The sequence below is a fragment of the Lutra lutra genome, chromosome 7 (assembly GCF_902655055.1).
Source record: "Lutra lutra chromosome 7, mLutLut1.2, whole genome shotgun sequence".
Lineage (NCBI taxonomy): Eukaryota > Metazoa > Chordata > Mammalia > Carnivora > Mustelidae > Lutra > Lutra lutra.
In genome coordinates this window covers 86,018,978-86,946,472 of record NC_062284.1, presented here as the reverse complement: position 1 = coordinate 86,946,472, position 927,495 = coordinate 86,018,978, and the positions used below count along the sequence as shown (strand labels likewise).

General features: G+C 37.9%; 5 protein-coding genes, 2 non-coding genes and 1 pseudogene across 23 annotated transcripts; 3 read left to right on the top strand and 5 right to left on the bottom strand.

Annotated features, from left to right (window-relative positions):
• The first annotated feature begins 13,881 nt into the window (after positions 1-13,881).
• FOXA1 (forkhead box A1) lies at positions 13,882-19,034 on the top strand. The gene is made up of 2 exons (XM_047738556.1): positions 13,882-14,921; positions 17,280-19,034. The coding sequence occupies exons 1-2, from the start codon at positions 14,850-14,852 to the stop codon at positions 18,624-18,626; spliced, it is 1,419 nt and encodes a 472-aa protein (XP_047594512.1). The 5' UTR covers positions 13,882-14,849; the 3' UTR covers positions 18,627-19,034.
• A 41,297-nt stretch (positions 19,035-60,331) lies between these two features.
• On the bottom strand, positions 60,332-399,761 carry MIPOL1 (mirror-image polydactyly 1). 11 transcript variants are annotated; one of them, XM_047736315.1, is made up of 14 exons: positions 384,237-384,492; positions 343,954-343,991; positions 330,261-330,399; positions 329,596-329,674; positions 310,194-310,413; positions 308,451-308,586; positions 306,993-307,098; positions 290,075-290,204; positions 274,857-274,890; positions 274,427-274,597; positions 249,106-249,213; positions 188,146-188,240; positions 121,145-121,375; positions 60,333-62,523 (listed from the first exon to the last, which is right to left on the bottom strand). In XM_047736315.1, the coding sequence occupies exons 4-14, from the start codon at positions 329,612-329,614 to the stop codon at positions 62,457-62,459; spliced, it is 1,317 nt and encodes a 438-aa protein (XP_047592271.1). In that variant the 5' UTR covers positions 329,615-329,674; positions 330,261-330,399; positions 343,954-343,991; positions 384,237-384,492; the 3' UTR covers positions 60,333-62,456. The 11 variants fall into 11 exon arrangements, with proteins under 11 accessions (XP_047592278.1, XP_047592277.1, XP_047592271.1 ...); XM_047736314.1 differs by having other exon boundaries at positions 384,245-384,492; XM_047736311.1 differs by lacking the exons at positions 343,954-343,991; positions 384,237-384,492 and adding exons at positions 335,058-335,152; positions 336,092-336,711.
• LOC125103759 (pro-neuregulin-1, membrane-bound isoform-like) lies at positions 190,859-191,907 on the bottom strand. Its single transcript, XM_047735591.1, is given in 2 exon segments — positions 190,859-191,702; positions 191,704-191,907. Coding segments are annotated over 2 exon segments (729 nt in total). The 3' UTR covers positions 190,859-191,177.
• LOC125105825 (small nucleolar RNA SNORA62/SNORA6 family) lies at positions 322,019-322,171 on the bottom strand. Its single transcript, XR_007129075.1, has one exon. It is a non-coding gene; the product is annotated as a small nucleolar RNA SNORA62/SNORA6 family (small nucleolar RNA).
• On the top strand, positions 376,916-377,046 carry LOC125105729 (uncharacterized; annotated as a pseudogene).
• SLC25A21 (solute carrier family 25 member 21) lies at positions 399,709-900,386 on the top strand. Of its 5 annotated transcripts, none has more exons than XM_047736329.1 (11): positions 399,709-399,824; positions 712,250-712,298; positions 773,185-773,268; positions 846,216-846,282; positions 853,294-853,353; positions 856,691-856,798; positions 871,802-871,966; positions 893,289-893,470; positions 894,436-894,488; positions 897,500-897,557; positions 899,655-900,386. In XM_047736329.1, coding segments are annotated over exons 1-11 (897 nt in total). In that variant the 5' UTR covers positions 399,709-399,754; the 3' UTR covers positions 899,656-900,386. The 5 variants fall into 5 exon arrangements, with proteins under 5 accessions (XP_047592285.1, XP_047592284.1, XP_047592283.1 ...); XM_047736328.1 differs by having other exon boundaries at positions 898,968-900,386; XM_047736327.1 differs by having other exon boundaries at positions 897,500-897,606.
• LOC125105756 (U6 spliceosomal RNA) lies at positions 494,001-494,108 on the bottom strand. Its single transcript, XR_007129023.1, has one exon. It is a non-coding gene; the product is annotated as a U6 spliceosomal RNA (small nuclear RNA).
• PAX9 (paired box 9) lies at positions 900,378-916,123 on the bottom strand. 3 transcript variants are annotated; one of them, XM_047736326.1, is made up of 5 exons: positions 915,907-916,123; positions 914,524-915,150; positions 911,397-911,539; positions 901,703-901,925; positions 900,378-901,493 (listed from the first exon to the last, which is right to left on the bottom strand). In XM_047736326.1, the coding sequence occupies exons 1-5, from the start codon at positions 915,908-915,910 to the stop codon at positions 901,480-901,482; spliced, it is 1,011 nt and encodes a 336-aa protein (XP_047592282.1). In that variant the 5' UTR covers positions 915,911-916,123; the 3' UTR covers positions 900,378-901,479. The 3 variants fall into 3 exon arrangements, with proteins under 3 accessions (XP_047592282.1, XP_047592280.1, XP_047592281.1); XM_047736324.1 differs by having other exon boundaries at positions 900,378-900,924; XM_047736325.1 differs by having other exon boundaries at positions 900,378-901,925.
• Between the last annotated feature and the right edge of the window lie 11,372 nt (positions 916,124-927,495).

Sequence of the window (927,495 nt, the reverse complement as noted above, 5' to 3'; positions counted from 1 at the left end):
GCTTCCTGGCCTGGACTCTCCTAGATCGGCCATTTATGACCCCTTTAAACCAACTGCTTACTTGGCACTCACGTTCTTTATGCATTTAAACGAATTATGCTAGAGGCATGAGATTCAGACTTCTGGAGAGTTCCTATTATACTCCTAGATTCAGCATCGTCAGAGTTTCTGATGTCCAAGATAAAGGTTATAAGAAGCTATAATTGGCATTCTCTGTTAAAGTTGAATACACACATACTCTATGACCCAGCAACTCCACTCCCAATAGGAATGCATGTAAACATACACCAAGAAACATGTGCATCAATATTCATAGCAGTTTCATTCACGGTAGCTAAAAACTGGTAAATAGCCAAATGCCCATCAAAAGTAGGTTGCATAATTAATTGTGGTATATTCATAAAATGCAATAAAGGATGTGAACAACCTTCATATGTGGAAAACAACACAAATGAATCTCTATGAGCTAATATGCCAAACATAAGGAGTACACACTATACAAGTCCATTCATATAAGGTTTATTTTATTAATTTTTTATTTAAATTCAGTTTAGTTAACATCTAAAGCATTATTAGTTTCAGGGGTAGAATTTAGTGACTCATCAGTTGCATATAACACCCAATGCTCATTATATCAACTGCCCTCCTTAATGTCCATCACCCAGTTACCCCATCCCCCCACACCTCCCAACAACTTTCAGTTCCTTTCCTATAGTTAAGGGTCTCTTAAGGGTCTCCTATTGTTAAGCTTTTCCTCCCTCTCAGTTTTTTTTTAAGATTTTATTTATTTATTTGACAGAGAGAAATCACAAATAGGCAGAAAGGCAGGAGGGGGGCGGGGGAAGCAGGCTCCCCACTGAGCAGAGAGCCCTACGCAGGATTTGATCCCAGGACCCTGAGATCATGACCTAAGCCGAATGCAGAAGCTTAACCCATTGAGCCACCCAGGCGCCCTCCCTCTCTGTTTTTATCTAATTTTATTTTTTCCTTCCTTTCCCCTATGTTCATCTGTTTGTTTCTTAAATTCCACATATGAATGAAATCATCATATAAGGTTTAAAAACCAAGACAGCAAAAACTATAGCACTTGCGGATAGATGCTCAGCTGCTGTATTACAAAAAAAAAAAAAAAAGTATAACAGTAAGAGTCAAAATAGTAGTAGTCATCTTGGGAGTGGAGAAGGTGATGGTGATTGGTGGACACAGCAAGGAGGAATCCTGGGATAGTAGCACTATTCTGCATTTTAACCTTGGTGATGGTTGTTTGAGTTTTCTTTTTGTGATAAACCCCTGTTTTCTATTTTGTTTATTTTTCTGTGTTATATTTCACTACTATTTTAAAAACCAAAAGAAAATCCAATTAAATGCCATCATGTAAATGAAGGTGTTTTGCTCAGTGCCTGGCATTCATTGGCCACCAAGTGTTGATTTTATATTGCTCTACTTTCTACCAATCTCTCCCTTTCCGAATACTCAGCCAACTAATAGATGAGATCGCGGAAGTGGCAGGCAAAATCTTCTGGAAGTCATCCCTGAGACTGATGCTTCCCAGAAATTCAAAATAGAAGAATGCTCTGCAGCACAAAATTCCCTGGTGCTGGGCCTCGAAGCAGCCCAACTGTGGAGAAGGATGCACTCAGAAATTCTCAGGCCTCCCTCAGGCAGCTCCCACTCTCCAGACACAGAGCCAGGTAAGGATACCAAGTTTTGCCAACTGTGCCAGTCGCTTTGCTCCCTGGAATTCTGCAATTACAGAAGAGTTTCTTCTGTAAAATGGGGATAATAATCTTACCTCAAAGGTTTGTTGCTTTCCTTCCCAACATAATGAGTTTAAAATGGTTGCTGAGTGTCCACAAGACGAGCAGCATTTTAAGAGAAAGATCTGCTGTCCCTGAGGTTTCACTTCACCCACATCATGTACCACTGTCTGTGGCTACTCCTTGAGGGCAGCTTCACCCTAAGTGTGGAAATAACCCCTCCAGACAATAAGTGCATCACTTTCCTTTGCTAATTAAAATAATAAGTAAATAACTAAAATGCTTAGTGTGAATTGTTCTTGGTACCATCCTGGATGCTGCATAAAAATAATATATAGGCCATATTCCTAAAATAGAAAAAAATTTTAAATTAATGTAGCCCTGAAACATATTATGGTCAGGAAGCAATTTATATGGTAAATAAATATTGTTCATTAATGCTTTTATAATACAAAATGGTAACAAGTATTTAGATATTGATACCATAGGATAATACAATCCATGAGCTAGATACTATTAGCTTCATTTTATAGGTAACTTACTGATGTTCAAAGAGATCAAGGATTTACCTTGATCTCCTAGCTAATAATCAGTTCTGTGCTAGGAACTGTAGGTCTAAATGCAAGAAAGAGAGAGAAAAACAGAGAGAGAGAGAAGGAAGAAGGGAGGAAGGGAGAGGAGAAGAGAAAGAGGGAGGGTGGAGGGAGGGAAGAGGGAGAGGGACGAGGAGGAGGAGAGGGGGAGGAAGGAGAGAAAGAAAAAAGGAAGAAGAGAAAGAATACTTAGTGATCTAAAGATATTTTAAATTCATTGTTGATGTTGTAATGCTTCTGTATGAAAATGTTAATACTCTAGGTTCTGTTTTATAGAAAAGGGCATTAGACTCAAAGAATAGCATAAAATTACTCAATCATTGAAACACTACGATTTCACCTAAGTTTTTTCACTCTTAAACCACCACCTACTAGTCCTCTTGTCCTCTAGTTTTGGAGCCTTCTATTGGGTTCACTGCATAGCAAGTAAAGGAAGACCCAAAAATTCAACTTCCACACCTTCAAAATAACCTCATAGAACAAATTCCAAAGTTCTCCAAAGAGAACGCAAGCCTCTTCATAATTAGGACCCTTCCAAAGGTCTTTTTGGAAAATAAATAATTAAATTTATAACTTGACTTTATATTATGCACCAATATAAATTCCAACTGGATGCAAGATTTTGTTATACATAAGAGAAGCAGGTATAGATAAGACTTATAAACATTAAACCATAAAAGGCAGGAACTCTGGTTAAAATATTGATGGATTTTTTAAAAAAGTATCTATGTGTTGAAAAATAAGCAGAATTATAATACAAATGAAAACCTGGTGGAAAACTCGCAATATTTATGACAAACATGGGATTAATATTCTTTAGATGAAAAACAGAGAAACACTCAAAATTTTTAATTGGTTAATTGAGGAGTGGAAAGGCAGTTCCCAAAAGAAGAAATATTTATGGCCAGTAGAAATATAAAAACATTCAACTTCAGTAGTAATCTCAGAAATGCAAATTAAAATAATGCTATGTAATTTTTGCCAATCAAATTACAAGGTTAGTAACAGAGTTCCTGCATGGGACTGAAGAAATAAGATCACTCATAGATTTCTTTGTTTGTTTGTTTGTTTGTTTTTAAAGATTTTATTTACTTGACAGAGAGAAACACAGCGAGAGAGGAGGCCAAGCAGGCAGCCCGGTGCAGGGCTCGAACCCAGGACCCTGGGATCATGACCTGAGCTGAAGGCAGACGCTTAATGACGAGCCACGCAGGCGCCCCCACTCATAGATTTCTGCTGCCATTTTGCTAGATGTCACTGGCTAGATGTTCTTCATTCCTGCACCACTGCCCGGACATTGCCCAAACCCAACTGGAAGCCCAAAGGCAAGGAAAACTGGACGATATGTGCAGAGAACAGAGGCAGAGAACTGAGTAGAAAGAAGAGGGGGCTAGAGAGAAAAACAGAGAATAACCAGAAAAGTCTATTACCCAAAGTTGCCTGTACTGCTTGAATCCACAGACACTAACGTCCTAAAACAGCTTTTCCTGTCTTAAGGTCCCCCACTGGCATTGCTTACCCTCAGCCTTCTCCTAACACCCTGCTCACCCATCTTACCCCTAGGTGATCTACTTAACATACGTTAGGCCTCCCTCCTGACCCTAAACTCTGACTTGATTGTAACATCTGAGCTTATGGAGTTCAGAAAGGGACCTGTGGGAAGCCACCCATCACCCTTCCCTGGGGTGCCTCAAAAAGCCGGGCCTGATCTCAGGGTTTTTAAGGTAAGATAAAAATAGCAAGCACTGAGCAGAAAGAAAACTCTGTGAGTAAAACTATCCATTTGAAAAGAAGATACAAATAACACTAATAAGCCTGGTCCAAAGCAGGTGGACCTGGCTGAGAATTAAGGATTTATTTTTCTAGGACACAGTGGCTGGTATTTAGCATTCCAGTTACCCTTTACACTTCCAAAGGGCTTTGCTTAGGTGTTCTCCAAGTATGGTAATGCACTAGAGACTTTGATGAGTTTGAGGTCAAAACCATTCCTTTTCTAAAGGTAGGTATGTAAGACTGTTGGATGTGCTTTGTAGCCTAAACATTGAGCTTAGAGAACCAATGCCTGGTTTAAGCTTAGAAAAACTAACAGCTCTCCCTGAGTAAGCTGTAAAAACAGAAGCTGCATTTAGCCAGAAACTGCTCGCAGCCTGAGATTTCTGTGTACCAGCCCACTTCCCCTGAATGCACCTCCCCCAGGACCAATCAAAAAAAAAAAATTAATCAGCTTTGAAGATGCGTGATTTTTCTGTTCTCCCGTAAAGGAAATATTTTATTCTATCCACCGGGTTCTGATTACTAAATGAAACGGAATTCAAAAACTTACTAGAGCCTTGTCCGCAGGACCTTCTTAACCCATCCAAGCCCTGTCTGAAATGTGGGTTGTTGTTCATGTGAGTCCCAGGGATCCACCCTGAAACTCCAGTTCTTCTAAGCCCCCTTAGCGGGAGGAATTAAGCAACTCATGAATCTTCACTTCAGCAAATGGACCTGTATCTGGCAAAAGTCTTTTGTGATTTGGTCTTTTCATATACAATACTGTTTTTTTTTTTTTTTTTCTTAATGAAGACTTGGCACCCCACCAAGTTTTCTTGCACATGCAAGGTAATATTCAGAGTCTTTAATATTTGAAGGACCCATGGTAAGACCAGCATGTTTGGTTGATTTTAGTTGGATTCCCAGGAATTCCCCCTTTTTAAGGGCATTTATGTCAAATAGTTCTTTAAAAAATGGATGGAACTTTCCTTGCTGTAATGTTATCTTGTGTTTTGAGTATTTTAGGAAATGTCCTAAGTGATAATCCTCCAACTGACCCTAAGTGGTTTCTTCTTCTAACTCTGTCCATGAGAGAGGAAGTGGCAAAGGAGATCCAAGGGAGAAAGGAAGAAAATATCTAAGTGAATCAAGTGTCCTGTCTTCTCTCCATGCCCCCCAAGTTCAGATGCTGAGGACAGAATGGCCTCCCAGAAGGCCAGACTCACTCCCTTCATCTTCCAACTGAGCTGCCTGCTGGATCCAGGCCTGGGTCTTGACTGAGGTTGCCATAGCCAGGGCAGTGTGCAAGTCTACCATCTCAGGGACCCTTGAGAATCGCACACTAGCTTTTGAGGCCTGATCTCTACCATCGGCCACTCCCTAGAAATCGGCCCCCCAGGTCGAGGAGATTAGGAGGGGATTCTAGGCAGGGTCCCCATGGAAGATGAGAAGCAGCCCCTTCGAACAGTTAGGCGTTCAGTCTCCCCAAAGAAGCTCCCCCCTCTTCTCCCTACTGTAGCCGGGAGGGACTACAAGGTCTAGGGAGCTAGGCAGGTGATCACCAGCAAAAGACCTCTAAAGGGGAGGGACGAGCACGCCCAGATCCAAGGGTCGCATTACTTGCCACTAAGTGTTCAGCACCCAGCACTGCCTGGGCTCCCAGAGCTCTGTGAAGGCTCTTTATATTTGTTACAAGTCAGTACACTTACTCTGTACTCAAATGGTATGAGATAGGTATTAATAAGCCCATTTTACAGTTGAGACAATGGAGGCTCAGAAAGAACAAGTCTCCCGCAGAGAACGGAATGAAATCCAGATCTCATTCCAAATCCCTTGCTCTTAAGCACAAACACGACAGTCCCCGTCAACAAACAAGCCAGGCTGGAGCTTATTTGGGTAATAAGAGAGACAGTCTCAGAGACCCTTAGCCTCTGAGGCACCAGCCCTGCCCAGAGGCGTGAGCAGAATACTGTGCAGCCTCCTAGCCTAGGTGGCTTTGCCTGGGCTTGGGAATTGGAAGATGCTCTCTGCTCTCTCCTATGGATTGCTGTTTTTGGAGATGCTGCGAAGTGAAAAACGGAAAGGTTTTTGCCCAAAAGTTACCGTGAAACACATAGAACACAAGACCAGAGCCAAAGGGAGGGAACTCTTCCTGGGGCTTGTTCTCTCAGCGCCCTGAGCCCCTCAGGGAAAGACGCTTTGCCGCTCCCAGTGCTGAGCCACCCCCTCACGCCCATCACCCTAGCAGTTACCTTCCTAAGTTCACACCCCTTCTGGATTCCACCCCCCACGGCGGGGGGTGGGGGGGGAGAAGCTGATGGGGGAGGGAGGGACGGGGTTGGGGGTGATCAGGCCTGATTGTGGCTCCAGCCACTCCAGGCTTCCTTCCTACAGTTGACCGCTGCTGGAACCGGATCGAGTTCAAGCTCTTTTGGAAAAGGAGGAAACTGAGGCCCGAAGGATCTCCTGGGTTTCCCAGGAAATTTGAGGTCGAATGGTTGGACCATGAATTTGTGACTGGATAGCCGCCAGGCTCCTGACCACCTACCGCATCCACTGCAAGCCCCCGTTCCCATCTCCTCATATCTTCTCGTCTCTTCAGATGATGGTCTGGTTTATTCCCATTCCAGCACCTGCAGGAGTTTTAGAAGCTTCTGCCCCAGTGTAAACTGACCTTCAACCCGAGCACTGTGCTTTATTTATTGAAACCACTTCTCTTGGCAGGGTGTGAGAGGAGGGTCACGAAGAGGTCAGAGGAGTCTAGAGATTCACAATAGAAGGTATTTTGGCGGGGAGGAGGCCAGTGGGGTGAGGAGAGTGGGATCCATGCCACCAACTTCATCATTGAAAGCGTTGAAAGAAAAACCTACATTGGGTCTGCTAGTACCCTAAGTCTCCAAGGCGAGTGGGGCTCGACCTGACTTCCGAGGCCCTCTCCCCTGCAGGCGGTGACCCAGGTGCAGGTGGGGAGCGGCCAAGGGCAGAGAGCAGGGTCTGAAAGGAGTCTGTGGCAAAGCCCCCGGGGCAGCCTCCCAGCCGTGGCTGAGCCGCACACCACCCAGGGAGGGTTGGGGGGAGGGGGATCCGACATCAAAGTCACAGATGCAGCTGCGGTTTGAGCTGCCAGGTAGTTTCCCCAGTGACAGCAGCCCAGAAAAGGCGGCAGACCGGCTCCCTCTCTCAAGGACTGCCACGCATGCTTTCATGGCAAATAAAAACTTCGGGAGGAGAAGTTGACACGAGAGGTCTCCAGTTAATACCTTGCAACAACACGGCAGGTTTTGAGAGGTTGGGTGGACCTTTAAGGAAATCATAACATCACACAGGGAAAGCCTGTGGAATAAAATGGTTTAGATCCTAAAGACAGGGAGGCAATTAAGGTAAATGGCTGATAATTTCTTTGAGCGCACTGCCCCCACCCAGGCCCGGTGAGTGCCTGGCACCTGGGAGGATCCCATGGGACGGACTCTCACTTCACAAACCCGGACAGACCGGTAGCCCGCTTCCTAGGCGCCCTCCAGCGCTGGGGTGGGAACGCCGCGCCACGTGCTTGTTAGCCCAGGCACACAACCCCCGACTAACAGCTCTGCTGCAAGGCTTTTCTTTCTCACTGCGTGGGCTCGGCTTCATTTGCTTGCCAGTTTAAACATATTATTCAAACACGGACGTTTCCTTTACAGCTCCTAGTGAAACATTCTGCTTGATGGAAAGTTGATGGGGTTCTTTAACTTTTTAATCAATATCTGCTATTGAAAGACTCTGCTGCTGCCTTTTCACAAGGCAGCAAAAGTGAAATATTTGCCTTTGGTCACACGTTGACCGCCCTAGATAGGCAAATGGTGGTGGGGGCGGGGGTTTTGCTGCTGATTCTGCCTAAGTCCAGAAACCCATGAGGTGAGTGCACTCCGACTTAGTCATGTCGCCTGGATGATTTTGGTTAAAATCAAGCATCGCTGTTAGGATAAGAGTCATGCCCAGTGGGCCTGGAAGCTCAGGGATTATAGGACTTCAAGACCCTGGCCTTTCTGACAGAAGAATCTGTCCATCCATTTACGCATTCCTCTGTTGGTCCATTCATTAAACAGCTCCCTGGGCTAAGACGGGTCTCTAGGGTCCTCTCACTTGGAGACTTTGGAGTCAAGTGGATAAGGTTTCTAGGCTCCAGCATCTTTTTCCACCTGATACCAGCTTGGCCAGCATCTGGATTGGGGCAGTTTACTGATTGAGTCAACAAATCTTTCTTGAAAGTCTACTATGCTCTGCTCTGGCAGTAGGGACTCAAAGATCTTCTAGTCCAGTGGGGGAGACAAAAAAAGAAAGAAAAAGAAAATGACACAAAAGAATATGCTGTTCAGAACAACACAACCCTGGTAGGAATGTAGATTTAAGACATGGACCTAAGGAAAGAGCAGAGCTCAGTTGATTGGGTATGCCTGCGATGTTCTCACCAAGATGTAGGGAGGCTGCGCTGGACACCACAGGTAAAGCCTAATGTTGGCAGCTGAATTTCCTTACTTTGATCCATTTACAGTAGGCCACCACGATGACTGCATTCAGAAAGTTGTTAAAGCTCCTGCAAATCTTGCTGGTATCTCAGCAAAAAGGAATGCTGCCAAGGAGACCTCTTCCTAGTGTTTCTGTTTAGAAGCAAACTCACTACAATGTGAGTTTTACTCTGTGGCCTGTAGGACCAAGAAAATCAAACAACTCCAAACAAATGCACTATTTTAAAAACAAAACTTTCATCTGATGCTAGCTCTGTAATAGCTGCTGGACGTCCAGAAGCGGCCACTCACCAGTGTCTTCCAATCGAATTTTAATTTTAAATAATGAATGTAACCTCTCTCTAGCCATGCCAATAAATTGGTCTTTTTGTCAGTCCAATGAACAGTTTTAAAATTTCAGGGGGAAGATCAGGAAGACAATACAATGAAAAAAGCTTGGCTAGAATGCATCCTTACCACCCCCCCCATAGTAGGATATGATTTATATTGTTGTTACAAATGCATCCGTTAAATAAAACTATGTAAATTTGAGGGTAATCACATTTGAATAGCTAAAGTTAAATCACCAGGGCCAAGTGAGGGACCGTGGGAAAGCTCCTGGTCATGTGTATGTGTGTGTGTGTGTGTGTGTGTGTGTGTGTGTGTGGTGGGGGGAGGGAGGGAGAGATGGATGGATTGGGGAGCTGGAGTTCAGGGACTAAGAAACTAAATATTCATTCACCATTGGGGAAGGATTTAGGTTTAAGATGGCAGCCTCCAGAAGAGAGATGACATCTAGAGTTCTCTGAGGCTCTGGGTTTCCATCACTGGCTCCCTATTAGCCCCAGCTTCTGACAGTGGGGTAGAGTCAAATTCCCAGGCTTTCAGGCTCCCAGCTCTTGCATCCTGGAACAGCGGGTGTAGAAAATGCTGGGATCTCACAGCACCTGTCTAGTCTGTGGCACACAGTGGGGCCTCAATCACTCTAGTCCCTCTCCACTCTCAGACCGAAAATTTGTTTGCTCCTCCCTAATTTTCCAACTCTTTATTTGGAACATCATTTCCAGTCTGTCTTCTAGGACACAAACCCTAGCACTTCTCAAGCGGCTAGAGGAAAGTGTGGGCAGCACTGAGCAGATACAGCGCTGAAGCGATGACGCACAGGGGTGAGGAGAGACTAGCTCGGACTAGGCACTTTCCTCGAGCTGGCAGCGACAGCAGTGAATAACAAGGCAGTCGGTAAATCGAAGAACAGGCTGCCTAGAGATGCGCGACGGCCAGGGAACCCAGGCCTGGGCAGGGGCGCCACGTCTGCCACCCAGGCCTTGAGGAAGGGAGGTTCCCATTCTTTGCGGGTACCCACGGAACCCTTATTCCCTCCAAGGCTGGTGATTGCCCAAGAGGGCAGGTCGCCCTTCCCAATCTTTCTCATTTGAATACATGAAAATGCGAGTTGATTTTGGCAGGGCAATGCTAGCTCAGGGCCAGAGAGACGGTTTTGTCGCCCGCGGGCAAGGCTGGGTAGGGAGCGGCTCCGGCTCTGACATCCGGCTGCGGGCCAGTCAGGCCTGCGCCCCAGGCCGCTCAGAAACCCCGCGGCGGCTCCGGGAGCAGTGAGGGAAAGGACAAACCCAGAGATAAAGAATTGGGATTAAAATGTTTCAATAGAATTTTCCCCCGAGTACAAACACCCGACCAGGCTTCAGCCGGGATCCTGAGATTTCTCCGCACGAAACTGCTGGAGGAGGCCGATTAGGTGGTCCCAGTGCCAGGGCCCCTACCTACTGCGGGTCGGATGCCTTGTGAGTTTTGAATTAATTTCTTGATGAATAACATAATGATAGAAGGAAGGGCAGAGAAAGGAAGGTATAAGAAAACAAAAAAAGTAATGGAAAGAAAGAGATGCCGTGAAGGAACAGGAGCTCGGTGTTTCTGCTCTCCTGGCCCCAGGCGCCTCGACTGGCAGCGGTGCGCCCCCAAGTCTTAGGCTGCCGCGCCTCCCGCGTGGCGGTTGGGAGGCTGAAGGCAGGCGCCCAGGCCTCTTCCCGGGCTCGGACACACAGCTCGGGCAGCGGAGGCCAGTCGCTCGTAATTGCAAACAGCTGCTTTCAGCGTCCCAGGCCTTCCTCAGTCCTAAACCGACCTGGGTCCCAGTCCAGGTCCGCTTTGAACCCCGTGAAAGACAACAGGTCTTAGTTTCATAGCATCTGATTCTCGCTTCTCATCTGGGTGGCAGGTGGGGACCGGAGGAGAAAGAGCGCGGACCACCCTGTCCCGAGCGGCTGGGCCCGCGACAGTCGAGACCTGGCCACAGCCCCCTGGCAGGAGGGAGGCCGGCGGAGACAGGGGACAGACTAGGGAGAACCACAGAGGGAAGTCCTCGGGAGGCTCCAGAGGGCACCACAGAGGCCCGACGCCCCGGGTCCTGCTCTCTGCACACCCCTCGGTCCTGCTAAACGGCAAAGACCCCGGCGCCGCCACAGACAGCTGGCTGGGCCCGAGGCCTGAGGAGCGACCTGTCTCTAGCCGTCGTCCCCCTCTGCTTCTCCCTTGCGCCGGCGAAGATCTGCGGAAGGGGTCCCAGCCAGGTAATACTGGGAAAGGGAAGAGGAGGCGGCCTCGTTTGGCCGGCGAATGTTATACTGCCGGCCGCCACAGCCAGACAGCGCCTGGAGCGAAAGTCTCCAAAGGCGGAGAAGGCGCAGCTTCCGGGAAGGGCGGAGCCGCTTCCTCCGCCCAAGGCCACCTGGTTGACCCGCGCACATCACCTCCCTGACCGCTCCGGCTTCCTCCGCCTGGGGAGCCTGCCCTCCCCTCTACCTGGGCTGCCCTAGGCTCGCGCAGACCGGTCCTAGCCGGGAGAGTTTGGCCCGGGACGCCCCAGGAGACGCCACGTGGCTGTCCTCGTGGCCCCTTTAGCCTCGAGTCCACCCAATCTCCCGGAGGCTGAAGACAGGTCCAGTTACCCGGAAGACAGAGCACAGCCTTCTGAAAGGCGTAGACAGGGCCTATTTGGGAGAAGAGGTTTGTAACCAATGAGTCGACTGCTGCAACCTGGCCTGTCACCTGGCTACGTACTGGCCAGCAGCCCGGAGACAGCAGCTTTGTGTCATTCATTTGCTTATTTCCTAAATCAAAGACCCGGCACGACCCTGATGATTCGCTTTTAAAGCTCTGCGAAATGACTGGCTGACATCTGAGTACCCTAGAGCTTCCCTTCCTAAACGTGTTAGGGGTCTTGGAACATCGCCACTGAGATGAAGAGAGGCTGGGAGCTAAACGAGCTGCCCCCTTTCCTCCCCATCAGGCAGTCAGCTCCGGGAACTAAAGTCTCAGGAAAGGGCGGCGTGCGGAGTTCCAGACTCCCCCGACGGTGCTCGCGGGGGGCGCTTGCGGGAGGATTCAGCGCCCTCCCTTCCTCCGCACACACATCCCGGGAGGTGCTGTGAACCCAGTCATTCCGGGCGGCGCGGCGACCCAGGAAATCCCAAGCTGGATCAAGGCTCTAAAGTTGGCAGAGTTCACTCTTCACCGCCAGTCTTGGGCTTTGAAGAAGCCCTGGAAAAACTTTACTTTGGACATCCCGCTGTAGGGTTTTTTTTTTTTTTCCCCTTCTTCTTTTTCAGCTGACTTTTTTTTTTCTTTTCCTTTTTTTTTTTTTTTTTTTTTTAAGATGAGCTCTAGTAGATATAGGAAGTGGGCTAAAAGTGAAAGAATATTTGATGTTTTAATTGAGCTCCCCCTATAAAATGACAGCGCCCCCCTTTAGGCACCGGCTTTTTGTGTACCATAAAAGCTTATACTAAGTTGTCACTACCCATGGATAATACCCTAGTCATGCTCGATGTTTCTGAAGAGCCAAGAGGGCGTTGGAGAATCACTGCGGGAAGGAACAAGGAAGCTCATTAGCACTGAAAGTCCCCCTGAACAGGCCAAGGAAGCTAAGCATCCCTGTTCTTTACGAATGGAACCAAGGTCCTGCTGCTGCTGGGAACTTTGCACAAAAGAATGAGTTTCTGACGGATGCTCTGAGAAATCTGTGCAGATCCACACATTTACAGATACATTTACACAAACTGATGGGACTTGCAGTCCCAGGGGCAGGCTGCAGTTGGGGAGGGTGCCTGCTCTGAGTTCCAGGTGGATTTAATTTCACTCTCATTCCATTCCTTACAATATGACATTTCTCTCCCCTCCTTTTGTTAAAAAAAGGAATTGTAATCCAATGCTTTTATCTTTTTTATTTCCTTAACTGCACATCTTCACCCTCTTGGGCTCCCCTGCTGATTTAAGAGATTTGTTTGGTTCAAGGATTTTACGTGATTCTGTTGCCAGATTTCAAGGAAGAAAGATTTAAAAGAACAGAGGGAAAAAGGTATCTTAAAGACAAGTTAAAACACATTGCTTAAAATGAGATTAATAACATGCTTAAAACTTTGCCAAACAAGAATATTTGGCAAATTTTTAGTCATTTTAGAAAGATTTTATTTTGTTATTGCTTCAGGAAAACTAGTGGATTCTACCTAGGGTAGGACACACACATGGTCACCCACACACTTAGAAACAGACATGGCCACACTCATTTAGAAGCTCACACACATTCATACACTCAGAAATATACTCAGAAAACTCACACCATCCCACAACCTATCACCAGCTCAGCGCTTATCAATCACTTTAGTTGGTCCTTCTCCAACAAAAGTAATTTTGGGCACTCCTCTACCCAGGACCTCACAGAAGCCAAGAGGCTTTGCTTTGGGGAGAACTTCCCACCAATGCCCAGGACCCATTAGGAACTAAGCAAGCGCCTGCGGTGCTAGCCTGGCCCCTCCAGGTGAGAGATGGGATCAAGCCCCGCCACAGACCATCCCTGGCTTCAGCCTGGCACCTCTCTAGCCGAGCAGATGCATTCCCGCGCCTGTGTTCATGCTCTTCCAGTTAACGCGCGCATTTAGGGAGATGTCCCCTCCCCCTGACCTTTCCCTATCAGAAACCAGACGGTCGCCTCCAGCTCAGTCCCCGGGGCTGCGGAAGGGGGGCAGGAGGAGGAGCTGGGTAGAGGAGGACGGCCCGACTCGGGTGCGCCTGCCCTATCACAAAGACATCTGTTCTCAGCCTCTTCCTCTTTATGATCGCTACAGATGACAAGGGAAGTAGAGCGGACCGAGGAGAAAAAAAAAAAAAAGTTATGTCATAAAAATATAAAACGGTGCTGTGACTCACCTGCTCTTAGCCGCAGGTACGGGTTTCGTGGCAGCGTCTCCAGTCTGCTAGCCAGCAGCCCAGATAGGCCTAACGTCACTCGGCTAGGTTGATTCAGATGGCCGAGTTTCTAGTGAAGGGGCAAAATTGGGGCTTTCTCCTTTTTCAGGTCTGAAGTCGGGGGGAGGGGGATCATCTGTATTCTCCAGTCTCCCAGTGTTGAACTTTGGGTCAGTAATCAGTACGGTGGGAGCTGGAAGCGGGCAGAAGAGCAGGAGAGGCACGGGATGGGGCTGCTGCCGGCGGCCCCCGGAAGACGGCGGGTCCCCCTGGGACGGGACTCTGGGGTTATTTAGCTGGCACGGCCCCGCGAGCCTGCGTCCAACGCCACCGCCCCCAGCCCTTCTCCGGCTGAGCAGTTCCTATCCAGAACTCTCGTTAGCTTGCCCGGCCCCGCCTATTTTTCTTTTTTCCTCTTCCAAAGGGGGTTAACCTCCCCCCATCCCAATTCCCTCTTCCCCCAGGCTCCGGGCTTAAACCAATTACGCTGCTTTGCAAACAAAGTGAGGGCCGGGTTTGAGGGAGGGGGTTTGGCGGGAGGGGGCGCAGGGGGCGCGCGGCGGCAGCGCGGCTGGGCGGGAGGCGCGGCGGCTGGACTGGCGGGCGGCCGCCTCGCAGGTGCACCTCGGGCTTTGTAGGTGCGAGCGTCTTTGTGCGGCCGACAAATGGGGAGAGGACGAGGAGGTGGGCACTCGAGCGACGTAAGATCCACATCAGCTCAACTGCACTCGTCTCGCAGAGGCCGCCCGCTCACTTCCCGCGGAGGCGCTCCCGGGCGCCGCGCTCCGCGGCCGCCGCCTGCCCCCGCCCGCCGCGCCGCCTCCGCCGCGCACGCCGCGCCCCGCAGCGCCTGGCTTCCTCCTTGCTAGGGTGGCGTTGGGCTGGCGCGGGCGTTCGGGTGACTGCAGCTGCTCGGCTCCCCGCCCCCCAGCCCTGCGCCGCGCGGCCGCCCGTCGCTTAGCACAGGGCTGGATGGTTGCATCGGGCAGGGTGGCTCCAGGATGTTAGGGACTGTGAAGATGGAAGGGCATGAGAGCAGCGACTGGAACAGCTACTACGCGGACACACAGGAGGTGAGAAGCGGGCAGCAGGCGGGACCCTTCCGGAGCCCCTGCCGGGGGAGGCCTGGAGAGGCGGGCGCCCGGCTGGGTGGGCGGCTGGGCGGCTGGGGGCGCCTCCTACGTGCCATCGCTGCGGGCCCACCCGAGGTGTTCCCGGACAGGCCTTGGCCGGGCCTTGGAGACGGATCCGCTGCCCCGCGGGGGAGGCTGGGTCCCGGCGTTTGGCGCTTGGAGCGGGCCAGAGGGTTTTAGGAAACTCTGGCCTTTGAAGGCACCCGCTCTGGAAAGCGCTTGCCTCTTCTCTGCGGAGAGCGGGAGCCGGAACCAGGCCCGGGGTGCCGCGGGTTGGCGGGCGGGCGCCGGCAAGAGTTGAATGTAACTCTAGGATAAAGACAGAGTTCTCCAGCAGGGCGGCCTCTTCCTCCCAAGGATGAATTCGCAGATGTCTTCAGATGAAAGCGCGCTGCCGTTGAGTTGAGCGTCTTAATAATGAATCGATTCCGAAATTTTATAAAACTTCTTTAAAAGCCCTGTTTGGGGAGAAGTTGGTTCATTTTACTCTAGAACCGCTGGGTGGCGCTGGTGCGAACTGACTTCTCCTCCAGCACCCCGAACAGAGAACCTGTTTCTCTTCATTGTCCCCTTGGTGGCACGTTCATGTGGTTTATTTTACAGTGTGCACAAAGGGATTGTGAGGAAAACCAGGTACAGGCGGGACCACCACCTACTAAAAGTATTTCTCTTGAAACAGCTGGCAATTAGCCTCCAAAAGTTCACCATTACTAAAAACAATTATCTATAATCTTGGAGAGAGGACGACAAAAAAAAAAAAAAAAAGGGAAGAGAGAGAGAGAAAGAAAGAAATACTTTAAGACATGGACAGAAAAATATAGAATCTGGAAATATTTTGATGGTAATTAATTTCTTTAGATTTATGTATTTATATATTCACAAACTTAGCTTGAATTTATTTGCATACCGTAGCAGAGTGTGCCTAGTTAAATTTGTACACCTTTTAATTTTTCAAGTGAAATTGTACCTGCTGCTGAAAAAAGTCCGACATTATTTTTATTAAACTATCAGAAATGTTTTTATGTTTCCAGACTCTATGTTTTTAACATACATAGGGCATTCCCAAATTGCTATTGATAAGGGTTTTCTCTTACTGATAATTTAAAAGTGAGCTCAGAACTCTTCCTCAGGCTTAATTCGGATGCAGACATCTCAACCCACTAGTTAATGAAGTCCCCTATAGAAAGAACTTTCTTACAGGTTGAAGCTGAGAATTAGGAAACAAAATAGCATTGGGAGAAAATAAGTAGACTTTGATTTTGGAAATTTAAAGGGGGATTTTAAAGCAAAGCTTTGAAATAATCATGGCAACATATCAGTATGGGAAAACAAAATAGATCATTTTGACAAATCGGGTCACCAAAATTTTCAAATGTTATGGGGCTGGAAATAGTAACGAAATTAGTGCAACTTCCTGAATGGTTTAAAGAGATGTACATGTAAAGTCAAGTTAAAGTTAAGTGTAGTGCATTGATATTATTATGCACTCCCTCCTACCCACCTTGGAGATCTATTTTTAGTTTTTTTTTTCCCCACGACTTACTAAACTTCTGAGTTTCTGTCGCTTTTAATATTACAGTTGCTACAAGTAGATGGAAAACACTCGTTCTAAACATAATAACGAAAAGTCACCATTTGGGGGAAAACTGCTAAGGCGGTAAAGCCAGTTGTTGAGAAACGGATGGTCATGTGGCCTTGATTGATTAGTTCTATCAGGAAAAGTTTAATTAACAGCCATCCTGCACAGCCGAGGCTACTATGTGGTCAGCCTGGCCTGGCAGGCTTAGGTGAGCTAGGCACAGAGTTAGTGTTCTGTTGCCATCCCCTGGGGGGCTACACCACCGAACCCACCGCACCCCGTAAGGTGGGGTGAATAAGCAAAGTCAGAGAATAATTCTATTTTCGGAGTTTAACTCCTTTTAACTAAAATGACTTTGCTGAGGGCGGTCTGGGGTGGAGACTGGAATACCAACTGGCGTGGATGCAGAAGGCGATGGAGGGGCCCTAGAAGTCGGCCCCTGAGCCTGGCATGTAAGGCGATTACACATCTTCCTGGGGACATATTTTCTGTGAGCGCTTGTCTTTCAGGCCTGCCGCGATAAGATTTTTTCCCTGCTGTGCAAGACATTTCTTTACTCTTTCTGGGGAGGGCGCCTGACTGTTTGCCCGGGGTGGGGGGTCCTGCGCTTTGCAGAAATGCTCCCCGCACGTCTCCGGCTTTGCCCCGGGCGGTAGGCCGCCCGCTCCCACTACTAACCCCACCCTCCGGGGCCTCTTTCCTCGCTGTCTCCGCTCCAGGCCTACTCCTCCGTCCCCGTCAGCAACATGAACTCGGGCCTGGGCTCTATGAACTCCATGAACACCTACATGACCATGAACACCATGACCACGAGCGGCAACATGACCCCAGCTTCGTTCAACATGTCCTACGCAAACCCAGGCCTGGGCGCCGGCCTGAGTCCGGGCGCCGTGGCTGGCATGCCGGGAGGCTCCGCGGGCGCCATGAACAGCATGACGGCGGCGGGCGTGACGGCCATGGGAACGACGCTGAGCCCGGGAGGCATGGGCGCCATGGGCGCGCAGCCCGCGGCCTCCATGAACGGCCTGGGCCCCTACGCGGCTGCCATGAACCCGTGCATGAGCCCCATGGCGTACGCGCCGTCCAACCTGGGCCGCAGCCGCGCGGGGGGCGGCGGCGACGCCAAGACTTTCAAGCGCAGCTACCCGCACGCTAAGCCGCCCTATTCCTACATCTCGCTCATCACCATGGCCATCCAGCAGGCGCCCAGCAAGATGCTCACGCTAAGCGAGATCTACCAGTGGATCATGGACCTCTTCCCCTATTACCGGCAGAATCAGCAGCGCTGGCAGAACTCCATCCGGCACTCGCTCTCCTTCAACGACTGCTTCGTCAAAGTGGCGCGCTCCCCAGACAAGCCCGGCAAGGGCTCCTACTGGACGCTGCACCCGGACTCCGGCAACATGTTTGAGAACGGTTGTTACTTGCGCCGCCAGAAGCGCTTCAAGTGTGAGAAGCAGCCGGGGGCCGGGGGCGGCAGCGGGAGCGGGGGTGGCGGCGGCGGCGCCAAGGGCGGTCCTGAGAGCCGCAAGGACCCCTCGAGCGCCGCCAACCCCAGTGCCAACTCGCCCCTTCATCGGGGCGTGCACGGGAAGGGAGGCCAGCTAGAGGGCGCGCCGGCCCCCGGGCCGGCTGCCAGCCCCCAGACTCTGGACCACAGCGGGGCGACGGCGACAGGGGGCGCCTCGGAGTTGAAGACGCCATCCTCCTCGGCTGCGCCCCCGATCAGCTCCGGGCCCGGAGCGCTGGTATCTGTGCCCCCCTCCCACCCAGCGCACGGCCTGGCTCCCCACGAGTCCCAGCTGCACCTGAAAGGGGACCCCCATTACTCTTTCAACCACCCTTTCTCCATCAACAACCTCATGTCCTCCTCGGAGCAGCAGCACAAGCTGGACTTCAAGGCATATGAGCAAGCACTACAGTACTCGCCCTATGGTGCTGCGTTGCCCGCCAGCCTGCCCCTCGGCAGCGCCTCGGTGGCCACCAGGAGCCCCATCGAGCCCTCAGCCCTGGAGCCGGCCTACTACCAAGGTGTGTATTCCAGACCCGTCCTAAACACTTCCTAGCTCCCTGGGACTGGGGGTTTGTCTGGCATGGCCATGCTGGTAGCAAGAGAGAGAGAGAGACAGACAGACAGACAGAGAAGGAGAGAAAAATCAACAGCAAACAAAACCACACATACCAAGCCGACAACAGCATAATAAAATCCCAGCTATCTTTATTTCATTTTTTTGTGTGTGTGCACAATCTTTTCCCCAGTGCAAAGGACTGTTACTTTGTTATTGTATTCGAAATGCCTTGTGTATATTATTACAGAGAAAACCAATCCCAAACCAACAAAATTTTTTCCTGCAAAGTTTAACAATCCGCAAATGTATATATAAAATCCTCCTACTTCCTTATTCCTTTCCCTTTCTTCCCTCTTTCCCCTCCAGACACATTCTAGTCTGTGCAGGGTTTATTTAAAGAAAGAAAGAAAGAAAGAAAGAAAGAAAGAAAGAAAGAAAGAAAGAAAAGGAAGGAAGGAAGAAAGAAAGTCAGACTTGTAAAATATTTGTTTGTGCTTTTCCCCCCCTCTCCTCACCTGACCCTCCACAAGTTTACAGGTCTATGGCAATACTCTTAACCATAAGAACTGAAAGGGTAAAGAAACAAGTTGACACTAGGGGCTATTAAAAGTATTTGAAGGACAACACTGCTGTTATGCAGCAAAACATAAACTGATTATAAACATCAGAGCCATTTGTTATTCAGCTTCCATTTCTGATACATTCAGATAGCAGATGTCTTAAAATGAAATACATATATATTATGTACGGACTTATTTATGCACATGCTCAACTATGTAGACATCCTCCATATATTTGCATAACACGTAGAAATAATAGGTTAGTGATATACATGGGACATTTTCAAGAGTTGCCTGACCAAGAAGTTACAAAGACACCCTCCTCCCTTGTCTTCTCCACCCACATATAGCCAGCCCTGAGAAGAATTGCCATCCTCAGTAACTCTGCTCCTTGCTTTGCAGAGTGCCATTGTCATGTCATTCTGAGGTCACATAACATGTATAAAATTAGCTTCTATGTATCCGTACCATTTATATAATATTTTTCCAGGAAAAAAGGAATATTACAATGTTGGAGGAGAGATAAGTTATAGGGAGTGGTATTTCAAAATTTGGTCCAAAATTCCAAAATCTAAATAATTGTGGCCATTTTAATTATTGCCATCGTGTGCTTGTTTCATTCAGTGTTAATGCACTTTTCACAGTTGGACATGGTGTTAGTATAGCCAGACGGGTTTCATTATTCTTCTTTGCTTTCTCAATGTTAATTTATTGCATGGTTTATTCCTTTTTTTTTCTTTATAGTTGAAATTGCTTTAAATGATGGTTAAAATTACAAATTTAAAATGTTAATTTTATCAATGTGATTGTAATTAAAATATTTTGATTTAAATAACGAAAATGAAATTTTAAGCCGTGGAATATGTTCTTGATCATTTGCAGTTAAGGACTTTAAATAAATCAAATGTTAACACAAAAATATTTGTTACTTTCCTCAATTAAATCCAAAGTAAGTATTCTGAAAATGATATTTTCCGAAATCCAGCACCGAATATAAATGACGGAAAGGAAAATGATCTAAAACAAAATTGTTTTGTTTATTAAACGAACAGGAAGCTAGTAAAAAGCAGCCAAAGAAATTCAATAAAAGTGGGTAGATAAATTGATTTAATATCCCAAGAATTGAGATTTTTAAGACTAATTATTCCTTCCCAGTAGTGTTTAATTTTTTAACATGAGCTTAAGTCTTCTCTGTTTCCTTTGAGTCTGTCCACAATGAAATCAAGTTCATTAATATAACTACATTTCCCCCTTCCCCAATGTCTAATTTTCCTTTATCTGAGAAGTATTCTAGTGAGAATAAAATATCAGATGTGGCTGATAAAATTAAGTTGTCTACAACAGAGAATCCTGAACTCCCCCCTCCCCCATTAAAAGAGAAACAAAACTTAACCATCCTAGTAGCTTTGGAAGGGGCCAGGAAGTCGAGTTAAATTACTCCTGCAGGGGAAGATTTGTGCCACCAGGACATTTCAGGGTAGCTGCTATTTTCTATCTTGTGAAGATACTTTTAAAAATGTTGTTTCTAAAAATACCATTCCTGAGAACTTAAAGCTGATGATTTGTTTGCCTTCTAAGAAGCTTTTAAATGCAACTTCACACCCCTACAGTTGCTTGAGATCACAAAATCATTAATCTCCTTTGATAGTAGGCTCACTTTCCAGTCCACCTATTTCTTTGTAAGTCTTGTTCGGATTGACATCAACAATAACAACACCAGCCCAAGCAGAGGCTAGCCTGCCTGAGCCCTTGTGTATGAACTCCGTCCTCGCCGGGGCTTGAACTTGGCCAGCCCTTACTTTGATCGCCCCACTCCACACTGCGGACAAGATAAAAAGAGCTGTGTGAGTCCCTTAATTATCGCGTAATTGCCTCCCCAGATGGGAGAAGGGGTGGCATGTAGCACTTGAGAAAAATCCAGAAATCCCACCGCCCCCCCTTCAGCTAATGAAAGGAGGAGAGGGAAATAACTTGTTTGAATAATTTTAAAATCTATTTTGGAGGCTTTTTGGAAAGACATTAAAGTCCCAAAGAGAGGAAAAAGCTTTCAATCTCAATAGTTATTTATGTTTCTATAACGGGTAAACAAACGCGTTGGCAAATTCGAATTCCAAATGCAACATAAGGCCGTGAGTTTGGGCCGAGGAATTTTACTAGCCCCACTGAGTCTTTATCGTCTAACTTTCGCGTTCCCCTCGGTGATATTCCCTTCCCTCTCTAACATACTAGCAATTTCAGTGTCTAGCCTCCACCCGTTAGGCTTAAGTGGGCCTCAGCTCGCTCTGTCTTACTTGGCAGAGACTTTTTCTGGGCTTGCGGGGGGCGAGGCGCCGCAAGTTGCTGGCAGAGGCCACTTTGGAAACCTGCCTGAGAAGCTAGCATGGTGGGTCGCGGGGACCTGGTTTCGTGGGCTTCTCGCGCGCTTTTCTGCCACCTCTGAGCAGTAAAGCACCTCCGGACACCTTGAGCGCGTCCTGCGGCGTCTGGGCGACCTGCGCCCGGCTCGTTAGGAAGGACGCGCACGGGGGCCCGGGCGGGCGGTTGCCGGGGAAGAGGGACAGAGCAGGACCGCAGGCATCTCGGGGTGACAAGTGCAGTTAGTTCTGTATTGTTTGGGCATTTTCCCCTCCTAGCGAATAAATCTTCTGTCGAGCCCGAGACCTGAAAGTCAACAAAGAAGGCCAGGCGTCGCTTTACCGCTCCCGCGGCCCCAACGCCCGCGTTGTCGCGGCGGCTCCCGCTGCGTAATCCCTTCCTCGGAAACCGGGACACACAAACGCCGGAACGCCCGGGGCTGGGGCGCTGCGCCCCAGGGCCAGGAGGAAAACATCTGTGGTTCCGAGGGAGTGCTGCGACGACCCTCCTCGAGCGCGCCGCCTTCCCTGGCCCCCGCCCACACCCCTTTTCGTCTTCAAATTTCTCTATTTCTTCATCTCGGACACTCGTTCCTGCAGATGTGGGCGGAAAGGGGATGCTGACCGCTCAGCCGCGGTCCACCGGGCTCGCTTTATTGAGGATTTTCCCTCGAGATGGGGGAGGGGTCTCCGGATGGGGAAGAGGGAGGGGAGAAGAAAAAACCTTCCTTGCAGACCTTCTAGTGCAAAGCTTCCGAGGCTCTCAGATCCAGTGACGACGCCACTACCGAGCACTTTTAGAAAAAAATAAAAAGAAAGAAAAATGTTTTGGGAGTCAATATATTCCTGGGGAAGAGAACTTCACATGTTAACTTTCACCTTGTTCCGGGACTGACACATTTTTTAAATTGATAAAAAGCGAAGATACCTAGACTCAGCTAGGGGGAAAGCTCACCAGAAACTACACAACTTAGAAGTGTTCCCAAGTAGAAGGCAGCTCGGTCTGTTTTCTACGTGATGGTTATTACACTGTTTACGTCACAGATAAAATTTAATTTCCATTTGTCCCTTCGTGAACTCTTTATAGCAGAATAAACTGGTGAGCATTATTAAGGGAGGAGGGATTAAACAAACAATCCTATTAATGTTCTTAACTTCTGTTTTCATTTTCTGAAGCCTAGAATACTGGACTTATTTCACTGAAAGCATACAAAACATTATTTTTCTCAGGAGTCTAACAGATTTGAATGAGCCATAGCAGAAAAGAATTCCTGGAGTGATAACCTTAAAAAATCTTGTTGTTTTAGTACTTTAAAAAATGATCTCAATTCCACAAAAATGCTTACTAAGTTTCTTTGCAAAAATTTTCTACGATCAATACAAATTCTTTTCAATGCAGACCAAAGTAGGAGACCTGTAGCCCAAATTAATTAACCTTTCCTCAAGATCAATTGGTTTTCTGTTGATTTAGCAGTAATATTGTAGAACATTTAGCTATAATGTATTTTAATGTGATACCTCAATATGTCAAGAGGAAACACTCATTGAAAAGATAAAATTGCTTAAATTATTTAATAGATGTTTAGTAAATTTTCAAAAATCAAATCTTAATTGCTTATTTGTATTGTAGTATAATGTGTTTTGCAACTAAATGGACTTAAGATAATGCCTAATTAGTTCAAGATAATTACGTGCAAAAGTTGATTATTCGTAAGCTACGTTGGGATAAATAGGTCATGAAATTATGCTGAAATTTAGAAATAAGATTTTCTCAAACAGAATCATTAACATCAATGGAAACTCATGAGAGTAAGAATGTAATAAAATGAAACAACTTAGAAGATTTTACAACCTTAACCGTTTAGAAATAGAATCTGGGGAGATACAAGTTTTGGTTTTTGTTTATAAGCAGCCATTTCTGCAACTTTTATACTCTACCACTGATCCTATTTGGTATATCCAAATAACATTTGATAACAGTTTACTTTCAGTGTTCTGGGTTTTTTTCTTCCAAATACTTACATTTAAGACCATAATAGTTTCATTGGTGTTTCTCTTTTAGCTCCCAGTCTAGCTCTGTTCATTGAACTTTGGACAGCTCAGACTGCAGCACTCACCTTCCCACCACCCCCTCCAGTCATCATTCTAGCAAGCGATAGGGAGCTGGAAAATTCCCATCCATTTCAACTTTAACTTGTAAAAGGCATGCATTTTCCTACTATAAATATATTTTTTTAATCTGACAAGGGGGAAATCCTCACTTGCTACCTTTCTTTTTTCTAGCTTCCTCATTTCTCCAATTATGTCAGCTGTGACTATACAGTGTAAGAGCAAACAAAGCTCATGGTGAGCATAAACTTCCCCTTTGTAGCTCCAGAGAGTGAGAAGCATCCCTCCTTCTAGATGCCACATCATGATATTTTGGGGTTCTCTATGTTCTACTCAATGTAGAGTATACAAGAAGAATATTCTCCCTCAAAATCTGGGAAGAAAAGGGCTTAAATGGAATAGGTGGTCGAGGACCTCAGAATTCAGGTGGGATGCTGGTCAAGTCACATCAAGACCACCAGCACTAGGGCAGGACTGACTCGGTGTTCTAAGTGTGATGTTTCCCCGGGTTGACTTTCTACTTCTTTCCTCAAGACTACATCAGGGGCTTTTTAAGAAAAATCCCTGAAACCCAGAAGAACAACCTGGAAATAGCGCCTCCCGGGGGAAAACAAAAAAACAAAAAAACAAAAAACAAAAAACAAAAACAAAAACAAACAAAAAAAACAGACCACCACCACCACCAAAGGCCTGCTTGGAAATAGGGAACATTGTATTCAACGGGAAATCTCTTTCGTTTCTTTCCCTTCTCTCCCCAAATTTTAGTTACTCCTCTGCTTGTCTAATCATGTCCCAGGTCAGTTTTTGTTTTTGTTTTTCCTCTCACACCAAAGGATGGTTATTTTAAAACATAAGCAACTTATGAGAAAAATGTAAGGGGTTTGTGGTGGTTTGTTTCATTTATATATTTAATTTAGAGGACCCATTATGCACGAGGGAGGAAGGAGGCTCCCCTCTAGCGCTACACTCAGCTGATTTTCCCTGCCCGATTCAGTGACGGGTGCGCGTTTGGAACGTTCCCCTAGCTCCGAGTCCCACCTGGGAGCCCTGGGCTTCTTCACTCCCATAGCCCAGCTACAAACGCCAAACCCAACATCAGCTCTGTCCAGAGCGCCAGCTCCCACCGCGTCTTTCACCGATTTTTGCCTAGGTGGAGGCCGATTCGAGAGCTCCAACTGCAATGAGCCGTCTCGCAGTGCGGGGCACCGGCCAGGTTTCCTCACCTTTGCCTGGAGTCACACAGCCTTCTGCCGACACGCGCTTCCTTTTGTTATGCCTGGCTAGTATATTAATGGGGCGGGTAACCCGGATCTTTTGGTGGTTGGGGGGCGGGGTGGGTGGCGGGGGTTGGAGACCAGGAGGGGAACAGAGAGCTCTGGTTGCTGACCCTCCGGCTGAAGACTTTAGAGCAGAGAGGCCCGGGGCGGGCGGGCGGGGCGGGGTGCGGTGGGGGTGGGGGTGGGGGAGAAACGTCGCGGGATGTGAATCGAGGTGGGAAAAGTTCACACTGAGGGCACGGAAAGTAAACTTTATTAAATGCGTGCACCAAGTTTTCGGAAAAGGTGATCTGGTGCTAATGTTCTGTCCTGGGTTCAGAACTGCGAGGCGGGACGCCGCGCACGCTGGAGAAACTGCCCTGCCGGCGTGCTGCTGAGGGACTGCCTACCCTCCGCTTGTCCCCTCACCCCCGCCTGGAGCCGGGTCGCGCTGCGCCGGGTGGAGTCACGGGCGAAAAATCTTAACTGCGTGAGGTACGGAGGCCCCTCTCGGAGGGGTCCGCCCTCTCAGACTCATCAAGCTCTAAGCCAGCCACCTTAGTTGCTCGGTTCCAATGGTTTAAAAATAAAGACTTCCAACCACCCTGGCCGGCTGAGCTCGCGAGACCCTTGCCTTCCCCACCCTCACCTCTAAAGGGCTGGGCTCCGGGTCAGAAGTCTTAACTGATTAACCACAGACGATGGCACCCCTGCGTGGAGCCACTAAGTGGGCGCGAGAAACCGAGACCTCGGGCCGGAGGCCTTGGGGCGCCGGGAGGCGCTGCTTCAGGGTGCGGGCCTGTGTCTGGTCCCTGCCTCCCAGGCCGATCTCGAGGCGGAGCCCCCTCCGCGCCCGGCCTGCCGCCCCGCCCGCCAGACGGTGCCCGGGCGCCCCGAGACATATGCTGCCCGCAGGCCGCGCGGCCCGACGTGGTGCTCATTGCTGAGGCGGTTCTCAGCCCATCAAAAGCCCAGGCTTTCTTCAGCCGTATGGGCCGCGAGGTGAACAACAATGGCCGGGCCCCTTCACTTCAAAAGCGGCGATCAGGGGAAAGGCTCCCCCAGAGAATTTTTTTTTTTTCTCCACAGCCTTTCATTCCTAGTTTAAAAAAAAAAAAAAAAAAAAGGCATCAGCAACTCCAGGGCCCGGGCGAGCCTAATGCCCTTTGATGGGGATTGAATTCATTATCTCCAATAACACAATTGTGCTTGGCCAACGAAAAGAGCAAAGCAGAGCTCTATCCCGCCCGAGGGGCCCGGCCGGGCGGGGCGGGAGGGCGAGGCGCACTCCTGGGACCCGCTCCGAGGCGCGGTCTCCGACCGCCTGGCCCAGGCTGCGGCTCCCCCTGCGCGCCGGGGGCGCGAGGAACGCGGGGGGCGCGGGCCCGGCGGGAGGCTGCTGGACGGGTGGCGCCGCCCGCCGAGACAGCGCCGGGAGGGGGCGGGGCGGCTCTCTCGTTTGATTTATTTTTCGTGTCTCCCTTTGCAACCATTCCCCGAGGGCCGCCCCGAGGGCCGAGTGTTTACTCAATTCCCTCCAGGCCTCCAGTTGTGGAGCGGTCCCTGGCGCCCGGGGAGTGCGGGCCAGAAGGGTGGAGAAGCGCCCCTCTCTGAGCGCGAAGGGTCCCCAGCATCCCGGCCGCGCCACCCAACTCGGAGAGCCCTCGGTTCGGAGCCAGCTTTGCTCGCACCCTAGGACCGATAAAACGGGGCTTTAAATCGCCCCTGCTCTGGAGTCCTTTCTGCTCAGGCTCTCCCCCACTTGCTCTCACGCCAGCCATCCGCGCGGATTGCGCGCACAATAGCGCTCCAGGAGCCTGGGCCAGGATGGCGGGGGCACCACGTCCTGCATCTGGACGAAGGGTCCGGGTGCCGCGAGTGCTATGCCACCCGCTTTGCTTCCAGCTGGGTGGACGCTGTCCTGGACCATGACCTGGACGACGGCGCCTCCTCCCGGGTTCCCCTGCCATCCTTGCCCTTTCAGCCACCTCTAGCCCTTGCTTCTCTGCTCTCCCGAGTGAACGGAGGTGAAAAAAAGAGACTAAAACAGGCGGTATCACGTGCCTTCACCCAGTGTGTGCGGGTGTGTGGGTGTGAGAGAGAGACGAGAGTAGAGAGACAGAGAGACAGAGGGAAATTCTCTAAGAATCATGATCCAAGAAGACCTCCATAGCTTAGTGTCTAAAATACAGGTTTCAGTCATTTCATTACTGGCTATACCTCCTACACAATCCAATTGTGCCCCTCACCCATTACTGAGGAAGTTATGCATTGAAGTTTTATTTCAGTCAGACAAAGAATAATAAGCCATTTAAAGTTTTTTTTGTTTTTGTTTTGCAACAATACTTATGGAATCTGCTATGGCAGAACTATGGATTAGGACTGGTGGTTAGTCATGACTATCCCAGTCTTCAAGTGACCAGTTCTTCACCTTTTTCTCCAGAGGATTACACACACACACACACACACACACACACACACACACACCCTAGAGTATACATGTGCTGGCTCTGATATACACAGTGTACACATACAATTAAATATCTGATTTAAAGGAGCATCCATGAGACCTTGCCATCTACAAAATGTCCCTAAAGCATGAAAGCAATAAAGTGATCAGTTGATTTGAGGAAATCAAGCAAAGCATTTCCGATTTAAGATTTCCACCTATGCATTATTCTCATCACAAAATATAAGAAATTATATTTAATTTAATCATCAAGTGGAGTAACCTTTACAAATTTAGCCCCCACAACTCTGATCACTTCAATTTTAGGCACTTGCGGGAGGGAGAAGAGGGAAAAAATCCAGCGTGGTAGATAAGATTAAAGAGAAGCCTTCAGTTCTTCCTACCTTCATCTTTTTGTCTTATGGAACAGCATCCTGAATATAACTCATGTTAAAACATACATTTACTTTTGTGAAATCTTTTTCATTTACATCAAAAAGGATATAAAACACTTACCTTGCCGATATTCTGATACTCTAAGGAAGGAGTTCATGGATAGCGCTATTCTTTAGATGTTATTAAGCTCCAAATACTTATTACAAGTTATCAAAGAGTGAGTGCCTTCTTTTCTGGACCCTTACCCCACTTTTTATTAACCTATTAAAGAAAAGGTTTAAATTTTGGTGACCAGTACATTTTGGGTGTGGGTCATCTTTGTCCGTAATTGTGACATGCTCTTCCACATGTGGTGGATAGCTGCTTCCCTCACATGTTTAGAAATGTTGGGGAGAGAAAGGCATTTATACAGGGTGAAGAGGGCAATGGTTTAGATTTTACTGATTAACAACTTGAATATGAATTTAAGACAACGCGTATGACCAGAACAAGTTCTGTGTAGGTAGAGATAGCTGGGCATTAATTTTTATGATATTTTGAGTACTTCAGAGTAACTATATTCTGGAGGTAGTCTAAGAACCATTCTGTGAATAATAATATATTCCAAACAACTACCAAAAAGCTTTAATTCTGACATATATCCACCAGACCACAGAAACTACAGGACAGTCCCATGGTTTATCACATAAACAATCTGTCTAGTGCCAGAGCACACATAAAGGATTATGTGACTTTAGGTAAGCAGGGCACCATAGGATGGATGAATTACTAAATAAAATATACCATGATTTTCATGTGGTTGTCTTTGGCTATGAGACAAAATTGGGAGGGAAGGAAATGTAAAACATCTCAATAGAAATGAGAATCCTGTATTATCTAAAGTGCAACTCCTAAGTACACTTAGCCTTGAGATTCACTGAAACATGGGGCCATAGAATATGGTGATGGAAAGGACTTGTTTATTATGTTTTCTAGTCCACTCACCTGCAAGATTATTCCCTTCAGAGTTTTCCCAGGCCAGGTCCAGAATAGATTTAAATGTCAAGAATTGAAGGACTCCCATTTTTTATCAGCATAATGGAGAAGCACTATATTCACAACACAAAACCTTTTGCTAATGGAATATTTTCTCTGATATTTAGGTAAAATGCCTCTTTGAGGATACATTTTTATTAGGTCTAAAACCTGTTTCAGACACCTGAATGCTTATTAGTCAATTTGTATACATTTACTCCCTTTAGTACCTACCTAAGATTGATCCAAATTAAGTGCCCTAGGTGGGAAAACAGCTAGTATGTATAAGCTTTTGATTTTTTTTATTTTTAATTCTGAGAAGGAGATAAGAAAGTTAAACCTCATTAATTCATTTAAATTATACCAGATAATTATCAATAGGAGACTTGGTCCATCTATGAGATACCATCCAATGCTAGGTCATGCAGACTCTTCACATTTTAAGTATGACTATGATAAGAAGTCAATTTCTCAAAATGTGGAAGTTCTTAAATTATATGTAAGTTTTTCCATTTTTCAAAATGTGGGAAGTTCTTAAAATATAAGATAAGAACCTAGAAACTAACTTGGCGGGGGTGGTTCATTGAAAGGAAATACTGTTCCTTATACTAGAGTGAGTTTAGAGTATTTGTGAACTTGTGGCCCACTGAGTTACATGTGGCCTATTAGGAATATATTATGCCAGAGTTTTATATAGTAAAGAGACTGAGGAAGTTCGTTAGAAAACTTCTAAAGAGAAGTTAAATTTTTAAATTTCAATTTCAGGGATGCAGAGGGTAGAGCTTCAAAGTTGTATTATGGTTTGGAATCTTAGAATCAAAACTCTTCTGGGCTTCCATGGCTCTGAAGGATTCACCCACTTTCTCTGCAGTGACCACTGGGCCATGGTATGGTGAGGATTAACACTCCAGACCACACCTGTGTCTTAAGTTACATCTCTACCGAGTCAGGCAATTAGAAAGGAAATTCTTACAGAATCTGACAAATAATTCACTTTGGAAGTATAATCACAGTAAGAGGAGACAGAGGTAAGTAGGAAGAACAAATGAGAAATGATCTTCAATGCATTCCACTCATCTATCTTATAAAACAGAAGAGGTGAAAAGGAAAATTGGAATTGTAATCAAAATGAAAAGTTGTAAGGCCTCAGATGACTCAAAGAGTAATATTCAGAAGCTGTGTAATAATATTATAGTCTAAAAATGCATTAGATACAAGATTGCAAAGATAACAGTTTCTGCCAAGTAAGATTGTGTGATGGGCAAGTTCCACCCAATTCTTGTTTCATATGGTACAAGTGACGATGCTGGGTTTTATTTACGTCTCTGTATAGTAAGTACAGCATTTTAAATATTCAAGAGCCTTCTTAAATAGAAGGAGGTCTGTGATGTGATGTTTCAGGACATATTTCAAAGTCTTACATTCACTTACAGTTGTTACCAGATGAGACTGTTTGTGGAATAACCTGAGATTTTAATAAGCACAAGTTAACAGAATAAACCATAGTCCTTTTTATTTCAGCCTTATCTTCAGCAACAGAAAGAGTGGTGTAGTAGCCAGTGTTAAACCTGAAAAAAAAATAAAATTAAAAAAAGTAGAACCCAGTCAGATCCTTCTCGATTACACTCAAGACCATTAAAAATGAATTTATCATGAAGGGTAATTAGCAGTGACTCTTATGCTGTGATCCCCCCTTCTCCCATTTTTTTTTTTAATGTTTTCAACTCAGGGGGTAAACTTGCTTTCAAGAGAAACAAGAAAATGGGGATTGGCAAGGGAAATAATACGGGATGAAATGATGGAAGAGAGTGAGGAAGAGACGCCATGGCAGAAAAAGTAGATAGTACTGGGTCTTCCATAGACTCCCAGACCAAGAGACAGGGGCAGTGAGAGAGGGGATGAAGGCGAATTAATGGCTGGACGGAGCTAGACAGAGTGTGCTGGGGAAGGGCCAGGCGTGAAAAGATTTGGTGTCGTCATAGCAACGGGCTCAGCCCTGCTCCCCCTGAAGCCCATTCAGCTCTGAGCTGCCGGAACACGTTTTTAATTAAAGCGTATAAAAGTTGTTTTGTAAGGACTTCTCCTCATCCGATAGATTTCAAAATGGTTAATCAGGCTTCATCTCCTTTTGATGCTCACAAGAGCATGTGCTCCGGCGGGCACAAAAACTGCCGCGGCCGCTGCCGGGTTATCTCTCAATCACACCTAATACCAGGAAGGAGCCGGCCAGCTCTTTATTTAGATACACGTAAACAGAATTCAGCCAAAAGTCGGGGGTCCATGTTTGTAACTGAAAGTGGAAACGTTAATTTTCTTTGCTCTGGATATTATGGAATTCACCCTTCTGGATGGTTATTGTTTCTGGTTAATGTTCTCTCTAGCTTTTGAAAACAGCAGGATTTTTTTTTTTTTTCCTTTGGGAGAGACAGTATTCAAAAGCTCCCCCAAAAGTTACAAATTATTTGTGTCAAGTAATATTTAATCTAGCATGGATACCCCAATTAAAAGGTTTCTTTGGACCACTCTTAAGGTAAAAAGATAGCAACTATTCCCCTCTTTTGTTGGGAATAAAAGGGCTCTCACTTCTAAATCCTCTATAAATTCATAATATACAGCAACAGTTGCATTTTCTTCTTTAATAAAATGGGTGACTTAATAGAAAACGGTATCTTTTGTTTATTTACTAAACAACTTCTTAGCAGATGACTCGAACCTTCTCAAGGCTTTTGTATCTCCCTTTCTCCTTTGCTAATGATCTTAGTTTCTAATTTCACTGAAAAAGGAAAAGGGAAAAAAGATTATTTTGCTTGTCATCCATTCCCATATCTACCCTATATCCCAACTCAACATTTCTATTTATGTACCAATACATTCTCTGCTACATCCAGGATGTGAAGGAGTCCTGCCTTCTCTCCAGGACAGACACATGTCTCAAAGTGCTTAATCTCAGACTTCTCTCTCTTTTTATTGCTTTACTAGCATCTTCACTGTTGCAGTTTCCAATGGCTCCTTCTCCTCAGCTTCAGACATGCAATGGTCATCTCTATTTTAGGGCGAAAAAACTCCTTTAATTGATTTCACAAAATCTTCTAGTTAACATTCCCTTGCTCTCCTTTTCACTGCCAAACTTTTCAAATGAGTGGTCTTTACCCCCAGTATCTCCTTCTCCATAGCTTTGCAACTTGATCTGTGGCCCCTTATCTTCTATCTTGAAAAAACCACAAAAATCCTCCCCAAATTTCTGTCTTGAAGATCATCAGTGATACCTTGATTCAATGATGTTTTTACTCCATTTTCCCCCCTGAGTCCCAAATAGTTCTAAATACTCTTGGCAATGTTGACTACCCTCTCACCAAGGACCTCCTGGCACCAGCCTATCCTTGTTCTCTACTTTTTCATGACTGCTTCTCTATCTCCATTACTATCTTTTCTGCCTATTCCAACTTCCACTGCTCTTTCCCAAGGCTAAGTCCGTTGGTCTGAGAGAGAAAACCAACCCCTCACATTTGGAAAATGGCTTAACACTTGCAGCTAGGCTATGGTATTTTTAGGAGTTGGCCTGGGATTCACAGGCCAGTGTTCTGTCAAATATAAACCATTTTACTGAACACCAACATTAGACAAGGACACTCTAACTGTAGAGAGGTGAGACAAAAGACCCCTTTGTAGTTTTGTCTAAGTACAGTTGAAAATAAAGTCACTGAAAACCACAAAGATAGCAAACATTGCTCATGTTTATTATACTAGTAACTGTTGCTTCTTTACAAATTACAGCTTTAGCTTTATTCCAGTCTTCCCTCTTTCTAGATAAGATTTCTTAAGGTATGGGTGCCTGGATGGCTCAGTGGGTTAAATCCTCTGCCTTCAGCTCAGGTCATGATTCCAGGGTCCTGGGGTAGAGCCCTGCATTGGGCTCTCTGCTCAGCAGGGAGCTGGCTTCCCCCTCTCTCTCTGCCTGCCTCTCTGTCTACTTGTGATCTCTATCAAATAAATAAATAAAATCTAAAAAAAAAAAAGATTTCTTAAGATACTCAATCATAGTATTACCCCACATCCTGACAGTAACCATTTCAAAGTTCTATTGTCTTGAATCCTCCCACAAAGCATCTAACCTAAACCCCAATCCTATAATAAGTCATTTCTAACATCCTCTCAGTGAAACGCCACACAATTCCCTATGGTGTGTGGTCTTATTTGCAAATAAGCAATAAAGCCAATTTGCTCAACCACAGATATATTCCTGACAGTCTTTGGCTAGAGCACATCGATAGGCCTTTGTTCCCTTGTCTTATGGCTTGAGCTACCATGTATCAAGCTAAAAGTCCATCCCTGTCCTCCAACAAAATCTCCCATCTTATTTCTATGCCTATCTACAAGTTATTTCCATGAACATCTAATACATTTAAATTACAGCAACACATTTCTCTCAGTAACAAGGCATGCATTCTGGCTTCCATAGTTTTCTTGTTTTCTTTGTTACTAAGGCTTGAAAGATCATAGTCATCATTGACTCATCCTTCTTATGGCCCATATGTCCAAAACTAGTTAATATGCCTTATCAGTAGCTCCATTACCCCAACTTTTCCTTCTTTGACATCCCAAAGGTCACAATTTTAGGCCATACTACTGTCCACTATTTGTTCAAATAGCCTCCAGAATCTTGTCAACCAATTTTTGTTTGTATACTATTCCTAGCCTAGTATTCTGAAAGTATACTGAATGCTTTCAGTGAACAAAAATAAGTCCTAACCTATTGAGGCCAGAGCTCTCACCAAGTAAAATTAGGAACTACATATGAATAAATAGCATGGTTTTTTCCCCTTATAAAGGATACATGTCATTGCTGCACACATGGAGTGGGGAAAGCAAAAATGCCTTGGTCACTACAGGACTTTGTTTCATGTGTTGGGATCTTTTTCAGAGATACCAAGAAAGTGAGGTACATGTAGAAAATTCTGGGTAGAGGAGAACTGAACCACCTCCTGTGAAGGATGGTTTAGACTGGGGATGTTTGGTTACAGAATAAAACATTTCTGTTCCATTGAAGGGTACTATAATTAATTCAAACATATGTGAGAGAAATAAGAATTGGGGCACCTGGGTGGCTCAGTGGGTTAAGCCGCTGCCTTCGGCTCAGGTCATGATCTCAGGGTCCTGGGATCGAGCCCCGCATCGGGCTCTCTGCTCAGCAGAGAACCTGCTTCCTCCTCTCTCTCTGCCTGCCTCTCTGCCTGCTTGTGATCTCTCTCTGTCAAAAAAAAAAAAAAAAAGAATTATTTATGGTGTATCATTGTTGAGGGCAGAATTAGGGCCAGAAGGCAGAAATTCAAGAAGATGATAGATTATCGCTCAATATTAAGAAATTTGTAGCAAAGCTAGAGTAGAAAATAGTGAGCTTCTCAACATTAAACACAAGTGTAGACTAGATGAGCACTTGGGTAAACATTTTCCTCAAATTTGTGCTTTATTTAGCTGTGATCGTTAAACTTTTGGTATTAATAGATTTGTTTCTTTTGAGCAAAATGAAATGTTTATTACATGCATTCTATTTTTCCTTAAATAGTAAATATTCACTTAACTTATCTCACACATTTTCCCTTTCTAGGGTACCATGATTCCATCTGCGATCACATCACTTTCCAGTTGCCTAATAAACTCTCTTTAGGATTTCTTTTAGTGGAGCTCTGCTTATGATATTTTCTTATTTTTTTCTGGGTATTTGTTTCTAGGTTGTTGATTAGTTACTCTCAGCACTTTAAAGTTTTTTTTTTCATTTATTTCATTTTATTCCAGTTTCTATTTCTCTGAGAAGTTAACTGTGACTCCTTGTTACTATTTTGAAATTAATGAATTAATATATCTCGGGAGCCTGGGTGGCTCTCAGTTGGGAGTTTTCTTTTGGCTTGGGTCATGATCCCAGGGTCCTGGGATTGAGCCCTGCATTGGGCTCCCCGCTTGGCAGAGAGCCTGCTTTTCCCTCTCCTTCTGCCTGCTGCTCTGCCTACCTGTGCTTTCTCTCTGTCAAATAAGTAAATAAAATATTTAAAAAGAAAATAAATAATTAATATCTCTCTTTATACTTCTCTTTTTTAAGTCTGATTATTCTAACATCTGGGTCATCTCTGGGTCTGATTCTATTGACTATCTTATCTTTTCACATCATCCTTTTTTAAGACTTGTATCTCATTTTTTGTTTGTTTGTTTGAATTAAATGTCAAATATTCTATATAAAGGAGCAATTTAAACTAAGGTGAATGTCCAAAATGGTAATACCTCTTCTTTCACAGGTCATTAATGTAGGCATTTGAGCAAACTAAGTCAGCATTTGAGGTGAGTTGGGTCTTGTGGTTGCTATAGTTATCTTTAGTGTACCGTAGATTTAAAATTTTTCCAGTGATGGGCTGGGTTGCCACTATTTTGTGTTCAGTGTGAGGCTTGTAGAGCTGGAGGCATTTTTTTTTCTCAGTTTCTCTGCTCTACCCTCAGATTTTAGCAGGTTCTCTGTGTCTGCAGCCTAGAGGGAGTCTATTCTCGTTTTTATTTTCCCCGGAAGTACATGGCTTTTACCTGCTACTAGATGCATGGATCATGGTGGGACAGGGGAGGATTTCTCTCCAGCTCCCATCTTAGTCTTAGGCATGCCCTGTGCACATCCTCCAGTGGCAGGCAGCCTCCTATACAGTGCAGGGTCTAGAACACAGGCAAATTTCCTTCCCCTCCCTCTAAATTCCACCTTGTATTGGTGGGTGTTTTAGGTGTGAATTTGGGGAGATCACCTTGACATAGTGGAATTTACTTTATTTACAATTTATCTTTACTCCAGTGGCATAGCTTTTGCAGGATCTGATTCAAAAGCTGAGTCTCTCCTCTTTGATTGCACTTCAATTTTTGTCTCTCCAGCATCGTGGGACCGGCAAATTCACTTCTTATTTCTTTATCTTTTTAGTAAATGTTTTTTTACTTGTTTTTTCTGTGAGTTTGTATTTTGTCCAAGTTTTGTAGTTATTCTCAGTGAATGAACTAATCTGATTTTAGCAACTCTATTATAGTCAGAAGCAGAAGACTTTTCCTTATTACATTCTAAACCCTAGCCCCTAACCATCAAATCCTGGTAATTCTTGTGATAGCTCCTTATTATCTTGTATTCAAGCTTCAAATTCACTCTCTTACCCATATTTTAGGAACTGGTGTTATGGAAGCATTAATTTTTCTGTAAGTTTTGGTTGATTAGTCAATAAAGATAATTTGGTTATATTGTAATTCTAGAAGAGTTGAATATCAATGTACTATTTAATCCATTATATTTGTTCTACCAAAAGGCCAGAAAACCACAGATTAATATCATCATGAAGAGCAAAGCTTCACATTAATAATACAGATCAGTGTATGGGATTTGTATTAAATATTACACTATTTGGATTAGATACTATCCTTAACAGAGGACTCTGATAGGGAGGCAAGTTGGATAAATATAATTTGATTCAAATTAATTTAGTGATTGAACAATATATAGAAAATGAGTGTAGTGATATACAAATCTAGGTTAATCAAAAAAGTTCCCTTAAAAACAGATTTTAAGCTGGGTTCTAGAGAGCTGGAGTGATAGATAGTAAACTATGCTGATGGGAGTGAAGAGGTAGAGTGTTCTATAAGTGAAGTGCATTTTATTTTTATTTTAATTTTTTAAAAAGATTTACTTATTTATTTGAGAGTGTGTATGTGTGAATGCACATGGAGAGAGAAGTGGCAGAGGGAGAGGAAGAAGTTGCAGAGGAAGAGGGAGGGAGGGAATCTTAAGCAGCCTCCACACCCACTGTAGATCCTGTCATGGGGCTCAGTCTCACAACCCTGAGATCATGATCTGAGACAAAACCAAGATGCTGATCCTTAACTGACTGAGTCACCCAGGTGCCCCAGTGAAGAACATTTTAAACTAAAGATTGTTGGCAAATGGCAAGAAGATGTAAGATTAAGGAAGAAATGGAAGTGTATTACTATTGAACAGTTTTTTTTTTTTTTATTAATGGCCACAGAAAGAGGAAAGATTTGAAAAGAAATATAATCTGAGTTGAAATTCACAGCTAACTTATGTAGGATGGGTTGAAAGAAGGAAGTGACTCTAGTTGAATGACCCCTCTTAAAAATTTTTTTTCTTAAGGAATCTCCACACTGTTGATTTTGGCCATTCTAACTGGTGTAAGGTGGTATCTCAATGCGGTTTTGATTTGAATCTGCCTGATGGCTAATGATGAGGAAGAAAAAAAGTTTTTTTTGAAAAATTTTATTTATTTTTTTGAGAGAGAGTGAGAGCAAGGGAGAGAGGGAGAGAGAGAAGCAAACTCCCTGCAGGGAAGAGAGCCTGACACAGGGCTCAATCCCAGGACTCTGGGATCATGACTTGAGCTGAAGGCAGGCACTTAAGGGACTGAGTCACCCAGGCATCCCCAGTGACCCCTTTAAGAAGGAAGTTATAGTATGGTCACCAGCTAAGTGAGGTAGTCAAGGAGGTAAAGTGGAGGGACTTGATTAATATTATAACTTCTGGAATCTTTTTTTTTTAAAGATTTTATTTATTTATTTGACAGACAGAGATCACAAGTAGGCAGAAAGGCAGGCAGAGAGAGAGGAAGGGAAGCAGGCTCCCTGCTGAGCAGAGAGCCCGCTGTGGGGCTCGGTCCCAGGACCCCGGGATCATGACCTGAGCTGAAGGCAGAGGCTTCAACCCACTGAGCCACCCAGGCGCCCCACTTCTGGAATCTTTCAATGGAATATATGGAGCTGAAGATGGAAGAATTTAAGAGAACAAATACAAGGAAGCCAAATACCATTTTTTGAAAAATGCCATTTTAAGACAGTTAAACTGAGGAAGTGACAAATTGCATTCTTGCAGATATTGGTAGGAGAGAACTTCATGGCAGGGGGGATAAAAGATTTGGGTGCTATCTTTGTTTAACTGAATTTCAGGGGATGGATCTCCATTTGAGATTAATTTATTCATTAATGCAATCAACACATTTATTATATAATTACTAGTGTAAAACATTGTAATAGATACTTCCAGAGCTGTATTAGATGATTCTTGATATCAAAGAATTTATAGTCTGATAAGAGTGGTGAGATAAAATAGCGACTCAACTGTGGAAAAAAAGTAGAAAATGGTCTTTTCGGTTTCTGGCACATAGTTGGTACTCAGAAAAGTTTTGTTGAATGAATGGCATAGAGACACACATATAAAAACTGAGGTTGAGAAGAAAAGTAGTATTGTGAAGATCCAAAAAGGTTTTTATAGGAAATATGACAACTAAGTAAGACCATAAATGTCAGACAGGATTTAGACATGAGGTTGCAGGAAGGGAGCAATTCCAGGTGAAGGTAACAGTGTCAGGAAATGGAAGCCAGAAAGTTCGGAGTGTACGGAGAGGAAGGTGAAGTTGAAGCATGAAAGAGGAGGGTACAGGAAGATAAAGCTAAGAAAGTGGCTGGAACAAAAGTCTGGAGGGCCTTGAATGCTCTAAGAAATTTGGTTTATTCAGTAGTTGGTGTTTGGCGTTAGGAAGATATTAAGTGTAGATAATAAAATATTTGAATCACTTGAGGATATATGGTTAGAGGTATAAGAGAAATTATGAGAAAGATGGAAGGGGCGCCTGGGTGGCTCAGTAGGTTAAGCCTCTGCCTTCAGCTCAGGTCATGATCTCAGGGTCCTGGGATCGAATCCCGCATCGGGCTCTCTGCTCAGCAGGGAGCCTGCTTCCTCCTCTCTCTCTGCCTGCCTCTCTGCCTACTTGTGATCTCTCTCTGTCAAATAAATAAATAAAATCTTAAAAAAAAAAAGATGGAAGAGAGGGAGGAAAGAGAACATTTCACCTAGGTATACTTGGCAATCGAGACTGAAACTCCAGAATAGAAAGAAGGAACAGAAGAACTGAGAATCAAAGCTATCACAATGCAACGGTGTAGATCTGAACCTCCTTTAGGTAAGGCTCTTGCTGGAAGGATTCATGTTACTGAGCTTGTACAAAAGGAATGCAATTTATTCACTAACATGGAGGGAAAAAATCCATTATTAGCAATAGCACAAAATTGTGCTATGCAATGTGAAATTCTTATTAAATCTATTCACAGGTAGCAAGTAAGAGTGTTAGAAAGAAATTTCCTGGGAAAAGTAGTCTACACTCATTGTCTCCATTTCTACATTTTTCATTCACTTCTTAATTATCTGCAATTCGGGTTTTGTGTCTTATTAGAGTAGAAATTGCTCTCATTAAAGTCACCATAGATTCCTTAATTGCCAATCCCAATGGCACCTAACTCAAACACCATCTCCTCTGGGAAGCATTCCTTAATCTCATAGGCAGGGCAAGATGCCCTTTCACCTGTTCTGCTAAAGCATTCTGAGCCTACCTCTATTATGGTACCTACCATACTGTATTCTAATTATTTATAGCTACATCATTCCCTCTGGACTCTGATTTCCATGAGGGCAGAAACTGCCTGATTTGGCTTTGTATCCTTAGCACCCTGGTATGGTTTTGTCTGAATTATTGATAAATACAAACAATAAAACCCTCTCTAGTATCTCTTTCAATCCTCTCATCAAGATGTAGTTGTAGAAAAAAACTGAAGACTTCCACATACAAAGATAGAAACATTTCCTCTGAGAACACTATTTTCACCTTCACTTGTATTTTAAGTTATCTGTTAGTCATTAAATGATTAATACATTAATAAGGCTTAGATGTTTTACAATCTCTCTTACTCCCTAACCCTCATCCATTGCCACAGTCTGTTATCTACACTTTTTGTGACTCTATCGCAGTGTTATTTCTTTTGGTAAGCATTATTTTGAATTAGCTAAATATTTCAAGTGTCTCCTATGATCAGTATGTGTTAGTGCCAGGTTTCAAAAATAAAAATAAGAATTAATAAAAATAAATACCCTGCATGGGATTTATGGTTTCTTTTTATTATTTCTAATTTCATTGAACAAAGTTTTATCTAGTAATATAGCTTGTAGTCAATAAGGATGCTTCAATATTTTATTATTCTGTTTGTTACATCCTTACACCTTTAAAATTTAATATGTGAAGACCACCACTGTCTACATTTTTATAAACACACATAATCTCTTTTACTCAATTTTGGAAATATTTTGGGATTTTACCAACATTACTTCATGTGGCAGTTTGGAATTATCTTTGCTTCTTTCTCACCCTTTTACTCCTTTATTTCAGTTTTTCCTAAATTGTTTCTTCCCGTAATTTACGAAGTCCACACTTCTATTTTTTTCCTTTGATTCTGGTTAACATCTGCCTTTTCAATATTATACTTAATTATCATCACTTCTCCCATTATCTTTTTCATCAGTATTTTGACCATTTTACTGCTGTGAAAGATCTTTCTATGGCTATCTTATGGTAAGACCATGGATGAATGATATAACTAAATAGGCATCAATATATAATCATGAAGATAGTCATCCAAAATCATCCTCGGAAAAATTGAGCGGGGGGCAGACAGCATTTAGTAAGGCAACAGGGTGTATAGCCCTGTTACCTTTTAAGAAAGTTTTATCAAATAATCATCTAATTGCAGTGCAAAGTCCAAGAGAACTAAGGAGTTGAGTCTGAGAGATAAATTAAAGTATTCCGATTGTCAACTCATTGTTCCCTGTGAATTTATAATTTTCATGAAAAACGATATGTATTATGAATTTAAACAACTGATGGCATGTAAAAGTGTTGAGTGCTAAAGACTAAACTTCAATCCAGTATGAGGGTTGGTTGGGGTGGAACCAATAAATGTAGCTGGGGCCGAGGTGGAGAGCAACGATGATCTGATTTGATATTACTTGTGATAAATGTTCTAATGTCCTAAATGTATTATCTATATTCCGTGGTTTTTTTTTAAGGATTTTATTTCTTTGAGAGAGAGAGACAGAGATAGTGAGAGAGAGCACAAGCAGGAGGAGAGGGAGAAGCAAGCTCCCAGCTGAGCAGGGAGCCCAATGTGGGTATTGATCCCAGCACCGTCGTATCATGACCTGAGCTGAAGGCAGATGCTTAACTGACTGAGCCACCCAGGCATCCCTATATTCCATATTTTTTAAAAAACAATCCATCAAACTAATTTCAATATTATAGTTTAAATGAAATATGCTGTGTGATAATGAAATACATGACCAATTCACAATTATGTGAATTTTTTGTTTTGTTAGGAAATTTTCAATTTAAAAATACTGAAGATAGTTATTTTTTTAAGACCAGTTTTTTTTCAAAGATTTTTGTTTTTTAAGCAATCTCTACACCCAACATGGGGCTCAAACTTACAACCGCTAGAGATCAAGAGTTGCATGCTCTACTAACTGAGCCAGTCAGGTGCCTCATGAACATAGTTGTTTTGAGAAGTGGATGAGTGTGTGTCCATTTTAAAAATTATGTTCTTCACTGGGTGTTGTATGCAACTGATGAATTGCTGAACTCTAGCTCTGAAACTAATAATACAGTGTATGTTAATTAAATGGAATTTAAGTTAAAAATTTAAAAAATAAAAATTATGTTCTTTTAATAAACAAAAATCTAAGTTTATATTTAAATTTTAGTTTGTGATTTTTCCTTAATGTAACAAAAGTCAACGAAAGAAAATCATTTGGACAATTATAAGTTTGTTGGTAGACACTATTCAAGAAACAAGCATTCGTATAAGCAGTATTTTTTTTAAATGTCAACTTAAATATTTTTTGTGGAAATAGTTTTCTTGATGTTTATAAACAAGTAATCTGTTATGATGGGGAAAGCAGCAATAAAGGTTTTTTGCTTTTGTTTTTAATAAAGAACATTGGGACATCTATAGATTTAGATACAGTGAGAGCATTGCAAAGACTTTGCAAACAAACTGAAAGAAAACAAAGGTCTTGAAAATTAGTCTGTCAAATGTACCTCATCATCTTTCCTAATGTGGACTTTTACACTAATTATTTTTAACTTCTAATAAAGTATAAACCATGCAATCATGACAATGCTAATAAGAGAGTCTTAGAGAAGATTTTCAGGAAATAGGTTTTTTTAGGAAATAGAATATTCCTTACAATATGTCATTTGTTCAAACTACATATGTGACTATAAACTGGCTATACATGTATTTAATTTCAAAGATCAGAATTAACATGTTACATAAAATCACCTATCCTTAAAACAAAGCATAATCGTTTGCCACGATGATTTTAATACATTTCTCTACTGAGATGAATTTTAACCTCAGGAAAGTAAGGTTTGGAATGGGAAGAGTTAAAAAACACGAAGCAACAGTAACCCCATTTAGATAAGGGATAGATGGGTGGAGCAAGGGAACAATACACTAAAGTGCTTTTCTTTCACAGATCTTGGTTCAAATTAAGGTTAAATTCCAAAGGAGGATGTGTTTTCCCCATATGGAGTCTTAAAGGACATGCCTTTGTTTCCAACTTCCCAGCAAAGATATATGTTAACACAAACAAAGTATTTCATAATAAATTTAACTTTTATAGAGTGACTAATGCCCTGTGAAGATAAGGTAGACTCTCAGTCACCTGTGTTTTAATCCAGGCTGAAGAAATTATGCCAAAGGCACACTGACAAAAACTTGATTCCTTTGGAGAGGATGGCAGTAACTTGGTGGGGAGCAGAAAGGGTCTTGATTTTAAAAGTCTCATTGGAATGACTCTCCCTTCCTCACTGTGAACACAGTTTAGCATTTATGTACTTTGGAAGGACAAAGAGGTGAGGTAAGCCTGCCAAAATTTGAACCTGTGTTTCTGGGAACCTGTTAGTAGGTCAACTGTTAAAAATGTAAGAGAAACTGCAAAGGAGCGGTGGGTGCTAGAAACTTGGCAATTGGACTGCATATAGCTTTATTAAAGCCTGCATGCTGTTCCTTCCAGATCTCAAGGGAGGTGACATGAAGTTTAAAATGCCACGGAAGATCACTATTATTCAATCAAATTAGATTTTGGTGGGGAGTAGGGGCAGGAGGTAGGACAGCATAGAAAGAGACAACTCCTTTCCAGTTAGAAATATTTACTTTACAGTTAACAGAAAAGGTATCTTTAAAAATGTACTTGTTAACAATAATTTATTAATCCATCTTTTCCTTTTAAGAAAGATTAGTTATGTATATACCTCTTTTCTTTCCTTTTGCCTTTCTTTTTTCTTTATATTATTCATTATTAACTAGAGACTGAATTATTAAGTCCTTATTCTTGCAAAATGTCTCTGATTTTGTTTGTAGGTAATTCACTCCTTGACCATATACAACCCTGTTCCATGTGCAAATTCTATTAACTTCAACTGAAGATGTAAAAAATTAGTCCTGCGGCATGTGAAGGGATTCCTTTTTGAGAAAGGGAAACAAAAATGTATTTGTGCCAACTGTATCAGACATATTTTACTACACAGAACACAGGTTTGTTTTTTATATTTACGAATTCATCCTTAATGAAAGGCTTACAAAATCTATTTAAAATTTAAATAAGATAGAATACCATTTTCCCTTCTTTCTTCACTCACTAAAAAAGGAGACACTGACATAGAAAAAACTTGATTTTAGGTTGCTCTGTGAGAACTTTTGAAACATGTCTTTACCTTGTCAATCTGCAGGTCACTGATATTGATTCGAGACAAAATTGATTTTCATCACTTATTCCAAGCAACTCATTTCTGGCCCAATTTCCTTCTTGTGTGCTGAAACAAAAAATCAAAAAAACTCACTACACTGTTTTCCTCATCTTGTGTTAGCCAGTGGCTAAGAGAAGAAAACTTTTCTGACTCTAGACTGCTAGACAAGAGTAATTATCTTTTCAGGATATTTAATATCAAGTCCAAATTTCAGAAATCAATTGACTATTATTCAGAAAGGAACACCACAAGGGGGCAGGTGAATCCAGGCTAGGTCCTAGGTGAGAGGGTCTTAGTATTGGGAATACTGGTCAAAGGAGGGTAAAGATGAAATGAAATTAGAAATAACTCTAAAGATAATAGTTCTTCACGAACGTTAGCACTTATATCTGGACCATCCAAGTGAAATCTTATTTAGAATACATCCAAAGACATTAATTACAATATACCAAGGAAATAAATGAAAGAGACCAAATCAATATAGTAATACTGAAAGCGATTCTTATATTTACAAAGGCCAATAGCATGGTTTTACCAAGAAGAGAAAGACTGTAGCTGAGAAGAAATGTAAAATTTACTACAATTAGGGTATGCATTGAAAATAAATTATAACCAGATAGACAAAGAATCAAATAATTAAAAAGATATATGAGAAGATACCTTGGCTTCAAAGTGATTTTAATAACCAACAGTTTCTGTTCGTAACAGAAACGTAAACTTTGAATAATTGAGCTGTAACATTTTTCCCCCCACACAAAAGTTGAGAAATTAATTTCAGGTACTTTAGAAAAAGATAAACGCTGCTTAAAAAGATTATTTAAGAGTCTGCTTTGATTCCCACTGGAAATTAAACTTAGCCTACCAATAGGAGGCAAAAATGGATATTAAAAAATTAGTTCTTCTAAACAAATATTTAAAAATCGACACCAGACATCCTCTGTGAGAATGTCAATGACAATGTCTTCAACGGCCAACATATATACATACCTACTACGCAAAGTAGCCAGGATTAATTCTATTTGATAAAGCTGGAAATTACCACCGGCCTCCCTTTCAAGCTTCACTAAGGAAACACATTTAATTATTTGATGTGGTATGATAGTATGTTATTTATCTTTTACAGATTAACAAATTAAATGCAGAGACTATTATAGTATAATATGTAGTATAATATAGTATAGTACAATATACAGTATAAAATGGCACAGTACAATAAAATAGTATAATATATAATATAATAAAGTATGTACATTTATCTCTTACTGGTAGTTTTTATTTAGTTTATAATAACAATTAGAACCTTTACAATGAGCATCCAAGTGTCTTCTCTTACTTATGATCGAATTAACTCCTTACTTAGGATCCTACAACAATTTGCTATAGTTGTAACATAGAAGTCACTTCTACCATAAATCTATTGATTGAGGAGGTCATCTTCTAATAGATTTTAGGGCAAGCTAGGTTTTAGAACTTCCGTTACCAAGTTGAGTGATCTTTCTGTTATACCATGATACATTTTGGTTTCATTATACCATAAGACTTAGTGTTATATAACACTAACCAGATGGTTAAGCCTATTTTCAAAGCAAAGCTCTGAACTCAAATGTAAATGCCCATTTTTATGTCACCTTAACAAAGTCTACTTAATTCACTCATTCTTCTCTTCATGTGTATATTAATATACACACACACAAAATACACTCATGCTCTAAGCTCTTACACACTTATATGTATATACATACATACATACACGACGCAATCCATCGGTGATATTTTAGGTTAGTTTTTCTCCTCTTTTCAGCCTGTTAATTAGATTTATCTTCCTTGTCTTTCTTTATTCCAAGTAATCCAGAGTCGTCATAGCCTTTGTCACCTAAAGGACATGGAGGCAGTTTCTGCAATGCTTGAAATAATAATGCCTGGATTTGTCAATGTGAAAAGTTGGATGGCTTTTAAAAGCTGACCAGTCCAGGGCTATTTGCACATAGTAGACATTCGATAAATATTTGTTGATTTGATTTATTCTAGGGTAAAGAACTGGGTAACAACTCTTTTTTTTTCTTCACTCATGTACTATGGTTAAGCCTGTGTACAAATGCATTTATGAGTAAATATTAATGGTCATGGTCATTAAAGATGTTTTAGAGAGAAAAAAATCTAGGTCTTCAGGCTTTAAAGAATAGCGATGATTGGGAGTATGTGTAATAAAATACTCTAAGTAGTTATCAAATAATAGATGACAGACACCATAAAATGGGGGGTCTAACTAAAAGGAATACTGATAAATTATTTGGAAACAAAGTGGGTACTCCATAGCTTTTGAATCAACTACATGTTGAAGGATTAAATTTTTGATTCCACATACTAAGGCAAAGGACCTTATAATTTAAAAATTTCAGAATAATATTTTTATTATAAATTTAGTGAGCATATATAAGCCACATAATATTTTCTTTGGATATTCTTCCTTGTGACAGAATGTGTTTTTGTGTTTTATTGACAGTTGAGAGGCCCTGGACATACAAAATGAAAATTACTCCTAAATTTCAAGTAATGTATAACATCTAAAGAGTTAAATTCTATACTCCCATCACTTAGAAGAAAATAACTGATTTGTTTCCTTTTCTGGTCACTAAGAGTAAAAACTCTGAGCTTACAACATGTTAAATTTTGGCTCAAGGCAAATTTACAACAGCAGGATTTATGATAAAATCTGTCAAAACATTAACCATGATGGCACAAGTTTAAGCTCTTAACAGAAACAGGGAAGCAGGAGCTTAGGAATGGATACACATCTGTACTTGAAAATTCCTGTTTAGGTCACACTATAAAAATTATTCAATTCTTTTGTTCTCATTTTACCCAAATGTGAAAGTTCCATGAGGTGACTATGTGTTTTAACTAATTGGTTTCAAAGAGATGGGAGGATCTTGGGACTAAAGATGTAATTCTAAGTAAAAAATTACTAGCTAAGAAAACTTCAGAGATTCAAGTAAAAGCTAAGAATCTATAGCATCTTCCATTTCCTGTCTGATGAATATCAAGGAAAATTAAGTCTTAACATAGCTAGTGTCTTAACCTTTTGCTACTTTTAAGACAAAGATGAACCATCTAGCCACATGCCAGCATTTGAGCACGATTCGTTATGATTTTAGTTTGTCAACATGGCAAACATGGGTTTACTGTTTGGGTTTACTGTTGCTTGATGAGTAAAGGAACCGTATTTCCCAGAAAATTACAAACAAGATACCGTTATTGAAAGTGAATCGCTCTGCCAGCAATCCATTATAACCAAGATCGTTAACTTTGTGTGTGAGGTATATATTAAAAACAATTTCAGAGGACATACTTTCTTGAAAATGTAATTTGATTAGACACAGCCAGGATAGATTTATGAGAAGAAAGTCTTCTTTAAGGAACTTAAAGATTTTTAGGGTGTTAATGTCGTGGTCATACAAGTAAATGCAGTGACTATTCTATGCTCGAGTGTTTCAAAAAGCCTTGGATATAACTGACCTATTTACTGGAAAACGGTGTGTACTTTTTAAGCTTTAGGATTTTCACTTAACAAGCTGCCTGATGAAAACTGGTGGAGAATAAAGTAGAGATAAAGTAGAATTAGTGACTAAATATTAATTTTTGAAACTGTAGTTTGGTAGGAAGTGTTCATGCCCAATTTATTTGTTCACAAATATCTTAAAATATGGCTTAGGTATTGAAAGAATAACATATAACCAGAAGGTAAAATATCAAGAAAATTTATCTAAATAATCAGAATTCAGAAAATTTTTCAGAAATGAGAAATCATTGAATTTGAAATCATTATTTAAAGTAGATCACAGCAATATCAGAAGGCATCAGAATATATCACACTGGTTTATACATTGCTTATCTTCTCTCTCTGACAGATTTTTGACACACTTGGCTCCAGAAAGCAATTTAATTATTACTGTTGTTCAATAAAGATTTAAATGGCCTATTTTGGGGTCTGGAAATTTTGTTTCAACTTTCCAAGACAATGAGACCTTGTCTTCACTTTATCACAAAGTGAAATTTCAAACTTTGAACTTTATAGGACCAACATTTAACAGCTACACAAGAAGTCCTGATTAACAAACGAAACCTATATCAGAATCACACAAACAACAACAAAGTCTGCAACTCTTCACTTTAAACTGATTATGGTTAAAAGTCGAAGTCTTCAGGTAATCATGTTTCTTCTGGTGATATGCCAGGTGCTAAATAATTTGACAGGATAGTACATTTTAATACTTAGGAAAGGATACTCAAATCTCCTACCTTAAGGTCATATATATATTTTTTTTTTGAAAGACAAGTCACATAAATGTTTATAAAACAACAATATAGTTGGAAGATTTAGGTTTCATCATTAACAAGAATGACTATTTATCAGGTTTTACCTGTGCAAAGAAACATGAACAATGTCTGACCTCTGGAAGCTGCACTCTAATGGGAGATAGTACAGGGATACTGAAACAAGGGGAAACCTACTAAGTGCCCTAATAGAGATGAAGAAAGAGCTATAAGGCCTACAGAAGAGAGATTAGCTGTGGCTTGGTGGTGAGGTGGGGGCGGGGAATTAGGGAAAGCTTCATGTAGGGGGTGGCGCATAAGTATTCTTGAAGGATGAATTGGATTTAAACACATGAAGGTGGATTTGACCGAGTAGAGGATTAAAAACGTAAATGAATTAAATAGCGAAAATACAGGGTAGGAACTGAAATGGGAGAGTAATCTTGGAGCATACATAGGTCAGAGGTATTAGTATGACAGAAAGTTACTTTTATTAATTTTCTTCCCATCCATATGAAAACAAAATAACATGCCAAAATTTCCAGGTATGATTTGTGCAATTTTTTTCTCCTTAAATCCAATATGGAACCAGAAAACTTTCCTAAAATCTATAAAACAAACACCCAAACAAAACTGTACAAATACACTTCAATCTTTGACTCTTGAAATAATAAAACCAGTTTCTCTGAAAGACAGTAATATCTGCAGTATTTAAAATTTCAGTCTAGAATATAGCTATATTTCCAGAATGAATATAGCTATATTTCCAGAATTTCCAGAATAAAATTGCAACAAAATTGTTGCAATTTTACAAAAGCAGAAATAAAGTGATGATTTTGACAAGACTGACGTTTTGAGACTTGATTTCAAAAGGTTTTCTTCACTTCTATTTGACAAGCAAGATTACATATCCACTTAAATGAAAGTATGTCACTAGGTCACCTAAATGAAAGTATTCAGCTATTCTTTATAATATGACCACAGTTTGAGAAAATAAGACGCAAGAAGCAAATCTAATTTCGTAATGTGAAAAGACTCTGATGTAAGACACCAGAAATCAGTGCCTACATTCAAGTGTAGAGAAATTCTTCAAAAACTGAGACATTTTATGTCACATTACATATCATTGCTCAAACTATACTTAAATTTTCTCCTCCAGAATTATCTTCACAACCAGTTTCCGAAATTCAGTCTCCTCTCTTGGAGTCATCCGTTTGTTTCAAACAGCATGCTTGGAAGCAAAATGAAGCTTAGAGATTTAAAATCAAAACTTGTCTTGAGCGAGCCGGTGTGTACACAATCTATATGGGTCTGAGAAACATTCTTTGTGACGTTATCAAGAGGATCTCCCTAGGCAACAACAACTGTTGGCATGGAAGAAAAGGGCCACATGAGACAAAGTATACTTGACTGGTGCGTTTGGCGGCACTCACCTTTGCAAATATTATGTAAGTCTGTTTCCTTTATTTTAGGCAAAGTTCCTCGGCTTTAAAACGTCTGCGTTTTGAAGTTTTCCTAACAGTAGGTGAGATTTTTGAAATGAAAGTCAGTTCTTAATTTAAGCTCTCTTACATGCACCTTGGTTTGTTTCTTTATTTTTCGCACCTATTATGAAGGCTACTTTTGGAGCAGCAGTTGGGACTCGACAGGCCAGGGCAGCTTACTTCCTAAAACACAGAAATCGTATGATTTTAATTATAAAACCCGAAATGTTGATTGCTGCTCTTTTCTAAGTCTTGTTTTACACCGAGCCGGTGTTAAAAGTTCGTTAGCTAGAGCTTAACAACACAATGGCCGAAAGGAATGGAGTTACCACACAAGTGTTTAAATTCCATGCCGGATCCCTAGCTACAACGGAGAAGAAAGTTCAAACAACAAAAACAGAGTTGCAAGGTCTGAACTTGCGTGTCACGGATACCTCTTACTCATCACCAAGCAGCTCTGATTCAGGGCAACCAGGCCCTCCCAAGCAACATGGTTAATTGAATAAGGATTCTAAACCTTTTGGCTGCAGATAAACCAAAGTGGCACATGGCTCATAACTCAAACATTTCATTTTAGGCAGCTGTGAGTTTTCTTGCCCAGGCTAATTTGGATTATTCAATCATTTTCTTTTCTTTAATGAAAAACTGCTTGTAGTTACTGGTGGGGACAAAGAGCTGCAATTACGGATCTTGGAAAGTAAATTTATTATCGACTCATTTTAATCATGTATACAAGTGATGTTAAATTTGGAACTAAATTCAGAACATTTTATTAGTAGTACAATTTTATCTGTGTGTGTGTGTGTACACATTTAATAACATTCAGCCCTGACTACTGTTTCCTGCTATGATGAACCTGGAACCTCTCTCAGTAATCAACTAAAAATGCTGGATAGAAAATCACAAATACCATCTCAAAAGCTATCAGTAAATTTGCTAGTTGGTGAGGAATATTCAGAGGCCAAAACCTAAGTTAAACTGGGAACCTTCGATGGCAAGTAGAGTACAAAAGGCAGTTTTTACCTTGGAAGAATTTGCCTTATGACAGGGTGAAGTTGAGCTCTGGTTTTCATGGACTTCCAGGGGAGCAGGGCATAGGGGACAAAGTCCAGGGCCCACACAAGGAAAAAATATTGAACTCAGGCTATGAATGTAGAATAAAAAAGTATTTCTTCTATGAATTTTTCAGGATTCCACATAAGACCAAGACCATACAAATTTGTCTTTCTCTGTCTGACTTATTTCACTTAGCATAATGCCCTCAAGTTTCAACCATGTTGTTACAAATGGCAGGATTTCATGTTTTTTTTTTTTTAAACGGCTGAATAATATTCCACTTTATATATATACCACAGCTTCTCTATCTATTCATCTGCTGATGGACACTTATGTTGTTTCCATGTCTTGGCTATTGTAAATAATCCTGCTAGAAACATGACGGTGCAGCTGTCCTTTTCACATCTTTCAGATATATTTCCAGAAGTGGAATTCCTGGATCATATGGTAGTTCTATTTTTAATTTTTTGAGGATCTTCCATATTGTTTTCCATAGTGGCTGTGCCAGTTTACAGTCATAATGATATATGAGGGACTTCCCTTTTCTCCACAACCAGGCCAGAATTTATTTCTTATCTTTTTGATGATGGCCATTCTAATAGGCATGAGGTGAGATTCTTTTGTGGTTTTGATATGCATTTACTTAATGCCTAGGGATGTTGAGCATCTTTTCATATATCTGTTGGCTCTCCACATATCTTTTTTGGAAAAATGTCTATTTACGTCTTTTGCCCAATTTTAATTAGATTATTTTATGCTATCAATATTTCTTTATATATTTTGTGTATTATCCCTTTATCAGATATATGGCTGCAAATATTTTTTCCCATTCTGCAAGCTGTCTTTTCACTGTCAATGGTTTCTTTTTCTGTGCAGATTTTATTTACTTTTAAGATTTTATTTATTTATTTGACAGACAGAGATCACAAGTAGGCAGAGAAGCAGGCAGAGAGAGAGAGGAGGAAGCAGGCTGCCTGCTGAGCAGAGAGCCCGATGCGGAGCTCGATCCCAGGATCCTGGGATCACGACCTGAGCTGAAGGCAGAGGCTTTAACCCACTGAGCCACCCAGGCGCCCCTCTGTGCAGATTTTTAGTTTGATATAATCCCACTTACTTACTTTTCATTTTGTTGCTTGTGTTTTGGGTGTCATATCCAAAAAAACCAGTGCCAAGACCCATGTCAGGGAGCTTTGTTCTTATGTTTTCTTCTATGAGTTTCATGCTTTCAGGTCTTACATTTAAGCCTTTAATCGATTTCAAGTTAATTCTTGTGAGTGGTGCAAGATAGGGGTCAAGTTTCATTTTTTTACACATGAATATCCAGTTTTCCCAGCACCATTATTGAATAGACTGTTTTTTCTTGAATATTCTTGGCTCCTTTGTCAAATATTAGTTGACAAAATCTGTTCATCTGTTTTTATGCTAGCACTGTACTGTCTTGATGATTATAGCTTTATAATATAGCTTGAAATCAGGAAGTGTGATGCCTCCTACTATGTTCTTCTCTCAGGGATGCTTTGGCTATGTGAGGTCTTTCATGGTCCCATATAAATTTTAGAATTGTTTTTGACACTTCTGTAAAAAATGCCATTGGAACCTTGAGAGGTATTGCATTGAATCTATAGACTGCTTTTGGTAGAATGGATATTTAGTGATACTAATTCTTCCAATCCATAAACATGGGATCTGCCATGAGTTTTATAATCATAAGTTAGAACTCAGATGGACTTCTGACCCAAACCCAAACTACCATCAATAAAATTGGCCCAGTACAATTCAGATTATTTTTTTTTTTAAAGATTTTATTTATTTATTTGTCAGAGAGCATGAGCACAGGCAGAGGCAGAGGGAGAAGCATGCTCCCTGCTGAGCAAGGAGCCCGATGTGGGACTCGATCCCAGGACGCTGGGATCCTGACCTGAGCTGAAGGCAGCTGCTTAACCAACTGAGCCACCCAGGCATCCCTCAGATTACGTTTTTAAAGTGCTCTAAGGCTGGTACATTCTCCCAGGGGGCATTAACAGAAGCAAATGTGAAGCCTCTGCTGAGGCACCATCTTCAACCCAGGCCTTGAAGAGCCCCACAGATGATAATTCTAAGACAGAAAGGCTCACATTCATGAATCACCAAAGAAACATCCAAAGAAACAAGGTAGCATAAATGTAGCTGGCAGACATAACAGCAAAATCGGAGCTGGAAATACCTGAGATATTAAAATGATCAGAAGTTAAGTACGGAATAAGCATGTTTAAAGTGTATAAGATAAAAAGGGACTGAAAATATGGATAGGAATAAGAAACCATAAAAATGACCAACTGGATTTGGGAATGAACAGAATACAATGTGCAGACATGAAAAAATATTACAGATATGAGACTCACTGAAATTCTGCTTCCAGACAGAAGACAGTAGTTTGTGGCAGATAAATGCTCCTGTTGAAAACAAGTAAAGCTGGGTAACTTAAAAAAGTTATTTGCTTAAGGAGTATCGGAGACGGGCTAAAAGAAAGAGGAGAGGGACTAGGATTCTAAAAAGAGAACAACAGAGGTAAACTGATGATCTGCAGCCACTTTTCCCCTGGAGGAATTTGCTGGGTTTGGGTGAAGGTGAGAGAAAGATAATCTGGGCTTTGTCCTAGCAGAAGATTGCTGCTAGAGACAGAGGAAACAGCTTTTGGCCATCTTGCAAGGCTGGAGGGATAGACCTGGGGAGGCAAAGGGCCTGAAACACACACCCAGTTTCCCTTCAAAATACTCAAAATACTTGGCAAATTCGGAGCTGTCCTAAGTTGATTAAAAAAGCTCAGAAGAGGGGTGCCTGGGTGGCTCAGTCCATTCCGCCTGACTCTGGATCCCAGTTCAGGTCATGACCTCAGGGCTGTGTGTTCAAACTCTGCTTTGAGCTCTGTGCTGGGCATGGAGCTTACTTAAACAAACATCCCCCCCCCCAAAAAAAAAAAACTCAGATGAGGCTATCTCAACGGGCCCCAGTTAAACTATCGCGTGAACCACTGAAAGCCTGACTGAGCTATGCCATTGGAAGAGAGGCAAGCCAGAGAAAATGGAGGCATACTCAGGATATAACCCAGCTACCACTCAGCACAGTACCTGACTGGATTAAGGTGATTAGCTTCCCCTCAATCTTCCTAAGACAGGAAAGGCTAAGCCCTCTCTGGAGGAACACAAAATCACCCAGAGGGTCATGATGTCTTATATTGAGTCAACAATTCATAGTTATGCTGAGAGAGAGGACCATGCATCTAGAAAGCAAAAAACAAACAGACCATGGATGATTCAGATATTGGAGTTAGTAGACATGTGGATATAGCCTTTTAAGTATATTCAACTAGCATTTTCAAAAAACAGAAGCAGAGGGGGAGACAATATATTTAGAAAGATGAGCATTTCACCAAAGAATTGCAATGTAGCAAAACAACAACAAACAAACAAACAAAAAAAACCCACAAAAAACCAAAATCAAAACTAAAACCAAAACAAGAGGAAACTATAAAATTGAAAAGTATAGAATCTAAAATTCAGACCTGAATAGATAGCTTTAATAGCAGCAGACAGGATTAATGAAATAAAAGACAATTTTTAAAACTCACAACTAATGTACCTAGAGGAAAAATAGGAAAATACAGAAGAGGGTTAAAGTGGCATGTGGGAACATAGTGAATAAATATAAAATATATACAACTGGAGTCTCAGAAGGAGGAGAAAAAGATATTCACCAAAGATTTCCCAAAGTTAAGAAAAGATACTGAGTTAGAGATTTAATAAGATGGATGAAATCAAGCAAGAAATACACAAAGAAGACCCCAGCGAGGCACAAAACTGTCAAAAACAAAGAAAAAGATGAAAATCTAAAAAAAAATCAGAGAAAACAGAGACTTTACTTTCAGGAGAAAAATGTTAAGACTGACAGCTAATTTCTCAATAGGGAAGAGGGCAGCTAGACATTAAGAAGATGACATTTTAAAAGAGTTACAGGATGACTTATAGTTTTGGCTATGATGGAGTCACTGGGATCATGTTTATCCCCTAACTTAAAAAAAAAAAAAAATTCCACCCCAAACCAACTACAACAGCAGCAAACAATGGTGAAAATACATGGATCAATGTTTTTGGACTTTGGACAACAGGCAGCCCAGGACAGTGATCCCTGAGAGAAGGGAAGCATATGAAGTGAGCTCTACGATTAACCCAGCTTACCATCTGGAGAGGTTACAGAGCAGAGGGCAGGGAGGAACAGAACCTGGCAGCCTCCCTGAGTTGAGAACACAGAGCTGAGAATGTGGGGGAGGCCAAGTGGCTAGGATCTGCAGGTCAGAGTACGGAAGAAGAGAATCTGCTTGCAGTGGGTAACATGGCACAGGGAAAGTCCGCTAGAGCGGTGGGGTGTAGAGAACGGCTATGCATACCCTGACTTCCTCTGTGTACTGATCCAGCATAAGTGACAGTAAGCTACCAAGTGAGGGCAAGAACTACCAGAAAGGAGCAGGTAGGATAATAACTGAAACTCACACAAGGTTGTGACCAGTCAAAGAAGAGAAGCTTCATACTCCACAGGTAGTGTATTCAGAGGGGTGTTGCCTAAACTGTGGGGAACAATCAGCCTGATATTAAAGGTACCCTGATCCTGCCTAATAAGCTTAAAAAACCCTTGTAAGGATCAAACTGTTTCCAAGTAGTGTAACTGTATCCCTGAACAAAGCTCAAAAAATTTTAATAAAAAACAAAAAAAACCCCCAATGCTCAACAAGTTAAAATACACAATGACTGGCATCCAAAAAAAGTCAGCATTTTCCTGGCATGCAAAGCAGGAAAATATAACTCATGATGAGGGAAAAAAAATCAACAGTGAGAGACCTGGAAATAGATTAACAGACAAGAACATTAAAACAGTTCTTATAAACATTTTCTATGTTCCAGATGATAACATAAGGCATAAATAAATTCAGGAGAGATAAAAGAAATTAAAAATACACAACTTTAACTTTTAGAGATAAAAATACACCTGCAAGGAATAAGGCTCTGGATGGAATTAAGAACATATTAGACACTGCAAAAGAAAAAATTAGTAAATTTGAAAATAAAGCAATAGAAACTATCCAAAATAAAACAGAAAAAAACAGCCTGAAAAAAGAGGAAATGAAGCATGAAATAGCTGTAGGACAACTTAAAGTGGCCTAATATATATTGAACAGTAGTTCCAGATGGAGAGGAAAAAGACCTGGGGGACAGAAAACTATTTAAAAAAAAAATGGCTGAGGGATGCCCGGATGGCTCAGTTGGTTAAGTGTCTGCCTTTGGCTTGGGTCATGATCCTGGGGTCTTGGGATCAAGTCCCACATCACGGTCTCTGTTCAGCAGGGAGCCTGCTTCTTCCTCTGCCTGCTGCTCCCCCTGCTTGGGCTCTCTCTCAGACAAATAAATAAATATCTTCAAAAATGGTTGAAATTTTTTAAAAGTTAGATTACAAACCCACAGTCCAAGAAATTGAACAAATCATGAGCACAGAAGAAGCATGCAGAAATCTATACCATAATATATCCTTTGGTTGAAAGAAATGACAAAGAGAAAAGTCTTTAAAGCAGCCAGAGGACATTATTATGTAGAGAATAAAAATAAAAATGACAGCAGGAACAAAGTAAGCCAGAGACAAAAAAGCAACATCTTGAAAATACTGAAAAAATTTTATCCTAAAATTCTATATTCAGCAAAAAAACTTTTTTCACAAAATGAAGGCAAAGACAGACATTTTCAGACATACAAAAGCTAAACGAACTCGTCACTCATAGTCCTGCATTGTATAAACAATAAATGCTTCAGGAAGAAGGAATAGGATAGTGGGTAGAAACTTGAATCTACATAAAGAAGAACCTTGGAAATGGTAAAAATATAAAATAATGTTCTTACCTTTTAAAACTTCTTAAAGATTGTTCTTTAAAGCAAAAGTAATAACGATGTTATTATTGTGTACAAATGTAGAAGTAAAATGTGTAATAACAATATCGCAAAGAACACGCATGGAGAGACGACAATTTCTGTAAACTGTGATGTGACAGTTTAGACATGAACAGTTTATAGAATCTTTGCCTCCAAGATTCTTACTGTCCACCCCACCCCGGTCCTCTTTAGGTCATGTACTTTAAACTTCCAATTCCAGGGGCGCCTGCGAGGCTCAGTGGGTTAAGCCTCTGCCTTCAGCTCAGGTCACGATCTCAGGGTCCTGGGATCGAGCCCCACATCGGGCTCTCTGCTCAGTGGAGAGCCTGCTTCCCCCCCACACCCCCCGCCTACTTGTGATCTCTCTCTCTCTCTCTAATAAATAAATAAATAAATAAATAAATAAATAAATAAATAAAATTAAACTTCCAATTCCAAGTTCACTATGTTCCCTACAGGTATTATGTAGTGTATGTAAGGTATTTACATTACCTTACCCTGACTGAATAATTCTTTTTTAAAGATTTACATTACCTTACCCTGATTGAATAATTTTTTTTAAAGATTTTATTTATTTATTTGACAGAGAGATCACAAGTAGGCAGAGAGGCAGAGAGAGAGAGAGAAGGGGAAGCAGGCTCCCTGCTGAGCAGAGAGCCAGATGTGGGGCTCAATCCCAGGATCCTGGGACCAAGACCTGAGCCAAAGGCAGAGGCTTAACCCACTGAGCCACCCAGGCGCCCCCTGAATAATTTTTTTTAAAGGATTTTATTTATTTATTTGACAGAGAGAGATCACAAGTAGGCAGAGAGGCAGGCAGAGAGAGAGAGAGAGAGAGAGAGGGAGAGGAGGAAGCAGACTCCCTGCTGAGCAGAGAGCCAGATGTGGGGCTCGATCCCAGGACCCTGGGATCATGACCTGAGCTGAAGGCAGAGGCTTTAACCCACTGAGCCACCCAGGTGCCCCCCTAGGTTCTTCCTAACCATATTACCAAAGGTAATGTTTAACTTTAATATTTTATTGCTATTATTTTTTATATCTAAATAGTTTTTAAAGGTTATTATGGTACCTAAAAATTTGTTCATGTCAACTTCAATCTTTATTAAACTTGTTAAGGAAGTCAGACACAGTTTGATGGTGAACCTAATCAGTCTTCTTATTATAGTGTATTTTATAGGCATATCCAGTATAGGATCTTCAGGATTGTACCACTCAAAGTTTGATTAAGATCAATGTATAAGAGGGGCACCTGGGTGGCTCAGTGGGTTAAAGCCTCTACCCTCAGCTCAGGTCATGATCCCAGGGTCCTGGGATCAAGCCCCACATCAGGCTCTCTGCTCAGCAGGGAGCCTGCTTTCTCCTCTATCTGCCTGCCTCTCTGCCTATTTGTGATCTCTGTCTGTCAAATAAATAAATAAAATCCTTAAAAAAAAAAGATCAATGTATAAGAATTGCATTGAAATGTGTAGGATTTGCAGTAGGGCATTTTATATGAATAAAAAATAAATATATATTTTAGATATTTGAGTTTGTGCATTAAAATGCATCTTTGTTAATAATCAGTCAGTCAAGGGGGACCTGGGTGGCTCAGTGGGTTAAGCCTCTGCCTTTGGCTCAGGTCATGATCTCAGGGTCCTGGGATCGAGCCCCACATCGGGCTCTCTGCTCGTCAGGGAGCCTGCTTCTCTCTCTCTGCCTGCTTCTCTGCCTACTCATGATCCCTCTCTCTCTGTCAAATAAACAAATAAAATCTTTAAAAAAAAAATAATCAGTCAGTCAAGAATCTAGTGGCTTCAAAATTACTAGTGTACTCCAAAACTACACTTAGATAAATATAAAATTAAAAATAAGTGTATTAAGATTTCTGCAAAGAATTATCAATGGTATACAATATTTTAATGATTTTCAAAAATACTCATTGTTGTCTTCTTCTGTTTGTGAAATCCTACATTAAAAATAATAACTCTAACCTCTATAAATTTAACTTAAAGTACATAATAAAAAAGAACAGAAAAAACCTTTCAAAAAAGGTTATTCTAGTAAAAGGATTACAAAAAGTTTGGTAACTTGAGAAGCTATTCTGGAACGTATGCTACTAGTTCAAATGTGCAAGCTCCAACTTAACAAATGTTTAAAATATTTGAGTTTTTAAAACAGTGCCAAAATAAACCACATCTTTTCTAGAGATGACATATTTAGCTAAGCATGAGCAATATAAATCTTTCAACCATTCCATGTATTTGTTTAAAAGCCTCAGAAACCATGTGCATTTCTAATAAAACATGAACAAAATACTGAAGTCACTGGAGCCTAACAGTGGACTTATAAAACAAATTTTTAAAAAGGAAAATGTATTTGTGTGTGTGTCAGTGTGTATACATCTAGAATATACATGTATATAGATATAAATAGGTCAAGAGATAGGTTAGTTGTAAATAAAAGTTATCAACAACAAAATAATGACTTGGGGAAAATCTGGGTTCTATGCAAACCATATGTGAGAAGATAAAATGTGTAAGTCATGGTTATTTTATCACTATAATGACTCATTAATCATGAGCACTTGAAAATAGAAATATAAAAAATACCTATGATCTTTAAAGATACGACATATGAAAATGCTTTTCTATGCAATTATATCCAATAGTAAAACTACAGATTTTTAATATTCTAACATTTTTGTGAAGTAAACTAATTCTATTAGTAAGTGATTGACAAGATTCCTCAGTTTATTTGAATAAGGATATATACAAAGGATCACAATTCTTATTGAATAAGGAAAATATTTTATTAGATAAAATATTTCAAATATTTTAAATAATTTTAACATTAATGGCTTAGTCATAAGGGTAGAATTAAAATTTCTCATATATTAACAGTTAACTAATAACTTTGCTCTAACTGCCCATACCTTGCTTATAACTAGTAACCTTGCTTATAACTTGTCTATAACCAGTTCTGTCTCTAATAGTTGCTCTAGGAGGTAAAGTAAGCCTTGAAGTTCAGACCACCATTTGATAAAACTACACTGTCAGGTTTCAGCATCAGGCCAAATTAAAAATAGTACAAAGCAATTCAAGGTTACTTTTTACTAACAATGAATTGTCACTCCTAATGAGTGAAGCCTAAGGCAAAGTGTGCTGCTACTAGAACACAATAGAGAGGAGGTAATAATGTGAGGCTATTATCCATGCAGTCCCCATGATTGTACTTTACTGAAAGAAATGCATACCATCTCAATTGTTAGCGAATTTATATATATGTGTAGAAAAGAAATGACACAATAACAAAAATTGCCAGAGTTAAAATTTTCAACTTTTTTTTTTTCTTATAGGAAGATTTCAGGAAGTATAGCTGAGTAGAGTTTAGTCGTAGGACCTCAGTTGTAAGTCTTAGCCAGTCCTTGGCAAACTCCTAGCCCTTCTGAGTCTATTTTCTCATCTGTAAAATGTAACAATAATAACGATACAATTGCAATCATCATCATCGTTATTATGTGGTTGATATATATGTATATATAATCTACTATCATTACTATTATATGGCTGTTGATAGGATCAAATAAAAAACACTGATGTGAAAGGATTTTATAATAAATCATTAAGTGTTACACATGTTTGTATTATCTTTTCTGCTTTTCTTCAGAACTACTTATTTTTACAATGGTAAGTGAATTCTCATGTTACCATAGGAATTAGACTTGATAATATTCAAGGCAAACTCAAAGCAACATCTCTGGGCAGCATGAAATACATCTGAAATTGCATTATTACCGAATATGTGGAGAACTGGTCTTCAGTGAGCTGGGCCATTCCTTCGCGGACCAAAAAAACCAACAAAAAACCCCACAACAATGTAAAGACTGTTTGAAACATTGTTGGTGGACATTTTTTTTTTTAAAGATTTTATTTATTTGACAGAGAGAGATCACAAGCAGGCAGAGAGGCAGGCAGAGAGAGGGGAGGAAGCAGGCTCCCTGCTGAGCAGAGAGCCCGATGCGGGGCTCGATCCCAGGATCCTGAGATCATGACCTGAGCCGAAGGCAGTGGCCTAACCCACTGAGCCACCCAGGCTCCCCGTTGGTGGACATTTTTAGTGTAAGAAGTCAATTGATAATATCTGGCTGTAATACTTGGCATCTGCAGTTTTGTACAGAAGTCATTTTCAAGGGGATGTGATGTTTTGATGGAGATTACCTGTATTCACAATAGTAAATGTTACAATTGTTTTATAAATTCAGCTTCAAAATATCCAATTCTTTAAAAGTTCTGGATATTAATTACAGGAACTGGTTGCCCTAATCTGATCAGTTAGGGACGGAAAGAGATGTATGAAAACTGTAAAATGTCTTTATGTTTACAGTGTGTTTTATAAAACCCCAAGCAGAAAAACGCAAGAGACATCGGTTTCTTCTTCAGGACTGAACTGAAAATTCAAGTTTACTTGTGATTTATTTGAAGAGGATTCAGGAATGGACTATTTTGTGACAGGAACTGTTCCTCTTTACTTACCTGTGTGACTTGAAAGGCACTGTTCCTACACATAGGGAGCTGCCACGTGTTTCGATTAGAGCCCAGGGACCAAATTATTTCAGGTTTCTCTATTTATATAGTCACGGGCCCATGAAAGACTATAATTCTCTTTAGGGCAGTAGAGGAAATCCAGTTAGCTTATTTCTAACCCCTGTTGTTGCTTATTTTCTAATTCTAATAGTTTAAAGAAAAATTAAAAGCAGGCAGCATGAGTAAATTCTAAATTTGAACTCAACGGGGTTCTAACTGCCAGTTAATTTAATAAATTTAATGAGGAAGAAGTTGAGTTTGTTAACATCATGATTCTTTTGTCACTCTGTGATAAAGCACTGTACATTTTCCTGCAGAGTTAAAAAAAAAAAACAATAACACACGAATAATCTCCATTCGTGTATGAAAGAATAAACAGAACAATAAACTGTCCTGTTTTTGTCCCGAAAACAAGCAATGGTAGATAACTTAGCTCCATCTCAAAATTCAATTAAAATACTGTATGGACTTAGAAAAATTTACACTTTCCTACAAAATTTTCACTAATTCAATCTCTACTTGCCTATTTCATCCTGTTCCAGGCATAGTCATCTTCTACTGGCCTCTCACCTATTCAGTCTAAAAAAAAAAGAAGAAATTTTTCCTATAGCCAAATATATAAATCTTAGTTTTACTCATAATTTCATATGATTAGAAGTGACTGCTATGCCATAACTATTTCAAATTATCTTTTAAATAAAACAGTAGGTAACCAAATGGCCAGTTTTCTTTTTTCCACATCCTTATATTTTTACATTATAGTTTTATTGAATATTGGGTTCCCCTCCCTCCCAACAAAAATTCAAGTGATAATCCAGATAAAGATAACAAAAAATAATACTTAACATGTTTGATGACTTCTTGCCTTTCAGAGTCATGCTAGCACATGTTAATTTTCAAGCCAAAGGTGTCCCAGCCCACGAGACAGACTTGGCCATTTCTATAGCTTAAATAGAGTTCAGTTACTCAGTCACAACATTAAAAAGTGTTGACAATATGAATCTAAAAGTACGCATGAACAAGTTCCTCTTTTTTATTGAAAACAGTTTGCATTATTTGTAGTGAAACAAAAATCATGCCTTGATTAATGTAATTTTAAAATATCAAACTCTTATTAGAGCGAAGTATACATTTGATTCCTGGTATTTAGACTTAATATTCTTTAATACTGACAAAGATTATGTGAATGCATTGGAGGAAGACTATACACTCTCACGTCTGAGCTCTCATCACTTAAGAAATAAATTCTATATTGAAAAATGCATGTATTTGAAGTTTTGACCTAACACAGTGGATTAAGGTTTAGACAATATTTACTTTGCTGCATTTTGATTCAGAAAGGGCCGTATGCGAAGATATGACCTATAATGGTTTCTCCGTAAAAAGATTTATATTCAATACAGTGAGATATAAAATAGTTACAAAATAAGCTGCAACTTTATAGCTACTCACTGGTAAAAGTCTGTAGTTAATACATTTGGATAAATAACTCAAGTCAGCAGCAAAGTGGTTAAACATTTGTGATTTGATTTTATCTCAGCTTGGAATGTGGTTGGAGTGTCCCACTTCTAACAACTGTTTGCTAAGTTAAGGCTTTAGTGTTTACACAGTGTTGAATGAAGCAGCCTGGTCACCAGATGTGATTGCTTCCCCAGACTGTCGTTTTTTCAGTCAGATCACTGTCCTCATGGTCCCTGTTCCAACCTTCTTCCTCAGGACGTCCACCAGCCTTTCCAACCTAAGTCGGGGGCAGGAGGGCGGGAAGGGGAAAAAAAAGAATACAAAAGGTGCAGTTATTGTCAGGAATGTTTTGGCTGAAAAAGAACAGTTATTTGCCTGTGACCAAGCAGTGCTGGTAGTCACATTAAGAGACAAAGCATTACTGTCAGCAAGACACACTGGTGCAGAGTGCCAAGTATCTGAGGTTAAAAAAACAGTAACAACACAAACTTTAACCTAGATTTTCAGATTATGTCAGCTTTAGAAGCTACATGAAAAATATAACATTCTTATTTCAATACATTTAACTGCTTGCGTTAAGGTTGCAAATGAATCATTTGCTATGCAATGAGAAGATGGCACTTGGAAGTGCAGAGCAGTTTCAAACTGATTTTTACCTGAGAAGTACCTATTCCAATACAGAAATACCATCGCTCTTACTTACACCTGTTACTTAGCTACATAAGTGACACACTGGTATGTTACACAATTCTGACACATTACCTTTCTTCCTTCCTCATAAAGTCAGCTGATGAAAATAATTAGGACTTAGCTAGCTGGAAAAAACCTTTTAGTGGCATGAAAATAATTTAAATATACACAAATGATTTGATGCTAATAAAACCAGACTTTCTGCACTACATTTAAAAGAAGTTTCTATTCTGAGTAACATAAACAGGCAAGGAGTCTATAGTTTCTAGTCAAAGATATGTGATTTTTTTTTTAGTTGATTAAAACCCCACAAATTATACTGAAAATAAAGTCAAAACTTCAGAAGTCCATTTTGTAGTGTTTTTAGGCTACTCTATGGGTGGGAAATGACATTCATGTGGATCAGTGAGATTTTGCTTGACAAGAGATGATGGAATCCGACCATTAAATTTTTTTTTTTTTTTTTTTTACTGAAAACCTAAAACCTCAACAAAAAAATCCCGTTTGATGTTACACACAGAGAAATCATCCAGTTTTCATATACACAATCTTCCTCCTGAAAGACTGGTGAGCGACATAGTCTAGTCTGCTCCAGCTTGCCTCATTTATATGGATCCACGCATGAGGGTCCTTTGCAAATAAACACAGCACAGAGCTAGACACTAAAGGAATGAGGGTATTCTTAGCATCATACACACTGGTTTACACGGCTAATCAGCTGTATGCAACACTGAATGCTAGCTCAAGTTTATCGGATGATTTTGTGTATGCTGAGTTCTCTTACCAGAAAACAAGAGGATGAAACAAAATAATTCAGTGCATCAAAAATCTTTGCTTTGAGTAATGGTAGTCATTAGAACAGCTTCAGTTACTGAATAAGAAGATTCACTAGACAATTCATGATGTTCACAGGTCAGTCTGTATTAGTTGGATTTTCCCTAATGACAAAAGCTGGCGCTATCTTATATACTCTGAAAATGGTGATTTATAGGATTACGTAAATTATTTTTTTAAAAAAATATTTTATTTATTTATTTGACAGAGATCGCAAGCAGGCAGAGAGGCAGGCAGCGAGAGGAGAGGAGGAAGCAGGCTCCCGTTGAGCAGAAAGGCCGATGTGGGGCTCGATCCCAGAATCCTGAGATCATGACCTGAGCCGAAGGTAGAGGCTTAACCTGCTGAGCCACCCAGGCACCCCAGGATTACATAAATTCTTTAGGACAAAGTTTTGCTGACCTAAATTTTGGAGGAGGGGCAAGAAAAATATCAGTTTGGAAAATTAAATGTATTTTTAAAATATGATCATCACCTCAATTAACTGTTAAAAAAGGACTCCTAAAGGAAATATTGACAGGCCATTTAAGAGTTTTTTTTTTTTTTTTTTTTTTTTTTTTTGGCATACGTTGTAAAAAAGCCAGAAAATATTACTTTCAAGTTGGTTAGCTTTATCCCAGCACCATGATATCATTTATACTACAATCAAAAAAAGAAAAAAAAACACCTTCTTCACAATGTCAAAGTAAGATGTACTCTGCAGAGTTACTATTATTACTACAAATTCAGAATCAATGGAACCCCAAATTACTGAGATGAATCGGTGTGCCTCTTTTGACTTCTGCTTCACGAATAGGCTCAGCTACTTTAGTTTCCTTTTTATACATTAGGACATACTTCCATTTAGAACTTCTATATCTTGCTAAGGTAAGAGGTTAGAAGGAAATACTTAAATATCACACCTTGTGCTCTCTTTCCTATGTTTCAACAATTACGAGATCAACCACATTCTCAGTTTATCCAGGTTGAATGATGTATGAAAATTTGATCTCAGAAATGAAAAAAATGTCAATTACTTGGTTCTGTAAAAGCTTACTGACTTCTGAAACACAATGAAGCACCTATTCCTTCCTGTAAGGAATGGAATACACCTGCCAAACGTGGACGGTGCCAACAGGAAGGGAGCTGTGTGCGGCTGCTGAAGCACCTTGCAGGATTCGCCCGCAGGCCATTCTTTAACCATTCAAATCAACACTAGCCTTTAAAAAAGTATGTAGCTTACTCAGTTGGTTCCAACTGCTTTACATGTTGCTCAACAATAATTTTCCCAAGGGCTTCATGAAATCGGAAAGGGGTTAGAGCTGGGAGTAGGATCTCTCCATTTTAAATATGAAGAAAGTGAAGCACAAGTAAACCCTCCTACGGGACCTGCAGTAAAACAGTAACACCTCTGGGCCTGGTTTCCTTGTTGGTAGTTCAAAGCTACTTCCAAGAGGGCTTTGGGTCACTGGGAGAGCCACAGGTTTCAGACTATAGTTTAATGGATTATTTAGCTTCATTAAAAATTTTCTCAAGTTCTTACTCAAGTCAAATTGGGAAGGCATTTGTCATTGTATTTCTTTTTCTTTTTCTTTTTTTTTAAAGATTTTATTTATTTATTTGATAGACAGAGATCACAAGTAGGCAGAAAGAGAGAGAGGGAAGCAGGTTCCCTGCTGAACAGAAAGCCCAACGCGGAACTCGATCCCAAGACCCTGAAATCATGACCTGAGCCAAAGGCAGTGGCTTAACCCACTGAGCCACCCAGGCACCCTGTCAGTGTATTTCACCTGCTATTTTAGTAACACATTAAGAAAGTAAAGTAAGGGGCACCTGGGTGGCTCAGTGGGTTAAGCCGCTGCCTTTGGCTCAGGTCATGATCTCGGGGTCCTGGGATCGAGTCCCGCATTGGGCTCTCTGCTCAGCAGGGAGCCTGCTTCTCTCTCTCTCTCTCTCTGCCTGCCTCTCCATCTACTTGTGATCTCTCTCTGTCAAATAAATAAATAAAATCTTTAAAATAAAAAAAAAGAAAGTAAAGTAATGACAGTGCACAGAATAAGAAATAATTGTTACAAACTAATTTTTGCTATAGTACAATTTCTATATAAACTTAAGAAATATACTTAAAGCTGTATTTTAGAAAACTTATTTTTAAATTAACATTATTTTTATGTTTTCTAGGTATTTAGATAATATACATGTACTACAATGGAATATGTACTTTTCCAATAGGTAGATGAACATAGTTATTTACCAATTTTCCTAATCAGTGTACTTATATTTTTCACTCTTAATGAATAATGTCATCTATTTTAAGTGGTAACTCTTTTTTAAAAAATTATTTCTTGGAGGAGGAGTCAAGATGGTGGAGAAGTAGCAGGCTGAGACTACTTCGGGCAGTGGGAGATCAGCTAAATAGCTTATCTAAAGATTGCAAACACCTACAAATCCAACAGGAGATTGAAGAGAAGAAGAACAGCAACTCTAGAAACAGAAAATCAACCACTTTCTGCAAGGTAGGACTGGCGGAGAAGTGAATCCAAAGCGACTGGAAGATAGACTGCGGGGGGAGGGGCCGGCTCCTGGCGAGCGGCAGAGCCACGGAGCACAAAATCAGGACTTTTAAAAGTCTGTTCCATTGAGGGACATTGCTCCAGAGGCTTAACTGGGGTGAAGCCTAGGCGGGGTCAGCGCGGCCTCAGGTCCCGCAGGGTCGCAGAAGGATCGGGGGTGTCTGAGTGTCGCAGAGCTTACCGGTATTAGAACGGGGAAGCCGGCTACAGAGACAGAGCCGAGGAGTGACTCTCAGCTCGGGGTTGCCTTGAACCGGTCGCAGGCTCGGTCAGCTCGGAGCGCGGCTGGAGGCCAGGGTGACGGGAGTCATTGGGCGCTGTTCTCTGAGGGCGCACTAAGGAGTGGGGCCCCGGGCTCTCGGCTCCTCCGGGCTGGAGACCGGGAGGCCGCCATCTTCATTCCCGTCTTCCGGAACTCTACGGAAAGCGCTCAGGGAACAAAAGCTCCCGAAAGCAAACCCGAGCGGATTACTCAGCGCGGCCCCGGGTAAGGGTGGTGCAACTCCGCCTGGGGCAAAGACGCTTGAGAATCACTACAACAGGCCCCTCCCCCAGCAGATCAACGGGAAACCCAGCCAGGACCAAGTTCACCTACCAAGGAGTGCAGTTTCAATACCAAGGAGAGCGGCGGAATTCCAGAGGAGAAGAAAGCAAAGCACGGAACTCATGGCTTTCTCCCCATGATTTTTTAGCCTTGCAGTTAATTTAATTTTTTTTTCTTTTTCAATTTTTTTTTCTTTTTCTCTTCTTCTGCTAAATTTTTTTAACTTTTACGTTTTCTTTTTTAACGTTTTTTAAATAGTTTATCTAATATATATATATTTTTTTCCTCTTTTTATATTTTTTCTTTATCGGCTTTCTTTTTTTTAATAGTTTCTTTTTTTTTTCTTTCTGAACCCCTTTTTATCCCCTTTCTTCCCCCTCACAATTTGGGATCTCTTCTGATTTGGCTAAAGCATATTTTCCTGGGGTTGTTGCCACCCTTTTAGTATTTTACTTGCTCCTTCATAAACTCTTATCTGGACAAAATGACAAGGCGGAAAAATCCACAACAAAAAAAAGAAAAAGAGGCAGTACCAAAGGCTAGGGACCTAATCAATACAGACATTGGTAATATGTCAGATATAGAGTTCAGAATGACGATTCTCAAGGTTCTCGCCGGGCTTGAAAAAGGCATGGAAGATATTAAAGCAACCCTCTCGGGAGATATAAAAGCCCTTTCTGGAGAAATAAAAGAATTAAAATCTAACCAAGTTGAAATAAAAAAAGCTATTAATGAGGTGCAATAAAAAATGGAGGCTCTCACTGCTAGGATAAATGAGGCAGAAGAAAGAATTAGCGATATAGAAGACCAAATGACAGAGAATAAAAGAGCTGAGCAAAAGAGGGACAAACAGCTACTGGACCACAAGGGGAGAATTCGAGAGATAAGTGACACCATAAGACGAAACAACATTAGAATAATTGGGATTCCAGAAGAAGAGGAAACAGAGAGGGGAGCAGAAGGTATATTGGAGAGAATTATTGGAGAGAATTTCCCCAATATGGCAAAGGGAACAAGCATCAAAATTCAGGAGGTTCAGAGAACCCCCCTCAAAATCAATAAGAATAGGTCCACACCCCGTCACCTAATAGTAAAATTTACAAGTCTTAGTGACAAAGAAAAGATCCTGAAAGCAGCCCGGGAAAAGAAGTCTGTAACGTACAATGGTAAAAATATTAGATTGGCAGCAGACTTATCCACAGAGACCTGGCAGGCCAGAAAGAGCTGGCATGATAAATTCAGAGTACTAAATGAGAAAAACATGCAGCCAAGAATACTATATCCAGCTAGGCTATCATTGAAAATAGAAGGAGAGATTAAAAGCTTCCAGGACAAACAAAAACTGAAAGAATTTGCAAATACAAAACCAGCTCTACAGGAAATATTGAAAGGGGTCCTCTAAGCAAAGAGAGACCCTAAAAGTAGTAGATCAGAAAGAAACAGAGACAATATACAATAACAGTCACCTTAGAGGCAATACAATGGCATTAAATTCATATCTCTCAATACTTACCCTGAATGTTAATGGGCTAAATGCCCCAATCAAAAGACACAGGGTATCAGAATGGATAAAAAAACAAAACCCATCTATATGTTGCCTACAAGAAACTCATCTTAAACCCGAAGACACCTCCAGGTTTAAAGTGAGGGGGTGGAAAAGAATTTACCATGCTAATGGACATCAGAAGAAAGCAGGAGTGGCAATCCTTATATCAGATCAATTAGATTTTAAGCCAAAGACTATAATAAGAGATGAGGAAGGACACTATATCATACTCAAAGGAACAGTCCAACAAGAAGATCTAACAATTTTAAATATCTATGCCCCTAACGTGGGAGCAGCCAACTATATAAACCAATTAATAACAAATTCAAAGAAACACATCGACAAGAATACAATAATAGTAGGGGATTTTAACACTCCCCTCATTGAAATGGACAGATCATCCAAGCAAAAGATCAACAAGGAAATCAAGGCCTTAAATGACACACTGGACCAGATGGACATCACAGATATATTCAGAACATTCATTCCCAAAGCAACAGAATACACATTCTTCTCTAGTGCACATGGAACATTCTCCAGAATAGATCACATTCTTGGTCCTAAATCAAGTCTCAACTGGTATAAAAAGATTGGGATCATTCCCTGCATATTTTCAGACCACAATTTCTAAAGCTAGAACTCAAGAACAAGAGGAAATTTGGAAAGAACCCAAATACATGGAGACTAAACAGCATCCTTCTAAAGAATGAATGGTCAACCAGGAAATTAAAGAAGAATTGAAAAAATTTATGGAAACAAATGATAATGAAAACACAATGGTTCAGAATCTGTGGGACACAACAAAGGCAGTCCTGAGAGGAAAATATATAGCGGTACAAGCCTTTCTCAAGAAACAAGAAAGGTCTCAGGTACACAACCTAACCCTACACCTAAAGGAGCTGGAGAAAGAACAAGAAAGAAACCCTAAACCCAGCAGGAGAAGATAAATCATAAAGATTAGAGCAGAAATCAATGAAATAGAAACCAAAAAAAAAAAAAATAGAACAAATCAACGAAACTAGGAGCTGGTTCTTTGAAAGAATTAATAAGATTGATAAACCCCTGGCCAGACTTATCAAAAAGAAAAGAGAAAGGACCCAAATAAATAAAATCATGAATGAAAGAGGAGAGATCACAACGAACAGCAAAGAAATACAGATAATTATAAGAACATACTATGAGCAACTCTACGCCAACAAATTTGACAATCTGGAAGAAATGGATGCATTCCTAGAGACATATAAACTACCACAACTGAACCAGGAAGAAATAGAAAGCCTGAACAGACCCATAACCAGTAAGGAGATTGAAACAGTCATCAAAAATCTCCAAACAAACAAAAGCCCAGGGCCAGACGGCTTCCTGGGGGAATTCTACCAAACATTTAAAGAAGAACTAATTCTTATTCTCCTGAAACTGTTCCAAAAAATAGAAATAGAAGGAAAACTTCCAAACTCATTTTATGAGGCCAGCATCACCTTGATCCCAAAACCAGACAAGGATCCCATCAAAAAAGAGAACTACAGACCAATATCCTTGATGAACACAGATGCAAAAATTCTCGCCAAAATACTAGCCAATAGGATTCAACAGTACATTAAAAGGATTATTCACCACGACCAAGTGGGATTTATTCCAGGGCTGCAAGGTTGGTTCAACATCCGCAAATCAATCAATGTGATACAACACATTAATAAAAGAAAGAACAAGAACCATATGATACTCTCCATAGATGCTGAAAAAGCATTTGACAAAGTACAGCATCCCTTCCTGATCAAAACTCTTCAAAGTGTAGGGATAGACGGCACATACCTCAATATTATCAAAGCCATCTATGAAAAACCCACCGCAAATATCATTCTCAATGGAGAAAAACTGAAAGCTTTTCCGCTAAGGTCAGGAACACAACAGGGATGTCCGTTATCACCACTGCTATTCAACATAGTACTAGAAGTCCTAGCCTCAGCAATCAGACAACAAAAGGAAATTAAAGGCATCCAAATCGGCAAAGAAGAAGTCAAACTATCACTCTTTGCAGATGATATGATACTATATGTGGAAAACCCAAAAGACTCCACTCCAAAACTGCTAGAACTTGTACAGGAATTCAGTAAAGTGTCAGGATATAAAATCAATGCACAGAAATCAGTTGCATTTCTCTACACCAACAACAAGACAGAAGAAAGAGAAATTAAGGAGTCCATCCCATTTACAATTGCACCCAAAACTATAAGATACCTAGGATTAAACCTAACCAAAGAGACTAAGAATCTATACTCAGAAAACTATAAAGTACTCATGAAAGAAATTGAGGAAGACACAAAGAAATGGAAAAATGTGGGGCGCCTGGGTGGCTCAGTGGGTTAAGCCGCTGCCTTCGGCTCAGGTCATGATCCCCAGGGTCCTGGGATCAAGCCCCGCATCGGGCTCTCTGCTCAGCAGGGAGCCTGCTTCCTCCTCTCTCTCTGCCTGCCTCTCTGCCTGCTTGTGATCTCTCTGTCAAATAAATAAATAAAATCTTAAGAAAAAAAAAAAAGAAATGGAAAAATGTTCCATGCTCCTGGATTGGAAGAATAAATATTGTGAAAATGTCTATGCTACCTAAAGCAATCTACACATTTAATGCAATTCCTATCAAAGTACCATCCATTTTTTTCAAAGAAATGGGACAAATAATCCTAAAATTTATATGGAACCAGAAAAGACCTCGAATAGCCAAAGGAATATTGAAAAAGAAAGCCAAAGTTGGTGGCATCACAATTCCGGACTTCAAGCTCTATTATAAAGCTGTCATCATCAAGCAGCATGGTACTGGCACAAAAACAGACACATAGATCAATGGAACAGAATAGAGAGCCCAGAAATGGACCCTCAACTCTATGGTCAACTCATCTTCGACAAAGCAGGAAAGAATGTCCAATGGAAAAAAGCCTCTTCAATAAATGGTGTTGGGAACATTGGACAGCCACATGCAGAAAAATGAAATTGGATCATTTCCTTACACCACACACGAAAATAGACTCAAAATGGATGAAGGATCTCAATGTGAGAAAGGAATCCAACAAAATCCTCGAGGAGAACACAGGCAGCAACCTCTTCGACCTCAGCCGCAGCAACATCTTCCTAGGAACATCACCAAAGGCAAGGGAAGCAAGGGCAAAAATGAACTTTTGGGATTTTATCAAGATCAAAAGCTTATGCACAGCAAAGGAAACAGTGAACAAAACCAAAAGACAACTGACAGAATGGGAGAAGATATTTGCAAATGACATATCAGATAAAGGGCTAGTGTCCAAAATCTATAAAGAACTTAGCAAACTCAACACCCAAAGAACAAATAATCCAATCAAGAAATGGGCAAAGGACATGAACAGACATTTCTGCAAAGAAGACATCCAGATGGCCAACAGACACATGAAAAAGTGCTCCATATCACTCGGCATCAGGGAAATACAAATCAAAACCACCATGAGATATCACCTCACACCAGTCAGAATGGCTAAAATTAACAAGTCAGGAAATGACAGATGCTGGCGAGGATGCGGAGAAAGGGGAACCCTCCTACACTGTTGGTGGGAATGCAAGCTGGTGCAACCACTCTGGAAAACAGCATGGAGGTTCCTCAAAATGTTGAAAATAGAACTACCCCATGACCCTGCAATTGCACTGCTGGGTATTTACCCTAAAGATACAAACGTAGTGATCCGAAGGGGCACATGCACCCGAATGTTTATAGCAGCAATGTCTACAATAGCCAAACTATGGAAAGAACCTAGATGTCCATCTACAGACGAATGGATAAAGAAGATGTGGTATATATACACAATGGAATACTATGCAGCCATCAAAAGAAATGAAATCTTGCCATTTGCGACGACGTGGATGGAACTAGAGGGTATCATGCTTAGCGAAATAAGTCAATCGGAGAAAGACAACTATCATATGATCTCCCTGATATGAGGTAGAGGAGATGCAACATGGGGGGTTGAGGGGGTAGGAGAAGAGTAAATGAAACAAGATGGGATTGGGAAGGAGACAAACCATAAGTGACTCTTAATCTCACAAAACAAACTGAGGGTTGATGGGGGGAGGGGGTTGGGAGAGGGGGGTGGGGTTATGGATATTGGGGAGGGTATGTGCTATGGTGAGTGCTGTGAAGTGTGTAAACCTGGCGATTCGCAGACCTGTACCCCTGGGGATAAAAATATATGTTTATAAAGCTGTAAAAAAAAAAAAAAAAAGAAAAAAGAAAGGATGAATACCCAAGTTTTGTAGCACCATGGACGGGACTGGAAGAGGTTATGCTGAGTGAAATAAGTCAAGCAGAGAGAGTCAATTATCATATGGTTTCACTTATTTGTGGAGCATAACAAATAGCATGGAGGACAAGGGGAGATGGAGAGGAGAAGGGAGTTGAGGGAAATTGGAAGGGGAGGTGAACCATGAGAGACTATGGACTCTGAAAAACGATCTGAGAATTTTGAAGGGGTGGGGGGTGGGAGGTTGGGGGCACCAGGTGGTGGGTATTGTAGAGGGCACGGATTGCATGGAGCACTGGGTGTGGTGCAAAAATAATGAATACTGTTATGCTGAAAAAAAATAAAAAAAAATCAGCAAGAATGAAGATACATCAACTAAATTTTCAAACTATTATTCCTCTACATGTTGTATCTGGAAATAAAAAATTATTAATTGCATTTCTGAGAAATATATGAATCAGTAAATAAAATGTGTTAACATTTTAACTAAAAAAAATTATTTCTTAAAATCAATTAATTAATTTAATTTTTTAAGAAAGAGATTGCATGAGTGGAGTTGGGGAGAGGTGGAGGGTGAGGGGAAGAGAAAATCTTAAGCAGGCTCCAGACCCAGTGTGGAGCCTGATGTGGGACTCGATCTCCCCACCCTGAGATGATAACCTGCTGAAATCAAGAGTGGGATGCTTAACTGAGCTGCCCAGGAGCCCCACATGGTAAGTAATTCTTAATACTGACCGTGTGCCAGGAATTATGAGAAGTTAATTATGCACACACTTAATTTTCATGATAACTCCATGGAGTAGACATCATTGGCTGACAAAACCAAAACACAGAGACAGTAATTTGATCAGAGCCCCACTTTTAGTGAGTTTTGGAGCTAGGACGTGATACTAAATCTAATTACAACCTCCCTGATCTCTCTGATGTGCTATACTGCTTCCAAAAGCACAACATTTAAGGCTTATTTCTAAATTTTGGTGGGCTTGAATTACTCTTACTGATTTTAGACACACACACACACACACACACACACACACACACACACACACACACATATATATATATATATATATATATATATTCCCCCCCCCCAACAGAAAGGAGTGAAACAGAACAAATTCCTCATCACCAACAGAATTGTACCAAAGAAGTCTCACTGTAGGTTCCACTTTTGAGAGTAATTTTTATATCTGTTAATGTGAGAGTGGAAATTCTTCTTGGCTTGACAATTTCCACTCCAGAAAAATTATACCTGCTATTTTAGGCAATGAGGTTATCCCATCAAACATATTTGCCTTTAAAATTTTTTTGTTCAAGGAGAAAGAAATAGGGAAATCCAAGAGAGATAGATAACAACCTCCATCCAGCAGAGGAGATAGAAAAACCACTTGAAATGTGGGGTTACCATTAGTATCAAAGATCTTGCCTGCTTTCAACCATGGCAGCAGGGTGAGAAAAAGACTTTAAATGTAGTTTTTTCTTTTAGGATTATGGCTGTTCTTCCTCTTCTGGTCATTTTAATGTGGATTTATTTTATCATCTTTTCCTTTATGCTTTCCATTCTTTCCTCAAAAAAAAAAAAAAAAGTTGTTTCTTTGATTCCATCTACATGCTTATTACTTCCAAATACATAGCCCCCATCCCAAAACTCCCTTCTGAGTTTCAGACTCACATACTCAACCACCTTTAAGACGTCTCCTTTTGCTTACTGCACTGGCATATGACACTTAGCACATCTAAAACAAAATTAATTTTGCTTCCCATCAACGTTTCAGTATTTATCTTGATTAATGTTGTCTTTCATGAAGTTGAAAAAATTCAGAAAAACTTTGTCCATTTTATGTATTCATGTATGTATGTATGAATGTATGCATGTATGTATTTTTCTCATTTCAGTGTGGACCTGTGAAAACTTTGTGATGAAACCACTAATGCAGACAGTAGGAAGCAATGAATAGGTTTTAACTCATTCAGTAACATCATTTGCAGTTTAGGAAGATTACACAGGCAAGAATGTAGGGATGGATGGAGGCAGGTTACCCTATAGGTAGGAAGCCCAGATAGTTCCTGATTAAAATAATCCTAGTGAGCACAACATGAGAATGTATTTAAGGCCATACAGCTGTGCACTTAAAAATGGCTAAAATGGTAAAATTTTATGTTATGAAGATTGGCCATAATAAAAAAAAATCCTTGTGGAACTTGAAGCCTTGAACTAGAACTGCAGCAGTGCCAATGGAAAGAAGGGGATAAGTTTGAAAGATATCTAGGATATGGAATCCAAAGGACTTAGTGACTTTTGAGGGTTGGGTGGGGAGAAATGGGATAGGCAAGGATGTCTGGTTTTGGTTATTAAATGGATAGTGGTAACCAAGACAGTGTAGAGGAAGATTAGAAGAATTTGGTGTGTGTGTGTGTGTCTAAGTTCAGCTTAGTACATATAAATTTGAGGCGTTGGTGGGCCATATGAATGGGAATGTTAAGTAGATACCTGGATGTAAGAGTCTGTGTTAAAGAGAGAATTCCAGATTTATGATATGGATTTCAGTTCAATCAATAAGTACTTGCTTGGTAACTCCTATGTACCAGGTATTGTTCTAGACATTGATTAGTCAAAAAACAGGACATGGTCCCTGCTTATAACAGAAGCTGGGGAAGTAGATCTTTACGTGGGTAACTCAAATAAGTTATTAGTAAATGCTGTAATAAAAGGATAAACACAGATATTAAACAGAACATAGTTTGGGTAGGGGAGGATAAGGGAAGGCACATGAAGTCTTCCTGATTTTGTCTGAATTAAGTATTAAGTATTGAAGAATAAGAAGTAAACAGACATCTTGAGAAGGGTGGGAGTGGAGAGGGGGAAGGATGGGCATTAAAGACAGAGGAAATAATATCTGTGAAGGCACAGAATTATGAAAAGCATGATATGGGTCAAGTCCTATCGGGAGTAAGTTTTCTCAGGATCATGAAGTAAGAGGTAGAGAACGGTAGGAAATGAGGCTGAAGAGGCGGGTCATGACTAGATTGCTCTAGGTTGTAACTGAAGCCATGGGAGTAGATGGAAATGCTTAGAAAGAGAAAGAGAAATAAGGGACGCCTGGGTGGCTCAGTTGGTTGGGCAGCTGTCTTCGGCTCAGGTCATGATCCCAGCGTCCTGGGATCGAGTCCCACATCGGGCTCCTTGCTCATCGGGGAGCCTGCTTCTCCCTCTGCCTCTGCCTGCCATTCTGTCTGCCCGTGCTTGCTCTCTCTCCCTCTCTCTCTCTGACAAATAAATAAAATCTTAAAAAAAAAAAAGAAAGAGAAATAAAAAAGAAGAAAGGTGGGAATAAGAAAGAAACTAAATGAAAACGAATATTTAGAGTAAAGAGATTGGCAAAAGAATTTGAGGAAATAGGGAATAAAAGATGAATCAAGAACAGGTAATTGTTACAGAATCCAAAGGGCATTTGAAGAAGGCAGTGATCAACAGGGTTAAGTACTTACAAGATCAAAGTGAAAAGTGCCCATCTGATTTGGGAAATGGAAAAAATGACAACTTTTTGGGTCACTTTTAATGGCATGAAAGAAGTAGGAGGAAGCCTGAGAGGAATGTGAAAATTGAAGGCCAGGGGTGCCTGGGTGGCTCAGTCGGTTAAAGCATCTGACTCTTGGTTTTGGCTCAGGTCGTGACCTCAGGGTCATGGGATCATAAGCACAACTTATAGCATTATCTTAAAAAATACGACTGGACAACTTTTCTTGGAGATTAAGGGGAAAGAGGTGGGAAGAATACAGCTGTGGATAATTTAGGTATGGAGGAAGTTAACCAATAGAACTTAAGTCTGCTAGATTCAACTTTCCCCATGGAGTAGGAGGCAGAGTTCTCTGCTGAAAGCAAATGGTCAAAAGCATATGGTCAAAAAAGAAAAAAGGTAGAGGAAGATGCTGAAGTTTAATGTGATAAGAAAGGGAGGTGACTTGGAATATATAAAATAAATATTAGGTGAGATTAATGATACAGCTACAGCTAGAGACTACAAATTTGTAGGAGATACTGGTCATCATAGTATTATGACTTTTGTTTTCCACATCAGGTCTACACTTTGGGGATAATTTGGGGAGGACAAATAATAGAAGTAATGGAGAGTTTATGACTTGTAAGGCAAAACAACAGTATAACAAGACTGTGTCCTTGAGAGAAAGTGATTAAACTTAGAATTGAGATTGGGTAGAGAAGAAAGTGAGTCTGGAAGGGGTTTCAGGAAAAAAAAAAAAAAGTGAAAGGAGCAAGGGACCAGATGTCGTGATTTGTGCTGAAGCTAAAAAGCATGAGTAGTTGGAATAAGTCTGTGGTTATTGTGAAAGAGGCAACTTTGATCTTAGGATTTCAGATGTAGAAAATTCTGCCTACATCCATTGTAGCTGAAGTGGATAAGAGATAAAAGTCATTAGCATTCAAGAAACAAAAGAATAGGGTACATTACTGACATGGATATTGAAGTTTCTTAGCACGAATGTAGAAGTTGGAGTAGAGAGGAAGACACTGAGTCAGATGCCTGAAATATATTTTAAGGGGATATCACTGATCATATCAGTAGATAGCACTAAAGAGGAGAGACAGTGGGTGAGAAAGCTGGATGGTGTAAATCTCAAAGGAGGGAGGGTTTTTACATCAATGCAGGTCTGAAAGCAGCAAAGGGGAACCAGAAGAACTCTCCTTCATAGAATCTGGGTATGGGAAAAAGACTGGTGTTCAGTGGGCTGCCAGAAAACAAGTGTCCTCAGTAAATTCAAGTTTCAGGTAGAATGTATGTGTGAAACACTCAGTGTAGAAGTGGATAGATGTGAGGTAGTAACAATGGAAAGAAGGTTCCAGAAAGCAGACTGAAAAGAGCTAAGATAAGAGGAATAAAAAGAAGGAGAGAAAGATGGGGAGGGAGGAAACACAGAGCTATGAAAGAGAATACTGATGGTTGGAGTGTGCCCACTCTCCCATGTACAAATTGTAACTGATAAAGTAAGAAGTTCTTGCTCCGTTTTAGCTATAAAATGTAACTGAGGAATACAGATTAAGATACACCGATGCTAATAAAAATGGACATATACACATGTATTTGTGAATATAGAGAGACAAGCTCATATAAATATGGATCATCAATTTCACTTTTCTTCACAAAAGAACACATAAGAAATAAGTAAATAGCCTATGAGGAAAGAATGAAGTTGAAAAAAGACGACTATTTACATTTGAAATACACTGAAGAAAGTTTGTAAGTGGAAAGGTGAGGATAGGAGTAGATAAGAGAGTGGGTTGAAAAATCATGGTGAAGAAGGTAATAGTAAGAGTTGGTAGACAGTAGTAAGAATGGGGAATTAAATAATTATATGGTCAAAAATCATTCCTCATTTTAATTGGAAACTGCTTCCTTGAATCTTCCACTCATCTACCCAGACCTACCCTTTAAATTGTTACCCTACTTGATTTCCGTAGGAGGTGCTGTCAAAATGTTAAGAGAGCTGTCATGTCCTTACGGTATTTTATTTACACTTCCAGTCTTCAAATGGCTGGTATCTTAAAGTTAGTAGACGACTCACTATTATTCATATTTCTTATGCATGTTCTCTAGTATGTCCAGTGTCTTTAAAAATATTGGACCTGGGGTGCCTGGGTGGCCTGGTGAGTTGAATGTTCAACTCTTCATTTCAGCTTGGGTAGTGACCTGAGGATCATGGAATCAAGTCTCCTGTCAGGCTCCACACTCAGTAGACTCTCTGCTTGAGATTCTCTCTCTCCCTCTGCTTCCCCCCTCCACACTCTTTCTAAAATAAATAAATAAAATCTTTAAAAAATTTGCCCCTATATAATAGCCCAGTTTAATCATTATAGAGGGAAGTTGGACTGATATCTTCCTTGATTTAGACTTTTACTTCTGTTTCACTATCCCTGCTTATACTAATACTCTTAACACTAATACTGATATCACTAATACCTAGCCTGCTTTGTCTCCCATGCCATGCCAAGTGTCTCCTATTTTGGACATATACAATTAATATTTCTTCTCCATTTATTGTTGTACAATAAACTACACAAAACTTGGTGGCTTAAAACAGCAGCTATTTTATTTAATTTTGTCAACTTGGAATTGGAGTAGCTGGGTAATTCTGCTAGCCTTTCCTGGCATCACTCATTCAGCTGTAGTCAGTTGGGGTGGGGTAGTCATGCTCCTGACAGGTAGTGCTGACTTCTGCTAGGACTCTCTCTTTCTGTGGTATCTCATTCTCAAACAGATAAGCCCAGACTTATTTACCTAGTGACCACATCAGTAAGAGGGGGATGCTGAAATCACTACAGCCTCTTGAGGCCTTGTTTAGAAGTTGTACATCACTTGGTTTATTTTATTGTTTAAAGGGAGTCACACGCCAGCCCAGATTTAGGGGGTGGGGGAAAAATTCCACTTTTGACAGGAGCCGGTGCCAAAAATTCATGGTCATTTTTTTTTTAAATTTCTTTTTAGCGTAACAGTATTCATTGCTTTTTGCACCACACCCAGTGCTCCATTCATGTCATTTTTATTACACAATATTGATCTTAAGTGGAAGATTCTATGTTTATCCATGTCAGACTTCATCTTGGTAAATTTGTTTATTTATTATGTATTTATTTATTTATTTGGCAGAGAAAGCACACACAAGCAGGGGGAGCAACACATAGAGGGAAAGGGAGAAGTAAGCTCCCTGCTGAGCTAAGAGTCCAATGTGGGGCTTGATCCCAGGACACTGGGATCATGATCCGAGCCGAAGGCAGATGCTTAATGGCTGAGCCATCCAGGCGCCCCTTGAGTTTATTACTTTTTGTACTTATGGTACTTTAACTTAGGTATTAAAAAATGTTGAACAAAAAAGTACTGAAACTCTTAGAGATATCCCTACACTTCATAATATGTATTCCTATTCAATTAGCATGAATTCTCTGAAACAGAGAATTGCTATTTGTGCAGTCACTTTTTGATCCTGTCCACAAAGATATTTTGAGATAGTCTGTCAAATGACTGTTAAAATTAAGATATATTAGAGTTCTTCCTCGTGACCTACCAGTTATAGAGGTTAATTCCTGAGATGCATTTAGACTTGCAAAGACCCAGTATATGGTAACTGGGATCAGCTGGCTGTCAGAGCACAAGCTCTTAGTTGGTACACCACAAAGTGACTCGGTGGGTCTGCAGCTATGGTAACTGGACTGGCCATAGGGTGTTATCCAAAAGTACTGTTAACTATTTCAATTAAGTACCAAAAGGGCTTAATTTGGGCTTTAGCAGATATCCAAATAGGTCTACTTGATGATTTGCTGCATGGAAACAGTTCTGGGCTGTGATGATATTTGGCAAATATGATGAGTTTGTAGACCACTGCTTGCTTAAGTTGATATCATGCCTAGTATGGTCCACAGCACATAGCACTTACTCTATCTTTAAATTTAATTTTGAGGGTTGGTCTACTTGTGTTTCAACATTTAAGGTATACTTACTGAAAAACTTCACTGAAAAGTCCACGAGTCATTCTTTATTAAAAGCAAATAATGAATTCCAAAATATTACCAACTTAAAAACACTATGATGGTATTATGCATTTTGCCTTACCAAAAAAGTCATCGTTTTTTTTTTTTTTTAAAGGTTCACTATTAAACAGATGTGGACCTAGAAATAGATCTTGTTTTTTATAAAATTTAAAGCTTAAAAAATTTTTGTATTCTTGTTAGCAAACTCAGTGTTAATAATAAATTGTGATTAATTTGGAAATGGGCATAATTTATTATCCAGAACAGGATATTATAACATTATCAGTTAAAATAAGATTTCAAATGTAATTATACTAGAGAGAATGAGGGAAAAAATTGATACTGGCAGGAATGTACTAGCAAAAGTAATTATACTCAGGACAATTTACTGAAGGAAAGAAGTTATAGGACAATTATTTACTATTTAAATTTATATAAAATATTTTGAAGAGGACATCACAATACGTCATTCTAACTAGATAATAAACAGGAATTTTAGATGAGCACCAGTTTTAAGATTTTATTTATTTATTTTAAAGATTTATTTATTTGAGAGAGCACACAGAGGGAGAGGGAGAAGCAGATGCCCTGCTGAGCAAGAAGCCGGACATGGGGCTCAATCCCAGTACCCTAGGATCATGACCTGAGCCAAAGGCAGATACTTAACTGACTGAGCCCCTGGGCGTGCCGTGATTTTAATTATAAAAACAGATTTTAAAGATATTAGTCTTTTTCTTAGAAAATATTACCAATGTTGGGGCGCCTGGGTGGCTCAATGGGTTAAAGCCTCTGCCTTTGGCTCAGGTCATGATCTCAGGGTCCTGGGATCGAGCCCCACATCGGGCTCTCTGCTCAGCAGGGAGCCTGCTTCCCTTCCTCTCTCTCTCTGCCTGCCTCTCTGCCTGCTTGTGATCTCTGTCTGTCAAATAAATAAATAAAATCTTTAAAAAAAAAAGAAAATATTACCAATGCAAATGACTGGGAAACTTTTAAAAAATCTTGACAAAAGGTTGTGTTAAAAATCAGCCTGGGGCCGCTGATTCTTGATTTGGGCTCAGGTCATGATCTCAGGGTGGTGGAACTGAGCCCTGCCTAGGGCTCTGTGCTCAGAGGGAGTCTGCTTCTTTCCTGCTCCCTCTGCCCCTCCCCCTCAGTCACCCACCCCCTCAAGTAACTAACTAACTAACTAAATAAATCTTTAAAAACAAAAATCTCAGCTTGGTTACCATGTCATTGATAAGTTTACATGGATATGCTGTGACAATTAGAATCAAGCATTTGCCTCCCCTGTTAATCCTCGTAAAATCTTTGAGATTAAGTAGAAACCAAAATATGCATTTAAGAAGGGTCTCTTACTACCTATTTGATTCACTGTGTGTTCAGGTCTCTCCAATATTTTATGACTGTCTGAGATTTAAGAATTCCCATCAGTAGTGAAATGTTGATAAACTTACAGCCTACGTAGGCTGAAGCAGAGTACGTGCCAAGGTTTTGTTCAAATATATTTAGTAAAAATGCCTACATTCAGCAAAAACTGCGCATTCTTACTCTAGTTTTGACTTAATAACTTTCAAATCAGTAATGTAAATTGAGTATACATAGTTTTCACAATCTCCACTATTCCCAAACACAAGATGATATGCAGGAAATAAACTACCAAATTATTATGGTTCTCAAAGTGGTTTTGGGTCATGTCTTCCCTACACCTCTAATAAAGCAGTCCAAATAACCTTTGTTTTGTTTGGGTCAGGCATGGGTTACAACTGTAAGAGTGGCGAAGTCTGCCTTTATTTCTCAAAGAGCAATGCCTAAAATAATTTGATAGGGGAGCCTGGGTGGCTCAGTGGTTTAAAGCCTCTGCCTTCAGCTCAGGTAATGATCCCAGGGTTCTGGGATCGAGCCCTGCATCAGGCTTCCTACTCAGTGGGGAGTCTGCTTCCTCCTCTCTCTCTGCCTGCCTCTCCTTACTTGTGATCTCTCTCTCTGTCAAATAAATAAATAAAATCTTTAAAAAAATAAAATAAAATAATAATTTGATAATAACTATTAAAACAGAATTCCACGAGTAATATAGAACTCTAGAGAGACAATCACAAGCAAACCCAAAATTAAATCCAATGCTGAACAGATAATGACCCAATGGCACTTCTTTTGCTTCCCATTAAGATCCAGCCTCTATGGGGTGCCTGGGGGGCTCAGTCGGTTAGGCAGCTGACTCTTTGGGCTCAGGTCATGATCTCAGGGTCCTGGGATAGAGCTCCAGGCACTCAGCAGGGAGTCCACTTCAGGATTCTCTCTCTCCCTCTGCCTGCACTTCTCTCCCACTTGCTCACTCTCTCTCTCTAAAATAAATAAATAAATCTTTAAAAAAAAGGGAATCCAGTCCTCTCACATTGTCCTCCCTTTGACTCTTAATACTCTAGCCTTAAAAAAAATTTTTTTTGAGAACAATGTTATATGATTGAAAAAAAGGCTATAAGAATATCTGCATTTTATTATGAAATAAACCCGAATCTGTGAATTTCTGATACTGTAATTTTAGATATAAAATTATAGACAGGTATCAAAACTGATATATTTTGGGAATTGCATTATTTCTTAAATGAAAACCAGGATATGTGACTATTATCTCCATCTACATATAAAATTGTCCCTGTTTGTTGTCAAGAAGTATTTTTGGCTGGATCTGTATTACTAAAACAAAAGAAAATGAAAACAACAAATTGGGTACATGCAGTCAACAATATTTAGTTTTAAAGCATCATTACTAACCACTTACTAATTAGGTTTTTGATTTCTTGTACAAATTTCAAAATAAATCTTTTTTTTTTTTTTAAGATTTTTTATTTATTTATTTGACAGAGAGAAATCACAAGTAGACGGAGAGGCAGGCAGAGAGAGAGAGAGAGGGAAGCAGGCTTCTTGCTGAGCAGAGAGCCCGATGTGGGACTCGATCCCAGGACCCTGAGATCATGACCTGAGCCGAAGGCAGCGGCTTAACCCACTGAGCCACCCAGGCGCCCCTTAAAATAAATCTTTCAATCATTTTCCCTAAACTATTTTCCCATATAAAAAAGTATTTCAAGTAACTAGAACAAAGGATACAAATAATATGGATAGATTATATAATGACATATCTGAGTTCCTCAGATATGTCATTATATAAAGCATTATCACTTAGAAGATATATTTGTCTTTAAAGAATATTATTCATTCACTCAGAAATTAAGCAGTAAATTTGGGATTCATCTCTGAGATTAAACAGAACATAAAAAATCTTAGCACAAGCATACTCAGCTATACTTAAATTAGATATAGGACATTCCTTATTCAATGTCACTAGTATCTAAGGTAGACAAGGTGTTAAAAAGTTACCTTACTTTTTTTTTTTTAAGTTCTCATTTACTTAGGGGCACCTGGGTGGCTCAGTGGGTTAAGCCTCTGCCTTCCGCTTAGGTCATGTCTCAGGGTCCTGGGATTGAGCCCCACTTCAGGCTCTCTGCTCGGCGGGGAGCCTGCTTCCCCCTCTCTCTCTGCCTGCCTCTCTGCCTACTTGTGATCTCTCTCTGTCAAATAAATAAACAAAATCTTAAAAAAAAAGTAAAATATATTAAAAAAAAAGATTTCATTTACTTATTTTGAGAGAAGAGAGAAAGAGAGAGAGTATGAGCAGGGGTGGGGCAGAGGCAGAGTGAGTGAGAGAATCTCAAGTAGACTCCGTGCCGAGTGCAGAGCCCTACACAGGGCTCCATCTCATGACCCTGAGATCATGACCTGAACCTAAATCAAGGGGCAGATGCTCAACTGACTGAGCCACCCAGATGTTCCATACCTCTATTTTAAAGGTAGACTTACATTTGCTGTGTTCTATGTAACCCTGAAAATACCAGGCTTCTCAATCAACTATAATATCATTAGTATTAATTTAGAAGACTAGTAAAAATAAAAGTTAAACATATAACAAGATATGTAAAACTTTGAATTCTTTTTTTTTTTTTTAAGATTTTATTTATTTATTTGACAGACAGAGACCACAAGCAGGCAGGGAGGCAGGCAGAGAGAGAGGAGGAAGCAGGCTCCCTGCCGAGCAGAGAGCCCCATGCGGGGCTCGATCCCAGGACTCTGGGATCACGACCTGAGCCGAAGGCAGAGGCTTTAACCCACTGAGCCACCCAGGCGCCCCAAAACTTTGAATTCTTTACTTTTGTTTCACCTCATTTTAAAATTAGAACATGGAGAAGGAGGAGAGAGTAGGAGTAGTTGTTACAGTATCTCTAAGGTAATTTTATTTCACAGTTTGGATTTTAAAATAATAATTTTGGTATAATTTTACCCAGGGCTTAATTAAGAATTTGTTAGTAAATTAGATATCTAGATAGTCTGTTGGATTCCAATTAGTCTATGGCAGCACTAGTAGAGTGGATGATACTATTAGGAAAGTATTTACAGAAGATAATAGAGTATTTCGCTTAAGCCTCTAACTTAACATCAGAAAGTGATTGAGATAATAGGATGAATTAAGATCAAGTGACAATTTTATTGGACTCTTTCACTTTGTCTATGAGAGGATATTCAAATCTTATGTAAGATTCCCAAGAAAACTCAATACCAGTAACAAGCCCATGAGGCTCCATGAGGGCAAATACAAAATATGTTTATCATTGGTACTTGGTAACTAGCAGAACAGGCTCTCAAAAATCAACAGGATATTATCTGTTTATGAATAGATATTATATATACATGTACACACACAGGGAATGAGGAGCAAAGGAATTTCATTTACAAACTCAATTCTAAAAAATGGATTGAAATTTTGATGACCCCCTAAAAGTAGCTTTCAAGAATAAAAAAGCAAACCACTGTCTGTGAAGACTTCTAGTAAAAGTTTTATTTAGTCAAGGCCCTTGCAGAAGAACATTAAATAATAAAGCCACTATTTATTTATTTGACAGAGAGAGAAAACACAAGCAGGGAGAGTGGCAGAGGGAGAGGGAGAAGCAGGCTTCCTGCAGAACAGGGAGCCCAATGCAGGGCTTGATTCTAGGACCTGGAGATCATGATCTGAGCTGAAGGCAGATGCTAAACCTACTGAGCCACTCAGGTGCCCTGATTCCTCGCATTTTAAATGGAGGGAGTTTGGGAGCTTGATGGGAAAGATCTTAGATGAAACTTCACCCAAAGTGAGAATTAAGTTAAGGTTATCCTTTCTGCTTCAAGAAGGATTTAGTTAATGTGATAACAACGAATTACTGATTCTGAAAACCAGCATTGTCACCTCTTCTTTTTGATTTCATAACTTTTAAGGAGACAAAAATGAAGCATGTAAAGGAATGAATGAATGGATGAATGAATGAAGTTGCCATGGATGTGGATTAATGATGCATCATCTTTTTTTTTTTTAAGATTTTTATTTATTTATTTGAGAGAGAGATTGAGAAAGAGAGCACATGAGCATGGGGAGGGGCAGAGACAGAGGGAGAAGCGGACTCCCTGCTGAGCAAGGAGCCTGATAGAGGCTCCATCCCAGGATCCTGAGATCACAACCTGAGCTGAAGGCAGACACTTAACTGACTGAGCCACCCAGGCATCCCTATTGATGCATCTTCTACAGGAGTAAAAAATTAAACACGCACATGGCAAAATATGGGGAAAACAAACTGATAACAAGGTGAACCATTTTAATTCATTAAAAACTCTTGATTTCTAAGAATTGAAACAGGATATGATAGTGGTATATTGAAAAAGGATGCAGATTTGTGGGAAGATTCCTCTTCCTTTTCTTATTCTGGCTTTTGCGTTCTGTCCCTGCTCCCCAGCTTCTAGGACAATCCATATGAACACTTCCTTAAGTTACATCTGAAAGTACATGGAAGTTTTTTATTTCTTTTAGACTGAAATGGACTGTCTATTGGTATATCATTGTCCTATTTAAAATACCAGTTTCACTATTTCAGAGTGCCTTCTGTTGAAAATTGAGAGTGAGAAGTCATTTTGAAAACTGCTCAATTACATTGTCCTTAAACTTTTTTTTCCCCCTATGGACAACTGATCCTTGGCTTAAAAATAAGGATATAGTAAATAGAAGTTGGAGATTTAATCTCATTCCTGATATTATTAGGCTGCTAGGTAGTCACTGCTAATTTCTGGCAGCTTAAAAACTGTATGTTATCAGACTCATATATTCTATATAGAATCCTAAATCCTTATATAAATAAATCAATCTTCCTAAAACATCAAAATTTAGCAAAGTAATATAACCATGAAAAGGCAGATTTCTCTGAGAAGTTTATGACACATAATAGTGATAGAACATACATTATTTAACTAAAACTGCCATCAGAACAGCATCTAAAAGGCAAAATGTTATAAACATCAACACCACATATATTAAAGAGGTTTAGGGGTGCCTGGGTGGCTCAGTCGTTAGGCTGAGCCTTCGGTTCAGGTCATGATCCCAGGGCTTTAGGATAAAGCCCCACATCGGGCTCCCTGCTAGGTGGGAGGCCTGCTTCTCCCTCTCCCACTTCCCCTGCTTGTATTCTCTTTCTCTCTGTCTCTCACTCTCTCTCTGTCAAATAAATAAATAAACTCTTTTTAAAAAATAAAATAAAAGAGGTTTATACTTTCATCTATCTCAAAAACAGTGTCTATTCCAAACACATATATTTTGTATTTTATAGATAAGGAATTCTGGATGCACAGAAAGATGAGATTTCTGACTGATTTTCGTTTCTTTCTGATTTCTGATTTTTATACGCCACTTGTAAATGTAATTTCCATTCTTTAATATCCATTCACTTCACAGTTAATACTTTTCAAGCACCACAGAAGACTTCAAATTAAATCACATACATCTTTCTTATATGTGTTAAAGTATTAGTATTAGGGATTAATGGGCTTTATTCTCTGTATCAGGATTATTCATTGGTAGTATGTTAGTGACATAGGGACACATTAACTCTTTTGAGCTGACAGGACATTAGCAAACTGCTTCAGAGACTGAATTACAATGATCTTAAGTGTGAATTATGCTTATGTTCTAATTTATTTACAGTAACTTATTCACCAGGATAGATTCTTCATAGGATTTCCTTTAGACTTACAGTATTTGCACTTTTAACAATACATACAGATTTTTTAAAAAAAGATTTTTATTTATTTATTTGACAGACAGAGATCACAAGTAGGCAGAGAGGCAGGCAGAGAGAGGAGGAAGCAGGCTCCCTGCGGAGCAGAGAGCCCAATGTGGGGCTCAATCCCAGGACTCTGGGATCATGACCTGAGCCAAAGGCAGAGGCTTTAACCCACTGAGCCACCCAGGCACCCCCAGATTTTTATATTGTAGAAACTACTGGACATTTGACAGCAAAGATAATAAATAAGGCCTTATATATTTATAATGATTCTGATTTACTAAGTACTAGAGAGCAATTTGTTTAAGATTTTATTTATTTGACAGAGAAGAGAGAGAAAACATGAGCAGGGGGAGGGGCAGAGGGAGAAGCAGCCTCCCTGCTGAGCAGGGAACCTGATGCAGGGCTCCAACCCAGAACCCTGGGATCACGACCTGAGCCAAAGGCAGACTCAACCAACTGAGCCACCCAGGCACCCCACACACAGCAATTTGTAAAGCCAATGAAAACTATTCTTTATCTTATTGGTTGAGCTATTCTCATCTGTGTGTTAACAAAAGAGCCTCAAACCCACCTACTGGTAAAATCCTAAAAGTTTTCCAAATATTCTATAAAGGATGATACATAAATTATAATTTATTATTTTTTTTCCTTAGATAAGTTTAGGTTTGGGCAATGTGATAGTGTTTACATCTTTTTGTATGTGTTTTGTTACCTAAATTTGGTAGAAATATTTCTTTGACGGGGCTCCTGGGAGGCTCAGTAGGTTAAGTGTCTGCGTTCAGCTCAGGTCATGATCCCAATGTCCTGGGATTGAGCCCCATATTGGGCTCCCCGCTCAATGGGGAGCCTGCTTCTCCCTCTCCACCACTTACTTGCGTGCTCTCTCTTTCTCAAATAAATAAATAAAATTTAAAAAAAAATACTTCCTTGAGTAAGTAACCTAGATGATATGAATGAATAATTTTTGTAAATCTGTGCTAATAGCCTATCTTCATTGTGTGCATTTTGAAGCAAAATAATTATAAAAATTCTTTCTATATGCTGCTCTCAGCTGCTTACATCTGGACTTTGAAATATTCGCCCACCAGCCTGGTTCAGAGAATTCTGATATCACCCATGATATCACCTCAGGAACTGATCTACTGTTTGCCCAGTAGGAGTTACATATTGCCGTTTGAAGAATGACACCTCAAACCACAGCCTTGACATTTGGCCTATCTTTGAATGGCTTGAGATACAGCTCTTAAGAATAATCTTTATCATTCAGAATAACTTTGGACATTCTGACTTTTAGCACTAAACTCCACAGAAAGAGTTTAATTATGTGGGAAATAGGGTTATATAATCTAAATTGTTATCATTCCAAAGACATTCTCGTGGGTATTTCTATTATTCCCAGAGAAGAATCCTTAGAAGCCTTCCCTTCTTTTGCTTTTCAGTTTCTGGAAGCCAATTTTGATGAGTTTTATATCTGCCATCTGACAGTACTGGTCTCAAACTCAACTTAATATTTTTTCTCATAAGTTTATAAGTTAGGGTTACATAAAAAGAAAATGAAATTAGTTCTTAGCATTGAACTAAAGACATTCTACTGATGGCACTGTGTCGTTCCTATCTCTTAGCCAGAAAATCTTAAAACACCGACTACTTCTTTACCCGTTACTTCTCTTTAGTCACCAAATCATAGTTTTTCTCTATAGTGTTCCTGATAGGAATCCCTTTCTTCCATTCTCCCTGCTACCAGCCTACACTGCACACCAGTTGTCTGTTACTATTATACTATATTATTATCATTGCTTCTTAGCTGGTACTTTTACTTCTAAAACCAGCCTGCTTCAATTCATCTTCCACAGTGCTAAGTGAGCCTGATGTTCCTCAAATGCTATTTCTTTCAAGTAAACTTTGCTGCTTTCAAAACTCTACATTGGTTTCTTACTCCCTATCACATGAAATCAAGCTACCTTTGTATGCCTGTGAAGGCTCTCAGTAATTCAGGCTACGTTGCCTATCTGATATCCCACAGGGCCTAAGTTCCTGCCGGGTTGACCTCTCTACTATCTCCACTCACAAAATATATTCACATGTGTACCTGTGCTTCATTTATGCTGTTTTTCTCATCTACACTCTCCTTTCCTCTCTGCTTATTCCTATCCCACTCATTCCAGAGGGCCAAGTTCAATTTCTTTGAGGCCTCCCTTTTCCTTGTATTACCTGCACGGAACAATTAATAGGTTATTCACTACCATTCTATTCTAAGAAATGATTTTTAAGAAACAAGGCGAAATATATATATATGAATATACAACTAGCATTATATACAGATACAAAATGTCATATTGTTTTGCACCCATCAATTCCACTTCCAAGAATTTGTGCCCTCTCTAAATTTTTAGCTAGAAGTATGTTCACTGCAGCAGTATTTGGAAACAACTAAATACCCATGCCCTAAACTTCCTATGGGCAGGAGCCTTAGAGCATTCTGTTTATTTACACCACCAAATTTAATAGAGTGCTAAGTACATGATACGTTTTTGTGTTTGTGTTTGTGTGAGTTTTTACAAAGTCTTTCCCTGTATCTTGTAATAACAGTAACAGATGGAAATAAAACCCAAATTTGTTGCTCCTCCCCATATTTCTAAAATCCCCTATCTTTTCAAGAAGAGAGAATTTATTTTTAACTCCATGTAGTATGTAGTCAGACCAAGAAGCCTTTTGTTTTAAGGCTGACAATGAAATGGTTAGGAGGAAAGGTATTACCTGCTGTGAAGGAACAGTAGAAGGAGTTCATCTTACTCATGATTGTTAACTTTTTGCCAAAAAGTTTTCATAGGCGGCGTGCTTCTAATGCTATGTACATACACCCAAAGTCTTAAATCATTCATGTTAACCTGTCAAAAGTGCTGGTCCACTATTTTGACATGCTTATTGAGAACAGTAGATGACTTAATATCCTCAAAGCAAGCTGTTAACTCCTGTCTAAACTTTCTCAACTGGAACTACTGTAAGGCAGCTCTTTGATGGGATACACATCATTCTGCTCTGTTAGGTGCCAATGTCTTTGAAGACTATAAAAAAGCCATATTTTAAAAAGTATAGAAACTGGATTTTATTTTTTTAAGATTTTATTTATTTATTTGACAGAGAGAGAGACAGAGAGAGAGGGAATATAAGCAGAGGGAGGGGCAGAAGGAGAAGCAGGCTTCCCGCTGAGCGGGGAGCCCGATGCGGGGCTCAATCCCAGGACCCTGGGATCATGACCAGAGCTGAAGGCAGACACTTAATGACTGAGCCACCCAGGTGCCCCAAAGTGTAGAAATTAAAAAAAAAATTTTCTTAGTCCTTGTACCGTAAGAAGTATGTCCAAATTAAATTCCTGCTATCACTGTATATCCTTATTTCCTTGTATTACCTGCACGGAACAATTAATAGGTTATTAATAAAGGTATTACCTTTTAGGTATTACAGCTTTTACAATTTAGGTCATTTTTACCATAGAAAGTATTTATGGTAATGTATTTTATTATTAGAGGATAAGATGAAATATTATCTGTCTACTATAAAAAACTCAGCACCATATTTCTCACTTTTCCATGTACCTGAGAGATTTAAAATCTGCAGTTCTTCAATGGCATGTCTAAAAATAGTCTAATTGTTTTTGTAAAATAGAAACCTTTTCTAGCAATTCTAAATACTTTCTAACTCAGTAATTCCACTTTCAGGAATTTGTGTCTCTTGCAATAACTGCAGATATGTGCAAATATTTAGCTGCAAAGATGTTCACTGCAGCAGTATTTTAAATCAACTCAATAGTAACAACAGTGAATTAGTTAATTATCACACAACCACACAGTAGATTTAGAGCCATTTAGACCACACAGTAAAAGATCATACATAAAGTTTAGACATAGTTATTCATCATATATTAAGTGAATTAGGTTATAAAATTGTATGTAACACATCAAAAGAAATGAAATCTTGCCATTTGCGACGACGTGGATGGAATTAGAGGGTATTATGCTGAGCCAAATAAGTCAATTGGAGAAAGACAACTATCATATGATCTCCCTGATATGAGGAAGTGGAGATGCAACATGGGGGGCTTGGGGGTTAGGAAAAGAACAAATGAAACAAGATGGGATCAGGAGGGAGACAAACCGGTTATAAGAGACTCTTAAAGTCACAAAACAAACTTAGGGGGGGGGGGTGTGGGGGATAGGGAGAGGGCGGTTGGGTTATGGACATTGGGGAGGGTATGTGATATGGTGAGTGCTGTGATGTGTGTAAACCTGGCAATTCACAGACCTGTACCCCTGGGGTTAATAATACATAAAAAAATTATTTAAAAAAATTGTATGTAATGTATGAAAACATCTTGTGAAAATGCCAAGTTGCTCAGTGATATTTTTTTCAAAAATTAATGTGAATTGTCTCAGTAATTTGAAAAAATATATATTAAAAAGCATTTTTAATATGTGTGGCCTATCAAACCAATGTTAATTAATATATCTCTTAGTAAAGATGAACACATGCACATAACTATTAAAGTGAACATGGGGGCATTTAAAAGAGAAAAATGTAACCTCTTTCTTTCTCGTCCTATTCTCACTTATACTCTCCCCAGGTGTGGGAATTCTACGAGAGCTTAAAAGTTATGTGTGGCTGTAAAGTATTTATATTTAGTGTGTATATTATTCAGAGTTTTATAATTTTCTCAAAGCTAGAAATCTCCCAGAAAAACAAATTAAGGGGATGCTATACAAAGATTTATTCCGTTGTTTTTTAACATCCCATATCAAGGCTATACAGTTTTGTTAAGTATTTACAATATTGAAAAAGACGATTTGAGTTGAAAGAGACAGATCTCCTTACACAGTGAAGGCTCTCTCAGGTACTTCCTTTCATCTCCCACACCCTAATGATGCCAGTCCAGCACTAAGCGTTCAAGCCTCCCACTGTGTTTTCATCCTGTTTGTTCTAACCATGCAGGATATTTACTTTGCAAGGGGAGATTTATGGCTGAAGAATAGTGACTAAATAGCTTATTTGTGAAGATAAACCAACCTGAATTAGTATTAAGGTATAAAAACTGACCGGACTACTGATTAATAAAAATAATCTTTTGTTTAAAAGAAAAAAAAAGAGCACAAAGACCATGGCTATAAATATTTCTAATGCTTTTTCTAGGCAGATAATGATAAATAATAATAATAATAAACCTCAAATAAGCAACTCAAGAGAAGGCCTTAGTTATCATACAATGCCACAATATAAAAAATCTGACACTGTAAAAGAAAAAAAAACACAACTTCTCTGTCTGTTGAAAAAAAAAAAGTAAACAAAGTTTTAAATGGGGAAAAATGTTCACAGTACATTTAATAAGAAGCTGATATATTTACTATCCTAAGAGGTCTTAAAAATCAATAAACAATCCAATACAGAAATGGGAAAAAGTCATGAACAGGCAGTTCAAATAAAAATAAAAATATATTGTAAATAAAAATATAAAAATCTGCTTAACTTTATTCATAATTAAAGTAGTGCATATTGAAATAAGATGTAATTTTTTTTCTTTCAGATTGGAAGGTTAAAAACCTTAATAATACTAAAACAGTAATAAAGCTTGGAGAAATGGCATTCTTATAAATTATTAGTTGTCAATATAACTTTTAAAACAACAATTCGGCAATTCTTAGACTTAAAAAGGCATACTTTTTGAAACTTACATTTTTCATTTCTAGAAATTTATCCTATCAATCTATTGAAAAACTACATATAAATATGTTTAAAGGAGGCTGCTCACTTGTAACATTGTTTGTAACAGCAGATTTAAAACAAACAAACAAACCCAAATAAGCAAGACCAAATTCTTTTCTCACAGAATTTACACTCTAGTCTTGTAAAAGATAGATGCATAGAGCAGTTTTTAAATATTCAAATTGTAACTTTATGTTTTGCATTGGCTGGAAATTAACATTGTTTATATTTCTGAAAGTCTGTAAGGAAGTTGATAATATTTTAGAGACTATACTTTCAAAGTTAATTTTCTTTAGCATTTGAAAACTTATACATTTGCCTTCACTTCTCTTGCACACATTAGTATAAATTCTTATTCATGAGAGGCAAAATGCTTTGCTTAGAACAGTGATCACATTCACAGAATTGTGAGGAAAAGTCTTTAGGGAGGAGGCCAAAACAGCTTTGCATTTGGGCTCCAATGAAAACCTGATGCTCTAAAAAATAATCTTAATTGTTTCTATAGTTTGTCTTCTCCTTTAGTGGCCCATCCCTGAAAGCTAGCTGCAGCTTTTAATAAAAGGACATCTTTTCCAGATAAAACCACAAAACCACAAATCCCTCTTTAAAAAATCTTTAATGTGTGTTCTTTTTACTTAACCCAACACTAACAGGTGGTTATGCATCTCACTAAACATGGAACTTAACTGACTTATGAAATTCCAGGAAAAAACTTTAACTACAGTGAAATAAAGTTTTGGAGAAAATGTTGAAATGTAAAAAAAAAAAAAAAAATTCCCAAGTTGTGACAAATTCCTGAAAATAAACTCAGCCTAGTCCATTAAGTTCCTGTACCCACTGGTATTATAAAACTGCATATACGCAACAATTACTCTGACCGGAGCTTTGGCATAAATATTAGCTAGGAGACGGTCATATCCAGTAACATTGTTAAATTCCTACTGAGAACTATAAAGTAGTTCTCACTCTTTTGTGATTCTTCTGTCCCTAAAAATTAAACAACTTTTGATATGCCATAATCTCTTAGATACACTCTTTTAAAGAAGCCATTAGAAATATTCTCTTCTTTTTTCCATTGATTCTCCCCACTGCCGAGGGATAGTCAATACACCATCATAGAGGAGTGGTTGAGATCTTTCTCCTTAATTTCAATGATCAGTATTAAAGGTATAATAAAATGTAAAGTCTTCACCAGGCATTCTTTTTGTTAACTTATCAGGTCCATTTACCTTTTTATGGAAAAGGAAGCTATATTCACATGAAATCCTCTAATGTATAATTCCCAAATTCATAAAGCTCCTAAAGCCAAAAGATTTTTATGTTTGCTGCAAACTCATGTACCAGGAAAACTAATCGAGGGTGACAATTCATATATTTCATTACATTGTGCTTATCTAGAACAATCAGTGTTACATAATAAAAGAGAAAATATATATCATATTACCTTTATAAAATTTGAAAAATTCTAAATTCTGAAACACAACATATAGCCCCAAGGGCTTTAAATGAAGGATGTGGATCCATTTAAGTTCTGTGTTATTTCTTTAGTCAATGAAACTTGTACATATGCCATAGCATATTTGATACTTCAAAATCATATTTTGGAGAAGAGGTTGAAACTTCAATTTTAGACCATTTTCTATAGCATGTTCTTCTAACTGGTAAACAAGAGTAGAAACATGGGGGAATCTGGGTGGCTCAGTTGGTTAAGTGTCTGCCTTCAATTCGGGTCATGATCTTAGGGTCCTGGATTGAGTCTCCCATCAGGCTCCCTGCTCAGCAGGGAGTCTGGTCTCCCCCAGCTTGTGTTCTCTCTCTGTCACATAAGTAAATAAAATCTTAAAGAAAAAAAAAAAAAAACCCGACTAGAAACACAACCCACTGAGTTAAAGGAACATTCATGCTTTTTACAACTATAAAACCTTCCCTGACTGACCCAAGTTTTCACAGTGCCCCTAAAGGACCATATATTTCTCCTACTGTAATTACCATTTACTTGTCAATACCCCTTCCTAGATTTTAAGAAACTCAGTCATGGCAGATGCTGCTGCCTTAATCTTACTTACCTGTGATATCTACTGGGTAGGTACCCATTGTCTATTGCAAGCTTGATGAGCAGTATATACTTGATTAAAATAATATTTGAATGGGAGAGCAGAAGAAATAGTTTCAAAAAATTTTCTAAGTACCTTCAGATAATCCAAGATACATAGAAAAGCACAGGTACTACTCTCTGATTATTTAAACCTCCTTTTAATATGATTTTACCAAAATATTTTAACAGCTGTCCATTCACTGACATTTCTATTGTGGTAATAATCATGCTTTTTATTATTTCAGTTTATTTTTTTGTAATCTTTCACATTAATTACTATAATTCTTTGTCATTTAAAAATAAGCTTCAGTGTTTAAATGCTTATATTGGGTAACTTAATATTTTGCTGAATTTCTATTGCTACTGAATTTTTTAAACTATGCTTAACATCATAGTATCAATATCAAAAACAAAGGGATTTGAAGTGCCAATGCAACTGCTACACTTCAACATACATTCAGAGAATAATGACTAGTTTTCTACATTTACCATAGTTGAGTGCTTCTCCTAACCCCTGGTCCATTATTTTATTTTTCTCGTTTTTACTAGTAGGTCTGGCTTAAATCTTGATTCAGATTCTCTGTATTCATCTTCATTTAAAGGAAGTAAAAATCTAATTCCTCCTTCCTCGTTTCTTACATCAGCTCGCTGCACTTAGAGTTTTAAACTTATAATTCATAAGTAGGAAGCTATCCAGAACTAAGAGCACCACAGACGAATCCAACTAACTGCCCTGTTCATGATCTATTAGTTTCTGAATATGTATGATCCTTGGTACTTAATTTTGGGTCAGACTTTGGTTTCTTTAGACAGGCTTTTGTAGATTTTCAGAGGATTGTGATGGTATCCTAAGGTCAGACTGTGGTTGTGCATTTTCCCATAACTGTCACTGCTAATAAAGCAATATGATTAACTGAGTGTCTTGCAGACCACCAATTTTCAGCTACATAAGGCCCAATAAAAGTAACTTAACTCTTAAAAAACTTTGTGGAAGGCAACTTCTGACACAGCTCTCAATGATTCCTACCTTCTGATACTCACACCACAGTGTAATATCTTCCCCACTGGTGTGGACTGGACCTCCTGACTTGCTTCTAATGAAAAGAATATGGTGAAAGTGAAAGTGATGGAATATTACTTCTGTGATTAGGTAACAAAAGGCTAGGACTTCCATTCAGCTAACTTACTCTCTTTCTCTCTTGCTCCCTTACTTGTTCTTTTGGATAAAGCTACCTGTTATGCCGTGAGATGCTCTGTGGAGAGGCCCACAGAGCAAGGAACCAAACAAAGGCCTTGAAGTCTTGAGTGTGGGAGGAACTGAGGCCTTAGTCTAACAGCTTGTGAGACTTGATCTTAACAACAGCCATGTGAATTACCTGGAAAGTAGATCTTTACCAGTCAGGCCTTGAGCTGATGGAGACTTGTGAGGGACTTGGAGTCAGAGGACCCAGTTAAGCTGCACTAAGATTCCTGACCCACAGAAATGGTGAAATAGTAATTGTTTTAATCCACTAAATTTTGGGGTAATTTGTTACATAGTAATAGAAAACTAAACGAATATAAATCTCAAAAGCAAAACATTTTTTTGTTCTGAAACAAAATTATGGTTTCAAATTACATACCTGTCTGGTTAATATGTATCCATTTTATTTTTTAATATGATACCAGTTCATTATTGGCAGGAGATACAAATAGCAAAGAAGATCTCTGCACAAAATATTGACATATGTGTGAATGACAGAGTTTTAAAACCTAAACTGATTCTTGGTAAGATGGTTCAATGAAAACTTTTAGATAAAAATGATCTATGCCATTGGAAAAAAATATATACTAATTAGTGTTCTTGGATCATGCCTGGTTTGTAGACATCAAACACATCACAGGACGTTGGCTGGCCTTATATGGCCTCAGGGTACGATTAGCATACAAGAGAACTGCAGGTTATTCTCTTTTCATTAGAATTTTTAAAATAATAAATATAGGGCGCCTGGGTGGCTCAGTGGGTTAAGCCGCTGCCTTCGGCTCAGGTCATGATCTCGGGGTCCTGGGATCGAGTCCCGCATCGGGCTCTCTGCTCAGCAGGGAGCCTGCTTCCCTCTCTCTCTCTCTCTCTGCCTGCCTTTCCATCTACTTGTGATCTCTCTCTGTCAAGTAAATAAATAAAATCTTTAAAATAAAATAAAATAAAATAATAAATATAACTAATATAAATCCCAAGTATTTTCTTAAATGGACCTATTCATAATTTGAAGGATTATCTGTTATAAGGGTAAGCCCTTCTTTGAGAGAATATCAATAAGGATACTATTGATACTTACTTGATATCTCACACACAACTCAAACTTGTTAAAAATGTCTTTCCATTTCAACTCTGTTCTTCCTCTAGTCTTTCCAGCCTTAATAAATAGTATTTCCAACTATCAGGTTGCTCAGGACAAAAATTTGGGAGTTCTCCTTGATACCCTGCATCCCATTCAGAAAGGTACTCTCTGGATGCCATGAAGCTCTCAAGTCCCTCTTTCCATCTCCAAGGACACTCCCCTGGTCCAAGACTCTACAATCTCTCCCCGGTGACTTCCTAATGAGTCTTTCCTAATGAGTCTTTCTTCCTAATGAGTCTTTCTCATTATTCCTTCCTAATGAGTCTTTCTACTTCCACTTTTGTCCATTGCAATTTATCCTTCACAAAGCAGCCTTTAAATCTTTTAGAAATGCAAATGAGAACATGCCCTCTGATTAAAATCTATCAATGACTTCCACTGCTTGTAAGATGAAATTTAAAGATGTAAACTACTGGAGAAAAACAACAAGGGTCTTGAGGTTCTTCAAGCTCTGACTGTGCACAGAACTCCATCCTCCTTTTATGTTCTAAGCTGCCTTCTGGCCGCAAAGATCTTCCTTCAGTGTATAAAAGGTGACAAGTTCTTTGCTTTGGCTTCCACATGGAAGCTTTTCACCTGGCCAATCCCCACTTATACTTCTGGTCACATCTTCTTCTCCTAACACTGTCACTGCATGATATATGGTAGCTGTTTAAAAAGTATTTGTTGAATAAAGACATGAACATGAATAGACATAAAGACATGAATAAAATTGTTCAAGATCGTGTTATTATAATTGGGAAAATATTTAAATGATGGCCTTTCATTCATTAGGAATGTTCTCTTTCTCCTTTTTTATTTAGAATGAAATATATCAGCTTTGAGATCAGAAAAAAAATCCATTTATATTTGGCATGGCTATTATAACTCATCTGTTTACCTCCTCAACCAACCGAAATATAATGGCTTATATTTAGGTTTTCACTTTATAATAACTAATTAGGACAGCTACATCAATTAAACCAATAATAAATACAATCAATCACTAGTTGCCAAAAGGGTTATTTCTGAAAGGAATAAAATTTTTCAGGAAAACAGTATCAAAGCTATGCTTTATCACAGAAGTACAGTCTTAGACTTGATCAAATTTCATTGAGTAATGAAACATTACATTAAGCAGGAATTATTTAAAAATGAACAAGATGACATGATTGCTAAAGTAAATTCTTCAATGCTTTCATCTTATTCTCTTTCAAACACATTTACCTAATCAATGTAGAGTTTATAGTGTTTAAGTTGTTACTTAAATGTTATCTCAAAGTTTTTCATGCAGTTTTGCTATCTATCATAATATGATACAGAAAATATATGAAACCAATATAAAATTCAATTACTAAGCATAAAAATTTTATTAACAGGTCTCAGTTTCATTCCCTAACTAAGAAATATGATTCATATTTATTAATTTGTTCAAAGATACCACTAACATGTAGCTCCTCAGAATAATTAAAGTGTATTCCTAGGATATAAACATTTTTATTGTTTTACTATTCACTGGATTATTAAAAAAAATTATGAGCAACACTATGACCAATTTATACCACACAATAAATGCTGTATTCTACAAAAGACAAATGTTTTCAGAGTCAATATAATCATCACAGCATACTTTCTTGGGGTCATGTGTTCATTTACAGTTTGCTTATAATTGCTTCATGGAGATAGGAGTTTGTACATTACAAAAAGGCTTTATTGATTTATTAGTTACAGAGTATACTAAGCATACTCAGAAACTGGAAAAGTTAGCTCTGGGGCTAGTATCACATAACAGCAAGTTGTAGAATACTGCAGAGCAAAAATCAGAGTGTCGGCATAGGAAAGATAAATGGTACAAGCTGGACTAGCAAAGACTAATATTTAGTAAGTCCACTAACGTAAGCAAATCAGGTCTTAGAGTTATACACTTTGCTCATGATGAGAAAAACATTTACTTAATTTTTAAAAGCATAGAGTTAATTATTCTATAATGAACTATTAAATTTCCTTTTTTGAAAAAGTTCTCATATTTGAAGATATGTAAAGAAACCACTATCATTTATTTAGTGTGCTCCAACACACTTTTCCAGCAAGGAATTCTTTTCTTTCAATAATTTATACCCTAATTTAACTAATTCGGGTAATGTATTTGACTTTGTGTTGGGGGGATGGTTGATAATGAAAGTATTTTAAAATTATTTTTTGAGAAAATAAATGTTTTGTAAGCAATATAAAGTGTGTTAAAATCGATAAGAATAAGAAAAGGTGTGCAGGGGGAGGAGTCAAGATGGCGGAGAAGTAGCAGGCTGAGACTACTTCAGGTAGCGGGAGATCAGTTAGATAACTTATCTAAAGATTGCAAACACCTAAAAATCCAACGGGAGATCGAAGAGAAGAAGAACAGCAATTCTAGAAACAGAAAATCAACCACTTTCTGAAAGGTAGGACTGGCGGAGAAGTGAATCCAAAGCGACAGGAAGATAGACCAAGGGGGGAGGGGCCAGCTCCCGGCAAGCGGCGGAGCAACAGAGCATAAAATCAGGACTTTAAAAGTCCGTTCCGCTGAGGGACATCACTCCAGAGGCTTAACCAGGGTGAAGCCCACTCGGGGTCAGCGTGGCCTCAGGTCCCACAGGGTCACAGAGGGATCGGGGATGTCTGAGTGTCGCAGAGCTTACAGGTATTAGATCGGGGAAGCCGGCTACAGAGACAGGAGTGAGCTCTCAGCTCGGGGTTACCTTGAACCGGTCCCAGGCTCGGTGAGCTCGGAGCGTGGCCGGAGGCCAGGGAGATGGGAGTGATTGGGCGCTATTCTCTGAGGGCACACTGAGGAGTGGGCCCCGAGCCCTCGGCTCCTCCAGGCCGGAGACTGGGAGGCCGCCATCTTCATTCCCGTCCTCCGGAACTCTACCAAAAGCACTCAGGGAACAAAAGCTCCCAAAAGCAAACCCGAGCGGATTACTCAGCCCGGCCCCTGGTAAGGGCGGTGCAACTCCGCCTGGGGCAAAGACACTTGAGAATCACTACAACAGGACCCTCCCCCAGAAGAGCAACAAGAAATCCAGCCAGGACCAAGTTCACCTACCAAGGAGTGCAGTTTCAATACCAAGGAGAGCAGCGGAATTCCAGAGGAGGAGAAAGCGAAGCACGAAACTCATGGCTTTCTCCCCATGATTCTTTAGCCTTGCAGTTAATTTAATTTTTTTTCTTTTTCAATTATTTTTTCTCTTCTTCTGCTAATTTTTTTAAACTTTTACCCTTTTCTTTTTTAACATTTTTTAACTAGTTTATCTAATATATATATATATTTTTTCCTTTTTTATTTTTTCTTTATTCGTTTTCTTTTTTAATCGTTTCTTTTTTTTTTTTTTCTTTCTGAACCTCTTTTTATCCCCTTTCTCCCCCCTCACGATTTGAGATCTCTTCTGATTTGGTTAAAGCATATTTTCCTGGGGTTGTTGCCACCCTTTTAGTATTTTACTTGCTCCTTCATATACTCTTGTCTGGACAAAATGACAAGGTGTAAAAATTCACCACAAAAAAAAAGAACAAGAGGCAGTGCCAAAGACAAGGGACCTAATCAATACAGACATTGGTAATATGTCAGACCTAGAGTTCAGAATGACGATTCTCAAGGTTCTAGCTGGGCTCGAAAAAAGCATGGAAGATATTAGAGAAAACCTCTCGGGAGATATAAAAGCCCTTTCTGGAGAAATAAAAGAACTAAAATCTAACCAAGTTGAAATCAAAAAAGCTATTAATGAGGTGCAATAAAAAATGGAGGCTCTCACTGCTAGGATAAATGAGGCAGAAGAAAGAATTAGCGATATAGAAGACCAAATGACAGAAAATAAAGAAGCTGAACAAAAGAGGGACAAACAGCTACTGGACCACGAGGGGGGAATTCGAGAGATAAGTGACACCATAAGACGAAACAACATTAGAATAATTGGGATTCCAGAAGAAGAAGAAAGAGAGAGGGGAGCAGAAGGTATATTGGAGAGAATTATTGGAGAGAATTTCCCCAATATGGCAAAGGGAACAAGCATCAAAATCCAGGAGGTTCAGAGAAGCCCCTCAAAATCAATAAGAACAGGTCCACACCCCATCACCTAATAGTAAAATTTACAAGTCTTAGTGACAAAGAGAAAATCCTGAAAGCAGCCCGGGAAAAGAAGTCTGTAACGTACAATGGTAAAAATATTAGATTGGCAGCAGACTTATCCACAGAGACCTGGCAGGCCAGAAAGAGCTGGCATGATATATTCAGAGCACTAAACGAGAAAAACATGCAGCCAAGAATCCTATATCCAGCTAGGCTATCATTGAAAATAGAAGGAGAGATTAAAAGCTTCCAGGACAAACAAAAACTGAAAGAATTTGCAAATACCAAACCAGCTGTACAGGAAATATGGAAAGGGGTCCTCTAAGCAAAGAGAGACCCTAAAAGTAGTAGATCAGAAAGGAACAGAGACAATATACAGTAACAGTCACCTTACAGACAATACAATGGCACTAAATTCATATCTCTCAATAGTTACCCTGAATATTAATGGGCTAAATGCCCCAATCAAAAGACACAGGGTATCAGAATGGATAAAAAAACAAAACCCATCTATATGTTGCCTACAAGAAACTCATCTTAAACCCGAAGACACCTCCAGGTTTAAAGTGAGGGGGTGGAAAAGAATTTACCATGCTAATGGACATCAGAAGAAAGCAGGAGTGGCAATCCTTATATCAGATCAATTAGATTTTAAGCCAAAGACTATAATAAGAGATGAGGAAGGACACTATATCATACTCAAAGGGTCTGTCCAACAAGAAGATCTAACAATTTTAAATATCTATGCCCCTAACGTGGGAGCACCAACTATATAAACCAATTAATAACAAAATCCAAGAAACACATTAACAATAATACAATAATAGTAGGGGACTTTAACACTCCCCTCACTGAAATGGACAGATCATCCAAGCAAAAGATCAATAAGGAAATAAAGGCCTTAAATGACACATTGGACCAGATGGACATCACAGATATATTCAGAACATTTCATCCCAAAGCAATAGAATACACATTCTTCTCTAGTGCACATGGAACCTTCTCTAGTATAGATCACATCCTGGGTCCTAAATCAGGTCTCAGCCGGTATCAAAAGATTGGGATCATTCCCTGCATATTTTCAGACCACAATGCTCTGAAGCTAGAGCTCAATCACAAGAGTAAATTTGGAAAGAACCCAAATACATGGAGACTAAACAGCATCCTTCAAAAGAATGAATGGATCAACCAGGAAATTAAAGAAGAATTGAAAAAATTCATGGAAACAAATGATAATGAAAACACAACGGCTCAAAATCTGTGGGACACAACAAAGGCAGCCCTGAGAGGAAAATATATAGCAGTACAAGCCTTTCTCAAGAAACAAGAAAGGTCTCAGGTACACAACCTAAACCTACACCTAAAGGAGCTGGAGAAAGAACAAGAAAGAAACCCTAAACCCAACAGGAGAAGAGAAATCATAAAGATCAGAGCAGAAATCAATGAAATAGAAACCAAAAAAACAATAGGACAAATCAACGAAACTAGGAGCTTGTTCTCTGAAAGAATTAATAAGATTGATAAACCCCTGGCCAGACTTATCAAAAAGAAAAGAGAAAGGACCCAAATAAATAAAATCATGAATGAAAGAGGAGAGATCACAACTAACACCAAAGAAATACAATTATAAGAACATACTATGAGCAACTCTACGCCAACAAATTCGACAATCTGGAAGAAATGGATGCATTCCTAGAGACATATAAACTACCACAACTGAACCAGGAAGAAATAGAAAGCCTGAACAGACCCATAACCAGTAAGGAGATTGAAACAGTCATCAAAAATCTCCAAACAGGGGCGCCTGGGTGGCTCAGTGGGTTAGGCCGCTGCCTTCGGTTCGGGTCATGATCTCAGGGTCCTGGGATCGAGTCCCGCGTCGGGCTCTCTGCTCGGCGAGAAGCCTGCTTCCCTCTCTCTCTCTCTCTGCCTTCCTCTCCGTCTACTTGTGATCTCTCTCTGTCAAATAAATAAATAAAATCTTAAAAAAAAAAAAAATCTCCAAACAAAAGCCCAGGGCCAGACAGCTTCCCGGGGGAATTCTACCAAACATTTAAAGAAGAACTAATTCCTATTCTCCTGAAACTGTTCCAAAAAATAGAAATGGAAGGAAAACTTCCAAACTCAATTTATGAGGCCAGCATCACCTTGATCCCAAAACCAGACAAGGATCCCATCAAAAAAGAGGACGGACCAATATCCTTGATGAACACAGATGCAAAAATTCTCACCAAAATACTAGCCAATGGGATTCAACAGTACATTAAAAGGATTATTCACCACAACCAATTGGAATTTATTCCAGGGCTGCAAGGTTGGTTCAACATCCGCAAATCAATCAATGTGATACAACACATTAATAAAAGAAAGAACAAGAAACATATGATACTTTCAATAGATGTTGAAAAAGCATTTGACAAAGTACAGCATCCCTTCCTGATCAAAACTCTTCAAAGTGTAGGGATAGAGGGCACATACTTCAATATTATCAAAGTCATCTATAAAAAACCCCCGCTGGGGCGCCTGGGTGGCTCAGTGGGTTAAAGCCTCTGCCTTCCGCTCAGGTCATGGTCTCAGGGTCCTGGGATCGAGCCCCACATCGGGCTCTCTGCTCAGCCGGGAGCCTGCTTCCCTCTCTCTCTCTGCCTGCCTCTCTGCCTACTTGTGATCTCTCTCTCTCTCTGTCAAATAAATAAAATCTTAAAAAAAAAAAAAAAACCACCACAAATATCATTCTCAATGGAGAAAAACTGAAAGCTTTTCTGCTAAGGTCAGGAACACGGCAGGGATGTCCATTATCACCACTGCTATTCAACATAGTACTAGAAGTCCTAGCCTCAGCAATCAGACAACAAAAGGAAATTAAAGGCATCCAAATCAGCAAAGAAGAAGTCAAACTATCACTCTTCACAGATGGTATGATACTTTATATGGAAAATCCAAAAGACTCCACTTCAAACTGCTAGAACTTGTACAGGAATTCAGTAACGTGTCAGGATATAAAATCAATGCACAGAAATCAGTTGCATTTCTCTACACCAACAATAAGACAGAAGAAAGAGAAATTAAGGAGGCAATCCCATTTACAATTGCACCCAAAACTATAAGATACCTAGGAATAAACCTAACCAAAGAGGTTAAGAATCTATACCCAGAAAACTATAAAGTACTCATGAAAGAAATTGAGGAAGACACAAAGAAATGGAAAAATGTTCCATGCTCCTGGATTGGAAGAATAAATATTGTGAAAATGTCTATGCTACCTAAAGCAATCTACACATTTAATGCAATTCCTATCAAAGTACCATCCATTTTTTTCAAAGAAATGGAACAAACAATCCTAAAATTTATACGGAACCAGAAAAGACCTCGAATACCCAGAGGGATATTGAAAAAGAAAGCCAAAGTTGGTGGCATCACAATTCTGGACTTCAAGCTCTATTACAAAGCTGTCATCATCATGACAGCATGGTACTGGCACAAAAACAGACACATAGATCAATGGAACAGAATAGAGAGCCCAGAAATGGACCCTCAACTCTATGGTCAACTCATCTTCGACAAAGCAGGAAAGAATGTCCAATGGAAAAAAGACAGCCTTTCAATAAATGGTGTTGGGAACATTGGACAGCCACATGCAGAAAAATGAAATTGGATCATCTCCTTACACCACACACGAAAATAGACTCAAAATGGATGAAGGACCTCAATGTGAGAAAGAAATCCATCAAAATCCTTGAGGAGAACACAGGCAGCAACCTCTTTGACCTCAGCCGCAGCAACTTCTTCCTAGGAACATCGCCAAAGGCAAGGGAGGTAAGGGTAAAAATGCACTATTGGGATTTCATCAAGATCAAAAGCTTTTGCACAGCAAAGGAAACAGTTAACAAAACCAAAAGACAACTGACAGAATGGGAGAAGATATTTGCAAACGACATATCAGATAAAGGGCTAGTGTCCAAAATCTATAAAGAACTTAGCAAACTCAACACCTAAAGAACAAGTAATCCAATCAAGAAATGGGCAGAAGACATGAACAGACATTTTTGCAAAGAAGACATCCAGATGGCCAACAGACACATGAAAAAGTGCTCCATATCACTCGGCATCAGGGAAATACAAATCAAAACCACCATGAGATATCACCTCACACCAGTCAGAGTGGCTAAAATAAACAAGTCAGGAAATGACAGATGCTGGCGAGGATGCGGAGAAAGGGGAACCCTCCTACACTGTTGGTGGGAATGGAAGCTGGTACAATCACTCTGGAAAACAGCATGGAGGTTCCTCAAAATGTTGAAAATAGAACTACCCTATGACCCAGCAATTGCACTACTGGGTATTTACCCCAGGTATTTACCCTAAAGTTTACAAACGTAGTGATCCAATGGGGCACGTGCACCCGAATGTTTATAGCAGCAATGTCTACAATAGCCAAACTATGGGAAGAACCTAGATGTCCATCAACAGACGAATGTATAAAGAAGATGTGGTATATTTACACAATGGAATACTATGCAGCCATCAAAAGAAATGAAATCTTGCCATTTGCGACGACGTGGAAGGAACTAGAGGGTATCATGCTTAGCGAAATAAGTCAATTGGAGAAAGACAAGTATCATATGATCTCCCTGATATGAGGTAGAGGAGATGCAACATGGGGGGTTGAGGGGGTAGGAGAAGAGTAAATGAAACAAGATGGGATTGGGAGGGAGACAAACCATAAGTGACTCTTAATCTCACAAAACAAACTGAGGGTTGATGGGGGGAGGGGGGTTGGGGGGTGGGGTGGGGTTATGGACATTGGGGAGGGTATGTGCTAAGGTGAGTGCTGTGAAGTGTGTAAACCAGGCGATTCACAGACCTGTACCCCTGGGGATAAAAATATATGTTTATAAAAAATAAAATTAAAAAACAAACAAAACAAAAATAAAATAAAATAAAATAACCAAATATATCATCATAAGTAAAAAAAAAAAGGTGTGCAAAACTATATAATGAAATTCTCTAAAGCATCATTTGTTCCTTTTGTAATTTAAAAATTCATAGATCATGTAAATCAAAGGTGGTAATGTTTGAGTTCCATTTTTGAAGTCAAAATATAAAATTATTATTAAACATTTTTGCCTTTTATGTTATTTTATTTTGCCTTTTAAAGTGGATCACTTTGATAACTTGTGAGCGCATATGAATGAGCTAGGTGGAGATTAAGCAAAGAAACATAGCATGTTCATGACTTAATCCCTCAGTTGAGCACAGCTGGTCAACATGTTGTTTTTGACTCTATTTTTTTCTTCTCAGTTGTAAATTGTTTAATTTCCACCCTTAATGGACAACTGAATACTTAGAGGAAGGAGAAAGTACACTGATGCTGAAACACAAATTAATGTGGGGCACAAATCTATAAATTTACCTCAAGGTTCTCTTCACCAGCTCCTTTGATCAAACTACTTATATCACCTTATTTCATAGGTATGACTTAAAGAAAACAAAGGACAACAAATATTGGAATAATAGTTAAACTTAATTAGTCTTTACTTACATGGAAGTAAAGACCAAAATATCTGTAACGTGCTATTTGTGGAAATATTCCAGCAAATGGATGCTGAGAAACCTCTATTATTTCCTTTTAAAGGTAGAATGTTAAGAATTCCAAATATCATCTCACAAGCAGTTATTTAATATTACTAAATTTTAATCTACTTTTTAATATGTATTTATCCTTAAACCAAACAATACACCATAATAAAACAATAAATTATGCTATTTCCTATATGGTCAAAGTAAGTCAAATATCATGCGGTGATACATATTATGAGTATTAAAGATTGTACTTAAATAAAATTATAAATCAATGCACATTAACTTCTTTTTCTTATAACAACCAAAGGCATGCTCACAATTCTACTTAGAGAATATGTATTATTCCCAAAGTAATTCAAGAGTCAAGAAAGGCTGGGAAACACTGCTGAGTTTTTTCATCATTTTAAACCCAGAAAAGTTTCAATTAATGACGGAGGAAGCAAGTCACTGATATTCATACTGCCAAGTGAAACATAGCAAGCTAGAATAACTGGTTAGTTTTATTAAGGTATCTTATTAAGATGGCTTATTAAGCTACTCACTATTGTTTTCATAGGGCTTTAGGCTGATACTAAACTTTAAAATGTAGGATTCTTTCCTTCCTAACTTTCATAAAAGTCATATATAATTAGCACTGAATGAAATTTTCTAATGTCAACATTTCAAATTTTGATTAACAGGGAATACAAATCAACCTTATTCAAGTTTAATTCAAAAGACTGGCAACATCCTTTGGGAGACTAGTGGAGATAATATTCAATGCTCCTTCAAACTTGACACTAAGCCAAGGGCCTACAAAGTAAAAGTAATATTCAACTTATTAAGCTAGCATCGTCACAGTAATTTTCTCTACCTGAGTTATGTTTGATTCATAAAAACCATACGTTCCCAGATTGAAATCAACATTTCGGGTCTAGACTGCAATCAGGACCACCCCACTGTTGATAGATATGATGACTGATCTACACAGATGATCAAAATAAAGACAAAGCAACAGTTAACAGAAGTGGTGCGGATAGTGACATAAGAAACAGACATTTCAGACAATGGTAGACATTCTGGATAGTATACAGTGAAACACCTGGTGACACTCCATGGGGTGGAAGAACTACAGTTCTTCAGCTCTATTACAGAACTATCATTTCTGAATATGAAACACCAGTCAGTAGAAATCATACAAGCTAGGGTAACTTAGTAAGTTTTCATTCTTATTTTTTAAATAAAGGTAAACCAGGAGTATTTTCTTTTTTCCTCCAGCAGTGTCTTTTTCACCTTTTATGGACTATCCAGGGCTAGAACTAGGGTGAGATGAATGAAGCACTCACTTCAGGTGAAAAATTTAAGGGGGTACGAAAAGCCTCACTAATAAAACTAAAAAATATTACAATAAATATTTAAAAAAATTAAAGTTAACACAATTTTTTAAAGATTTAATTTATTTATTTGACAGAGAAAGAGAGCACAAGCAGGGAAGCAGCAGGCAGAGGGAGAGAGAAGCTGGCTCCGCGCTGAGCAAGGAGCTAGATGCAGGACTCGATCCCACGATCCTGGGATCACGAACTGAGCAAAAGGTAGATGCTTAACTGACCGAGCCACCCAGGACTCCCAACAAAAAAAATTTCTTCATAAACAAAATATCAAAATTTAAATAAAGAAAGGATGAGTGTCCTCTGATACTGATAAAATTCCCAAGGCAAATTTGTGCCGAATTTGGTCAGTGGGAAACTTTCTAAGCTGGCTCCTGTGTCCTTTTGACATGACCTCATTAATCTTGCTTTCTGGTACAAGTACTTGCTTTCTGGTATAAAAGGATACTCTGGACTCATTGTACTTTCCCTTCTCCAGACCTAGAAGCTATCTCTTTCCCATCTATCTCCAAAGGCCAATAATTCATTAGTTGTGGGTTTCTCTTTCCTATTACTTTTATGCCTATTTTTCTTATAAAAGGTAGGATATTATAAGTACTTGATTTTTTTTCTCAGTTAGGAATATGTCCTGAGATCACTCTATCAGTTTATAGACCTTCCTTCCTTTCTCTTTTTCACAGTTGCATTGTATCCCACTATGTGAATATGTCATAGTTTATTAAACTACTCTCCTATTTGAATTTCTTTTGTTTGCTATTAAAAACAATCCTGGGGCCCCTGGGTGGTTCAGTTGTTATGCGTCTGCCTTCGGCTCAGGTCATGATCCCAGAGTCCTGGGATGGAGGTCTCCCCCACCCCACCCCACCCCGCCCCGGGTTGGGCTCCCTGCTCAGCGGGGAGCCTGTTTCTTCCTCTCCTCCCAGCTCCTCTCACTCATGCTATCTGTTGCTATCCTTGTCTCTCTCTCAAATAAATAAAAACAATCATGTAGGGATGCTTGGGTGGTGCAGTTAGTTGAGCCTAACTCTTGGTTTCAGCTCAGGTCCTGATATCAGGGCCCAGCATCTAGCTCCTCACTCAGCATGGAGTCTGCTTGAGATCATCTCTCCCTCTCTCTGCCCCACCCCCACTTGTAGTGTCTCTCTCTCAAGTAAATAAATAAATCTTTAAATAGCAAACAAACAGAAATCCAATCCTGTAATTCCTATGTTGCCTCATATTCATGGAGGTATATATTCTGGATGGATTTCTAGAAGCAATTTTCCTTAGTCAAAGTGTAAGGGCATCAGTAATTTTGTTAGATATTATAAAATTCTCCTCCACAGGGGTTTTACTATTTTGTATTCTTACTAGTAATGTATGAAAATGCACAGAATCCTTTTTACTTCCAGTTTCCAAGATCTTTGTGAACAATCTCTTTTTCCAAAGTTACATGGTATTTATTTTATGTCTCTGAGGTTAAATTTATTATTTTTCTCACTTACTATTTCTAGTTCCTAAAAGGTTATTATAATTTTTTATTTAAAACATTTTTATAACATTTATTATTAAAACATACTCTTTAGCCAATGTCTTATATTCATAGAGCATATTATACTTTTCAAAATACTTTAATGCACATGCATCTTATTTGAGCCTCACAGCTGTATTCTGAAGTATAGAGCAAGTATATTAGTTCTACTTCCAGTTGAGAACACTGAGAAGAAATACAATTTCATGACTTTTACATCATACTCAGTTAATGACAATCATGGGTCCTGTTAGACACTGATATCTCTACTAGATAGTAAGTTGCCTCCCCTTTAACTTTCAATTCTAATGCTTTAATTTATTATATATTAGTGTCGCTTATTAGATAAAAAGTACTAGGCATACAGACTTACTAATTATATTTACTTCACAAGTAGTAGAAATATGAAAGCTATTAATGAGTTATTTAAGGTTCATATGTTAAGCTTATTTTGGATAAAAGCTTAATTTGGGGGGGTTTAGCTCAAGAATTTTATAAACTATAAAGTGCTAATCACTTCAAATAGTGTAATTTATTCTGGAAAAATATACCATTTTTAATTCAAAGTATGATTCAGTTATATAAGCAGTAACAAGTTGGAATAGAGTGAATTACCTTTTCACATATAAGCAATTATTAGGAATTTGTAAAATTGTAGAAAATCAAACACAAAGTAGCAAAAATGTAATTTCAAGGCTGCATTAAAGTTCAAAGGCTTCCTTTGTACTAAACAATGTCTCTTAGCATTCTCTGAAGAGATAGGAAAAAAAGTTCTATTTCAAGTATAAAATATTTTGGCCTAAATTTTTAATTAGATTGATTCATCCATGAGAATGGTAATATATATTTATCTTATCAAGTGGGCCTCAAGGAAATATTAAAGGATGACCTTAACAGACATTATAAATTGAGAATCCTCAAACGGAGGCAATGAAATCAGTAAATGTAAATATAAACCCTGATTTTGGTCTCTTTTTAATAATGTAAACTCTTTTCCATAAAACACAATCTGTATGTTAAAGATGTCATTTATTTTTGAAGTTGAAAAATAACAAAAGACTTTAGACCCACATATAAAAGGTACTCTTTTTATCCTTTTCTGAGACATTGACCTGTATACTCATTTAAAAATGAACACCACATCTTTACGTTATTAAATCTTTGTTTTGATCTATTAGTATTCACCAAAGTGCCATTTTATAAAACCTCACACTGAATAGACAAGGCTGGAGGTGACCATCTGCAGCTTTAGAGTCTGCATTTGAATTGATGAAAAGAGCTTTGTGTTTTCATTGCCAAGTTTGATTCTTCCAGTCATTAGGCATTCCCCTCAGATCGCATCAATGAAGCCGTGCTCTCTTACACCCATGTGTTAAATTCTCTTCTCCTCATGGTTTCCTTTGCCAGCTCTACTCAAGAATGACTATTGGGTCTTAGCCACATTCTTCTCACAGCTGTGTTAAAAAAGAGCATCAGAAAGTCTTCCTAAAACCCATATGTGTATCTGGTCAGTTCTCTGGTCAGGGTCACCTCACATTGTGGTGTGATTATACAGAGATTCATTCTTGTTCTTGAACTGTGCTACTCCTACCACTCTGGGAAAGATTAGGCCCTCTAGTCAGTAGTAGAGAACTTTTTGGAAGACTGATGTGAAATATACATGGCTCAGAAGGCAAATTAACTTAAGGAAGAAGATAATTCAAGATTTTGAATGTTTTGCCATTGTGTAGCTTGTCAAACAGCAAACGGGAACATAAAGAGAAATAATATATGCTTTCATACGCTTTCAGGATACTGCTAAATGCAGCAAAAGAAAAAGTCAAAAGATGATGATGTCCCAAGGACTATTATGGTATAAATACCAAAAATACCAAAACATAAATACCAAAACAATTAAAAAATTAAAATTATTAAGTTTAGTAAGTTCCAAAATACTGTTCACTATGTAATTTCTGGAAACTCATTTTTCTTTCTTTCTTTCTTCTTTTTTTTATTTTTAGAGTGTTTAATTACTTTTTAAAAATTTTTTATTTATTTTAAAAATTTCTTTAATTTCACTTTTAGTCAGTCTTTATACAGAAACACCTGACAAAGTAATTGATAGTAGTGGAACCCTTTTTTCTTTATACTTAGGTTAAGAACTAAAAAAAAAACCCAAAAACTATTTGTAGAGTTGCCTGAGAATATATAACAATATGAAGAAGAAAGAAGATCACTTCTGTTGCTACTACATAATATATTGTTATAGAATGATTTTTTTTAACTATAAATGATCAAGAGTGAAGTTTATGTGTGGACAATGTTTATGATTTTACTGCCAGCTAAAGCTCACTGAAATAAGCAAAAGATTCTTTCTTTCTTTCTTTTTCTTTTTCTTTCTTTAAGTAGGCTTCCCACCCAGTGCGGAACCCAGCGTGGCACCTGAATTCATGACCCTGAGATCAAGACCTGAGCTGAGATCAAGAGTTGGACTCAACTGACCAAGCTGCCCGGGCCCCACAAAAAATTATTTTATTCTGTATTTTTTGAGGGCCAAATATGCATATGGGAAAATCCCTGACTTACTGGGGAGAAATAACCAAGCATGGAATGTTAGAATCCAAATAAAATTGGTATCTCTACTTATTCTTGGGTTCAACTTAGGTTTTTTCTAATTACATTTTGTGAATAAAAGCTGAACCTAGTAAGGAAGTATATACCAGATTTTAGATGAGTATACTGAGGATTTACTAAAAAAAGCACCAGACCTTGATTTATATAAAAATGTAGACCTTTCTATACTAATAGATAGATACATTACATTTAATTTTTCTATGTGTTTAAGAATAGGGGAAGCAAAGGAGGAGGTTCTGAGTGAGCGGTCAAGCATAATGAGGCCGAACAACATCCAAGCAGGAATAATGAAAATTTCTTAAAAATCAAATTTTTACAATAGCTTCCCTCTTCCCTTTATTACTACAAGAGTAGTCTAAAGTACACTGGTGGTCAGCGCTATTAAGAAAGAAAGTTAAAATCCCTTTATATATCTTGTTTTAATCGTTTCTAAAACTATCCTCAGGTAAGATGGATGAATGAGTTCTCCTGTCTTCACAGAAGTACCCGGGAGCGCTGTAGCCTGTCAAGGACTAAACAGTAAGATGGCTTTAACCAGAGCTAGAACAGAACCAAGGAAAAGGATGCTTGTCTGATCATATGGCCATTCTAAGGATAAGGAACTCACATTTCATATAAATGTGTGAAAATCACATTTGAATGTTTCTGGAGCAAAGAACTCCTGTTTTTTGTTTTTTGTTTTTATGTTAACCTGTCAAGTTCTGGTTAAAGATATTTGATCATTGTTTAGTGGATCCTATAATTCTCCTAATGGAATAGGGACATTATCTCTTTTAATTACTATTATATTGGGGTTAATGAAAAACATCAAAAATCCCTACATTTTATTTGGTCTTAAACTGAAATGGCATGGATCTCTCCCACATTTTATTCTTTTGTTCTTTTACTTTCATCCCTTTCCACTGTACCCATTTGAAACATGTTTTATCTATCTTAGTAGGCAAAAATGTATAATAGCTCAACTCTAGATCACCTATTTGAAGACAGGTTCTGAAGTGAAGAAGCAAATCAAATCTAAGCAGCTGTGCTGCAATTTCACTTTTTAGTCCTTACTTTCACGATCCTTATGATTCATTCCAAAAAGTTAACTATACAAGGGAACTTATCAGAGAAAATGCAGATTCTTAGGTTTAGATAATTTCTTTTCTTAGTCTCCATCCTTTACTTTCCACTTCATTAGAATTTCTCAAGTTTTGGGTTAGGCTTCAATTCCAATAATCCTACATTAATCCTCTAGTAGAGAGGAATGCCATAGAAAATTAACACCATGTTTCTTTTTTGTTTCAAAGTGAGACTTTCCCTAAAGATAAAGGTGTAATCCCAACTCTTCAGTTTTTATAAAGAAATGAATATAATACTTATCTATCAAATATGATAGGTATCTCTCTCTCTATATATATAATAAAAGTAGCTCTAAAGAAATCTACTTTATGTACTCAATGGATGAGAAAGGTGATCCACTATACAAATATACAGTGGAATTAAATTTTTATAAAATACATACTTATTTGATAGTGTGTAAGAAGACTTGTATTTCATAAGTTAAATATGCATTTAATTTAAAAATGTGTTATGATTTACAAATCCAGAATATTAAATTCTTAAAAAGCATATTATATGCTTAAGAATAAAAACTAAGCATGTTAGATGCTGTACATCTTACAGCGACTGCTTAGGAGTCATCTGAATCCATTTTCCACATATAAATGACAGTATCTAACTGGATCTAGATTTGGAAGGTGCCTTCTAGAGCTCATTGGGAAGTGATTTGTACATAAACTATCTTGAATAGGGGTGCCTGTCATTAAGCATCTGCCTTTGGCTCAGGTCATGATCCCAGAATCCTGGGATCGAGCCCCGCATCAGGCTCCCTCTTTGGCAGGAAGCCTGCTTTTCCTCTCCTAGTTCTTCGGCTTGTATTCCCTCTCTCTCTGTGTCTCTGTCAAATAAATAAATAAAATCTTTAAAGAAACAAAAACAAATTATCCCAAATAAACTATTCGACTCATTATGTGCTGAGGTATGTATGATATTTCACAGAACTTTTAAATCTCAAACACAAAATAAATTTTGAAGAGCAATTTCCAGAAGTTTTAAATCCTCCCGTCTATTAATAATATTAATAAAATCAATTTTCAACTTTATATTAGTGATTTACACCTTATGCTGAGTTGAGAATTGTGAAACTTATTCTTCGATTTAATCAACATTTATAAAGTGTTCAGACATCTGTACTATTGTCTTGCTACTTAAAGTCCAACCAAGAATTTATTTTAAAAAAATCACAGGTAAAATTGGCAAGAAGCAGAGTAATTTTAGTGAAAAGGCAATATAATTTTAATACCTTTTGTATTTGACTATGTAAGGATAATTTACGACAATTTGTTTTCATTATGTTTAAATTCAGATTCCAGAGCCAGCAACAAAACTACAAAGTTTAGTGATGTCTTTTGATGAAAAGAAGGCAGTTTGTTTTTGTTTTTTTTTTTTTTTTAACCAAGAACCTGTGGAAATGCTCTGTTCCCCTTCCCAGCACTCAGAGTCATCTACCCTGTTCTATAATTCAACCTGCAAACAGATTAAGCAGCTGAGTTTGTGGAAAGTATGTTTGCTCTATGCTAAGAAACCTTGTGTGACACTATGGCGACTCCCCTGACACCTCGAAGGGAACTACAGACAGTCCTCATCAGCAGGGAAACCAGGCTGAGAATTCACAATTTCTTTGTGACTTCAACTTCTTCATAGAAATCAGTATTTGACCAAGAGGCCGGAAAGACTTCTTGTTAGCTTACATGTACTCCTCCTCCTTCTTTTTTTCCCTGTTAATACCGCTCAAAAGCTTGGGATACCCTATATTTCAAAAGGAAATGCTTTATGTTGATCTTTGATATTTTAATTATGCAATTAGAAATGAGAACACAAGTAAATTTTAAGTAACTGATCTTTTTAAAGTATGAAAATAAAGAAAATTTTATTTTTTATTTTTATTTTATAAAGATTTTATTTATTTGACAGAGAGAGAGACAGTGAGAGAGGGAACACAAGCAGGGGGAGTGGGAGAGGGAGAAGCAGGCTTCCTGCTGAGCAGGGCACCCGATGCAGTATTTGAACCCAGGACCCTGGGATCATGACCTGAACTGAAAGCAGCCACTTAAGTGACTAGCCATCCAGGTACCCTAAGAAAGAAAATTTTAGATAGTGATATATTCTTTCTTGAAAATATGTTTAAAAGTTTAGAATTTTTGTCCTTTGTCTTTTTGTCTGATCTACTTATTATATAGTTACGGTTTATGAGGGATTGAATCATATCAGTATAAATCTGGCCCATAGTAAAGATGGTTATGTGACAAAAGTTACTTTACTGTAAAATCTAGAAGCTTTGGAGAGCTTTTAACCTTATAAGCCTAGTTGTAAATACTTTTAAGTAATTATGTGTAGCTTAGGTACATTAAGTATAGTCAAATATATTTTTAAAATCCTTTAGAAACCTTGTGTTCTAAGACACAAGAACCATATCTATAGACAGACAGATGGGAAATAAAATATATCATAAAGAACAACAGAGTTTTAAATCTCTCGTGATGATAAAAATATCCCTTAATGGATTTGTGTCAGTTTTCTCTTTAACAAACAAGGATTATGGATGGTCCTTAGCAGAATCATTAAGAGAAGTTTCTCTTACAAGTTCCTATGCGCTTAACCTGCTCTTTAGTTCCCTCTACTTCCACATGGCTCACCAAGACTAAGTGCATCCAGGATCAGCCAAAGAGCAACCTAAAACCGAAATGACAATGTGTTCTTCCACAAACATACACATTTTTGAAACACAGGTACCTTAACCTTGCTTAACCCAAGGGAATGGATTTCCACTGGTGAAATTTTAGGCTTTTTGACATCTGGACTAAGAAACAATTTCTGGACAATGAGGTCTGGCATTCTTCACACTTTCTCCTATCAGAGTTTCTACCTATATATATTGGCTAGCTTATGGATGGTAATTCTGCACCACTTTCTTTTTCAGGAATACTCCCACAGACTAAAAAACTTTAAGAAATTCATTTGACTCGGGGTGCCTGGGTGGCTTAGTGGGTTAAAGCCTCTGCCTTCGGCTCAGGTCATGATCCCAGGGTCCTGGGATCGAGCCCCGCATCGGGCTCTCTGCTTGGCAGGGAGCCTGCTTCCCTTCCTTTCTCTCTGCCTGCCTCTCTGCCTACTTGTGAGTTCTGTCAAATAAATAAATAAAATCTTCAAAAAAAAATTCATTTGACTCTAAAAGGAAATAAAATATAAATTTAAAATTCTATAATTACTAGAAATAGCATATAGTCTCTCCACCATTACTGAAGATTTCAGATCTTTTAAATGTAATTAAACTTGATGGAAGCTGGTGCATAGAAAAAGGGTTAAAAGCCCACTAGAAAGTCAGACACCACAGGAGTCATGGTGCCAGTGAGAGAGGCAGGCAGGACTGGCCACAAAAGTCATACTTTTCTACGAAACTCTTGTACTAGCATGGGGTACTGGGTTGGGATAAAATTTTTTTTACCTAGGGCCTATAGCAGATCAGAGCAGATTTGAAATTTTCCTGTGTATTCCTGACGTGACCAGCTTTTACTTTATTCTGTCATCCCATCAACCTTTTAAATTGTTCTAGTTCATTTGTTCATAAGTATTTACACAGTACCTACTTTATAGCAGGCATCTGTGTGAATATTTGGAGGCGATATGGATACAAAGATGAAGGGAGCACTGTTTATGTCTTGAGAATGCTCAGTGATGAGTAATTTCGCAGGAAGTAGACAGGAAAACAGATAAAGCAACTGTAACACCTAGATGATTAAGACCTTTAACAAAGATATGGATTAGGTACTATAAAAAAATTAAAGCATAAGGAAACATCACAGAGGTGACATTAAGACTAGACTTTAATGAGTAACAAAAATTTGGTACTAGAAGGGAGGTACTAGGTACTAGAAGGGAGGAATATGCTTTAAGAAGAAGAAATAGCTTATGTAGAGATACTGTGGTTGGGGTGGTGGGAGGAAATGATACCAGGGAATGGGAGAAGGCCAGAAAGGTGATAGGCCTCATATACCCTGCTCAGTTGTTTATGCTTTAGTGTGTAGGGATGAAGGGCCCTGAAAGATTTCAAATAGGGAAGTAATATAACCTGATTTCATTTTAGAAAACTTCCCTCTGGTGGCAGCGAGTAAGACATACCTGAGAGCTAGAGGCAGGTAAACTAGTCTTGTGATTATTTCAGACTAGTTGGAGGATGATGAGGTCCTGAAATGATGCAATTAACAAGTGAGGATGGAATAGAGGAAATCAGGTGATTCTTCGGCAGCGCAGAAAAACCAGAGACTCACAGCAAAGTGAATGTGAAAAGTCAGAAAGAGTGAGGGAATAAAGATGGTGCTGAAACTGCTGAAGACCATTACTGAGATGGGAGATACAGGAGAATGGCGAGGACTTTATTTTCAGGGGAGGAATCCTTAACAAACATACTATGACAATACAGAGAAGAGAGTGATAACTTTCTAGGAAGTTGAAGAAGCCTTTGCAGAGAAGAGATACTTGAATGAGTCTTGTTAGTTGCATGAGTATGATTATACTAATAATTTATAACATGCTGAAAATAAAGTAATTGGCACTGAACTAGGTATCTTACATGGTATCCTCATATCAAACCTGCCTGTGAAGGCAGTAATACTGTGTGAATTTTTCAACTGAGGAACTTTTGCTTCCAGGGGTTAAGCAACTTGCCCCAAATCTCACAGGTAATAAGTAGGAAAGCAGGGATTGAAATACAGGTCTGTCTGACTTGACTACAAAGCCTGCCTCTATCCTCTCTGCCACACTGAATCTCATAGGATGAGTAAGTTTTTCATGAGGGAAAGGGTAAAAGGCTCTAAGCAGAGGAACCCACATATATAATGGTATTCGGTCCAGAAAAGATAGAGCCCTTCTGAAGAATGGGATATTACAGTGTGGAGTGAAATGGCAAGACAAGGAGGGATGATGCAAGATGCATTGTTCTAAAGGCATTACATGTTTATCTCATCTAATTCTTACAACATTATGAGTGGGAGTATTACTAACCATATATCATTATCTGCAGCAGCACAGTGTTTTTAAAATAAAGTGTACAAGTTCACGTACCTATACATTTTGCATCCAGATTCTGAGCTTTTAAAGCACTATGCTACATTACCAAAGATATGGGAGCATCCTTACTTATTGTTTACCATGATCATATGTTAGTTTTATAATAAAAATATAATTAGAAATGGGCCACTGAATTTAACAGGAAATTGCTGGCAATCTTAAAAAGAACTGTTTCAGTACAAAAGCTAGCCATAGTGTACTGAGTAGCTCTGGAGTAAATGGAATTAAAAAATTAGATGCTGAATATAGATCAGTTATTCAAGAAATTTAGTTGTGAAAGGGAAAGGGGAAATATGCACCTTTATAGTTCACACTGTAGTTACTTCCTGGAATACTGACATATTTACAAAGGACCTTCAAAAATAATTGCTACTAACAGTAATTTCAGATTATATGGAGAATACTAATACCATCTAACAAAGACTTTTAAGTTGGTTTCCTGGAAGGTTAGCCTCTTAAATGCTATAAAGTAGGTTGATGCCCACATTAACTGCAATGAAGGTACACTGCCCCATTGAGGGCAACTAAAAATATAGCAGACTGAATACAAATAGGAGAGCCTCATCGTATTTCATCTAGGTCTTATTGCTGGAAGTAAGAATAAAAGATTCAACATTCAAATTGAAATTTAACATTTAAATGACATAATTGTTTCACTTAAACTCTGTCCGTTGATTGGTGTCATTCCATTAAAACCTTTTGATCTGCCCATGGTTAAATGTGAAGACTAGGAAAATATAGTAAGTTTCTTAAAAGGTTAAACTTATTCAACTTAAAGCATTATCTGAGGTGATCTTTCTACTTCAATACTGATATACTTCTATATCAATATATCAATACAAAGTATTTTTAAAATTACTTTTTATACAACAATAATAATAGTTGATGAGATCTAAAAAATAAAAGGTTGACATTTCCAAAGATTTTACAGAAACTTAATTGGTCTCTGGGAAGCACTGTTTTAGGGAATTTTAGTCAAAATATAAATTTCAAGAATTACATGTAAAGAAAAGTTGGATATTTGTAATTATTTGTAGACTTTAAGCAAACAGAGCTAACAGACCCTGACTGTCAAAAGGTACTGATTTGTAATTTACAATGCAATGAGACCTACCTATGTATCTTAGTGTTTTTAGAATGTTAATGTACACTGTGAATAATTACAGTTTCTGACTGAACATAAACTTAATCTTTAAACCTATAAAAAATAGAATACTTACTATAAATCATAAATTTCAAGGTACCCTGATCATATAAAGATTTTAATATGCATAATTTCTGATCTATTTTAAAAGGGCTCTTAACTACAGATTTACCTGACATTGGGATACCATTCAAAATGTAATTTCAGGGACACTGAGGAAATGGTTGAGATGATTTATTTTCAAATAAAAAGTGGTAAGAAGTAAGAAGTTTTGAAGTTAGCACAACTTCATATTGTAAGACTGAAAAAAATTAAGGAAAAAGTATGTCTTAGGAACTGAAGGCAATTAAGTATATGAATGACAAAATGCTGTTAACAACACATAAAGATGGGATTATTTAAAAATGACAAGTTCCATTCCATTAAAGCTGCCTTAGGAAATTCTGCTACAGTGTTCAAGTCCCTTAAATTAACAAATTATCTCTTTGTATGATATGCCCTATGTTAACGTTTTGCTGGCTATCGTTAAGGACTGATTGGTTTTTGTAGCTTTATTTAAATTTTAACGAAAATGCAAAGATCATCGAAAATAAACTAATGTAATTATGCACTGTGAAAAGCTGCCCTGAATACTTCAAAAGAACCACACATACAAATTAAGTCCACTGTAACTATTCCATGTGCCTAGAGGTCTCAGACTGCAAAATCACAGATGATCTCAACTCAAGCAGGATTATCACAAAGCTAAGTGAGTAAAGTTGGTAACTCGACTGCCTCTTCCCCTTGCCAATAACTTTACCTACTACCTATGAAAGGATTTTAATGGTATGGCCTCCAGGAACTAATGAAGATCAGTTATTAAATAAAAGTGGTTTGCCCTCAACAGTAACCACGATTCCCAAGTGAATGACTTTTTTGACCCCCAACTATGGGCACGATAGGCAATCTAAAAAATAAAAAAAGTCCATTTGGCTCAATCTACTTTTGTCATAAACCATTAACAGCATGACTAATAAATAATCTATTATTTAGCTGCAAAAAAGGTATTCTTGTTTTGTTTTGTTTCATGCTTTTGAAACCATGCAAGATCATTTTACTTACTTCTGCACTTTGTCATTGGCCGCTTGGGAGGCCTCCATGGCGTGCTGAAGCTCTAATTCCATGTTTGCTCGATCTGTCAGAGCTTGCTGCAGTTGGGTAGCCAGTTCCTCATTCTCTTGTTGAGTGATGGACACTATGTTCTCTCTACTTTTTAAAGCTTCTTCGTAAGTGCTAAGGGTATGGTTAAACTGATCCTTCAGATTTTCTTCTTGGGATAAAGATTTGTGTAAACTGAGAAAAACATAAAAATAAGTAATTGAAACATAAATATGTAGTCTTCCTGACCAATAATCTATTTAACAAAAATCTCCATAAGAAACACCCATTTCTAAAAATCAATGAAGACCCACTTAAATGGGGAGAATGGGCATTGGTTTAGCAGATCCAGGCTTTCTTCAGCTGAGCACTTAATGAGAATGAATGCGGGCTGTACGAGCACCGGTCAGCCCATACACAGATATAAATGAAGTTAAAATCACTAGTCTGACTGCACAGAAATAATACATATTCAGGTACCTTTTCTTTTTGTTAATGAATCTCATGCCAAATATATCCACTCATTAAGTCATACAGAGAAATAGCATATAAATTAAGACTAAATGAATGCAGAAGAAAATGCAGACAAATAGAACCCTAAAATGCTAAAGGTCAAATCTTTGATATGTCATTACACCTACCGCCTGAGGTTATTTTGAAATGGCACCACGCACCTCACTCAATTAAATAAAGACATTTTGAAAATATAAATATTTAATAAGGGAAATTTAAAATCCACACAGGAGATGTTCTTTTTTTATTAAATAAAATCATTTCAGTATATGCATACAAAAGAAATGTCGATCGGAGACTTGAAGTAAAACAACCTAACTATATAATACAGATTGATGATGTGAAAGAAAGTAATATAATTCTGAAAGCTTCAAAAAGCTTGTCAGGGAACTTTAGCATTGGCTGAATATCTAGTCTGATACTTTATTTAAAACTGTTCAAACCAAAGTAATTATATATTTCTTCTTTTTGTTTAAGTAACCTATAGATCTCTCTAGTGTGCTCACTTTGTAGAAGGTGTCACAGAAATAAGAAGGACATGAAACAGGGACAGTCAGCATACTAAAAGACATCATTTCAAGATCCAAATTAGTTCTTAGAAAGAAAGACCGCTACTAAACTGCGGCCAGTTGATTACTACATAAAAATAAGAAAGGTGTTTAGTGCTGTATTTGTAGAGTGCAAAGAAGTATCTTTCTTTATAGTTTTCACCTTGTTATCTAACCTTTATTTCATTTTTTCTAAGTTCTTTCGACCAATCCATATGCCTAAAGGTTCCCATCTCTTGCCCATTTTCCTATCCTTTCTATGTTCTTTCACACTTTCTGATTCCTCTTATTCCATGTTCGTTTCCATCAAGCCACCTTTTTGGCTACTTGAAAGATCCAAGAAAGAAAGAAACAAAAAACAAACAAAACAAAAAAGCTTGAATAAAAAAGTCTCTTTATGTTCTTTACACTTAAAAGATTATTACTTACATTTTAATTGTTAATTATATTTTAAATTACACAGAGTACACAAATCCAAAGTATTCAGCTTGACAAAATGTAAAGAACAAAATATGTAATAAACCCAGAAGATTCCCCTCTGTTCCCTTCCAGTTAATTCCCCTTTCCTAAAGCAATCACTTATTCAACCTCTATTCAGATTAGTATTGTCTGTTTTTGAACTTTTGGTCTGGCTTACTTTATTTAATAAGGCTTATGAGATTCATCCTACTGTTGCATGTAGTTCACTGCTTTTATTGCTATGAAGTATTCTGTTATATAAATATACCACAATTCATTTAATCATTCCACTATTACTATTAATATTCTTGTATGTTATCTTTTGATGGACCTAAGTACTCATCGCCCCCCCCACTTCTCTGAGATATAATTGACATAAGTACTGCTTTCTGAAGTAATAACTGCTCTATAGGGTGTATGTATGTTCAGGTCAAGCAGATGCTGCCCAGAGTTTCCCGAAGTGGTCCTACAGATTTACACTCTCACCAGCAGTATATGGGAGTCACAATTACTCTACATTCTCCCTTCGAGTATTCTCCCTACTGGTAAACTATAGCCATTCTTACAGGGGTGCAGTGCAATTTCACTCTCTTAATATTGTCTTTTGATGAATATTAAGTTCTTAATGTGAATGAAGTCCAATAAATCATTGTTTCTTTAATGGCAGTGCTTTTTATAACCTATTTTAAAAAATCTTGGCTTAACTGTTCCTTTATGTTTTACCCTTATGCATATGGTCTCGTTTAAAGTTCACAGGGGACAGCTTTGTTTGGGAATTCTGCATCTGTCTACCATGTCCATAACACTATTCAGTATACTCTCGCCAATTAAATATTAAGAATCAATGACTCAGTTTTTAAAATCTCACCTTTATTAAAACCATGGTATCCCAATTTTAATTCTCTAGTCATTCATCACTTTCTGGTTGTCTATCCTTTAATTTTTTTTTTCAAATTTATATCTCATTTTTCTCTCAGTTGGACCTGTGACTGGGATCCCTAACTCTCAAGCTCAAAACACTACTCATCATTCAAAATGCCTTGGAAACCTTTAAATACCCATCAAGACTTTCTCAAACAGAAGCAGTAGCTGGAATGATGTTTTAAAACAATAAAACAGATAATGCCACTTAAAATCCTGCAGGGTCATCTCACTGCACTCGGAATAAATCTCTACAAATAACAACAAATTGTCTATTTTAACTCACTAAACCTCACAACAACTTATGAGAGAAGTCTTATCAATATTTTTTTTAATAGATGAGGAAATGGAAGCAAACATAGGGCAGTATTTTAGTTAATCTCACACAGCTAACAGAAGCAGACTCTCAACCCACAGTCTTTCTCCTGGGCTGAAAGGTGAAACACTCCTCCCAGCTGGCCATGAGCCACGGAGCCCTGTATCATTTGTTCTCTCTTCCTCCTCATCTTCTAGCCAGACATTCAGTTTCTCAAGTCCGTCAAGCTTTTCCTGCTTGAAGCATTTGTTTGTAATGTCTCTCTCCTCTCCCTGACAAACTTCTCATTCATTTGGTCTCAGCATGAATACTGCTTTCTCAGATAAAGCTTTTATGACGTTTCAATCTAAATTCTGGTGTTCCTTCTTTATTATTCTGTCTCAATGACCCTAGTTTTTTTCTTCTTAGAACTTAAAATAATTTGTAGTTTTTTTAGATCTATTTTTAGATCACAAGTTTCATCTTGTGATCTACTTCCCAATTCTACACTCTATTTACAAAGGGCAATTTTTTAAAATGGGGACACATTCCTTAGTAACTTCAATAAATCAAAATGTGGATATTTCTAAGGACACTTTCTTATCAGAATAAAGATGAAGCAGAGGGGCTAGATTCCTAGCATATATAAATCTCTACCATTTAGAGTGTATTTTTCTTTTAATACTGTTTTTTTCCCTCAGAGTGCTCTTCCCTAGGTCCACCTTGTTTAGCTTTTTTCATAGAGTCAAATCACATTTAACCTCTTCTCAAAGTTATTGATTTTCAGATGCATTTCTAGCAATGGCAGCAGAATTACAATTTATTGGTCTTAAATGACGTCGTATTGGAAAATACTTGAATTTTAGTAAGAATAAATGATAAAACAACAGCAGAAAAGAGCCATTAAATCAGTCTCAGAAGTTCCAAAGCCTGTGGCTCATCCAGGATTCACAAAGAATGGCAATTATTTATGTTTATCATGAAATTAATGAGGTAATATCTGCAAGGTTTCCACTCTTACAGTTTTCAAGTGATGTAATTATTTTTTTAATTTTTGTTATTATAGAAAGTGAGACTTTGAAGATATTTTTACTTGGTAATTTTTCATATTATAATTCTAATCCAAAGTAAATGAGACCATACATTGCCTCTTATGCTGCTCACCACATTGAGTCCAACAGCAGGCCAGGGCTGAAAATACCCTTGGATGGGCACTGTACTAGTAAGCAGCATGTAATGGATTTCCTTTCTGGGGTGGTTTCTTTTTTTTTTTTTTTTTTAATTTTATTTTATTTTTTCAGTGTTCAAGATTCATTGTTTATGCACCACACCCAGTGCTCCATGCAATACATGCCCTCCTTAATACCCACTACCAGGTCGTCTGAACTGCCCCCCCCACCCCCTCTGGAGTGGTTTCTGTCTTAGTTTCAATTCCCTCAAGTCCGTGGTCATGACTTTTCCTAGTCCCTGACCCTCTGAACTGCCTCAGCTTAAACTACTTTGGAATTATCAAGCTTATGACCCAATTTTACGTTTTGCTTGCAGATAGTTATGTTCTCCTGAGCTTATCTGCTTTCCTGCTTGCAGAACTTGCTTTCTCTCAATTGTCATGTCACACGTGGATTCAGCTTATTCTTGCAACTAGTACTTTTCCATTTATACCAAGTGTTAATGCTACTTTTCCTGGCTTCCTCTTTTGTCTCTGTGATCAGGTATTAACTTAAATCCTTCATGAGTCACTTTACTCAGCATCCTACAATATGCACTTATCTTCTGCTCATTCTTCTTTTATTTACAGTAATTGCTCAATCAATCAAGTGTTTTATATATGTTGCTTTAAATGGATAAATATGTTCAAATTAAAAATTTAGAGGTGAGGTACCATAGTATAAACCAACAGTTATTACCTAGGAGTAATTTTGTCCCTCAGGGGCCATTTGCAACATCTGAAGACATTTCTAGTTGTCATAACTTGAGGAGGGGAGTACTACTAGCATTTAGTGGGTAGAGGCCAGAAATGATGCTAAGCTTCTTCCATTGCAGGGGACAGTCTAATGTGTCAAAAATGCCAAACCTGGTGTACATGCAAAGATTTTGGCTTTGGACTTTGAAGAAGCAGATTCAAATTTCAGTCCTGTCATTCACTCTGTATGACCGTAGGAAGATACTTTACCTTTCTGAGTATTAATTTCATCAACTCAAGAACAATGAGAAAAATTTCATGGAGTTCACATGAGAACAAAATTACGTGATCTAGCTATGTGAAAATACCTAGCACAACACCTGGTAAAGAACGGGCACTTACCTTGTGTAATTCTTTTTTTTTTTTTAAAGATTTTATTTATTTAATTGACAGAGAGAGAGGGATCACAAGTCGGCAGAGAGAGAGACAGGGAAGCAGGCTTCCCGCTGAGCAGAGAACCTGACGCAGGGCTAGATCCCAGGATCATGACCTGAGCTGAAGGCAGAGGCCCAACCCACAGAGCCACCCAGGCGCCCTTGCCTTGAGTAATTCTTAAAAGAAATAATTTATCTCTAATTTTGAATGATATCTTATACAATACTCAGACATTTTGCAAATAGTTTGATGAAAAACAACTGCCTGTTTCTACAGGTTTTTCATGAATTGGGAGAAATAACTCGTTTTCTTAACCTTTATCACTTACCTGATAACATTCTTAAATCATTCTGAAAAACAAAAAAAGAGGCAGGTTTGGCTTGTTTTATCAAATTAAAATAAATAAAGACAAAGCAAGTATGAAAGGCAGAAGTATGTGCTACCCTATCCTAAGTGTACATTTTCTGAGAGGATAGTGTCTGTATTTACTTCCTGGTTTACTGCATCAATTAGTTTGATCTGAATTTCTGACCTGTGATTTGCCTTCTCTCTGAAGAACTTCTTTTAACATTTTCTGCAAACAGGTGCATTGGCGACAAATTCCCTCAATTTTTGTTTATCTGAGAAAGTCTTTATTTTCTTTTACCTTTGAAGGGTAATTTTCTGGGTTACAGAATTCTAGGTTGATGTCCCAGGTTTTAGTCTGACCTTCAAGGTAGTCCAAAATTCTACTTTTCAGATTTCATCCTACATACTCTATCAAAATTTTTTATTCTAGCCAAATGGAAATATAAATTGTTCTTTGAAGATGCCGTCGCACTTTCCCCTTTGCATTATTGCTCACGCTGTTGCCTTCACTTTTCCTTTCCCTCCCCCATCACCACGCTTCAAGATCCAGACTGCAACAACTATAATGAAGTTACCCCCATACCCTCCTGCCGAAGGGGACACTTCTTCCTCGGAGCTCTCATACCCTTTCTATATTCCTTATATTATATTTATCACTTTCTACTATCCTCTGTAGTTATTATATACTTGTCTTCTTTCCTACTAGGTTCTAATACTATTGAAAGAGGGAATGTTTTATTCTTTGTTTCCTTCTAGGGCCTAACTCAGTGGCTTCTCTACAGGAGGCATACAAAAAGTTATTTATTGGATGTTGTTGCTTTAATTCTCTATTTGAACAAGTGGCCTCAAGTATTGTAAAAGGATCACATCAATTTTCTTTCCTTTCCTTTTCTCTGTATCTTAAGGTACAGCTCCATATGTTCCATAGTTTACCTTTACTCACGCTTCATTCCATTACTTTTTTGGGGATATTTTTAAAATAAACTCTTTGTTTTGAGATCATTGTAGACTCACATGCAGTTGGCAAGAAATACCACAGAAAAATCCTTGTTGTCCTTTACCTACTTTCCCACAATGGTAATATTTTATAAAATTATAGTATAAAAGCACCACCAAGATAGTGACATTGATACGGTCGAGACAAACAACAGTTACATCACCACAAAGATCCCTCATGTTTACCCACCACTCCTTCCCCTTCTTAAACGTTAACCTCTAATCTGTTTCCCATTTCTATAATGTTGTTTCAAGAATGTTTTATAAATGGAAAGGTTGCTTTTGGAACTGTCTTTTTTTATTCAGCATAATTTCTGGGGATTCATGTATCAAAAATTTTTTGTTGCATGTATCAAAAATTTGTGCATTTTTTTTTAAGAAATGGTCCATTACTTTAAAGTTGTGCCATTTTTATGTGTGTAGAGTTGTTGACAGTAATCCTTATTTTTATATCTGTAAATTCTATATTGCTATCCTCTGTTTCATTCCTGATATTGGTGAAGTGTCTTTTCTCTGCTCTTATATGCTTCTTTCTGTTATCTTTATCATTTCTTCCTCCTGCTTATTTTGCATTTATTTTTCTGTTCTCTTTCTAGATTTTTGATGTAGGGGCTTGATTATTAATTTGATATATTTCCAATTTTCCTTAATGCATTTAGTATTCTCGGCACTGCTTTAGCTGTGTCCCACATATTTTGCTGTATTTTTATTTTCACTGTCTTCCATGTATTTTAAAAAATTTCCCTTGAAGAGCTTCCCTATGACCCTGCAATTGCACTACTGGGTATTTACCCCAAAGATACAGATGTAGTGAAAAGAAGGGCCATCTGTACTCCAATGTTTATAGCAGCAATGGCCACGGTCGCCAAACTGTGGAAAGAACCAAGATGCCCTTCAATGGACGAATGGATAAGGAAGATGTGGTCCATATATACAATGGAGTATTATGCCTCCATCAGAAAGGATGAATACCCAACTTTTGTAGCAACATGGACGGGACTGGAAGAGATTATGCTGAGTGAAATAAGTCAAGCAGAGAGAGTCAATTATCATATGGTTTCACTCATTTGTGGAGCATAACAAATAGCATGGAGGACAAGGGGAGATGGAGAGGAGAAGGGAGTTGAGGGAAATTGGAAGGGGAGGTGAACCATGAGAGACTATGGACTCTGAAAAACAATCTGAGGGTTTTGAAGGGGCGGGGGGTGGGAGGTTGGGGGAACCAGGTGGTGGGTATTAGGGAGGGCACGGATTGCATGGAACACTGGGTGTGGTGCAAAAACAATGAATATTGTTAACGCTTAAAAAAAATAAAAAATTAAAAAAAAATTCCCCTTGAGAATTCCTCTTTGATTCATGGATTATTTAGAAATTCATTGTTTAGTTTTCAAGTGTTTGGAGATCTGTTATCTTTCTGTTACCAATATTTGTTCCGATTCTACTGTGGTTAAAGAGCATACACTGTATGATTTCAGTCCTTTTAAGTTAATTGAAGTTGATTTTATGACTTAGAATATGGTCTCTCTTGGTATATGTTTTGTTGGCATTTACAAAGAAATATGTATCCTGCTCTTGTGTGGAATGTCTAAAACTGTTGATTAGATCCTGGTAGTTGATGGTCATGTTGAGTTCTTCTGTATTCCTGGATTTTTTTTTTTTTTTTTTCTGTCTAGTGAGAGGAAGGTGTCAACACCTTCAAACTGTAGTTGTGGGTCTGTCAATTTCTCTTTTCAGTTCCATCAGTTTTTGCTTCACATATTTTTAGTTCTCTTGTTTGGTATAAACATATTTAAGATTGTTATGTATTTTTGGTGGGCTCTTTTTATAATTCAATGCCCCTTCCTGATAAGTGTTTTTGTTTTAAAGTCTACTTATAAAATACCAGTATAGCCATTTTTGCTTGCCTTTGAATTGTGTTTTTATAGTTTATCTTCTGTTCTCTTATTTAATGATTTTATTTGCTGTGAGTTTCTTATAGCCAGCATAGAGTTGGGCCATAATTTTTATTTTTAATTATTATTTTATTTATTTATTTATTAGAGAAAGTGAGGGAGAGAGGGAGATGAAAAGGCAGAGGGAGAGAGAGACAGAATCTTAAGCAGGCTCCATGCTGGGCATGGAGCCTAATGTGGGGCTCAATCTCATAATCTTGAGACCATGAGCTGAAACCAAGAGTTGGATGCTTAACTAAGTGAGCCATCCAGGTGCCCCATAGGCCATAATTCTTTTTTTTTTTTTAAGATTTTATTTATTTATTTGAGAGAGAGACAGTGAGAGAGAGCATGAGCGAGGTCAGAGGGAGAAGCAGACTCCCCATGGAGCTGGGAGCCCAATACGGGACTCGATCCCAGAACTCCGGGACCATGACCTGAGCTGAAGGCAGTCGTCCAACCAACTGAGCCACCCAGGCATCCCTAGGCCATAATTCTTAATCCAATTTGTCCATCTCTATCTGTTGTTATATTTGGACCTTAACATTTGTTATATTTGGACCATTAACATTCAAGTTTGGGCTTAAGCCTGCCATTTCACTGTTTGTTGCTCCCGAAGTTTTATTGTTGTTCTGTTTTGTTTTTTTTTTTCCTGTTTTCTTTCCCCTGCTTCCCTGTAGGTTACTTGAACACATTTTGAAATTCCATTTTTATAGATCTACAATGTCTTTTAAAGTGTATCTCTAGGTATATCATTCTACATACATAAATTATTATAGTCTATTGACGTCATTATTTTACCAGCTCCAGTGGAATATAGACATTTTACTGCTGTTAACATTTCTTTGTCCTCCCTTATTCATAATATTTTTAAAATTTTATTTTTTTTCAGTGTTCCAAAATTCATTGTTTATGCACCACACCCAGTGCTCTATGCAATATGTGCCCCCCATAATACCCACCATCAGGCTCACCCCCTCAACCCCCAAAACCCTCAGTTTGTTTCTCAGAGTCCACAGTCTCTCATGGTTTTTCTCCCCCTCCAATTTCCCCCAACTCACTTCTCTTCTCCATCTCCCAATGTCTTCAGTGTTATTCCTTATGCTCCCCAAGTAAGTGAAACCATATGATAATTGACTCTCTCTGCTTGGTTTATTTCACTCAGCATAATCTCTTCCAGTTCCGTCCACGTTGATACAAAAATTGGGTATTCATCCTTTCTGATGGAGGCATACTCCTCCACTGTATATGTGGACCATATCTTCTTTATCCATTCATCCGTTGAAGAGCATCTTGGTTCTTTCCACAGTTAGGCGACTGTGCCATTGCTGCTACGAACATTGGGGTACAGGTGGCTCTTCTTTTCACTACATCTGTATCTTTGGGGTAAATACCCAATAGTGCAATTGCAGGGTCATAGGGTAGCTCCATTTTAAATTTCTTAAGAAATCTCCACACTGTTTTCCAAAGTGGCTGCACCAACTTGCATTCCCACCAACAGTGTAAGAGGGATCCCCCTTTTCCACATCCTCTCCAACACTTGTTGTTTACTGTCTTGTTGATTTTGGCCATTCTAACTGGTGTAAGGTGGTATCTCATTGTGGTTTTGATTTGAATCTCCCTGATGGCTAATGATGATGAACATTTTTTCATGTGTCTGTTAGCCTTTTGTATGTCTTTTTTGGAGAAGTGTCTGTTCATGTCTTCTGCCCATTTTTTGATGTGATTATCTGTTTTGTGTGTGTTGAGTTTGAGGAGTTCTTTATAGATCTTGGAAATCAGCTCTTTGTCTGTAGTGTGATTTGCGAATATCTTCTCCCATTCCTCCGGGTTGCCTCTTTGTTTTGTTGACTGTTTCCTTTGTTGTGCAGAAGCTTTTGACCTTGATGAAGTCCTAAAAGTTCATTTTTGCTTTTGTTTCCTTTGCCTTTGGAGACATATCCTAAAAGAAGTTGTGTCCAATGTTGGAGAGGTTATTGCCTACGTTCTCTAGGATTTTGATAGATTCCCGACTCACACTAAGGTCTTTTAACCATTTCAAGTTTATCTTTATGTATGGTGTAAGAGATGGTTGCATTTCATTCTTCTATACATAGCTGTCCAATTTTCCCAGCACTATTTATTGAAGAGAATGTCTTTTTTCTACTGTATATTTTTTCCTGCTTTGTCGAAGATTATTTGACCATAGAGTTGAGGGTCCATATCTGGGCTCTTTACTCTGGTCCACTGGTCTATGTGTCTGTTTTTGTGCTAGTACCATACTGTCTTAGTGATCATAGCTTTGTAGTAAAGCTTGAAAACAGTCAATGTGATGCCCGTAGTTTTTTCTTTTTCAATATTTCCTTAGCAATTCGGGGCCTCTTCTGGTTCCATACAAATCTATCTATGAAAAACCCACAGCAAATATCATCCTCAATGGGGGAAAAGCTAACAGCCTTCCCTTTGAGATCACGGACACAACAAGGATGTCCACTCTCACCACTGCTATTTAACATAGTACTAGAAGTCCAACAACAGCAAACAGACAACAAAAAGAAATAAAAGGTATTCAAATCGGCAAAGAAGAAGTCAAACTCTCTCTCTTTGCAGATGACATGATACTTTCTATGGAAAACCCAAAAGACTCCACCCGCAAACTACCAGAACTCATACAGCAATTCAGTAATGTGGCAGGATACAAAATCAATGTACAGAAATCAGTTGCTTTCTTATACACTAACAATGAAAAAATAGAAAGGGAAATTAGAGAATCGATTCCATTTACTATAGCACCAAGAACCATAAGATACCTGGGAATAAACCTAACCAAAGAGGTAAAGGATCTGTACTAATAGAACTACAGTACACACATGAAAGAAATTGAAGAAGACACAAAAAGATGGAAGAGCATTCCATGCTCATGGATCAGAAAAAATAAACATTGTTAAAATGTCTGTACTACTTAGAGCCATCTATACTTTCAATGCTAACCCGATCAAAAGTCCACTGGCATTTTTCAAAGAGCTGGAACAAACAATCCTAATATTTATAATTATTTTAAATATATCCTCTACATACAATTAGAATCAAATCAGAGAGGGCTATATTTTTCCTTCAATCATCAAATATAATTTGAAAACTCAAAGGGCCTATTATATATTTTCAATTTGCTTAGTGTTCTTCTTTCCTTCCTGACATTTCAAGGTTTTTTCTTTTATCTTTCTTTTTAGATAACCTCCATTAGCATTGTTATAGGGTAATTTTCTTGATAAAGTCTCCTATTTTTCCTTCATCTGAGAATATCTTGATTTCTGCCTTTTTTTTCTTAAAGTAGACTCCACGACCAGTGTAGAGCTCAATGTGGTGCTAGAACTCATGACCTGGAGATCAAAATTGAAGCTGAGATCTAGACTCTGATGCTTAATGGACTGAGTCATCCAGGTGTCCTGATTTCTCCCTTTATTATTTTTTTTTAAAAAGCTTTATTTATTTATTTATTTATTTAGAGAGACTCATCAAGCAGACTCCCCAATGATTGTAGAGCCCCACTTGGGGCTCAACCCCATGACCCATGAGATCATGACCTGAGCCAATTCCAAGAGTCTGTTACTCAACTGAATAAGACACCCAGGTGCCCTCTGCCTTTATTTTTTTTTTGAAGTAGATTTCCCTGGATCTAGAATTTGGTCTTGACGGTGCTTTTCTTACAGCCCTTGAAAAACATTGTGCCGCTTTTTTCTGTCCTCTATAGCTTCTGACTGATGCATGTTAATGTGAATGGTTTTTCCCCCATAGGCAAGGTGTTCCTCTCCAGCTGTTTTCAAGATTCTTTCTCTTTAATTTTCAGAAGTTTAATTATGGTGTGTCATGGGGTATATTTTTCGGGTTTCCCTGTTTAAAGTTCTCAGCTTCTTGTAGGCTTATGTCTCTTGCCACATTTGGACAATTTTCAGTCATTATTCCCTTGCATAAGTTTGCAGCTCCATCCTCTTTCTTTTCTCCTGCCATGGAAGACTCCAATGACACAAATGTTTGGTCTTTTATTATAGTTTGTGGGTCCCTGAGGCTCTGATCTTTTTTTTTTTTTTCAGTCTATGTCTCTGTTCTTCAGACTTAGTCATTTTTATTGTTCTATCGTCCAGTCACTGCTTTTTTTCTGCTCTTAATACAGTTCTTGAGCCCATTCCCTGGGCTTTACATTTCAATTGTCTTTCTCAGTTTTAAAATTTTTGTTTGAAAAACAAACAAATAAAATTTCCATTTGTTCCTTCATTACATTTTCTATTTTTCCACCTTCTCAGAACCAGAATTCTCCTTTTTCAAATATGAAGGAATACTTATTCATTTCACTTCCAATCATGGCTGCTTTCCATAGCTTTATTGATGCTCATAAGAAATATTTGTATGTCATATGATAAAGTTTAAGATGTGTTTTGTTGCCTATATTCTGTAAGGGGTAGATAAATATGAATGGTTTTGTGAACAAAGTTACCTACTATTTTGTTTCTCAGGTCACCAAATTCATGAAAAATATAATCTACTCTTGGATAATCAGGAACTAATCCTACTACATCAATTTCCAGGGCTGTGAGATAGTCAGTAATTAAACATTTTAAATAAATTTTCAAGTTTTATTGAGAAATAACTGACATACATCACTGTATGAATTTAAGGTAAACAGCACGATGGGTTGATTTATATATATTGTGAAATGATTAGCACAATAGGTTCAACTAACATCCATTTTCTCATATGGATACAATAAAAAGAAAAGAAAGAAGAAAAGAATAAAAGACAAAATTTCTCGTTGTGATGAGAACTCCTAGGATGTACTCTTTTTGTAACTTTCCTGTATATCCTACCTACATTACCTCCCTAGTACTTATCAATGAAAGTTTGTGCCATTTTAGCCATTTTTCTTCAATTCCCCTTCCCTTGTCTTCTGCTTCTGGTAACCAAAAATCTGATCTCCTTTTCTATGCACTTTTTTTTAAAGAGTCTACACTTAACCAATCATACAGTCTTTGTTTTTCCCTGTCTGACTTATTTCACTTAGCATAATGTCTTTAAGTTTTAACCAAGTTGTCACACATGGTAAGATTTTTTTTAATTGCTGAATAATATTCCATTGTGTGTGTGTGTGTGTGTGTGTGTGTGTGTATACATATATATATAATACTCCATTGTGGAATGGAATATAGTATTCCATTGTGTGTGTGTGTGTGTGTGTGTATGTAAATACATACATACACAACACGACTTATTTATCTATTCATCTTAGTGGATACTTAGGTGTTTCCATGTCTTGGCTTATAAATAATGCTGCTATAAACACAGGGATGTGTGTATCTTTTCAAGTTCATATCTTCATTTCCTTGGGATATATTTCTAGAAGTGGAATTGCTGGATCATATGGTAGATTTTTTATTTTTTGAGGAACGTCCATACTGTTTTCCATAGTGCTTATACTAATTTATAATCCTACCAAAGGTGCACAAGCGTTCTTTTCTCCACATGAACACTAGCAGCTGTTATCTCTCGTCTTTTTGATGATGCCCATTCTAACAGGCCTGAGGTGGTATCTCACTGTAGTTTTAATTTGCATTTCCCTAATGACTAGTGATGCTGAGCACCTTTAATGTACCTGTTGGCCTTTCATATATCTTCTTTGGAGAAATGTCTTTTCAGATCTCTGCCCATTTTTTAATTGGATTTTTTTTTTTCTATCAGGTTGTATGAGCTCTTTATATATTTTGGATATTAATCCCTTATCTGATAGATGGCTATAAATATTTTTCTCATTATACAGGTTGTCTTTTCTCTTTTTGACTGTTTTGTTTGCTGTGCAGAAGTCTACCTTTTTTGTTGTTGTTGTTGTTGCCTGTCTTAGATGTCATACCAAAAATATCATTACCAAGGCCTACATCAAGGAGCTTTGTTCTTGTTTTCTTCTAGGAATTTCATGGTTTCAAGTCTTACATTTAGGTTTTTAATCCATTTTGAATTAATTTTTGTGTGTGGTGTAAGACAGGGTCCAATTTCATTCTTTTACATGTGAATATCCATGTAATACATGTGAATATTGCAGCACCATTCATTCAAGAGACTGTCATTTCTCCATTAAGTATTGTCAAGTATTAGTTGACTGTATTCTCAGGATTATTTTTTGGCTCTTGATTCTGTTCAATTCGTCTATTTGTCTGTTTTTATGCCAGTACCATACTGTTCTGATGACTAAAGCTTTATAGTATAGCTTGAAATCAGGAGGTGTGATACTTCCTATTTTGTTCTTCTTGGATGTCTTTGACTTTCAGAGTTCTCTGTAGTTCCATATACACAAATCAATCAAAAGCATCTGACTGATGAAGGTAGGACTTCTAGTACTAAGTTGAACAACAGTGGTGAGAGTGGACATCCCTATCATGTTCCTGACCTAGGGGTAAAGCTCTCAGTTTTTCCCCATTGAGGATGATGTTAGCTATGGGTCTTTTGTATATGGCTTTATGATGTTGAGGTATGTTCCATCTATTGCTACTTTGTTGAGGGTTTTTATCAAGAAAGGATGCTGTATTTTGTCAAATGCTTTTTGTGCATCTACTGAGAGGACCTCCTTTCTTTTATTAATACAGTGTATCAAGTTGATTGATTTGTGGATGTTGAAGCACCCCTGCAGCCCAGGAATAAATCCCACTCTGTTTTGGTGACTAATCCTTTTAATGCACTGTTGGATCCAATTAGCCAGTATCTTGTTGAGAATTTTTCTATCCATGTTCATCAGGGATACTGGTCTGTAATTCTCCTTTTCAGTGGAGTCTTTGGCTTTGGATGGAACTGGTTTTTTAACTTTTTTTTTTTCAGAAATTTTTGTAGCTGTTGTATAGAAATGTTACTGATTTTTTTTGTATGTTATTTTGTATCCTGCAACTTTATAGAATTCATTGATTAGATCTAAGAGTTTTTGGTTGAGTCTTCAGGGTTTTCTTTATATAAAATCATGTCATCTGCACATAGAAATAACTACACTTCTTCTTTTCCAATTCTGATATTTTTTATTTCTTTTTCTTGCCTGATTATTCCAGCTAGGACTTCCATACCATGTTGAATAGAGGTGGTGAGAGTGGACACCCTTGTCTTATTCTTGATTTTACAGGAAAAGCTTTCATTCTTTCACCACTGAGTATGATATTAGCTGCTGGTTTGTCATATATGACCTTTACTACATTCATATATATTTCTTCTATGCCTAATTTGTTATAAGTTCTTATTATGAATGGATGTTGAATTTTTTCCAATGCTTTTTCTGTGTCTGAGATGATCATGATTCTTTCCTTTCATTCTATTAATGTGATGCATCACAGTGATTGATTTGTGTATGTTGAACCATCTGTGCATCCCAAGGATAAATCCCACCTGATCATTGTAAATGATCCTTTTAATGTACTATTAAATTTGGTTTGTTAATATTTTATTGAGAATTTTTGCATCTTTATTCATTAGGGATATTAGTCTGTATTTTTCTAAGTAGTGTCTTTTTCTGATTTTGGTATCAAGATAATGCTGGCTACATAAAGTGATTTTTGGGAGGGTTCCCTCCTCTCTGAGTTTTTGGAAGAACTTAAGAAGGGCTGATGTAAATTCTTTAATTATTTGGTAAAATTGATCAGTGAAGCCATCTGGTCTTGAGGTTTTCTTTTCGGGAGACTTTTATTCACCGATTCAAACTCATTCCTAGTAATTGCTCTATTCAGATTTTCCATTTCTTCCTGATTCAATCCTGGTAACTTGTATATTTCTAAGTATTCTTCCATTTTCACTAGGTTGTGAAGTTTATTGGTGTGTAGTTCACAGTTGCCTCTTCTGATCTCTTGAATTTCTGTGATATCAGTTGTGATGTCTCCTTTTTCATTTATAATTTTATTTATTTGGGTCCTTTCTCTGTTTTCCTTGGTTAGTCCAACTAAGGGTTTGTCAATTTTATCTTTTCAAAGAACCAACTCCTATTCTGGCTAGTATTTTCTAGTGGTTTTGTATTCTCCATTTCATTTACTTTTGCTATAGTCTTTATTATTTCCTTTCTCCTGCTAACTTTGGGTTTTTTTCTTCTAGTTCCTCAAGACATAGAGATAGGTTGCTTTTTTGGACTCTTTGTTTCTTAATAGGTGTTTATTGTTGTGAAATTCCCTCTTAGAACTGCTTTTGCTGCATCCCATAAGTTCTGGTATGTTTTGTTTCCATTTCTATTTGTCTCAAGAAACTCTTTTATCTTTTCCTTATTTGCTTCTTTTTTCCCCCATTTATTGTTCAGGAGAGTGTTGTTTAATTTCCAAGTGTTGGCGAATTTTCCAGTTTTGCTTCTGTTATTGATTTCTAATTTTATGCCATTGTGATCAGAGAAGACACTTGGTATGATTTCAAACTTCTTGAATTTGAATTTGCTAAGATTTGTTTTGTTGCCTAAAATATGGTCTGTCTTTTAAAATGCTCCCTGTGTGCCTGAGAAGAATGTGTATTTCGTTGTTGTTAGATAGAATGTTCTATATATATCTATTTGCTATTTGGTGTATAGTGTTGTATAAACCTGCTGTTTCATTACTGATTCTCTGTCTGAATGATCCAACCATTGTTCTGAGTAAGGTATTACAGTCTCCAACTATTATTTAATGTGTTATTGTTTATTTCCCCTCTTAGCTCTGTTAATTTTTGCTTTATATATTTAGGTACTCTGATGTTGGGTGCATAAATATTTACAATTGTTGTAACATCTTGATATAGTGACCTCTTTATCATTATATCATAACCTTCTTTGTCTCTTTTTTTAATTTTTAAAGTATGTTTTGTCTGATGTCAGTATAGCTATCCCTGCTTCCTTTTTGGTTACCATTCGCTTGAAATGTCTTTTTATGTCCTTTCACTCTCATTCTGTGTGTCTTTAAGGCTAACATGAGTCTCTTAAAGGCAGCATATTGTTGTTGTTGTTGTTTTTAATCCATTCAGCCGTTCTATGTCTTTTTTTTTTTAGCCCCCTTTCAGGAAAACCAATTTCAACTCTTCATTTTTAATATACACTAACTCATTATTTACAAATTAGCTTTACTCTATTTTTAAAAAAAGCTATTTTTTTGTAATGACATGGACAGAGCTAGAGTATTGTGTGAAGTAAGATAAGTCAGTGAGATAAAGACAAATACCATACGATTTTGCTCATAAGCGGATTTTAAGAAACAAAACAAATGTGCAAAGGGAAAAAGAGAGACAGACACACTAAGAAACAAACTCTTAACCAGAAAGAACAAACTGATGGTTACCAGGGTGGAGGTGGGTGGGGGAATGGATTCAATAAGTTATGGGGATTAAGGAAGTGCACTTCTTGTGAAGAGCACTGGGTATTGTATAGAAGTACTGAGTCACTATACTGTATATTTGAAACTAATATTACACTGTATATTACCTAATTGGAATCTCTGTCTTTTGAGTAGAGAATTTAATCTGTTTATACGTAAGTAATTTTGATAGGTAAAGACTTACAACTGCTATTTTGTTCATTGTTTCCTGGTTACTTTGTATATCCATTGCTCCTTGTTTCTTATCCTGTTATATTTTATTTCTGTTTTGAAATCTTTTGGTACTAGTATGTTTGACTTCTTATTTTCATATGATTCTTTTCTTTCACTCTATTCTATTCTATTCTATTCTATTCTATTCTATTCTATTCTATTAATGTATCAAGCTTTTCCCTTGTGATTACCATGAGGCTTAAACTTGTAATATCCTCTTTTAAACTCATAATTAATCCAGTAGGATTTGTATACTTTACACTTTACTTCTTCTCACCCTTACATTTTGGGTTACTGCTGTTATAATTTACACTTTTTTAATACTGTGTAACTAACAGAATCTTATATTTATGATTGTTTGGACTTTTTTTTAACTTTTAAACAAGAATTTTGAGTTATGCACCACATTACCATATTGCAGAATCTAACTATATGTTTACCATTATCAGGGAGTTTATGCTACCTTTGTGTGTGTGTGTGTGTTTTTAAAGATTTTATTTATTAATTTGAGTGACAGGGAGACAAACAGAGAGAGCACAAGAAGGGGGAGAGGCAGAGGGAGAGAAAATCAGGCTTCCCAGTAAGCAGGGAGCCTGATGCTGTACTCAATCCCAGGACCTGGAGATCATGACCTGAGCTGAAGACAGACCCTAACCATGTCAACCACCCAGGCACCACCCCCGCCCTTTTTGTGTTTTTATCATTCTAATTACATTCTTTTATTTCCATGCAAAGAATTCCATTTTGCATTTCTTGTAAGGTAAGTAATGAACCTGGTAATGAACTCTGTTGTCTTTTTCTTGGGAAAGTCTTTATCCCTCCTTAATTTCTGAAGGAGAGCATATAGAATTCTTTTCAATTCAAGTTATAGAATTCTTGGTTGATAGTTATTTTCTTGTAATATTTTGAATATGTCATCTCATTCTCTCCTGGCCAGAGAAATTTCTGTTGAGAAATCCATCCATAGTTTTATTGGAATTCTTTTGTATGTAACTTCTCTCTTTTCTCTTGCTGTTCTTAAAATTCTTTGTCTTTGACTTTTGACAGTTTAGTTATGTGTCTCAGTGTAGCCCACTTTGGGTTCAACCTAGTTGGGATCATTTGGGCCTCATGGATCTGGATGTCCATTTATTTCCCCAGGGTCAGGAAGTTTTCAACTATTATTACTTTAAATATAATTTCTATCTCTTTTTCTTCTTCTGAATTTCCCATAATGTGAATATTTTTTCTTTTCATTGTGTCCCATGATTCCCATAAGCTTTCTTTACTCTTTTCATTTTTTTTTTTTTCTTTTTGCTCTTCTGACTGGGTAATTTCCAACATCCTATCTTCTAGGTCACTGCTTTCTTCTTCTTCTTCTTTTTTTAAATGTGTTCTTCTTCATGGTGAATCTACTTGTGAAACTCTTTATTGAATTCTTCAGTTATTGTATTTTTCAACTCTAGGATCTCCCTTCTTTCCTTCCTTCCTTTCTTCTCCTTCCTTCCTTATTTCTATTTATCTTTTGTGGTTGCTATTTCCTTGTCCAATTTCTTGTTCTTCTCATGCACTGTTTTCCTAGTTTCATTTAGTTTTCTATGCTTTCTTATAGTTCATTGAACTTCTTTAAGAAGGTTATTTTGAACATTTTGCTTGATAGTTCAAAATCTCCATTTCTCTAGGGTCAGTTATTGGAGCTTAATTAGTTTCCTTTGGTGATGTCACATTTACCTGATTTTTTGTGATCCTTGATTCCTTACATTGGTTTTAGCCATTTGAATAATGGGGCTCCTCTTCCAGACTTTACAGGCTTGCTTTGGCAGAGATCTTTCTTTCTTTCTTTTTTTTTAATTTTTTTTAACATTTTATTTATTTATTTGACAGAGATCACAAGTAGGCAGAGAGGCAGGCAGAGAGAGATGGGGGGAGAAGCAGGCTCCCCGCTGAGAGAGAGCAGAGAGCCCAATGCAGGACTCGATCCCAGGACCCTGAGATCATGATCTGAGCCGAAGGCAGAGGCTTAACCCACTGAGCCACCCAGGCACCCCGGCAGAGATCTTTCTTTATCAGTCAGCTAAGTTTGGGTTCTGGGTGAGTCTGCTGGTAATGTTTTGGGCATGTGGGGTCTGTTATTGCCATCTACTTTTAGGTAACTACTTGAGCTCTGAGGATGGGAATGGTTAAGGTGGGTTGTACCATTGGCTGAGACCAGCTGGATAGGACTGCTGCCTTGGTTTCCTACCCAAGTGAGGCTGTTGGGTTGGCTCCATGGTTGCCTGAATTCACTGGTCAGGTTTACCAGATGGTTGGGACTGGGTACTACATTTAGTAGCAGATAAGGCTATGAATTAGCTCCCCAGCCCAGTCAGGGCAGCAGATCAGAACTATATAGGTCCTATATAGGGCCTATATAGCTCATTTTGGGTCCTTAATCAGGCCTGAGTGTGCATTCAATTCCCTGGTCAGATGAGACTACTGCTTTTGCTCTACAGATGGGGGGAAGACATAGGCTGTGCTCTCTGTTCAAGCGCCACTGTGTGCAGGCCTCCTGAATGGGTTACACAGTTTCCCATGTGCTCTGGTTATGTTCACTGGTCGAACAGACTAAAGGCTACATTTCAGCAGGGCTATAAATTAGATTCCTTGCCTGCGTGCAGCCGTAGAAAGAGCTCTACAACTGGCAAAGCTCTTTATTTTCTTAACTCAAGCTGACCTGCACCCCAAGTTCCCTGGCCATATAGGGCCACTGGCTTCTCTCTACACTATTGGTTCTGTCTGTTCTTCTCTTGGCTTGCGTGCTACTGGGATGCACCACTTTCAGGTGTTTTTGTCAGCCCTTCTGGTCAGGTGGGGCTGGAAAATACTCTCCATAATCAGTAGCACTCTGTCTCATCTTCCTTGCTTGGGGAGGAGGGTGAAAGGGGCTGCTCTAAGGCTATTCTCAGTTTGGCTATGGATTAACCTCTCTGCCTGTGTATAGCAGGGGGATGTCTCCAAACCCAGTACTGGCTTTGGTTTAGGGTGATCAGTCCCATCCATTTGCTTCTCAGCTCAAATGCTGTTGGGCTACACAGCTTCCAGAAGTTGTCGCCAGCCATTCTGGTCAGGATGGGGGCTGGAAGGGATTCTCTACAGTGGGTGGGGTTGTGATTTCTGCTTGGGTATGGGCAATGTGTACTCTAGGGTTGGTATAATTCCTCATTAGAGGATCTGAAACAGGCAGATCTGTACCTCACTGAGTTCTCTGGTCACAATGTGCCCCTGGCTTGGTTCTGTAGATGAGCCAAGCCACTGGTTGGGATTACTATTTGGGCACTGTGGATAGAAACTCAGTCTGCCAACATCTGTGAGCTGGCTGTTAGAAACCCATCCTCCCGTTTCTGTCAGATTCCCAGTGGCTATCTCCCAGATAATCTCTGTGGTGTAAGATCAGAGGAGGGGCTCCTACAAAGTGACCCACAATGCTGGGGGAGAGTTGTTGTCTTCCCAGGTTTTCTTTTCCCATACAGAAAGGTCTCAGGTGAGACCTCTCTGTATGGTGCTGTGCTATACTGGGGAAGAGGCAATGCAGTCAATATGTAGCTACTTCTAATCTTGTCATTCAGTCTGTCTTCTTGGTCTTTGAGGTGCAAGGGGGTGCTTCAGCCTCATCCCTGTGTTGTATGATTCTTTCAGTGGTGTCTTATTCTTGAATAGATATTAGCTGTCCCTTTTGTGAAGGAGAGTAGAGTTGGAAATGATCTATGCCACAATCTTGGTGATGGCACTCAATTAAATTTTTTTTTTCTAATGGATTTTTAGTGTTAGTGGAATGATTGTTACATTTCTAATCAATGAATTCAACAGATACTTAGTGGCCACCAGTTTGTATCATAAAATGTAGCATCCAGGAATGTTTCAATAAATATCAATAAATATGTTGATCATACATCAAGTAAAATGCTTGAAAATTTAAGTTCAGAATTAACTGACTTAGTTTATAATAAAGAATTTATTTATTTCTGAAATAACTTCAACAAGTTATTTTATCAAATAAAACCAACTGAGACAACAGAAGTAACAAGTCAGTGGAATCACCTCACTGTCTGATTTACATATTAAATCTCCTCAACCACATTCTTAACTGTACTGAATGCATTTCCCTATAATTGTATGTCATTCAGAACTAAGGCCTATTATACCAGAGCATAAGCTGATTTCCTCAAAAATAAGTAAGGAAAGTCAACTATTATTTGCCTGAAGGAGCAAACTGATAGCTGGAAAACCCCAAAGTATCTGGAGATTCAGCAACACATCTCTAAATTACACACGTGTCAAAGATGAAGTCTCCAGAGAGTTGACAAGTATTTTGAACTAAATGAAAGTGGAAATACAACTTATCAAAGTTTGTGGGACACAGCAAAAATAGTGCTGAGAGGAAAACTGATAGGACTGAATACATATATTAGAAAAGAAGAAAGATCTAAAATTAGTAACACAAGTTTTACCTTAGGAAATTAGACAAAGAAGAGTAATGTAAATTTAAAGCAAACAGAAGAAAAAAAATACAATTTAGGTCAGAAATGAATGCAATTGCAAACAGGAAATCAATAGAGAAAATCATCCAAATCAAAAGCTGATTCCTCGAGAAGATCAGTGTGTTAGTTTCCTAGGGCTGCCATAACAAATTATCATGAATTGGTGGCTTAAAAAAATGGAAATTTATTCCTGTATTCTGGAGACCAGAAGTTTGAAATTGAGGAGTCAGCAGGACTGCAGTCTCTTCAGAGGCTCTAGGAAAATTTCTTCCCTTGCCTGTTCCAGCTTCTGGCGACTGTATTTCTTTGCTTATGGCTATATCACTCCAATCTCTTCACAAGGCTTTCTCCTCTGCCTGTCTCTCTCAAAACTCCCTCTGCCACTCTCTGATAAACAGACATCTGATTGTATTTAGGACCACCTTGATAATCTAGATTACATTACCCCTTCCAAGTTCCTTCACTTAATCACATCAAAAATTGTTAAAGTAAAAAAAAAAATTGTTAAGGTAACAATTCTTAAGACAAGAAAAGGAAATAAAAGGTATATAGATCAGGAAGTAAGAAATAAAATGTATTTATTTATCTGTGTAAAAATATCTCAAAGACTAAATAAAAACAAAACACACCAAAACAAACAAACAAACAAAAAAAACCCCATTGAACTCCTGGAACTAAAGAGCAAGGGTGTAGGGTTACAGGTTAATATAAAGCCAATTGCCTTCCTACAGCAGCAGTGAACAATTTTAGCTTAAAATTAAAACACAATACCATCCCTCCCCCCTGGTGAAATATTTTAGGTATACATCCAACAAAATATGTACAGGATCTATATGAGGAAAATACTGATGAAAGAAATCAAAGACAGCCTGGGGCGCCTGGGTAGTTCAGTGGGTTAAAGAAATCAAAGACAGACTAAATAAATGGAGAAATATTCCACATACATGGATAAAAAGACTCAAAATTGTCAAGATGTTAATTTTTGCCAACTTAATCTCTAGATTCAATGAAATTCCAATCAAAATCCTAGCAAATTATTTTGTAGATATTGACAAACTGATGCTAAAGTTTATATGGAGAGACAAAAAATCCGGAATAATCAAGTCAACATAGGAGAACAAAGTCAGAGGACTGACTCTACCTAAATGCAAGACTTACTATAAAGTTACAGCAATTAAGACAGGATTATATTGGTAAAAGAACAGACAAATAGATCAAAGGAAGAAAAAGAGAACCCTGAAATAGAGCCACACAAATAAAGTCAACTGATCTTTGACAAAGGAGCAAAAGGCAATTCAATGGAAAACTGACAGCTTTTTTTTTTTTCAACACATGGCACTGGAATTATGTCCATATGAGAAAAAAGTGAATCTAGACAGAGAATTTTCACCCTTCACAGAAAATAACTAAAAATGGATGATAGGCTTAAAAGCAAAACACAAAATACAACTTCTAGAAGATAACATAGAAAAAAACTGAGTTGACCTTGGGTTTGGTAATGAGTTTTTGGATATAATACCAAAAATATGATCCACAGGGACACCTGGGTGGCTCAGTAGGTTAAGTGTCTGCCTTCAGCTCAGATCATGATCCCAGGGTCCTGGGACTGAGTCCTGCAACAGGCTCCTTGCTCAGCAGGGAACCTGCTTCTCCCTCTGCTAGCTTTTCCCCCAGCTTGTGCACACACATTCTCTCTCTCTGACAAATAAAATCTTAAAATAATAATAATAATAATAAATTAAAAAATGATCTGTGAAAAAAGTAGATGTTAGATCTTATTAAAGTTAAAAACTTGTATAACGTAAGACATGCTGTTAAGAGAATGAAAAATAATCCATAGACAGAGAGAAAATCTTTGCAAACATGTCTGATGAAGGACTAGTATGTAAAATATACAAAGAACACTTAAAACTCAACAATAAATAGACCACTCTATTAAAAAATGGACAAAAGTTCTAAATAGCTATCTCACCAAAGAAGAATTACAGATCATAAATAAACATATAAAAAGATTCTCAACATCATATAATATCAAGAACTTGCAGAATAAAACAATGAGATACAACTATACACACATGGGAACGGTTAAATCCTAAAAAAGTAATACCACCAAATTCTTTTTTTTTTTTTTAATACCACCAAATTCTGATGCATATACAGAATAGCAGGATTTCTCATTTACTACTGGTGGAAATGCAAAATGATAGAACCACTCTGAAAGATAATTTGGCAGGTTCTTACAAAGCTAAACACAATCTTACCATTTGATCCAGTGATTGTGCTCCTAAGTATTTACCCTATAGGAATGAAAACCCATGTCTACACAAAAACCTGCATATGAATGCTTATAGACTTATAATTAATTTATAATTAATTTCCCAAATTGGAAGCAACGAAGATATTTTTCAATAGATGAAAAAACTAAAACTAAAACATAAAACTGTGGTACATTCATATAATGGAATATTATTTATTAATAAAAAATGAGCTATCAAGCCATAAAAATATGTGGAAAAATATATATCCTTAAATATTATGTATTTTGTTTATGTATTTTGTGTATTATGTGGTGAGAGACACCAGTCTAAAAGAAGCCAGTCTGGAAGGCTATATGCTGTAGGATTCCAATTGTATGACATCATAGAAAAGGCAAAAACTACAGAGACAATAAAAAGATCAGTAGTTGCCAAGGGTCCAGAGGGAGGTAGACAAAGTACCTGGGTTTTTATAAGTGCTGAGACTATTCTGTGTGATACTGTTACAGTAAATAATGACATTTTGAATTTTCAAAACCCAAAGAACCTTACAACACAAAAAGTGAAACTTAATGTAAACTATCAACTTTAGGTAATAACAATGTACTGATATGGTGTCATTAATTTTAACAAATGTGCCACACAATACAGAACATTAATACTGGGCAATCTCTGTGTGTGTGTGTATGTGTGTGTGTGTGTGTGCACGCGCACATGTGTAAGGAGGTATATGGGAACTCTACTATTTGCTCAATTTTATTGTAAATCTAAACTGTCGTAATAAATAGAAGTCTATTATTACCCTCCCCCACCACACCCAACACATACACACACACACACACACACACACACAATAGGAATGAAGACAGGCTAAGATCGGTTTGGTAGGAATCAAAAATGACGAGATACAAAGAAACAAGGGCAAGCATATCCAGCAATGATATAGTCTCCATATCAGACCTAATCACACCTGAATTTGACTGTCTGTAATAATTTATAAGTGAAAAATTAAAGTACCTCCATGGGAGGGCTTATCAGATAGGGTAAACCTTACTTGTGATCAGGTATCATTATTTTTATGTAGTTGCTAGATAACACCTCTTAAAAATGGCATAGAAGAAATCTTTGCACAATGTTGAAGCTTGGATTCAATTATCTCTAGATAGTAGTGATCTTGCAATGCTGAGGCCTAGTTAAATGCCAGATATTAGCTGTCATCCTAATTCTACTGAGATGGGGTATTTCATCTAAGAACAGTCCAAAAGAAGAATACTATCTATATAAGGATCAGTTCTGGAGAAGAAGATTTTTGAGGACCTTTGCACACACTATGCCTAGCCAGTTTCCTAGTAAATGGCTGAGAAGTTTGCTCAGCTATTGAAAATTATGTCTCATACCATCTGCATGAATAAATGATTATCTTAAAAATGTAGGAACAGCAAATAACCAACTATTCTTCATAGGATATATATTTTTCAATTTTATTAAGGATCCTAATTAGCCGTCTTTTAAAAAGTTAGGGCCTATTAAACATAGAGTTTCATTTCACATTATATAATACTGCTTAGGAGATGGACTCATGCTGATCTCAGATATGAGGTCTAAATAAACTCTACAAGAATACTGCAAATGCACACTGCTTGATACACTGCTGTTGCTGAACAGCTATTAGGTTAGCTGAAGTGCTGAATGGAGGGTTCAGTCAGTATATGCGTACGTATGTACGAAGCACGTGCTTTGTTTTACTTATGGGGGGTGCATTGTGAGGCCGAGGGCAGTCCCCCCTTCCTCACATGAATGAATGACTACTGAGTGCTGGACACTTGGCTAGAACTAGAGTGGGGACTACACACACTTGTCAAATTATTACAGATACTGTAAAGGAAGGGATGTGACATTTCAGTTGAAATGTAAAGCTAAGAGTAGGTATTAATTAGAAGGGGTGGAGGGAGAATTTCAGGCGCAGGGAAGAACACACACAAAGGCCTTATAAGAAGAGAAAGGATGGCTCCGGGGCCAGAGGAAGCCCAGTTCCGCTAGCATTCATGTTCCATAACCAGTGAAAAAGTGGTTGGGACCAGATCATATTGGGCCTTTTTCTTTTTTTAAAGATGTATTTATTTATTTGACACAGAAAGAGAGATAGTGAAAGACAGCACAAGCAGGAGGAGCAGCAGGCAGGCAGGCAGAGGGAGAGGGAGAAGCAGGCTCCCTGCTGGATCCCAGGACCCTGGGATCATGACCTGAGCTGAAGGCAGACACTTAACTGACTGAGCCATCCAGGCACCCCAGTATTGGGCCTTTTTGGTCTTTGTCCTGAGAACAATGAGAAGTTACTGAAGGACTTTAAAGAGAGGGCAAGAAGATCTGCCTTTTAAAAAAACTGCTCTGGGGGCGCCTGGGTGGCTCAGTGGGTTAGGCCGCTGCCTTCGGCTCAGGTCACGATCTCAGGGTCCTGGGATCGAGTCCCGCATCGGGCTCTCTGCTCAGCAAGAAGCCTGCTTCCCTCTCTCTCTCTCTCTCTCTCTGCCTGCCTCTCCGTCTACTTGTGATCTCTCTCTGTCAAATGAATAAATAAAATCTTTAAAAAAAAAACAAAAAACAAAAAACAAAAAAACCTGCTCTGGCTAGGGGGTGTTTTGTGTGTCTTTATTACCTGATAGGACAAACAGCCTCTAACAGGTAAGACTCACCTTGCTCCCTGTCCAACTCAGTCAGCTCTGGAATTTCAAGAAAACATTGAACTATACTAAGACTCAAATATAGGATATACAATAAAGTTTTAGGACCTGCCTTTTATTTACTTGGGCCAGATATAATACAAAGATTTTTTTGTTTTTTTTCCTACTAAGAGATTTTTTTTAAAAAGATATATTGATTTATTTGAGAGAGAGAGTGAGAGTGAGTGTAAGCGGGGGAAAGGGCAAAGGGAGAGAGAGAGAATCTTTTCTTTTTAATTTAACTTTAATTTTTCAGTGTCCCAAGATTCATTGTTTATGCACCACACCCAGTGCTCCACGCAATACGTGCCTTCCTTAATACCCACCACCAGGCTCACCTATCCCTCTACACCCCAAGAGAGAGAATCTTAAGCAAACTCCCCACTGAGTGGGGAACCCAATGGTGGGGCTGATCTGAGACCCTGAGATCATGACCTTGGCTGAAATCAAGAGTCAGAGGCTTAACCTATTGAGCCATCTAGGCACCCTTCTACTAAGAGATTCTAACTCACTAAGTTCTAAAGATATATATCTATATCTATGTGCATATATATATATATATATATATATATATATATATATAATTCTTATGTATTTACTTGACAGAGAGAGAGAGAGAGAGAGATTACAAGTAGGCAGAGAGGCAGATAGAGAGAGAGAGCGAGAAGCAGGCTCCCTGCTGAGCAGAGAGTGCAATGTGGGGCTTGATCCCAGGACCCCGAGATCACGACCTGAGCTGAAGGCAGAGGCCCAACCCACTGAGCCACCCAGGCACCCCTAAGTTCTAAAGCTACTAAGTCTGGTCAAAAAGATAGGATTTCTCTTGGATCTAGTTAGGAATCATCTCATTTAGAATTAAATAATCTGTACTTGCTGTCAGTACCTTCTCAACTTCTCTTCAAGGCTCTGCAGTCCACTTCATCTAAAACTGCTTCAACGGTCTTGTTAAATGTAAAAGGTACTTTTCAATCTTTGTCTTATTTGACCTATGTGAAGCAAATTCTTTCTGGAAATGCTTTCCATGAAAATACAGTTCTGCTGTTCTGCTCTAACAAAAATATTTCCTGATGCTTCTCAATCTCCTTTGGGGGCTTTTCTTCCTCTACCGAACACTTAACTGGGTGTCTTCTCTTCCTAATTGACCCACTTGATTTCAACCCACTCCTATAGCTTCACTTAATTATCTATATAGTTTCTTTATAGCTTAGGTTTCCTTCCTGAGCACCAGATCTCCATAACCATCTAGTATAGACACCCCCACCTGACCATCCTACAAATATCTACAACTCAGTATGTCTAAAACTGAATTCATAATCTCATGTTATGCCCTCTCCAAATCAGCCCTTTCTCTCCCTCTCTCCTCCCTGGATACCACTATCTACTCAGTGTTCAAGCCCAAATCCTACATATCGTCCTTGACATCTCTCTCTCTCACCATAAGATCTCATCAATTCTTTTGGTTTAAACTTAAAATCTCCCTTGAAGCTTTCTCCTTCTTTCTAGCCCCATTATCATTATCTTAATTAAGAGTACCTTCTAATATTTTCTTAAGTGGTTTCTCCTTGCCATGAGTGAGTTTTCTAAAGCACAAATATAACTATCACTAGCTGGAGTGAAATGTCTTCAATGACTCCTCACTGCTCCTAGCATAAAGTGCTAATTCCTTAAATATCTTTCACAAAGCTCTTCATGGCTGTCTTACCAGCTCATCTCTCTTTATTCACATATTTACCTCTCTGCTGCAGCCAGGATGAACAACTTCCACATTCCGTAGAACACTGACCCTATCCTCTTTAACTCAACTAGCTCCCATTCATCCTTTAGATCTCAGCTTGGAATGAGTTTCTCCAAGAAATCAGACTTGTCAAGATTACATGGACCTCTCATGTGCTTCCACAGTATTCTGACCTCTCAACTGAATAGATGTTAAGTAATTGTTCTTGTTTTACCATCCGATCTCTAGTGTCTAGAAAAGGCTTTAATAAATATTTGTGGAATTGATTAATTACCAGTTCCTTAGTCCTGCTTCTTGTGTGGCTCTTAATTTTTTTCTGTTGTAATGGCTGACTAGAACTTTTGTGATTGGTATGCGCCCTGCAGAATATAAGCTACGGATATTTAGTACTGGTCTGTAGTTAACCAATGTGGCTTGCAGACTGAGTACTTTGTGAACACTAAGAGTAATAAAAAGCCTGAGATTTAAAAAGGAAATGAAGAAAAGAAAAGCAAGCAGAAATAACTTCGATGAGTTATTCTATTCTGAAGGGGGATTTTAAATGGGCTCTCATTAGCAAAGCATCATTGTGGACTTCAGCAGTTTTCCTGGATCAGGAGGAACAAGTGCTACTGGAGGCCCCCTGGTGGCTGACTGAACATTTGCTTTTAGTGACCTAATCCTTGAAAGGAGTCATTCATTTATTGAGCAACTATAGCTATACAGAGTCAAGCACACAGTAAATGGTTGGGGATACAATACTCACCAAACCAGACAGACTGTCTGATCTTACCGAGATTTTGCTCACCATTTTATCTTTAGTGCCCAGAATAAGTGCTTAATAAATATGTGAATAAATGAATTAAGGTTTCTTAAGGCCTCCTTCTAGTCTGAACATTCTGTACTTCCTTACAACTTGCTGGCCTTCCACTCAAAGGTGGTGTTGCGTGGCAGATCTGTAGATAAAGAAGGAGGGCTGTGATACCATTCTCCTGGGGGTAACCTCTCCATCTCCCATATTTTACTTCTCTCATTTTAAAATCATTTTACCATTATGCAGTGTCATTGACAATAAATGTTTGTGAAATGTAAAGCAGTTCTCTTTATAGTTCTCTTGTGAAATGTTAAGCAGTTTTCTCATAACAGAGTTATGAGAAATAATCTTTTATCATAATTTTATTGATGATTTTGGCTGTGGTTAATTCTAGGGAAACTCAGTCACATGTACCAGGATAATTCCTTAATTTTAGCAAATTATACATGAACTTCTATATCTTTGGCTGGAAAGGAAATTAGTTTGTTATTTATCTTGTCATTTGTTTTAGCAGTTTCTCTGTACGATATGTGAAAATGGAAAACCTGAATAAAAGCAGTGCAAGCTTCTTATCAGATGGCTTTATCTACATGTTTTAGGGATTATAAAGATAAAAGCGAGGCTGTTTCTTTAAGAGCTCAAATACTCAGTGAGGCATTCATTCAACTTTCTTCTAAAGGGAATACCTGGTTTATCAGCAGTCTGATAACACTGAAACACACCTTACACCACATCCATAGGCGTCAGAAATCTTTTTTAAAAATGTAGCTAATAATCAGGATGAATGTCATTTACTTCTGTTTTGGTCTCCAGGGATTATTGTTTACTTTGCTTTAAAATTTATGTGAGTCATTTTGGTTATATGCCTTTTTTAATTAGCTGCAAGGAAGCAATCACTGGGGAGAAAGCGGAAATCAATTCTGATCCGATATTGATAGCTACTGTGCTGTAAACTGTGTGTCCTTTCTAATTAAATGTAAACATGTTCAGTTCTAAAGTCCAGCAGCAATGACAACAGTCACTAGGAAAGATTGCCTAAGTACCGCTCAACTGATTTGCCTGGCCTTTCTTTCTTTCCTAGCTGTGCTTGTGCAATCATTGCTGGGGTGCACACTGGTTGTAACTGACTTTTTTTTAGGTCATCTTCAGAGAAAAGATTCGACAAGAATGTAGAGTGTTCTGTAATACCTGAAGTTACTTATTAACTATGTCCTTCTGATAACTAATCAATGGCATTGCAGAGAGTCAAATTTGTTGCACTAAACTGCGCCCCCCCCTGCCCAAAGCCAAGTCTTGGTAAATATTTAATGGCAGTAAAGGTGTTTTGCCACTTATCCAACTGATATGTTAAAGGACTCTTAAAAGCAACTTTATCTTGCCTTCCCTCCATACATAATTTGCTCAGCAATATAGTGTGTAGGTGTAAAAGCATTTGGATTTCATCTCATTGAGTATCTTGCTTAGAAAAAGACCCAACGAGCATTAAGATAAAAAAAATGCTCATTTTCATCAGTACTGTGTCACTTAAATGTAACAGGGAAAAACAAACCATCGCCAAACTTCTCTCCTTGGTAAAAGGCCAATTCAAAGCATTAGACAACCCAGCCCCCTTCATTTTATTAAACACTACACCAGACTTGTTCAAAACCCATTGTACAGCGGCTGTCACAAGGAAATGTTATAAAGTTTGTTGTTACACAGTTGCCACATGCTCTATAAAAATCAGAAGACATATGGATTTTTGCTTTTTATTCAACACAGTAAAGGTTGGGTTTTACATCTTTACCTTTTAAATTATCTATTGAGTTTTTAGGCCCTCTTGTTTTCACTTCCTGTAACTCCTGGCTCAGCAGAAAAAAACGACAGCTTTATTTTTTAAATAAGGAAGAAATCTCTTCAGACTTTAAGCTTTATTAGAATACTTGATAATTCCTAGGACCTTTCTAGAAATGAGGCTTATTTCTTTAAAGTTACACTTACACTTATTTCAGGTAACACATTTCTTCTTTATTCTGGCATGTATTTCAGTCTAGAAATTTAATACTAAATACTGACTTATGAAGTATGAATTTTTATAGCCTAGCTGTAGAAGAGCACAAATTATTTTTCTAAGTATCAAATAAAAGCTGGTGACTTAAAGCAGTGTACTGAATTAATGATCCTTCAAGACGCATTCTATATCAATAGGGATAAAACTAAAAAAAAAAAAAAAAGTCAAAATAAAAAGGTTAAAGTTAGGCTCAAAATGGAAAAATATTACAAATGTGCCAGACTTGAGGGAGAAACACTGGATTTTGCAATACCGGGATGATCTGTTTATTTTACTTTGTGGTGGTCTGAATGGAATGTTTATGTATATTTTGCCTGACATAGCTGGTGTATGGAAAAAGAAATAGTCCCCTACTATCAGTGACATATGAAGTTAATCTTTAAGATATTACTAATGGTCCCATTGGTGTGAAGGCAAGGTTTCTAAATTTTTCCTAAAATCGTCTCTGAGAGTTAGTTAATAATATGGTGTATACTTTCAGAGAGAAAGGTATCATGGTCCAACTTCAAAAGAAGTTTGATGTGCACTGCTGTACATTTCAACATATCAATATATCAAAGTTTGAAAGGTTGGCATAGAATATGTATGTTTTCAAATTAGTATCTCAGCTTTATGTCTTGATGACATGCCTATCTATACTGATTTTGAACTTTGAAATGTTATATGACATAGTATTTCCCTACTTCTCAAATTTTGGCCAGGGATCCAGGTCAGATTAGAACTAGGGACAGGTCAGCAGGTACATGCCTGGGGCCTCAATTTAAAATGGTCACAAAGGGACCCAGCAATTGCACTACTAGGTATTTACTCCAAAGATGCAGATATAGTGAAAAGAAGAGGCACATGCACCCCAATATTCACAGCGGCAACGTCCACAACTGTGGAAGGAGCTGAGATGCCCTTCAACAAATGAATGGATAAAGAGGTAGTTCATACATACAATGGGATATTACTCAGCCATCAGAAAGGATGAACAGCTACCACTTGCATGGATATGGATGGAACTGGAGGAGATTATGCTAAGCGAAATAAATCAAGCAGAGCAAGACAATCATCATGTGGTTTCACTCATATGTGGAACATAAGGAATACTGCAGAGAGCCATAGGGAAAGGGAGGGAAAACTGAATGGGAAGAAATCAGAGAGGGAGACAAATTATGAGAGACTCTGGACTCCAGGAAACAAACTGAGGGTTACATAAGGTGGGGGGGAGGTGATGGGGTAGCCCGGGATGAGAATTAAGAAGGGCACAGGCAGTGAGAAGCACTGGGTATTATATGGAACTAATGAATCGTTGAACACTACATAAAAAACTAAGGATGTACAATATATGTTGGCTAATTGAACATAATAATTTAAAAAATGCCCCAAAAAAATGGCCACAAAGGGGCACCTGGGTGACTCAGTTAGGTAAGCATCCGCCTTCGGCTCAGGTCATGATCTCAGGATTCTGGGATCAAGCCCTGTGTCATGTTCCCTGCTTAGCAGGGAGTCTGCTCCCACCCCAACTCTGTTTCTCTCTCTCTCAAAAAAAATAAATAAAATATATAAAAAAAAATAAAATGGTCACAAAAACCTCATTGGAATAAATGTAAAATATGGCGTTAGTTAACTCATGTGCATAGGTAACCAGTTACTTATGCAAACAGAAAGATGTAAATTGGATGTACTACTGCTGAAATAGATACTATCTCAACTGGAAATTTAAAACATGCTTTTTTCTGGCTCTGATACAAAATTGCATATTGTAATATACAATGACAAATTGTATCACCTATATTTTACCACCCAGCTAGCTGGTAAAATAATATCCAGATCATGCCAGAGGTGATTTAGTTCTTAATTACTTAATACGTTTCTTCAGAAACTGTCTAGTTTGGAAAATTGCAAAAGCCAAGCAGAAGAAGCTATTGGGAATGTACAACAGAGGCACCAAATTCAGATCCAGGGATGGTTGGGGGGGTATACGGAGCTTCTTGGAAGACATGATATGTAAGCTGAGTCTTGAAAAAGGAGTCATAGTTGCTCAATCAAACAAGGATAAATAAAGGGTGTTCCAGTGAAAGAAGGTCACGTGTATCATCACGGAGGTCTGAGGAAAGCTTTGCTAAAAATATTTAACAATTATGGGCTTGCAAATATGGCTAGTCCTAAACAGAGGCCTTCAGATTTCGTAAAGTGGTGAAGGGAGAGATTATCTTAAGAGAAAAAGAGTGTGTTCTCTTACTTCCAAGTATTTTCTGACAGCAAGAGAGAAAGAATAATTGGTGCTCTGACTTCCGGGAGGCCAGTGTGTGGAAACTCTTGGGTCTGGCTGACGACACGCTCATTTTTACTGTCATCATTCACTCATTCAACAAATGTTTACAGAACACCTATTTTGCGCCAGATGGTTCTAAGCACCAGGGATAGAGAACTGAATGCAACAGACCAGGATCTGTACTCTTGTGGACCTTTGAGAAAATGAACTTGATCTAGCTTTTAGCAAAGACATACCTGGCAGGTCTCCCTTTCTGGAGACCTAACCTACAGCCCTAGTCCAAGAGGCTCTACCTCTCACATATTTTGCATTCTGTCCTCTGTATCAAGGCTACCAGACACCAATTCTTTGGTTTTTATAACTAATACTTTATTTCAAATTTTCTATTTGCATGATGAGTCCTTTTTTGCTCTTGTATGTGTCTCTGGAATAAACTTCCTGCCAACAAGTATATATTGCTATAATATATTCTCTTAAGTAGTAAAGATAAATCTAAATACTATGCAAATACCAGAAAGAATATTAGTTACAATTTTTAAGAACTAGTCAATTGTAAAAACAAGTTTTCATAAATCTATGTTTATTTTTCAAAAGATCTGATATTCTTACGAAGAAAAACATTAGGATGAACTGAAATATTTTGATATTAAAAGGTTTGAAACATAAATACTAGATTTTGTAGTACTTCAATATCTCTATCTACATTCTGGTGATCACTGCCTAGAAGAGGTTTACTTTTGGGAGTGACATATACAACTATTAGATCTCTCTGAAGCAAGTAAACCATCAAAACCAAACAAACCAACCAATCCAACAAACTAACAGCTAAAGGTATAGCAGGGAAATTTTTATTGTCTTTATAGCCCAATATTTAGCTAGCTTTGGATTGAAATAGTGGATTAGGGCAAGATGATACTGCTGCTGAGTTTACTGTAAGAAAGAACGTTAGACTCCTTTCCAATAGGCACAATTCCATTTCCTTTATCTGAAATATTCATAGCTGCAACACGCTTGTTTTTCATTTAATAAGTTCCTATTATGGGTATGTATAGAACTTATCTCTAAGACAAGTACAAACATGGTTCCAACTATAATTTGTTCTTCACTTGGGGAATATATTATGGGTAAATATCACTTACCTATATTTATTTAGGGTGAGGATTAAGCATCTGGTCTTGTGTGCTACTCAAGAAGATATGTGCTAATTGAAAAATAGTTTCAAGTAGGAAAAAATGTAAAAAAAAAAAAAAAGACTGATTTGGATGGGTAAGGAACTGAAAGCTAGTCTTCAGCTTATTTATTTTATTCTGTTTGTTCCTGCTATGGGTATAACGAATTCACAAATAGAAAGCTACCAATGTTAATATCATGTAGAAAAACCTATATTTTCACCCATATAATATTAATGAGACGGGGCTTCCGCAATAGTTTTGGCGGCATACAATGTTTTTGTTCTTCATTGAAATACAAGGCAAAATGCAGTATAATAAATAATTAATTTCAATGAAAAAAATGGCATAAAAAACCAGGAAAAATCCAATTTGATAAACATGAATTGACCAAGTTTGAGATATTAAGGAGATCATTGATATCACAAGGAAATAAATTTAAAAAATTAATAACATGTTGTTTTCATGAATAAGAGAATTTCTAAAAGTGCATGTGTTTCAAAGGTATCTGTCTATACTGCACCAAATGCACTAGCAGCCCTCACATTGTAAACTAAGTAAGAAAGATCATCTCTGCCCTTAAGAAATTCAGAATGCAGTTGAGAAGACAGATAGTTATAGTACAGAGAGGAGGCTAATTTGGCTGGTCAGTGGGAGGGAAGGATGGCAGTAGGTTATTTAGAAGAGAACAATTCCTGGGGGTGGGGGGGGGGGGGCACGAGACAGCATAAGCAAACGCAGAGTCAGAAGAAAAAAGACTAGCCTGTGGTGTTTGGTTTGGATGAGGCCCCAAGCAAGTGACAGGGAAAGGGCAAAAGATGAAGGTGAAGAGGGAGTCCTGGGGCAGATCATGAAGAGCCTTAAAAAGTGTGCCATTCTCTTGTGGAAATGGAGGACTATTACTGAAAGGTTTTAAGGAGGGAAATGGCAGTCAGGAGTGGAGAATGGATCTGAAGAGAACAAAACTGGCTGCAGAGAAGTTATTTAAGAGGCCACTTCAGTAGCTCAATTGAGAAAAAATGAGGATTTGAATAGGTGTTGGTAATAATGATAGAAAAAAGGAAACAGATTCAAGAAATATTTAAGAAGAGATTCACAGACCTGTACCCCTGGGGATAAAAATATATGTTAATAAAAAATAAAATTAAAAAAAAAAAGAAATATTTAAGAAGTGAAACAGATGGAATTTGTTGACTCAGGCATTCAGAAGAAAGCACAGTTTGTTTTATTTTAACAAGCTCCTGCCCTCAGTTTTAGACATTCTGATTTGGGGTACCCATGAAATATCATCTGGAAATGCCCAGCATATAGTTTTCATATATAAACATATATAAACTGCATATATATATATGCAATCTGGGCTGCATATCTGCATTTGGGAGTCATTAGTATATAGATGGGAGTTAAAATCAGAAGAATGAGTGGAGGCAGTCCAGGGAAAAGACTTATTGAATAATTACTATCATAAAAAATGGGAAAAAAAAAAACCCTGCCAAGATATAGTTACAATAGTATCATAGTAAAACTTTTTTTCCCTAGAGGAGATACTGTCTTTTTTCTCATATTCTAAATGAAATAATGAATAAAAAATATTTATCAGCTGCTTCCCATGTGCTCAGTACTGACAGAAGTAAGAGAAGTGTAAGACCAATTCCCCAGCATGCACTTGACAATATTTCTCACATGGATTTACATATAGATGCTCCTTCCACAGAGCTCTCATATTACAGCACAGAACTCTGATATTTTCATGTTTTTATCTTAGGACACTTCTGATATCATTCGTCAGCAAAAGAACTGTGAGTGGTGACTGAGAGATGAAAAGAGTGTGGGGTTTGTGTTCAAAGGACCTGTGCTCTTCCATTTACTATCTGTATGACTTTGGGCAAATTACTTAACTGAATTTTAGATTCCTCAACTGTAAGAGAGATAATATTGCTTACTTCACACAGTTGTTATGAGGATCAACTTAGATGATTATTATGAAAGAACTCTGCCAAAAGTAAAGCTTTCTGTAAGTATTAGCTAACACCTACTACTATTCCTTCTGGCGCAGATCACCTAGATAGTATGCGAAATGATAAGAGGCCCACATGGAGGCTGGGAAAGACTACAGGCCCCAGAGACGGCCAAACTTGGGAAGCATCCAAAAGCCTATAATTGACAGGGAATAAGGATCTGGCGCTACAAACACAATTCAGGTCAGGAAGCGCACAGAGTCATAAAGAGAGGCAGCAGACAAAACATAAGGTTCCAGGGATCAGCAGATACTCACACTGAGCCAAGTGTGAGTGAAATGTGTGTGGAAATGTCTTCTGTTACTTAGTCTAGGTCATGGTTAACTAGATCTATTTTACAGATTCTGATAAATGGCTGTTGAAAAACCTCTCCTGATTATAAAAGAGTTTGACAGGATCTCTTTTAAAAATAACAGGATCCCTTCAGTCACACATAACATGAAAAAGAAATCTGAAATTCTGACTTCTGTGACATAGCCAAATCTTGAATTTGGGGGGAGAGGAAAAGAAAGTGTTGATATTATTGAGAATTAGGAGTTTTGCCAATGAACAATTCTTACTAAATAGTGTGGACAATATCAATAATTAAGAGATAACACTGGATATGTGAAAAATACTGGATTTGGATAAAACAAATCCTAATTCCATCCTTGCCAGTAACATGCCATGTTACCTTTGCTAATCCTGTTTAACTATTTTAGGTCTGACTCCAAATCTATAGATAATAATAAAAATGATGCCTATTGTTTTATTCATTAGCCACTCTTTGGGGCACTCTACATATATCATATCTAATCTGTACTATAACCCTGGAAAGTAGTTATCATTTCCATTTAAAATGAGAAATGGAGGCTAGAGGTTAAATAATTTACCCAAGCAAATAAATGGTTGAGCCAGGCTTCTAATCACAATATATCTTCTTCCAAAAATTATGTCATTTTTGTTTTATAAAGTGTGATTTTCTCAGGACTTTTTTAGGCTTAAAATTTTATAAAACCAATGTTTAACCAAGTATAATGAGTACAAGTACACATTCTGAAATCTGTTATAGAGTATAACAAAGATCAGTTATGGGATCCTAAGAAAACCACTAAGCATCTTCCTTTTCACTTTTAAAACCATTTTTATGAAGATAATAATTCACACTATTAATGCTCTCACAAGAGGTGGGAAATAAAAAATGTTAGGACTTTGGTATGGAAGATAAAAAGAATATAGATAATAATATTGCAATTGCCTGTTATATGTCTAAGAAAGCTTTAGAAACTTTTTTTTCTTTCTATTTATTTATTTGTTTGTCAGAGAGAGAGAGAGAGAGAGACAGACAGAGAGAATAAGCAGGGGGAGGGGCAGAAGCAGGGGGAGAAGCAGGCTCCCTGCTGAGCAAGGAGCTTGATGTGGGACTCAATCCCAGGACCCTAGGATCATGACCTGAGCTGAAGGCAGACACTTAACTGTCTGAGCCACCCAGGCATCCCTAGAAACTTCTTAAAACAAATTATAGTTCTATTGCTCTATGCATGACTTAATAAAGATTATCAGATGGGAACTGAAGGAAATTTCTTCCATTGGTAAATAAAATGTATACATTAACATCATTCATTTTCCAATTCATTACTGCTGCTTTTTAATACCACTGCTGGTTTCTGAAAGGCAATTCCTCAGGAGGTCACTTAACCAAAAATACCTAAGGAATAAAGTTTAAGTAAGAAAGAATGAATATCCTGCTACTTGACATTAATCACATTAACTCAGAGTACCTAACAGACAGCTACATTACTCCTAGCTGGAAGATACTGGAATTAAAGCATAGGGCTTTAAAGTTAATGGGAATTACACAACTGAAACACTGTACATCAGCTTGATAATATGCCCCTAAGTTACTGTTCATGGGTAGCGCCATTCCTCTGTTTAATCAAGAGTTAAGAATGTGCAGTAATTCCATATTTTCACAATATTCTTTCTGACAATAAAGATAACAACTACGAGAACAGTTTTTAGCCAGCTAAACCTGATGTACTGGTTTTGTTAATAAAAAATTCATGACAATTAATGAAATGGATCTATTAAGACAGTTCCCCAAAGTAGTACAGCAGCCCCACCTACAAATGAACTTCTCATGACCTATATTATTCAGAAAGAACTGTAGTAACTTGCTCTAAAAACTGTTACATACAAAAAAGGTTCAAACCCAAATCAAAGCATTACTCAGGAGCTGGCAAGATAATTCAAGTGAAGAATGTTTGATATGGCTACCTTTAATCATGTTTTCATTTGCTATTCATATTCATAAGACTATTTCTGTAATTCATGCTTTTCTAGTGTATTAAATTTTAATAAATGCATATCTACATTTAAAAATCATTTAAGATATTAATAACAGTTGGCTGAGTTCCAGATTTCATACTTTGTTATTTCAACTGCATTGAAGAGACACTATCGAGCAGCCATATCTCTTTCTTTTCATCTCAAGTCCTCAGTGCTCAAGTGCTAGGCAAAGAGAATGGACGAAAGAACTTTATGATTCATAAGGATTTGTTTGATATGCTTTGATAAATACAACTCAGCAGAACATGTATTTTATATAGTTTTCACCTTAAAAATAATCTTTTGCTTTAACTAAGTTATACTTCGATTTTTAAAATCTATTGGAAGTTAATTCTTTTTCATATGTATGTATATATCCTAACATATATACACACATATTCTTTCATTAAACAAACCCATACCTACCAAGGGAGATAATCAACTCCATTTCCACCTACAAAAATCAGAGTCTACACAGCAAAGCTCATTATTCAAATATGACAGGGCTGATTAAAAGGCAGGTGAATGTGCTACCTGTGATGAGACTATAGTAAACTTACTGAATACAATCTTTCCTAAACCAAAACACCTCACCATATTTAAATCTATCTTTGAGTAAGGAACTGAAAAATTATTAAAATAAAATCTCAAATACTAAGCCAAAAACACACAAGCAGAAGAAAAAGTGGCCCCTAAGACACTTGATTATCAGGCTATCACAATAACATTTCACAAATGTTAGTTGAACACCTATACCATGTGTAAGACACTGGAGATAAGGTATGGAGACAAATAAGACCCTGTCAAAAAGCTTAAGTCTAGTGGGAGGTGGCACAGGAGAACAGTTAAGGAGTAGAACTGTTTTTGTATTGTGACAAAGTGCAGAGTACAATGGCAATGTGTACAAAGCAGCTAATATTACCTTAGGGAAGTGGTGTCAAGAACTCCACAGAAAATATCTGTTTTGATGACTAATTATGTCATGTAGAATTTAGAAATAAAAATTTTTACAGTAGTTTGAGTAAGGAAACAAATCAATATTCTTTTTAAAAACTGTAATTTTATAACCGAATTCATTTGGTAGATATAGTTGTAAATAGCTGTAAATCTATTTTATGAATTCATTTTACATATTGGGTATAAAGCTTCTTAATAAATTCAGGTATAAGTAAAAACCTACATTCAAATCACATATATGTAAAACGTATTCAAATGTCTATAGATAATACTTACATGCTTTGATTTTTAAAGCAGCTGGATTATTGATATTTATTTTTTGCTTTTTTCATCATTATTATTACTTTATTATTGCCATTAATATCATTATTAAGAAAGCTCCATGCCCAATATGTGGCTTGAACTCATGAACAGAAGATCAAGAGTCAAATGTTCTTGGGGAGCCTGGGTGATTCAGTTAGTTAGGCGGCTGACTCTTGGTTTCAGCTCAGATTAAAATCTCAGGGTTGTGAGATCAGCGCCAAGTCCACTTGACTCTCTCCCCCCCTCTCTGCCCCTCCCTCTCTCACCCTGCACACACACACACTCTCTCTCTTTCTCTAAGAAATAAATAAAATCTTAAAAAAAAAAAAAGTTGCATGATCTACCAACTGAGCCAGCCAGGTGTCCCTATTACTATTTTTTGTTGTTGTTGTTGTTAGGGTAAGAGATGTTCATTCTACCCTGTAAGCACCTCTACTATTTTTAATAAAATAAATCTCAAAGCAACGGAGTCCTTCTGTACCTTAGAAAGAGTGTGTTTTTAATAGTGTGGAGAATATGAATTATCTCTCGAAGTCATTAGTCTATTCAGGGAAACTAAAAGATACATATATTATAACATGCATTTATCCCCCATAACATCTAGGATCACACAGAAATAAAAGCACTGCAGTTTAAAAAGACATAAACCCATAAAAGGGAAGAGAAGAGAGGTGGGAATGAGGTGGTAAGTACCCCCAATGAGAAATTTTAATATATTCCAGAAGACAGAAAGTGATGAATGTGTCAACAGATGAAACAGGCAGAGAAAGAATCATCTCGGAATATACTACACAAGAACTCTATAGAGGAGGAGGCACTCTAGTTCTGGGCTAACAGATAACAATACAAAGGAGGGCGGGAGTGAGAAATGGAGGCTTTAAACAGGAGGGTTAATTGAAAGTCTCTATTTGAGACCTTTTCCCCAAGCAGACAGGGCTGGCACCTTGATGTTTACCACCAATAAGCTAAGAGTCTTCCATCTTTAAAGAAAACTACTGAACTGCTTAAAAAAAAAAAAAAAAATGAATTCCCTGGAAGAAACTAATTAGAATATGTACTCCCAAGTCAACTATTCCTTGTTTTGTCACAAATATTATTACTTATTTACTGGATCAAAATTAAAGTGAATCCTACTGGTTTATGTTCTCTATTCTATCCCATACAATATTCTCCAGCACAATTCCCATGCAGGTGAGATACAGACCATTACACAATAGCTAATGAAATACATATCAGACATCCAGCTTTTTAAAAACAATTTAAACTACTTTTTTTAAACTATAAACTTTTTTAAACCACAGAATGAAAGAGAAAGAAGATGGTAAGTAACCAGAAAGCTTGATTCCTCCAAAGGAACAGTTAGACAACAAAAATTAGAAAAGAAATTAATACACAGAGAAAAGAGACATTGTTGATTATGCAAGATCAGAATGCTCTGAAAAAGGAATAAAAACGAGATAAACATTTTTAGAGAATAAAAATACCATTGGCTAAGTTAAAAGTTAACAGAAGAAAGACTCAACAGCACAAGTGAATGTACCTAATGCCACTGAACTGTATACTTAAAAATGGTTAAATTGGTAAACTTTGTTATACATTTTACAACTTAAAAAAATGAATATATGGGCTTTCATGCAACTTGTTAAATGGGAAAATATTTCCAAGAAAAGCTCCTCTTAGCCAATAGCTATGGTGAAAACTTTGTATCTATAGACAACTTATTTTTATTCTTGGAAATGGAAAACTTAAAAGCAATAATGGGAAGGTAGACTTATACAAGTAAATGTTTCAAATTTATTTGACCAAACAAACAAACAAAAAAGAAAATTTGAAATGAAGTTGAGAAAATTTCTAAACCACATAACAGAAAGTTAAAGATTTAGAAAATATAGAGAAAAATATGGAAGAATCAGCTGGCAATGAGAAAACCAAAAAGAGACATCAGAAAGAAAGAAAAAAGAAAGGAGGCGAGCAAACTAACAAATAATCTTAAGGAGCATTTCTCGGATACAACAGCAAGAATCTTAAGACTGGAAGCATTTATAAGAACAGAGTGCAATAAATTAAAGAAGATCCACTCTCAGACCCCTCCTCAGGAGACTTCAGAATACCAAGGTAAAAAAGTTTAATATCTCCCAGGAGAAAAAGTCTACAAAGTAAGACTAATTTAAATCGTTCTGGGATCAGTTACTCTGGGAGCAGAAAAAGAGAAGAGTAATATCTTGAAAGTTTTGAAGGAATGTAATTTTCAAATCTGAATTCCATGCTCAGAAAACTCCTCTACCATCTACACTTTGTTCACAAGTTACTTGTAGTGGGAACAAAGCCAGAAAGAAGACACGAGATCCCGAAATAGTGAGACCAAGACCACTGGAGCAGCAGAGAGAAATCCTAAGACGAGCTGTGCAGGACTCCAGAGAGCCGCCAACAGGGCCATTAGAACAGGAGGGACAGAGGGCTCTGGTGAAAAAGGGAAATACATGAAACACAAAGTAAGGGTGACAAGATGGAAAAAGCTGAAATAATAAAGCACAAGGTCCAAGAAAAAGAAAGATAATCAGAAATTTGAGACAAGATAAAACAACTGTATAAGAAAGTCATGGCTCAAGTAAGAAAGAAACACAAAATACAGTATGATTTTAAGTAGTTGATGGAGTGAAAAAAAATCCTTTTGTCTTGATCCAAAACATTCTTCTCCTTTGGCACACGGGTTGACAAATTCAATCCTAAGGAAAGGAACTGTAATTCCTGAACCGTACATCGCCAACACAGTCAATTTCAAATAGGAAAAATTATAAATCTTAATAGTAGTCTGTACATAAAGAATAATTTCATTAAGGACATATGGAAAAAAGAAAACAAAATTCAAAATTCAAATTCTTTACCTTCATTTAACTTGCTGAATACTATTTAAGACAATTCGAACAATAAGAATTCTTTACAGATCTATGAATTTGCTATTTCAATGTTTTCCAGAAGCCTATATTTACTTGGTGTTTATACTGATAAACATAATTATTTAAAATATAATCTGAGTGTATGTATGCCTTACTTGAGTATTTTAACAATTCTATGAATTATCTCTGCCAAAGATTTCTTCTATTTTTTTTAAATTGGTAACATTAGTTGCAGAAGCCATTGATAGGGAGATGAAAAGAAAATGTAATAAAGCTATTGATTCTTAGACATGACTTTAATATGGCCAAAATTTCAGCAACCAGTCTGATCAAGTACTGATATATGCAATGTCAAAAACATTCCCCAGGTGGCAGAAGGAAGAATACAATCTTGTGGTATTCCCCTTGTTGTTGGCATATAGCAGAAATTATTTTAAGGTAGTCTTTGAGAATGTCTGTGGTATAAGAGTTATGTAAAGATATAAACCTAAAGAACTTAAACTTGAAGGCATAAAGGAACGTGTCTGTCATGGAATTGGAACAACTATTAATGAATGCAAAACCTCTAAGTGATCTTCATGCATGTGAAAGAGTCAGCAGAATACTGATTTTGCAGTTTGAGAGCCTGTTGTTCTTTTAGTATAATTAACAGTATACAGGAAGGCTTTCAGTTTTCTAAGTTCCCTTTAGGAACATTTTTCCCCCTTCCGCTCTCTCGCTTAACCCCACCCCACTGACTTTAAAAGGTGGCAGCACAGCATATAATATTAACTTCCTTGTAAAGATTTTAAGACTATTTAATATTTAAGGAATACAGTGAACTATAAAACTTTGAAAGCTGCTAATGACTTTGCTAGTTACTATTAGTAAGTATTTACTGGCAAATATAACAATCTTTAAGAAAGCTAATACAGTTTAGTCAAATCAGAAGACCTTTGCTATATATTAGAACTTATTTATAAATATATCAGTCAAAACAAAAATAATTTCCTACCAGTGACACTGTGGGCACATTGTAAATAAATTGCTACAATGCTAGAACTCAGATGACTTTCGAACTAAGTAGCATATACAAGACCCCTTGCTTCACATTCTCGTTTCAGAAAACATGCTGACTTTCACAATGATACTTTTCCAGTCTTGTGTTTGGCACACAGTGGCTATTACTACTATTGCTAGAGTATGGCAACTATTCCTCTTCAAAAGGAAGGTTAGTAAGGACTGAAGAATTCTAAGAGACAGAACATAACTGGGGCTTTTCTTCTGGTGAGTCATTGAAATAGTATCACAAAACATAAAAGCTTCTAAGAAAAGCATTTTTCTTCTGTTGATCAAATTTGTTTTGTTTTTAACAAAACAGTTTGCAGCTATGTGATAAGGGAGGTATTTATAATATAGTCTATTCCTTTAAGAATAAAATTAGCCACCAGGAGTCCTTTTTGCTTCCACTCTTGTTCTGCTGTGTCAAGAGTAACCTTACCTCTTTAGTTCAGCCCATCGACATTAATCACTATCTGCCTGTACACTGAAGATCAGCACCAGTATCCTCTAACTTCTTTGAGCAAAATAAAGTCACATTATAACTATGTTAATAAAAAAAGAGAGCTCACTGGAATTAAATATTAGGATAAATGAATATGTCATGTTGACTCTAGCTGCCAGTGGGACCAAAATGCAAATCAGCAGCATCAACAAATAGTATTAAATTATCTACAGACATATATGATTATTCTGCCTCTTGTTACTCTATTTAACATGTTCTTATTCTTGTAGTTCCTAATATATACAAATGCAGTGACACAAAGAAATATCTATAAAAATATCATGCACTTCAGTGCCAGGTGAGGAATATGGAAGCTATGACTGGAAAGCTACCCAGACTGACAGTGCAATGAGGGAACCAGAATATCTTATTGAAGTGAAACTAAGGAATTTGTATAGCCTTTTAAATGTGTGATAAGCAGGGCACCTGGGTGGCTCAGTGGGTTAAAGCCTCTGCCTTCGGCTCAGGTCATGATCCCAGGGTCCTGGGATCGAGTCCCGCATTGGGCTCTCTGCTCAGCGGGGAGCCTGCTTCCTCCTCTCTCTCTCTGCCTGCCTCTCTGCCGACTTGTGATCTCTGCCTGTCAAATAAATAAGTAAAAAATCTTAAAAATTAAAAAAAAAGTAAAAGTGTGATAAGCATCTCTCACTGAGGCCAGAACCAGAAAACAGAACTAGAATCTAATTATTTTATTTATCATAAAAATGATTATTTAGCACCTACTGTATGCTGGATAGTATATTAGATATTGGGGAAAAAATTCAATTAGATGAAGTCCCTGTTAATTTTTGTGAATGATTTGAGGTAAGAGTTAAAATTAATTTTTCATAAATAGCTATACCGTTTTTCTATTACTGCTTGTTGAATAGGTTTTACTTTCCCTATGAATTGCTTTGCCCTTGTTGAAAATAAAACAGACCATATATGTGTGAGAATCTTTTTTAATCCGATGATATACATGGTCCTTTCACATTACTAGTATCTTGGTATTTGTGATTTTATGGACTACATCTTGAAATCAGGTGGTAATTTTCTTCCAACTGTTTCTTTTGTAAAGTTGCACTGGGAATTCCAAATCAATTGCGTCTTTATGTAAAATTTAGAATCAGCTTTTCAATGTCTATAATAAAGAGTGATGTAACTTTTATCATAATGTTAAATCTATAGATCAATTTGGAGAGAATGAATACTTTAGCAATATGTGAGACTTAGAAAAGTCTTCCCATTGATGAGCATTGTGTATTTCTCCATTTACTTAGGTCTTCCATAATAATTTCCAGCAATATTTTGTAGTTTTCCAGGGTACAAGGTTAAACTCATCCTCAAGTTTTTCTTAATTTTGGATGTGACCATAAGAGCAACTGAATTTTTTTATCTCATTTTCCAAATGTCTGTTACTAATAGATAAAAATGCTATCGATTTTTGTATAATGACCTGAATTGAGTTATTCTAGTAGCTTTTTTGAAGATTCCTTAGGATTAGCTATACAGAGAATTATATTGACTATAAATTCAGGCAGCTCTATTTGCTTTTAGTTTTCAATAATTATGACTTCCTGTAGGAAGCTGAACTGAAGTGGCAGTTGGACATCCTTGCCTTGTTCCTAAGCTTAAATTTGCCCCCAGATGTTCTTCATCAAACTGAGCAACTGAAATGTGTTTTGAATTTTATTACAAGCTTCTTCTGTACCCATTGAGATGCTTGTTTGTTTCTTCTCTTTTATATTAACATAGTGAATTACACTGATTTTTAAGTGTTAAACCAAATCTGCCCTACGACTTGGTCATAACGCAGTATCCTTTTTATATATTCTTGGAATAGATTTCTTAGCTTTGGTTGAGAATTTTTTTTGAGTCTGTGTTCCTGAGGGATGTTTCTTTGTAATTTTTGTTTCTTGTAATACCTTTGCCTGGTATAAAATCAACCTTATTAACTAAGTTAGGAAGTATTCCTTCCTCCTCTATTTTCTGGGGAGATTGTGTTGGTTGTTACTGTGCTCCTTAAATGGTTAACAAAATTCACAAGAAGCAACTTAATAATACAGTCTTCTCATCGATGACCATGACATGTTTTTCTATTTACTTTGATTTTCTTTAATTTAACAATATATTATAGTTTTCGAAGTGTAAACTTGGCACTTATTGTTAAGATGGCAAGACTCCTCAAATTTATTTACAGACTCGGCATAATTCCCATCAGAATCCTAGCTGTCTTCTTTGTGGAATTACTTATGGAATTGCAAGGGACCCAGAATAGCAAAAACAATCTTGAAAAAGAACAAAGTAGGCAGCTAACTTACTACAAAGTATATTAATTGAAACAGTGTGGTAGTAGCATAAGGATAGGCATCTAAATAAATGGAATAGAACGGAGAGTCTAGAAATAAGCCCATGCCTGATAAAAAAAGAAATGGAAACTCTGAACAGCCCTATATCCATTAAAGAAATTGAATTCATAATTTAAAACATTAGTCAAAGAAACTCCAGGTGCTGGAAGTTAAAGGTAATTCTGGTGAGAAAGCAGACAGGCAAAACATGTCTTTGGAAACTGGAAGAAAGGTGACCTTGCTTTAAAGTGCTAAACAACATGGATGAATTGTTCTAGTGCTCTGTGGAAAGCAGAAATTGTAAATGATCAACTTAGATATTTAATGGAAGAGATTTCGAATAAGCAAAGTATTGAAAGTGCCATCGGGTTTCTTCTTGCTCCTTACAGTAAAATGTGAGACGAGAAAGATAAATTAAACAAATTTTTAAGCAAAAAGGAACTGAAGGAAGATTTGGATAAATCTCAGCTTATCCATATTGCAAAAACTGGGAAACTAAGAGAGAACACTATGAGGAGAGAGCAACCCCATAAAGAGAGTATGGGTGTGACCCATGGATCTAATCAGTCATCTCTACAGAAGCTAGAAATAGACCTGGGGTTGTACCAGGAGATATGTTTCCAGCTTGGACTAAAGTGGACAGAGACAGGACAAAATGAAATCAGTTTGTTGGATTTCTGGGATCTACAGGATGAGACAATAGAGATACCCATCCTGCTATACCCATGTGTCATCCTTCAAGAAAGAGAATGGCCCTGAAGGTGGCTCAGGGATCCACAGGGTAGCTACTCTCAGCACAGGCCCAATGGGCAAGGCTGTCTCCTCCTTGGTTTCAGGGCAGGGGTGCTGCCCAGAGCCAGTGGGTGACTGCTAACCTGTGGGCCTGGAACGTGATGCTGCTACCTCAATGGGCCCAGCAGATAGAACATTGAGCCTACGAGGATTATCCTACAGCCTTAAAATCTGATGAGTTGGATGGTTTTGGACTTGAGTGGGAACTGTGACCCTTTCTTCTTCCTGATTTCTCCCTTTTGGAATGGAAAGGTCTATCCCATGGCTGTCCCAGCACTGTATTTTGGAAGCAGATAACTTATCTAGTTTCACAGTTTCACAGCTGGAGGGGCATTCTACCTCAGAATGACTCATACCTCAAGTTTTATGCATGCTTGATTTAGATGAGACTTAGGACTTGGAGGGGATACAATAGCGGGTTAAGACTTTTGGGCTGTCGGATTTGTGGTGAATGTATTTTACATCTGAGGAGGACATGAATTTTGGAGTGTTCTGGACTGAACTGTGTTTCCCCAACCCAATTCACATTGAAGCCCTAACTCCTGGTACCTCAGAACGTGACTGTTTTTGGAGAGAGGGCATTAATGAAGTAATTAAGTTAAACTGAGGGTATCAGTGTAGGCCCTAATTCAACCTGACCGCTCACTTTATAAGAACAGTTGAAGACACATGGAGAGAGACATGAGGGGGATAGGTATACACAGAGGAAAGGCCATGCTGCAACACAGAAAGAAGGTAGCCATCTCCAAATCAAGGAGAAAGATCTGACGAGAAACTAGACATCTTGCTGACACCTTGATCTTGAACTTCCAGTCTCCAAAACTGAGAAAATAAATTTCTATTATTTAAGCCACCTGGTCTCAGGTATTTTGTTATGTCAGCCTTAGCAAACTAACGAAGTATATTCCATTTCTTGATTTTCAGATGTTAATCCAACTTTACATTGTTGGGACAAACCCTGTTTGATCATGGTAAATAATTCTTTTTCTATGTTGTTGGGTTAAGTTTGCTAGTGTTTTGGGTGTGTGTGTGTGTGTGTGTGTGTGTGCTTAAGAATAAACATAACAGGGTGCCTGGGTGGCTCAGTGGGTTAAGCCGCTGCCTTCGGCTCAGGTCATGATCTCAGGTTCCTGGGATCGAGTCCCACATCGGGCTCTCTGCTCAGCAGGGAGCCTGCTTCCCTCTCTCTCTCTCTGCCTGCCTCTCTGCCTACTTGTGAACTCTGTCAAATAAATAAATAAAATCTTAAAAAAAAAAAGAATAAACATAACATAAAATATACTTTAGTGACACTTAGTATATTCATAATGTTATACAACTATCATCAATATTTAGTTCCAGAACATTTTCATCATCCACAAAGGAAACCCTATGTCCATTAAGTGGTCACTCCCCATTCCTCAGGACCTCCACCCCTGGAAACCACTAATCTGCTTTCTGTCTATGAGTTTGCTGATCCTAGATATTTCACATTAAAAAAAAAAATCACGCAAAATGCACATCTGTCTCTGGCTTCTTTCATTTAGCATGTTCATCCATGTTGTAGCATGTATCAGTATGTCATTCCTTTCTATGGTTGAAAAATAGTCTGTTGTGTGGATATATCATATTCTATTTATGTATTCATTAGTTGATGGACATTTTGACTTTTTCCACTTTTTGGCTATTGTGAATAATTCTGTTATGAACATTAGTATACAAGTTTTTGTTTGAATACCTGTTTAGAATGAAATGGAATTGCTGGGTAATATGTTAATTTCCAAGACGCTGTATCTGTAGGGAATGCAGGATCAAATTTAAACACATGCTAGCTTTCAAATTCCTGCAACCTCCTCTCAATTCCATAACGTAACACATTATATGCATTACAATTTTTTCACTTTTGTTTATTCTGTTCTTGCAGACTAGAATGCTCTTCCTTCTCCTCCTCTCTATCAGAATCCTGTTTGTTCATACTTCAATTCCCAAGCATTTCCTAAAACACTATCTATTTCAGTCTGTAATAATTTCTCCCTTCTGTGAGACTGCACAGTCCTTAGTATACAGTAGGCTCTTGATAAATTCATATTAAACTAACATGGCTATTTGGCTAACGGTTATTTCTAGTATGATTAATGTTACGTTAGTGATTGTGCTAGAGCAGTGATAATACAATACTACAACATGCAAATAAAATAAATGATTATGTGGATAAAATTACTTTCAGGCACAGTATTTACCTTCTGTAGTCTGACATACGATATAATGCTAGAGCTTAAAGGTTCTAAAAAAACTCAGAGGTAGTCTATTTATAAATCCAGACACTGACTGCGGTTGTAATTTGTATAGTTCGGTTGAACACAGACAAAGACCGTTAAACTCCAAAGCAGGTCAGATTCTTTCACCGTTTTAACTTGTCTTTAACGTGGCCTGAGAGGTGTGTTTAATGTGACAAACATATCAAGCACATCCAAATCAAGAAAATAATGCTGAAGTACCAGTTTAGCCTCAGCTAAACTCAGTATTTCTGAGAGAGGCGGGGCTGGGGGAAGCTGTCCAGTAGATAAGTAAAAGGCCCAAGTATTAGATGGGTCAGGTAATAATTTAACTTCTGTTACTGGCCCTGATGTGACCCAGGGTAAGTTCACGGCTCTGTGCTTCAGTTTCCTCATCTGTGAAAAGGGATAATACCTCACACGGAATGTTGAAGGGATTAAAGAAGATAACATATGTACCAAACTCCAAGATAAAAGATAGAAAAATAGATTTAAAATTACATATTTATTATTTTCTGGGGTAGTTTTTTATTTTTTTTTTAAAGATTTTATTTATCTGAGAGAGAGAAAGAGAGATAATGACAGAGAGTACAAGCAGGGAGTGGGGAGAGGGAGAAGCAGGCTTCCACCAAGCAGGGAGCCTGAAGAGGGCTTTGACCCCAGGACCCTGAGATCATGATCTGAGCCAAAGGCAGATACCCAACTGACTGAGCCACCCAGGCAACCCTGGGGCAGATGCTTTAATAGAAAACATTGGGAGAAATGGTATATTTTGAATGTGAACTCTATAAAAATATTTTTAATAAGGTAGAAGAAAAACAAAAAATTATTAATTTTCTAATTCTCAATAGATTTCTCACCATTAAAATGTTCCTGTGTGAAGAAACAACTCCCAAAAACAAACTGTTCATTAAAAAAAAGAGGCAAATCTAAGTTCAAGCACATCATTTTGACTAAGTATTTTCTTAAAGTATCCCACAACAAGGAAAAAACAAGACCTCTAACTCCAGTGAAAACTTTTTCCTAAAGAAAAACCAAACAATTCCATATTACAGTCACAATATTGTATCTTGAGCCAAAAAATACTAAAAAAAAAAAAAAGTGGAAATGTATTAACAAAATTTCAAAGAAAAGTGAATGACAACTCAATATAAACTCAGCATGGGGATTATAATAGCAATGGTTCACATTTATTAAATACCTAAGCCTGCACCCAGCAACTGTACAAAGCATTTGGCATGCATTATTTCTCAAAAATAATATGAGGCAGGTAATATTGCAATTCCAATTTTACAGGTCAGGAACTTGAGGCTCAAACAAGTTAATTACCTGCCAAAGGTCACTTAGAATCTATACCATCTGCTTTACTATAATGTCAGCTCTGAATTAAAACACTATATAGTACAAAAAAATGCAAAATAAACATGTAACAAATAAAACAATAAACAAAGATCCAATTAAATCAGATTTAGACTAAATGAAGTTTTCTTCATATGAATTATAATTCAAGTCTATTTGTCACCTTTTCATCATGTTACTAATTATAAATAAAAAGAAGTGGCTATTAAAAATCATGTCAGGACACAAAAGACTAATACTACTTGACTCCTTGGTTTAACTTTAGTTTTCAGGTAACAGAGCAGAAAAACTAGATAAATGGTTTTTTCAATTCTGAATCATATACAACAAAACAAATTAAAAAAAGTGAAATCAAACCAAACAAAATCAGAAAACTTCCATAGCTCAATTATGAACCAGTGGTGTAGAGTATCCAACTTTCAGAACAAAATCTCAATTTTCACATTTTTTCATATAAACAAAGTTTCAGAAAATTTTCATTTTTTTTGGAACAGCTGGCCTAGCTCTATAGGACATCTAAACTTTCCACGGATTAATGTACATTAAAATATTTATCAGATCAATAATGTCAGTAACACTAAAGAAAATCCCTAGCATGATTGTTTCATGTAGTAACAAGTATTGCTTATTTCTGACCTAATGAGAAGCAGTTATTTGGGAAGTGACTGGAAGTATATTAACAGAATACTGACAATCATAAAATAAAACCCTTCCAGGCCCAAAGGAAACAAGATATACGGTACAACACTTAAAACTTAACAACTAAGCAGAATAGTAAACTATAATAATAAACTCAGGCGTTTCATAAATATCTGAGTTTAGAATTATAAGATATAATATTTTATATAATTTATAATACTATAATTATAATTATATTATAATATTTTTATATTGACCTGAGTTTATAAAACAATTTTTTTTTGTTTTGTTTGGAATAATGGGAAAAACATTCAAGTAAGCCTATGTGAACCTTTGCAAACATTTGGAACACCAATTTAAACCTCAGAGAAAAACTAGTCTGTGATTTAACGAGTGAAAACTCGAGCTACTTCGTATATAATTGAGACTGGATATTTACACATTTAAATGCCTAACTGCAGGTAAACATTTGTCCTTTTGGGAGAGGCCCAGGTGGAAAGGACCCAAGGCAAATGACAATAGTAAGTCCCGGATCTCGGCCTGGACTGCCAGTGCCACACAGTCTTAAAAAATACTGTGGGATCATCCTCATCCTCAGTCAACATTTACTGAGCTTTTTATGACAACAGTGGCATTAGAAGTCAAGAGTAGCTCCAAGATCTCAGTGTATTATGTCTTGTTCTATATATTATCAAATCATTATTTATTGTTTTCATGGTTAATGAATCAGAATGTTTCTGAGGAAATGTTTTCAATTATTAGCTATTATTTCCATTTGTCAAATATTTTAAACAAGTTTAGATGGAATAAAACTTGAAAAAAACTTAAAAAAAAGATTGAATAAAATTTTTAAAGTATCCTTTAAAGCATTAAGAGTGTCCTTTAAAGTTTCCTTTAAAGAATTAATAACATACATATATATGTCATGTATAGGAAGAGAAAAACATTTGTAATTCAAATATGCTAAATTAAGTCTAATTGTACTCAGTGAAGTCTTTTGAAATAGGAAGGAATTCTCTCCTTTCACTGTCAGTTCTGGCCATAGCTAATGTTCATAGGATTGTATTTTTTTTTTTTAAGATTTTATTTATTTATTTGACAGACAGAGATTACAAATAGGCAGAGAGGCAGGCAGAGAGAGAGGAGGAAGCAGGCTCCTGGCGGAGCAGAGAGCCCTATGCGGGGCTTGATCCCAGGACCCGGGATCACAACCTGAGCCAAAGGCAGAGGCTTTAACCCACTGAGCCACCTAGGCGCCCCAGGATTGGATTTTTTTTTAAAAAGGCACCTGTTTTCTTACTAACCTGCCATGGGCCCCTGCTGCTACCAAGTGGCAAGAGAATGTTTCAGTCAATACATTTTTAAAAGTTGGTAGTTTTTCAATTTAACATATTATTCTTTTAAAAGTGTTTGAATTTCTGCAATGTAAAGTACTTGAAAAATAGTTTGAAATATTTGGCAAACTTAAAACACAAGTGAGGTTATCATTTATAGAAACGTATTCCATAATGTAGATTCATAATGAAATCATAATGAATCTGCTTTGGATTTTCATTCCATTATATATCTTATCTTTTTGTAAAGCAAACCACTAATAACATCTATTAAAGAAAATGAATTCCTGTCACACACACACATATGTGGGCATTATAGATCTAGGTTTTAGAGATGGTTATTTATTTCTAGGTATGAAATTTATATTGTTTAGGTTATGGATAAAGGTGTTTTCTTTAATTAAATTCATTTTTTATGTAAAAGTAATGCTTACTCATAAAAGCTTCAAATACTTTATTAGGGCATGAAATGCAATGTAAAATTTCCTCTTCTCTCACTTACCAGATAATAAATTTGTTACACTTAGTCCCATTTCCTGGATAACCTGCTGTTAAGTTTCTAACATATTACTATGTTTACACATACATTCATATGTTCAGAAAACTTCTATTGACCATTAAAGATATGCTAAGAACTGATTCAGGTGTAAGATACAGTGGTAAGCACACAAAATCCCTGTCTTTGCAGAATTTAATTTCTAGAAGACCATCCACAAAGAGAGTATGGGGTCATTTGTGATCGTCTATTACAAAGAAAATCAGTAGAGGGTAATGACATGATACAGAGAGGAAGTAGGCTCTTTTAGATGGTCAGGTACATTTATCATTATTTATTTTAAGATTTTATTTATTTGAGAGGGAGAGAATGAGAGAGAGAGAGAGAGAGAGCACAAGAGGGGCAAGGGTCAGAGGGAGAAGCAGACTCCTTGCTGAGCAGGGAGTCTAAAGTGGGACTGGATCCTGGGATTCCAGAATCATGACCTGAGCTGAAGGCAGACACTTAAGCAACTGAGCCACACAGGCACCCTGGTCAGGTACATTTAAACAGAAAGCCGAACAAAGTGAAGAAGAAGTCTTGCAGCATTTGGAGGGCAGATCACTTGAGGCAAAGAAAAAAGTCAAGGCTCTGAGAGGACAGTATTCTTAGAAGGTTTATGATAATAAGGGAACTATGGTAGCTACAGCAAGAGTAGAAACATGTTAATAAATGAGGTTAGAGAGGCAGCCAGGGGACAGTGCATTTGTAACAGGTGTACAAATACTCCTTTTATAAATAAGGAAGATTACAACATACATCTGGGGTCACAAACTTATATACTTATATGAATGAGGCAGATGATCTGAAATGCATGAAGTAGGCACGATGGGAAATACGGTGAAATAGAGAGTGTGTGCTCTTTTTAGAGAAAGTAGCTTCTACTTAGTCCCAGCTGATTGCTGAATGCACAGGTGTGGTGGTTAATTTTGTCAACTTGGCTAGGCTATGGTACCATACATTTGTTCAAACATCAATCTAGATGTTGCTATAAATTTTTTCTTTCTTTCTTCTTCTTTTTTATTTTTAACATATGATTATTATTTAAGTCAGTAGACTTTGAGGAAAGCAGATTACTCTTCATAATGTGATGGGTGCGGGGGAAGCTTGTCCAATGAGGTGAAGGCTTTAAGAAAAAGAAAGCGCTTCCCTGAGGAAGAAGGAATTCTGCATCTTCGGATTCATGACAGCAACATCAACTCTTCCCTGGCTCTCCAGACAGCCAGCTTACTTTGCATATTCTAGACAGGCCACCTTCTACAAATGCATGTGAATTCCTTCACATTAATCCTCTCCATGTATGTACACAGTTTCTTGGTTCTCTTGCTCTGGAGCACCCTGACTAATTAATACACATACCATGATATAATCATTAAAGGTCCCATGTTGGCAGATCTTCCAGTTTTTATTTTGACAATTAATTTAATATTTTAAGATAATGTACTGACTAAACAAAATATCCATAGGAAAGATTCTAACTTATTTTTTCACTGTAAGAAACAATATTGGAATGAACATGATATATGACATTGATATGTGATAATAATATTGCTTCTTCAGTTTTTAATTCTAAATTAAAAAAAAAAGTAAAATTCAAACAAATATTTCTAATAATAGTTTTCAAGTTTGAACATTGTTGGCCTGGGAAAAAATAAACTTTCTTGTCAGATAACATACTCTGTTACATGGAGACCCTGTTTTGCCCCACACAGATGCAGGTGACTAATCAAGATGTTGGACTAGGTCCATACTATTTCCAAATATTTAATTCATCATTGAATTCTAATTGTATGTATTATACACACACTACTATCCTAAAGAAACTTTTCATCGTAAGAAACTCAATCTAGTGTTAAATTCCATTGTTTATTCATTTGTTTGGCAAATATTTACTGAAGGCCTGGGTGTATATAAAGAATAGCAACCCTGGTAGAGGAATTAAGAGAAATAGTCATAAAACTATGATGTAAGTAAGCATGAGGTATGTGTTGTGAGAGCCATTGTGAAGAACTATTAGTTAATTAGTTAATTTTGGGTAAAATGAGATCATTTCTGGTTGAAAATATAAGAAAAAGATTAATAAAATAATTGGTATTTATATTGTGTTCCAAAAGCTCAATAAGAAGGTGATAGGCAGAGATGGAGTATTCCAGGGGGAATAGGGGACATACGGGAAAGCATTGGAATGGGGAATCGTGGGGTGTGTTCAGGAAATAGTGAATGGTTCATTTTGGGAGTGCAAATTATAGTCAATTCAGTACAACAAATATTGATTGGGTTCCTACCATGTGTGAGGCAGTGTATTGGCACTGGTGACCACTGACAGGAATGAAACCAGCAGGCAAAAAGATGATGGGTGAACAGTAATCCAGACATAGAGGAGGCAGAAATAACAAGGGTTCGTGAATGTTAGGTTACAGTTTGTAATTTATTGTATAGCTAACGTGGTATCATTAAATAGTGTTAATGTCTGAGTGAGAGGTTGAAAATAATGTTTCAGGAATCTTAAGAGGAGTAAGGAATGGAGACAAGTAGATGAAGTAGGAAGAAAAGCCTGGCCAGGAGATTGTACAAGCCTTATGTAAGGTAGGAACTGTGGGAAATAAGAAGGCAAAAGTAGTGGACACTGCAAGGAAAAGTGTAGCAGAATCTGGCCACTGATTACATTTGTGAGAAGGAACAAATGAAAGATTACCTATGCATGAGGCAACTGGCGCCTGTGGGGCTATAATAATGGTGATTCTGTGCCAAGATCAAGGGAAATACTACTTTTTTATCCAACAAACTCTAAAATTAAAATTTTCTTAAGCTAATAGAAATAATGTTAATAGATGGCAAACACCTGGAGAAAGCCCATTTTAACTCTGGGCCCTTTGATAACCACGATGATTAAATGACAAAATATTTTGTTAAATGCTCTTAAAAGATGAGTAAAGGTCATTTGGTTGAAAAACAAAGACCAGCAGAATTATACTTAATAAATTTTAGTTTTGCTTTTTAACTTATTGTTAGAATAAGGCCCAGCAAACAGTGAAAACTGACAATGCAAAAAATAGCCTTCTAGATTCAGTCACAGAAGCATAAAATATTTCACTAGAAATGGACTTCTACTAATTTCTTTTTGTAAAGATTTTATTTATTCTTTTGACAGAGATCACAAGTAGGCAGAGAGGCAGGCAAAGAGAGAGAGGATGGGAAGCAGGCTCCCCACTGAGCAGAGAGCAGGATTCGGGGATCGATCCCAGGACCCTGAGATCATGACCTGAGCCGAAGGCAGAGGCTTTAACCCACTGAGCCACCCAGGTGCCCCACTTTTACTAATTTAATAGTTGTCTTACATCTGAGTAAAGCAAAACTTTTAAAGTAATTTTATCAGTAGACTATTAATTTATTTTCTTGAACAGTGCTTTACAGTTTTCAAAAAACATCTAAATGTATTTTCTCACTGATTTTCACAGTAAGTAGGTCAGATATCCATTTACAGGTGAAGTAACTGACATTTAGAAATAACTTATTAAATGTCACAGTCTATAATTTAAGAGAAGGAAGGAAAGAATCTTTAATAACTATATTCCAAATCACTGGACATACAGAAAATACAAACCTTAAGGTTTTTTGTTTTTCAAACTTCGTTTTAATGTTCCTTTTGTTTTGCATCCAGAGCCACCAACAAATATGGTGGTTTGACTAGTAAAGGTGAAGCCAACTGTATGTTAAAAAGGCCCTGAAAACAGGTGCAACTTAATAGTATATGAAGACAGTTTTTGTGCCTTTTTTTTTTAAAGATTTTATTTTTAAGTAATCTCTACACCCAACATGGGGCTCGAACTGACAACCCTGAGATCAAGAGTTGCATGCTCTATTGACTGAGCCAGTGCCTCAACAGTTCTTGATTCTAAATAAAGAAACAAACAAACAAACATCACTAAACAAAAATTTAATCTACCTCATAGGAAAGGGTGACAAATTTCACAAATTGTTAGAATTAACTACAAAAGCCCCTAGTGTCAAAGTTAAAAAAATGAAACACAGGGGCGCCTGGATAGCTCAGTTATTAAGTGTTTGCCTTTCGCTCAGGCCATGATCCCAGGTCCTGGGATTGAGCCCTGCATCGAGCTCCCTGCTCAGTGGGAAGCCGGCTTCTCCCTCTCCCACTCCCCCTGCTTATGTTCCCTCTCTCACTGTGTCTCTGTCAAATAAATAAAATTAAATCTTAAACAACAACAACAACACCTGAAACACAGAAAGTTTGGGGCTTGCCTATGTTAAAAACAAATCTGATTAATGGCAAAAATGGAAGAATTCAGGTCTTTTGCTCTTTTTATTACTGCTTTAGCAGTATGGTTCTATAACACAGCTTCATGGATAGTTAATTCTTATCAAAAATACTATGTGACAAAATTTTTTATGTCATTGGGCAGTCCAATTAGCACAACTGATTAGAACGCTGAACAAATGCGATCAGGATCAAGTGTTCAACCCCTCTCATTGAGGGGTTGCATTGAGAAAAATGCCTGTCCTGGCTAGAGCCTGCCTGCCACAGTCATCGTCTTATCAATGCGTAGTTCTGAGAGTAGGTATGGTTCAAGGAACACTTATCATCACCACTAAAGAAACAAAACAAAAACACCAGATCTTAGTGACAGTCATGCTTTTGATTGCTAAGGGTGGCATATACACAGAGAAAAAATGTAACGAAGAAATAAAAGACTCATAGTAAATAAAATTTAGAAAAACAATGCAGAAAAAAAATAAAGAATTTCATTCTTTTTTTCAGTATATTTTACATGGGCTCTGTATTATGGCCTCTAAACTTTGAAATGTATATTACAAACCATTTAGTAGAGCTCACGTTTAGTCCAGTTTTCACTATGTCAAACATGTAAGTATTCTGCTAAGAAATGATTTTGATGATTAAGAAAATACCAGTACAATCATAGGAAACATACCACCTTAAAATACGGAGCATTCTATTCAATATTTTTGGTCTAAATGTGGAATGTAAATTCCACAGGTCCTGAAAGGCATCACAACTTCCCACACGGAATTACACAAATATAATATAAACTTAAAACATAAACTGCTGTTATTATAAATATTAAATCCTAGTTTTTACTGGCACTAAACAACAGGATCTAATTCTTATCTATACCTTGAACTTCCACTTTTTTAAGCAAAAGGAAACGTAAGGAAGTACTGGAAAATCAGCAAACACTGAAACTTAGGCATTCCCTCGATCAGAAAGAGGGTGTTATTATTATGCCTTCTGAACTGAGGAATGCAGCTCTGCAGGTTTGTAATAACAGGAAAGAAATCATTACTAAATACAAATTGAAACCTTACAAGTTTAAGATCATTCCCTGGTGAAGCTGTTTAGACAGAAACTAATGAAGCTGTTACAAATGAATTTAGCATTTAGCACAGCAATGAGGAGGCATTAATGCTTTACTAAAAACACTTTTAAAATAAGTGAAATTTGGGCACCTGGTGGCTCAGTCATTAAGCGTCTGCCTTGGCTCAGGTCACGATCTCGGGGTCCCAGGATTGAGCCCCACATCAGACTCTGGGCTCGGCGGGAAGCCTGCTTCTCCCTCTCCCACTACCCCTGCTTGTATTCCCTCTCTCTCTGTGTCAAATAAATAAATAAAACCTTAAAAAAAATAAGTGAAATTTATTTTAAGTCTTCCCATTGCTATTCCTTTGTTATGCCTCCTGCTTTAATAGGAAAGAGCTGTCAGTTATAATGTCTAGGTTTAGTATCTCTACCCAAGGACCTCATTGACCCTGTCCCTAAATGGGCCAAACAAAATGAAAGCCCAGCATTTCTCTTCTTAGTACTCAAAATCTTCTAAAACTCAAAGGACAACAGACAGAATAGAGAAGCTCAGAAAAATATAGTTCCATGTTCCTTATTTCCATACAGGGAAATGGAATGGTTATAGTAACAGTAGCTCTTAGTGCACATAACCCAGCAAAAGAAAATTATTTTTGGAAAGGAACTGAAAGAGAATAAGGTCCTTATCACTAACTGACAGAACTAAAGGAAAGGCAGAATGAAAGTCATCAGCATATTTTAATCTGCCCCTAAAACTGATAACTGATCATACACCCTCCCTGTCTTTGGCTGTTGAAAAGCTGAGAGCCAGACTTACTCTTGAGGTTTATTCATTCTTTTGCTGTTTTGTGGTATAAACATACAAGCTGTACTCAGACTTGCTCCTGACTCCAGCTTACTGTCCAATTTCTTTATCTTTCTTAGCTTATTTTTTCTTGGTTGTTGGTTAATAACTTTGTCTGACATGATAATACACACATTGTGCATACGTGTGTGTAAAATTGACTTGAATAACTGAAATGTACTTTTTCTCAAACTTTGCTACACAAAATTTATTATCTAGAAATTCTTTACACACAGAGATTACAGAATTAGTCTTGGTTTTCTTCACATAAAAATGGAACTTTATCCTATCCTCTATAACATAGGAAAGTGAGAAAGAAACTATCTCTATGAATACTCGTTGTGTTTCATGTATGGATTTGTAACCACCATCTATTCAAGTGACTAAGAAATACTGTTTACTTTCATTTGAATCAATTAAATCACAATTAAATCATGAGCTCCCATGAAATTTTAGCTTTGTTCTTTTGTAATTGCCGCACCTTTCCCAGAGTCTAATATCCCAGGGATTTACCCTATTCTATTTTAAATAAATTTCTGTATATCCTCACAGAATGTTCTTTGTACATTAAAAAAAAAAAAAAACTGTGGTAAAATAACCTAAAACTTACCATTTTAACCATTTTTAAGTGTACAATTCAGTGGCATGAAGTATACATTCACAGTGTTGTGCAACCATTACCACTATCTATTTCCAGAACATTTTTACCATCCCAAATAGAAACCTCTGTACATATTAAACCACAACTCTCCATTCTCTCCTCCCCTAGCCCCTGGAAACTCCCCCTGCCCCCTTCCTGCAGCCAGTGGTAACTCTATTCTACTTTCTGTGGCTATGAATTTACCTATTCTAGATACCTCTGCCTTATTCTACTTAGCATAATGCGTTTATTCATGTTGTAGCATGTATCAGAATTTCATCTTTTTTATGGCTGAATAATATTCCACTGTATGTATATAACATATTTTGTTCACGTATTTATCTATTGATGGGCACTTGGCTTGCTTTGTTTTCACCTTTTGGCTAATTTGAACAATACAGTACGGATACTGATGTGCAAGTATCTGTTTTTTTGAGTCCTTGCTTCCAGTTCTTTTAGGGTATATACCTATGTGTGGAATTGCTGGATCATGTGGGAACTTCATGTCTAATTTTGAGGAACTGCCAAACTGCTTTCCACAGCACATGCATCATTTTCTATCCCCATCAACAATGCATGAAAGTTCTCTGTACCTTTTTGATAGAAATGTGGGTCTTCTTATATTCAAAATATTGTATGTTTCCACTTCTATGAGGTATCTAGAAAGATGCAACTTTCCTCATAGACACACACATTCTCCTGCGCATCACACACCATACAGATTTCTTCGTTTGATATGATACATATAGCTGTTTATTTCAACATGCAGCTTTATCTCTCTACTTTTCAGTCATTTGGCATTAGTCATCGGCACTTACAGTGAGTACCCAGTATTTTCAGACAATATCCAAAATGGGTATTCAATACTTTAGTGTCATTAATCTTTCACTTCTTTCTACCTACTGACTCCCCTTGCTGCTCTCCATTTCATCTACTTTTTTTTAAACATAATTAAACAGATTTTTATTTATTTATTTGACAGATCACAAGTAGGCAGAGCGGCAGGCAGAGAGAGAGGAGGAAGCAGGCCCCCTGCAGAGCAGAGAGCCCGATGTAGGACTCGATCCCAGGACCCTGAGATAATGACCCAAGCCAAAGGCAGAGGCCCAACCCACTGAGCCACCCAGGTGCCCCATTCATCCACTTCTAAGGCAGTGTTTTTAATACTGTCAGTGCGGGGCGCCTGGGTGGCTCAGTGGGTTAAGCCTCTGCCTTCAGCTCAGGTCTTGATCTCAGGGTCCAGGGATGGAGCCCTGCATCGGGCTCTCTGCTCAGCGGGGAACCTGCTTCCCTCCCTCTCTCTCTCTGCCTGCTACTCTGCCTACTTGTGATCTCTCTCTCTGTGTCAAATAAATAAATAAAATCTTCAAAATTTGTTGAATGAATTATGAAAAAAAAATACGGTCAGTGCTCAGGACTGAGTGCTTCACCTCTGAGATCTTAAACAGCAACATTCCGCTTTCTGCCTACAACCTCTGATCCTTTTAGCTCTTGAATTTTCTAATTCCCACTGCCTTTGCTCTTTGATCTCAAGATTTAGGGTTTCTTGATTCCTTCTTTTTCTCTCTTGGTATACATGTTTTTCAGTTTTATTTCCTGCTCTATTTAGCTTAGACTATCATTCATCATTTAAACAACTTTTTGCTGGTTTACTTTCAACCACTCTCTTCTCCATCATTTCAGTCCAGCAAACTTGTAATCCTGGATCATTTCAATCCTCTCCCTTCTGTGCTACTACACAAGATAGTTGAACTCGTTAAGTTACGTAGCTGTACAAGCTGGAACTCATACTCCTCTGTAGCTTCTTTGCCCAGCTGGCTCTTCGGGACTGCGGGTCGTGTTCTTCTAGGCTTAATTCAGTTCTCTTTCCCCTTCCCTTCAGTAGCTACTCTTTCCCACTCCCTTTCAAAGCCTCCTGCCCTCTGCACTTTTCAAGTCCACAATGACCCTCACTTTACAGGAAAAAGTGAAACTCTTAATTGTGAACTGAAACTTATTTCTATCCCACAACTATTCTTATCTCCTTGAGTCCTGTCTGTGAGCCCAACGTGACCATCTTCCTGTTCAAGGAAAACGCTTTGGCAGATTCTAAATTCCACCTCTTCCTATTTCTGTAGGAACCCTGTTCCAGCCATAACAATTCTCTCCATTGGTTCTTTCCAACTAGTCATACGCAGCCTCAAATATCTGCCATTTTTCAAAAAGAAAAAAAAAAAAGTCTTTTGCCTATCTTCCTTTCTTCTCAGCTACCATTAACATCTTTCTTATTCAAGATTATTCTTCAAGGACCGCTCTATTGTCCAAATTACTATGCTCCTTGACCTCTAATCTTCAGTTCACAGAACACTGTCTTCTGTGTCCATTGCTTTGTTAAAATTACTTCTGTGAAGGTTACTAATGACCACCTAATTTCAATAAAAAGGACACTTTTTCTCCTTATCTTCCTAATCATTGAGCAACCTTTTTTTTTTTTTTTAAATCTCCTTTGGCTTCAGTAATATACATTTTGATTCTACTCCTACCTCACTGACATTGTTGTGTAAAAGTAAATTTATCTTAACGTTGGTTGAGCACTAACAATAAACTAAATACTGTGCTAAGAACTGTATATACTTAAAATAACTCTATGAGGTAGGTGCTATAATTCTAATTTCATAAAAAGGAAATGGTGTTGGAGAGGTTCATTTATGTAAGTCACAAAAGGCAGGGCTGTCTTCAGCGCAAATCCCAGTAGCTTTACAGCAATCCTAGCTCTTTTTTTTTTTTTTTTAAGCAGCAGTGACAAGGGTACATATAAAGTGTATCTTGGAGCCAACAATTGTTAACACTTTATCTAGAAGAGAATGTTTAACTCTGTTATATTCATGTAGATTAAGAAAGTCTTTGGAAAACAAGTATTTTAGCTTTACGATTTAAAAAAAATCTTTCAGTAATCTTCTGCAATTCAGTAAAAAGAAGGAGCATTAAGAACTGACATCAAGGTTTGTTTTTCAAGAAAAGAATGTCTGTTCATGCAAGATTACCATATGCTTCTCAGAATTACTGGACACTGTCACTTTATCAATAAGAATTTGCTCTTCTATCTCACAAGGATGGCAGGAGAAGGTTCCATGGAAACCCTCCCTTACCAATAGTGTGAAGCTACTTCATATTGCACTGCAAATATCCAAGGGCACAAATCACACAATATTCATTAAGTCTTAGTAGAGGGTTTAATATATGCCTCTATTATTCTACCGAGACCCTAATTCAATGTAGCTACCTGAAATGCATTTGTAAAGCAACATCCCTCAAACTTGAATACATGTGGGAATTTTTAGGGAACTTAAAACACACTGACAACCTAGTCCAGTCCTACCTCAGGAGACTGATGTAGTTGGCCTAGGAGGAGATGGGGATTAGGATTTTGAGAGGCTCCTCAGGTGCTTCTAATGCACAGCTATAGTTGAGAATCCATTGGTGTAAAGTATGGAGGAAGGATTGTCATATCCACTGTATAGTTACAAAAAGAAAAGGGTGAGTGGCTGGTATGTTTCATTAGCCAACAGGTTTCTGTTTACCCACATGATCACACACAGACATTGCTTCTAACTGCAGACAAATGATTCCCCAGTCAGTCATCAATCATATATACTTAATATTATATAACTGCACTAATTCCTAAGACTACTAGAACATGTACCGCAAACTGAGAGGATTAAAAGAGAAATTTAGGGGGCCTGGGTGGCTCAGTGGGTTAAGCCGCTGCCTTCAGCTCAGGTCATGGTCTCAGGGTCCTGGGATCGAGTCCCGCGTCGTGCTCTCTGCTCAGCAGGGAGCCTGCTTCCCTCTCTCTCTCTCTCTGTCTGCCTCTCTGTCTACTTGTGATCTCTCTCTGTCAAATAAATAAATAAAATCTTTAAAAAAAAAAAAAAAGAGAAATTTATTGTCTTACAGTTCTGGAACCTACAAGTCCAAAATCAAGGTGTTGGCTGGGCTATGCTCTCTTTGATGGCTATAGGTGAGAATCCTCTGAGGCCTCTTCTCCATTTTGGTGTTTACTGCCAATCTTTGGCATTAATTGCCTTGTGGATGCCAGGCACAAAGTTGTCTTCTCCCTGTGTCTTTCTATAGACTTCCTCTATGTGTGCGTCTCTGTGTCGAAATTTCTCCTTGTTACAGAACATCAATCATACTAGGTTAGAGCCCATGCTAATGACCCAATTTTGCTTGGTTGCCTCTCTAAAGGATTTACTTCCAAATGGTCACATTCTGAGATTCTAGGGGTTATGACTTCAACATATCTTTTTTGAGGGACAGAATTCAACTCATAATAATAAACCAACTACAATATGCCAGTAACATTGCTTTAAAGCAGGCATTCTCAACTTGGGATGAGAAAAAAAAATTCAACTTTATTTTTCACTCTTGTGTGAACTGTATTTCTTACAATTATGAACACAGGCAACAAACTATAGCAGTTCTGTGTAGCAGTTCTTGAAAATTTGCACCCATTGGAACCACTGGTGTTTTCACATCACATTTCAGGGTTTGCAGTTATCCCAAAAATACCATTACAGTCATCACTACTTTGAAATTATAGTTAATAGACTTGCTGTTAGACATACTAATTTTATGTATTAATAATCATGTGTGAATATAGTAATATATCATGACATAATACTTTCATAACTATTTCAGTAAAACTGATTTTTATTTAATTGCATTTTTTGGTACTTAACAACATTATTCTGAGAAGGGGCAATATTAAAAGAAAATCTTTCAATAACTCACAGCCCGAGTTAGCAAACTCTTACACTTTAGACTTGAGGGTTTTTTACTCTTATTAAGTATCAGAGAAAATACAGGATATTGTATATCATTTTTCAACCCCTTTTTTTTAACCATGATCCACTGTGAAAATATATATATTTTATACAAAACCCAATACACAATCTTAACTCTCTTTCACACAACACAAAACTGAAACAAAAGTATCACAAAACAATATTTACCCTTACTATAGGAGATGCACTCTGACATTTTCCATTCTAGTTCTTTTCATTAAAAAATGCCCGTGTGACCTACTGAATTAATTTCACAACTACTCTTGGAGCATAAATTAAATAAGTGTTAAAAATCCTTCAGTGGCATTCCTTTATAAATTTCTCATATTATATTATAATTGGCAAAAGATTATTATTACTGTTATTCATGTACTATTTTAAAAATATATACCGGGGGTGCCTGGGTGGCTCAGTGGGTTAAAGCCTCTGCCTTCGGCTCAGGTCATGATCCCAGGGTGCTGGGATCGAGCCCTGCATCGGGCTCTCTGCTCAGCGGGGAGCCTGCTTCCCCTTCTCTCTCTCTCTGCCTGCCTCTCTGCCTACCTGTGATCTGTCTGTCAAATAAATAAATAAAATCTTTAAAAAAATATATAAAAATATATACCATTTCAGAGGTGGCATTTAGATGAGGAAATAGTTCAACAGGGCCTGACCAACAACATTTGTTTATGCCCAGGTTAAAAAAGAATTTTACCTGTAGTAAACTCGAAGTGTCTGGATTTCTTCTTCCAGCTTTCTGTACTGCTGAATCGCAGTCTCTCTGGCTTGTTGCATAGCCAACAACTTTGCCTGCAAGTAATTAATACTTTAAGAAATTTAATACTAGTTTTGGGATGTTAGAATACAGTACTGTATGTAGTATAAATAGGAGCCTTAAATTTGTGGTAGTTTTAAAATCTATCAGGTATTTTTAGCAGTGTCTCAAAATTTCCCACAAAGTAACCAAATTATATTAATGGCAGACATGTTGAAGACATGGACATATTAAATTTACCATGTTTGCTTATTACTCAACTTCAGCCTTATTCATCTGTACCATCAGATATATGCCCTTCTGCAATGTTTAACTTTATACACAGAATTCAGAATGTGGCACATGGGTTCAGAGCAATATCTAGAGTAGAGATAAGCACAATGGGTGTTTCACACACAAACTTAATGTGGCTCTACCGCCTGATCACACCAGATTTTCTTTTAACTTTATTAATAGTAAAACTCAGAAAATTCTAAATATGTTGTTAAGCTATCTTTGATATTTAATGTGAAAAAAATACACAAGACTATAATCTGATTCTTACAGATAGGACTTAACCTTTTCCGTTCCTTTTCTGCAGGACAAAAATCCCTCAAGGGAGTATGACAACAATCTTGAATGTTAGAGGTATTTTATTCAAGGGATGTTATTATTTCTCTCTGCCTATAGTACTCAAATTTTAAAGGGACTGTAATCAGTTTTTCGATAGAGTTCAAACTTGTAGTTTTAAAAGAACTGATAACTTCCAACCGTCTTTCCCGCTGGGTTTCAGGCATAGCCAAAAAATTTTCAACCGAACTTTTAAAATACAGTACTGGTAAGTCAGCTTTCAGTTTTATTTATTCAAAATTTGATTTGTATGAAAAGACTGTCTTTCACTTTAAGTGGTGTTTGATAGGTAACACAGAGCAAATTGTTATCAAACACCTCACAAACTACACTAATGGCAATAATTAAAAAGTGATTACAGGGACGCCTGGGTGGCTCAGTTGGTTGGACGATTGCCTTTGGCTCAGGTCATGATCCCGGAGTCCCGGGATCGAGTCCCGCATCGGGCTCCCAGCTCCATGGGGAGTCTGCTTCTCCCTCTGACCTTCTCCTCGCTCAAGCTATCTCTCACTGTCTCTCTCTCAAATAAATAAATAAAATCTTAAAAAAAAAAGTGATTGAGTTTGGAGGCAGAAATTCACTAATTTTGCTGAACTCATATTATTTCACTGGGATTATTTTCTTGCATAAGAATAAAATCATAAGACAAACTGAAATCCTGACCACAGGAAATTTAATTAGTGTAATGTAAGTGAACACTGGACAATGCCACTTTTCTACTTTAATAATAGAAAATAATAAAAACAATGCAACAATTCATGTCTTTAGACATAACTTTAGGAACAAGGTTAAAATAATTTACTCTCTATCTGGCTAGCAAACCTAACAAAGAATTACATAATCATTAAATTTAAGATGTTTGAGTGCTTACTTTAACATGTCACATTTTAGAATTATAGGTAAAACATTCTCAAAAATTATTAAAAAGCATCTAAAAATAGTGGCTGGTTCTTTATGTCAAAAATTGACAGGTTTGTCAATCTTCAATAAAGTATAAAATGTGACTGAAATGGTGACATGGAAGACACGGGTACCCACTGTGACTAATGGTCAAAAAGAACCACACAAAAAGGACCTATCACATTCAACTTACAAAATGTCAAACATCCTTTTGCATGTACTTAAGGAATATCAAATATTGGACAGGTAATAGAGAATTTGTTAAATAAATATATGACAATGCAAGTACCTTAGATGATTATTTTGAAGTTTTTTTTTTTTTGGTTTGTTTGTTTTTAACCTGGTACTTCTGCAAAAACAAAACAAAACCTCACCTCCCAAACCAAAAACAAAACCAACAATATTCTGGTAGGAAACCACCATAATGAAGTTATCTGCCTAAGAAATTTCTGCAATAAGCTTTTGAAAAAAAGCTTCATTTCGCTTTTGTTTCCTTTGCCTTGGGAGACCTATCTTGAAAGAAGTTGCTGTGGCCGATGTTGAAGAGGTTACTGCCTATGTTTTCCTCTAGGATTTTGATAGACTCCTGCCTCACATTTAGGTCTTTTATCCATTTCGAGTTTATCTTTTACCCATTTCAAGTTGTTTTGTGTATGGTGTAAGAGAGGTTGAGTTTCATTCTTCTACACATAGCTGTCCAATTTTCCCAGCACCATTTATTGAAGAGGCTGTCTTTTTTCCACTGTAAATTTTTTCCTGCTTTGTCAAAGATTAGACCATAGAGTTCAGAGTCCACATCTGGGCTCTCTACTCTGTTCCACGGGTCTGTGCATCTGTTTTTGTGCCAGTACCATGCTATCTTAGTGATCACAGCTTTGTAGTAAAGCTTGACACTTCATCTTAGCCAAAAGGCTGAGAAGTGATTGTAGTAAAGCTTGAAATCAGGCAACATGATGCCCCCAGTTTTTTCTTTTTCAACATTTCCTTAGTAATTTGGGGTCTCTTCTGGTTCCATACAAATTTTAGGATTGTTTGTTCCAGCTCTTTGAAAAATGCCAGTGGAATTTTGATCAGGAAGGCACTGGAAGTATAGATTGGTCTAGGCAGTATGGACATTTTTTTTTTTTTTTTACTTTTAAATGCCTTTATTGTGATTGCACTGTGGGATAATGACTATCGTCTTGGATCACATTATTCAGTTTCAATTTCAGAAGCATCCAGAGCCTCACACACCTATTAGTATCTCAGAGCCAACTAGTCATGAACAGAGGAAGTAATACAATCGCTTGTGTTAATGTTCTCATGCAACAGGCAGAGGCAAGTCAAGGTTAGACCTGGTAAAACGCATCTAGTTCTAGGTGAGATCTGAGGGGAGATGTAGCAACAAGAAAATGGCACCGACTGAGCATGCTCCTACTCAGGCAGAGACAGAAAGGGAGTGGACGTACTGTAGAAGCTGGCCATTACGTAGTTTTGGCAGAGATCACCAGTAAACTCATTTGGGCACTTTCTTGGTTTTGGACTTCCATGGGCACATTCTCAGTACATCTTGCTCCAGTGAATCCAGGTTGGCACTTGCACAAGTATCTTGAGGGGTTTGAAAGGTCTTTCACCATGAAGCACTCGCCTCCATTCACACAGAAAGTTTTCTCCTTCTTTGCACACTTTACAAGATGGCTTGTCCCGGTTGTAGATGTTGACATAAATGAAGAAGTATTTGCTCCTTCTGTTGATACTGATATTCTAATGGGAGACTCTGAAGACACGTATGCTCTTTCAGTGGAGACTGGCACGCCAGTAATGAGGTCATTTGAATTCACAATGGTGATATTGGCAGAGGCACTGTCATTTCCTAATTTGCTGGTCACTTTGCACATATATTCTCCAGAATCAGCCAGTGATGCCTTGCTAATGCGAAGTTCTGACTTCCCTGGCTTTTTTGGTATCTTGATGTTTTGTGGTTTGTTCTTTCGGTTTAATTCATTCCCCGTTCTTGAACCATTTGAATTTGAGAGAGGAGTATTCAGAGCTGGTCTCACACCGAAGGACGAGTTTAGAGCCTGCGGCGGACTCCTGGCTTCTCGTCTCTTTCAATCGGGGAGGCAAAGCTGGGCTCTGGCTGCTGGCGGGGAACGCGGGATTCTTGCTGGAGCCTCGGTCCTTCTTGCCCTTCCCCTTAGGCAGTATGGACATTTTAACAATGCTTATTCTTTTGATCCATGAGCATGGGATGGTCTTCCATTTCTTTGTGTTTTCTTCAATTTCTCTCTTAAGTGTTCTGTAGTTCCTTAGGTACAGATCCTTCACCTCTTTCGTTAGGTTTATTGTTTGGTTTACTATTTGGTTAGGTATCTTATGGTTCTTGGCGTTATAGTAAATGGAATTGATTCTCTAATTTCCCTTTCTGTATTTTATATAAGTTATATACACTATATTATATACACTACATATATATATATATATATACACATCTATACACACACTATATTATAAGTTATATACACTATAAAGAAACTGCCAAACTTGCTGCTTAAATTGATGTAACTTGAAAGCATCTGTGTTTAACTATAATGCCATTTGTTGAATGCCTACTACAGTTTGGGCATTTTATCAAGTGCTTGAAATCCTATAGTCTATCCGCACAATCAACCTATGAGATAACTCCAATTATCCTTATTTTATAGGTGATAAAATTGAAGTTCATGAAAATTAAGCAACTTGCTAGACTATGTAACATTCTGGGATATACATATGTAAATATATGTAAACATTTAACAGATATGTTTACACACACATACATACACTTGTGTGCTAGGTCGACCTATATTCTGAAGAACATATGACAGACAAAAGTATTTACTTAGGAATTTGATAAATAATACCAATGTGTGGGTTCACAAGCACTTGATTAACTTTCATACATCTTAGCCACACTTGCAGGGAAAAGGACGAGCAGAGATGTACCAGGTACTCTTGAGCATGATGCCTTTTTATGTATCATTCAAGCCCTTCCACATATAATTGCTCTTTTTGTTCTTTATTCTAATTCCTCCAAAACTTCACCTAAGTTTTTGGCAAGGAGTCTTGTAACTGGGAATCATGTGTGTATTTAGTCTTAGTAATGGGAACAACTGAGAGTTAACACTGTATTTAGTCATTAGCTGGATCTTCTACTTCTTAAACTGTTGCTGGTTCATCTCTCCCTAATAGTAGTTAATATAAACATTCTGCTGTTTACTGCACCAAAATTTACCTATTAAAAACACTTGTCTTCTTGACTAAAACATGGCCTCCTAAATCCACTAATTTTACTATTGTAATAAAAAATTTCTCTAAGCATATATAATCACAATTATATTTTTACAACTCTCTAAACAAATCTTATGAACTTATCACCAAATTTCATTGAATCTAAGATACTACTGACCTTAAACACTATAATTTTATATAGAAAAATCATGCCAATAATGCTTCTAAGACACCATCCATTGTAATAAGCATACAGCAATGTTAAAATGTGAAATGAGTATTTTAAATATTTTATTTATTTTTTTAAAGTAGGCTCCATGCCCAGCATGGGTTTGAAGCCATGATGCTGAGATCAAGACCCTGAGATCAAGAGTTGGATGTTCTATTGACTGAGGCAGTCAGGTGAAATGATTTTTAACCTAATATATTTCCCGGCTCCAAAACAATAAAATTCCCTTCTTAGCAATACCAAAATATCTTTTTCTGGCCTGTGGCGTGTGTTTTAGATTTTTTCTCATCTCCTCACTCCACTCACACACAAAAACCATACCCTTGTCCTTTTCTTATGAGTAGTAGTCTCTATTAAATAAAGAGAACTGTAACATTCTTGATCCTTTCTTTTGTTTTCTATATAAGGAAAACTTTGAAATTTTCATTGGGATCTTCAATGGTATACTCCAGAATTTTATATGTCCTCCAGCTACCTTTCATACTTATTCCCAACATATAAAAGGTATTGCTTAGAACACCTGGGATAAACAACTGAACTAATTCCAGGTGAAGCAATGGAATAAAAATATCACTTGATAACAGTTATTGATAATAAATAGAAATTTACAGAACAATCATTGTGTGTTTTATATCTTTAGTATCTTCTCCTTACACCTCTTTTTCCCTGTACCATTATCCTTTTTTTGTTCATTTCCAGTTTTACTGAGATGTAATTGACAGTTAACATTGTGTTAGTTTTAGGTTTACAACATAATGATTTGATGTATGTATATATATTGTGAAATGATTACCACAATAAATTTCATTATCATCCATCAACTTACATAGTTACAGATTTTTTCCTTGTGATGAGAACTTTTTAAGATTTACTCTCTTAGCAATTTTTAAGTATATGATATAGTACTGTTAACTTTAGTTACTATGCTGTACATTATATACCCAAAACTTATTTACCTTAAGTGACCGGAAAAAGAGTTGGTTAACTAATGTTAGGTTAGTCTTATAATTGAGAGGCTCATCCTAAAACTATACATCGAGCAATGCCATCTAAATAGGACAACCATTTGTATTGCTACCAAATTAGAAATGAACTACATTGTTTCCTTAGACTCTTATCTAGTACTTTAGAATGATGACAAAACAGTACACCATCTACATCACTGAACAGTATTTGTTATGGATATTGTGGAGAAACCATTTCTATCTTACTTCAAAATCTTAGTGTTTTTTAAATGTGTTTTTAATAGTAACAGTCTAATATAATTAAGCCTTCCTTTGGTAACTCCAAGACCATTAATGGTAATCTGGTTTTATCAGAGAACCAAGGCATTTGATCTTAAGTGTGATACCTGCTAAATAATGAACATACTGTACGAATTAAATATCAGAGCCAAATAATTTTAGACCTGAAAAGGATCTTAGAGGTAATACAGTCCCCAACTTTATAGGTGAGAAAATTGTTAATATATATTTAATGAAACATTTGGAAATTGTCCAAGATTTCATAGTTGGTTAGAAGGAAAGTTGAAACTAGAATACAAGTATCCAAAAAACACTGGCTATTCTACCATACAAGACCACACTTCAATATGGCATAATTTAATATATGTTAACTGTTTTAGTAGAATTGTTTTATAGAGTAGTCATAATATATAGACAATGTTACTCTATCAGACACATTTGTAAGGAATCTAATTAGATATGTTCCAACAATACATCAAATTAGAAAACTGCTTAATAATATGACTATAGCCATCCTAGTATTTGGCTTTTTACCCTCAGAAGCAGGTCATAAACGTAGTAAAGACATGTAACTAATTATCATGCAAAAGGATATCTAAAAAATTGAAAGGCACTATGAAAAGGATAAAAATGACTGGATTTCAATTACACACTCCCTTCATAGGAAAACTGGGATTGCTCACCACAGTATATTACCATAGTGTATTGCTCTTTAAAGACAATTCCTAAGAGGTTATTACCTCTTTGTCCTAATGAGATAACTTTCAGACCAAGGATGATCAGGTTCCAGACTCAAAAGCAGTCTTATATGCACTGTCTAGTCATCTATGGTCTGACATGAGAAAGGGAACAGAACAGTTTCTAATGGAAGCAGAAATCAAAATATTCATAGGCAGACAATGATCTGTGAGGGGAGAGCTGAGTTCAAAAAACAGAGAAGGGAGGTGGAGAGGAGTATTCCAGAAAGAATGCAGCACAGCAATTACGGGCAAAGTTAGTAAGTAGTTCTACCAGTAAGTAGTTCTATGACTCTGAATTAGGGCCTCTGAACGTCAATTTTTTCATTGGTAAAATGGGGTTGATAATATCCATCTCACATGATAAAATGAGATAACTTATCATTTGAAATAGCCATATCAGAGTGAACAAGTATGTAAGCTGTATAATAGACTCTATTGAACTATGGATGTAAAACTATTGTGGAAATAACTGATGTCAGTAAGAAATAGCACTGTACCAAGAAACAGGTCAATAAAGTGAAAAAGGATTGTGCTTAAAGATTCAGTTCAAGTTATGTGGTAGTCTAGAATATGATCATTAAAGTCCAGGTAATATGTTTTAGACTTGTGGGCCATATAGTCTCTCTTGCAACTACTCAATTGTTGTAGTGTGAGAAGAGCCTTAGACACTATATAAGTGAATGGGCAAGGCTTATTCCAATAAAACTTTATTTACAGAAACAGTCATTTGGTTCAGAGGCCACAGTTTGCAGATTACAGATCTTGAGTGTCAGAGATGAAGGTTTACACAGAGCCCAGAATACATGTTGGGTCTATATAAGCTTTTTGTTAATGTTGTCAGAACGTCAGATAATGTTGTCAGAAAAAGTGAAAAATGGAAATGCAACAACATGTTCAATACATTTGATCTATCTAAAATGAAGTTTCTAAAGACAATGAGACAAAATATCTGCAATCGAGTTTTAGAACAGGTTCTTCAGGGCATATAATGATAGAAAGGAAAAAAGGAATTAATAGTGGTTAATGGCAACCGTGTGCTTGCATGGTAACATTGCAGAGTATAAGAAACCACCTTGTCAAGGAGGCATGATTTCACTTATTACATATGAAGCAAAGCAACAAATAAAAAAACCTTATAGGGACACCTGGGTGGGTCAGTTGGTTGATCCTCTACCTTGACTCAGTCCTGATCCAGAGACCTGGGATCAATCCACATGGCGGGGTGCGGGGGGAGTCCTTGCTCAGCAGGGAGTCTGCTTCTCCTTCTGCCAGCTTCTCCTCTGCCTGCCACTCCCCTTGCTTGTGTTCTCTCTCTCTCTCTGACAGGTAAATAAATAAAATCTTAAAAACAAAACCCAAAAAACCTTGTAGTTTTAAATTATATTCTGCCTGATGTTAACATAGTTTTAAGAGCAATCTTTTGGGGCACCTGGGTGGCTCAGTCAGTTAAGCAGCTGCCTTCAGCTCAGGTCATGATCCCAGGGTCCTATGATCAAGCCCCACATTGGGCTCCCTGCTCGGCAGAAAGCCTGCTTCTCCCTCTCCCTCTGCTTGCCGTGCTGCCTACTTGTGCTCTCTCTCTGTCAAACAAATAAATAAAATCTTTTAAAAAAACAAACAGGAAAAAAATTTTTTAAAAAAGAGCAATCTTTTTATTAGCTTCGGCATGGCATAGCTTTTTAATATCCTTTTGATTTCAATCTCCTTTATATGCCTAGGTTTAGAAGTGACTATTGTAAACAGCATGTATTATTCTTTTTTCTGTCTAACAATTTTCATCTTTTAACTCAAACATTTGATCCCTTCACATTTAATGTAATTACTGATAAATTTGTGCTTAAATATGTAATCCCATCATGCTCTTTTTGTTTGATACTTACCTTTTTTTTTATATCACCTTTTTTAAATCCTCACCTTTTTTTCTTTTTATATCACCTTTCCTTACTATCTCTTGGATTCTTTTATTATCATCATCCCATATCCCCCTCTTTACTTTAAATGTTATACTCTCCTTTACATTCTTTTAATGGTTATCCTAGGAACTACAAGAAAAATATGACTTATCAAAAACCTAATATTAACACTCCTGGACAATAAGAGGACCTAAAACTATCTCTACTCTCCTCCTAGTTTATTTATCACTGTTTATTTCTAATATATTCTAATTTATTTAGGTTTAAACCCCAAAGAATATCAGTAGTATATGTTTTTTGAGTCAGTGTGCATTTGTCACTTTTCTTTTGTGTTTTATTCCTTTCTGGTTGGAAAAAAACCCAGCTTTTTAAAAAGTTTACTATAAAGCTTAAATGACTTAATCAATTTTTAGTTGCCTGAAAATGTGTTTATTTCATATTCATTCTTTGAGATATTCATTTTGGATATATGATTTTAAATTAGCAGGTATTTTCTTTCAGCACACTGAAAGCATTACTCCAATGTCTCCTGAAGTCCACTGCTCTGTTGAGAAGTCATCTGTAAATCTAACTGTTGCTCATTTGAAAGCAATCTTTTTTCCTTTAGCTGGATACTTTTATAAGTGTCTCTTTGATGTCAGAATTCTATTTCATTATAATGTGATTTAGGTGTGGATATCCTTCTTATCTTGCTTTGGAAGAATATCTTTCATCAGCTTTAGAAAAAATCTAAGTCATTTTTCCAGTCTAATAATGCTTTTCCAGGATTGTCTGTATTCTCTCCTTTTGGGAGGAGCCCAATTAAAGGTTTGTAGGACTATCTCACTCGATATCTCTTAATATTGGTTTTATTTACTAGTGTTGTATTATGGGTAATTTTTCAGATACATTCCAATTAATATGTCTTCCAGCTCCCTAATTCTTTCTTCAGCTGTATATAATCTGACATTTATCTAGAGTGTTTTACTTCAAAAACTTCTTGTTTTGTTTTATTTTGAACTTGTATGTGATTCTTTTCCAGATTTGCATGGTGTTTCCTAGAGAATGCTTTTGATTTATTCATGGTTGTGATTCATACTCTATTTAAGTATTTACTGAAGCATTTCAAACATGGCTATTCTATATTCTTTAGATGGATTGTCTGTTGTGTTTGGTGTGTTCTTTTTTGGAAGTTATTATATCTGCTGACTGTCATTAGCAAGGGTTTTCTTCCTCATGTGTTTAATTAATCTTTGGTTGGGATTTAATGTTTTTCTGATAATTTGTGGGATCCTACTGGACTAAGTTAAGGATACCTTCCATGGAGGACTTGTACCTATTTCATCAGGAAGCCAGAAGAAACAATTCTTAATAAAGTTTAAGAAGCCTGGATTAATGCTGGAATTTCTGGCTCAATGACCTAGCCTTCCTGCTCTAGGAATCAGGATCCTAGCTGAAGATGAGAGTATTTCTATAGATGTTTGTCCTTAGTGCAGCTGTGGACCATCTGTTTTCTTACTGTTGGAGAGGGGTTTGTCTCTGGTTCTACTCCCAATTTTTTTGTGAAGTAAAACTTTTGAAACATTTCCTTTATTTTCTGTGAGTCTCGTAATGCACGAAAATTAGAGTTTTTCCAGGACCTGCTAGGTTAACAGCAAAAGTGTCCCCATGCTTTCTGGATACACTGCAGGAAGGAGAAGTTTACAATGAAATTTAACACATCTTATACAATCAAAAATAGACCAATCTGTTTTTTCACAAATTAACATTTAGAATTCTTACATTCAGTATATTAACTGGATTTATTTATTTTCACAATATTCCTGACTTGCTTTTAAATAGAAATAATTGAGGTTTCAGATTGCATTTGCAAGCTCTTCTCTGAAAACAACCTACTGTAGGGTTGTCTAGTCTAAAACACAAATATATAAAGAATAAAGTAAAATTTTGGTTATAATCATTCTTACAGTATTTTTTTCTTTTAACATTGTTTTATGAAAGTACTGGAAATGTAAAGGTTGTCTGTGTAAGAATTTTGATCACATGGCTAGAAGTTAAGATGGTGGGTGGGTAGGGGACCCAAATTTTGCCTGGTCCCCGGAATTTAGCTAGTTATCAAATTATTCTGAACACCTGCAAAATCAATGGGAGACCTGAGAAAAGAACTGCTGCAATTCTGCAAGTAGAAAAGCTACCACTTTTTGCAAGGTATGTGGTATGGAGATGTGAATCTGGGGCACTATATTGGAAGATAAACCTCAGTGAGGAGGGAGCTCTTAAGCAGTCTACTGTAAAGTATTATAAAGTAGTGGAGCACAAAATTGGACATTTTAGAAGTTTGCTACAGATGGGGATGTCCCTGACTTAAAGATGCTCAGGTGATGAACTGGGGTAGAATTCTAGACAGGACAGTGTGGTCTTAGGCCCCCTAGGGTCACAAAAAGAATGGGGTGCCTGAATGTGGCAGAGTATCAGAGCAGGAAGCAGGCTGAAAGCAGTGAGTCCAGGTGCTTAGGCCCTGGCTTTCCGCTCTGTGTTCCCATAAACTGTGAACCACTACACGGTCCAGTGACTGCTCTCTAGGCAGAGGTCCAGCAAAAGGAAGAAGTGCGGCAAGAACCCCTCCTTCCCTGGAAGGAACAGCATGGGTCCGTTCCACAGAAGTCTGTAGAGTTTGTAGACTGGAAACTGGTTCACATGCCTGAAATAAAAACACTTGGTCACAGGATGGGTGAACAGAGAGTTAGGATGGAAACGAGGGAGATAAGAGTGATTGACTGCTTTTCTGTGAGGGCCCACTGAAGAGTGGGGGTGGGGGATTGGAAGGTGGGGAGTGGAGTGTATGTGTGAACTTTCAGCTCCAGGGCTAGAGATTGGCATGCTATCATTTTCATCCCTCCCCCAACCTTGGTGCTGAAAGCCCTCAGGGAGCAAAACAGTGCCACAAAGTGCAATACAGAGCTGCTTACACACAGCGTGGTCCCTGGCGAGGGGGGGGGGGCAATTCCACCAGGGTAAGGAAACCTGAGAATCAATACAATAAGTCTCTCCCCCAGAAGAACAGCAGGAACAACCGGCTAACACCAGGTTTATGGTTCATAGAGAACTCCAAAACTTCAACTCTGGGGTAAACAGTATATAGAGTTTGTGGGTTTTTTTTTTTTTTTTTTAATTCTTTAGTCTTTCAGGTTGTTTCTCTGCTATTTTCTTATTTTATCAATTCCTTTTTAATTTCTTTTTTAATTTTAACTTTTATATATATGCCATATATATATATATATATATATAACTTTTGTTTCCTTTCATTGTATTTTATTTTATTTTTGTATAAATGTTTTTCATTCTTTCCTATTTTGGGATCTAGTTCCTTTTAATAAACAGACCAAAATACACACAGGATCTAGTTTATTGTTTTGTTCTGTTTGACTTCTTGTTCGATTTTTTTCCTTATTGTATTTTGTCTGCTTTCTTCTGGTTTATGTTGTTTGTATTTTCCTGGTGTTGTTGCCTTTTTTTTTTTTTTTTTTTTTTTTTTTTGTCTTTTCTCTCTCTTTCAGCTGTTCTTTTCTGGACATAATGATGAGATGGAGAAACTCATCCCAAAAGAAAGAATAGGAAGAGGTACTCACTGCCAGGGATTTAGTCAATATGGATATAAGGTAAGATGTCACAACAAGAATTTAAAACAACAATTATAAAGATACTAGCTGGGCTTGAAAAAAGCATAGAAGACAGTAGAAAATACCTTACTGTAGAAGTAAAAGAACTAAATCTAATCAGGCCAAAATGTAAAATGCTATTACTGAGATTCAGTAAAAAATGAAGGCTCTAACTGCTAGGATAAATGAGGCAGAAGACAGAGTCAGTGATTTAGAAGACAAAATGATGGAGAATAAAGAAGCTGAGAAAAAGAGGGAGAGAAAACTGCTGGATCATGAAGAGAGAATTCAAAAATCAGCAATACCATAAAGCAAAATAATATTCAAATACAGGGGTGCCAGAAGAGGAGGAGAGAGAAGGGCAGAAGGTTTATTTGAACAAACTATTTTGAGAACTTCCCCAATCTGGGTAAGGAAACAGGCATTCAAGTCCAGGAGGCATGGAGAACCTCCTTCAAAATCAATAAAAATGGGTCAACACCTTGATATAATGCTTGTAAATTTCAGAGATAAAGAGAAAATTCTGAAAGCAGTTCAGGACAAGAGGTCCTTAACCTACAAGGGTAGAAACCTAAGGCTGGCAGCAGACCTGTCCACAGAGACTTGGCAGGCCAGAAAGAATTGGTATGATACATTCAATGTGCAAAGTGAGAAAAATATGCAGTCAAGAATACTTAATCCAGGAAGGCTGTCATTCTCAGCTTAGGTCATGATCCCACAGCCTTGGCATCGAGCCCCATATCAGGCTCCCTGTTCAGCAGGAAGCCTGTTTCTTCCTCTATCTCTCTCTCTCTCACATAAATAAATAAAAAGTTAGTGTTAGAGGCAGAACTTGAACTCAGAACTATTAACTACCAGTTTAGTAAATAATCCTGAGTCTGTGCATTAACTACTTCGCCAACCTCTTCAACATTAAACTTGTCATTATATCTTATTGTGATGACTCCAGAGATGACACAATTTACTCCCAACTCCTAGCTCTTTACCATTCACCATCATTCACTGAGAAAACTTCTTTGTATTTTCATTTTTAGCTTATGATAGCATTTACTTTTAAGACATAATAATTTAACCGATTTGTCTGGAACTATGTCTTTATCCATTAATTCAGACTGCAGAGGCTTTTTCTTTTCTGTTGAATGAATTCTATGTCGGAAGATATTACCTTGACTTAAGATTTGTTGCTAGTTAGATCCAGTTAGATGTCCGATCTCTGAGACTTCCTGACTATACCTCTGAAAGTTATTTATATTAATATATGTGAAACCATTAACCACCTCACTAGCTTCACTAATACTCTACTCATCATTTAACAAGATTTCTCTCTTCTAACATCTAGTAAACAGGTTCATCATGTAGTAGTTATAGTCTTCAGAGAATACCTATTAATTCACTGAATTTCTGTCTACTATGCCACTCATTCCTAAGATCATTTCCTCAGGAAGAAAAATTACATGTAGGAAAACACTTAAAGCATCAGCTGGAATGTGAGTTTCCCCCAAAAGTTCATTTTCCTTTCTCATGGCATGATACATTCCTTTCACTAAGCTTGCTTTCTCTTGTACTACCTAAGAACATGAGCACACAGAGAAAATTAAATTCTTATTTAAACTGAAGAAGCAAACATTTCCCAAAATGACAATATTCTCCTCCATTACACTTGAGTCATAAACATTTCTCTACATGTCAGTTGCCCTCCTATTTGTTAAAATTTTAGTCAGCAGTATTTTGTTTATTTGTTCAGGATCATTTTTTTTTAACTACATCTATACTATACTTTATCACCTGAACACCTGCTGAACTAAACTTGTCTTGCCAACAAAAAATTTTTGAAATTATGCAATCTGCAATTCAGTCCATGGCAAGCACTTGGGTAGAATTTCTCCTATATCTTTCAACATACCTAACAACAATTAAAGAACTGCCTGCACAGAAATATTGCCAACTGAAGTAAGTGAAGCAGGATTAATCAAGTGAACTTACTAACATTTTAGCTAAGGATTTTTCAGACCCTAATAAGTACCATAATCATTATGTGTCAAATTAATTTTGACATTAACCTAAAATTTTATGAATGTATTAAAAGGAAAATCAGTACAATTATGTGATTTTCAATTAATAAAGTTCTCATTCATCAAAAAGTTTTTTAATATAGGCTATAAAGAAAACGTAAAAGACTATGGAAAGACCATGATAACTGGGAAAACATTCTTGAAGAAAGGAACATATTTGGTAAATGGAAATTTTCAAAATAAGAGACAAAGAGATATTTAAACATGTAAACATATATAACTAGTAAGAATTATAATTATAAAAACATAAAGCTTTATATCAAGGCTATATGAAGTATATTTTTATTGAAGTAGTTCATAACTAAATAAGAGTGCTAAGAAAATCAAATAAATGTTAATTCATAAATTTCCCATCTGTGAAACCATTTTACTCAGGTTTCTATGACTAATCCAGTAAATTTCCTATTCATTTATTATAAAAAATCAACAAGAAATAACTGAAGTCATCTGAACTAAAGGAAAATTTTCAAAAGACCAAAACACATTCCAAAGAGAAATAGACCAAGAAAGATTTCATAAAAGTTTTCTTAAATACTTTAAGTTGACTTACAGGCATTAAGAAAAGCAACTACATTTTTAAGTTTTCTTTCTTTCTTTTTCTTCCAGTTTTTAGTTTTCAATCAAAGGAAGAAAGATTGCTAAGTCCAAGGAAGAAGGACTGACTTCATTTGTGGTAATCAATATATGTATATAGTGATTTAAACAAAAATTCTGTGTATGAATGTGGAATTATTTAGGAGCTGTGTCTAAGCATGTGAAAAGCATAAGAAAAGAGAATTCCCTGTTTCCTTCTGGGTGCTGCAGACAACAGCAACACAGCCGAGGGCACACTGCTGCGGATTTTAACTGTTGTATGGAACTACTCAAAATGCTTTTGATCCATTTTATCTTGCAAGTTAGCAAAGAAATGTTGCAATAAGAAACACCAACAAAGATCTGAAAAGTTAAGCTCTGGATTACCATATTGTGTTCTCCTGCCATTCAATGCTTCATACAAAGGCAGTGGTGTTCAAAGTAAGAAAAAAAAAGTGGAGGGAAAGAGAAAAAAGAGAAACTGGTCTCAGAAAGCGCAAAGCACAAAGTAAATAATATTCTTCTACATCCCTTCTTTTTCACAGATTGGATGTTAAAAGAGTTGCAGCAATTAGGCTCTTGTTAATTACCAGCTGTTGAAACAGATGTGTTGACTATCCTTATTAGTCAACAGCTGGGTGAGGAGAACAATTGATGCTCCCTAAAACCAACAGCCAGCTGCTCTGCAGTAATTATCTCCAATTAATAATACAGGTGATAAAGGCAAAAAGCTCCTATCCCTCTGTTTCAATATCTTTGGCAGTTTCAATAACTATGGCTTTATCATTACACAGTAATAGAGAATACATTTATTACAACAAGTAAGGTTGTATATTAGAGTTGCATTAACTCTATGGTAGTTTCCATTATGCAATTTCTGAAGAAGGAATCAGAGAAGTGCTAAAAGTAGAAGCAGACGTTCTGTAGGCTTTTATTTATCATATTTCAAATGTCACTGCCAACTTACTTCTCTAGTACTAACAATAACAGCTAAGCACTTAAGTTCTTTGAAAAAGAGAAGCATAACTAAAATCTGTTCTTTTTGATTTCCAGGTGTTTTCACTGATCATGTTTTATATTCAGTTCACTGAAGCAATATATTTCCTCTTGGTATGCCTAAGTATCAGTGTCTTGTTCCCTGAACATTTCCTAGCTTACATTTCCTAGGTGACTGGTAGAAGCAATTTTACCAAACCCAAGAAGAATTTATTTCATAGCAGTAAACATTATTTTATGTATACAAAGAGATCAGCAAAATAAACAACCAAGCAGGAAAACAAAAAATCGTATTTTATCTTAGCACTGTATGATATATAATATTCAAGTTTCTAATTATGATGATGTTAAAAAAAGAAATAGGACAATGGAGCATATTAATAGCAATTATTATGTGTATAAATTACTTTTACTATTTTCTATTGTTAAATGTTCATATCAAAATTTCACTTAAAAGAAATGTAAAACAAAGATTTAAACAAGCCAGGCATCTATCTCCGTCCTACAAAAGAGGTATCTACAAGAATTTACAACCATATCTATTCACTAATTAGAGAACACTTAAAGACACTGCCTTTCTGAAAACAAGGATTAGAGCTGGATGAATACACCCCTTTCACAAACCTTCCTCCTGTCTCTGTTGGGTCATCATAAGCAGCTTGTTCTTTCAGCATTAAATAGAAAAGCCTACCGATTATCAGTTCTGAACGCCTCAGTTAGGCATCAGAACAATTAATAGGGACAGCAACTTTAAACAACATGTAAATACATCGTTTCACCGAAAGAGGTTGTAATAAAAAAAAAACTGACAAAAGCAAACTTTCTAAAGCAATATTATTTAGGCTGCCTCTTGCGCACAATGCTTTCTAATATGAAAAATCAGCAGCTAGAAAACGCTACCATGTTTTCTAAAACAGGAATTTGAACATTTACATAATTACGAACAAGACAAATAAGCACCACCAAAAAAAATTTTATCCATTTCAATGAAGCCAACTTCCGATGAGAATTTGTAACATTTAAAATTCTAAAATTTCTAAGGAAACTCCTGATATATGGAAGCTAGCAAAATGTGTAAATAGTGGAACAAGCTATTAGCTTTTATGTTTGAAAATCTGTATTAGGCCATAGGACTTATTCTGTGATTTCTCAATTCTAAGAGAAGACCTAATTTCTCAGCACAGTAGCAATCAAAGCAAATCTCTTCTACCCTGACACTAGGACGGTCTTTTCCCTGAGCTCTACACAGGAATACTAGAAAACTACACAAGGAATAGCACCTGATCACGCTTTTCTCTTCTGTGTGCAAACGGACACGTAATGGGCACCATCTAATAAGCCCATCATGTTGAGTTTCCTTACCCATGAGGGCAGCCATGGCTACTACTGAAGCAAAGGCTGTAATCCCTTTACGTCTTATGTGACCTAAACCAGGAAGGCAGAAGTGGTTCCTCAGCTCGTTGATGTTTAAAAATAAGCCAAGGAATTTATATCCTCTTTCCTCTCCCAAAAAACTAATGGCAATACGTAGTGAATATCTGTTGTTGTACACAATTCCTCAAAATATTGTCATTTTTAAATTTAAAAATACCTAGGCATAAACCTTAAGAGTACTGAAGTATGCAGAGTTGCTTTCAACAGATATTTCATTTTCGCACCAATTTCAATACATTTAAATTTAAGAATTTTATTGTATAATCTAGTTACCTGGGATGAACACTTGCATTTTCTTATCCATAAGCTATGTTCTCACTGTTCAACATATCTTTCCTACCTTGCTCACTGGCAGACTCAATTTCCTCTCTGTCAAGTCCTTCACATCTTCCCCAAAGACTGTTCTTTTCCTATGCTTCACTTGACCTTGTATATATATTTATTATAGCATTCATCTAAATATATCTGCATTTTTCCCAGTAGATGGCAAATTTCCTTTTTGTATTTCCCGTATGTAGTATACAAGCTTTTATTAAACATTTTCAATAAATAAATATTAAAAAATAAGACACCTTTCATATCCTACAAAGATATTATTCATTTAATCTACATTGACTCATCATGTATATCCATGAATTGGAAAATCTATTCTTTTTTTTTTTTTTAAGATTTTATTTATTTGACAGAGAGAGATCACAAGTAGGCAGAGAGGCAGGCAGAGAGAGAGGAGGAAGCAGGCTCCCTGCTGAGCAGAGAGCTCAATGCGGGGCTCGAACCCAGGACCCTGGGATCATGACCTGAGCCAAAGGCAGAGGCTTTAACCCACTGAGCCACCCAGGTGCCCCGGAAAATCTATCCTTTTAATCAAAATAATCAACTTGGCTATACTGATTCTCTTATTCAAGACACTAATTCCAGTTTTATATCACCTCATAATTGACATATCTAATAAATAAAGGAAGAACTTTAAAAGCCAAAATAAGATTTTTTTTTAAAAACCTCTATGTTCTTCACCTACCACTCCTACAGTATACAACGAATAGTTTAAAAGTGTAGCTTCATGCCATATTGGATTTTTCTTGTTATATGTAACATATTTTGAGAATCCTTTCTCAACACATCACAATTAAAATTATCACTGCTTTAAAATTATTTATAAAATTTTAAGGTATACTGGCTTCCACTGATTCTTATATGCTGTCCTTTCCTATTTTGAGTTGTGTTTTATTTATTTATTTATTTTGGCTCTAATAATTCTTCAAGTAATTCCTCCAGAAAGTATAAATTGGCACTTTCTTAGCTTTACATGTTAAAAAACAAACGTCTTTGTTTTGCCCTCTTGTATAAATGATATTTTGGCTAGTATAGGATCTTTACTTTTTTAAAAGATTTATTTACTTATTTGAAAGAAAGAGAGAGAGGGCATGTGCATGTGCGGGGAGGGGCAGAAGGAGGGGAAGAGGGAGAATCTCAAGCAGACTCCTCATTGAGTGCAGAGTCCCACGTAGGGATCAATCTCACGACTGCAAGATCATGACCTGAGCTGAAATCAAGAGTCATATGTAGAATCGACTAAGCCACGTAGGCGCCTGTAGATATAGGATCTTTAAATTGTAGTATTTTCCCATAAGACTTATAAACAGAGTTGCACTGTATTACTTTTCCGGTTTTGTGAGAAATTTAATGCCAGTATGATGCTCTTTCTTTTCAAATAATCAACTTAGTACTAGGAAAGCATTTTCTCTTCATCATTAAATATTTTACCTAGATATGCCTCACAATTAACATTTGTATGTGTCCCTGTATATATAAATATACATATATATAAATTTACATACGTTTTAAGTATATAATGTTAGAAATTTATTCCCCCCAGTCCTTATTATGTATTTTCATTTTGATAACTTGAGTTTTTCTTTAGTTCAAGTTAGTTTTTTCTATTATTTCTTTGAATGTGGTTTCTCTTTCACCTATTCCTTTCACTTCTAGTTACTCCTGTTTTCACATACTAGGTTTTTCTCTATCATTTCACACCATCTCTTTTATTTCTGCTTAGTGTGTCTCTTTTTGTTCTTCCAGGTCACTAGATGTTTGTCCCTGATCATTGTTATTCAAATTACCTATTACATATTCTTAAAATGTTGGTCTATTTTGATCACCCTTTCAAAACATCTCTTTGACTCTCCATAAGAAGTCTTATTTCAATTTAAAAATTTTTCTACAAGCAATAAATTAGCCTCAATTGGATCCAATTGTGTGAAGAATGTGGTCCTTCAATGCAACCAAATTCCCCGAGTTACACATGGACTCTCAAGCCATTCATATCAGCTGGTATGGGTTCCCTTAGCACCTTTAAAAACGCAGTATTTGGATAGAGGTGATAAGCAAGAGTGAGTAGTACACAGTCGCTTCATTAGGCAGATTAGCCTGTTTCTCTTAGGGCACATCACAAATGGGGCAGAGACAGTTTCTTTTCAAGATAAGAGGATCTGGGCACCTGGGTGGCTCAGTGGTTAAGGCTCTGCCTTCAGCTCAGGTCATGATCTCAGGGTCCTGGGATCGAGTCCCACATCAGGCTCCCTGCTCTGCAGGGAGCCTGCTTCCCTTCCTCTCTCTCTCTCTGCTTGCCTCTCTGCCCACTTGTGATCTCTGTCAAATAAATAATAAAATCTTTAAAAAAAAAAAAGATAAGAGGATCTACTGAACCTCAGGTAGGCAGGGCAAAAACCACCTTTATTTCATCACTTCTTTCCCTATTATTCATTCAAACTTTTGAAAGTTTTATTTGTTTTACTTTTATTCAAGTGTCAGAGTCCTCCTTTTAGATCATCATATTAATTCCATAAGGAGTTTGTATTGGTCCTGCAGTGTTCATTAAAGTTTATTCTGTCCTTATCAATGAGCTCCAGGCCCAGTATTTTCTACTAATAATCATATATCTACCTTATGCACTTCATTCACGAAATATTCTAACAGCCTCCAAATCAGTAATTTCCTACCTTTGTATGCCTGCCCTAATTAATTCCATTAAAACCTATGAGATTATTTTCCTCCCACTCTGATATTATTAAGTCATACATTTTATCAGTCCTTTACAAAGATAAACATCTTCAGAGCTTCTGTAATTTCTATTTTACCAAGTATAAAATCTCCTTTGTATCATTTTCAATAGCACACTCTACGTTACAACATCAGAGATGTCCACAGAGTGACCAACCATTTTGGAAACTCCTCACCGGGATTAAAGTTCCAGTCTGTGGCAATGGGTGCAGAAGGTTGGGGGGAAAGTAAAAATTCATATTAACAGTCCAAAAAACAGTGTCTGATGGATACAGAATAGATTATTTGCTTCCTGAAGTTGCTGGTTTTTCCCCTGGCCACTAATGTTAGCAACCATGACTTGTGCTTCACAATCATAGATTATCCATCACTGCATCACTCCTAGGACTGTAACTTAAGTTCAACATAAGTACACAGTCACTGTACTGTTCTTGGTTCATCTTTGCCTTTGTTCATTAACAGCTGCGCTTTGTATCAACATAGTGCTAGTTTAATTTTTAGCATTTGTACATATTATGAACATATTTTCTAAGAGCTCAGATAATGGAAATGAGAATGACAATACCAATGCCAGCATGATCCACACATCGCCAAAAATGAAGGCTAAATGGAAGGACACATACAACGGTATTAGGGAGATAAGTAATCAAAACAGAGGATATTGCAAAATATGAAGAGAAGAATTTGGGGCTTTAAAAGCTGGAGGAGATATGAAAGCATATATGCAAACTGAATCTCACAATTCTCAATGAGGTAAGCAAGTGTTTCCAAAACAATCAAAAGTTTTTAATTTTGTCTCCCAAAATTGTATCAATAGTAGCTGCTGAATTAGTATGGGCTTATCACACAGAACACATATTACTGCATTATTTCCCTGACTGTTCTATGAAACTGAGTTTCATATATCTTGTTTCATAGATTGCAAATAAAATGTCTTACTGATAAAGATAATGTCTTATTGATAAAGAAAAAAGTAAATTTTTGATAAGAGATGTGCTGGCCCCTTATAGGGTAAAGCTGATTCTGTTAGCACTTAATAGCATTGTACTTTCTATAGATAGTATAACAAATAACGCCAGCACTCAATAACAATCATGACTTTTATAGTGTATCAAGTGATGTGCCAAATCACAGCAGCAAAAATCACTTCTTGTGCCTTTTAGGTACTTTGATTTGAAAAATGGTATTTTCCCTCTATCTCTACTTTGTTGAGGGTTTTAATCCAGAAAGGATGCTGTATTTTGTCAAATGCTATTTCTGTAGCTATTAAGAGGATCATATGGTTCTTTTCCTTTCTTTTATTAATGTGGTAATTTTATTAACATCCCATTGATGGGTTTGTGGATGTTGAACCACCCCTTCAGCTGAGGAATAAATCCCACTTAGTCATGGTGAATAATCCTTTTAATGTACTGTTAGATCCAATTAGCTAGTATCTTGTTGAGAATTTTTCTATGTTCATCAGGTATATTGGTCTGTAATTTTCAATTTTCGTGGAGCTTTTGTCTGGTTTGGGGATCAAGGTAATACTGGCCTCACCAAAGGAGTTTGTAAGTTTTGTTCCATTTCTATTTTTTGTAACATTTTCAGAAGAATAGGTATTTTTTCTTTAAATGTTTGGTAGAATTCCGCTAGGCAGCCATCTGGTCCTGGACTCTTTGTTTGTTGGGAGATTTTTGATGACTGATTCAATTTCTTTGCTGATTATGGGTCTGTTCAGATTTTGTATTTCTTCCTGTTTCAGTTTTGTTAGTTTATATGTTTCTAGGAATTTGTCCATTTCTTCCAGATTGCCCAATTTGTTGGCATATAATTGATCAAAATATGTTCTTATAATTGTTTGCAATTTTTTGGTATTGGTTGTGATGTCTCCTCTTTCATTCATGATTTTATTTATCTGCATCCTTTCTCTTTTCTTTTTGGTAAGTCTGGCTAGGGGTTTATCAATCTTGTTAATTCTTTCAGAGAACTAGCTCCTAGTTTAATTGATCTGATCTACTATTTTTCTGATTTCTCTATCATTGATTTCTTCTCTTATCTTTATTTACCTTCTCCTATTGGATTTAGGCTATATTTGCTGTTCTTTTTCCAGCTTCTTTAGATATAAGGTTCTGTTGTGTATTTGAGATTTTTCTTGCTTCTTGGGGAAGGGGTGTGTTGCTATTACCACCAGGTTTTTGTTGTTGTTGTTTGTTTGTTTTTTCTTTTTCAGGATTGTTTTGGCTATTCTGGATATTTTCTGGTTCTATACAAATTTTAAGATTGCTTGTTCTAATTCCATGAAAAATGCTGTTGGTATTTTGATAGGGATTGTATTAATCTGTAGATTGCTTTGGGTGTTACAGACATTTTAACAATACTTACTCTTCCAATCCATGAGCGTGGATGTCCTTCCATTTGTTTGTGTCATCTTCAATTTCTTTCGTCATTGGTTTATAATTTTCAGAGGACAAGTCTTTCACTTCTTCGGTTAAGTCAATCTCTAGGTATTTTACTATTTTTGGTGCAACTGTAAATGGGAGTGTTGTCTTAATTTCTCTGTCTGTTGCTTCATTATTAGGACATAGGAATTCAATAAATTTCTGTACATTGACTTTATATACTGCAACTTCACTGAACTTATTTAACAGTTCTAGTAGTTTTGGTGGGGTCTTTAGGGTTTTCTATATATAGCATCATGTTATCTGTAATTAGTGAGAATTTTACTTCTTCCTTATCAATGTGGATGCCTTTTATTTCTTTCTCTTGACTAAATGCTACGGCTAGGACTTCCAGTACTACATTGATTAAAAGTGCCAAGAGTAGATATTCTTGTCCTGTTCCATACCTTTGGGTATGATGTTAGTTTTCCAACACTGAGGATGATGTTAGCTGTGGGTTTTTCATATAAGGCGTTCATTATGTTGAGGTATGTTCCCCTTAGATCTACCTCATTAAGGGTTTTTATCATGAATGGGTGTTGTACTTTGTGAAATGATTTTTCTACACCTATTAAAATGACCATATGGTTTTTACCCTTTCTTTTATTGAATGTGATGCATTACACTGATTGGGCAAATACGGAACCCCTTGCAACCTGGGAACAAATCCTACTTGATAGTAGTGAATGATTTTTTTTTTACTGTATTGTTGGATTTGATTTTCTGATACTTTGTTTAGGTTTTTTCCTTCTATGTTCATCAGAGATAATTGGCCTGTAGTTCTCTTTTTTTGTGTGTGGTAGTATTTATCTGGTTTTGGAATGAAGAATGAATTTGGGAGCTTTCCTTCTTCTTCAATTGTTTGGAAAAGTTTGAGAAGAATAGGTACTTTAGAAATTTAGTAGAATACACCTATGAAGCTATCTAGTCTTGCAATTCTTTTTGTTTCTTTTTAAAAAAAATATTTTATTTATTTATTTGACAGAGAGAGAGAGAGAGCGAGATCACAAGTAGGCAGAGAGGCAGGCAGAGAGAGTGGGGGGAAGCAGGTGCCCCACTGAGCAGAGAACCCCATGTGGGGCTCGATCCCAGGAACCTGAGATCATGACCTGAGCCGAAGGCAGAGGCTTAATCCACTGAGCCACCCAGACACCCCGCAATTTTGTTTCTTGGGAGTTTTTTGGTTACTGATTTAATTCCATTGTTGGTAATCAGTCGATTCAAATTTTCTATTTCTTCCTGTTTCAGTTTTGGTAGGTTTTAAGTTTCTAGAAATTTATCCATTTTCTTCAAGGTTGTCCTGTTTTCTGGCATACAATTTTTTATAATACTTTCTTACAATCCTTTATATTTTTGTGGTGTCAGTTGGTATTTTTCCTCTTTAATTTCTGATCTTGTTTATTTGACTGCCCTCCCCCTCTCTCCCTCCTTAGGATGAGTCTGGCTAGACGTTTATCAATTTTGTTGATCTTTCCAAAGAACAAGCTCCTGGTTTTATTGCTCTTGTTTTAGTTTCTCTATCACTTATTTCTGCTCTGATCTTTATTGTTTCCTTCCTTCTGCTGGTTTTGAGGTTTTTCTTCCCTTCTTTCTCTAGCTCTTATAGGTGTAAGGTTAGGTTGTTCATTTGAGATTTTTTTGTTTTGCTTATTGAAGTAGGCCTGTATTGCTATAAAATTCCCTCTTTAGAACTGTTTTTGCTTCATCCTGAAGATTTTGTATTGTTTTGTTTTCATTTTCATTTGTCTTCATGTATTTTTTTTAATTTCCTCTTTGATTTCTTACTTGACCCATTCAGTGTTTAGTATCATGTTATTTAACTTTCACGTATTTGTGTCCTTTCCAGATTTTTTCTCATGGTTGATTTCCAGTTTCATTATACTGTGGTCAGAAACGATGCATGGTATAACTTTGATCTTTTTGAAATTGTTGAGACTTGTTTTGTGAGTTAATATGTGATCCATTCTGGAGAATGTACCATTAGCACTTGAAAAGAAAGTGTATTCTCCTGTTTTAAGATGGAATGTTCTGAATGTATATATTAAATCTATCTGTTCCAGTGTGTCATTCAATACCAGTTTCCTAGATTTTCTGTTTAGATGATCTGTCCATTAATGTAAGTGGGGGCGTTAAAGTCCCCTATTATTGCTGTGTTACTATAGATTAGTTCCTTTATGTTTGTTATTAACTGCTTTACTTGGTGTTCCCATAATGGGTATATAAATATTTACAACTGTTATGTCTTCTTGTTGGATTGTCCCTTTAATGATTATAGTGTTCTCATTCATCTCTTGTTACATTCTTTGTTTTAAAGTCAACTTTGGGGGCGCCTGGGTGGTTCAGTGGGTTAAAGCCTCTGCCTTCGGCTCAGGTCATGATCCCAGGGTCCTGGGATTGAGCCCCATATCGGGCTCTCTGCTCAGCAGGGAGCCTCCTTCCTCCTCTCTCTCTGCCTGCCTCTCTGCCTACTTGTGATCTTTGTCTGTCAAATAAATAAATAAATAAATAAATAAAGTCAACTTTGTCTGACATAAGTATTTTCTTTTCACATCCACTTGCATTAGAACTGTTTCTCCATTCCCTCACTTTCAGTCTGTAGGTGTCTTTAGGGTTGAAGTGAGTCTACTGTAGACAACATATGGATGGGGTTTGTTTTTTTAATCTATTCCATCACCTTATGTCTTTTTATGGAGTACTTAGTCTATTTAGATTCAAAATAATTATTGACAGGTACATATTTATTGCCATTTTGTTATTTGTTTTGTGTTTGTTTCTGTGGCTCTTCTCTGCTCCTTTCTTCCTTTGCTCTCTTCTCATACCATAAGTTGGTTTTCTTTAGTAATATACTTGGATTCCATTCTCCTTATTTTTTTCATATCTACTACTTTTTTTAAGAAAAGATTTTATTTGTTTATTTGACAAAGAAAGAGAGTGAGCACACAACTAGGGGGAGAGGAAGAAGGAGAAGCAGGATCCCCAATGAGCAGGGAGCCAGATGTGGGGCTCAATCCCAGGACCCTGGGATCATGACCTGAGCCGAAGGCAGTCATTTAACTGACTGAGCAACTCAGGCACCCCTATTACTGACTTTTTTTTTTTCTATTACTGACTTTTGATTTGTTGTGGTCACTAGGTTTGTATATAACATCTTCTGCATATAGTAGTCTATTTTAAGTTGATGGTCGCTTAAGTTTTAACCTTTTTTTTTTTTTTGCTTCTCTCCTTCCCATATTTTAGATATATGGAGTCATATTGCCTTTTATTTTGAGTCTCTTAGCTGATTTTTACAGAAATACTTATTTTTGAATAATATAGCCTTGCGGGATAGAGTGTTCTTGGCCATAAACTTTTTTCCTTTCAGCACTCTGAATACGTATCATGTCACTCTATCCTGGCCTTACAAAGAAAGTTTCTGTTGAAAAATCTGATGAGGGCACCTGGGTGGCTCAGTGGGTTAAGCTGCTGCCTTCGGCTCAGGTCATGATCTCAGGGTCCTGGGATCGAGTACTGCATTGGGCTCTCTGCTCAGCAAGAAGCCTGCTTCCCTCTCTCTCTCTCTCTCTCTCTCTCTGCCTCTCCATCTACTTGTGATCTCTCTCTGTCAAATAAATAAATAAAATCTTTAAAAAAAAAAAAAGAAAAATCTGATGATAACCTTATGGGGTTTCTCTTGTATGTTACTGTTTTCTTTCCTCTTGCTCCTTTTAAGATTATTCCTTATTGCTTTTTGCCATTTTAATTACTATGTTCCGGTGTGGACCTCCTTGATTTTGTTGGGAGATCTCTGTGCTTCCTTGATCTGAATTTTTTTCCTTCACCAAATTTGCAAAGTTTTTAGCTATTATTTCTTGAAAAAATTTTCTGCCCCCTTTCTTTTCTCTTATGGAATCCTTATGATGCTAATGTTATTACACTTAATGGCATCACTGAGTTCTCTAAGTTTATTCTCATTGGGCATAGTTTTTTTTTTCCCTCCCACCTGGTCAGCTTGAGTACTTTCCATTACTGTGTCCTCCAGATTGCTGATTCATTCTTCTGCTTCTTAAAGCCTGCTACTTATACCACCTAGTGAATTTTTCATTTCAATTATTGTATTCTTCATCTCTGATTGGTTCCTTTTTATCTCTGGGTTAAGGATCTGAATGACATTTACTACTCTTTTCTAAAGTCCAGTGAATATATTTATTTATTCGCTTTCAATTCTCTATTAGGCATACTACTTATCTCTATTTCACTTAAGTCTCCTGCCTTGATTTTTGTCCTGTTCTTTCATTTGGAACATATTTCTGTCTCTTCATTTTGCCTAACCCTCTGTTTCTGTGTGTTAGGCAAGTCAGTTACATCTCTTGCTCTTCAAAGTATCGGGTGGGATGTGCACTTTTAAGAAGGTGGTGCTTTCACTCTTCCACAGGGGATGTGAAGCTGCTGTGTAGACTGGCCACAGTGCCACTCTGCAAACTGCATACAGGCAGGAAGTGTGGTTTTAACAAGGTGAGTGCATACCTCATGGGAAGTGACCAGTCTCCAGGACCAAGGCCCTATAAAGCCTGCAATTGGGAGACAAAGTATTGGCAAGGTTTGTGCTGGTCTTCTGGGAGAGGGGACCTGCAGTAGCAGGTCTGAGGTAGGTTCCACTGGAGTAGGCAGAGTGTGGTGTTAGAAGTTAGGTAGTGAATGCTGGTGCTGAGGAGGTTTCTGCAGATGGTGTGTATTTATGTTGTGGTGGGGGGAGGAAATGGCACTTACCAGCTCCTTAGTTCCTAAAGAAGTTCCTCTGTGAACTCTGAGCTTAGTGATAATTCTCCCTCCTGTATGCCCCAGGCATTTTGCAAACTGTTGTGTCCATGCTGTATTTCCCTGGGCTGCTTGTTGTGCTGCCTCTTTAAGGGCAGGAATACAGCTTCCTATGGCCCTCCAGGCTCTTCCAGAACCCAAACCAATAATTTTCAAAGTTCCAGGTTTTAAGTTCTATTTGCTGTAAGAACTCATAAAATTTGGCCCCTCTGATTTTCAGAGCCAAATGCTATGGGGACTCATCTTCCTTGTGCAGGCTCCCCAGTATGACAGTCTGTTTCTCACCCCTCTGTGCCTGTGGCTCACTTCGTCCCTCCAGCAGCCAGATCGGAGAGATTTAGTTCTCACCATGTCTCTGACATTCCTACACTCTTTGATAAGACCTTCTCTTTAGTTGTGGAGTTTGTTCTGCCACTCTTTGGGTAATTTTCTGAGTTATTTACACTAATGTGAGTGTTATCTATTTGTATTCATTGGACAAAGTGAGTTTAGAGTCCTCCTATTTCACCATCTTCCCTGAAAGTCTGTGGTCTTCTGGTCTTCCTCAGCATAGAAATCCTTGAGAGCTCTGAGTTCAGTAAGTGCTGGGCAGCACCATGTGGGTTCTCCAGCAAATTATTTTAGTTTTCTTTTTTTTAAAAGTTTATTGAAACTTGCTTTATGCCTAACGTCATTTATTTTTGTAAAATTCCATGTGCATTTTAAAATAATGTTGAGTGTAAGTTCCCTCTCTGTGTATCTCTTTCTCTGTGTATCAATTAGGTTAATTGTAATGTCCATATCTTCTATATCCTTTCTGATTTTGACTGGTTTGTACTATCAATTATTTAGAAGGATGTGTTGTTAAAATCTATCACTGATTATAAAGTCATCTGTTTTTCCTTTCTATTTCATCAATTTTCACTTCATATATTCTGGAGCTACTACTGGGTGCACAGAGATTTAATATTGTTCTATCTTCCTAATGTTTATTGGTATTAAATACCCTTTATTTGTAATAATGCTTCTTGACTTAAAGTTTACTTTGTTTGCTATGAGTATAAATACTCATTTTCTTAAAAAGACAAACAAAGAAACAGACTCAAATAAAACTGGTGGTTCCCAGAGGGGTAGTAGATGGGAAGATGGGTGAAACAGGGGATTAAGAATGTACTTTTTGTGATGAGCACTGAATAATGCATAGAATTGCTGAATCACTATATTGTACACCTGAAACTAATATGACACTATATGTTAACCATACTGGAATTAAAACATTAAAAAAATTATATTTTTTAAAACAATTGAATAGGATTTCTTTTTTCATCATTAACTTTCAACATTTTGTGCCATTATAATTTAAGATGTATTCTTATAAGCAGTACCTAGTTGGGTTTTGTTTTATTATATAGTTTGGCAATTTTTGCTTTTTAATTGGAAGATTTAGTTCTTTTGATTAAACAAATTATCCTATCTTTACAATTATGTTTGCTATTTTAATCTTGGTACCTATCTGACCTATGTTTTTTATGTTACCTTTTTCTCTCCTTCATTTTCCTCCTTTATATTATCTATACATTCTACTATACCACTAAACCCCTCTATTAGTTCCTAAGTATATATATTTTTAACATCCTTTTCATGATTTTCTTAGAAATTCTAACTTGTTCTTGTGACTTTTAACCAATATGAATAGTTAATTTTAGCACTTCTCCAGTAATGCTTAAAACATATTAAGTCCATTACACACTTCCAGGCATTAGGGTGATTTTTTTGCCATGCATTTACATACATTTTAATCTCAGAAGACACTATCATTATTGTCTTAAATAGGCTACATTAAGTCAAATTTTAATATTTGCCAATACATTTATCTTTCTGGTTGCTCTTCACTCCTTCCTACATTCTGTGTTTATTATCACTTTCCCTTTGATTGAAGAACCTCATTCACTATTTCTTTGCATGCACATATGCAAGTTACTAATTCTCTGTGTTTGTTTGTCTGTAATGTATTTATATTTTACTTTCTATCTTGAAGGATATTAAACTGGGTACAGAATTCCACATTGGCGATTTTTCTCCCCAGAGCCTTAAAAATGTCATTCTGCTTTCTTCAGTTTTCCATTGTTTCTATTGAAAGTTTTACTGTGGTTCTTTGAAAAACCTTTTGTTCTCAGCCTGCTTTTAAGATTTTTCTCTGTATCTCTGAAGTTCATCACTTTTATAATGTTGTGCTTATGTAAGGTTTTGTTAACTTATCCTGCTTGGAGTTCTTACAACTTCCTGATTTTGTGGTTTACAAGTCTTCCATCAGTTTTGGAAAAATCTAGGCTGTTTTCTCTTTAATTATTGCTACTGTCCCACTGTCTTTCTCATCTCCAATTGCACATGTACTGAACTATTTACATTCCACCTGTCTTCTCAGCTATGGCCCCCCCTCCCCACTGCTGCCCAAATTCCTTTTTATTTCTGTTTCAGTTTGAAAATTTACTGTCAACCTATTATCTAATTTACCAATCCTATCATTTACTGCTAAGCCCATTTTAATAAGTTAGTTATTTTAGATATTGTATTCTTTGGTTTGGGGATCTCCATTTGATTCTTTGTAATTATGGAGATTCTTTTTTGTGGGTGAAATGCTTAATCTGCTTTTCCATTTTCTTCTTCATGTCTATTACCTTTTTGAATATTTTAAACATAACTATTGCAAAGTCCTTGCCATTCAACTCCCAACATATAGATTAACTTTGAGTTGGTTTTGGTTATGGGATCTTATCTTTTCATCTTATCTTATCTTTTTGTGCACCTAGTAATTTTCAGTTGAATGCCTACCATTGTATGTAAAATAATGGTAGAGATTCCACATATTATTAATTCTGATGGCTCAGGCTTACCTATCTATGCCAGGCACATGGAGTAGGGCTAATCACTTCAACTTAAACAAGAACCGTGCGATGTAGATGCCAGTTTGTGGGCTCTGGTTCTCATAAAACAGCTGTAAAGTACAGCCTGCTTTTCAGAAACTATTTATATTTTTAACCGCCTAAGTTGTGCAGCCCCAGATATCCTAAAGGTATTACTGGATGTACGCTTGATGCTCCTCTCCTCTCAATATCACCCCCCCCAAATCTGCTGATTTTCCTATATTCTAGCAATGATCCTCCATGAGTAAAAAGCTGAAATTTTCAGATTTCTGCCTGTAGATAACAAATGCCTACGGGTAAAAGTGGCTGCAAAAATCAGCTCCCTTGGGTTTTAACTTCCACTGTCTTGGACACTCTAGTTCTCGTTGCCCCAGTGGCTCCCTGAAATAAATGATTTTCTTAGTTGTTTAAAACAGATGCGTGTGTGTGTGTGAGCAAGAGAGAGAGAAAGAGAATAAAAGGTCAAGGCTCAGAAGACAAGACATAGATTACAGCCCACAAAAATAGATGGAAAAAAGGATAAAGAAAGACCTGGATTACCAAATTGCCAAAGAATCAAGTTTAAAAAAACACACATATATATTCTATATAAACCATGTGAAAAGCCACAATATGCCTGTATATACATAAATATATGAATGTGTATACACACATATATATGTTAAATTTGGGATTATCTTTCCTTAAGAGATAAATAAAAACTAAAATCAGTTTTACTACATGCTATCATAAATGTTTTTAGTCATATGTTGTTATAATGGAATCCTGTTTTTTTGTTTGTTTTACTACCCTTAATTCTTTCTCGGTTCTTTTGGTAAAATAATATTTCTTTCTTTTTAACATTTGAAAAAAGTTTTCATTTAAATTCCAGTTAGTTAACATACAATGTAATATTACTTTCAGGTGTAGAATTTAGTGATTCATCATTTACATACAATACCCAGTGCTCATCACAAGTGCTCTTTAACACAAGTTACCCATTTCATCCATCCCCTACCCATCTCCCCTCCCATCAACCCTCAGTTTGTTCTCTATAGTTAAGATTCTGTTTTATGGTTTGTCTCTTTTGTTTAACCCCCTATGTTCATCTGATATGTTTCTTAAAATTTCACATGAGTGAAATCCTATGGTATTGGTCTTTTTCTCACTGTCTTACCACACTTAGCAGTGAAATAGTATTTCAAATATCTTTTGGAAAATCATCTGTATTAGTCCAGGATCTCCAGAGAGGCTGAACCAATAGCATTCTAAGAAATCCCACAATCTGCCATCTGCAAATTGGACACCCAGCAAAGCTGATGGAGTCAATGTTGTAAGTCCCAGCCTGAGTCTGAAGGCCTAAGACCTAAGAGAGCTAATAGTGTAAATCCCAGTTCAAATGGAAGGAGAAGACTGATTGGTATCTTAGCTCAAATAGTTAGGCAGAAGGAATGAATTCTCCCTTTCTGCCTTTGGTTCTATTCAGGATCTCGGTGGACTGGATGGTGCTCACCCACATTGGGGAGAGCAATCTGATTACTGAGCTCACAAATTCATATGTTAATCTCATCTGAAAACATTCGCACAGATGCATTCAGAAATACTGTTTAGCCAAATATCTGGACAGCATGTGACTCACTCAAACTGACACATAAAATAACCATCACACCATCCTTCCCCACTCACAACTAACTTTAGGGACAGACCTAGATTGTCCAAAGGAAGTCAGTATACTGTATTCCTTTGTGAATAAGCACATGACCCCTGTAGTACAATCCAAGTTAACAAGACTCAATTCTCGAATTTCTCTTTTTGGTAATTTGTTTCTTCCCCTAGAATTCAATTGGGAAATATATAGGCTGAAATTTCTACCTCCATATAACCTGAAAATTAAGCCAAAACATAAAAGAAAGCAAACAAAAATCCAGAGGTAGAACAAAACCTTGTGGGTCCTAAGCAAGCCTCTTCTGAAGTTAAAAAGAGATGAACTACATACATACCACAGGATGAATCTCAAAATCATCATGCTGGAATAAACCAGATGTAAAAGAATACATAGAGTATGATTCTATTAATATAACATTCTAGAAAATACTAATAAATTTATAGTGACAAAAAGCAGATCAGGGGTAACTGGGACCAGTGGTGGAGAGACAGATAGATTGAAAAAGAGAACAATTTTTTGGTTGGAATGATTGAAATGCTCTTTATCTTCATTACTGTGTGGACATGTATCTATCAAAATGCACTGGACTGTATATCTTTGATGGACACAATTTACTGTACATAAATTATACCTCAATAAAGTGGACTGAAATGAAGGTTAACAAATAAATAAAAAGTAATCTCTGGAAGTTAGCCCTATTCTTGGTCTCTCAGTTATGTAAGTAATAAGTTTTATTTTTGTTTAAACAATTTGGGGTATGGTTTTCTTTCCCTTGAAACAAGTAAACCCTCACTGATACAATTACGTTAGATTTACAAATTTTACTATGGTAAACAAATGTATTAATACAGTTTTGAAAGACAGTCAATAATGGTTGAACAAAAAGACTTATAGGTGCTTAATGATGCACCTTTCCTTTAAATAAAAAACATGATTCTCCAATAATGTTGATTAATTCAAGTTTTATTTTTTTAATTTTTTTTTAAAGATTTTATTTATTTATTTGACAGAGAGATCACAAGCAGGCAGAGAGGCAGGCAGAGAGAGAGGAGGAAGCAGGCTCCCTGCCGAGCAGAGAGCCCGATGCGGGGCTCGATCCCAGGACCCTGAGATCATGACCTGAGCCGAAGGCAGCGGCTTAACCCACTGAGCCACCCAGGCGCCCCTCAAATTTTATTTTTAATCCTTTCTAAGAGAAGCATCCAACATTTCTTAAAGTATTATACTGCTTAGGAATTGTTACTTAATGATTTTTCTGATCCCTGATTTTGTATTTTTTTTCTGTTCATACTTACTTATAATTGGCATAAAATAATAGATAATTCTTCAAGTTATATTTTCATACACTTGCATAGTTACAAGCCTTATCTTCTACTTTCTCTCTTCTTGGTTCAGTTATCTTAATTTCTATCTTAAGCCTTAACTGAATTTTTAAACCATCTTTCAAATCTTAAAAATTTCTGTATTTCCCCTTTAAAATTCTTGGGAAAGTATTAGTTTTAGAGAAATATAAATTTTAAAACACCCAATACTTTAGAATAAAGTAAATACATTCCAAACACAAGACTGATAGTTCAAGATTCAGGAAATATACCATGTATGTATTGAGAATCATGGCTTTATAGCTATGGAAGTTGAAAGTGTGCTTGAGTCACATACACACATTAAATTTTCAGTAAGGAATTAAAAATGTTTCAATATGTAACTATACATGAATTATGCTGAAAGTTAGGTCACAGACATATACTACTTACTATCTGAAGACAACTGCCCCCAGGACAAAATCAACACACCCAATACAAATCCTGTATCAAGTTTCATGACTTAAGTTATGCAATTTGAGAATTTCTGGAAGCAAATGTACTAACAGCACTAAGAATATCTTTTCTCCCGTTTACTTCCTCATCAGTGGTCATAGAAAATGAAAATAGAAGGCTTTAAATAATTCTTTATCTCAGTAGTTTCATCTGACCAAAATAGTTCTTCTGATGGATGTTAAACTATACATAACTAGTATTATTATAAATCCTTGTATAAATATTTTATTATTTGTCATATAATTTATGCCACTTAAAACAATTTTACTGCTTGGGGTGCTTGTGTGGTGCAGTTGGCTAAGTGTTGGACTCTTGGTTTCCACTCAAGTTGTGATCTCAAGTTGCACATCCCCTGCACGTTCTCTCTCTCTCCCAAATAAATATATATTTAAAAAAAATTTTTTTAAAAGAATTTAACTGCTTTTCCTGTGTTTAAAACTTTAACTGTTTTTTCCTAAATGCTTTCATATTTTAAAAACTCAATTATTACACTATTTTCCTCAAGTTTTCATTATCCAGGTGACATATATTATTATTATATATGACTCCTTTAGGATACTGTCTGTAGCTGAGCATTATCTACCTAGATGGAAGCATACATCAAAATGATTCAGTTTTTGAGATGAATATAATTTTTATAATTTTTTTGGATTAATATTAGCTGACTTTATCTTTCAATAACAAAATAGGTATATAGTGAATTCTTTTTATCTAGAAAATGAGATAATTATCAATTTTATTTCAAATCCACACCGACATATGTGCAGCCATTATAAGATATGAAGTATATTGTTAAAATACTATATATATTTAAAGCTGATAAAAATCAATTACTGCTTTTTTTTTTTAAGATTTTATCTATTTATTTGGCAGAGAGAGATACAGCGAGGAAAGGAACACAGCAGAGAACACAAGGAGTGGGAGAGAGAGAAGCAGGCTTTCCGCACAACAGGGAGCCGGATGTGGGGCTTGATCCCAGGACTCTGGGACCACGACCTGAGCTGAAGGCAGACACTTAACCGAGCCACCCAGGCACCCCTCAATTACTGCTTTATGTTACTCAATTCCTAACATGATGATTTGTACTAACTAAGCACTTAAGATTCTGACTCAATGATTCCTGTGATTTATCAGGTTAACAACTATCTAAACAACTACCTAAAAAATTAACACTTTCTAAACAAAATAAGACTTAGAATAAGGATTTTTAACCTGGGTCACACTGATGGGCTTGGGAGGGGAATAAACTCTTTGAAATCATATGCAAATTTCTATGTATATGTGTTTTCCTAGGGAGAACATTCAAAATTAGCACTGGCTTCTATTACACAAATAGTTAATATAACTAGTTATATGGAGAAACAAAGACCAGAAATCTCTTAACAAAAAATGAAATTATTCCTTTTACACCTCAAACAGGCTTTGACATTAACTATAATCTTAGAAATGTCCTACTACTATAATTAAGAATTCATTAAAAAAAAGCACAGAATATATGACATTTGGCTTCTACCTACTGTAAGAAACAGTAAGTGTGAAAACAAAAAAAAATTGAAACAAATCTGCAAAAAGCAAATTTTATTAAACTAAACTGCTATAGCTAGGAATATCTCAATTCTGAGAATAAAGTTTATATAATGTGTAGGTGTCATTTGAATATTATGAAATAATAAGAAATGTACAAAATAATTATTTAAAAATCACATCTATAAATTGGAAACACTGAGCATTAAGTAATGATAGGTAAGTGGAAACATCAACCTATATTGAAATCATTAAAGAATGACCTAGCCTAAAGAAGAAATCACATTTGTTGGTTTACAAAAAATGTTTCAAAAACTAAACCCTCTAAAGCAAAAAATATAAACAAAAATTGAGAAATAGCTACTAGTGGATAATAAATTAACAAAGTAATATAATAATTGTTAGGCCAAATTCATTTCTCTCCAAAAAGGTATTTGAATTTTCATGTTTTCACTGGCTTCAAATTATGAATGAAAATACATTTGTACGAAGTTGAAAACTTATCCATTTTTGGCCAGCTTTTTCTAGTTAGGGAACAACAACAAGGAAAAATCTATACAAATAAATGCCTTTGTTATGTTCTAATCTATAGATTATATAAATAATGCATTTTCTAATGTGCACATGAAGTATATAGATAAAGTGTAAAATATATAAGAGAAGTAAATGCTTGCAATAGAAAACTGAAGTACATGGTTTAGTTCTTCCATGTATTAAAAAAAAAAACCACCCCATCATGAAGGCCTGTGCCATTCTTAGGCCACTTTCAGGCAGATTCTGAAAAGCTGGAAAGTAAACACAGGTGTTTTAAAACTGGAGCTGCTGTCACGGACAACCACAGACACCCTTAACTCTGATGTTGCAACGCCTCTTTCCTGCCCTCTGGTTTTTAAAGCAATGCCCGAAAAGAAAATGTCAAATGTTTCACCTTTCAACACCTCAAAATAAGTAAGAGCTTAAAGTATTGTTTCACAAATATCTAACAAATAGATATTTTTTCACTACTTTTAAGTGTAACCAATTAAATATTACATAAAATAGAAAGTAGAATTTCCTAAAGAATTAGCACCACCTCGAACTTTACAACCCCTCTTCTACTATGTTTTATGGCAGTTTCTTTAGTTTCTGAGAGTAAAATCTTGTGTTTGACCACATTTAGTTAGATTATTCTATTATTTAAATTTTACAAAGTATCTGATCTGTTCCTGTAAGGTTTAACACATAAATCAGAAATGAATAAGAATCTTTTTTTTTTAAGTAGTTAAGTAGCTTTGGTGACCATGCAAGAAAAGATTTAGACTTAGAAAAATTCAAAGCTTGAAAATATGTAATTCTCTCTTAGAAAACTGTGTCTTAATGGACACTTAAATAGGAGTAGAAATCATTTACAGAGAAAAACAAAAAGCAAAATGATTTCCAAAATGCTACAGACATGGCACCTATATTAAAAAAATAGAATAAATTTTCTAATACTAAAATATTAGTTAGTCCCTACAATTGTATAATATAGTCCCCCAAAGCAAGGATAACATTCATTAATAATTGATGAGCTACTACCTAACTAGTGAATATAAAAACCAAAGTGAATTAATTATTTACAAGCATCAAGAAATAGGTGCTGTTAAAAGAATGGCCAAGTATCTATGAGTTCCCAAATAAATCTTGGAGGTTATTTTGGGAGGTTTAGTCCTATCTTCAGAATTCCACATGTAATTCCTTTGTTCAATTCATACAAGAACTGTCCCATAAAGTCATACTTGTGTATTTGACTATTCATAATAAAACACCAGGAGTTTCTCATTGGTCTAAGTTTTTTATAAAAAGAAATGTCTGCCTTTAATAATAAGAAAGTGATAAAAGTTAAAGGAGTAAAAATTAAGAGTAAATAACACCTTTTTTAATCAGCATCTATACTTCTTCAAAAATTTCTTCAGATATTTTATAATGTTCTCTTGTATTATCTTTATTCAAAATGTAAGGAAACTAATATTAGAGCTGAAAGATATTTGCTAATCAGAGGCAATCAACTGTAAACGAGAGAAAAGCAAGTTCAGATCCACGCATGCATTGCTTCATCTCACATGTGAAGTACATTATATAGCATTAAGAGACAAAATAATATTGTTAAGTTGTGACATAAACCAATGAAGTAAAGAAAATTAAGTTTGACAGTTCCTAACCGAGTCCACTGTACTTTGGTATTACCATACATATATGATACCTATAGGCACAAAGGAGCAAGGAAAGGGCACTGTGTTAGCCTTAGAAGTTAATTTCCTTGCTTTTGTTGGTTTCTATTACCATCTAATATTACGTAAACAATACGTTTCTAGGCAATTTATTTTTTCCTCTGCCATGATGAGCTGAGCTCATTTGGACACTAAACATCTTTCAACATATAAAATCTAGTCTAACAGCAATGGCAATGAAAGACATAAAAGAATGCCATTTAAAAATAAAATTTACAAAAATATATGATACAGAATATTTGTTTAACTAGAAAGAACATTATTACTCAAATTTTATAACCTTTAAAATGTGAAGGTTATAGCACAACAGAATGTATTAATAAACAAATTATTGACCTCAGAATACCTAGGGTCTATCAGTAAGTCTTATTTGGTCTTTCTAAAAATAAAGTGATTACCTGAAAACTTATGGCTCTAGATAAAAATCACCATAAGTGACTAACACAAGTTAGATTCCAAGAATCAGAATATTAAGTGAATTTTTAGAAAGGCATCTCAGAGTTCAAAGCTGATCATCATATAATGGGGCAAAAATATAGTGGACAAATGTACTTTTCGATCACTGTGATCATGAGTAAATTTCATCATCCTCTTATTCCAGTAAAAATAGTTATTCTAGTATTTAAAATGAATAATCTATGTAATAAGTTCAATCTTAAAAACTGGCATTCCTAGTAATGATGGCAATGCTTATATATCTTTAGTGTAATATGTACAAAAATGATTCTGAACTTAAAATATCAAGTACTAAAAGGAAATGAAGACTTTACTAAAGATTCATAAACTACATATAATAGTGGAAATAGGATACTGGATTATACTGGAAACACTCCATGGAATATATAAAACCACACTGTATGATTTTGTAAAATTAAAGAAGTAGAATTACAAGATAATATAAATATCATTTGGATACAATTATGATTGTGCAAGGTTCAAAGTTAACATTTTCTAAAGAAAAGGTTCCAAGTTAGCAAAACTCCTAAAGCTGTGCTCAGAGTTTTTCAAGACCATGAAATATATTCTAAAATATATATTTAATATGGCCGTGAGATAATAAACATATTAGTGATATGCTTTTTGTATTGCATTTTAAATACTAAGCAATAAATTATAGGATCTTTTAAAATGTGTCTATGAGTAACTAGGAAAGAGTGATTTTTCAAGATGCCTTTTTTTTTTTGTTTCAGTTAAAATTAAAATCTATGCTGTCTAATCCTTGGAGTCAATTTGTAATTAAGGGGATTTGATGAGAGACCAGGCGCTGAATTAATGATAAAATTTAATATCTGTTTTAATGCATCAACATAACAGGAAAACTAACCAACACTGAACAACACAATAAAGTCATTTTGGTATAGAAGGCAAACGACAGCTATGTCAATTTGCTAGTATTCATTTTCTTTAATAAAGTGTACATGTTCAAGTTCTATAGATGCATTACTAAAAACTGTGTCTAAAAAAAAAACTCATGTCAAGTATGCTACTAGAACAAGGATTTGCTTGGTACAGGAAACTACATTGTTTAATGAAGTTATTTTTTTTTTAAGATTTTATTTATTTATTTGTAATGTAGTTAATTTTAATGAGAATTTTATGTAATCTCTAATGAAGTATTTAACTGCTTTCCATCATCATGCCTCAAATCACAAAACTTTTACTTAGTAGCCAAAGTAAATTAACTACATATGATAATCTAAAGTTTGTTTTGTAAATATAAATTTTTAGCCTGGAAAGAATATGTAATTTTAAAAAATCAATCAAAACAAGTTTCATAGTATTTTAAATAACCATCTGGATTTTTGCACTAAATTTTTCAAAGTTTTAGTATACCTCAATTCACAGGAGAATTTAATACGTCCAAATTATTCCAAATCACTACAAGGTACAAACTTGTATAGAATCTGATTATGGGAAACACTAAAAATGAAAAAGAAAACTTTCCTTTGGCCAGCATTCCTTATGTAGCTTCATCTAGCTTATCTCTAAAATGCCAAGAAAGCACTTTAAAAAGACATAAAACTGAAAATGCCACCAAAATACTAACATTAAGTCAGTACTGATATAATCAGTAAAAAAAACAAGTAAAAAAAAATGAAATAATGAAAATTAAAAGCACAGTGGGCAGAAAACAAATGTATCATTTTCAGAAAGAAAAAATTCCAAAGGCCCAAAAAGAGGTTGGGGAAATATTTTGTCTCTATTTTACTTCCAAATACCAAGTTTATCTACGTCAGCTATAATTCAGTGTTAAGATTTTCTAATTCAGAATGCTTTGGGTCAGGCCCAGATTTATTACTTTGCTAATGTTCTTTTGATGATTCTAATGCATGCCTCTGTCAAGAACCATTAACCTATATTCATTACCTAACAACCAGTCAAGTGAACCTTTATTGCTTTTAAAGCTACCCAGGGTATTGTTTCCAACTATGTAACATGAATAACTTCTCTTCTATGTCTTGGCCCACTGCAATAGCAAAACTCAATAGGCTAGGAAACAAGGAGAGGAGATACTGAGGTGAGAGCAGAAGGCAAAGGGGAACGTAGGACTGAAGGTGCTGTTCATGTGACAGAGATAGGAAAGGTCTGGAGGAAATCCTGGCAGCACTGAGTTTCTCACATACTCCATTTCTTTTCCAATCAGTGCTTATTTTGATATTAAGACAATTTCATCTTACCATCCAAATACCTCTCTGGTTTGATGCCAGAGAAGAGGACTGTGGCCAAACTGAAGACAGGATGAGTAGATATTATCTGGGTAAAGGAGAAATGGCAATAGGTGATGCAGGACATTTCAGTCAAAGGAAATACCAGTTCCAAAGACAAGGTGATACAAAGATTTAAAAAGGGTGCCCAGATCCATCTAAAGCCAGCTCACGTAATGATAAACCTGCCTGCTGTGCTTAACTTTCAGTCCCCTACTGAAAGTTTGTGTCATCATTCAAGTAATTCATTTTTATTTTTATTTTTTTTGTTACATCTTATACATTACAAAATGTACAAGGCAGGAAAGCACGCAATGTAATTTTATATTTCTGTAACTATGTATCAAAATAAAATCTGAAATTCCTAAAATGATATTATGAAATTCAAAGTTAGAAAAACACTGGCATCCAATGTTAGGAGCAATTAAATGTACAAATTCACAAGTATTGCTTTCGTGATTTGCCAATGATAATCTCCACTGATAATGTACAGTTTCCCAAAGAAACTCAGTATTCCTTCCATGTAAGAGGTTATGGTTCACAGTTGTTTCATATGAACCTCATCAATTTTTATTGTGTCTTGATGAACTTACACAGACTTTGATGATTTGGCTCTACCTGGTGCTGGAATCCACAGACCCACCCTTCAGCGTTAACTGCGGCTTTCAGAGAGCCTGTAATGAATGCTGTCATAGCAATTCCACATTTGGTATGCAAAGACCGTAAACCTGGTCTAGCTGCTAGTCTTGCGTGTTGTAAGGAAAGGCACTCTCTAGGAAAAATGTATTGTGTGAAAAACAAAGTCTGGTATGGGAACAGAATGCTGTTAGGAATCAGCGCACAATTTTTCTCCCCTTCCTTCACTCAGAATGTTGGGTTTTTAATACACCGGCTCTGACTTTTCCAACTGGCTGCTTCATAACTTCAGATTCCACACGGCCTATTGCAGACTACCTGGCCCTAAGGCTACCCGAGGATCATTTGGCTCAGCATTCAAAACCGACTGGCCCGTTCCCTCTCAGTTTCCCAATTCCAAATTAGTAAAGTATTATCTGACTAAGCAATCTTTCTGAACCAGGACATACAGGCTGCCATTAGCTAGTTTGAGGTTAGACAGCCACATGTCGGACTTCTGACACAAGGAGAAGGATTGAGAAAATGTTTGCCATAATTTCCATCCTTTAAAATAAATCATTCTCAATGTTCCATTCACATTACGTTCTAACCCTTGCACTTTTACTTCACAAATAAGCACCTCAAAAAATAGTTTATACTTTTTCTGACTTTAAATTTCCAATTACTTGGCAGTTTACTAGATTCAAGACCACCACCACAACTGCTAACTGAAACTACAGTGACAAAGCTACCTCTGCCCTCCTAATTGCCAAATCAAATGGATACTTTGATCTTATTTGACTTCTCTGAAGCATTTGACACTGTGAACCACTCCCTTCATGGAGTTTTACTCTATTCTGAATTCTGTCATAACATAATCTCTTGGTCATCTTCTTATCTATTTCTTCTCAGTCTCCTCTGTGAACCACTTATTTCTGTGTACCAAGAGTCAATTGCTGGAAATCACTATTGTTCCACTTATCTCACGTCTTCTAAATCTGACCTCTGAGTATTCCCATATACTTCAATAATTTGAACTACAACTTGTACAAGACCTGGTATCATTCTCTCCCTTCTCAAACTAATTTCCTACCACTATATTTCTCACTATGTCACTTATGTACAAAGTGATATATTGATAAATTACTCTATTTTTATTTAAAATACCCTATAATAATATAGAGAAAAAAAAAAGGGCCTGGAACCACAGGCTTCCAGTGGTACATAACCATTCCAATTCAATTTAAACTTGTCAAGACCACAATTAAAAATAGAAATTATGCCATTCATTAAGCTACTAACATTAGCATCAAAACTGACACAGCTAGAACAATCTTTAAAAACAAAAACAAAGTAGGAATTTAGAGTCCAGAACTAAAATCTCATATATGTGGTCAAATGACTTTGGAGGAGGGTGTCAAGACAATCCAATAGGGAAAGAATCGGGTTTTTTTGTTTGTTTGTTTTTTTAAGATTTTATTTATTTGACACAGAGAGAGATCACAAGCAGGCAGAGAGGCAGATAGAGAGAGAGGAGGAAGCAGGCTCCCTGCTGAGCAGAGAGAGAGCCTGATGTGGGGCTTGATCCCAGGACCCTGACATTATGACCCGAGCTGAAGGCAGAGGCTTTAACCCACTGAGCCACCTAGGCGCCCCACGGTTTTTTGGTTTTTTGATTTGTTTGTTTGTTTTTCAGCAAATGGCATAGAGACAACTGGAGAGCCACATGTAAAAGAAAGCATTTGAACCCTAACTTATACAATATCTCCAAATTGACTCAAAATTGGTCATAGATGTAAATGTTAAGAGTTAAAACTATAAAACCCCTAGAAGAAAACACAGATATAAATCTTTGTGATTTTGAGTTAGGTAAAGCCTTCTTAGATCAGAACCAAAAGCACGAACAACCAAATGAAAGAAATAGATAATACTGAATTTGATCAAAATTAAAAGCTTTTGTTCGTTAAAGAACACCATCAAAAAAAGTGAAAAGACAACCCACAGAATGGGAAAACTATTTGCAAATCATACATCTAACAAGGGGCTTCTATCCAAAATATATAAAGGAAATCTTCTAACTCAACAATGAAAAGACAATAACCCAATTCAAAAATGGGCAAAAGACCTGACAGATATATCTCTAAAAATGTACAAATGGCCAATAGATATATGAAAAGATGGTCAACATCATTACTCATTAGGGAAATGCAAGTTAAAACCACAATGAGATACCACTCACACCCACTAAGATGGCTAAAACAGAAAAGACAAGACAATGTTGGTGAGTACATAGAAAATTTATACAAGATTGGTAAGTATGTAAAATGGTGCAGCCACTTAAAGAATGGTTTGGAAAAACTTCAAAATGCTAAACACAGAGTTACCATATGAGACCTAGCAATTCCACTCTTACATATGTAACTAAGAAAAATGAAAACATATGTCCAAATAAAAAATTGTACACAAATGTTCATAACAACATTATTCATAATAGCCCCAAAGTAGAAACAACTAAATGTCCATGAGCTAATGAACTGATTACAGTATACGGTATACAGTGAATATCATATATCAATAGAAAGCAATGAAGTAATGACACATGCTATGACATGCACAGACCTTGAAAATATTATGCCAAGTGAAGAAGCCAGTCACAAATGATCATATATTGCATGATTTCATCTACTATAGACTGATCTAAAGAGATAGAAAGCAGATTAGTGGTTGCATAGTACTAGGAGAAGGATGTTGGAAAGAATGGGGAAATGACAGTTAATGAATGTGAGATGTTATTGGCTTATTTGAAAATTTTCTAAAATCAGTTTGCAATGATGGAAGAACAACTCTGTGAATATACTAAAATAGAACACTTTAAAGTGAGTTTTATGGCTTATGAAATATGTATCCATAAAGTTGTAAAATACTAAAAAACAAAACAAAACTCAGGGACAAAGGATCAAGAAAAAGCAAACAAAAATCAAGAAAAAAATGAGGAAAACTTAAAAACAGACAAATACATAGACTTATTTATATTCACACACACACACATTCACTGGACATATAAAAAAAAATTCAAACTCATTCTTAACAAAACTCTGACAAAACAAACAAAGCAAGAAGCTCCAGGTTAATTTCATTTATTCTTCAAGTGAGATTTCAGATTCTTCTGGAGAGATTTCAGATCTGTCTGGGGCTACCAATTATTACTAAATATAATATTGGTTAAGTTAGTTAAACCATATTCCTCAGTTTCTTCACCTATAAAATTAGTAATAGTCATAACACCTATCTCAGAGGATCACTTTGAGGTTTAAGTACTTTAACATATGTATAGTATTAGTAACAGTGCCTGGCACTAAGTGAATGCTACAGGAGGGCAGACGATTGTAAATACAATTTTTAAAATTCTCAAAAAAACAATGATAAATCAAATCCAATAGTTTATTCAAGGAATTGTTCAATACCAAACTCAATAAAATTTATTATATCCACTAATACAAACTAAAAAAATTCCAGAAAGAAACTAGTTGAATATGACAAAACAGTATTTATCAAAATCCAAGTAGAGGTAACGTTCATGACTATGATGCAGAAAGCTACAACAACTGTCATTCTATGTAAACTATAAGAAATGCTGTATAATGCTCGGAGTCATAAAGTTTCTAGAGCTCATTAGAGAGCCAAGTTCACAAGGTAACCAGACAGTCTTAATTTCAATGAAGGACAAGACTCTTAAGGAGAAATAGGATGCGGACTAGCTTACCTTGGGCGGAACCTGGGAAGAATGGCCAGCTATCACAGACAGCCCTCAGAAATCCCTGACAAAAGGGGTTTGGACTTACCAGTAGGCTCTCACCCACATTGCTCCACTAGGTATACATGGAAAATATCAAGGCCAGGGTAGGAAATCAAAGATAGCTTCCCTCAGTGTTTTACACATGCAAGGTACGTAGGAGCACAGACTGGTTACTGCTATGGAAGGAGCCAATTCCTTCCCACCCCACTCCACCTCCTAACTCCACCCACGCCTTTCCAAGGATAGAGCAAAAGCCATCCATAGCTGAAAGAGCAGCCTACAGGATACAGGAAAAAAACACAGCTTGGGAATGGTAGAAGAAAGAACTCCTATTTCTGGGTTAGTGGCTGGAAATAGACCTGCCTCCAGGATTTTACACCAATACCACTGATAGCATCTAAAACGTGGTATAGGGCAGGAAGGTCTCTTCTACACAATATCACCCAGAGATACAAGTCACAGTTCAGCTGCCACAGAAAAGAATTCTGAGAAGGCCCCACTCCAAATCCCAAGCATAAAGGGACTATCTAAAGTTGAAGCAGAGGACTCTGAGTCCTCCAACATCAGACTATAAATGGAATTTTACTGCTGGACAAAAGGAAAAAGGGTAGAGTGAGATGCCCTCTGAGGTGTAAGCATAGGTTCAACAGAAAATTAAGGGTGGAACATAAACATGAGAAAAATCCTCCAGCATCTGGGCTTCCATCTTGAACACCAGGCAAGAGCAACCTGTTACTAAACCAATTTGAAACCTATGATGCACTAACAGTAACAAAGCAACAACAAACACAAATCTAGCTCAAATTTCTGAGTAGATGAACTCAATGCTCATTCTACTGGCCTGAGAGAAAAACCACTATTCTATCGATAATGCCTAGCATTCAATAAAAAATCATGAGGCACAGGAAAGCAAAAGCAAAGCAAAACAAAAAAAAAAATGTAAAGCAACAAAGGAATCACAAAACCAGACTCAGAGATGACCCACATTTTGTAACTATCAAACTGAGACTATGAAGGAAAAGGGGAAATCCCAGTGCAAATGTCAAACTAATTTAGCATGATGTAGAATCCATTCCCACTAAACTCAGGTAAAAGACAAGGATATCCACTATTGTAATTCCTGGTCAAGATTAATTTGGCAGGTCTGGGAACCATGAGAGGGAAAGGGGATATTATTAAAGTTTTCTTTATGTATTTTAGCATTTATTTCACTGGCTATGGCGAGCATGTATAACTTTTCAAGTAACTTCTATTTTTGCAATAATTCAAGACCCACAAGAAATTGCAAAGAGTACAGAGTTGCTGCATAGCCTTCATCTAACTTCCTTCAGTGATATCATGTATGTACCATACTATATTGTCAAAACCAGGAAACGGGCATTGAGATAATACTATTAACTCAGATATATTACCTTACATGGCTTTCACCTATTTTTGTATCTTCCAGCTTACCTTCCTGTTATATAATTCTATGACATTTTAATATCATAAAATTTGACTACAGAGCTGTTACAATACTACACAGAAACTCCCCATTAGACTTTAATAGTCATACTAAAGCTCTTCCATTGAACTCCAAGAAATCACCCATCTGTTCTCCATCATAATGATTTTGTCAGTTTAGGATTGTTATATAATTGGGATCATACAGATATAACCCTTTGATATTGGCTCTTCTCATTCAACATAATGAGAACCATCAAAGGTGTTGTAGGTATCAGTAAGTTGTTCCTTCTTGGGGCGCCTGGGTGGCTCAGTGGGTTAAAGCCTCTGCCTTCAGCTTGGGTCATGATGCCAGGGTCCTGGGATCGAGCCCAGCATCAGGCTCTCTGCTCGGCAGGGAGCCTGCTTCCCTCTCTCTCTGCCTGCCTCTCTGCCTACTTGTGATCTCTCTGTCAAATAAATGAAGAAAATCTTTAAAAAAACAATAAGTTGTATCTTCTTATTGATGAGTCACAGTTGATTTGTGTGGATGCTGATCCACTGACCAACTAAAGGATATTTAGCTTCTTTCTAGAGCTGCTATGAACATTTCTGTACATCATTTTTGTGAATATAAATTTCATTTCTCTAGAGTAAGACTCAGGAGTGCAACAGCTGGGTTATATGTTAAACATATTTCTTCTTTAAAAAAAATTTATTTATTTATTGACGAGAGAGAAAGAGCACATGAGAGTGCACAAAAGTGGAGGGGAGGGACAGAAGGAAAGGGAGAAGCAGACTCCCCACTAAGCAGGGAGCCTGGCAAGAGACTCGATCCCAGGACCTTGGATCATGACATAAGCTGAGGGCAGATGCTTAACTGACTAAGCCATCCACACAACCCTGTTAAATACATTTCTGTAAGAAACTCATAAACTGTTTCCCAAGGTAGCTGTATCATTTTACATTTCTATCAGTAGTGTATGAAAGATTCAGTTTCTGTACATCTCATCAACATTTGGTATTATGAGTGTTTTTTTATTTAGCCATTCTATAAGGCTTTTTTTTTTTTAAGATTTTATTTATTTGACACAGAGAGAGAGAGAGAGATCACAAGTAGGCAGAGAGGCAGGCAGAGAGAGAGAGGGAAGCAGACTCCCGGCTGAGCAGAGAGCCCGATGTGGGGCTTGATCCCAGGACCCCGAGATCATGACCTGAGCCGAAGGCAGAGGCTTTAACCCACTGAGCCACCCAGGCGCCCCTATTTAGCCATTCTAATAGGTATGACATGGTATCTTACTGTGGTTTTAATGGATGTATAAATTTTAGAAGAGAAATTCAATTTTTAGAAGTTTTAAAAACAATAAAAATTTTAAAAAACCAATACAATTAAAGCACAAGCTTTTTGGTCAAATATTATGCTTTGGTAACCCTGAAAGTGAGTCTAGGGATATGAATTTAAATGTTCATCCTGTTTTTCAAGTACTCTGCTTCTAGAAATCTGTTTTGAAGAAATACCGTACAGTCTTTAAACATTTAATTCCTATGTATCCTTTCCCAGAAAACTATTAGAAAGTATTCTCCATCAGAATGAAAGAGCATGACAAGCAGGAGAAAAATGAGATACAGGAAGCAGGTAATCCAACATAGAAGAAACTAAAGGAAGCCACAGAATTACATTGAAGGTAGGTTCCAAGACCAGTAATGTCTTATAGGACAATCAGTTCAGATCGTCAAAAAAAAAAAAAAAAAGTAATAGCTTTAGGTCATCTGAAACATTGAATGTATTAACAAGATATTTATATCTAGTAAAGAATGTGTGGGTGTAATAGTGATACATAACATACAAAGAAATCCAGACTATAATTCTGAGGAAGACAAAATATTGAAAAAGAAAGGAACTGTGAAGGGTGTGAAGGATGAAATATTTTATCCTACTTGGAGGCTAACAAATTCGTCTGCCAGTTTCACGTATGCTGGCAGAAGGCAAGAATTCCATATCCCAAAGAACTTTACTTAGACAACACTTAAGCTTCATGTTTGTATTGGTGGTCTTTGCTTCCCAATTCCCATGGGGGCAATGTGGAAAGGAACAGTTGGATACTGCACACAAAGTGGGACTGCATTACAGCTGAAGAAATCCAAACTCAGGGAAGCCAAAGTTTTTATAATAAACTGCAAGCAAACTTACATAACCTCTGCTTCAGAGGGAGACTTTGTTTTTATTATATTGGACAGTAAACAAATCTGCCTCTGCTACAGAAGGAGACACTATCTCTATCTTCCAAGACTGTTTGCTAAGCAAATATCCTCCAGAACATATTTTAGAACTGCACCTCTGCTCACAAAACATGAAGAAACACAAAAAGCCCATGGGAGAACTGTCATTTAGACAGTTCTAAACTGTAATTTAGAGGATTACAACCAGCATTAGGTTTCAAAAAAAAAAGTTAAACATAATTTAAAATGTCTGAATACAAATATGTTGATAGAGTATGTATTATTTCCTTACATTTTATTTTGCTTCAGTTTGATAGCTGTATGTTTGCGTATTATCTGGGTCATGACATCAAATATAATTCTTGCTGAGATGTCTGAAGAATACTATATGGTCAGTTATGAATATTATAATAATGTAAATCCTAGGCACTAATCTAACAGAAAGTTAAACCTTCATCTGCACAGGAGGGAGTTAATTAATAATAATAATAATAAATGAAAATAACTATAAGCTTTCCACTTAGAAATAACAGTAAAGATACAGAATAAGTAGCTGAAAGAGTTGAAAGTGATTTTTTTTCCTGTGGAACAGAAATCAGGAAAGTAATGAAAGACTGCCTTATTTTTTATTAGAAGACTTATAGAATCATTTGGGATTTTTTTAAAGGGTGGTGGGGCAGGGAAAAGGGCAGAGAGAGGACAGAATCTTCAACAGGCTCCATACCCGACGCAGGGCTGGATCTCACGAGTCTGAGGTCATGACCTGAACTGAAATTAAGAGTCAGATGCTTAATTGACTGAGCCACCCAGGTACAACCTAGAATCATCTGGCTTTTAAAACTATCTGCTTTACTGAGGCACCTGGGTGGCTCAGTTGGTTAAATGTATGCCTTCAGCTCAGGTGATGATCCCAGGGTCCTAGGGTCGGGCTCCCTGCTCAGCAAGGAGCCTGCTTCTCCCTCTTCCTCTGCCCCTCCACCTGCTTGTGGTCACTCTCTCTCTCTGTCAAATATATAAAATCTTAAAAAAAAAATAACAAAACTATTCACTTTACTGAAAATAAAAATCTGAAAAGTAGTTTGCTAAATATGATTAAATATGAAAATATACAGAACATTTAAAATATATGAAAATATTCTTCACGGTGATGTTCTGAAGAATGCAAAGCACAAGCAACCTAAATATTCAATATTAAGGGAAGAGTTAAAATTCTGATGCATCTGTGCACTGCAAATTATGTAGTACATTAAGGTGAGATTTATAGAGTGAGTGTACTGGAAAATGCATATGAAGTGGTAAGTAGGGGAAGCCAGATACTAAGTTGTATGTGTGGTATTCATTCACTTAAGAGATATTTATTCAGTGGCTACTATGTGTACTTGTAGGGGATCCAATCAGAGGAGGTTTTCAGCTGCTATGCATGGGAACAGCCATGCAAATTGTTGACAGTTGGCATCTTATATAGCTGATCAGTATCTCTGATTTACACTCAAATATTTTTTACATCATCAATAGATACAGAGGTGTACAATGTAAACAAAAATCCTTGATCGTGGAACAGTCATTTCTATTGAGAAAATGCCAAATAAATGTAATAAGTAAAATGTATACTTTCTTGGAAGATAAGTACTCTGGAGTAAAAGCAGGGAAGGGGACAGAGAAAATGCTTGTGAAGACCTCACTGAAAGGAGGCATTTGAATGGACTTGAAAGAGTTAAAAAGTAAGCCATGTGAACATTTGGAGTTGCGGGGGGGGCGAGCAATGCTTGGGAATGGGAACAGCAAGTACAAAGGCCTTCAGATGCAAGCACGCCTGGTATATCTGTGGGACAGCAAGAGAGTAGTGTGACTGAAGTGCAGGTGGTGCCAAGGAGGAGGGTCAAATCAAGAGGTCTTATAGGTTTATCCTGAGTGAAATGGCAGGCCACTTAAAGGTTCTTAGCAGGGGAGCAATGTAATCTACTTTATATTTTAATAGGATGGTCCTTGAGGCTGTGTTCAGAATAGAGGAGGTAAGGATGGAAATAAGAAATCACTAGTAGGCTTTGCAATAATCCAGACAAGAGATGATGGAGGCCTGAAAGACAGGAGTAGCAGTCCTGGGAAGTGACTGATTCTTGATATGTACCAAAAGGAGAGATAAGAGAATTTGTTTACTGATGGAATAGGGTGTGTGTGTGAGAGAGAGAAATCAAGGCTAACTCCAGGATCTTGGCCTAAGCCACCGTTAAGGTGGAGAAGCTCTTTTCAGATAGAGCCTACAGAATGAGCAGGTTTTCAGGGTAAGATCATGAGTTTGGTTTTGGCCATATTAAACTGTGGTGTTTCCATACATCCAAGCTGTGATAGGCAGCCTTTAACATGGCATCTAACAATCCTCGCCTCCTGGTGTCCATGTCCTCGTGGAGTTCCTCTCCTTGCGCATGAGGTGGATTAATGACTCACTTTTTTAAAAATGACTTTTTATTTTGAAATAACTATAAACTCAAAGGAAGTTAAAGAAAAATAGACATATGCACAGATCCCGTGCACCCTGTATCTGACCTCCTCTGACGGTTATCATCTTGCATAATAAGAGTATAATACTTAAACCAGGAAACTCACACTGCAGTACAGCCCATGCAGCTTATTTAGACTTCACTAGCCTCACATGCACCTGTGTGTGTGTGTGTGTGTGTGTGTAATTCTATGCAATTTTATCACATGCAGATGTAACCACCACCACAAGCAAAGACACAGAACTGTTCCAACACTACAGGATCCATTGTGCCACCCCCGCTTTGTAGCCACACTGCTTTGTCCTGATATAGTTTTTTTTTTTTAATTTTATTTATTTTTATTTGACAGACAGAGATCACAAGTAGGCAGAGAGAGAGGAGGAAGCAGGCTCTCTGCTAAGTAGAGAGCCCGATATGGGGCTCAATCCCAGGACTCTGGGATCATGACCCGAGCTGAAGGCAGAGGCTTTAACCCACTGAGCCACCCAGGCGCCCCATGTCCTGGTATAATTTTTAATGATATTTCTTTTATTCTAAAAGATGTCTTCAGTTAAAGATAAATTATATTGGTCATCCTACCTAAGACCATACTAGCTAAAAATGGACTGCTCTTTCCTTAATGCAGACACTATGTGGGCCTGGATTCATATTCCATAGATATAGATATATAGAGAGAGATATATAAACGTATACATATATACAACACTACAAATTTATAAAATCGCAATTTCTAATTTAAATGACTCTGAATGTTACTTAACCTCCTTGTTTTAAAGATGTAAATTAATTTAAAAAGATCATACAGTTGGTTCGTGGTACAGCAAAGACAAAAAAACAGGTGTCTGACATCTACACAAATGTTCTTTCTACTATCACACCATTTGGAATGATGTATCCTACTTTATAGATTGTCCATACATCTTCTCAATTATACAATATATTTGCTCTCATTATCTTAAAAATGTAGAGATCAATGCTCAGACTTTCGCTATGCTATATAGCTAGTAAATGGGGAAATTTGGGATATTAAATTCAGGATCTATGACTGCAGTTTCCACCAGAAAATAATCTAAAATCGTACCTCACAGATAGTTGAAAGCTAGTATCACCTGGGCATATCAAAGATAGTCCATTAGCATGGCCAATATAGGCACACAACTAATAACTCATCACAGTATTTGATTTCACTGTAAGAAATTATATTATTATTTACTATCAAATGTAATTAATAGTGCTTGCTATTTACTCAGTCCTTAAAAGAGCTTATCCTGCAGTGAACTCTAAATAGCAAAGAAAAAAAAAAGGCATAAACAAAAATCTCTCCTATCGATATTTTTAAGCCAATAGTGAAAGACTAGAATTCCTGACACTGGATTATTCAATTCATGAATGAAGAAATTTTAGCAAAAGACAGAAACCTTTCTAGAGAGTTTTAATTGGGCCCAGTTAGTGACTATGAAGGTATTATTCCAGAATAATTTCATATTCTCTATGTCTTGAACTTAGTAAATACTTAATAAATATGTTGACTTCAACTATGATACATTAAAACTAATTTCCAATTTCAAAAACTTATTATGTAATGAGTTCAACAATGCGCTAAATTCCAAGAGAAAAGCAACCTGAAAAGGCTGTAATCCCTATGCTCAAGAAGTTTTTGATTTATCCATTTATTTATTTATTTATTTATTTATTTATTTTGAGAGACAGGGTGAGAGTGAGAGTGAGAGAGAGAACATGAGCGGGGAGGGAGGGAGAGGGAGAAGCAGACTCACCTGCTGAGCAAGGAGCTTGATCCCAGGACCCTGGAATCCTGACCTGAGCTGAAAAGCAGATGCTTAACAGACTGAGCCACTCAGGCACCCTGAAATTTTTGATTTAGAGATGGCACATAAGCAGTCAACTGATACTAGAGACAGAATTAAATAAAAGTCATAAAAGAAGTAAAGACTAGAGGAAATTAAAGAACCTGACACATTAGGAAGTAGTGGGAAGATGGTTAGGGTTTATTAAGACTATAAAGAGAGAAATAGTGAAAAAAAAAGTAAAGTAAAACAAAGAAAACAGAAGTAAAAAAACAGGCTAAAATTATAGGGTGGAGTCTTAAATTCTTAAGTCTTTTATTAGGAGGTTTGGATTATACTCTGCACATGACAGAAAGCAACTGAAGTTTGTTTTTTTTTTTTATCTGACCATTATTTCACTCTTGCTCTTGACAATTTCTCTCTGCATATTTAAGGAATTATTCCTATTGTTGCTTTCAGAGTATTTAAGAAATTATTCCATTATTACTATTAAGAAGTTAGTGAGTCTAAATGCCATTCCTTTGTTAAATATGTCTTTTCTAATGATTGTTCTTAAGAGCTTTAACTTCAATGTTCTGCAGTTTCTCCTAATTTGTCATAGTTGGAATTCATCTGGTATCCCTAGATCTAAGGCTTTTGTCACTTGACAATTCTGGAAGATGCTCAGTCATGATTTCTCTGTATATTGTCTTTTCCCTGTTCCCGATATCATCTACTCTAGAATTCTAAACCATTTATTTTAGATCTTTTCACTCTATCATTTGTGTCCTTTAACATCTATTTTATAAGTCTCATTTCTTCATCTTTCTGGCTTCCATTTCCATAGTTGGTTCAGATCCATCTTCCAGTTCACTAATAGTTTCTTACATTGAATGTAATCTGCTGTTAAACCTATCTGCTGTTCAATTTTAATTATTTTATTAATTTCTACAAATTCAATCTCATTAGTTTTCCCAAATTCACTTGATCATTTTTGGTCATTTTCCTTGCTGCTATTTTCAAGGATCTATTTTTAAAGATATTACTTAAATAGTTGCATTATATTCTATGACAAATAATTAAAAAACTTGAACTATTTGTGGTTGAAGTCTATGATTCTGCTGCCTATGTTTTCACTAACTTTCACTAGACGTCCTTTTTCCTTCTATGTGTTTTTTGATAGCTCTAGGTCTTTGAAATTTTATCTATAAGAAATATTAGAGGGTAAATGGAAGGTAATTTGTTTTGGTTTGTTGTCTGTGGGCCCCTCCAGGGTAGGACTACTTTAATTAAATCCTCAGCTTTTAGAACTACACAAATATCAAGAATTCAGGTAATCTGTGTGGTTCTAAACCTGCCTGCCTGAAAGCTGGCCAAGGAAGACAGATGAATTCTTAGCGATTTCACTCCCTTCACAGTCAAGAAAGTCAAAATCCTTTGTTACCTTATTTTGTAGGAATGGCTTGACTCTTGTTCATCTGAACACTAATGGTGTGGCCATTAAGGTACCAGCTCCAAGAAAGGCTATCTTATTACACTCTCTGGCTTAAACAGGCTCCAGGCTCTGTCTCTCTTTGTCTTGCCCTTGAAACCATTAAAATGGAAAATTCACCAAGGTTTGACAAATGCTCTCAGGGTGAAAAAAAACTTCAGGTAATCACTTACTTCTCATGTTCCCCTACCCCCACCCTACCCCCATGTCTACTTTGTTTTAGGCCTTTGTAAATTCCTTATCTTCCTGCCTTCTCTATAATGTTGTTGTAAAATATACTTAAATTGTAAATTTTAGCCATCCTTTTTCTTTTTTTTTTTTATCAGAAGGATCATTCAGGATATCTCTATTTTCTCAGACTGTTGAAAATGCAAGACAGTGAAAGTTTTTGAGTAGCAAAATATCACTTGTGTTTTAGAATGATAGCAAATGAAAGTGACAACTGGTTAGAGAGGTAAGAAACTGAGGACAGAGAGGCTAGGAGGGAAGAGATATACTTCAGAAACATTATGTGTTTGGTTCTAGACCTCTGCAATAAAGCGAATATTGCAATAGAGCAACTCAAGTGAATTTTTTTTTATCTCCCAGTGCATATAAAAGTTATGTTTAACTATACTATAGTCTATTAAGTGTGCAATAGCATTACGTCTAAAAAGACAAAATGTACATACATACCTTAATTAAAAAATACCTTGTTAAAAAATGATAACCATTATCTGAGCTTTCAGTGAGCTGTAATCACTGATCACAGATCACCATAACAAATATAACACTAATGAAAAAGTGAAATATTGCACAATAGTTACCAAAATGTGACTCAGAGACACAAAGTGAGCAAATGCTGCTGAAAAAATGGCTCTGATAGACTTGCTTGGCACAGGGTTGCCACAAACCTTCAATTTGCAGAAAATGTATTATATGTTAAGTGCAATAAAGTAAAGCACAATAAAATGAGCTATACCTGTACTATTATCGTCTAGATCATGAACCCGACATAGGGTAAAGGTAAGATAATAAAAATAGGAGGGAAAATAGAAGAGGAATCATTGTTACAGAATTGAAAATACTGAAAGTTCCACTGATTTATGGTGGCTGACAGCTTAAAAAGAGTAAGAAAATTATGTCAACTGCATTGGTCTACATGTCTAAGGAGCATGATTATTAAATAATTATTAATCTATTATCATTGATTAGTAGATATTAACTGACCAATTTGGAAGTAAATAATGGAAAACTATTAAGAGAAATTTAAAATATAGGGTATGTCTATCACCAGAAAAAGAAATCAGGGCATGGGTGCTTAATGTTCTCCAAGTGGCTCATTGGCTAAGGGGCTCAACTGATGTTAATGGCCAGCTTCCCTTGGCATTTTCTTCATGGTTATAAAATGGCTGCTGCACTTCCCGGCAGCAAGGAAGTGTTCAAGGTAATAAGAAGAAAAGGAATGGTGCCTGCTACACCCATCCTATGTGAGGAAAACAAAAACTTTTCCAGAAACACTCTAACTTCTCTCTCCCCTACTGCAGAATTCCTCTTATGCTACATTGGCAAAAAGAAAGGCTGAAAAAGTGTTTAACTTCTCCTGCTTCTGTAGTAAAGACAAACAAAGGAGAATATGATTGGGAATAAATGTTAAGTTATACAGTCAATAGTGTTAGTCTCAGGTCCTTACTTCTTTCCAGGGAGAAAAGGCTTAGGGAGTCAAATTAGGGATTTGTTTTCAAACTCATTGAGGTTAAGGAAACTTTAAGATATCTAAGTGGAAGGGCAGAAGAGGTAGTCATTAGGATATAAATAATAGGTGATGTAGGAATGGATGAAATTGGAACAAACAAGTCTACAACAAAAGAAACTCCAAAAGCTGATGAGAAAGTGCAACAACAAAAACTCACTCATTACTGGAAGGAATGAAAAATGATACAGCTACTTTGGAAGACAGTTTGGTAATTTCTTACAAAACTAAATATATTCTTATCATACAATCCAGCAACTGCAGTCCTTGGTATTTATCTAAATGAGCTGAAAAACTATGTCCAAAAAATTCTGCAACTGATGTTCATAGCAACTTATTCATATCTGCCAAAATCTGGAAGCAACCAAGATATCCTTCAGTAGGAGAGCAGATAAATAAACTGTACACCCAGAAAATGGAATACCAAACATTAAAACAGATGAGCTACAAAACCATCAAAAGGTATGGTAAAAGTTTAAATGAATACATACTGTATAATTCCAACTGCATGACATTCTGGAAAAGGCAAAACTATGGAAATAGTAAAAAGAATAATGACTGGCAGGTATTAGGAGGAGAGGAAATAAATAGGTAGAGCAAAGAGGATTTTTAGAGTGAAATTGTTGTGTATGATACTGTAACGGTAGACATGTGTCATGTACATTTGTCAGAATGCATAAAAGAATGTACAGGCTAAGAGTGACCCTTAATGTGAACTATGGACTGCGGGTTATACTGATACAGATTTGTGAACTGTAACAAATATACCACTCTGGGGTTGGGTGCTGGGGGCATGTTCACGTGTGAAGGCAGGAGGTCTGTGGGAACTCTGCACTCTGCTCAACTCTGCTCTGAATCTACAACTGCTCTAGTTTTGCTGTTGTTGTTGTTGTTGTTGTTGTTTAAAGAATAAAAATGGCCTAATCACATAACTTGGGAATAGGTAGAAAAGGAGGCACCATCTAAAGCTCAGCAATCAAAGAAAAAAATGATGAGGATATAGCAATAAAGAACTATAGGAAAGTTTTCAAAAGGGCAGGGCCAACAAAATGGAAGTGTGTTCTAGTTACATTGACAGGGATACTAAGTAGGAAAGATAAGAAGTTTCACAAGTTTAATCATCAGAGGTCACTTAAAATCTAAGAATGAATGGCATTCAATGGAATTAGAGTGGAGAAGCCAAACTGTAGGAAGTTAAAGATGTATGATAAAGAAGATAAATAAATAACACGAAAAAGGAAAAAAGGCAGTTTATGTGAAATTTCTTATTAAGTCTGATGTCTGTATATTTATGGTTAATGTAAATTTATTTAAAAACAGTCCAAAACTGTGTTCTTCAAGAAACCAATTTTTTAACCTAAATAAGTAAAATTTATTTATTTGTTTGTTTTTAAGATTTTATTTATTTATTTGACAGACAGAGATCACAAGTAGGCAGAGGGGCAGGCAGAGAGAGAGGAGGAAGCAGGCTCCCCGCTGAGCAGAAAGCCTTGATCCCAGGACCCTGAGATCATGACCTGAGATGAAGGCAGAGGCTTTTAACTCACTGAGCCACCAAGGCACCCCAGTAAAATTTATTTTAAATGAGACAATAAGCTCTTTTTTTTTTTTTCTTAAAGTAACTCTCAAGGTATAGACTAGTATCAGTATAAATTTAGCCCTTCATCCTATATGTACCATTGTGTTTTACTTCGTAGGGAAAACTGCAAACATTATAAAAGTAGGGGAAAATGCCACGATAGCAAATTTAGCTAGTATAATTCCATGCTACTTCAAAAATAATGTTACATGATCACCAAAAATCCAAATTTATGCTCAACCATAAAAATAATTTAGAGTTTCCAGGTAACTAGAATAATTAAAGATTTATTATTTGAACAGGACTATAATATTAAAAAGTATTTCCTTGTATGATAATCAGGTATTTGTCATAATCAATTGGAAAGTTCTATATAATATATGATCATTAGCTTGGATTTTTCTCAAACATTTCTTTTTTTTTTTAAAGATTTTATTTATTTGTCAGAGAGAGCGAGGGAGAGAGAGCGAGCACAGGCAGACAGAATGGCAGGCAGAGGCAGAGGGAGAAGAGCAGGTTCCCTGACGAGCAAGGAGCCCGATGCGGGACTCGATCCCAGGACGCTGGGATCATGACCTGAGCCGAAGGCAGCTGCTCAACCAACTGAGCCACCCAGGCGTCCCCCAAACATTTCTTTTATGAAATGTTTCCTTTATGAATTTCAGCATTATACAATTAAATAAAGCATTAATTTTTTCAGCTCTTATCCTAGTCAAATTTACCTTTTACTGATATCAATAACAGTATTATTCATAATAAAATACTAGAAATATTATTGACTGACTGAAAGCTCCTAGAGACAGTGACTCTTTTTAAAATTTCTTCCTAAAGCTTATTTAGATACTAACTAAATATCGAATGAGTTAGCAAAAAAAGATACTTATAAGTGGACTGTAAAAGAGAGGCATACTGCTGAGAAAGGAGACGAAAAGATTCATCAGATAGCTTGGTAATAAACTTACTATTCAGAACTTATAAGGCAACTTGAAAATACCAGTGTGCAATAACAGAAGCACCAAATAAAGAACATTATCTCTGGAAGGTAAGAATAATTTTTTAAAAAAATGATTGAGAATAAAGCAGATATAAATATGTAATAAATTCAAGGTTTCTCATGAGAAAGTATAGCGTATACTTTCTCATGAGAAAGTATAGTATTTAGTTAAATAACTAAAAAATGATACAAAGCCAGTGTAATACAAGACAGACATTGTTAAAGAGCCAAAATGAATACTAAAGCTTTAAAACAATTAAATTGATGAGTTTTTAAAAATTCTTCCTCCCATCCTTACTCTACAAAAAGCTTAAGTTGGCTAGTGAATGGATGAAGTTATGAAAGATTTAAAGACAACAGGAAAATCTGACACTTTTGCAGAAAAAGGTGAGATACTAGAAAAGATTTTAAGACAGTATATTTGTCAGGAGTAAAAATTTAGCTTTTCTTATATATTGTCTTATATAGTCTATAGTTTATAGAGATTTCTATTTTATAGGGATTTTGTTTGGTTTGGTTTTGAACTTCCTGGTTTTTCTGGTCTACACCTAACCTTCTAATTTTAATAACCTCGTAGAAATGTGCATTTCTTTCTCTCCATAAATAGCAGGTGCCATTTAATTCAATGTAACACAAATACACAACAAAGAAAGTGAGAATAAGGAGTGTGGTATTATCATGTACTTAACAAACTAGAATTTTAATTCTAGGTCTGTTTTATATGGAAATAGCCATGTCACATACAGCAAATGAAATCTGTCCCCTGATGCTGATAATAAATTGGCACTATTAGTGGAAGCTGCCTTTAAAATAAAGTTACTTTTGATCTGCAAGTATACCTTTGAAAAAAATTATACTAGATTTTAATCATATCATGGTAAATTCCTAGCAGTAATTAAAAAGTGATCAAGAACCTACATTTCCTTTCCTTCCAATTTATTGTTCTAGTCTATAAATCTGAGAGAAAAGAAGAGAAAGCGCATTGGACAACGATGATAAAGTTACTATACCTTCCTAACTATTCACTGAGAATTTCAAAATGAAGCTAAATACATTTGTAGAAAAATCTGATTTCAACCAAACTTCACACTTTTTGGATAGATGAAAAATATTTTCCACTTCAAAATGTCACCATTATTCTAAATTTTGGTGGGTAATTCTGGTTTAGTGAGTTACACTGCTAATGTCATAATATTCTCCTGTAATTTGTAGCAAAAACGGATTTAAGACAACAAAGTACAATACAATATTCTTGATAGCACATTATTTCTTACTGCACAATCACAACAGTGATGAATCTTTTCTGTTTCCTGTGGATATGGCTTTGTTTTTATTTTTAATTAGTTATTGAGAAAGTAAGCACCTTGAGGGCAGGAACCACTACTATGCCACAGGTGCTATGCTAGGAACTGGGACAGAGACAAAGAAGTAGAATAGAAAGTCATAAGTACCATAAGAAAAAATATGTAATTAGTAGAATCAATTCTTTTTCGTGATTATTGGATCTCTGTTACAATGAAACAAATCTCTTGTCATGAAACACACACTTCACTTGTTTCAAGTTCTACCAGACTATATTTTCTTACTTTTCTTGTAATAGGTAACATTTTAAGAACTGTTTCAATTCCCAAACATATTCACATACCCTTCAGGGACTGTCAGTTCTGTGGGTTAATAATATCACAAGATTAGTGTAATAAATATTGATGCAAAGAAAGGATCATGGTTTAATTTTTTTCCCTTTTAGTGTGGCCACTTTTTACTAACTACAAGAGTATGGGACATCATAAAATCGGCAACAGAATGAACACATACCCAAAGTATTAATATAGCACCACTCAAAATTCAGAAAATATGTTGTTTTCATGTACACATACACGAAATAAAATAATACCATAACAGAAGGGTGCTGTATCTGTGTTTAAAGAAGGGGTTGTTGGCAAACACCACAGCTCACTTCTGCTGAAATGTACACAACTGATATATGCAGCACAGAAAGCTGGCACCAAGGGCTTACAACCTTAATTTGCCTGTAAGAAGGAATGGAGATTTACCTTCAGAGCACGTTCTTGATTGTTTTCAGCAGTCAGATGTCTCATGTTGTTTGCTGAAGTCTGGTTCTGCTCTTTCAGATGATGAAGCTCCTGCTCTAGCCGTTTGCACTGCCACAGGGGAAGAATCCCATTAAGTAAAGGAGTTATAGCATTTTTTTTTTTTCAAACAAGCCACATGAATTAATGTAAATAATACCACTGCATTCTCTAAAAGACAAGGTATCTTCTGCAACAAGAATAGTAAGTTAAAAGTAACGATGATTATGAACATAGGTTTATGGTAGTCTGATAATTCAACTGCAATTCCGTTTGTCTTTTATTAATCTAAATATTACTATAAAATTAGAAAAATTCTTATTATTTCATAAAATTAAGGTCAACCTACATTGAAAAATATTTTCTTCACTGATCAAATGGTTTTTATCGTATATCTTGGCTGAATAAACCATGTTTCTAAAAAGCAAATGGGTTCTACATAAACCACATTATGGTATTCCGTGATGAATTTTATGAAGTTTTTAAAAATAACAATTATCATAATATATACAGTAAGAGGTTTTTCAGATTTTTAGAAACATCCAAAAGAATAATTGTGTACAGAAAAAAGTCTTGACTATAGAATGTTACAAGGTTTGGAAACAACTAAGGAAACAAGTGTTTTTAATTTCTATTTTGACTAAACCTTGTTTTTAACTAAAACAAGTTATAACAAACATGAAATGACATTTTGACTTACTGGGAGCACATGAAAATATAATTTTAAAAATTTTAAATAAAAGCATAAATGGGCAACTACGTTGAAAAAATAATTGAAATGCCATGCCATTTGAATACAAGATCTTCATAAAAATACAACAAATATTTTATACAATAATTGTATAGGATATAAAGTGATGTGTTGTAAGTCAGACCTACATGAAGATATTTGGGGGATTAGCTAGGAATATAGTACTAAACCCATCTTTCAGGAAAAAGTTAAAAATCACTCCTTAAGTCATCTATTTCTAAATTAGAATATTTAAGGACTGCCTGGCCAGCTCAGTTCGATGGAGTATGTAACTCTTGATTTTGGGATCATGAGTTTGAGCCCCATATTGGATGCAGAGATTATTAAAAAGAAAAAAACAAAAAAACAAAACAAAACAAAAAAAAAACCCACCTAAAAATTAGGATATTTAAGTACAGCCAATAAGTAAATATACATACTGATTCAGGACCTAGATAAAATTTTAGATGATTTGAAAAATGGCTAGTTGTCCTAATGAATTAAAAATCATTATTATGATACATTCGGGATACAGTCATAATCCGAATTGGCATCTGACATTGATTTCTTTTGCCTCTGACCTGTATAATATTCTTTAGTCTATATCAGTATTTCTCCTGCTTGAGTAAGATACAAATCCATTTAATAGAAAAGTTTACTAAACTGGTGATACTGACTTATACGATGATGTTTTAGAACTCTAACATGGAGTATACATGCCTGAATATGTAATTATAAAACCAAAATACATTTATAAATGAAGTAAAATAATCACAAAATGAAGACTTTAGAATATTAATTTAATTTAGCAGATAAAGTTTCATTGAAATTAAGTTCTGTAAATACAATACAGTATTAACTGATATGGTGGTAGACCATTTCAGGTTGGGTTGCCGTGTCTATTCCAACATGTGCTGTGTGAAAACTAAATTCAATTACCACATTTAAAAAAATTATTTGAGTGAAACCTTTGTCACATGACATCATCTGGCCCTTATTTGGAAGGGACACATGATTTACAAGTTAAACTCTATAGCTCCCTTTTTAGCCTGTAACAATTCAAATATTTGGTCACAAATGCAGCCAAAATACAAATGTGTTTTGTGAAGACATAAGTCATGAGGCATGAAAACAAATTAAGACATAGCAGTGAGCATCACAATCTAGTAGAAGTATTCTTTACTAGAATTATCCTCTACATTTTCATTAATTTTAATATGAAATTATTACATATTAAGTACTTAAATGGAATGACTAAATACGACCTATGATGTTACAAAGGTAGGGTAGATAATTTGGCTATGGGATAAAAGAATGTTTCATGGAGCAGATGACATCTGAGTTGGGCTTATTTGGGGAACATGATTTTATAAGGTGAAAGAGGAGAAACAGGAAGAATACAGGAGAAAATGCAGAAACATCAAGAGTCTATCTGGAGAAAGTGAGAAATCATGGTTATAAGTCATCTGACCATCTATTTTTTAGGTTCCTAAGTAAAAGAGAAACAACCCAAGGATAGAAACTTTTTTCCTACCTACATGATCCACAAAATATGAAATACTATAGCCAAACAGAGAAGTATGGCTTAAGAACAATAAAGCTATTTTTGAACCTGAGGACATTTAACCACATTGCATACTTGAGCTCAGTTTTCAAGGCCATGAAGTACAAGAGGGATAGAAAAATAAGGTCCAGGTACCACTCAAACTAGCAGGTGTCCTAAAGGGTTACACATTCAAGTGTTTAGTGATCCTACCTACTTTTATGAATGAAAAGAAACAAGACAAATGCTAGAGAAAATGTATGTCCTTAAATCAAGAAATATATAATTTGGGGGCACTTGGGTGGCTCAGTCGTTAAGTGTCTGCCTTCGGCTCAGGTCATAATCCCAAGGTCCTGGGATCGAGCCCCACATCGGGCTGCCTGCTCAGTGGGGAGCCTGCTTCTTCCTCTCCCACTCCCCCAGACTGTGTTCCCTCTCTTGCTGTGTCTCTCTCTGTCAAATAAATAAATAAAATCTTAAAAAAAAAAGAAATATATGATTTGTTCTATGGTTTTAGAGTTTCATTTTGAAGTAACATAATTAAAAGTAATACAATATTTTCCTTGGTCATATTCTGCCAAATATTAATATCCTCAAAAGTTCTAGTGAATAAATTGAGACCTAGGATGTTTCTGACATTTTTTATATTTTAAAAATTTTTTTATTTTTATTTTTTAAAAGATTTATTTATTTTACAGAGAGGGAGAGGGAGAGAAAGCATGGGGGGTTGGGGGGAGGGATGATAGGACAGGGAGACAAGCAGACTCCTCTCCCTGCCGTGTGGAGAGCCAGATGTGGCTTGATCCCAGACCCTGAGATCATGACCTAAACCAAAATCAAGAGTCAGATGCTTAATCAACTGAGCCACCCAGGTACCCCTTAAAAATTTTTTTAACACTCAAATTGAACTTAGGTAAATGCTATCTGTATACTGTTACAGAGTCCTTGAGAACTAGAATTCTTATCATATGAGACAAAAGATAAAGATGAAAGATAAAATAGGTTAAATAAAACACCTTTTAGTTCAGAATTTGAACTGGAAGCGTTAGTACAAGGATACAAAGAATTTTATCTTTAAAAAATGTGTGTTTATGTATTTCCTAGTTTTGCCCATTGAAAAGGGTAGAAATAACAGGAAACCCGAAGCAACGAGCACTCCCAGCACAATATCATGTGGGTCCAAGTACCATTTCTTACTAAAGATATAGGACTCTGGATATATGGTTGACTCCAGCTCTGGGACAATAAATGTACAAAATGATCCAAGAATACGTGTTCTTAGCTGAAGTTTTATATTTAAAAATCAGTGCACAGGGGGGCGCCTGGGTGGCTCAGTGGGTTAAAGCCTCTGCCTTGGGCTCAGGTCATGATCCCAGGGTCCTGGGATAGAGCCCTACATCCGGCTCTCTGCTCAGCGGGGAGCCTGCTTCCTCCTCTCTCTCTGCCTGCCTCTCTGCCTAGTTGTGATCTCTGTCAAATAAATAAATAAAATCTTAAAAAAAAATCAGTACAAAGGAACTATCAAAGAGACTCAGAAAGGACTCAGGAGACAACTTAAAAAGTCCCCCACCAGCTAAAGAGAAGAGAATATGATCCTATAAGGATAGTAACTGAAATACATTATAACACACATTATATGTTTAATTAGAGATCATAATGACAATAAAAATTTTTAAAAGCTAATAATATCACTGTTGGGGAATACTAGTAAGCCAAGAATTTATCTTCTATTTCTTATATAAATGTTACCACTAGGTAAACAAACAGTAGATAAGAATATCACTATACAAGTATTCAAGCTAATAAAAAAAAAGGGAATGTTAGAATACTGTAATTCTGAAATCATTCCTATACTGAGATCATTAATATAGCACTGAAACTGCTAGAAACATAGTTCTTTCACAAACCAACATGTATTCCCAGATAAAACACAAAACCTCCTGCAGTCTTGGTAATAAAAATTAATCTAAATCTGATCAAGCTATAGATCAAATTGCCATACGTATAGAATAGAGAGGAACATATTAAATGACACTAAGGAGATGCAATGAATAAACACAGTAACTCTACAAGAAAAATGACTCATTTTGTTTAAAAAACAAATTCCAAGGGGGTGTCAGGGTGGCTCAGTCAGTTAAGCATATAGATCTTGATCTCAGGATTGCGAGTTCAAGCCCTGTGTTGGGCTCCATGCTGGGCGAGGAGCCTACTTTAAAAAATAAATAAATAAAGTTTTAAAATTTAAGGGAAAAAAGAGATAGAAGGGGAATATATAAACTAAAAATAGTGTTAAGAATCAATTCAATCATCTGCAGTGTGTAGTTCCTATTTAATACAGATTCAAAATAAAGAGGAAAGTTACAGTATTTATAAGATCACTGGAATTTGAAAACTAATTGGATATTTCACAATATTCTTTATTTGTTAATATTTATGTGATAATGAAGTTATATTTTAAGCAACAGTTGATATCTCTTAGAAAGACACAATAAAATTTAGAGACAAAAAGGATATTATGTCTGCTAAAGTTCCTTCAAAACAACGTGAGAAGGAATAAATGAGTGGGGGATAGAAATAAAAAAGTACAAATATGTCAAGGGCTCAGAGATCTATGGCTACTAAGTTCACTAATAAGAAGAAAAGCATTACATTTTTCTCTACAAACAAAACTAACTCTACAATGCAAGTGAACAAAACATACAAAACATAAAAATTGATAGCAAATTTTTATAAATTCAATTTGGCCCATATTTAATATAAGACCTGTTTTCAGCAGTAATTTCCTCTTACTTGCTATTGTAAATTTTGAAGAAGCAGACAATACATTGCTATGATTGTTTTACTTTATGTGTACTTTCTGAAAGATTACCATGCCTTAAGTTTTTAACAAGAAGTTCTCTAATATTGTGTAAGTTTTTAACAGCTGTCATTTCTCCTGTGCAATCTGCGTTCAGTCACAGATCATCTTGATTGCACACAATCAAATGTCTTCCCCTCTGAATGCTATGCAATTCTTTCCTTGGCAGACAAAAAAATAATACCAGGCTCTTCCAGTCAAAACAGAAACTCTACTTTGGTGTCAATGTGAAGTATGTACTTTGAACTGCAGATGTTTAGAAGCACTTAGGATTATATAAATAAGTTTTTATTCTTCTTCATTTAGAAGAATCTTTAAAAATCACTTCATTTTAGCTTTAAAAACAGTAACTAGAATGCATTTCTCACACTGCAATAACTTGGAATAAAGAGTTTTCAAATTCAAAGAGTAACTTGTTTCTTCAAAGCTCTGGAAAAATATCAGTAACTTGGTTTAAATGAATATTTATATAATACTCAGGGGTTTATAAATACCAATGATTAAAAAAGAAAAACAATAATTATGTGAATGAGTCTCTAAAATCACATGTACTGTAGATGATGTGTACATATATACACAAATGCACACACATATAAAACATATAGAAAACATAGTTATTCAGCAAATATTCATTGAACACCCACTAGACAATATACCAGCACCCACCAGGCAACATGCCAGGAAATGACATGTTGCTACAGATTTATACATATAAAAATCTTAATTACATATACATATTTCAAAAACACCATAAGAAAGTAAATAACTAGGGATTTAATAACAAATACAGTAATTCATACTCTCTTTTTTTTAAGTAAGCTCCACACCCAGCGTGGAGCTCAACACGGGGCTTGAATTCACTGCCTTCAGATGGAGACCTGAGCAAAATTAACCCACTGAGACACCCAGGTGCCCTCAACTCATTTTGAACTACTGAATTATTCGAAAAAAGATTAAAGAAACATTTTAAGTCACAAAGTAAAAAGATTAGTAAAATGATGATTATTTTCAAAGGTATCAACACGCATGTAGGTATTTATTTAGTATGCTGTTATTAAAATATAATTTTTAAGAAAGGTTTTATTTATTTGACAGAGACACAGTGAGAGAGGGAACACAAATAGGGAGTGAGAGAGGGAGAAGCAGGCTTCCAGCTGAGCAGGGAGCCCTGTATGGGGCTCAATTCCAGGACCCTGGGATCATGACCTGAGCCGAAGGCAGATGCCCAATGACTGAGCTGCCCAGGTACCACTAAAATATAATTTTTGTAATATTGTTTATGAGTTGTATTCATAAAAAGCTATTCATTTGAAGAAATCATGGTTTGCATCTCTATATCAGAATAAAGATTAATACACATAATATTAATGATAGTCCCTCAACTCTTAGTGAAAATTTGTATGTGCCAGGCCTTGTCCTAAACACTTCATATGTGTTAATCAGCAAAACTTCATATGGACCCTATGAGTTAGATATTGTAATAATAGAATAGAAGGAAGTAGAAGCAGAGAGTAAAAATAACTTCTTCAAAGTCATGCAACTAATAAGGATTCAATGTCATGCAGTGTAATTCAGTTTCTCACAAAAATGTGTAACATGCACACATATGTCCCTAGCAAAAGGACTACAGAAAAAGTTAAAGATGATGACATTTTAAAATTGAACATTGAACAATTAGGGATACAGATAATTTTTAAAGTAGTACATAGATCTGACATAAGAAAATATTCAACATAGATCAGAATGGAATATGGACTAGCCAGTATGTAGAATTATTATCTTTTTTAAAAAAATACTTTATTTATTTATTTGACAGAAAGAGAGAGAGAGAGATCACAAGCAGGCAGAGAGGCAGGCAGTGAGAGAGGGGGAAGCATTATCCCCACTGAACAGAAAGCCCGATGCGGGGCTTGATCCCAGGACCCTGAGATCATGACCCGAGCCAAAGGCAGAGGCTTAACCCACTGAGCCACCCAGGCGCCCCTAGAATTATTATCTTTTAACACAATTCATTCATACTCAATGAGTGCATGTGTTTTCAGGTTGCATCTCAGAGCTAATAAATATTTCAGAGAGCTATTTCTAGAATACATCTCTGATTGATCACACTAACTCCTACCTAACATTTTGGTATCCTTTATTGGGTCTCCCATTACTTCCAGAATTAAAACCAAGTTTTGGAAAATAACAGCAGAATTTCATGGCCCAGATTCATTTCATATTTTCTCATTCCTCACCAACTGCATACTTTGGTCTAATTTGGACATGCTAAATTCTCCATCTGATTGGCACTGTCCCTCACATCCACTTATGATCCTGGGGCAAACCTAACACCTTGTTTATTGAAGCTATCTAATGCATGTTTATTAAATAAATAATGTGAATTGCATTTAAAGAATTCTTATTTTTTCATATTAATTTCCTTTCAAAATTAAAGGCAATTGCACTAAACAATATTTAGGCAATCAGATACCTACAAGCATAAATGCAGCATAAAAATATCTGAAAAAACCCGAAAAAAGTATATAGAACTAAAAGTAACTAATTTCTAAAGTATAGAGATAAGAAAAGTAGCATTATTTGTGTTTCCTAAGATGAAAAATTATAAATATAAGCAATGACTATTTAAAGATATGCCTTTCAACTACCTCCCAATTAAGAAGCATAAAGTCAACATCTTTAAAAGTTTGGGATACAGCAGCACTATGGTAATGCAGGTCGGGCCATAATAAGGAAAGAATAGTAGTAAGACACCAAGATGCTAGATAGGAAAACAGGGTCAAAAAACCAGAGGAAAGAAGACAGGGTTTTATCTTAGACGAAATTTATATAGAGCAAAATGCACAGATTTCAAGGGAATAGTTCATTTATTTTTAGACAGATTCATAAATCTAGACAAATTTCAGCTAATCTACATTGAGAGCCATAAACTACTATTGTTTTGTTTTGAAATACCATGGATCATTTCACCTATTCTTTAACTTCATAAAAAACAATGGAACTTTTAAGTCGGTAACCTTTTGTTTGACTTATTTCAATCAACTATATATTGTTAATTCATATATGTTTGTATGCCTCAATAGTTCATTCTTTTCTTGCAAAACAGTATTCCATTTATGAATATACTATAATCTATTTTCCTGTTAGTGAAATGGTACTTGAGTTGTTTTCAGTATTTGGATATTTTGAATGAGCTCCTATAAACATTCCTCTAAAAGTCTTACAATGTACATTTATTTTCATTTTCCTTGGGTAAACCTCTAGAAATGGAACTGCTATGTTACAGAGTGGATATTGTTCCACTGTATAAGAAACTGCCGAGCACTTTTCAAAACAGGGTGTACCATCTTATACTCAGATTAGCAATGGTTAAGAATTTGGTTGCTGACATCCTCACCAATATTTGTTGTCAGTTTTTTAATTTCAGATGCCATAGTACATGAGATAGAGTATCACATTTAAACTTATATTTTCTTATTCACCAATTATAATATTTTCATGTGTTTATTGGATATTTGTGAAGTTTCTCCTCTGGTCTTCTGCCCATTTTTAGGGGGGGGGTTGTTTATCTTCTTATCATCTATTTACGGGAATTATTTAAAATTTAATATAAGTCCTTTGTCAGATATATGAATTATAAATATTTTCTCCCAGGTATGGCTTACCTTTTCATTTTCTTAAAAGTTGGCCTTTGAGGAGTATTAATTTTTAATTTTATTAAAGGCAGAATTATCAAATTTTTTCATTATGTTTAGAGCTATTTCTGTCTTTTTAAAAATGTCTGGCTATCCCAATTTAATAAAAACATTTTCCTCAAGTTTCTAACTATATCTCTCAAGTTTTAGCTTTCTTGTTTAGCTCTACAATCTACCTTGACTTTATTTTTGATTACAGCATGAAGAGTCCTTTTTGTTCCATACTGATATCCACCTATTGCACCACTATTTGCTGACTTGCCTCTCCTCAGTGGACTGACCTGATGTCCTGTCTAAAATCAATCAAGTGCCACAAGCAAAAGAAATGAAGTTAGACAACTTCTTAAGACATACAGAAAAATTAACATTGACCACAGAACTAAATGTAAAAGCCAAAACTATAAAAATCTTGGAGAAAACATCTTGGAAGTAAAAATTTATCTTAAGATAAAAAACTTAGGAGTAAATCTTAGTTGACACTGGGTTAACCATAACCTTCTAAGCCCTCAAGTGACATTAAATAAAAAAATATAAAATGGACTTCATCACAATAAAAAACGTTTTGTCCCATATATCATAAAGTGAAAAATTTTACAAATGCTGTATGTGATAAAAAGTTTATATGTATAATATATAAAGAACTGTTACAACTCAATAACACAAAGAATAAACACATAACTAAATAATGGGCAAAGGATCAGAATACAAACATTTCTCTAAAGAACATATACAAATGGCTAATAATACAAGACAAGACATCATTAGCTATTAGGGAAATGCAAATAAAAACTACAATGAGAGTGAATTCTGCAAGATGGTGGACTAAGAAGCTTCCAGGCCTGAATTCTCCAATGGAATCCAAAACTAAACAACGTATGAAACAAAGCCTTGTGGGAGTTCCAGGAGCCAATTAAGGATCAGCAGTTAAGGACCAACCAAGAAAAAGACACTCTCAAACTGTAGAAGACTTTGTGGCATTTTTACTTGCCTCTCCTGGACTGTTTCTCTGGCACATCACAGTGATGTCAGTTGAAAGGAGACTGCCCAATTCCTAGCTCCATCCTTGGATGAGACAAAAAAGAGGGACTTTTCCCGAACATTCTGGCTTATCTACAGGCTGTCCAAGGAATTTTCTGCCTTGTCTGATGTGGAGTGCTGACGGGAACAAAGGCATAGTTTGGCTATTAAGTTGAAGGTTGCTGAAAACAGTAGTAGACACCGTAGCTAATGAGAACAACAGGAGAACTGCAGAGCCTTAGATGTATGGAATCAAGAAATTATTAGCAGAAGACAGCTATAGATATCTAAGGCCCTACAAAGAAGCAAGTGTGAGACTCTAAAGGAAATTAAGGATGTTTAAAGGAACCAAGTACAGGGAAAAATTGGTTAAAAAAAAAAAAGAAAAAAAAAAGCATACATAGGCCCAGGGAAGATGCCTCTCCAGAAAAGGCCCAAGAAAACTTGAGACGTCATCCCATCTGATTAGCATAGAGCCAGTCCACAAAGACTGGGAGATATGGATATTTATTCAAATGATCAATTTTCAATGACAAAAAAATCAGAAGGCATTCAAAGAAACAAGGAATCATGGCCTATTTGAAGGAACAAAATAAATCCTTAGAAACCAACCCTAAAGAAACACATGCCTTAAACTTACTGGGCAAAGACTTTAAACAACTATCTTATGTATGCTCAATGACATAGAGGAGAACATGAAAAGAAAATTAAACAATATCAGGACAGCAATATATGAACAAAATGAGGATACCAACAAATTAAAACAATTACTAAAAACAACAACAATAAAACAAAACAAAACAGACATTTTGGAGCTGAAAAACACATTCTGAATAGAAAAATTCACTAAAAGTGTTCAACTGCATACTCAAACAGACAGAATAAAGAACCAGTCAACCTAAACAAAGTTAATTTGAAATTATTGTCTGAGGAGCAAAAAAAGAAAAAATAATAAAGCCTAAGGAGGATTTATGGTCCTATCAAGTAGACTAGTATAACATTATAGGATTCAAAGAAAGTGGAAGAAGGAAAGAAAGGGGTCAGAGGGTTCATTTGAAAAAATAATGGCGGAAAACCTCCCAAATTTGAGAAAATACAGGATGTTAAAAATGACAGGAAATTCAACAAACTCCAAACAGGATAACTCTAGAGAGACCCATACTAAGATACATTATAATCAAGCCACTGAAAGTAAAAAACAAACTGAATCTTAGAAGCATCAAAAAAAAAGAACTCTTTGTGTACAAGAGATGTTTAATAAGATTACCAGTAGGTAATCTTGCAGGCCAGACAGAAAGCAGTGAAATGATATATTTAAACTGGTGAATGGGGAAAAAAAAAAAAAACCAATACCCTGTCAAATAAGAATTCCATATCTGGCAAAAATGTCTGTAAAAAATAAGGACAGGGGCACCTGGGTGGCTCAGTAGGTTAAGCCTCTGCCTTCAGCTCAGGGCATGATCTCAGGGTCCTGGGATCGAGCCCCACATCGGGCTCTCTGCTCAGCAGTGAGCCTGCTTCCTCCTCTCTCTGCCTACTTGTGATCTCTCTCTCTGTCAAATAAATAATAAATAAAATCTTAAAAAAAAAAAAAAAAAGGACAATAGGGGTGCCTGGATGGCTCAGTGGGTTAAGCCTCTGCCTTCGGCTCAGGTCATGATCTCAGGGTCCTGGGATCTAGTCCTGTATCAGGCTCTCTGCTCAGCAGGGGGCCTGGTTCTCCCTCCCCCTCTCCCTACCTCGCTATTTGTGATCTCTATCTATTTGAAATAAATAAAATCTTTAAAAAACAAAAAATGAGGAAAATACTAAGACATTCTCAGATAAACAAAAACCAAGGAAGTTTATTAACATTAATCTGCCCTAACAAGAAATGCTAAAAGGAGTCCATCAAGATAAAATGAAAGGACACTAGACAGTAAATAAAAGGCCATATGAAATTATAAGTTCTCTAGTGTGGTCTGTGAGAGATTCACTTTACATCTAAGAACATAAAAAGGCTTAAAGTGAAGATGTAGAAAAAGATATTCCATACAAATAGGAGCCAAAGGGGCGCCTGGGTGGCTCAGTGGGTTAAGCCGCTGCCTTCGGCTCAGGTCATGATCTCAGGGTCCTGGGATCGAGTCCCACATTGGGCTCTCTGCTCAGCGGGGAGCCTGCTTCCCTCTCTCTCTCTCTCTCTCTGTCTGCCTGCCTCTCCGTCTACTTGTGATCTTTCTGTCAAATGAGTGGATAAAATCTTAAAAAAAAAAATTAAAAAAAAAAATAGGAGCCAAAAAAGAGCAGGAGTGGCTATAATAACATCAGGCAAGTAGATTTTAAGTCAAAAACTGTTACAAAGAAGAGCACTTTATAATGATAAAAGGGTCAATTCACCAATAAGACATAACATATAAAGTTTTTACATATCCTGATTTCAAAACTCATACAAGGCTACAATAATCCAGAGTGTGGTACTGGCATAAAGGCAGACATGTAGACCACAGAACAGAATAGAAAGTTCAGGAATAAACCACTGTATATATCATCAAATAATCTTTCATAAGGGTGTTAAGACCATACAGTGGAGGAAAGGACAGTTTTTTCAAGAAATGGTATTAGAAGACTGGATATCCACATGCAAAATAATGAAGTTGAACACTTACCTTATACCATATACAAAAATCAACTCAAAATGGATCACATACATAAATACATGTAAGAGCTAAAATTACAGAACTCTTAGACAAAAATATAAGGGAAAAGGTTCACATTAGGTTTGGCAATCATTTCCTGGATAGGATCCCAAAAGCATAGGCAACAAAACACAAAATAGATAAACTTTAATTTCGACTACATTGAAATTAAAAACTTCTGTGTATCAAAGAACACAATCAACAGACTGAAAAGACACTTCATGGACCAGATGAAAATATCAGTAAATTATATATTTAGTAAGAGATTAATATGTAGAATATTTCAAGGACTCCTATAACTCAAAAACAAAAAAATACATCTGATTAATAAGTGTGCAAAGATTATGAAGACATTTCTCCAAAGACCACATACAAATGGCCAATAAATGTATGTAAAGATGTTTACCATCAGCAATCATTACAAAATTTCCAAGCAAAACCACAATAAGATACTACCTCACACTCATTAGGATGGTATTATAAAAGAAAAAGAAAGAAGAAAGAGAAAGAAAGAAAGAAAGAAAGAAAGAAAGAAAGAAAGAAAGAAAGAAAATAAGTATTGCTGACAATGTGGAGATACTAAGAGCCTTGCGCACTGTTCATGAGAATATAAAACAATGTGGCCATAACAGTACTGCAGTTCCTCAAAAAAGTAAAAACAGAATTACTATATGATGCAGCAGATCCACTTCTGGGTATAAACTTGAAAGAACTGAAAGCACAGTCTCAAGATATATTTGTACACCCATGTTCCTAGCAGCATTTTTCACAATAATCATAGGTAGAGGTAATCCAAGTGTCTACTGGTGGAAAAATAAACGCAATGTGTTATATATTACCAGTGGAATATTATTCAGTGGAGGAAATTCTGATTCATTCTACAGTATTGAGCACATTACAGTAAAAAGTGAAATAAGCCAGGAACATAAAAACAAACAGTAGCTCATCAAAATGTCATACATACATAACTCTTGTTACCATACGATCCAAAAATTCCACTGCCAGGTATATACACAAAGAAAATATATATCCACACAAAAACTTGTAAATGGATGTTCATGGTATCATTACTTAAAACAACCACGAAGTATAAATTCAATTGTTCATCAACTGACCAATGAATAAACAAAATGTGGTATGTCCATTTAATTATTATTCAGCAAAAGTATTAACTTAACAATAAAAGTACTAATACATGTTACCACATGGATGAGCTTTAAATACATTATTTAAAGAGAAAGAAGCTGGTCACAAAAACCACATATATGATTCCATTCTATAAAATGTCCAGATTAAGCAAATCTATTGGGACAGAGAGCAGGTTACTGGTTACATAGGTCTGGGGGAGGAGTATTTTGGGGGGAATTAATAGAAGTGACTAACAGTGGGCATGGGGTTTCCTTAAGGATTGATCAAAATATCCTAAAATTGTGGGAATGCACAATTCTGTAAATAAAATAAAAAATATTGAATTGTACATAAAATGTGTAAATGGCATGTGAATCTCAGTAAAGTTATTAAAATGAAAAAAATTAAGTGATTATATGTGAGTAGTTCTATTTCTGGGCTCTCTACACTGTCATACTGATTTGTATAGGCACACGACTCATCTTGATTATTGCAGTTTTTTTTTTTTTAAGAATTTATTTATTTATTTGACAGAGATCACAAGTAGGCAGAGAGGCAGGCAGAGAGGGGGGTGGGGATGGGGGTGGGGGGGGTGGGAGCAGGCTCCCTGCTGAGCAGAGAGCCCAGTTGCAGCCTGGATCTTACAACTCTGAGATGATGACCTGAGCCAAAACCAAGAGTCAAACATTCAACTGACTGCGCCACCCAGGTGCCCCTGTAAGCTTGTTTTTATCAAATTTGAAAAGGCTTCAGAAATTCTTTTTTCAAATATTATTCTGCCTCACATTTTCTCTTCTTCAGGGACTCCATCTGCGCCCATGTTAGACTGCTTGATATTGTACCACAGACCATTAAGGTTGTGTTCTTTTATTTTCATTTTTTCCTCTTTACTTCAGGTTGGATAATTTCTATTGACTGGTCTTCAAGTTCATTAATCTTTTATTGTACAGTCTATAAATTGCTAATTTTGTCCACTCAATTTTTTACTTCAGATGTTGCAATTTTTACAGTTAGGTTCTTTCTAGAGTTTGTTTCCTTACTGATATTTCCCACCAATTCACTCATTAGGATAATCTTTCTTTTCAGTCTTTGAAGAAATATAAAATGGATACTTAAAAGTACTTGCAATTTCTAACATATTTAAGTATGTCAAGATTTACTTCTATTGACTATTTTCTCTAGATTATGAGTCACATTTTCCTGCTTCTAGTATTTTTAATTATATGCTAGACATTGTGGATGGTCTATGGTAAGACACCTAAGATATGCAGTTACCTCTCATTTAATATCATCTGCAAATTTCAGGTGCTTCAAGTACATAGACTTAATTTTCTTCCTTAGTGCAACAAGGCCAATGCTCTGCTTGAGCTCTACCTTCCTGAATCAGGAAGAGTGACTGTAGGCATAATACCAGAGGAATCACTGAGTTCACTCTGTGAATTTCTGTGCCACCTGTGGTTCAGACATTTTTTCCAATTTTATAATTGTTTTTTGAGGCATGGCAAGATTAGTAATAATGACTCTGTCCTGGCAAGAACCCTCTACCATTTTTCAAAACAACAAAAGCAACTTTTCCTATTGAGAGAAAAATTGCTGCAAAAAAGAAATTGAATGACAAATGTTGTCATTTGTTCCAAATTGACGACACTCAACGGAATATTTTTTCTTTCCAATTTCCTATAAATTTCAATATATCTTTTCTAATATCTGTAAACTTAAATTTCTAGAATGGTTAATAGGAAATGAAAGTGTGTATGCAAATTTCTAAACACTTCCTTAGGAGTGAAATCTTCCTCCACAGTGTGCCACAATGTGTTAGTGATAATAATTACTAAATTACAAGTAAATTAAAAATAAATTAGTGACGGTGTTTAATTACACAGCATCTAACAACTAGACACTGCTAACCTATCAAATGTAGTTAGTCTGACAAAATATAGTTATTAGAGACTGATAATCTACCAAATGTAGTCTAACAAAGCAGAGAGTTATTAAATCACCATTTTCAGATTTTAATTAGAACACTATTTAGAAAGGATTCATAAGATATGAGCTGGTAGTAGCATAAAGAACTAAAAGAACTTAAAAAATTCAAGTTTCGCAGACATCTGCTCCATTTTAGCCCTTTAAATGCAGCTAACACTTCCCTAAACAAAAATATAGGCAATACTAACTTATCACTTGTCCATTAAACCTACCCCTCTTTGATCTCTCTTTCCTAGTATCTCAGCTAATTCTATGGCTATGTATTATGGCACCTGGATCTGGGAGTAAAAGAAGGGAAAGGCAAGAAATAATCTAAACAGGTTGCCAAAAAAATGAAATAGGGCCCAAAATAAACACCACCATAGTCACTAGATTTCAGTAGTAGCTATTATTCTGGCAAGAGGCAACCTTTTCACCATGCCCACATGGTCTCAGGATCTCAGTCTGCTAGGGTCCAAGAAGAAAATGGCAATCTAAACAGCAAGATTATATCTCACATCTAACGTATAGCTTGTTAGTTACAAATTATGTGAATTCATAATTATACTCAATACATTAAAGCTGAATTAGAAATATGTTTGTATAAAATTTAATACTTGGTAGTATCAAGATGATCAGGATGGCCATCTAAAATATTAAAATAGATTTGAGATTATATAATTCTAATAGTTTAATTAAGACTTGCCATTCATTAAGAACACTTTCTCTTCAATTTCAGTAACAGTTTCTGTAACTTCCACATTTTTGCTTTGATATGAATTATATCAGAAAAGTAATGAATTTCTGTAGCTTAATATGAGTAACTGGCAAGTAATGAAAATATGTAACAATATTTTATAACTAAAATAATATTAAAAATTACCAAATAAAAGAGGTCTGATTTAAGTTTATTTATTTTCTTTAATCTCTTCAGTGCTATAAAGACATTTATTTCTAAGATGATGACTTTACTTCTCTAGCTAATGCCACGGCTAGGATGTGGTATTTTGATCCTTTTTGTACAGTTATAACCTTGCAATGCCGAACCCTGTAGTTAGCTAATAGTCAGGAAAACAAAATTCAGTAAATAATACCATTGTAATGAGTTGGTTCTTAAGTAAACTTCAGTAGATTTTCTCAAAATCCATAAATAAACAACAGTATAACCTAAATGTTAAGGTGGCAGTTATTGCACAAAAGGACAGGGATGCTTCTTACACTATTGTAAAACACAAAGCAGAGTTCAGGAAATAGTAGTCATTGGATGATAGCCATAGTTCATAATAGTTTATTAAGCTCTTTTTCAGTTATTGCATTCCTAGAATTACAGATGCCTCTTGGCTTGCAAACTTTGTTTGCTATTATAAATGCTGTAATCTCACTAGAGCTGTCAATTACTTAAGTGTTCATTCTTACTATTCTTCTATAAAATGCATTGTTCAAACATTTTAAAATTCTAACAGAAGCCACTCCAACTTCTGAGATTACAACAGAAGAAAAACTAAAAAATTGTATGACAAATAAAAGTATCAACAAATTGAATATTCCTTAAGAAATAAGACTTTAATTACCTTTGAATATGTAAATACAATAACTAGTATTCTCCATAGGACCCAGTAAATACTTGTGGACTAATTTATTAAATACTGTAACAATGGCTTTGGAAACTTGGGACAGTTCTCAGGAGACTCTCTACTTTTTCAATGAAGTCAATCATTTACACGTATTTTTATTTAAATTTATAAATATTCTCTTAATTGTTTTACTGATGTGTATATGCAAGGCCAGGAACATCATCCAAATACAGTGATTAACTTAAGAACCACCTCAGTGAAAAAGGGTACTATATTCAACTTACTAAAATCAATGAGACCTCTAATTTTCTGTTCGCTTAGCTCTCTCTTACCTATCCTCCTTGCACTTTTGAATCTGTGGCCTTTGGAGGTACTTTTTCATTAACAAGATACTTGCATTACAATCTTAAACTTAATCTCAGCTCAAAATGAAAACCACCCAATTTCCAGTGATGTGTTCCTCTGAACCATCTGAGTGTACCCCTTTCACTTACTGTTACTTCAGAGTCAAGAAGAAGGGAGTTGAATTTTCCTGGTGCCCAACTGTCATTTCCAGCCCACTAATCATATTAAACAATCCTTTAAATTTTTGAAGTTTCTGTTATCCAGTTAGAATGTGTGATCCAGAGGCTAGAAGTACTGGTTTGAAACTGACAGCAACAGGAAGGTAGCACTAAAATTCAGAGGAAGCAATTAAACATTTTATAGAAAATCCAGAGCAATTGCATGGCTGTTTGAATTCAATAACAAAAAAAAAAAAAAAGGCATGGCTAAATTTTGCATCTATTTACTTTTTCTTTTTGAGTTTTTGGTAATTCATTTTTATTATTCATATTTACTATTTTTATAAAAGTAATGTTACATAACATATTGTAAAATATTTTTTTAAAAACTGGTCCTTCACCAGACAGTTTGAAAAGCACTGATTTGGATAACTCGCTTCTCAACTGTGATCTTACAAACAAGGTTACCTTCTCACATTTTAAAAGAAAATATCCTTCTAATATTTTAGACAAAAGCAAGAGTCAACCATATAACACTCTTCCCTCACAATTTCTTTACTTGTTTGTTCTAATAATATTTATCTTTAAACAATACCCAAAGCAGTATCTAGTTCGCAGTTCTCTTTAATCTTCTAAAACTCTACTCTTGGATTACAAACTTTTATTTTCTACTTTCTTACTAAAACTGCACTTTACTGTTCTTACTGGAATTAACACTTTCTCTGAATATAGATTTGCCTTCCCTGAGTGCAGTGCTTATACAAAAACAACCATCCATGGACTTATAGAATACCACATGTACCAGCACAGTGTTCCACACAGCATTTTTCTGGTCAAGGAAATCATTTCATTTGCAAATCAGCAAATGAAGTATGGCAATATGGGCCCATGCTCATGGAATTCACTGATTTTACCATGTTTCCCCAACAGCTTGACACAGCTGGCTTGATAAAACAGGAATGGATTTTTGATGACTTGGTTGTCATGTTAGGTGGCAATATCATGTGGAACTAGGGCAAGGTTCTCCATAACAATGTGCATGCTCTAAATCAGAGTATTATATATAATGGCTTTTCCCTTCATAGCCAATATTCATGGGTCAGGGAATCAAGGGTAGAAATGGGGGGGGGGCTTATTCACTATTACTTGTAGTGATCCACTAGCAAAAATTTGCTTCCTATCTCTGCTAACAGGGGTTCTGATAATCCAGAGGTCTTAGCTCTAAAAGGAGAAAAATTTCCACTTAATAGACATAACAAGAATTCAATTAAACTGGAAGCTGAAACTGCCACCTGGTTGCTTAGGGGTCCTCATGCCTCTGAATCAGTACGTAAGGAAAGGCGTTGCTGTACTTGCTGGAGTAAGTGATACTGACTACCAAGGGGAAACTGGGTTGCTACTATACAATGAAGGTAAGGAAGAGTATGTATGGAATACAGAGATCCCTTAGGGGATCTCTTATATTTATCTTATAATATTATATCCATCTATATCTAGTGAATATATCCTTAAAAGATGAGGGTAAAATAAAGATATATTAGGATAAATGAGAAATGAGTTCAACAACAGAAGTGTATTAGAAGAGGAAAAAAAGTGAAAGGAGGAGGGAGGGAGGGAGGGAGGGAGGGAAAAGAAGAGGAAAAGAAAGAAAATGCTAAAACATTCAAGTTTTTTGTTTGTTTGTTTCCCCCCTCTTCTGTAGGAAAGAAATAAATGAAACTAAGATTCTTACAATTAAACCATAGTAGTAAGCTTATTAGAAAAAAAAATGAACAAATTCAAATGTTGGGAGAATAAGAAGTAAAATATGGATTATATGATGGAATATTACTTATCAACAAAAGAACAAACTATTGATACAGAGAACAACATGGATGAATATCACAAATATAATGCGATCACTGTATAACTTGCACTTGTATGAAGTTCTAGAATAAGAATAAATCTATGGTTTAAAATGTCAGAAAAGTGGTTTTGGTGAAGCTGAAGCAGGGATGATTGGCAGGGAAGGGAAATAAATGAGAAGACGTCTTGGATAATGGAAATGTTATAGGTATTTGTCAAAACTCATCAAATTGCAGATTTAATATTTGTGTATTTTGTGTGTAGGTTTTTATATAAAACCAAAGTTGTCAACAAATAAAAGGTAAACATCAACAGTGGAAAAATTCTCAATTTTCAATGATCACTAAACCAAAACAACACACTCATAAAAATCTATAATATGCATATCTCTAGATACACTTATTGAAAAAGTGTACAGATAAATTATAATTTAAAATTTTAAATTATAATTTAAAATATAATTTAAAATAAAATAAATTTTATGATAGATATTTAACCTACTTATAAGATCATAATTTTTTACAATAGAATAAATAATATTAATGATGACTTAATATATAATTATATAATTTTTCAAGGGATTATAATACTAAAACAGGCTACTAGGAACAATTAAAAGCATTTTCCCCTGAATTTTTCAAGGTATCGACATTAAATATTTAAATTAATTCTGGGAAGTGGTTTGGGAATCTGATCTTTTGTGATCTCAGAGCTTAGTATTATGACAGATGAGTCAAGTAGCAATTAATCAAACAAACCTATATGCAAATGTACAAGCTCAGTCACAGAGTCATTTTCAGATATAGTATGATATAGTATGTTGACATTGCAAGTTCTATTTTAAAATGTCCCAAAGAAAGTAAGCAAATAAATGAATAAATTAATGAATGAATAAATAAATAAAGTGTCCTAGCACTTTGGACTAAAAAGACAAGTACTTTGCTATAAATAATATATTCAGGTCTTTACATTCCTCCTATAACATCTGTGTGAGCACGGCAGATAAGCTATTTATTTGCATGTACTTCTGTTTTTGAAGATAAAATTTAGCATAAATAAAAGTCCACTACAATGTTAACTGAAAAAATCATTATGAAATTGGAGATGTATTAAAGAAACAAATCCATGGCAATTTTAATTTTTATGCCCAAATGATAATTCATGAAACCATCAAGTAGTTTTCTAAGGACACTACTATAAAATTTCAGTTCCCTTTAAAAAGTCACATCTTTATTATTTTAAAAAATTTATTTATTTATTTTAGGAGAGAGAGAGAGCATGAGCAGGGGTGGATGAGGGAGGGGGAGAGAGAATCTCAAGCAGACTCCACACTGTGCCTGATGCAGGGCTTGATCTCACAACCCTGAGATCACAGCTGGAGACGAAACCAAGAGTTAGATGTTTAACCAACTGTACCACCCAAGTGCCCCTAAAAAGTCCAATCTTTAGAATTAAAGATGCTTCCAGGCCAAAAAGTTTATAATAAAGGTTCCCAAGACTTAGGGACATCTAGTAATTACCAAATGTTTCATAATGAGTTTATGGGTTAAATTCATACTGCTTGTAATCTTGCTACTAGAGAAACACTCCTTCTAGGAAATCAGAATGGGTTCACTATTACACTAAAGAGCAACCTATTAAAAACCATGGTATTATGTACTTAATAAAGTTTAATGTATTTTACTTTGTTTTTTAAATATTTTTAAATATTTATTTATTTGACAGAGATCACAAGTCAGCAGAGAGTCAGGCAGAGAGAGAGAGAAACAGGCTCTCTGCCTAGCAGAGAGCCTGATGTGGGGCTCGATCCCAGGACCCTGGGATCATGACCTGAGCCGAAGGCAGAGGGTTTTAATTTAAATTTTCTGAGGCTAATATGAGTACCAAAAGCAAGACATGAAGAGGAAATGAATATTTAGCTAAATCGAAAATCAGTCAGAGATAAGATTCCTCAATACTGGGTAGTTTAACTAGATAGCTTCTAGAGTTCTATGAAACTTAAGATCCCAGAAAAGTTAGTGAAGAAATGGAAGTTTCTAGCTTTATCCCATAATAACATGTATTTCTGCAATTTAAATAAACTATATGAGCATGAATGGGCCAAAAAATGATGAAGAAAGAATTAAATATTGGTTGGTAAGATAAGATAATTCTTTAATCAAACAAATGCAAATAACAATGTTAATTCATCCTATAAAAGATTTTAAGGCACTCAGTTCTCAGCTTGTGGTAGAAAAGATATGGGAGAAGAATTTGAATAAATAAGAGTATTAGGATTTATCAGAAAAAGATTTTAACAAGGCCAGTTCAAGTAAATAAATGATTTTAACTTGATTTGAAAAACAAAGTAAATTAGCAAATATATCAAAATCAAGAAATTCTCACTGAATCTGAAAATTTTTAGTAGCTACATAGAATGGGACTAAGGTAACCCAGCAGTACACAGAAGATAGAGTTTAATTAGAAAACATTTGATGCCAAATAGGAGCTCTAAAATTAACGTCAAATCTCTATGGAATTCTTTTCCAAAACTCAAAATCTCAGCCAAATCGTAAGAAAATCATCAGATAAATCCAAATTCAGAGACATTCCACAGAGTATCTGGCTAATACCCCCAAAACTGTCAAGGTCTTAAAGGAAAAAAAGTTTTAAAAAAAGGAGTCCTAAGCTGTTACAGACTAGAGGAGACTGGAGAGACCTGAGAATTAAATGCAATGTGGTATCTTGGACTGAATCTTTAACAGGACTTTAATGGAAAACTGATAAAATCTGAATAATGTCTGGAGTTCGTGGCAATCTACCAATGTGGGTTTATTCATTCTGACAAACTTACCACAGTCAGGAGCAATGGCAAAAGCAGGGCACACCAAAACTGGATCAAAGGTATAGGGGACTCCACACTACACTACCTTTGAGACATTTCTGCAAATCTAAAACTGTGCCAAAATAAAAGGTTTATTTTTAAAAAATTAAGGAAAAAGTTTCCATTCAAACTATAAGTCAGTAATTCAAAAGTTCAATTTTGGAATGATTACGACATAAAAATTAGAATAAATACTATTTAGGCCAGAAAGCTTGAAAACTATGCAAATTAAGATAATTAAAATAAACAACTGCTTCATAAAACATAATAAAGACATGCAATAAATAGATAAATAATAAATGTATTGCAATGATGGGTAATATCTATTTATAAATAAAGGCATGTTGGTAAATATTGCCAAATGTTGATTTCTTGATGAATCCTGAAAGGCAGTAGGCAAAGGATAGAGAAAGAAGGAATGGGTAGCAGTCGATATTTAATTACATTCTATGTATTCATTTTTAGTTACCTAAGAAAATAAGCGATTAAAAAAAAAATGTTTGAGTTCACACTGTAATTGCTTCCAAGCACTAAAAACCAGTTTGGCTATCTCTTCAACAATACACTGAATGACTCAAGACTGCATACTGTTGGTAGGATACAAAATGGTAAAAGAAGTTGCTCATTTTAGAAGCTTAAGGACTTTTTCCAAATCTAACCTGAAAATAAATGTCAGTTCTCCACATCCAGATAGGATGAAATCATTTGTGGCAAAACAGTGCTCCAGCCAAAAACAACAAAAGCCTGATTAAATTTAAAGATCCAGTTTAAAGATGTCAGAAGGAGGTGGCTGCAACAATGAGTGGAGTGGCCAAGATTCTGAAGAGGGTGGTTTGTAGATCTGGAAGTATTCTTTCCCCCCTTAGTTTTAAAGATTCCAGGCCTGGGCAAGGGGCTGGGAAGCCAGGCTTTGCACACAGGGCTCATGTTGCAGGACAGAAAAATCATCGAAGATTTAGGTAGTTGTGCAGGGCAGAAGTGACACAATTGGAGGTTTGAGACTTGTATCTATCTCAGATCATTTGATAAATCCCAAACCTGTACAGGGCTTGAAATTAAAAAGCTAAGCCCTAAAACCTTTGAAAAGCATAATGGAGTTTTCTACAGTCTTACAATGTTGAGGACATAAACACTGGAGTACAAGGTTTGCCAGGAATAGGGTCATATTGAGTATCAGCTCTGTTTGGGAAGCCTTACCAAAAGGACCAGGCTGAGCCACAAGTAGACCAAGACTTATCAAAACTTCTATCCATTCTCCATGGGAGATAGTAAAGTATCTTAGAGAGTGATAAAAATGAACTAATAGTAAAAATTTTATGAAGTAGGAGAGAAAAGGGGCACTTGATTAGGTGATAACCTTAAGCAAGCAAGAAAAGACGGGAACTAGTATAGAAATACATTTTCCTTAAACGAGGGCATGTACTAAGTAAGAAATAAAATACAAAAGGCAGAGTATATGGGTACAAATGCAGGTAGGCTGGTAGATTAAAATGGTCAGAAAAAGCAGAAGTTCCTTTTTATACTGGAGAGGAGAGGTTGGATATCTAAGGAGCAAAAAAAGAAATAAAAGAGTCCTTTACAGGGGAGAGTTGAATGGACTAACAAAAGGCCAGAAAAATGGTACGCAACACCAAGGGCCTACCTGAAGACAGTGGTCATGAATTTAAGGGTTAGTTGACAAATCTGTGTGATATTCCTCTCTATATAAAGCTGTGAAGGTGTTGAACAGGCAGAAAGTTAAATTTATAAGGTTTATGAGGTTTTGCTTGGTGAGTAGGACAAAGGGCCAAGAGAACTGAGGTTATATTAAATGCGAATTGGTGGTAATTAGGTGAGCCCTGGAATCCAAGCTAGTTAAAAAGGGAAGTGGGAACAGGAGAGGCTTGAGAGAATAGGAAAACAAGCGGCAAAAGCAACAGAAATGGGTGCCAGTGGAGCTGAATTTGCTAGTCAGAGTTCTGGAGTTAAGTGGACTAGAAAGACAGCAAGTGCTGGTCAGAAACAGGATATGACCGTAGGGCGGATGGCAGAAGTAGAGCAGAACACAGGATGATGAGAGGAGAGAAATTCAAGAAGATGAAGAGGCCAGAACAGTGAAAGAATCATCTATATAGATATTTAAATCACCAAGAATTGTTTTTCATAATTCAAAACCACAAGAGTAGGCTGAAGAAAGAGACCAGGAAATACGTCCTAAGATCTTCAAGAAGTGAGAGAAGCAACACAGAAAGAAGTGTGCACAGGACTGTAATGGGAGGGCCTACTGGGCAGTACAATCAGGTGTGCGAGTTTCAAAACTAGAGGTGTTTAGAGAGGGAAAAGGAACAGTGATGTAGAAACACTAATGCGGAACAATCCTGTAAGCCCACTGGTGTAACTGCTGTGGGAGGGAATACAATCACTACTTGAGAGGACTGCAAGTAGAAGCAGTATCCTCAGGGAGGTAATCAGGTTTCAGGTAGAGCAGGAAGGTGTAAGTCATGTTCAGAAAAGAATACACTAATAATTTGACTCATTTATCAGTGTTTACTAAAAGGCACTGAATTAGGCACTGGGAATAAAACAGTAATAAAGACATAATCTCAGCCCTCACAAAACTGTGACTCAAGTAAGGAGTTTCATATAAAAGTGATTACTTTAAAGAATATAACTAAATTCTTTTTTTTTAATATAACTAAATTTTTATAACAACCTAACAGATTTATTAAGAAATGAGGATGTATGTATTTGAAGAATGGTCTAACAAAATTTGTGACTATTTTAATGTATCTAATCATCGTGGTATTAATCATATGCTGAAAACTGTTTGAATTAAGACCATGTAGGGAAAAGTCATTTTTTTAACGGTAAAGAAACAGGCAAAAATGCTTTTACAGATACATGCAGTTACCTGAGACAAAGCAGCATCCCGCTCTTCTATCACTGCGTTCATTTCTTCTGCAGTTATTCTCTTTTTACATTCCTTGGTCTTGTAGATTCTATCCACAATTACAGCTCCATTCTTCTGAATAGCTATTCCTGTGTCTGCATTGTTTATTCTGTTCAGTAATTCCTGTAATGTCTACCAACACCATTATATGTTAGTCAGACATGAAGTTTTAATATATTTTATTTAATATAGGGTTTTAATTAATAGGCACATGTGAATTGTAAATTGACTGAGTGAAGTTATTGAATTTTCATATTGCAGCAAAGATGTACATTATTAGTGTGTCAATTCTTCTTTTTCCCACATCTTAGTTCTTGAAACCCACTCAATTGAACTTAAGCCTCTAAGATATAAGACTGACATCAAGAAATCTCCTCAGAGAATGGCTTACCATGTCATTTTCTTCAGGGTTAATATTTTCTAGCCTAGAAAAAAGGGACACAGAAAGCCTGATCAGTAGCATTTCCTTAGTGCAGCAAAATGAGTTCGCTTTTTAAATCTTTAGAACCTCAAGTAATTTCATTCGACTAGTCTTTAGAGTCAACCATGACACTGAACATATTAAAGTGCCACCTGCTCGACTCCATCTTTCAATAATGCTCCATATCTTCTGCACTGACTTCAGACTGTTAAGTTATTAATGTTTACTGCTATATATGACTACAAGGATCAATTGTTCATATGTGCTTAGATGAGGAAAGTTCCCTAGTGATAGAAGCACTACTTCTCATCATTATATTTATTCCTGGACTTTCAATTCTTACCAAAAACTGTATTTCCTCTGGTTTTTTGGACTTCATCACAAATAAAACAAGACAAGTATTTTTATTGCCAAGTTTAACTATATTCCCTCAAAAGCAAAGACAAATAATGACCACTAAATTTGAACTGAAAATCTCCTGCTGCTATCTATTTGTTAAAACAAATACACCATATAGAAAGGCTGACCAAAACCAGAGCACACGTTTTTAGATGACTAATGTTATTTTTCTCTTTCAATACATACTTAGAATTATTCAATCTAAAGCCTAAGGAAGTAAATTCACCCCTCTCATAAATGCATTTTGTCTTAGAAGAGTCATTGTGCTTACTGAAATGTTTTTTGATGTTGGTGAATTGAACAAATGCAGGAATGATAAAGAAAGAAGCTCTAAACGAGTATCTTAGAAAATGCCTATAATGTAATTTAGGCAATCAATAAATTGGGTAAGTTAAATGAAAATCTGTAATGGGTATTAATAAAATGATGTCGATTTTAGAAATAGCTCCATTATTTTTAAATTGTACTAAAATGTTTAGATATATAAGTTCCTGTTTTCTCATATCCCCAATTTCTGGGCTCCTACGATTTAATATTTACCACCATAAAAAAAGGTAACTTGGAAAAGATATAGAGAAGCAACAAATTTATTACAAAGTTGTTCCAAACTATAGTTCAGTGAAATTGCTACATTCATGAAGAGAAATTAAGAACACTGCATTTTTAATAGGAAAAAAATAAATATACATAAAAAACTATTTTTTTAAGAATTAATTTATTTTAGAGATAGCATGAGAAAGAGCACAAGCAGAGGGAGTGGCAGAGGGAGAGGGAGAAGCAGGCTCCCCACTGGGCAGGGAGCCCAATGCTGGCGCTTGATCCCAGGACTCTGGGATCATGACCCGAGCTGAAGGCAAACGCTTAACCAACTTGAGCCACCCAGGTGCCCTATCAAAAACTATTTCTACACATTCTTAAATGGTCTAAATTTACAGTATGACACAGCAATTTTGAATTATATATACTTAATATATCTCAAACTAGTAATGTCCACTTAGATTCACATTTCTCCCAAAATAAATCAACAGTTTTCAAATTCCTGCTTCATAAAAGCTCGTTCTACAAAAACTCTGAAGATAATGATTTTTAATCAATTAAAAAAACAGTGAAAAGCACAAGATAACAAAATTCTTACTTATGGATGCTCACGTAAAAGTATTTGAAAAACATCAGTAGCATTTAAACATCATTTTTAAGGAAGTCATATGTAGTGAAAAGTATTTACCTTAATGTTGTTCTTTTTAGATGAAATCAGACTAAGAGCTAATTACAGCAGTTCCCAAAGAAGACTCAATTTAAATTCTTATAAATGTCATAATTAACTTATTAAATTCGATAATTTAAAATGAAAAGATACATGAAAGTAAACATTCAGATTAGCAGATAACTGGAAATGCTTGCAAAAAAACAAAGTTTAGATCTCAAGGTTATAAATCTCCTTCTTTTGTTCCAATGAACTCCATATATGATTAGGAAGAAAATAACAGTATAGGGAGGATACCTAATTTGTACATTCAAAATAATCAACACAACAAAGAGTGTATGCAATTTCTATGTGATAACCTGTAATTTTTTTTAGGCATTGCAAGGTGAAGAATTATTACTTTAAGGAGAGACAAATGAGTCTGAATGTTTTAAATTATTATCTTTCAAGAGGTTATGGTTAAGAGAGTTGTATTAGTTAAGATAGTTGTATTTAGTCTACTAACAAACTTCTCTGCTAACAAATAAAATTTTTTAAAAAATAAAATCTTCTTGTCAAAGCTTATATTAAATCCTTTCCACATAAATTTAGCATTGCAGATATAAATAATGTATATGATTGCCCTTAGAAGTACATAATGTATAGTGATTTATCATTTTGCTGATGAGTGAATTTGAACATGTTTAAGTAGGTGTGCCAGGTTTGACATGCAGGGCATAAGGTTTAAGCCAATCATTTAGCATTTATTTAAATCTCAGTTTTGCTTTACCATTCTTTATAATTTTCTTAAAGATTTTACTATTTTGAATAACACAGAGGACTGTGGGTGAAGGAGAGAAGTGAGTTGGGAGAAATTAGATGGGGAGACGAACCATGAGAGACTGTGGATTCTGAGAAACAGGGTTTTGGAGGGGATGGGGGTTGGGGGGTTGGGAAGGCTTGGTGGTGGGTATTAAGGAGGGCATATATTGCATGGAGCACTGGGTGTGGTGCATAAACAATAAATCTTGGAACACTGAAAAAATAAAATTTAAAAACGAAACAAAACAACAACAAAAAATTTTACTTATTTATTTCAAAGAGAGAGAGCACAATCCGGGGCGAGGGGAGCTGAAGAGGGAGAAGCAGGCTCCTGCTGAGCAGGAAGCCCACTGTGGGACTCCATCCCAGAACGATGAGATCATGACCTGAACTGAAGGCAGACGCTTAAACAACTGAGCCACCCAGGCACCCCTAACCTTTAAAATTGATCTCAGTTTTGCTCTATGGTTATCCCTGTAAGTACAATGACAAATGGTCATTAAAAGAAAACCAAAACTTTAATGAAAATGAGCAAATGGTTAATGTGAGATACGAAAAATTCATACAAACAAGTAACTTTCAATATAAATATGAGTCTGGAAAGAGAAAAGGCTATTATTTATATTTCTCTATTTGTATTTCTTTAAAAGTTTCAGGAAGTACTTGTCATGGATATCAAAGATTAACTACATCATAATTTAGTCTCAACCAGATTATTTACAGCAGAGATCAGCAAACTTTCTGTAAACAGTCATATAATATTTTAGACTTTGCTGTATGTTCTCTGTTGAAGCTACTAAATGCTGCCTTTGTAGTACAAAAGCATCCAGAGATAATATGTAAATGAACAGGTGTGGCTGTGCTACCATAAAACTTTATTCACAAAAACAACAGGAAGGATGGATGTGCACCACAGGTCTTTACTTTGCACATCCCTGATATAGAGCACTGGAAAATGAGACCAGATCTTTGATGTTAAAACACTGTTTAAGTGCCAACTGCGACATATTTTTCTGAGTTGGATCACTCAATACCCAGTTAAAGACTAATCACCTAAAAAATTGGATTTCAGAAAATAAAATTCAGTCTTAGTAGAACATCACCTACTGTATTACTTAAGAAAACATAAAAATTAGACAAAAACCTACTTTTAGAAAAAAGAGGATAATGTGAAACAGTTTACCAGGTTTTCTATTTTCTATATAAAATGACTTGTTAGAGGTTTAAGCTTTACTAGCAGCATGTGTAACATATAAGGCTTTACTGGTTTAATAAAGACTTAAAGTAATAGTCGATGTTATATGAAATACAGCTGACAAGCTATACATTATATATCATTAAAAGGAAATTTGCAATTATACAAAAGAATAGCAACCTTTTGGAAACTAAATTATGCCTATAACAGTCTAACCAGACATAGTCATGATAATTAGTAAGAATTTTGCTGAAGTAAATGTCCATGGGCTCAAGTTTCAATTGATTTCCTATACCTTGCATATTCTGACTGACACCCCTGCACGCTAAGTGAAAAGACCCATGCATGAAATGTCACATTTCTTGATTTATCCCTAGATCAGTCGATATCGTGTCTTTCCTTTCTGAACCTATAGTCATTCACCTTGTTCAATGGGAAGCAGTTAAACTGACCTCAAACGATAAAAAGAACTAGTGATCACCCTAATCAAAAACTCTGAATTGTTTATTTTTATTCTCTTTCATTTTTACACAGTGTCACCTTAATATGTTAAAAAGAAAAACTGAAGACACTGAGTATCACATGATCTCAAAAGCCGGAATATATATACACAAATGTATTTATATTAGTAAGTAAATTTTAGTCATTTTAACTTGAATCCTTTTTACTTTTTTCCTAGTTTTGACTAAAAGTGAAAAAGAAAAAAGCACTGAAGATTCAAGGGGTAGGGGAAGGCAGACATGGCAGAATATAAGAAAAAACAGATATCACAAAAAGACAGAAGTAGATCAGAACTGGCAAAGATGAAAAGAAAATGACAGAAAGAACTTGAAGATTATAGGAAGCAAGAAATAAGGAATTAAGACAAAAAGAGACATGACATAATGTGTATTATTTCAACTTGTAACCCAGTGCCTCCAAACATGATTTTCAGTCATGCAAAGCTCAATTGGTTCTACCTTAAGAAATTCACCTAAAATGCACTACTGAAAGTTCAGAACCTACAGATGCCAACTGAGTAGAATGGAGCATCCACAGTGACATTTAAAACTATGCTGACATATTATTCTTTTAAAGCTGTTGTTCTTCCCTCTTATGTATTTTTTCTGATCTCCCCAATCCGCACCCCTAGACTATAAAACTGTAGAAGTGGACTACAACATGTTCTTAAGAAACAATAATTATTCATATCAATTAATATTATTTTAAGAATTTATGCAGTTATTTCTTTAATGTCTGTCTTCTCAAGTACACTGGGACCATAAAGCTGCATTCTGAGTAACCTGACAGTACACAGTCAATAAATATTTTTTTTAAAGATTTTATTTATTTGACATACAGAGATCACACGTAGGCAGAGAGGCAGGCAGAGAGAGAGGGGGAAGCAGGCTCCCTGCTAAGCAGAGAGCCCGATGTGGGATCATGACCTGAGCTGAAGGCAGAGGCTTTAACCCACTGAGCCACCCAGGCGCCCCTCAATAAATATTTATTGAATGGATTAAATAAACTAAAAGAAAAGGCTTGGGACTGAGTGTTTTTTTCTCCCTTTCCCACTTCTCCCTTAATACAAATGCTACAAAGAACAAATGAAAAAGGGTCTGCCTCGGGGAACCTTAATTTTAACATATTGTAATAAAAACTGGAAACAAATGTATGCGCAAATTAAAGTAGACAATGGAAGGTAAAAAAAAATAGAAAAATAGAAAGAGAGGTTCAAATTAAATTGAGCCATCAATTAAAGAGAGAATGAATAAAACTAAGAGTAGAGGCTCTAAGGAAAAAGTTTTGAGTTGGGTATGTGGGCAGATGGTTGGGACAAGGGATCAAGGCAAAATAAGGTTTTTAAAAATGAATTAATATTTCCATTTGGTAGGTTTGAGTCACCTATGCAAGTCTGAGATAGATAAGTCCTACAATGTGTAATTGACTTTGACTCCTTGGGCAAGTGGTCAACCACTCCAAGTTTTTTCACCTATAAAGCACAAACATCATCCCCTTGAGGAGTTGTGACATTGTATAAAAAGCTGATTTGTTATCTTTGGGATGTGATTTTGATTTCTGAAAGAAACAAAATCTATTTAAAAGCAAATTTCATGAATAAAATTGGTAATCAGGGTGCCTGAGTGGCTCAGTCAGTTAACCATCTGCCTTCAGCTCAGGTCATAATCCCAGAGTCCTGGGACAGAAGCTGAGCAGGGAGCCTGCTTCTCCTTTTGCCCCTGCCCCTCCCTCCCACTCATTATTTCTCTCCCTCTCTCTCTCAAATTAATAAATAAAATCTTTAAAAAAATTGGTAATCAACCGAGGTAACAAGATTCACAGTCATGAATTACATGTAAATACAGCACTGTGCACCGGCTGATAAACTGAATGTAATAGTACTTCCAAATTTCCAAATTCCAAAAAAAGAGTTGTAAAGTTATAATGAAAGTATTACTGAAATAAAAAAGGCATCTACTTTTTATTTTTTTAAAGATTTTATTTATTTATTTAACAGAGATCACAAGTAGGCAGAGAGGCAGGCAGAGAGAGAGGAGGAAGCAGGCTCCCCGTGGAGCAGAGAGCCCGATGTGGGGCTCGATCCCAGGACCCTGGGATCATGACCTGAGCCGAAGGCAGAGGCTTTAACCCACTGAGCCACCCAGGCGCCCGTAGGCATCTACTTTTTTTTTTTTTTTTAATAAACATATAATACATTTTTATCCCCAGGGGTACAAGTCTGTGAATTGCCAGGTTTACACACTTCACAGCACTCACCATAGCACATACCCTCCCCAATGTCCATAACCCCACCCCCCCACCCAACCCCCCTGCCCCCATCAACCCTCAGTTTGTTTTGTGAGATTAAGAGTCACTTATGGTTTGTCTCCCTCCCAATCCCATCTTGTTTCATTTACTCTTCTCCTACACCCTTAACTCCCCATGTTGCATCTCCTCTCCCTCATATCAGGGAGATCAAATGATAGTTGTCTTTCTCCGATTGACTTATTTCGCTAAGCATAATACCCTCTAGTTCCATCCACGTCGTCGCAAATGGCAAGATTTCATTTCTTTTGATGGCTGCATAGTATTCCATTGTGTATATATACCACATCTTCTTTATCCATTCGTCTGTTGATGGACATCTAGGTTCCTTCCATAGTTTGGCTATTGTAGACATTGCTGCTATAAACATTCGGGTGCACGTGCCCCTTCGGATCACTACGTTTGTATCTTTAGGGTAAATACCCAGCAGTGCAATTCCTGGGTCATAGGGTAGTTCTATTTTCAACATTTTGAGGAACCTCCATGCTGAATAGAGAGCCCAGAAATAGACCCTCAACTCTATGGTCAACTCATCTTCGACAAAGCAGGAAAGAATGTCCAATGGAAAAAAGACAGCCTCTTCAATAAATGGTGTTGGGAAAATTGGACAGCCACATGCAGAAAAATGAAATTGGATCATTTCCCTACACCACACATGAAAATAGACTCAAAATGGATGAAGGATCTCAATATGAGAAAGGAATCCATCAAAATCCTTGAGGAGAACACAGGCAGCAACCTCTTCGACCTTAGCCGCAGCAACATCTTCCTAGGAACATCGCCAAAGGCAAGGGAAGCAAGGGCAAAAATGAACTATTGGGATTTTATCAAGATCAAAAGCTTTTGCAGAGCAAAGGAAACAGTGAACAAAACCAAAAGACAACTGACAGAATGGGAGAAGATATTTGCAAATGACATATCAGATAAAGGGCTAGTGTCTAAAATCTATAAAGAACTTAGCAAACTCAACACCCAAAGAACAAATAATCCAATCAAGAAATGGGCAGAGGACATGAATAGACATTTCTGCAAAGAAGACATCCAGATGGCCAACAGACACATGAAAAAGTGCTCCACATCACTCGGCATCAGGGAAATACAAATCAAAACCACAATGAGATATCACCTCACACCAGTCAAAATGGCTAAAATTAACAAGTCAGGAAATGACAGATGCTGGCGAGGATGCGGAGAAAGGGGAACCCTCCTACACTGTTGGTGGGAATGCAAGCTGGTGCAACCACTCTGGCATCTACTTTTTAAAGTTATGTTAAAAACATTTGGCCCCAGGCACCTGGGTGGCTCAGTCGGTAAAGCATCTGCCTTTGGCTCAGATCATGATCCTTCTCTCTTTGCCTGCCACTTCCCCCACTTGTGCTCTGTCAAATAAATAAAATCTTTAAAAAGTAAATAAATAAAAACATTTGGCCCCAGCAAGTGTTTTTGTAGATATAAATAAACTGATTTTAAAAGGCATATGGAGGGGCGCCTGGGTGGTTCAGTGGGTTAAGCCTCTGCCTTCGGCTCAGGTCATGGTCTCAGGGTCCTGGGATCGAGTCCTGTATCTGGGCTCTCTACTTGGCAGGGAGCCTGCTTCTTCTTTTTTTTTTTTTTTTTTTTAAATTTTTTTATTTTTTTTTCAGCATAACAGTATTCATTATTTTTGCACCACACCCAGTGCTCCATGCAATCCGTGCCCTCTACAATACCCACCACCTGGTGCCCCCAACCTCCCACCCCCCACCCCTTCAAAATTCTCAGATCGTTTTTCAGAGTCCATAGTCTCTCATGGTTCACCTCCCCTTCCAATTTCCCTCAACTCCCTTCTCCTCTCCATCTCCCCTTGTCCTCCATGCTATTTGTTATGCTCCACAAATAAGTGAAACCATATGATAATTGACTCTCTCTGCTTGACTTATTTCACTCAGCATAATCTCTTCCAGTCCCGTCCATGGTGCTACAAAACTTGGGGATTCATCCTTTCTTTCTCTTTTTTTTTTTTTTTTTTTTTTTACAGCTTTATAAACATATATTTTTATCCCCAGGGGTACAGGTCTGCGAATCGCCAGGTTTACACACTTCACAACACTCACCATAGCACATACCCTCCCCAATATCCATAACCGCACCCCCTCTCCCAACCCCCTCCCCCCATCAACCCTCAGTTTGTTTTGTGAGATTAAGAGTCACTTATGGTTTGTCTCCCTCCCAATCCCATCTTGTTTCATTTACTCTTCTCCTACCCCCTCGACCCCCCATGTTGCATCTCCTCTCCCTCATATCAGGGAGATCATATGATAGTTGTCTTTCTCCGATTGACTTATTTCGCTAAGCATGATACCCTCTAGTTCCATCCACGTCGTCGCAAATGGCAAGAAGCCTGCTTCTTCTTCTTCTTCTTCTCTCTCTCTCTCTGCCTGCCTCTCTGCATACTTGTGATCTCTCTCTCTCTCTCTCTGTGTCAAATAAATAAATTAATAAATAAATCTAAAAAAATAAAAATAAAAAAATAAAAGACATATGGAAAAGAAAAGGTACTAGAATAGCCAAAACAATTCTGTAATAAAAGAGCAAAATTAGATGGCTTAACATTACCCGATTTCAGACACTATAAAGATTCAATAATCAATACCATGTGGTATTGGCAAAGGAACAGATGCACAGATCAATGGAAGAGAAAATAAAGTCCAGAAATTAATCCATACAAATATAGAGTTTGAAAAAGATGCAAGGAAATTTAATAGAGAAATGATGGCCTTTCCAACAAATGGTACTGGAATAAATGAATGTCCATACACAAAAAACAAGTACCATCTACCTTACACAAAAATTAACTCAAAATAAATCACAGATCTAAATGTAAAACATGAAATTTATAACCTATAGAAGGATTTCAAAAAACCTGTATAACATTATATATAGCAATGAGTTTTAGATTCAATACAAAAGTACAATCCATAAAAAAAAAATCCATAAACTGAATTTCGTCAATATTTAAAACTTATGTTCTGCTAAACACATCATTAAGAGAACAAAAGCATTCACTGTTGATGGGAATACAAAATAGTGTAGTATAGCTATCTGGAAGATACTTTGGCAGTCTCTTCTAAAGTTAACATAGATTAAACAGAGGCCCCAGGAATTATGTTACTAGGTTTAGCCAACTGATTTGAAAGCATATGTCCACACAAAACCTGTATGCAAATGCTTATAGCAACTTTATTCAAAATTGTCAAAAATTAGAAAAAAGAAAAGAATCACCAGGAGGTGAGAGGATTGTAGGATAGTATGAAGACTATGAAAAAGTGCCTGAGTATATTACAAACTATATTACATAACTTCACTGAAGGAGGTGGAAGGAAAAAAGAAGAGCCATTCTAAGTAACTTTGGAAAGTGGTACTTTGGAAACTGTAAGATTAAAGACTAAAGGAACTATATATGAACAGTGTACTCTAGTAAGAGAAGTTGTTTCTCATGGGGGTACGCATTAATGATTTTGAAAGAGTTATAATGTATACCGGGGTAGAAGATATAAGGAAATGATGGATGGTGGGGATGGAAACCAGGTTTCTTATTGTTGGAGGAAATTATGTATAAGAAAAAGGAGAAAGCCAAAATGAACTATGTGGCACTGGATTAGTCAGAGAAATAAGTATGAATTACAATTTAGCTTAATATTAAGATCCAGATAGGGACGCCTGGGTGGCTCAGTTGGTTGGACGACTGCCTTCGGCTCAGGTCATGATCCCGGAGTCCCGGGATCGAGTCCTGCATCGGGCTCCCTTCTCCATGGGGAGTCTGCTTCTCCCTCTGACCTTCTCCTCGCTCATGTTCTCTCTCACTGCCTCTCTCTCAAATAAATAAATAAAATCTTAAAAAAAAATAAAGATCCAGATAGATACATAATTTCATATCTGTGCGTGTGTATCAATTAGTATACATATATATAAATTTCGTAGCTCTTTCCACTGATTGGGACTAAAAGTAGTCACACCAAGTAACAATGAGCACACCTAGCATCCCGATCTTGGTTTCTAATACCATTTTCCAATAAAAGGAATCACAGCCCTTTGAGGAATGGCTGAGTTTATGGGTGAGGTACATCCCTATACATCTCTACACATCCCTATAAGACATGACCCAGGGGCATTCTGTGGTGCCAGAGAAGTAAGTGTTTAAAAATCAAAAGGATGGGAAATGTGTCAAAGGGATATGGAGGTCAACCGGAAGAGCTTCCAATGGCCAAGCTACAATACTTCAAGCAACAAAATAAACAACACAGTCTTAGATTATAATCCAAAGTATTAAAAGAGTACCCTTGAAGTCTATACTAATATAAACAAACAAAAAAATAAATGAAGGAGAAGAGACAAATCTCTTGTACTGAAGAATTATAAATAATTTATGTAGATATTTTCCATGAGGGAAGTAGAGCTCAATTAACATCTCAATCCACACCCCTTATCCCCACCTCTGAGTACGGGCTGCACTTAAGTAATCTGCAATTAAGTAATCTGAAATCTTTCATATTTCAAAGAATATGAAAGGGGAATGTTGGTAAGTAACATGGAGAAACATGGCAAGCACTACCTTGGCTAGGTGACCAAGATTAACATCACTGATGTTAAATCATGTTGATAGCATAATGTTGAAATAATATGATGAGAATGGCACTTTAGTCCTGTACTCTTTGTCTCCCCAAAACCCATACCTCAGTCTAACCATGTGAAAAAAATTCCTAAAACCCAAATTGAATAATATTCCATCAAATGCCTGACTAATAATCCTGAAAACTGTCCAAGTCATCAAAAATGAGGGAAATCTGAGAAAATATGACTAGAGTAGGCAAAGGAGACATAGCAACTAAATTAATATGGGATCCTGGATGGGATCTTGGAACATAAAAAGGACATGAGAAAAATTAGTGAAATCTAAAGAAAGTGTGGAGTTTGGTTACTAATTATGTACCACTGTGCTTTCTCCCCTGTGACATATGTACCATAATAACGTAAGCCATTAACAAAAAGGAAAGCTGGAAAGTGGTTGTATGGAAACTCCCCTGTACTATCTTTGCAAATTTTCTGTAAATCTAAAAGTATTCTAAAATAAAAGTTTATTGGGGAAAAAAAGGAACTCTAAGTAAAGACTGTGGAGTGAAATCTGAACACAGAAATCTGCCGCATGAACAGAAGATAAAAAATTAGTCAAACAGTAAAGGAAGTAAGACATCACATGGTAATTCTTAAAAGTAGGATAGAGAAATGATGATTTGGGCCAAGTTCACCAAACCTTCCCTTTTATACATAAAAACAGGTATGGAGAAAAGACAATGAGTTCACCAAATCCTGAGAATTTTTCACTAATACCACACAGCTTAGAAATAGCCCGAGAGACCAATGAGTTGTGTAGATAGCCCAGAGAAAAGTAAAATCCTTCCTGAACAGAAGAATCCTGTATTACAGAAGACTCTTTACAAAAGAAGGAAGAAGCATCAGAGTGGACCATTTTCCACTACACCAGTGGAACAAATAAAAGCCCACAGATCCTATATATACACAAGAACAGGTAGAGTGAGCCCGTGGTCCACTGCAAGACACCTCAGGCAGGACAGAACCTGCAACAAAAGGGGTATATTGCCCCAGGGAGAGCTTCCCATGCTCTCCACGCACCCCCCCCAACCCAGCCCATTGTCACAAGAACTATACAGAAAGGTGACCAAAAGCAGTACCTCGCCAAGAAACTATAGCTCTGAGGAGAAGGTAAATAGGTTTCAAATAATATGAAACATTTATTGAGGAAAACTCACTTGCACTATATCAGAACAAAGAAAAGTTCTTGACAATTTACATTATGAGCAAGATGAAGAGAAGTGACATGGCAATTATGAATACATTACAAACATATGATAAATATAAAAAATTATATAAACCAAAGGAAAGAAGAAAAATTTCCTACCAGTGGTTGGTATCTTAGAAGAACATAATAAGAATGTGAATTCAAGAAAGGAAAGTTCCAAGAGAAGATGCCAAACAAAAAAGTGAATGAAATGGGAAGTTGAAAACTTAAGGAAATGTGCTGAGAACCATAAACAAATGAATATATAAAAATTTAATAAGTGAACTAGAAAAAGTAGGGACAGGAATAGTGACAATTGGAATTACTAATATAAAGAAAAGGCTTGAGATGATCACAGTGAATGCAGAGGAAAAAAGAGGGATTCAAATAATTATTGAACAGACAACATATAAAGACAAAAGTGCCCCAATATACAAATAACTAGATTCTCTAAAACAACCTAACAAATAGAATACAAACTTCACAAATCTAAAATTTCCATGAACTAAAAGAAGCATATAGCCCTTAGAGAGGCATGCTGTGGGTTCCAAATATGTTATGAAAGATGAATCAAAACAAATACCATGATTAAGTTCTTCTACTTCAAAAACAAAGAATCCTTCAGGTATCCAGCAGGAAAAAAATCAAACACCAAAAACCAAAATAAGTGATGATAAGGGAAAAAAACCTGTGACCTGACTTCTTTTTAGCCAAACTCAATCTCAAAAAATAAAGTAACATTTTTACAATGTTTAGAACAAAAAATATTTAACTCAATAACTTTATTCATAACCAACTTGAATATAGGAATAACACAAAGCCAGTCTGAAGCATGCTAAATCTGAGAATAAAGTATTTATTAGCCTTTCCTCAAAAAACTGAAAATGAAATTCAGTTACCCAGGGATTTCCCAAAATAAAGAAATCAGGTATAGGGGCGCCTGCGTGGCTAAGTGGGTTAAAGCCTCTGCCTTCAGCTCAGGTCACGATCTCAGGGTCCTGAGATAGAGCCCCGCACTGGGCTCTCTGCTCAGCAGGGAGCCTGCTTCCTCCTCTCTCTCTGCCTGCTTCTCTGCCTACTTGTGATTTTTGTCTGTCAAATAAATAAATAAAATCTTCAGAAAAAAAAATCAGGTATAAAATTTCAGGTATAAAAAAAGTTGCAGATAATAACCATTCAACCATTTTAAATACAAAATCAAAATAAACATCAGGGTGATATTTTGGCTATAGAACCCAATACAATTTTTACAAAGATTTTAAAACTAAAATTTACAAGAAAAAAAGGAGTTTAAAGGTTATTTCATAGGGGAAAGTTAAATGATACTGTTTAACTGAAACACTGCATGATTCAAAAAAGTGAAAAGAATTAATGATTCCAACACCTTACGTTTTTCAGTCTCTCTTCTTAAATTTTGAAGGATCTTTGGGGAATTAATACAGTTTACTATAAGAAAACTTTGCATGAAGTTCAAAAATTTCTTAGTTTCACTTCAATTATTACTCCCAAATTCAAGTTAACACACAGCACCAGCTATGAACCAGGTACTTTTCAATATTTATTAAATCATTTAGTCCTCATAACTTATACAAAGCAGGCACTATTTACCCATTTTGTAGGCAAAAAATTGAGTCCCAGGGATTCTGAGTAATTTGTCCACAGTTACACAGCTAGGAAGCAACAAGGTCAAGATTCAAATACATATGTTTGGATCTGGATTCTATGCTGTTAACCTCTACATTATATTGCCTCTCAAATAAACAGCATGTAGAAAATTATATGATTTTTATCAAATTAGTTCTATGTCTACATCCATTCAACCACCAACCATCAACCATCCATTCTGGTAGATAATAGTATTTAACTATATAAGCAAAGAAAATGTTTGGAATAATGTTTCTCTATTGATAAAGATAGTTATTTGGTAGTAGGTACTGGAGAATTCACGTAAATTTTTTTGGTTTCTTTATTTCTATTATTGGATGAGCTTAATGTCTTATAATGAGTATCAGTCTTCAAAAAAAAATGAAGCCATTAATCTAAACAAAAAACAAACCACATTACCTAAACATAACTTGAACACTGTAATGTTGATTATTTAATGACTTTTTGTCTCCCTAATGAGCAATGTTTTAATTAGTACTTTACTATAATCCCCCACAGAGCCTAGCACAATGTCGGGCAGAGCAAACATTCAATAAATATATTGATGGATCATCATAAAATATTACATTACTATATTGTACCTATCTTACAAGTAGTATATTTCTAGATGCTCTAGAGTCTTGACCTAAATCTGACACCTTAGACTAGCATCATTTACATTATCAGGAAGCTTGAAGAAAAAGAGAATCTTAAGCTCTGCACCATACTTACTAAATGAGAACGAACATTTTAACAAGATTTCCCAAGTGCTTGAAGCCATACTAAAATTGGAGAATTTCTAGAGCATTATTTATCTAAGTGTGGTCCATTATTTACCTAAGTCAGAATCACCTAGGTTGCTTGTTAAAAATGTAGATTCTCAGGCTCTACACTATTTCAAGTGTCATTAGAGTTTATGATACACCTAATAAAAGTAAAAAGTAGTAACGAATAGGAAAGAGCATATTAAGCAAAGAGCAGTGGAAGAATCCACATAGTTTAAATAAATCAAGAAAGTGATAATAAGAGAGGGAAGAAAAGAGGCATTGCTAAGGAAAGTAAAGATATCAAGAGTAGGCTATGAAGAAGTAGAGTAATTGTACAGAGTGCTGTGTATTCCCCTGAACTCTTCTCTTTTTTTAAACTGTTATCCTGACATGCAAACTACTACAGCATGACTGTGGGAATATGGAATTTACCCATGTATGCAGCATCCAATAACTTTTCTTAATATGTAAATACCACATAATGCATGCACTTATAAATGTTCCAAAAGTCACATATAGTTTTAAATGTATACATACACTTTCAGAGACATTTCCATAAGTTTGGCTCGAGCAATTGCTTCATCTCTCTCCTCATTGGCTAACCGCAGTCGAGACATAATAGCTTCATCACGTTCCTTCTGTGCAAAATACACTTCTTCGACCAGAGCTACCAAAATATATAATCCATAATTAATTAGAGAAAATTTAAAAATGCATACTTTCAGAAAAAATAAAAAGCAAAAACAGTTTTTATTTTACTAAATTAAATGAGTATCAATTAATATTTGGAAAAACATTTTTAAAAGCTACTACAAAATTGAGATACATTTCATACCCATAAAAACACAAATTAAAAGGCCAAATAATAACAAATACTATTAGCTCATGAAATAAAGAAACTCACGCATACACTGCAGATAGGTATAATATATTTCTATAGCCATTTGAAGGGCCATTTGGCAATATTTATTACAGTTAAAGATTTGTCTATAACCTGGCAAATCTCCTCTTTGGTATGAGGCCTAGAGAAATTCTTGCACATGTAAACAAGGAAACGTATATAAAATGCTTATTGCAGCATTATATAATAGCAAAAACTGAGAAGCAGCTCAAATGTCCAATAACAGGAGCAAGAATAAATAAATTACTAAACATTCAAAATGGAATACAATACAACATTTAAAACGAATTAACTATGGACAAATGGACATATTTCAACAATAAAATTATGGCAAAAATTGCAAGGTACAAGGCAAAACAACTCTACCTATCATTTATGGTCAATTAGCGAAAATACTAAAATAAACATGGCAATGATAATCATCAACTTCGGGATAGTAGTTATGTCCACAGCATAGTGGAAGGAAAGGAAAGAAAATGGGACCAAGGAAAAGGAAATGGGCAGAGCCTCTTCAGCCATGAACCTCTTCAGCACTGAGCATCTCCAGGAGCATCGTTTATATAGATGGTAATAAAATGGCCTCATCTAAATTTGCACAGCACTATATAGGGAGCTTTGATGTCATCTGAAATTGTCATTGCTCAAGCATAATTTCTACCTGAAATCTTAACATAACTTTTAAAGTATCACTGCAACGTCAGAGGTTCAATTACCTAGGTCACTGAACCAAACTCGATTTACACTGTCAAACCACAAAATAAACTTAGGAAAGATGTTTGAAATGTTCTTGCTAACATTTGTCATAGATTATGCATAGCTAATCAAGAGTTATTCTTCTATTATTTAAATTATAACTGGTAGAAAAGAAACCCTGAGAGTAAGTCAACTATATATTTTCCACAGTAGAAGATAAGATGGAACATGTAACAGCAAAGCTAAAGTCAAAACCATTGCCAAGAAAGTGAGCCTAAGGAAGAGAAATATATTCATTCATTTCTTTACTCATTCATTAATTTATTCTTTCATCAAATATTTATGAAATTCCTGTGTCAGTCACCTATCCAGTTTAAAGCAGTATGACTACCACATTCTAAAAAGTCCTTACCTTCCTGGAGATTAAATGAGAAGATAGGTAGATAGAAGTTAAAGTTTTGAAGGAAAATAAGGGAAAATAAGGGTGTGTCAGAGAAAAAAAGAGTAATTTGGAAGGTGGGAAAAGAATAAACTAATTTAGAGAGGTGGCCAGAAAAGGGCTTTTTAAATAAATGACATTTCAATACATGCATATGTGTGTGTGTGTGTGCATATATATATATGTATGCATATACATATACATATATATACATATATATATATATATTTAAAAGTAGACTAATAAACAGAATAAAACGTAATACAAAGGCCCTAAAAGTATTAGACTAACAGCAGTAAGGCCAATGTGTCTGAAGCACAGTGAGAAAGAGGGAGAGCTCTGGGAGATCATATATATATATGCCATCCTAGACTGGAGGAGATTATGCTGAGTGAAATAAGCCAAGCTGAGAAAGTCAATTATCACATGGTTTCACTTACTTGTGGAACATAAGGAATAGCATGGAGGATATTAGGAGAAAGAAAGGAAAAGTGAATTGGGGGAAATTGGAGGGGGAGACGAACCATGACAGACTGTGGACTCTGAGAAACAAACAGGGTTTTGGAGGGGAGGGGGGCAAGGGAATGAGTGTGCCTGGTGGTGGGTATTAAGGAGGGCACATATTGCATGTAGCACTGGGTGTGGTGCATAAACAATAAATTTTGGAACACTGAAAAAATAAAATAAAATAATAAAAGTTGAAAAAAAAGATGAAGTAATAGGATCTGGATTTGTCCTTCCACTTAAATCAATTTTTTAAAAAAGATTTTACCTATTTATTTGAGAAAGAGAGAGAAAAAGAGAGTGTGCACACGCACTTGGGGATAAGGACAGAGAGAGAGAGAAAAGAAGACTCCACACTGAGCAGGAACCCAACGCAGGGGTTCGATCCCAGGACCCTGGGATTACGACCTGAGCTGAAGGCAGACTCTTAACCAACTGAGCCACCCAAGTGTCCCAAAACAATTTTTTAAAAAATGGACAAAATATATAGAATGACAGATTTCAAGACTGTAAGGAAACAAAGAACAGTGAGTGACATGAGGAAACAAATAAGTTGAGCCTATGATTGGCCCTGCTTAATACCCTGAAAGAAATTCCAGAACATCACAGGAAGGGAAGAATCAAGGACGAGCCCAGCTGATTCCACAATTTTGGAGGGTAGAGATATAATATGGGGAAACCAAAGCAGTTGAAATTCACAAGAGACTATTAGAGGAAAAACAGTGGCAAAGAAAGAAAATTTTGGAGACGTACAGAACATCTTCCTCAAAAAGTGAGTTGAACATGTGTGCACGTGTGTAAGTAAACTACTCCATACAGGAGAAAGAGAAACCTGAGAGGATTAGAAGCAACAGTGCCCTGGGTGCCACAAAACCAGATATAAAGTATGTTGTTCCCACCAGCCAGATCAGAAAATTACAAGATTCATGAGGTACTGCATAGAGTACTCAGAAGGGTCTTGCCTCAGTAGTGGGGATTAATTAACCCTAAACACTGCTCTGGTAACATCTAGCATATCTTTAAAACAAGAGGATAGGGGAGACCTGTTTCCAAAAAACGTAAGTACAACTGATAAGAAAGCTCAAAAATATTTTATAAGAATACAAAATGGCTTCCAAAATGTTAAAATTCATCATCCAAATGCCAGGCATGCAAACAAGCATCAAAATTAGGACAAATGACAAAAAAATCAACCAACTAATACATAACCCTGTTTTACATGTGTTTCTGTTTAAAGATACTTGTTTAACATATACTATTGATTTAATAACATTGAATCCATGGCCAAGGGCACTGTATAACTCATTCCTGCACAAAACTTACCTATTACATGTTCTCTCCATAACGCACGTCATAGCCTTCTTGTACTCAGGGAACACTAGACAGGATTTCAGCACTACACTTGGGGGCTGTTTGAAACTGGGAAATCACCAGTAAAAGGCACAAAAATGAAGTAATTCTAACACTAAATAAACTTAAAAACCCCACTAATTTACGGAATAAGAGCTGAAACAAGAAGGTAGCATATGGCCTTGAATGGGATTATATTGGCTTTGCTTTTCTTAGTTTGTTATTTTAGTCATTTTTATTAATTTTTAAAGGTAAAATAACCTTTCATTCCACAGATGAATACAAAGCCTAAAACTATAAACAGTTTGGGAGAGAACCATGAATTTAGGTAGGTAAAGCTTTCTTGACCATAGTACCAAAGCATAACCCATTTTTAAAAATTGATAAACTGAACTTCAATCTAACTCAATTAAAAATCCCCACTCTTCAAAAGATATGGATAAGAAAGTTAAACAAGCCACAGAAAGAAAAAGATAATTGCAAAGCATATATCTGATAAAAGACTTGCATCCAGAGATAATTTTTAAAACTCTCAAACCTCAGTAATAAGAAAACAACAACAAAAAAAAAACAATTAAAAATGGGCAAAAGCCTTAGACACTTTATCAAAGCAGACATATTGATGATAAATAAGCACAAGAAAAGGTGCTCAACATCTTCAGTCATTAGAGAAATGCAAATTAAAACTACGAGATAACTACCACATACCTATTACAAAGGCTAGAATGAAAGCATGATTAAAGATGCTGGGAAGAAAGAGAGCAACTGAAATCCTCATTCACTGCCCATGGGAATGCAGGATGGTGCAATCACAGTTGGTCGGCTTCTCAAAAAGTTAAACATGTACCTACTGAAAGACTCAGCTATTTAACTCACAGGTATTGATCCAAGACAAATTAAAGCATATGACCATACAAAGACACACAGATATTCACAGTGTCTTTATTTATACTAGCCCCAAACTAGAAACAAAAATTTCTATCCACAGATGACAGATAAACAAACTCTATGGCAAACTGTGCTAAACTAACTAGATATCCACTTGCATAAAATCAAATGCTTTTAATCAACAGTTAGATAAGGTTAATAAATACTTGTTATGAACATAGCTTTTAGAAGAACCTGTACTTTCCAGCACAATTTTCATAGGTTTTTTTTTAAAGGTAGTATCATTGATACTATGTGACTTTCTGTAGCTCTACTATTCTGCGCTTATGTATTAATTCATCATGCCATTTTGAAAGAAACTTCTGCCCATGATATACTACATAATAATGAGTTTTAATCCTCCCTGATAATTGTATGCAATTTTCTTCCAGGAAGGATACTCATAACAGCTTAGAGAAAGCAACATAGTGTATTAGGAAGAATGTGGGCTTTGATTCAGATCCAAAAAGTGTCAACATACTAAAGTTAGGTTACCTGCTTTTGAGTATTTTTAAATTATTTTAGTCTCAGTGCAGGTGCATAAAATGTATATGATACCACTATTTATGGTTGTTAGGGAAAAATTAAGTGAGATAATATATGAAAGCTCTTGGTCAAATAAGTAGATTCTCAACAAACACTGGTTCCATGCCACCATTACCATTACCACTTTCAGTCCACAGATGCATGATGTGGCTCATTTCTAGACATATTAAAGAGATGATTTTGATTAATTTGGACCATCTATATACATGTATGTATACCTATATATACACACACATACATATATGTATATACATACATGTGCATATTTTGTTGGCATTCAAAAATTACACATGGGAACTGAAAGAAAAATTATTTAGAATTCATTCTATATTGTATATTATGTACTATAATGACATAATAATTTGTACAAAATATCACAATATTCTAAGATATTTTATATTATAAAACACTTCTAATTTCACTCTTACGTTTACTGCAACATTATTTATAAAACCCTAGATATGGAAGCAACCCAAGTGTCCACTGATAGATGAATAGAAAAGAAGATGTGTATATAAATACACACACACACAATGGACTATTACTCAGCTACAAAAAAGAATGAAATCTTGCCATTTTGAAAACATGGATGGACCTAGAGGGTATTATACTGAGTAAAATAAGTCAGAAAAAGAAAGAACAAATATCATATGATTTTACTTATACACAGAATCTAAAAACAAAACAAAATTGGAAAAAAATTAACAAAAACCAGAAATGATTCCATTAACATAGAGAATAAACTGGTGGGTGCTAAATGGGGATGTCATGGGAGAATGGGCAAAATGGGTGAAGGGGAGTGGGAGATACAGGCTTCCAATTATGGAATGGATATGTCATAAGGATGAAAGATACAGCATAGATAATGTAGTCAATGGTATTAGTGGTATTTAATAGTGTTGTATGGTGATAGATGATAGTCATTACTTGTGGTGAACATAGCATAAATGAAGGGTTGTTGAATCACTATGCTGTACACCTGAAACTAACCTAACATGTGTCAACTACACAGCAATGAAAAAAAAATTTTTTTTAACACTTCTAAAAAAAAAACCTACTTCTAATTTGTAGGTCAGTAAGGATGGACAAAATGATACTACACAATGATCTAAGTAAGATAAACATGTATGTCATGCTCTGAAATATTCTGACATATCAAAGGTTAAAATACTAATTACTAAACTTTAAATGCCAACAGACTTCCTATCGCTTCTGTAGAGTATGATGAGATGTTACAAAGTGACATTTAATGTAAGCTGGGTTCCACTTTATATAATAACACTTTAATGAAAGAGGTAGGACTAGCAAAGTCAGGGGCTTGAAGAGTAAGTATAGTTATCTCTATGCTTAAACAATTTACACCAAGGTCTTATTTGGTCCTGTGTTAGTCAACAGAAAACATTTTTTCTCTCTATAATGCTATCAACTCTAAAGAGGTAAATAATGTGTATATTAGAGGAGAATGCCCACTGAGTATTCTAAGGTTAAGTTTTAAAGTGCCATAAAGCACACACACATAAAATCTGATTACACATTTTATAAACGCTAAGAAGTATTTCCAAAATTAATTTTTTAACATCAGGTTATATGTGAAATTTGATTATGAAAAACTTGATTCTTTCTAGAATTCAGTACTTTTAAAGGATCAATATGCAACTCTCAAACATTTTTAGTAAAGAAAACTTAATTGTAAACACTGAGCTTTTCCAAGGTAGATGACTATTACAAAGTTCACTAGAAAATCAATATAGCATTTTAGTTGGAATTTGCTCATTAAACACCCACAGCTCTAATGCAAATTATGATGGAATGAATAAAGCAAATACGCATGCTTCTTTCTTTTTATTAAATGTAAAATCTACTGTTAATTGCATCTCGTATGTCATACAAACTTTTCTCCTTAACTATTAAATGGAAGCTTTAACAAAAGTCATTAGAGATTCTCTTTCTTTGACTTGAATAAATTTCAATATTTGTTCAGTAAAGGTTCACAGCAGTTAAATTACATTAACAAATATTATTAGCTACTATGTAAGCCAACCAAGTAAAATACTTATATTGTAGGTAAAACAAATCATTGGGTGTTTACAATAATATTTGGATATCTCCATTTTTAAACACGGTTATCAAATATCCTATAATTCTTAGGCAAATTCGAGGAAGATTCAGAGAGGATCACCCCCCCCTCAACACCAAATACTCAAATTTGTTTAGTAAGCTAATTGTTTTCTAATATGGGCAAGAGTAAATATGAAGAAGCTGAACCATACCAAGTATGAGTTTATTGAGTCAAGACAGAGTACATATTTTCTTAGTAGAACCCGAGTCTATTGACAATCCTATATTCTACACTGCTCATACTACTTTTAAAATACAATAGAAGTGAGGCAGTGTATTGGAAAACATTCTAGTTTAAACACTGGATCATGATTCCCTAAATAACATAATTTGGAAGATAGACATTTACCAAGAAAAAGAATCCATTTGTTAACATCCTCAAGGTAGTTATATAAATAGAGAAAAGGCTGAACTAAAGCGAAGGAAAAAGATATCATCAGGATTTGAAATATATAAAATAATCACTCATTATAATTCATGTTGAAAAATTCTAAACAACAAATACAGACATGTCCTATAAAAGACAGGTTTTTATTATATTTGAAACAATTTCAAATTGTCTGGATATCTATTTCTTTACTTGTTAAATGGATTCCTTGCAAATATGCTAGTGTTTTATGAAACCACCAATATATATTCTAGAACCATAAACATTATACTATGTCTTTTAATTTCCTTAGAAATTATAATTTCTCTCTTTGCATAAATCAGTTATTGGAAATTTAAACATAGACGGTAAATACTCTACAACAATGGAAAATTAACCAACCTACTCCGAGTAGTTTGATGCCTCTATTTTTTCTTTTACAGACCAGACTATTAAGTTTTTCTAAAACTGTATTTGAATGTTTAACACTTTATATGATATTCTGTAAATAACCTTTTCTGATTAAAATAATACAAGCTCACTGTACAAATACAGAAGACAGAAATAAGTTACATAATCTTATAACTTTCTGTGTATACTTAAACAGAATATGTTCCTATATTCTTTAGTATTATTTATAAATATGAAATAGTACCTGGGATTTTATCATTTAGACATGCCATATTTGAAAGAACTAAGATGCTCTTAGTATTAGATTTTACGCTGTTCTCACCTATTCACTATATAAATAATACTGTAATGAACATCTTTGTACAGAAATTTCTATGTATATACACAGCTAAATACTGAGGAAAATTCTGAGAAGTATGGTTACTGCATTAAATAGCAGCTTCTTAGGCTCTTAACATACACTTTCCAATTTTCCTCTGTAAAGTTGCTAATACATTTATACTTATCAACAGTATAGAAACTGTTAAAAATTCATTAGAAAAATATACAAGTAAGTTTTATTAGCAAAATTATAAAATAAGAATTTTTTTTGCAAAACACTGAATTATTACATACATGTACTTAGTGCAGAAAACTCAGAGTATGTAAGAATACTTCCTAAGAATATCCTATTTACATTTAAACATTAAATATATCTGATATTAGAGCTAAAATTGTTAATGTGAAAGAGATAAGCTTATTCCAGAAGTATTAAAACCACCATCAACTATTTTATGTACTTTTGAAATACAGTTTTAAGAGGTACTTACTTTCTGCATAGAATATCTACTTTAAATTTTAATTAAATACCAATATGAAAATTCTATAAAATATAACTGCTGGAGCCCCTGGGTGGCTCAGTCATTAAGCATCTGCCTTTGGCTCACCCCATATCTGGCTCCCTGCTCAGCAGGAGGCCTGCTTCTCCCTCTCCCACCCCTCCCTGCTTGTGTTCCTCTCTTGCTGTGTCTCTGTCTGTCAAATAAATAAATAAAATCTTAAAAAATTATATATCTGTATCTGTTACCTAAGTTCTTCCAAGACCATTTCCTCTTCAGAATAATCTAAACATACAGAAGAAGTCTTAAGAATCATTTTCTGAAAATTTTTATTATTCTAATTAGATGACATGCTCTCAACTGCTTGACACCATGGTAAATTTCATAGTATACTAGACCTAATTAAATTTTTCAATTGTTGGTCACTGTTATGCATAATGCTTTCTTTGTTCACCCAATGTTTATTTCGTTTTTTCTAGAAAAGTACAAACTTTCCTAGGAATAGAGCTTACAAAATTGGCCATACTCTACCCTCAAGCATTATTTCACTTGGCACTCATCATAATTCTGATTCACAACCAAAGGATTCCGCAGCCAAAGAGAATAATATAATGAACACTCTACCCATCAGTATTTCTAATTGCTATATTTCACAGAATTGGGCTTTTTGTTTTTATCTGAAACAATTGGTCATATTTATGAAATCCTTTTTCCTTCCAAACTAAAAGATGATATGGATATGAAAAAATTGATGTAGGGGCACCTGGGTGGCTCAGATGATTAAGCCTCTACCTTTGGCTCAGGTCATGATCTCCAGGTCCTGGGATCAAGCCCCATGTTGGGCTCCCAGCTCAGTGGGGAGTCTCCGTCTCCTTCTTCCTCTGCCTCTCTCCCTGCTTGTGCTCTCTCTGTCTCAGTCTTTCTCTCTCTCAAATACATAAAATCTTAGAACAAAACTGATATATATGAATTGCTCCATTATAATACAGGTTAATACATCTCAGTGTTAAAGGCTATCACATTTTAATAATGCCCATTATATACACAGAAAAATAGTATTCTAACATGTACTTTTTTAAAGTACATATTATATTATCTTCCTTTGATATATAAAACTCACTCTTGCTCTTAATCATTAGATGGTCAATATCATCTGAATTATGGTATACAGTAATGAATACTTTTTATGAAAAGAGAATAATGTAAATGTTTTCTATGACACAACTTCTATTTTTCAATGTTAGCTGGCTGTAATGTCTTAATGTACTTGCTATAATGGTTATATATCTATACTTTTAACATTTACAAGTTAACCTAGAAAAACTTAAGTTGCAAGTTTCACGGATTCTATGTTCTGATGCTTTGGGCAATTACAATTAAACTCCTCTCCTTCCTACCAAAAACAAATGAACACTCTCTGTAATAAGAAGAGCTTGACAATATTTTTTTTTAATTTATAAAATATCAGTCTAAATTTGGGTACAGAGAAAAGAATCTATATTTAAAGAGATAAGCTGTAAAAAGCAGATTAAATGCTTGCAGAATCAGTACAGCAAGATAAGCAAATTATGTAGCCATTGAATTATATGTAAAATGTAACTAAGATAGATAGATGGACGGAGAGAGAGAGACAGAGAGAGAGAGAGAGATTTATAAACACAAGACTTAGGAACTAAGGCGTTCTTTTGGCTAAAACCCAATATTGGCCTTATTTCAGTTTAATTGGAAGAGGATCTCAAATTCATCTTCTCCATGAGATATCAGGAACCTGGATTTCTCTTTGTACCAAAGGTTAATAAGAAATGTGTCTGCAAAAGTCAAACAGCATTAAATACCAAAAACTGATTATTATTCTACAGGAGTTGTTCTGTCATTCATAATCTCTCCATGCTCCAACCTTCCACAGCTAATCTTTAATGGATGACATGCAAGAAAGAAAAATAACTAACATATAAAGCAGACTCTAAAGTGAGCGTTTAAGAAATAGAAAAAATAAGGCTTTTAAAGAAATATATTTTAAATATCACAAAATTACATAAAAAACTAAATATTCTTATGTATAAAATTTAAACATCATCTGTATACTATAAATGGAATACAGTAATAAAAATTAAGAGACATTACACTACATAATGCCCACTGAGCCTATTTAGGAAAACTGAAAGATTTAACTGAACAAGCTATTTATAAACTTATAACTACATTGCTGACCTAAGAGTAAATTAATGGTTGCAACAGGCCAGGCAATACTATCTGTCACTGTCAAACTCAAAACAAATTTTGAAGTATTTGTGGTCTAAATATTCTATTTAGATGAAAAGAAATAGAAAAAAAACAGAGAGTCAATATTTCTGCTGTGCTTCTCTAAAATATCCCCTAGTATTTAAAGGTCATATATGTCAATAATTTTCAAATATTCTTATCCACATGTACAATTTAGTGAGTTAAACACAGTAAAAAGTCCTAAATAGCTCCAATGAGATAAATTTTTCTGTGTTAATAGATAGGGAATGGGGCGCCTGGGTGGCTCAGTGGGTTAAGCCGCTGCCTTCGGCTCAGGTCATGATCTCAGGGTCCTGGGATCGAGCCCCGCATCGGGCTCTCTGCTCAGCACTGTGCCTGCTTCCTTCTCTCTCTGCCTGCCTCTCTGCCTACTTGTGATCTCTCTCTGTCAAATAAATAAATAAAATCTTTAAAAAAAAAAAAAATAGATAGGGGATGACGTGGTCATTTCAGCTTTTGCTAAGTAAATAAGACTCACTTACTATATATTTTTCCTTTACTTTCTTTTTTTTTTTTTTTAAAGATTTTATTTATTTATTTGACAGACAGGGATCACAAGTAGGCAGAGAGGCAGCAGAGAGAGGTGGGGGAAGCAGGCTCCCCACGGAGCAGAGAGCACAATACGGGGCTCTATCCCAGGCCCCTGAGCCGAAGGCAGAGGGTTTAACCCACTGAGCCACCCAGGTGTCCTTTTTTCCTTTATTTTCTTTTTTGTAAAGATTAAAAAAATAATTTTCATATTCTCAAACTTTTTAAGTAAGGTTAAATCTTAAAATCAAGGGAAATTTGAAAACTGTGGGGATACATGAAATAAAAATACTTGATAAATTAAAAAAAGAAGTATTTATCAATAATTTGAGAAACAAAACCATATATAAATAGTTGTAAGTATATAAGTAACTACTTATATAACTACCTATATAACCATTTAAGTAACAACTTATATTGGGTACACTTTGAATATATCCCCTATTAAATCAAGGAGTCTTGAGAAAACAAGATGATGACATAATCATCTTATCTATTGAGTGCCCTCTATGGGTTAAATGCTTCATAAACATCAACTCACTTAAATGTCACAGTAACCTACAAAATAAGTTTTAACCAAAGCTTAGAGAGGCTGTCACTTACACATGATAAGTGGTAAAAAGATTAGAACAAAGGTCTGAATCCAAAGTCTGAACAATTAACCACTACCTATTTCAATAGTGTATTATGAGGGAAAAGTGATTGCAGTCTAAAAGAAATCTCTGAAATCCCAAATCTTTCTTATTTGGAGGGCCTAACACAATGCCTAGTACATAATATTTCTTGTTTGATTTTTAAAGAAGTTAGTTTAGTTCCTATAGAGTGCCTAATAAAAATAGTAATGATGGTAATGGTGATATCAAAAAAGAAGAGGAGGGTAAAAGGGTCAACCATTTGAGATTTTATCACAATAGAGGAAACAACTGAGTTTCAAACCCTCCTGGGATTACATCAGAATGACAGTATTCACATTATGTAAAACCAACAGGGAAGTAAAGGAAACAGGCTTAACACTATTTTGACAGTTTGCCTGAAAGTTTATTATAGGTATACATTAGATTAAAGCCCAAATCATTTGTATCCCATTTCTTTTATTTTGGATTTACATTGAAGTAAAATGCATTTTAATTAAAAGCCATAGAACAAAAATCTTTTCATGACTTCTTTTTTTTCCTTTATTTTATTTTATTTATTTTTTTCTATTATAAATTTTTTTCATTTTATTTTCTTTTCAGTGTTCCAGAATTCATTGTTTATGCACCACACCCAGTGCTCCAATAACTTCTGATTATTATTAAAGATTGAAGAATTTTATAAAGATAGAAATAACCAGAATTACTATTAGTTACAACTTGCTGAGTACCAGTTATATATTAGGTGCTTTTATAAATGATCTATAATCCTTAAAATTATCTGGTAAATTAGTTAACATTTACATCTTACATGGGAGAAAGTAAACCTGATGAAGCTAGTAAGTAACTTGCCCAAAGGCACAAAACTCGTATTAAGTATCAAAGCTGTGATTTGAACCTCGGTCAATTTGATTCCAAGGCTTTTGGATTTCCCATTATTTCAATGTGTCTTACAGAAAACTGGGCACCTTGTTTTATGTGGTTTTGACTATACCAGATTTTTTTTTTTAAAGACTTTATTTGTCAGGGAGAGAGAGAGAGAGCAAAAGCTGGGGAGCAGCAGGCAGAGGGAGATGTAGGCTTCCCACTGAGCAGAGAGCCCAATGTGACACTCAATCCCAGCACCCTGGGATCATGACCTGAGCCAAAGGCAGATGCTTAACCGGTTAACTGACCAAGCCACCCCAAGCATACTGACAACACCAGATTCGTATTCTTATATTCAATCAGGTGAGAAGAAAAGATGGGCTAATATATACATAAGTTATATAATACACGTACAGACAAAAACAAATGAGAAAATCTGAAAGACAACAAAAATGGCATAGGTAAAATGACAAGATTTGATCACAGCTATCATATTAGATTTCATAAAACTTTGGTTTATGTGGTCTTTACATATCAAACCTATCACAGGAGACATTTTTAGATTAGAAAGCAAGCAACTTTTTTAAAAAAATCACATCTTTAGTGATTAGTAATACTAATCTCTAATCATAGTAGTACTACTAAATCTAATCCACAATCATTCTAGAAAACCTGAAAGGGCGGAAAACTTAGTTGAAACATTAATATATCCATTAATACTACCAAAATTTGCCTTTTGTTTCATATAATGCACATGTATAGATATATTTAACAAAATTAAATTATAGTTTTCCCCTACTTTTCTTTTTTTTTTTTTTTTAAGATTTTATTTATTTATTTGACAGAGAGAGATCACAAGTAGACGGAGAGGCAGGCAGAGAGAGAGAGAGAGGGAAGCAGGCTTCTTGCTGAGCAGAGAGCCCGATGCGGGACTCGATCCCAGGATCCTGAGATCATGACCTGAGCCAAAGGCAGCGGCTTAACCCACTGAGCCACCCAGGCGCCCCTCCCCTACTTTTCACTTAATGTTGTCATGAAGATTTTCTCGATGTACCAATTATTCAGAAATGGTTTTTAGTTACTGCATGATGTCTGACAGCATAAACATATCTTAATTTATTTAACCATTCTCTTAGTGTTTGATTTTAACTTTTGGCTATCATAAGTAATACTGATATGAATATTCTTATATAGAAATGGCTCCTAATTCCTTTAAGTACCTCATATATTAATTAGTATTTTATTTGAAAAAATCTATGAACATAAATACATTTTGTATCTTATTTACAATTTCCAATGTTTAGTTTAGAGATTTTTTTTAAAGATTTTATTTATTTATTTGACAGAGAGAGAGAGAGATCCCAAGTAGGCAGAGAGACAGGCAGAGAGGGGGGGGGGGAAGCAGCTTCCCTGCTGAGCAGATGGCCCGATGCAGAGCTCAATCCCAGGACCCTGAGATCATGACCCGAGCTGAAGGCAGAGGCTTTAACCCACTGAGCCACCTAGGCGCCCCAGTTTAGAGATGTTTTTGCATGTATTTCTTTTTATGTGGGATATCTTCATTTTTTTAAACATTTATATTCTGCTTAAGTACATTATAATACATAAATGTGGTACATATTTATAATATACTTAACTAAGTACACTTTTTATTTTGAATATAAAAATGAGCAAATGATAGAAGCAAACATTACTATTTATGTGGATTTCTTTGTTTTTGTTATATGGATTATTATCCTTCCATATGATACTAAATAAAACATTTTTCACATGTAATCATATTCCTATAATGTCCCTCTTTCTATTAAGGTACTGACATAGTTGTTTTTGTTACTGTGTTTTGCTTTTTGACTACACTTATAACCAGTCAGGTAGGAAATAAGCTATTTAAGACTGTATGTATGAAAAAATATGAAAGAATCATGAGTCTATCAAGAATCACTTAATGAATTTCTTGTAGTTTCAAACCAATGGATTTCTTAGGCAATTCAGTTTTTTAAAAAAATTTGACATATTACAATGATTCTCTCTAATGTCATAAGTAAAATATCTTTAATCCTTTTTAAAAGGTAGAACTGAAACATTTAAAAGATACACACTGAAAATTTATACTTTCAAAAAACTTCAGAGGATTTTCATTTTTGTCATTTTTGTAACTAAGAGGTTGGATGTATCTCTTTTAACTATATTGCTTTGTTCCAGAGAAACTATATAGCACTGCTATTTTCATCAACTTAGGAGGCTGCAAAAAAATACTAAACATTTTCAAACATTTACTAAAATAATATTGTATAATTAATGAGAAATATGTGATTAACAAGAATCATAAAGCAATCAAATTCTTTCCAATTTATGTATGCATGATTCATACTATTTAGTCAAAGGGAAGTCTTAAATATATACAAATAAGTAAATATTTGAAGTAGAGGATTAGCTATATCATACAGTAGTTTTAAGAGTAGATAACACTGTTTAATGACTTTTCCCCTCCAACACATAAATGATCTATGCAGACATAACAATCCATGCTTTTCACCAGTGAAATGACCTAACTGGCCTAAATCTTTTTTTAAAACTTTTTTTTTTTTTTTTAAGATTTTATTTATTTATTTGACAGAGAGAGATCACAAGTAGGCAGAGAGGCAGGCAGAGAGAGAGAGAGGAGGAAGCAGGCTCCCTGCAGAGCAGAGAGCCCGATGCGGGGCTCGATCCCAGGACCCTGGGATCATGACCTGAGCCGAAGGCAGAGGCTTTAACCCACTGAGCCACCCAGGCGCCCCTAACTGGCCTAAATCTTATCGAATTACTCCGCAAAGTCATATTATGACACAAACACCTTCAAACAAATGTACTTCTTATAATACCTTCTTAGCAGTTAGTATATACATATTTGATTATAAAAAAAAAAACCAGGACACTTCCAAATTATTCCAAATTTATATCTGAATTATTCATTTTAACATATGTTCAATTTTCCTTAAAATATATTAGCCTCATATTTCTCTAAATAAGAAACAAAACATCCATGGGTCTTGAACACTAACTGAAAAGCAACCATTTGTTATTTTAGCTCGAGTATTTATTTATGGTAATTTTGGTTCTATTTTCATAGTGATGTTTAGCTGTATTTTGCATAGTGATATTCTAAAGACAGGCTCTACCAGTGAATGTCTCTGACCTAAGATACCAGAATTCTTCCATATATGCAACCAGCTTAATGTAGCTCATAAAATATGATTACAGCTTCAAACTAATCACGAAATACAATTTTTCTTAAAATCATTCCAATTGATACAAAAACACTAAAATAAATAACCTTTAAAATGCCTCTGCATGTTAATTTCTACTATACTGTGAGATTTCTATCCTTAACATAAAACAGTGTGAGGAAGAGTAACAGACTATTGACAAACATCTGATCTGATCTGTAATATATCACAGATACATTAAAAAAAATTTCTCCTTGCAAATACCTGTGAGTAAAGATAGACTCCAAAACATATTTAAGGCAGTCATTTATAATCTTAAACTCTGGCAACCTTTCATTTTAATCTTCTCAGTGAAAATACTAACTCCATCATCATCCACATCATCAGATGAAAATTTATTAATTGCACAAAACAGATTTTTGAATCAAATGTAGGTTTCCATTGGCAATGAATATATGACTATCTTCACACAGAACAGAAGTATTTCCTCTCAACGAGCTAAAACAATAAGTGGTATTTGAACTGCTGGTTGAAAGGTAGAGGCACTGGTAATCATTATTTCCCCTTGTTTGTTCAGGCCCTTCCAACAAAACAAACAACCTTTTTGTGATTGGATTGACATGGTGTTAACAATGCATTTAATGCCCAAATCAGTATGAATACAGGTAAAGCTCTCACTAATACCAGTACCAGGATGTTAAAGCCACCTATTTTCTATGCAGCCAAAAAAAAAAAAAAAAAAAAGACAGAGCCTCCCCTCCTTTGACAAATAAGCTAGTATGCTAGTATTCACCAAAGCCACCTCGTATAATAACCTTGTGTATGATTCCTAAGACTGTATGTTAATAACCATCTACTATACCTGCTGTCTTTTCAGCAATATGAGCTTCTGTTGCTTTCTCCTGGAGTTCCAGCTTAAGCTTTAGTTTTCTCTGTTCCTTATCTTCTTTAGTCAATTTTTCTTGAAGCTGAAACACATTGAAAAAACACAGATTCTTTTTTGATAAATTTCCTGCAGAAATATAATTAATCCCAAAGTAGAAATTATTTTTTTCTAAGCCCTTCTATATCACATGTAATTGCCTAAATACATAACTCCAGAGTGGGGGGGGAGGGAACCCCATAATATTTAAAATTTTAAGACATTTCATAAAGTAATAATTACCTATAACGATATAGAAATTATAAAAACATTTTGATATACCCTTAATTTGTATGTGTGTGTACAGGCCAATGAAATTAAAGAAGGAATGACATAATTATTAAAAATAACTATTGTAAAAAGCAATCTGATCTGTTCTTTTGTCTTAAAGCAAAATACTTGGAAGGCACTATCCTAATAAAATAATGGATGGCACAGTTTTACAGCTTCTCTTAGTAATTCTAATATTTTGAAACAAAATTAATTAAGATAATAATCTTAATATGTGAAACAAATCTCCTTTGAGAATGCTCTCGCATCATATTCCATTTAAATTGGCACTGGTACCTGATTTATAACTGGCATATAATAAATAATTGCTAAATGAAAATACAGAAAATATCTCCTACTTTCATACAGAACCCCTCAACTGTTTTTTGTTTTTTGTTTTTAATTCCTCCCTTGCTTTTGTCATTTGTGCTCTTTTCTGTCAGGCATGATCAATATTCCTAACATCGTGCTTCAGTATGATTAGGTCAAAAAACTAGAATATTAAAATCAGAAAGGTATGTAGAGGTATGCAGAGGTTAAAAAAACAGAAAGCATAAAATATGAACATTATTTAATAACATTATTTAAAGCTCAAAGAAATGTAACTAGAAAGAGTCCGGAAAGATAAAACATGACATGACAAATTGGATTGGACAAATACAATGGTACATAACAACACAAGGAACATGAAAATATTGCCAAGCCTTATGACTTTAAATTACATATATTATTGAAGTAAAATATAGGGCACCGATACTAATAAAAAAAGAAAAAGAAAGTTAAGTAACACAAAATCAGTACATTGTATTTCTCACATTCCATAATACTGAAGTAAACTTTTACTACAATAAAACTTGAATCTTCTTTTTAGGAACCTACTTCAGCTGCCATAGTTTCATGAAAAAGGAAGTGATATAACAGGCCAGCCAGGGAGGAAATTAAAGAAATTGCTTTTCATAGCCACTGTCTCAGTCATACTCTGATGCCATGGTATGGCAACAAGATAGAGCTATACCATTAAAGGATGAAAGTACAGCTGGAAACTGAATTATGATGGGCAACAAAGCAAACTTAGAAGGTCAATGGCAAAATGCACACTGTACAATTATCAGATTTTCTATATTGTACCTTTTTATTGCTTGCTCTGAGAATGTCCAATTCTTTTAGAAGAAATGCTATTTTCTTCTCTTTATCTAAGTCTGAAGTAACTTGACAAGGGATCATACATTCACAGTGCAAATCATTTTCTCTATGTTCCATAATGCTGTAATTAAAAAAACCTGTTAAACAATATATACATATGATTTCTACTATACAGAATCTATAAATTTTAGAATGAGAATGAGGGAGACAAATTTAACAAAAAATGAGTAAAGTTAATTTTAAATTTCTCTTGTTATGCCCTGTTAAGACAATACTATGGATCAAAAAGAATAAATACATCAATTTTACAGAGGTTCTAATTTATCAACTAGAGAACTAAATCTATGGAAAGCATTTAGTAACTTCTACAGAGATTCATGGTTCAGTACACTTAAAGAATTCAGGTTTTAAGGGTTGTGAAAAATTCAGTTTAGACTTTTGGTCAGGATTCTAGAAACATATCTCACTTTTTGGAAAATGGGAACAACATTCATACTTTTTTTCAATTCGGTTGACAGAATATCATTTTTTGATTATTAAACTCAAAACAAATTAAAAATGAAAACCTATTCCTATGACATTTAATGATAATTTTTTTTGACATTTTGTATGCTATTTGAGAACAATATCGACTTGTTAGCAGGTAGTATAAAGAAGGGAAGGGAAAAGAGATGGATCATTTTTGAAGGCATCATATTAAAGTTGTAAACATAGGTAAATCTTAGAGTTTCTAAGAAGTTTCTAAGAGGTCTGGGACAGTCACTGCAGCTCTATCTACCATGTATTTCTTCTGTTGCAATTACATTAGATACTTCATACTGAGGTTTTAGTTTTAGCCCAACCTCTACTATTTGTCCCATGTGGTTAAAAAATGTTTATCACTTCTTCATTCATCCCTACTCTTATCCCCCAAAAGTATATTCGAAATCTGCACTTTAGTAATGATATAACTATTTGCCAAGAAGTAGGAACACATTAATACATACACAAATTATATATTAATGTTCATTAATATAACTACTAAATAATATTTAAATAATCATTTTACTGTTTATTTAGCTGTTCTTATGCAAAACTATTAAAATATGTAAGATTTTGTTTGGACTGGATATATAAGTGTCATTGAAATTTTTACAATTCTGCAGTATTTTCAAAATATAAGACTAATTATCAAAATACTTTAATCCATAGAACTAAAAGTCACAGGTGTCACAAAATCAAATCTCTTCCTGGGACTAAGTAGGTAAGGTCAATGTTAAAAGCTGCAGAAAAGAAAATAAGGAAGACAAATGGGAGAGAGTACAAGGCCTTTCTAGAAGCATTCAAATTCACTTAAACAATAAATCATGCTAACCAAAACCAAAACATACCTTTGAGCTTATTTTGTCCTAGAACTGCCAGTTTAGGGCTCTGATGAATAATTTCCCTTTTGTGTCACCTTAACAGTTATTTCCAGATCCAAAATGAAAGGACACAGGCAATAATATTCAACTTTGCCTTCATTAAAACTCACCTTGTGCTTTTTCAATTAGCAAGCTACACACACTACACCCATGTAAAGAAAACAGTACAAAATTCCAGTAGGTTGCCCAAATTCCAGTAAGTTAATGATATGTCCAATTTAGCCCAAGCCAAAAAGAAAGGGAGAGATGAATGGAGGAAGGAGGAAGGGAAGAAGAAAGAGTTCTCTCAATCTTATTTCCTAAATTTAAGTCTGCCAGCACTCACTTGGATTTTTTAGTAGTGCAGTCAGCTGTCTCATCACCTGGATAAGGGAAATTCCTTGATCTCTGCCCTGGCAGTTCTATGTCCTCATGGGTGTCTTCATTGACTAATTCATTGGATTTCTGATGCATGCCTTCCTTGGAATTCACAGTTGGTAGTTCATCTGACTCTGTACTTTTATTTCTCCCTGCAGTCTTTTGTTCAAGATAACTATGGGCTATCTCTGTATTTAAAACAAAACAAAAACAAATATGTGAATGCCGTAGCTACATATTAAATCATTTAAATGAAAGCTTTTGTGGAAATAGGTGCTCTCATAGCTTTAAACATGCACTTACTATTCTTACTCCTACCGTAATCAGCTAAGCACGTACAGTATAGTTCTTCCACTTCTGGTAGGTACTCAGGGCCATGGTTTACAACCTTGCCTGCAGGTTGAAATAACCTGAGGAGTTTCTGGAAATTCTTAGTCCAGAACATATCTTACACTAATTAAATCAAGATCTGTCAGAGTGTCCAAATAACTCCAGCATAAAATTAAAGCTGAGAAACACAGGTGTAGGAACATTATTTTCTAGATGTATTTTCTAGATTCCAAAAAATAGGATGCAGTAAGTTAATGATTATAGGGAAGTGATAATGTGCATGCAACTCGTATCAGACCGCCTGGGTTAGAATTTCAGCTTTGCCAAGGGCATAACTTTGGTCAAGTTACTTACCCATCCAAGCCCAAGTTTCTTTTTTGTAAAATGAGAATATAATAGCATTTTTGCTTGAGTTATTGTGATGATTAACTGGGTTAATACATGCAAAGTACTTGGCCTAGTGTATGGCACATCAGTAAATGTTAGCTATTATTTTTATCATCAGAATATTAAAATTAACACAATATAGGCATTATTTTTAACTCCCATTTTTATCAGATATATAGTATACATTAGAAAATCTATTTTGTAAAGCCTGGCTATCTCATAAAAGTTATTTTAAGCTGTAACTAATAAATAATAGCTATTTCTTTTTTTTTTTTTTTTAATTTGACAGATCACAAGCAGGCAGAGAGGCAGGCAGAGAGAGACAGGAGGAGGCAGGCTCCCTGCCGAGCAGAGAGCCCGATGTGGGACTCGATCCCAGGACCCTGAGATCATGACCTGAGCCGAAGGCAGAGGCTTTAACCACTGAGCCACCCAGGCCCCCAATAATAGCTATTTCAAAGGAAAAGTGTATCTGATGATTTAGTGAAATTTTTGGAAGTAAATGACACATACACACAAGTACCTAAAATAAACTCCTTTACCAGTAAATCACACCAACAGACAAATACTGATTGTAACAAATACTTTATTATTTCCAGCATCAATAATGGTTGAACTTTAAAAAGCAGGTGACTCTCACCTGTTTGTTGATGATGACTTTTCCAACCTGTCAAACTTAAAATCCTTTTAAGAAGAAAAGCAGAGGACAGTAGGGTTTTTTGTTTGTTTTTGTTTTTTTTTTTTTTAGATTTTTTATTTATTTATTTGACAGACAAAGATCACAAGTAGGCAGAGAGGCAGGCGGAGAGAGAGGGGGAAGCAGGCTCCCCACTGAGCAGAGAGCCCGATGTGAGGTTTGATCCCAGGACCATGGGATCATGACCGGAGCTGAAGGCAGAGGCTTTAACCCACTGAGCCACCCTGGTGCCCCGAGGACAGTAGTTTTAGAATAAAAATAAAATACAGGCACTTATAAATAAGCAATCTTTCACAAAGTATTCATTCCTTAAGGAGAAATTCTTTGCCTGTAGATATGCTAAAATTAGGTGTGACCAGTTATAAACTCCAAGTCCTGGACATGATCATGGTGGCTGAAGCTAAATCAGAAACCACTTGTTTTTAGTAAATTCCTCTCAATTTCATTTTGTTTGAGTAAACAAATAGGGAGAATGTGCTATCATAATTATATACTGTAAGCTATGAAATTTCAACATCATATTGTTTTGATTTAAAATCTAACAATTCCAGGTATCTGAAGATTAATTGTTGGTTTTTGACATTTCAAAATGCTTACATCGTGTGCTTCAGAGATTCATCATGCTACTTTTTTTTTTTTAAGATTTTATTTCTATTTATTTATTTGACAAAGAGAGTAAGAGAGCACAAGCAGGGGGAGCAGAGAGGGAGTGAAAAGCAGACTCCCTGCTGAGCAGAGAGCTCTATGTGGACTCATCTGAGGACCCTGGGATCATGACCTGAGCTGAAGGCAGACGTTTAACCATCTGAGACACCCAGGCGCCCATCATGCTGCTTTTCTAGAAGAGGCTGGTATTAGTAGAATGGAACCTCCAAAATCTAAATTAGGGAATTTTATAAATGGACATTAAAGAATACCACTATATCATCAATAAACCACGCTTTCTAACACTACCATGTAACTTTAAAAGTATGGTTGACCCTTGAACACATGGCTCTGAACTGCACAGTTCCACTTACCCATGAATTTTTTTTCAAGAAGTAGAGTACTGTAAAGGTATTTTCTCTTGTGATTTTCTTAGCAACATTTTCTTTCTCTAGCTTACTTTATTTTAAGAATGCATATAACATGCAAAATACATGTTAATCGACTATCTTACTGGTAAGGCTTCTCCACTATTTAGTAGTTACATTTTGAGGGAATCAACAGTTATATGTGAATTTTTGACCTAGGGTTGATGACCGTAACTCCCAGATTGTTCAAGAATCAATCGTAACTAAAATGTAAGAGAATTAAAAGTAGTTACTGATAGCAATATCAAAATAACAAAACTTGTGTCCAGGAATATATCAGAAAGTTACTATTAAGGCCTATATTATTCTCCAGTTTATGAGGTACAAAGATTCCCCAAAAGGTAAAAACATGAGCCATGGAGCACTTGCAGCTATAAAAAGTCCCCAGTGTTTTATGACAATACCATACCAACTGCTTCAGAATCTTAAGTCTTGACTCTCTGATCTGTTTTCCATCACGTACATTACCATTATCTTACCACTACATACATCTTGTCCCATATTTTTACCTCTGTATTTCTGGGTCTAGTTCAGAATCTTTCTGCTTTCAGTTTTTTATTTCGAACCTCCTAGTGTTTACTTTACTCCATCCCTGGTATCTATACTTGCTATCTGCTTACTATATTTATAGCACTCTTCCTTACTTCAGCTTATCGGATGTCAAGTTTTAAGATCTGCTGAGCTCTTGGTAAATCAGCGCCTTTTCACCTGGAACTGTCCAATCTTCCTCAAACTCAGAGCAGATGTGTGACCTTCCCAATAAAAGGACTCTTTACAGATCCCTCCTGGATTATAGTAATTGTAATCCCTTACAGTATTATTGAAATAAACTCAGCAAGTCCTAATGTACTTCTGGATTTGAAGTCTAAATGTTTGATATTTTTGAAGAACCCCATACTATGTGACTTGGCTCTGATTAATTCTAGATCTTTCTAATCTTGCTCTGTACTAAAAGCTTTTAGATTCCCAACTGTAACTGTTTACATTTGGAGCCTCCTCTGCAAATTAGTATCTATACTATTCTACTAAGAATTTCATTTTACTTTAAGGTAACAAGGCTGATTCATAAAATTTTCCTTTTGTCTATGTTTTTGACCAACTATCAGTAAATGTTGCTTAAATCCTCTCTCAATGCTTTTCTACTCTACCATGTCGCATTATCCTATATCAAAATTCAACCTCTGTATAGAAAATTTGACCCCTCTAGTTAATCTATTTATTTATTAATTTAATAATCCATGGAAAACCTCCTATGTGATATGCTGGATGAAAGTACTGGGAAAAACAAAGACAAGTGGGAAATGACTCTCCCTTCAAGGACTCTATAGTATAGTGAGGAAGGCAAACCAGTCTAATGATTTGAATACAATATAAAAGGACTATACTAGAGCTATAGAGACCAAATATAAGACATGCTAGACATAGTGATGCTCAACTAGAAGCCTCTGGGAAGATTTCACAAAGACATTTGTTATAATAAAAGACAAGTAGGGATGTGGAAAGCAATCAACCACCAAAGGGTTCGAGTTAGATGATATAAAGAAAAAGTTGACAGACTGTAAGAATAAGAGAACAGGGGAAAAAAAAGCATGGGTACAGAGAAGGAATAGCTTTTGGAAAAACAAAACATTTCTTGTATGTCTTTTCTTGCAATGACAAGATGTTATAGTGAGGGAGTAAAAATTTCTAAAGATGTGGCTCATCTGGGAATGGATTAATGAAACAGATTGATGATGAAGGTACTTGGAGAAGAAAAAAATCAAGGAATCAAGGTACTAAAAGTGTCACCTATTAAGACATGGAAATCATTCAGAAAAAAAGGCAAGAAAAGAAAGGAGAAATGAAAGTCCAGACTTCACTGACTGCATGAACATGCTGAAGACAGAGACAGGTGAGAGAGCTGATAGGAACTGATTGTAGGTAAGTAATCTTTTTTAAATCTATTTACTTTGAAATAATTTCAGTCTTATAAAAAAGTTGCAAAAACAGTACAAAGAATTCTATATACTGGATGAAGGCACCCAGATTCTCCAGATGTTAACATTTTACCACATTTGCTTTATAATTCATTCTCTCCAAATCTACCTACCTGCCTATCTATACATGTATTTTTCTCCATAACACTTGAGAGTAACTTACAGGCATGATATACTTTTGACTTTTCAAGTCAGATTTTAAGAAACTGCTATACCATATTGCATTTTGCCAAGTTTTCTTTACCTTTTTCAAAGCCTGACTTAAATTCAGTTTCTGAGTTAGTATTGTCTCCAGTCAAGAGAAGATGATAGCACTTAATGACTGTACCTCAGTCTTCAGTTGTCTTCCCTAAACTCTCCAGCCCAGAAGAAAGACCATTCATTACGAAGTGATAAGGGGGTGACGCTACTAAAAGCTTCAGTTGAGATATTCGGATTGCCCCATCACCTGAGGGTGATGCATAAAAAGGCACTGCATATAGAAATATAAGTATCTAAGGCAATACAGTGCAACAAAAAGGGAAGTTATAGGTCTGTTTTGCACAACAGTCAATTAGAAAGATAAATGTTTAAAAGAAAAAACATTCACTTCTGATTCAAACTCTTATCTCTAGGCAGATGAAAGCTTAAAAGTAAAATTATCCTATTAATTCCTCTCTGCCACATGGTTTAAAATGGAAACTCTATAACCTTCTTTAGTAATCTGCTTCAGCATTTAATCAATGTCCTTGTTAACTGTTCCATCATTATGATGAACATAATTAATACTATTTAAATACATTTCTCCATATGGACTTAGAGAATAAATTATCAATCTCTTCTTCATATTTCATAAGATGCTGAGGTCTTTCTTTCCTAAGAGTTAAGTGACAGGGAATTTTTATAACTACTATCAATTCCTTTATTTACTTTTTTTGCTCTTCTGTGAGCACACTGTATTACTGGACATGAGAATATGACTACTTCAAACCAAATATATTTCCTAATTTTTGCTATTAATATCACTACCATATAAACTTATCCTATGGCCATTTGAAAATTATGTTACAGAGGATTACTACTAGGTATTCCCCAAATTGCTACTGTTTGTTAGAGACAGTTTATTCATCTGGGCAAAATGGGTCGATTTCATAAAGATTTGGGGGGAATGTTAATACTTAGTACATGTGCCCCGGCGACCTGCAACATATGTTTGAAGACCTTGTGTCACACTCCAGTGACTTTCATGCTGTTTCCAATGGATGATTTTCATGATTTAACAAATTCTCTTTATTTCTGGAGTATCAGTACTGTCAAGTCTCTCAATGCTAGCATTGCTATTAAATTCTCAATTCCTTAGTCTAAAAAAATTGACAATATTATACCATTTCCTACCCTAGGAAAGAAATCTCTAAGATCCCCCTTGAGTTCAATTCTGCAGACAACTGTACATTAGTTAATGTATAATACACTCAGTTAAACTGATGCTACTCAACAAATCATGACTCATGGCTAAAAATAACTGTTATTTCCCAACTACTACACAGAAGGGAGGAGGTGGCTAGAATCAAATAGGGATTCTTAAAGGCTGGGAAATTCTGTTCTGTCTGGCTTTGTAAATAGTTTGTGACAACTGGTATCTGTGTAAACGGATTTGATGGTCCCCTGGGGGGGTCAATACTGTTTACAGAGCTGTTTCTTCAGAGTGGTTGAGCTAGAATTGTCTCTAGGGATCCTACCAGGGTTACTCAGAATAGCAACATGCCAGCTACCTGAGAGCTCAGGGACAGAAAAGAAAAAAGGCAATAGAAATATTATAGGCAAGTATATTCAAATAAATGGATCTCTTGCACCTTCAGATGCAGATGCTACTTAGGGAAATTTACATCTGACATGAACCATAAAGGAGGCAATCTGCTAATGTGCTCTCTGATGCCTGCTCACATAATTGGTCCCACTTCTTTAAACACTTTTTTTTGGAGAGGACAGATGATTACTTATACTATAGCATGTGATTTTATAAATTTAAAAAGAACAAAAATCTCATGCTTATCGCTTCTTTCTTCTGTATATTGTCCATTACCACCATATGTAACAACATCAAGATGACATGACACTTTCTTTGCTACTAAATAAGACTGTAAAATTGATGTAATGATGTAATTACTATGGTAGTCCCATATTTTAAACAAAAGATGTTGTCTTTTTTCAATGGTTCAGGATTTCTCTAAGTGAACATTAGTTTCAACATAATCAGAACAAAAGTATCAGTTAGTGGCTCCAAATAACTTCCACCAATCCCTTAAGTAAGTTAAATGTAGGTTATCTGTGTGTGTGTGTGTACAAATACTATTATTTCCTTTACTAAATAATACTATTTCCTTTTTTATGCAGAGAAGGGTTAGTTTTCCACACAGATGCATACAAGCGCTTCCCCGCTCCCTGCCAAACATAAAAGAAAAAGACATCAGAAAATTGGGCCATATCAGAGTGGTCTCACCTACTATGAGTGCATACAAGAGAAAAGGTTAGACCTTCCAAGTAGAACACTGGTGTATTTAGATCTTCCAAGCAAAACCACAGTGCATGAGCTAAAGACCAATGGCAGGGTTTGAATTCTGGCTCCACCACATGGCTGTATGACCTTTAGCAAATTACTTAACCTCATTAACTTCCCTACCAATAGAAGTATATAATAACAGCACCTATCTCAAAAAGGTTGTTATAAGGATTAAATTATTTAAATTATATAATCTCTTGGAAAAGTGTCAGCACAGAGTACACACTCAATAAATGTTAGCTATTATTATCTGCAAAATTCTGCTTGGCTAAAAGCAAAAGTCTTTTTTTTTTTAAGCAAAAGATTTTTAAATTAAAATACAAAAAGAATAAATAAACTATAATTTAAAATTTCTTATTAAAATATCCAAAGACATGGATATAAAAATAAATACAATGCTAGCTCATTCAATGAGAAATATACAATAAAGAGAAAATATTTAATGAGGTTAAAACTTGTAGTTAACATGTAATGATTTAACAAAGTACATATCAGATTATAAAACTAGTAAGTTACGGAAGTAATAGGACTTTGAAATTTAGAAATCCTGACACTAGAAAAAGATCCTGAAAGAAAATTCATTGTACAGGGGCGCCTGGGTGGCTCAGTGGGTTAAGCCGCTGCCTTCGGCTCAGGTCGTGATCTCAGGGTCCTGGGATCGAGTCCCGCATCAGGCTCTCTGCTCAGCAAGAAGCCTGCTTCCCTCTCTCTCTCTCTCTGCCTGCCTCTCCGTCTACTTGTGATCTCTCTCTGTCAAATAAATAAATAAAATCTTTAAAAAAAAAAAAAAAGAAAATTAATTGTACAGAAAGAAAATGTAACAGTATATTTCTGTAGATTCAATCCCATAGCAAGAAAATAAGAAATTTTGGGCGCCTGGGTGGCTCAGTGGGTTAAAGCCTCTGCCTTCAACTCAGGTCATGATCCCAGGGTCCTGGGGTTGAGCCCTGCATCAGGCTCTCTGCTCAGCAGGGAGCCTGCTTCCTCCTCTCTCTCTCTCTCTCTCTCTCTGCCTGCCTCTCTGCCTACTTGTGATCTTTGTCTGTCAAATAAATGAATAAAATCCTTAAAAAAAAATAGTGGGTTAAACATACATTTAAGAGGGTGCCTGGGTGGCTCAGTGGGTTAAGCCGCTGCCTTTGGCTCAGGTCATGATCTCAGGGTCCTGGGATCGAGTCCCGCATCGGGCTCTCTGCTCAGCAGGGAGCCTGCTTCCCTTCCTCTCTCTCTGCCTGCCTCTCTGCCTACTTGTGATCTCTCTCTCTCAAATAAATAAATAAAATCTTAAAAAAAAACCCATACATTTAAGAAAAAATGAGAAATTTAAATAGCCTGTTTCTGCAACACAACTTAATCATTCACTACATTGGCACAATATTAGATACAATCAGGACTATAGCTAGTAGCACAGGCAGTTATCCTTCAGAAATTCTAACTTGGGAGTCACAAGAAATTAGATAACTTCTGGATCTCTGGCTTAAAAAAGTGCAAATCTGTCAAACTGTATACTCTCTTGGGTTTTAATATAATTTGGCTTGAACAGCAATAAGAAGTAAGAAGAAGTATAACTTTCATTTTCATTGGTCTACATAAACACTGCCCACATTTCAAGTGCTCATAGCTACACACAGCCAGTGGCTACCATGTTGGAAAGCACAGATATAAAGTCTTATGTAGGTCTATTAAGGGTGTAATATATATAATGAGAAGTCAAAAACATATCAGGGGCAGAGGCAGAATATAGCTATTGGATTTTGAAGTAAGAGTTTACAAAGGTTTATAAAGTCGGAAAATCATGACACCTGCCAATATCACATAATTTATTCATTTGCACATGAAGGTTCAACATTCAAAATGAGCTACATCTTTTATATTCCTATATGTGGTTGCATATTTAGAATAACATATCAAAAAGAAGTGGTGAGGTTAAGGTTATTTCATCTTTGATTAAGAAAACTGATGACTTAGTGTATCATATTTCAAATTATCCACTGGCTAGCCATGAAAATTATTTTACTGGAATTTTGTTATTTGTTTTATTATGAAAAAGCTATTTTAAGTGGTGATACTATACTAAATTTTAAAAACTATTTGTTTTATCAAGTTCAAACAGTCAAAAGCACAACAAAATTCATTCTATTGGGGAAGAGATCAGATTTCTGAGATCAGATGATCTCAATAGAATGAACAAAATTCATTCTATTGGGGAAGAGATCAGATTACAATATTTCAGATTCTAAATTTTAACATCCTTCACTGTATGAAAATCATGAACACAGTGTAATAGTGTAATCTCCTAAAGCTTAGGCTACCTAATTAACTTACGAACATATCACATAAATTAAAGCTCTGTAAAACTTGTATCATCTTATTGAAACCACTGCAAATACTATCTAGGTTGAAATAATTGTGAAAACTGTCCTAAAATTTTATTAACTAACACTAGTGGTCTTTATTCCTTTTTTGCCTCAGTGATATGAATTATTTGGCTACCTACTATACGTTTCTAACCCTTTCAGTCTTTCTAAATTTGTGTTATAAGAATAATTTATATAAAGCAATAAAAAATATGAACGAACTAGGTTAAGTCTTAAATTTCCACAATCGCAAGTAAAATAGGTTTCATAATTACCTAGTTTTTGTTTGTTAAGTATGAACACATACCTACTGTCCATGAATTCAATAATTTCAAAAAACACTTACGGATGCTAACTTTTCCAATAACCAAAACAGATTTTCTTCACTTGTGCCTTTCATTTTATTTAAGAGCATTTTTAGACTTGAAAAACAAAATAGAAGAATCACCCGTCAGACACTAAGTGGAAATCACTGAAACACAATGTTAGTTCTAATGGATGGATGATTGTGTTTGGTCTTTTGAAACTTTGAAGTATAGGTAAGTCTTGATCACACAAATTAATAAATCCTAAAGCTGGAGTTAACAATAACCATTACACCCAAATTCTGCAGCTTAGCCCAGCCAATTTTTCAAAAGGTCAGGTTGTGAACTGGAGAAGATCAGGGAGGTCCACCGCATAGCTTTGTTGCCAGGCATCTCTCGTCTGGATTGTTGCAGGCGTTTATTAGTATTCGTCAGCAGACTCAACAGAGCAAACAAGAAATTCAAGCACGAATAATAAAATGAAATGCTGCTATATAACCCTTTGTCATTCAGCAAATATGGGACTTTTTAGCTACATTGTTCCTAAACCTGGGTTACTACTTTAATTTTTCTCCACAGTGCTGACTGAATGAGTATGCATGTGTGTTAAATGCAGAGCTCCCCTAACAACTGCAGGACTGCCATTTAATCTGTTGGTAGATGGACCATTTCCTGTGGGAACCCTAGCTATGATTTCCAGATCCACCAAATAAATCTCAGATTAAGATTCCAAATGAAACCTGCCTTTGGCAGATAAAAAATGTCAAGATGGATATAAACAGTAAAATTATAAATTATCTAGGTGTTGCATGACAAACCAATGTTCAATTTTTTTTGTTGACATGTGCCCAGATATCAAAACTATATGAGACATTCATCAAATGTCACACTTTCATAATATTGGAGGCATCATTAAAACTGTTTGACTAAGGACCTCAAAGTGTTTAAGCAGTAGCTCAAAAGTATATTTGTGCAAAGTAGAAGAATAAATTTACATATCAGCAGTAGCTCATAAGGGATGGGTAAATATTCTGTTTATCTCTCATTGTAATTCAGGTTACTTTAAATACAAGGTTTTAGGAAATCATTATACTCTATATGGCATCATTACATAACTTTCTATGCAAATGATATGTGTTTTATTCAAATTTACCATTTGTTTCTCCAGGAAAAAAAAAAAAAAAACAAAACAAAATCCAAAAGCGTAAAAGGAAAAGGTAGGGGACTCCCATTTCATCAGTCAACCATGACTACTATAGTAGTGCCCTGTTAGTTATACTGTAGTGTCATCAGCCCCATACCAGAGTTAACATTCGTAACTTAAAAAAAAAAAGCACTAAATATCTAAGGAAAAAAAAAAAAAAAAGCTTGAGAAAAGTAAAAAAAAAAAAAATTATATTTTCATTTCAAATGACTTAAGGAAGAAGAGACTTCAAAAAAAAAAAAAAAAAAAACCACCTAATAAAAGACCAATACAGAACATCTTAGAGAGCAAATAGCCTATTAAAAATGCAGAGGAAGTCTCTACTGCATTCTCAGGAGATCAAGTATTGGCTTTTTAATGAAAATTTTTGTTTTATCTTTGGTCTTCTTACCTGGACTAATGTAGCCTTCTCCTGGTCTATACTTTATACTGGTTGACTACAATATATGGACACTGAAGATTTCTAAAAGGAAACAGATTTGCTAAAACGAAATCATTACTTAACTTTACACGCTTAAAAACGATTGTGTAAAAAGCTTCAGTGACTCCAAATTTGCAACATTTGATTTTTAAACAAAAATTCAAAAAATATCTAATCTACTTAAAATAGGAATTCTTTCCATAAATTCATTAATCTGTGGAAAGAACCCAGAATACTCTATACTCCATATTCCAAATGCTTATACACAAGCCTGAATCCTTAAAGATTATGTTTGTTCTATCTTTCCTACCGTATTTACCCTAATATGTATTGTTGGTTCAAGAAAACTAATGCTTAATACAACCTATCTATCCTAATCTGATCAATATTAATCTGAAGATTTTGAATGTGGGGAGAAATAAAAAAGACATTAAAGAAAGAAATCAAGTGTATCTTGCTTAATTTTTATTTACTTATTTATTTATTTATTTATTTATTTTTAATACTTGTAGCAAGAATTACTATCAAACTCTACTCATTAGGCCAGAGACCCTTGTGGAGTTAGCGAAAGATGGGACAGTAGGTAGCACACTACCTACACTTCGCAGTTCATCGGCCAGACAGAGGCCCCAACTCTAAGCTCTAATAATGTGCATGTGCTCAATTTTTATTATATTTCTATACTAAAATCACTCAAAATCAATAAACATTACTATGTTTTGGCATATGTCAAATTATTCTAGGAACAGCCAGTGAAATGGCATTAAAAAAGAGAATTTAATTTTAATTTTAAAAATGCTTAATTAGCAAAAACTAACATATTCTGTATCTATTTAACAAGTATAATTTTATCAACATGAAATGATCACTTTTAATTTTTCACCCATTAGCAGCATCCTGATTCTAAAGTACTAGAAAGTTTCCATATGTGAAGACTAGACTCTCAAAAATTAAAAATGAAAGTCAAATAGGATTTTTTAAAAATAATTAGTTTTAATTTACATCTTATCAGCACAGTTTTACTCTTTGGCAAAGAATTATTGAATTTAACCCAAAGCTACAAATTAGAATATTTTTAATTCAGTCATTTAGACTATGAAATTTCTAAATTTTGTGGCCTGATTTGTTGTTTGCTTTTCATATTCCCTGAGAAAAAACAAAAAAACACAAAAGGCAAAAACACAAAGAAAACCTGCATCTGAAACTACTCCCCAAAAGATAATAATGTCCTATATGTTAGGTTGTTCTGAATTACACACACACACACACAAACACACACACACACACAGTTGGAGTATTTAGTGACCCCCCCAATTTTTTATTCAATTACCAGATTTATTGATAACCAAAACTAGTGAGTAAATGTAGTCACATCAGTGCTACTCTATAAATAGCCAGTCAACCTGGACCCACTGTGTAAATGGCTATAATTTCAGTCTATACACCAATGTGTATTGATTCAGACCTCCAAAATCAACAAAATGCCAATGTACACCCAGGACTTTACAATGATCACACTAAAGGTGAAAAATACAGCCACTAGGAAGACTATAATGGTTATCTTAAATACGATAAGCTAAAATCTTAATTTCTAAAAAAAAATTAAAGATTCAATAACATTGTATTAAGATACGTGTTGTAACAATGTGTTCCAAAAAGTCCTTTAGCATGAAAGGGCCATAACCAGAAATCAATGAGGATTTTTATCAAAGACCTCAGAATCTTAAGGATGGAGAATTTAAAACAAAGCAAAAAACTTTTGAAAAATTCAGGTAATTTTTTCTATTTCAAAAAAATATTCATATTTTCATGGCCACAAATAAATCTGATAGTACCTACACATAAAAGTAGAGTTGGATTTCCTTAAATCAAAGAAATAGTTACAAGTTGTACAAAGAGAGGATCATACCAATAGTACAGAAATAATGGGGGAGAATGAAACTTATTAAAAAAAAGAAATTTACCACTTGTTGCACTTAATCTTAATAATTATCATTTTTAAAAATGAAGGACCAAAGGTGTAATGAGAATTCCACATGAAGAGTATTGCCTGAACTGATTTAAAACACTTGAATAAAAACAAGACAAAACAAAAAGGTGAGACTTCTACTATCCCGCAAACTTTTTCCCTTATTCAGAATTTATAGGTAGGTTCAATTGTAGCAAATGTTCCACTACAGTGGGGATGTTGATGGTGGGAAAGGTTTTTTTTTTTGTGTGTGTGTGTGTGTGTGTGTGTGTGTTGGGGGATAGAGGGATAAGGAATAGGGGGTATAGTAGGAACTCTGCATTTTCCTCTCAATTTTGTTGCGAACCTAAAACTCCTCTACAAAATAAAGTCTATTTAAAAACTGCAAAAAAAAAAAAAAGGAAAAAAACACAACTTACGGCATAAATTCACAAATGTGAATTATTCATATCAGAAACAGTGAATCTCAAAACACCGTACATAACCTTATAACCAGTTAGAAAACTTAAGTTGCTCTTGTAAACATTTTTTTTTCATTCCGTTTTTCAACTGAGGCCAATAGTAGTTAATGGAATCATTCATATCAAACTTAAAAATAAAGACACAAAGGATCACATTTATTTAAATAGTTATTTAAAATAAGAGAAATTTATTTTTTTTATGAAAGAGTAGAGCTTCAATCATTCTTTTAAGAGTAGCCTTAGCATTTCCTCTGTAAATGAATCAATCCTTATTGACCAGCTGTCAGTTGTCCTAAAACCACTCTTCCAAATATTCTAGATGGTCATGTGTGAGAAGCTACCACTCTACTACCTTAAGTCCTATAGAGTTAAGTAATAAATTTAATCAGACCAAGAACATGTTCTTTTTTAACCCTTCTATAGCATATGGAAAATAAAAAATGCATTCTTAAATTCACACTTGCCAAAGGAAACGGAAGGTACGTTGTGTGGTGCCACTAGTCTGAAGATTTTTATTGCAATTCGGATTTCAATAGAGACAAAATTAGACTCAACCCTAAATGAAAATTATTGATTTTATATTCTATTCTAACAAATATAAACATACCAATACAAGCTATGCTACTTTGAAAAATCAAGTTTCTAACGGTATTGTGGACATCATATTTGAAAAGAATATTTTTATGAAACTAATAATAACTATTTCAAATACCATTGTTTCTGTTTCTTAATAGTTCTGAAATTTTTTAATAGACCTACCTTTGACAACTGGGTAGAATAACAATGAAAACAATTACCACCATTTATTTAAGTCCTGTTAAGTATGTTGTCAATCTTTTTTTTTTTTAAGCATCTGTAAAAAACCATCACCATCACACTATTGAAAATAATCATTCTGGTACGTGAAATACAGATCATATAAATTCATCTTTTTCAGGTGTTGTAGTAGGGCTTTTATATACATAATCCCTAATCTCCAAAACAGTCCTAAAGGAATCCTCTCCCTATTCCATACACAGGAAAACTCAGGCTTAAAATTATGAAATTTTTGCTCAAGTCCAGGAGGTAGTAAGTGGAAGATCAAAAACCTGAAACCCAGGCCTGTCTAGCTCCAAAACTTGTGTTCCTTCTACTTAACATTTTATTGAAATTATTAAACATACTGGTTCTCCATAAAATTTACCTTCTGCTATGAAACAAACAAAAACATGTAATACTTTTTAAGGAAAGTATGCCATTACTTAATAGAAAGCCAATTATTAAATATAATTCAAATTCTATAATTTAACAGGGAATGATTAATTATCTAGATTTTAAAACTCTGAATTTCAAATAGTGTCTAATCATATTGCCTTGGAATCTCTTTTTTTTTCCTACCAGCTATTTTGCTGGTAGAAATGGATGGCCATTCTATGCAACTCACCATTTCCTTCTTCTCTGCTTTAAAAAGAAAGTTTATGAAAATGATGTGAGATTCTACACTCATATTTAAGTCACAATGATCATTTAAAATCATGCTAGATGTTCTTCTATAGTATTTCTAAAGATGTCTCCCTTTATAAAATACTTACAAATCATGCAATAGTTTTAGTATAATTCAATTACAGAACAACAGATGGACAAAAGTTAAAAAGAATACGTACTTTGTGAAAAGACAGAAAGATAGATGAACCAATAGTAAAAGAGGCTGATGGTGACACACAGGTTCCAAATGCCAAGCAAAAATAAACAGTATTGTGACTCAATAAGAAACTAACAAATCACTGACAAGTTACCTTTTGCTGGGTTTTACTTATTTATTTTGCTTAGTAGAGAAACCATCAGAATCATGGATATAAAAGATAATTGTTATCCTAATTCTAAAGTAAAGAGGACAGTTGCTTTTTACTTAAATTCAGTAAGTTAAGATTTTTAAAAATTTGCTGGCCTCCAGTAAACTACAATATGAAAGGACTCGAAGCACTTCTAGCAGTGGCTTTTTATCTCAAGTTTCAAATGAATACAACAATTTAGAACCATGTTGGCTTTGTAAGCTTAAAAGAAAATAGTTTAAAAACACATGATTCATATCTAAATTAAGATAATACATATAAGTAAAAATAACTACTCTATACAAAAACTACATATTAAATACAATTACCTAAAATAGTAAACCTAAAAATCATATTGAATAAACTTGTAAAATTCAAAGGTTTTTGTCTGAAGCTTCTTCAAGCTATATGATTCTTACCATTTCTTGCCTTCATTTGGTAAGAAATATTTAAAATACAGTAGACTTAATATTTAATTTGGGTAGGCACAGTAACCTTTTTTAACCTTTCTTAGGGAACACTGACCCCTAAAGGTTTTAAATTTAAATAAGTTTCACCATATTGTAAATTTAAATGGCGTCCGGATGTCATTTTTCCCTATATTATTATAGATACGTATACTTATGGCAGACAAATTTGTTTATAAATATGTAAGCTATTTTCTGTAGACTGTTGTGCACTCTAAATAAACAACTAAACCATGTGTCTGCTAATTGAATAAAAACCAACAAAATTTAATAAGAAACATCCAGAAATTTATCATACTATTCAAAAAAGTTACAGAGATTTCTGACTTTGTGCCTTTTTTCTAACGTAGTTAAGTAAATAAATAAGTAAATGCTTAAAAGGACGCAACGACCAATCAAAAAATCACATAACAACTCACTCTAGGGGGCAAACTTTACATACATCTTTTGATTTTAACATTCCATTTTTTTTTCCCTGAAAAAGCAGAAACAAGAAAAACCCTGACAAACAGAAAATTTTCACAAAAGGGCAAGACATCTTTTATTTCTTAAGAAACCAGAAGACGTTACCAATGCTCACTTGGCAACACAGGCTGATTCACTCACGTGTTGCTTCCAACAACACCAAACATTCTCCACTTAGAGTAAAAACAACTCTTCAAGAAACCTGGACACGTTCTGTAGATGCCCTCACCCATTCTACCTACCAACCACAGCTTTACATTTTCTAAACTGCCAATACTGACAAAAACAGTAAACGGTTTCATCTGTTCACATTATATACCGCATCAACTGGCACGTCAAATATTTCAGCAATGTTTCTACAATAGAGCTAGGAAAAGAAGAGCTACTGTAGCACTCCTTATAATAAAATGTATAAGGTAACACGGAGACATATCGATGTAATACAAGTTTTTAGTTGGCTCCATTTCTTTAAAAAAAAAAAAGTAAAATAATATTAAATAAAATAACTAATTACCCAAGCAGACTATGAATACTAGTTTAAGAAACAGCTTTGAAGCAATCTGTGCTTTATGATAACTCCTGTGAATCTTAATGTCAAGGCAATGACCATGTGAAATTTTAAATATATCAATTATATCACAAAATTCAAAAGATATTACATTTACCTATTTAATTTTATTCCTCAGTAATGTTTCATTAATAGGCCTTTATATAAAGGAATGCCTTATTCCTATTTCTGATGTAAAAAAAAAAACAACTGTAAAAATGCAAATTTTCTTAATGATGTTTCAGTCACGTCTATTGTGGTCTGTGCCTTCTGCAAACTATGAATCTATGTCTTTAGCCCTAAAACCTTCCTTTCTGTAGGTGTCCTACAGCTTTAGCAGTTCCCTTCCTTAACTTCTTTCCTGGTTATTCTATACTTATGAGAAGTATTCCCTCCATAGTCTGTAGCTTTAGATATAGTAAAAATAATTCCTTTTGTTCCGTAGAGATCCTTTTGTCTATAATGTGAACAACATGACTTCCACAGCAATGTGACCTCTGAATAGGGAACATAAATAACAGGGGCATCATTATTTACTTCCTCTTTCCTTATTATTGTACATAAATTGAGTAAAACTGCTTTGAGCCCTTGAAAAGAAGAATGTTTCTTGTTTATTTGCATAAATGAATAAAAACAGCTACAAAAAATTAGTTCCCTGCTTCACACCAGCACAAACTTGAGTATAAAGAAAGCAGATGGAAATTAAGTGTCATAAAGTCCATTCACTAAAACCATAAACTTTGAATTAAATACCTATAACTACCTCACCCAGATATTACTTGTTATTACTTTGTACACAATTCAATCAGTCACCTGGATTCTAAAATCATAACAAGCAGTCTAGAGAAAGCTTGTTAATGGTAGGTAGAAACTGCAAAAAAATTTGTAAGTGTGGAAATCAAAAACAAGTGCAGAAATCAGAAAAAATTATACTCAGAAAGCAGAGCATCTTCCTATAATTCAAAGGAATATGTAACTATTAATGTATATAATAAAATGGTAATAGAATAGTATTCCAAAATGGCCTTTAACCTTCTGAAAAAGGTAACTGTGTGGTTGATATATGGTGGAAGAAGACCCCTGTTGGGAGAGGGGAATCAAAAAACCATTGTATGCAATGTTTCAGTAATAATCTAATTTTTTAAATAGAAAATTAAAAGGAAATAAAAACAATGTACACAGAGCTTTAAGTCTTCAACTACATGCAACTCTATATTCAGAATGATTCATTTCCTAGGGATTCCAGATTTGCAATATTTTACTGTAAGAGATCTCAGTTAAAAAACCTAACATTTAAAAAAAAAAACCCTAACATTTTTTAAACCTCTCTCTTTATGGCTCTCTGTATATTGCTCTTTAGGGAGACAGCTGTGCCTTACCAGCCTGCCCTGCTTACCTATGTGTGTGTCTGTCCGTCTTCCGTCTGTCTATCTATCTATCATCTCTCTTTGCTTTTCAGACCATCTCTCAGTCTGTGTGTCTTTTAAACTGTGTTTCCATCTCTGGCTGGTCTCTCCCTTTGCCTGTGCATCTTCTGTCTCTCTTCTCTGGGATTCTGTCTTCCCGTCTCTGTCTCTGCTGGGAGGGTCTTTCTCTGTCTCCATCTGCACATCTCTGCATGTCTCTGTTGGCTCTACCTCAGGCCCTGAGTCCATCTCTCTTTGGGTGTCTCTTTCTGAGTGCATTTTTCAGTGCGCACCTATCTCCACATGTCTCTGTATCCGAATGTGTCTTGCTCTGTTTCTCTGAGTGCAGCTGTCTCTCTCCACATATATGTGTCTCTTTCTATCTTCTCTGACTGTGTGTCTGTCTTTCTGTGTGTGTATGTGTGTTTCCCCCTGTCTCTCTCACTGTATGTCTCTCTTTCTACTGCGTTCTTTTACTCTGCTGTCTTCCTCTGTGCATCTCAGTGTGTGTGTATCCCTGTGTTTGTGCTTCCACATGTGTGTCTGTGCCTCCCTCTTTGACTTTCGTATCTCCCTCCCTGTGTCTATGTCTCTCTTTGTTTGTGTTTCTTTCTCTGAGTGTGGCCCTCTGTATGCATCTCTTTATCAGTCATTCTCTCAATCTCCTCTCTCCATCACTTTGTGTATGTGTGTTTCTTTCTCTCTCCCTGTGTCTCTGTTTCCCTCTTTCTATCTCAGTATCTCTTCCTGTGTGTTTCTCTTTCTCTGTGTCTCTTTTACAGTATGTGGGTCTCTTTGTATATGCCTCTTTCTTTGTGTGTGTGTGTGTGTGTGTGCGCGCGCGCGTGCTTGTCTGCCTCCGTCTAATATATTGGTTAGAACAAACACACTTCATTCAGTGCCTTGAACTCGCACAACACCTGGGGTTTGGTATTAATACCTTAAAAGTCCTTACCTTCTGACCAGTCCTCCATTTGTACTTCTGTTCTTGTTTGCTCTGGCACTGTCTCTGGTTTTTGCTCCAAGATTTGAAGCTAAAATAAAGCCAACTCTAGATAAATAAACTTAAAACAATATATCAGAACACACCTAAACCTTACCTTTGTTTAACAGAGAATTTACAGGATAGATGGTTTTCTAAAACATTTATAATGGGACTATTAACTGTATATTTCAACAGGTGAAATTAAATCTTTTTTCTCAGAGAAAGGTTCTTTCTTTCACACTTACATTTTAGTAAATACAGTTCAGGTTAAGCTTCTCGACATTCTTGCTCCTTTGGTTAGAGAACCATTTATTTTATCTAACTTGAGTTTTTTCTAACTCCAACAATTTAAGAAAAATAAAATGTATACTCTATATGTCATAAACTTCATACCAAAAATTTCAAATTTATTGATTTGAATTTACAATGTATATTTTGAAATAAAACATTTTATACTTGTAAAAATAATTTAAGACTACTATTTGAATTTTTTAAAACATAATGACTGTTATTCTTATGGAATTATTGATATTTGTCTTGCATTTGTTTTCATAATAAACATGACAAAGGCTACGCAAGGGTTTTTTTTTTCTTTTTCTTGGCATGCTTTTTAAGGAGAATAAAATTTGATTTACCTCACAGCTAGAACTCTGCGTTCTTTTAAAAAGTCCTCAAATAAAGCTGTAGTAAGCTTCTCCTTTTCCAATTTTCTCTAAATATGTTGATCTGGAGTTGGCAATCTTTTTCTAAGTTCCTCATTTACTTTTGGATTAGCTGAAAATATAGGAAGTTATTAATATCAAAGAAATATGTCCCAGTCAATGAAGCCATTTCCCTACATATTGCCCAAAAAGGTTAATAATAATTGCAGTCTTTTAATAAGAGATTCATATAGCAAGACATGTAGAAAATACAGTCTTTAATAACCTCTGGAGTATTTTAAAACATGTCTTACAGGCCTTAATGTGCTTAGTAATATACTATTTAAAACCATAATTTTATCCCTCTGCAATATACAGTCACTCTTCCTCATCATTTACCCAGCTAATGAATGCCAGCAATTAGTAAAATGTAATCCCATTGCACAATCATTTTAATGCTTTTAGCACTCAGAAAAGTAAACACCAAATTAATACTGCTCAAGCCATATCAGATCCTAGTTGGAAGCAAGCAATTATAGTTCAGCTCCTCAGGTGTAATTAAATGATTGAAATGATTTAGTTCCATAAATGCAAGTTAATTCATAAGCAAGCAACAAATATACTGGGAGTAATTACAAGAAACATTGACAGTCTAAGCAGGGCTAATTTTTTATGAGCCTGAGATAGTAAAATGCTGCCCTCTCCTGGACATGTAAGTGAATATCTCAGAGCCAAAAAACAAAACAAAAACTACTTACCCAAACCTACTACCTTTTAAAAAGCTACTAGAAGAAATAATAATAACGAATATATCAATCAATTTGATTTTACTCCTTACACAGAAAAATTAACATATAGTTTATACTGTGAGCATTTCTGGTTATTAATGCTTTTTCTAATCAAACTCTGAATATGAGTCCTAAAACATACTAGGCAATTCCTGTTATGTCTAATGAAACAAAATCACTCACATATAAATAACACTGACAGGCTACAAGTGAAACTTCTGGTATCCATCTGAACTTCCAGGTGAATGCCTATATTCTCTCATTGGTAAACCTTAAGTGGACTGTTGCAGATAATAACTCAACTATGCTTTTTATAAGTACTAAAATTTTCATGAAAAATAATCTCTGAAAAATAGAAAACAAAAATACTGTGTGATTATAATTATACATAATGGTCTAAAATTAATTGTTTTTAATGAACATTAATAATAAAATAAAAACTAGAGAGCTGGTATAATGCCACTATAAGCACATTTGAAAACAAAGAGTAACAGGTGGTATACAAAATAAAATGGCATTCCACTTTTACTTAACACTATTCCCAATTTTTTACTTCTGTAGGCTAAAATTCGGAACAAATTGATTCATACACTACTCAGAAGGATCTTGGCTAAATTTCTCACACTAAACTCTAAGAAGTTTATTTATTATACATTTAAGTTATGTTATAATCAACAAATCCGTGTTAACACATAAGTATTTGAATCACTAAACCCAATCAGAATCATCGCTTTGGCTGTCTATAAAATTGAATATATTCTCAGATATTACCAATAGCACAACAAATGCTTAATTCTCCATGAAATGCAAATAATACCCGCAGAGGGTAATGTTTAATACTACCAATATTTTTGTGGAGGGAGGAAGCATCACTGCTCTACTAATACGCTTTCAAATGTGTTAAAATAACCATATTCTAAGTCACATCCTGTCTAAACTATAAAAACAAAATAAACCAAAATATTAAAAAGTCCTGCCACTAAGTTTAAAATGTACAGCACATTTTCTTTGCCCTTGATGTCACAGTCTTATTTTTCAATTCATATCCTGTACACTGTAAGTTAATTGCTTTTGGAAAGTACTTATTATTCATGTAAAAATTAATGTGCCAATGTGTTTAAATCCTCTTAAATGACCATTCATGCATCTTTCTTCTTTAAGTACCAATGAAATCTGTCAAAAGACATCAATGCAAAATGGTCTTAAAGAAAGTTCTAATAGAGATTTTTTTTCTGCTAACACAAGATTTTCATATTCACCAACTTTACTTAAATTCCATTAATTTTTTAAGCTACTTTTAATAAATTCACCAAGTAAAATTTTTAGGCTCCATAGTCTGTCATTTGTGTTCCAGCTGACATTATGAATATTAATAACAGTGTTATCCTGATTAAATAGGCTTCATATGAAATCCCTGTGAATCCTATAGCTCAGACATCTCATTTTTCCAACTCTTTATGAATTTGGATTCAGACATTAAACTGGAAAAATCTTAAAAAACAGATTTAATGGCACATTTGCATATCATCAAGCAAAAATTAGATGTTCTAATGATTCAAATAATTACAACTTACATATCTACATATTGTAAAAGGAATAGAAGATTTCTGTAAACATGTAACATATTTTATATTTCTATTCATTTTAGGACAAAAGGTAGGACTAAAAAAATACTAATTCCTTTCCTTACACTCACCTTAAAGGTTTGGTATCAAGAATTTATCTTAATTAAAAATTATATATTTCTGTTAAAACTAGCTGGATGATTTTATAGTAGACACCAGATAAATTAGCCTCCTTAATCAAAATATTAACTTAACATACCACATACAAAATATAAGTTAACTGCTTTATCATTACTAATGTATACCAGGTTCAGGTAGCACAATAAAATTGATTGCCAACTAGAGTTCATTTATAAGTTTTGTTGGAAAAAATTACTTAGGTTAAAAAAAGATTTTAAAAATCTTTAATAGAACAGACCACATTGGCATCTGTTAAGATCTTTTCCATCACAGATTCCTAAACTCATTCCTTCAAGTTCTTTCTAATTTTCAAAGGAAATGGTCTTATTACATAGAAAAGAGGAAAAATAAATCATAATTAAGGAAACTGCATACCCCCTTCTCTCTCTAGGTACATGGCAATCTGAATGTATCTGCCAGAATTTCCTAACTTCACTCTATCAAAAAAATAAAGATTGAAAAAATTTAAACAAACATCTCTATGATCTCAAATGTGTTTTGACCCTGTTTACTCAGCAGTAAAACACCTCATGAAACAAAAATGTGTTCTTTGACCAGTCTAAAATTTCTAATCTGCCCCCAAAATTACGTGATTCTGACATTTCTCCTTTAAAATTAAAACAATCAATGCCTTTTTGATAGAGAGGTATTTTATTTAAAAATGGGATTCACCAATGTAACAATAGCCAGGATTTTTAAAAACTTATTTTAAATAGGAGAGGCCCTTCCTGCCTTCTTCCACAAAAGCCATATTATAGCAAAGATTTTTTACCGACTTTGGTTAATGGCATTTTTTTTCATAACACATCTTTAGTTTAATCACAAATTTTTGTAAATTGAATCCAATAGTGTCAAAGTAGGAAATCATTTGTAATACTGCCTCGTATCCAATAATAACTGAAAAAACTCTGAATTTTTTATTTGCTAGTTGTGAAAGTAGAGATAATTTCTGTATTGAAATGATTTCTGTATTGATGTATTGAAATGATTTCATTAAAAGGCAAAAGGAGAGCCCTGTTATTTCTAAGAGCCAAATATTTTTATCACAGAACTCAACATACACAATTCATGCATATGTTCCACTACTGGATTTTCATCGTATTAGACAAAAGTCTCTCAAACATTCACAGTTCCCAGCACATTCTCTTCTAAAAGGAATTCCTTTCACTCACTGTGCCTCAAGTCACAGTCCATTCCCTATCCAGCTGTAGACAACCCAAGTTCTTCAGAGCCAGGGAGAGTAAGAAGAGGTTTAGGGAGAAAGGATAAGAGATAAAAGAGGTCCCACCCCACAGTTATCAAAATGTAAAATGCATATACTATTTAATCCCTCAGTTTTACTACTAAGAGGATTTAGAAAAATATGTACAATATATTTTTATGTACAAAGACACTCACTGAACCAGTATTTATTTGTAAGAGAAAATACACTCTAGTCATACTGAATTTCTTTCGGTTTCTGGAACTTACCAAGCTTATTCTTACCTCAGAGCTTTTACACTTACTAGTTCCTCTACCTAGAATTCTCTTCTCTAGCTCTTTGAACTATTTTTTCTCATATTTTAGTCTGTCTGTCTTTATTTCATTTGCCTGGCCATCCTACCTAAAGTAGAAACTCCTCTCTCATCATATTAGTCTCATAATTTAGTCTGTCTGTCTGTCTTTATTTCATTTGCCTGGCCATCCTACCTAAAATAGAAACTCCTCTCTCATCATATTACCAATGCCACTGCCTTCATGAAACTAATTTGTTTAGGTTTTATTTCATTGTTTTTGACATATCTCAACCAGCTATGCATATGTTAGTTACATGCAAGCAGAGCTCAGGATTTATGAACCCTTCATCTGCATCCCTACAAGGTGTTTGGCATACAGTAAGTACTCAGTATATATCTGATAAACAGACAGGTGCATGGATGGATGAATGGATGGATGGATGGATCATTGACTGGAAGAAAACAGACCTAACATAAATGTTCATCAACAGAAAATTGGTAATATAAAATGTGGTATAATGATAAAACAAATCTATAAAGTCTGCACCATGTAAATACATACATGTACTATGTGTGGAAGATTCTTTCAACAAGCATTTGTTAAGCACTGATATATTATGTGCCAGACATTATTCTAGGAGATAGCTATAAAATGATGAGTAAGACAAATAACTTTGCTACCCAAAATATGTCTTTAGCCAAAATAATGCAGGCATAAACATAAATCCAGTGAAATAGAGAGAATTGTAAAATTATACTTACATATGCATACATGCTTGAATGGGCATAGCAAACACATAGGAAATTATTACCAGCGGTTACTCTAAAAAAAGGACCTAAGAGTTGAGGTGGGGAGACTGAGGAATGAGAGAAGGAAATATTTTATTTCATTTAATATCTATCTATATAATTTTATGTTTTTAACATGCACATGTATTATTTTTAACTTAGTAAATATTTATTAATAACCTTTGAATTGAACAAGAAACTTTGAAACTATTTGTACCTATTACACCTGAGAGATCTCAAATGAATAAAGGACATAATCTTTATGACTCCCTTGAAACTTTGAAAAAATTATTATTGGCTAATTAATCTTTTATAATTATACTTTATTATGGTTGCTTACTTGGTTTAAGTAAAGTGAAAAGTTAAAATTTAATATATGTTAGGAATTTTTTGAAAAGTTTAAAATAAATGAGTTTCTAAGAGGCAAACAGTGTTCAGGATGTTAAAGTTTAAAAGTTTATAATAAAAATAACTTTTTCTATATTATGAATATTATATGTTTGTTTCACATAGTTCCCCCGTGTTAAATGCTTTAGTAACCAAAAATTACAATTACTCCTAATCATTGAAGATCATAGAAGGACATCAAATTAAGAAGAAATAAATATTTGGTTTAAAATAATGGCTCTCAAATAAAATTAAAATAAAATAAAAAATAGGGCTCTCACATTTTTGAAACTTGGAGGGCAAAACAATATACTACTTGGAACACTGAGATTATTCTCAGTGCCAGTAACAAATGACACTTTGATAATAGAAATGGCATTGCATAGCCTACTGATAAATTTTTAAAAAGCAAAACTTAAAAACTAGTATTATTTTCAGAGAGCTAATCACATCTAGGATTTTCTAAAATATCCTGAAACGTTTTGCCCTAGGCTAAACTAAACTTAATCTAGCACAGAACAGAATATAAAAACAAAGTCAGCTTATAGAATAGTTTCTCTAGGGAACAAACAGCCTGTTTTCATAAGATTCATGTGGGTGCCAAGTTCTGATGCAATTACCTACTGCTTCACACAAAGGCTTGTATTTCCACACAACCAATTGAAGTTCTTGGCATATCAAAGGTAAAAAGTATAAGAGCAAGTTAAATCAATCTACAATGACAACTGGTATGAGCAGCCACTTGAAATCAAATGAAATAACAGCTATCAGAAAATGTCTTTCTAAAATAAAGTAAAAGTAACCACATAAACTCTTAATTAATTCATTAGGCATCATAATGATTACTAACAGATTATATCAAAAAGCTATTTAATAATTTGTACTAAGACATTAACAAATAGAGGCACACATATGAGAATCAAAATATTTCAATAACAACAGTTGTACTCTGGTGTTTTGAACACTTAAGAGCAATTCACACATTGTATAATTAGTAAATGCTTACTCCATTTGCTAAAATTATACTACCTAATCTTTCTCAGTGGACACAGTGCTGCATGCAAACTGTGCATTTTGCTTTTTTAAATTGGGATGTTAAAGACTTCTAGGCTGCAAAATACAATTACTAGGACAGAATCTTTAAATAGTAAAATAAACGTTAGGCTTAGAGTTCTAATTTCTTGTTCAATATCTAGGAAGTCACAGCTTCCTTTTTGCACAACTGCAAAAGCTCTTGTAATTTCTTAAGAGTCATTCTTACTAAATGTTTTCATTAATGATAAGACTATGGTCCTAAAATAGATATTCCATAGTTAAAATAAGAAATACACCTAAAATACATAAATAATACTTAAATAAAATATATAATACATAAATAAAATAAAAACATAAAAACACATAAATATACATAAAATAAAAATACAGCATGAAAAGAAAAATACAAGCCAAACTATATGTAGCAATTTCCTTCAAGAAACACTTTTGTTCTTCTTCCATTTAAAATTATAATTTCCACTATAAATTATATGTAAGTATTGCACTATCTCTTTTCTTCACCATACTATAAAGAGTTTCTTAGGATCAGAAGTCCACATTCACTGTTTTAGAAAACACATTTTTTAAAAAACCCTAAATGGCAAATCAACTGAATTAAAAATACTACTTAAAAAATTAATAGTAATACAGTTGTACAGTGGTCTAAACCATTAAATAAATTAAGCAGTGTAATTCTAACTTTTAAAGACATTTTTCAAGGAGGCGCCTGGGTGGCTCAGTGGGTTAAAGCCTCCGCCTTCCGCTCAGGTCATGATCCCAGGGTCCTAGGATCAGAGCCTTGCATTGGGCTCTCTGCTCAGCAGGGAGCCTGCTTCCTCTTCTCTCTCTGCCTGCCTCTCTGCCTACTTGTGATCTCTGTTTATCAAATAAATAAATAAGATCTTAAAAAAAAAAGACATTTTTTCAAAAAAACACTGATGATCTTACATTTTAAAATGTAAGACTTCCACTTCTTTCAAGAAAAATGCATCTCTACAATGTGTTGATTACTAAAAAATAGTTATATGACATTTTACACCATTATATAAGAAAAACTTTTATAAACTGAGAAGAAAATGAAAAGAATCCAAAAACTGCCAAAAATATTCAAAGTATTACAAAACAACAATCAAACATAAGCCTACTAGTGAAAGTATGTAACACAAACTCATATGTATCATCTTGGGGTGGCAGTAGGGAAGGTAGAGACTGGGGAGCAGGATTCATAAGACAGGAAGAATAAGATGGAACAAGATGAACTAAAATCAACAAGAAGGACAACTGTTGAAGTTGTGTAGTGCGTACATAGGAGTTCATTATTGTTTCTCTACACTTGTAGCATAGTAGTTTAAAACACACATTCATAATACAAAAGAGAATATACAGCATTTTTTACTTGCTAGCAAAAGCCATTAAATAATCTTTCACAGGATCAGCAATAAGTATTTCATCTTATATAAGTGTTATCAAAACCCCATCAATCTCATGCCTGATATATATGCATATAATATATCATGCAACAGATACTGCACATTTTTCACAAATATATATACTCACACCCCATATAGATTCTATATTGCATATTATCTAGAGAAAAGCCTACAAATTTCATCTCAGTATGCAGGAACTGAAAAGAAAATATTATCAGCTAAGGGATATGTACTTTATTTATTAAAATGCTTTGGAATTACTCCCTGACCTTAAATTTAACAACTTCCTGAGGCTAAGACCTTATGTTACCAATGACCTAGTGCATATGGGAAATAGGGTAGGTACACTCTGTCAACTTTAGCAAACATTTTCCTCACCAAGCTACTTACAGGCCATCTGCCATACCCTGAAGCAACATCCTAGTTAGCTAGTGCTACTTACTGACTTGCAATATAAGTAACCAAGTTTATGATTTGCTAGAGTCATAACTATATAAATTTAAAATTTTCTCTAATTTTACTTTACAGAATTTTTTTTTAAGATTTTATTTATTTATTTGACAGAGAGAGATCACAAGAAGTAGACAGAGAGGCAGGCAGAGAGAGAGAGAGGGAAGCAGGCTCCCTGCTGAGCAGAGAGCCCGATGCGGGCCTCGATCCCAGGACCCTGAGATCATGACCTGAGCCGAAGGCAGCGGCTTAACCCACTGAGCCACCCAGGCGCCCAGCTTTACAGAATATTTATTTCTATTCCTGGGGATGTTTCCCATTTGTAGAACAGTCATATTTCTTTGTAAAGGCATAATAATTTCAACAAAGAAGGTGACTTATACAGACGACTCATAAGCAGAAATAGAGATAATGACTATAACACCATGTCTCAAAATTTCAACACTTGTCACCATTAAACAGGTATTAAGTCTATACTTGAACAAATAAATTTAGGTAAATTTTATACCTCATCACAATGTTTAAAATAAAATTATTTTACTAAATAATAACTTCATATTGGTGAAAGAAATAAATATATCTGTAATCTTTAAGGTGAAATGACAGCTAGTTACAGGTCAGGTCCTACAACCAGTTTAATTCTTTTTTGACCCTGTATTTTGAGGAACTGCAAACACAAATTCATTCTGATTGAAATAATTAAGTATCTACTGGAATGCCTTCTGATATCTACCATTCCAAACTTTAAAATACTAAAACTTTTTTTTTTTTTTTTTTAGGGAGATGGAGAGTACAAGTGGCAGGGGGGTGGATAGAGAGTTTCTTAAGCAGGCTCCACGCCTGGCATGGAGCCAGACATGGGGCTTGAACTCACAACCCTGAGATCATGGCCTGAGCAAAAATCAAGAGTCAGACGCTTAACCAACTGAGCCACCCAGGCGCCCTATGACTAAAATATTTTTAAATAAATATGTGAAACCACAGATGAGCTCAAAAGGAAGAAAGATAAACATTTCACATGTCAAAATCAAACCATAAATTAGAGTAGGACTTGAAGTCAAGTAGTCCATGAAAATGTTGAGACCAAATTGGCTTAAAGGCTAAAGTTCAACTACAATGACTTTCCCCTTCCATAAATTGCAATCAGATAATCTCCAACCACCTGCTCAATACCTTAGCCAGACACAAGGCACCTGCCAAACTGGGTGAAAAAGTTAACTACCCAAGATCAAAACCAAAAGCCTTCACCTTGGTGGGTAAGGAATCCAAATCTGCACTTAAAATCAAGCAACTAACATAACAACTTGACATCATATAGTCCAGACAAAAATTTAAAAGGAAAAAAAAAGTAGGTCATGATCTAGATTCATTTACAAGATAAAATCTTTTGAAAATAAGCTTACAGCCATAAAAACAAAACAAAACAAAACAAAAACAAAAAAACCCCCAAAACTATGAAATACACAAAAGAATCTGTTGTTAAGAAAAAATAGTACCGGGGCACCTACGTGGCTCAGTGGGTTAAGCCGCTGCCTTCAGCTCAGGTCATGATCTCAGGATCCTGGGATTGAGCCCCACATCAGGCTCTTTGCTCGGCAGGGAGCCTGCTTCCCTCTCTCTCTCTGCCTGCCTCTCTGCCTACTTGTGATCTCTGTCAAATAAATAAATAAAATCTTAAAAAAAAAAAAGAAAAAGAAAAAGAAAAAATAGTACAGACATACAAAAAGGGAGGAGGGATTCATACTTAAATTAGAGAAAACAAAGCAATCTGAAATCAGTCTTCAAAATAGGTATAATTTTTAAAGTGCCAGATAAAGCAATACAGCTATTAAATATGAGCGGGCAGTTACTGAATAAGCATGGATAGATATAAAAAAGGACCAAGAAGAAATCACAGAAATGAGAAATATGTTCACTGAAGTTGAAATGATAGATAAAGTGAAAATGGAAAACACTGGAAATGAAAATTAATGACTTGGTGGCAAAAGGGAAGAAACTTCCTAGAATGCAGCACAGAGTAATAGAGTTGGAAATAGGAGAAAGAAGAACCATGGAAGATAAGATAAAAAGCTCTAACATATGTCTAATAAGGGTTAGAGAAGGGGAGAACAGAAAAAAGAAAGGAAAAGCAAAATAATTCTACTCAAATTAGTACAGATAATGTGTCCCTGGAAAAGAAAAACTGAATCAGAGTTACACAGTATCAGTATCATGTAATTCCAATAGAGATGCATTCCCAACACCATATTTTGGCAATGATCTTTCTTTCGTTTTCTTCAAATCCCTGAAATTATGGCACACCCACCTTGTTTTGTTAGTTACAAATCAGAGTGATACATATATACCCTTCATAATATCAAGATGTTTAATAATGTTAAGCCTGCTGATCCTTACCCTCCCTTTTCCTCAACTTTTACATGAAGGCACTGGGAATCACCAATATAATTGCTTGTTAACATACAGCATGATACGATTTCTCCATTTTTTAATAGTCCAGCATTATTAGCTGCACATCTCGTTACCAACTTGATCAAAACTGTTTGCTAAAGATCAAAATAAATGGCAGAATGCAATGCCATATTTAAAGGCTGAGTGCATGTAGCACAGCCTGCAGTCTTCGTTCTGGCCAAGCGCATATGATAACCCTCAGGCTCAAATACAGGAAAAACGTGTATTAGCAAAGTTCTATAAAGTATTATTTATTTATTTATTTATTTTATTTATTTTTAACATTTTTTTTTGAAGATTTTATTTATTTATTTGACACAGAGAGAGATCACAAGTAGGCAGAGAGGCGGGCAGATAGAGGGGAAAGCAAGCTCCCTGATGAGCAGTGAGCCCAATGTGGGGCTCGATCTCAGGACCCTGAGATCATGATCTGAGCCGAAGGCAGAGGCTTAACCCACTGAGCCCTATAAGGTATTTTTAAAAAATATTTTTATTTATTTATTTGAGAAAGAGAAAGTGAGAGCAGAGCACGAGTGGAGGGGGAGGAGCAGAGGCAGAGGGAGAAGCAGACTCCCCTGGCTGAGCAGGAAGCCCAATGCGGGGCTCGATCCCAACACCCTGGGATCATGACCTGAGCCAAAGGCACACACTTAACCAACTGAGCCACCCAGGTGCCCCTAAAGTATTTCTTCATAGAAACAGAAATGAGTAGAACTGAAAAAGCAAACATCACCTCCCCCTACCTTTACATTCCTTCTTGGGAAGCTGGTAGAGACTGTGCTCCACCAAAACAAGGGAGTAAAACAGGAAGGAAGCAGACCCTGATTTTAGAAAACAGAGGTCCATCTCAGGAGAGAGATAAAAAGACTACATAAGGTCACAGTGAGGGAAATACCAGACATGAAGGAATTCATTAAAAGTTGACAGCATTAAGAAAATTCCAGGCATCTGAAGAGATTCAAATAAACATGTTACACAGAAATATGGAGGTATATTTCAAAAGAATTGAACAAAAGACTTCATAACAAACCTTAGGGAAATTAGACTAAGTAAAAAGCAAACAAAACACTCTGGAGATGCATAGGGGTGACAGTTGCATAACAATGTGAATGCACTTAATGACACTGAACTACCCACTAGAAATGGTTAAAATCCTATGTACATTTTACTATAGTATAAAAAAACAATGGCATATTTTTAAGACACAAGAGTTTTATTGCTTCATGACACTGTATGACAAAGTTTTAAAACACAGTAATGTACTGTGAACGAAAGTATAAAAAGAACATCAGTTTAATAAAAAAACATACGTCAGAGAGTAGTCAAGACTCTTTGCATTATCACTTTCTTTTCAGCTTCCTGGATAAAATCATGCCTATAACATACCCTGACCCAACCCATATAGTTTCACATTATAGTTACACTATAGTCCTATTCATAATTTATAGTTAAAAATCATGAGTCAGAGTAAACATACAAATATTTTCACCAGTACACTCTGGATTCAACTAAACCATTTTTAAAATTTTTTTACTTTTAAAATCAAATTCGAGATATAATTTGCATCATGCAAAACTGTAGCCACTTTAAGTGGCTTTAAGTGTGTTTTGACAACTGTCTACAATGGTATAACAATAAACCCTATTAAAAAGTTACCTTATGCCCCTTTGCAATCTACCCCACTCCTCAATCCCAGGCAACCACTAATCTGTGTTCCTTTACTATATAAATTAGATGCAACTTCCAGAGTTTTGTATGAATGTGCGCATACAATGATTACTCGAGGAGTCCAGCTCCTGGCCAAAAACCAGTGTGTGATTTTGTAAACCCAACCCAACAGGCAATTACAAAGCCTTCATCTGGCAGGCCTCACAGGAAGAAGCTGCTCTCCCCACATGAGACTTTGCACCTCCAACGCACTGCAGAATCCAAAGGGAGTTGCAGTCAAGAACTCAGTCTACTGTGGCCAGCCATGCTCTTAGGCACACCTGCATCCCTAGTCATTCAGAGATGTCTTTATCCGGACCCTCCTTCAGGAACCTCCCTAGGGCTAGGTAGAGAGGATGCTTCTCTCCACTTTGGCTTAGTGAACAGTACTTTTCCACTCCTAGTCTTTCACTCTTTCCTTTATCCCTGTGCCCCACCTCCACTCCCTGAACCTCCCACTGGCCAACCTGGGCCCATAAAAGTACAGGAGCTTTTCTTTCGGGTCTCCCTAGGCAGTGAGATGATCCCCATGTCTGTGCTGGTCCACCTGCCCCTCAAACTGGTGCATCATTCCATGGAAAAAATGGAATAATGGGGAAGTTAGTACTTTCTCCATTTTTTTTTTTTAAGATTTTGTTTATTTGTCAGAGAGAGAGAGAGAGAGCACACAAGCAGGAGTAGCAGGGAGAGGGAGAGGCAGGCTCCCCACTGAGCAAGGAGCCTAATGCAGGACTTGATCCCAGAATCCTGGGATCATGACCTGAGCCGAAGGCAGATGTTTAACCGACTGAGCCACCCAGGTGTCCCGAGTGCTTTCTCCATTTAGTCTCTTGCTTATACTATCATAGACAGTGATTAAAGACTTGACAGTTAATTTCATTTTGGCTTATTGTTTTAAACTGCAACTCTGACACTGAGCCAATCAGCTTTCTCCAGCTTAGCTGAGCCCCTAACAATACTCTTCTGTATCTGAATAGTTTCACTTAGCACAAATTTTTAAGATTCATGTTGTATAAAACAGTAGTTCCTTTCTATTGCTCAGTAATATTTTATTGTACTGTACTGTACAATAAATATATACAATAAATAAACTATACTGTAATTTGTTTATCCATTCACCTATAAACTGATACTTGGGGTATTTCTAATTGCTGGCCATTATGGATAAAACAGTAATGTGCTGGTACAAACCTTCTTATAGACATAGGTTTTCGAATTCTCTTGGATAAATATCAAGAGTGGAATTGTTGGATCCTACTAACTTTGTAAGAAATAGCCAAACTGTTTCCTAAAGTGGTTACAGTATTTTACACATCTACCAGCCGTGTGTGAGAATTCCAGATGCTCCACAGTCTAACACTTAGTATGGACAATCTTTCAATAAATATAAATATGTAAACTTATATACATACATATCTTTTATTAATCATTGTAGCTGATATGGAACAACCTAGAAAAGACAAAAAAGAGAATGTGTTTTGTTTAACCAGTTTTTTTTTGAGATATAATTGACATATAAAATTATATTAATTTCAGATATACAATATGATTCGATGTTTGTATATATCGTTAAATGATCAAAATGCCTAGTTAACATCCATCACCAAATGTAGTTATAAAAATTTTTTGTTGCTGTGATGAGAACTTCTAAGATCTACTCTTTGTAACTTCCAAATATACAATACAGTATTATTAACTACAGTCACCATGCTGTATCTTACACCCCATGACTTATTTCAGTCTTCTTGATTGTAGTCATTTTCATGCAGATGCAGTTACAGCCTATGATTTTAATCTGCATAACTTATTTAATGATGATATGCATCATTTCAAATGTGTATCAATTGGTCATTCATACATCTTTTCATGTGAAGCGTCTGTTTAACTCTTTTCTTTTGCTCACTTTTTTATTGAGTTGCTTGTCCTATTACTAAGTGGTAAGAATTCTTAATATATTCTGAAAACAAGTCCTCTGCCAGATATATGCATTGTAAATATTTTCTTCCAGCCTGTGGCTTGTCTGTTCATTTTAGTTAATGGTGTCATATGGGGAAATTTTTTATCTTAATAAAGTCCGATTTGTCATCTTTCTTCATTCGAGCTTAACATTTTTTATGTTCTAAGAAATATTTACCAACTCTAAGATTCACAGCTATTTTCTTTTCTGTTTTCTCCTATAAATTCTGTAGTTATAGGCTTTATATTTAGATCAACAATTGATTTCAAATTTTGCATAGAGTCGTAAGGCAAAGATCAAAGTTCACTTTTTTCCTGTTATTCCAGTACCATTTGAAAAGACTTTCTTTTCTCCATCGAGTTACATTGGCACCTATTTGAAAATCAGTTGACTATATATGTGTGGGTATATCTTTGGGCTCTTTTAGTATTCCATGTCTAACCTTTTACTAATACCAAACTGCCTTCATTACATGAGATTTGCAGTAAGTCTTGAAAGTAGATGGTATAAGTCCTACAACTTTGTTATTCTTTTAAAGTATTACTTGGCTAGGCCCTGAGCATTTTCATGTAAATACTGGAGTTGGTTTGTAAATTTCTTTCTAAAGAGATGCTGGAATTTTTGATGGAGATAAATGAATTAAGAAGGAATTAAAAATTTAATCATCTAATCCATGAACATGGCACATTTCTTTATTCATGTCTTCTTTAATTTCTCTCAGCAATGTTTTACAATTTTCAGTATAAAGGTCTTGCACATATTTTGTAAAGTTTAACCCCAGTATTTAATGCTTTATGATGCTACTATAAATGTAATTGTTTTATTTCACCTTTTCAATGTTCTTTGCTATATACAGAAATACAATTGATTTTTGTATTGGACTTGAATCTTACAATCTCACCAAATTCACTTATAAACTCTGCTCATCTTATTGTAGAGGCTTCAGGATGTGCTGCATATATGATTATGTTATTTGCTAATAAAGACATTTTTTATTTTTCTTCCCAGTACATATGCTTTTATTTCTATTAAGCCAAGTAATTAAAAGAGTGTGATACTGGTGCAAGAATAAGGAACAATTGAGTGGAACAGAATACAGAAACAGACCCTCACCACACACAAACCCACGTACCTGCACACACACACACACAAACACTTATACACATACCTGATTTATAGCAAATAATCCACAGTAGTGAGAAAAAGCTAATCTTTTCAGTAAATGATGCAGAATCAAGTGGATATCCAGACAGAAGAAATTACCTCAGTCCCTACTTCATACTGTGCTAAAAACTTAATCTGAGTTAGATCACAGATCTAAAAGTAGACTCTTTTTTTAAACATTTAGAGAGAGATTATTCAAGAGCGGAGTGGGGGTGGGGGAGGGGCAGGAGAGGGAGAGGGAGAATCTCAAGCAGACTCCCCACTGAGTGCAGAGCCTGAGATGGGACTCGATCTGAAGACCCTGAGATCATGACCTGAGCTGAAATCAAGAGATGGCAGCTTAAGCGAGTGAGCCACCCAAGTGCCCTCAAAGTAGAACCTAAAACAATCAAGCTTCTAAAAGAAAACAGGGAAGAATATCTAAATTACCTTGGAATGAGCAAAGAGTATTTAAAAAGCACACATAAAACACTAATTACAAATGATTGACAAATTAGACTTCATTAAAATTAAGATTTTCCTCCTCATCAAAAGATTACATTATGGGAACGAAAAGGCAAATAACACACTGTGAGAAGTTTGCAACATGTTTAATGATAACAGACTCATATTAAAAAAAAATGTTTTTAAAAGCTCCTACAAATCTATACAAGAAAGACAGTACCTTTTTTTAATGGGCAAATAAACAGAATATCCATTTGACAAGAGTTTTGTTTTGTTTAAAGTGTTATAAGCATGTAAGCGTTCCCAGAATTACTGGTCATCAAAGTAGAAATTAAAGCCAAATCAGATTTCACACATTATACATCCATCGGCATGGCCCATAACTAAAAGCTCTAACAAGACAAACGGGCGGAGAAGATGTGAAACAACGGAATTCTTCTGCATTCTCACATATGGGACATAAATCTTGGCTAATAAAACCTAACTAAACCTCAAGGCCAGGCCCAACCTGTGAAATTTTGGGGAATAACGTTTGCGAGAAACACCAAGGCCATCCTTAGTCTTGGAAAAATATTTTCGTATTCCTTATGACCCTTCCCTAGACAGACACCCCACACTAGTGGGACTATCTGGGCTTTGGCCAAACAATGTCTTCCATTTAAACATCCTGCTGAGCCTCTTCGTTAAGTCAGAAAAAAGAAATCGGAATATAAGGAAGGCCCTCGGCCAAAGTAATCAATAAAAGATTTACAAAGGATTGTCTCCCAGGCAGTGCCTCTAGGTCCTAGAGTCTAGAACATTATGATCTCAGTGCTCAAACTATTTTAGAAATATCTTCAAAACTGACACATGAAGGAAGACAGGAACCTTGGGCGGAAACCGATGATCACACCTCAGAAACTCTCAGGAGATCACTAAAGACTGGAAAGCTGCCCGAAGCAACTGTTAAAGATAGATCTTTTTAAAGACTACGGTTATCTTATTATTGGATATTGGTAGACAGTGCGCCTATCATCGAAGGTCATCAAATAGTCCTGAGGTAGGAAATACCCATGATGTCCTGGATGCTGTAAAGGAATCATTCAAACAACCAGAAGGCTGCTCAGAGAGAGGGGAGAGGACAGAAATGTTCTGTGCAAGACTGTATTCTAGGGGTAAGTTCAGGAGGAGTTCACTGCATTCACATGCGGGCCTATTCACCATTTTGAAGCCACTGACATAAATGTCCCCTCAGGACCTCCCAGTTTGGATTGCTGTACAATGTGAACCCTATGATTCTCAGCCAAAGCAAAATATACCACTTGTTTTTTTTTTGTTTTTTTGTTTTTTAATATTTTATTCATTTATTTGACAGACAGGAGATCACAAGCAGGCAGAGAGAGAGGAGGAAGCAGGCCTCCTGCTGAGCAGAGAGCCCGATGCGGGGCTCAATCCCAGGACCCTGGGATCATGACCCAAGTCGAAAGCAGAGGCTTTAACCCCCTGAGCCACCCAGGCGCCCATACCACTTGTTTTAACAACGCAAGTTCCTTAACTGTAATGGAATGCATTACAGCCTGCAAGAGGCATTTTTCTCTATCCAATTCTAAGGTCAGAGATGCCATGTTTTTAGCCCGACATGCAGTATTTAAACAGAAAAAAAAAAAAAAAAAAAAAGGAAGCAGCAGCAGCAGCAACAAATAAGGATTTTTTTTTTTTTTTTTTGCCAGAGAGTCCATCCCTTACCATTACTAGCACACCACTGTGGGCTTGAGAGTTGCAGTGTTTTTGAAAATCAGCCATATATAGCCTGCAGATAGTAAAACCATGGTAGAAGGTAGTAAAGGAAAATCTATAAAATGGGCCTCTGGGGTTAAAATCTGGATATTCACAAAATCTTGGGTCATTCTAGTATAGTATGGCAAAAGGCCCTAGATGACTGGGCAATTAAGTATATATAACACTCCTTTATGGAGTCTTTGGCTATCCCTACAAAACCTTATCAAAAAAGTAAAGTGCTAGCTCAGAGTAGGGCTAAAATGCTGAGGCAAATGCCCCAGACCTCTAGAAGTAGCTTCCTGCACTCATGGAATGAGCAAGCACTGGATGACACACGTAAAACTAAGATAGAACAAATGATATTGTCCTGCACTAAATAAAACTATATTAAAAATCAGTAGGCAGAGTGACAGCAAAATGGCAAACTAGAGAGCTCCAAGCTCTCATTACCCAAAAGAAACATCAAAAAAACCCAGCAGGAACTGTCTGAACCAACTTCGCTGGAACTCTAGAAAACAGGCAAAAGTTAACAGCAACCAAACAAACCCCTAATCAAGAAAAAGCCATCTTCAAAGTGTTAGGAGAGCTTTGTGGCATTTTCTCCTTACTGTTCCCCTGCCCACTCCTTAGTGCAATGGTGGTCTTGTTCTTAAAGCAGTGGCAGCATGGTTCCCAACTTCCTCCTCCTACTAGAGGACAAGAGAGAAGACCTGACATGCAAATTATTGTATATAATATGTTCTAACCTGTCTGGGGGATACCTGAAGAACTGATGCAAGGCACCTGCCTCCATATCACCTAACTTGGAACTCAGATAGGTAAAGGAGCAAACATTGCTTGTAAAAGCTGCAAGGCAACTGCGGACCCACTGACACCCAGGGTAAGAATAGAGATGCACAATAGACCATCTAAAGCCTGGAGGAGAAGCTCAGGGGTGACTCTGGGAAATTAAGACATGCATAGCAGCTAAGTATACGGGGGAATTTAGAAAGCCACCTGTATGTTCAAGAAAGACCCAAGATCACCTTAAGCTTTCATTTCAGGCTGATCACTAGGCTCAGAGCAAGCCTAACTAAGGGTTAAAGGAGAACTTTGAGAACAGACACAATATGCAAGGATGGGAAGTGCTTCTAACATTCAAGGCAACTGTAAAAATACTAGCTGAACATGAGCTAAAGGGATAGTGACAACAGTGATCACAGACAAAAAAGAATAGTCTACAACAATAATCTGGAAAAGTCTCAAAACAAATGGGCTACAACAGCCATCAATAGTTAAAAAAAAAATAAAGACAAAGGACTTGAATAGATACTTCTTCTAAGGAGACATGCAAGGAACTTATAAACACATGAAAAAATGATCAACATCACTAGCCATTAGTACATTCCAAATGAAAACCACTCACTTCCTACCCAACAGCAGGGTAAATATTTTCAAAAACTAAAAATACAAATGTAGAGGAATTAAAACCCATGTGCATTGCTGGTAGGAATGTAAAAATTATGCAGCTTCTGTAGAAAATAATTTGGCAGTTCCTCAAAGAGTTAAACATAGAGCCCACAGGGATGCCTGGGTGGCCAAGCCTTTGGCTCAGGTCATGATCCCAGCGTCCTGGGATCAAGTCCCACATCAGGCTCCTGGCTCAGCAAGGAGTCTGCTTCTCCCTCTGCCTCTGCCTGCCACTCTGCCTGCCTATGCTCTCACTCTCTCTCTCTCTGACAAATAAATAAATAAAACCTTAAAAAAAAAAATAAAGCCCGCAATTCCACTGCTAGGTGCCAAAAGAATTGCCAGCAGGGACTCAAACACTGATGCCTATGAGTGAAAGTTCCTAACATTATTCACAATACCATAAAGTGCAAACAAACCAAGCGTCATCTCAATGGCAAACAAAATGTGTTACATACATCCAATGGAATATTATTCAACCTTAAAAAGAAGGAAATTCTGACACATGCAAAAACATGAATGAACCTGAGGACACTATGCTAAAAGTAAAATAAACCAGACACTAAAGGACAAATATTATATGGTTCCACTTATATAAGACACCTGGAAGAGGCAAATTCAGAGACAGAAAGAATAGAGGTTACTGGGGGTTGGGAAAGGAGAGAATGGGGAGCTATTATCTAATGGGTACAGAGTTTCTATTTGAGATAATGATAATCTGGAAATGCAGAGTAGTAATGGTTATATAACACTGTGAGTATACTTAATACCACTTAAAAATGACTACATGCAAAATTTTATGTTATGCGTCCAATGCACACACACACACACAGATACACGTAGAATGAAAGGATGTTATCTGTGGTTAATGAATAATCCTCTAATTATAACACACACACATACACAGAGTCAACATTAATGCTTAAAAATGGTTTTAGACCTATTGTTCCCAAATTGAGACCCAAAGTATCCAAACACTACAACAAATACTGACGGGTTCCATGAATATTTTAAAATTTCAAAGGAAATAGCAACATCTGTTGAATATCATATGAACTAGTTCCAGGAGGTTCATTGTTAGAACATTAGATCTCACTACATTCTTTTCAATGATTTCGTATGTTTGCATTGCTGGGATAAAAAGCAAATACCATGCAAAAATCAATGTGGAGGAACAGAAGGGGGCAGCTTAGAAGCACCATGAACAGGCGCCTGAGTGGCTCAGTCAGTTGGGCGTCTGCCTTGGCTTAGGTCGTGATCCCAGGGTCCTGGAATCGAGCCCCAGTTCAGGCTCCCTGCTCGGTGAGGAGCCTGCTTCTCCTCATTCCTTGTGCACTCTCTCTCTGTCAAATAAATAAATAAAATCTTAGAAAAAAAAAGACACCATGAAAATATTATTAAGGCACTAAAGACATCATGAAAAAATGTGGGGGGCTAGTGGGGGTGCCTGGTTGGCTCAGTCAGTAGACAGCAGAGCATGCAACTCTTGATCATGGGGTCATGTGTTTAAGCCTGGAGTTAAGTATAGAGCCCACTTTAAAACAAAAAAAAGCAAAAACAAAAACAAAAAGCAGCAAGTGGAGCATATTAGACCTCTACCAGTACTGCAGGGACTTAACAAATGAGTAGTGATTAGAATTGGCACCTCCTGTATTCTAGGCTCTGCTCATACTATAAAAAAAGCAACTGCCAAGAATTCAATTAAAGGAAGAGAATCACAACAGTTTCAACACCTGCGTATGTTTCCTCTGACTGTTACCTATTTACAAAAATGGGCAAGGAAATAAAATATTATCACCCTCACAGTAATGATCTCATTAAAAGTTGGAATTGCAATTAAAATACCTGTTACTTAAATGATGGGTGATATGGGCATCAAGGACTGGCTAACTTGACTGAGGAACTGTATTCTAAAATTAAATATGAGAGGCAGTAAGAGGGGACTCCACTGGAAAAGTTTCTAGGAACCAGAATAGCAGTGAGGGGATGAACATGATGCGGTTCACAATTTTACCTTTCCCACCTCACAAATGTTTCTTTCAACTTCCCAGACTAATATATAACAACAAAAGGATAGCAGTCCCAGAAGGGGGAGAGATTGCTGCACAAGAAAAGTTATTCATAACACACAATTTGTACCTGTTCCTAAGGAAACTTTGCAGTGGCTCATGAAGCTAAATTAAGCTAAATTAAGCTAAATTCACCCCATAAAGCTAAATTAAGATTAATCATAAGTACTAGTTCATTACCAAACAAGAGATAGTCCTATAATTCTTGATTCATCAAATTGTATAAAATCTTCCCAGGAACAAACTTTCTGAGAAAGGTCTCAGCAAGGCTGCTTTAACTGTCTGCCATACAGACAGGCAGCGTGACCAAATCAGACCATTCCACAGGGGAGGAAAAGTACAGGCTAAAATAATAAGAACTGGTAACAGAAATAAACAGTGCCAATAGTAAGGGAGTGGAGAAATGGGCTATAACACAAGAAAGGATGCTTTTATTCTTTTGCCAACAAGAACTTCTCAGAGCAAGAAAATCAGGTGCCTAAGGCTGGGAGAAAGTGGTTGACCTATAATCTCTAGCATATGAAAACTGAACAAATGCTGGCTTACGACAACAACGTGAAGTGATATAGAGAGAAGATATCAAGGAAAATCCTCTTAATGACTCATCTAAATGGTAGTAAATTAGAATTGTCATTTGAGTCATGTTTGTGTTGGTTATGTTTGTCACGATGGTTCCTTTGTGGTGCTTAACAAAGATTTTACCTTGGGTTCAGGTGGGATGACTGTAAGAGGTAGCAGCTGGTGTACCGTATTGCCACCAATCAAGATCACTCCCTCCTAAGAAAGTAACTGGAGTAGGAGGGCAAAAATATTGCTGCAGCTTACTTACTGTGTAAATAGTCAGCTGCTTTGTTCTTTTGATTATAAAAGGTGTGAATGCAAATGGAACAGCATTCATGGGATAAAAATGGTCTCTAAAAGAGTGAATATGATACAATATGGTGGCTACATATCACACACAGATGCACGCCCAGAATTCAGAAAAGGGCTGCTGTAGTAAACCCAGGGCTTACACAGACTAAACTTAATCTGAAAGTGAAACACACCCAATTGACTAGTTCTTGGGGCACAAAATATATTTGAATGTGTATATTATATTTAAATTACACTCAGGCCACAGGCACTCAATGCCAATGAATTTGTAATAGCTCTGTCAACACTGGCCCCAACAATCAAGGAGCAACTAAAGAGCCCTAGGGATGAATTCAGATTATTGAACCAAGCCCAAACGGTGTTCTGAGAAGAACCTCATCAGGATGAAATACTTGTTACACCAAATAGGAACACTAGAGGGTGCTCTCTTCTAGAAGACTGGTCAAGACTGACAGTTGAGAAACATGAATCTATACCAAGAGCGGACTGGATACCTCACTAGTGTAGTAAAACAGTACACACCTCCACTACACTAAAGACTTATATCTTTACTCAGGAAGAACTGAATATTTTAATCACCATGGAACCCACAGTGTTAAACCGGCCATAAAATTTTAATCTTTCTGCCATTATGTTATGATGTAACACTGGGATTATCTGTTCATTAAAAGAATTAAATGAGGGGCGCCTGGGTGGCTCAGTGGGTTAAGCCGCTGCCTTCGGCTCAGATCATGATCCCAGGTCCTGGGTTCGAGCCCCACATTGGGCTTTCTGCTCAGCAGGGAGCCTGCTTCCTCCTCTCTCTCTGCCTGCCTCTCTGCCTACTTGTGATTTCTCTCTGTCAAATAAATAAATAAAATCTTTAAAAAAATAAAAAATTAAAAAAAAAGAATTAAATGAAAACTAAACTTACTTGATCTCCAGGGTTTAAAAAAAATGGGACAGTTAAAGGAAATACTCTAAAAGAAAATATAAAAATCAGATTGGAACACTAGAAACTGTCTAAAGTTCACTCTATAAGAAATGACTAAATGAAGTTTGATACATACAGACCATATTAGCAGCGCAACCATGGCCAATATTTTCTGATTGCCTATTATATATTAAGTAATATGCTAATATAAAAAATATTTAAAAAGTCATTCACTAAATGAGGTAAATCAATATGGACTGACATAAAAGGATATTCTATAATACACAAAAAATATGAAAGAAATATCAGAAAAACATGTACAGAAGCCTGAAAACTGCACCTTTTTTGACATCTGGACGTGTGTTTATAAAACTGAATACATAGAAATGAGTCTGGTAAAATTCACAGCTACTTTTTTTTTTTTTTTTAAAGATTTTATTTGACAGAGAGAGATCACAAGTAGGCAGAGAGTCAGGCAGAGAGAGAGAGAGAGAGAGAGAGAGGAGGAAGCAGGCTCCCCGCCTAGCAGAGAGCCTGATGCGGGACTTGATCCCAGGACCCTAAGATCATGACCTGAGCTGAAGGCAGAGGTTTAACCCACTGAGCCACCCAGGCGCCCCAAATTCACAGCTACTTTTAACAGTGGTTAACACAGAAAAGACAAATGAGATTAAGAGTGGGGTAAAACAGAAAACATTTATGCCAAATCTGGGTAGCTCAATAAGATTTATTATTCTCTGTATTTTTCTGGATACGTGATACATTTCATAACTCAAGATGCTATTAATGGGTACATAAATGTAAATGCATAATAAATAATGGTAATTATTAATTGCAAAAGATGAAGTAAAGGCTTCTTAGGTGCTTGAGGTTCTACGGAAAAGAAAAATGTCTACTGATATCTTCATCTCCATTTCCTACTCCACATGAAATATCAGAAGCCCAGGCTGGGGGAGACAAAATTAAGAGCAATATTGCTAAAGAAAATTAAAGTTTAAAAAGTTACACACTGGGGTTCCTGGATGACTCAGTGGGTTAAAGCTTCTGCCTTCGGCTCAGGTCATGATCTCAGGGTCCTGGGATCAAGCCCCGCATCAGGCTCTCTGCTCGGCAGGGAGCCTGCTTCCTCCTCTCTCTCTGCCTGCCTCTCTGCCTACCTGTGATCTCTGTCTGTCAAATAAATAAATAAAAATCCTTAAAAAAATAAAAAATAAATTAAAAAAAGTTACACACTATAACTGGTATTGTAACTACATGTTAGAGAGACAGGCTACTGGGTTCTTGGTTGCTTAACAATACTTAATGAAAATATTGGAGAATTAGTAACTGATAGTTGCTACTAGATCTGACAGGCTATCTGTTACCATACACAAGAAGTTAGCTAGAATGTTTTGACAGTTGAGTTTTTAATTATTTTGAATATGCTAAATTCCTCCTAATTCATTATGACAATGTTCCAGCTTATATCATTTTCATATTAAGAGAAATTAAGAGAAATAATCTAAAGTAAAATATTACTAATTCTCTGCATAATAAATGGACTTCATTGAGAATTTCTTAATAACTTCCCCTTTTGTTTGTTTTGAAATTTATTTGAGAGGGAGAGCGTGCAAGAGAGAGCATGAGCTGAGGGAGGGAGAAGTTGATTCCCCGCTGGAACAGGGAGCTCGACAGAGGGCTTGATTCCAGGACCCCAGAACCGTGACCTGAGCTGACAGCAGACACTTAACTGACTGAGCCACGTGGGTGCCCCAATAACTGTCCTTTTACAAAGAAATGGATTACTGGGTTTCTTTCTAAATTACCATAATACTTTTCAGAATCATTTCATAAGAAACGGACTGACCATAGAGAAACAAAGAACAGAAAGTTTAAGTCGAAGTATTAATCGTCAGTGGTAAAGTAAAATCTATTAAGACAGTTCTATCATATTTCACAATGTATGTGTATATAAAAACATCACTTGTACACCTTAAAAAACATTCACACTGTACAACCTAAATATATACAATATTTATTAATCAACCATACATCAATAAAGCTGGGAAAATATAAATGTAATTTATAACAGAGTAAAGCAAAGCTGGAAAAGAGTTGTCTTTTTTTTTTTTGGAAAAGAGTTGTCTTACATAAGAAGTTAATCCAAGTTGGTCCTAATAATATAACAAACAACGTCATTTGGACTAACCTTGAAAACACGAACAAAAACACTGGATGAAACATAAATAAAAAGAAGAACCTATGATCTGAAAAGAAATTATAAGGCCAATAAATGGCTAAAGCAAGAATTCAGAGGAGGGGCGCCTGGGTGGCTCAGTGGGTTAAAGCCTCTGCCTTCGGCTCAGGTCATGATCCCAGAGTCCTGGGATCGAGCCCCGAGTCAGGCTCTCTGCTCAGCAGGGAGCCTGCTTTCTCCTCTCTCTCCCTCTGCCTGCCTCTCTGCCTACTTGTGATCTCTGTCTGTCAAATAAATAAATAAATAAATAAATAAATAAAATCTTAAAAAAAAAAAAAAGAATTCAGAGGAGAAACTACAGTGGATGCTATAGTACATAACCCAAATCTCTTTCAGTATCCCGCAGTTGGTTAAGAGTGAGGATGTTGAAGGCTCTCAGCTAAGTCCTTTACAACAATCAGCCCTCAGACAAAAAGAGCCACCTCATCCAGAATCATGCCTCCTCCCTCAGAGCAGCCTGCATTCAGTGTGGGCGTCTAATTGGGCGTATAAAAGTCAACCCCTTTGCTCAAGATGAGGTACCTCCAAAGGACAAAAAGACTAACTGAAATCTTTCCTGTGACTGACTACAGTTCAACTTTTCCTTCTGCTCACTCCTGCTTCTCTCATTCCTCACAGATGTGTTCCTGACAGAATTCCTCCAGCAAAACTCCTACACACAAATCTCAAAGTCTCAAAGTTTGTTTCACAGAGAATCTAACCTACGAGAGAAGCTAAGCACAAAAATCTGATTTAGTCTACGGATATTAGCCAAATATAAGTAACTGAGCTACTGATTTTTCTATCCTTTTGAGGATCTATAAAGGACAAATCCCAGAATGTGACCCAAGGTAAAATATACTGGAACATTGCTTCCATACAGCTATGACCCCAGATGTTACAAAGTTCCAAAGAAGGAAAAAAATGCAAAGACATCAACAGAAATGAACTTAATCCATCACTCAGAGGACTGCAGGGAAATCTTCCCTGGTATTGATCAGAGCAAGAAAAAGGGTCCTTAAGAAATTTTTACAACGAGCCAGGCCTTTCAAAGGTCTGCAACTCAAATTCACATCAGCTGGGTGGTCCAAAAAATGTCAAACACTGAATTTAGTTTCAAATAGAGCAGAATGGTAGGTTCTCTGGCACCTGGTAGAAGTAAAAGCAAATCTTCTCTGGAGAAAGGTAACTTCATTCCAGGAATCCAAGTCCCACATACCAAAAAAATAAATAAATAAATAAATAAGTAAAATATTTTAAAATAAGTAGCACACAGTCAAAAATACCCAAGCACACAAAGAAGTAATGAACTAAAATGAAGAGTCACCATTTAAAAAGGGGGTTGCACAAACAAACCACAAATACTTCAGCCTTTGGAGTTGTCAGTCACAAATAACAAAACCATTCATATTAAATTAAAAAAAATAAGAACAGGTTTGGAATATATGCAGAGAACATGAAGTAACAAAAAGTGAACTGTGAATTAACATATATGAAATGGAAATAAATGAAGATTCTATAAATAAAACATAACTGAAATGTAAAATTTAATGTGTGCTAACTTCTGGTAACGGCAACACAGTGAAGTAGTTAAATGAGCCTTCCCATGGATAATAACTATGAAATCTAGACAAAATTAAGTCAATGGGAAGCAGCCTGACATAGAAAAAAGACAAGAGGGGAACCTGGGTGACTCAGTCGGTTGAGCATCCATCCTTGATTTTGGCTCATGATCTCGGGGTCCTGGGATTGAGCCCTGCATCAAGCTCCATGCTCAGCTTGGAGTCTGCTTGTCCCTCTCCCTTTACTCCTCCCCCTGCTTGTGCCTGCTCATGTGCTCTTCTCTTTCTCTAAAATAAATAAAATCTTTAAAAAAAAAAAAAAGACAAGAATTTCTTCTTGAAAAATTGAAACTTCGAAGAAAATTCCCCAATCCCCACAACTCCATCAACTGAATATTGATCACAGCTGGCTTGAGATGGTAGCGAACAGAGGTCAGAACTAGAAGATGAGCTGGAAATATAAGGGTAAGACTCTGAAATAAGAGAATCAGAGAGCCAGTAAAGCCCAAAAATCTGAGTATAAATACTGCCCAAACCTCTAGTGCACCACAAAACTGTGCATGCTCAGGGCGAAACCCCAACATGTTCATCGAACAAAAAACAACACACCAGAAGCAGTCTACCCTTGAAAGACAAAGCTGAAATAGGTGAATTTTATGACTCTGCTGCTGTATTAACTGAATGTGTTCCCCAAACAATAGGCAGTAAGGGCACCAAAGAGCTGAGGCCTCTCATATGTCCTATGAGAGCACATAGGTCAACGTATGTTAGAATGTGGAAAATTAATGAAAAGGTTGCCAGAAACAAGGAAGATACAAAAACAGTAAGCCCCCAAATCCGATTATAAGTGCTACCCAAATCCTTGGCTGACCATCAAACTATACAGGCATACCAGAGAATGCGGCTATCAAAAAAGCAGAAAGTGAAAGATTAAAAATGAAGCAGATAGCAGCTAATGTGATGTTGGAAAGCCAAGGTTTATAATTTATGTTTATACAAGTTAACTGTCTCTGAAGAAAAAATAAGGATGATAACCTATAAAACAGGGGCGCCTGGCTGGTTCAGTCAGTAGATCATGTGACTCTTGATCTCAGGGTCATGAGTTCAAGCACCACGCTGGGTGTGGAGCCTACTTAAAATACAGATAATAAATAAGTAAATATATAAATAATAAAAGAATAAAACAGAATTTTTAAACATGCAAAGAAACAGTACCCAAAGCAAATAAAAACTAAAACCCCATAGATCCAGAAAGCTCAAAAAACTACAACCCTTTAGAAATGGCACCAAAAGCATGATCCATAAATGAAAAAAATGATAACATGGATCTTACCAAAATTTACAACTTCTGCTCTGTCAAAGGACTGCCAAATTTATTATAAGACAAGTTACAAACTGGGAAAAAATATGTGGAAATTACATATCTGACAAAGGACTTGTATCCAGAATATATCCAGAACCATCAAAATTCAACAATAAAATGGACTAGAATGAGTCTAATGAGAATATAGGGATGGCAAATAAGCATATGCAGATAGTTCAACATAATGACTAATTAGTGAAATACTAATTAAAACCATGATAACTGCTGACAGTGTCAGGGCGCCTGAGTGGTTCAGTCGTTAAGCGGCTGCCTTTAGCTCAGGTCATGATCCCAGGGTCCTGGAATCGAGCCCCACATAGGGATCTCAGCAGGAAGCCTGCTTCTCCCTTCCCGCTCCCCCTGCTTATTAGTCCCTCTCTCGATGTGTCTGTCAAATAAATACGTAAAAATTTTTTTTTAAGATTTTATTTATTTATTTGACACAGAGAGAGAGATCACAAGTAGGCAGAGAGTGGGAGGGAAGCAGGCTCCCTGCTGAGCAGCGAGCCCGATGCGGGGCTTGATCCCAGGACCCTGAGATCATGACCTGAGCCGAAGGCAGAGGCTTAATCCACTGAGCCACCCAGGTGCCCCAATAAATAAAATCTTAAAAAAAAAATACTGACAGTATCAAGTGCTAATAAGGAACAACTAGAATTCTCACACACTGCTAGTGGACATGCATAACAGCAGTCACTCTGGAAAATGGCCTGGCAATTTCTTACAGAGTTAAACACTCAGCATCTGACCCAGCAATCTCACTGCTGCATATTTACCCTTAACATGAAAATTCATGTCCACACAAAAATCTCCAGCCCAAAACTCAAAACAACTGTATTAGCCTTCAACCCATGGATGGCAAACTGCTATGTACATACATACATACATACATACACTACTTACCAATAAAAAAGAACAAACTTGATCCAACAACTTGGATGAATCTTGAAGATATTAAGCTGATTTGGAAGCTGCCAGTTTCAAAAAACTGCACATGTATGATTCCATTTATATAACCTTCTTAGAATGACATGACTACAGGGAAGGACAAGAGATCAGAGCTTGCCAAGGAGAGTAAGTAGAGGGAACATACAACTAAAAAAAACAGCCCCAGGGTTTTTTTTGAGGTGATAGAAAATTGCTCTGTAGGGGCGCCTGGGTGGCTCAGTGGGTTAAGCCTCTGCCTTCAGCTCAGGTCATGGTCTCAGAGTCCTGGGTTCGAGCCCCACATGGGCTCTCTGCTCAGCAGGGAGCCTGCTTCCCTTCCTCTCTCTCTCTGCCTGCCTCTCTGCCTACTTGTGATCTCTGTCAAATAAATAAATAAAATCTTTAAAAAAAAAAAAGAAAATTGCTCTGTATTCTGATATGGAGGTAATGACATGAATCTTTTCTTGTGTTAAAATTCATGGGACTGTACAACAAGTTCATAGCAGCATTATTCACAATAGTGACAAGATGGAAACACTTCTACTGTCCATCAAGAGATAGAGGGATAAAAAAAAATGCAGGAAGAAGATACAAGGGAATATTATTCAGTTTTGAAAATGAATGAAATTTTGATAGATGCTACAATATGGATGAAACTTAAAAATATTATGCTAAGTGAAATTAAGCCAGATACAAAAGAAGAATATTGTATGATTCCACTTTGAGGCCAAATGCATAAAGAAAGTCAAATTCATAAAGAAAGTCAGAAGAGTCAAATTCGGGGCGCCCGGGTGGCTCAGTGGGTTAAGCCTCTGCCTTCGCCTCAGGTCCCGGTCTCAGGGTCCTGGGATCGAGCCCCACATCAGGTTCTCTGCTCAGCGGGGAGCCTGCTTCCACCCCCCACCGCCCCGCCTGCTTGTGATCTCTCTCTCTCTCTGTCAAAATATAAAATCTTAAATAAAAAAAAAAAAAGAATAGTCAAATTCATAAAGAAAGCAAGCAGATGGGGCGCCTGGGTGGCTCAGTGGATTAAGCCGCTGCCTTCGGCTCAGGTCATGATCCCAGGTCCTGGGTTCGAGCCCCACATCGGGCTTTCTGCTCAGCAGGGAGCCTGCTTCCTCCTCTCTCTCTGCCTGCCTCTCTGCTTACTTGTGATTTCTCTCTGTCAAATAAATAAATAAATAAATCTTAAAAAAAAAAAAAAGAAAGAAAGCAAGCAGAACAGTTACTAGCCAGGGCTGAGGGAAGGAAGAGTAAGACGTTATTGTTTAATGGGTACAAAGTTTCTGTTTGGGATAAATAAAAAACTGTAGAGATGGATCATGGTCATGGGGTACAACAATGTGAATGTAGTTCTTTTTTTTGTTTTTTTAGATTTTATTCATTTATTTAACAGAGAGAGACACAGTGAGAGAGGGAACACAAGCAGAGGAGTGGGAGAGGGAGAAGCAGGCTTCCCACAGAGCAGGGAGTCCAACGCAGGACTTGATATTGGGCTTGATCCTGGGACCCTGGGATCATGACCTGAGCCAAAGGCTGATGTCTAATGACTGAGCCACCCAGGGGCCCCAATGTTAATGTAGTTAATGCCACAAAATTGTATACTTAAAAAATGGTAAACAATAAAATGTTATGTATACTTTACCACAACATAAAATATTCATAGGGACATACACCAAATGAAAAAGAAGTCAATCTACGTAATTCAGAAGGTAAAATTTAAAAAGCAATTGTCAGGACGCCTGGGTGGCTCAGTGGGTTAAACCTCTGCCTTTGGCTCAGGTCAAGATCTCAGGGTCCTGGAATCGAGTCTCCGCTCAGCAGGGAGCTGGCTTCCTCCCCACCCCCCGCCTGCGTCTCTGCCTACTTGTGATCTCTCTCTGTCAAATAAATAAATAAAATCTTTAAAATAAATAAATAAAAAGAAATTGTCAGACTAGATTTAAAAAAATTCATCTACATGTTCACAACAGACTCATCTAAAGTGAAAAAAAACAGGGGTGCCTGGGTGGCTTCATCAGTGAAGCCTCCAATTCTTGGTTTCAGCTCAGGTCTTGATTTCAGGGTCATGGGATCAAGCCTAGTGTCAGGGTCCACGTTCAGCAAAGAAGTCAGCTTAAGACTCTCTCCCACTCTCCCTCTGCCTCTCCCCTCACTCACACATATGTGTGTATGTCCGCATGTGCACTCCCTCTCTCTCTCTGTCTCTAAAATAAAATAAAATCTTTAAAAATAAAATTAGAAAGTTGAACAAAAAAGGGTATAAAAATGTATACCATGCAAATATTAAGCAAGAACCATTAAGTTATATTAACATGAGGCAAAACAAATTTTAAGGCAGAAAAAGGGTCACATTATAATGATAAGAGTTTTAATTCACAAGGAAAATACAAAAGTTTTAAATGTATACAGGCCTAATAAATAGGCTTTATATAGGTATAATAAAAACCAACAAAACCATGAGGAGAAACTGGATAACCCACAATGATGGAACAAAACAAAAAAAAACTCAGTAAGCATATAGATGATTTATAGAATGCCATTAACAAACTTGATCAAACAAATCTGAACATAAACTAATGTTCTACCCAACATCCAGAATACACATTCTTTTTAAGCACATGCAATATTACAATATTGACAATATTCTTTTTTTTTTTTTTAAAGATTTTTCTTTATTTATTTGAGAGAGAGGCAGTGAGAGAGAGCATGAGCGAGGAGAAGGTCAGAGGGAGAAGCAGACTCCCCATGGAGCTGGGAGCTCGATGTGGGACTCGATCCCGGGACTCCGGGACCATGACCTGAGCCGAAGGCAGTCGTCCAACCAACTGAGCCACCCAGGCGTCCCAATATTGACAATATTCTGGGATACAAAGCAAGTAGAATCAAATTTCAAAGAATTAAAACTTGATGGAGCATCTTCTCTAATGACAATGTAAAGTTAGAAATTGATAACAAAAAGAAAATCATCATTCAGAAATTAAAATTCCCATATATTCAGAAGTTAAAAGTTCCCATTGCTTAGAAATTAATAACTCAAGTCAATGAAAACAAAACAATTTTTTTTTAATTTTTTTTTAATTTTTAGAGAGGGTGGAGGAGAGGAACAAAAAATGAGCATGGAGACTGACATGGGGCTTGATCTCATGACCCAGAGATCAAGACCTGAACTGAAATCAAGAGTCAGATGCTTAACCAACCAAGTCACTCAGGTGCCCCACAAAGTTAATGAAAAAAATCTTAATGACAATTAGAAAATATTTTGAATTTGACAATAACAAATTCCACAAAGCAAAACTCGTGCAATGCAGCTAAATTACTACTTAGAGGCAAGTTTATATCCTTCTATACATATATTAGAAAAGGAAACTGAAAATTAATGAGTTAAGCACCCATCATATGAAATCAGATCTAAAGCAAAATAAAACCAAAAAGACTAGAAGAGAAAAAAATTAAGAGAAATTAATTAAATAGGCAAGTAAATACATCACTGAAAGAATTAACAAAGCCAAAATTTGGTTCTTTAGAAAGACTGAAAAACTGACAAGCTGAGAAAACTGATCAAAAAGAAAAGAGAAAATATACAAACAATATGAAGAATAGTAAGAGGATATTACTAACATCTTTATGGCAATATATTTGAAAATGGAGCTGTAACAGAAACATTCCAAGGGGCGCCTGGGTGGCTCAGTGGGTTAAGCCGCTGCCTTCGGCTCGGGTCATGATCTCAGGTCCTGGGATCGAGTCCCACATCGGGCTCTTTGCTCAGCAGGGAGCCTGCTTCCCTCTCTCCCTCTCTGCCTGCCTCTTTGTCTACTTGTGATCTCTCTCTCTGTCAAATAAATAAATTAAAAAATAAATAAATAAATAAATAAAAGAAAAGAAAAGAAACATTCCAAGAAAAAATACAGCTTACCAAAACTGATTTGGTACACATAAAAAACTTGAATAAGCCTGTAATTTTCAAAGAAATTAACCAGGAGTAAAAAATATTCCTGGGAAGTAGCACATTCCAGAAATTATTATTACTCCAGTCTCATTTGGAATTAGTCTAATGTTACCTTAAGATCTCCAGAGAGTAAAAGATAGCAAAATCTTTAGGAAGATAGCAAACCTATGTGAGAATAGCATAAGAAGCAAATTTTATTAATGAACACACATGTAAAAAATCCTAAAATATTAGCAGGCAGAAAAGTAGCAATGTATTGTGACTAAACTGTGTTATCTCATTATAGGTTTATTCAATATTTGAAAAGAAATGAATATTCACTACTTTAACATAAAAAAAATTTTAAAAATCTATAGAGCTGAAGCAGCTGATAAAATTCAACATGCATTTCTTTAAAAAAGTCTTTGCATTCTAAAAATACAATAATCTGATAACAAGTAAAACAAACAACAAATAAGAAAAATCCTGTAAGAACGGTAAAACACTTAAATCCGTTCCTTTGATACTGGAACAAATCAAGAATCTTGGCTATTCACATTTCTTTCACCCTAAATTTGATGTCCTTGCATAAGAATTACAACAATGCAAAACCCCTAGGGAAAAATAATACAACTTCACTGAGAGATATAAAGAAGACCTAAATAAAAGGAAATATTTACTGTGGTCCCAGACTGGAAAACTCAAAATTATAAAAGTGTCAGTTCTGTTCACGGTGACTGTAGGCAAGCCAGTAGAATTCAGGAGTAGAGCTGGAGAGTACAGCAATCTGTGAGGGTCATTAAAACACCACTGGAATAAAGTAGAAGTATGATCTCAATTAACTAAGGTTTCTGTATGTTGCTCTTAACTGGAAATTTAAAAGCATTCCTCAACAATATCTACTACACATGTAGTTTCACTGAATTAAAATTCAGAAAATAATCCATGGCACTTCTCTGGCAACTTACATTATTATCTAATTTTGAAATTTATAAATGTGCTTTCCATGAAACGATGGAGAAGTGAAAACAGAAGCTACAAAAAACTGAAAAAGATTTTTGCAAAACTTTTTCAGAACTGTTTTCTTCAACTAGTGAGAGAAATTTAATTTTTAATCAGTTTCTGCATAAGAATTTTAAAATAAAATCTGTTTCTTCCTATCTCCACCAAATAAAAGTTTGACCCATATTTACAGGTTTAAAGGGGCATTCATTTATCTCTCTCCAGGCCTGCTTTATTAGACACTTGTCACAGTATATTTTAATTATTTACTTATATGTCCCTTCCAATTAGGCAACCTGAATGAAAGGAGGCTTATAGTTCTCATTGTTGTGCCTCACTTATACCACTCAAGAAATGTGTGTTGAAAGAAAAAAAAAATGTGTGTTGAATTAATAAAATCTCATAGGTAAGGCTCTAAGAGAAATTAATTGACCAGGTTATATATTCAAAACTAATAAGCAAAAAATTACTCATTCATTTATTTATTTGGCAAGTATTTATTGTTCCAGGTCCCAGATTCCAGGATTAAAACCTAGACCTTCTGATTCCTTCCTGTTCTTTTTATAAAAGTAGAAAAAAAATTCTTTTGCCTATTTTTAGTTATAAAATTTCTCTCATAGGATTATAAGAGAAGGAGAAAGTCTTAGTAGAGAGGAAATCACTACTGAACCCCAAATCACCAGTTTTGTATATGTGGAGGAAGACAATCCGTTGCTAGCTCAACATGAAGAGGTCAGACAAACTGGGGACCAAATTTCAAACTTTTGGCTAAAAAAACAATTCAAGAAATCATAAAATCTGGAATAACAGAAAGATAAAAATCATTACATTAACTCAAAAGTAAGACTGAAAAAGCTACAATATTTGCTAAACTGTGCATCTGGAGTCTTTGATAAACCACTGGTTTTATTTTCTTCTATCTAAATATATTCTGTATTCTAATTAATACTTTTTTTGGATAGATAATAGATAATAATCAGCTAAAACAATCATAGAAAGCTATAGCAAGATAGTCTAACATTAAGAGAGAAGTGAATTCTGGGGCACCTGGGTGGCTCAGTGGGTTAAGCCGCTGCCTTCGGCTCAGGTCATGATCTCAGGGTCCTGGGATCGAGTCCCACGTCGGGCTCTCTGCTCAGCAGGGAGCCTGCTTCCCTTCCTCTCTCTCTGCCTGCCTCTCTGCCTACTTGTGATCTCTCTCTGTCAAATAAATAAATAAAAAAAATCTTAAAAAAAAAAAAAAGAGAGAAGTGAATTTTAAAGTCATTAAGCACTTAAGTAAAAATAACTTTCAGGACATTTTTGACATTTTCAAGTAAAAGTTGCTTGGAGAATTATTTCTCAATTATAACTTTCAAAATGTGAAACTTGTATATTTGTAATCACAGCATTAAATAACAGCACCTTTTGTACAGAACTTACAGAATTCCAAGCATTTTGGCGCCACAAACATGTGCAAAAGCTAGTTTTTTTTTTCCACACCTTTTTCATTCAAATTCAAAAATCACTATCTCATTGATAGTATTTTTTTTTTAAGCAATTCACCTTTCTTGCAAATCATTCACCTTAAGTTTTCACAGGAGGAAAGTTTTCTACAAATATTTTCATTAGCTTACACAGATTTTATTTAAATTATATAATTATGATCACAGATACAACCGGTATATACAGGTTTGGGGACAAACACTTGTGATTCTTGGTAAGTATATAAATCAACTGAACTAGTAGGAGTAGAAGCATCTACAACAGATCAAGGTACTAACCTAAGCATTAAGCATACCATAAGCATCAGTCGGTATGTTTACACCAAAAGAAATGCAGAAGTTTAGTTATGCTGGAAAATCATTAAATGGAAGCCATTTAAAGTAATTTTAACTATACTGAAAATTTTCATTATTTTTGGCCATTAGGGTACCAGCAAAGTATAAGGACAGACCAAGAGAAACTTAACAACTCTATCAGAAAAATCAGGTGTATACATTCCCCAGAATGACTGGAAAACATTTTTTTTTTTTTTAATTTGACAGAGAGAGATCACAAGCAGGCAGAGAGGCAGGTAGAGAGAGGAGGAAGCAGGCTCCCCGCTGAGCAGAGAGCCCACGCGGGGCTCGATCCCAGGACCCTGAGATCATGACCTGAGCCGAAGGCAGCGGCTTAACCCACTGAGCCACCCAGGCGCCCCACTGGAAAACATTTTTATATGTAAGGGATAAAATTATATTTTACTTTTATTTATGCAACAAAGACACCAATTATTTAGCTGTTTTAATATATGGGTTACTTAAGTTTAACCTTAGTATTATCTCATCAGATACACGCCCTTGCTTGCTATAGCACAATATCTAGTTTACAGCTCCATCTAGTGGAGAAATAAACAAACATTTCCAGAGCATTTTCGGTCCTAAAAAATTTCACATTAAACCAAACAAAACTGACTTATAAAAAGGCCAGCTTTTCACTCATACTGTGTAATTATGACATTTTATGTAATCAATATTCTAACCAACATTTTCTATTTGAACAGTAATATTTTTGAATATTTGGGATTTCTTCAACATCTTCTAACCGTTTTTTCATATGACAAAAACAATAGCAGTTGGTTTTGCAAAAAAAAAACAAAAACAACTTAGTATTCATACTGCTCATTTAAAGAGGATAAAAAACACAAAAGTCACTCCATAAGGATGAAGCGACATTCTGCAAGCAAATGTCAATGTAAAACTCTCTTCAAAGTTCCAATGGTCATGATAAACAGCTAGGGAGATATAGACAAAACATAAGCAGGGTTTATAAATACTTCATTGACATTTCCCCAATGATAAATAACAATGAAAAATTTTTGTATTTTTAAAAAATTTGATGAAATTCATTAATGTTACAGCAGACTTTGAAACTGACAATTCCCCTTTAATATTTTTAAATACATTTTTAAAACAATATAAAAACATTTTAATCATTGATGTAACTAAATTTCAAATCAAACTTATTTTTAAATCATGATACAAAACATACAACTTTAACTTAATAAAAGCTCACTAAAATCAGGCACCAACATTAAGAGGGATACAATCAGTAGTAACATTGAAAGATTATTTCCTCTTATTACAATTTCCATATGTCTGCATAAACTCAATACAGAATTTAAGTGTATTTTTCTATGTGGTTAATTTACTCAAAATTAGTGTTAGTCTACAACTTTGTAACATTAATTCATATAAATAGAATTATCATACTTTAATCTTTTAACAATGTCTAAGGATTTAATACCGCAGTAATTCATATCTCTAATGCCCGTTGAGCACAGAACTGAGCAGAGGAATATATACGTCTTAAATGAATAATCCAATGTAAATAGTTTTAATGAGACTGTCAGCTTATTTTGAAAACCTTAACAAAATGTTCAACTTTGTATCTCTTCTTTATTGGTCAAGGTGCTCATTTTATCAAATCTAATTCTTTTATATTTTTCTTCCTTTTATATGCCATGAGAGGCTAAAATTTGATGCAATGTTCTTACTTTGATGAAATGGTTTTTAAATTATTACTTGAAACCTTCAACCTGACCTGAGGAGAGTAGCTGAGGATACCATCAACATTTGGGAGGGAATCCACTTGCTAAACAAGAATCATGACCCCCAGGTATCCAAAACAAAGTTTTCTACTATCCCTTGGTCACTATCAAATACTTGAAATTACCAGTTTATCAAAATTATCACCACATCCCTGGGTGGCTCAGTTGGTTAAGTGTCTGCTTTCGGCTCAGGTCATGATGCCAGTCCAGGCTCCCTGCTCAGTAGGGAGTCTGCTTTTCCCTCTGCCCCCTCCCATGACCGTGCTCACACACTCACTCTCTCTCTCCCTCTCCACTCTAAAAAAATTTAAAAAAGTCATCATCTTACCCTGGCCCTATGGACTATTTATTCTATTTATTGGGACAAGAAATGAAACTGCTTCCTTCACAGTTAAAAACCAGAAAAGTGAAAGGGAATAAGGGACCTGGGGAACCCATCAAAAATTTCATGTAGGGGAGGGAGGTAGGGAGAGGGTGGTGGGATTATAGACATTGGGGAGGGTATGTGTTATGGTAAGTGCTGTGAAGTCTGTAAACCTGGCAATTCACAGACCTGTACCCCTGGGGCTAATAATACATTATATGTTTATAAAGAAATTTAATTATTAAAAAAAAAATTCATGTCATCCATGTTTCAGAGAAAGTTGCATGGCTCTTACTCTCCCTGTGTTGCATTAGGATAAGTCTTGTCTCTCCCACCAATACAGAAATCGGTAGCAATAACCCAAGCTCCAAGTGCCATCGGGTAATGTCAAGGCAGGGCAAAAGTCCTATTAGGAAATGAAAAGGAGTAAGATTTTAGACAATTTGGGCTGCTTTAACAAAAATACCATAGACTGAATGGCTCACAAACAACAGAAATTTATTTCTCACAATTCTGGAGGCTACAAGTCTGAGATCAGGCTTGAATCAGCAAAGTTGAGTTCCAGTGAGAGTTCTTTCCTGGATTGCAGACTACCAACTTCTTACTGTATTCTTGCATGGCAGGAACAGATATGGGAAGCAAACTCCCTCATGACTCTTATAAAGACACTTACCCCATTCAATGAGAGCAGAGCCCTCATGACATTTATTTCATTCTAATTATCTCCTAAAGCCCTCACCTCCCATACCATCATATTGATGGGTAGGGTTTCAACATTTAGGCAGTGGGGGGGGGAAGCACACAAACATTTACTTCATAAAAGATGTAACCATCATCTACTCTTCTACCTCTTCTCCAAAACCTAGACTTGTTGGATTATAATCATAGCAGCTCCTATTCCCAAGTGTGAAGGAAAAATGAATTTTCTAATCTTCTTAACATCTGGGTCAGGTGATGGGGTTAAAGCCACAGCCATATAAGCATAAGTGACATAAACTGATTTCTGGACTCACCCTTAGAGAATTCTGTGAGATCCTCTAGCCCTCTCTTCCCCTCTTGTAACAACCTTGAAAACCCCAATATAAGATGGTGGTATCACAAGATAAAAGGGATGCTGACCTCTAAGCCAACCGCTGTATGAGTGAGAAATAAACTCGTGTTGTATTAAGTCATGACACAGGGGGTTATTAGTGCAACAAAGCCTCTCTTAACCTGATATACAACTTAGAGAGTTCCACTCTCCCACCTCCAATCCTGACCAGAGAAGCTCCCTGGTGCAGTAACAACAAATGTCAACAGTGATTCTGTGGTTCCTAAAATTCTAACCCCAAACTCACCCCACCCATCCCCTTCTGAAAATACACACACGCACACACACACACTCTTTCACACATACACACTCACACACATTTCATTTTTTTAGACCGTGTGTATGTCTCAGTTCAGTTCCATCACCAATGCCAAACCCCAGATATGGCAAAGAGATGGTAGACACTGACCGAGTACTGATTGAATAAAATAACTACAGCTGACCCTGAACAATACAAGTTTAAACATAAGCAGATGTTTTTATAAATATAGTACAGTCCTATAAATGTATTTTCTCTTATATTTTTTTCTTTTTTAAAAGATTTTATTTTTAAGTAATCTCTACATCCATAGAACACATAAAATGAGTATCTGGATACAGGTGTTGGCATTTATCAACTCTGATTATAGTAATCGATCTTGAACTAGTTACAGGAAGTGACAGAGGGAAAGAGAGCTCTGTTTTAAAAATGTTTAAATCCTTCATCTAATACATGGCTCGTCTGGGTTAGGTCTCTCTCCTGGGTAGTATGAGAAATAATCCCTCTAGGGAAGTGGAGATAAACTTTAGGGCAGGTTCCTGATCATCAAGAATAATTGACTTAAAAAAACAGAAGGAACCACCTTCGATAATCATAAAATAAAGAACATTCCAGCAGAACATACCTTCAAAAAAGACAACCCTTTAAACTGAGTAAATTTAACTTTGTAAAAAAAAAAGCCAGGAAGATTCTGGGAAGACGGTGGTGGAATCAGCAGTTTTTTAATTTCCCCAACCATTTTCATAAAAACAGAGCAACCAGGAGAGCAAAATAAAGCCATAAACAAAATAGCTACCAGAAAACTAGGTAAATATAAACATACAATACCAACAACTATGAGACCTGAATGATATCCAGCATCTGTGCAGGAAAGAGGAGAGGGAAAACAACAGGGAGCAACATGATATCGAAAAGTCATGAAAATCCCTATAAGTAGCAGGTATGCTCTCAGCAAGCAAATTAGGGTGTAAAAGGTTTGGAGTGAAGCAGCTGGGACAATCGAGCCTTATGAACTGTCCAAACGTTTGAATAAAGTTTCTTATATGCTGAAGAGAAACTGGAAACAGAGTCTAAATTTGTAGGGAAGACAATATGGCCAAAATAAAAATAAAGTCCAGGTAAAAGCCGGGGAAGGGAACGTGATACAGCCAAAAGATCTTAAAGTTACAGGTCATTCTTTAAAACTTCTCAAAAACAAAAGGAAACATTTTTCTAACTAATTACTTATATTTAAGTAAGTACATTCCTTAAGTATGTAAGTTAAGTAATAAGTACATTACATTATCTTTTGAAAACTCACTTGGAAGGTTTCAAAAGGCATAAAAATCATTATATGCTGGTACAAGCAGATTACAATTAATCCATAATCATCAGGAGAAGTCGGAGCTGATCCAATGTTAATGTTAAATGATGCTGAATTGCTGATTTGGTAAAAAATTCACTGATAATAGAAAAAAAATCCCACTGAGATCATTCTAGGCACTGCCCAAATGACCTCATCTCTAGCAAAACAGTCCAACATACACTAAAACAAAAATAGAAAGAAGGAAAAAAAGATCACCCATTACATTCACCACCAAAATATAAAATTCTCTTAAAGTCCTAGTATATTCCCCTTTGCCATTTTTTACATATTTATATGTGTAATCAATGTCTACCTATATTTAATTTTTTCACAATAAAATATCACAGGCATTTTTCTTCAAAACACATCAATAACCACTGACTTTAATATTCTACTGGATGGCACATCATTATTTTCTGTTACAAAAAGCACTGGAGGGAACATCTTTGCGGCAGCTTTTTTTTTTTTAAATGTTATTTATTCACCCAACAGAGAGATCACAAGTAGACTGAGGGGGGGGGCAGGCTCCCTGCTGATCAGAGAGCCCAATGGGGGACTCGATCCCAGGACCCTGGGATCATGACCTGAACCAAAGGCAGAGGCTTTAACCCACTGAGCCACCCAGGTGCCCCTTTTTGAAATCTTATTATTAAATGTGGCAGTGTTAAATACTAGTCTAAATTTTTATCCAATAATAGGCAAATAAAACAACTTTTTGCTTTTCATAAAGTAATTCCTAAAAGTAGGAACACATTCTAGAAGAAAAAGTATTCCAAAAAACTTTAGTGAAGAAAACAATTTCTCTAATTCTTAAGGTATATTTGCACGTAGAACAAACATGAGCCTTCAGAATCAACTGGTTAGTAATCATGCGACCAAATATTTTGAGATTTTAATTCTAAAAGACTAACAAAAATATAGGCAATTTAAAGATGTGTACGTAGATTTACTTTAAACTAAGATGGAAATTAGTCACCTGCATGAAATAAAGACAGTAGGAATAAGCCAATGAAATACTAAACTGAGCTTCTTGCCAGTAAAAAAATCACAAAGAAACTCACAGCGAGTTTTTGTATGTGAACTTCCTAAATTACTGTTCACCTACCCAAATGAATTACAATAATCTTGCCCACTGTGCCAGCTCATGCCACTGAATAAAATGTTCTACTTTGGGATATCATATGCTATATCACACAGTATCTGTAGCTCCCATGCTGGTAATAACCTGTTTGACATAAATTAAGGAAATGGTTTCAATTTACATTAAATTTAAAAGATAATAAAAGTATTAGAGTACTAATTAGTATCAAGACATGCTGCTTAAAGAAGAGGTATGTCGTAATTCAGAAAATACTTCATTAAAATGAATAAATTTAAATGTTTAAATTTTGGGGGGTTATATGTAAATGGTTGAGACTTAATGCAAAACAGCATTTTAACATCTGAATTCAAATAGAATCTGTAAAAAATTACCTTTCAAATTCCCCCCAAGAAGTAGAGTAAGAATGCAAAAATTTTTCTGATTTTGTGATGATCACTTATATCTTTGCATCTTAACACAAAATTACATGATATTAGGTCATACTTGCTAAGAAATTACTCACTAAAATCAAAACGTTATTTAAAATAAAAATAAATAATGAAATAGACACTGTAGGGGAGAGAAAACTTTTCCTCCATCCTCTTAGGGTTCCTTGGCTGGATCTGAATAGTAAACTGACAAATACTGATTAATAGGAGAAAAGCAGACAAATTCATTTAATGTAAGTTTTATGTGATATGGGAACCTTCACAAGGAAATGAAGACCTGAAGAAAGAGTCAGCCTGAGCATTTTTATACTAGATATGATGAAGAGTAGAAAGTCATGGAAAAATGGGAAGGACAAAAAGGTATATACCAAGGATAATAAAATAAGGAAAACTCAGCAAGCCACATTCACTTGGATTCCTCTTGGTAGCTCCCCATCTTTGGAGATAAGGATGTTCTTTTTCTCCAGGTACAGGGAGGGCACCTCTCACATGAAGGTCTTATGACCCATTTCTGGGGAGAAGGGGGAAGGACCTGCTATTTCTCAAAATCCTTCAGCTTAAAATATTCAATATGCCAAAGTGCCATATTTTGGGGTAGCTTGTTCTAAACCCCACCAACACAAAATGAAAATATCTTACAAATTACCCTTTACTAACTATTTATTTCTTAGGATAACAGAACACAGTGAAAAAAAAAATGCATATCCTAATCAAAAGAAAGTAGCAGTGGCTACATTAACTCCAAACAAAGTAAAACAAGAAATATTACTGAGACTAAGTACATTTAGGGGTTTATTTAACAAGACCTAATCAATCCTAAATATGTAAGCACTTCACAACAGTGTTAACATACCTGTGGTAAAAACTGATGAAAGGAGCAATAGACAAATCCATAATTATAGTTGGATATATCACTACACCCTTCTCAATAATCAGAATAAGAACTCAGAGACTCAGCAATGTAGAAGATTCAGTACTATCAACAAACTTCACCTAATTGACATTTATAGAAAACCCCACCCAACATGGCAGAATACTCAGTCTTTTCAAGTACACATAGCACATTTACCAAAAAAGATCCTATCCTGGTCCATTAAACAAACAAACAAACAAAAATCAAAAAACCCTTTAACACATAAGAACTGAAACCATACAGGGGTGCCTGAGTGGCTCAGTGGGTTAAAGCCTCTGCCTTTGGCTCAGGTCATGATCTCAGGGTCCTGGGATCCAGTCCCACATAGGGCTCTCTGCTCAGCAGGGAGCCTGCTTCCCACCCCCCCAACTCCCCCCACCTACTTGTGATCTCTGTCAAATAAATAAATAAAATCTTTAAAAACAACAACAACAACAAAGAACTGAAACCATACAAATCATGTTATTTTACTACAACAGAAATAAACTTGAAATCAGTTAACAGAAAGGTATCTCAAAAATTCCCAAATACTTCACAACAATCCATGGTTCAAAAAAGGAGGAATTAAGGGAGATTTTTAAATATTCTGAACTGTATAACAGAAACACAATATGTGGGATGTAGCTAGATTAGTGCTTAGAGGGATATTTATAGTACCAAATGCATATATTAAAAAAAATGTTTTTAAAGGAAGGAAGACCTCTTATTAATACTTATGCTTCTACCTTTAAAAAATACAAAATTAAGAAAAAATTAAATCTGAAGTAAGCAGTATGAAAGAAACCATAAACAGCAAAAATCAATGAAACTGGAAAGACAAAGTCAACAATGAAACCAGGATGCCTCAGTGGCACAGTCACTTAAATGTCCAAATCTTGATTTCAGTTCAGGTCATGATCTCAGCATCATGAGATCAAGCCCTGTGTCAGGCTCCACGCTGAGTGTGGAGTCTGCTTGTGATTCTTCCTCTCCCTCTGGCCCCTCCTCATACTCTCTCTCTCTCTCTCAAATAAATAAATCTAAACAACAATAACAACAACAAACCAATGAAACCCAAAGCTGGTTCTGTGGGGGGGGGGGGGGGGGAATCAAAGGAATTGGTAAGCCTCTTGCCAGACTGGTCAAAATAAAAATAAAGAAGACATAAGTTGTCAGTATCAGGAAGAAGAGAAGGACATTAAAGTAATCCCAAAGGCATGAAAGAGATAAAAAAGGGAATAAATATGACAAACAACTTCATACCTACAAATCTGACAAAATCCTTGAAAGACACAATCTACCAAAGCTAATGCAGTGAGAATAGATACTCAGAAAAGTCCTGTTTCTATTAAAGAAATTGAATTCATAGTTTTAAAAAACCTCCCAACAGAGAAAACTCCAGGCTTTTACGATATGTATCTCTGAAATCGTCTTTCTCTCTTGAAAACCTCCTTCCTGAGGGGGCTTCTCCTTAAATCTGCACCGTATGTTCTCCAGGCCAGCTATACAGCTATGCCTCCTAGAGAACATCATTTCACTGTGCTCCCCCGTTAGATTTACTGTTTCCTATATTCCACACCTTTCTTTCACTTCTTCATTTTGCTTGAGCATAACTTCTGAGGCTTTCCAGGTTTGAAAATACCTTACTTTAAAAGCTTCTTTTATTTGAGAGGGAGAGAGAGAGCACACACGCATAAGCAGGAAGGGCAGAGGGAGAGAGAAATCCAAGCAGATTCCACTCTGAGTGCCGAGCCCCATGTGGGGCTCAATCTCACGACCCTGAGATCACAACCTGAGCCAAAACCAAGAGTGTGATGTTTAACTGACTGTGCCACCCAGGCACCCCTGAAAACACCTTTGATCTATTCTCATACATCATTGTTAAATAGCCACAATTCTGTCAAGACTGATGTTCCTATGTTCAATTCTTTTTTCTATTTTTCTATTTTTGTTTTCTCTGGAAACCTTGTATTTTTTTTTTCATTCTCGGTGCTATAAAACTTCACAAACAGGTGCCTACAGGTAGGCTTTTTTGTTTGTTTTTCGATATTGATCACTCTTAGGAACAAGAACAGAATGCTATACACCTGATTTTTAATGAAGGTTGCTTTGGTTGGGTGATAGAATTGGGGGTAATGTTTCACAGTCACCTTTTTATGTTGGTTGAAAGAGTTTATAATAACCATGAATTTTTATAAAAGCTATGCCATTAAAAAAGAACAAGAACATCCCACAATGTCAATGAAAGCTTTAAATGTTGCAAACTCTGATTCCACAATTCTACTTCTAGAAATCTATGTTCTAGCAAAGGGTTCAAAATTATACATACAAGAATATGTACGACAGTGCTGTTTATACCATTGAAAAATTGGAAACTGCATAAATATCTACCAGTTAGGGTCTAGTTAAACAAACTATGGTGTATACACACACACAGACACACACACGCTATCAACACTATGTGTGTGTATAATATACACTGACATAGGAAGATGTATAAAATATTACTAAATGAAAGGGCTGTTATAAAATAATAAAGCATTACCATTGTCATATTAAAATAAAAAAGCAAACAAGCAAAACCATGTGTTTGGATATACACACACACATACACACGCACGTAAGGAAATGCAAAAAGGTCTGAAAAGATACATTCCAAGATGCAATAGCTTCTACAGAAGGATGGTAAAGCATATATAATTTCTATAACTGAAAATTAAAAATGGAATAATATAAAATACAAATGGATTTAATGATCCAGTTACCAAATGCTCCATTTGTCAAAGATGTCCCACTGAATTTATTAAAATCCAATTCTATGCACACATTAACCAAAAGAAGGCTATCACAGCTATATCAAAATTCAAAAGAGGTCATGGATGGGAGAAGACTCGGGAAACATGATAACTAAATGCAACATAGGATCTGGATTGGGTCCTAGAACAACAAAAAATTAATGGAAAAAATAGTAATACTTGGATAAAGTGTATAATTTAGTGAATAATATTGTAGCAATATTAATTTCTTGACTTTGATCATTATATTATGATAATGCATTGTGTTAACATTAGTAGTAGGGTGAAGAGTTTATAGGAAATCTCTACTATTTCTGCAACTTTTCAGTAAGTCTAAAACTGTTTCAAAATAAGGTTTTTTTTTTTAAAAAACAGACTAGACTTTTTATTCTAGTGATTTGGTAATTTGTCTAGGCATTTAGTAATGCCTAGACAAAGGCATTACTAGAGATAAAAAGGAACACTTCTATGTGGGGGGAAAAAAGGTTCAATTTATAAGAAGACAGACCAGCTATAAAGTTGTATGTTTCTAATAACATGACTTCAAAATAAATAAATCAAAAATGATGGAACTACTAGGAAGAAATAAATCTATGATTACACAAAGATTTAACACACTGCAAATTCTCAGTATTTACCAATCACATGAAAATGCACACACACAGATTTTAACAATGGCAATAACAAATTTCACCTAACGGACATATAAAGCATTGCACCAGACCACAGTATTCACATCTCTCTGTCTCTCTTTCTCACACACATGCCCATTCATATTCAGAAGCATTATGAAAAAAACAAAACCATATACAAAGGACTTAAATATTTCAATGATTATTCAATTCAAGATATTTTGATGGTAGTTACATGGGTGTTAACTTTTTAATTATTCACTTAACTGCCCAGCTTTGCACAGTGGCAGTATCGTAGCCAATGAGGTTTATCCGAGTCACAATTATTGCTATTATTACATTTCACAAAAAAGTTTTTTTTTTTTTAAAGATTTTATTTATTTATTTGACAGAGAGAAATCACAAGTAGGCAGAGAGGCAGGCAGAGAGAGAGGAGGAAGCAGGCTCCCTGCTGAGCAGAAAGCCCGATGTGGGGCTCGAACCCAGGACCTGGGATCATGACCTGAGCCGAAGGCAGCGGCTTAATCCACTGAGCCACCCAGGCGCCCCACAAAAAAGTTTTTTAAAGTTCACTGATCTATATCATTTATTTATCTAAGTCATTTATTTATTATAAATAATATATTATTTACTTATTTCTCCCTAGTAGTTTCTATCATTTTTTTTTTCAGTTTTTCAACACTTACTCCGCAGCAGCAAAATTCCCAAGATAAAATTATGAAGAGGGGACGTTGGTATACTTCAACAGAAAACAAAACAAGATTCAGAATTAAGGCTTCCAGCAAAATAATCCCTGTTGTACTCCAGCAGCTTCCAAAATTTGTAAACCCAGGAATATTAAAGGCAATTCTCAAAATAGTATTTATATACAATCAAATCACCATAATGCAAAACTACAGATAAATAAGAGTAGACGGCCTGAGTACATACATCCTAAACAGTAAACAATCTAAGTGAAAAATACCTTCAGTACAGACAATAACTGAATCAAAGGTGTTTGTGTCAACCGCCAAAAGCAGTTCTATGGTAAATTTGTCTCATCAATCATCCACTTTAATGAAACCTTCAACGAAAGTAGTAATTCTCAACTTTCGAAGTATTATCATCTCTTTATTGTTGCCAGTTTTGAGATCAAACAAATATACAGCAATTACGTTATAACTAAAACAAATACAGAACAGTTAAGTGATTAATATTTTAATTTTTAGAAAGTAAAAATAACATATTCCCAAATATGTTTAAAATGACAAAAACTGAAGTTATGTTCACAAAAACTTCAGGGTGAACTATTTCTTTCATTAAAAATGTTCTTTTTGTTAAAAATTTATTAAAAATTAAAAATTACTAAGAGCAGTTTATTACTTATTTGTTGCTGCTAAACAAATTACCCCAAAACTTAGCAGGTTAAAACACCACACATCTGTTATTTCAGATCCTGAGGAATCTGGTGTTAACTTTGCTAGGTCCTCCAGTTCAGGTTATCATCAGGCAGGGCTATAGTCATTTCAAGGTTTAACTGGGACAAGATCTTCTAACTTCACTCAGTGGTTGTTGGCCGGATTCAGTTCCCAGGGGGTTACTGAACTTTCTCCGTGGACTATTGGCCAAAGGCTCCCCTCAATTCCTTGACAGGTGAGTCCTTCTATAGGTCAGTTCATGATATAGCAGATAGGTTTCATCAAAGTAAGCAAGCAAGAAAGGGCCAGCAAAAAGAAAATTATAGTTTCTTGTAACATAATCTGTTAAGTGACATCACACTACTTTTGTCATATCCTATTAGAAGTGAGCCTCTTGGTAGTCCACCATTAAGGGAAAAGGATTACACAAGAGGATGAATACCAGGGTTATCTTAGAAGGCTGACTTTTTCACGTAGCTTAGGGGAAAGGCATGTGGAACAAATCAAGAGAACCGGATTCTAGTAACTATGTGACTAAATATAATCTCTGAAGGCCTCAGTGTTCTCACTGAGCAAAACTGAGAGAATAGCCTAAATGACCTCTAGGATCATTTAAATTCTAAATCCTGTGCTTCTTTACCATGTCTTTTGGAAAGAATTACCAAGGATTAGAGCTATTTGGTGAAAATGCCTCATTTTACAAAAGACAGCCGAATTTGAGGAAAGGTTAATACAGACAGGCAGGAAACCACACTTATTCTGTTCTTATGCCCAGTGCTCTTTCCACCATATAGCATGTTGCTTTTGCAATAAATGCCCTTAAACAGCCCCATCCCCTCTTTATAATAGTGTCAAAATCCAAGAAACAGAAAAGGAATTTGAGAGTACTCAAATACTCTCAAAGAGCAGCAAAAATTGATGTTATGCATTACCTTTTTCTTTCATAAACCCTAAAGCTATCTCTGTAGGTGGCCTATGAGATGAAAATGAGCCATCTTCTGCCCATCCCTAGTCCCAGATATTTAGACGTACTAGTAATGAATCTGCTGAAAGGGAAGTATAAAAGCAACAAATAACAGGTTGTAGCAGAGAAATACAGTCACCTTAAAGAAAACAAGATTAAATATAAACCTAATTGAAGTGTCTAAAAATAGAAACTGCACCTAGAAAAGGCAAGGTTTGTCCCCACTGGAATCCTGGAAAATACAGAGTCCCAGAGGTCAACAAGAACAATATGATGCAGGCAATGTCCAGGGGAGTAGGTACTCTAGGAAGCTAATGACAACCTCTGCACTGATAGGCATATCGTACCATTAAACATTTGTCCTACATAAATACCCTACTTGTTCCTATATGAGGTCTACTTTATAACCTTTACCAACATAATAACTTGTCATGACTCCAACTCCGGTTCAAGAAGCATGGTGAAAACAGTGCATATAAGTATAATTGTTTTGTGTGGCAGTCATAAAGCAGTAAGATATTTGTATTCGTCAAGATATGTGTGAAGATGTGTATCTAAACAAATGTATATAAATGCATAACTAGATCGAGAATTTCTATGTAAGAAAGGCTTCAGGACAGCAGTGGTTCGTGGTGGAAGCTAGGCCTAATGGCTTATCATAAATCTGTGTTTGCATAACAATCAAGTAAGAATGACCAAAACTCAATTATCTATCTCAAAGAAAAGATCAAGTTGATGGAGATTACCCTTAAGTCTCTCATTAGTATTAGTGTATATCTAAATATATTCCTAAATTCACTTCTATAAAACACCTAAAAAAAAATTGTTAGCTAAAAATGTTAACATAGGGGGCGCCTGGGTGGCTCAGTGGTTAAAGCCTCTGCCTTCGGCTCAGGTCATGATCTCAGGGTCCTAGGATCGAGCCTCACATCGGGCTCTCTGCTCAGCAGGGAGCCTGCCTCCTCCTCCTCTCTCTCTGCCTGCCTCTCTGCCTACTTGTGATCTGTCTGTCAAATAAATAAAAATCTTAAAAAAAAAAATGTTAACATAGGCTGAAATAGTAGTCAAAGAAAGTTCTGACACTTTCAAAAGTTTTTTTTTAATATTTTTTAGTACTGAGTGAAGGACAGGGGGCCCAAAGTAAGAGAAGATTAACTGGACAGCCCAATGGGGCATCTAAAAAAGAGAGGACCCCCCCCCCCACAGGCAGGGATGCCACAGCTGAGTTTCATGGCCCAAGCCACTGGCTATTATTACCTTCCAAATTATGAGTACATTCAATCAGGTAGATATAAATTTTCATCAAGTCATCCCAGAATAGAACAGCTCAAAAGACTGTATCTCAGGGGTGCCTGGGTGGTTCAGTGGGTTAAGAGTCTGCCTTCGGCCCAGGTAATGATCTCAGGGTCCTGGGATCAAGCCCTGCATCAGGCTCTCTGCTTCTCAGGGATCCTGCTTCCCCCTCTCTCTCTGCCTTACGATCTCTCTCTCTCTCTCCCTGTCAAATAAAGAAAATCTTAAAAAAAAAAAAAAAGACAGGGGCACCTAGGTGGCTCAGTGGGTTAAAGCTTCCGCCTTCGGCTCAGGTCATGATCTCAGGGTCCTGGGATTAAGCCCCGCATCCGGCTCTCTGCTCAGCAGGGAGTCTGCTTCCCCCTCTCTCTCTGCCTGCCTCTCTGTCAAATAAATAAATAAAATATTTTTTTAAAAAACACTATCTCAAAGTATTGCAGAAGGAATTTTTTGCTTTTTATACTTGTTTACTCATGTCCAGAACTGTTTGGATATTCATCCCTTCCCTGCCTTTAGGGACTATCAGAATATCAAAATATCAGAAAAGAGTTGTATCTCCTTTCTTTTCTCACCTACTTAACTCTCTTTTGTTCATCAGTTTTAAAGGGATGGGAAAAAGTAGGAGTAATAAGAACAGTTTAGAGAAGCCTGAAATAGCTCTCTAATAGCCTTGAGGTAAAACTGGTAAGAAGCAAAGGAAGTATGCTTAAAGATTTCAAATTTAACTCCAAAATGGTATATACCACATGCTGCTTAATACTATTATTTAACCTCAAAACACTACAGCACACAACACTTAACACTATTATGTATTTAGATTTTTTTCAATTAATAATTTCACCACCACCAATGGGCTGAAGATTGAGCTTTTTTTTTTTAATTAATTTATTTATTTGAGAGAGAGAGAGAGAATGCACAAGAGTGCACATGCCGGGGGAGGGGCAGAGGGAAAGAAAGTATCTTGAGCAGATTGTCTGCTGAGCAGAAGCCTGACAGGGGGCTTTATCTCACCACCCTGAGATCATGACCTGAGCTGAAATTAAGAGCTAAATGCTTAACTGACTGAGCCACCCAGGTGCCCCTGAACTGTCATTTTTAAAGAGTCATTTTTCAACATAGTAGGTTTCAGCAATATATGAAACAAGAATGAAAGAAAGGAGGGTTGAAGGGAGGGACGAAGGGAGGAAGGAGGAGAAGGAGGGAAGGCAAGCAAATAACCAGGCAGGCAAAAAACAAAGAAAAAAAGGAAGAAAGCAGCAAGGAAAGGAAGGAAGGAAGAAAATACAACAGAGACTGTATATGATCTGCAAAGTCTCAAATATAAGCAGTCCTAGCTTTATACAGTACTGCATTAAATGAAACTCCACAAAAGCAAGGCCTATATTTACTATCTAGCCCCTTACAAAAAAATTTAATGACCTCTGAAATAGAGGATACCTAAATAAGCAAACATGAAGAGGTGTTAAATATTAAAAATTACTAGTCATTAGGGAAATGAGGGAAAAACCCCAATGTGGTATCACTACAAATCCACCAGAATGGTTAAAATGAAAAAGACAACACTATGTGTTGCAAGTTTTTGGAGGAGCCATAATTCTTAAGCAATGCTGATAGGAGTGCTGACACAACTAATTTGAAAATATTTTTGGTTTGTATACCAAAAATACAAACCTGTATACCCTATAATATAGCCATTTCACCAATAGGTATATGTATATCCAACAGAAATGTACACATATATTCACCAAAATACAACTGACCCTTAAATAATGCAGGAGTTAGAAGCACCAATCCCACACAGCGAAAAATCCAAGTTTAACTTTTGACTCCCTAAGAATTTGATTACTAATAGCCTACTGTTGACTAGAAGCCTTATCAATAACAGAAAGTCTATTTATACACACTTTATATTATGTATTATATACATATTTTTATAATGAAACACACCAGACTAAAGAAAATGTTCAGAAATCATAAGGAAGAGCATATACATTTACAGTAGTGTACCGTGTTTTTTGTAAAAAATCTATGCATAAGTGGACTCCTACAGTACAAATGCATGTTGTTCAAGGGTCAAACAGTACTTATAAAATGTTCATAGAAGCTCTATTCATAATAACCAGAAACTAGACGGAAAAATAGACGGAAACTAGACTATACAGCATAAGAACTACTGCTACAGAACTTGTATAAATCTCACAAATACAATATTGAGCAAAAGTGAGGCTCAAGGACTATTTACTGTATGATTCCATTTATATAAAGTCAATAACAGGTAAATTCATAGATGACTTTAGAACTCGACATAATAGTTACCTGTGGAAATGGGTTACACAAAGTGGGGTTTCTAAGATGCAAGTAATGCTTTTTTTTTTTTTTAAGATTTTATTTATTTATTTGACAGAGATCACAAGTAGGCAGGGAGGCAGGCAGAGAGAGAGGAAGAGAAGCAGGCTCCCTGCCAAGCAGACAGCCCAATGCAGCTCCTGATGATGAGGGGCTTGATTCAGGACCCCAGGATCATGACCTGAGCTGAAGGCAGAGGCTTTAACCCACTGGGCCACCCAGGCGCCCCAGTAATGCTCCTTTTTGATCTACGTACTGGAAACATGAGTTTGTACACTGTGAAAATTCAATGAGCTGTACACTTAAGGTTTATGTGATTTTCTCTAAGTCCATTATACCCTAAAAATTAACACACTAAAAAGATTTTTATAAAATCTATGCTTTTATTTTTTTTTTTAAAGATTTTATTTATTTATTTGACAGAGAGATCACAAGCAGGCAGAGAGGCAGGCAGAGAGAGAGGAGGAAGCAGGCTCCCTGCTGAGCAGAGAGCCAGATGCGGGGCTCTATCCCAGGACTCTGAGATCATGACCTGAGCAGAAGGCAGCGGCTTAACCCACTGAGCCACCCAGGCGCTCCAAAATCTATGCTTTTAAAAGAAAATTGTGTACACCCCCGTTTCAGATTTCTGACTTGCTGTCATTACTTTTCATCAATGGGGTACTTAATTTGTTATCTTATGTAGAAGTCATCTTCATTTTAATTAATTTCCTTGGTATACTATTGCACAGGACACACAAATGATTACGTAACTGTCACCTTCAGTTAGTACTACACTAGATCCCAAGGAGAAACTTTGAAAAGCCAATTATTTATGATAATATGTTAAAGTCACCTGGAGGGTGGGCGGGGGGGGGGGGGGAACCTTGAAATGTGGTTTCGTTTGGCCCTTTGTTTTGGTTTACCTTTGTCTACTTCCACAGTGATGTACCCTGCATAACATGCTCAAAGGAGCTTTTCAAAAAAGCCTGTTCTTGTGGGGGGGGAATTTTTTTTCTACCATCCTGCCTAATAATGCTGCTGTTACCTTGTGTCATCTAGTTCCTTCCATCCCTGGAACTTAAAATACTTTACAAATACTGTTGCGTGGTGTCACCTTCCAGAGAAATTTGGGCTCAGAGACACTGTGAACCCAAAAACTCTAATAGTATCTTTCTACAGCACGGCCCTCTGTGCAGCATCACACTCTTTGCTGAAATTTACAAGTACGAGAACTGAAACACACAATGATTATTAAGTGACTCTCAAGGACACACAGTCAATCACAGTTTGAGCCAGGACCTGAACTCTTCAACTAACCGACACTTAAGGAAAAAACAAAAACCTGCACCCTTGAATAAATGCTCAGCTGCTGAACCCTTGTCATAGGAAACGGGAGGATGCCGAAATAATCCCAGAAAGGGGACCTGAGGGTTCCACGACGCTGACCTTTGCGTGAGCCCCATCACTCCCGGCCGTGCGGGGCCAACATTCACTGGGTGCAAATTCCGCGTAGCCCCTTCTCTTGCGCCAAGGAGGCTGAAGCCGGAAATTCCAGGGCTGAATCTAAGCCCACCCCTCCTTTTCTCCGGCCACCCACACCTCCCAGCCTACCTGTTTACCTGAGATGTGCCTGGCACTGCCTGGAGAGCTGACTCTGCGCGCTCGCCCAGAGTTTCTGAGGCCGGACGCGCGGCCACCACGTCAGCCAATCGACTTTCGCTCGAAGCCTCCTGACCCTGGGACCCACCCGCCTGAGGAGGTGCGCGCGCCCGCAAACGACCCGGAGGGGGGCCGTGAGGGAGGAAGCCAGCCGCACGCAGCGCGCCCGTGCCACGGGGAACCGAGGCGGAACGGGCGCCCAGCAGGGGTAGGCGGCGCGCACCGGGCATGCGCAAACCGCGGCGCCGAAGGCGCGGGGCGGGGCTTCTAGACAACCCGGGAGCTTGCAAAGTACTTGTAGGAGTTCCGAGGAAAAAGAGCGCTGTTTTAGTGATTTTCGGTGGCTGCAGCGTCAAGACGCCATGGTTGTCGGCTCCGAGACGACGGGCGCATTTTGCCAGAGCGAAATATTGTCCGGACAAAACCTAATCGAGCTAGAGGAAGGAAACCATGTGGTTAAAAATGTGTTTTGTGGCCTCAGAGTTGGGGTTGCACTCTCCAAGAAGCTGGAGGAATTGTGGTTTTCTGGTTGGTTTGCCTGTGGTCTGGGGTAGGAGGACACTGGGGAGAGGGGGCAAGTCGTGAAGTGACGGTTGGATGAAAAGAGCTGAAGTGGATTCCAGTTGGGTGAGCAAAAAGCAATATGTAACTCCTGGCCTGGGAACGTTTACAAACCAAAACTTGGAGCTAGTTAACTTTTTGACTGAAGTGCTATAGAACGAGATCTGGATGCTTATGTTCAACCAATGAATTTTTTAAGACACAATGTTGAATCTTCCAGAATTAAACAAAGAATTCAGTCCTCAATTCGTGTACCTCTGTGTTGAAACAAGAAAGGACTGGCATAATTAAATAGCAGCTAGTAATTCAAATGTGGCTTTCTTGTGCCACATAACGGTATTTTATAAATGTCACCTTAACTCCTTCAGACACCAAATAATTACTGAGTACATGCTATATGCCTGGTACTCTTCTGGGTGTTTGTTAAGCAATGATAATGGTTTTCTGGGTTTGGGGTTTTTGTTTTTGTTTTTTTTTTTACACATCCCTAGAGAATAGGAATACTATGAAGTGTTGAAAGTTTCCCAAGTTAATGAAAGGAATTTACACTTTAGTAAGTGCAAAAAAAAAAAAAAAAAGGAAATGAAAAAGACAAAAAAATTGAATATAAATTGGTTGGAACAGGGGTGACTGCTGGCTCAGTTGGTTCAGCGGGGTGGTGCTCCTAGGTCCTGAGATCAAGTCCCCCGTGGGGCCCCCGTATTCAGAAGGGGCCTGCTTAGGATTCTCTCTCCTTCTGCCCCAACCCCTGCTCTCTCTCTCTCTAAAATAAATAAAATCTTCTTTAAAAATGGTCAGAACAAAATAGATTATAATATTCCCAAACTCTTAGCTATTATAGTGTAATGAACAGAGAGTGCTCTAAAGAAGTTTGTTACAGATTCAAAAATGAAATACATTTTTTCCTTACTTCAGTCAAGGTCTGAATCAGTATTTACAGACACAAAGTACCACTGAATATATGAGACAAAAAGAGGAGTGGTATAATTTGTTAGAGTAGGTGGGAAGGGCACTCCAATCAATGTCCTCTGAAAAGGTTTAGGGCCAACTCAGCATGTGCAAAAGGAAGGAAAGTAAGTTGCTTTTCCTAGCTAAGGATAAGGAAAGGGGGAGAGTGACCACAACATTGAGAAAACTCAAACCTAATAATGGATTCATAGCTTAAATTTAAAGAAAGTGATTATACTATTTTTCTCTAGGTAAAGGTACATTAACCCTAGTTTTTTTTTTTTAAGATTTTTATTTATTTATTTCACAGAGAGAGATCACAAGTAGGCAGAGAGGCAGGCAGAGAGAGAGAGAGAGAGAGAGGAGGAAGCAGGTTCTCCGCTGAGCAGAGAGCCTGATGCGGGACTCGATCCCAGGACCCTGAGATCATGACCTGAGCCGAAGGCAGCGGCTTAATCCACCGAGCCACCCAGGCGCCCATTAACCCTAGTTTTTTAAAGCTCTGGGTGCTAAAAGTCTCCCACGTAATAAGAAAACCCCACGTTTTCTTTCCCTTCAGTAACTTGTTTTTTCTTCCACCTTTGGTATCCAGTGAGTTCAAACATTAGGATTTTTCTCCCTAGCCCCTCCTCTAACTTACCTGAAGTAACTCTTTAATGTTCTTTTCCTGAATGTTTCAGACCTCAATAGCTAATTTTTCCCCAAATCTCTTCCACACCACAGTCACTCATATACACATTTTTTAAAAGATTTTATTTATTTATTTGACATAGACAGTGAGAGAGGGAATATAAGCAGAGGAGTGGGAGAGGGAGAAGCAGGCTTCCCTCCGAGTAGGGAACCCAATGCGGGCCAATCCCAGGACTCAAGGATCACAACCAGAGCCAAAGGCAGACACATAACGAGTGAGCCACCCAGGCGCCCCCATATACACATTTCTTTATTCTTTATCCTAACAGTTGCGAGCCTATAGGAAATGAAAGAGACCAATTAGAGCCTTCTTTCCTGTTCTCAAGCTAATTATCAAAGATGCTTATGCCTTCATCCCTCTTATAAGTTGGGCTTTTGCGGAATTTGGCTAAGGATGAGAGGGAAAAGAAAATGAACTCTTTCTTTACAGAGAACAAAAGAATGTCTGATCATGAATGCTTTCAAGTCCGCAAGTATCTTAAGCCTCTTGCAGTGTGCCAGGTACTCCACAATCAGTTCTGGAAATAAAATAATGAATAAAAATTATGCTTACAAGGACCTGAGGATGTCATGTGCGTTTAGTCAGGGTTCTTTAGAGAAACAGAGCAAGATTTTACATCTATATTAATCAATTGTGTTTCTATACACTAACAATAACCAATCTGAAAAGGAAATCAAGAAAATTCATTTACGTTATCATCAATAAGGATGAAAGGAAGAAAGGCTTAGCATTAAACTGAGGAGGTAACTTTTACACTGAAAACTATAACACATTGCTAAAAGAAGATACAAATAAGTGGAAAGACATCACATTTGTGAATTGGAAGACAATATTCTTAAAATGTCTATACTACCCAAAGTGATCTACAGATTCAGTGCAATCCTTATCAAAATCCCAATTGTATTTTTTGCAGAAATAGAAAAGGAAAATCCTAAAATTCACATGGAACCACGAAACACCCTGAATAGCCAAAGCAAACTTGAGAAAGAACAAAGTGGAGGCCTTACAGCTCCTGATTTCAAAACATGCTATAGACCATAATGGTCAAGTGGCATTTTCATGTCTCTTCGTATAGTCTTCCTTCTGTGCATGCCTGTCTCTGTCTCTAAATTTCCCCTTTTTTATAAAGATATAATCATATTGGATTAGGATCACCCTAATGACTTCATTATAATTTTTCTGTAAAGACCTTATTTCTAAATAATGTCTTATTCTGATGTCTTGGGGGCTAGACTTTGCATCTTTTTTGAGGGGACACAATCCAACCCATAACACCACCTTGAGAAACATGAACATGAAAACACAACATACCAAAGTAATGGAATGGAGTGAAAGCAATGCTAAGAGGGAAATTCATAGCTGTGGATGATTATACTAAAAAAGACTTCTGAAATCAACAACTTAACTTTATATCTTAAGGAAGTAGAAAAAGAGCAAACAAAACCCCAAACCAGCAGAAGGAAGGAAATAATAAAGATTACAGCCGAGAGACCTGAATATTTAAAAATTCTCGTAACTTTAAGTAGATTGATTAAAAAAAAAAAGTGAAGATGTAAATAAAATTAGAAGTAAAAGTAAGGACATTACTAGTGACCTTACAGAAATTAAAAGACTTATAAGAGAATATTAACATTTACATGCCAACAAGTAATGAGGTGGAATGGACACATTCCTGAAACACACACATTACCAAAATTTATTCTAGAAGAAATAGAAAAATCTGAATAGACTTATAACAAGTAGAGATTGAATCCGTAATTAAAATAAAAAATAAATCCAGGACCAAATGGCTTCCCTGGGAAATCCTACATTAAAAGAAGAATTAACAGTTTTACTCAAACTTTTTCAAAAAACAAGAGGAGGAAATGCTCCCTGATATACTCTATGAGTTCAGCATTATCCTGACACCAAAGTCAGACAAAGCTATCATAAGAAAACTACAGACAAGTATCCCTTATGATGCAAAATTCCCCCCCAAATTACTATCAAGCCAAATTCAAAAGCACATTAAAAGGATTAAACAGGAGGGCACCTGGGTAGCTCAGTCTTGCCCATCCTCTTGATTTTGGTTGTGATCTCTGGGTGGGATCAGGCCCAGTGGCAGGCTCTCAGCTCAGCACGGAGTCTATTTGAGATTCTTTCTCCCTTTGCTCCTCTCCCTGCCCGTGCTCAGACACTCTCTTTCTGTCTCTCTTTTTCCTTAATTAAATAAATAAATACAATATTTTTTAAAAGGATTAAATACCATGAATAAAGTGGGATTTATTCCAGAAATACAAGGGTGGTTCAACATAATCCACGTAACACATTATATTAATATAACAAAGGAGGGGCGCCTGGGTGGCTCAGTTGGTTGAGCAACTGCCTTCAGCTCAGGTCATGATCCCGGACTTCCAGGATCGAGTCCCGCATCGGGCTCCCAGCTCCTTGGGGAGTCTGCTTCTCCCTCTGACCTTCTCCTCTCTCATGCTCTCTCTCACTCATTCTCCCTCAAATAAATGAATAAAATCTTTAAAAACAAAACAAAACAAAAAAAATATATAACAAAGGAAAAATACTCACATGACCATCTCAATAGATTATAGAAAAAATAAAATTGACAAAAGTTGAAAAAAATCAACTTCCTTTTATGATAAAATACTCAGCAAAACAGGAATAGAAGGGAACTGCCTTGACATGATAAAAAAAATTCATGAAAAATCCACATATAACATTCAATGATAAAAGACTGAAAGCTTTCCCTTTAAGGTCAAGAACAAGACAAAGATGCCTAATATCATCACTGCTATTCATCATTGTACTGGAAATCCTAGACAGAGCAATTATGTAAGAAAAAGAAATAAAAGCATCCAAATTGGAAGGGAAGAAGTAAAACTATCCTTATTTGAAATGGCATGATTCTATATAGAGAAAATCCCCCAAAATCTGCCAAAAAATTAATACATGAATTCAAAGAGCTGTAAGTCACAAGATCAGTATACAAAAATCAATTGTTTCTGTATACCAGCAATAAATAATCTAAAAAGGAAATAAAACAATTACTACAACACCCAAAAGAATAAAATGAGTAATAAATTTAATCAAGGAGGTTTGTATAAGGAGATTTGTACACTAAAAGCTACAGAAACAATGCTGAAATTAAAGACCTAATTAAATGGAAAGGTATTCTAAGTTCACAGATTAAAAGACCACACAACTAAAATGCACTGCTCTCTAAAGTGATCTACAGATTGATTGCAATCCCTATAAAAATTCTAATGGTGTTTCTCTCATAAATTGTTAAACTAATTGTTAAATTAATTAAATTTGTCAAACTAATTGTTTAACTAATCCTCAAGTTCATATGGAATTGCAAGAGGCCTCAAATAGTCAAGACAATACAGAAGAAGTTAAAGCTGGAGGATGTACATGTTCTGATTTCAAAATTTACTACAAAGTGACATTAAAGTGGGGTACAAACATAAGAGTAAACATATAGACCAATGGAAAGAATAAAAGCCCTGAAAGAAACCCAAATACCTATGGCCAGTTGATTTTTGACAAGGATACCAAGACCATTCGATGGGGAAAAGAACAGTCTCTTTAACAGATGGTGCTGGGATAGCTGGATAACTATACGCAAATGAATGAGTTTGGATGCCTGTTTCACTCTATATGCAGGCATACTTCATTTTGTTGCACTTTGTTTTATTGCATTTTACAGATAGTGTGTTTTTTTACAAATTGAAGATTTGTGGCAACTCTACATCAAGTAAGTATATTGGTGCCATTTTCCCAACAATATTTGCTCACTTTGTGACTCTGTCATATTTTGGTAATTCTTGCAATATTTCAAACTTTTTCATTATTTGTCATTCAGATCTGTGATTGATGATCTTTGATCTTACCACTGTAATTATTTTGGAGGCACCATGAACCATGCCCATGTAAGATAACAAATTTAATCATTAAATGTTGTATATGTTCTGACTAGTCCACCAACCAGCCATTCTTCCATCTCTATCCCTCTCTCTAGGCCTCCCTATTTCCTAAGAGACAACAATATTTAAATTATACCAATTAATAGCTTTATAATCTCCTCTAAGTGTTCAAGTGGAATGAAGAGTCACATGCCTCTCACTTTAAAACAAAGGCTAGAAATGATTAAGCTTAGTGAGGAAGACATGATGAAAAGCCAACATCAGCTGAAAGCTAGGACTCTAGAGCCAAAAGGCCAAGTTGTGAATACAAAGGAAAAGTTCTTGAAAGAAATAAAAGCTCTACTCCAGGGAACACATGAACAAAAGCAAAGCAGTCTTATCACTGAAATGAAAAAAATCGTAGTGGTCTGGATAGAAAATCAAATCAGACACAACATTCCTTTAAGCCAAAGCCTAATCCAGAACAAGACCCTAACTCTCTTCAGTTCTATGAAGCCTGAGAGACATGAGGAAGCTGCAGAAGAAAAGCCTGAGTATAAGAAAAGAAGACATTGGGGCACCTGACTACCTCAGATGGTACCTTTGGCTCAGGTCATGATCTCAAGGTCCTGGGATCTAGCTCCATGTTGGGCTTCCAGCTCACTGGGGAGTCTGCTTCTTTCTCTCCCTCTGCCTCTCCCCCTGCTTGTGTTCTCTGTGTCTCTCTCTCACTCTCTCCCAAATGAATAAGATCTTTAAAAAAGAAGAAGAAGAATTAGAAGAAGAAGAAGAAGAAGAAGAAGAAGAAGAAGAAGAAGAAGAAGAAGAAGAAGAAGGCGGCATCTCCATAACATAAAAGCACAAGGTGAAGCAGCAACATATCCAGAAGATCCAGCTAATTAATGAAGGTAGCTGCACTAAACAAATTTTCAAGGCAAATGAAACAGCCTATTGGAAGAAGATACCACCTAGGATTTTCATTGATAGAAGTCAATGCCTAGCTTCTAAAGCTTCAAAGAACAGGCTGACTCTCTTATTAGGGTCTAATGCAGCTGGTGACATTAAATTGAAGCTAAAGCTCACTCAGCATTCTACAGTTCCTAGAGCCCTTAGGAACTAAGCTGTATCTACTCTGCCTGTGCTTTAGAAATGTAGCAACAAAACCTGGCTGATAGTGCATCTGTTTATAACATGGTTTACTGAATATTTAAAGCCCACCGTTGAGACCTGCTGCCCAGAAAAAGAATTTCTTTTAAAATATTATAGCTCGTTGACAATGCACCTGGTTGCCTTAGAGCTCTGATGGAGCTATACAGTGAGATTAATGTTGTTCTTGTTTTTTTTTTTCATGCCTAACACAACATCTATTTTGTAGCCCACAGATCAAGAAGTATTTTTAACTTTCAAGTCTTACTATTTAAGAAATACATTTTATAAGGCCATAGCAGCCGTAGGTAGTGACTCCTTTGATGGATCTGGGCGAAGTAAATTGAAAACTTTTTGGAAAGGAGTCACCAGTATAGATGTCATTAAGAATATTTGTGATTCATGGGAAGAGGTCAAAATATCAACATTAACAGGAGCTCGGAAGAAGTTGATTTCAACCCTCAATGATGACTTTGAAGGATTTAAGACCTCAGTGGAAGAAGTAACTACAGATGTGGTGGACAGAGCAAGAAAACTAGAATTCAAAGTGGAGCCTGATGATGTGACTGACTTGTTGCAATCTTGCGATCAAACGTTAACAGATAAGTTACTTCTTACAGATGAAAAAGAAAAAAAAAAAAAGAAGTGGCTTCTTGAGATGGAATCTACTCCTAATAAAGATGCTGTGAAGATTGTTGAAGTGAAAACAAAGGATTTAACATAGGACACAAACTTAGTTGATAAAGCAGTAGCAGGGTTTGAGAAGATGGACTTTAATCTGCTGTGGTTAAAATGCTGTCAAAGAACTTTGCATGCTACAGAGAAATCATTTGTGAGAGGAGGAGTCACTAGATGTGGCAAATGTCATTATCTTATTTTTTTTTTAAATATTTTATTTATTTATTTGACAGAGAGAGATCACAGGTAGGCAGAGGCAGACAGAGAGAGAGAGAGGGAGAAGCAGGCTCCCTGCTGAGAGCCCGATGCGGGGCTCGATCCCAGGACCCTGAGATCATGACCTGAGCCGAAGGCAGAGGCTTAACCCACTGAGCCACCCAGGCGCCCCGTCATTATCTTATTTTAAGAAATTGCCACAACCACCCAACCTTCAGCAAACAAGGTCCTAATCAGTCAGCAGCCATTAACACTGAGGCAGGAGCCTCTACCAACAAAGAGATTAAGACTTGCTGAAAGCATAGATGATGGTTAGCATTTTTAGCAATAAAGTATTTTTCGATGAATGCATGTATGTTGTTTTTTAGACAAAATGCTATTGCACATTTAATAGAGTATAATATAATGTAAACAAAACTTTTCTATGCACAGGGTAACCAAAAAATTCATTTGACTTTATTGTGACATTTGCTTTATTATATTGGTCTGGAAATGAACCCACAATATCTCAGTGGTATGACTGTACAAAAATTAACACAGAATTGACCAACAACCTAAATAAAGGCTAAAATTATATAGCTATTACAAGAAAATATCAGATTAAATCTTTATTACCTTGGATTTGGCAGCAGATTCTTTGTTTGGCACCAAAAGCATAAAGAACAAAAGAAAAATAGATAAATTGGATTTCATCAAAATTAAAAACTTTTGTGCATCAAAGGACATTATCAAGAAAGCTCACAGAATTGGTGAAACATTGGCTAAACATATATCTGATAAGAGTTTAATATCCAGAATATATAAAGAATTCTTACAATACAGTAATAAAGACAACCCAATAAAAAAAATGAGCAATTGGGTGCCTGGGTGGCTCAGTGGGTTGAGCCCCTGGCTTCGGCTCAGGTCATGATCCCAGGGGTCCTGGGATCGAGTCCCGCATTGGGCTCTCTGCTTGGCAGGGAGCCTGCTTCCCTCTCTCTCTCGCTCTGCCTGCCTCTCTGCCTACTTGTGATCTCTGTCAAATAAATAAATAAATGAAATCTTTAAAAAAAAAAAATGAGCAATAGACTGGAATAGATATCTTACCAAAGAAGAGAGATGAACGGTCAACAAGCATGTGAAAAAGATAGCCAACTTCATTGGTCATTGAGGAAACACAAATTAAAGCCACAAATGTGATACCACCTCCTCACACAGACTAGGATGGCTATAATTTAAAAAAAAAAAAAAAAAAAAGGAAAATAAGTTTGAGAGAAATGTGAAGAAGTAGGAAGGCTTTACATTTCTTTGGATATATAAAATAGTATAGCCACTGCTGGGGCACCTGTGTGGCTCTGTTGGTTAAATGTCTGACTCTTGATTTCAACTCAGGTCATGATCTCAGGGTTGTAGGGTCAGGCCTTGCATAGAGCCTGCTTAAGATTCTCTCTCTTCCTCTCCTCTTCCCACCTCAGTCTCCTAAACTGTCAAATAAGGCATTGATTAAAGTCTTCCAGGTTTGTCATCTTATGATTCTAAAAAGTTAAAATAGGCTTCACTTATATGAGTTCTTTTTTACTTAAACCCATGATTCTCCACTAAGGACATTTTTGCCCTGGAGGGAACATTTAGCAATGTCTGGAGACATTTCTGGTTGTCACAACTGGGGATAGAGTTGCTACTGGCAGCTAATGGGTACAGGCTAGGGATGCTGCTAAAAATACTGCACTGCATAGGACAGTCTCCCACAACAAAGAATTATGTGGCCCAAAATGTTAATGGTGCCATTGCTGAGATACCCTGACTTAATAAACAGAAAATTCATACCAGTCTCACATATGCAATTTGTGACATTGAAGTTAGTGCTTTTCTAACTTCAGATATATAAAATTCCGGATCCAGCTAATCAATTCTTTGTTTACCAAAGTCAAGGATGCTACAAGCTACTTACTCTGAATGATTTTACATTTTGATTTTTTCGTATGGGTAGAAAAGCTAAAATTAAAATTAGAACGTAATAACAACATAACTAGTAATTCAGAAAGAGGCCCTCTAAATTATACTTAGGTTCAAATAATACCTCAAATTCTCAGTATGACTTCAGGCAAGTTACTTAACTAGCCAGTATAATAATATTTCTGTCACAGGGATATTGTGAATGAGATAATGGGGTATAAGTAAGCATTAAATGAAGGTTTTCGTTATTCCAATTTGCTAGGCAGGCTAAATATGGCTGGAAAGTTGCAGGTTGCTCTTTACTTTTCCAGAATTTCCCTGATATCCCCCTTCCCAATTCTCTTTTGATTTCTTCTTTCTAATCTGCTATGAACCAAGATATTAGACTTCTACCCTACCAACCTTTTTTAGAACTGGGTCTAAGACTAGCTCTATGTGAAGTCCTGGAACGCTCCTAAGAGCAAAGTGCATGGCTTTCTGCATGTTGACTGGGTAGAGGCCTTAACTTCTAGGTTCCCAGCTATGTCCCAAATAATAGAAGTCTGTTATATATATGACCTATTATATCACAATAAAATATTGAAAAAAGTTTCCCAAGTAATTATTTTGTTCATTCTGTCCAGCAAAGTCCCTTGGAATTTAGAAATGAAAATCTAATGCACCAGAACCTAAGATCTGTCCTAAAAATACAGTATCTTGGTATTTGTAAGGTATAAACCACTGAGAGCTTAGAGCACTGATAATCAGACCTACAAATTTTAAAACCTGTCTTTCACTTGCAAATAGCACTGCTTCAATATTTGTAATACTTCTGTAAAAGAATATTATGGAATAATAGATCTTTTCACTAGTTTAAGAGTTACAATCTCGTCTATCCATCAAGATTTCTTAATCTTGTGTCCATAAACACTCTTTTCAACTTTCCACTCTATTCTATGATGGACTCCATGTGTGCCAAATTCTACATTTGTGTGTCTGTGTTTTGACACCTAAATAAAAGAATCTATGGGTGGGGCACCTGGGTGGCTCAGTGGGTTAAGCCTCTGCCTTCGGCTGAGGTCATGATCCCAGGGTCCTGGGATGGAGCCCCGCATTGGGCTCTCTGCTCTGCGGGGAGCCTGCTTCCCCCCACCCCCTCTCTCTGCCTGCCTCTCTGCCTGCTTGTGATCTCTGTCAAATAAATAAATAAAATCTTAAAAAAAAAAAAGAATCTATGGGCCTATAGTGGCTATGTATCTTTCAGTGAATGGTATTTTAAAATATGGGTCCAGTCATAGTACAAGTACCACAGGGTTATACTGTATTTTCTAGTTAGACACTGATGAAGTAAACTTTAAGTCTGAGGAAAAGAAAATTTTTTCAAAATGAGCAAATACTGTCATTTTATTTATTTATTTATTTAATTTATTTTTCTGTGACTCCACATTTATTAGGAAAAGCACTGTCATTTTAGATATAATTCTTCATTCCTTAACCTACCCCCCAAATGGCAGACACTGCTGATTTTTTCCCAACATGTTCTCCCCTTCTTCCATAATGTTTGTTTTTGTTTTTTCCCTAGACTTACTGCCACACAGCAAAATACTACTTTCCCAATTTCCCTTATATCCCTTATGGCCAAGTTCTGACCAATGAGATCTATGTAATTTCTAGCTCTTTCCTTTTTTTTTTTTCTTTTTAAATATTTTATTTATTTATTTGACAGAGAGAGAACACAAGTAGGCAGACAGAGAGAGAGGGAGAAGCAGGCTCCCTGCCAAGCAGGGAGCGCCTGACCCTCACGCGGGGCTCCATCCCAGGACCCTGAGATCATGACCTGAACCGAAAGCAGAAGCTTAACCCACTGAGCCACCCAGGCACCCCAATTTCCAGGGCTTTCTTTACCCTGATCTTTCTCCTCTTTCTGCTGGCTGGAACCTTATTCATGGGTTACAACTGGGCTTGCATAAGAAGAAAAATAAATTTCTATCTTATTTAAGCCACTATTATTTTGGTCTTGAATAGTAGCTGATCTAATGACCAAATACAAAAACATAATTCCAAAAAAACACTGAACAAGTTGTCAGATATTTAAGTTCAGTGAGGATTTTAAGGCTCCTGACAGTTTGTTTTCTAGCCATTCTGCAAACTGATAGATAAATCAATACTTTAATTACGTAGTTCTCAGCAAAGATTAGATGATCAAGAATGTAAAAATATAAGCTTGGGGTGCCTCAGTGGTACAGTTGGTTAAACATCCAATTCTTTTTTTTTTTTTTAAAGATTTTATTTATTTATTTGTCAGAGAGAGAGAGGGAGAGAGAGCAAGCACAGGCAGACAGAATGGCAGGCAGAGGCAGAGGGAGAAGCAGGCTCCCCAATGAGTAAGGAGCCCAATGCGGGACTCGATCCCAGGACGCTGGGATCATGACCTGAGCCGAAGGCAGCTGCTTAACCAACTGAGCCACCCAGGCGTCCCTAAACATCCAATTCTTGGTTTGGGCTCAGGTCATGATCTCAGGGTCATGAATCCAGCTCTGCCTCAGGGAAGTTTACCTAAGAATCTCTTCCTTTCCACTCACCCCACCTTTTTACCCTCCTCCCATCCACGTGCAGGGTCTCTCTTTCCAATAGATCCTAAAATAAATAAATAAATAAAAATATAAGCTTGATACTTCAGCAGTTTTGCTCTAATATCAGGACATTACAGCTTTATATAAAATAACAATAGAAAGAGTAATTGTGATGGATTAAGTCTAGGGTATCTGACACAGTAGGTCAAATAAATTTTACTTTTTTTTTTTTCCCTCAGTGCTAAACTTTGCAGCATTCTGATACCGGGCCATAAACAAATTGGGTTGCAGATAAGAGATACATCCCATAATAAAGGCTCTCAGAATAATGGGTATTTGTTGACTCTGGATGGACACTGGCTAACTCCCAAGCTTCAGAATATTTTTACACCTAGACCCTTTACCCTCAACTACTGTAGAGGCATAGGACTAGATTACATGTGACATCAGGCTTTGCTATTTTTTAAAAAACTCAATAAAATCAGTTCAAAGAGGCTAAAAATTGGTAGCAATTTTCTAAAGGTATTTGGAACTCTGCCTAGGAGAGTCTTCTCACTAAATTTACAGGTGTTGATAGACAAAGGTCTTAGTGAGGCCACAAATCTGCAGCCACCTCCTCAGGATAAGATATTCAGAGATTAATGTACTGACAGAATTGGTTAAAAGTCTATCTTTATATTGATACAACTGTAAAAAAAAAAAAGATTATCTTTAAGTCTTCACCTGGGAGTATTATTGTATTTCCTAAATTATGGCCTGTGGCCAATATTTAAATCTATAATCCCACTGCAATTAGAAGAGGGAATCCTGGAATCAAATCCCAGCAATATTATTAACTCATTTACGATGCTGGGAAACTCAGTTTCCACATTGGAAAATGAGGGAAACGTTTTCTGAGGTCTGAAATTCTTATTTTAGTGCTCAGTATCTAATAGGTTCTCAAAATTTGTTGATGTGACTTTATATTGCACTCTGGACAGCAAATTTAATTAGTCAAAAGCTGAAACATTCTTCAAAACCTTTTATTTTAGTTAAACAGCAAAATTTCTCTAAACTATTTCTTTGTAAACATTTCAAATTTAGCTATTTAGTCAAATATTTAATCAAATATGAGTAAATTTATTTTGATATTAACTGATCCATAAGCAGCAAGTCTACCCAACTTCTTTTTTTTTTTTAAGATTTTATTTATTTATTTGACAGAGAGAGAGATCACAGGTAGGCAGAGAGGCAGGCAGAGGGAGAGGGAGAAACAGGCTCCCCGCTGAGCAGAGAGTCAGATGTGGGGCTCGATCCCAGGACGCTGAGATCATGACCTGAGCCGAAGGCAGAGGCTTAACCCACTGAGTCACCCAGGCGCCCCCCCCACACTTCTTACTTTTAACAATTTGCCCGTCAGATATCTAATATTAACAGCTTTTAATAGCTCAGACTCAGAAATAAAAACAAAATACGAAACTATTGTATTTTGCATTTAATTGGAAAGCATATATATTAAGTTTTAACCATATTACATCCCCAATATTCAACTGTTTTTGGTTTTCAAAATTGGCAATATTATATGGTTCAAACTGAATATATTTAGTATTAAATACAATGCTTAAGAAAAAATATGACAATAGGAGTTCCAAATCCTCTCATTCTGCCTTTTACTAGGATCATTTCCTACCTATTAGGGGTATGGCAGGTATTTTTGTAAAATTTCATAATGGGCCCAGTATGCTTCTGCTGCGCAACTCTGCTTCTAAAATTTCATAACATTGTGTCTCTTCTACATAGCATTTGTAGCTTGTGGTTTAAAAAATAGTATAAATTATTACTTTTTGCCCAATATTCTAAAGGGCTGGTACGAACAATTAAATGTTTTAGAGAAAGAATATACTGATAGTTGCTTAATATTCCTTGATTATTTAGCTCTGTGGTTCCCAACCTTTAACGTTCCTAAGCCCTGGAGAACTTACTAAAACACAGGTTTCTGAGCCCTATAACCAGAGATTCTGATTCAGCACATTGGGGTGGGCCATGAATTTGCCTTTCTTACAAACTCTCCCGTTAGGCTTATGTTGCCGGATCTTAAGCTCATACTTCCAGAAACACTGTTGTGGAGTACTGAAGACACTTCTTTGTAACAAGGCCCCTTCTTTATTTTGGTCATTCAGTAAATAAAACTCAAGCTGATGAGGTGTGATAAATTCCCTTACGCCAGAACCCTTTCTTTGTAAAGGACTGCACTTACTTAATTGTAAGGTAATTTTGAATGATGTGCTCTGACCCAGTCTCTACAGCCCACAGCTGCAGACAGCTAACTCAGAAGGACGCATTCACCTGTCCGGCCTTGAGAGCCTCCCAGAGCGCTGCCTTGCGGGGAGGGCAAGGGTCGCCCCAGCGCCGCTGCAACGCCAGGCTCGCTTCTTTGCAAGCTTTATCAGAGGCCGCCCGTCCAGCTAGACAAACTGTAGGAGACTCCTGATAGCGAAGCGCGTGGGCGCCAATCTAGAAGACCAAACTCGACCCTCCGCGGGCGGCCCACCCAACCCCATCCGCAAGTCTTCTCTCCGCCAGAGTCCTTCTTGGAGCCCACCGAGCCTAGCAGGGGTGACAGAGAGCCCCTCGAAGGGGTGCAGCGGGCAGGTACCCACCCGCCAGAGATCACGCAGCGAGCCTGCGCCTTGAGCCGCCACCTCCGAGCAGCCGTCGGATTGCCGCTTCACCGGGAGCCACTTGGCGCTAGGACCTACCCAGAGCCGGCTCTGTCCGGATCCGAGGAGTTCCTACAGGCCCGCACAGAGGACGGAGAACTCGCCCACTCCTCTCGGCCCACTCCCTCCTGTCCCGCTTGTGAAGATGTCCGCCAAGCCCGACGCCGGCTTCGTGAAAGAGGCTTCTCGCCAGATCCTGGCCGGTGGTTCCGCTGGTAAGGTCGCCCCGCCCCGCCGCGGGCCTGTTGCTTTTCCCTTCGCGTGTTCCGAAAACTTTATTCAGGCCAGTCTCCCTAGAGAAGTTTCTCCCCTGAATTCCGCGCTGCCAGGGCAGCGCGGAGCCCGCCGTGTGCGAAAGCAAAGGAGGCCGGGAGCGGGCGGTGGACGCTGGGCGCCCCAGGTCAAGTCCCCTCCGCCCCGCGCCGCCGCTCTCCGGGGCCCCGCCTCCCGGGTGGCGAGCGGGAGAAGCGAGCGAGGTGGCCTCAAGGCCTGCAGCTTGGAGGAGGCCTTTCTGCCTGGCTGGTTACTTTACTTGAAATGATCCAGTTGCGCTCAGACTTCCTCTTGCTCTCAGTTGTAGGAGTTTTTTTGTTCTGGGTAATTCAGGTCTTACAGAACTCCTGTCTCCCTCATTCAGTACAGCCCTCCGGACTCCACAGGTCGTCTCCTTGCAGGGGTGCTTGCTGGGGGGGGGGGGGGGGGGGTGTGTGTGTGGTGTGTGTGTGTGTGTGTGTGTTCTTCGCGCCTGAAATGGGCATACTAAAATTAAATGCATATGTTAACACAGATAAACACGTTTGGTATAATGGGCTCACGTTAATTTATGGAGAGTTATGCTGTGGGGAAAAAACCTTCAGAAAACATTTGTTAGAACGAATCGTGGAAATAGTTACTAAGTATGACTAGAGAAAGTCACCAACCCATGAGATTATGTTGTGTGAATGTGTGTTAAAGATATTTTAAAACAAATTATGAGTTAATTGAAAATTTAATTTTTCCTAACTCTGCATTTTATTATAAATTTATAATTACTGTAATTCACTCATCACCATAAAACATTTTTATAAATGTAGAGAGTCTGTTAATAATTTGTACTGTGGCAACTCTAGTAAATCATATTAAGAGTGACTAGATGTCCACTGTTTAACATCAACTAGTAAAATTTATTTTCAAATTTGGACTTTTTATAAAGGCCTATTATAAATTATGACTAGTTATCAGTATGTCATGGACTTTTTGCATCTCAGGAGTACCACAGGCAGCCAGATGTTTCCATTACCGTCTGTACACTTTCCTAAAGATATTTCATTAATATGACAGTTAAGGCATTCATATCTTATATGTGATTGTGCTTTGTTTGTCCGTAATAATGACTTTAGTGGCCCCACTGTCTACTTTTTTAGTTGTTTCCCCAGAGGGATATGAATTTTCACCAATTGGCCAATTTCACAATGTCCAAGACTCTGCCAGCTCTTCCCAACTTAGTTGATTTAGAGTCCACGACCCTGATCAAAGAAAACTTAGCTGTCCCAACAGGACAATAAGGCTAATTGGTGAACATCCTACCCTATGACTAATGATTCAGAAACATCTGTAATTGGCTTGGATGATCATACTCTATTTTGGACACAGCTGAATTCCGGGGATGAGTGTTGATCAAACTGTAATCCTGCTTACACTGTTTTGGATGATAAACATCTGGCACAAATATGTGTGATTCCATCATGTTCTTAACGGTTGTAACTAATCTGAGTGAAAATTAATACATTTCTAAGAGAGTAAACATAGTATAGTTGATTTATATATTTTGTACTATGTAATTTTGATAAATGACTAATTTATACTTTCATCATAGTGTAGAAAAAGTGTCATGTTTTCTTCTATTTGGGCAATATCATTTCATAAAATTTTATATTTATTGGGCTTTAATAAATGCATACTAATCATATTATATATACTAGGCCAAAGGCCAAAAAGAAATTAATATACAAGAGAGGTGGAATTTTAATAAATATAGAAAATTCATTTGAATCTCTAGGGCTGGGGTTCTGATAACTGATAATGTCATCAAACGCAACTCCTCTATGTATGCATTATATGATCTTTTGAGGGTTAAGGTTAACAGTGCATTCTGGTTTTCTTAAGGGGAAAAAAAAAGCTGGGAAAGTTTATTGGAGAAGTACCATGTCTCATGGAATTCAAGGTCTTGGTGCATTCCTGGAAGAGACTGCCATCAGGAGCTAGAGCACTGAGGGGAACTCAGGAAGTCAACTCTTGCCATCTCTTACCCTTCCTCACTTTGTCAAGGGGTTAAGCATTTCCAAGGCAGCAGAGTGGTGGTTAATATAATAGGGTCACAGGTAATACTAATACAGTTGTTGGGACGGCTTGCCATACTTCCATAAATTTGCCTATTAAGGAGTAAATATGCCCAAATGGATTCAGACAGTTAATTACTTATAAAGATGGGAAAAGCAAGTCATTATGGTGTCAGTTCCCTGGGTCCCATTTTCCACGGATGACACCAAACTGAAGGGGCCTGAGGATACATAGTATGAGTGATAGGTCACTCTGGTGTTGGGAAAGCGCGTCAACCACAGCCAGACAGTCTTACCCACTTACACTGAAGGCTGCAACTTTCCCTAAGTGCAAGTGTGGTGGCAGGCTTTGTATTCAACTGACACTAGGGAGATAGACGAGAAATGGCCTTATGACAGTCTTCCATGAGATAACGGGAGAAACCGCTTCTCAGCTCTTCCCCCACCCGTCTGCTTATCTTCCCTTAGGGCAGAGGAAATCACAGGGCATTCTGCCAAGAATCAGGTCAGACTGTGGCCTACCCTTCCTGTAGGGTTATTTGGAGATGTGCAAGGTTGTCAGCATGCCAGGCTGTGGAACTCTTTCCCTGTGCTCTTCTGGTGCCTTCGTTAGTCTTTTTTTCTTACAATTGACTGCTCTTTCCCACTCTCCCATCTACAGGACAGAGTGTGGTTCCTAACAGCTCTTGAATTTACATGCTCTTGACTTCCGTTCTGTAGAGACAGTGAGGGACTGACTTGCTTTTTTTTTTTTTCACTGTTTGAGTAAGAGCATGGGAAAGACTAAAGATAACCCAATTTTGGACATGGACCCACCTTTGCCACCAATCAGTTGTGCTGCCCATGTGGATGAGTGGGGCAGCAGTGGGCATAGAGACTTCAGGGGAGATTTATCTTACAGAGAAGCCAGACACATCATGAGATGGATAATAGATGTCTTTCATCACGATATACGTCTGTCTTTCATTATAAGATGGTTTGTGATATTTGTATTTAAAAGACCAAAGAGATCAATGCACTGACAGTTGCTCGGACAGTATACATCTAAAGACTGGCCTTGAACTTGTAGCTATAGGTAATATATAAAGTTATTTTTAACCAATGGTAATTTTGTTTTATAGTTTTATACGATACGAGCTATGCTCAAGACAAGTCAATATGAATTGAAGTTTTACAGAGCAGGCTTCCAGTCTGTATTTTCAGTAATCACTTAAGATTCACATGAAAGAATAGAACCCAATGATGAGAGCTTCAGGAAGATCAGCAAGGCCAAACACTGCAGAAGGGGTAAGGATGTGAATGATAAGAGGCCATTGTATTACACCCTAGGTCTGTGGATGAGCAGCAGCAGGCACATGGTAGCACTGGAAGCTTGCCTAAAAAGTAAGATCTCAGGCTCACTCCAGACCTGCCATATCAGAATCTGCATTATAGGAAGGACTCCAAGTCACTGGTCTGCTCTTTCCAATTTTAGAAGCACTGCATTAGAAGACCTTTGAGGAAAAGAGATTTTATAGAGGGGAACCAGATTGGCAGAGGATTACAAGTTAAAGCATTCTTGGTTTTCATTGCTGACCAGAGAGAGAAGACTGAATTCTGTACACCTTATTATATGCTCCCAATTTAGCTGTCAGTCTTATTTTCCTCCTCTCCTACACATGCTATTCAGCTTCTGCTAAATAGATCTGTTCACCGTACTTGAATATTACTTGTCCCTTTGCACTTTAAATCACAATGCCTGGAATGTCTTCCTCTTATTTTCTCTACCTATTGAAATCCTATCTATTTTCCAAGGCCTAACTTGAATATGATTTTCTGCATGAATGTTTCCCAGATGTCCTCTACAGCCTCATCCAACTTAACATTCTCATTAACATGTGAATGGCACAAGTAATCAAAATAACTAACATTTATTGAGTAAATACTAACTGGTAGACTCAGTTCTAAACTTTACATGTATCAGCATGTTTAATCCTCATCACAACTCCAGGATGAAGAAACTGGTGCACAGAGGATCTAATTAATTCGCCATTGGTTGCATAAGCATGCAACCATTTCTGTTGGAAATCAGGATAGGAGAGGGATGAGAAAGATATTTTTTCCATCGTCAGACGTTTTTAGAATTTGGAGAGATCAAATCAAGTCTATCCCTTACTATTTCTATATTTCTTAATAGTTTACATCCCTTAAAAGAGCTCTTTTATCTACAAATACAATTCTTAAGACTTTCTGCTAAATAGTATATTTCTCTTTCTAAATAATTTCGGGTGTATAGGTGCAAAATTAGTTTTTAGCCAAGAGAAAGTTCTCAATCCATCTAGGGCCTAAATGTGCAGTTGGGCGTGTTACATACTGAAAAAGGGCTCTGGCCAGTGGAGCAAGTGGGAGCTGAAATCTGATTCATAATCCATGTATCTTAGAGTTATAGATGAATCCATCTGGGGGAGTAGGGACATTTTTTTCTTTTAAAAAAAATGTACTTATTTTTAAATTTAAATTCGATTAATATATAATATACTAGTTTCAGAGGTAGAGTTCAGTGATTCATCAGTCTTATATAATACCCAGTGCTCATTAAGTCACATGCCCTCCTTAATGTCCATCACCCAGTTACCCCAACCCCCAACCCCTCACCTCCAGGAACCCTCAGTTTGTTTCCCAAGATTAAGAGTCTAACCTGGCGATTCGCAGACCTGTACCCCTGGGGATAAAAATATATGTTTATAAAGCTGTAAAAAAAAAAAAAAAAAAGAAAGAAAGGATGAATCCCCAAGTTTTGTAGCAACATGGACGGGACTGGAAGAGATTATGCTGAGTGAAATAAGTCAAGCAGAGAGAGTCAATTATCATATGGTTTCACTTATTTGTGGAGCATAACAAATAGCATGGAGGACTAGGGGAGATGGAGAGGAGAAGGGAGTTGAGGGAAATTGGAAGGGGAGGTGAACCATGAGAGACTATGGACTCTGAAAAACGATCTGAGAATTTTGAAGGGGTGGGGGGTGGGAGGTTGGGGGCACCAGGTGGTGGGTATTGTAGAGGGCACGGATTGCATGGCGCACTGGGTGTGGTGCAAAAATAATGAATACTGTTATGCTGAAAAAAATAAAAAAATTAAAAAAAAAAAAAAAAAAAAAAAAAGAGTCTCTTATGGTTTGTCTCCCTCTCTGATTTCATCAGTTTTATTTTTCCCTCCCTTCCCCTATGATCCTCTGTTTTGCTTCTTATTACACATATGAGTGAGATCATATGATAATTGTCTTTCTCTGACTGACTTATTTCACTTAGCTTAATATCCTCTAGTTCCATCCACATCATTGCAAATGGCAAGATTTCATATTTTTTGTTGGCTGAATAGTATTCCATTGTATACACACATACCACATCTTCTTTATTCATTTATCTGACGATGGACATCTGGGCTCTTTCTATAGTTTGGCTATTGCAGACATTGCTGCTATAAACACTGGGGAGCAGGTACCCTTTCTGATCACTACATTTTTATCTTTGGGGTAAATACCCAGCAGTGAGTGCAGTTGCTGGGTGTAGGGTAGCTCTGTTTCCAACTTTTTGAGGAACCTCCATCTGTTTTCCAGAGGGGTTGTACCAGCTTGCATTCCCACCAGCAGTGTAAGAAGGTTCCCCTTTTTTTGCTTCCTTGTCAACATCTGTTGTTTCCTGACTTGTTAACTTTAGCCATTCTGATCAGTGTGAGATGGTGTCTCATTGTGGTTTTTTTTTTTTAAAGATTTTATTTATTTATTTGACAGACAGAGATCACAAGTAGGCAGAGAGGCAGACAGATAGAGAGAGAGGTGGAAGCAGGCTCCCTGCAGAGCACAGAGCCCGATGTGGGGCTCGATCCCAAGACACTGGGACCATGACCTGAGCCGAAGGCAGAGGCTTTAACCCACTGAGCCACCCAGGTGCCCCCTCATTGTGGTTTTGATTTGCATTTCTCTGATGCTGAGTAATGTTGAACATTTTTTTCATGTGTCTGTTCATCTTTTTGTGGGTCTTCTTTGGAGAAATATCTGTTCATGTCTTCTGCCCATTTCTTAATCTGATTATTTGTTCTTTGGATGTTGAGTTTGATCAGTTCTTTATAGATTTTGGATACTAGCCCTTTATCTGATAAATACCTTCTCCCATATGCAAATACCTTCTCCCATTCTGTGGGTTGTCTTTTGGTTTTGTTGACTGTTTCCTTTGCTGTGCAAAATCTTTTTATCTTGATGAAGTCCCAGTAGTTCATTTTTGTCTTTGTTTCCCTTACCTTTAGAGACATGTCTAGCAAGAAGTTGCTGTGGTTCTCCTCTAGGATTTTGATGGATTCCTGTCTCATTTAGGTCTTATGTGCATTTTGAATCTGTTTTTGTGTGTAGTGTAAGGAAGTGGTCCAGTTTCATTCTTCTTCAGGTGACCATACAATTTTTCCAACACCAATTGTTGAAGAGATTGTCTCTTTTCCATTGGACATTCTTTCTTCTTTTGTCAAAGATTAGTTGACCATAGTGCTGAAGGTCCATTTCTGGGTTCTCTATTCTATTCCATTGATCTATATGTCTGTTTTTGTGCAAGTACCATACTGTCTTGATGATGACAGCTTTGTAATAGAGCTTGAAGTCTGGAATTGTGATCCCTCCAGTTTTGGTTTTCTTTTTCAACATTCCCCTGGCTATTTGGGGTCTTTTCTGTTTCCATACACATTTTAGGATTATTTGTTCCAGCTCTGTGAACAAAGTTGATGGTATTTTGACGAGGATTTTCCTTGAATGTACAGATTGCTCTAGGTAGCAAAGACATTTTAACAACATTTGTTCTTTGTGTTGTGATGAGCACTGGATATTATACACAATTAACAAATCATTGAACACTACATCAAAAACTAATGACATAGTATATGTTGGCTAATTTAAGAATATAATTGAAAAAAAACAAAAAAACCACGAATATTTGTTCTTCTAATCCACGAACATTTTTTTTTCATTTCTTTTCGTCTTCCTCAATTTTTTTCATGAGTGTTCTGTAATTTTCTGAGTACAGCTCCTTTGCCTCTTTGGTTATGTTTACTCCTAGATATCTTATGGTTTTTGGCATAATTGTAAATGGGATCGATTCCTTCATTTCTCTTTCTTCTATGTCATTGTTAGTGTATAGAAATGCAACTGATTTCTGTGCATCAATTTTATATCCTGCCACTTTGCTGAATTCCTGTATGAGTTCTAGCAATTTTGGGGTAGAGTCTTTTGGGTTTTCCGCATAGTATCATGTCATCTGGGAAGATTGAGAATTTGACTTCTTCTTTGCCCATTCAGCTGCCTTTTATTTATTTATTTGTTGTTGGTGTTGTCTGATTGCTGAGGCTAGGACTTCTAGTACTGTGTTGAACAGCGGTGGTGATAGTGGACATTCCTGCCATGTTCCTGACCTTAGGGGAAAAGATCTCAGTTTTTCCCCATTGGGAATGATATTTGCTGTGGACTTTTCCTATATGGCTTTTATGATATTGAGTTATGTTCTCGCTATGCCTACACTGGTGAGAGTTTTAATGAGGAAAGGATGCTCTACTTTGTCAAAGGCTTTTCCTGCATCTGTTGAGAGGATCAGATGGTGCTGAGACATCTTTTTCTGTTTCTCACAATGACCAAAGGGATTGGTAGCAACCTGACAGCAATACTAATAGACTCCCCCTCCCCCCAACTCGCTAGAGTTCCAAGGTCCCTTAGGCCACAGTATTTCATGTCATTACCTGTCTGCTCACCAGTAAGGCTCCAGGAAGTTTCCCTTCTATGAACATCACTTCCTTGGAGCCAGGAACTTAGCTTTACCTCAGACCTTCCCATTCTTCCTAATAACCAGTTTGGATTCTTCCATGTGTTTCCAAAGCTCATGGGGTTCTTATTTCCCAAGTCATGTAGAAGTCTTTAAGATTCACTCAGATGAGTATTCTCTCCAAGTTCTCAATGGGCTTTTGCCTCTAACTTCAGAGTTTTCCAGAGTCTCTGGCAGGTCCTCTTGGATCCCTGAGAGACCCTCTCTCACCAGAGCCTGTCAGGGTCCCTCCTGAGGCCTTGCATAGGCCCTGTCCACACTGAATTCCCTTGCACAGTGGTGTCTCTAAGACTCTTCCTGTCCTGTCTCCCTGAATCTCATACTTATATTCACAGAAGTCTTCCATTGCCACTAGGAGAACTTCCTAGAGCATTTCCCCTCCTTACATCTTTTACATCGTCACCGTTCATGCAGGACACTGATTTATTTCCCCAAATTTTCGTGCTCCTCTCCAGCCCCACCCTAGTTCCTTGTATCTTGTAGGCACACACCCCCATCACCTCTCCAATCACAGTTTTTGTTTTGTGTGTCTTCCTGGAGATATTTTAGTCAATTGTGTAGTCAAGGTATTCTGGAAACAAGTTTTCCAATTTTGCACTAGACACAGTTGCAGTACTTTGTGCAGTTTGTCTCATTAATCACCTTCGAGGGATCAAATGAGAAAGTAGAATGAAAAACCCTTTTTAAGGGGAAAGAAACCTGGGATTCATGGATAGGTTTCTGGGAAATTAACTATTGAAAGTATATGTAAAAAGCACATTATACTTATGAAAGAGAGTCAAGACTTTCAACCTAAAAAGTTAACTAAAATGGTATTGGATAATTTCAAGTATTTTTAAAACTCTTGGTCTCTTGATCTTATATATCGTAATGTATCTTCATTTTTATAAGATTTCTACCTTTTTTTTTTTTTTTTTTTTGCTTTAACCCATTGTAGTTAAAATACAGTTAAAAGAAATACTTTAACAGGCAGTATGTATACCAGTAGTCCTCTGGACTTTAATTTGAGCTAAGTAATAAAAGGGTCAATGCATCGGGGGGTAATCAAGGTTAAAATTTTGATCAAGGAAAAGGCTTTTTCAGAATGGGTGCAAAGGAGACACACATGTGATTTGGATAAATGGCTCCTTTGGAACTTCAGGATTTGGGAAACTGCAATTGTTTGATAATAAGTAGCAGGTTGTAGTCAAACAGGTGAGCCTTTATGACACATCAAAGGGAGGCTGGAACCCATTATCTGGGTAATTAGGGCAGAAAAATTCCCCTTATTTCAACCACATAGGAGGAAGCAACTCTACTGGTCAAAATAATTATAAAATAGCTTTAAGGGATGCATTTTAATTAAAATATAGTCTCGTCTCTTTAAAATTTTAATTTAAACTTGATTTAATTAACATACTGTATTATTAGTTTCAGAGGTAAAATTTAGTGATTCATCAGTTGCTTATAACACCCAGTGCTCATTACATTATGTGCCCTCCTTAATGCCTATCACCCAGTTACCCCATCTCCTCACTCCCCTCCCCTCCAACAACCTTCAGTTTGTTTCCTGTAGTTCAGAGTCTCTTACAACTTGCCTCCTCTATTTTCATCTTATTTTATTTTTGTCTTCCCTTCCCCTATGTTCATCTGTTTTGTTTCTTAAATTCCACATGAGTGAAATTGCATGGCATTTGTCTTTCTCTGGTTATTTCACTTAGCATGATATTCTCTACTTCCATCCGTGTCATTGCAAATGGCAAGATTTCATTCTTTTTGATGGCCAAGTAATATTCCTCTGTGTGTGTGTGTGTGTGTGTGTGTGTGTGTGTGTGTACGTACACAGCATATCTTCTTTATTCATTCATCCATCAGTGGACATCTAGGCTCTTTCCATAGTTTGGCCATTGTGGACATTGCTGCTATAAACAGTGGGGAGCAGGTGCTCCTTCCAATTACTATGTTTGTATCCTTTGGATAAATACCTAGTAGGGCAATTCCTGGGTTGTAGGATAGCTCGATCTTGTCTCTCTTAAAGAAAATCTAGTTCTTGGGGCTCCTGGGTGGCTGAGTCTGCTTTGGCTCTGCCTTTGGCTCAGGTCATGACCCCAGGCTTCTGGGATTGAGCCCTGCATTGGGCTCCCTGCTCAGCGGGAAGCTTGCTTCTCCTCCCACTGTCCCTGCTTGTATTCCCTCTTCCACTGTGTCTCTGTCTGTCAAATAAATAAATAAAATCTTAAAAAAAACAAAAAAGAAAAAAAAAGAAATTCTAGTTCTCAAAATGTGAATTTAAGAACAAAATATGAATTGCATAATCATATTTCAAAGGATTTCTTATTTTACTGTCCTTCAGTGAAAGACATTTTAAAAACATAAGTATAATATGTGGGCACACAATTCAGTTGACATAAAAACATGATCAACTTTAACAGTACATTTTAGGAACACTTTGTTAAACCAGCACTGCCTCATCTCCTTTGTCTGTGCACTGCCTTCCCCTCTCAGTCTTGACTACAGCATCTCAGAGCACTGAGAAACAGGTGTTTTAGGTAGAGCATAGTAGATGCTCAGGAATGGATGTTGACTGTATTAATGAATAAATATCAGAAGCGTAAGCCACGGAATATAGTCTCTGAGTCCTCTGAAGAGAGAAGAGTATGCTGAGGTTCAAGTCATCAGATAATGAATATTTGCAACAGTACTTAACTTTAACAGTATTTTCTTGTACTGTAACCATTTGGTAAATGAAGTGAAAAGATTATCCTCAGGTCTAAAATGTCTGCCACCTTATGAGTGAGAGGTCTATGATGATTTTTTAAATTTGTGTATCACCTTTTGTTCCAGGACCTCAAAGTGAAAAGAGGTACACAAATCATTTTCAAACATCTTTATGATTTAAGTAGGTGGTATCTTACAATGGCAATAAATGAAACCAGGTCAAGGAACGTCTAGGAGATTCTTAATTGCTCTAGATTTTAACTAATTTTTCTTACCAATTTTTTTCCTTCTGGTTTTAAATGATTATGTTTGTGTCAATTATTTCCAAATTTTGATGTGATGATGGCTTACACACATTCTAAGTATTCTATTAAATCTGTATCTTTTGATCCCTTGTATCAGTTTGCAAGGGCTATCTGAACAGTGTACCACAAACTGGATGGCTTAAAAAAACATTAATTTATTGTCTCACAGTACTGGTGGTTCGGAGTCTGAATCAAAGTGTGGGTAGGGCTGGTTCCTTCTGGAGGCAGCAAAGGAGAATTTGGCCCATGGCTGTCTCAGCTTCTGGCAGTTGCTGACCCTCATTGTGTTCTTTCCCTGTCATCACATGGCTCTTTCTTCCCACCTGTCTGTGTCTGTCCAAATTTCCCTCTTTTTATAAGGATATCATTGGATTAGGTCCCACTCCAATCTGGTATGACCTCACCTTCACTTGATTACATCTCTAAAGATCCTATTTCTGAATAAGACCACATACCAGAGTTTAGAACTTTTTTTGGGGGGGGGCACAGTTTAACCCAGAACAGGCATTTGATTGTATTTTTTTCTTTATATTGTGGTTCTTAAGTTTGTGTTCCATATCTCAAGCTATTGTCCTATGTTTCCCTGCCTTTCATTGTCAACTTCTGTGAAAAATTCTTCACTCAGTTTCCAACCTACCATAATTGGCATATCTGTCTTTACCTTTCTGGTCAAACTGTTAACTACCAGTTTTCATTCTTAATTTTGCCTAATCTTTGCAAAATTTCACATTCCCTCACCAGTGTTTCTCTTTAAAGTTGTCTCTGCTGTTGATTGTTACTCTCCTCTTCATATCCAATCACTTCTTTTAACCATTTCTTTTGCTGGTTCCTCTTCTTTCCCTTTCCTCAAAAATTGGCCTTCTGGAGGGTTCTAAGTTCTCTGCTGCACGTACTCTTACCTCCCGGAGCAAGCCCATCTACTCTCTGGCTTCAATATTATCAATTAGCATGTAACTCCCGAATCTCTATCACCAACTTCTCTGTGTCCTACAGATTCAGATTTCTAACTTATACAGTAGAAATAACATGGGAACAAGAGTTTGCTGATTTTTAGTGATTTTCAAAGGTAATGTTTCAGAGGAAAAATTTGAAACTAGTATCAGACCATCAAATACCACTTTTTCTTTGTTGTCTCATCTTTATTTTGAGTTGCCTTTCTCATTCATTCTTTTTGTGAACTTAGCAAGTTACAAGTGACTCTCTCTGGGTGTTTGTTTGGGTTTAGATGGATCCTCCTTAATTATCTAGTCAATAATTAAGATCAGACAAACAGGAAGCATTAAGATAAATCTTAAGTACTCACATTAATTGAATGGTTACTATGGATAAAGCATCTTCCTTTGCTTACCTTATTGACAATAATTTGTAATTTCTTGAGGATGAGGGAAGTGAAGCTCAGAGAACTTAAGGAACTTGCTCAAGGCCAGTAACAGAACATGAACTCAAACTCTGTCTTCTTTGCTTTCAGAATTTTTACTCCTCCCCACTATCCTACCCTGCCTCATACTGTGCAAAGAAATCAGGCTAGCAGCCCCATGCAAGGTATTGCCTTCACAAGACCTCTTTTCCTTCAGGCTGGTTTAAATATTGCAGCTGCTCTGGAAACTCGCACCTTGATGAACCAGCAAGGTCTGCCTTTGGTGTAACCAGCCATTTCTTATTTTTGCCAGACCTCTAAATGCCAGCCGTAGTACAAGTATAAAATTCTCCATATTACCCATCAGGGGACTCTGTCAGCATTGACAGAGCTACCTCTTTTCCTGTCGTTCCGTACAGGCGATTGATTAGGAGTGAGTTGAGCCCCAAACCTTGGGTAATTGTTAAATAAGCCTTATACATAGGTAAGATACCGGAATGACTCACTGGAGTGAGAGCAACCCCAGAATAAACTGGGTGAGCGTGGCTGTGAAAAAAGGGAATTTGGGATACCTGGTTGGCTCAGTGGGTTAAGCATCTGTGTTCAGCTCAGGTCATGATCTCAGGGTCCTGGGATTGAGCCCCCACATTGGGCTCTCTGCTCAGTGGGGAGCCTGCTTACCCCTCCTTCTCTGCCTACTTGTGATCTCTCTCTCTCTGTCAAATAAATAAATAAAATCTTTAAAAAAAGAGAAGGAATTTAAGTTGCATGAAATAGGTTTGTTTTGAGCTTTTTCATTTGCACAAATTTGGTAGCTTTAGGTGAGACCCAGGGTGAATTTAGTTGAATGTCTGTAAAATCTAGAATGAGCTATTATGGGGGGAAATATAACTTTGGAGAAATAATAATTTATGTTTCAGTAGAATTGAATGACACCTAAAATAGAATTAAGCTCAAAAGTTTTACATTGTGGGGCGCCTGGGTGGCTCAGTGGGTTAGGCCGCTGCCTTCGGCTCGGGTCATGATCTCAGGGTCCTGGGATCGAGTCCCATATCGGGCTCTCTGCTCAGCAAGAGGCCTGCTTCCCTCTCTCTCTCTCTCTCTGCCTTCCTCTCCGTCTACTTGTGATCTCTCTCTGTCAAATAAATAAATAAAAAAAAATCTTTAAAAAAAAAAAAGTTTTACATTGTGAGAAGGAGAGAGAGTTAGAGAGAGAGAGAGAGAGAAAATATGCCAAATGAGCTAATATTTCTTGAAAATTTATCAGTATTTATGGGTCATCAAATGTAACAAAATTAGATTAATACAGTTATAGGAAGTATTATTTTCATTCTTGTTGATATGGCTGCTGTTGTTGTTACTATCTGGAGAATGATTGTAGAGGTAAGTTAAAATACTTTGGAATAAATTATAGGTACCTCTCCAGAGATTCAATGAGGAGCAAAGTTATTTTGGAGCTTCCTTCTAGGGCAATGCGTTTGGTTGGCTACTGCATCACAGAGGACAGTCACATTTGAATAGAAGAACACCATTCTGTCCATGTGCAGACCTATAGATGGCACTGTCTTCCTATAATTTTGATGAGTTGCTTTAAAAAAAAAACACGCTTTCTGCAGACAGAATTAGGTGTAGAAGTGTGTTAACTTCGAATTAGAGCCTACCATTATAAAACATTTGGGACAGGTGCCTGGCATAGATCAGAAAGAATTATACATTGAAAAATGCAGATGACTGGACTTTGTAATTAATTTTTTTATTTAAGTATGATTATTAACTATGTATGGATAAATAAGTTTATATAAGTAAGAGAGGTGGGAGCAACTATTTTTATTGCTATAATATTTATTTTCTCTGTGGTGGGTGGTCTTATTTTTGAATTTAGAGTTTTGGATCAAACAAAAATTGTTGATAAGTTTAACATAAATGTCATTCATTCCTTTTAGGTCCTGGAGATTACCTTGTGGAAATAAAACTCCTTGATTCCATAACTTTTTTCTCTAAATTGTCAGGGTTAAACTGTGTATACACTAATAGTAAATTATACACTTCTGTGAGCAAGATCTAGAGTGCCAAATGGATAGTTCTTTTTATTTATCTGGGGCAGCCACTCAGAATGCCATTTCTTGTTTTAATATAATGAGTTTTAACATAAGAAAGTGAGGCAAGTGTATAAAGAAATTATTTTCTTAAGTTCCAAACAGGATTTTTTTTTTTTAGGTTAATACATACTGGAAATACCAGAAGTCCTTGCTATTGTAAATGAACTTCTAACCACAAGATGGCAGTGTAACTTGCCCATGCTTTTTAAAATATTTTTTAGAAAAATGATTAGTAGATTAAACACATTATTTCTTCCTCTGTTAACGAGAAATGTATGCCGCTATGAAATTTTAAGAAAATTATAAAGAAAATGAATATTGAGAATACTTAATACAGGAAGTACTATAGACCCCTTAGCTAGAGGCTTTTTTAGTTGAGCTTAGAAAACATTTATTTCATATTCTTTTAAGATGGAAGTAGGAACGTGATCATATCAAAATTGGAAAGCATGTCAGCCTCTTTCTTTTACAGAGCATTATAATCTCATGTTTGTCTGATCAAGGGTCAAGGAAGGATAAGACTTTTTCTGTTTCCTTCATGTTTCTGTAAAGATCTGCATTGGCCTGTACCTTCTATTCTTTGGAGCGCACAAATGCTGGAGGTTAGAAGGTCAACAGAGAAGCTAAAAAGGGAAAGAAAAGAATAATAGAGACACTGGCATATAAATTATATGGAAAGAAGACAGGGATGATGATGTTTATGTGACCTTTGCTAGATTTATGTAATTGTATACTTTAAAAGTGTATCATCTGTCCATTCAATAGGGGTCTTTATTTATTTTTTTTTAAAGATTTTATTTATTTGACAGAGATCACAAGTAGGCAGAGAGGCAGGCAGAGAGAGAGAGGGAAGCAGGCTCCCTGCTGAGCAGAGAGCCCGATTCGGGACTCGATCCCAGGACCCTGAGATCATGACCTGAGCCGAAGGCAGCGGCTTAACCCACTGAGCCACCCAGGCGCCCCTCAATAGGGGTCTTTAAATAGGCATTATCTACTATTGCTTGTACTTACAATGTTTTCGTTGATATGCTTACATATTAGGTGGTATTATGTTTTACTCTACATGGATGCTTTTCACAATTTAGTTTTCTTTTGTGTAATTAATTTAAAAGATTACACTGGATTTAATTCTTGTTTTTTAAGCCTTGCAAAGAGTGAGCCCCTTTTAGGTAGGGACCAAGTCTTATTTATTTTTATTTATTTATTTATTTATTTATTTAAAAGATTTTATTTATTTATGTGAGAGAGAGACAGTGAGAGAGAGCATGAGCGAGGAGAAGGTCAGAGAGAGAAGCGGACTCCCCGCGGAGCTGGGAGCCCGATGCGGGACTCGATTCCGGGACTCCAGGATCATGACCTGAGCCGAAGGCAGTCGTCCAACCAACTGAGCCACCCAGGCGTCCCAAGTCTTATTTATTTTATGTCTCCAGGGCTTGCACAGTGCTTAGAATATATCTACTCAGTAAGTCTATTTTTATTCAAATTGCATTTGCCGCAGAGTGATACAATTCTTTTGAGACATATTTTGCTTATGTGCCTCTCTCTGATCAGCCTAAATGTGGCAGAGACAGGGAAAACATTTTTTATTTTAGAAGCCAAGTGCTTTGAACTCATTTGTAGCATCTTATTTTGGTGATAGTGGAGGGAATGTTCCTTGTAGGAGTGATAGTTTCTCAGAGCTCCACTGAAAATAAAACTTTCATTTTCTGACTTAAGGTATATAGAAATGCTAAACAGTATGATTTGCTTCCTATAATAGAATATTTGATATATAATCAATATAAGATGCACAGTTTCTTCTTGTGAGCAGCTATACACAGAAATGTTTTATAAATTCAAAAAGGTGGTCTTCTTACTCTTCTTTATTCATGTAAGTTAGAAATAGATGGTAAGTTTTTTTGCGGCTAAGTTAAAATTTTGGAGAAGATGACTTACCCTTACCATGTATATGAAAAACATACAAGACAAATATAGAAGAAGTGCAGTTACCATGTATGGGAAAAAATATCGTTTAATATAATGCCTAAATGTATAGGTCATGTTCCAAAAATCTGTAATTTTAGGTCAGTTGTTTGCAATCAGAGTGCATTTCCCCCAGAACAGTATTCTGTAATTTGTGGCTGAGCCACAAAAATCTGTTTTTAATCCCTAATAAGTGTGAAATACCACTAATAGCGCTGAACCCTGGGACATTTAGGACTCTTATGCCCAAATAAAGGTCCTGTGCCCTTCTGAGGTTAGCTTCCCTGCAGGTTTCAAGGGCTGTAAGTAGTGGGGGAATAAGAATGAGACGCTCATATGTGGAGACAGCTTAGTAGCTTCTCCTTGTCACTGAGCCAAGAGGGGGCAGTGCCAGCAGGACCAGCAGTGCCATTTGAATGGGGCCACACATTCACAGAAGACCTCCTAACTTAAACTTTTGACATTTCTTTCAAATAAAGCTAGACATAAAGTCAGTGCCTTTCTCATTGCAATTGTGTCTATTAAAGCATGAGTAAGTGATATGTAAGCATTTAAAATAAGCTACATTTAAATAACTGTCCGTTGGCATTTCTTTACTTTTTAATATATCAAGTCTCATGTCTGTTTCAACTTCTGAGAGACTCTCATCCTGAGGGAAGAGTGTAATGGATTCTAGAGTTCTCACTCCAATTGTTCTTGGTACATAGTTGTGTAAAAACTAGATGGATGATTGGATGGATGGATGTTGAATAGTTAGACAGCGGAAGAGGAGCACAGAGGAAGTGTATAATAAAGGAAGCATCAGGGTTGGAGTGGATGGGGGTCAAAGCAGTTATTGGTATATATAGTTTTTTAGCAAATTAAAACTTTCTACAGTGGAAACTATCTGTATTTTTTGTTATGATTTGTGCAGTTTATATAAATTTAGGTATTCTTCCATTTGAAGATACATGAGGGGAGTCACACTTTTAATGTATGTTTTATTGACATTGCAGAACTGAGAAAATAGCCATATACCAATACCAATACATTTTTAAAGAAAACTTAGTTTTTATATTTTATTGATCTGTAACAATGATATATCTATTTAAATGTAAGAATGCATATTAATTGTTAACTAAAGCGTATGTATAATAGGGACAGATATTAAAACATGCTTTTATTTCTATCAGTTGGTGACAAGCTCCTTGAGGATGAGAATCCTGGTCTGTTTGGTATCTGGCTATATCCGTTAGTGTCTAAAACAGAAAATGGCACAGGTTAGGTACTGAATAAACATTTGTTGAATGAGTAGATGACTGAATGAATGTTAAGTTTGTTCCGGTTCCCAATTTTGAATGTTAATTAATTTTAAAAATTCTAAACCTTTCAGCAAGATACTAGAGCATATATTGCTCTCTAAATGATTTGAAGGAGTTGGTGCAGTTTCCTTCTCATACCAATACATGTCATTTGTAGTGTTCATCTGTCACCAAATTCAGACATGACCCCAGGAACCATACACTGTCTCAGATGCATTATTCAATTTTATTCCTAATAGTGGCAAAGGAAGAAAAAGGAAATCCAAAGAGTCCCATTTTTCCTGCCCTGATTGCCCTGAGAAGGAGTCAGTCTTGGAGGGACTTTAATCCTACATAGTCTAAATCCCATTGATTTTGCAAACCTGGGTCTTGACTGTGCATGGATGTAGACCCATTTCTCCCCAATATCTGCATTTTCAGGAATGGTTATAAGAAGCATATATAGACTATTTGATTGTTGAGTTGCTTACTGCTTGGGGATAGGTTTATTTTCCCAAGCTCAAAGTCCACTGTGCTGGTTGTAGTTTTTTCCAGTCATTTATCATATTTACACACATACATATATTTCATGAAATATGTATGTATCTGAATATGATTTCATATATAAATGAAAACATTGATCTGCCTAATGTTTGTTCTCAGATCTTTGTTTTGGAATTAAATAGTTGCATAGATGGCAAAGTACTTTTGAGTACACTGTGGGAGCAATGAAATAGTTACAATTGAGATCCCTCAAGAAGAAAATGGAACTTCTCATGGAAAGGCATCCATGCTTTGATAGTGAACTTTGCCTTATCAAGCAAGTAGAGATAATATAGGGAGGTGGCATCCTGTAGGGATTCTGATGCTTTACTGACTGGCATTAGATCCCAGCTAACACTAGATGTGTTACTTTGGGCAGGCAGCTTAACATTTCTGTGGTTTATCCATAGGATACATTGCAATCTACTTCGTGAGGTCGTTAGAAGGATCAGATAGGTTCATGCATGTAAAGGCTTACCATTGTGCCTAATACTTAATAAGCACTCAGTAAATGTTAGTTACTAACAGAGAGGGAAAATGTGAAAGTATTTGGGCATATTCCAGGCATTTAAAAAATTTTCATAGGTGAATACATATAACCTAACCTTATTTTGGGGTGGGTAGAGTTTTCATTTTGTTCTCAAACATGGATATCATTAACATGATCTTATTTTTTTATCAGAAATTTTAATTTTTTATTCCCAAAATGAAGTCATTAGGTTTCATTTTCAATATTCAATAGGGACCTATAGGAATGATTCCCAGTTCATGTCCCAGTGGTCACCCTATCAAATAACTTGGGTCACTCCATTCCCCCAAAGCCTACTTTAAAAAAAAAAAAAGTAGGGCTTTTATATTTTTTGAGGTATTTTATTGAATTTATCATTCATAATAACTTTGGCTAGCTGAAAATCATAAAGTATTACTTGGGGCAAATATATCAAATCTTATTAATCAATACAAGTAGTAAAGACCTTTTCTTAAATGTGGTTATTTCTGTCTCCCATGCCAGTGAGAAATAGACTGACCGTGTGAATGACAACTACTGATTTATAAATTAACAAGGGTCTGTTAGTACTTGAAGGCAAAATTATTACCCAAGTTTGTAATCAGCCATTCTCATCAGTTTCTGTATTTTTTCTAGTCCCTCAACCCTAAGGTTCAGTGTTCTCAGGGGCTGGCCAGTGCTTCCCACCAAAGCACCCCATGCCTTTCTGACTCTCTTAAATAGCTTTCTAATCTGACTTTTTAAAACCCATTTTGTCCTAGAAAAATTTTATTCTAATAGCTAAATTGATAAATGGAATGAATTGTATTTTATTGCATGGGATAGGCTCCAAACTGTGCCTTTTCCCCAGAAAAAGTTTAATAAGTTCTGGTAGGCCAATCAGGAAGAAGATTTCCAGCAACCTACCAAATAAACTGGCTTTGTCTGCTTCGTTTTCCCAAATGTTGAGGAAAGCCCAACAGATACCTTTCATCAAACCCCAAGTATCTGAGCCTTGCTGCTAATGGTTATGGAATTATTAGTCAAATGCCTTCTCTTTTCATCCTGGTTTCTTCCAAGCAAACAACACACACAAACACCCACACACACACATAGGGAAATACTTTCTGGCTGGATTTTAAGCAGGTATCCTATTATTTACATGCTGACATTATTATTATGTTTCTGTGGATACAATCTTCTATTAAAAATATTTTAAAATTAATTCTTTCCAACATCCGTGAATTCATGCAGAAAACATTTCTTACGTGTCTTGTATATATCAGGCCCTGTCATAAGTGTGGCCGAGCTGATTTTAACCGTGAGGAATGTTCAACACAGAAAGGGAGGTAATAGTTAACTGAGTCTGTTTGCCAGAGGTGGGCGCTTAGTTCACCAAGCTTCACTAAAATTTGATATTTTGCTCTCGCAAGCTGGTTAGAAACATTGCATTAAAATACTGCCAAATTTTGTCCCCTTTTGTCCAAACTTTTTTAACTTGAAAAAGGAATTTCAGTGTGTAAAGATTTCCATTATAAGGCCACCTGTAAACTTAAAACAGTCAAACTGTTTTTTCAGCTGCCTGCGGCTCTGTTTCTCAACTGACTAATACTGACAGATAAAGATGGCCTCCCCCAGAAGGACTGTTTTGTTTGTGGTTATTCTGTCACTACAAGGAGGGACAGCTCCCCTGATCCGTAGGGAATGCAGAGATGCCGTTTACAGACAGAATCATATGCTGACTAGCAACTAAAAAATAATAGTCAAATAATGATTTCATTGTTCCTTCCTGTGTCCATGACAACCGAGAGGTATGCAGCTAGACCAGGACACTGCCTGGGAATGTTCTTTTCCTCAAATACTACTATTTTGAGAAAGTTAACCATTTATTCTGACAATCAGGCTAAGGAGAAAAATGGGCATTTTCAATCTCTTGCTAATTTTAGTGTTTTTATATCCCTGAAATTCTTTTTTTTTTTTTTTAAGATTTTATTTATTTAGGGGCGCCTGGGTGGCTCAGTGGGTTAAGCCGCTGCCTTCGGCTCAGGTCATGATCTCAGGGTCCTGGGATCGAGTCCCGCATCAGGTTCTCTGCTCGGCGGAGATCCTGCTTCCCTCTCTCTCTCTCTGCCTGCCTCTCCATCTACTTGTGATCTCTCTCTGTCAAATAAATAAATAAAAAAAAAAAATCTTAAAAAAAAAAAAAGATTTTATTTATTTATTTGAGAGTGAGAGAGAGCATGAGAGGGGATAAGTCAGAGGGAGAAGCAGACTGCCTACCAAGTAGGGAGCCCAATGTGGGACTTGATCCTGAGACTCTAGGATGGGACTTGATCCTGGGACTCCAGGATCATGACCTGAGCCAAAGGCAGATGCTTAAACCAACTGAGCCACTCAGGTGCCCTGCAAAGCTAATTATTCTGTCACTTTTATTCACTAGTGCTACGACTTGCCTTTTTATGAAAATCTAGCTTAGGGGCACCTGGGTGGCTCCATCAGTTAAGTGACTGCCTTCAGCTCGGGTTGTGATCCCAGGGTCCCGGCATCGAGCCTGGCATCAGGCTTCTTGCTTGGTGGGGAGGGCACTTCTCCCTCTGCCTTCTCAGCCTGCCTCTCCCCCTGCTTGTACTCTTTCTCTCTCTGACAAATAAATACATAGGAAGGAGGAAGGAAGGGAGGGAGGGAGAAAGAAAGAATGAAAGAAGGAAAGAAAATCTGGCTTATGGCATAGTTTCTATCGTGATGGTAGTCAGTGATGAAGAGTTCCTCTTCTGGAGTTGGACAGAGCTGTCTATAACTCCCTCAGCCAGGTAACAGCGGTGGGACCTTGGGAGAGTTTCTTAATCTTTCTAATCTTCATGTCTTTATTCATAAAGTAGGAATTAGTAACAGAATCTTTCTTCTTAAGTTTCTTGTGAATTAAATGAGATAATGCACAGAAAGTGCTTAGCCTGCTGCTTGGCACAAGTAAGCTGTCTATAAATTGAAGGTTTGTTGCTGTTACTAACAGTCTCCTGTACAAGACTGTAACAGCAATGGTTCTCAGCCTTGACTGCACACAGAAATCAACTGGGTAATTTTAAAAGCTTCTGATACCAGGACCACAGACCAGATCAACTAAATCAGCATCTTGGGGGTAGGTCCAGGACTTGGCATTTTTAAAGTGGTTCAGTTGATTCCAGTGGGCAGGCGAGGTTGAGAAATCTGTCCCTGAAGTTGGGACCTATATAATATTGAAGCACTCAGACAAGGGGTGCGTGGGTGGCTCAGTTGTTAAGCAGCTGCTTTCAGCTCAGGTCATGCCTTCAGCTCAGCCCAGGTCCCAGGGTCCTGGGATCGAGTCCCACATCAGGCTCCCTGCTCGATGGGGAGCCTGTTTCTCCCTTTGCCTGCTACTTCCCTTATTTGTGTTCTCTTTCTCTGTGGCAAATAAATAAATAAAGTCTTTTAAAAAATAAAGCAGTCAGGGGGCGCCTGGGTGGCTCAGTGGGTTAAGCCGCTGCCTTCGGCTCAGGTCATGATCTCAGGGTCCTGGGATCGAGCCCCGAGTCGGGCTCTCTGCTCGGCAGGGAGCCTGCTTCCTCCTCTCTCTCTGCCTGCCTCTCTGCCTGCTTGTGATCTCTCTCTGTCGAATAAATAAATAAAATCTTAAAAAAAAAAATAAAGCAGTCAGATAAAAATGTATGAAAAACTTGCTAATATGGATATTTTGAAAAATAAGTCAGTATGATCTAGAAAAAAATAGCGTGACACAGAGGACTTAGCCTGTTTTATTTTAAGTATTTTGAGTAACTGAATGGGGCAAAGCTAAATTGAGTGATTTTTCAAGGGGCCACTTTTTATCAACATCATAGTAGAACAAATCTAAGAAAGGAATGGAAAATTGTAAAATATGTGGGAACCCAAAGTCTGAATGTGAGAAAATTATACAAGTGGAATACTGTACTAAAGCAAAATTATTTTCATATTTTAGTGTTTTTGAAAAAAAGAGATAATTGACAATCATAAAGACAAATCTGTACTATTTCAACACAAAGATCAGTATAATTCAAATACATCCAACTTAGTTCATATCCATGTTTGAATTTGAGGGAAAACTAATGGCAACACGAGAAAATTATATTGCTTATGGTGAATCAGCATCTTTAGCCATTCATTATAGTATTAAACCTTTTGGAATGGGAAGGCAAAGATTCAGACAAAACTCAATTGTATTAACTACATAAGAAAGCTTGAATTTCTTCCTGGTAATCCGAAAGACATTAATTACTAAGTTTTCAAGATCTTAAAAAGTTAACTAAAATGAAAGCACAAGACTTAACTTTTCTAAAGGAATTTCTTAGCCCCTCAGTTCTTTAACTATATTTCCAAAGTGAATTTCTTTGTATTTCAACAGATCACATTATTTCGATAAGCATGTTATTTTTTTTAAGCTTCTTCAAAAGAACTTTTTCAAATAAATACTTCATCTCACACTCAATATCTGTTTCTCTGTGTATATAGTTTTAACCTATATATTGTTGATACTTATCAAAATAATCACAGTTGTGTACTGCTGCTAGTTTTCCAGATAGTTTTGTATGTATGTTTTCTTTCAGTTCTCACAGTACCTCAGTATTGTGACAATCAGGCTAAGGAGAAAAATGGGCATGGGAAAATGGGAATTCAAGATACAGGTTCAAGAATTAGCCTCATTTTATAGGTGGGAAAACTAAGGCAATTTATCAGTAGGCAGTTTCAACTCAACTAGGGCATAGATTCCTGTTTTCTAGTCAGATATTCCTTTCATTAACTCATTCATGCATTTATCAAGCACTATCAAGGGGCAGATATGTGTCAGATGGAGTTCTAGGCAATGGGCATGAGATGAGTAAGACATATTTGTTGCCTTTAAAGAGTTGTGTACACAGTGTCATGAGTGGACTTTGAAATTCTTACCCTGTGTCTACTAAGGCAGAATCCATGACCTGAAATTGCCAAGGCCAAAGCTGTCAAGTCTTCCAAGACATAGGCCGGTAGAAGAGAAGAGTTGAGGTAGTTCAGAAATCCATAATGACCAGTTTTTACAGTTATATTTTGCGACAGCCTACTAGATGCAACACCAACTTGGACACTAATATCCCTTACAGCTGAATTTTCTGGTGATTTCTGCCGCAGTAGGGAGTGCTGTGGTGTTTTTCTAAGAATATATTATTCAGTGATGCTTTAATTTGTTTTTCTCCAGCTTTTCAACAGCTAATGTTCATTTTAGTTTTGGCAGAAACTTTTGAAGCTTAAGCATTTTGGTTTATTTTTAATGCTAATTCATCTCAAGTAATTAACTGGTAGTTAACAAGTAGTAATCCTGTTCTGAATTTAAAGTACTCACACTTACTAGACACAAATTAAATTCTACAGTAAGATATAGAGTTTAAATGTAATTAAATTCTCCTCAGAATACATCCAATTTTTTAAAAAGTGTAATGTCTTGGAGTAAAGCAATTTCCATAACTGTCTTTTCTAATTACCCATATTCATATTACTTTAAAGAATAAAGCAGGAGTCAGTTAAATGGAGATAGACCATTTTAGTTCTTGTTGAGGATTCATAGTTGCCCTAAAGGAAGGAAAGTTCAGAACAAATATTACTAGTTCTCATTTACCAAGTGGAAATATTTTATGTCTTGAAAATTTCCTTGACTATTTTGCGAAGATAGAGAATATTATGAAGAGGTAAAAGAATAGTGTTTAAGGGGTGCCTGGGTAGGCTTGGTGGGTTAAAGCCTTTGCCTTCAGCTCAGGTCATGATCTCAGGGTCTTGGGATCGAGCCCCACATGGGGCTCTCTGCTCAGCAGGGAGCCTGCTTCCCCCTCTCTCTCTGCCTGCCTCTCTGCCTACTTATGATCTCTTTCTCTCTGTCAAATAAATAAATCTTTTAAAGAAAATAGTGTTTAATGTTGAAAAGTTAAAATACAAGTATTGTTAAGCAACAAATAAATTAAATATATCTTAGTCTTGTATGAAACTTTTAAGTTAATGTCAATAAAGTTTAAATTAGTTCAGACTTTTCTTATTAGAATAAATGTTTCCTTTTAAAATGCATGATAATCATAATCAAGACAAAATTTGTCCTGTTATTTATTTTCAAAATGATTGTACATGTTTAGCAGACTTTTGATTTAAATCCCCAGTGATATATTGGAGACAGATGTTTAGATGACCTCATGTTTAAAGTAATGTTATATTTGGACACAAGATTAAATTTTCCTTAAAATCTTTCCTTATAAGTTAAACTGTGTGGTAGTATACAAAAACTAATCAATGATTTGCAGTGGATTAATGCAATTCTTGTATTTTAAATAAAATTTTCTATTTTTTATGGAGCTCCACATAGTACAAAAGAGCTGATTATGAAACAGCTGTTTACAAATGAAAATATTGTTTTTGGCTGGCCAGCTAAATGGGAAACAGATTTGAAAAGTTCCATGAATTTGAATGCAAATTTACCATATCATTTATACTGAACCAAAGAACGTTGGTAAAAGACTGCAACATAGTTTACCAAAAAAAATTCAGTTGAAGACTGTTTTGTAGGATATAAGTGTTTTAAATAGTTTTTCCTTTTTCAAAAACTTATTTTTCCTTATGAGAATCAATATAACTGTAATATGTAGTTAGTATATTGACAAGGTTTTAAAGGAGCCCATAAATGATATTTGACATTTCAGTGAGAAGAAATTAGCAGATGGAGCAATTAGAAGCATATAGGTAACTGAGTAGAGTGAAATAGATAAAAATAAGAGATATTGTCCAAAGATAGTAAGTTACTGTATTGTGACAAAGATGTTTAAGTCAGAGCTACATAGCTATTAGTATATTGTCATTTTCATCAATAGCTTGAACTTTTTTTTTTAAGATTTTATTTATTTATTTGACAGACAGAGATCACAAGTAGGCAGAGAGGCAGGCAGAGAGAGAGGAGGAAGCAGGTTCCCCACTGAACAGAGAGCCCATGCGGGGTTGGATCCCAGGACCCTGGGATCATGACCTGAGCTGAAGGCAGAGGCTTTAACCCACTGAGCCACCCAGGCCCCCCATTAATAGTTTGAATGTTTTATAGGATATTACATTGCTGTGGAATTATAGATTAACTGAATTTTTCAATTTTATCCAGTTTTTCTGACATTAGCTAGACAGGTAAATTCACTAGTCATTGTTTTTATTTGTTTGTTTGTTTGTTTTTATTTTTTCTTTTAAGCAAGCTTTATGCCCAATAGTCCTGAACTCCGTGACCTCAAGATCAAGAGTCACATGCTCTAGTGACTGAGCCAGCCAGGTGCCCTTGTTGTGGAAATTATAATTTAAAAAACATGGTCTGGGGCGCCTGGGTGGCTCAGTGGGTTGAGCCGCTGCCTTCGGCTCGGGTCATGGTCTCCGGGTCCTGGGATCGAGTCCCGCGTCGGGCTCTCTGCTCAGCAGGGAGCCTGTTCCCTTCCTCTCTCTCTGCCTGCCTCTCTGCCTACTTGTGATCTCTGTCTGTCAGATAAATAAATAAAATCTTTAAAAAAATAAAAATAAATAAAAATAAAAAAAAATAAAAAACATGGTCTGTAAGGAAAACCTACACATTTTCTCTCAAATTTTAAATAGTTATTAAAAATTATTTATTTTGGAAATTAGTTTACATAAAAATAAATAAGACAGAAAGGCCTTATCTTTTGAACTTTGAATGACTCCTTTGAATGCCAAAGTACATAATTTACTTGAAGTGGTAGTTCATGAGTTAAAACTTCGAGACACTTGTTTTTTTTTGCCTTATATATTCTGTTGTCTTTCTCCTTGTCTCAGTGTTCAGAAGGTGAGATTGTGTTTCTTCAGTAGCTTTTTAAAAATCACCTTGGGTAGGGACGCCTGGGTGGCTCAGTTGGTTAAGCAGCTGCCTTCGGCTCAGGTCATGATCCCAGCATCCTGGGATCGAGTCCCACATCAGGCTCCTTGCTCGGCAGGGAGCCTGCTTCTCCCTCTGCCTCTGCTTGCCATTCTGTCTGCCTGTGCTCACTCTCTCTCCCTCTCTCTGACAAATAAATAAATAAAATCTTAAAAAAAAAAATTTAAAAAAAAATCACCTTGGGCATAAATACCTTTGGTGGATGGGATATTACATCTGGTTCTATTGTCACTTTAATAGAGTAACTCTTAACTCTCTAAGAGGTAGATATTCACTCAAGAAAGAAGCAAGTGGAATATATGCAAAATACTTTAAGAAACAAGTTTTGGGGCAAAATCAAGACAAAAAGAATCTTAAGAATCCAAGCAACATAAATACAATGTTTTTAAATGGAATACCATTTTATAGAAATTGATAAGTGTGTCCTTAATGGATGATGCACCTTTAGCAAGCTTGACTTGTTTTATACATTTTCCATTGAGAGTCAATAGTTAAGGAAACCCTATAAACCTGAGGCTTTAATATAGGCCCTATATATATATATATATAGGGCCTTATAGGAGACCGATAAAACTAATTCATTGATAGATGTGCTAAATGGTATAGTAGACTATAACATTTAAAGAAGTGTTGATGCCTTTTGGCTACTTTAGTGACATATCATTTACCTTAGAGAGTAACAGATATAACTGCCAGATTAATTCATAGATAAAGCAGACTATATAGTAGAAGTGGACTACAGCACATCATCCAATTCTTTTTGTTTTTACTCGAAATCCTATAATGTAGCAATGTATAAAAATCAGACAGCTGGCACAAATAAAGATCCATTTGGGAGCCACTAAAGGAGGTTTCCTTATTTACTTATTTGTCAGCCCAATATATTTACATACTTGACATAAACAATAAGAAGGTTTTAAAATCAGCTGATGCTTAATTCTTCCAACACGGAACTAAAACTGGGATTTTTGCATATGGGTAAAATTAAATTTTGGAAAGAAACGTGATTGACACTAATTAATAAGTAATATTTATACATAAATGTAACACTTTAATAATACTGTTTTTTAAAAATCAGCATCATACTGATTTTGCCAAATGTGTAAGCCATTTATCTGCCATTACAGAATGTTACAAAATAGTTTCACTCCTTGAAAATCCCTTGTGTTCCACCTATTCCTCCCTGCCCCCAGAACCTCGGACAATCATGGCTTTTTTTACCCCCTCTATACTTCTTCCTTTTTCAGAATGTTATATAGTTGTAATCGTATAGTATATAACCTTTTCAGACTGGCTTCTTTACTTCTTTACTTTTTATTTTACTTTTTACTTCTTTACTTTACTTCTTTACTTCTTTACTTTTTACTTAAAAGCAAAATGCATTTAAGGCTCCCCATGTCTTTCCATGGCTGAATAGCATTCTGTTGTATGGGATATATCAGTATTGATTTATTTATTTATATATTGAAGGACATCTTGTTTGCTTTCAAGTTTTGACAATTATGAGGAAAGCTTCTATGATCATTTCTGTGTAAATTTTTGTGTGGATGTAAGTTTTTCAACTCATTTGGGTAAATACCCAGGAGTGTGATTGCTGGATCATTGAAATACTTTTATTTATTTATTTATTTATTTATTTTTTTAAACAGTTTCTTTTTTTTTTTTAATTTATTTAAGAGAGAGAGAGAGAGATCACAAGTAGGCAGAGAGGCAGACAGAGAGAGAGGAGGAAGCAGGCTCCCCGCTGAGCAAAGAGCTCGAGGCGGGGCTTGATCCCAGGACCCTGGGACCATGACCTGAGCTGAAGGCAGAGGCTTTAACCCACTGAGCCACCCAGTAACCCCGTTGAAATACTTTAAAATAGTTGTAATGGTGTCTCTGGTTCATAGGAATATCCACATCTTTAGTTAATCGTAAGAGAGACAATTTTTGTTTCCTGGATTAATACAGTTGAATTCTGGATAAATAAATAGACACTTTTTGTTTCTTCCTTGTTAGTATACATAGGCATGAAGGGCTATTCCACTTCTTGCTTTTCTACTGTTTGTTTTTGATGAGATTTCAAGGTGAGAGAAACATAATTTGATAAGACCATCACAATTAATATTGAAGATGGGTAATCTTAAAGACAGTGGAGAACATAGCTCATAGTAAGATGACTAGAGTATAGTCAGGAGATTGGAGTGTCTCCTTAGGTTACTGAATTTTTTTTTTTTTCTAAGTTAGTTGTAATAGAATTCAGTTCTGTGTTACTGCCATTCAGAACCTTTGATTAGATGTACATCCTTCTACTCCCCTCAACAGCCAAGGAGTTTTTAAGCTAAGACAGATAACAGCAATACAGATATTCAAGATAGACTAGTCACTGAACTATCACAACTGTATAAATGATAATAATAGTTACTGTCATGGTGCCTAACATTTATCGAGCACTTATTATGTGTCAGGTATTTTCTAAGATTAGAGCAGAACCGTGTGTGTGTGTGTGTGTGTGTGTGTTTTACAAATAAGGAAATATTTTGTAAAATACAAATATTTTACAAATGAGGAAACTAAGGAAGAAAGAAGTAGCTTTTGCTCATGTTGTAAGTGGCATATCCTGGGTTTGAATTCCAGAGATTTCACTCAAAATCATAAAATTTCACTATTTCACCTGTTAAGCTAAATATTAAATTTTGTGCAGAAAGAGTTAAGTATACTTTTCAGATCAATGAAGAGGGTGCCATAAGATTCAAACTTAGATAAGACTTGAAAGTGGGGCAGAGGAGATCCAATAAAATAATGAGTAAGTTTACCAAGGGACAGGAGGCAGGAATCGTGGAAGAGACATAGAATATTAAACTTGATTATGAATCTCTCTTACAAGAGAATCCTGTCTTAAGATATTTTTTCCTGGTGTATTAAGTTTTCAAGTGCAGAACATTAAATCTAATCTAAAAAAGTCAGTATGCTACAGTGGGAAAAGTACCGAATGTCAGCATGCCTGGTTTTTAGTAATAATTTTGCCATTAAAGATGTCGGGAAAATTGTATTACTCAAAAGTTCTTTTTTTCCCCCTAGATTTAAAATTTGAAACTTTTGACACTTGAAAAAATTTTCACATATTTTTGACATAAACTAAAGTTGGGTTTGGTATAATAGGACCCATCACAGGAAAAAGAAAAATTATTTCATCTCCAAATTTTTCTACCACTACCCAGAAACATCAACCTTCAAATCTCGCACACACAAAAACATTGGGTTATTCTGATCCTTATTCTGTTTGATGTACCTCTCATCCAAACTGTCATTAATCTCTCTGGCCTACCTTCTTCTCTCTATTTTGACCAGCATTGTTTTGATTTCTTAAAGTTTCTTAACTAAATGACTGCAATAATTATTCAACTTCTGGGTCAAGTTTTTTGTTTGTTTGTTTTTAAAGATTCTGTTTATTTATTTGACAGACAGATATCACAAGTGGGCAGAGAGGCAGTCAGAGAGAGAAGAAGGGAAGCAGTCTCCCCACTGAGCAGAGAGCCTGATGTGGGCCTCAATCCCAGGACCCTCGGATTGTGACCTGAGCCGAAGGCAGAGGCTTTAACCCACTGAGCCACCCAGGCGCCCCTGGGTCAAGTTTTTTAGTCCTTGCTTTAGTAAGCATTGTTTGCATTGAGTGTCTAAGGGGTGCCGGGTGCCTAAGTATGGACATGAGAAGACAGCATGGAATAAAGTTGGTCGTGGGCCCAGAGGCGTCTACCAGTACTAAAAGCAAAAGAGGGGGCCAGCAACAGTGTTACTGAGGAAGTAAATAATAGTGGTGGGCATTGAAGGGTGAATTTTCTGAGTAAACTAGGACATTCTAGGCAGAAGAAGTAGCACTTGCCATGACTTGGAAACATGCAACCTTATGGTCAGCTCATGGAAGGATGAGAAGTTTAGTGTAATTGGAGTTTAGGGTTTAGAGGAGGAGAAAGAGGCAAGAATGGTGAGAGAAGAAGTTAGAGAGGTGGATTGGGGCGGGTGTTGTGGTTCTTCTATGCTACATGAGGTTTCTACATTTATCCTATAGGCAACGGGGCTGTGAAAGGTGTTTACAAAGTGGGGGAGGAGGGTGTATGTGCAGTTTCTGGTGAGGGAACAATATTGGTGGTAATGCAGAGGTTGAGTTCATATAAAGTGCCTGTTTGGAAGGTGGTTGCCATTATTCAGAGGAGAGAGGATGGAAATTTAGGGCAGTGGCAGTGGAAAAGAGAAGACTGGCTCTGGGGAAGAGCCACTTGGATTTGGGAAGTTGAATGAGAAAGATTTTCACAGTTGGAGACTGGGTGAAGATGTGTCCGATGCCATTAAACGTGGTGGTGGGGAATATCCAAGAGGGACTGAGGAATAGTGACTCATGTTTTATGTATATGAGGTTTGAATTATTCAGTAGGGGGTTGGAAAATAGGTGGGCTGTCCACGAAGGTTTGAGAGTCACCAGCATATTTGTTAGTGAGTCTTACATTGTGTGAGTGTGTTGGGATGAGGTGTGTGTATCATGGTCACCTGAGGGGATTTTAAAAAGTACACCCATACTTGAGCTAGGTAAACATATCCCTCTCCCACCCTCCATAACCCTGTGAAGAATCATAGCTATAGAGAAGCCAGAGGAGTCATTCAGAGCCCTGAAGAACACCAGGGTAAGTGGAGGAGGAAAAAAAAGGAAGAGGAGGAGGAGGAGGTAGCAGATGCTTGAGTCTGTAAATAGGATCACCAGGGAGGTGGAAAGAGAACCAGAAAAGGGTGTTCTGAAAGTTAAAGTAAAGAGAATTTCAAGGAAATCAGTAGTGTCAGATGCCCTTCTAATCCAAAACAGATGCCTGAAACATATTTCTTTTCCATTTCAACCCATAAGCATCCATCACCCACAAGTTAAAATGTCCTGTTTTGGTGTTTAAAACTCCCACCTTTAAGTTGTACCTCCTGTCTATGCTGTCCTCTTCTGCCTTACCTGCGAGTATAGTGGGATGGAAGACGACCAAACCGCCAGGCTTTGAATCCCACCTCCTCCACTTAATGAGTGACCTTGTCAAGTTCTGTTAACCATGGTTAATTTCTTATGTTTAGGATTAATAAAAGAATCAGTCTTCTAGGGATGCTGTGAGGGTTACATGAGTTAATATGAATAATGTGTCTGACTCAATTATTTTTATGTGTTGAAACTAAAAACGTCAGTAGTACAAAATTGTCCTAAGTACTCTTAGCATGTTTATCCTTAGCATGTAATATCCTTATCTTTTATCCTTATCCTTTATCTTAGCATGTAATATCCTTAGTTATCTTCCTCCTTCAAGGTGGGGAAGAGAATATAAGGGCTATTCTGCAGTAAAGAACTTACTCTGCCTTACAAAATCACAGAAGTCAGTTCACAGAAGTCAGTCAGTCATAAATACGGATAACTACAATCAAGATGAGTAATCCTGGCCTTCCTGAACTTAAATGGAGACTCCAAAACAAACAAAAATGAATTCTTGTTTTTGTTACCCTAGAGTGGAAACCGCCTGAGACTTTGGGAACCACTGATCTAACCTAACTTCTCAGTATGACCCTTTGCCTCTGGTCAGACATTCTAGCTCTTCTTAGTCATAGGACCTTTCTACTCATCCTCGTTTTTTCTTCCTGATGTTATTCTTACCTGAAGTAGCTTTGCAATAGGCTGTCAACCTAAGTCCCAATCTGAGCAGTGGTTTTCATCCTTGGTTGCAGGTTGCACATTAGAATCATCTGGAGAACTTAAAAAAAAAAAAAAAAAAAAAAAAGACCAGGTCACACCCCACACTAATTAAATCAGAATCTCTGAGAACATGGAACCCAAGTATCAGTGCTTTTCAAAGCTGCCACATGATTTTACTGAGCCAGCCAAGGTTAAAACCATTGCTCTACACTAGTTACCTATGCTCAGAGAGTCTCTTTGATTAATCTGAATGGTTAGTCATTCTCTGTTTAGCACTTACAATCTTAGTATGAATTGCATTATTCTACCCTTCCTGATATGTTGTTGCTTATGGGGAAAAAAAAATGATTTTTATGTCACTGTGTGCAGAATACTTCTCTCGCCACACTGGCCAGTGCAGGCAGCCTACCCATCTACAGGGGACTCTGCATATGTCTGCTGGCTGACAACTGCATTGGTTAGTACCAAACAGTCAGACATAAAACATTTTGTTTAGTGTGCACCAATGGGCTTGGACTAATTCCACGCCAGAATGTTCCACAAAGGGACCTCATAAGATGCAATGTCACCACAACATGTGTCTGACTCAATGACATGCCCTAGTGTTACATTAAACAAATTCCTTTTTGTTGCTTCTTTCACAGAAACCCACAAAGATTCTGAGGTTAGTCTGTGCGACTTTCTGTGGGGAAGGCAGGAGTTCCTTTACATTAAAAAAAAATAATAAGTGCAACATGAATATAAAAATACACAAATTTTAAGTATAGAGTTTGACAAATTATTCAAAATGTACAAACTTTGTAGCCATGGTCCCAGTCAAGCAATAGATTATTACCAGTAACCGAAAAGGCCCTCTGGTCCCTCCCCTCCATTATTATCTTCTCTCTCCCCTCCAGCGGTATGGTATTTAAGTTGAGCTTTTTTCTTTTAGTGGCCATATCCCATGAAACTTCTTTTGCAATGAGGTGTATTTTGCTTGCCCATTAGGAGAAATCGTTTACAATCTGGCCAAAGCCAGCAGCCCTTTTCTCTGGTTATTTTCCCCATCTGTTTAAAATTCACATCGACATTCTATTGTTACCTCAACTAATCAAGCAAGGGAATGTCTCTAGAGTATGTGTTCCATAAATGACTTAATTTTCATTTCACTAACTTCCAGGGGCTTCGTGAGAAACCACCAGATCTTCTTTGGTTATAAGTCTCTCTCAGGGCCATATTTCTCAAAAGAGCCATACCGTGCCCATGAACTGCTGTGAATTTTTAAAAATAATTTCTTCTAATATTTTGCTTCGATCAGAGTTCGTATCATATTTGTAGCTGTGGTAGTTTATTATTTTCCTTTAGGTTTGTGCTCTAAACAGCATAACATGTTGCATATGCTTGTTATAGTAGAAGTTAAAAATAGTAAGAGGATAGATCCAATTTGCATGTTAATGTGGAGCAAACATGTCTTTCTGCTATCTCAGGGTTCTTTGTCAAGATACCTCTCTGGACTCAAACTGGCCATTGTTTTCATTAAGTGAGGACAATCTGTTACAGAATGGATCTAGGCTGCCTTAACAGAGGGCTCAGTTTTATTTTTACTCTTTGTCATTCTTACAGGGTGCTATGAATATGGAGTACTTGTTTTTAAAAAAGAAAAGTCTTTTAAAAGTTTTTGGTAATGCCAAAGACATTGGTCTTGAAAGAAATTATTGCAATAATTCTCAAATGTATTTAGAGACTTTAACTAAGGTAAGAAATATAGATTCCTTAATTATATTTATGAGAACTTTGGACCCTTATAATATAATTAGAAAAGACTCTAAACCAATTTTGAGAACTCTAGGCACACTTTGGAATATCGACCGTCTGCCTTGTGAGTGGATTGTTCTGAGCAGTCTTATTTAAAATGGACTTAATACAGTGTTTCTGTATCCATGATAGAATATGGGATCTGGGAAATGCACAACTTTCCTCAATCCAGGATCAATGCTTTCATTATCTTGAGGACTTATTATGATTTTTGAAAGGTACAGGATTGCTCTTGGTGTAAAATATGCTTCATGGTCACTTAGGAACAATCCTGAAAGGAGCAGTGGGTATATTTGGGTCATTGCTGAAGGGGGAGCATCATGTTTTCCATTTCCTCACCCCCAACTGTGTTCTAATCCAAACAAATTGAACTGCACAAGATAACTCTTGTCAGCAGAAAGGTCAGGACAATAGCATCTCCAGAGCAGATGCTGATCTGCCGCTGTGTGTAACAAAGCACCAGTTCTTAGTTTCTCTAGGTTGTAAATCCAAGAAAGTGATATTTATGGGACTGTGGAGTATAGCTGTCATTGTATGAGTGTAATGAAGTCAGTGTTGGATGAGAAGCCAGGAATTTCCTTAAAGAGAAGCAGTGGTTGTGGCAGTGGCTATTCTGTATCTTGTCTTCCCACATCAGCAGATCTTTTTCAGTAAATCTTTTGGCATTGATGGAAATAGCCTTTATCTCTTCTGTCCAATGTAGTAGCTATTGAGCACTTAAAATGTGGCCGGTGGGACTGAGGAAATTAATTTTTAATTTTATTTAACCATAATTTAAATTTAAATAGCCACATATGCCAAGTAACTACTGTATTGGATGGCACTTTTAGATTATGCATTTGTATAAACCAAGAAATAATGTTTAAAATGTAGGATAATGGGCCATATTGACTTGTGTATTTACTTTGGGGGGATTCTTTTGTATTAACACATCAAAATAACATAATTTAATCTAATTCATGCTTCACTTTAAGAGATAAAATTCTTGCTAAGCAACATAATGGGGGGTGGGGAGCTTAAAGCAACAGGTATTTATTGTCTCACATTTCCGGAGGCTAGAAGTCCAAAATCAATGTGTCAACAGAGTTGGTTCCATCTAGAGGCATTGAGGGAGAATCTATTCTTTTTTTTTTTTTTTTTAAGATTTTATTTATTTATTTGACAGATAGAGATCACAAGTAGGCAGAGAGGCAGGCAGAGAGAGAGAGAGAGGAGGAAGCAGGCTCCCTGCTGATCAGAGAGCCCAATGCGGGAATCGATCCCAGAACCCTGGGATCATGACCTGAGCCAAAGGCAGTGGCTTTAACCCACTGAGCCACCCAGGCACCCCTAGGGAGAATCTATTCTTTACCCCTCTTCCCCCTTCCCCCCTTTTGGTGGTGCTGGTAATACTAGGCATTACCATTCCTTGGCCTAAACAATGTAGTATTTTTAAACCATTGTAGTGTGGGCATTTCTTAAAGAATGTCTGTTCAGGGTGCCTGGGTGGCTCAGTGGGTTAAGCCGCTGCCTTCGGCTCAGGTCATGATCTCAGGGTCCTGGGATCGAGTCCCACATCGGGCTCTCTGCTCAGCAGGAAGCCTGCTTCCCTCTCTCTCCCTGCCTTCCTCTCCGTCTACTTGTGATCTCTCTCTGTCAAATAGATAAATAAAATCTTTAAAAAAAAAAAAAAGAATGTCTGTTCACCTGAAAGTGAGGAGATGAAGACGAACATTCCTATTTTAGGCATGGGTGTATTTAGCACATAATAAACAAGAAGACTAGTTTCTGACTGTTAAATATAGATTGTAACATAACTTTTCTCTTGTTAAGTTTGTTTCTTGAAATCTGAAGTCTCTTCCTGTAGAATCCCATTCTCATGGTTCTTTGGCTGGTAACAAAATATTGGTTTCTCCTCCTCCTTAAATTTTTTGATAACCTCTTCTTTGCCAACTTGACCTGGTCTTTACCAAGTGTTAGTCTACCCCATCTTTACTAAAATAGTTTTACCACCATTCAAAACTAGAATAAGAAATTATGTTGGATTTAGTCCTCTCCCAGCTTCCTGACCTTCCAGAATTAGTTTTGAGTTTTCCATATGCCAGTGGGTATTGAGACAGGATAATTGAATGTAGCTGTCAGCTAGAGAACTGGTCTCTGTGCTCTTGAAAAGTTACTTTGCATTCCATCAATGAAAGTTTTTGATTTTAGGATTTTTACTGGTAAAAAAAGTACAATCTGAGACCAGTCTGACTGTGCCAGCAGTTGGTAATTCCTGCACACTCTTTCAAGCTTTTACCATTGAGGAGACAGAAAAGCAGTAGAAGTCAATGACAAGGATATAACTACAGAGCTGGTAGAAACAGAGAGGGTGCTGGACTACATTATACAGCATTGAGATTCAGTCAGAGAAATTTGTTTTCGCCAAATGGTAGGTATACATGTAGGCATCCATAGGGACGTCTCTCTACAGACGCTGATGAGTGGAAATTTCTGCTGGTTGGAGTGACATATTCCTGGATTAGAATTCTGGTCCTGCCACACATTGCTGTGTGACCTCAGGCAAATTTCCAAAGCTCACTGGACCTCAGTTTATTCATTTGAAAAACAAGGGTAAAAATGCTTACTCTGCAGGGTTAATAGGATAATTTTTTTTCTGGGACTGCTTATTGTAGTATAGTTAACATATAGTGTCATATTAGTTTCAAGTATTCAGTATAATGATTTACCAATCCTATACATTACTCAGTGCTCATCAGGATAAGTGTATTCTCAATCCCCTCCACCTATTTCATTCATCCCCCACCCACCTCTCCTCTAACAACCATCAGTTTGTTCCCGGTATTTAAGAGTCTGTTTCTTTAATTTGTCTCCTTTTTCCGTTGTTCATTTATTTTATTTCTTAAATTCCACATACAAATAAAATCAATTAGGATAATGCCTATAACATGCATAGACCTTAGTTGGCATTCAGTAAATGGTAGTTATTACTAGTCCTTCCTAACCTAGGAATATAACAAGTGCTACCTCAATCGCTTTTTTGTTTTACCTTAGTGGACCCTACCATCTCAGAACCAGGAGGGGCAAGCAGTTTCCTTTTAGTATCAGTGTTGTAGAAACATGTGTTTCAGTAGTTTCCAGTAGACCCTGGCTATTTTCTTTCAAATCAGATCAGTTCCATAGTCTTCCTCCCAAACAGAAAACTGTAACATAAATATAATTAATTCACTTTCAGCAAACCCTTTTTCTGGGAACTCTCTTAAGAAAAAAAAAAAAAGGACAACAAATTGATTTTCTAAGATTCTCTTTGTAAGGGAGACTAAAATATCCTTGTAAGTTCCTTGAGGGTAGGAAGGTGATCACATCCTAAATATCTCTTTGTGTTCTTTATCTAGCAGCCACCTCCTAAATGCTTGTTAAATTGGATTAGACTAACATGTTTGTATAAACTTTTTGCTATAATTGAACTATACATGGTAAATTTGTGGAAATCAATGTGGTGACAAATAGCCTCTTATTTTTATGTTGCATTGCAAGTGTTGTATGATTCTGCCAAAAATGTAAAATTGTACACATGTACGGTTCTTCCTTTCTACAAGTTCTTCTTGAGGTCTCCATAACTTGGAATGTGAAATGTACAGTTACAGTGGTAATCTGGCATCATCAACAGAAAGTGAAGGAAAAATACAGTATGTATAATTAAATTAATTTCAAAAAATGAGTCTCCTCCCTTATTTTAGGGAGGAAATTCATAATGATAAGGGCATTGATATTGGTCATATTTCGTTTTCAGTGGCTCCAGTTTCAGTGGCTCTAGCACCAATGCTGTCAAACCTTGACTGATGGTTACGTAATGGTATCTTATTGATCCAGTGTTACTGAATTGCCACTTTTGTGACAGCGCAACTAATGATTATTATAGTCCGTATTAATGGCAAAGCTATTCAGCTCCTAATTGTAGTGTACACATAGCATGTGTGTAAGGAGGAAAGCCATCAGCCAGGGCACAGTAGAGCAATGCCTTGACTTAGAATTAAAATAAAAATGCGTGGGCAGAGAACTTGAATAGACATTTTTCTTAAGAAGACATAGAGATGGCCAAAGTTTTCATCGAGGGGTGAATGGATAGAGAAGAATGGATAAACACACACACACACACACACACACACAATATTATTTAGCCATAAAAAAGAATGAAATCTTGTCATTGTAATAACAAGGACAGACCTAGAAGGTATTATGGTAAATGGAGTAAGTCAGATGGAGAGAAAGACAAATACCATATGATTTCACTTTTATGTGAAATCTAAAAAGCAAAACAAAACAAAACAGAAACAGAGTCACAGAAACAGGAAATAAGATCCTAGGTTACCAGAGCAGGAAGGGGATCGGGGGGCAGGTGAAATAGTTGAAAGGGATTAAGAGGTACAACTTCCAGTTATAAAATAAATCATGGGGACATGAAAAGATGCTCAACATCACTGTCACCAGGGAAATAGAAATCAAAACTGCAATGGGATATCACCTCACACCAGTCAGAATGGCTAAAATCAACAACACAAGAAAAAGTGTTGGCAAGGATATGGAGAAAGGGAAGCCCTCTACACTGTTAGTGGGAATGGAAATTGGTGCAGCCATTCTGAAAAACAGTATGGAGGTTCCTCAGAAAGCTAGAAATAGAACTACCCTAAAATCCAGTAATTGCACTACTCGGTATTTACTCAAAGAATACAAAAATATTGATTCAAAAGGATATATGCGCCCTGATGTTTATGGCAACATTATCCATAATATTCAAAAGAAACAGTCCAGGTGTCCATCAGCTGATGAAGGGATAAAGAAGATGTGGTATATATATATATATATATATATATATATATATACACACAATGGAATATTACTCAGACATAAAAAGAATAAAATCTTGTCATTTACAGCAACATGGATGGAGCTAGAGTGTATTGTGCATAGCAAAATAGTCATAGAGAAACAAATACCATATGATTTCCCACACATGTGGAATTTAAAAAACAAAACAAATGAGCAGAGGGGAAAAAAAGAGAGGCAAACCAAGAAATAGACTCTTAACTATAGAGAACAAACTGATGGTTACCAGAGAGGAGGTGGGTGGGAGGATGGGTTAAATAGGTGATGGTTATTAAGGAGTGTACTTGTTGTGTGATAAGCACAGGGTGCTAGATGGAAGTGTTAAGTCACTATATTTTACACCTGAAACCAATATTACATTGTATGTTAACTAACTAGAATTAAAAAAAAAAACTTTAAAAAATTTAATTAAATAAAAGCACAGTCTATGAAAAAATGTAATATACAGTTGAATAAAACAGAATTATTTCTCTTCGAAGCAGAAAAATAAGTCATGGGGTTGTAATGTATAGCATAGGGAATATAGTCAATATATTGTAATAAATTGATATGTGACAGATGATAACTAGCCTTATCATGGGGATCATTTTGTAATGTGTAAAGATATTGAATACTATGATGTGTACCTGAAACTAATAGGGTATTGTGTGTCAATTATACTTAAGTAAAACATTTTTGAAATAAATATAGAAAAGTTTTTAGTTTAAGTTGTGTGTAGGGTAAAAAGAGATGTGATGAAAGACTTTGGGGCCACATCCTTCAATATTACCCAGAGTTTTTAAAGTAATGATATCATATGTCATAGGTTGAAAAACACAATTGCTCCTAATTTATATGAGTGAAAAATATATCTCTTAAACTGTTAGGTATTTTCAGTATCTTTTGACAGTTACTCAATACAATGATGTCTTGGCACAATATTTGGACAGCCTTCAAAGCAACTGAAATACCGTATATCCCAGTTGACTCCTTCTCAACTGCGCTAGACCATAAACACATAATGATGTTTAATGGGTCCATAGACTTGGAGTCTTTTAAAACAGAAAGGAAAAGGATTTCTAAATACCAGAATCTTTCATTGAGAACTGGCTGTTCCTAGTCCATCCTCATTCAAATAGAAGACCAATAATCATAAGTCATAAAGTAAATATTAACTTACTAGTTGCCAAAAAGTTCTAAGTGGTTCCACCTTCTGGAGCTAGTTAATTCTATGTAAAGTGATAGCATTTGGGTATCTGATTTTCTGTGTCTTAACCTAATCATAATTGTTTTGTTTTGTTTTTTTAAGTAATTGCTATCCTACCATCAACTGGAATGCAGGAGTTACCATCATTTATCCCTCCACCAAGTAATACAATTAAAGAAAATCTAACCCATTATAAAAACAAGGAAGCCAGGGAATTTCATGTTTATTGCACTCCTTTTTTACTTTATCTTCATCTTCTCTAGACTTATATTTCAGTTCCAAATCATAGATTTAGAGGTAGGATGGAACTTAGGAATCATCTAATTCACCTGCCTTTTTTTACAGTGGCTTAAGGAGATCAAGTGATTTTCTGAAAATCATATAGCTAGCTAGTGGCAGACCAGGGGCTTGTAGATGATAGATTCTGGACTCTTGGAGAATCTTTTTTAAGCTGTTACACTGACCTAAGTATCACCCTATTTTGTATGTGAATCTCTAATATTTATGTATTTGCAGCCCTCTTATTGGTAGAGTCTAATTTACTTGGACAAGTAAATTGTCTGATTCCACAATTTTACACATGTGGAAACTGGCCCTCTAAGAAGATGTGACTCGTCTAAGGGTCACACAGCCTTTTAGTAGCATAACTAGGGCTAGAGCTTTGGTGGCCTTTTACTTAGTGCAGAGCTCTTTCTTTTGGATGGCCATCCATTCAGATACCATTCACTGTCTACCCTATATTTGCATATAGGTGACATCTGTAACCAAAAGTGGTATTACTGATATATTCAGCCTTGGAAATCAAACCCTCCAGTTTAAGAAAGGAATCATTATAGCACAGCCATATGTTCAGGAACAGATTTTTTCATCTTTGCTATAGGTTGCAATAATATATTGGGAAAACCTGTTAGTGTCATATATGCCTTGTAATACCCTATTAGGCAAAGGTGATATGAAATTAAAAATTCTGTTATTATTCAGTGTCCTAAGTCAGTGCCCCTTGAAGGAAAAATAAAATAAGAACATCATTTTATTTATTTATTTATTTTAGATTTTATTTATTTATTTGAGAGAGAGAGAGACAGAGAGACCATAAGCAAGGAGGACAGGTAAAGGAAGAAGCAGACTCCCTGCTGAGCAGGGAGTCTGATGCGGGCCTCGAGGGGCTCTATCTCAGGACCCTTGATCATGACCTGAGCTGAAGGCAAGATGCTTAACCGACGAGCCACCCAGGTGCCCAAAAAGATTATTTTAGAACATCATTTTCTTATGTTCAGTTAGCCACTGTATCATACATCATTAGTTTTTTTTTTTGTTTTTTTTTTTAGATTTTATTCATTTATTTGAGATAGAGAGAGAGAGGATGAGAGGGGAGGTCAGAGGGAGAAGCATACTCCCCATGGAGCTGGGAGACCGATGCGGGACTCGATCCGAAGACTCTGGGATCATGACCTGAGCCGAAGGCAGTTGCTTAACGAACTGAGCCACCCAGGTGCCCCATCATTAGTTTTTGATGTAGTGTTCAGTGATTGATTAGTTATGTATAACACCCAGTGCTCATCCAACCCATGCCCTCCTTAATACCCATCACCCCATAAGGGAACATAATTTAAAAAAATCATAATTTTATTAAATAGGAAATATTGAGGGCCTAGTTAGGGGGAGTCGTGTGGTGGGGCACATGGCATTAAGGAGAATATTGGCTTGTAATATTTTTGTTCTTAGTTTTAAAAATTGCTCCGTATCAAGGAAAATCACATTTTTTACTTTCTGTAGACCTGAACATTCTTATCTTGTCAGTTATACATGCTTGTTTTCATTGTTAATGATTGAAATAGAGGAATTGGAAGGACAATTCCTCCACAGCAGGCTCACTCAGTCTGGCTCCATTTCAGTGTCACTCCTTTTCAGTTCCTTCCCCCAAGCACCCCAGATTAAGTTAGTCCAAGATGTTACTTAGGGGACTTTGCAACAATCTTGGTCTTTTCTTTTTCTAAATGAAGTTTTTCAGGTACTAAAATGCTTTAGAAAACAACTGATTTAAATTTTTAACATTCTTCTTTTTTTTTTTAATATTTTTATTTATTTGACAGAGATCACAAGTAGGCAGACAGGCAGGCAGAGAGAGTGGGGGGAAGGAGGCTCCCTGCTGAGCAGAGAACCCCGTACAGGGCTCCATCCCAGGACCCTGGGATCATGACCCGAGTTGAAGGCCGAGGCTTTAACCCACTGAACCACCCAGGCGCCCCTGTTTTTAACATTTTTCTGACTCGTGATATTATATGAGTAATTTCTCATTATCTGTAAATATAAGTCCTAAGAATTCATGGGGCCCATGTTTTACCCCACAATTATCCACTAGAGAAGAAAGTATCTATTTGATATTGGATTTCAAATACCGAAGACAGAGTAGCAAATTGTCTTCAGGTATACATATGTATATACATATATATATATACACACATACATGTCTGTATGTATACATGTGTATACATATACATATACATACTTATACATATGTATATATACATATATATATATACTTATGTATATAGGTATACCTATATACATAAGGATTCACACTGTTTTGTAAAAAAAAACAAAAACACTTTTTGAATAATTTTGAGATTAGTGACACTTTCATTTGTGGTATTTTGGAAAATAAGTTCTCTGTCACTGGGGGAGAAGAAAGTCAATGAAGCCTTTGGACCGCTGTTGGCATTCAGGGCAGAGAGAAGGAGGGTGCAGCCCTTCTTTAGTGAAATCTTCCCTGATAGATTCAAATGGAATTATATTCCCTTTTGTATGGAGTCTAAACTGTTTAGGATTCAAATATTGTACTCATCATGCCATATAATAGCATTTCTTTGAATGTGTCCATTCGCTTCTACATGAGGCTACTCCGTACACACAATGTGCAATGTGAGTCATACTCCTGGAAATGGGTGGTGTGTCTCCATCTACATCCCCCACAAAACAGTCAGCACCTTGACAGAAGGAATTGGGTTACTGCCATTTTCATGTGCCTTGTACTTAGCACAGAGCCTAGTTCATGGCAGCTGTTCATTACTTTCTTTTGAATGAAGAAAGCAAAGAATGAGCTACTGTCAAGCCACATTCCTCTCTACTCCCCAGACTATATTTAGGTAGTTGGTTGCCCAAGTTAAGAATTTAGTTATGTAAATTCACTTGCACAAGCACTAGAGAATAGATTCAGAACTGATTGAAAAATGTACTGGAAAAATTTTAAAAGAGTTGTTCTTAATCTAACACAGCATTTTCCAAAATGTGTACTGTAGAACACTAGTCCTGCAAGACACATCTTAGGAAAACAATGTTTCTAGTTAAATAAATTTGGGAAACATACTATAAAATTTGTCACACTACATCCCTCCTTTGGGGATCAACAATGTAAATTAGCATTTTAGAAGTTTTGAGAAATCAACCAGTTCAGTTCCCTGTTTCTTTATATAATTTGACTTTTCTAAATTTATGTGACTACCTCTACTTTTTCATTTTCCATCCATCCATCTGCCTTTCTGTCTACCTACCTTCCTATCTATTTATTTTAAGAGTAAGCTGTGTAGTGTGACATTTAAAAGCATGGGCTTTGGAGAGGGCACGGATTGCCTGGAGCACTGGGCGTGGTGCAAAAACAATGAATACTGTTACACGCTGAAAAGGAGAAAAAAAAAAAAAAAGCGTGGGCTTTGGAAACAGGTACACCCAAGTGGGGTCCTGGTTCTGCTATTTACTTGTTGTTACCAACAGCAAATAATTGTTTAAAGCTTCAGTTTCTTCATCTGTAAACTGATATAATGACAGTGTCTACCTTCAAGGATTATTGTGAGGATTGAATAACCTGATATGTGAAAAGTACATGCAGGATGCCTGGTATGTGCTCTATGTTCAATTAATGTTAGCTGTTACTAGTTTTGTTTACTATTTGCTATATACCCTGGCCCAGAGACAGGCATTTGAAGTGGAGTTCTGGGATCCTCTGACCTTGATTTAGTCTTATTAAATTATTTCACTGATTGTTATTGGATGACTTTTCAAGCCAGGTGATTGTTCCTTCCACTGTACTTCTGTATTCCTTTTCACTTCACATATTAGTTATTGTACTCCTCTTAGTTTTCTGTTATATCTTTCCTGTTTCTGATGGGAAGATTTGAAGGGTATTGATGAAATGGAAGATACATTTAAATGGATGACAAAGATGATAAAAGGTCTAGAAGCCATTTCTTATGGGGGTGTTTAGTCTGGAAAATAAAACAGAATGAAAGATTGTACAATGGAAGTTAGGTTAGATTGACGTGTAACTCTAGAATGCATAATTTAGATTGTGGGTAAGAGTTACGAAGTGGTTTAATTTAAGAGTTATAAACAGAGGAATTCAACAAGAAAAAAATAATTATTTCTTGTCACAAGAGACCTTCTCAGAAATGTCAGGAAGAAGTTGGGGGGCCTTTTAGGGGAAGGCATCATCCTAGTTTTTCTGGAGATAATCAAGATGGTTAAGTTCCTCAGGAAAGAAAAACATTCTCATAACAAGAAAAAAACCATTCTCATCAAAAGAAAAAAATGTAACTATGTGAAATAATGGATGTTAATTAACTAAACTTACTGTGTAATCACTTCACAATGTATACAAATATTGAATCAGTATGTCGTACTATGTCGTACACCTTGAACTAATACAGTGTTATTTGTTAATTATATTGTGGTAAAACTAGGGGGAAAAGAAGAAGAAAAAAGGTAAAATGGAACATGAGAAGAGGGATAGAGAGAGTCTACTGTCAGTGTAGATTAGAAGAATTTATTTCCACCTTTGGACACTGGGGGACATCTGATGAAGGATATGACTTTTGAGCTGATTCCTGAAAGAGAGAAAGATTGGAGTATTAGATGAGATGGCATCCAAGGAAGGGAGTCAGTTTCCTCAGCATGAATTCCCCACTCATGGTATTTAGTGAAGTCAGCACTGTTTAGTTAAAATAGGTTACATGCTAGGGTCCATACATTGCTAAATTGTTACTTGCTTCTCTCTATTTACATTTCCCTTCTCTCACTTGCATTTACATGCCATTTTATTCCCACCCAACAGGTCATTGAGATTAGGAAATTAAATTAATTGTACTCATGTTCACACAACTTACCTCTGGGTAAAAATCACGCCCTTTCATATAATCAAAAGACCAAATAATTGAAGACATGATCATTCCAATAGGATATCCTGAAAACCAGCTCTACTTTTTTTCAGGAATTTTAATAAGCTGTATCTAGAAACAAGTGGGGTTGTCAAACTGTTTGCCCTGCACAAGTGTTCTGGAGTTCTGAAAAAGTTTCAAAGTCATTTTTAAAGGGTGTGTGGTTAGCCTCAGTATGATTTTTGGACATTTCTTGAAGTCATGAAAGGTAAAAGGCCTTGGCCATGATATTCTTTGCAAAGAGAAGTGTATTTGGAACTTTTATTAGCTTTAGACTGTCCTGTCCTCATTTAACAAGGGACCTCAATTCTATAATATCTACAACAGCGCTTTCAATTTTTCCTTTATAGGAGAAACTAATAGAAGATTATAACTGGCAATGCTTATACTGGTTAGAATATGTTCACTCTTTAAGGTGCAGAGTATGTTTTTTTCTACTGACTTATATATGGAAAAACTACTCTGTGGTGTTCTGTTATTGCTGGGCCTGCCCATGGGAATGCTTTCACTTACTAACACCAAGAAGCAACCACTAAGTAAATCAGCCCAGCTCTGGATGTTTTCCCTTGACATTTTTTGTTCCCCTCCAGTTGAGCCAACATGCCTGGTAATGAACCTTGAGGAATGGTAGACACATGGTAGAATGCAACATTTTTATTCAAGGGACCAAGGAGAAGTCACTGGATGTGCTGCTTGTGCGACATCAGTAGCCTCACCTACGTCCTGCAGTTTGGCAGCTGTGCTTGGTGTCCTTCCTTTCTAATTCTGATTAAAAGACATAGAGGACTTCTGGGAACCTGGGTGGCCCAGTTGGTTAAATGACTGCCTCTGGGATCAAGTTCCATATCAGGCTTCTCCTGCTCTGCAGGTAGCCTGCTTCTCCCTCTCCCTCTCCCTCTGCCTGCCACTCCCCCTGCTTGTGCTCTCTCTCGCTGTCAAATAAATAAATAAAATCTTTTAAAAATATATTTTAAAAAAAGAGAGGACTGCAAATCAGCACTGCTTTCTCAGAGAATTCAAGGCAAAATTGAGGAGCATAAAGTAAGTTCTCTTTGGTCATTTAAACACATTTGTCATTTTTTTATTTTTTGTAATGCATTTTAAAATAAAATGTTGAGATGTCCTTTCAGATGACATTAAATGCATAGAAAAATATACTTCTCAAGAAAAGGTCTAAAGACCAAATATTTAATACACAGATTGGTTAAACTTGGAGGTGGTAAGTGAAGAGATAATTTGCTCCAGTAACTTTTATGTAAAACTTCTCAGTGATTAGAGGAAGGGGAAACTTTTCTTGAGTGTGATTCATTTCATAGTCAGTTTACTTAAAAACTTTCTTGAAGTTTTGAATTACTGAATTTAGAAGGTGTGAAAACATCATATCGTTATATTTTTGTGGTTAAGTTTTTTGTAGCTTATGTGAAGCGTATTCCTCATTTGATAGATTCACAAAAATGTTTCTTCCTATTTCTAGAGTCTGAATCTCCTTCTGCCATTCATGTTGTTTGAGAATTGTTCTGTTATGATGGCTTCAGTAAGAGTGAGCACATCCTCTTTTCTCCCCTTGGGTCAATGGCCCTTCTTGAATTTGAACCCTGCCTTGAAAGTAAGGAGAATTTTGTTTATCAGCCAGGGTAGTAGAATTGTTCTGGTCAATGAGTAACCTGTCCAATGGCTAACATGGTGGTAGCTTCCCTTGTTTCTTCTAAGTTTCTCTCATAGATCTTAAGGTGTTAGAGGGAGAAAAGGTGCTTTGCTAAACAGGGTGAGAATGGTTATGGTGGAGTAGTGCGACCCTCGAACCTCTGATTCTCTCAGGCTGATTCTGAGTATGTTCTTCATTGCTTTGGATCTGAAAAATAACTGCAGTAGCAGTGACCTATTCAGTTTAGGAATGAGAAATTCCAAGTCAACATTTTTGTTCTTTTGGAAAAGACAAATTGCTCAAGAAATTAGTGCTAAAACAAATCTGGTGCTTTAATATTTATTTTAGCTAAGTGCATTTTTTACTACTTTCAATTAAGAGTGTGTTGCATTTAATGCTATGTGGGTTGTTTTTTTTTTTTTTTAACCTGAAGTCCTATAAATATAATACCTAAATAATTCCCCCAACCTTCCTATTCTGCTTCTAACCTTCCACCCACTTACTTTGGTAGGGACCCCCTACTTGCCACAGTGGTTCCTCTCTTTTGCTAAATTCTTCCCTCAAGAAGGACTTAAGACTAGGAAAATCATAGAATTTATCAGACTGATAAAATGCAGTTTTTAGTAATTATTCTGGGACAAGAGGCATCAACTGGCACTGTCCAGGAACTTACTGTCCCCCTCCTGGTGAACCATCCACCATAAGTTCCTTGTAGTTGATAACACATTATAAATTTACCCCTCAGTGAGCTATTTGAATTTTAATAGAGCTCAAAGCTTTACAGAAAGAAACATTTAAAGAAAACATTCTAATGGTGGATTTTCAGTATCAGTTACTTGGTAAGGAAACTATTAGAGTCAGAGTCAGAGAATGAGAGCCCTAAAATTATACTTCAGTGAATTCTCTGCCTAAATTTAAGGCTGGCTTTATCAACTACCTTATCTCAATGCTGAAATATCATCAAAATAAAATAAGTTGCACTAGTATCAGTAATACGATGAATAAACTATAAGTTATCCCTATATATTTTGCCTTTTTTGGGAGGGGAGAATCTATAAAAAAAAAAAAAAGGAGTCATTTTATTGGTAAGTTGGTAAAATTGGTAAAAATACTTGTTAATTTAATATAGTGTATATACTATCTTTAGTGGTTGGACCTTCTTTCCAAAATGACAAACATAAAAGTTCTGTGTTTGGTGTGTTTTATGTGTCCAGTAGCTACTTTTTGTTTTGTTATCCTATATTTTTTGTCTTGAGATTGCTTCTTGTATTTCAGCATTTAAGAAGGAGATGGCAGTGTTGAGCCTCAGCTCGGACTTGACACTAAAGTAGCTTAAGATTTTTCATAAAGAAGTATTACCCTAAGTCAATGCAGTTTCATCTCTTGGGATTTTATTTTCTGCCCTCACTCCCTTTGTAATCCCATATGGAGATTGAAAGAGTGTGCTAATATATGTTATATTACATCTGTCATACAAAGATACTATTAAAATACTCATTTCTGCACATCTAAGAATGCCACTTTATGGACCCATAGAAACACCCTTCTAAAATAAAATGAGGACCAGCTCTAAAATGCTAAAGTGTGTTTACAATATGCCTGTTTGCCTAAGGCTTTGGCAGGAAGAATTAACTTGGTGTTTCCAGAACACAAAACACCACATCTTTTGGTAAATAAGCTGTTCTCTGGGAATAAATTTTTTACTATTTCTTTTTTTCAGGCAGTAGGCTACTGCTAAGAAAATGACTTTTTCTAAGGCTGATGCCCTGAAAAAAAATTAGGGGATGGGAGAAATTGTTTACTTAGTCTCCATTCACATCCTCTGTTTTGCCTGCATTCCTAGTTTCAAAAGGATGATTCATATACCTTTTAGGTCTATGTTGAAAAACAAAATAAGTAACAGTGCCCTTCGTCAATATCAAAAGCAATTTAACGGTACATTTTTTAGATTATAAACCATGAGAAAGATAGAATGCTACCACGTAAAATTGTAGTAAGTTGTTTTTAAAAATATAAGCCAAGATTAGCAAACTAAGCCGCCATGTCAAAGGATCTGAAACAGCCATTGGAATGGCCCCCAATACTACAAGTTATATTTTGAAAAGCCATCCTGCCATGCTTAAAATATGTAAAAGCAATATTTTAACACGCGAGAGTATGTGGTTTTCTTTGAAATCTGGGCAATTAAATCACGTGCAAAAAGATATGTAATTGTTTAGCTTGATTATCATTGATAGTGGGATTTTCTTTTGCACCTTAATTTTTATATGTTTAAAATTATTGTTGAAATGTTATGTGAAGAATAATTTATGGCTTTAGCAAAGCCAACAAGCCTATTTGGTTTCCATTATAAGAAAAGGACCCAACAACAACATCTTCATTTCATATTGTTCCGATAAATTTAATGACATTTTTTTTTTTTTGAACTAAAAGGAAATTTCTTCTCAGCTGGATTCTTTCACTGTAGGTTTTAATCGCAAACTTTGAAAATGAGAACATAGCTATTATTTTTTATTAAAAGGATATGTTCTGGTTAGTTTGGAAAGGTTTGACTAGCAAGGGCTTCCAATAGCATGTCTAAGGACATAAAATGCAATGCTGAAGTTAGAGAATGTAACATATGCCTTTAGTACCATCGCATCTTATGTGTTGTCAGACACATGCATGGCGAATGTACAGGCATGGTGAGGCAGTTCTTACTTCTCTCAAAACTCCAATTAAGAGTAGGCTACTTAAAAGTTGGCTATGCTGGGCTGCCTGGGTGGCTCAGTGGGTTAAGCCTCTGCCTTCAGCTCAGGTCATGATCCCAGGGTCGTGGGATCGAGCCCCACATCGGGCTTTCTGCTCAGTGGGGAGCCTGCTTCCCCCTCTCTCTCTGCCTGCCTCTCTACCTACTTGTGATCTCTCTGTCAAATAATAAATAAAATCTTAAAAAAAAAAAGTTGGCTATGCTGGGTAGGACATAGGTGTATACATTCACTACTAGGCTCATCCTGTGAGGTGGGTAGAAGTGAGAGGTTGTATGTTGTCTGTCATGATACTTGAAACACAGTGTCTTATTCATAACATGTGCTCACTTAATGTTTGCTGGCTGATTGAAGTTCTATGACTATCCCTTTTAATAATTTCAACTTTTTTTTTTTTTAAATAGCTCATCCTTTAAAAGTCTTTTTGAACTTTCTTATACTTTGTGTTAAAGTAGGATTAGTTCTTCTGGACAAGTTCTAGTTTACACAAATCCATAATGTAAATTTCTTTAAAAGATATATAGATATATAGATATAGATATATTTAATATATATAGATCTTTTTTAAAGATTATCTATTTATTTATTTGACAGAGAGAGAGAGAGACAGCGAGAGAGGAACACAAGCAGCGGGGAGTGGGAGAGGGAGAAGCAGGCTTCCCGCAGAGCAAGGAGCCCGATGTGGGGCTCGAACGCAGAACCGTGGGATCATGACCTGAGCTGAAGGCAGACACTTAACGACTGAGCCACCCAGTCACCCCTAAAATATATTTTTATTACACATATTTTTGTATTTTAATTCTTAATGTATTTTTTAAGTAGAAGAAACATTTGAAATCTTTAAATATTTTAGCTAAAGTGCTGAATAATTACAATTCAGTATCTGAAGCATTCATTGGCTAATTTTATTAGCATTCATTGAACTAATTTTAGTTCAGTTAGAATGTGCTTTAGACTTGCTAGATATGAGATATTATACTGGTGTAAAATGAAGCAATTCATTAGACTTGACTCTGTCATGCTTTTCTTGTCTTACCAGTATTCTAACGTGCTAATTATCTTTGAGGCTTAATGCTCTGATAGGCAGAATCTCCTTAACTTTTTTTTTAGCAGCTTGAAAAGGCACAATATCAAAGTTATACACTCTCCTAACCCTAATGGGTTTCTAAGGAGGCACAACTTACCTTAGGAAAATGCTGTGCACTTGAATTACTAGTGTTTCTATGTAAAGTAAATAAGCCCCAAGCAGAGCCTTTGAGTATTTTGAAGTTCTGAAGTAATGAGATTGAAAAATTAGCGAATTTTTTCTTCCCTTTCCCACCAGTCCTTCTTGTGTCTTCCATGCAAGGGGCAAGCTTTATATACTTTTGTTCAGTGATATGTGATCCTTGATGCTTATGGAAAAAAATTCCTCTTGGTGTGTATTCACTCAAATGAGTGTTGGACTTCTACAAGCTAGTGATGCAGAGGAGAACCAAAAAAGAACTCTGTCCTGTTTTCAATACTCCGTAGTATCAGTTTTTGGCAAACTTCAATAGGGCCTTGGCAGTCCTGCCCTCCCAGACCTGTGCTTCATTATAGTGTGCCACCTTTTTTCACCAGGCTTGACAGGATATAGCCCAAGGGAAAAGACGCCAGAGAGTCTAGGACACTTGGTCTTCCAGAAACTCTGCTTGATTGAGTGGTCAGGGCACGTATATTAGCCAAAGACTTGATGATATGCTGGTGTCTGGCCATCCCACATTTGGAGCAGGATATTCTTCTGGATAGAAACGTCATTATTTCAATCTCTGTGGAACCAGAACAATTGTTCTCTTCAGCTGAAGTGCCTAGTGTGTCTAGATATATACCCGAAAGAACTCACATAATTTTACCAGAATACCATAGAAACTTGATTTGAATACAAAAGGGAAACGAGAGTCATCTTTTCTGAAAAAAATGAGATGAACAATATCCCCCCCCCAAAAAATGACATTCAGTTGTTGTACAGTTCCTCTCAGCTATGTTCTTTCACAGGCTGCTAATTAGAATGAAACACTATGATAAACAGATAATGTGAAATTAAACAAATTATTTATTCACTCTTAAAAATAGCATGTTTTATTAGAAAAACCTCAGAGGAGTATTAAAGAAAATGATTTAAGTATTGCATAGCAACAAATAATAGTGTCTAGTGAAATTGTTTTTTTTTTTTTCATTCAAAGTTTCTGATATACTTGGTCTGTTTAGAAAACAAACGCATTTAATTGTTTCCGTCTCTTAAATATGCCTAGTGAGTTCAGTTTTTAGTTGTTGTACAAATAAATTGGTCCTAGTTGCGTTGCTTTCTTTCAAACATCATTTCAAATTAGGGCTTAATGTGGTTTGAACATTTTGCCAGAATAGTCATCCTACTTTTGTCTGAGGGTGGTTGATTACATCTATCTTTTCCAGCTTACGGATGCCAATATAATTAGAAGAATGCAAACCCAACCCTGAGACCATTTGTCATCACACATTGATTGTAGCTCTATGTTTTATTATGGTACGTAGGAGGAAAAGCAAACAATTTAAAGTCTGAAGAAAAGGAAGACATGCTAAACATTTTTATTACATCATCATGCTTAACCAGTTTTTCCCACCACTTTTAATGCTTAATTACCTAGATTATTAAAATACATATAAATACTTTTACATGTGGGACTCAAAAATAGCTTTCAAATATCTTAGTTGCAAATATACGAACAGGTATAAAATACACAGAATGGAAGAGGGTTTAGCATAATTATTTCAAAGTATAAATTTTAATAATTTACAGCATACAGTATTCTCCAAGTAACCAGAGAAAAGGCTCTGAGGAAATAAGGCAATCTCAGTGATAAAATAACATATAATTGGTTTGTGCCTATATATATATATATGTTATGTACTGTGTCTGTGTTTGCCCCATTTATGTACACTATTACTCGTTATTTTATTGTCATGAGGGATGGAATTAAAGAGCGAAGAGACTAGAAATATTTGTCAGTTCTACCCCAGATCCATCCCTTTAAATGAAATTGCAAGGTAGAGATGTTTGTGTGATGGGAAATAAAGGTGTACTTTTAAGCTCCATACAATAGGAAACTCATAGATAGCCATACCTAATGTGAGTGTGGAGAATGATTGCAGCTTTTGATGAGATTCCTTTTGGTCTGTTGAAATCTGACCTACCTGAAGTGTCTGTGGAAGCCCTCAGAATCACTCTACAAAGCTTTCTTAGTGGACTTGACACTTTAAGAACTAAGCTTTTAGTTAAGCTTTAAGCTTTAATATTCTGCTAAACTCAGATTTTAGTCTTTGTAACATCAAGGCAGAGGCACTTTTTGGGTTTTGTCTATTTGCATCTACCCCTGTATTTTTTTTAAAGATTTATTTATTTATTTATTTATTTGACAGAGAGAGAGAGAGAGAGAGGGAACACAAGCAGAGGGAGTGGGAGAAGAAGCAGGTTTCCTGCCAAGCAGGAAGCCTGATGTGGGGCTCCATCCCAGGACCCTGGGATCATGACCTGAGCCCTAGGCAGACACTTAACGCCTGAGCCACCCAGGCACCCCTATCCCTGTATTTTTGTTTCTATTTTTTAATTATTAATAAGGCAGAAAGGAGCTTATGTTAGAGTATAATCTAAGCTGCTATAACAAAAAAGACCCTAACATACAATAACTCAATAAAGAAAGAAGGCAAACTAGAGTTTCTATTCCATAAGTTCAAGGTATATAGGTTACTTCTATTTTCCTCTGATTTCCCTAGAAAGTCCTCCCCATCTGCATAGTGAAAGCTGGATTACTACCACTATGTCCTCATCCCAGCCTGAATTGGTGATGGAGTGGTCTTAAATAGGGAGGGGAAGCAATTTTCTTAATAAAGAAATGACCTGAAATTGCTTACCTCACTTCCTTTCATATCCCTTTGGCTGAGACTTAGTCATCTGGCCACATCTAGTTGCAAAGGATTCTAGGAAGTCTCGTTAGGGATGAGCAGTTATGTGTCTGGCTAAAAGTAAGTGGTAATGGTGGGGTGTTCTATTACTAAAGGGAAGGAAGAGGAGAATGAACACTGGGAGGACAATTAATGGTCTCCAGCAACATGGTCTCTGATAATTGTGATCTTCTCTAATTCAAATTTCTGGCTTTCCTTATTTCATCTCTCCTTTTCTCTTCTTCATCCTTCTTTAGTCTTACTTTTCTTTGCTAATTGCCTCCTCTCCCTTATTTTATACTATAATAATGACAATGCTCTCATTCAACCTAAATAGCTAGTGTTCGCTAGTGGCCTGAGCCCGACAAGGAGCCTGTGGACTTTCTTTGGCTCTGCAAACGATGGGTTAACTTTTTTATTTTTTTTAATATATTGACCTCATCACCTTTAATCCTTTCTGGAATAAGGTAAAATATAGGGAAGGGAGGTAGAGAGGAAGGAAAGCAAGGAGGGAGACAGAGGGGGAAAAAAAGGAAGGAGGGAGATAGAAAAAGAACAAAAGGAAAAAGGAAAAAAGAAAGAGAAGGATGACGGTGGGAGGGAGGAAAGGAAGGAAAGAAGATAGGAAGGAAGGAAGACAAGAGGAAGGAAGGGGACAGAGAAAGAAAAAAATAGAAAATGGAATGAGAATATAAGTTTTGTGAAGACAGGGATTTTTTTTAAAAGACTTTATTTATTTATTTGACAGACAGAGATCACAAGTAGGCAGAGAGGCAGTCAGAGAGAGAAGGAGGAAGTAGTCTCCCTACCGAGCAGAGAGCCCGACATGGGGCTCCATCCCAGGACCCCGAGATCCTGACCTGAGCTGAAGGCAGAGGCTTTATTTTATTTTATTTTTTTTTATTATTTTTTTTTAAGATTTTATTTATGTATTTGACAGAGAGAGATCACAAGTAGGCAGAGAGGCAGGTAGAGAGAGAGAGCGGGAAGCAGGCTCCCTGCGGAGCAGAGAGCCCGATGCGGGACTCGATCCCAGGACCCTGAGATCATGACCTGAGCCGAAGGCAGCGGCTTAACCCACTGAGCCACCCAGGTACCCCAAGACAGGGATTTTTGTCTCTTTTGTTTCTAGCTATGTCTCCAACATCTAGAATATTTCTAAGCTCATTTTGCTGCTCAAATTTTATTTGTTAAATGAGTAAATAAATGAATTTTTCCATCTCAATATTTGTCCTCGAATTGGTTTCAAACTTCCAGCTCATCCAAAATTCTGATTTTCCATTAGAAAATTCTTTCCTGAATGCAAAATAGTGGGAATTTGCTCTGTACAAATTCAAGTTACTGGGCCACCTGGGTGGCTCAGTGGGTTAAGCCTCTGCCTTCGGCTCAGGTCATGATCCCAGGGTGCTGGGATGGAGCCCCGCATCAGGCTCTCTGCTCAGTGGGGAGCCTGCTTCCTCCTCTCTCTCTGCCTGCCTCTCTGCCTACTTGTGATCTCTCTATCCAATAAATAAATAAAATCTTTAAAAAAAAAAAAACAAACAAAAAAACAAATTCAAGTTACTATTTTCTCAAAGTGGCTCATAATTACAGACTTAAATTTGTTTTATTTTGGATTTCATCTTTGAATAGATGGTAATAGTTTCTTTAAGGTATGTTTGACATAGAATTATTATGTACAAGAGAAAATGCTCAGGAGGCAACCTATACCTTAAACATAATTTGGCTCTCTTTGAGGAAAGTGAACTGGTACAGATAAGAAATATGACATTCGCTGCAATAAAATTCTTTGTAATTGACTCCATTATTTGACTGCTTTGGCTTTTCCAACCAGAAATGAATGATAGAGAGAGAAAAGGGGTTCTCTTTTAAAAAGGGGGGGGCCCACTAGCCAGAATCTAGAATCACTGAAAGATGGCCATCAATTTCTTCCTTCTCCATCTTTCTCTCTCTTTTTTTAAAGATTTTATTTATTTATTTGACTGAGCTCACAAGCAGGTGAGGGGCAGGCAGAGAGAGGGGAGGAAGCAGGCTTCCCGCTGAACAGAGAGCCCAATGTGGGGCTTGATCCCAGGACTCTGGGATCATGACCTGAGCCGAAGACAGAGGCTCTAACCCACTGAGCCACCCAGGCTGCCCCTCCATCTTTCTCTTAAACTCTTTTCTAGAACCTCAGACAGCTCACTATCACTATGAAAATGCTAAGACTTAGAGAGAAGCAATTTTTCAAAAATACCATGGCAAGACCAGATCCAGAATTCATATCTCCTTACTTCTGGGATGGATAACTTAGCACTACCCTATGCTGTGAACTGGCTCCAAAGCATTCTTATATCAGTAATTTGTCATTGTTATTTAAAAAATGAGTAGTTTTCTTTTTGGGGATTATATAGTGAGGTTTGGCATAAAATAGACACCAAGGGAACACCTGGGTGGCTCAGTCGGTGAAGTGTCTTTGTTCAGCTCAGGTCATGATCCTAGGGTCCTGGGATTGAACCCTGCATCAGGCTCTCTGCTCAGCATGGAGTCTGCTTGTCCCTCTCTCTCTGCCACTCACTCCTGCTTATACACTCTCTTTCTCTCTCAAATAAATAAATAAAATCTTTAAAAAAAAAAAAAAAAGGAAACCAAGTTCTTCCAGCAATTTACAGTCTCTTAAAAAAAAAGGAAACCAAGTTCTTCCAGCAATTTACAGTCTCTTAAAAAACCAAGTAACATGTACAGATGTTGGTTCAAACAAGCTGTTGCTCCATTGTGAATATTATATTATCAATTATTGATAAACAGTTGTTTGGTACTGAAATATTTTCATTGCCATGGATTTGGCTGACAGTGAGTGAGCACCATATGGTAGGGTCCCTTTCATACCTGAATTATAGTGCCCAGAGCTTGTGTTGGTGGAGTTGACCCTGGCTCATCATAGGAGTGGCCTAGAGAGAAACGGGTTAGGAGTGACACTCTCATCCTTTCTACTGTGCTCTTCACCCCAAGCACGTGATACTTTCTTTGTACCTCTATCATGTGTTGCTCCTGTTCATGTTCTGCTTTAGGCTCTGAAATACAAAAAGAGGATGATTCTGACATGCTTAGGAGAGCCTGTGTTTGCCGTATCTCAAATAGATGTGTTTAGTATTCCGGAATCACATCATACTCACCTGTTCTCTGTAAGCCTGTTAGGTAATTTTGGTAAATGTGAAAGATACCTTCATCTTGCTATTTAGTATCTTATTTTACATTTAATAATGAAGCAAATCTATGGGGACTAGTTTTCTGGCTAACTAATGCCTTTGCAAACCAATATAACCTCTTAAACATAAAACACAGGTAATAGAAGTTTAGAGGAAATGAGCTCCTGGATTCCCTAAAGCATGGTTAGAAAGTCTGAAGTAGTGTTCACAAGCTATTGTTTTACAGCAGTTATACAATTTTTTTTTTCACAAAATATGAAAATAATTCTTCATGGAAAGCCACAGGTCAACTTCAAGTCAGAAGCTCTGGTTCTTGAAATACTATGACGTTATAAAGAATACTTATAAAATATTTTCATAATATTGTAATAGTTTACTTTCATTATATACATTTAAGCTATTTTGGTTTTAGACATGCAGTATAAATAATTTTCACATCTCTATGAGAAATCTAGTGGGCAAAATATTATTTACAAAGTTTCTGTTTTTATTTTCTTTCCTAAAGACCTCAAATTATCTATAAACAAGAATTAGTCAACCATATGGCGTTTTCGCAATGTGAAAAAGTTGTGAAGGACTGAAGGTATAATCCCTACCATTACTTCCCATTCTGAAAGATGCCTCAGGAACTGTGACAAAACCCAGGCCTCTGAAAAACCAAGTGACTTGCTTTGCTCTTGGGCAGTTAATTAAAGGTAGAGCTAAGCTAGCACATAAGTTCCTGACTGTACATCATTCACTTTCACAACTGCTCTTTATGACAGATGAAGATAAAGAGATTTTTCAGAAAGCCAAATTGCATTTATATGTCTTGGCTTCCTATATCACATTCTAATGACTAACAGATCAAGACATTAAGGGGATGCCACAAATCTGACACTTATGTTTTTATATACCAAGAGGTTTTATTCCTCTCTCCCTCCATCCTTTCTCTCCTCTCTCCCTCCTTCTCTTCCCTCCTTTTTCCCTTCTTTTCCTTCCCTGGTCTTTTGTTTTTACATTTGAGCTGAGATTTCTTGCTTAATTGAAGCAGAGTTCATTGTTATGGTGATGTTTCTCCCCAAGGCAAGATAGAATCATTCCCACCATCATAATCTCTCTGTCTCATTCAGCAGTTTTTTCATCTCTTCCATCACACCATATATTGGGATCTACAAAGCTGTGAATTTTGTGGGGATCTACAGATTGAAATTGCTTGATTTATAGGCAAGGAAACCATGACCCAAACTCCCCTTTTGCACAGTGGGAAAAAATTTAAGAAAAAAATTAATAGGATAAACATATTTAAATTTGTTTCCTTATTTTCAATCAAAGAGATGGGTACATTTAGTGAGATGACAAATTAAATGAATAAAGGATGTGTTAAACTGCTGTGATATAATGGCCAGTATGTCAGAAATTAGTGTGAAGGGCACCTGGGTGGCTTCGTCAGGTAAGCAGTCGACTCTTGATTTTGGCTCAGGTCATGATCGCACAGTTGTTATTGAGCCCTGTGTCAGGCTCCACACTCAACTCAGAGTCTACTTGAGATTCTCTCTTTCTCTCTTTCCCTCTGCCTTCCCCCAACTTGCACTCTTTTCCTCTCAAAATAAATAAATAAAATCTTAAAAAAAATTTGTGCGGGGGAGTGAATGGATGGAAAGCAGGAACAAAAGTTGAGAACTGAGGAAAGATACAAAAAGATATGGAGGACATAATCCTTTTACACATTTTAAATGTTCTTCCTTCTCCTGTTTTTATGAATATTCATACCAAAAAGCCAGAATACAAAGAGATTCTCTCTCTCTCTCTCTCACACACACACCTAGGTACACCCCGGTGATAGAGCTTACACCTTTTAAATTTCAATAAATAGGTTATTTTCTTGAATTTCAACTAATTGCTATAGCAGCAATGTCTCTGTACTTTTTCTTTTATAAAATGAATCCGTAGTTTTTCGTTCTGATGAGTTACTTAGTAGTCCTGGCCTTATAAACTGTCTTTTTAATTAACAAAACAGTTTATTCTTTTTTGTTCTCATTTTTCTTGCTTATGTGGGAAATAAATAATGAGTCAACCATAAAGTGGATATTATATAATGAAATTAGCAAACTTCCTTTTTAAGTTTCTTGACATAGTTTCTGGTTCAGTAATGATGGTTAAGAGTGGCTCAGTGATTTGTTTGTACTCTATCCTGAAACTAAGGTTTCTATCACAAATACTTATTCTGTAAGAATAAAAAACACATTATGTACTCAAGGAGAATGAGTCCATTAACAAATGTAAAGCATCCACCTTCAGGCACTGCACATGATGGGAACCCAGCATTATGGAAGTTCCCCATACAGCTACCTGACATTTCTAATATGTCCAGATGTCTTACATCTAGATTCTTCTGCATAATGCCACAATAATATCATCTTGAAAGGCAGAAAGAGAGCAAACATTAACACTCTCATTTTATAGGTAGAGAAATTTATGGATAACAAGGCCTAAGAGCCTCACCATGGCAGTAGAATAGGGCATTTCTAACAGGTCACCCCTATTATTTATTGCCCAAATTTGGACACTATTGGGAGTGACAAGTGATGCTATTAGTAATTACACTGGGACGATGGGTATGAATTTGGACTGTATCCAGGAAACTTGGACTTGTTGTCACTTTTACTAGGATCTACAACTAACTCTCATGTATATCCATTTCTCTGTGGTTCTCCAGACTTCCCCTGTGTTCTTGCTAAGTATATATGAATACATATAATAGTCATAGGAGAGGGAATGGCTAGGTTTGAATCCTGGAAACTTCACTTATTAGCTATGTGCTCTTAGGTACGCCTCAAGCACTTTAACCTCTCTCTGCTTCAGTTTCTTTCTTAGTGAAATAGGGATGATAATACTAATATATTATAGAGATGCTACATGGATGGAATGAGTAATATTCTTGGAATAGTCTCTAGCACTTTGTAGGAACCATATGTACTTGGTAAATGAAAATATGAATATTGACCCTGATAACTAAAGGAAAAGTTAGAAGCTATTTAGCTAAGAACATTCTTTTTGTTTCCAGAGCACATTTTCTGAATCAATTCTCAGACTATTGTGTACTTTTTTTTTAAGATTTTATTTATTTATTTGACAGAGCGAGATCACAAGTAGGCAGAGAGGCAGGCAGAGAGAGAGGGGAAGCAGGCTCCATGCTGAGCAGAGAACCTGATGCGGGGCTCGATCCCAGGACCCTGGGATCATGACCTGAGCCGAAGGCAGAGGCTTAATCCACTGAGCCACCCAGGCCACCCCTATTGTGTACTTTTTGCAATACTTTGAATATCTATACCTGAAGTTACTAATGATGTGTGAGTGCTATAGAATGGCATGATCTCATTATTGTTGTTGTGTTTAGCACTATTAACATCTACATGGCAACACAGCATTAATAAGTTAATTCCATCTTGGAGGATTTTGGCTTTGTGGTGAAATGAGCCTTCATAATAGTCTACCGCTTTTTTTTTACTTATGCTGATAGAATCCGATTAATTCTATTCTATTCTCCTAGTAGACCTTTATGTCTTTCATTATGATAAGTAATCTGTGTTCTGCTTGAGATCACATGGTTTCTTCATTTTAATAATTGAAGATATCTGGTTTGTTTGTTTTCCCCTTTTGGAATGGATAGCTTGATTTATTCCCACACTGACTCTCTTCATTCTTTCTTAAAATTAAACATAAAACTAAAAACACAGTCTAAGGTGGAAAACATGCAGAAAAACATTTCCCGTGCAGTTTGGTTTGCATTGTGGTGATTTGACTCTGAGAAAAAAGACCCACCCCTCTAGCCCCACAAGGGCACGTTGGGCTTCTGTTTTGTATTCAGGATCAGACATCTCATTTCCTTTTAGTCCTTTAGGCACTTTTTCAGTCAGACCACCTCTGACTAAAGTCATTGCTGATCTGAATTTCAGAAAACTGAGATATTCATTATCTGTTTTGTTTGGTGCATGAATGATTCCAAATCTGACTCTTTCTTATGCTTCAGCATTTGGCCTCACTCTCCATTATTTGGCTAAAATGGTGGCATCCTGTTCTGAACTTTTTATTTGATCCTTCTTCTATCTCCTGCCTTAAACTACCATCCTTTTAAATATTCCCCAGCATTCCCATTGACAACAATGCACAGCTAGGGGAGGTAAAGAAGGAGGAAATCCTAAGGAACTTGGCAAAAATCCAAAAAGAAAGAGCCACACATATAATACAATTTTTTATACTTTTTAGAAAAGTAAATTTTCTAGTCCTAACTACTGTAATTCATACATATAATAAAGTTACATTGTTTTCCAATAAGTTAATATTTAAATATACTTTTAAATTTTTCAATTATTTTTCTATCTGTTATCTCAACTGATACATTATAATACTTGTATTATATTGTATTCTCATTGTCCTTATTTTACAGAGGAGGAAACTAAAATGTGAGGGAATTCACAGAAGGCATTTAACACAGTCAATAAAAGTCAAAACTGGTGATAAAAAAGAAAATAAAAATCACCCATAGGTCATTTCATTACTCAGATATAAGCATTGTTAACATTTTAGTGCATTGTCTTCTTTTGCTTTTTCTGTACGTACGTGGATGTTTGTATAAACATATTTAAATGCATAATTTAATATCATTAAATGAATTTCTATATTGTGCTTTTTAAAATTATCATTATATTGTAATGTTACTTAGAAATCTTTTCAAACCATCACTTAAAATCCATTATACAGGGTGCCTGGGTGGCTCAGTTGTTAAGCGTCTGCCTTCAGCTCAGGTCGTGATCCCCGAGTTTGGGGATCGAATCCCGCATTGGGCTCCTTGTTCCATGGGGAGTCTGCTTCTCCCTCTGACATTCTCCCCTCTCATGTTGTCTCTCACTGTCTCTCTCTCAAATAAATAAGTAAAATCTTTTTTAAAAAAAATCCATTATACAACTACACAGTTTATTGGACCATTCTTCTACTATTGAATATTTTTTTTTCACATTTTTATCAATTAAAAATAATGGCTTTGTATGCAAAATGCTTCCATTTACCTACCTATTATATTTTAATTGATACCCAGTGGTTTTAAAGGATAAGGTGACATCCTTACTCACTGGCCATCTCTTGTGATACATTATTTTTATTAGTAACATTGGCCAAGAATTGGGGTATATCATGCAGCCATTAAACAGGGAACAATTTGATTTAAAAAGTGAATGAGGGGCGCCTGGGTGGCTCAGTGGGTTAGGGCCTCTGCCTTCGGCTCAGGTCATGATTCTAGGGTCCTGGGATCGAGCCCCGCATCGGGCTCTCTGCTCGGCGGGGAGCCTGCTTCCTCCTCTCTCTCTGCCTGCCTCTCTGCCTACTTGAGATCTCTGTCTGTCAAATAAATAAATAAAACCTTTAAAAAAAAAAAGTGAATGAGTTTATGACCTTGGCTCATCAACATTTGTGTGTTCACACAGGGTCAGAAAAGAAAACTAAGAAGAAATAAGAAAGGAAAAAAATAAAAACAAAAACATACAGTGTACATTGTGGAAGTTTTAGAAGTGAAAGAAGGAGGTATATCTGTGGTCAATTAATAATTGTGCTTGTATAAGAATTCACACACTTGTTTAGTCTGTGACTTTTTATGTAGAATCAACACATTACTTTGTATTAAGCAATAAAAGCCTTTCACCACAAAGGTATATTTATGAAATCATCACATTAGATTGTTTTATTTAATTTCTTAGTTTATAATGGCTGACTAGATTGGGTAGCAGTGAAAGCAGAACAAATGGGCTGGGTGATACAGAGAATGATAACAAATAGCTAATATTTACTGAACGCTGTTTTTTAGGCACCATTCTAAGTTTACATGTAATGTCTATAATATAAATTGTGTTTTGCAACCACCCAATAACACATTCCATTCATGTAGAAACTGAGGTTAACTAAATTGCTTAAAGTTAGATGGGCTGACTGCAGAGTCCATTCACTTGATAGCTATATTATACTGTCTCCAGTATACAGCTATACTCTACTGATCTGGGCTCCGGAGGGAATATACAGATACAGTCAATAGGGAGTGGAGAAGTAGGCTTCCAACCTGAGTAGTGTTGAGTGGAAGAGATCATCCACCTGTTTTAACTTGCCCTATCTCCAGTACCTAGAATGAATAATGAATCAATGAATGGCACTTCCACCTCAATCTTAAGTGAGAGCTATCCAATTTGACAGACATCTATTAAGCATCTACTCTGGGTTGAGCTCTGGGAAGACAAAAATGAATGAGACATAACCCTGAACTCAAGAAATGCGTAGTCTAAAAGGAAAATGGACATGAAAAAATGATAATACTACAGTGTGATATGACAAAGAAGGATGTGTAAGACAGCAAGAAGAGGCTACAACATTTGAACTGGGATGAATAAATGTTGTCAGGGAAGCCAGAGTATAGGAGCTCTGTACTCTTTTGGGTATAACAAAGCCTCTAGCTATGGAAGCTGGACCATCACCACTGTTTATTTTTAATCTAACTTAGAAAGAATGCAGTGCCTTGTTTGCAGTAAGTCACACCTCAGTTCTCATCAGTTATGTGATTGTAGGCCAATTACTTAATCTCTCAGAGCTTTGGGTTCTAAATCTGGAAAAGTAGGGAAAATTATGCTTATCTCAATGGGAAGACCAAAGAAGATACGTATAAGTTCCTAGAACCCAGCAAGTTTTTGATGGCTGCAAATAGTAATTATTAACATCCTGATTATGTAACTAAAAGAATATAAGAAGCATCTTGGAATAAAGACTTTCTTACCTAAGGTGGAGGAAAAGAAAGCCTGGCAAGGTCTACCAAATGAGTGAGGAATAATAAGGAGAAAGAACTATCCTTCTGGAGTTCAAATTCCATTTATAACTGCTAAACTGAGACTGCTAAGAATAAAAGGCCTTAACAAGACTCAAGAGGATTCTTGGGACAACAAATGACTGTTACAACGGAATATTTTGATGTGTTAAGTGTAAATTACTTAGAAGCATATGGATTAAATTTCCTTTCAGCAATGCATGGGTTTAAACGTTAAGGGGAAAGAGACGTGAGAACAGGGCCCTACTGGGTTAGGAACTCTCTGATGTTTGCCCCAGGAGGGTTTTAGGTAGACTCACAGAGAAAGGCTGAGAAATGCTCCCTGGGGAAGGCAGGGAGGAGAAGGAACAGTGAAAGGATATCATACCCTCTGCCCCAGCTTTGGTGAAGTCCAAGTTATTACAAATCAGTGTGGCTTCAACACCAAAGGTTTAAAAAACATTTTAAGTCCTCTTAGAAGTTTAGGTTACAGTCATCCGCCCAAAGAATGGTTGATCATGTTTTCTTCACGTGAATGAAAAAATTAGAACTCTTTCTATTTAGGAGATAATATCCTGGGAAACCAAACTTCTTTTGCTGGACAAATGGACTTGAAGAGAAATCATGGCTGTGTTTTCTCATTCTATAGGCAAAAGACTTGGGTCCAGGTCTGTGAAACGACCTGTCTAATATTCCCCAATGGGTTTGTGGCAGAGCTAGGACTGGAAACCTGGTCATCTAGGAAATTTCACACTCGAGGAAATTACTTGACTTGGTCAAGGCCACACCCCGAGTAAAGTGGGCACTGATGGGATTTCAGCCAAGGTCTGTCTGACTCCAAAGGCCACACACTTCCTATGACTGCAAGGTGCTGCTTTAAAATTACTTAGGCATTCTTCTTATGAAGGTAGCATATGTTTGTGTTAAATTATGAGAGTATAAAAGGATATAAAATAAAAACTGAGTCCTTCTCCCTCCGAACAATCTTATCTCCCTTTGCCCCCAAGAATCCCTCTATTTCCACTTCCTAGAAGTAAATAGCATGAACATTTTTGTTGGTATTTACTTGCAGAAAGTATAGAAGTTCTTATTTAGAAAAAAATCAAACTTACAAAAAAATTGCAAGAATTTTAGAAAGAACTTCTACCTAAATTTACTGCTGACATTTTGCCCAATTTGCTGTATTGTTTGTTCTCTATAGTTGCCTATCTGTATATCAATCCATCCATGCATTCATCCATCCACCCACCCGCCCATTACTGTTACTATTTTTGTCTGAACCAATTGAGAGTAAACTGTAGACATCGTGGCCCTGTATTTTCTGTCTTAGTCCATTTGGGTTGCTCTAAAAGAATGCCATGGACAGGTGGCTTTTAACCAACAGAAATTTATTTCTCACAATTCTAGAATCTGGGAAGTTCTAGAGCAAGACACCAGTAGATTCACTGTCTGGTGAGTGCCTGCTTCAAGGTTCAAAGACGGCTGTCTGTCTCCTTGCTCTGTCATCGTATGGGAAGGTTTGAGAGAGCTCTCTGATTTATTTACTTATTAAAGATTTATTCATTTATTTGAGAGAGAGTGAGTGCACATGTGAGTTGAGGGAAGGGTGAAAGGGAGAGTGAGAAAGAGAATCTCAAGAAGACTCCCCACTGAGTGTGGAGTTTGATCTTAATACAATATTGATCGTAAACAATATTTATTGTGTACATACGTGGCAAAAACTATTCTAAAGCCTAGGGATGTAGCACTGATCAAAACAGACAAAATTCCTGCTCTGATAGAGTCTATATTCCATGTTGGACATATATTTTGTGTCTCCATATGTAGAGATATTTCTTTTAAAACTAGACACTCGTACTCTGCTTTGTTGTACTTATGTACCATAGTTTATTCAAGCAGTCACCACTGATGATACTGAGCTTGTTTCCATTTTTTATTTTTTTGCTACTACCAACCATGATGCAATAAGCACACTGAAATATAGGATATTCATCTGTATGTGTGTGTGTGTGTGTGTGTGTGTGTGTGAATGTGTATCTGTGTATAGGTGTGGATGTGACTATATGTGATTGTATTTTGTGTATGTGTGAATGTTTGTGTAAGTATCTGTGTGTGTTTACAAACTCATTTACTATAGGATAATTCCCTAAAAGTGAATTTATGGGTCAAAAATTTGGTTTATATATTCTGAAAAATGCTATCATTTTGCTCTGATTTTTATTCTCAGTACAGTGTTTCTGTCTCCCCATTCTCATCAAAATGGACTCTATCAGGGTTTTCATCTTCTCCATACTAACAGGCATTATATTAACTGAATGGTAATGAGTCTAGTTTTTGCCATATCTGGTGTGTATAGTGCCTGTTTGTGTTTGATTGCTTCAGCACTACTAGTCTTGTCCTCAAGGAGATCCACTGTGAGTGAACAGAGAGACCGATCTGAGTTGCTTTTATGTCTTTAGAAAAACTGCCTAATTCTTTTTCTTCCTTCCAGCTTGATTGAGATATAATTGACAAATAAAAATTGTATGTACTTAAACTATACAACATAATGGGATGCCTAGGTGGCTCAATCCGTTAAGCATCTGCCTTCAGCTCAGGTCATGATCTCAAGGTCCTGGAATCGAGTCCGGTGCCAGGCTCCTTGCTCAGCAGGGAACCTGCTTCTCCCTCTGCCTGCCACTCCCCCTGCTTGTGATCTTTCTCTTTCTCTCTCTTGGGCAAATGAATAAATAAAATCTTCAAAAAAATTTAAAAAAATACAACATAATGTTTTCCTATATGAATACATTATGAAATGGTTACCACAGTCAAGCTAATTAGTATATCCACACCTCACATAATTACCCTTTTTTGGTGTGAGAACACTTAAGATCTACACTCTTAGCAAATTCTAAGTATACAGTATAATAGTATTAACTATAATCACCATGCAGTACATCGGATCTCCAGAACTTGTTTATCCTGTGTATCTGAACCTTTGTACCCTTTGACCAACATTTCCCCATTCTCCCTACCCCCCAATAAGAGTTTAGTTTTTTTAGATACCACATATTAGTGAGAACATATAGTATTTGTCTTTATAGTATCTGGTTTATTTTACATAACATAATGTCCTCCAGGTTCAACTATGTAACCAAAAAAGACAAGATATCCTCTTTTTCAAAGCTGAATAGTATTCCTGTGTGTGTGTATGTGTGTGTATATGTGTGTGCGTGTACCACATTTTCTTTATCCATTCATCCATTATCCACATAGGTTGTTTCCATATCTTAGCTATTGTGAATAATGCTGCAGTGAACATGGAAATATAGATATCTCTTTAAGGTACTGATTTCATTTCCTTTGTATATTTGCCCAGTACTGGGATTGCTGGATCATATAGTAGTTCTCTTTTTAATTATTTGAGGAATGATCATACTCTTTTCTATAGTAGTTGCAGTTTTATATTCCCATCAACAGTTCACAAGTATTCCTATTTCACCACAACCTTGCCAACACTTATCTTTTGTGTTTTTTTTAAAATAATAGCCAACCTAATAGATGTGAAGTGATATCATACATTGTAGTTTTGATTTGTATTTCCTTGATGATTAGTGATGTTGATCCCCTTTGTATCTTCCTTTGAAAAATATCTATTCATGTCCTTTGCCAATTTTAAATTGGGTTACTTTTTTTTTTCCTGCTATTGAGTTATTTGAATTCCTTATATATTGTGGATATTAACCCCTTATGAGATGGTTTGCAGATATTTTCTCCATTCTGCAGGTTATCTCTTCACCCTGTTGATTGTTTTCTTTGCTGTGCAGAAGCTTTTTAGTTTGATGTGGTACCATTTGTCTATTTTTACTTTTGTTTCTGTGCTTCAGGGTTCATAGTAAAAAAAAAAAAAAATCATTACCCAGACCAATGTTGAGAAGCTTTTCTCCTGCATTTTCTTCTAATAGTTTTATAGTTTCAGGTCTTATATTTAAGTCTTTAATCCATTTTGAATTGATTCTTATATGTGGTATGAGATATGGGTCTGGCTTTATTCTTCTGTATGTTACTGTCCAATTTTATGAACACCATTTATTGAAGAGATTCCTTTCTCCTTCATGTATCCTTGGCACCTTTGTCAAAAATCAGGTGACTATCATTGCAATTATTTCTGTGCTCTCTATTCTGTTCTGTTGGTGTACATATCTGTTTTTATGCCAATGCCATACTGTTTTAATTACTGTAGCTTTGTAGTATATTTTAAAATCAAGCTGTGTAATGACTCCAGCTTTGTACATTTTGCTTAAGATGCTTTGGCCACTTAGGGTCTTTTTGGCCTCATATGAATTTTAGGATTGATTTTTCTATTTCCGTAAAAAAAAAATGCCATTGGAATTTTGATAGGAATTACATTGAATATTTAGATTGTTTTGGGTAGTATGGACATTTTAATGCCTAATTCTTGATTAAAGTCTGTTATGGAAAAAAATTTTTAAATTCTAAATTCTACACTTGACTGTATTGCTGTAATGTAGGAACGTTACCTAGGACTGGAAACATTTTAGTAGGAAGCTAATGAAATAGTGTAATTATAGATAAGTAACTGAAAAACATACATTTAGACACAATGCTATTAGGCTGTTGTGCATTAAAGAATGGCCTATAATAGTCTCCAAAATTCCTAGAGTATCACTCAAAGATTTCTGAAATATATAATAAACTAAAGAGAAAATATTTATTCATGGCAGATGACCTTAGAATTATTTGAAATGTTTAGCTAGATGGCCTGAACTCTCTTGAAGAGAGAAGGTTATTACTGAGGTATTTTTGGTAGGACGTGGTTGGGTAGAATTCCACCACCTTGGAAGAAAAATTCAGATTAAATGGTTTGTTTATTGAAGAAACCATTAAATTTTCCATCTACCCATTATCCTTTCATCCCCTCCCCACTTTTTTCCCCTGTAAGTCCTCTCCTCTGCATTCATCCTCCAAAAAAGAGGAGTGGATATTTTGAAAAGGAAGCCTCTTTCTTACACGCAATGAATTTTGCCCACAATGGGCTAATTGCCTAGGCAATTGGCCACCTGTGGGAGTAATTAGTCACTTGTCACTTGTTCTGAGGTTAGTCAATTGCAGTTGCAATTTATTATACACACAGTTTTGCATCCACAAATACCCCTGGCTGTTAAAACCACCCATAGAGAAAGAAAAGGCTAGACAGAAACTTTAAAAAGTGGCATATTATTTTACGTTTATGAATGCTTGGGTAACATTCAGCTCTATTCATTTCATGCCAATTTAGAGATACTGGAGTTAGGAGTCCTGAAGAAAAAGTATTCCTAAGTTATCTTTCTTTGGGGAGTGGGCTGGAGATAAGATCGTGCTATTTTGTAATTTCACTTGATAAAGTGAAAAATGATTCTTGATCAGTTATATTAAGGTTTTGGTCTTCTACAATACAGATGTGTATAATGTAAATGTATATCTAAGGTAATCATAGGAAGAACTTTGTTCTCCTGGGCGAGCAGCCATATGATAGCAGACGTTTGGTTAACCATTCTAACATGGTATACTGTTTATGGTTATATCCACCATAAGGCATTCTCCCTTTTACTAATTAAGTTCAATATATTTGCCAGTGGCTACTGTTATTACTCGTGAATGCCAAAAGGTAAAGAGTATATAAAAAGATGAGCAAAAGGTAATTCAGGTAGTTGCTGTGTGTGTGTGTGTGTGTGTGTGTGTGTGTGTTAGGAACAGGGGGTAAAAGCTAGCCCATAAATATATCAGAATTCTCTTGTGTACAAGAAAAACAGAATCTTACCCAAGTTGCCTTAAACAATGAAGGGTATTATGAGTTACTGAACTGAAAACTTTTAAAAATAGAGTGGAGATAGATAGGAGACTTTCCCCAGTAGTTCAGTAGTGTCACCAAGGACTCCTATTTACAATTCTCTACTCTACTTTCCATAGTTCCTGAGTTATCTTGAGGCTGGTTCTCACCATGGCTGTTGCAGGGATGAATCATTTTTGCTACACATGCTAAGCAGATATCTCCTTGTGTGTCACTAGCCCAAGCTGAATCATGTACTCTTCCCTGAAGGAGTCACTGTGGCTAAGGGGACAGCATGCACTAATCGGCTTAAAGGCCAAGAGATTACTCCTGGAGATGACCCTACATAAACAGCATGCTGAGGAATCTGAGACCTACTTAGGTAGGGGGGACTGGGGAGATGGCTGTTAGCAAGAACAGCTATTCAGTACAGCAAATAACAGTAATTCAAGTGCTGTAATAAAGTAAAGACACAGGGCACAGTATTGTGTAGGATGGGCTGGGTATGGGTCGATAGTGTTATTGCAGTAGTTATAGGTGCCATCAATGTTCATGTTCCTGGGATGCTAAAAACCAGAAACGTATTTGCAGTGCTTTGTGGCTTATCATGCCACTAGGAAGTTTGTGGCCACCCACTTTATCAGTTAACTCTTGAAGGCTTGGCTTTATCTTTAGTCTATGACCTTTGCTTATAGAGAGAAGAAACCCAAAGTCTTTGTTGGGAAATCTGACGGCAGAACATATGTATAAATGCAGGTATGGTAGGTCCTCATTATTTGCAGATTTAGTATTTGTGAATTTGCCTACTTGATAAAATTTATTTGTAATCTCAAAATCAGTGCTCATGGTGCTTTCATGGAATTCATGGACATGTGCAGAGTGGTGGAAAAGTTGAGTCATCTGAAGCACTGAGGTCTCCTGGGTTGAACAAGATGATGCTCTGCTTTCCTGTGTCAGCTCTCATACCAAGAACAAGTGAACCTTTCATGGTTTACTTAGTGCCACATTTTTCACATTTTTGTGCTTTTTGGTTAGTGATTTCACTGTTAAAATGGCCCCAAGCATAGTGCTGAAGTGTGTCTGGTGTTCTTTTCTTTTCTTTTTTTTTATGTTATGTTAGTCCCCATACAGTACATCATTAGTTTTTAATGTGGCGTTTTGTGACTCATTGTTTGCATATAACACCCAGTGCTCCATGCCATCCATGCCCTCCTTAATACCCATCACCAGGCCCACCCATCCTCCCATCCCCCTCCCCACTGAAACCCTCAGTTTGTTTCCTGTAGCCCATAGTCTCTCATGGTTCATCTCCCCCTCTGATTTCCCCCCTTCATTTTTCCCTTATCCTAATGTCCTCCATGCTATTCCCTATGTTCCACAAATAAGTGAAACCATATGATAATTGACTTTCTTTGCTTGACTTATTTCACTCAGCATACTCTTCTCCAGTTTCATCCATGTTGATGCAAAGTTGGGTATTCATCCTTTCTGGTGGCTGAGTAGTACTCCATTATGTATATGGACCACATCTCTTCCATCTTTCTGTTGAAGGGCATCTTGGCTCTTTCCACATTTTGGCTATTTTGGATATTGCTCCTATGGACATTGGGGTACATATGGCCCTTCTTTTCACTACATCTGTATATTTGGGGTAAATACCCAATAGTGTAATTGCTGGGTTATAGGATAGCTCTATTTTTAATTTTTTGAGGAAACTCCACACTGTTTTCCAAGTGCCTACAGCAGTTTGCATTCCCACCAATAGTGTAAGAGGGTTCCCCTTTCTCCATAACTTCTCCAACATTTGTTGTTTTTTGCCTTGCTGATTTTTGCCATTCTAACTGGTGTAAGGTATCCAGTGTCTCTAAATGCAAGAAGATTGTCATGTGCCATTTGAGAAAATACACATTAGACAAACTTCCTTTGGCATGAGTTACAACGTTGTTGGTTGTGAGTTCGGTATCAACAAATTAACAATATATATTAAATATTGTGTCTTTAAATGGAAACATACAAAATAGGTTACATATTGGGATGCCTGGGTGGCTCAGTCAGTTAAGCATCTGCCTTCGACTCAGGTCATGATCCCAGGGTCCTGGGGTTGAGTCTTGCATCAGGCTCCCTGCTCAGTGGGGAGCCTGCATCCCCCTCTCCCTCTGCTGCTCCCCCTGCTTATGCTCTCACTCTTTCTCTGACAAATAAATAAATAAAATCTTTTAAAAAATAAAATGAAAATCTTAAAAAAATAGGTTGCATATTGATTGGCTAATGAAAAGGTTATGACTAGGGGCTTGCAGGAACTTAATCTTGTATTTCCTCTAGGAACAGTAGGTTCAGTATTTGCTCATTCTACGAGCACAGTGACTGTATAGTCATAATTACTGCAAATAATAAGAATAAACTGTATGTGTATGTGATCACATTTAAGCAAATTAAAGACAAAATTAGCTTGGTCCAAATCCAGGCAGGTATTTAACCACAGAGTTCTAATATTTAAAGGGTAAATGCTTTTTATATTCCTGTTAGTTAAAAGGAAGGAGTTCAGAGTTTTTAAGTCCATTTGAGGAGACATAGGCAATCCATTGCAAGCTAGATTTCTTTCCATCTGGACCCTTAAAACTACATCCTATCTATCTTCTCCGAAATTACAGCTGTCTACTGAATATAGAAATGAAAAATAACACATAATGAAATCCACTTCCTTGTCAAAGACCATATTTGGTACCTTCCCCTCTCCTGGTTGCCCTCAAAGCAAATGTAGCAAAACTTTGAGCTGCCACAGGACATCGTAAGACTTGAGACCTGCTGACTAAATAGTGATGGGTAGTACGACAAGGTGTTCTGCATCTAGGGTTCTGCTTGCATCATTCTATTTGACTTTTGTTTCACTGGAGCTTGGGGCTGTGCTGCCAGCAGCAAGTATGCTGACTGAAAACTGTCACAACAGCGATCATTACAATCCGGGAGTTGAGTTTGACTGGAACATATGTCTTCAATTTTGATAGCTCAGCTTCCCAGATGCCCTAAAGGAGAATATTGCCTGAGAAGGAGCTTTTCATGTAAGAATAATTTGTGTTAAGTAGCTCAGTGATCTGTTTGTTAGGTTAGAGCTGACAGTTTGTTTATATTTCTAAAGGGGTATGATGAATGGGGGAGAAGTTGATGCTAATTAGCCTAAATTGTTCCTAAGAATGTAGAGGGCTTTGCCAGTTTCATTGTTTCTGTTTCTTTGCACATTTTAAATAATTGAATGGAGCTCAGACCATTCATCATAATTTCAGGCAAGATAGAAATAAATGAATTTAGCACGGGTCTGCATGTGTGATGGAAGATGTCGCTTTAAAAGGCAATTAGATAAGACATCAACTTGGGGCTAATGCAGACTATTCTAATCTATTTGCATAAAAATATCAAACACCAACGTTTTCATTTACTCCATTAATTATCTCTGTCATTGTAGGAGGATACAGCCCTTCTTTTTGAAATTCCATCTATCTCTGTTACAGAAATAATACTGTGGTATAAAATCTGGACCTGTGCTTCTGGACAAAAGATCTGTATCCATACACTTTAAGAAAGTTCTTTCCCCACCCCTTGATGTCATCAGATGCCTCGAAGAAAGCTGTTTGAGGATGGGCTGAAGCTCTTGGCCAGCTAGATAATGAAAAAGGCATCAGAGAAACATTTTGAAAGTTAGGAATCATAAAATGGTGTGGATTCTACAATAAGAGCTAATGTACCAGTGAAGGCAGATTTTAGTTATTTCTCAAGAGTTCTTAGATATTTATTTCTCATAGATGCTGAGTTACATAGAGATATGATACTAAGTCTACAATATAGCTTCCTATCTAAGTTGAGCCAGCATTTCCTCTAGGTAATAAAGTTAACATAAATGGATTATTTTATGAGTATAGGAAAATATATATGTTTTGTTAACACACATATTTTGACAGTTAAAATAAGAAAAATGAAACTAAATTTAGAAAGTCCGTGATTTTTTTTTTCAACCTTTTAATCCTCATTGCAGGCCATTCTTTTTTAATTTATGCACATAAAATACCACAGGAAGAGATGGTATAAATTTGTGGACTGTGGAGAATGAGTGAACATTTTTGAATCAGGATCTTTAAAAGGGGTGAAATTTGAGTATGATTAAGTTAGGAAAAAGCCTCGCTTACGGCGGAAGTCGGAGACTCTGTATACATTATGGGCATGTCATGGCTTTTAAAAAGTTATGTTAGACTTCTATACAAATTGTGAAGGAATTTGTATAACCCCAAACAAAATTCTGTGTGGTTCTGAACTTTTCCAAAGAGAGAGAAGTAATGCTGGTTAGTATTCCAATCAGGAGCAAACCTTACTGTCGGGTGGGCTGGTTGCTTACACTGCCTGGGTGTTTTCTTGGTCACTAGTTTTCTCGGAAGGAAATGATCCCATGGCTTATGCTTGCCACATTTGTGCATATATGCGCTATAATTGGCATTTATTAAGGAGACCTTCAGTTTGATGGATGACTGTCAGAGCCGAGCCTGCTGGCTTTGAAGAGGGTTGACTGCTCAAGTTTTGTTACATTAACTTGTTAGAACTCTGCAAAACTTCAACCGGCTCTTTGTTTACTTTCTTATAATTAAGATTTTTGAACAATCGATTTGCAGAGACTTGACAGGGCCCATTCCCAACTTGGAGACTTTGCCTGACAGAAAAGTATGCAACAGAACAAATATTCACAATAGAACCTGTGAGTATTAAAAATAAGGGTTTTGTACTCTCTTTAGGTAGCTGCCCAGTTAATTAATTGCTTTTAAACATTAAATGGTTTAATTATCTTTACCTTTTATATCATTAGCTGCATTATTCCTCAACTTTTTAAAAAAGTGAATTCTATAAAAACAACAGCTGTAGAAATATTTTCAAATCAGGGTATTTAAAATTAGACCTTGTATGTATTATACTTTAGCAACAATGTAAGCAAATAATTAGAAAAATGAAACACCATCTGAATCTATAGTTACCTAGTCAAAAGGAAAAAAAAATGCATTAATCTGTGCATTTAAACATTCAACTATGAATAATCGGTAAATCCCAACTGACTTGTTAATTTTGTAATATGAAAATCTCCAAAGCTGTGGTGACACATTTAAAGTTAAAACTGATATTTCACTTTCTCTTTTGTAACCTCACAGAAAGTGCACATAAAAATGCTGAAAATGAGTCTATTTTCCCGTATGCTTTTGTGGGACAAACTGTATTTCCTGTTTTGCTCAATGTACCTCTCGCACTACCTAGAGAGGCACAAAATGTTGATGTTGTGTTTGGTGTGTGTATTTTTGAAATATTCTTAGTTGATAGCTGCAAAAACTAAGTGTTTGAAGGGAAGGGATGTGCTTTTATAAAGACCAACTATGGCTGGAGACTGCACTAAGATTACAGACTTGCTCATGGTGTCTCTTTTCTGACTTGTTGTGACTAGTTGATGAGTTGATTATCTGTGAGGTATATTTACCAACTATGGGAGCTCGGTGAGTAGAAGCATTCATCACGTTGTCCCACTATCTAAATGAGTGGGGAAAGGAAATAAAGAATGAATGGTGAAGGAAAAATATACAGTGTCTATTTATGAAAATGAATACTGTACAGGGTCTTCATTTATAAGCAGTGCTCTAAGTAATGAGTTCTTACAGTAATTTTATGGGGACGGCTACTGTAGGACAGTACTAGATCACTTGCCTTCACAGAGAGGGGGAAAGGAAAAATGAAACTCAGTTGTTTTCAGGTCACAGATATTTCAACTTTCCTTATTCTCCGAAAGGAACTTGAGTTGGCAGAACAACATTTAGACTTCTTTGCCCATGAAGACAGCCTTTTAAGTTTAGTGATGAAGTTGATACATTTGTATTTCATTCAGATGATGGAAAATACAACTAATTAGCTCCTTATTTGGTCCACGATGCTCAGTTAATGTATTCAAAGTTATTACTAGATTTAAAAAAATGAATTCACAGGTCAAAACTTCTTTTATTGTGGAGGAAACTGGCAGTCATCAAAAGGGCCATTAAAAAACAGTTTAATGAAGAAATATGTGACTGTTTAAGAAAAGCGTCTAGTCTAAACTTAGCAGGAGGGCAATGGATCCTTTTTTCTGCTAGGCTGCAACAGTATAAGAAAATATTCTTGCATTTTTTAGGCTTCTGCATAAATTTTTGTTTTAAGAAAGCCATTACTTTAGCTGCACAAATGAAATATAATCACACATGGGAAGCCTGAACCTAAGATCAAGTCTTCCTATTAATTTTATATTAAAATGTGTGAAATGTTGTCTCTTTATTTTTAATGATGTATTAATGTTAACTAAGACTTTAATTTAAATGTCTTTTTCCTTTCAACCTAAAAACAATGGCCAATACTTTTGGATAGTGTCCTGTGTAACAAGTACTGTTCAAAATAGTCTACGTGGATTAATTTATGTATTTGCCACAATCCCCTGTCATGGGTACTATTATTATCTTCGCTTTAAAGTTACCTAAAACTGAGGTATAGAGAAGACAAGTAATTTGGCCAATGTCATGCAGCTAGTAAATGGTAGGTTAAAGATTTAAGCATAGGCATTCTGACTCCAGATTTAAGGCAGTTAATCATTTTGCAGTGCAGGATTTGGTTTGGTTAAGTAACTGAGGATCTACACACAAACATCTAAATCCACCAAATTTATTATTCAAAAGATTTTTGGAACAGTATTCCAAAGATTATTTCATTATGTTTAGAAGCTTTTTCTAGAAGGAATAGTATATTAACATACCTATACACTTAGAAATATCTTCTTTTTTTCTAAACATTTATATCCCAGCACATGACTAACAAAAGGTTTATAGGCTAACAGTGTGGTCAGATTTGATCTGTGGCCTACTTAGACAGTTGTAATATTGAACCATATTGTAACAGAGTTCTGTTTTGTTTTAAAAATACAATGATTATTTTGAAAAGGGGATAAAGCAGCTATAGGAAAGAAGTAGTTTCTATAAAAATTTGTCACGTTTTCAGAAGTAAATGTTTTAACATTTGTCTAACAAAATACAGCATTATCTAGGGTCAATGAAAGAGACTGGTTTTTATCACTAGACTGGAGTAATGAATTCTGGGATAATCTAAGCTGATTAATCTTTAAAAATTATGTGGTTTTTTTGTAACATTAAGAAAGAGACATTGCAAAGTTGAGTGAATTATAGCTTATAAACCTCATTGAAGATAATGCAAAAGCATAAAATGTCATACATATTTTAGTGGTGTTTCAAACTCCTAGACAAAGAAATTTGAATGTCCAGACATCTTTGAAGTATCTGGCAGAATATAAAGTGCTTACAGGAAATGCTCTGATGAGAAGAGTACGCAAAGATAAAACTACATTTTTAATCTTCTATGTGAAGAAATTTAAGTGGTAGATATATTTTTTGCACATTTTTTTATTCACCAAAAATTGATTGAATATGTACAATGCATTGAGGGCACAGGAATGGGTAAGATAGATAACCCTTTAATGAACTAACATTCTAGTGGCAGAGATGGGAATAAACAAACAAGTAATATGATATCAGATAATCATTAGAGTTTCAAAGAGAGTAAAACTGAGTAAGGGGATAGAAAGTGATGTTACTGAGGGACATGGAGCTGTGTCTATTTTAAATAGAATATTTAGGGATGGCTTCTATAAAATGCTGACATCTGAGCAAAAATCTAGTTAATAGTATTGAGTACCAATGACAATTCTAGTATATTTGCCACCTAGGATAAAAAAAAATTTAACATTCCCCTCCTCTTGGAAAAAATTGGTTTTAATAATAATCTTTCAATGAAAAGGATGGCAATGATGGCCAGAAAAAACACAATGAAAAACAGTTATTCAACTTCATGTGTTATCATGCCACTAACAAAATTAATCTAAAAAATAAAATAAACATTACTGTATCCCCCAAAAGGGAAAAAGTAATGGATTAGTATTATTAATTGCATCAGTTTTTAATTAAAAAAAGGAAAAATAACATACCTACATAGCATGCAGTTTGCGCCATGTTTCACTATTTTAAATCTTTTGGGGGGAGTAGCTTTATTAAGATACACATACCATATAATTCACCTATTTAAATTGTATGATCCAGTGGGTTTTAGTATACACACAGAGTTGTGTAATTATCATCATAATCAATTTTAGAACATTTCATCCTGGGGCTCCTGGGTGGCCCACTCTGTTGTGTGTCTTACTCTTGATCTCAGCTCAGGTCTTGATCTCAGGGTCATGAGTTCAAGCCCCATGTTTAAAAAAAAAAAATATTTCATCACCCCAAAAAAGAAACCCCATGTTCTTTATCACTCACTCCTGTTTCCTCATACTACCACCTCTGCCCCTGGCCTTAGGAAACCATTTTCTGGGTCTAAGGATTTGCTTATTTTGTACAGCTAAGAAAAATGGAATCATGAATATATTCTCATTTGTGACTAGCTTCTTTCACTTATCTTATTCTTAGTGTTCATCCATGTTGTCGCATATATCATTAATTCTTTTCATTGTTGACTGATATTCCATTACATGGATATACCATATTTTATTTATCCATTCATCACTTGAGGGCAATTGGATTGTTTCCAAAGTTTTGCTATTATGAATAATGCTGTTATGAACATTCCTGTACAAGTTTTTATGTGAACATTTGTTTATATTTTGGCAAGTATATACCTAGGAGTGGAATTGTCTGGTCATATGGCAACTCTATGTTAAAATCTTTCAAGGAACTGCCAAACTGTTTTCCAAAGTGGCTGCAGCATTTACATACTAACCAGCAAAGTATGAGGGTTGTAACTTTTTCATGTCCCTGCCAGTATTTGTTATTATCTGACAGTTTGATTCTATCCATGCTAGGGGGTACAGAGTGGTAACTTATTGTGATTTTGGTTTGTATTTCCCTGGTGGCTAATGATGTTGAGCATCTTTCCATTTTCTTACTGGCCATTTGTATGTCAATTTTTAATTGCCTTTTTGCTTTTTTATTATTGAGTTATAAGAATTTCTTATATATTCCAGATACAAATCCTTTGTCAGACATATGATTTGCAAATATTTTCTCACACTCTGTGTGTTATCTTTCATTTTCTTTTTTTTTTTTAATTTATTTATTTGTCAAAGAGAGAGAGTGCACAAGCAGGGAGAGCAGCAGGCAGAGCAGGCAGAGGGAGAAGCAGGCTCCTCACTGAGCAAAGAGCCTGATGCGGGGCTCCATCCCAGGACCCTGGGATCGTGACCTGAGCTGAAGGCAGACACTTAACCAACTGAGCCACTCAGGTGTCCCATGTCTTTCATTTTCTTGATGGTGTCCTTTGAAGCACAAAAATGTTTTTAATTTTGATGAAGCCAGATATCTATTTTTCTTTTGTCTTTTATGCTGTTGTCACATTTAAGACACTGTAGCCTAATCCAAAGTCACAAAGATTCACACCCATTTCTTTTTTTTGTTTAAAACTTTTATAGTTTTAGCTATTGCTTTAGGTCTTTGGTCCATTTTGAGCTGATGTGAGATGAGGGTCCAACTGTATGCTTTTGCATGTAGATATCCAGGTGTCCTGTTACCATGTGTTGAAACGACTTTTTCCCCATTGAATTGTTTTGGCACTTCTGTCAAAAATTAATTGCTTATAAATATGAATGTTAATTTCTGGACTCAAGTATATTCCGCTGACATATGTCACTGTCCTTATGCCAGTAGCACACTGTCTTGATTACTGTAGCTTTGCAGTATGCTTAGAAATTAAGAAATGTGAGGGGCACCTGGGTGGCTCAGTCATTAAGCATCTGCCTTCAGCTCAGGTCATGATCCCAGGGTCCTGGAATTGAGCCCCACATGCTTCTCCCTCTCCCACTTCCTCTGTGTATGTTCCCTCTCTCACTGTGTCTTTCTCTGTCAAATAAATAAATAAAATCTTTTTTTTTCTTAAAGATTTATTTATTTATTTATTTGACAGACAGAGATCACAAGCAGGCAGAGAAGCAGGCAGAGAGAGAGGAGGAAGCAGGCTCCCTGCCGATCAGAGAGCCTGATGCGGGGCTCGATCCCAGGACCCCGGGATCACGACCTGAGCCAAAGGCAGAGGCTTTAACCCACTGAGCCACCCAGGCACCCCAAAATAAATAAAATCTTAAAAAAAAAAAAAGAAATTAAGAAGTGTGAATCCTCAAGAAGTGGGCAGAAGACATGAACAGATATTTCTCCAAAGAAGACATACGAATAGCTAACAAACAAATGAAAAAATGGTCAATATCACTTGGCATTAAGGAGATACAAATCAAAATCCCAATGAGGTACTACCTCATACCAGTCAGAATGGCTAAAATTAACAAGTCAGGAAATAACAGATGTTGGCAAGAATGCGGAGAAAGGGGAACCCTCTTACATTGTTGACTGGAATGCAAGCTGGTGCAGCCACTCTGGAAAACATTCCTCCAAAAGTTGAAAATAGAACTACCCTGAGACCCAGTAATTGCACTACTAGGTATTTTTCCAAAGGATACCAAAAAAGGTGATTTGAAGGGGCACCTGCACCCCAGTGTTTATAGCAGCAGTGTCCACAATAGCCAAACTATGGAAAGAGCCCAGATGTCCATCGACATATATCTGGTTAAAGAAGAGTTATGTGTATATGGATACACACATACATATATATAATGGAATCTTATATATATTTATATATATTTTTACATATTACACATATAATGAAATATTACCTAGTCATCAGAAAGAATGGAATCTTGCCATTTGCAATCACATGGATGGAACTAGAGTATATTATGCTAAATGAAATAGGTCAGAGAAAGACAAATACTATATGATTTCACTCATGTGGCACTTAAGAAATGGAACATATGAACATGGGTGAAGGGTTAGAAAAGTAAAATAAGATAGAAACGGAAAGGGAGACAAACCATAAGAGACGCTTAACTATAGGAAACAAACTTAGGGTTGCTGGAGGGGAGGTGAATGGGGGAATGGAGTAATTGGGTGCTGGGCATTAAGGAGAGCACTTGATATAATGAGTGCTGGGTGTTATATGCAACTGAATCAACTTGAATGCATGATAAATCACTGAATCACTAAATCTCCGTCCCCACCAAAACTAATAATACACTATATGTTAACTAAATTAAATTTAAATAAAAAATATTTTTAAAAATGTGACTCCTCCAACTTAGTTCTTTTTTTTTTTTTTTTTTTTTTTTTGGAGACTGTTTTGGCTATTCTGGCTCCCTTGAATTTCCCTATGTTTTAAATAATTTTTTAAAGTTTATTTATTTATTTATTTATTCATTTATTTATTTAAGTAATCTCTACCCAACATGTAGTTCAAACTCACAACTTCAAGATCGGCAGTCACATGCTCTTCCCACTGAGCCAGCCAGGTGCCCCTTGTGTTTTAAATATTAAATACAAATCACATTTCAAGAAGCCAAATAAAATGACAGAACTGAAGCTAGTCAAGTTCAATTTCTTCTTCTTTGCAATTACCAAATTGATTTTAAGTCTGTTGTTTAAACTCAGGAATATGTGGTGACACAGAGGTTGGAGAAAGAGGAGGTACCCAAAATAAGCTCTAACTGTTCTGTAGCTGTAACTGTTCTGTTGCTATTGGGAATTTTCTCTTGAGCTGAATTCAAGTATCACTGTGTGTCTGTTGGGGGCCACCTATGTATTTGGAAGATCTCCATATTAACTTTCCTCTGGAATACAATGTTTATTAAGGGACAATTAACAAAACATTTGTCAAGGAGGAGCAGTATTGTATCACTAACATTGTTTAACCATGCTGGTGCATGGTGATAAATAAAAAGTAAGACATAGTTTTCATTTCTTTCACTGTTACTTTAAGATATTCAAAATTGGACGCCTGGGTGGCTCAGTTGGTTGGGCGGCTGCCTTCGGCTCGGGTCATGATTCTAGCGTCCTGGGATCGAGTCCCGCATTGGGCTCCTTGCTCAGTGGGGAGCCTGCTTCTCCCTCTGCCTCTGCCTGCCACTCTGTCTGCCTGTGCTCATGCTCATGCTCTCTCTCTCTCTCTAACAAATAAATAAATAAAATCTTAAAAAAAAAAAATTGCCTGTATACAGTGCAGATTGCTCCTACCAGCCAAACCTTGAAATGCCAGTGAGGAGGAGCAAATCATTCTGTGATTAAGAGAGCTTTCCAGGAAGAGGGAACAGAAGTAGTAAACCCTTACGTGAATTTGAGATTTTTAATGAACTGAAAGGCGGCCATTATTGTAGCGAGGACATAGAGGTGGGGGGTGAGTGGTAGGACATGATATTGGAGAGACTGACAGCCAGGCCCTCCAGCTAGGGCCACCATATGATTTTTGGTTTAAATTATAGCTCTTCTGAGCGTGAAAGAGGCGATAAGAGATGATTATATGATGGACTTAATGGGACTGTCTCTGGAGAATTAAGATGAGTAGTCACTCTATTTAAAGGATATGGTGCAGAATTGTATTTTAAGTACCCATAGAATCCAACCTAAGGACAACTATTATGAAGGCTAACAGTTCTTTAAGGCAGGTGAGCAGTAATCTGACCTGACACCATTAATATATTACAAATTAGGAGGACTAAACAGTGTGTATACTGAGTGGTTTAGAGTTATGCTTTTCAAACTTTAGCACACATAAGAATCATGTGTAAGCCTCATTAAAACATATGGCTGGCCCCACTCCCCAGAATTATGACTGAGTCCGTTTTGTATTTCTAGCAGGTTTCCAGGTATTGCTGATACTGCCAGTCCATGAAGGACCAGACTTTGAGTAGCACTGGTTTAGAATTTAGAGAGTGGACTGTAGAGTCAGACAGACATGATTTGAATTTCAGCTTTCTTGGTTACTAGCTAGGTGGCCTTGGCAAGTTAAGTACTCTTTCCACAGCTCTTTTCTTCATCAGGTAAAATGTGATTATAATAATCCCTGCCTTATATAAATGTTGTGAAGAGTGAATGGGATAAAGCACTTGGCATTGTTTCAGGCATTATTGTAAGCACCTAGCATGTGTTAATTTTTTTATTATCATACTTAGGAAGAAGAATCATGGTGGATTATACTCAGTAGATAAAACTATGATCACATTTAGATTCTGCATTGTGAAGCAATAGCTACAAGTACAGGCCCCAGGATGGTGTTTGGTGCCTGGTACATAGCAGGCTCTTAATATTTGTTGACTGAATAAACAAATTTGTGAGTTCATTAAATAGGGCTATGTGGACTGAAAAAGTTGATTCTGATTTCAATATACCTCTTTTATTCTCAAAGCATACCTTACCTTCTGACATTCAACATAGACCAGAGCATAAGAAAATCTTGCCCATCACCTGCAAACAAGTTGATGTGTTAAGCCAGTTAGGATACATTTAAACTTGAAATTGATGAGACAGTTACATTGTGAGTTTCTTGGTATTTGGGTATACAATGAACTTTAAAGTTAATATATTGTCACCAAATAAAGGTAGAGTAGTTGTAGAATTATACACTTAAAAATTTCATTTAGATTGCTGTGCTGAATTATGACTGTGTTAAACACAAAGCTACAAAATGCCCTTTATTCATTATCATGGAAGAAATACTACAAAAACAGCTCTAATTTCTTTTTTTTTTTAAGATTTTATTTATTTATTTGGCAGAGATCACAAGTAGGCAGAGAGACAGGCAGAGAGAGAGAGAGGAGGAACAGGCTCCCTGCTGAGCAGAGAGCCTGATGTGGGACTTGATCCCAGGACCCTGCGATCATGACCTGAGCCGAAGGCAGAGGCTTAACCCACTGAGCCACCCAGGCACCCCAACTCTAATTTCTATAGGAAAAATAATAGACCAAACTACTGTAAAGAGAGGCCAACAGAATGGGACCAGCTAATATGAGATCTGAATGGTTTCTCTTTTGTCCAGTGGTTGTGTGATTGCCACAGCATGAAGTAGTACTTGAGAGTAGGTGGGGAAGGGAAGAAGGAAGAGGACTAACTTTGAAAAATATTGTACTGCGTGGAGCACTGTGTGTTATATGCAAACAATGAATCATGGAACAATACATCAAAAATAATGATGTACTGTATGGCGACTAACATAACATAATAAAAAAATAAGAAAAAAAATATCCATAATGGGTTAGGTACTTCATCATGTGCTAGGAAATTTACATGCCTTAATTCCTTGCTCAGAACCATCCTATGAGATAGTTATCTCACTCTCTTTTCACTTCTGAGGATTAAAGCTTTAGGAGACAAAGGATAAACAGATGGAGCCAAGTTTCTTCTCTAGGTATCCCTACAAAGGTCACTCTCCTTTTTACTATCTTTGGAAAGCGCATTAAATAGATAGCCACTATTTAGTTTTCCAGCAGTCTGGCAGAGTTGCTATATTATCAGTTTCCTAGTTCATTAGTAATGACAACTTAGGTACTGAAGAGATTCTAATGTAGTAATGAAACTGTTTTTGCTGAGTTTATCCAGGGTTGATCTAATTTACTCCGTAACTTTCTCTTATATGCAGCATCTTAATTTATAATTTCTAGTGCTAGGATTTGAAGCATCAGTAGTTGAGGGGTAGAATTAAAGAGAACACTGACAATGTTTTAATTCCTACTTGTTACTATGTTTTATCACTCTAAGCAATACAGAACAATAAAACTATTATGTTAGTAATGACTTTGGTTTAATAATGTAGTCCTGTATTAGGAAGCCCTTAAGCATAACTGAGACATGGAAAATTCTTTGATATAACACTCTTGGGACCATTTGGAGGTGGTCATATTCTGATGGGCAGTAGCAAGGAGCAGAACATTAAGTTGCCTGAGTGCTGGTTGTGAAGGGAGAACACTGCAGGTGGCATGCCTTTTGTTTGGATCATGTCTTGTGATTCAGCTTTGGCACAACTGAGTCATTCTCCATACTGTAGCACTAACATTACATCTTCTGTCAGTTACAACTATCTCAAGGGTCACATCTAATGTTATATCTAACATCAGGAAAACATAACTAAGGGTTAGAGAGAGTTAAAATAAGTTTTTTTTGTTTGTTTGTTTGTTTTTTTAACTCTTCCAACTAACTTAGGTGCCCTTGTAATGCTTGTATAAACCCATGACTTTTCTCATGTTCTTAAAGTTGGAAAAGTTCACCAAAGCACTTTATTGCCAAAATGATCAGGGTCTAAGTAGGTCACTGATGGTAGCTATCCTTACAATTTGATTCAGAGATCAAGAAGAGTAGATAGAGGTCATAAGTATTTAATAGCTTAATTTCTTATTCTACCCATGACTTTTAGATTGCCAAACGCAAGTCTGTCTTAGACCCTGGCCAAGCTTAGTTGACCCTGATACCATCCTGTCAACTAGGCAGAATTTGGGACAAGTGATGCTTATAAATTCTATGAGCTGTCTTGATTATGGAGCATCCAGAATCTTAATTTCTATCTGGGATGGCTCATATTTCCTCTGAGGTAAATGAGCCAATCATTGATAACTATACGGGATATCACGTGACCTCTTGTGCTGGTGAAGGAAGAAATAAACAAATACATTCATTTGTTCAATGGGTATTTATTTTAAAGATTTATTTATTTATTTATTTATTTATTTATTTATTTATTTATTTTAGAAGTGGGGGCAGGGCAGAGAGAGAGGGAAAGGGAGAGAAGCAGATTCCCCACTGAGTGCAGAGCCTGGTGGTGTGGGACTTGAAGCAGGGCTCAATCACATGACCCTGAGATCACCACCTGGAGATCACAGCATGAGCTGAAATCAAGATTTGAACACTTAACTGACTGAGCCACCCAGGTGCCCCCAGTGCAGATGGAGATAAATGGTTATTAAAGTGCTACTGAGGACACAGACTGACAGGACTTGGTCATTAATTAGATGAGACAGAAAAGTCAAAGAGATCCTTTGATTAATGATTTTGGCTACATTGCGTAGACTCCAAAGACAAGCAACGTAGGGGAAATGCCTAGATAGGGAGAGAGCAAAGAAGGACATGAGCTCCCTTCTGAACATGATGCCTTAGAGGGCTTATGAGATATCAAGTAGGCTACTGTTCATTAGGTAGTTGGACAAGCAAGTTGAAATAGCAGCAGAACTGGACTGGAGATAAAAGATAGGAGGGTGACCAGTGCATGGATACTCACTGAGGTTCTGCAAGTCACTGCAGTAACATGGAGTGCATAGAATGAGGAAAAACAGAGGGCTTATGGCTGACCCTCCAAAGAAGTATTGACATTTAAAGGATCATTTTCAAAGTGAGGCTTTAAAGGTAATATTAGGTGAAAACATCTTAAAAATGTTTTGAAGGAGAAGAGGAAGGCATGCAAGTCCAAGCGTTTCCTTTCTTTTTCAGCACTGATTTGCCATTTCCTCCACCTCAAGTGAAGTCATACACATTCTGAATCAGAATCTCTTTTGTTGTGGTTAAATTGATTCTTGAACACAAACCATTTTAAAACATGCAATGAAAAAAATGGAGAATAAAGGAAAACCAAAGCATCATATTATCCATGGCTAAGACTTTTTGAATTTAGTGCATAATCAAAGCAACCATAAATGGCATGGCTGCCAACATTCAAGATGGACAAAGAAGGACTTTGCTTCTTTTCCCTCTTACCTCTTACTTCCAATATCATAACATTTTTTAAATCCTTTAGAGATTCAGATCTCTTTGTATTCTCTCTCCCATCTTGATCTCACAGGTGTGTGGCAGAAACCAAGAATAATGGCTCCCAACTTGTTCTTTAACTGCTTGTAAGGGACCTTTCACTAAATGCAAAGCCACTCTTCTTTTTATGTGAACAAATCCATGTCCACAAAACCTTGATTTTTGGTATGATTACAGTGGAACTCTTCCTCCTCCTTAAACACATGGTGGACCTATTCCTTATCCTGATATATCATCCAGCTTTGTTTCTGTTTTTCCCTCTGGGGAAGATAATGTGGTTTACATTCTTTTAGAAGTCTTGGACACCAAGAATGTTGAGGTCAGCCCAACTGGGGAAGTGAAGGAAAGAATGTCAGTTAACCCAATGGTGAAACCTCAGGAGTGTGCTTTGTAAGGGCCATTTTCTCCCTGTTTTTCTTTTTACCCCTTTGTATATTAACCACAAATAACCATCAGCCTTTAAATCAGCTTCACATGAAGCCACCAACAAATGTTTAAAGCATCTCAACAGCGTTTCCAAGAAAGTCCTGAATAAAATTGTTTTTGTACGATGACCAATATATTAGCTTTATTATTTTTTTTTTTTACCCACTGTTCCCTGCCGATGCAAAATTTACTGAAATGTCAAATTTTAAGAAATCAGGAAATGTAGCAGAAGGAATGGTGGTGTTTTTCTAAGGTAACTTATTTTAAATGGAATAAATGGATGCTTGGTCAGACAGAGAAAGGTCAAGGAATGAGAGACTTCATGCCCTCCAAAGTAATTGGATATTAGTGTGTTTTAGGAGCAATTCTCACTGAGTGTAGAGAAATATCTTTCTTTTAAAAATTTTGGAAAATGTTTTTAAAATTTCTTTGGATTTAAAGCCTTATGAGATTTGGGAAAAAGAGAAGCAAAAGCCCAACAGAGAAGATTAACTAACATTGAGGATGTTGTTCCCAGCAGATTTTTTTTTTTTTCCTCAGCAGATTTTTTTTTTTTTTTTTTGGTGGATTTTTGTTTGTTTGTTTGGTTGGTTGGTTGTTTTTTGGTTTTCTGATTTGTTTTTTTGTGGGGTTTTGGGGTAAGGACCTGGGGATTTACTCAACATAATATTAAAACTCTCATTCGGATTTGGGCAAAACAGACAAATGTACTCACATATACGCATGTGTGTAAAAGTCCTTTCTTTTCCTTTGGGAGATAGTTTTAATGCTATCCAGCAAAGATTGTGAATAACATGTAAATAACCAGCATAAGATGGCATGAGAAAAAAATGACAGAGGATTTTGAGTGTTTTTTAGAGGAATCTTCTTCTTATACACCTGGCCTTTCTTTTGAGGCATATTTCCATGTATTGTGTCACATGTTCTAAAATTCCTTTGTTATTCATGCCATAGAGATTTTCATGGGTTCACAGATTGTGCCTGGGTGTATAAGTTAGTGTGAAGATAGTTACGTAAAGGAATAGACAAAGGGAAAGCAAAGTAATTCACTTGAAATCCAGAGACCTTTACAATGCTGAAAAGTAAGTAAAAGCAGATGTTGCAAAGTTTAGAAAATCAAGACATTATTTTCCTGTTTCCATTGAATTTTTTCTAAACACATTATAAATAAGCTTTGAAGTAATACAGAGTCCTCTGTTTGTTTTGCTGATAGCATCTTTTGTGAAAAACTTTATCAATGCTTGTTTAAGTTATAGACTAAATGATATCTCAGTTGGTGAAAGAACTGACTGTATCTGCTGGCAAAGACAATGCTACAATGTTGAAATTATTTACAATGTCTCAGTCACTTAGATACCTATTTGATCAGATCTTTGGGGTTTAATGTTAAACAGCTCAAATATTTTATGCTATGCAAATTCAAACATGGAAAACCCCAATATTTCATTATCCACACACTTTACATTTAATTTTATATTTTATGAAGACTTTATGTTGCTTTGCAATAGAGAGACTTTGGTTTATTAATCTTTAGAATTAATCTGAAAAGAATAGCCTGTGCATTTGAAAATAAGGCTATTACTGCTTCATTCTTCCCTCCCCCCCCATCCTCTAATATATACTCATATTAAACTTCTAAAAATCTTACATTGTGGCCTCTAGATATGAAGTCTATTTCAAATGAACTGTCATTCTTCAGATTTGCTTCTAAAACTTAATACCTAAGAGAGCCCAGTGGGGAGTTCATTGCCAGAGCAAGGTGTTTGCTCGCTCAGGGAAGCTCTAGGACAGGTGCCCATCCTCACATGCTCCCACTGGCCCTCATCATTTGGAGTCACTGAATGTCTTCCAGCTGTTAGAGAATGTCCCAGGCTCAAAACTGCATCCCTGCTGAGGATATGTTCAGGGTCTAAGCCAATTCTGGAAATGATTGGCTGCTAAAATATGGAACGAGGGAAATCAGTTCCTATCAACGACATAAACCATCATCTGTCTGTTATTACATTCACTCAGCTGGGTCACATATGACTCAATAATCAAATTACCACCCTATATATCTTAAATCTGCATGTTCACTTGACCACCATGTGGATGTGGGAAAACAAAGATAGTCTAGGCTGTCTTCTCTTTATTTTGTTTATTTTAAATATGTCTTTTTTCCCCTGCATCTACAAGTAAAAAGCTTATAAAATTTTGAAAATTATATATCATAGAAAGCTAAAGTCCCCTGTGGTGGCCTTCTGCCCTCCCCACTGCTTGATACGTTGTGAACAATTTGGTATGAATCAATTACGTCTTAATCATTAATGGGATTTTCTGTTATTAATACTGTACTAATACAACTGTGGCCTTTTAAACTTAATTTAAGTGAAAAATTAGCTGGATCAAAAAAATCTCTAAAGGTAGATAAAATTTAAGTGGGGAAAAATAAAGCAGTCTTTTTCTCTTGTAATTTATGTTTCAGCTTCTTTCAAGAAGCATTGAAACAGCTTACAATAAAAACTAGGGCAAAGGAAAAATACAACTAAGAATCATTTATAAAGTGTAAATGAGAGAAAGAAAGGGGAATTATTCAGAGAACAGGAGAAATGTTAAAAATCAATACATGCTAGTGGCAGAAAGTTATACCATTTGATTTAAAACATTGCACAAAGTTTCAAATAGTCCTATTGAGATGCAAACACAACAAAACAAAAATGGGGAAAAAAGTTAGTTAAAAAAGAATTTGCAGTCCAAAATTGGACTCTGTGCTCAGAATGTGTCCTGTGTCCGTATAATTAACAATGCTGCTTTCAGGCAGGGACGATGGTCACACAACTTTGTGTTTCTGGGACCTAGTGTCATGCCGCCCAGTAGCAGGCCCTAAACACATTTTATAGGATGGCAAGTGAATGAAACTGTGAATGAAGGAATGAGTGACACAGTTTTTGTTAGCTGTTTATTTATAACGCATATGTAAGTGCTTCCTTGCCTACCAGCTTCAAGGGCATGATGTTCAGTTCATTCACTTTATAAAAACAAATACTGAGTGCCTTGTGGCACAGTTTTAAGTGTTATAAATACTGATGTATGTAAGACAGTTTGTGCCCTCATAGAGCTTATGCTCTAGTGTGGCAGAAAGAGAAGTAGAGAAAGCAGCTATACTATGGGAAAATCAGATAGACAAGTTCATGGTGCCGAGAGAGCTCAGAGACAGAGAAGCTAATGCAGGGTAAGGGGAGAGCTGCAGCCCTTTACGGGGAAGCAACTGTGCAGGGTGCAGACAGAGAGACACGGTTGTGGTATGTAGCTTCCTGGTGATCGATCTGGCCTAAAATAGGAATAACGCTTGGGCTCTTAAAGAGTGGCGTATACGATCCTCTTGACTATCTGATGTTTCAGACAGGATTTGAACCGTTAGCAGAATAGTTAAAGTTCTTTTAATTCTGTAACACTGAACTTACTAGTAAGTATCTGAGGAAGAAGTGTTCTGACCTTTAGACTGAAGGAAAGTTCCATGCTAAGCATTAGGTAATACAGTACATCCGACGTTCAGTCTGGTCCCAGCTGGACAAGGCACATTTGAAACGGCAAAACTGAAGAGAGACTGAGGGAAGAACTATTGGCAAAATTGGACATATTTTTTCATGAGCATGAAAAGAGTGCTCATCCAGGACCAGGCAACAATAGGAAGCCATTATCATCGTGGGAGTAGTTGAAGCAGGAAGAGAAGGCTGCCTTTCAGGAGCCATGGCCGTAACTAGCAGAAAACAATTAGAAGCCATGCCTGGAGAGGAGAGAGCTGGGCAAATGAATACTCAACCCTCTCTCTCCTCTTCCCTTTGAATTCTTTTGGACACTTTCCATTGGTTGAACCCAACTGGCAGTCAGAAGGCAATAGGTAGTGCAGTTGATTCAGTTCTTAGAAATCAGCCTCCTGGGAAGAAAGCCAGGGAAAACATGAAGAAGAGTGGATCTAGAGGGGCAAATGAAGAATAGCTAGCATAATTGAGGATCTGATTTCTGATTCCATTAGTGGAGAGCTGTCCAATTTCATTCAATAAAGGTTGTAAGTTACAGACTATGAAATACAGAATACGTTGCTTTTGACTCTAGAAAACAGTACTGAATCATAAGAAACAACCTTCTGGTGTGTCTGTTGGAGGAGGAGACCGGGTGGCTCAGTCAGTTAAGTGTCCGATTCTTGATTTCAGCTCAGGTCATGCTCTCAGGGTCATGAGATCAAACCTCGTGTCAGTTCCGCATTGGGAATGCAGCCTGCTTAAGATTCCTTCTCTTCTTCCCACACCCTCCCCAAAAAGAAAAAAAACAAACCAGAAATAACCCTCTTTTCTTTTTTCCCCTCCTACTCTCTTTCCCTCCTCCATCTTTCCCTCCCTCCCTCCCACCCTCCCTCCCTCCCTTCCTTTCTTCCTTTTTAGAGAGAGGGACAGGGAAGGGGGGTGGAGGGGGCAGAGGGAATGGAAGACAGAGAATCTCATGCAGGCTTCACGCTCCAGCACAGAGCCCAGTGCAGGGTTCGATCGCATGACCCTGAGATCAGGTCCTGAACCCAAATCAAGAGTCAGACACTTAACTGACTGAGCCCAGGAGCCCTGTACTGATTTCTTGTTTTAGTAATATCTCCAGAATAGATTACTCTTACGACTCTCTTTGGTTTATAGACAACCAGAAGACTTACTTCAGATAAATCCCCATTCACCCCCTATTTCTGACCGAGCATGGGGAGTATTGACAGTGATGCAATTTTCCAAAATTCTTCACTTATTTGAAGCGGCCTTTGGACAGCCTGAGAATATGTGGAAATCAGATCATGGACCCTAGATGAAGAGTGATCTGTAAATTTGAGAATGAAAATACTGTATTTCGTAGATTTTGAGATACATTTTCACCCATACTTTAACATCTCTGAAATCAGGATGTATTTTACAATTGCTGTAGTCTTAAAATAACTAGTGACACATGAAAAGAGCGGTACATTTAGTGGTCCATGGCCTCTTTGAATAGTTAAAAAACTGAATGTCGAAAAGACATGTGTAAATATAATTCAGGTATTTCTCTATCTTGAGCAACCAGAATGTATCTCTGGCACTAGCTTATAACCCAAGGAAGCTGAAAACTAGTTAATTACAAGTTAATGTAATGATAATTTTATAATGAGTACCAAAAATACTGAATTAAAAAAAATTCTGAAGCTGCATTCTGCTTTAGGAGTTCTTTTTTTTTTTTTTTTTTCCATTTATGAAGTCTTTAACGGATAGAGAAATAGAATAATGGCTGCATGTGAGCCAGCCTTTTACCCTCTTTCCTATAAAGTAATTGAAAAGGAATTGTCTACATGGAGTTTATATAAAAAACGGGAATTGGAAATTGATAACATAATTGTTTAGCATTGTCCAGGTCTTTGAAAAATAGTACCCGAGAGACACGTGTTGTCTTGTAATGACACTGGTGTATTCTGCAGTAGGATTAATGTAGCACATTTTTTATTTTTATCAATACCATGTAAACATCGTTGCTTTTATTCTATACTTGCCAAGAAACCTTCGAATTAGCTCTCTGGGGCATTTATGGCCTTGAAGATCTATTAGATGTTTTGTAAATGGATAATCACTTTGGAATGTGGCTTAATATGAGCACAAACAGACAAATATCCTAGTCTCTTTCTTCTTTACCATGTGTACGGTCACTGTACTTTAGCTTGTCTTATAAAATTATTTCACAATTCTCCTTGCATAGAAACTCTTGTTCTTTCAGAGCCTTTTTTGAAGAGGCCTTCCACTGGAAAGACTGATGTGGCAGCTAGCTTGTCCAGTGGGGAAGACAGTCTGGGATTAAGAGGTGAATCCGATGAGGGCAGCTTACTTCTGACCTCTATACCCTATCTTCGCTGACGGGCACTTGTTTCATCCAAAGCCCTTGATTCCAGTGTATGCGGTGATTTCACAAGTATCCTAATCATTTCCAGGCTTGCTTATAAATTGTTTTAGAATAAACAATCTTTGGACCTCATTAGTCACTGCACCAGGAACATGGTGTGCACTTCTGGTCAGCCGACCTCAGTGAAGACATGATTAAAGTGAGGGTCCAGAGAAAGTTAGCTGATATGGACAAAAGAATGGGTTTCTGTATTGATTAATTGGCTTAAATTGGTGAATTCATTAATTAAATATTTTTTTCTGAGTGAAGCATAAAAAGAGAAGTGCTCTATAAAGGAAGAAGGCTGAAAGAGGAGATATGATTAAAATCTGTAAATCTGTGAAAGCTGTGCTTTTCTTATTTATCGAATCCTGGTGTACCAGAACTCAAGGCACTCTCAGAAGCTTGAAAGAGGTCTACAATGAATAGAAACTTGTGGAATACATTATCCAGGATGTGATGCAGATTGAAAATATAAGTAGATTTATTAAAAGTTTAGATAAGCTCGTAAACAGGTTAGGGAAACTAACACTTTGGGGTATGTCTGCAACTCTAGAAGGGAATTAGACATATTCCTCCACCATATTTGCTTTGCTGTGCCCATCAGAGAAGGATTATTATGGTGAATGGGTCATGGGTAGGATATATATTGTAGTCTCGCTAGGCAGGTAAGACAAGTGCCAAAATGTGGAAAAAACTGGACTCGCTGAATTATCCAAGTTCCAAGGCCATGTAAATAAAATAACTGCATGTGAATTCTTGGGGCATTAGTGGTGGACAGCCTCTGAAAGAGTGTACCTTGTACACTAGAAGCAGCCGATCCTGTTATCAGAGGACCATACCATAAAGTGCATATGTTGGATACAGTCAGAATCGGGGGTCATGTAACCTTCTGTTTCATAGACCACCATGTTGCTTGTGTCAAGCCTTTTTTGTACAGAGAACCAAGGTTTTGTCTGCAATTAATGCATAATAGACATAGACCCAGCCATATATATAAAAAAAGAAATAAAAGTTTCCTTTAAGCTATATCCTTTTAAAATGTTCCTGGAAAAGGGCCTCTATTCTTTTATTTAAAACAAAACTGGAAATGTGGTAGAAATATTTTTGTAGTAATTTTTTTTTTTTTTACAAATAAGTTTTATTGGCATTCTTTGTTGTCTCTCCCAGTATGAATTAGTTCCCTACATAATTTACTTCTGTTTTCAACGAAGAAGGCTGAAACTCATTTAAATTAAAACAGCCTGCAGTTCTATTAGGATGCATGTGGTACTGTTTCCCACCTTCTATCTTCACTGATATTAATAATACATTTTTTCTTTCACAAATTTGCTGGCGTGTTTTAAAAGGATATCTCCAGATGTGTTCATAAGCACACATTTGTACACACATGAGGGACAGAGGCATTTACAAATTATGAGGCATAATCTATTGTTGCCGCAGATTCTTTATAGTAGATCACAACCAAGTAATGCTCTCAGCATTTTATCTAAGGGGTTGGTGGATACAGATGGGTGATTTCTTAAAACCATGGCCTGAATTCTGAAAAAGGATCAACTAATATGGTTGTATATTTAAGTATCATAAATTGAAATGAGAAATACTTTAAGTTTTTTTTTTTTCTTTTTTAAAAAAATACGGAACGCTTCACGAATTTTGCATGTCATCCTTGCTCAGGGGCCAGGCTAATCTTCTCTGTATCATTCCAATTTTAGAATATGTGCTGCTGAAGCGAGCATAAGAAATACCTTAAGTTGTCCTTTGGATTTTGTTTTTTGTTTTAAGAAGACTTGAATTGCTTTAGTTAGCTCCTAAAGTTTTGGAAGTTCAAGAATTATAAAAATACAAGATTGTGCTTATAGATCTTTTTCTGCTTATTATTTCTTTATGGCCTTCTTATGTCTTTTACATGGGGTATACATATAATAAAAAAAATCAATGCCTATCCAATACATTTTTCAACTGGGAACCACATTTCGTGACTAAACAGGCAAATAAGTTACACTGAATATTAGCATCTGGGAGCATTTTTGTCCAGTGAGTGACTACGTGGGTTTAAAATCAATTAACACAATTAAATCACACCTAAAATTTGATACTAAATGATTTAAGTACAGCTATGTGATGCAATTATACAAGATGTATTAGTATGAAAGAATGCAGCCAAAACTGAGAGAGCAGAATATACAGTCGGCTTTCAAATAACATGGGTTTGAACTGCTCAGGTCCACTTCACTTACACATGGATTGTTTTCAGTAAATACAACACTGTGCTGTAAATGTATTTTTCTCTTCCTTATGACTTTCTTAATAACATTTTCTATTCTATTCTATTCTATTTCTTAATAACATTTTCTATAGAAAATAACATTTTCTATTTCTATTTCTTAATAACATTTTCTATTCTATTTCTATAGCTTACTTTAGTGTAAGAATATAGTACATAATACATGTAACATACAAAGTATGTGTTAATTGACTGTTTATGTTATTGGTGAGGTTTTCAGTCAACAGTAGTTAAGTTTTTGGGAAACAGTTATACATGGATTTTCAACTGTGTGGGGTGGGGGTGGGGCACTCATTGGCACTTCTAACCCTGTGTTGTTCAAGGTCAGCTGTATAACTCCTTCTAAACATTCATTTAATGAAAAATCTACTGCAAATGAAATCATACCGTAATTTGTTGTAATGCTTTTATAGTTTAAGAAACACTTTATTGCACATTATTTCATTTGGCCCACAGAGAACTCTGTGTGAAGTATCACTCCCACTTCATAGACAAAGAAAAGCACTTCCATCAGCATGACAAAAAATTCTATTATCTCCCTTTTCTGGGGCTCTCTTCTCTATTTCATTTACCACATGGCTACCAGAGTAAGCTTTCTCTTGCTGCAGATCCTTTAACGATGCCCCACTGCAGGAATATTCATGTCCACTAAATGGTGACTTTTGAGCCCTTTATTTTCCTACGCCTACCCATGTTCAAGCTCAGGGGTTGGAAACTTCTGTCAGGCACCGAAGAGCAAATATTTTAAACGTATGCACTATATGTTTCTGCCACAGCTACATAACTGTTGCTGTAGCATGAAAGCAGTTATAGATAATACTTAAACAAATGAGAATCACTGTGTGGTCAGGCCAGATTTACAGAAACAGGTGGTCAGTGAGATTTGTCCTGCAGGCCGTTTGCCAACCACTAGTTCTATAATACAGTCTCTTAGAATGTGGGGGAAAAACTGTCAGAAATTGTATTCATATATTTTTAATCCCATCCTTTTTTAAATTTAATTTTTGTGTATATTTTATATTATATATAATTATATTCACTATGCTTTATGTGTATTTAGAGCACATACTTAATTTAATTATTACTAATAGGATTTGTATTTTATAAAGTTGAGGGATTAACTCTCTGTTCCACCAACCCGCACCTAAGCTTCTGGCAATTCTCTGGACATACCAGACTATTTCCTGCCTCTGTGCCTTTGCTCATGCTTTCCTTTCATGTATTTAACACCATTTTTGCTCATTATTCTTTCTTGCATCTCAAACCTTCCTCTCTGAAATCCCTTTCCTTGAAGTATATCACTTTGAAATTCCTTTAGTTAGGGTTTACTAGAGGAAAAAATCTCTTTCTTTTCCCAAAGACATCATTATAACAATGATACTTTTGCTGGGTATAGAATTCTAGGTATAGAATTCTATGCAGCACATTGAGACTGTAATTCCACTGTCTTTTGGCTTTCATTATTGTTTTTGCCAGCTGTCAAATTTCTCTTGTGGAAGTAATTTGTCCTTTATTCTCTGGCTGTCTTTTTTTTGGTGGGTGTAATGCAGTTTTACAATGCAATTTCTTTATGTGCATTTCATTTTATTTGCCTGCTCAAGATTCATTGCAATTCATGAGTTTGATTTGGTAGGTATCCTTTTTTTCAGTTCTAAAAAAATGTTCGTCATTACTTCAAATGTTGTCCCTGTTCCTGCCTCATTATTTTTCTCCTCTCCTTTTGGAACTCCAGTTAAACACATGTTAGCCCTCATTCTTTAGCCAATATATCCCAATTTCTCTTCTATATTTCTTTTTCCACTGTGCTGCATTCTGAATAATTTCTTCTACCCTATTTTTTAGTGTACTAATTTCCCCCTCATCTATGTCTATATTGATGTTGAATCCATTTATTGAGGTTATTTTTTAGTCTTTTTATTTGGAAATAACAAAATATTTAGAACTCATGGATAAGTTGCAAAAATAAGAATAGTACAAAGAACACTTGCATACTTTTTGCCCAGATATACCTATTATCAAGATTGTACTCCATCTGCTTTATCATTTGTGCTCTCTCTTCTTGTCTATGTATAACTTTAATATATTACACAAGCTTTATGTGATAATTTATACATATATACACACATATATACTTTATATATATGCATCTATATCATATATATTATATATGTAAATATTTTTTTTCTGAAGCATTTGTAGGTAAATGACATACATCATGGCCCTTTACCCCTGAGCACTTCAATATTTAGTTCTAAAGAATAAGGATATTTTCATGTAATTACAATAAAGTTACCAATTTCAAAAATTTTTATGGGATAAATTTAATAATTAGAAAGCATTGGTACAGGGCATTTATCTAATCTCCTGCCAAATTTAATTTTTCAGTTGACTCAGTAATGTCTTTTATAGTATTCTCCCCCTCCCATACAGGAGAGTTAGATACTACATTTAGTTGTCATGTCTCATAAGCCTCTTTTAATCTGGAACATTTCCTTAGTTTTTCTTTGGGTTTTTTTTTTGTTGTTGTTGTTGTTTTAATTATTAATTATTATTATATGTACATCCTGGAAGACCATAGCCCTCATACTCAACTTTTAAAAATAGAATATTCCTAACTTGGGGTCTGCTGTTTCCTCATGATTAGATCCAACTTATGCATTCTTGGCAAGAATACTAAATCAATGATACCATGTCTTTCTCAGGGTATGACATCTGGAGGTGGCAATATTAATTTTGATCAGTCAATTTATCCAATTTCTCTTCTGTTTACTTACCTTTTTTTCACTTCTCTTGCAACTAATAAGCAGTTTGTGAGGTAGTATTTTAAGCCCTACAAATAGCCTGCTCCTATGAGTGGGAAATGAGGAGTTGCCATTCAGCTGTTATAGTTTCAGTTATTTGAGACAAATAACTTCTAGAGATCTGCTGTACAACATTATGCCTATGGTTAACGATACTGAATTGTAAACAAAAATTTTTGAAGAGGCTAAATCTCATGTTAAGTGTTCTTACCTCAATTAAAAAAAATCTGTGTATACAGAAGATAACAAAATCAGGTAAATAAGTTAGCTGGCATGCAAAAACAAATAGACAAAAATAATAAACCCAAATATCCTGTTTCGTCTAAAAGGTCTCCCTAGATTTAGTATTTAGTGATCATTCTTACCAGTTCCAGTCTTTACTACAATTGTTGCAAAAATTATTCATTTAAAATTAATTTTATTTTTTAATTCCAAAGATCTGATTCTTTTCAAATTTGCTAGAGGTGCATTTTGATATTTTCCCTTTCCTTTTCAATTTTATCCTATTTTTCTTTATTTCTTTAAGTACACTAGGAATAACTATTTTATAATATATGTCTAATGATTTAATATCTTGAGTCATTAAAGCTCTTTTTCTGCATTCCACAGTTCCTGCTGGACCTTGCTTCATGGTACCTTTTCTCAGTGATATGGATTTGGTCTTCACATTCACTCAAAGGCAGTTGTATGGTTAAACATCTCAGGGACTATTCCTGCTAATCTGCTCAGGAAGGGACACATTTTCTTACAGTCCTCTGGGGTAGGGGATAGGTTAAGGTGAGTTTACTTCTAGATCATCCTTTCCCTGCAGGTGTAGTCCTTTGGAGAAAGAGTTTAATGTAGGAATCTCTTCAATTTGTCTTTCCACCTTACAGGACCTGGACTTTCATTTTGTTTTCTCTCACCCTGAGAGGTCTACAAATGAAAACTCAGACTTCCCTAACTGACAAAGTCCTGGAGCAAAAGCAACTACAGAGCTGTGCTCCCTCTCTAAGCTCCTGCTTGACTTAGATTTTAGCCCGGTTATTCCATACTTTTATTCTCAGCTTTTTAATGGTGTTAAGAAAATGTTTTTGTACATTATCCAGTATTGTTTTCATTGAGAAGACTAGTTTGAATAACTTGGGCTTTGATATTCCCCCATGCTAGAATTTCTACATTAAGTGTTTTCTTTTACCTGTTCTGTCTCTCAAAAACACTCTTAAATTTAATCTTAGTTCAAGTGTCATCTCCTCCATAAAGACATTTCTGAACAAATCCCTCCTCCAAGATACAATAGGTTATTTTTCTATTCCAGCATAGAAAAATATAGTGCTTTGTTACTTGGTTGCTTTCTTTTGCCTTTCTGTCTGTCTCTTCCAAAGATACTGTAAGTTCTTAGAGAGTAGATACCAAATCTTACTCATTTTTGTGTTCTCAGGACCTGGTATTATGCTTGGTTCGTAATGGACCCATAACAGATGTTTGTCAAATGAAAGAATGAAAGCAGATCCAACTTTCCAGTGGACTGTACTCTTTGAGAACTGGTGTGTCTTGTTTGTTTTTGTGTTTTCAGTGTTGAGTACAGTATCTGTCCTGTACTAGTTGTCTTATAACTATTTGTTATTGACAGAACTTTTTTTGTTGTCCAAATGGAATTGAGATAGGCTAAGGGACAAAAGCCAGGGGACACAAGCAGGTTAATTCATAGAATGGGGTATTTGTGATGATGGTAGCAATGGTAGTAGAGTTACTGTGAGTCCTGAAGGGACATTATCTGGTTTGTCTAACCAAACAGATGGAAATTTTGAATTCTAGGGGATTTGTAATTCACAATTATTCAGAGATAATAGGCTAGAGAGGCAGATCCAGACAGAAGGCATAATTGAAGCAGCTCCAGCATTAGAAAAGGTAGTGGCACAAGTAGAGGTGTGTCAGGAAAGGTCTTCTTTGGCTTGCATTCTTGGTCTTTTGGGGGAGGGTATGTATAGAGCACAAACCAGGGGTTGGAGGAGGGCAAAAGGAGAGGGAGAAAGAAAATCTTACGCAGGCTTCACGACCAGGGCGGAGCCTGATCTCACGACCCTGAGATCATGACCTGAGCCGAAATCAGGAGTTGGACACTTAGCCACTGAGCCACCCAGGCGCCCCGCATTCTGGTCTTAAGATTTGATTGCTGCGTGGGATTGTTGTGTGCTTTGAGCAATACATGGGCCAATTTTTAGGGTGAGCAAACTTCTTTTGGGATAGCTATTACAATGAGGACAAAATTTTATGGATAGAGGTTTTATTTCCACCAGGTCTGCTTTTAAAACTTCAGAATTTGGTTCTCTTAGCTTGAGTCACCTGACTGCCCCTTTCCAGTAAGTGCCAATCAAGCTTCAGCGTCCCCAGATCCACAGTAATTGTTGCTCCCGGGCCTCCCTCCAAAACACGGTCCCCAATGTGTGCCTCTGTTGTAATGTTTCCAGTTGTAATGATTCCAGTATGCCTTTTGTTGTGTCTACTCAGAGTTCAAGGCTCAACTAAAATTCTAACTCTGCTAAGATACCCTCTATTACTCCAGCCCATTGACCAAACTCCTATAGATTATCTGAACGCTCAACGTTCTGCATTTAATTATATTCAGTTTTGTCATGCTCCTTAATTATTTCCTCAGGGTTACTTCTCTGTCCCAGTGTTGATTGTTGGCTCTCTAAAGACTCTGGTGTTCACCCTGGTGGGCCATTGATCTAGTTATGACACTGGTTATACACTGAAGAAGTACTTGTTGACCCACTGAATATAGATCGAGAACATTCCCACACCTTTTAAATGATCCTGTCTCATATGTGATAAAATCTTGGAGAATTCTAGGAGTTGGATTGAATGAGGGTCCTTTTTGCTTTGTTTTATAATCTTTGTTTTCTAGAAATATGAGAGGATATCATGTGGTTTGCCCAACTTCAGGCATTTAGAGATTTAAGTCTGGGAGCGGGACCGCCAGAATTACAATCTAAGCATGACGACTGCAGTTGAGGACTTAATCTTCTCATGACTCTTCTGCGAAAACACAGGCCTAACACCATTTACCCTATACTAGGTAACATACCATGGGGATGTGGTATTGGTTTCCTTTCCTAACTTCCAGTGCCTATAGAATTTGGTTTAAATCAACACATTGGTGTAAGTTATACCAATTGGATTTGTTTAATTCATATGTAGTTAAAATTAAAGAATCACCAAAACAAAGTATTTCATTACTTCTGTTTTGTTTACAGGTTCTTTTCAGTGTTTTATTTAGACTGTCACAGCTACTCTGTTCATAGCAAAACCTATCAGTGGATTACTGTATATGGAGTTTCTGCAGGGGGCCATGGTGTTTGGACCATTTTCCCATGGAAAGCTCTGCCAGCCCTTACAGTGCCCTGGTGCTTTAAGTCTTCTTTTGGAGGTGGCCTTCCCTTAGGCGGTCATTCTGAAGAGCCTTTCAAGAACCTGAAATGTTGCCATTGGAGCGTTTCCCAGAAGGAAATTGAACCACAATTTTTTGAAGTGCAGAGAACTCTCTACCAGGAGTATGTCATGTGTCTAGACATATTCTGATGTGTTTTTCATTACAATAATGCAATAATATGGGCTGCACCAAATGATAGGGTAATTCATTAAGACTGTTTTCTTGTCCATTTCTTTCACAACACTCAGTGAAAAGGACACTACGAACTATGAGCTACCTATGTGTAGCATCTGCCTTGTTTTCTTTCCCTTCTAATCTCTTTATACTTAATTTTTTCTTTCTGTTTTTGTTTTGTTTTGCTCCTCACTTTTTTCTGAGTAGAAAAATAAGAGTTTATCAGTCCTACTATATTTCTCAGCTGATTGGAGAGAGAAAAAAATCAACCTGAGCTGACTAATAGAGAGCCAGGGAATTACACATAAATCAGCAGTTACATAAGGGAAGGAATGAAATTTAGCTAAGGAAATTGGGATCTCTGCTGCCATGAAGAAAATAAATGAGACAATGTAGAATCATTATGAGAAGACTGGGTGGTCTACAAGGAAGAGGGCAGATTGTGCAAACTGACATTTGAGGAATCAGCCTGAATGTTGTTGCTTGGGACTAGTGCTGTTCATTGGTGTCATAGCAAAATGTGCTTTATGTGTGGAAGAGTTGAGCAGCCGTGGCAGATAGGAAAGGCTCTGAAATACAGGAGGGGGCTTAACCTCCTTGTCTCTGAGGTATGCTTCCTATTTCGAATGGAAAGTCCAGAGGCCCTCCCATTAGAATCCCCCTGGAATCCCAGCTGGACTGTCTTTGCTCCTGCAGGGACCAGAGCACACCTACAGAGAGAGGGCTTTCTCTTCCAACCACCTGCATTCACTTCCTTGAGTGTGCTGTGGTTCCAAGGACGGCCATTACCCACTACCAGCTTCAGTTACAGTGAGAAGTGAGGGCTCCTTGGGCACAATGTCCCCTGGCTTAGGCTGCTCTCTGTGGTTTGGATTTCTGGGACCATTGTCTTAACCCACTGAACTTCCTGGTTTCTGGGCTCTCTCCTGTTCTTTTACCTCAGGTTCCTTTGCTTCTCCTCACTTTGTCTAACTTGCTGAATTCTACTCTCTGTTTTTATTTCTGACCACGAGTAATCATGTTTGCCCATGTAATTGTTTCCTGTTTTTAAATGTTGGGGATAAGGGGCCTGTATTCCAAGGTTGCAGACTGGTGGCCCGTGGGCCCAATCTGACCTGCAGCTATGTTTTGTTTGCCCCCATCCTGAGTTTATTTACAGTGTGTGTGTGTGTGTGTGTGTAACTGAATCAGTTGCTAATATTTTAAAAATTGGAAGATTTCACATGAAAGTCTGGATTTCTGACGTCCCTGAAAAACAGATTTGGCAACCATTGCCTGGAACAAAAGCATATCAGTCTCTCTTTTTAGTTCTTCGTGGTTTATACCATGCCCTATTTTTCTTGTGTGTGTGTGTGTGTGTGTGTTTTTTAATAGAGGAAAGAGAGAAATGAAAGGTTTCTTTTATCCCAGTATTTGTAAATGTTTTCCTAACAAGATTTCCTTCAGTCTTGTTAGCTGCCTGATTCCCTTCAAAGGACTTCAGTTTGTGACCACTACTTAGACCTGTGCTTTGGAGCTTGCTAGGTGTTGGCCCCAAGTTTGGATCCTGACTGTTGCTTGTTGTTCTTCTAGTTTCTATCCCCATGCCACCAATGCCCTCCCCTGGCCATCTCAGCCTAGCTAATAATGGCCGTACCTTGGAAATGTCAGTATTGGAAGATGGCATTTCAGAGGCCAGATTGCTTCTACACAGGATCGTATTTATCCTTGTTGATTCTATGATGAATTCCCTTAAAGAAGATGATGCTTGCACATGTGCCTTCATACTCATTTTCTCCCAGTTGTAAACACCAAAGAATCTATTCCTCATGCTTTGTTTTTTGTTTGTTTTGCTTGTTTGCTTGCTTGTATGTTTCAGTCAGTCTCTCCCAAATGAAATTATTATATTTTCAAAAATACAATTCTGCTTTATATCACTCCACGTGTTACCTGGAAGCCTGCTCTAGAAGCAATATGCTTTGCCTCAGAAGGAGAGGAGGAATAATTTGAGTGATAATATGTATCACAGTAACATATTAAAAGCTAATGTATGTATGTCATATAGTAATTAACCAATACATAGTAGTTAATAGTGCAGACTCTGGGGCCAGACTCTTTGGATTCATATAGTTACTCTGTCACAGTCTCATTGAACATAACCATAGACAAGATACTTAACCTTTGTACTCAGTTTCTTTATAAAATGGTGCTAATGACAGTGTATACTTCATGTGCTTGGCATAAGGGTTAAAGCTGTTATTTATAAAATGTCTGCCACTTAGTGTATACTCTATAAATGTTGGCTATTGCCTTTATTTCAGGGTCCCCTATATGGTAGGCTCTTGTGTTAGATACAGAGATAAGTAAGACATGATCTTTACCCTGAAGAAGCTCATGGTTTAATATATGAGGAGATACTTAAGATGGGAATAATCACAGATGCATTCAAGTTATAGTAGCGACCATGGAAGATGGGACTCTTATCTGGACAGATCATGGAAAGCTACATGGAAATGTTCAACCTCTTTTGAGAGAAGAATTCTTGAGAGAATAATTTGAAGGAGAGGTAAGATGTCCCCACTAGTTCAGATACCATTTGTGTTTATTTGATCCAGGAGTGCAAGACCAAGCAAGGCTCTCAGGAACAGACCACTAACTGGTGCCAGTTTTTACATTCCTCTGAGTGGCAAAGGATTGGTCTCCCAAAACAGCTATCAGCCTCGGCAGAATTTGACTGAAAATGTGACAGGCCCTCAAATGACCTTGCTGTGGCCTTTAAACTCTACTGTCCCCAAATCCAATCAGAACTTCAGATATAGTTACTGTGCATATCAAAGCAGCATCTATCTAGACCTGATAATGCTCCTTCCTAGTGACAGCATACATGTACCCTAAAACTGGAGGAAGCCTTTGATATCATCTGGTTCAATCCCTTCATCCTACAGCTGAGCACAGTAAAACTCATGGAGGAAAAGCAACTTTTATGAAATGATTGATTACCATATCTGACAGGCCTGGACCCAAAAGACATATTGAGCAGCTTTTATTATTTCATATTATTTCATGGAAACGATATAAAACAGATTGCCCCTGAAGGTCTACTTTAACAATAGCATACACAGGTTGGTCAAAGGAGTTGTATCTTCATGAATTTAAAAGTCTACCAAAAAGTGAGATTCACCCTAATGGTAGTTGAGATATAAGGGTTTTATTAGGTAGCATAGATTATGTTTTTCACCATTAAATTTCTCACCCTTAATAAATATTGCTGAGTTGACTTTGAAAGGTTTGATTGAATTGTTTGGATATTTTAGTAAGTATGGAGAATAATTGGTCATTGATTTGCTTCATTTGTCAAATTATTTAATAAAATTTTTAAAGTTTTAGGTGAATAGACTGTAGTTTTACTGTGATTTGAGTCTGGGAAAGTTCTGGCCATAAGATCTCATGAACACATTCCAAATTCAAACTGCATGGATATGATCATTGCCGCATGGGCAAAAAGCTGTTCATATGCCAAACATAAAATGCAGACCATTCCAGGCACTATGAGGGTTGGCTGAAGGTTCCTCTGTGCAGTCTGTGTGGGTCTCTGGGTTCTCAGTGTTAATTTGTTAAGATGTTAGTGTTCTAGATCATAATATGCATCTGTTGTTAAAATGGATAATGTGTTCAAAATACTGAAGGAAGCATCCACTGTCAAGACAGAGCTAAAAATCCAGCAATTAAATATTGGAAAGCTTGTACTTATATGAAAACTCAAGTTAGCATAATGAAATGAAAAGTGACAATATAATTCATCAATAGAGGACAAAAGAGAATAAGATTGGGTTTAGTTCTAATTGGACATAAATATTCATGAGAATGAATCAGTGCTATAAGCCTTTTATTTTTATTTGATCTTATTGTTGCTAAGTGTCTGTTGACTTAACTGGGAGAATTTCGGATCCAGTCATTAACTTTTTGTTTGAGGATGTGAAAAGGGGCTAGAAAAATCAAAGGAAATTGCACAGTTCACCATGAAAATTCCTCTACTTATAACTGTGTTTGTTCTTTTTGTAGCTGAACTTGCTAAAATTTTCCTAACCTAAATTTATAATAAAATTGATTGGCTAGAGGAAAAATATACTTTATAAAAGACAAGGAACTCAGGACCCACCTGGAATACTGCTTTAGGTTCCAACTGTCATTGTATCGCAGATGAAAGCAAAACAAAATTGTTTCCAAAAAATGAGCTGGGGTGAGAAATGTCAAGACTGCAAAAGCTAAAAATAGTTAGCGAGTCCGTGACTAAAGAAAGGTTATTGTAGCCCTGTACACATATTTGAAAGTTCTAAATCCAAAGATGAGAAAGTAATACTGCATTACTTTAGATATAATAGTAAAAATATAGAGGAGGATTTACATTAAATCTCAAATAAAAAATAAGACATTTCTGACATCCAAAATTGTCTTTGACTTTCTTTTGAGATGTGGTTTAAAAAAAATCTAACTCTCAGCATGTGGAAATTTATTTAAACTTCCAAGGAGGGGGAATGAGGAGATTTTAACATGTTTCTAGTCTTTATGGATCCAGGATTAAAGTCAATACCATGTCTAGATAAAGATTTTCGGAAGTTTATGTGGGGAAAAGAAAAGCCTGATGGTTTGGAAAGGTGTGATGGATATGGATGAATGCTTGCCCCTTGTATGTAAAAATAAATTATCTTTTAGTGTTGACCTGGCTACAGACTCCAAGTCTGTAGTTGGAGGTCAGTGCACAGCAGGGTGGTCAGAAAGTAAGGAAGAAAACTACAGCAGGTCCATCATGTGTGGACCTGATGGAAAACGGTGTGAGTCATTTCACAGACTTTAAAGAATGTGTGAGTTATGAAGGGGTGTGTGTGTCATTTTATGGATGTACAGATTGGGTATATTATTTTATAAACTTTGTAATATTTGTGAAGTTTTATGGTGTCTTCTCTTAGGCCATTACCTAATCTTTTAAAGATCAGAGTGAGATAGGATTCTTTGCCTTTAGTGTACAATTCTGGATGTTATTCACCCCCCACCTTGATGGGGGTGATAGAAAGACTAGGCTCAGCTAGAACTGTCACCTGGAGATCCTACCCTTTGCCTATCCAGCAGAAAGTTCTCAGAATTGTTGGATTTCCATGTATGCCAGGTCGGATCTACTAGAAAAAATGTTTGATAAGGGCTAGGTGGAAGCTACAAGTCTTCAAGGTTATAAGAAATCCCAAGATACCACTTCTACTATGTTCTTTGGTCAAGGAAGTCATTCAAAATAGCCCAGATTCAAGGGGAAGGAAGCACAATTTCACTGGGAGGACCAATGAATAATTTGTGGCTATATATAATCTACTTCAGGCTGCCTCCTGTCATAGAGTATTTACATTCCTATATTCCTACTAAGTGCAAAATATAGTTATCTCCTTCCCATTTCTCCCAAACTTTGATTAGATTATGGCATCTTCCTGAAATCTGCCACTCATTATCTGCCACTGACTGAATGTTTATGTACCTTCACAGTTCGTATGTTGAAATCCTAACCCCAATGTGATAGTATTATGAGTTGGAGCCTTTGGGAGGTAATTAGGTCAAAAGGGTGAAGCCATCATGGATGAGATTAGTGCCCTTAGGAGAAAAGAGAATAGAGAGTTTATGTCCTCTCTTTCTGCTCTCTGTCATGTGATGACACAGAGAGAAGATGGCCATCTGCAAACCATGAAGTGGGTTCTCAGCAGAATCAAATATCCCAACTTTCTAGCAACTTTCTAGGTGTGAGAAATAAATGTTTGTTATATTAGCCACCCCGTCTTTGGTAATTTGTTACAACAGCCTGGACTCCGACATTATCTAAATCAAGTCCAGATGCTAATGAAGGTCCTGGGGTGTGGTTCCTCAGGCCTAGTATTCTCTAGCATAATTCCTTTTGATATGAATGCCTGTAAGTTAGAGACAAGTTTATCTGTCACCCACTTCCTCCCTATACACCTAACATACAATGGTGACAAAGGTATAAGATAGCTAGGACATACATTTCTATTATCAAAGGGGTAAAACAGGAGGCACATAGCTACAAAGACTCTATAGCAATTTGGATTTCTAACTGTGCAGACATCACCAAATCCTTGATTAGGGACCAGTCCTTCTCCCCAGAAATGATTTTCTGTTGCTTTTGGTATTGCCATTTGGGTGGGCGGTTAGGCTGGCTGGCTTTCTTTCTATGTTTCTTTCTTTCTTGACATTCTGAGTCATTCTTCCTTTTTCTTTCTATGTCTGCAAAGGAATAACCTTCCTGGTCTGATTCCTGCTAGTAAAAGTTGGGAAATCAAGTTTCTCTTTTCTTTTTGGATTGTCTTTCTGTCTTTCAGTCAAAGGTGATACAATTTCTTTTAAAAGTGTGTGGGCTTCCAGGGGCGCTTGTGTGGCTTAGTCGGTTAAACATACAACTCTGTTTGGTTCAGGTTTTGATCTCAATGTGGTGAGATCAAACCCCATATCTTCAAGCCCCTCATTGGGCTCTCCACTCAGCTTGGAGTCTGCTTGTTTCTGTCCCTTCCCACGGTCATGCTCACATGTGTGCTCTCTCTTTTTCTTTCTTTCTCTCTCTCTCAAATAAATAAATAAAATCTTTGGGGGGAAAAAAAGTGTGGGCTTCCTGTGTATCAGATTAAAATCCACTTATTTAGACAAAAACTACATCTTACATTTTATTCCAAAAACTTGCCCTTCTCAACCTTGATCTGAGTGTCTGGGTACTGGGACACTGTGGGATAATGTCTTTAAAATTCTCACAAGCTCATTTTTCAGTTGAAAATATCTATGAGGGACACTCTTAAGATTCTTGGAGGCTTAATTACCTAGCAGAGAAGGCTTAAGAGGCATACCAGTATGATTCTTAGAGACTCTACTAGGCATACCCTCAAATGTTTTTGAGATCTCATCAAAGGGCTTTGGAGCTACACTTGACATCTTAGGGCATGTCACTTGATTCTAGGGCATCTTTGCCCCAAAGCCATTTCTAACTGGATAATATTTTGTTGGGAGAGAATAGAGATGAAAAACTGTTTTATTTAAACATAGAAAGTCCTAGATCTTTATCCTCCCTCTAAATTCTACTATAAAACTGAATAATTCTTTTTTAAATTTATCTTTCTTCTGTTTTCCAAATTTCTAAAAGCCACAACCTTATCAAGTTTTCTGCCACTGTATAAGACTGCCCCTTTCCCCAAACTCCATTAACATCTTCTTTATTGCCCTTCAGGTACCTCACTGACAGTGCCTGTACTGCTAGTCACTACTAGTCCCCTTGAGGGTCTTCCAGCTTCTGCTCACCAGCTAGTCCTAGAACCAATGTCACTTGTTTTAGGTTTTTGTTACTATAGAGCTCTACTTCTGGATATAGTAAATCTGTTCCAATTCTCTCTCTCTCTCTCTTTTTTTTAAAATAAAGATTTATTTATTTGAGAAAGAAAGTGGTGAGGAGGGGCAAAGGGAGAGGAGAAGAGAAAATCCTCAAGCAGACTCCCCGCTGAGCATAGAGCCCAACATTGGGCTCCATCACAGGACTCTGAGCTCATGACTTGAGCTGAAATTAAGAGTCAGACAACCAACTGAGCCACCCAGGTGCCCCTCTTCCACTTATCTCTTAGTGCATAACAAGCTATTCTAAAATTTAATGGCATAAAACAAAAAACATTTTATTATATCACATGATTTTGTAGGTCAGGACTTTGGGCAGGGCTTTCTTGGAGATTATTTTACTCCATGTGGTCACTCCATTGGTTTGAGAAATGAGATGGTTTGAGAGATCCAAGATGGTGTTACTCACATGTCTGCTGAGCTGGTGAAGATAGCTGGGAGGCTAGATTCCGTTAAACTGTCAACTAGAACTGTGTTATAAGGATAATGCAGGTCTCCCAAAGAATAGGTTCTAAGAGGACCAGATGAAAGTTGCAAGGCTTATTATGATCTTGGTTTTGAAGGCCCAGAGTGCTACTTCCACTTCATTCTGTTGTTCAGGCATGTCCCTAAAACCAGCCTACATCCAAGGAAGGGAATTAGATTTCATATGTCAACTGGAATAAATCAGTCCTAGTGTATAGTATTAAAAGAAAAAAAAAAGTCCGTGGTCATCTTTAACCTATCACACTTATTATTCTAAGGTGACCTTTTTTAAAAGAAGGATCATTATCAATTCATGGATTTCAATATATCTGATGTGCTTCAATGTATTGCAACCATTATTTTGTGTTGGTCCTCAAACTGTCTTATCCTTGGCGAATATGAGCTTCCTGAAGTTGGCTTCTAAATCCTTTTGACCTGACCCTAATCACATTTGATAGCTTCTTTGGTATCTAGTATGACAAAATATTTCAGGCCTTCTTTTGCACATTTCTTCCCTAAACCTTGAGTCGGCCATTTATTCAAGAAGCTTCAGTATCTTTTAGTGAGAAATAGTATTTTGAGACCACCAAAAGGATTATAAAAACAGTTAAGCAAATGATTTTTGCACATGCTTTCCCTATTTCCTTGATTTTAAAAAATAATTGTACTGTAGCTGTATTGTCAGAGTGTACAGACATTACATACATTTTAAACTTCCTCTTAATTCTTACTTGATCTTAATTCTAAAAATAACTACAAAGCTATTTAACTGTATAAATATTTAACTAAATAATTTTAATGCCATCAGAGAAGGCAAGTTCAGGAGTCTCTTTGTTGCCATCTTGGACCAGAATTCCCAGAAGTCTTTTATTAAGTATATGTGTTTATTAATGTTTTTACTGATTGGTTTTAGAAATTTGAATAACAAATTATGTCTGATGAATATTTAAAACAGCATAAAAACAAGCATGGAAAAAATAAAAACATTTTTTTAAAGAACCAAGATATTTAACATTTAAAAGGGAAATTCTAAAACACTAGTTCCAAAATCTGTGTGTCATAATCCCTGTGCCCTTCCCCTGAAGAGTCAGAGTCAGGGTGGGTAGTATGGGCAGATCCTCCTAAACTCTTTAGGTTTAAAACATTCTTCAGGTGATTTTTTTTTTTAATTTAAATTTTATTTTTTTTTAAATTTAGTTAATTAACACATGATGTATTATTGGTTCCAGAGGTAGAGTTCAGTGATTCTTCTGCCTTATATCATACCCAGTGCTCATTACAACACGAACCCTCCCCCATGTCCAACACCAGTTACCCCATCCCTTCATCCCCTGCCCCTCCAGCAACCCTCAGTTTGTTTTCTGTGATTAAGAGTCTCTTATGGTTTGTCTCCCTCTCTGGTTTCAGCTTGTTTCATTTTTTTCCTCCCTTCCCCTATGATCCTGTCTTGTTTCTTAAATTCCTCATATCAGTGAGATCACATGATAATTGTCTTTCTCTGACTGACTTACTTCCCTCAGCATAATATCCTCTAGTTCCATTCACGTCATTGCAAATGGCAAGATTTCATTTCTTTTGATGACTGAGTAATATTCTTTTGTATATATAGATATATACCACATCTTTATCCATTCATCTGTCGATGAACATCTGGGGTCTTTCCATGGTTTGGCTGTTATGGACATTGCTGCTACAAACATTGGGGTCCCCGTGTCCCTTCAGATCACTACATTTGTATCTTTGGGGTAAATATGCAGTAGTGTGATTGCTGGGCCATAGGGTAGCTCTATTTTCAGCTTTTTAGGGGAACCTCCATACTGTTTTCCAGAGTGGCTGCACCAGTTGTTTTCATTCCCATCAACACTGTAGGAGGATTCCCCTTTCCCCACATCTTCACCAACATCTGTCATTTCTTGACTTGCTAATTTTAGCCATTTTGACAGTGTGTTTTCAGGTGATTTTGATGCTTTGCCATGTTTGGAACCACAGGTCTAAAGTTCATAGTAGCAGTCTTCAGTATTTTATTACTCCATCTCTGTATCAAGTCATATGATCAAAACCATGGTTTTTTTTTTTTATTGTGAGTACTAGAAAATTACAGATGACACATATGACTCAAAGTTGTGATTTGTCATCTGTCTACTGCACATTGGTCTAAATTATCTAAATTAATAATTATTTAATTATTACTTTAATAATTCTTGGATCCTTTGTGATCTGTGGTGGCTCTCAATCTTTTCTCATTTGTGATTTTTTTTTTCTTTTTTGACTAGAATTGCTGACTTGATTTATTCAGTTACTTTGTGTTGGAACATTGGAAGTCTTGGCAGGTTATGTCAATAGTTCTTAACCATGGTTGCTTTATAACCTTCTGTAAAGATTAAAAAATATATAAGGATTACCTTAAACCTACCCCTGCAATTTCTGATTAAGGAGGTTTTAGGGTGGGTGGGAGGAGTGGTCCAATTTTTTTTTTTTTTTTAACTTAGGTTAGTACCTTTTCATTTATCTAATACCAGAGTGCAGTTTTGGATCTTTCTGTTGAAATTTATAATTAGGTGCCTGTCAGCTGTCACATATCATAGGCAGATAGCCAATGACCTCTATGGTTACAGACAAGTTTTATATTTTTGAGTCTGTTGAATAATGTAGATCTTTTGAGGTGGTGCCATCTCCTCATTGGAGTATAAAGGTATAGTTTTTACTGCACAAGCAGGAAGGTACAGAAATTTAATACTGCCTTATCCCCTGCCCCCCCATCCCGTAAGTTTCCTTAGGTAATAGTTGATTGAGGCACATGACCCAGCGTATGATGACAGTAGTTTCCTACCTATGTGTTATTAGAAAGTGGGGCTAACCTATGAAAAATGACATGGCCACTGGGAGAAATATGTATTTGTATGGTCTGTGTTAATCTTGCAAAATCTAAATGTGTTACTGTTCTCATGAGTTCTCAGGAGACAGCATTTTTCCTGAAGGTTTTCCTTGGCTTCCTTTCAGATACTATGTTGAGGGAGGAATGGAAGTAGTAGTCATTTTTCAAAAGAACCTAAATAAATACATAAACATTGTAAACAATGGAAGAACTTTATGGATGGACCTGGAAAGGAGCTTTTATTTATTTATTTTTTTAAAGATTTTATTTATTTGAGAGAGAGAGGAAAGAGAGCATGCACAAGCAGTGGTGGGGAGGGGCAGAGGGAGTGAGAGAAGCAGGCTTCCCACTGAACAGGGATCCTGATGTGGGGCTCCATCCCAGGACCCCAGGATCACGACCTGAACCAAAGGCAGACACTTAACTAACTGAGCCACCCAGGCACCCTTGGAAAGCTTTTAAAGAGTACTAATGAATTATTGGGACGCCTGGGTGGCTCAGTTGGTTAAGCAGCTGCCTTCAGCTCAGGTCATGATCCCAGCGTCCTGGGATCGAGTCCCACATCGGGCTCCTTGCTCGGCGGGGAGCCTGCTTCTCTCTCTGCCTCTGCCTGCCATTCTGTCTGCCTGTGCTTGCTCGCTCTCCCTCTCTCTCTGACAAATAAATAAAATCTTTAAAAAAAAAAAAAGTACTAATGAATTGTTGAACACTACATCAAAATCTAGTGATGTATTACTATATGTTGGCTAACGGAACATAATAAAGGTAAATAAACACACACACACAAAAGAGTAATTTTCTGTCTAAAATATAAGAAGAGTCCTCATTCCTTGCATAATTACAGTGAGTTCCATATTAATTGTAAAGTTTGCTTTTTTTCTTCCTAAAAATATGGTCAAACCTACACACACACACACACACACACACACCCACGGTGTATACCTTTATATATTTATATATATAATAGCTTAAGAATGGTATGAAATCCAACACCTATAATTCTGTACTGCTAATATAGTTTTCTTTTCCCTAATAAGCCTAGTAAAGATAACTTGAAACCTGGCGTGGAGTGGATGATGATACCCTGGGAAACATACCTACTTTGCATGAAATTCAAGAAAGGTTTGCTTACTGTCACCACATATGGATATTGATAAAACACTTTTTTTTTTTTTTCCCCTAAGAGCCAAGCAAATCAAAGGCACAAAATTGCTTTTGGTCTTTAATCAATGGGAACTTCTTTCCCCATTTCATAACTCTGCTGCTGGGACTGATTCAATAGTTCTTGTTATGATACATATTCTCTGTTTTTCTGGAATGATTGAGCTGTTTGATAAATAATTATTCAGCAGTCATTATTTATTTTCTCATTACCATCCGGGTTTGGTGAGAACCAGGGCCTCCTGCTTTTGCCTCTTAGCAAATTTCCAGCAGTGGACCATAGTCTGCTCTTTGCTACATTGCCCCTTCAGGTCTTGTTTTTCTTATTTCTCCCATACTTCTAACTTTGTTCCGGTTTCACAGCGGTTGATTAGTATCAGTTATCCTTGTATTAGTGCACAAAATGTACACTTCAAAAGATGTCTCCATTGCCTGGACCGTGTCTTATTTGCATGTTCCAAGGGTCTGGACTTGACACCCAGGCTTCATTTCCTCTAGCCTGTAGTGTGCCCTTCTTAATCTCATGGGAATTGATTTCCAGATTGGTTTGGGATTAATACAGCCCCACCAGTGTGCATGTCTTTAGTCTCAGTGCCTTTCTAAATCCTTTGGCTCATTGTGACTTTTAGAAGTTATTAAAGTCTTTGGAGGAAGACTCTGGTTAAATTATTTCATAGTTCCTGGATGAGAGTTTTTTTGTGATTAGTGCAACTCAGTAGTTGCTTAGAGGCTTTGGAACTATAACGTCTTAAAACGGACTATAATAAGGCCAGATATTCCAGATACCACTGTCCTATTTGGCTCCTATTTAAGACAGACCCAGGGAATCTTTGGGGAGAAGGAGCCAGGGGCATCGTGGGGGGCATCAGCGTTTGCAGCTGCCTTCAACAGCCCAATACGCTTTCAATTGTTTTCTTGCTTCTGCTGGGACCTAAGAACCCCCGATCCTGTACAGTCTGATGATAGAACTTCTAACTGGTGGGGTGGAGGTAAGAGGAGTAAAGGCAGAACATAATTATGAGTATATACAGACTTTAGAAATCAAAACGACACCTACTTCCTGGAAACCTGATCAGAGAATGGCCTGCAAGGGGTTTTACTCTATAAGCTGTTACCTTGTTTTCACTTTGATATTAATTGCAGTGTCTCTAACAGAAATTTTAGGATTTGCCATTATTATTAAAATAATTGTATGGATTAATATTTAATAAGATTTTCAGATCCTTGTCTATTCTAAATGCGTGCATATTGAGAGATCGTTCATTTCAGTTCAGTGCCATTCTGAAGCTGTTTCACCCTCTTGCTTCTCCAAATACCTGCACCCAACAAAGCAGTAACATCCCTCTTTGGGGGAAAAAAGATAGATAAGGCCAGGATATGCCCTAGTCTCTATGATTGTGGGAGAGAAAACCTAGTAAATGTGATTAGACAGGCAATTAAGAGATTAGATATGTTCTAGCCTTCCTGCTCAGGGCACCAGATCTGGGAAAACCTGACAGCTTCTCTGGAGAGATAGTACAGCATGGTGAAGAGCCAGGACTGGAGCCAGACTGCTTGTTAGAGCTCTGGCTGTGCTACTTACTAGCTGTGTGACTTTAGACAAATTATGCAGCTACTTTGTAATTTTGCTGCCTCTTTTGCAAAATGAGGATTATGATATACTTAACTAATAGGGTTGTTGTGGGAATTAAGGAAGTTCATTTATGTGAAGCACTGAGAACAGTTTTGGGCACAAAATCATCCCTCAGAGATGTGATAACTGTTGTTGTTTTTAGGTATTGAAATGAACAACATTGGTAAATGTCAGCATTAACCTTCTTTAGCACATTTCCCAGTACTAGTAGATAACATAATCCCTATAACCCCTCCATCATCCAGAGGGGAAAGATCACAGTCTAGAGTGGATGAATTGTGACTCTTTAAAAACCCCGCAGTGAGTCAATCAGAGAATCCGATCAAGAACCCAGGTTTGCTAATTCCCAGTCAGGTGCTGGACTGTGATCGGGATGAATGATGTCGAACAATGGCTTCGCTGTTCAGAGCCTGACCTTCCAGGTTCAAATGGAGACTCCAAAACAAACAAACACGAGTTCTTGTTTTTGTTACCCTGGGGTGGAAACTGCTTGAGACTTTGGGGAATTCAACTCATTACTTTGAGTCTCTGAATGTCTTGGGGTTTCTTCAAATGGAGTTCCTGTCATTATTTTGTGGTTCTCAACGAAACCTAGTTTTTTCACTTTCCAATTCTGAAATATTAGTGAAGTTTTTCCCAGCAGTTTGTCCTTTTATTCAACTGTCCGTGTTCTCACAGACTCCCTTAAATGATGGAAAGTATAGGTTAAAGAAATAATTACAGAAGCATTATAGAATCCATTAATTCTAGGATGGCTCCCAGAGATCTCTCCTTCGTAACTACAGTAATTTAAAACACACCTGTATTACACTACATACTTTCATGTTCCCTAGAAATCCTCATTATAGGGATTTGATTATTCAGCCTTTCAACTGCATCCACAGAAATGTTTGTGAATTTTAGAACCACGTAACTTCAGATTTGAAAGGGGTCTTTGGAGATCTCACGCACAAGTGGTTTTAAAGATCTGTTCCACTGAATTCTTAGCACTTTAGAATCAACATGTTGTGGGGCAAAGAGAGGAGGGAAGAAAAAGTGTTTCCCTTTTTCATTTCCCGCACTATTTTTTAAATGTTTTAGATATTGATCATCTCCATGATATTTAAAGAGGAAAGTTTTTTTCACTTGGAATAATGTTTAAGAAACAATGATGTAGACCAATTTTCTCATTTTGCCTGGTAGGAAACAAATGGCAAGTAACACTTTAATCTTTACGGTTGGGATTTTGCCACAAATTAAAAAACTAAAAAAGTTGGAGATCACACTCCTTAATTTAGGTTTAGGAGAATATCCATCTTCATTATTATAGTCATTCAGTATTCATTATGTAGTTTAATGTTTTACCTTTCCTTTCTCTACAAGCCTGAAGTCTCTCTCGGTTTTTAGTGCTCCATGACTGTACCCTACCTTAAGAAAGCCCAAGGCTATACATAGAAACTCAAGTTTCCAAAACTAAAGAGAATGATTAGTCACTTTATATAAAATCAGTGTTCCTATAAATAATGAGGCACAAGTTCCAATGGTACGTTCAAAGTTGGTATTATTTCTAAAATCTGCTTACCTATAAACTTTAATGATCTTTATGTTATATATCAAAGTACGCTTACATTGAAATTTCTGTGAATAGGTAAGTGTATTTTTAATCTAAAATAATTAAGGATCTGCCTTCAGCTCAGGTCATGATCCCAGGGTCCTGGGATCAAGTCCCTCATTGGACTCCTCACTCAGCGGGGAGGGAGCCTGCTTCTCCCTCTGCCTGCTGCTCCCCCTGCTTGTGCTCTCACTCTCTGTCTCTCTGACAAATAAGTAAATAAAGTCTTAAAAAAAAAAGACTAAGGGAGAACAAATATAACATATTCTATAGAACTTCTATTAATAAATTAATAGCCTACTATTTTCAAAGAGGCATGCTTAAATTTGCATTTATTATTTTTGAAAATATTTATTTATTTGACAGACAGAGATCACAAGTAGGCAGAGAGGCAGGCAGAGAGAGAGGAGGAAACAGGCTCCCTGCTGAGAGCCCGACTCAGGGCTTGATCCCAGGACCCTGGGATCATGACCTGAGCCAAAGGCAGAGGCTCTAACCCACTGAGCCACCCAGGTGCCCCTTAAATTTGCATTTAAATAAGAGAAATAAACATTTTATATTTTTGTTTTTGTTTTTTAAATATTGGGAAATATTATAACCAAGATTATAAAAAAAGAAAAACCAAACATATTAAGAGTTTAAAATATGATTAACACTAAAATGAGAGAAACTGTCTTTAATATTTGGCTCATTTTTAAAATATATTTTTATTCATGCCTCTATCTACTGAGTGTCCACTATGTGCTAGATTTTGCTTTTAGCACTGGTGATGTGATGGGAAACAAGACATAGTCTCAAGGAGCTTATATTCTGGAAGAGAAGACAGGCAAATGAATAAGCAATTATAATAAGGGGTGATAAGTGCTGTGCTCCTGGTAAGAACAGGGAACTTCCAGAACATGCAGGCGGGCACTATCTTCTCTATGGCAGGGGTAAAGATTAGCCCCGGGGAAGCTGCTTCCAGGAAAGGTAACAGCCTGAAATGAGACATCAAAGGCTAGTACCAAAGGCAATTGGGAAAGAGCTTAAGAGGGTGGAAAATTCATGCTAGGTAGAACAAATGAAGTGACAGTAAGGGAACACATGGGGTTGCAGGTGACTTGAATGATGGGAGTTCAGACTAGAAGAAGGGAGGAGTGGAAAGGGGTTTATCTTGAACTGTTTCTTATGCCAGGCTAAAGAATTGGGCTTTTTCCTGGAAAATTCCTTAAGAATTTAGGCAGGGAATGGGGTGCCTGGGTAGGTCAGTCAGTTAAGCATCTGCCTTTGGTTCAGGTCATGATCCGGGGGTCCTGGGACGGAGCCCCGCAGCATCAGACTCCCTGATCAGCTGTCTCTCTCCCTGTCTCTCTCTCTGCTCCTTCCTCCCCTCACCTGTGCTTCTGCTCTTTCTTACTTGCTCTCTCAAATAAATAAATAAAATCTTGGGGAAAAAAAAAGAATTTAGGCAGGGAAGACTTACTTAGATTTGTAGTTTTATAGGATCATTGGCTATGGTGAATGAATTAGAGAAAGGTACAACTGGATAGTTATTAAGGGAAGCGGGAAATGAGGTTGTTCTAAACCAAGTTGAAAAAGTGGAGAGGGAGAGAAGTGAATGCATTTAAGTAGTATTAAGAAAGTGGAAACAGGGGCACCTGGGTGGCTCAGTGGGTTAAGCCTCTGCTTTCAGCTCAGGTTATGATCTCAGGGTCCTGGGATGGAGCCGCACATGGGGCTCTCTGCTCAGCAGGGAGCCTGTTTCCTCCTCTCTCTCTGCCTGCCTCTCTGTCTACTTGTGATCTCTCTATCAAATAAATAAATAAAATCTTAAGAAAAAAAGTGGAAACAACAGAACTTTGGTCATATTTATGGCTAAAAGTGGGGAGGATTTGAGAATGTCTGCAGTGTGCTGACTTGGGCTGTTGAGTGGCTAGTTCATCAGGTTCCTGGAAGAGGGAATTGGAAGAAGAGCACGATTTGGAAGATGGAGTGATGCCGTCAGTCCTGAATGTATTGAGTTTGGATTTCCATGGGTTAAACAAGTGCAGATGTCTCATAAGAAGTGTAATATATGAATCTGGAGTGCTGGAAAAATATCTGACCTGGTGATATAGAGTTGGTATTCTCTGGCATGCGAGGAGGAAATTGAATCTGTAAAGGAAGCAGAAGAGACTAAGAGCTTAGTATCATGGACCCATTGTTATAAAAGGAAAATTCCCACATGCCTTGTTTGCACCATAAATCCATTTGCCCAAAGGAAACTTTCCAAACTTTTATAAATTATCTTTTTAGGTTCACTGAAGAAATTAGTATGTTAATGAATCTTGTAATGTAAATAATGCTTTTAAAATACAGTTAAATGTGATGTGATGAGCACTGGGTGTTATACACAATTGATATTGTTGAACACTACAAAAATGAAAAACAAAGTACAATTAATATTGCTTGATTTATCTTTTTAAGAAAAAATTTATATATTCGGTTTTCTTAAATCAAGTTATATCTAAATGATATTTCTGTAAGGAGGTAGGGAATGTACCTGGAATTCAAACTGCATTGTTGCTTTCTAATTTAAAAAAGAAACTTCAAAAAATGAGAGTCTAAGAAATTCCTTTGGACATTGTTAGACATCTTTGGGAAATGATAAAATTAAGTTTGTTGTTTTTATTTCATTTGTAAGGTTCTTTACCTAGAAGAAATTGGAGGGTATTTTGGAAACAAGGTTGATGATATCTAGAATAAGAATTTTTTTCCCTCAACATAACTTGATATTTTTGCTGTTCTTGGAAATCAGAACAGACAGTTTGCTATGTCCTGAGCTCGGCTTCCGGCTAGCCATGTGGCAGTTGAAGCAAAAAATTTCACATTCTGCACTCTATTTGCTCGCCAGCTTTAAAAACATATCAACAAAGTGAGAGTATCGAATTCACATGTCTGTTTTTCTATGGCAAGTAAAGGTTACCCCTTAATGTATTAAGGGGGAGAGATCATGGAGGAAAAAAGTTACATGGGAAGCACTTTCCCTAGCAGAAATTGTGTAAATTGCAGCTTCTCTACTTGATGTGGTGAGAAAAATGAGGATTGATTCACTGAAGTTTTCCTGACCTCTTTACACTCATTTACCTCTAGTTAATCTAGTTTAAAGGTAGAATAATATTTACAGTCTTTAGATTTAATTCGGATTAGGAAAGCTTTCCTAGTTTTGGTGGAAGTGCTGTTGAGTGAATTGGGATTCTTAATCACTTAAGCAAAAATGTATCCAAGTTGTCACCTGCTGAATTATTCATGATGTGAAGAAAAAAATTGATGTTCATCATGTTGTCTTAATTGTTATTTAGTTGTATATTTAAGACCACTGCTGGATTTGACTGTCCTGCATTCTGCTAAAGTGGTATTACTGGATTTGGAACTGGAAGCACCTTTCTCTCTTATATATTTAGTTAAATATCGGAAAAATCTGTAACTAGCAATTGTTGCTCCTACTCAACAGAAATAGACCAGATCAAAAAAAAAGAAAGAAAAAAGAAACAAAAAATAGACCAGATCTATGTGGTGGTAATAACTTATGTCCTAGTACTCACAAACTGTTTTGTATTTTAGTACAGCACGTGGATTGGTTTATCAGAAACAGCTAGTTATAGACCCAGATTCACCATATTCCCAATTTGCAAATATGCAAATAATGAATTAATTTTGAACCCCTTCTCTGTCAAAGGCACTGAATTACTGAAAAGCTTAAGGCAAAACCCCTTCCTTCAGGAATTTACAAACTAAGTAAGGAGCAAAATAAATATATAAGATACATGAGCTAATTTTTTCCCACAAGGCAGTGTTTCCAAGAACTGCATTTTAAACATTTTGCTCTTTTTTCTGTCTCTATCCTTTTCCTTTCTCAGGCCTATAAATATAAGAAAAAGTGTATTTCCATCTCCAAACTTCTGCATAATCTAAACCCATGTTAATGTCCATCTAAATTCTGGACTTTTCCCTTCAAATGTCCCACACAGCCTTGAACTCAAAACGTTAGAATGAATTCATCTTTCCCAGCCCTACTTTCATTTCCTGATCCATTGTCTATTTACCTAGTTGCTTAAGCCTTACATATGGGAATTGCTTGACTCTTCTGCACATATTAAATCAATCAGTGAGTACTTAGAATTCCATTTCCTCTGTCTCTCTCACTTTCCTTCTGGTCTGTCCACTTGCCCCAGTTTCTACATCCACAATCTGAGCCTAAGCCTTAACTCCCACCCCCCCATTTGGGCTACTTTGATCACCCTTTAATTGGTCTTCCTATCCCTGGTCATCTTTCAATTCATTCAACATGGTTAAAAGTAAATTTAATTATGTCACTCAGTTGCTATTTAAATGCCTTTAATAAGTGCCAAGATATAATTTAAGCTTCTTACCCAGCATAAAAGGTCCTTCTCACTAGCTTCACCTGCCTCTACCATGCCAGGCATATAAAATGACTTGTAGTTCTTTGACTCATCCTGCAACAAACTACTGCACATGTACCAAAATTCCCTCAAGTGCTCGTTCCTCCAAGAGGTTTTGCTGAACCTCCCTTCTTGTCTGATTTACAGGGTCTTTGCTGAGGTTCCAAAAGCTTATCAAACTTTACTATAATCTTCAAATTACTTATCTGTCTCTATATAAGATGGCATTTTTAATTTGTTTTATTAATTGCAAATATTTTAAAGGATTTCACATTAAAATCCAGTTTCTCTCTAGAAACTGGAGCCTGACAACAATGAGCATCAAGGCCCCAATTACCAAGAGTAGAGTTGCATTTCCCCCTTTAGATGTCTGCCCTTCCCTAATGCCACAGTCCCCACTGGACAACCTCTGGCCATGAGGCTATGAGCTTGCCTTCTAATTGAGCTTGGAACCCCATCCTGGAGTGTCCGGCTACAACACTCTGAGATTCTAAATTGAGAGCATATATTCCCAGTACGGACTCACTCCCAGTATTGCTCTTCAAACAGTCTGCTTGTTTGGCAGTGTGTAAGTTTGGGGAGACTTTCTAACTACAACTTTTGCCTTGCACAGAAAATCTATTCCTCATACTCTTTATTTACAGTCAGAGGGAATGCCTTCTGAGTAACCAATGCCCCAGGTTTCCACGTAGGGATGTTCTCTTGAGGGTTGAAAGCCACGTTAGATCAGCGAGGGCTGGGACTGCGCCTTTAGTGCCTGTATATTCCAGTGTCTGGAATAGCACCTCCCACACCAAAGAGGCTCAATACGTCCTCTCAGATAGGCATATCTACACAGTCAAATAGTACTCAGCTATAAAAGCAAACATTCTAGTCATCCATTCAGCCACATGAATGAATCCCAAAATAATTATGCTGGATAAAAGAAGCCAGACAAAAAAAGAGCACAGACTGTATAATTCCACTTATGTAAAGTCCTAAAAAATACAAGTTTATCTATTGGGATGAAAAATAGATTAGGGATTGCCTAGAAAGAGGCAGGAATGGGAGGGAGGGATAATTAAGGGGGACAAAGACACTTTTGGGGTTGATGAATATGTTCCTTAGTACCTTGAATTGTGCTAATGGCTTTACAAGTATATGCAAATGTCAAAAATTATCAAGTTGTACGTTTTTAAATATATGATTTCTTGCATGCCAGTTATACCTCAGGTAAAAGTAATGCCAGCAAGAAGGAGGGATGAATGTGTCAATGAATGTTTTTAAACTTTCCTGCTTCAGGGCCTCAGGCAAAGAGGCAGGATCCTATCTGCTTATAACCATGGGGCTTTAATGGTGGTATCTCACAGCGTGCTTGAGCTGGTGGTTCCCATCCCCTCTTTACCATCATTGTCCCTCCCTGATGACTACTGAGCAACTGTTCTGTGGGTTTGTTTTTTTTTTTTAACTGTTCTGTGTTCTAAGGCAGGGTCAGATTCAGCTGTTTGGGGGGTATTGGAAGTAACTAAAACTTTGGATGATGGGATTATGGATTATATTCTAGAATAAGCAAAGACGCATTTAGGGAAGGGCATACCCCTTGTCCATATGGTGATTGTGGAAGTGAGGGAGGCCAAGGAATGGCAGTAATGCTAGGAGACCCAGGCCAGTTTGGGGGCACAGAACCCCTGGCCTTTGTGAGTCTTGGGGCACAAGAATATTTGTATTAAGGAAAATAGAGAGTGCAGATATTTTACTAATCTCTAAGAAAAGTACCCCAGACAACTGAAACAAGTTCAGTCTGCAGTCTGTAAGACCAGAATTAAATGCAGCACAATTCTAGAGCCGAGGAGCCTATTCTAAACCTCCTCCTCTAGCATTCTTCTCACTTTCTGAATATTCTCTAAACTTTTCTTTCAGGACATACTTTTATACCATAATAGGAAATAAAACTAATAAAATTCAAAAGAGTGAATGAATATATTTGTGATGATTAATTTCAGTTAAAAGGATAAATAACATCACATCTTGCTGTTTTTACAGCTAACTTGGAGAAGTTAGAAATTAAGAAGACACATAATATCTGGGTTGGAGAAAGGAGAGGATTCTCACAAAATGCTGAATGCTGTGAAGACACGCTTTTCAGATGTTATAATTTTGTCAGTTTTATTATTCATTTTTGTACTGACAAATAGAAGGTGGTTATACCCTATGTCCCTCAGAAATCTTGAGCCCAATGGATGGGACTAATATATTTAGATTACAAAAGACAGGGAATGGTTATTATGATATACTTAACTATCACAAGCCAAAGAACATGACAGCCCCCAAAAAAGCAATTTCAGACTTTAGGCAGGTAGCCGTATTTCTTGTTTTTTTCTTCCATGTAATATAGTGAGCACTCAACCAAAAACTCTAGAAACACACAAAAAGTGTTTGATTGTAAGATCATTCCATACTCACAGGAGCTTTAAGTTTAAATAAAGGCAGGAAGATATATGCAAATGAAATAAGAAAAGAACAGAAGCAGAAGGATCATGGGGAAAATATAAACATCTGCAGAATATAGAAACATCTTCCTAAGTGATTTCTCCTGTCAGTGTGCAAACAGTATTGTTGAAGTGATTTGGTTGAGCAGAGCCATATGGGGTTAGTTTGGGAGATGATTCCTGGCAGCATTTTGAAGGAGGAGCGACATGATTTGACAAAGATGATCTATGACGACTTTTGGGCTAGGGTAATGTAGTTAGGAACAAGAGACTCTAAAATTCTCTTGAAATGTGAAATATGACAAGAATCAGATACTGCTGAATGTAAGCTAGAAATGTGCCAGGAGCATAAGGTCAGAACACACGCAAGAAAAAAGGGAAAGAAATCACCAAAATCACCACTGAAATTTAGTGGAAAACATTGTTAAGTAATAGGACAAAAGAAAAAGAGGAATATAAGCCTGAAAAAGCAAGGAAAAAGGAGATGGAACTCTAGCCTTGGTTGATAAATTATCAGGTAATGGCTTCTTTCCTAAGGAAGTAATGCTGGTGATTCTAGGGTTTCCTTGTGTAGAGGATTCAGGTAAAACTCAGAATCAAGTTAACTGATCATTAGTAGCAGAAGATCATGGCGATGGTACATTATAAGAATAATCAGAATTCAAAAATCCTGTCAGAGGGGGCTCATGGGTGGCTCAGTTGGTTAACCATCTGCCTTCAAGCTCAAGTCATGATCTCAGGGTCCTGGGATTGAGCCCCACTCCTGGCCCTTCATTGGGCTTCCTGCTCAGCAGGGAGCCTACTTCTCCCTTTCCCTCTGGCCCTCCCCCACCTTGTGCTCTCTCTTGTGTGCGCTGCATCTCAAATAAAATCTTTTTTTTTTTTTAATTTATTTATTTGTCAGAGAGAGAGGGAGAGAGAGCAAGCACAGGCAGACAGAATGGCAGGCAGAGGCAGAGGGAGAAGCAGGCTCCCCGCCAAGCAAGGAGCCCAATGTGGGACTCGATCCCAGGACGCTGGGATCATGACCTGAGCCGAAGGCAGCTGCTTAACCAACTGAGCCACCCAGGTGTCCCTCAAATAAAATCTAAAAAAAAAAAAAAAATCTTGTCTAGGAAGGGTATGTATGCCACGCTAAAGTCATATACCAGCAAAATGACTTAACTATTAGGAAAATATTTGAAAATTTTAAACTAATTTTGTTTCCCCAAAACTCTGAAACAAAGTTCCTCAAATCACCCCACTCAACACTCAGCTCTCTGCCCCATTCCATCCTCTCCCTGACCCACTGCCCTCCCTTCTGCTTAGAGATTGTCTTTGGCTTCCAATATGTTATGATGCATGTACCAGGGCACATTGTAAAATAATTTGATGTTCATTTATGGAGAGAGAAAACATTTCCTAAATCTTCTTTCCAGGCCACCTGTAAACCAGTGACAGGGGTAGCTAAGTAAACAGGAAAGCCAGCATCCTCTGCTTCAGAAACCAAACACTCACACAAGGACTGATTCTCTGGATAGGTGGGTCAGTCATGTCTGAACATCTGCTTTTCTTAGCCTTTCCTCTGCTTTCCCCTCCCTTGGTGTATAAAGTCCTTTCTTTATTCATGTGAAAAAAGGTTCCCTTTGTTAATAATGGAACTGAAGCAGATTTGGATGACTTGAGCTTTAAAATTTTAGAAAGTATGGGGAAGGGGTAGAAAAAGAAACCACCCAGATTCGTTGATTAAGGATCATGAAAAAGATATATTATAAAGAGATAGGCATTTTGGAATTTTTTCAAGATAAGAAAATGTTTTTTAAAAAAGAAAAATAAGAAAATATTTCATCACATTGGTAATTGTTAGATATTATGATAAAGGAGTTAACAGAACAGGTATATTTTAAAACTACCACAGCAATCAGAAAGGAAGGTGGAAATCCACATACTGCATGGGAAAAGTTGGCTTGAACCTCTGGATTCCACTCCATATTCCTGATCTGCAGTTACTTTTTGATTATAGCACAGCCTTGGCAGAAGAATCCAACTTGCTAAAAGTGTTCAAAAAAAAAAAATCTCTGGCATTTCCTGTTGGTTGGAAGCTGTTTGGCTTTCTGCATTACTATTTAGTGTTATCATTGGCCAAGTACCTTTGCTGGGTAGAAAAATACTGGTGCAAATTTTACTGGCAAGGGGGGAGTAGAAGCCATAAAAATTCTCAATTTCCCTTTTAAAAACTTAACTCACTTGTCCAAGAGGAATGAATACAGAAGGACAAGAGATTTTAAACTTCCCGTACATCTGGGTACAGCAGTGTATTTTGACTCCAAGCACAATAAAACAACCTTACTTGCTGGAGGTATATGACATAATGACCCAAATATGTTTTTAAAAAATCATTTATTGCTGTACATAAACAGCGAAGTTAGCGCAAGGGATGATAAAATAACACGGGTAATTCTTCCTTTAGCTGGGAACCATCGGCGGCCCATTAGGATTCCAGATGTAGCTGTGTGTGCTTTTCCATTTGTTTTCCAATGTCTAGTGCTTATGCCCTTGGTACCTTGACGGTGCTTGTCAGGCATGTTGGCTTTTCAGCTTGAGGTCTTCCTTGGAGAAACACACTGATCGGGCTCTGGGCTATAAAGCACACTATTGTCTTGGGCCCAGTTTGTTGAGAATATAAGACCCAGGGCAACCTCCTGCCAAAGGTCAAATACCAGCTTGACCGAAGTTCCTCAAGTCAACACTGGACCTCCCCAGACAAGAGACACTTCAGCTCTTCCTGAAGAAAAAGTGTTTTTATGTTTTTATCACTCTGTAATAACAGTGATTGTTATATAGTACAAATAAGCTGGAATGCATTTTGATAACTTATTTATTATAGTTACTCTCATGAAAAACAGCTGACCTGGCCAGAAGCTAATGGATGAAATAAAAAAAAAAATGCATTCAACGTTTGGGGCATTTAAAAAAGAAGCAATCTCTCAGTCCAAGAAACAGTCTAATACGCAGTAGTGGAGAGTCGAGTTGTAAAACTGTACAGATAGAATCATTGTATTTCAGGCAGAGAGAGAAAGCAGCTAAAAATAGAACCATGGCTAATTTAGCGAGCTCCCTGACTGCCAAAAATGCATGTCTGAAATCAGGTGGGTGTTTCTTTATGAGTCGCTTAGCCAAATGTAAAATTTATAGCCCAGTCTTGTACAGAGTCTAGCAGAGATTCGGAGCATCAGTTTATTACGGGGCTACTATTAAGGATGCTTAAAATTCCCCAGCTTTATACTCCTCACCCCAGGGTCTAGCCTTAGCTAGTTATGATTGGGCCTGGCCCAAATGCTCCTATTAGACAGGGATTTAAGTATTCAACAATACAGTTAGGCTCTTTCTGTTGAGCTCAGTGCTCTTCCTCCTGGGGAGCTCAGCTCACCCCTTCCGTGGCCAACAACAGCAACTTCCCTTCACTTCTTACCACTTTTCACCTGTGCCCTAGCTTAGCCAATTGAGGGAAATAATGCTTAAAGAAAACAAAATAAATAGCAGATGGCTGAGTGTACTCGGGGATGAATAAATTACGGCTGCAAAGGGGGAAAGTGAGTTGGTGGATGCACACTGCTGTATTTGTCGCTGACATACAGATGCTCAGCATGCTGACCTCAACGTGTATCAGGCCCTCCGCCATTAATCACTCCACATAATCTAAGCCAGAAATTTAAGGAGCCCAAGGGATTGGTGACTTCTCAGAGTGGGAGCTGAGAAAGCTAAGGAGAGGCAAAATGCAAAGTGTGAAAGTGACTCCAGATAAGATGATGGTGGCTTCCTGGTGCCCAAGAAACTCAAGTGATTTGGGATAGACTTCATTTCCTGTGGACTCAGATGTAGCACCGTCATCCGAAGAGCTGCTTCTTCTGGTTGGTTCATGCTCTCAGATAAATAGGATGATTATCCACCCCCCATGATATCACAGTGCCATCCAGGAAACTTTTCTAAATGGAACACAGTGCTCAGCCTTCCAGAAATCAAATGGGTTATCAAATTCGTCATCAATATAAAGCATGAGATACTTGTAACACTAAGTTTCTTTGACAAATTTGGGATTTAAATGTAATTTTTATTAATAAAAATTTTTTTTAATCTGAAAAATTTGACATGCTCCCAATGTTTATCTGGCCATCCATGGTGCGTTTCTCTCAGTCAGGCTGCATCTCTCACAGCTGTATTTCCAGACTAAGGGAGTAAAAGTATATTTCTATTATCCTCTCAGTAGTTTCATTAAGAAAGGGTACCAAGATAAAAGGGGGTTAGAAAACAAAATTAGATAAATAATAAATTTAGCTTCTTTCAGATCCACTTCTAATTTCTATTAGGTGTGCCCAGTTTCTTGTAGGTCCTGGAGTGATAAATGTCAAGTGCACGGCCTTTCTTCCTTTTTAAGTTTGAATAAGATACCATTGTATGGATAGGCTACATTTTTTTGTCCATACATCTGTTAGTGGACATTTGCATTACTCATATCTTAAAGGGTTCATCTTAATGTATTTTCTGAGGAAACTGAAATAAAAGATGCTATGAGGAAAACTCAGCTAAGCAACAAGGAGAACGAATGGGTGTGTAATGGCTGAAATGAAGAAAATCCTGTCATGTGCCACAGCATAGATGAACCTTGAGCACATTTTGCTAAGTGAAATAAGCCAATTACAAAAAGACAAACACTGTATGATTCCACTTATACAAGATATCTAAAGTAATCAAATTCACAGAAACAGAAAGTGGTGGTTACCAAGGGTTGAGTGAAGGGTTAAAAGGGGAGTTTGTGTCCTGGGCAAAGAGCACCCATCTTACAAGTTGCAAAATTTCCGGAGATCCATTGCATAACAATGTGAATATACCTAACGCTATTGAACTGGTCATTTAAAAGTAGTTTCGCATAACGAATAGCATGGAGGACATGGGGAGTTAGGAGAAGGGAGCTGGGGGAAATTGGAAGGGGAGGTGAACAATGAGAGACTATGGACTCTGAAAAACAATCTGTAGGGTTTGAAGGGTGGGGGGAGGTTGGGGGAACCAGGTGGTGGGTATTAGAGAGGGCATGGACTGCATGGAGCACTGGGTGTGATACAAAAACAATGAATACTGTTATGCTGAAAATAAATTTTAAAAAAAAGTAGTTATGATGGTTAATTTCATCTTGTGTATTTTTTTTTAACACAATTAAAAGAAAAGATAGACATTAGTTGCATTGTCTTTTACCTTTTTACTATTAGTTAGAACAGTCCGCTGGTGTATGTTGGGATTCGGTAACAAATTTAAGTTCCCACAAAAGGCAGTTTATAGATTCATTTTTTTTTAAAGATTTTTATTTATTTATTTGACAGAGAACACAAGTAGGCAGAGAGGCAGGCAGAGAGAAAGAGGGAAGCAGGCTCCCTGCTGAGCAGAGAGCCCGATGCGGGACTCGATCCCAGGACCCTGGAATCATGACCTGAGCCAAAGGCAGAGGCTTTAATCCACTGAGCCACCCAGGTGCCCCTATAGATTCATTTTTTAAAGTGAATTCCAGTTACAATTTTATAACAGTTACAATTATAATGAAAGGTAATTACAATTATAATTTTGCCAATCTTGTTTCATTTCTCTTTTAGGGGGAGTTTTTTAAAACAATGAACAGACTCATTTTTAGTTATAGACTTAGCACTTGTTTCAGAAACTCAGAATGCCTTGTTTCAAGACCTTTTCATATAAAAATTTTATGATTCAGATATAGTATTTTCTATAGTACCTTAATTTCTTCAAATGTAAAATTTAAATAGCTGTATAGGAAAGATGGGGAATGTCTGATTAAGGATTAGGAATGTTGAATGGGAATGATTGAAGCCTTATGACTAAATTTGGTACCAATTAGAAAGTGCTGAAGAGTAAAGGAATAAACTATTTAATTTTAGGAATAGAGAATTCTCTAATGAGAACATTTTTGTTTCTTCTGGATACAACGTGAGATTAAAAAATTTAGGAAAATACGTTTGCTTTACCACTACTGCCTGGAGAAGAAGAAAGAGCTAGTCTGGGCTCTTCAACTGAGACCTGTGACATTGGATGAGTGGCTTCATCTTTTTTTTTTTTTTTTAAGATTTTATGTATTTATTTGAGACAGAGTGGAGTGGGGAAAAGCATGAGCAGGGTAGAGGGGCAGAGGGAGAAGAGAAGCAGGCTTCCTGCTAAGCAAGGAGCCCAACATAAGGCTTGATCCCAGGACCCTGGGATCCTGACCTGAGCTGAAGGCAGATGCTTAACTGACTGAGCCACAGAAACATCCCAAGTTGCTTTATCTTTCAGGGCCTTAATACCCTCATATATGACATGATGGCTTTGGAAAGGATTCTTGCTAAGATCCTTTCCAATTCAAGAATCCTATGATTTGAGAGTAGGAGTAAATATTTTACTATGAAAGATTTCATGGTTAATTCATGGCTAAATTAACTTTAGTAAAGGCCCTAACTTTTGATATGGTTGTCATTCTTCACAGGTCAAGAAAGTTGAGATATCATCTCATATTTTAGCCAACATCAAATGAAGAAGTACCTACCATACAAAGTAATATGTAAGTTAGTATAGAATAGTTGCCAAAATGTCTTTGTAAGTCTTCTATTCAAGTTTTAAGGAAATTGATATGATATACAGTATTTTATATTCTTATACTCATTTTGTATTCTAAATTTTTAAAACTTAAAATGAAAAAATATATATATAATGAAATAATTTGAACTAAGAAGCTACTTGGTTATTTTGAACCAAGGACTTTTTAAAAAGAAATTTCTTCCTTAGAAAATTTAAGAGGAAAAGGAAAACTGTGTGGTAAATGTGCTTTGAAATGGTTGGCTGCAAGGGTGTAAAACTTTGTGATTGCACAGAACACTATTCATTTTAAATGCAAATGTTCTTCAGGGTGGTCTGTGTATTCTGTGTATTCCATCTACCTGATCTCATATCTCTATACAAAGTATCATTCCTTTTTTTTTTAATTTTATTTTTTATAAACATATAATATATTTTTATCCCCAGGGGTACAGGTCTGTGAATCACCAGGTTTACACACTTCACAGCACTCACCATAGCACATACCCTCCCCAGTGTCCATAATCCTACCCCCCTCCCAACCCCCCTCCCCCCATCAACCCTCAGTTTGTTTTGTGAGATTAAGAGTCACTTATGGTTTGTCTCCCTCCCAATTCCTTTTTTTTTTAAATAAAGATTTTATTTATTTTATTTGAGAGAGACAGAGTGAGTGCAAGCAGGGGAAGAGTAAAGGGAGAGGAAGAAGCCGACTACCGCTAAGCAGGGAGACTGACATGGGGCTTGATCCCAGGATCCTGGGATCATGACCTGAGTCAAAGGCAGATGCTTAACTGACTGAGCCACCCAGGTACCCCCAAAGTGCCATTCCTTTAATAAGCATGTGTAAAAAGGCTTGCTGCCTTGGAAGGTGGTTTGAACATGACTCTCTGTTAGGAGTCTTGAGGAAAATGGGGAAGAAGGTGAGGGAGGATTCTAAAGAATGCCAGTCTTTAGGGGCGCCTGGGTGGCTCAGTGGGTTAAGCCGCTGCCTTCGGCTCAGGTCATGATCCCAGGTCCTGGGTTCGAGCCCCACATCGGGCTTTCTGCTCAGCAGGGAGCCTGCTTCCTCCTCTCTCTCTCTGCCTGCCTCTCTGCCTACTTGTGATTTCTCTCTGTCAAATAAATAAATAAAATCTTTAAAAAAAAAAAAAAAGAATGCCAGTCTTTCAAAAATCAACAGTGCCCCGCTCATCCTCAGGGTAAATGTAAATGGTTGAGGGAACAAAAGAAGTAGAAAAGTACCATTTGGGGTGGGTTATGCTTCTAACAGAGAGCTCCCTGGCTGAATAAATTCTTCAAAACAAAGTTGGATCAAAGTCCCAGTCTCTGCTCACCCATGCTGAAATGTTGATAGTTGATTCTGACTACCTTTGGCCACCTAGTCCTAAATTTGGCATTTAGAGACTGTTGACCAAACTCAAAAAATCCAGGACCTTGAACTATATTCAACTTGACAACTAGGAGTCTCTGTGGTTGTAGGAACACTTATTGAAAAATATACACTGGGGTGCCTGGGTGGCTCAGTGGGTTGGGCTGCTGCCTTCAGCTCGGGTCGTGGTCTCAGGGTCCTGGAATCCAGTCCTGCATCAAGCGGGCTCTCTGCTCAGCGGGGAGCCTGCTTCCCTCTCTCTCTGCCTGCCTCTCTGCCTACTTGTGATCTTTCTCTGTCAAATAAATAAATAAAATCTTAAAAAATATATATATACACTGAAGATATGAGGTCCTCAGTCTGTCACATCAGTCACCGTGGATGTCCATTTCCTCTGGTCCTGGTATGCCCTTTCTGAAGCTGAGCACTAAGTCAGAAACATCATCTTCTAAGACCAACAAATTCACCATTGGTACTCATTTCTTAGATTCTACCTGATTTATTCCTGGAATTTTTTCAAGAAGAGAGAGGAAAATAGCAGTATTTTATAGGAGACTAATCCAGGAAAAAAAAAAATAGAAAAAAAAAAAATACAGGGCAAGACTTTTTCATTGTGGATTCTAGAAAACATTTGTTCCCAAGGTGGAATTCATGAAGATGTGACAACTAAAGGTTTATTCAAGGGATGATATCCCAGGTGAAAGAATGTGGGGAGTAATAGAAGTAGAGACAGATCAGAGACTCAAAAGAAGTATTTGAAAACAAGACTGATTTTTGGAGAAGTCTCTCCTTTCAGCACACAACATATACAGCAAAGACATCTGGAAGTACTGTTCGGACACTACTGATAGAAACATGTCTAGAGAAAACTGAATAGTTTGACCTTATACTTTGACTCAGCAATTAAAGGTGTGCTGTTTAAGTGACTCTAACTGTGCTCCATTTTCTTTATAAATTTGACTTAATGACATTTACCTATTCACTAAGATTTATGCAGTAACAACAGTAGGCTTTGTGTTTCTCGAAAGGAAAACAGTGACTATGCAAAATGGTGGGACCATTCCTCTGTGTTACCCTCCTCAGATTGCAGACAGCTAAGAATGTAGACTGGCTTCTCGTGCCCTATCATTTTTGAAGATCTCAGTTAGTAGAATTTACATTAACTGTCTGAAAGGGAAAAATTAAACCTTCCTTTTAAATATTGCTTTTCACTGAGTTCTCCCTCTAATCCTTAGGTAAATTGTACACTGTTGATCTAATTCCACAACACAATTTCTGAATGGAAACCCCAGACATGATATATTCTTCTATTTAAGGAATATTGACCCCTAAGAAAGATCATAATGCGGAAACATTTTGGAGAAATAACACATGTAACTCTGTTGTTTCTCTTATTCTGATGTGCTGGCAAGCACTAGTTAGACTAATTGGCAAGGACTAGCAAGAAATACAATTTAGACTTAGGAAAGCTACAGAACTGTCCCACTGGAAAGGTAAATATGTCATGTCTTGCAGCCAGCAATAATAATTATGACAAGAACATCTGAGATTTTTCCCTGGGTTTTACATCACCCTAAGTAATTTTCTATAAAATATTAATTTTCTGATGCAATCTTTTCTCTCTTTGTTCCTCTTTCCCTGTGTCCTTTTTTTGGGGCACCAAATTGATTGTACCTAAGTGAATTAAAATGCTCTAAAAATGTCAATTTATTGAAGAAATGTTATTCTATATTTTACATAGTTGTTAGTGTTAGAAAATATTTTAATGTTATTGTTTATTCATGTATTTAAGTATCCTTATAGTGATATAATGGAGACAAACTTAAAAGTTAACAGGGGCCAGGACTTTCAGTCTTTGTTCTCTTCAAGAAGTTAACATCTTGTGCCAGATAATAGTTTTAAATTTTTTTTATTTTTTAATTTTTAAAAAAAATTTTTAAAAAAGATTTTATTTATTTATTTGACAGACAGAGATCACAAGTAGGCAGAGAGGCAGGCAGAGGGAGAGAAGGGAGGAAGCAGGCTCCCCGCTGAGCAGAGTCCCATGCAGGGCTCGATCCCAGGACCCTGGGATCATGACCTGAGCTGAAGGCAGAGGCTTTAACCCACTGAGCCACCCAGGCACCCCAATAGTTTTAATTTTTTTAAGCCATTTTTAAAAATAATTACCGGGGCATCATTAAATAACCACCACCAACAACCACCCACACTCGATTTGTCCTTTGTTATCATAGGCAAACAAAACAAATAAAGGCTCAAATAAGAGCAGAATAACGTGAATGATGATGACAGAATAAAAAATCCACAAACAAGAAATGAAATTTGAAGTTTCTTGATTAATTTAATTTACTCTGAATGGTGTTAAACATGGAAACCTCTTCCTCAAGAATGGCTTTACTATGATTCTTCATTATAATTTTTTTTCCTTCTCGGCCACTATTATTTGGCAATTAAAACATTTTTAAAAAAAGATTTACACTATTAAAATAGGCTCGTTTGGGGGCTCAAGAAGTAGCTCTTTATTGGTTACTCTTCATAAGAAAATCTCTATATGCAAAAAAATGGTCTTTACAGTTATTTAGAATTTGGGATATAATATATGACTCCAGTTAAACTTGAAAAACTTAGCATTTTAAAGGTAAAATATTAAAATATTTTGTCAGCATAGTCACTAAAGGTTATTACTATAATGTAATTATGTATTGTGTAATTATGCCTCGTAAGATTTAATCAATTGGTATTTGAAAAGGTTTATAGGTAAAGTTTTTAGAAGATTACGTTTCTGGAATATTTTATACAGTGGAATTTCTGATGCTACAGTAAATTAAAAAGTTGGATGATTTTCATGTGATATCCTGTTTCACTAATACAGAACAACCTTGAACCACACTAGAGCAATAATTACTTAACCTAAATCAGAAACCAAGCCAGGCCAAACAGCTGTTTTCATTTTGTTAGGAGATCCATTTGATTTACTCTTTTCGTCAGCTTTCATTACTGTAGAAGACAAAACTTCACTTGAGTTTTTAACCCTGAATTCTCTGCCTTGTTTGCTGCCTGCTATGAAATTGCATGGTTGAGCTGCCACAGCCGCTGAACACGCTCCGGAGCTAGGAGCTACCGTAGTGTTGTGGGAGGCTCCCCTGGAGCCCAGGGAAAGAGAAGCTTCGGGAAAAGAGATAAAATCTAGGTCCTTCCCACTGCCCTGTTTTTAAAAAAAAAAAGAAGAAGAAGAAGAAAAAAAAAAAACCCGGTCATCATTATTTTGATTTCAAGAAAAGCCTTCTGGACTGAATACTTGATTTGAGTTCCTATAGTAGCAGAAAGTCATCTAACAGTTGTGACCAACTGTGTCAGAGCTCAACCATCTTGGCAACTAGAGAAAGGAATGTCAGAGATGAAGAGATAGGAAATTTGAATTCAGATACAAGTTACTGGTAGCTAGATACAGATGTATTCGGTATTAAGTCATACCCCTAAAACTTATCTCTTGCCTGCTATAGAATGCCCTCTTTTAAATTGGGAAACCAGTTTTCCTAGAATTTCTAGAAATGAGGATGCACCAGTATTTTTGTGGTTTTTATTATGGTTTTTGTAATTTCATAAATGTGTTGTCCCCACTCTCTCCAGTGAAAATCTGGTGAAATAATATTAGGACCTTGTGAGTTCATGGAAATGATAGCTTAAACTCTTTCTTAAGATTACTGTCACTTGGGGGAAAAATCCTTGGCATTGTTTGTGCTAATTAAGTCTGTTATTTTCTTCCCTCAAAGCAGTCTGTATCTACTCCTTAAACAAAGAGCATCTGGCCAGACAATAGGTTGTCTGTGGCTACACGGATTGGCATAAGTAGATTCACCCACACAAATACAACTCGTACAAGGTCATGATGAACTCTGACATATTTCTGCCATGTTACAGATCTACATTTCTTAACTACATCTTTCTTTTTTTTTTTTTTTTTTAAAGATTTTATTTATTTATTTGACAGAGAGATTACAAGCAGGCAGAGAGGCAGGCAGAGAGAGAGGAGGAAGCAGGCTCCCCGCCAAGCAGAGAGCCCGATGCGGGGCTCGATCCCAGGACTCTGAGATCATGACCCGAGCCGAAGGCAGCGGCTTAACCCACTGAGCCACCCAGGCGCCCCTTAACTACATCTTTCCCAAATTTTTATAGAATTTCCTGAAAAAGAGTTTCCTGGTCAAATAAATTTTGTAAATACTTTCTTAGAACATCACAGTACGTGATAGCATTTTGTAGCTGAGAAATCCAGCAGAAAATATGTCATTTAAGTGTAGTTTATTTCATTTTTTCTCAAACTTATTTGGATATGAAACTCTCTTTTTTTTTTCACATGACAGCATAATATCCCACACAAGTTTTACTTTGGATGCTAGTTTGGGTTGGTGCATATCCTATGCAGATATTATCTAATTTAATTATTTCTCCAAGTGCAAAAATATGTGGAATTTAAAGTTGGGAGAGCAAGGAGCTCCTTTTGGTGCCTATTTTTTAAAAATAACAAAATAATTTGGAAGGTTTCCTAGCTAAGAAAGACACTTAGGAGATTACCAGTTTGACCAAGGCTCTCCATAAACATATTTATTAAAGGGTAATCATTTTGACAAAACCCAGGGAACTACAATGATACCCACTTTTTCTAGCCAACTCATAATAGTTTTGGGGAAGCATCTTATTGAAAATAATTGAGGACTAATAATATGCAGAAAAACAAAGATTATTTTCTGTGGTGTAAAAGAATCTTTACAAAGAGTCCTGGATTGCATTTTGGATGTTAGCAAGCTGCAAAGAGGGAAAGCTAGTTGAAGATTGCTTCTTTACTTAGGAAGTCTAGTCTTTAGGAAGATGACTGGTATTCTTTGGGTGCTTTCTTGTTGCCTTAGACATAGTGGGTTATATCTGGGTTAGCTCCTAACCTCATGGTGAAGTGTAAATGACTGAATGCCTGCTCTAGGGAATTTCTCCTTTGTTGCACATTTTGGTATTTATCACATGGTTTTGTCCACACCAGTTTCAATTTATGTATTAGTCTCTATCTCACCTCTTTTCTTCTTTTCCTCCTTTTTCTTTTCTTTCCTTTTCTTCCCTTCCCTTTCCCTTTCCCCTTCCCTTCCCTTCCCTTTTCCCCTTCCCTTCCCTTCTCCTCTTCCCTTCTCTTCCCTGCCTTCCTTCCCCTCCCTTTCCCTTCCTGTACTCTCTTCTCCTCTCCTCTCCCTGTCTTTCTCTTTCTTCCTTCTTTTTTTTTCTTCTTAAGAAGCTTGGACAGGAGTTGCTAAAATTGCATCTGCAATAAGCATATCAAGGAAGCCTAGGGCTGAAAATCTTGGTCTGAGGTTCACCCTTTTCACAGTCAATTTAATAAAATATGATTGACATTTGCAAACAAGTCTGTCCTACAGGAGGAGGAGGAAGCCACATGAGACAAGGAGTCCTTAATTTGAAGGAATATGAACTAGTCTTTTTCTGACAGAGCTGTTTATGTGTTTATTATTCTCTATTTAAACTAATACACGTTGTTTTCCTCTTGGTGTTGAAACAAATATTTCCACCTTGCAGATGGCTGAATCTGAACAAAAAGTAATTTGCTCTTATAGTAATTGTGTTAACTAACAGCAGAGCATTAGCAATTCATCTGATGGCAAACATCAGGCCATTACTGGCATCCATCTCCATCAATAGCCATATGCCAAAATAATAATAATGTCTTGCGTAGCTTTCCATAGTTTCAAAAATACTCAAATTTGTTATCTAATGTTTTTCTCAAAACAATGTCAAGACTTAGATTAGGTGGAACTATTATTCTGTTTAAAAAATGAGCAAGTGAGGTTCAGAAGGTTCCATGACTTGCCCAATGTCACAGAGTTCATGACCGGTGAAGCTGAGATTCAAACTAGGATTTTTCTGATATCCAGTTTCTTTCTACTTCTCTCTACTGTCTAAATTGTAGTTCATGTAGTTTTCATTAAATATTTTGTCTGCCATGAATTTTAAAAAAAATTCATCCTACTTTTAAGCCTTTATGGTGTAAAAAAAATTCCTATAAATTTGACAGTGCTGATTTCAAATATAGTTATGTAGTCAATAGTTTTTCTGTTATTTGCAAAGTGAATAACTGGTTTGTTGAAAGATTGAAATTTCAAAGGCAAAGTATTTTCTGAAATTTATGCTTCTTTACGAAACACAATAAAAACTTTTATCCCCATTTCTGAAACTACATAAGGAAATTAATTATAATCACAGAATGACAAAAGGTTAAGTATTTAAATTTCTGATCTATTGTTTGGCTTCTTAGATAACTTTACTTTTTTTGCTTAGATCAAGCACAGATGAGCTAGAAAAGGAAAGATGCCAACATATATTTGCATTATAAATAACAAGGCTGTTGGTTTAAAAAGCAGCATTCTTGGGTCACCTGGGTGGCTCAGTCAATTAAGTGTATTCTTTTTTTTTTTTTTTAACTATTTATTTATTTATTTGACAGAGAGAGAGAGATCACAAGTAGGCAGAGAGGTAGACAGGGGGTGAGTGAGGTGAGCAGGCTCCCTACTGTGCAGAGAGCCCGATGCGGGACTCCATCTCAGGACCCTGAGATCATGACCTGAGCTGAAGGCAGAGGCTTAACCCTCTGAGCCACCCAGGCGCTCCAATTAAGTGTATTCTTGATTTCTGCTCAGGTCATTCTCAGGGTTGTGAGACTGAGCCTGTGTCAGGCTTTGTGCTGGGTGTGGAGCCTTCTTAGGATACTTTCTCTCCCTCTAACTCTACCCCCAACTGCCTCCCCCACAACTAACACTCCTGTCTCACCCTCTCTCTCTTAAAAAAAAAAAAGGGGGGGGGCAGCATTCTTTTCTTCCCCTAATAATCCTTAGAATCCAGTAAAGATTTATCTTCTTCCCAAAGGGTAATTGTATTGATTCACCTTAGTGTGTGTGTGGGTGTGTATAATGTGTACATATTTAAAATTATAGATTTTTTAAATTAAAGTATAGTTGACATACAGTGTTGCACTAATTTCAGGTGTACAATATAGTGATTTGACAAGTTTACCCCTTCTGCTCTGTTCACCACAAGTGTATCTACTGCTGTCACCACACAATGCTATTACAATACCATGTACTATATTCCCTACACTGTGCCTTTCTTGCCTGTGACTTATTCATTCCATAACTAGAAGCCTGTATCTCCTCCCCTTTACCCATTCTGCTCATCTCCCCAACCCCTCCCGCAGCCCTCTATTTGTTCTTCGTATTTATAAATACGAAGTCTGATTCTGCTTTCTGTTTATTCATTTGTTTTGTTTGGCGGATTCCACATGTAAGTGAAATCATGCTATTTGTCTTTGTCTGACTTACTTCACTTAGCCTAGTACCTGCTAGGTCTGTCCCTGTTGTCTCAAATGGCAAGATCTCATCCTTTCTATGGCTGGGTAATATTGTATATTGTGTTTGTGTGCTCCCTGGTTGCATGCATGTGCATATACTACAGCTCCTTTATCCATTCATCTAACAATGGACACTTGGGTTGCTTTTATATCTTGGTTATTGCAAATAATGCTGCAGGAGGTGCATTTATCTTTTCAAATTAGTGTTTTCATCTTCCTTGGATAAACACTCTGAAGTGTGATTGCTGGATCATAGGTAGTTCTATTTTTAATTTTTTGAGGAACATCCATACTGTTTCCCATGGTGGCAGCACCAAATTATATTCTTACTGATGTATACGAGGGTTCCCTTTCTCCAAACCCTCTCCAACATCTGTTATTTCTTGTCTTTTTGATTCTAATCATTCTGACAGGTGTTAGGTGATTTTTCATATAGTTTTGATTTGCATTTCTCTGATAATCAGTGATGTTGAACATTTGTGCATGTGTGTTTGCGACCTGTATGTCTTTGGAAAAATGTCTCTTCAGGTCCTCTGCTCATTTTCTAATGGGATTATTTGGAGGTTTTTGGTGTTAAGTTGTGTAAGTTCTTCATATATTTTGTATACTAACCCTCTATCAGATGTACCATCTGTGAAAATCTTCTTCCATTTAGTAGGTTATCTTTTTATTTTGTTGAGTGGTTTCCTTTGCTGTGCAAAAGTCTTTCATTTCGGTGTAGTTCTGATAGTTTAGTTTTGCTTCTGTTTCCCTTGTCTGAGGAGACATCTAGAAAAATGTTGCTAAGGTCAATATCAAAGAAATTACTGCCTGTGTCTTCTAGGAGTTTTGAGGTTTCACATGAGAGAGCCATCTTACTTTTTGTCTAGAGGATTATGCTGACTTCATGTGGAGAAACCATGGTGCTAAAAGTTGAATTTGTTGTGCAACTTGCTGACCTTGGTGTATAAAGAAGATACCATTGACTCACTATATTAGTGAGTCCAGTGGGTCCAGTCTTGAGTTTCATAAGACCATCTACACACTGCCTTCACTGATACCTGCTTGGAACCAAAGGCATGCCATGATAGGTGACAGGGATTAGGATGCAATTTTTGTCCTATGCATAAGAGGTGTAGGGTATGTTCAGCATCAATGTAAAACAGATGACGCAAATTATAACACAAAGCACAGGAGAGAATAGGACTGCTCTATGAGATCAGATTTCCATTAGCAAAGCTAAGCATCAGAATGAAATGATGGATTAGTCTGGTTAGGCAAGATCTTGCTTACTCACTTTGCCCAAATTAGCACATTTTTTTGTCCTCAGTGATCTGGATAATTACCTCATTTCACTGCTATCCCCTGTTTGTGGAGGCCTGGCCTTAACCAGTAATTAACATGGCCTGAATTGCAATTTGTCAGTCTAATTCAATTCAGCAAATACATTTAAGGAATATCTAGTATATGTTAATTACTGTGCTATGTTTTGAGACTCAAAGGTGTGTAAAACATGGTCCCTGTCTCTCAGGAGCTCACAGTCTGTGTAGGCAGGGAGAAAGCAAACTCATACCGTTACTGTAATACAATGTGGTTAAGTGCTGTATCAGTGATGGGGGTGGGCAGGGAGGCAGGAAGACAGTGTTTTGTGAGAGTACACATAAAAGAATTGTTAATGGGAAATCAGGGAAGTACTGTTTGAAATAAGTGTAAGCAGAAGTAAAAGAGTATTTGGAAGGGCATTCTGGAGTTTCATCATTTGTTATTTACATTTGAGATTGTAAGTGCCAAATAAGTAGAGAATTAAAGCTCTTGCATACAAAGGCAAAATAGTTTTAGAGGAAAGTTAATTTACTGATGAATCAATAGATGGAGAAAAGAGAACCCATTGGTTTTAAATTTCTTTGCTATTGCTAAGGTAAGTTAGTGCTGCTTCTAACAGAGGAAGTAACTGTGAACTCTTGACCAAAGGTGCAAGGAAATTGGATCTTTTTAAACATTGATTTTTTTTTTTAAGGTCCCTCCTGAACTTCAGAGATGGAGCACCAATTTAAAACAAACACACTATTCTTAAACATGGGTGCCCAATTGTGCCCTAAGGCTTTTTTCTTCCATTCAAAAGTTCAGTCTGAAGTTTCCTGGCAGCACAGGAAAGTCCCTACATAATAATCCATGCTAAAGAAAAGGTTGACTTCGGAACACTTTTGGAATAAAGATTGACAGTGAGATCCCTTCCAAAAACCAGCTGCGGCAAAGATTGTTAGAGAAAGTCCCTCAGGTTTACACTAGAGGAGCAAAACTGTCCTGGAGGTGGTTCAGCCTGTCGGTAGTCACAGTAATCAAAAGCAGTGTTTGAGAGTTAGGGTGGTAGCCTGGAGAAGTGATAGTGGAGAAGAAAAAGGACCTTATAGGGAATTACATAAAATTGATAATCATACCTGTATTAAGTGTTCCATTAGGCTATCTTCTAAAACCTTTTCCAGTTTAATAATTACATGCTATTATTTTTATATTCAGAGGAAAATATGACTAACAAAAGCATTTGCTGAGAGTAGTTTGTCTAGAAGTGACTTGTCCCAATCCATTCATTTTCCTCCTCCCTTTAGGATGACTTTGTTTTCAGAATAATTGGTCGTAGTCATCAGGTTATTCCCTGAGACCATAGAACTAAGTATAGGCACGTATCATTCCAGATTTTATTAATTCATGATTAGAGTAACGTTTTAGGAGGATTAATTGGCCGAAGATCGGGGGAAAACTCAAAGCAAAATGTTTAGACAGAATGAAATAGTAGTAAGCTAGGGTAGAGGAGGTAAATCCTGGTATTAGGATCCTGTGATGGTGTCTTACATGAAATTGACTCATAGAAACATTCTGGTTTGGAATATTGAATTGCCTTCCCTATTCCTATTTTTCTTACTATTGTATTTCAATAAACATTTGGTTCAACTTGAACGTAATGTTATTTTTTTTATAAGGAACATTTAAAACCATATCATGTCGATTTTTAATAATGGAAATAAGCCAGAGTCAATTTCTTAATGTGATCAGTGTTGGTGTAGTATGTGTAATATTCTTATTAAAATATGTTTTTATATAATTAATATGCTTTACATTCCCCTTCTTATCATTGTTAATGATTATTTTAAGTGAGACCTGTACTATACAAAAAGTAATGGCAATTTCTCAAAATCCTTTTACATCATCCATGGATTTCTAGAGGATTTTTTTTTTTTTTTTGAGTAATAAAGGCAAATGAAGTTCTGTAAGTAAATAAATTCTCATGAGCCATCTAATTCTCAGAGGTTTATTTTAAAAATACCACCCCTACCTTTGTCATACAACTTTATCTTTTTTAAGATACTCTATTCCATTTAGAAATCTTATCTCCAATGAGGCATTAACCCAGCTTATTATGCTTCTGATACACTCTGCTGGGCTTGTTAAAATCCCTTGAGAATGTTCTTCTGAGGAGAAAATCTCCTTTGGAGGTACTTTCTCAATTTTTACTATTTCTGGACCTCCCTATTCTGTATCAGGGCACAGTAGTTACTGGAGAAGTTAACAAAAACACAAATTGTGTTATAAGCTCTTTTCCTGGAATTTACTTTGGTATCAAACTTTCCTTCCTCCTCCCACTTCCGGCCCCACCAATTTACAGGTTGTCCCAGCCTAACTCAACCAGGGATTTAAAATCTGTTAAAGAGCTCAGCCTGTTGATTTATAGAGTTGAAGTCTGCACAGAGGAATCATCTGTAATGGGATTCTTTGCTCCCTGGAGAGACATTACATAGCAAAGCTGTAAATTACTGAAGAAATAGAGGAGGAGGAAGGGGGGCCAGTATGCTCAGTAAAAATAGGATATACTATTGATCAGAGCAGTTGTCTTTTAGCTTTTTATTTTTCACCATAAAATTAAGTGGAAAAAAGGAGAGTAGATATTTAAGAAATTGAGTGTACTGTATTGGTTGTCCCATTTATTTACTTAGTATAGGATAGTTTGTATAAGATTTGTTTGGTTTACCAGTTGTCTCCAAGTAAATTCTTGATTTTTTTCACCAGGGATTTATTTTTAAGGCATTAATTTCTTTAAGTCTGTGGGACGGTGTGTTTGAATCTAATTTGTGACCAGGAATCATCACAATTAGTCCTTTGCCCTCTGCATTATCCCTGAAGCTAACTACAATACTGGCTTGATCAGAGTGATGTAAAAGGTATAGGTAGTAATAGAAAGTTGTAAGTGAAAAATGTCCTAAATACATTGCCAGTCAATGAGACTAGCCAACAGAGAAATAGATGACCTCAGGAAATGTCTGGCTTAACAAATGTATATCTTTAAATTGGAAATCTAATTATTTGCCTTAGATTTGTACTGCTGGGAACCTAACGCAAGACCATGTTAAATAAACTTATTATTTCCGTTTTTCATTTAACCTGTGGGTTATAGTATGACCAATCTGTTTTATATCCTCAATCAACAGATGATTGTATTTGGTAATAATTTATCAAGAATAAAAATCTGTTTTTGAAACTAATCACCTCATGTTAGGTCTGCCCTTTTTCAAAACCACCATCTGATATTCATTTTGTCTGCAAGACAAACATACTGATGAAAATGCATATACCACAGGATACAGCCAGTGGAATGAAGCATTTCCACTCTTTGTATATATTTAGAACATTTTCTGTTTTCCCAACAGATGGACCAAATTTTAGTATTAAAGAAAAAAATCAATTTTACATAGTACAAACAAATTGAACAAGTACACTGTAGAGTTCTAATTACTTGGTAACGGAATGTCCAGTGGAATTTGGGGTCAAATCAGGTCATATCTAAACTCTGATTTTTTTTAAGTGACTTTTTTCATATTTACTGGGTTTTTTTCCAGATTATTGGATGAATTTCTAAATGGAAAATACTGAATTTCATGTATTTTCTAAGTCTTTTAAAAATCTGTCAGTTTAAGGGCTTTTCTTTATATACAAGTGTCTTGAAATGTTTTTGTTTTTCTCTAAGTCCAAAGAACTTACTGTGTAAAATTTACCAAAGTGACACATGGATTATAAGTCTCAAATTTTTTTCTATTATTATTTAGGGCAAATGACTCTGCTCCAGGCTCTATAAACTAGCTACATTGCTAGATAAAAGTCAGTCACAATTTTGCCAGTTTCTTTGGAAAGTTCCCAAAACTACATTATTTTTTTAAAAGTTAACCTCTTAAAATATAATAGAATGTATATGTATTTACATATATTTTTGCCTATATATTCATCTTTAATTAAAAACTAATTTATCCCATGTTTTGGATGGTATTGTGTATCTTTACTAATGAGGGGACTTGGGGCTATAATTTGCTTATTAGAAGATAGTCTAGTATTTTCTCCTCTTCCTCCATCTGAATTATAAATCTAGTATTTCTTCATTTAAGTTGTCTGTGGCTCTACAGTGTTCATAGGACAAAAGTCTCCTTAGTCCTTTACCACCTGGTTGTATCTATCTTTCTAGCCTCAATGTCCCCATTTGGCTCAATGACCCTTTCGTGTTTCCCTCCTCAGACCCCAAATATACAGTCTTTTGGAATTTGACATTCTTTTATATGCTTTTGTCCAGCTTCACCAATTGTCCCCTTAACCTGAAATGACCTTCCTCATTTCCTTTCCTTGCTCATTCCCTTAAGTTCAGGACTTAATGCTATATTCTAAGAGGTCTTTCTGACTTTGCAGGCATGACTCATAGTTCCCACTAGCAATGCTTTTACTATGGCTGTGTTGCATAGAACTTTCAGATTATTAGGAAGACATATGACAAATAAGTAAAAAACCAACCTCAAGTTGCATCAAGGGATATAAAGGAAATGAGTAAGGCACAATGAGAAAGAAAAGTAGGAGTAGGCTACTTACTGGTCAAGGAAGGACTCTTTGAAAATGACATTTAAGCTGAGACTGAAAATATAGTAGGAGCCAGCCATATAAACATAGAAGGAAAAATGTTTCCGGCAGAGAGGCACATACAAAGTTCCAAGATGAAGAAGAGACTGATGAAGAGATTGGTGTATTTGAGCACTAAGAAGGGTTCACTTAGCACAAGTATACAGTGGCATGATATAAGGTTGGAGAGCTAAGTGGAAACCAGATCAGGTCAGTCTGTACCACTGAAGGCTTTTAAGCAATGGAATGTCTTGAATATATTACCTCTTGATTATGTTACCTGATGCTGTGTGGAGAATAGATTGGAGGGGAGCAAGATCTGGGCAAGAGATAACTTTCAAATGGTTCATCTTGGGATAAACCCATGACTGTCTTCAGTGTAATTACTAATAGCTGTATTTCTTAAACAGTTCTTTTGAAATCTAAGTGAGGAAATATTTGACAATAATATTCCTATTGCTGTTACAATAATAATGCCATTGGTTGGAGAAGTAGTCAGTGTTGAGGTAATGCATGTTGTGTAGGCTGAAGAAAGGAGATTGTTTGTTTTTGTTTTTTAAGGAGATAGATTTTTAAGTGCAAAGTGATACCATGAGGGTTTTAGGCATGGAGTGACATGATCCCAGTTGTGTTTGCTGGAGTGGAAGAGGGTGACAATGATGGGGTGGCTGGGTGATGGACATTGAGGAGGGTATGTGGAATGGTGAGCACTGTGAATTGTGTAAGACTGAAGAATCACAGACTTATACCCCTGAAACAAATAATATATGTTAATTTTTAAAAGGAGTATAAAAATAGATTAGGAAATTGCAAGAGTAGAGGACAACAAATTAATAGGAAGCTATTGTCAAAATCAGGTGAAACTGATGGAGACTCAGAAGGGGTAATGGTAGTGGTGACAATGAGAAGTACACAGATTTGAAGATTAGGATTGGATTGGAGGTAAAGAATACAAAAGAGGAAGATGTCCTGGTTTCTTGAATGAGCAAGTGATAGAGGTGTTGTTTAGTAAGATAGTGGACAGTGTTGGGGAAAAGATGAGTAGTTCAATTTTGGAGACATTAAATTTGAGGTATTGGGACACCTGGGTGGCTCAATCAGTTAAGTGTCCAACTCTTGATTTTTGCTCAGGTCATGATCCCCAGGTTGTGGGATTGAGCCCCAGCATCCAGCTCCGCACTTATTTGGGAGCCTGTTTCAGATTTTCTCTCCCCATTCCCCCCTGCTCTCTCTCTCTTTCTCAAATAAATAAATGAATCTAAAAATAAATAAATTTGGGATATTTGTGCTTAAATATACCTATGCATATATGTATTTGTAAATTAGTGAAAGAGCATGCTATAGATATTATTTTGCTGTTTGTTCTTATTCATTAAAAACAAATTGTGGGAATTCTTCCATATCTGCAATATAGGTTTACTTCATTATTTTTTAAAATTGCATGATACTATAGGTATACAATAATTTAATCAACAGATTCTATATATGGTCATTATTATGGATATGATTACATAGTTTTACAAGTATTTCTGTAGGATACATTTTAAAAAGTGGAATCGCTGGATCAAAAGCTATGCACATTTTGGTTTCAGAAAGAAATTGCCACCCTTGAAAATAACTGCACTATTAACCATATATTAGAATGTCAATTTCCCTAACATTGGGGTCTGTCAACTTATATTTTTCAGTTTGGAAGGGAACGTGTTATCTTGGTGTTACTTTATTTTACCTCCTCCTGATCCATGATGTTGAGCATGTTCTCATATGTTTATTAGCCATTCCATTTTTTTTTTTGGTTTTATGTGAAAAACAAATGAAATGGTTCTAGAAATGGAAAAGCAAATAACATTCAGATATTCAAGAGAAAGAAAATGAGAAAGTAAAAAATGAAGGAAAGAAGGTAGATAATGGGAAAAAATAAAGGGAAGAAATGGAGACCTAATTATTACTTATCTGTTTGTTTGCTATTGGATGACTTACAAGATTTTGGAGAGTGGTTGGTGGGGTGAGGGTTAAATAATTTATAAAAATTACCAGTTACGCTTTTTGCTTGGGAAAGTTATATATTAGCAAAATATTAAAGATAGTTTTGGGGGAGGTATTTTAGAGGTTGTTGTTTATATATTTTTTTATTGTGTTCAGTTAGCCAACATATAGTTCATCATTGGTTTTTGAGGTAGAGTTCAAGGGATTCATTAGGTGTGTATGATACCCAAGATCTGGGACACCTGGGTGGCTCAGTGGGTTAAAGCCTCTGCCTGCGTCTCAGGTCGAGATCCCAGGGACCTGGGATAGAACCCTGCATCGGTCTCTCTGCTCAGCAGGGAGCCTGCTTCCCCCTCTTTCTCTCTGCCTGCCTCTCTGCCTCTCCGTCTGTCAAAAATAAAATCTTTAAAAAATAATAATAATAATGCCCAAGATCCATGTTTAACATCTGGTTTTGTTACTTAGATATTAAAAGACTTTTGAGAAATCTGCAAATGCTCAAGAAACATCAATGTTTAAAATAGAGAACGCTAACAAGGAGGCTGGCAAAGTTTTCTTTCCCTTGGAGCAGCCCAGTGTACTTCACAGAGAAGCTGTACTTTGCAGGCAGCAACAACAGTCACAACAGACCCAGTAAGAGGTTGCACACAGCCATGGGTATCCTGTTCTATTAATAAAGGAAATGTTAACTAAGACACTGGGGATTAGACACAACTAATTTTCTAAAATGCCATTGAGTTGATCTTTATCTGTAAAGCCAACACAGATGTATGAATAGTTAAAACGAGCTCTTTGCCTCTCATATTTCAGTGGGATGAAGCCTGGTGTTTTATTTCACACCCGCAGAACAGCAGGTCTGAATGGCCAGAAATCTTTAGAAATCATATTTGTTGAAGCTGTTATTTTCAAATACTACCCAAATTATTAGGGTTTCTGGAGTGTATATATTTTTAATTAAAAAGCAATTTAACTTTTGTTTAACTGGACTCTGAGGTCCACATTCCACCACTACCCTCCTTAAGAAGTTTGATACTGTGCTCTCAGAGTTGCAGGTTCACAGTGGTTGGACCAAGTTGGCGTTTCCCCAAAGCACACTGGCTTTCTTGAGACTGTTTATGATCAAATCAGTTTTGTCATTCTGACATTAGGAGTGACAAGCTAAACACAACCCAACACTGTGGATTCTTTTTGGTGACCCTTCTAACTTCAAGAACCAACTCTTTTGAGGACATTTTACACTGAATGTCCTAAGTGGTTAGTCTATTATGAAAATTGAGTCCTTTAAGCCAAATAACTATTATTAAAATGGGGAAAATTGGCTACCACACATATGCAGACACTATTCTAAAAATGTTACATGTATTAAATGATGTAATCATTTTATGAAAAAAAAGCTGGAATCAGGAAATAGTCAGCTTTTGACTAAAATTTATCAAAATTCTAAAAAGTATTAAACTTCTTTCTGTTGATGCTTTAAAATTGAGATTAACTTTTCTGTGATAATCAAGAGTTTTTTACTACTTTCTGCATGTATAGTTTATACTATTTGTAGGCATGTTAGTACTCAGACATATAATTTAGCTTCTGATTTCCTAATCATCTCATTTTTAAGGATGGTAGATGCAGGAGTTGCAGTGTTAAATTTTTCTTATAGTAGGTTATTTGCAGACGTAGGGAAATATGGGAGTTCTATTGGAAAAGTACACATTCGAGGCATCAAGGTAATATAAAAAAGAAATTTGGTAGTAGTGGCTTTTAAACTTTATTCCTAAATATTACTGCTGTATTCTCATTATATAGACTACACATTGTGCTGTCTTCTAACCTCAGCAGTCATATACAGTAATAGACTTTTGGATTTAGTGTTTTTGATTTCACTCTTTGTACATGGTCTCAAAGTCCAGACAGGTACATGGTGGTCATTTTACTGAAGCAGGGATTTGAAGTGCTTGTATGGCACAGGAGCAAATCACTTTACTCAGGAAGTGAGTCCAACCACCACTCTGCCACAGCTTCTCAGGGTGACTTGATTATTCCAATCAAGGTATCACTATATCATAACTCTTGTGAAGAGTAGAAATTTGGTTTATTTGTGAAAAGTAGTTTGGAGAAAAAGCTAAGAGCTAGATAGTGAGTATGAGATGAAGTGAAAATGTAAAAGCCTATGAAGAGTGATGTTTATTTATTTAGCCATGATTAAGGTATGTGACCAAGCCTGCCATATGCCTCACAGAGAGATAAGAAATAGTTTCTAAATCTGTGCTGGGAATGTTCTAGCCAATGGAAAATTGCTCAGTAAGTAAGAAATTTTTAACAAAATTGAAAAGGCAATGGGATTTTGGGGGGGGGGGTCATTTTTGAGAATAAATGGGTTTCTACCTATCAAGCACTTTCAACAGTGTCTAGTACATAAACACCATACAAGTATTTGCTGCTGTGATGATTGTGATGATAATGATGATCATGATATGACCCTAGATGGAACCATGGTTTGAAAGAACCAAGGACCACACTACACGCATTTCCACACACCAAATATCAAGGGCCTCCCAGTTAGCATAGCTGTTATCTCCCAGTTAAAACAAGTATGTAAAAGTAGAATGTTTGATGTGGTTGGTTTTTGTTTTTGTTTAAAGATTTTTTTCATAATCTTTATATCCAGCATGGGGCTTGAACCCACAACCCTGAGATCAAGAGTCGCATGCTCTACTGACTGAGTCAGCTAGGTGCCCCTGTTTGATTGGTTTTATCAATTTATTCCTATAGAAATTCTCATAACCTAAGAAGACAAATATCTCTATTACTTTTTTAAATTAAAGATTATTTATTTATTTATTTATTTATTTATTTATTTATTTATTTGACAGAGAGAGAGAGAGAGAGAGCAAGCACAAGCAAGGGGAACTGCAGACGCAAAAGGAAGAAGCAGGCTCCCCGCTGATCAGGAAGCCCGACACGGGGCCCAGGACCCTAGGATCATGCCCTGTGCTGAAGCCAAATGCTTAATTAACTGAGCTACCCAAGCACCCCTCTGTTACTTTTAAGTTATCTAAGTTAGAGTCACTGGGAAAATATGTGTACAATTATGAATAACTTACTATGGGCATATAAACCAAGTGAATTTAGAATATAGGTGTATTTAAAAAGGGCTTTTTACATATTTTTAAATATTTTAGAGTTTGGTTATTTCTTTAGGTTCTGTCTGGAAAAACCCCCTCTCTCTCACACCTGGCAAATTCCTTCTCTGACCCCTAAGCCTGAGTCCATGTCCTCTTCCTCATCAAAGCCTCCCTGGTTCTCTCAGACCCTTATACTCTTCCTTTCCCCTGCTTCTGCCACTGTACCGCCAGCCTGCTTTGTTGTGGCAATTACACATATACCCAAGATTGAAAAAAATTTGTATTTCTCTCGTACTGCTAGACTGCAAGCCTGTTGAGGAAGAAAGTAGGTCCTCAATAAATTATGTGAATGAATTTTATATCATTTCACATCTGACAGTAGAAGTTAAGAGAGGCCTAATATTTCACACAATGCAGATGTCAGTCAATGGCCGTATCAGAAAGAAAAGGTTTCTTTTCCCACCTCAAAAAGAATTTTAAGTTCTGAGTTGATAGCACACAGCTGCAGCGGAGGAAAATTGTTTCTGTAAAATGTTTATTGAATATCTACTGCATTTCAGGTACTATGCTATTAGCTTTCGCATATCTTATATTGTTAAATCCTCACAATAACTAACACCTTCATGTATGCTCTTGAATTTTCCCAATTTTCAGATATTGAAATTCAGGGTAAGAGCTGCAGTATGTTGAAAGTCACAGGTAATAAATGGCAGAGTAAAATTGGAACCAGATGTTATGATTCTAAGTTGAGTTTTCTCCCCACCATTGTACGCAAACCAAATTTTTAATTCTTATTTCACTTAGACTAGACAATTATTTGAGTTCTAGAGACAGTTTTCACACTGTGTCAAAATTTCTTAAGTTGTTAAAACCTACAAAGCTATGATATATTTCCTGAGCCCTGTCTCTCCCCATGATCTATAAGTTGGATTTATGGTTGATTTTGCCAGTCCTATCCTGTCTTTTAAACAGTAATGCCTGAACTAGTTGGACCACTGAGAGTGTAATGTCAGGACATCAATCTACTGGTAACATTAATTGAACAGTCTATGGTGAGGCTGTTGCTTTGACTGGACTGAAAATAAGCTGCTTAGAGGGTAACAGATGAGTCAGAGGACTTTCATTACATTTAGACACTGATTCAGAGATTCACTGATTATGGTAAGGTAACATTTGGGGACAAATGGAAGCCTCCCCTTTTTTTCTTTTCTCTCTTTTACAGATCTTTCCACATTAAGATTTTTCTTATTAAGCCAAACTAAGTTTTTTGTTTTGTTTTGTTTTGTTTTGTTTTGTTTTAATCCCTTAGCATCCCTCCTTAATTCCAAGGAAAAGCATTAAGACTGCCATTGGGGTAAATGAAAATATTGGCTCTGAGCAGCTGGTGGTGTGAAATTAAGGAAGAGGGGAGAGAAACAAGAGCGGGTGTGGTAGAAAAGGAAAGAATTAAGAGAAGGCTTGTGTTTGCCCTACTGTGCTCATGCTTTCCTGGGCCCTGGATTCCTGTTGCATGTTTATCTCCATTCACTTCCTTCCACAAAGAATTACTCTCTTGGACTATTGTTGTCTTCCATTTCAATTTGTCATTGACTGGATTTCTTTGGTCACACAAAACAGATACTGTTTTAGAAGCAGTGAAATATATTTGCAGCCTTTTCATATAAAATTATTTTGTGTTATAGACAGTTCTTTACCTAAATTCACCATAAAATAATTTCTTTGAGGGAGAAACTTTAAAGAAGGAGAAAAAATAGTATTTAATCAGAGCATCTCTCTTCTTTAACATCATCTTCTAATTGATGATGAACTGTACCTCTTTATGAACCCTCTGTATTATACCAGATGGTTAAAATTATGGGATGTTGCTCTAGCAGGTGGATTGGGTAGTTGTAGTAAACTGTCATGAGATGAAGTTAAAAATCAATGGCAGGTTCAACTGTAGGAATATCCTAAACTTACTTCCTCCCATATACAAACACCAAATCTACAGCTATATATGAATCAATCCTCTTTGAAAAAGACCTAAAAACTAGTTGAAGAGGTCTTCCACAACAAAGAATAAAAGGGCTATATTGAGATGGATATTAGAGGCACAGGGGGGCTTTCTGGGGGGATATCACAAGTATAGAGATTCTCTCTAGAGAGTGAGGAGTTTGCACCCCACATCAGATACTCAGACCCTTGGAACCTACCCTAGAAAAATAGCTCCCCAAAACACCTGGCTCCAAAATCTAATGGGGCTTATTCAGGAGACCCCAAAGGCTATGGGGAACAAAGTCTGTTCGTAAAGGGGTTGTATGCAGGCTCACTTACCCTGGGATCCAGTATAAAGGCAGCAGTTTGAAAAGTGCCTTGACTATTTGTTAAGGAGATTCATTAGCTAATCTCCAAACATCTGTGGGAGATGCAGGGATCTGGTAGGACTTCCTTTGGGGAAAGAGGTATTGGTGCATGCCATTTTTGCATGCTTACTTCACTTTGCTAATGCCAGTAGCCTTACCTCATCCCCACACTCTCCTACAGCCCCACTGAAGGCAAAACAAAAACAAAAACAAAAAACAAAACAAAACAAAAAACAAACAAACAAAAAAGCAAAACAAAACAAAAACCCATCTTCCTACCAGGAATACTCTTATCATTTATAATTAAAGGAGACATAAAGACTTTTCCAGATAAGTAAAAGCTGAGAGTTTATCACCACCAAGCCAACCTTACAGTAAATGTTAAAAGGGACTTCTTTAAGCTGAAAAGAAAAGGCACTAACTAAAAATTTTTAAAAAAATGTGAAAATAAAAATCTCACTGGAAAAGGCAAACATACAGTAAAGGTAATAGATTAGCCATTTATTAACCTAGTATGAAAATGAAAAAAAAAATTTAATAAAATGAACTATAACAATAAGTTAAGGGATACAGAAAATAAAAGGATATAAAATATGACACCAAAAACGTAAAACATGGATGGGGAGGAGAGGATGAAAAATGTAGTTGTTTGAATGTGTTCAAATTTAAGTTGCTGTCAACTTAAAATAAACTACTATATAAAGAGACCATTATATGTGTACCTTTGGCAATCACTAAGTAAAAACCTATAACAGATACACATAAGACAATAAGAAAAGGATCTAAACATAACACTAAAGACAGTCATCAAACCACAAGGGAAGAGAGCAAGAGAAGAAGAAGGTACAGAGGAGAACTACAAAAACAGCCAAGACAAACAAACAAAAACCAGTTAACAGAATGCCAGTAAGTACCCACCTATTGATAATTACTTTAAATGTAAATGGACTAAATTCTCCAACCAAAAGACAGAGTGGCTAAATGGATTAAAAGGAAGAAAAAAAAAAAGACCCATCTATGTTTGTCTACAAGAGACTCACTTCAGATCTAAGGACACACAAAGACTAAAAATGAAGGGATAGAAGAAATTCCATGTATATGGCAATGAAAAGGAAGCTGGTAGATCTGTACTTATATCAGGCAAAATAGACTTTATGACAAAGACTAAGAAAAGACAAAGAAGGACATTACATAATAATAAAGGGCCCAATCCAACAAAAGAATATAACATTTGTAAATACTTCTGTACCTCACATAGGCGCACCTGAATATATAAAGCAAATGTTAACAGACCAAAATTAACAGCAATATAATAATAGTAGTGGACTTTAATACCCCACTTATACCAATAGATAGATCATTGAGACAGAAAACCAGTAAGAAGTCTTGGCCTTCAATGACACATTAGGCTAGATGGACTTAATATATATAGAATATTCCATTCAAAAGCAGCAGAATACACATCTTCTCAAGTACACATTCTCCCAGATAGATCACAGATTAGGGCATAAAACAAATCTTTGTAAACTTTAGAAGACTGAAATAATACCAATTATTTTTTCCAATAACAATGGCCTGAAATTAGAAATCAATTACAGGGGCACCTGGGTGGCTCAGTTGTTAAGCGTCTGCCTTCAGCTCAGGTCATGATCCCAGGACCCTGGGACTGAGCCGTGCATGAGGCTTTCTGCTCAGCGGAAAGCCTGTTTCTTCCTCTCCCACCCCTGCTGCTTGTACTCCCTCTCTTTCTCTCTCTCTCTCTCTGTCAAATAAATAAATAAATTCTTTAAAGAAAAAAGAAATTGATTACAGTGAACTGGAAAAGTCACAGATATGTGGAAATTAAAAAATATGCTAGTGACAAACCAGGGGGTCAATAAATATCAAAGGGAAAATAAAAAATACTTTGAGACAAATAAAAATTAAAATATAACATTCCAAAATTTATATAGGATGCAGCAAAAGCAGCTTGAAGACAGAAGACATGGCAATACAGTCCTAACTCAAGACCTCAAGAAACAAGAAAAATATCAAATAAACAATCTAACTGTATACCTAAGGAAATAAGAAAAAAAAAAGCCAAAAGTTAGAAGGGAAGAAATAATAAGGATCAAAGTGGAAATAAACAAAATAGAGACCAAAAAAAAAAAAAAAAAAAAAAACCAATATAAATGATCAATGAAACTAAGAGCTCGTTCTTTGAAAATATTCTTAAAAATGAGAAACTTATAACAAGACTCACCAAGAAAAAAAGAGAGGCCTCAGATAAAGTCAGAAATGAAAGAGAAGTTATAACTCATAGCACAGAAATATAAAGGATCATGAGACTACTATGAACAATTATATGCCAACAAGTTAAACAGCCTAGAAGACATGAATAAATTTCTAGAAACTCTTCCAACACTGAATCATAAAGAAACAGAAAATCTAAATAGACTATTGCTAATAAGGAGATTGAATCAGAATTTAAAAAATCCCCCAACAAAGAAAAGTCTAGGATCAGATGGCTTCGCTGATGAATTCAAAGAAGATTTAATACCTGTCCTTCTCAAACTCTTCCAGAAAACTAAAGAGAAGGGAACCCTTCCAAATGCATTTTATGAGGCCAGCATTACTTGGTACAAAATCCAGACAGGGACACCAAAATACAAAGAAAATTGTGGACCAATATCGTTGATGAATATTGATGCAAAATCCTCAACAAAATATTAACAAACTGAATTCAATAATACATTAAGAAGATTATACACCATGATCAAATGGGGTTTATTCTAGGGATGTAAGTATGGTCAACATCAGCAAATCAAGCACTGTAGTATGCTACATTAACAAAATGATAAATAAAAATCATATGATCATCTCAATAGATGCAGAAAAAGCTTTCGACAAAATCCATTTATGGATTATCCGTTTATGATAAAACCTTTCTATAAATGGGTATAGAGGGAAATTACCTCGACATAATAACATAATAAAGACCATATATGAGAAACCCACAGCTAACTTTATACTCAGTGGTGGGTATAAGGAACAAAAGAAGGATGCTCACTCTCACTACTTTTATTCAATGTAGTACTGGAAGTCCTAGCCACAGAATTAGGGAAAAAAGGGAATGAGAGGGATCCCAATTGGAAAGGAAATAAAACTGTCAATATTCACAGATGCCATGATCCTCTAGGTAGAAGAAAGACCTTAAAGACTCCATATACACATCAAAACAAAGCCTGTTAGAATAAATAAACTCAGCGAAGTAGCAGGATACTAAATCAATATACAAAAATCTGTTGCATTTTTACACACTAATAACTATCAGAAAGAGAAATTAAGAATCCTTTTACAATTGCATCAAAAGAATAAAATTCTTGGGAATAAATTTAACCAAGGATGTGAAAGACCTATACACTAAAAACTATGAAACATTTATGAAAGAAACTGAAGAAGGTGGGGCGCCTGGGTGGCTCAGTGGGTTAAAGCCTCTGCCTTTGGCTCGGGTTATGATCCCAGGGTCCTGGGATGGAGCCCCGCATCGGGCTCTCTGCTCAGTGGGGAGCCTGCTTCCTCCTCTCTCTCTCTGCCTGCCTCTCTGACTACTTGTAATCTCTGCCTGTCAAGTAAATAAATAAATAAATCTTAAAAAAAAAAAAAAAGAGCTCTGGGTGTTCTCCACTGCTATTAAAAAAAAAAAAAGAAAGAAACTGAAGAAGACACAAATAAATGAGAAAATAGTCCATGCTTATGGATTGGAAGAATTAATATTGTTAAAATGTCCATACTACCCAAAGCAGTCTACAGATTCAGTATAATCCCTATCAAAATCCCAATGGCATTTTTCACAGAGCTAGAACAAAGGATCTTAAAATTAGTATGGAACCATGGAAGACACCAAATAGCCAAAGCAGTCTTAAAAGGGAGAACAAAGTTGGAAGTATCACACTTCCTGATTTCGAACTATACTACAAACCTACGATAATCAAAACATTATAGTATTGGCATAGAAACGGACACATAGAAAATGGAACAAAATAGAGTTCAAAAGTAAACCCACACATATGTAATCATTAAATTACCACAAAGGAGCCAAGAATACACAATGGGGAAAGGACAGTCTCTTCAATAAATGGTGTTGAGAAAACTGTACAGTGACATGGAAAACAATGAAACCAGACACTGTCTTACACCATACACAAAAATTAACTCAAAATGGATTAAAAACTTAAATGTAAGATCTGAAAGCATAAATCTCCTAGAAGACATAGACATTAGGCTCCTTGACATTGGTCTTGGGATTGAATTTCTAGATCCAACTCCAAAAGCAAAGGCAACAAAAGTGAAAATATATAGTGGGACTACATAAAACTAAAAAACTAAAACTAAAAATCTGCACAACAAAGGAAACCATTAACAAAATGAAAAGGCAACCAGAGCACCTGGCTGGATCATTAAGTGGAGCATGTGATGACTCTTGATCATGGGGATATGAGTTCAAGCCCCACATTAGGTACAGAGATTACATAAAATCTTTAAAAAAATGAAAAGGCAACCTACTAAGTGGAAGAAGACTTTAAAAAATGATATATCTGATAAGGGGTTAATATATAAATATATAAAGGACTTATATTAGTCAACACCAAAACCCCCAAATAATCCAATTTAAAAATGGGCAGAAGACCTGATGAGGCATTTTTCCAAGGAAGTCCTACAGATGGCAAACACACATGAAAAAGTGCTCAACAACCCTAATCATCAGGAAAATGAAAATCAAAACCACATTTAAATATCACCTTAAACCTGTCAGAATGGCTAGAATCAAGAAGACAAGAAATAACAAGTGTTGTAGAAGATGTGGAGAAAGGGAACACTAGTACACTGTCAGTGGAAATGTAAATTGGTTCTGCCACTATGGAAAATAATATGGAGGTTCCTTAAAAAATTAAAAATAGAACTACATATAATCCAGCACTTGCACATCTGAGTATCCAAGGAAAACTAGAACACTAATTTGCAAAGATATATGTACCTCCATGTTTATTGCAGCATTATTTACAATAGCCAAGATACAGAAATAACCTAAGTGTTCATGGATGAATGGATAAAAAATGTGTGAGTGGATATATATGTATGGTATACATATCATATATGTAATGGAATATATATATATATATATATATATATATATATATATATATAACAGAGTACTACTTAGCCATCAAAAAAGAAGAAAATCTTATCATTTGCAACAACGTGGGTGGAGCTTGAGGTATTATGCTAAGTGAAGTAAGTCTAATAAGTCAGAGAAAGACAGTGCTGAATGATTTCACTTATGTATGGAATCTAAAAAAAATGAACAAAACGCATAGATACGAGAACAGATTGGTTGTTATCAGAGGGAAGGGGGATTGAGGGTGGGCAAAATGGTTAATGTGAGTCAATTGTATGGTGATAGATGGTTATTTAGACTTATGGTGATGACCACTTTGTAGTATATACAAAAGTTGAATTACGTGGTATACCTGAAACTAGTATAATGTTGTAAACCAATTTTATCCTAATAACAATAACAATAATAATAATAATAAATCAATGGCAGAGAAAGTGCCTTTATACTGCTGTGGTTTCAGTTGTTTCAGTAGATTATATGAGCTTTGGGCACCATATCCTCTATTCCAATGGCTGGACACTTCCCCTCTCAACCTCCTTTGTCAGGTTCTGTGGGGTTAGTGTAGCATCAGGACTATTTATCTAACCTGTAAGCTTTTTTTAAAAATTAACATATAATATATTATTTGTTTCAGGGGTACAGGTTTATGATTCATCAGTCTTACACTATTCACAGTGCCCACCATAATACATACCCTCTCCAATGTCCATCACCCAGCCACTCCATCCTCCTCCCCCCACCCCACCCTCCAGCAACTCTCAGTTTGTTTCCTGAGATTAAGAGTCTTTTATGGTTTCTCTCCCTCTCTGGTTTCGTCTTGTTTCATTTTTCCCTCCCTTCCCCTATGATCTTCTGTCTTGTTTCTCAAATTCTTCATATCAGTGAGATCATATGATAACTGTCTTTCTCTGATTGACTTATTTCGCTTAAGCATAATACCCTCTAGTTCCATCCACATCATTAAAAATGGCAAGATTCTATTTTTGATGGCTGCATAGTATTCCATATATATATATACATATATGTATACACACACACACACATATTACATCTTCTTTATCCATTCATCTATTGGTGGACATCTAGGCTCTTTATTTTGTTTGGCTATTGTGGACATTGCTGCTATAAACATTGGGGTGAATGTCCCCTTTCAGATCACTACATTTGTATCTTTGGGATAAATACCCAGTAGTGCACTTGCTGGGTCATAGGGTAGCTCTATTTTCAACCTTTTCAGGAACGAACATACTGTTTTCCAGAGTGGAAAACAGCTTGCCTTCCCACCAACAGTGTAGAGGGTTCCTCTTTCTCCACATCCTCACCAATATCTGTCATTTCCACACTTGTTAATTTTAGCCATTCTGACTGATGTGAGGTGGTATCTCATTGAGGTTTTGATTTGTATTTCCCTGGTGCTGAGTGAAACTGAGCACTTTTTCATGTGTCTATTGTCCATTTGGATGTCTTCTTTGCAAAAATGTCTGTTCATGTCTTCTGCCCATTTCTTGATTGGATTATTTGTTCTTTGGGTGTTGAGTTTGATAAGTTCTTTATAGATTTTGGATACTAGCCCTTTATCTGATATGTCATTTGCAAATATCTTCTCCCATTCTGTCAGTTGTCTTTTGGTTTTGTTGACTGTTTCCTTTGCTGTGCAAAAGCTTTTTCTTTTCTTTCTTTTTTTTTTTTTTTTTTTTTTTTTTTGTGTGTGCAAAAGCTTTTTATCTTGATGAAGTCCCACTAGTTTGTTTTTGCCCTTGCTTCCCTTGCTTTTGGCGATGTTTCTAGGAAGAAGTTGCTATGGCTGAGGTTGAAAAGGTTGCCTATGTTCTCCTCAAGGATTGTGATGGATTCCTGTCTTACATTAAGGTCTTTCATCCATTTTGAGTCCATTTTTGTGTATGTTGTAAGGAAATGGTCCAGTTTCATTCTTCTGCATGTGGCTGTCCAATTTTCCCAACACCATTCGTTGAAGAGATGGTCTTTTTTTTCCCATTGGACATTCTTTCCTGCTTTGTTGAAGATTGATTGACCATAGAGTTAAGGGTCCATTTCTGGACTCTCTATTCTGTTCCATTGATCTCTGTGTCTGTGTTTGTGCCAGTACCATGCTGTCTTGATGATTACAGCTTTGTAATAGAGCTTGAAGTCGGGAATTGTCAGTTTTGGTTTTCTTTTTCAACATTCCTCTGGCTATTTGGGGTCTTTTCTGGTTACATACAAATTTTCGGATTATTTGTCCCAGCTCTGTGAAAAATCCTGATGGTATTTTAATAGGGATTGCATTAGCTGTGTAGATTGCTCTAGGGAGCATAGGTATTTTCACAATATTTGTTCTTCCAATCCATCAGCATAGAACGTTTTTCCATTTCTTTGTGTATTCCTCCATTTCTTTCTTGAGTACTTTGTAGTTTTCTGAGTACAGATTCTTTGCCTCTTTGGTAGATTTATTCCTAGATATCTTATGGTTTTTTGTAATTGTAAATGGGATCGACCCCTTAATTTCTCTTTCTTCTGTCTTGCTGTTGGTGTATAGAAATGCAACTGATTTCTGTGCATTGATTTTATATCCTGACACTTTACTGAATTCCTGTATGAATTCTAGCAGTTTTGGAGTGGAGTCTTTTGGGTTTTCCACATAAAGTATCATATCATCTGCCAAGAGTGAGAGTTTGACATCTTCTCTACTGATTCAGATGACTTTTATTCTTTTTGTTGTCTGATTGCTGAGGGAGGACTTCTAATACTATGTTGAATAACAGTGGTGATAGTGGACATCCCTGCCATGTTCCTGAACTTAGGGGGAAAACTCAGTTTTTCCCCATTCAGAATGATATTCGCTTTGGGTTTTTCATAGATGGCTTTTATGATATTGAGGTATATAACCTCTTTCCCTACACTGTGAAGAGTCTTGATCAAGAAAGGATGCTCTACTTTGTCAAATGCTTTTTCAGCCTCTATTGAGAGTATCATATGGTTCTTGTTCTTTCTTTTTTTTTTTTTTTAGATTTTTTATTTATTTATTTGACAGAGAGAGATCACAAGTAGGCAGAGAGGCAGGCAGAGAAAGGAAGGGAATCGGGCTTCCTGCTGAGCAGCGAGCCCGATGCGGGACTCGATCCCAGGACCCTGGGATCATGACCTGAGCCAAAGGCAGCGGCCTAACCCACTGAGCCACCCAGGTGCCCCCTTGTTCTTTCTTTTATTAATGTGTTGTGTCACATTGATTTGCAGATGTTGAACTAACCTTGCAGCCTAGGACTAAATCCCACCTGGTTGTGGTGAATAATCCTTTTAATGTACTGTTGGATCCTATTGGTTAGTATTTTGGTAAGAATTTTTGCATCCATCTTCATCAGGGATATTAGTCTGTAATTCTCCTTTTTGATGGAGTCCTTGGTTTTGGGATGAAGGTAATGCTGGCCTCATGAAACAAGTTTAGAAGTTTTTCTTCCATTTCTATTTTTTGAAACAGTTTCAGGAGAATAGGTATTAATTCCTCTTTAAATGTTTGGTAGAAATCACCTGGGAAGCTGTCTGTCCCTGGGCTCTTGTTTTTTGGGAGACTTTTGAAGACTACTTCAATCTCCTTACTGGTTATGGGTCTGTTCAGGTTTTCTATTTCTTCCTGGTTCTGTTTTTGTAGTTTATAGTCTCTAGGAATGCATCCATTTCTTCCAGATTGTGAAATTTGCTGGCTTATAGTTGCTCATAATATATTCTTATAATCGTTTGTATTTCTTTGGGATCTCTCCTTTTTCATTCTTGATTTTACTCATTTGGACCCTTTCTCTTTTGTTTTTGATAAGTCTGGCCAGGAGTTTATCAATCTTATTAATTCAAAGAACCAGCTCCTAGTTTCATTGATCTGTTCTGTTGTTCTTTTGGTTTCTATTTCATTGATTTCTGCTCTGATCTTTATTATTTATCTTCTCCTGCTGGGTTTAGGCTTTCTTTGCTGTTCTTTCTCCAGCTCCTTTAGATGTAGGGTTAGGTTGTGTATTTGAGACTTTTCTTGTTTCTTGAGAAAGGCTTGTATTGCTATATACTTTCCTCTTAGGACTGTCTTTGCTGCATCCCAAGATTCTGAACAGTTGTATTTTCATTTTTTTCCATGATTTTTTTCAATTCTTCTTTAATTTCCTGGTTGACCAATTCATTCTTTAATAGGATGCTCTTTAGCCTCCATGTATTTGAGTACTTTCCAACTTTCCTCTTGTGATTGAGTTCTAGTTTCAGAGCATTGTGGTCTGAAAATATGCAGGGAGTGATCGCAATCTTTTGGTACCAGTTGAGACCTCGTGACCCAGGATGTTATCTGTTCTGGAGAATGTTCCATGTGCACTAGAGAAGAATGTGTATCTGTTACTTTGGGATTGAATGTTCTGAATATATCTGTGATGTCCATCTGGTCCAGTGTGTCATTTAAAGCCTCTATTTCCATGTTGGTTTTTTGCTTAGATGATCTGTCCATTTCAGTGAGGAGGGTGTTAAAGTCACCTACTATTATTGTATTATTGTCAATGTGTTTCTTTGATTTTGTTGTTAATTGGCTTATATAATTGGCTGCTTCCATGTTAGGGGCATAGATATTTAAAATTGTTAGATCTCTTGTTGGATAGACTCTATTAAGTATAATATAGTGTCCTTCCTCATCTCTTATTATAGTCTTTGGTTTAAAATCTAATTTGTCTGATATAAGGATTGCCATCCCAGCTTTCACTTGATGTCCATTAGCATGGTAAATTGTTTTCCACCCCCTCACTTAAAATCTGGAGGTGTCGGGACGCCTGGGTGGCTCAGTTGGTTAAGCAGCTGCCTTCGGCTCAGGTCATGATCCCAGCGTCCTGGGATCGAGTCCCACATCGGGCTCCTTGCTCATCAGGGAGGCTGCTTCTCCCTCTGCCTCTGCCTGCCATTCTGTCTGCCTGTGCTTGCTCTCTCTCTCTCTCTGACAAATAAATAAATAAAATCTTAAAAAAAAAATCTGGAGGTGTCTTTGGTTCTAAAATGAGTCTCTTGCAGATAGAATACTGGTGGGACTTGTTTTTTTAATCCAGTCTGATACCCTCTCTCTTTATTTTTTTTAAAGATTTTATTCATTTATTTGACAGAGAGAGGTATAGCAAGAGAGAGGACACAAGCAGAGGTAGTGGGAGAGAGAGAAGCAGTCTTCCCACCAAGCAAGGAGCCCAATGTGGGGCTTGATCCCAGGACCCTGAGGTCATGACCTGAGCTGAAGGCTGGTGCTTAACGACTGAGCCACTCAGGCACTCACCCTATATCTTTTGATTAGGGCATTTGGCCCATTTACGTTCAGGATAACTATTGAATAATACTAATTAAATGCCATTGTATTACCTGTAAGGTGTCTGTTACTGTATATTGTCTCTGTTCCTTTCTAATGTATATTACTTTTAGCCTCTCTCTTTGCTTAGAGGACCTAAGCAAAGGGTTCCTGTAGGGCTGGTTTGGTGTTTACAAATTCCTTAATTTTTGTTTGTCCTGGGATCTTTTTATCTCTCCTTCTATTTTCATTGACAGCCTAGCTGGATATAGTATTTTTGGATGCATATTTTTCTCATTAGCGCTCTGAATATATCATGCTTGTCCTTTCTGACCTGCCAGGTGTCTGTGGGTAGGTCTGCTACCAATCTGATGTTTCTACCATTGTAGCTTATAGATCTCTTGTCCCAAGGTGCTTTCAGGATTTTCTGTCTCTGAGACTTGCAAGTTTTACTATTAGATGATGGGTTATTGATAGATTTTTATTGATTTTGAGGTGGGGTTCTCTGTGCTTCCTGGATTTTGATGCCTGTTTCAGTCCCCAAATTAGGGAAATTCTCCACTATAATTTGTTCTAATATACCTTCTGCCCCCCTTTCTCTTTTTTCTTCTTTTGGGATCCCAGTTATTTAATATTGTTTCATCTTACAGTATCCCTTATCTCTCGAATTCTCCGTTTTTGATTGAGTAGTTTATCTCTTTTTTTCTCAGCTCCTTTATTCCCCATCATTTTGTCTTCTATATCACTAATTTGATCTTCTGACTAATTTATCCTAGCAGTTAGAGGCTCCCTCCCTCCCTCCCAAATATTGCCTCAGATTCACTTCTCCACATGTCCTACCTTCCAGAAAGTGGTGACTTTTCTGTTCATAGAATTGCAGCTTTTCTTTTCTTTGATCTACTGTTGAGTTTATAGATGTTCAGAATGGTTTGATAACTATCTAGCTGAATTCCTGGGACCAGACAAAATTTAGGTTTCCTACTCTTCTGCCATCTTGCTCCTCCCTCTAACCTGTAAACTTTTTTTTTTAATTTTTAAAAAACTTTTTAGAGATTTTATTTATTTATTTGACAGGCAGAAAGAGATACCACAAGTAGGCAGAGAGGCAGAGGGGGGGGGAAGCAGGCTCCCTGCTGAGCAGAGAGCCTGATGTGGGGCTCAATCCCAGGATCCTGGGATCGTGACCTGAGCGGGAGGCAGAGGCTTTAACCCACTGAGCCACCTAGGTGCCCCATAACCTGTAAACTTTTTAAACAAATCTGAACAAAGATAGTTAAGGCAAATGTCAAGAATTTGGTTCAGTAATTCAGAATAAACTCTTGTTTTGGAGCAAAGAATACACACAGTGATATTTGGAACACCAAGAAGCCTGGCAAATCGGTTTCTTAGTATCTTCCAGTTAGGCTGCTTCTGGAGCCTAATCTTCCAGTTTTAAGCTATCTGAAAATCTGCACAGTCCTTTTAGCCTGATGGTTCACTTGATGGTGGTTTGTGACAAATTAAAATAATCAGAAGTAAATGCAGAATCTTTGAGATAATAAAGGTTTTATTTATTTTTAAGATGATGTAAATTAAATTTGGAATATTTTTAAATGTGCCTCTCATATTTCTTTTGTTGAAAAGATGAATGATTATATATATGAATTAACTATCAATAATTTCTTCCCTTGAAGTGTGCCAGTAAAATCAAGATAGAATAACTTTTCTTAACTGAGAAATAGATTCCTTGGGCAAGTTATGCTGAGTGGCCTGAAAGTTCTGGGTTTTTAATGCCAAAATAAGTTCCAAGACATCAGAGGTAACTTTCAGCCAAGGCTGCTGCATGAGTAGTTTCTGGCAGTGCTACATGTAGTCTGGCCAAGGTAATGTCATGGCCAATTCTTTGAATAATAATGTGTCATCTCATCAGAGAGACCCTCTACAACAGATAATTCATACTGTCAATTTGGCAACTAACCTTTATTATTTCCTAGTAAATTTTTGTCTCTATTAATCTAGCTTCTTAATCTCCAAATCACTCTCTGGTGTCTTCACACTTAAGTGATAAAACTACTTGGCCTTAGTTACCATTGTAAAAAAAAAAATGTCAATGATTAGTTTCAGGATTATGCCATTTCTTTGTTTCAGGAAATTATAAAGGCTCCAATTTGGGTAGTGTGAATAGTAACCGTAAGAAGTCTTACTGGAAGAAATGGCAAATTAAAAAGTATTTAATTTAGAGTTTCCTTTTATGAGTAGTACCATACTTATTTTATTTCTGTGATTCTAAGTCTCCATCACTTGTAAGATCTGACACCAATTTAGTATAGCCCATTTCTTAAAGGGGAACTACCATAAAAGATACATACATTCTTTGTAAAATAAACCTGATTTTATAAATGTTAAAATGGGGGGGGAATAAAAAGTAACCAGATTAAGGAAATAATTTTGTCTGAGGTTTGTGTGAGATTCTGAAGCAGTGTTTTAGGAAATTAAAGTTGATGAACAGTAGGAATTTTGTAGGCTGTCTTGTTTTTCCCAGTCAATATAGTCAGTTGTTGAATAGCTGTGCTAAAGTTTCTCTTGTTGTCAGTCCTGGTTTTGCACAATTTTAGTAAATCTTTTCATGGGGACCTTTTTAGCAAGTTGCTTAATAAATACGTGACTATGTATGCTATTATACACATATAAAACATTTTAAGATTGGGGTATAGCTGGAGGTAAAGGGAAACATCAGGCTGTTATACTTCAAGATAAAATGTCGAAATGCAATTTTTATTGAACATTTTAAGAGTTTTAAAAGTTTAGAAAATGAGGCTGATGACTACTGTTCATCATTAATAAGACATATCAGTAATGGGAAAAACCCACACTTCCCCAATGTGGTACTGTTTATTATTCAGATATTTAAACATGAGCATGTTTGTTTAAACAATTTACATTGTATTTTATGCGATGGTGTTTATTTTTTTAATTAAATATATTTAGAATAGTTGGTGGGCTGAAGCCAAGAACACAATAAAGTTACCATTGCCTAGCAAATTTTTTTGGAAAACTGTGTTGTTAGGTACTCAACGAGTAGATAATTGGCTTTAGTGTTTAAGAGAAAAAAAAGAAAAAGTATTCTAGGGATACAATGACCATATGCTGTGTTTTATGTAGCTAAGTTACATTCTGTCTTTGTTTTATGCTATAGTTCTTTTCATTTTGTGTGTAATGTGCTTTAATTCCATATGCACTGATGCTGTATGTGTAGCTTTAAAAGTCTTAACTTTGAATCACATCATATGTATGTGTGTGTATGTGTGTATATATATACATATATATATATGCATGAAAGGTATACAATATATTGATTCATAAGGGAATGTAAACTGCAAAATATACATAAAACAAATCTAATCCATAAGTGCAGTATTTAAAAACTAAAATGTATGATAACTAGGTAAGTGAACTCAATTCTTAACAGATGCGGTATTATGTTTCATAGTTTGTAACATGCCTTGTTTTTTTAAACTTTTGTGTATCATTATACTATCCAATCATGGCTATTTAATAAAGCATAATGGATGGATATTGACATAGTACTTAGAGAATAAATAAGGGAAACCAAACAAGATACCACATTGGCTGCAGATGGGAACTAAGAACCAAAAGCAAGAGGTTAATTCTGAAGAGCTGGCTAAGCTTCCCATGGAAGTCTGTCAGAATGAGATTGAACCCGAAGACTTCTCTGACCGTTGTGCCTCCAAAATGCTTTTTGTCATGGTGTGTGTGTGTGTGTGTGTGTGTGTGTGTGTATGTGTGTGTGTGCAAGGACACAGGAGGTACAGATATACAGATAGCTACCTAGGTGGAATAATTTGGAAGGTAACATTCTGGAAAGCAGTATCCTTAGAAGATTCAGTGATTTCGGAAAATGTGTCACCTGGAGCTCTGCCTCCCATTAAATTGCTGATTAAGACCCAGAGCAGGGATTTGAAAAGTTGGGGATGGATCCTATTGAATTCCTTGGTTTTCCTCCTTTTCTTATTCCTTTCTTCAGAAGGAGCACCTGCAAGGTGTCTTAAAATGAGGAAACAATATAGTGTAATGCTTAATGAGATTGGACCTTGGACTCCGCAAACTTGGTTTGAGTCCTGGCTCTGCCCACATCAGTTTCTCCCCAGCAGGTGCCTCCAACTAATGAGCTATTTAGTAGGCTCTGAAGGGTAGGAGGGAGGATGTGACCTCCTGGGGACTCTGCAGCTGGTCTGTCTTCTGGAGGAGCCCTCAGCAGGCTAATAGCTGCTCATACCAGAGGAGAGAGGTGATCAGAGAATGGCTGAAACAGTTCTGGAGTTTGTTTTTCTCAAAGGTGTTTACCTGATCGTTAGCCATTTGGTGGCACAGAAAATGTTGAGTCCATCCATCTTCCTGTCTAATGGCTTTTTCAGTTACCCCGTGAATTACACATTTTCACTGACTTAACACATAACACTGGCCCAGGTGCCCACAAATGCAGCACTAACATGAAATACATGTGTTGACTCTTCAGCCATTTTTATTTCTGTCTGAGACAGGTTTCAGGTCAGTAGATAAAACACTCTTGACATCTTTAATACCCTTTATAGGACCTTTAATAAATAATAGTTGTCATCTGATAGATTTTTTTCTTCCCCCAAGCATTGATGAGATTTCAAAATAGATTTCGGTGGGTGGCTGCAGGTCATTCCTGGAAAATAAAGACAAGCTATTTACTTATTTTAGCTTCAAATGCCTCTTTCATTATTTTGCCATTTTAAAAATGTTGTCTTTTTTTTTTTTTTTTTTAAAGATTATTTATTTATTTATTTATTTGACAGAGAGAGATCACAAGCAGACGGAGAGACAGGCAGAGAGAGATAGAGAGGGAAGCAGGCCTCCTGCTGAGCAGAGAGCCCAATGTGGGACTCGATCCCAGGACCCTGAGATCATGACCTGAGCCGAAGGCAGCGGCTTAACCCACTGAGCCACCCAGGCGCCCTAAAAATGTTGTCTTAATGCCCCATAGAACATGTGGCACCAGTAAGCTAATCAGAGTCAAAGAAAACATTGATTCAAGGAGTGGTTTGCAGCAATGCTCTGTATTGGCATTATGCTCACAGAAGGAAAGATTGTTAACACTTAAATTAGGTGGGTTCTCAGAGTGGTTGGCCTCGGGGGAGGGGACACACGGAGCTAAGAAACATGCACCCTGGGTGTCAGGACAATGAAGAGCACCATAGCATTGGAGAGGAGTGTTTTATTAAAAATATACACTAAGGGGCGCCTGGGCGGCTCAGTGGGTTAAGCCTCTGCCTTCAGCTCAGGTCATGATCCCAGGGTCCTGGGATCGAGTCCCACATCCGGCTCTCTGCTCAGCGGGGAGCCTCCTTCCTCCTCTCTCTCTGCCTGCCTCTCTGCCTGCCTCTCTGCCTGCTTGTGATCTCTGTCTGTCAAATAAATAAATAAAATCTTTAAAAAATATATTTATATACACTAAGTAGGGGTGCCTGGGTGGCTCAGTAGGTTAAGCCTGTGCCTTCGGCTCAGGTCATGATTTCAGGGTCTTGGGATCGAGTCCCACATCAGGCTCTCTGCTCAGCAGGGAGCCTTCTTTCCCCACCCCGTCTGCCTACCTCTCTGCCTACTTGTGATCTATCTCTGTAAATAAATAAATAAAATCTTTAAAAAATATATATACACTAGGTATATTTTATAGTATAAAAGTATATACACTAAATATGTATCTTAATTTTACAGTTCGATGAATTTTTGCCAACTGCATGCGCCTACCGGCCCAGTGCTTGGAGCAAGAAGCAGACATTATGAGGACCTCAAGAGTCCCTCCCCCCCCTAACTCGTAGTTATTACACCCCCTAAGAAGCCTTTATCCTAACTTCTAACATCACATTAATTTTTCTGTTTTTGAACTTTATTTAGATACAGTCATAGGATGTGTGCACTTTTGTATCTGTCTTCTTTGCTCAACATTGTTTCTGTGAGATTCATCCATGTTGTTCCAGGCAGTTGTGACTTGTTCATTGTAACCGCTGTCTAAGAATGTTCCCCTTTAATAGATACTGCCGGTTTTTCATCTTATCTGTTACCTTTTAAAAATGCAAGTAATCAGGACGCCTGGGTGGCTTAGTCAGTTAAGCTTCTGCCTTCAGCTCAGGTCATGATCCCAGGGTCCTGCAATCCAGACCTGCTTTGGGTTCCCTGCTCTGCTTCTCCCTCCCCCTCTGCCCTTCACCCCTGCTTGTACACAAGCAGGGGTGAAGGGCAGAGGGGGAGGGAGAAGCAGACTCCCCACTGTGCTCTCTCTCAAGTAAGTAAATAAAATCATTTTTTTAAAAAATGCAGGTAATCGCAGAAGCTCTATTGCTTTACCATGGTTTCTGAAGTATATACTGAAGAGAAAGACTTCATCAGGATCATGGACTAGCCCTTATCTCTAAAAAAGACACACATTTGTATACAGCTATAACACTATAGTTCCGAACACTGTTACATACAGTTTTCAGTTGTTTTACCTCAGTGTTATTGTATTTTAACTAACTGCTCTTAGGGTTTTTTTTTTCTTGTTTTTTAATCATCTCTGTACCCTTAGCACCAATCACTGTGCTGTAGATGCTCCTGTTAATCCCATTTTACAGGTAAGGTACAGAGAAGTAACTTGATCAAAGTTATATATTAGGAAGTAGGGAAGAATGTGTGTACCTCCTTTACATGTAAGTCATATAGGATTTTTAAAAGTCAGACAAGGACACAGTTGTGAAGACCAGACTTCTTTTTTTTTTTTAATTTAATTTTTTTTCAGTGGTCCAGAATTCATTGTTTATGTACTAGACTTCTATGCAGAGAAAGCTCAAAGGGTTGATAGAGCCCTTAATAATTGCACAGAAGCATTTAGATGAAAATAGATGAGATGAACTTTCTACCTTAATATATTTACCAATGCTAAAATTCATACAAACCTTATAGTAGAGAGACAGGGTTGAGAATAAAGTCCCTAGAACCGGAATATCTATGCTTAAATCCCCAACACTCCACCCAGAATCTAGTTCTCTGCAGAAAACACATCAGATCCTATCCTTTTCTTTTTGATGGGGTCGTGCACTGAGTTTATTTCTTCTATGTCCCTCTGCTTGGTTGGAAACTCACTGAGGAGCTGGTGCCAGGTCATTTGTAATCCTTTACAGTGCCTAGTGCTATGTTTTGATGACAAATATCAAAAATATATAAGGAATAATAAAATACTTAGATTTTACATCACTTATTATTTATACTGCATCTACTTCCCAAAGAACCAGAAACAACTTGCAAGGAGAAAAAAAAATGCAAAATATGGTATTTACACATTTTGGGGCAATGGAGATAAACAGATCACAACATTTAAGTAATGACTTTGACTAAAATTTTTGCAGTCTAATGCAAATGGGAAAATATTTTGAGTAAAATGATTTCTATTTTCTGAGAAAAAAATAAATACGTATCTTGGATTTATTTATTTATATGTCTGCCTTCCCCTCTAGACAGGGAAGCCTTTATGAGTAGGGAATGTATCTTATTTAAATTTGTATCCCCAAAGCCAATCACATGCTTAACATGTGGGCACATGAATGAATGAATGAATGAAAGAAAGAAAGAACAAAAGAAAAAGAGGAAGGAAGGAAGAGAGAAAATACATTTCTGGGAACTATCATGAAGACAAAACTATTAGAATGACTGTACATATTTGCCATAGCAACGTAAGCAGAATATAGAGCACAGAAGTGCGACCAGAGTTGGTCTGCTTGGGTTTAAAACCAGACTCCTTTACTTGCTACCTGTGTGCCCTTGAGCAAATTACTTCTCTGGGTATCAATTTCTTCATCTGTAAAGTAAGTTAATAATACCAACTGCCTCTTAACAATTATATGAAATAATACATTTAAAGGTCCTAGTATTTAATAAGCATTTGATACACATTAGTAATTCATTCATTTAGCACATTTTTTTTTTTTTTAATTCAGGAGCTATAGCATGACAGGTACTGTTCTAAAATTGCTAAATGCTAAAGCTACAGAATTCAGCTAAACAAAGTCTCTAATATTATGGAGCTTGTTTTCTTGTGGTGTATAGGGACAGAAAACAAATAGCTATCTATAAAATGGCAAGTGCTGTGAAAAAAATAAAGTACAAAAGTGGAAGGAATCATGGTGGCGGGGCTGCTCTTTTGCATGCCATGGTCAGAGAAAGTCTCTCAGGTGAGGTAGCCTCTGAGAGAGACCTGAAGGAAGGTAGGTGTGGAATATGGGTGTCCTAGAGGAAAGAGCCCAGGGTGGAGAAGCAGCCCATGTCCAGTGTGCTGCATTAACCATGGATAGCAAGGAACCATGAGAGAGAGGGCCAGAGAGAAGTTGAGAGGCGAGAGCAAGAGTGGGGTCTAGCTCTTGGTCCTGTGAGGACCCCATTGGAGAGTTGTGGGCATGGGTGTAATGGAATCTGATTTGTCTTGGTGTAGGGCAATTCTGCATGCTCTGTGGAGAAGAAATGGGAGCAGGGTGTGAGACCTAACCCAGGAGAACAATTAGGAGGCTATTGAGATAAGCCAGTTAAGAGGTGATAGTGGCTTAGACTAGGATGGTATCATTGGAGATGGGAAGAAGAGATCAAAATTTGAATACATATAAATGTAGACTTGATTCAGTTTACTATTCAGTTGGATGAGGGTGAGAGAGAAAGAGGAACGAAGGTAAACTCCAAGATTTTTAGCCCAAGGGACTAGGTGAACTGGAGGTGTCATTAAGATGGAAAAGTCGGGGGGTGGCCTGGCTGGCTCAGTTGGAAGAGTTGCAACTCTTGATCTTAGGGTCATGAATTTGAGCCCCATGTTGGATGTAGAGATTATCTAATAAAAACTTAAAAAAAAAATGGAGGGCGCCTGGGTGGCTCAGTGGGTTAAAGCCTCTGCCTTCTGCTCAGGTCATGATCCCAGGGACCTAGGATCGAGCCCCGCATTGGGCTCTCTGCTCCACAGGGAGCCTGCTTCCCTTCCTCTCTCTGCCTGCCTCTTTGCCTACTTGTGATCTCTGTCTGTCAAATAAATAAATAAAATCTTTAAAAAAAAAAAATGGAAAGATGACAAAGATTTTCTCTGGGTGGTGAGGGTGGATAGAGAGTTATCAAAGATTCTGACTTGAATATAAAGTTCTTTTATTCATTTACTGTTTATTGATCTCCTACTGTGTGGCAGACATTGTTGTAGACTCTTGGGGTAAATCAGTGGGGGAAAAATGACAATCTCTTCCCTTTAGAGATTTAAATGAAGGAGGACAATGAGTAAGTATTACAAATACATAAGTACCTTGCTGTTACTGCCTTGCTCTCCTTGTGAGCTCTCAAATAATCTGCTTCTAAATAATCTGCTTCTAAAGACATTGGACCACAGTCTTTTCAGTTATATCAGATGATACTTTCAATTCGCGTCTTTTTCCTCAGCCCTGTTCAGATGAAATAGACTCCTTGTCATACAGTTCACACCTAATGCTAACTCTATACAGTGTTTATATCTGAATTCTCCATAATGAAATACACATGTGCATACTTATTCAGACTTAGTGTTGCCTAGGTATTTATGGAGGTCTGGTAGTCTAGGTTAGGGACACCAGCTCCTCTCCGCTTAAGTTGTTTCAAGTGGATAATTGGTTCCAGAATCATTTTGTCATAATTTTTCTACCTCATATTTGTATTTCTCTGCCCATACTCAAAACCTGTCTGCTTCTTGCTCACCTTGGTACACATTGGTGCAGTTTTTCCCATTGCATTCCATATTACTCCAGGTCTGAGAAACAGACCGTGAAAAAGTATTCCATGATCAAAGAAGAAAAGCCACATTCTATATACCCCACTTGGAAACTCACATTGTACATGACTACTTTTAAGTCTTGGAGAAGTCTCACAGTAAGAAACTTGTGTAAAGCTGTTCACTCAGCATGTCCAAGACTTACTTTACCATAAAATAGAAATTTGCCAGCATTCCACAGAACTGGTATTTCAGAGTTCACACTTAGGGAAAATGCTGGGTGGACCAACAGCATCATTGGCAAGAAATCCAGATAAATGGGCTCCAGTGTAAAAGATGGCTTTGTGACTCAGTGGGTTACACCTCTGCTTTCGGCTCAGGTCATGATCTCAGGGTCCTAGGATCGAGCGCCGCATCAGGCTCTCTACTCAGCGGGGAGCCTGTTTCCCCCTCTCTCTCTGCCTGCGTGTGATCTCTCTCTCTCTGTCAAATAAATAAAATCTTAAAAAAAAAAAAAGATTAAAAAAAAGATGGCTTTGTTTGTGTGAGCTTTAGCAAGGCAGTTAATCTCTCTCTTAGTTTTCTCATTTGTAAAATGGGGATAATAACAGGTCCTCTTAAGTTCGCTTTAGGCTTCACTCAGTGTTACTAAATTTATAAAACATGAATAAAATCACATTACACAAGTTTAAATAATATAGTTTTATTTATTTTTTTTTAAAGGTGATTTTATTTATTTACGTACAGACAGAGATCACAAGTAGGCAGAGAGGCAGGCAGAGAGAGAGGAGGAAGCAGGCTCACGGCTGAGCAGAGAGCCCGATGCGGGGCTCGATCCCAGGACCCTGAGATCATGACCTGAGCCGAAGGCAGAGGCTTTAACCCACTGAGCCACCCAGGTGCCCCTAAATAATATAGTTTTAAATCTTACTTTGTCTCTTTAATCAAGCATTTATTTCCGTCCCATGCATATTCTAAAATAATTAATGTGCATAGTAATTTATTGCCACGTTAAGTCTCCTTTCACCAATGGTTTGATTTCTACTTGTTATCCATAGTTCAGTGTAAATGACCTCCTATAGAATTCCTATTCTATAGGAAGTCACCCTCTGTTTGGCCTCCTCCCTTCCCTCTTACTCTTTCGGTGACTCACTGAGAAAGTCTGCCTCTCCTCTGGTACGTAGCTCTGCAAGGGCAAGAACACGTCTTCAGTGCCTGGCACGTAGCAGAGGTTCAGTTAATACTGAGCTGAATCCTAAATTGTTCAATTTCTATGAATTACATCATCCTGTTTTCAATTTTTGTACCCGCAAAACTGGGGAAGGGAGCTCTCGTTCCTTCATCTTGAGTGTGTTTATCATCAGGGTTCCCACAACATAATCCTTCACGGACTTTGCTTTGGTTCTTGTTCTGAGAACAAATTGGCCTGCGGTTCAGGGCACTGCCTGCTCTCCTACTGGGATTTGGGCTGTTTCTTCTCTTTATTCCTTCCTTATCCCATAGTGAAGTCAATCACTATTCTGTAGAAGTAGGAACAATTCCAAGGCTTCCTTCTCTCTTCTTTCTTTTGTGTTAATTGCTCCTCATTTTGAACATCTTTATTTTTGCCTTCATTTCATATACTCTGTCTGTACTTGTCACCCCATTTCTGTTTGAAGACACTTTAAGGGGACAGAGCCCACAACCTTGTCATTTACCTGTGGGTCTTAAGCAAATTCTGACTTTCTGACTAATTTCTCAGACCACTCTCCCTCTTCATCCTACTGTTCTCTCCTTTATTCCTTCAACTAATTGTTTTGGTTTCATTGCTTGTAAGTTCTCTATAAGGCCATTTCCTCATAGAAGCAGTAATAATCTATGGGAACTTGACAGGAAACATTCAAACAGTATAAAGGAGAACAAAGAGTATGTGTCATAGCTAATGTGACTAAATCAGCAACTTTTATTTGCTGCTCCCAACAATGTATTATTACCCCTGTTTTGCAGATGAGGAAACAGAGTCACAAACAGGTTAAATAACTTGGCATAAGCTAGAAAGTAGAGAATCTAGGCTTTGAAATCTGGACATCTGGCTCCAGAGTCCCCTTTTTAAAACCACTATATTATGTAATACCAAATGCAGTAGGAAATCCTTAATATCTGACACTAAGCATCTGTGAGGACCCGATCACGGCTGGCTAGCATGACTTCAATACTATGCTCAAGTGAAACCAGTGAACTAAGATGATGAAGATTTGGTGGACCAGGAGATGGCAGTTAACCAACCAAACAAGAATTCTAGATGCAAAGATTTCTGGTGTTAATGAACACATTGTTGAAGGGAAGACATGGGGATGTGATACACTGTGAGGGCAAGGGGAGTGGAAATCAGCTATGGTAATGACAGAGTAGTTGGAGAGGTAGTCTGTAGAATATTTAAGAACCTTGAAGATCTGGGGGGACGTAGGTGGCTCAGTCAGTTAAGTGTCTGGCTCTTGATTTCCACTCAGGTCATGATCTCAGGATCGTGAGATGGAGCCCCACATCAGGCTCCATGCCTGCTTAAGATTCTCTCTCCTCCTTCTCCCCACCTCTCCCCTCCCACCTATGCCCATATGAGCTCTTAAAAACAAACAAACAAACAAACAAACAAACAAACACCTTTGAGACCTGGGTTAGAAACAAAGGTGTGCTAATTTTAGCTGACTTTGTACATGGCTTACCTACAATAATGCTCAAAATGCAGTAGTTGTGTATTCCAAGATCTGAATAGCATGTTGAGTCTGTAGCATATACTGCTTTTTTAAAGATTTTTCCAAATATTTAGAGTCCCTATACAGTTTTCTGATAAACTCAGCAAGTTTGGGACAGGTTCATCAGCTAATAAAGCATTTTAGTTCCCACTGAGGAGAAAAGAGGTTTGGCCCAATTTGCAGTGACTGGCGTGGACCCTACAAAAAAATTAAGTGTCCTGTGTCTCTGTAAGTATTCCTAAGCCAGGCAATGCTAAATAGTTTCAAAATCTGATTTTCAAGACTTTCTCTTTCTGCAAGCTTCAAATCAACAAATGGGATTTTTTTTTTAAATACTACTGTATATATGGTCTTGTTTACATTTGACCTGAGAGGTTTTATTTTGTTTTGTTTTACTCAAAGAGACATAGGAGTTCTTTCCACAGCTAGATCTCTGTGATAATAAATTACTTGGATAAAGAGAAAAACCAGAAGCAGATTTTCAAAGTTCACATTGGACTTACGATGTAGGAGCCATCATTTCACCCCTAATTGTTGCTTCAGATTATAAAAAGGAAATGGACTTAAAGGAGAACTTATTATATAATATCAAAATTGATTAAGAGCCGGATCAGTTAGATGGTTACCCGGGACATCAACGCTTTACACCCAAGGTCACCTCTGTGGGAGAGTTGCTTAGGTGGGACCGCAAGAGGTATATACCATACATAATAGCAATGGGACGTCCAATGACTGTGTCCTGTCACCTGTAGGCCTTCTGGGGTATAAACTGGTATTGGTTGGTCCTTCTCCACCTAGTCTCTTCCTCTACCCCAGTGCTTAGTTCACATCAGTGAACTAAGTATTTAAACAACATCAGTTTGTCATGAGTTCAAGTTCCACGTTGGGCAGTAGAGCTTAATTTACCAAAAACAAAACAAAACAAACAAAAACTAAACAACAACAGTTTGAAGGGACCAAATTATTAGCCTGTGTGGGGACCTGGGAAATCCAGTGTTTTGGCCACATGTCTGCACTGTCTAAGGGAATATATTAAATGGGTAAATGTTAATCTATTAATTTGATATTGTAAAAATGCAAAATCTAACAAGTTGGCTCTTTATGATGATCTTCCTTGCTCAGACAAGAAAATAGGATGAGTAGTCTAGAGACCCGTGTTCCCATCCAGAACTCCTCCCTAAAGAACTCCAGGTACTTGGGCTAGTCGTGTGAAAATTCCATCAACCGCATTTTCCATTTCAGTTCCTTTGTCTCACCTATAATGCCTTGACAAATCTTAATGATGGGAGTACTAAGGAAATGTGTTGTTTTGGAAAATCCTGAAAAGATAGACACCTCCAAGTAGAATATATACTGAGGAAGATTATATGACAATGTTATAAAAACTCACAGCCTTGACTAGAGCATATGTTTTTCATGAATCCAAAACATTTTATTGCTGAAAGGGATTTCAGAGAATATGTAGGATCCACTTTGCTTATTACACCGAGGCCTAGAGAGGTGGCTAAAGGCCACAGAACTTTGCCCTTATATTTAACATTGCCAAATGTTTGGAGACCACCTTCTCAAAAAAAAAAAAGAAAAAAAAAAAAAGATTGCACCTGGAACTGCAAACAGGAACAGAAGGAGGGAATTTTAGTCCTTTCCCCCACGTAGCCATTTGGTTGTTTCCAGCTCCTTTTCTTTAAATACGAAATGAAGGAATGCGTTTATGAGTTTTGCTGCCTAAATTTTACCTTGGTGTTTATTTCAAATGAAACATCAAAATCTCAACTGTAATTCTCACTACATTTTTCCCCCAGTGAATTTGGCTCAAAAAAAGAGAAAAGCCCACACTACTTCTTAAACATTACATATTATTATAGAAAAAGGAAACCTCAAAACTGAACAGAAAACTAGCACCTGGGTGGCTCAGTCAGTTGAGTGTCTGCCTTCAGCTCAGGTCACGATCCCAGGGTCCTGGGTTAGGGTTAGGGTTGGGTGCCCTGCTCAGTGGAGAGCCTGCTTCTCCCTCTGCCCGCTGCTCCCCCTGCTTGTGCTCATATGCGATCTCTCTCTCTCATTCTCTGTGTCAAACAAATAAATAAAATCTTAAAAAAAAAAGAAAAGAAAAAGAAAACTAGCTTGAATCAATAAAATCAAATTTAAAACCATATCAGAGGCTTGGGAAGTTAAAGTGAAAACTGACAACCACTCTTTGATCATAGCTGGGTTTGATGCCAAAGGAGTTAATTTTGGGGGAATTCAGCAGAATGTTCTCTTAGTGTCTTCCCAGCAGACACCAAACTAGGATTAGATACACAAGCATTTTCCTAAAGGATAGTAGTGCCAGCCTCACGGGGGAGCTACCAGAGGAGTGGTACAAGACCTTGCAATTAGGACAGTTGGTGTAACGGCTTGCTCTCCCAGGCTTAAAATTCTTAATGACTTTTGAATGGAGGGCCGCACGTTTTTATTTTGTACTCAACTTATGTAACTGGTCCTGGAGGAAATGCCTGTGCTAGAAAATGGGGAAGAGCCAGGAAAGGTAGAATAGCTGCATCTGACCTCGGTGCCAATTTGACCCTGAATGAAAGTGAGAGGAAGGGAAGGGGAAGGGGAAGTGTCCTAGACTGCAGTGCAGTTGAAGGAATGCTCAGTGAGACCATCACAGGATGGAATCCTTACCAAACTGGTAAAGTCAGAGGAGCTCTGGGTCTCCCGGGAACCTGGCTGCCTCTGCATTGCTGCTCAGTCATTGGCTGGGAGCAGCTGAGGGAGTCATGGTCTCTGCACACACAGCAAGGGGAGTTCAGAGCAGCAGCTGGGGCCCTGGGTAATTTCTACTCCCTGCAGGATGCAATCTCAGGATGCCACATAACATTCTCTGTTGCCCTTACCTTTGCCCGAGGCCTCTGGGAGATTCAACATTAGCATCTGTTTCTGCATTTTCCTATTGCTGCCCTAAAAAATTGCCACAAACTTGGTGATTTAAAACAACACAATTTTTTTTTTTTAAACAGTTCTGTAGGTCAGAAGTCTAACATGGGTCTCATTGGGTCAACGTCAGGGTGTCAGCAAAGCTGTCTCTCTGGTAGCTTCTAGGGAAGGTTGTTCCTTTGTCTTTTTTCACCTTCTAGAGGTCTCCTGCAGTCCTTGGCTCATGGCCTCGTTCCTTTATCTTCAAAGGCAGCAATGTTACATCTCTCTGGGCCTTTATTCTGTAGTCAGGACTTCCTCTGACCACAACTACAAAGTGTTCTCTGATTTTAAGAATCCATGTGATTAGATTGGGCCCACCTGCATGATCCAGGATACTATCCCCATCTCAAGGTCTTTCACTTAATTTTATCTGCAAACATTGCTTTTTTCATGTTAAGAAATATATTCAGACTTCGGGGGTTAGGGTGGGACCTCTCAAGGAGCTATTATTTTGCCTACCACATTACTTTTCCCTTTAAACTAGTTTCTCTTCACAGATTTCTCTCTTCTCTCTTTTTTGCAAGGGGTGTTTCGATTTTGTGACGAGTTAGCTAATGAAAAAGGTGTCATTCCATATGTAATGAGTGTACGAACAATGGCAGCACTCTGTTTCACCTCCAGCTAACGGTGGGACTCTTAAGGGACAAATCACAAATCCATTATCTGTGCAGGCATATGTGTTTGTAAACTTTTGTTCCAAAGCAGCGGTTCACAACCTTGGACTTCTAGCAGAATCATCTAGGGGTGTTGTAAAGTCCTGACCCAGGCACACGAGATTAAATCAAAATCTCTGGGGCCATAGGTGGCCTGAAAAAGCTTCCAGGTAATTCCAGTATGTAGCCAGAGTTATGATGTTTTACAGGCCTTAAATTGTGTAACATATTCTTGGGCAATGACAAGTGAAGAGCTTTTAACATTAGACTTTTCCATGGTAGGTGGTCTTTGCCTTAAATAACTTTGACTTGTAAGATATAATAGATTGATGAAAAGCAGATAGTTTCATTTATCACAGGCAACCCATGTCAAACACCAATAATTTATTTGCATTTTTAAAATAATAGAGGATAAATGATCTTGTTCATGTTCTTTCTGCCAGAGCCTATTTAAGATTATAAAAACCTGAAAAGCATTACTATTGTAGGCCTTAGAACCAAAATAACTAACAAACCAATCTGATATTGAAAATGCACAAAATAGGGGCTTCCGGGTGGCTCAGTTGGTTAAGCTTCTGACTGTGGGCTCATCTCATGATCTCAGGGTTTTGGGGTGGAGCCCCAAGTTGGGCTCAGTGTTCAGCAGGGAGTCTCTTCTCCCTCTCCCTATGCCCCTCCCCCTGCTTGTTCCCTTTCTCCCTGTCTCAAATAAATAAAATATTTAAAAAATGTACCAAATGGAAAACTTAGAATAAACATATATATAGAATCCACAATTATAATTAGGAAACTGTGGGATATTTACCTTTTCTAGTGTTAAATTTATATTATCCTAAAATTTGCCAGCCAGTAGTGCTTGAAACTGGATAAAATAGCACCACTTCAACACACTGGGAAGAATAATGGGACAACGTAAAAGTAATTTCAAAAGATTCTGGCCAGACATGCAAGGGTCTCATTTCAGAACAACTTGAGGAGCCATTTGACCCAGCATCAGGGAAAACAGAAAGAGAGCTTCAGTCATTTGCTTATTTAACTATTTTTAAAGATGTAATTAGTTCTATTGAATTATTGCAGCGGAGGAAGGATGGAAATACGAGAACTAGTGCAAAGTAGGAGGGGAAATAAAGGTAGTGGGAACTCAACTTGAAAATTTCAAAAGATAAATAATGTTGAAAACAAGGACCACGTTGGTTTAATATCTTGTTTCCTTTTGTTTATTCCTGAGCATTAGAAGGTTTGTGGACCCATGTACGGAAGCAGTATTTGGAGGTTCCATGTTCCCGGCTTTCACTGATCTGGTGTTGCTGAGGGCAGATCTAGACAGATGGTTGATTGAGCCCGTCTCCATGTTCGTTCTCAGACGATGGGTTCGCCTGCTACCCTAGGCTCTCACTCTGCCTGATGCAAAATGGATTTAGTCCCCATCTAGAGTATGTAAAGCTGCTTAGAGAGGGAACTGCAGGAATGAGAGTATTGAGACTTACTTGTCCTCTCCAGTGAATGCTCATGTGAAGAAACAAAATCCATTTTCCAACCGTTTTATTTAATATACTTCACAAACTTTCATGTCCCTAAATAAGGACCAGTGAAAGGGAAATGTCTGATTACTTATTCTCCCCAATCTGGCAAAGAGAGTGGTCTCTCTCCTTTGCTCTCCTTTTTGTTCTTGCCCTCCTCTCCTGAAGGCACAGAATGCAGAATCTTTGGGACCACCTTTAAGATAGAATGCATTTTTTTTTAAAGACTTCTTTCCATCCTGTGAAGCAGATAACATAACAGGGTTTTGAGAATGACCTCTTCCCCATTCCCAGTATCTAGTCATTCGGGCTTAACTTATCAATCCATCATCACTCAGGGTATACCTTAGATAAATCAGTTATTAGAAACTGAAGTGGTCTTTGTTTTTTGGGTTGGTTTTTGGGGGGGTTGTTGTAGATAACTCATTATCTTTGAGGTTACTAATATTGTGTGTGGTTCATTCATCACTATGTGTAAGCAAAAAAAAAAAAAAAAAAAAAAGCTCTTCCCTTTACCAACAACACAGTGCAAAACCTCTCAACTCCTTCCAGTAAATGGAATGTTTTCCTTGTAGACTGATTTTGTTGTTGTTGCAGTTCTCACTGAGTGTAGTCATTTTCGGGTTTTATGATAAACTTAGGTGAAGGATTGTCAAGTGCCGGCATTTGGGGGATTAATGAGGTGTTCCTTTCCCTCCCTATAAATTCACCCAGAAGTACACAAATTTTCTGGGCGTGTTTTTCCATGCAGAGGACTGAACGAGTCCCACATTAGCTAACATTTAAGATAATAATAATGATAAAATTTATTGTCTGGAAATGAAAATATCAATCCCTCATACCCAATTTGTCCGTTGTGCTTTGGTACAACCTCGATCCAAATTGAGTTAATCAGGAGTGACCTCATAGGGTCACTAACTCTAAAATTAATTCTGGTTTTAATGATATATGCCTCTAATTTATACCTAAAAAGTGTGGACCACCTGTGTTGTTGACTGGCTGTGATCATCTTGAGACCTAAGGGATTTGTATCAAGAGAAAGCCCAGACATGCAGGGTACGTGTTTCTTTAAAGTGATGCTATAAAAATTATTTTCTCCATTAAATCTGTTATTCATTTTTTATTTTGTAAAGCCATAAAACTCATGGCTTTGAAATGATTGAATATATGCTTGTGATTTGTTTTCACTAGCCTCCTTCCTTATTCCCCTTCTCCAATGACACCATTCATGTAGCATAACCACACGTCTTTTAAAGCACATTTCTTAGACAAGGCTACATTTGGCACCAGCCTGTGGCTTACAGTGATACAATTTTATAGAAAATAGCAGTATTAATTAGATATAAGCTGGTGAGCTAGAAGTAAATGTTTGTGATCATCGTCCAAAGCCAAACAGGAGAATGTAAAAGCAATAATAAATATGTTCTCCTTCATTCCAATATACCAGCTTAGGCAAATTTTTGGCTGGAAAAGCATAAGTGAGTAATTAGATAATTGCTGCCTTGATTGAGCTTAATAGGAAACATTTCAATTAGGCTAAAACTACACAGAAAGGAAGTGGGTTTTTTACAAAGGGAAACATTCCTTGTCATGCAACTGTCAGCTTGTGCCCACACTAAGAGATGGGATTAAGTGGATCTCTGCAAAGGAAACAAAAAAGAAATGATTGCAGTAATTAGACTTATACTTAAACATTGTGTCTTCTGATAGAATTTCTTGATGATTCTAGCCTCGATAACACAGCCCCTATAAATGTCTTGCCTGTAACAAATTACTGCCTTAAGTCTATGGCAAAACAAGTTCCTGGAAAAAAAAAGTTACGATTTTCTCATACTACAAAAACTAACATTCTAGAATTGCAGGCCTCTTCATGAAGCCACCTGCATGCTAGCAAATAATCAGAAAAGCCATTTGGGGCTAGTTTGCATGGTTAATAGTTTCTCCTTAACATACCTTGAGTGTGTGTATCCAGTTCTTGACTCAGAGCTGGAGCCAGATGTAAAAATGCTCCTTTCAGAGAATAAATGTCCAAAGAACAGTACTAGACCTAATGTCCTGGGAGCTGAAGCAGTGATATGACCCTCTTGACCTGTCAGCATCGGGGTTTTATCCATTGCAAGGGCACATGGTTCTCCCCACGGGTGGTTAAATTCATGGGAATGGTGTAATATAGATGCCATTTCATGGCCCTCAGCAAGTTGCAAATTGCCCAGCCTGAGGCCTCACACATATAGACCCTCAGTAAATCGTTAATGTCGTTTTAATATTGCTTTATATGAAAAAGAGAATAGCTTGAGCTCTTACTAAGTGAGCAGTAGAGAAGCCACTGATAGAACACCAAATTACTATACCACCTCTGTAGAAATAGGATATGGCATTCAAATCTTGGAAGAATCTTGTTAAGACAAACATAGGTCCCTTTTAAGGTCTGCCATGGCACTGATGCATCTGAAACAGCCCAAAAAGCTATTGATTCCTTCTGTCTTTCTGAGGTCCTTCTCTCTCAGTGTCTCTGCTATACAATGTAGCAATGTACAATGAGGGCTGAAGAACAGCCCTCAGAGGCAGCAGCATTGGCAAGGCTCCTTGACTTCCTGGTATCTTGCTGAGGTTAAGAGCGTGGACTTTAGAATCAGTTAAGCCTAATTTTATTTATTTTTTATTTTTTTTTAAAGATTCTATTTATTCACCTGACAGAGAGAGATCACAAGTAGACAGAGAGGCAGGCAGAGAGAGAGAGAGAGAGGGAAGCAGGCTCCCTAGGGAGCAGAGAGCCCGATGCGGGACTCGATCCCAGGACCCTGAGATCATGACCTGAGCCGAAGGCAGCGGCCCAACCCACTGAGCCACCCAGGCGCCCCAGTTAAGCCTAATTTTAAATTTGGGCTCTGTTACTAGCTATGTAACCTCTGGCCAGTTACTTAACTTTTTCAAACCTCAGTTTCTTCATCTGTGAAATAGGAATGGTAATATTGTCCCTCCCCCTTGGAATTGATGTGAGAAATTGATAATGTAATGCTGGTAGACCTTAGCACAATTAAGCACTCAAACATTCTTGGCTCCTATTATTACTAGAGGGCACGAGTTCTCGTAATAGAGCACAGTGCTTAAGAAGTGCTTTTTGGGGGCGCCTGGGTGGCTCAGTGGGTTAAAGCCTCTGACTTCGCCTCAGGTCATGATCCCAGGGTCCTGGGATTGAGCCCCGTATCAGGCTCTCTGCTCAGTGGGGAGCCTGCTTCCTCCTCTCTCTCTCTGCCTGCCTCTCTGTCTACTTGTGATCTCTGTCAAGTGAGTAAATAAAATCTTTGGGGGAAAAAAAAAAAAAGAAGAAGTGCTTTTTGAAGTCAGTCGTGCCAAGGATTTGCTTCTCCATCCTCTTTTCCGACCAGCAGCCCAAGTTCAAAAGTTTTGAAGAGGTGTCAAGACCACCTCTGGTCTGCTTTAGTTTGCCAGAACATAAAGCTAGTGCGAAGTTTGAGGAGCCAAAACTGAGATGAACTGAAACCTTGCATCAGGGGGTCCCCATTAACAGTCCTCCCCCTTCTGGCCAGTGTTACCCAGCAGTGGGACAGATGGGTGATCTCTTATTGTGGTCAGCGGCTTTGAACAGAAAGCAGCACTCCTCGCTCTTCCCCAGGTGACCCAGTCGGGTGTATGAAGTTCTTTCAGTGCTAATGACTAAACATGGTGCACTTGACTATTTACATTATTAGGATTTTAACATAAAACAGGCTTCAGTTGTTTGTTGTTAACTTTTTGGAGGCCATTTGAAGGGAAAACTGGAAGCTGTTGAATAGAATGATTTGCACTGATTAGTTTCCCAGCACATAGGATAGGAACTTCAAGCCTATGACCATAAAGTTAAAGAGCTTGGGAGATGGCTAGGTTTAGATTGTTAAAATTAGATTGTGACAAATCACTACTTTGTAGTTTGGAGAGTAGACTTGATAATGAAGGTTTCTTTGGGAGATAAATTTATAAGCATTTCATGTGCCCCGTACAGAATTGTTTCTAGTTCTTTTTTCAGGTTCCTCAAAACCAACCATGGTAGGTTAAATGAGAAAGATTTTCAGGCTCTCATTTAGTGGGTAAAACCTGAATTTGTTTTTCTGCCTTTGGGGCAGGTGGTCCACTAAATGAGGAAGTAGGAAGAGAACCCCCAGATCAATTCTGTGGAGAAAGCTAGAAGCAGTGCTTTTGGGGGCTGGGAGTTATATAGCTTCACTGGCCTTTGCTTTTCATGATGAGCTGATAGAGATTCCCATATGCCCTGTCTCCATTTGTCCTTAGGCTGTTTATGACCAATTTTCCTATAGGGAAATGTCACCCTGGAATCTCAGATGGCAGACTCCACTTCTGTGGCAGGACTTAGGTGTTGTGTGCCTAAAGGACAGAGAAATGCTCATCTTTTCTGTTAAACTCTTTTTTATGTGCCTTTGCATTCAGAAATGTGGCCTTTCCCTAGGAACCCTTTTTACTGAGAGTTCTGCATTATGACAGCAGCTTGACTTGCTGCCAGAGAAGCTGGAAATGAAGGAAGTTTAAGATAAATATCAATGGTGATTTTTTTTTTCTTGGTCACTCTCTCTCTCTTTCTCTCTCTCTCTCTCTCTCTTTTTTTTTTTTTTTACAGAAAAGTCATATGCTCATATCCTAACTTGTCCCAATAGAGGGTCAATTACAACCAGTTGGCTGTAAATCCAATCCAAGAAAAACACTGAGAGAAGGAACTGTAGCAACAGATACTGAGGGTCTCTAGAATCACTATAAATGTTACGAACATGTCAGCTGTGAACTCAGGGCCTTTAAGCGATATTTTAGGACCCAGCGCTTCCCAACATGTCCCCCAATGAATAAAAGTTATCCAGGCATTTTTGTATGGTTGGGTTTGTTTGTTTGTTTTTTTAAGAAATCTTTTAAAGTTAAAGTCATAGTTAAAATTTCATGAGTAACATGATTTTTAAAAGTTCATTAGCAGGCTGTCATAGTCAAAATTGAACTGTAGAAGGTAGGTTTGGTTAAGTCCTTTTTCCACCCAAGACTTTAAGACCTTTTTACCTCTACTGTTGTGTGCCTAAGCAACTTCTAAATTTTCTCCCCTCCCTCTGATATCTAAAGAAGAAGCAGTGTTACATTAAGAAAGGGATGTTCACAAAGTACATTGCAATAAGAATTACCTTTTAGGAATCAAAAAGAATTTTGGAGGTGGCAAGCCTTGGAGAACCTTTTTGACATCTATGCCTTGACCGGTATACTCCTAAATGGTTTTAAAAACCAGAAAAGTTAAGAGGACTTGATGTGCCGAGGAGAACAAAGATTCCACATTGCCGCAACAGTTGCTCACTTCCTGGGGGAAAGAAAATGGCAATGCAAGCATTTTTTGGCCTTTCATCTAGGTGAGAACGAAAATCCAATTTCTTCATCCTGCATATACTTACAGTATGAAATATGATCATTTAGAAACAAGAGCAGTAAGGACCCCTTGTCACATGGCAGTCATTTCTTTCAAAAAATTGATTTTTGCATTTTATGAGATGTTTGTCTTCTATCTAATAAGCTTCTTGAAGACATTCTGGCAATGTGCTAGAATTCTAGGTTTTCATCCTGTTATTACCAAACTATGTGATATTTAGCAAGTAATTAAACCGCTATAGGCCTTGGTTCCTAATCTATAAATCAAGGTTGTTTAATTAAAGGTTTAGATGACCATTTCCAGCTCTTACATTCCAGAATCTATGAACCACGTTATCCATTAAGCCTCAACCTTGGCAGTGAATCAGAATCAGCTAGGGAGCTTTAAAAATTACAGATACCTTGGCCCCATCCCACAGAGGTTCCAATGCAGTATATCCAATTCCACTCGGCTTCTGAGTGAAGCTCTTAAAAGTTTTTTTAAAAAGTACATGTATAGGGGTGCCTGGGTGGCTCAGTGGGTTAAAGCCTCTGCCTTCGGCTCAGGTCATGATCCCAGTGTCCTGGGATCGAGCCCCGCATCGGGCTCTCTGCTTGGCGAGGAGCCTGCTTCCCTTCCTCTCTCTCTACCTGTCTCTCTGCCTACTTGTGATCTCTGTCTGTCAAATAAATAAATTAAAAAAAAAAAAAAAGTACATGTATAACCAGAGGTAATACTGCAATAAATAGTTCACTCCTGGCTGGGTACTTCTGTGTTCCTCGATAGAGGAGGCTGATCTAATCAGTTGAAATTTGATAAAATATATCTCATGAAACCTTCCCATTTAGGCTTCTGTATCCCAGCTGCCAATCCTTTGGAAGCCCCATTCTTCCTTGATGCCACATTACAAACATGTAAGCATCCATACATCAACTCACCTATCAGATAAATGGTAGAAGGGTGCACATGCTAACTCAGTATGACCTGTGAATACTGTGACTATGAAAGAAGCAGATCCTATTTTATCCAGCTTATGAGACCATCTTAGGTGTAGAGACTCCTTGATAGGAAGGACTAATTAAAAGATAAAGAAGTATCAGGCAATTTTACATTTAATCCTTGCAACCAGAGAGGCATCAATATTTCATTTTACAGATAAAGAAAATAAGTCTCAGTGAGGCTTATCTCTCTTACCAGAGACTGCATAATAATAGGTGGACAGATAACATCTAATGTAGAAGCCTATGACCCCCAAAAGGCCATGTTACCACAGGGAAGGGAAGGACCATTCTGCACAGCAGGGCTTTTCAGATGCTTCTGTGATCATCCTTACACAGGCCTTATCTAGTTGAAGGGTTGACTTTAGTAGCCGCGGGCTCCACTCCATAATTCAAGAGCCCCTTAACTTGAAACTTTAGGAAAATAAAGAAAAGGAATACTTGAGAATCGTCAAAGCCATATGGAAGAACCATGGTAAAGACAAGTTGAGACCAGCTCTCTTAAACCCAGCTGGCAGTAGCATAAATTGGTACTATCTTTCTGAAAAGTAATTTGGTAGTACATATCGGGAATTTTAACTAGATTCACATCCTTTGACCTAGTACATCTAATTCTAGGAAGCTGTTCTAGGGAATAATTATAGGTGTGGACTAACATTGAATAAAAACAATAGAACTTCTTTAGAACATTATGTATAATAGGAAAAAAGAAAAATCTAAATATTTACTGAAGGTGAATAGTTCACTATACTTAAGTACAACCATATGATGAAATATTGTATGGCATCAAAAATAATGCTTCTGAAGAGATTTTAATGAGGTGTGGAAATATTAATGCTATTATATGAAAAAAAGATACAAAACTATATGGTATGATCTCAACTATAAAAATAAAGGATGTAAGCATTAAAAACTCTAAAACGTTAACAGTAGTTATCTCCAAGTAGTAAGATTATAAATACAGTGTATTTAAATTTTTTTCTGAAATGATCATAAATTATTTTAAGAAGTGGAAAACATTAAAATATACTTGTGAAAAAAATGAATCATAGAGTTCGGCTAGAAAAAGAATACTGGACAGAAATAAATTAGGAATAGTAGACCAGAGACCCCAGTTCTAAATAATCTAAGCAAGCCCACTGAATGCTATTTACTTGGTAGGAATCCAACTTCTCTGGGCCATGGTTTCCTCATGTGTCAAATTAGGGGACAGGATCAAAGGAATGTTAATGACCTTTTTATCTCTAATATTAAAAAAAGACTTATCACAACCTTGCTATAAAGAGTCCATATTTTCTGATAAGAACAAAATAGAAGTGTTACCCAATAATTTCTCTAGTCTCACTTTTTTTTTCCCCTGCATTGAAACAATAACCAGACTATAGCAGAGATTCCCATGGTGTTTCAAGGGTATTAATAATTTTGGTATATAGACAAGATCAATGTAGATAAGCATATAGACACACAAAGTATGGCTGATAAGATACTCTGAAAGGCTCCATTACTTAGTACAACTAAATCTGGATAAATTAGAAGCCTATTTCTCAAAGCCTTCCCAGGTCTGAAAGAAGCTAAGTCTTTAAGGGAGCCTTTAAGGGCAAACAACGCCAAACAAACAGAACAATACAAAACAAAAAATAATCAAAAAATAAAAGAGAACACCCCACCCTTCAAATAATCTCTCCCCAAACACCTGAGAACTGAAATCAGAAAGGGGAACAATAAATGATTGGATCAGGAGACTTAGACTGAGGCTTGCTATAATATCAGATTGCTAACCTAAAATTTCTGGATTATCCTTGATCCTCTGTAGGGGAGTTTACATGATCTCACAGTGGTTGTGCCATAGTCTCATGGTAGAAAGAAATCTAAATCCTTTTTATAGGAAAGCAGCCTCACTGTAGCCATTTGGGATTCCCACAATTAAAGTCCAGTTAAATGAATTTGTAAATATCAGCCAAGCAGCCAAGTGGGTGGAGACCCAATAGGGTCAGGTCGTTGGCTACATATGGAAGGATTCAGCAAATAAGTGAATGGACTGAGGAAAATGGGAATAAAATTTCTCACTTTTGGTGATGGTTGATAAGGGCAAACACAGAGCATACCCTTTGGCATTGGATTGGAACTGCAGATATTGGTGTGAACTCATGACTTCCAATATATAGGTAGATACAGAAATAACTATAAAAGTAAAAATGTGTGTATAGAGATTTATATATATGTATGTACATGAATATATTTTGTTATTCTGTCCACTTGAAAGTGCCTGAAAGATCTCTGTAGTAAAGAGCACATTTAATACTGAGGCCAAGTTTCTAAATACCATTTTCCACTAAAAGGAACTAGAGCTCCTTGGAGAAATGGCTGATTTCAGGGTTGGGACAAGGATAGTATAAGATAAGCTTGGAGGTCTTACGCCAGAAAGTAAGGATGAAAAGAATGATGGGGGCATGTGAAAAGGACATATAAAATAGTTTGAAAGGACTCTTAATGGCCAAATCTGGGACAATTTGAGCACTAAAATAATACTAATGGCTTATATCACATTGAATAAAATAGGAATCCAGAGTCCTCACTTTATAAATAAATAATAAATAAAAAATAGAGATAAAAGAAAGTTTTTATGTAGAATGCTACTAAATGTAGAAATAACATAATTAGAAAATTATAGTAGCTATTATAATAATAATTCAGTCAAGAAATATAAATATATGCTAACATTTGACATCATGTGCCTCCTGATATATTGCCCTGAGGTAACAACATAATTGTTTTAGAATCTGAATCTTATAAAGAAGCATCATGAAAACCCAAATTGAGACATGTTCTACAAAACCAGTGACCTGTAATATTAAAAAATGATAAAAGCATGAAGGTTAAGAAAGAACTGAAGAACTACTTGAGATTGAAGGAACTGAAGAAACATAGGAACTAAGTGCATTGTGTGATTCTTGATTGTATGCTTTGCTATACAGTACATAGTTAGAATACTTGAAGAAACTCTTGGAATTTGGGGTGGGGGGTTTAAGGAAATTCTATTATTCTTGCAGTTCTTCTCTAAGTTTGCATTTATTTCAAAGTGAAACATTTTTAAAATTATTGCACAGTTTTATAAATTCACAAAATAAGGTATGGGAGTCAGTAGAAACAAACAAAAAGACTTAAACCTACAAAGATTTTAGAGATCTGAATGATAAGATAAAGAATTTAAAATACTGTTAAAGAAAAAACAAAACAAACAAAAAAAAGAATTTAAAATACTGTTATACACTTTTTAATGAACTAAAAGGTGGAATTTAAGAAGTACACAAGGAGCAAGAGACTTTTAAAAACTACTGTTCAGGTTAGAGAACTAAATTTAACCTGTAAAGTGAAAAAAAAAATGTTGATGTTAGAAATCCGAAGGACAAGCCAAACAATAGGTCAAAAAATTGAAAAGAATGTAGTGAACTAGAAGAAAGAGCTAAAGAAATGATCAGAATGTGGCTCAAAGAGACAAAAAGGATTGAAAGTAGAATTGAGAAGTTAAGAGACATCAAATGCAATGCAAAGATCCACTATTCATCTGTAATAGAATGTCCAGATGATATACTAAGGAGAATGAAGGATCATTAATATTTAAAAGAAAAAAAAAAACTGATGTTTAAAACAAATGAAATATAAAATTCCAAAAGTAGGGTGCCTGGGTGGCTCAGTCAGTTAAGCATCTGCTTTCAGCTCCCGTCATGATCTCAGGATCTTGGGATAGAGCCCTGCTTGGGGCTCTATCTAAAACAGAACACCAAAGGGCTTGGGCTCCTTGCTCAGTGGGGAGTTTGCTTCCTCTTCTCCCTTTACCCCTCTCCCCACCTCTCCACTTGTGCTCTCCCTGTCTCTCAAATACATAATAAAATATGGGGGTGCCTGGGTGGCTTAGTCAGTTAAGCATCTGCTTTCTGCTCAGGTCATGATCCCTGGGGCCTGGGATCAAGCCCTGTACTGAGGCCACTGCCTAGCGCCAAGCCTTCTTCTCCTTAGCTCTCTGCCTTTCCGCCTGCTTGTGCTCTCTGGCTCTCTCTGTCCCTCTGTCAAATAAATAAAATCTTTAAAAATAAAAGTAAATAAATAAATAAAATCTTTTAAAAAAAAATCCGTAAGTAAAGGTAGCACTACCATATCCCAAGTAGAAATTTTTTGAAAATCTGTACACAGACATAACATAATTAAACACCAAAGATAAAGAGAAGATCATATTGTAATTCTATTTTTAATTTTTTGAGGAACCTCCATACTGTTTTCCACAGTGGCTGCACCAGTTTGCATACCTTCTAACAGCACAATATCCTATGATCCAGTAATTGCACTACAGGGTATTTACCCAAAGAATATGAAAACACCAATTTGAAAAGATATATGCACCACTCTATTTCTTGCAGCATTATTTACAACAGCCAAATTATGGAAGCAGCCCAAGCGTCCATTGATAGATGTGTGGATAAAGATGTGATACACACACAGAAACAATGGAATTTATCCCACCATAGAAAAGAATGAAATCTTGCCATTTGCAATGACGTGGATCTATCAACAGAGTATTATGCTAAGTGAAGTAACTCAGTCAGAGAATGTCAAATATCATGTGATTTCCCTTGAATGTGGAATTTAAGAAACAATACAAACAAGGAAAAAGTGAAGAAACAAACCAAAAAACAAACTCTTAACTAAAAAGAACAAACAGAGGGTTACCAGCGGGGACTGAGGGTTGGGTGGGATTGAATGAAAAGGTGGAGGGGATTAAGGGTACATTTATTTTGATGAGCACTGAGTAATATATAGAGTTGTGGAATCACTATATTGTACACATGAAATCAACATAACAATGCATGTTAACTATACTGGAATTATAAATAAGTAAATAAATAAGTAAGCAAATAAATAAAGATTTAAAAAGGACAAAGAGAAGAACCTAAAAACAGCCAAAAAGAGAAAAGATGAATCATCTAAAAAGAAATAATAGTTGGATAACAGTAGATTTCTCAACAGCAGCAAGTGGAGACCAGGAAACAATGGAAAACATTTTTTACGGTGTTGTCAACCTAGAATTTTGTAACCACCAAACTATATTTTAATAATGAGCACAAAATAAAGATATTTTGGATGAAAAACAGGGTTTATCTCTACTAGTATTGTGGCTGACTTGTGCACTCCCAAAATTTATATATTGAAGCCCTAACTGCAGTACTTCAGAATGTAACTATACTTGGAGATGGGACCTTTAAAGAGGTAGTTAAGATAAAATGAGTCCGTTAGGGTGAGCCCTACAACAAACTGTTTGGTATCCTGCTAAGAAGAGGAGATTAAGACATATAAAGAGAGACACCAGGGTGCATGTGTGCACAGAAGTATAACCATTTGAGGACGAAACAATCAGAGAGTGGTCATCTGCAAATCAAGGAGAGATCTTAGGAGAAATCAACCCTGCCAATACTTTGATTTTGAACCGCCAGCCTCCAGAACTGGGACAAAATAAAATTCTGTTGTTTAAGCTACCCATTCCTGGATATTTTGTTATGGCAACTCCAATAAACTAATATATCTTTCCATTTACCAAAAGAATTTTAAGAAAAACAATTTATACATCAAAGAAGAAAATGACCTTATCAGAAAGGTTAGAGATAAAAGAAAGAATGGTGAGCAAAAAACCTGGTAAATATTTAAATAAACATTGTATAAAATAATAGTAGGAATCGGTTCTGAATACCAGGATTGGCATTGAAAACCAGATTCTCTAGTTGTCTCTGTTTTATTTCCTTCGGTATCTGGTCTACCTTTGCTACAATGTGGAGTGTTAAGGGTATTTCTCCGTTGTTTTCTCTAAGTACTAAGGGGACTATAGTAACTCTGTAGCCAGTGTAATAATGTTGGTGGTGCTATATAGCAAGTCATTCAAAAGTCAGGGCCATTTAGTGGGACAAGAGACAGGGTTCTGGGTCAGATACTCCTCCCCAAGGGAAAAGTCCCTCTTCATTGTGAACCTTGGAGGATTTGGGTTTGATTTTCTCGAGTGAATCCAGTTTTTCTATTATATTCTTCGACATTATGTCAATTTTAACTTGATCAGCTTTATCTAAAGTTGTAATGACACGAGCTGTCAAACAAACGTAAATAGGAAATTGTTCTCTTTTCATTTTTTTAAGGGAACATTAAGCTATGCCAGGCTTTATTCTTTCTCTTACCTCTCTCAAGCTTGACGTATAGGTAAATGAGAATATTTCCACTGGACAAGTCCCAATTGGGTGCAGGCAAGTGTGATTTCTTTGAGTATATAAAGGCCTTCATCTGTGTTTGAACTATATAGTCATCACTTACTTGCACTGGTGTTAAAATGTCTGGGCAGCCCTGATGGGATCCCAGAGAGGAAAGGAAATTCTGAAATGTAATAACCCCCTTTTGGAGGGCACATTATTTTATAGTCTTTCCCTTAGTCTCTGTCTTTCAAACAGTATCATAAGTAATTTAATATAATACCAGAGTCTTTGCGATTCTTTGTTTATAATATTGTCCCTTAAATAGCCTTGATGGGGCAAATGAAAGGAAAGACAATAGATTATAAAGAATCCTGTTGATTTTGCCACTATTCTTGGGTTACCTGGAATGTATTTCTCTTAAAATATGGGGTAAGAAAGGCAGAGAATATTAACCTGTGAGGATAGGATTTTTTGTCTGTCTTGTTTACTGCTATATACTATCCCCCTGCATGCATATATATATATATATATATATACACACACACACACACACACTAGCCCCATGCCTACACACACACACACACACACACTAGCCCCATGCCTACACACACACACACACACACAGCTAAAAATATATCTGGCAAAAGGAGGCATCCCCCTAAATTTGTGAAATAAATAAATCAGACTATAATATCTGGGCAATGATTTTTTCCTCCCATATCTAATTTTAGATTTAAAATAAGAGAAAGATGCAAAACTATGAAAATGTACCCAGCCATATGAACTATGCACTGAAAATGCACACAATAAGTGTATGATGTCTAGAAGACCTTTATACCATGTTTCAGAGTCTTATATTCAAGACTTTTGAAAGTCGAGTGAAGAGAAAAATAACTTTCTTTTAAAAAGCTTTATGGGTATTAAAATCCACAAATACTTAATATGAAATGAAAGCCCAAATGTTTGTTTTGGAGCATTATTCAGTCATACTTTATGATGGTTATTAGCCATTCCTTTGGCCTATTTTGAAAAAAAAAAAATTCAGAGGCAATTGGCATCTTTAATGTAGACTTGGAAAAGGGAAGCAACACAAGTATCTTCCCTTAAGTAAGGAGAACATTACTCATTTGTATTAGCCAATGTAAAAAACTCCTTAAAAATGTACTAGAATCTCTAAATGTTAAAAATTCTATTATTTACACATTTCTGTGTTTTTTTTTTAATTCTGTTCTTTGTGTCATGTAAGCAAGACCAACAGGTTGAAAATAAGGTTATGTGTTGTGATATTTGAGTAATATTTTTCTATTTTTGTACACTTGAGTCAATTCATTAAGGAGTGTCCACACTGAGGATGATACTATGAATAATACACAATGAATAATTTTAATTATTAAATGAGTCACACTTTCTGTGACAGTATATTTTAAAACAACTTCTTCATGGGATACATTTTTTCAAAAGGAGTTTAAAAGATTCTCAAATCAGTTGTAAAGTTCAGTTTGGTGCTGAACTTTTACTGTTTCTTCTAAGCACTGAGATCACATAGTATTGATGGAAACAGATATTCTCCCATGTTTTGCAAGCATTTTCCAGAATATACAATTATATAGGATCGCTACATTCATATTATAAAGGGCACATCATCACAGGGATGGCCAACTGAAAACTTATAGAGTATTGTTTGCATGACACCAAAACAGTCATTCAGTTCAGTAAAAATGCAAGAGGTAAATTCAGTTAATAAATCAGCCTCTTGGGTATTCAGTAGAGCAAATATTCAGTTCAGTGTTTTTTTTGAATAGTTGTTTGTCATTGTATATACCCAGCTTATGCTTTAATAAAAAACAGAAGACAAAGAACAACCTCCTCTTCTATGATGGTCTCAGCCAGGAAAAAATGTCAGTGACGTTAGAGCTGCTGTGTACGTTAACTACTGTTAGGTTAAAGCTCTGAGCACTGAATAAGGTCTGGAAATACACTCCAAGGATACACTGTCCCTGCATTTGAATGTTCATTTTGTCTGTCTGTTTTTATTTTAGGAAATCTCATTGTTTAATTGAGAAAGAATTAGCTTCCAGGAAGCAGATTAGGAATGTATGTTTCCTTTAAATTTGAGTCTCTGTAGCCTTTGAATTTGCTGGATTATAGGTCTGCAGAACCTTTGCCATACACAGAATTCTCTCTCTGTACAGAAAATCAAACATGAAGACGTTAGCACCATATTTAATTTACACACAAAAATTTTTGAAGTGGGTTTTGATGGCCTCAATTTTTCTCCATGATTTGTTGTTTATTTAACCAATCAAAAGATTGTTTGCCTTTAGACAGTATGAGCAAGTTTTAAAAAGTACTACCTCAGCTAGTTTAGATTACCTCACAGTCCCCTCTGCATTAGCTTTCACCGAAATTTCTGGTTGACTTGTTTTCTTGTGTTGTAATATAAGCTCTAAGGAAATAGACCCCATATTCTACTTTGTTGAGTACCTCAAAGAACCAGGTACTTGGCAAATACTTGGGTTTTGCAAGTACCAGCATCATGACATCTAAACTGTTACAGTATATTGTGGTCTTATGGCCAACTGTCTTTTAAAGGTTAATAGTTGCTTGATAGTAATGACTGTGGTAACTTATCCAGCAATGCAGTGATCCTCCCAGTGTGTCTGATATACAGGCAACGAATGGCCCAAGTGCTGACATCACCTAACTCTCTGGGGAAAAGACATTCACTTCCAATCCAGCTGAGAAGAATTAAGTCTAAACAGGAAATGATGGACAATCTGCAAAACTCAGTCTTCCAAGCCAAATAACTGGAATATTCTAGAGCATACTAAAAGTGTGTGGGTATTAGGTTTTATAATTTTACATCATATTAGATTTTATAGTCTGTTTTGAAGTACGAGTATCATTATGAAATATTATTTATTTATATACATTGATTTATTTATATGCATTTGTTATTTATATACAGATCAGTATTAGCCATCAAAATTGCCATCTTAGAATTGTTGCAACAGTTCTGCAGCTGCCCAGAAAATCTTTGTTATACTTCTAGAGCCAGTTTGAGTTACAGAAGAAAACAACTAATCACTCATTTAGTAACTTTATAATCACATCTTGATTTTACCCACATTGTATCTAGCTTGATCACGTCATTGCCCATGGTTGCCTCCAAATGACACTTGAATATTTACAAAATCCCAAATTCATTCTCAAAAGAAAAAACTTTATGACCACTGAGGAGAGTATGAAAGGAAAAGGAGAAGAAAAGAAGAACCTCTGAGGGCATGTGCAAAATAATTCCTTAAGTGCCAAGTGCAAAGAGAACAATTTGCTAATGATTTGCATTTGTCTTAACAAGACTACAACTTTAGGGGCACCTGGGGGGCTCAGTGGGTTAAGCCTCTGCCTTCGGCTCAGGTCATGATCTCAGGGTCCTGGGATTGAGCCCCGCATCGGGCTCTCTGCTCAGTGGGGCGCCTGCTTCCCCCTCTCTCTCTGCCTGCCTCTCTGCCTACTTGTGATGTCTCTCTGTCAAATAAATAAATAAAATCTTTAAAAAAATTTTTTTTTAAAGATTACAACTTTAAATGGGACAAAATATATTTCAATGTTTTAAATTAAGCAATATATTTATATTTTAAGTACTATCTTCTCTCTTTGGAAATGATGTGTGGTATAGATGATAGTGTCATATGCTGTGCTATATAGTTCATAGGATCTAAGAAAACAAATTTTATTCAAAGGCTCTGCTTGAGTCAGAACATACAGAAAATTATGTTGTAATATTTTTCTCCAAAGGTTGTCTTGCTGTAAAAGAGGAGAGGTAGTAACAATTGTTTCCTTAAGAGTTTGGGAGGAGGCAGTGGCGGCTATTATAGATCTTGAGGCGCCACAAGTGTTTTGGTGTCATTTTTAGGGAGAATCTATATTATTATTTCTGTTACAATACTGCAGACATTTTCAGTTAGACCTTTACCGAAGACTTTTTTTTCGGACTCATTAAAAACACTTGAGCATCTACTATGTGCCAGTGGGTCTCCAAAGAAAGTAAGACTGAGTCGTCCCTCTCTGATCAATTAAAAAAAAAAAAAAAAAAATGCCTCCTTCATATCAGGAAACAGAAGGAAGTGTTCATTTAAAATGAGCCAAATCTCCTTCTTCCAGATAACAAAACCAAAATGTTAAGGACGTATTAGTCAGTGGATCACTAGATCAGAAAAATAAACTAAAGAAGGAGGATGGAACGAATAATTAAATGAAGTTAGAAAAAAAAATAGTGCCTTGAAATCAAACTCCTAAGCAGAAAAGTGTAACATGTTTTAGAGGAAATGCAGGTCAGGTAAACATTTTGTCCTCCATGTGCAGAAAGGGAAAACTTCTGATCTGAAAAATTTTGAATAACATTTACTCCCAAGTACATGTGTTCTGGCTGAGAAAATGACTTGAGAGGCTGCGACGAATGGGAGATGAAGCCCAAGGACTTTCATCCAGCAGGGAGGCAAGAAAAGATGACTAGTGCTTTTCATACAAGGCTCTGAGAGCAAGAGGATCAACCCTCATAGGGTGGCAGGTGTGGCAGCAAAGTACGGGGAGCGTACGTGAGGTGCAAATCCTGAATGAAACTTGGTTCCTTCTGAGGCCAAGCATCTGCTGGCCCACCTGGTGCAGGCGAGTGACTCAGCAATTTCCAAGAGTCAGGAGTTTGACTCAGCCTCACCCTGGGGGTGAGCGCCTCCAGGAGCTTGATGTAGCAGGATGGCTGAGATGCAAATTCTCTCACCCCGTCATGACCCCACACTGCACAGATCTTTTGCATTTGAGGTTTTTTTTTTTTTCCAGCGACAGGCCATAGCATGTTCTTTAGGAACTGCTAATTATTTAATTTCAGTGCTGCCTAAAATACAGGCTATTCAAAAATCAAATGATATTCTTTGCAACAACAGAGGTCTGAGAAGTGACCGTGTAGCTATGGGCCTCGTGAAGATATTTGACATGGGTTAGTGTTTGCTCACCAAAATTACTCGGGTCCTTGGGAGACGTTCTGACCATTCCTAGCCCCAAACTTATCTCAACCTTTATGTGTTCTCATGTACCATGTACACATGAGGGGGCCCCCGCCACTTGTTGGGGACCTGCCTACGGTCTTTTCATGGACTCACTGCCTGTTCCTTCCCTCCTGTGCCGCGTGATTGGTGGTCTGCTGTACACTGTGCAGATGTTCTCCTGTGCTATTTCATGATTATTTTTCAAGTGGCCTCTTAGTCAAGGGATGGCAGGTCAGCACAGGGAAACATCTGCTCTTACCATTTTTCTAAGCAAACAGCAGATGGCATTGCTGCTGTCCTTTTGATCTGGAGCAAAAATTCCCATGGCTGAGGTGTTGGTTTACACTGATGCTGCCTGGCAAGGGGCTGCTTGAGGTGCTGCCTCCCCCAACAGTAGCACTGCTTACAGATGTCTTCTCTGCAACTTACATTTTTAGTTTGTTTCTTCCTGTGACTCTACTTCTGCAGGGTGTCTTGAACTTTGATTCTTCCTCCTGTGACTGTTGCTTGATCGCTTCACTGCCACCAACCATGGTCTCCCCAGATTTCCTCCCATTTGTCACCTGTTGGGGCTCTACTGGTGTTGCCGGAAAAGACACAGTAAAGCTGTCTGTGTCACCTCGGGATTTGGGCACTGGCTGTGTGTACGCTATGCACTAAACAAGGTTATCTAGAAAATAGTTGGACCACGAAGCTTTTTCTAGGTGCTTCCTTAGCCAAACAAAACCATCTTAAAATTACATTTTTAACAGTTGGGTTTGTAAAGCTGTAATGTGTGTGTTAAGTTTGTACTCACTAAACAGCTGTTATCTTTATAAACAGTGCAAATATATAAAGACATTTCTTCGACTTTGTTTTCTAGATGGAGTGTTAGTATGTTGAAAGAAGAAAATTATTCCTTACATTTCTCCTTGATTTATGTTTGATTTCTAATGTATATTTCATTGAATTATATAAGCTTTAGTCATCTGCTGTCTTCCTCATTCTCTAGCATCTTTCTCTGTTAGGTGGTTCTTCTCTGATGTCCTTAATCAAGTTCTTTATGTATGTCTGTACTTCTTCTGCCTAGTCTCGTATATCCTGTCAGGAGTCCCAGGAAGCTTCTATTTCCTCATCTGTAAAATGGCATAATTATTTTCCTTATAAGAGTAAATGAGATAGGATTAAATGAGGTAATATGTGCCTCAAAAGTGCTTTTAAAATGGCAGTCATTATCATCATCTTCATCCTCAGTCAAGGAGTCAGCTTGATCATTTCCTTGCTGAAATGTTGGGTACTATTACTACTTCTTCTTTCTCACTGCAGGTCCAAGTTTGGTTGCCTTTTATTATACTACTTGGTTTCTTGTTTTATGTATTCCAACTCTGCATTAGTTTTTTCTATCCCTAGAGAACTAACTATACTCAGATACAGTTCTTGAACTTTGTTCATTTTACTTTGTATAAATGTTACAACTTTTTGGCTCAAAAATCCCCAGATTCACACATGTAACTTGTACATGGTATAGGAATCATACATTTAAAGATTTATTCTAATCTTTGCCATTGGTTACTGGCAAAGAAATAAATGAAAGGCCAAATTGTTATAAACTCTCACAGAGAGACAGAAATATATTGAAGCATGCTGCAGAGAGTCCCATGCCTTTCCATATATTCCCAGTTTGCTCACTCTTTGGTCAGAGTTCCACCCCATCTGATCTGCAGAGCCCTATAATGGTACAAAATGGCGGGTGTGCCTACACGCTGCATTGCTTCTGTGTATCAGGTGGTCAGGCTATGGTAGCTCCACTGAATTTAAATTTTATGCAGCTACTCATATCTGTTTATATTCTCACAAAATTAGACTTCAAAAATGGCCTAATTTTTTAGGGAATGTAATTTTTCATAGCAAGGTATTTGGAAGCTCAGGAGATGTAAGCTTTCAGAATATTTAGCAGCCACCTAAAGTGATTAGAAAAAAAGAAATAGTATCTGTGCCTTCTGTTTTTGTTTTTTTTTTCTTTCCTTATTTCTTCTTTTCTGACACCAGAGTTTAGAACTTTTAATTTATCCCAAAGTGGCTGAAACAAAAATCATAATAAAACAACTCTGCTTTCCTTTACACCCATCAGTGCAAAAACAAAAACAAAACTATTTGTAGGGGAAAAAATGGTTTTGTACATGGGAAGAAACAATATAAATTCAAAACTTACAGATAAGGATTAGCTCTATCTCCCATCTCTTTAAAAAGTTTATATGAATATCCAGTCAAAACCAACAGGGTATCTCCCTTGAAATGTTATCTCTGTGAATTTCCAAGTAGACTACAGGACCGTATACTGTCTTGGAATGTCCTCAGAAAACTCCGTCATTGATTATGTAACAGAGTAAAAAACCCCAAAGTCCTCCCCCCCCACAAAGGAAAAGACAGCAGGATGGAAAAAGCTATTTAAACTTTGTCTTCTTTACATGTGCCTTCTGTTTTTTAAGACAGGTTCTCAAATGCAGAAGTTGTCAAAATGAAGGTCTTGGTACATGCCACTCTTTCAGAATTATATTACCAAATAAAAAGGGAGGAGTAGAGGGGATATTTAAGAGAAAGTGTGACTCATGTTCCTAACAAGAATAGGCAGTCACCAACTTTGTGTGGAAACAATGCAGGAGCACGTCTGTTAACATCTAAGTCATTCTAGAAGTTGGGATTACCAAGAGTCAGTAAACTTTAAATACCAGTGATTAGTTTACGTAACACTGGAAAAATAAATCTCCTTCTATCTTTCAGACAAATATTTCTGGTGAGCCCATCCCAGTGTCCTTTTATTTCACTTCCACTCAACTCTTCTGGAATTTGTCAAATTCTTTTATTGAAATGTTGCTCTTTTCCCCCCCTTATGTGTCGCCTTAGGTATAAGGCAGTCCCAAACAGTATTACCCATTCTTAACTAATTTTTTTCTTAATTTAGCACATTTAATTTCATCCTTGCAAATTCAGACTGAAAAATTTGATTTGCCATACTTCCTTCTTCTGCCCTAGTTAGGGTCCTGACCTTTATTCTTTAAGTGTGTTCTCTTAGCCTATTTCCTTTTTCCCCTTCCCTATGAACTCTGTTTATTTCTCCATTTACTTTGTTTCTTTGATCTAAGTTTACAATCCAATTGGATTTATTTAACAATATGTTATAATTTATCTTACTTTAGTCCTCCTAGTGAAAACCTTTCTTCTTATTCGTTATATAATATTTTATGAATCAGTAGATCAGTCACTTTTCAATTCTAAGAGATGGACTCCTGAATTGGCCCTGGACTCTCTCCTGAACCCAAATCTGTCTTCCTCATCCCCTGCTGTACATTGCTATCCCTCCAACACTATAAACTCACCATGTTCCTATGTTTGGTAATGGAACCACCCAGTCATTCTACCCTGCAAATTTGGTATTTTCTTCACCTTGTACCTCCTCCACTTATCCCGCATTCAAGTGGTCAGCACAACCCATTACACTGGCCTCGGGGTATTTTTTATATCGATTTGCTCAGTTCCATGTTCATGTCACTGCACTCCCACTCCTCTTGGCCTCTGCTGTTCCTGACTTAGAACCCATTTTCCTGCTATTACCATCACCCCCAACTACATGAACCACCCTCAGCTTCCCTCCCTCCTACCACATCCAAAACATTTTACACATGACCACCAGATTTCCCTTCTTAAAATGTGGCTCTTATTGTTTATTTTTGCCCCAAACCTTTCAGTGCCTCTCTACAGTCTACAGAATTAATTTGACTCCTTTTTATAATGGTTAAAATCTTCCACACTTTTGCCCCATTTATTCTCCCATCCTCTCCTCCATGCCTTCCATACTCACAAACTCCAGGCATTTTTGGATTTCTCTGAACTTGCTCTGCCCTTAACGTTTCCTTCCAATGCATCTTTCTCGTGTTCCTTTTGCTCAGGACTCTTTAATCCTCCCCAATTTCTGCCTGCCAAGATACAGGTCATTCTTCAAAGCCTACTCAAATACCACTTCTCCATAAAGCCATCCTTGACTCTGGGCTATGTTGCCTCCCATGCCTGCTGGCCAGTCTTCATTTTACTTGTTCCTTTTTTTCTAGTCTGTCAGCCATTACCTACCCTTATAGCTTATTGTGTTTCTTTCTTTTTTGGGGAGAAGAATTTAAGATTCATAATGGATCCATGGGGATCCTTCCAGGAGGACCATTGCTTTAATTAATCTTGTGTTCTCCATGGTGCCCAGAATAATGCCTTATATATATGCTTGGTACTTAGTAAATATATGTATGCATTTACACAAACATATATAATTAAAAATTAATCCCAATATCCCCATTTGTTTCCTCTTTTATTTTTTTTAAAGATTTTATTTTTTTTATTTGAGAGAGAGAAAGCATGAGTCAGGGGAGGAGCATAGGGAGAGGGAGAAGCAGACTTTCCACTGTACAGGGAGCCCAATGTGGGGCTCAGTCCCAGAACTCTGAGATCATGACCTGAGCCAAAGGCAGACGCTTAACCTACTAAGCCATGGCTATTTGTTTCCATTTTTAAACACAGCCAGTGTTTCTTTACTTTTGCAAAACATCAAGACTCAGGACCTCCCTTTCTCAATTGGGACTTGTACTTGGAGGAAGAAAGTAGGAAAGAATCCCTTAAAAGGAATTAATGGAGAATGCTGAAAGAACTGGGAAGTTTCCTTTCAGCTTGCCTTGCCTAATGAGCTTACATATTTACCTGAAGCTTAAAAATCTTGAAGAACTTTATTTGCTTATATATGTATCTCCTCTATAAAAATGTCTTGAGTACCTATGGGCAGGGACTGATTGAATATATTCAATGTGTGAATGTCGAAAGTACAAATGAATATATAAATACAGAATATATAACGTAAAGAAGCTGGAAATCTTAACATAATTACTTTTAAATTTATTTAGAGAGTGATATATTAGCAACATGCTTAACCTATTCTAATGTATTACTTTTAGTTCAATACAAGGATACCTATATGAAAAAATTATGTTGTGCCATATGAAACTGATGATGTTTGAACATTTTAACAAAAATAGCATTTTCACATGGCTCAATCTACATGGCATGGAGTGGCTTCTGTCTTGAATCTCTAGAACTTAATGTTAGTGCTTAGGATCTACGTACATCTGGTTCTTTCTTTACCCTAACGTGGTTTGTTATTTTACTTTTGACTGAGCCTGTGGGGATAGAGTACTAATTAGTAATGCTGTAGTAATGCTTTAGTCATTACTAGTAATTGTTGGCTTAATTCCCTGATAGTTATTGGCTCATATTAGTGCATTAATCAGTTGAGTTTATTATACTACTAATTAAAACATAAAATTAATTGAGTATGTCCTTTACTTTGAAGTTGGCCTAAAGGTATATACATGCCATGTCATGATCTTGACTCAGTAACTACTGTGCTTGTTAGGGAATTATGCTCCTAGGCTCATCCATTTATTCATGATTCCATCAGCAAATGTTTCTTGAGCACCTGCTCTGGGCATACCATCCTGAACAACATAGGGCTTTTGGCCTCAAGGAGAGAAGGTGTGAAAGTGTTTGATATATGATCTTTGCTCAACTGACAGTCACTGTGATAATCATTATTATGATGATGGTTACAGCCTACTGATAGTTAGCTATATTTTAAGAATTTCTCTTCAAAATAAAAAAATAATTGATACATCTTTTTTTATCCTTCTGAGATTTTCATGACTAAGAACAATGATAAGAATCAAAAGGACATGGCTTCATTAAGTAAATGATCAATTTGTGTGACTGTCTAGGAATTTATGTGGACCTTTGCTCAAAGTAATCAGGGACAGTGGAATCCAGAAACTTGACCCCTTATTTTTCTTCTGTCCTAAGCCTTTAAAACACTGAGAAGCATTTCACCTGTGAGAACATGATTTAAAACTTGTACCACCCAGCCCTCTTGCTTACATCTGCCTCTGTTGCCGGCTTGGGATGGAAGAATCAACGTATAAAAGTGTGTGTCTAGGGCTTCCTTGGTCCCTAATATTCAGCTCAATTGGTGATAATAAAAACCAGAGTGTGATTTCAAGTCCCCAAGTGTCAAGTGGATTCACTGTGGGGTACAGCCTCACAAAGCCTTCCTTAGCCCTCAGTGAGAACCAGATTGTAAGATAGGATAGAGAGGGCTAAGCACAACTATTCCCATCCCGGAAAAGTAGCTCGGCATATAAGCTCTATTAGCAAGGGTCTGGAACTTCAAGCTTGGGCATCAAAGGCCACATAGGTATTTACCTAATTGATTTATCTGTTTTATACATAAGAATCATATTGTCCAAACTTTAATTGGAACTCTTATAAAAATTATTCAGTAGAGGAAAAAGCCAAATTTTCAGATTTACTCTTATTTTCCATACCACTTTTTTCTGAAACCATTCTTTGATTTTTATGTCTCTGCAACTTCATAATTTAAAAAAAAAAAGTCTGAATGAACTCTAAAGGGCTTTGTTCTTATTAGACTTATTAATTCTGCTTTATTGAGAAGACTTGACCCCTTGGCTGCATTATCTTGGGATTGGGTTGTATTTCACTGTATTTCCTTTGATATATGTACAGTAAAATACCAGACCTTAAAATAAAATCCCTTGCTGGGTTTCTTCTCCCTGGGAAAGAATACACTTTATGGCCAGATGGAATGGCATCATGTCTCACTGTTGGGGTAGCACAGAAAAGACAACATCGCTGAACACTTTCCATTCTCATACAGTGGAGGCTCCTTAGTTTTGTCAGGTGCTCTGACTTGGACCCAACACTGAGCTGCAGCTCAGGAGACAAAACAGTTGGAAAACTTGGGGAAAGGCTCTAAGGGTCAGTGAAATTTACTGTGGGCAGCTGCTGCTTCAAAGCCACTCTCTGTGCAGAAGCCTATTAAGAAGTAGTAGGTTACGTTCCTGCCGTTTCCCCAGCATGATGGATGATGCTCTGAAAAGAGAAAAGACTTCCTGTTCCATGGAGGTGGTTTTCCTCTAGGCTGCCTCACCGTGTTTCTCAGGCGCTCTCCGTTCCGTTTCTAACCATTGAATTCACTGCTCCACTACATTTAATAATAACCTGGGTTTGTCAGGAATGACTGACTGTGTCTCACCATTGACTGCTTGTCAATCATCAGGACCTCCCACCTCAGACGAGGGGCTTAGCTGTGCTGTCAGTGCTAGAAAAGGGCTGTGAGGGAAGAGAATCAGGTTGCAGATGGACGAAGAGCAGAAGAAGTAGCTTCAAAGTTTGCTTGACCTTTTTTGCCTTCAGAAACATTTTCACTTTACCTCATGTTAAAAAATTATTCCTCCCTGGTCTTCTCTCAGGCCCTGGTGCTTTCAAGGCTCCCTCCTGCTACAGGACTTCTGTATATACTCTTCCCTCAGCCGTGCATGCTCGTCCCTCCTTACTTTGCTTTCTTAGCTGCTTCCTCATTTTTGGAGAAGCCCCTCAGCCTTCTAGCTTAGGTCAGAGCTGCCAACTCAATGTGCTCATAGGACAGTGTCCCTCCCCTGATAGCACTCGTTTGAGTGACCGTTTGATGGACGTTTTTCTCATGCTCGACATAATGAAGGACTATGTCACACAAGCACTCATATCCACATACACACTATTGCACAAATGCCTGTCCTCCCACCCCAACTGTGAGTTCCTCAAGGGCAGGCACAATGGCTGTCAGTCCTCCTCATTGTATTCCCAATGCCCATTACTCAATGCATATTTGTTGCTGCTGGATACAGTAGATATTTAATTTATATATCATTAGGAAAGCAGAAACTTGTTATTATATCCTTTTCAAAAGCATAAATAGACATATACATTCAGAGTATAAGATATCTTTTAAGAGCAAGGCTAGTGGCCTACTTAGTAACAAGCATAGCAACTCCTCCCCTTGTGTGTGGGGAGAAGTTGTTCACAATTAATGGATATTTAAAATCTCAGCATTTTCAGATCAAATGAGTGTACGTATTTCAAATAAAGTTCTCTCTTATTGACCTTATCAAACAGTGGTTACAAAGTGCCAGTGCGTGTTTAGGACAGTCGTTTGATGTTGTGTAGAGATGATTCACAAAGACAAGATCCCTACCCTCCTGACACTTACCATCTGAGGGAACATCAGATAAAAACAAGAGAAGGAAGTGTTCACTTTGTGGAAATGTGGGAGAATCACAGAGGAGAGGAAAGTCTCATTCCCTTTCATTTCAGGAATCACGAAAGACAAAAATGTAACTGACCCTCAGTTAATGGTGATTTTTATAGATCTACAGCCCCTAAATCTTGTGATTACATTCTAAAATTACCGCACTCTCCAAAGGGAAGAAAAAAATCAGGGTTTTTTTTACAAGATTCGGGAGTGGCAGTAGGTGCATTTTAATGACTGTTGTGTTTAGGTGGAGCTAAGGAATTAAATATTTAGGGAAATAAAAATTCACATTAGAGTTTCCTCTTATTGCCAGATTTAGAGATTTTTCCTTCCCTGTGAAATCCCTATAAGGGCTTCTGAAGGAGATGCCAGGAATGGAGGAACTTGGGGATAAAGCTCTGGTCCTGCCAATCCTCCAAGCAGAAGGGCTCCATGTTGAAACATTTGTTTCAGAATTTCAGGATCTCATTCAAGGGAAGAGCTCTGCTGCTGTGATTTGCTAACTTTTTTCTTTAAACTGCAGATTTCAAGAATTCTTGCTCAGGGCAAATGACAATGGTTTGTTTGAATGTTGGAGGAGCACAATGTTAGTAAGTATGAGAGTGTATAGACAGGAAGAGAAGCAGTAACATTTCCTGTAAGGAAAGCAAGAATTGATAAGATTTTGAGACTAATCTATTGATCAATTAGGACATTAGGTCAGGCTGTGCTGAACCTACTGTAGGACATACAAGGACTCTTCTTAGTTGAACAGAAAAAAAGGCTCCTAAATAATTTCTCCAGTCAATGCAGGAATGTTCTCTAGTTTGCTTTCACATTGCTTAGAGAGTCCATTCTCTGTGATGGAAATAGTGAGAAGTTGTTGGAATGTCTGTGAAGTCATAGATCACTGTGTTGATGGGCAACCTCCTCCCTCTTTTTTGGACACTTTCTTAAAATGTTTCTTTGGAGTAGCAGATGAAGCAGAAGAGCAGAGGGAAGAGAGAAGCCACCTTGAGAATGGTGATTTGGCTTGTTCCTCATGACTGACATCTCTGAGCCATCCACTTTCTTATGTTCTATGTCTTTCTTATCTCGAGCCAAAAGCATATGTACAAATGTTTTCAGATAGTTAGTGCTTTCTTATAGATTGTGATTTCTTTTTATTTTCAAATATCATATGAAAAATATATTTCCACTTATTAAAATATATTTTTATAAGAATATGAAAATTAATTGTCATCATTTAATGAGATTCTATCAAAGCGACACAGTAGGGAATAAATCCCAAAGGAAACTATTTTTGGTCTAGTGCACTCTAAGAAATATTGGACTTGATCCAGAATATTCTGCTTTTGTTTCTGATAGGGATAAATAGGAATGCTATAGTTCTTATTTGGAAAGTATGTTTATATTTAGTTTGTGTGTATGTAGACACCAAAACCAAAATGAGATTATTTAAACATTGGAATGCTAGAAATTATAAGATACTCTATAAGTATCACTATTTCATGTGTTCTTCATCTTTTGTTAAAAATTGAGAAATTTAGATGTCTATTGACAATCCTTAAAAATAATAAAAATCTGAATTTTATACTACCAAATATCATAATGAAGATACACTGATCTAGCTGAAAGGAAATTTATTTTTTGAAAGAATGTAGCTTAAGATTTTAAGTTTAATGGAGTGAAAAAGATGGACAATAACTGTGTGATTGTGAATTTATTATGTTTATAGGGAAAGCTGTGGTGATTATGATATGCAATAGAATGTCCTTTGATTAAAGTATAATTCTATTCCATAGGGCAGGACCAAAAGGGAGGCTTTACAGTTTACCTTCAATGTGATCAATTCTGGGCATTCCAAAAGGGAAGCAAAGCTAACAAATATTTGTAAAAAGAATCAAATTAGTACACCTGCTAGCATCAATCCGTATCCTTTGAAAGGAACCACAAACATTTTTTTTTAAGATTTTATTTATTTATTTGAGAGAGAGAATGCCTGAGAGGGGGGAGGGTCAGAGGGAGAAATAGACTCCCCACTGAGCAGGGAGCCCAATGTGGGACTCGATCCTGGGACTCTAGGATCATGACCTGAGCCGAAGGCGGTTGCCCAACCAACTGAACCACCCAGGTGCCCCAACCACAAACATCTAAAATTGAACATGGAGTAGATAAGTGGAAGACAAAGTCAGAGCCACTCCAGGATCATTCATTCCTTTAAGTAACTTAGAAAAGCCTTTTCTCAAGTTATAGAAACATCCATGTGGATGGATAAAGCAAAGTAAACTAATAAGACAAATAAGAACTAAACTAATGAGACAGATATAAGAGATCATGACCCTCCCCATCACAAGCAAGTTTGTAATTCTGATATCAAAAAGCTGAAGAGGGGGGCGCCTGGGTGGCTCAGCGGGTTAAAGCCTCTGCTTTTGGCTCAGGTCATGATCCCAGGGTCCTGGGATCAAGCCCCGAATCCGAATCGGGCTCTCTGCTCAGCAGGGAGCCTGCTTCCTCCTCTCTCTCTGCCTGCCTCTCTGCCTACTTGTGATCTCTGTCAAATAAATAATAAAATCTTTAAAAAAAAAAAGTTGAAGAGGTATGCTCATGTCGAATGTCCACCTTGAAATGTGTAATTAAATTAAAATTGTGGGTGAGCACTCTCAGTGGGTTTATGTGATTACACTGCAGGCACTGATTCTACTTTTATTTATATTCATTCATTCGGTTATTTATTTATTTATTTACTTATTTTTATTAACATATAATGTATTATTTGCTTCAGGGGTACAGATCTGTGAATCTTCAGTCTTACACATTTCACAGCACTCACAGTAGCACATACCCTCCCCCGTGTCCATCACCCACCCACCCCATCTCTCCCACCCCCCCTCCCCTCCAGCAACCCTCAGTTTGTTTTCTGGGATTAAGAGTCTCTTATGGTTTATCTCCCTCCTGTCCCATCTTGTTTCATCTTTTCCCTCCCTTCCCCTCACAATCTACCACCCTGCCTCTCAAATTCTTCATATCAGAGAGATCATATATATTCACTTTTTCTTAACACCTAAGGATATTGTTTGAGTGTTGACAAGGTACCAATGATATTACTTTGTCCTTTTACTACACCTCTCATGAGAGGATCTTTAAGAGCTTAACTCATGTTAGTATGTTATTCCCAGGATTATTCTTCCTGTTTTACAACTAAGGAAACTGCTTCCCATGGATATAAGTAACTTGTTCAAAGGCTGCAAAACCTAGTCTCTAATGTGGCTACAAAGCCACTCCTGATTCCAGGGCTTGACTGTTCCGCCCTCAAGATTAGCACTTGAAGGAGGCATTCTGCGATGGCTCTCACCCAGAGAATGGTCATGTGGACCCCATTAAATTAAGAATTTGTGAACATACATGAGGAATCCACTGTGTAGACTCCATACAGGAAGGGTTTGCTGAGCAAATAAAGTAATACGAACAGACGACTTGCTACATGGAAAGGTTACCAAACATTTCATCTGCATTGGCTTATACCCAATATGCTGATTATAAACAAGCTATCGATTCACAAATTAGGATGCATATACTTGGAATCGTTTTTTTTGGTGTTTGGTTTGAGTCCATGATAATTAGTATTTATGAGAAAGCAGTAAAACCATATTCGTTTAAAAATATATTTTCCCATTTTGGTTTTTCATGGATTTAGTCTAGGAAATTATATACATGTGTAAGAAGCCTTGAGAAATGAAAGCACTAAGTAGCCTTTGCATATATAGCAAAAGTGCAATTTCAAAAAGAGGCTTCCAGGGAGAGATGGAGAAGAGTATTGTGGAATTTTGAAGGCAGCAAACCCACAAAATAGGAGAAGCCATTATTCACCGAGACTTTTGGGTGTCCCTCCACTTCAGTTAGCTACTTTCTTCATAGACAGAATTCAGTGATGTTCCATCTGTGGTCCCCTTTGGATTGCAACACGTAACAGGGAGTCACCGGAGCTCCTGGCACTTTCCTACCAGACTTGTGAGGCTGGAACAAGCCTGGCTTGGCTTGCAGTGAGGTTAGATGCACTTTTCTGCATGAACCTTTGGCAGCTCATTTTGCAGTCATGGTTAAAGGTTATGGCAACCTCATTTTTCATTAACAAAGAGTCAAAACATGCCTTCTACCACAAGGATGCAGAATCCAGGTAGAATGGCTTGCATAATCACAAACGATGCGTCAGCTGTCTGTTTTTATCACAACCCCATTCGTGGTCTTCCATCTCTTTGTGCTGAAGGAAGATAGAGCGATTATGGTGCCTGCATGAATATTCTATTATTTTAAAATGTAAATTTTTCTCGTTACTCTGTCAGCCATAAATACCTTCTTCACTAGCATGCTGTTTAGAATCACCATCATCTGGGGAGGGTCATTTTATATCCTCTGGTCACATGATCTAAGCAGCATTTTCATGACTTTGGGGAATAAAACAGGAAAGAGGGGGAATTTTTAAAATAGAATAATCTTAATGGCTTTTTCACTTATAGTTTCTTTAACTACTTTAATATACTATGAGGGGATATGTACTAACCTTTGATGGAAAAGGGGGCCTATTTTGTAACCAAAAGAAAGTGGAAAATATTTCTGGAACATTTTGACTTTCTTTCAAACCTCTTAAATAACTTTAAAAAGAAGTATGGAATAATAAAATAAAAACTTAAAGGCTGCCAACGCAGATCTCACAATAATTTTTCTGCCAAAAACTAAAATTACTGCTATTCGTATTAATAGTTCTGCCCCACTACCAAAAAGAAAATTTCTGGCTCAGTCAAAACAACATATCTACTACCTCCACCCAAAATTCTAGAATCAAGGAAAGCAGTAAAATGATAAATTGTTAAATAAAAGCAAATTTGTGTTTGGTATGTCTGACTCCTAAAAGACATTGTTATCCTTAGAAGCAAGATAGGCTGGATGGGTACATATCATACGGTTATCTTTCATAAACTGGGGAATAATTTCCAGATGGCTTTTTGGATAAAATATACACTATTACTACATTTTTGGTTATTATCCAGATATTTCAGCTACTGATTTAAATGTGATGCTATTTGATCGTGTTTTAAAAAACATTATGCTAAAGAATAGCATGGAGCCAAGTAGACAGAAACGAGGATATTGACACTAATAAACAATTTATATGTGAGAAAAGTTAATTTTGCTAACAGGCTAGAGAAAGGATGATTGGTAGCAGAGAGTGGAGGAAATTGTCCAGACAAAAGATGAGGAGATCTCAGACTGGTGCTGTGGATATGGAGTTGAAATACTTCTCTTTTGGAAGGCGCCTGGGTGGCTCAGTTAGATAAGCATCTGCTTTCAGCTCAGGTCATGGTCCCAGGGTCCTGGGATTGAGCCTCACATCAGGCTCCCTGCTAAGCAGGAAGTTTGCTTCTCCCTCTCCCTCTGCTGCTCCTCCTGCTTGTGCTCATTTCCTCTCTCCCTCCTGTCATATAAATAAATAAAATCTTTAAAATAAAGATTTATTTATTTTGGAGAAAAAGCATGTGTGAGCTGGGGGTTGCGGGGGTGCGGAGAATCTCAAGGAGACTCCCCACTGAGCACGGAACCTGATGTGGGGCTTGGTGTTACCACCCTGAGGACATGACCTGAGCCGAAATCAAGAGTCAGACACTTAAAGGACTGAGCCACCTAGGCCCCCCAAGAGCTGAAATACTTCTAAGCAATGGCATCATCTGTACGCTGGCCTGAGGCTCTAATTCTCCTTCCATTATTGTTTCTATGGGAAATTATGTTGTGAGACATACAGGAAGGAGGGAACATGTCTGTCCTGGAAATAGCTCTCACCACTGCTTTGACATCTGGTTGATTCGAGGAGTTCAGGGAACACTTATCTGTTCAACTGTAGAGAGGTGTTGTGCCTGTCCCCTTCTGGTACAGCACTCATGTTGAAGGGACTTTCGAAGGCACTGTTTCATCACCCTGGAAGGGCCTATATTTTCCTGGTCCTCCCCTACATAGTCTGTAGCTTTGGGTGTCAAATGATGAGCTGTCTGTCATCTACCCCTCACCAGCATGGATGGTCAGGAATGGGTATGGCCTATGAGCTTGTGGGACAGGACTGATAGTCAGCACCAGGCCTGGAGCCAAAGGGACTCCCTTACAACTGTCTTGTCTTAGAAGATCTTCCAGCCCTTATATAAAAGCATCCACTTTCTCAGCAAAGCCTCAGAGCAGTGTTTTCCAAAGTATGCCCCTTAGTCTTCCCTTATCAGGAACAGAAGGCTTGCTAAATCTGTAGATGCCCAGCTTTTACCCCAGACCTTCAGGATCTGATCCTCTGGCAGTGGGCTTTTATAAGCTCACACAGGTAATTCTGCACATGAAAGTTTAAGAACCATCCTCTTAAACCTTCTCACCTTAACAGATTGTGATGAGTTTAAAAACTAGTACGGTGATTGACGGCATTACTGCTATCAGAAGTCCACATGAGCAATTAGGTATTGTGTTCTAGACTGTGTGAACCTTCCTTTTTTCTGATCACTGGCAAAGAGCAGGGGTTGCATATAATGAGAGTGGCTCAGTGCTCAGGTGGCCTGGAGAGTAGAATCACCACTGCTGTTTAGATAGGTGTTCCCACGGACTTGCTTGCTTATTTTGGCCGTAACCGTGTTGGTGCTGCTGAGCAGAGTTGTGCATGTAACTACAGCCTGTGCCTTTCCGTTTCTCACTCTAGAGGTATTTGCTATAATGGTGCAGGCCAGAAGAGAAACCAGAGAATAACTGTGAGGCCATCTTCAGGAGAGTGGGTCAGGGAAGGGAGGGATGGAAAGATCTGAGGTGCAGGTTGGGGCAATGACGATTGAGGACCAAAGAAAAGAGATGGTAAGAGAATGGCATCAGCCCAGAGTCTGGATGATAAGATAGGAAATTTATGACCCCCTCCCCAAAAGACACTCTTGAGAAATAGAAACAATGATTATGATCATTTGAAAAACACAGGAATTTATCTAGCATTATCTCTACTTTTCCTCCTCTTCCATCTCCACTCATCACCACTAGCCCCAAACATAAAAGTCTAGTTCTGTTTTATGAAAGCAAATTTTCTCCATCCTGGTTTGTTCTCCATTGTTATACTAGATATTCTAGCAAGCTTTTTCAGTCACGAACACATGTCCGTTTGCAGTTAAGAGGTCAAATTACTAAAATGAATAAGGTATAAATTAGATAGGAATAGGATTCAAAAGTCTCAAAAGGGGAATGACATACATTGGCCAATGAAAATAGATCATGGTCATATAAACACTTATCCATATTTTGGATTAAATGATTAGTTTCCAATTTTTTCTTCTCAAATATCAAAACAAAACAGAGGCACCTGGGTGGATCTGTTGGCTAAGCATCCAGCTCTATCTCCGCTCAGGTCATGATCTCCCAGTCATGAGATCGAGCCTGACATGGGCTCCGTGCTCAGTGCAGAGCCTGCTTGGGACTACTCTCCCTCTCCCTTTGCCCCTGCCCCACCTTGGGTGCATGATTTTTTTTTTTTCTCTCTCTCTCTCTCAAATCAGTCAGTCAATCTTTAAAAACAAAGAAAATAAAAACAAAAAGGCACACCTATGGACCTCTCCACTTTAGGCTTTTTGTGGGTTTCACACACACCTCATCTCATAGGATGCTTAGATGGTCCTGCAGGGAAAGCAGGGAGGATATTCTTGTCCTAATTAGACAGACAGGAAACCTGATGGCCAGAGAAGTTAAGTGATCTGCTAGACATTTTACGATCAGCAAATGGTAGAAGGATTCCAGCCCATTTCTTCTGGCTCTGAGTCCAATGATCTTTTCTCCAATGTGCTGCCTTTTCTCTTGTCTTATTATTCCAGGAGAAGATAGACATTTGCACTGCTTCTTGGTCACTGATTCTGTTATTACTAATTAGATGGTAGAACATCCATCATGAATTGGTCTGTCTACTAGCACTTCACTAAGGAATTATGGTCTAAATTGTGAAATCTAGATTCAGAAAATTCAAATATCTAAAGATGAAAATGAGCAAAAAATTGGGTTGCCCTTCCTTCCTTTTTTTTCTACAGGTGTTTCATGTCAGTTGGGGACATACACCTTTTATTCTCCATCTCTTCAGCTTTGTGGAGAGTTTACCAGGCTCCTAGGCCTTGGGAAACACAGGCAAAGCCTGGACACGCCCAGGTTTAGAGACCTTATTTCTCAGGTTATAAAAGCAGGTGAAGCATCACCTCCTCCACTTGCAGTCAGTGGGGGATTATAGGAGATTAGAATATTTAAAGACAGTTCTTGAGGTTTGTGTTTAGGAACTGTGGAGAGGAGGGTGTCCCGATTTGAGGGAGCAGGTTCTAATACAAAGGGCTTGGAACCCGCAGTCAAGCCAGTCAACTTTACTGGCCTTCACTCCATCATAGGTTTCTGGTGAAGGGAAGGAAGGGAGAAGGCAGGGGTTGGGGGGGCAGTTGGAAGAGGAAGTCTTGTTCTGCTGCCCTCGGTTGGTGTACCATGGAAAAGTGGGGGATGTTTGTTGTGGCAGCAATACCCACTGAAAGCAAAACAAAACCTTGAATTCATGGCACATGCTCTGGGCTCCTTTATAAGACGTTTTCAACTGATCGAGCAACCACCAGAAGCACATGGTAGTGTTTCCCTCACTCCATGTTTGTGTTTGGTGGAATCATTTATTTATTGGGCAACTAAAAGGCCAAGACTTTGTGGGGTCCATATGCACAGTTTAGCAAGACAGTTTAAACAAACAGACCTGAAGAAGTGTGTCTATCTAATAAGAACAAGTTCTATATAATAAACTATTTTCATGACCTCGCCACAAACCTATATTAATGCTAATTGTTAAGGTGAGCATAATGAATGAGTTGAAAGAGAAATGGTATGTTGTTTTTTGTTTTAAAACAGAACAAAAACAAAACCATGAGATCAAGACCTAAGTTGAGATCAAGAGTTGGATGATGCTTAACCGACTGAGCCACCAACGCACCCCAGAAATATTGCTGTATTAATGTGATATTTGTGCTGGCAGTTGCCTTTGAAATCCTAATCAAAATTAAATTTTGTTCAGGCAATGTAATTGGCTTCTCAAATTTGGGGGCTTTATGTCATTTTAGTTGTGGTTGATGGAAGATTCATTTTGACTATTGCTGATTGTCTGGGAAGAGGACTATAAGGTCATAGAAATGTGGAGCAGGGGGCGCCTGGGTGGCTCAGTGGGTTAAAGCCTCTGCCTTCGGCTCAGGTCATGATCTCAGGGTCCTGGGATCAAGCCCCGCATCGGGCTCTCTGCTCAGTAGGGAGCCTGCTTCCTCCTCTCTCTGTCTACTTGTGATCTCTGTCTGTCAAATAAATAAATAAAATCTTTAAAAAAAAAGAAATGTGGAGCAGGAAGGATAGATAGAGATCACCTGTGGTACCCAATCCCCTATCCAGCCAATTTATGTTATAGGTGAGGAGCTTAAAATTCAGAGAGGTGGATTCCTTTATCCATGGTCACATAACATGTTAGTGAGTGAACCTAGACAGGAACTCTGTATTCCAGCCTGAGGTCAGCTAGTTCCGCCACCCCCGCAAGCACCAGCTTTGAACAGTGCCCACAGGCATCCTGGGGTAAATGCTGAGGAAGGTACTGCTTGCTCAGTAGGGCCTGTTTCAGCTTGTAATGCCCCTTCCTTGGGTCTCTGGATCTTTGCCAGCCGTAGGAGGCCCTAGGGCAAAAAGAAAGCAAGAAGTAAGATGAGAAAGGAGGGGAGGGGAATGATGACCATAGAAAAGTGTCCTGTGTCTCTAAAGCAATGAGATAGACTTTTGTGACCTACAGAGGCTCTCTGATGGCCATTTCAAAAGCAAGAGTCAGAAATGCTTTGGGCAACAGATGGCGTCACTTAAATATACATTCAGCCTTTCACTGTGGTGCCTTTGAAAAACAATGCAAATTCGGATGTAAAACTCTTATTTCATTTCTGTTTGTATGCATCAGAGACATGAACTTGAGAGTGCTTAAGAATTGTGGACTTTTATTTTTGGTGTTATATATACATACTGCTTATGTCACCATGGCCAAGCTACGTGGCATTATATATAAATGAAAAGCTCTATTTTGTCATTCTAGAAAATAATTGTTAGATAATAAGGCATTTAACACAACAGGTTTTTTATTTTCTTTCAGCTTTGATGGATATCCCTGTGATTAATGAGTTGCTTCCCCTGAGACCTTTAGGGGAACTCATAAATGTTGATAAAAAAGTTTTGAGGTTCCATATATCTAAAAACTAGCATGATTCCTCCCCAGCCACATGAAGTAGATATGTGATAATTAGTCTATTTGCTAAAAGAGCAAATGAATGAATGAATGAATGAATGGGAAAATGAGGGAATGCTCAGGAGCTAAAAATGGCTGACTAAATTAACAGAGATTGGGTTGCTTTGAAAAAAAAAAAAAAAAAAAGCATTTGGCAACATTAGCCCGATGTTATTTGGTAGACACAGTAAGGTACAGTATGCATTACTAACCTCATTAAGTTCCAAATAAAACTCTATACTTTACACCATTTCTACAAGAGGTTTTATTAGATTTCTTTAACTGGTGTCATATTTTTTGGCCAGGGCATTTTTAACCAGCTTCACATAAATAAAGTTCTATTTTGTCACCATGTCATAGTAAAATAAACTGCTTGTACTATGCATCCCTGCCAAAGCCAGAGCAGACGGGGAAAGGATATAAATGTGTCAGTATTCAGGGAGAGAAAACACATAAATGCACATGGCGACTCTCTTAACTCTAAGGCTCAGCGTGATACTAATTCATTTGGGTGACATTTAGAAAGCTACTCCCAACATAAATAATATATATATGGTGGGGGGGATCTCTGACAGACACAAAGTTGAAAAAAAATGGCCTGAAAGAACGCACATCAGATTTTACAGGTGCTCAGAACATTAATGTACAGTGATGGATGACCTTTTCGCTGAAGGTTGACATAATGTTGAATGGAATGTTTTGTTTATATCTGGTACCAAGTTTATTGACCAGCACCAAAGGGTAGAAATGAGATGGGATTTGAACAGTCTCTACTTTTTTTTTTTTTTTGGTATGGAAACTGTTTTCTATGTCCCACTCCCTTACAGGCAACAGTTCTTAAGTTGTTTCACAGAGATCACTCCACAAGATGGATTACTCTCTTTTTAAAAAAAAAAGAAAAAAGAATCTTAGGCCTAAGTATTCATTACCAGAGGTGCGATTTTTGATGGGTAAATATGAAAAATTAAGCAGAAGAGGTTTTTTTTTTAACCACATTTATCACACATCTTTAATCTTGGTTTGTCATCTCTAATGTGTCTACACTTAAAATTCCCATGATTAATGGTGAGTTGCTACAAACAGTGCCTATAGATAAAAATCACAAAATCCAGAAATGTAAGCGACTAACAATTCAGCCGGGCCATCTGAATGACAGCATAGACTTGTCCCCATAGTGCCCTTTCCAGTATGTAGAAAACAGAGTTACAGTGAAAATAGGAAAAACTTGTAGTATCAGTCCGAATGTTAATTTCCTTTCATCACTAAATAGGAAGTTGTCAGAATACAAAAGTAATCCCTTTGGGAATATTTTCCAGGTACTTAGCATAAATTATTTCTTTCATAATAATGTAAGCCATTATACCTAGTTATTATAAACTCTTGAACAATGCTATACAGACTTCTTTCTTGATGGTTACACCTTACAAGTTAATTTTACCGTATCCATCTTTGGTCACTTTTTGTTTGCCCATTTGTTTATTCTTCCATTTTTATTCATTCATTTAGTAAGTATTTTTTGGAATGCCTACACTGTGCCAAGTTTTGAGGGAGATACAAAGATGCACCAGACAAGGAACTTTCAAATGGCTTTAAAAGTAGTACTGTAGATAAAACAGGTGCAAAATGCCACAAGTATCAGGTAGAGTGTGATCCATGTCCTTGGAAAGTTACCGATAGTGTTGGGAGGGGCAGGTACGGAAAGGTCATTAGTTCTTGCTGGAGGGCTCTGGAAAAACTTCTTGGAAAGGTCGGTATTTGAGGCTGCTCTTAAAGGATACCTAGGTTTTGTACCTCCAGAGAATAGGATAAAGTAGAGCAAAGCCATTGCAGGCATAAGGAAAATGAAAGAAAGCAGAGGAAGGGAAGAAGAAAGGGACAAGTGAAGGAATCAGAAAATAATGGAAACATAAGTTGGGGCCAGAGCAACAAGGACCTTGAGAGGCCAGCTGAAGAGTTGACGCCTTCTTCCCTGGTTGTTAAGGGAGAACTTAAAGTCTGTAGCATATAAAACAGACTTGATCAGAACTGTGCTAAGGAAGAGCTCTCTAGAATGAGGTGGAGGATAAAGAGACCAAAGGTGCACTTGGGAAGCCTTGATGAGAGGGGAGAATTCCTATAAAAGAACATGGAGAAAGAGGAGGCCAGTGAGTAGAAACATGGGGAAATTGGAAGGGGAGGTGAACCATGAGAGACTGTGGACTCTGAAAAACAATCTGAAGGGTTTGAAGAGGTGGGGGGTGGGAGGTTGGGGGAACCAGGTGGTGGGTATTAGAGAGGGCACGGACTGCATGGAGCACTGGGTGTGGTACAAAAACAATGAATACTGTTATGCTGAAAATAAATTAAAAAAAATGATTTATAAAAAAAAAAGAAACATAAGATATAGGTCAAATCAGAGGATCACAGACCTTTTGTATTGGGGATGATGCATCGACCCTCAGACTTCTGCTCTGTGACTGGGACAGTCAGTTAAAAATGGGAGCAGGTTTAGCAGGGATGGAATGACAGATTTGGTTCTGGACACCAGTATGATAATCTGGTTCTACAAGAATAATTTTGTATACATTTTGAATCCCTAATTCCTAAGTGTGGATGCTGAATAAAGTTGGGATATTATTTAACGAATTACCCCAAGTGAAGATGTTCAGTAGGCAGTTGGAAAATCGAGCAATGAACGATCTGTTTTCTCTCTTCATAGTGTTTGGTACATAAGAGACGCTTACACATGTATTAAATATCTAATAACTTTTTTTTTTCATTTTCTTTTCAGTGTTCCAAAATTCATTGTTAATGCACCACACCCAGTGCTCCAAGCAATACGTGCCTAATAGCTTTTAATTCTTGGCCATAGAGTAGTTAAAATGCTTAAATGGTAAATAAATATTTCTTAATAAATTCCTCTATCATGATCATTTCCAAAGTGATAGATTTATACCCTCTATTCTCAGTCAGTACTGAACACAATATTTGAATTGTATGGTCTTATGCTGAGAAAATTTTTATGCCAAAAAACTTTGTGCCAAAATTAGTTTCTGCTAGTAACGAACACTAACATTTAGCTATTTGCTTGCAATACAAAATGAAGAAAATTATCTAAAAGTTTTTTCTGTGTTAGCTCTGTCATCTGTTGGATTTTAGTTTTCATTAGGCAAGGATTCACATTTTTCAATTTGGAGCTAACAACTTATAAACTTTTATATCCTGTTGTGTTCTATTTTGACTTTTCTTTTGTATTCTCTATTTCTGACTTTACATAGGCTTTAAGGTTTGTGATTCATTTTTATCAGTTGTTTACCCCATATTCATGTTATGAACAATACAAATTTACGAGTTACAAAACAGAGATATTAATGCAATCTTTGTTATTTAGTCTAGTTGCTATTTATACAAAGTAGCCCCAAAGTATCCTGCTGTATTTATATGAAGTTCAAAAGATGATTAAGAAACATCTTAAAGTTGAAGCACATTGCTGATTAGTAATAGCTTATAGTATATCTTGTTATCATTAACCAAATATTTTCTGACATTCAACCCTTGACAACCAAGAGCAGTGTTTAGACATGGACCATAATACAGTAAATTGACACTTCAAAACTAAATAGGTAGAGGCAGAGAAAGAATAGCAAAATGATAAAAATCAAATTCCACAACACCGCTGAAGGATCCAGAGAACACTGGGTAGCCACAGCTTGGTGATAGATGAGAAACCAGATCTAAACATTCTATAAATACTGTCGTTTCAGAGAAGTTGTTTTTTTTTTTTTTTTTTTTCCTTTTTAGATATCCTTTTCTTCATACCTGAAACATGAACACTTGGAGACTGAGTCCAAACTATAGAAGGTCTAGTCATTTTGCCCAAGGCCATGCACTTGTAGACTGGATAAAAATGGAATTCAAGGGGCACCTGGGTGGCTCAGTGGGTTAAATCCTCTCCCTTCAGCTCAGGTCATGATCCCAGGGTCCTGGGATCAAGTCCCACATCAGGCTCCTTGCTCAGTGGAGAGCCTGCTTCCTTCTCTCTCTCTCTGCCTGCCTCTCCACCTACTTGTGATCTCTGTCTGTCAAATAAATAAATAAATAAATAAAATCTTTTTTAAAAAATGGGATTCAATTGTGTTGTATTTTTGGAATTTGTCTTTTTGGGATTTATTGTTATGATGTTAAGGAATCTCTGTTTCTTGTTTTGTTTTGCTTCTACCCTTAATTATTGTAGTATAGACTTTCCAAAGAATTGTCAGTTTGAACTCCAAATGGCTGGGAAATGGTAGGACTTCCTAAGGTCCAAACTTCTTTAGTCTACAGTTTCTAAGCCTGATGTGGCTTCTAATTATTTAGAATGAAAATTCTGCCATTTATTTAGTGAATATTTGCATGTGATAATATAAAAGTAAAATTAAGAAAGAATTCCAACTTTTAAGCAGTGTATCCAAAGAACTGATAGGCACAGAGACATGGAAATATGGGAATCTTTAAGAACATCGAATAATAGACTCCCCCAGTTGATACTGTTTCCTGCTCCAGTAGCTGTACAGATAAGAACTGAAAGGAGGAGGACAATTGCTCATTTCACTGTGGTTCTCTATCATTGTCCACATTTACCCTCATTCATTGTACCTGCAGTAAGACTACGTAAAGCATGGGCAAAAATGAAGCCATTGCAGGTTCCCCTGACTACACTGTATGGAATCAATGAAGCACTTTGTGGAATTCTAGAATGCAGTCTTAGGTGATGAAATCTGGATAACTCAAAAGCCCATGTCAGAAGCTCCAAATTGATTCTATTTATGCATGTAAAAGTGTGCTAGATATGTACAATGGCAGATTGAGATTGATCTCTCAGCCATTGTACTGCCTTTGTAGGAAGTATCAGGCTCCCTCAACCACCTATTTCCACAGTAGGGAAAAACAGGCTAACACATGGAATTGAGTAAGTGTGTTTGGAGTTCCTGGGTTTCACTCACTTATTCGTTTATTCCTTCACTGACTTATCCTCCCATTTATCCTTTCACTCATTCATAAAAAGGTATCCAGAATTTATTATGATAGGACTCAGAAGATGAGTAAGATAATTCTTATTCTTGTCTACTAGGACACACATAAATGAATTTTCTTGTTTGGCAATAAAAAGTTTGCAACTCTATGTTAATCTTCAAGATTTTTAAAAAAGACTTTACTTATTTATTTATTTATTTATTTATTTAATTTAAGAGAGCGTGTGTATGCACAAGCTGGGGTGGGGAGGTGTAGAGGGAGAGAGAGGGGGGAGGGAAAGAATTTCAAGCAGCCTCCATGCTGAGCATGAAGCCCGATGCAGGGCTTAATCTCATGACCCTGAGATCATGACCTGAGCCAAAACCAAGAGTAGGATGCCTAGCCGACTGAGCCACCCGAACACCCTTGTTAATCTTCAAGATTAAAAAAATTTATTCATCTGTGAAATCTGATAGTTTAAAAACCATGTGGACAATATTTGTGATGGGCCTTTGCTTTGATTTCCATGTTTTCCAGATTCTGGGAATAGTTAGAAACTACTAAATCCAGGCAGCTTTTTTTCCCCAAGAAGTAAGACAATCTGAGAGTCTAATTAGGTTTAAAGAATGGAAAGTACCTTCCCAAAGTCACCATTGAACAGACTTTTTGGCAAGCATTTTACTTGTCTTCTTTGTCAACCCGGGGGCCTTACCAAATAACTGATCCTGGTTAAGTATCAGGAACAGAAAATTTTGCAACATGGACTAATTCCTGCCTCAGTGAGATATGTTTCTGCAATAAGTGCATGTGTTTGTGCTTTTATCATAATCATAAAAAAACTCCAAATTCATCTGCTTCATTGATAAAAAAAAGTCATTGGCCTAGAGAGGTTTCCTAACATCTACCACTCATCTGAAAAGCCAGGAGTTTCCCTGGTTGTGATCTGTACCCACAGTGGAACTCTGGAAATGTAAGCAATTGATTATAAGTCTCACATCCAGGACTGTAGTGTATGCAGGCAGTAAACATCCAAATGAAAAGGCTAGGCCCCACAGCCCCACTGTCACTGGGTCCTACACATGTCCAGTACAGACTGGAATTAAGAACAAATGTATATCATGAATGGGATTATTTACCCTGCACTGGAACCAAAATGCCCATTTTAACATAATCACAAGACAGAGTATTTTAAAATAATGTGAGCAAGTACGGTAATATTAAACAATTTTTTTAACTTTTTTTTTTTGCAAGCACACACATAGTTTATTTGTATAAATCTCAGACTCATTCCTTCCAAGAGACTGGCCTTGTCTCTAAAAATAGTAGCACACAGTTGGCATTGTTTTGCTTTTTCGTGCTTGAAATAAAAGCCATAGCTCCACTGGATAGTTTTGCAATGGCTAAATTTTAAGTAGAACTAGCCTGTTTTCCTAGTATGCCACGATTTGCCTAAAATTTAGAATAACAAAATATTGTTAAGAAGGAATGGGATTTTAAAGGTAGCTTTACAGTTAATTTAAGTTTCAAGAAATAATTTTTCATTGAGTCATGGCCTTTTGGGGTATCTTAGAGATCAAATAAACTTTTCCCTTCATTTCAAGTTTGAGGAAATTGAGGCCTAGAGAAGGGAAGTGATTTTTTTTCAAGAAGATATAATGAGTTTTATACTATATCATTTTTTTAAAGATTTATTTATTTATTTTGAGAGAGAAAGAGTGCATGCAGGGTGTGGGGAGGGGGAGGGTGAGAGAGAATCTGGAATAGACTCCCTGCTGAGTACTGAGCCTTACCCCATGGCCCTGAGATCATGGCCTGAGAGTTGGACGAAACCAAGATTTGGATGCTCAACCGATGAGCCATCCCGGCACCACATACACTGTATCATTTTAATAGCAATTGAGTTGTTTTAATATTACTACATTTTAATTGTTTTTGATGCTTTTACAAAACAATCCTTTGTAAGAGAACTTTCTTTCTTGCACAAATATTCAGACAAAATAAATGACTGTTTAATGAACAGGTTTGTGGGTAGAGAGAGGAAAGTCCTATTTCTTTTATTTGTTCCACTAACATAGCTAAAGTAATTCATAGGATCTATATGTTAATAGGCAGCTTGACATCTGAGTTGCAGACAGTTGCAATAATCCAGAGAGAGTACCCTGGAAAGAGTGTTAGAAATAATGCAACTAGTCAGCAGTTCCGCAGTTCCCTAAGTTATTTTTATGTGTTCTCACTCTGTTTTAAGTTATATTGCTTAACCCCTATTTCTGAACACAATCATTGATTGCTTAAAAATAGGCTATCTGTCTTGGTAACAATTAGCTGTTTTTTGTTTGTTTGTTTGTTTTTGTTTTTTGTAATGGCAAGAGATAAAACAAATTACTGCTCTCTGTGCAATTTGAAAGGAGAGGGGGAATATCATGGTGTGCAGCTTTGCTACCAATATATTGTCCCTGAGACCAAGAGAAGGCTGCCTATGTAGTGTATGGGTAGATGGGGTTGACTTTGGATTGCCACCATTTTCTTTCTGGACAGTTCAGGAATAGAAAATGCTCATAGTGTGGTTTAAGCAACCAAAGCTGAGGAAATCTTTAGTTTAGGTTATGGAGCCTTGTATTTGGTCTCCTATAGAGCTGTTTTGGTGGAATTGTCTTTCCTTGCTGTCTAGTTAGAATATCTTTCCATGCTGTATGATAGTGGTGAACAGACTCAGGCTCTGATTCCTGGAATTCTGAGTTTTTCCAGAAAATGAGAGAGAGGCAGGAGGTCCAATTGGCCCATTTCTTTAAGTAAGAATTTATAAAAAAAATAAATTGATTTTTCCCTACAATGAGAATGTAAATTAGAGTTTAGGTTGTAGGGTAAGTTGTTGCTGACCTTAAGTCAAGCAATTGATTAGTCTAACAGCAGAAAATATTTCCTACATTACCCTGAACTAAAATGCAAACTCTAGTGGCTAGGGACTGTGTCTATTCGCTATTTGCATCCCTGAAAATATGACAGGATCCATGTATTAGTCTGCTAGGGTGGCAGTTACAAAATACCATAGACCCAGTGGCTTAAATAACAGAAATTTCTTCTTCTTTTTCTTTTCTTTTCTTTTCTTCCTTTCTTCCTATCTTCTTTTCTTTTCTTTTCTTTCTTTCCTTTTCTTTTCTCCTTTTCTTTTCTTTTCTTTTCTTTCTTCTTAAGGGAGAAAGAGAGTTCCCTGGGGCCCCAGGGAGAGGGAGAATCTTAAGCAGGCTCCACACCCAACATAGAGCCTGACATAGGGCTCAATCTCATGATTCTGAGATCATGACCTGTGCTGAAATCAAGAGTCAGACAGTTAACCAACTGAGCCACTCGGGTGTCCCCAGAAATTTATTTTCTGCAGTTTTAGAGGCCAGAAGCCCAAGATCAAGTCCACAGTTGGTTTTGGTGGTACCTCCCTTCACTGTTTATAGAGAGCTACCTTCTCACTGTGACCTCACATGTACCTTGGAGAGAGATAATCTCTGGTGTCTCTTCTTCTTACAAGGGTATCAGTCCTATCAGATTAGAGCCCCGCCCCATGACCTCATTTAACCCTAAATGCTCTGTGAGAATAGGACTTACATGGTTTAAATAGGTTTGGAGAACTCTACATACTACATCTGTTTCATGGAGAGTGAGATTTTTCATTAGCATATTAGAGTTTCTGAGATGTACTACAGAAAAGAAAGCTACTTAACTATCATTTAACTCAAAATTTTCTCCCACTTTTTTTTTTTTTTTTAAGAAACCTGTTGCTATCTATTTGGCCACTTTGGAAAATGCTTCAGCAGGTGCTGAAGGGAAGAGTAGTATCCTCAAGGATGGTGGGTAGATCTCCAGTTTATCCTGTTTTCCATTTAACATCTCAACTCAACTCAGACTCTCAGAACATAGGTGTCTAGAAATAAGCATTAATATATAAATTTAAACTTGGCGTAATGGCAATAACAATAAGAAGTAAAAGTAGAAGTTTTGTTACGGAAAAAAGGTGATCCCATAGATTATGGAAATGAGGGATGGTAGAGGGGAAAGGGGAAGGGGTGACACATTCCTGAGAAAGAATACTGGAGCTCATGTGAAAGGTGACTTATTAACATTTACTGTGCTTTAAAGACAAGTTTAAAGCTTGCTTTATTTACCGTATTGTATCGTATTCTATTCTATTCTAATTTTTTTTAATATGATCTTTTTTTTTTTAAAGATTTTATTTATTTATTTGACAGACAGAGATCACAAGTAGGCAGAGAGGCAGGCAGAGAGGTGGGGGGGCGGGGGAAGCAGGCTCCCTGCTGAGCAGAGAGCCTGATGTGGGGCTTGATCCCAGAACCCTGGGATCATGACCTGAGCCGAAGGCAGAGGCTTTAACCCACTGAGCCACCCAGGCGCCCCTATTCTATTCTAATTTTTAAGCCAACATGGGGCTTGAACTCATAACCCTGAGATCAAGAGTCAGATACCTATGGACTAAGCCACCCAGGCACCCCTAAAACTTTTTTTTTTTAAAGAATTTATTTATTTGACAGACAGAGATCACAAGTAAGCAGAGAAGCAGGCAGAGAGAGAGGAAGGGAAGCAGGCTCCCTGCTGAGCAGAGAGCCTGATGCGGGGCTCCATCCCAGGACCCTCGGACTATGACCTGAGCCAAAGGCAGAGGCTTTAACCCACTGAGCCACCCAGGGGCCCCTAAAACTTGTTTTAAATTGGTTTGGTTTACACACTTGCTCACTTTCTAACTGATTTATCCTCTTGCATGATATGAATTTAAAAATCTTCCTTGAAATACATACATATAATTTTAACAGTACATACATATAAATTTAACAGTACATAAAAGGCATGTCTTAGGGTATGTGTCCACCAACAGAATCAAGAGAGTGAAGACAGTTACATAGATGACTCTGGTGAAGATCAAAGTTTATATATATATATGTGTGTGTGTGTGTGTGTGTGTATAAAGATATGTATTTACATGTATTTCTCATCTCAAAAAATGAGAAAAAGATGAGAGTTGAGTCCTTCTAATTGTGGTGATTGAGACAAATCCCTATCTCTCTTTCAATGTAGGCTTATGGAAAGAAAGTTGAATTGATGGACTCTCACCTCTGATAGAATCTACAGCAAATTCTGGGCTTAACCAGAACCCATTGCTTTATTTGTCAGTTCTCAAATGTTTTCACATTTTGAGACTTTATACTTTAGATCAAGTGTTGTCAAACAGATACATAATCCAAAGCACATATGTAAGGTCAAATTTTCAAGTAGCCACATTAAAAAAAGTAGAAAGGAAAAAGTGAGATTGATTATAAAGTTTTTTCTTTAATGTAATTAATTCAAAATATTAACTTACCAACATGTAACCAATTAGAAATATTAATGAGATATTTATAGTCTGTTTTTAATACCAAGTTTTTAATATTGGTGTTTATTTTATACCTACAGCACATCTCAATTCAGACTACCCATATTTCAAGAGTTCACTTTCCACTTTGGGCTAGTGGCTGTCATATTGGCTGCACAGCTTTAGACCTATGGCATTAGAAAGGCAACCTTTTCATCACTATTGGATACCTTGGAGTAACTTTATTAAATTACACTCTACTGTACATCAAGTTACATCTGTTATCTTCAAGCAGGTTTTTATGAAATTCTTTATTAGTTTTTTCCTACCTCTCTTTTTGTCTCATAACTACAGAATAGTTTTCTTTGAGTGCAGATTTATCAGTTATGCCAAACTAACTGTGATGGATTTGTCACTTATCCTCCCCAAGAATGGCAAGCTTAACTGAATCCACTAATTCTAATTTAGTGTCAGTACTCTTGCTACCGTGTAAATCTGAGGAAAGTGTACAAATCTATATACCAGGTAACTTTAAAAGTTTATTGTTTTCTGACTTGTAGCATCCTAGCTAAATAGGATAGCAAATTTTAAAAATTGAATTTTTGACTTTAATATGTATTCTGCACATCTTAGATATGTCATACATAAGGTAGTACTTACGGCTGGGTATAGAATTAAATATGTGCATGATATAGATTGGAAGTCATACTTGCACACCTCACGACCGGTATTCCTAGACTGATGTGTTCAAACTTCCAGCAGACTTAAAGCTCCTTCTCATTAATACTATATATTTTTCAGGGCGCCTGGGTGGCTCAGTGGGTTAAGCCTCTGCCTTTGGCTCAGGTCATGGTCTCATGGTCCTAGGATCAAGCCCTGAATCGGGCTTTCTGCTCTGCAGGGAGTCTGCTCCCCCCTCTCTCTTTGCCTGCCTCTCTGCCTACTTATGATATCTCTCTGTCAAAGAAATAAATAAAATCTTAAAAAAATATACTATATATTTTTTTCGGTGCTCTTGTAAAATACTCATACTTTTTTAGCAATGATGGTCCCTTCTTAGAGGAAAACTAAATATCTAGTTACTAATCCAGCATTCCCTGAGAAACTTTCACTATTTATTTCTACTACATATAATTTGAAATAGAGTAATACCTAAAATGTGTTTTGGGTGTAATACTCCTCGAAGTTTTCAAAAGTCCCTTCTAAGAGGAAAAATGAATATCAGGTTACTAACCCAGTAAAACCTGAGATGCTCTTGCTATGTATGTTCAGATATATATCGTTTAAAATAAAGTACCCCCAGGCGCCTGGGTGGCTCAGTGGGCTAAGCCGCTGCCTTCAGCTCAGGTCATGGTCTCAGGGCCCTGGGATCGAGCCCCGCATCAGGCTCTCTGCTCGGCAGGGAGCCTGCTTCCCCCCACCCCCTGCCTCTCTCTCTTCCTGCCTCTCTGCCTACTTGTGATCTTTCTTTCTGTCAAATAAAAAAATAAAATAAAATCTTTAAAAAAATAATAAAATAAAATAAAGTACCCCCTAAAATGTGTTTTCAGTGTCACAATTGAGAGAGAAAATATGTGCAGGTGACCAAAGGTCTCTGGTTTTACTGGCACAAGAGTAAATCAGACCTAAAATATCATCAGATGTATGTGTCTGTATATGAGAGAGGCCATTTTGGAAAAGTCTGTGTCATGCATTTCAGAGCAGACTCGGTAAATCATCATAAGCTGAGGACCACCACTGTGTTTGTGGAGCAAAAACCTAGCCTTTCTTTGCTGGATAATAAATGATTGCGAGACTGGAAAGGAGTCATATGTTTCAGGCCAAAGACAAGCTATCTTTGAATCCAGTCTTCTTAATTCACCTGTACACATCCCACATTATTACTCAGGTGCTAAGCAGAAGTGTCTTTTGTCTTCAAGGCTGAAAGACCCTTTAGTTTAAATTATGAACCTTCTCTGGTTTTCTTTGAGAAAGTAAAATAAATGCTGTAGTGGTTACTAGTTGTAAAAAGTTGTTAAAATACACAAGTTCTGCCCCATTTCCAGTGAAATGCTGTGACTTAAGAATGCCTGTTTATTGTTACTTGGTGTGCAGCTGAGCTATGCAGGTAAATGTAATTGGATTCTCTTTCCCATTCCTTTATGCATTTCATTATCACTTCTGGGCTGTTTCAAAAGGTGAGAGTTCAAACAGCCTAAGAGTAAAGTACTAAGTAACTTTTAGAAACGTTTGTGGAGCACATGGGGTGGAGTGGGGAGGGTTGGAGGGAATGGAATAAGTAAGTTGTCAACATTAAAAAATTATATATATATATGTTTTTTTTTCTATTATGAAAGCAAAATCATTTTTAGAATAGGGTTATAATGACACAGACTGAAAAAAAAGTTGCAATATTCTGCCAAATAAACACATATAAAATATTAAAACATGGCCCACGCACAGGTTGGTTTGTGTTAATAGCTCATTTCCATTATCTGTCAGGTTAGATTTCATGCTCAGGCCATGACACGCTGACAGCCTAGAGGTATTATTAAGATTACAGGGGTGGCCATCTTTCACTGGGCTGCTAGGCTGGACAGTTGTTGAGCAAAACCAACTGTTACTTGGATTTTAATTAATTAGACATTTGAGAGTTGTGACAACACATGTGAAATAATGATTTATGGAAGAAAAATTTCACCTATTCAGTATTCAACAGGTCTTTTCTTAATGCCGATTATGCCAGGCGGGCAGATGCATGTATAAAATAGAAATTTTAGGGCGCCTATGTTAATGTCATTGAAAGATTTAAAAACACAAATGCCGAGCTTTTGCTGGAGTTTTATTGCTACTATTCACCTATGTGGTTATATATTGATTGGCTTTACTAGCTGATAAAATATGAATTTATTTATGGTACCTTTAATTGAACTTAATGAATTACATTTAAAATAATCACACACACTTTCTTCCTCCTACATTAATACTGGTTAGTGGCTAGTAAATACAGATATTATTGAGAAGCAAGAGGACTTGATTCTTGAATTCACCTATAATTTGTAAGATCCTGTTGAAAGCTTTTAACTGGGATTTTAATAAGAAACCTTTTATTGTTAGTATAGTGTGAAAATAAAAGAAGTAAATTTACATTTGTAAACTCATTTCATATATTATTATTTATAACTTATACCATCACTCTGCTTGTTTCTTGTTCTGAATCTAATATTATTTTTATATTCACAATATCCTGGAGGTATTCACTATTCACCTGATGCCTTTCTCTGGCACTAATGGAAGCATGAGTATTATTCACAGTATAGGTATATCATAGATCTTGAGGCTATGTTGCTACTTTTCCTATAGTCATATGTTCAAACTCCTCTTCTAGATTTTGAATGGTGAAATTTGGGGATTTTTTCCAACTTTTTTCCTTATTGAATAATATTTGGTATGTTTTTTATTGTGACAAAATGGACATAACATAAAACTTACCATCTTATCCATATTTGTGTGAAGTTCAGTGGCATGCAGTATATTCACAGTATCATGCAACCATCACCACCATCCATACCTGGAACTCTTTCCTTCATGAAAACTGAAACTCTGTCCCCATTAAATAATCACTCTCTTCATTTCCTCTCCTCCCAGACTTTGGCAACCACCATTCTACTTTCTGTGTCTATGAATTCGATCACTCTGGGTGCCTCAAATATGTAGAATCATACAGTATTTGTCCTTCTGTGACTGGCTTGTTTCATTTAGCATAATATCCTCAAGAGTCATCTGTGTTGTAGCATATATTGGAATCTCCTTCCTTTTTAAGGCTGAATAATTTTCCATTATATAGCTATACCACATTTTGCTTATCTGTTCATCTGTCAATGAACACATGGGTTGTTTCCTCTCTTCTAGTCCCTGCTCTCAGTTCTTTTGGGTAGATGCCCAGAAGTGGATTTGTTGGATCATATCATTGAAATTTGTTTTAAATAGGCTAAAAATGAGATCTGTCCCTTGAGTACCTGATATCAATTCACATTTCTATCTCCTTTTGTAGCAGTACTCCTAACTCCAATGTCTCTCACTTCATTAATTGGAAAGAACTTTTCCCCATTATCCAGTAGTTTTGAAATCATTATGGGAGTATTTTACAGGGGGGAATGAGTCACTACCTCTGCTTACACTGACAGGTTAGTCCTGAAGAACTTAAAAACTAGTAATCTGGGTCAGAGGAAATAAGATTTTTGTTTGGTTTAGTTTTAGATTTTGGTTTTGGTTGTCCTAGAAGGTTGACTGGTAAAGGCACTCCTAGAAAAATGACTCTGGAGAAACAAAATGATTTGCATGTTCCTTGGAACTATTCCAGGGATAGTTTGAAAAGAAAAAAATGGTGGTAAGGGATAATATATTTTAGTTTGAAAATTAGAATTGCTTCACACAACTAAAACATAAGTGAGGTGAATCAGCTTCATGCAGTGGACCAAGTTTGAGGGCACTAAGTCTGGGTTCCATGTTTTGTTGGTTTGGCTTCTGAAGTAATGCTCATGGTACTTGAAAAATGGTGGGAGACCGAATGGGCTGGGACAAAGAGAAAAATGTGCAATTTATCATTGCTAGGGAGGCCACGGGTAAATTCTGTGAGCTTAGAAATGCCTTACAAATGTGCAGTGTTTTCCCTGTGTATTACATGGGGCGGTTGTCATCACTTGTTCCTGCCTGTGACAGAGCGGGCCACTTGGAGCCCCACCCTTCTGACAGATGGCTTTCTCTTCAGGCTACATAGCTTGAGCTGGAGAAGAGATCCTGTCTCCATCTGCAGTGTGTCCTCGTACATAGTTTGCTCTTCTCCCATCATGGTTTCTCAAATCCTAACTATCTCCTAAGGCACAGTTACCTTCTTTAGGAAGTCTTCCTCACACCATCTCCAAATCCACATCCCGAGCTGAAGGCATTTTCCTTCTTCTGAAGTCTCATAACTGTCTGAGTGCACTGTGGCTATGGATTTTTATTTTTCTGCTATTTATCTGCATGTTTCCCCCTTCCACTAATGGCAGGCTCTTGCTCTGGTGTATTCTTGTCCTTGTCCCACAGTACACTGGGCCAGAGTTCTACATGTGGACAGGGTTCAGGACATGATTCTGGCATTTGGCCCACTGGGAAAGGAATCCTAAACCTCTGGTCAGTTTTCAACAAGATTACCTGAAAAAGTGGAGGTAGACCCTGTGGCTCTATGATGTGACTGGAGTGGGATTAGGGCAGAGGTTGTATTTATGTGAATTTGGGATTCCAGAGGAAATGAATTGGGGTGTCCTTTGAAGAAAGCCTTATCTTGCCAGTGACCTGGACCTATCAGTTTTGTTTTTGCCCTTTTATTCAGTCTCTTATAAATTTAGTAATGGTGATTTCATATTTAATATAAAAGCCTGTTACTGTATCTTTTCTCTATCAGTTCATCAAGCTGATTACCAAGAGGTTTTCTAGCCAGTTTTTTAAACAAAGATTACTTACTTGCTAACTAGAAAACAGAATCAGGAAGTCTAGGACACAAGTCTGATTTCTTGCTTCTAAGTACTGGGTTAGGTACTGTGTGAACTGCATGGAACCAAAGGGAACTGTATCACTGGCTTATCCAGCAGTTCCCTAAAACCTCCCAAAAACCAAAGTTACAAGGAACATTTGAGCTTGTTGTATATGCAGCAAAGCAGGAAACTTGATGGACAGAAACAGCCCTCCAACAGGGTGATACTTTGCAAGAGTTCATTCATGTACTCTGACAGAAATTTCTAGATGTCTAAAATACAAAATGAAATAAACCAAATTATATTAGATAAAATAATTGTATTTAAAGTTGAGCAACAGTAAAGTATATAGGATAAGCATTAGGTACATGATTAGGTATGAAATATCAAATTAATATAATAGGATGAAAACAGGTTATGCTCCATGATTAAAGATGAGAAAAAGCTTATTAATGGACAAGAATGTATATATGAACGTCTTTCATCATGTAGTACTTAAAAATTAACCTCAGGGCTCCTGGGTGGCTTAGTCAGTTAGCATCTGTCTTTGGCTCAGGTCATGATCTCAGGGTCCTGGAATCAAGTCCTGCTCTCTCTCCTCCCTGCTCCTGCTCCCCCTCACTGTCTGTGTCTCTCCCAGATAAATAAATAAATAAATAAATAAATAAATAAATAAATAAATAAATTTTTTTTAAATTAAACCTGCTATTGAAAATAATGCAGATGCTTAATCAAGGAAAGCAGTTCTAGAGTAAATAATGGAGTATACTTGTATTTTAGTAAACCATTTCAGTATTCAGTTATGGAAAACTTGACTCTAACATCACAAGATAAGTGTTGGTTTGACCTTGGTATGATTTGACACTTCTGTGTCTCCATCATAAAAAAAATTACTAATCATTCCAGGAATACCAAGAAATAAAGGTGTAGATGTAGTCTTTGTAACACTTAGAGGGATAGTGGACCAAAGTCCGTTTCCCAATATAGAAAATTATTTAGGAAATCATAGAATTTCACAATTGGAAGGGAACATAGAAGTCACTTGGGGAACCTAAGTGATGAATGACTCTTTCTGGTGACGAGTAGTAGTAATTCTGCCTTTACTTGATCACTTTGAATGGGGGACTCATTCCTTCTAAGGTAGACGCTCTCCACCAGAACCACACCTTTCCCCAGTCCCAAAAGGTAAGGAAGGGAGGCAAGGCTCAAATTTAAATTTGCCCTGATACTGAAAAATACAATGCAGAAAAAAACCACCATACCTCTGAGTATAATATCGACATTAGAAAATTCCAAATTTGATGTTAAGAGGTATGTGTGAGTTGTGTTTGGTGATTTATATCCCAAATACAGACATAACTTAACAAATAGCCCGTCACTTGATTTCACAAAGATTCTTTGCTTGACAGAGAATAGACTACTGTGACCAGGTTTGGCAGAACATATTAAGGGAAAAGAAAATTGCACAATCCTTGTCTTTACTATGTTATATTTTTCACCACAGCTGGTCTGGTTCTTCTCTACCACCCCCATCTCTCCACATTTTCTTTTTGTCCTGCAGGAAATGAAAATCATAGCATTTGGTTGTGTACTTAGGATGAATTACCCAAGATACTTTGCATTGATCTTATTTTCAGATGTATGTGATACAAAGCATAGATTAAAATAATTAAAAAGTGTTTTGGTTTTTCTTCCCCAACATGTCTCTGAGACCAAGGTAAAGGACTCTTCTACCTCCTTCTCCACTAGGTGCCAGCACAGCTCTGCTCCTTGTTTGTGCTTATTTCCGCAGAGTTGTTTCAGCCTGTTCTCCAGCCTCAATAACGTGGACTTTGCATGTATGGTGTATTTTTGTTTGGTTGGTTGGTTTGGTTTGGCAATTTTGACTAAATTGGACCAAAAATATTCTCATTAGACTGGCTTTCTAAGGCTAGGAATTTCCATCTCAAAAACTATTCAAGGTATGATGTATTTAAGTCCTTCTGAAAGCAAGATCTTTAATATTTAGTCTAAACTTTTGCTTATAAGCAAATATTAATTGTAAAAAAAAAATGAGTAACCGCCAAAATAATATAAATAAATTTAAAGTGGAGTGGTATATATCTAAAAAATAAGAACAAAATTTTAGATTTTTACCAGTTTTGTTATTCAGGAATTAATTTTTCAACTGATACAGTTAGTTCTCATTCAGTGTTGTAAGTGTAATTTGATGTATCATTTGTTTTGCCTCATCTAATTATGTTTAAACTTTATTTGAAAATACTTGTACATTTCAAAATGAAGATAATTCTACCATATTTGCACTTCTGCCAGCTATAGCGTTCTTTGTGTATAACAGTTCCCAGAAGTTATGCATTTAAGTATTCAGTGCTTACCTACTCTTAAGATTTTCATTTTTCAATTTATTTCTTAAAATAAAACTTAATTTTTTAAATAATTAGCAGTTAATATTTTAAATACTAATAAAGGATAGCATGTAAAGTTATTTTCTGTTATGTTTAATTTTGTAAATCCTAAACTATATAAGAAAATGTAATAAAAATATTACATGCCATAGCTCAACATATACCACAGACCTTCTACCTCAAAAATACCAGCAAAATGCATATTAATGTGGTGAGAGTGTTTATTTAAATGGTGGGAACTGAATGATTCAATATTTATACCAAAATTCTATGAATTTCAAATTTATGTGATATAGTTATCTTAATGTAAGTTTAAGCTACAATCAGTATTGTTGTGGCTGTTGGTTCCTATTATTTTAAATGTCAATATATAGTCAGAACATTCTCTGTACAATTTTGTGCAGCATCTTTGAAAATGATGAAAGCCATAAAATGTTGACTGTTTAAACTGTATGTTTAGGCTAATGGGAAAGCTTGATTTCTAAAAATGTGAGACAATTTCTTTCTTCTGTTTTATGGCCTGTTATTGGGTAGGATCACTGTTCTTACTGACCACACACATGATCAAAAAGATCACTGTGTGCTCCCAAAATTTGGTGTGATGCTACTTAGTGTCAATATTTTGAGCAAAGCATGGATTATTCAAATTTTAGTAACTTTTGGGACCTATGTAGATACCATACATACTGTAGAACTCTATTATTTCCACCCTTTTAATCTGTAGAAGTATTTTTGTGTTAAGAAAAAAAGAAAAAGGAAAGCAATGAAGTGCTGTTTAATCTGAAACAGAGGTTTTTAAGTTCGGTCTCAGAAGCAAGATCAAATGACCTATCCAGTCATTCTATATCTGTAATTCCTTCACAGTACTTCTCTTGAGTTTCTCAGATCAGCCCAAATCCTGGTTGGAATACTGTATTCTGTACTTTGTCCATTTTCAGTATCAGACAATCACAGTATGGTCAGGCTTCTATCCAACTTCAAAGATGGTCATCTGTAAGTTTGAAATTCTTTGTTGCTGTGAAGTTCAAAAAAAGATTTCAGCGTTGAATTCAACCCAGACCACAGAATGATTAAATTCATTGTTTCTGATATGTTGCATGGGAAGATATTATGTGATTGAGTTGCTTACAAGTTTGAAACTTATTTTCTTAAAAAAAAAAAAATAAAGATCAGGCTATTAACTATATATGGCAATTAAAGGAAAGTGCCCTGGATGTCCTGGCAACATATCACTTTTTTCTGTGTTTGATCTAGGCGTCGGTAAAAGGACACCAGTTGTGCGCTTATAGTTAAAATGCTGTTGTTTCCACCATAAACTCCTTAGGAGTTTTGGGTTATAACTCAACTGTTTTTTAAAAATCCCAATATAGCACTCAGATTAATAAATTTCTTTTTTCAATCTAGAGATAATTTGACTACAAAGCTAAAATCAATGTAGTTTCACTCCTTCAAATTTGGAAGAAACCAAATGAAAAAAATGTCAGTGGTTTCAAATATATTTTTCTTTTTCAACTCCACACTAGCTTAGCTGTGTGGGAAAACTGTTTTAATATATTCGTTCAAAGGTACTTCTGAGAGTGTTTGAAGTTGACTGAATTTAAGCGTAATTATGAAGCTTTTGCAATAAACAGTTTAGAGTACACATTTTAAAATTTCTTGTTAAATTTTCTTTTTCTAAAACTATGTGGGAAAGTAGATGTGTACATAGCTAAGGTGATTTTTAAAGTCAACTTCAGTACACAGTGAAGAGCTAAGGGAGGCACAGATCTGTTTTAGGAAAGTCTCAAGTGAGAAAGGACCCCGCATGTAAAAAAGAAATGCAAAATAATCAGACTTCCTTATTTCTTACAGTTCACATTAGGGGCAAAATTGTCCATGTTTTCTACTCATTCACTGAAGATTTTGTTCCTTAAGTGTTGCTAATGGTACCTATTCAAAGTTTTTCCCGTGTCTTTTGAATTCATTTTTTCCCCTTTTGTGAGATTAATAAAACACAAGTAGAACTGTATATATACAACTTGTTTATATATATTTATAAATATTGAAAGCTTTCCCCTTAAATAATTCACTGATCTTTTTAAATATAAAATACACTTTTTTAAAGAAGGGTTTTTCTTCACACAGGACAGTAAGAGGCAGATTGTTAGGAAGAAGGTCTGAGAAAGCAGACGAGCGGGGGTTTGGGAGACTTGACAGATCTCCAGGTAACCTAGAGGGGCTGGGTCAAAAAGATTTAGGTGGACAACAAGAAAAGTATGGGTATGAGAAAGAGGGACATAAGTTGTGTATACTTGGCAGAGCCCTTTGACAGAAATGCTGTCCTAACAAGCAGTGCTCGTGAATATATTTTTTTCAGTCATATTGCAGTTAAACCCCTCATGAAAGGAAATATGCATGAAAAAGAACTATTTACATTTTCCCCCTCTCGTTCCAACTTACTGGATTAAAAAAAAAGAACAAGATGTCCCCCTCTTTTCTTTTAAATAAGGAAACATTGCTTTCTTGTGTTTTTCCATAAGTGAGTCTGACCACAAATTTAGGTTTACTAAAAATTGTTACAAATTATCCGGGAAACACAGAATTTTGCAACAAAACCTCACTTGAAGCAAAAATCTGTTGTATGAAATTCCAGCTCTACATGAAAGATGTGTTTGAGAGTACTTCATTGATTACCGATTGATACTTTAAGTAGTAAATTCTGTTAATGTATTTAAATCTGATTAGACTTGTAAAATTTTGGTTTACATAAAACTTTTTAGAAACACAAACTGAAAGTAGCAAATAACTATTATCTAAACATAAGAAAGTTAAATGTGTATATATTACAGGTGGTTCTACTTCAACAGTGCAATGAAAAAAATAGATTTCTGATGTATGTTTTTTAAATTTGTGTTTTATTCATCATATAAGCCATACTGAATAGACACATCCCAGTTTGACTGTTTTTCATCAGGTTTTTGTTTAGAAGTTTATGAGATTAACTGATTGCTAAGGAACCAAAATTTTTTTCAGGGTTGATCCTGTTTGGTCATTACAATGAGTAGAATAACCAGATGTGATCTTGGCGATCAAGTTGAATCGCCTGAGCAGTGATCCAGTTGATTGTTTGGCAATCATTTGTTATTATGTATTGGAAAAAATCAGTCAAGCAGAAGAAAGCCTATTTGATCCCATGTATAGACGAAGGCTTATTGGGCTGCAGGCTGAGTAGAGGGTGACACAGAAATGACAAGAATCCTCATTCCGCTGCCCCTCTAACGCTGTCCAGAGCTGGACAGTCTCCAACAGCGCTGCATCCCAACCCACAGTGATCTTTCCCTTGGGAAGAGTGTCTGGCATCAAGTAAACCCACCTAATGAGGGTCCTATTTCAGGAGACTTGGTCAGAGACCTGTGCGCCATCCAGCCTGGGCCACAGAGACTTGGTTTGTTGGCATCCATGGGTCAATTTTAATCGTCTAGGTGTCCCTGGGAGAAGGCTTCTCTAAGAAAAATGAAGGAAGAAAGGGTGCCATAGTGGGTATGTAGCTAAGAACATGCTTTCAGTAGGGATGTCTGAGGAAATAATCTAAATCGAGAATAACAATATAGACCTCATCATACGTTTTCCTGAGCACTCAAGGGAAAAACAAGCCAAACCTTATATTGAGTCCTCACCAAAATAATAACAATAACAATAGTAATAATAATAATAATGTGTTCTTTCCAGAAAATGTCTGAAATAATAGGTGGTTTTTAAAATCAAATATATTTAGTGAACCTGTACTTTCTTATTATATACTTTTGTTTTTCTTTTCTTATGTTCAGTTAGCCACTGTATAGTACATCATTATACTTTTGTTTCTTTATTTCTCAGCTATCCATTAGAAACTCAGTCATCAAAACAACAACAACAAAGAAACCCTTTCCTCTGTGCCATGAGTTTCGTTTTTGAGCATTTTCTATTCTTTCTTACCTCGTGGCCTTTCCATTTGTCGTGCCCTGTGCCTAGATGGCTCTGCTGGTTCCTTGCACAACTAGTACTTTTTCGATTTGATAGAGTACCTTGTCTATAATAGGCTGTCCTCTCTCTGCCCTGTTACTCTATCCTGTCATTTTCGTTTGTTTCCTTCATGATCCAAAATTATGTTGACATAGTTTCCTTTCTGTTCTACTCTCCACTGCTGTATTTCCTTCATCCTGAGTAGTGCCAAATACTTAGTAGATGTAGAAAGAATTGGATGACTGAGTGCTGTCCTTGGACATTTACACACTGCGATTGCCAGTAGGCAGCCCTTGTCCAAGGGACACCAGTGTCACTCTCCACTCCACTGCCCCAACAAGTCTATTCCAGTCATTGGTTTTTTAGTGTTGGTAAGCAAACGTATTTTTGTTTATCCTTTTGCTTTATTTGTGTCTGCATTCTTAACTGCAGTCTGGTATCCTTTGGAAATGAAAAAAAAAAGGTCAGTCAGGGACTCCTGTTCACTCCAAATTAACCCAAATGGGTACAAAAATTCTGGGGACTTTTCATTGGCCATATTCCTTCTGGGCGCCCAAGACAATGTGGAACAGTGTGCCTCCAGCATCATTCCAGTGTAGCTGGATGGAAGTTTCTACAATGCAACTACAGAACTGTTGTTCAGGCAATCAACCGGCAAGAGGAAACTTAGCAGTGCTTTGAACAGAAAAAAATATTTAGCAAATTCTCTTGCTTTATTTTTTCTTTTGTCTCTTGATCTGCAATGTCATATCTGTCTGTCCTTGTTGTACGATATGAAGAGTTCTGGCAGTGTCCTCGTACCTCCAATTACACTATTATACATGAACCTCGAGAAGCATGAATACGGCAGGGCGGAGAGAAAACGTTAGGCTCTGGTCTCCCTCTGCATAAGTATATATTAGGAGCCTAAGTGAAAATCAAAGTTTGTAATTCTTCTAGCCTATCAAATTGAGAGATTATATGATTTTCTTCTGGATAATCTAAAAGGAAAAAGTAGAAAAAAATAAAATTTGTTTAAAACTATCATATTGAAATTAAACAAACAAGCAAGCAAACTGGTATGTATACCTATATAACTATTCTTGGTATTCCTTTGGGTTAAAGAACAATGAAAATAGGTCTAGTCTTACAGTTCACCCATGCTCTGAACCAGATCTGTGGGTGAAATCCTTAGGAAAATGTTCCCAGAAAACTTTGGGGTGATTTCCATTTATTCTGAGTCTGCTCTCTGATTTAGTTATCACTCTACGTTGTCAACACTTCTATCACAAATCAGTTACCAAACATGGAAAAATTGTCAGTGGCTTTGAAGGCTAATGCAGAGTGGTGCTAATCATTTAAAGGGCTTATCTATCTGCCTTGAGCAACACAGAAACTGAGAAAAGGCAAACAGTACAAAAGGTGGCCAGGGTTGGGAAATGGAGTAGGGATGGAGGAGGGGGTGGGGAGGGAGAGGGGCTCATGAAAAGCATTCCAGTCTGTTTGGGTCCTTCAGAAATCCTAATGAGATAATAGCTCATCCAGTCAATCCCATTCCTTCTGTTCAGGAAGTGCCACACAGGTAAATGAAGAAATTATTTGAAGAGGGATCATGATGGGTGTGGACTGTTTGTGATTCAGCTTGGAAGAAATGCAGATGTGAGTTTCTTTAGCCTGACTAGGATTGATTTTCCCTGATGGGGTTTTCTCAACGTCTGTGATTGTAGACCTGTGGTTTGCAAAACTGATAGTACTCTTAGATAAAAACCCAGAACCAGTAGCTGAAGGAAATGTGAAATGACTTACCCTGGAGTGACTATCCCATTATTTAGAAACCAATTGTTTCTTCCTTGACATGGAAACTCTGCAAAATTTCTACTCTTTAAATTTTTAGGATTCTATAAGGTAGCCCTTGAGTATCCAAATACATGTGCCTTTTAAAAGAAAATTTAAGATGATGTTATTTTACAGACATTCCAAAATTTAAAATTGAGAAGATGAAAAATCTGTGACCATACATACTTGTTTTTTTGTTGTGGTGGTGGTTTTGGTTTGGCTTTTGGTTTTTGTTTGTTTTTGTTTTTTTGTTTTTTGCCAGAATCTCCGAATTAGATATTAAAGACATTTACCATGAGAGTGCTGGAGGGTTCCCCGCCCCCCAGGTGTCTTTGCTAGATTTGTAAACAGTGTTTTATACTGTTTCAAATATGCTACAGCCTGGTATATTCAACAAGATGTCAGTGAGGAAAACTTAAACCATCTAATCAGTCAGCTATTAAACAACAACAATGAAATAATGTGGATCTATCCACTAAAACATCATGGCGAATGTAGATACTCAGTTGCTCCCATATGAACCTATTTACTCCTAAAAAATAATTTAGTTCTCAGGACTAATCTAGAAAGAGAATTAGAGTGTGCACCATAGCATCACCTTTCACGTCGTCCAGGCAAGAGAACCCCCTCCAAAGTGGTTACCATATTCGAGTCAGGATTGCCAAACAGGGAGACCTCTCAAGTCAAGCTCTGAGTCAGTCTCCTGCCTGGCCACAACTTGCTCCATGCCAGAATAAGTTGAAATAGAAAGATGTAAGGGATAGAGAAATTTAATTATGACTCAGAATTACCCTGTTAGGAGATTCCTGTGAAACATTACAAGGCTTAGCCAGACAGTGTTCTGGATATTGTACGGCAGTTAGAAAATCTACAGCAGCTCAAGGGTTTAGGACCCTGGATAGACATTTGGAAGTGGCAGTGGTAAAAGAAGGAATTAAGACTGGATTGAGAGCATTCTGGAATCTCTTAAATTATCTTCCCCATTTAAAATATACTGATAGAATTACTGAGAATCCTGGTGACAGCCCTCAGGAAAAAAATGAGGAACCACCAGGTTTCAGCGGCTAGGTCTGGCTTGCTTGCTTGCTTTCTCACTTTCTTGCTTTTGCGGGGGTAGTGCTGGGTAGGCTGTTTGAAGTATTTTGTGGAATGGAAGTCATAAAAATGAAAACAAAGCTACTAAAATGGAAATAGTTTATCGAAACTATAGTAGGTGCTTAACAAATCTTAAATGTATCTTGATGGGTGCCTGGGTGGCTCAGTTGGTTAAGCGACTGCCTTCAGATAGGGTCATGATCCTGGAGTCTCGGGATCGAATCCCGCATCCGGCTCCCTGCTCAGCAAGTCTGCTTCTCCCTCTGACCCTCCCCCTTCTCATGCTCTCTCTCTCTAATAAATAAATAAATAAAATCTTAAAAAAAAATAAAATAAATGTATCTTGAACAAAGTGTTGGAAATAGAAGACACTAAGCTTATGAAAAATTTCAAAATCTCAGCTGAAGGGGGCGTGTGTGTGTGTGTGTGTGTGTGTGTGTGTGTAAAATCTAATTCGAGAGCAAGAGTGAGGATTTTAACAAGTATATTTTATAAACTAAAAGCAGAGAGTTCTACCGCCTTCTTTTTACCCTGTGAGTCTGGGAGAATTGGAAGTTAAGTGGAAATGGCATAGGAACTAGGATCATTAATTTCAGTCAGTGGTTGGTGGTTGGTGATTTATAGCTTTAATATAAATGAAGAGTTAATTCCCAAGGGATGACATACTTCTAAGTTCTTTTTTTTTTATCTCCCAAGACAAAATAGATACAGATTTGGTATAAGGAAGAATTTGAGTCTTAAGAATTTTAAGACACTGGAAGGTATTGTTCAGAAAGTTGTGTAACTTACTAGAATTTGTGGGCTTACTTTTGCTTAGATACTTTAATTATAGAGAGATTCACCTGCCTAAAGAGCTTTATTCACCTTTCAACAAAGGTATGTGAGGTCTCCTGGATTATAATCAATAGTGAAAAGTATTTGCTTTGCCTGAGAGTCAGAGATCAGTTCCCTACTCCAATCCTAAAAGATTAATAATGTAATTTCCACTTGTTATCCAAATAAGCCTCTTTTTAAAACAATTTGGGTTTAACCACATATGGATTTTAAAAACACTATTTTGGAACTTAAAAATCTAGTTAAAGTTTGGTACTTTTCTAACTAATCTTTTCCCTTTATCCATTCTCCCTGAACACTGGCTTGTAGTTAAAAGTGGTTCCTGAAGGCTTGCTTTCAACTTTCAGCTATGCTTAGCATCAGAGAACCTTCTGGTAGTTGATTATTGGATCCAAAAATCTCTACACCCACCCTTACCATTCATTCCCTCTTTTGGTAACCAAAAGAATTGTCATGAAAAAGGTGAAAAGAAAAAGGAAACCTCACTCTGTTCTCCTTTATCCTCTTATCTTCAGTGCTGACGCTGAAAGAGAAAGCAATACCATGATATTGCTGTCTGTTAGTTCCCTAATCAGGAAGATTTCCATCCTGGGACCTAGAGGAAGGGACTGAACAGCTTCCTGATTCTTCTTGCTGAGCTTAGATATAGTTCTAATGTGGGGGCAGGTGGAGGTTTTATTTGTTATTTTCTCTGTTTGGTGATAGTATCTGCTTTAACTTTGAGTATCTTAGCAAGAACATTTCATGAGGAATTTTCTTCAATAATAAAAGTAAAATATATAAAAATAAATATAATAAAAATATCTGGATATTTTGTAACAGAACATTGGATAAAAACCTATGCAGAGGGACGCCTGGGTGGCTCAGTTGGTTAAGCAGCTGCCTTCGGCTCAGGTCATGATCCCAGCGTCCTGGCATCGAGTCCCACATCGGGCTCCTTGCTCATCAGGGAGCCTGCTTCTCCCTCTGCCTCTGCCTGCCATTCTGTCTGCCTGTGCTTGCTCTCTCTCCCTCTCTCTCTCTGACAAATAAATAAATAAAATCTTTAAAAAAAAAAAAAAAACCTATGCAGAGTTTTTGAGAAGAGACAAAGGGATTTGGGGGCACCTGGGTGGCTCAGTTGGTTAAGCATCTGACTCTTGATTTCAGCTCAGGTTGTGATCTTGGGGTGGTGAGATTGAGCCCTGCGTTGAACTCCGAGCTGGGCATGGAGCCTGCTAAAGATTCTCTCCCTCTCCCCCTTGCCACCCCCTCCCCCTCCATCTAAAAATAAATAAATAAAATTTTTAAAAAGAGACAAAGGGATTTCATTACAGCTGACCTCTCAAGATTAATTCTTGAGATTTTTTTTTTAAGATTTTATTTATTTATTTGACAGAGAGAAATCACAAATAGGCAGAGAGGCAGGCAGAGAGAGAGGAGGAAGCAGGCTCCCTGCTGAGCAGAAAGCCCGATGTGGGGCTTGAACCCAGGACCTGGGATCATGACCTGAGCCGAAGGCAGCGGCTTAACCCACTGAGCCACCCAGGCGCCCCTAATTCTTGAGATTAATCTTGATTAACCTCTGCTGTTGAGGCTGACATGTGTCAAATATCCTGGTATTGGAAATATCCCTGCCTTGGCACTAGAGAGTTGGCAATAGAACCTTCAAGGAAGGCATGATTCCCACCAATTAGGAGTTTCTCCCTGAAAGCTGTAAACCAGATGAAGGCTCATTTTTTTAGAATCCAAGAGTGGTCAGCCTAGGTGGGGCTCTTGCTCACCTTCCTAACTTTATAGACACAAACTAGATATGTTGTAAGTTGTCCTGTATGAGAAACCATTGCTCAGTCATGCAGCTAATTCCAGTTTTAATTTTAGTTTCTAATTAGAGCTAATTAGGGGTGTATCCTGGTTTTAGTTATTCAACTCCTGCTGCTTTCATCTTGGGATTTAAATTTCCATTAGAATAGCTATACTAGGCTTTTGACTTTAATGTGATTTTATGTAATGCTACCAAACAACAATAGCTAATATTTATTTAGTGCTTTTTTTTAAGCTCAGAGTATTTCATGTGCTTTTACTGATTTAATCCTTCTAATATCCTGTGAGGAATATTAGAAGTAGGCCTTATTATCTCCATTTTATGGGTAAAAGAAATGGAGTCACAAAGTAGTCAGGGAGCTTACGAATATTCTGTGAGTTCCAAGTGCACTCATGATGATTTTTCAGTTTTCCTGCCTCCCCTTCTCCAGGGACCTTGTTGCCTTGCTATGTACTATAAATATATTATATAGAGTATAGTTTTACTATTCTCAGGCCCATCAAGTTTAATGGGGTAGCCTGGCATGGTTCCTAGAGCAGGATCATGTACATGATAAATATTACTTTATAAGATGATGATGTATTTTGGCTTGAGTATGGTTTACAGTTTTAAAAAAATGCGACAAAAGGAAGCATGTCTCATTTTATTTCTTTTTTTTTTTTTCCTCCAGCACCTAATGTGGTGCCTGGCGCATAGTAGGCACTCAATAAATATTTGTTAAACAAATGAAAACACCTCATTAAAAAGTAGCACAATAAAGAACAGAGGGCTATTAAGACAAATAAAAGGAAGTACTACTTCACTCAGCAGGAGGTGCTTAAATAGAACAACCGACCTCCACCATAAATCCCTTGTTTCTTGTTGAGGATCAACCACTGACCTTGGTTGAGTGTAGCTCCAACCAAGTGTTCGGACTTATGGAGCTATTGATCTTTAGAGCTGAAAGGGCCATTTGAAATCATTTAAGCCTTCTGCTTTAAAAAAAATTATTTAACAGAGGAAGAAATTAAGATCATATTTCATTTTACCTTTAGGAAACAGAAATTGCCACACAGACAAATTGACTTCTAAATTGCTTCATTGAATTATCTAGGAGGCACATATTTTTTATTTGTATGGAGGAATTTGCAAGACCAAAGCATAGAAAGTTTAAATGATTCTTTGGGATCCCATGGAGAATTCATGGCATAACCCCCAAAATCAAATTTCATGATTATTTAATGGCAAATGGACACCACTGTGAGAATCATCACTTTGAAAACATCATGCCCCTTGCAGTACAAAATGTTTCTAATTAGCTCAAAATGCATGATTAAAGTCTCATAAATCCTTGGAAATTAATTTAACTTTATTTTAATTTGGCATTACCATCCACAAAAGGACTCAGAGTAAAATTGTGAGAGGCATTTTACTTGCCCATCCCTTATAGCCAGTCAGTTAACAAATCCTGTCAATTCCAATACCATGTCTTTTGTATTTACCTGAATTACTGAATTAGACTCCCGAGGGCTCCTCTCTGCTTTCTGTCCCTCCTTTAATCAATTTTCCATACTTCTACTTTCTAAAATGTAACCCCAATGTTTCTCTTCTGCTTAAAATCTTTTAATGGCTCCCCATTGCCTACACAATAAAGTACATCTTTCTCAGAGCTTCCCATCTTCTGGCTTCTGCCCATCATACCAACCTCACATTTTGCTCTTCGGAATATGAAGCATTTGCCGTTATGATCTATTTATGCTTCCTGATCTCTGTTTCTCTCTCACCTCTACACTTTAGGGAGGGCTCTTCCTTATGCAAGGACACCCCTGCTCTCCACTCCACCTGGCAAGCTATCTCATCCTTGCTAAGGGGACCGCTTCTGAGAAGTGGTCTCATTTGACTTTAATTTGAATTACATGTCCCTCCTCAGAGAAACAATTTCTTACTCACAATTAGAAGTGATATTTATGATTTTTTCATTGCATAATTGAGAATATCATGCCTTTCAATAATCCATTTATTCTTTAAAGGAATATTTATTGAGGGCCTAATATTAACCTCCCTTACTTTTTTTTTTTAATTTTTTTTTTAATTTTTTTTTTTTTTTTAGTGAGAGAGCCAGCCTGATGAGGAGAGTCCATCTCACCACCCAGAGATCATGACTTGGGCTGAAATCAAGAGTTGGACTCTTAACCAACTGAGCCACCCAGGTGCCCCTAGCTTCCCTTACTTTAAATAGGAAGAGCAAGAAAGTAACTCAAGGTTCACTGAACTAACAAGTAGAAAAGCAGATGAGTACACCGGAACCCAGAGAAGAGGTGTCAAAATTAGATGGACCAGCTCAGGGAAATTCTCCTGGAAGAGGTGATTTTTTTTTTTTAGCTTAATTTTGAAAAATGGGGATGAGACTTGAGAAGTAGGAGGATGCTTGATCATGAAGGCCCTCATGTGTTAGACTGAGGAGGTTAAACTTCATTGTAACAGTTATTGAGGGCCATTGAAGGATTTTAGGGAGAAAGATGAGAGGCTTGAGTTTGGTGTGAAAATGTCATTATGGTGGTGTTGTGCAGGACAAATATAGGGTTGGGTTATAGATGATAGAATGAGGATTTGAAGGTTTAGATGGTCTGAGGGAGGAATACCAGTTGTATAATTTAAACAAGAAGTTCAAATCTGGGATGCCTGGGTGGCTCAGTCAGTTGAGCGTCTGCCTTTGGCTCAGGTCATGATCCCAGGGTTCTGGGATCGAGTCCTGCATTGGGCTCCTTGCTTAGCAGGCGCTTGCTTTTCCCCCTGCCTTCTGCTCCCCCCTGCTTGTGCTCTCTCTCTGACAAATAAATAAAATCCCCCCCCAAAAAAGTTCAAATCTGATACAAGGCAGTGGCAATGTGGATGAGGAGGCGTGGATAGAATTAAGCAATGTTAGGAAGGTGGACTATAGAGAACTTGAGGATTGGTTAGATGAGGAGACTGAATGAAAGGGGAGAGTTTAATATGACTCTCAGTTTTCTAATTTTAGCAACTTGTGGAATAGTGAACATTAGGTTCCTACCTTATTTTATTCTAAAAGCTCACCAGGTTTCAAAACATTCAGTAATAGAAGAATGTTAAATATTATTCTGAAAGTTCACAAATACTGATTTTGTTTGGTGTCCAGAATTAGTGGCTTTAAACAGCCATTTATTAATATATCTCCTTTTTCTGGGGATTGATAGTCTAGGCAAAGCAAGTCTCACTTGGAGGGCAGCTGAATGCAATCAAGTCTAGAGCCATCAGAAGATTTCTTAACTCACATGTCCAGAGCCAGGCTATAATGGCTGGTTGACATTTCTCTCTTAAGAGGCCTCTTCACATGGCTGTCTTGGGTTTCCTCACAGCATGGCATTCTTAGAGTAGTTGGACTTCTCACATGGTGCTTGGCTTCGGCCAGAGAGAATGTTCCAAGAGACCAGGTGGAAGTTACAAGTCTTCTTACAACCGAATCTTGGAAGTCAAAAGGTATCATGTTCTACTGATCAAAGCAGTCCTAGACCAGCCCAGATTCAAGAGTATGAAAGAATAGACTGCAGCTCTCGAAGGAGGGATGATTGCGCATATATAGGAAGAAAGAATTGATGGTGGAAGAGCCATATTAATTACAACCTTTTGTTACAGTTCCTTTTAAGTGAATCAAGGTGAGTTTCTCAAAAACAAGTTTTCCTATATCTTAATGATAAAAGAATTATAGAAACTTTTTTTATTTAAAAGAACAGTGTTTTCCAACATCCCATATATACATGACGTTTATTCTATTTAATATTATTGCCAAGTCAGTGACTTCCAACCCATACAATTCCTATCACTTTTTCATTATCATACACATGAAATCTTCTTTTATCCAATATTCTCTAATTGGAAACAGACTTACATTTTTTTACAAAGAAAAAAATAATTGCAATGTTTACTTTTTCCATTCTTCTCCAAGTCAGGGATAGCCAATGAACTAAAGCAATGAAAAACACATTAAAATATTATTAACCCAAATAAAGTACATCCATAAAAGGCCCTGTTAAAAACTACTTAAGGTGGGAAGCTAATTCTCTACCTTTTTGTTGGGAACAGAAGTCCCATGAACTAAGAGTGGGCTATTCCAGTCTTCATCTGACAACTGTTTATTACAGACTGCTCAATCCCAGACATCATGCAGGTAGTTTATTCTTTTCCAGGAACCTCAGTATATGCTTTCCTGTTTAGAGCAGATTTTTGTTTTCAGTTAGTTTCTTTCTTTCTCCTTCCTTCTTTCTTTCTTTCTTTTTCTTTTTGGAGGCCTTACATAGGTGTAAGGTACTAAATTACCATTACTTTGAACTTTTCCTTTAGAACATGGTAATACTAGTGTCGCTGTTCCTTCTGTGTCAATAGAGTTATCTGAGATTGTTCTATGGGACTTGAAGTTCTCAAAGAATGCTCTCCAAAATAATAAGTGCAACAGTTCCATTTTCCATGTGTAACCATTTCTAACAAGCCTGCCATTATGCAGAATGCGGGAATTCTTTCTTCACTTCCCTTTAAGTGCTGTTCATATTTATAGTGTTAGTTTTTCCTGCAAATAAACTTTTTGAACAACCAGGCAAACTGTTCACATTTCTCCAGAATGATTCTTAGCCAGGAAAACGGGGTGCCTTTAGGAAGAGGATTTTCTTTGCAGGGATTTTCTCCTGATTGAATAACCAGATGGAGAGTCACGGATTTGAAAATGTTTAGCTGAGCATTTCGGCATTCTCTACTGGGTTCCACAGTAGGATGCCAAATAAAAATCACAATTTAAGCTGTTATGAATTAATGAGAGTCTGCAATACACATACCTAGTCATTCTACCCCAGACCTAAATGTGCACGCATTTTGGATAAATACATCTGAGGATCAACACAGATCCAAAATCTACAACGCTAACCTCCCATTAGTTAACCATGGTAAAGGTTGGAAAAGTGCTTCCATTATTTAAACACACACTCACACACATACATACAAACAACACTCCACTTCGAAGCTTAATCCTGCCATAAAAATTGATTGAACTCTGGCAAAAACAAAAATAAATAGTGATCAAATTAACCACATTTTATTTAAAAGCAAAGCTCTCACGTTTAATGTTTCCGGCATTATTCCTTAAGTAAATTAGTCTTGGAGTACCTGTTTATTTTTCACACGTGACTATTATAAAATCTTCTGTTGTGACTATTACCAGGACTTATGAATTAGTCTTAGTTGTTTTAAAGATGAGGGCATCAGCTGGTATATCAGGAGGGAAAACCTCTCCCTGGGAAAGATTAGGTGCCTTAGGAAGTCAACAGTAATGCCTCTGGGCCTCCAAGGTATTAAGAAATCACTGTTTGGCCGCCCTCACTTCCAATGCCTCGGGTTATATGCTAGGTACCAAGAATACCTAATGAAGGCTGTTTAACATAGAATAAAGGGAGTAGGAAGATTTTTTTTCCCCATCAGTTGTTTTCTTGACTACAAAGGCTATTAGCTGTGGGTACTGTGATTACAGACAGCACAGAGCCGATACTTCCTTATTCATATTTTTGGGGACATGTACAAGCTGGATTCCAGTCAGCGTCAGTTGCTGTCTCCATGCTTGGATTAGGTGAGAGCACTGTGGATATGATGAATTTGCTTTAAAAGATGAAGTTTTCTCATACAAACTACATACTGTGCCAATTATATACTGGACTGACTTTATTAATAGAGTTGCCTATTTTCTGGTCATGAAGACAGAGGTAGGAGGAGAATCTGTATTAAGGGGCACCTGGGTATCTCAGTTTGTTAAGAGTCTGACTCTTGATTTCACCTCAGATCACAATCTCGGGGTCATGAGGTGAGGTCGTGAGTCCCATGGTGGGACTCTGCACTGGTGTGGAGCCTGCTTAAGATTCTGTCTCTCCCTCTGCCTCTTCCTGCCACCCCACATCATGCTCTCTCTCTCCTTCTCTCTTTAAAAAAGAAGAAGAAGAAGAAGAAGAAGAAGAAGAAGAAGAAGAAGAAGAAGAAGAAGAAGAAGAAAAGAAAAAAAGAAAAGAATCTATATTAAGTAAAATAGGGACACAGTCAAAAATTTCACCTTCATGCTGTTGCTGTAGACTCCCATGGGAAATGCCTAGCCTTGTTGCAGACCTATCAATACCCTTGTCTGCTTGGAAAACAAAATAGGAGAGAAGCCCCTTTGTCCACTCATCTTTTAGTCTTTAACCAAACATAGATGTGATTCTTGGAAGAAAGAATAACTGATAACAGATTCAGACTATCTCTGGATTGAAATAACTAAAGATTTATTGAAAATGTTCGGTTTTGTTTGAATGTCTAAAATATCTTTCCATGAATTCAATAATTTGACTTTTTTTTTTTAATCATCAGCAGCATCAATACAACCTAGAAATACTTCTAATGTGCCACGTTGAAGAAGTGAGACGTATTCTACAAGGACTTGGTTATTCTAACTTTTCAGTGATAGAGAATCACTACGTGAATGCCCTCTTTAGATTTAGTTGAAAGCAGAGAAGATAGTTTTGTTTTTTTTGTTTGTTTGTTTGTTTGTGTTTTTTTAACCATTCATTCTTTTGGCTGGGGCAGGGATGGGCAGCATACAAAGAATCAGAATGTATTTCCACATATTTCTGCAAGTGCCAGTGTAAATACCCGACCTACTATAGGACCAGTGTTCCAACTAATGATCTCTTCCAAACCCACTGAGCTGGACCTCACCCTGGAGCTCTTTAACACACTCATTTTAGTGAGTTTCATTATCTTTGTTGCCTACCCTGTCTACTTGCTCTTTTACCCAATCTCTTAGTTTTATTTGGCAATTCAAGGTAAATGCACTCTATCTGTATCCTTAGATGGTTCTTAGAAGTTCCCTCCTAATGTCCCACCTACCTTTACTGACTTATCTTTCTTCTTCCTCTTCCAAGGGTTTTCTTCCTCTGCTCTCCCTCAAATGTCTTTGTTTAAATTAATCACTGTTTTTTTCTTGTATCCTTAATGCTTTTTGTGTGTTAGCTGAGAAATTGTTCCCTAACCAAGGTCAAATTTTGATAGGCTGCATTATCATTATTGTTCAGATAAAAATATTTTCTAATTTTTGTTATGATTTCTTCTTTGTGATAGGAGCTATTTTGAATTGCGTTCTTTAATTTCAAGATAATTAGGGATTTTTCCAATATTATTATTTTTTAATTTAATTCAATTATATTTAGAGAACATACTTTCTTTGATTTCAATTTTATTGCATTTATTAAAACTAATCTTGTGGCCCAGGATATGGTCTGTTTTGGTAAATGTTTCATGTATACTTAAAAGAATATGTATTCTGTCATTGTTGAGTGGAGGGTTTTATAAATGTCAATATGGTCAGGTTGGTGGATGATGGTCTACTCTTCTGTATACTTGCTGATTTTCTATTTTCAACTAAATGTATTTGTGAGTCTATTTTTATCTGCTATTCATGTATTTTTAATCTCTGTTATTAGGTGAATGTCCATTTAGGGTTATTGTGGGGCTTTTTTTTTTTTTTTGGATGAATTGGTCCTTTTATCATTATAAAATATCTCTTTCTGATAATATTTCTTATTCAATGAAGTCTACATTGTCTATTGGTAACATACCCTTTTCTGTTTTTTTTTTTAATAATTAGTGTTTGCACAGTGTGTCTTTTTTGTCCTTTTAGCCTATCAGAATTTTCATATTTAGAGTGGATTTCCACTAGATAGCATATAATTGGGGCTTACATTTTTATTAAATCTAATTAAACAATCTCTGCTATGTAGTGGTTTAAATCTTTTACATTTACTCTAAGTATTAATATAGTTGGATTAAGAATTATTATTCTTCCCTTTTTTCCTCTGTCCTACTTTTTGTTCCTTATTTCTCTATTCTTGCATTCTTTTGGATGATGGGTTTTTTACTATTTTGTTTTACTGTCTTTATTACTTCATTAACTATACATCTTTTATTTCTTATAATGCTATTCAGTTTTAACTGATGTACAAAAAACTGTACACATTTAATATATATAATTTGATGAGCTTGAACATATGCATATACCCACGATACTTTCACTACAATGAAGATAAACACCTCCAGGAGTTTCCCTGTGTTCTTCTCCCTGTGTGTGTGTGTGTGTGTGTGTGGTAAGAACACTTAACATGAAATGTACACTCATCAAATTGCTAAGTGCACAATACCACATTGCTAAATATAGGTACAATGTTGTATGACAGATCTCTAGTAGAACTTATTTATCAAGCGTAACTGAAACTTTATATCCATTGAACAACTCTCCATTTCCTCCTGCCCCCATCCCCTGGCATCCCCCAATCTATTTTCTGCTTCTGTAAGTTTGACCATTTTATATATATTTGTTCTTCTGTGACTGACTTATTTCACTTAGCATAATGTCTTCCAAGTCCACATATGTTCTTACAAATGGTAGGATTTCCGTCTTTTTTAAGTCTGAATAATATTCCATTGTATGTATGTCCCACGTTTTCTTTACTCATTTGTCTGTTGATGGATATTTGGGTTGTTTTCATATTTTAGCTATTCTTAATAATGGTGCAGTAAATATGAGAGTACAAATAAGTCTTCAAGGTCTTGATTTCAATTCTTTTGGTGCCTAATCAGAAGTGGGATTGGTAGATCACATGGTAATTGTATTAAAAATGTTTTGAGGAATCTCTATACTATTTTCCATAGCTGCTACAACATCATTTTGCATTCCTACCAACAGTGCACAAGAGATCCAGTTTCTCCACAGCCTCACCCAAATTGCCTTTTGTTTTGTTTTGGTTTGGTTTGATAATAGCCATCCTAATAAATAGGAGGTGATACCTCATTGTTAATTTGAATTGCCTTACCCTGACAATTAGTGATGTTGAGCACTTTTTTATATATCTATTGGCCATTTCTATGTGTTCTTTGGAAAAATGTCTATCCAAAGTCCTTTAGTCATTTTTCAGTTGGGTTGTGGTTTTTTGTTTGGTTTGGTTTGGTTAGGTTTTTGTTTGTTTGTTTTGCTATTGAATTGTAAAAGTTCTATATATATATATATATTATATATATATATATATAGGAAATTAAATCCCTACCAGATGTGTGGTTTACAAACATTTTCTCCCATTCTTAGGTTGCCTTATCACTGTGTTGATGGTTTCTTTTGCTATGCAGAAGCTTTTTATTTGATGTCATCCCAGTTGCCTAGTTTTGCTTTTGCTATTTGTATTTTTGGTGTTATATCCATGAAACCATTGCCAAGAACAATGTCATGAAGCTTTCCCACTGTTCTTCTAGGAATTTTTAACTCCTTTAACTTCTAAAACTTTAACTTTTAACTTCCAGGAATTTTTAACTCCTTTAAGGAGTTAAAAGGAATTTAACTCCTTAATCCATTTCAAGTTGACTTTTGTATATTATATAAGATAAATATTCCATTTAATTCTTTTCCATTTGGATATTCAGTTTTTCAAACACCATTTATTATAGAGACTCTCCTTTCTCCATTGTATATTCTTTGCATCCTTGTTCAAGATTAGATATATGGGTTTATTTATACATTGAATAATAATAGCATTGAATCTGTAGATTGCTTTGAGTAGTATGGACATTTTAACAATATTGAGTGTTCAATTCATAGAACATGGGATTTCTTTCCATTTATTTGTTTCTTCTTTAATTTGTTTCATCAATGCAACACCAGACAAAGATGGTATAACAACCACAACAAAAACTGTCAGCCAATATTCCTGATGAACATAGATGCCAAATTTTTCAACAAAATAATAGCAAACCAAATTCAACAGTACATTAAAAGCATCATATACCATGATCAGGAAGGATTTATCCCTGGGAGGCATGAATGCTACAATATATGCAAATCAGTAACTGTGATATACCACATTAACAAGATGAAGAATAAACATCATGCAGTTATCTCAATAGATGCAATAAAAACATTTGACAAAATTCAATACCTTTTTCTGGATAAAAATGCTGAGCAAACATTCAGAGAATGTCCCTTAACATAATGCAGGTCATATGTGACAAACCTACCCAGGTAACATCATATTCAGTGGTGAAAAACTGAAAGCTTTTCTTCAAAAGCAGGAACAAGAAAAGACATTTATTCTTACCACTTCTATTCCACATAGTATTGGAAGTCCTAAATAGAGCAATTAGGCAAGAAAAAAAAAAGACACCCAAATCTGAAAGGATGAAATAAAATTATCTGTGTTTGCAGTTGACATGATCTTATACATGGCAAACCCTAAAGACTTCACCAAAAAGCCATTAGACCTAACAAATTCTGTAAGGCTACAGGATACAAAATCAACATACAAAAATCATTTGCATTTCTGCACGGTAACAATGAACTATCTGAAAAGAAAATTTTAAAACTAATTCCATTTACAATAGCACCAAAAGAATAAAATAGTTAGGACTAAACTTAACCAAGGAGGTGGAAGACTTACACATCGAAAACTTTAATACATTAGTAAAAGAATTAATGAAGACACAAATAAATGGAAAGGCATCCTGTGCTCATGAATTTGCATTATTTTTAAGTTCTTGCTTAAGAATTCTCAATATGTATTTTTACCTTAATTTAGTCTGCCTTCAACTAATAGTGTACCACATTCCATATTATGTAAGAACCACACCAAAGAATATTTCTATTTTTTCATCCATTCCTTTGTGTTAGTACTGTCATGATCTTTTTTTTTTTTTTTAAAGATTTTATTTATTTATTTAAGAGAGAGACAGTGAGAGAGAGCATGAGCGAGGAGAAGGTCAGAGAGAGAAGCGGACTCCCCGCGGAGCCGGGAGCCGATGCGGGACTCGATCCTGGGACTCCAGGATCATGACCTGAGCCGAAGGCAGTCGTCCAACCAACTGAGCCACCCAGGCGTCCCTGTCATGATCTTTACTTCCACATATGTTATAAACCATACATTGTACTATTTTTTTGTTTGAAGCTGTCTATTATTAAGTAAAATTTTAAAATAAGAAAAATTTGAATCTCCCTGATGACTAATGATGATAAACATTTTTTTCATGTTTCTTTTAGCCAATTGGATGTCTTCTTTGCAGGAGTGTCTGTTCATGTCTTCCCATTTTTTGATATGATTATCTGGTTTTTGAGTGTTGAGTTTGAGGAGTTCTTTATAGATCTTGGATATCAGTCCTTTGTCTTTAGTGTCATTTGCGAATATCTTCTCCCATTCCATAGGTTGCCTCTTTGTTTTGTTGACTGTTTCCTTTGCTGTGCAGAAGATTTTGATCTTGATGAAGTCCTAAAAGTTCATTTTTGCTTTAGTTTCCTTTGCCTTTGGGGACATGTTTTGAAAGAAGTTGCTGTGGCCAGTGTCGAAGAGGTTACTGCCCATGTTCTCCTCTAAGATTTTGAAAGATTCCTGCCTCATGTTGAGATCTTTTATTTTGAGTTTATCTTTGTGTATGGTGTGAGAGAATGGCCAAGCTTCATTCTTCGATACATAGCTGTCCAATTTTCCCAGCACCATTTATTGAAGAGACTGTCTTTTTTTCCATTGGATATTTTTTCCTGCTTTGTTGAAGATTATTTCACCATAGAGTTGAGCGTCCATATCTGGGCTCTCTACTCTGTTCCACTGGTCTATGTGTTTGTTTTTGTGCCAGTACCATGCTGTCTTGGTGATCACTGCTTTGTAGTAAAGCTTGAAATCAGGCAACGTGATACCCCCAGTTTTGTTTTTCTTTTTCAACATTTCCTTAGCAATTCTGGGTCTCTTCTGGTTCCATACAAATTTTAGGATTGTTTGTTCTAGCACTTTGAAAAATGCCAGTGGAATTTTGATCAGGATGGCATTCAAAGTATAGATTGCTCTAGGTAGTATAGACATTTTAATAATGTTTATTCTTCTGATCCATGAGCATGGAATGCTTTTCCATCTTTTTGTGTCTTCAATTTCTTTCATGAGTGTTTTATAGTTCCTCAAGTACAGATCCTTTACTTCTTTGGTTAGGTTTATTCCCAGGTATCTTATGGTTCTTGGTGCTATAGTAAATGGAATCGATTCTCTCATTTCCCTTGCTATATTTCCTTTGCTATATTTTCCCTTGCTATATTTTCATTGTTAGTGTATAAGAAAGCAGCTGATTTCTGTACATTGATTTTGTATCCTGCCACATTTCTGAATTGCTGTATGAGTTTGGGGATGGAGTCTTTTGGTTTTCAATAGAAAGTATTATGTCATCTGTGAAGAGAGAGAATTTGACATCTTCTTTGCCAATTTGAATACCTTTTATTACTTTTTATTGCCTGATTGCTGTTGCTACAACTTTTAGTACTATGTTGAACAACGGTGGCGAAAGTGGGCATCCTTGTCGTGTTCCTGATCTCAAAGGGAAGGCTGCCAGCTTTTCCCCATTGAGAATGATATTCGCTGTGGGTTTTTCATAGATAGATTTTATGAAGTTGAGGAATGTTCCCTCTATCCCTATACCTTGAAGCATTTTAAACAGGAACAGAAGCTGTATCTTGTCAAATGCTTTTTCTGCATCAACTGAGAGGACCATGTGGTTCTTCTCTCTTCTATTGATTTGTTCTGTCACACTGATTGATTTGCGAATGTTGAACCAGCCTTGCATCCCAGGGATAAATCCCACCTTGTCATGGTGGTTAATATTTTTAATGTACTGTTGGATCCTATTAGCTAGGATCTTGTTGAGAATCTTAGCATCCATATTCATCAAGGATATTGGCCTGAAATTCTCCTTTTTGATGGGGTCTTTGCCTGGTTTGAGGATCAGGGTAATGCTGGCTTCATAGAAAGACTCTGGGAGTTTTCCTTCTGTTTCTTTTTTTGAAACAGTTTCAGGAGAATAGGTATTATTTCTTCTTTGAATGTTTGGTAGAATTCCCCAGGGAATCCAGCAGGTCCTGGGCTCTTGTTTTTTGGAAGGTTTTTGATCACTGCTTCAATCTCATTACTAGATATTGGTCTATTCAGGTTGTCAATTTCTTCCTGATTCAGTCTTGGAAGTTTATAGGTTTCCAGGATGTATCTACTTCTTCTAGGATGCTTAACTTATTGGCATATAACTGTTGATAATAATTTCTGATGATTGTTTCTATTTCCTTGGTGTTAGTTATGATCTCTCCCCTTTCATTCATAATTTTATTGAGATACCACCTTACACCAGTTAGAATAGCCAAAATTAACAAGACAGTAAACAGGTGTTGGAGAGGATGTGGAGAAAGGGGAACCCTCTTACACTGTTAGTGGGAATGCAAGTTGGTACAGCCACTTTGGAAAACAGTGTGGAGATTCCTTAAGAAATTAAAAATAGAGCTACCCTATGACCCTGCAGTTGCACTACTGGGTATTTACCCCAAATGTACAGATGTAGTGAAAAGAAGGGCTATCCGTACCCCAGTATTCATAGCAGCATTGGCCACAGTCACCAAACTATGGAAAGAGCCAAGGTGCCCTTCAACAGATGAAGGGGTAAAGAAGATATGGTCCATATATACAATGGAGTTATGCCTCCATCAGAAAGGATGAATACCCAACCTTTGTATCAACATGGACAGAACTGAAGGAGTGAAATAAGTCAAACAGAGAGAGTCAATTATCATATGGTTTCGCTTATTTGTGGAGCATAAGAAGTAACACGGAGGACATGGGGAGATGGAGAGGAGAAGTGAGTTGGGGGAAATCGGAGGGGAAAACAAATCATGAGAAACTGTGGGCTCTGAGAAACAAACTGAGGGTTTTGAAGGGGAGGTAGGTAGGGGGTTGGGTGAGCCTGGTGGTGGAGATTAAGGAGGGCACATATTGCATGAAGTACTGGGTGTGATGCATAAACAATGAATCTTGGAGCAATGAAAAAATAAAGTTTAAATAAATAAATAAGAAAAATTCTTTTACATTTACTCACACATTGATCATTTCTGATATTCTTCCTCGTGTAGTTACAAATTTACATCTGCTGTCATTTTCCTTATGCCTGCCATATTCCTTCATTTAACCTTTCTTATTATACATAGGGATCCAGGCAATGAATGCCCTCAAATTTTTTGTGGGGAAAAAAATCTTTACTTTGCTTTTGTAAAAAAAATACTTTTCTTTGGAAATGGAAATCAAGGTTGTTGTTTTTTCTATCAGTACCTTACAGATATTAGTCTATTGATTTTGGCTTATAAATTTCTGATAAGAATTCTATTGTCATTTTCATCTTTCTTCTTCTGTATATATGTCTTTTGGGGAGGGCTGCATGTAAGATTTTTTCTTTGTCATTCCTTTATAACAATTTGGATATGATTTGTCTTTCAGTGGATTACATTTTCTTTATTCTACTTGGGATTTTTATGCTTATTAAATATATGATTTATAGTTTTCCTTTAAATCCTTGATCATGTTTACTATAGTTGCTTTAAAGTATTTGCTAATTTCATCATCTCTCACTTCTGGGTCTGTTTCTGTTGCCTGATTTTTCTCCTGGATGTGGGTTATGCTTTCCAGCATCTTTATTATTTTTGATTGGATGCTGGACATTGTAAATGTCATGTTGTTGAATGGTTGGATTTCAGTGTCCTCCTTTAAAAAAATAATTTTTTAAAAGATTTATTTGTTTATTTGAGAGAGAGAGAGAAAGAGAGCATCCATGAGTGGGGAGAGGGGGCAGAGGGAGTGGAGAGAGAGAATCTCACGCATACCCCTTGCTGAGCACAGAGCCCACCCAGCATAAGGCTTGATCTCGTGACCCATGAGATCATGACCTGAGCCAAAATCACAAGTCAGATGCTTAACCAACTGAGCTATGTAGGCACCGCTAAAAAAGTATTTTAGTTTTTCAGGCAGTTATGTTTTTCATTGGTCATCTTTATTGTTTCAAAGCTTATTTTAAAGTTTTTTGAAATGGATCTAGAGTATCTCTTATTCTAGGGCTAGTTTAGTCCTACTGAAAGGTATGACCCTTCTGGAGTTTGTACTGAATGCTCCATGTTTTTAATGACATCTTTCTACTCTGGTTATTTAAAATAACACAAGAAAAGATGCACAGCATCACTAATTATCAGGGAAATGCAATTCAAAACCAAAATGAAATATCACCATACATCTGTCAGAATGGCTAGAATCAAATAGACAAGAAATAACAAGTGTTGACAAGAATATGGAGAAAAAGGAACTCTTTGTTCACTGTTGGTAGGAATGTAAATTGGGGCAGCCACTATGGAAAACAACATGGCTGTTCCTCAAAAAATTGAAAACAGAAATGTTGCATGACCCATTAATTCCACTATTAGGGATTTACCCAAAGCAAACAAAAACACTAATTTGAAAATATATATGCCCCCGTGTTTATTGTAGCATTATTTACAATAGCTATGATATAGAAGCAATTCTAGCATTCATCAATAAATGAATGGATAAAGAAGATGTGGTATACTGAGCCATTAAAAAAAAAATGAGATCTTGCTATTTGTGACAATGTGGGTGGACCTAGAGGGTATTATGCTAAGTGAAATAAGTCAAACAGAGAAAGACAAATACCATGTGATTTTACTTATATGTAGAATCTAAAAAACAAAACAAATGAACAAACACAAAAAATAAAAAAGCAGAAACAGACCTACAAATACAGAGAACAAATTGATGATTATGAGGAGGTGGAGGGAAGGGTGGAATCAGCAAAATGGGTTAAGGGGAATGAGAAGTACAGGCTTCCAGTTATGGAAAGAATAAGTCATGGAGATAAAAGGTACAGTGTGAGAATATAGCCAATGGTATTGTAATAGCATTGTATGGTGACAGAAGTTAGCTATATTTATAGTAAGTATAACATGATGTATAGAGTTGTCAAATCATTTATGTTGTACTTCTGAAAATAATGTAACACCGTATGTCAGCTATGATTCAGTAAAAAATAAAATAAAATAAAAATCTCCCAGCCCTATGTGAGCTCTAAGAATGTGTTAGCTCTAGTTCCTCTATAGTTCTTTGCCGGGTCTTGTAGAATTTTATTATACATAAGTACATCCTACAGTTTATCAAAAAACCAGGGGGACCTGGGGACCAGGGGGATCTGGAACTCCTCCACATAGCTGATTTCTCTCTGGTATTTTGTCTTCTAAATTGGAGCTGGCTTGGCCTTCCTAAACTCTAATCTTTGTGTCCTTAATTCAACGAGACCACTGTACCTTGGTTGGATTGCTCCTTCCTGCATGGGGTCTAGAAATTGTTTCCAGGAGGAATGCAGGGGTGATCATAAAGATAACTTCATTTGTTTCCCTTCTTTTAGGGAAAACAGTCCTACACTGCTAGTTATCCATTTTCTGAAAACAGCTGCTCCATATTTTAATCCAGTTTTCTAGTTTTTTTCTGGTGGGAGGGCAAGTTTGTTTGCTTATAGTGGGAGATTAAATCATGGCCAGAATTGGAAACTCCATACTATAATTTTTAAAGTGGCTTTTAATCAAAGTATAGTACACATAGAGAAAAATGAACAAATCATAAATGTTCAGCCTAACAAAATTTGCGCATGAACTCACCTATCTAATCCATCATCCAGAATATAATCAGCACTCAGGAGTCCCCCTTTGTCCCCTTCAAGTTACCACTTTCTCCCCGGGAAGGGTAGCCACTAACCCAATATCTACTACCCTAGATGAGTTTTGCCTTCTTTTGAACTTAATTGAAATGAAATCATGCAGTAGGTGCTCTTCTGAAGCTGTCTTCTTTAGTTCAATATTATATCCATCCATTTTGTATTATGTGGCTATAGTTCATTTTCACTGCAGTATAGTATTACAGTGTAAATATTTATTTCTTCTACTTCTAATGGTCTGGTTTGAGGATATTACTCTTCTGAGCATTTTTTTTAAGATTTTATTTATTTATTTGACAGAGAGATCACAAGTAGGCAGAGAGAGAGAGAGAGAGGAGGAAGCAGGCTCTCTGCCGAGCAGAGAGCCCGATGTGGGACTTCATCCCAGGACCCTGAGATCATGACCTGAGCCGAAGGCAGAAGCTTAACCCACTGAGCCACCCAGGTGCCCTCTTCTGAGCATTCTTATACATGTCTTTTGGTGACTATCTATACCTCTTACTGTTGGGTGTATTCCTAGAATAGAACAGTTGTTCCACATCCTCAGAGACACTTTGTAGTGTATATATGTTTCCATTTTAGCCATTCAGTTGGTTATATTGTGAAATTGCATTGTGGGTTTAATTTCAAGGAATTGAAGAATGTTTTCCTAGGTTTACATATGTGAAATGACTGCTAAGTCTTCTGCCCTTCCTCCTTGCCCTGATTTTTCCTTATTGATTTGGAGCCATTAACATATTCAGGATAGGAGTCATTTGTCAATATACATATTTCAAATATCTTCTCGCACCCCATGGCTTTCCCTTTCACTCCCTTAATTGTTCTTTTCATAGAATTTTTTTAAAAAATTTAATGCAAACTAATTTATCTTTCCTTTATGTTAACACTTTCTGTGACCCATTTAATCAGTGTTTATCTACCTCAAATTTCTGAAGATTGTCTTCTATGGTTTTTCTTTAAAGTTTTATTGTTTTACTTTTGATACTTCTGATTGATGTACAATCCATCTGGTCTTGATTTTTGTATATAGTGTGGTGTGAGTCAAGATTCATTTTTTTGTGTGTGTGGGTATCCAATTGTCCCAGTACCATTTATTGAAAAGACTGTTCTTCAGTGAAATATTAGTTAGAAATCATGTGGTTCTATATGCATAAATTTATTTGTGGATTTTTAAATTCTGTTCCATTGAGTCTTTTTCATTTTTATGCCAATATCACATTGTCTTAATTACAATAGCTGTATGATACAGCTTGATATGAAATAGTAAGTCCTTTAACTTTGTTCCTTATTAGAATTGCCTTAACTATTTTTGGCTTTTGCTTCTCCATGTAAATTTTGCACTTTCATAACAAGAATTAGTTTGTCAATTTCTATAAGCATATTGTAATTTGTTTCTAATATAATGTAATTTCACTAAGGGTAAAGGACTCTTTGTTTCTGCATCTGTAGGACCCAGTATCTGCCTTGCACGTAAGCATGGAAAATGTTCCGTATATGTTCTCAGAATGAATAATTGAACTCTTATACACTTAAATGGAAAAAAATTTAGTTCTACCATTTCCGTCATGAGTGTGGTCCAGAATATGACTGGCTGAACTTCATTCAGAAACAAGGTTAATTTACTATCAGTGTGGGGCAAAGTTCATTGGGTCACAATTTCTAGCTTGTATCTTAGAAGAAGAGGTTGCTAAACAACCTTAACGGAGGACTCAATTTTTAAGAATTCGTTAGACCTAAAAATCTCAAAGTTGTTTCATGAAACAGTTAAAAGCAAACATATCCACTTTCCCATATGATTGATTGTAAGTCACAAATCAATAATTATCAATAAAATTTCTTTTCCTGGGGGCGCCTGGGTGGCTCAGTGGGTTAAGCCACTGCCTTCAGCCCAGGTCATGATCTCAGGGTCCTGGGATCGAGTCCCACATCGGGCTCTCTGCTCAGCAGGGAGCCTGCTTCCCTCTCTCTCTCTCTCTCTCTGCCTACCTCTCCATCTACTTGTGATCTCTCTCTGTCAAATAAATAAATAAAATCTTTAAAAAAAATTTCTTTTCCTAGTACATGGGTAGTATGTGACCAATATTTATGGAACAAAAAGAAATGATGGGTGAATTAACTTTGGTTAATATTAGAATTTCTTTTGGATTAAGCATCATAACATTTTCCTTAGGTCTGTAGAAGTGCTAGTACTCCTCCTTTTCTATTTTTGTAGCTTTTATCTACTATAATTATCTATGAAACCCACACTGCAAGAATGGAGGTAAAATAATTAAAATTGTCTTTCTTTGTAGCATCACTATAGAAAACATACTTGCCTTCCCCTTCTTGTGGCATTTGTCCCAGAGACACTTTAAAGAAGTGTGATGGGAAGCCTTTGCTTGGGAATGGTTCAGGGGTTTTGTTTGTTTGTTTGCTTGTTTGTTTAAGACACCTTGGGGTGCCCAAGTTACCTTGCGGCACCTGGGTGGCTCAATCAATTAAGCATCTGACTCTTGATTTTGGCTTAGGTCATGACCTCAGAGTCATGAGATTGAGTTCCAACTTGGGCTCTGTGCTCTCAGTGCAGAGTCTGCTTGTCCCTCTCCCTCTGCTCCTTCCCCTACTTGTGCACATGTGCTCTCTCTCTCTCTCTCTCTCTCTAATAAAGAAAGAAAGAAAGAAAGGAAGGAAGGAAGGAAGAAAGATAGATACTTGGTACTTTCTCTATCAAATAATATTTATATCAAATAATATTTATATGAGTTTGTTTAGAGATTCTGTTAGGGTAACTGTCCTACTTATAAAGAATATTTAACTTGCCAATAATTTCAAAATGATATAAATATAAAATATTTTTAGATATAATTATTTATATAATAAATTATATATTTATTTTTAATGTTCAATTTAATTTTATAAAAATAAAAATTTTATTTTATTTTCATTTTATTTATTTTATTTTATTATATAATAAAATATAAAATAAAATATAAAATATAAAAATTTTAACTATTTTTAATTCAAGTGACTTGAATTTATACTTAAACATTTTTATTTGGTATAACTGACAGTTAACATTATATTAGTTTCTGTTGTATACCATAGTGATTCAGTATTTTATTCACTGTAAAATGATCACCACAATGAGGCTAGTTACCATCCATCACCATACAAAGTTGCAAAAATTTTTTTGTTGTAATGAAAACTTACAAGATTTACTCTTTTGGCAACTTTAAATATGTAGTACAGTATTACTGACTATAGTCACCATGCTGTATATTACATCCCCATGACATATTTATTTTATAATTGGAAGTTTGTACCTCTTGACTCCCATCACCCATTTCACCCATCCCACAATCCCCCTTCCCCTTGGCAATCACCATTCTGTTCTCTTTATCTGTGAGTTTTGTTTTGTTTTATTTTTGTTTTTAAAGATTTTATTTATTTATTTGACAAACAGAGATCACAAGTAGGCAGAGAGTCAGGCAGAGAGAGAGAGAGAAAGAGAAGCGGGCTCCCCGCTGAGCAGGGAGCTGATGCGGGGCCAATCCCAGGACGCTGGGATCATGACCTGAGCTGAAGGCAGAGGCTTTAACCTGTTGAACCACCCCGGCACCCCTGTTTTGTCTTATTTGTTTTGTTTTGTTTTTTATATTGCACATGTAAGTGAGATAAAATTTGTCTTTCTCTGACTTATCTCACTTAGTGTAATACCTTCAAGGTCCATTCCTGTTGTAACAGATGGAAAGATTTCATTTCCCTTTTGTTTTTTATTACATAGTATCTCATATATATATTATATAGTACACATAGTATAGTAAAATATAGTATAAATATATATATCACATACCACAAAGTATCCGTTCATCTGCTGATGAACACTTAGGATGTTTTCTTATCTTGATTATTATAGATAATGCTGCAATAAACATAAAAACATAATGAATTAGTGTTTTTATTTTCTTTGGTAAATACCCAGAAGTAGAATTACTGGATCATATGTAATTCTATTTTTAATTTTTTGAGGGACTTACATATTTTTTCTGTACTGGATACACCAATTTATATTCCCACCAACAGTGCATGAGGACCGCTTTTACTCCACATCCCTGACAACACTTGTAATTTCTTTTTTCTTTTAAGATGTTGTGTGTAAGTAATCTCCACACCCAGTGTGGGGCTCAAACCTACAACCCCAAGATCAAGAGTTGTATACTGTACTGACAGAGCCAGCCAGGTGTCCCAAAACTTGTTATTTCTTGTCTTTGTGGTGATGTGGTTTTGATTTGCATTTCCCTAATAATTAGTGATGTTGAGCATCATTTCATGTGCTTGTTGGCCATCTGTGTCTTCTTTGGAAAAATGTCTACTGAGGTTCTCTGCCTCCCCTTTAAAAAAAAAAATCAGAATGAATTTTTTTTTTTTTGCAATTGATGAGTGTATGAGTTCTTCATATATTTTAGATATTAACCCATTATTAGATGTATGATTTACAGATACTTTTTTTCCATTGAAAGGTTTACTTTTCGTTTTGTCGATGGTCTCTTTTCGCTGTGCAGAAACTTTTTAGTTTGAGGTAGTCCCCACTTACTTATTTTTGCTTTTGTTGTCTTTGCTTTTGGAGTCAGATCCAAAATCCCATTTCCAAGACCAGTGTCAGGGGGCTGATCATCTGTGTTTTCTTCTAGTAGGTTTTATGATTTCAGGTTTTACATTCAAGTTTTTAACCCATTTTAAGTTAATTTTTGTGTATGGTAAAGACAGTAGCCTTGTTTCAGTCTTTTGCATGTGATGATTCAGTTTTCTCAACACTATTTATTGAAGAGACTAACCTTTCCCTATTGTATAGTAAATTTACTTTACTTTAAAGTAAATTTAACTTTACTATAAATTAATTGACCTTTACTTTACTATAAATTAACCATATATGCATGGATTTGCTTCTGGGCTCTCTCTTTTGTTTCATTGGTCAATATATCTATCTTTATGCCAGTACCATACTGTTGTAATTAGTATAACTATGAAACATATTTTGAAATCAGTTGTGTGGTGCTTCCAGCTAAAAACTGCTGTGGCAATTCTGTGTCTTTTGTGGTTCTGTACAAATGTTAGGGTTGTTTGTTCTATTCCTGTGAAGAGTGCCTTTGGAATTTTGATAGGGGTTGCGTTGAATCTGTGGATTATGTTGGGTAATATGGATATTTTAACATTATTAATTCTTCTCATCCATGGCATGGGATATCTTCCCATTTATTTGTGTCTTCAGTTTCTTTCATTATTGTCTCATAGTTTTCAGTGTACTGGTCTTTCACCTCCTTGGTTAAATTTATTCCCAAGTATTTTATTCTTTTTGATGTAATTGTAAATAGGATTCTTAATTTCTCTTTCTGATTGTTCACTATCAGTGTATAAAAATGTATAAAAGTTATGTACCCTGAAACTTTACTGAATTTATTGGTTCTAATAGTTTTTTGGTAGAATCTTAAAGGTTTTCTATGTATACAATTGTGTCATCTGCAAATAAGCCAACATTACCCTGATACAAAAACCAGACAAATAATAAAAAATAAAGGGTAACTTTTATTTCTTTTTCTTGCATAATTGCTTGGCTAGGATTTCCAATACCATGTTGAATAAAAATGGTAAGAGTGGGCATCCTTGTCTTGTTCCTGATCTTAGAAGAAAAGCTTTCAGTTTTTTGTTATAGCATATGATGTTAGCTGTAGGCTTGTCATACATGGCCTTTATTATTTTGAGGTATGTTCCTCTACACCTACTTTTTTGATAGTTTTTTATCACAAATGGATGTTGAATTTTGTTAAATGATCACATGACTAGTATCCTTCATTTTTGCTAATGTGGTATATCATGTTGATGGATTGGCAGATGTTGAATCATCCTGTATCCCTGGAATAAGTCCCACTTGATGACAGTTTATGGTCCTTTCAGTGTGTGGAATTCAGTTTACTAATATTGTCTTGAAGAGTTTTGCATCTGTGTTCATCAGGGACACAGTCTGTGATTTTGTGTATGCATGGGTGTGTGTGTGTGTGTGTGTGTGTGTGTGTGTGTGTGTGTATGGTGTCTTTTTCTGGTTTTGGTATCAGGATAATGCTGGCCATGTAAAATGAGTGTGGAAGCATTACCTCCTTTTCAGTTTTTTGGAAGAGAATGGGAAGGAAATGTTTGGTAGAATTCACCAGTGAAGCTGTTTGGACCTGGACTTTGATTTGTTGGGAGTTTTTGATTCTGATTAAATCTCCCTGTTAGTAACTAGTTTATTCAGATTTTCTATTTTTTCATGATTTGGTCTTAGAAGACTATGTGTTTCTAGGAATTTATCCATTTCTTCTAGATTGTCCAATTTGTTGGCATGTAATTATTTATAATACTCTCTTAAAATGCTTTTTGTATTTCTGTGGTATAAGTTGTAACTTGTTTTTCATTTCTGACTTTATTTTTTAAGCCCTCTCTCTGTCATGGTGAATTTAGATAAACATTTGTCAGTTTTGCATATCTTTTCAAAGAACCAACTTTTAGTTTCACAGATCTTTTCTGTTTCTTCTTAGTCTCTATTTCATTTATTTCTGCTCTGATCTTCATTATTTACTTCCTTCTACTAACTTTGGAATTTGTTCTTTTTTTTCCTGAGTTCTTTAGTTGTAAGTTAGATTGTTTATATTAGGGTTTTTTGTTCTTTGTTCTTTCTTTTTTGAGGTAGACCTATATCACTCTGAACTTCTTTCTTAGAATTGCTTTTGTGGTGTTCCATAGATTGTAGTTATTTTCCCACTTTATTTGTATCAAAGCATTTTTTTTCTTTTTTGATTTCTTCCTTGACCCATTGGTTGTTCAGTAGCATCATGTTTACTCTCCACATGTTTGTGATTTATTTTTTTTGTTTGTTTGTTTTTGTCTTATAACTGATTTTTAGTTTCAAACCATTGTGGTCAGAAAAAATATTTGATATCATTTCAGTATTCTTAAATTTATGAAGACTTTCTTTGTAGCCTGACATTTGATCTATCCTGGAAAGTGCTTCATGTGCACTAGAAGAATGTGTATTCTGCTACTTTTGCATGAAATGTTCTGTACACATCTGTTAAGTCCAGCTGGTCTAATGGTCTTTAAGGCCAATATTTCCATATTGATTTTCTGTCTGGATGATCTCTCTATTGGTGTGAGAGGAATATTGAAATCCTACTATTGTATTGCTGTCAATTTCTCCCCTTAGGTCTGCTAATATTTGGTAATATATATTTAGGTGCTTGTATGTTAGGTGCATCAATATTAACAAATATTATATCTTCTTGTTGGATAGACCTTTTATCATTATGTAATGCCCTTCTTTGTCTTTTATTTACAATCTTTGTTTTAAAATCTATTTTGTCTGATATAAGTATGGACACACAAGCTTTGTTTGGGTTTCTGTTTACTTATAATATCTTTTTCAATCTCTGCAATTTCAGTCTGTGTACATATTTGCATCTAAAGTATCTTATAAGCAGCATATAACTGGTTTCAATTTTTTTTTAATCCATTCAGCCACTCTGTCTTTTGATTGAAGAATTTAGTTCATTTACATTTAAAGTAATCATTGATAGATATGGGCTTACTACTATTTTATTAATTGTTTTCTGGCTGTTTTATTGTTCCTCTCTGTTGCTTTCTTGTTCTCTTCCTCTTTTTCCTTCTGATTTGATGACTTTCTTCAGTGTTATCCATAGATTCCTTTCTTATTATCTTTTGTATATCTACTAGAGGTTTTTGCTTTGTGGTTACCATGCGAATCACATATAATATCCTATATATTAACACTCTATTTTAAGTGGATAGCCAATTTAAGTTTGAACGCATTCTAAAATTCTACATTTTAACCACCCACCTTCTGTGTTTTGTTTTTGATGTTACATTTTACATCTTTTTATTTTGTGTATCTCCCGCTGGCTTTCATGGGGCCATGGGAAGTGCAGGGCCAGGGCCAGGGCATACCTGCCCACTTTCACACAGTGGCAGAAAAGCACAGGGCCAGGACCCACGTGTGCAGGGTCCACCTGTGCTATCAAGGTAGAGGAGAAGGGCAAAAATGATACCTACCAGCACCTCTGTTCCCCAGACAGAGTTCCAACAGGCCCTTGCCCCTCTAGCAGACCCTGTAATATTAGCAAATGAATCTTTCCCACATGTAATCTGGGCATTTTTCAAACTGCTCCCTTTGTGCTGGTCTCTTGGGTGAGTGAGTCTATCGGCAAGCCCTTTAAAGAAGTATCTCATCCCTAGAGTCCATTGGTTTTCAAAATCAGGTGTTTTGGAGGCTCATCTTTTTGTTGCAGGTCCCAGGGTTGGAGTACCTGACATGGGGCATGAACCCCTCATTTCTCAGGGAGAAACTCTGGATTTGAGAAACTCTTTCCTAATTGTGGGTCACTGCATCAGGGGTGAGATTTTTGGCAAGACCACACACATCTCTCCTTCTCCAACCCATCTCTTTTAGTGTTTGTTGTGAAGGAGCTGTTCACCTAATTTTCAGGTCTTCTTCAATGGGGATTGTTTCATATGTAGCTGTATATTCAGTGTGTCTGTGGGAGGAGATGAGTTCAGGATCTTCTGTGCCACCATCCCAGATCACCCCTCTCCCATTTTTTTTTTTAATTTATTTGACAGAGAGAAATCACAAGTAGGCAGAGAGGCAGGCAGAGAGAGAGGAGGAAGCAGGCTCCCCGCTGAGCAGAAAGCTCAGAAAGCTTGAACCCAGGACCTGGGATCATGACCTGAGCCGAAGGCAGCGGCTTAACCCACTGAGCCACCCAGGAGCCCCACCCTCTCCCATATTTTAAAAAAAAAATTATATCACATTCCTGCCATGTGTGTATGAACATAAAATTATAAATGGAGCTTGCTTTGTAATTCTAAATTTCCTATTGATATTAAAATTTAATTGATACCAAAAATTATTTTATCTAAATCAATAATTTTTATGGATTATCTCTGCAGTAAGATAGATATATTGTTTAAAGAACATTTGCCCGATCATAAATGGAACAAAAAAATGTGAAGTTTTTAAATTAACAGTATCTGGAAGAAATGTTAACTGGTTTACTTGCCCAATACACCAAAACTTCTAAACCTGCTTCTTCAGCCACATTTTGTGTATTTGTATTTATTTGACTGATTTCCAGAGTTGAAATTAGCAATCAGAAAAGAAAAGTTTGCAGAACTGACAAAACAAAATATCTTCAGGACATCTATACAGAATAACAGCTTTTATGGTAGTGTAATTTTACTTACAGAGAATGAAATTCATTGGCAAGATCTTTACTTTTATTCATCACTATTATTTGTCTGTCTTTAAGTATGTGATATAATATTTGGTCTGTGGTCTTTAGTAAGGAAACATCCTGATTGCAAATCAAGTGTATACCTCTCATTCAATTAAAATTCCTACTATCTGTTCTTTGGCCTCCTGCACAATTACCAAAAATTCAGTACTTAGATATTTCAAGTCTTTGGAGATATATATATATATATATATCTCCATATAGCTCTCCCATTGCATGTCAGGAATATCATGAAGGAACTTTAAAATTTCAGGAGATAGAGAAATTGCTTTGGACTTAGGAAATGCCATTGTGAAATCCTGACCCTGTAGTGGTATATTACTTCAATGTCAGTTTGATATACCTCTTAGCAAGTATTAATACAAAAGTAAAATTTAGTTAGAATTAATTCAGTATTTCTAAACATGGATGAAAATTTTTATCCAAAAAAATGACTCCATAAATATGTATGTTTAAACATGGATAAAGAAAGCTAAGGAAGATACAACCTAATAAGTAATTCACTAATTTTTAACATGGAAGTAGCTGTTTAAATCTCACTCTGAAGCAGTTTAAAGTAAGATATTGTATCTGATGCCAAAGTGGATTTTGTAAAGAATTTGGTTTAAGAAGATTTAGAGAGGACTTTAACATCTGAGGTTTTACAGCTGATAAATTTATCTTCTTTTCTTTTTGAGATAAATATTTCTAGGAGTGATATGAAGAACATGAACTCTGCTTTGGTCTCGATGGTTGGACTCTACCTCTTTTTACCATTCTTTTCCCTCTGTTTTAGTTACTATCTAGAAGTTCTGACTGATCACATAAAACCTTTTTTCACAGAGGAGGGTAGTTTAAAAAAAAAGAGAAAGAGAAAGAAAAATTTATGTGTCTTACACTTAAAAGGATCTTTTGGCTTTTCCCTTTACAGCTTCTTTTTTCTTCCCCACCATTTGGTGTTTCTTTTCTTTTTTTTTTTTTTTTTTGGTGAATGTTTTTCATTAGTTATTTTTAAAGGTAATAAAGATGTGTGACAAAGTTACAGCTTCTGCATTTTTTTCTATTTTTACAGTTATGTTAGTTTCTGGTCATTTACAATGAGAAAATATGAAATTTATTTATATTAAACTGAAGGTGATTTCTAAAAATGGCTCTAGATTTACACAATTATTGTGGACAGTATTTCCCTGCCCTTGGTGAAATCCCTTTAAAGTCCTCTGTGTTGGGCTTTCTCATCCTACAGTTCTGAAAACAATTCTGATTCAAGTCCAGCCAATTCCCTAGGTCCAGATCGGGAGTCTGTAGTAAATTTTGTTTTTCAGGAAGGATTTAAATCAACTTGAGGATGATAGCTTTTCAGTAAGTTATTTAGGAAACTGGGGATGTTCGAGAAATAGTTGCTGATCAGGTTGAGTTTGCATTTTGAAGGAAAACCATGGCATCCTACAGTCGTCCCTTGATCTCTATAAAGACATGTGATTCTGGGGTGGGTGACCCATGGGTCTGACTAAGTGTAGCAAGGCGGTTTGTGGACATCTGGAGCTCAAAGTATGTCTAACATCTGCTATACTGATGTTAAGATTTTTTGCAACTTTTTAAGCTCAATCTTTATAGTAAATCTTCTGCAATAAGAAAGCTGGCCTGAACTAAGGAACTTGTGGAGCTTCGCATTTTATTTCTTTTTCGAGAATGTACTTCTGCATCACAGTCACATAGGAGTCTTTGTCCCTTCCCCAAAGTCTAGTGCCTTAAACGAAGTAGATGTTCATACACACAAGTGATGCCAAACCACTTGCCTCAGACCCTGAAAACACTTATAATCATGAAACGGCAAATAGTAATAGGATGATGATGCCAGTTTCAGTTTTTCAGTGAGAACATTTAATTTGCTTCTAGTCAGGTTGTCACTGAAAATGAAATCTACATTTCCTGGAACTTTACCTTTATCTGTAAGTATTTTTAATTTTTTCTACTAATGATACAATACAAGGTACCTCTGGCTTTTTATATAATTAGCATTATGTTTGCTAGGGACTCAGTTTTCTTCTTTTTTTTAAAGATTTATTTATTCATTATTTATTCATTTGAGAGAGAGAGTGTGAGCAGGGGGAGGGGCAGAGAGAGAAGGAGGGAGAAAGACATTCTCCAGTAGACTCCCCACTGAACACAGAGCCTGACCCAGGGCTTGACCTTACGGCCCTGAGATCATGACCTGAGCTGAAATAAAGAGTCAGAAGTTTAACCAACTGAGCCACCTGGGCTCACCCCCATTTTCTTCCTTATAAATAATATATAACTAAATAATATTTAATTAACGTTTGACTAGGAACTGTACATAATGCCATTAGTTTTCCTCTGTATTTTCCATCTTATTTGTATGGCTTTGAATCCAAGAAGTAAAGCATCTTTCAGTGCTTTATTGCTTCATTTGTTTATTTACTCTTCAACATTATTAAATTGCCTCCTATGCACTGTGCATTATGATAGATGCTAAGGAGAGAGGTATGAACAGTGAATGGATTATTTTTTGAGGAGCTTACATTTTGGTGGGAAAAAGAATATATATGTGTACAATTATTGTACACAACAAGATATAAACAAGAAACTGTGGAAAAGAAACTCTTCTCTGTTTAGAGATGCCCAGGGGCATTCAAAAGACAGATAAGGAAAGCAGGGCATCCCGACCCCTGGTGTCCAGAAGGCCAGGGTCAAACAGGTTGTGCAGTTACTTTTCCAGGGTCAGAAAGTAGGAAGTACACCAAGGAAACAGAATTGAACATTAGAAGTGAAGTTCTGGACAAAAAGAAAGGGTTTAGATGAATTTTTGTCTTCTGGGTAGTGGGCAACCAGTTGAAGCAGTGGACCATCAATATCAGATATACCTGAAGAGTGAAGAGAAACGCGAGGCAGAAAGAGCCATAGTAGAAATACTGTTAAAGTCCAGCCAGGAAACAAGGAAGGCCTGACAATTGATAAAAACACTAAAAATAGAGAAGGGACGAGATTTAAGAGAAATCAAGGAGGAATCCTAAGATTTAGAGACTGCTTGGAAGTGAGGGCTTCTAGGCTAAAGATGAGGCTTCTGATCTACGTTATTGCATGCAGGACGGATGGCGGGAGTCAGTGGGGGAGCAGGTTAGTGGTGGGGCTGGGAAGAGAGATGAGAGATTCTGTTCTGGTCAGCTTGAGATTTAGGTGCCCAAGAACCATTCAGGTGGAACTGCCCAGGAGGTAATTTACAAGCTGGCTCTCAGCCATTGAGAGATCAAATCTAGGTATAATAGATCTGGAAGTCAGGAGTTCAGAGGTAGTAGTTATAAGGTGATGACCTTAATTTTGTCAGAGTCTGTGCCCATCTTTTCAAAATTAACTGAACTTTAAATTTATATAATTTAAACCAAACTCACAGTTAATGCCATTATAGCCTATGTTTAGATAGCACCTCTTTACGTGTTTTAGTGGACCCCACCAACATATTCACATCATCCACAGTTGTTAAATAGTATATTTAACTATAGTTTTGATTGGTGCCTCAATCAAAACTATGTTGGAAATACATTGCGTTTTGTTTGTTTTGTGCTAGGACAGTGTGAGGAGCTTTGAACTGTACATGTGCAAGAAAGAATGAGGAATTCTTATATTTATTCTCCCTGATGGTGGGGTTTAAAATACATTAATTTATGAGAGGACAAAGGATAAACAGCTTGAATGAGAAATGATTTCATGAGACAACATCTGAGCTCTTTTTCATGTCATTTTATGATCCCCAGGATGCTATTAGCCTTGTCAGAGGCCACTTGTATTGACAATAGTCCAGAATTTAAATCTCTGTTCTTTTCTTGGTGAAATTTTCTCATACTGCTGAGAATCAGGAAATGCTTTCATCAATTGTTTTAAATCTGAAAACCACCTTTTATTTTTTTGTTTTCTCAAATCTTACCAAAGTTTTTAACATTTCTTTTTTTATTTCCATAGTCTTTCCACAGATATCCTTATAAATCCACTTCTTATCCCAGAAAGGTTTTAGATATGCAGGCAGTAGTGTCTTTTGAGTATGTGACTCTCAACTTGACTCTGACAAATTATTTAGAGATGCTGATTAGGTTACACAGGGGCCATGACCTTCAGGGGTTTTGCTGATTTGTCTGATGGTTACCAGTCATTTTTCAAGGTCAACAGGCATGGGGCAGTGCTAAGAGTAGCCATCATATAGTGTATAACTTGGTTTGAGATAGAATGTTGACCTCTTGTCATTAAAGGGGATAAGGGGCAGATCACAGCCAAGGCTGACTCCTTAAAGTGTGATGATACTTCTAGGATGTCACAGCAGGAATCTCAATAGCTGTTCAATTAAAGTCAGATGTTCCACAGAAGAAGGGACATGGTATGCATTACAATAAGCTGAAGGACATGATCCTTTCACTTTGGAGAGATAGTCTTACTCAGATGGCTATGTGGTTCTTAATTAGAAGAGTTTGTTCTCTGACAAGTTGAACCATATTATTTTCTAGTTCCATAAGAAAATGTTCATGGTGGATTTTGCGTGATATATCTTATCTTTGGGTTATAGAATTGTCTCTAGCATCTTATGCTCCAACTGTCTCCACCCCTTCTTCTGTACTTCTGCTGTAATTAAGTTTTGAGAGAGAAGAGAGTGTGGGAGTTTGCCCTTGTTAAAGACAGGTTAATTCTAGACATGGCTTTACATGTTGACATTTCCCAGTTAGCTCACAGCTCATAGTAGAATTCTGTTGAAACTGTGCCATGATATACTGCCAGCAAGTGGGAGTGGTGAAAAATACTAGGAAGGCTAGTGACGGCTAAAATAACACAAAATAGTACTGCTGTCATCACCTGTTTCGGCAACACAGACCTTACCAACAGTACAGCAAGGAGACCCTTACATATTGGATAGTATATTGAGGAATAGTTAGCTTGCATCATTGTGATCATTTCTAGAGTGAAAAAATAGTAAGTTTTTTTTAAAAAAGAGAACATAAATCATCTTCTTACATTAAACAAGCTGGCCACTGGATGGTTTTCCTACCCCCTTTATTTATTTTTATTTAAAATGTTTTGTCTCTCTTATTCCTTTCAGTTTGAAATCAACTTTCAGTTTCTTTCCTTCAGGGAGAAGACAATCATTTAGTCCTTTAAAGTACTTGCTTTGTGTAATAGCCAAATTTTAGGGAAATATAAATGAAAACCACTTGCTGTGATTAAATTTGAAACTAACAAATACTTCCATGCATGCAACATAGCCATTTTTTTTCCTGACATGATTATTTGGTGCAAGATACCCTATTTGTAAAATGTTTGCATTTGGCTCATCATAAAAGGTGTTTTCTTTTTTTTTTTTTCCTCTGAAAAATACCAATTAGCCCTGATTATGTGTTGTCACTCACTTTATGTTCTTTTTCCAATGCGAAGAAAAAATAAACAAAACACAGAAGTTGGTCTTAAATATCAAAGATCAAACAAGAAGAAGAAAAAAATCCATTACCCTATGGACTCTTGGAAATTAAAATATAAAAGTCTCCTGAAATAGCACTGCTTAATGTAATGAGGCAGTGAAGCCCAGGCAGAGCCTGTTTATATCAATCATCCTTTTCTGTAGCTTCCATCAGTAATCAACTGCTGCATGTCAGCTCCAAGAGCTTACCTTACCAGTGTTTTCTGTCACTGGGTAGTGCTGGAAAATGTTTTCACAAGCCTCCAATATACCAGATGGAGACGATACTGTCTCCTAAACACTGACAAATCATTTATTAATTTTCGTCATGGTGATTAAAACCAGTCAAGTAGAAGGGAATCTGGAAGCAAATTAAACACGTATTTATTCTAAGCTGGAAGTTTTCCTTAAAGTCTTTCTGATTTTCAGAAAGTTTACATTCATTTGTTCTTGTTCACCTTCTGCCAATGTCGAAGTATTTAGCATTTAGCTTTTAGGTAGAAGATCTGCCTTGGAAAGGTTGCTTATTAAAGGAAATCTTCATATAATTACAACTGTCCCATATTACTGTGACTTCTTATTATGTGACTTAGCAAGATTTTGCATAATCATATATCGTAAAAGCCTAGTATTTCTTGGAGTCTGTTGGTCCTTCTTAGAATACCCCTCAAGCTTTCCTTTATTGTGATAATTCATAATATTCTGACCTATCTGATTCTGAATTTCCATGTCCATCTACGACATACCCATGTGGTGCTTTCCATTCATGTTTAAATATTTAGCTTAGTATATAAGATCATTAATACTTAATATGTGCTGTTAAGCACTCTGATGTCTTAATCCCTATTTTTCTACCATTAATAGTGGAAAGGATTATAAACATCTACTCAAACAACTCATGCTTATCATTCATAAGTCAGTTCAGACATCACTACTTCTGCCTCTACTGTGAGGGGTTTATTCTTCCCAAGATATGCTTTGGATGTTAACTATCAAAACAATATAGAGGCTTACACAGCGCTTTTGTGTTAGGAATTTCTCTTTTTGTATCATTTTATGGTCCTTAAACCCATATTATATAAGTCAAACATTTTTTGAAATGGAAAAGGAAAAAAGTGACTTAAGATAACAAAAACATTGTTTCATAATTACTTAAAATTACATTATTACTTAAAGTTACATTATCACTATTATCTCTTAGTAGAATGAATGGATTTTCTCACCCAGCGGCTGGCTGCTGGGGAGAGGAAGGAGAAACATTGCAGTGAGGCCTTCCTCTACCCAGGGATTTATTCTTTCACCAAAGATGCTATATGACAGCATAGATTTTTTTTTTTAAATAGTTCTTGTTCTGAAAGTCCATATGGTCTAGTGTGAGTGGAAGAGAATGAGGAGGTAGATTGGTGAATAAAACATTAGAATTCACTGTGATACATTACGTGAGAACTAACCTGTGCACCAAGCTTGACTAGGATAGTCCAAGGGGGACTCCTGCCTGAGGAGAGGATTGAGCTAACAATTTAAGCATTAACTTTAGCTAAGCAGAGGCTTAAAATCTTTGCAACTTAACATATAGGCAAGCTTTCACCCATTAAAAAAAAAGAATTTTATGTACTAAACATTAATCTGCATTTATAAATTAATTTTAAAATAATCTATATATTTATCTTAAATTTACACTATATAAATTCAAATTGAACCTAGAAATAGGCATTTTTTAATGCCTTTTTAATGAGACTGTATATTCATTCAGTAATGCTTTCAGTCGGATTCTAGGGCCTTAACTGCCATAATCCACTAGGATTTGATTAGTGCCTGCTGCTTATATGGTGACACCAAGTGCAACAGAATGTGGGGGAAGAGTTTGGATTCAAGTTAGATGAACTTGAGCCTGGCCAGGCTCTGCCACTTACCAGCTGTGGCCTCTGACATGGTTTCTGATATATTCCCATCCCTCGTTCAGCCTTGAGGTTGTGAGGAGCAAATATATGTAGAATGTTTAACATGGTTACTGGCACATAGTATTTGTGCAATAAATGTTAATTATTTGTTGAATGATTGAAGAAGTGAGTGAACAGTACTGTTATAAATCCTCAGCAGAGTTCGTGAAATAGGTCTTATCCTTTCTACAAATTGGTTATTGTGATAAAAACTGAGCTTTCTAGGCAATGGATAAGTAGTTTGTTACTTTTTAATTCCCAGGATATATTTTGGATTTAAGGTAGAAATTTATAATTATAAGTAATGTACTATACCCCACAAGAGATTTAAAATCATAAAAAGCTACAGTAAGCACTCAGTAAAGAAGTACTCAATAAGATATATATATATATATATATATATATATATATATATATATATATATATCTACAGTGATTATTTAGGATAAGATTCCTCAGGATAGCAAAGTGGCTAAGAGCATAATCTAATTGGGGTTTATTTTGTGGGTTTTTTTTTCCACTACTGTATAACAAGTCATCTCAGTAAACTTTTTCATCACCTCTCAACGATTCTGTGGGTTGCTTGGACTCACTTGGGCAGTTCTTCCACTGGGTTTGATTGGAGTCTTTCCTGCAGTCACAGTCTGATGGTGGCTGGGACTGCCATGGCGGAGAGGACTCCCTCACCTGGCTAGCTATTGGTGCAGGCTCTTGGCTGAGACTAGAGGGCCTCAGTTCTCCTTCAAGTGGCCTCTCCAGGTGGCTTAGCCTTTTAGCACATGGCAGCTGGATCCCAAAAATACCAAATAGCAAACACCAGTGGGGAAGTGACTTCTCAAGCCTCTGCTTACATAACACATACTAATGTCTCATCATCCAAAATAAGTCATGTGGCCAAGCTTAGAGTCAATGTGAAAGGGCATTCCACTGGGGGCAGGAATAGTGGGAGGTGTGGTTTATTGGTGACCGCCAAAGTAACAGTCTGCAACAGGTTTGGATCCCAACTCTGCTCCTTCTTTAATAATTGTGGGAGCTTGGGCAACTGATTTCTCCTCCCTGTGTCTCAGTCTTCTCATTAATAAAGTAGGGAAAATGTGACTGTTGTGAATATGACCATCAGCAAGGAATTAATGAATTAATACATATAAGATGTACAACAGTTTCTAATACAGAAGAGCAGTTAATAAAGTAAGTCAGTTTTAACAGTAGTGGTGATGATAGTTAATAGTTAAGAGTAATAGTGAAATTATTATTAGTAAAAGTAATAATAGCAGTAATAGGAAAAATATCATCTTAGGAATAGAGTTTCATGACAGCTGCTAACTTAGTTTTACTAGAGCTTTTAAAATCTATAGTATAGTATAGGATGTTGATATTTAGAAAGCTAACAGGTTGAGTTTGGTTTCCCTTTGATCATATTGAAAACTAATAATATTTTCCTCACAGTTCTGGGACTAGAAAACACACACTGAAAGATAGGTATGATTCATTTAGAAAAGCAAATCAGAATTTACAAAATACAATAAAAGGATCTTTGATTTAAGGATTTTTGATTTAATTTAAAGAGCTCTTCCCAGTTCAGAGTTTTACAGATCATTAACTACTTGACAGGGCTGTTCAGTAAAAGAAATTATTGTAATTCCAAAATAAGCCACTAATGAGTTTTTAACAGTTCCAGGATACTTCTAGGAGAGTACCACAAAAAGAGGCTAAGAAATAATATTTTTAGAGCTACCTCCTGGGATCAAAAATATCTACTCAGTTCCTCCCGGCTAATAATCTCCGATTATTTCTCAATTCCCAGTCAGCTTCTAAATATCTTTAATCCCTCTCTCTCTATCCCCAGTACCAATTCCCAATTTCATGCACTAATCTGTTCTCATCCATGTTACTGGAAGAGTCTTCTAACTGGGCTCATGAATTCAGTCTTTCCGCATTGTAGTTTCTGCCGCCATGTTCTCTCTCTGAAAACACAGATGAGATGCTGTCACTACCCCCACCATATCTCATCTCCCAACACTTTGAGACCTTCTTTTTCATACCTGTAAAGTCAGCAGGAAGCTGAAAACCCTATTTCGATACTTGGTAAATGCTTAATAAGAGGCTGTTAAATGAAAGAATGACCCAAAACAAGATCTATCATAATTTATGGGGAAGTATCTATTGGGTTCTGGAAAGAAGAAGGACCCTGTGGTCTCTAGACTTATACTTGGATTGCCTACTGTTTTTTTGATGATTTAAAGTACAGGAAGTAGGGGCGCCTGGGTGGCTCAGTGGGTTAAGCCGCTGCCTTCGGCTCAGGTCATGATCCCAGGTCCTGGGTTCGAGCCCCGCATCGGGCTTTCTGCTCAGCAGGGAGCCTGCTTCCTCCTCTCTCTCTGCCTGCCTCTCTGCCTACTTGTGATTTCTCTCTGTCAAATAAATAAATAAAAATCTTAAAAAAAAAAAGTACAGTAAGTAATATCTCAGTTAATCTATTAGCTGTGCTTCCTCAAATAAGAGCATTTGACAATCTGATACACCTCAAGAATTGAGACTAGTACTTGCATACCTTTACCTGCATGATCTCAAGTTCTGGATCACAAGTAGGAGCAATGGCATCCTCCATGAAGGCTCTGATTTGCATAAGAAAAACTGTTGATAAAGCAGACTGCGGTTTCCTGGAATGAGGTGTCATCATCCTTTATATTTAGCTAGGAGAGTTTGAATTATGCTTCTACTTTTTTTTTTTTTAAAGATTTTATTTATTTATTTGAGAGAGAGACAGTGAGAGAGAGCATGAGTGAAGAGAAGGTCAGAGGGAGAAGCAGACTCCCCATGGAGCTGGGAGCCCAATGTGGGACTCAATCCCAGGACTCTGGGATCATGACCTGAGCCAAAGGCAGTCGTCCAACCAACTGAGCCACCCAGGCGTCCCTATGCTTCTACTTTTAAAAAAATCAGTATATTCCCTCATTTTGTGATGTGATTGTTAGTAATTTACTTCATGGCTTGCCAGATATAGTAATAACCAATTTACAGGAGAGAGAAACACTTACAGGTTTTTTTTTTCTTTTTGATGACTGTGTTCTTATTAACTTCTTCTAAAACGTGCTTAACGAGTATAGTCTCTTACCAACAGTTTTTCTTGTTTGCATTAGAGTCACTCTATTGTATCTGAAATTGTGCCCTGAATGAAAAAATGTAAAATAACATTTTTCATGTGTCAGTGTGTCCTAAAAATGGGGCTGGGTTGGGGAGAAGATTACCAAATACTGTGGAGTGATATGGGGTGCTGAGACTGTGAGCTTGGGTTTTTTATTTAGAAGATAACACGTGCAGATTAATATGGTTTGCTACAATATGTAGGAATGAATATAAAACTGACTTAAAAGCAGAAGAATCCTGTCAGGGTATTGGTATTCTTTGGGGTTTTGTCCTAGTCCCTCTTCTCACTTTCAGATTCACCCTGGATGGTGTCATCCCCTCCCATGGCTTCAGGGACAATCCACATGTGTGTAGTTCGCAAATGTGTATCATCCCACTTAGATGCCTAGCAGGCCTCTCACATTCTCAGATTCATTGTGTCTTTAACTGGACTGGTCATCTTCTCAGGCCTGTTCTTCAGTGCATCGTACCACCATCCATCATGCTCAGGTCTCATATATCTCTCCCTCTCCCTCCCTTATTCCTAACATGCAAGCTATCCTTTTCTTCACTTTCTAAATATCCCTCAGGTTCCTCTATTTCCATCCTTTTGGATCATAGCATCTGTTGCCTGATGATCCAGCAGCCTTTTCCATGGTGCCCCTGCCTCTATGCAAACCATCATCCTAACCCTAATCCATCCTTTTCATTGTAGCCTGATGCCAAAAAGCAAATAAACTGATTATGTTACTTACTCCCCCTCTTAGATCTTTTCATTGGCTTCTCATGTTCTTTGGGATAAATCTAATGGTCCTCCAGTATCTACCTATATCCTATGGAACTCTGCATCTCTGTCTCACAGGATCCCCACTCCCTGCTCTATCCTGCACTAGCCAGAATGGTATCTGCTATCCACATGTGGCTATTTGGATTCAATTTAATTTAAAGTAAATAAAAACAAAATAATCATTTTTTCAGTCATAGTAGCCACATTTCATGTGCTCAGTAGCACATGAGGCTAGTGGCTACCAATTTGGATAGTACAAATTATAAAGTATTTCCATAATTGCAGAAAGTTTTATTGGATAGCACTGTGCTGAAATCCTTTCATTTCCTGCAACTTTGCCTTCTCTCATTTATAGTCTTTTTTTATTCTTTGCCTGGAATGCCTTCTAATGCTTTCTTCTCATCAATGCCAGTGTTTTCCCACTATCATTTTTTAATAGACTTTATTTTTTAGAGTATAAAGGAGGAAAAGGTACAGAATTCCTTTATACCTTTCACCCCTACACACACACCACACATACATACACAGCACCTCCCATTATCAACATACCCCACCAAAGCAGTGCATTTGTTACAACTGATGAACCTACCTTGATGCATCGTTATCACCCAAAGTCTGTAGTTTATTTTAGGGTTCACTCTTGGTGAGGTACATTCTTTGAGTTATAACAGGCATACAGTGACATGTATCCATCATTATAGTATCACAAGAATACTTTCACTGCCCTAAAAGTTCTCTATGCACCCACCACCATCATTTTTTAAAAATTTATTTGAGTAAGAGACAGAGAGGGAGAGAGCACAAGCAGGAGGGTCAGAGGGAGAAAGAAACTCAAGAAGATTCCATGCTGAGTGTGGAGCCGGACATGGGCTCGACCTTACGACCCTGAAATCATAACCTGAGCCAAAATCCAGAGTTGGACGTTTAACTGACTGTGCCACCTAGACAACCCCCCCATCATTTTTTACATATCATTCTACTTCCCTAAAATTCACTCTCCCAACCATATCTTGTCTATCCCTCAATAACAAATCAAATCCAAATTAGACTGCAAAGCTTTCTCATTTCTCTGTACTCTGAAGTTGAATATAAAGAAACCAGTACTTTTTAAAATGAAGAATAAATTGAAATTTATTCACTCAATTGAATATCGCCCTTTTAACTAGTAGCTTATTTCAGGACTGCCTTAGTTGAAATATTTTATGGATACCCACTCTTGGAATTCTCTTCAGAAATAATTTGTCTTATATAAAATGATTAATTTCATGTGGCCACATTGCTTTTGGTATCAGCCTCTGCATTCACCATTCTTGGCTCCACCTGGTACTCAGTTCTTTCCAGAAACTGAATCTGTCTTCAAAATTACAACTTTTGATTTTTAAAAATTATATACCAAAGGTACAAGGGAATCTCATACAGTTCAAAAATGCTTTAAACCATGGCAGTACCTTTTTAGCATTTCTAGACAGTGAAGGTGACAATTTTGAAAAGGATAACACTCATTCTGTGTTCATTAATTCTGACATGTTTGTTCAAAACAAATCAAAAACCTTCAGTCTACTGTATCATTCCTTCTCAGATGTTTGTTAACTTGGTGATTACATGGTACATTGCTTACATTGTAAAGTTGAACCTATTTTCAAATTTTAATTTTTTTCAAATGTCTTTAGTTGGTAGCTTACTGTAAGTATGAATTATAAACTGCATTAGGAAGAATACACACCTTTTCCCAATCAAAGGTTAATAAAATTTTCATAAAAAATCTTGATAATAGCATACTTAATGTTTAAGAAAGCTGGAATAAAGAGTAAGCTAAGGAAAGTGAGCATAGGTTTTTAAATTCAATGGATTTTTTCTGGTGGATAATATTAGCATTTTATTTTAAAATTTCTTTTAGCTATTATATTTCTTTTTTTAAATTTTTTATTATGTTCAGTACTATATGTTAACTAACATTTTTTTGTTTTGTTGTACCTCCAAGTACATAATAAATACTCATTGAAGGTAGATTCTTTTTTTAAATATTTTTTAAATTAACATATAATGTATTATTTGTTTCAAGGGTACAGGTCTATGAATCATCAGTCTTACACAAGTCACAGCACTCACCAGAGCACACACCGTCCCCAGTGTCCATCCCCCAGCCACCCATCCCTTCCACTCCCCTTCCCTCCAGCAACCCTCAGTTTGTTTCCTGAGATTGAGAGCTCTTATGGTTTGTCTCCCTGTCTGGTTTTGTCTTGCTTCATTTTCCCCTCCCTATAAAGGTAGATTCTTAATCATTTTTAAAATATTTTATTTATGTATTTATTGAGAGAGAAAGAGAACAGGGGAAGGAGCAGAGGGAGAGACAGAGAGAGAGAAATCCCAAGCAGACTCCACACTGAGCACAGAGCCAGTGCTGGACCCTGAGATCATGACTTGAACTGAAATAAAGAGTCAGATACCCAGCTGACTGAGCCACCTAGGCACCATGATTCTTTCCTATAATCCCCAACCTTCAGTCAAGAGAAAGTGGAAGTTGGGGCATGAACTGTGCCATTCTGGGTCTAGAGCAAACAAGCTAACAGGCAGAAACACAAGCTATCTGATCACTCTGGGGTCCAAAGAGAATGCAGTGGCTTTTCTTTTATCTGTGCGGGCAGTGCATTTTTAAGGGGCCAATGCAGGCCCTGACAGCCATTTCCCAGATGCCAATAGAGCTCATTGACTTGCCAGAACCCACACCTTCCATTTCATCACCCATGCTCTTGTAGGCATGTTGGCCGTCCACAAACAGGCACTGTGCAACTTCACTGATTTTTTGGTAGTATGCACTCAACTTTTTTTCTTTTGATTTAAATATAAATCTTAACAGGATTCTCTCGAGAGGCTGGATTTTGGGGTAATTTTATTTTTTTTTCTTAGATGTCTCTGGGACTTTCAAGTATTTAGAATGAACATGTATTGCTTTCAAAATTAGAAGAAAATAGTTTTATTTGCATTATTTAAATTTTAGTCACATTTAAGAAATAAAAACAATTACAAATTTTTTACAAAGTCAAATAGTGGATACCAAAAGATTATTTTTAGCTCATTCTCTTTCAAATCATAGCAGAATAAGTATTGTATTTCACCTCTCAAATGTTACTTTCTATGATCTGATTATCTCCCTCTACATCTTTATAACACTTGAGTTTTCAGTGTGGGAAAAGACTCCCCACTTTACAAGGGAGACTCCAGGTGGCTTCTCCCTACCCCAGGTGACTCCACTTTCGTGCGTTCTTCCACATCCCTTACTCCTTCCTAAGTCGCACCCTGAACATTCCTCCCATTTTTTTAATTCGAATATAATTCAAGACATAACCATTTCTCAGGTTTGGCGACAGTTCAGGACCAAGGGACAAGGTCAGAGAGATTATAGACTGTTGAATGTGTGACAAGGCGGCTCATAAAGAATCTGGTCAGATGTCCTTCATTTGCCTTTAATTAACTACAGCTGCTTTTTATGTTGCGAGCTGATCTTTGATCTGCTTTCCCCTTCAGACCTCTGTGCACAAGGTAGTTAAAAACAAACTAGGAGGCCAATTTTAAAGACAAAAAGAAAAAAAAGAAAAAGAAAAGAAAATCCCTCCGGGGTAGTCAAGTGACAGTTGAAGCAGCCATAGCTGTTAGCTTTATTCATTAGAGAACTTTAAACATGTCAAGAAATAGACTAATGTCCCTGCTATTAGATCAGCCTTGACAATGAAGATTACAACAGCTTTGGGACACATGAGTGGGCAAACTTTTTGTGAAAACAAGTTTATTGAGGAGCATTTTACTATAGTGGCACAGAATCTAGCTTACACGGTTTCATAGCAAGAATATTGGTTCAATATGCATAGAGAAAGTTGGCCCTCTAAGAATGGCAGATTTACAGTGCAACCTTGCTCTAACCCAAATGGCCCCTGCAATTAGGTTTAGAAAAACTTCCTACAGGCCATACTATTCGAATAGATAGCCTGTTACACCACATTGCTTTTGCCGAAACATTTACGATGGTGCATGATCCAACTATATTTATTTTATATCCAATTATATTTTACTATAAATACATATTTATTTTTATATTTTTCTAGTCTATTTTTTGTATTTGATTCTATTTCAAATTTGATTTTATTGTGGTAAAAACACTTAATATGAGATCTACACCTTATCAAATTTTTAACAGTACAAAACACAATTATTTACTATAGGGATCCTGTGTACCTCACATCTGTAAGATATTATTCATCTTGCTTACCTGAAACTCTTCCTCCATGGAGTAACAACTACCCTTTTCCCTCACCCTCCCCACCCTTGCAAACCAACTCCCACTTTTGATTCTAAAATGTGACTATATTTGATGCTTTCTATAAGTTAATTCATGCAGTATGTGCTATTCTGGTTATGCCACTTAGCATAATTTCCCTAAGATTCGTTTCCTCATATTGGAAAACTTCCTCCTTGAAGGGTAAGCAGTAAGTAGTATTCCATTATATATATACATATTATATATGTATATATAATCACAGTTTCTTTACCCAGTCATCTTTTGAATGTATATTCTGTTATTTACCATGTCTAGGCTATTATGAATAATGCATCAATAAACATGGGAATGCAGATAAAAAAAATCAATGTTGGATTATTGATTTTAGTTTGGTAATGACTGTATAAATCTTGAAATCTTTCACAGGTCTATGTAGCTGATACAGAGTTCTTTAAACCAAAATTCTAATGTCAATATCAACACTTTTAAAGAATAGAGTATTCCTTAGAGCAAATAATCTTGGACAAGCATCTAAGAATGGTTTTGAAAAGCAGTCCATTCTTGGGACGCCTGGGTGGCTCAGTTGGTTAAGCAGCTGCCTTCGGCTCAGGTCATGATCCCAGCGTCCTGGGATCGAGCCCCACATCGGGCTCCTGGCTCGTCAGGGAACCTGCTTCTCCCTCTGCCTCTGCCTGCCATTCTGTTTGCCTGTGCTTGCTCTCTCTCCCTCTCTCTCTCTCTGACAAATAAATAAATAAAATCTTAAAAAAAAAAAAAGGCAGTCCATTCTAATCCTATCTAAGTGGGTTTCCTGGTAGCATTTTTTCCCCTTCTTTATTGTAATCTGTAGCAGCCTATTCATTATTTGGGAGCCCTTAAAAACATAACAGAATATTTTGTTTAGAAAGGAGAATATCAAGGGACATCTGGGTGGCTCAGTCAGTTAAGCGTCTGCCTTCTGCTCAGATCGTGATCTCAGGGTCCTGGAATCCAGCCCTGCATCCAGCTCCTTGCTCCCAGGGAGTATGCTCTTTCCCACTGCCTGTATTCCCTTGCTCTCTCCCTCTCTTTCTCTCTCTCAAATAAATAAATAAATACATAAATCTTTAAAAAAAAATCAAGAATTTCCCAATCCTTAATTTTTCACAATGCATTTTCTTTTTTAATTTTTTTTATTTTTTTTAAGATTTTATTTATTTATTTGACAGAGAGAGATCACAAGCAGATGGAGAGGCAGGCAGAGAGAGAGAGAGAGGGAAGCAGGATCTCTGCCGAGCAGAGAACCCGATGCGGGACTCGATCCCAGGACCCTGAGATCATGACCTGAGCCGAAGGCAGAGGTTTTAACCCACTGAGCCACCCAGGCGCCCTCTTCTTTTTTAAATGTTTTATTTAAATTCAGTTTGGGGGGGCGCCTGGGTGGCTCAGTGGGTTAAAGCCTCTGCCTTCGGCTCAGGTCATGATCCCAGGGTCCTGGGATCGAGCCCCACATCGGGCTCTCTGCTCTGCAGGGAGCCTGCTTCCTCCTCTCTCTCTCTGCCTGCCTCTCTGCCTACTTGTGATCTCTGACAAATAAATAAGTAAAATCTTTAAAAAAAATAATAAATTCAGTTTGGGTAACATATACCATATCACTAGTTTCCAGGGTAGAATTTAGTGACTCATCAGTTGCATATAACACCCAGTGCTCATTATATCAACTGCCCTCCTTAATGCCCATCACCCAGTTACCCCATCCCCCCAGCCACCTCCCTTCCAGCAACCCTCAGTTTTTTTCCTACAGTTAAGAATCTCTTATGGTTTGCCTCCCTTTCTGTTTTCATCTTATTTTTCCTTCACTTTTCCTATGTTCATCTGTTTTGTTTCTTTAATTCTACATATGAGTGAAATCATATGGTATTTGTCCTTCTCTGTCTTAATTTCCCTTAGCATAATACCCTATAGTTCCATTCACATTGTTGCAAATGGCAAGGTTCCACTCTTTTTTTTTTTTTAAAGATTTTATTTATTTATTTGACAGAGAGATCACAAGTAGACAGAGAGGCAGGCAGAGAGAGGGAGGGAAGCAGGCTCCCTGCTGAGCAGAGAGCCTGATGTGGGACTCGATCCCAGGACCCTGAGATCATGACCTGAGCCGAAGGCAGCGGCTTAAACCACTGAGCCATCCAGGCACCCCGGTTCCACTCTTTTTGATGGCTGGGTAATATTCAATTGTATATATGTGTAAGATCTGATATATTATCAGATCTCCTTTATCCATTCATCTGTTGATTCACCATGCACTTTTAACTTTCCTAGTGGCTCTTCTTCCTTGTAAGTTCCAGAGGAAAGTCAGCCTTATGAAATCTCTTATAACCTATGGAATTTAAGGGAAACAAACATCTTCCTATATTTCACAATTTTCTTATTCATAAAACTGACATTTTTGCTCAGGTCAAAATTAAGAGCCTCTTTGAGCTGATGATTCATTTCAAGTTCTCCCAAATGATAGGTTAGCAGTCCATTTATTGCTCCATACTTATTGATTTGTGGAAGCTCAAATTATGACTCAGGGTCATGACTTTCCATTGGTAAACTTAACAGCTTTTCCCCAATCACATCACTTGCCTCTTTTGGATCTTATAATCATGTCATGGGTCTTGCTTGCCCTTCAGTATTCCTGTTAGAGAATGTTCTTTCAAAGGGTAAGAATTTGCTAACAGAAAGAGCAACGTATGTGGAAAATATAGACACTTTCTTCTTAATTGCCTGAAGGTGTATTCTAAATATTCTACATTTGAAGTTTAAAAGATCTTTCTAAGAAAAAAGAGGAGAGGTGACACTTTATTTTATATATTTCCAAAGCAGATTGATTATACTCAATTAAGATTTAGACTTCACATCGATAGGCTAGGGACAATTGTGTGGCCAGAGGAGGAAAGTAGGAAAGCCAGATTGACTTTGGGGATACAGGAAGCACACATGTCCCTGAACTCAGCTCAAGCTGGTTGTTGTCTTCCAGAAAGGTGACTCAGGGATGCCAGATAGTTCCGTTTTTAAAGTAACCTAAAATCTGATTGTTTTTTTAAAATATTTTATTTATTTATTTATTTGACAGACAGAGATCACAAGCAGGCAGAGAGGCAGGCAGAGAGAGAGGAGGAAGCAGGCTCCCTGCTGAGCAGAGAGCCCGATGCGGGGCTCGATCCCAGGACCCTGAGATCATGACCCGAGCCGAAGGCAGCGGCTCAACCCACTGAGCCACCCAGGCGCCCCAAATCTGATTTTTTTAAGTGAGAACTTCTGATGTCTAAATGTTGACAACCCATTTATTTCCGAAAGAACACTATGTGAACTGAACAAAACACATCTGTAGACTATTTTCAGGAGGTAGTGCTTCAATCTTCTTTTCAATGCTTACTGCTTGGGCAAGATATGACATGGTTTTCAAAAAGTAGATAGAACATTTTGAGTTCCTTGTGGATGACACTGTGTAATCAGAACTGTCCACACAAACTGATTTAAAAAAAAGGGGGGGGGCAGCGAAGTTAGGAATAGCAAATGCTTCTGCAATGATGACTTACGGTTTTTCAGACTCTATTTACATGGGCCCTCAGAACAACCCTGTAAGGCCAGTAGGACCATCACTTCCCATTTTATAGAGGAAGAAATTGAAGCTCGATGAGTGTGGTTCCTGATTATTTAAGGACACAGAACCTTTGGAGAAATTGTTGAAAGTCATGTATTTCGGGCGCCTGGGTGGCTCAGTGGGTTAAGCCGCTGCCTTCGGCTCGGGTCATGATCCCAGGGTCCTGGGATCGAGTCCCGCATCGGGCTCTCTGCTCGGCAGGGAGCCTGCTTCCCCTCTCTCTCTCTGCCTGCCTGCCTCTCTGTCTACTTGTGATCTCTCTCTGTCAAATAAATAAATCTTAAAAAAAAAAAGAAAGTCATGTATTTCTCTTGCCATAAAAATGAACACTAAAAAAGAAAAATTTAACATATCATTTCTAGGAATTCATGGACATCTTCCTCTTTCCAAAGTTCAACCACAGGTTAAGAACCCCTGGAATCAGTGATCTGTGAAACTTGTTACAGAACTCAAATAGAGATTTCCACAGGAGTGTGTGTGAGTGTGTGTGTGTGTGTGTGTGTGTGTGTGTGTGTTTCTACTACATGACACTTCCTTCTTTGGAGAAAGGCACAGTTGAAACAGCAGCCAACAGAACAGCGTGTTCTCAGGCTGAAGAGTCATCTGCTATCCCAACCATGCCATCATCCCTAGGATGGCTGGCCTCTAAGATGTGGCTGGAACTGGGGAGGATCACCTTGGCAGTGCAGCTGGAACCCTCGTCACCATAGTCTCTGGAAGTCTCTTCTCAGGGTTATCTAAGAAATCTCAGAGTTACAAATAGTAATAGCAACAATATGTCATATGTCAGGCACGGTGCTAGGCACTGAAGTCAATACAGTTTTTACCTCCCATCACACAGATAAGGACATTGCTAAATCAAGATTATCATTCTGGGGGCACCTGGGTGGCTCAGTGGGTCAAGCCTACTTGTGATCTCTCTCTGTCAAATAAACAAATAAAATCTTAAAAAAAAAAAGAGATTATCATTCTGACTCTGCATCCAATACTGTTAACCACTCTGTTGTTTTGCTTTTCGTTCTGAGCTGAGCTTATGGGGGAGATGAACATGTAGAGGAGGATCCTTTATTCTATCATCATTCTTAATATAAAAATAAACATATGTGGTAGTACTAAAATTCCTGAAAAGCCAATTGATTTTCCTTCTAAGACACAGGGATTTTTTTTTTTTTTTCAGGTAGCATGGCTTTAAAAAAAAATACCACATATGTAAGATGATAAAGGAAATGGGTGCCTGGGTGGCTCAGTCAGTTAAGCATCTGCCTTAGCCTCACTGCGGTCCTGGGATCAAGCCCCACAATGAGCTCCCTGCTCAGCGGGGAGCCTGCTTTTCCCTCTCCTCCCTACTCTTGCTCTCTGTCTCTATCTCTGTCTCTCTTAAATAATAAATAAAATTTTAAAAAGAAAGAAAGTAAAGGAAAACCTAATCATACCCAGTTTAGTGGAAATCTTCATGCATATCAGTCATTAATAAACCCCTGTTATGCTGCCAGAATCAATGAGCATCTGTGTAATCTTCCATATCCTTTAAAGGCTAGACATACCAAATTTGCCTATAACCCAACTGAGTATACAGTATTTCCAGATATTTTGGGAAATAATACATTACGGATTTGATTTCTTCACTCTTCATACGTACGTAGCGTTATATGCGTCGTGTAAAATGTGATACTTGCCAAATTTAAATGAGCAGATGCCAAACATGAACAGCTTACACGGGATACAGAGTTAATCATATTGTTATGTGGACAACTCCAGTACTCAAGAGAATATCCCCTTAACAGAAGTGCATAACTTGTAATGAATTATGTAAACCTGTTGTTAAATGTATAATCTTGGAGTTCATGGAACTTAAATAATGTTCTTGATGCGCACAGTGTATGGAAGGCTAATTTGCTGTCTGGATGATACTTGAAATAGAAACTTAAGCTTCAAGTGAACCCCAAAATGGATAATTTGAATTTTTTAAAAATATTTAAATGTTATATAAATGATAAATATAAATAGCAAAAAAAAATTTCTTGAGGGTCATTCTACATAAAAATTTGTATATAGTTAAAAGCAGAATTTGGTATTAGGAATCCAGGTTAAGTACAGCAGTCTCTCTGTCATCCTTTGTTAAGTACATTTCCCTACTAGCTGCTACTTCTAGGACTCAAAAATAAAAATGAACATTTTACAGTTTCTTAAAGCCGGGCAAGATTCTGAAAGAATGTAGCCTAATTGGTTTGTCTCTGTATTAAGCATATTTTACAAAATTCTATTTACTTTAAAATACACAATTTATGTATAGTTTTTATGAAATAGCTTTCACAGTATATCTCATCCCTAACATTTTCAGGTAATAGTTTACCATAATCCAGGTTATCTCAAAATATATCATTTTATTGCCTTTATCCCATATTGTTGAAATTACCGATCCTATATAATTATACTGCCACGTGAAAGTTTTTCAGCTTTCACTTCATAATTTTTTTGTTTAACTTCTGCTGTTACTCCTTTGGATCATGTAAAAGATTGTCTCACTCTCGATTTTTTTTTCAAGGAAGAAGTGTGTGATGTCTCTAGGCTTATCACAGATTCATTTCTAAATCTTGCAAATTAATGTGTTTCCTTTCCTATCATTGTTTCCTCTCTCTCTCTCCTTTCTGCCCTACTGGTCCATGCCTCCTACGTTCTCCTTTGGATTTTCATCTCATGACCTAATGCCTTGAGTTTTTTCTTCCCCCCATGAGGCAATGTTTGCACACAGCTGTTCTGTAATGTATAGCATATATTGGCTTGAGAATGGAAATTTCACTTCTGTAAAGTGGTTTGGGATATACTTTTGTGCAAGATGCGATGCCAAACTGAACTGTGGACTGTAACATGCAGCCAGTTACCTCTGTTTGCCCCTCCAGGAAGCAGTTTACAGTTTTAATAATCATGATGCCCTGTTGCAATGGCTTCCAGAGTTATTATATAACCTTTCAAGCAGGGATTATGTCTTCCCTATTTCTGCACACCTTTCCTGATACAATAAATATTTTATAAATGACAGGTTTAGGTGAGCCAGGGCCTTATCCACAAGTTAACATAACATCTCATGCAGTATATGTATATTTAAAACTTGAGCCATTTCATTTCCTTTCTAAGTTTGCTAATCTCACAGGAATATAGAATAACCAAACTATAAACTAGAGACCCAAGTAGGAAAGAATTTTTTTTAGATGAAGTGCGATTAATTAGTCCCAGTACTGTTGTCGTTGGATGGTTAGCAGTATAGAAAAAGAGTCAGTTAATTAGGATTAAAACTTAATTATTTAGAGAAGGGAGCAGTAAGAATATTGTTTAAATATTTCAAACCCAGTATTGCTTTTCAAATTACAAAGAAAAAGATGTTACAAAAATATTTAAAACTCTGAAACTCTCTTTTCTGAAGTCTTTCATCCAAGGGTGCACATGTGACTAAAGCCCAACCAATCAAATGTCCACACCTCCTGCCTGCATGATTGGCCCAGAGATTCACAGGGGACCAAAGTGAGGCCAATCAAACCCCTGCCAGGGATTTTTCTGTTGTTGCCAGCAGAGGAGAGTTCTGCTTACCTCTTGCATCTTCAAGGTTACTGAGCAGGAATAGGGGGCGCTCCCAGGCAGTATACCTCTCCGTGTTGGGAAATCTCCATAGCAAGGGTGGATAAAGACAAGCAGAGACAAGCAGATTAGAGAAGGGAAGATAAAGCCTCAGAGCCAAGCATCCCAGCCATTTCCGTCTTTTCAATTAGGAGCCAAGAAATGCCCCTTTTGTGCTGAAACTGATTTGTGTTGAATTTTGTCTCAAACAACCAAAGGAACCCTGACAAATTATTTTTGTTGGAATTGACTTCCTGCACGAATAAGAAAGCATTGTTTCTCTTCCACAGATTTCTCCAGCTTTTCACTGGTAGAGTAAAATAGAAAACATGAAATATGTGTTCATTCTGGAAAACACCATTTTAAAACACCAACAGCTCCTTTTAAGAGTATCTTTCAAGTTGTGTGAAACAAATAATGAATAAATTAAACTCTGCAATGGAATAGACAGTATTGTTTCACTTTCTAGACAATGACATGTTAGACTTTTTGCTCATTTTAATAATTGTATTGTGGTCCAACCTGAGCCATAGCTTCCACATCAAGTTTAAATCTCTTTTACTTAAATTCAGTTTTCAATTACTGGTGCTACAAAACCCTAAGAGAAGCCTTTGGAATAGCTCAGTGAACCAAGTGAAACTTCATAGCCCTGATCTCGGCACACTTCATAGTCCTGATCTCGGCACACTTCATGAGGTCACCTTCTTTTTGAGAGAGAACGGAATTCTCTTTCCTCCTGAATGGCAGGTTGAATTTAATTCAGAAAAGTTACCATTTGTGAATTCATAATATAGTTGACAACTGTGTGATGGTACTACTTGATTTGACATTTGTACATGTCAGGGTAAAGGTTAACTACTGTATCAAAGAGACCCAACAATACAGTGGCTCAAGAACCAAAAGTTTATTTATCTTTTATATAAAGTCCTGACAGTAATAGTTCAATTTACCACAGACCTCTGCTCCTCACAGTTACTCAGGGATACAGGTCCCTTCCAGTGGTTGCTCCACCATCCCCCAGGGCCCTGTCTTGTCATCTGTAACATACAACTTGAGTCAATACCACACCGAAGTTCCAGTTGATGGGAAGGGGAAATTAGGGCTGAAAGATGTAGACTCATAGTCTTAGGCTCTCTGCTTCTCACCTTCCATGGGTGAGAACTTACATGGTCCCACACAAGAAATGATGCGAAATGCCATCTTTCTGAGATATCCTGGGCCATCAATGAAAGACAAAATGGATTTTGGTGGAGCTCCAGTATTGTTCCAGGGATTATAAATACCCAGAATTATAAGAAACTACAAGTTTCTGCCATTGTTTCACAGATCCCCTATATTACTTTTGTGTGTAAGAGGAAAATGAAGAAACTGATCCTTGTATCATCAAAGTAGTACATGAAGAAATTGGAGTTATAAACATTACTCTTCACTTTTTATTTATTCAAAAACTATCTGAATTGGTCCAGCCACTGTGGGAAAAATTATGGAGGTTCTTCAAAAAATTAAAAATAGAAATGTCATCTGATCCAATAATTCCACCATTGAGTATTTACCCAAAGAGAGCAAAAACATAAATTTGAAAAGATACATGCACCCCTGTGTTTATTGCAGCATTGTTTACAATAGCCAAGATACAGAAGCAACTCCTATCTATCAATAGACAAATGGATAATGAATGGAATATTATACAGCCATAAAAATGAGATTATGCCATTAAAGACAATATGGATGGACCTAGAGGGTATTATGCTAAGTGAAATAAGTCAGACTGAGGGAGACAAACACCATATGATTTCACATATAAGTGAAAATAAATAAACAAGCAAACAGCAGAATCAGACCTATAAAAACAGAGAACAAACTAATGGTTGCTGGGTGTGGGGGGGGGGGTAGTTGGGCAAAATAGGTGAAGGGGACTGGGAGATACAGGCTTCCAGATAATGAATAAATCACATGCATAAAAGGCACAACATACAGATTATAGCCAATGATACTGTAATAGTGATGTATCTGGGCAGATGGTAGCTACACTTGTGGTGAACATAGCATAATGTATAAACTTGTTGAATTACTCTGTTGTATACATGAAACTAATGTAACATAGTGTGAAAACTATACTTAAAAAAATTATCTGACAGCTGAATGTAGTCCTTGAGTTAATACAGAAATCACATCTCTCCTATGAAATCAATAAAGTCTGAAAAATAGATAATATTAATTTACCTTTTTATGGATTGACAATGCCCTTCACAACATTATGTTTACTATTCTGTGTTTCAGACTTTTGGGCACCCTGTAGAATTCCAGGGTAAATTAACTTTAATCTTCATCTACCAAGAGATTTTTGAGTGAGGACAAATTTTAAGTTGCTTGATAAAAAGTTAGGGCTGCTTTCCCAACAGAAGATGACAGAGTCTTTTAAAATATGTGTTCCATTAATTATTATGTAAGCTTTCCTCAGCATACAAATATTAATATATCTGTGTTTGAGAAATTTAATACTGCAGATTCAAAATTTTTTGAAGTAGTTTTTTTTATTCGTAAATAACTCATCTTTGGAAGGCCGTGTTTTTTGTATAATTATTTTAATTAGCATTTCATTTTTTTTACATTTCTATGTGATGTACATTGGCCAATAAATGTATTAGCCTCCTAATTTGCACACATTCGGCTGATTGTCAGATCTTAGTTTAATATTTGTCGAACCATAATCTCAACAGAACCTTGGAAATCAAATCAAAACAAAGAGCGAATGTACTGAATCTAGTTCAGGGAATGGAGAATGTACTATCCATCAATGTAGTTGTTCTTCACATACTTGGTATTACTCGATTACAGGATCAGAGTTTGTTCATTCAGGATTTTTTTTCAATGTACAGATGATGTACCATACCTTGTGCTAGACACTGAAAATACAGAGAAAAAAACCCAAATTTTAGTTGAGTTTAAAATGGGACTTAGTAGATATCCTAATATTAACTCCATCTCTTATCTTTCCAGCTTTCTCTTCTAGTATCCTGACTCCAACAAAACCAACAAGCCACTGCTCTTACTGCCATATCCTCATCCCCATCATGTCATCACTTCCCTCCTTTCTAGTTTAAAATCCATGGTCAACCATTGCAATCACTTTTGGGCACACATTCTTTCCTTTGCCCTTTCTCATTTCGTATTCATTTGGCAAAACCTCATCTTGGTTAAATCTTACTCTTTCTGCACCCACACAGCTGAATGGGGCTACAGAAAAGACACTTATTATTCACAGCTGCTGGCTTCAAGTGGCCTCAGTGCTACCCAGTAATCCTATTACACTTTCCAGGTCCATCCCTTCCTTCAGAATCCCATAGATGACTATTTCACATCTTTTCTCTAATCTCTCCAATGTTCCCTTCCTCATTCTCACTCTTAGTTGATGATCTTGCTTCTTATTCTGAGAAAATGGAAGCAAGCAGAAGAGAAACAGCATCTAGAACTGTCCTGGAAAACCTATGTATATAGTAGGCACTCAAAAAAAAAAATTTGGTCAATAAAAGCCCTTCTGGATGTGAACATGTCCAGTAGATTTAATATACGGTAGCAAAGACATATCCCATAGTGCTCACTGGGATGGAAGCCATGGAGGCAAATATCATTTCTAGTGTGTTAGTGAATTAAGAATTATAACTGAAATCAAACATTAATTATTATTTGGATAATGATTGTATGACTAGTAATATATTCAGTGCTATTACAACTGAATATCTGTGATATGACATCTATCTGCCTTTGTGTTTATGTATGTCTTACACTTAAATATCCAAATATTGTTTTTATTGGTACTTAATTTTATAGAAACTACAGTTTCATTTTTGCAAATTTTTCATGTGGAAATAAAGATTAATTTAATTTGTATTTAGTAGAAATCCTATGTGATGGATCTGTATAAATGCCACATAGCTGAAAGAGGAGTTCTATAAGATACCTAGGAATAAACTAACCAAAGAGGCAAAGGATCTGTACACAGAAAACTATAGAACAGTTATTAAAGAAATTGAGAAAGACACAAAAAATTAAAAACAGCATTCCATGCTCATGGATTGGAAGAACAAACATTGTTAAAATTCCTTGCTACCCAAAGCAATTTACATATTCAGTGAAATCCCTATCAAAATGCTATCAGTGGGGCGCCTGGGTGGCTCATTGGGTTAAGCCTCTGCCTTCGGCTCAGGTCATGATCTCAGGGTGCTGGGATCGAGTCCCGCATCAGGCTCTCTGCTCAGCAGGGAGCCTGCTTCCCCTCGCCCCCGCTGCCTACTGCTCTGCCTACTTATGATCTCTCTCTCTCTGTGTCAAATAAATAAATAAAATATTTTTTTAAAGATTTTATTTATTTATTTGACAGACAGAGATCACAAGTAGGCAGAGAGGCAGGCGAGAGAGAGAGGTGGAGGTAGGCTACCTGCGAAGGAGAGAGCCTGATGCGGGGCTCGATCCCAGGACCCTGGGATCATGACCTGAGCTGAAGGCAGAGGCTTAACCCACTGAGCCACCCAGGCGCCCCACAAATAAAATCTTTAAAAAAAAAACACCATCAGCATTTTTCACAGAGCTGGAACAAATAATCCTAAAATTAGTATGAAACCAGAAAACAACTCCAAATAACCAAGGAACTGAGAAAGAAAACCAAAGCTAGTGACATCACGATTCCAGACTTCAAGGTCTATTACAAAGCTGTAATCATTAAGACAGTATGGTACTGGCACAAACACAGACACATAGATCAATGGAATAGAGAACCCAGAGATGGGTCCTCAACTCTATGGTCAACTAATCTTCGACAAAAGAGGAAGGAATATCTAATGGAAAAAAGGCAGTCTCTTCAAAAAATGGTATTGGAAAAATTGGACATCCACATGCAGAAGAATAAAACTGGACCACTTTCTTACACCACACACAAAAATAGACTCAAATGGATGAAAGACTTAAATGTGAGACAGGAAACCATCAACATCTTAGAGGAGAACACAGGCAGCAACCTCTTTGACCTCGGCTGCAGCAACGCTTGGCTAAAAATATCTCCAAAGGCAAGGGAAGCAAGGGCAAAAATAAACTATTGGGACTTCATCAAGATAAAAAGCTTTTCCACAGCAAAGTAAAGCATTGTAACTTCATCCCGCTCTTTTTTTTAACGGTAACTAGTGTTTGTGACATAGAGATGAGAAAGAACTAACTACTTATGAACTAAAAATCTGAATTCTTCTCTTAGCAAGACGCTATGTATTTGCCTGCGACCTTCTTCCTATTTCTAGACTTCTGTCCAATGACCAAGGATGAAGCTGGCTTTGTAGCCACATTTCCTCTTTTTAAGGTGCTCATACCTTTGGGCAGAGGAAGGAAGCTGTTTTATTCATATTTCCTTCTCTTTAAAGGCATTTTATATACTTCTGAAAGTATTTTCCCATCTTCCAACTTAATCCACACCTCTTTTTCCCTGGTGTTTCTCTTTGCATTACCAGATGTGTTAAGGACCATATATAGCACTTAGCTTTCCACAAAAGACCAACATATCTGAGAATTGGTCCACTTACCCAAGTGCACTTTGAGCTTGCCTGGAGTCTAATGTAGACATAAATATAATGAAAAAGAAAGAGAAAAGGATCATTTCCTTTGAGTTAAAACACCAAACAGTAGTTTTTAAAGATGGTACATTGAGCTGAAATTGAGTTTAAAAAGTTAATATAACAACTTTGTTTACAAGTGAGATTCTCATTAGTTTCGTAAGTTTGAGTCTTTCTCTGCATGTGAAGTATAATAAAAGCCCACTTATTTTTGAACACTGCCTCAACTTCTCTTCCTCCTTTGTACATGCTCTATCTACTATGATCTTTAGACCTCAATGTATACATCTGTTATACCTCTAAAGTGTATATTTCTAAATTCTGAAGTCAATTAGATAATAAACTCTATACAAACAAGGGATATGCATGGAGGAAATTATTATACTTCCTTCAGATACCTGCTAACAGCTACTGCTTGGTTTCTTTAGAAAAATACATTCTAACAGTAAACTTCTATGAAAATATTCACTTCAGATTTTTCAAGGAAGGCTGTGGCCTGCCCAAAAGCATAACTTTTAACAACATCTTTCAAACCTGCCAAATCACATTGCCTATTCGGCCAATTCAGTGTGCAGAATATTAATTTACTGTGCCACAAAGGTAGTGCGCCTTAACTGTTATTAGGGGAAAGCATAATATATTTGATTTCCCTTTATGAGTCTCACATTGCTTATAATTCAGTGGGGCTACCACATTTTCTGGGCAGGCTATCAAATAGGATGTTGTAATGATTTGCTTGACTAGTAGAGTAGATGAAAAAATATCAGTTCTGTCTATAGCAGTTCTATTTTTGAATTTCAGATTTGCACAGTTTGAAACCATTTATTCCTCTGTGGTTCTCTTCAAAAAAATAAAACGATTCTTTTATATTTTAAAGAGTTAAACACATTACACAAAATCATTTAGGGTAGTGGTTAGATTAGGGTAAAACTGAGAGAACAAAAGAGAAGTCTTCGATTTGAAAATGCCAAAAAAGGGGCTACAGTACAATGTGAAGACTTGAGCTTGATGAAAGGAAAACATAGGCTTTACTTGTAACTGACATCCTGGGGATACTTGACAACCTCAATTTTTGTCTGCACTGCTATTCCTTTGCAGTTCACAGAGATGTTGAGATGCTTTCTGCTTTGCAGAATGTTACTTACCAGAATTATCTTTGGAATAATCCAGTTCTACTTGGAGAATAGATATGGACTCAGAACCTATCAGTGGACTTGCTATTTTAAACATTATTATGGATTCCGTGAATGACTGAGTGAGTTCTTGTTCGGTATACTAAATTCTTAAAACTTTATCTCTATATATCATGAGAAAGGAATCTTGTTGTAGCAGACTTATTTTTTTTTATATAGTTTGGTTTCTTTTTTCAACAAATATTTATTGAGCTACTTCTAGGTGTCAGGCATGTTCTGAGTATTTAGTGCATATGAGTGGACAATATAGGCAAAGATTTCTACCTTGGTAAAACTTTTATTCTGCTGGGAGAGACAGGAAAGAATAAATGTAATAAGAAAGTAAACAATGTACTATGTTAGAAGTTGATACAGCCTATGGAAAAAGGCAAAAACTGAGCTGCATGAAGAGTTTCATCAGTGCTGGGGTGAGGTAGGACAGACCTCCATGGTAGTGGTCAGGGTTACTGACCATGCAAAGCCAGTTGGGCAAGTAGAGACTTGGGGAAGAGCTTTCCAAGCAGAGGAAATGGGTGGTACAAAGGCTAAAAGCTGAAGTGGTCCTGGCAAGTTTGGGAAACAGTGATGAAGCCAGTGTGGCCAGAGTGGAACGAGTGAGGCGGGGGAGTAGTAAGAGAATTGGTGAGAGAAGGAGTGCAGGCCAGGATTGCATATGGCTTTTCTCTGGGTGAAATGGGGAGCCATTGCTAACCAGAGGAATGGCATGAAATGACTTCCACGTTAAAAGGATCACTCAGGCTGCTGGGTGAAAACAGATGGAAAGGGTCAAAGGTGAATGGAGGGAGACCTGTTAATGAGGTGCTGCAGTTAATCAGCTGAGAAATGATGATCGTGACTTGGACCAAGTGGGCACAGTAGAGGAAGTGAGAGAAGGTGGAAGTCTGGATATATTTTGAAGGAGAGCCAAAGGGATTTCCTGATAAGTTGAAATAGGGTTTTGAGAGAAAGAGGAGTCCAGGGTGAGTCTAAGGTAGAATAGGTTGGTCTTCGCTTTGTTTGGTTTGGTTTGTTTTTGTTTTTGCTCTCATTTTTTGTTTTTGTTTTGTTTGGAGTAGGGGTAGAGAGGAAGAGGGAACAGAGTCCAGTTTTAGGTATATGAATTTTGACATGGCCGTTAGATATCCAATCACAGATGCCAAATAGGCAATTGGATATATAAGTCAGATTTGCAAAGAGAAGTCTGGACTGGAAATGTAAATTGCTAAGTTGTTAGCAGAGATCCTAGACAGTAACGTGAATTTGAGAGTGGAGAGCACCCACAACTCACCAACAAGACAGAGGTAGTCTCTAACCTTATTGAAATCTGATCTATCTCGAGGCATTCATGTTGGAGAAAAATGTCCATTTCTTTTAAACTACTGCTGTTTGGGTTTTTTGCTGTTGTACCTGAACCTGAATCTAACTGATACATGTGCCCTTTGTTGTGCTCCCACAGTGTTACTATATGGCACTGCAAACATCTGTTTTCTTGCCTAAAAGCTCCATGAGGATGGAGACTCCACTTGCCTTATTCACGTTTGCATCCCATTACTTCACATAATGGCTGGCACGCAACTCCGTAAGCTCAATAAAAATTTGTTGAATAAATGAATTAAAGCTCATTAGGACTAAGGCACCTACCATTGCATCAGCTCATTCTCAAGATAAACTGAACTGGCAGCTACTTATTCTGTGTTTATTTCACTGGTCTGAGTATTATATGAGTAAGCAAGTAAGGCCAAAGGATATTGGTAAAAATTATATGAAATAAGGTACACTTAGTACTTGGATACAGAATTGCAATATTGTTAATCACATACCCAGATGTTCAGGTGCTTCATAAATGTGAGAAGGCAACCAATTGATCAGCACCTGATTGATTACCAAGGGATTCTTAAGGTTTTTGTGCATGCAGGGTATTGTGCTAGGCGCTGGGGACATAGGCTGAAGCAGCATCAAGGGTGTCTGAAAGGCTGATGGATTTCAAAGGTGGGCACAGATAAGACATATTGAGAAGGGACTTACACGTAAATGGAAAACTTTAACAATTCAGTTTCTGGGGGTCACGTCCAGGCCTATGGCAACATGATTCATTCTGTTCTATTTTTATGCCTATCTCCATAAAAAATAACCAGGAGTTGTTAAGATGGCAGAGGAGTAGGGGACCCTAAGTTTTTCTGGTCCTTTGAATACAGGTAGTTACTAAATCATTCTGAATACCTATGAAATCAGAGATCTGAGAAAAGAAGTGCTGCAGTTCTACAAATAGCAAAGCGACCACTTTTTGGAAGGTAGGAGGTGTGGAGACTTGAATTTGGGGTGATATATCAGAGGATACGGTGAAGGGGAGGGAGCCCACTTAAGGAGTGAGGCGTGAATTCGGGACCTTCAGAAGTCTGCTACAGCGGGGGACATCCCTGGCTTTAAGGTCTCAGGTGGTGAAGGGGGGCAGAATCCCAGGTGGAACACCGTAGCCTCAGGATCCCCGGGGTCACAAGAAGAACGGGAGTGCCTGAGTGTAGCAGAGTTCCCAGGCATCGAAGCAGGGAAGCCAGCTGCAAACAGTGAGTCTAGGTGCAACTTTCTGCTGGGTTTTTGCTATAAACCGCAAACCACTGCATGGTCCTGCGACCGCTTTCGGTGCATGGGCCCAGCAAGAGGCAGAAGCATGGTGAGATCCCCCTCCTGCACTGCAGGAGTCAGTAATATTTGGAGTTTTGAAGCTCAGTCGGGTGCCCAAGATCAAAATACTTGATCGCAGGCTGGGTGAACTCAGAGTTGGGACAGAAACCGGGAGGTGAAAGTGATTGCTTTTCTGTGAGGGCTCACTGAAGTGTGGGGGGCCCCCAAACTTTAGCTCCAGGGCTAGAGAGCGGGATGCCACCATTTTCATCCCGCCCAACGGTGCTAAAAGCCTTCAGGGAGCAAAACAGCACCACCTAGCCCAATTCATAGCTGCTTACAGTGAGCCCGGCCCCCTTGTGAGGGAGGTACATTTCTGCAAGGGCAAGGACACCTGAGAAACAGTGCAACTTCCTCTCCCCCACCCCCCCAGGAAGACCAGCAGGAACAGCCAGCCAGCACCGAGTATACTGATCATAGAGAGCTGCAAAGCTTCAGCTCTTGGAGAAGGCAGGATATAGCATTTGTGGAATTTTTATTCTTAAGTCTTTCAGTATGATTTTTTCAGTTATTTTATTTTTTCAATTCTTTTTTCAATTTTTATTTTTACTTATGTATATTTTTGTTTCCTCTCATTGTATTTTATTTTATTTTTAAATTTTTGTATAAATATAAGTTTTTCTTCCTATCTTATCTTGGGATCTAGTTTCTTTTAATGAGTAGACCAAAACACACCCAGGGTCTAGTTTCTTGTTTTGCTTTTTTTCTTGTTTTGTTTCATTTTTGTTTTTTTCTGGTTTGTTTTTTGTTTCTGTTGTTGTGGTTATTGTTGTGTTTTCTCTCTTTCTCTCTTCTGTTCTCTTCTGGACAAAACAGAGAGATGAGACAGAGAAATTCACCCCAAAAGAAAAACAGGAGGTACTACACACTGCAAGAGATTTAATAAGGGTATAAGTAAGATGTCTGAACTAGAATTTAAAATGATGATTATAAAGATACTAGCTGGGCTTGAAAAAAAGCATAGAAGATGCCAGAGAATCCCTTTCTAGAGAAATAAAAGAATTAAAATCCAGTCGGGCTTAAATTTAAAATGTTATTACTGAGATGCGGTCCCAAATGGAGGCTCTAAAAGTGAGGATAAACAAGGCAGAAGAGAGTCAGTGATACAGAAGATAAGATGATGGAAAATGAGGAAACAGAAAAGAAGAGAAAAAGAGAACTACAGGATTACAGTGGGAAACTTAGAAAACCCTGCAGTTCCATAAAGTGAAAAATACAGACAATAGGAGTCCCAGAAAAGGAACAAAGGGAGAGAGGGACAGAAGGTTTATTTGAATAAATTATAGCTGAGAACTTTACTAATCTGAGAAAGGAAATAAACATTCAAGTCCAGGAAGTACAGAGAGCCCCCCTCAAAATTAATAAAAATAAGTCAACACCTTGGCATAGAAGACTGAAGCTTGCAAATTTCAGAGATAAAGAGAAAATCCTGAAAGCAGGTCAGGACAAGAGATCCTTAACCTACAAGGGTAGAAACCTAAGGCCAGCAGCAGACCCATCCACAAAGACCTGGCAGGCAGAAAATACTGGCATTATATATTCAGGATGCTTAATGGGAAAATATACAGCCAAGAATACTTTATCCAGCAAGGCTGTCATTCAGGATAGAAGGCGAGACAAAGAGTTTCCAGGACAAACAAAATCTAAAGGAATTTGTGCACACTAAACCAGCCCTGCTAGAAATATTAAATTCCTTTAAGTGAAGAGAGAGCCCAAAGGTAACATAGACCAGAAAAGAAGAGAGACAATCTACAGGAACATAGACTTTATAGGTAATACGATGGCACTAAATTCTTATCTTTCAACAATGTCTCTGAATGTAAATGAATTAAATTCCCCAATCAAAAAACATAGGGTATCAGAATGGATTTAAAAAAAAAAAAAAAAGACCATTGATATGCTTTTTACAGGAGAGTCACAATAGACACAAAGACACCTCCAGATTGAAAGTGAGGAACTGGAGAACCATTTATCATGCTAGTGGACATCAAAATAAAGCTGGAGTAGTAATCCTTTTATCAGACAAACTGGATTTTTTTTTTAAAGATTTTATTTATTTATCTGACAGATCACAAGTAGGCAGAGAGGCAGGCAGAGAGAGAGAGAGGAGGAAGCAGGCTCTCCGCCAAGCAGAGAGCCCAATGTGGGGCTCAATCCCAGGACCCTGGGATCATGACCCCAGCCGAAGGCAGAGGCTTTAACCCACTGAGCCACCCAGGTGCCCCAACAAACTGGATTTTAAACCAAAGACTGTAAAAAGAGATGAAGAAGGGCACTATATCATAATAAAAGGATCTATCCAACAAAAAGATCTAACAATTTTATTTATGCCCTTAACTTGGGAGCAGACAAGTATATAAACCAACTAATAACAAACATAAGGGAACTCATTGAAAATAATACAATAATAGTAGGGGATTTTAACATCCCACTCACAGCAATGGACAGATCATCTAAGCAGAAGATCAACAAGGAAAGAAGAGTTTAAATGACACTGTGGACCAGGTGGACTTCACAGATATATTCATAACATTTCATCCTAAAGCAACAGAATACACATTCTTCTTGAATGCACATGGAACATCCTCCACAATAGATCATGTATGGATCACAAATCAGGTCTCAACTGGTGCAAAAAGATTGAAATTACACCTTGCTTGTTTTCAGACTACAGCACTTTAAAATGTGAAGTCAATGACAGGAAAAATTTTGTAAAGACCACAAATACATGGAAGTTAAAGACCATCCTACTAAAGAATGAATAGGTCAACCAGGAAATTAAAAAACAACTAAAAAAAATACTTGGAAACAAATGAAAATGAAAACACGACAGTTCAAAACCTTTGGGATACAGGAAAGGAGGTCCTAAGAGGGAAGTATATTGCAATACAGACTTTTCTCAAGAAACAAGAAGAGTCTCAAAAATACAATCTAACATTACACTTAAAGGAGGTGGAAGAGAACAGCAAAAGAGCCTAAATCCAAACTGAATAAAGCCTAAATATCCTTAAATAAAGCATAAATATCAACTCCAACGATACAGAAATTTTTTAAAAAAGGCAGTAGAACAGATCAATGAAACTTGGAGCTGGTTCTTTGAAAAATTTAATAAGATTGACAAACCCCTAGCCAGACTTATCAAAAAGAAAAAAGAAAGGACCCAAATAAATAAAATCATGAATGAAAGAGGAGAGATCACAACCAACACTGAAAAATAAAAACAATTATAAGAACATATTATGTGCAATTATATACCAATAATTTAGGCAATCTGGAAGAAATGGGTGCATTTCTAGAAACGTATTAACTATCAGAACTGAAACAGAAGAAATAGAAAACCTGAACAGACCCATAACCAGCAAAGAAATTGAATCAGTAATCAAAAATCCCACAAAAAAACAGAGTCTAGGGCTGGATGGTTTCCCAGCAGAATTCTACCAAACATTTAAGGAAAAATCAATATCTATTGTTCTGAAATTGTTTCAAAAAATAGAAATAGAAGAAAAACTTCCAAACTCATTCTATGAGGCAAACATTACCTTGATCCCAAAACCAAAGACCCCAACAAAAAGGAGAATTACGAATCAATATTCCTGATGAATATGGATGCAAAAATTCTCACCAAAATACTAGCTCATAGGATCTGATCATTAAAGGATCTAATCACTGAAAGGATTATTCACCACGACCAAGTGGGATTTCTGGTCTGCAAGGGTGTTTAACATCCACAAATTAATCAGTGTGACACACATCATTAATAAAGGAAAGGACAGGAGCCAATGAGTCTTTCAATAGATGCATAAAAAAATTGACAAAATGCAGCATCCTTTCTTGATAAAAACTCTCTGAAGTGTAGGGATAGAAGGAACATATTTCAATATCATAAAAGCCATGTGTGAAAAATCCACAGTAAATATCATTCTCAATGGAAAAAAACTGAGAGCTTTTCCCCTAAGGTCAGAAACACAACAGGGATGTCTACTCTCACCATGCTGTTCAACATAGTACTATAAGTCCTAGCCTCAACAATCAGACAACAAAAAAGAAATAAAAGGCATCGAAATTGGCAAAAAAGAAGTCAAACTTACACTCTTAAACGACAACATGATACTCTATGTAGAAAATCCAAAGGACTCCAGCAAAAAATTGCTAGAACTGATACAGGAATTCAGCAAAGTTGCAGAATATAAAACCAATGCACAGAGTCAGTTGCATTTCTACACACTAACAATGAGGCAGGGGAAAGAAATCAAGGAATCGATCCCATTTACAATTGCAGGGAAAACCATAAAATATGAGTATTTATATGAATAAACCTAACCAAAATGGTAAAGAATCTGTATTCTGAAAACCATAGAACACTTATTAAAGAAATTGAGGAAGACACAAAGAAATGGGAAAACATTCCATGCTCGTAGATTGGAAGAACAAATAGTGGTAAAATATAATTGCTAACCAAAGCAATTTACACATTCACTGAAATCCCTATCAAAATACCATCAGCATTTTTCACAGAGCTGGAACAAATAATCCTTAAATTGATATGAAACCAAGAAAAAACCCCAAATAACAAAAGGAACTGAAAAAGAAGACCAAAGCTAGTGGCATCACAATTCCAGACTTCAAGGTCTATTACAAAGATGTAATCATCAAGACAGTATGGTACTGGCACAAACACTGGCACATAGATCAATGGAACATAATAGAGAGCCCCGAAATGGACCCTCAACTCTATGGTCAACTAATCTTCAACAAAGCAGGAAAGAATGTCCAATGAATGGTGTTGGGAAAATTGGACAGCTACATGCAGAAGAATGAAACTGGACCACTTTCTTACACCACACACAAAAATAGACCCAGATGAATGAAGGACCTAAATGTAAGACAATAATCCATCAAAATCTTAGAGGAGAAAACAGGCAGCAACCTCTTTGACACTGGCTGCAGCAACTTCCCGCTAGATGCATCTCCAAAACAAAAGCAAAAATCAGTTATTGGGACTTCATCAAGACAAAAGCTTTTGCACAGCAAAGGAAGTAGTCAACAAAATGAAAAGACAGCTGACAGAATGATAGAAGATATTTGCATATGACATATCAGATAAGGGGCTAGTTTCCAAAATCTATAAAGAACTTATCAGACTCTACCCCCAAAACACAAAAAATCCAGTCGGGAAATGGGCAGAAGACATGAACAGACCTTTCTCCGAACAAGTCATACAAATGGCCAACAGACACATGAAAAAATGCTCCACACCACTCAACATCAGGGAAATACAAATCAAAACCACAACGAGATACCACCTCACACCGATCAGAATGGTGAAAATTAACAAGTCAGGAAATGACAGATGTTGGTGAGGATGTGGAGAAGGGGGAACCCTCTTCCACTGTTGGTGGGAATGCAAACTGGTGCAGCCTCTCTAGAAAACAGTATGGAGGTTCCTGAAAAGGTTGAAAATAGATCTACCCTATGACCCAGCAATTGCCCTACTATGTATTTATCCAAAGGATACAAACATAGTGATTTGAAGGGGCATATGCACCCCAATGTTTATAGCAGCAATGTCCAGAATAGCCAAAGTATGGAAAGAGCCCAGATGTCCATTGACGAATGGATAGAGAAGAGGTGTTTATGTATGATTATGTATGTGTGTGTGTGTATATATATATATATGAATACTACTGAGCCATCAAAAAGAATGAACTTTTGCCATTTGCATCAATGTGGAAAGAACTAGAGGGTATTATGCTAATGGAAATAAGTCAGTCGGAGAAAGACAAATACCATATGATTTCATTCATATGTGGAATTTAAGAAACATAACAGATTAACATAGGGGAAGGGAAGGAAAAATAAGATGAAAATAGAGAAGGAGGCAAACCATAAGAGATGTGGAACTCAAGGAAACAGAGGTTTGCTGGAAGGGAGGTGGGAGGAGGAAAGGGATAATTGCATGATGGACTTTAAGAAGGCACTTGATGTAATGAGCACTGGGTGTTAGATGCAACTAAAGAATAACTAAATTCTACCCCGTGAAACTAATAATAGAGTCTATGTTCACTAAATTGAACTTAAAGAATCACAAAATAAATAAACAAACATGGTTTAAAGCAAAAAATAGTAATCATCATCACCATCATCATCACCATCATCATCATCATCATCATCATCAGAATCTCATAGACCTTAGATACCCAATAGAGGACAACAAGCAGCCATTCTCACCCTGAGTCCGATCTGGATTTAACTCTGAACTCTGAGTGAAAATCAAAACCTCTCTATCATTTCCAACATATCTATTCTTTCTGCTTCTAATGCAGAAAGATGTGGCTAACTCGAATTCTTTAAAATTATTTGTTTTGATTAAAAGCAACAATGAATGAATAACTATGGGATTCTGGACTAAACACATTATATTTGGCAATTTAAGTCATACTTTCCTATTGGCCAAGTTATCTTTTAGCAGGTATTTTCATAGATGGGCATTGACTCGTTCAGACTTAGAGGTACACAGGACATCAGGCCATCTATGCTGTCATGATGAGAGGTGGGGCTTTTACTGGTAACCACAGGGTAAGGGTTGGAGCCTCAGTGCTCGCAGGTTTACATGTGACTGTGTAATTGAGAGCAGTGGGAGGATTACTAGACATATTACTAATTCATGGGAGATCGTGTTAACAGAGGTTAATATCTCACTTCTGCTTAAAATCTCTCAGAATGTCTTCAATGAAGATGGAATACAGTAAGAAGAAGAAAAAACAACCAAGAAGCTATTTTTTTTTTTTTCATATCTTTTACTGGCTCCTCATGGACTATGGGATGAATTACAAGTGCCTGAGCATGAATCTGACCGTCACCTATATATATATATACATACACTTAGAGCCTCATCTCTTGCTGCGTCCTGCCCTTAACCCTCAGCTACTGCAATGTTCATCATGTTCTTTCTTATTTCCTTCTCTTTGTGTGCAGTGTCCCCTCCATGCCTGATATTTATTCTGTCCTCTTTCAGCCTTGAGGCCCTTTTCCCCCACTTCACCCAACCCCAGACTGGCTCAGGGACATCTCTGCTGTGTCTCCATAAACTCTGAACATTGCACCTCCTTCCATGATTTTCTGTTCTTATGCATCTGTTCCCCTCACTAGACTCCATTCTCAACACTAGACACCAGTGTAAGTTTGTTGGATAAAATGGATAAAATGAATGTTTCAGGGCATTCTAGAGGTTAGAAAATAATTTTAAGTAACCCGAAAACTGTACCAATCTAATGTAGTATCTACTCACTACTGGAAATGCCCATTAGCAAACAGGAAAGTAGAATAATTTTGCAAATACGTATAGGTAAATGTGAACAGATTCTTCAAATTCTGCTATTACTTTTAATAAGTTGTTGGAATTGTTGGTTCTTTTGGTAAATTTCTTGAGAGATACACCAACTGGAGCTATTTGGTGTTTAATATTTTCTTTGTACTCTAATGCCACATCAGTGAAGAAACTGCGTACTCCTTTGGCAAACTGATTCTGAGTGTCTTATTCCTTTATGTTCATGAGATGCACATAAGTGCACTTAATAGGGGAGCCTGAGTGGCTCAGTAACGTAAGTGGCCAACTCTTGCTTTTGGCTCAGGTCGTGATCTCAGTCAGGGTTGTGAGATCAAGCCCCACATGCAGCTCCATGCTCAGAGGGTCTGCTTCCCTCCCTCTCCCTCTGCCCTACCCCTCACTCACACTCTCTCTCAAATAAATAAATAAGTCTTTAAAAGAAGTACACTTGATAGATGTTTCTTGCAGTACTTGATAAGAAGGTATTTTACAAGTCTGAGTTTCCAGGGTTAATCCTACTTATGGGATTAGAGCTTTATCCTCTTCTAGCTAATATAATAACGATTAAGTTAGAACTATAAGTAAAACTTATAGGCGTGCCTGGTTGGCTCAGTTAGGTAAGTGTCTGACTCTTGATTTCAGCACAGGTCATGATTTCAGGGTTTTGAGATCAAAGCCCACTGAGAGTGGAGCCTGCTTAAGAGTCTCTCTCTCCCTCTCCCTTTGCCCTCTGCCTCTGCCCTCTTCTGTCTCTCTCTCTCCCTCTCCAATAAATAAATAAATAAATTATATATATAAATACATTTGTATTTTTATATATATAATTCAAGAATAATTACATATAGAATATGAGACCTTAAGGTTCTATAGACCACTTACCTTTTCACTTTACAGATAAGGAACTGATGCCCCCAGGGGTAAATTATCATTCCCTGAAAGCATCAGGATAAGAATCTTACTTCAAGGGGAATGTATATTTTAAAGCAAGAGGAAGTACATTAACACTTTACCAGTTTCAAGGAAGAAACGCACCCATGCAGTCTTATTCCTGAAGTTAGAACAGTACGCAGAGGCTCTTGGTTGTGCCTAGTGATTATGTTGCCCCCCCGACCCCCAACCCCCCCAACCGCCCCCACCCCCCACCCCCCGCCCAATGCCTTCCTCTTCCCATCTCTAGGCAATGAGACTCTGATTGGGTCAGTGATTTGGTTACCAACAACTAAGGAGCATTCCTGCTGGGAAACCTGTGGCACAGACGTTAATATTGGATCCTATTAGTTTTAGTCAAAGTAAGACAGTTGTTTCGGGTCAATACGTAAGGCTTTGTAAACTGTATAGCAGGCTTAAGCAGGAAGAATTCCCTAAACTTCTGCGGAAGGAAATCAGGATTTCAGGTAGGTGTGGGATCTTTGTACTTCCTGGACCTCACCAGTATGAGGCTGTAAAAGACACTCATATGTCTAAGTATGGAATGGGAGAGGGGAACTAAGTCACAGCTAAGCTCAAATTGAGTTAGTTTGCAAATGGAAAGAGTGGTAAATGATCTGCCCTTAAGAAACTATCCATAAATACTATGGCCTTTGGGCAAATCAGCAAACACTATCAACCTCTGTTTGCTTATCTTCAAGTAAAGATGATGATAATACATACTTGCCTGGGGTCCCTGGGTGGCTCAGTTAGTTAAGCATCTGCCTTGGGCTCAGGTCATGATCCCAGGGTCCTCGATTAGGATTCAGGCTCCATGCTCAGCGGGGAGCCTGCTTCTCCCACTGCCTGCAGCTCCCTCTGCTTATGTGCTCTGTCTCTCTCTCAAATAAACAAATTAAAAAAATTTTTTTTAAATACATACTTACCATGTGCCTGGGTGGCTCAGTTGGTTAAGCAACTGCCTTCACAGCTTAGGGCATGATCCTGGAGTCCTGGGTTGAGTCCCACATCCGGCTTCCAGCTGCACAGGGAGTCTGCTTCTCCCTCTGACCTCCTCCCCTCTCATGCTCTCTCACTGTCTCTCTCTCTCAAATAAATAAAATCTTTAAAAAAAAAATGCATACTTACCTTGCCTAGTGGCTGTGCATACTAATGATGACATGTGTTAAATGACCATCACTGTATTGGGGCTGAAAGTAAGGTAACTACTATGATTATTACTACTGCAAGACTAAAATTATGCTGTAATCATTTGTACTACCCTAGTACATAAAACTACTTTTAGGGCTACTGTTGTTATGTGCCAGTAGTTTGTAACTGAGCAGTCTTCTCTGCTCAGACAACAAGAGAGAGGGCTTTACAAATGATTTGCAAAAAGGTATAGAAATTCTTTCTTGGTGTGCAGTGGTTAAGATCATGGGCTTTATGGGGCTACTATGTACTTCTTAGCTGTGAGATCTTAGACAAATTATTTAACCTTGTGTGCCTTGGTGATCTCATCTGTAAAATGGGGTAATAATACCTCCTCTCACAATAAGCTCTTGTGAAGATTAAATGAGATAGATTTACTCTAAGTACTGCTTAGAATACTGTCCAGCATGCAATGAACACTTAATACACGTTCTCTATTAGGCTATTAATGTCTTAAATGTGTGTGGGATCCTCATAACTACCTCTTGAGATAACAGACCTCATTATCTTTATTTCAGGCCTTCAAACACTGAGGCTACAATTTATCATGAGTGGCAGTGGTAGGGGTGCTGAGAGAGCTTCTCTCCCTTCATTCCTCCTTTTCTTACCTCCTTTCCTTTGACACGTAGTTATCTATCCGACTGGAAGGGTACACAATAATTCCTGTCTACGTGATTAGAATTTTGGACATCTGATCCCTTTTTCATTTTCTTTTCCCCTACAGCCTCACCTCCATGCCCATGGAGAGTATGTCTTTTGCTACTAGTCTCTAACTATGAGCTGTCATTACCAAAGCCCCAAGTTTTCATTTGAATCTTTATACTTGAGAAATCAATGGGGGTCAAGGAAACAAGAACCAGTGTTTACATAAGTGTTTATTGGACTTTTCTTTATCATCTTTCAGGTCTTGTAGAAATTTGCCTGATGCATCCCCTCGATGTGGTGAAAACCAGGTAAGTTTCTGCATGAACAAGTTTTATTGACTTTGGCTGATATCCAAATTTAGATCTGTCAGAACACTAAATGCTAGAACTTGTCCTAGGCCGGTAGCTTCTCCCAATAATGGCATTTATATTCACTTCTTAAAGACAACGCTATCTGACAGATAAAATGTGAAAAGGGAAAAGCATTTTTGGATAGAGGTCATCTGAAGGTATACGATATTTTACTGCCTTCACACGACAACCACAAGGTATGATTTGTGGCTAAGTTGGTAAACGAAGTAAATTTATCAAAATGACACAAAAACTAAACTTTAGTGAATTACGACAGCAGACTTTCATTTGGCATTGCATGTAACAGATTGTTATTTAGTATTCAGCATTTTGGTGTGAGATTCCAAAATTTCAAGTAAACTCTTCAAATGGTGCTTAAAGAATTTATTCCTACAACCGTTTGGCAGTGCAAAATGTCGTGTTTCTAGGAAAATGCATTTGCTCTTGCAGAAAGACACAAATCAGGGCAATGTTTTAAATCTATTTACCAAGTGAAAAAAAAATCATATGGGTTTTAATATGACCTCGAGCATTTTTTAAAAAGCTAAATCTGTGGCTGAATTACTGAACTCTCTATTTTCTAAAATTAGAAGCTGTTAGAGTTGAGTCAAAGTTTCCATTTGTTTGCATTGTATAAAACCCAGGAGCAGCATACCTAGGTTGGCGCTCCATAGCACATAGTGCCTTGCAACAATGGCGGTGGGACAACCAAAGTTAGAAAATGCTAAGTGTCAGGCTTATCATTGAATGGACATGTTGCTTAATTTGCCTAAAGAGGCAGCAGAATCTTAAGCTGGGTGCTGAAAGCAAGGGAAAGTGGCTGTATCGTGCAAATAATAAGAGCTAGAAGAGATGAGAAGTTGGCCCCTGTCTTAGTCAGCTCAGGCAACTGTAACAAAATACTGTAGACTGGGTGGCTTAAGCAACAGTCATTAATTATAGTTCTGGAGGCTGGGAAGTCAAGGATCAAAGTGCTGATCAGTTTGGTTCTTGGTGAGGGCCTGCTACCTGACTTATAAACAGCCACCTTCTTGTTGTATCTTCACAGGAGGGAGAGAGGCAGCTCTGCTGCATCTCCCTCTACTTATAAGAGTACTAATCCCATCATTGGGGCTCCACCTCATCTAACCTCATGACCTCATCTAAACTTAATTACCTCCCCCAAGGTCCCACCCCCAAATACCATCACACTGGGATGAGGGCTCCAATATATGAATTTGGGAAGACACAAACGTTTAGTCCAAAACAGCCTCAATATATGAATTTGGGAAGACACAAACGTTTAGTCCAAAACATCCAAAATTGCATGTACTCCCTGGATGATCTTTGTATAGGGTTCAAAAACAAAAAGCAAAACTCACTGGCATTTCCTTCTTAGATTCCATGCTAACTTTGAAAAGCCAGAATAGTATTGCTAGCCTCGTTGAGGAATAAATTGTCTTTCTTAAGGGTCATTTTCTAAATTCTAAAGTGTTCAAGTGAGCGTACAGGAAAAGTAAGAATGATTTAAATAAGATAAGATATTGAAATTACAGTTACTCATTCATTCGGTCAATCATTTATTCATTCGCTTGTTAAGTATTTAGTGTCTTTGGGTTCCAAGCAAGCTCTGTCCTCAAAGGACAGATGAGTTGGTACAAATTTTTAATGAGTTAATATAAATTTCAAAAACTGTATTATTTCATGGTGCTGGATTTGAATAGAATATTTCTTAGAATGGATGTGCCAAGTTACTGGGGCTTTATATCTTCTTAGTTACATGGATATTTTCAAGAAAATGGCATTCATCGATTGGAATTAGTCATATGCTCTTGTCTAACTTCAGTGGGAGTGGTGGGTGGAATATAATTCTTCCAAATGCCCTAAAAAAGAAGGGAATTGGATATGGGATTATGTTTGACCTGCATAACAATAAAAAGCATATTGAATAAGACTTATAATCATAGAGTAAACTGAAAGTCCAAAATAATGTGCAATTGACTTTGCAACAGAAGTAGAATGTGCGAAGATTATGAGTATTTATCACTGGGTAGGACACACAGGTGATAGGGAATGGACAGGACAGACTAGATGCTGAAATCTCTTCATTATCATGTTGGACAGGAGATAACTGTATTTCTAAATAAGATAAACCTGTAAACTATAAAAGATAATATAAGAAACCTTGTAACAGTCATTTTAGCAGGTCACTTTCCTTAATGACATCAAGGACCCTGGATTCTAAACTCTTGCTGGCATTGTCAAAATTGGGGGGGCGCCATACACCAGCCCAAACCTCACGTCCTTCACGGTTTCTTTGTGGGCTATTTTTGCCTCTCCCTGGATATTATTACTTGAAAGGTAGTACAGTGAATGAATCTGAGTATGGAAATGGGTCATTTTCAACAATATCTCATGTGCTGAAATATATAGCAAAAGAAGTGTTTACTTCTTAGAGTTTAGTCATTTTGGGAGGGGTTCTATTTGTGCCTGATTCTTTTCTTTGTTGAATGAAAGAGAACAGATTCTAAAAATGCATTTCCAAAGTCATACTTTACAGGGATTTCTTTCTTTCTTTTTTAACTTTGTAAATCTTTCTCTCTTTTTAAACTTTGTAATGATCAGTTCTGTTACCCCAGGCTGAGGGCAGAGGGAGGTGGTAGTGACCTGAGCCCAAGGGTCAAGGTTACCCCATGGAAGCTAGAACCCTGGTAGATCTGTCTAGTGGTAGCAGGAGCCCCGGCCATTGCCTGTTTACTGCCTGAGGCACACAGGGAGGGAGAAAAATCCTCCACTTTATCCTTTCTCCCCAGTCTTCAGTCTCCCACCAATGCTTCTATTTGCTGAGCTATGGAAGCCAAGAAACCCAGCCTAGCAGAGGGCAGACTTTCTGCATCATAAAGCAGAGCAGAACAAGGAGGGAACTAGAAATGTCTGAAGACAAACAGAACCAGGACTGAAAAGCTGTCATTTAGTGAGATTTGGAGTATGCTGACATAACCATGCATTTTCTTTATTTTTCTTATTGAGATATAATTTACATTTCATTATGTTGGTGGTAGGTGTACAACATAGTAATTCAGTATTTTTTTAAGATTTTTTAAAAATTTATTTGTCAGAGAGAGAGAGCACAGGCAAGCAGAGTGTCAGGCAGAGGCAGAGAGAGAAGCAGGCTCCTCGCTGAGCAAGGTATCTAACGCAGGACTCAATCCCAGGACCCTGGGATCATGACCTGAGCCAAAGACAGCCGCTTAACCAACTGAGCCACCCAGGCATCCCAATAGTTCAATATTTTTATATGTTGCAAAATGATTTCCACAATAAGTCTAGTTAACATCTAACACCATACATAGTTACACATTTTTTTTCTTGTGATAAGGTCTTTCAAGATTTATTCTCTTAGCAACATTCAGATATGCAATATAGTATTATTAACTATATCGTCATGCTCTGCATTACATCCCCAGGACTTATTTATTTTATAACTCGAAGTTTGTACCTTTTGACCCCCTTCGTGCATTTCACTCACCCCCTACCCCCAGGCTCTGGCAACCACCAGTCTGTTCTTTTTATCTATAAATTTCTTTTTTTTTTCTTTCTTTTTCTTTTTTTTTTCCCAGATTTCCCACGTAAGTGAGATCATATGGTAGTTGTTTTTCTGTCTGACTGATTTCACTTAGCTTAATGCCCTCAAGGGCCCATCCATGTTGTTGCAAATGGTAGTATTTCCTTCTTTTTATGACTGCATAATATCCATTGTATATAGTGTATATTGCATATATGTATATATTTATATACAAAATATATACACATATATGTATGTACACACACATACACGTACCACATTTTCTTTACCCATTCATTCACTGGTGGACGCTTATGTTTCAAGCATGCATTTTCAATTTAGCAAGGTTAATATGCACTTACTCTGCATTTTAGAAGATGATTAGAAGTTATAATTGGTTAATTTTTTATGAAAAGATTTTAGGCACTGTGGCACTTGCCTTTCTCTAAGAAATAGTGTATTCTGCCTCACATAAGTGTAGCTCCAGGGATAGACCTAATGTAAGCATAGGCTAGCCACATGCCAACCACCTTGCAAATGTCCCCACCTTATCATAGCAGAGGAGATTTGGCTAAGCTGCTGTATATGTGGCAGTCATGTAGAATCAGGTTCTCCTTTGAGATTCTTCCTAGAAACATGTGTCTACACTCTCTTGTAGTTCTTTTATAGTTTATAGACAAAGGACGCTCTGGTTAAGAACACGTAACTACAGATCACAAACGGCTCTATGCACTTGTATAACCAGGAAGACCGAAGGTAGTTTCTGGTTTTGGACTCCAAGGATTCAAATAAAATAATCAGTCATATTTCATATCTCTCTCATATTCTCTCTCTCTCTTCCTCTCTCCCTTCAGCTTTCCTTTTCCTATAAAGTCTTCATTTGAGGGTCGGGTGCTTCTCTTACTTGGCACCAGGGGGCCCCAGCAGCTTCCAGCTTACATGGCCTTTGGCATTTGTGTTCGCTCTCTGAGACAGGATAGCCTGGAGTTATCCTCCAGGTTAAGAACTCTGGCTGCAGGGTGAGGCAGCCTGGATTCAAATCCTGCTTCTTCAGTTGCTATCGGCGTAACATCAGGTAAATTACTAAACTTCCCTGTGCCTAAGTTTCCCAAGCTTTAAATGGGAACAATAATGGCGTCTACATCACCATGAGAAATAAATGAGAGTATATACGTCTATGGTGTTTATATATACATATGCTTACATGGTGTTTTATACTATGTCAGCAAAGGAAAGGGGACTGCAGAGACAAATGGAGTTTGTAAGGCAGTCAGGGAAACACGCAAGGGAGACTAAGAAGTGTGGGAGAGGGGAAATGTTTAATACGGAATCAGGCGGTTTCAAGTTTCCAAGGCGGAAGACTTGTGTTATATGAGCACTACATTTAAATCTTTTCTCGGAATGGTGTTTGCAAGTAGATAGTCCTTATGGGTCTGAGGGCAGGAGAGCATCAGTTTCATCTATGTGTTTCTGTTGACATCATTCCACATATAATTTTAGGGCTACACACCACAACTAGCCTGGTGCCCAGCCTCCAGGTGGTGCCCAGCAAATGCCGATGCATTAAATTAACGCAGATTAATGTAGATTTCATTAAAGAGGTGGGAAGTGAGAGTCTTTTGAAATGAAAGAGGAAAAATTACTTGATAGGATTGTAGGCAGAAACATCTCAAGCTTGTAGTGGAGTTCCAGAGCCTGGATTAGGGCAGAGTGAGGGGAAGAGGGTTTCCAGCAGGGGTGCCAAAAGGCAAGCAGGACGGATTGAACCAGCACAGGGACTGAAGGTGCCCAGAGAGCAGGTGTGACAAGCTTTGAGACGGAAAGCAAACCGCTGGACTTCATCTAGGACAGTGCCAGCTAAACAAAATTAAATGAACAACACATAGGTAATTTTAAGTTTTCTAATAGCCACATTTTACAAAGTGGAAAGAAACAGTAAATTCATTTTAAACAATATATTCAGTTCAACCTCATATGTCCAAAACACTGCCATCGCTGCATGTTAATCAATATAAAAATTATTAGTGAGAGGTTTACATTCTTTTTGGAAATACTCAGTCCTTGAAATCTGGTGCCTGTTTTACACTTGGAGCACACAGCAACACCAATGAGTCCATTACATCTCGAAAGCTCCGTAGCTGTGTGTTCCCCGTGGTTCTTGGATGGGAAAGGAATGCTTTAAGGGGAAAGAGAGGTGGCCCTGTGAATCCTTAGTAAGAAAAGTCTCGCTTAGAATGGGATGACGGTTGCAAATGAGCAGTCCTAGGTGGAAGGGAATTTTACTGCGTATGCATTTGTACCTATGTGGGGGAAGTGGCAATTAGAAGCCCCGAAGATTTATCCCCATCACAGTCCGAGGGGGTTTTAGCTTATATCCCTTTCACACTTTCATTCCCGGGAAGGGAACTGGTTCGTTGTGCTTCCGGAAGAGAGAATTACTGAGGTGCTCATTCTGTTTCACTCCCAGTCATTTTTAATCATTTTTGTTTTGTTTCATTTTCGAACAAGGTATAAATCAGGTGCAAACTAAATAAATTACCGATCCTGTAAGGACTGCTCTTTCAAAAGCGTGTCCTGTCAAAGAGCTGCGAGGCACATTTTCTGGGGGGTGCGGGGGAAGGCAAGAAGGGGAGGGGCATCTTCGCATCTCCTTACAGAGACACAGTTAGAAGTTGCTGGTGAGTGGACAGGCCGGTACATACCTCGCCTTTCATCCTCCCTCCCATCAGGACTTGACTTGCACTAAAAAGTCTTATCATACTTCTCTCCAAACATATTAATCACTGTGTGAATTCTAAAGACTCACATGGGTTGAAAACTTGGCATCCACACGCTGTAATATGTGCTTATGGGCTTTTACTCAAGTTTTTGAGATTGATTTACACTCTCTGTTGGTGGCTCCCACCTCTCAGACCTGCTGAATGCCAAACTCCTGGGGGTGGGGGAGGGGGACGCTACAGACGTTTATGTTTAACACCCTCCTGGGTGAATCTTAAGCAAGGAACCCAGACTGCTCGCCAGGTCAGCCTTTGGGAAACATTGCTAAATACCCTCATAAGCTGTTCTGTGAAAAGTCTTCATGGAAAGATTTCCTTCTCTCTCTGTCTGTCTCTCTCAATCTGTATGTGTGTTAAACACTTAATTTACCTGTGGTTCTCCTTGGTTTCCTTTATGTAAATTGCTTTGTTAGTAATGAGTGGAATTGGAAGGACTGAGCTTCCCTCGCGGAGCTCACTCTGCGGTCTGTGAGAGTGCTAAGGGAGGGTATCGTCTACAGCCAGGAAAAGCATTTAATGTCTTACTGAGTGAGGTGACAGAGGCAAAAATCAATGCCAGAAGATGGGCGAGGAGTAAGCATTGGTTGTTAGGGAGGGAAGGTAAATGGCTGTGATGGGTGAAAATGATTTAGAGGCATTAGCCCACCACAAACTTCATTAAAAAGAGAAATCTGAGGACAGCTGTGGAGAGAAGCTGCTTTGTGGGGAGCCCAGTAGAGAGCGAAGGGCTAAGAGCTGAGGAGGAGGACCCACAGCTTCCCTTTATGGGGGGGAAGAAGGGGACCAGCTGTGAACTTGAAAATGAACACTTAATTTAGAGGTTGGGGAAGGAACATTGAGCAGCCACTGGGGCCAACAGAACAGCAGGGTGGAAACAAGGAACGAAGAATGTTTTTTCCCCAATAGATCCTTTTAAACAAAGAAGAGAGGAATCCTTTCAAAAATGGGAAGAGAGCAGTGGGAAAAGTTACGATGGAGTATAGAGGGGAAGCGGGGGAGTCTATAAGATTAAAAAAAATTAACAGAGCAGTCGAGTGGGCTTATTTCCATATGTTAATGATTTGTCCGTGGTATGAAACATTAAGATCACATTCAGGGTTAGACCATGGTTATGCCTGATTTCTCATCATCCGTAGAAATTCAGGGCTAGACCACTGTCATGGCTTATTTCTAACCATGGAGAGAATGTGTCTGAGGTAAAGTAAGCAAGGAATAGAACCACATTTTTACAAACTATATTTTTATTGGGACTTTGTCATTATAGCTAAATCAATCAATGGCAACATATAATGGTAAGAAATGGTCACAATATCCCTGAATACATGTGAGTATAAGTAACTCCAACTTTGCTTTTGAAGTTGCATGACCATACTAGGGTTTCTTTGGGATTTGTTTTATTGAACTGAAATGTCTTTTTTTGTAGTTACGGAAAGCAAGGAAGTATACTAGGCAGTGAGCACACTGCAACTCTGCATTGGTTGTCATTCTTCTCCGTGCAGTCATCATTAAAGCTTTTATTTATTAAAATAATCAAATCAAAAATGGTGCACAAGATAGACAATATATTTGGGAAGGATAGAAGTGAAAATTAACTGTGCTCTGCTTATTACATCATAGAACTGCTGTAAATACATAAGTGGATAAATATGTGCTTTAAAATGCCATTTGCAGGATGTCGGTTAGTGTACCTGTTAAGCGTCCAACTCTTGGTTTCAGCTCAGGTCCTGATCTCAGGGTCATGGGGTCAAGCCCTGCATCAGGCTCCATGATAAGCACAGAGTCTGCTTGAGATTCTCTCTCCTTATCCCTGTGCCCCTCCGACTTGTGCTCTCTGTCTCTCAAATTAATAAGTCTTTAAAAGTAAAATGCCATTTGCTCCCACCTAAGTGCTTTATTACAGATCAAATTCATCATTGCCATTGAGTGCCTGACAGACTTTGAAAGGCCACACATTTGCATAGTGATTTAATTAAAAGGTGAATATAACCTAAGCGCGACCTTAAAACTAGAGAAAATAATCCTATTTTGTGCATGTCTATATTCTAGATTGGTGTTGACTTTCTGGAGAAAGGCAGAGAGTTTAGGGATAATAGGCCATGATACCATGAAGAGATACTACAGCTGGGATTTTTTTTTTTTTTTTTTTTTTTTTTTTGAGAGAGCAAGCAGGGGAGAAGGACATGGGGAAGAGGTTCTGTTGGGGGCCTCCATCTCAGGACCCTAAGATCAGGACCAGAGCCAAAATCAAGAATCAGTTGTTTAAATGATTAAGCCACCCAGGTGCCCCTACTGGAGGGATTTTTACTGTAACAATGTTCTGCCTCTCTTTGGGATGACAAGTGTTGTATCAGAACACCCACAAGGGTTCAGAGTAGAAAGTCTTTCCCTCCCTCACATTTGGTGGTCCTTCCCAGTGGACATAAAGCCAGGCCCTAGGCTGTGTTGTAATCAACACAGCCTAGTTTCCTTACTCATAGTACTAGGTGCATCAGTCTTTACTGTTACTAGGTAGTTTTAATCATTTCTTTATTTCATTTATGTAACCTGCTTTGTTAATAATGAGTGGAAGTGGAAGGACAGAGGTTCCCTTGCAGAGCTCAGAGCAATGATGAGGAGATAGAATGAAAGGACACCTAGAGACCTGTCTCTCTGAGATATTGGGAGGAAAATTGGTCCCAGAGATCTTATGCAGAATAATCTTGCTACCGTACACTAAAATTATTTTTCAGATTTATTAATAAGGAGAAAATCCTTTCTTTAAAAAAAAAATCCAAGCCGCAGCAACTTCTTCCTAGGAACATCGCCAAAGGCAAGGGAAGCAAGGGCAAAAATGAACAATTGGGACTTCATCAAGATCAAAAGCTTTTGCACAGCAAAGGAAACAGTTAACAAAACCAAAAGACAACTGACAGAATGGGAGAAGATATTTGCAAATGACACATCAGATAAAGGGCTAGTATCCAAAATCTATAAAGAACTTATCAAACTCAACACCCAAAGAACAAATAATCCAATCAAGAAATGGGCAGAGGACATGAATAGACATTTCTGCAAAGAAGACATACAAATGACCAACAGACACATGAAAAAGTGCTCCACATCACTTGGCATCAGGGAAATACAAATCAAAACCACAATGAGATACCACCTCACACCAGTCAAGATGGTTAAAATTAACAAGTCAGGAAATGACAGATGCTGGCAAGGATGTGGAGAAAGGGGAACCCTCCTACACTGTTGGTGGGAATGCAAGCTGGTGCAACCACTCTGGAAAACAGCATGGAGTTTCCTCAAAAAGTTGAAAATAGAGCTACCTTACAACCCAGCAATTGCACTACTGGGTATTTACCTTAAAGATACAAACATAGTGATCCAAAGGGGAACGTGCACCCAAATGTTTATAGCATCAATGTCCACAATAGCCAAACTATGGAAAAAACCTAGATGTCCATCAACAGATGAATGGATAAAGAAGATGGGGTGTATATATATGTACACACAATGGAATACTATGCAGCCATCAGAAGAAATAAAATCTTGCCATTTGTGATGACATGGATGGAACTAGAAGGTATTATGCTTAGCGAAATAAGTCAATTGGAGAAAGACAACTGTCATATGATCTCCCTGATATGAGGAAGTTGAGATGCAACATGTGGGGCTTGGGGGGTAGGAAAAGAATAAATGAAACAAGATGGGATCAGGAGGGAGACAAACCATAAGAGACTCTTAATCTCACAAAACAAACTGAGGGTTGCTGAGGGGAGGGCGGGAGGGAGAGGGTGGTGGGGTTATGGACATTGGAGAGGGTATGTGCTATGGTGAGTGCTGTGAAATGTGTAAACCTGGCGATTCACAGACCTGTACCCCTGGGGCTAATAATACATTATATGTTTATAAAAATAAATAAATAAATAAAGACATGTAAAGAGATATCCATGAAAAAAAAAATCCAGTCAGTTCCCTCCACATAAAATAACAAAGCACAATTATATTAAATCAACTGTAACTCAACTTTATAATCTAGAACCTAGTTTCTAATTTTTTTCTTTCCTTCCTTTTTCTTGTTTTTTTCTTTTTTCTTCCTTTCTTTTTTCTTTTTTTTTTTCCTTTTTTGTAAATGGAATTCTTTTTTTAAATTACTCCCTAGGGAAGCATATTGTTTTTATGACTCACATTGTAGAACCTTTGTAAAGTGTTTAATCTCCCTCATTTGTGTTTTTGTCTAAATTTTTAGAATAAAGATTATTCCCCAACTAATTAAATGGGCTTAGAAGATTCTCCCTTAGGTCATAATGTAACATGTGTTCTGTTTTGATACCTCTCTCTTCCTTCTGCTTAACTGCAAAAGCTTATCCTATGATCCCAGCCTAGAGGATGAGAAGGGAAAGCCCTAAGCATTCTTCATGCCTGTCAATGGGCTTCTCCAGACATCTTCTTTCTTTCTATTTTTTTTTAAGCTGAAAGGTAAATAACTCTTAAATGGCTTTCTTATCTTTGTCATGGGAAAGTGAATTATTTCTAAAATGAGCATCAGCATGAAAACTATTTCCTCTGTTTCTCCCCGCAACCCCAGCCCCCATCCAGAGTTTTATCCAGTTGTTTTTAAATTTTCAGCAGTTTCATTAAGCTACTTATTTAGCCAATGCCCTACACACTTTCCCCTATAATGATGTATTTTGCCTTAGCCATCTTAAACTCCAATTTTTGGTTGTTAGAATTCAATAAGACTATAAAATAATAATAGAGTAAACTGATGTGCGGTTACTTTGATTTAAAAACAGGATATTTTTCTAAGTGTTGTTTTTTTTTTTAATACAATCAAGTTTTCTCAGATAATCTTCTATTTTAAGTATAAGTTTTGGGGGGTAGAGAACTTGGAACTCATACCATGTCTATTTTCAGTGGCTATTCAAAGCCTTTTGGAGATAAGCCCTAGCTCTAAATTCAAGAGTTAAGCAAAAGTTCAAACCGTTCAAAAAGTTCAAAGCTTATATTTGGCTATCGTACTTATTTTAAATGATTTTTAGTCAAGCTCTAAGCAATCTGCCACCGACAAAAGTAAAATTATCTTATTAAGGGTGTTTCTTCTCATCTGCATCTATTCAAAAGAGCAGGTGCTTATCCCAGAAGGACTGGAATATTCCTTAAATGTCTTGTGCCATGGAGGAAGCTCTTCCCGTAGCGTGAGAAAACTTGAAAGTGTTGAGAAAGAAGCTGCTTGAGAAGAGAAGGCTCTAACTGTGGGCTGAACCCTAGAACCTCAAGCCAGGCCCATGGGAAAGCTGCTTTGGAGTTGAGCATAGAGTGGGAATCAAGCCTAATGAAATCTGAATTGTTGGGATTGTAGTCCAGCTGAAAGCTACGGTTATGGATACTCTAGAAGACTGTTTTTCCTTTTTGTGACGCAAGAATAAAAATCATAAATTTCTTTAGACAAACAAATTCAAGGCTGATAATGTAGTATCTTAACTGTGAACCTTGACCAAAAATTGATAAAATTGTTTAATGTTCCTGGAAAATCAATTAATTCTCAAAATAATTCTTGTTGAGATGGCTAAAATAGCTCCTTTGCAGTCAGGGCACAGCTGAGATTTAGTTTTGACATAATGAAGAAGTTTGCAAGATGATAAATAGAGCTGTATATTCTCTGGATGCAATTCTGCGTACTCTGTGCCAAGTTCCTGCCGAATAAAATTTTCCCATTTGGGGGCTATTGAATAATATTTTCTCCGGTAAAACTTTTGTGAATACCTAAAAGGTCACATACTTTCCTTTTATAGCAAAAACGATTGAAAAGTAAGCTGAATATCCTCAACCTTGAGTAATCGAAATCTATCTGGGATATTCATTTCTCTTTTTTATGAAAAAACCCAACACATGATGGTAAAGGTCTCATTTTCAGATCTAATCCAAAACTGCTAAATACTCAAAGAAAAAAATGGGCTCTAGAATGTAAATCATCTATTTATGGCCTTTTAAATTCAGAAAATTAACAAGTACATGCAAGAAAAAAAAAAAGGATTGATTTTTTGTTTCTGGATGCTCCGAAGTGGGAGCTGTTTAGAACTCTGACCCATTATCATTCTGAAAGGACAGGCTAGCAGAGATGGTCCCTTCATACACAGGCGTTCCAGCCTTTGCTGACAGAGTCAAGGGAGAATGTCATTACCACGTAACAACTCAGAGAGGCAACAAATCATGCAGGAAGATGAAGATAGGAGATCAGCATTCTAGTTCCAGGCTGTTGGCCCCAGATGTGTGAGTCAATGGAATTACTCTGGGACTTGATTCTTTACCTGGAAATTAAGGGTATACCCCTAAGTGATCCAATGTGATGTTCTTCCAATGTGATGTTCTATGTTTCCAAGGCCATGTTTTCACTGCTTAAAAATGTGATCTTAATACATACCTAGCAGTGGGATTTCTACATTCCCTGAACACACCAAGCTCTCTCCTGTCTCAGGACCTGTGTGCCTGATAGCCTTTCTTCCTGAAATAACTAGCTCCTTCTCAACTTAGGCTCAGTTGTCATCTCTGAGAATCTTCTCTGGCCATCTCATCTTACATAGCCTCCTGTGTTTCTCTTTCTCATTACCCTATTTATCTTTGCTCTCATCTTCTGATTTCATCAAGTTGATTTCTTTGTGTCCGCATTAACTGTAAGCCCACCTCCCTCGGAATGTAGGCTTCTATAAGCAAAGCCCCTTCTTTCTCTGTTCACTGATGCAGGCACACAGCGTCTAGAAGAGTGTTGGCACAAAGTAGGTCCATGGTAAATACTTATTGAATGACTGTAGTTGAAAAATTGACACTACATATATATTTTTTAAATTGTATATTTGGAAAAATAAAACAAACAAAAGTGCTAAGACTAGCTTTTGCTCTAATCATGAGCCAGGCTTCACACAAGGGCAATTCACATACTTTATGGAATTCACATATTTCTTTGGCTACATAATCTGGGCATTTCATAGAGCCTAAGCTGTTCTTTCTTTAATGCTTAACTTGTGGTTTATAGTTTTATACCACAGGGAATTAGAAATGATATTCATATATTTGCTCAGTGCCAGTGAATTTTCCAGGACCTCTGTACCAGCTGCTCCTTTGCTAATCCTGGCATGGAAAAGCTGTCATCTGGATTCAGGATAGTTGAGCCTCCCTCAGTCCTGTGTATTCTCTTCCGCCAAGGTTTAAGCATCTTTCTTCCAGTCTAGTGCATGCATGACCCCCCCCCATCCACTAAGCTAGGAAGAGAAGACCTCAACCCCCACCCCTGGGTGGTGTGCATGCAGACTGGTGGCTATGATGCTGGTGACAGGTGGGCTCCACGAAGTCACTCTGGACCCTCCTTAAGGAAATGTTTTTCATGGTACAATCTTATTTTTACTTCTACAACTTACTGAGGCTAATCTATGTGTGTGTGTATGTCTGTGTTTTAATGAATAATGCCAGATGGAGTAAGCAGAGCCTGTTGCATTCCTCAAGGTAGCTCTTTTTGTTAGTTCAGTAATTGGTTCCTTAATGAATCAAAAGGTATAGACATCTCTTTTTATCAAGATTTATTAGGTATCTTAAGCTTTTTCCTCTTTCAGAGACAACCAGGATGAATAGAATAGTAGTGTTAAATAGGGCCCTAGATTCATTGCAAAACAAAAACAACTCAGGACTTCCAAAAGTGATATTTTCTAGTCTCTTCTGGAATTGGGGGTGGGGGAGGGAGGGAAAGGGAGAGCGAGAAACAGACATTTATTAAGAAAATATTAAGCACTGCTTCTGAAGCAAGGATTTGGGGATCATTTTGGGATTTGGGCTGATGTTTGGTCCTAAAGAATTCCAGAGTAGCATTTCTGTTTCCTTGTCATACACTGAAAAGTTATGTAGATTGTTTGATTTCCTTTTCGTACTAAAACAGGGAAACTATTAGGTTTGATAGAAAAGAAAAAGAAAAAGAAATGGCCCTGAAATTAATCTCAGGTTAAAGAATTGGTATAAAGAAATATTGCTGCAATTTTGATTTCCCAGAGTGTGAGAAAACTGTCCCTGTCCAGATGCTTGCCAAGTTCTGAGAGAACATTTAAGAGTGTTTTTTAGGTAGCACGGGGATATAGGGTCTTGTATGCGGGTGTTCCAGGTTTCAAACTGTAACAAGGGAATGGAAGAAAAGAGAGAAGCATTCCCAAATCAAACATAACTCTCAGGAAATGAGCCAGAACACCTGTGAGAGGTCAGGGGTCAGAAAATACAAACTCAGGGTTCGATATTTTGATCACATTACACAAAAGAAAATGGTGTCAGATAGCAGACAGAAGAAAATCTGGAATTTTATGGAGAAGTTAGGAGCTAAGGAGTCTATCATTCTAAAGCTCCTTTCTCCCATGACTCTATGATGTTTCAGAAAATATTTTCTGAATTGACACTGGAACTTTCTGGTGGTCTCTTGTTGTTTACGCATCAGATCGAGAAGTTATTTATCTCTTTTCTCTTAACTCCCAGAGGTTCACTTCTGGGAACCTTCTGAGCTGGATTCTTTGGCCGGTTCCTCCAAGGCTCAGGGGGGGTGGGTGTCCAGCAGGCAGAGATGGAGAGACATCACAGCCCTGAATCACAGGCAGTTCACTTCTGTGGAGAGAGAGGCGGTTTGCAAACGTTACTTCATGGGACCTCCTAGGGAAAAAGAGGGTGTTTTTTCCATCTCATTTCCCAGTTCCAAATTCTCTGAAATGTGCTTGATTTTTGCCAGGTGTCAAATTATAACCTTCCTTGTCAACCACAAATGACTAATGATTAGCCTAATGACTATGCAAAGTTTGAAACTCACATTTACATCTTAACTTACTGGCTACATTGTGTTTTCATATATTGTGAAAAAAAATTTTTTTTCCTCAAAAAGCCAATAAAAACAAAGTTTTAGAGTCTTAATTGCCACGTTCATTTGCAGTTGTTGACCCGGTAGGTGCTCGAGGAGAAACAGAATGGGAGCTGGGGCCGGCCCATCTTCGGGCCTGCGCGGGCCCGCCCAGCCAATGACACCAGTGCCCCTCTCCTGGGGAGAGTTAAGTGATGTCAGCACCGCTGGGCAGAGCAGTATTTGACCCTTAAACTGCTTCATATACAAGCAGCTGTTTTCCTCTCTCCTCCATTCCCTGAAGGAAGCAGGAGGGCTGAAATGTCTGATATTCTTTTTTCTCCCCCTAGATGATGTGTATTTAAAACTTTAATGGAATGATAACCACTTTGCTCACTGGCCCTCTGCTGTTGAGCAGTTAGGCTTGAAATGTGCATAAGTTTCTTTTCTTTATAATATGTGTAAGAGGAGCGAGGTCTCAGCGAGTTTTCTCCATATTTATGCCGGGCCCCCAATGTGTGCCTTGAGAGCTCATAAAAACAAATCTGCCTCTCGGCTGGGCAGTCGGTAATGGGATCTGGAGCCTCTCTCCGCAAGGTCACCTGTTTAAATAGAGACTCCCGTGGTGCTGCCTGAAAGGTGTTTCCTTCTGGTGGCCTCTAGCTCCATGTCTTTTAGGAAGTGAGTCTTCCAGTGTGGGTGCAATGTTGGCTGTCCAGAATAGTCTTCCTATTGCTGACCTCCATCGCAGCTGATGACGGGAAACCTGCAGACCCGATTCCAGGCAGATCCAGACCTCAGGCATAAGAAGAAGCTTGCTTTGGACTTTAAATACAAAGAATTTCCTTGAAAATTCAAAGACAACCATATTCAGTATGCCATTTGGCTGTTGGAGTGCATTGTGGAATTATCAAACAGTGGTACATTTTAAAAGACCCCATGGGGAGTGCCTGGGTGGCTCAGTTGTTAAGCATCTGCTTCTGGCTCAGGTCATGATCCCAGGGTCCAGGGGTCGAGCCCCACATTGGGCCTCCTGCTCTGCAGAAAGCCTGCTTCTCCCTTGCTTTTTTTCCCTCTCTCGCTGTGTCTCTCTCTCTCTGTCAAATAAACAGGTAAAATCTTAAAAAGCAAACAAACAAAGATCCCACGGAAATGTGGAGTAAAATCAGTGTGTAAAAAGATGGCAAGAGCTGTTCATGAGAATTAAATGTCCTTTTGCACCAGCAACAAGCTTCCTTGGACAGCACAGTAGACAAGCCTCCTCCAAATTACATGAGGAAAAAAAATAAGCCAAATATTTGTGACTCTCATTTGTTCTTTCCAACTGAGCCCACATTTTCCAGTGCCCAGCCTCCAGTTTGCACAGATCTGTCTCCTTCCTGTCCTTCTGCCCCACAATAAAGCCCAATTCCTGCCTCCTTCAGATTCTAGTTGAATTCATTTGGTGAACAGCCCTGTGTGTGCCCACCTCTGCTGTATCAGCAGTGTGCTAGGAGGTGGAGGTCCCAGGGCTTCCACAGATCGGTCACCCCCATACCTAGCCCAGCCCTACCTAGCTGTGGATCTCTCCAACGTGGTGCCAACGGCCCCCTTGTCACTGGCCTCCCCCAATTTAAGGAAGGCAGGGGTGCGGGGTGGGGGTGGGGAAGATCTTGGCTTCAGCATTTCAGTGAAGTTGTCTCCGCAGTGCCCACTACCAGAATTAGCAATCTCCTAAATCCCCCCTCTTACAAGCCCTATCTGAGCAGCCAGGACTCAGGCCTTCACTCGAGATCCAGATCAGGACTGGCCTGACTGCTTTAGAATCAAAGAATGAAGTCAGGGTAGAAACAATATACAGAAGGACAGCTCAAGAGAGGGAGAGCAAACAAAGCCGGCAGTTCCTGGTTAGGGTCATAAAGCTCCTACTTCCTTTACAGACCAACAATAAACAGAGTCAGTCACCAATCAGTAAACATTCCTCACCACACGAGTGGAGATTTGTGTTCAAAGACAGCAGATTGGATGCCGACTTCCCCACGTTGCCTTTTCCTTCCCCCAACGTAATAGGGATCCTAAAGAAACCTCTTTCTTTGTAAGGTTAACCAAGTATTCTCAACCCCAGCTCTGTTGACACTTTGGGTTGGTTAATTCTTTGTTGTAGGGGATCTGTCCTGGGCATTGTAGAATGTTCAGTACCCAGTAGCCTCTACTCGCTAGATGCCAGTAGCATCTTCCTCCCAATGTGACAACCAAAAATGTCATCAGACATTGCCCAATATTCCTTAGGGGACAAAATCACTCTCCACTCCCCTGGAGAACCACTAGATCTAACAGAAGAGTGAATGCACCAATCTCATGTCTAATGGGCATAAATATTGACGTGTAACAAATGTCACAGATACCAGTGAGGCACCAGAAGAACACAGTCCTGTGTTCAGGGAGCTGCTGCACGGATGGAGGATCTGTGATTCTCAAACTTCGTAGTTGTCAGAATCACGTGGAGGGGTGGTTAAAGCATGAATGGCCGGCCTTACCCCAGATTCAGCCAGTCTGGGTGGAAGCCAATAATGTGCATCTTTGAGAAGGTGATGCTGATTCCTGAAGTGGTTCCTGGAAACCCCTCGGTCAGACCTTCCTGGGTTGGCTCTTGATCTACCAGTGGCAAGGTCACCACAGATGAGGCAACTGTATTGTTTTAAGCCTTCCTCTGTGTCTATATCTTCCTCTTCCTCACCTACTGCCCAGTGTCGTTTGGCCTCTTTTTCCCAGGACCTCCTTGATGGTGCTTTCTCCTTAGACTTTTCTCCTTGGGAAATGTTCTAAACATTTCCCAACTCCACAGCCCCACTAGAATTTTCTGTCTGGCTGTTTGTTCCTCGGGTTCATTTCCTGCTCCTGAATTAGCGCATGCCTAAATGTCAGGAAATACTAATGGGCACCCAGTTTCTGGGTGCTTGTTAATCCTCCTTGGATTTCACAAAACAAACCAGCAGACTGTGGCCTACCAAAGAGGTGGCTCGCTCAGCAGGGAAGAACACAGTTTATCACTGACATCTCTCATAGTTGCCAGGGCCTCGTGATAATAAAAATTATGTCGAAGTTCATTATTGTTAAAAAGCTCTGTACAGACAATGCATCCTCTTACTGTCTGCACCTTGGGCAGACTGCTGCCCTGACTCCCCCGTGGTAGCTTCCAGGGATGGCCGAATGCCTCAACTGCATCAGCCCAAGCAAGTATAAAAGACATGGATCATTTTCCTCCACTGCAGGTTTCTGTATACTGTGAGTTTCTCATCGAGGGCTTGACTGAACTCTGTGACCATCTGCCATTCACTTCTGTTGACGAGATTAAGTGTAGACTCCTCTGCATGACCTAAGAGGCCTTTCTTGGAAGACCCCCACCTACATTTTTCAGAATCTGCTGTATCTGCTCCCTCTGATGTGAATACATTCCATCTGCACCAGAATATTATTTATTATTTCCCAAACATGACCTGTGGCTACACATAATAATGGTAAGAGTAGGAAAAATGATTAGGGGCTATCTTATCGAGCACTTACTATGTGTCATGTGGAATTCTGGACCACGTTGTCTATTTTAATCTTTCCAAAAGCTCACAAAAGAAGCACTATGATCCCCATTTTACAGGTAAGGAACTTAGAACTTGGAGAGGGCAAGAAGGAAAGAGCCAGGATTTGAACCCAGGCAGTGTGGCTCTATACATTGGACCTTTCTGGATTTGCACTTGACCTAGCAGTAGTGAAGTAGTTACAGAGGAGGAAGCTATATTGTGGCAAACCTTGTTTCTTCCATCTTTAGTTTTCTGTGTTACACATTGTATATACTATATTTGTAATGTAATGTTTGGGGGGATTCTCTCATGTTTCAAGAATCAATTCAAATATAACTACCTCTATGAATACTTTTCTACCCTCTAGGTGGAGTGACATTGGATGAAACTCTGTGTGTGTGTGTGCACGTGTGCATACATGTGTGCAAACATGTCCTATGCGTGTGTGGGGGTGTATAATGTATATAATAGGCATGTTTCAGATCATATTATTAGATTTGTACGGTCTCCTCTGTCAAAATACAAAATCGTGTCACATTTATAATTGTACTCCTATCATATGGCCCTGTGCCTGGTACCAAAGAGATAACATCTGAGTGCTAACTGAAGGGAGGAGTCAAGGAGTGATTTAGCCCAACTTGAAATATTGCTCTAAATATAAACAGGTCACATCCATCTACCACTTAACAGCCCTGAGTTGAAACAAACAGTTAAACCTATACTTCTGATTTCTGTAATTTAAAAGATTTTCACCCTACCTACTTCTGTAAAAAAGAGAGAGAAAAAAAGACAATCTATGGACTGTGCTCTCTAATCCAAGTGGAACAAAAGCACTAGAGGCAAAATGCAGTAGTGTTTGTTGGAGGGTCTCAGAGGACACTTAGGGCCTCTGAAAAATAGGGTGTTGGCAGATGAGAGTCTCAGGGATCAGACCATTAAAAAGCTGTGGCATTTGTCACTGGTCCAGCAGAACCCAGAATAGCCATGCAGGAGAAACTGCAGTCATCAAGGTGCGTGTCCCCCCATACAACCAGTGATTTAGGGGGGTTGAGGGTCTGTTTGGTGTCCGCTGAGCGGGGGAGGGGCTTCTCGGGAGCAAGATGGCGCTTCTCTGCCGGGGAGCGTTCAGTGCGCTGTGAGACGCTTTCCTTGAAGACAACATTGACTCAGATAGCTTCTCAGATTTTGCAATTTCAGAGTTGTCCTTGGGAGATCTTAATGGAAGCAGAGCTCTGCCAAAACATTTATCTGGACCGTGCGATTCATATCTTATCATTACAGCTTTCAAACCGTAATTTAATTATACCATTTCCCCTTGAACAATTGTTATTTTGGTTTTGGTGCCAAATTCTTTTGTAATATTCTATTTTATTTTGGCTACCAAGACAGTCTTATAGTAGAAGTACTTTGCTGCACTCCTGGTTTTCACAATAAGAATGTCACAATTTATTACCAGGGATATATGTTCTAACAGATTTACAATTTTCCTTTTTCAGTGCATGGAAGCAATTTGATCCCACTTCAGGTTTATGATATTCATTATATTCAAATTCAGTATATTTGGTTTCCATGTAAAATTTTAGCAGTGTTTCCTGTATGGGTTTTTAATATATATATTTAAAGCTGAATATGGTTAGCTGTGTGTTTGACTTGGAAATTAAATTAGAGTGACAATTTTCTTATCCAAAATTTTATGTCTTATGCTAACACATGATGGTAGACTCTCAAAGAATCCTATGACCATACTCTAAACACACAAACCAAAAAGCCATTGGAATTTGTGAGTTTATGTGAACGTACACTTCCATTTTTCTGAGTTTTTACAATCTTGTGAAAATTACATTTCTCGTGTGATATATGAATTTTTAGCACTCTAAATGAGTCAAATTCAGTTCCATAATGCTAGGATCTTTAATTGTACTTTCAGCTGTTATAGCTACCATAATGCGTAGGAATTACACTGACGTTTTAATATGCTGTCACTTTAAGATACACCATGAAGTGTGAACAGGGTGCAGGGCGCTTTAAGCAGGTGTGTCTAATTGTTAGGGGATTTTTTTGTTGTTGTGTATGTGGTTTTGTTTTTCCTGAAATAGCAATAGTATAGTTAAGAAAAGGTGTAGAATCCCAGAAAGAGAGTTTCAGGGCTAAAGCAAACTAGCCAGGCTCACTTTTGCTGGCTGGAGGAAACAGCTTGGACTTGATCACTGTTTTTGTTGTTCTGCGTATAGGTGATTTTGCTGGGTAGGTCCTTCCTTTTCAAGCACTACATGAAAGGATACATAGCTCATTTGGATAGCAATGACTGTGTTTCCAGAACTTTTTGGCTACAAGTTAAAATCTGCAACTGCAAAAATAATCATAAGTTTTGGGGGAGGTAGATCTATTTTATTATTTAAAAAATATGTAACTGTTTTCACTAACTCTTCCAAATGCTTAATGTGCTTGGTATCCTTCCAGAGTACCATGTTCATTATATGGGAATTAGGGAAACCTCCTTAAAAGTAGCTGATCTACCCCAGGAAAAGACTTTTTTTTTGGACATGGTCACCAGGTTGGCAAGCAAGCCAGTATATATAAAGCAACCCTTTGTAGGGTTCTGGGGATTAACAACTCAGAGAAGACTCTTAGCTGCTCATTTGGAGAACGCACATGAAAATGTAAGTCTTTTTTTTTTTTTTGTATAGGAGACACAACATTTTGAATACTAGATATTATGACATCAGGAGTGATAATTTCCGCAGTTTTTCTAGTCCCATTTTTTTTCTAGTTTGTCAGTTTATTTTGTAATCAGCCACATTCAGCTGATTAATTTTCCTGACACCCAGGTACAACATTTTGTTCCCCAGAAGATGATACTTTTCATAAAAAATACCTGCCTTGGGGTGCCTGGGTGGCGCAGTGGGTTAAAGCCTCTGCCTTCGGCTCAGGTCATGATCCCAGGGTCCTGGGATCGAGCCCCGCATCAGGCTCTCTGCTCCGTAGATAGCCTGCTTCCCTCTCTCTCTCTGCCTGCCTCTCTGCCTACTTGTGATCTCTGTCTGTGAAATAAAAAAAAAAAAAAAAAAAAAAAATCTTTAATAAAAAAAAAAAAAAAAAAAAAAAACCTGCCTTATCCCAAGCTAGTAGGTGTCCCTGCTCCTTAAAATGACATGGGTTAGAGCTATTGAATATTCCAGTGCCTTTCTGGGTTCTAAAATTTTTGCTGCTTGATTATAGAAACTCATGGGTATCCACTTGTTAGTTGGCTCTAGTTAAGGTAAAGGAATTCTGATCAGTTCGCTCAGAATTGTCTCCAGCTGTGCAGGTTTCCGTCCTTGGTTGAACAGAAGCTGACCAAACTCTCTCTTAATTGCTTGCCTCTTTTTCTTCAGCCACTGAAATTAGGTGTGATTGGGCCCTAACAAATCATGTGACACATATGGCTCCCAGGTTATCCTTACATACTTTGTTTTGTACATAGGAAAAACTAACTTTCATAAACTATTGATGACTCCAGCATCTGTTAGCTTGTTCTTAGTAAGAATATTTTCCTTTAGATAGTGATACCAAGTAAACCCTCTGCTGGGCAAATGCATGATATCGGTCTTATTTAAAGAGACTATAGAATGTCGTAATCTTTAATCACCATTTCCACCAATAACATTTTTAGTAGAGGGAAAGAATAGGTAGAAAACAAGATTCTCTCTCACCTGCCATGGTCCCTGTATTATGCATTAAGTCTGAATTTCTAGTAGTAAATGAAGGAGTCCCATGGAGCATAATCAAGACCAAAATATTGCTTCCTAAATAGATGCATAATCCCTGCCCTCCTCTTTGGCTGAATGGTGCTAAAAGCCATTCAGAGACTTTAGTAGGCCTTTGTGCCCTGTGCTTTGACTCTGTTAGAATGCAGGTAATATGGAGAAAGTAATATGTATAACAAAGCAATGAACTATCAGTCAATATTCCAAGGTGGTTACAAGGTACCCCGGTGAACATAATTTTTGAGGGACTGGGAAGAAACGGTAGTCAAACCTGAGTTCTGACTGAGTAGTTTCTGTGATTATAAGCTTTTTCTCTTAACAGAGACTGCAGAAGACACCTTTCTTTCAAAATCTGCTAATGCTTTCTATAGCTGGTGAGCTAAGGTATGGAAAGAATTTTAGTGTTAGAGCAAGACAGGCTTGAGTTTGAATCCTGACTCTGTGACTTAGTTGACCAATTACTTAACTGATCCTCATTTTCTTAATCTGTGAAATAGAGGTCACAACACCCAAGTAGAATGGTTGTATCAGATGCTTTCATATATGTAAAATTGTCATGCAATTTCTGGCAAAGAGTCAGTCCTTCGTAGCAATCATTACTTCCCTGCGAACACGGGTTGGTGTGATTGGAAGCATGTGTGAATATCTCTCTCTCTCTTTCTGAGCCAGAGGTTTAGGATAATGTCTATTTGGATAAATTTTAGGCTCCTTTCACATCTTTGGGACTCAAATCTCCTTTGCTCTCAGGATAAAGCCCACAGTCCTCAGCTCTGTTCACGGAGCTGTCACATCTGGTCCCTACATGGTTTATCCTCCTCCTCTCCTATCATTCTCCCACCTGAACTCTTTGCCCCCAAACACCACTCTCTTGTTTCATTCTGCTTTTGCCCATGCTGTTCCTATGTCTCGTACAGTCTCTCTCCACCTCATTCCTTCCCCCCTTCCCCTGGCTGACTCCTCATCATTTAGTCCTTTGTTTACCCATCACTCCCCCCGGCAGATCTTCTCCCCCTTCTCGGTTAGGGTCAGGTACCCACCTACTACTGTGTGCCCTCCTCTAACTTTCTCTTGATCATAGCACTTTGTGCACAAAGTATTGCTAATTACCTGTTTACTTACCTGTATCCACACAAGACTGAAACTTCCATGGCTCTAAGAACTGTCTGTCATTCACTTGATCCCCAAAGACGGGCACATACCTAGAAAACAATAAAGATTTGAACTAATAGGTAAATGAATTACTTAAACAGCAAATTAACAAGAAACTTAAAGTAAAATAAGTTCAACTTTTTAATAAGTCCAAGCCCTTGATTCTGAAATATTAACTCAACATGATAATAGATCCTAACAACATGTCTGGCATGAGTTTTAGTGGGAAATAAGCTCTGGGTAACTGATTTTCAAGATCCACCAGACATAAGGATAGATCCTCCCAAAGAGTAGCATAGCCCAAAACTTTGGAAATGCTGTTTCTATCTCATTTCACTTTGTATCACTTAGAGTGATTAGCTGAGTTTCTGCGCAGGATAGGCAATCCAGAAATTATTGCGTTGGACTGATGGAAGAACCACATTCTTCTTCTTTATGGTGTTGGTAAAATAATTTGTGTCAACTGGACTTAGGTTGTTTTGAATTATTCTCAGACTAGTAGTGATAGTTTTTGCTTATTATGAAACATAAGTATACAGGCCCTTTTCATCACTATTTCCTTTAATATCAGATTTCTTTTTTTTTAATATCAGATACCTTGAATCAAGGTATCAAAATTGTGTGATTCATCCCCCTGCTGCCCAAAAAAGCCATGCTTTAAAAATAAAAGCACTTATTATGGTAGTGTCTCATCAGTTTATTCCCCATAGTCCTCTCCATATCAAATGAAAAGGGAACAGCTATACATGAGCAGATGAGGACAGGGAAGGAATAAGAGAACTATCAGGGGAGGCACCTGAGTAGTCCACAAGCTCAAATTCTCATATATTATCTTTAAAATTTATTTTAGTCTTATATTACAGATCATACTATATCAATTTTGGTATTTAACCCAAATCATAGAATAATTTAGAAGCTCCAAGTATATTTGCCATGTTAATTTTGCAACTTTGTAAGTTCCCTGCCTTCCTTGGAAAAACACAAAATTTAAGAGAATATTCTATGTGGTTTTCTATGATTGGCTGGGCCTGAATGAACAGGGAGAGAGATGAAAAGTCAGACTTCGATCAGATTACAAAATGGCCCCTCAAAACCTAAATTTAAAAACAAATAAACAAACAAAAAGAAAAAAACAAAGTGGATTTGAGCACATGAAATTCCAGACAGTTTTGATTCAATTTCATAGTCGTTTATTGATCTCTTAATATGTGAAAAAGAAATGGGGTTTCACTCAAACCAGCCATACCCTGATCAACCAGAAAGGAATCCATTACCAAAATAAGAAATGGGATTTGAAATATATAACTGATTTCTCAGGCAAAGGACTGATATTGATTCCATTCACAGGTATCTTTTGTAAAAAAGAGCAATCAGTTGACTCTTTGGCGATAAGAATGGCTTTACTGCATTTCTACCAAGAGTAGATGAGACCCTGTTCTGAGCCAAGTTCCACTCTGGGGACCTGCATTCCACAAACCTAAATACTGCACAGAGCTCCCTGGAGATTCTGCATCCTACCTCTTGTTCTGTCCCTGCTGCAGAGTGCTGCTGACAGCTGTTGGACAGCCGAGGCAATTCACCTCCAGAGTTGCATAATTTGGAAAGTGCTTTGGGATCCATTTGGTTGAAAGGTTGTTAATTATGATGATTTATGACACTGGAAACGAATCTGGGCCTTGACAGTATGGAGAATATACTTAATGCCTAATTCTTTTGCTTCTCCCACTGGAAAGTCCCTAGGTACAAGAAAAAAATTTCTAATCTTGTTGTGCCCTGTGAATAGGGTCCACAGTTGTGTAAAACAGAATATTATTGACCTTCTGAGGTAAGGTGAGAACTTGAAAGGGGGGACTCTGAGGGTTGTTGGATAATATTTAGCAATGCCTTATGATTATCTCATTTCATGGCGTTTTTATCTACCTGGTCTTCTCTACCTGGTCACCCAGGTTCAACACCTTGACTCTTCTCTCTCCCTCACTGCACATATCCATTGGTCATCATACCCTTTTGTGTCACCTTGGAAATGTCTCTGAACTCTGTTCCCATGTCCCCACTGCCCTCGCCCCAGTTCAGCCTTTGTCACCAATTCCCAAGGGCCTGCCTTCCATTCTTGGTTGCTATTCAAACCTAACCTTCATTTACTGCTCCCAGCATTATCTTCCTGAAACAATAAATGAAAGAAAGCAAAAATTTGTATGCTTCATTCATTTTCATGCCTGAAAATGTCCTATAAAAATCATCTAACCTCGGGGCGCCTCGGTGGCTCAGTGGGTTAAACCGCTGCCTTCGGCTCAGGTCATGATCTCAGAGTCCTGGGATCGAGCCCCACATCGGGCTCTCTGCTCAGCAGGGAGCCTGCTTCCTCCTCTCTGTCTGCCTGACTCTCTGCCTGCTTGTGAACTCTCTCTGTCAAATAAATAAATAAAACCTTAAAAAAAAAAAATCATCTAACCTCCTTTGCAAAGCCACAGCCAGGCCTTCTTTGGACTCCAGTCTTTCTACCTCCCAGCTGCTTACCCCCCATGCACCTTCTGCTACCACCACAGTGACCTTCTCACCTTTTCTTCAAACATCCCATGCTCTTCTTAAATTCTAGGAGCCTTTAAACAGAGAAATCGACCTCCTGGAGGGTCCTCTCTTACCTTCTTTGCCTGGTAAACATATACTCATCTTTCAACACTTCTGAAATGTCACCCCCTCTCCCCAGTTCTTCGAGGCAGTGTCAGGTGATAGTGGCATTCATCACAGTGTGTGACATTCTATTTTCATATCTCTGTCTCCTGCTAGATAGTCGTTTACAAAGATAGGGACTAAGCCTTACTCATTTTAGTCTCCTCAGTAGACAAAGTAGGTACCAGTAAATGAATCAATGAATGTTTGGGCCAAGATCTATCAAATATCCTGATTTTAGGTCGCAGACATTGCAAAATGTATAGATCTACTGATGGCTATATATTTTAATAGAATTATCAGATTCTAATAATAATCTAAACATCTATTTATTCATCCATTCATCCATACGTCTATTCATTCATTCACTTCCTGATGTTATGACACACAAATCTAAATTCCTTAATTAAAACTCTTGTACACTGTTGGTAGGAATCATAACACGACGCAGCCACAATGGAGAACAGTGTGGGGGGCTCCTCAAAAAATTAAAAATAGACTATCACGTGACTTACCAATCCCTTTTATATATTCAAAAGAATTGAAATCAGGATCCCAAAGCGATGTCAGCACTCCCTTCATTGCAACATCACTCACAATAGCCAAGATATGGAAACCACCCAAGTGATGACCAACAGATGAATGAATAAAGAAGATGTGGTATATACGTACAGTAGAATATAATATTCAACATTAAAAAAGAAGGCAGTCCTACCATTTGCAACAACATGGATGAACCTGAATGATATTATGCTAAATGAGATAAGCCAGTCACAGAAGGACAAATCACTGCATGATTTCACTTATATGAAGTATTTAAATAGCTAAAAATAGACTCACAGAAGCAGAGAATATAAGGGTGGTTGCCAGGGGCTGGGGGCTGGAAGAAATGGGAGTTTTTGTTCAATGGGCATACAGCTTCTGTTAAACTAGATGAGTTAGTGCTGGAGAGCTGCTGTACAAAATGGCATCTGTGGTTAACTGTATGGTCTTCTGCTTTTCAAACATTGTTCAGTGGGAAGATCTCATGTTTCGTGTTCTTACCATGAAAACAAAAACAAAGGGGCACAAGGAAATTCTAGAAAGTGTTGGCTTTGTCTGTTACCTTGGTTGTGCTGGTGGTATCTTGAGTATTCACATATGTCTGAACTCATCAGTTTGTACACATTAATTATGTGCAGTTCTTTGTACATTGATGATACCTCAGTAAAACTGTTTTTTAAAAAACCTCTTGAAGATAGATATTTCATAATTCAGAAATTTTTGTATTTTATAAGAGGTAGTAGGGTGCACTAGGTGTATTACAAACACTACAGTGGGGTCTGGGACAGCATTCCATAATCAAATGTAATAATTCTGCAATTAAACATGTGTCCATTCACACTAAATGTAATGAAAGCTACAGAGAGCCTCACTTCTTCTCAGATAAGGTTTTGCCACCAGATGAGTTTGCCACAAACTTAGGGGGAAATCATGGTTTTTGGATGGTTTAAGCATTTGGATTTGGGAGTTGTGGAAAGAGACTAGGGCCCTTAGATGTATTAGTCTCTTTTTTATTGTTAATCTCCCTCCTAGAATGTAAACTCACTGGGGCTACGGACTTTTCTCTTGTTCACTCCTATATCACAAGCATTAGAACTAAGTCTGACATTTAGTATGTGCTCAATAAACTTTTGTTGAGTGAATGGGTGGATAGACGGATACATGAATCAAACAAAAGTTTGCCTTGCTGTGGAGATAATCTGGATAACACAGACTGTTATATTTCTCAGCATTATTTTTTCATAGACCTGTAAAGGTCTTATAGGTCAGGGTACTTTGTTTTGATCCCGGTTTGCTCTCTGGTGCTTTGTATAGAGTTAGTGTTGTCTACATATAAGGAATTATGAATTCCTTTCACAACTAGAAAGTAGTAGTTTGTATTTTTTGAGAAAATTTAAATTCCTTCTAGAACACTGCAAAGCAGAGTAATGGGGTTCAGGGGTTTAAAAGTAAACACAACCAGTCACTCTTCACTGGAGCCCTGGGTATAAAGGAGCAAATAAATACCCTAATCACTATGTTTTAGAAATATATTGCCTTACACTCCGGTTTACTATCCATGTCCAGTGCTGAACTATAAACTTTTATTTCCCTCAAACAAACCCCCAAACATTTATCACATTAAAAATGAATCATCTGTTATGCTCCAACCATAAACTGAATAATAAACAGAGGCAGGAATTATGATCTCTGGAAACCTGGAGAAGCGCCGTTGTGTGATCACAATATTCTGCCTCATAAATCTTCAAATCCATATTTACATTGAATTCCCAGTCTTGCCTGCCAAGAGAATGTCTACAATCCCAGCTAATTGTTTTACAAGAATAGGTAAAAGACAATAGCAAGTCCTATTGACTGAAAAGAGGAGATTGAGGCAAATATGATAAATTAGCCAGTTGGATTATATTCTTCTACAGAAGTTTTATGCAAAAGACTCCAGTATGAGGCTCTTTTAAATGTGGAAAAGTTCTCTGCATTCCTGAAAATCCCAGTGCCTCATATATGGCTTGGCACATTTTAGACTTCTGCTGTGTGCAAGCAAGAACATTTTTAGACTATGGTTTGACTTATGGCATATCTGAGTCCATGTAGTAGGTAACTGGAATCTGATCTCTACTATATTTAAAAATCAATCTCAAAGACATAAGTTGTGCATCCATCCTCATGAAAGTAGCATTTGATCTTTGCCTTTATCCATATGGCTTTTTCATGCACTCTGATGATGTTGTTTTCAGAAAGACATCCATTTCAGTGTTGCTATTCTAAGCAATTTAGGATAGTCAGATTTTAAAATTAATAAAAGCAATCCATGCTTGATTCTCCAGGAGATGGGAACTTTTCCAGGGTCGGTTTCCGTTAAATTGTTAGCCTGCCTTACATGCATATGCCCCTAGAAAGGTGGAGAAGCTACTTTGCAGGCCAGCTTTATACAACGTTACATGATTGCAATAGGTCAAATCTGACGTGGCGTTGAAAGAAAGTTCCTTTTGCAGATAATGAATGAAATGCAGCTCAAAGCATGCCATCACCTAATAAAAACATCAGCTTGTGAGAAATGTTTACTGCCCTTTTCAAAAACTTCCCCTTGGATTTGGGCATATGGAATATTACATTTCATGTGCGACTCGGCCTTCCCAGGCAGCTTTCAAGTACTTGCTGTGTCCCGGCTAAAGAGGATATTTCTGTAAGGAAACTATTAGCCGCTGGCCAGTCTCACAGGCTCATGATTCAAAATGACCAGCATTCATTAAACTTTATTACTGAGCTGCATGAAGTTTCTTTGGATTAGGAGGCAGCATGACCCTCTGTCCAGATTTTTGAATGGTGCTGAAGCTTTTCATTAACCTGGAAGCCTTCTATTTACATGGTTCACAGCCTGGTCTCAGCTCACTTGGAGGTAACAAAGGGTGTCGGGACAGGAGGGCAGTGGGGGTCCCGCTCCTGTAAGGCTTCCATCTGACTCTGATCAGGTCGACATTTTTAACTCCTGCCTCATTAGGTAAAATAAAATGGAAATGATTGAGTGCTCAGGGATCATATTCCAGATCTGAGTTTGTCTCTTCCAGACACCTTCTCTGGGCAGCACAATTTAATGTGATCTGTTTGCTGGTTTTCCCCTCTAAGTTGCTGGCATCACTGGGACCCACCTGTACCCAACTTCTAGCAAGGGCGCTTGGAAAGTAATAGAGAGAGATGCTGTGTCCACATTTTATCTGGAGCAGAAACAATTCACCTTGACAGAAAACTTGTCAGAAGAAAGAAAACACGTTTATTTCTCTAATTGGAGAGGAATGATACATTAGGAAGGATGTGTTCTTAAGGTGTGAAAAGAAAGTGAATGCAGGCTCAGTTGTTACTCACCTGTTTAATGCTGGACTGGTGTGCTAATTAATTAGGTGCCTTTGAAGTAAGTGGACTTCTTTAGTAAATGTAAAGCATCAAAATCTATAGTTCTGCCCACCTACAATGAGATAGACAGACATTGTGTGTCTCCTGATGTGACGCATGGAAAGGATACAACATCACCTATGTAGTATTTTTTTTTTACCAAGAATATTAACGTTTAACCTACGAAACAGAAACGTCAATCAGTCAAATTCAAATTGTGGGACATTCTACAAACAACTGGGTCTGTATACTTCAGGAAAGTCTTGTAAGACCAAATCAAAGGTCAGGGAACTCTATTAGATTAATGGATACTAAAGAGACATGACAATTGAATATAATATGTAGTATGGTGTGCAAAAAAGTACAAAGGATGTTATTTGGATAGGTAGAGAAATAGGAATGTGGACTGAAGTCTAGATAATACGATTTTACTGATGCTAAATTTTTTAAGTGAAATGATGGCATGTTGTTATATTGAACAACGTCCTTGTTCTTAGGGGATATTCTGAAGCATTTAAGGATGAAGTGTCATGATGTCTTCAACTTAATATCAAGTGACTCAGCAAAATATTCATGTTCTGTAGCCATTGACACACACATATATATATATATATATACACACACATGCAGAGTGAGGGGGGGAAGGAAAAACATGTGGCAAAATGTTAAAAACTGATGACCCTAGATGAGTTTTACAAGTGAGATTTATAATATTTACCTTGTACTATTTTAATAATTAATAAAAATTGTACAGGCCGAGTGAATAGTACACCAATTATCAGGGCATCTTCTCTGCTGCCCCTCCCGCTCAGGGTCACAGTAAAACTGATATCCTCGCCTTCCAGAAGGCAGCCATGGAGTTTCCATCACACAACATCCTAGCTGATTAGGATTCTAACACTGAATTGACAGCTGTTGTGAATGTCGTTACTTGACATGTGTATTTTTTAACCAAGGATTTCTTTATAGTATTAACCAAACTCTAGTCCATATGGTGCCAAACATGTCCTCTAGCAATTTCTTTCCTCATAATATCCAGGGCCAGCCCACAGAGAGTAATGGACCCAGGAGCACTGGTCTCCTAGACCCACATCTTTCTCCCTCCCCCAGCCCACCCAGGTTTCTTTCTATAGCACCAGGATGAGTGCCATGTGGGTACACCCCTTGATAAGCCATGTTTTCTACCCAGTTTTCAAACCTTTCCTACTTTATTCTTTTCCTGTTTATGCCAAGGATTATGATTTTCTTCTCATTTTATGTCACCTTACACGCAAGCTTCTTTCTCCCTTATTGACACCAGTGTAAGTTAGGAATTGTATTTAGCTGTAATCGTCCTCTTTCCCAAATAAGTCAGGAGCAGAGTACTACGATATCATCTATGACCCAAGCTCCTTCTGTCTTTTGACTCCTTCATTCCTTGTCTGTGCCTTCCATCCTTTTGCGAAGTTACTTCACAGTGCAAAATGGCTGCCAGACCTCCAGCTGTACATCCAGCTTCTGGGCAAAAAGAACATGCTCTCCAGCTGAGTCAGCCACCTTTAGAGTTGTCTCCTGGGAGCCTCACCTAATACTACTTCCAACTCGCACCTCACCAAGTAGCTCGGAAGGTTGACAAATATAGTCTTTTCCCTGGGCACATTGCTGCTCCGAATTTATTCGGAAGTCAGGGAATTTATTAGGAAGAAGAGGAGAAAGAACACCAGCTAACAACAAGAAATCTGGTGCTATAGCATCTGTTAGTATATCTTTGGGTCATGTATTTGAGTATAGACTCTGGGCTGAGGGGGAATACATTAAAAAAAAAAAAAATAGGACATGTCTCCCTAGCAGCTTACAACTTATTTAAGGAGGCAAAATATGTGGAAAAATTAGAAGAAATTTGGTGCTAATGTAATGGTACTCAGAGAAAAAAGAGAGTGTAGGTCTTTAGGTAAGGCTTCCGGCTTGGCATAAGATTTAGGTGAGAGATATAGTAAGAGAATTTTCCGAGGGGAAGAAAGAGTACAGGTAAAGATCAGAGGAAGAAATGAGCAAGTAGTCAGGGGTCAGTGCCCTGGCCTTACCAGGACAGAAGAGATGCTTTGAAGAAAAGTGGAAACTAAAATGACAGGTAGAATGAGGATGGATTAGGGAGGATATCGAGCCCAAGACACATGTGTTTGGTCCTGATGGACTAGGCTCCAGAAAGCCATTAGAGATTCTTGAGCAGGGTATTAATTAGGTGAACGTGGCATTTTTAGGAAGACTGCCAGTTACAAGTAAAAGTAAGAAGAGAGGTTGGGCTTAATAAATGGATACAGTTGTGAGGTTATACAAACCTGTGTCAAGAAATCAGTGGAAATGGAGAGGAAAAGACAATGCTGAAAGATGTTTGAAAGGAAAATTGAGGGGGAATATGATCAGGGAATGGAAGGAAAGGAAAAAAAAATAGAAGATGATTCCAAGGTTTCTAGCCCTGGAGACTAGTGGAGCCTTTAGCCTAAGGGCACAGTTGTGGGTTCTGGAGGACTCTGAGGAAGAGCTGTAAAAATATTAACAAAAGTCATTAAGTAATTCTTGTAAAATTGAAAGCCCCAAAGTTATTTCTACCAAGTTAATTGAGACCTGAACTATGCTTTGCATTCAGCCCTCTCTATTTCCAGTTGCTACATACCCAGTAGTTTGGGTTTTAGAGTGTGTGTGTGTCTGTGTGTGCGTGTTTAAGAATGATAATGTCGGGGCGCCTGGGTGGCTCAGTGGGTTAAAGCCTCTGCCTTCGGCTCAGGTCATGATCCCAGGGTCCTGGGATCGAGCCCCGTGTCGGGCTCTCTGCTCAGCAGGGAGCCTGCTTCCCTTCCTCTCTCTCTGCCTGCCTCTCTGCCTACTTGTGATCTCTGTCTGTCAAATAAATAAATAAAATCTTTAAAAAAAAAAAAAAAAGAATGATAATGTCTTTGTTAGGAGAGATGGCTGATATTTTTGAAGTTCCTATGCACTACATATAGTAGACAAAATAAGGACATGTTGATACTGTTATTATATTTCAAGAAATTCAAGGCTTACTGTGTGAATTCTTACAAAAAAGAATAAAAGAAAAATCTTGTTTATCCAGAGTTCCTAAAGGGAAAATAATTATTGTTTAATTAGTGCCATAATAACAAAAGGTAAAATAATTAACATTTAATTTAACGCCATACATAAAGTTATTTTTAGACCCGGAGCAGGTACATGCACGGTTACACAACTACACGGTAGAACTAGCATCCAGGCCTCAAGATACTGATCGCAAAGTTGCTGCTCTTTTGTCTTCTTCGTTCTCCCTCCCTTCTCCGTGGCTGATCAGATATCAGACCTATTGAAGATTTGCTCATCTACAATTTTTGGAAATCACAGCATGTTGAAATTTAGAAAGACTTTAAGAACCTTGTGTATCACATAATTCTATTTTATAATAGTAAGTGGGAAAAATTTTGGAGAGCACCATTTGGTTGCTTAGAGCCTAATCTAAGGAAATTGATGTTATCAAGCCATTTGAAGGACAATACTTTTCAAGAAAATTTATATGAATAAAGTCTGTCCAAAACAAACTGATTCTTCTTTTCTCATTAGTGAAGCTAGGAAGGAATTTGCTTAGGTTACCCATTTGGAGAGCTTTTTTTTTTTTTTTTTTTTAAATGATGTTGAGAACACTGCAATATTTGTTAGATAAAAGAGAACTCCAAGAAGGGATAGCATAACAGTTATTTTGCTTCAGAAATTCAAAAGATAAAGGCAAACAAATATATTTGTGGTTGAAAGAAACTATTCCTTTTGTTATCCATTAGAGAAGTTTCTTGTTTCTCATCACAGAGGATCGACTCTCAGAGGTTTTCCCCAGTGAGTTCTTGGATGAGAATTTTTCTGGAAAAACCCCGGCTTTCATTCTTGATGGTGAATTCAGTTCTACTCTGCTTGTGACTGGGGAGCCTAGCAGACAAGATTCTAGTGGAGTTGTGTCTGTGAACACCAACATCCCTCTGGAAGGTCAACTCTGGGGCGCTGCTGCGGGTGGTTGGGGCTTGTGTCATTCTCTTGCCTCTGAGGTCCCAGCCCGCTCCTCATCAGCTTTGAACCATCCCCCAGAAATGAGCTAGAGCCTTTGAATCTCTAGAATATGTTTCTTTTGCTTCTTGTCCCAGGAGCTTCCTGTTCCAGTTGTATTTGTCTGTGTTTGACCGGCTTCAGGGGCAGACAGGGAATCGGTTTAAGATACATCAAATTAACTTTTCAGTGCAAAGAGGTGTCCTTTAGTGTTACATTGTGGCCTTTTATGAAACTGAACCGTAGAAAAGTTAATCTAGTTCCCTTTGGCCAGTCCTACTTTAGCTGTGGAGATGATTTACCCGCCAGGATAGTCATTATTTAAATAAAACTGGTTCTTCGCATTCCCGATGCTGTGTTCCCTCGGAAAGATAACCCATCTCATAGTAAATACTCTAAGAATGTTTATTATTTTTCCCTTGGCACGTACAAATGCAAGTGCTATCTGTTTCTGAAATTTGGTTTGAGAGACGAGTTAATGTGTTAAGACTGTGGGGCTGTATAATAAAATTTGTCAATATAATTTGAATGAGAGCCTCTTATGGTTGACTGCAAATGCACTTTAATTAAGATTTAATAACCTTCATATGGGAAATGAAAAATTATTATAAGTAAGTGATCTTGGATAAACTCCAGTGACTCCTTTAAAGGGAACATTAAATAAAAATGTAGTAAATATATTTTATGTAGTGATTGTGTAGATTACAGAACTTCATTCAGCTAAATGCTTTTTGGCAGATTACAGAATACACACTCCATAGCAAGTGAGATGTTGAAATCGGTGCAAACCTGTAATAACTTGACACTTCCAGTAACAGACAAGTAGATGGACTGGTATAATACACTTAACCAACTAAAATGCTGACTGAAAGAGAAAGGTGTGTTTCTTCTGGGTGCTACTGACGACCAACAAATAAAGCAGACTTCCCACTCCACTCTGGAGAGAAGTGTCACCGTTTCATGCCGCCGTGAGCAGGAATGCTGCCTAATGTGGCAAATCATGTCTCCCTGACCCGGTAGCCTAGAATATCAGAGGAATGTAACTTGCTTCTAACAGTGCTCTTCTCCCATCTTCCAGCATCCCTGAAATTTTCTTTTTCCTGTCTCTGAGGTTGATGTTTCTGCAGACGCGGCCATCTTTCTGGGGTGTCGGGCTTATGATATCATATCCTGTTCTTTACACCCCACCTACATTACCTCAGGTAGGCTCAAGTTTGGCAGGAAGAGGCCATTCAGTCATGCTCTGTAAGTCTTTACTACAGTCCTTGATTTATTTAGCAAAAGCTAAATAGCAAATAGTTTTAATAGAGACAAGGTGGCCACCCAGAGAAGGTGCAGGTGCAGCACGTCCCGGGGTGGCGTTGGGCTCCCGAAGACCCCATAGACCCCGCCGGGGCCGTGCAGCTGCCAGTCCCGGGGTGGGAGAAGGTCCTGTTGTACAGGACTATAGCTCTTTCATAGCTCTCTGTAATTTGCATTTATTTCTCTCTTCCAGAAGAAGGTAAGAAATCTTTACAGACATCAAGGCTCCTTTATTTTCCCTCCGAACTCCACATCGGCGAGCCCCAGTCCTCCCCCAGAGGCAGAAAGCAGAGCGAGAGCCCTGGCAGTTGGGAGCACTTTGCCCACCTCCCATCGGCTCCATCTCTTCACAGTCTACCTCTTGACTCTGACTTAATTCTTTCCATTCCTGAACCACTAGTCTCGCGTGAGGACTGGAATCATAAAATCACTGGCCTACATTGTGGTTCCGTGGGGAAAGCAAAGCTGTGGCACACGATGACCTAGAATCTCTTCCACTGACTCTGGGATGATGGCTTGGTTCCCGGTGCTCATTGCAGACCTGCAGCCCATCTGTGAGCCCCGCTGTCCCAAGACGGGGTGGTGGAGATGACAGTGGACACTGGGTCGCAGGACAGAAGAGCTCGTTCACCAGAACAACTGGAAGGATGAGTCAGCAACAAAGCAAATCTTGAGATCATGGTAGCGGGGAGTCTTCCAATGGGACACAGTCCAGCTTTAGCTAGATCGGTGAGTCATGGGAGTGTCGTGGGGACAGAGACCACTGGAGCTGAGAAAACCAAGGAACTGCAAAGCCAGGGGATGTCCACTGCTGCCTCATGCTCTCTGACCCCAGCCCAGGTCAGCCTGAGGTCTCCCTAAACTTGCTCTGCCATAACCACTGCTCACCAGCCCTGTGCGCCTCTGCCTCTCACATCGCCTCGTCCTCTCCTTCTGCCCCTTCACCTGACTTTCTCTGATACTCCTCATAGCCCCCCGGGAGCAGGCTGCCGTTTTTCCTCTTCTCTGTTCACACAAGGGGACCACATATTCCTCACTTGCCTCTGCCATTGTCCTTGACCCTCACCCTCACTTTCTCTTTCATCACTCAGCCGTTTACCAACTGTCCGCACATGACCCCACAACCCTGCAGCACTCTAGAGCCTCGTCCCTGATGGCGTTATTGGCCCTTCAACCTCATTGTGACCAAGCATTTCACCTCTTGTCCCCACAGCTCCTGCACCAGCCCTGGTCTTTCTCTCCCTGCAGGCTGCTCTCCTCCCCAATGTCAAATCTGAAATTCCCCCTTTTCTCACTCCTCCACTGCTCCCCTCTCTTGTATGTGCCGTACCTACTCCTCATTCCTGTCAAAACTATTATCCTTCAACTCCTTCTTCTCCCCCTCCTCCACTTTGAGGCCTTCTCTTCACTGTCCTTCTGACTCGGCCTGGCTCTCAGGCCAGACACCCACAGTCAGCCATTCCAGCCACAGGAGAGCCCAGCCCCGAATCTCTGGTCCCACGGAAACTTGTCCGTCCTTCCGATGCATTCCTTCCTGAGCTCCCACTGCACTCCCCGAAGCAGCAGCCTCTCTGGGCCCCTCTCATGGTACAGCTTCCAGTCACATCCCTTCCCACCACGCTCTACAGATGAACTTGCCTCTCATTCTACTGAGGAAACTGGGGACCCCTGACATGATTCTCTTCGAAACCCTTCTACTCTTGCTTAAACCTGCCTTGCTTCTCTTATCTTTCTTTAGACTTGAGGCTAAAGAGGAAGTATCTAGTCTCTTTTTCTACCCTCAGATCCTCCTAATTCTACTCCTCTGGGACCCACTCTATCCCCTCTTTCTTTTGCTTCCTCCATTTCCCACTCTACTCTGATTTTTCTAACTACAAATATACTCCTCTCCAGCATCCTTTAAAACAAAACAAAACAAAACAAAACAAAAAACCCTTCCTATTAATTCCTCTTGTTTATAGTCCCTCCCTCCTTTTCTTAACTGCCAAACGTTTGGATAAAGAGCACTGTTACTGTCTGCATCCATTTCCTCTGCCACCTGCTCTTTCTTTGTGCAAGTGCTGTGATGACCATGTCTGCCAATGTACCGAAACTGCCTTGCAAACAGGGCTCATGTAGTGCTTCAGTCTAACAGAGCTCAGAAGTCAAAGCTTAGATGCCACCATCTTCATTACCTAATGCTTCCATGTAAGCATTCAACACATTTGTGTTTAAGAGTTACATATTTTATTAGTCTGAGAATATATGTGAAATGCGATGAGACCATTACGGGCCCAACACTAAAGCCTTCAAGCTGGCAAATAAGAATGTGAATTTATAGAAACATTATGGACTGTACACAGGACAATATTTTGAATAGAGGTACACTGATATATCATAGAACTACAGTATGGTTTCCCATACTACCGATGGTCTGAACCAAGTTGGGCTGTAGCAAATCTCAATGGATATCCTAAACATTCTGCATTTCTCCTCTTGCTGCTTATTGGGAAATTAAAGAAATTTAATTGCTGGTCTCACTTTGACAGCAGTTGGTCCATTCAATAACGGATTAGCTTTTTCACAAAAGCATTTCTAATTTTTACTAAACATGCCTAAATTATAACATCATATATAGAAGCCACATACTCTGTTTATCTGTTAGATTTCCTTTCCTCCAAACGTTGTGCCAAGGGATCAGGATGTGGCCAACGGTAGAGGCTGGTTGGATTCTATCCTGCCAATAGTAGCTGAGTGTCCACTCCATAACGTTATTGGTCTGAACCCAGAGGGATGCAATAAGGTAAGATGAACTCACTGCCCTCAGGGAGCTCACAGTCAAGTAGTGGAAACATGACAAGTGCCTAGAGACCACAGCTGGAGGGAGACAGTTGTGTCGCTCACTGGGGTTCCTCTCCAGCCACCAGCCGGAGATGATCTTCTGGGAATGAAATCTGAGAAAAGGCCAACAGATTTGAGGTCTGTGAACATAGCTGTTACGTAAGAAGGGGTCTCTTGAGTAAAGGATATTTTCATCTGAAAAATCAGAAATCTCTCTGAACACATACTTTAGCAAATGCTAAGCCACTGAATTCTTACTTAAAACATATTAAGTCCTTGCAAGTTTGTCAGAAATGAATTGTGTCATTTGTGTTTTCTGGAGAGTGCCTTTTCTGTAGGCTAAATATTTTTGTTAAAGACATTCCTACCTCTTGGCATTGTGTCCACTTAGAGGCTTTATGACCAAGAAAGGTTTCTGCAGGGGAGGCAGGGGCCCTATAGAGATAAAATGCCTTGTGTTTCCCTGCAGGAGGTCTAGCTCTCACAGACGAGTTTAATAGCCATTCATGCACTGAGAAGATCTTATCTCATGTCCTATTGGTTCAGGGTCACTTGTTGGCCCACATTATATTGAAATGTGGGCAGAGAGAGGGAGTAATTTGTTAATGTCATGTAGGATGAACTTGGTTAGAAAGGGAAGTATACCCGCTTTATAATAACACAAGTGTTTCCTTGCTAATCCCTTGGCAGGTTCATTATCTGTGCAGCCCCAGGCAATGGTTAGCCTATCACGAAAGTGAAATTTAACCCTCAGCATGAAATTAATCCTCAAAGACTTATGTCTGCTCAGTCTAGAAATAATACATTCTAAGCGATCGTATAATCCCTGACTCTTTCTTTTTGCAAAAGTGTTAAATTGTTATCGAGATATTATAGAGCATGCTAGGAAATTGATTTTTGTTTACTTGATCAAACTGGACAAATCTTTAAGAACCAAGTCACTGATATCCTCATTGAAGGTTGTAGTTGTAAAGCTGACCTGGTGGATTGGCTTTATTTAAGCATTCATAGGGCTTCCATTTGTTGGTGGTCATACTTGTGTTTGCACTGCGTTTTACGTGATATATGTATAGAACTGTAGCATAGATCTACATAGGTATGAATAAAGAATTTTTTTTAAAAATATCACTTGGCAAGGAGGCTGTTTCCGTCAGCTTCTTGACATTTGACGAGGGAAAACTGGGAACCACTGTGAGAATGCCAAATGGGTGTAAATGGTTCCTTGTAGAGCCAGGAAACCTGTAACAAGAATTTAAGAGTAAAAGGAAATGGGACTGTGTCCCTTTTCCTGTTTTCACAGGGCTTTATTCTTAGCCTTTTCATGAATCTTTCTTTCCAAGGTATATGGGCAATTAGAGAAAGAGAAGGGAGGAGAGGATGGATTGAGAAGGGTGGAAGAAAGCCAATATTTACTGGGAAATATAGGTACCAAGCATTTTATACATATTGTCTTATTTATTCCTCACTGCAGATGGCAAGGGTTGGTATCACTTTTCTAGATAAACAGAAAGATTTAAATTTTCTGTCCAAGTTCATGCAGTAGACTCAGGATTTGAATCTAGGTCTGTCTCTACCTACGTGTATCCCTACCTTGCCAGAAGTCGTTATCAGATTTGTGTTCCAGATTTCGGTTCTCTCATGCCTGGCCTATTTTAACATCCTTTTTAACTATTGCTTCCTGTCCGTTGACATTGCCTGTCACTCTTCTGTGGGAGGAAATTAAAATGGTCTGGCACAATTGTCCCTTTGCAGAGCCAAGTTCAGTGGATGCCGATGCCCTTTCCTAAATAGATACAAATCAACTATTGGGTAATTTACACTCACTTCTGCTTATTGTTCAGGTCCTTACTTCCTTTCGACTTTATATGTGCCTTTTTTCCCTGAACTTGTATAACAGCCCTCCTAAGCTTTAAAAAATCATATGTTTACTCCTTAGGAAAAGGTTTTATCAGCCCTCAGTGATGTACACATATCTCCTTTTAAAATTCTCTAACAAGACTCTTTTCTGTGCTGGCCTAGCTTCCCATCCAGCCATGAAAACACTCTGCTCAATGCCCCAGAACCGTCCTTCCTGGCATCCCAAGTTAACTGCTTCAGATAAGTTTTCTCCATTTAACCCCATCTGGTCTCCAATCCATCAACTCAATTTGTACATCCTATCTCCTTTAAGCGTTTATTTATTTTCTCTGTGTGTGTGTGTATAAAATTTATTTTAATAGTATTGTATATTTACTTTGAATTCCCTTCTCACTGACTCTGAGTTTTAAACTTCCTTGCATGTCATGTTTTTTAGTATTCTTATGGCTGCCTGGTATAGTTTTCTGTAGAATTTATAGATGGCTTGAAAAATTGACTTTAGTAGACTTAGATGGAAGTTTTACATTTTGGTGAAATCGTATTTTCCCAATTTTAAGAAAACTGAAGTTATTCAAATGCTGGCAAACAATGAACATTTGTAACATAAGTAAAAGTCGATTTTGATAAAAAGTTCTCTATCGTTTAATGGCACAAGAAAGGGTCACATCCACTTTGTCTCTGAGATTTACTTAGTTATTGTGCAATGCCAAAGACATTCCTTTGAAGTACTGATTTTCAAAAGGGGCACAAGGGTACAAAGAGTCATTTACAGTGTTTGAAAAAATAATCTTAAAGAGGCATTAAGCTGCAAACATGCAGTAAAAACCTGTTGCAGAGTAGATTTCTTTTAAGTACCCAACAATGCCTTCCTGTTGTTGTTGTTTATAATTTTGTTGTTTTTTTTTTTTTAATTACTTCCAAATTGTCAGCTCACGGAAAAGCATGAAAAGGTGTAATGATCACACTTTGGATTCGTTAATACGGAATATTCTAGAAAATTGTTTTAGCTCTTGAAAGTCCCTCTAGAACTATAAAAGTGCAAATAAGATTGTCCCTGCTGTTTTAGCCAGGCCTGTGAGGCTCAGAGCAATAGGATATTTATAAGAAAATTCCAGACATAGCAGTGCTGCCATGATCCATATGACCTAAACTTTCCAGTTTTTGTCTCTTGTCCTATCTAAGAAAAAACAAAAGGACATACCATTTAAATTAGAAGATCTCAAATCATTGTTAGGATTCATTATAATGAAGATATGTATATTATTTCATAGAGTCATTAGGTTGATGTGGAAGAAGAAAGCACTTTTTAATTTTCATTACACGCTGGTGATTTTCAAGTCACTGTCTCTCCATAAACAGGTCCAACCTCTCTACAACACTGTCCTGAGGAGAACTGGCTCTTTCTGTTTTCCAGCAAGAGATTTGATTTTCTTTAAGATGATACTGATGATCCCTTATGTTTGGAAGATACTACTTAATTGCTAGTTTTATCAAACTAGCAAAGACACTAGCACGGAAAGGCCTTCCACGTATCTATGTATTGATCTTCCTCATATTTTGTACTTGGAAAAGATCACACGGGTTTCTTCAGCTGCAACTCTCAAATAGCTTGAAGGAAAAGAACATTGTGTATTTAAGAGGCTTTTCAATGTTCCTAATTTGGTTTGGAATTTAATCCGGTAGATTCCATTTTGGATTTCTCAGAAAACATTTTTGTCTGCCTTACAGGCACTCTGGCTTCATTCTAAGTTGATGTATCTTGTAAAAGATTGTTCAAGGAGCATCAAAGAGATAGTTTCCTCTTTTATCAGTTCAAAACTGATTAAAGGTTATCTTGGGATGAAACTTCTTTTATTTTAAACCTGTATAAACAATGAAGTAATGAGGCTATGCAATAAGTAACACCAAGCTTATAGGAGGGGAACTGAATGTGAAATTCAGGATGGTTTCCTAACTCTTGGATTACTCTGTTCATTAGAGATGTTTCCCCACAAACTCTGATGATGCTACATATATGATGGGGAAACCATATGCAAAAAAAAAAAAAAAAATATATATATATATATATATATATATATATACTTATTTCAGCCTCAGATCTTAGCTTTTAAATCAGAACGTTCCAATTGAAATATAACGTGAGACATACGTTATATTTACGTAGTTTGCAGTTTGCTCTTAGCCACATAATAGAAAGTAAAAAGTACATGCTTGCTACAAAACATCTGTGGGATGCAACAGGTAGTGTAGTCCTAGGAAAACGATGAAGTGATATTTAATGGAAAAATGTTTTACAGTTCTTTGGCTCTTAAATTTAAATCTAAAGTGAGTTAAATAAAATAAATTCATTTCCTCAGTTGCACCAGGCACATCTCAACTGCTCCAAAGCCACATGTGACTAGTGGTTTCCATACTAGATGGTGCAAATTTAGGCCTTTGAGGAGTTTACTTAAACAGTAGTGCTATTTTAATGCTTTCTTTGTGGGTAGTTCCTCTTAGAAGAACTATGATAACATAAAGATAGTCTACTTTTTATATATGCACTAGAAACCAGTGTAAATAAAATGCTTTCATGGTGGACTAATTTCTAAGCTGATTTTCCTGGTTTTAGCTATGCGTGTGTGTGTGCGTGTATGTGTGTGTGCTGGGCGGTTCTAGGAGGTGGGCGGTGCTGTGGCTATATGGTCAATCTATGACTTTTGAAAACAGATAACCGTCTCCTGCTTTGAATCCCATTATGAAGTCCTAGTAAATCTAAGCTTTCGCATATATCCCAATCATGAAATTGATGATGTGGGATATCAAGGAGCAGATGGTATGGGTTTCCTATGTATGGTGAAGGGCAGTGATAATAATATTCCTTAAGAATATGTTAAGTTGGTAAAATAACTATCTTGCAATATTAACCTTATTTCAGTTTATACAAAACATGCGACTTTAAGTAGAATGAAAAATGTATTTTCTTCCATTTCATCTTCTCCCAGGGGAGGCAGGTGAGTGCTTTCTAGTTCCCCTTTTCCTGAAATAAGAGAAAGGATACAACTGGTACTACCAAAGACTTAAAATAAAATATTTAGAAAAAAATTTTAAAACCCAGGGTGCCTGGGTGGCTCAGTCAGTTAAGCATCCGCATTTGGCTCAGGTCATGATCCCAGGGTCCTAGAATCAAGTCCTGTGTTGGGTTCCTTGCTCAGTGGGGAACCTGCTTCTCCTGCGGCTCCTTTCCCTGCTTGTGCTCTCTTGCTCTCTTTGTCAAATACGTAAATAAATTTTTTTTAAAAATAAACCCTTAAAATGTAATGTTTGGATTCTGTACCTGGATTTTCACACAATTTTTATAGTACCTTAAGTTAGGTACTTTATTAACACCGCTTGGCTCCCCAAGTGTAAGGCACTTTTTAAAAAAATTTTTTATTAACGTATAATGTATTATTTGTCTCAGGGGTACAGGTCTGTGATTCATCAGCCTTACACAATTCACAGCATTCACCATAGCCCATACCCTCCCCAGTGTCCAGCCACCCTATTGTGTAAGGCACTTTTTACATTGAATGAAAGTGGTAAGATATTTGGTATAATAATAATTCCTGATTCCATTGTGTGCCTATGTAGCATCTTTTGCTAGATACCAATGGCAGCAAAAAGAATGTGAATCATAAAAAAAAAAAAAAAAAGTCCAAAAGAAAATTGATGAGCTCTTTGGATGCAAATATCATAAATGACATATCCATGGCATATCCCGGCTGGTACAAAGATGTTTCTCTACATAAAAAATAACATAGCAATAACACTAGTCTATGGTTATTTCTACTTCTTTCTCCTATTTTGTTTTTTGGGTTTTTTTTTTTTTTTAAGATTTATTTATTTATTTATTTGACAGAGAGAGAGAGATCGAGAGAGGGAACACAAGCAAGGGAGTGGAAGAGGGAGAAACAGGCCTCCTGCTGGGCAGGGAACCTGATGCTGAACCTGGGCTGAAGGCAGACATTTAGTGACTGAGTCACCCAGGCGCCCCTCCTATTTTGTTTTTATAAACATTTCCATTTTGAAATCTAAAGGCTTGGATTCTAAATGGTATACTAGGAAACGACGCTGTTTACAATATACGATCCTATAAAAAGTAATGATGTGCTCTCTCTGTGATAAGGCAGAACACTAGAGGAAAAACAATACAACGGAGATGATGGCAATTATCTAGCTAAACAGGATTGAAAAAAGAAAGGAAACTTTAGAAGATATGAAGATGTATTGCTTGATAGACGTGTTTTGAGATGCCCGCAAAACTTTCTTTCTCTGCACGTTGCCACCACTCACAGGCTTGGCTGCAGGTGTGGGCTTGAGGCCACGTTTGCAGAATAACTCTATCCCATGGACATGGCTAAGAGAGCCAGTGGTAGACAACTGACTCTTAGAGAATTTTAACTGGGATATGATTTTGCACTGAAAGGGAGACAGGTAGTTCTCTCAAATTAGGATGACTGGAAGTGGTTTATAAATGGATTCACGGGGTGCCTGGGTGGCTCAGTGGGTTAAAGCCTCTGCCTTTGGCTCAGGTCATGATCCCAGGGTCCTGGGATCAAGCCCCGCATTGGTCTCTCTGCTGGGCAGGGAGCCTGCTTCCTCCACTCTCTCTGCCTGCTTGTGATCTCTGTCTGTCAAATAAATAAATAAAATCTTTTTCAAAAGTAAGTAAGTAAGTAAATAAATAAATAAATAAATGGATTCACGACAAAAGTATGGGCAGGGTGTAAAGAAATCATCAGGAAGAACTCGGTATCCTGAGGCTATCAGCGGCAGGAGGTAAAGCTGTCACTACCTCTAAGCTCAAAGGCATGCGTGAAGGGAAAGGTTACGAAAACTTGAAAGACGAAAGTCATGAAGAGAGGGCTTCCTGAGAGGAGCAGGGAACTTCTGTTGACAGAGACAAGCCTGAGGAAACCTCACAGGAAGGAACCAGACAAATAAATATCCCAAATTCATCTTCCTCCCTTCCTCCTGTCACCTGCCGGGGCTTCTCATTGACCAGATCCAACTGGAAGACAGAGAACATAGGATTATTTGATGTAATCAACTTGGATCACCTCTCGGGGCAACAAACAAGAAGGAAGAGGGTGGAGAGTGTGTCCGGAAGAGCAAACGAAAGAGTTTTGACACGTGTAGTGGCAGAAAGGTGTTAGTGGTGGGTACCAGGTTTGTGTTGTATGAAACCATGGCTGGGTACCTTTATCAAAGCCAATGCAGGCTGTTGGGGAGCAGGAAACATGAATAACCAGAAGGAACCGGTCTACAGAGAGGACACAGAGAGAGAGACAGAGACACGGGACAAGTTTGGTTCTTGGATCAGTTAAGGCAAATCTAGTTGCAGTAACGAGTAAACCCCTGATGTCAGTGTTTATCCCAAGAAAGTATGTGTGAGACGGATCCAGGCTCCTCCCATCTTGTGGCTGTGTACCCACCCACTACAGCTTCGGAGTCCTCTGCTTCCTTCTTGCAGGTGAGACAGATTTGATGTCAGGTTTAACTAATGTTGATGTTAAGATGCGTCTTGCCAAGTACATTGGGTGAGACAAGAGAGAGAATGAAGAAGTCCCACTCATAAGAATCTCAGTCTGAAAGTGACATGTTACATCACTTTGATTCCATTCAAAAAAACTAGTCACATGATGTACAGGGCGCTGGGGATGTACTTACTATCTGACTATGTAGATATCTCCCCAAATCAACTTCACACAATGAAAAAGGGAGCAGAAGGTTTTCGTGGGCTGCTTATCGCTTCCACCACAATCCCTGATGGATTTCCCTGTCCTGGTCACGGTTGCCAGGAGACCTTATTACACTATTTTGTCACACGCGGTGTCTGTAATAACCACTTCCTCCTTGATGTGAGTTACTTTGAGACACGTCAGTTCTAGCAGCCAAAGTCCTTGATGAAACCATGTTCGGTTAGGATTGGTGTTGCAATATCATCAAAGGCCATCTGTTTATGCCTTTAAATTTCTAGCATGTTTAAACTTGAGATTTTTAAGAAAATTTTCTTTATCTTATTTGTATCTAAAAGTGCAGTGTGTTCCATTGTGTATTTATTTCCCTGTGGTAAATTTTTGTCTTCGGTCCTACAAACTTTCAGAAATTGTACAGCTTTTTAATTCTCCTGATAGTTAGCTGAAACTGAATCTGACACAAGTAATATTGCTAAAAATATATACACAGCCAAACCAATCTTCATTGCAAAAAGTGCTCTTGGCATCACATTTTTAATGTTGTGAATATACTGACTTCACCATTGAAAATACTCATTTCTCCCTTCCTTTATTCCAAAAGTTGTCTACATTCAAGGGAATGAGAAAAAACAGGGAATATCTGCCAACTATTCTATAAATTATATCAAGATTTTTTAATAGACATTTCAAAGTATGGAATTGCAGCTGTCTTGTGCTTTCTGCCAGAATTTGACCTAACACACATGAATTAAGAGTGGCTTTAGCAGTTCCAGAAGTATTTGTACTGGGAAGTAGAATCCTTTGCAATGGTTCTTTCTCTTTCTTTCAATCTTCCTTTCTTTTCATTCTCTTTCCTTCTTTTATTCTTTCTTCTTCCTTCCTCCTTCTCTCCCTCCCTCGCCCCTCCCTCTCTTTCTTCCTTTCTTCTTTCCTTTTCTTTTCTCTTCTATATTTCTGTCTCTTCTCTCTCCCAAAAGGGGTAGTGCAATATCATCAGCGCCAACAGAAAACCACAGTGATTTGGTCAGAATTCCGATAAATATAGGTTTTTTTCAAAAAGAATATTTCCCTCAAATTTTCAAACTAAACATGCGTTTGTGAGAATCTAAATAACAGACACTGCATGGTTCATAATGCAAAAATGGAAAACATACCAAGAAAAAGGAAGGGCACTTTATTTGAAGAAACAAACAGGAACAGAACCCATAAAACAAATAGGGGAACAGGATGAGGGAATCGTTATGGCTGGCATCAGCTGTGCTGCGTGTCATTCTTATCATCCTTATTGTAAGTTATAAATTAGTTCTTCAGTGCCCAGGAGTGATGGGACTCTTTGTTAAAGCCATGGAGTGGACGGATCTCAAAGGGATAGGAGCGCATGGCGGCAAGGCTGTCTTCCTAAGAGCCGGAGAGCCTGTCCCTGCCTGAGGTACTCTACCTGAGCATGACCACAGAGCCTAGGGAAGAGGATATTGGAGGAACATGGAGACTTTCTGCCCCTTCTCTCCTCTCAGGACAGCCCATTCTCAGGGAAAATTCAAACTCAGCCAGAGGCCCACTTATCTCAGAACCTCAGCTCTGGCACAGAACTGAGAAACGAAACACATGCAGAAAATGGTCTCTGAACAGCTAGAATAGATGTTACAAGAGCCAGGCACTGATGCTCATGGACATGACTCACAGCATGGCCCCTGCAACCCTCACTAAGAGCCATGACCAAGCTGAGTCATCTTGTCCTTCATTCACTGCTGGTTTTAAGCGGTGAGTGAAAGGTCACGGGAGGAATGCATGAGAGAAAAGGGGAAGGAGGAGATGGAATCAGGGAGAGTGGCTTTGAGGCAGACACGGTGATGTGCGAGAGAAGATAGCTCATTGCTTGGCAATAAGGGATAGAACAAACCCATGGAGAGAAAACAAAGAGCCAGAAAAGCACTGTAAGGCTATTAGTTTAGGGAGGCTTGAACAGATCCCAGTGTCACAGCACAAAAGGATAATTCCCGTCCAGAAGGCTCCCACTAACCCCAGGCACTGCGAATATACTATGTTGGGTTTCCTGGGTCCTATTTAAGGGGAGAAGCAAGAATATGACAAATCTAGGAAGACTTGCCTGTTATTCATGTTTTCATGTCACATGTTTGTTTCCTATTAGAATGAAAACTTCTTTTTTTTAAAGATTTATTTATTTATTTGAGAGAGAGAGAGAGAGTGTGTGTGTGTGTGTGTGTGCGTGCGTGTGCGTGTGTGTGCAAGGAGGGGTGAGGAGCAGAGGGAGAAGGAGAGAGAAACCTAAGCAGACTCCTGCTGAGCATGCAGCCAAATGCCAGGCTCAGTCTCACGACTCTGAGATCATGACCTGAGCTGAAACCAGGAGTCGGATGCTCGACTGACTGAGCCACCCAGGCACCCCTGGAATGCAAACCTCTGTAACAGGGTCAATGTCTGAGTTGAGCAATCTTAACATGTGAGTGCCCTGTACAGAGTAGGCACTCAGCAAATATTTATTGGCATGAATTCTTTATAAATTTCACTGTTCCAGAACACTTCTTTGCTCTTCTCTACTCAATGATAAGGTTTTACTTGTGGAGGGAGGAGCTAAAACTCCCAGGGTTTAAATCTAATCTTCAGCAATGTCTCCTCCAGGTGATCTTCCACACCTCCTACCTTCCGGAAAGGCGGTCCCTTTACTACTTGTAGCCTTTCAGTTTTGTTCTCTCAGACCTCTGATTGATTTCTTGGGTATTTAGAATAATTTGATAACTATCCAGCTGTGTTCCAGGGGCAAGACAAGCGCAGGGTCCTCCAGGAGTCTTCCGCACTAAATTTTTTTCGTCACTTTCCCTTTTCCTGGCTCACCCCTACCCCACCCCTACCCCAGCCCCCCCAAAACCTTCCTTCAGCTCTACCATCTTCTTGAGCTAATCTTTTTTTTTTTTTTAAAGATTTTATTTATTTATTTGACAGAGAGAGATCCCAAGGAGGCAGAGAGAGAGAGGGGAAAACAGGCTCCCCGCTGAGCAAAGAGCCCGATGAGGGGCTCGATCCCAGGACCCTGAGATCATGACCTGAGACGAAGGCAGAGGCTTAACCCACTGAGCCACCCAGGTGCCCCTTGAGCTAATCATTCTGTCCTGCTCCCGACCAAACTGGTTTTTGCGGGATCAGCTTGGGGACATGGTGAAAGGGCTGTGACATATCCCTAAATTGAATGAGGCTATTTTTTTAATTGTGGTAAAATATGCATTAAACTTACTCTCTTAACCATTAAAAAAAAAGCTGATTGTCATACTTGGAACTCATGATAATTAATTGACTGAAAATGAGCAGAGTTTTATTGGACACAATCAGACCTCAGCCTAGGAGAAGTTTGAAGGAGGACATTTAACTCTTATGTGTTCACTATAGGTTTCTCAACATGGGTCTCATTTTAAGTGAATGTCTTATGTTTAGTCTTTAAGATTTTAAGGAACCTACATTGACCAAGATATCCAGTTAATCTGGGTCTTAATTTGTAAAATAGAGAGCTAGTTTTTTTTGGGGGGGGGGTAATTATTTTAAAATGCACATTTCTATTTATGTAAAAACTGCTGGTTGGAATAAGTTCATCATCTTATGAATTTAAATGAACGGTCTTGAAGTGCTTTGTTACCCATCAAACTACCACCTGTAATTTGGCTAAATATTAGTTGTCTTTTATTAAATATTTGGTTAGTTGGTAAAACAGAGTTTCCTGTATGAGTTCTTTTTTTTTTTTTAAGTTTTTTTTATTTATTGATTTGACAGAGAGAGATCACAAGTAGACAGAGAGGCAGGCAGAGAGAGAGAGAGGGAAGCAGGCTCCCTGCCGAGCAGAGAGCCCGATGCGGGACTCGATCCCAGGACCCTGAGATCATGACCTGAGCCGAAGGCAGCGGCTTAACCCACTGAGCCACCCAGGCGCCCCCCCTGTATGAGTTCTGTTGCCAAGTTTGGCTGGTTCCTGGGTGGGAATAATTCATGCATCTCTTGTGTTGCCAGTGTTCTAAGTGATTTTTGATTATTTTTCACATGTTATTTGATGATAATCATGAAACCACACCCTTCCACTGGGCTCTCTTGAGCATGGGCTCCTGTCATACTGGAATCTTCATTATTGTAACAAGCATATAGTTGAGAAAAAGAGAGTGAGTTAGAGAGAGGGAGGAGAGAAAGGGAAATTACAGAGTTAGTTGATATTGGTCTTGACAGTGTTCCCCAGGAAGACAGTAGGCTTGGAAATAAAATCCATAGAATAGATGTTAAATAAATATAGAAAGGTCAGGGGGTTGGGTTTTTTTTTTGTTTGTTTGTTTTGTTTTGTTTTGGGTTTACAAAAATGTATCAGTCCAGTTGTCTACAATGAGAGGTCTGGGAGGAATCACATGATGTCTTGCTGTTCAAATAGGACTGTGCCCAAATTCTTCTGCAAAGATGGCCATCCCACCTCCCCATGAGCGAGCCATCTCCATGCACAATCTATACTCCAGACAATGAGGGATCAAATCAAATTAACACAATCAATTCATCTCTGAAACCTGGCTCTCCCCAGAGCAGTTAATTTAGGGCTGATTTTCTTTTTAATTTAGGGCTGAGTTTATCAGAGATAAACTTCGAAGTCAGCTGGGTGGCATGCAAGCAACATTATTCCCTCTTTAACAAAGGAAAAAAGCTTGGTTTTAGAGAAGTAATTTTCCTGGACATTCTCTGACCTAGAAACAAAAATAAGGGGAGAGACTTCAGGGAATCCTATTCCCTCTAGTCTGATGCTTTTCTAGATCCAAGCTGATACTTTTTCCCTTTTTCAAGTGTTTTTTACCCTACAAATATAAGGAACCATGAAACAGAGGAGTATCCTGAGATGAGATCACATATGTAAAAATGCTCTTGGGCACCTGGGTGGCTCAGTCAGTTAAGCATCTGCCTTTGGCTCAGGTCATGATCCCAGGATCCTGGGATGGAGTCCCGCATTGGGCTCCCTGCTTTGTGGGGAGCCTGCTTCTCCCTCTGTCTGCTGCTCTGCCTGCTTGTATTCTCTCTCTCTCTCTCTCTGTCAAATAAATAAAATCTAAAAAAAAAAATTTAAAAATAAATAAAAATAAAAATGCTCTCAAAGTTGAAAATGATTTACAAGCAAGCAGTATATCACCACTATTTTGATCATTTTGGGGTCCTGTCCACCTATAAAATGCTTTTGGAAACTCTGTTCTCATTTGGAATCAATAATAACTGATCCAAATCTTAGTAACATATGAGATCAATCTTGGTATAAAAATAAAAATGTCCCTTGAAATTTTCCTCAACTCCGGTAAGCATAAGCATGTTTTCTTCCTTACTTGCCAAGTTTCTTACCTCCATTCCCCAAATTTCTTTCTAGCATAAACATTTATGCTTATGAATGCAAAAAAACCACCCATTCTCCTAATCTTTCTCTCTTTGACATTGTTGAAAAACATCCTTCCTTATCAATGCTAAATAAACCATAAAATAGGCACATTTGATCAGTAAAAGTAAAATGGAATGGTATATTAGGTGTCTAGAGACTCTGTATTCTCTGACATTCTCCCTCACTGGGACCCCAGCTTACCGTCTCTTGTGCATAATTAGTTTATGTGAAGTGGCTCAGTTCCCAGGGCCAGTAAGAGAATTCTAGTAGATTTGACTGCTTTCGATTTCCCTGTTCTGGAAATCTTTTATGGAGGCTGGAAACCAAGAACTTCAGTCTCACCCTGGCAATGAGCTGGAGTTTAGCAGGTAAGAATGGCGTTCTGTGGTTCTCTGTCACCAGGCCGTAGGTGCTACTGATGAACATTAAGAAAACCTGTTGACCCAGGGAGGTAGGTGGGAAGGATCAGAGAGAGAAAGAATATAGCTGACTCTTTGGGGGGAGGGAGGGATCAAGTTTTTTAAAACTCTAATTATTCTGGGAATATGTGAAAACAATATTTGTCATGACCGTGGTAATTTTAGTATTTGACTGTTAAAGCTGATGTCACCCTCTCTACTCTCATTACCTTGCGAGTGGGTTATTTTCCAACCTGTGATCCCGCCTTCCCTCCCTTCCCCATATAATTTGATTTCATGCTAATTATCCACTATAATGGCCAGCCTACATCAGCGCATGTGGGAAAATGGAGGTAGGTGCGTCTGGTCATTTGTTGACGCTAAATACTAAGTTGAGTTAAATACATGCATACATACACACATATGTATAGTCAAGAAGTGGCAACCCTATATTATTATATTATAAGCATAATTTTATATTGCGACGTGTATTTTACAAAGCAAAATACGGAAAGTCCGGCCAGTCAGGCTTTTCTTTAATTGAGACCAGTTTATGCTCGGAGCACTTTAATTATACAGCCATGTCAATTAGCCTGTTTTATTGCTTGTGGTTTAACATTATTGGATTTAGGTTATAATTTCTAATGATCATTTGTCTCTGACTTGTTAACTAGCATATTGTCATTAAAATAAATTTTAGAATTGTCGGCGTTCTTAGCTATTATCCCATAAGTAATATAAACAACTGGAAGAACGTGTGCCAGATGGTAGAATCAACTGTCTTATCATGATTCATCTTACAAGGTCAAATTTTGCACAGACTCTACATGCTAGGAATACCATATGCCTTATAATTGTGTAAGATGCACAAAACTCAATCTATTTCATCACACTAGTCAGGGACACATAGGTAAATGTTTATCATAGCAAAACTTGTGTTTGGCAAAACGATGAACCATTTATAGGATATTTAGGTGTATAGTTAAAGTGTGAATTGTAAAATGTACAGTCACAGAATATCAGACTTTAAATCTCCCAGGCTTGTGAAAAGAGACCACAATTAGACGTGTCTAGGATCACAGGAAATTACTTAAAGTATAATCAGGCTATCTGGGCTGATCTGATATTTCAGAGAGATAATATTTTTGAGGCTCTGTTCAAAAGCGTGTTCAGAATTACATGGCACAGAAGATTTCCCTTGCTTTTGTGGCTTTGCCAAGATGTGTTACTTTATCTGTAGCAATTATCTAGGCTGACTGAACACTCCAGGTTACATATTTCTTCAAATTATAAACTGTTTTAAAATAACATGGAGAAATTTATTGGTCTCCTTTACAATATCATAAACACTAAGCCAAAGCATAGCCCGGCCCACCTACACCTAGTAAAGACATTCAGACTTTAAAAAGGCAAAAATCTTCATTTTTACCAGGCATAGATCTTTATTTCTTTTATAAAGAGGCTCTCTCAGAAATGACTGAGCACATTCAGGAAAGATATCTTTCTTTTCCCTGAATTTTTAGAATACTTCGATAAGCAGCCAAATACATAAGGGCACAGCTTTTGAACTTTGGTCGGTGGTCACTGCACAGACAGAGCCAAACTCATGACCCTTGTGGATTTGTTAGCATTAGTTTAGGTTGCTAATTGATGCCAGGCCTAAGTCGTGAACTCAGCAAGCAAAAACAATGCTTAAACTGCAGACAAACCTAGTTCCCAGAATCTTTAACACTTGTTTTTGCCTTATTTTTTTTTAAGATTTTATTTATTTGTTAGAGAGAGAAATCACAAGCAGGGGAGGGGCGGCAGGTCGGGGGGGGGTAGGTAAGGGCAGGGGGAGAAGAACAAGCAGACTCCCCACTGAGCAGGGAGCCAGCACTGGGCTGGAGCCCAGGACCCTGGGATCATAACCTGAGGCAAAGACAGATGCTTAACCGACTGAGGCACCCAGGCACCCTTGTATTCTGCCTTATTTTATAATTAACTACAAACGTCTCCCCGAGCTCCACCTTTATTTTCCGTTCTAGAGGACAAGATGTATGGCTTATTCCCTTCTGTGTCCCCAGAACTCTTAACTTTGCCTCTTGTACAGATGAGGATCTCAGGAAATGTTGAGGCAGAAATCTGTGTCTAGAACCGTAAACCTCACCCTTCCAACATGATTAAAGGACTCTCATGCTTGGTCACTGCCAAGGCAGTGTTACATGGATTACTGTTATATTTAATCTAAAGTAAAACAGAATACCCATAGCCAACATTTTTTTGAGACATGTTCAAAGAAAACCTTTCTCCCCAGCACTTTCTAAAGAAAACTGATGGGATCATCTCCCAAGATGTGGCCTCATCTCCTCACCATCAGACGTGGTCTTTCTTTAGGGATGACAAATGCAGAGGCCCCATCCCCCTTCAGTTCAGTGGTTAAACTTTCATGGAAAGCGGATATTTCTTCTCTTGGGGCAATCTCAGTGGAAGGTGATTTTTCAGAGTACAGGAAACAAATAGACATGGTGGGAATTTTTCTCAAGATGTGCTTCTTTGGGTCTTTTCCCAAAGATTGTAAGGTAGGTGTGGACAACTGAATTTCAAAACCTCATACATGTCTTCGCATGTTTGGTGTGACTTTGGCCATGCTCAACCAACCAGTAAGAAAGCAAACATACTCCATAAGAGAAACATCGTATTTCAGAAAGATGGGCTAATTATGGTGAATTAAAATCTTTACTTAATCTTCCTACAGTTATCCTTTTAATGTGTTCTGTAATTACTATCCTTTAGTCTGTTAATCTCTGATTCATTAGTGGGTTTCTTAAGTGTTTATTAAGGAGCATGTGTAACATTCTGGTACTTACTAATAATCTTGGTTCATACCACATCTGCAAAGATCTTGGCAGGGAATTTCATTAGATTCATCACGACTTACTGTCAGTGTACAATTTTTATTAGCTGTCTCCCACCTCTATAAAATATGGAATTTGGGGCTTTACAAAACAATGAAATGCTTCCTGTTTCTTATGGCTAACAAACTCATAAAATATAGGTCTGTGTGTCACTGTCCCTTCAAAATCAAAGTGTCCTCTAACATCTCCTCTCCCATTTTACTGCTGAGGAGAAAGGCCAAGAAGGATTATGCTACAAACCTCATTAGTTTTCACTGCTTGTTCGTGGCTACACTTAAATTGTAACTGGTGGCTCCTGGTCTGTGTCTCATTTCCCACAAATCCCTCACCTCTGACAGAAAGGTGTAATTTTTATGTAACCTACAGCGTGATGGTAGCATACAGTTCCACTCAGGAAATACGTACCACTCGGGACTATCTTTGGTGCCATAGGTACCCTGCATCTCCATCTGAAAACAGACCTTTCTACCTTGCTTCTGACAGCTGAAATCCCTTTTACGGGGGACAGGATCTGAGAGACAGCATCTCAGTTGAAAAGCTACATTAAGGATAAAGGGTGTGAATGCTTTTCTGAGAGTGGAGTTGAAGAAGGGAAGGTAGCAGAGAGCTCAAGAATATTGTTGAACTTGAAAATGACCTGGAGATGTTGCTAGAGCTAAACTTCACCCATCTCACTGCCCTGCTCAGGGTCAATGGCAGTACCAAAGGGACGGTTCTGATGGCTCTCACCCCCTTACTAATCTCCCATCAATTCCCTACCCTAAAGCACCACAAACAATCATATGATTGAACTAAAAAGCAGAATGTGTGCTATGTGAACATAGCTCCAAGACAAATGTCATCATCTACCCCAATCTGACTCTTTGCAACTCAACTGCCACCCTTCATACAAATACACTATAAATTACATATACACATACATATATGCATATACATGTACCTGTATGTGTGTGACCTGAAGCCTCCTCTACCCGGGACAGATGCCATCAGCCATCAGTATTTCTTTAAGAAGAAGGCGTCTGGGTGGCTCAGTCATTGAGCATCTTCCTTGGGCTCAGGTCATGATCCCAGGGTCCGGGGATCAAACCCCGCATCAGGCTCAGTGATCAACAGGAAGCCCGCTTCTTCCTCTCCCACTCTCCCTACTTGTGTTCCCTCTCTCACTGTCTCTCTCTCTGTCAAATAAATACATAAAATCTTTTTTTAAAAGGTGATAGATTTAAAAATTACTTTGCAAATAAAGGCACCACAGAAATTTGAGATTTTGAAATTTTCAAACAACCTTGTCCTACAGCTTTTAAGGCAAGCAAAGTCGTTTTATTTCTTAAAGACAGATCTTTTTTACGACGTGTCTTAGGAAGCACCCAGACCAGCTGAATGCCTAACCTGGTGTTCCTAGCTGTGCAGAAAATCAGCAGCAGACTAGTCTGAAAGTGGGTATCCCTGGCTAAGCACACAATGAAGCCAGTGGGAAACGCTGCAGTAATGGTTCTCAACCCGTTCCGAGAAAAATAGTTTAGTGAGTGAGAACATTCTTCAGCTCTTAAAAATACGCTTGTACATTTGTTTGTGAACATTGAGCAGCCCTTCTTTGCCCTGGTGGGTTACCACAGTAACTCACTTCATGTTTATGGCATGGTGGATGACAGGGCTGTTCCCTCCGCTCAGAGGAGTGTGTCCGACTGTGCTCCCTGGAACCCCAGCAGACAGGCTTGCTGCCTCCTGGGCAATGAGGCATATGGAGGGTTTGAGCCACACGTCTTTGTGGTTCATCCTGATTGCATGTCAGGCACTGAATGCTTCTTGAGTGTTACTCCCCTGTCCCATTTGCCAGTTTGGCAGCACGTTTTCATTCTAATAAGAGAAGTTTCTCAGATGGAGATTCCAGATGTGTCTAAGCTGCTTTTATTAGGACAATGGAAAGGTCCAACCTTTTCTTCTAACTACAATCAAGAGTAGTGTGGCTTTGCCTGGGTAATTTTACAAAGAGTTATATTATGTAACTGGAAGATTGTCTCCCCGGGCATAGAGAGAATTTGTTAGCCCAGAATGCAGCTTGGAATAATGCTGACGTAAAGCTTCAATCCAAGAGAGAAACCTTTTAAGTTGCTGAAATGAGTGGAGAGGAAGAAGGAAATTGCTGTTTTACATGATTGACCAAAATGCACTGTAATTATATCAACTTAAAACAGATTCCTTAGAAGAACTGATAACTCTATGATCCGAACAAGTCATGTGTAGTAGAATTAAATACTGCATGTGCTTTCTCTGCAACGTGTAGACACGCCGTATTAGCGATGTGCTGTAGAAGAGACAGCCGTGCTTGCTTTAGCCTGCTTAATGAGACCTCCAGTGAAGAATGGTGGGTGGCTTTACTGAGGAATTAGTATTTACCCTGCCTGCCTGTCCTTTTGCACTGCTTTACAGCATAGCTTGTGCAGTCTCCTCATGGAATGTTATTTTGATGTTGCCACTCCTGTTTGTAATTAATAGCATCACTCATCAGTCAGTTTCTAAGTGGAACACTCCTTAAGGATTCCACTCACTGTTCTTGTTGCCTGTTCTAGGGGGCGTGGGTAAAATGTAATCACAGATCTTTAGCCCAAAGTTAGCCTTCACATTTTCCTTCTTCCCGTCAGTGTCTCCTCACGGTACTATTTTCTGTCAGCTACACTCCACCCATAGATAGGAGATCATCTCCAGGAAGAGTAATAATGGTATTTACTCAGTGCCAGGAAAACTCCTTGGCTGACACTGGATACTCTGAAACACTGTCATTACTTGCATATGGAAATCATCTGTTTGCATAGTTCCTTCACCTAACTAGAAACTTCTAAAGGGCAGGATTATGTCTTACTTCTTTGTAATACCCCAAATAGTGGAATACTTAATACATACTAAGTGTTCAAGAACTCTTAGTAGCTGAATGAATGGCAGATTAGAAATATCATCCGTCAGATTCTACAAAAAGAAAGAAATTGCAACTAGCAAATAAAGTGCCTAGACTTCCAATACAGGGTTAGGTGATATAGTTAATTAAGTTAATTATGAAATAACCATAGTCTGTATTCATCTTGGTGTAAGCTGACCGAAGACCTGCCTCAGTGTTACCCAGGCACACAGACATCATAAACAAAGTCGATGTCTTGAGCTTCAGCAGTGGAAGAGGGGCTAAGGTCATTTTTCTAAGCATTGGGATGTACTTGCTTTGGTCCCTCTGCTGACCCTTCTAGGACCAGAGTCACATCACTGGGAGATGGCCATGAAGATTTCACTGAAGTACTCCGCTGAGGAGCAGGAAGAGGTCACATGGTCTCTACTGGGATTTTCAATTTTATCTCATTAATTTTCTCCCCCAACCCACTCAGGTCTCCACGCACCTGAGCAACTGAATGCCACAGCAGGTTTTCTTCACACCTGAAGGAAATGTGGGATGCTGCCATGGTGGGGGATCTCTTTCTTCACTTCTCTTCAAAGGACAACTTTTCCTCCCTGGACTTTCTCTCATTTCCCCACCTGGAATGCTTTCTCCTGCTTACTCTTTTTGCCTCTGAATCCTACAGGGCCAGCTCAAATCCCTTCTCCTTCCTGAAGTCCTTCCTGACCCTCTGCAGAGAGCAGTAATTGCTCCCTCTGATGAACACCTGGGCAATTTGATACTAGTGCTACTTGACATTGTGGATCTTTTTCTTTATATTGTAAATTATTGTTCTCATTTACTTATTTATTGCAACTCTTGATAGTGAAGATAATGCTCTGAGCTTTTTTTTAAACCTGTAGACCTCATTTCATATGACAATTATTTTAAAAAATACTTGGTAATTTGGGGAAAAAGTATCTAGAAAGGAATTTGATGGAGGTAAGTGAACTTAATGAAAATTTTACAGATATTATGAGAAAAATCTATGACCATGTAATACTTTGATAATATATAAAACTATTTTAAATTATTTTCATAAAAGAACAGTTAGAGAATAATGTTGGACTTCCCAACTAAGAACGTACGAAAATGTTTCTTCCTTAGCAGTGAATATAGCTTACAAATATGGAAATGCAGAGTTGGAGATTCTTTTTCGCACGAGAATTAGCATCCTATTTTGGAAATCACTCCCTATGCTGTTTGTTATTTGTAGTATAAACAAATTTTATGCAAAGTTATTTGTTATGTAGGTGTACATGTCGTTTTCTCATTGTACTCTTTTGGGTTTAGTGTTAATTCATTTGTAGTCAAAGTACCGAGTTATCTCATCTATATGCAGTAGTCCAGAAATACCAAACATGGTCCATCTACCTGACCATCAAATAATGTTCTTGGTTCTAGACAGAACTGCTTGCTCAGCCTTCTGGGCCAGTGGTTATGCCGACACCAAATGTACCTCTAGATCCGGAACAGTTTAAATGAGTGAGCTGTATTGGTCCATGATCTTCTGATGAGTTCAATACAATTCAAATCTTAGAGATATAGTTCTTATCTAAAAACTAACCTTCAAAAAATGATCATGCTAATGGAGCTTTAAATTTGATGAACAAAACCATTGTGAAGATGAGCATTTATGACATTTTAAATTTTGGCAATAGTAGAATATTGCTTGGTGGGTTGAAGAGGATCAAGAAGGTGTCGTGTTGAATGTATCATAAAACACACACACATGCATGTGCACACGTGCGCACACACACACACATGCATATATTTAAAAAGAAAAGGAATTACCCAACAAGCTTACCCCTTTCTTTACATTCCTCTTGCCTCCCCTGATGTTCAGGCATTATCTTCACCAGGATTATTATACCGCTTCATGATGTTCCACCCTCCAGAGTCCCATTCCAATCCACCCAATCAGGCAGTAAATATTTTTTGTAGGTATTTGTGTGTGTTCTGCTGGAAGAACTGTGCTGGGATCCTCAACTTCCTCTTCTCAGAATGGCTACCCTCCTGCACAGTTATGTTCAGTGACTCCCTACAAAATCAAATGTAATCCAGCCTCACTTTCCAGTTTTATAATATATTCCTTTCATATGCCCAACTGCCTTCAATCAAAGCAAAATATTCACTCTTTCCTGTGATATATATGTCAGTTTTCAGCATAATTCCCTGGGGCCTAGAACCCATAAAACACATCATTCTTAGAGGTAGAAGTGTTTGTATTATAAATCCAACAATCTGAGAAAAGCATCTTAAAGTAGACGATCGAAGAGGTGTTTTGGAAGCGTTCTTTTAAAAATTTTTAGTAAAACTGTGGAAGGAAGAACAGAAGGGCCTTAACTCAGAATTGGGACAAGGGAGTTAAACACAAGTAGCGAGGAGACTAAAGAAACCCCAAAATGGAGAACAACTGGGGTGTAGGGGAATGAGAGTCCTTGTCATAAATCTCATTAGAAACAAACCCTGGAATAAAAATACACGATGAGCAAGTTAAGACTCTCACGTTGGGAAACTCCCAAATGTTAAAGGCAAGAGTCCTGAGATGCATGCTCCTAACCAAAAAGAAGAAGAAAAAAAAAGAATTTTGCTTTCTAAAATGTGGTACATTTTTACTGAGCACCAAACTATATGCTTCTGTGAAAATTCAGGAAGCCTGAACGTAATGACCAGCTCTGCTCCCTCATGAAGGAGAAGTAGGGATTGTAAACTGTACCACAACACAGCTGCAACTCTTGCTCTAAGCACAGGTTCCTGTCTGCCAGGATGAATTCCAAATTCACAATCACGATCAAAGTTAGGCCATATTAGCTGCTCTGTATTTTTAACCTTTGTATTAAATTACCATCAAGGGGGCACTAATTAAGATAAGAAATAGAGCTACTTATTTGTTTCATATGCACCTTCAGATTTCTGAATTATACAGTAAAACAATCTATGACATCTGTGTATGCTTTTCATAAAAAGAAAAAGGCACACATGCCTTAGGGTGCATCTGTCTGGCTAAGAAACAGATGAAAAAACTCTTTCTATAGTTTCTATTTAAGTACAGAAGAATATAATTTTAAAGTCTACAAAAATAAGGTTAAGATTATAGAAGGCAAATAAATCAATAGAATCTATAGCAAAACCCAGAATATTTTAGGTTAACCTGAAAAGGCTAAGTGTCCTAAGACTGAAAAATGGGGAAAGCCATTTGGCAAAATTCTTAACTTGGATCTTTTTGTTGTTGTTTGATTTTTTCTTTTTCCCTAGGTTCCAGATTCAGAGATGTGCAACCGATCCAAACAGTTATAAAAGCTTGGGAGACAGCTTTCGAACGATTTTCCGAATAGAAGGGTATGTATGGTTCTTTGTGTATGAATTCTGTGTTGATCTAGGCATTTGACATGTTATTACATAGCACGTTTTTCTCATTTTGAATGGCTCGTTTTCCTACTGTTATTAGAGAAAAGTATTTAAAAGGGTGCCTTCCCACTTTTTGGTGTGTTTTTCCAGATAACACAATTGAAAATTAAGTATGTATACATAAGAACTACCACAAAATGATATTAATAATCAGCTTGCTGATTAGAAGATGATTTCTATTTTGTGCCATTGAGATTTTTTAAAGTTCTCATAACAGCAGCTATCTGAAGGTAATAGTTCTTTATTTTGATTCTTGACTATAGTGTCCAAATGTGTTCCTTATTTGCATTGTGGCTTATGAATATTCAGTCAAAACAGAACTATGTCAAAAATTGATGTGTCAGACTTGTTATCCTATCTACTAGATGATCAGATAAACAGAATTTTTTTTACATAAGCTAAAAGTGTCTTTGATGTATAGTTTTGGTTAAAGACTCTTTCCAGCACAATTTTCCAAAGGATATTAGATTTGCTTTTTGAAGTTGTTATCATAAGAGAATTGGTTGAAAATAATAGGTATGCAAAAAATGGTAACAGTAATAATTATAACTAGTATATACTTAGCCTCTACTGTGTGCTAGAAATTCTCCTTATGACTCTGTGGGGTAGGTTCTATTAGAACCCACTCCAATTGGACAAATGAAGAAACCAAATGAAGACTCAGAGGAATTAGTCATTTTCACATATCTGATATATAATGGAACTGGGACTCAAATCCAGGTCTGTTTGACCTCAAAGCCCATCCTCCTCACCTCTGTAGTTCACTGCCTCTCTTGGCAGATTATACAAGAATGTTATTCTCCCAGTTGTTTATTTCAGCTAAACATATGTCATGGATTTGTTTCCATGACAGTATATATATTTTTAATAATACCATAGTAATTTTTGTATCTACATGCTGCAGTCTATTAAATTAATCCTTTTGGCAGACCACTAGGTTGTTTGCAGGTTTTCACTATTACAAATGATGGTGCAATAAATATCCTTATACTATTTTTTCATATTTATGTGCATATAGATTTTTTTCTATAAAATAAGTTGCTAGCTATGGACGTACAGGATCAAATGATATGCACATCTTATAAATGTTAACCAACTATCTTCTAGAAAGTATCAGTTTTTGAGAGTTCTTCATTTCTCCACACCCTCACAAACACTGGACATTATCAATCATTATTTGGTATATCTGTCACCCATATGTGTCTCCTATTAATAATCTAACAGGTGAAAAATAAAATTGTCTACAAGCATTCTTTTGATTATAACTGGGATTGAACATACTTTTGTAACCATGAGATATCATTTCTTTCATGAATTTTTTATTTGTGCTCTTTGCCCGTTTTTCTTGGGTTAGATTTTTTAGATTTATAGGAGCTCGGTATATATTGTAGGTATTAATTCTTTAACTGTGACATAGATTTACAAATATTTTTCCTACCTTGTCATTTATCTTAGAGCTGTAGTACCTTACACCTTTCAGAGCCTTGTCATTTTTGAAGATTGTGGTTTGGTGATCCTGTCTGTCTTTTCCTTTGTGATATCTGACCTTGTTGTACATTAGAAAGAAGGATATCTTCTAACCCCAAGATTATAAACATTTTCTTCTGGTATGTTTTACATTTAAATCTTTAACCCATCTGAGAATTTTTATAATGCACCGTGTGGCATATAGGAATTAAATTTTATTTTCAAATGGTCAATCAGTTGTCCAAATACCACTTGTTGAAAAATCTCTTTTACTCCCTTATTGGCAATGCTAGCTTTTTGTATATTAAACTTCCACAAATAGATCATTGAAATTTTCTACTCTGTTTCTCCATTTCTTATTCTGTTTCATTGGTTTACCTATCTCTATGTCATATCGTACTGTTTTAAAACATTCACTTGTGGAGTATTTGGGTAATATATAAAATTATGCCCTGCAGTTGAAAGCCTAAACTTCTGGGGTGCCTGGGTGGCTCAGTGGGTTAAAGCCTCTGCCTTTGGCTCAGGTCATCGTCCCAGAGTCCTGGGATCAAGCGCCGCATCGGGCTCTAGGCTCGGCGGGGAGCCTGCTTCCCCCTCTCTCTCTGCCTGCTTCTCTGCCTAATTGTGGTCTCTGTCAAATAAATAAATAAAATCTTAAAAAAAAAAAAAAAAAGAAAGCCTAAACTTCTTTCTTTCATTTTTTAAAAAAGACTTTATTTATTTATTTGAGAGAGAGAGAGAGAGCATGAGCAGGGGGACGGGCAAAGGCAGAGGGAGAAGCAGGCTGCCTGCTAGCAGGGAGCCCAATGTGGAACTCAGTCCCAGGATCCTGAGATCATGACCTGGGCAGAAGGCAGACGCTTAACTGACTGAGCCACTCAGGCACCCAGAAAGCCTAAACTTCTTATTGTGGTACAGCACCTGTCCTGCTATGGCCTTCCCTTCTTCTCCGGGCTCATTTGCCGTACACAGATCTACTCTAAGACCAACAGATCTGCTCACATTCTCATACCTTCGCATACTGGTCGTTATCTTATTCCTGCAGAAACAACCCCTTCATCCACACAGGAACCATCTCTTCTCTTTCAAGGATGCCCTCACATTTCTCTCTCTCTCTCTGACCATCTTTTCTCTACTACATGCTTTTTTAAGCATTCTTACATGCTATGCAAAATATGGTGTGCATCTATCTCTCAATCTACTGTGGCTATTTTCTGTCTGTCTCCTCTCTCCCACCCCAAGAACATATTGTCCTAAGGGCCATTTTTCATTTAGCTCTGTCTCTCCCATGACTGTGTTTAGCACTGAGTAGTAAGTGCACGTTAAATGAATGCAAGTCATTACATCAAAATCATAATGAGGCAAAACGAAACAGAGATGATAATTCTTGTATTGATCACCCCCTCTGAAGTTATGATAATAATCCTGATAATTGTGATTAAATATTTTCAGGTGGGCTAATGACAAAGAATCAGCAAATTCTTGCTATTACTCTGATGATATGGTACCTAAGTACCATCCATTAAGAATATACTTGCATCTATGACAACTAGGATCAAAATCATGCTCATTTTACCCAAAATATATATAAAGTTAAAGAAATCATAGTGCATTATATAGTCAATAGCACTGTCCCTTTCCAGTAAAATGGTAGTAGCAGCATTGCCAAGTTCCGTATGCTGTAACAGATACCTCTGAATTGGATGTGGGAGTTCCTTAGCCTGGCTCTTTATTTCATGTGTGTTAGGAAGAATTTGATGTTTCTGCTTTGATATCAAGTAATACAACAAACATACAGCATGGGTGGTCCTTGCTAAGTAAAACTGGCCTTTTCCTAGACTGTATGTATAATTGCTTCTAGATAAAATTGACTTTCTTTCTGTAATGCCTTTCAATCTGGACATGTTATTAGCCCAAAGCTAGAAAGCTCTAGTCTCAGAGATGGAAGTACTTGTAAAAATACAAAAGAAAAATCTCCTATTATTTTTGATATAGAGCAAGAATATTTCATATGTTAAAAAAATGTTAAAAATTCCATAGTGTTAAGAAGAAAAAAGAAAAGAAAGCCTTTTAGTACATATTGTGTTGAATTTTTTTTCCTAGTGAAAGCAGTTCCTTTTGATTTTCTTATTTAGCTTTTAGAGTACCCTCTGCTTTCAAAGAAATTTTTCTCACTCAGGTGCATCCAGGCCAGTCTGGTCTCTGGCTGCAGGAACACAGTGCAAGTCAGTTTGACTATTAGCATAGTTAAGACAATTCATCTCTCCTGTTTTTCCTATATCCCCCAAGTTAAAGGTTTTGAAAGCTATTTCTTCTCTGTTGTTTAAGAATATTAAAGTCTGATCATACTCTCAACGTCCGCACAGTCTCCCCTTTCCCTCCCTGCTGTAAGAAAGTGAAGGGTACTCCTCACCATTCTAAGAAATGCAATTCCCCACTTCTCTGCCCAGAATTCATGTTTACAAGAGACAGTGGCTCAAATACATGGGTCCAAGTTTCTTAACCACTTTTAAGGTTCTCTTAAGAAGCAAAAGCATAAAAAAAAATTTTTTTAAAGAAAAAAGAAGCAAAAGCATCGATATATTTTACTTAATGAAAGACAGCTTTACCTCCACCCACACCCCCAAAAAAAGGCCTTCCAAATGCTTAGCAAGGATTTCTATTATATGGAATCTTCATATTTAGTTAACTTTTACCAAAGAGGCCATCGTTGTTTTGTCTAATGGAGAAGAGAGAACTCAGAGGCAAAGTATTTGTCACAGTTAAGAGTCCTCCATTGTCACCATGATTTTTTCATCTTATTCTGGTTTGGCAAAAATAAACCCATAGGTCCATCTACTGAAACAGTGAGCCCAGAAGACATATTTAGCCTAGTTGATCAGGTGCCTTTAAAACCAACTAGTTTCATTTTGTAAACTCTCCCATCAAGTAGCAGCTGCTGTCTCCACTTACCCTGTGTTTCTGCATCGCATCTTCCTTCCTCCTGCTTCAGAGTATCTCCTGAAAGTTTTTCTAGTCTCTTTTGTACCTGTTGCTCTAAAAAGAGTGATGGAGATGGGCACAGATGGGTGAGGGGGTTGTAAATTATGCTAATGTATAACCAGGGCTGCCTGTCCCCTCACTCTCCCGATTCTGAAAGCACCTAGTGACCATTCTTGCTGAAACAAAGAGGAAAAAGAATAAAACAGAACTTAAGATATTCTGGTGACATAGGTAAAGAAAGATGTAAAACTAATTGTTTTTAGTGTAATAAGCATGATGCTGGGGACCTTTCCAGACATGATTTCCAACATAACACTGTTCTCAACACAACATAACATTATGTGTCTATTTTGTATGCGGAAACGGAAGATCAGAAAAGTTAAATCACTTGCCCAAAGTCACATGGGTACTAGTGGCATATCATGGTTTTCCCATTATATTATATCACCTTTTACTAAACACCGAATTTTGTTTTATATTAAATGAAAAGAAGACAATGTGAGAGTAGTGGCTGTAAACCCCTAATTTTTAACTATTCTAAAACTTGTGGTATTCCTACCCTCAAATCACATAGCAATTTAAAGCAGCTTTCATCTCTTCCTGCAAATAAAATATGAAAGCCCTGGGAGACCATATATGTTCAGTTAACCCGAATCTTGTCAACTCCAAGACAGCACCCCAAACCTCAGAGAAGTCAAGACCCTTAATCTGGTGATTGTCCCATCCCTTACAGAGGGCTCCATATCTCTGATAAGTTCATGGTTTTCCATCAGTCTGCTCTCATCCTGCATGTTTCTCAGTTTTCTTAGGAGAAAAATTCATGGGCATTGGTTTGCCCAAGGCAAATAACTCGGAAACAACTAGGTCGGATGAGACTTAGTCTCAAATGAGAAACATGTTGATTGCTGGTGCCTTCAGAAATATGGTATTCTTCAGAAAGTATTACTGTAGAAAATATGTGGTTGCATTTGGGGGGCATTTGAACTGTGTTTTTTGTTTCACGATTTGTTTTCTGTAACCACTGATGCTGCCCCAAGTATCATCTTACAATCAGACCACTTGGTGATTATAATATTTTCTAGTTAAATGACATTTAAGGCCTCGTTTTATGAGCTCCAGCATAATTGGCTAATTTGGTAAACTCCAGATGTGTGAGATAATGTGCCACTCGTTTAAGTGCCTTTCAGACGGCATAAATGGCACAGCCCCAGGAGGTATAATCACTCCCTCTTGTTTTCATTAAGAAGGGGAATGAGTGGCTTGTGACACAAACAAAGGAAACGGGACGTCTACAACTGAAAATCAACAACAACCTGGTAAGATTTGGACATTTTCTTTTTACAGGTGGACCGACTCCAAGATCCTTGGCTTAATTTGGTGTCTTAGTGGGTCCACTTTTTTAAAAAACATGGTTTACCTAATGTAACCTGGACAGGTGATTCAAAAGCACCCTTGCCCCTAAATAGAAAGACTTTTGCCCCTAAAGAAGACCCCCTGGGCGGCCTCTGGAAAGCCCCTCACTTTCACGTGGAAGGGAGGGCAAGCGCTGGACTTGAAGAGACAGTGGAGGTGCTGACTTGTCCCAGGAATGCGCTTCCTTGAGCAGTCGGCTTCCTCTCCACCTAAGCCAGGTTCCAACTTCACAAGGCCCCATACTTGCTGCTGCTTTTTCTCTCTCCTCTCTTCCCCACTTCTCATCCAACAGAAACCCACTCATCTACCCAGTATTGCCAACCTGGAGTGGAGTGGATGGTTCTCAGCACCACCGTTCCCTGGATCCTGGGGCTGGTCCCTCTTTATCTGATATATAGACCCAGTGGAGTTCACATACAACTGAGTGGTGGGTCCCTGTGTACTCACTGCTACTTAACCAGCGTAGAGTTTTCGCCCAGATGGATGATTACAGACTGTATCCCAGGCCCCAAAGCAGATAATTTGCAGTGCAAATCAGCCGTATGTAAATCATTGGGTATTGATTAGGTTTGCAAGCCTGGTGGACCCAAGTGAATCCATTCTTTGGTAGGTGCCAGATGTCCACTGTGCCTTCTATGTGAGTGTCCTGGCACCTTGAGTGTCTTCTCTCTCTTCCTTTTTGTTTTACCAAAGAGGCCCCTCCTGGTACCTGCTGGACCTGCCTTGAGTGCCTCCTCATTTGGGATTGCTTTCAACTTTATTGAGATATAACATTGTGAAGGTTAAAGTGTACTATGTGATGATTTGATACACATATATATTGCAAACTGATTACCACCATAAGGTTAGCGAACACATCCATCACCTCACAGAATTACCGTGTGTGTGTGTGTGTGTGTGTGTGTGTGTGTGTGTGTGTGTGTGTTAGGAACACTCTTGATCTACTCTCTTGGCAGCTCTCAAATATCCAGGGCAGTTTGAGGAACTATGGTTACCCTGCCCTGCATTAGATCCCTTCTCCCTTGCTTTCCTGCGGTGATAAGGAGGAACGCAAACCACCCCAGCTGCTCTTGCTCCCACACTACGGAGTTCTGCCCTGGCCTGCCTGGGCTTCTTCATGATGGCACAACAAATGTCTTCCATTTAGGTGGGGGAGAGAAAAAGAATAGGAAATAAGGTAAAGAAAAAAAGGAAATAGGTAACACAAGATGTGAAAGTTTGGAGAATAAACTCTAGGAAATCCTTCCAGGAGGTCTTACACATGGTGGGCCTGGGTCCAGATGATGGCATCCCATAAATTGAGCCATTTTCTTCTCCCAAATCTTCTTCTGTTCTGCAAAGAGGAAAAAAAAAGAGAGATGATCTCAATTCAGGCATGGGTATATGGTTATTATTCCTGAATGATCTGTGTTCCTTTTAAAAATGGCTTACCAATGCCTTAGTATATTATACTCGTAAAATTTTAGACATGAAATGTATGTAATTAAGCTTTTCACAGAAAATATGTGGCTAAGCACTTTAAACTCTGATTATTTAGCAATTCAAGGTGGAAAATGAAAGAATGTAGGGTAAGGAGAAAATACTAAAGAAGAATTTTTTTTTTAAAGCAGAAAGTTGAACCATTGGCACATTATTTGGCATTTCTGTTTTACCAGATTATTCTATACCGCTGCGAAGGCAAGTAGCTGCTGGTTTAAGCTGTACCGGGTTGTAAAGTGGTCTTTACTCTCAGGGAGAGGATAATGAATTTCCCGAGTGCTCAGAGAGCAGCATCCTTATGTTTCCAGTGTCCCAGAGCTCTGTCAGAGGTCTTTTGTTCTGCCCACAGAGTGACCTTTAAAATGGTTTCGGCTCCTAGATTTCCCTCCTGTCATCACCATAGATTGCTAGCTGACAGTCAAACTCTGACTCCCCCAGCATCTCACTAACAATTGTTTCTGACTTACTGACTGGCCTTTGGCAAGGATTTAAGTGTTGCCAAAGAATAAGTGAAAACGTTTGCAGTGATGTCAGCTCGTCAGCAAGGCCTGATTAAGAGACCAAACACAGCCTCTCCCAGCACGCAGTGCTGACAGAAGGAAAGGAGGACCAGTTGTTTGGGTGGAAGCAGTTGTCTTTAGGGAACGTTAGTGTCTCAATTCAGAGCCCGAGCAGATATTCCCCATGTTTTATAGAGTGTTAATAGGAGGTGAGGGGATTCTATGGTCAATGGGAGATGTCCACTTGGAAATATTTTCAAGCCTTTATTTTAACTTAGTCTGGATTTCTGATGAGCTAGATGCAGTCACCTTGGGGAAGAAAAATGTCTTTCCCAAAACCCTAATCCTTTTTCTAGTGGTTGTTAAACTGAACGTTTTCAGATGAAAATGAAAAAGACAAGAAAATCTCCTAAAAACTCTTATACCTTTGTCAGATTCTCTTATTGTAGAAAATAAGTTAAGGGTTCCTGGGTGGCTCAGTGGGTTAAGCATCCCACTCAATTTCAGCTCAGGTCATGATCTCAGGTTGTGACATCATGCCCTATGTGGGGCTCCACGCTGGGTGTGGAGCCTGCTTAAAATTCTGTCTCTGTCCTTCCCCCCACCACGGTTTGTGCACGCACTCTCTCTGTGTCTGTCTTTAAAAAAAAAAAGAAAGAAAGAAAGAAAGAAAAAGAAAAAGAGAAGAAAGAAAATAAATTAGGTATGATTTGACATAAGTTAAAGAAGTAAATTTTTATGGGGTGGGGAGGGGATTGCAGAGTGAGAGAGAGTCCCAAGTAGACCATGCTGAGCACAGAGTCAGACCCAGGGCTTGAGCTTGCAACCCTGAGATCATGAACTGAACTGAAACCAAGAGTCAGGAACCAACTGTGCCATCCAGGTGCCCCAGGAGATAATATTTCATCATCATCATTGATTTCAGCCAGCGTCTCTGATTTCATGGAATTCCATCTTTCTGTCTTCTTTTGGAACATCTTCTATTCCTGGCCGTATACAGATTTGATCTCATTTTATTTTCCTTGGAAAGGAAAGGTCATATGGATTTTTAATATTCTAGAATACTGTTAAGAAGATAAAAGCATTGACAAAACCCATCCATCCATACATGCACATATACATGTATTTAAACTAAATTGAATTGCTTATAGTTTAAATTGCTACATTTTCTCTCTAAGTCCCATGAGTCAGATACTACCAGAGAATCTGATTGTTAATTTTGATTAAGTTTCTACTCAGTTCCCGCTTGGAAATCTGTTTCATCACCCAATTACAATGTTTTTGTCACTAGTTCATGAATTTTTTGTCTATAGTCTCATGACTTTAGCTTCACCTTTCCTCCAGGTATTTCAGGTGGTTTGAAAGTGGAAGAAAGGAAAAGGTTTGGACACACTTGTTATAACAGTGATTGTATTCAAAACCATTGGTACCATTTTGACCCTTTACTGTTGGTAAAGTGTGTCCATGTCTTACCTCACTTGCTGTTCACAGGGACCCTGGCAGTACAGTAGACAGGTGGGGAGTATGATCTCCAGTTTTCTGGTCAGGAAACTGATAAGAATGTTAAGGCACTTGCCCAGCATCCCACAGCCGGTGTTTGTTGGGGTGAATGTTTATCCGAGGTCTTCTGCATCCTGTATCATGCTCCCTGCTCTGTCAGTAACTTCATAGTGGCATTAGTAATAATAGAAGCAACCCTCAGATTTACACTGTTCCCAGTAAGTGTTCAAAGCATATCCTATATGTCATCTCACTTGGCTGAACAGCATCTGGAGGAGGTGGGAGGCAGGGAAAAGTAACATCTGGTGTGGTTGATTACATTCTGCAAACCTGCAAACTTCAGCAGGGACAGGGGGGTTAGTGAGATTCCCAGAATAATAGATGGGTTCCTGAGATCAGCACTCGAAGAAGACAAAGGTGCACTTTTTCTTAAAATGACATCTTGGACAAATGAAGTTGGGCTAAAAATGTATGATGAAGTGTGGCACCATCCTCCCATGAGACCAAGATAGAGGTCCATAATCCTTTGGGCATAGCCCTGTTCAAAAGAAGTTAAGGATGCAGTTTTAGGTTAAGACTCGCTGAATGAACTTATTTATTTGACTTGTCAGTGCCTTTGCCTAACTCAACTTGAATATTGAGTAAGAACCAGGAAAACCTCATGAAACATGAGATAAGACATTTAACCAAAGTTTCTTGGATGAATTGTCAGATGGGGTGAAAATCATCATATGACTGTAATAAATGTTAAACTATGTGGTCATCAAAATCTAAATGAGATGGCAGCCATATCCAGTGGCCTTGTTCTCCTGCTGATAAATACTGTTCGTAAGTCTCTTTGGCCACAGAGAATTTACAGGAAAACAACACCCTAGGTACCAGGAATTCTAACGTAGACCTAGTCTCAGTGGTAACAAAATAGAGTTTGAGATGAGTTTTGGAAACTGTCAAAGAGAATTTGTAAGTTTGTGTTAGATGAATGAGTTCTTTGATTTTGTTACAGAAAGGTTTAACTAAATCCAAAGAATCAAGAACCAAAATGAGACAAAGGACATGCTCTGGTGTCATTACCATTTTGTATTCTTATAGTTTTCAGTGAGCAGGTCAACATGCATTTCAAAATTCAAATAATAGGGCACCTGGGTGGCTCAGTGGTTTAAGCCGCTGCTTTCGGCTCAGGTCATGATCTCAGGGTTCTGGGATCGAGTCCCACATCGGGCTCTCTGCTCAGCAGGGAGCCTGCTTCCCTCCGTCTCTCTGTCTACTTGTGATCTCTCTCTGTCAAATAAATAAATAAAATCTTTAAAAAAAAAATTCAAATAATAAAATTTCCGGATTGGCACTATTTATAAAGGAACTAAAAATCAAAAGAATATTGCAATGTAATCCATTAAGCAATGGTTCAAGGACATAGCAATTACTAGAGATCTGGCTTCATGTGTAAAGACATATCTGTGTTAGATTACAAAGATGTTTCTTGACCACTTGTTCACTCCTTAATCCCCATGATCTGCCTTCTGTCTACACCATGTATTTGCAAACTGCTGTCTCAGAAGTCACCACAGAGCTCCTATCCTTTTCCATGGCATCTGAGATACTGGGGATTATAAGATGTGCTATTATTTTATGTACCATTAGAAAGAGGAAATGCTGACAACTGAACTCCTTGGAGTGATTCAATAATAGATACTAGTGTTGAGTGAGGAGAAATTTTGAATGACTTTCTAGTCTTCTGTTTGAATGACTGCTGATAGCCAAATTATGTCACTTTCACATTTATAAAAATCTTTGATAATTTCCTATTGATCCATGTTGCAGGGTGCTGCTAAGATGGCCCTGATGATCCCTGCCCCCTTGGATTTATGTCCTTGTATAATCCCCTTCTTTTAAGCATAGACTAAGCTTATTTTTTTTATTATGTTATGTTAGTCACCATAAAGTATATCATTAGTTTTTGATGTAGTGTTCCATGATTCATTATTTGCGTATAACACCCAGTGCTCATTACAACATATGCCCTCCTTAATAACTATTACTGGGCTACCCCATCCTCTCACCCCACCCCCTGAAACCCTCAGATTGTTTCCCAGAGTCCATAGTCTCTTATGGTTCTAAACTAGGTTTATTGACTCTCTTCCAATGAAGAGAATATGGCAGAAGTGATGAGGTATAACCTTTGACATTAGTATATAAAAAAACTGACTTCCATCTTGGTAGACCCTTCTTATTCTTCTTGCTCTTTTGGTTTCTTGGAATTTTATTCTTTTTGAGTAAGCTCCCCTACAGACAGAGGAGCCTAAGTGGCAAGGAACTTAAGGTAGCTCTGATTTTATTTATATATATATATATATATATATGCATACATATAATTTTAAAATATAAATATATATAATTTATACGTATAGAAACAAATATATATTATATATTTAAATATAAATATTTTATAATATTTTATATTATACTAAATTTTATATATATGTGTATATATATGTGTATATATATATATGTGTGTGTGTATATATATGTGTGTGTGTATATATATATATATATATACACACATATAGGAGATATATATATATCTCCAATGAGAAATTGAGGGCCTCTGTTTAACAACCCAGAACTGAATCCTACCAACAACCACCTCAGTGAGCCAGATAAGACCACAGGCCCAGCTGAGAGTTTGACTGCAATCCAATGAGAGACCTTGAGTCAGGGACACATACTAACCTATGCCCAGGTGCTTGACCCACAGAAATTGTAATTAAAAATACACAAAAACACATCTGAGACTCTTGACATAATATTTGTTTGGAGCTCTCCATTCTGCTTTTTGAATCTTTCAAGCTTTGTCTTACCTGGTGTCATCACATACATGTTACGGTCAAGCCCTCTGGACCAATTATAACTCCTGAAACCATTTTTCTGTGCATTTTCTCATGCATATTCATCAGCCCAGAATGGCATTTTTTTTTTCCTTTTGCCCAGCTCTGTTAATTCTGATCATCCATAAATAACCAATTTTCATGCTACCTTCTCTTTAAGGCCTCCTCTCATTACCCAAAATGGAAATAATTTTCTCTGTTCTCTTATGGAATCGTCTTCCTCCATAACAACATTTTTCTTCAAAGAGACCTGGCTTAGAATCCAACATATAAATTTGGAGACCTTGGGCAAACTACTTAATGTCATTATATTCAGTTTCTTTTTTTTTTTAAAGATTTTATTTATTTATTTGACAGAGATCACAAGCAGGCAGAGAAGCAGGCAGAGAGAGAGGAGGAAACAGGCTCCCTGCTGAGCATAGAGCCCGACACGGGGCTCGATCCCAAGACCCTGGGATCATGACCTGAGCTGAAGGCAGAGGCTTTTAACCCACTGAGCCACCCAGGTGCCCCCTTCAGTTTCTTTATTTGTTTCATGGGCTAGTAGTATATACAGTACTGTGTTGCTAACATTTAGTATAATAGATGGTGTATAAGTATGCACACAATACTGGTTCCATTATTATTACTTTATATTATAGCTCATTATTTGTAACTATTTACCATTATTTAAATGTGTGGAGCTCTGATAAAATCTCTTTGGGGCTTCTAAAGTGTATCACACGGTTCTCTGTATATAATCATCATCCGAGTTATGTTTTCTGAATTTCATTGAATGATTACTAGTTTCACATTTCAAGCTATTCTGGCCACATTAGTATAGAAAAAAAATATAGTCAAATCTAAATAAATCTAAATCTAAATAAATACCAGACAAATTTATGATTTTGATGGTATCATTAAGACAAAAATTCCACAGATGATAGTTTGCCTCTATCTCCTGAAGAGTAACATCTTCGTAACAGTCTCAGAAGATAGTAGAATATTTTTAAGGGCCACGAAGGTGTCTGAAGGCAGTGAGTTGGCTTTTGACATTGAGTTTTTAGATTCAGCGGACTCACCATTGACAAGTGTTGTTGGGTGGTATTGAGAGGTTTAGACAGGGAAACTGGAAGGGCTGATGAAGACCCAAGGGAAGACAGTCTACCCCCATTGCTTAGAAAATGTTCTATCTTCACTACTGTACTTATGACACTTGCCTGCCTGGGGTTTAATAAGCACAGGGACCCAGAACAGTATAAATAAAAACCAAATATTCTGGTCAGTAAAAAGGTGAATTAAAGTAAAAGCAAGCAAATGTTTAAAACATAATCAGACGTAAATGAAGAGTTAGAATCTTAAAAGACTCTATTAACAAACCTTTGGTTCTAGCAATCAGAGTAGTTTGTATCAGAACAACTGCCCTGCTGAAAGCAACTATAAACATTGGACAAAATACACAAAACTACTTTTGAAGGCATTAGAGCGTCATCAAAGGAGGCAGAACTTGCAAAAAGCTACAAGACCTGAGGGAAGGAAGCCTACTTCAGTGAGCTGTATATTTATCCAGGCTTTTTCCAAACTTTGCTAAGTCTTCTGGGATGGGTTGGGAGAGGGAGTTCAGACCAAGGAGTGGGAGATTGGCTTGCAGACCTATCATCTGCCTGGGACATGAGAAGCAAAAATTCCCAAAGAAGAGGGAAACTAGAGAGAAGTGAACTTTGGGTTCATATACAGTTTCCCCTGGATGCATTTGCCAACTCCTAAGCTACACGTGAACAGGAAAAAAACTCCCACAAACCCAGCAAAAAGCAAAATAAAACCAAACCAAACCCCAGAAGCTGAGAGGCTATAGAGAGGAACAGAAAGTTCAGCAGTCCCATGATGCTGGGGAGGCATGCTGGTTAGACTTCAAACCCAGCCAGGTAGAGGTGTTCTGGTTAACACAACAGGTTTTCATTTGACACTCAGAATGTCCACATCCAAGAGGAGTAATTTGCCCTAGGAATGAGGGCAAAATATAAACACATTGTTTCTAACAAAGCCTAAGTCCAACCTTCAGCAAGATAAAAGTGATCTGCCATATTCCATCTGTTCTTTAGGAGAATGTTTATTCCTCTTTGGAGGGAAAATACTATCATCCAGTGGATCTTTGAATTGTTTTATGCACAATTCCCTACATTCAGTTAAAAATATCACGGGGTCTTAGGAAAGAAAAGACAAAAGAACCAAATATTAAGGCAAACAAAAACAATAAGTGACTCAAATTTGGGGATTATCAGATGGTGATTTTTAAATTTACTTAATTTTTATTGTTGTAACATAACATAAAATTTACCATTTTAACCACGTTTAATTATACAGTTCAGTGACATTAAGTACTTTCACTTTGTTGTGAAATCATCACTGCTATCCATCTCCAAAATGTTTTCATCTTCCCAAATTGAACTCTATTCTCACTAAACAGTAACTCCCTATTATTTCTTCTGTGCTCCCCAGCCCCTGAAAGCCATTATTCTACTTTCTGTGTCTCTGAATTTGACTACTCTAGGTACTTTGTACAAAGGAATCACTCTTGTCTTTTTGTGGTTGGCTTATTTCACTTAGTATAATGTCTGCAGGTTTCATTCGTGCTGTTGTGTGTGTCCGAATTTCTTCCCTTGTTAAGACTGACTAATATTCTGTCGTATGTGTATACCATATTGTGTTTATCCATCATATGTCAGTGGACAATTGGGTTGTTTTCACACTTTGGCTCTTGTGAACAGTGTTACTATGAGCATGGGTGTACAAATATTTCTTCAAATCCCTGCTTTCAACTTTTTTGAGTATATAGGCAGAAATGAAATTTCTGGATCATATATAATTCTATGATGGATAAGAACTTTTTAAAAAAGATACAATAAATATGTCCAAAAAAGTAAAAGATGGGGAATTTCACCAGAGGTATGAATCTTTCAGTTTTTAAAGACTTAAATGGAAATCTTGAAAAATACTGTAACTAAAAATAAGAATTCAGTCAGTGGATTTTTTTGTCAGCATGTAACTTGTTAATTGTCTTATAAATATTTAAATATGATGGAACATGTTTTGTCCAACTACGTTGTGGTAGGTACTCCATATTGTAATGCACTGATTGAATAAGTACAAAAATAATAATAACAAAAATTTTTGCTGAGAGAAATCATAAAAGTTTTTAAAAATTCACTTTAAGCAATGAAAATAATCATAATTTGCCAGGGGCCAGATGCTTTGCTAAGTGCTTTACATATACAAACTCCATGTATTCTCACAACAACCCATGGGGGAGGAGCCATCATTCTTCCCATTTTACTGATGCATCAATCAAGGCCAAAACGTTTATGTAACTTGTCTAATGTTTCATAGGTTGTAGGAATTTGAACCCTTGAGATCTGTGTCTAGATCTTTACCCCTTCATTACTTTAAAAGAAATACTCTTTTAAGAAACATAAATTGTTCTGTTTTGGCCAACTGGCTAGTTGCAAATCTTAGAAAATAAACGAAAAGTTGAGAAGCCAGATTGTTTGGTGTGATGTGCGCAGGCACCAAACACTTCTTGTAATGTAACCTTTCCATCTTTGCAGATGTTCCTTCTGGACAATGGGATATTAGTTGATGTATTTGGCATGGGCTCTGTTATGTATGTTTGACATATAAGAAACAAGACCATGATAAACAGAGTGTCCCATCTTTCTCCTTGAACTCCAAATCGCCCAAGGCCACAAGATACAAAATGTAGGTTGAAAGTTGACACTCTCCGTTTCCTCTTCTCATGTTTGTGGATCTCGTTTTCAGGGTGCTGACATTTTACCTTTTCTACATCCCTGTCTTCATTTCTTCCTTTACCCCATCATTTGTTTTAAATGTTTAATCTTTTTTGCTACACCTCCTCAGAGCATGATGGCTTTTGATGGCAGATCTCTTTTCCAGTGATGGGACATTCCTTGGGAAATCCATTTCTTTCAGCCTTGGCAGGGAAGATCATACATTTATTACACAGAACAAAGGGGGTATTCATCAGGGCCTTAAGATTCCCAATATATTTGCCTTCAGCTCTCTTTTCCTCAAACTCTTTGTTCAACCAGGTTACATTTCTAAGTGCCCCACATCCTATTTTAATCTCTTGTTTTGGACCCTTCGATATAAAGGACCCTTTCATTGTTTCTTTGCTTACTTGTTTGTTCCTTTTCTTTCTAGAAAGAAAAGCTACTCGTTCCAGACAGAATTAAAATGCACAGAATTAAGAGCTCCTTTTGTGATAGTGGACACCTTATTAACTATTTCTTAATTTCTCTCTGGTTTAGACCCAATTCCCTAAAAAGTTTACATAGCTTTTGGATATAAGAGATGGAGGGCAAACAACATTATCCCAGCTAAGAACAGATTTCTATATCCTTTCTATATTTATGCTGTTTTGTTAAGCCTTAAAAGAAGACTTGTAACTCACCAAGCAAATGGTATGTAGTGACTGCCTGTATATACACAGCCTTCTGGGAAGCAACACAGAGAGTACATTAAAAAGGCATGGCTTTGGCCTTCTAAAAGCTTAATTCTGCAATGAAATAACTGCATGAGAAAGAATTATTGTCTCAGTCACACGATCCTATTAGCCCTGGTGGAAAAAAATCCTTTGAAAAGAGACTGAGAAAATGGTAGAGATTTGACCAGAAAATAGATTTGTATTTTCCCCATACCTCCATATCTCCTCACATCTCTTGTATAATCATTCTCAATCACAGGACAACAAACCACAAAAACTCTGAAGGGACTTTCCAGACAGAAGTCAACTGTCCCCATAGGAAATACAAATCTTCAAAGTGTCCCTTTCATTGAGCTTGTTTCTTTTTCTACAACAAATGGACACATCGGACATAAAATTTAATTGAGACACACTAAAGTAGGGGTCTGGCTTACCTGAGTAGGCGAGATTACAGCATTCCATTAAGGAGACAGCAAGGCGCTAACAACGCATTGACCATATCACAGAATCCTGGGCTTCTTTTAATCACCATCCTCTCTTTGGACTATCGTTTAGTTAGGATCTCAGCAGCCTCCTGTTACTCTGCTGCTTCCATTTTACACATCTTTTCCTGTGGGTTTGTTTTAATTTGAGAGCCAGTATGCCTATTGACAATTCTTTGACAGCAAAGGTAAAACCACCAGGAGTGTATCTGTTTATTGAGGACTGACAGCTTTATAGCTAACATAAAAATAATCTAATGTTTATTGGAGCAAATGTTTGGACTGAGGATTAAGAGAAACTAGTGAATAGAGAAAACCTTTTCATCCTATTCAGACTTTTCAAATAAGGTTTGGGATCAACTACATAAAAACTTTTTGTGTTGATTTCTTTAACGCTCTTCCCTTAATTTGTGCCCCTGCTCACTCCCTTCTCCTTCGCTCCCCCAAATTATGTTTAACGACAGGGGTTTTGAAGGAAGTAAAACCTTGAAGAGGAAGATGCTACTGTTCAGAGATTCGTTGCGATAGAATTTACACGGGCCATGCAAACTTTCTGGATAACAGTAAAGCAAAATCTAAACCACATTGCTTACCACATCAACTGTCTTTTCTGCCGTTTCCTATAACTTACCTGTGGTAAGAGCTCTTAAATTTCTTTGGTCTTGTTTCTTGTTTTTGTTATTCCTCATCATTATTGGTGGGGAGGGGAGACAGACTGCTCTAAACTGTTTTGGAACTGGTTTTAGTCTGTTACATTGTTTGTTTTTCAGTTTCACCTATAGTAAATATCAATAGCATTAGATTTTTGTCTTTATTTTAAATGAGACATTTGAAAGGTTTCGAAAAACAAGCAATTCTTTCTATAAGTAGAGATAGTACCCATTTGGAAATGGTCTGTTAGATTAAAAATAGTTCACCAAATTATCGTGAGAATAGTGGTACTTCCCTTTACTTTTTTAAACTTGATATTAGCTATAATTCCCACTCATAAATCTTTTTCTACATCTTTCCTCCAAAAAAAAAAAAAAAAGAATTCTATACTCCTCTAACTTATCCTTATAGCTATCACTTCTCCTCTCTTTACCACACTTCCCCACCCCCACTGGGTCCTGATCCTATTTTAGGTTGATTAAAATAAATGGGAGAAAAAAATTAGGCAACTTGTTAAAGGTTGCTTGCTAAGGAGCGGCTGCACAGCTAGAAATGCAAACCAGGTTTACTGGCTGCCTCCAGCGCCCCAAGGCAGTTATCTAAAGTGCACTAGCTCTTTCCCTTTGAAAAAAAAAAATTTGTATCTCCTGACAAAGCCGATACGTGAACATTCACATAACTCAGTTCTCAGTTTCTCCACCAAGACTAAATGTCCCTGTGGAGACGCGAAGGTTTTTGTGCGAGTGTGCTGTGTATCATACATGTGAATAGACCAGAGAAATTCCAGGGCTATCAGAATCTTGCAGCAGCTGTGGCTTTTACACCAAGTATGTATATAAAGCTAATTAGCAGGTCGCCACCAGGCAGTAGTGAGCTCTTCAAGGGTCAGGATACTTTCACAGCTATCTTGATGTCCCTGGGACCCAACATAGCGCTTGAGTCTTAGATCAGATTCAATAAATGTTTGTTGAAGTCAGCTAAACTAGATTAAAAATTTTAACTCTGTTCAAAAATGGACTTGATCCTTTTTTAAAAAAAGAAAATAACATATTATTTATTTATTTACTAAGAGGAACTCCTATTTTATTCCTCAACAGATTTAATTTATTCTTAATTCCTTTCTGTGTCATGTCCGTGGTGGTGATGATTGTCCACATTTTATTTATTTATTTACCTAAATAAATAATAGGTTCCTACGAGTTTATTGTCTTCGATTCCACATATAAGTGAGATTACACAGTATTTGTCATTCTCTGACTTAATTTTTTTATTATGTTCAGTTTTAAAGTCTTACAATATGTTATCATGCAGAGATTGATAGTAAATTGGCAGTTACGGTGTCTGTGGCATTTTCATTGTGTTCCTAGAGCATCAACTTACTACCTCTTCCTGAGAGCTAACCTAGAGACTTGTAGGCCCTTCTTTGATTTACATGGTGCTAACCCTACTTAAAGAAGGAAAAGCATTTCCTCCCTTGATCAGTCTCCACTGTCCTCCTTTGTCATATTTCCCGTGACTCCTTGGCATTCAGGCTACCCTTGTTCTGAGAGTATTATGTACGTACCGCGCCACATCTGTGGAGATCTGTTCTTCTTCCCCACACCCTCCAGGCCAGTCTGCATGAACTGCCTACTGAGTTTTCAGGCAGAGTTTATGGTACCACCGTGGTTGTCTGAATTACTCTGTGAGTTTGCCTCCTGCTTGCTCCTCTGTGTTGGTGACAGGAATCTTGGAGTGGCAAACACTTGGCAGCTACTGTTGTCCCAAGAAGGGCTCCATTCGGGCACGTGACTCACACTGTACAGATGCTTCATGCATCCACACTGTCTGTCTCAGACCTACACCATCCCCGGTTTTAGAAATCAGCTCTTCCTCAGTCTTGGGCTTCTCTGACTAGAAATCTAGAGGTAACAAGTAACCTCTCATAAATCCATCCTTCTTTTGAAACCAAAACTGAAGTCCTCTGATGACACGCTAAGTCTAAGTGAGTCACATTTTATTTTACACTTTCTTTAAGATGCCTGGACCTTTGTTAAGCTCTGCCAGGTGAACAGCATTGTGGTACAGGTATGCTGTACTCTCACCCCAAGGAGCTGAACTCAGAACTTGACCTACGGAATCATGTAACACAACAAAACCCTGCCCCAAGCGAAATTTTGCTCAGAATGGAATTGGTTTACTTGTAGCTTAAATTGACCAAACTGATCACGTATTTACGATCCTTAGGACTTAAGAACAAAGTTAAAATCATTTTCTAAGCTATATACCACTCAGCAGCATTTTAAAATCATGTTCTAATTTTATTTATAAAAAGGCAGTTTCCCTCAAAGCCCCTGTAACAAAAAACAATTTAAATAGATTATTTTTATTGTATCTTTAAAGTGATTATAATAAGCTATAGTCATATATGGTGGCCTGGGAATTCGCTCATTTCCCCTTGATTCACAAAGTCATAGTAAATAAAGTTTTCACCAGAAAGGTCTAGTGGCCTCCAATAATACAAGCACGGTGTATGCTAAAGACAAATGCAGTAAATGCATAAATTCTTGCTATGAGTAAAATTTAGATTATTTGAAATTTATGAGATTCTTATATTGTTGATATTTTTTAGTCAATTTCATGTACTGAGTCATTGACATAAACAGACCTTTAGTTTTTATTACCTGAACAAGAGCCTTATTTTCTGAGATGTTTACGAACATCATCAATAAGTAGCTCTGCAGTTAAATTTTTAATTCATTACATAATCGTACTTCCCAATAACCCTGAAATAAGCGTATTACATACTAGTGTTGTGTGTCCGTTAAAAGATTCCTTGCAATTCATGTTATTAAAACTTTATTGAAAGTAAGGGTTATTTTTTTCTTCTTTTGTGGAAATAAAAACACTCATGGAGGGGCGCCTGGGTGGCTCAGTGGGTTAAGCCGCTGCCTTCGGCTCGGGTCATGATCTCAGGGTCCTGGGATCGAGCCCCGCATCGGGCTCTCTGCTCGGCAGGGAGCCTGCTTCCTCCTCTCTCTCTGCCTGCCTCTCTGCCTACGTGTGAGCTCTCTCTCTCTCTGTCAAATAAATAAAATAAAATCTTTAAAAAAAAAAAAAACACTCATGGAGAGAAATGGAAAAGTGAACAACCCTAACAAGGAAACAACTTCCAACTCATTTCTACTCCCTCGTTAATGCTCTATGCACCTGCCCCTAACTGTATGCATTCGTTGCCTGTGTGGTATTTTTATCTATACTTGCCTTGGCCATGAACTTTTTTTACTCCTTTGCCTCGATGCTTGCTGATTGACACTTCCATCTCAGTCAACCATTTATTTTCCTTTGAGATTACATCATATTCACTTTCCGAGTCTGTATTTTTTTTCATAGCCCAATAAAATAAATATGTTTCATGACCTTCTTTGATTTGCTGCTTCTTGCCAAGTTTTTTCTAGTTCTTTACTGATCCCCACAACGAGTATTTTACTCCGGTTCTCTCGAAGGTGTGTGTGAGTTGATGAAGTTCCACTGCATAAATAAAACCAAGCCAAAACTTGCCATTCAGGAGATAGAGCCAGATGAGAATAAAGACCATGTGTCAATACAGAGAAAAAGACTGACTGCAGCTATTTTCCCCCTGCTTAGTATTTATAGTTATTTCTATGGAAACTGCACGTGGACTTCTGAGGACTGAATTTGACCCTGGGGATGTACACAAGTAACTCTGAAAACATTTGGTCCATTAACTTTGGGTTCATCATATACTTCTGCTCACGCTTCGCCCTCACTTCTAACTGCAGATAACATGGAGTGTGACACCATTGTGTTATTCATGCTGAGGGACTTTTGTGTTCTTCTGGGGTTGGGGAGGGGGATAGAGGGTAAAGAGGGATGGGAAGAGGCTCCTTCTTCAGGATGACCGTGAAGTAGAAAATTGCACATTGGCCTCCTGGCTGCTTGGAAGTGTGAACCTGAGGTTCTTGCGCTGACTCTGTTTATTTAGATTTTCCCATCAGTGACTTTGCTGGACCAAAAAAAAATGTACTTATCTTTCTCTGCTGCCCCCATTCCCTCCCACACTCTGCCTCTCTTTTCCCTCAGAATAGAGCTGTTTTGGAGATTTCAAATTACAGTGGAATTCTTTTGCGTTCCCCACACAGTACAAAGAACTAGTCACAGTATCTTCGCCTGCTGCCTGTTTGTATCCAGACCTTTCAGTTTTATTTGAGCTGAACACGCGTACGTATGTGTATGCTTAACAATGATGTTTTTACTTTGCTCAGACTTGAAAAAAAAAAAAGTAAATAAAGCCAGTAAAAGAGCCCATTTCAGAGGGTAAGGACACCACAGAGGCAAGGGTTAGTAAACCAGAACACGAAAGAGGAGTTCTAGAAGGAGAGAACTGGTGGCAACTGCCTGTAAGCTGTGGGGTGTGAGATGCGGAGGGAGCTGCGATTGTGGTTAAAAATCTTTTTTCCTTGATGGAAGTGCTGGTGGTGGAGGACAACTGAGAATTCTTTCAGAATGCACGAGACCGCAGATTAATCCTATACATTGCTTTCCATTTTTTAATGACAGAAGAAATACTACATTGAGAAAATGGAAATAGTAAACATTTGGGTGCCGATGGCTTAAACATCAAAGTTTTAAATACTAGAATTCACGGAGTGGCTGTACTAAGTAAACGTTTGCGATATAAATGTATTCACTTCATCTGTCCAATTGTAGAATTTTTTTCAGGATATCACTAGCTGGATGGTGTCCTCGGCTTGCCCTGCCGTTGCCTGCACTTTGGACATTTCACAGTTTATTAGCAATTCAAACAGAGACCCATTTTTCTATTTATTTAATACTTGACCCCCATTTTGATGGAGGAGGGGTATGTTCCAGCCCTTGACTATGGGTTTTCAATTACCCGTGTGGCCTGCCTCCCATTAACAGGAATAATTGGGAACTGGATGTACAAAATACAGACTCACAGCCATTGCACAATTCTGCTAGAAACATGAATTTTACAGGCCTCCGTTAAAGTCTCTTCAAAAAGATCATGTTTTTGTGGAGATTGAAGCTAGGAGCCCTCAGATACATTCTTTCTCTCTCACGCATATTTCTCTCTCCTAAAGTGTAAAATATGACCCTCTTCTTTGGCTCCTTTAGGGCTAGCATGGGACTCATCACATAAGCCACCAGCATGATTTTTTGGTTCTCTGATAATAGAGTTCCATGGGGGGACTAGCTGATGGTCCCACTCTACTTCAACGTATTTATAAGTACTTACCTAGTTACGCTAATTTTTTTTCATACTATCATTTAAAAATATACATAATCTCTTTTTTAAAAGTTTTCATTGAAGTATAGTATCATACAGAAAGTACACATAAGCATACAGTTGCAGTGAATTTTCACAAGCTAGATACCCATGTATCCAGCACTTAGATCAAAAACCAGAACATTTTCAGCTCCCAGAAGCCACCTGGTCCCTCCCTCCGTTCACCACCTCACCTGGCCCCCACCAAAGGCAAGGACCATCCTGATGTTGACTCTTTTTAATTTTTAAATATCGCATCGTTTTCTCACCAGGTTTATTGGCTGATTTTTGTGGGAGAGCAAAGGGGGGTGGTTAATCCCCTATAGTTGACTTCTTTGCATTGTGGGATTTTCCTAGCTGTTAATTATTAACTTTTCCTTAAAATAAAACTTCCATTGTGTAAGGAGAAAAACTCCACGAGCACAGTACATGTGATATAAATCACTTTTATGTCTGTGAAACAGCTGAGTTTACATTTTTATTACATTGTTTGAAAAAGTATCTTTTCATCTGGAAAGAATCAGTTTAAAATGTGATTGTCAACACAACTAAACCAGTTTTCTGTTTAAAATGGCTGCTGGTGGAACGAAGAACCATAATTAAGCCAGGTTTTTCTCCATAGATATTAGTTACTAAAACCTAGAGTCTTTCAGTGAGATTTTTAAAAGAAATTTCTAGACTTTAAAAGGTGGGTAAAGTGTTTTTGTTTAGATGGAGGAAGTAAAAAAGTAGTGAACAAGAATCTTATTGTAAAGTACAGAGTGTTTCCCTGTGAAAGGTGATTTAGTGGTATAGTTTTAAGTTACATCCAAAGTAATGCGTGTATTTATAAAGTGTTACCTAATCGGAATACCTTGGTTTGAAAAAGATGTTTGCTTGTTAATTAGCAACTTATAGCATAATTTTCTCTCTAAAAATTTTTAGAGTTAAATAATTCTGGGAGGATCCGCTTAGAAATATACTGTGGTTCAATTAGATTAATCATTCCAATATAAGCATAAACAGTAGTTTTAAAGCCTGCAGTCTTTGCTTATGTTTGTTAATTTCTTGCTATTTATTTTGAATTTTTTTTTAAAGGAAGGACAGATCTTTTGTTGGCATTGCTTACTGTATTGAATTTTAAACTCTTATTATTTAATGAAAATTGATATAACATGTTCCTTTTATTACTAAAGTACTGTCTCTGGAGCATGTAATACAGAATTTGACTATACACATCCCCTTTTTCCAGTACTGTGATGCTATGATATATGTAGTTTTATAATAGTCCAACTTTCCCAGATTCCTGCTTTGAAAAGTTTATTTTTCAAAACATAGGGCAGTCATCACTGTGCAATTGTGTGTGCTAGCTAACTTTTCATCTTAAACCAGATTTCCCAAATCCCATAATTTTGTGGCTTTTCTAATAGAGGACTTATTTTTGCACCCTCAAAAGTGTTGCAGGTTTCTTGGAGAACAAAAATTCTCAATAATCCATTACTGAGTGAATTGTCTGTTTAAATATGAGCAGAACAGAGACCATTTTGAATATGCAGTGTGGACTCATGTGCAAAAGAATTTTGGGAATTCACAGTGCCAAATCCATACTTTTCTGTTGTTGTTGTTGTTTTCCCTTTTTTGTGAATTAAAGCAGAATAAATTCAACATTTTACCCAGCAGGAGCAGATGTGGCAGAATTTCAAAGGCCGAAGGAGAGATATAGATAATTTATAGATTTAAACAGAATAATGCACCAAAACCCTCAAAAATTAGGTTTAGAAATAACTGAAATTTTTGCACAGATTTGAAACTTTGATGGTGATGATTTATTTTGGCTTGGACATTTTCTTTGAGCTAGCTCATAATGATTATTATACTTATTACCTTAGAATTGTCACTGTAAATATACTGATACTCTAAGATGCCACTGCACTTCAAAAAGAAAATTTAACTTTGACAAAAACACTTCTAGGTGCTAAGGCCAGTGGATTTTAAATGCCACCCTATGAAGTGGTGGATCTCGTATTTAAACCTCGGATATAGTACTTTGCACACGCCTTTACTTTTTTTTTTTTTTAATCAACTATTTGATAGTTTCTTTGACGAAGACTGATAGAAATAAATTTTTTCAGGAGGAAAGGTACTAACAAAATGAAAGTATAATGACCGCATATGAGCATCAAATTCCCACCAGTTTTCTTAAAAAGACATGTCACGTTCCTTCTTCATTCTAACTTTTGTCCTTTTTCCCCTGAAGATACTTGCTCCACTCACCCTCCCCTCCTCCAAAAAAACAACTATGAAATAGTTTAAGTGAAACATTATCAGCATGTTTTCATGAACTTCAACATCAAATGACTATTATTCATTTCACTGGATTTAACTATTGCTGAGAGATAATCACAGTGATACAGTATCAGTATTTAATTCCAAATATTTCAACTTCCTGTAAATTTTTTTTATTTCTGCTATGAAGTTGGTATTTGTATGTATTATACTTATCAGCTCATAAATGAAATTGAACAGGCCTTACCAAATAAGCCAAATGTTAATACGTAATTGAAATAAAATCCCACAAGGAAACAACAATAACAACAAGGCAACATTAGGGAAATGTCTTTTCCTGGGAAAGCTGTAGATATTTTATTCGGTTGCAGACACAGTAAAAGGAGTAAAACCCAAACTCCAAAAATCCTGTTTTCCCCTGGAATTTATAATTTGACAAGTCCATTAAGCCATAAACCCCCTGGTTGGAAAACTGATCTTTTCTAGGTAAGTAAAACAACTAAAGAGAAAGCAGTGACTTACTTCTCATGAGGGTCAAACCAGTGTGACAAGTTTAGTTCTCAAGGATATGAGGTCCTCTTAGGGAAGGAGAAGAAAGACAGATGACAGCAAAGCACGTACTTTCAATATTGATAGAATCCAAAGATTTCCATCACGGTTTTAACCATATGCGGGGACACATTCCTTAGTTGGTTGTGAGATTAAAGAGTACTTTAAATGCTAAGTATATTATAGTATTAGAAAGAGAATGTTTGGAGCCTTTCTGTTTTTCAACACACACAGACGTGAGGAGCCTGTCCTCAGTTGCTGTGGCCATCAGATTCAGGGGCGGGGTGGGGCTGGGGCTCAGGTGATCCATCAAGGGGGTGGGCTCCAGGAAGGGGGCGCCCCCAGCCTCCCCAGTCTCCGTGGCTCAGCCTTCCCTAACCGCCGCTCTTTGTTGAGAATTGTTGGCAGTGGCAGCCCTTTGCAGCCTCAGATAAGAGCCGCTGTTCTCAGGTAATGCCCTCGATCAGAGCCCCGATGACAGACTGTGGAGTGCAAGTTTTTTCAGGTGCTCTGTTTGCTCAGTAATCCTTCAGTGCCAATCTCCCCCGAAGAGTGAGCAGGACCCATCGGTAATGGACATCAGCCATTAAGCTCGTAATATTTGTCATATATCAGGTTACTGCTTTGTTACTCTCAAGTGATGAATGGATGCTGTTATGCTTTAAGAAAATAAAGCAATGCTGTAAATACGTCCAAACTTATAAAAGTGGCCACTTTATTTCTTGCATTTCTTGAAAAATAAGTGCAGAGTGCCCAGGAAATGCTAGTCTTTACCTTCCCAAGTACAGACAGCAATGTGCTTTAAGTTAGCTTCTGCAGTTGCTCAGGGTCCACATCAAACAAATTACTCGGAGTGTCTACACCACATGTCGCTTGGTTTGATACCTAAGTTAAGTTTACGCATTGCTCAAGCGTTCTGATTAAAACAGGCATGCTTGCAAAGAACTAGTCAAAGAAAACATTTGTCCCTGCCTAAGAAAATCCAAACAGGGAATTCAGGTGTTAAAAATAGCATGAGACCAAAGTAATTCTTCATCCTACTTGTTCCTATGTTAACTATACATGTTTCTGCATCAGAGGAGGAAGTATAATTTCTTAATTATACTTCTTAATTTTTGATGTAAGAGAAAAAACTTTTTCAGTAAGAGAATGTTCCTAGAAAATGATACTGTACTTAATATTATTTTGTACACAACATTTGCATCTGTTTTGTTCATATATTTGTACGGTTATTTGGAATAATATTAATGTGGTGTTTAGTATAAAAGGGACTGTGCATTCATTTTTTTCATCTTTTCTAAATTAATGTCAGTGTCAGCATTCGTTTTTTTTTAATTTTCACAAAAGTCTGTCCTTTTTGAAAATACCCAGAAATGGATTTCTAAACTTGCATGCTAAGTATGTTTTGAAACTCTTTGAATTTTTATCTATTGTTTTCAGAAATTTTTTCTTAAATGCCATTGGCCCTGTTGTAAGAAAAGGAAAAAATTAATGATGAAATTAATCTATATCATCTCAGAGTTCTGAGATAATATAATAAGTGAGGACCCTAGCCAGTATAGAAAAAAATGACTGCTCCCCTACCCCACCATAGTTTCCATAACTTCTCAGGATATTCTAAGAAGAATATATTTGAACGGCCATTTCCCTGACTCTGTCTTAATGGCCTCTGTCTCCCCCCAACCTTCCTGCTATTCCTTCCAACTAATACAAAACTCCTTCAAGTCACTGAGAGATGGGGGACTTGTGTTCTACAGAAATCCGACTCATCTGGGGCCACCACATAAATATTAAAGAACACACTGCCATGATACTATAACTTTCATTATCAAGGCTTCCAGGGCTGATTCTGCAACCCTCGGGCAAGAAAATTTAGGAAGGACACTGACTTATCATTGCCAAAGAGGTGAGAGGCTCCCACAAAGAGGTTCGATGGAGGCCCATGGCATGCATGGCCCTGAACGTTTCCTGTATGACTCTGGAGTCTGGGGAGCAGGGATATGCCAAGCCCTTCCAGAGTTTCCCCACCAGACCCCACCCCCATTCTTCATGCCATTTTTTCCCCTTCTTTTCTAGATGGCCCTTAGAAGGAGTCTTAAAGTCCAGGTCCATCCAATAGGATGAAAGGAACAGAAATTGTACAGGACCTCTGTGGTCCAAGAGAAGAGAATTAGAATGATCTCAGGACTCAGAGAAAGAACTTCACAGAGACACTGTTGGAGGGATTGAACTAAGCATTTGAACTCTGCCTGCAGAACGATGTCTCTGGGAATTTAGACACCATTTAGGGATGTTCCGGCTTCATTTTGTGACACTTCTCCTGACTAGTTTTCAGATGGAGCTCTTCTAAACAGCCTGTTCTGAATAGGCCTGTCCTAATTGCAAGAATATTGCAGAATATCTTTTTTAGTGCGTTGTCTATAGAAAAGAAAATTACCTCTGGTCTGTGTAGCATTTAGATTCAAGTGTTCAAAACCAGGTATTTTTTGGGCTGCCTGGGTGGCTCAGTGGGTTAAGCCTCTGCCTTCAGCTCAGGTCATGATCTCAGGGTCCTGGGATCGAGTCCCGTATCAGGCTCTCTGCTAGGCAGGGAGCCTGCTTCCTCCTCCCTCTCTCTCTCTCTCTCTCCCTCTCTGCCTACTTGTGATCTCTATCTGTGAAATTTAAAAAAAAAAAAAAAAAACAGGTATTTTTTAAATGCCAGTCTATCGACTGTATTTGAAGAACAATATAGACGCTTGAAACGTGCCAAACAGCAGGAACAGGAATAATTTTTAACGAGTGCCTACTCTGGTTCTGGGTTCTTTATACACATTACATTATGTGATCTTCCCAACAACCTTTGAGGTAGATTTTATTGTCCCCATTTTATAGGTGGAAACCAAGGTGCCTGAGGTCCCACAGCTAATAAATAAATCCAGGCCTGTCTGATTGCAGAGCCCACGCTCTTGCCTGTGCTCCAGGGTGCCTCCCAAGCATCAAACCCATGAGCAGGATCCTAAATGACTAGAAAGATCGCATTTGTCCCCCAGAAATAATGTTCGTCGATACCACATTTTTGTTTCTAACAAAATGCTTCCCTTACCAAAGCAAAACGTCAGTATCTGTTTCCAGCTAGTCTCAAGTCACATAAATCTGTACATTCAGCACTTAATAAAGACTTGTAAGAGTCCCCCAACTTCACCACGGTGGGACTTTGTAATATAAACATGCATTAGAGAAAGGAGAGAGCTCCAACATCCATTTTCCACAGGTGTTACCTGTGCGTGTCTGTTCTTGCTCCTTCATTATTCTTCTTGCTGGGTGACTACATCTGGCCTCTTGAAAGTGCTTTCATCAAAAGAATGCTTTCGTATAGAACCCGAGCATGCAAAGACAACTAACTTCAAATTGAACTTCAATTATGCAGGATGCTGACACACTGATCTATATGCCCTGCTTCTCATATTGTACTTTTAAACCGTTTAACAGTGGCGATGCTAATAATCATTTGTATTCCAGTAGCATCATTTGGTAAGAAGCTCAAATAGCTTGAAAGCTCTTGTCTCAATTATCCTCCGGGGTAGATGAGGGAAAATATACACACACCTCCACTTCTCACGTGCAGAAAGCCAAGCACAGCAAGGTTACTTTCTAGACCACTGGCAAAGGGATGGGTCAGACTATTAAATGCCTTAAATGCTGATGAAACTACCAAATGTGTGTGTGTGTGTGTGTGTGTGTGTAGTGTTTGTTTGTTTGCTAGTTGGTTTGGTTTAATTGGGTTTTGTTGTCAAACCCAAGATCCAAACAGAATCAGATTCCAGTAAAGACCAAAGGATCCCGAGGGTCTATGGTTCACCCTGATCCCAACTCACAAGCAACCTCCTTTATGTCAGAGAGGAATGTGCAGGTCTTAAAGGTCTTAAAGGATTTCCTGCCCGTAGGAAAATTGACCACATGTTCTTGACCCGCTTCTGTACTCCACGAGGGCACAGTACTCATTCAGACATCGTGTTGGTTCACCTTTTCCTGGCAGCCACCCTTAGGCAGAGAGCCTGTCAGGTCAAGGACTTAGCAGCAGAATACTTGATTTCTACTTGCGTCATTTCATGTGAGAACCGGGAACAGTCAAGAGAGGATATTCACAGAGCGTCCAAGAATTCATTTTAGGTACCAGTTTGATGCGGTACCTTTTTGCTCCCTCCAGAAAACATTTTTAAGAAGCAAACTGCCTAACGGGTCGTGCATAGTAAGCACACAGAACCCTGGGACTCTGTTTCCTTCTCTGCAAAATGAAATCATGAGAGCTGGCTTGTGGGGTGAGACCAAAAGTGGCGCATAGTAAGTGATCCATCAGTGTTTCTTTTCCCGCCTGTCTTCCACTCTTGTGGAAGGAAGGGAGACAGAAAACTGAGCCTGTGTATATTTGGCCCCTTATTTCCGCTACTCGCACTCTTGTCTCTAGAAGTCTGGTTGGCCTTAGCTTGCTGGTCTGTTTCTAAAAGGAAGTGCTGGGTTCCCACGTAGGGACACCTGAGGTCACTAACTCAGTCTAGCTCTCTCCAGCCCTGAAAGACTTTAAGCTGACAAGGGAGGCGAGGTTAGCTCCCGAAATGACAGTGTGCTGCTTCAAGAGTCTCAAGTCGTTCTCTGTAGAACCATCGTCACCCGTGGGCTAATTCTCAAGATCTTTCGAGCCCAGAGAATACAAACAACTGGGTCCAAAGTTCTGATGGCACATGGGCCATCCAGACTGCGTGAGTGTGAAAGTCTCTATCAGGAACTATTGAACTTCTTGTATAACAGGCCTGATTTAAAACACTCTCTCTTGTGCTAATAAATCATGGAAATCAAGTGTATCTACTGAATACCGGGCTGGAAAATGCCTCAAACCACGACTTGACTTAAACATTCCTCAGATCTGCCATGAAGAACTCATCTACGGTGCCTGGGCTTCTCTGTCACAGACTAGTAACTTTCATCAACAGTACCTGAAAACCTGAGTAATTTATTTTTGATGATGCAAAGAGACTTTTCACAAAGACCACAAAAAGAGGAAAAGAATATCCAAGCCTTTGAATTTTCTTTCATAATTTGATTATTTTTAAAAAAAATTTTTAAAAATGTGTTTGTCCCAGAAACAGCAGAAGTTTGGGCGGTGTGTCTCACTGACTGGTGAAGGCTCTGGGGTAGGAGGTGGGGAACAGAATCCACCATGGAGTTCGGATTTGCATTAATTCACACTGCCACCTCCAGCCTCGGGCTGGTGCCCGTCTCCCATGGCCGTCCATCCTAATGCCGAGACTGCCCCCGGCTCTAGCTCCAACCTCACTGTGAAAGTGTCTTTATTGAATCTGGCCTTCCTCTGAACAGTTAGAATTCATCGTTCTAATTGCTCCCAATTAGAGAGTTGATCTAACTCAGTGGGCGATTTGATCTCCCCACGCACCACCTACCCCAAATGTAAGTTCATGCCCAATTTCACTTCAAATGATTGAGCACCGTGCAGAATGTTTCAGACTCTGAAAGAGTTAGTATCATCCCAGAGTCAATACCATTACCTAGTCACTTAGTTTCTACCTGCAGCTGTCACCAGGCACAACCTGTGTAAGGCTTGGTCTTGAGGACAGTTTTGAGGTGGGGGAATCCGGATGAGTTGTGGGGCTGTAGCTGCTGCTGCCTTGTGCCCTTGCGAAGGCTTGTGACCAGCGACTCCTGTACGAGGCTCCTTAGATGCAGGTGCGCTCCTTTACTCGGTGCCGAGATCCATGGGAACCCCCTGGTACGGCTTCCTTAGACAGTGAAGTGGAGCTGTGCAAAGCCATTAGCCATGCTGGTTGGTGTTATCAGTGCCGCTGTTGTTGAGAAGGTTTCAGACACAGAGGGAAAATGTAACTAACGATCAGATGCATTTGCATTAAAAGCAGCTTCCACGCAGGGCACCAGCGGCTATAAGAGAGCTTCGTTGAGATGTTTTCCACGTGGGCATTTTGATATATGTTCTGGAAACATTACAGAACATTACAAGTGGGTTTATTTCACTTCCTAGAATTTGGTAGCCCTCACTGCAGGTTTTCTGGGAAACATGTTGAGTGTGTACATTGGTGTTGGGTTGTAGGCTCAAAGTTGGTGAAGGGAACAACTGTGCTGGTTTTAGTCTAGTGCATAACCCACCATCCTATGAGGAACATACGACTGATGGTTTTGTCCCCTGCTTCGCTGGTCATCCCATCTCCCCAGCTCTTTCCAACACTAGATCCCTTAATCTGTCCTCACCAAATGCTGGTTCTTCCTTTGGAACATTTCTCTGCTTCTTTTCTGCCTTCCATTCATAACTGCTGCCATCTTCAGGCTTTCTGCTTCCTGGCCCCTTCTCTCTTCTCTTCTTTGTGTCCCCTTGTCTGAACACCACTGTCCTCACATCTTTCCTCTGCTCAGAAAGGTATAGAGCCTTGTCATTGCCTCCTGTGCTAGGTCAGGTCTTATATTCCCTACCTTGTATTACCGCCTACTTCTCCATTCTCTCAAGCATGCTCTTGGAATGGGTCATCTGAATGTCCTCCGCCTCATGCCTTTATTCATGCTTTTTCTCTTACCTTGAATCCCCTTTTCCCTCTTCTGTGTATTCAATCCTACCCATACTTGAACATCTAGATCAAGCCCCACCTGAACCAAGCCTTGCCAAATGACTTCCACCTTCACTAACCTTCACAGACAAAGTAGTGCTTCAGTTTGCAGGGAGTCAGTGCACACATCCTGCCTCATGATCAGCGTTCAGAGGGCAGACATCTAAAAACTTAGTGTTCATAGACCTCAAGAAGTATGAAGCTAGCAGACATTTTGTTGTGACTACATGTGTTTTTCTGGGGAGAGTTCATAATCTTCATTAGATTTGCAAAAAAGTCCTAGGCAAGAAGGGGAAGACTGCTGTTAGAAGGGACAGAAGACATGTTAGAGTGTGGCCGCTGCCCTCGGTGCTTTTGGGAGTTTTAATGAGAACCAAACTTGACCCCTCATGGAACAACTGAAGGGAGTTTGAATTAAGTGCTTGACTGGGTGGCGCTAAAGACAGGGCTATAGGTTTGGAGGCATTTGTAGTACCCAGGAGAGGGGTCATGTGGGCTCCAGTGGGTACAGTGACCACCCGACATAGGTTACTTCCTTCTTTTTCCATCTCCTTAGTTCAAGTGGTCACTCACTCATTCCTTCTCTCTGTGAACAATCCTGTTCTGGGTACACCAGACAGACAAGGTAGCTTACATTCTCGTGAAAGGAAAAGAAAATGAGCACATAAATGCAAAAGACCATTTCAGATAGTGATGACTTCTATTAGAAAAACAAAAATAGATGAACAGGAAAGGGGCTGGGCAACTTAGCTATGATGGTCAGGGGAGACCTCCCTGAAAAGACTACATTTGAGCTGAATACTAAGTGATAAGAAGCCAGCCCTGCAAAGAGCTGGGAGAAAGAACATTCTGGGTTGTAGGAACTGCAAGTGCAAAGGGAAAAAGTAGGAATGAACTCGGTTGGGTGGAGAATAGGAAGGAGGCCACAGTGTCTGGGACATAGTGAGCACACAGGGAAGGGCCACAGTCTCAAACCTGGATGACTGCATTTGCTTCCTGAGGGAGCTGTCCTCTGAGCCTCTTTCCACCCTGAGTGCTTCCTATGCTGCCACAGTACTCATTAAAATAATGATACCAAAGAACGTTCATGGAACATATCAAGTGTGTCAGACACTGAGTGCTTTACATATAATGAACTACTTAATCACATCCCAGCAACCCTGTTTTCTCCACTTACCAGATGGGAAAATAAGACACAAAGAGATTAAGTGATTTTCGTTGAGTCCCAAAGACAGTAAGTGATGGAGCCATTTTTTTTACCACAAGAAGTAGTGTTTGAATATAAATCTGAATGTGTCATCCTTCTGCCTTAAATTCCTCAATGGCTCCTCCAGACTTTCAGGATTAGAGTGTGAACTGTTTCCTCATCTGTCCTTGTTTCTCTCTCTGGGTTTGATTTCCCACACACAACACACGCACTGTACTCTGGACACACCGGATCACACACTGTCCCAAAACATGCCATGGTCTCTCATAGATGCCTTTGCCCATGGTGTTCCCTCTGCCTGGAACACGGTTCCAACCTGGCTGTTTCTACCATTTGGTTAAGACTCAGCTGAAGTGTCATCTGTTCCTTACCACTCCTTCACCCACCTTTCCACCCTCTGGAGAGATCAACCCCTGACTCATTATCAGTTAATGAATCTGCCCCCTGACTAGACTGGGAATGACTTAAAGGTGGACATTCTGTCAGATTTACATTTTTATCCCAGCTCTGAACATATTCCCACACTCTCACCAAAACACTGTTGAGTGAAGGAGTTGAAGGAGTGAATGGCAGTAAGGAACCTGCCATACTCGCTTACTTCATGCGAGGAACAGAGTTTTTTGCACATTGTTACAGAATGAATGCTTGTGTCCCCCCACCCTAAACTGATATGTGGAATCCCTTTGTTGACCCCCAGTGTGATGATATTTGGAGATAGGGACTTTAGGGTGGTGATCAAGGTTACATGAGATCATAAGGGTAGGTGTTGGAAGATGATGACTATGGTGATCACACTTTCAGTGACACAGTCAAGGTAAGAGAGCAGAGTCTCTCAGGGAATAAAAAGATTGAAATCATTGATAAGTAAAAGGGCTTTATGGAACAGAGGGTGTATCTGTTTTCTGGTCCTGCTGTAATAAATTACCACAGACGCATGGCCTAAAACAACAGAAATGTATTTATCTTGTAGTCTGAGAGCTGGAAGTCCAAAATCAAGGTGTCTACAGAAGTGGTTCCTTCAGGAGGCTGAGGGAGAATCTGTTCCATGCCTCTCTCCTAGCTCCTGGTGGCTGCTGGCAATCCATAGCATTCCTTGGCTTGTGGCAGTATAACCCCGCCTCTGCCTCCATCTTCACACGACCTTCTCCTTTTCTCATGTCTTCTTTTCTCTCTTTTATACGAACACCTGTCAATAGATTTAGGACCCACTCTAACCCGGGACGATCTCATCTCGAGACCCTTAAGTTAATTACATCTGCAAAGACCCTATTTCCAAATAAGTTCACATTCATATGTGCCTGGGGTTAGGACTTGGACATATCTCTTGGGATCCCTGTTAAACCTACTACAAAGGTGAAGGGTTTTTTGTTTTTGTTTTTGTTTTTTTGTGTTTTTTTTTTAAGATGAGAGGGATTTAAGCTAGGTTTTATGTGAGAAAAGGAATGATTGACAGATCAAAACCTTTAAAGAGGCATGAGCCAAAGGTGTCAGTGGAGAAATACACTCTAATAGGCAGAGGTATCTCTAATTCTCTGAGACAAGATGTGTGAAGGTAAATAGATTCAAAGGTGGGGAGCTGGATGTTGACAGATATCCTCTGTGATAACCACTATTTACTCTGTGAAATAGAAGGCCAGATTATCTGCTAAGAGTGAAGAGGGAACTTGAGAAGAGTGGTGTGAAGTTTAGAAATTGCACCTGTGATACTGGAAGAGAGAAAGGGCCAGGAACTTACAGCAGGGTTGTCAAGAATCATCTTGAGCTCCTATTTGGCCTTGGCCACTGTACATTTGGGGTGGCACCAATCTTTAGGTCAGGTCATAGAGTGATACTAAAACCTTAGGAGCAGTTGATAGAAAGCAGCTGGAAATTTTTAAAAATTGATGGATTGAGTGCAGTTGCAAATAATAATAATAATAAAAGAATATATTAAGAATAAGGAAAGAGGAGAATCCAAGAGAAGTCCTAATAGACTGAGACAAGTGGGAAAGATGGAAGAAGCAGGTCCAAATGAGGTTGAAAGGCAGATACTGTAAAAGAGAGTCAGTAAGAGGGGTGAGGTGAGGACAGAAGGAAGGGTTGGTGGTCTTTAGCGTCTCAGAGTGTCTCAATTCCGGGTTATGCAATGCCATACCTTGGGAACAGGATGCTACATTGAGGTGGTGGTAGAGAATTTTGAAAATAAGAAGTCAATGAAATATCAGGCTAGGGTGCTTGGTTGGGGATGGGGAGACTGTTGAATATGATGGCTGGTATTCATGAGCACAAAGCAAAAGAACTTCAATCCTCACTAAATGTGGGCAACCGGCACAAAGGTCACTCATAGCTCTGAACAACGGGATAGAGCAGAGCAAGGACCCCTCTGTTGGGGACAGTCAAGAAATGGTTATTTATTGGTTACTTGGTTATGAAATAAGAATGGCTTTTTCTCTTTCAGTGGGTTTTATTCACACACAGTCTTCCAAACTTGGCTTTCAACGTCAGCTGCCCAACGCTGAACGGGTATCTGTTTTCCCACAATGTGGGTTGACTGTTTTTGATTTGGGAAGCTCATAGGTATTTGTCAACTTGTAAAATGATATAAATTAGCAGGATAAAGATCTTTTCTAGAGAGCTACACAGACTTCATATCCCTGGTTACTTTAAGTGGTTCTTAGGTGTAGCTCCTAGGGATTGGATGTAAGTATTCTGAGAACTAAACTTAAACATAGGACTGAGTTTGTATTCTTCCCATTTTTTGCTGTTGGTTTTCCTGAGTGGCAATCATTTACCTTTCACTAAAGCTGACATACTTCTTTTTACAAGTCCTATGGGAATCAATGTCCACTCAAACAGTTCTTTGGCAAAGAGCAATTACAGAATGCTCCGTGTGCAGCTCTCAAATGAGGGAGGTAAATCTCATGGATGATAAGAATGAAGTATGTGTTTAATGTTGTCATATTATCAATAGTATAATGCTGCAAATGTGGTTAAAATAATATTACAGGTCCGTACCCTTGGGATCAATTTTAAGTTATTTTAAGTTTTCATTCAAATATTTTAAATAATGGTTACTTCTAAAATAGAAACATCAGCTTTTTCCTTTAATTTGCAACAATTTGTTTAAATAAAATGACAAGATAATTGACACAACTGACGTCACTAAGGAGAGAAAAGTTTCTAAAATTAGTCGATGTCCTCAGGGGCCAACAATTAATGAGTTCTTCCTGTAACTTTTTGTTTTTCATTTAAAACTAGTCCCTAGGGATGCCTGGGTGGCTCAGTCGTTAAGAGACTGCCTTTGGCTCCAGTCATGATCCTGGGGTCCTGGGATTGAGCCCTTTATCAGGCTCCCTGCTTGGCGGGAAGCCTGCCTCATCCTCTCCCCCTGTCTCACCTTTCCCTGTCCCACTCCCCCTGCTTGTGTTCCCTCTCTCGCTGCCTCTCTCTGTCAAATAAATAAAATAAAATATTAAAAAAAAAACTAGCCCCTAAAATGAATCAACCTTTATTAATAAGATGGATATAGAGCCTTCCATTCCTTTTAGAATTTGAAGTCCAGAATATCTAGTTTTCAAAATCTATCTAGCAAACTATCAGTTCTTTTACTCTTACTGGCACTACTGGAATAATCTCAGAAAAAAATACTGAGAAAAACAGGGGTTTTTTGTCTGCCTTTTGAGTATATTCTCCAGTGATCTATGGAATAATGCCTGCTAACACACAAGCCAAATGAATTGTGGAGACTCACAATATAACCAAGGAAATCAAGGACACGTATTAGGTGATGACTCCCCGTATCTGCTGATTAATTCATTAGACTATTAGAATTTACAAATGTTGAGTTGCTATTAGACATAAAACAATCACTAAATATTGAGAAAGCAACCAAATCCTTTTTGTTCCAGAGCTTCTAGCCTAGTAGAGAATTATAACGCCTACACAAATCACTACAATAAATGGCAAAGGGTGACGTTTGCTCTTAGATAGAAGAGTACAAAGAAAGCCCTCCTAGAAATTCCTTCCACCGAGGAAAGAAGGAATTTGAGCTCATAGCTGGCCTTCCCCTCACCTACTAGGTAGAGGTAGACATATTAACCTAAGACACCCACAAATATCCCTCAAATGGACATTTAATATAACTCATGTTTATTCATAATGTAAAGCATCAATAAATACCACTGAACCTTCCCCTTGTTTAAATGTTTCCCCACTGTCATGTATGTATGAATGTATGTATTTATATATGTATGTACACATGAATATATACATGATGGAACAGTTAAAAGCATGTGCTTTCGAGTCAGAGAGACTTAGTCGGGTAGGTTATTTAACTTCTGTAAGCTTCAGTTTTCTCATCTATAACCTACTGACAACCTTGGAATTCAACACATAAGATTATCATGAGGATTAAATGAAATTGCAGAGTGGCGGGCATCTGGGAAGCATTCAGTCAGTGTTACTACTGTATTTGCTATTATTTGCTGTTTCTTTTCAATATGAAATTTTGAGCTCCTTTAGGACAGGGACCATTTATTTTTCCTCTTTAAAACTTATTCAAAACAAAATTCTAGATTTTGAATGAATACTCGGTAAGTGTATGTTCCTTCGACTTTTAAACTTTTGAACATTTTCCCTCTGAGAGCGCTGAAATCTGAGGATAAGCCCAGGACAGAGTATTTTTCCGTCACATTTTCTGTTTCTGACTTCTCCCGTATAGGCCCATTAGGGGATCTTTCCAAATAAGTGTTAATTGGTATGGCTCTTGGTGACTTGGGCACCTTAGCTGGGGAGCCGTGTATCACAGCAGCATCTGGGAGGCTAACTCATCACTCACAGCTGAGGAGGCACAAACATTCCACATTATTGTTTAGCCACCCAGTGGCTGGTAGGTGATTTTTTTTTCCCTCTCAAAATCTGTCATCAGGCGTCCAACCAGGCAAAGTATTTTAAGTTTATTTTGAAAGAACATCAAATCCTCAAGAATGCTGGTAAATGTGAGATATTTTTCTTTAGCATAGTTGTTCAGTAATAAAGACATCTTTAACCAGCTTTTTCTCCTGAACAATGTTTAGCGATCTCCCAATTTCTTAATTCATAAGATCCATTGACTCCATGCCAGGGCATAGTGAAACCAAGAGAAATTGATGTAGGTGATTGGTATGTTCATTTTTAAAAATGGATTTTGCTTTTTTTTTTTTATTGTGCTTTTGAATCAGAACAAAAGAAGATGTAGTTAGTGATTGTTACCATTCCCCGCAGCAGCGTGGGTTTCTCACCCTAAATTATATAACACTGAGCTGCCAGAGAACTATGCAGGAGACCCTTGGTATACGCAGATTTAACACTCTAGGTTTTGAATATTTGCAATCGACCATGAAGGTTTGTGATGTGTTAATTGGCAGTTTTGCTGAGGTTCAAATTTGAATCACATGTACTTTGAAGCTAGCGTTAGGGAGTGATTGAGGAGCTAGTGGGTTAACCTAGTCAGCCACTCAGCATCCCTCTCCAATCAAATGTTTTTGTTTCCAACTCCTGACCTAGGAAGTAATTCTTGGAGTGATGGAAAACCTGGTTTCTGTGAAAAAGAAAAAAATAGTCCTCATATGAAAAAGAAAATGAATATATCTTTCAAAAACATTTGCTTGGTTTGGGGAGATAATATGTTTTGGAAATCCACATCTCAAGAGGAAAAAAACAACAACAACCTAATTACTTAAAAAATGAGGAGGCTATGTAAGTATCTCCATATTCACATATTTGGAGATTTTTCATATCTCGGGATTTATCCCTTATAAATACCAAGGATTTCCAGACACGTAGTTTAGAGGATCTGGATAAGATTTTAAAATACAAAAAGCTTGCTTTGACTCTAATGCTGTTGCAATATGGTGGCTAAGTGCCAGGCTACAAGGATTCTCTCTTCTTAGGAAGGCTCTCCGTGGCTTTACTTGCTCCTCAAGGAGCCTGTGCAGCCTGTGAGCAGTCCCTTGTGGCCAAGCTGTGGCTTGGAAGTGGCACATTCTGGAAATGTGAAATCTTTAGGTCTGGCAAGCTCTTCTGTTATTGGGCCCTGAGGAAAATGGTGCTCCACCCGATACTGCCCGAGAGCTCGGATCTCTGGGCATCAGCACTTATCAGACAGGGCCGGGGCCGGGGGGCCCTAACACCGCACTGTGTGTAACAAAGCCTTCTCTGATTCACTGTAAACTAAGAAGGCAGCAGGTTTTATAAAGCTTAAATGTGTTGAATTTAAAAGGATATTCCTGGGCGCCTGGGTGGCTCAGTGGGTTAAGCCGCTGCCTTCGGCTCAGGTCGTGATCTCAGAGTCCTGGGATCGAGTCCCACATCGGGCTCTCTGCTCAGCGGGGATCCTGCTTCCTCCTGTCTCTCTGCCTGCCTCTCTGCCTGCTTGTGATCTCTGTCAAATAAATAAATAAAATCTTAAAAAAAAAATAAAAAAATAAAAGGATATTCCTTATTATTTTTTTTAATATTTTATTTATTTATTTGACAGAGATCACAAGTAGACAGAGAGGCAGGCAGAGAGAGAGGGGGAAGCAGGCTCCCCGCTGAGCAGAGAGCCCGATGCGGGGCTTGATCCCAGGACCCTGAGATCATGACCTGAGCCGAAGGCAGCGGCTTAACCCACTGAGCCTACCCAGGTGCCCCTAGTTGGAAGGTTCTAAGCTCGGCAAGGGAGAAACTCCTCTAGAGAGCATAAGTTACTGCTCTGGATCAGAAAGAGACATAGTACGGCCTCTGGGCTTTTTGCACAAGTGCATCTGAGTCCTCAGGTCACACCTGAAACCAGCTCTTCTGTGGCAGTGTGTTTCATTGCCACTCAAGCTATTGGACCAGCTGTGTTTACATATATTGAGCCATTCAAAGTAAGTGATCTTTGTTCTGATAACAATGGAGGGAGTTGTACTCTGCATTCATAAGCTGCTTCAAAAAAATCCATTCTTGGCTATCATCCAAAAATGACAATTGCAAAAATAAGATTGAATCAGTGATTTATTTTGTATCTTTTCTTTTTTTTTTTTTTAGTTGTGGTATTTCTGTTTTTATAAGACTCAACACAGTTCTTGAAGAATGCTGTGATTTACAAATTAAGGGAAATCTTAGGCAATAATTTTTTAAAGCATATTTAAGATGTAAATATAGCAGTCAAGCTGAAGGCCAGATGGGCTGTCAGATAACAAAACTTGAGCTCACAAGAGATGATTCTTAAAAACCTACATCTTCACCTGTTGTTTATCACAGTGGAATGTTGACACATCAGTTACCATGCTGTGGAGTCAGAATGCAGCACCTTAGACCTAATCCCCAGGAAGGGCCTTTAAATTTAGACTTCCTTGATAAAGAAGAGACATAGACTAGGATTACATGAGAGCATAAGGTGGACATCGGCATGTAAGTTAAATAATATCTAAATAAAACAGATATGCAGAAAATCAGCAGGGTTACAAGAGTAACAGAATATAGCCAACACATTTTTAAGACTGATTATACATATAACGTAATTACATATGGCAAAATGAAATACAGGCAGCCTCCAAATCTACCTACATTCCCAGTGAAGGTTACATAAGTAAGAAAGACATAAGTCAAATATGATTTCCTCATAGAAAGAGTTATAATAGGGGATTATATGCCTCACCAAGAGCATGATGCTTAACGTTTTCTAGAAATCACCAGAAATCATAAATAATCAACAGCAAATGCTGTGTATACATAGTGTAATGCTTTCTGAAATGGATATAAACCAAGAGGGCAGTCCGTCAGGTCCCAGTCTTAGAGACAAGCTCTGTCTAGACTGGAGCCCCTGACTGAGATGGGGATGGGTTCTGGACAAGCTCTCTGAAGGTGTGTGGCTGCCACCATCGAAGATGCCAGTAACTCTCTGGCGTGACAGGAAATGTAGAATGTCCTTCTTCAAACAAGACCCTATGCCAGGCCCTGTGAGGACGTGACAATAAATAAGGTAGAAAACAATGGTCATCCCAGAAGCATAAAAGTAAGAAATCTTAGTTACAGAAATGTAAAAATAGAAATGACACAACAATTTAAGTATTTCCGTGCCACTTGAGGTTTCATATTCTGAGAGATGTCTTCAGTTTCCTTGTCACAGATTCTATCTTTATAGCAAAAACATGGGTCTACATATTTTAAAAAGAATTTCAAGCAACTAAGAAAGTTAAAACCCTAATATGCCCTTGGGAGAAGAAATATGTAAACATAGGCCATCCAAAGATAAATTGCCATCATTGTTAAGCATTTGGATAATATGGAAATAATATGATGAGAGTAGACTCTCCCTGGGATTTTTACAAATCTAGCTCTGTTCTGTGATCACTAGTATTTTATTTTAAAACCCTTTTCCTATGTTGATAGGTGAAAAACTCCTAAATTGGGAATGACCTTCAAAACTGATACCATTTTAAAAACAATAATTCTTTAAGGGCTATTAAAAACTCCTTCAAAATAATAATAATAGCAATAATAATAATAAATAAAGAGGGCAAGAAGAAACTTTTGGAGCAATGCATATATTTAAGGGATAGATTGTGGTGATGTTTTCACAGGTACGTACTTGTTTCCAAACTCATCAAGTCATATACATCAAAATACATACAGCTGTCTGCAAGTCACACCTCAACAAAATGGTTTGAAAAAAAGGAAAAAAGAAGGAAGTCTCCTTCAAGAACAAACTCTTCCATTCGTGAGAATATTGAAGGGAGAGGGAGAAGCATGTGCCTACCCTGACAATTCCCAGGGAGAGGAAGAATTTGTCATTGTTGGAAATATGACAGAAATGCTAAAAAGAACCAAGATAGAAAACCAAGACAAGGAAACTTGAATTGTGTTATCTGGAGAAGAGCCCCACTATTGCATTTCCAAATAAATTCGTGTCACTGCAGACCTTTCAGTAACACCCAATTATCTGTGTTCCCGTCTCTTCAGCTTCAACAATACCAGGTGATGTCACAAGTGACATCATATTGCTTTGTAAAAGAACAGTACAATAAAGACAATCTAGCGGGTGGATTTTTATCACCTTTAATTGTAACTATCATTTGCCGGTACTTAGCCAGGCATTGTGCTAGCCTTGTGCATGCATTACGCATCTTCTAAACAACCCTAAAATCCGACTCCTGTGGCTGTCTCAACTGACGAACATGGAAGCTAAGATTCAGAGCAGTTGAGTAACCTTCCCCCCCACCACCCCGTCACAAGGTCTGGATTGACTGGGACTCAGGTCTATCTGAAAGCAACATTTAGTCAGTGTCAAGCAGTTTGTGTGCTTTTTTGGTCCTACTCACGTGGATTACAGATGTAGTTTCAAAAGTGAATTAATTGGTATTTAAGCCCAAATCGCCATCAGTTTACTGATGTGGGTTTTCCGTCTGTGCTTTCAGGCTGTCAGTGCTAATAGAAAGTGACCCAGTTGCTTCTCTCCTTGTTCCTTTCAACACTAGCATCGATACTGGGTACATCTCTCTTGCTTGCTGGTTCTGCAAAGCCCACGGCAAATGCACGAAGCCGGTAAACAAAGGCTCTTGCCAGTAAGCGATTCCACGGCTACAGAAATGTTACGAGCCAATTGGAATCCTAAAAATTCTTCGAGTAAGGGAGCTGCAGGCAGCTACACGCTCTTCCACGCTCCAAAATTCAGTGAGACAATGTCACAGGAGTTGGCCCAGATGTGTGTCCGGTTTACAACACCCACGTCACAGCAGTGTTCACGGCACCAGATGTCCAGTAAAAAAGGGTTAAAACCCCAGATCTGAAGCCTGTTTTGCCACCTCCTCACCAAGTGCCCTGGTGAGACAATCCTCTGTGATTACCTCATTATTCATCACCTCCCAGCAGATACCAGTGGGCTTGATTTGCTGGGCTGGAAATCCTTTCGGGTGTCATGTGTCAGCTGAACAGGCTTAGTTACAATAGAGCCTGATTAGTTTTCACCTTGGCCTCATAAAATGTGGCATATGTAGTAGCATAATGGATTAGGAGGAAAAGAGCATTCACTATAAGAAGTGACTAAGTGTAGTCCTGGGATTTATACATTTGATCTTGGGTGTATTTGACTCATTCCAACTTTTCAAGATTTGATTCCCCCCCTCTGCCCTAAAATAACTCGTTTCAAATTCTCACTTTTTACTTGTATGCTGATTTTGCCTGGGTGCTCCACCGAATTTATGGACTTGAGCTTCATAGCCTCTCTCTAAGGCAAATCTTCATACCCCAATCTGTACTCCGCTCTAAGAGGAGGTACTTGTGAACACAGACCTTAAGTGATAAACGTGCAACTATTCTGTGAATGCAAAACAAAATCAAAATAAGAAGTCAGGATTTTCTCTCAGTTGGTATATGCGGGGCCCACAGAGGTGGAACTTTGCTCTGCCTGGAATCCAGTATGGCAGCATTCCTGTCTCCAACTCCATTCCATTTTTTAAACTCACCTCTTATATCAAAGTCGTATTACCAAGCACTAGGAGAGATCAGACAGATTGAATTTAAAATCCCTAACCTGGGAGTATCAAGTCCACTAAAAAATTAATAAGCGTAGAAGTCACTGAATATAAAGTAGAACAAAATTAGAAAGCTTAGAGTAAGACCGAAGAAAGAAATACTTGAGCATCTCCGACATGCCTGATATTAGGCATCATTGTTTATACTTATGACAGTATAAGTGGTAGCTACATCATTCTGAACAGAAATGTCTTCGCACAGTATCGGCATGTTGAAGACAGTGGTTCCTGATTATATATACCTACTGGAGGGCCCACATTGGGCTGAACGCATTATATGTGTTGCTTCAGATGATCATCATGCCAACAGGACCCTTCTTAGAGATACAGAAATTCTGTCAAGATACAGAAATAACTTGTCAAGGGAGTAAGTGATGGAGCCTACAGTTGACTTGTTGTTGATGGGACTCCAAGGCCTGACCCCACCATGCAACAACAGTTCAACAGAGTCAGTATACAGAGTATTGGGAGAACAGGACAGGCAAAAGAAACAATGTAAGCAAAGTCCCAGAGAGAGAAAACGTGGGAAATGCTCAGAGAATAGAGAGCAGCCCACTCTGGTTAGGAGCTTGTGGACAAAAAGAGTGGGAGATAGAGGCGCGTAGGTGGCTCAGTCGGTTAAGAGTCTGCCTTTGGCTCAAGTCATGATCTCAGGGTCCTGGGATCAAGTCCCGGATCAGCCTCCCTGCTCAGGAGGTAGCCTGCTTCTTCCTCTCCTCCTGTGCCTCTCCCACTCCACTTGTGCTCTCACTTGCTTGCTCGCCATCTCTAATAAATAAATAAAATCTTAAAAAAAAAAATAGTGCAAGATAAACTAGAAAGGAAATTAAGCCAAGTCAAGAAAGTCATGGAACCCGGAATAAAAGTGGGCACTTCCTTTGGTTGCAATAGTTAACCATTGAAGACATTTGAGCAAGAGAGCAATATGACAGAATTATACTTTGGGAATATCAGTTGGACAGGAATGTACAACTCAGACCAGTTATTTTGCCAACTTTCTTTGATTACAACCAATAGTAAGAAATACATTTTTCATTGGAACTTGGTACATGCATATTTAAAACGTGCATTTCTAATTGAAACAAAATTTGTCGGGTGCCTGGGTGGCTCAGTTGTTAAGCATATGCCTTCCGCTCGGGTCATGATCCTAGGTCGTAGGATCGAGGTCCACATCGGACTCTCTGCTCAGCGGCGAGCCTGCTTCCCCCCTCTTACTCTGCCTACTTGGGATCTCTCTCTGTCAAATAAATAAATAAAATCTTTAAAAACAACAACACTTGAGGAGCACTAGCTCCCAGACCGTGAAAGCGGTTTGTGTCCTCAGCCACCCCTGCCGGTGAGTGCTTCATCTGGGGTCAGTGCCTGAAGTTTTGGAGCTCCAGGTCCCACAAAGCCATGCTGGGTGTTGTGCTGGCGTAAATATATATGTGTGTGTGTTTCAGTGTAAGTTTAGAATCCCTTACATTATGTTATCTCGGTCTCCAATCAAAAGCAGCTTGTGCTTTAATGTCTCATGGGATTATATACAAAAACCACTCTTCTTAGACTTATTTTTTTTTCCTCCATCGATTCTGTTTTTAGCAGGAGCTCCCAGGACTCAGACCCAGCCTCTGTAGCCGGAGGAGCGATCTCAATGAGAGCCAGCCCTCAGAGCCAGGGCTGAGGCATTGTTCTTAGAACAAGTGAAGGTGCCTCTCTGGCTCCTCCCTTGGGATGCAGTTATCCTGGGAATCTACGCAGTGTCTGTGGTAATGGATTTGATAGGACTGCTTTTTTCTGGTCTTCCCATTGTGCCCTAATGTGTCTGGCTCCTGTGTGAGCACCACTTCAGATCAAGCAGGGACCCCACACCAGCAGTGAACATCTATTTCAAGCCCAACACCCCCACCCAAATACCTGGGGCAGTCCAGCAAGCATTTCTTCTCCAGCCCCAGAATCTCGGGGTTCTTCCTGGTCTCCTCTCCAGTCGTGGAGTGACTAAGAGACACATGTTGAAAGCATTCATCACCTTTGTATTCATTAGTTATTTTCTACTAGTGTAATATCCTCTCTCTCTCCCACGGACTATAAACTCCATAAGGACAGGGAAGAGCTCGTGTGATTCACCCCAGTATCTCCAGCACCACCCAAGCACAGCTTAGCAACACTCCCTAAATATTTGTCACATTGTCACATGGACAAAAGAGAATGAACGAATGAGCAAATAAACAAATGAGTGTTCTCTCTGCCCTAAATCTTTCCAGAGAAAAACCTTAATCTGGGGCTCTGTGGTACTATTCAATCCCATCCTGGAATCAGTGTATCAAATTTTTTATTGAGTGTTTGGAAGTCTGCACTGAATATTACTTAATTAGCATGTTTCTCTTGTTTTATGAAATTACGGTGTCACTTTTTGAAATTCTGAAACCTAATCTCTTTGCTCTGCATGGTTTAATTCAGGCTTTTTAATTTTTCTTAAAGATTTTATTTATTTATTTGACACAGAGAGAAAGAGCACAAGCAGGAGGAGTGGCAGGCAGAGCAAGAGGGAGAAGCAGGCTCCTTGAGAGGCAGGGAGCCCGATTTAGGGCTCCATCCCAGGACTCTGGGATCATGACCCAAGCCGAAGGCAGTGCCTTAACCAGCTGAGCCACCCAGATGCCCCTAATGCAGGCTCTTTAAACTAGAAGGAGAGAATCATGACATGATGTTTATCTTCTTACAGGAGTCATAAGGTCATGTATCCACGTAACTACAGGTCTATATAATTTAGGTAATGGGCCTATTTTTGCCAAATTATCTGAGTAAGTATGTTGGATTAATTCAATGCCATATTTTTCACTTCTGCTTTGTGCTGCAGAGATGCAGTAATACTAACATTTATTGAGGGCTTACTATGCTCCATACAGAGATGTAAGTTCTTTACAAACACTCTCTCAGTCTCCATACCAACTCAAAGAGAGCAGCATAACATCTCATTTTACAGATGAAGAAACTAAAACTTAGAGAGATCCATGCATAGGGTCCCACAGTTCCTAAGTGCCAGAGCCTGGATTTGAACTAGGATTCAATTTCAGCTTTAAATGCTGGATAACCACATTGCATGATATAGAATCGATTACAGTTCATACTTCCAAATTCAGATGAATTTGTAATATTCAGGGAAGACTCCACTTTATAAATGCCCCCCCCCATGAATCTGGTTACACACTGAGTTTCAAATTCTTGCTATCTGTGTGACTTTGAATAAATCTCACAGCTGCCTTTCTCAAGAGCCAGACACAGTTTCCACTGAGAGCCAGGCCAGGGGAGTATCTTAGTGAAAAGCAGTCCCATGACCCAGAGCTGCTTCTCCCCTCTTCTGGGTCTATACTCACCTCAGTTTCCTCATGTGAAAAAATGGAATGAAAAATCTACTTCGGGGGTGCCTGGGTGGCTCAGTGGGTTAAGCCTCTGCCTTTGGCTCAGGTCATGATCTCAGGGTCCAGGGATCGAGCCCCGCATCTCATCAGGCTCTCTGCTCAGCAGGGAGCCTGTTTCCCTCTCTCTCTCTGCCTGCTGCTCTGCCTACTTGTGATCTCTCTCTCTCTCTCTCTCACTGTGTCAAATAAATAAATAAAATCTTTTTTAAAAATTTAATAAAAAAAAGAAAAATCTACTTCGGAATTATCATGAGAATTAGATGAAATCATATGTAGAAAATAACTAACTCAGGACCTGGTAGGTAATAAGCACCCCAATATGGATTGGTATTGATGTGATTTTGCTGTTGAGATTAAAGTCTTGTGACTACATGACAGATCCCTTCTGTACGGCCACTAGAGGAGAGAGAGCACCTCAGGTCTGTAAGAAGTCTAACCAGAATTGTTGATATTGTCTTCACTAAGTTTATTGCCACATGGTACCTTCTTACATATGCAAATATAGTTAATCAAAATCTACCTATAATCCCTCATGATTCCCTCTATTTTGAAACATTGGACTGGATAAAAATGGGATTTGAGCTATAATTTTCTCCTCTCTTGTCTATAGCCCACTCTTGAGCAATAATATAAACAGAAATCTGGCAGCAGGCAGGAAAAAAGAACAAAAATAAAACTGACCTCAAATACTACCCATACAAGGTGAATAATTAGACCTCATAACGGGAGTTAACTATGGTTTTGGAGTCACTCAACCTGTTGTGCATTAATTTACATATCTTTGTAACTGATTTGATAATTCAGTTAACCTTTTCTAAATGTCATAATAGCCTGCATTCTTACGTATCATCTTTTTATTATCCAGACCAATCCCATGTTAATTTTTAAGTTGTTTCTATGCAAATATATCTTAATGCCAGGAGAGCAGACAAGTGATTCACAAACTGAGCTCTTAAATGGGCTTTTTCCCAACTTGCTGTGTGGCCTCTGACAAGTCAGTTAAGACTATTGGTTTGTTACTTTATATACAAAACGCAGTGTATGATCCTCCATGAAAATTTGTGTAGATTAACTGATTCTCAGTAATTGCTACAAATCATTTAAAAATGGTCTTCAGCAGGCTCTGCATCTTGATTGTGTCAGCTTGAGGAGCACAGTTCCTGTCCCTTCAAGGAAGTTGTCTGAAGGGAAGGCTGTGGTGAGGGACACATCTGGGACAGAGCAGGACACTAATGTGATAGGCACTCAAAAGGGAAAACAAAAAAATGGACGAGAGTGTAGCAAAGTCACACCCCCAGGGGCTGGCCGTGCCAACCCAAGCAAGGGAAAAATGCAACCAGGCTTCCGTGTGGATGCACAAACTGAATGGTGATGTGGCACGTATAATGGCGACATTTCAGGAGATAATGGCGAGGGCCAGAGCTGAGCCCCACAAGGCCTGAGATGAAAGGGAAGAAGAACATCTCTGTGGCTTTAATTAAAGAGATGCCTTTAAGCCCGGTCTAGACAACCAGTTGGTTTCAAGGAGCGGCTCTGCCGTCTCTGAGAGTCTGCCAGACAACTTTGGCAGAAAGGAAAAATAATAATGAAGCAGAAACCACTTGATACCCTTTTTTTTTCCTTTTCCTTTCTTTCCTCATCCGTCCTTCCCTTCCTTCTTTTCTCTTCTGTTGTGATCGACATTCCTCCCTTCCCGTTTTCCTCTCTCTCTCTGGAAAGGAACATTCTCCTGACCAAGCGCTCCTGACAGGTATCCTCCCAAACACACTGGCTGGCATTCCATGTCATCAGTAGGGATGGAAATGAATGAGGGAGGTGAACACAGGCAGAAACTACGTGTGAGAGAGCTTTTTTTGCTCTCAGACATCTCTGACTAAGCCATTCCCTTCAGCACGGAAAAATCTCAAGTGACTAGACAGACTCTGGGTGTGCCAGTGTGTGGCAGGCTGTCCCTTCCTGTGACAGGCAAGGGATGCCACTTCGTTCTCGTTTCGTTCTCTTCTTGTCTCATTTTTCACTCCCGCTAGGTTTGAGAGGGCTTGGTTGATAGGGACCAAGCTTTTCCTTGCCTACCCCTAAGATGATGCCGTCAACATGGCAGTAATGTAGTCACACCTAGTAAAGTGTGATTTGGGTCAGCTTTGCCGGGGCATGTGATGATGCAGAACAAAGCAGTCCAAGTGCTCCATCACAGGGGAGGCAGCCCTCGCTGCCCGTGGGGTTCCAGCGTCCGCAAGTCATCGGCAAGCTAGCTGCCAGGGAGCAGCCGGGTTCGCGCCTCACTCACCAAGAGAGAACACATGCGCGAGAAGATGCACACTGAATTGTTTACTCAGATGATGTGAGGAAAAAATTGCCCAGGGACTTAGCAGTTTACTTTTGTATCTGCTTTAGTCATCATCCGGAGATGAGAGCTCTGAACTGTGAGGGGGGACGTGGGCCACCTTTTTCTGCCCGTGTTAACTGAATTATTCTGTGGTCCTGGTCTTTCCCCCCTCCGGAGGTGTGGTTGTCTCCAGGGTAGGGTATAAAGGAGGTCATTTCGGGCCACACAGCAGGGACAGAGTGTGAAGGCTTTGAAGGCCCCTTGTAACCCAGGCCTCTTCTCAGCGACACAAAGCATTTAGAGCCTGTCTGCAGAGAGTTTGTAAAATCAGGGAGACTGAAGACAGAATAAGCATTTCCATGTCAGCACAACAAAGTGTCCCTCTAAGAACTTTGAAATGGAGAAAATGTTTACTGGAAAAGGGTCTCCTGGTTTTCTGAGAAGGAAACTAGATACACATATAAGAATACTTTCCTTGGATCTAGATGACAACTTTGCTTTTGCACAAAAGAGGCCGATAGTAGGAAGGGTGCCCACGCAGAAAAGCATATTCAGAAGAAAAAAGAGAACGTTTCTGAGGGGATGTGTAAGGCAGGCCTGCTGGGGCACGTTTCCTCTCAAAGATCTCTTGCCCGGTGTTTTTTAAAAAAATCCTGCAGGACCTGTACATCAGGGGCTCGCAGGTCACTGTGAGATGCTGAGCCTCGAGTCCTCTCCCCATGCGGACCACGCCTGTGACTGAGGGTGCCATCTCAGAGCCCAGTCCGAGAGTACAATGAAGAGCAAAAATGCCCACTCGTGTCTGGGTTGTCTGCCAGACCTCTGAGCCTCCTTCCCACCGATAAAGCGCGCTCCAGAAGCGAAGCAGACTCAGCCTCGAGGAAGCTTATCCTTTCCTCGTGTGGCTCCACCTTGGTTGTTAGCCTCGATGCTTCTACTCAGAGCCACTCTCTTCAGGACCGCTTGAAGTTCTAGCAAGACCAAAGAACTGGTTCCCTCACTGCTTATCCGTATAGGCCTAATCCTCACGCAAGAGAACCTCAGGTCCTTTATAAGCCTTTGGGGTGACTGAGATTATTTCCCTTCTCAGCTGAAAACGCAGAGGGGACTTATTGCTGGTTTCCCTCTGTCTGGGCGAACCAAACCCAAGTACATAGTACTTCGTAGTACAAACCTAGAACCTTCTCTTTCTCTTGGCCCGGCTAACCCAGTAGAAAGGAAAACTTGTCTTTCTGCTTGACCATTTTGCTTTCAACACAAAATCCTCTCCAGTATTTCCATACAGGCCGAGGGACCTGACGTAATTGGCTGCTTTAGAGACATCTGAAATATAAACATTAGAAACACTCCGCCCCTCTCCTGGGTCGTGCCCTGTGCCTGGAGCAAGTCTGCCGGGGCCAATTGCTCAGGTTCATCCTGACTAGACCTGCCTGGCTGGGAGTGTAGTTTACACATACAAAGCTAACTGCTTCCACAAAGGGCCACTGGAGGCCCTAACAGAAAAGTGAAAAATCGCGCAGGTAATCGTGTAGAGCCCCAAATTTACTGCTTCAGCAAAAATACTGTCAGAGAGGAATTGGGCACTGAGCTGAGGTTAAGCACCAGGCTGACCTTGCCTTCATGCAAGCTCTTCGAAAGGTCTGAGTCAGCCAGGTCAGAGCTCGCTGCGGAATGGCTGTGGTGTGTGGGACCCCCCTAGGCAGCCTGCATCCATTGTGGCACAGTCACTTTCCTGCTACTAAGTGAAAAAGGCAAAGCCTATTGTTAAAGGATCCATCCGAACTGCCTTGCCGTGGATATCCAGCCCTCTCCTCTCGAGGAGGGTGTGCCATATAACTGTACGTGGTGACAGAAGCTTAGCCCAATCATTTCACCACTAACCACTCTCAGAACGGTCAACAAGCTAGTTTGAAGGTAAAGAGACTTTGGACTGCAAAATATTTTGCTTTTGCTTACAAAGCAGAAATTCTAACAGGTGCTAGTGGTGACTTTGGCATCAAAAGGCATATAGAATTGGAGCCACCTGGGTGGCTCCATCAGTTAAACATCTGACTCTTGATTTCAACTCAGGTCATAATTTCAGGGTTGTGAAATCTAGCGCCATGTCGGGCTCCACACTGGGCGTGGAACCTGCTTAAATTCTGTGTCTCCCTCTGTTCCTCCCTTCCAATGCTCCCCCACCCCACTCTCTCTCTAAATAATAATAATAATAATAAAAATGTTAATTTTTTAAAGGCTTAAGAGTTAATAACAGTCCATTTATAGAGCTCATGCCATCAAATTTTGACTACAAGCAAGTTCTAGAAACCATCTGCATACCCCTAAACGTTGAGACCAGTTTTTTTAAAAATGTAGTACATTCAGACTGTAGAGAGCCAGGCAGCCACAAAAAAGCGTGATGTAGATCTTCAAGGGCTAATATGAAAGATGTCAAAATACATTGTCAAAGGCAAGTTATAGACCAATATGTATAGTACAATTACTCTTATGTTTAAAACAATTATCTGTATGTTCATATGTTTGATACATATAGAAATTTTTGAAAATCTCCAGAAGAAAATGAATGATCAAAGTGTGGACTACAATAAGTACAGAAATTAAGGTGTTTAGAATTGTTATAGCAATTTGATATGACCACTGCATCTAAGTCTATGATCTGTTGAACTTAATTTCTTTAAATTTTTTAAAGATTTTATTTATTTATCTGTCAGAAAGAGAGAGTGAGAGAGAGCACAAGCAGGAGGACCAGCAGAGGAAGAAGGAGAAGCAATATCTCCACTGAGCAAGGAGCCCAATGTGGGGCTCGATCCCAGGACCCCAGGATCATGACCTGAGCTGAAGGCAGACACTTAATAGACTGAGCCACCCAGGCATCCCTGAACTTAATTTTTTTTTTAATTCGTTAGCATTCTGCATGCTTTTGGGTCCTTTTTTGTAATTGTCCTGATCATTAATTTTTATGGTATTTTATGAAAGTATTGGTTGGTGAGGACTGAAAATAAGGAAAAAGTATTCCTTTACCAAAGAACATTTAAGAACCAATGTTCTAGGAACACAAGCAAAGAATCCTGTTTACACTTTAACTTCATGCTTTCCATGCTCATGTACTATTTGAATGTTTATTTTGGATATGTGTTACTTTTATGATTAAATATTTTAAAATGTTTAAGTTTGGGTGTAAGAAATGATACTAGGTTATTGGTTTTCTCTAGCACATCCTTCTCTGACTCATTTGTCCTAAAGCCTCAATCACAGCATCTTTTGTGCCTCCCTCATGCTGAGAATAGCCCAAGCTTCAAGAAGAAGCATTTCTCTGGAAGGAAGGCCAAAGGGTGCCAAGAGAAATGGGCAGGCAGTGACCAGTTGAGAAAGACTCCCCGTATTCTGAAGAAAAAAAAAAAAAGAGTTTTCCACATCCTTAAACACAGCTGGACTAAGATCGTCTCTCACAGATGAGAGCGCTAGGCTCATGTCTCATTAAAATCTCCTCACTGGATTACAGATCCAAAATCCTCTGGGGAGCCCTGTGAACCACGTAATGTTTCTCGCTTTGCATCTTCAATTATGCAACTTTGATTTAGCTGACAGATGTGAAGCAGTGTGCATAGCCAGGCAATCCCCTGGTGGCCACACATGTGCAGAGGGAAGCAACAGAGCACCGTCTTCCAGCTCCATCTGGCACAAGCTTCCAATCACTCAGAACCTTTCTTCTCCGTCCACCTTCCCTCAGCCTGCACCCTCCCCTCCTCCACCCCAGCCCTGGCAAGGACTGGCTGGACACACCCACTTTTACTCAAGCACCTCTTCCCTTTGGAGGGACTCCCAAGGCAGATGGGAGTGGTGTGCCAATGTGAGAGACCACCTCTTTTATTATGGGATGGCACCACCCCAGCATTCCATCAAGCTTTTCAGTATAAGAATCAGGCCAAATTCTGGCTCTGTCCCAAGCTATGACTGCCAGGACCATATAGAGAAACATCTGGCTGGACGGTTGGAAGCACTTGGCTCAGCTGTGCAGGAAATCCACTTTCAGCCCCGAATCCCAGGCTCTCGTTTGCAGTCTTGGTAGAAATGCCAGGCCTCTACACAGAATCCTCTCCGCCTCAAGCAGGGGAGGGACAGCTCTGAGCTCATAACCAGGAATGTCAACTGGTGGCTCAGTAGGACAGATACATTGCCAAGCCCCATGGGAGTGTGGCTCTCAAAGGGATCAATGACACCACCACAGGGCACTGACAGAGGTGGAGGGGGAAAACCACCATGTGTGTGAGTGTGCTGTGTGTGTGCACAGATGAGTCGTTCATGGGATTGTTCTAGGCACAGAATGCCCACTTTCTGAATACAGTGCTGGTCTTTCAGAGTGGGCGGTAACCACACATTTTTCTCAGATATCACACTGTTGCTTTCTTCAGTGAATAGGGAGGGAACCTCTCTACTTATGGCAAGATGAAAACTGTTTGGTGTCTGATTTTTCTAAAATGTGGTCAGATAGCAGATTTTCCCCCTTTCATTATTATTTAATATAAGTGGGAGTATGGTTTGGATCATGGTTGCCAAGGGTTGAGACTAAATGTATGTTGACAGTCATATTACTGAGTGTGTATTGTTGTTGCTGTTGTTTTTAAATTCCATCTCCTCACTCCTTAGCACACCTGAAAAACTGGTACTTATTCCTTCTTTGCCATATATTCTGGTTATGGCTGGTGAAAATTTTTTCTGTGAGAATTCTTGAATTCTGTAGGAAGGTATAAAAGGAACAAGGATGTGAATTAATAATAACTTTGATATTAAATTTGATTTTTCCTTGTATTAATAGTTTTTTCCCTTGTTTTCCTCTTGGACACCATCTCTCTCTCTCTCTTTTTATTACTCTGGAAATTATTTTAAATGCCCACAGTGCATATGCTGTGTGGTGTGGGGTAGTGGACAGACCACAGGCTTCAAGATCAGAGGCAACTGGGTTTCAGTCCCATCCCAACTACTTCTTAACTATGATGATATGGGTAAGTTACATAGGGTCCCAGAGTCTTTGTTCCACATCTGTAAATAAAGATGAAGTAAGATTATATATGTGAGGGGCGCCTGGGTGGCTCAGTGGGTTAAAGCCTCTGCCTTCGGCTCGGGTCATGATCCCAGGGTCATGGGATCGAACCCCACGTCAGGCTTTTTGCTCGGCGGGGAGTCTGCTTCCCTTGCTCTCTCTCTGCCTGCCTCTCTGCCTGCTTGTGATCTCTGTCAAATAAATTAAAAAAAAAAAAAGATTATATATGTGAAGCAACCCTTATTAAATCTTATTTTCCTCCCCTTTCATGTACTTGGAACGTATTTACTCATACCCATCCCCTTTTGTTCTGTCATAGCCTTGAAGAAGTAGAAGAGGGGTAGGTCCCAGCAGGAGGTCACATACATGTGCGTGTGCGTTACACATAGACAGAATGGCGTGCATGAACAAAGCTAAATTGGTCTTTAGCCACATGAATAGAAATACAACATTTAGAACGTAGAGGCAATGGTCTTGTTCTACTGTGACCAGATCAGCCCATTCTAAGTGTGGATTTTGGTCCAGCTCCAAATGATGAGAGGTCTGAGCCCCTGTCATAAGAAAAGCTGAGGGTTTAACTTATAGAAAAGAGACATCGGGGTGCTCAATAACCATCTTCAAACATTTTGTAGTTCCTCAAGGGGACGGAATTAGACATATTCTGTATTTCCTGGTGTATTAGTCTGGGTCCTCCAGAGAAGCAGAACCCATAGAATATGCACATACACACATCCATACATACGTCCACATGTAGATCATAAAGAATTGGCTCATGAGCTTATGGAGGCTGGCAAGCCCCAAATCTGCAGAGCTGCCGTCCCACTTCAAGTCCAAAGTCTGGAACCAGGAAGAACTGAAGCTCCAGTTCAAAGGCCATGAGACAGAAGAATTCTCTTCTGTTTGGGGAGGGTCAGCCTTTTGTTCAGTTCAGGCCTGCAAGCGATTGGATAATGCCCACCAGCGTTATGGAGCGTAATCTGCTTTACATGTATTGTGATTTAAATGTTAACATCATCCAGAAACATCCCCACAGAAACACTCAGAATAGTGGTTGGCCAAATTTGTGGCCCAGTCAAGCTGACACATAAAATTAACTATCCCACCTAGTGGGAGTTCTCAAGGCAGTTGAGCCCAGTTCTCAAGGCAGGAGGGGGTCTCTCTCTTCAGCAGCAAAGTTATCCAGGTCAGAGGGGTGCTCAGAAAAGATGTGGGGTCCTGGCATCTAGCATCTGATCAGAAGCCGGGTGAGATCATGCCGGGGACATTATAAAGAGACATCAAGCTTCAGAAGAGAGGACTAAGGACCCTAAAGGGTCCTTTCTAGTCCAAAGATGTTGTGGTCATATAATTCTATATTTAATATTGGCTTAACAAATGACTTGGTTTTAAATCTTCAGTTACAGTAAGCAACTTCTATGCATTGAGTTCCCTGCAGGAAGAAGAATGAGTCTGGAAAACATGAACAAATCTTTTTTTTTTTTTTTAAGATTTTATTTATTCATTTGACAGAGATCACAAGTAGGCAGAGAGGCAGACAGGCTCCCTGCTGAGCGAAGAGCCCGATGCGGGGCTCAATCCCAGGACCCTGAGATCATGACCTGAGCCGAAGGCAGAGGCTTAACCCACTGAGCCATCCAGGCACCCCAAGCATGAACAAATCTTATGATTAGTTTTTAGAACATCCCAAGAGACTACCTTGGAAATCATGGTATCTCCATCCTCCTTATGTGAAGAACGAAGCAAAAACTTAGAAACTGCTGCCTTGGATTCTCCCTCATTGTAATTTTTCCCCAAAGTTCTCCATTTCTAAATTTTATTTCCCTTTTCTGTAGATTTCCTCTTCTAAAATACAAGTCCTCAGCTCAGCGGTATCTTTCCAATGAGGCCTTCCCTGGAGATCCAAAGAGAATTAGTAGCCCTCACAGCAGCCAGATACCCTCCTGCTTAATTTTCCTTATAACTTCTCATTCTTCGGCGTAACTATTTTTAGTTGTGGCAAAATGGACACAACATAAACTTCACCACTTTAGTCATGTTTCAGTGTACAGAGCAGGGGCAGTAAGTACCTTCACGTTGTTATGCAACCGTCACTTCCATCCCTCTCCAGAACTCTTTTCACATTGCAAAACTGGAACTCAGTACCCATTAAATACTAACTCCCCCATTCCCTCCTCCCGCAGCCCCTGACAACCATCCTCCTACTTTCTGTCCCTATGAATTTGACTACTCTAAATATCTCATAGAAGTAGACTCATGTGATACATGCCCTTTTGTTTCTGGATCAATTCACTTAGCACAATAATGTCTTCAAGATTTATCCACGTTGGGATGCATGGGTGATGTGGTCAGTTAAGCATCTGACTTTGGCTCAGGCCGTGATCTCAGGGTTGTAAGATGCAGCCCCACATCCAGCCTCGCTTGTCCCTCTCTCTCAGCTCCTGCCTCTGCTCACACACGCTCTCTCTCAAAGAAATAAATAAAACCATCCTAATAGGTGTGAAGTGGTATCTCATCACTTTTTATTTGCATTTCCCTAATGATCAGTGATATTGACTTGACATCATTTTATTCACTTGTTTGTGGCCTGTTCATTGTCTGGCTTCCCAAATAGGTTGTAGGCTCTGTGCTAATGGGAAGTATGTCTAACTGTTCATGACTTATCTCTATCCCAGAGAGCCATGACTGACACGTAGCAGATACTCAGTTATTTGTTGAATGAGTGGATGGATGATGAATTTATTGGAGAGAAAAATTCAAAGTCCAAATATGGAATCCAAATTAACTTTCAGGCACTCAATTCTTTTGCCTGGGATAATAAGCAAATGTAACCTTTCCATTACTTAGCATTCCTTGGAAAATGAGAGAAAAATACACTTGTGCCTTTTGTGCCTCATGGACAAACTACGCAGACTAATAAAACATTGTGGCTGGATCATTCTAGCTTACAGACTTGATAATTGACAAGATTATGGCATGTTTGCTATTTCAATGACAAATTATATGTACTGTTGGTAATTAGTACCAGGCGTACAGTAGGTGCTCAACAAATACTTGCTGATAAGTAAGTGAAGGGTCCTGATAATGGTAACTAAAGCCATTGGTAACTAAAACTAGAGACTGTATGTAAGAGACTGGAAACCCCTCAGGACAGAGCCCCACATGGTGGCTTTGGTGGGAAGAATAAATGATGAGTGGGTAATTCATAGGTCTTTTTTCTTCAAACAAGTAATCAGTTGAGAGGCTAACCCTATAGCCACCCTCTCCGTGCACTGTCACTTCTCTAAAACTCAGTCTCCTGCAGAACCTCAGAGACACCTGAGCTCCCTGTTGGTTCATTCCATAAAGCGTAAGGGAAGTGTTTTCCTATCCTGTGCAGCTCCAGTTGCTTGCTTTACAGCAGGGGCTGCTTCCTGTTGTACCTGTTCTACAAAGCGCACGACTCTTAAGAGAATGAGTGAAGGGTGCCCTCATTTAAATTTCCTTCTAGTGAAAATGTGCTTTCTGCCCACCACAATTTCTGCTTGTCTTCGTAGACAGAGGGCGGAATGAAATCTTTTTTTTTTTTAAGATTTTATTTATTTATTTGACAGAGATCACAAGTAGGCAGAGAGGCAGGCAGAGAGAGAGGAGGAAGCAGGCTCTCCGTGGAGCAGAGAGCCCGAAGCAGGGCTCGATCCCAGGACTCTGGGATCATGACCCAAGTCGCAGGCAGAGGCTTTAACCTACTGAGCCACCCAGGCGCCCCGGGCGGAATGAAATCTTAATTTCTTTTGAAAAGATGTAGGCAAGCTAATAGTCTGTCTTTGGTGTGTCTCTGTGTGGTTCTAAATAAGCCAAAGAGGAAACCAAGAAGTAGCCCTCAGAGGAGCAAAGCCACCGGCAGGTGTGGGGGTTGGGGAGGGGGGAGTTCTATTCAGCAGTGACTGATGGAAAGAATATCCATAGCTTCCTCATCTCAGGCCAGAGAGATGGCCATGTCAGAGGCACGGAGCACACTTGCAATTAGCAGTTTTTCACTGAAAAAGTCAAATCCACTCTAGACTAGAAAATGGAAGAAAATGAGGACAGTTTCATAAAGTTTCTAGAGAAATTACCCGGTCCAATGGTACTGAGTACTCTGGCCTGATTCCTAATTGATAGACATCTAGGTAAGAGCAGCCGTAGGTCATTAACATTGATAAGCAAGTATTTTTTTTTTAATTTTTCAATGTGTAGTTCCTGGACCTTCAACATCAGAATTAGGACCAGTATTAAAAATACAAATTATTGGGGCGCCTGGGTGCCTCAGTGGGTTAAGCCTCTGCCTTCGGCTCAGGTCATGATTTCAGGGTCCTGGGATGGAGCCCCGCATCGAGCTCTCTGCTCAGCAGGGAGCCTGCTTCCTCCTCTCTCTCTGCCTGCCTCTCTGCCTACTTGTGATCTCTCTCTGTCAGATAAATAAATAAGATCTTTAAAAAAAAATACAAGTTATTGAACATGCACTCAGATCTACCAAATCCAAATCTCTGGAGGTAAGGCACAAGGATCCTTTTTTTCAGGAAGAGGGAAAAAAAAAAACCTCTCTCAAAATCCCCCTCAAATGTCATTGGTGAGAATTCAGTTGCATGCTCACATCTCATACAAGTACAAGCTAGGAGAATAAGACCAGGTGATTAAATGAATCATGCCAGGGCTGGAGAGAGTTCTACTTCCCTGAGTACATGGCCTCGAGGGTGCGAACATTAGAGTTAGGTTCTGACAGCATGCAGAAGAGATGAAACCTATTGGGTGGGTAAAAATGAAGTTTGCAGCCATATCTTGGTCGCTGATGAGGAATAATAACTCACATGAAGCCTGGGTTTCCTCGGTTGCCATTTTCTAAAGTCTGCTCATGTTTGCTGGATTAAGTATCCAAACCTTTCCTCATTAATAGCCATTTTGGTGAGGCCTAGGTGATTCCGAAGAAACGAGGAAGAATTGACATTTGGTAGGAAAGTGAAGAAGATTGATCTTGGAATAATTCAAAATGCCAGCTACAAGTTTCTATTCACAACACTGCCAGACTGAGTCAGTGGGAATACAATACATTTGTTCTTCGGTTTGACAAATATTTGCTGAGCACCTATTATGTCACCGGGTCCTGTATTTAACCCTGGGGATACATCATCAAATAAAATAAACAAAAGCCCCTGCCCTTTCCTCATAAAGCTTACATCCTAGTAATAGCAACAGAGAATAAATAAAACAAGTAGGTAAACAATAAAGCACATTGGAAGGGGATCATTTCTATAAAGGAAAAGAAATCAGGCAGAGAGGATGGATAGTACTTAAGGAAGGGTGTTGAAATTCTAAATAGAAGAGAAGTAAGGTCAAGCTTCACTGAGAAGGTAATTTGGTACAGAATTTAAGGAAATGAGCTGTGAGCCATAGGGGTATGTGGGAGAAAAGATCCCAGACCAAAGGCAGCAAGTGCACAGGTCCTGGGGTGGGAGTGTGCCTGGTCCAAGGAACAAGCGGATCAGTAGGGTTGGAGGGGAGTGAACCAAGGAAGAGGTGAATGTATAATGCAAAATGGTGGAAGCACATTGCCTGGGGCCTTTGAAGGGACTTGGGTTTTGCTCTGAGGGACATGGGAGGACACTGGAAGGTTGGAAACAGAGGAAGGATACTGTCTATCTTTTATTTTAATAGGATTATTCTGTCACTGCTTTGAGAATAGAGTGTAAGGAACCTGGTTAAGAACCCTTCACAATGGTTCAAGGGAGAGATGATTAGGGCTTGGACCAGAAAAATAGAGATGAATAGGAGAAAGCAAGAACTCATGTATAAGCTTTCTAAGTTTCTGGACTTAGTGACTAGAAAGATGGTGTTGCTGTTAACTGACCTGGAGAATATTGTGGGTAGACCAAGTTTGTAAAGGAAGGAATTCATTTGAACATGCAAATTTTGACATCTTGTTTACATATCCAAGTGGAGATGTTGAGTAGGTGACTGGAAGAACTGGAGATGTATGACAGTTATCTCCATAAGGAGGATAATTAAATTTGTAGGACTGGATGAGATCACCACAAAGAAGTAGACAAGGTCCAGAAACTAAGTCTTAGGATTGCCATCTGCGTTGTTTTTTTAAATGAGTTGAGTTCTATGTAACTTATCCAACTTGCAGTTTCCTAGGTCACTGATTGCAGGAGTTAGGAAAATAGTTAACCCTTAATTACTCACTGACGATAATGTGATACGAAAGACAATTTCTTCAAAGTTATCTGGGAGACTGTGTACATCCATGAGTCCCTAAAGTACATATGGACTTTTACTTATTGCATCCAGAAAGCTCGGTGACTACCCATTTAACTTGCGTTTTAATAAGTAAGAATTCAGGCACTTAAAAACTGTGTCAGGGACTGCGGATGACAAACCCTGGCTCAGCTATTCCTCCACTCAAAACCCAGCATTTAGCCAAGAAAGCAGACACGGGGGCCCGAGTGCTAGAGACACAGTCATGGAAGGAGCACTGGAGCAGAGGTGGAGCGGCATTTCCCAGTGGATTTGACCCTGACTCAACCCGAGAACACAGAACCATGCAGAGTGCTCAAGAGCAGAGGTCTGGGAGTCAAGTAGACTTGTGTTCTTATCCCAGCTCTTCCAGCTGTTGGGCTAGTGGGAAAGTGGCTAACGTCTCTAGGTCTCGCTGAGTTTTGTCTATGAAATGGAAAGAGTGGGATCTATTTCATGTAAAAATTGAATAGGATGAAAATTGTAAACATTTAGCACGATTGCTGTTTTTGTTTCTAAATTTCTCTCTGTAGTCTCAATTCCATTAGAATTCCATGCTGTTATAATACTACTGCTTTGGAGCCTAATGCAGTGAAATGAAGGTCCATTAAATCAGATTATAGGGGCACCTATAAGGCGTCTGTCTTCAGCCCAGGTCATGATCCCAGAGTCCTAGGATGGAGCCCCACATGGGGCTCTGTGCTTGGCAGGAGACCTGCTTCTCCCTCTCCCACTCCCCATGCTTGTGTTCCCTCTCTCTCTGTCTCTCTCTCTGTTGAATAAGTACATAAAGTCTTAAAAAAAGAGAAAAGAATATTTTTCTTAAAAATCAGGTTATAATTTGTAACCTACAAAATGCTCTGGTCCAAGGCTTTTTTGTTCATTAGGGTTGAGACAGTTGTTGAGTTGCATTTAACTCCAATACCACCAGGGGGCAACTCAAGAAATTAATTTTGGAGCCTACTGTACTAACTGGCAGCCATAATGAGTTAATGAATTTCTAAGTGAGACTTTTTACACTTAGGGAGTAGCCTGCGCACTGCACTTAGTGCATGACATCTTTGGCCTCAAACATGAATAAATTGATTGTAGCAGAATTCCACAACAGAGTGTGAATTCCTAAGGTACTGGGTCATACACTTAGGTAAGGTTCTGTTTGTGAAGGACATCTCTGAATGCTGAGGCTTTCTGCCCCAGACTTGGCCATACATAGCCCTGCCAGGTCAAGCTGTTAAATTGGTCTCCTTATTACAACAATATACCAACTCATTTTCATAAGCACTTGTAGAGAGAGCTGACATACCCGCCCCCCCCCCCAAAAAAAAAAAACACCTCTATTCTGGCAGTAGTGCTTTGGAATTCATTTGCTCACCTTTTGTGCCAGTGGTTTTTCATGCTGGGTAAACAGCTAATGCATGGTTGAACCAGAATTCAAGCCCAAGGAGTGTGTCTCCAGAGCCCACACTCCTGCCCACTATATCATATTGCTTTACTGACAGGTAGCCTTGAATTAATGCTAAACGCCAGAAGGTGGTGATAAAGAACAGGAGTGGCCATTGCCAAACAATTTATAACCTGGATTAAATATGGTAATCATGTGTATAATGCATACTCTATTCAGTTAAAAATATACAAGTCATTCGGAGTACTCATATGGATCATGTCTGGGTCATGTCTGTGTACATGGATCTATATACATACTTGTATATATGTACAAGTGTATATGCATAAGTATATACAGTTCTCATTTGAATATAGTCATAGTCAACATATGTTATCTGATATGTTATAGTCAACATATATTATTATGTGCTAAACACATAATGTAAGATGAAAAGCAACATCTTAGTCAAGTATTGGGGGCAACTACAATATCAAGATTTTGTCTACCATCTCAGAGAAGACTTCTTGGACAAAATTAAGGTATTAATTGGTATGGGGACAATGGGACTGCGATATCAACATTTGACCCTAGAAACACATGTTTAGCCTCGTGCTTGGAACAGAATATGTTGAATGAGTGAGTGAGTGAATAAATGAATGATAGTTATTTCACCAATGGGGAGAGCAGAAATTAGAAACAGAAGAGGTAAAAAAAAAAATGGGGATTCATGAGAAGATGGGGTAAGTAGGATGAAGCAAGGAATCCCTTCAGCGGGCCGTGTTTAGCAGAGAGCTGGCTGGTGAAGAACTTTTGACTCCCCGGATCAGGACTTCTTTCCTGGCTTTCGGTCTCTCTCCAAGAAATAGTGTTGCTTCTGTTGTTTTGGGGGTTTTGTCTGCTCATTCATTTGTTTGTTTGTTAAGTTCATTTCCTCCTAGTTGCCATCTACACGAGTGAAAGACTGCCCTTAAATGATTCTTCTTTCCTAGTGGAAACGTGTGGGGCGCCTGGGTGGCTCAGTGGGCTAAAGCCTCTGCCTTCAGCTCAGGTCATGATCCCAGAGTCCTGGGATCGAGCCCCACATTGGGCTCTCTGCTCAGCAGGGAGCCTGCTTTCTCCTCTCTCTCCCTCTGCCTGCCTCTCTGCCTACTTGTAATCTCTGTCTGTCAAATAAATAAATAAATAAATAAATAAATCCTAGTGGAAATGTGTTTATCTTTATAAGCAAAACAATCCGCTGTCACTGAATATTAATACACTTCTTGTACAGTCACTCCTAAGTAGTTGTCTTCACTTAGAGATTAATGGAGCAATTAACACCACACTGTGCCCATATTATTTACTTCGGTCACTTCCCAAATATCTTTTTTGCTTTCGCTTTCCTTAGCATTTTCCATCAGGGTTCTGGTTCTTATATCATGCTAATGCCTTCCCTGGGCTGAGCTGTGCAACATGTTTAGTGCATCGAGCACCCAGCCAACTTTCCAGGGAATCGAGCCATATAGACCTACCTCCTAAATGATACTGACAGCTAAACTAATTTTTCTGTGTCTTAGAAAGTCAAAGTTGTAGTTTACTTTAGACATAGTAACAAAGTTTAATTGACGTGCTAGAATTCCACTAAAAGTTCAGTGAAAAACGGAGAACTTTAAAGTTCAGGAGAACTTTAAAGAATCCGTCCGTACAGCATATAATGAAAGTGGCATGGTTTGGGCTAACAAGTATATCCAAAGACCATGTGCAGAAACTTAGTTCAATTAATTCCCTGTAATGAAAAATAATAGCTATATTGTTTGTGCCTGAAGACCTGATAGGAGTTGAAGGAGGAAAAACTTGTGTTAGGCTTGTGTCACAACGTTAGCTGAAACTTTTGTTGGGTTGCACTTCCTTGAATTTCAGTTGCTGGTTTTAAAAGCCGATTCGGTGTCACTTGGTCTTTTTTTTTTTTTTTTAAAGATTTTATTTATTTATTTGACAGAGAGAGATCACAAGTGGGCAGAGAGGCAGGCAGAGAGAGAGAGAGGAGGAAGCAGGCTCCCCGCAGAGCAGAGAGCCCAACGCGGAACTCGATCCCAGGACCCTGAGATCATGACCTGAGCCGAAGGCAAAGGCTTAACCACTGAGCCACCCAGGTGCCCCAGTCACTTGGTCTTTTTAAGCTATTTTTCCTCTCCTTTGAAGGATGCCTAGTTTTCCCTCTCCTTTGCTTAAATGGAAATGGCCCCAAGATACATGCAATTTTGTGAACTTCAGATTGTAGATTCTACGTAATTCAAATAACAGAGCCATGAAAACATTCTTTCATTTGGATTCCGTGAACCACTGAGACTTGTGGGGTAGAAATGATGTCAGAATAATGCCCTAAAGGTGTAGTGTCAAGGCCAGAACTCTGCCCTGGGATACCAGGACCGATGGAGCAGTAGAAGCCTTGCACTCATAACCCAGGGCTAAGTGCCGCCCTCATTGTTTTAATTACAGAGCTACAGCATGTGGATAAGAAACTTGGACTTGACAACAGCAGAAGAAAGAGGATATTGTATGCCTTCAATCAGCTTTGTATTAGGAGATCCTTAAAGGGAAAATTATGTAAAAGAAAGAAGGAGGAAGAAAACAAACTAGCAGGATCCCCATTTCAATGTAATTTGGAGAAAATGACTGATTTGGGTTGGTCATGTTGCCAGAGCAGATGACTCAAGGCTTCCAAACAAGAAATGGAAATCAGGAGGATGCCTGAAGCCTGAAAGAAGAACAAATTGTGACGATATGATTGACTGTAAGGCTTGAAAATCAACTGTACCAAAGATGAGCTTGGATCATTGCCCAGAACAGAAATGAATGGTGATGTTCATTTAGGTTCTTACTGTTGAAACAAAATAAAAATGTAGTAATTGTGCTCTGTTAGGTACACAGACGTGTTAATGCTTTCCAATTTCCCCAACTGGGGATCTGGTGTCACTTTCCCTGTCGTTCCTATTTCATGCTTCAACGGTGAGTATTATTGCTGCTCTGAACACTTATTGAATGCCAGGTTTTTGGCAAAGAACTGGGATCCAGGTGAAAGCATCCTTCTCAGACTGCGTGGGAGTGTGCTGCAGGTGGCTTTGAAAATGTCCTTAAAACTTGGAAATCATTTCTTTAATTGGCCTTTTCGGGCTTGGATGATGTACACCTTGATCCTGGCATTTGGTGTTATCGTTGCTAGACCTCGGTTATGAGTCTCAGCAATTTGGGCCCCAAAGCACTTCATCTCCGACAACCAGGAAAAGCCTCAGTTTCCATTGGCAGCAGAGTTGACTAGAAGACATTTTATTTATGGTTTTTGTATACTCATTTTCACAGTAACCTATCAGTTGAGTTTTCTGACGACCTTTCTGATGGACAACAGGGCTTAACTCCCTCCCAAGGACGGTTTAGAAGGAGCTACATCCTTCCCTTTCTCCTTGGGGGCCACAAAGAAAAGATTCCATGTTGTTTTTCCTAATACCGAAATCCTGCTTACTAGCCCAGTGACTTCGGAAATTTCCCAGCCTGCCTGTAGGAGCAGTCCAATTGCACGGTACAAATGACTTCCAAACAAACATTTTCTACATACGAAATTAGAAAAAAAACAGCAAGACCAACAAGGGAGTGACTCAGAAGGAAGGAAGGAAGGGCAGACAGAATATGCGATTTTTCCACTCCTTTTTGGTTTCTTTACCTAAGTCAAATTTTGAGAATGTTAAGCCCTGTCCTGCCTACCCGCTATTTACCACAAAATGTTCAAGTTTCAGTAGCTGACTGAAAGCCAGTAACTTTTTTTCAGCCATCCAAATGGACTAAAGATGTTGTCAGGTACAAGATGTTAATTAAGGATCTGTCTAGTCTCTTTGGGCGTCTAAAGTTTGGACCTTGAACAAGGTAACCTAAAATTAGGCCCTACTAATGAGAGACAGCAGAAAGGCTTCTTCAAGGGTTCGACTTGCCGTAAGTGAACCACCAAGAAGGGACACAAACTGGAACTCAAAGGAAATTCCACATCTCCTTCCTTCATACAATCAGCATCTTTTCATTGATTGGTCTGTGACCTTGGAGCCACCCAATACGTTAAAATAGTTTCACACTTTAAAAATGGGGGTGGGGGGAAATGAGGGGTAAAATTATTTTGTGGGGTTTGGCACAAGTCTGTATTTTAAATAAGCTATGTATGAGCTGTGTTTTTGAGCGAAGGACATGTGCAATGCAGTTTTGATCTTCATTTTATAGATGTACATAAGTAATACAAGGCCTGTTTTGATTATACAATGAAAAACAAATGTGACCCAATATTGTAATACTCTGTATCTACTTATGTTTCTGAACAACAACTCTCATTAGTATATGAACCACCATTAATGGCTTTGGAGACCTGGAACCCCATCCTGATATTTGCTTTGAGCTATTCCATGTGTGGTATGGAGTTCTCTCAGAGGTAATCATCCTAATAGGACAGGGATTGAATGTGTGATGGGCTCCTGAAAGAAATAATCTAAAAGCATTTCTCAAAATGGTTCTCACAGTCTCCTTCTAAATGCTTTGCTTAACATTCAACAACTCCCTTCACTGTAATTGTGATGGAAGATTTCTCATTTAAGGCTTTTTCAGAATTGGGGGAATTAAAGGCTATTTGCTAATGAAGATCAAAACTACATTGGGGTGCATGGGTGGCTCAGTTGTTAAGCATCTGCCTTCGGCTCAGGTCATGATCCCAGGGTCCTGGGATGGAGCCCCGCTTCGGGCTCCCTGCTCAGCAGGAAGCCTGCTTTCCCTCTCCCACTCCCCCTGCTTGTGCTCCTGCTCTCACCGCCTCTCTGTCAAATAAGTAAATAAAATCTTTAAAAAAGAAAAAAAACTATATGTGCATGTTCTTCTCAAGTTCTTTTAGCTGGAGGTTAACAGAAGACATAGTTGAAAGCAACTGAGATAGTAAAGATGTATTTTTAATTTCACCTAACCAGAAATCTGGAGGCAAGATTGCTAGGACTGACTAATTCAACAACCCAATAATGTCATTGAGATCCAGGTCCTTTCCATCTTTGTGCTGGCCTTCTTCAGTTTGTGGGTGTTGATATCTCATTTGATTCCAGTACGCAGGCATTTCATGCAGATAGCACAACAACTAGCAAAAAAGAAGGACTTTTCCTTCCATGTGCCTGTTTTCCTTAGACTAGAAATCAGGGACTTCCAACATGTATTCCCCTTCTTCCCACCACTGGTCTCATGGGCTAGGTTTGGATCATGTATCCATGCATGGGACAGGATTTACCAGCAAGGGAATGGGACCACAATGATTGGCTTGAAGAATGCTCCTTCACCTCTGGACTAGAGAAGGGGTTTCTTCCCTGCGTATGGGGCATGATGACTACCTGCATCCCAAAGAACAAAAAGGGATATCTGTAGGGTGAGCAACCAGCAGTGCTCCCCACTGGCTTTAATAACAGTTTTTCCTTTAATATATAGTATTAATATTTGAGTGCTTTATCATATTACTGAAGTATTATCTTTCTCCCACACTGACAGTATTATCCTGGTATTTTTAAGGACAAAATTATCCTGGGGGGGGGGACATTTATCCTTGAGCCTACTTTTTTTTTTCTCATTCTGATACAATTAGAAAATACTTAAGAACCCAAAAGCTTTCACAAAAAAATGATCTTGTTCATCTCAGCCTTGATCAATTGGTTATGCAGATTGTGTGTCTCATTACTTTAAAATAGAATTGAATGGAAATGGGACTACGAAACTGAATTTTGATTGCCATTTCTGACTTTTCCTAAAATAAGAAGTGATAAGACATTTTTGCAACATAAAATAACTTTTCAAAAGTGTTTATGGAAATAAATTTATTTCAAGAAAAATTGCAATGGAGCATAGCCCAGCGGTCAAGGACGTGGACCGTGAGAACAACGGAACTTGATTTGAGTCATTGTCCCTTGTTTAGCAATGATGTGACAGTAGGCCTCACCTGCAAAATGAAGAAAATAATCATGCCTTCTTCCAAGATTGTTGTGAAAGTTGAAGGAGATTAAAATATGTCCATATGCCTACATACATTTATTCTTAACAGAGTGGCTAGTACGTTGTAAGCTTTCGACAAGTTGTGACAATTTTTACTTACACCAATATCAACAAAAGTCCATAAACATCTAAGTTATCATTTTCTTACATAGGATAATTAAAATCAAATTGACAACTTTTAGAAGTAACAATCTTGAGAAACAAGCTGTGAGGGCTGCCATGTATGTCATACCACCTTGTTATGGGAGGTCTTGCATTGGTTCTCATGCCTCTTCCAAAGAGTTCTCCAGTTGGCTTGTTGTTGGTCAAAACTTAAAGCCAGAATCATGGCTTTACTGCCTTTTCAGGGAAAACAACTGCTCTTAATGCCTCGTACACATTAGAATTCTTTTCCATTCATCTAGGGAGTAGACCGGATGTGTCAGTCTGCTTCTTGAGAAGTAAGCAGGATAAAGCATGTTGATATGGGTGTCACAAATCTCTTAACTTCTCTAGTTATTGCCCTCCTAAGCCATATGTTCTGTATTTCAAGCCAAAGCTACATGAAGGCAGAAAAATTTGGCAGAGTGAACAGTGCATGTGGGTCTAAACATTAGTTCTCTAGTAGAAAAAAAAGTATTTCCTTCATAAAGCATTACAATTCCTTTTTGTTTTTAAGAAACTGTATGTCATACTTCACCTTCAGAAAGCCTCCAGTAATTATCTAATCAAGTCAGAAAAGTAGCTTGTCAGCTTGCGCCCTTCCCCACCACGTTCTCTTTTTCGAATTCTGCGTGTGACTCTTCTGATTGACCCAAATGCCTATCTTCACTGACAAAAAGCCTCTTCGTGGGAAAGGGCATGGCCCAGAGGTCCTGTGGCAGGCATTTTGACTGTAGGGACCACGAAACTTACTTTCTGGATCCAGGACCTTGGGTTGTTAAGTAATAAACCAAACTCAGAATTATTTAGGTTAAAAAAAAAAGGAATTTATTCTAAATTATACTCGGTATCTCAAAGAACAAAAAGCAAAGGAAAATGCAAATATTCAAGAAGGGTTGAGATATAACTAAGTATAAAAAATTGCTGACAACAGGGTCATACACCCAGTACCAGAACTGCTCTTTTCCATCTTGCTTTTGTGTTTCCCTGGATGGTATCTTCCTCTTTTTTTTTTTTTTTTTTTTTTAATCACTGCAGGTTAACCTTCTCCAAATAACAGAAAAAGTGACTGTCACTGACATGCTAGCTTTCTGTCTTATAGCTTGAACCACACAGAGCAAGACTTGACCTTTTCAGTTCTAATTCTCAAATCCTGGAGAAAAAGTCTGCTAGGTCTAGCTTGGATTAGATTAACTGAGGCAAAGAGACAGAATACCATTTGGATCCCTTTGGTGAGTTGCCCAATCAACCAACTGCCTATAAGAAGTATCATATTGTACTAATGTGTTGTCTCCAGTGTTTTTATAAAAAATTGCGTGGGGCAGTTCTCAACAGAAGAGGTACTGGCCTAACTATTCTGTAGATGTCCACTATTGCAAAGATATACTGTGGAAACAATGCAAGGAAGTAGATCTAGCTTCCCATTTTCCAGCAAAGCCTGCCTATGGTCCTTGAGAATTTCCCACTGAAGCTGTTCATTCACTGTTAGAAAGTTCAGGATGGTGGGATGGCTGGAGGCAGTGTCAGGGAGTTGGGGAGGGTGGTGATTACACATGAAAGGAACCAAGCAGAGAGAAGGGAAGGAGGGCACATCAAGGAAGCATCGCCAACTTGAAGCAGAGGGCTCAGGACCTCCCAGCTCTTTTCAGATTAAATCCTTATGGTTCTCCCAGCTGCCTCGCTTCCCTCCTGCCTTACACCTCTTTTTAATATTTTCTCCCATCATTTTTAAAATGAAGACCTTCTGTGTTACTTAGATTTCTGTCCTCCTCCAGAGAAGCAGTGCTCTACTTTAGGCCAAAATTTGAAGTTAAGAAGATTTTGTCTCTTCAGGAGAGCACTTTCCCATATCCTCCTGTTACATTTCTCAGAACAACAAAATCTGAGGGTTGAAGTAGACCGATCTTGAGGCCATCAAGTTCATCCATTGCCGTATATATCCCATCTCTGACATCCATGACAAGTGGCCATCCACACTGCTTGACCAGGTTCCAGGAAGGAGAACTCATCATTTTTCAGGACAGCCCATTCTATCTGTAGATGGTTCTGTTAGGAGTACTTCCTTATGTTAAGCTCCTACAAGACCAATAATGTGTCTTTTTGTTGTTGTTGCTTCCACCTGTTGGTCCTAGTTCTACCACCTGGAAAAGAACAGAAAAGTCGAGGCTCTTTCCTACATGTTCACCTTTCAAGAGATTGATCACGTCCATCATGTTTCTCCCTATGATTGTTCTCCAGGCTGAGTGACTGTTCTTCCTCTAACTGTTCTCTGCTATATGAGATTTCAAGTACCTCTGTTATTAACAGGGACACTCTGTTCTAGAAGCTTTAGTTATTTAAATGTTCTTCTTAACATTTCCCCCCAAAACCAGACATAATCTTCCAGATATGGAAAAATCAGCACAGAAAGAACAGAACTAATAAATCTTTCATTATAAATATAGAACTTCTATTCAGATAATCACATTTATCTTCTGGGAAGACCGAGCCTATGCTTAGTCACTCTTATGCTAAAAATTATGTAATGATTAATTTATAATGAAATTTAAATGATAAAGAGTGGAGTTATTTGAATTTTATAAGTGAATTTCAGGCATTAGTAGTTGAAATTGGAATGGAAAAGAGGTGGGAGCATGAATTCCCATAATTCTTCAAATCATATGTCTGCTAGCACTATCCATTAAGTCAAAAATACTAGGCAGAATAAGCCCATCTCAGGGGATCATTTGATTCCTCTCTTCCCCTTTGCAAAATCCATATGCTTAACAAAGTTTGTGTCCTGGTTACATAGCCACACACAAAGAAGCCTCTGGGGTAAGCACACTAATGCACACTCAGCCCCCAAGGAGCTAACAATTTAGAAGCTATAAAACAAGCCCTTTGCTTCCTTAACTGAAGTGTGCTTTGTACACCAATGAATCAAGGAAGAGCAAGAAATCACCATGTCGGACTGGGTGGCACAGTGAATTAGTATATGTAAATTCTCAACTTGTTCTAGAAGCAGAACCCAATTTAAGGAAGTTGGAGTGAAGTTTGAGAGGTCAATGGGAAAAGCTCCAGCCCCGTGTTAAGTGGACATCCTAAAATACAGACATGTTGTATCCTGCCTTCTTCTGTAGTCACTTTTGGGTTCATCAGGAAAACCAATGATCTCAGAAAATAATAATGAATATTCCACTTATGTATTTCAGGTTTAAAATGAGTGTATGGCATATTTTTTTCCCCCAGGGTAGACAAATCTAAAATTTTGAATCTTAAAATCTAATATGAAATAAATGGTGACATTTTATGAACCTTATCATAAACATATGGCACTCATTCTCAGTTTTGTTTTTTGTTTTTGTTTTTGTTTTTGTTTCTAAAAACATTTGAGTATGTGACAAGTCCCTCAACATTGGCAGCGACAGTCGTCCCAGCCCTCGTAAGACTGCATATCAGCAAGGAAGCTTGACATTTCTTCTCTCAGCAACATAGGCCCCTGACTTTCTATCTCCATCAGGGAAGTTAAAAAAAATCATGACTAACTCAGGACAGAGCTGGGAGCCCAGTTTCCATAGTCATAGAGCTTGTTAGTTCCTTCGTGTTAGTAAAGCTGGAATTAAGGATTTGTGCCCCTTGTTAGCGCAGAAAGTTCCAGTCTAGTGGGCTTAGGTATAACCCTAACCTCATTTGTTTACAAGGGAAGAAGTGCCAAACCGTGGACAGCTTGAAGCTACCTACCACACAACTGAGGGAAAAAATTCAAGATCCCTCAGAGTGAGAAAGGTCAAATTCATCCTTAAGGTACAACTCATTGTTGTGTTTAGCAACAGGGGATTCCAGTCTCCGGTGCCATTTATTCTTCTGAATTTCATAGTGCTGATAAGTATAGAATTCATAATCTCTGCACTTTAGAATTAAAACAAAGGAAGACTTCATGATTGGTGTGCTCCATTGAATACTTTAAGATTAGCTGCTTTATCCATAAACAAAGGCAGAATTACCTATTTCCTGATTCCTTTACATGAAATCTTTTATTTCTCCAATAGATTGTTTGGTTTCTACAAGGGGATTCTGCCACCAATCTTGGCTGAAACACCAAAAAGAGCAGTGAAGGTAAGCATTATATACCTTTCCACCAAGTGAAAACAGACATCCCGCAACAAACTATGGGACATTAATGTGAATTAAAGATAAAACAGTAAAAAATTGAATGTGGAAATTATAGCATGACTATTACAATTATTAGGCCAGGTCACTCTCTCAAATATTGGTTTATGGATTTTTTTTTTCCAGATAAAGGCGCTTCCTTCTGATAAGAAAATTATACAAAAAGTACGGTGGTGAATGAAATTCATGTCATTGAACCAAGCAGCCACAAAATAACTTGGTCCTTTTTCTCAAAAGCAATTCATCAGTTTTCCTTGGGAGCAAGAATTATTAAGAAGAGAGTGAGAGGACAGGAGGGAAGAGTGGTAGAAAAACCCTTTTCCCTAAATCTGTTCCATTTTGTGAACACAACAAACTAATACACTGTATTTCTTTGTATATGATTCCCATATAACACATTTATTCGGCACGCTAACTTCATTTCCTTCCCTGCCCCTCCACTCTGGGCTCCTCTGTTAAAATTCTCTATTCTGGTTTTTACAAAATTATTATTTCCACTATGCTGATTTCCATTCTTTAACCACATAACTATGGGAGTTTATGTACTGCTTGCTGGTTCAGTATCTGGAGAGGAACATGGAGATCTGGCAGGACCTCCGGGGAAGAAAGAGCTAAATCTGATCACTCTTTTCTATGTTTTTTTGGACAGAAGTCCTGATCACAGTGACTCTGGCTGGCAGTGCCCCCTCCCCTCACCACTGACTTCACCAAATATGGCTTTGTCTTTTCCATAAGAAGGATAACATACACTTAGGCCAGAAGACTTCCTTTCCAACTAATGACGTAAAGCTTTTTTCAGATATATTACTCAATTTGTATTCCCAATATTCCTGAAAGGTAAAATGGGACAATTTCTACACTTTTGCTCAGTAAATTAAGAGGTTAACTAAGTTAAAATTTGTGATAAAGAAAACTAACATGCACAGACAACCATACTTTTACATTATTTCAAATAGTAATTTAATAGAATTTAAATCAGGTCTAGAATTTAGAACACAAAGCTTTAGGGGCGCCTGGATGGCTCAGTGGGTTAAAGCCTCTGCCTTCAACTCAGGTCATGATCTCAGGGTCCTGGGATTGAGCCCCGCATCAGGCTCCCTGCTCAGCAGGGAGTCTGCTTCCCCCCCCACCCCTCTGCCTGCCTCTCTGCCTATTTGAGATCTCTGTCTGTCAAATAAATAAAATCTTAAAAAAAAAACACAAAGCTTTAAAACATACTTTCTCTATAAATTCATCCCCTTTGTTGCCATAGTTTTTGTGATTTTATATTATTACTTCAATACAAATTTCATTAGAAGGATCTGAATCGCAGTAGAGAATCTGGAAAAAGTTCACCAAAGTACACAAGAGGGCTGAATTGAATTATGAAATGGCTTCACTTGATAAAAGATTGCCCAAGTAAACAAACAGAGCAGAGTTCCTTTTCAAAAGGAAAGTCACTTTGTCTCCATGGAATAATATATTCATTTGTTCAGTGTTTTACACGGATAAATAGAGTCAATTATAATTAAAGTTTTTCCCGGAGTATTTTTCCTTAATACTACACATTGGAGACGATTTCATTTAAATTTGAAGAGGATTAAAGTTTATCAGTGTTGAACAGTCTTTTATGTAAGGGGAAAAAAAAAAGTTGAGCTTTACAAAACTGAGTTAGTCTCTACTTAAGAAAAAAAGCAATGCTCGCTGCCAGAGCAATGGTTAACAGATGAACTTTTGGGCAACTGGATATGGTGTATGTGTCCCAGACATCTTGTTTCAAGTTGATTTTACCTTAAAATTATTGAGACATATGGTAAGTGCCTTGGCTTTTTAAGTCCAACTTGAAGTTAAGTATATCTTTGCCAGATGGATAGCACTACCTTTTCTATACAATTTATGAAAATATTCATTTTATAGATATTTATCTTAGAATTTGTGAGGAAGGCGATCATCAGATTGTAACGATATCTTACGTCATAAAGTGCTTCATTGTATGGCATCAAAGTTTACTTCAGAAGAAATATTCAAAGACCATATATACATATATATATATAAATAGACACACACATACATACATATACATGAATAAATGTGAATGTGTGTGTGTGTGTGTGTGTGTGCGTGCGTGTGTGTGTATTCCTTAGTCCTGACACTTCAATTACAATCATTATTATAGTCAGACAGGCAATGTGAAGTTTTTGTGCACTTTAGCCTTCAAAATAAGATCATTAAAGTAAGACTCATCAAATGCTAGATAAATGAAACTTCCCCCTTCACAGATTAAGACAGAATTAGTATTGCAATTAGCAAAAAGAAATAAAGACCTCAGAAAGAGACCAACTGATCTTTCAGACATGGGAGACACCATGTTCCAGTTTCCAGAATCTGGTCTTGAGATTCATAGGTCCAGAAACACCATTTTTCCATGGACAGACTCTCAAGGACCATCTGATGCTAACCAGACCCACAAAAGAGTAGGAACTGTGAAGGCTATTTGTTTGTCACGATCCCTACACCTGTCATGGTGTCCACACCTACTAGATGCTCAATCAGTGTTCGATACACAGATGAAACAGAGAGAAACAGAAAGTGTATTGATTTATCACGGGAGACATTCCTATCCTATTCCCCAAAATTCCCACATCTACTGTTCAGTTTTTGGAAGACCAAGACTTCCATTTCCAGCCAAGATAGAGTAACAGACACCAGATTTACTCTCCTGCCTGAAACAGCAACAGAAATGAACAAAATATATGAAACCACAGTTTTCAGGACACTGGACATCAGACAAGGAAGGGCAGGGATGGGAAACAAGTGAGATGAGCTCTACGGTTTGCCCCCAGCTTACTGCCTGGAGAGGTTTTTCCAGACCTCAGGCACGCAGGGGAGATGTAAGCAGAGCCTGCTCTACCCCCTGGGTTGAGATGGAGCTGACAGGCTGGAGAGGGCAAGGCAGCTAGAGTTCACAAGACAGAGGTACCAGAAAAGAGAAAACTGCACAGAGAGCTCCTAAGCTCTTCACAGGGACCCCATAAATATTCAGCGGAGAACTGCCGAGTTCATATGCATGTGAAGAAACTAGCAAGGCCTGCGAAAGAGCTGTCCAGAGCACTTGGGGGAACAGTGCATGGCAAACCCACAGGGCCAGGAATAGTCCCTGCTCCCACCAGCGGAACTGGAGGGCCCCAACATGCACAGGGCATTGACAGGAGTGCGCAGAAGGGGTCTGCCTTGGTAGTGGGTAATAATTAGCCCTAGTCTTAGTGCTGCTTAGGTAGTTAAAAGCAAGACCCAAGTGGACCGGACCATTTCCATGTAATTTAACTGCATCCTGGAACAGAACACCTGGGAGGTCACGTTAGTCATCAGATTGCTGAGTGAGCATGAATGGAAGCAAAGGGGAAATGGTGGAGGACTGTGTCCCCCAGGCAAATTGTACTGACCTCCCCTGCCCAGCCACAGCCTGACACTTCTCCGGAGACCACACGGCAGCCAATTCCCCTAGGTGAGACTACCAGTTTCTAGATTCTAGTAGATAGGTTATATATGACACGATTCATTTGGGTTCCAGATTTTATATTCAGGATTCCCAAAACCTTAATTGAATATGAATGTTTTCAAAACTCTGTAGTCACATATCAGTAAGACTTTGGGGAGGCAACCTGATTACATGTTGACCCTCCCAATTTTATCCTTAGAATGTAATCTCGTATCTTATATGATAGGGTACTTATATCACATCTCTGCATTGGTCATGTTGTGGCTGAGGAACTACTGAGAAATATCATGAAAGACATGAAGGAGTAGTGTTGTATAGAGAGGAAATAAAATAACAGCTCATCTACTATAGATGAGTTCTGGGATATATAGGTCTGGGATAATGTCTTCTAAGAATATAGTTCTGGGATAATGTCTTCTAAGCGTTGAACATGAGAGATATTCAGTAAATACTTGTTGAATGAATGAATGAATGTTTTTTAGTAAATACTGGTGTCAAACTAAAGCACTGACATTTACATTATTTTACTATTACTGAAACTCCATTTTAAAAGATCTTACCTTTTCCTTCCTCGAGATAGTGTCTTCTTTATTTGAAGCACTATTTGCTTATTGGAATATATGATAATATATTTTTCATGACTTTTGAATTCAGTACCCTAATAATTCATCACTGTAGCTTATGGGGCTCCTTCCTTCCCAGGAACCTGAATCATTTATTTCCTCCTAGCCACTCACCAAAAGCTTCCAGCAACACTGCTGATGAGTACCAGTCAGCTAATGGTAGTTTGGTTTTCTCACAATTTTAGAGATGGGATAGGAAAAGCCTAGAATTGCCCCAACACAGGGACTTGGAATTCCCTGTGAGAATTGCTACAATTCTGACATTTCTAGCCCTCAAGAACACAAAACTTAACCTTCTAAAATATACCTTAAATAATGAAATTTAAGTAAGATTTTTCTGACATGCCCAACACAGATAGGACTTTCAGAAAATCTTAGTTTTCATTCTCCCTTGAGACTTCTCCCTTGAGATCCCAGTTTGGTCTAAGACCTTGGAACTATAGAAAATCAGAAATAAAAACAGAAGTCAAAACCGCATCCTCACACTGGAAGAGAACAAGGTAGTGAGGGCTTTTGTGAGGTCCATCCATCCCAGAACTTCCCTGAACCCCGTGTTTCCAAATGTAGGTCATGACCTATGAGTCATAAAATGAATTTAGTGGGTCACTAGATGTAATGGGTCATGACGAGAATTTTTTTCACGAGACAGAATAGAAACATAGTGCCTTACACATAGTGAGGGGGGAAACTGTTTTACAGCAATGTTTTGTTTCCGTTATAAATAAACATAAGGGTACACTGCATTCGTGCATGCATGCGTGAGTGCGTGTGTATGTGTGTTACATGAACACTTTTTACATTAATTGTGCTCAGAAAGGTTTGAAACCTTCTGCCTTGAGGGACTCTGGGCCTCCAAGGTCAGGGAAGGCAAGAAGACCTCAGCAGCAAGAAAACTCCAGGGCAGAGAATCCCACACTGTTAACAGTCACTGCTCAGCAGTGAGCAGGCGTATGTTGTGGTTAAGAGCATACTTAGGCTTTGCCATCAGTCCTTCCACTCACTAACTGCAGGATATGTATCTACAAAATGAGAGTCATGGTTGTACTATGATTGTACTATAACCTGATGCTTACAAGCCTGATGGTGTTGTATGGATTTAGTGCAGTCGCACAGGCAAAGAACTTAGCATATTTTCTGGACCACAGCAAGCTACCATGGAGGGATACAAGGAACTGTGGTTCTTCTATTAGTCAAAGTGAAGAAAGAGAATGAAAACTAAGATTTTCTGAAAGTCCTATCTGTGTTGGGCATGTCAGAAAAATCTTACTTAAATTTCATTATTTAAGGTATATTTTAGAAGGTTAAGTTTTGTGTTCTTGAGGGCTAGAAATGTCAGGAGCCTTGCCCATGCTTTCACAACTAAGTAGCATAACCAGGATTCAGTCCTGGGACTGCTCCTATTGAAAACCCAGCAAGAAAATTATCAAAGGATAGTGAGGACATTGACCATAAAAACGAAGAGAAAAGCTTATCTGTAGAGCCTAAGACAGTAACGCTTTTCCTTCCATGGTTAATGGTTTCACCAAAACAGTGGTAGCTGCTGGTGCTGTTTTTTTAATACCAGGAAGGTTACAGGGTTGACACCACCCACTAGAACGTTCGATCAATGAGGCAGGAGTTTCTCTTTTTTTACTTTTGCAGGAGGCATCCAATAAATATTTGTTGAATGAGTAAATGAATGAATCCCTGATCTAGAAAAGCTTATAACTGTAGTTGAGTTAAAGAAGCATGGCACAAATTTATTCCTGGGTCTCTAAAAGAATCGAAATCTATCTGGTGATAGAATGACTTTGGGGTTGCCCAAAGACTCACAGAGCCGTGTCTACCTAGAACTACTTCTTTCTAACAACAGAGTATTATTTGATCCCCATATCTGCTTTTTTTCTTCCCATCCTATTGGGTTATAAAATAATAGAATAGAAGACATTCGAGACCATAAATTACCTATGCCTTTTCTGGGGTCTTAAAAATCGGGCCCTCGCAGGACCTAAGAATGTGCCTTATCAGCACTATTAGCAGCTTCTACTAACAGAGCTCCCAAGGAGCTAAACATCATGATCAAGCAGAGTTGTTTCCCAAAATACAGCGTACAGAAAGAGAGGAGAGAAATGTAGTGTGGGGCTCATTACATGACATCTGACGAGATTTGCCTTCATAGAAATTTATTTGCAGAGAAAATTATATGAAATGTTACTTCATGAAAGGAACCTACAAAATCTCCCTCATCAGATATTAAAGGAAGGAGCAAACGACTCTCTTCATGAAGGGAGAAAGGTTGAAGACACTCTTGCTTTTAAATCAGGGCGGACTGGATGACCTCACTGGGTCCTTCTCTGTGTTACCATGGCGCCTTCATCATCAGTGAGTGTTCGGAAACCGTGAAACAATAGAGATACATAAGAAAGAGCATATGCGCATGTTCAAGATGAGAACAGAGTGTGGGTTAGAAAACTGGGCATTCACTGGGAAAGCTGTTCACAGAGAAAACATAGGAGACCAGAGATTTTGGGTCTCTCTGCCTATAATTTTGAATCACTGCCATAAAAAAGAAGTCTATTGATGTCTGGGGAAACTGAAAATGGTCATGGTAAATGGAAGCTGTATGGTTCATTTACAGCCATAAAGGATTCCTTCCATCAGCTCTTCTGTAGGCTATTATAGTTGCATTGGAAAATGCGAATGTTGAAGTAGGGTCCGCCAGCAGCTACCCGAGACCAGATTCAAAACTGTGCCCAATGGTTTATCATCTTTCTAAAATGCTGGTTAATATCATGATTTACTAAAGACATTTGACTGAATTAAAGGGCTTGTTGCAGGAAATGGTTATAAATCTCTGGGTTTGGTTTTGTTTCACAGTTTTTCACCTTTGAGCAGTACAAGAAATTGCTAGGATACGTGTCACTGTCGCCAGCATTGGTAAGTGAGAGTATTTATTATACTTAAGTGTGTGAGTTATTTCATAAAGCGAAATCTGGAAACAAAACCCCTTTTGATTCCCCAAGCTCAACTACGCAAATATGAATTCGAGTTATTCAATGTTCAGCTACTTGTTGAAAGCCATCTTCCTAATAACTCACAATTTGGCTATTTTATAGCTCCCAGTAATGAATTTATGATAACAGTGATATGTGTGGAAAGACCCATATGAGATATGGTCAAGAATATAAAATAAAGAGTACATTTGTCAAAGATTCTGTGAAAGCCAAAACGTGCATATGTTTACATACTACATATCTGTTTATGCAACAGTCAGTCTGCCTAAGAAATTTCCTAACAGGTCACTCTTCCAGCTTTTGCTCAAGCTGTAGGAGATGCGGGACTTCAGGTCACCCTGTAGGCAGCTGCAGACTGAAGGACCTGTAGTTGTTGAGGAGAACAGTGATGCTACGATGCCACATCTCAGCTGTTCCATGGAAATCACATGGTGACGCGGACATCTCTCAATTGCCTCTCCTCTCCTCCTTGGTGACCTTGCTGCTTCACAACTGCAAATTAGAGTGACCAGATGGGTTCTACAAGGATGTGTGCAGCAAGAGCCCAAGGGAGAGAAAGTGCACTGATTCCTCCCTCCAAACCTGAAAAACAAAATGAAGCAAAACTACCGATACATTGACCCTCCAATTGACAGGGGGGTCCCCAGCCCCCCGAAAAGTCTTCTGGTGTACCTGCTGCGGTGGGCCTCAAAACTCATGTTCTGAGCTTCGGCTCTTCCTGTTACTTAACTTGTAAAGGTTCACTTCAAAATACTTACTCTGCCCAATAGACTGTCCAAGAAAAAATAGCTGTTAATTCTTAAACGGTACCTGCCCCTTCTCTAGGAAGGATCCTCTAAGAAACTTCTTGCCCAGCCTCCTGCCTGAACAAGGTACTGTGAAATAACCTTGTATGGTAGAAGTGGCAGCCTGAGTCCTAATATTAGCTCAGATTTTTTTTTTTTTTAATGCTTCGCTGTCTTCTCTTAATGTCATTCTCAACTTTGGAAACATTTTGGTAAAGAGAGGATTAAAAACTTCCTAGCAAAAGACAATAAAATATGGTCTCCAGAGGGCCAGCTGGCGGTTCCTGTGTCGAGCATTGGTACCATGTGAGAGGCTGCAGTCGCTTGGACTCCTGAGAATTAAAACAGAAAAGCGTTTGGCCACTCCAGCTACTCTAACTGAATGCTTGCAAACTGTAGAGTGTTCTCTTTCCTTGAACTCATTTATTCCAGTGTCTTTTTGACACGGCTAGACACTTAAACAGCCCTTAAATGTCCCCCTGCGCTCGCACATGAAAAGCCTAGGAGGCTGGGAACCCAACTGTTCCCGCTGGTCTCTGGAATCATCTAAGTAACGTGATCTGCTGATAGCTGATCAGTTCTTTTGACAAGGGACTGCTGAACACTAGTTCTGACAGCAAATGTAGCTCAGTTTTATAGAAGAACAAAAAAGTGAATTACTTGGAAGATTGCATATAGTAAGTAATAAAAACCTGAACATCTGGATTTTAGCTTTCCCAGTCAGAAGAGTTTGGGACTAGTATTTGTGTGTGTGTGTGTGTGTGGGTGTGTGTGTACACTCATGTACACACACATGTTTTGGCTTCCATGATAGAAGTCTGAGATAAATGAATAAAATATTTGGTATGTTACCCTATGCAAATGTGTTTAAATCATAATGAAGGGGCATGAAAGGAAAACATGACTAATTATTCCCTCTCCTTGAATCTGTATATTATCCCATTCTTCCTCTGCATTTTTATGTGCAACAGGAACAATGGTTTTTGTAAAGCACTTTACTAAGGGCTTCACACATTGTTTTGATCCTCCTATGAGGTAGGGGGGTTAGATAACATTGGCTCCATTTTACAGATGAGAAAACTGTGGCTTATAAAATGTTCTGTGATTTAGACACTGAGCTGCAGCTCACACTTGTGGTGCCTTTGTGTGAATTAGGCAAAGTTGTCCTTTCTTCTGGCAAATGCCTCTCCAGGGCTCCAGCTTGGCAAGTGGGGTGCAGGCTGGATCTCAGCTTAAACACAACAATTAAAATACACACACACACACCTTGTTCTGTGCTCAAACTAATGCACATGGCAGCCTTAGTCACACAGCCAAGAAGGGGCAGAACTGGAACCCAGACCTCCCTCTAGTTCCTCCCTTGTTCCCCCTTGCCTTTTCTTCCAAAGTTAGGGAATATTCATTTCTCTTTTCTCTTTTTGTGTTCTACTTTGAAGAAATTAGAGACTCCTAGCAAGAGTTCTCTGTTCTTTGTTCTTCATTGGCTTTTTTCTTCTTTTGGTTGTATATAGCGTTCCTCTTCTCCTGGAATTAGAGCTTCAACACTAAAGAATTACTGTTTTCCAGCATCTGGTTTGAAGATTTGAGGCTTTGTTTCATTTTGTTTTTCTGGTGTGTGTGTGTGTGTGTGTATGTGTGTGTGTGTATTTTAATTGTTGTGGTTATTTTTGATACACATCTTCTGAAAAAGTCTTAAACATTCTACTTTGAGGAGAAGTCAAGAAAGCTGTAGTTCCTTATTGCAGAAACTCTTAACTCAGAGCAAATAAGAACTTCACATCATTGTTTGAGAAATGTTGTAGATTTTAGCTGAGCCTTTCAGAACAACCTCGCCATTTCTGATTTCAACTTTTATTCCTCATTTTCTGCGTCCAGAAGAATAGGGCAGTTACTGGGAGTTTTTTGTAATTTTTTTTTTTAAATAAGGAAAGGATGAATAAAAATTCTTTTGGTTTGCCAATTGTCTAGAATAGTGACTCTAACAACCGGGCTATACATTTAAATGTTTTCAGCTGCACTGTTTGGTTACCTGAAATTTAGTTATAAACTTTTTATTTTTGGTTCTGCTACTTGAAGTTTTTGAGATGCTCAGTAATGATTTAAGTAGATGTTTTAAAAAAGAAGCTCTCCTTTTACAAGTCAAACTCTCTTAATTGTTACATGTGCAGATGTTTTAGTATCCACCTTAAATCACTAAAACAACCTTTCTTTTCATTAAAGGAAAAAGTCACTGTTGATGGGGCTTTGACATTTTATTTTGAATTGTTAGGATGTGGTTTGTGGCTTCTGTAATTTCTTATTCATGAATTGTCAGCATCCAATCAAGAACTAAAGCTGTTTAGTAATGGTATATGGTGCATTTTTGTGCATTTCTCCATTCTCCCCATAACATTCAGCTGCAGAGTATAATGAGTAAGATGTTTAACCCAGTGCACATAACTTGTTTTAAAGTATTGATTGATTTAACTTTTCTAGACGTTTGCCATTGCTGGATTAGGATCTGGACTAACAGAAGCTATCGTGGTTAACCCTTTTGAGGTAGTAAAAGTTGGCTTGCAAGCGAATCGGAACAAATTTACGGAGGTAATCATTTGATGTTTTCCTATTGGTGAGGGAATGTAAAAAATTATTTTTAGGGGCGCCTGGGTGGCTCAGTGGGTTAAAGCCTCTGCCTTCAGCTCAGGTCATGATCCCAGGGTCCTGGGATCGAGCCCCACATCGGGCTCTCTGCTCAGCAGGGAGCCTGCTTCCTCCTCTCTCTGACTGTCTCTCTGCCTGCTTGTGATCTCTGTCTGTCAAATAAATAAATAAAATCTTAAAAAAAATTATTTTTAATATATGTACGTGCTATATATATAATTATGAACCCAGCTCTTAGTCACTTGTTAAAACCATAGCAAATTATTCTTTTTTTTATATAGCAAATTATTCTTAAGGAAGTAGCATAAGAAAAAAGTCAAATTTCTTCCACAAGGGAAGTGTGAACAAAAATGTTCTAAAGTCCAACGGACAAATGCATGTTTACAAGTTTTTACTTTACATTTGGAATGTAATCTATAATGACTTATTTGGAAATGTTTCCCCTACTTTTAACAAAACTTCTACTTCACATTACGCTTCTACTTCACATTACGCTAGAAGAGACTGAAGCAAAAACCACAGAGGTGATAATATTGTGCTTTTTAAAAAAAAATTATGAAGTCATTTTTTTTAATTGCCTTACTCCTTTCTCCACTCCACCACTGCCCTCCCCCAAAGAGTCTGATCATCTGTCAAGCTTGTCTTTTGGTTTAACCTGAATGAAGCAAGTTACTAAACCTGGGTAGACTTCACCACTCGGGCAATGATGGGTCCTGACATTTAATCAGTGGTACACGGTGTTCCATGAAGACAGCTGCCCTTGGCGTGTGCTGCCTTCACTTCCTCCCAGTTGCCTAATAATTCCTTTGAAACCACCAAGTCCAACGGTTCTTCTTTTATTCTTTTGGGTGCCAAGCACCAGGTGGGGAGAAAATAAGGAGACTGGCGTTCCAGGTCCTTCCTTCCTTAGCATTTTAAGTTAATTCCCCAACTGGGTAGCATGTGGTATAAATTGCTTTGGAGTATCTGCTGACCTAAAGTTCTCTGTAGAATAGTTCCCCTGCCTACTACTTAAGCAGCTGCTAATGGGTGGAGACCCCCCTCGCTCCCACCCCACTTCCTGCCTGCTGGTACTGCTTGAGAGCTCCCTGGCAGCTTCTCGAGCAGGGGTGTGGGAAAGGAGAAGGGCCCAACTCACCTGAGGCTGCCAGGACCCAAGGAGCACAGGTTGGGCTGCTAGAGCAGATGGTATCCGCTCAGATGAAGTCAATCCTAATTAAGGGAAAATTTTTTTTTCCAAGTTTCAAAAGGTTGCCTTAATTGCAGTGATATTCGGCACGTGGGTAAAGATTGAACATCCTTGCATGGCCCTAGACTTTGTTTTGTTTCCTATTTCCTTGAATGAAGGAAAAAGGTGGTGAGGAATAGGAAGAAAAGAGAAGAAGCACTTCTTGAATGCCCTGCTGAAATGGAGCAGCTCCCATGAAATCTGTTCAAGGAAATTTTGATTTATTAGACTGGGAGAGTTACCAATTAGAAGAAAATTGTGGAGCTCCTCCTCTTCCGTGGCCTCCTCTTTATCATGGTGAAGCTGGTCAGGGCAGTAAAGAGGGGACAATGAAAAATAGGTATTCAGCGGTGGTCCTTTATCAAGGCAGCACGTAACCTGAGGGACACGACTGGGACAGAGCACCACGAGAGCACCCGTGGGAATGAGAATAGTGAGTTATCATGACACCCCTGCTCACGCCTAATGTTCTTTGTCTCTCCTCTGCCCTCAAGGAGCTTCCCCATTGAGGCCAAGTAAGAGCTGTTAATGGGTTGCCTGTGTTAAGGCCTGTCTAGAACACGGGAAACACCCTAGCCAGCCTAACCCCAGACTGCCGTGTGTGCGCGTGGTCCCCATTCACTGACAGGAGTGCGCTGTGTGTCAACTGCGTGCGTATATGCAGGCAGGCAGTTTTTAAGTGGGGGGAGAACAGGAGCTTGTCTGGGGTTATTTCCTTTGCAGAATCCACTGAACTGGACTCATTTTTAGGTATTTAGATAAAACAAAAATGTTCAGTACATTACAACCTTCAACGAGTCAGACGTGATCACACACGTCAGCATTTATTTCCGACAACGATCAAGATTCAGTTGCTGAACTGAGGTGGTGCTTAATAGGCAGTACTGATCAAGGGAAAAGGTGTTAGTGGTACATAGTCACCCAACATAAAGTAACGGAACTGTGCTTTCTGAAGGAAAAAAAAAAAAAAAAAAACTGAAAGGAACCGATGACATGATGAGAATAGCAAATTTGGATCTAGTTCTTGAAAAATAACTGGTAGTCATTTTTGGCAATTGTAGCTATTTCCTATTTCTTTTGTCTAGGACCCACTAACTCCAATGCCTTCCTCCACTGACTAGCACTTTCTTTTATCCAAAAAGGAGGCACCTTTTTGTTAATCTGTGCCTGGGTTGGAATAATCTGTTAGGTGTGCTCGCTTCAACATTTGGATGGCCAAGAATAATGATTACTTTTCTTCACTCTGAGGCCTTGTCAGCTTGTCAAGAAGTGTATGCGTTGGAGGTGGTGGATGGGGTGGGGAAGAGGAGAAGAAAGGAAAGAAGAAAGGAATTAATACAATGATCAATGCATTTAAAGGTTATACATTTAAAAAAAGTTCGAGTCCAGGTTTAAAAGTAGTGCATATTTATGTTAAAAAGCACAAAAAATACTTACTTTATATAAATAAGTGTGTAAACATAATTAAAAATGGTCTAGACTCCAGAGCAATACCGATATAATGGCTAATACCATTATAATGTAAGCTACATTTTATAGTACCATATTTAAAAAGGCAAAAAGAAACATGAAATTAATTTAATACTGTATTTCATTTATTTTTAATTCTTTAACCAATACATCCCAAATATGGTCATTTCAACATGTAGTTAATATAGAAGTTAAATGAGATATTTTATACTCTTACAGATTTGGTCTTTAAATCTCGTGTGTATTTTATGCTTACAAGCACACTTCAGTTTGAACCAGGCCATTTCAAGCGCTCAATAACCACGTATGGATTGTGATTTCCTTATTGGCCTGTGCAGGTCTGTCATGCAGAGGTATGCATAGAAACTTCTAAATCGTGATTGCCTCTGAAAAGGAGACTAGAATAGGGGGCGTGGAAGGTAAGCGTTTAAGGGAAGGGTTTTGTGTAGTTAAATGTTTAACATGAGAATGTATTCAGCATTACCTATGAATATTTACTTTAAAAAGCACTTTCATCGTAGAAAATTCAGGAAATACAAAACAATATAAAGAAGAGTATGTAATCCAAAAGAAACATTCTATGGCTTTGCCAGGATCAAGCCTCCCTTTAAGGAGAGGGTTCTCAGCTGATTTGGGTAGAAATGACTTGCTGGCCCTTTTTTTTTTTAAGATTTTATTTATTTATTTGACAGAGATCACGAGTAGGCAGAGAGGCAGAGCGGGGGGAAGCAGGCTCCCCGCCGAGCAGAGAGCCGGATGCGGGGCTCGATTCCAGGACCCCGAGATCAGGGCCCGAGCCGAAGGCAGAGGCTCAACCCACTGAGCCATCCAGGTGCCCCTTGCTGGCCCATCTTAAGGCTCAATGTTGCACAATTCAGTTTCCATTACTTCTTTTATAATAGCAGAAACCTGTGTTTTTTTCCTGCTCTATGATTTGTTAAAAAAAAAAAAGTTTAAACCTTACATGCAGGCTATCAAAGAATGTATATAAACAGAGCTGTCTGAACAGGAAGGCCACTGGTGAACTGGCCCAGGGCTGGAGAGAGAGAAACCTATCATGCTCTTTACCATTTCTTTACATGGCCTTGAACAAGTTTCGTGCAGTTCCCTTGGTGATGAAACGATGGCTGTCAGTCCAGCTATCTTACAGCGAGGCATTTTTTTTTCTTTTAAAGATTTTATTTATTACTTATTTGACAGAGATTACAAGTAGGCAGAGAGGCAGGCCGAGAGAGAAGGAGGGAAGCAGGCTCCCCGCCGAGCAGAGAGCCCGATGCGGGGCTCGATTCCAGGACCCCGAGATCAGGGCCCGAGCCGAAGGCAGAGGCTCAACCCACTGAGCCACCCAGGTGCCCCACAGCAAGGCATTTGTATAAAGTGGCCAGTAGCACAAGCTCCAGAGGCCCATCTCTGTCAGACTATGTGGCAAGTTCATGTTTCCCACTCTGACCATAGTTCTTTCCTATTTTGTTAGAGAAAACTAATAGTAATAGGGTTGAGATGTGCATGCAAAGCTGTCAGTGCAGCCTATCATGTAGTGATGGTTTAATGTGTCAGTAGTTGTTGTTACACATTTTTATGAGAATTTAAATATAATATATGCAAAGATCTTAACATAGAACCTGGTACATGGTAGGAAGTCAACCAGTGGTAACTATTTCAAGATGCAAGTTGATATTACAAATGCTTAAAGTTACCTAAAGACCTTTATCTTGAGCTAGTACCCCCATTAATATTGAGCGGCCACAGCTGATGCCAGCCGTGGGCACGTGGACAGCTTACTGAGCGTGGTCAGTTTCTCCCTCAGTCCCCGCTAGGCAGTGCTCAGGTGCCAGTAGGATCCATTCAGCCAGAATACTTTATCAAGGCTTAAGGGCTGGCAGCCTAATTACAGCGCCTATGGACATTAAACTCGGATGCAGGTCTGCTGTCATGAACAGAAGTAGCTGGATCTCTGTCGGTTGTAAATAGCCAGCAGATAGCAGCAGAAGCCAGAGAGAGAGAGAGACACACACACACACACACACACTCTCTCTCTCTCTCTCTCCTCTCTCCTCTCTCTCTCTCTCTCTCTCTCCTCTCTCTCTCTCTCTCTCTCTGGAAGCCACTTTCGAAAAATTCCCACTATCGAGATATGCTTCCTCTGGAATAGTTGTACAAAATTCATGTGTATTTTTGTTTTGAGGGGAGTGGGAGAGAAAGAATCTTAGGCTCCACGCCCAGCACTGAGCCCAACACGGGCATCCATCTCAAGACACTGCAGTCATGACCTGAAGCCGAAATCACGAGTCGGACGCTTTACTGACTGAGCCACCCACATGCCCCAAACATGTATTCCTCATCAAGCCCGCTTAATCACTTCACCTGGAGGTTGTGAACGAAACTCATTTCCAGCCTTTTCAGTTAATTATAGCTACCAGTTGTGGGGGAGCACTGAATGGATGGGCTGCGGGCAGAATTGCCACCTTTAAGAAAGCAGAGCAGTTTCCTCCGCGGCTGGTTCTGCAGCAAGATCACTGTGGTTGTTTCCGCCAGTAGCGTATGTTTCCAAGCATCCGGTCTACTCTTCAGCCCTTCTACCCTAACGCCTTAGAGACGAACCATTCCGGAGTCCTAAAGGGAAATGTGGATTTTCCTATTTCCCCAGCCAGAGGAGGCGAGTCAACATGGTCCTTTAAAGATGAACATCTCCCAGAAAGTGGCTGCAGCTGAGAGAAGCTCTGCAAGTGGAGACCATCAGCCTAGGGCAACCGTAGTCGACATAAGTTTTAATAATCCATTTAACGCGGGGCACCTGGGAGGCTCGGTTAAGTGTCTGACTCTTGATTTTTTGGCTCAGGTCGTGATCTTGGGTCCTGGGATTGAGCCCCAAGTTGGGCTCCGTCCAGGCAGAGAGTCTGCCTCAGGATTCTCGATTTTCCTCTGCTCCCCCCCACATCCACTCATGAGGTTGTACGTTCACTCGTACTCTCTCTGAAATAAAGAAATAAATCTTTAGAAAAATATACACGTAATGTCTTGTAGGCAACGATAGGGTGGGAAAGATGAAGTGTGGGGACTGCTGCAGTCTCAGGGAACACAGAGCAAAGTCTCGAAGGAGGTTGTGGGAAGTAGGCAGATATCCCCCTTGGTCCTATGGGGAGGGCATGGCTGGCAAAGGACCAGAATGGGGTCCTCTGAAGAATGGGTTCCTGAACAGGGGCCCCTCTGGCTGGGGTCCAGGAGCAGGACTGGCTGAGAGCAGAGGCTGTGTCTGTGATATTCTTGGAGCCCCAAGTGCAATTCCCACGAGGATTTCCAGGAATGGCAGGTGACTCTCTGGCTTGGGCTGCCTGGGTTCTCCCCTCTGTGGCCCAGGCTTGATTCTCTCGCCAGTCAGAAGTCTGTTAGCCATAAAATATGCCTTCCCACTCAGTGTAGCCATAAACTCTTCTAAAAATACAAAGAAACTGTGGTTCATTTGGTTCCTGATACTTCCCTCATCTCCTTGCAGCTTCTGTGTAAAGTATTTCAATAGGTGCGCTTGTCTTGCCTCCACTTTTTAAATTACCACCATATCAGTCAAAGACTATAATCCCTGCCACACTTCCTCCAATTCCAATACCAGAATCTTGGCCAGCATCTTAAAATTCACAGTGAATAAAGAAAACCGGTCTCTAATTTAAATATGCTTGACCTTCTGTGGGGAGCAAAGTAATCACAGCTTTGTCATGCTCTGGTTTGGTTCAGTGGGTGTAAAAACATGTTCAAATAAAATCGGGATAGACCCAAATTTCCCCCCGTCCTTCAAACTTAAACCGAGCAAAGTGTTGTTCTGGTTTGTAGTCTTTTTGGCTTAGGGCTAGGCTTGCCCGAGGATTTTTCTACTGGAGATGGTTTGCATATCCAGTCTCGCCAAAAGTGTGACTTTATAGCTTGTTGTCCTTATAGGACCTTTCTCCCCTCCAACTGGGTGCATCGTTTTTAAGCTATAGATTTATAAGACCTAGAAGTCCCCTATCAATTGTGCTAAGCCAAGTGGTGCTTGGCTGGCATGCTGTCTGCAAGCCTGGAAAATGTGAATTTCTCCCCAGGAGCAAAATCTTGGATGAATTGTTTCCCAGTTTTTCTCTCCACTTTGAAATGCACTTCAAAGTTATTATTTGGCTAACGGGTTATGTTTTCCTTCCCTTGAGGTCTATAGGATTTGCCTCTGATGTGTGGATGGGGGACAGGTTTTCCTTCTACTCATTTTTATCTACATTACATATGAACATAATCATTCTCACCCCCAAACATGAAACTAAGGCTTAAGTGAATTGCAAAAGCCTGTTTCCCCTCTACTTAGTCTTTAAAGATGCTCAACCCAAGAAAGGAATAATTAGTCTTCTACCTTTATAATTGTAATTTTAAGGTTCAGTGAACAGATAGCGCATGTGTCACTGATAGTAGAATCTTTAAAGATAGGGTTTTTTTGTTTTCTTGTTTTTAAATTAGTTCAGGGTTTGATTCTGGTTTTATATAAACACCACTAGATATAATTCCAAACACTTTCTTCTGGCAGTTCAGTAATCTAGTAGAGATCAGTTAGATCATTTAGGAGTTCACAAAGCTTAGTGATTGTTTTCTCCACAGGCAATCGACAAGTGTTTATACTTAGTTGTAGTACCTGGAGTCAACATAAAGTAAATAGAAGGACTGCATTTTGTGATTATCTCTTTAAAGAAAGAGGGAAGTTGAGTTAGAGTGTGAGCGTGTAGCTCTGTTTACAGATAGTGTGAGAAGCCAGCTTCAAGGGCATGTCAACATTTGTGATGATGTACTGAGTTAAGTTCAAATTTTTCCTGCATTACCATGTGAAACATTGCCTGGAAACTCTTAAGTATCTAAATTATTTCTTTCCAGTCTATGATTCTTGTGGGCAGAAAAGTGAATTATGTATATGAATCCATTCCTATAGTTATCTTTCAACAATACCTAAGGCAGCAGCCAAGTTGTCTCTCTATTATCTTTTACAGAAAATAGACTTCAGTCTTCCATTCAGCTGTGCCAGGAACGCTAGAGTTTTGCTTTCAGAACTGAGACTTTGAAGTAATGATAATAGCTACCATTTACAGAACATCTACTATATGCCAGATACTGTGTAAGATGCCTTACATGGTTTTGCCTCTATTTGATTTTTTTCAATTTATATAGTTTTTCAAATTGTAGAAGTATTACATTGGTTTGTCTTCCCCTACAAATCAAGTAATACAGAGCTATATAAAGAAAAACCAGTTGGGGTGCCTGCATGGCTCAGTGGGTTAAGCCTCTGCCTTCAGCTCAGGTCTTGATCTCAGGGTCCTGGGATGGAACCCCACATCAGGCTCTCTGCTCAGTGGGGAGCCTGCTTCCCCCCGCCCCGCCCCCAGGCCCCTGCCTGCCTCTCTGCCTACTTGTGATCTCTGTTTGTCAAATAAGTAAATAAAATCTTTAAAAAAAAAAAAAAAAAAAGAAAAAGAAAAACCAGTCAGTGATTTCCACCAACACTACCCCCTGATCCCAGGGCTTCTGTAACTGCCTGTGCTTCCTTCCACTTTTCCAATGCCCACACATACTTGGTATTTCAAATTCCCCCACTATCCCTATAAGGTGGATGGCTTTCTCTTGGTGTTATAGATAGGGGAAAATAAGGCCTAATGAAATAAGCAGCTCTTAGGAACCCAACGTTAACATAGAGTTCTGTTTCTAAGCAACCACACTGCTTTTATTGGGATCAAGAAATGTGGGTGATCATGACCCTGAAGGGAAAGTCAGAAGTATTTCTGGAACCAGGAAAAAGCAAAGACTCCTTCCGTGGTCCCACTTTTTTCTGAGCAGTCCCCACAGTGTGGTCCCCTTCCCTCTTGCTCTGACAGCGGTGGCAGGGGCAAGGCACGGCGGCAGCATCTCTTCACCTAGGTGTTCCTCCGGGGACCATTAGCAAGCGGCAACTTGGTGTCTAAGGAGGTTTGTGGCACAGCATCTGGGAAAGTTTGTTTATGGCAAATTACTATCTACTCACAGATTGTTTAAAAAATAGACCCATTCATCAAACAAAACTCCAGATAGAACCTAATTGTATCTGGCGTGACTTTTTGTCCATAATCTTGCCCTATTAAAATAAGCTATAATGATGACTTAGCGAAATATCTCAGCAAAAGCGAAGTTTAAGTGTGGGATTTTGAGCCCAATTCCTCTTCTTTCACTTACAGCTTGTTCTCAAATAAAAGGAAGGGATTATTTTTTCCTTTTTGTCCCCCCAAATTTATGAAAATGCTTTAAGACTTTATTTGAGTAATGAAAAACATAAGTGATCATCTATCTCCTGAGGAATCAAGGTATTTTCCTGCCTAAATGCAGCAACTGGATCTCCTCTTTTTGAACAAAGCAGTGTTTTTCCAGACATGGACACTCACTCCATTGTGTGAAGGTCTCATCCGGTTTGCGTTCCAGCTGTGTGACGAAATTCAATGTAACCCCCTGTTTCATTGGCTCTAAAATACAACAGAATTCACCTTGTCCTGGGAAGCAAGTAAAGGAACGCATGCGGAGCGTGCCGCCTTTTGACATGGTGTGCCTAGAGCTCTTCTCTGGCTTCAGGGTTGGAGGAAATTTGTGGATACACACTCCATATCTCTACCCATTGGCTGCACTCTGACAGCTATTCACTCAGAGAACAATGCCTGCTGCCTGCACCTCAGTCTGTGATCTCACAAGCTGATCAGAGCCAGCTATGGTCAGTAGTTGGATGGAAGACCTCCAGGCAAAATAGCTCAGGCTGCCATAAGTCCTAGCTGTGATTTGTTGGTAATCCTGGACTCTCCGTGAGTAAGGAAATCAGTGCCCTAGAGTGGTACAAAGAATCTTATTAATCAAGCCTCTTAAGGATGTTTAAAACAGAATTTGAGTCCATATTTCATAACTATCATGGAATATTCTCAGGGGGGCCTAAAAATCATTGGCCTACCTCCTCGAATAAAAACACAAGCAAATGTATTTAAATTTCTAGAATAGGAGCAAAGTCCTGCACGAGACATTTACACAGCACGCGGCACCTCGGAGGCACACAACGGGTCTTCATTGAAGAAACGAACACATGAGAGAACAGAGTTCCCAGAATTAGCAGTTGGCAATAGCTAAAATGAAGCCTAAAGACTCTGAGTTACGTCAAGTGGAAATACTCTGGCAGGTATTAGTGCACGGAGGATTTCAATAAACCAGTGTGGAGAACAGTGTGATATCACAGTCTTAGCCACATTCCAATCTACTTATGCTCCCCTGCTTGCATTCTGGTGCAGTCAACAAGGAGTACATCTAGGAAAGTCAGAATGCCATTTGTCTCGCAACTGGTAACTAAATATGAAAATTGCAGTGACTCTAAATGTTGGAAGGAAACTGAACTGGTAGGTGACCCGCCGGGCTGGATAGTATTGGAATCACTTGGCTGATGATGCTGGTCAGTCACCATTTTTGTTTTGAAATGGAAGCCCAGTAATCAAATAAGTTTAGTAAAATTCCTTGTGTTTACAGAGATCTAGTCAAAATGATTCTGTATTTTCCTATTTAAGCATCCCAGTGGAAATCATGTTTTGCCTTTCTAATTAAATATTTGCTTACATGTGTGTGACACGATGTTGCACACTTCTACTCTTCATGGAGAGTTAGAAAACTCTGGTTATGCTCTATCGCAAGGCCCCAAGAAGAATATATTGGAGTTAAGATGCATCTGTTACCTGTATCTGCTGGATGATCCAACTCTGAAGCTCTTACCACAAATGCAGAACAAGACTGAGCCCACAGAATGAGAACCACACTGGATTAGATGCAGAATTCTGGGTAAGCTATTTACCAGCATTTTTACTTTGGGCCTGCTATTTAACAATCCTTGTTTTCTCACCTGCAAAATAAGGGAAATAGACCCACTGGACACCCTACAAATTGAGAAAAGCAGTCAGATATGTTACAACGGCAAAACCACGCAGAGTATAAAAGTACGGACTTGGAGTGGGAGAGGCACTACCTCTGTGATTTTGAGCAAGTAACACAAACTTAGTTTCCCCATCTGCCAAATGGGAATGATGATAATACCTATCTCACACCTTTGCTGGGAGGATAAATCATGTGATATATGTAAAGTACCAGACATCTGTGATAATGGTTAACACTGATGAGTACTTACTATGTTCCAGGTACCTGGTGACACACATGAATGTGCTCTCCAGGCTGTACGCTGTGTGAGGTGTGAGGTGGAAGTCCAGTGGGTGACTTTTTCATTCCCAACCTTTGCTCCCTTGCGGCCTTGCTTCTATAGCCCATAGACTTACCCACTGGAGAATTCTTACCAAGGATATTAACTCTGAGAGGTAGGGAAGAAGCCATTTTACAGGATCTGCTGCTCTAGAGAAGAAAGCCCCTGGGGTGAGGAAGCTCCCTGGAGAAGTGCTCTCGCCCGGAAGCTGGATTTGATCAGGCTCAGAGGAAGCAGACCTTTTTGTCTTGCATGAGGCATTTCTGGTAGACACAAGGGTCCAGGGCTCTGGGAAAAGGAAGGGATGGCCAAAAGGAATGAAAAGGAAGAGCCTTGTTGTGCACGCCCTTCGTCTCCCTCAGATCAGCCTCCACCCTTTTTAAGGCCCTTGCCTTCAGCTCACAAAGAAATTACCTGTTATTTTATTATTCAAACTATTTTTGTTATTCTCAGCGCAATTGTCATTATTAACAGCTAATATGTAGTGAATGCTTACAGAGGACAAAAAATCCACTGACTTAGTTGTATCATCACAGCAATCCTATCAGTAAGATTCTCTTGTTTTCTTATTGTTACTTTACAGATGAGTAAAGTGAGGATAAATCAGAGAGGATAAAATCCAAATTATTATACTTTTTTTGCACTTTTTTTTTTTTTTTTAGCATTCAGCAATTCATTAGTTGCCTATGACACCCAGTGCTCATCACAAAACATGCCCTCCTTGGACAAAACAGGAAAAATTATACAGTGGAAAAAAGACCGTCTCTTCAATAAATGGTGCTGGGAAAACTGGACAGCTATATGTAGAAGAATGAAACTCGACCATTCTCTTACACTGTACACAAAGATAAACTCAAAATGGATAAAAGACCTCAACGTGAGACAGGAATCCATCAGAATCCTAGAGGAGAACATAGGCAGTAACCTCTTCGATATCAGCCACAGCAACTTCTTTCAAGATATGTCTCCAAAGGCAAAGGAAACAAAAGCGAAAATGAACTTTTGGGACTTCATCAAAATCAAAAGCTTCTGCACAGCAAAGAAAACAGTCAACAAAACTAAGAGGCAACCTACGGAATGGGAGAAGATATTTGCAAATGACAGTACAGACAAAAGGTTGATATCCAGGATCTATAAAGAACTCCTCAAACTCAACACACACAAAACAGACAATCATATCAAAAAATGGGCAGAAGATATGAACAGACACTTCTCCAATGAAATCATACAAATGTCTCTCAGACACATGAAAAAATGTTCATCATCACTAGCCATCAGGGAGATTCAAATTAAAACCACATTGAGATACCACCTTACACCAGTTAGAATGGCCAAAATTAGCAAGACCGGAAACAACATGTGTTGGAGGGGATGTGGAGAAAGGGGAACCCTCTTACACTGTTGGTGGGAATGCAAGTTGGTACAGCCACTTCGGAGAACAGTGTGGAGATTCCTCAAGAAGTTAAAAATAGAGCTTCCCTATGACCCTGCAATTGCACTACTGGGTACTTACCCCAAAGATACAGATGTAGTGAAAAGAAGGGCCATCTGTACCCCAATGTTTATAGCAGCAATGGCCACGGTCGCCAAACTGTGGAAAGAACCAAGATGCTCTTCAACGGATGAATGGATAAGGAAGATGTGGTCCATATACACTATGGAGTATTATGCCTCCATCAGAAAGGATGAATACCCAACTTTTATAGCAACATGGACAGGACTGGAAGAGATTATGCTGAGTGAAATAAGTCAAGCAGAGAGAGTCAATTATCATATGGTTTCACTTATTTGTGGAGCATAACAAATAGCATGGAGGACAAGGGGAGTTAGAGAGGAGAAGGGAATTGAGGGAAATTGGAAGGGGAGGTGAACCATGAGAGACTATGGACTCTGAAAAACAATCTGAGGGTTTTGAAGGGGTAGAGGGTGGGAGGTTGGGGGAACCAGGTGGTGGGTATTGGAGAGGGCACGGATTGCATGGAGCACTGGGTGTGGTGCAAAAACAATGAATACTGTTACGCTGAAAATAAATTTTAAAAATTAAAAAAAAAAATACCCTCCTTAATACCCATCACCTGATTACCTCCTCCCCCAACCCCTCCCTTCTGTAACCCTCCAGTTTGTTTCCTGGAGTCCAGAGTCTCTCATGGTTTGTCTCCTTCTCTGATTTCTTCCCATTCAGTTTTCCCTCCTTTCCTCTGTGGTCCTCCATGCTATTCCTTATGTTCCACATATAAAGAAGATGCGGTTCATATAAAGAAGATGCGGTTCATATACACAATGGAATATGACTCAGCCATCAGAAAGGATGACTACCCACCATTTGCATCCACATGGATGGAACTGAAGAGGATTACACTAAGTGAAATAAGTCAAGCAGAGAACGACAACCCACTATTTCTAACTACTGTGCTGCTCTCTGATTTTACTTCATGACTCTCAACTAGAATTCAAGCTCAACCAGGCACTTGAGTTCAAAATCTGCCCTCTGGCTGCCTTCCTCAGAGCAGGAGAGCAGAGCCCGGGCGGTTTGCTCAGCACTTCCAGAGTCTTTCCAAAAGAAATGAACTTCTGCTCAACTTGTCCTCAAGCCTGTTCTGAAAACCAAAATAAATAATTTGAGTTGATAGTCAATGTGCCAGAACACAAACAAAAACGTCCCATTTTGTAGAGCAGGGAGCGAACTTTAACCTTCTGAGAATTTTTGGGTTTCCTATATGAAATGTTTTTTATTATTTTAAGATACATTCTCATGTGTCTTTTTTCCTTAAGCTTAATACAATATATTGTAATTAATCTTAAGTGAAAAGATGAAGTTGAGTGTAGTATTGTAGTTAAGAGTTTTTAAAACATTTATCAGCAATAACTGTAGGATTTACTATATAAACAAGCTCATATAAATGTATCTTGTTAATTACCCAGCTAGAAATACAAGTTGGATGAAAAGCCTTGATTGGATTTGTTCTACTCTGTTCTGCTGATACAACCTGAATTGCACATGATAAAAAACCACTTCTAGTCAGAGAGCACATCAGACTGCGGACCACTCCAGCAACCTGCTCCAGTGAAAAATCAAACAAACGTCACATCAGTGCTTGCTTCATAGGGGGAAAAAAAAATTAAATACCGAGCATTTTCCCCTATTTCCTATTCAGTCAAAATTTAATGAGGAGAGATATCCTTTGTACTATACCTCCAAAAGGAAGCAATCACTCAACTTTTCATTGAAGCCCATGTGAATTGTTCTTGTATCATAACGAATTATAAACCTCAGGGCAAACTCCAGTGAACCAGTACTGTAGTGTGCTCCAAAAGTAGTGATAGACTGGAGGGCAGTCAGGGTATTTCAAGATTGGGTCATCAGTCGGAGGGCTGGAAGGAAGGAAGTTAAAGGTAACCCACCACTCCCAGTGCCACTGATTTATCATTTATCACAACAAGTGATAAACACGCTGATTGCCCACCCTCTTGAGGAGAGCTACAAACATCTGCTCTTTGTGCGTGCCCAATCCAGCTTAAACTATTGAGGCAGTGGGATCAAGACTACTTGTAACATTCGCTCCAGAAAATCATAATTAGAAAAGTAAATATGCTGGATTCAGGAACAAAAGATAAATTCCTTTTGGATTATGTAGTTACAGATTACCAGTTTACCTGGATGACTAATCCCCCCCCCCATTACTTTGGATAATCCAGAACTGGATGCAGCTATTTACATGTAGGCAGTGATGATAGATATTACATGACATTAGTTTCACTAATTCAAAGATGCGGGGGTTTTTTGCCAGCAATCTTCCTTTGAAGGCCTTGTATGCATGCAATTTTGTTTACTTATGGAGCTTCCTAATTGTAAAAGCATGGATCTAGGCATGATTATTCATGTTGGGGTGGGGGAGGGTAATCCCTAATAATTCTGGCTTGAAGGGAAGCTCAAAGGGTAATTTACTTTATTTCACGGTCTCAAAGATGGTCTCTCTGGCTCTGCTCCTCTCTCCTGCAGCAACCATCCACGATGAGTTATGCAAGACACATCATTAAGAAGGAAGGCTTGGGATTCCAGGGCCTCAACAAAGGATTTACAGCAACTTTGGGACGTCACGGAGTTTTCAACATGGTTTATTTTGGCTTCTACTACAATGTCAAAAACATTATTCCTGTCAATAAGGTAACTATTTACTAGATTGAAATCCTGGAGGAAGAAGCTCATCAGTGATGATAGCTACATCTGTAGAGTGCTTATCATGTGCTAGTCTCTGTGCTGAACACTCACATCAAATCTGATCCCCACGTTAGCCTTGTTCATGTGGTGTTGTCATCCCTATTTAGGAACTGGAAACTGAGGCTTAGAAAGATCAAGTCCTTTGTTAGGTAGTTAAGAGCAAAGTAGAGACTTGAACCCAATTCTGACACCAAAATTCATCTCCTTGAAATATGCATCATGACCCCTGAATGTTTCCTCTTTATCACTAACAGAAGCTTCCAAAAACTGTGTTATCACTTTTTTTAATCTCAGAAGCATAACTTTCCCAAGAAGGTTGAAATTTTCATGTTCTAAATAAATTTTGAGCTCTGGGGGGAAATTGTCAGCCTAAAATTTAAATTTTACCTAGATACTAATTTTTAAATCCACCTAAGTTAACTAGGGTAAGCAGGAAACCAACTCTTCAAGGATCATTCACTTTTCATGCAAAGTAGTAGTAATTATAAATATATTTTAATGGTAATTTACAGATGCTAGCAGCCTTTCAACTTCTACAAGATAAAAGGAGCACACGATGTCCTTTAAGCTCAGCGTCTTTTCATTTATAACAGCACACTTTTCCCCCACCATCATATTGCTTGCTTGCATTGAAAATTTCTGATCCTGGAAGCACCCCCTGGGGACGCATTTTGCACATGCAGACAATTTCCCCCAGGGGTTCAGTTTTTTATTTTGCTTTGTACAAAACTGTTGATGGACTTTTATAAACCATAAAATGATTTCTAATATGGCTATCACCAGACTGTTCAGTAAAGTTGATTATACCCACCTTTGCCCAGTGATCCCCCATATTCTGGGTCAGGACTTATCTTAAGTAGCAGCTGAAGCCAAGGGATGTTCCACATTAACTGTCTGTCGGTTTGGCCTAATTCACTTGCAAGAATAGTTAACCACGTTTTACTGTATTTGGAAATCTCAGTTATTGAGTAGAAGCTCAGGTTTGGTTGGCCTGAAATCTGTGATTGCACAGCGTATAGACACCCTTCCCCCACTGACTGACAATTCTGACTCCAGTGGTCCTCAGAGCCCTCCTTCCATCGAGAACCACAGACATCGAACACAGTGGACACTTTGGGCTGAGTAACATGAGGGAGTTCGACTCTTACACATTGAGATTCTTTTTGGCAGGAATGAGCTAAACAATTTGTGGTACCCAGGACAAAATGAAAATGTAGTACCCTTGTTCAAAAATTAGTAAGAATTTCAAGACCAAATATATATAATAAGGCAATAAACCGAGCTCTTCTAAGCGCAGGCCCTGGGTGACTACACAGGTCACAAATGCATGAAGTTGACCCTGTTTTTTAGACTCTGAGATGAGTACTCCTTACAACATGGGAGAAGAGTCCCTGCCTCCATCTCTCCAGCTATCCACTTTTGAGACAGAAGTCACACACGATGAAATAAATTATACCAATGATTATATATTTTATTACAAATATTTGAGCATGTATTTTAATTTCTATAGCATTATAAAAGGAATTTGGTCTATTTAAGAAAGAAGTCACAAAGATCTACATATAGTCATATGTTAATAATGTTTTTTTAAAAAATCCACAAGTGTAAATTTCATTCTACAGTTAATCTGTGCACTTAATTCATTAAATGTTATGCATTATATAAACACAGAAGCTTAACTATTCACTTATTTTTTTTTAAATACATCATGATATTCTGAAACCATGGAAAGCACTCCCTGATCTTACCAGTTGGCAGGGTCGGACCATACCACCTCTTACAGGACACACTGCGGTTTCTCACCTTTATCTGAAGAGAACTAGGAAGCCAACAAAAGGTTTTAAGCCGAGGAATTACCTGATCAGTCTGGCCGCCAAGTGGAGGGGAGGTGGTGAGGGAAGGGCAGGGTGTGACATGGAAATGATTTCCAAGCGAGATGTTAGGGCCTCAGATTGTGTTGTTCATGGTGGAGACAAGGAGAAGTGGACAGATTTGAGAAATTTTCAGGAGGCAAAATGTACAGGATATAGTGACAGAGCATATATATAGGTGTGTTGAGAAAAGGAGTGGTGGGTAGAGATGCTGCCTAGGTTCTTGGCTTGAGCAACTGGAAGGGTGATGGTGCCATTTACTGAGAAAGAAAACAAGTTTATGGGAGAATATTATGGGCTCAGCCTGGAAACTGAATTTAACTACACTTGGAACAAAAATGCAGATGTGTCAGAGATTGGAGCTTTAGAGGAGAGATCTGATTTGGAGATACACACTTAGATGTCTTTACAAATCTGGGTGCCTGGGCAGCTCAGTCGGTTAAGTGTCTGCCTTCGGCTAGGGTCATGATTTCAGGGTCCTGGGATGAAGTCTGCATTGGACTCCCTGCTCAGAGGGGGAGTCTGCTTGTCCCTCTCTCTCTCCCCTCTCCTCCCTGCTCACTCACTCACGCATGCACTCTCTCTCTCAAATACATAAAATCTTGGAAAAAAAAAAAAAGTCATCATAAACCTGGGTGAGTGTCCCTTTTACTAGGTGAAAGATCTTGAGCCAATCACGTCACTGCTCTGAGTTTCAGCTTTTTTTATTGTATGTTGAAAAAGCTACCCAACAACATTATTTTGAGGACTGGCAAAAGTAATCATGAAGTTGTTTGTGAAGTTTAGGTGTGCTGGTACCGATAACAGCAATGAGGGGAGGAGAGAGAGGCCGGGAGGCGGATGGTGCAAACAGTGAGCACATAGAGCAAGCGTGAAGAATTTTTCCCCAGGACTATTCCTTTTGCACTTAAATGAACACTGTGTTTTTTCTTGCCTAGAACAAAGTCATTGATTTTATGTGTTCTGTAATCTAAGCCTGATTCAAAACTGGGAAACCAGTATTCTTTCAATTTAAACCATAATAAATCAATCCTTTGTGAAGAGGAAGGTATGATAATCATTAAAACATGTTGAAGAACGTCATCAAGTTGTTAACCATGAGGAGGAGGCGGTGTTCCTTGAAGGCTTTATTCCATCTTTGCCGTGGGCTGTCTCTAGCCATACACTTCGGACGATTTGTTTACGGGATTATGGTTTCAGCTCCCTCACCCAGCAACTGGTTGGTCATTCTGTTCTGAGGGAATTTAAGATTTCCCCAGTCCTGATTGGCATGAAATAATTTTGGAATTTTTTTCTTTAACGTGTTTTTTAAAAATCCATAAATGGTCTTTCAGTGTTTTCCATTTTCAAAGTATTTTGTTTTGAAAGAAACTTCATAATGATTATCTCTGGGGAGTGGAAATGGAAATTGGGGGTGTGTGGGGGGGGGTGTGTGTGAGTGAGAGAAAGAGAAACAAAGCAAGCAGCAGTGGAAGGAAAGTCATTTTCTATATACCATTCTGAGCTGTTGGAAACGTCTGCAATAAGCATGTATTAATTTTATAATAGGAAATAAATCAGTGAAAAGTTTAATAGTCTCATAAACTAGAATACCTCGTTAACGTTTTCACATTTTATACACCTTTGAGGCTGTCTAGAGAGGTAAAAATAAGAACTTGAAATGGTAAGCGGGAAGAACTCAGGTCAGACATCCACCCCTGAAGTTTTAACTCTTCAGATTGGTGATGCCCATTAGATACATTTTTTCAAGTGATCTCAGAAATAACCTGACTTTCTGTGCCATGTCAGACTATTAAAACCATTTTTGTAGACTCCACAGTTTTGCCTGATCCCCTTCATGATAACTGCCATTTTCAGATAAGAAAACCAAATGAGAAGTTACAGCCCCGCGCTGAAAGTTACTGAAAAAATTTATTTGAGGTTACACAGCAAGGGGGAGGGAGAGAACTAGAGGCCAGAACTCTTTCCACTAAACCATGCAATGCTTTAACTCTGTATTTTACCTTGTGTTTTGTCACACATAAATGACTGCTTAAAAATGATTACTGAAATTTAAATATGTGGAATAGCTAGAATATCTAGATAATAGGACCAAATTCCTCTTCTGTCTCCTTCAGTCCTGTAACCTGGCCCTCCCTTTCCATAGCCTTAGTCTGTAATCTGTAGGAACAAAGAATGAGAAGTCACGGCCCTGGAAGAAGAGGGCATTAGCAGTTTGAAAATGGTGCCCTGGGTTAGATTCCTTCCGATTTATTTGTAGGCTCTGGCTGCTCCTTTGGTAAGTGGCTACAGTAGAGCAAAGATTGCCCTGGATATTAACTGACCATGGAATCCATTTACCGGAGGCATTCATTTACATCTTGCAGTAAATGGAATGGAATGTCAGCATAAAGAATTATCCCTTCTCCCCAGAAAGAGGCATCACTTCTCCAAGTAAAGCCCACTGGAAGCAGGTATTGATTAACTTAAATGCTGACATCTTTTTCAAATATCCATGGGAGTAAGCTTTCGTTGCAAAAAAAAATTTCTTTCATTCCCATTACAAGGTGGGGCTGTTCGAAGCCTATCGTTTGTGATGCTGACACAGAAATGAGCATCGTAAAACTCAAATGTTACATCTCTTTAATAACCTTGCCCTTTAGTTCCATATTTACTGCTTTTCAAATGTTTCCATAAGTAAAATAATAATAGCAGAAATCACTGTCTGAGGCTCATGGCTGTCAACAGTATTAAGCTATGCTTTTAGTTTGTAGCCTAATTAAGCATGTTTGCAAGTTATTTTGCCAAAAACAATACATCTTTTGTGTTGAATTTTGCCATGATATAAATTACATGTGTGGGTTAGAGATATTCTAGGAGAGAACAATTTTTCACATGTTCAATTTTTCTTACTTAATAAACCATTTAGACCTGTCCCCGTGGTCATTTTACTACGGACTGTATTAAGGCAAACATATTTTATTTTCTCTTAAGGTAATATTTATAAAAGCTTGCCTTTTAGAAATGCAAATGTTTTTCTTTTGCTTTTGATTTTTAAAATTTTCTTCATTTTGTAAATTCTGTAGAAAGTCAGAGGGCAGTGTCAGACACGCTTCAGTTTATCAGAAGAAATGTGGAAATGTGTTCGTTTCATGATTTAAAGCTATGTCTTTCCCTAAGGTGTGCACTAAGCTGGATGAAAAATGCACCTTTGGGTTCAAGGGAAGAACTTAGAGCTGTTTGTATTTTGGAAAGAAGAATCTCAGTAGAATTAGATCATAGTAAGATTTAATTTATGGCCTTTATTTTTCTCATTCTCTTATTCAATCATTAGTCTTACCAATCATCCAGTAATGGGAAGGGCAGGAGCATTAAAGTTTCATTAAGAACAACTCTCCTGGGTGCCTGGGTGGCTCAGTGAGTTAAGCCACTGCCTTAGGCTCAGGTCATGATCTCAGGGTCCCGGGATCGAGTCCCGCATCGGGCTCTTTGCTCGGCAGGGAGCCTGCTTCCCTCTCTCCCTCTCCGCCTGCCTCTTTGTCTACTTGTGATCTCTCTGTCAAATAAATAAAATCTTTAAAAAAAAAAAAAAAAACAACTCTCCTTTCTGGGAACCACGGGGGTAAAACTACAAGTATATATTATCTATAAAATTCCAGGATATGTGATAAGATTCTGTGGTAAAAGCAGTATCTTTCATGGGCAGTTTTCACAGACTCCCTGGGGTATGTGTGTTGGGGAGAAAGAAGGCATAGGGGAGGGCAGAGAGAAGGGGGCAAGGATTCAGACACTTATAAACTTTAAGCCAAAAGTTTCCAATCAGGCACCACCCAAGTGGATGGAAGTGTGGTACCAGTAGCTTTAGATTCTCAGGGGGTCCCTTCTATTCATTCATTCCAAAAGTGTTCATGGCACATCTACGATGTCTGGGGCCTTGCCTCACCGAGTGTCAGCACTGTCCCTGCCTTACCGGGGTCAACGAGAGGAGACCCCCAATAAACAAGTCATCACGCAGGGCACTGGACTGTGACAGTTGTGATGAGGGCCATGAAAAGATAACTACCAATCTGTGGGAATTTATAAACCAGGATCCTACTCTAGACCGATGGCAGAGGCAGGCCAAGGACATAGGAAAGGCCCGCCTTCACAAACAACGTTGAGGCTGAGGCTGGACATTGAGGATTAGCCAGGCCAAGAGGAAGAGGATGAGCGGAGACCAGACAGATCTTTAGTTGCGGGGGAGAGGATGAGTGATTGCCGTGAAGCAGAGGCTTGCAGAACCAGGGAGAAGTCAAAGAATGAGGATAGCTGGTGTATGGTGAGCCAGAGGGGACGGGAGGTGGTGGAGGCTGCAGAGGGGAACTGGGCCAGAATGTTGGAGGCATGAAATAAGTCACTTGACTCCTCTTAAATGATGTAACCGAGGGGGGATGTCAAACAAACATATTGCATAAGCAGGACTAGATGGGCATGGGAAAGTTTCATTAATAGAAACAGTCCAGAAGTAGAATCTCGTGACATAAACTTGGTTCAAAGACTTCTTAATCATATGCCTACCTCTGTATCAAAGCATCTCAGTGTGTCCTTGTCCTAACTTCCCAACCTTTAGAATTTTGTTTTGGAAACCTGGTTTGTTAGTTTTCCTTGGGGTCAGTGCCTTTATTGAGGCAAGGAATAAACAGAGCACACCGAAACAGAAAAATCTTACTGAGTTCCCAAGGAAATATATTAATATATTCCTGCGTTCTGTATGGTAATACTCTGTGATACAATTGATTCTTAGAAGAAATCATCTACCCATGCAAATATTTATAGAGAGATATTTAAGGAGAGGGTGTATGTGTGTGTGTGTGCGTGTGTGTGTGTGTGTACATATATATGAAATAATCAAGTGATAACTTATGCTTAAGCCCTAACCCATTTTGACATTGTATGTGTTTTATAATTTGACCTAAGTGGGTAAGACATTTAAAATTATTTTACATTTCACAACACTTTAAAAAACAGCTAGCTCGGGGAAAAAAGGAATTTTCATGGCTATTTTCTGAATGGCTACATTTAGATGCTGAGCTTTTAACAAGACTTTGATTTCATTCCAAAGCCCAGAGCCCTGCAAGGATAGGATCTTGGGAATACTCTACATTCCTTAAAGAATGCTTATCAATTAAACCATCTCATTTTAGTTAGTGACCTTCTGTGGACTGGGGAACTAGCATTTCCCCCAAATTATCTCACATAAAGAGAAAACACTGTGATAGATTCTTCTGATAGCTGTCAAGTGGAAACAACTGTATTTTTTAATTAAGCTTCAATAGCAGGTATTTTCATTGGAGGACAAAACAGCAGGATACCATGACATCAGGGCAAAAACTGCTTTTGTCAAAGTTTTTGAACAAAACAACAAAAGACGGGTGCCTGGGTGGCTCAGTGGGTTAAGCCTCTGCCTTCACCTCAGGTCATGATCTCAGGGTCCTGGGATCGAGCCCCGCATCAGGCTCTCTGCTCAGCGGGGAGGCTGCTTCCCCCCCTTTCTCTGCCTACTTGTGATCTCTCTCTGTGTGTCAAATAAATAAAATATTTTTTAAAAAGAGAGAGCCAACAGTAGAGAAAACGAAAGATACGGTCTGGGGCTGCCTCTGCTCCTCATTGACTTGGACCCACTGAAATTAACAATATCAAAAATGCAAATTTCGTCTTAAAAAAATAAAAGGCAGTTGACAGTCCCTCACGCTGCCTCCTTGTTCGGTTACCAGGAGGCAACCATGATTACAACTCACCACATCATTTTCATGACGACCGTTGCCAGCTGTGGGGAGGGCGGTGAGAGCTGCTGTTATTTGCCTTCCAGTTGCTACCAGGTGCTTGAACAGTGTGTGTACGTCCCGCCTTTGTAATTTGCTTCTGAGACCTTAGTTCTTTGTGTAGTGCGTCCTTATAAAGGAACAATGAAATAGTCATTAAACCCCAATGATGTGCCAGCCCATTATACCTACAAAATGAATATGACATGGCACAGTCGTCCCCTCTGAGGCTTTGAGGGATTCTTCCCAAAGAATGTCAGAGTCCGGTGCCCATCTCCACTAGATCCCGTGGATGACAGATCCCAGGCCATCTGACCCCAGAGTCCATATTGTAACTGCTATACTGTACTTCTTCAAATGTATGGATAGGTGAGCCTTTGAGTCTTTCTGTCTTGAGGACATACCCACAGTTCCTCAACTCCTCTTCAAATGACATGGTTTCTGGTCCTCTGTATGGTCTGTCTCCCCATTATAGATGCATCAGATTTGTCCATGTCCGTGTCAAATCTGGACGTAATACTACAGTTGTCAGCTCAGAACACAGTTGCCTCACCCCTTCCTGGGATCTGAATACAGGCCTTTCTTAATGCACCCAAAGATTGTAAAGAGATGAGTTCTTGGTTCGTCAGGGTGGAGAGGAAAAATAGGTATTGCTTTTACATCAAGATGTTGTTATGTATAAAACTCTGTGGTCTGCTAAAATCCCCAGATTACATGAAGTGCAGTCAAGTCAGGTCTCCCTCATCTTGAACTTGTGCAGTTTGTATTTGCTATGCTTAAATGTAATCCTGTGGGTTCGGTCCATTGCTAGAGCTTAGGATGATACATTTTCATGTTGAGGGCCTCATCTGTCATTGTAGCTCCCAGCCTGAGTCATCTGCAGTTCCGAGAGCAGGCCTTCCACATCTTCCCCAAAGTTCATCCGGCCTGTCTTCAGGCTGTCTTCTGGACGTCTTTTTCACAGATGCGGACGTCCAGCTGTCCATCTTCCTTTCAGTTCTTGTTAATTCAGTGTCCTATTAATCAGGATAATGTGGGAGAGTTTTTCTAAAATCAAAGCGTGCAGGGTGATTTATTTTTTTTTTTTTAAAGATTTTATTTATTTATTTGACAGAGAGAGATCACAAGTAGACAGAGAGGCAGGCAGAGAGAGGGGGGGCGGGGAAGCAGGCTCCCTGCCGAGCAGAGAGCCCGACGTGGGACTCGATCCCAGGACCCTGAGATCACGACCTGAGCCGAAGGCAGCGGCTTAACCCACTGAGCCACCCAGGCGCCCCGTGCAGGGTGATTTAAAAGGAAATTTAACTTTCAAAAGGGTTGCCTCTCACATGTCTCATATGAGAATACATCACGAACTTCATGTTTGTATCACCTCTTGCTTGGCAGCCTTGAGAAAATGAAAGGCTGAGTGACAACAGCCCCTTCAGGTATTGATGGTGATGTGCTACAAAAGGAATAAAGTGAGCTGAAGTGTAGAATGTGTGCTGTTAGCACAGACTGACCGTTTGTAAAATTATGGAAATAACTGTGAGGGAGCCCATTAAAATTGGTTTTAACCACATGTTTATTATCTATAATCTAGTAACTGAGTAATAGATTTATTAAAATGTTCATTCCCTTTTGAGATATCCTGTCATGGTTGTGACTTTCCCACCATCGAACAGTTTATTAGCCTACTTGGGGGAAGAGGAAGCAGAAAGAAAGATTTCTGTCAAGAAGTAATTTGTGATACCCTGAAAATCATGTGACTCTTTGGAGGACCGCCATATTGTCTTTGTCTTACCCAAAGCAATTTATAGCAATCTCTTTCTGTCACTTCTGAGCAGTAATTTTTGTTCTTCAAATGGCAAGACTATTTTAGCAATTTTTGGCAAGCAACAATAAATCCAATCTAGCATCAACCAAGGCCAATCCTGAATGGAGAACATTCTTCTCCTTATGTTTACTGAAGACTGTCTAAGGCAACCAGGGTATACTGACTTCAAGTTAGGTCAACGCTGGTCAGAGAGGATCTCAAATGCAGTGTGATACCAGGAGAAATTAACGGGTATGTGAATTGCAGGGAGCAAAGGAAATTTAATTTGGGCTGACAAGGTAGGAAGAGTTTGTGACTAGACTTTAATGTCAATATTCGTGCTGAGCTCTTTGAAGTGAAAAGCCCATTTCTACACTCTGCTCAACCTTGCTTTGTGGGGAGCAGCACGCTTCCTGGCCAATCTCCCTTACCGCCCCTAGTCCTCACTAGCTAGCAAATCTTCTTTCCCCCATCTTCCTTACCCCCTCCTTCTGGCATGTCTCTGTGTGGAATGTCTTCTTAAGGACGCCAGACCTTAATCACAAAGGCCTGTGAGATGGGCACAGGTTCTCTGTTTATCAAGCTAGCAGCCAGCTGGCCAGTCACTAAACAAGGCATCAAAGCCCATGCCGGGGAAGGTAAAAGGAGAGGCATATGCTTCTTTTGATCAAGACATTTTGCCTCTCTGCATATTAACTTTTTAAGTACCATTGCTTAAATTACTGGTACTGTCTTTAGCTGTGGATATAATGTTTGCATGAGTTGGTTAAATTAGTTACAAATATGTAGTGTGTTGATTGTTTAACTATTTTGAGTCCTATGATCTCATTTTTGATGACTTGGTACCTTTTGTTGAATTTTAAAGGTTGTGGGACATCATGGCCACCAGTGTTTCGGGATCACTTATTAGTATTTCTCATTAAGCTGTGAAGAGCCTATAAATAATATGTCCTGTCAGGGAAACTCATTGACCTTCCTAAGGAGGGAAGGTAAACACATCTCTGCAGCTCACACAAGATTGCAGTGCGATGGAAGCAACCAGAGAGAGTTCTAGTAAGAGACATGGTATTAATTCCAAATTCTGGTTCTTACCAGCTAGCCATGTCTCTTTGGCAAGTTATATATTTTCTCCATCTCTGTTTTCTCATTTGTGAGATGAAATGTTAACACCAGCCTTAAAAATGTCTACAAGGGAATTAAATAATTTTTTTAAAACTATGACTATTGGCTTTTGTATTGCTATCACAAAATAAGGTTAATGCATGTAATATACATTAACATTTCAGGCCACTTAGCTCCGGTTTAAAGTACCATATTTTAGAAGAAAAATTGGAAAATCTTTAGAGGAAAAGAGTAAAACTCATCTGTAGGTGGGGAAATAATACATACTACTTATAAATATTTTAAAGGTACTGTGTTTTTAAGCATGAGGAAGAAAAGGTTAGTTCAATAACGGTTTTTAAATCATGAATTACATCAAGAATGGTGACAGTTGATTGCCCTTGCAATTGAGCAAAAAATTGGAGTAAAATAGTTTAGGCTTATGCGTTAGGAATGTGGGTTAGGAACACAGGAAGTTTCCTGATTGATGACAGTTGGAACAAATTATGGGAGTAAGTTCAAAATTTTTAATAACAAGATAGATTTTTTTATCAACACTAATATCCATTTACACAATTAAGGTGTGATCTGTCCTAAATATTTTACTTAGGCTAAGTGACGTATTTTTCCCTCAAATCTTTTAAATTTTTATTTTACTATGGTAAAAACACTTACATGAGATCTACCCTTTGCGAATTTTTAAGTGCACAATACATTATTGTCAGCTCTAGGTACAGTGTTGTAAAGCAGGGGTCTAGAGCTTATTCATCTTGCTTAACTGAAACTTGATTAGTAACTCCCCATTTCCCTGTCCCGCAAGCCCCTGACAACCACCGTTCCAGTCTTCGATTCTATGACTTTGACTATTTGAGGTACCTCATATAAGTGGAATCATGAAGCATTTGTCTTTCTGTGACTGGCTCATTTCACTGCAGTAGCATCCTCAGCTTCCACCCATGTTGTCACATACGGCAAAGTGTCCTTCTTAAAGGTGAACAGTATTTCATTGTATGCACAGGCCATGTTTGCTTTATCTGTTCTTCTGTCAATGATTGTAGGTTGTTTCCATATCTTGCTTATTGTGAATAGTGCTACCATAAACATAGCAGTGATATCTCTTTGACATCCTGATTTCAATTCTGTTGGATAAATATCCAAAAGTGGGATTGCTAGGCCTTATCATGGTTCTGTTTTTTTGTTTGTTTGTTTGTTTGTTTTTAAGATTTTATTTATTTATTTGACAGAGAGAGATCACAAGCAGACGGGGAAGCAGGCAGAGAGAGAGAGAGAGAGAGAGGGAAACAGGCTCCCCGCTGAGCAGAGAGCCCGATGCGGGACTCGATCCCAGGACCCTGAGATCATGACCTGAGCCGAAGGCAGCGGCTTAACCCACTGAGCCACCCAGGCGCCCCCATGGTTCTGTTTTTAATTTTGGAAGAATTCGATACTGTTTTCCATAAAGGCTACACCACTTCGAACCCCCACCAGTAGTGTATGAGGATTCCAATTTCTCCCCATCCTTGCCAAAACTTGTTGCCTTTTATTTTTTTTATAATAGCCATTCTGACAGATATGAAGTGATGTCTCATTGTGGTTTTGATCTGCATTTCCCAGATAATTAGTGACGTTGAGCATTTCTTCATATACCTGTTGGCCATTTGTCTGTCTTCTTTGGAAGAATGTCTATTCAAGTCCTTTGCCCATTCTTTTTTTTTTTTTTAATTTAATTTAATTTTATTTTATTTTATTTTTGAGAGAGCAAGTGTGGGCACAGGGTGTTGCGGGGAGGTATACAGGAGAAGGAGAGAGAGAATCTTAAGTAGGCTCCATGCCCAGTGCAGAACCAGACTCAGGGCTCGATCCCACAACCCCAAGATCATGACCTGAGTTGAAATCAAGAGTCAGATGCTTAACTGACTGAGCTACCCAGGTGCCCCTGCCCATTTTTTAATCAGGTTATTAGTTTTCTTGGTATTGAGTTATAGGAGTTCCTTACATATTTTACATATGAATTCTCTATCAGATACATGGTTTGCAAATATTTTCTCCAATTCCATAGCTTGCCTTTTTGATCTTTTGTTTCCTTTGCTGTTCAGAAGCTTTTTTAGTTTAACATAATCCTACTTGTCTGTTTTTGGTTTTGTTGCCTGTGCTTTTGGTATCAAATCATTGCTAACACCAATGTCATGAAGCTTTTCTCAGATGTCTTCTTCTAGGATTTTTATGGTTTCAGGTCTCATATTTAAGTCTTTAATCCATTTTTAATTTATTTTGGAGTATGGTATAATACATGGGTTCAATTTTATTCCTTTGCATGTGGATTTTCAGTTTTTTCAGCACCATTTGTCAAAGATTATTCTTTTCTGATTGTCTTGACACCCTTGTTGAATATTAGCCATATATGCTTGGATATATTTCTGGGCTCACTGTTACATCCCACTGGTCTATGCCTGTCTTTATGCCTGCCCCATACTGTTTTGATTCCTATAGCTTTGTGATATACTTTAAAATCACAAAGTGTGATGCCTCCAGCTTTATTCTTCTTTCTCAGGATTGATTTGGCTATTTGTAGTCTTTTGTGATTTCATATGAACTGTAGAATTTTTTTCTATTTCTATGAAAAATGCCATTGGATTTTTATAAGGATTGCATTGATTCTGTAGATCACTTTGGGTATTATGGAAATTTTAGCAATACTAAGTATTCTAATCTGTGAACATGGGATGTCTGCATTTGTGTCTTCTTTAATTTTTTTCACTGATGTTTTACAGTTTTTTAGTATATAAGACCTTCACCTCCTTAGTTGAATTTATTTCTAAGTATTTTATTCATTTTAGTGCATTTTAAATGGGATTATTTTCCTAATTTCTTTAATAGATGGTTGTTAATGTACAGAAACATGGGAGATTTCTGTATGTTGATTTTGTATCCTGCAACTTTACTAAATTTGTTTATTAGTTCTAAATATTGTTTATGGAATCTTTAGATTTTTCTATATATAAGTCCTTGCTGTCTGTAACAGGGACAATTTTACTTCTTCTGATTTGGATGTTTTTTTTTTCTTTTTTTTTTTTTAAAGATTTTATTTATTTATTTATTTGACAGACAGAGATCACAAGCAGGCAGAGAGGCAGGCAGAGAGAGAGGAGGAAGCAGGCTCCCCGCTGAGCAGAGAGCCCGATGCGGGGCTCGATCCCAGGACCCTGAGATCATGACCTGAGCCGAGGCAGCGGCTCAACCCACTGAGCCACCCAGGTGCCCCGGATGTTTTTTATTTTCTTATCTAATTGCTCTGACTAGGACTTCAATCCTATGGTGAAGAGAAGTGATGAGAGTAGGCATCTTTGCCTTGTTAACTAATCATAGAGGAAAAGCTTTCATTTTTTCACTAGTGTGATAACTGGGCTTTTCATACATGGATTTTATTATGTTGGGGACTTTCCTGTGTTCCTACTTTGTTGAGGGTATTGACCATGCAGCATATTGAATATTGTCAAATGCATTTTCTGCGCCTATTGGGAAGATCATGTGATATTTTTTTTTTATCTTTCATTCTGTTAATGTGGTGTATCACACTAACTGATTTTTTTTATGTTAAAAAAATCTTTGCATCCCAGAAATAAATCCCACTTCATCATGGTGTGTGATCCTTTTAATGTGCTGTTGATTTCAATTTGCTAGTATTTTATTGAGGGTTTATACATCTGTATTTATTAGGAATCTTGGCCTATAGTGTTTTGTATTTTGTTTTTCATTTTTGTTTTTTTCCCCCCCTTGTGGTGTCTTTGGCTTTTGGATCAGGATTATGCTAGCCTCATAAAATGAGTTGGAATTGTTCTTTCCTCTGTAATTTTTTGGAAGAGTTTGAGAAGCATTGATATCAATTCTTCTTTATATATTTGGTAGCAACAATGTGAAACCATCTGGTCCCAGGCTTTCCTTTTTTGTTAAGTTCTTGATTACTGATTAAATCTCCATACTAGTTATAGGTCTATTCAGATTTTCTGTTTCTTCATGATTTAGTCTTGGTAAGTTGTATGTTCTCTAGGAATTTATCCACTGTTTCTAGGTTGTCCAGTTTATTGACATATAATTATTCTTAGTAGTCTCATCTTTTCTAATTCTGTGATGTCAGTTATAATGTCTCTTCTCTCACTTCTGTTGTATTTAATCCCTCATTTCATTTTAATTAATCTTGCTAAGTATTTGTCATTTTTATCTTTTCAAAAAAATGAACTCAGTGTCATTTTTTTTTCAATTTTTTTCACAAATTTTATTTTATTTGTTCAAGAAAGACCACATGAGTGAGGAGGGGGGAAGAGGGAGAAACACACTTATGGCTGAGCAGGGAGTCCATGGCGGGGCTCTATCTGGGATCATGACCTGAGCCAAAGGCAGGTTTTAACTGACTGAGACACGTACAATCTCCAAATACTTCTATTTGACTTTTTGAGGAACGTCCACACTGTTTCCAGAGTGGCTGTACTAACTGGCATTCCCACCCACACTAAAAGAAGGTTCCCCTTTCTTTTCTTTTCTTTTTTTTTTTTTAATTTTTTATTTTTTCAGCGTAACAGTATTCATTATTTTTGCACCACACCCAGTGCTCCATGCAATCCGTGCCCTCTCAATGTCATTTTTTAAATTTTTTTTCTAGTCTCTGTTTATCCCTGCTGTAATATTTATTATTACCTTCCTTCTGCTAATTTTTGGACTGAGTTTTTCTTCTTTTTTCTAGCTCCTTGAGCTGTAAAGTTAGATTATTTAAGATTTTTTAAATGTAGGTATTTATCACTATGAAATTACCTCTGAATACTTCTTTTATTGCATTCCATAGGTTTTGTATTTTCATTTCATCTATATTATCTTTTCTTTTATATTTGTCTGAAGGTATTTTCTAATCTCCTTTTTAACCAATTGGTTGTTTATTTCTTTTCTTTTAGTGTTTTTTAAGATTTTATCTATTTGAGAGAGAGATAAAGAGTGCACAAGCAGGGGGATGGGGCAGAGGGAGAAGAAGAACCAGACTCACTGCTGAGCAGGGAGCCCAACAATGTGGGGCTCAATCCCAGGACCCTGAGATCAGACCTGAGCTGATGGCAGGTGCTTAATCAACTGAGCCACCCAGGTGCCCCTCAGCAGGTTGTTTTAATACGTGGTTTACTCGGGGAGAAGCAGGCAACTGCCATTTTTGTCTTCTCCTTCTGTGCTGAGGGCTATGACACCTCAGTTCTGCTCCAGGTAGCTAGATTGTACTGGACCTGTCAGAGCTCTAAGACTGGCAAGAAAGGTTCCAGTTTTTTGGGCCTCCCCAAAGAAGTTGGGGTGTTGGACATATACATCAAGAAGTGATTACATTTTTAAGAGGCAGAGAAGCTAGGTACTACCTCACAGGACTTTAATAGTGAAAGCCAGGAGTAACTTCCTTCTCCCCTACTGCATATTTTACACTCCCACTTCATTACTTATCACATTGTACTGTGATACTTAATCACACACCCGCCCCCAACCCTTCTCTGGATCATTTATCTTCACACTCAACTCTAGCACCCGTGTAGGACTAAGCATATATAGACATCCAACAAATATTTGTTGAATGAATAAACAAAAAAATGAATGATGGGTAGAAACAATATGATATAATGGTTAAGGGCATCTGATTGCAAATCAGAAGAACCTGAGTTCAAGTCCAGGCTCCACCTCTTAACGATCAGTGTATCCCGGACAACCGACTTAGCTTTCTCAGTCATTTGTCCTTATCTGTAAAATGGTGTTACATACCTAATCCATGGGGTTCTTACATAATATATATGTTTTGTATATATTTTTTGCATATAAGATGGCATCTAGCAATAAGTAACTATTATTAATAGTGCCATTAGTTCTCATAATGAAAGTTATGAGAAATAATATAAATATTATAAAACATATATATTATTTTATGTTTCTATTTATTTTTACTATTAATTTCATGGTGACGTGTTTTTTATCATTAGTGACAGGAATGCATGAATGATTCATTGATAGCCAGTACAGAATAACTAGGTGACAGGTATCACTGGTACTCCAGAACCTCACAAGTATGCATAGTTGCTTTGGACTGAGCAGGTTGGAACACAGTTAACAGCATCACTTTTAGTTCTGCAGCCTTAAAGAAACAAAGCCCTGTTTCCAGCATGTCCAGAGCAACCCAGTGCATCACTTATCCAACCCAAGGATACAAAGAGATGAACCATAATCTTCCAATTAACCAGGGGTTCTCAGACTTTCGTATCCATCAGACTAAATTTGGAGGACTGTTTAAACAGATTGCTGGGCTCCATCCCCATATAGGCCTAGGCTAGAATGCCAATTTGTATTTCTAATAAGTTGCCACATGGTACTGATGATGGTGGTTCAAACACCACACTTTGAGAACCACTGAGTTCATAGAAATAGTTGAAGTATGAGCAACGTGACTCCAGGGCAGGAATGTGTGCAGAAATCTTTCCTCAAAGTTGAATCGCCTAATGACCCCTGTGAAAATGAGGACTTTTTTTTTTTCAGCCCTAGCGTTTTCAACCCTGAACTCCCCTCTTCTTTATGAATTTACTGGTAGGGGAAATAGTTTCATGAAGTTATTTTTAAGCTACTTTGAGCGTGATAAAATCTATAGACACTCTCTGCAGAAGAGTCCATATACACATACACAGAAGCATTGCTCACAATTTCAGGAGGTGCTGGGACCCTTCTCCCACCAGCCCACCCTCTAGCCCTAAGGAGTATCAGTAGAAAAACTATGACCTGAAGCAAAGTCTTAGGCTCACATGGATGTAACAAAAATTCCCTTCTTATACTTAACCTTTCAGTTAATTCATTTTTAAAGCAGGAATAATAATAATGTTCTTCCATCAAAGTTTGTGAAGATTAGCTGATGTAATACATGAAAAGGCATAATTTGAAAACCAGAAACACTAAGTATTGCCTTTTTTGTCTCTTCATAGTCTTGCTACAATAAACGATCATTCTTGAGGCAAGTGGGTGCCTCTCCCTACTAAGGAAAGTTCAGGAAGTATAAGAAAGAAGAACCCTAAGTGTACTATTTCAAGACCTTACTTACTCTACTCCCATCACAGTCTTCTGCTAAAATCTAGTCACAGGCTGCCATATCATGGTTCTGTCTGCGAGTCACTGAGCAGTGGGATCTAGCAAGCCCAGGCCTGGCTCTGTGACCCGAGAGTCTCAATTTACTTGCCCTGAAATACTCCACTTTGCAAATGTCCAATGCCTTGTCATGTCCCCATGTTAATGCCTCCTGGCAGAAAGATAGAAATGTAAAGTTGTTAATAGAGGTTTGTTTCTAGGCTAGAAGATGCTGAGTCTTGAGAAATAGTGATTAAGGGTTAAGCCTGATTCTCATTATTTCTACAAAAGTAAATAAACACACTGATAGACCAAGCAGGAGACATTTATTTAGCACCTACTGTGTACACCGTGTAACAGATGACACCGAGAGGAGTAACACGTAACATGTGTTCCGATGCTATGCCAGCTTACAATCCAGCAGGGAAAATAAATACATGCAAAAATAAACCAAACATACAGTGAGCCTTGGCCAGGGCAAAGATTGTGGTTCATACAGAGGTTCAAGAGTACAGGAGGAGGGAGAAATCAGTTTTTACAGGGATGCATTAAAGTATCCTGGACACAGTGGGATTTAGGCTTGTCCCTAAAGGAGAAGTGGGACTGCGTTAGGTAACTATAATGGAGAAGGACTTCATAGGCTATGGAAGTAGTTTGAAGAAAAGAGGTAGAAAAGTGCTTGGTTAGTTTGCATAATTATGATTTAACCAGTGTGACTGTAGAATGGGGGTGGGGTGGAGGTATCAAACTGGAGGCCAGAGATGTAAGTTGGAAACATGTTGTGGGAAAGAAACCAAAGGCCAAGTGAGGAGCTTTGGCTTTACTCGCCATGCAGTGGGGAAGGATTGAGGGTCTTTGAAACCACAGGCAGATCTGTTTTCCAAGAAGAGAGCTGGTGCACTGTGAACAGACGAGAGAGAGCAAAAAGCAAACACGACCTGGTAAGGTGAGGGGAGCCTGAGCTAAAGCCAGAGCAGCGGGAGTAGCCAGGGGTGCATGCAGGGGAGAAGTGTGCGAGAGGCTGCATTTTGAGAATGGTTGATGACACGTAGTGGGGGGGACAAAAAAAAGGGCAGAGGCAAGCTGAGAGGGCTCTCCTTAGCACGCCCAACCCCAAGGGGTTTGCTACATAGAGCAGACCATGGGCTCTGAGGAAGAAACTGGCTGAGCCCCCAGGGACCAGGTGGTGAGGAATACCTCCTCGCTGTCCCAAGAAGACTTTTTTCCTTCCTAGAATGCCCAGAAGGGTAGCAAGTGACTATCTGGAATATCAAAATCACTAATGCCTGGACGTGGGTCCCCAGCCTGGCAGCTTCGGAAGTCCTGGAGATCTTTTAAAATAACTTTCAGGTCCTTTCCCATGTGACTTTGATCTGGAAACCTGAGGTGGGGGCCCAGGCATGCATATTTTGTAAAGCTCTCAGGTGACTGTGATGCACATCTGGTTTGGGGAACTGCTGTGGTACCTGACTATTAGTCAAGAGAAGTGTATAGAGACCCTGGTTCGGTCCATACTTGTGCAGATGGAGACTGTGATGAGCTGAAGACCGTAGACTTCAGTCTCCAGCGGTGTCTCAAGCACAGTGAACTCCATCGAATGTCTTGGGAGGGAAACCCCCTCCAGCTCTAGACTCCAGTGAACACACTGGGAGATGGGACAAGCTGCATGCTTGAGGGGGTCCTTTGTCTCAAAAGGACAAGGTGCATACAAGTCATCCTTTTCACCCTTGTCTTCAATGGAAAAAGGAGCACTTGGCTATGTCACAGGGATGCCATCAGAGAGTCTTATTATGGGATGCTTTGAGACTTTGGAAGACAGGCTACATAATAATGCTATCCATTTTCCACCAGGCTTATACAACATTCGTAGTACTTTCACTTCTTTTAATGTTTTTTGTTTCTCAGAAAAACAATGCAGGACAAAGGTAAGGCGGGTGTTAAACTTCTGGACATGGACTTGTGTGATTTGGTGACTTGTGCGAGGTCAGACAAACCAGAGCCAGTCCTGAACCCGCCATCCTCCTGTGCTCCAGCTCTGCTTCTGGGCCATAACGGAGAAGGGTAACATAAAGGCGTTTTTCTCTCCTTGTAAAAGAGAAAAAAAATGGGGGGAGGGGGAATTATTTAAACACACCTCACTCATACTGCAATCACTGCATTGTTTTTCCTGTTGAAACACCCTGTGGATTTTTAAATCCCTTTAAACCTACCCGGCACCTGTATGGCCCAGATCCAAGAATTATTACCGAACCTTTCACTTTTTATATTTAGCCACATAGGGGTTTCTGTGATGGTATCTGGCTCTTGGTTCAGTTGAAAATTTCAGAGCTTCCAGAAGTTTTCTTCTTCCATAGAAGCTAGAAGCATGCAACGCTCAGACGTGATTTCATAATTTTTTCATTTTAATCAAGTATGTCTCTCCACTTGCCTTCTCCTGCTGGGCAAAATGGTATCTTGGCACCATCCTGTATTGTTCCTGTGTGAAGATGGTCCTGAAATATTGACCGAAAGAAAGGGCAGAGGAGGGATGGGGGAGGGGTGGGTGGTCTCCATCAGCAGCTTATGGTTTGTGGGATGACCTCTCTTCGGGGCAAGACCTGAGGCTGAAAACGTAATGAGAACTTCCCCGCAAATTCATTATAACAAAGCATGATGTGAGCTCACTGGGCACAAAAATAGGCTGAAGGAAAGGGACTCCCACGTAAGGCCTAATTAAATACTTTGATGTCAGAAAGCAGAGCAGGGACGGGTGGAAAAAATCAAATCAGACCAAATTCAAACGGAAAGAAGAAAGATTTCTGTCTTTCTCTCTCCCGCTTCCAACTCCCCTACCGCACCGCACCGCCCCCCAACCCATGGCCTCTGTCTTTATGCCTCTGTCTCTCTCTCTCTCTCTCTCTCTCTTCTTCCTTTGCCATGAAGGAAGAATAAGATTCGGGAACAATAGGTTGTAAATTCTTCAGCCAATTAGTCCCCTAACTTACTACTGTTTATAATGCACAGAACGTCACAGGCTGTTTTGCAAACTCCCTCAGTTGGTTTGTTAACAACAGGAAGCTAGCACTTCTCAGTACAGTGGATCAGCTACACGTGAAAATAAATGCAAAAAACCTGGAGGGGAATAGCAGCAGACCAAGAGTAGCCTTGATTTAATTTAACATTTGGGGGTCCGCACACAAATGAGCATTTTAGTAGGCTTCATGGTGGAAGTTGCTGTCATTTGTAAAATATTCTGGCCAATTAGCTAATAGTGTGCTTGGATTTCTCCTGTTTTGATACAGTAATACTAAGTACATTGTGAAGCCCAATTATACAAATCATCCCCATATGCCATACCAGTCTTTCTTTATGAACTGTGTTTATAAATCCTGTGTGAGGAAATGTGTACTTCAGCAATTTAGACCATGTGTAAAAACATAGCCAATGGGATTGTCAAGAAAACAAGTTCCAGCCTAGGAAATCCTAATGTGTTCCGCTGGAATAACAGGAGGGTGCCGGGGAGTGCAATGCTCTGCTTAAATACATATTGCTTTATAGTGTTTAGCCAATTTAGGGGCTTCCGCTTCCCTCTCTGTTACTTTATTCTTCTTTTCTTTTAGGATCCAACCTTGGAGTTTTTGAGAAAATTTGGGATTGGTCTTCTCTCAGGCACAATAGCCTCAGTCATTAACATCCCTTTTGATGTTGCCAAAAGTAGGATTCAAGGGCCTCAGCCAGTTCCTGGAGAGATCAAGTACAGAACCTGTTTTCAAACAATGGCAACAGTCTACCGGGAAGAAGGGTAACATTCTTATTTTAATAAATGTGCAGGACTTGAGTACTGTTAAGAGCCTAGCCTATTAACATTTTGCTGAAAGCCATTAAGATCTCCTAAGTTTTGTGTGTGTGTGTGTGTGTGAGAGAGAGAGAGAGAGAGAGAGAGAGAAGCACTCAAGAATGACAAACTTTGAGAGATAATTCAATGATGAAAGTTTGGCAGCGTGTTCCTACACCATCCAGAACCTCCAGCCACCATCATACAACCCACTGCGTGTTTGTCCTGGAGCGCCCGGATGAACCTTTTCCTGGGCAGTTTGCATAATATGCTGTAATACACCCTGTTCACGCATGGGCAGGAGAAGGATTGTCATCTAACTGCAAATCCAATCAAAATGTTGTCTCATTATAGTCACCTGGGAGAATTAAACATGAGAGTTCTGTGAAGGTCGTTTTCTTTATCCGAAGTACATGCTTCTTTCTGCTCGTCTTTAAGTGTTATGTCCATCTCTTCATCCCTCCTCACTCAGATCTTATTCTCAAGTAAACGAAGAATCTTCTGTTATTTTGATCTACACTATGTCGTATTTCCTTTTGTGAAGACCGAGTCTGTGGTCTTTTAAATTCAATGACAAAAGTCATTTTGCCTATATACACAGCTGTCATGAAAGTAGGACCTATGTTCAAAGCAAAAGCCATCTCACTGAGGAAAGTCATATTTCTGGTTGGACATGATCAGCATAGCTTGGGCAATATTCATTAGCCCTTTCCCTTTGTCCAGTCTGCTGCAGAAAATATATAGCCACATTATTGCCTGGTTTGAGATAGATGTGATTTCAGATAAATTTTCTTAGAGACCCTGGGTCAACATCTCAATGAAGCTGGTCCATTCTACTTTCAAAATTAAGAATTCAGAATTCAGAATTAATTTCAGAATTGAGAATTCGGAATTCAGAATTAATGAATGTTCTCTTTCCCTTGCTATTATAGGATTTTCGCTTTGTACAAAGGCCTGCTTCCCAAGATTATGAGGCTTGGACCAGGTAATGATGTTTTTATTACTTCTATCCTTCCTTCCTTCCTTTGTTGTTCTAGTGTCTCTTTTTTTATTCCTGTCGATCAGCAACATGATACGTTGATCGCACTGTGAAAGATGGAAACCTTGAGGATACAAAGTTGTCAACAAGTATTCAAGACACTGAAGGCATCCATTAGAAATGTTTTCCACCTTTGTTTATGAGTTACTATTTAAGACTTTGCTGGAGGCTGATAGAAGCCAAAGCCCAGCTTAAGTCAATAGGAAGGGATCCACAGCCAGTTGGAGTTTGAGTGAGCAAGGAGGAGGCTGTGGGGGGGTAGGATTTTCACTGAGGGAGGGATCAGCCAGATAAAACTCTCCTGGTGCCCTCCCACCCCCCCCACCCCCAAAGTTCATTCTTGTTCCTGCCTCAACTTCATTTCAAAAACAAATAGGAAGTGTAACTTTCCTCCATGAAGCGCAGGAGCCACTTATCCTCACTGTCACCTGGGAGGCCTGTGGTGAGTGCTGCAACCTGGCACTCACCTTCCGGGCCTCTGTGGGCATGATGGTGGAGGCTCCTGGCTCGGGGCCTTACCTCCAGATGCCAGCCCACAAAAAAAACTGGCTGCCGTTCCCACAGGGAGAGTCAGCTGCCTCTGTGTCAATAGATAAGAACATAACTACTGCAGACCCAACTGCCTGGGCAAACAGTCTTGGATTATAAGCAACCCCATGTCTAAGCACAGAAGTAGGCACCAGCCCTCGCCTGTCTTTTTACCAGGCCACACTCACCTACGTAGGCATCCTTGTATCCTCTCCCAGAAGTTTCCTCTGCTCCTCTCCCCTCCCCACTCCTCCCTTTTAACACCCCCGGTCCTCCCGCCCTACCACACTTACACACAGGCACATTTACCATCGTTGAACCTCAGCCCAGTGAGCCAGCATTTCTACCAACCTGAGGCAGAGGACAGCTCACCCTTTCATGTATTTAGAAAACACTTCCACAATTCCCAGTCCATCTAGCCCCACTTTTCTAGGCATTTAAGCACAGATTTTGCTTCACATTTGAGATTGAGACTTGCCCCCTGTTAGTCATGGGCCCATGTGTAAAAACAAAGCCAATGACAAAGAATATTGGTGATTTTGTGCAACTCTCTCTGTGAGCATGTGGTGTTTTCCCTTCACCACACAGTAAAAACCCTGCTGGTAGACCTAGTATTAGAGAAAATCATAGGAATGACCCTAACCCAGCTTTGTCAGGAGGGGATGGGCCTGAAAAGAGTGGTGATCAGGGAGAGTTTACCTAAAACAGTAATTGACTGGAACCTTAATCCAAAACTCTTAAATAATCTGACCCCAAGTTTTGTTAGAGGCTTGCAAATGTTTGGTTGGCTTTTTAAATGTTTTTGCATGAGGTGTCCTTAGTTGCTGTGGTGTTAAATACAATGAAAAGTGTTGTTGTGAGTGGACTGTCCAGGCTAAACAAAACTGTGACTAGAAATCTCCCTCAGGGGCCTGGCCTCCACTCATATGTAAGTCCCCCAAACACGCAAGTCCCAGCAGCTTTAAAGGAAAGAAAGGTGGAGAGGAAAGTATGACATTTGACTTAAGGATAAGATTATTTTTTTTTCAGAGAGAGTAAAAAAGTGGAAGAAAGGGTATATCTGGGATTTTCATCCTTCGTTGTAGGAAGCATCCCATCTTCTTTTTGTAACAGCCTAAGCAGCTCCATGTGGCTCACAACGAGTCACCTCCCATGAAAAGAGGCTCTTGAAGTCTGTGGTTTAAACTCCAAATATCACCAGGCTGAAAACTAACCCCCTTCTGCGTGTTCTTGTCCTACGTTGAGAACAGTTAATAAGAGTAAACACAGCAATTACATAGGTATTAACAACCCTCTCTTAGAGGGCCTTTTCTTGTTTGCCAGAGTGCCAAGAGAGCTTCAGCAGCTGAGAGGGGTCTCACAAAGTATCTTCATGGGTTAAAAATGAAAATTACAGGCAGATAATTATCTTTGGTATAAGGTTACACAAACATGTGTGGCCTGTATATTAAAACACACACACACACACACACACACACACACACACACAGCAGTGTGTACACAAGAACAAAGATCAAAATCGAGTTATATTTCTTTTCGTCAGAAGTCAATCTTCTATTCATGCAGCCCAATCTTCTTGAGGTAGAGCTCAGGATATTTGTTCACATCTTGATTTTGTAGTATTTTTCACACAGACATGAGAAGATAGGTAGATTCAAGAGCATGGGATTTGTGTCATTTATTGCATCAGGTAGAACACAAAATCATCCACATGCAAAGGCCTTTCCTGATTTCTAGGTAACATCAGTGTTGGTTTTTCTGTATCCTAGTCCTGTTGACTTTCACAAGACAAATAGTGGTCTGTGACACTCAAACCCCACCACCAAATTTTCAAGTCTCTGAGGCAGAGAAAATAAAAGCAAAAGGAGGTTAAAAGCTAGCTATATTTTGTAATATGTACATTTTCAAATATTCAGAAGCTATTTTTCACACTGCAATACAATTTGAAGGCCATAAGAGAGAACTAGACTCATCTATCAAGCACCCTCTTAGAGCTTTCCTTCTAGAATGTAATTAGGACTGCTAATTATGGACTGAAAAAGATAAATCCTTTGCCTACATATGAAAAATATGAATGGTTTCTGTTTGCAGGAATACCACATGTCCTTACATGACTAAATGTGTCTATATTTATTTACTTTAAAAAAATTAAAAGTGCCTGAAAAAGAATCTGATGAGAAATGATGAAAGTTACAGAAACTCAGAGAAAAAATGTATTTGGGTATTTGGAGACTCAAGATGGTCTTGATTTTGCTCTGAGAATTTTCCACAGTAGCCTTCTATCGATGTATTAGAGCCCAAGGACTGACAAGTCTACACAGCCTCTGCCTGATAGGCTGCATGGGACTTCACAGATTCAGAAACCCACTGGGGGCAAGTGACACTACTTTGCCAGATTTGAAATAAAAACCAGCTCTTTTCTTTTCTAGGTGGTGCAGTGATGCTGCTGGTTTATGAGTACACCCATTCATGGCTTCAGGAGAACTGGTGATTGCCTAGGAGGTGTTGAGATCATGGATATTTGCTCTACAGCACCGTAAGGAGAGACTATCAGCTCAGCTGATATGATTGTAAATTATAATTATACAATTACATACAGTCATTAAAGGGGAACAATTTAATCAAGAACAAAACCTATTTTGATACTTCAGAAATTATCTCTAGACAATTTGAGACTGTGGTTTTGGCCATATCCATAAATCTGTGAGAAGAAAAATAGTATGAAGTAATGAGGTATGTAAATTGAACATAGAAAATAGCATAGAAATTAGATATATTTCATAAAAGCTATATAAATCTCATGCTCTGTATTCCTCTTACACTGCTTCACAGTGAAAATCCATTGTATTGATAATTTTTTCCCACGAGGTCAAGAAATGCTTAAAGTAATTTAAAAACTTGAAGCCAAAATTTGAACAGTTTTTATATGGAATTAAATTCTCCCATAAATAATATTTAAAAGGCACAAGGAAATTGTTTTTAAAGTACACTAAAATGGCATTTTTAAAAGGTTGAATTTTATGTTAAAATTTAAATCTGGTGGTGGTCTTTAGAGTAATAATATACATCACAACTATATTTTCCCAAAACTACTTTATATTTTGCACTGTTGTTTAAAGCAGGTCATATTTTTAAATCCTGATACATGAAGGTTTTTGTGGCAAATAGAACACATGAAAATTTCCTTCACATAATTCCCTTTGAAAATAGTTTTTCTTGCTGAAATATTTTCATGTTAAAACACAGTTGGAACCACTCCTTGGGCCCATTTTTGCTGTCTGTATTTGCATCCAGGTATCTTTGTTCAGACCTCTTACCTTTGCCATTCTTAAAAAGAACTACATTTCCAAGTTATCCATTTTAAATGACAGCTTCAGGTGTGAAGTCAACTATCTGTGGTGTTAAAATGTGTACTATGAAGGGGAAAATGTTTCAAAATAGAAGTACATTCTTAGCATTTCCAAAGATTCCTGTACTAACATGCACTCTAAGAAACAGCTCCTTGGCACTGATATAACCAGATTTGATTTTATATTTGCATCCTGAAATGATGCTACTTCAGTAGCTACAGTCAACCAAAATATCTGCCCATTCTAGATGACACCTGTTCTTAACTACTACTGAGGCATATTTCTACCGTGAGGCTATGTCACTAAAGCATTTTGAAAATAAAAAATAAAAGATAACATGATAATTATTACTTTTTATTAATTTAGAGCATTTGAAGTATAAAAATAAAGGCTTTTTGACATACTGTATATACATACACAGCCTTCGGTTGTACATCCTTTCCAACGTGGTTTTTAATTTATATTTCAGCCCAATATTCCAGAAGAGGGTCATTAAACAAGAGAAATAAGAATGTGTCTGTTGTACAACTGTGTTCTATCCTTGCAGGTAACGCTCTTGCATCTTGTGAGGGAGAGAAATGCCTGCATAGAGGCCATGAAATTGAACCTTTAACCTCTCCCTGTGAATGGGATGGAAAAGGATCTCTGAAGAGTGCATTTGCCAGTTTAAAAACAACACTTTTACCCCCTAAAAAACAAAGGAAATATGTCAACATTAGCCAGTATAATAGCATTTATAAATCAAACAATCCCAATCCCCTACCCCATCCTATTTTCCTTCTTTGATTTTTAGAAGTAGCTTTAAATCATATTTTGCTTTAAATAGCAAATCGCATTTTAACTTTCTGTTGTCTTTCTTAAGTTACTCCATGTGAATTCACTGTTGCTAAGAAAAGACCTGGGGGAAAAGGGAAAAAAAAAATCTTGGTATCATTAACATTAGATTTTTTAAAAATACAAGAACCAGAAAAAATTATAAATAGCATTAATAAGAGATTTCTTAATTTAGATAAAGAAAATAATATTTCATTGTGTTTCCATACAAATGATTGGTATTTTTTTAAAGACTCCTAGTAGCCATCTAAAAAAATATCTGATAAGGGATAATTCTATACCTTATGTCAGTTTTTCTGGACGGCAGGAGAGTCCCTGTATGGTATGGTTTTAAAGTCTCCACCAAGATATTGGACTGGTATCTTCGTTCCATTCGGTTTATAGTCTATTTTCTCACCAGACTGGGAACTCCAGATGTCAACAGGAGTTTTAGAAGATCAAAGGAAGACTATGGCCCTGAGAGTTCATCTGCTCCTTCTGCTTATTCTTCTCCTGAAGTTATAATCCTCTGTTTGTAGCACTGAATTTTGCTTTAGAAATAAATGCAGTTCAAAGCTCTCTCTAGAAGATAGCTGTTGCTTGAAGCAAGCAATTCCTCAAATACAACTTCTGTGTCAGAAATCTGCTTACTGTTTATATGCTAGTGATCTGAAACCTCGCTCGTCTAGCCATCTGAGTTTTAAGTGAAGCCATGAAACCGATGTGGTGGAACTGGACTGCCGTGTGGACTGTGCATAGCACAGACAGGAAGAAATCAGGATCACCTCACGAACACTTCTTTAACATCCACATCTAGTGATGTGCCCTTTTAGTTATTGCACAGAATTAATACCAAAAGAAAAAAAACCCACAATATATTAATTTTCCAATAGATGAATTGTACCGATGTTTTAAAAATGTAGTTTTAAGCCTACATGTTGCCAAGCAGGAAGAACTTTCTAAACAGAAGAGAAGAACTGTAGAATTTTGCCCAAGAAAAGCAGTTGTTTTAAACTACAACACATAGCACATGCTCACACACACGTATACCCCACAGCTCTGCGATTAACATTGAAGTGAAAACCCAACTGTTCTAGAAAGATGGAAACTATGTCCTGTAACTCCAGAAATGAATAAAGGGAATTTAAAACAATTAAATAGCATTTGTATTTCTAATACCACCACCAGTCTACCTCGACGTGAACCATGCTTCTGTACAACAACGTAAACTTCACAGCAAGCCGTTTTTACATTCATTAGAGCAGAATTTTCCATTTTCTTTAAATTACAACATAATTTTGGGCTGAGATTGCTGAACACACAGGTAAGCCAACAATAACAGTACAATTTAGTTTCACAGTGGTTTTCTTAACATAAAGTTCATTTTAAGTGTCTTTGCAAAGCATTTCACATTAAATTTAAGTTTCTAAGTGACGTCCTTAAAAGCCTTCTTGTCCAGATATTTTCCACCCTCGTGTCTTTATATGCTTGGCATGTGTGTTGTTTGATTAGGATACAAAATGGGAGACTGGCTTGTTTAATCTGTTTTTGAGTCCTCTGCTGTAGAAAGAAAATGTCCTTCATAAGATGTTGAAGCCTTCACTGCACACACAAAATTTGGGGCAAGTCCAGGTCCAGGAGCCCGAGCAGCCCACCACCAAACAGAGACAAAGACGCTGCCAGAAAGTCACCTTTGCAAAAAGAAAGAAAAAAATAGATAGGGGTGGGAGGGAGGGGGAATATCCCATGGAATGAAAACACAAATGCACCATCCAGAGTCCATATTTACAAACTAATAGAAAATATAAACATTATTGTATTTGGAACCAAGTCAAAACACCAGGAGCAGCTAAATTCAGATATTGCTTGTGTTACAATTATATTTTCCAACAAAATAGGTCATCTCTTAAGAATAAACAAAGCATCACTCAAGTCAATTATTGATTAGTTTCCTAATGATGAATTAAACCTTATTTGGTCACCTTATTTGATTAGAGGGTGTAGCATAACTTCTTTTCTCTATGTATTTTCCTTTATTGATTTTGCAAAATCTCAACAATTGCACGTTTCAAAAGTTCAGGTTGATTTAGAATAAATATACACATGTGGTTTTACCAAAGACTAGTTTTAAAAGTTCCTTAAGCCCTTTGAGGGGTGCAGGTTTCTTTGCTACGTTAAAACAGTGTGTGGGCAACACAAATGTCTCATTCAATCCTTAAGATTGCTTTTGTTTTCAAATCCTAAAGTCATGTCAGGCTTTCTGTAAGAGAGAAGTTATGGCAAGAAATATTTAAGTGTCATCAGCACAATGGATTTGAGTCCGTAAGCCAGCTTTGGGGGGCGGAGGGCAGGAGGGCTGGGAACTGAGACCAGGGAGGAGGGGGAGGGTAGGCTGAGGGGAGACGGGGTGAAGCTGCGGTGCGGACAGAATTTCCCATCAGAGTGCAGAAGCCGTGACAGAGTGACTACCTTCTCTGGCTGCCTGCATTCCCTTGAACGCCAGCGATGCGGGAATGTCACAGTTGTGGGGGGACAGTGGGGTGCCGCTGGCATGTTGCCACCCGTGTCCAGCCACATAACCGGAAGGAGCGGCGCTGTAGGTCATGTAAGGCGACACTTGGGCCGGGGTAGGGTAAGGAGCCATGCTGGATGCGGACACAAAACTGCTGACAGCTGGTAGACCATTTGGTGCCTGAGAGTAGGAAAAGAGAAGAGGGGAAGGTAATCACATTGTAGCAGCTGACATGGCACCGGTTTTCAGAAAGTGGCAGAATGTAAGTTTGGAGTAGCAGTAGCAATATTCTGACTACTGTCTGAATTTTTTTTTTTTTAAAGGTTTGATCTCTATATCCTACATGCAGTATGTTTGAGCAGCAAGACTGGTACTACCCAAACATAATGCCGAAAGACATTATTCCTTCCACAGAGGTTTTGAGGAGGCTACGACCCGAAAATTCACAATATTTGCTTTGCTATTTGGAATTATAGGAAGGAAATGGAGGGGGAGGAAAGAATTAATGGCGATTAAATACTCTCAGAAGCTGTTCAGCTATCCGAAATGCCTTTGTCAACCTTCCCTGTACTTTGGTTTTGTTTGGCTCTTTTGTTGAAGCATTTGTGAAGGGCCTGGTTGGTGTAGCTTTCATTTCCAGTAAAGAAGGGCACAGAGTGTAGGCTGTCACTTTAGAAACTCAAAATGAGCACGACCTTTGTTAAATAAAACATGGGCCGTATTTTAAAATGTCATGTTGAAAATGCCTGTTGGACAAAGGACATGCAAAATCCCAGGCAGTTGTAAGAGTTTTTAAATGAAAATTGGAGGTATTTTTCTTTTTCCCAGAGCTGTTTTATCAAAAAGGAAACTGTCTATTGGAATATAAAAGAATTGCATATGTGTGGTTTAAAACTGGAAAATTGGTTTGCAAAGTTTTGGGGTCCTGTGATAGGAATTTTTAAAAGCCACATGGATAAATCTCTTGAAATGAATTTAAATGTAAAATCTGAGTTTGCAAACAAAATGCAGCAGCCCTGGCAAGCGATTTTGCCTAGAAACCAGTGCTCTCTTGGCATCCAATAAATTGTTGGTATTGTTACTATTAACAACAACAAAAACACCCTGATTTATAATCCTGATTCTGGCATGAACACCTGGCATCCTCCTTCAAGTAACTTATTTTTTCCCCTCAATTTCTACATTATTTAGAAATAAGGAGTAAATCTGTTCCCTGGTAGTGATGTGAATGCATTAACATATCAACATATCTCCTAGTGAGAGTGTAGTGTAAATACTAGAATTACTAGTAGTAAATCTGATTCAATCCTTAGAGGTAAGAAAAGCAGACATATGTTAATTAGATGCTTTTTCCAATTCAATTGCAACATAGAAATTATTTTCCAATTTAATTCATTTGTTTATTATTTTCACTTCCACATCTATGAGAATGCAATGATGGGCTCTCAAAAAGGATTTTGTCAATTTAGAGTAATACACAGAGTAGAATAAACAGGGTATGACTTAACACTGCTCATGGATTTCTGACTAAAGAAGAATTCAAATAGAGGGGTTATCCTCGTGTACTTGGTCTATAAGAACACATACCTCCTGTTCTCATTGTCAAAGTGCCTATTCTTTGAAAAATGAGGAAGGGGAAAGGACACTAAGGCTTTTTGAATATGTCCTATGTTCCAGGCACGAAGAAATATCCAGCATATTTTATGGAATAATGAAGATTGGTATATTGTAGCTCATTATAAACTACTGGGTTTATAATGATAATATGTAATGATTACAACACAATGTTCAATCAAAATTAAAATGTATTTCAAGGGTCCCATGAGATGGTCCTCTGTTTTTTTTTTTAACAAAGAAATCACTGCACATCACTTTAAAATATAAATGAAATCTTAACCTCTTTTTATACACAAGAATGTAGATCAAGGAATTTAGCCATTTACCCCAGGCCAATTGGCAAGTCAATGGTCATGTCTTAAAAGAAGTTATCACCACTGTCTGACATGGGAACCTCTGTGGCAAATCTTTTCTTGCTTTTTCCAGGACAATTAATAGACACAATTTAAGATCAAACTAGGACATCTTTTGAGATAACCTCTTGTAAAAGATTCTTTCTCCTTCTAGAACCCTATTCTCATTGTTAGATCCTCATTCTGTTTCTTAACTTCTAAAAAAATATATATATATATTTCCCCCCTTTCTGAGGATGGCTCATCAGAGAATGGCTCAAAGAGGACACACTCTAAGTCTCTCCGAAGGTGAGTAAGATAGCTCTCAAATTGTGGAAGAAATCTAGCATTGCATAGAGATTATAGCTCCAATCATGTTCGTGGACAATTTTCCCAATAATCCATAAGAAATGCGTTTCAAAAGGAATCATTCCAGTTCACTTATAGAAATGTATTTGCATCTGTATTGGCCTCTTTCTTTCTAGATTAATTAATATCTTATACTGTTGACACCAGTGTCACCAAGAATCATAAAATAAGAATGTTAAGGTTAAAATTATTTTTAAAATAGTGAAAACCTTTGCCCAACCCTTTACAAGGATAGAAGGTTAAACTATTTGATATTATACATGACAGAAATAATGCTCTAGTTAGCCAAAAAATGTGTTGATGAATTCTAATTTTCATGACAGCTAAGTGTTTCCTTACTCATTCTTTATCCTTTGAATTTTTTTCCTATCATGCACAATTACAGTTTCCTCTGAAACACTTGCTTCGTCCTCTTCCCCTTCCTCCCCTTACACCCTTGCCCTTGGAACCTTGATCAATAGAACCACCTATTCCTTTATGGGAATAGCCCTTTCTTTGGGGCTCTCCACCTGTTACATTGCAATGTCTATAATCCCCTTACATGGACCCACTTCTTTTTTCCCTGAAACATCCCCCCTGAGAAATTGGGCCTGATTGGACTCTCATCTTACATAATGCTCCTGGGATTCAGTGCAAGGAAGAACATGGATATAGGCCTGTGTTACCTTCAGGTGCCTTACTTATTCTGTGACCACATTGTTTGTCGAGCATAAAATAAATACTACTACTTTTCCATATTTGTCCAATTGCTCATACTTAAGGCACCAAATCTGCTTTTATGTTGGTATTACTATTAGTATTAAATATTTCAAAGTTCTCCAAAATCGACAACATATTTAGGGTCATTTTAGTGAGGCAGTGCCCTCTGTATTGCAGAAATTGAGTAAGAAGGGAAGCTCAAAGAGGTTCGATCCCATCTTGTTAGTAAAGGCAAGAGAAGGCAAAAGCGTTTGCTTAAAATAAAAAAAAGAAAACCACAGAAATCTTTAAACAGTATAAAAACAACTCTCAGCTTTCCCTCAGGTTAAATCATGACCCAGATCTGGGGTTAAAAAGTTTTGTCTTAATTTTCCTTTTTACTTTTAAAGGTCAGATTTAGCAATTTAGAAAAAAGCAGCATGAGAAAGATGAGATGACAAACATGCTTTAAAATGTACCTGCCACCTTCACTATTCATTCATTCAGTGACTCAATAAACCTATTGATTTTCTCACTATTAATTTTGAAACATGACATCAGACATCAGTAAAAGATATAAATCTCTACTGGATAAAATAATTGTTATTTATGAAGCAATCACTGAATAAGTAAAATTTTCCACCACAAAGGAAAACAACTACAGGTAGCATTGATGTTTGTTTATTCTTTCCAGTAGAAGAGTACATGACTTAAACTTCCCAAATCTGTTTAATGTTTTCAGTGAAGGGCATGTAATTAATCTGAAAAGCTAGTTAGGCTGAGTAGAGACTACCAAATGTACACCATAAATATAATAGGAGCAAACATGCCAAATTACTCTATTTAATTGGATTGTAAATATGATTTATAAATCAACCAACATATGGAATCCCCAGAGAAGAGTAAACAAATTTTCCAAATGAAACCCCAGCAATGGGCATGTAATGGAAATCTCATTTTTGAAAATGACTTTACCTACAGATTTCATAAATAAGACCTCAGTCCATCAACCCCTTTTTTTATGTGGATCTGCCATAAAAGCCATGAGAATCCTCTCCTCCAGAGAACTGTACAAGGATCCTCCCTGAAGCAAACTCTTCTACCTAATTTTGAGAATGAGATTTACTAATTCAAAGTAAAATATACCAAACTGCATGCCCTAAAAAAAGTAAGTTTCTTGCTTTGTTGAATGTTTTGAGAAGAAGACAGATTTTTATCTCACTGGCATTAAAGGAAATAGTCTAGAAAAACAAAAAAATACAATGCCAGTTCAGGTTTGAACGAAAGCATGAGTTTTCATTTTACTTGTTCTTAAAATGTTAGAAATACAGATTTGTCAGTTTTTAAAAATATGTTTTTAAATTAGTATGTTGAGAAGCTGTATTGGGAGAGAGCTGGACTACAAACAGTTTGAGGACAGGAGCTTGCCTTAATCACTTCAGTATCCTCAGAAAACAGGACACATCATAGGTGTTTCAGAATCATGTGCATACCTAAGTTAGTGCAGCCTTTTGAAAGCAGAAGATGCGATAGTCTTGCTTTAAAAAACAACAACAACAACAACAGGAAAACTAGGCACTCTATCACAGAACTGGCGGTACACTTTAAGTAAGCAACATGAATAAAGCTGTTGAAAAAAGTAAATAAAAGTTCTAACATAGCCATTCACTATTTGATTTATGTTTGTTCCATTTACACACACGCACACACACACACACGTGCACAAAGAAAATGGAAATGCATTAATATCCAAACACTTCTGACCACACAAAAAAAACCCAAAAAACAAAAAATAAAAAACAAAACTGGTATGACAAATGTCTGGCAATTACAAGTTATAGACCAGTAGTCTTCACATTCAGGGAATTGTCTACTCAACATTTTCTCTCTTGAAGAAAATGAAGATAATAGTGTCAGGTCCTGTACCCACAATCTTCCATCTACTCATCAGTTCTACCTGGTCCTCCCCTTATGATAAAATGGGTTTACTTTGGCTTTAGGGAAAGTAGATTTAGCCACAAATAGAGATGTGCTTCACCTAGAATTTAGCCTCCATATCATTAGCAAAAAAAAGTTTCAGATCTGAGAATAAACAAGATTTTCTCTTTCGGGTGTAATCTTTTTTTACTGTTGTTCTACCCACCTTTCTTAATTCACTATGCAACGATCTAGTAAAACAAGTCCGATAAAGTGAAATGATGGCTGTAAATATGGTTTCAACATTCATCCAAAAAGATCTTAATTATGCTGAGTTATCACACTGCAGATCTAAAAGTCGTTAAGTAATGCAAAGCTGCTATTTAAATTTTTTTTCCTAAATTTTGTTTCCAAAATATGAAAATTAAGGTAGCCTTGAAAAAATTTCAAATTACTTTTTTTTAAATTTTATATGACACATTTTACTACTACATAATCATTAATTTTGTTTTAAGGCACTAATAGTTAAAAGCAACCCAGGTCAAGGAATGTTTTTCATAATAGATAACATCATGAATTTCAAAGTCTCTCTATTGGTATTTGCCTACTGTTGGATTCTCTACAAACTTATCAATTATTTAAGACAAATTTAACTTTATTTCATAAGATGAAAAATCCAGTGCAACTTTATATTTTCATGAATACATTATGTCTGCAAAGACAACCAGTGTTTAAAACAATGCACTAGAAAATTATATTCATGATTCTGAAATACTATATTTCAAATACAATATACAAATAAATGATCCATAAGAATTTCAGATTAATTTGTCTTGAAATCCAACGATTTTCACAATTCATTTAACTCTTAAAACTCTAAACTTCTTAAGTTCATGTTTGTATAGACTATTCCCATCTCTGACATCTCAATTTGTAGCTAATGTTATATTAAACTTGCTGAGTCAACATACACTACCCAAAATTAGACATACTCAAAGCTTGTTAATCTAACATTCAGATTATTTCAGAGTACCAGATATGCAATATATTTTTTTATGAGAAAGTATGCCCAATTGTAGAAAATGTTTCAAGAACTATACAACTATTTATAAATTCTTTAGGGGCACCTGGGTGGCTCAGTGGGTTAAGCCTCTGCCTTAGGCTTGGGTCATGATCTCAGGGTCCTGGGATGGAGCCCCGCATCGGGCTCTCTGCTTGGCAGGCAGCCTGCTTCCTCCTCTCTCTCTGCCTGCCTCTCTACCTACTTGTGATCTCTGTCAAATAAATAAAATCCTTTAAAAAAAATTATAAACTCTTTAAATAAAATGAAGTGTTAATTCACTAAGTGCCATGTAAAAGGGCAGATATATTTAAACTCCCCCCCACCCTTTTCTTTGCCATACAATTGCATTCAGAAGAGATTTTATGTTTTCAACAGAAGAGAACCAGCATTAGGAACCAGAGAACACGGTTGCCATTCAGAATTAGAGGGGACTAAGGATTTCTAGCCCAGTATTAAATGCAGGTGAAAAAAGCCAAAACAAATAAATATTCTTCCTCTTCTATCCTCAAGGGTAGATAATAAGGACTTCTGAATGGTAATAAAAAATATTGACTTCAATATAATATCAATAAGACAAATTTGAATATTCTATAGTAGTATTTTAAAAAAACAAAAGATAGGTGTGTATATAGCAGAAATGTGCATAAGGTTCTAATTACTAGCGATCAGGCATCTCTTTTTTTTTTCCAGTTTAAACTGAAAATAGAAACTCTAGTTTACAGTAATCACTAGTACCTACAATCAGTTGTCAATTCAGTCCCTTTGGTAATTTTACAGGTGTCTTCGGGGAAAAGATTATGCTTTAATTCCTATGATTCTGAATTCTCAATTTCTTCCTCTATATACTAAAATGAAACTGGGGTCATATAATGTTGCTCTATTTAATAAAAATTATAAGTGCCCTGAAAGTATTATGTGCATAATTTGAGAATTTTTTGTCAAAACCTTTCAATTTTTTTTGATAATACAAATAGAGGAGAAATGTTACTTAAGTTTACATTTTTGTTGTAAAAGTGTACTTACGCTAATAACATTTTGAAAAATAAATTTTAAAACTAAAGCTGCCATTTGAATATTGGTAAGAGAAATGCACACATATTTACACACACACACACACACACATACACACACGACACCTTACTATTGCTTTTTTGTTTATGAGCAAGTATTAGTGTAGAATTTTACCCTCAAGAAAATCAATGTCTAAATTCCAAAACTGCTCACAAAATGACACAGCCTAAATTTCTGTGCCTACTTAGCACACCCTCATCATTAAGCACTGTATTGATAATTATAACAGAGTAACCACTGATTTAATTGTGCTTAGGAACTTTTCAAGTTTTGAAATTTTACATCATCTGAATTATATTACTACATGGCAATGCAGAAGATTACCATACTGCAATTAAGAGTTTTCCAAATTTGAGACACCTGGGTGGCTCAGTCGGTCTGCCTTCAGCTCAGGTCATGATCTCAGGGTCCTGGGAATGAGTCCCCAGGCAGGCTCCCTGCTCAGCAGGGAGTCTGCTTCTAGCTCTGCCCCTCCCTCTGTTAGTACAGTCTCTCCTTTTCACTCTCAAATAAATAAATAAAGTCTTTAAAAAAAAAAGAAGTTTCCAAATTTAAGATCTAAATATCTTTTTCTTCTGGAAAAAAAATTAACTTGTCCTCTTATGTATTTAGAGCAGTACTTATTTGGCCATTTAGGTCTTTCATTTACTTGCTTTTATAAATCTCATAATTTAGTGATATAATATTCAGTGTTCAAATGTAATGAATTTTAATATTCAGAATATACAGAGAAGATTATTTGAATCAGTGCTCTATTTTTATTTTAAATTGGTCAGTGTTGTTTTGATATGTGTATAAATTTCTAAATGAGTATGAACACTAGATCTATAATTCAAGGGAGAAAAAAATGAAATAACCAAAGATTTTTGAATTATGACACTGCTTTATATATAAGCTGGGTTTATCAACTATTTGTGAGAATTAAAATTTTTCAACTCTTTACTTCCTGATGTTATTATAACAAATGATGACCCAATAAAAACTACTGAGCTCCTATTAAATGCTTGCTACTATGATAGATGCTTTAAAAACACTCCTTCTAATGTTTGGAACAAAATGCCTTGACACTTTTTTACTATGATATCTTTGAACAAAGTATATTTGCACCAAAAGAAAAAAAAATTGCTTGTTTTTAAGAGTCAGTCTCTAACCGCCACTTATAACTGCCACTTAAAACCACAAGTACTATTAAAGGGATGCTTACTGTGCGCCATATGGCTGCATTATCTCATTGAATCTTCACAACATCTCCTGAGGTTGGGGCTATTATTTCCCGGTTTTACAGATGAAGAAATACAGGTGTTAAAAGGTTAAATAACTTGCTTTAGTGACAACTGACGCCAGAAGCTCGGAGTTCCCAACCATTGTATGTACTGCCTCTTCTTTATGAATGAGGGGCTTTTTATAAAAGAAAATGGCAAGCTTTCATATCATTTCTCCTTGGCATTCTTTACGGAAGAAACAGACTCAGGAAAGGGACTCTCTTCGCTGCTATTTTCTGGGATGTTTGTCATGGGACAGCTACTAAACGTATCTGACACTGTTTTAGCAAAATAAGGGAGAGAAAAGGAAGTGGCAATGGGATTTTTTTCGAGAGAAAACAAGGATTAGGATTTTTTCCCAAGTGAATAAAAGTAACAAGTAAAATGCTGATTTTTGACAGATAAGAAAATACTAAGAGTTTTATGACTTCAAAATAATAAAACGAAAACTGGGTATTTCGAGGCTTTGGCATTGGAATTTGGTATTAGGCAATTTGCAGATCTACCCAAATCTGCTCTAAGATACCTTAGGCTGCCTTAAGGTCCGCGTTTGTTTGTTTGTTTTTCAGAGCTTTGCGCCTCGGACTCCATCCTGGTGATGAATTTAGAACTCTAGGGCTTTTGTGGTGGTGGTTTCTAAGTTTTTCTCGGGGGAAGGGAAAAAAAAAAACACGAGTGTTTTAATTTTTCTTTTGCAGAGTCGGGGGAGGGACAGAGGGAAAGAAAAATTAAACGGTCCACAGCCAGTCCGTATAATTTGAGGTTTTCTCACAAACCTCCCTTGGGAGATTACACCGTGACCTTTAATCGGGAAATGGTAACTTTATTACGTTTATCTGGTTGCCCTCTCCTCACTCTCGCAGGTTGAGCCACGTTTGTTTTCGGGGAGCGACGGCCGGAGAACTGTCCGAGCGTGAGGACCCCGCAGCCCGCAGCCCCGCAGGCCGCGACCTCCGGCGTGCGCTTGGCGGGCGCCGCCCTGACAACCCCGCCGCGTCGCCGGGCCCCGCGGACGCGCCTCGCAGGGGTCCCCAGCCCCTGTGCCAGCAGCGCCGGGGGCTCCGGGCGCGCCCCCCCGGGCCTGCAGAGGCCACACGGGCCTGGAACCGCTTCCACCGCCCCAGGCCCCCGGGGCTCCTGGCGGGGACTCGAGGCCTCCACTCCGCCCTGGACGATCCGCGGCCCTGGGCCCGCCTCACCCGCCCGCGCTAGGACCCCCGGCAGGGACGGACGGTCGGCCTGGGCTTCCCCTCGGTCGAGGCTCCCGACCTCGACCTGGGTCCCCCGTCGCGCAAACCCCCGCCGCCTCGCGGCCCACCCGGCGGGGCCCTCGCCTCCTCACCTGACCGTACTTGGCTTCCTGCTCCAGGGCTCCCTTCTCCAGCCCGTTCACCGCGTGCGGGGCGGCGGCGGGGAAGTTGTTCCGGCCCAGGCTGCTCCACTCCTCCACCTTGGGGCTGTGGTAGGGGGAGCTGTCGCTCACGCCTGGGGAGGAGGAGAAGGCGTCAAGCTGGAGCGCCAACCCGCGCGCCCCCTCCTGAGACGCGGCCTGAAGCCTCGACCGCCGAGCGCCGGGGCTCCGACCCCTGCCCTAGACCTACCCGGGGGCGCTGGGCCCAGGCGCGGCCTCGCCGGCTTCCAGCCCGGGGCCCGGCGGAGCTCAAGCTCCTCAGAGTAGGCCTCTCCCAGCTCTTAAACCCACGCCTGCGGGAAGATTTTTTTTTTTCCCCCTTTTTTCAACTGCCTTCGATTTCCTCCTCCCCTCCTCATTCCCCCGGGGAATCAAATGGAAAGAACCTGAGCGTTTTCCTAAATCGAGGAATGAGAGACGTGAAGCTGGATGCGCTCGCTGGTCATCCCAGGCCTAACCCAGGGTCGACTCGGGATTGACGAAAACGGGGACTGGTGCGGACTGAAAAGGGAGAGAGGAGCGTCCTTGGCCTAACCGTCCTTGGCCTGTGCCGGTGCTCAGAGACAACCAGAAAAGTGCTCAACGCGCTGTGGGGATCTAGTACTTATGTCAATAGATGAGACAAAAGATCTGCAAAGCCCTTTGCAAACAAATAACTGCAAGTTGCCCACAATACACATGCAAAATATACGTGCATAGTTTGCCATGTGTGTGCATAATTCGTGACTATCCTTGATGTTCTATGTCTACACATTAAATATGTGAGATTATGTGCATATAACTTAAAAAATAAATAACACAATTACCACTGTAAATAGTACCAGCATCAGTGGTAAGTTTACAGAGAGAGGGTTTTGTGGGGGGTTTTTTGTTTGTTTTGGTTTTTTTAATGAAATAAGTTAAGGAAATGAAGGTAGAATTGTTTTTTTTTTTTAAAGAGTAAAGCTGTCAGTTATCCTTTATGTTCTTAATACAGATACAAAGAAAATTATATGCTGTAAACTGATTACCACAATACCTACAAGTGTGCCTACTGAATCACTGCCATCTTTAAATGACTAAGTGAAGTTTTAAAGAAAAGATATTTGAAGACTATGAGCGATGTGTTTTTGTCTTTGGAACCTATAGGTGGAGGACTGAAATTTTGACAAAGCCACTACAACTTGATTTTAAATACTTCCATCTGGCACAGTGCTTTGAAGGGGCAATCATTTTGTAGAAATGATCACTTACAGAAATAATCATTTTATAGTCACAGATTTGTCAGAAAACAGGTTGTTTAAAGCTGGCATCCAGAATCAACAACATCTAGAATGAAAAGTTGCTCCTCTCCATATAATCCATTACTTTTCCAACTGATACTTGTTCTGATTGTAGGATCCCCAGGGAAGAGCAACTCTGTCAGTCTTTTTTCACTATTCCTCCCCCTCTCCAAAGAATTAGATTGTGTTCCAGTTTGCATCAGGAAACCGTGTTTTGGCAAAGAACTGCCAGTCTCTCTTTGCCTTCCCAGACAAAAGGCAATCGGTGGGCACAAGACTGAAGTTATCTTAAGAAATTGAGATCCCCCTGTGAGCCCCCATTTCTGCTGATCTCACACTTTCCCATGAACAGGGGCTTCCTTTAAATGTCAGTGAGGTCAGTTTATCCTATAAATCAAGGGCAAACTCTCTCCAACTAAAGCTCCAACCAGCTCCGAATAAGATAAAACTGAGCTCCTAGAAAAATCTTGTAAATTCACAGTCAGCAAACAAGAAGACAAGAAATCAGGGCTCTGCTTTAATTACTTAAAAAGATAATTGTGCCAATGTGGTGGCAACAGAGAAAGGCAGGAAATAATCAAAGGAACTATTCCCCGCCTTTCCTACTTAATTTTTCCCCTGCACTTTTTAAACTTTCGGCCAAGAAATTAAAACGGTAGGCTCTTATCTCTGCATTATTTAAATTCTGTGCCTAGGACATGTTGACTTTTTCCTCCTACCCAGAAAGAATTTAATGCCAGTTTCCTTGCTGTTGTTGTTGTTTTGTCCCATTATGAAGTAAAGAGAAACAAAGTCTGGTCTGTGGAAGCCCAACTGTGCAGTAAGGCTGGAGAATCCTTCTTGCCAAGCAGAAAAGACACTTGCTAGAGGGCAAGGTCAAGGGTGAGAAAGGAAAGGAGCAGTGGGGTGGCACCACTGAAAATGTGCAGGTACTAGGTGTCTACTGGCATTCCTGGGGGCGGGGGAGACCATAAAGGGAAGCCGCAGGCTTGGGTAAACTGGGACAGAAGAAAGGACATGATGAAATCACCCCACATTTTGTTCCCATCATAGCGGTGGTTGGTGCCAGTTCTTAAGACACATATAGTGAACTCTACTAAGGTAAAGGCTGGAGGTGGGGGCAGTAGGAAAAGAGAGAGGGAGAGAGAGAGAAATAAAGCAGAAAATTAGTCCCAGAATGAGCAATGCAGTAACATGCAAGTTACTGGTAGTAACTTCGGGACCTCCGTTTCCGAGGAAAATGAAGTGAAGCATAAGAATGAAACCAATTAGGTGACATTTGAACTTCCTGCCTGAGCAAATTTGGCCTGATTGCCAGAATCCAAGAATACTGCAATTTCCACAGGGTGCCCGACTCCTCGAGGCCGCATCCGATCCCCAAACAAGCTGCCCGCAGCGGTGTCTGCAGCCAGCAGCCCCACGCCCGCTCAGGCCTCCCGGGCTGCGCCCCAAGTCCGACCTGGGCCGCGCTCTCCGAGTGAGCGAGCGGGTTTGAGGCTGCAGCGGCGCGAGAGGCGGGGGAGGGTGGAAAATGCGAACCATGTGTTGGGGATGGGGGGATGTTATGGGTCTGGTAGTTTGAGATGAGGCAGGAGACTGTGTGTGGCAAGGAAGCAGAGGGCATGAATTTCAAGTTAAAGATCAGGACACCCCCTGGGAGGACTCCTTGGTTTCGAAAGGAAAAAGCCTCAGGTGGTGGGACAGACGCGGGCCCGGAGGCCGCAGATACAGAGACACCCGAGAGGGTGCAGAGGGAGGGTCTGCACACCCACACCACCCGGCCCCTGAGCCCTTACCTTGGTCGGTGATAGAGCGAATGCCCAGGATGTCGGTGACGGAATGGGAGGAGGGCCAGGTACGGGGCATGGCCACGGAGCCGGGGATGGCAGGCACCCCGGGCGGCGTGGGCACCTTAGCTGCGGCCGCCGTGATGGGGCTGGGGTACGAGTAGATGTGGTTATAGGGCAGCGCCGGCTGTGGCGCGGGCTGGTGCTGCTTGTATGAGTCGTAATGGCCCTGTTGAGCCAAGTTGCCGATCTTGTTGCGCAGGATGCGGCTGATGGAGCTCACCGAGGGCACGTTGTACTTGTCACACACGCCGTCCGCCAGCAGGCGGTCCCGGATTTCCCAGGCAAAGATGCCAGGGTCCCTTTGCTTGTAGGTCCGGATGTGCTTCACCACGGTGGGGGTGGTAACTCGGGGCTTGCTGCCCCCAATGGCTCCTGGCAAGATCGAGCCAGTCTCGTTGTAGCGCGCCAGAATCTTGCTGACGCAGCCGTGCGAGACCCGTAGCTGGCGGCTGATGTCACACGGTCTGATGCCCAGTTGGGCCAGTTCCACGATACGAAGCCGGATGGCGTTGGGCAGCGGCCTCCCGTTCACGAATACTCCTCCCAGCTGGTTCACCTCCCCAAAGGCTGGCTCTGCAAAACGAACACACGGCGCGCGGGGACGCGCACCGGCAGTTTGGGACAGCCGTTTTCCACTCGGCCTCCGCCCACATCAGAAGGCCGGGCAGATGCACCCACCCGGGACTGGGGACCTGGGCTTTCCCCAAACCCTACTGTCCCCGAGCCTTGCCCAATGGCCGCAAACCACTAAGGTCTAGTCGCACCCCCCACCCCATTCCCAATGGTGCCTGCGGCCACTACAAGCAAATAAAGTGGTGAGACGCAGGGCCGCTCCAAGTGTTCAAAAGCCTCCGAAGCAGGCGGGAAAATCGGTCTTGACTCCTGCAACCAGCTCCTTCTCGTCTGCTCGGCTCTAAAGTCTCTGGGCTGCCACCCCTGGAGCCCCAGCGCCCCGCCTGGGGACCGGCGCAATTGGTCTAGGAGAAACTACAGTTCGTTTGGATTTTTCCCCCCTGTTCTGAGTGTGTGAGTTTGTGTGAAACAAAACTTAGTCCGCACTGGGGCTACTGAGCTTGCCGATGCCACGCTCCCTTCTTTTAATATCAGAAAATGGCATCAACAGCAACCCAGTAGCCAGCGTTCATACTGAACTGCTGAGTGCCCTGACCCTTAGCGTGTTTCTAACAACTTGTAGGAACAGGAGCAAAGTCAATAAGAAGAGTGTGAGAGCTCAGTGGTGCGCGCCCTCGCGCTCCCTCCCTCCCTCCCTCGCCCTCCCGTTCCCTCCCTCCCTTCCCCGCTCTGACAGCGTCCCCCGCCGCCACTCACCCATTGCTCCGAGCAGTACACCAACCGGGCCCCAATTCCGAACTCCCAAAAAGAAACTTTTCGCACAGCCTCAGTGGCCCGGCTTGTCGCTGCCCCAGGCAGCCGGTGCCTCCGCTTCTTCCCGGGAGGAGGCGGCGAGAGCGCAGAAGGAAGGAGTAAAAGGAAGTCTGTGCCCCGATGAAAGAGGCTAGAGTTCTGCATTTCAATCTAAGCAGCAACGTGGGCTGGCCCGAGCCGGGCCGGGCGGCTCCGTCTATCACTCACTGGGGACACGCCCTCGAAGAGGAGGGCCCGAGGTCAATCTGCGTGGTGATTGGTGCGAGCTGCTGAGCGACAGCGCAGTCCGGGAAAGTTCTTCCGCTGTCTCCTGCAAGCTTGCAGTGCACCTGGGTGACTAAATACAATGAAAATGGGTGTTTGACACCTTCCTAGGGGCAACTCAGACAACAAAATCAAGCTGATAAATTTGCTGAATAAGCAAATGAAAGCATTTGGTCTGAATATGAGAAATTCTAAGGGAGAAGAAGTTGAGACTTGGGGGGAGGAAGAAACACGACTCAGAATTTAAATTAAAACTCTAGGTGGGAGGTGGGGGCCACCGTCAGGTGGGTGGCGGGGGTGTTTCTTAGAATAGCCGGTCTTGCAGGTCTCCAGGGGGCTGTCTGGAGAAGGACACTTTAACCGGGATGATACCTTTTCAACTCCAGCCTATGCCAGGTGGCGAGAGCGCAGGTGTGATACGATAGGCCGATCGGAGAGACCAGGAGGTTGAGGGGAGACCAAGCCAGAGATGGAGGCCACTGTGACCCAGGTGGAGACCCCTCTCCTGCCTCCAGAACTAGCGCCCCAATGCAGTTTCTGGTGGGTTCATCCAGGAGCGCGGGGCCAAACCTTAGCTACGCAGACTCCAGGCTGCGGCCGCGCGCGGTATGCGGAGGACTTAAGCACACGCGGCTAAAGCTAGCTCACAGCCAACGTCGACGATTGTCTGTGCGTGAGGCACTTTCCTTGGAGGCCAGCGCGCCACTGCACTCAGCCTGGTTGCTGGTCTACCGGTACTTGATGCCAAGGTTTGCCCACCCCCCGCCCCCGCAAGAGTTTTGTTTAATCGAAGAGACTTGGCCCCAAGAAAGTTGAATACCGAGCCTGCACATATATGTAATTCCCCTGTCTCTGTTTAGCTACTAGGGGCCTTGAGAGTCAGCCTACTTCTGAATTTTCACTTTCGATCACTCTAAGTCTAATCTAAGTGTATAGTACTCTTTTCGGCGGCCAAAGTTAATTACATTTTGAGTATGGGTTATGGAGAATGCTAATCAAAATTAAAAACAAGATCGGGAGCATCTTTAATGAACTTGGGTGTTTGGACTTCTTCGGGTCAAGGATGTTGATATTGCTACTTGACAGTCATAACACTACTACTTGTGCCCACAGGATTCCTGTTGATCTTCCCACAATCCTGAGGGATGTGTGTAGTTCCAGTCTACTACATACAGGAAAGCTGACCAGGCCCGGATTCCGGGCCACTAAGTGACAAGAAGCCAGAAAAACGAATGATCATCTGTGTTTTTTGAAACGAAGAGCCATCCCCAGATCCTCATGCTCCTGTGGTTGGGGCCGCAGTCTGATTTCAAATTTATAGGTAAGAAGAATGAAAAGATACGGATGCGTTCAAAGACCTTTAATTTTTTATTATCGGGGTTTTTTTCAAGATTTTATTTATGTATTTTACAGAGATCGTAAGTAGGCAGAGAGGCAGGCAGAGAGAGGGGGAAACAGTCTCCCTGCTGAGCAGAGATCCCGATGCAGGGCTCTTTCCTAGGACCCTGAAATCATGACCCCAGCCAAAGTCAGAGGCTTAACCCACTGAGCCACCCAGGCGCCCCTATAGTTGGGTTCTTGGGAAAAGTCTCACAACTAGAAATACTTAAACTTGTCTCTTTATTTGTTTGTTTCAATTGTTTAAAATCTCCAGTTTGACTCGATAGCGATTTTACCCTGGTCTGACCCCAAATACTTATTGTTTGGCATCACCTGGTATTTTACCATGCGGAGGTCTTTGGAGAATCCAAGATTTTTAATGCAGCAATTCCTTCCTGGGGATTGGGTGCAAGTTAATTGAGACTGAGATATCAGAGAAGAGCCTACGAAGGAGATTTGTGTGAAAGATGGAACATGCCGGGCTTCTAGATCAAGAAGCTAGCTCCCTGACCCCTCCCCCCACAGACACGGACTCAACTCTGCTCGAGCGCCCTGTTAGCGCCTCGCGGACTTTGCTGGGCGGCCGTGTCGGTAATGGGCTGTTCCACTTTCTGGCTGACAAGACCCGATGCCCAAATGTGGATCTGTGCGTTCTATGAGGGTTTTAGTGGTTCTACAGCACCAATCCGGAATGATCCAAAGACTCATTGTTTAGAGCTCCGGCTAGGTGGACCTAAACACAAATCCCTCCCGTTTGCCCCTAAACTCCTTCAGCTGCCTCACATGTCCCGTGCTCTCGAACAGGTCTGCTACTATCTCTTCATTTCCACCTGTTGGACTTGGCTGCGGCCGCGCGTTATCTTTGTGGCGCACCCCTTCTCCTCGCTCCTTGGAGCCGGGCAGGCGGTCACCACACCAGCGGGTGCGGGTGTTCGGTGCTCTCAGCTTGACGCATTCCCAACACCCCGCGAAGAATCGTCGGTGTTTGGGGACGCTAAGTAGCTAAGTACCCGTGGCAAAGTGAGGCCCGAGGTTGGGCGGCAAAAGGAGTGGAAACTTCAGGGGACAGATGGAGGCGAGGGATCCTAGAGGAAGATGCTGATGCTGAATGCTGAACCCTCCGGGGGCCGCACCCTGAGTGCTCTGGTCAGGTAGCTGGCAAATCAAAGAGCCTGAGCGAGAGATAAGTGACTTGAAAAAGGGAAAGAGGACTCGAGGGCTAGAGGCGGGCAGGCGAGAGGGAGAGAGAAACCTAAAGGGCCAGTAAGCCTCGACAGTGGGCGTAGGGAGGCAGGACTTCGAGAAAGAGCCAAGGGGCAGCTGGGGTCAGCGCTCCCTGGTTACTGCCCGCTGTGGACCCGGGAGATTACAAAGAGATCGGGAAAAAAAAATCGACTAAAAGAATTTCTTCTAAAAGACTAAAACCAAAACACAACCAGTAAGGCCTGCAGCTGACACAGGCCAGGAAGAAGCCAAAAGCCCTTCCCAGGGTGCTGTCGAGGCCTCCTCCAAGGGGCTACCCGTTCACTGGGTAAATATTTACTCAGTGGGAGACTGGAAGCTAGCGGGGGAGGGTGGGAAGGAGAGGGCTACACCGGGTGGAGAGAATCCCTACTCTCGACACTGGCGGGGACAGATGTGTCCACCGGCCAGAGGGGAGCCAGGGCCCGGGACTGCAGGAGCTCGGCCCGCGCACACCGCCGGGAGAACTTCAGCCCACAGCGCACCTCTTGGGCTGGACTCCTGCCCTGCCGCTGCGGGCCCAGGCCAGATGCTGTAAAGTCTTCATAAATCTGTCAGCGGTCGCAGTGCCGCAGACGGTAATCTGTGCGCCCCCCCTCTAGGCATTAGCGGGATCTGAGGAGAGACGACCAGAAGGAACAGGAATCTAGCTCTTTGCGAGGCCGTCCTCGCGCAGCCTGGCAGACGGCGCCCGCCCGAGGACCCGGGGGGGGGGGGGGGGGGGACGGGCAGCCGAGGTGGGACCCCGGCGCTACAGGCTGTTGAGGTAGAACTCTTCCCTAGCTCTGCAAGCCTGACCGACGGCCTGGGCTGCTACCCGGGGTCTGCAGGTCAGCTTCGCCTGAGGCTGGGGGACAGAATGAGAGACGCTATGCGTGTGCGCGTGAGAGGGGTCCTGCTGTTCTCGGTGGCATTTATGAAGAGCAGAGCTGGCAGAGAAGAACATTAAGGGGCAGGTTCTTCCACCTTGCCCTCCTGCTGGGGACAGGACCCCGGGCAGGCGCAGGCGACGGTGCCCGCTTCTCACCCTGCCCAGGGAGCTCCAGGGAATGAGAGGAGGCAAGGGTCTGAGCTCCGCGACGGGTTTTCGGAGCACAGTGACTTCTTGCAGCCTTGTGAGGAGGGAATGAGATAGAAACAAGATCTCGAATCCGGTTCTCCCAAGGGAGCGCCTCTTTCAGGGTAAGTGGAAGATTGAGCGCGGCGTAGAGAAAAAGAGGCCAGACTTCAGTCCTCGCCAGACTGCGCGGCTAACGCTGGGGCCACGGGTTCCAACCCCGATCTGGCCACGGCTCTGTCCCGGCCGCTCGGGGTCAGCTGCCGCTCCTCTGCCTACTCGACCTCCCAGCGCCGGCTGCGGCACGTGGCAGCCGGAAGCGCACCCTGTGCCCCAGGCGAGGGAGGGCCACCCTGAGTGCGGGCCAGGCGGGAACAGCGCGCCCAGCCGCAGGCTGAGGGGGGGGGGCGCTAAAGAGAAAAGCTTTGGGGTGAGGGAGAGACAGACCGCCAGGACCCTCAGCCCCAGCCAGGCCCCCGGGGTTGGGGTGTGGGGGTGCTCACACACTGACCTGCAGGCCGGGACTTAGCCCGGCTGCGGACGCCGCCGGACGTACCAGCCCCAGTGGAGGCTGGGGGATGGGGGAGGCGGCCCCCAGAAAGAGCCCAGAAGATTCTCCGAGAATCGCCAAAGCCTCCCTGCTGCCTCTCCGCCTTCCTGCCGACGATGCTTAGGATTCAAGACGCTTTCCCCCAGAGGACCGCAGCATGCAGGGTCCCGCCGGAGCGCGGAAATCCCGCTGCGGGCCGTGGGATGGGCCCCCGGGGCTGAGAGCGCTCCTCACTCGCTTACTCCTTCCAAGGGCAGGGGAGGGGCCTGTTGCCGCCTGAAACCCGCTTTTAATTCCCCGCCTGCCTGTTTCCGTTCACCCGGGGTTGGTTTTTCTGTTTGTTCACTCCTTCTGTTACAGTGAAAACAATCGACATTTCTTTTCAGTTTCCCCATATTAGCGTCACTCAGTAATTGTTCTCCACCCCTCCTCCCCCCCGCGCCGAAGGCGAACTGGATTGCTGGTACCCTCGCATTGGAAGGTTTCCGAGTATATAAGCAAATCTTCCCTAAAGACTTTAAAGTAAAAATAAATAACGGCCCGGGAAATTGCCATGACCTTAACATCACTTTCTGAACGCAAATTACACCCATTTTTCAGTTTTCAACAGCGGAATTGCTTTCAGAAGGACGGCGCGGAGCCCCATGTTACAACCATGTTATATGGTTACATTTGTTTATTAAATCCGCAAATGAAAGAGATCACATTTTTTTGTGTGTGTGCAAGGGGCAAAACTTGTGGCTGCGGTCCCGCAAGTGCGATCAAGGATGGATCCCGGTTGGGGGCAGGGGCAGGAATGATTCCTTCGGGGAGGCCAGGCTGAGCCCTTAGGGAGGAGGCACTTCGCCCTGCCTGGGTCTAAGAATCTGTAGAAGACACACCGCTCGGTGAGGAGAGAAGGACACCGCCCGCGGTCGCTCTACAGCCTTGAGCTGAAGCAGCTCAAGAAAGTTGCGGCTGCGTGTGAGGAAAGCAGGTTTTCGGGGCTCTTAAAGACCCTGCCCTCAGGGTCCCTGTGAGGGCAGTGGGGCTGTCTCCTTCCGAAGACCCGATTGGCCCAAAGGCTGTCTGGAAAAGATAAATGCGAAACAGGCCGCACCTCTAAGCCTTGGTTTCGGCTCTGAAGCACACCCTTCAGGGTCCCCATCTCGGGGAGGTTACGTTGAATGCAGCTTTCTTGGGAGGCTGGGGTTGTCTGCAGGCTTCAAGGAGACCTGTGGGCCAGTCTCGGAGCTAAGCAAGAGCGTTCCTCCCATTTTCAGTGATGCAGAGAACAGGCTGGCGCACTTCGCGGTTGCGTCCCGGGGAGTCCTCGCACCTGGGCAATGGACAGGGAGTGGTGGAGCTGCCCAGCTCCGGGCGGTCGAGGCGTGGGATTTCCAGGCTGTCTTTCTCTGGACGAATTTCTCAAGCACCACCAACTAGCCCTGCGCTGACCGCGAAAGCAGATAATCTTGCTGCACTGTCCTCACCATCCCTCTGAAACAGGAAGGGGTGGGGGTGTTGGGAGCATAGTCAGGGTCGGAGTCACGGAAAATTTGCTGCGGTCTGGGGAGTCCCGGGCTACCTCTCTCCCGGCCGAGTCACCTCGTCATAGCGACACCTATAGGTGTCAGATTTGATCGCGCTCCCACAGTAATGTTGGCAAAGGTTCGGAAAGGCCTTTGAAAATCCGCAGAACTTTTGATAGCCCCACATTTTTAGTTTCCTTTTCCAATTTCACCTCCACCCTCCACTGGGCTCCAAATCCCCATACCGTTCTCTACCACTCTCCAAGGCAAAGTCGACCATCTGTCTTTTCACGATCCCCCCAAAGCTCGTATTCCAAGCACTGCAGGGCTGGATCCTCTTGAAATCCCTAGGGGCTCCTCAGGGCCAGGTTCTGTGACGAGTCCCTGCTTTGGGGAGGGAAAACCCGAAAGGCAAAGATGATCCCTAAAGGTAAAGGGAATGATGAGACCACGGTTCTTTTTTTTTTTTTTTTTAATTTATTTGACACACAGAGAGAGATCACGAGTAGGCAGAGCAGCAGGCAGAGAGAGGGGGGAAGCAGGCTCCCTGCTGAGCAGAGAGCCCAACCCGTGTCTTGATCCAGGACCCTGAGATCATGACCTGAGCCTAAGGCAGAGGCTTAACCCACTGAGCCCCCCAGGCGCCCAGAGACCATGCTTCTCCAGCTCATCCTACCATTTGCTGAGGGTTCACAACTTCCAAACACCACAATAACCATACAAAGGTTAACTTCCCAGTGCTACAAGAGATAAAACAAAGGCTTACATTAAATAAGAGCCCACAAAATGGATTAAATGAGATGACATGGTTAATTAAGTAGATGGGAATGTGAACCCCACCATGCTCCCAGTGTCGTTGTTCTCCCCATGTCCCTAATCTACAGGAAGAGCTCTTGCTGAAACATCAAGAGAAGCCTCGTTACCGCACGTGTCAGTCCGGAAATTGGGTGCTCCCCTTTACCCCTTCCATCACAGGGTGAGTGTAGGGTGGGGGGAGACAGTGACAGCCGGCAGGAAGGAGGGCCTGCACTCTGAGCTTCCTCACTAAAGACATAGACTCCAAGGAGCGCCTGGGTGGCTCAGTGGGTTAAAGCCTCTGCCTTTGGCCCAGGTCATGATCCCAGGGTCCTGCTCAGCAGGGAGCCTGCTTCCTCCTCTCTCTCTGCCTGCTTCTCTGCCTACTTGTGATCTTTGTCTGTCAAATAAATAAATAAAATCTTAAGAGAAAAAAAAGACATAGACTCTAAGATATTCCATGCTACCGCTGAGGATGTCTGACTGACCAGGTGAGGACAGGAAATTGAGACCAGGCTCTGGCTTCAAGCACCGTCTTCTGACCCAGGCTACTCCACAGCATCTGGGTGCGAACCACCGCTACTGTGGGTATCCGAAGCGTCCCTCGAGAGCGCTGCTGCCAAACTGCAGGTAGAGGGGCAGTGTGAGGACCAAAAAGAATCGGGAATGAGCTGCTCTTCACTGGGATCACCAGCCCCCGGCAGAGAAATCTACCTTTGTCTTTCCCGGGGATTCACTGTGGTTTGTGCCTGTGGGTCTTTCTTTTTAAGACCATTATAGTGGGGACAAACCAGGAGGAGCTGAGCTGCAATAAAATTAGAACCCATAATTAACACGGCAGCTGGGCCCAAGTGGCTCTGAAGTGTACGTGGTAGCTAGCCATGCTCTCTCCCTGGAGTCTGGACTATAGAGTTAACGTTTTTCTTACTCCTTCTGTGCATCTTGTAGTCTAGCTCAACTCTTTTCGTTATCCTGGATATAGAGGAGAAATAAATAATCTCACTTTAAAAACTATAAAGTTAAAGGGATTTCAGTACACTCTGCGAGCAGTAGTAGCCAGGATAAGAGAAAAATCACGATGTTATTAGGAGCAGGGCTCACTTTTACTGTCTTCCCAAAAATGTTCTCTACCTGTGGTCCGCGAGGAATTCACTCGGTCGTTTTTGAGTAGGGAGGGATTGGGTAGGGGGCGCCTCCCAGTAGGGACTGAGAACCGGGTCTGAAATTCCAAGCCGGTGTTTTCAGATTTCGGAGAGAAACTGTGGTCCACACCAGAATCTGGCCACTCTGGGGTCACCAGAGCTCTGCAGACCAAGAGGAGTCTGACTGTATTCTTGCATCCAGGGTCGGGGTCCTAGCATATACAGCACTGGGCGCGGGTTACACACCACAATTCTTCTTCCTGCTGTGCCCAGCCCTCCCTCGGACTGGATAGTCTCTGGTAAGCCCCTCTGCAGAAGGCCCACTTGCTGCGTCTAGGGGCCCACCCTCTCCTCCTCCTGCCAGTGCAGTATCCTGTCAAGTCTAAAAACTCTACCCCCACCATGACCAGTGAAAGAACTGGCAACCCATCTCCTCCTCAGTATCAGCCACATTCGAGTCAAGCTGTGTGTCACAGCCAGTGGGACATAGACTGTAACCACTTCTCCACGGACATGACTGGAGGGTAGTTCTGGAAAAACTGCCAAGATTCAACAGTGTGGTTTTCAGTGGGAGTGTAGACTCTAAGGAAGAGAAATGTGAAAAAGAAATGTAACCTCTCAAAAGAGTCATTTTTCTAAGCCTAGAGAGATAAAACAGGTTCGTCTTTGCAGAATAAGCAAATCACACACACACACACACACACACACACACACACAATCTGAAGAGAGAAAGAGGGGAAAAAAATGATGGCCTCTGTACAATTCACCTTTCCCCCCCCCAAATGAGTTTCAAAATTGATATGAATGATTCCAAATTCTTTTTCAGGAAAACCCAAGTAACTGCTACTAGTTTTGTTCAGTACATGTATTTCCTTTGTGCAAATGTGAAAAAAAAATAATTTTAAAAGGTTTGTTTATGCTATAAAAGAATTTGCACATCCAAAAGCCCGTGACATTTTAAAATATCTACAAAGATGCTTGAGTCCATATCTTAATAATATATATCTCTTTAGGTAGTGCATTTAATAAAAAAAAATTGGGGGGAAAGCATTTAACAAAAACCATTATAATTAGTAAGGATGGATAGTGGAAACAAAAAAAAAAAGAAATTTCTTGAGGGGAAAACAAAAAAAAGGGGGTTTTAGACAATACCAATGCTTTGTATTTTACCCCAATTTCTACGATTCTGTGCTATCACAGTTCTTACATATTAAGGTACTGTTGTGTTGCTATATCATATCCAGCCTGTAGGTTTAATGGCAGCAGGGGGCAGAGAAAGGGTTGGCAACAAGAGATTAGCACCAGAAATGCTGGGCCAGGGTTTTATGTATGATGTGGAGGCTACAACCACCGTGTGGCTGCCATTCTTGAAAGGCTCCCAGGGTAGATAGAGGATTGAGAGAACAAGGCTGGTTCTGTTTCCTGCAGGATCAAAAGGCTAGCCCATGACAGTGGCTGACCGGGGAGCCATTTCTTACAAGGATGGGAAGCCAAGGTCAGGGCCACAGGGGACCTTTTAAAAGTCCCCTAGCACCTTCCTGCAGAACCAGAGGTGTGAATCTGATGTTCTGGCAAGCTGACAATACAAATTCCCTAAGTAGTTTTTATTGCCTGGGCGATTTCTATGCAATTCCCTTTGGGATTGAATTCTGCTCAGCCACATGGTTCTGTTCTTGGAGGAACCCCTTTCAGTGGGGAGAGAAATAATGATCCCATTACTCAATGTAAAAAACCTTCAATAATGCCAGTTTAGGGCTAAAAATTTAGACCCTTGAAAGCCAGGAAATAGAAAAGTTAAAATTCTTTTAGTTGGGTTAAATCACCCTCGCTGCCTAGGCTGTATAATACATCGAACATTTACAAGCCTCCCCAGCATGGCCATTCCAGCAGCCAGGGGCTGTGGCTGCCGCTGCCGCTGCTGCTGCTGCTGCTGTGTTTCGAGGGAGAGCACCGCAGTTCCACTTGACTGGGTAAATTTTCCTTTTGCGTTTGAACGTCTCACACCAGTAGATCTCAGTGGTTACTTGCCAGGTGAAAGTTATTGCACTGCTTGTATGGGTAAATGGGTTTAAATATTAAAGAAAGCAAATTTACTTGTAGGTAACAAAAAGCCAATTCAAAATAAGATAGAAATGTGCTGTGGGTAATTACGTATGTCCCAAATCTTCCAGATACTAAATCCAGGCACCAACCTTTATCATTCAAAGCCAGCTTCTATACATTCCTCAACTAGGACAAAAAATGAAATCCTCAAACGGTAATTGATGGGAGTGAGTGCCTGTAATTTCCTCATCGTTTCCTTATTTTTTTTTTAGAACTAAACGAATGTATCTATACATTTCCCAAGAGGAGAAAACACGGTAGAAAGATGTGTTGTTATTTAAGTTCTGCACTGAAAGTCAGACATTACTAAGTTACATACAAATTATTACTTCCAAAGTCACCTCCAAATTGCCCTCTTTCCGCGAATGGAAGGGTAGACAAAAAGTGTACATGAGTTTTCCTTTAGAACCAGACTTGTTTACATTTTAACTGTGAAACAAAATCACCTTAAGACTTTTTGTTTCTCAAGGGCGCTCAATACTGAAGAGAACCAGATAAATAAATAAATAAATAAATAAATAAATAAATAAATAAATAAATAATAAAAACAGAAACTAGAGGGTTAAATTTGTGAGTTGTGTGTAAGATGAACTATAGCTTCTGGCCACACATGCACATGATCTGTGTGTCTCATCATGGAACTACTAAGTCACATGAGAGTTTTGGGGGATAAAGGTATTAGGTGCAGGGAGGCATTATTATTCCTGTTAGAGCAAATTAGTCTCATTGGGGAAAATATACCCTTGGGGTAAATATATATTGAATTATATAGAAGGAATGAATAACACACACTTGGACAACGCTACATAAAAGCTGTATTTTTTTCCCTCATATGGGAAAGTTTCTTGTGTCAACAGAAATGATAACGGCAAAATTATGCAGTCTGTACATGTCATCTGTACAGAACTCAAGGCATAACTTGGGATCTCACTCTATCACCCAGCTGCCCCCAAAACTTCAAAGAGATTTGTAAGCCTACCCCTCCAAGACATACTTTCTTGCCATGTGTTAAGCCTTAATGAATCTCATCACCCACGAAAGCAAGAGTGGATGAAGTATTGGGGAATGTCTTCTAATAACCTGCACAACTGTAAACGGAGGAGAATATAAGAAAAAGAAGTATGAGTCTGATGTGTTGCCCTTTCACAACTTTTTGACATGAAAACCATTTTAAAAATTTACTTAGGTAATTTCCATGTCTTTCTTAGAATATGGTGTAAGGGAGAGCTCTGACAGGTGAATCCAAATAGATGTTTCTTTGGTAACCAAGCCTTCCCAGTAAACACACTTAAATAGAGCTGAATGGGGATCATTTGGGTGAAGACAAATTAGTGAATATCTGTATAGAGGCTAAATGACCTTTTGGGGGGGTGGTGAAGAATAGTTATTGTTAGGAAGAAGGATGGAAGAAGAATGAAATATTTTTGTTGCCGATTAAAATAAAGACACTTTTCTCCTTTATACCATACCCTTAAGGCATCTAGTAAA

Excerpts from the sequence above, each read along its gene's own strand:
- PAX9 (XM_047736324.1), bottom strand. Across the intron at positions 911,540-914,523 it reads TCGCTCTATCACCGACCAAG|GCGTGAGCGACAGCTCCCCC; the intron begins GTAAGGGCTCAG and ends CCTCCTCCCCAG. Across the intron at positions 901,926-911,396 it reads AGGAAGCCAAGTACGGTCAG|GCACCAAATGGTCTACCAGC; the intron begins GTGAGGAGGCGA and ends TCCTACTCTCAG.
- MIPOL1 (XM_047736318.1), bottom strand. Across the intron at positions 249,214-274,426 it reads GGGATGCTGCTTTGTCTCAG|TGCAAACGGCTAGAGCAGGA; the intron begins GTAACTGCATGT and ends CCCCTGTGGCAG. Across the intron at positions 121,376-188,145 it reads ACACTTCGAGTTTACTACAG|TTTACACAAATCTTTATCCC; the intron begins GTAAAATTCTTT and ends TGTTTTTCTCAG.
- FOXA1 (XM_047738556.1), top strand. The coding sequence starts at position 14,850 with ATGTTAGGGACTGTGAAGATGGAAGGGCATGAGAGCAGCGACTGGAAC. Across the intron at positions 14,922-17,279 it reads ACTACGCGGACACACAGGAG|GCCTACTCCTCCGTCCCCGT; the intron begins GTGAGAAGCGGG and ends TCTCCGCTCCAG.
- SLC25A21 (XM_047736328.1), top strand. The coding sequence starts at position 399,755 with ATGTCCGCCAAGCCCGACGCCGGCTTCGTGAAAGAGGCTTCTCGCCAG. Across the intron at positions 853,354-856,690 it reads TGTCACTGTCGCCAGCATTG|ACGTTTGCCATTGCTGGATT; the intron begins GTAAGTGAGAGT and ends TAACTTTTCTAG. Across the intron at positions 871,967-893,288 it reads ACATTATTCCTGTCAATAAG|GATCCAACCTTGGAGTTTTT; the intron begins GTAACTATTTAC and ends CTTTTCTTTTAG.